The sequence below is a fragment of the Chiloscyllium plagiosum genome, unplaced genomic scaffold (genome assembly GCF_037043375.1).
Source record: "Chiloscyllium plagiosum isolate Xiang-an unplaced genomic scaffold, Cpla_swu_hap1 HiC_scaffold_1, whole genome shotgun sequence".
In the NCBI taxonomy this organism is placed as follows: domain Eukaryota; kingdom Metazoa; phylum Chordata; class Chondrichthyes; order Orectolobiformes; family Hemiscylliidae; genus Chiloscyllium; species Chiloscyllium plagiosum.
Genome location: NW_028270139.1, coordinates 175,544,368 through 176,549,899, shown reverse-complemented (window position 1 = coordinate 176,549,899; position 1,005,532 = coordinate 175,544,368). Strand labels below are relative to the sequence as shown.

Genomic DNA, 1,005,532 nt, shown 5'->3' with positions numbered 1-1,005,532 from the left:
ATCCTCTGATCATCTTGTATGTCTCTATCAAATCCCCTCTTAGCCTTCTTCTCTCCAATGAGAACAGACCCAAGTCTCTCAGCCTTTCCTCATAAGACCTTCCCTCCAGATCAGGCAACATCCTGGTAAATCTCCTCTGCACCTTTTCCAATGCTTCCAATCCTTCCTGAAATATGGCGACCAGAACTGTACACAATATTCCAAATGAGGCCGCACCAGCGTTTTGTATAGTTGCAGCATGATATTGCGGTTCCGGAACTCAATCCTTCTACCAATGAAACCTAACACACCGTATGCCTTCTTAACAGCACTATCCACCTGGGTGGTAACTTTTAGGGATCTATGTACATGGACTCCAAGATCCCTCTGTACATCCACACTACCAAGAATCTTTCCATTGACCCAGTACTCTGCCTTCCTGTTATTCTTCCCAAAATGAACTACCTCTCATTTATCTGCATTGAACTCCATTTGTCACCTCTCAGCCCAATACTGCAATTCATCCAAATCCCTCTGCAACCTGCAACATTCCTCCACTGACTTTAGTGTCATCTGCAAACTTACTAACCCATCCACCTGTGCTCATGTCCAAGTCATTTATAAAAATGACAAACAGCAGTGGTTCTGAGTCAGATCCTTGTGGCACACCACGAATAACCAGACTCCAGGCTGAATATTTTCCATCAAACACCACTCTCTGGCTTCCTACAGAAAGCCAGTTTCTAATCCAAACTGCTAAGTCATCCTGAATCCCATGTCACTGCATTTTCTCCAACAGCCTATCATGTGAAACCTTACTGAAGTCCATGTATACCACATCAACTGCCCTCCCCTCATCTACATGCTTGGTCACCTTCTCAAAAAGCTCAATGACGTTTGTGAGATATGACCTGCCCTTGACGAAACCATGTTGACCAAGATGATTATAAATCTTATCTCTTATCATCCTTTCCAAAACTTTTCCTACAATAGACGTAAGGCTCACTGGTCTGTAATTACCTGGGACATCTCCACTGCCCTTCTTGAACAAGGGCTCAACATTTGCAATCCTCCAGTTCTCTGGGACTAAACCTGTAGGCAATGACGACTCAAAGATCAAAGTCAAAGGCTCCAACACTTCCTCCCTAACTTCCTGGAGAATCCTCGGATAAATCCCATCCGGCCCAGGGGACTTGTCTACTTTCACTCCTTCTAGAATTGATAACACCTGTTTGTAACTAATCTTTATCTTCTCTAGTCTAATATCTCATATCTCATTTTTCTCCTCTACAATATTCTCCTTTTCCTGAGTGAAAACCGATGAGAAATATTCCTTTAGCACCTCTCCGATCTCGACAGGGTCCACACACAACTTCACACTTCTGTCTTTGTCTGGCCTTATTCCTACCCTAATCATCCTTTAGTCCTGACATACCTATAGAAAGCTTTAGGGTTCTCCTTTATTCTATTTGCTAAAGACTGCTCGTGTCCTCTCTTTGCTCTCCTTAACTTTCTTTTTAAATCCTTCCTCGCTAATTTGTAACTCTCAATTTTCTCATCTGAACCATCTCGTCTTGTCGTCACATAAGCCTCCTTCTCCCACTTAACAAGAGATGCAATTTCTGTAGTAAACCACAGTTCCCTTACCTTATCATTTCCTCCCTGCCTGACAGGGACAGACCTATCAAAGACACGCAATATTTGCTCCTTAAACCAGCTCCTCATTTCGATTGTCCCCATCCCCTGCATTTTGCTACCCCATTCTATGCATCCTAAGTCTTGCCTAATCGCATTATAATTGCCCTTGCCCCATCGATAACTCTTGACCTGTGGCATGTACCTATCCCTTTCCGTCGCTAAACTAAACATAACTGAATTATTGTCACTGTCTCCAAAGTGCTCATCTACCACTAAAAACCCTCAACACATTGCTCAGGTACAATACACACTCTGAAGGTGGAAAGAAGTTCATGGGATTCTTTCTGCAATTCTCTGAAAAATGGAATTCACTGCCAATGTAAATTGTTCCAAACAGTGGGTTTGTTCCTGAGACTCTCACTCAGAGTTCTGAACCAGCGCTTGTTGTGTGCCCTATTTCCAACATCCATGTACAGCCAAACAGAAGTACATGGTCTGAACATCAAGCATCTCTCACTGAAATAACAAAGTGGACTTGCTGTGCTCGCCAATATAACAGTATGTTCCCCAGTGTGTTTCTCAAGGTAACAAAGGTCCATCTGCAACAAGTCATCGGGGAAGTAATGTCATGGCCATTGTAGACTCAGAATCATAGAGTCGTAAGCACGGAAGCAGACCCTTCAATCCAACCAGTCCATGCCGACCATATTCTCAAATTAAACTAGTCCCACCTGTCCGTGCTTTCCCCATATCCCTCCAAACATTTCCTATTCATGTACTTATGCAAATGTCTTTTAAATGTTGGAATTGCACCAACATTGACCACTTCCTCTGGCATTTCATTCTACATATGAACTGCCCTCTGTAAAAAGATTGCCCCTAATGTGCTTTTTAAATCTTTGTCCTCCCACCTTTAAAATTATGCACTGTCATTTTGAAATCCCCACTTGAGGGAAAAGACCCCTGCTATTCACCTTGTGTCCATCTGTGTCCATCATGATTTTATACAACTCAGCAAAGTAACTCTTCAATCTCCTACACACCTGCAAAAACAGTCCCAGCCTATTTTAATAACTGAAACTCTCCAACCCGGCATCATCCTGTTTGAAAACATGACCATTCAGAAAAGGAGATTCAAAGAAAAAGTTTATGATTGGACAAAGGAGCAGCCAGGCAGGAGTCTCACAAAGATGTTCCAGTGGTGATGAGAGGGAGGGAGAGAAGAGTTAGAAACCCCTCTTGCTTCAGTGGCAGATCCAGAGCTGCATTTTCACACTACTATAGAAACGTGCAGATTGGAAGGAGGTCATTCAGCCATTGTATCGATGAGTAGCTCTTTCAAAGAGCAGATCATTTGTCTCACCTCAATCCTCTTCTTCCTTCCTTACAAAATTTTTTCATTTCAAGTTATTTATAGAATTTACTCCCAATTCTGTGACTTTTACTCATTGTGACAATCCCTCAACTCACCTCTATTTGTCTGCCACTTTCCTTGCAGACTGAAGTTTACAAACACTGCAGTCATCAACTCTGTGTCCTTTCTCGAACTGAAATTCATTGATGATTGGTCTGAGACTACACACTGACCCTCTTCTCTCACTTCTCAAAGTCAGTGCCCACTTGACATCAGGAACCCTATAACTACCTGGAATCGCAGCTGGACATTCAGGACTTCTGCTCACCCCAGGACCAACAGTGGAGACCCTGGCCCGGCCCTCCCAAACCAGGTCAGTGCAGTCTCAGTGTCGTGGCATGTTACCCATTTGGCATGCCCTCTGAGCTGCTTGGCCATTCAGTTAAACATCTTCCCAGCAGCCCCATCCTTCAAAATTGGACCAATATCAACAGCTGAGGCACTCACGTCAATCCATCCAAAAGGAAATATAGACTGTAGGGAAATAGATGGTGACATCTTGCAAAATGTCCAGATTACAGAGGAGGAGGAAGTGCTGGAAGTCTTGAAACGGTTAAAGGTGGATAAAACACCCAGGACCTGATCAGGTGTACCCGAGAACTCTGTGGGAAGCTAGAGAAGTGATTGCTGGGCCTCTTGCTAAGATATTTGTATCATCGATAGTCACAGGTGAGGTGCCAGACGACTGGAGGTTGGCAAACGTGGTGCCACTGTTTAAGAAGGGCGGTAAAGACAAGCCAGGAAACTATAGACCGGTGAGCCTGACCTCGGTGGTGGGCAAGTTGTTGGAGGGAATCCTGAGGGACAGGATGTACATGTATTTGGAAAGGCAAGGACTGTTTCGGGATAGTCAACATGGCTTTGTGCGTGGGAAATCATGTCTCACAAACTTTATTGAGTTTTTGAAGAAGTAACAAAGAAGATTGATGAGGGCAGAGCAGTACACTGAAAGACTGAAGCGACTGGGCTTGTATACCCTTGAGTTTCGAAGATTGAGAGGGGATCTGATTGAGACGTATAAGATTATGAAAGGATTGGACACTCTGGCAGTAGGAAACATATTTCCGCTGATGGGTGAGTGCCGAACCAGAGGACACAGCTTAAAAATACGGGGTAGACCATTTAGGACAGAGCTCAGGAGAAACTTCTTCACCCAGAGAGTGGTGGCTGTGTGGAATGCTCTGCCCCAGAGGGCAGTGGAGGCCCACTCTCTGGATTCATTTAAGAAGGAGTTGGATAGAGCTCTCAAAGATAGTGAAATCAAGGGTTATGGAGATAAGGCAGGAACAGGATACTGATTAGGAATGATCAGCCATAATTATATTGAATGGCGGTGCACGCTCGAAGGGCTGAATGGCCTACTCCTGCACCTATTGTCTATTGTCTATTGTCAGTAGATGTGATCTATATGGACTTCAGTAAGGCATTCGACAAGGTTCCCCATGGGAGACTGGTTAGCAAGGTTACATCTCATGGAATACAGGGAGAACTAGCCATTTGGATACAGAACTGGCTCAAAGGTAGAAGACAGAGGGTGGTGGTGGAGGGTTGTTTTTTAGACTGGAGGCCTGTGACCAGTGGAGTGCCACAAGGATCGGTGCTGGGTCCTCTACTTTTTGTTATTTACAAAACTGATTTGGATGCGAGCATAAGAGGTACAGTTAGTAAGTTTGCCAAAATTGGAGGTGTAATGGACAGTGAAGAGGTTTACCTCAGATTACAACAGGGTCTGGACCAGATGGGCCAATGGGCTGAGAAGTGGCAGATGGAGTTTAATTCAGTTAAATGCGAGCAGCTGCATTTTGGGAAAGCAAATCTTAGCAGGAACTTATACACTTAATGGTAATGTCCTGGGGAGTGCTGATGAACAAAGAGACCTTGGAGTGCAGGTTCATAGCTCCTTGAAAGTGGAGTCGCAGGTAGATAGGATAGTGATGAAGGCGTTTGGTATGCTTTCCTTTATTGGTCAGAGCATTGAGTACAGGAGTTGGGAGGTCATGTTGCGGTCGTACAGGACATTGGTTAGGCCACTGTTGGAATATTGCGTGCAATTCTGGTCTCCTTCCTATCAGAAAGATGTTGTGAAACTTGAAAGGGTTCAGAAAAGATTTCCAAGGATGTTGCCAGGGTTGGAGGATTTGAGCTATAGGGAGAGGCTGAACAGGCTGGGGCAGTTTTCCCTGGAGCGTTGGAGGCTGAGGGGTGACTTTATAGAGGTGACTATATAATGAGGGGCATGGATAGTGTAAATAGACAAAGTCTTTTCCCTAGGGTCGGGGAGTCCAGAACTAGAGGATTAGGGTGAGAGGGAAAAGATATAAAAGAGACCTAAGGGGCAACTTTTTCACGCAGAGGGTGGTACGTGTATGGAATGAGCTGCCAGAGGAAGTGGTGGAGGCTGGTACAATTGCAACATTTAAGAGGCATTTGGATGGGTATATGAATAGGAAGGGTTTGGAGTGATACGGTCCGGGTGCTGGCAGGTGGGACTAGATTGGGTTGGGATATCTGGTCGGCATGGACGGGTTGGACCGAAGGGTCTGTTTCCGTGCTGTACATCTCTATGACTCCATGATAGCTAATGTTGTTCCCTTGTGCAAGGGACAACCTGATAATTATAGACCAGTGAGCCTTACTTCGCTTGTGGGTAAAGTGTTAGAAAAGATTGTAAGAGATAGGATTTATAATCATCTCGAAAGGAATAAGTTGATCAGGGATAGTCAACACCATTTTGTGAAGGGTAGATTGTGCCTCACAAACCTTACTGAGTTCTTTGAGAAGGTGATCAAACAGGTGGATGGGGTAAAGCGGTTGATGTGGTGTATATGGATTTTAGTAAGGGGTTTGATAAGATTCCCCATGGTAGGCTATAGCACAAAATACAAAGGCATGGGATTGAAGGTGATTTAGCGGTTTGGATCAGAAATTGGCTAGCTGAAAGAAGACAGAGGGTGGTGGTTGATGCAAAATGTTCATCCTGGAGTTCGGTTACTCGTGGGGTACCGCAAGGATCTGTTTTGGAATCACTGCTATTTGTCATTTTTATAAATGACCTACATGAGGGCGCAGAAGGACGGGTTGGTAAATTTGCGGATGACACTAAAGTCAGTGGAGTTGTGGATAGTGCTGAAGGATGTTGCATGTTACAGAGGAACAGAGATAAGCTGCAGAGCTGGGCTGAGAGGTGGCAAATGGAGTTTAAAGCAGAAAAGTGTGAGGTGATTCACTTTGGAAGGAGCAACAGATTACTGAGCTAATGGTAAGATTCTTGGTGTCCACATACATAAATCCTTGAAAGTTGCCACTCAGATTAATGGGGTTGTTCAGAAAGCTTAGGTGTGTTAACCTTTATTGGCAGAGGGATTGAGTTTCAGAGCCACTAGGTCATGCTGCAGCTGTATAAAACTCTGGTGCGGCCGCATTTGGAGTATTGTGTACAGTTCTGGTCACTGCATTATAGGAAGGATGTGGAAGCTTTGGAAAGAGTGCAGAGGAGATTTACTGGTATGGAAGAAAGGTCTTATGAGGAAAGGCTGAGGGACTTGAGGCTGTTTTCGTTAGAGAGAAGAAAGCTGACAGGTGACTTAATTGACACAGTGGTTAGCACTGCTGCCTCGCAGCGCCAGAGACCCGGGTTCAATTCCCGCCTCAGGCGACTGACTGTGTGGAGTTTGCACGTTCTCCCCGTGTCTGCGTGGGTTTCCTCCGGGTGCTCCGGTTTCCTCCCACAATCCAAAAATGTGCAGGTCAGGTGAATTGGCCATGCTAAATTGCCCGTAGTGTTAGGTAAGGGGAAAATGTAGGGGTATGGGTGGGTTACGCTTCGGCAGGTCGGTGTGGACTTGTTGGGCCGAAGGGCCTGTTTCCACACTGTAAAGTAATCTAATCGAATCTAATAATCAGAGGGTTAGATGGGGTGGATGGTGAGAGCTTTTTTCCTCGGATGGTAATGGTTAGCATGAGGGGACAGAGCTATAAATTGAGGGGTGATAGATTTAGGACAGATATTACAGGTTGTTTCCTTAATCAGAGAGCAGTAGGGGTGTGGAATGGCCTGCTTGCAACAGTAGTAGACTTGCCAACATTAAGGACAGTTAAATGGTCAATGGATAAACATATGGATGAAAATGGAATAGTGTAGGATAGATGGGCTTGAATGGAAGAGTGGGCTCGAAGGGCCAGAAGGCCTACTCCTGCTCCTGGCTATGTTCTAAATGGCTGGGTGTCCAAGATGTCAGTTTGGGGTGGCCGAGGCAGTTTGGGAGCCCAGGGAGAAAAACCTCTCTGCATCTCACCAGCCAAAACTTCAAAAGAATCTTGCTTATTTCAATATGGTCACCTCTCAATCCTCTAAATTCCAAGAAGTATCCAGAACTACACCCCTGAGTTCGAAGGGAGATAGCTGAAGAGACAGTGGAGGCATTAGCCATGATCTTTCAGGAATCACTATAATTAAGGAGTGTTTCCAGAGGATGGAAAATCACTAACGTGACATCCCTGTTTCAAAAGGCAAACGACGGAAAATTACAGACCGATTAACCTAACCTCGGTCATGGGTAAGATCCTGGAATCCATTGTGAAGGATGAGATTTCTGAATACTTGGCAATGTATGGTAAAATAGGGTAGAATCAGCCTGGTTTTATCAAGGGGAGGTCATGCCTGACAAATCTGTTAGACTTCAAAGGATTGCGAGGATGATTCAAGAGAAGAGTGAAAGTAATTGGGTGGTTGTTATGGGGGATTTTAACTTTCCTGATATTAATTGGGAAAGCTATAGCTCAAGTTCGTTAGATGGGTCAGTGTTTGTCCAATGTGTGCAGGAGGGTTTCCTGACACAATATGTAGATAGGCCAACAAGAGGTGAGGCCATAATGGATTTGGTTCTGGGTAATGAACCAGGCCAGGTGTTAGAATTAGAGGTAGGTGAGCACTTTGGGGACAGTGACCACAATTCGGTGACTTTTACTCTAGTGATGGAGAGGGATAAGTGTGCACTACAGGGCAAGAGTTATAGATGGGGGCAGGGAAATTATGATGCTGTGAGGCATGACTTAGGATGTGTGGCCTGGAAAAGTAAGCTTCAAGGCAAGGGTGTAATTGATATGTGGAGCTTGTTCAAGGAGCAACTATTGAGTGTCCTTGATAAGTATGTGCCCGTCAGGCAGGGAGGAAAGGGTCGTTTGAGGGAGCCGTGGTTTAATGAGGAATTGGAATCCCTTGTTAAATGGAAGAGGGCGGCCTATGTAAAGATGAGGCGTGAAGGTTCAATTGGGGCGATTGAGAGTTATAAGGTAGCCAGGAAGGACCTGAAGAGAGAGCTAAGAGCAGCAAGGAGGGGACATGAAAGGTCCTTAGTTGGTAGGATTAGGGAAAACCCTAAGGCTTTCTATAGGTATGTCAGGAATAAAAGAATGACTAGGGTAGGAATAGGTCCAGTCAAGGATAGTAGTGGGAAGTTGCGTGTGGAGGCTGAAGAGATTGGGGAGACACTGAATGAATACTTTTCTTCAGTATTCAATCAGGAACAGGACATTGTTGTCGATGTGAATACTGAGTCGCAATTAAGTAGAATGGATGGCTTTGAGGTATGTAGAGAAGAGGTGTTGGAAATTCTGGAAAGGGTGAAAATAGATAAGTCCGCTGGGCCTGATGGCATTTATCCTAGGATTCTCTGGGAAGCAAGGGAGGAGATTGCAGAGCCATTGGCCTTGATTTTTATGTCCTCGTTGTCTACAGGAGTAGTGCCAGAAGATTGGAGGCTAGCAAATGTGGTTCCCTTGTTCAAGAAGGGGAGTAGGGATAACCCTAGTAACTATAGGCCGGTGAGTCTCACTTCTGTTGTGGGCAAAATCTTAGAGAGAATTGTAAGGGATAGGATTTATGAACATCTGGATAGGAATAATGTGATCAAGGATAGTCAGCATGGTTTTGTGAAGGGCAGGTCGTGCCTCACAAACCTTATTGAATTCTTTGAGAAGGTGACTAAGGAGGTGGACGAGGGGAAAGCAGTAGATGTGGTGTAAATGGATTTTAGTAAGGCGTTTGATAAGGTTCCCCATGGTAGACTACTGCAAAAAATACGGAGGTATGGCATTGAGGGTGAGTTGGAGGTTTGGATTAGGAGTTGGCTGGCTGGAAGAAGACAGAGGGTAGTAGATGATGGCAAAGGTTCATCTTGGAGTGCCGTCACTAGCGGTGTTCCGCAAGGATCTGTTTTGGGACCATTGCTGTTTGTCATTTTTATAAATGACCTGGAGGAGGGGTTAGAAGGTTGGGTAAGCAAGTTTGCGGATGATACGAAAGTCGGAGGAGTTGTAGACAGTGAGGAAGGATGTGGCAGGTTACAGCGGGATATAGATAAGCTGCAGAACTGGGCAGAAAGGTGGCAAATGGATTTCAATGTAGCTAAGTGTGAGGTGATTCACTTTGGGAAGAATAACAAAAAGATGGGGTACTGGGCTAATGGTCGGATACTTGGTAGTGTGGATGAGCAGAGGGATCTTGGTGTCCATGTACACAAATCTTTGAAAGTTGCCACCCAGGTAAATAGTGCGGTGAAGAAGGCATATGGCGTACTGGCTTTTATTGGTAGAGGAATTGAGTTCCGGAGTACTGAGGTCATGTTGCAGTTGTATAAGACTCTGGTGCGGCCGCATCTGGAGTATTGTGTGCAGTTTTGGTCGCCATACTATAGGAAGCATGTGGAGGCACTGGAACTGGTGCAGAGGAGGTCTACCAGGATGTTGCCTGGTATGGTAGAAAGATCGTATGAGGAAAGGCTGAGGCACTTGGGGTTGTTTTCATTGGAGAAAAGAAGGTTTAGGGGTGACTTAATAGAGGTGTATAAGATGATTAGGGGTTTAGATAGGGTCGACAGTGAGAATCTTTTTCCACGTATGGAGTCAGCTATTACAAGGGGGCATAGCTTTAAATTAAGGGGGGGTAGATATAGGACTGATGTTATGGGTAGGTTCTTTACTCAGCGAGTCGTGAGTTCATGGAATGCCCTGCCAGTAGCAGTGGTGGACTCTCCCTCATTATGGGCATTTAAGCGGGCATTGGATAGGCATATGGAGGATAGTGGGCTAGTGTAGGTTAGGTGGGCTTGGATCGGCGCAATATCGAGGGCCGAAGGGCCTGTACTGCGCTGTATTCTTCTATGTTCTATGTTCTATGTTTAAGGAAGCATCAAGCAGGTTAGACCAAGGAGAGCCAATGGATGTTACCTGCCTGGACTTTAAGAAGGTCTTTAAGAAGGTGCACTACAGGAGGTTGCTGAGTAAGATAAGGGTTGAAAATGTGTTGCTGGAAAAGCGCAGCAGGTCAGGCAGCATCCAGGGAACAGGAGAATCGACGTTTCGGGCATAAGCCCTTCTTCAGGAAAGGATCCATGGTGTTAGATGCAAGGTGCGAGCATGGATAGAAATCTGGCTGTCTGTCAGAAAGCAGACAGTGGGGATAAAAGAGTCCTTCTCAGGATGGCAGCTGGTGACAAGTGGTGTTCTGCAAGGCTCAGTATTGAGACCACACTTTTCACTTTTTACATTAACAAATTAGATGAATGAACTGAGGGCACTCTGGTTAAAATTGCAGATGATACAAAGACAGGTAGAGGGACAGGTAGCATTGAGGAGGTGGGGAGGCTGCAGAAGGATTTGGACAGGTGAGCAAAGAAGTAACAGATGGAATACAACACAGGAAAATGTGAGGTCATGTGTTTTGGTAGGAAGAATAGACGCATGGACTATTTTCTAAATGGGGAGAAAATTCAGAAGTCTGAAGTACAAAGGAACTTGGGAATTCTAGTTCAGGTTTCTCTCAAGGTAAACTTGCAGGTTGAGTCAGTAGTTAGGAAGGTAAATGCAATGTTGGTATTTACTTTGAAAGAATTTGAATATAGAAATAGGGATGTACTTCTGAAGGCTATATTTGGAGAATTGTACTCAGTTTTGGACCCCATTTCTCAGGAAGGATGTAGTGGTCTTGAAGTGGGTTCAGAGGAGGTTCATGAGAATGGTCTCAGGAATAAAAAGCTTAATATCGGAGTAACATTTGAGGAGTTTTGAAGGATGGGGGGGATTTAATTGAAACTTACAGAACACTGAATGGCCTGGACAGAGTAGATGCTGGGAAGATGTTTCCATTGGTAGGAGACAGCCTTAGAGTAAAGGGAAGAGCTTTTCGAACATAAATAAGAAGAAATGTCTTCAGCCAGAGAGTGGTGAATCTATGGAATTCACTGTCACAGAAGGCTGTGGAGGCTAGGTCACTGAGTATATTTAAGATGGAGATAGATAGGCTCTTGAGTATCGACGAGATCAAGCGTTATGGAGAGAAGGTAGGACAATGGGGTTGAGAAACCTATCAACCATGATTGAATGGCGGAGCAAGCTCAATGGGCTGAATGGTCTAATTTCTGTTCCAATTTCTGATGGTCTTAAGTACAAGCATAACCTATTCAACCTCTCCTCTCAGGGTAGTACCTCCATACCTGGGATCAGGTCAGTGAACATTCTCCGGAATGCCTCCAATGCAAACTATCTTTCAGAGAACAGAAAGCTTGGAACATTACAGCGCAGGACAGGCTCTTCGGCCCTCGATGTTGTGCCAAACTGTTGAACCAATCTCGCCTACACTATTTCATTCTCGTCCATATGCCTATCCAATGATCATTTAAAGTTGGTGAGTCTCCTCCTGTTGCAGGCAGAGCGTTCCACGCTCCTACTACTCTCTGGGTAAAAAATCCATCTCTGATGTCTGTCCTACATCTATCACTCCTCAAGTTAAAGCTATGTCCCCTCATGCTAGCCATTACCATCCGAGGAAAAAGGCTCTCACTGCCCAACCTATCTTACATGTGGATTATCTTATATGTCTCAATTAAGTCACTTCTCAATCTTCTTCTCTTCAACAAAAACAGCCTCAGTTCCCTCAGCCTTTCCTCATAAGATCTTCCCTCCATACCAGGCAATATCCTAGTGAATCTCCTCTGAACCCTTTCCAAAGCTTCCACATCCTTCCTATAATGTGGTGACCAGAACTGTACGTAATTTTCCAAATGTGGCTGCACCAGAGTTTTGTACAGCTGCAGCATGACCTTGTGGCTCCGAAACTCAATCCCTCTACCGTTAAAAGCTAACACACCCTAAGCCTTCTTAACAACCCTATTAATCTGGTTGGCAACTTTCAAGGATCTGTGTACCTGGGCACTGAGATCTCTCTGCTCATCTACACCACCAAGAATCTTACAATTAGCCCACTAATCAGCATTCCTTCCAAAGTGAATCACCTCACACTTTTCCACATTAAACTCCATTTGCCACCTCTCAGCCCAGCTCTGCAGCTTATCTATGTCCCTCTGTAACCTCCAACATCCTTCGTCATGATCCACAACTCCACTGACTTTAGTGTCATCCGCAAATTTACTAACCCATCCTTCTACACCCTCATCCACGACATTTATAAAAATGACAAACAACAGTGGCCCAAAAACAGATCCTTGCGGTACCTCACTAGTAACTGAACTCCAGGATGAACATTTCCCAAAAACCACCACCCTCTGTCTTCTTTCAGCTAGCCAATTTCTGATCCAAACCACTAAATCATTCTCAATCACTTGTGTCCATATTTTGTGCAACAGTCCACCATGGGGAACCTTATCAAACCCCTTACTGAAATCCATACACACCACATCAACCACTTTACCCTCATCTACCTGTTTGGTCACCATCTCAAAGAACTCAATAAGGTTTGTGAGGCACGACCCACCCTTCACTAGTCAAATTATTCCTTTATAGATGATTATAAATCCTATCTCAGAATCATTTTCAACACTTTACCCACAACCGAAGTAAGGCTCATGGTCTATAATAACCAGGGTTGTCTCTACTCCCCTTACTGAACAAGGGAACAAGATTTGCTATCCTCCAGTCTTCTGACATTATTCCTGTAGACAATGACAACATCAAGATCAAAGCCAAAGGCTTGGCAATCTCCTCTCCAGCTTCCCAGAGAATCCTAAGATAAATCCCATCCTCATAAGATCTTCCTTCCATACCAGGCAATATCCTAGTGAATCTCCTCTGAACCCTTTCCAAAGCTTCCACATCCTTCCTATAATGTGGTGACCAGAACTGTACGTAATTTTCCGGGGGACTTATCTATTTTTACACTTTCCAGAATTGCTAACACCTCCTCCTTGTGAACCCTAATCCTGTATAGTCTAGTAGTCTGTATCTCAGTACTCTCCTCAACAACATTGTCTTTTTTCAGTGTGAATACTGATGAGAAATATTCATTTAGCACTTCCCCTATCTCATCTGACTTCATGCACAACTTCCCATTACTGTCCTTGATCGCCCTAAACTTACTCCAGTCATTCTTTTGTTCCTGACATACCGATGGAAAGCTTTAGGGTTTTCCTTGATCCTATCCTCCAACGACTTCTCATCTCCCCTCCTGGCTCTTCTTAGCTTTCTATTTAGGTCTTTCTTGGCTAACTTGAAACTCTCAAGCACCCCTAACTGAGCCATCACATCTTATCCTAACATAAGTCTTCTTCTTCCTCTTGACAAGAGATTCAACTTCCTTAGTAAACTACAGCTCCCTCACTTGACCACTTTCTCCCTGCCTGATTGGTAAATATTTATCAACGTTACGCAATAGCCTATCCTTCAATAAGCTCCACATTTCAATAGTGCTCATCCCCTGAAATTTCCTTCCCCATTCTATGGATCCTAAATCTTGCCTAATTGCCTTTCCCCCAGCAATAGCTCTTGCCCTGCGGTATATACCTATCCTTTTCCATTGAGAAGGTAAACATAACTGAATTGTGGTCACTGACACCAAAGTGCTCATCTGCCTCCAAACCTAACGTCTGGCCAGGTTCATTCCCCAATACCAAATCCAATGTGGCCTCGCCCCTTGTTGGCCTGTCTACATACTGGGTCAGGATACCCCGCTACACACATTGGACAAAAATTGACCCATCTTTAGAAGAACTCGAACTAGAGTATTCCCAGTCAATATTTGGAAAGTTAAAGACCCCATAACAACGACCCTGTCACTCTCGCTCCTATTGAGGATCAACTTTGCAATCCTTTCCTCTTCATCTCTGGAACTATTTGGAGGCTGATAGAAAACTCCCAACAGGGTGACCTCTCCGTTCCTGTTTCTCACCCCAGCCCATACTACCTCAGTAGACGAGTCCTCAAACATCCTTTCTGCCTCATTCAGCCCTGAATGGCTTACCAGGATTACTTCTGGTGTTGAAGTAGACACACTTCAAACCAGTTTGCTATCTGCCAGCATATTCCTGTGACCCTGAAATCCTGTCCCTGTCCTTCCTACTCTCATCCACCTGTGCACTGCGACTGCACCGCTGGTTCCCATCACTAATTTAAACCTACCTGAATAGAACCAGCAAATTTCCCACCATTAATCATTCAAGAACAGCATCTTGACTGCTGAATGGACCTCTCTAATTTCAAATCTAATGTTGATCTTGTTTTTGTGCCCCTCCTGTGCAGTCGTGACCTTGTATGCTCTGATGAGTCTCAACACCCTATTATCTGTATATCCTTGTTTATTATGATCTGCCTGTATTCTCACAAAACAAAACTTTTCACTGTACGTAGGTATATCCCAACAATAAATCAAATCCAATCTTTCTGATCTAAGGATTCAGGTACATAGTTCTTTGAAAGCTGCAAAGATAGGCAGGGTTGTTCAGAAGGTGCTCAGCATGCTTGCCTTCATTGTTGAGTTGCTTGAGTGAAGAAGTAGAAAAGTCATGTTGAGGTTGTCCAGGACATTGGTGAGGCACTTCAGGACTATTGTATACAATTCTGGTTGCTCTGCTATAGGAAGGATATTCTTAAATTGTTAAAAATCAGACAACACCAGGTTTTTAACTTTGTTCACCCGAGTCCAACATCGGCACCTCCAAATCATCCTTACAATGGAGAGGGCTCAGGCAAGATTTACCAGGATACTGCCAGGACTGAAGGATTTGAGTTATCAGTAGAAGCTGGATAGGCTGGGACCTTTTTTTACTGGAGAACAGGAGGTTGAGTGGTAACCTTAGAGACAGAGGTTTATAAAATCATGAAGGGCACAGGTAAGGTGAATAGCCAAAGTCTTTACCCTGGGTTGGGGGAGTCCAGAACAAAATGGCACAGATTTAAGGTAAGAGAAGAAAGATTTAAAAGACACCTAAGGGGCAACTCTTTTCACACAGAGGGTGGTGCATGTGTGGAATGAGCTGCCAGAGGAAGTGGTGGAGGCTGGTACAATTACAACATTTAAAAGGCATCTGGATGGGTATATGAATATAAAGGGTTTCGAGGGATATGGGCCTTATGCTGGCAAATGGGACCAGATTGGGTTTGGATATCTAGTCAGCATGGACGAGTTGGACTGAAAGGTCTGATCCGTGCTGTACATCTTTATGACTCTACCTGCCTCCACCACTGTCCCTGGTAATGCAATCCAGGCCTCCATCATTCTCTGTGTAAAAGACTGAACTCTCACATCTCCTTTGAACTTTCCCCCTTTCACCTTAAAATGCATACCCCCTGGTATTACACATTTCAACTCTGGGAAAAAGACTCTGACCATCAACATACATCTCATAATTTTCGACTTCTTCAAATCTCTCCTCAGCCTCTGCTGATTCACTGAAAGCAACATGATTCTGTTCAGCCTCTCCTTATCGCTCATACGCTCTCATCCAAACAGCATCCTGGTAAACCTCTTCTGCACCCTCTCCAAAGCTTTCACATCTTTTCTGGAATGGGACAATCATACTTGAACACAATAGTCTAACCAAAGTCTTATAAAACCACAACATGACTTTCTGACTCTTGTCCTTAATTCACCGACCTATAAAGGCAAGCATTCCATCCACCTGCTTTACCAGAGATGCTGCCATTCCTGATGAAAGGCTCCTGTTCGAAACATTAATTTTCCTGCTCCTTGGATGCTGCCTGACCTGCTGTGCATTTCCAGCACCACTCTAATCTTGACTCTAATCTCCAGCATCTGCAGTCCTCACTTTCACCTTCTTTATCACCCTATCTACTTGTGTGGTCACTTTCAGGAAATTATGGACTTGAACCCCAAGATCCTTCTGTACATCAATAGTATTCAGGGTCCTGCCATTAACTGTATACTTTTCCTTAACATTTGATCTCCCAAAGTGCAGCACCTCACATTTACCTGGATTAAGCTCCATCTGCCACTTCTCCACCCATATCGACATCTGATCTATATCCTCCTGTATGCTTTGACAACTTTCAACAGTATTCACAATATTCACACTGTATCATACTATCTCTGTATCGTCTGCAAACTTACTAACCCACCTATCTACTCTTTCATCCAATATGTTAGGAAAGTGGACATCCCAGCACCAACACCAATAGTCACGGACTTCCGGCCTGAAAAACACCCTTCCACCACCACCCTCTGCCTTCTTTGGACAAGCCAATTCTGAACCCACACAGCCAAGTCACTGTGGATCCCATACATCTTAATCTCTGGATAAGCAGACCATGAGGGATTGTGTTGAACACCTTACTAAAATCCATGTAGACAAACCGTTTCACTGGATGTAGGTATGTCACAATAATAAATCAAATCAGATAACATCCACTGCTCTATCCTTATTGACCGCCTTTGTCACCTCCTTGAAAAATTCAATTAAGTTAGTAAGACATGACCTGCCCCACACAACCCCATGCTGACTATCCCTAATTAAATCCTATCCCTAAGAACATGAGAACCAGGAGCAAGAGTAGGCCATCTGCCACCATCGAGCCTACTCTGCCATTCAATAAGATCATAGAGAGATGTACAGCACGGAAACAGACCCTCCAGTCCAACCTGTCCATGCCGTTCAGATATCCCAACCCAATCTAGTCCCACCTGCCAGCACCCGGCCCATATCCCTCCAAACTCTTCCTATTCATATACCCATCCAAATGCCTCTTAAATGTTACAATTGTACCAGCCTCCACCACTTCGTCTGGCAGCTCATTCCATACACGCACCACCCTCTGTGTGAAAAAGTTGCCCCGTAGGTCTCTCTTATATCTTTCTCCTCTCACCCTAAACCTATGCCAGAGAAAGGGTTGGTCCACTAAAGGATAAGGAAGGAAGGTTGTGTCAAACCGGAGAAAATGGGTGAGAGTCTCAATGATTAGTTTGCAATGATTACTGAGGAACAGGAGGTGATGAATGCTGAGATTCGAGATAGAATTTTGTTTAGTCAGGATCACATTGACATCAAGAGGGAAGATGTATTGGGTAGGCGAAAGGATATTAAGGTGAACAAATCCCCAGGTTCGGATAGGATGCATCCCAGGTTGCTGAGGGAGGCAAGAGAGGAAATAGCTGGAGCCCTGCCAGATATCTTTGTAGCATCCTTCAACACAGGTGCGGTGCCGGAGGACTGGAGGGTTGCTCATGTTGTCCCCTGTACAAGAAGGGTAGTAGGGACATTCCGGGTAACTACAGACCAGTGAGCCTGATGTCAGTGGTGGAAAAGTTGCTGGAGAAGGTACTGAGGCATAAATTTTATTATATTTGGAAAAGTATGGGCTTGTCAGTGAAAGGCAACATGGTTTTGTGCGGGGTAGATTGTGCCTCACCAACTTAATAGAGTTCTTTGAGGAAGTGACCAAGTTGATAGATGAAGGAAGTACTGTAAATGTCATATACATGGACTTTAGGAAGGTGTATGATAAGGTTCCTCATGGTAGACTAATAGAGAAAGTGAAGTCACATGGTGTGCAGGGTGTTCTAACGAGGTGGATAAAGAACTGGTTGAGCAGCAGGAGACACGGAGTAGTAGTTGGAGGGAGTTTCTCGAAATGGAGAAAGGAGACCAGTGGTGTCCCACAGGGATCAGTGTTGCGGCCACTGTTGTTTGTGATATACATAAATGATCTGGAAGAGGGCACTGTTGGTATGCTCAGCAAGTTTGCAGATGGCACGAACTTTAGTGGAGTAGCGGAAAACATAGGGGACTGTCAAGGGATACAGGAGAATATAGATAGACTGGAGAGTTGGGCGGAGAAGTGGCAGATGGATTTCAATCCAGACAAATGTGAGGTGATGCATTTTGGAATTCTAGAGCAAATTATACAATGAATGGAAGAGCCGTGGGAAAAGTTGATGGGCAGAGAGATCTGGGAGTTCAGGTCCACTGTACTCTGAAGATTGCTGCACAGGTGGATAGAGTGGTCAAGAAGGCATATGGTATGTTTGTCTTCATCGGACGGGGTACTGAGTATAAGATTTGGCAGGTCATGTTGTGCAAGACTGTGGTTCGACCGCATTTAGAATACTGTGTACAGTTCTGATCGCCACATTACCAAAAGGATGTGGACGCTTTGGACAGGGTGCAAAGAAGGTTTACGAGGATGTTGCCTGGTATGGAAGGTGCTAGCTATGAAGAGATGTTGAGTAGGTTAGGATTGTTTTCATTAGAGGGAAGGAGATTGAGGGGGGACCTGATTGAGGTCTACAAAATCATGAAGGGTATAGAGAGAGTAGATAGTATAAGCATTTTCCCAGGGTGAATGATTCAATAATGAGAGGTCACGCTTTCAAGGTGAGAGGTGAAAAGGTTAAGGGGGATAAACGGCGCAAGTACTCTACACAGAGGGTGGTAGGTGCCCGGACATTGTCAGCAGAGGTGGTAGAGGCAGGCACGGTAGATTCATTTAAGGTGCGTCTGGACAGATGCCTGAGTAGGTGGGGAGCAGAGGGATGCAGATACTTAGAAATTGGGCGACAGGTTTAGACAGTACATTTGGATCCACTCAGGCTTGGAGTGCTGAAGGGCCTGTTCCTGGGCTGTAAATTTTCTTTGTTCTTTATATAAAGGTACAGATTGGATGAGGTTACAGAGTTCACAACGGTGCAGTAACAGGAGGATGAAGCTGACATAGTATGTCGTGTAGAAGGAGGCTAATTAAGTAGTGTTTATTGGAAAGATGGAAGAAGGTTACAACAATGCAGAGGTTTCACGTGATTAAAAAGATAGGGACAGTTGTCAAGACTGGATGAGGTTAGTGATACTGAAGGTTGTGGACACTGGACAAGTTTACAGAGTTAGCAATGGTTCTTCGGACTGAAGGAGGTTTCAAAGAGACAGCTGTAAGGACTAGAGGTGGTTACATCAATCAAGAAAATGTTACAAGGACATGGATAGTTTTAGCAGCTGCAGAAGATTACAGCGTTAGGAAGGCTAAGAGTGACTGGAGGAAATAGAGACATGGAGCATTTTAGCAGTTGGAGGAGGTCAGAGAAAGAGAAGGTTGGAGAAACTGGAGGAGGTGACAGGGAGGGTCAAAGTGACTTCAGAAGGTCACACAAATAGCAAGGGTGGTAGAGACTGGAGCAGGTTACACAGGAAGGGAAACTGTTGCCTCTGTACAACCTTAAGCAGTTGTGGAGATTTGTATGAACAGTAGAAGATTACAGAGATTGTGCATTGTTGTTGAAGGGAGGAAGCAGGGTTGCAGGGACTGGAGGAGGGTGTACAGATGGGGTGGGTTTGAGGTGTTGGAGGAGGTTTGCAGACACTGGAGGAGAAAACAGAGATAGTGACTCCGACACTGTGGGCGGCACGGTGGCACAGTGGTTAGCGCTGCTGCCTCACAGCACCAGAGACCCGGGTTCAATTCCCGCCTCAGGCGACTGTGTGGAGTTTGCACGTTCTCCCCGTGTCTGCGTGGGTTTCCTCCGGGTACTCCGGTTTCCTCCCACAGTCCAAAGATGTGCAGGGTCAGGTGAATTGGCCATACTAAATTGCCCGTAGTGTTAGGTAAGGGGTATGGGTGGGTTTCGCTTCGGCGGGTCGGTGTGGACTTGTTGGGCCGAAGGGCCTGTTTCCACACTGTAATCTAATCTAAAAAAAAACAATGACTGGACGTCGAGTTTGCTGAGATAAAGCATATTGTAGAAACAGGAACAAGTTGTGCAGATAGGGATGGTAATAGGGACTGGAGGACGTTATAGGGATTGAGACTGTTATCAAAGTTATAAAGATGAAACACACAGGATCATAAGATGTGACATATTTAAAACATATTTAAAACAGAGAACGGAATAGAACACAAAGATATCAGGTTTAATTACCAGCCTCTCATGAGGGTCCTGCTTTTACCTCTGTTGAAATAACTTCATTAAAACATGATTCATTAAAACAACGTGTGAAGATCCTAGTCTTCAGCAGTGATGAAAACAGGCCTCTCATGAGAGGATGACAATGGAGCCTTTGCGTTCTCACTTCACCCCTTTAGCTTTGTCACATTTGGAGGCCTGCAGCTTTGAGCCCTCTAATTCATCTCCTGCTTTGTCCAACACGAGTGATCTTACCTGCATGATTTATTGAACACTGTAGATCTCACTGTCTTTCATCTTTCTGGCTGGTTGACTGTCTTCAATGTGGTACTGGACAAGACACGAGATGGGAATTCTGCTCCGTCAAGAACTCCAAGTAGCATCTGTTCCCCTCAGTCATGGCTGATCTCTTCATGGACTCAGTGCCACCTACCCACCAGCTTACTATAACTCTTAGTTCCTTTACTGTTCAAAAATCTATTTTTACCTTAAAAAAACATTCAACCAGGTAGCCTTAACTGCTTGAAAAAAACCCTGAAAGAACTGCAGATACTGTAAGTCAGAGACAAAAACAGAAATTGTTGGAAAAGCTCAGCATCTGTGGAGAGAAATCAGAGTTAATGTTTCAGGTTGAGTCACCCTTCATCAGAATCCTGAGAAAGGGCCAATCAACCCAAACCATTAGCTCATTTTCTCCATAGATGCTGCCAAACTTGCTGAACTTTTCCAGAAACTTCCATTTCAACCTTAGCTACGAATTCCACAGATTCACAAACCTTTGGGTAAAGACATTCCTCCTCAACACATACCTGAATCTGTTCTCCCTTGTTTTAAGGATATGCCCCCTAGTTCCAATTTCACCCGCCAGTGGAAATAACCTCCCTGCTTCTATCTTATCTATCCCCTCCATAATTTTATATGTTTCTATAAGATCCCACCTCATTCCTCAAAATTCCAAGAATATAATTCAAACCTCTTCTGTCTCTCCTCATAAGCCAACCTTCTTAATTCCAGAATCAACCTAGGGAACCTCCTTTATACCCTCTCTACCCTTCCTCAAGTAAGGAGACCAAAACTGAATGCAGTACTCCTGGTGTGGCCTCAACAGCCTCCCGTACAGCTGCAACACAACCTTCCCACTTCTAAACTCCATCCCTCCAGCAATGCAGGACAATATTCCATTTCCCTTAATTACCTGTTGCACCTGCAGATCAACATCTTGTGATTCATGCACAAAGGCACCCAGGTCCCTTGCATAGCTTCCCAAAGACTGATATGATCTCTGAATGTGTTTTTGGGATCCTTCGGGGGGAGGGAGTGCAGCCCCAAGTCGTGGTCTACATTGACACCAACGACATAGGTTGGAAGAGAGATGGAGACTTGAGGCAGAAATTCAGGGAGCTAGGATGGAAGCTTAGAGCTAGGACAAACAGAGTTGTTGTCTCTGGTTTGCTGCCCATGCCACGTGCTAGTGAGGTGAGGAATAGGGAGAGAAAGGAATTGAACACGTGGCTGCAGGGATGGTGCAGGAGGGAGGGATTCGGGTTTTTGGATAATTGGAGCTCTTTCTGGAGTAGGTGGGACCTCTACAAGCAGGATGGTCTTCATCTAAACCAGAGGGGTACCAATATCCTGGGGGGGATATTCACTAAAGCTATTTAGGTGGATTTAAACTAATACAGCAGGGGGATGGGAACCAAAATTATAGGACTGGTACAGAAGAGGATGAGAATAGGGAGTTCCCAAATCAAGTATCTGACACTGGCAAGCGAGAACCTGGTTTGAAGTGTGTGGACTTCAACACGAGGAGCATCCGAAATAAAGTGGGTGAACTGGCAGCATGGGTTGGTACCTGGGACTTCGATGTTGTGGCCATTACGGAGACATGGATAGAGCAGGGACAGGAATGCCTGTTGCAGGTTCCGGGATTCAGATGTTTCAGTAAGAACAGAGAAGATGGTAAAAGAAGGAGAGGTGTGGCATTGTTGATCAGGGACAATATTACAGTTGGAGAAAGGATGTTTGGGGACTCAATAACTGAGGTAGTATCGGCTGAGGTCAGAAATAGGAAAGGAGAGGTCACCCTGTTGGGAGTTTTCTATAGGCCTCCGAATGGTTCCAGAGATATAGAGGAAAGGATAGCAAAGATGATTCTCGATAGGAGTGAGAGAGGCAGGGCAGTTGTCATGGGGAACTTCAACTTTCTAAATATTGACTGGGATCACTACAGTACGAGTACTATAGATGGGTCAGTTTTTGTCCAGTGTGTGCAGGAGGGCTTCCTGACACAGTATTTAGACAGGCCTACAAGGGGCGAAGCCACTTTAGATTTGGTACTGGGTAACGAGCCTGGCCAGGTGTTAGACTTTGAAGTAGGTGAGTACTTTGGTGATAGTGATCACAATTCTGTCAGGTTTACTTTAGTGATGGAAAGGGATAGGGGTACTCCACCGATCAACAATTACAGCTGGGGGAAGGGAAATTACGAGGCAATGAGGAAAGATTGAGGAAGCGTAGAATGGAGAAGGAAACTGCAGGGGATGAGCACATTAAAAATGTGGAGCTTATTCAAGGAAAAGCTCCTGTGTGTCCTAGATAAGTATGTACTTGTCGGGCAGGGAGGAAGATATAGAACGCGTGAGCCGTGGTTTACTAAGGAAGTGGAATCCTTGGTCAAGAGGAAGAAGAAGGCTTATGTTAGGACAAAATGTGAAAACTCAGTTAGGGCGCTTGAGGGTTACAAGGAAGTCAGGAAGGACCTAAAAAGAGAGCTCAGAAGAGCCAGGAGGGGACATGAGAAGTTGTTGGCAGATAGGATCAGGGTTAACCCTAAGGCTTTCCATAGGTATGTCAGGAATAAAAGAATGACGAGAGTTAAATTAGGGACAAGTTGTGTGTGGAGTCAGAGGAGATAGGGGAAGCACTAAATAAATATTTTTCGACAGTATTCACTATAGAAAATGAAAATGTTGGTGAGGAAGATACAGAGATACTTGCATCTAGACTAGAAGAGATTGAGGTTCACAAGGAAGAGGTATTAGAAATACTGCAGAGTGTGAAAATAGACAAGTCCCCTGGGCCGGATGGGATCTATCCTAGGATCCTCTGGGAAGCAAGGGAAGAGATTGCCGAGCCTTTGGCATTGATCTTCAAATCATCATTGTCTACAGGAATAGTGCCTGAGGACTGGAGGAGAGCAAATGTGGGTCCCTTGTTCAAAAAAGGTAGTAGAGACAACCCTGGTAATTATAGACCAGTGAGTCTCACTTCAGTTGTTGGTAAAGTGTTGGAAAAGGTTATAAGAGATAGGATTTATAACCATCTAGAAAAGAATAATCTGATCAGGGACAGTCAGCACGGTTTTGTGAAGGGTCAGTCGTGCCTAACGAATCTTATTGAGTTTTTTGACAAAGTGACCAAACAGGTAGATGAGAGTAAACCGGTTGATGTGGTGTATATGGATTTCAGCAAGGCGCTCGATAAGGTTCCCCACAGTAGGCTATTATACAAAATGTGGAGGAATGGGATTGTGGGAGACATAGCAGTTTGGATCAGTAATTGGCTTGCTGAAAGAAGATAGAGGGTTGTAGTTGATGGAACATGTTCATCTTGGTGTCCAGTTACTAGCGGCATACCGCAAGGATCGGTGCTGGGTCCACTGCTGTTCGTCATTTTTATAAACGACCTGGATGAGGGCTTAGAAGGGTGGGTTAGTAAATTTGCTGACGACACTAAGGTCGGTGGAGTTATGGATAGTGACGAAGGATGTAGTAGGTTGCAGAGAGACATAGATAGGATGCAGAGCTGGGGTGAGGGGTGGCAAATGGAGTTTAATGTGGACAAGTGTGAGGTGACACACTTTGGTCGGAGTAATCAGAATGCAAAGTACTGGGCTAATGGTAGGACTTTTGGGAGTGCAAAAGGTAAAAACAATGACTGCAGATGCTGGAAACCAGATTCTGGATCAGTGGTGCTGGAAGAGCACAGCAATTCAGGCAGCATCCGAGGACAGGCAAAATCGACGTTTCGGGCAAAAGCCCTTCATCAGGAATAAAGGCAGAGAGCCTGAAGCGTGGAGAGATAAGCTAGCGGAGGGTGGGGGTGGGGATAGAGTAGCATAGAGTACAATAGGTCAGTGGGGGAGGAGATGAAGGTGATAGGTCAGGGAGGAGAGGGTGGAGTGGATAGGTGGAAAAGGAGCCCCACTCCCAGCTCTACACCCACACCAGCTCCCAGCTCCCAGCTCTGCTGAGTTTTCACCATCCCCCCAGACCTCCCCCTCACTGAGGACGAACGATCAGTCCTCAGCAAAGGACTCACCTTCGTCCCCCTCCGTCCACGCATCAATGAATTTAATACACGCCGTGACATCGAACAATTCTTCCGTCGCCTCCGCCTCCGAGCTTACTTTCACAATCAGGATTCCCGCCCACCTTCCGAGGACCCCTTCGCCCACCTCCAATACACTGCATCAACCTGGACACCCCGCACTGGCCTATTACCTGCCCTCGACCTCTTCATTTCCAACTGCCGCCGGGACATTAACCGCCTCAACCTGTCGACTCCCCTCCCCCACTCCAACCTCTTATCCTCACAACGCGCAGCCCTCCAATCCCTCTGCTCCAATCCTGACCTCACCATCAAGCCAGCGGACAAAGGGGGCGCAGTGGTAGTCTGGCGCACTGACCTCTACACCGCTGAAGCCAAACGCCAACTCGAGGACACCTCTTCCTACCGCCCCATTGACCATGACCCAACCCCCAATCACCAAACCATCATCTCCCAGACCATACAGAACCTCATCACCTCAGGAGATCTCCCACCCACAGCTTCCAACCTCATAGTCCGGGAACCCTGCACTGCCCGGTTCTACCTCCTTCCCAAGATCCACAAGCCTGACCACCCTGGCCGACCCATTGTCTCAGCTTGCTCCTGCCCCACTGAACTCATCTCTACCTACCTCGACACTGTCCTATCCCCCCTAGTCCAGGAACTCCCCACATACGTTCCAGACACCACCCACGCCCTCCACCTCCTCCAAGACTTCCGTTTCCCCGGCCCCCAACGCCTCATCTTCACCATGGATATCCAATCCCTCTACACCTCCATCCGCCATGACCAGGGCCTCCAAGCCCTCCGTTTTTTCCTCTCCAGACGTTCCCAACAGTACCCCTCCACCGACACTCTCATTCGTTTGGCCGAACTGGTCCTCACCCTTAACAATTTCTCCTTTGAATCCTCCCACTTCCTCCAGACCAAAGGGGTAGCCATGGGCACACGTATGGGCCCCAGCTATGCCTGTCTCTTTGTTGGCTACGTAGAGCAGTTGATCTTCCGTAATTACATCGGCACCACTCCCCACCTCTTCCTCCGCTACATTGATGACTGCATTGGCGCCACCTCGTGCTCCCGCGAGGAGGTTGAGCAATTCATCAACTTCACCAACACATTCCACCTTGACCTTAAATTTACCTTCTCTGACCATCTCTGACACCTCCCTCCCCTTCCTGGACCTCTCCATCTCCATCAGTGACGACCGACTTGACACTGACATTTTCTACAAACCCACCGACTCCCACAGCTACCTGGATTACACCTCTTCCCACCCTGCCTCTTGCAAAAATGCCATCCCGTATTCCCAATTCCTCCACCTCTGCCGTATCTGCTCCCAGGAGGAGCAGTTCCACCATAGAACACACCAGATGGCCTCCTTCTTTAGAGACCGCAATTTCCCTTCCCACGTGGTTAAAGATGGCCTCCAACGCATCTCGTCCACATCCCGCACCTCCGCCCTCAGACCCTACCCCTCCAACCGTAACAAGGGCAGAACGCCCCTGGTGCTCACCTTCCACCCTACCAACCTTCGCATAAACCAAATCATCCGCCGACATTTCCGCCACCTCCAAACAGACCCCACCACCAGGGATATATTTCCCTCCCCACCCCTCTCCGCCTTCCGCAAAGACCGTTCCCTCCGTGACTACCTGGTCAGGTCCACGCCCCCCTACGACCCACCCTCCCATCCTGGCACTTTCCCCTGCCACCGCAGGAACTGTAAAACCTGTGCCCACACCTCCTCCCTCACCACTATCCAAGGCCTAAAGGAGCCTTCCACATCCATCAAAGTTTTACCTGCACATCCACTAATATCATTTATTGTATCCGTTGCTCCCGATGCGGTCTCCTCTACATTGGGGAGACTGGGCGCCTCCTAGCAGAGCGCTTTAGGGAACATCTCCGAGACACCCGCACCAATCAACCAAGTCGCCCCCATGGCTCAACATTTCAACTCCCCCTCCCACTCTGCTGAGGATATGGAGGTGCTGGGCCTCCTCCACCGCCGCTCCCTCACCACCAGACGCATGGAAGAAGAACGCCTCATCTTCCGCCTCGGAACACTTCAACCCCAGGGCATCAATGTGGACTTCAACAGCTTCCTCATTTCCCCTTCCCCCACCTCATCCTAGTTTCTAACCTCCAGCAACACGATCCCCTGACTTGTCCGGACTTGTCCGACCTGCCTAGCTCCTTTTCCACCTATCCTCTCCACTCTCCTCCCTGATCTATCACCTTCATCTCCTCCCCCACTGACCTATTGTACTCTATGCTACTCTATCCCCACCCCCACCCTCCTCTAGCTTATCTCTCCACGCTTCAGGCTCTCTGCCTTTATTCCTGATGAAGGGCTTTTGCCCGAAACGTCGATTTTGCCTGTCCTCGGATGCTGCCTGAATTGCTGTGCTCTTCCAGCACCACTGATCCAGAATCCCTTTTGGGAGTGCAGATGAGCAGAGAGATCTCGGTGTCCATGTACACAGATCCCTGAAAGTTGCCACCCAGATTGACAGGGTTGTTAAGAAGGCATACAGTGTTTTGGCCTTTATTAATAGAGGGATTGAGTCCTGGAACCAGGATGTTATGCTGCAGCTGTACAAAGCTCTGGCACGGCCACACTTGGAGTATTGTGTACAGTTCTGGTCACCACATTATGGGAAGGATTTGGAAGCTTTGGAAAGGGTGCAGAGGAGATTTACTAGGATGTTGCCTAGTATGGAAGGAATGTCTTACAAGGAAAGGCTGAGGGACTTGAGGCTGTTCTCGTTAGAGAGAAGAAGGTTGAGAGGTGACTTAATAGAGACATACAAGATAATCAGAGGGTTAGATAGGGTGGACAGGGGGATCCTTTTTCCAAGTATGGGAATGGCAAACACGAGGGGACACAACTTTAAAGTGAGGGGAGATAGGTATAAGACAGATGTCAGAGATAGGAAGGGTATGGAATGCTTTGCCTGCATCGGTAGTAGATTCGCCAAGTTTAAGTGCATTTAAGTCATCATTGGACAGGCAAATGGACGTACATGGAATAGTGTAGGTGGGATGGGCTTCAGATTAGTATGACAGGGCGGCGCAACATCGAGGGCCGAAGGGCCTGTACTGCGCTGTAATGTTCTATGTTCTATGAGACTCACTGGTCAATAGTTTCCTGGATTATCCCTAATGTTTGGTACTTTCTCAAACACCTTCCAAAAATCCAGATATATTACTTCCAATACATCCACTTCATCGATCCTGTTTTTCATCTCTACAAAGAACTCCAAAAAATAGATCAGACATAATTTCAACACTGAAACTCGCAGCCACTTGGTCCTCAGAATATATACACCAGAGGATATCCCAAATTCAATCCCAACCCCCTTGGAGAAAGAACAGTGTCAGGCCAGAGAAGACTCTGCTAATTAACAATCTTGAGATTTCAGGAGAATAGACGCAAGTGCCTTCAGGACTGATCAGGGATAGTCAACATGGCTTTGTGCGTGGGAAATCAAGTCTCACAAACTTGATTGAGCTTTTGAAGAAGTAACAAAGAGGATTGATGAGCGCAGAGCGGTAGGTGTGATCAATTGGATTTCAGTAAGGCGTTTGACAAGGTTCCCCATGGGAAAGCAAATCTTAATAACACTTATACACTTATAGGTAAGGTCCTTGGGAGTGTTGCTGAACAAAGAGACCTTGGAGTGCAGGTTCATAGCTCCTTGAAAGTAGAATTGTAGGTAGATAGGATAGTGAAGAAGGCATTTGGTATGCTTTCTTTTATTGGTCAGAGTATTGAGTACAAGAGTTGGGAGGTCATATTGCAGCTGCACAGGACATTGGTTAGGTCACTGTTGGAATATTGCAGACAATTCTGGTCTCCTTCCTATCGGAAGGATGTTGTGAAACTTGAAAGAGTTCAGAAAAGATTTACATGGATGCTGCCAGGGTTGGAGGATCTGAGCTATAGGGAGAGGCTGAACAGGCTGGGACATTTTTCCCTGGAGCGTCGGAGGCTGAGGGGTGACCTTATAGAGGTTTATAAAATCATGAGGGGCATGGATAGGATAAAAAGCTAAAGTCTTTTCCCTGGGGCGGGTAAATCCAGAGCTAGAGGGCATAGGTTTAGGGTGAGAGAGGAAAGATATAAAAGAGACCTACGGGGCAACTTTTTCACACAGAGGCTGGTACGTATATGGAATGAGCTGCAGAGGAAGTGGTGGAGGCTGGTACAATTACAGTATTTAAAAGGCATCTGGATGGGTTTATGAATAGGAAGAGTTTGGAGGGATATGGGCCAGGCACTGGCAGGTGGGCCCAGATTGGGTTGGAATATCTGGTCGGCATGGACAATTGGGCTGAAGGGTCAGTTTCCATGCTGTACATCTTTATGACTCCAGGACAAGTGAACTCAGATCACAGAAAATACTAGGAGAAAGTGAGGTCTGCAGGTGCTGGGGATCAGAACTTAAGAATGTGTTGCTGGAAAAGTGCAGCAGGTCAGGCTGCATCAAAGGAGAAGGAGAATCGACGTTTCGGGCATAAGCCCTTCTTCAGGAATGAGGAGGGTGTGCCAGGCAGGCTAAGATAAAAGGTAGGGAGGAGGGACTTGGGGGAGGGGCGTTGGGAATGCGATAGGTGGAAGGAGGTTAAGGTGAGGGTGATAGGCTGGAGAGGGGGTGGGGGCGGAGAGGTCAGGAAGAAGATTGCAGGTCAAGAAAGCGGTGCCAAGTTTGAGGGTTGGGACTGAGAAAAGGTGGGGGGAGGGGAAATGAGGAAGCTGGAGAAATCTGTATTCATCCCTTGTGGTTGGAGGGTTCCTAGGCGGAAGATGAATGGCTCTTCCTCCAGGCGTCATTTTGCCATGGTCTGGCGATGGACGAGGCCAAGGACCTGCATGTCCTTGGCGGAGTGGGAGGGGGAAATAAAGTGTTCAGCCACGGGGCGGTTGGGTTGGTTGGTGCGGGTGTCCCAGAAGTGTTCTCTGAAACTTTCTGCAAGTATGCGGCCTGTCTGTATAGGAGGCCACATCGGGTGCAGCGGATGCAGTAAATGATGTGTGTGGAGGTGCAGGTGAATTTCTGATGGATATTGAAGGATCCCTTGGGGCCTTGGAGGGAAGTGAGGGGGGGAGGTGTGGGCGCAAGTTTTGCATTTTTTGCAGTTGCAGGGGAAGGTGCTGGGAGTGGGGGTTGGGTTGGTGGGGGGTGTGGATTTGACAAGGGAGTCGCGGAGGGAGTGGTCTTTTCGGAACGCTGATAGGGTAGGGGAGGGAAATATATCCCTGGTGGTGGGGTCCGTTTGGAGGTGGCGGAAATGACGAAGGATTATCCGATGAATCTGGAGGTTGGTGGGTGGTAGGTGAGGACCAGTGGGGTTCTGTTCTGGTGGCGATTGGAGGGGCGGGGTTCAAGGGCGGAGGAGCGGGAAGTGGAGGAGATGCGGTGGAGAGCATCGTCAACCATATTCCCAATTCCTTCGCCTTCGCCGCATCTGCTCCCATTCATTCACCTTAACCTCCTTCCACCTATCGCATTCCCAACGCCCCTCCCCCAAGTCCCTCCTCCCTACCTTTTATCTTAGCCTGCTTGGCACACTTTCCTCATTCCTGAAGAAGGGCTCATGCCCGAAACGTCGATTCTCCTTCTCCTTTGATGCTGCCTGACCTGCTGCGCTTTTCCAGCAACACATTTTTAATCACAGAAAATACTGTCAGCTATTCCCCCAACAGTAATCTCAGAGACACCATTTGAAATCAGTTCCTACAAACTGACATCGCACGTTAAACCACAAGTGAGAATTTAGAGAGGTTTTTATTTCAGTTTGAACATTCACTGTCAAAGCGACAGTGGAATTTATTCAGATGTGTGTGTCACTCTTATTGTGACCCATTAAGTCATGGAGGGCTGTCTGGAGTTTACAGTGTCCCAGCAGAATGCACTGTCCATCAGCATACTTGGTCCTGCTCCCAACTTGTTCAATCCTATCTCTTTTCCAGGGTTTCCTCTTTTCGCTTGGTTAAGGCTGGGGTTGTTACAAAGTTATTTCTGACATGAGTCACAGAATGACACAGATTCTGGAACAAGCTGAGGCACAGAGAGATTGCGAGCACAAGCACAGAGAAACTGAAAAGGGAAAGAGAGATTGATGAGGAGGACAGGCAGAAAACTACGTGTTAACACAGGGACAGAACTTTGAAGTGGAGAGCAGAGAGTTGTGATCATTTACAATGTCTGCCTGCAATGTGGGTTTGGTATTTCTGATCTGGTGCCAGGTTTTAAATCTTTCAGCAGCAGGGAATGAAGAATCTGCTGTTGACAATGAAAATCGTGGAAATGGAACTGTGTTCACTGTCCCCAGTAACAGACCGACCAGTCATTCACCAGGAGCTGGCTGGCAGACCAAGATTAAAGGAGCTACTTCACGTGGACAAGGAACTGCCTCAGGTGAGGAAGATCTGTCTGGATAATCCTCTCAGTAGTGTCATTTTTCCACAATTCCTGAGGAAGCTGTTCATCATGAATTATAGAGTCAGAGTCATACAGCTTGCAAACCACCTGCTCCCATATATGAAGTACCTTCTGTGAAAAAATGTTGTCCCTCAGATCCCTTTTAAATATTTTTCCCCTTGCCTTAAAAATATATCCCATAGTGGGTCGGCACGTTGGTTAGCACTGCTGCATCACGGCGCTGGAGACCCGGGTTCGATTCCCGCCTCAGGCATCTGTGTGGAGTTTGCACGTTTTCCCTGTGTCTGCGTGGGTTTCCTCCGTGTGCTCCGGTTTCCTCCCACAGTCCAAAAATGTGCAGGTTAGGTGAATTGGCCATGCTAAATTGCTGGTAGTATTAGGTGAAGGGGTAAATGTAGGGGAATGGGTATGGGCGCTTGCTCTTTGGAGGGTCGGTGTGGACTTGTTGGGTCGAAGGGCCTGCTTCCACACTGTAAGTAATCTAATAGTTTTAATTCTCCCACCCTTGGGAAAAGATCACCTTTTCTATAGCCCTCAATAAGGTCACCTCTCAAACTCCTATGCTCCAGTGAAAACAGTCTCAGCCTGTTCAGCCTCCCCTTATATCTCAAACCCTCCAGTCCGGGAAACATCCTGCTAAATATTTTCTGAACCCTCTCCTAATTTAATAATAACTTTCCTACAGCAGGGTGATCAGAACAGTGCACAGTATTTCAAAATTGGCCTCACCAATGTCCTGTACAATCTCAATGACTTCCATACTCCTGTACTCAATGGTCTGAGCAATGATGGCATGTGTGTTAACCACCTGAACCACCCTGTCTACCTAAAATGCAACTCTGAAAGAACTATGAACCTGAACCTCCACATCTCTCTGTTTGATGACACTGTTGAAGGTGCTATCACCAGCTGTATTAGTCCTGTTCTAGTCTGTTTATCCAAAATGCAATACATCATATTTATCCAAATTAAACTCTACCTGCCAACTCTCAGACAATTGGCCCAATTGATCGAGATCCTGTTGTAACATATCCAAGAATTATCCAGATATATCCAAGGTTACGACGGGAAGTGAGGAATGAGATTGCTACGCCTCTAGCAATGATCTTTGCATCCTCACTCTCCACAGGAGTAGTTCTGGCTGATTGGAGGGAAGCGAATGTTGTTCCTCTTTTCAAGAGAGGGAATAGAGAAATCCCTGGGAATTACAGACCAGTCAATGTTACATCTGTGCTAAGCAAGGTACTGGAAATGATTCTGAAAGATGGGATTTACGACCATTTGGAAAAACACAGTTTGATCAGAGGTAGTTAGCATGGCTTTGTGAGGGGCAGGTCATGCCTCACAAGCCTTATTGAATTCTTTGAGGATGTGACGAGACAAATTGACAAAGGTAGGACAGTGGATGTGGTGTATTTGGATTTCAGTAAGGCATTTAAAAAGGTTCCCCAGGGTATGCTCATTCAGAAAGTTAGGAGGCATGGGATACAGGGAAATCTGGCTGGTCGAAAGAAGACAGCGAATGGTAGTGGATGGAAAGTATTTCTGCCTGGAGGTCGGTGACCATTGGTGTCCCACGGGGATCTGTTCTTGAGCCTCTGCTCTTTGTAGTTTTAATAAATGACTTGGTTGAAGAAGTGAAGAAGGGTGGGTTAGTAAGTTTGCTGATGACACAACGGTCGGTGGTGTTATAGATAGTGTCGAGTGCTGTTGCAGATTACAACCAGACATTGACAGGATGCAGAGCTGGGCTGAGAAGTGGCAGATAGCGTTCAACCTGGATAAATACGAAGTGATTCAGTTTGGAAGGTGGAATTTGAATGTTGAATACAGGGTCAGATAGGATTCTTGTCAGTGTGGAGAAACAGAGGGATCTTGGGGACCACGTACATAGATCTCTCAAAGTTATCACCCAAGTTTAGATTAGATTTCCTACATTATGGAAACAGGCCCTTCAGCCCAACAAGCCTACATCGACCCTCCAAAGAGTAACCCACCCTGACCCATTTCCCTTTGACTAATGCACCTAACACTTTGGGCAATTTAGCATTTCCAATTCACCTAATCTGCACAGCTATTGGATTGTGGGAGGAAACCGGAGCACCCGGAGGAAACCCACACAGACACTTACTACCCAGAGAGTAGTAAGGGTATGGAATTCTTTGCCTAAACGGTAGTAGATGCGCCAACTTTAAATCATCTTTGGACAAGCATATGGACGTACATGGCATTGTGTAGGTTAGATGGGCTTCAGATTGGTATGACAGGGCGGCGCAACATCGAGGGCCGAAGGGCCTATACTGCGCTGTAATGTTCTATGTTCTATAAGATGCAAACTCCCCACAGAGAGTGGCCCAAGGCTGGAATTGTACTCAGGTTCCTGGCATTGTGAGGTGGCAGTGTTAAACACTGAGCCACCATGCCATCCCTAAGTTTATAGGAGAAAGTGAGGACTACAGACGCTGGAGAACAGAGTTGAAGAGTGTGGTGCTGGAAAAGCACAGCAGGTCAGGCAGCATCTGAGGAGCAGGAAAGGTGACATTCCTGACGTAGGACTTATGCTGGAGGCATTGACTCTCCATCTCCTCGGATGCTGCCTGACCGGCTGTGCTTTTCCAGCGCCACACTCTTCCACTCAAGTTGATCGGGTTGTTAAGAAGGTGCGTGGCATTTTGCCTTTCACTAACGGGGGATTGAGTTTAAGAGCCTTGAGGTTTTTGCTGCAGCTCGATAAAACCCAGGCTAGACCACTCTTGGAATATTGTGTCCAGTTCTGGTCACCTCATTATCGGAAAGATGTGGATGCTTTAGAGAGGATGCAGAAGAGATTTACCAGGATGCTGCCTGGACTGGATAGTATGTCTTATGAAGAAAGGTTGAGTGAGCTTGGCTTTTCACACTGGAGAGAAGGAAGACAAGTGACTTGATATATGTGTACAGGTATTGAGAGGCGTAGATGAAGTAGATACCAGAGACTTTTTCCACAGGGCAGAAATGGCCGTCACGATGGGTCATAATTTTAAGGTGATTGGAAGAAGGTATAGGAGAGGTGTCAGAGGTTCTTTACACAGAGAGTGGTGGGTGTGTGGAATACACTGCCAGCTGTGGTAGTAGAGTCAGAGACATTAGGGGCATTTAAGTGACTTCTGGACAAACACATGGACGGCAGTAAATTGAGGAGTGTGTCGGTTAGGTTGGTCTGAGATTACGATAAATGCTCGGCCCAACATTGGGGCTGAAGGGCCTGGACTGTACTGTTCTATGTGATGGCAGATAATCTTCTTCATTCTCAACTGTTCTACTAATTTTGGTGTCATCTGCAAACTTACTAAATGTGCCTCCCAAATTCTCAGCAGAATCATTTATCTAAATGATCAACAGAAGTGGACCCAGCACCGATCCCTGCAGAACACTGCTGGTCACAGGCCTTCAGTACAAAAAACCCTCCACTCTTAAATAAAAAGGTCAAGGAAGGAGCATTTTTGATAAAGGTGAGTATCACAGCAGTAATCAGAGATGAAATAATTGAAGGGTCACCCAGTGAGGCTTTGTGGGTGGAGCTAAGAAATAAGAAGGGGATGGTGGTGTTATTGGGGTCGTACTATAGGCCCCCAAATAGTCAGCGAGAATTAGAGGAACAAATCTGCAGGGAGACTTAGAGGAACAAATCTGCAGGGAGACTCCCAGGAGCAATAGGGTTGTCATAGTCGAGGATTTTAATTTTCCGAACATAGACTGGGACTGCCAAAGTGTGAAGGGCTTAGATCGGGTGGAATTTGTTAAGTACATTCAGGAAAGTTTCTTCAAGCACTATCTAAAGGTTCCCACTCAGGAAGGGGAAAAATGTGACCTACTCTTGGGAAATAGGGCAGGACAGGTGACCGAGGTGACAGCGGGGGAGCACTTTGGGAGCAGTGACAATAGTTCTATTAAATTTAAATAGTTATGGAGAGGGACAAAACTGGTCCACAGGTTCACGTACTAAACTGGGGGAAGGTGAACATTGATGGAATTAGACAGGAGCTGGCAGGGTTTGACTGGAGTAGTTTGTTTGTAGGCAAAGGGACCTCCGACAAGTGGGAAGCCTTTAAAAGTGAGATAGCTAGAGTTCAAGGTCTGTATGTTCCTGTGAGGGTGAAGGGCAGGGTTGGCAGGAACAGGGAACCCTGGATGACAAGAGATATTGAGGCTTTGATGAGGCGTGGTTCTGGTAGAGGCAGCTGGGATCAAGGGAATCCCTGGAGGTGTACAGTGAATACAGGAGTTCACTGAAGAAGGAAATCAGGAGGACAATAAGGGGGCATGAGATAGACTTGGAGAAGATTAGGGTGAATCAAAGAGGTTCTTTAAATATATTAAAGGAAAAAGAATATCTAGAGAGAGACAAGGGTCCCTCAAGGACCAAAGTAGACATGTATATGTGGAACAGCAGGAGATGGGCGAGGTCCTCTGTGATTACTGTGGAGAAAGACATGAAGACTTGGGAACTTGGGGAAGTAAGTGGTTATATCATGGGAACAGTCTATGTCACAGTAAAGAAGGCGTTGGATGTATTAGAATGTATGAAAATGGATAAACCTTCTGGTCCTGACCAGATATATCCAAGAACACTGCAAGAGGCTGGAGATGAAATTGCGGGAACCTTGGCTGATTTTTTGCATCATTGTTAGCCATGGGTGAGGTCTTGAGTGTTGTGCCCTTATTCAAGAAGGGGTACAAAGAAAAGCCTGGGAACTATAGAGCAGTAATCTTAACATTTGTGGTATGTAAGTCACTTGACAAAATTCTGGGGGAGAAGACATACATGCATTTGAAAAGACAGGGTTTGATTAGAAGTAGTCAGCATGGCTTTGTATGTGGGAGATCATGCCTCTCAAATTCGTTAGAGTTCTTTGATGAAGTGACCAGGAACGTTGACGAGGGCAGGGTGGTAGGTGTAGTCAATACGGATTTCAGTAATGCCTTTAATAAGTCATAGAGTCATAGTCATAGAGATATACAGCATGGAAACAGACTGTGGTCAAACCCTTCCATGCCGACCAGCTATCCCAACCCAATCTAGTCCCATTTGCCAGCACACGGGCCGTATCCCTCCAAACCCTTCCTATTCATATATCCATCCAAATGCCTCTTAAATGTTGCAATTGTACCAGCCTCCAACACTTCCTCATCCCATACACGTACCACCCTCTGTGAGAGAAGGTTACCCCTTAGGTCTCTTTTATATCTTTTCCCTCTCACCCTAAACCTATGCCATCTTTTCCCTCTCACCCTAAACCTATGCCGTCTAGTTCTGGACTCCCCGACCCCAGAGAAAAGACTTTGTCTATTTATCCTATCCATGCCCCTCATAATTTTGTAAACCTCTACAAGGTTACCCCTCAGCCTCCGATGCTCCAGGGAAAACAGCCCCAGCCTGTTCAGCCTCTCCCTATAGCTCAAATCTTCCAACCCACTGGCAACATCCTTGGAAATCTTTTCTGAACCCTTTCAACTTTCACAACAACTTTCCAATAGGAAGGAGACCAGAATTAGATTAGATGACTTTACAGATTACTTTACAGTGTTGAAACAGGCCCTTCGGCCCAACAAGTCCACACCGATCCGCTGAAGCGCACCCACCCAGACCTATTCCCCTACATTGACCCCTGAACCTAACACTACAGGCATTTTTAGCGTGGCCAATTCACCTAATCTGCACATTTTTGGAGTGTGGGAGGAAACCGGAGCACCCGGAGGAAACCCACGCAGACACGGGGAGAATGTGCAAACTCCACACAGTCAGTCGCCTGAGTCGGGAATTGAACCCGGGTCTCTGGCGCTGTGAGGCAGCAGTGCTAACCACTGTGCCACCGTGCAGCCCACCTGTGCCACCGTGCAGCCCACAGGTAGTCTGCTGTGAAACTCTCTCGGCCAGATTTTCCCTTTCATTGAAGATATGAATATCCCTTTGGATCCTCAATCACAAAATCGCTCTGTAACACATTCTACACACAGCATCACTGGGATCTCTCACATTGAGGATGACTCTCTTCCACTCTGAATGAGTTGCTAGGTGACTGTAAAGACCAATGCTGCTTATTGGGATGGATTCCTGAAACAGGGAACGTTTCCGGGTTGGAGGTACTTACAGAGATAGAGGCCGTGCACACTCATAGATGCTTCAGGCTGGGTGAAATCATTGACATATCTGATAGCAAGATAACTTTAAAATACAGATCTTTAGGCAAGACCAATTTGAAACCAATTTGATGTTGCTGGAGACAGCGCAGTTCAGATGGAAACCACATGGTGTTACCTAATGGATAGCAGGCACTTCAGCGACATGAAGCCTACTGACAATAAAATCATGGTTAACATGTCAAGTCTGAGTCTGAAATTTCCAGTAATGATGTAAGTACAGGGTGTAGGAAGATTTAAACAGCATGTGAATTGATGCAGTAATTAAACACAAACAAACACACTTGATGCTGAGACCTGGTTCGAAGTTAGCCAAAAGCTCGGATTTAAAACTGAGATTGGGAACTGTCTGAGATAATACCCGGGAAGGTATGGAGTGTGTGATCTGCTGTCAGGCGATGACATTGACCCCTGTGCTGAATGTAGACTCAGTTCCTGGAACTGTCTCCAGATTTTCTCCCAATCCTTTCGACAGGTTCCTTGGACTGAGATACTTAATGTTCGCAATCATCATAGAACATAGAACATAGAAGAATACAGCGCAGTACAGGCCCTTTGGCCCTCGATGTTGCACCGATCCAAGCCCACCTAACCTATACTAACCCACTATCCTCCATATACCTATCCAATGCCCGCTTAAATGCCCATAAAGAGGGAGAGTCCACCACTGCTACTGGCAGGGCATTCCATGAACTTACGACTCGCTGAGTGAAGAACCTACCCCTAACTTCAGTCCTATATCTACCCCCTCTTAATTTAAAGCTATGCCCCCTTGTAATACCCGACTCCATACGCGGGAAAAGGTTCACACTGTCAACCCTATCTAACCCGATAATCATCTTGTACACCTCAATCAAGTCACCCCTAAACCTTCTTTTCTCTAATGAAAACAGCCCCAAGTGTCTCAGTCTTTCCTCATACGATCTTCCTTCCATACCAGGCAACATCCTGGTAAACCTCCTCTGCACCCGTTCCAGTGCCTCCACATCCTTCCTATAGTATGGCGACCAAAACTGCACACAATACTCCAGATGCGGCCGCACCAGAGTCTTATACAACTGCATCATGACCTCAGGACTCCGGAACTCAAGTCCTCTACCAATAAAAGCCAGTACGCCATATGCCTTCCTCACCGCACTATTTACCTGGGTGGCAACTTTCAGAGATCTGTGTACATGGACACCAAGATCCCTCTGCTCTTCCACACTACCAAGTATCCGACCATTAGCCCAGTACCCCATCTTTTTGTTATTCTTCCCAAAGTGAATCACCTCACACTTAGCTACATTGAATTCCATTTGCCACCTTTCTGCCCAGCTCTGCAGCTTCTCTATATCCTGCTGTAACCTGCCACATCCTTCCTCACTGTCAACAACTCCTCCGACTTTTGTATCATCCGCAAACTTGCTCACCCAACCTTCTAACCCCTCTTCCAGGTCATTTATAAAAATGACAAACAGCAATGGTCCCAAAACAGATCCTTGCGGAACACCGCTAGTGACGGCACTCCATGAAGAAACTTTGCCATCAACTACTACCCTCTGTCTTCTTCCATCCAGCCAATTCCTAATCCAAACCTCCAACTCACCCTCAATGCCATATCTCCGTATTTTCTGCAGTAGCCTACCATGGGGAACCTTATCAAACGCCTTACTAAAATCCATATATACCACATCTACCGCTTTCCCCTCATCAACCTCCTTCGTCACCTTTTCAAAGAATTCAATAAGGTTTGTGAGGCACGACCTGCCCTTCACAAAACCATACTGACTATCCTTGATCACATTATTCCTATCCAGATGTGCATAAATCCTATCCCTTACAATTCTCTCTAAGACTTTGCCCACAACAGAAGTGAGACTCACCGGCCTATAGTTACTAGGGTTATCCCTACTCCCCTTTTTGAACAAGGGAACCACATTTGCTATCCTCCAGTCTTCTGGCACTACTCCTGTAGACAAAGAGGACATAAAAATCAAGGCCAATGGCTCTGCAATCTCCTCCCTTGCTTCCCAGAGAATCCTAGGATAAATTCCATCAGGCCCAGGGGACTTATCTATTTTCACCTTTTCCAGGATTTCCAACACCTCTTCTCTACATACCTCAAAGCCATCCATATTGCACGCAATATTCCAACAGTGGCCTAACCAATGTCCTGTACAGCCGCAACATGACCTCCCAGCTCCTGTACTCAATACTCTGACCAATAAAGGAAAGCATACCAAACGCCGCCTTCACTATCCTATCTACCTGCGACTCCACTTTCAAGGAGCTATGAAACTGCACTCCAAGGTCTCTTTGTTCAGCAACACGTTCTAGGACCTTACAATTAAGTGTATAAGTCCTGCTAAGATTTGCTTTCCCAAAATGCAGCACCTCGCATTTAACTGAATTAAACTCCATCTGCCACTTCTCAGCCCATTGGCCCATCTGGTCCAGACCCTGTTGTAATCTGAGGTAACCTTCTTCGCTGTCCACTACACCTTCAATTTTGGTGTCATCTGCAAACTAACAAACTGTACCTCTTATGCTCGCATCCAAACCATTTATGTAAATGACAAAAAGTAATGGACCCAGCACCGATCCTTGTGGCACTCCAGTGGTCACAGGCCTCCAGTCTGAAAATCATCCCTCCACCACCACCCTCTGTCTTCTACCTTTGAACCAGTTCTGTATCCAAATGGCTAGTTCTCCCTGTATTCCATGAGATCTAACTTTGCTAACCAGTCTCCCATGGGGAACCTTGTCGAACGCCTTACTGAAGTCCATATAAATCACATCTACTGCTCTGCCCTCATCAATCCTCTTTGTTACTTCCTCAAAAAAACTCAATCAAGTTTGTGAGGCATGATTTCCCACGCACAAAGCCATATTGACTATCCCAAAACAGTCCTTGCCTTTCCAAATACATGTACATCCTTTCCCTCAGGATTTCCTCCAACAACCTGTCCACCACTGACGTCAGGCTCACCGGTTTATAGTTCCCTGGCTTGTCCTTACCACCCTTCTTAAACAGTGCCACCACGTTAGCCAACCTCCAGTCTTCTGGCACCTCACCTGTGACTATCGATGATACAAATATCTCAGCAAGAGGCATAGCAATCACTTCTCTCGCTTCCCACAGAATTCTAGGGTACACTTGATCAGGTCCTGGGGAGTTATCCACTTTTATGCGTTTCAAGACACCCAGCACTTCCTCCTCAGTAATATGGACATTTTTCAAGATGTCACCATCTATTTCCCTACATTCTATATTTTCCATATCCTTTTCCACAGTAAATACTGATTCAAAATACTAGTTTAGTATATCCCTCATTTTCTGCGGCTCCACACAAAGGCTGCCTTGCTGATTTTTGAGGGGCCCTATTTTCTCCCTAGTTACCCTTTTGTCCTTAATGTATTGTAAAAACCCTACTTTATTTTCCAAAGCTATCTCATGTCCCCTTTTTGCCCTCCTGATTTCCCTCTGAAGTATACTCCTACTGCCTTTATACTCTTCTAAGGATTCACTCGATCTATCCTATCTATACCTTACATAAACTTCCTTCTTTTCCTTAACCAAACCCTCAATTTCTTTAGTCATCCAGCATTCCCAATACCTACCAGCCTTCTCTTTCACCCTGACAGGAATATACTTTCTCTGGATTCTTGTTATTTCTGAAGGCTTCCCATTTTCCAGCCGTCCCTTTACCTGCGAACATCTGCCCTCAATCAGCTTTTGAAAGTTCTTGCCTAATACCGTCAAAATTGGCCTTTCTCCAATTTAGAACTTCAACTTTTAGATCTGGTCTATCCTTTTCCATCACTATTTTAAATCTAATAGAATTATGGTCGCTGGCCCCAAAGTGCTCCCCCACTGACACCTCAGTCACCTGCCCTGCCTTATTTCCCAAAAGTAGGTCAAGTTTTGCACCTTCTCTTGTAGGTACATCCACATACTGAATCAGAAAATCTTCTTGTACACACTTAACAAAATCATCTTCATCTAAACCCTTAACACTATGGCAGTCCCAGTCTATGTTTGGGAAGTTAAAATCCCCTACCATAACTACCCAAGTATTCTTACAGATTTTAAAATCCCACAACACCAAGTTATAGTCCAACAGGTTTAATTAGAAGCGCACTAGCTTTCAGAGCGCTGCTCCTTCATCAGGTGGTTGTGGAGGACACAGTTGTAAGGCACCTGATGAAGGAACGTCACTCTGAAAGCTAGTGTGCTTCTAATTAAACCTGTTGGACTATAACTTGGTGTTGTGGAATTTTAACTTTGTACACCCCAGTCCAACACCAGCATCTCCAAATCATTCTTACAGATAGCTGAGATCTCCTTACAAGTTTGATAAGGTTGCACATGGTGGGATGCTCTGGAAGGTTAGATCACATGGAATCCCAGGGGAGCTGGCAAACCAAACAAAGAAAATTTCAGCACAGCAACAGGCCCTTCGGCCCTCCAAGCCTGCACCGATCCAGATCCTCTATCTAAACCTGTCACCTATTTTCTAAGGATCTGTATCTATCTACTCCCTGTCCATTCATGTATCTGTCCAGACACATCTTAAATGATGCTCGCGTTCCCGCTTCGACCACCTCCGCTAGCAATGTGTTCCAGACCCCCACCACCCTCTGTGTAAAGAACTTTCCATGCATATCTCCTCGAGACCTTCCCCTCTAACTTTGAACTCGTGACCCCGAGTAACTGAGTCCTCCATTCTGGGAAAAAGCTTCTTGCTATCCACCCTGTCGATACCCCTCATGATCTTATAGGCCTCAATCAGGTCCTCCCCTCAACCTCAATCTTTCTAGTGAAAATAATCCTAAACTACTCAACCTCTCTTCTTAGCTCGCGCCCTCCATACCAGGCAACATCCTGGTGAACCTCCTCTGCACCCTCTCCAAAGCATCCACATCCTTTTGGTAATGTGGCGACCAGAACTGTACACAGTATTCCAAATGTGGACAAACCAAAGTCTTGTACAACTATAACATGACCTGTCAACTCTTGTACTCAATCCTCCGTACGATGAAGGAAAGCATGCTGTATGCCTTCTTGACCACTCTATGGACCTGCGTTGCCACTTTCAGGGAACAATGGATCTGAACACACAGATCTCTCTGGACATCAATTTTCACCAGGGCTTTTCCATTTACTGTATAGTTTGCTCTTGAATTGGCTCTACCAAAATGCATCACCTCGCATTTGCCTGGATTGAACTCCACCTGCCATTTCTCTGCCCAACTCTCTAATCTATCGATATTCTACTGTATTCTCTAACAGTCACCTTCACTATCTGCTACTCCACCAATCTTAGTGTCATCTGCAAACTTGCTAATCAGACCACCTATAGCTTCCTCCAAATCATTTATGGTGTAGCTGTGTAGAGTGTGCACCATCAGCCTCTACAGATAACTCCGCAGAGCAATTCGCAAGGGCAATAGAAGGATACCACAGAGATGGCTCAGATCGTGGGGCACCATGTTACAGAGGAGTTCCGATGTCGAGTTCCAGACGGACTGGGGTCAGCTTGTACAGACTTCCACGGCATATCTGAGCTGCCTCGAGTGTGTGTGAGGTATCGGGGCTGAAAGCCTTGTCTATCAGGCTCTGAAAGGCTCCGGTCGCCAACTGGAGGTGGACTGACATCCTCGTGGCCAACTGTACCAGCATCATCCATCCCACTCCTCTCCCATCCAATGCGGCCCTGACTCTGGTGAGCCCTGCATCCCGAGCTCTCTGCTCCCTTGGCCAGCACAAACCATGCTCAAGGAGGAAAGTGCTGTTGAGTAGCAGCTCCCTGTTAGAAGCAACACTCCCTCAGACAGACAGCTTTGGCATAAGTTGACCATAGCTCAGACAGTGATCAGGTCCAGATAAAAGTCAGCATTCTTGGAAGAAGACCCGAGGCTGGGACCACTCTACAGTCGTAACAGAGGCCACACTCCCAACAGAACAAATAGATCATCAGGGTGCACCATCTTGGAGGAGGTTCAGAGTAAAGCTCTCGCTGCCAGGTCTGAAAGTGGAAAGGCACTACCTGATGCAAAGGCACACCAATGCCTGACCACCCTCCTCAAGCTGGAGACTCCAAACCACAGCAATGACCCAATGTTACCCATTGACTCAGAAAAACTCAACAAGCTTTTCCCAGATGGCAGTGACAAAGCCAGGAAGGGACCAAAGTAACCAGTTGGTACCACAAAATGGTGGCCACCAGCTGGTTTATGACCAGCCTGTAGGACAACATTTGGAGCAGTCCCGTACAGTGTGTTGGGGGAGCAGTCACCTTGCGTTCCAATTTGTGCCAATTCACCAGCCAGGATTCTTCAGCAGGGCAAAGATGGACTCTCGGGTAGAGAAAGTGAGTGGTACCCAGGTGAAGCACTGGAGTCCCTCTGACAAATGGTCCATCTGACATGGACCAACCTGAAATCCCAAACACTTGTTCTACTTGATCCTTTCGGAGGTGCCACAGAGTAGACCTCCTGGCACTTGTGCATCCTCCACAGGTCAGCTAGGTCTCTGACCATGTGGAACACAGCTGATGGTGTATATTGAAAGAACTATCTCCAGCCCCAGCACGCGCAGAGCCAAACCCCACATTCACTTTATGGAAGAGGCGCAGCAATGGCTCCACACAGAGTAAAGCTGGTCAGACTGGCGGAAGCCCTGACGCACTCCTCTCCCAGGGTGTACAGGCTCTGTCAGGGGCCCGTTAACCTTCACTAGGCACTCCGCAGATTCAGGGGACAAAGTACGTCCTGAGCCCAAATATTCACAGAATCCCGAGCAGATATTCACTTTCCACCCTGTTGAACACCTTTCCTGATCAAGGGAGAGAAAGGTGCTCGACAGGCCAGCCCTCTGGGAATAATGGATCATATCCTGGACAAGGTAGATGTTGTGGATGCTCCGGTCCAGAACAGGATAGGACTAGTCTTGGTGGATCATGTAGTACAGCACAGTGCCAAAGGGAGTCAAAAGGACCTGAGCAACGATTTTGTAGGCCGTGCTGAGGAAGGAGACCAGACACCAATTCTTGAACAAACAGAGACCCCCTTCTTAGGCAATAGAGTGATGATGGCACTGCACCAAGAAAGGGACATCTCTCCAGTCACAATATATTCCTCCAGGACCCACACATAGCTCTCCCCTGACATCCCAGAAAACCTGAAGAACACCATGGAAAGACCAGCGAGGGCACTGTTCAGCTCCTCCAAGTTCAGAGCCTCTCAGTACCCTTGGGGCTGACCTGCAGCAGGTCCTCCCACACAACTTTGAGAGCTTCCTCACCGGACAGACCCTCACTTGGGTTCTGATGGTCTCCGGATGCAAGATGAGGGACCCATTGTCAGCTGACAGCACAAGGGAACTGCTGGCAGACTGCGTGCTTTTAACCCAGTGATTAAATGGGGGAGCCGCAGTCAAAGGAACTGGACACGCGATCGCATGTACACACCCTGGGAGCCAATAACATGCAGATCCCGGAGAAAGGCCTTCTTTTATTTGTATGCATCTGCATGGTGAGGTCCACATCAGCCTGACCGAGACTTGACCCCACGTTGAGCATCTCCTTCTCCAACCGCTCAATCCTGGATTTTCGCCACTTCCTCAACCCCCATGCATACTCCTGACAGAGGACATGGACATGAGTCTTACCCATATCCTACCACAGCCTCCTCCTCTAGCCAGTCCAGAAGTGACAAAACGAGTCCGCGAACCACTCATCATCCAGCAGCAGGTTGTTAAGGTACCAGTACACTGACCATGCCCTGGCACTGAATGGAACAAGCTCCGCCCATACCAGGTTGTGATTGGTACCTGACATATGGAGGCTTTTGGAACAAAAGCTGCTGTACGCCCTGGAAATGTAAAGGCGGTCAATTCCAGATGCAATAACCCCAGGCCTCATAAAGAGGAAGGCAATGGAATAGGGGTGGAGATTTCACCAGACGTCTAACAAGTCAAAGAGCCAAGTCCCTCAACATCCTCATCGATGCTGAACTGTTTTGTGTACCGCCATAGTCCTGCCTCTCGAGGGTGCAATTGAAATGCACTCCAGGAAGGTTGAGCTTGCCCTCACTGATGGAGCTAAGAGGAGACATTTTCTCCAAAAAGCAGGTCTACTCAGGTCCCATCCAAGGTTCACACAGTGAAGTACCGTGCCTTCAAAACAAATTGTGAGTTGGAGCATACGGCCAAGTGCCTGCTCCTTGACCCTCAAGATCTCTGCTCAAAGGAAGGGGCCAACAGGTAGCCACCCCACCAGAATTTGAGGCTAGGTGACCCATGACAACCCTTCCCCTTCAGTCTAGAAGCCAAGTACCTTCATCTCCTGAAATGGTATTCCCATTACCTGAGGGGCCTTCCCGCTGCCATTGACTTTTGATGTCTTCATGACTGTAGTACAGGTCACCACAATCAGTTAAAACAATGAAAACCACTGATTGAGCGGACAGAGGGGCTGTTTATTCTACCTCCACTCCCTGAGAATGCCACAAGAGAATCCCTGGCACTGTTGCTTCATGTTCTTGTCCATTTCTGGTCCACCAATAGCTGCCGAGCAAACATGACTTGAAGCAGTAGAGAATTCTACTGGTCCACAGGCAACTGGACTCTGTCTCAGTGACACAGTGCCACTTGTAAAAAGTTCTGGAGTTCCCCAATTGGGATGAGGGATCCTCATCAGCGAGCACTACCTCTCTCTCCACTGAGGTATGCCCAGTCCTCCTCCAGGTCATCACCTATAACCCCTGACCCATCCCCTGCATTGACTGCGAGGGATAGATGGTCCAGGGTTACCAGGTGGACACACCGCTGGCTCGACCCCACCCTCAGGGTTGGCAGCAATCCTCCATGTCTATGATTAAGATCCCCAGGAAGAGCAGGGGTGCCTAGCATAAAGGACTGGGAGGGAACGAAGAGCCCGTTTCCTACATGACTACCATCCAGGATGGCCTCAGGACAGCAATCGACATTACAGTCCCCAGTCAGCACAGCAGCACCTCGAGGCCCTCCAGATCTTGTGGCATGGGCAAGACCTTAGCAGCCATATTCCCCACAGCCTCTGTAGTGCCTGATCGAATGTCCTCCTCCCTGAGAGAGAGAGAAAGAGACAGATAGACAGAGACAGATAGAGGGCCTCAGCTTCTGAGGTGCCTGGTCCAATGTCCTTCTCCCCAAGAAACACAGAGAGAGAGAGAGAGAGACAGATAGAGAGAGACAGATTGGAGGCACAGCCTCTGAGGGGCCTAGTCCAATGTCCTCCTCCCCGAAAGAGACAGAGAGAGACCAGAGAGAGAGAAAGAGAGAGAGAGAGAGAAAGAGAGATCAACGCCAAGAGGTGGCACCTTTTCCCAGGAGAATGAGGGGAATAAGAGACACTATCATCTTTCCACTGCCTTGCTATCATCCCTCTCCTTCAATCTTCCTCCCTTTCTTCTTTTCTTTCAGAGGGCTAGGGAAAACCAGGGACACCACTTGTTTACCCGTCTGTTTATCATCAATAGGCAGCCAGGCCAGGTTCCAAAACCCACCTTTCTCGATGGTTCCAGAGTGACTATCTTCCAGAAGGGGACTCACACCAAGCTGGGGGATGAACATCTCAGGACCACCTAGGAAATCTTTCTGGGATGTAGCCCCCAAATGCTGGCTTTTCTTCCCCTTCGCCTGTCACTCCACTGGCATCCTGGTCTGAGGTAGCTCCCTCCTGTGGCCGCTGAGGGGTTCTTGTGAGGAGACGGGGTCAATGCCAGCACCAGCCACGGCCACTCGGGTGTTGCGAGGAGCCTTGGAGCTAGGGCAGTTCCTCTGAGGTGCCCTCCCCTCTTTACAGGAAGGGTACTGCACACCCTTCACCAAACAGAATATCTTTGTGCTCCCCTGGAAACACACCACCCAAGACTCCTTCCTGGACCAGGCAGACCAAATCCTGTCATCGGAACGAGAAGATGTATCTCACCATCTCCTCCGCTGTTGCGGCACCACACCTGACCTCACCTCTCCTTGCTGGCAGAGGTGGGAAGTGAAGGCCCTCAGATGGTACAAAGAGCGGGATGCTCAATAAAATTATCCTCTGAGCAACTACTTTCAGTAGGGTGACAGTGTTATGACTTGGGGTTCAACCCCTCCTGCTAATTTAAACCAGCAACACAGAAATGATTTAACCTAGGCTGTAATCTGTGAATATTTGTAAGGGCAAGAACTATACCAAAGGTCATTATTTAAAGTAAAGATTAACAACTTCTTTTTTAATTGCAGCAGATAGTAATTAACTAACAATTATTTACAACTCCTTTCTCTAACCTATCTTTTACTTTCTCTTTTATAATACTAGTCTGATAAAACCCCCGATTAATATTTACCAAAAAATTCAAATTTCAAAACCAGCCCACTGTCGAATCTTCTGTTTGTATCTTCCCTGTCTTTTCTTCATCTCAGCGGTTTGTGTTTCACAGGTCATTGATAGAAAAAGGTACCTTTCAAGAGCTATTCTCTGGGCAGTCTGCAGATTTTGGTAGCTTGGCAGTTCTCCCCCAGCTGTTCAATTTTCCCGGTCTTATGCCCAAAACATTGGATTGTTTCATTGGTTTTAATATTGTCAAAATGCCAAATTCATACTTGATTGGAGTTCAGAGGGTGAGATAGAGTGGACAATGAGAGATGGTGATGGCTAGCACGAGGAGATGCAACTTTAAATTGTGGGGTGATAGATAAAGGACTGGTGTCAGAGGTCATTTCTTCATTGGATCGGCATATGGACAAGAATGGAATAGTGTAAGATAGACAGGCTTCAGATTGGTTCCACAGGTCATTGTAACATTGAGGACCGAAGGTCCTGTACTGTGCTGTAATGTTCTATGTTCTATCATTTAAACTGATTAGCTGAATTTGAATTTGTTTTGGTCTCATAGCAAACCAGGTACTGCCAGCTGCTGGCCCAAATGTTACATTGTCAATTTTCCAGTACTCTGTGTGCATGCTAAGTCCATCAACTCTCTTAAAGGTACTGTACCACTTACACTTCCATAACACCTCCTCCCTTAAGAAAAAATGAACCATCATAATGAAAAGATGGCTTCATTTTTTTCCTATTCTTTAAACACATTACCATAACATGCAGATAACTTTAATCTAAGTTCGCCTTAACTCCTTCTTGTACACCTATAAATATAAATCTCATCTAAACCTTATCAGTTAAATTCACGATAACACATCTGCGAATACATTCTCACAACCAACACCATGTAGGATTTTAAAAGTAAAAGTCTGTAATGTAAGACTCCAACAGAATAGTCTCATAGTCTTTAAATCGTTCTAAGAATTTCAGAGGATCCATGTACACAACCGTCTCTGACACATTGTTCATCACATAAACATTAAAATGCTGTAAGGCCAGTACCAAACTCAATAGTTCTGTTCCGATCGTGGAGTATTACCTCTGGTGGTTGTTGAGTTTTTGAAAAGTAACCAACTGGCAGTTCAATCCCATCTTCACCTTCCTGTAGCGGTATAGCTCCAGCTCCTGTGTCATTGGCATCAATGGTGACTTTAAAAGGTTTCGAAAAGTTTGGTGTAGCTAAAACTGGTTTGGTGGTTAAAACGGCTTTCAAATGTTGGAATGCCTCCTGGCATTGTTCTCTCCACCGAAACTTTGTGTTCTTCTTCAGTAAATCAGTTAATGGTACCACTACACTGCTGAAGTTTGTAACAAACTTCCAGTAGAATCCGCTGAGTCCTCAGAATTGCAGCAGCTCTTTCTTTGAGGTTGGTCATGGAAGTTCGTCGATGGCCTTCATCTTTACATTCCGTGGGGTCAACATTCCATGACCTATGTTATATCCCAAGAATATCACCTCTGCTTTCGCAAATTCAGTTTTCTTTAAGTTAATTACCGGTTTTGCTTCTCGTAGTTGTTCAAAGAGATCTACCAATTGTACCCCACGTGATCTTTCCAGGACTTACTAATGATCACTATATCATCCAAATAGACTGCACAGTTTGTTAAGCCAGCCACAACTCTGTTCATGAGTCATTGGAATGTGGCAAACGCGTTCTTCATTCCAAAGGGCATCACTTTAAATTGATATAGTCCCATTTGGGGTTATAAACACAGAAATTTCTTTTGCCATCTCTGATAAAGGTACCTGCTCGTAACTACGCATTAAGTCCAAATTAATGATATAACTAGCTTATCTGACTCTCTTAATATAGTCCTCCAATCTAGGAATTGGATATGATTAGATTCCCCAGATTAGATTCCCTGTAGAGTGGAAACAGGCTGTTTGGCCCACCATGTCTACACTGACTGTCCTAAGCCTAACCCACCCAGACCCATTTCCCTCTGACTAATGCACTTAACACTACGGGCAATTTTAGCATGGCCAATTCACCTGACCCTCAAATTTTTGGAGTGTGGGAGGAAACAGGAGCACCTGGAGGAAACCCATGCAGACACAGGGAGAATGTGCAAACTCCACACAGACAGTCGGTTGCAGCTGGAATCAAACCTGGCTCCCTGACTCCGTGAGGCAGCAGTACTAACCACTGAGCTGCCACGTCGCCCTGTGAGTCCGATTTTGTAATGGCATTGACCTGTCGATAATCCATGCAAAATCATTGAGTCCCGTCGAGTTTGGGAACTAAGATGATTGGCAAACTCCACTCGCTCTGGCTTGGTTCAGTGATCGTCAAGCATGGTCTCCATCTCCATCTCCATCTAGAGCTGTCTGGCTTTGAAAGGATTAAGCCGATAGTGGTGTTGTTTTATCGGAGCAGTGTTCCCTTTGTCTACTTCATGTACAATAGCATTGGTCCTCTTCATCTGATTCTTACATATGTCCTTATACTGCAGTAACAAACCTTTAAACTGTGTTCTATGCTCATCAGACAAACAGCTTACTAACCTACCTAATAGACAGCACAGTGGCTCACTGGTTAGCACTGCTGCCTCACAGCACCATGGTTCCAGGTTCGATTTCAGCCTTGGGCAGACTGTCTGTGTGGAGTTTGCACATTCTCCCAGTGGGTTTGCTCCGGGTGTTCCGGTTTCCTCCCAAAGATGTGCAGGTCAGGTGGATTGGCCATGCTAAATTGCCCATAGTGTCAGGTGCATTAATCAGAGGGAAATGGGTCTGGGTGGGTTACTCTTCGGAAGGTCGGTGTGGATTTGTTGGGCCGAAGGGTCTGTTTCCACACTGTAGGGAATCTAATCTACCCCATTCCTCAAGGATTTCTTCATTTTTTAATCCATCAAAATCCACATCATCTGGATTTGATTCCTCACTCTGCAGGGCAGTAACTAACACCTGTTTCTCTAGTTCTTTCTCTCTCCTACTTATCTGCAGGGGACCTACATAATCAATCATAACCCAAATGAAAGGTTCTTCAAATGTGGGAATTGGCAACAAAGATGCTGGTTTTATTACTGCCTGTGGCTTACCTACCATTTGGCATGTATGAAATGTACAGCAAAAGTTAACCATATCCTTGTGCATTCCAGGTCAATAAAAATGTTTTTGTACCTTAGCCTGAGTCTTTCGTACCCCAAGGTGACCTCCTACAGGTAATTCATGTGCAACCTGTAATACGTCCTGTCTGTATGCTACTGGCAACACAATCTGGTGCACTTTGGCCCATTTCTCCTCTGCACTTACCTGCCATGGTCTCCATTTCCATCTTAGGATTCCATCTTCCAGATAATAACCCTCTGGAATATTCTCTGCCTCCTTTGCAGAGTACACATCTACCGATATCTCTTTTATCATCTGTTCTTGCTGCTGCAAGTCTCTTAACCTTTCAGGGCTAAACACTTCTGTCAAACCCTCTGCCTGTTCAAGATTTTCCTGCACCATTATATCAAACAGGGTGTTGACTAACTGAGCTTTCTCTTTAGTTTTTGCTTCATGCTGTGACTTATAATAGTCGGATCTGGTTAACACACACTCTGGGAAAATACTGGGATATTTCTGTTTTAACTCCTCAGTTTCTTCGTCTTCCTTAGGCTTCTCCATAACAAGTCACTCCCACCTTGGATCCTGCTAAATCATTCCCAAGAACAAACTGAATTCCTGGAACTGACACTCTGACAATCACTCCCACTGTTACTTCCCCAGTCTTGAGTTGGCACTTCAACTTGACATTACATAGAGGGAAGCTAAATTTCTGTCCAATATCTCACAAATTCCCACACTCTTGGGTAACAGATCAGAAAGAGTGCATATTCATTCATCCCTTACAATCAGCGACTGGTTAGATCATGTATATCTCAAAATTATAACTTTGTGTCCTTCTCTTCCTGTTCTTTCTGAGTAAACTTTACCCACAGAGGCAAATTCTTTGTAGAGATCAGGTACTAACTCCATATCCAGCCACTGCCTGGGCTGTGCACTCTCCTGCAGCTCCTCGATTCTTCTTGGGGTCTCCTCTATTACATTCACTAATGCCACTGGCTTCACTTCTTTTACCACATCTTTTCCCACAATGACTTTCTTTCATGACCAGCACTGTGACTTTACATGTCCCACTTTACCACAGTGGAAACACCTGAGACCTTTCACTTCCTTTCCACCCCTTGGACTCCATTTTTAATCTGCAGTAAACACTTACCAGTGCTCTCCACTCTTGGTTTAAGAGTGAAGGATCTCCCATACTCCCAACTTCTATCCCTCACCGGATGAAATTCTGGCTGGAAGCTTATCTTATGCACCAACATGTATTCATCTGCTAATTCTGCTGCCCTTCTCACTTCCTGAACTTTTTGTTCCTCCACATGGATTCTTACCATCTCTGGAGGTGAGGTTTTAAACTTCTCCAGCAGAATAATCTCTCTTAGAGCCTCACAGTCCAATCTATTTTCAAAGCACATACCTATCGATCGAAATGCCTATGTTTAATTAGAACATAGAACAATACAGCACAGAACAGGCCCTTCGGCCCACGATGTTGTGCCGAACTTCTAACCTAGATTAAGTACCCATCCATGTACCTATCCAAATGCCGCTTAAAGGTCGCCAATGATTCCGACTCTACCACTCCCACGGGCAGCGCATTCCATGCCCCCACCACTCTCTGGGTAAAGAACCCACCCCTGACATCTCCCCTATACCTTCCACCCTTCACCTTAAATTTATGTCCCCTTGTAACACTCTGTTGTACCTGGGGAAAAAGTTTCTGACTGTCTACTCTATCTATTCCTCTGATCATCTTATAAACCTCTATCAAGTCACCCCTCATCCTTCGCCGCTCCAACGAGAAAAGGCCGAGAACTCTCAACCTATCCTCGTACGACTTCCTCTCCATTCCAGGCAACATCCTGGTAAATCTTCTCTGCACCCTCTCCAAAGCTTCCACATCTTTCCTAAAGTGAGGCGACCAGAACTGCACACAGTACTCCAACTGTGGCCTAACCAAAGTCCTGTACAGCTGCAACATCACTTCACGACTCTTGAATTCAATCCCTCTGCTAATGAACGATAATACTCCATAGGCCTTCTTACAAACTCTATCCACCTGAGTGGCAACCTTCAAAGATCTATGTACATAGACCCCAAGATCTCTCTGTTCCTCCACCTGACTAAGAACCCTACCATTAACCCTGTATTCCGCATTCTTATTTGTTCTTCCAAAATGGACAACCTCACACTTGGCAGGGTTGAACTCCATCTGCCACTCCTCAGCCCAGCTCTGCATCATATCTAAGTCCCTCTGCAGCCGACAACAGCCCTCCTCACTGTCCACAACTCCACCTATCTTCGTATCATCTGCAAATTTACTGACCCACCCTTCGACTCCCTCATCTAAGACATTAATAAAAATTACAAACAGCAGAGGACCCAGAACTGATCCCTGCGGAACTCCACTTGTAACTGGGCTCCAGGCTGAACATTTACCATCTACCGCCACTCTCTGACTTCGACCGGTTAGCCAGTTTTCTATCCAATTGGCCAAATTTCCCTCTATCCCATGCCTCCTGACTTTCCGCATAAGCCTACCATGGGGAACCTTATCAAATGCCTTACTAAACTCCATGTACACTACATCCACTGCTCTACCCTCATCCACATGCTTGGTCACCTCCTCGAAGAATTCAATAAGACTTGTAAGGCAAGACCTACCCTTCACAAATCCGTGCTGGCTGTCCCTAATCAAGCAGTGTCTTTCCAGATACTCATAAATCCTATCCCTCAGTACCCTTTCCATTACTTTGCCTACCACAGAAGTAAGACTAACAGGCCTGTAATTCCCGGGGTTATCCCTATTCCCTTTTTTGAACAGGGGCACAACATTCGCTACTCTCCAGTCCCCTGGTACCACCCCCGTTGCCAGTGAAGACGAGAAGATCATTGCCAACGGTACTGCAATTTCCTCTCTTGCTTCCCACATAATCCTAGGATATATCCCGTCAGGCCCGGGGGACTTGTCTATCCTCAAGTTGTTCAAAATGTCCAACACATCTTCCTTCCTAACAGGTATCTCTTCTAGCTTACCAGTCCATTTCACACTCAAATTCTTTTGAACTCAACTGAAGTCTGACCTGGTTTCTTCTTTGTGTTTCTGTACCATGTCTATATGCTTCTGGTACCAATTCATAAGCACTTTAAATAGCCTGTTTAACCCCTTCATAATCTCTTGACCCCTCACCTGACAACACAGCAAATACCTCACTAGCTCTGTCCACCAGATTAGTCTGAACAAGCATTACCCATAAATGCTCGGACCACTCCACAGCCGCGCCAATGTTTCAGATTAAATAAAGAAGGCTTCTATACCTTTCTCATCAAAATGTGGCTGAATTTTGACATATTTGTATGTATCACTACCTTCTTTTTTAATCTCTATCCTGTTAACTTGACTTTGCTGACTAAGTGCAACTTGTCAAGTTCAAATTCTCTCTCTCTTTCTCTCTATTTCTTCTCTCTCTTTGCTCAGACAACAACCTTCTGTCTCTCTTTTTCCTCTCTCTTTCTCTTTCTCTCTCCCTCTCTCTCTTTATCTTGTAATTCCATTTTCCTTAATTATAATTTAAGTTTTTCTACCTCTACTGCACTTGTCTGTTTCTTGGATACATCTAAGTGTTTGAGTAACTCCCTTACAATTTCAGTTTTACTTTTGTCCTTGGTTAATACCAAATCCAACTTCTTTGCTAATTCTAAAAGTATGGCCTTTTTAGAACATAGAACATAGAAAAGTACAACACAAAATAAGCCCTTTGGCCCACGATGTTGTGCCGAGATTTAATCCTCATGTTAAATATAGTAACATAACCTACGTACTCCTCAACTCACTGCTATCCATGCGCATGTCCAGCAGTCGCTTAAATGTCCCCAATGACTCTGCTTCCACCACCACACCTGGCAACGCATTTCATGCATTCACAACTCTCTGCATAAAGAACCTACCTCTGACGTCTCCTTTATACCTTCCTCCTAATATCTTCAAACTATGACTCTCGTACCAGTCAATCCTGCCCTGGGGAAAAGTCTCTGGCTATTGACTCTATCTATTCCTCTCATTATTTTGTATACCTCGATCAGGTCACCTCTCTTCCTCCTTCTCTCCAGAGAGAAACGTCCGAGCTTATTCAACCTTTCTTCATAAGACCAGGCAGCATCCTGGTAAACCTTCTTTGCACCCGCTCCAAAGCCTCTGTATCTTTCCTATAGGAGGGCGACCAGAACTGGACACAATATTCCAAGTGTGGTCTCACCAGGGACTTGTAGAGCTGCAGCAAAACCTCGCGGCTCTTAAACTCAATCCTCCTGTCTTGACACCTCCTCAAAGAACTCAATAAGGTTTGTGAGGCATGACCTGCCCCTCACCGAGCCATGCTGACTGCCTTTAATCACACTATGTAACATAAACAGCAACAACTAGTTGGGACAGAAAAACTCATTCCAGATTACATAGCAACAGGGAACACAGCTTGTGGACCTGGTCCAGCATTTTGTTGGATCACAGGCAATGTGCACTTCACCTTCATTGACCTGCATTTGTGCCAAATCCCTTTCCCCAACAAAACCATTACAACTGTCCCAGCAATCACAACATTTGGAGAAGGGAGAAAAAAAAAACCCTCCCAGATTACTGCTGTGATTGAGTAAAGAAGATACATGCTTCTAAGTGCCTTTGTCACTCTGACAGGAAGGTAGCAAATCACTTTACGCAGCTTGATTGGTTTCCCCCAACTATTGAGAGGTGTTGGAAGAATTTGAGCAATTTCTTCTTTTTTGCAGCCACTTGCTGTCCAGCCCATCAGTAAGCATAACCACTTAAGCACACACCAACCAATTTTGCCACCAGTTCATGGGAGGTTATCAGTCTGTACAAACAAATTCTTCACAGGGTAAACCTTTAGTTATGCATACCTGTAAATTATTCAAATTCAGGTTGTCATCACTGAAGCTCCAATTAGAAACTTGTCTCCTCAAGGTGATGTTTGCTCTGAGTACACAGGCTCACTCAATTGCTGACATTGTTCATGGTAAAATGCTTCATATTGTTTTGGAAATTCAGATCTAACCCTGACCTTCAATTGCACTAAAAATATCACAACAGACTAGAAAAACATCCCATGAATGCCAATAATTTTATAAAAAATGCAACCATTAAATTTAAAAAGCTAATAACTATCATACTATCTGTCTGATATGATGCCTATCTATCCATTGTCTACTCCCTCCCTCATCATCACATAGTGGCAGCAGTATGTACAGTCTCCAAGAGCTACAGAAACTCACCAAAGCTCCTTTGAAATGCTTTTCAAATTCATAGCTTCTACCACCTCCAAGGACAAGGGCACAGATGCATAAGAACACCATTACCTACAAGCTCTCCCCCTAGCAACACACCATTTCAACCTGGGAATACACTGCTGTTTCCTCAATGCCACTGTACTAAAATCCTCAAATGGCATTGTGGGCCTCGCTGGAGCACAAGGACTGAGAAGCAGCTCAGGCATCACCTCCGATGAGCCACTGCGGACAGCAAATAAATGTACGCACAGATGGTGAATGAATTTTAAAAAACACTGAGCAGTTTACTGATAGAATCAAAAGAACCTTAAAAATGCTGAAGGTGGCCATTCAGCCAATTGTGTCAGCACCAGTTCTTTGAGAGAGCTGTTCAGCTTTGTTCATTCCCATGGTCCTTTACCAGACCCCTGCAGATTTTAAACATTCAAGTATTTGTCTGATTCTCTCTTTAATCCTTTCTTTGTCCTTTCAGGTACACTCTGAATCACAACAAATTACTGCACAAGAAATGTGCTCCATTTTTGGCTCCTATATTTTAATTCCAGCTATTTAACTAAATTCAAGTTTCATCATTTGCCTTGGTGGGATTGGAACCCATATCCTGAGACCCGCAAAGCAATTCTGTTAGAATGTACCTCAGCTTTGATTTGATGTTACACTTTGAAAAGAACCATGGTCTTTGGAATCAACTGAACAAATGTCAATAACTGCAGTGTGGAAACAGTCTATTCAGCCTTTAGAGCCTGCATAGACTCTCTGAAGAGCATCCCATCCAGACCCAGCTCGCTACTCTATCCCTGTAGTCCCACATTTAACAATAGGTAAAAACAAGGACTGCAGATGCTGGAAACCAGAGTCTAGATTAGAGTGATGCTGGAAATGCACCTCTGTTCAGGCAGCATCCGAGGATCAGGAAAATTGACGTTTCAGGCAAAAGCCCTTCATCAGGAATACAGGGTATGAATAGGGCCAGTCAAAGACAGGAGTGGGAAGTTGTGTGTGGACCCTGCGGAGATTGGAGAGGTGCGAAACGAATATTTCTCATCGGTTTTCACTCAGGAAAAGGAGAATATTGTAGAGAAGAATGAGGTACGAGATATTAGACTAGAGAGGATCAAAGTTAGTTACGAACAGGTGTTATCAATTCTAGAAGGAGTGAAAGTAGACAAGTCCCCTGGGCTGGATGGGATTTATCCGAGGATTCTCAGGGAAGCTAGGGAGGTGATAGCAGAGCCTTTGGCTTTGATATTTAAGTCGTCATTGTCTACACATTTACTACCAGAGAACTGGAGGATTGCAAATGTTGTGCCCTTGGTCAAGAAGGGCAGTCGAGATGACCCAGGTAATTAGAGTCATAGAGATGTACAGCATGGAAACAGACCCTTTGGTCCAACCCGTCCATGCCGACCAGATATCCCAACCCAATCTAGTCCCACATGCCAGCACCCGGCCCATATCCCTCCAAACCCTTCCTATTCATATACCCATAGAACATAGAACATAGAACAATACAGCACAGAACAGGCCCTTCAGCCCACGATTTTGTGCCGACCATTGATCCTCATGTATGCACCGTCAAATTTCTGTGACCATATGCATGTCCAGCAGTCTCTTAAATGTCCCCAATGACATTGCTTCCACAATTGCCGCTGGCAATGCATTCCATGCTCTCACAACTCTCTGTGTAAAGAACCCGCCTCTGACATCCCCTCTATACTTTCCTCCAACCAGCTTAAAACTATGACCCCTCGTGTTAGCCATTTCTGCCCTGGGAAATAGTCTCTGGTTATCGACTCTATCTATGCCTCTCATTATCTTGTATACCTCAATTAGGTCCCCTCTTCTCCTCCTTTTCTCCAATGAAAAAAGTCCGAGCTCATGTCAACCTCTCTTCATAAGATAAGCCCTCCAGTCCAGGCAGCATCTTGGTAAACCTCCTCTGAACCCTCTCCAAAGCATCCACATCTTTCCTATAATAGGGCGACCAGAACTGGATGCAGTATTCCAAGTGCGGTCTAACCAAACTGTTATAGAGGTGCAACAAGATCTCACGACTCTTAAACTGAATCCCCCTGTTAATGAAAGCCAAAACACCATATGCTTTCTTAATAATCCTGTCCACTTGGGTGGCCATTTTAAGGGATCTATGTACCTGCACCCCAAGATCCCTCTGTTCCTCCACACTACCAAGAATCCTATCCTTAATCCTGTACTCAGCTTTCAAATTCGACCTTCCAAAATGCATCACCTCGCATTTATCCAGGTTGAACTCCATCTGCCACTTCTCAGCCCATCTCTGCATCCTGTCAATGTCCAGCTGTAGCCTACAACAGCCCTCTATACTGTCAACGACACCTCTCACCTTTGTGTGGTCTGCAAACTTGCTGACCCATCCTTCAATCCCCTTATCCAAGTCATTAATAAAAATTACAAACAGTAGAGGCCCAAGGAAAGAGCCCTGTGGAACACCACTGACTTCCAGGCAGAATATTCTCCTTCTACTACCACTCACTGTCTTCTGCTGGCCAGCCAATTCTGTATCCAGACAGCTAAGTTCACCTGTATTCCATTCCTTCTGAATGAGCCTACCATGGGGAACCTTTTAAAAATGCCTTGCTGAAGTCCATATACACCACATCCACAGTTCGACCCTCATCAACTTTTCTAGTCACATCCTCAAAGAACTCGATAAGGTTTGTGAGACATGACCTGCCCCTCACAAAGCCGTGTTGACTGCATTTAATCAAGCCATGCTCTTCCAGATGGTCATAAGTCCTATCCCTGAAAATCCTTTCTAATACCTTGCAGACGACAGACGTGAGACTTACTGGTCTGTAATTGCCGGGGATTTCCTTTCTTGAAGAGAGGAATTACATTTGCCTCTCTCCAGTCCTCAGGTACGACTCCAGTGGAGAGCGAGGATGCAAAGAACTTCGCAAGTGGCGAAGCAATTGCATTTCTCGTTTCCCAAAGAAGCTGAGGACAAATCTGGTTCGGACCTGGCGACTTGTCAATCTTAATGTTTGACAAAATTTTCAGCACATCAGCTTCCTCTATCTCTATCCATTCCAGCATGCACACCTGCTCTTCAAAGGTTTCATTCACTACAAAGTTTGTTTCTTTCATAAAGACAGAAGCAAAAAACTCATTTAGGGCTTCCCCTACCTCCTCAGTCTCCACACACAAGTTCCCTAAGCTATCCCTGATCGGCCCTACTCTTTCTTTGACCATTCTCTTATTCCTCACATAAGTGTAAAATGCCTTTGTGTTCTCCCTAATCTGTTCTGCCAAGCCTTTCTCGTGCCCCCTCCTGGCTCTCCTCAGACCATTTTTGAGCTCCTTCCTCGCCTGCCTGTAATCCTCTAGAGCTGAGCTTGACCCTAGCTTCCTCCACTTTAAGTAAGCTACCTTCTTCCTTTTGACGAGAAGCTCCACCGCTCTCGTCATCCAAGGTTCCTTTATCTCACCCCTTCAGAGGGACATATTTATTCATCACTCGCAACAACTGTTCCTTAAACAGTCTCCACATGTCTATAGTGCCTTTACCATGGAACAATTACTCCCAGTCCATGCTTCCTAACTCATTCTGGATTAGTGGTGCTGGAAGAGCACAGCAGTTCAGGCAGCATCCAAGGAGCTTCGAAATAGATGTTTCGGGCAAAAGCCTTTTACCTCCCTTCCTAACTCATGTCTAATCGCATCATAGTTTCCTCTTCCCCAATTAAATATCCTCCCATTTTGCCTAATCCTCTCCTTCTCCATAGCTATGGAGAATGTGAGGTAGTTGTGGTCACTATCACCAAAATGCTCTCCCACCACAAGATCTGATACCTGCCCCAGCTCGTTTCCGAGCACCAAGCCTAGAATGGCCTCTCCCCTCGTTGGCCTGTCAACGTACTGAGTTAAGAAACCCTCCTGAACACACCTAACAAAAACAGCTCCATTCAAATCTTCTGCTCGAAGGAGGTTCCAATCAATATTGAGAAAGCTAAAGTGTCACCAATTACAACAACCCTACTACGTCCACACTTTTCCAAAATCTGCTGACCTATGCTTTGTTCAATCTCCCTGCTGCTATTGGGGGGGCTGTAATAAACCCCTAAAGAGGTGACTGCTCCCTTACTGTTCCTAATTCCCACCCATACTGACTCGGTAGGCAGACCCTCCTCAACATGGTAACTTCTGTAGCTGTGATACCCTCTCTGATTAGCAGTGCTACACCCCCTCCTCTTTCTCCCCCCTCCCTATTCTTTTTAAATGCTCTAAACCCTGGAACGTCCAGCAACCATTCCTGCTCCTGAGAAACCCACGTCTCTGATATTGCCACAACATCATAGCACCAGGTACTGATCCATGCTCTAAGTTCATCACTTTTATTCCTGATACTCCTTCCGTTAAAGCAAACACACTTTAACTGATACCTTGGTTCCTTCCCAGGAAAATCCTTCCCACTAGCTGTGCTACCTCTTGCTATTGCCTCATCTGCATCAACTCTCATCTCCGGTATACAGCTCAGGTTCCCACCCCCCTGCCATACTAGTTTAAACCCTCTCTAACTACTTGAGCAAACCTTCCACGCAGGACCTTGGTCCCCTTCCAGTTCAGATGCAACCCGTCCTTCTTGTACAGGTCCCACCTTCCCCAGAAGGCATCCCAATTATGTACCATATCTGAAGCCCTCCCTCCTACACCAGCTGCGCAGCCATGTATTAAGCTGCGCCCTCTCCCTGTTCCTCGCCTCGCTATCTCGTGGCACCGGTAGTAAACTAGAGAACAATACTCTGTTTGTCCTGCTTTGCAGCTTCCATCCTAACTCCCTGAAATCCCTTTTTATATCTTCGATCCTTTTCCTGGCTATATCATTAGTGCCAATATGTTCTGGCTGTTCGCCCTCCCCTTTTAGAACCTTATACACCCGATCGGAGACGTCCTGGACCCTGGCATCAGGGAGGCAACATACCTTCCGGGAATCCCGATCCTGACCACAAAATCTCCTGTCGATTCCCCTAACTATCGAGTCCCCTACCATGAGTATTTTTCTATTCTGTCCCCTTCCCTTCTTTGCCACAGTGTCAGGCTCAGTGCCAGAGATCTGACTGCTATGGCTTTCCTCTGGTAGGTCATCCCCCCAGCAGTACCCAAAACGGTATACTTATTGCTGAGGGGAATGTCCACAGGGAATCTCTGCACTGTCTGTCTGTCCCCTTTCCTCCCCCTAACTGTAACCCATCTCTCCTTGTCCTGAGCCTTCGGAGTGACCGACTCCTGGTAACTCCTCTCAATTCCCCCCTCAGCCTCCCGAATGATCCATAGTTCATCCAGCTCCAGCTCCAATTCCCTAACACGGTTTTCAAGGAGCTGGAGTTGGGTGCACTTCCCACAGATGTAGCCAGCGGAGACGTGTGCCATGTCTCCCACCTGCCACATTCTGCAGGAGGAGCAAGCAACTGCCCTAGCATCCATACCCCACTTATCTGAACACGCACTCAGTACCAAAGTAGAAAGCTTAGTTCAAGTTGCTATAAAATTAATAACAAACTTATATTCAATAGAGGAAGTTTAGAATGAACCTTACCTTATTAACTATGCCTCTTAAATGTTGCAATTGTACCAGCCTCCACCACATCCTCTGGCAGCTCAATCCATACACGTACCACCCTCTGCATGAAAAAGTTTCCCCTTAGGTCTCTTTTATATCTTTCCCCTCTCACCCTAAACCTATGCCCTCCAGTTCTGGACTCCCCGACCCCAGGGAAAAGACTTTGTCTATTTATCCTATCCATGCCCCTCATAATTTTGTAAACCTCTATAAGGTCACCCCTCAGCCTCCAACGGTCCAGGGAAAACTGCCCCAGCCTGTTCAGCCTCTCCCTATAGCTCAAATCCTCCAACCCTGGCAACATCCTTGGAAATCTTTTCAGAACCCTTTCAAGTTCCACAACATTTTTCTGATAGGAAGGAGACCAGAATTGCACGCAATATTCCAACAGTGGCCTAACCAATGTCCTGTACAGCCGCAACATGACCTCCCAACTCCTGTACTCAATACTCTGACCAATAAAGGAAAGCATACCAAACGCCTTCTTCACTATCCTATCTACCTGCGACTCCACTTTCAAGGAGCTGTGAACCTGCACTCCAAGGTCTCTTTGTTCAGCAACACTCCCTAGGAACTTACCATTAAGTAGGTAAAAACAATGACTGCAGATGCTGGAAACCAGATTCTGGATTAGTGGTGCTGGAAGAGCACAGCAGTTCAGGCAGCATCCGAGGAGCAGCAAAATCGACGTTTCGGGCAAAAGCCAATCCAAAGTCCTTACCATTAAGTGTATAAGTCCTGCTAAGATTTGCTTTCCCAAAATGCAGCACCTCGCATTCAACTGAATTAAACTCCATCTGCCACTTCTCAGCCCATTGGTCCATCTGGTCCAGATCCTGTTATAATCTGAGGTAACCCTCTTCACTGTCCACAACACCTCCAATTTTGGTGTCATCTGCAAACTTACTAACTGTACCTCTTATGCTCACATCCAAATCATTTATGTAAATGACAAAAAAGTAGAGAGCCCAGCACCGATCCTTGTGGCAATCCACTGGTCACAGGCCTCCAGTTTGAAAAACTACCCTCAACCACCACCCTCTACCTTTGAGCCAGTTCTGTATCCAAATGGCTAGTTCTCCCTGTATTCCATGAGATCTAACCTTGCTAACCAGTCTCCCATGGGGAACCTTGTCGAACGCCTTACTGAAGTCCATATAGATCACATCTACTGCTCTGCCCTCATCAATCCTCTTTTTAACTTCTTCAAAAAACTCAATCAAGTTTGTGAGATATGATTTCCCACCCACAAAGCCATGTTGACTATCCCTAATCAGTTCTTGCCTTTCCAAATACTTGTATATCCTGTCCCTCAGGATTTCCTCCAACAACTTGCCCACCATTGAGGTCAGGCTCACCGGTCTATAGTTCCCTGGCTTGTCTTTACTGACCTTCTTAAACAGTGGCACCACGTTTGCCAACCTCCAGACGTCTGGCACCTCACCTGTGACTATCGATAATACAAATATCTCAGCGAGAGGCCTAGCAATCACTTCTCTAGCTTCCCACAGAGTTCTCGGGTACACCTGATCAGGTCCTGGGGAGTTATCCACATTTAACCATTTCAAGACATCCAGCACTTCCTCCTCCTCTGTAATCTGGACATTTTGCAAGATGTCACCATCTATTTCCCTGAAGTCTATATCTTCCATATCCTTTTCCATAGTAAATACTGATGTAAAATATTCGTTTAGTATCTCCCCCATTTTCTGTGGTTCCACACAAAGGCCGCCTTGCTGATCTTTGAGGGGCCCTAATATCTCCCTAGTTACCCTTTTGTCCCCAATGTATTTGTAAAAACCCTACTTTATTTTCCAAAGCTATCTCATGTCTCCTTTTTTCCCTCCTGATTTCTCTGTTAACTATACTCCTACTGCCTTTATACTCTTGTAAGGATTCACTCGATCTATCCTGTCTATACCTGATATATGTTTCCTTCATTTTCTTAACCAAACCCTCAATTTCTTTGGTCATCCAGCATTCCCAATACCTCCCAGCCTTCCCTTTCACCCTGACAGGAATATACTTTCTCTGGATTCTTGTTATCTCATTTCTGAAGGCTTCCCATTTTCCAGCCGTCCCCTTCCCTGCAAACATCTGCCTCCAATCAGCTTTCGAAAGTTCTTGCCTAATTCCGTCAAAATTAGCCTTTCTCCAATTTAGAACTTCAACTTTTAGACCTGGTCTATCTTTTTCCATCACTATTTTAAAACAAATAGAATTATGGTCTCTGGCCCCAAAGTGCTCCCCCACTGACACCTCAGTCACCTGCCCTGCCTTATTTCCCAAGCGTAGGTCAGGTTTTGCACCTTCTCTAGTAGGTACATCCACATACTGAATCAGGAAATTGTCTTGTACATACTTAAGAAATTCCTCTCCATCTAAACCTTTAACACAATGGCAGTCCCAGTCGATGTTTGGAAAGTTAAAATCCCCTACCATAACTACCCTATTATTCTTACAGATAGCTGAGATCTCCTGACAAGTATGTTTCTCAATTTCCCTCTGACTATTAGGGGGTCTCTAATACAATCCCAATAAGGTGATCATCCCTTTCTTATTTCTCAGTTCCACTCAAATAACTTCCCTGGATGTATTTCTGGGAATATCCTCCCTCAGCACAGCTGTAATGCTATCCCTTATCAAAAATGCCGCTCCCCCTCCTCTCTTGCTTCCCTTTCTATCCTTCCTGTAGCATTTGTATCCTGGAACATTAAGCTGCCAGTCCTGCCCATCCCTGAGCCATGTTTCTGTAATTGCTATGATATCCCAGTCCCATGTTCCTAACCATGCCCTGAGTTCATCTGCCAACCCTGTTAGGTCCCTTGCATTGAAATAAATGCAGTTTAATTTGTTAGTCCTACCTTGTCCCTGCCTGCCCTGGCTGTTTGACTTACTTCTGTTCTCAACTGTACCAGTCACAGATTGATCTCTTTCCTCACTATCTCCCTGTGTCCCACTCCCCCACCTTACTAATTTAAATCCTCCCAAGCAGTCCTAGAAAATATCCCTGCCAGTATATTAGTCCCCTTCCAATTTAGGTGCAATCCGTCCTTCCTGCACAGGTCACTTCTACCCCAAAAGAGATTCCAATGATCCAAAAATGTGAATCCTTCTCCCATACACCAGCTCCTCAGGCATGCATTCATCTGCTCTATTCTCCTATTCCTGCCCTCACTAGCTTGTAGCACTGGGAGTAATCCAGATATTACTACCCTTGAAGACCTCCTTTTTAAATTTCTGCCTAACTCTCTGTAATCTCCCTTCAGAGTCTCAATCTTTTCCCTTCCTATGTCGTTGGTTCCAATGTGGACAATGACCTCTTGCTGGCCCCTCTCCCCCGTGAGAACATTCTGCACCCTCTCTGAGACATCCTTGATCCTGGCACCAGGAAAACAACACACCATTCTGCTTTTTCTCTGCTGGCCACAGAAACGTCTGTCTGTACCTCTGACTACAGAATCCCCTAACACAATTGATCTCTTGGAAGCCAACGTACCCCTCGTTGCATTCGAGCCAGTCTCAATACCAGAAACTTGGCTGTTCGTGCTACATTCCCCTGAAAATCCATCACCCCCTACATTTTCCAAAACAGCATACCTGTTTGAAATGGGTACATCCACAAAAGACAGCCCTAGGTGCCGACCTCTCTTACCCTTCCTGGAGTTAACCCATCTATGTGATTGTCCTTGAGACATCGCACCCCCCCCCCTTCCTATAACTGCCATCCATCATATACTGTTGCTGCTGTAAATTCCTCATCGCTTTTATCTGTCTCTCCAACCGATCCACTCGATCTGATAAGATTTGCATCCAACAGCATTTATGGCAGATATAATCCACAGTAAACCTTAAACTCTCTTTAAACTCCCACATCTGACAAGAAGTACATACCACTGCAAAGGCCATTTTTGCTCCTTCACAATCTACAGACCCTGAAAATAACACTGTCTTTTTCCTCTACAAAACACTGCACCAGGTTAAATTAATAGCTATGGCTTATATTTTAAGTTGAATTAAGAGACTTATCTCCAAAAACATATAATCGAGAAAGAACCCACTGTACTCACTAATACATCCTTTCTCTTCGATAGACTTAAAACAATTAACTTCTCTGAGTCTGTGTTGTGAACTTCGCCCAAACAAGATTAGTTGTGAAATTCACTGTTTGTTAAATTTCCCAGATGCACTCCGATGTCCAGTGATACACGAATTCAAACAGCAAAGGCAGTAACTGTGCAGGTTTGTTCTCTCTCTCTCTCCTGCACTGACCTCACCATGTGCTTCCTTCCTCTGCTCTTCTCCCTTTTAAAACTGCTGTTGTTTTGACTTTTTTTTCCAAAGTTCCAAAACAATGCAACAGCATATAAAACAGTAATTGCTGCTCCTGGAATTCGAGGAAATCACCTCCAACACCTAAAATACCTCAAAAAAAAGGAGCAGCTCTTACAGCCAGAAATTTTTCCCGTCCTCCATCTTGGATTACCCAGAATCCTTGTTCTAGAACAGTGAGCCTTAACTTCTGTTGTAGGAAAGGCTTTGGAAAGGATTATAAGAGATAGGATTTATAATCATCTAGCAAGCAACAATTTGAATTTAGATCATCAACATGGTTTTGTCAAGGGCAGGTCGTGTCTCACAAACCTCATTGAGTTTTTTGAGAAGGTGACCAAGTATGTAGATGAGGGTAGGGCAGTTGGCGTGGTATACATGGTCTTGAACAAAGCCTTTGATAAGGTTCCACATGGTAGGCTGTTGGAGAAAATGCAGAGGCATGGGATTGAGGGTGATTTAGCAGTTTGGATTAGAAACTCGCTTTCTGAAAGAAGGCAGCGGTGATAGTAGATGGAAAATATTCAGCCTGGAGTCCGGTTACTAGTGGTGTGCCACAAGGATCTGTTTTGGAACCACTGCTATTTGTCATTTTTATGAATAACTTAGATGCAGGCATAGGTGGATGGATTAGTAAATTTGCAGACAACAATAAAGTCGGTGGAGTAGTGGATAGTTTGGAAGAATGTTACAGGTTGTAGGGGAACTTGGATAAACTGCAGAATTGGCTGAGGTGGCAAATGGAGTTCAGTGCAGCTAAGTTGATTCACTTTGGGAAGAATAAGAGGAAGGCAGAATACTGGGTCAATTGAAAGATTGTTGGTAGTGTGGATGTGCAGAGGGATCTTGGAGCCACCCAGGTTGATAGTGTTGTTAAGAAGACATACGGTGTGTTAGGTTTCATTGGTAGAAGGATTGAGTTCCGGTGCCGCAATATCATGCTGCAACTATACAAAATGCTTGTGCGGCCAGACTTGGATATTGTGTACAGTTCTGGTCGCCATATTTTGGGAAGGATATGGAAGCATTGGAAAAGGTGCAGAGGAGATTTACCATGATATTGCCTGGTCTGGAGGGAAGGTCTTATGAGGAACGGCTGAGAGACTTGGGTCTGTTCTCATTGGAGAGAAGAAGGCTAAGAGGGGATTTGATAGAGACATACAAGATAATCAGAGGATTAGATAGGGTAGACAGTGAGAGTCTTTTTCCAAGGATGATGACGTCAGTGTGTACAAGGGGGCATAACTACAAATTGAGGGGTGATAGATTTAAGACAGATGTCAGAGGCAGCTTCATTACTCAGAGAGTAATAAGGGTGTGGATTGCCCGACCTGCCAATGTAGTTAACTCAGCCACATGAGGGAGATTTAAAAAATCCTTGGATAAGCACATGGATGATGATGGGATAGTGTAGGGAGACGGGCTGAGAATAGTTCATAGGTCGGTGTAACATTGAGGGCCGAAGGGCCACTGCACCTGTTCTATGTTCTAACTAGGTTCTAATAGCCCAGGAGAGCCTTCAAGAGCCCTGGCAGGTTGTTCTGTCTTACTTTGACAAATACGCTTCCTTTACACAAAACACTTACAAAAAACACTGCATGTTCTTAATTAACCACATTATAGTGAAAGACAATAATTTGTAAGGAAGAGAAGTTAATTGACAGATCTGTGTGCGTGTGACTGATCACTCCTACAGGCCCTGAGCTATCCATCAGGTGGGAAACACAAATCCAGCCGAGTTTGGTGCGGTGATAAGTTCCTATAAAAAGTACTGGTCTAAATTAAGTGAGAGATGTCATAAGGTAACCTTGCATAGCTTGCATGTCTGACACAATTGTTTTACAAAATGGCTTCTTAGCAAGGAGGGCAAACTTTTGATCAGAAACTGGCTCCCTGACATTGTTTCAGAATCACTTCAAAGTTAGGTTTAGAATAATTTTAGACTTTTTATCTTAAGCGTAGAATCTGTGTACCTGAGGCTGAGATGTTACCGCAAGGTTGTATTCAAAATGATTAATTAGTCTCAAATTAAACATGCCTTCTTTTCAAGGTTGTGATTCAAATTCAAATAAGACATTAGATCTGACTAGTTTGACTTGACATGGGGGCAGCCTTGGTCTATGAAAACAGCAAGTAAGTTAAAGCTTCATCAATATTATTTTTTACAGAGTTTGCATTTCATAACCAGTAATGGCTACTCAAAATCATCATAAAGTCACAAAATGCAATTAAATTTAATCTGTAGCAAGTAAGCACAAAGAGTTAATTTTCTACTGGCTTTGGAAGTCCCAGCTCTAAAAAGGTCTCACTTTCTCGCTCTCTCCTGTCCTTTCGAACTCTCAAGTCGGGGACTTGTAACAGAAAAGATGTTTTTCCTTCTGTGTCTGCCTAGCTTGCAAGGGGTAATAATAATCCATTATAATTGATAGGACCTGAACGTCAGTTACAAGGCTTTTGATAGTACTGAGTTTCGTTTCAAGCTCAGAATCAAACACTGTAGTTAATTTCACAAGGGAACAGCCGTGAATGCTATCACTCGGTGTCCTGTTTATACAGATTCACAGATGTTAAGGCACATGTTATTAATTGCCTTAGAGCATCCTGTTATTACTTGGTGAGAACAGATGTTTTTAATCTTCTGCATAGCTTGGGTTCCCCCTTTTTCTCGTGTCCTGACCCTCCTTGCCTGTCTATTTTCTAGTGTGCAGCAAATATGTTCTATAATTCAAACTACATTTTGGTCTAAATGTTTAAGGACACGTTTTAAGGCTATAGACTTTCTCAAACTCTTCATCACGACAATTAAGCATGACCAATCTACCTAACCTGCACATGTTCAGCCTGTCGCTGCACCTTGCAGAAACCCATGCAGACTCCACATAGACCATCATCCAAGGCTGGAAACCAACCCAGGTCCCTGGCACTGTAGGGCAACAGAGTGAAACACTGCCATCATTTGTGGACGTTACCTCATGAGGGTGTTTTCAATTTGGAAAAGACAAACATTTGATGGAGAATGTTTTTAAAACACAGTGTTCTGCAATGTGTTTATCTTTCTCCCACATTTCACGGAATTCCATTTTGTGGGACTGGATCAAACGTACATTGTCTGGCATTGATTCAAGTGTCACCTTCATAGTAATAGTGCGGAGGATAAATGGCCAGTTCGGAATGCCACTGGCCCAAAATTAACTGGAACTGCAATGATATCAGAGAAATCATAATAACCTTAGCTATAGAAATCATGACATTTTATTCCTCCTTGGAAAGATTCTCTACCTTGGACTCCTGTGGTCATTCACATGAGTTCTTTCCAAGGATAAGGTCAACAGATTTTTGGACACAGACTGGAAGAAGAGGGAGAAGGTTGTAAGTGCATTTGATATGGAAGGTAAACTGCAGTCTGACTTAAAGGCCAAGTCGGCTTTAAAATATCCCAAAGACTTACTCCTGCTCCTGTTTCTCATGTTCACATCCTTTAGGCAAGGTGCCAATTGAATTTAAAACAAGTTTATTTTACTTAAAGGACAACACCTTTATGTTCTACCCAAGGGGAATATCACTACGATGTTGATGAATGTTGGTCTCCCTTAAAACTTGAGCGGACGTTTGTAACTCCACAAGCCAGAGAACTTGCATAAAGCACTGTGGAGTGTCACATCATTTAATTACCTCAAAAGAACAATGTTATTCCAAATCCGTCGAAGAACTGCTTCACCGAACGAAACTACTACAGTCCAGCAGTTTAAAGGTGTTGTGGGGGTGTGGGGGGGGGGTCCAAGTGCCAGCCCCTCCAATGCTTCCTCTGCCCAAATCCGCAGTAAATAGCACTCGTCAAAGTTACATCTTCTCACTCCTCCCTGCGCTTTGATGAAGACTTCATTCAACAAATCACTACATTTCAGAGCAGGTGAGAGATGGTTCGACACCATGAGTGACATTCTGGATGTTTTTTACAATGGGCCGGCCACGTTGAATCGATCCGCGTCGTAACGATCAAGAAAAACCAACGAGAATTGGAATCGTCTGAAAAAAAAAAGCAGCTGATGGGGGTGAGGAGGGATCTCACCTTGAAGTCCTCGATGAGGGAAATTGCTTCACCCTCTCATTCTCATATCGGCCGCAGCAAGTGAGTTGGTGTTTCCCCTTCTTTGCACCTGCCTCAGACGATGGCTGTCTGAAGGGTTTTCAGAGGTGACCTGAAGTAAAAGCAGGTGTTTGCTGGTCAAGAGTCAGCAAGGCACCCACAGTTTCATAAATGGAGACAAAGTACCCAAAGAAGACCCAGAGCCAAGGCAGCTGCACCATACTCAATAAAAGAAGCAGATAAGAAAGTAGATATCAGTAAACATGGTGCTGTGGACAGACAGTGGACAGACAGTGGACAGCTTTCACTCAGCCATCGAGAGGCAGTTCTCGCTGTTTGAGACGAACAGCCGCCTCGAGCTCCCGCCAGGTGCTCGCTGTCCGTTAAACCGCCGTCTCCCTCGCGCCGGGGCCGGGGCCGGGGCCGGAGCTGGCACGTGGGCGGCTCGCGACGGTGGTCTCCCTGACCAGGCGACAGCACTGACACTCCGTTATCCGCCTCTCAGAGTGTGCGATGGTGATGGGTTTTCATTCAGGAACTGGCCTTCGCTCAGAGAATGGTGAGCCTGTTGGGTTCTCTGCCACAGGAAACTGTTGAGATCAACATATTTTCAAGAGGGAGCTCGATCTCATTCTTTTGCCAAAGGGATCAAAGAGAATGGGGAGAAGGCAGGAACAGGGGACTGAGTTGCAATGTCAGCCATGGTCAAATTGAAAGACAGAGCAGGCTTGAAGGGCATCTACTTTCTTATCTGCTTCTTTTATTGAGTATGGTGCAGCTGCCTTGGCTCTGGGTCTTCTTTGGGTACTTTGTCTCCATTTATGAAACTGTGGGTGCCTTGCTGACTCTCGACCAGCAAACACCTGCTTTTACTTCAGGTCACCTCTGAAAACCCTTCAGACAGCCATCGTCTGAGGCAGGTGCAAAGAAGGGGAAACACCAGGATCTTTCCCTGTAACATGTCAACTTCCTTTTCCTCCATCACAACCTTTGTCCCTATGGAATCACTTTCACAGGTTGGGTGATTAACTGCATCCTGACAAGTAAATGATTGACAATCTCCATGGTTATAGATCCAGATATTAGACCCCAGGTCTGATGTTATCATGACAGAGATATTATCTTTCTCTGCTGACATTGTTCACGAAAACATTGATCAGAATGCAGTTCCATTTGAGAAAACCATTCCTTCAACAGCACAAGGCCTTTGTATAGTCTCTGTATCCCAAACTAAGGCAATGGATTTACCAGCTTCACTTGTGTAGTGGGTAACGTTGCCCTCGGTCAGAATTTCCAGGAAAGTTCAGGGACTTTGTTCAGCTTGTCCATGCACACAGAGGTGGTTTCACTCGTCTTCCTGCTGAGATTAGAGCCATGGTATTGTTTACCACCTCTCAGTCTGGGCATCATTTCCCACAATGTCCTGGTTTATACCAAAGCAAAACCTATGATCTTATAGAGAAACATAAAAACCTTGCAGTAATCTGCACAGACCTTTGTCCTGTCATCTAGGAATCTAAGCACATTGGCTTCACGGAATCACACTCAAAATTTCATTTTATTCACTTGTAGGATGTGGGCATTGCTGGCTGGGTCAGTATTTATTGCCCATCCCTAGTTGTCCCTAAAGGTAGTGTTAAGTTGCCTTCTTGAACCACTGTAGTCCATCAGCTGTAGGGAGACCCACAATGCTCTGAAGAGGGAATTCCAGGATTTTGACTCCGTGACAATGGAGGAATAGTGATAGATTTCCAAGTCTGAATAGCGATATGCTCGGACTGGAATTTGCAGGTGGTGGTGTTAGCGTGTACCGGCTGTCCTTATCCTTCTAGATCGAATTTGGGTTTGGAAGGTGCTTTCTCAAACATTAAAGCGCAGTACAGGCCCTTCAGCCCTCGATGATGTGCCAACCTGTGAAGCCAATCTGAACCGCATCTAACCTACACTATTCCATGGTCAGTTGGAAAGTCTCCTAATGTTGCAGGTGGGATGTTCCACGTCCTTACTGCTCCCCCTCTGCAACAGCCTTCCGCACTGTCCAAAACTCCACTGACTTTAGTGTGATCTGTAGATTTACTAGCCCATCCTTCTATGCCCTCCTCCAGGCCATTTATAAAAATGACAAACTACAGCGGCCCCAAAACAGATCCTTGCGGTACACCACTAGTAGTTGAACTCCAGGATGAACATTTCCCATCAATCACCACTCTCTGTCTTCTTTCAGCTAGCCAATGTCTGATCCAAACCGCTAAATCACGCTCAATCCCATGTCTCTGCAATAGTCTACCTTGGGTAACCCTATCAAGCGCCTTACTGAAATCCAAATATGCCACATCAACCACTTTGCCCTCATCCACCTGTTTGGTCACCTTCTCAAAGATCTCAGTAAGGTTTGTGAGGCACAATCTACCCTTCACAAAGCCATGTTGACTATCCCTAATGTTTCCTTTCTCGATGATTATAAATCCTATCTTTTATAATCCTTTCCAAAACTTTGCCCACAACTGAAGTAAGGCTCACTGGTCTAAGGATCTTTGGTGAATTTCGGCAGTGCATCTTGTAGATAATACACACTGCTGTTACTGTGTGTTGGTGTTGGAGGGGGTGGATGTTTGTGGATGTGCTGCTGATCAAGCAGACTGCTTTGAGGTTCGTGAGCTCATTTGTTTGGACAGCTGGTCTGTGATGCAGAGTGATAGCAACAGCGTCACAATGTTAGGAATTTGATAGGCTATCCTCACTGTATTCCCAATTCCCCCGTCTGAGGTGACATTGAAGGATTCTCCTTTTCAACCCCTCCGCTCACCTTGGGCATAGTGACCCTCAGGTTAAACCACCACCAATCCCCTCTCTCTATCCCCCTTTCTCTCACTTTATCGCTTCTTCTTACTGTCTGTGAAATGGGAGCAGCCCTACATTCCTCTGGGACTACAGCAACTTTATCTTTCGATGCAAAAAAGATGCATATAAATTGGCAAGAAAAAAACAATAGACCTGAGGATTAGGAACAGTTTCGAAGTCAGCAAAGAAGAACCAAGGGATTGATTAAGGAGGGGAAAATAGAGTGTGAGAGTGAGCTTGTGGGGAACATAAGAACTGACTGTAAAATTTCTAAAGATAAAACACTTAGAGTCACAGAGATGTCCAGCATGGAAACAAACCCTTCGGTCCAACTGGTCCATGCCAAATATAATCCCAAACTAAATAAAAACTGAAAGAATTGCAGATTCTGTAAATCCAAAACAAAAACAGATATTGCCAGAAAAGCTGAGCAGGTCTGGCAGCATATGTGAAGAAAACTCAGAGTTAATGTTTTGGGAACAGTGACCCTTTCCTTAGACCTGCGGTTCTGAGGAAAAGTCACGAGACAGGAAACATTAACTCAGATTTTTCTTCACAGATGCTGCCAGACCTGCTGAGGTAATCCCAAACAAAACTAGTCCCACTTTCCTACTCCCTTCAAACCTTTCCTCTGCATGTGCTTTTCGAAGTGTCTATGATATGTTGCAGTTCTGCCTACATCTGCTACTCCCTCACAAAGTTCATTTTGTACATGAATGAAGCTCTGTCAAAAGTTAAAATTCAAGGAAATTTATGGGAAACGATGAAATGACTGATGAACTAAGTTCATACTTCACACCTGTCTTCACACAGTAGAACATCCCAGAAATGGGGAATACCAGGTTTAGTGAAAGGATGGAACTGAAGCAAATCTGGAAACAAAGCTGGTTCCATTTTTTTTCAGAAAGCTGTTTGCTTTCTCAAGGATACTGTGTCCTTTTTTTTTCAGCGGGGTAATAAACAACGCCTGGTTCCGATTAGTCTGGTTTGGTGCAGAGATTAAAGGGTATTGAGAGGCCTTTTTGTTTACATGTAAACATATGAGACTTCAGGCCAAAGTGGTCATGCTTTAGAAGTGTCCTGTGTAATGAAAGGTGAGTGGTCAGCTCTCTAGCTGAGCAGGTGAGTCCAGAACTAGTTGGAAGTTCAACAATGAGCTGTGTGGAAACAAACTCTCTCTCCTTTTTCCCTCCCAACTTCATTTTGTCAGCATCTGTTCTTTTTTTTTACTGTGTTTTAAAGGGGGTTGGGACAGTTGTGTGTATTCGAAACAGCATAATTAAGTCTAGTTTAGATAGACTGAGGTCTGGGGGAGGTTCTCTATTCTGTTCTGTGTATTTCATTGTGTAATTTTGTGAATAAATTTCTGTCTGTTTTTAAACCAAGTAGTCAACCTAGCAAACTTACTCTAGGTAATTTTCATTGTACCCTTACTGAAACAAATTGCAATGTTATCGTCTGGGTTGCCTGCTCAAGACTGTTTTGAGTGGTCTGGCCTAGTTCATAACAGTAGAGACATGGTGTTGATGAAATTGCTGGGATTGAAGATTGATAAGCTCCTGGAAAAGATAATCTACATCCCAGAATATTAAAGTAAGTGGCCCTTGAAATAGTTGATGCTGGAACAGTTTCTACAGATTGGAGGGTAGCTAATGTCACCCCTCTATTTGAAAAGGGAGATAGGGAGAGATCTTATCGAGCAGTGAGTCTGATGTTGGCAGTGGGCAGTTGGCTGGAGTCAATGATCAAAGATGTTTATAGCACAGCACTTAGAAAAAAGGTGGTAGTGTCAGGGGAGCCAGCAGATTTGATTTATTTGAGCTTTCAAAAGACTAGTGGCTAAAGGGATCAAGAGATATGGGTGAGGATTAGGAAATTGACCTCAATATTTAGCTGTAATCTAATTGCAGAGCAGGGCAGGGCACGGCTGATTGGTCTCCTCTTGTTCCTATATTCTATGTTTCTATGTGGTCGGATCTGCTAGTGCTAGGTGATCCCATCGCTTAGGTCTGCTGATGCTGAGTGATCCTAGTGCTCGGATCTACTGGTGCTGGGAGGTCTCAGTGCTCGGCTCTGCTAGTGCTGTATGGTTATAATTCTGCAAATGAATGATGTTGTGGTTAATCACACCAAACCTGTGCATTGACTGCTGTTGACGTGTCATTCATTCTGCCCCTGTGTTTCAAACAGGTTTTCGATTTCATCAGGAAAAGTTACTTGAAGAACTGAAGGATTATAAGTTTGTATTCCCCCAGCTGCTTTCAGGAAGAGGGAAGCGGAGTGTATCCATACTGCCTCAGGTAATGACTGTGAGTCAGATCTCCAGGATGATTGCTTCAACTCACTCGAACTCACCGCTGCTGCTGAAGGTGTGATCAGAATCTGTCATTGATGATATCGTGACAATGACTGGTCATGACCAAGAGAATAAGGGAAGAGGAGGATGAGTCAGGGAGACTTACAAAAGTGTGTTTAAGACATACAGCGTGGGGAAGGGGTAGAAACAAAAATTGAAATTGCTGAAAAAACTGAGCGGTTCGGGCAGCACATGTGTGAAGATAACAGACTTAACCTTTTGGGTCCAGTGGCTCCTCTTCAGAACTGTCAGAAGGTGGGGAAAAGTGGTATTAACATCAGAAGCAGGAGCAGGAGTCGGCCATTCAGCCCTTCACGCCTGGTCGGCCATTCAGTAAAATCATGGCTGATGTTTTCGTGGCCTGAGCTCCACTTACCTGTCCTGTCACCATAACCCTTAATTCCTTTACTATTCAAATATCTATCTATCTTTGCCTTGAAAAACATTCAATGAGGAAGCCTCAACTGTTTCACTGGGGAGGGAATTCCACAGATTCACAATCTCTTGGGTGAAGAAGTTCGTCCTCAACTCAGTCCGAAATCTGGTCTGCCTTATTTTGAGGCTATGCCCCCGACTTCTAGTTTCACCCACCAGTGGAAATAATCTCCCTGTTTCTATCTTATCTACTCACTTCACAATTCCCTTCATAATGTTTCTATAAGATCCCCTTGTCATTATTATAAATTCCAATGAATATAATCCCAATCTACTCAGTCTCTCCTCATGAGCTAACCCCCTCAACCCTGGAATCAACCAAGTGAACCTTCTCTGCACCCCCTCAGGTCCAGTACATCATTTCTCAGGTAAGGAGATCAAAACTGCACACAGTACTCCAGGTGTGGCCTCACCAGCACCCGATACAGCTGCAGCATAGCCTCCCTGTTTTTAAACTCAACCCCTTTAGCAATGAAGAATAATATTACATTTGCCTTCGTAATTACCTGCTGCATCTTCAAACTAATTTCGTGATTCATGAACATGGACATCCAGGCCCTCCTTACATCAAAATGGACTGTTATGTAATGGTGAAAAATAGTCCAGTTTGCTGTGCAGAGGGACTCAGATTTCCCACTCATCTTTGCCACTTTGTATGCTTTGCTTTCAATTTGATACCTTCCTTTATTTCCTTAATTATTCATGGCTGATAATCCTTTTTTCTACAGTCCGTCTTTTTTACTGGTAGATGTCTTTGCTGAGTACTGTGAAAAAATTCCCTTTGAATGTCCTCCACTGTTCCTCAATTGTCTCACCATATCGTCTTTGCTCCTAGTCTACCTGAGCCAACTCCTTCCTTAGTTGAAACTTTATTGCTGGAACAGCACAGCAGGTCAGGCAGCATCCAGGGAACAGGAGATTCGACGTTTCGGGCACAGGCCCTTCTTCAGGAATGAGCAGAGAGTGTTCAGCAGGAGAAGATAAAAGGTAGGGAGGAGGGACTTGGAGGAGGGGAGTTGGAAATGTGATAGGTGGAAAGAGGTCAAGGTGAGGGTGATAGGTCGGAGTAGGGTGGAGGCGGAGAGGTCAAGAAGAAGACTGCAGGTCAGGAAGGCGGTGCCGGGCTGGAAGGATCCGGCTGAGACAAGGTGGGGGGAGGGGGGATGAAGAAACTGGTGAAGTCCAAGTTCATCCCCTGCGGTTGGAGGGTTCCCAGTCGGAAGATAAGACGCTCCTCCTCCGACCGTCGGGTTGTTGTGGTTTGGCGGTGGATGAGTCCAATGACCTGCATATCCTCGGTGGAGTGGGAGGGGGAGTTGAAATGCTGTGCCACAGGTTGGTTGGGTTGGTTCGTCCGGGTGGCCCAGAGGTGCTCCCTGAATCGCTCCGCAAGTAGGCGGCCTGTCTCCCCAATATAGAGGAGGCCACACCGGCTGCAGCGGATGCAGTAGATGATGTGGGTGGAGGTGCAGGTGAATCTGTGGCGGATATGGAAGTTTCCCTTGGGGCCTTGGAGAGAAGTGAGGGGGGAGGTGTGGGCGCAAGTGTTGCACCTCCTGCGGTTGCAAGGGAAGGTGCCGGGAGTGGTGGTTGGGTCGGTGGGGGGTGTGGATCTGACAAGGGAGTCGTGGAGGGAGTGGTCTCTACGGAAAGCTGATAGGGGAGGGGAGGGAAATATATCCTTGGTGCTGGGGTCTGTTTGGAGGTGGCGGAAGTGACGGCGGATGATGCGCTGTACATGGAGATTGGTGGGGTGGTAGGTGAGGACCAGTGGGGTTCTGTCCTGGTGGCGGTTGGAGGGGCGGGGCTCAAGGGCACCCCAGGTCATCTCCTCTGCACAGAAGCTCTTCAGCCATATTCTGAAGCAGACTCGTTACCACAGCCATGTCTCCTTCCTCAGCTGCCCTTGAGCCCCGCCCCTCCAACCGCCACCAGGACAGAACCCCACTGGTCCTCACCTACCACCCCACCAATCTCCATGCGGAGCGATTCAGGGAGCACCTCTGGGCCACCCGGACGAACCAACCCAACCAACCTGTGGCACAGCATTTCAACTCCCCCTCCCACTCCACCGAGGATATGCAGGTCATTGGACTCATCCACCGCCAAACCACAACAACCCGACGGTCGGAGGAGGAGCGTCTTATCTTCCGACTGGGAACCCTCCAACCGCAGGGGATGAACTTGGACTTCACCAGTTTCTTCATCCCCCCTCCCCCCACCTTGTCTCAGCCGGATCCTTCCAGCCCGGCACCGCCTTCCTGACCTGCAGTCTTCTTCTTGACCTCTCCGCCTCCACCCTACTCCGACCTATCACCCTCACCTTGACCTCTTTCCACCTATCACATTTCCAACTCCCCTCCTCCAAGTCCCTCCTCCCTACCTTTTATCTTCTCCTGCTGAACACTCTCTGCTCATTCCTGAAGAAGGGCCTGTGCCCGAAACGTCGAATCTCCTGTTCCCTGGATGCTGCCTGACCTGCTGTGCTGTTCCAGCAATAAAGTTTCAACTTTGATCTCCAGCATCTGCAGACCTCACTTTCTCCAACTCCTTCCTTATCCCATTGTAGTCTCCTTTGTTTAAGGTAGCCATGTTGTGGAGGTGCTGGTGTTGGACAAGGTCAAAAATCACTCAACACCAGGTTATAGTCCAATGGGTTTATTGGAATGCACTAGCTTTCGGAGCGCTACTCCTTCACCAGGTGCCCATGAGAGAGGAATACCTTAGACACAGAAGTTACAAGGAAAAGGTCAAAGGGTCACACAATTCTTGCAAATGAATTGAACACACCTAAGATGCCTCTTAAATATTTAATCAGGACACTTCACCTGCCGAAGGAGCAGCGCTTTGAAAGCTTGTGATTTGAAATAAATCTAAAAATCACACACCACCAAGAATAGTCGAACAGGTTTATTTAGACTTTTCAATACATCAGTTTCATGACACTTCTATCTTTTCCTATAAATTTTGTTTCCTATGATCCTGCCCCACTAGCCACCTGACGAAAGAGCAGCGCTCCGAAAGCTAGCATTTCAAAATAAGCTTATTGGAACACACTAGCTTTCGGAGTGCCGCTCCTTCATCAGGACTATAATCTGGTGTTGTGAGATTTTTAACTTTGTCCACCCCAGTCCAACACTGGCACCTCCACCTCAAATAAACCTGTTTAACTATAACCTGGTGCTGTATGACTTCTGACTATGAGATCATTAATCATTCCTCTCATAATACAGAACCAAATCCAGAATAGCTTGCTCCCTCATAGGTACAGTTGCACACTGTTCGAGGAAACTATTGCAGACACATTGTATCAACTAATTGATGCTAAGGCAAGGCAGAGTGGTTGGGAGGGGAAAGGTATGTGGATCCCTGACAGTGATATATGAAAGGGATAGGTAAACAAGGAGATTATTGCTATCAGGCCAGGGCAGAAAGAAAATGCTAAGTAAATGATAGTAAGAGCTAAGAGTGAGAAAATGGGTCAGCGGCGCTGCATGCAACAGATATAATGTGATAACAGGCCGAGGAGTAGGTGGGAATGGGTGACTATGCTAGAAGCAACCTGTATCATCATGCTGAGTGAAAGATATTGAAGTTATTGAAGTTAATATTGAGTCCTTGAGGCTACAGAGTCCCCAAGTTAAAAATGAGATGTTGTTCTTTTGAGTTTGTGCTTAGGCTCACTTGAACACTATAGCAAGCCCAAGGCAGAGATGTTGGGGTGAGAATACAATGGTGTGTTGTAGTGCCTCACCTCTCCCCATCCCTCTGCTCCTCCTTCTTGCACCACAGACACATACACACATGCACATACCTCCAGCTGCTACAGTTCAGACCGCAAGCATTAACTCTGCTTTCTTACCACAGCTGTTTCCAGAGCTGTTGAATTTCTCCAACCATTTCTGTTTTTGGCTCAGTCTGTTCAAGATTTCCTCATCAAACAACTGCTCATTCCAGTTATCAGTCTCGTAAAGATAAAATTGCCACAGTCATTGCTCTCTGATTAGAGAGAGAGAGTGAAGGGGTGATAGTTTAACCTGATGATCACCAAACCTCAGGTGAGGGGAGAGATTGGGATGAAGATCCTTCATAGTAACCTCAGCCAGTTCAGGAATTAAACCCTGCTGTTGGCATCACTCTGGACCACAAACCAGTTGTCCAGCCAACCGAGCTTACCAAACTCCAATCAATCTTGTAAATGTCCTTTGACTAACTTCCAATGCATTTACATTCCTACTTAAGTAAGGAGAACAAAACTATACACAGTATTTGAGTTGATATGTATATTAGAGAAAGTGAGGACTGCAGATGCTGGAGATCAGAGCTGAAAAATGTGTTGCTGGAAAAGCGCAGCAGGTCAGGCAGCAGCAAAGGAGCAGGAGAATCGACGTTTCGGGCATAATCCCTTCTTCTTAGTAGAGTCATAAGATTGACATGAAAATTTGTGGTGTTATTGATGACGAGCGGGATGATCTCAGGCTGCAGTTTGATATTGGTCAGCTGCTTCATGGGGCAGAGCAATGGAACATGGAATTTATGTGACACTGACAACTGTGAGATCATGCATTTTGGGAGGTCTCATAAGGGAAGGATTTACACAATGAATGCTGGGTCCTCAGGGAGGACTGATGAGCAGAGGGCAAGAATGAGGACTGCAGATGCTGGAAATCAGAGTGGTGCTGGAAAAGCACAGCGGTCAGGCAGCATCCGAGGAGCAGGAAAATCGACTGAGGAGCAGGAATCCTGATGAATGGCTTTTGCCTGAAACATCGATTTTCCAGCTCCTCGGATGCTGCCTGACCTGCTGTGCTTTTCCAGCGCCATTCTAATACAGACACTGATGAGCAAAGGGGCCTTGATTTACAATCCAAAGATCCGTGAAGGTGTCAGCACAAGTAGATAGGGTTGTAAAGAAGGCATCTGGGGTGCTTGTCTTCATTAGCCAGGGAATAGAAGTCTTGTTACAACTTTATAAAAAAAATTGATGAAGCCACAGGTGGAATACTGTGTGCAGTTCTGATCACCACACTACGAGAAAGACATGATTGCACTGGAGAGTGACGGAGGAGATTCACCAGGGATGTTGCTTGGGATAAAAAGACTCAATTGTGAGGAGTGACTGGATGAGCTGGGTTTGTTTTCCTTGAAGCGGACGATGCTGAGAAAGGGATCTGGTTGAGGTATACAAAATGATGAACAGTATAGACCGTGTAAATTGTGAGAATCTTTTCCACATGGTAGATATGACTAAGACCAGGGGGCAGAACTTTTAAGGTGAGGAGAAGTGGTTATAGAGTCATAGAGATGTACAAAATGGAAACAGACCCTTCGGTCCAACTCGTCCATGCCGACCAGATATCCTAACCCAATATAGCCCCACCTGCCAGCACCCGGTCCATATCCCTCCAAACCCTTTCTATTCATATACCCATCCAAATGCCTCTTAAATGTTGCAATTTTACCAGCCTCCAGCACTTCCTCTGGCAGCTCATTCCATACACATACCACCCTCTGAGTGAAAAAGTTGCCCCTTAGGTCTCTTTTACATCTTTCTCCTCTCACCCTATCAATTCAATTCAAATCTGTCCAAATCTCAGACTGGATCTGTGTAAACCTGTCCAAATCACGGACCTGAGCCCCCAAACTGTTACGACATCGCGGTGAACCCTTCTGCTAATTAAACCAAACACCCAGAAATGCTCACCTCATCTCATAATCTGTTAAAGTATGAGTGACAGAGAACTCCCAAATTCCACCATTTAAAGAAAAAGATATCAATTTATTATTTAACTCTAAAAGTGAACATTATACAACAACTATTTACAATCTAAGCCCCCACCTTCTCTTAACTGCATATTATCTGCCTCCAACTCTACAACAATATGCTGTTCCAATAAAACACTTATTAAAATTGCATCAACTTAATTTCAAAACCATACAGCGGCTGTCATCTTTGGTGTCCTCCTTTCAGCTGAAGATCTCCCTGAGTTGCTTTCTAACTTTTACTGTAAAGTTGTTTCATGTGAAAAAGGTCCATTTCTCAAAGATCCATCCTACCCTGGCAATGCTTCTCTACAACCTCTACCATCGGGGAGATGGTACAGAAGTCTGAACACACGTAACTTGATAACAAAAATTAGGGGAAAGAATAAAAGGGAACCTGAGGGGCAACGTTTTTACACAGAGGATGGTACGTATATGGATTGAGCTGCCAGCGGGAGTGGTTGAGGCGGGTACATTAACAACATTTAAGGCATTTGGACAAATACATGGAAAGGAAAGGTTGGAAAGTTTATGGGCCAAGTGCAGGGAAATGGGTTTAGTCTTATGGTCTTATCCCGAATTTTATATTCAAGTCCTGTCAAAATAAGTACTAACATTGCATTTGCCTTCCTAACTACTGACTCAAATTGTAAGTTTACATTGAGACAATCTTGGCTGAGAACTCCCAAATCCCTTTGTACTTCAACCTTCTGAATTTTCTCCCCATTTAGAAAATAGTCTATGCTTTCATTCTTCCTGCCAAAGTGCATTTTGGTCGACATGGACCAGTTTGGGCCAAAGGGCCTGTCTCTATGCTGTTGGACTCTCTGTGAGATTAATATTCCCTGACCAAACCTAACTCCCATACTCTGTTCAAGCCATACTCACAACTGCTGCCAGATTCTTGTCAGAGCCCACAGCACTTGCAGTATTCAGTGTTGGGCCTACCAATCATGCAATACTGGAGCAGAAACTAGACCAGACAGAAGTGGTTATTGCAGATGCTGGAGATTAGAGTCAAGATTAGAGTGGTGCTGGAAAAGCACAGCAGGTCAGGCAACATCCGAGGAGCAGGAAAATCAATGTTTCGGGCAAAAGCCCTTCCGGATGGTTTCTGATGAAGGAGTTTTGCCTGAAACATCGACTTTTCCTGCTCCTTGGATGCTGCCTGACCTGCTGTGCTTTTCCAGCACCGCTCTAATCAAAAATTAGACCATTCAGCCCATCAAGTTTGCCCTGCCATTCAGTCATGGCTGCTAAGTCTCCCAATCCCATTCTCCCACTTTCTCCCTATAACCCTTGATCCCCTCAATACTCAAGAACCTATCTATCTCCGTCTTAAATATACTCAATGACCTGGCCTCCACAGCCTTCTGTGACAGTGAATTCCATACATTCATCACTCTGTGGCTGAATAAGGTTCTCCTTAGCTCTAAAAAGTCTTCCCTAGTCCTAGTCTCTTCTACCATTGGAAACGTCTTCCCAATATCCACTCTGCAGGCCATTCAGTATTCTGTATGTTTCAATTAGATCCCCCCTCATCCTTCGAAACTCCATCGACCCAGAGTCCTCAAACATTCCTCATATGTTCAGTTTTTCATTCTTGAGACCATTCTCAGGAGCCTCCTCTGAACACACTCCAGGGCCATACATCCTTTCTGAGATATAGGGTACACACTGCATACAATACTACAAATGTTGTTTGACTAGAGCCTTCTAGAGCCTCAAAAATACTTGAGCCTCAGAAGTTCAGTAAATATATTTAATACTGTGATAGATAGATTCTTCAGTATCAAGGAATATGGGGAGAAAGCGGGATAATGGGGTTGAGAAAATTATCAGCCATGATTGAAAGGCGGACCAGATTCGATGGGCTGAATGGCCTAAAATCTGCTCCAATGTCTTATGGTCTTATCCCTAATTTTATATTCGAGTCGTGTCAAAATGAGTACCAACATTGCATTTGCCTTCCTAACTACTGACTCAAATTGTAAGTTTACATTGAGACAATCTTGGCTGAGAACTCCCAAATCCCTTTGTACTTCAACCTTCTGAATTTTCTCCCCATTTAGAAAATAGTCTATGCTTTCATTCTTCCTGCCAAAGTGCATGACCTCATACTTTCCCACATTGTACTCCATCTGCCACTTCCTTGCCCACTCTCCTAACCTGTCCAAATCCTTCTGCAGGCTCCCCACTTCCTCAATGTGACCTGTCCCTCTCCTTATCTTTGTATCATCTGCAAACAGAATGACCTCAGTTCCTTCATCTAGATCGTTAATGTATAAAGTGAAAGGTTATGGTGCCAACACTGAGCCTTGCAGAACTCCACATGTCACAGGTTGCCATCCAGAGAAAGTCCCTTTTATCCCCAGTCTCTGCTTCCTGACAGACAGCCAAGCTTCTATCCATGCTAGCACCTTGCCTCTGACACCATTGGCTCTTATCTTACTCAGTAGCCTTCTGTGCAGCAACTTGTCAAAGGCCTTCTTGAAATCTAGGTAAGTAACATCCATTGGCTCTCCTTGGCCTAACCTGCTTGATGCTTCCTTAAAGAATTCTAACAGATTTGTCAAACATAACCTCCCCTTGATGAAACTGTTTTACCATACACTTCCAAATAGTTAGAAACCTCATCCTTCACAATGGATTCCAGGATGTACCTATGACGAATCGGTCTGTAATTTTCCATCTTTTCCCTTACTCCCTTTGGAGTGATTTTCCAATCCTTTGGGATCCTCCCCGATTCTAGCGAATTCTGAAAGAATACCACTCATGCCTTCACTATCTTCTCAACTATCTCCCATAGAACTGTGGGTGTAGTCCATCTGGCCTGGGTGATTTATCCACCTTCAGGCAATTCAGTTTATCAAGCTCCTTAGAACATAGAACATTACAGCATAGCACAGGTCTTTTGGTTCTCAATGTTGCACCGACCTGTGAAATCAATCTAGAGCCCATCTAACATACACTATTCAATTAACATCCATATATCTATCCAATGACCATTTAAATGCCCTTAAAGTTGGGGAGTCTACTACTGTTGCACGCAGTGCATTCCATGCCCGTACTACTCTCTGATTAAAGAAACTACCTCTGATATCTATCATATATCTATCACCCCTCAGTTTAAATCTATGTCCCCTCATGCTCGCCATCACCATCCGAGGAAAAAGACTCTCACTGTCCACCCTATCTAATCCTCTGATCATGTTGTATGTCTCTATAGGTCACCTCTCAACCTTCTCTCTAATGAAAACAGCCCCAGGTCCCTAAGCCTTTCCTCATAAGACCTTCCCCCCATACAGGCAACATTCTGGTCAATCTCCTCTTCACCCTTTCCAATGTTTCCATGTCCTTCCTATAATGTGGCGATGAGAACTGTATGCAATACTCCAAGTGCGGACGCACCAGAGTTTTGTACAGCTGCAATATGATCTCATGGCTCTGAAACTCAATCCCTCTACCAATAAAAGCTAATACAGTACGCCTTCCTAACAATGTGATCAACCTGGTGGCAACTTTCAGGGATCTATGTGCATGGACACCACATTCTCTCTGCTCCTTCCCACTGCCAAGAATCTTACCATTAACCAATACTCTGTATTCCTGTTACTCCTTCCAACATTACTCACCTCACACTTCAGATTAGAATCCCTACAATGTGGAAACAGGGCTTTTGGCCCAACAAGTCCACACTGACCCTCCGAAGAGTAACCCACCCAGACCCATTCCCCCACTCTGTATTTACCCCTGACTAATGCACCTAACCCACACATCCCCGAACACGATGGGTAATATAGCATAGCCAATTCACCCAACATCTTTGGATTTTGGGAGGAAACTGGAGCACCCAGAGGAAACCCACAAAGACACAGGGAGAATGTGCAAACTCCACGCATACAGTCACCCAAGATTGGAATTGAACCAAGGTCCCTGGCTCTGTGAGGCAGCAGTGCTAATCGCTGAGCCATTGTGTCCGTATGAAACTCCATTTGCCACCTCTCAGCCCAGCTCTGCAGGTTATCTATGTCCTCTGTAACCTGCAACATCCTTCTGCACTGTCCACAACTCCACCGACTTTAGTGTCATTCGTAAATATACGAACTCACCCTTCTCTGCCCTCATCCAGGTAATTTATAAAAGTGAGAAAAACAGCAGTGGACCCAAAACAGACCCAATTCAAGAGCGAACTATACAGTAAATGGAAAAACCCTGAAGAAAATTGAGGTACAGGAAGATCTGGGTGTTCATGACCATCGTTCCCTGAAGGTGGCAACACAGGTCGATTGAGTGGTGAAAGGAGGCATATGGCATGCTTTCCTTCATCGGACGGGGTATTGAGTACAAGAGTTGGCAGGTCATGTTATAGGTAAAAACAATGACTGCAGATGCTGGAAACCAGATTCTGGATCAGTGATGCTGGAAGAGCATAGCAGTTCAGGCAGCATCCGAGCAGCAGTAAAATCGATGTTTCGGGCTAAAGCCCTTCATCAGGAATAAAGGCAGAGAGCCTGAAGTGTGGAGAGATAAGCTAGAGGAGGATGGGGGTGGGGAGAAAGTAGCATAGAGTACAATAGATGAGTGGGGGAGGGGATGAAGGTGATAGGTCGGGGGCGGGGGGAGGGTGGAGTGGATAGGTGGAAAAGAAGATAGGCAGGTAGGACAAGTCATGGGGACAGTGCTGAGCTGGAAGTTTGGAACTAGGGTGAGGTGGGGGAAGGGGAAATGAGGAAACTGGTGAAGTCCACATTGATGCCCTGGGGTTGAAGTGTTCCGAGGCGGAAGATGAGGCGTTCTTCCTCCAGGCGTCTGGTGGTGAGGGAGGCCCAGGACCTCCATTTCCTCGGCAGAGTGGGAGGAGGAGTTGAAATGTTGGGCAACAGGGCGGTGTGGTTGATTGGTACGAGTGTCCTGTAGATGTTCCCTGAAGCGCTTTACTCGGAGGCGTCCAGTCTCCCCAATGTCGAGGAGACCGCATCGGGAGCAACGGATACAATAAATGATATTAGTGGATGAGCAGGTAAAACTTTGATGGATGTGGAAGGCTCCTTTAAGGCCTTGGATGGAGGTGAGGGAGGAGGTGTGGGCGCAGGTTTTGCAGTTCCTGCGGTGGCAGGGGAAGGTGCCAGGATGGGAGGGTGGGTTGTAAGGGGGTGTGGACCTGACCAGGTAGTCACGGAGGGAATGGTCTTTGCGGAAGGCAGAAAGGGGTGGGGAGGGAAATATATCCCTGGTGGTGGGGTCTTTTTGGAGGTAGCGAAATGTCGGCGGATGATTTGGTTTATGCGAAGGTTGGTAGGGTGGAAGGTGAGCACCAGGGGCGTTCTGTCCTTGTTTCGGTTGGAGGGGTGGGGTCTGAGGGCGGAAGTGTGGGATATGGACGAGATGCGTTGGAGAGCATCTTTAACCATGTGGGAAGGGAAATTGCGGTCTCTAAAGAAGGAGGCCACATGGTGTGTTCTGTGGTGGGGTCATGTTATAGTTGTATAGGACTTTCGTTCGGCGGCATTTGGAATACTGCGCACAGTTCTGGTCACCACATTATCAAAAGGATATGGATGCTTTGGAGAGGGTGCAGAGGAGGTTCACCAGGATGTTGCTTGGTATGGAGGGAACTAGTTCTGAAGAGAGATTGAGTAGGTTAGGATTATTTTCATTGAAAAGGTGGAGTTTGAGGATGCGACCTGATTGAGGCTTACAAAATCATGAGAGGTGTAGACAGGGTGGATAGCAAGAAGCATTTTCCCAGAGTGGAGGACTCAATTACACAGGGTCATGAGTTCAGTGTGAGAGTGGGAAAGTTTAGGGGAGATATGCATGGAAAGTTCTTTAAGCAGAGGATGGTGGGTGCCTGGAATGCGTTGCTAGCGGAGGTGGTAGAGGTGGGAACGATAGCGTCACTTAAGATGTATGAAGGCAGATACATGAATGAGCAGTGAGCAGAGGGATACAGATCCTTAGAAAATGGGCAACAGGTTTAGATAGAGGATCTGGATCGGCGCAGGCTTGGAGGACCGAAAGGCCTATCCCTGTGGTGTAATTTTCTTTGTTCTTTGTATTCCCGTCCAGCCCAGGGGACTTATCTATTTTCATACTTCCCAGAATTGCTAACACCGCGTCCTTATGAACCTCAATCCCGTCTAGTCTAATAGCCTGTATCTCAGTATTCTCTTCGACACCATAGTCTTTTTCCTGTGTGAATACTGATGAAAAGTATTCATTTAACGCCTCTCCTGTCTAATTGGAATGCACACATAACTTTCCAATAATGTCCTTGACAGGCCCTAATCTTACCCTCGTCATTCTTTTATTCCTGATATACCGATTGAATGTTATAGGGTTTTCCTTGATCCTACCTGCCAATGACTTCTCATGTCCCCTCTTGGCTCTTTTTATCTGTCTTGAGATTCTTCCTGGCTAACATGTCACTCTCAAGTGCCCTAACTGAGCCATCATATCTCATCCTCATATAAGTCTTCTTCTTCCTCTCGACAAGAGATTCAGCTTCTTTAGTAAATCACGGTTCCCTTGCTGTACCACTTCCTCCCTGTCTGACGGGTACATACTTATCAAGGACATGCAATAGCTATTCCTTGAATAAGCTCCACATTTGAGCCCATCCCTTGCAGTTTCTTTCCCCATCCTATGCATCTGAAATATTTCCTAATTGCATCATCATTGCCTTTCCCTAAGCTATAACTCTTACCCTGGGGTACAAACCTATCCCTCTCTATCGATTAAGTAAACGTAAGTGATTTGTAGTCACTATCACCAAAGTGCTCACCTGCCTCCAAACCTAACACCTGTCCGGGTTCATTACCCAGTACCAAATCCAATGTGGCCTCGCCCCTTGTTGGTCTGTCTACATACTGTGTCAGGAAACCCTCCTGCACACATTGGACACAAACTAATCCAATAAAAAGTACTCAAACTATAGTATTTCCAGTCAATATTTGGAAAGTTAAAGCCCCCCATAACAACAATCCTGTTATTCTCACTCCTATCCAGAATTATCTTTGCAATGCGTTCCTCGGCATCTCTGGAACTGTTCGGAGGCCTATAGAAAATTCCCAACAGCATAACCTCCTTTCTTATCTCAGCCCATACTACCTCAGTAGATGAGTCCTCAAACGTCCTTTCTACCACTGTTTTACCATCTTCTCTGTTCTTACTGAAACATCTAAACCCCGGAACCTGTAACAACCATTCCTGTCCCTGCTCTATCCATGTCTGTGAAATGGCCACAACATCGAAGTCTCAGGTGCCAACCCATGCTGCAAGTTCACCCATCTTCTTCCAGATGCTCCTGGCATTGAAGTAGACACAATTCAAACCACCTTCCTGCTTGCCGATGCGACCTTGAAACCATATTTCTGACTTCACTCCCTTAACCTCCTGGACACTGGAGCTACAATTTAGGTTCCCGTCCCCTGCTGAATTAGTTCAATCCCACTCGAAGAGTATCAGCAAATTTTGCCCGAAGATATTGGTATCCGTCTGGTTCAGGTATAGACCATCCTGTTTCTAGAGGTCCCACCTGGCCCAGAATGAGCCCCGAATCTCCAGGCATCTGACTCCCTCCCTCCTACACCATCTGTGTAGATTTCCATAAGGGACAATAAGACTTAGAAGTGGAAGTAAGGTAATTCGCCCCATCGAGTCCACCCGGACATTCAATCATGGCTGATGGGCATTTCAACGCCAATTACCCGCACTCTCCCCGTATCCCTTAATTCTTGTGAGATTAAGAATTTATCACTCTCTGCCTTGAAGACATTTAATGTCCCGGCCTCCACTGCGCTCCATGACAATGAATTCCACAGGCCCATCACTCTCTGGCTGAAGAAATGTCTCCTCATTTTCATTTTAAATTGACCCCCTCTAATTCTAAGGCTATGCACACGGGTTCTAAAATCCCCGCCTGACGGAAACAAATTCCCAGCATGCACCCTTTCTAAGTCATGCATTGTCTTGTAAGTTTCTATACAATCCCAGGATCCCCAGCCGTTCATTATATGTTTGGCCTACCATTCCAGGGATCATCCGTGTGAATCTCCGCTGGACACGCTCCAGTGCCAGTATGTCCTTCCTGAGGTGTGGAGTCCAAAACTGGACACAGTATTCTAAATGGGGCCTAACTAGAGCTTTATAAAGTCTCAGTAGCACATCACTGCTTTTACATTCCAGCCCTCTTGAGAAAAATGATTACATTGCATTTGCTTTCTTAACCACAGACTCAACCTGCAAGTCAACTTTGAGAGAATCCTGGACTAGCACTCCCAGATCCCTTTGTACTTTGGCTTTATGAACTTTCTCACCGTTTGGAAAGTAGTCCGTGCCTGTGTTCTTCTTTCCAAAGTGCAAGACCTCGCATTTGCTCACATTTTATTTCATCAGCCATTTCTTGGACCACTCTCCTAAACTGTCTAAATCTTTCTGCAGCCTCCTCACCTCCTCAGAACTACCTGCCTGTCTGCCTAACTTCGTATCATCAGCCAACTTTGCCAGAATGCCCCCAGTCCCTTCATCCAGATCGTTAATAAAAAAAGTGAACAGCTATGACCCCGACACTGAACCCTGCAGGATATCATTTGTCACCAGCTGCCATTCTGAAAAATAACCTTTTACCCCAACTCTCTGCCTTCTGTCAGACAGCCAATCCTCAATCCATGCCAGTAGCTCATCTCGAACACCATGGGCCCTCACTTACTCAGCATCCTCCCGTGAGGCATCTTATCAAAGGCCTTTTGGAAGTCCAGATAGATAACATCCACAGGGTTTCCCTGGTCTAACCTACTTGTTACCTCTTCAAAGAATTCTAACAGGCTTGTCAGGCATGACCTCCCCTTACTATTTCTTTTGGTGATGGCCACCACACTCAGCTCTGCCCCTTCACTGTCTTGAATTTTTGGGATATTACTCATGTCTTCCACCTTGAAGACTAACACAAAATAATTATTCCGTTCCTCAGCCATTTCCTTGTTGTCCTACTATCTTTCCAGCATCATTTTCCAGCAGCCCAATATTCAAGTTTGCCCCTCTGTTTCACCCTTTAATTATCTAAAGAAACTCTTATAGTCTTCCTTTATATTATGGCTAGCTTCCCCTTTAATCGTCTCCCTTTTTATTTCTTTTCTTGTTGCCCTATGTTGGTTCTTTGAAAACTTATCAATCCTCTGGTTTCCCACTGCCCTTCACGACATTATAAACTTTCTCTTTTGCTTTTGCCTCATCCTCTCTGTACTGTCCTTCTTTATCCTCGGGATGAATCCTTTCAATCCTTTTTAACCATCCCTCTTGTCATTGTCATTCATTTGTCCAGTGTGCATGAAGTTTGATTGCTAACCTTTTCCATACACTCTGACCGATTTGTGTTTGTGCTGGAGATTTCAATGACGTCTCCTGCTTTCTTCACTTTTACTTTAATCTGGGTGTTCTGATTTCCCCTATGACTGAACTATTCCCCCCCCCCCCCCCATTTAGTTGAAAGCCCTATCTACAGCCTTAGTTATGTGATTCGCTCGGACTCTGGTCCCAACACGGTTCAGATGAAGACCGTCCCATTGGAACAGATCACTTCTTCCCCAGCACTGGTGCCAATGTCCCATGAATTCAAACCCATTTAGAACATAGAACATAGAAAAGTATAGCACAGAGCAGGCCCTTTGGCCCACGATGTTGTGCCGAGGTTTAATCCTAATGTAAAATGTAATAACTTAACCTACACACCCCTGAACTCACTGCTATCCATGCATCTTTCCTACAGTAGGGCGACCAGAACTGGACACAATATTCCAAGTGTGGTCTCACCAGGGACTCGTAGAGCTGGAGCAAAACCTCGTGGCTCTGAAACCCGATCCCCCTGATAATGAAAGCCAAAACACCATATGCTTTCTTAACAACCCTATCCACTTGGGTGGCAACTTTGAGGGGTACTTGCACACCTAGATCCCTCTGTTCCTCCACACTGCCAAAATCCTGTCTTTAATCCTACATTCAGCATTTGAGTTCGACCTTCCAACGTACATCACTTCGCATTTATCCAGGTTGAACTCCATCAGCGACTTCTCAGCCCAGTTCTGCATCCTGTCCATGTCGCTCTGCAGCCTGCAGTAGCCCTCTATACTATTGACAACACCTCCAATCTTTGTGTCATCTGCAAATTTACTAACCCGCCCCTCAAGCTCCTCATCCAAGTCATTTATAAAACCACAAAGAGCAGAGGCCCACGTACAGAGCCCTGCGGGACCCCACTCAACACTGACCTCCAGACAGAATACTTTCCATCTACAACCACTCTCTGCCTTCTGTCATCCAGCCAATTCTGAATCCAGACAGCCAAATCTCCCTGTATCCCATACTTCCTGACTTTATGAAAGAACCTACCATGGGGAACCTTGTCAAATGCCTTACAGGAGTCCATATAGACACATCCACTGCTCGACCTTCGTCGATCTGTGTTGACACCTCCTCAAAGAACTCAATAAGACCTGCCCCTCTCAAAGCCATGCTGACTGCCTTTAATCACACTATGCTTTGCCAAATATTCATAAATCCTATCCCTCAGAATTCTTTCCACAACTTTGCTGACCACAGACGTAAGACTGACTGTTCTGTGATTGCCAGGGATTTCCCTATTACCCTTCTTGAAAAGAGGAACAACATTTGCCTCTTTCCAATCCTCTGGTACAACTCCTGTGGAGAGTGAGGAGGCAAAGACCTTCACCAGCGGCTTAGCAACCTCCTTTCTTGCTTCCCAGAGCAGCCGAGGATAAATCTGGTCTGGTCCCGGGGACTTATCAATCTTAAGGTTTTCCAAAATTTCCAGCACGTCAACTTCATCAATCTTGATCTGTTCAAGCCTGTATCCCAGCTCCCCAAAGTTTTCATTCACACAAGTTCCCTTTCCTTGGTGAAAACCGAAGCAAAAAAACTCATTTAGGGTTTCCCCTATCTGCTCAGACTCCACACATAAGTTCCCTCCGCTATCCCTGACCGGCCCTACCTTCTCCCTGATCATTCTCTTATTCCTCACATTTGAGTAAAATGCCTATGGGTTCTCCCTAATCCTTCTTGCCAAGCCTTTTTCATGCCCCCTCCTGGTTCCCCTCAGTTCATTTCTGAGCTCCTTTCTAGCTAGCCTGTAATCCTCTAAAGCTGTGCTAGATCCTTACTTCCTCCACCTTATGTTAGCTGCCTTCTTCCTTTTGATGAGAGGATTCTCAGTTCTTGCCAACCAAGGTTCCTTAATCTTACCCCTTCTTACCTGCCTCACCAATTTCTCCCACACCAATCTTGGAGCCACACATTTACCTGCTTAATCTATTGACTCTGCCAATTAGTTTATGGTTCAAGTTGTAATCCAGAGATTATTACCTTTTTGGTTCTGTCTTTTAATTTAGCTCCTAGCTGTTCATACTCCCTTAGCAGACGCTCTGCCCTAGTTGTATCTATATCATTGAGGATCTGAAGCCTGAATACAGGCAGAGGTAACTAGTTAGGGACAACCACTGAGTACATGCTGTTACTAACTTAAGCGCCAATAAAATGGCTTCTTAATGCAAATAACATATAACATAATGCAAAACGGCTTCTCGGCTGCAAATTGACAATTCTGTTTAAATCTGCATAAAATGACTTTTAACCCTGCTAAAGCTGCATAATTGACCTGACCAGTCTGTCTTAACAAAGAAAATGAGAATGCTTCCTTTACAGCATAGAAATAACTAGACAGGCAAAGACAGTACTGGACATCCTAAGACGTTCAAGTGGAGGTGCAAAAACTCGGTGCATACAAGAGGATTACGTTTTGGAAAACAAAGTTGGCTCCCAGGAAATATCATTGGGTTGAGTTGCTATAAATAAACCATTCCGTTAATTAAATGGTGATTGTGTATGCTTATGTCTATAAGTATAAAATGTCTTTGTTTTAAGCCATGTGTCCATTTCCTCTGGGGAGGCATACCTCCACCCCCAGTCCAGATCCTCACCTACATGGACCACTGCCACTGGATCTTTACCCTCCTATTCTAATGTCCTCTGCAGCCCAGATGAGATATCCTGAACCCGAGCACCAGGCAGGCAACACAACCTGCGGGATTCTCAATCCTGGTCACAGAGAACAGTGTCTATGCCTGTAACTATACTATCCCCAATTACAACAACATTTCCCTACTCTCCCCTCCCTTGAATGGCTCCCTGCAATCAGTCAGCTGATCGTTCCTGCAGCCCCCATTCCCATCCACACAGGGAGCAAAACTCTTGAACCTGTTGGACAAGGACAGTGGCTGAGGCTCCTGCAACTCTACCTCCTGGATCCCTCTACCTGCATCACTCACAGCCGCATCCTCCTGTCCCTGACCACTTGCCGAATTTGTGTTAGTTTGTCCAAGGGGTGTCACTGTCTCCTGAAACACAGCATCCAGGTATCTCTCCCCCTCCCTGATGTGTCGCAATGTTTGAAGCTCAGAATCCTCCTATCGACTCTGAGCTGGAGTTCTTCCAGCAACCAACATTTACCACGACATGGTTACTGGGAACTACAATGGGGTTCGCCAGTCCCAGATCACGCAGAAACAAAACATCAGCTGACTCTCTATCCTTATTTTATTAAATTAGTTTTGAATTTGTTTTTGTTAATTTTTAAATTGTTTTTGTATTTCTGCTCATGCAAGTTGAAATTAAAATAACAAGATTCAATTTAACACAGATTCAAATTTAGCAGATTCTTTATTAGTGACTCAAATTGCAGCCCTACTGTGATGTCGCTTTTCAGTTTCCTCCTCATAATTATAAACACTGAACTACTCAGGCTCCTTTCCGATCACTCCTGCTCAGCTTCAGTCCTGGAAATTTGTGGAGCTACCTTCTCCAGTGAGCTGTTAATTGTCCACCACCATTCACGACTGGATGTGGCAGGACTGTAGAGCTTAGATCTGATCTGTTGGTTGTGGGATTGTTCAACTCTGTCTACCGCTTGCTGGTAATGCTGGTTGCATTGTAAGTTGTCCTGTTTTGTAGCTTCATCAGGTTGACACCTCTTCTTTCAAAAGTGTCGTCAACAACACATTCCATTGGTTCACATGAGCCGAAATGAATGAAGCAATAATTGGACAAAGTTGAAGGTTGTGTTTGAAACAGTAGTATAACATCACAAGACAATGCTCTAGTGTTGCAGTGGTAGTGTCTCTCCCTCTGAGCCAGGAGACTTGGGTTCATGTCCCAGAGGTGTGTATTAATATCTCTGAGCAAGTTAGTTAGAAACGTTCTGAAGTACCACAAGTGCAGCATAATTTTGTTTGTCGTCTCTAAAATGGTCAGAATCTCTGCTTTTTCATTCTCTTCGCAGCCTGTAATACCCCTATTCCCTGTCTGGACCTTTATATAAATGATTTGGATGTGAATATAGGAGGTGTAATTAGTAAGTTTGCAGGTGACACCAAAATTGGAGGTGTGGTAGACAGAGAAGAAGGTTACCTCAGAGTACAACTAGATCTTGATCAGATGGGCCAAAGGGCTGAGGAGTGGCAGGTAGAGTTTAATTTAATGTGAGGTGCTGCATTTTGGAAAGGCAAATCAGGGCAGGACTTAAACACCTAATGGGAAGGTACTGGGGAGTGTCGCTGAACAAAGAGACCTTGGAGTGTCTTGAAAGTGGAGTCGCAGGTAGATGGGATAGTGAAGAAGGTGTTTGGTATGCTTTCCTTAATTGGTCAGAGTATTGAGTATAAGAGTTGGGAGGTCATATTGCAGCTGTACAGGACATTGGTTAGGTCACTTCTGGAATATTGTGTGCAATTCTGGTCTCCTTCCTATCAGAAGGATATTGTGAAACTTGAAAGAGTTCAGAAAAGATTTACAAGGATGTTGCCAGGGTTGGAGAATTTGAGCTATAGGGAGAGGCTGAATAGGCTGGGGCTGTTTTCTTGGAGCATCGGAGGCTGAGGGGTGACCTCAGAGAGATTTATAAAGTCATGAATGGCATGGCTAGGTTACATAGTCAAAGTAATTTCCTTGGGGTAGGGGAGTCTACAACTGGAGGGCATAGGTTTAAGGTGAGAGGGACAAATTTAAAAGGGACTTTAGGGGTGACTGTTTCATGCAGAAGGTACTGTGTGTATGGAATGAGCTGCCAGAGAAAGTGATGGAGGCTCGTACAATAATAACATTTGAAAGGCATCTGGATGGGTATATGAATAGAAAGGGTTTAGAGGGATATGGGCCAAGTGCTGGCAAATGGGACTAGATTAGATTAGGATATCTGGTCAGCATGGACAAATTGGACCTAAGGGTCTATTTCCGGGCTATACATCTGTGTGATGCTATGACTCTATACACTTTCAAAGGTGATTAAGATTAGACTAGATTCCCTGTGGAATGGAAACAGGCCCAACAAGTCCACACCGACCCTCCGAAGGGTAACCCATTTCCCTAACTATATTTACCCCTAACTATATTTACCCCTAACACTACGGGCAATTTAGAATACGGCCAGTTCACCTGATCTGCACATCTTTGGATTGTGGGAGGAAACTGGAGGACCCAGAGGAAACCCCTGCAAACACGGGGAGAACGTGCAAACTCCACACAGACAGTCGCCCGAGGCTGGAATCGAACCCGGTTCGCCAGCGCTGTGAGGCAGCAGTACTAACCACTGAGCCAATGTGCTGCCCCCAACTGCTTTGTATTTCCTCTCATACCATGTCTAACCCACCTATTCCTCTTTAACAGCCATGTGGGAATGTATTAAAACCCTTCACAACCACCCCACTTTCATCTCTGCATGGGTCTTTTCCGGGTCCAGGATGGGTGAGGTAGAACAAAATGAATGTCTAGTGCACCATCATGCTGAGCTGCTGTCTATCTTACTGTGTGTAGGTAGAGGGATTGGGTTTTTGGTCATCAGCCAGTCTGTCTCTCCTTCAACATTGAGGCTCTAACCAGGCTGACCACTGACTAGTTTAAGACTGGCAAGTGTCTTCATCACAATCAAGCATGTGACTGGCGAGCTCAGACTGAAGCAGACCAGAGGTATACATTTTGGCTCTTCAGTGGGAAGACCACCAAAGGGAGGGGGAGTCACCTCATTTGGAGGATCAATTGGCCAATACCTAATGTACCGCAACCTGCAGCCTCCTTTCCCAATAACCCGGGCACATGTAACCCCCCTCCCCGTCCTCTCCAGCTGCAGTGGCTGCAGTTCTCAATCTTACCCAACCAAAAAAAAACTCCACACTTACCTTTCAGTTGTATATCCATGAACTTTCACTTGAATCCAAGTTCCGAATTCTGCTTCAGATTGCCCTCACATTTCTCTTGCTAATCTCAAATGTTGAATTAAATTATCAGAAACAAGGCAGAGAGGAGAATTCAGCAGGTGGACTTTATTTTCCTTTCTTATTTCTTTTCTCTTTTAAAATAGGTTCTGATCTGATTCCTCATAAAACCCTCCACTTGTGGAGTCCAATTTGTAAATGACCTACAACAAACTGTTTTTCAAGTTGAAAGAAGAGGTTGAGTTCACTGTGGGTGATAATTCACAACACATGTACACACATAAGTGTACAAAGAAAGAATAAGGGGAAAGACATGGCAATTCAGAATAATATTAGAAAAATACAGAGTTTGTTAAAAATGTTCATCTTAAGCAACACGGTCGATTCAGTGAGTAAATGAATTTGAGTAAGAATCTATTCACTTTGTCCCAGACAGAGTAACACGGCAGTTTCAGTGACAAAAGTCAGTTTGAATAACAATCCATTTGTTGTGTCCCACACAGAAGAACTATCCAAATAACCTCAGCATCTTGGTGGAGCTGGAAGGAAAGAACTTTAGGCTGGATCTCAGCAGCAATAAGTAAGTTACATCAATCCACTGTGTCAGTGTTACCAGTGCCTCTGCTTTCTCAGAAAGCTAAAGAAATTTAGCATGTCCACAGTCACCGTTACCAATTGTTACATATACTATCTGGGTACATCACAGTTTGGTATGGTAACCTCTGTGCCCAAGACCACAAGAAATGTTAGAGAGTTGTGAACATAACTCAGTCCATCATAACAACCAGCCTTCCTTCCATTAAACAAAACCCAAATGAACTGCAGATGTTATAACTAAGGAACAAAAACAGAAGTTGCTGGAAAAGCTTAGTAGGTCTGGCAGCATCTGTGAACAGAAATCAGAGTTAACATTTTGGGTCCATTAATCCTTCCTCAGATCTTCCTTCAGTTGACTTCATCTCTTCTTCCTGCTGCCTTGGGAAAGCAGCCAACGCAATCAAGGACCCCTCCCACCCGTTCTACTCTCTTTCACCCTCTTCTATTGGGCAAAAGATATAAAACACATACCAAGAGATTCATGAACAGCTTCTTCCCTGCTGTTATCAGACTTATTAACAGGCCTTTCATGCATTAAAGTTTATCTTTCTCTACAGCATCTCTGGCTGTAATTTGCATTGTGCTCTGTTCCCCAGGATATGTAAGGTATGTTTTCGCAGATGTTACAACACAGGGTAAACCCCTCTGCTAATTTAAACCAGCAACCCAGAAAAGATTCCCCCGTGCTGCAATCCGTTGAAATTCGAGAGGTAAAGAACTATCCCAAAAGTCACTATTTAAAGTAAAAATTAACAACTTTATTCATTAAGTCCAGCAGAGAATATTAAAACCAACAACTATTTACAACTCTTTTTTTCTTAAACATATCTTTTACCTCCCTCTCTACAATACTAGTCTGATAAAAAAAATCCAGGTCAAGATTTACAAAAAACAAATCATGATTCAAAACCAGTAAGCTTTGTTGATTCTCCTTTGTAGATTCTCTCGAGGTTGGCCTCGATGTTCTGCTGTGCACTTCCCCACAGACATGTACCCTTCAGAAAGCTCTTCAGTTAGCAGTCTACATTTGTTGGTCTTTGGCAATTCTCCCCCAAATTGTTCAAAATTGTCCAGTTTTACTCTGTAAAACATTGGATTGATTGACTGGTTTTAATATTATCAAAATACTCAATTCAAACTTGATTGGATTCTGGTATCTTGGGGCATAATTTAAACTGATTAGCTGAATTTGAATTTGTTTTTGTTGCATAGCAACCCGTGTACTGCTAGTTTTTTTCAAACAAGTATTACATTGTTACTGTGTTCTGGACTTCCTGTGCTTTGTCAATCCTTGCTAAGTTTTCAACTCTCTTAAAAGTACAGAACACCTCTACATCTTCATAACACCAGATAGCATGCAAAAATACTTTTCACTGTACCTCAGTACATGTGATGAGAATAAATCTAATCAAAAATATCGATATGACTTGACCATCATACACTGCACTGCTATTAATATTAAATCTATCTTTCTGACTCAGATCTTCATGGACAATCTCTTATTTACATTTAAGGAAGGAAATAAATTGAAAAGCTCAGATGAGAAATCTCTAGAGGGAACTTCCATTAGTTTCAATTCTATTTTGCAAGAATTACTCTGGTTCATTCCTCACATGGTCAGAAAATGTGTGTCATCCATGGACAGAGCAGTGCGCAGTGCCTCTGCCATTCACTCTCATTCTGTGTTTTCTGGGGGGGGGGTAGGTTTGCTCGCTGAGCTATAGGTCTGATATCCAGACGTTTCATTACCTGGCTAGGTAACATCATCAGTGGTGACCTCCAAGTGAAGCGAAGCTGTTGTCTCCTGCTTTCTATTTATATCTTTCTCCTGGATGGGGTTCCTGGGGTTTGTGGTGATGTCATTTCCTGTTCATTTTCTGAGGGGTTGATAGATGGTATCTAGATCTATGTGTTTGTTCATGGCGTTGTGGTTGGAGTGCCAGGCCTCGGAGGAATTCTCTGGCATGTCTTTGCTTAGCCTGTCCCAGGATAGATGTGTTGTCCCAGTCGAAATGGTGGTTTTTTTCATCTGTGTGTAGGGCTATGAGGGGATTGGCTTTCTCGATGTAGTCCCTTCTGTTCAGGATGACTGTGAGCCGACCTTTGTCTGCAGGTAATATAACGATGTTTTTGTCTTTTTTGAGGTTTTCTAGGGCTTTCTTTTCTTGCGTGTTCAGTTTGTTTCCTTCCCTTTTTCAGCTCAGAGTAGGTGCAACTGTCTGTCTGATAGTTTGTTGTGTTTCTTCCGTGAGATTGTTGTGAATGCACTACTCGCAGACACCAACACCTACCAAAAGGTGGCGGTAGACCCAACCCCACAACTAGGAAACAAAATTACATATCTCCTAAGAAAATTACACAATTCCGGACAATTAAACAAGACGGAATTCCAGAAAATGAAACCCGACGGGACCAACACCCCACGATTCTACGGACTACCAAAAATCCATAAACCAGGAGCCCCCCTCAGACATATAGTCTCACTACCCGGAACACCAACTTACAGACTGGCCAAAGAACTACACGCAAGACTGAAGTACCTAGTAGAAGAGTCTCAGCACTCCATCCACTCCATCCAGGAATTCCTAAAAATCACCAAAAACACCAAAATAGAGGAAGACGAAGCAATAATCTCATTCGACGTAACAGCACTGTTCACCTCCATCAACATCGACCTAGCAAAGGAAACACTCGCCACACTTTTAGAACAGACCATCACACACACGCCAACCACCATCAATCACATTACCAACAAAAACATCATGAAGCTAGTGGACCTGTGTCTCACCACCAGCTTCACTTTCAACAACATAGTCTACAAACAAACCAACGGCACACCCATGGGATCTCCGCTATCAGGATTCATAGCAGAAGCAGTAATGCAAAGGCTAGAACAAACAGCCCTACCAACCATCAAACCAAAAATCTGGGTCTGCTACATAGATGACACCTTTGTCATCACAAAACAAAACAAAATAGAAGAGACATTTAACATCATCAACAACACCCTCACAGTCATAAAGTTCACCAAGGAGGAAGAAATCGACAACAAACTCGCATTTCTGGACGTCACAGTAGAAAGAAAGGACAAGGGAGAATTACAAACCTGCGTATACAGAAAACCGACAAACACTGACCAAATACTTAACTACACCAGCAACCATCCCAACACACACAAACGAAGCTGGATCAGAACACTATTCCAACGAGCCACCACACACTGCAGCACAGACGAACTTCGGAAAACAGAGGAGAATCACCTATACGACGTATTCAAGATGAACGGATACTCAAAAAATATAGTCTGCAGATTCCTCAGGAACAAACCACGACAAGCAGACCAAACACAGCCAGAAACCCTAACCACCTTACCATATATCAAAGAAGTTTCAGAAATGACAGCCAGACTACTAAGACCCCTCAGAATCCTAGTAGCACACAAACCCACCAACACTCTCAAACAAAAACTAACAAACTTAAAAGACCCAGTACAACCCATGGACAAAACCAACGTCATCTACAAAATTTCATGGAAGGACAGCCACAAACACTATGTAGGACAAACAGGAAGAAAGTTAGCCACCAGGATTCATGAACACCAGCTAGCCACAAAAAGACATGACCCTCTCTCCCTCATAGCCCTACACACAGATGAAAATAACCACCATTTCACTGGGACAACACATCTATCCTGGGACAGGCTAAGCAAAGACATGCCAGAGAATCCCTCCGAGGCCTGGCACTCCAACCACAACGCCATGAACAAACACATAGATCTAGATGCCATCTATCAACCCCTCAGAAAACGAACAGGAAATGACATCACCACAAACCCCAGGAACCCCATCCAGGAAAAAGATATAAATAGAAAGCAGGAGACAACAGCTTCGCTTCACTTGGAGGTCGCCACTGATGACGTTACCTCGCCAGGTAATGAAACGTCTGGATATCAAACTTACAGCTCAGCGAGCAAACCTACACCCTAAACCTCAACCTGAGATACAAACCTTCACAAATCTGTGTTTTCCATAGATTTCTGTTACCCAGGGGATTCCAGGTATCGTACTATGATTCCAATGGGACTTTGCTGACAGAGACGGACACTAAAATGGTGAGTAATCTCTTCAAACAGAGACAGGGCTGAACTCAGTGATTGTGAGAAGTATACTTGGGCAGCGATTTTCATGTTTCAGTTGCTTCCCACACCCCTCTCAGCTCAGGAATGATTGTGAAGAGTTTGACTGGTCTCAGTGTCACTCCTGCACCTTTCCCGAGTCTCCATTCTTCAGAAGTTACACAAATGCCAGAGTGTCAGTCTGTTATTAAACTACAGGGGCATTGCAACCTAGAACATACAGATTTGGAAATGAGGAGCTAGAGTTGACAATTAGGAGGCATGGTGGCTCAATGGTTAGCACTGCTGCCTCACATCGCTTGGGTTCCCAGGTTTAATTCCAGCCTTAGGCAACTGTCTGTGTGGAGATTGCACATTCTCCCTGTGTCTGCATGGGTTTTCTCTGGGTACTCCGGTTTCCTCCCACATTCCAAAGATGTGCAGGTCAGGTGTGTTAGTCAGAGGGAAATAGGTCTGGGTGGGTGCTCTTCGGAGGGTCGGTGTGAACTTGTTGGGCCAAAGGGCTTGTTTCCACACTGTAAGTAATCTAATCTAATTAACTGAGAATGACTGCAGATGCTGCAAATCAGAGTCTAGATTAGAGTGGTACTGAAAAAGCACAGCAGGTCAGGCAGCATCCGAGGACCAGGAAAATCGATGTTTTGGGCAAAAGCCCTTCATCAGGAATTAACCCCTTCAAGCCAGCTGCACCATTCAATATGATCTTGGCTGATCTTCAATCTCAACATCACATCCCCACTGTCGGAGAAATTAGCCCAATAGAGCAGAGATCAAACAAGCCAGATCGGGTGAAATTGACAAGCTGGAAAGCTGACACAGACTGACAGTCTGTACAGGGAGATCAAGGGTTCTCTTCCCTGAGCTGAGAATGAAGCCAGATTTTATAGGAATACCATGCAATGATACTAATTAAAAATAGGGAAAAACGATGGTTTTGATAATCAAGTAATCCAGTTGCAATGGTGATAATTGCAAAGCAGTTATCAGAAGAATGTCCTGAATGTAGATACAATGAAGCTTCCTGGCAGCATCAATCAGTTCTTAATGGGATCAGGAGATTCCAGCTCTCTTCGAGGGGAGGTGAGAATGTCCCTTTTCTTGGCAGTGAGCTGTTTCCATTGTTTCTCTCCTGTGAGCAAGGTATTCTGGTGCCTCTCCATCTGACCTGTCCTTTGTGTGGCTTTGGTATCACTAAGGTACGAGACTGCCCTTAGGGCTTTGGGACAGCTGTGTTTATCAGGTCCTGGAAGCATATTGTCAGGTTGTCTTGGGAAGTGTATTCCCTGATCTACGAGTGATGACATGTCGGGTTTCCCTTGTCAGCCTGTTTGATTAATCTTAGGTTGACCACTCTCTGAGTAAAGAAATGTTCCTGATCTCAGTCTTAAATGGTCTAGCCCTTATCCTGAGACTGTGACTTCTGGTTCTGAACGTCCACCCATTAACAAGGGAAAATATGCTCCCTGCATCTAGTGTATCCTGGATTAGTGGTGCTGGAAGTTCAGGCAGCATCCAAGGAGCTTCGAAATCGACGTTTCGGGCAAAAGCCCTTCATCAGGAATAAAGGCAGTGAGCCTGAAGCGTGGAGAGATAAGCTAGAGGAGGATGGGGGTGGGGAGAAAGTAGCATAGAGTACAATGGGTGAGTGGGGGAGGAGATGAAGGTGATAGGTCAGGGAGGAGAGGGTGGAGTGGATAGGTGGAAAAGGAGATAGGCAGGTAGGACAAGTCCGGAAAAGTCATGGGGACAGTGCTGAGCTGGAAGTTTGGAACTAGGGTGAGGTGGGGGAAGGGGAAATGAGGAAACTGTTGAAGTCCACATTGATACCCTGGGGTTGAAGTGTTCCGAGGCGGAAGATGAGGCGTTCGTCCTCCAGGCGTCTGGTGGTGAGGGAGCGGCGGTGAAGGAGGCCCAGGACCTCCATGTCCTCGGCAGAGTGGGAGGGGGAGTTGAAATGTTGGGCCACGGGGTGGTGTGGTTGATTGGTTCGGGTGTCCCGGAGATGTTCCGTAAAGCGCTCTGCTAGGAGGCACCCAGTCTCCCCAATGTAGAGGAGACCGCATCGGGAGCAACGGATACAATAAATGGTATTAGTGGATGTGCAAGTAAAACTTTGATGGATGTGGAAGGCACCTTTAGAGGTTTCTGTTTGGATAGAGGTGAGGGAGGAGGTGTGGGCGCAGGTTTTACAGTTCCTGCGGTGGCAGGGGAAGGTGCCAGGATGGGAGGGTGGGTTGTAGGGGGGTGTGGACCTGACCAGGTAGTCACGGAGGGAACGGTCTTTGCGGAAGGCGGAGAGGGGTGGGGAGGGAAATATATCCCTGGTGGTGGGGTCTGTTTGGAGGTGGCGGAAATGTCGGCGGATGATTTGGTTTATGCGAAAGTTGGTAGGGTGGACGTTGAGCACCAGGGGCGTTCTGTCCTTGTTACGGTTGGAGGGGTTGGGTCTGAGGGCGGAGGTGCGGGTTGTGGACGAGATGCGTTGGAGGGCACCTTTAACCATGTGGGAAGGGAAATTGCGGTCTCTAAAGAAGGAGGCCATCTGGTGTGTTCTATGGTGGAACTGCTCCTCCTGGGAGCAGATACGGCGGAGGCGGAGGAATTGGGAATACAGGATGGCATTTTTGCAAGAGGCAGGGTGGGAAGAGGTATAATCCAGGTAGCTGTGGGAGTTGGTGGGTTTGTAAAAAATGTCAGTGTCAAATCGGTCGTCACTAATGGAGATGAAGAGGTCCAGGATGGGGAGGGAGGTGTCAGAGATGGTCCAGGTAAATTTAAGGTCAGGGTGGAATGTGTTGGTGAAGTTGATGAATTGCTCAACCTCCTCGCGGGAGCACGAGGTGGCGCCAATGCGGTCATCAATGTAGCGGAGGAAGAGGTGGGGAGTGGTGCCGGTGTAATTCCACCACAGAACACACCAGATGGCCTCCTTCTTTAGAGACCGCAATTTCCCTTCCCACGTGGTTAAAGATGCCCTCCAATGCATCACGTCCACATCCCACACCTCCGCCCTCAGACCCCACACCTCCAATCGTAACAAGGACAAGACGCCCCTGGTGCTCACGTTCCACGCTACCAACCTTCGCATAAACCAAATCATCCGCTGACATTTCCGCCACCTCCAAACAGACCCCACCACCAGGAATATATTTCCCTCCCCACCCCTTTCCGCCTTCCGCAAAGACCATTCCCTCCGTGACTACCTGGTCAGGTCCACAGCCCCCTACAACCCACCCTCCCATCCTGGCACTTTCCCCTGCGTCCGCAGGAACTGTAAACCTGCGCCCACACCTCCTCCCTCACCTCTATCCAAGGCCCTTCCATATCCATCAAAGTTTTACTTGCACATCCACTAATATCATTTATTGTATCTGTTGCTCTCGATGCGGTCTCCTCTACATTGGGGAGACTGGGCGCCTCCTAACATCTCCGGGACACCCGCACCAATCAACCACACCGCCCTGTGGCCCAACATTTCAACTCCCCCTCCCACTCTGCCGAGGAAATGGAGGTTCTGGGCCTCCTTCACCGCCGCTCCCTCACCACCAGACGCCAGGAGGACGAACGCCTCATCTTCCGCCTCGGAACACTTCAACCCCAATGTGGACTTCAACAGTTTCCTCATTTCCTCTTCCCCCACCTCACCCTAGTTCCAAACTTCCAGCTCAGCACTGTCCCCATGACTTGTCCGGGCTTGTCCTACCTGCCTATCTTCTTTTCCACTTATCCACTCCACCTTCTCCTCCCTGATCTATCACCTTCATCCCCTCCCCCACTCACCTATTGTACTCTATGCTACTTTCTCCCCACCCCCACCCTCCTCTAGCTTATCTCTCCACGCTTCAGGCTCTCTGCCTTTATTCCTGATGAAGGGCTTTTGCCCGAAACATCGATTTCAAAGCTCCTTGGATGCTGCCTGAACTGCTGTGCTCTTCCAGCATCACTAATCCAGAATCTGGTTTCCAGCATCTGCAGTCATTGTTTTTACCTCTAGTGTATCCTGCCCTGTTAGAATTTCAATCAGATCCCCTCTCAACATCTGGTGGCGTGGTGGCTCAGTGGTTAGCATTGCTGACTCTCAGAGCTAGGGACCCAGGCTTGATTTCACCCTCAGGTGACTGTCTGTGAGGAGTTTGCGCATTCTCCCCATGTCTGTGTGGGTTTCCTTCAGGGAATCTAGGGAATCTAATCTAAAAAATCCCCTGGTTTTCTCCCACAGTCCGAAGATGTATACGTTAGATGGGTTGGCCATAATAAATTGCCCACAGTGCCTAGGGATGTCCAGGTTAGGTGGGTTAGCCATGGGAAATGTAGGGTTAAGGGGTTAGGGTGTTGGTGGGAACTTTTCAGAAGGTTGGTGTGGACTTGATGGACAGAATGGCCTACATCCACACTTTCGGGATTCTATGATTAATGAAGTTTGGTATTTATTGGTCAGTAAAGACCGAATGGGCAAAGTAGTCATTTTCTATGCTGTATGATTGTTTTCAGCCTCTCCAGCCTGATCTATCATTTAAGAATCAAGACACATTGTTCTGTTCCAAACCCAACATCATCCACTGATCATGTTTAGGTGCTCATGGAATGTGCTGAATGCTGTAGCCTTATCTTTTGCACTGATGTGCTGGGCTCTTCCATTATTGAGGATGGGAATATTTGTAGCCTCCTCCCCCAGTGAGTTCTTTAATTGTCCCCCACCATTTGCGATCTGATCCATTGATTGTAGGTTCATGTAGCTCCATCTATTACATGCTATGTCTTCTGTTTGACATGCAAGTAGTCCTGTTTGGTAGCTTCACCAGATTGGCACCTCATTTTTAGGTATGCCTGATGCTGCTCCTGGCATGCCCTCCTGCACTCTCCATTGATCCATGGTTGATCCCCTGACTTGGTTGTCATGGTTGAGTGGTGGATATGCCAGGCCATGAGGTTACAGATTATGCTGGAGTACAATTCTGCTGCTGTTGATGGCCTACAGCGCCTTATGGATGCCCAGTCTTGAGTTTCTGTTTCTATTCATAGAATGTCACATTTAGCACGGTGATAGTGCCACACAACGCAATGATGTTTTAGTGGGGATGACTCCGTGGTAGACACACCAACCCACATTGTCAAGGACAGATGCATTTGAGACAGGTCAATGCATAATTATACAACAAGGTCTAACCTGTTTCCTCACCACATGCCAGAGAAACAAAAGACACAAGAGCACGAAGAGGCCATACAGCTCGTCAAGCCTGCTCCACCATTCAGTGGCTGATCTAATAATCCTCAACTCGACGTATCTGCCCTTTTCTGGTCTCCTTCCTACCGGAAAGATATTGTGAAACTTGAAAGGGTTCAGAAAAGATTTACAAGCATGTCGCCAGGGTTGGAGGATTTGAGCGATAGGAAGAGGTTGAACAAGCTGGGGCTGTTTTCCCTGGAGCGTCGGAGGCTGAGGAATGGGCTGCCAGAGGAAGTGGTGGAGGCTGGTACAATTGCAAAATTTAAAAGATATCTGGATGGGTATATGAATAGGAAGGGTTTGGAGGGATATGGGCCGGGTGCTGGCAGGTGGGACTAGATTAGATTGCGATGTCTGTTCGGCATGGACAGATTGGACCAAAGTGTCTGGTTGTCCGCTGCACATCTCTAAGACTCGAAGACCTGATTCCTTTCATGAGTCAAAATTTGTCTGTGACAGTTTAAAAGCTTGTTGAATTTGTGTTGGTTTGTTTCTTATATTTTGTCTTCACTTATGTTTGGAATAAACCTGTTCTTTTGTTGATGCCAATTCTGCAGCAATATGCAAAGTTTTTTTTGAAATCAAAATTATCAAGCCAGATTTCAGTTTGGCATCTGACTTGTGCGTGAGTATCCTTCACTGGAGTAGTGATACTCCGTGCTCAGTATCTTTGCTGCATCTGCTAATATGGTCCATTAAACAAAGAGCAGAATTCTGGAGAGTGTGACCTCTTGTGGTATTGACAGTATCAGGACGTTTAATGCTGAGTTGTGACCATCTTCCTACAGTATCGCTGTTACTATGCGGGATCTGTGAGAAAATTCCCTGGAACCCAAGTCTCTGCAAGTACCTGCTCAGGACTCAGGTAAAGAAACTGACAATTTATTTTCATGCTTTTGCACATCTAATGAAAACTGACTTTACATCATAAAATATTTAACCTGTAAGGTGTTACCTCGACAGTTACTGCGTAACTGTACTGGGATGTACTTATTCAGTAGGGTAAGGGTCACTCACTGTGTAACTGTCCTGGGATGTGTTTATTCAGCAGGGTGATGGTCACTCACTGTGTAACTGTACTGGGATGTGTTTATTCAGCATGGTGATGGTCATTCACTGTGGAACTGTACTGGGATGTGTATATTAAACAGGGTGAGGGTCACTCACTGTGTAACTGTACTGGGATGTGTTTATTCAGCATGGTGAGGGTCACTCACTGTGTAACTGTACTGGGATGTGTTTATTCAGCATGGTGAGGGTCACTCACTGTGTAACTGTACTGGCATGGGATTATTCAGTAGGGTGAGGGTCACTCAGTGTGTAACTGTCCTGGGAAGTGTTTATTCAGCAGGGTCATCGTCACTCACTGTGGAACTGTACTGGGATGTGTTTATTCATCAGGGTGAGGGTCACTCACTGTGGAACTGTACTGGGATGTGTTTATTCCGTAGGGTGAGAGTCACTCAGTATGTAACTGCACTGGGGTGTGTTTATTCAGCAGGGTAAGGGTTGCTCACTGTGTAACTGTACTGGGATATGTTTATTCAGAAGGTGAGGATCACTCACTGTGTAACTGTGCAGGGAAGTATTTATTCAACAGGGTTCGGGTCACTCACTGTGTAACTGTACTGGGATGTGGTCATTCAACAGGATGAGGGCCACTCACTGTGTAACAGTACAGGGATGTATTTATTCAGCAGGGTAAGGGTCACCGACTGTGTAACTGTACTGGCATGTGTTTATTCAGCAGGTTGAGAGTCACTCACTGTGTCACTGTACTGGGATGTGTTTATTCAGCAGGGGGAGTGTCACACACTGTGTAACTGTACTGGGATGTGTTTATTCAGCAGGGTGAGGGTCACACACTGTGTAGCTGTGCAGGGATGTGTGTATTCAGCAGGGTGAGAGTCACTCACTGTGTCACTGTACTGGGATGTGTTTATTCAGCAAAGTGAGTGTCACTGTGTCACTGTACTGGGATGTGTTTAATCAGCAGGGTGAGGGTCTCTCACAGTGTAACTATCCTGGGATGTGTTTATTCAACAGGGTGAGAGTCACACACTGTGTCACTGTATTGGGATGTATTTATTCAGCAGTGTGAGGGTCACTCACTGGGAAACTGTCCTGGGATGTGTTTATTCAGCAGGGTGAGAGTCACTCACTGTGTAACTGTACTGGGTTGTGTTTAATCAGCAGGGTGAGGGTCTCTCACAGTGTAACTATCCTGGGATGTGTTTATTCAACAGGCTTTCTGCATAAGCCTACCATGGGGAACCTTATCAAATGCCTTACTAAAATCCATGTATAACACATCCACTGCTCTACCCTCATCCACATGCTTAGTCACCTCCTCAAAGAATTCAATCAGACTTGTAAGGCAAGACCTACCCTTCACAAATCCCTAATCAAGCAGTGTCATTCCAGATACTCATAAATCCTATCCCTCAGTACCCATTCCATTAATTTGCCTACCACCGAAGTAAGACTAACTGGCCTGTAATTCCCGGGGCTATCCCTATTCCCTTTTTTGAACAGGGGCACAACATTTGCCACTCTCCAGTCCCCTGGTACATGTACTGGGATGTGTTAATTCAGCAGGGTGAGAGTCACTCACTGTGTCACTGTACTGGGATGTGTTTATTCAGCAGGGTAAGGGTCACTCACAGTGTAACTATCCTGGGATGTGTTTATTCAACAGGGTGAGAGTCACTCACTGTGTAACTGTACTGGGATGTGTTTATTCAGCAAAGTGAGTGTCACTGTGTCACTGTACTGGGATGTGTTTATTCAGCAGGGTGAGGGTCACTCACTGTGGAACTGTGCAGGGAAGTATTTATTCAGCATGGTAAGGGTCACTCACTGTGTCACTGTACTGGGATATGTTTATTCAGAAGGTGAGGATCACTCACTGTGTAACTGTGCAGGGATGTATTTATTCAGCAGGGTAAGGGTCACTCACTGTGTAACTTTACTGGGATGTGTTTATTCGGCAGGGTAAGTGTCACTCACTGTGTAACTGTCCTGGGTTGGGTTTATTCAGCATGGTGAGGGTCATTCACTGTGTAGCTGTACTGGGATGTGTTTATTCAGCAGGGTGATGGTCACTCACTGTGGAACTGTACTGGGATTTGTTAATTCAGCATGGTGAGAATCACTCACTGTGTAACTGTACTGGGATGTGTTTATTCAGCAGGGTGATGGTCACTCACTGTGGAACTGTACTGGGATGTGTTAATTCAGCATGGTGAGAATCACTCACTGTGTAACAATACTGGGATGTGTTTATTCCGTAGGGTGAGGGTCACTCAGTATGTAACTGCAATGGGGTGTGTTTATTCAGCAGGGTAAGGGTCACTCACTGTGAAACTGTCCTGGGATGTGTTTATACAGCAGTGTGATGGTCACTCACTGTGTAACTGTACTGGGATGTGTTTATTCAGCAGGGAGAGGGTCACTCAGGGTGTTACTGTACTGGGATGTGTTTATACAGCAGGGTGATGGTCACTCACAGTGTAACTATCCTGGGATGTGTTTATTCAGCAGGGTGAGGATCACACACGGTGTCGCTGTGCAGGGATGTGTTTATTCAGCAGGGTGAGGGTCACTCACTGTGTAACTGTGCTGGAATGTGTTTATTCAGCAGAGTGAGGGTCACTCAGGGTGTTACTGTACTGGGATGTGTTTATACAGCAGGGTGATGGTCACTCACAGTGTAACTATCCTGGGATGTGTTTATTCAGCAAGGTGAGTATCGCACAATGTGTCGCTGTGCAGGGATGTGTTTATTCAGCAGGGTGAGGGTCACTCAATGTGTTACTATACTGGGATGTGTTTATTCCGTAGGGTGAGGGTCACTCAGTATGTAACTGCACTGGGGTGTCTTTATTCAGCAGGGTAAGGGTTGCTCACTGTGTAACTGTACTGGGATGTGTTTATTCAGCAGGGTGAGGGTCACTGACTGTGTAACTGTACTGGGATGTGTTTAATCAGCAGGGTGAGGGTCTCTCATAGTGTAACTATCCTGGGACGTGTTTATTCAACAGGGTGAGAGTCACTCACTGTGTAACTGTACTGGGATGTGTTTATTCAGCAAAGTGAGAGTCACTGTGTCACTGTACTGGGATGTGTTTATTCAGCAGGGTGAGGGTCACACACTGTGTAGCTGTGCAGGGATGTGTGTATTCAGCAGGGTGAGAGTCACTCACTGTGTCACTGTACTGGGATGTGTTTATTCAGCAAAGTGAGTGTCACTGTGTCACTGTACTGGGATGTGTTTATTCAGCAGGCTGAGGGTCACTCACTGTGTAACAGTACAGGGATGTATTTATTCAGCAGGGTAAGGGTCACCCACTGTGTAACTGTACTGGGATGTGTTTATTCAGCAGGGTGATGGTCACTCACTGTGTTTCTATACTGGGATGTGTTTATTCCGTAGCGTGAGGGTCACTCAGTATGTAACTGCACTGGGGTGTGTTTATTCAGCAGGGTAAGGGTTGCTCACTGTGTAACTGTACTGGGTTGTGTTTAATCAGCAGGGTGAGGGTCTCTCACAGTGTAACTATCTTGGGATGTGTTTATTCAACAGGGTGAGAGTCACACACTGTGTCACTGTACTGGGATGTGTTTATTCAGCAAAGTGAGTGTCACTGTGTCACTGTACTGGGATGTGTTTATTCAGCAGTGTGAGGGTCACTCACTGTGTAACTGTCCTGGGATGTGTTTATTCAGCAGGGTGAGCGTCACACACTGTGTCACTGTACTGGGATGTGTTTATTCCGCAAAGTGAGTGTCACTGTGTCACTGTACTGGGATGTGTTTATTCAGCAGGGTGAGGGTCACTCACTGTGTAACTGTACTGGGATGTGTGTATTCAGCAGGGTGAGGGACACTCACTGTGTAACTGTACTGGGATGTATTTATTCAGCAGGGTAAGGGTGAGAGTCACTCTCTGTGTAACTGGACTGGGATGTATTTATTCAGCAGGGTAAGGGTCACTCACAGTGTCACTGTACTGGGATATGTTTATTCAGCAGGGTAAGGGTCACTCACTGTGTAACTGTACTGGGATGTGTTTATTCCGTATGGTGAGAGTCACTCACTGTGTAACTGTACTTGGGTGTGTTTATTCAGCAGGGTAAGGGTCACTCACTGTGTAACTGTACTGGGATATGTTTATTCAGCAGGGAAAGGGTCACTCACTGTGGAACTGTACTGGGATGTGTTTATTCAGCAGGGTAACGGTCACTCACTGTGTAACTGTACTGGGATATGTTTATTCAGCAGGGTGAGAGTCAATCACTGTGGAACAGTACTGGGATGTGTTTATTCAGCAGGGTGAGGGTCACTCACTGTGTAACTGTACTGGGATGTGTTTATTCAGCAGGGTAAGGGCCACTCACTGTGTAACTGTACTGGGATATGTTTATTCAGCAGGGTGAGGGTCACTCACTGTGTAACTGTCCTGGGATGTGTTTATTCCGTAGGTTGAGAGTCACTCAGTATGTAACTGCACTGGGGTGTGTTTATTCAGCAGGGTAAGGGTTGCTCATTGTGTAACTGTACTGGGATATGTTTATTCAGAAGGTGAGGATCACTCATTGTGTAACTGTGCAGGGAAGTATTTATTCAACAGGGTTAGGGTCACTCACTGTGTAACTGTACTGGGATGTGGTCATTCAACAGGATGAGGGTCACTCACTGTGTAACAGTACTGGGATGTATTTATTCAGCAGGGTAAGGGTCACCGACTGTGTAACTGTACTGGCATGTGTTTATTCAGCAGGTTGAGAGTCACTCACTGTGTCACTGTACTGGGATGTGTTTATTCAGCAGGGTAAGGGTCACTCACAGTGTAACTATCCTGGGATGTGTTTATTCAACAGGTTGAGAGTACTCACTGTGTAACTGTACTGAGATGTGTTTATTCAGCTGGTTGAGGGTCACTCACTGTGTAACTGTACTGGGATATGTTTATTCAGCAGGGTAAGGGTCACTCACTGTGTAACTGTCCTGGGATGTGTTTATGCAGCAGGGTGATGGTCACTCACTGTGTAACTGTACTGGGATGTGTTTATTCAGCAGGGTAAGGGTCGCTCACTGTGTCACTGTACTGGGATGTGTTCATTCAACAGGGTGAGGGCCACTCACTGTGTAACAGTACTGGGATGTGTTTATTCAGAAGGGTAAGGGTCACTCACTGTGTAGCTGTATTGGGATGTGTTTATTCATCAGGGTGATGGTCACTCACAGTGTACCTATCCTGGGATGTGTATATTCAACAGGGTGAGGGTCACTCACTGTGTAACGGCACGGTGGCACAGTGGTTAGCACTGCTGCCTCACAGCGCCTGAGACCCGGGTTCAATTCCCGCCTCAGGAGACTGACTGTGTGGAGTTTGCACGTTCTCCCCGTGTCTGCGTGGGTTTCCTCCGGGTGCTCCGGTTTCCTCCCACAGTCCAAAGATGTGCCGGTCAGGTGAATTGGCCATGCTAAATTGCCCGTAGTGTTAGGTAAGGGGTAAATGTAGGGGCATGGGTGGGTTGCGCTTCGGCGGGTCGGTGTGGACTTGTTGGGCCGAAGGGCCTGTTTCCACGCTGTAATGTAATCTAATCTAATCTAATCTAACTGTACTGGGATGTGTTTATTCAGCATGGTGAGGGTCACTCACTGTGTAACTGTACTGGCATGGGATTATTCAGAAGGGTGCGGGTCACTCACTGTGTAACTATACTGGGATGTGTTTATTCCGTGGGGTGAGGGTCACTCAGTGTGTAACTGCACTGAGATGTGTTTATACAGCAGGGTGAGAGTCACTCACTATGTCACTGTACTGGGATATGTTTATTCAGCAGGGTAAGGGTCACTCACTGTGTAACCATCCTGTGATGTGTTTATTCAGCAGGGTGATGGTCACTCACTGTGTAACTGTTTTGGGATGTATTTATTCAGCAGGGTAAGGGTCACTCACTGTGGAACTGTACTGGGATGTATTTATTCAGCAGAGTCAGGGTCACTCACTGTGTAACTGTATTGTATTGTGTTTTCAAAGTTTGTGCGAAGATTTGTAGCTCGGGTGCTCGTTGTTGTGGTTCTGTTCGCCGAGCTGGATGTTTTTGTTGCAAACGTTTCGTCCCCTGGCTAGGCGACATCATCAGTGCTTGGGAGCCTCCTGCGAAGCGCTCCTTTGATGTTTCCTCCGGTGTTTATAGTGGTCACACACTGTGTGAGGGTGAGGGTCACACACTGTGTAGCTGTGCAGGGATGAGTTTATTCAGCAGGGTGAGGGTCACTCACTGTGTAACTGTGCAGGGATGTGTTTATTCAGCAGGGTGAGGGTCACTCACTGTGTAACTGTACTGGGATATGTTTATTCAGCAGGGTAACGGTCACTCACTGTGTAACTGTACTGGGATATGTTTATTCAGCAGGGTAACGGTCACTCACTGTGTAACTGTACTGGGATATGTTTATTCAGCAGGGTAAGGGTCAGTCACTGTGTAACTGTCCTGGGTTGGGTTTATTCAGCAGGGTAAGGGTCACTCAGTATGTAACTGCACTGGGATATGTTTATTCAGCAGGGTGAGGGTCACTCACTGTGTAACTGTCCTGGGATGTGTTTATTCCGTAGGGTGAGAGTCACTCAGTATGTAGCTGGAAATGTGTTGCTGGAAAAGCGCAGCAGGTCAGGCAGCATCCAGGGAACAGGAGAATCGACGTTTCGGGCATAAGCCCTTCTTCAGGAATGTGTTTCCAGCAACACATTTCCAGCTCTGATCTCCAGCATCTGCAGACCTCACTTTCTCCTCACTCAGTATGTAAATGCACTGGGGTGTGTTTATTCAGCAGGGTAAGGGTTGCTCATTGTGTAACTGTACTGGGATGTATTTATTCAGCAGGGTACGGGTCACTCACTGTGTAACTGTACTGGGATATGTTTATTCAGCAGGATAAGGGTCACCCACTGTGTAACTCTGCTGGAATGTGGTCATTCAGCAGGGTGAGGGTCACTCACTGTGTAACTGTACTGGGATGTATTTATTCAGCAGGGTACGGGTCACTCACTGTGTAACTGTACTGGGATGTCTTTATACAACAGCGTGATGGTCACTCAGTGCGTAACATAGAACATAGAACATAGAACAATGGCCCTTCGGCCCACGATGTTGTGCCGAACATTTGTCCTAGCTCAAGCACCCATCCATGTACCTATCCAATTGCCGCTTAAAGGTCACCAATGATTCTGACTCTGCCACTCCCACAGGCAGCGCATTCCATGCCCCCACCACTCTCTGGGTAAAGAACCCACCCCTGACATCCCCCCTATACCTTCCACCCTTCACCTTAAATTTATGTCCCCTTGTAAGACTCTGTTGTACCCGGGGAAATAGTTTCTGACTGTCTACTCTATCTATTCCTCTGATCATCTTATAAACCTCTATCAAGTCACCCCTCATCCGTCACCATTCCAACGAGAAAAGGCCTAGCACTCTCAACCTATCCTCATACGACCTATTCTCCATTCCAGGCAACATCCTGGTAAATCTTCTCTGCACCCTCTCCAAAGCTCCACATCTTTCCTAAAGTGAGGCGACCAGAACTGCACACAGTACTCCAAATGTGGCCTAACCAAGGTCCTGTACAGTTGCAACATCACTTCATGACTCTTGAATTCAATCCCTCTGCTAATGAACGTTAATACACCATAGGCCTTCTTTGAAGCTCTATCCACCTGAGTGGCAACTTTCAAAGATCTATGAACATAGACCCCGAGATCCCTCTGTTCCTCCACCTTACTGAGAACCCTACCATTAACCCTGTATTCCGCATTCTGATTTGTCTTTCCAAAATGGACAACCTCACACTTGGCAGGGTTGAACTCCATCTGCCACTCCTCAGCCTAGCTCTGCATCATATCTAAGTCCCTTTGCAGCCGACAACAGCCCTCCTCACTATCCACAACTCCACCAATCTTTGTATCATCTGCAAATTTACTGACACACCCTTTGACTCCCTCATCCAAGTCATTAATAAAAATTACAAACAGCAGAGGACCCAGAACTGATCCCTGCGGAACTCCACTTGTAACTGGGCTCCAGGCTGAATATTTACCATCTACTGCCACTCTCTGACTTCGACCGGTTAGCCAGTTTTCTATCCAATTGGCCAAATTTCCCTCTATCCCATGCCTCCTGACTTTCTGCATAAGCCTACCATGGGGAACCTTATCAAATGCCTTACTAAAATCCATGTATACTACATCCATTGCCCTACCTTCATCCACATGCTTAGTCACCTCCTCAAAGAATTCAATCAGACTTGTAAGGCAAGACCTACCCTTCACAAATCCGGGTTGGCTGTCCCTAATCAAGCAGTGTCATTCCAGATACTCATAAATCCTATCCCTCAGTACCCTTTCCATTAATTTGCCTACCACCGAAGTAAGACTAACTGGCCTGTAATTGCCGGGGTTATCCCTATTCCCTTTTTTGAACAGGGGCACAACATTTGCCACTCTCCAGTCCCCTGGTACATGTACTGGGATGTGTTAATTCAGCAGGGTGAGAGTCACTCACTGTGTCACTGTACTGGGATGTGTTTATTCAGCAGGGTAAGGGTCACTCACAGTGTAACTATCCTGGGTTGGGTTTATTCAGCATGGTGAGGGTCATTCACTGTGTAGCTGTACTGGGATGTGTTTATTCAGCAGGGTGATGGTCACTCACTGTGGAACTGTACTGGGATGTGTTAATTCAGCATGGTGAGAATCACTCACTGTGTAACTGTACTGGGATGTGTTTATTCAGCAGGGTAAGGGTCACTGACTGTGTAACTGTACTGGGATGTGTTTATTCAGCAGGGTAAGGGTCACTCACTGTGTAACTGTGCTGGGATGTGTACATTCAACAGGGTGAGGGTCACTCACTGTGTAACTGTACTGGGTTGTGTTTATTCAGCAGGGTAAGGGTCACTCACTGTGTAACTGTACTGGCATGGGATTATTCAGCAGGATGATAGTCGCTCGCTGTGTCACTGTACTGAGATGTGTTTATTCAGCAGGGTGAGAGTCACTCACTATATCACTGTACTGGGATGTGTTTATTCAGCAGGGTGACGGTCACTCACTGTGTAACTGTACGTGGATGTGTTTATACAGCAGGGTAAGGGTCACTCACTGTGTAACTGTACTGGGATGTGTTTATTCAGCAGGGTGAGGGCCACTCACTGTGTAACTGTACGTGGATGTGTTTATACAGCGGGGTGATGGTCACTTACTGTGGAACATAACTGGGATGTGTTAATTCAGCAGGGTGAGAGTCACTCACTGTGTCACTGTACTGGGATGTGTATATTCAGCACGGTGATGGTCACTCAGTGTGTAAGTGTACTGGGATCTCTTTATTCAGCAGGGTGAGGGTCACTCACTGTGTCACTGTACTGGGATGTGTTCATTCAACAGGATGAGGGCCACTCACTGTGTAACTGTACTGGGATGTATTTATTCAGCACGGTGATGGTCACTCAGTGTGTAACTGTACTGGGATGTGTTTATTCCGTAGGGTGAGAGTCACTCAGTATGTAACTGCACTGGGGTGTGTTTATTCAGCAGGGTAAGGGTTGCTCACTGTGTAACTGTACTGGGATATGTTTATTCAGAAGGTGAGGATCACTCACTGTGTAACTGTGCAGGGAAGTATTTATTCAACAGGGTTCGGGTCACTCACTGTGTAACTGTACTGGGATGTGGTCATTCAACAGGATGAGGGCCACTCACTGTGTAACAGTACAGGGATGTATTTATTCAGCAGGGTAAGGGTCACCGACTGTGTAACTGTACTGGCATGTGTTTATTCAGCAGGTTGAGAGTCACTCACTGTGTCACTGTACTGGGATGTGTTTATTCAGCAGGGGGAGTGTCACACACTGTGTAACTGTACTGGGATGTGTTTATTCAGCAGGGTGAGGGTCACACACTGTGTAGCTGTGCAGGGATGTGTGTATTCAGCAGGGTGAGAGTCACTCACTGTGTCACTGTACTGGGATGTGTTTATTCAGCAAAGTGAGTGTCACTGTGTCACTGTACTGGGATGTGTTTAATCAGCAGGGTGAGGGTCTCTCACAGTGTAACTATCCTGGGATGTGTTTATTCAACAGGGTGAGAGTCACACACTGTGTCACTGTATTGGGATGTATTTATTCAGCAGTGTGAGGGTCACTCACTGTGTAACTGTCCTGGGATGTGTTTATTCAGTAGGGTGAGAGTCACTCACTGTGTAACTGTACTGGGTTGTGTTTAATCAGCAGGGTGAGGGTCTCTCACAGTGTAACTATCCTGGGATGTGTTTATTCAACAGGCTTTCTGCATAAGCCTACCATGGGGAACCTTATCAAATGCCTTACTAAAATCCATGTATAACACATCCACTGCTCTACCCTCATCCACATGCTTAGTCACCTCCTCAAAGAATTCAATCAGACTTGTAAGGCAAGACCTACCCTTCACAAATCCCTAATCAAGCAGTGTCATTCCAGATACTCATAAATCCTATCCCTCAGTACCCATTCCATTAATTTGCCTACCACCGAAGTAAGACTAACTGGCCTGTAATTCCCGGGGCTATCCCTATTCCCTTTTTTGAACAGGGGCACAACATTTGCCACTCTCCAGTCCCCTGGTACATGTACTGGGATGTGTTAATTCAGCAGGGTGAGAGTCACTCACTGTGTCACTGTACTGGGATGTGTTTATTCAGCAGGGTAAGGGTCACTCACAGTGTAACTATCCTGGGATGTGTTTATTCAACAGGGTGAGAGTCACTCACTGTGTAACTGTACTGGGATGTGTTTATTCAGCAAAGTGAGTGTCACTGTGTCACTGTACTGGGATGTGTTTATTCAGCAGGGTGAGGGTCACTCACTGTGGAACTGTGCAGGGAAGTATTTATTCAGCATGGTAAGGGTCACTCACTGTGTCACTGTACTGGGATATGTTTATTCAGAAGGTGAGGATCACTCACTGTGTAACTGTGCAGGGATGTATTTATTCAGCAGGGTAAGGGTCACTCACTGTGTAACTTTACTGGGATGTGTTTATTCGGCAGGGTAAGTGTCACTCACTGTGTAACTGTCCTGGGTTGGGTTTATTCAGCATGGTGAGGGTCATTCACTGTGTAGCTGTACTGGGATGTGTTTATTCAGCAGGGTGATGGTCACTCACTGTGGAACTGTACTGGGATTTGTTAATTCAGCATGGTGAGAATCACTCACTGTGTAACTGTACTGGGATGTGTTTATTCAGCAGGGTGATGGTCACTCACTGTGGAACTGTACTGGGATGTGTTAATTCAGCATGGTGAGAATCACTCACTGTGTAACAATACTGGGATGTGTTTATTCCGTAGGGTGAGGGTCACTCAGTATGTAACTGCAATGGGGTGTGTTTATTCAGCAGGGTAAGGGTCACTCACTGTGAAACTGTCCTGGGATGTGTTTATACAGCAGTGTGATGGTCACTCACTGTGTAACTGTACTGGGATGTGTTTATTCAGCAGGGAGAGGGTCACTCAGGGTGTTACTGTACTGGGATGTGTTTATACAGCAGGGTGATGGTCACTCACAGTGTAACTATCCTGGGATGTGTTTATTCAGCAGGGTGAGGATCACACACGGTGTCGCTGTGCAGGGATGTGTTTATTCAGCAGGGTGAGGGTCACTCACTGTGTAACTGTGCTGGAATGTGTTTATTCAGCAGAGTGAGGGTCACTCAGGGTGTTACTGTACTGGGATGTGTTTATACAGCAGGGTGATGGTCACTCACAGTGTAACTATCCTGGGATGTGTTTATTCAGCAAGGTGAGTATCGCACAATGTGTCGCTGTGCAGGGATGTGTTTATTCAGCAGGGTGAGGGTCACTCAATGTGTTACTATACTGGGATGTGTTTATTCCGTAGGGTGAGGGTCACTCAGTATGTAACTGCACTGGGGTGTGTTTATTCAGCAGGGTAAGGGTTGCTCACTGTGTAACTGTACTGGGTTGTGTTTAATCAGCAGGGTGAGGGTCTCTCACAGTGTAACTATCTTGGGATGTGTTTATTCAACAGGGTGAGAGTCACACACTGTGTCACTGTACTGGGATGTGTTTATTCAGCAAAGTGAGTGTCACTGTGTCACTGTACTGGGATGTGTTTATTCAGCAGTGTGAGGGTCACTCACTGTGTAACTGTCCTGGGATGTGTTTATTCAGCAGGGTGAGAGTCACTCACTGTGAAACTGTACTGGGTTGTGTTTAATCAGCAGGATGAGGGTCTCTCACAGTGTAACTATCCTGGGATGTGTTTATTCAACAGGGTGAGAGTCACACACTGTGTCACTGTACTGGGACGTGTTTATTCAGCAAAGTGAGTGTCACTGTGTCACTGTACTGGGATGTGTTTATTCAGCAGTGTGAGGGTCACTCACTGTGTAACTGTCCTGGGATGTGTTTATTCAGCAGGGTGAGCGTCACACACTGTGTCACTGTACTGGGATGTGTTTATTCCGCAAAGTGAGTGTCACTGTGTCACTGTACTGGGATGTGTTTATTCAGCAGGGTGAGGGTCACTCACTGTGTAACTGTACTGGGATGTGTGTATTCAGCAGGGTGAGGGACACTCACTGTGTAACTGTACTGGGATGTATTTATTCAGCAGGGTAAGGGTGAGAGTCACTCTCTGTGTAACTGGACTGGGATGTATTTATTCAGCAGGGTAAGGGTCACTCACAGTGTCACTGTACTGGGATATGTTTATTCAGCAGGGTAAGGGTCACTCACTGTGTAACTGTACTGGGATGTGTTTATTCCGTAGGGTGAGAGTCACTCACTGTGTAACTGTACTTGGGTGTGTTTATTCAGCAGGGTAAGGGTCACTCACTGTGTAACTGTACTGGGATATGTTTATTCAGCAGGGAAAGGGTCACTCACTGTGGAACTGTACTGGGATGTGTTTATTCAGCAGGGTAACGGTCACTCACTGTGTAACTGTACTGGGATATGTTTATTCAGCAGGGTGAGAGTCACTCACTGTGGAACAGTACTGGGATGTGTTTATTCAGCAGGGTGAGGGTCACTCACTGTGTAACTGTACTGGGATGTGTTTATTCAGCAGGGTAAGGGTCACTCACTGTGTAACTGTACTGGGATATGTTTATTCAGCAGGGTGAGGGTCACTCACTGTGTAACTGTCCTGGGATGTGTTTATTCCGTAGGGTGAGAGTCACTCAGTATGTAACTGCACTGGGGTGTGTTTATTCAGCAGGGTAAGGGTTGCTCATTGTGTAACTGTACTGGGATATGTTTATTCAGAAGGTGAGGATCACTCATTGTGTAACTGTGCAGGGAAGTATTTATTCAACAGGGTTAGGGTCACTCACTGTGTAACTGTACTGGGATGTGGTCATTCAACAGGATGAGGGTCACTCACTGTGTAACAGTACTGGGATGTATTTATTCAGCAGGGTAAGGGTCACCGACTGTGTAACTGTACTGGCATGTGTTTATTCAGCAGGTTGAGAGTCACTCACTGTGTCACTGTACTGGGATGTGTTTATTCAGCAGGGTAAGGGTCACTCACAGTGTAACTATCCTGGGATGTGTTTATTCAACAGGTTGAGAGTACTCACTGTGTAACTGTACTGAGATGTGTTTATTCAGCTGGTTGAGGGTCACTCACTGTGTAACTGTACTGGGATATGTTTATTCAGCAGGGTAAGGGTCACTCACTGTGTAACTGTCCTGGGATGTGTTTATGCAGCAGGGTGATGGTCACTCACTGTGTAACTGTACTGGGATGTGTTTATTCAGCAGGGTAAGGGTCGCTCACTGTGTCACTGTACTGGGATGTGTTCATTCAACAGGGTGAGGGCCACTCACTGTGTAACAGTACTGGGATGTGTTTATTCAGAAGGGTAAGGGTCACTCACTGTGTAGCTGTATTGGGATGTGTTTATTCATCAGGGTGATGGTCACTCACAGTGTACCTATCCTGGGATGTGTATATTCAACAGGGTGAGGGTCACTCACTGTGTAACGGCACGGTGGCACAGTGGTTAGCACTGCTGCCTCACAGCGCCTGAGACCCGGGCTCAATTCCCGCCTCAGGAGACTGACTGTGTGGAGTTTGCACGTTCTCCCCGTGTCTGCGTGGGTTTCCTCCGGGTGCTCCGGTTTCCTCCCACAGTCCAAAGATGTGCCGGTCAGGTGAATTGGCCATGCTAAATTGCCCGTAGTGTTAGGTAAGGGGTAAATGTAGGGGCATGGGTGGGTTGCGCTTCGGCGGGTCGGTGTGGACTTGTTGGGCCGAAGGGCCTGTTTCCACGCTGTAATGTAATCTAATCTAATCTAATCTAACTGTACTGGGATGTGTTTATTCAGCATGGTGAGGGTCACTCACTGTGTAACTGTACTGGCATGGGATTATTCAGAAGGGTGCGGGTCACTCACTGTGTAACTATACTGGGATGTGTTTATTCCGTGGGGTGAGGGTCACTCAGTGTGTAACTGCACTGAGATGTGTTTATACAGCAGGGTGAGAGTCACTCACTATGTCACTGTACTGGGATATGTTTATTCAGCAGGGTAAGGGTCACTCACTGTGTAACCATCCTGTGATGTGTTTATTCAGCAGGGTGATGGTCACTCACTGTGTAACTGTTTTGGGATGTATTTATTCAGCAGGGTAAGGGTCACTCACTGTGGAACTGTACTGGGATGTATTTATTCAGCAGAGTCAGGGTCACTCACTGTGTAACTGTATTGTATTGTGTTTTCAAAGTTTGTGCGAAGATTTGTAGCTCGGGTGCTCGTTGTTGTGGTTCTGCTCGCCGAGCTGGATGTTTTTGTTGCAAACGTTTCGTCCCCTGGCTAGGCGACATCATCAGTGCTTGGGAGCCTCCTGCGAAGCGCTCCTTTGATGTTTCCTCCGGTGTTTATAGTGGTCACACACTGTGTGAGGGTGAGGGTCACACACTGTGTAGCTGTGCAGGGATGAGTTTATTCAGCAGGGTGAGGGTCACTCACTGTGTAACTGTGCAGGGATGTGTTTATTCAGCAGGGTGAGGGTCACTCACTGTGTAACTGTACTGGGATATGTTTATTCAGCAGGGTAACGGTCACTCACTGTGTAACTGTACTGGGATATGTTTATTCAGCAGGGTAACGGTCACTCACTGTGTAACTGTACTGGGATATGTTTATTCAGCAGGGTAAGGGTCAGTCACTGTGTAACTGTCCTGGGTTGGGTTTATTCAGCAGGGTAAGGGTCACTCAGTATGTAACTGCACTGGGATATGTTTATTCAGCAGGGTGAGGGTCACTCACTGTGTAACTGTCCTGGGATGTGTTTATTCCGTAGGGTGAGAGTCACTCAGTATGTAGCTGGAAATGTGTTGCTGGAAAAGCGCAGCAGGTCAGGCAGCATCCAGGGAACAGGAGAATCGACGTTTCGGGCATAAGCCCTTCTTCAGGAATGTGTTTCCAGCAACACATTTCCAGCTCTGATCTCCAGCATCTGCAGACCTCACTTTCTCCTCACTCAGTATGTAAATGCACTGGGGTGTGTTTATTCAGCAGGGTAAGGGTTGCTCATTGTGTAACTGTACTGGGATGTATTTATTCAGCAGGGTACGGGTCACTCACTGTGTAACTGTACTGGGATATGTTTATTCAGCAGGATAAGGGTCACCCACTGTGTAACTCTGCTGGAATGTGGTCATTCAGCAGGGTGAGGGTCACTCACTGTGTAACTGTACTGGGATGTATTTATTCAGCAGGGTACGGGTCACTCACTGTGTAACTGTACTGGGATGTCTTTATACAACAGCGTGATGGTCACTCAGTGCGTAACATAGAACATAGAACATAGAACAATGGCCCTTCGGCCCACGATGTTGTGCCGAACATTTGTCCTAGCTCAAGCACCCATCCATGTACCTATCCAATTGCCGCTTAAAGGTCACCAATGATTCTGACTCTGCCACTCCCACAGGCAGCGCATTCCATGCCCCCACCACTCTCTGGGTAAAGAACCCACCCCTGACATCCCCCCTATACCTTCCACCCTTCACCTTAAATTTATGTCCCCTTGTAAGACTCTGTTGTACCCGGGGAAATAGTTTCTGACTGTCTACTCTATCTATTCCTCTGATCATCTTATAAACCTCTATCAAGTCACCCCTCATCCGTCACCATTCCAACGAGAAAAGGCCTAGCACTCTCAACCTATCCTCATACGACCTATTCTCCATTCCAGGCAACATCCTGGTAAATCTTCTCTGCACCCTCTCCAAAGCTCCACATCTTTCCTAAAGTGAGGCGACCAGAACTGCACACAGTACTCCAAATGTGGCCTAACCAAGGTCCTGTACAGTTGCAACATCACTTCATGACTCTTGAATTCAATCCCTCTGCTAATGAACGTTAATACACCATAGGCCTTCTTTGAAGCTCTATCCACCTGAGTGGCAACTTTCAAAGATCTATGAACATAGACCCCGAGATCCCTCTGTTCCTCCACCTTACTGAGAACCCTACCATTAACCCTGTATTCCGCATTCTGATTTGTCTTTCCAAAATGGACAACCTCACACTTGGCAGGGTTGAACTCCATCTGCCACTCCTCAGCCTAGCTCTGCATCATATCTAAGTCCCTTTGCAGCCGACAACAGCCCTCCTCACTATCCACAACTCCACCAATCTTTGTATCATCTGCAAATTTACTGACACACCCTTTGACTCCCTCATCCAAGTCATTAATAAAAATTACAAACAGCAGAGGACCCAGAACTGATCCCTGCGGAACTCCACTTGTAACTGGGCTCCAGGCTGAATATTTACCATCTACTGCCACTCTCTGACTTCGACCGGTTAGCCAGTTTTCTATCCAATTGGCCAAATTTCCCTCTATCCCATGCCTCCTGACTTTCTGCATAAGCCTACCATGGGGAACCTTATCAAATGCCTTACTAAAATCCATGTATACTACATCCATTGCCCTACCTTCATCCACATGCTTAGTCACCTCCTCAAAGAATTCAATCAGACTTGTAAGGCAAGACCTACCCTTCACAAATCCGGGTTGGCTGTCCCTAATCAAGCAGTGTCATTCCAGATACTCATAAATCCTATCCCTCAGTACCCTTTCCATTAATTTGCCTACCACCGAAGTAAGACTAACTGGCCTGTAATTGCCGGGGTTATCCCTATTCCCTTTTTTGAACAGGGGCACAACATTTGCCACTCTCCAGTCCCCTGGTACATGTACTGGGATGTGTTAATTCAGCAGGGTGAGAGTTACTCACTGTGTCACTGTACTGGGATGTGTTTATTCAGCAGGGTAAGGGTCACTCACAGTGTAACTATCCTGGGTTGGGTTTATTCAGCATGGTGAGGGTCATTCACTGTGTAGCTGTACTGGGATGTGTTTATTCAGCAGGGTGATGGTCACTCACTGTGGAACTGTACTGGGATGTGTTAATTCAGCATGGTGAGAATCACTCACTGTGTAACTGTACTGGGATGTGTTTATTCAGCAGGGTAAGGGTCACTGACTGTGTAACTGTACTGGGATGTGTTTATTCAGCAGGGTAAGGGTCACTCACTGTGTAACTGTGCTGGGATGTGTACATTCAACAGGGTGAGGGTCACTCACTGTGTAACTGTACTGGGTTGTGTTTATTCAGCAGGGTAAGGGTCACTCACTGTGTAACTGTACTGGCATGGGATTATTCAGCAGGATGATAGTCGCTCGCTGTGTCACTGTACTGAGATGTGTTTATTCAGCAGGGTGAGAGTCACTCACTATATCACTGTACTGGGATGTGTTTATTCAGCAGGGTGACGGTCACTCACTGTGTAACTGTACGTGGATGTGTTTATACAGCAGGGTAAGGGTCACTCACTGTGTAACTGTACTGGGATGTGTTTATTCAGCAGGGTGAGGGCCACTCACTGTGTAACTGTACGTGGATGTGTTTATACAGCAGGGTGATGGTCACTTACTGTGGAACATAACTGGGATGTGTTAATTCAGCAGGGTGAGAGTCACTCACTGTGTCACTGTACTGGGATGTGTATATTCAGCACGGTGATGGTCACTCAGTGTGTAAGTGTACTGGGATCTCTTTATTCAGCAGGGTGAGGGTCACTCACTGTGTCACTGTACTGGGATGTGTTCATTCAACAGGATGAGGGCCACTCACTGTGTAACTGTACTGGGATGTATTTATTCAGCACGGTGATGGTCACTCAGTGTGTAACTGTACTGGGATGTGTTTATTCCGTAGGGTGAGAGTCACTCAGTATGTAACTGCACTGGGGTGTGTTTATTCAGCAGGGTAAGGGTTGCTCACTGTGTAACTGTACTGGGATATGTTTATTCAGAAGGTGAGGATCACTCACTGTGTAACTGTGCAGGGAAGTATTTATTCAACAGGGTTCGGGTCACTCACTGTGTAACTGTACTGGGATGTGGTCATTCAACAGGATGAGGGCCACTCACTGTGTAACAGTACAGGGATGTATTTATTCAGCAGGGTAAGGGTCACCGACTGTGTAACTGTACTGGCATGTGTTTATTCAGCAGGTTGAGAGTCACTCACTGTGTCACTGTACTGGGATGTGTTTATTCAGCAGGGTAAGGGTCACACACTGTGTAACTGTACTGGGATGTGTTTATTCAGCAGGGTGAGGGTCACACACTGTGTAGCTGTGCAGGGATGTGTGTATTCAGCAGGGTGAGAGTCACTCACTGTGTCACTGTACTGGGATGTGTTTATTCAGCAAAGTGAGTGTCACTGTGTCACTGTACTGGGATGTGTTTAATCAGCAGGGTGAGGGTCTCTCACAGTGTAACTATCCTGGGATGTGTTTATTCAACAGGGTGAGAGTCACACACTGTGTCACTGTATTGGGATGTATTTATTCAGCAGTGTGAGGGTCACTCACTGTGTAACTGTCCTGGGATGTGTTTATTCAGCAGGGTGAGAGTCACTCACTGTGTAACTGTACTGGGTTGTGTTTAATCAGCAGGGTGAGGGTCTCTCACAGTGTAACTATCCTGGGATGTGTTTATTCAACAGGCTTTCTGCATAAGCCTACCATGGGGAACCTTATCAAATGCCTTACTAAAATCCATGTATAACACATCCACTGCTCTACCCTCATCCACATGCTTAGTCACCTCCTCAAAGAATTCAATCAGACTTGTAAGGCAAGACCTACCCTTCACAAATCCCTAATCAAGCAGTGTCATTCCAGATACTCATAAATCCTATCCCTCAGTACCCATTCCATTAATTTGCCTACCACCGAAGTAAGACTAACTGGCCTGTAATTCCCGGGGCTATCCCTATTCCCTTTTTTGAACAGGGGCACAACATTTGCCACTCTCCAGTCCCCTGGTACATGTACTGGGATGTGTTAATTCAGCAGGGTGAGAGTCACTCACTGTGTCACTGTACTGGGATGTGTTTATTCAGCAGGGTAAGGGTCACTCACAGTGTAACTATCCTGGGATGTGTTTATTCAACAGGGTGAGAGTCACTCACTGTGTAACTGTACTGGGATGTGTTTATTCAGCAAAGTGAGTGTCACTGTGTCACTGTACTGGGATGTGTTTATTCAGCAGGGTGAGGGTCACTCACTGTGGAACTGTGCAGGGAAGTATTTATTCAGCATGGTAAGGGTCACTCACTGTGTCACTGTACTGGGATATGTTTATTCAGAAGGTGAGGATCACTCACTGTGTAACTGTGCAGGGATGTATTTATTCAGCAGGGTAAGGGTCACTCACTGTGTAACTTTACTGGGATGTGTTTATTCAGCATGGTGAGGGTCATTCACTGTGTAGCTGTACTGGGATGTGTTTATTCAGCAGGGTGATGTTCACTCACTGTGGAACTGTACTGGGATTTGTTAATTCAGCATGGTGAGAATCACTCACTGTGTAACTGTACTGGGATGTGTTTATTCAGCAGGGTGATGGTCACTCACTGTGGAACTGTACTGGGATGTGTTAATTCAGCATGGTGAGAATCACTCACTGTGTAACAATACTGGGATGTGTTTATTCCGTAGGGTGAGGGTCACTCAGTATGTAACTGCAATGGGGTGTGTTTATTCAGCAGGGTAAGGGTCACTCACTGTGAAACTGTCCTGGGATGTGTTTATACAGCAGTGTGATGGTCACTCACTGTGTAACTGTATTGGGATGTGTTTATTCAGCAGGGAGAGGGTCACTCAGGGTGTTACTGTACTGGGATGTGTTTATACAGCAGGGTGATGGTCACTCACAGTGTAACTATCCTGGGATGTGTTTATTCAGCAGGGTGAGGATCACACACGGTGTCGCTGTGCAGGGATGTGTTTATTCAGCAGGGTGAGGGTCACTCACTGTGTAACTGTGCTGGAATGTGTTTATTCAGCAGAGTGAGGGTCACTCAGGGTGTTACTGTACTGGGATGTGTTTATACAGCAGGGTGATGGTCACTCACAGTGTAACTATCCTGGGATGTGTTTATTCAGCAAGGTGAGTATCGCACAATGTGTCGCTGTGCAGGGATGTGTTTATTCAGCAGGGTGAGGGTCACTCAATGTGTTACTATACTGGGATGTGTTTATTCCGTAGGGTGAGGGTCACTCAGTATGTAACTGCACTGGGGTGTCTTTATTCAGCAGGGTAAGGGTTGCTCACTGTGTAACTGTACTGGGATGTGTTTATTCAGCAGGGTGAGGGTCACTGACTGTGTAACTGTACTGGGATGTGTTTAATCAGCAGGGTGAGGGTCTCTCACAGTGTAACTATCCTGGGACGTGTTTATTCAACAGGGTGAGAGTCACTCACTGTGTAACTGTACTGGGATGTGTTTATTCAGCAAAGTGAGAGTCACTGTGTCACTGTACTGGGATGTGTTTATTCAGCAGGGTGAGGGTCACACACTGTGTAGCTGTGCAGGGATGTGTGTATTCAGCAGGGTGAGAGTCACTCACTGTGTCACTGTACTGGGATGTGTTTATTCAGCAAAGTGAGTGTCACTGTGTCACTGTACTGGGATGTGTTTATTCAGCAGGCTGAGGGTCACTCACTGTGTAACAGTACAGGGATGTATTTATTCAGCAGGGTAAGGGTCACCCACTGTGTAACTGTACTGGGATGTGTTTATTCAGCAGGGTGATGGTCACTCACTGTGTTTCTATACTGGGATGTGTTTATTCCGTAGCGTGAGGGTCACTCAGTATGTAACTGCACTGGGGTGTGTTTATTCAGCAGGGTAAGGGTTGCTCACTGTGTAACTGTACTGGGTTGTGTTTAATCAGCAGGGTGAGGGTCTCTCACAGTGTAACTATCTTGGGATGTGTTTATTCAACAGGGTGAGAGTCACACACTGTGTCACTGTACTGGGATGTGTTTATTCAGCAAAGTGAGTGTCACTGTGTCACTGTACTGGGATGTGTTTATTCAGCAGTGTGAGGGTCACTCACTGTGTAACTGTCCTGGGATGTGTTTATTCAGCAGGGTGAGAGTCACTCACTGTGAAACTGTACTGGGTTGTGTTTAATCAGCAGGATGAGGGTCTCTCACAGTGTAACTATCCTGGGATGTGTTTATTCAACAGGGTGAGAGTCACACACTGTGTCACTGTACTGGGACGTGTTTATTCAGCAAAGTGAGTGTCACTGTGTCACTGTACTGGGATGTGTTTATTCAGCAGTGTGAGGGTCACTCACTGTGTAACTGTCCTGGGATGTGTTTATTCAGCAGGGTGAGCGTCACACACTGTGTCACTGTACTGGGATGTGTTTATTCCGCAAAGTGAGTGTCACTGTGTCACTGTACTGGGATGTGTTTATTCAGCAGGGTGAGGGTCACTCACTGTGTAACTGTACTGGGATGTGTGTATTCAGCAGGGTGAGGGACACTCACTGTGTAACTGTACTGGGATGTATTTATTCAGCAGGGTAAGGGTGAGAGTCACTCTCTGTGTAACTGGACTGGGATGTATTTATTCAGCAGGGTAAGGGTCACTCACAGTGTCACTGTACTGGGATATGTTTATTCAGCAGGGTAAGGGTCACTCACTGTGTAACTGTACTGGGATGTGTTTATTCCGTAGGGTGAGAGTCACTCACTGTGTAACTGTACTTGGGTGTGTTTATTCAGCAGGGTAAGGGTCACTCACTGTGTAACTGTACTGGGATATGTTTATTCAGCAGGGAAAGGGTCACTCACTGTGGAACTGTACTGGGATGTGTTTATTCAGCAGGGTAACGGTCACTCACTGTGTAACTGTACTGGGATATGTTTATTCAGCAGGGTGAGAGTCACTCACTGTGGAACAGTACTGGGATGTGTTTATTCAGCAGGGTGAGGGTCACTCACTGTGTAACTGTACTGGGATGTGTTTATTCAGCAGGGTAAGGGTCACTCACTGTGTAACTGTACTGGGATATGTTTATTCAGCAGGGTGAGGGTCACTCACTGTGTAACTGTCCTGGGATGTGTTTATTCCGTAGGGTGAGAGTCACTCAGTATGTAACTGCACTGGGGTGTGTTTATTCAGCAGGGTAAGGGTTGCTCATTGTGTAACTGTACTGGGATATGTTTATTCAGAAGGTGAGGATCACTCATTGTGTAACTGTGCAGGGAAGTATTTATTCAACAGGGTTAGGGTCACTCACTGTGTAACTGTACTGGGATGTGGTCATTCAACAGGATGAGGGTCACTCACTGTGTAACAGTACTGGGATGTATTTATTCAGCAGGGTAAGGGTCACCGACTGTGTAACTGTACTGGCATGTGTTTATTCAGCAGGTTGAGAGTCACTCACTGTGTCACTGTACTGGGATGTGTTTATTCAGCAGGGTAAGGGTCACTCACAGTGTAACTATCCTGGGATGTGTTTATTCAACAGGTTGAGAGTACTCACTGTGTAACTGTACTGAGATGTGTTTATTCAGCTGGTTGAGGGTCACTCACTGTGTAACTGTACTGGGATATGTTTATTCAGCAGGGTAAGGGTCACTCACTGTGTAACTGTCCTGGGATGTGTTTATGCAGCAGGGTGATGGTCACTCACTGTGTAACTGTACTGGGATGTGTTTATTCAGCAGGGTAAGGGTCGCTCACTGTGTCACTGTACTGGGATGTGTTCATTCAACAGGGTGAGGGCCACTCACTGTGTAACAGTACTGGGATGTGTTTATTCAGAAGGGTAAGGGTCACTCACTGTGTAGCTGTATTGGGATGTGTTTATTCATCAGGGTGATGGTCACTCACAGTGTACCTATCCTGGGATGTGTATATTCAACAGGGTGAGGGTCACTCACTGTGTAACGGCACGGTGGCACAGTGGTTAGCACTGCTGCCTCACAGCGCCTGAGACCCGGGCTCAATTCCCGCCTCAGGAGACTGACTGTGTGGAGTTTGCACGTTCTCCCCGTGTCTGCGTGGGTTTCCTCCGGGTGCTCCGGTTTCCTCCCACAGTCCAAAGATGTGCCGGTCAGGTGAATTGGCCATGCTAAATTGCCCGTAGTGTTAGGTAAGGGGTAAATGTAGGGGCATGGGTGGGTTGCGCTTCGGCGGGTCGGTGTGGACTTGTTGGGCCGAAGGGCCTGTTTCCACGCTGTAATGTAATCTAATCTAATCTAATCTAACTGTACTGGGATGTGTTTATTCAGCATGGTGAGGGTCACTCACTGTGTAACTGTACTGGCATGGGATTATTCAGAAGGGTGCGGGTCACTCACTGTGTAACTATACTGGGATGTGTTTATTCCGTGGGGTGAGGGTCACTCAGTGTGTAACTGCACTGAGATGTGTTTATACAGCAGGGTGAGAGTCACTCACTATGTCACTGTACTGGGATATGTTTATTCAGCAGGGTAAGGGTCACTCACTGTGTAACCATCCTGTGATGTGTTTATTCAGCAGGGTGATGGTCACTCACTGTGTAACTGTTTTGGGATGTATTTATTCAGCAGGGTAAGGGTCACTCACTGTGGAACTGTACTGGGATGTATTTATTCAGCAGAGTCAGGGTCACTCACTGTGTAACTGTATTGTATTGTGTTTTCAAAGTTTGTGCGAAGATTTGTAGCTCGGGTGCTCGTTGTTGTGGTTCTGCTCGCCGAGCTGGATGTTTTTGTTGCAAACGTTTCGTCCCCTGGCTAGGCGACATCATCAGTGCTTGGGAGCCTCCTGCGAAGCGCTCCTTTGATGTTTCCTCCGGTGTTTATAGTGGTCACACACTGTGTGAGGGTGAGGGTCACACACTGTGTAGCTGTGCAGGGATGAGTTTATTCAGCAGGGTGAGGGTCACTCACTGTGTAACTGTGCAGGGATGTGTTTATTCAGCAGGGTGAGGGTCACTCACTGTGTAACTGTACTGGGATATGTTTATTCAGCAGGGTAACGGTCACTCACTGTGTAACTGTACTGGGATATGTTTATTCAGCAGGGTAACGGTCACTCACTGTGTAACTGTACTGGGATATGTTTATTCAGCAGGGTAAGGGTCAGTCACTGTGTAACTGTCCTGGGTTGGGTTTATTCAGCAGGGTAAGGGTCACTCAGTATGTAACTGCACTGGGATATGTTTATTCAGCAGGGTGAGGGTCACTCACTGTGTAACTGTCCTGGGATGTGTTTATTCCGTAGGGTGAGAGTCACTCAGTATGTAGCTGGAAATGTGTTGCTGGAAAAGCGCAGCAGGTCAGGCAGCATCCAGGGAACAGGAGAATCGACGTTTCGGGCATAAGCCCTTCTTCAGGAATGTGTTTCCAGCAACACATTTCCAGCTCTGATCTCCAGCATCTGCAGACCTCACTTTCTCCTCACTCAGTATGTAAATGCACTGGGGTGTGTTTATTCAGCAGGGTAAGGGTTGCTCATTGTGTAACTGTACTGGGATGTATTTATTCAGCAGGGTACGGGTCACTCACTGTGTAACTGTACTGGGATATGTTTATTCAGCAGGATAAGGGTCACCCACTGTGTAACTCTGCTGGAATGTGGTCATTCAGCAGGGTGAGGGTCACTCACTGTGTAACTGTACTGGGATGTATTTATTCAGCAGGGTACGGGTCACTCACTGTGTAACTGTACTGGGATGTCTTTATACAACAGCGTGATGGTCACTCAGTGCGTAACATAGAACATAGAACATAGAACAATGGCCCTTCGGCCCACGATGTTGTGCCGAACATTTGTCCTAGCTCAAGCACCCATCCATGTACCTATCCAATTGCCGCTTAAAGGTCACCAATGATTCTGACTCTGCCACTCCCACAGGCAGCGCATTCCATGCCCCCACCACTCTCTGGGTAAAGAACCCACCCCTGACATCCCCCCTATACCTTCCACCCTTCACCTTAAATTTATGTCCCCTTGTAAGACTCTGTTGTACCCGGGGAAATAGTTTCTGACTGTCTACTCTATCTATTCCTCTGATCATCTTATAAACCTCTATCAAGTCACCCCTCATCCGTCACCATTCCAACGAGAAAAGGCCTAGCACTCTCAACCTATCCTCATACGACCTATTCTCCATTCCAGGCAACATCCTGGTAAATCTTCTCTGCACCCTCTCCAAAGCTCCACATCTTTCCTAAAGTGAGGCGACCAGAACTGCACACAGTACTCCAAATGTGGCCTAACCAAGGTCCTGTACAGTTGCAACATCACTTCATGACTCTTGAATTCAATCCCTCTGCTAATGAACGTTAATACACCATAGGCCTTCTTTGAAGCTCTATCCACCTGAGTGGCAACTTTCAAAGATCTATGAACATAGACCCCGAGATCCCTCTGTTCCTCCACCTTACTGAGAACCCTACCATTAACCCTGTATTCCGCATTCTGATTTGTCTTTCCAAAATGGACAACCTCACACTTGGCAGGGTTGAACTCCATCTGCCACTCCTCAGCCTAGCTCTGCATCATATCTAAGTCCCTTTGCAGCCGACAACAGCCCTCCTCACTATCCACAACTCCACCAATCTTTGTATCATCTGCAAATTTACTGACACACCCTTTGACTCCCTCATCCAAGTCATTAATAAAAATTACAAACAGCAGAGGACCCAGAACTGATCCCTGCGGAACTCCACTTGTAACTGGGCTCCAGGCTGAATATTTACCATCTACTGCCACTCTCTGACTTCGACCGGTTAGCCAGTTTTCTATCCAATTGGCCAAATTTCCCTCTATCCCATGCCTCCTGACTTTCTGCATAAGCCTACCATGGGGAACCTTATCAAATGCCTTACTAAAATCCATGTATACTACATCCATTGCCCTACCTTCATCCACATGCTTAGTCACCTCCTCAAAGAATTCAATCAGACTTGTAAGGCAAGACCTACCCTTCACAAATCCGGGTTGGCTGTCCCTAATCAAGCAGTGTCATTCCAGATACTCATAAATCCTATCCCTCAGTACCCTTTCCATTAATTTGCCTACCACCGAAGTAAGACTAACTGGCCTGTAATTGCCGGGGTTATCCCTATTCCCTTTTTTGAACAGGGGCACAACATTTGCCACTCTCCAGTCCCCTGGTACATGTACTGGGATGTGTTAATTCAGCAGGGTGAGAGTTACTCACTGTGTCACTGTACTGGGATGTGTTTATTCAGCAGGGTAAGGGTCACTCACAGTGTAACTATCCTGGGTTGGGTTTATTCAGCATGGTGAGGGTCATTCACTGTGTAGCTGTACTGGGATGTGTTTATTCAGCAGGGTGATGGTCACTCACTGTGGAACTGTACTGGGATGTGTTAATTCAGCATGGTGAGAATCACTCACTGTGTAACTGTACTGGGATGTGTTTATTCAGCAGGGTAAGGGTCACTGACTGTGTAACTGTACTGGGATGTGTTTATTCAGCAGGGTAAGGGTCACTCACTGTGTAACTGTGCTGGGATGTGTACATTCAACAGGGTGAGGGTCACTCACTGTGTAACTGTACTGGGTTGTGTTTATTCAGCAGGGTAAGGGTCACTCACTGTGTAACTGTACTGGCATGGGATTATTCAGCAGGATGATAGTCGCTCGCTGTGTCACTGTACTGAGATGTGTTTATTCAGCAGGGTGAGAGTCACTCACTATATCACTGTACTGGGATGTGTTTATTCAGCAGGGTGACGGTCACTCACTGTGTAACTGTACGTGGATGTGTTTATACAGCAGGGTAAGGGTCACTCACTGTGTAACTGTACTGGGATGTGTTTATTCAGCAGGGTGAGGGCCACTCACTGTATAACTGTACGTGGATGTGTTTATACAGCAGGGTGATGGTCACTTACTGTGGAACATAACTGGGATGTGTTAATTCAGCAGGGTGAGAGTCACTCACTGTGTCACTGTACTGGGATGTGTATATTCAGCACGGTGATGGTCACTCAGTGTGTAAGTGTACTGGGATCTCTTTATTCAGCAGGGTGAGGGTCACTCACTGTGTCACTGTACTGGGATGTGTTCATTCAACAGGATGAGGGCCACTCACTGTGTAACTGTACTGGGATGTATTTATTCAGCACGGTGATGGTCACTCAGTGTGTAACTGTACTGGGATGTGTTTATTCAGCAGGGTAAGGGTCACTCACAGTGTAACTATCTTGGGATGTGTTTATTCAACAGGGTGAGTCACTCACTGTGTAACTGTACTGGGATGTGTTTATTCAGCTGGGTGAGGGTCACTCACTGTGTAACTGTACTGGGATGTGTTTATTCAGCAAAGTGACAGACACTGTGTCACTGTACTGGGATGTGTTTATTCAGCAGGGTGAGGGTCACTCACTGTGTAACTATACTGGGATGTGTTTATTCCGTAGGGTGAGGGTCACTCAGTATGTAACTGCACTGGGGTGTGTTTATTCAGCAGAGTAAGGGTTGCTCACTGTGTAACTGTACTGGGATGTGTTTATTCAGCATGGTGAGGGTCACTCACTGTGAAACTGTCCTGGGATGTGTTTATACAGCAGTGTGATGGTCACTCACTGTGTAACTGTACTGGGATGTGTTTATACAGCAGGGTGAGGGTCACTCACTGTGTAACTGTGCTGGAATGTGTTTATTCAGCAGGGTGAGGGTCACTCAGGGTGTTACTGTACTGGGATGTGTTTATACAGCAGGGTGATGGTCACTCACAGTGTAACTATCCTGGGATGTAATGGGATATCCAATCCCTCTACACCTCCATCCGCCATGACCAGCGCCTCCAAGCCCTCCGTTTTTTTCTCTCCAGACGTTCCCAACAGTACCCCTCCACCGACACTCTCATTCGTTTGGCCGAACTGGTCCTCACCCTTAACAATTTCTCCTTTGAATCCTGCCACTTCCTCCAGACCAAAGGGGTAGCCATGGACACACGTATGAGCCCCAGCTATGCCTGTCTCTTTGTTGGCTACGTAGAACAGTTGATCTTCCGTAATTACACTGGCACCACTCCCCACCTCTTCCTCCGCTACATTGATGACTGCATTGGCGCCACCTCGTGCTCCCGCGAGGAGGTTGAGCAATTCATCAACTTCACCAACACATTCCACCCTGATCTTAAATTTACCTTCTCTGACCATCTCTGACACCTCCCTCCCCTTCCTGGATCTCTCCATCTCCATCAGTGACGACCGACTTGACACTGACATTTTCTACAAACCCACCGACTCCCACAGCTACCTGGATTACACCTCTTCCCACCCTACCTCTTGCAAAAATGCCATCCCGTATTCCCAATTCCTCCGCCTCCGCCGTATCTGCTCCCAGGAGGAGCAGTTCCACCATAGAACACACCAGATGGCCTCCTTCTTTAGAGACCGCAATTTCCCTTCCCACGTGGTTAAAGATGCCCTCCAACGCATCTCGCCCACATCCCGCACCTCCGCCCTCAGACCCTACCCCTCCAACCGTAACAAGGGCAGAACGCCCCTGGTGCTCACCTTCCACCCTACCAACCTTCGCATAAACCAAATCATCCGCCGACATTTCCGCCACCTCCAAACAGACCCCACCACCAGGGATATATTTCCCTCCCCACCCCTCTCCGCCTTCCACAAAGTCCGTTCCCTCCGTGACTACCTGGTCAGGTCCACGCCCCCCTACGACCCACCCTCCCATCCTGGCACTTTCCCCTGCCACCGCAGAAACTGTAAAACCTGTGCCCACACCTCCTCCCTCACCTCCATCCAAGGCCCTAAAGCAGCCTTCCACATCCATCAAAGTTTTACCTGCACATCCACTAATATCATCTATTGTATCCGTTGCTCCCGATGCGGTCTCCTCTACATTGGGGAGACTGGGCGCCTCCTAGCAGAGCGCTTTAGGGAACATCTCAGAGACACCCGCATCAATCAACCAAATCGCCCAGTGGCTCAACATTTCAACTCCCCATCCCACTCTGCCGAGGATATGGAGGTGCGGGGCCTCCTCCACCGCCGCTCCCTCACCACCAGACGCCTGGAGGAAGAACGCTTCATCTTCCGCCTCGGAACACTTCAACCCCAGGGCATCAATGTGGATTTCAACAGTTTCCTCATTTCCCCTTCCCCCACCTCATCCTAGTTTCTAACCTCCAGCAACTCGACTTGTCCGGGCTTGTCCGACCTGCCCAGCTCCTTTTCCACCTATCCACTCCACCCTCTCTTCCCTGACCTATCACCTTCATCTCCTTCCCCACTGACCTATTGTACTCTATGCTACTCTCTCCCCACCCCCACCCTCCTCTAGCTTATCTCTCCATGCTTCAGGCTCTCTGCCTTTATTCCTGATGAAGGGCTTTTGCCCAAAACGTCGATTTTGCCTGTCCTCAGATGCTGCCTGAATTGCTGTGCACTTCCAGCACCACTAATCCAGAATCTGGTTTCCAGCATCTGCAGTCATTGTTTTTACCTCCTATCCTGGGATGTGTTTATTCAGCAGGGTGAGGATCACACACTGTGTTACTGTACTGGGATGTGTTTATTCCGTAGGGTGAGGGTCACTCAGTATATAACTGCACTGGGGTGTGTTTATTCAGCAGGGTAAGGGTTGCTCACTATGTAACTGTACTGGGATGTGTTTATTCAACAGGGTGAGAGTCACTCACTGTGTTACTGTACTGGGATGTGTTTATTCACCAAAGTGAGAGTCACTGTGTCACTGTACTGGGATGTGTTTATTCAGCAGGGTGAGGGTCACATACTGTGTAGCTGTGCAGGGATGTGTGTATTCAGCAGGGTGAGAGTCACTCACTGTGTCACTGTACTGGGATGTGTATATTCAACAGGGTGAGGGTCACTCACTGTGTAACTGTACTGGGTTGTGTTTATTCAGCAGGGTAAGGGTCACTCACTGTGTAACTGTACTGGCATGGGATTATTCAGCAGGGTGAGAGTCACTCACTGTGTAACTGTACTGGGATGTGTTTATTCAGCAGGGTGAGCGTCACACACTGTGTCACTGTACTGGGATGTGTTTATTCAGCAGGGTGATGGTCACTCACTGTGTAACTGTACTGGGATATGTTTATTCAGCAGGGTAACGGTCACTCACTGTGTAACTGTACTGGGATATGTTTATTCAGCATGGTGAGGATTACTCACTGTGTAACTGTACTGGGATGTGTTTATTCAGCATGGTGAGAGTCACTCACTGTGCAACTGTACTGGAATGTGTTTATTCAGTATGGTGAGAGTCACTCACTGTGTAACTGTACTGGGATGTGTTTATTCAGCAAAGTGTGAGTCACTGTGTCACTGTACTGGGATGTGTTTATTCAGCAGGGTGAGCGTCACACACTGTGTCACTGTACTGGGATGTGTTTATTCAGCAGGGTGAGGGTCACTCACTGTGTAACTGTACTGGGATGTATTTATTCAGCAGGGTAAGGGTCACTCATTGTGTAACTGTACTGGGATGTGTTTATTCAGCAGGGGAAGGGTAACCCACTGTGTAACTGTACTGGGATGTGTTTATTCAGCAGGGGAAGGGTAACCCACTGTGTAACTGTACTGGGATGTGTTTATTCAGCAGGCTATGGGGTCACTCACTTGTAACTGTACTGGGATGTGTTTATTCAGAAGGTTGAGGGTCACTCAGTATGTAACTGCACTGGGATGTGTTTATTCAGCAGGGTAAGAGTTGCTCACTGTGTAACTGTAGTGGGATGTGTTTATACAGCAAGGTGAGGGTCACTCACTGTGTAACTGTGCTGGAATGTGCTTATTCAGCAGGGTGAGGGTCACTCACTGTGTAACTGTACTGGGATGTATTTATTCAGCAGGGTAAGGGTCACTCACTGTGTAACTGTACTGGGATGTGTTTATTCAACAGGGTAAGGGTCACTCACTGTGTCACTGTACTGGGAGATGTTTATTCAGCAGGGTTAGGGTCACTCACTGTGTAACTGTACTGGGATGTGGTCATTCAACAGGATGAGGGCCACTCACTGTGTAACAGTACTGGGATGTATTTATTCAGCAGGGTCAGGGTCACCGACTGTGTAACTGTACTGGCATGTGTTTATTCAGCAGGGTGATGGTCACTCAGTGTGTAACTGTTCTGGGATGTGTTAATTCAGCAGGTTGAGAGTCACTCACTGTGTCACTGTATTGGGATGTGTTTATTCAGCAGGGTATGGGTCACTCACAGTGTAACTATCCTGGGATGTGTTTATTCAACAGGTTGAGAGTACTCACTGTGTAATTGTACTGAGATGTGTTTATTCAGCTGGTTGAGGGTCACTCACTGTGTAACTGTGCAGGGATGTGTTTTTTCAGCAGGGTAAGGGTCACTCACTGTGTAACTGTGCAGGGATGTGTATATTCAGCAGGGTGAGGGTCACTCACTGTGTAACTGTGCAGGGATGTGTTTATTCAGCACGGTAAGGGTCACTCACTGTGTAACAGTACTGGGATGTGTGTATTCAGCAGGGTGAGGGTCACTCACTGTGTAACTGTACTGGGATATGTTTATTCAGCAGGGTAAGGGTAACCCATTGTGTAACTGTACTGGGATGTGTTTATTCAGCAGGGTCATGGTCACTCAGTGTGTAACTGTACTGGGATGTGTTAATTCTGCAGGGTGAGGGTCACTCACTCTTTAACAGTACTGGGAAGTATTTATTCAGCAGGGTAAGGGTCACTCACTGTGTAACCGTATTGGGATATGTTTATTCAGCAGGGTAAGTGTCACCCACTGTGTAACTGTACTGGGATGTGTTTATTCAGCAGGGTGATGGTCACTCAGTGTGTAACTGTACTGGGATGTATTAATTCAGCAGGGTGAGAGTCACTCACTGTGTCACTGTACTGGGATGTGTTTATTCAGCAAAGTGAGTGTCACTGTGTCACTGTCCTGGGATGTGTTTTTTCAGCAGGGTGAGGGTCACTCACTCTTTAACAGTACTGGGATGTATTTATTCAGCAGGGTGATGGTCACTCACTGTGTAACTGTACTGGGATGTGTTAATTCAACAGGGTGAGAGTCACTCACTGTGTCACTGTACTGGGATGTGTTTATTCAGCAGGGTAAGGGTCACTCACTTTGTAACTATCCTGGGATGTGTTTATTCAACAGGGTGAGAGTCACTCTCTGTCTCACGGTACTGGGATGTGTTTATTCAGCAAAGTGAGCGTCACTGTATCATTGTACTGGGATGTGTTTATTCCGCTGGGTGAGGGTCACTCACTGTGTGTCTGCAGGGATGTATTTATGCTGCAGGGTAAGGGTCACTCACTGTGTCACTGTACTGGGATGTGTTTATTCAGCAGGGTAAGGGTCACTCACTGTGTAACTGTACGTGGATGTGTTTTTTCAGCAGGGTGATGGTCACTCACTGTGTAACTGTACTGGGATGTGTTTTTTCAGCAGGGTAAGGGTCACTCACTGTGTAACTGTACTGGGATGTGTTTATTCAGCAGGGTAAGGGTCACTCACTGTGTAACTGTACTGGGATGTGTATATTCAACAGGGTGAGGGTCACTCACTGTGTAACTGTACTGGGTTGTGTTTATTCAGCAGGGTAAGGGTCACTCACTGTGTAACTGTACTGGCATGGGATTATTCAGCAGGGTGAGAGTCACTCACTGTGTAACTGTACTGGGATGTGTTTATTCAACAGGATGATAGTCGCTCGCTGTGTCACTGTACAGGGATGTGTTTATTCAGCAAGGTGAGAGTCACTCACTATATCACTGCACTGGGATGTGTTTATTCAGCAGGGTGACGGTCACTCACTGTGTAACTGTACGTGGATGTGTTTATGCAGCAGGGTAAGGGTCACTCACTGTGTAACTGTACTGGGATGTGTTTATTCAGCAGGGTAAGGGTCACTCACTGTGTAACTGTACGTGGATGTGTTTATACAGCAGGGTGACGGTCACTCACTGTGTAACTGTACTGGGATGTGTTTTTTCAGCAGGGTGATGGTCACTCACTGTGGAACATAACTGGGATGTGTTAATTCAGCAGGGTGAGAGTCACTCACTGTGTCACTGTACTGGGATGTGTATATTCAGCAGGGTGAGAGTTACTCACTGTGTAACTGTACTGGGATGTGTTCATTCAACAGGATGAGGGCCACTCACTGTGTAACAGTACTGGGTTGTATTTATTCCGCAGGGTAAGGGTCACTCACTGTGTAACTGTACTGGGATATGTTAATTCAGCAGGGTGAGGATCACCCAGTGTGTAACTGTACTGGGATGTGTTTATTCAGCAGGGTGATGGTCACTCAGTGTGTAACTGTACTGGGATGTGTTTATTCAGCAGGGTGAGGGTCACTCACTATGTCACTGTACTGGGATGTGTTTATTCAGCAGGGTTACGGTCACTCACTGTGTAACTGTACTGGGATGTATTTATTCAGCACGGTAAGGGTCACTCACTGTGTCACTGAACTGGGATATGTTTATTCAACAGGGTGAGTCACTCACTGTGTAACTGTACTGGGATGTGTTTATTCAGCAGGGTATGGGTCACTCACTGTGTAACTGTACTGGGATGTGTTTATTCAGCTGGGTGAGGGTCACTCACTGTGTAACTGTACTGGGATGTGTTTATTCAGCAAAGTGACAGACACTGTGTCACTGTACTGGGATGTGTTTATTCAGCAGGGTGAGGGTCACTCACTATGTCACTGTACTGGGATGTGTTTATTCAGCAGGGTTACGGTCACTCACTGTGTAACTGTACTGGGATGTATTTATTCAGCACGGTAAGGGTCACTCACTGTGTCACTGAACTGGGATATGTTTATTCAACAGGGTGAGTCACTCACTGTGTAACTGTACTGGGATGTGTTTATTCAGCAGGGTATGGGTCACTCACTGTGTAACTGTACTGGGATGTGTTTATTCAGCTGGGTGAGGGTCACTCACTGTGGAACTGTACTGGGATGTGTTTATTCAGCAAAGTGACAGACACTGTGTCACTGTACTGGGATGTGTTTATTCAGCAGGGTGAGGGTCACTCACTGTGTAACTGTGCAGGGATGTGTGTATTCAGTAGGGTGCGGGTCACTCACTGTGTAACTATACTGGGATGTGTTTATTCCGTAGGGTGAGGGTCACTCAGTATTTAACTGCACTGGGGTGTGTTTATTCAGCAGGGTAAGGGTTGCTCACTGTGTAACTGTACTGGGTTGTGTTTATTCAGCATGGTGAGGGTCACTCACTGTGAAACTGTCCTGGGATGTGTTTATACAGCAGTGTGATGGTCACTCACTGTGTAACTGTACTGGGATGTGTTTATACAGCAGGGTGAGGGTCACTCACTGTGTAACTGTGCTGGAATGTGTTTATTCAGCAGGGTGAGGGTCACTCAGGGTGTTACTGTACTGGGATGTGTTTATACAGCAGTGTGATGGTCAATCACTGTGTAACTGTACTGGGATGTGTTTATTCAGCAGGGTGAGGATCACACACTGTGTAGCTGTGCAGGGATGTGTTTATTCAGCAGGGTGAGGGTCACTCATTGTGTTACTATACTGGGATGTGTTTATTTAGCAGGGTGAGGGTCACTCAGTATGTAACTGCACTGGGGTGTGTTTATTCAGCAGGGTAAGGGTTGCTCACTGTGTTACTGTACTGGGATGTGTTTAATCAGCAGGGTGAGGGTCTCTCACAGTGTAACTATCCTGGGATGTGTTTATTCAACAGGGTGAGAGTCACTCACAGTGCAACTGTACTGGGATGTGTTTATTCAGCAAAGTGAGAGTCACTGTGTCACTGTACTGGGATGTGTTTATTCAGCAGGGTGAGCGTCACACACTGTGTCACTGTACTGGGATGTGTTTATTCAGTAAAGTGAGTGTCACTGTGTCACTGTACTGGGATGTGTTTATTCAGCAGGGTGAGGGTCACTCACTGTGTAACTGTACTGGGATGTGTTTATTCAGCATGGTGAGAGTCACTCACTGTGCAACTGTACTGGGATGTGTTTATTCAGCAGGGTGAGAGTCACTCACTGTGTAACTGTACTGGGATGTGTTTATTCAGCAAAGTGTGAGTCACTGTGTGACTGTACTGGGATGTGTTTATTCAGCAGGGTGATGGTCACTCACTGTGTCACTGTACTGGGATGTGTTTATTCAGCAGGGTGAGGGTCACTCACTGTGTAACTGTACTGGGATGTGTGTATTCAGCAGGGTGAGGGTCACTCACTGTGTAACTGTACTGGGATGTATTTATTCAGCAGGGGAAGGGTAACCCACTGTGAAACTGTACTGGGATGTGTTTATTCAGCAGGGGAAGGGTAACCCACTGTGTAACTGTACTGGGATGTGTTTATTCAGCAGGCTATGGGGTCACTCACTGTGTAACTGTGTTTATTCAGAAGGGTGAGGGTCACTCAGTATGTAACTGCACTGGGGTGTGTTTATTCAGCAGGGTAAGAGTTGCTCACTGTGTAACTGTAGTGGGATATGTTTATACAGCAAGGTGAGGGTCACTCACTGTGTAACTGTGCTGGAATGTGCTTATTCAGCAGGGTGAGGGTCACTCACTGTGTAACTGTACTGAGATCTGTTTATTTAGCAGGGTAAGGGTCACTCACTGTGTAACTGTACTGGGATGCGGTCATTCAACAGGATGAGTGCCACTCACTGTGTAACAGTACTGGGATGTGTTTATTCAGCAGGGTGATGGTCACTCAGTGTGTTACTGTTCTGGGCTGTGTTAATTCAGCAGGGTAAGGGTCACTCACAGTGTAACTATCCTGGGATGTGTTTATTCAACAGGTTGAGAGTATTCACTGTGTAACTGTACTGAGATGTGTTTATTCAGCTGGTTGAGGGTCACTCACTGTGTAACTGTACTGGGATGTGTGTATTCAGCAGGGTGAGGGTCACTCACTCTTTAACAGTACTCGGATGTATTTATTCAGCAGGGTAAGGGTCACTCACTGTGTAACTGTACTGGGATATGTTTATTCAGCAGGGTAAGTGTCACCCACTGTGTAACTGTCCTGGGATGTGTTTATTCAGCAGGGTGAGGGTCACTCACTGTGTAACTGTGCAGGGATGTGTTTATTCAGCAGAGTGAGGGTCACTCACTGTGTAACAGTACTGGGATGTATTTATTCAGCAGGGTAAGGGTCACTCACAAAGTTACTATCCTGGGATGTGTTTATTCAACAGGGTGGGAGTCACTCACTGTGTAACTGTACGGAGATATGTTTATTCAGCAGGGTAAGGGTCACCCACTGTGTAACTACTGGGATGTCTTTATACAGCAGGGTGATGGCCACTCACTTTGTAACTGTACTGGGATGTGTTTATTAAACAGGGTAAGGGTCACTCACTGTGTCACTGTGCTGGGGGATGTTTATTCAGCAGGGTTCGGGTCACTCACTGTGTCACTGTACTGGGATGTGGTCATTCAACAGGATGAGGGCCACTCACCGTGTAACAGTACTGGGATGTATTTATTCAGCAGGGTAAGGGTCACCGACTGTGTAAATGTACTGGCATGTGTTTATTCAGCTGGGTGATGGTCACTCAGTGTGTAACTGTTCTGGGATGTGTTAATTCAGCAGGTTGAGAGTCACTCACTGCGTCACTGTACTGGGATGTGTTTATTCAGCAGGGTAAGGGTCACTCACAGTGTAACTATCCTGGGATGTGTTTATTCAACAGGTTGAGAGTACTCACTGTGTAACTGTACTGAGATGTGTTTATTCAGCAGAGTGAGGGTCACTCACTGTGTAACTGTGCAGGGATGTGTTTTTTCAGCAGGGTAAGAGTCACTCACTGTGTAACTGTGCTGGGATGTGTTTATTCAGCAAGGTAAGGGTCACAAACTGTGTAACAGTACTGGGATGTGTTTATTCAGCAGGGTGAGGGTCACTCACTGTGTAACTGTGCAGGGATGTGTTTATTCAGCACGGTAAGGGTCACAAACTGTGTAACAGTACTGGGATGTGTTTATTCAGCAGGGTGAGGGTCACTCACTGTGTAACTGTCCTGGAATTACTCAGCAGGGTGAGGGTCACTCACTGTGTAACTGTCCTGGGATTATTTAACAGGGAGAGGGTCACTCACTGTGTAACAGTACTGGGATGTGTTTATTCAGCATGGTAAGGGTCACTCACTCTGTAACTGAACTGGGATTATTCAGCAGGGTGAGGGTCACTCACTGTGTAACTGAACTGGGATTATTCAGCAGGGTGAGGGTCACTCACTGTGTAACTGTACTGGGATATGTTTATTCAGCAGGGTAAGGGTCACCCATTGTGTAACTGTACTGGGATGTGTTTATTCAGCAGGGTGATGGTCATTCAGTGAGTAACTGTACTGGGATGTGTTTATTCAACAGGGTGAGAGTCACTCACTGTGTAACTGTACTTGGATTTGTTTATTCTGCAAAGAGAGTGTCACTGTGTCACTGTACTGGGATATGTTTATTCAGCAGGGTAAGGGTCACCCACTGTGTAACTGTACTGGGGTGTGTTTATTCAGCAGGGTAATGGTCACCCACTGTGTAACTGGACTGGGATGTGTTTATTTAGCAGGGTGAGGGTCACTTACTGTGTAACAGTACTGGGATGTATTTATTCAGCAGGGTAAGGGTCACTCACTGTGTAACTGTACTGGCATGTGTTTATTCAGCAGGGTGATGGTCACTCAGTGTGTAACTGTACTGGGATATGTTTATTCAGCAGGGTGAGAGTTACTCACTGTGCAACTGTACTGGAATGTGTTTATTCAGCAATGTGAGTGTCACTGTGTCACTTTCCTGGGATGTGTTTATTCAGCTGGGTGAGGGTCACTCACTGTGTAACTGTGCAGGGATGTGTTTATTCAGCAGGTTGAGGGTCACTCACTGTGTAACTGTCCTGGAATTATTCAGCAGGGTGATGGTCACTCACTGTGTGACTGTACTGGGGTATGTTTATTCAGCAGGGTAAGGGTCACCCACTGTGTAACTGTACTGGGGCGTGTTTATTCAGCAGGATGATGGTCACTCACTGTGTCACTGAACTGAGATGTGTCTATTCAGCAGGGTGAGAGTCACTCACTGTGTCACTGTACTGGGATGTGTTTATTCAGCAACGTGAGTGTCACTGTGTTACTGTACTGGCATGTGTTTATACAGCAGGGTGAAGGTCACTCACTGTGTCACTGTACTGAGATGTGTTTATTCAGCAGGGTGAGGGTCACTCACTGTGTAACTGTACTGGGGTGTGTTTATTCAGCAGAGTAAGGGTCATTCACTCTATCTGTGTACTGGGATATGTTTATTCAGCAGGGTAAGGGTCACTCACAAAGTAACTACCCTGGGATGTGTTTATTCAACAGGGTGAGAGTCACTCACTGTGTAACTGTACTGGGATGTGTTTATTCAGCAGGGTGAGGGTCACTCACTATGACTATATCACTGTACTGGGAGGTGTTTATTCAGAAGGGTGAGGGTCACTCAGTATGTAACTGCACTGGGGTGTGTTTATTCAGCAGGGTAAGGGTTGCTCACTGTGTAACTGTAGTGGGATGTGTTTATGCAGCAAGGTGAGGGTCACTCACTTTGTAACTGTGCTGGAATGTGCTTGTTCAGCAGGGTGAGGGTCACTCACTGTTTAACTGTACTGGGATCTGTTTATTCAGCAAGATGATGGCCACTCAGGGTGTAACTGTACTGGGATGTGTTTATTAAACAGGGTAAGGGTCACTCACTGTGTCACTGTACTGGGAGATGTTTATTCAGCAGGGTTCGGGTCACTCACTGTGTCACTGTACTGGGAGATGTTTATTCAGCAGGGTTCGGGTCACTCACTGTGTCACTGTACTGGGATGTGTTCATTCAACAGGATGAGGGCCACTCACTGTGTAACAGTACTGGGATGTATTTATTCAGCAGGGTAAGGGTCACCGACTGTGTAAATGTACTGGCATGTGTTTATTCAGCAGGGTGATGGTCACTCAGTGTGTAACTGTTCTGGGATGTGTTAATTCAGCAGGTTGAGAGTCACTCACTTAGTCACTGTACTGGGATGTGTTTATTCAGCAGGGTATGGGTCACTCACAGTGTAACTATCCTGGGATGTGTTTATTCAACAGGTTGAGAGTACTCACTGTGTAACTGTACTGAGATGTGTTTATTCAGCAGAGTGTGGGTCACTCACTGTGCAACTGTGCAGGGATGTGTTTTTTCAGCAGGGTAAGAGTCACTCACTGTGTAACTGTGCAGGGATGTGTTTATTAAGCAGAGTGAGGGTCACTCACTGTGTAACTGTCCTGGGATTATTCAGCAGGGTGAGGGTTACTCACTGTGTAACAGTACTGGGATGTGTTTATTCAGCAGGGTGAGGGTCACTCACTGTGTAACTGTCCTGGAATTATTCAGCAGGGTAAGGGTCACTCACTGTGTAACTGTACTGGGATATGTTTATTCAGCAGGGTAAGGGTCACCCACTGTGTAACGGTACTGGGATGTGCTTATTCAGCAGGGTGATGGTCACTCAGTGTGTAACTGTAGTGGGATGTGTTAATTCAGCAGGGTGAGAGTCAATCACTGTTTCACTGTATTGGGATGTGTTTATTCAGCAAAGTGAGTGTCACTGTGTCACAGTCCTGGGATGTGTTTATTCAGCTGGGTGAGGGTCACCCACTGTGTAACTGTGCAGGGATGTGTTTATTCAGCAGGGTGAGGGTCACTCACTGTGTAACTGTGCAGGGATTTGTATATTCAGCAGAGTGAGGGTCACTCACTGTGTAACTGTCCTGGGATTATTCAGCAGGGTGAGGGTCACTCACTGTGTAACTGTACTGGGATATGTTTATTCAGCAGGGTGAGGGTCACGCATTGTGTAACTGTACTGAGATGTGTTTATTCAGCAGGGTGAGAGTCACTCACTGTGTAACTGTACTTGGATTTGTTTATTCTGCAAAGAGAGTGTCACTGTGTAACAGTACTGGGATATGTTTATTCAGCAGGGTAACGGTCACTCACTGTGTCACTGTACTGGGATATATTTATTCAGCAGGGTAAGGGTCACCCACTGCGTAACTGTACTGGGGTGTGTTTATTCAGCAGGGTAATGGTCACCCACTGTGTAACTGGACTGGGATGTGTTTATTTAGCAGGGTGAGGGTCACTTACTGTGTAACAATACTGGGATGTATTTATTCAGCAGGGTAAGGGTCACTCACTGTGTAACTGTACTGGAATATGTTTATTCAGCAGGCTAAGGGTTACCCACTGTGTAACTGTACTGGGATGTGTTTATTTAGCAGGGTGATGGTCACTCAGTGTGTAACTGTACTGGGATGTGTTAATTCAGCAGGGTGAGAGTCACTCACTGTGTCACTGTGCTGGGATGTGTTTATTCAGCACGGTAAGGGTCACACACTGTGTAACAGTACTGGGATGTGTTTATTCAGCAGGGTGAGGGTCACTCACTGTGTAACTGTCCTGGAATTATTCAGCAGGGTAAGGGTCACTCACTGTGTAACTGTACTGGGATATGTTTATTCAGCAGGGTAAGGGTCACCCACTGTGTAACGGTACTGGGATGTGCTTATTCAGCAGGGTGATGGTCACTCAGTGTGTAACTGTCGTGGGATGTGTTAATTCAGCAGGGTGAGAGTTACTCACTGTGTAACTGTACTGGGATGTGTTTATTCAGCAATGTGAGTGTCACTGTGTCACTGTCCTGGGATGTGTTTATTCAGTTGGGTGAGGGTCACTCACTGTGTAACTGTGCAGGGATGTGTTTATTCAGCAGGTTGAGGGTCACTCACTGTGTAACTGTCCTGGAATTATTCAGCATGGAGATGGTCACTCACTGTGTGACTGTACTGGGGTATGTTTATTCAGCAGGGTAAGGGTCACCCACTGTGTAACTGTACTGGGGCGTGTTTATTCAGCAGGGTGATGGTCACTCAGTGTGTCACTGTACTAGATGTGTCTATTCAGCAGGGTGAGAGTCACTCACTGTGTCACTGTACTGGGATGTGTTTATTCAGCAAAGTGAGTGTCACTGTGTTACTGTACTGGCATGTGTTTATTCAGCAGGGTGAGGGTCACTCACTGTGTCACTGTACTGAGATGTGTTTATTCAGCAGGGTGATGGTCACTCACTGTGTAACTGTACTGGGATGTGTTTATTCAGCAGAGTAAGGGTCATTCACTCTATCAGTGTACTGGGATATGTTTATTCAGCAGGGTAAGGGTCACTCACAAAGTAACTATCCTGGGATGTGTTTATTCAACAGGGTGAGAGTCACTCACTGTGTCACTGTACTGGGATGTGTTCATTCAACAGGATGTGAGCCACTCACTGTGTAACAGTACTGGGATGTATTTATTCAGCAGAGTAAGGGTCACCGACTGTGTAAATGTACTGGCATGTGTTTATTCAGCAGGGTGATGGTCACTCAGTGTGTAACTGTTCTGGGATGTGTTAATTCAGCAGGTTGAGAGTCACTCACTGCGTCACTGTACTGGGATGTGTTTATTCAGCAGGGTAAGGGTCACTCACAGTGTAACTATCCTGGGATGTGTTTATTCAACAGGTTGAGAGTACTCACTGTGTAACTGTACTGAGATGTGTTTATTCAGCTGGGTGTGGGTCACTCACTGTGTAACTGTGCAGGGATGTGTTTTTTCAGCAGGGTAAGAGTCACTCACTGTGTAACTGTGCAGGGATGTGTTTATTCAGCAGGGTGAGGGTCGCCCACTGTGTAACGGTACTGGGATGTGCTTCTTCAGCAGGGTGATAGTCACTCAGTGTGTAACTGTACTGGGATGTGTTAATTCAGCAAAGTGAGTGTCACTGTGTCACTGTCCTGGGATGTGTTTATTCAGCTGGGTGAGGGTCACCCACTGTGTAACTGTGCAGGGATGTGTTTATTCAGCAGGGTGAGGGTCACTCACTGTGTAACTGTGCAGGGATGTGTATATTCAGCAGAGTGAGGGTCACCCACTGTGTAACTGTGCAGGGATGTGTTTATTCAACAGGGTGAGAGTCACTCACTGTGTAACTGTACTTGGATTTGTTTATTCTGCAGAGAGTGTCACTGTGTAACAGTACTGGGATATGTTTATTCAGCAGGATAACGGTCACTCACTGTGTCACTGTACTGGGATATGTTTATTCAGCAGGGTAAGGGTCACCCACTGCGTAACTGTACTGGGGTGTGTTTATTCAGCAGGGTAATGGTCACCCACTGTGTAACTGGACTGGGATGTGTTTATTTAGCAGGGTGAGGGTCACTTACTGTGTAACAGTACTGGGATGTGTTTATTCAGCCGGGTGAGGGTGACTCACTGTGTAACTGTACTGGGATGTATTTATTCAGCAGGGTAAGGGTCACCCACTGTGTAACTGTACTGGGATGTGTTTATTCAGCAGGCTAAGGGTTTCCCACTGTGTAACTGTACTGGGATATGTTTATTCAGCAGGGTGATGGTCACTCAGTGTGTCACTTTTCTGGGATGTGTTTATTCAGCTGGGTGAGAGTCACTCACTGTGCAACTGTACTGGGATGTGTTTATTCAGCATGGTGAGAGTCACTCACTGTGTAACTGTGCAGGGATGTGTTTATTCAGCAGGTTGAGGGTCACTCAGTGTGTAACTGTCCTGGAATTATTTAGCAGGGTGATGGTCACTCACTGTGTGACTGTACTGGGATATATTTATTCAGCAGGGTAAGGGTCACCCAATGTGTAACTGTACTGGGGCGTGTTTATTCAGCAGGGTGATGGTCACTCACTGTGTCACTGTACTGGGATGTGTTTATTCAGCAAAGTGAGTGTCACTGTGTTACTGTACTGGCATGTGTTTATACAGCAGGGTGAGGGTCACTCACTGTGTCACTGTACTGGAATGTGTTTATTCAGCAGAGTAAGGGTCATTCACTCTATCATTGTACTGGGATATGTTTATTCAGCAGGGTAAGGGTCAATCACTGTGTAACTGTCCTGGGATGTGTTTATTCAGTAGGGTGAGGGTCACTCACTGTGTAACTGTACTGGGAATGTGTTTAAACAGCAGGGTGAGGGTCACTCACTGTGTTACTGTCCTGGGATGTGTTTATTCAGCATGGTGAGGGTCACTCACTGTGTAACTGTGCAGGGATGTGTTTATTCTGCAGGGTGTGGGTCACTCACTTTGTTACTGTGCAGGGATGTGTTTATTCAGCAGGGTGAGGGTAGGGTAAGGGTCACTCACTGTGTCACTGTACTAGGATGTGTTTATTCAGCAGGGTGAGGTTCACTCGCTGTGTAACTGTACTGGGGTGTGTTTATTCAGCAAAGTGAGAGTCACTGTGTCACTGTACTGGGATGTGTTAATTCAGCCGGGTGAGAGTCACTCACTGTGTAACTGTGCAGGGATGTGATTATTCAGCAGGGTGAGGGTCACTCACTGTGTAACTGTACTGGGATGTGTTTATTCAGCAAAGTGAGAGTCACTGTGTCACTGTACTGGGATGTGTTAATTCAGCCGGGTGAGAGTCACTCACTGTGTAACTGTGCAGGGATGTGATTATTCAGCAGGGTGAGGGTCACTCACTGTGTAACTGTACTGGGATGTGTTTATTCAGCAAAGTGAGAGTCACTGTGTCACTGTACTGGGATGTGTTAATTCAGCCGGGTGAGGGTCACTCACTGTGTAACTGTACTGGGATATGTTAATTCAGCAGGGTGAGGATCACCCAGTGTGTAACTGTACTGGGATGTGTTTATTCCGCAGGGTGAGGGTCACTCACCGTGTAACTGTACTGGGATGTGTTTATACTGCAGGGGAAGCGTCACTCACTGTGTAACTGTACTGGGCTGTGTTTATTCAGCGGGTGAGGGTCACTCACTGTGTAACTGTACTGGGATGTGTTTATTCAGCAGGGTGAGGGTCACTCACTGTGTCACTGTATTGGGATATGTTTATTCAGCAGGGTAAGGGTCACTCACTGTGTAACTGTACTGGGATGTGTTTATTCAGCAGGGTGAGGGTCACTCACTGTGTCACTGTACTGGGATGTGTTTATTCAGCAGGGTAAGGGTCACTCACTGTGTAACTGTACTGGGATGTGTTTATTCAGCAGGGTGAGGGTCACTCAGTGTGTAACTGTGCAGGGATGTGATTATTCAGCACGGTGAGGGTCACTCACTGTGTCACTGTATTGGGATATGATTAATTAGCCGGTAAAGGTTACAAGCAATATTTTCTGTCCAGCTGTCTCCCTTCTATCTCACTCTTTTCTGCAGTGCTGTGATTGTGTTCAGTAATCGAACATATGTCATTGAACCCGTTGTTGGGGATGCAGATGGTCGTCATTTGTTATACAGAGCTGAAGATCTCCTGCCAGTACCGAGTCGCTGTGGAGTTAGATCTCCATCCCCTGGATTAACCCTGACTGATCACCTCCAGCGCTCTCAGAGGGTGAGTGATGAGCACTGTAACTGACTGACTAACAGAAATGAAGGCGCCCCATAGAAATTACGATCTGCAGACACAGCCTTCAGCTTAATCAGCTCATGGAGAGTTCCTTTACTCAGCACCTTCCCCTCTTCCTTCTAACTCCCCCTCACCTGTTGAAACTTGATATTGATGGAGTTTGTGTCTTCAGCACTGACTCCAGAATTGAATCCATGGTTTCGTGCTTCTTTCTATGAAGATGCAAGTCTCCTGTTCTGAAGCTTTTCCATTGAATTGTTTTCCCTCTGACTTTTTGTTCTCGACTGTCGGTGACTGGGAACAATCTGTTACCATCCATCTGCCCCATCTTTTCGTCAGTTTGCACAAAGCTGAACATTTCCAGATTCGGACTGTAATTGAACCATTAAGTCAATTTCTGGACACTGCACAGCAGGAAAGGTTTCAAGTCCTTGAGAAGGTGTAGACACGATTGATCAGGATGCTCCTACTCATGAGGGTATTTGGTGACAGGGTAGCTTTGGAAATGCTAGGTTGTTCTCTTTGGCGGAAATGAGTTTGAGGGGGACAAAGATTATGAAAGGAATAAATCAGGAAGTCAAAGGACAGCTGCTCCCATTTTGTGATGTCAGAGGACTCATGGATTCCACTGTTCCTTTGACAGTGAGTGTTCAGATTGAAATACAGACCACATTCTCCTCTTTTCCCTTTGGATTATTAGCAAGGTAGTGGGTCAGTGTATCTGGAACAAATTATCGAAGCGTCTGCTGCATTTTATCAATCAGACCAGATCAGTTTCCAGTACAGAGACAGAGCCCAGGACAGAGCAACAAGTCTGACCTAATCACTGGGTCTCAAGCATAGTGGATGGGGTTCATCGGGGGAGGAGGGTTCCTGGCTGATCTGATTTTAACCTCAACTCTACATTCCTGCATAATGTCTGATAATCTTTCACCGTCTTGGTCATCCTCTGCCTTCAAATTATTTCAAGTCTGCATCCATTGCATTTTCCAAAGACACTCAACTCTCTGAGAGAGAAAAAAATGTTTCCTCATCTCTGACTTAAATGGGTGAACCCTCATTCTAGATTGTCCCATAAGATTGCCCTTTTCGAGTTCAGGTGGCAGAAGCAGGGAGTGGAAGAAGCGGATCCTGCTGGGAAGGTAAGTGATTGTTTTTAAGTGGGTGCGATCTAAACCCGAGAACCTCCACCATAGGGCTTCTCTCCCACCCATCTCCTTTCACCTTAGTAAGAGTCTGTACACTCTGTAAGTTTTTCAGGTTTTCTCTTTTTTTTTCTCTTCCTTGTTTAGTACTGTGTGGACTTTCAGAGTAGCAAGGTATGGATGTTAGAGCAGTTGCATTTCCTCCTTCAGAATGTGGCAGGTGAGAGACACAACACAACACAACACACTCCGCTGGTCACTTCTGTGGGAAGTCCACCCAACTCCCGCTCCTTGAAAACCAAATTAGGGAGCTAGAGCTGGATGAACTGTGGATTATCTAGGAGGTTGAGGTGAGATTGATAGGATGTACAAGGAGATGGTCACTCCTCAGGCACAGGATAGGGACAGCTGGGTTACAGTCAGCGGGAGGAAGGGAACTGACAGACAGAGCAGGGATCCCCTGTGGCCGTTCCCCTCCGCAATAAGTATACCGTTTTGGATACTGCTGATGGGACAGCTGACCAGGGGAATGCCATAGTTGTCAGGTCTCTGGCTCTGAGCCTGGCACTGTGGCTCAGAAGGGAAGGGGGGAAATAGAAAAACGCTAGTGGTAGGGAACTCAATAGTTAGATGGATTGACAGGAGATTTTGTGGTCAGGAACGGGACTCCCGGAAGGTACGGTGCCTCTCCGGTGCCAGGGTCCAGGATGTCGCCGATCAGGTTTACAAGATTCTGAAGGGGGAGGGTGACCAGAAATCACGATACATATTGGCCCCAGTGATATAGCCAGGAAAGGGATTAAGGATCTGAAAAGTGACTACAGAGAGTTAGGTTGGAAGCTGAAGAGATCTCAGGTTTGCTACCTGATAGTGAGGTGAGGAACAGACAGCGAGTGCAGCTTAACACGTGGCTGCGAGGCTGGTGTGGGAGGGAGGGCTTCAGATACTTTGACCATTGGGATGCCTTCTGGGGAAGGTGGGACCCTGTACATTAAGGATGGGTTTCACCTGAACTGGAGGGGTACAAATGTCCTGGGTGGGAGATTTGCTTGTGTGATTTGGGAGGGTTTAAATTAGTTTGGCAGGGGGGTGGGAACTGGAGTTACACATCTGAGTGGAGGGGATAGTTGTAGATGAGGCAGTGACAGAATGTAGTAAATCTATTGGGAAGGTTTTTCATGTGATGGAACAAAGTGTGTCTGCTTTAATGCAAGGAGTGTCAGAAAAAAGAGTGACAAACTTAGAGCATGGATCAGTACTTGGGACTATGATGTTGTGGCCATAACGGAGATGTGGGTTTCACAGGGGCAGGAATGGTTGCTAGATGTTCCAGGGTTTAGAACGGTTAAAAAGAACAGGGAGGGTGGAAAAAGAGGAGGGGGTGTAGCATTTATAATCAGAGAGTGCATCACAGCTGCAGAAACGAAGGTTGTTGAGGAAGATTTGTCTAGTGAGTCAGTATGGGTGGGAGTTAGGAACAGCAAGGGAGCAGTTGCCTCATTGAGGGTTTTCTACAGACCCCCTAATAACAGTAGGGAGATCGAAGAACTCATAGGCGGGCAGATTTTGGAAAAGTACAGACATAGCAGAGTTGTTGTTATGGGTGACTTCAACTTTCCCAATATCGACTGGAACCTCTTAGTGCAGATGGTTTGGATGGAGCCGTTTTTGTCAAGTGTGTTCAGGAGGGTTTCTTTACTCAGTTCATAGACAGACTGACGAGGAGAGAGGCCATTTTGGATTTGGTGCTTGGCAACAAGCCAGGACAGGTGTCAGATCTCGCGGTGGAAGAACACTTTGGTGACAGTGACCACAACTGCCTCACATTTAGCATTGCCTTGGAGCGGGGAAGGAGCAGTTCTCGAGGGAAGATATTTAATTGGGCAGAAGGAAATTATGACGCTATCAGACAGGAGTTGGGAAGTACAGATTGGGAGCAATTATTCCATAGAAAGGGCGCAGCAGACATGTGGAAACTGTTTAAGGAGCAGTTGTTGTGAGTGATGCATAAATTTGTTCCTCTGAGACAGGCAAGAAGGGGTAAGATTAAGGAGCCTTGGATGACAAGAACAGAGGAGCTTCTCGTCAAAAGGAAGAAGGTACCTTATGTAAGGTGGAGGATGCAAGGATCTAGCACAGCTTTAGAGGATTACAGGCTTGCTAGAAAGGAGCTCAGAAATGGACTGAGGAGAGCCAGGAGGGGGCACGAGAAAGCCTTGGTGGGAAGGTTTAGGGAGAACCCAAAGGCATTTTACTCATACATGAGGAACAAGAGAATATCAGGGAGAAGGTAGGGCTGGTCAGGGATACCGTAGGGAACTTGTGCGTGGAGTCTGAGCAAATAGGGGAAGCCCGACATTTTTGCTTTGGTTTACACTAAAGAAAGGGACCTTGCTTTGAATGAGAACTTTGTGGAGCTGGGGAACAGGCTTGAACAGATTGAGTTTGAGGAAGTTGATATGCAGTAAAGTTTGGCCAGATCTGAGTTTTACTACCTCGCTCCGATAAGCGCAAAAGGAGATTGCTAAGCCGCTGGCGAAGATCTTTGCCTCCTCCCTCTCCACGGGAATCGTTCCGGAGGATTGGAAGGAGGCGAATGTTGTTCCTCTTTTCAGGAAGGGTAATAGGGAAATCCCTGGCAATCACAGAACAGTCAGTCTTACATTTGTGGTCAGCAAGGTTTTGGAAAGAATTCTGAGGCATAGGATTTATGACTATTTGGAAAAGCATGGCGTGATTAAAGGCAGTCAGCATGGCTTTGTGAGAGGCAGTTGAAACTTTATTGCTGGAACAGCACAGCAGGTCAGGCAGCATCCAGGGAACAGGAGATTCGACGTTTCGGGCACAGGCCCTTCTTCAGGAATGAGCAGAGAGTGTTCAGCAGGAGAAGATAAAAGGTAGGGAGGAGGGACTTGGAGGAGGGGCGTTGGAAATGTGATAGGTGGAAAGAGGTCAAGGTGAGGGTGATAGGTCGGAGTAGGATGGAGGCGGAGAGGTCAAGAAGAAGACTGCAGGTCAGGAAGGCGGTGCCGGGCTGGAGGGATTCGGCTGAGACAAGGTGGGGGGAGGGGGGATGAAGAAACTGGTGAAGTCCAAGTTCATCCCCTGTGGTTGGAGGGTTCCCAGTCGGAAGATAAGACGCTCCTCCTCCGACCGTCGCGTTGTTGTGGTTTGGCGGTGGATGAGTCCAATGACCTGCATATCCTCGGTGGAGTGGGAGGGGGAGTTGAAATGCTGTGCTACAGGGTGGTTGGGTTGGTTCGTCCGGGTGGCCCAGAGGTGCTCTCTGAATCGCTCCGCAAGTAGGCGGCCTGTCTCCCCAATATAGAGGAGGCCACACCGGCTGCAGCGGATGCAGTAGATGATGTGGGTGGAGGTGCAGGTGAATCTGTGGCGGATATGGAAGTTTCCTTTGGGGCCTTGGAGAGAAGTGAGGGGGGAGGTGTGGGCGCAAGTGTTGCACCTCCTGCGGTTGCAAGGGAAGGTGCCGGGAGTGGAGGTTGGGTCGGTGGGGGGTGTGAATCTGACAAGGGAGTCGCGGAGGGAGTGGTCTCTACGGAAAGCTGATAGGGGAGGGGAGGGAAATATATCCTTGGTGCTGGGGTCTGTTTGGAGGTGGCCGAAGTGACGGCTGATGATGCGCTGTACATGGAGATTGGTGGGGTGGTAGGTGAGGACTAGTGGGGTTCTGTGAGAGGCAGTTCATGCCTCACAAATCGTATTGAGTTCTTTGAGGAGGTGACGAGACAGGTCGACGAAGGTTGAGCAGTGGATATGGTGCATATGGACTTCAGCAAGGCATTTGAAGGTTCCCCATGGTAGGCTCATTCATAAAGTCAGGAAGTATGGGATACAGGGAGATTTGGCTGCCTGGATTCAGAATTGATTGGCTGACAGAAGGCAGAGAGTGATTGTAGATGGAAAGTATTCTGCCTGGAGGTCAGTGGTGAGTGGCATCCCGCAGAGCTCTGTTCTTGGGCCTCTGCTCTTTGTAGTTTTTATAAATGACTTGGATGAGGAGGTTGATGCGTGGTTTGGTAAATTTGCCGATGACACAAAGGTTGGTGGAGCCGTTGATAGTATAGAGGGCTATTGCAGGCTGCAGCGTGACATAGACAGGATGCAGAGCTGGGCTGAGACATGGCAGATGGAGTTCAACTGGGTGCATTTTGGAAGGTTTAACTTGAATACTGAAAAATGATTAAAGATAGGATTCTTGGCAGTGTGGAGGAACAGAGAGATCTTTAGTGTTCAAGTGAATAGATCTGTCAAAGTTGCCACTTAAGTGGATAGAGTTGTTAAGAAAGCATATGGTATTTTGGATTTCATTAACAGGGGGATCGAGTTTCAGAGATGCAAGGTTTTGCTGCAGCTCTACAAGTCCCTGGTGAGACCATGCTTGAAATATTGTGTCCAGGGCCAGTCACCCTATTATAGGAAAGATATGGAGGCTTTGGAGAGGGTGCAAAGAGGGTTTACCAGGATGCTGCCTGGACTGGAAGGCTTGTCTTATGAGGAGAGGTTGAATAAGCTTAGACTTTTCTCTCAAGAGAGAAAGAGGAAGAGAGGTGACCTGATCGAGGTGTACAAGGTAATGAGAGGCATGGATAGATTTGATAAACAGAGACCTTTCCCCAGGGCAGGATTGACTGCCAAGAGGGGTCATAGTTTTAAGGTGTTAGGAGGAAGCTATAGAGGAGACGTTAGAGGTAGGTTCTTTACGCAGTGAGTTGTGAATGCATGGAATGTGTTGCCCACGGTGGTGGTGGAAGCAGAGTCATTGGGGACATGCAAGCGACAGCCAGACATGCACATGGACAGCAGTGAATTGAGGGGAGCGTAGGTTAGGTTGTTTTTTTAGATTAGGATTAATCCTCATTAATCCAGCATTGTGGGTCGAAGGGCCACGATGCTGTACTTGTCTGTGTTCTATGTTTGAAGAGGAAACGTCTGATCCACATACACCCAGTCAAGTCCCCTCATACACCAGGATAACCAGTTTCCTCTGTGTCTCAGAGTTTGGCAACTATTCACCATTTAGATAATCGGCTTTTTTTCATACTTGCTGCCAAAATGGACAATTTCACACTTTCCCGCACCCTGCCCCATTTACCACATCTTTGCCCACTCACTTTATTAATCTCTATCCCTCTGTTGAATCCTTATGTCCTTTGCATAAATCCTACCAATTTTTTCATCTATCTTTGTGTTATCAGCAAATGTGGTTCTACACCTTTACCTTTCATCCAAATTATTTCTCTAAATTGTAAAGAGTTGAGGCCCTGGTACCAACCCTTGCGACACACCACTCGTGACATCCTGCCAACATGAAACAGACCCACTTATTCCTACTCCTTATGTTCTGCTAATAAACCAAATAATGCTTGTTAATAAGTCATTATCAAACCAGCAGACAAGAGAAGCACGGTTGTAGTTTGGCGCACCAACCTTTACACCGCTGAGGCCAAACGCCAGCTCGCAGATACCTCCTCCTACTGCCCCCTTGACCATGACCCCACCCCCCACCACCAAACCATCATCTCCCAGACCATCATAACCTCATCACCTCGGGGGATCTCCCATCGCCCCGCACCGCCCATTTCTACCTCCTGCCCAAAATCCACAAACCCGACTGCCCCGGCCGACCCATTGTCTCAGCCTGCTCCTGCCCCACCGAACTCATCTCCGCATACCTCGACACGGTCCTGTCCCCCTTAGTCCAAGAACTCCCCACCTACCTTCGGGACACCACCCATGCCCTCCACCTCCTCCATGATTTTCGCTTCCCCGGTCCTCAACACCTTATCTTCACCATGGACATCCAGTCCCTGTACACCTCCATCCCCCATCACGAAGGACTCAAAGCCCTCCGCTTCTTCCTTTCCCGCCGTACCGACCAGTACCCTTCCACTGACACCCTCCTTCGACTGACTGAACTGGTCCTCACTCTAAACAACTTCTCTTTCCAATCCTCCCACTTCCTCCAAACCAAAGGAGTAGCCATGGGCACCCGCATGGGCCCCAGCTATGCCTGCCTCTTCGTAGGATATGTGGAACAGTCCATCTTCCGCAACTACACTGGCCCCCACCTTTTCCTCCGCTACATCGATGACTGTATCGGCGCCGCCTCGTGATCCCACGATGAGGTTGAACAGTTCATCCACTTCACCAACACCTTCCACCCCGACCTCAAATTCACCTGGACACTCTTAGATTCCTCCCTCCCCTTCCTCGACCTTTCTATTTCTATCTCAGGCGACCGAATCAACACGGACATCTACTACAAACCGACCGACTCCCACAGCTACCTGGACTACACCTCCTCCCACCCTGCCCCCTGTAAAAACGCCATCCCATTCTCCCAATTCCTTCGTCTCCGCCGCATCTGCTCCCAGGAGGACCAGTTCCAAAAACGTACAACCCAGATGGCCTCCTTCTTCAAGGACCGCAATTTCCACCCCGACGTGGTTGACGATGCCCTCTCTTCCACTTCCCGCTCCTCCACCCTTGAGCCCCGCCCTTGAGCCCCGCCCCTCCAACCGCCACCAGGACAGAACCCCACTGGTCCTCAACTACCACCCCACCAATCTCCATGTACAGCGTATCATCCGCCGTCATTTCCGCCACCTCCAAACGAACCCCACCACCAAGGATATATTTCCCGCCCTTCCCCTATCAGCATTCCGTAAAGACCACTCCCTCCGTGACTCCCTCGTCAGATCCACACCCCCCACCAACCCAACCTCCACTCCCAGCACCTTCCCCTGCAACCGCAGGAGGTGCAAGACTTGCGCCCACACCACCCCCCTCACCTCCCTCCAAAGCCCCAAAGGAAACTTCCATATCCGCCACAGATTCACCTGCACCTCCACACACATCATCTATTGCATCCTCTGCACCCGATGTGGCCTCCTCTATATTGGGGAGACAGGCCGCCTACTTGCGGAGCGTTTCAGAGAACACCTCTGGGACACCCGGACCAACCAACCCAACCACCCTGTGGCTCAACACTTCAACTGCTCCTCCCACTCCACCAAGGATATGCAGGTCTTTGGACTCCTCCATCGCCAGACCACAACAACACGACGGTTGGAGGAAGAGCGCCTCATCTTCCGCCTAGGAACCCTCCAACCACAAGGGATGAACTCGGATTTCACCAGTTTCCTCATTTCCCCTTCCACCACCTTGTCTCAGTCAAATCCATCGAACTCAGCACCGCCTTCCTAACCTGCAATCTTCTTCCTGACCTCTCCGCCCCCCACCCCAGTCTGACCTATCACCCTCACCTTGACCTCTTTCCACCTATCGCATTTCCAACGCCCCTCCCCCAAGTCCCTCCTCCCTATCTTTTATCTTAGCCTGCTGGACACACTTTCCTCATTCCTGAAGAAGGGCTTATGCCCGAAACGTCGATTCTCCTGTTCCCTGGATGCTGCCTGACCTGCTGCGCTTTTCCAGCAACACATTTTCAGCTCTGATCTCCAGCATCTGCAGACCTCACTTTCTCCTCCTTGTTAATAAGTCACACAGGGCTACATTACCCCACGCTGTCAGCTTTTGTTTTCTGCAATAACCCAAGTACTCAATGAATGGCAGGACACCAGGAAGCTCAGAAGAACAAAGAGATCTTGGGGTGCCTGTCCACAGATCCCTGAAGCTGGCAGGACAGGATGGTATTGTAAGTGATGACTTGTAAACTTTTCACTATACATGTTGTTACACAACTTCACTACAGCGAACTGAGGACATTGTTTCTCAAGTGTGTGGTTTTAAAGAGTGTTTTGGTTCGAATGGGATCATGGCCCCATTAGTTTAAATTGTGCTGTTGTTGCAGGATTTTCTTATAACACAGAATTGCATGAGAACAGAACTGCTATGTTATGGCAGAACTGACTGTACTCATTTGAGCACACGCGACAGTAAAGTTCATTCCAGTTCTCATCGTGTGGTTAGAAACATTTGCCTTTATTAGTCGTGGTACAGAGAATAAGAGCAGGGAGGTGATGTTGGAGCTGTACAGAACTGTGGTGAGACCACAGCTGGAGTAATGTGTGCAGTTCCGGACCCCACACTAAAGGAAGGAAGCGATTGTACTGGAGTGGGTGCGGAGGACAATTACCAAGATGTTGCCTGGGATGGAGCATTTCAGGAATGAAGAGAGACTGGATAAGCTTGAGTTGTTTTCTTTGGAGCAGGGAAAGTTGAGGAAACTGATAGAGGTGGATAAGACTAAAAGGGGCATGGATAGGGGGAATAGGAAGCAACAATTCTCCTTAATGGGGGTGGAGTCAGAAATGAAGGGGCATAGTTTTAAAGAAAAAACTCAGAATATTTAGGGAATTTCAGGAAAAGCGTTTTAAGCCAGATTTTGGTAGGAATCGGTAATAGAGTCATAGAGATGTACAGCATGGAAACTGACCATTCGGTCCAACCCGTCCATGCTGACCAGATATCCCAACCCAATCTAGTCCCATCTGCCAGCACCCGGCCCATATCCCTCTAAACCCTTCCTATTCATATACCCATCCAAATGCCTCTTAAATGTTGCAATTGTACCAGCCTCCACCACATCCTCTGGCAGCTCATTCCATACATGTACCACCCTCTGAGTGAAAAAGTTGCCTCTTAGGTCTCTTTTATATCTTTCCCCTCTCACCCTAAACCTATGCCCTCCAGTTCTGGACTCCCCAACCCCAGGGAAAAGATTTTGTCTATTTATCCTATCCATGCCCCTCATAATTTTGTAAACCTCTATAAGGTCACCCCTCAGCTTCCGACGCTCCATGGAAAGCAGCCCCAGCCTGTTCAGCCTCTCCTTGTAGCTCAAATCCCCCAACCCTGGCAACATCCTTGTAAATCTTTTCTGAACCCTTTCAAGTTTCACTACATCTTTCCGATAGGAAGGAGACCAGAATTGCATGCAATATTCCAAAAGTGGCCTAACCAATGTCCTGGACAGCTGCAACATGACCTCTCAACTCCTGTACTCAATGCTCTAACCAATAAAGGAAAGCATACCAAACGCCTTCTTCACTATCCTATCTACCTGCGACTCCACTTTCAAGGAGCTATGAACCTGCACTCCAAGGTCTCTTTGTTCAGCAACACTCCCTAGGACCTTACCACTATGTGTATAAGTCCTGCTAAGATTTGCTTTCCCAAAATGCAGCACCTTGTATTTAACAAAATTAAACTCCATCTGCCACTTCTGAGCCAATTGGCCCATCCGATCCAGATCCTGTTATAATCTGAGGTAACCCTCTTCACTGTCCACTACACCTCCAATTTTGGTGTCATCTGCAAACTTACTAACTGTACCTCTTATGCTCGCATCCAAATTATTTATGTAAATGACAAAAAGGAGAGGACCCAGCACCGATCCTTGTGGCACTCCACTGGTCACAGGCCTCCAGCCTGAAAAACAAACCTCCACCACCGCCCTCTGTCTTCTACCTTTGAGCCAGTTCTGTATCCAAATGGCTAGTTCTCCCTGTATTCCATGAGATCTAACCTTGCTAACCAGTCTCCCATGGGGAACCTTGTCGAATGCCTTACTGAAGTCCATATAGATCACATCTACTGCTCTGCCCTCATCAATCTTCTTTGTTACTTCTTCAAAAAACTCAATCAAGTTTGTGAGACATGATTTCCCACGCACAAAGCCATGTTGACTATCCCTAATCAGTCCTTGCCTTTCCAAATACATGTACATCCTGTCCCTCAGGATTTCCTCCAACAACTTGCCCATCACCGAGGTCAGGCTCACCGGTCTATAGTTCCCTGGCTTGACTTTACCGCCTTTCTTAAACAGTGGCACCACGTTTGCCAACCTCTAGTCTTCTGGCACCTCACCTGTGACTATTGATGATACAGATATCTCAGCAAGAGGCCCAGCAATCACTTCTCTAGCTTCCCACAGAGTTCTCGGGTACACCTGATCAGGTCCGGGGTATTTATCCACCTTTAACCGTTTCAAGACATCCAGCACTTCCTCCTCTGTAATCTGGATATTTTGCAAGATGTCACCATCTATTTCTCTGCAGTCTATATCTTCCATATCCTTTTCCACAGTAAATACTGTTGCAAAATATTCATTTAGTATCTCCCCCATTTTCTGTGGCTTCACACAAAGGCCACCTTGCTGATCTTTGAGGGATCCTATTCTCTCCCTAGTTACCTTTTTGTCCTTAATATACTTGTAAAAACCCTTTGGATTCTCCTTAATTCTATTTGCCAAAGCTATCTCATGTCCTCGTTTTGTCCTCCTGATTTCCCTCTTAAGTATACTCCTACTTTCTTTATACACGTCTGAGGATTCACTCGATCTATCCTAACATATGCTGCACTGCTTGGGAGAGTTGTTGAGGCAGGAAACCTCACAACCTTTACAAAGTAATTGGGTGAGGTCTTGAAGTGTTACAACATTCAAGTTATGGGCCTAATGCTGGATAATGCTTGTTCTGCACTGTATGATTTGATGGGTGATAGGACTAGTCCTGCACTGTATGATTTGATGGGTGATAGGACTTGTTCTGCACTGTATGATTTGATGATCGAAATGGCTTGTCCTGCACTGTCTGATTTGATGGGTGATAGGGCTTGTCCTGCACTGTCTGATTTGATGGGTGATAGGGCTTGTCCTGCACTGTGTGATTTAATGGGTGATATTGCTTGTCCTGCGCTGTATGATTTGATGGGTGATAGGGCTTGTCCTGCACTGTATGATTTGATGGGTGATAGGACTTGTCCTGCACTGTATGATTTGATGGGTGATAGGACTTGTTCTGCACTGTATGAGTTGATGGGTGATAGTGCTTGTCCTGCGCTGTATGACTTGATGGGTGATAGGACTTGTCCTGCACTATCTGATTTGATGGGTGATAGAGCTTGTCCTGCACTGTATGATTTAATGGGTGATATTGCTTGTCCTGCGCTTTATGATTTGATGGGTTATAGGGCTTGTTCTGCGCTTTATGATTTGATGGGTGATAGGACTTGTTCTGCACTGTCTGATTTGATGGGTGATAGGACTTGTTCTGCACTGTCAGATTTGATGGGTGATATTGCTTGTCCTGCGCTTTATGATTTGATGGGTGATAGGGCTTGTCCTGCCCTGTATGATTTGATGGGTGATAGGACTTGTTCTGCACTGTCAGATTTGATGGGTGATATTGCTTGTCCTGCGCTTTATGATTTGATGGGTGATAGGGCTTGTCCTGCACTGTATGGTTTGATGGGTGATAGGACTTGTTCTGCACTGTATGATTTGATGGGTGATAGAGCTTGTCCTGCACTGTATGATTTGATGGGTGATAGGACTTGTTATGAACTGCATCGTTTGATGGGCCAGAGGGCTTGTCCTGCACTGTATGACTTGATGGGCGATAGGGCTTGTTATGAACTGCATCGTTTGATGGGCCAGAGGGCTTGTTCTGCACTGTATGATTTGATGGGTGATCGGACTTGTTCTGCACTGTATGATTTGATGGGTGATCGGAATTGTTCTGCACTGTATGATTTGATGGGTGATAGGGCTTGTTCTGCACTGTATGATTTGATGGGTGTTTGGGCTTGTTCTGCACTGTATGATTTGATGGGGGATAGGACTTGTTCTACACTGTATGATTTGATGGGTGATAGGACTTGTTCTGCACTGTATGATTTGATGGGTGATAGGGCTTGTTCTGCACTGTATGATTTGATGGCTGTTTGGGCTTGTTCTGCACTGTATGATTTGATGGGGGATAGGACTTGTTCTACACTGTATGATTTGATGGGTGATAGGACTTGTTCTGCACTGTATGATATGATGGGTGATAGAGCTTGTTCTGCACTGTATGATTTGATGGGTGATAGGACTTGTTCTGCACTGTATGATTTGATGGGTGATAGGGCTTGTCCTGCACAGTATGATTTGATGGATGATAGGACTTGTTCTGCGCTGTCTGATTTGATGGGTGATAGAGCTTGTTCTGCACTGTATGATTTGATGGGTGATAGGACTTGTTCTGCACTGTATGATCTGATGGGTGATAGGGCTTGTCCTGCACTGTCTGATTTGATGGGTGATAGGACTTGTCCTGCACTGTATGATTTGATGGGTGATAGGGCTTGTCCTGCACTGTATGATTTGATGGGTGATAGGACTTGTTCTGCACTGTATGATTTGATGGGTGATAGGGCTTGTCCTGCACTGTATGATTTGATGGGTGATAGGACTTGTCCTGCACTATCTGATTTGATGGGTGATAGAGCTTGTCCTGCACTGTATGATTTAATGGGTGATATTGCTTGTCCTGCGCTTTATGATTTGATGGGTTATAGGGCTTGTTCTGCGCTTTATGATTTGATGGGTGATAGGACTTGTTCTGCACTGTCTGATTTGATGGGTGATAGAGCTTGTCCTGCCCTGTATGATTTGATGGGTGATAGGACTTGTTCAGAACAGTATGATTTGAGGAGTGATAGGACTTGTTCTGCACTGTCAGATTTGATGGGTGATATTGCTTGTCCTGCGCTTTATGATTTGATGGGTGATAGGGCTTGTCCTGCACTGTATGGTTTGATGGGTGATAGGACTTGTTCTGCACTGTATGATTTGATGGGTGATAGGACTTGTCCTGCACTGTATGATTTGATGGGTGATAGGACTTGCCCTGCACTGTATGAGTTGATGGGTGATAGGGCTTGTCCTGCACTGTATGGTTTGATGGGTGATAGGACTTGTTCTGCACTGTATGATTTGATGGGTGATAGTGCTTGTCCTGCGCTGTATGATTTGATGGGTGATAGGACTTGTCCTGCACTGTATGATTTGATGGGTGATAGGACTTGTTCTGCACTGTATGATTTGATGGGTGATAGACCTTGTCCTGCACTGTATGATTTGATGGGTGATAGGAATTGTTCTGCACTGTATGATTTGATGCGTGATAGGGCTTATCCTTCACTGTACAATTTGAAGGGCAATTGGGATTGTCATGCACTGTATGATTTGATGGGCAATAGGGCTTGACCTGCACTGTATGACTTGATGGGCGATAGCGCTTGTTATGAACTGCATCGTTTGATGGGCCAGAGGGCTTGTCCTGCACTGTATGACTTGATGGGTGATAGCGCTTGTTATGAACTGCATCGGTTGATGGGCCAGAGGGCTTGTCCTGCACTGTATAACTTGATGGGTGAGAGGGCCTGTCCTGTACTGTATGATATGATGGGTGATGGGGCCTGTCCTGCACTGTATGATTTGATGGGTGATAGGGCTTGTCCTGCAATGTATGACTTGATGGGTGATAGCGCTTGTTATGAACTGCATCGGTTGATGGGCCAGAGGGCTTGTTCTGCACTGTATGATTTGATGGGTGATCGGACTTGTTCTGCACTGTATGATTTGATGGGTGATAGGGCTTGTTCTGCACTGTATGACTTGATGGGTGATAGGGTTTGTTATGAACTGCATCGTTTGATGGGCCAGAGGGCTTGTTCTGCACTGTATGATTTGATGGGTGATCGGACTTGTTCTGCACTGTATGATTTGATGGGTGATCGGACTTGTTCTGCACTGTATGATTTGATGGGTGATAGGGCTTGTTCTGCACTGTATGATTTGATGGGTGTTTGGGCTTGTTCTGCACTGTATGATTTGATGGGGGATAGGACTTGATCTACACTGTATGATTTGATGGGTGATAGGACTTGTTCTGCACTGTATGATTTGATGGGTGATAGGGCTTGTTCTGCACTGTATGATTTGATGGCTGTTTGGGCTTGTTCTGCACTGTATGATTTGATGGGGGATAGGACTTGTTCTACACTGTATGATTTGATGGGTGATAGGACTTGTTCTGCACTGTATGATATGATGGGTGATAGAGCTTGTTCTGCACTGTATGATTTGATGGGTGATAGGACTTGTTCTGCACTGTATGATTTGATGGGTGATAGGGCTTGTCCTGCACAGTATGATTTGATGGATGATAGGACTTGTTCTGCGCTGTCTGATTTGATGGGTGATAGAGCTTGTTCTGCACTGTATGATTTGATGGGTGATAGGACTTGTTCTGCACTGTATGATCTGATGGGTGATAGGGCTTGTCCTGCACTGTCTGATTTGATGGGTGATAGGACTTGTCCTGCACTGTATGATTTGATGGGTGATAGGGCTTGTCCTGCACTGTATGATTTGATGGGTGATAGGACTTGTTCTGCACTGTATGATTTGATGGGTGATAGGGCTTGTCCTGCACTGTATGATTTGATGGGTGATAGGACTTGTTCTGCACTGTATGATTTGATGGGTGATAGGGCTTATCCTTCAGTGTAGAATTTGAAGGGCAATTGGGATTGTCATGCACTGTATGATTTGATGGGTGATAGGGTTTGTTATGAACTGCATCGTTTGATGGGCCAGAGGGCTTGTCCTGCACTGTATGATTTGATGGGCGAGAGGGCCTGTCCTGTACTGTATGATATGATGGGTGATAGGGCTTGTCCTGCACTGTATGATTTGATGGGTGATAGGGCTTGTCCTGCGCTGTATGACTTGATGGGTGATAGGGCTTTTTCTGCACTGTATGATTTGATGGGTGATCGGACTTGTTCTGCACTGTATGATTTGATGGGCGATAGGGCTTGTTCTGCACTGTATGATTTGATGGGTGTTTGGGCTTGTTCTGCACTGTATGATTTGATGGGGTATAGGACTGGTTCTACACTGTATGATTTGATGGGTGATAGGACTTGTTCTGCACTGTATGATTTGATGGGTGATAGGACTTGTTCTGCACTGTATGATTTGATGGGTGATAGGACTTGTTCTACACTGTATGATTTGATGGGTGATAGGAATTGTTCTGCACTGTATGATTTTATGGGTGATAGGACTTGTTCTACACTGTATGATTTGATGGGTGATAGGAATTGTTCTGCACTGTATGATTTGATGGGTGATAGCGCTTGTTATGAGCTGCATGATATGATGGGCCAAAGGGCTTGTCCTGCACTGTATAATTTGATGGGTGATAAGGAATCTCCTGCAGTGCATAACCTGATGAGTGATAGGGCTTGTCCTGCACTCTATGTTTTGGTGGGTGATAGGGCTGGTCCTGTACTGAATGATTTGATGGGTGATATGGCTTGTCCTGCACTGTATGATTTGATGGGCCAAAGGGCTGGTCCTGCACTGTCTGATTTGGTTGGCGATAGGGCTTTTTCTGCACAGTATGATTTGATTGGGCATTGGGCCTGTCCTGCACTGTATGATTTGATGGGTAATGGGACTTGTTCTGCACTGTATGATTTGATGGGTGATAGAGCTTGTTCTGCACTGTATGATTTGATGGGTGATAGGAATTCTTCTGCACTGTATGATTTGATGGGTGATAGAGCTTGTTCTGCACTGTATGATTTGATGGGTGATAGGGCTTGTTTTGCACTGTCTGAATTGATGGGTGATAGGAATTGTTCTGCACTGTATGATTTGATGGGTGATAGCGCTTGTTATGAGCTGCATGATATGATGGGCCAAAGGGCTTGTCCTGCACTGTATAATTTGATGGGTGATAAGGAATGTCCTGCAGTGCATAACTTGATGAGTGATAGGGCTTGTCCTGCACTCTATGTTTTGGTGGGTGATAGGGCTGGTCCTGCACTGAATGATTTGATTGGTGATATGGCTTGTCCTGCACTGTATGATTTGATGGGGGAATAGGACTTGGTCTGCACTGTATGATTTGATGGGTGATAGGGCTTGTTCTGCACTGTATGATTTGATGGGGGATAGGACTTGTTCTGCACTGTATGATTTGATGGGTGATAGGGCTTGTTCTGCACTGTATGATTTGATGGGTGATAGCGCTTGTTCTGCACTGTATGATTTGATGGGAGATAGGACTTGTTCTGCACTGTATGATTTGAGGGGTGATAGGGCTTGTTCTGCACTGTATGATTTGTTGGGTGAAAGCGCTTGTTATGAACTGCATGATTTGATGGGCCAAAGGGCTTGTCCTGCACTTTATAACTTGATGAGTGATAGGGCTTGTCCTGCATTGTATGTTTTGATGGGTGATATGGCTTGTTCTGCATTGTATGATTTGATGGGCAATTGGGCTTGTTATGAATTGTATGATTTGATGGGCGATAGGGCGTTTTCTGCACTGTCTGATTTGATGGGTGATAGGGCTTATAATGAACTGTCGGATTTGGTGGGCGATAGCGCTTGTATGATTTGATGGGCAATAGGGCTTGTCCTGCACTGTGTGATTTGATGGGCGATATGGCCTGTCCTGCAGTCTTTGATTTGATGTGTCATAGGGCTTATCTTGCACTGTATGATTTGTTGCGTGATAGGGCTTGGAATGAACTGCATCGTTTGATGGGCGATAGAGCTTCTTCTGCACTGTATGATTTGATGAGTGATAGCGCTTGTTATGAACTGCATGATTTGATGGGCCAAACGGCTTGTCCTGCACTGTATAATTTGATGGGTGATAGGGCATGTTCTGCACTGTATGATTTGATGGGTGATAGGACTAGTCCTGCACTGTATGATTTGATGGGTGATAGGGCATGTTCTGCACTGTATGATTTGATGGGTGATAGGGCATGTCCTGCAGTACATAACGTGATGGGTGATAGGGCTTGTCCTGCTCTGTATAATTTGATGGGTGATAGGGCATGTTCTGCACTGTATGATTTGATGAGCGATAGGACCAGTCCTGCACTGTATGATTTGATGGGCGATTGGGCTTGTTCTGCACTGTATGATTTGATGGGTGATAGGGCTTGTTCTGCACTGTATGATTTGATGGTTGACAGAGCTAGTTCTGCACTGTATGATTTGATGGGTGATAGGGCTTATCCTTCACTGTACAATTTGAAGGGCAATTGGGATTGTCATGCACTGTATGATTTGATGGGCAATAGGGCTTGTCCTGCACTGTATGACTTGATGGGTGATAGGGTTTGTTATGAACTGCATCGTTTGATGGGCCAGAGGGCTTTTCCTGCACTGTATGATTTGATGGGCGATAGGGCTTGTTGTGAACTGCATCGTTTGATGGGCCAGAGGGCTTGTCCTGCACTGTATGACTTGATGGGCGAGAGGGCTTGTCCTGCACTGTATGATTTGATGGGCGAGAGGGCTTGTCCTGCACTGTATGATTTGATGGGTGATAGGGCCTGTCCTGCACTGTATGATATGATGGGTGATAGGGCCTGTCCTGCACTGTATGACTTGATGGGTGATAGGGCTTGTTCTGCACTATGATTTGAAGGGTGATCGGACTTGTTCTGCACTGTATGATTTGATGGGCGATAGCACTTGTTCTGCACTGTATGATTTGATGGGTGTTTGGGCTTGTTCTGCACTGTATGATTTAATGGGGCATAGGACTTGTTCTACACTGTATGATTTGATGGGTGATAGGACTTGTTCTGCACTGTATGATTCGATGGGTGATAGGACTTGTTCTGCACTGTATGATTTGATGGGTGATAGGACTTGTTCTGCACTGTATGATTTGATGGGTGATAGGACTTGTTCTGCACTGTATGATTTGATGGGTGATAGAGCTTGTTCTGCACTGTATGATTTGATGGGTGATAGAGCTTGTTCTGCACTGTATGATTTGATGGGTGATAGGGCTTTTTCTGCACTGTATGATTTGATGGGTGATAGGAATTGTTCTGCACTGTATGATTTTATGGGTGATAGCGCTTGTTATGAGCTGCATGATATGATGGGCCAAAGGGCTTGTCCTGCACTGTATAATTTGATGGGTGATAAGGAATGTCCTGCAGTGCATAACTTGATGAGTGATAGGGCTTGTCCTGCACTCTATGTTTTGGTGGGTGATACGGCTGGTCCTGCACTGAATGATTTGATGGGTGATATGGCTTGTCCTGCACTGTATGATTTGATGGGCCAAAGGGCTGGTCCTGCACTGTCTGATTTGGTTGGCGATAGGGCTTTTTCTGCACAGTATGATTTGATTGGGCATTGGGCCTGTCTTGCACTGTATGATTTGATGGGTAATGGGACTTGTTCTGCACTGTATGATTTGATGGGTGATAGGGCTTTTTCTGCACTGTATGATTTGATGGGTGATAGGACTTGTTCTGCACTATATGATTTGATGGGTGATAGGGCTTATCCTTCACTGTTCAATTTGAAGGGCAATTGGGATTGTCATGCACTGTATGATTTGATGGGCAATAGGGCTTTTCCTGCACTGTATGACTTGATGGGCGATAGGGCTTGTTATGAACTGCATCGTTTGATGGGCCAAAGGGCTTGTCCTGCACTGTATAATTTGATGGGTGATAAGGAATGTCCTGCACTGTATGACTTGATGGGCGAGAGGGCCTGTCCTGTACTGTATGATATGATGGGTGATAGGGCCTGTCCTGCACTGTATGATTTGATGGGTGATAGAGCTTGTCCTGCACTGTATGATTTGAAGGGTGATCGGACTTGTTCTGCACTGTATGATTTGAAGGGTGATCGGACTTGTTCTGCACTGTATGATTTGATGGGTGATAGGACTTGTTCTGCACTGTATGATTTGATAGGTGATAGGACTTGTTCTGCACTGTATGATTTGATGGGTGATAGGACTTGTTCTGCACTGTATGATTTGATGGGTGATAGGACTTGTTCTGCACTGTATGATTTGATGGGCGGTAGGGCTTTTTCTGCACAGTATGATTTGATTGGGCATTGGGCCTGTCTTGCACTGTATGATTTGATGGGTGATGGGACTTGTTCTGCACTGTATGATTTGATGGGCGGTAGGGCTTTTTCTGCACAGTATGATTTGATTGGGCATTGGGCCTGTCTTGCACTGTATGATTTGATGGGTGATGGGACTTGTCCTGCACTGTATGATTTGATGGGTGATAGAGCTTGTTCTGCACTGTATGATTTGATGGGTGATAGGGCTTATCCTTCACTGTTCAATTTGAAGGGCAATTGGGATTGTCATGCACTGTATGATTTGATGGGCAATAGGGCTTTTCCTGCACTGTATGACTTGATGGGTGATAGGGCTTGTTATGAACTGCATCGTTTGATGGGCCAGAGGGCTTGTCCTGCACTGTATGATTTGATGGGCGAGAGGGCCTGTCCTGTACTGTATGATATGATGGGTGATAGGGCCTGTCCTGCACTGTATGATTTGATGGGTGACAGGGCTTGTCCTGCACTGTATGACTTGATGGGTGATAGGGCTTGTTCTGCACTGTATGATTTGAAGGGTGATCGGACTTGTTCTGCACTGTATGATTTGATGGGCGATAGGGCTTGTTCTGCACTGTATGATTTGATGGGTGTTTGGGCTTGTTCTGCACTGTATGACTTGATGGGTGATAGGGCTTGTTCTGCACTGTATGATTTGAAGGGTGATCGGACTTGTTCTGCACTGTATGATTTGATGGGCGATAGGGCTTGTTCTACACTGTATGACTTGATGGGTGATAGGGCTTGTTCTGCACTGTATGATTTGAAGGGTGATCGGACTTGTTCTGCACTGTATGATTTGATGGGTGATAGAGCTTGTTCTGCACTGTATGATTTGATGGGTGATAGGGCTTTTTCTGCACTGTATGATTTGATGGGTGATAGGACTTGTTCTGCACTGTATGATTTGATGGGTGATAGAGCTTGTTCTGCACTGTATGATTTGATGGGTGATAGGGCTTTTTCTGCACTGTATGATTTGATGGGTGATAGGAATTGTTCTGCACTGTATGATTTGATGGGTGATAGCGCTTGTTATGAGCTGCATGATATGATGGGCCAAAGGGCTTGTCCTGCACTGTATAATTTGATGGGTGATAAGGAATGTCCTGCAGTGCATAACTTGATGAGTGATAGGGCTTGTCCTGCACTCTATGTTTTGGTGGGTGATAGGGCTGGTCCTGCACTGAATGATTTGATGGGTGATATGGCTTGTCCTGCACTGTATGATTTGATGGGCCAAAGGGCTGGTCCTGCACTGTCTGATTTGGTTGGCGATAGGGCTTTTTCTGCACAGTATGATTTGATTGGGCATTGGGCCTGTCTTGCACTGTATGATTTGATGGGTAATGGGACTTGTTCTGCACTGTATGATTTGATGGGTGATAGAGCTTGTTCTGCACTGCATGATTTGATGGGTGTTAGGACTTGTTCTGCACTGTATGATTTGATGGGTGATAGAGCTTGTTCTGCACTGTATGATTTGATGGGTGATAGGGCTTATCCTTCACTGTACAATTTGTAGGGCAATTGTGATTGTCATGCACTGTATGATTTGATGGGCAATAGGGCTTGTCCTGCACTGTATGACTTGATGGGCGATAGGGCTTGTTATGAACTGCATCGTTTGATGGGCCAGAGGGCTTGTCCTGCACTGTATGACTTGATGGGCGAGAGGGCTTGTTCTGCACTGTTTGATTTGATGTGTGATAGAGCTTGTCCTGCACTGTATGATTTGATGGGTGATAGGGCTTGTTCTGCACTGTATGATTTGATGGGTGATAGAGCTTGTCCTGCACTGTCTGATTTGATGTGTGATAGAGCTTGTCCTGCACTGTATGATTTGATGGGTGATAGGGCTTGTTCTGCACTGTATGATTTGATAGGTGATAGGACTTGTTCTGCACTGTCTGATTTGATGGGTGATAGGACTTGTTCTGCACTGTATGATTTGATGGGCGATAACTTGTTTTGCACTGTATGATTTGATGGGTGTTTGGGCTTGTTCTGCATTTGTATGATTTGATGGGGGATAGGACTTGTTCTGCACTGTATGATTTGATGGGTGATAGGGCTTGTTCTGCACTGTATGATTTGATGGGCGGTAGGACTTGTTCTGCACTGTATGACTTGATGGGTGATAGGGCTTGTCCTGCACTGTATGATTTGATGGGTGATAGGGCCTGTCCTGTACTGTATGATTTGATGGGTGATAGGGCCTGTCCTGCACTGTATGATTTGATGGGTGATTGGGCCTGTCCTGTACTGTATGATTTGATGGGTGATAGGGCTTGTCCTGCACTGTATCACTTGATGGGTGATAGGGCTTGTCCTGCACTGTATGATTTGATGGGCGATCGGGCTTGTTCTGCACTGTATGATTTGATGGGTGATAGGGCTTGTTCTGCACTGTATGATTTGTTGGGGGATAGGACTTGTTCTGCACTGTATGATTTGATGGGTGATAGGGCTTGTTCTGCACTGTATGATTTGATGGGTGATTGGGCCTGTCCTGTACTGTATGATTTGATGGGTGATAGGGCTTGTCCTGCACTGTATCACTTGATGGGTGATAGGGCTTGTCCTGCACTGTATGATTGGATGGGCGATCGGGCTTGTTCTGCACTGTATGATTTGATGGGTGATAGGGCTTGTTCTGCACTGTATGATTTGATGGGGGATAGGACTTGTTCTGCACTGTATGATTTGATGGGTGATAGGGCTTGTTCTGCACTGTATGATTTGATGGGTGATAGCGCTTGTTATGAACTGCATGATTTGATTGGCCAAAGGGCTTGTCCTGCACTGTATAACTTGATGAGTGATAGGGTTTGTCCTACACTGTATGTTTTGATGGGTGATATGGCTTGTTCTGCACTGTATGATTTGATGGGCGATTGGGCTTGTTATGCACTGTCGGATTTGGTGGGCGATAGCGCTTGTATGATTTGATGGGCAATAGGGCTTGTACTGCACTGTTTGATTTGATGGGCGATATGGCCTGTCCTGCAGTCTTTGATTTGATGTGTAATAGGGCTTGTCTTGCACTGTATGATTTGTTGCGTGATAGGGCATGTCCTGCAGTGTATAACTTGATGAGTGATAGGGCTTGTCCTGCGCTATATGTTTTGATGGGTTATAGGGCTTGTCCTGCACTGTATGATTTGATGGGTGATAGGGCTTGTTCTGCACTGTATGATTTGATGGGTGATAGGGCCTGTCCTGCACTGTATGATTTGATGGGTGATAGGGCTTGTCCTGCACTGTATGACTTGATGGGCGATAGGGCTTGTTCTGCACTGTATGATTTGATGGGTGATCGGACTTGTTCTGCACTGTATGATTTGATGGGCGATAGGGCTTGTTCTGCACTGTATGATTTGATGGGTGTTTGGGCTTGTTCTGCACTGTATGATTTGATGGGGTATAGGACTTGTTCTACACTGTATGATTTGATGGGTGATAGGACTTGTTCTGCACTATATGATTTGATGGGTGATAGGGCGTTTTCTGCACTGTATGATTTGATGGGTGATAGCGCTTAGAACATAGAACATAGAACATAGAAGAATACAGCGCAGTACAGGCCCTTGGGCCCTCGATGTTGCGCCGATCCAAGCCCACCTAAACTACACTAACCCACTATCCTCCATATACCTATCCAATGCCCTCTTAAATGCCCATAAAGAGGGAGAGTCCACCACTGTTACTGGCAGGGCATTCCATGAACTAACGACTCGCTGAGTGAAGAACCTACCCCTAACATCAGTCCTATATCTACCCCCCCTTAATTTAAAGCTATGCCCCCTTGTAATACCCGACTCAATACGCGGGAAAAGGTTCATACTGTCGACCCTATCTAACCCCCTAATCATCTTGTACACCTCAATCAAGTCACCCCTAAACCTTCTTTTCTCTAGTGAAAACAGCCCCAAGTGCCTCAGTCTTTCCTCATACGATTTTCCTTCCATACCAGGCAACATCCTGGTAAACCTCCTCTGCACCCATTCCAATGCCTCCACATCCTTCCTATAGTATGGCGACCAAAACTGCACACAATATTCCAGATGCGGCCGTACCAGAGTCTTATACAACTGCATCATGACCTCAGGACTCCGGAACTCAATTCCTCTACCAATAAAAGCCAGTACGCCATATGCCTTCCTCACCGCACTATTTACCTGGGTGGCAACTTTCAGAGATCTGTGTACATGGACACCAAGATCCCTCTGCTCATCCACACTACCAAGTATCCGACCATTAGCCCAGTACCCCATCTTTTTGTTATTCTTCCCAAAGTGAATCACCTCGCACTTAGCTACATTGAATTCCATCTGCCACCTTTCTGCCCAGTTCTGCAGCTTCTCTATATCCTGCTGTAACCTGCCACATGCTTCCTCACTGTCAACAACTCCTCCGACTTTCGTATCATCCGCAAACTTGCTCACCCAACCTTCTAACCCCTCTTCCAGGTCATTTATAAAAATGACAAACAGCAATGGTCCCAAAACAGATCCTTGCGGAACACCGCTAGTGACGGCACTCCATGAAGAAACTTTGCCATCAACTACTACCCTCTGTCTTCTTCCATCCAGCCAATTCCTAATCCAAACCTCCAACTCACCCTCAATGCCATATCTCCGTATTTTCTGCAGTAGCCTACCATGGGGAACCTTATCAAACGCCTTACTAAAATCCATATATACCACATCTACCGCTTTCCCCTCATCAACCTCCTTCGTCACCTTTTCAAAGAATTCAATAAGGTTTGTGAGGCACGACTTGCCCTTCACAAAACCATGCTGACTATCCTTGATCACATTATTCCTATCCAGATGTGCATAAATCCTATCCCTTACAATTCTCTCTAAGACTTTGCCCACAACAGAAGTGAGACTCACCGGCCTATAGTTACTAGGGCTATCCCTACTCCCCTTTTTGAACAAGGGAACCACATTTGCTATCCTCCAGTCTTCTGGCACTACTCCTGTAGACAAAGAGGACATAAAAATCAAGGCCAATGGCTCTGCAATCTCCTCCCTTGCTTCCCAGAGAATCCTAGGATAAATGCCATCAGGCCCAGGGGACTTATCTATTTTCACCTTTTCCAGGATTTCCAACACCTCTTCTCTACATACCTCAAAGCCATCCATTCTACTTATTTGTGCCTCAGTATTCTCATCGACAACAATGTCCTGTTCCTGAGTGAATACTGAAGAAAAGTATTCATTCAGTGTCTCCCCAATCTCTTCCGCCTCCACACGCAACTTCCCCCTACTATCCTTGACTGGACCTATTCCTACCCTAGTCATTCTTTTATTCCTAACATACCTATAGAAAGCCTTAGGGTTTTCCCTAATCCTATCTACTAAGGACCTTTCATGTCCCCTCCTTGCTGCTTTTAGCTCTCTCTTCAGGTCCTTCCTGGCTACCCTATAACTCTCAATCGCCCCAATTGAACCTTCACGTCTCATCTTGAGATAGGCCGCCCTCTTCCATTTAACAAGGGATTCCAATTCCTTATTAAACCACGGCTCCCTCGCACGACCCTTTCCTTCCTGCCTGACAGGTACATAATTATCAAGGACACTCAATAGTTGCCCCTTGAACAAGTTCCACATATCATTTACACTCTTGCCTTGGAGTCTACTTTTCCAAGCCACACATCCTAAGTCATGCCTCACCGCATCATAATTTCCCTTACCCCAGCTATAATTCTTGCCCTGTAGTACACACTTATCCCTCTCCATCACGAGTGTAAAAATCACCGAATTATGGTCACTATCCCCAAAGTGCTCACCTACCTCTAATTCTAACACCTGGCCTGGTTCGTTACCCAGAACCAAATCCAGTATGGCCTCACCTCTTGTTGGCCTGTCTACATATTGTGTCAGGAAACTCTCCTGCACACATTGAACAAACACTGACCCATCTAACGAACTTGAGCTATAGCTTTCCCAATCAATAACAGGAAAGTTAAAGTCCCCCATAACAACCACCCTATTACTGTCACTCATCTCCTGAATCACCTTCCCAATCCTTTCTTCAATGATTCTAGGACTATTAGGAGGCCTGTAAAAGACTCCTAACAGGGTGACCTCACCTTTCCTATTCCTAACCTCAGCCCAAACTACCTCAGATGGCAAGTCCTCATCCATCGTCCTTTCCACCGCTGTAATACTATCTTTGACAAGCAATGCCACACCTCCCCCTCTTTTACCCCCACCTCTGACCCTACTAAAACATTTAAATCCCGGAACCTGCAACAGCCAATCCTGTCCCTGTTCTAGCCATGTCTCCGTAATAGCCACAACATCGAAGTCCCAGGTACCAACCAACGCTGCAAGTTCACCTACCTTATTTCGTATACTTCTTGCATTGAAGTATACACATTTCAAGCCACTTTCCTGTTTACAGGCACCCTCCTTTGAGATTGATGCCATGTTCCTAACCTCCCTACACTCCAGGCCCTGCACCCTGAAGCTACAATCTGGGTTCCCATGCCCCTGCCGAGTTAGTTTAAACCCCCCCCAAGAGCACTAGCAAACCTCCCCCCAAGGATACTGGTTCCCCTCAGGTTCAGGTGTAGACCATCCTGTTTATAGAGGTCCCACCGTCCCCAGAAAGAACCCCAGTTGTCCAAAAACTGGAACCCCTCCCTCCTGCACCATCCCTGAAGCCACGCATTTAATTGTTCTCTCTCCCTATTCCTCGAATCTCTATCACGTGGCACGGGTAACAAACCAGAGACAACAACTCTGTTTGTTCTAACTCCAAGCTTCCAACCTAGCTCCCTGAAAGCCTGTCTAACATCCTCAGCACTTGTTATGAACTGCATGATTTGATGGGCCAAAGGGCTTGCCCTGCACTGTATAATTTGATGGGTGATAAGGAATCTCCTGCAGTGCATAACCTGATGAGTGATAGGGCTTGTCCTGCACTCTATGTTTTGGTGGGTGATAGGGCTGGTCCTGTACTGAATGATTTGATGGGTGATATGGCTTGTCCTGCACTGTATGATTTGATGGGCCTAAGGGCTGGTCCTGCACTGTATAATTTGATGGGTGATAAGGAATCTCCTGCAGTGCATAACCTGATGAGTGATAGGGCTTGTCCTGCACTCTATGTTTTGGTGGGTGATAGGGCTGGTCCTGTACTGAATGATTTGATGGGTGATATGGCTTGTCCTGCACTGTATGATTTGATGGGCCTAAGGGCTGGTCCTGCATTGTCTGATTTGGTTGGCGATAGGGCTTTTTCTGCACAGTATGATTTGATTGGGCATTGGGCCTGTCCTGCACTGTATGATTTGATGGGTAATGGGACTTGTTCTGCACTGTATGATTTGATGGGTGATAGAGCTTGTTCTGCACTGTATGATTTGATGGGTGATAGGAATTCTTCTGCACTGTATGATTTGATGGGTGATAGGGCTTATCCTTCACTGTACAATTTGAAGGGCAATTGGGATTGTCATGCACTGTATGATTTGATGGGCAATAGGGCTTGTCCTGCACTGTATGACTTGATGGGTGATAGGGCTTGTTATGAACTGCATCGTTTGATGGGCCAGAGGGCTTGTCCTGCACAGTATGACTTGATTGGCGATAGGGCCTGTCCTGTACTGTATGATATGATGGGTGATAGGGCCTGTCCTGCACTGTATGATTTGATGGGTGATAGGGCTTGTCCTGCACTGTCTGATTTGATGTGTGATAGAGCTTGTCCTGCACTGTATGATTTGATGGGTGATAGGGCTTGTTCTGCACTGTATGATTTGATGGGTGATAGGACTTGTTCTGCACTGTATGATTTGATGGGTGATAGGACTTGTTCTGCACTGTATGATTTGATGGGCTATAGGGCTTGTTTTGCACTGTCTGAATTGATGGGTGTTTGGGCTTGTTCTGCATTTGTATGATTTGATGGGGGATAGGACTTGTTCTACACTGTATGATTTAATGGGTGATAGGGCTTGTTCTGCACTGTATGATTTGATGGGGGAATAGGACTTGGTCTGCACTGTATGATTTGATGGGTGATAGAGCTTGTTCTGCACTGTATGATTTGATGGGTGATAGGACTTGTTCTGCACTGTATGATTTGATGGGTGATAGGGCTTGTTCTGCACTGTATGATTTGATGGGTGATAGGGCTTGTTCTGCACTGTATGATTTGATGGGGGATAGGACTTGTTCTGCACTGTATGATTTGATGGGTGATAGCGCTTGTTATGAACTGCATGATTTGATGGGCCAAAGGGCTTGTCCTGCACTTTATAACTTGATGAGTGATAGGGCTTGTCCTGCATTGTATGTTTTGATGGGCGATTGGGCTTGTTATGAATTGTATGATTTGATGGGCGATAGGGCGTTTTCTGCACTGTCTGAATTGATGGGTGATAGGGCTTGTAATGAACTGTCGGATTTGGTGGGCGATAGCGCTTGTATGATTTGATGGGCAATAGGGCTTGTCCTGCACTGTGTGATTTGATGGGCGATATGGCCTGTCCTGCAGTCTTTGATTTGATGTGTCATAGGGCTTATCTTGCACTGTATGATTTGTTGCGTGATAGGGCTTGGAATGAACTGCATCGTTTGATGGGCGATAGAGCTTCTTCTGCACTGTATGATTTGATGAGTGATAGCGCTTGTTATGAACTGCATGATTTGATGGGCCAAACGGCTTGTCCTGCACTGTATAATTTGATGGGTGATAGGGCATGTTCTGCACTGTATGATTTGATGGGTGATAGGACCAGTCCTGCACTGTATGATTTGATGGGTGATAGGGCCTGTTCTGCACTGTATGATTTGATGGGTGATAGGGCATGTCCTGCAGTGCATAACGTGATGGGTGATAGGGCTTGTCCTGCTCTGTATGATTTGATGAGCGATAGGACCAGTCCTGCACTGTATGATTTGATGGGCGATTGGGCTTGTTCTGCACTGTATGATTTGATGGGTGATAGGGCTTGTTCTGCACTGTATGAATTGATGAGCGATTGGGCTTGTTCTGCACTGTATGATTTGATGGGTGATAGGGCATGTTCTGCACTGTATGATTTGATGGGTGATAGGGCATGTCCTGCAGTGCATAACGTGATGGGTGATAGGGCTTGTCCTGCTCTGTATGATTTGATGAGCGATAGGACCAGTCCTGCACTGTATGATTTGATGGGCGATTGGGCTTGTTCTGCACTGTATGATTTGATGGTTGACAGAGCTAGTTCTGCACTGTGTGATTTGATGGGTGATAGGGCTTATCCTTCACTGTACAATTTGAAGGGCAATTGGGATTGTCATGCACTGTATGACTTGATGGGCGAGAGGGCTTGTCCTGCACTGTATGACTTGATGGGCGAGAGGGCCTGTCCTGTACTGTATGATATGATGGGTGATAGGGCCTGTCCTGCACTATATGATTTGATGGGTGACAGGGCTTGTCCTGCACTGTATGACTTGATGGGTGATAGGGCTTGTTATGCACTGTATGATTTGAAGGGTGATCGGACTTGGTCTGCACTGTATGATTTGATGGGTGATAGGACTTGTTCTGCACTGTATGATTTGATGGGCTATAGGGCTTGTTTTGCACTGTCTGAATTGATGGGTGTTTGGGCTTGTTCTGCATTTGTATGATTTGATGGGGGATAGGACTTGTTCTACACTGTATGATTTGATGGGTGATAGGGCTTGTTCTGCACTGTATGATTTGATGGGGGAATAGGACTTGGTCTGCACTGTATGATTTGATGGGTGATAGGGCTTGTTCTGCACTGTATGATTTGATGGGCGATAGGGCTTGTTCTGCACTGTATGATTTGATGGGTGTTTGGGCTTGTTCTGCACTGTATGATTTGATGGGGCATAGGACTTGTTCTACACTGTATGATTTGATGGGTGATAGGACTTGTTCTGCACTGTATGATTCGATGGGTGATAGGACTTGTTCTGCACTGTATGATTTGATGGGTGATAGGACTTGTTCTGCACTGTATGATTTGATGGGTGATAGAGCTTGTTCTGCACTGTATGATTTGATGGGTGATAGGGCTTTTTCTGCACTGTATGATTTGTTGGGTGATAGGAATTGTTCTGCACTGTATGATTTGATGGGTGATAGCGCTTGTTATGAGCTGCATGATATGATGGGCCAAAGGGCTTGTCCTGCACTGTATAATTTGATGGGTGATAAGGAATGTCCTGCAGTGCATAACTTGATGAGTGATAGGGCTTGTCCTGCACTCTATGTTTTGGTGGGTGATAGGGCTGGTCCTGCACTGAATGATTTGATGGGTGATATGGCTTGTCCTGCACTGTATGATTTGATGGGCCAAAGGGCTGGTCCTGCACTGTCTGATTTGGTTGGCGATAGGGCTTTTTCTGCACAGTATGATTTGATTGGGCTTTGGGCCTGTCTTGCACTGTATGATTTGATGGGTAATGGGACTTGTTCTGCACTGTATGATTTGATGGGTGATAGAGCTTGTTCTGCACTGTATGATTTGATGGGTGATAGGACTTGTTCTGCACTGTATGATTTGATGGGTGATAGAGCTTGTTCTGCACTGTATGATTTGATGAGTGATAGAGCTTGTTCTGCACTGTATGATTTGATGGGTGATAGGACTTGTTCTGCACTGTATGATTTGATGGGTGATAGGGCTTGTTATGAACTGCATCGTTTGATGGGCCAGAGGGCTTGTCCTGCACTGTATGATATGATGGGTGATAGGGCTTGTTCTGCACTGTATGATTTGATGGGTGATAGGACTTGTTCTGCACTGTATGATTTGATGGGCGATAGGGCTTGTTTTGCACTGTATGATTTGATGGGTGTTTGGGCTTGTTCTGCATTTGTATGATTTGATGGGGGATAGGACTTGTTCTACACTGTATGATTTGATGGGTGATAGGGCTTGTTCTGCACTGTATGATTTGATGGGCGGTAGGACTTGTTCTGCACTGTATGACTTGATGGGTGATAGGGCTTGTCCTGCACTGTATGATTTGATGGGTGATAGGGCCTGTCCTGCACTGTATGATTTGATGGGTGATAGGGCCTGTCCTGCACTGTATGATTTGATGGGTGATTGGGCCTGTCCTGTACTGTATGATTTGATGGGTGATAGGGCTTGTCCTGCACTGTATCACTTGATGGGTGATAGGGCTTGTCCTGCACTGTATGATTTGATGGGCGATCGGGCTTGTTCTGCACTGTATGATTTGATGGGTGATAGGGCTTGTTCTGCACTGTATGATTTGATGGGGGATAGGACTTGTTCTGCACTGTATGATTTGATGGGTGATAGGGCTTGTTCTGCACTGTATGATTTGATGGGTGATAGCGCTTGTTATGAACTGCATGATTTGATTGGCCAAAGGGCTTGTCCTGCACTGTATAACTTGATGAGTGATAGGGTTTGTCCTACACTGTATGTTTTGATGGGTGATATGGCTTGTTCTGCACTGTGTGATTTGATGGGCGATTGGGCTTGTTATGCACTGTCGGATTTGGTGGGCGATAGCGCTAGTATGATTTGATGGGCAATAGGGCTTGTACTGCACTGTTTGATTTGATGGGCGATATGGCCTGTCCTGCAGTCTTTGATTTGATGTGTAATAGGGCTTGTCTTGCACTGTATGATTTGTTGCGTGATAGGGCTTGGAATGAACTGCATCGTTTGATGGGCGATAGAGCTTCTTCTGCACTGTATGATTTGATGAGTGATAGCGCTTGTTATGAACTGCATGATTTGATGGGCCAAACGGCTTGTCCTGCACTGTATAATTTGATGGGTGATAGGGCATGTTCTGCACTGTATGATTTGATGGGTGATAGGACTAGTCCTGCACTGTATGATTTGATGGGTGATAGGGCATGTTCTGCACTGTATGATTTGATGGGTGATAGGGCATGTCCTGCAGTGCATAACGTGATGGGTGATAGGGCTTGTCCTGCTCTGTATAATTTGATGGGTGATAGGGCATGTTCTGCACTGTATGATTTGATGAGCGATAGGACCAGTCCTGCACTGTATGATTTGATGGGCGATTGGGCTTGTTCTGCACTGTATGATTTGATGGGTGATAGGGCTTGTTCTGCACTGTATGATTTGATGGTTGACAGAGCTAGTTCTGCACTGTATGATTTGATGGGTGATAGGGCTTATCCTTCACTGTACAATTTGAAGGGCAATTGGGATTGTCATGCACTGTATGATTTGATGGGCAATAGGGCTTGTCCTGCACTGTATGACTTGATGGGTGATAGGGTTTGTTATGAACTGCATCGTTTGATGGGCCAGAGGGCTTTTCCTGCACTGTATGACTTGATGGGCGATAGGGCTTGTTATGAACTGCATCGTTTGATGGGCCAGAGGGCTTGTCCTGCACTGTATGACTTGATGGGCGAGAGGGCTTGTCCTGCACTGTATGATTTGATGGGCGAGAGGGCCTGTCCTGTACTGTATGATATGATGGGTGATAGGGCCTGTCCTGCACTGTATGATTTGATGGGTGACAGGGCTTGTCCTGCACTGTATGACTTGATGGGTGATAGGGCTTGTTCTGCACTGTATGATTTGAAGGGTGATCGGACTTGTTCTGCACTGTATGATTTGATGGGCGATAGCACTTGTTCTGCACTGTATGATTTGATGGGTGTTTGGGCTTGTTCTGCACTGTATGATTTAATGGGGCATAGGACTTGTTCTACACTGTATGATTTGATGGGTGATAGGACTTGTTCTGCACTGTATGATTCGATGGGTGATAGGACTTGTTCTGCACTGTATGATTTGATGGGTGATAGGACTTGTTCTGCACTGTATGATTTGATGGGTGATAGGACTTGTTCTGCACTGTATGATTTGATGGGTGATAGAGCTTGTTCTGCACTGTATGATTTGATGGGTGATAGAGCTTGTTCTGCACTGTATGATTTGATGGGTGATAGGGCTTTTTCTGCACTGTATGATTTGATGGGTGATAGGAATTGTTCTGCACTGTATGATTTTATGGGTGATAGCGCTTGTTATGAGCTGCATGATATGATGGGCCAAAGGGCTTGTCCTGCACTGTATAATTTGATGGGTGATAAGGAATGTCCTGCAGTGCATAACTTGATGAGTGATAGGGCTTGTCCTGCACTCTATGTTTTGGTGGGTGATAGGGCTGGTCCTGCACTGAATGATTTGATGGGTGATATGGCTTGTCCTGCACTGTATGATTTGATGGGCCAAAGGGCTGGTCCTGCACTGTCTGATTTGGTTGGCGATAGGGCTTTTTCTGCACAGTATGATTTGATTGGGCATTGGGCCTGTCTTGCACTGTATGACTTGATGGGTGATGGGACTTGTTATGAACTGCATCGTTTGATGGGCCAGAGGGCTTGTCCTGCACTGTATGACTTGATGGGTGATAGGGCTTGTTATGAACTGCATCGTTTGATGGGCGAGAGGGCCTGTCCTGTACTGTATGATATGATGGGTGATAGGACTTGTTCTGCACTGTATGATTTGATGGGCGGTAGGGCTTTTTCTGCACAGTATGATTTGATTGGGCATTGGGCCTGTCTTGCACTGTATGATTTGATAGGTGATAGGACTTGTTCTGCACTGTATGATTTGATGGGTGATAGGACTTGTTCTGCACTGTATGATTTGATGGGCGATAGGGCTTGTTTTGCACTGTATGATTTGATGGGTGTTTGGGCTTGTTCTGCATTTGTATGATTTGATGGGGGATAGGACTTGTTCTACACTGTATGATTTGATGGGTGATAGGGCTTGTTCTGCACTGTATGATTTGATGGGCGGTAGGGCTTTTTCTGCACTGTATGATTTGATGGGTGATAGGGCTTATCCTTCACTGTTCAATTTGAAGGGCAATTGGGATTGTCATGCACTGTATGATTTGATGGGCAATAGGGCTTTTCCTGCACTGTATGACTTGATGGGTGATAGCGCTTGTTATGAACTGCATCGTTTGATGGGCCAGAGGGCTTGTCCTGCACTGTATGACTTGATGGGCGAGAGGGCTTGTCCTGCACTGTATGATTTGATGGGCGAGAGGGCCTGTCCTGTACTGTATGATATGATGGGTGATAGGGCCTGTCCTGCACTGTATGATTTGATGGGTGACAGGGCTTGTCCTGCACTGTATGACTTGATGGGTGATAGGGCTTGTTCTGCACTGTATGATTTGAAGGGTGATCGGACTTGTTCTGCACTGTATGATTTGATGGGCGATAGGGCTTGTTCTGCACTGTATGATTTGATGGGTGTTTGGGCTTGTTCTGCACTGTATGATTTAATATGGCATTGGACTTGTTCTACACTGTATGATTTGATGGGTGATAGGACTTGTTCTGCACTGTATGATTTGATGGGTGATAGAGCTTGTTCTGCACTGTATGATTTGATGGGTGATAGGAATTGTTCTGCACTGTATGATTTGATGGGTGATAGCGCTTGTTATGAGCTGCATGATATGATGGGCCAAGGGCTTGTCCTGCACTGTATAATTTGATGGGTGATAAGGAATGTCCTGCAGTGCATAACTTGATGAGTGATAGGGCTTGTCCTGCACTCTATGTTTTGGTGGGTGATAGGGCTGGTCCTGCACTGAATGATTTGATGGGTGATATGGCTTGTCCTGCACTGTATGATTTGATGGGCCAAAGGGCTGGTCCTGCACTGTCTGATTTGGTTGGCGATAGGGCTTTTTCTGCACAGTATGATTTGATTGGGCATTGGGCCTGTCTTGCACTGTATGATTTGATGGGTAATGGGACTTGTTCTGCACTGTATGATTTGATGAGCGATAGGACGAGCTTGTTACGAACTGCATGATTTGATGGTCCAAAGGGCTTGTCCTGCACTGTATATTTTCATGGGTGATAGGGCATGTCCTGCAGTGTATAACTTGATGAGTGATAGGGCTTGTCCTGCGCTATATGTTTTGATGGGTTATAGGGCTTGTCCTGCACTGTATGATTTGATGAGCGATAGGACTAGTCCTGCACTGTATGATTTGATGGGTGATAGGGCCTGTCCTGCACTGTCTGATTTGATGTGTGATAGGGCTTGTCCTGCACTGTATGATTTGATGGGTGATAGGGCTTGTTCTGCACTGTATGATTTGATAGGTGATAGGACTTGTTCTGCACTGTATGATTTGATGGGTGATAGGACTTGTTCTGCACTGTATGATTTGATGGGCGATAGGGCTTGTTTTGCACTGTATGATTTGATGGGTGTTTGGGCTTGTTCTGCATTTGTATGATTTGATGGGGGATAGGACTTGTTCTACACTGTATGATTTGATGGGTGATAGGGCTTGTTCTGCACTGTATGATTTGATGGGCGGTAGGACTTGTTCTGCACTGTATGACTTGATGGGTGATAGGGCTTGTCCTGCACTGTATGATTTGATGGGTGATAGGGCCTGTCCTGCACTGTATGATTTGATGGGTGATAGGGCCTGTCCTGCACTGTATGATTTGATGGGTGATTGGGCCTGTCCTGTACTGTATGATTTGATGGGTGATAGGGCTTGTCCTGCACTGTATCACTTGATGGGTGATAGGGCTTGTCCTGCACTGTATGATTTGATGGGCGATCGGGCTTGTTCTGCACTGTATGATTTGATGGGTGATAGGGCTTGTTCTGCACTGTATGATTTGATGGGGGATAGGACTTGTTCTGCACTGTATGATTTGATGGGTGATAGCGCTTGTTCTGCACTGTATGATTTGATGGGTGATAGCGCTTGTTATGAACTGCATGATTTGATTGGCCAAAGGGCTTGTCCTGCACTGTATAACTTGATGAGTGATTGGGTTTGTCCTACACTGTATGTTTTGATGGGTGATATGGCTTGTTCTGCACTGTGTGATTTGATGGGCGATTGGGCTTGTTATGCACTGTCGGATTTGGTGGGCGATAGCGCTAGTATGATTTGATGGGCAATAGGGCTTGTACTGCACTGTTTGATTTGATGGGCGATATGGCCTGTCCTGCAGTCTTTGATTTGATGTGTAATAGGGCTTGTCTTGCACTGTATGATTTGTTGCGTGATAGGGCTTGGAATGAACTGCATCGTTTGATGGGCGATAGAGCTTCTTCTGCACTGTATGATTTGATGAGTGATAGCGCTTGTTATGAACTGCATGATTTGATGGGCCAAACGGCTTGTCCTGCACTGTATAATTTGATGGGTGATAGGGCATGTTCTGCACTGTATGATTTGATGGGTGATAGGACTAGTCCTGCACTGTATGATTTGATGGGTGATAGGGCATGTTCTGCACTGTATGATTTGATGGGTGATAGGGCATGTCCTGCAGTGCATAACGTGATGGGTGATAGGGCTTGTCCTGCTCTGTATAATTTGATGGGTGATAGGGCATGTTCTGCACTGTATGATTTGATGAGCGATAGGACCAGTCCTGCACTGTATGATTTGATGGGCGATTGGGCTTGTTCTGCACTGTATGATTTGATGGGTGATAGGGCTTGTTCTGCACTGTATGATTTGATGGTTGACAGAGCTAGTTCTGCACTGTATGATTTGATGGGTGATAGGGCTTATCCTTCACTGTACAATTTGAAGGGCAATTGGGATTGTCATGCACTGTATGATTTGATGGGCAATAGGGCTTGTCCTGCACTGTATGACTTGATGGGTGATAGGGTTTGTTATGAACTGCATCGTTTGATGGGCCAGAGGGCTTTTCCTGCACTGTATGACTTGATGGGCGATAGGGCTTGTTATGAACTGCATCGTTTGATGGGCCAGAGGGCTTGTCCTGCACTGTATGACTTGATGGGCGAGAGGGCTTGTCCTGCACTGTATGATTTGATGGGCGAGAGGGCCTGTCCTGTACTGTATGATATGATGGGTGATAGGGCCTGTCCTGCACTGTATGATTTGATGGGTGACAGGGCTTGCCCTGCACTGTATGACTTGATGGGTGATAGGGCTTGTTCTGCACTGTATGATTTGAAGGGTGATCGGACTTGTTCTGCACTGTATGATTTGATGGGCGATAGCACTTGTTCTGCACTGTATGATTTGATGGGTGTTTGGGCTTGTTCTGCACTGTATGATTTAATGGGGCATAGGACTTGTTCTACACTGTATGATTTGATGGGTGATAGGACTTGTTCTGCACTGTATGATTCGATGGGTGATAGGACTTGTTCTGCACTGTATGATTTGATGGGTGATAGGACTTGTTCTGCACTGTATGATTTGATGGGTGATAGGACTTGTTCTGCACTGTATGATTTGATGGGTGATAGAGCTTGTTCTGCACTGTATGATTTGATGGGTGATAGAGCTTGTTCTGCACTGTATGATTTGATGGGTGATAGGGCTTTTTCTGCACTGTATGATTTGATGGGTGATAGGAATTGTTCTGCACTGTATGATTTGATGGGTGATAGCGCTTGTTATGAGCTGCATGATATGATGGGCCAAAGGGCTTGTCCTGCACTGTATAATTTGATGGGTGATAAGGAATGTCCTGCAGTGCATAACTTGATGAGTGATAGGGCTTGTCCTGCACTCTATGTTTTGGTGGGTGATAGGGCTGGTCCTGCACTGAATGATTTGATGGGTGATATGGCTTGTCCTGCACTGTATGATTTGATGGGCCAAAGGGCTGGTCCTGCATTGTCTGATTTGGTTGGCGATAGGGCTTTTTCTGCACAGTATGATTTGATTGGGCATTGGGCCTGTCTTGCACTGTATGACTTGATGGGTAATGGGACTTGTTCTGCACTGTATGATATGATGAGTGATAGGGCTTGTTGTGAACTGCATCGTTTGATGGGCCAGAGGGCTTGTCCTGCACTGTATGACTTGATGGGCGAGAGGGCCTGTCCTGTACTGTATGATATGATGGGTGATAGGACTTGTTCTGCACTGTATGATTTGATGGGTGATAGAGCTTGTTCTGCACTGTATGATTTGATTGGGCATTGGGCCTGTCTTGCACTGTATGATTTGATAGGTGATAGGACTTGTTCTGCACTGTATGATTTGATGGGTGATAGGACTTGATCTGCACTGTATGATTTGATGGGCTTTAGGGCTTGTTTTGCACTGTATGATTTGATGGGTGTTTGGGCTTGTTCTGCATTTGTATGATTTGATGGGGGATAGGACTTGTTCTACACTGTATGATTTGATGGGTGATAGGGCTTGTTCTGCACTGTATGATTTGATGGGCGGTAGGGCTTTTTCTGCACAGTATGATTTGATTGGGCATTGGTCCTGTCTTGCACTGTATGATTTGATGGGTGATGGGACTTGTTCTGCACTGTATGATATGATGGGTGATAGAGCTTGTTCTGCACTGTATGATTTGATGGGTGATAGGGCTTATCCTTCACTGTTCAATTTGAAGGGCAATTGGGATTGTCATGCACTGTATGATTTGATGGGCAATAGGGCTTTTCCTGCACTGTATGACTTGATGGGTGATAGGGCTTGTTATGAACTGCATCGTTTGATGGGCCAGAGGGCTTGTCCTGCACTGTATGACTTGATGGGCGAGAGGGCTTGTCCTGCACTGTATGATTTGATGGGCGAGAGGGTCTGTCCTGTACTGTATGATATGATGGGTGATAGGGCCTGTCCTGCACTGTATGATTTGATGGGTGACAGGGCTTGTCCTGCACTGTATGACTTGATGGGTGATAGGGCTTGTTCTGCACTGTATGATTTGAAGGGTGATCGGACTTGTTCTGCACTGTATGATTTGATGGGCGATAGGGCTTGTTCTGCACTTTATGATTTGATGGGTGTTTGGGCTTGTTCTGCACTGTATGATTTAATGGGGCATAGGACTTGTTCTACACTGTATGATTTGATGGGTGATAGGACTTGTTCTGCACTGTATGATTTGATGGGTGATAGAGCTTGTTCTGCACTGTATGATTTGATGGGTGATAGGGCTTTTTCTGCACTGTATGATTTGATGGGTGATAGGAATTGTTCTGCACTGTATGATTTGATGGGTGATAGCGCTTGTTATGAGCTGCATGATATGATGGGCCAAAGGGCTTGTCCTGCACTGTATAATTTGATGGGTGATAAGGAATGTCCTGCAGTGCATAACTTGATGAGTGATAGGGCTTGTCCTGCACTCTATGTTTTGGTGGGTGATAGGGCTGGTCCTGCACTGAATGATTTGATGGGTGATATGGCTTGTCCTGCACTGTATGATTTGATGGGCCAAAGGGCTGGTCCTGCACTGTCTGATTTGGTTGGCGATAGGGCTTTTTCTGCACAGTATGATTTGATTGGGCATTGGGCCTGTCTTGCACTGTATGATTTGATGGGTAATGGGACTTGTTCTGCACTGTATGATTTGATGAGCGATAGGACGAGCTTGTTACGAACTGCATGATTTGATGGTCCAAAGGGCTTGTCCTGCACTGTATATTTTCATGGGTGATAGGGCATGTCCTGCAGTGTATAACTTGACGAGTGATAGGGCTTGTCCTGCGCTATATGTTTTGATGGGTTATAGGGCTTGTCCTGCACTGTATGATTTGATGAGCGATAGGACTAGTCCTGCACTGTATGATTTGATGGGTGATAGGGCTTGTTCTGCACTGTATGATTTGATGGGTTATAGGACTTGTTCTGCACTGTATGATTTGATGGGTTATAGGACTAGTCCTGCACTGTATGATTTGATGGGTAATAGAGCTTGTTCTGCACTTTATGATTTGATGGGTGATAGGACTTGTTCTGCACTATATGATTTGATGGGTGATAGAGCTTGTTCTGCACTTTATGATTTGATGGGTGATAGGGCTTATCCTTCACTGTACAATTTGTAGGGCAATTGTGATTGTCATGCACTGTATGATTTGATGGGCAATAGGTCTTGTCCTGCACTGTATGACTTGATGGGTGATAGGGTTTGTTATGAACTGCATTGTTTGATGGGCCAGAGGGCCTGTCCTGCACTATATGATTTGATGGGCGAGAGGGCTTGTTCTGCACAGTATGATTTGATGGGTGATAGAGCTTGTCCTGCACTGTATGATTTGATGGGTGATAGGACTTGTCCTGCACTGTATGGTTTGATGGGTGATAGGACTTGTTCTGCACTGTATGATTTGATGGGTGATAGAGCTTGTCCTGCACTGTATGATTTGATGGGTGATAGGACTTGTCCTGCACTGTATGGTTTGATGGGTGATAGGACTTGTCCTGCACTGTCTGATTTGATGGGTGATAGCGCTTGTCCTGCGTTGTATGATTTGATGGGTGATAGATCTTGTCCTGCACTGTATGATTTGATGGGTGATAGGGCTTGTTCTGCACTGTATGATTTGATGGGTGATAGGACTAGTACTGCACTGTATGATTTGATGGGTGATAGGACTTGTTCTGCACAGTATGATTTGATGGGTGATAGAGCTTGTCCTGCACTGTATGATTTGATGGGTGATAGGACTTGTCCTGCACTGTATGGTTTGATGGGTGATAGGACTTGTTCTGCACTGTATGATTTGATGGGTGATAGAGCTTGTCCTGCACTGTATGATTTGATGGGTGATAGGACTTGTCCTGCACTGTATGGTTTGATGGGTGATAGGACTTGTCCTGCACTGTCTGATTTGATGGGTGATAGCGCTTGTCCTGCGCTGTATGATTTGATGGGTGATAGATCTTGTCCTGCACTGTATGATTTGATGGGTGATAGGGCTTGTTCTGCACTGTATGATTTGATGGGTGATAGGACTAGTACTGCACTGTATGATTTGATGGGTGATAGGACTTGTTCTGCACTGTATGATTTGATGGGCGATATGGCTTGTTCTGCACTGTATGATTTGATGGGTGATAGAGCTTGTCCTGCACTATATGATTTGATGGGTGATAGGGCTTGTTCTGCACTGTATGATTTGATGGGTGATAGGACTTGTCCTGTACTGTATGATTTGATGGGTGATAGGACTTGTTCTGCACTGTATGATTTGATGGGTGATAGGACTTGTTCTATACTGTATGATTTGATGTGTGATAGGACTTGTTCTGCACTGTATGATTTGATGGGTGATAGGACTTGTTCTGCACTGTATGATTTGATGGGTGATAGCGCTTGTTATGAGCTGCATGATATGATGGGCCAAAGGGCTTGTCCTGCACTGTATAATTTGATGGGTGATAAGGAATGTCCTGCAGTGCATAACTTGATGAGTGATAGGGCTTGTCCTGCACTCTATGTTTTGGTGGGTGATAGGGCTGGTCCTGCACTGAATGATTTGATGGGTGATATGGCTTGTCCTGCACTGTATGATTTGATGGGCCAAAGGGCTGGTCCTGCACTGTCTGATTTGGTTGGCGATAGGGCTTTTTCTGCACAGTATGATTTGATTGGGCATTGGGCCTGTCTTGCACTGTATGATTTGATGGGTAATGGGACTTGTTCTGCACTGTATGATTTGATGAGCGATAGGACGAGCTTGTTACGAACTGCATGATTTGATGGTCCAAAGGGCTTGTCCTGCACTGTATATTTTCATGGGTGATAGGGCATGTCCTGCAGTGTATAACTTGACGAGTGATAGGGCTTGTCCTGCGCTATATGTTTTGATGGGTTATAGGGCTTGTCCTGCACTGTATGATTTGATGAGCGATAGGACTAGTCCTGCACTGTATGATTTGATGGGTGATAGGGCTTGTTCTGCACTGTATGATTTGATGGGTTATAGGACTTGTTCTGCACTGTATGATTTGATGGGTTATAGGACTAGTCCTGCACTGTATGATTTGATGGGTAATAGAGCTTGTTCTGCACTTTATGATTTGATGGGTGATAGGACTTGTTCTGCACTATATGATTTGATGGGTGATAGAGCTTGTTCTGCACTTTATGATTTGATGGGTGATAGGGCTTATCCTTCACTGTACAATTTGTAGGGCAATTGTGATTGTCATGCACTGTATGATTTGATGGGCAATAGGTCTTGTCCTGCACTGTATGACTTGATGGGTGATAGGGTTTGTTATGAACTGCATTGTTTGATGGGCCAGAGGGCCTGTCCTGCACTATATGATTTGATGGGCGAGAGGGCTTGTTCTGCACAGTATGATTTGATGGGTGATAGAGCTTGTCCTGCACTGTATGATTTGATGGGTGATAGGACTTGTCCTGCACTGTATGGTTTGATGGGTGATAGGACTTGTTCTGCACTGTATGATTTGATGGGTGATAGAGCTTGTCCTGCACTGTATGATTTGATGGGTGATAGGACTTGTCCTGCACTGTATGGTTTGATGGGTGATAGGACTTGTCCTGCACTGTCTGATTTGATGGGTGATAGCGCTTGTCCTGCGTTGTATGATTTGATGGGTGATAGATCTTGTCCTGCACTGTATGATTTGATGGGTGATAGGGCTTGTTCTGCACTGTATGATTTGATGGGTGATAGGACTAGTACTGCACTGTATGATTTGATGGGTGATAGGACTTGTTCTGCACAGTATGATTTGATGGGTGATAGAGCTTGTCCTGCACTGTATGATTTGATGGGTGATAGGACTTGTCCTGCACTGTATGGTTTGATGGGTGATAGGACTTGTTCTGCACTGTATGATTTGATGGGTGATAGAGCTTGTCCTGCACTGTATGATTTGATGGGTGATAGGACTTGTCCTGCACTGTATGGTTTGATGGGTGATAGGACTTGTCCTGCACTGTCTGATTTGATGGGTGATAGCGCTTGTCCTGCGCTGTATGATTTGATGGGTGATAGATCTTGTCCTGCACTGTATGATTTGATGGGTGATAGGGCTTGTTCTGCACTGTATGATTTGATGGGTGAAAGGACTAGTACTGCACTGTATGATTTGATGGGTGATAGGACTTGTTCTGCACTGTATGATTTGATGGGCGATATGGCTTGTTCTGCACTGTATGATTTGATGGGTGATAGAGCTTGTCCTGCACTATATGATTTGATGGGTGATAGGGCTTGTTCTGCACTGTATGATTTGATGGGTGATAGGACTTGTCCTGTACTGTATGATTTGATGGGTGATAGGACTTGTTCTGCACTGTATGATTTGATGGGTGATAGAGCTTGTCCTGCACTGTATGATTTGATGGGTGATAGAGCTTGTCCTGCACTGTATGATTTAATGGGTGATAGAGCTTGTCCTGCACTGTATGATTTGATGGGTGATAGGGCTTGTCCTGCACTGTATGATTTAATGGGTGATAGGGCTTGTTCTGCACTGTATGATTTGATGGGTGATAGAGCTTGTCCTGCGCTGTATGATTTAATGGGTGATAGGACTTGTTCTGCACTGTATGATTTGATGGGTGATAGGACTTGTTCTTCACTGTATGATTTGATGCGTGATCGGACTTGTTCTGCACTGTCTGATTTGATGGGTGATAGGACTTGTTCTGCACTGTATGATTTGATGGGTGATAGAGCTTGTCCTGTTCTGTATGATTTGATGGGTGATAGGGCTTGTTCTGCACTGTATGATTTGATGGGTGATAGGCCTTGTCCCGCACTGTATGATTTGATGGGTGATAGGACTTGTTCTGCACTGTATGATTTGATGGGTGATAGAGCTTGTTCTGCACTGTATGATTTGATGGGTGATAGGGCTTATCCTTCACTGTACAATTTGTAGGGCAATTGTGATTGTCATGCACTGTATGATTTGATGGGCAATAGGGCTTTTCCTGCACTGTATGACTTGATGGGTGATAGGGTTTGTTATGAACTGCATCATTTGATGGGCCAGAGGGCTCGACCTGCACTGTATGACTTGATGGGCAATAGGGCTTGTTATGAACTGCATCGTTTGATGGGCCAGAGGGCTTGTCCTGCACTATATGATTTGATGGGCGATAGGGCTTGTTCTGCACAGTATGATTTGATGGGCGATAGGGCATGTTCTGCACTGTATGTTTTGATGGGTGATAGGACTAGTCCTGCACTGTATGATTTGATGGGTGATAGGACTTGTTCTGCACTGTATGATTTGATGAGCGATATGGCTTGTCCTGCACTGTCTGATTTGATGGGTGATAGGACTTGTTCTGCACTGTATGATTTGATGGGTGATAGGGCTTGTCCTGCAATGTATGATTTGATGGGTGATCGGACTTGTTCTGCACTGTATGATTTGATGGGCGAGAGGGCTTGTCCTGCACTGTATGATTTGATGGGCGAGAGGGCCTGTCCTGTACTGTATGATATGATGGGTGATAGGGCCTGTCCTGCACTGTATGATTTGATGGGTGATAGGGCTTGTTCTGCACTGTATGATTTGATGTGTGATCGGACTTATTCTGCACTGTATGATTTGATGGGTGATAGGGGTTGTTCTGCACTGTATGACTTGATGGGCGATAGGGCTTGTTATGAACTGCATCGTTTGATGGGCCAGAGGGCTTGTTCTGCACTGTATGATTTGATGGGTGATCGGACTTGTTCTGCACTGTATGATTTGATGGGCGATGGGGCGTCTTCTGCACTGTATGATTTGATGGGTGTTTGGGCTTGTTCTGCAATGTATGATTTGATGGGGGATAGGACTTGTTCTACACTGTATGATTTAATGGGTGATAGAGCTTGTCCTGCACTGTATGATTTGATGGGTGATAGGACTTGTCCTGCGCTGTATGATTTGATGGGTGATAGGACTTGTCCTGCACTGTATGATTTGATGGCTGATAGGACTTGTCCTGCACTGTATGATTTGATGGGTGATAGGACTTGTTCTGCACTGTATGATTTGATGGGTGATAGGACTTGTTCTGCACTGTATGATTTGATGGGTGATCGGACTTGTTCTGCACTGTATGATTTGATGGGCGATGGGGCGTCTTCTGCACTGTATGATTTGATGGGTGTTTGGGCTTGTTCTGCAATGTATGATTTGATGGGGGATAGGACTTGTTCTACACTGTATGATTTGATGGGTGATAGGACTTGTCCTGCGCTGTATGATTTAATGGGTGATAGAGCTTGTCCTGCACTGTATGATTTGATGGGTGATAGGACTTGTCCTGCACTGTCTGATTTGATGGGTGATAGGACTTGTCCTGCACTGTATGATTTAATGGGTGATATTGCTTGTCCTGCACTGTATGATTTGATGGGTGATAGGACTTGTCCTGCGCTGTATGATTTAATGGTGATAGAGCTTGTCCTGCACTGTCTGATTTGATGGGTGATAGGGCTTGTCCTGCACTATATGATTTGATGGGTGATAGAGCTTGTTCTGCACTGTATGATTTGATGGGTGATAGAGCTTGTTCTGCACTGTATGATTTGATGGGTGATAGGGCTTATCCTTCACAGTACAATTTGTAGGGCAATTGTGATTGTCATGCACTGTGTGATTTGATGGGCAATAGGGCTTGTCCTGCACTGTATGTCTTGATGGGCAATAGGTCTTGTTATGAAGTGCATCGTTTGATGGGCCAGAGGGCTTGTCCTGCACTATATGATTTGATGGGCGATAGGGCTTGTTCTGCACAGTATGATTTGATGGGCGATAGGGCATGTTCTGCACTGTATGTTTTGATGGGTGATAGGACTAGTCCTGCACTGTATGATTTGATGGGTGATAGGACTTGTTCTGCACTGTATGATTTGATGAGCGATATGGCTTGTCCTGCACTGTCTGATTTGATGGGTGATAGGACTTGTCCTGCACTGTATGATTTGATGGGTGATAGGACTTGTTCTGCACTGTATGATTTGATGGGTGATCGGACTTGTTCTGCACTGTATGATTTGATGGGTGATAGGGCTTGTTCTGCACAGTATGATTTGATGAGTGATAGAGCTTGTTCTGCACTGTCTGATTTGATGGGTGATAGAGCTTGTCCTGCACTGTATGATTTAATGGGTGATATTGCTTGTCCTGCGCTTTATGATTTGATGGGTGATAGGACTTGTTCTGCACTGTATGATTTGATGGGTGATAGGACTTGTTCTGCACTGTATGATTTGATGGGTGATAGGGCTTGTTCTGCACTGTATGATTTGATGGGTGATAGAGCTTGTCCTGCGCTGTATGGTTTGATGGGTGATAGGGCTTGTTCTGCACTGTATGATTTGATGGGTGATAGAGCTTATACTTCACAGTACAATTTGTAGGGCAATTGTGATTGTCATGCACTGTGTGATTTGATGGGCAATAGGGCTTGTCCTGCACTGTATGTCATGATGGGCAATAGGTCTTGTTATGAAGTGCATCGTTTGATGGGCCAGAGGGCTTGTCCTGCACTATATGATTTGATGGGCGATAGGGCTTGTTCTGCACTGTATGATTTGATGGGTGATAGGACTTGTTTTGCACTGTCTGATTTGATGGGTGATAGGACTTGTTCTGCACTGTCTGATTTGATGGGTGATAGGACTTGTTCTGCACTGTCTGATTTGATGGGTGATAGGACTTGTTCTGCACTGTATGATTTGATGGGTGATAGAGCTTGTTCTGCACTGTATGATTTGATGGGTGATAGGGCTTATCCTTCACTGTACAATTTGTAGGGCAATTGTGATTGTCATGCACTGTATGATTTGATGGGCAATAGGGCTTGTCCTGCACTGTATGACTTGATGGGTGATAGGGCTTGTTCTGCACTGTATGATTTGATGGGTGATAGAGCTTGTTCTGCACTTTATGATTTGATGGGTGATAGAGCTTGTTCTGCACTGTATGATTTGATGGGTGATAGGGCTTATCCTTCACTGTACAATTTGTAGGGCAATTGTGATTGTCATGCACTGTATGACTTGATGGGTGATAGGGTTTGTTATGAACTGCCACGTTTGATGGGCCAGAGGGCTCGTCCTGCACTGTATGACATGATGGGCAATAGGGCTTGTTATGAACTGCATCGTTTGATGGGCCAGAGGGCTTTTTCTGCACTGTATGATTTGATGTGTGATCGGACTTATTCTGCACTGTATGATTTGATGGGTGATAGAGCTTGTTCTGCACTGTATGATTTGATGGGTGATAGGGCTTGTCCTGCACTGTATGATTTGATGGGTGATAGGGCTTGTCCTGCACTGTATGACTTGATGGGTGATAGCGCTTGTTATGAACTGCATCGGTTGATGGGCCAGAGGGCTTTTTCTGCACTGTATGATTTGATGTGTGATCGGACTTATTCTGCACTGTATGATTTGATGGTCGATAGGGCTTGTTCTGCACTGTATGACTTGATGGGTGATAGGGCTTGTTCTGCACTGTATGATTGATGGGTGATCGGACTTGTTCTGCACTGTATGATTTGATGGGCGATCGGGCTTCTTCTGCACTGTATGATTTGATGGGGGATAGGGCTTGTTCTGCACTGTATGATTTGATGGGTGTTTGGGCTGGTTTTGCAATGTATGATTTGATGGGGGATAGGACTTGTTCTACACTGTATGATTTGATGGGTGATAGAGCTTGTCCTGCACTGTATGATTTGATGGGTGATAGGACTTGTCCTGCGCTGTCTGATTTGATGGGTGATAGGACTTGTTCTGCACTGTATGATTTGATGGGTGATAGGACTTGTCCTGCGCTGTCTGATTTGATGGGTGATAGGACTTGTTCTGCACTGTATGATTTGATGGGTGATAGAGCTTGTCCTGCACTGTATGATTTGATGGGTGATAGGACTTGTCCTGCGCTGTCTGATTTGATGGGTGATAGGACTTGTTCTGCACTGTATGATTTGATGGGTGATAGGGCTTGTGCTGCTCTGTATGATTTAATGGGTGATAGGACTTGTTCTGCTCTGTATGATTTAATGGGTGATAGAGCTTGTCCTGCACTGTATGATTTGATGGGTGATAGGCCTTGTGCCGCACTGTATGATTTGATGGGTGATAGGAGTTGTTCTGCACTGTATGATTTGATGTGTGATATGACTTGTTCTGCACTTTATGATTTGATGGGTGATAGAGCTTGTTCTGCACTGTATGATTTGATGTGTGATATGACTTGTTCTGCACTTTATGATTTGATGGGTGATAGGGCTTGTTCTGCACTGTATGATTTGATGGGCAGTAGGGCTTGTCCTGCACTGTATGACTTGATGGGTGATAGGGTTTGTCCTGCACTGTATGACTTGATGGGCAATAGGGCTTGTTATGAATTGCATCGGTTGATGGGCGAGAGGGCTTGTCCTGCACTGTATGATTTGATGTGTGATCGGGCTTATTCTGCACTGTATGATTTGATGGTCGATAGGGCTTGTTCTGCACTGTATGACTTGATGGGTGATAGGGCTTGTTATGAACTGCATCGTTTGATGGGCCAGAGGGCTTGTTCTGCACTGTATGATTTGATGGGTGATCGGACTTGTTCTGCACTGTATGATTTGATGGGCGATCGGGCTTCTTCTGCACTGTATGATTTGATGGGTGTTTGGGCTTGTTCTGCACTGTATGATGTGATGGGTGATAGGACTTGTTCTGCACTGTATGATTTGATGGGTGATAGAGCTTGTCCTGCACTGTATGATTTGATGGGTGATAGGGCTTATCCTTCACTGTACAATTTGAAGGGCAATTGGGATTGTCATGCATTGTATGACTTGATGGGTGATAGGGCTTGTCCTGCGCTGTATGATTTGATGGGTGATAGGGCTTGTTCTGCACTGTATGATTTGATGGGTGATAGGGCTTGTTCTGCACTGTCTGATGTGATGGGTGATAGAGCTTGTCCTGCAATGTATGATTTGATGGGTGATAGGACTTGCCCTGCACTGTACAATTTGAAGGGCAATTGGGATTGTCATGCACTGTATGACTTGATGGGTGATAGGGCTTGTCCTGCGCTGTATGATTTGATGGGTGATAGGGCTTGTTCTGCACTGTATGATTTGATGGGTGATAGGGCTTGTTCTGCACTGTCTGATGTGATGGGTGATAGAGCTTGTCCTGCAATGTATGATTTGATGGGTGATAGGACTTGCCCTGCACTGTACAATTTGAAGGGCAATTGGGATTGTCATGCACTGTATGACTTGATGGGTGATAGGGCTTGTCCTGCGCTGTATGATTTGATGGGTGATAGGGCTTGTTCTGCACTGTATGATTTGATGGGTGATAGAGCTTGTCCTGCACTGTATGATTTGATGGGTGATAGGGCTTATCCTTCACTGTACAATTTGAAGGGCAATTGGGATTGTCATGCACTGTATGACTTGATGGGTGATAGGGCTTGTCCTGCGCTGTATGATTTGATGGGTGATAGGGCTTGTTCTGCACTGTATGATTTGATGGGCAATAGGGCTTGTCCTGCACTGTATAACTTGATGGGTGATAGGGTTTGTTATGAACTGCATCGTTTGATGGGCCAGAGGGCTCGTCCTGCACTGTATGACTTGATGGGCGATAGGGCTTGTTATGAACTGCATCGTTTGATGGGCCAGAGGGTTTGTCCTGCACTGTATGACTTGATGGGTGATAGAGCTTGCCCTGCACTGTATGATTTGATGGGTGATAGAGCTTGTCCTGCACTGTATGATTTGACGGGTGATAGAGCTTGCCCTGCACTGTATGATCTTGATGGTTGATAGAGCTTGCCCTGCACTGTATGATTTGATGGGTGATAGGGCTTGTTCTGCACTGTATGATTTGATGGGTGATAGAGCTTGTCCTGCACTGTATGATTTGATGGGTGATAGGGCTTGTTCTGCACTGTATGATTTGATGGGTGATAGGACTTGTTCTGCACTGTCTGATTTGATGGGTGATAGGACTTGTTCTGCACTGTATGATTTGATGGGTGATAGGCCTTGTCCCGCACTGTATGATTTGATGGGTAATAGGACTTGTCCTGCACTGTATGATTTGATGGGTGATAGAGCTTGTTCTGCACTTTATGATTTGATGGGTGATAGAGCTTGTCCTGCACTGTATGATTTGATGGGTGATAGAGCTTGTTCTGCACTTTATGATTTGATGGGTGATAGAGCTTGTCCTGCGCTGTATGATTTGATGGGTGATAGGGCTTATCCTTCACTGTACAATTTGTAGGGCAATTGTGATTGTCATGCACTGTATGATTTGATGGGCAATAGGGCTTGTCCTGCACTGTATGACTTGATGGGTGATAGGGTTTGTTATGAACTGCATCGTTTGATGGGCCAGAGGGCTCGTCCTGCACTGTATGACTTGATGGGCAATAGGGCTTGTTATAAACTGCATCGTTTGATGGGCCAGAGGGTTTGTCCTGCACTGTATGATTTGATGGGCGAGAGGGCTTGTCCTGCACTGTATGATTTGATGGTTGATAGGGCCTGTCCTGTACTGTATGATATGATGGGTGATAGGGCCTGTCCTGCACTGTATGATTTGATGGGTGATAGGGCTTGTCCTGCACTGTATGACTTGATGGGTGATAGCGCTTGTTATGAACTGCATCGGTTGATGGGCCAGACGGCTTGTTCTGCACTGTATGATTTGATGTGTGATCGGACTTGTTCTGCACTGTATGATGTGATGGTCGATAGGGCTTGTTCTGCACTGTATGACTTGATCGGTGATAGGGCTTGTTATGAACTGCATCGTTTGATGGGCCAGAGGGCTTGTTCTGCACTGTATGATTTGATGTGTGATCGGACTTGTTCTGCACTGTATGATTTGATGGGCGATCGGGCTTGTTCTGCAATGTATGATTTGATGGGGGATAGGACTTGTTCTACACTGTATGATTTGATGGGGGATAGGACTTGTCCTGCGCTGTATGATTTAATGGGTGATAGAGCTTGTCCTGCACTGTATGATTTGATGGGTGATAGGACTTGTTCTGCGCTTTATGATTTGATGGGTAATAGGACTAGATCTGCACTGTCTGATTTGATGGGTGATAGAGCTTGTCCTGCAGTGTATGATTTAATGGGTGATATTGCTTGTCCTGCGCTTTATGATTTGATGGGTGATAGGGCTTGTCCTGCACTGTATGATTTGATGGGGGATAGAGCTTGTTCTGCACTGTATGATTTGATGGGTGATAGGACTTGTTCTGCACTGTATGATTTGATGGGGGATAGAGCTTGTTCTGCACTGTATGATTTGATGGGTGATAGGACTTGTTCTGCACTGTATGATTTGAGGGGTGATAGGACTTGTTCTGCACTGTATGATTTAATGGGTGATAGAGCTTGTTCTGCACTGTATGATTTGATGGGTGATAGGACTTGTCCTGCGCTGTCTGATTTGATGGGTGATTGGGCTTGTCCTGCACTGTACGATTTGTTGGGTAATAGGACTTGTTCTGCACTGTATGATTTGATGGGTGATAGAGCTTGTCCTGCACTGTATGAGTTGATGGGTGATAGTGCTTGTCCTGCGCTGTATGATTTGATGGGTGATAGGGCTTGTCCTGCACTGTACGATTTGATGGGTAATAGGACTTGTTCTGCACTGTATGATTTGATGGGTGATAGAGCTTGTTCTGCACTGTATGATTTGATGGGTGATAGGACTTGTTCTGCACTGTATGATTTGATGGGTGATAGAGCTTGTTCTGCACTGTATGATTTGATGGGTGATAGGACTTGTTCTGCACGATATGATTTGATGGGTGATAGAGCTTGTTCTGCACTGTATGATTTGATGGGTGATAGGGCTTATCCTTCACAGTACAATTTGAAGGGCAATTGGGATTTTCATGCACTGTATGATTTGATGGGCAATAGGGCTTGTCCTGCACTGTATGACTTGATGGGTGATAGGGCTTGTTATGAACTGCATCGTTTGATGGGCCAGAGGGCTTGTCCTGCACTGTATGACTTGATGGGTGATAGGTCTTGTTATGAACTGCATCGTTTGATGGGCCAGAGGGCTCGTCCTGCACTGTATGACTTGATGGGCGAGAGGGCTTGTCCTGCACTGTATGATTTGATGGGTGATAGCGCTTGTTATGAACTGCATCGGTTGATGGGCCAGAGGGCTTGTTCTGCACTGTATGATTTGATGGGTGATAGGGCCTGTCCTGTGCTGTATGATATGATGGGTGATCGGGCCTGTCCTGCACTGTATGATTTGATGGGTGATGGGGCTTGTCCTGCACTGTATGACTTGATGGGTAATAGCGCTTGTTATGAACTGCATCGGTTGATGGGCCAGAGGGCTTGTTCTGCACTGTATGATTTGATGTGTGATCGGACTTGTTCTGCACTGTATGATTTGATGGTCGATAGGGCTTGTTCTGCACTGTATGACTTGATGGGTGATAGGGCTTGTTATGAACTGCATCGTTTGATGGGCCAGAGGGCTTGTTCTGCACTGTATGATTTGATGGTTGATTGGACTTGTTCTGCACTGTATGATTTGATGGGTGATCGGACTTGTTCTGCACTGTATGATTTGATGGGTGATAGGACTTGTTCTGAACTGTATGACTTGATGGGTGATAGGACTTGTCCTGCACTGTATGATTTGATGGGTGATAGAACTTGTTCTGCACTGTATGATTTGATGGGTGATAGGACTTGTTCTGCACTGTCTGATTTGATGGGTGATAGGACTTGTTCTGCACTGTATGACTTGATGGGTGATAGAACTTGTTCTGCACTGTATGATTTGATGGGTGATAGGACTTGTTCTGCACTGTATGATTTGATGGGTGATAGGACTTGTTCTGCACTGTATGATTTGATGGGTGATAGGACTTGTTCTGCACTGTATGATTTGATGGTTGATAGGGCCTGTCCTGCGCTGTATGATTTAATGGGTGATAGAGCTTCTCCTGCACTTTATGATTTGATGGGTGATAGGACTTGTTCTACACTGTATGATTTGATGTGTGATAGGACTTGTTCTGCACTGTATGATTTGATGGGTGATAGGACTTGTTCTGCACTGTATGATTTGATGGGTGATCGGACTTGTTCTGCACTGTATGATTTGATGGGTGATAGGACTTGTTCTGCACTGTCTGATTTGATGGGTGATAGGACTTGTTCTGCACTGTATGACTTGATGGGTGATAGAACTTGTTCTGCACTGTATGATTTGATGTGTGATAGGACTTGTTCTGCACTGTATGATTTGATGGATGATAGGACTTGTTCTGCACTGTATGACTTGATGGGTGATAGAACTTGTTCCGCACTGTATGATTTGATGGGTGATAGGACTTGTTCTGCACTGTCTGATTTGATGGGTGATCGGACTTGTTCTGCACTGTATGATTTGATGGGTGATAGGACTTGTTCTGCACTGTATGATTTGATGTGTGATAGGACTTGTTCTGCACTGTATGATTTGATGGATGATAGGACTTGTTCTGCACTGTATGACTTGATGGGTGATAGAACTTGTTCTGCACTGTATGATTTGATGGGTGATAGGACTTGTTCTGCACTGTATGACTTGATGGGTGATAGAACTTGTTCTGCACTGTATGATTTGATGGGTGATAGAGCTTGTCCTGCGCTGTATGATAAAATGGGTGATAGGGCTTGTTCTGAACTGTATGACTTGATGGGTGATAGGACTTGTTCTGCACTGTATGATTTGATGGGTGATAGGACTTGTTCTGCACTGTCTGATTTGATGGGTGATAGGACTTGTTCTGCACTGTATGACTTGATGGGTGACAGGGCTTGTTCTGAACTGTATGACTTGATGGGTGATAGGACTTGTTCTGCACTGTATGATTTGATGGGTGATAGGACTTGTTCTGCACTGTCTGATTTGATGGGTGATAGGACTTGTTCTACACTGTATGATTTGATGTGTGATAGGACTTGTTCTGCACTGTATGATTTGATGTGTGATAGGACTTGTTCTGCACTGTATGATTTGATGGGTGATAGAGCTTGTCCTGCACTGTATGATTTGATGGGTGATAGGACTTGTTCTACACTGTATGATTTGATGTGTGATAGGACTTGTTCTGCACTGTATGATTTGATGGGTGATAGGACTTGTTCTACACTGTATGATTTGATGTGTGATAGGACTTGTTCTGCACTGTATGATTTGATGGGTGATAGGACTTGTTCTGCACTGTATGATTTGATGGGTGATAGGACTTGTTCTGCACTGTCTGATTTGATGGGTGATAGGACTTGTTCTGCACTGTATGATTTGATGGGTGATAGAGCTTGTCCTGCGCTGTATGATTTGATGGGTGATAGGGCTTGTTCTGCACTGTATGATTGGATGGGGGATAGGCCTTGTCCTGCACTGTATGATTTGATGAGTGATAGGACTTGTTCTGCACTGTATGATTTGATGGGTGATAGGGCTTATCCTTCACTGTACAATTTGTAGGGCAATTGTGATTGTCATGCACTGTATGATTTGATGGGCAATAGGGCTTGTCCTGCACTGTATGACTTGATGGGCGATAGGGCTTGTTATGAACTGCATCGTTTGATGGGCCAGAGGGCTTGTCCTGCACTGTATGATTTGATGGGCGAGAGGGTTTGTCCTGCACTGTATGATTTGATGGGTGATAGGGCCTGTCCTGTACTGTATGATTTGATGGGAGATCGGACTTGTTCTGCACTGTATGATTTGATGGGCGATAGGGCTTGTTGTGCACTGTATGATTTGATGGGTGTTTGGGCTTGTTCTGCACTGTATTATTTGATGGGTATTTGGGCGTGTTCTGCACTGTATGATTTCATGGGGGATAGGACTTGTTCTACACTGTATGATTTGATGGGTGATAGGACTTGTCCTGCGCTGTATGATTTAATGGGTGATAGAGCTTGTCCTGCACTGTATGATTTGATGGGTGATAGCACTTGGTCTGCACTGTATGATTTGATGGGTGATAGGACTTGTTCTGCACTGTCTGATTTGATGGGTGATCGGACTTGTTCTGCACTGTATGATTTGATGGGTGATAGGACTTGTTCTGCACTGTATGATTTGATGTGTGATAGGACTTGTTCTGCACTGTATGATTTGATGGATGATAGGACTTGTTCTGCACTGTATGACTTGATGGGTGATAGAACTTGTTCTGCACTGTATGATTTGATGGGTGATAGGACTTGTTCTGCACTGTATGATTTGATGGGTGATAGAGCTTGTCCTGCGCTGTATGATAAAATGGGTGATAGGGCTTGTTCTGAACTGTATGACTTGATGGGTGATAGGACTTGTTCTGCACTGTATGATTTGATGGGTGATAGGACTTGTTCTGCACTGTCTGATTTGATGGGTGATAGGACTTGTTCTGCACTGTATGACTTGATGGGTGACAGGGCTTGTTCTGAACTGTATGACTTGATGGGTGATAGGACTTGTTCTGCACTGTATGATTTGATGGGTGATAGGACTTGTTCTGCACTGTCTGATTTGATGGGTGATAGGACTTGTTCTACACTGTATGATTTGATGTGTGATAGGACTTGTTCTGCACTGTATGATTTGATGTGTGATAGGACTTGTTCTGCACTGTATGATTTGATGGGTGATAGAGCTTGTCCTGCACTGTATGATTTGATGGGTGATAGGACTTGTTCTACACTGTATGATTTGATGTGTGATAGGACTTGTTCTGCACTGTATGATTTGATGGGTGATAGGACTTGTTCTACACTGTATGATTTGATGTGTGATAGGACTTGTTCTGCACTGTATGATTTGATGGGTGATAGGACTTGTTCTACACTGTATGATTTGATGGGTGATAGGACTTGTTCTGCACTGTCTGATTTGATGGGTGATAGGACTTGTTCTGCACTGTATGATTTGATGGGTGATAGAGCTTGTCCTGCGCTGTATGATTTGATGGGTGATAGGGCTTGTTCTGCACTGTATGATTGGATGGGGGATAGGCCTTGTCCTGCACTGTATGATTTGATGAGTGATAGGACTTGTTCTGCACTGTATGATTTGATGGGTGATAGGGCTTATCCTTCACTGTACAATTTGTAGGGCAATTGTGATTGTCATGCACTGTATGATTTGATGGGCAATAGGGCTTGTCCTGCACTGTATGACTTGATGGGCGATAGGGCTTGTTATGAACTGCATCGTTTGATGGGCCAGAGGGCTTGTCCTGCACTGTATGATTTGATGGGCGAGAGGGTTTGTCCTGCACTGTATGATTTGATGGGTGATAGGGCCTGTCCTGTACTGTATGATTTGATGGGAGATCGGACTTGTTCTGCACTGTATGATTTGATGGGCGATAGGGCTTGTTGTGCACTGTATGATTTGATGGGTGTTTGGGCTTGTTCTGCACTGTATTATTTGATGGGTATTTGGGCGTGTTCTGCACTGTATGATTTCATGGGGGATAGGACTTGTTCTACACTGTATGATTTGATGGGTGATAGGACTTGTCCTGCGCTGTATGATTTAATGGGTGATAGAGCTTGTCCTGCACTGTATGATTTGATGGGTGATAGCACTTGGTCTGCACTGTATGATTTGATGGGTGATAGGACTTTTTCTGCACTGTATGATTTGATGTGTGATAGGAATTGTTCTGCACTGTCTGATTTGATGGGTGATAGAGCTTGTTCTGCACTGTATGATTTAAAGGGTGATATTGCTTGTCCTGCGCTTTATGATTTGATGGGTGATAAGGCTTGTCCTGCACTGTATGATTTGGTGGGTGATAGAACTTGTTCTGCACTGTATGATTTGATGGGTGATAGGACTTGCCCTGCACTTTATGAGTTGATGGGTGATAGTGCTTGTCCTGCGCTCTATGATTTGATGGGTGATAGGGCTTGTCCTGCACTGTATGATTTGATGGGTGATAGAGCTTGTTCTGTACTGTATGATTTGATGGGTGATAGGACTTGTTCTGCTCTGTATGATTTGATGGGCGATAGGCCTTGTCCTGCACTGTATGATGTGATGGGTGATAGGAATTGTTCTGCACTGTATGATTTGATGGGTGATAGGGCTTATCCTTCACTGTACAATTTGAAGGGCAATTGGGATTGTCATGCACTGTATGATTTGATGGGCAATAGGGCTTGTCCTGCACTGTATGACTTGATGGGTGATAGGGCTTGTTACGAACTGCATCTTTTGATGGGCCAGAGTGCTTGTTCTGCACTGTATGACTTGATGGGCGATAGGGCTTGTTATGAACTGCATCGTTTGATGGGCCAGAGGGCTTGTTCTGCACTGTATGATTTGATGGGTGATCGGACTTGTTCTGCACTGTATGATTTGATGGGTGATCGGACTTGTTCTGCACTGTATGATTTGATGGGCGATAGGGCTTGTTCTGCACTGTATGACTTGATGGGTGATAGGGCTTGTTATGAACTGCATCGTTTGATGGGCCAGAGGGCTTGTTCTGCACTGTATGATTTGATGGGTGATCGGACTTGTTCTGCACTGTATGATTTGATGGGCAATAGGGCTTGTTCTGCACTGTAAGACTTGATGGGTGATAGGGCTTGTTATGAACTGCCACGTTTGATGGGCCAGAGGGCTTGTTCTGCACTTTATGATTTGATGGGTGAACGGACTTGTTCTGCACTGTATGATTTGATGGGTGATAGGGCTTGTTCTGCACTATATGATTTGATGGGTGTTTTGGCTTGTTCTGCACTGTATGATTTGATGGGGGATAGGACTTGTTCTACACTGTATGATTTGATGGGTGATAGGACTTGTTCTGCACTGTATGATTTGATGGGTGATAGGGCTTGTTCTGCACTGTATGATTTGATGGGTGTTTGGGCTTGTTCTGCACTGTATGATTTGATGGGGGATAGGACTTGTTCTGCACTGTATGATTTGATGGGTGATAGGACTTGTTCTGCACTGTCTGATTTGATGGGTGATAGGACTTGTTCTACACTGTATGATTTGATGTGTGATAGGACTTGTTCTGCACTGTATGATTTGATGTGTGATAGGACTTGTTCTGCACTGTATGATTTGATGGGTGATAGAGCTTGTCCTGCACTGTATGATTTGATGGGTGATAGGACTTGTTCTACACTGTATGATTTGATGTGTGATAGGACTTGTTCTGCACTGTATGATTTGATGGGTGATAGGACTTGTTCTACACTGTATGATTTGATGTGTGATAGGACTTGTTCTGCACTGTATGATTTGATGGGTGATAGGACTTGTTCTGCACTGTATGATTTGATGGGTGATAGGACTTGTTCTGCACTGTCTGATTTGATGGGTGATAGGACTTGTTCTGCACTGTATGATTTGATGGGTGATAGAGCTTGTCCTGCGCTGTATGATTTGATGGGTGATAGGGCTTGTTCTGCACTGTATGATTGGATGGGGGATAGGCCTTGTCCTGCACTGTATGATTTGATGAGTGATAGGACTTGTTCTGCACTGTATGATTTGATGGGTGATAGGGCTTATCCTTCACTGTACAATTTGTAGGGCAATTGTGATTGTCATGCACTGTATGATTTGATGGGCAATAGGGCTTGTCCTGCACTGTATGACTTGATGGGCGATAGGGCTTGTTATGAACTGCATCGTTTGATGGGCCAGAGGGCTTGTCCTGCACTGTATGATTTGATGGGCGAGAGGGTTTGTCCTGCACTGTATGATTTGATGGGTGATAGGGCCAGTCCTGTACTGTATGATTTGATGGGCGATAGGGCTTGTTGTGCACTGTATGATTTGATGGGTGTTTGGGCTTGTTCTGCACTGTATTATTTGATGGGTATTTGGGCGTGTTCTGCACTGTATGATTTCATGGGGGATAGGACTTGTTCTACACTGTATGATTTGATGGGTTATAGGACTTGTCCTGCGCTGTATGATTTAATGGGTGATAGAGCTTGTCCTGCACTGTATGATTTGATGGGTGATAGCACTTGGTCTGCACTGTATGATTTGATGGGTGATAGGACTTTTTCTGCACTGTATGATTTGATGTGTGATAGGAATTGTTCTGCACTGTCTGATTTGATGGGTGATAGAGCTTGTCCTGCACTGTATGATTTAAAGGGTGATATTGCTTGTCCTGCGCTTTATGATTTGATGGGTGATAAGGCTTGTCCTGCACTGTATGATTTGGTGGGTGATAGAACTTGTTCTGCAGTGTATGATTTGATGGGTGATAGGACTTGCCCTGCACTGTATGAGTTGATGGGTGATAGTGCTTGTCCTGCGCTCTATGATTTGATGGGTGATAGGGCTTGTCCTGCACTGTATGATTTGATGGGTGATAGAGCTTGTTCTGTACTGTATGATTTGATGGGTGATAGGACTTGTTCTGCACTGTATGATTTGATGGGCGATAGGCCTTGTCCTGCACTGTATGATGTGATGGGTGATAGGAATTGTTCTGCACTGTATGATTTGATGGGTGATAGGGCTTATCCTTCACTGTACAATTTGAAGGGCAATTGGGATTGTCATGCACTGTATGATTTGATGGGCAATAGGGCTTGTCCTGCACTGTATGACTTGATGGGTGATATGGCTTGTTATGAACTGCATCGTTTGATGGGCCAGAGGGCTTGTTCTGCACTGTATGACTTGATGGGCGATAGGGCTTGTTATGAACTGCATCGTTTGATGGGCCAGAGGGCTTGTTCTGCACTGTATGATTTGATGGGTGATCGGACTTGTTCTGCACTGTATGATTTGATGGGTGATCGGACTTGTTCTGCACTGTATGATTTGATGGGCGATAGGGCTTGTTCTGCACTGTATGACTTGATGGGTGATAGGGCTTGTTATGAACTGCATCGTTTGATGGGCCAGAGGGCTTGTTCTGCACTGTATGATTTGATGGGTGATCGGACTTGTTCTGCACTGTATGATTTGATGGGCGATAGGGCTTGTTCTGCACTGTAAGACTTGATGGGTGATAGGGCTTGTTATGAACTGCCACGTTTGATGGGCCAGAGGGCTTGTTCTGCACTTTATGATTTGATGGGTGAACGGACTTGTTCTGCACTGTATGATTTGATGGGTGATAGGGCTTGTTCTGCACTGTATGATTTGATGGGTGTTTGGGCTTGTTCTGCACTGTATGATTTGATGGGGGATAGGACTTGTTCTACACTGTATGATTTGATGGGTGATAGGACTTGTTCTACACTGTATGATTTGATGGGTGATAGGACTTGTCCTACACTGTATGATTTAATGGGTGATAGAGCTTGATCTGCACTGTATGATTTGATGGGTGATCGGACTTGTTCTGCACTGTATGATTTGATGGGCGATAGGGCTTGTTCTGCACTGTTTGACTTGATGGGTGATAGGGCTTGTTATGAACTGCATCGTTTGATGGGCCAGAGGGCTTGTTCTGCACTTTATGATTTGATGGGTGATCGGACGTGTTCTGCACTGTATGATTTGATGGGTGATAGGGCTTGTTCTGCACTGTATGATTTGATGGGTGTTTTGGCTTGTTCTGCACTGTATGATTTGATGGGTGATAGGACTTGTTCTGCACTGTATGATTTGATGGGTGATAGGACTTGTTCTGCACTGTATGACTTGATGGGTGATAGGGCTTGTTATGAACTGCCACGTTTGATGGGCCAGAGGGCTTGTTCTGCACTGTATGATTTGATGGGTGATCGGACTTGTTCTGCACTGTATGATTTGATGGGTGATAGGGCTTGTTCTGCACTGTATGATTTGATGGGTGTTTTGGCTTGTTCTGCACTGTATGATTTGATGGGTGATAGGACTTGTCCTGCACTGTATGATTTGATGGGCGAGAGGGCTTGTCCTGCACTGTATGATTTGATGGGTGATAGGGCCTGTCCTGTGCTGTATGATATGATGGGTGATCGGGCCTGTCCTGCACTGTATGATTTGATGGGTGATAGGGCTTGTCCTGCACTGTATGACTTGATGGGTGATAGCGCTTGTTATGAACTGCATCGGTTGATGGGCAGAGGGCTTGTTCTGCACTGTATGATTTGATGTGTGATCGGACTTGTTCTGCACTGTATGATTTGATGGTCTATAGGGCTTGTTCTGCACTGTATGACTTGATGGGTGATAGGGCTTGTTATGAACTGCATCGTTTGATGGGCCAGAGGGCTTGTTCTGCACTGTATGATTTGATGGTTGATTGGACTTGTTCTGCACTGTATGATTTGATGGGTGATCGGATTTGTTCTGCACTGTATGATTTGATGGGTGATAGGACTTGTTCTGAACTGTATGACTTGATGGGTGATAGGACTTGTCCTGCACTGTATGATTTGATGGGTGATAGAACTTGTTCTGCACTGTATGATTTGATGGGTGATAGGACTTGTTCTGCACTGTCTGATTTGATGGGTGATAGGACTTGTTCTGCACTGTATGACTTGATGGGTGATAGAACTTGTTCTGCACTGTATGATTTGATGGGTGATAGGACTTGTTCTGCACTGTATGATTTGATGGGTGATAGGACTTGTTCTGCACTGTATGATTTGATGGGTGATAGGACTTGTTCTGCACTGTATGATTTGATGGTTGATAGGGCCTGTCCTGCGCTGTATGATTTAATGGGTGATAGAGCTTCTCCTGCACTGTATGATTTGATGGGTGATAGGACTTGTTCTACACTGTATGATTTGATGTGTGATAGGACTTGTTCTGCACTGTATGATTTGATGGGTGATAGGACTTGTTCTGCACTGCATGATTTGATGGGTGATCGGACTTGTTCTGCACTGTACGATTTGATGGGTGATAGGACTTGTTCTGCACTGTCTGATTTGATGGGTGACAGGACTTGTTCTGCACTGTATGAATTGATGGGTGATAGAACTTGTTCTGCACTGTATGATTTGATGTGTGATAGGACTTGTTCTGCACTGTATGATTTGATGGATGATAGGACTTGTTCTGCACTGTATGACTTGATGGGTGCTGGAACTTGTTCTGCACTGTATGATTTGATGGGTGATAGGACTTGTTCTGCACTGTCTGATTTGATGGGTGATCGGACTTGTTCTGCACTGTCTGATTTGATGGGTGATAGGACTTGTTCTGCACTGTATGATTTGATGGGTGATAGGACTTGTTCTGCACTGTCTGATTTGATGGGTGATAGGACTTGTTCTGCACTGTATGACTTGATGGGTGATAGAACTTGTTCTGCACTGTATGATTTGATGGGTGATAGGACTTGTTCTGCACTGTATGATTTGATGGGTGATAGGACTTGTTCTGCACTGTATGTATTGATGGGTGATAGGACTTGTTCTGCACTGTATGATTTGATGGTTGATAGTGCCTGTCCTGCGCTGTATGATTTAATGGGTGATAGAGCTTCTCCTGCACTGTATGATTTGATGGGTGATAGGACTTGTTCTACACTGTATGATTTGATGTGTGATAGGACTTGTTCTGCACTGTATGATTTGATGGGTGATAGGACTTGTTCTGCACTGTATGATTTGATGGGTGATCGGACTTGTTCTGCACTGTATGATTTGATGGGTGATAGGACTTGTTCTGCACTGTCTGATTTGATGGGTGATAGGACTTGTTCTGCACTGTATGACTTGATGGGTGATAGAACTTGTTCTGCACTGTATGACTTGATGGGTGATAGAACTTGTTCTGCACTGTATGATTTGATGTGTGATAGGACTTGTTCTGCACTGTATGATTTGATGGATGATAGGACTTGTTCTGCACTGTATGACTTGATGGGTGATAGAACTTGTTCTGCACTGTATGATTTGATGGGTGATAGGACTTGTTCTGCACTGTCTGATTTGATGGGTGATCGGACTTGTTCTGCACTGTATGATTTGATGGGTGATAGGACTTGTTCTGCACTGTATGATTTGATGTGTGATAGGACTTGTTCTGCACTGTATGATTTGATGGATGATAGGACTTGTTCTGCACTGTATGACTTGATGGGTGATAGAACTTGTTCTGCACTGTATGATTTGATGGGTGATAGGACTTGTTCTGCACTGTATGACTTGATGGGTGATAGAACTTGTTCTGCACTGTATGATTTGATGGGTGATAGAGCTTGTCCTGCGCTGTATGATAAAATGGGTGATAGGGCTTGTTCTGAACTGTATGACTTGATGGGTGATAGGACTTGTTCTGCACTGTATGATTTGATGGGTGATAGGACTTGTTCTGCACTGTCTGATTTGATGGGTGATAGGACTTGTTCTGCACTGTATGACTTGATGGGTGATAGGGCTTGTTCTGAACTGTATGACTTGATGGGTGATAGGACTTGTTCTGCACTGTATGATTTGATGGGTGATAGGACTTGTTCTGCACTGTCTGATTTTATGGGTGATAGGACTTGTTCTACACTGTATGATTTGATGTGTGATAGGACTTGTTCTGCACTGTATGATTTGATGTGTGATAGGACTTGTTCTGCACTGTATGATTTGATGGGTGATAGAGCTTGTCCTGCACTGTATGATTTGATGGGTGATAGGACTTGTTCTACACTGTATGATTTGATGTGTGATAGGACTTGTTCTGCACTGTATGATTTGATGGGTGATAGGACTTGTTCTACACTGTATGATTTGATGTGTGATAGGACTTGTTCTGCACTGTATGATTTGATGGGTGATAGGACTTGTTCTGCACTGTATGATTTGATGGGTGATAGAGCTTGTCCTGCGCTGTATGATTTGATGGGTGATAGGACTTGTTCTGCACTGTATGATTGGATGGGGGATAGGCCTTGTCCTGCACTGTATGATTTGATGAGTGATAGGACTTGTTCTGCACTGTATGATTTGATGGGTGATAGGGCTTATCCTTCACTGTACAATTTGTAGGGCAATTGTGATTGTCATGCACTGTATGATTTGATGGGCAATAGGGCTTGTCCTGCACTGTATGACTTGATGGGCGATAGGGCTTGTTATGAACTGCATCGTTTGATGGGCCAGAGGGCTTGTCCTGCACTGTATGATTTGATGGGCGAGAGGGTTTGTCCTGCACTGTATGATTTGATGGGTGATAGGGCCTGTCCTGTACTGTATGATTTGATGGGAGATCGGACTTGTTCTGCACTGTATGATTTGATGGGCGATAGGGCTTGTTGTGCACTGTATGATTTGATGGGTGTTTGGGCTTGTTCTGCACTGTATTATTTGATGGGTATTTGGGCGTGTTCTGCACTGTATGATTTGATGGGGGATAGGACTTGTTCTACACTGTATGATTTGATGGGTGATAGGACTTGTCCTGCATTGTATGATTTAATGGGTGATAGAGCTTGTCCTGCACTGTATGATTTGATGGGTGATAGCACTTGGTCTGCACTGTATGATTTGATGGGTGATAGGACTTTTTCTGCACTGTATGATTTGATGTGTGATAGGAATTGTTCTGCACTGTCTGATTTGATGGGTGATAGAGCTTGTCCTGCACTGTATGATTTAAAGGGTGATATTGCTTGTCCTGCGCTTTATGATTTGATGGGTGATAAGGCTTGTCCTGCACTGTATGATTTGGTGGGTGATAGAACTTGTTCTGCACTGTATGATTTGATGGGTGATAGGACTTGCCCTGCACTGTATGAGTTGATGGGTGATAGTGCTTGTCCTGCGCTCTATGATTTGATGGGTGATAGGGCTTGTCCTGCACTGTATGATTTGATGGGTGATAGAGCTTGTTCTGTACTGTATGATTTGATGGGTGATAGGACTTGTTCTGCACTGTATGATTTGATGGGCGATAGGCCTTGTCCTGCACTGTATGATGTGATGGGTGATAGGAATTGTTCTGCACTGTATGATTTGATGGGTGATAGGGCTTATCCTTCACTGTACAATTTGAAGGGCAATTGGGATTGTCATGCACTGTATGATTTGATGGGCAATAGGGCTTGTCCTGCACTGTATGACTTGATGGGTGATAGGGCTTGTTATGAACTGCATCGTTTGATGGGCCAGAGGGCTTGTTCTGCACTGTATGAGTTGATGGGCGATAGGGCTTGTTATGAACTGCATCGTTTGATGGGCCAGAGGGCTTGTTCTGCACTGTATGATTTGATGGGTGATCGGACTTGTTCTGCACTGTATGATTTGATGGGTGATCGGACTTGTTCTGCACTGTATGATTTGATGGGCGATAGGGCTTGTTCTGCACTGTATGACTTGATGGGTGATAGGGCTTGTTATGAACTGCATCGTTTGATGGGCCAGAGGGCTTGTTCTGCACTGTATGATTTGATGGGTGATCGGACTTGTTCTGCACTGTATGATTTGATGGGCGATAGGGCTTGTTCTGCACTGTATGACTTGATGGGTGATAGGGCTTGTTATGAACTGCCACGTTTGATGGGCCAGAGGGCTTGTTCTGCACTTTATGATTTGATGGGTGATCGGACTTGTTCTGCACTGTATGATTTGATGGGTGATAGGGCTTGTTCTGCACTGTATGATTTGATGGGTGTTTTGGCTTGTTCTGCACTGTATGATTTGATGGGTGATAGGGCTTGTCCTGCACTGTCTGATTTGATGGGTGATAGGACTTGTCCTGCACTGTATGATTTGATGGGTGATAGGGCTTGTCCTGCACTGTATGACTTGATGGGTGATAGCGCTTGTTATGAACTGCATCGGTTGATGGGCCAGAGGGCTTGTTCTGTACTGTATGATTTGATGTGTGATCGGACTTGTTCTGCACTGTATGATTTGATGGGTGATAGGGCTTGTTATGAACTGCATCGTTTGATGGGCCAGAGGGCTTGTTCTGCACTGTATGATTTGATGGTTGATTGGACTTGTTCTGCACTGTATGATTTGATGGGTGATCGGACTTGTTCTGCACTGTATGATTTGATGGGTGATAGGACTTGTTCTGAACTGTATGACTTGATGGGTGATAGGACTTGTCCTGCACTGTATGATTTGATGGGTGATAGAACTTGTTCTGCACTGTCTGATTTGATGGGTGATAGGACTTGTTCTGCACTGTATGACTTGATGGGTGATAGAACTTGTTCTGCACTGTATGATTTGATGGGTGATAGGACTTGTTCTGCACTGTATGATTTGATGGGTGATAGGACTTGTTCTGCACTGTATGATTTGATGGGTGATAGGACTTGTTCTGCACTGTATGATTTGATGGTTGATAGGGCCTGTCCTGCGCTGTATGATTTAATGGGTGATAGAGCTTCTCCTGCACTGTATGATTTGATGGGTGATAGGACTTGTTCTACACTGTATGATTTGATGTGTGATAGGACTTGTTCTGCACTGTATGATTTGATGGGTGATAGGACTTGTTCTGCACTGTATGATTTGATGGGTGATCGGACTTGTTCTGCACTGTATGATTTGATGGGTGATAGGACTTGTTCTGCACTGTCTGATTTGATGGGTGATAGGACTTGTTCTGCACTGTATGACTTGATGGGTGATAGAACTTTTTCTGCACTGTATGATTTGATGTGTGATAGGACTTGTTCTGCACTGTATGATTTGATGGATGATAGGACTTGTTCTGCACTGTATGACTTGATGGGTGATAGAACTTGTTCTGCACTGTATGATTTGATGGGTGATAGGACTTGTTCTGCACTGTCTGATTTGATGGGTGATCGGACTTGTTCTGCACTGTATGATTTGATGGGTGATAGGACTTGTTCTGCATTGTATGATTTGATGTGTGATACGACTTGTTCTGCACTGTATGATTTGATGGATGATAGGACTTGTTCTGCACTGTATGATTTGATGGGTGATAGGACTTGTTCTGCACTGTATGACTTGATGGGTGATAGAACTTGTTCTGCACTGTATGATTTGATGGGTGATAGAGCTTGTCCTGCGCTGTATGATAAAATGGGTGATAGGGCTTGTTCTGAACTGTATGACTTGATGGGTGATAGGACTTGTTCTGCACTGTATGATTTGATGGGTGATAGGACTTGTTCTGCACTGTCTGATTTGATGGGCGATAGGACTTGTTCTGCACTGTATGACTTGATGGGTGATAGGGCTTGTTCTGAACTGTATGACTTGATGGGTGATAGGACTTGTTCTGCACTGTATGATTTGATGGGTGATAGGACTTGTTCTGCACTGTCTGATTTGATGGGTGATAGGACTTGTTCTACACTGTATTATTTGATGTGTGATAGGACTTGTTCTGCACTGTATGATTTGATGTGTGATAGGACTTGTTCTGCACTGTATGATTTGATGGGTGATAGAGCTTGTCCTGCGCTGTATGATTTGATGGGTGATAGGGCTTGTTCTGCACTGTATGATTGGATGGGGGATAGGCCTTGTCCTGCACTGTATGATTTGATGTGTGATAGGACTTGTTCTGCACTGTATGATTTGATGGGTGATAGAGCTTGTCCTGCACTGTATGATTTGATGGGTGATAGGACTTGTTCTACACTGTATGATTTGATGTCTGATAGGACTTGTTCTGCACTGTATGATTTGATGGGTGATAGGACTTGTTCTACACTGTATGATTTGATGTGTGATAGGACTTGTTCTGCACTGTATGATTTGATGGGTGATAGGACTTGTTCTGCACTGTATGATTTGATGGGTGATAGGACTTGTTCTGCACTGTCTGATTTGATGGGTGATAGGACTTGTTCTGCACTGTATGATTTGATGGGTGATAGAGCTTGTCCTGCGCTGTATGATTTGATGGGTGATAGGGCTTGTTCTGCACTGTATGATTGGATGGGGGATAGGCCTTGTCCTGCACTGTATGATTTGATGAGTGATAGGATTTGTTCTGCACTGTATGATTTGATGGGTGATAGGGCTTATCCTTCACTGTACAATTTGTAGGGCAATTGTGATTGTCATGCACTGTATGATTTGATGGGCAATAGGGCTTGTCCTGCACTGTATGACTTGATGGGCGATAGGGCTTGTTATGAACTGCATCGTTTGATGGGCCAGAGGGCTTGTCCTGCACTGTATGATTTGATGGGCGAGAGGGTTTGTCCTGCACTGTATGATTTGATGGGTGATAGGGCCTGTCCTGTACTGTATGATTTGATGGGAGATCGGACTTGTTCTGCACTGTATGATTTGATGGGCGATAGGGCTTGTTGTGCACTGTATGATTTGATGGGTGTTTGGGCTTGTTCTGCACTGTATTATTTGATGGGTATTTGGGCGTGTTCTGCACTGTATGATTTGATGGGGGATAGGACTTGTTCTACACTGTATGATTTGATGGGTGATAGGAATTGTTCTGCACTGTCTGATTTGATGGGTGATAGAGCTTGTCCTGCACTGTATGATTTAAAGGGTTATATTGCTTGTCCTGCGCTTTATGATTTGATGGGTGATAAGGCTTGTCCTGCACTGTATGATTTGGTGGGTGATAGAACTTGTTCTGCACTGTATGATTTGATGGGTGATAGAGCTTGTCCTGCACTGTATGATTTAAAGGGTTATAGTGCTTGTCCTGCGCTCTATGATTTGATGGGTGATAGGGCTTGTCCTGCACTGTATGATTTGATGGGTGATAGAGCTTGTTCTGTACTGTATGATTTGATGGGTGATAGGACTTGTTCTGCACTGTATGGTTTGATGGGCGATAGGCCTTGTCCTGCACTGTATGATGTGATGGGTGATAGGAATTGTTCTGCACTGTATGATTTGATGGGTGATAGGGCTTATCCTTCACTGTACAATTTGAAGGGCAATTGGGATTGTCATGCACTGTATGATTTGATGGGCAATACGGCTTGTCCTGCACTGTATGACTTGATGGGTGATAGGGCTTGTTATGAACTGCATCGTTTGATGGGCCAGAGGGCTTGTTCTGCACTGTATGATTTGATGGGTGATCGGACTTGTTCTGCACTGTATGATTTGATGGGTGATCGGACTTGTTCTGCACTGTATGATTTGATGGGCGATAGGGCTTGTTCTGCACTGTATGACTTGATGGGTGATAGGGCTTGTTATGAACTGCATCGTTTGATGGGCCAGAGGGCTTGTTCTGCACTGTATGATTTGATGGGTGATCGGACTTGTTCTGCACTGTATGATTTGATGGGCGATAGGGCTTGTTCTGCACTGTAAGACTTGATGGGTGATAGGGCTTGTTATGAACTGCCACGTTTGATGGGCCAGAGGGCTTGTTCTGCACTTTATGATTTGATGGGTGAACGGACTTGTTCTGCACTGTATGATTTGATGGGTGATAGGGCTTGTTCTGCACTGTATGATTTGATGGGTGTTTTGGCTTGTTCTGCACTGTATGATTTGATGGGGGATAGGACTTGTTCTACACTGTATGATTTGATGGGTGATAGGACTTGTTCTGCACTGTATGATTTGATGGGTGATAGGGCTTGTTCTGCACTGTATGATTTGATGGGTGTTTGGGCTTGTTCTGCACTGTATGATTTGATGGGGGATAGGACTTGTTCTACACTGTATGATTTGATGGGTGATAGGACTTGTTCTACACTGTATGATTTGATGGATGATAGGACTTGTCCTACACTGTATGATTTAATGGGTGATAGAGCTTGATCTGCACTGTATGATTTGATGGGTGATCGGACTTGTTCTGCACTGTATGATTTGATGGGCGATAGGGCTTGTTCTGCACTGTATGACTTGATGGGTGATAGGGCTTGTTATGAACTGCATCGTTTGATGGGCCAGAGGGCTTGTTCTGCACTGTATGATTTGATGGGTGATCGGACTTGTTCTGCACTGTATGATTTGATGGGCGATAGGGCTTGTTCTGCACTGTATGACTTGATGGGTGATAGGGCTTGTTATGAACTGCCACGTTTGATGGGCCAGAGGGCTTGTTCTGCACTTTATGATTTGATGGGTGATCTGACTTGTTCTGCACTGTATGATTTGATGGGTGATAGGGCTTGTTCTGCACTGTATGATTTGATGGGTGTTTTGGCTTGTTCTGCACTGTATGATTTGATGGGTGATAGGACTTGTTCTGCACTGTATGATTTGATGGGTGATAGGACTTGTTCTGCACTGTATGATTTGATGGGTGATAGGACTTGTTCTGCACTGTATGATTTGATGGGTGATAGGACTTGTTCTGCACTGTATGATTTGATGGGTGATAGGACTTGTTCTGCACTGTATGATTTGATGGGTGATAGGACTTGTTCTGCACTGTATGATTTGATGGGTGATAGAGCTTGTCCTGCACTGTATGATTTGATGGGTGATAGGAATTGTTCTGAACTCTTTGATTTGATGGGTGATAGGACTTGTTCTGCACTGTCTGATTTGATGGGTGATAGAGCTTGTCCTGCACTGTATGATTTAATGGGTGATATTGCTTGTCCTGCGCTTTATGATTTGATGGGTGATAGGGCTTGTCCTGCACTGTATGATTTGGTGGGTGATAGGACTTGTTCTGCACTGTATGATTTGATGGGTGTTAGGGCTTGTCCTGCTCTGTATGATTTGATGGGTGATAGGACTTGCCCTGCACTGTATGATTTGATGGGTGTTAGGGCTTGTCCTGCACTGTATGATTTGATGGGTGATAGGGCTTGTCCTGCACTGTATGATTTGATGGGTGATAGGGCTTGTCCTGCACTGTATGATTTGATGGGTAATAGGACTTGTTCTGCACTGTATGATTTGATGGGTGATAGAGCTTGATCTGCACTGTATGATTTGATGGGTGATAGGACTTGTTCTGCACTGTATGATTTGATGGGTGATAGGACTTGTTCTGCACTGTATGACTTGATGGGTGATAGGACTTATCCTTCACTGTACAATTTGAAGGGCAACTGGGATTGTCATGCACTGTATGATTTGATGGGCAATAGGGCTTGTCCTGCACTGTATGACTTGATGGGCGATAGGGTTTGTTATGAACTGCATCGTTTGATGGGCCAGAGGTCTTGTCTTGCACTGTATGACTTGATGGGCGATAGGGCTTGTTATGAACTGCATCGTTTGATGGGCCAGAGGGCTTGTCCTGCACTGTATGATTTGATGGGCGAGAGGGCTTGTCTTGCACTGTATGATTTGATGGGCGAGAGGGCTTGTTATGAACTGCATCGTTTGATGGTCCAGAGGTCTTGTCTTGCACTGTATGACTTGATGGGCGAGAGGGCTTGTCTTGCACTGTATGATTTGATGGGTGATAGGGCCTGTCCTGCACTGTATGATTTGATGGGTGATAGGGCTTGTCCTGCACTGTATGACTTGATGGGTGATAGGGCTTGTTCTGCACTGTATGATTTGATGGGCGATAGGGCTTGTTCTGCACTGTATGATTTGATGGGTGTTTGGGCTTGTTCTGCACTGTATGATTTGATGGGGTATAGGACTTGTTCTGCACTGTATGATTTGATGGGTGATAGGACTTGTTCTGCACTGTATGATTTGATGGGTGATAGGACTTGTTCTGCACTGTATGACTTGATGGGTGATAGGACTTGTTCTACACTGTACGATTTGATGTGTGATAGAACTTGTTCTGCACTGTATAATTTGATGGGTGATAGGACTTGTTCTGCACTGTATGATTTGATGGGTGATAGGACTTGTTCTGCACTGTATGATTTGATGGGTGATAGGACTTGTTCTGCACTGCATGATTTGATGGGTGATAGGACTTGTTCTGCACTGTATGACTTGATGGGTGATAGGACTTGTTCTGCACTGTATGATTTGATGGGTGATAGGACTTGTTCTGCACTGTATGATTTGATGGGTGATAGGGCCTGTCCTGGACTGTATGATTTGATAGGTGATAGGGCCTGCCCTGCACTGTATGATTTGATCGGTGATAGGGCCTGTCCTGCACTGTATGATTTGATGGGTGATAGGGCCTGTCCTGTACTGTATGATTTGATGGGTGATAGGGCTTGTTCTGCACTGTATGATTTGATGGGTGATAGGGCTTGCTCTGCACTGTATGATTTGATGGGTGATAGGACTTGTTCTGCATTGTCTGATTTGATGGGTGATAGGGCTTGTTCTGTACTGTATGATTTGATGGGTGATAGGACTTGTTCTGCACTGTATGATTTGATGGGTGATAGGGCTTGTTCTGCACTGTATGATTTGATGGGTGATAGGACTTGTTCTGCACTGTATGATTTGATGGGTGATAGGACATGTTCTGCACTGTATGACTTGATGGGTGATAGGTCCTGTTCTGCACTGTATGATTTGATGGGTGATAGGACTTGTTCTGCATTGTATGATTTGATGGGTGATAGGTCTTGTTCTGCACTGTATGATTTGATGGGTGATAGGACTTTTTCTGCACTGTATGATTTGATGGGTGATAGGACTTGTTCTGCACTGTATGATTTGATGGGTGATAGGACTTGTTCTGCACTGTATGATTTGATGGGTGATAGGACTTGTTCTGCACTGTATGATTTGATGGGTGATAGGACTTGTTCTGCACTGTATGATTTGATGGGTGATAGGACTTGTTCTGCACTGTATGACTTGATGGGTGATAGGACCTGTTCTGCACTGTATGATTTGATGGGTGATAGGGCTTGTTCTGCACTGTATGATTTGATGGGTGATAGGACTTGTTCTGCATTGTATGATTTGATGGGTGATAGGACTTGTTCTGCACTGTATGATTTGATGGGTGATTGGACGTGTTCTGCACTGTATGATTTGATGGGTGATAGGACTTGTTCTGCACTGTATGACTTGATGGGTGATAGGGCCTGTCCTGGACTGTATGATTTGATAGGTATAGGGCCTGCCCTGCACTGTATGATTTGATGGGTGATAGGACTTGTTCTGCACTGTATGATTTGATCGGTGATCGGGCCTGTCCTGCTCTGTATGATTTGATGGGCGACAGGGCTTGTTCTGCACTGTATGATTTGATCGGTGATTGGGCATGTTCTGCACTGTATGATTTGATGGGTGATAGGGCTTGTTCTGCACTGTATGATTTGATGGGTGATAGGACTTGTTCTGCACTGTCTGATTTGATGGGTGATAGGGCTTGTTCTGCACTGTATGATTTGATGGGTGATAGGGCCAGTCCTGTACTGTATGATTTGATGGGCGATAGGGCTTGTTCAGCACTGTTTGATTTGATGTGTGATAGGGCTTGTTCTGCACTGTATGATTTGATGGGCGATAGGGCTTGTTCTGCACGGTCTGATTTGATGGGTGATAGGGCTTGTTCTGCACTGTATGATTTGATGGGTGATAGGGCATGTTCTGCACTGTATGACTTGATGGGTGATAGGGCTTGTCCTGCATTGTATGATTTGATGGGGTATAGGACTTGTTCTACACTGTATGATTTGATGGGTGATAGGACTTGTTCTGCACTGTCTGATTTGATGGGTGATAGGACTTGTTCTGTACTGTATAATTTGATGGATGATAGGCCTTTTTCTGCACTGTTTGACATGATGGGTGGTAGGGCTTGTCCTGCATTGTATGATTTGATGGGTGATAGGACTTGTTCTGCACTGTATGATTTGATAGGTGATAGGACTTGTTCTGCACTGTATGATTTGATGGGTGATAGGACTTGTTCTGCACTGTATGATTTGATGGGTGATAGAGCTTGTCCTGCACTGTATGATTTGATGGGTGATAGGAATTGTTCTGAACTCTTTGATTTGATGGGTGATAGGACTTGTTCTGCACTGTCTGATTTGATGGGTGATAGAGCTTGTCCTGCACTGTATGATTTAATGGGTGATATTGCTTGTCCTGCGCTTTATGATTTGATGGGTGATAGGGGTTGTCCTGCACTGTATGATTTGGTGGGTGATAGGACTTGTTCTGCACTGTATGATTTGATGGGTGTTAGGGCTTGTCCTGCTCTGTATGATTTGATGGGTGATAGGACTTGCCCTGCACTGTATGATTTGATGGGTGTTAGGGCTTGTCCTGCACTGTATGATTTGATGGGTGATAGGGCTTGTCCTGCACTGTATGATTTGATGGGTGATAGGGCTTGTCCTGCACTGTATGATTTGATGGGTAATAGGACTTGTTCTGCACTGTATGATTTGATGGGTGATAGAGCTTGATCTGCACTGTATGATTTGATGGGTGATAGGACTTGTTCTGCACTGTATGATTTGATGGGTGATAGGACTTGTCCTGCACTGTATGATTTGATGGGTGATAGGACTTGTTCTGCACTGTATGATTTGATGGGTGATAGAGCTTGTTCTGCACTATATGATTTGATGGGTGATAGGGCTTATCCTTCACTGTACAATTTGAAGGGCAACTGGGATTGTCATGCACTGTATGATTTGATGGGCAATAGGGCTTGTCCTGCATTGTTTGACTTGATGGGCGATAGGGTTTGTTATGAACTGCATCGTTTGATGGGCCAGAGGTCTTGTCTTGCACTGTATGACTTGATGGGCGATAGGGCTTGTTATGAACTGCATCGTTTGATGGGCCAGAGGTCTTGTCTTGCACTGTATGACTTGATGGGCGAGAGGGCTTGTCTTGCACTGTATGATTTGATGGGTGATAGGGCCTGTCCTGCACTGTATGATTTGATGGGTGATCGGGCTTGTCCTGCACTGTATGACTTGATGGGTGATAGGGCTTGTTCTGCACTGTATGATTTGATGGGCGATAGGGCTTGTTATGAACTGCATCGTTTGATGGGCCAGAGGTCTTGTCTTGCACTGTATGACTTGATGGGCGAGAGGGCTTGTCTTGCACTGTATGATTTGATGGGTGATAGGGCCTGTCCTGCACTGTATGATTTGATGGGTGATCGGGCTTGTCCTGCACTGTATGACTTGATGGGTGATAGGGCTTGTTCTGCACTGTATGATTTGATGGGCGATAGGGCTTGTTCTGCACTGTATGATTTGATGGGTGTTTGGGCTTGTTCTGCACTGTATGATTTGATGGAGTATAGGACTTGTTCTGCACTGTATGATTTGATGGGTGATAGGACTTGTTCTGCACTGTATGATTTGATGGGTGATAGGACTTGTTCTGCACTGTATGACTTGATGGGTGATAGGACTTGTTCTACACTGTACGATTTGATGTGTGATAGAACTTGTTCTGCACTGTATGATTTGATGGGTGATAGGACTTGTTCTGCACTGTATGATTTGATGGGTGATAGGACTTGTTCTGCACTGTATGATTTGATGGGTGATAGGACTTGTTCTGCACTGTATGATTTGATGGGTGATAGGACTTGTTCTGCACTGTATGACTTGATGTGTGATAGGACTTGTTCTGCACTGTATGATTTGATGGGTGATAGGACTTGTTCTGCACTGTATGATTTGATGGGTGATAGGACTTGTTCTGCACTGTATGATTTGATGGGTGATAGGGCCTGTCCTGGACTGTATGATTTGATAGGTGATAGGGCCTGACCTGCACTGTATGATTTGATCGGTGATAGGGCCTGTCCTGCACTGTATGATTTGATGGGTGATAGGGCCTGTCCTGTACTGTATGATTTGATGGGTGATAGGGCTTGTTCTGCACTGTTTGATTTGATGGGTGATAGGGCTTGTTCTGCACTGTATGATTTGATGGGTGATAGGACTTGTTCTGCATTGTCTGATTTGATGGGTGATAGGGCTTGTTCTGTACTGTATGATTTGATGGGTGATAGGACTTGTTCTGCACTGTATGATTTGATGGGTGATAGGGCTTGTTCTGCACTGTATGATTTGATGGGTGATAGCGCTTGTTATGAACTGCATGATTTGATGGGCCAAAGGGCTTGTCCTGCCCTGTATAATTTGATGAGTGACAGGACTTGTTCTGTACTGTATGATTTGATGGGGGATAGGACTTGTTCTGCACTGTATGATTTGATGGGTGATAGGACTTGTTCTGCACTGTATGTTTTGATGGGTGATAGGACATGTTCTGCACTGTATGACTTGATGGGTGATAGGTCCTGTTCTGCACTGTATGATTTGATGGGTGATAGGACTTGTTCTGCATTGTATGATTTGATGGGTGATAGGACTTGTTCTGCACTGTATGATTTGATGGGTGATAGGACTTTTTCTGCACTGTATGATTTGATGGGTGATTGGACTTGTTCTGCACTGTATGATTTGATGGGTGATAGGACTTGTTCTGCACTGTATGATTTGATGGGTGATAGGACTTGTTCTGCACTGTATGATTTGATGGGTGATAGGACTTGTTCTGCACTGTATGATTTGATGGGTGATAGGACTTGTTCTGCACTGTATGACTTGATGGATGATAGGACCTGTTCTGCACTGTATGATTTGATGGGTGATAGGGCTTGTTCTGCACTGTATGATTTGATGGGTGATAGGACTTGTTCTGCATTGTATGATTTGATGGGTGATAGGACTTGTTCTGCACTGTATGATTTGATGGGTGATAGGACTTGTTCTGCACTGTATGATTTGATGGGTGATAGGACTTGTTCTGCACTGTATGACTTGATGGGTGATAGGGCCTGTCCTGGACTGTATGATTTGATAGGTATAGGGCCTGCCCTGCACTGTATGATTTGATGGGTGATAGGACTTGTTCTGCACTGTATGATTTGATCGGTGATAGGGCCTGTCCTGCTCTGTATGATTTGATGGGCGACAGGGCTTGTTCTGCACTGTATGATTTGATCGGTGATTGGGCATGTTCTGCACTGTATGATTTGATGGGTGATAGGGCTTGTTCTGCACTGTATGATTTGATGGGTGATAGGACTTGTTCTGCACTGTCTGATTTGATGGGTGATTGGGCTTGTTCTGCACTGTATGATTTGATGGGTGATAGGGCCAGTCCTGTACTGTATGATTTGATGGGTGATAGGGCTTGTTCAGCACTGTTTGATTTGATATGTGATAGGGCTTGTTCTGCACTGTATGATTTGATGGGCGATAGGGCTTGTTCTGCACGGTCTGATTTGATGGGTGATAGGGCTTGTTCTGCAGTGTATGATTTGATGGGTGATAGGGCATGTTCTGCACTGTATGACTTGATGGGTGATAGGGCTTGTCCTGCATTGTATGATTTGATGGGGTATAGGACTTGTTCTACACTGTATGATTTGATTGGTGATAGGACTTGTTCTGCACTGTCTGATTTGATGGGTGATAGAACTTGTTCTGTACTGTATAATTTGATGGATGATAGGCCTTTTTCTGCACTGTATGACATGATGGGTGGTAGGGCTTGTCCTGCATTGTATGATTTGATGGGTGATAGGACTTGTTCTGCACTGTATGATTTGATGGGTGATCGGACTTGTTCTGCACTGTATGATTTGATGGGTGATAGAGCTTGTTCTGCACTTTATGATTTGATGAGTGATAGAGCTTGTTCTGCACTGTATGATTTGATGGGTGATAGGGCTTATCCTTCACTGTACATTTTGTAGGGCAATTGTGATTGTCATGCACTGTATGATTTGATGGGCAATAGGGCTTGTCCTGCACTGTATGACTTGATGGGCGATTGGGCTTGTTATGAACTGCATCGTTTGATGGGCCAGAGGGCTTGTCCTGCACTGTATGACTTGATGGGTGATAGGGCTTGTTCTGCACTGTATGATTTGATGGATGATAGGACTTGTTCTGCACTGTATGACTTGATGGGTGATAGGGCTTTTCCTGCATTGTATGATTTGATGGCTGATAGGACTTGTTCTGCAAAGTATGATTTGATAGGTGATAGGACTTGTTCTGCACTGTATGATTTGATGGGTGATAGGACTTGTTCTGCACTGTATGATTTGATGTGTGATAGGACTTGTTCTGCACTGTATGACTTGATAGGTGATAGGACTTGTTCTGCACTGTATGATTTGATGGGTGATAGGGCGTTTTCTGCACTGTATGATTTGATGGGTGATAGGACTTGTTCTGCACTGTATGATTTGATGTGTGATAGGACTTGTTCTGTACTGTATGATTTGATGGGTGATAGGAATTGTTCTACACTGTATGACTTGATGGGGACTTGTTCTGCACTGTATGACTTGATGGGTGATAGGGCTTGTCCTGCATTGTATGATTTGATGGGTGATAGGACTTGTTCTGCAAAGTATGATTTGATAGGTGAGAGGACTTGTTCTGCACTGTATGATTTGATGTGTGATAGGACTTATTCTGCACTGTATGATTTGATGGGTGATAGGACTTGTTCTGCACTGTATGACTTGATGGGTGATAGGACTTGTTCTGCACTGTATGACTTGATGGGTGATGGGGCTTGTTATGAACTGCATCATTTGATGGGCCAGAGGGCTTGTCCTGCACTGTATGACTTGATGGGTGATAGGGCTTGTTCTGTACTGTATGATTTGATGGATGATAGGACTTGTTCTGCACTGAATGACTTGATGGGTGATAGGGCTTGTTCTGCACTGTATGATTTGATGGGTGATAGGACTTGTTCTGCACTGTATGATTTGATGGGTGATAGGACTTGTTCTGCACTGTATGACTTGATGGGTGATAGGGCCTGTCCTGGACTGTATGATTTGATAGGTATAGGGCCTGCCCTGCACTGTATGATTTGATGGGTGATAGGACTTGTTCTGCACTGTATGATTTGATCGGTGATAGGGCCTGTCCTGCTCTGTATGATTTGATGGGCGACAGGGCTTGTTCTGCACTGTATGATTTGATCGGTGATTGGGCATGTTCTGCACTGTATGATTTGATGGGTGATAGGGCTTGTTCTGCACTGTATGATTTGATGGGTGATAGGACTTGTTCTGCACTGTCTGATTTGATGGGTGATAGGGCTTGTTCTGCACTGTATGATTTGATGGGTGATAGGGCCAGTCCTGTACTGTATGATTTGATGGGTGATAGGGCTTGTTCAGCACTGTTTGATTTGATGGGCGATAGGGCTTGTTCTGCACGGTCTGATTTGATGGGTGATAGGGCTTGTTCTGCACTGTATGATTTGATGGGTGATAGGACTTGTTCTGCACTGTCTGATTTGATGGGTGATAGGACTTGTTCTGTACTGTATAATTTGATGGATGACAGGCCTTTTTCTGCACTGTATGACATGATGGGTGGTAGGGCTTGTCCTGCATTGTATGATTTGATGGGTGATAGGACTTGTTCTGCACTGTATGATTTGATAGGTGATAGGATTTGTTCTGCACTGTATGATTTGATGGGTGATCGGACTTGTTCTGCACTGTATGATTTGATGGGTGATAGAGCTTGTTCTGCACTTTATGATTTGATGAGTGATAGAGCTTGTTCTGCACTGTATGATTTGATGGGTGATAGGGCTTATCCTTCACTGTACATTTTGTAGGGCAATTGTGATTGTCATGCACTGTATGATTTGATGGGCAATAGGGCTTGTCCTGCACTGTATGACTTGATGGGTGATGGGGCTTGTTATGAACTGCATCATTTGATGGGCCAGTGGGCTTGTCCTGCACTGTATGACTTGATGGGTGATAGGGCTTGTTCTGTACTGTATGATTTGATGGATGATAGGACTTGTTCTGCACTGTATGACTTGATGGGTGATAGGGCTTTTCCTGCATTGTATGATTTGATGGGGGATAGGACTTGTTCTGCAAAGTATGATTTGATAGGTGATAGGACTTGTTCTGCACTGTATGATTTGATGGGTGATAGGACTTGTTCTGCACTGTATGATTTGATGTGTGATAGGACTTGTTCTGCACTGTATGACTTGATAGGTGATAGGACTTGTTCTGCACTGTATGATTTGATGGGTGATAGGGCGTTTTCTGCACTGTATGATTTGATGGGTGATAGGACTTGTTCTGCACTGTATGATTTGATGTGTGATAGGACTTGTTCTGTACTGTATGATTTGATGGGTGATAGGAATTGTTCTACACTGTATGACTTGATGGGGACTTGTTCTGCACTGTATGACTTGATGGGTGATAGGGCTTGTCCTGCATTGTATGATTTGATGGGTAGTAGGACTTGTTCTGCAAAGTATGATTTGATAGGTGAGAGGACTTGTTCTGCACTGTATGATTTGATGTGTGATAGGACTTATTCTGCACTGTATGATTTGATGGGTGATAGGACTTGTTCTGCACTGTATGACTTGATGGGTGATAGGACTTGTTCTGCACTGTATGACTTGATGGGTGATGGGGCTTGTTATGAACTGCATCATTTGATGGGCCAGAGGGCTTGTCCTGCACTGTATGACTTGATGGGTGATAGGGCTTGTTCTGTACTGTATGATTTGATGGATGATAGGACTTGTTCTGCACTGAATGACTTGATGGGTGATAGGGCTTGTCCTGCATTGTATGATTTGATGGGTGATAGGACTTGTTCTGCAAAGTATGATTTGATAGGTGATAGGACTTGTTCTGCACTGTATGATTTGATGGGTGATAGGACTTGTTCTGCACTGTATGATTTGATGTGTGATAGGACTTGTTCTGCACTGTATGACTTGATAGGTGATAGGACTTGTTCTGCACTGTATGATTTGATGGGTGATAGGGCGTTTTCTGCACTGTATGATTTGATGGGTGATAGGACTTGTTCTGCACTGTATGATTTGATGTGTGATAGGACTTGTTCTGTACTGTATGATGTGATGGGTGATAGGAATTGTTCTACACTGTATGACTTGATGGGGACTTGTTCTGCACTGTATGACTTGATGGGTGATAGGGCTTGTCCTGCATTGTATGATTTCATGGGTGATAGGACTTGTTCTGCAAAGTATGATTTGATCGGTGATTGGGCATGTTCTGCACTGTATGATTTGATGGGTGATAGGGCCTGTCCTGCTCTGTATGATTTGATGGGTGATAGGATTTGTTCTACACTGTCTGATTTGATGGGTGATAGGACTTGTTCTGCACTGTATGATTTGATGGGTGATAGGACTTGTTCTATACTGTATGATTTGATGTGTGATAGGACTTGTTCTGCACTGTATGATTTGATGGGTGATAGGACTTGTTCTGCACTGTATGACTTGATGGGTGATAGGACTTGTTCTGCACTGTATGACTTGATGTGTGATAGGACCTGTTCTGCACTGTATGATTTGATGGGTGATAGGGCCTGTCCTGCACTGTATGATTTGATAGGTGATAGGGCCTGCCCTGCACTGTATGATTTGATCGGTGATAGGGCCTGTCCTGCTCTGTATGATTTGATGGGTGATAGGGCCTGTCCTGTACTGTATGATTTGATGTGTGATAGGACTTGTTCTGCACTGTCTGACTTGATGGGTGATAGGACTTGTTCTGCACTGTATGATTTGATGGGTGATAGGACTTGTTCTGCACTGTCTGACTTGATGGGTGATAGGACTTGTTCTGCACTGTATGTTTTGATGGGTGATACGGCCTGTCCTGTACTGTATGATTTGATCGGTGATAGGGCCTGTCCTGCTCTGTATGATTTGATGGGTGATAGGACTTGTTCTACACTGTCTGATTTGATGGGTGATAGGACTTGTTCTGCACTGTATGATTTGATGGGTGATAGGACTTGTTCTATACTGTATGATTTGATGTGTGATAGGACTTGTTCTGCACTGTATGATTTGATGGGTGATAGGACTTGTTCTGCACTGTATGACTTGATGGGTGATAGGACTTGTTCTGCACTGTATGACTTGATGTGTGATAGGACCTGTTCTGCACTGTATGATTTGATGGGTGATAGGGCCTGTCCTGCACTGTATGATTTGATAGGTGATAGGGCCTGCCCTGCACTGTATGATTTGATCGGTGATAGGGCCTGTCCTGCTCTGTATGATTTGATGGGTGATAGGGCCTGTCCTGTACTGTATGATTTGATGTGTGATAGGACTTGTTCTGCACTGTCTGACTTGATGGGTGATAGGACTTGTTCTGCACTGTATGATTTGATGGGTGATAGGACTTGTTCTGCACTGTCTGACTTGATGGGTGATAGGACTTGTTCTGCACTGTATGTTTTGATGGGTGATACGGCCTGTCCTGTACTGTATGATTTGATCGGTGATAGGGCCTGTCCTGCACTGTATGATTTGATGGTTGATAGGGCCGGTCCTGCACTGTATGATTTGATGAGTGATAGGGCTTGTCCTGCACTGTATGACTTGATGGATGATAGGGCTTGTTCTGCACTGTATTATTTGATGGGCGATTGGGCTTGTTATGAATTGTATGATTTGATGGGCGATAGGGCATTTTCTGCACTGTATGATTTGATGAGTGATAGGGCTTGTTATGCACTGTCGGATTTGGTGGGCGATAGCGCTTGTATGATTTGATGGGCCATACGGCTTGTCCTGCACTGTGTGATTTGATGGGCGATATGGCCTGTCCTGCAGTCTTTGATTTGATGTGTCATAGGGCTTGTCTTGCACTGTATGATTTGTTGCGTGATCGGGCTTGTAATGAACTGCATCGTTTGATAGGCGATAGAGCTTCTTCTGCACTGTATGATTTTTGATGAGTGATAGCGCTTGTTATGAACTGCATGATTTGATGGGCAAAGGGCTTGTCCTGCACTGTATAACTTGATGAGTGATAGGGCTGGTCCTGCACTGTATGATTTGATTGGCCAAAGGGCTGGTCCTGCACTGTCTGATTTGATGGGTGATAATGCTTGTTCTGCACTGTATGATTTGTTGGGGAATAGGGCTTGTCCTGCACTGTATGATTTGATGGGTGATAGGCCTTGTCCTTCTCTATGTGAATTGATGGGGGATAGAGCTTGTCCTGTACTGTATGATTTGATGGGGGATAGAGCTTGTCCTGCACTGTATGATTTGATGGGCGATAGGGCTTGTCCTGCTCTATATGATTTCATGGGGGATAGAGCTTGTCCAGCACTGTATGACTTGATGAGTGATAAGGCTTGTTCTGCACCTTATGTCTTGATAGGTGATAGGGCATGTCCTGCAGAATAGGATTTGATGGGCCAAAGAGCTTGTCCTGCACTGTATGATGTGGTGGGTGATTGGGCTTGTCCTGCGCTGTATGATTTGATGGGTGATAGGGCTTGTCCTGCACTGTCGGATTTGATGGGCGATAGCACTTGTATGATTTGATGGGCAATAGGGCTTGTCCTGCAGTGTATGATTTGATGGGCGGAACGGCCTGTCCTGAGTCTTTGATTTGATGGGGGATCGGGCTTATTCTGCTCTGTATGATTTGATGGGTTATAGGTCTTGTCCTGTACTGTATGACTTGATGGGCGATAGGGCTTGTTCTGCACTGTATAATTTGATGGGTGATAGGGCTTGTCCTGCACTATACGGTTTGATGGGTGATAGGGCTTGTCCTGTGCTGCATGGTTTGATGGGTGATAGGACTTGTCCTGCACTGTCTGATTTGTTGGGCGATAGGGCTTGTCCTGCGCTGTATGATTTGGTGGGTGATAGGCCTTGTCCTGCACTATACGGTTTGATGGGTGATCGGGCTTGTCCTGCACTGTTTAATTTGATGGGCGATAGGCCTTGTCATGCACTGTCTGATTTGATGGGAGATAGGGCTTGTCCTGCACTATACGGTTTGACGGGTGATTGGGCTTGTCCTGCACTGTATGATTTGATGGGTGATAGGCCTTGTCCTGCACTATACGGTTTGATGGGTGATTGGGCTTGTCCTGCACTGTATAATGTGACGGGCGATAGGGCTTGTCCTGCACTGTCTGATTTGATGGGGGATAGGGCTTGTCCTGCACTGTCTGATTTGATGGGTGAAAGGGCTTCTCCTGCACTGTATGATTTGATAGGTGATAGGACTTAGAACATAGAACATAGAAGAATACAGCGCAGTACAGGCCCTTCGGCCCTCGATGTTGCGCCGATCCAAGCCCACCTAACCTACACTAGCCCACTATCCTCCATATGCCTATCCAATGCCCACTTAAATGCCCATAATGAGGGAGAGTCCACCACTGCTACTGGCAGGGCATCCCATGAACTCACGACTCGCTGATTTGTCCTGCACTGTATGATTTGATGTGTGATAGGGCTTGTCCTGCACTGTCAGATTTGTTGGGCGATAGGGCTTGTCCTGCACTGTATGATTTGATGGACGATATGACTTGTCCTGCATTGTATGATTCGATGGGTGAAAGGGCTTGTCCTGTACTGTATGACTTTATGGGTGATAGGGCTTGTTCTGAACTGTATGATTTAATAGATGATATGGCTTGTTCTGCACTGTATGATTTGATGGACAATAGGGCTTATTCTGCACTGTATGATTTGATGGGTGATAGGGCTTGTCCTGCACTGTCGGATTTGATGGGCGATAGCACTTGTATGATTTGTTGGGCAATAGGGCTTGTCCTGCAGTGTATGATTGGATGGGCGAAAGGGCCTGTCCTGAGTCTTTGATTTGATGGGTGATCGGGCTTATTCTGCTCTGTATAATTTGATGGGCAATAGGGCATGTTCTGCACTGTATGATTTGATGGGGGATAGGGCTTGTTCTGCACTGTATGATTTGATGGGTGATAGGGCATGTTCTGCACTATACAGTTTGATGGGTGATTGGGCTTGTCCTGCACTGTATAATGTGACGCGTGGTAGGGCTTGTCCTGCACTGTCTGATTTGATGGGTGATTGGGCTTGTCCTGCACTGTATAATGTGACGGGTGATAGGACTTGTTCTGCACTGTATGATTTGATGGGCGATATGACTTGTCCTGCATTGTATGATTTGATGGGTGATAGGGCTTGTTCTGCACTGTATGATTTGATGGGTGATAGGGCCTGTTCTGCACTCTATGATTTGATGAGTGATAGGACTTGTTCTGCACTGTATGATTTGATGGGTGACAGGGCTTGACCTGCGCTTTATGATTTGATGGGTGATAGGGCTTGTCCTGCACTGTATGATTTGATGGGTGACAGGGCTTGACCTGCGCTTTATGATTTGATGGGTAATAGGACTTGTTCTGTATTGTATGATTTGATGGGTGATAGGACTTGTTCTGTACTGTATGATTTGATGGGTGATAGGGCTTGTCCTGCACTGTATGATTTGATGGGTGATAGGACTTGTTCTGTATTGTATGATTTGATGGGTGATAGGACTTGTTCTGTACTGTATGATTTGATGGGTGATAGGGCTTGTCCTGCACTGTATGATTTGATGGGTGATAGGGCTTGTCCTGCACTGTATGATTTGATGAGCATTTGAAGAGGCAGCTTATCAACAATCTTCTGGAAGTCTAATACAATACATCTACTGATTTTCCTTTTTTTCACAGTTCTAGTTACTTCTTCAAAGCACGGCAATTACTTTGTTAAACTATGATGTCCCTTTGATAAAATCGTGTTTGCTCTGCTTGACTCACGGGAAATTTTCCAAATGCCCTGTCATAACATTTTTTAATAACAGCTTCTCTCGTCACCCCCTGACGGATGTTTAGATAACTCATTTGCAGTTTTGCACTCTGAATACTTCCCATGGTGATTGGAACAAGCACCAAGTAGATCTTATCCAGTCTGGAATCCTTGACTGAGGTTGTTAACTTGGACCAATCAGGGAGCACTGGCTGACAGATATAAACAGGAGATTAACTATCTGAAAAATAATTTTAAAAAACAGGAGTGGTGAAAGGTTTACCATTTTGTGTTAGGAAGAGGGCTGACCTCTGAACTGCCTGGACCTGGAGATTAACCAGAATCCCCTTACTAAAAAAAAAGAAAACATAACCAGGAGATTTAGAATCCCCTCAGTCTAGAAAAAAAATAAATAAATAAATAAAAGGAGATTTGCCTGCCCCTCTTCCGCGGTTACGTTAGAGCCCGGGTGTCCTTGGAGAAGGAGCACGCGGTGTCCACCAACACCCTGGAGTTGTTCAGGGAGAGGTGGGCGCCGCAGGGAGTGGAGTGCATTATTTCTCCCTCCAACTCTATTTTGATTTAGTCCCTACCCTCCCCTTCACTGTTTTGATCACACAGCACTGTCCCTTGCTGTGAAGGGCAGTGTTTGTCACTGGCCACCCGGGTGTTTTCCTATCTTCCTGGTGGTGGAAATTGAATAAAGAGTGGTGCACTTTGTGTCTTTCACTGTGTCTCACACCTGCACACACACACCATGGGTGCTGGGGATAAAATAAGCACTACTGCACTTAGGTGGTAGTGAGGGGGTTAAATAAAAAACAAAATAGGAAAAAAAAGAAAAAAAAAGAATAGAAAAAAAAAAAGAAAAAAGAAAAAAAAAACACAGGAGGGAGGTGGAGTGCATAAAAGAAAAAAAAATACACAGGAGGGAGCACTTTGTGTCTTTAAAAGAAAAAAAAATAAACAGGAGATTAACTATCTGAAAAATAATTTTAAAAAACAGGAGTGGTGAAAGGTTTACCATTTTGTGTTAGGAAGAGGGCTGACCTCTGAACTGCCTGGACCTGGAGATTAACCAGAATCCCCTTACTAAAAAAAAAGAAAACATAACCAGGAGATTTAGAATCCCCTCAGTCTAGAAAAAAAATAAATAAATAAATAAAAGGAGATTTGCCTGCCCCTCTTCCGCGGTTACGTTAGAGCCCGGGTGTCCTTGGAGAAGGAGCACGCGGTGTCGACCAACACCCTGGAGTTGTTCAGGGAGAGGTGGGCGCCGCAGGGAGTGGAGTGCATCATTTCCCCCTCCAATTCTATTTTGATTTAGTCCCTACCCTCCCCTTCACTGTTTTGATCACAAAAAAAATAAAATAAACAGGAATGATTTTTGATCACACAGCACTGTCCTTTGATGTGAAGGGCAGTGTTTGTCACTGGCCACCCGGGTGTTTTCCTATCTTCCTGGTGGTGGAATTTGAATAAAGATTGGTGCACTTTGTGTCTCACACCTGCACACACACACCATGGGTGCTGGGGAAAAAATAAGCACTACAGCACTTAGGTGGTAGTGTGGAAAAAAAAGAAAAAAAACGAAAAAAAAAAGGAGATTTGCCTGCCCCTCTTCCGCGGTTATGTTAGAGCCCGGGTGTCCTTGGAGAAGGAGCACACGGTGTCGACCAATACCCTGGAGTTGTTCAGGGAGAGGTGGGCGCCGCAGGGAGTGGAGTGCATCATTTCTCCCTCCAATTCTATTTTGATTTAGTCCCTACCCTCCCCTTCATTGTTTTGATCACACAGCACTGCCCTTTGATGTGAAGGGCAGCGTTTGTCACTGGCCACCCGGGTGTTTTCCTATCTTCCTGGTGGTGGAATTTGAATAAAGATTCGTGCACTTTGTGTCTTTCACTGTGTCTCACACCTGCACACACACACCATGGGTGCTGGGGAAAAAAATAAGCACTACCGCACTTAGGTGGTAGTGTGGGGGTTAAAATAAAAAAAACAGGGAAAAAAAAATAAAAAAAAATAAAAAAGAGGAAAAGAAAAAAAATAAAAAAATAAACAGGAGATTTGCCTGCCCCTCTTCCGCAGTTACGTTAGAGCCCGGGTGTCCTTGGAGAAGGAGCATGCGGTGTCGACCAACACCCTGGAGTTGTTCAGGGAGAGGTGGGCGCCGCAGGGAGTGGAGTGCATCATATCTCCCTCCAACTCTATTTTGATTTAGTCCCTACCCTCCCCTTCACTGTTTTTGATCACACAGCACTGCCCTTTGATGTGAAGGGCAGTGTTTGTCACTGGCCACCCGGGTGTTTTCCTATCTTCCTGGTGGTGGAATTTGAATAAAGATTCGTGCACTTTGTGTCTTTCACTGTGTCTCACACCTGCACACACACACCATGGGTGCTGGGGAAAAAATAAGCACTACCGCACTTAGTTGGTAGTGTGGGGGTTAAATTAAAGAAAGAAAGAAAAAAAAAGAATAAACAGGGGAAGAGGTGGGCGCCGCAGGGAGTGGAGTGCATCATTTCTAAAAGAAAAAAAAATGAACAGGAGATTCAGAGAGTCTCCTGCTTCTAGTGACTGGCTCTGAGCTGGCTGGTTGGAGCCCTTGTTTTCAGCACATGTAAATAAAGGGGGACTTGCTGATGGGATACTGGTGTCTGTGCAGTTATTTCAGTGGCAAAAAGAGAAGACAGTACGTGCCCGAAGAAAACTTGCTTGCAGCAGTCTTCTTATGGTAAATGCTTCTAACACCATGCAATTATTTGGGAAGTTAAAAACAATAACTGCAGATGCTGGAAACCAGATTCTGGATCAGTGGTGCTGGAAGAGCACATCAATTCAGGCAGCATCCAACGAGCAGCGACATCGACGTTTCGGGCAAAAGCTATTTGGGAAGCTCAACTTGTTCAATCCTGCTGTCGAAGACTGGGCCCAGTATGGGGAAAGAATATATTATTTGTTTTCCGGACAGGTGACATTGGGGCAGATGAAAAGCAACAAATAATCCTTCTGATGGTGCATGGACTTGCAGCATTTTTGGTTATTAGGAGCCTAACTTTTCCTGAAGCACCAGATACTAAAATCTTACAACAGTTGACATATTGAGCTGAGGATTATTCTGAGCCCAAACCTCCTCTAATTCTAAGACAATGACAGTTTTGTTTGGCTGCTCTAGAGCCAATCGAAACTATATCAGGATTTTTAGACCATAATTCGACCCATTGAGTCCACTCTGCCATTCAATCATGGCTGATGGGCATTTCAATGCCAATTACCCGCACTCTCCCCATATCCCTTAATTCTTTGCAAAATCAAGAATTTATCAATCTCTGCCTTGAAGACATTTAATGTTCCGGCTCCACTGCGCTCCGTGCAATGAATTCCACAGGCCCAACACTCTCTGGCTGAAGAAATGTCTCCTCATTTCTATTCTAAATTGACCCCCTCTAATTTCAAGGCAGTGCCCATGGGTCCTAGTATCCCCGCTGACGGAAACAAATTCCCAGCCTCCACCCTTTCTAAGTCATTAATTATCTTGTAAGTTTCGATAAGATCTCCCGTCAACCTTCTAAACTCTAATGAATACAATCCCAGGATCCTCAGCCGTTCATCGTATGTTAGGCCTTACCATTCCAGGGAACATCCATGTGAATCTCTGCTGGACATGCTCCAATGCCAGTATGTCCTTCCTGAGGTGTGGGGTGTACAATTGGACACAGTATTCTAAATGGGGCCTAATTAGAGCTCTATAAAGTCACAGTAGCACATCACTGCTTTTACATTCCAACCCTCTTGAGATAAATGACAACATTGCATTTGTTTTCTTAAACACTACCTGCCTGTCCGCCTAACTACGTATGATCGGCGATCTTCACCAGAATGCCTCAAGTCCCTTCATCCAGATCATTAATGTATAAAGTGAACAGCTGCAGCCCCAACATTGAACCCTGTGGGACACCACTTGTCACCAGCTGCCATTCCGAAAAAGAACATTTTATCCCAACTCTCTGCCTTCTGTCATACAGCCAATCCTCAATGCATGCCAGTAGCTCATCTTGAATACCATGGGCCTTCAACTTACGCAGCAGTCTCCCATGAGGCACCTTATCAAAGGCCTTTTGGAAGTCTAGGTAGATAATACCCACTGGGTTTCCCTGGCCTAACCTACTTGTTATCACTTCAAAGAATTATAACAGGTTTGTCAGGCACGACCTCCCCTTACTAAATCCATGCTGACTTGTTCTAATCCAACCCTGCACTTCAAAGAATTTAGAAATCTCATCCTCAATGATGGATTCTAGAAGTTTACCAACATTCGAAGTTCAGCTAATTGGCTTATAATTTTCCATCTTTTGTCTTGGTCCTTTCTTGAACAAGGGATTTACAACAGCGATTTTCCAATCATCTGGGACTTTCCCTGACTCCGGTGATTTTTGAAAGATCACAACCAACACCTCCACTATTTCTTCAGCCACCTCCCTTCGAACTCTAGGATGTAGCCCATCGAGGCAGGAGATTTATCAATTCTTAGGCTTTTTAGCTTTTCTAGCACTTTCTCTTTTGTAACGGCTACTGTACTCAACTCTGCCCCTTGACTCTCCTTAATTGTTGGGATATTACTCATGTCTTCCACTGTGAAGATTGACACAAAATATTTATTAAGTTCTTCAGTTATTTCCTCATCTCCCATCACTAGCCTTCTTGCATCAATTTGGAACGGCACAATTTCTACTTTTGCCTCGCGTTTGTTTCTTATGTATTGAAAGAAACTTTTACTATCATTTCTGATATTACTGGCTACTTACATTCATATTTGATCCTCTCCTTCCTTATTTCTTTCTTTGTTATCCTCTGTTTATTTTTGTAGTCTTCCCAATCTTCTGATTTCCCAGTGCTCTTGGCCACTTTATAGGCTCTCCTTTTTTGAATTGAATTGAGTTGAATTTATTGTCACGTGTCCTGAGGCACAGTGAAAAGCTTTGTCTTGTGAGCAATACGGGCAGATCACAGAGTTAAGTAGCATAGATAGTATATAATAGGTTAACAGGAGCAAAAATTAAACACAGGTACAGGCGAATGTTAAGAGTTTGTGAGTCCATTCAGTATTCTAACAACAGTAGGGTAGAAACTGTTGCGAAACAGGCTGGTGCATGTGTTTCTATGATACATTTTCTGGCTTACTTTCTCAGCCATGGATGTCTCGTTCCCCCCGCCCCGGATAATCTTTCTTTCCTTTTTCTTTGGGATTAACCTCTCTACTGTGTCCTCAATTACATGTAGAAACTCTTGCCATTGTTGCTCTACTGTCATCCCCACTAGTCTCTGCTTCCAGTCGATTTTCGTTGGTTCCTCTCTCATGACCCTGTAATTACCTCTATTTAACTGCAACACCATTACATCCGATTTTGCCCTCTTTCTTTCAAACTGCAGACTGAACTCTACTACATCATGATCGCTGCCTCTGAAGTGTTCCCTTACTTTAAATCTTTTATAAAGTCTGGCTTATTACATAGCACTAAGTCCAGAATAGCCTGCTCCCTTGTGGGCTCCATCACAAACTGTTCCAAAAAGGCATCCTGTAAGCATTTCATGAATTCCCTTTCTTTGGATCCACTGGCAACATAATTTACCCAGTTTTTTTGCATATTGAAGTCCCCCATGATCACTGTGACATTGTCTTTCTGACATGCCATAACTATTTCCTATTATTTCTTGTGCCCCTGGTTCTGACCATTGCTGGGAGTCTGTACATAACTCCCATCATGGTTTTTTTGCCTTTGTTCCTCAACTCCACTCACAGATGCCACATCATTTGACCCTACGTCATTCAGTGCCATAGATTTAATTTCATTCTTAATGTAACTATGCTTGCCTTAATTGTATAGGGTATTGAGTATAGGAGCTGGCAAGTCATGTTAAAATTGTACAAGACAATGGTTTGGCCGCATTTAGAATACTGTGTACAGTTCTGGTCGCGACATTACCAAAAGGATGTGGATGCTTTGGAGAGGGTGCAGAGAAGGTTTATGAAGATGTTGCCTGGTATGGAAGGTGCTAGCTATGAAGAGAGGTTGAGTAGGTTAGGTTTGTTTTCATTAGAAAAAAGGAGACTGAGGGGGTACCTGATTGAGGTTTACAAAATCATGAAGGGTACAGACAGGGTGGATAGAGACAAGCTTTTTCCCAGGGTTAAGTATTCAATAATGAGAGGTCATGCTTTCAAGGTGAGAGGTGGAAAGTTTAAGAGGGATACACACAGCAAGAGTGGTGGGCGTTTGGAACACGTTGCGAGCAGAGGTGTTGGAGGCAGGCACAGTAGATTCATTTAAGATGCATCTGGACAGATGCATCAGCCTCCCCTCTTTTCATGGTAATGCTTTCATATAACCTCTTCCATCAGGTAGGAGATATAGAGGCTTGAACACACGCAACAGCAGGTTCAGGCACAGCTTCTTCCCTGCCGTTATTAAACTGATTGAGTTCAACCAGGTAAATGTGAGATGATGCATTTTGGAACATCCAATTCAAGAGTGAACTATATGGAAAATGGAAAAGCCCTGGGGAAAATTGATGTACTGAGACACCTGGATGTTCCACATTTGGAATACACATTTTCTTATCCCTATACTAATTAGCACATGGCTGGAGCAGTAATCCAGAGATTATGACCCTTGAGGACCTGTTCTTCAATTCGCTGGATACTCTTCAAACAGGTCCTCCTTTCTAGCCTTGCCTATGTTGTTTGTGCTAACATGGACCACAACAGCTCGATCTTCTCCCTTCTGTTCCAATATCTTTTCAAGCCTCCTGCACCCTGGCACTGGGCAGGCAACACACCATGTGGGACCCCTAATCCAGCTCACAAAGGATACTGTCTATCCCCCTAATTATAGAATCCCCTGTAAGAACTACATGTCTTTTAGCTCTTGAATGGCCTTCTGCACCATGGTGCCGTGGTCAGCTGGCTCATCTTATCCACAGCTGAAAATGTGTTGCTGGAAAAGCGCAGCAGGTCAGGCAGCATCCAAGGAACAGGAGAATCGACGTTTCGGGCATAAGCCCTTCTTCAGGAATGAGGAAAGTGTGCCAAGCAGGCTAAGATAAAAGGTAGGGAGGAGGGTCTTGGGGGAGGGGCGTTGGAAATGCGATAGGTGGAAGGAGGTTAAAGTGAGGGTGATAGGCCGGAGTGGGGGTGGGGACGGAGAGGTCAGGAAGAAGATTGAGGTTAGGAAGGTGGTGCTGAGTTTGAGGGTTGGGACTGAGACAAGGTGGGGGGAGGGGAAATGAGGAAACTGGAGAAATCTGAGTTCATCCCTTGTGGTTGGAGGGTTCTTAGGCGGAAGATGAGGTGCTCTTCCTCCAACCGTCGTGTTGCCATGGTCTGGCGATGGAGGAGTCCAAGGACCTGCATGTCCTTGGTGGAGTGGGAGGGGGAGTTGAAGTGTTGAGCCACGGGGTGGTTGGGTTGGTTGGTCGGTCCGGGTGTCCCAGAGGTGTTCTCTGAAACGTTCCGCAAGTAGGCAGCCTGTCTCCCCAATATAGAGGAGGCCACATCGGGTGCAGCAGATGCAGTAAATGATGTGTGTGGAGGTGCAGGTGAATTTGTGGCGGATATGGAAGGATCCCTTGCGGCCTTGGAGGGAAGTGAGGGGGGAGGTGTGGGCGCAAGTTTTCATTTCTTTCGGTTGCAGGGGAAGGTGCTGGGAGTGGAGGTTGGGTTGGTGGGGGTGTGGACTTGATGAGGGAGTCACGGAGGGAGTGGTCTTTTTGGAACGCTGATAGGGGAGGGGAGGGAAATATATCCCTGGTGGTGGTGTCCGTTTGGAGGTGGCGGAAATGACGACGGATGATAAGATGTATATGGAGGTTGGTGGGGTGGTAGGTGAGGACCAGTGGGGTTCTGTCCTGGTGGCGATTGGAGGGGCGGGGCTCAAGGGCGGAGGAGCGGGAAGTGGAGGAGATGCGGTGGAGAGCGTCGTCGATCACGTCTGGGGGGAAATTGCGGTCTTTGAAGGAGGCTATCTGGGTTGTACGTTTTTGGAACTGGTCCTCCTGGGAGCAGATGCGGCGGAGACGAAGGAATTGGGAATATGGGATGGCTTTTTTAGAGGGGGCAGGGTGGGAGGAGGTGTAGTCCAGGTAGCTGTGGGAGTTGGTCGGTTTATAGTAAACGTCTGTGTTGATTCGGTCGCCCGAGATAGAAATGGAGAGGTCTAGGAAGGAGAGGGAGGAGTCTGAGACGGTCCAGGTAAATTTGAGGTCGGGGTGGAAGGTGGATAAACTGTTCAACCTCCTCGTGGGAGCACGAGGCAGCGCCGATACAGTCATCGATGTAGCGGAGGAAAAGGTTGGGGGGGTGGTGCCAGTGTAGCTGCGGAAGATGGACTGTTCCACATATCCTACGAAGAGGCAGGCATAGCTGGGGCCCATGCGGGTGCCCATGGCTACTCCTTTCGTTTGGAGGAAGTGGGAGGATTGGAAAGAGAAGTTGTTCCGGGTGAGGACCAGTCGAAGGAGGGTGTCAGTGGAAGGGTACTGGTTGGGTCGGCGGGAAAGGAAGAAGCGGAGGGCTTTGAGTCCTTCGTGATGGGGGATGGAGGTGTACAGGGACTGGATGTCCATGGTGAAGATAAGGCGTTGGGGACCGGGGAAGCGAAAATCATGGAGGAGATGGAGGGTGTGGGTGGTGTCCCGAACGTGGGGAGTTCTTGGACTAAGGGGGACAGGACTGTGTCGAGGTATGAGGAGATGGGTTCGGTGGGTCAGGAGCAGGCTGAGACAATGGGTCGGCCGGGGCAGTCAGGTTTGTGGATTTTGATCAGGAGGTAGAAACCCGCCTAGGAACCCTCCAACCACAAGGGATGAACTCAGATTTCTCCAGTTTCCTCATTTCCCCTCCCCCTACCTTGTCTCAGTCCCAACCCTCGAACTCAGCACCACCTTCCTAACCTGCAATCTTGTTCCTGACCTCTCCGCCCCCACCCCCACCCCGGCCTATCACTCTCACCTTAACCTCCTTCCACCTATCGCATTTCCAACGCCCCTCCCCCAAGTCCCTCCTTCCTACCTTTTATCTTAGCCTGCCTGGCACACTTTCCTCATTCCTGAAGAAGGGCTCATGCTCGAAACGTCGGTTCTCCTGCTCCTTGGATGCTGCCTGACCTGCTGCGCTTTTCCAGCAACACATTTTCAGCTCTGATCTCCAGCATCTGCAGTCCTCACTTCCTCATCTTATCCACAGCCCTTTTCCTCATCCATACAGGAGCGAAAAATTTATATCTGTTGGACAAGGTCAAGGGCTGAGGCTCATGCACTCCTGAACTCTGAATCCCCCCACCTGCCTAATTTTGGATGGTGGGAGGAAACCGGAGCACCCGGAGGAAACCCACGCAGACACGGGGAGAACGTGCAAACTCAACACAGTCAGTCGCCTGAGGCGGGAATTGAACCCGGGTCTCTGGCGCTGTGAGGCAGCAGTGCTAAACACTGTGCCACCGTGCCGTAAAACATAGAACAATACAGCACAGATCAGGCCCTTCGGCCCTCAATGTTGCGCTGACCTGTGAACTATTCTCAGCTCGTCCCCCTACACTATCCCATCATCATCCATGTGCTTATCCAAGGATTGTTTAAATCTCCCTAATGTGGCTGAGTTAACTACATTGACAGGTCAGGCATTCCACACCCTTACCACCCTCTGAGTAAAGAACCGACCTCTGACATCTGCCTTAAAACTATCGCCCCTCAATTTGTAGTTATGCCCCCTTGTACAAGCTGACGTCATCATCCTAGGAAAAAGACTTTCACTGTCTACCCTATATAATCCTCTGACCATCTTGTATGTCTCTATTAAATCCCCTCTCAGCCTTCTACTTTTCCAGGAGAACAGACCCAAGTCTCTCAGCGTTTCCTCATACAACCTTCCCTCCAGACCAGGCAATATCCTGATAAGTCTCCTCTGCAACTTTTCTACATCCGCTGTCATCTTCGGTATCTGCCTTCTTCTGGCTTAATAACATCCTTCCTATAGCAAGGTGACCAATGTTCGTATTGACTGCAAACTTTACTAATTCGACCGGCTATGTTTTTTTCCTAATCATTTATGTGGACCCACAAACAGCAGAGGTCCCAGCACTGATCCCTGTAGAACACCACTAGTTACAGCCCTCCATTCCAAAAAGCATCCTTCCACCGCTACCCTCTGTCTCCTATCACTCAGCTGGTTCTGTATCCACTTTGCCAGTTCACCCCTAACTGCTCAAGGTCAAATCTAGCACTGCACTATCCACGACCTGTCATTTACCACAATTACCGAAATGGAGCTGAGGACTGTACAGTGTTAACTTGGCTTTCTCCTCCAGTGGACACCCCGCTAATCATTCAGGTTCAGCTGTGGTTAAAGGCAAGAATCAGGACATCGCCATCTCCAACAGCAGAGAATTTAACCATCACCCCTTACTTAACGGAACATAGCATAAACTGTGCTAGGGATGAAGAGAGGTTAGTGAGAGTCAGAGAGCACATCCAAGGGACACAGTGAGAAACAAGGGGGATTTGATGGCCATCCTGCTGTGCTGAGGATGAAACTCTTTGAGGCTGATCACAGAGAGACAAGGTAAAGTACTATGTCACTAAAGAGGGTGTTCGGGTCCTGGGGCTTGGGATCCTATTTGCCTCCTTGCAGGCTCAGTGAGATCACCTCAAACTGACTGGGATTTTGTCTTTCTGCAGGTGAAAAGGCAAATACTGTCAGAGACAAGATACATCGAGCTGGTGCTGGTGGCAGACAGAGAAGAGGTCAGTGTGTTCTCTGAACCTGTCAAGTGTGAGGGATGGGCACAGACTGTGCAAGGATTCACATAACAAGAAGCTGCAGCCCAAGAGGCTGAGGGCTTTGACATTTCAAACTCTGAAGAGTATTGGAGGGAGGGCAGAGAGTTGGAAATTCCACCATTTCTGTTAATTGGCTAACTCTCAAAAGTTCAATCGAGTAATTATACTCGGGATTTCAACTTTTCAACATAAATTGGGGATAAACTGGGTTAAAAACAAGGAGAAAGTGAGGTCTGCAGATGCTGGAGATCAAAGTTGAAACTTTATTGCTGGAACAGCACAGCAGGTCAGGCAGCATCCAGGGAACAGGAGATTCGACGTTTCGGGCACAGGCCCTTCTTCAGGAATGAGCAGAGAGTGTTCAGCAGGAGAAGATAAAAGGTAGGGAGGAGGGACTTGGAGGAGGGGCGTTGGAAATGTGATAGGTGGAAAGAGGTCAAGGTGAGGGTGATAGGTCGGAGTAGGATGGAGGCGGAGAGGTCAAGAAGAAGACTGCAGGTCAGGAAGGCGGTGCCGGGCTGGAGGGATTCGGCTGAGACAAGGTGGGGGGAGGGGGGATGAAGAAACTGGTGAAGTCCAAGTTCATCCCCTGTGGTTGGAGGGTTCCCAGTCGGAAGATAAGACGCTCCTCCTCCGACCGTCGGGTTGTTGTGGTTTGGCGGTGGATGAGTCCAATGACCTGCATATCCTCGGTGGAGTGGGAGGGGGAGTTGAAATGCTGTGCCACAGGTTGGTTGGGTTGGTTCGTCCGGGTGGCCCAGAGGTGCTCTCTGAATCGCTCCGCAAGTAGGCGGCCTGTCTCCCCAATATAGAGGAGGCCACACCGGCTGCAGCGGATGCAGTAGATGATGTGGGTGGAGGTGCAGGTGAATCTGTGGCGGATATGGAAGTTTCCCTTGGGGCCTTGGAGAGAAGTGAGGGGGGAGGTGTGGGCGCAAGTGTTGCACCTCCTGCGGTTGCAAGGGAAGGTGCCGGGAGTGGTGGTTGGGTCGGTGGGGGGTGTGGATCTGACAAGGGAGTCGCGGAGGGAGTGGTCTCTACGGAAAGCTGATAGGGGAGGGGAGGGGAATATATCCTTGGTGCTGGGGTCTGTTTGGAGGTGGCGGAAGTGACGGCGGATGATGCGCTGTACATGGAGATTGGTGGGGTGGTAGGTGAGGACCAGTGGGGTTCTGTCCTGGTGGCGGTTGGAGGGGCGGGGCTCAAGGGCGGAGGAGCGGGAAGTGGAGGAGATGCGGTGGAGGGCATCGTCGACCACGTCGGGGGGGAAATTGCGGTCCTTAAAGAAGGAGGCCATCTGTGTTGTACGTATTTTGAACTGGTCCTCCTGGGAGCAGATGCGGCGGAGACGAAGGAATTGGGAGAATGGGATGGTGTTTTTACAGGGGGCAGGATGGGAGGAGGTGTAGTCCAGGTAGCTGTGGGAGTCGGTAGGTTTGTAGTAGATGTCCGTGTTGATTCGGTCGCCTGAGATAGAAACAGAAAGGTCTAGGAAGGGGAGGGAGGAGTCCGAGACTGTCCAGGTGAATTTGAGGTCGGGGTGGAAGGTGTTAGTGTAGTGGATGAACTGTTCAACCTCCTCGTGGGAGCACGAGGTAGCGCCGATACAGTCATCAATGTAGCGAAGAAAAAGATGGGGGGTGGGGCCAGTGTAGTTGCAGAAGATGGATTGTTCCACATACCCTACGAAGAGGCAGGCATAGCTGGGGCCCATGCGGGTGCCCATGGCTACTCCTTTTGTTTGGAGAAAGTGGGAGGATTGGAAAGAAAAGTTGTTCAGGGTGAGGACCAGTTCGGTCAGTCGAAGGAGGGTGTCGGTGGAAGGGTACTGGGTGGTACGGCGGGAAAGGAAGAAGCGGAGTGCTTTGAGTCCTTCGTGATGGGGGATGGAGGTGTACAGGGACTGGATGTCCATGGTGAAGATGAGGCGTTGGGGACCGGGGAAGCGGAAATCCTGGAGGAGGTGGAGGGCGTGGGTGGTGTCACGAACGTAGGTGGGGAGTTCTTGGACTAATGGGGACAGGACCGTGTCGAGGTATGCCGAGATGAGTTCGGTTGGGCAGGAGCAGGCTGAGACGATGGGTCGTCCGGGGCAGTCAGGTTTGTGGATTTTGGGCAGGAGGTAGAAACGGGCGGTGCGGGGTTGTGGGACTATGAGGTTGGAGGCGGTGGATGGGAGGTCCCCTGAGGTGATGAGGTTATGGATGGTCTGGGAGATGATGGTTTGGTGGTGGGGGGTGGGGTCATGGTCAAGGGGGCAGTAGGAGGAGGTATCTGCGAGCTGGCGTTTGGCCTCAGCGGTGTAAAGGTCAGTGCGCCAAACTACTACCGCGCCTCCCTTGTCAGCTGGTTTGATGGTGAGGTTGGGGTTGGAACGGAGGGAGTGGAGGGCTGCGCGTTCCGAGGGTGAGAGGTTGGAGTGGGTGGGAGGAGTGTGGGAGTTCAGGTAGCGGTTAATATCGCGGCGGCAGTTTGCTATGAAGAGGTCGAGGGCAGGTAGGAGGCCAGCACGGGGTGTCCAGGTGGACGGGGTGTGTTGGAGGTGGGAGAAGGGGTCGTCAGAGGGTGGGCGAGAGTTAAAAACAAGGACTGCAGATGCTGGAAACCAGATTCTAGATTAGAGTGGTGCTGGAAAAGCACAGCAGTTCAGGTAGCATCTGAGGAGCAGGAAAATCAACGTTTCGGGCAAAGGCCCTTCATCAGGAATAGCCCTTCCTGATGAAGGGCTTTTGTCCAAAATGTCGATTTTTCTGCTCCTCGGATGCTGCCTGAACTGCTGTGCTTTTCCAGCACCACTCTAATCTAGAACATAAATTGGGGTAATTGGAGTGTTAATGGTTTAGATTGATCAGATTTCTTGAATGTCAAAGGATCAACAAGGGAGAGCACAGTGTGGGACTTGGTTCTGAGGAAAGAAGTCAGACAAGTGTTCAATGTGGTAGAGGGGGGACAATTTAGGCAACATCCTTGCAAATCTTTTCTGAACCCTTTCAAGTTTCACGACATCTTTCCAATAGGAAGGAGACCAGAATTGCACGCAATATTCCAACAGTGGCCTAACCAATGTCCTGTACAGCCGCAACATGACCTCCCAACTCCTGTACTCAATACTCTGACCAATAAAGGAAAGCATATCAAACGTCTTCTTCACTATCAAGGAGCTAAGAACCTGCACTCCAAGGTCTCTTTGTTCAGCAACACTCCCTAGGACCTTACCATTAAGTGTATAAGTCCTGCTAAGATTTGCTTTCCCAAAATGCAGCACCTCACATTTATCTGAATTAAACTCCACCTGCCACTTCTCAGCCCATTGGCCCATCTGGTCCAGATCATGTTGTAATCTGAGGTAACCCTCTTCGCTGTTCACTACACCTCCAATTTTGGTGTCATCTGCAAACTTACTAACTATACCTCATGAGGAAGAATATGTGATCTGAATTGGTTGAACTGAAGGGGGCTGTATCTCTTCCTAAAATAAGTCCATGCTGGCTCTTTCTGCTGTAAAATGACTGGGTGCTGGATTTATTGTGTGGATTTTGATGATTGTTCAGAGGTTTTTGCAAGTAGACTATCTAATTGGAAATTATTCACCCTCTTTGAATAAACCTAGACTGATAATGAAATTCTGTGTGATCAGTGGTTTAGGTCACTCAAGTTTAAGAAAAGAATTTGAGGAAAATTATAATCATGGAAGAATTCATAAAACATAAAACCTGATTGAACAGAGCACCAAATACTAAGTCTGAGGCAAACAGCAGATCTCTGTGATTTCTCACACATAGAGAGCTGCAGAGATGGTCAGAGGGGAATCCATCAGGAAATTAGGGGAGAAGAAGTTTGTGTCTGGCACAGGGATCAGATTTTAGGAACAAACAGAAAGACGTCAAATAATGAAGAAGAAAAGCTAGAACAAAAAAGTGATGCAAAAGAAATCACCAGGTTCCATTGTAATACCAAATGGGCATATCAAAGTTAATTATTGGAAGTTAGGTCAGAAACTGATTACTGTAATAGGAATAAATAGAATAGTTGGAGAAAATAGAAGTCTCAGTGGGTCGAACAGCCTCATTCTGTGCCAGGACACTTCTGTGATTCTGTGACATCCTTAGGAACAGATTCTAGCATGTTTTCTGTTCAAAGATTGACAGCTAACTGCCTTAGTGTTCATCATTCTCTTCTTCTGTCTTAAACAGTGATTTAACAAGTGATAACCACCAAACCACTGGAATGGTGTCATTGTGAAGAGCAAATTGGAAAATTATTGGCAGTCTGAGTAGCTCTGTAACTTTGTAAATCATTCTGTTTCCTTTCAGTATCAGAATATGGGCAGTAATAGAGAAACTGTGGTGAAGAGACTGGTTGCCATTGCCAATACAGTTGACCTGGTGAGTATTGAGACTGCTCACACTGATGAAGGGTTCACCTTTCTCGTCCATTTCTTTGTTTCAGGCTCCCCCTGATGCCAACTGGCTTTGAATCAAACTAACAGGAAATCCAGTCATTTGAACTCAACACTTCAAATCTCTGTCTATCTCCCTTTCGTCTTTCTCTCTCTCTCCCCCTTTCCCTCTATCCCTCTCTCCCCCCTTCTCTCTCTGTCTCTATCTCAGGCTACATTCTTGCTCATTTGTTTCTTTCTCTCTCTCTGTCTCTTTCTTCACCCCCTCCCCATCTCAAACTGCACTCTCTCATTCCTCCCTCATTGCTATCACTCCCTCTTTCTTTCTCCACTCTCACTGTTTGTAGTTACAACTGTAAACTGCCACTGTCACGACAGTAGACTGAGAATAAGGAGACTGCACCATGAATTCACTGTGGTAGAGATCTCCTGTCCTCCTTTGCTCTGTCTCAGTTTTGTTTTTTTTGTTCATTCACATTGTGGGAGTCCAGGGAGAGGGTTATGAGGCATGGGGGTGAGTTTGGAGCCAGTGGCAGGGGTGTGGAGTTTGCTGTCAATTGTTGTGAGGTTAATTCGGATTGAGGAAAGAAGTTTGTATAAGTGTGATAGGGAGGCAGGACCAGAGCAGGAGATCGGCAAGTGGAGTGATTGAGGAGACTGTGGTAGTTAGCTCAAGTAGGCCTAATGGGAGGAACAGGCAGGCCAGGTTAATGAACACAGTGGGTCTGACGGTCTGAGGTGCGTTTATTTTAACCCAAGGAGTATAACAGGTAAGGCAGAGAAGCTTAGAGACTGGATTAGTATATGGGATTACAATGTTGTAGTCACTACAGAAATGTGGCAGTTCAGTGTTCCGGGGTTTTGATGTTTCAGGTGAGGAACAGAGGGGTGTAAAATGGGTGGGGGAGTTACTTTACTAATTAAGAAGAATGTTATAGCCGGAATAAGGGAGGAGGGGGGGTCACCCAGCAAGGCCACATGGGGCGAATCAGGGATAACAAAGGTGCAGTCACTATGATGGGGTGGTGCTATAGACCTCCCAACAACCAATGGGGGACAGAGAAATAAACATGTAAGCAAATTATTGAAAGATGTAAGAACAACAGGGTTGTTATAGTGGGTGCTTTTAACTTTCCCAATATTGACTAGGATTCCTTTAGTACCAGTGGCTTGGATGGGGCAGACTTTGTTGAGTATATCCAAGAGGGTTTCTGGAATCGATGCAGTCCAACTGGGAAAGGGGCTGTATTAGACATTGTCTTTGGGAATCAGCCTGGCCAGGTGGTTGAAGGTTCAGTGGGGAAAAATTTGGGAACAAGTACCACAATTCCATAAGTTCTAAGATAGTTATAAATAAGGAAAAGATGAGTCTTCAGGTAAAAGCACAAAATTAGGAGAACACTAATTATAGCAGTATTCAGCAGGAACTGGAGAAATTTGGTTATAAGTTCCTACTTGAGTGTAAATCCACATCTAACATGCGGGAATAAGACCACAAGATGCAGGAGAAATTGAGGACTGCAGACACCAGAGATCAGAGTCAAAAATTGTGGCGCTGAAATAACACAGCCGGTCAGGCAGCATCTGAGGAGCAGGAGAGTCAACTTTCAAGCATAAGCTCTTCATCAGGAACAGCTTATTTTTGACAAAAGATACATGAGCGAAACTAGGCCCATTGAGTCTGCTTCACCATTCAGTCATGGCTGGTATGTTTCTTACCACCATTCTCCTGCAACCTTTGATACCAATCATGAACCTGTCTATCTCTGTCTTAAATATACTCAGTGACTTGGCTTCCACAGCCCTCTGGCAATGAGTTCCACAGATTAACCACCCTCTGGCTGAAGAAATCCTCCTCATCTTAGTTCGAAAGAGTTGGCCCTTTCACACTGAGACTGTGCCCCTGAGTCCTACTCTGTAAGTTTCAATCAGATCCCCCCCCCCCCCCTCCTCATTCTTCTAAACCCCATTGATGACAGACCCACAGTCCTCAAATGCTCCTCATATGACAAACCCTTCAGCCCACATGGATCTTCCCCTTCAACTCCAAGTTCCTTTGCAGCCCAAATGACATATCCTGAACATACCAGGCAAAGTCTCAGCAGGTCTGGCAGCATCTGTAAGGAGAGAAAAGCTTTGACAAAGGGTCAGTTAGACTCAAAACATCAGCTCTTTTCTCTCCTTACAGATGCTGCTGGACCTGCTGAGATTTTCCAGCATTTTCTCTTTTGGTTTCAGATTCCAGCATCAGGAGTAATTTGCTTTTATCAGGCAGACAAAGTATTTGGGACTCTTGAACATGACCACATAGAACGGTGTCTATTCCTCCGACTATACTGTCCCTGATTATAACTACACTTCTCTTTCTCCATCCTTTTGAATGGCTCCGTGTATCATGAAGCTGGTCATGGCTCACATCAACTCCAGCCTGCACTGAAACTCTGCAATGTGCCTACCAACAAAACAGGCTGTGCCTCCTGCAGCTAGATTGTCAGCTTCCTGACCCACAGACCGCAGGCAGTGAGGATAGACAACAGCACCTCCTCCATGATGACCCTCAACACTGGAGCCCTCCACCCCGCAAGGATGTGTTCCCAGCCCCCTCCTGTATACCCTGTACACCCACAGCTGTGTGGCCAAATTCTGAACAAACTCCATCTTCATGATCGCTGACAACACCACCGTGGGAGGATGGACATCAAACAACGATGAGTCAGAGTACAGGAAGGAGACAGAGGGCTTGGTGACATCGTCCATTAATAACAATCTCTCTCTCAGTGTCGGTGAAATGAAAGAACTCATCATTGACTTAAGGAAGAAAGGAGGACATGCCCCCATCTACATCAGCGGAGTTGAGGTTGAGAGGGTGGAGAGCATCAAGTTCCTCAGAGTGACAATAACTGACAGCCTATCCTGGTTTTCCCACATGGATGCGACGGTCAAGAAGGCACAACAATGCCTCTTCTTCCTCAGGCAGCTCAGGATATTCAGCATGTCCATAAGGACCCTCACCAACGTCAACAGATACACCATTGAGAGCAGACTGTCCGGGTGTATAATGGCCTGATACGGTAACAGATCTGCCCAGGACCGTAAGAAACTACAGAAGGTTGTGTGCACAGCCCAGACCATCACGGAATCCACCCTCCCATCCATGGACTCCATTTACACAGCTCACTGCCACGGAGAGGCTGCCAACATCATCAAAGGCCCCTCCCACTCTGGTAATGATCTCCTACAACCTCTTCCATCAGGCAGGAGATACAGAAGCTTGAACACATTCGCCAACAGGTTCAGGAACAGCTTCTTCCCGGCTGTTATTAGATTGGGTTCAATCCGGGCAAATGCGAGGTGACGCATTTTGGAAGATGCAGTTCAAGAGCGAAATATACGGTAATTGGAAACATCCTGGGGAAAATTGATGCACAGAGAGATCAATGTGTTCAGGTCCATTGTTTCCTGAAGGTGTCAAAGCAAGTCAGTAGAGTTGTCAAGAAGGCATACTGCATTGTTTTCCATCATCGCGTGGGGTATTGAGTACAAGAGTTGGCAGATTATGTTACAGTAGCATAATACTTGGTTCGGCCACATTAGGAATAATGCGTACAGTTCTGGATGCCACATTTTTGATTAGATTAGATTACTTACAGTGTGGAAACAGGCCCTTTGGCCCAACAAGTCCACACTGACCCTCCAAAGAGCAACCCACCCAGACCCATTCTTCTACATTTACCCATTCACCTAACACTACAGGCAATTTAGCATGGCCAACTCACCTAAGCACCCAGAGGAGACCCACGCAGACACGGGGAGAATGTTCAAACTCCACACAGACAGTTGCTGAGGCCTGGGTCTCTGGCGCTGTGAGGCAGCAGTGCTAACGGCTTTGGATGTGGATGCTTTGGAGAGGGTGCAGAAGAGGTTCACCTGGTATGGAGGGCGCTAGCTATAAAGAGAGGTTGAATAGATTAGGATTATTTTCATTTGAGGTTGAGGGGGGCCTAATTGAGGTCTACAAAATCATGAGAGATGTGGACAGGGTGGATAGCAAGCTGCTTTTTCCCAGAGTGGGAGACTCAATTACGAGGGATCATGAGTTCAAGGTGAACTTAGATTAACTTAAGATATCTGGTTGGCATGGATGAGTTGGACCGAAGAGTCTGTGATGTGGACTGTCCCCAAGATATCACCACTAACTTCCCCAAATTCCCAAGTCTTCCTGTCTTTCTTCATGGCAAACATTCATTGAGAACCTTGCCCATCTCCTGCAATTTCACACATATGTGCCCACTTTGGTCCTTGAGGGGCCCTATTCTCTCTTTAGTTATTCTTTTTTCTATTTAAATATATTTAAAGAACCTCTTTGATTCACCCTAATCTTCTCCAAGTCTATCTCATGCCCCCTTATTGTCCTCCTGATTTCCTTCTTCAGTGAACTCCTGTATTCACTGTACACCTCCAGGGATTCCCTTGATCCCAGCTGCCTCTACCTGAACCACGCCTCCTCAAAGCCTCAATATTTCTTGTCATCCAGGGTTCCCTGTTCCTGCCAACCCTGCCCTTCACCCTCACAGGAACATACAGACCTTGAACTCTAGCTATCTCACTTTTAAAGGCCTCCCACTTGTCAGAGGTCCCTTTGCCTACAAACAAACTACTCCAGTCAAACCCTGCCAGCTCCTGTCTAATTCCATCAATGTTCACCTTCCCCCAGTTTAGAACTTGAACCTGTGGACCAGTTTTGTCCCTCTCCATAACTACTTAAATTTAATAGAACTATGGTCACTGCTCCCACAGTGCTCCCCCACTGTCACCTCTGTCACCTGTCCTGCTCCATTTCCCAAGAGGAGGTTGGGTTTTGCCCCCTCCTGAGTGTGACCCTCTGCATACTGCTTGAGGGAACTTTCCTGAACACACTTAACACATTCCACCCCATCTAAGCCCTTAACACTCTGGCAGTCCCAGTCTATGTTCGGAAAATGAAAATCCCCGACTATGACAATCCTATTGCTCCTGGGAGTCTCCCCAGTCTCCCTGCAGATTTGTTCCTCGAATTCCCGCTGACTATTTGGGGGCCTATGGTACAACCTCAATAACGTCACCATCCCCTTCTTATTTCTTAGCTCCACCCACAAAGCCTCACTGGATGATCCTTCAGTTATTTCATCTCTGATTACTGCTGTAATTCTCACCTTCATCAAAAATACATCTCCCCCTCCCCTCCTTCCACCACCTCTGTCCCACCTAAAGCACCTGTCTCCTGGTACATGAAGCTGTCAGTTCTGTCCCTCCCTTCGCCATGTTTCTGTAATGGGTATAATATCCCAGTCCCACGTACCTATCCACGCCCTGAGTTCATCAGCCTTACCTCTTGCATTGAAATAGATGCAATTTAATCTAACATGTGGAGGTGCCAGTGTTGGATGGGTGAATAAAGTTAAAAATCACATCACACTAGGTTATATTCCAAAAGGGTTATTTGGAAGTCACGAGTGTGGTGCTGGAAAAGCACAGCTGGTCAGGTAGCATCCGAGGAGCAGGAGAATTGCCGTTTTGAACATAAACTCTTCATCAGGAATGGGGGTGGAGGGTTGGGGGGGATTGGGGCCGAAGATGGGTGAGAGATAAATGGAAGGGAGGTGGGGCTGGAATAAGGTAGCTGGGAATGTGATAGGTTAACGAAGGCCACAAAAGAGCCTTCATATCTGTCAGAGATTTACCTGCACTTCCGCACATGTCATCTCTTATATCCGTTGCTCCTGATATGGTCTCTATATTGGGGAGACAGGACACCAACATTTTGAACCGTTTCTGGGAACATCTCCAGAACACCTGCACGAAACAACTCCACTGCCCCGTGGCTGAACACGTTAACTCCCCCTCCCACTCTCTGAAGGACATGCAAGTCCTGGGCCTCCCCCATCGTCAAACCCTAACCACCTGATGCCTGGAGGAAGAACACCTCATCTTCCACCTTGGGCCCCTCCAACCCCGTGAGATCAATGTGGATTTCACCAGTTTCTTCATTCCTCACCTCCCCACATTATCCCAGTCCCAAGCCTCCTACTCGGCACTGCCCTCTTGACTTGTCCATCTTTCTTCCCATCTATCTGCTCCACCTCCTCTCTTATAACATTTTCCAACACCTTGCCCACAACCAAAGTAAGGCCTTCTATCCAACTCGTCCGTGCTGATCAAATACCCTAAATTAAGCTCGTCCCATTTGCCAACACTTGGCCCATATCCTTATAAACCCTTCCTATTCATATGCCTTTTAAATGTTTTAATTGTACCAGCTTCCACCACTTTCATGCAGAGGGTGGTATGTGTATAGAAAGATCTGCCAGAGGGAACGTTGCCCCTTAGGCCCCTTTTTATCTTTACCCCCTCACCCTAAAACTATGCCCTCTAGTTCTGGACTCCTCCACCCCAGGGAAAAGACCTTGTCTATTTATCCTATCCATGCCCCTCATGGTTTTATAAACCTGTATAAAGTCACCCCTCGGCCTCTGACACTCCAGGGAAAACAGCCCCAACTTATTCAGCCTCTCTCTATAGCTCAAAACCTCAACCCTGGCATCATCCTTATAGATCTTTTCTATGATAAAATAGAAAGTTTTTTGGGGACAAAAAAAGGTTGTAGTGGATAAACATCAATCGTCATATTGAATGTCAGCGTAAGCTCAGTGGTTTAAACGTCCTGCTCCTGCTCCTGCGTTTCTGTCGGAAAATGAAACAAAAGTAAATGCTCCTTTAAATCTAAGACTGCTTCTCAATATTCAGGAGATTAATTTTCAATTCCTGAAGGCTTCAGGACAAGCTTGTAGGATTTCAAAGCTAAAACATTGTAAAAGATCTGATACTAGGAATTTCATTGATGTCGATGCTCCAAGTTTATAGAACAGTGAATGTGGATCTTGCTACTGCATGCAATAGTTGAGGTGATCAGCCGAGAGGTACAATTACAGGGGACATGTTTGGGAAAAAGAAAAACAATAGAAAGATAATAGGGAAGAAGCAAAACTATTTCCATAGAACAAGTTAAGCCAGCTATGAAGAATTGAAAACAACAAATGCTGGAGATCACATCGGGTCAGGCAGCATCCATGGAGAGAGAGAGAGCAAGCTAACGTTTCAAATCTAGAGGACTCTTCATCAGGGCTGACGTAGAGTGGAGAGGGGACATTTACACTATAGTTTTTTGGGGTGGGTCAATGGTTGTAGGGTGTTAGGGGAGTAAGGATGTTGATAGTTCAGGTTAAGGGATTGGAATGTGAGAATGGCAGAACAGGGCTGAAAATGTGGTGCTGGAAAAGCACAGCAGGTCAGGCAGAATCCAAGGAGCAGGAGAATCAACGTTTCGGGAAGAGCTTATGCCCGAAACGTCGATTCTCCTGCTCCTTCGATGCTGCCTGACCTGCTGCGCTTTTCCAGCAACACATTTTCAGCTCTGATCTCCAGCATCTGCAGTCCTCACTTTCTCCCCAATGGCAGAACAGGGGTGTGTCTCCTGCCAGATGTGAAAGGACATACAATCCTACTGGGGGATGGGGGGGTTGGGAGAGAGGACATGGAGATAGAATGTAACAAACTTAAAAAAAAGGGAAGAAATGGTTCACAATTTGAAGGTGTTAAACTCAATATTAAGTCCAGAAGGCTGTAAAGTGCCCAGTCTGAAGTTGAATTGTTCCTCCAGTTTGTGCTGTGATTCACTGGAACACTGTAGCATGCTGTGGTACTAAACTATAGGAAGGCTAGGGTCATGCTTGCTCATAGTCTGGAGTTTGGTTTCTCCAATGTAGAATAGGCCACATTGGAGGCACATTGGGTCAACTACGAAATGTTTCTGTCATGTGAAATTCTCAACAATTTCGGCAAAGAAATAGGAACCGCCAGGAATAATGAATGAAACAGTCACTTCACTTAATTTAGATACAACATTATAAATGAATGTCATGTCTGAGCAAGGCTACAGAGTAAGTAAATGAGTGGCAAGTTGCTAAGTGCAAACTAATAATATTGCAATGAGTAAAACTGGACAGCAAGTTGCATCCTCTGAACCGATTAGATTGAAGAATTGTCAAATAAGCATTGTAGGATTGAGAAAGAAGCATTAAGCAGAGCGGCTGAATTTACAGTTAATTGGAGGGACAGAAAGAGAAAAGAAGGGATTTTGTGGTGGAGTGGTAGTATCCCTAACTCTGAACCAAGAGGTTCAATTCAAGTCCCACCTACCCCTTGATTAGAAAGAATAGGCAGAAAGAGATAAGGATTAGATTGTAATAGAAATAGTGAGAGAAAAGGCAAGATTAAAAATAATCAAACATTTCAAATTTAGTACTTAAAAATTCTTGCAATGTCCAAACCATTACCCTTGTAATGTATAGGTTTCAGTACAGAAGGGTGATTGGGAACAAAGAATAATCACATTAATAGGTTTGAAGTGGGAGATGCTGGAGATTAGAGTCGAGAGTATGATGCTGGAAAAGCACAGCAGGTCAGTCAGCATCTGAGGAGCAGGAGAGTTGACCTTTCAGGTATAAGCCCTTCATTCAGGAATGAGGCTTATGCGCTGGGGGCTGAGAGATAAATGGGAGGAGGATGGGGCTGGGGGGAAGGTAGCTGAGAATGCAATCGGTAGATGAAGGTGTGGTTAATGCTGATAGGTTGTTGAGAAGTGTGGAGCGGATAGCTGGGAAGGATGATGAACAGGTCAAGGGGGCCGTGCCAAGTTGGAGGTTTGGAACTGAAAATATGTGGGGAGAGGGGAAATGAGGAAACTGGTGAAATCAACATCAATCCCATGTGGCTGCAGGGTACCAATGCAGAAGATGAAGCTTTCTTCCTCCAGGCATCGGATGGTTTGTATTTGGCGATGGAAAGGCCAGGACCTGCATGTCCTTGATGGAGTGGGAGGGGGAGTTGAAATGTTCATCCACGGGTCAGTGGATTTGTTTCCGGCAGGTGCCCAAGAGATGTTTTCTGAAATGATTTGCAAGTTGGCATCCTGTCTCCCTGATGTGGAGGAGACCATATTGGGAGCAATGGATACAGTAGATGATGTGTGGGAGTACAGGTAAATTTCTGTCAGAAGTGGAAGGATCCTTTGGGATTTTAGACGGCGGTGAGGGGTGGGTGGGTGTTGGTGAGTGTGGGTTCAGGTTTTGTAATTCCTGAGGTGGCAGGGGATGATGCCGGGAATGGGGTGTGGGCTGGTGGGGGGTGTGTGGACCTGACGAGAGAGTCACAGAGGGAATGGTCTTTACGGAATGCAGATAGGGGTGGGGAGGGAAATATATCCCAAGTTGAGGGGACTGGTTGTAGGTGGTGAAATGGTGGAGGATGATGCGATGTATCCAGACGTTGGTGGGGTGGAAGGTGAGGACCAGGGTGAGGTTCTATCCTTGTTGCATTGGGAGGGGTGGGGTTCAAGGGCGGAGGTGCTCCGTGGTGAATCGGTTGCTGGAGATGTAGCCGGGTCCCAGCTATGGCTGCCTCTTTGTCAGCTATGTGGACCGTCTTGAAAGGATATTGGAGCGGGAGGGGGAGGATCCAGTTGTTGTGGTCCACGTTGGTACCAACAACATAGGCAAGACTAGGGTGGAGGACCTGTTTGGGCATTCCGAAGCACTAGGCAGGAAATTGAAGCACAGGTCCTCAAGGGTCATAATCTCTGGATTACTGCCCGAGCCACGTGCCAATTGGCATAGGGACAAGAAAATTAGGCAAGTAAACACGTGGCTAAGGGATTGGTGTGGGAAAGAGGGATTCCACTTCATGGGTCATTGGCATCAGTTTTGGAACAGGGGGGATCTGTACCGTTGGGACGGTCTCCACCTGAACCGATCAGGTACCAATGTTCTAGCGAAGAGGATAAATAGGGTGGTCAGTAGGACTTTAAACTTCTGAGTTGGGGGGAAGGGAAAGTGAAAGCGACAGGGAGTATGGAGGTAAATGGCAAGATAAGCAGCAGGATAGCATGTTTCCAGGCGGATTTAAAATTGAGGCAGACTGAGAATGCAGTAAAAAGCAAGGATAACTTAGGACATATGACTTCCAACATCTCTAATGATAAGGAAGTTAGCATTAAGGCACTTTACCTGAATGCTCGTAGCATACATAACAAAGCCGATGAACTAATGGCACAGATAATAGTGAATGATTATGATGTAGTAGGCATCACAGAGACTTGGTTACAGGAGGGTCAGGACTGGCAGTTAAACCTCCATGGTTTTTCAACTTATCGAAAAGACAGAGAGGTGGGCAGAGGGGGTGGGGTTGCCTTGTTAGTTAAGAACAAAATTAAATCTATGGTATTGAATGACATAGCGTCGGATGATGTGGAGTCTGTGTGGGTGGAATTGAGGAACCACAAAGGCAAAAAAAACATAATTGGAGTTGTGTATAGACCTCCTAACAGTGGTCAGGACCAGGGACGCAACATGTACCGGGAAATAGAGAAGGCATGTCAGAAAGGCAAGGTTACATTGATCATGGGAGACTTCAATATGCAGGTGGACTGGGTAAATAATGTTGTTAGTGAATCTAAAGAAAGGGAATTCATGGAATGCTTACAGGATGGCTTTTTGGAACAGCTTGTCATGGAGCCCACAAGAGAGCAGGCTATTCTGGACCTAGTGCTTTGCAATGAACCAGACTCTATAAAAGATCTTAAAGTAAGGGAACCCTTAGGAAGTAGCGACCATAATATGATAGAGTTCAGTCTGGAGTTTGAAAGGGAGAAGGCAAAATCGGATGTAATGGTGTTACAGTTGAATAAAGGTAATTATGAGGGCATGAGAGAGGAACTGACTAAAATAGACTGGAAGCAGAGGCTAACCGGGAAGACAGTAGAGCAAAAATGGCAGGAGTTTGTAGGTATAATTGAGGACAAGAAAAGAAAGATTAACCGGGGAGGGATTAGACAACCTTGGCTGACAAAGGAAGTCAGGAAATGTATTAAAGAAAAAGAGAGATCCTATAAAGTGGCTAAGAACAGTGGGAAATCAGAAGATTGGGAAGGCTACAAAAGCAAACAGAGGATAACAAAGAGTGTAATAAGAAAGGAGAGGATCAAATATGAAGGTAGGCTAGCCAGTAATATTAGAAATAATAGTAAAAGTTTCTTTCAGTACATAAGAAAGAAACGACAGGCAAAAGTAGACATTGGGCCACTTCAAACTGATGCAGGAAGCCTAGTGATGGGAGATAAGGAAATAGCAGGAGAACTTAACAAGTACTTTGCGTCAGTCTTCACAGTGGAAGACATGAGTAATATCCCAAAAATTAAAGGGTGTCACGGGGCTGAGTTGAGTATGGTTGCCATTAAGAAAGAGAGAGTGCTAGAAAAGTTAAAAAGTCTTAAAATTGATAAATCTCCTGGCCCCGATGGGATACACCCTAGAGTTCTGAGAGAGGTGGCTGAGGAAATAGCAGAGGCATTGGTTGAGATCTTTCAAGAGTCACTGGAGTCAGGAAAGGTCCCGGATGATTGGAAGATGGCTGTTGTAACCCCCTTGTTCAAGAAAGGATCAAGGCAAAAGATGGAAAATTATAGGCCAATCAGCTTAACCTCGGTTGTTGGTAAAATTCTAGAATCCATCATTAAGGATGAGGTTTCTAAATTCTTGGAAGAGCAGAGTCTGATTAGAACAAGTCAACATGGATTTAGTAAAGGGAGGTCATGCCTGAGAAACTTGTTGGAATTTTTTGAAGAGGTAACAAGTAGGTTAGACCAGGGAAACCCAGTGGATGTGGTCTATCTAGACTTTCAAAAGGCCTTTGATAAGGTGCCACACGGGAGGCTGCTGAGCAAGGTGAGGGCCCATGGCGTTCGAGATGAGCTGCTGGGATGGATTGAGGATTGGCTGTCTAACAGAAGGCAGAGAGTTGGGATAAAAGGTTCTTTTTCAGAATGGCAGCCGGTGACGAGCGGTGTCCCGCAGGGTTCGGTGCTGGGGCCACAGCTGTTCGCATTATATATTAACGATTTGGATGAGGGAACCGGGGGCATTCTAGCGAAGTTTGCCGATGATACGAAGTTAGGTGGACAGGCAGGTAGTACTGAGGAAGTGGGGAGGCTACAGAAGGATCTTGACAGGTTGGGAGAGTGGTCCAGGAAATGGCTGATGGAATTTAACGTGAGCAAGTGCGAGGTCTTGCACTTTGGCAAAAAGAATAAAAGCATAGACTACTTTCTAAATGGTGAGAAAATTAATAAAGCCAAAGCACAAAGGGATCTGGGAGTGCTAGTCCAGGATTCTCTAAAGGTAAACATGCAGGTTGAGTCCGTGATTAAGAAAGCGAATGCAATGTTGTCTCTTATCTCAAGAGGGTTGGAATATAAAAGCAGAGATGTACTACTAAGACTTTATAAAGCTCTGGTTAGGCCCCATTTGGAGTACTGTGTCCAGTTTTGGTCCCCACACCTCAGGAAGGACATACTGGCACTGGAACGTGTCCAGCGGAGATTCACACGGATGATCCCTGGAATGACAGGTCTAACATATGAGGAACGGCTGAGGATACTGGGATTGTATTCGTTGGAGTTTAGAAGATTAAGGGGAGACTTAATAGAGACGTACAAAATAATACATGGCTTGGAAAAGGTGGATGCTAGGAAATTGTTTCAGTTAAACGAGGAGACTAGGACCCGTGGACACAGCCTTAGAATTAGAGGGGGTCATTTCAGAACAGAAATGCGGAGACATTTCTTCAGCCAGAGAGTGGTGGGCCTGTGGAATTCATTGCCACGGAGTGCAGTGGAAGCCGGGACGCTAAATGTCTTCAAGGCCGAGATTGATAGATTCTTGTTGTCTCGAGGAATTAAGGGCTACGGGGAGAACGCTGGTAAGTGGAGCTGAAATGCGCATCAGCCATGATTGAATGGCGGAGTGGACTCGATGGGCCGAATGGCCTTACTTCCACTCCTATGTCTTATGGTCTTATGGTCTTATGGAACAGTCCATCTTCCGCAGTTACACTGGCACCATTCCCCACCTTTTCCTCCGCTACATTGATGACTGTATCAGTGCTACCTCGTGCTCCCACGAGGGTTGAACAGTTCATCAACTTCACCAACACATTCCACTGTGACCTCAAATTCACCTGGACCATCTCGGACACCTACCTCTCCTTCCTGGACCTCTACATCTCTATCTCTGGTGACTGACTAACCACAGACATCTACTACAATCCCATTGACTTCCGCAGCTACCTAGACTACATCTCCTTCCACCCTGCCTCCTGTAAAATTGCCATCACTTATTCCCAATTCCTCCACCTCCACCACCTCTGTTCCCAGGGTGACCAATTCCATCATAAAACATCCCAGATGGCCTCCTTCAAAGATCACAATTTCTCCTCCCATGTTGTCAATGATGCCGTCTAGCGTATCTCCCCCACTTCCTGCACCTCCATCCGTGAACCCCACCCATCCCAATCGCAACAAGAACAGAACTCCCCTGGTCGTCACCTTCCACCCCACCAACCTCCAGATACATCACATCATCCTCTGCCACTTCAGCCATCAACATCCAGTCCCCACAGCTCGGGATATATTTCTCTCCTGACCCCTATCTGCATTTCAGACTTCCTTCTGTGACTCTCTCGTCAATTTCACGCCTCCCCATCAACCCATACCCCACTCCTGGCACCTTTGCCACTGCAGGAATTACAAAGCCTGCATCCTCACCTTCCCCCTCACCTCCGTCCAAAGTCACAAAGGATCTTTCCATATCTGACAGAAATTTACCTGTACTTCCACACGTCATGTACTGTATCCATTGCTCCCAATGTGGTCTCCTCTACTTCGGGGAGACAAGATGCCAACTTATGGATTGTTTCAAAGAACATCTCTGGGATACCCACTCCAACCAACCCCACCACCCCGTGGCTGAACACTTCAACTCCCCCTCCCACTCCACCAAGGGCATGCAGATCCTGGGCCTCCTCCATCACCAAACCCTAACCACCCAATGTCTGGAGGCAGAATGCCTCATCTGCAACCTTGGGACACAGCAACCACACGGGATCAATGTTGATTTCACCAGTTTCCTCATTTCCTCTCCCCCGACATTATCCCAATCCCAAGCCCCCAACTAAGTTGACACAGTGGTTAACACTGTTGCCTCAGAGTGCCAGGAGCCTGGGTTCGATTCCCACCTTGGGTGACTGGCTGTGTGGAGTTTGTACATTCTCCCCATGTCTGTGTGGGTTTCCTCCCACAATCCAGAGATGTGCAGGCTGGGCGATTTTGGCCATGTTAAATTGCCCATAGTGTTAGCTGCATTAGTCGGAATAAAATGTAGAGGAATGTAGAGGAATGGGTGTAGGTGGGTTACTCTCCGGAGTCTCGGTGTGAACTTTTGAAGGGCCTGTTTCCATACTGTAGGGAATCTAAACTAGAAAAAAACTCTTGACCTGTCCATCATCTGTCCACTCCACCCTCTTCTCCCTCACCTCCATCTACCTATCGTATTCTCAGCTACCTTCCGCCCCCCCCCCCCCCCCCCCCCACCCCAACCCATCCCCATCCCATTTATCTCTCAGCCCCTGGTCCACAACCTCATTCCTGATGAAGGGCTTTTTCCTGAAATGTTGATTCTCCTGCTACTTGGATGTTGCCTGACCTGCTGTGCTTTTCCAGCACCACATTCTTGACAGTGTTTGAAGTGACAAGACCTGATTTTCTGCATGATGTGGGGGTACCGGTGTTGAACTGGGATGGACACAGTTAAAAATCACACAAGACCAGGTTATACTCCCAACAGGTTTATTTGAAATGTTATGGTGAAAATCACCAGTCTCGGAGTCAGAATTGAGGTTCAATGACAGAGTTTATTGTACAAGGAAATACCGGAGCTCTGGGGAGAGAAAGACACCAACAGCACAGTGGTCAGCTGCGATTCTTCTCTCCACCTGGAGCACATGTCAAGATACTTTTGAGATTATTGAGTTTGTAACATGATTTGTTTATGACAATCATTGCAGAATCATTGATAGTTTTGATGCAGTCATTGTCAGTTCCAGGGCAGCCTTTGTTAAGTTCAGCACCATTATTGTCAGTTTCAATGTTTGTGCATAAAGCCATTGCTGTAGTAATGGGTGCTAATCGCTCTTCCTCAGCAGGACAATTACTTCAACCCTGGCTGCTAGCAGTTTGTATTGAGTTCGTATCAAGCTGCAAGCAATACTATCAAAGGTGTTAGCCCAGACACGTCGGCGGGCAGTGTACCTTACTCATGTATATTTTCTCCCCCACCCACCTTAAACTAATCAACTCGGTTGTGAGTGCATTGTGCTGGCATTCTGGTGACCCCAGGCAGTGTCTGTATTTGCTTCGCTGTCTCTCTCCATATTGTGGTCTGGCGGCCATCTTTTTTTTCTTGTGTCAAGTGGCCAACTGATGACTCTGTGGCCATGTGCCTAGTGTCACCCTGCCCCATGCCATCTCCCACTTCAGGAAGCATTAGATTTTGGAGTATCACACTTTCATCAGGTGGTTGTGGATGTTAAGATCATGCTCACAGAATTTATAGCCAAAGGAGTCCAATGTCACGGAGCTGTGATACAACAAACATTCTTAGATTAAAACGTTCATCTTTTAGAATGGAATATGCTGGTTTCTGTTCTTTGATATGTAAATCCCAAATTTCTTTTAAACTACATTCTCAAGATAGCTCAGCTTTTTAAACAACAGGTGTGAAATCTGAGTCCCAATGCGATGTCAGACGACAAACCCTCTGTATATTTTTACAGAGTTTTACATGAATTCATGCAGTTTGGAGCAAACTAAAATAATTCTGCAAAATCAAATTCACCCCATAGGTTTATGAGTGTGCACATGCAAGAACGACAGATTGAATGTGTGGGTGTGACTGCACGTGATAGAATGTGTGTGTAAGTTTGGTTGGAAGTGTGTGAGTGTGATGGGGTATGCGTGAGAGGGTGCGTGTGTCAGTGTGAGTGTGGGGGATGTGTATGTGTGCATATCACAGAGAGCTTGTGTATGAAGGAGGGTCTGTGTGTGTGGAGGGTGTGTGTGTGGGGTGTGTGTGTGGAGGGTGTGTGTGTGAGTGGGTGTGTGTGTGTGGTTGTGTGGTTGTGTGTGTGGGAGGGAGTGTGTGGAGGATGTGTGTGTGTAAGCGTGTGTGTATGTGTATGTGTGAGTGTGTGTGGATGTGTGTGTGTGGGTGTGTGTGGGTGTGAGTGAGTGTGCGCGTGTGGGTGGGTGTGAGTGTGTGTGTGGATGGGTGTGAGTATGTGGGTGTGTGTGTGGATGGGTGTGTGTGTGATTGAGTGTGTGTGTGTGTGTGAGTGTGGTATGTATGTGACTGTGTGAGTGTGTGGTGTGTGTGGTGTGTGTGGGTGTGTGGGTGTGTGAGAGTGTGTGTGGGTGTGTAAGTGTATGTGTGTGTGGGTGTGTGAGTGGGTGTGGTGTGTGAGTGTGTGTGAGTGTGGTGTGTGTGTGACTGTATGTGTGAGTGTGTGGTGTGGGAGTGTGGTGTGAGTGTGAGTGTGAGAGGTGTGTGTGGTGTGTGAGTGTGAGTGTGTGGTGTGTGTATGTGAGTGTGGTGTGTGTGTGAGTGTGTTGCGTGTGAGTGTGTGGTGTGTGTGGATGTGTGAGTATGTGTGTGTGTTTGTGGGGGTTTGTGTGGGTGTGTGAGTGTGTATGTGTGTGTGGTGCGTGTGTGAAGGTGTGTGTGTGAATGTGTGAGTGTGTGATGTGTGTGTTAGTGTGTGGTGTGTGTGTGTGAGTGGGTGGGTGCGTGTGTGGGTGTGTGAGTTGATGTGTGTGTGGGTGTGTGAGTTTGTCGGTGCTGGTGTGTGAGTGTTTGTGTTTGTGGGGGTTTGTGTGGGTGTGTGAGTGTGTGTGTGTGTGGGTGTCTGAGCGTGTGTGTGGGTGTGTGAGTGTGTGGGTGTGTGGTGTGTGTGTGGGTGTGTGTGTGAGTGTGTTTTTGAGTGTGTGGTGTGTGTGTGCATGTGTGTGTGTGTGAGTGTGGTGTGTGTGTGAGTGAGTGTGAATGAGTGTGTGGTGTATGTGTGTGGGTGGGTGTGTGTGTGAGGTGTGTGTGTGTAGTGCGTGTGTGTGAGTGTGTGTGAGGTGTGTGTGAGTGTGTGGTGTGTGTGTGTGGTTGTGTGTTGGTGTATGTATGTGTGTGTGTGTTTGTGGGGATTTGTGTGGGTGTGTGAGTGTGTTTCTGTGTGTGGGTGTGTGAGCGTGTGTGTGGGTGTGAGCGTGTGTGGGTGTGTGAGTGTGTGTGTATGTGTGTGTGTGGGTGTGTGTGTGAGTGTGCGTGTGTGTGTGTAAGTGAGTGTGTGAATGTGTGTGTGGTGAATGTGTGTGTGTGTGTGAGTGGGTGGGTGCGTGTGTGGGTGTGTGAGTTGATGTGTGTGTGGGTGTGTGAGTTTGTCGGTGCTGGTGTGTGAGTGTTTGTGTTTGTGGGGGTTTGTGTGGGTGTGTGAGTGTGTGTGTGTGGGTGTCTGAGCGTGTGTGTGGGTGTGTGAGTGTGTGGGTGTGTGGTGCGTGTGTGGGTGTGTGTGTGAGTGTGTTTTTGAGTGTGTGGTGTGTGTGTGCATGTGTGTGTGTGTGAGTGTGGTGTGTGTGTGAGTGAGTGTGAATGAGTGTGTGGTGTATGTGTGTGTGTGGGTGTGTGAGTGTGTGTGTGTGGTTGTGTGTTGGTGTATGTATGTGTGTGTGTGTTTGTGGGGATTTGTGTGGGTGTGTGAGTGTGTTTCTGTGTGTGGGTGTGTGAGCGTGTGTGTGGGTGTGAGCGTGTGTGGGTGTGTGAGTGTGTGTGTATGTGTGTGTGTGGGTGTGTGTGTGAGTGTGCGTGTGTGTGTGTGTGTGTAAGTGAGTGTGTGAATGTGTGTGTGGTGAATGTGTGTGTGTGTGTGTGAGTGAGTGTGTGGGTGTGGGTGTGTGAGCTTGCGTGAGTGTGTGAGTGTGTGGTGTGTGTGTGAGTTTGTGTGTGTGTGTGAGAGTGTGTGTGAGAGTGTGTGGTGTGTGTGATTATGTGTGTGGTGTGTATGTGTGAGTGTGGTGTGTGCGTGTGGTGTGTGTGTGTGAGTTTGTGTGTGGTGTGTGTGTGTGAGTGTGGTGTGTGTGCTTGTGGTGTGTGTGTGGTGCGTGTGTGTGTGTGTGTGTGAGGTGTGTGTGTGTAGTGCGTGTGTGTGAGTGTGTGTGAGGTGTGTGTGAGTGTGTGGTGTGTGTGATTGTGTGTGTGGTGTGTGAATGAGTGTGTGTGTGTGTATGTGTGTGTGGGTATGTGAGTGTGGGGTGTGTGTGGGTGTGTGTATGTGTGTGTATGTGTGCATGTGTGGGTGTGTGTGTGTTTGTGGGTGTGTGGGTGTGTGACTATGGGTGTGTGTATATGTGTACTTGTGGGTGTGTGTGTGGTGTGTGAATGTGAGTCTGTGTGAATGGTGTGTGTGTGAGCGTGTGTATGTGTATGTATATACGCTCACACTCTCTCACACACACACACAAACTCACACACACACCACACACTCACATACGCACACACACTCACACACACACGCAAGCTCACACACCCACACACACACACTCACACACTCACACACATGATCTCACACACACACTCACACACCCACACAAACCCGCACAAACACACACACACTCACACACGCTCACACACACACCACTCACACACACTCACATTCACACACCACACACACACCCACACATCCACAAGTATGTATGTGTGTTAGTGGGCGGCACGGTGGCACAATGGTTAGCGCTGCTGCCTCGCAGCGCCAGAGACCCGGGTTCAATTCCCGCCTCAGGCGACTGACTGTGTGGAGTTTGCACGTTCTCCCCGTGTCTGCGTGGGTTTCCTCCGGGGGCTCCGGTTTCCTCCCACAGTCCAAAGATGTGCAAGTCAGGTGAATTGGCCATGCTAAATTGCCCGTAGTGTTAGGTAAAGGGGTAAATGTAGGGGTATGGGTGGGTTACGCTTCGGCGGGTCGGTGTGGACTTGTTGGGCCGAAGGGCCTGTTTCCACACTGTAACGTAATCTAATCTAATATGTGTGAGTGTGTGTGTGGGTGAGTGTGCGTGTGTGACTGTGTTTGTGAGTGTGTGCGTGTGGGTGTGAGTGTGTGTGGGTGGGTGTGCGTGTGGAGGGTGTGGGTGTGTGTGTGAGGGTGTGTGTGGAGGGTGTGTGTGTGTGAGATTGTGTGTGTGAGATTGTGTGTGTGAGAGTTTGTGTGTGAGAGAGTGTGTATGTGTGGAGGGTGTGTGTCTCAGTGTGTCTGTGTGTGTGTGTGGAGGGTGTATGTGTGTTTGTGTGTGGAGGATGTGTGTGAGAGTGTGTGTGTGTGAGATTGTGTGTGAGAGAGTTTGTGTGTGAGAGTGTGTGAGAGAATGTGTATGTGTGGAGGGTATGTGTGTGTGTGTGTGGAGGGTGTTTGTGTGTTTGTGTGTGGAGGGTGTGTGTGAGAGAGAGTATGTGTGTGAGTGAGAGAGTGTGTGTGGGTGTCTGAGTGTGCGTGTGAGAGTGTCTGTGTGAGTGTGTGTAAGTGTCTGTGTGAGTTTGTGTGGGTGTGTGGTGTGCGTGTCTGAGTTTGTGTGTGTGAGTGTCTGTGTGAGTTTGTGTGGTTGTGTGGTGTGCGTGTCTGAGTTTGTGTGTGTGAGTGTGCGTGTGTGTGTGTGTGTAAGTGAGTGTGTGAATGTGTGTGTGGTGAATGTGTGTGTGTGTGTGTGTGAGTGAGTGTGTGTGATGTGTGTGGGTGTGGTTTATGTGAATGTGTGCGCGTGTGTGTGGTGTGTGTGGGTGAGTGTGTGTGTGAGTGTGGTGCGTGTGTGTGAGTGTGTGGTATGTGTGAGTTTGGGTGTGTGGTGTGTGTGTATGAGTTTATGTGTGTGAGTGTGTGTGTGTTTGTGCGGGTTTGTGTGGGTGTGTGAGTGTGTGTGTGAGCGTGTGTGTGTGAGATCATGTGTGTGAGTGTGTGAGTGTGTGTGTGTGGTTTGTGTGAGTTTGTGTGTGTGTGTGAGTGTGTGTGCGTATGTGAGTGTGTGGTGTCTGTGTGAGTTTGTGTGTGTGTGTGAGAGTGTTTGTGTGAGAGTGTGTGGTGTGTGTGATTATGTGTGTGGTGTGTGTGTGTGTGAGTGTGGTGTGTGCGTGTGGTGTGTGTGTGTGAGTTTGTGTGTGGTGTGTGTGTGTGAGTGTGGTGTGTGTGTGGTGCGTGTGTGTGAGTGTGTGTGAGGTGTGTGTGTGTAGTGCGTGTGTGTGAGTGTGTGTGAGTGTGTGGTGTGTGTGATTGTGTGTGTGGTGTGTGAATGAGTGTGTGTGTGTGGGTGTGAGTGTGGGGTGTGTGTGTATGTGTGTGTGGGTATGTGAGTGTGGGGTGTGTGTGGGTGTGTGTATGTGTGTGTATGTGTGCATGTGTGGGTGTGTGTGTGTTTGTGGGTGTGTGGGTGTGTGACTATGGGTGTGTGTATATGTGTACTTGTGGGTGTGTGTGTGTGTGTGTGTGGTGTGTGAATGTGAGTGTGTGTGAGTGGTGTGTGTGTGAGCGTGTGTATGTGTATGTATATGTGTGAGTGTGTGTGTGGGTGAGTGTGCGTGTGTGACTGTGTTTGTGAGTGTGTGCGTGTGGGTGTGTGTGTGTGGGTGGGTGTGAGTGTGTGTGGGTATGTGTGGGTGGGTGTGCGTGTGGGTGTGTGTGGAGGGTGTGGGTGTGTGTGTGAGAGTGTGTGTGAAGGGTGTGTGTGGAGGGTGTGTGTGTGTGAGTGTATGTGTGTGAGATTGTGTGTGTGAGAGTTTGTGTGTGAGAGTGTGTGAGAGAGTGTGTATGTGTGGAGGGTGTGTGTCTCAGTGTGTCTGTGTGTGTGTGTGGAGGGTGTATGTGTGTTTGTGTGTGGAGGATGTGTGTGAGAGAGAGTGTGTGTGTGCGTGAGAGTGTGTGTGTGTGAGATTGTGTGTGAGAGAGTTTGTGTGTGAGAGTGTGTGAGAGAATGTGTATGTGTGGAGGGTGTGTGTCTGAGTGTGTGTGCGAGTGTATGTGTGTGTGTGTGGAGGGTGTTTGTGTGTGGAGGGTGTGTGTGAGAGAGAGTGTGTGTGTGCGTGAGAGTGTGTGTGTGTGTGAGTGAGAGAGTGTGTGTGCGTGAGAGTGTGTGTGTGTGTGCGTGAGAGTGTGTGTATGAGAGTGTCTGTGTGTGTGGGTGTCTGTATGAGTGTGTGTGAGTGTCTGTGAGTGTGTGTGTGTGTGAGAGTCTGTGTGAGTGTGTGGGTGTGTGTGTGAGTGTGTGAGCGTGTGTGTGTGTGTGAGTGTATGTGAGTGTGTGTGTGTGTGAATGTGTGTGTGTGTCTGTGTGTGTGTGAAGCTGTGTGGGTGTGTGAGTATGTGGGCTTGTGAGTGAGTGTGTGTGTGTTTGCGTGTGAGTGTGTGAGTGTGGTGTGTATGTGAGTGTGTGTGGGTGTGGATGTGTGTGAGTGTGTGTGTGGGTGTGTGTGTGTGGATGTCTGTGTGAGTGTGTGTGTGAGAGAGTGTGTGTTTGGAGGGTGTGTGTCTGTGTGTCAGTGTGTGTGTGTTTAGAGGGTGTGTGTGTGGAGGGTGTGTGTGTGTGGAGGGTGTGTGGGTGTGTGACTATGGGTGTGTGTATGTGTACTTGTGGGTGTGTGAGTGTGTGTGTGGTGTGTGAATGTGAGTGTGTGTGAGTGGTGTGTGTTGAGCGTGTGTATGTGTATGTATATGTGTGAGTGTGTGAGTGTGTGTGTGTGAGTCTGTGTGAGTGTGTGGGGGGGGTGTGAGTGTGTGAGCGTGTGTGTGTCAGTGTATGTGTGTTAGTGTGAGGGTGTGTGGGTGTGTGTGTATGTGGGTGTGTGTGTGTCTGTGAGTGTGTGTGTGTGTGTGTATGTGGGTGTGTGAGTGAGTGTGTGTTTGTGTGTGAGTGAGGGTGTGTGTGTTGGTTTGGGTGTGTGAGTGTGTGTGGGTGTCTGTATGTGTGTGGGTGTCTGTATGTGTGTGTGTGGGTGTGTGTATGTATGTGTTAATGTCTATGTGGGTGTGGGTGTGTGGTGTGTGTGTGTGTGGTGTGTACGCGTGTGTCTGTGAGTGTGTGGGTGTGTGTGTGTGGGTGTATGAGTGCGAGTATGTGAGTGTGTGTGTGGGTGTGGGTGTGTGTGAGTGTGTGTGAGTGTACGGGTGTGAGTGTGTGGTGTGAGTGTGTGAGTGTGTGTTTGTGTGTGTTGGTGTGTGTGGGTGTGTGTGTGTGAGTGTGTGTGGGTGTCTGAGTGTGCGTGTGAGAGTGTCTGTGTGAGTGTGTGTAAGTGTCTGTGTGAGTTTGTGTGGGTGTGTGGTGTGCATGTCTGAGTTTGTGTGTGTGAGTGTGTGTGTGTTTGTGGAGGTTTGTGTGGATGTGTGAGTGTGTGGTGTGTGTGAGTTTGTGTGTGTGTGAGTTTGTGTGAGTGTGGTGTGTGTGCGTGTGTGTCTGTGAGTATGTGGGTGTGTGTGTGAGTGTATGAGTGCGAGAGTGTGAGTGTGTGTGTGGGTGTGGGTGTGTGTGAGTGTGTGTGAGTGTGCAGGTGTGAGTGTGTGGTGTGGGTGTGTGAGTGTGTGTTTTTGTGTGTGGGTGTGTGTGTGAGTGTGTGTGGGTGTCTGAGTGTGCGTGTGAGAGTGTCTGTGTGAGTGTGTGTGGGTGTGTGTGGGTGTCTATATGAGTCTGTGTAAGTGTCTGTGTGAGTTTGTGTGGGTGTGTGGTGTGTGTGTATGAGTTTGTGAGTGTGTGTGTGTTTGTGGGGGTTTGTGTGGATGTGTGAGTGTGTGTGTGTGTGAGTGTGTGTGTTGGTGTGTGAGCGTGTGTGTGTGAGTGTGTGTGCATATGTGAGTGTGTGGTGTGTGTGAGTTTGTGTGTGTGTGTGAGTTTGTGTGAGTGTGTGAGTGTGGTGTGTGTGTGTGAGTGTGTGGTGTGTATGTGAGTGTGTGTGCGTGTGGTGTGGGTGTGAGTTTGTGTGGGTGAGAGTGTGTGAGTGTGTGGTGTGTGTGTGGTGTGTATGTGAGTGTGCGTATGGTGTGGGTGTGAGCTTGTGTGTGTGTGTAAGTGTGTGGCGTGTGTGAAAGTGTGTGGTGTATATGTGTGTGTGGTGTGTGTGAGTGTGTGTGTGTGAGTGAGTGTGAGTGTGTGTGTGAGTGTATGTGTGAGTGTGTGAGTGTGTGTGTATGGGTGTGTGAGTGTGTGTGTGTGAGTGGGTGAGTGTGTGAATGTGAGTGTGTGGTGTGTGTGTGAGTTTGTGTGAGTGTGGTGTGTGTGTGTGAGAGTGTGGTGTGTATGTGAGTGTGGTGTGTGTGTGGTGTGGGTGTGAGTTTGTTTGTGTGTGTGTGTGTGTGGTGTGCGAGTGTGTGGTGTGTGTGAGTGTGTGTGTGTGAGTGTGTGTGGTGTGCGAGTGAGTGTGTGTGTGAGTGTGTGTATGTATGAGTGTGGGAGTGTGTGTGTATGGGTGTGTGTGTGAGAGTGTGTGTGTGTGTCAGTGGGTGAGTGTGTGAATGTGTGAGTGTGTGGTGTGAGTGTGAGTGTGTGGTGTGTGTGTGAATGTGTGTGTGAGAGTGTGTGTGAGTGTGTGTGTGCATGAGTGTGGTGTGTGTGGTGTGTGAGTGAGTGTGTGTGTGTATGTGTGAGTGTGTGTGTGTATGGGTGTGTGTGTGTGCATTAGTGTGGTGTGTGTGTGTGGTGTGAGTGAGTGTGTATGTGAGTGTGTGTATGTGTGAGTGTGTGTGTATGGGTGTGTGTGTTTGTGTCAGGGTGTGTGTGTGGGGTGTGTGTGTATGGGTGGGTGTGTGAGTGTGTGGTGTGTGGGTTTGTGTGTTGGTATGTGTATGTGTGTGTATGTGTGTGTGCGCGTGTGTGTATGGGTGTGTGAGTGTGTGTGTATGTGGTGTGTGAGTGGGTGAGTGTGTGTGTGAGTGTGTGTGTGGGTGTGTGTGTGTGTGTTTGGGTGTGTGTGGGTGTGTGTGTCATGTGTGTGTGGGTGTGTGTGAGTGTGTGTGTGAGTGTGTGGGTGTGTGTGTGGATGTGTAGGTGTGTGAGTGAGTGTGTGTGTGAGTGTGTGTGTGCATGAGTGTTTTGTGTGGTGTGTGAGTGAGTGTGTGTGAGTGTGTGTATGTGTGAGTGTGTATGGGGTGTGAGTGTATGTGTGAGGGTGTGTGGGTGTGTGAATGTGTGTGTGAGGGTGTGTGGGTATGTGTGTGAGGGTGTGTGGGTATGTGTGTGAGGGTGTGTGTGGGTGTGTAAGTGTATGTGTGAGTGGGTGTGTGAGTGTATGCGTGTGAGTGTATGGTGTTAGTGTGTGTGTGTGGTGTGTGTGTGGTGTGTGTGTGAGTGTGTGGTGTGTGAGTGTGGTGTGTGTGAGTGTGTGTGTGTGAGTGTGGTGTGTGTGTGTGTGAGTGTGTGGTGTGTGTGTGTGTGAGTGTGGGTGTGTGAGTGTGTGTGGGTGTGTGTGTGTGAGTTGGTGTGTGGGTGTGTGTGGGTGTGTGAGTATGTGTGTGTGTTTGTGGGGGTTTGTGTGGGTGTGTGAGCATGTGTGTGCATGAGTGTGTGTACGTGTGTGTATGTGGTGCGTGTGTGTGGGTGTGTGTGTGTGTGTCTGTGTGTATGAGTATATGGTGTGTGTGTGAGTGTGTGAGTGTGTGTGGTGTATGTGGGTCCGTGAGTGTGTGTGAGTGAGTGTGTGAGTGTGTGTGTGTGTATGAGTGTGTGTGAGTATGGTGTGAGTGTGTGTGTGTGGTGTGTGTGAATGTCTCAGTGTGTGATGTTTGTGAGCGTGGGTGTGTGAGTGTGTGTGTGAGTTGGTGTGTGGGTGTGTGAGTGTGTGTGTGTGGGTGTGGTGTGTGTGTGGGTGTGTGAGTGTGTGTGTGTTTGTGGGGGTTTGTGTGGGTGTGTGAGTGTGTGTGGGTGTGAGAGTGTGTGCGGGTGTGTGAGTGTGTGTGTGGTGCGTGTGTGTGGGTGTGTGAGTGTCTGTGTGTTTGAATGTGTGGTGTGTGTGTGAGTGTGTGTGTGTGAGTGTGTGAATGTGTGGGTGTGTGTGTTGGTGGGTGGGTGTGGGTATGCGAGTGTGTGGTGTGTGTGTGGGTGTGTGAGTGTGTGGTTTGTGTGTGGGTGTGTGTGTGTGTGTGTGTGGTGTGTGTGTGTGAGTGTGTGGGTGTGTGTGTGTGTGAATGTGTGAGTGTGTGGTGTGTGTATGTGTGAGTGTGTGGTGTGTGTATGTGTGAGTGTGTGGTGTGTGTGAGTGTTTGGTGTGTGAGTGTGTGGTGTGTGTGTGTGGGTGTGTGGGTGTGTATGTGTGAGTGTGTGGTGTGTGTATGTGTGAGTGTGTGGTGTGTGTGTGTGGGTGTGTGTGTGTGTATGTGTGAGTGTGTGGTGTGTGTATGTGTGAGTGTGTGGTGTGTGTGAGTGTTTGGTGTGTGAGTGTGTGGTGTGTGTGTGGTGTGAGTGTGTGTGAGTATGTGTGTGTGTGTGTGTGTGTGTTTGTGTATCATTCAGTGGGGTCACCTACATGGTAAAAACAATGACTGCAGATGCTGGAAACCAGATTCTGGATCAGTGGTGCTGGAAGAGCACAGCAATTCAGGCAGCATCCAAGGAGCTTCGAAATCGACGTTTCGGGCAAAAGCCCTTCATCAGGAATAAAGGCAGAGAGCCTGAAGTGTGGAAAGATAAGCTAGAGGAGGCTAGCTAGGAGGGTCACCTACATTATGACATGAACCCAAGGTTCATGCAAAAACGCTGAGGAACTGTGCAGAAGCTGATAGCAATGTTTGGTACCCAACCAGGTACCTTGGGTTGATGTCACACTACATGTGAGTCTACTGCATGATACACGCACACACCCCTACATACTCACACACCCACACAGACTCTCCCTCAGATACAAGCTCTTTCTGATATGCCCAATATACACCCCCCACACATACACCGACACATGCACTCTCTCAACATACCCCATTTCTGTCACATACACACACACACTTAGAGACATAGAGATGTACAGCATGGAAACTGACCCTTCGGTCCAACCCGTCCATGCTGACCAGCTATCCCAACCCAATCTAGTCCCACCTGCCAACACCCAGCCCATATCCCTCCAAACCCTTCCTATTCACGTACCCATCCAGACGCCTCTTAAATGTTGTGATTGTACCAGCCTCCACTACATCCTCTGGCAGCTCATTCCATACACGTACCACCCTCTGCATGAAAAGGTTGCCCTTTAGGTCTCTCTTAAATCTTTCCCCTCTCGCCTCAAACGTATGCCCTCTCGTTCTGGACTCCTCCACCCAGGGAAAAGACTTTGTCTGCTTATCCTATCCATGCCCCTCATGATTTTATAAACCTCTAGAAAGGTCACCCCTCAGCCTCTGATGCTCCAGGGAAAACAGCCTCAGCCTATTCAACTTCTCATTATAGCTCAAATCCTCCAACCCTGGAAATCTTTTTTGAACCCTTTCAAGTTTCACTACATCTTTCCAATAAGAAGGAGACCAGAATCGCATACAGTATTCCAACAGTGGTCTAATCAATGTCCTGTACAGCCTCAACATGACCTCCCAAAACCTGGACTCAATACTCTGAACAATAAAGGAAAGCATACCAAACATCTTCCTCACTATCCTATCTACCTGTGACTCCACTTTCAAGGAGCAATAAACCTGCACTCCAAGGTCACTTTGTTCAGCAACATTTCCTAAGACCTTACCATTAAGTGCATACATCCTGCTAAGATTTGCTTTCCCAAAATGCAGCACCTCGCATTTATCTAAATTAAACTCCATCTGCCACTTCTCAGCCCATTGGCCCATCTGGTCCAGATCCTGTTGTAATCTGAGGTAACCTTCTTCGCTGTCCACTACACCTCCAATTTTGGTGTCATGCTCACATCTAAATCATTTATATAAATGCTGAAAAGCAGTGTTAGCAGCCCTGATCCTTGTGGCAATCCACTGGTCACAGGCCTCCAGTCTGAAAAACAACCCTCCACCACCACCTTCTGTCTTCTACCTTTGAGCCAGTTCTGTATCCAAATGGCTAGTTCTCCCTGTATTCCATGAGATCTAACCTTGCTAACCAGTCTCCCATGGAGAACTTTGTCGAACGCCTGACTGAAGTCCATATAGATCACATCTACTGCTCTGCCCTCATCAATCCTCTTTGTTACTTCAAAAAACTCAATCACGTTTGTGAGACATGATTTCCCACGCACAGTCATTTTGACTATCCTTAATCAGTCCTTGCCTTTCCAAATACATGTACATCCTGTCCCTCAGGATTCCCTCCAACAACATGCTCACCACCAACGTCAGGCTCACTGGACTGTAGTTCCCTGGCTTGTCCTTACCACCTTTCCTAAACAGTGGCACCACATAAGCCAACCTCCAGTCTTCTGGCACCTCACCTGTGACTATCGATGATACAAATATCTCAGCAAGAGGCCCAGCAATCACTTCCCTAGCTTTCCACAGAGTTCTAGGATACACCTGATCAGATCCTGGGGATTTATCCATCTTTACGCGTTTCAAGACATCCAGAACTTCCTACTCTGTAATCTGGACATTTTGCAAGATGTCACCATCTATTTCCCTATAATTTATATCATCCATATCCTTTTCCACAGTAAATACTGATGCAAAATACTTGTTTAGTATCTCCTCCATCTCCTGCGGTTCCATACAATGGCTGAGTTGCTGATCTTTGAGGGGCCCTATTCTCTCCCTAGTTACCCTTTTGTCCTTAATGTATTTGTAAGAACCCTTTGGATTCTCCTTAACTGTATTTGCCAAAGCTATCTCACATCCCCTTTTTGCCCTCCTGATTTCCCTCTGAAGGATACTCCTACTGCCTTTAAGGATTCACTCGATTTCTCCTGCCTTTATCTGACATATGCTTCCTTCTTTTTCTTAACCAAACCCTCAATTTCTATAGTCATCCAGCATTCCCTATACCTACCAGCCTTCCCTTTCACCCTGACAGGAATGTACTTTCTCTGGATTCTTGTTATCTCATTTCTGAAGGCTTCCCATTTTCCAGCCGTCCTTTTACCTGCGAACATCTGCCCCCAAACAACTTTCGAAAGTTCTTGCCTAATACCATCAAAATTTGCCTTTCTCCAATTTAGAACTTCAACTTTTAGATCTGGTCTATCCTTTTCCATCACTATTTTAAAGTAAATAGAATTATGGTCACTGGCCCCAAAGTGCTCCCCCACTGACACCTCAGTCACCTGCCCTGCCTTATTTCCCAAGCGTAGGTCAAGTTTTGCACCTTCTCTCGTAGGTACATCCACATACTGAATCAGAAAATTGTCTTGTACACACTTAACAAATTCCTCTCCATCTAAACTCTGAACACTATAGCAGTTCAAGTCTATGTTTGGAAAGTTAAAATCCCTTACCATAACGACCCTATTATTCTTACAGATAGCTGAGATCTCCTTACAAGTTTGTTTCTCAATTTCCCTCTGACTATTGGGGGGGTCTATAATACAATCCCAATAAGGTGATCATCCCTTTCTTATTTCTCAGTTCCACCCAAATAACTTCCCTGGATGTATTTCTGGGAATATCCTCCCTCAGCACAGCTGTAATGCTATCCCTTATCAAAAATGCCACTCCCCCTCTTCTCTTGCATCCCTTTCTGTCCTTCCTGTAGCATTTATATCCTGGAACATTAAGCTGCCAGTCCTGCCCATCCCTGAGCCATGTTTCTGTAATTCCTATAATATCCCAGTCCCATGTTCCTAACCATGCCCTGAGTTCATCTGCCTTCCCTGTTAGGCCCCTTGCATTGAAATAAATGCAGTTTAATTTTTCAGTCCTACCTTGTTCTCTGCTTTGTCCCTGCCTGCCCTGACTGTTTGACTTGCCTTTGTTCTCAACTGTATCTGTCTCAGATTGAAATCTTTCCTCACTATCTCCCTGGGTCCCACCCCCCCACCTTACTAGTTTAAATTTTCCTGAGCAGCTCTAGCAAATCTCCCTGCCAGTATATTAGTCCCCTTCCAATTTAGGTGCAATCTGTCCTTCTTGTACAGGTCACTTCTACTCCAAAACAGCTTCCAGTGATCCAAAACTGTGAATCCTTGTCCTGTGTACCAGCTCCTTAACCATGTATTCATCTGCTCTGTCCTCCTATTGCTGTCCTCATTAGCTCGTAGCACCGGGAGTAACCCAGATATTACTACCCTAGAGGACCTCCTTTTTAAATTTCTGCCTAACTCTCTGTAATCTCCCTTCAGAATCTCAACCTTTTCCCTTTCTATGTTGTTGGTTCCAATGTGGACAATGACCTCTTGCTCGTGCCTCTCTCCCTTGAGAACATTCTGTACCCTCTCTGAGACATCCTTGATCCTGGCACCAGGGGGTAACACACTATTCTGATTTTTCGCTGCTGGCCACATAAACGTCTGACTGTACCTCAGACTAGAGAATCCCCGAACACAATTGATCTCTTGGAACCTGATGTCCCTCTCATTGCATTAGAGCCAGTGTCAATACCAGAAACTTGGCTGTTCGTGCTACGTTCCCCTGAGAATCCATCACCACCCACATTTTCCAAAACAGAATATTTGTTTGAAATGGCGATAGCCACAGAAGACTCTTGCACTACCTGCCTATCTCTCTTTCCTGGAGTTAATCCATCTATGTGACTGTATCCTCAACTTTTCCCCCTTCCTATAACTGCCATCCATCACATCCCGTTGCTCTTATAAATTCCTCATTGCCTCTAACTGTCTCTCCAACCAATCCATTTGACCTGATTGGATTTGCAACCAACGGCATTTATTGCAGATATAATCGTCAGTAACATGTAAACTCTTCCCTAAACTCCCACATCTAACAAGAGAGTATCTTACTCTCCGAAAGACTATTTTTGCTTCTTTCAATCTTCAAGCGCAGAAAGTAACACTGTCTTATTCCTCTACAAAACATTGGTCCAGGTTAAACTAATACTTATGGCTTATATTTTTAGTTTAATCAAGAGACATATCTCAATATAATGTATAATCAAGAAACAACCCACTCTACCCGCGACTACAGACTTACTGTAAGGTCACGCTGAAAATATTCACTTATCAGTTTCTGTGCTGTGACCCCTCCCAAACAGGTTCCTCCAAGATGAGTTGTGAATTTCAATGCTTATTACTTTTCCCAGATGAACTCCGATGTCCAGCGATACATGAATTCAAACAGTCCAAGCTCACCTATGTGTCAGTTAGCAATAATGATTTCTGTCTCTCGCATTCACTCTCCTGCACCGACCTTTATCTATTCCTCTCCCTTTAAAAAATGCTGTGGTTTTGACTATTTGTTTCTCCAAAGTTCCAAAACAATGCAACAGCAGATAAAGCAGTACTTGCTGCTCCTGGAATTCAAGGAAATCACATCTAACACTTAAAATACCTCAAAAATGTTAACCAAGCTTATACACCAACACTCTACCAACTCGTCAAATCAGTTTTCCATCATTTCATTCCCAGGTTCTCTTAACACTACTCTTCTCTCCAGTATTATAGACCATTTAACATTCGTGTTGCTCTGATTGGTGTGGAGGTATGGACCGTCAACAAGATCACCATTGACAGGAGTGCTGAGGATAACATGAACCGATTCCTCACATGGAGAAGAGAAAATCTACTCCCTCGTATGCATAACGACAATGCCCATCTCATCACGTAAGTATCCAGTCTTTGGGATTGAACAAACGCTAAGCACTTACTCAAATATCAAACCTCTTATTCACAACATCAAACCTCTGACTCACAACATCAAACCTCTTATACACAATAACAAAACTCTGATACACAATATCAAACGTCTTACTCACAATATCAGAACTCTTAGTCAAATATCAAAACTCTTACACATAATAACAAAACTCTTACTCACAATGTCAAACCTCTTAAACACAATATCCAAAATCTTACTCACAATATCAAACATCTTACACACCATGTCAAATCTCTTAAACACAATATCTAACCTCATACCATATCAAATCTCATACACACAATATCAAACCTCTGACACGCAATATCAAAACTCTTAAACACAATATCAAACTTATTACAATATCAAAACACTTACTCACAATATTAATCCTCTTACACACAATAACAAACCTCACACACAATATCAAACCTCTTACTCCCAATATCAAAATTCTGACTCACAATATCAAACATCTTACTCAGAATATTAAAACTCCTACTCACAATATCAAACCTCTTACTCCCAATATCAAACCTCTTACACACAATATCCAAACTTTTACAATATCAAACTCTTACTCAAAGTATCAAACCTCTTACAATAGCAAAACTCTTATTCAAATATCAAACCTTATACTCACAAAATCAAAACTCTTAGTCAAATATGAAAACAACTACACACAAAATCAAACCTTTTGCACAAAATATAAAAACTCTTACTCACAATATCAAACCTCTTACTCACAATACTAAGATTTTAAAATATCAAAACTCTTACACACTCTTACACAACTCTGTCTCACAAACTTGATTGAGTTTTTTGAAGAAGTATCAAAGAGGATTGATGAGGGCAGAGCAGTAGATGTGATCTATATGGACTTCAGTAAGGCGTTCGACAAGGTTCCCCATAGGAGGATGTTGATTTTTCTTGTCAATTTTCTTGCTTCTTTTTTTGCATCTAATACTTTCTCTAATTTCCCTCAAAAGCCATTCACTTTGATTATTTACCAGAGCCATTCTAACATATTCTGTGGTGTGTATTTCTCTTTTTCAGAGGCATTTCCTTTTCACATGAACTTACAGGTTTGGCATCGTTAAGTGGAATGTGTTCAGTAGAAAATTCTGGAGGAGTGAACTCGGTAAGTTCCCATTTCCCCTTCTATTCCCACCTCATCATCCCTCTCTGCACCTCATGGAATGTAACATACTGCCCTTGTTACAGTCGATTGTCCACTACCTCAAACTGCTGCTGACAACAGTGTTGATATTAACCAGTCAGCATAACCCAACCACAAGGGCTCCACCCTGAACAACATGAGGACTTCTCATTCAATCAGTGAATCATGAAATATAGAAAAGACCCTTCAGCCCATCTTGTCTGTACCATCAAACAGCTGTGTCCCCTTGTTCAACCATTCTCCATGAGGGGACATATCCTGTTTGCAGACACCTTTTATAAACTCCCAATTTGTATGGACCCAACCTTTACTCATTGGGCAATCCCGTTACACTAATGATCAGGTGATGGAAGTTGCTCTGAATTGTCTCTGATGAGTCGACATCTCTCCTTCAGTAAAGTAGTGGCTCAGTGGTTAGCACTGCTGCCTCATAGTGCCAGGGACCTGGGTTCAATTCCAGCCTCTATCTCTGTGGAGATTGGAGTCAAAAAGTATGGTGTTGGAATAGCTCCAGTCAAGGAGCATCCAAGGAGGAGAGTCAACGTTCCAGGCATAAGCTCTTCATGAGGAATGAGGGGGTGGGCCCAAGGGGGCTGAAAGATATATGGGAAGGGTTAGGGCTGGGGAGAAAGGTAGCTGGGAAGGCGAAAAGAAGATGAAGGTGGGGGGGGATGGTGATAGATCAGAGCGGAAGGTCTTGGCGGTGATTGTGGAGACAGTGGTACTGGCGGTGATCGCGGTGATAGTGGTCCTCGCGGTGATCACGGTGATAGTGGTCCTAGTGGTGATCATGGTGTTAGTGGCCCTGGTGGTGTTCACAGTGATCGTGGTCCTGGCAGTGAGCACGGTGATAGTGGTCCTGGCGGTGATCGCGGTGATAGTGGTCCTGGCGGTGATCACGGTGATAGTGATCCTGGCAGTGATCACGGTAATAGTGGTCCTGGCGGTGATCACGGTGATAGTGATCCTGGCAGTGATCACGGTAATAGTCATCCTGGCGGTGATCACGGTAATAGTGGTCCTGGTCGTGATCACGGTGATAGTGATCCTAGCGGTGATCGTGGGGATTGTGAACCTGGTGGTGATCGCGGAGATAGTGGTCCAGGCGGTGATCACGGTGATAGTGGTCCTGGTGGTGATCGCGAAGATAGTGGTCCTGGCGGTGATCGCGGTGATAGTGGTTCTGGTGGTGATCGCGGAGATAGTGGTCCTGGCTGTGATCGCGGTGATAGTGTTCCTGGTGGTGATCGCGGAGATCGTGGTCCTGGCGGTGATCACGGTGATAGTGGTCCTGGCGGTGAGCACAGAGATCGTGGTCCTGGCTGCGATCGTGGGGTTAGCTGTCTTGGCAGCGATTGTGGTAATTGGTCCTTCGGCCCAAACTGGTCCATGATGACCATGGACCCCACTCAGCTAGTTCCAGTTGGCCAAATTTGCTCCATATCCCTCTAATCCCTTCCCATCTATGTACCTAACCAAGTGTTTTGTAAATGTTGCTATTGTACCTGCTTCCACCATTTGCTCTGGCAGCCCATTCCATATACTGACCACTCTCTGCGTGAAGAAGTTACCCCTCAGGGCCTTCCTAAATCTTTCCTCTCTCACCTTAAACTTGTGCCCTTTAGTTTACAATTCTCCATCCCTGGGGAAAAAGACTGTATGTATTCATCCTATCTGTGCCCCTCATGATTTTATACACCTCAGCAAGGTCACCCCTCATTCCCTTACATTCCCAGGAATAAGGTCCTATCCTGGCCAGTCTCTCCCTATAACTCAGGCCTACTACTCCTGGCAATATCCTTGTAAACCCTCTTTGCACTCTTTCCAGTTTAACTATGTCCTTTCTATAACACGGTGACCAAAACTGGACACAATACTCCAAGTGTGGCCTCACCAATGACTTATACAACTGTAACATAACGTCCCAACTCCTGATGCCTTGACGGATGAGGACCAGCATGCTCAATACCTTATTCACTGCCCTGTCCAGCTGTGACACCGCTTTCAACAAACTGTATACTTGTACTCCTAGGTCCCTCTGTTCTACAACACACCACAGGAGTTTACCATTTACTGGTCAAGTCCAACCTTGGGTTGATTCTCTAAAGTGCAACACCTCAGACTTATCGGTGTTGAATTGCATTTGCCAATCCTCAGCCCACTTCCCCATCTGATCAAGATCCGTCTGTAAGGTTTGATAACCTTTCTCGCTATCAACGGAACATCCTCATTTTGTATCATCCGCAAACTTTCTAATCCTGCCTTGTACATTCACACCAGATCATTGATGTAATTAACAAATAAGAAAGGTCCCAGCATTGACCCCTGTGGCACACCACTACTCACAGGCCTCCAGTCCGAGAAACAACCTCCAATCATCATCCCCTGCTTCCTACCATCGAGCCAATTTTGAGTCCAATTAGCTGGCTCTCCCTGATCTCATGCAACCTAACCTTCATGACGAGTCTGTCATGCAGGATCTTGTTAATGGCCTTACTAAAATCCGTAGGGACAGCATCCACTGCCCTAACCTCATCTATAGTCTTGGTTACCTCTTCAAAAAATTCCAGAACATTTGTCAGATGTGACTTCCCATGAACAAATCCATGCTGACTATCCCTAGTCAGACCTTGACTTCCAAATGTTGTTTGATCCTATCCCTCAGTATCCTCTCCAATAACTTGCCTCCCACTGATGTCAGGCTCCCTGGCCTGGTTATTTGTTGATTATTTGCGGATGATATTTGAATGATTTTCCAGAATGTTCTCTCTGCTCTCTTGCAGGATGGCAGACCCAGCTTCCTGGCGATTGCTGCGACCCTGGCCCATGAGATGGGTCACAACCTTGGAATGGCACATGACTCTGAGTCAAGGGGCTGTCAATGTCTCGATCCCTCTGGCGGCTGTATCATGGAAGCATTACAGCGGTGAGGGCCAAAGAATCATACTGTGAAAAGAGGCTCTTTGGTCTATCAAACTGTATCACCAACCACTCCCAACACTCGTCCCACTTTCCCATCATAAAATATAGGAGCAGCCCTTTGAATCTGCTCTGCCAGTCAATCATGGCTGATAGGTTTCTCAACCCCATTCTCCCGCTGTCTCCCGATAACCTTTGAACCCCTTGATACACAGGAGCCTATCTATCTCCATTTAAAACATGCTTAATGATCTGGCCTCATCCTTCTCAACTCCATTGAGTATAGACCCAGAGTTCTCAAATGTTCCTCATATGTAAATCTTTTCAATCCTGGGACCATTGTTGTGAACCTCCTCTGGACCCACTCCAGGGACAGGACATCCTTCCTGAGATATGGGGCCCAAAATTATATAATATAGAACAATACAGCGCGGAACAGGCCCTTCAGCCCTCGATGTTACGCCAACCTGTGAACTATTCTCAGCTTGTCCCCCTACACTATCCCATCATCATCCATGTGCTTATCTAAGGAATGTTTAAATCTCCCTAATGTGGCTGAGTTGACTACATTGGCAGGTCGGGCATTCCACACCTTTACCACCCTCTGAGTAAAGAACCTGCACAGACATCTGTCGTAAATTGATCACCCCTCAATTTGCAGCTATGCCCCCTTGTACAAGCTGATGTCATCATCCTAGGAAAAAGACTCTCACTGTCTACCCTATCTAATCCTCTGACCATCTTGTATGTCTCTATCAATTCCCCTCTTAGCCTTCTTCTCTCCAATGAGAACAGACCCAAGTCTCTCAGCCTGTTCTCATCAGACCTTCCCTCCAGAACAGGCAACATCCGGTAAATCTCCTCTGCACCTTTTCCAATGCTTTCACATCCTTCCTGTAATGGGGCGACCAGAACTGAACACAATATTCCAAGTGTGGCCGCACCAGCGTTTTGTATAGTTGCAGCATGATATTGCGGCTCCAGAACTCAATCTTTCTACCAATACAACTGTATGCCTTCTTAACAGCACTATCAACCTGGGTGGCAACTTTCAGGGATCTATGTACATGGACTCTGTCATTGTATTTGCCTTCCTAACTACTGACTCAACCTGCAAGTTTACCTTGAGAGAACTCCCAAGTCTCTTTACACTTCAGGCTTCTGAATTTTCTCCCCATTTAGAAAATAGTCCATGCCTCTATTCTTCCTGCCAAAGTGCATGACCTCACACTTTCCCACGTTGTACTCCATTTGCCACTTTGCCCACTCTCCTAGCCTGTTCAAATCCTTCTGCAGCCTCCCCACCTCCTCAATACTACCTGTCCCTCTACCTATCTTTGTGGCATCTGTAAACTTAGCCAGAATGCCCACAGTTTCTTCATCTGGATCGTTAATGTATAAAGTGAAAAGTTGTGGTCCCAACACTGAGCCTTGGTGAACACCCTTGTCACCAGCTGCCATCCTGAGATGGACCTTTTTATCCCCACTCTCTGCTTCCTGCCAGACAGTCAGGCTTCTATCCATGCTCGCATCTTGCGTCGAACACCACGGACCCTTATCTTACTCTGTAGATTCTTGTGTGGCACCTTGTGCAAATGCCTTCTTGAAGTCCAGGTAGATAACATCCATTGGCTCTCCTTGGTCTAACCTGCTTGTTACTTCCTCAAAGAATGTGAGCAGATCTGTCAGGCATGACCTCCCCTTGATAAAACCATGCCTACTCTGCCCTATTTTACAATGCACTTCCAAGTACTCAGAAATCTCATCCTTCACAATAGACTCCAAAACCTTACCCACAGCGGAGGTTACGCTAATCAGCCTGTAATTTCCGTTTTTTGCCTTTTTCAACAGGGGTGTCACATTAACAACTTTCCAATACTTAGAGACCTCCCCTGACTCTAGTGATTCCTAAAAGATCAACACTAACGCCTCCACTATCTCTTCAACTATCTCCCTTTGAACTCCGAGGTGTAGACATCGAGGGCTGAAGGGCCTGTTCTGCACTGTATTGTTCTATGTAGACCATCTGGTCCAGGTGATTTATCCACTTTCAGACCTTTCAGTTTTTCTGGCACCTTCTCCTTGGTGATAGCCATCATACTCAGCTCTGTCCCCTCACTCTCTTGAATTGTTGGGATATTACTCATGTCTTCCACCGTAAAGACTGACTCAGAGTAATTATTCAGTTCCTTAGCCATTTCTGCGTTTAGCAAATAGCCTGGTTTCTTGGAAGTTCAAGTCTAAGGACTTCTTCAATGAAATGAACACTTCTCCCTCTACCATTTTCATATGCAATGAGTTCCAGAATTTCTGTGCTATAGATCTCTATGACTTTGACTGTAAAACTGCTTCTGTCCAAAACCCAGTGAAAACTAGTTCCCTCTGTTTCTGTTATCCTTTTTCACATTCTCTGAGGTTGGCTGCCCAGTACCTGAACAACATTGCAGTGCTGGTTTGTCTACAAGAGATATGATTAACCTCCATTTTTGTTCCAGGCCAGTTCCCTTTTGTAAGTGTCAGTCTTTTGTTTGATCCTGCATTTTTAAAACAAGCTGCTGTTCAAAGTTCATTTCTCAACTTCAACTCTCAATTCCAAACAAAAATGAGAAAAATAAAGAAAAATGATGATTATCTCAACATTTGTACAACTGAAGCAGAACCTTACTCCTCATGTACTAATTTCCCCTTGCAATAAATTATAGTTCATCCATTAGCTTTCCCAAATACTACTGTTGGGGCCTATGATCATTGGTTGGGGCAGTGGCATGGGGGGAGGATGGTCTATCAAGGCTCAATAACTAGGGCCCAGACCTTAGCTTTCCAGGTGGGAGAGGTGTTTGATGATGTTGACAGCCTCGCTGCAGCAGTGAGCTGTGTAAATGGAGTTCAAGGATGGGAGGGTGGCTTCCATGATGGTCCGGGTTGTGCACACAACCTTCTGTACAACATGTTCCCAACTAGAACTAGATTCAAAACCAGTTATAGAACATAGACCATAGAACAATACAGCGCAGAACAGGCCCTTCGGCCCTCGATGTTGCGCCGACCTGTGAACTATTCTCAGCTCGTCCCCCTATACAATTCCATCATCATCCATGTGCTTATCTAAGGAATGTTTAAATCTCCCTAATATGGCTGAGTTGACTACATTAGCAGTTAGGGCATTCCACACCCTTACCACTCTCTGCGTAAAGAATTTTCCTCTGACATCTGTCTTAAATCTATCATCCCTCATTTTGTAGTTATGCCCCCTCGTACAAGCTGATGTCATCATCCTCGGAAAAAGACTTTCACTGTCTAAATTGAGTCTTACAGCACGGAAACAGACCGTGCATACTGTCCAGGTGTATAATGGCCTGGTATGACAACTGCTCTGCCCAGGACCATAAGAAACGACAGAAGGTTGTGTGCACAGCCCAGACCATCACGGTATCCACTCTCCCATCCATGGGCTCCATTTACCCAGCTCACTGCCACGGAGAGGCTGCCAACATCATCAAAGGCCCCTCCCACCCCGGTAATGATCCCCTACAATCTCTTCCATCAGGCAGCCTGAACACACGCACCAACAGGTTCATAAACAGCTTCTTCCTGGCCTTTGTTAGACTGATGAATGGACTCTCCAGCCTGAATAAGCAATCTAATTTGTGTGTGTCTGTCCAAGTCTTTTTGATCCGTATATAAGAACCAGGAGCAGATGAGTAGGCCGTCTGCCCCCTTCAAGCCTGCTCCGCCATATAATAAGATCATAGCTGATCTTTTCATGGACTCAGAACCACTTACCCACCCACTCACCATAACCCATAATTCATTCACTGTTCAAAAGATTATCTATCTTAGCTTTTAAAACATTCAATGAGGAAACCTCAACTGCTTCACTGGGCAGGGAATTCCATAGATTCACAACCCTCTGGGTGAAGAAGTTCCTTCTCAATTCAGTCCTAAACCTGCTGCCCCTAATTTTGAGGAAATGCCCTCTTGTCCTAGTTTCACCTGCCAGGGGAAACATCCTCTGTATTTCTTTCATCTATTCCCTTTATAATTTTATGTTTCTAGAAGATTGCCCCCTCATTCCTCTGAATTCCAATGAGTATGTTCCCAGTCTACTCAGCCTCTCCTCATAAGCCAATCCCCTCAACGACGCAATCAACCCAGTGAACCTCCTCTGTAGCCCCTCCAGAGCCAGTACATCCTCTCTCAAGTAAGGAGACCAAAACTGTACACAGTACTCCAGGTGTGGCCTCACCAGCACCCTATACAGCTACAATATAACCTCCCTGCTTTTAAACTCAATCCCTTTCGCAATGAAGGACAAAATCCCATTTGCCTTCCTAATTACCTGTCGTACCTGCAGACCAACCTTCAGTGATTCATGTACAAGGACATCCAGGTCCCTCTGCATAGCAGCTTGCTGCAGTTTTTCTGTTTTACCATTCATCCTTGCTCACTATGATCTGCCCATACTGCTTGTAAACAGAACTTTTCACTGTACTTCAGTACACGTGACAATAAATAAGTACATCAAAAATCTGTTACTTTCTCAGGAAGTTCATTCCACAAGCGAGCCGTGCCCTGTAAAAACAAAATTATCCCTCATGTCTTTTTTAAATCTCTCAGCTTAAAAATATGTCGCCTAGTCATGAAACCCCCTTCCTTGGGAAAATACACCTACCATTAACCGTATCTAAACCCCTCATGATTTTATAAATCTTTATAAGGTCATTTCTCAACCTCTTACGCTCCACTGAAAAATGTCCCAACCTGTCCAGCCGTTCTTTCTAAAACTTGCACCCCTTGTTAAATTTCTCCTGTCTTTTCCAGAAGTCTAACGCCCTCCATTCTGCACTATCTCTCCATGCATCATCTGTTGCATGCTCTTGTTCTGATACTTATTTCAGCTTGGCATTTGGGATAAGTGAGAGATGATTAGTGTTTAGTTCCTGTGTGTTGGTTTTCCATCCAGCTTCCTGAATTCTGCCTACATGACTATGTACCTCATTCTACCAATATCTCTGGGACCAAAGTTGAGCGTGACTGGTGACATCCTTGCTCAGGCCTGCTTGGCAACTTCTCACTGACCTCATTGATCCTGGCACCAGGTTGGATGCCAATTTTTGGCAACAGAAATGTCAACTGATTGCCCCCTAAAAATTGAAGTCAGACCCTTATACCTGCTATAATCTTCACTGTCCTCTCCCTCCCAGCACACTCAGCTGCACGTGGAGCTGTGTGTTCATCTTGGCCTGGACCCCCTGATGAGCCATCCGTGTTCAGACTGATGACTGTTTGGAGGGTGGGTGCACATGGATAGAGCTCCTGTCTGCTCCTTTTTGACTGTGACCTCCAGTTACCCCTCTCCCTAAGTGCTGTGGGTTGACCTTTGGGAGGTAATTCTAGGATTTTGACCCCATAACAGTGAATTGAACGGCGATATATTTCCAAGTCAGAATGGTGAGTGACTTGGAGGGAAACTTGCAGATGGTACTGATTCGGTGTGTCTGGTGCCCTTGTCCTTCTAGATGGAAGTGGCCTTGGGTGGAAAGTGCTAACTAAGGAGTATTTTCAATGATCTGTATGAGGAGCATGCTTCCTGTACTTTCTAATGATCTATGAACCATTCTACACGCGCTCTTGTTTCCTTCCCCTCAGTTTCCCATTGCCAACGATGTTCAGTGACTGCAGCCGTGATGATTTAGTGAGAGGTTTTCTCCATGGACTTGGAGCCTGTCTCTTCAACCTCCCAGATCTTGAGCAGCTGGTGGCAGGTCATGAGTGTGGAAACCTGTATGTGGAGGAAGACGAGCAGTGTGACTGTGGCTTCGCTAAGGTAAGGATGGGACCTAATTGATGGAGGAGCAGGGTGTGTGAGTCACTTTGAGTGAGGAGGGGACCACTACAGTTGGGGGATCAAAGGTGGGAATGATGCCCCTTGTAGTGGAGAAGCCTAATCATGCAATTCTGGTCTCCCTGCTATAGGATGGATGTGATAGAGTCATAGAGATGTACAGTATGGGAACAGACTCTTCGGTCCAACTGACCGGATATCTTAACCTAATCTAGTCCCACTTGCTAGCACCCGGCCCATATCCCTCGAAACCCTTCCTATTCATATACCCATCCAAATGCCTCTTAAATGTTGTAGTTGTACCAGCCTCTACCACGTCCTCTGGCAGCTCATTCCATACACATGCCACCCTCTGTGTGAAAAAGTTGCCCCTCAGGTCCCCTTTATATCTTTGACAAAGGGTCAGTTAGACTCGAAATGTCAGCTCTTTTCTCTCCTTACAGATGCTGCCAGACCTGCTGAGATTTTCCAGCATTTTCTCTTTTGGTTTCAGATTCCAGCATCCGCAATAATTTGTTTTTACCCTTTTATATCTTTCCCCTCTGACCATAAACCTATACCCTCTAGTTCTGGACTCCCCCACCCCAGGGAAAATACCTTGTCTATTTATCCTATCCATGCCCCTCATGATTTTATAGACCTCTGTGAAGGTCACCCCTCAGCCTCCGATGCTCCAGGGAAAACAGCTACAGCCTCTTCAGCCTCTCCCTACAGCTCAAATTCTCCAACCCTGGCAACATCCTTATAAATCTTTTCTGAACTCTTTCAAGTTTTACAATGTCTTACCAATAGGAGGGAGACCAGAATTGCATGCAATATTCCAGAAGTGGTCTAATCAATGTCTTCACAATACCTCCCAACTCCTGTACCCAATACTCTGACCAGTAAAGGAAAGCATACCAAACACCTTCTTCACTATCCTATCTACCTGTGACTCCACTTTCAAGGAGCTATGAACCTGCACTCCAAGGTCTGTTTGTTCAGCAACACTCCCTAGGACCTTACCATTAAGTGTATAAGTCCTGCTAAGATTTGCTTTCCCAAAATGCAGCACCTCACATTTATCTGAATTAAACTCAATCTACCACTTCTCAGCCCATTGGCCCATCTGGTCAAGATCCCATTGTAATCTGAGGTAACCCTCTTCGCTGTCCATTACACCTCCAATTTTGGTGTCATCTGCAAACTTACTAACTGTACCACTTACGCTCACATCCAAATCATTTATACAAATGTCAAAAAGTAGTGGACCCAGCACCGATCCTTGTGGCACTCCATTGGTCACAGACCTCCAGTCTGAAAGACAACATGGGGTGGGTGACACGGTGGCTAAGTGGTTAGCAGTGCTGTCTCACAGCGCCAGAGACCTGAGTTTGGTTCCAGCCTCATACATCTGTGTGGAGTTGGCACATTCTCCCTGTGTCTGTGTGGGTTTCCTCCGGGTGCTCCAGTTTTCTCGCACAATCCAAAATTGTGCAGGTTAGGTGAATTGACCGTGCTAAATTGCCCTTCATGTACAGGGATGTGTAGATTAGGTGAGTTAGTCAGGGGACATGTTGGGTCGGAATAGGTCTGGGTGAGTTACTCTTCAAAGGTTCGGTGTGGACCTGTTGAGCCAAATGGCCTGTTTCCACACTGTAGGGATTCTATGTAACCCTCCACCACCACCCTTGTGTCTTCTACCTTCGAGCCAGTTCTGTATCCAAATGGCCAGTTCTCCCAGTATTCCATGAGATCTAACCTTGCTGACCAATCTCTTATGTGGAACCTTGTCGAACGCCTTATAAAAGTCCATCTAGATCACATCTACTGCTCTACCTGCATCAATCCTCTTTGTTACTTCTTCAAAAAACTCAATCAAGCTTGTGAGACATGATTTCCCACGCACAAAGCCATGTTGACTATCCCTGATCAGCCCTTGCCTTTCCAAATACATGTACATCCTGCCCCTCAGGATTCCCTCCAACAACTTGCCCATCACTGAGGTCAGGCTCACTGGTCTATAGTTCCCTGGCTTTTCCTTACCACCCTTCTTAAACTGTGGCACCACGTTAGCTAACCTCCAGTCTTCCGGCACCTCACCTGTGTCACAAAGCTGGTCCCTTTTTTTCTAAAAGCTGTTCCATGGCTCAGGGATACTTTGTCCTTGATTTTTTTCCAGAGGGGTAATAAACCTGGCCAGGTTTCCTTCAGACTAGTTCTTCAGGCCAAAGTGGTCATGTTTTAGAAGTGACCTGTATAATGAAAGGGGAGTGGTCAGCTCTCTAGCTGAGTAGTTTAGTTCAGTCCAGAACTGGTTGGCAGTTCAACAGGGAGCTGGGTGGAAACTCTCTCACTCTGTTTATGCCCTTCAACTTCAACCTGTAAGGATATGTTCCATTTAGACTGGTTTTTAAAGGGAGTTTGCTTATTGGGATTGTTGTGTATATCCAGAACAGTATAATTAAGTCTAGTTTAGATAGACTGAGTTCGGCAGGGCTTCTTTATTCTGTTCTTTCTGTTTCATTATGTAATTTTGTGAATAAATTTCTGTCATTTTTAAGATCTATTACTCAACCTAGTTAACTTACTGTGGACACTTCCTGAAACAAATTGCAAAGTTATAGTATCGGCTGCCTGCTTCAGAAAATTGTGAATGGTCTTGCCTTGTCCATAACACCTGTGACTATAAATGATACAAATATTCCAGCAAGTGGCCCAGCAATCACTTCCCTAGCTTCCCACAGAGTTCGAGGGTGCACCTGATGAGGTCGTGGGGATTTATCCACCTTTATGCATTTGAAAACATCCTGCACTTCTCCTCTGTAACATGGACATTTTTCAAGATGTCACCATCTATTTCACTACATTCTATATCTTTCTGTTGTGAACCTTGAAACAGTTCAGAAAAAAGATGTAGGTTTGCTCGCTGAGCTGTAAGGTTCATTTCCAGACGTTTTGTCACCCTACTAGGTAACATGTTTAGTGGGCCTCAGGCAAAGTCCTGATAAGTGCTTTCTATTTACATGTTTGAGTTTCTTTCGGTTGGTGATGTCATTTCATGTGATGATGTCATTTCCTGTGGTGAAGTCACTTCCTGTTCTTTTTCTCAGTGCGTGGTAGATGGGGTCTAACTCGATGTGTTTGTTGATAGAGTTCCGGTTGGAATGCCATGCTTCTAGGAATTCTCATGCGTGTCTTTGTTTGGCTTGTTCTAGGATGAATGTGCTGTCCCAGTCAAAGTGGTGTCCTTCCTCATCTGTATGGAAGGATACTAGTGAGAGAGGGTCATGTCTTTTTGTGGCTATTTGGTGTTCATGTATCCTGGTGACTAGAGAAAAAGAACAGGAAGTGACTTCATCTCAGGAAATGACATCACCACAGGAAATGACATTATCAACCCAAAGAAGCCCAAACATATAAATAGAAAGCTAGACTTATCAGCAATGCTTCGCCTGAGGCCCACTGAAGATGTTACCGAGTAGGGTGATGAATCGTCTGAAAATGAACCTTCTAGCACAGCGAGCAAACCTATATTCAGAACTTCAACCTTAGCTACAAATCTTTTCAAAACTCGATAAATTCATAAAAAGATTTACAAGGATGTTACCGGAGTTGGAGGATTTGAGCTATAGGGAGAGGCTAATTAGGTTGGGGCTGTTTTCCCTGGAGTATTGAAGGCTGAGGGGGTGACCTTATAGAGGTTTATAAAACCATGAGGGCCATGGACAGGATAAATAGACAAGGTATTTTCCCTGGAGTGGGGGAGTCCAGAACTAGAGGACACAGGTTTTTGGTGAGGGGGGAAAGATTTAAAAGGAACCTGAGGGACAACTTTTAGACACAGAGGATGGTATGTGTATGGAATGAGCTGCCAGAGGAAGTGATGGAGGCTGGTACAATTTATGTATGGGTATATGAATAGGGAAGGTTTAGAGGGATATGGGCTAAGTACTGGCAAATGTGACCAGATTAATTTAGGATATCTGGTCGGCATGGACGAGTTGAACCATGGGGTCTGTTTCTGTACTTACATACGTATGACTCTGTGACTCTGAGCCAAAGGAAAACTAGGGAACTGAGGAGTTAATAAGAAAAAAGCGTGGAATTTTTCCCGACTGTGTGGTAAGAAGCTCCCACTGTCATAAGTTAAAGCAAGAAGGAAAAACCAAAGGGAGAGACAAGGAGTTGAGGTCTGGTTCGCTGACACCCTGTTTGATGAAATGGGAAAGGAAGAACTTGAGCAGGTAGAGGCACAGGGGGAGGTGTTTAGTTCTGAAAGATTACTGAAGTTACAACAAAAAGATTAGATTAGATTAATTACAGTGTGGAAACAGGCCCTTTGGCCCAACAAGTCCACACCGACCCTCCAAACAGCAACCCAGCCAGACCCATTCCCCTACATTTACCCCTTCACCTAACACTATGGACAATTTAGCATGGCCAATTCACCTGACCTGCACATTTTTGGACTGTGGGGGTAAACCAGAGCACCTGGAGGAAACCCACGCAGACACGGGGAGAATGTGAAAACTCCACACAGACAGTTGCCTGAGGTGGGAATTGAACCTGGGTCTCTGGTGCTGTGAGGCAGCAGTGCTAACCACTGTGCCACCATGCCGCCCATAATTAGATTAATTACAGTGTGGAAACAGGCCTTCGGCCCATCATGAGATAATAAAAGATTTATACCATAAAGCCCACTTGAAAAAAGGAATCAGAATGCATTCCATGGGGTTATTATCTCAGGGATAGAATCCTGAGGTAATAATGGAGACCTTGCTAGTTATTGCAGAGGAGATATAGTCCGAGGTGCACCAGATTGTGTTAGCGGTAGCATACAGACAGGAAGTGTTGCAGGTAGCACATGAATTACCAGTAGGAGGTCACCTCGGATGCGGAAGACTCAGGCTAAGGTACGAATGTGTTTCTATTGGCTTGGATTGCATAAGGATGTGGTTGACTTTTGCCGTACATGTCATATGTGTCAAATACTAGGCAGTAATAAACCAGTATCTTTGGAAAGAGAACAGGAGGAAAAAGTATTAGTTCGTGCCTCTCAGATTGAGGAATCAAATCCAGAAGATTTGGATTTTGATGTGGTTCAGAGTAGATTGACTAATGAGGAGGACTTGAAGGAATGAGATAGGATAGTAACCTATCTGTCTCAAGACAAGAGAACTGATTTGAAAGCTTTGTTGCAGGAGTATGAGGACATATGTTAGAATTGACTGGAGTGGACTAATACTGTCGTGCATGGGGTTGATGTAGGGAAGGCTGTTCTGATAAAACACCCCCTACAGGCTTAATCCTCTCAAAGCAGCACAGGCACAGAAGGAAGTTAAAGCAATGTTCCTAGAAGACATCATCGATCTGAGTTAGAGCGAGTGGAGTTCACCAATTATGTTGGTTCCAAAGCCTGAAGGTCATCGTCCTAACTAAATGAGACTCATACCCAATTCTTCAGCCGGAGGATTGTGGAGAAAAAGTTGGACAAGCCACTTACATCACACGGTTGGACTTACTGTGTGGTTACTATAAGTATCTTTATCAGAAAGAGTGAACAAAGTTTCTGTGTTTGTAACCCCAAATGGGCTATATCAATTCAAAGTGATTCTCTTTGGAATGAAGAACACACCAGCCGCATTCCAAAGACTCATGAAAAGAGTTGTGGCAGGTTTGACCAATTGTGCCAACCATATCGATGACTTAGTGATCTTTAGCCATTCATGGAAAGATCATATGGCACATTTGACAGAGCTCTTTGAAAAACTACAGGAGGCAAAACTGGTTATAAATTTAACAAAAACTGAATTCATTCAGGCAAAAATTATATTCTTGGTACATAATGTCAGACATGGAATGATGACCCGAGGAATGTGAAGACGAAGACCATCAAGGAATTTTCAAGACTATCTTTGAAGAGAGAGAGGTACTTCAGTGTTTGGGACTGAGTGGGTTCTACTGGAAGTTAGTCCCAAACTTTAGTAGCACGATGGCCCTGCTGATGGATTACAAACAATATTTCAGAGATGCTTAGGTACACAGACCTCAAACTTCTCACCTTTGTGGCAAGATTTAAGGACAGAAATATGAGACTATTTATAGAAGTCGCATTTTACAGGCTTTTAGTTTACAGATTGTATATGTGACGGGACGTAATAATGTTATTGAAGATGTATTTTCATGAGTTTAAAAGAAAATGTGTCGACAAGATCGAACCAGTGGAGTTCAATATTTTTTATATATATTAGAACAAAGTGTATAACTTTAGATTACTGATCCATGTACCTTGTGATAAGGTTTAGAGAAAAAATAGAAGCAACCTTTTCATAGTGATTTTTCACTTTTTCTTAATGGGGAGGTATTACGAAGTTGTATCGATTACTGCTGAAGTGGAAGGCAAGAAGCTACAATTTGTTAAAAATGGTAGGAGGAAAAAATGTGTGGTCCCTTTAAGAGTGAAATGCTTTTCAAAGTTTGGAGATTTAAAATGAATGCCTGTGGGCAGCAGTTGGTGAAACATAGGTATCAATTGCTGGTGTAGCTGTAATCTTGGCTTGTTTTGATGTTAAGGCAACCAGTCTGAATATTAACCATATAAATTTAAACCAGGTCCTAGGTACTAAATCGTAATTAAATTTAAACCTGCTGGTATTGACTACCTCAAACCAATCCGATTGTAAAGAAATTTGTATGTCATCACAGGTATGTAGATGGGAGAGCAAACTGCCACCTGAAGAAGGAGCAAATCCACCATCTGAGAAATAAATGCCAGGCTTTCACAAGAAATCTCCAACCTTTGTAAAAGAGCACCATCTATTCATGAAAGGCACGTTTAGCAAATATTCCAGACAGCAGAATCCACAGAGAGAACAGCCCTGTTACAAGAATTCGATGGAGAGAGGTATTTCAGAAAGAAGATCAGCTGAGAGGGTGAGGAGCATTTTGGAAGACACATTATGTGAAGTTTGAGAGGCTTTCTTATTAGTTGGATTTATATAAGTGGGACTTGTGTTATTGGAACAGCATACCAAAAGAATTTAGTTCAGTGAGGGACGAGATAGTAGTTAGAGAGGAATTGTCCAGTTTGTTAGTAATTCTGTTAATTTGTTCATTGTTAGTTTAAGTAAATAAATTGTTACTTGTAACTTATAAAGTGAGTATTAGGGATTCCTTTCATAGAAACACTCCTTTACAACAGGCTATGAGGGTGAGAGGTAGGTTATACCCCTTATCACACTTCTTTATCGGATTGGGAGGTGAGGCGCTCCCCTCTTGGTGTTTCGGTTTTAAATATCAGAGGGGTGTCGACCTGTCCTTTGTAACATATTAATTGTATACTTTTCCTTAACATTAAATATCTCAATGTGCAGCACCTCACCTTTGCCTGGAGTAAACTCCATCTGCCATTTTTCCTTTCATAAATGCAACTGATCTATATCCTGCTGTATCCTTCGCTAACCTTCTACACAATCCAGAACTCCACCGATCTTTGCGTTGTCTACAACTTTCCTAACCCACCCATCTACTACTTCATCAAAGTCATTCATATATATCACAAACAACACAGATCCCAGTACAGATCCTGGCAAAAACCCTGCATGGACATCCAGCCTGAAAAACACCCTTCAACTACTACCCTCTCCCTTCTACGGGCAGGCAAACTCTGAATCCACGCAGCCAGATCACTGTGAATATCATGCATCTTAATCTGCTGGATGAGTCGACCATGAGGGACCATGTCGAAAGCCTTACTAAATCCATATAGATAACATCTACAGTTCTACCCTCATCAATTACCTTCGTCACTTCCTCAAACAATTCTTCAAATAGTAAGGCATGACCCTGCCCCAACAGAACCATGCTGACTGTCCTTAATTTGGCATGCTTTGCTAAACACGCCTAAAACCTATCCCTAAATCCTAGCTTCCAAAACCTTTCATATGCTTTTTTTTAACCCCCTTTTGACAAAATTCACAACCTCCCTTCTTATCCAAGTGCCGTTTATCTGGAGGTAGCCACAGAGATAGTGGATAAGTTGGTTGTAATTTTCCAAAAATCCTTGGATTCTGGAGAAGTACCAGAGGATTGGAAAGCTGCCAATGTGACAGCTTGATTCAGAAGGTAAGTGAGGGAAAAAAATTGGTAACTATTGACTGATTAGCCTAAATTCTATTGTTGGAAAAGTTTTGGAATCAATTATTAAGGAAATAATAGCTGAACAATTAAAATAAATCATGATCTGATGAAGCAAAGGCAGCATGGCTTCATGGGCAGGAAACAACGAGTGGGGATCAGGGGCTGTTTTTCAGGTTAGTGACTTGCAACCCACAGGGGGTTCCACAGGGGTCAGTGCTGGGACCACAACTGTTTACAATCTATACGAATGACTTGGAGGAAGGAAGCAAATGTACTGCAACCAAATGTGGATGCCACAAAAATAGGTAGAAAGACACGCTGTGAGATGTGGAAAATCTATTCAAAGAGAGACATTGGTAGGTTAATTATGTGGGTAATAAGTTGGCAAATGGAGTACAAGGTGGGAACATGTGAAGTTGTTCATTGTGGGAGAGAGAACAAACAAACAGAATATTATTTAAATGGAGAAAAACTGCAAAAAGCTGCAACACAAATGGAAATGTGTATGAAACACAGAAAGCTTAGCACACAGGTACAGCAGGTAATCACAAAGCAGTGTTAGCGCGGATGAAATGATATCAATCCGAGCCCAGAGTGCGGTTCAACAATCGGTAACGTTTATTACTGCAGTAACGCCGGCGGAGATTATCCGAGGTCCGAATCTTGGCTGCTCTACTGTTCCCGTGCGCAGCTTCATATTATATACTTTTAGATGTCAGGATGTGTGGGATTTGAGGATGAATGGGATGATAGTTCCCCATCAACACTGGAGTAGGTGCGAAAGGCTGTTTCCTGCCGTCCCAGGAGAGTTGCAGGGCACGCACAATAGGGTGCTAATTGGTTTATGTAAAACGGGTCCGGGTATTATCTGCTTGTCTCTCTCTGTGAGGGCAGGGGCTAGCACCCCCCTTTGTTCCCTTGGGGTGTTGGTGTGTATTGGTCTGTCCGTTCCTGTCTGGTGGATGCCTGTCCGTTGTGTCAGAATGGCTCTGTATCGATGGGTATGGGTGTGTTTCAGTCAGTCTCTTGATGTGATTAGGAGATGGGTTTCCATATTTAATTAATTCTGGAGTTTTGGCCCATGAGTCATGGGTAATGTTGGTCTAGTGTGAATTCTATCTGTCCTCTGTCTCCTATCTCCCAGTCACGTGGGCGGACCGGCAGCTGCTGAGTTTTTGTGGGTTTTAAAGCTGCGACTGCTGTTTAAAACACAAAAATGAATTCTTATCGTTTCCTGATGTAGGCATAGTCCCGTGGCAAATGCGGGGCGGCTCTGATGCCCGCTTGCAGTCCCCCCTTTCGGCAAGGGGTTGGACACGCCCACACCCCCAATGCCGATATTTTAAAAGTCGGCTCCTCGTCCGGTACATTGCGCCGGCCGTCATGCTGCAGTCATGGGGCCTTTGGATAGTCCCGGGAGAAGGTCACATTAACTCGAGCCCTGTGAGCTCACAATGCCTGATCGCCCGCCAGGAGTCGATGGCGTGGAGCATGGTCTTCCTGGCCTTCCGTTTATTGTGCTGGCGGCATGAATGACACGCCACCAGGAGCCAGGCCAGAGCCAGCAGTAATTGTATGCCTACAATGGTGTGCGAGATGATTCGGATCAAGGGATGGATGTTCACGTTCTGGCCCCAATCCCACACCCTCTGTGCCCACCCCTGGGACTGCAGAGCTGTGTCTGTGTCCTCCTCTAGGTCCTTTACATGCGACTGCAACTGGTGATACAATTTCACTGAGTGTCCTACCCGTGTCCTAAGCTCCCGTAAGACCTCAGCCAAATGTGGGATGGGGGCTTGTTCAGGCTCCTGATATTTCCTGAGGGTGTCCCTGAATTTATCAGTAGTTTGTATGGACTCGGGGTTCCGTCGTCGGACCTCTGAGATGTGAGCTTGCCCAACTGTGACAGGGCGCCTGGGGATGAAGCAGAACTCGTGCTGGGGAATCGGGCACTGCAGTCCATTATACCAAAATGAGGTTTCAAGAGTGGAGACACAGTATCGTCCCCCCCACCATATCCCGCCCTAGTGAAGTGGGGGCCCGTGGGTTCAATTTCAAGGGTGCAGCCCTGTGTCCGGTTGAACCCGCAGTCCGCTGTTTCACTCCTTCGTAAGAGGTGAGGGCAGATGGTAATCGCCCCTCGCTGCTTGCAGCCTGTAAGCGGCACCCCGTACACAGCGCCGTTTCGAGATATGGCTGTGTGGTGAGCTAATCGATATTTGAGGGAAGCGTTTTCCCGTATGACTCCAATGTTATCAATGTGAAACAGGGGAAATGGCCCAGACCCTGGGGTGACCACGGGGATCAGGAGGACAATCCCGACTCCTGTCGCCTCACTGACCTCACAGTTGGGAATCACTGGGTATACTCAGGTCATACCCTTCAAAGTCCGGTTGTCGAGCGGCCCGGAGCGCCTCGCGAGCGAGGCCAGTTTGGCACTGTCGATCCAGTTGGGCACCTCCCCCCTTTGGACCTGGTCAAAATTATGCCGGATCTGGGCTACCATCCACAGGCCATACGCATGGCACAGCTGCCCCTCGTGGATATGGGCCGTGTTTTCTCTTTCCCGGTCTATAAGGCGGTTAATGGTGTGGGCGTGTGTTTCCAGGACTGCAATGCCGTCGAGCTGGATGTACGCTCCCTCTTCCCCCAGGCGTGCCTGGTCTGCCTGATCTGTGAGAGACCTCTGTAGCAGGTCCCTCATTACCCCTTTTAGTTGCTCGCCCTTTTCGTTAAGGCCCTGGATGTCTAGGGAGTTTACTACGGATGTCCCCGTGTTGAGTCCTGTGAGGGCACCGTTGACTATATCCAGTCTGTGTCGTTGTGTGTGCGTGTTATGTATGTCGGTCCGGTAGTGGGTTGCCCCCATGGCGTCTATGGCCCTCTCTATAACCACCTTCTCCATCATGGCGTATAGGTTGCGTACCTGTGCTGTGCAATAGTCCGGTACCCGGATGCCCGATATATTGACCAGCACAGGCACGACCTCGTGTCGGACGTTGTCATAAAGGGCCTCTCCCTCATCCCACAATACCTGTCCCCCCGCGGGCCCCGGTCCCAGGGAGGGGCACGGCAATATCTCGGGAGTCGTGGTCGGGGGCGGTGTGGTCGGGGCGGGTGGAAAGCACAAATACAAAGAGACTACCGCGGCATTAGTCGGCTCGTAATATCCGCAAACAGACAGATCCCGTACAGTAAAGGCATCAAAGGCCTGGGCAGAGGAGAGGTCCTCTGGCATGGCACACATTGTCCCAAACATGCAACCCCCCCCAAGTCCATCGCCTCTGCACGCCGGAGGCAGGTCGGCCACGGGTCGCGCTCCGACGTGCAGAAGAAACAGAGTGTCTGTACGCCCGGGAGGACCTCCAGCCAGGCGTTGTAGAACGCGTCGATCTCGTCAGGCTTGTCCCTTGCAGGAATACAGATGGCGTCGGACGTGTTGAAGGCAACACCGTGGCGGTAGAAGTTGTCATGTATTTCGGGGAAGGAAGGCGCCAGTCGTAGGGCGAAGAGGAGAGCAGGGAGGAGAGCGGTGCACCGGTGAAGCATGATCTGTGGGAAGAGAGGGTGAGAGGCACCCTTACCAAGGGTGTAGGGTTAGTGTGTGTAGGAGCAGGTCTCCCTGGAACCGGTCCACCCGTTGCACTGTAAGGAGAAAGAGTTAGAGTCAAGTCAAGGGGGAGTGTCTGTCTGGTCGAGGCTTAAGGGTAGGGCTTAAGCTGGGACCAGTGTTTCCACCTGCCCTTTCCCTTCAGGTCGACACAGGCGCACGTGTCGCTGGTGAGGATGGTTTCATGCGGTCTCAGCCACCGGGGGGCGAAGCCGGGCCTGTCGGGGGCGGCCCTGACCAGGACTTTGTCCCCAACGCCGCGAAGGGGTTGGGCGGGCAGATGCGGCTGCAGTTTTGCCTGGTCCCTAATGTCCTGCTGGTCGCGCGCAGTTTGTCTAAGGGCCCGCAGCTGCGTGTCCAGCTGCCTGATATAGCGCGTCATCCTGTCCCTCAGGGAGGCCATGTCTTCCCCCCCGACCATGACGTTCTCTGGTAGTCGCATGGCCCTCCCCGTCATGAGCTCGAAGGGAGTGAGGCCAGTGGAGCGTCCTGGGGTGGCCCTTAAGCGCATCAGTATGCAGGGCAGAACGTCCACCCAGCCCTGCCCTGTTTTGGTGATCGCCCTCGCGATCGCCGCTTTGAGGGTCCGGTTCATGCACTCGACCATCCCGGAGCTCTGGGGATGGAACGGGACGTGGAAGCGCTGTCTGATGCCTAGGAGGCGGCAGGTCAGTTTCATTGCGCGTCCGGTGAAGTGCGTGCCCTGATCTGAGTCAATCTGGAGGGGGACCCCCCAGTGAGGGAAGATGTCGAAGGCCAGCACTCTGGCCACGGTGGCGGATGTACTGTCCTGTGAAGGGAAGGCTTCTACCCAGCGCGTGAAATGGTCAACGATCACCAGGCAATACTTCTTGCCACGGCTGGAGGGTAGGGGGCCTGTGAAATCAACTTGGAGGTTCTCCCAGGGCCCCTTGGGCCGTGGCTGGTGCGCCAGGGGAATGCGCAGGGGCCGCCCCGGGTTGTGCTGGGCGCAGATAACGCATCGGCGGCAGTGTTTGGCCACGTCGCGGCCGAGGCCGGGCCACCACCAGTCAGCCTGGAGCCTAGCAAGCGTTCCGTCACGACCCGCGTGGTCCGGCTCGTGGTGTAATTGCATCAAGGTCGTTCTGATAGCCGCGGGTGCCACGACCCTGTCGCCGTGCCGCCACACCCCATCGGGGACGCGGGCTGCGCCCTTTGCCAGCCAGTCCTCTAACTCACTGGGCTGCGTGCAATTCTGGATGTCCAGGACGTTCACATCCCTGACCTCAGTAGCGGGTGCTGCATGCGTGGGCGGTAGCGCTGCGTCTGTGGCGGCCTTTGCGGCCAGGTCGGCCCAATGATTCCCAAGCTGTTAAGCAGTGGTGGCCCGCTGGTGTGCTTTGATTTTTATCACCGCAGCAAGCAGGGGGAGGCGTGCGGCTGCCACCAGGTCGCGGACTGTATTTTTGTGTTTGATAAAGCCCCGGCGGCTCCATGCTGCCATGTAATCATGGACTACCCCGAAAGCGTACTGGCTGTCGGTAAAGATGTTCACCCGCTTGCCTGCTCCCAGGCAGAGTGCGGTGGTGAGGGCGACCAGCTCCGCGACCTGGGCGGAGGTGTCGCCCCCATCGTTCCCTCTGCTCGGGTGGTCCCGGTATGGTCGACCACCGCCCATCCCATTTGGTAGGACCCCTCGACAAGCCTACGTGAGCCGTCCACATACAAGGTCAGGTCGGGATCAGGGACCGGGCTGTCGGCCACGCAGTCACCCTCCGCCGAATCGATGGCGGCCTGGCAATGATGGGGTTCCCCCCATGCGATAATCCCTTTGGCAGGGTTTAGTCCTGTGTCCCTAACGATCTGAATGGACTGGTTCTGGGGGAGGAGAACCGCCTCCCAAGTTTCCCTGCGGGCATCCGAGACCGTCCGGAGGTGGCCCGTGTTCAGGAGTTCAACTATCATGTGTCTAGTGTGTAGTATTATCTGTCCGGACATGGTGACCGGCTCACACACCCGGCCCGCCCATGCGGCGCAATCCAGCGCCGCCACGCAGTGGTGCATGCCCTTCACGACCGGGGACTCCTTTGTGGAGTAGTAACCTACTGGTCTCATGTGGTCGCCTGAGGTTTGCGTGATAACAGCGCTGTAAAACCCCCCCTCAAGTCCGTAGAAGATGTGGAAGGGCTTGGATAGGTCAGGGAGGCGCAGGGCCGGGGCGCTGAGGAGATGGGACTTTAACATAGAGTAAGCATCGTCCTGTTCGGGTCCCCATACCACCCTCTCCGCTCCCGGCCTGCCCCCCTTCACCAGGCCCTGAATGGGTTCGGCGATAGTGGTGAAATGTGCAATGAAGGGGCGGCAGTAGTTAAAAAGCCCCAAGACGCGGCGGATTCCCCTGACTGTGTCCGGCCGCGGCATGTCAGCGATGGCCGACTTGCGGTCGGCGGGTAAGGTCTTGCTCCCCTGGCTGATGTCATGTCCCAGGTAGCGGACTTTAGCCAGTCCGACCTGAGCCTTCGTGGGGCTTATTTTGAATCCTGCCCAGGCGAGTGTCCGCAGGACGGCGGCCAGGGTGCCCAGGTGTTGGCACACGTCCGCGGATGCGATCAAACGTTCGTCTACATATTGTAGGAGGGTGCTCGAGAAGAGGGAGAGGTCGCACCCCTCCAGGGTCCGGCTCATGACCCTGTGGAAAATGTTAGGGCTATTGTGGAAGCCCTGTGGCAGGCGGGTCCATGTGTACTGCCTGTCCTGCAGCGTGAAGGCAAACTTGTCCTGTGAGTCACGGTGCAGGGGAATGGACCAAAAGCCATTCGCCACGTCCAGGACCGTAAATATCCGATGTGAGGGTTCGAGGCGGTTGAAGATGGTGGTCGGGCTGGCTACGATAGGGTGTTCTTTGGGGGTGATCCTATTGAGTGCCGTGTAGTCGATGGTGAGCCTGTAGCTGCCATCCGTCATCCGGACTGACCATATAGGGGAGTTGGTGGTGGACACCGCCGGGCGCAGGACGCCGTGTCGGGTATTGTCGGTGCGGGGCGTGTACGGGCCCGGGTATCCGCTCAGGAGGAGAACAGACGAGGCCGCAGTCCTGCTTGCTCTTGGCCCACACCTCCGGGACTAGTTGGCAGACGGCTCCGAAGGCACCGTCCTTGGCCCAGTCCCGGGCGATGGGCACACTGGGTGCAAGTGTAGCGACGGATTTAGTGGGCACCCATCTCCCCTCGTGGGAGCTCTTGTGAAGATCGCGGGATGTCCACAGGAGGCGACGGTGGAACGCATCCACCACCGCCCCCAGCTCGCCCAGGAGGTCGATACCCATGATCGTCCCCTCCGAGTTTGGGCAAACCCAGAAATGTACGGGGAGTAAAATGTTGTCTACCTCTAAGAGGACAGCCTCGCTTCGGCGTGCAATAACCGAGCTCCCCCCAACCCCTTTAATGGAAATGGAGTGGTGGGTTGAGGGAAGATCGAGGTCGGTGAGAGAGACCAACGCCCCCGTATCAATCAAAATCTTGCATCGGCGGCCCCCTAGCGATGCGGAAACCCAGATACGGGGGTCGGCTCCCGGGACGGGGGCCGACGCTAGTCAGTCTTTGCGTCGAGCGAGCATCTGTAAAAGCTCGAGCAGCTGGTCCCGACTGAGCTGATCCCAGTCGGGAGTGGTGGGTTTCGGGCTTGGGCTGCGGGTCCTGTGAGGTCCGGGGTCACTGTCGACCCCTTGTCTGGGGCGTTCCTGGTTGTGGGGCGTGAAGAGTGTGGCTGTGAGGGTAGCCGGCCCCCCTTTTGGCCCCAGGGAGGTCGGGAAGAGAGCGGGCATTGGGCTTTTCGGTGCCCCGGCAGTTCGCAGCGGAAGCAAACGTCTGGTCCGACCATTGAAACTGCCACAACGGCGGGCGCCGCTCGGTTGTCAAGGGACATGGCCCAGTTCTCAAGCTCTGCAAAGGTGACATAGGGCACCAGGCCCGTCCGTAGGACTGCCTGGTGTGCGGGGCTCAGACGTCTTTGTATAATTGAATGAATGCGGGGTTCTGCCTATCAGCGTCGGGAACCCCGCTGTGCGCTTGGAATGCCTCGAACCTGCGGACCCCATATTCCTGGGCGCTCTCCCCAGGCTTCTGAGTGATACCCACAGTGGCGTTCCAGTCGGTGTATGGCCGAGCACCTCGCTGACATCAGCCTTGAAGTCGGCGAGGGCAACCTCCTGTTCGCGACGGTTGTCGCTGAGGTCAGCGCACCAGGACCCGGCCTGGTGCGCAGGCTGGAGCCTGGTCCACAGGTTCTCCGGGTGTTTGGTCCGAACCAGGCCGGCCATGTCCCTATTGTGAAGGTTGTGGCAGATCTGCATCTCCCTAAGCCTCTGCCAAAATTCTGCGTTATTGTGCCGGGGCTTAAGGGCGGGGAGCCTGTCCAGAAGTTTCATGGTTCATGGTGTTGCCCGGGGTCAGGGAGACATAGGTCATCTTAAAGCGGGGGTTATGGGCAAGGGTCATGGGTCGTGGCCCGTCCCCTCTCCCCCGCGCCCCCGCCCCCCCCCCCCCCCCCCCCCCGGGGGTATATTCAACTTTCACCGGGGCTGCACGGGCATAGCCTGAGCATGATTCCCGGGGGTCCTGATTGTCCGTGAGCCCCTCCCAGTCCCAGGTGTGGGATGGCAGGGCGCTGGGTGCATCGGTTAAGGTCGGTAAAACCCTACGGGCAGCAAGCGCCTGGGCTTCTAGATGCTCCGTGGCCTGCTGCTTCTTGTCTTGGACATAGAGCTGAACCTTGCCAGCAAGCCTGACGTGTGCCTGCAGCACCAAGACGCAAGCTTTCTCGTACCTATCTTTCTTCTGGCGGGCCCACCACTCGCGCTGTACATCCAGCGGGTCAGCGGGCTCCCAGCCTGAGCGAAGCATAGCCTTAATAAGTGTCTTATTCTTGTCGGCTATAAAATGGTAAGGGAACCCTCTGGCCCCCAACCTAGGTTTTCGGCCGCGCTCCCACCCATGGTAGGGGCGCAGTGGGTGTAACTTAACAGAAGCTAATTTAAAATAAAGCCAGCAGGCTTGCTAGGGATGTCGCTGGCATTGGCTTATTAATCTCCCAGTCGGGGAGTCCACCCCCTTCAAGTCGAACCCTAGCCCCGCAGGTCAACCTGGGCAGGGGGGGAATAGTTACAGGCGGGGCGCGTGTCGATTCCCGAGCACGCAACCCCGGGTTTCCGTGAGTCTCTCTCTCACCGCCTGACGTTCAGCGGCCGTGTGTACCCCACAAATACTGGGCGTGAACCAGGGGCCCGAGTACAAGGGGGGGGGCGTGAAGTCAGACCTAGTCGCGCCTGATCCTACAGAGGCCAATACCTCGGGACTGCGAGGTCAATGGGCAGAGCGTATAACCATCGGTTGGCCCAAAGACCCCCGCGTCTTGGGCTGGTTTGGAGGACTTCCCTTCTTGTAGTGCGCGTAGACCTCCCAGCCTCTACCGCGTACGCAAGGAAGGCGCTAAAACCGGGCTCAGCGTACAATGGGGTCCCCTAACTCCCACTGCAGAGGTCAACCAGGAAGGCTTGGTCGGTTTTTAAACAGGGGGATCAATCTGTCGTGGTCTCGTACCTAAAGTCGTCGGTCCAAGGATAGTCCGTCAGTCACAGTAGCACATTGACAATAAACGACAATAATAATAATCACGCACACTTTTACTAGTGTTCCGCGACCCCAACCGCCCACCCGCGAAGGATCACTCACACACACACACTTTTAAAGAGTACTCTACCGTTACACGACTGCCGGACTCACTCTGTTCACAGGTTCAGATAACGGCCGGCAGTGAAGACCCTTGCGGGGCACTGGGAGACTTTTACACGAGAAGTAAAAGAGTAAAGATACTCACCCAGTGCCGTCGCAGGGATCCAGCAGCCGTCGTTAACCAGGACGAAGCCCCCAATTGTTAGCGCGGATGAAATGATATCAGTCCGAGCCCAGAGTGCGGTTCAACAATCGGTAACGTTTATTACTGCAGTAACGCTGGCGTAGATCAACCGAGGTCCGAATCTCGGCTGCTCTGCTGTTCCCGTGCGCAGCTTCATATTATATACTTTTAGATGTCAGGATGTGTGGGATTTGAGGATGAATGGGATGATAGTTCCCCATCAACACTGGAGTAGGTGCGAAAGGCTGTTTCCTGCCGTCCCAGGAGAGTTGCAGGGCACGCACAATAGGGTGCTAATTGGTTTATGTAAAACGGGTCCGGGTATTATCTGCTTGTCTCTCTCTGTGAGGGCTGGGGGCTAGCACCCCCCTTTGTTCCCTTGGGATGTTGGTGTGTATTGGTCTGTCCATACCTGTCTGGTGGATGCCTGTCCGTTGTGTCAGAATGGCTCCGTATCGATGGGTATGGGTGTGTTTCAGTCAGTCTCTTGATGTGATTAGGAGATGGGTTTCCATATTTAATTAATTCCGGAGTTTTGGCCCATGAGTCATGGGTAATGTTGGTCTAATGTGAATTCTATCTGTCCTCTGTCTCCTATCTCCCAGTCACGTGGGCAGACCGGCAGCTGCTGAGTTTTTGTGGGTTTTAAAGCTGCGACTGCTGTTTAAAACGCAAAAATGAATTCTTATCGTTTCCTGATGTAGGCATAGTCCCGTGGCAAATGCGGGGCGGCTCTGATGCCCGCTTGCAGCAGAAAGGAATGTTGGACCTCATTTCAAGTACTATGAGCAGTTTTGGTTCCTTATTAAAGGAAATATTTAATTTCATTAAGGCACGTCAGGGAAGGTTCACTAGGATGATCCTTAGTATGGAGGGAGTGATGAGCAAAGATAATCTGGGAGTGGAGAGGGACTCTATTCCTGAAACTTAGAATAATGACCATAAGAAATAACAGTGGAAGTAAAGCCATTCGGCCCAAGAAGTCCACTCTGCCATTTAATCATGGCTGATGAATTTCAACGCCACTTATCAGCACTCTCCCTGTATCCCTTAATTCCTTGCGAGATCAAGAATTTATCAATCTCTGCCTTGAAGACATTAAAGGTCCCGGCCTCCACTACGCTCCATGGCAATGAATTCCACAGGCCCACCACTCTCTGGCTGAAGAAATGTCTCCTCATTCCCATTCTAAATTGACCCCCTCTAATTTTAAGGCTGTACCCAATGGTCCTAGTTTCCCTGTTTAATGGAAACAAATTCCCAGCGTCCACCCTTTCTAAACCATGCATTATCTTGTAAGTTTCTATTAGATCTCTCTTCAACCTTCTAAACTCTAATGAACACAATCCCAGGATCCTCAGCCATGCATCGTATGTTAGGTAAAAACAATGACTGCAGATGCTGGAAACCAGATTCTGGATCAGTGGTGCTGGAAAAGCACAGCAGTTCAGGCAGCATCCGAGGAGCAGGAAAACCGATGTTTCGGGCAAAAGCCGTTCATCAGGAAAAGAGGCAGAGTGCCTGCAGGGTGGGGAGATAAATGAGAGGAGGGTGTGGGTGGGGAGAAAGTAGCATAGAGTACAACAGGTGAATGAGGGTGGCGATGAAGGTGATAGGTCAGAGAGGAGGGTGGAGTGGATAGGTGGGAAGGAAGATAGGACAAGTCATGGGGACAGTGCTGAGCTGGAAGTTTGGAACTGGGGTGAGGTGGGGGAAGGGGAAATGAGGAAACTGGTGAAATCCGCATTGATGCCCTGGGGTTGAAGTGTTCCGAGGCGGAAGATGAGATGTTCTTCCTCCAGGCGTTGGGTGGTGAGGGAGCGGTGGTGAAGGAGGCCCAGGACCTCCATGTCCTCAGCTGAGTGGGAGGGGGAGTTGAAATGTTGGGCCACAGGGCAATGTGGTTGATTGGTGCGGGTGTCCCAGAGATGTTCCCTAAAGCGCTCTGCGAGGAGGCGTCCAGTCTCCCCAATGTAGAGGAGACCACATCGGGAACAGCGGATACAATAAATGATATTGGTGGATGTGCGTAAAACTTTGATGGATGTGGAAGGCTCCTTTAGGGCCTTGGATAGAGGTGAGGGAGGAGGTGTGGGCGCAGGTTTTGCAATTCCTGTGGTGTCTGGGGAAGGTGCCAGGAGGGGAGGGTGGGTTGTAGGGGAGCATGGACCTGACCAGGTAGTCACGGAGGGAACAGTCTTTGCGGAAGGCAGAAAGGGGTGGGGAGGGAAATATATCCCTGGTGGTGGGATCCGTTTGGAGGTGGCGGAAATATCGGCGGATGATTTGGTTTATGCGAAGGTTGGTAGGGTGGAAGGTGAGCACCAGGAGCGTTCTGTCCTTGTTACGGTTGGAGGGGTGGGATCTGAGGGCGGAGGTGCGGGATGTGGACGAGATGCGTTGGAGGGCACCTTTAACCATGTGGGAAGGGAAATTGCAGTCTCTAAAGAAGGAGGCCATCTGGTGTGTTCTGTGGTGGAACTGGTCCTCCTGGGAGCAGATACGGCAGAGGCGGAGGAATTAGGAATACGGGATGGCATTTTTGCAAGAGGTAGGGTGGGAAGAGGTGTAATCCAGGTAGCTGTGGGAGTTGGTGGGTTTGTAAAAAATGTCAGTGTCAAGTCGGTCGTCATTAATGGAGATGGAGAGGTCCAGGAAGGAGAGGGAGGTGTCAGAGATGGTCCAGATGAATTGAAGGTCAGGTTGGGATGTGTTGGTGAAGTTGATGAATTGCTCAACCTCCTCACGGGAGCACGAGGTGGCGCCAATGCAGTCATCAATGTAGCGGAGGAAGAGGTGGGGAGTGGTGCCGATGTCATTACGGAAGATGGACTGTTCTATGTAGCCAACAAAGAGACAGGCATAGCTGGGGCCCATACGGGTTCCCATGGCTAACCCTTTGGTCTGGAGGAAGTGGGAGGATTCGAAGGAGAAATTGTTAAGGGTGAGGACCAGTTCGACCAAACGAATGCGAGTGTCGGTGGAAGGGTACTGTTGGGCTAGGGGTGATAGTACAGTGTCAAGGTCGGTGGAGATGAGTTCAGTGGGACAGGAGCATGCTGAGACAATGGGTCGGCCAGGGTGGTCAAGTTTATGGATCTTGGGAAGGAGATAGAACTGGGCAGTGCGGGGTTCCTGGACTATGAGGTTGGAAGCTGTGGGTGGGAGATCTTCTGAGGTGATGAGGTTCTGTATGCTCTGGGAGATGATGGTTTGGTGATGGGGATGGGGTCATGGTCAAGGGGGCGATAGGAGGAGGTGTCCTCGAGTTGGCTTTTGGCTTCAGCGGTGTAGAGGTCAGTGCGCCAGACTACCACTGCGCCCCCTTTATCTGCTGGCTTGATGGTGAGGTCGGGATTGGAGCAGAGGGATTGGAGGGCTGCGCGTTGTGAGGGTGAGAGGTTGGAGTGGGGGAGGGAGGTAGACAGGTTGAGGCGGTTAATGTCCCAGCAGCAGCTGGAGATGAAGAGGTCGAGGGCAGGTAATAGGCCAGTGCGGGGTGTCCAGGTGGATGCAGTGTGTTGGAGGCGGGGGAAGGGATCCTTGGAAGGTGGGCGGGGGTCCTGATTGTGAAAGTAAGCTCGGAGGCGGAGGCGGCGGAAGACGTGTTCGACGTCACGGCGTGTATTAAATTCATTGACGCGTGGACGGAGGGGGATGAAGGTGAGGCCTTTGCTGAGGACTGATCGTTCGTCCTCAGTGAGGGGGAGGTTAGGGGGAATGGTGAAAACTCGGCAGGGCTGGGAGCTGGGATCTGGTGTAGGTGTGGAGCTGGGAGTGGGGGCGGAGCCTGTAACTGGAGTGGGTGTGGTGTTATGAGCAGGGGTGGTGTTCCCCTCAGGGTTCTAGGGGGCTGGGATGGTGACAGTGGGATCTGTGGGGAGTGTCAGCAGAATGCAGGTGAGTGGTGTTAGTGGGGGTGGAAGTGGTGGCAAACACGGCATGGGGGGGGGGGCGGAAGTTACTAAGCGTGTGACATCAGCGATGATGTGAGGGGTGGAAGTGATGTCATGTGTGGTGCATAAGGAATTGTGAGGGGCGGAAGTGGCTGTGGAAGCGGCCATGATGGAAGCAGAAGTGATATCATTAATCAGCGTGGGGATGGTAGCTGCACCAGCCGTGCATCGTATGTTAGGCCCACCATTCCAGGGATCATCCATGTGAATCTCCACTGTATGTCCTTGTGGGGCCCAAAACTGGACACAGTATTCTAAATGGGGCCTAACCAGAGTTTCATAAAGTCTCAGTATCACGTCACTGCTTTTACATACCAACCCTCTTGAGATAAATAACAACATCACATTTGCTGTCTTAACCACAGACTCAACCTGCAAGTCAACCTTTAGAGAATTCTGGACTAGCACTCCCAGATCCCTTCGTACTTTGGCTTTATGAATTTTCTCACTGTTTGGAAAATAGTCCATGCCTGTGTTCTTTTTTCCAAAGTGCAAGACCTCGCATTTGTTCACATTGAATTTCATCAGCCATTTCTTGGACCACTCTCCTAAACTAGATTAGAGTGGTGCTGGAAAAGCACAGCAAGACAGGCAGCGTCCGAGGAGCAGGAAAATTGACGTTTCGGGCAAAAGCCCTTCATCAAGAATAGCTCCTTGGATGCTGCCTGACCTGCTGTGTTTTTCCAGTACCACTCTAATCTTAGACTCTGGTTTCCAGCATCTGCAGTCCTTATTTTTACCCACTCTCCTAAACTGTCCAAATCTTTCTGCAGATTCCCCACCTCCTCAGCACTACCTGCCTGTCCACCTAACTTCATATCATCGGCGAACTTTGCCAGAATGCCTCAGTCCCTTCATCCAGATCATTAATACATAAAGTGAACAGCTGCGGCCCCAACATTGAACCCTGCGGGACACCACTTTGTCACCAACTGCCATTCTGAAAAATAACCTTTTATCCCAACTCTCTGCCTTCTGTCAGACAGCCAATCCTCAATCCATGCCAGTAGCTCACCTTGAACACCATGGGCCCTCACCTTGCTCAGCAGCCTCCCATGAGGCACCTTATCAAAGGCCTTTTGGAAGTCTAGACAGATGACATCCATGGGTTTCCCTGGTCTAAACCTACTTGTTACCACTTCAAAGAATTATAACAGGTTTGTCAGGCACAACCTCCCCTTACTAAATCCATGCTGACTTGTTCTAATCCAACCCTGCACTAGAAATCTCATCCTTAACAATGGATTCTAGAAATTTACCAACAGCCGAGGTTTAGCTAATTGGCTTATAATTTTCCATCTTTTGTCTTGGTCCTTTCTTGAACAAGGGGTTTACAACAGCGATTTTCCAATCATCTGGGACTTTCCCTGACTCCGGTGATTTTTGAAAGATCACAACCAACGCCTCCACTATTTCTTCAGCCACCTCCCTCAGAACTCTAGGATGTAGCCTGTTGAGGCAGGAGATTTATTAATTCTTAGGCTTTTTAGCTTTTCCAGCACTTCCTCTTTTGTAACGGCTACTGTACTCAACTCTGCCCCTTGACTCTCCTTAAGGTGATTGACAGGGTAAATGCTAAGGGGATATTTCCCCTCATGGAAGAGCCTCGGACCAGAGGGCACAGTCTCAGAATAAAGGGACACCAATCTAAAACTGAATGAGGAGGGATTTTATTCTCTCAGAGGTGTGGGAGTATTTGGAACCCCTTGCTGCAGGTAGCTTAGAGCTGAGCTAGATTCTCGGTTCTTTTAGATTTTTGATCAAGGGTTGTGGGGAAAGGGCACAAAAGTGGATGTGAGCAACATCAGATCAGCCATGATCCAATTGAATAACAGATCCTTGAGGGGCCAAATGGCCTACTCATTGATTCATAGAGGTCTGCAGCATGGAAACAGATCCTTTAGCCCAACTTGCCCATGCAATTTAAACTAGTCCCCATTTACCTGTCTTTATTCCATATCCCTCCATACCTATCCCATCCATGTACATGTCTCAATGTTTCTTAAATTATGAAATTGTACTAGTTTCCTCCACTACCTCTCGCAGCCCATTCCAGCACTCACCACCCTGTGGACCTTTCTGTATCTCTCCCCTTTCATCTTAAACCTATACCATGTAGCTTTAGACCCCCATAGCAAAAGCTGTCAATTATCAACCTTACCTATGCCTCCAATGATTTTATATACCTCTATAAGGTCACTCCTCAGTCTTCCATGCTTTACGGAAAAAGTCCCAGCCTATTCAACCTCTCCTTATAACTCAAATCTTCCAGTCAGGTAGCATCCTGGTAAATCTTTTCTACACTCTTTTTAGTTTAATAATAACCTTATAGTAGGGCAACCAGAACTGCACTCAGTACTCCAAATGCAGTCTCACCAAAATCTTGTACTTCTGCAACAAGATGTCCCAGCTCATATAGTCAGTACTCTGACTGAAAAGCCGAAAGCCTCCTTCACCACCCTGTCCACCTGTGACTCCACTTTCAAGGAGCTATGAACCTGTACCCCTAGATCTCTTTAACCTCCATTTGCCATTCCTCAGCCCAATGGCCTAGCTGATCAAGATCTCATCACATTCCCAGATAACTTCCTCCTGTTCCTATTTTTTATGGTCTTATGGCCATAGTTATTTTAGGATTTTCCTGTGAGCAAGGATGCATTCTATCACTGGTTTGTCCAGGGCTTCAGCACTGTAATTTTACCCCAAATAGACCTGTTGGAAAAAGGCAGAGATTTGAATATATCCAAGAGTGTCAAATTCCCTGTGAAAATGTCTTTGCTGCAGTAACGCCAGTTTTAGTCAAGCTGTAACCAAATGTGGATTGAGCAGCTTCATGGTTATTTTCAAAGAAACTGACAACCTGGCAGCAACAATTAGTGTTATAAAGCAGAGGTTAACCCCCCCATCAAAAAAAAACTAAAACCGAACTACTCCCAGAGGAGCACTTCACCTTATAATCTATAAAAGTTGGGTGAAAAATGGAGTAACCTGCCATTCAGTAATTTTTAGTGATTAAACAAAATAAATCCCTGACACTGAAATCAACAAATAAGAATTAATTTATCCAACTCCAACAGTGAACAAATTAACTGAATAAATCACTACTAACTATTCCTGAATGCAGCAAGATTCTAATGGTATGCTGTTCCAATAAATACAAATCCTACTTAGGCAAGAATAGAATTTAGACTGTCAAATTTACAGCAAGGTTATGTGTCTTCTGGAATGTTCTGTGCCTTCTCCATCGATTATTCTGTCAAGAATGCCTTCTCTGTTGATTCTTCTGTCAGGAATGTTAACTAGTTGTGCCTTTGGGACCATTTTTTTTTTATATAGATATTTTTATTAGAAATTTAACATTTTTACAAGTTTACAAAAATAAACAAAACTCTCAGATATAAACATTGATATACAATTAGCTCAAATATACAATAGCCAAAATTTGACAGAAAAAAACAAAACAACAAAAAAAAACCGAAAAAAAAACAACAAAAAAAAACAAACAGACAAAACTCAACTATCTACTAATCTAACCTACAACTAACCAGGGTGTATATTTAAGTCTCTTACATGCTCGGGATGTGTTAACATCAGATATGATAAAACCCGTATTCGTGCGGGATTCCTCCCCCGAGGGGCCGCGGACCAGCCAGGTTCGTAGTCTTAATTAAATAAAAGCCCTTGTTAGGATAGCCGAAATATCTGTATTTATGTAATTCAAAAAGGGCTGCCATATTTTATAAAATAATTCGGTCTTTCGGTGCACCATATTTGTAAGGAAGTCAAGGGGAATACATTCCATAATTAGTCTGTGCCAATTTGAAAGTCCAGGGGGGCCCTCCGCCACCCAGTTCATCAAAATATTTTTCCTTGCACAGAAAGAAAGAATAGAAAATAGTCTCTTCCCGTACGTGTCCAGGGAGGGAAAGTTCGAAAAGCCCAAGAGGAGAGATACGGGGTCCACTTTTATTTCCGTTCCTAAAATTTCTGTCAGGGTACTTGCTACTTTAGTCCAATATCCACGGATCTTATGACAGGTCCATAAGCAATGTACAAGAGTGCCCACCTCTATTTTGCATTTAGGACACATTGGAGATGCTCCTGCCTTAAATTTTGCAAATCGAACCGGTGCTATATGGGCCCTATGAAGTATCTTCAGCTGGATAGCCTGGGTTCTGTTACAAATAGTAATTCTTTTAGCATTTTCCCAGATATCATTCCACGTTTCTGTGGAGATTTCTAGTCCCAGATCCTGATCCCATGTTTTAAGCAGATTATCCATATCTCCCGATACTTCATCATGTAGCAAATGATAAATATTACTGACGGAAGATACCCCCACTGGTCGTAGGACACTACATTCTCTATCGGATTTATAAAGACTATCTAATAACGTAGTCTTCTTCTGTATAAAATCTCGAATTTGGAAGTATCGAAAGAGGTCTCCATTGGGTAATCCGAATTTCTGACGCAGCTGTCCGAAAGACATCAGGACCCCATCTTTAAATAAATCCCCGAGACATGAGATACCCCTGGCTCTCCAGAGTTTAAAAGTGGCATCTGTTAACCCCGGTTGGAATCCCCATGCTCCCACTATCGGTGCATAGGGGGATGTTTTATGTGAATTACCCTCATTTTGCCGCATTATATTCCAAGCCTTGATTGTATTCAGTATTATAGGGTTTTTACAGTGATCTGTAATGATTTTCCTCTTGTCTGAGAATAAAAGGTTAATAAGTGGGTATTTTACTTGAGAAGCCTCGATGTCCAACCAGATTGATTGTGGATCAGACAAGACCCAATCAGCTATATAACTTAATAGGGAACTTAATTGATATTTCCTAAAATCTGGGAAGTCCAATCCACCCCTTGCCTGTGGAAGCTGTAGCTTCTTCAGCTTAATGAGGGGCCGCCTATGGTTCCAGATAAAGGAACTCAGCCAGCCGTATAATTTACATAAAGCTGTCCTCGGCAGCATCACCGGAAGCATTCTCATAGGATATAGGAGACGGGGCAGGATATTCATTTTGATTAATGCTATTCTACCCAGCCAGGAAATTGGCAGGTCTCCCCATCGCTGGAGGTCCTGCCTTATCCTTTCCAATAAATACACAAAATTAGCCTTATACAACTGACCAAATACTGGAGTAATAAAAATGCCTAAATATAAGAAACCCTCCAGGGACCAGCGAAAGGGAAAAAGGGAACCGTCCGCTAAGTGGGGTATCACAGCAAGGCCACCCATTGGCATAGCCTCCGATTTTGAAAAATTAATTTTATAGCCTGAGAATGCACTAAATGTATTAATAACTTGGATTAAGCGAGGTATGGACATCAAAGGGTTACTGAGGAATAGAAGAACATCATCTGCATAAAGGGTAATTTTATGTTTACCTGTACCAATCCTTGGGGCCACTATATTAGGATCAGCTCGTATAGCTTCTGCTAGTGGTTCAATTATTAGCGTGAATAACAATGGTGAGAGGGGACATCCCTGACGGCAGCCCCTACCCACACTGAAGCTATCCGAGCCTAATCCATTGGTAACCACAACTGCTTTGGGATCACTATACAATGTTGAGATCCATTTGGTAAACACCTGTCCAGCACCAAACCTCTCCAATGTGTAAAACAAATATGACCATTCGACCCTATCAAATGCCTTTTCCGCGTCTAATGAAACCACTACTCCTGGTATCTTTCCCTGATGACAAGCTTGAATCATATTCAGAGCCCTTCTAACATTATTGGATGATCTACGGCCCTTAATAAACCCCGTCTGATCCTCCTTTATAATATGTGGCAGTATCCTTTCTAATCTCAGTGCTAACGTTTTAGAGAGGATTTTAAAATCTACATTTAGCAAGGATATTGGTCTGTATGATGTACAATCTTCTGGGTCCTTTCCTTTTTTGAGGATAAGAGAGATATTTGCCTCTTTCAGCGAAGGCGGGAGACAGCCCTGACTATATGCATAGTTATACATGTCCATAAGTGGACCAACCAGTATTTCTGTAAATTCTTTATAGAATTCAGCTTGAAAGCCATCTGGGCCCGGCGTCTTACCATTTTGAAGGTGCCTAATTGCATCAACTATTTCTTGGGGTGTAAGAGGAGCATTTAGGACCGATACTTGTTCCGGAGTTAGGTCTGGAAAAGTCAAATTTTTTAAAAATGACTGCATCCTCTTCACCCTATCTTCACAATCCTGTGATTTATATAACTCAGAATAGAATTTTCTAAAGGTCGCATTAATCTTTTTATGATCATGAGTCAAAATACCCGTACTTTCCTTGATAGACATAATAGTCTGAGGGGCCTTTTTTTTCTTTGCAAGAAATGCTAAGTATCTACCCGGTTTGTCGCCATATTCATATAATCTTTGCTTTGCAAATAATATTTCCCTCTTAGCCGTTTGAGTAAGTGTAGTATTTAGAGCTGTCCTAAGAGCTGTAATCCTTTGCAATTTAATAATAGAGGGTCTATCAATGTATGCTGTTTCAGCCGCTTTTAAGCGGGTTTCAAGCAAACGCTGTTGTTCTCCTTTTAATTTCTTCTGGGTCGCTGAGTAGGAGATGATCAAGCCTCGCGTGTAAGCTTTGATGGTCTCCCACATCATTGACGGGTTGCTAGCTGTACCTGAATTAATTTCTAAAAAAGTTTTAAATTCTTGAGAGAAGTACTTTACAAATTTACTATCTTTCATTAAGAAGGGGTCCATACGCCAATGCCGAGGGGATGTCCCACTGTTCTTCGCCTTAGTTTCCATATATACAGCAGCATGGTCAGAAATTGCTATATTACCTATTTTACAGGATGATATCGAATTTAAAAAAATTGAGGGGGCAAAAAACATATCAATTCTGGTATGACATTTATGTGGATTAGAGTAGAAAGAAAAATCTCTACCCTGTGGATGAAGACATCTCCATACATCTACTAATCCTAATTCTTTGTTCAGATCCATCAATTGTCTAGATCTGGGAGATACTCCTGCAGTACTCTTGGGAATCCTGTCTATTTCCGGATCCATAATACAATTAAAGTCTCCCCCTATAGTTATATGACGGGCATCAAAAGCCATCAATTTTGAGAAGGCTTCCGTTATAAATTTAAAGGGGTGTGCCGGGGGGCAGTACAAATTTAAAATCCCATATTCCTCTCCATTTATGAGAGCTTTAATCAAGATATATCGTCCAGATTCGTCTTTTATCTGCTTTAGGATTTTGAAAGGGAAATTCTTCCGAACAAGAATAACAACTCCCCTGCTTTTTGAGCTAAAAGAAGAAAAAAAGGCCTGATCAAATCCGCCCTGTCGTAATTTCAAGTGTTCTTTATCTGACAGATGCGTCTCCTGTAGGAGAGCTATATCAACTCTTTCCTTCTTAAGATTTGATAATATTTTCTTCCTTTTAAGTGGCGAATTACTCCCTTTGACATTCCAGGTGCACCACTTAACCGATTGATCAACCATAATCCTCTGGGCCAATCCGAGACCCCTCGGGAGGGGGAACCCTATCCAGAACATCCCGGGCATGGAACATGTAAAATTTACAAAAATAAACCCTCTTTAATACACCCACAACAATACAGTAAAAAACTATTTCTAAATAAAAAAAATATAAAACGTATCTAAGTGGAGACTTTCCCCCTTGTTCCCAGGGGGCATCACTTCCTCTCCAAAAATCCCTCATATCCTCTCCCAACCAATGCCCCACCCTTGACCCAGGCACTCCTCAATAAAGTGAGGAAAATTCAAATATAATACAAAGCTAGAGTTAACAGTGAGCACCCCACCCCCACCCCTACCAACACCTGGGTATATTTGGTAATGTTAATACCATATATAAACATATAACTATAAAATTACCAGTTCAACAAATAATAATTAAATATGATAATACAAAATAACGAAGGGAAAAACAACCCCGCTCCTAAAGACAGAGGTAAAATCGAATAAGGTAACCACCTCCCCCCACCAACATTAACCAAATCCCCCAGCTTATATATACATATATATACATACCCATACATATATATATATATACATACATACACACACACACACACATATACATACACCCCTCATATATACATAAAATAATAACAGAAAACAACTCCAAGGGGGGGGGGGGAGAAAATCAAATCCCTCTCCCCACCCCCCCATAATAATATTAAGCAATAAGGTAAGAAAAAAAAAGGGGAGGGGATATAAACCAAAACGGGGGGGGGAAGGCAGACCAACATCCATTATGTCCTACAGTTTATCTAAGAGAGTCCAAGAATTCCTTAGCCTTTTCTGGTGATCCAAAGTTATATACAGATCCTTCATGGTTAAAGCGTAACATCGCTGGGTAGCGTAAGGAGTACTGTACATTTAAGTCCCTTAAACACTTCTTCGCCTCGTCGAATGCCTTCCTCTTTCGAACCAGAGCCGGGGAAAAGTCCTGAAATAGCATGATCTTGGATCCTTTGTAGATCATAGCTTGGGGGTCTTTTCCGAGATTTCTAGAGGCTTCTAGGAGTATCTGCCTCTCCTTGTAGCTCTGCAGCCGGAACAGGACCGGGCGTGGGCGCTGGTTCAAGCCGGGCCCGCGTATTGCTACCCGGTAGGCCCATTCCACCCTTACCTGGCCTGATCCAGCTTGCAGATTTAAAAGTTGTGGCAGCCACTGCTCCAGGAATGCTGTAAGCTGGCCTTCCTCTTCCTGCTCGGGAAGGCCCAGCAAACGAATATTTTTTCGACGACCTCGATTATCGAGGTCGTCAATATGATTTTCCAAGGTCCGGACTCGCTGCTCGAGAGTCCGGACCTGATCCACGGCCGATTGAGCGGTTGTCTCCGAGGCCGCGGCCTTTAGCTCCGCCCCTCCAACTCGGCGTTGAATTTCTTCAATTTCACGGTCGTGCTTCTGCAGCGCGGCCGAGAGCGACTCCCAACGATTTCTGGATTCGACGATAAAGGCATCGATCTTCGAGTCAAGCTTGGAAAGCATTTCTGCAAGGCTTGTTACTGTAGGTAAGTCCCCCGGGGCAGCTGTGGACGCCTCTGCTGCAGCTGGAGCGTGTGGGGGAGGGGTTCCTGCTTGCTGAGAGCTGCGGGCTCCCTTCCCTTTAGTCATTTTAACTTAGGATAGAGTTGCTTAAATATAATATTACACCACTAATTCAGTTACTAAACTATTATAAATGATTTATAAATGATTTGGTGAGCTTGGTAGGGGGTAGGTGACCCACTGTGCCCAAGTCTTGGGAGGAGCACTATAGACTCAGTCTTACTGGGTCGCCGCCATCTTGGATCCCCCTGGGACCATTTTTATTTTAGATGGTACTTTTTCTGAGGCATAGAGGCTCCTACGGATGGCAAAAGCTTTGGGGTCTTTGTCCAATTGCCCCCTTCTTTTACGCCCGTGATGATATCCCAATGTTTTTACAATTGGATTCGTCCTAGATTGACAAAACCATCAAATTTAAATTTGATAGCTTTTTTGGTACCCAAGGGCCTGATTCAAATTGATTGGCTAAATTCAACAGCCTGTTGTCTTGATAAAAATGCTGCTTGGCCTGCTAATTGCATGGCCTTTCGATACAAATGTCTCACTTTGGTTGCTGTCTATGTACCTGCAAACCTGCAAGCTGTGGTTCACAGACATTCATTTTAAATCTCTAGGCACTGAAAAAGCACAACCTTTTAAAAGGACCATGCAATACTTTTCCCCCCTCCCATTTTACAAGCACCAATTCTAACCTGCCTCCACATCTACAAGTACTTGACCCAACTTCGCAACACCTTCCCTATTAAGAAAAAGAGTGAATCATCATTATGAAAAAATAGCATCACTTCTTTTTCTCGAAAACCTGAACTTCATCATCTTTCTCTTTTGTTTGCTCTGCTTCTTTTAACTTATGGCTGTGGGATCTTGTCACTACACAGTCAGAAAGATTTCAAGGCATTTATACTTTAACTCCTGTGTTCCCTGGTTTTATTTTGGCTTTATCATGACATTGGAAATTGCTCCAGTTATATCGTTTCCAAAAATAAACTATTCATGGAGCAGCCAATTTTTCCATCTCTTCCACTATCACTTCTCCAGTCTTGATTGGACTTTCCACCCTGATCTTACAGTGGGGATCACTGTTTTTCTCTCCATTTATTCCACACATTATCACTCTCAGGGAATATTTCAGATGGAGTGCAAATACTTTCATCCCTTGCTATTAGAGACTGAATAGCTCCCATATCTCTTAATATTTTCACTTCTTTACCTACTCCCCCTGCTCTAGCTGAATAAATCTTACACACACAGGTAATGTCTTTGAAAAGATCAGGTGCTACCTTACTCTCCAGCCTATGGCTAGGCTGTGCACTCACCTTCAGCTCCTCGACTGCCTTTGGGCTTTCCTTCATTGCCTTAACTAATCCCACTGGTTCAGCCTCCATTAACACAGCTTCTGAGGGATAAGGTGTGCATGCATTCGGAAATACTTTACAAACAAAGACCATAGAAACATACAGCACAGAACAGGCTCTTAGGCTCACGATGTTGTGCTGAGATTTAATCCTAGTGTAAAATATAATAACTTAACCTACGCACCCCTCAACTCACTGCTATCCATGTGCATCCAGCAGTCACTTAAATGTCCCCAATGACTTCGCTTCCACCACCACAGCTGGCAACGCATTCCATGCATTCACAACTCTCTGCATAAAGAACCTACCTATGACGTCTCCTTTATACCTTCCTCCTAATATCTTCAAACTATGACTCTCGTACCAGTCAATCCTGCCCTGGGGAAAAGTCTCTGGCTATTGATTCTATTTATTCCTCTCATTGTCTTGTATACCTCAATCAGGTCTCTTCCTTCTTCTCTCCAGAGAGAAAGGTCCGAGCTTATTCAACCTCTCTTCATAAGGCAAGCCCTCCAGTCCAGGTAGCATCCTGGTAAACCTCCTTTGCACCCTCTCCAAAGCCTCTGTATCTTTCCTACAGTAGGGCGACCAGAACTCCAAGTGTGGACTCACCAGGGACTTGTAGAGCTGCAGCAAATCTTCGTGGCTCTTAAACTCGACCCCCCTGTTAATGAAAGCCAAAACTCCATATGCTTTCTTAACAACCCTATCCACTTGGGTGGAAACTTTGAGGGATCTATGTACTTGCCCACCCAGATTCCTCTGTTCCTCCACAATGCCAAGAATCCTGTCTTTAATTCTATATTCACCAAACGAGTTTGACCTTCCAAAATGCATCACTTTGCATTTATCCAGATTGAACTCCATCTGCCATTTCTCAGCCCAGCTCTGCATCCTGTCTATGTCGCGCTGCAGCCTGCAGTAGCCCTCGATACTATCAAACGACACCTCCAACCTTTGTGTCATCTGCAAATTTACTAAACCACCCCTCAACCTCATCATCCAAATCATTTATAAAAACTACAAAGAGCAGAGACCCAAGAGCAGAGCCCTGTGGGACCCCAGTCAACACTGACCTCCAGACAGAATACTTTCCATCTACAATCACTCTCTGCCTTCTGTCAGCCAACCAATTCTGAATCCAGACAGCCAAATCTCCCTGTATCCCATACTTTGTGACATGTAGAACATTATCAAATGCCTTGCTGAAATCCATATACACCACATCCACTGCTCGACCGTTGTCGACCTGTCTTGACATCTTCTCAAAGAACTCAATAAGATTTGTGAGGCAGGACCTGCCCCTCACAAAGCCACGCTGACTGTCTTTCATCACATCATGCTTTGCCAAATAGTCATAAATCCTATTCCTCAGAATTATTTCCACAACTTTGCTGACCACAGACGTGAGACTGACTGGTCTGTAATTGCCAGCGATTTCCCTATTACCCTTCTTGAAAAGAGGAACAACATTTGCCTCCTTCCAATCCTCTGGTACGACTCCCGTGGAGAGTGAGGAGACAAATATCCTCGCCAGCGGCTTAGCAACCTCCTTTCTCGCTTCCCGGAGCAGCCGAGGATAAATCTGGTCTGGCCCTGGGGACTTATCAATCTTAATGTTTTCCAAAATTTCCAGCACGTCAACTTCATCAATCTTAGAACATAGAACATAGAACAGTACAGCACAGAATAGGCCCTTCAGCCCACGATGTTGTGCCGACCATTGATCCTCATGTATGCACCCTCAAATTTCTGTGACATATGCATTTCCAGCAGTCTCTTAAATATCCCCAAAGACTTTGCTTCCACAACTGCTGCTGGCAATGCATTCCATGCTCTCACAACTCTCTGTGTAAAGAACCCGCCTCTGACATCCCCTCTATACTTTCCTCCAACCAGCTTAAAACTATGACCACTCGTGTTAGCCATTTCTGCCCTGGGAAATAGTCTCTGGTTATCGACTCTATCTATGCCTCTCATTATCTTGTATACCTCAATTAGGTCCCCTCTCCTCCTCCTTTTCTCCAATGAAAAAAGTCAGAGCTCAGTCAACCTCTCTTCGTAAGATAAGCCCTCCAGTCCAGGCAGCATCCTGGTAAACCTCCTCTGAACCCTCTCCAAAGCATCCACATCTTTCCTATAATAGGGCGACCAGAACTGGGCGCAGTATTCCAAGTGAGGTCTAACCAAAGTGTTATACAGCTGCAACAAGACCTCACGACTCTTAAACTCAATCCCCCTGTTAATGAAAGCCAAAACACCATATGCTTTCTTAACAACCCTGTCCACTTGGGTGGCAATTTTAAGGGATCTATGTACCTGCACACCAAGATCTCTCTGTTCCTCCACACTGCCAAGAATCCTGTCCTTAATCCTGTACTCAGCTTTCAAATTCGACCTTCCAAAATGCATCACCTCGCATTTATCCAGGTTGAACTCCATCTGCCACCTCTCAGCCCATCTCTGCATCCTGTCAATGTCCCGCTGCGGCCTACAACAGCCCTCTATACTGTCAACGGGACCTTCAACCTTTGTGTGGTCTGCAAACTTGCTGACCCATCCTTCAATCCCCTCATCCAAGTCATTAATAAAAATTACAAACAGTAGAGGCCCAAGGACAGAGCCCTGTGGAACACCACTCACCACTGACTTCCAGGCAGAATATTTTCCTTCTAATACCATTCGCTGTCTTCTGTTGGCCAGCCAATTCTGTATCCAGACAGTTAAGTTCCCCTGTATCCCATTCCTCCTGACCTTCTGAATGAGCCAACCATGGGGAACCTTATCAAATGCCTCGCTGAAGTCCATATACACCACATCCACAGCTCAACCCTCGTCAACTTTTCTAGTCACATCCTCAAAGAACTCGATAAGGTTTGTGAGGCATGGCATGGCTTTGTGAGGGGCAGATCATGCCTCGCAAATCTTGGTCTGGTCAAGCCTGTATCCCAGCTCCTCTGAGTTTTCATTTACAACAAGTTCCCTTTCCTTGGTGAAAACCGAAGCAAAAAACTCATTTAGGGCTTCCCCTATCTGCTCAGACTCCATGCACAAGTTCCCTCCGCTATCCCTGACCGGCCCTACCTTCTCCCTGATCATTCTCTTATTCCTCACATATGAGTAAAATGCCTTTGGGTTCTCCCTAATCCTTCTTGCCAAGCCTTTATCATTCCTCCTCCTGGATCTCCTCCGTCCATTTCTGAGCTCCTATCTAGCAAACCTGTAATCCTTTCAAGCTGTGCTAGATCCTTGCTTCCTCCACCTTATGTAAGCTGCCTTCTTCCTTTTGACGAGAAGCTCCACTGTTCTCATCATCCAAAGTTCCTTAATCTTACCCCTTCTTACCTGTCTCAGAGGAACAAATTCATGCATCACTCGCAACAACTGCTCCTTAAATAGTCTCCACATGTCTGCTGTGCCCTTTCTGGGGAACAATTGCTCCCAGTCTGTACTTCCCAACTCCAGTCTCAAAGCGTCATAATTTCCTTTTCCCCAATTAAATATCTTCCCTCGGGAACTGCTCCTTTCACTTTCCAAGGCTATGGTAAATGTGAGGCAGTTGTGATCACTGTCACCAAAGTGTTCTCCCACCACGAGATCTGACACCTGTCCTGGCTCGTTGCCGAGCACCAAATCCAAAATAGCCTCTCCTCTCGTCGGTCTGTCCACGTACTGAGTAAAGAAACCCTCCTGAATACACCTGACAAAAACGGCTCCATCCAAACCATCTGCACTGAGGAGGTTCCAGTCAATATTGGGAAAGTTGAAATCACCCACAACAACAACCCTGCCTCACCTGCATTTTTCCAGAATCTGCCCGCCTCTGAGATCTTCAATCTCTCCACTGCTATTCGGTGGTCTGCAGAAAACCTCCAATGCGATGGCTATTCCCTTTGATTAAGAATAGTCAGCATGGCTTTGTGAATGGGAGATCATGCCTCATAAATTTATTAGAGTTCTTTGATGAAGAGACCAGGAAGGTTGACGAGAGCAGGGCAGTAGATGTAATCTATATGGATTCAGGAAGGCCTTTGATAAGGTTCCATATGGTATGCTGCTCTGAAAGGTTAGATTACATGGAATCCAGGGGGAGTTGGCAAATTGGATACACAATTGGTTTGATGGTGGGAAGTAGAGGGTAATAGTGGAAGCATGATATTCAGACTAGAGGCCTGTGACTAGTGGAGTGCCTCAAGGGTCCGTGCTGGATCAATTACTATTGTTATCTATAGACAATAGACAATAGGTGCAGGAGTAGGCCATTCTGTCCTTCGAGCCTGCACCACCATTCAATATGGTCATGGCTGATCATCCTTAATCAGTATCCTGTTCCTGCCTTTTCTCCATAACCCTTGATTCCACTATCCTTGAGAGCTCTATCCAACTCCTTCTTAAATGAATCCAGAGACTGGGCCTCCACTGCCCTCTGGGGCAGAGCATTCCACACAGCCACCACTCTCTGGGTGAAGAAGTTTCTCCTCATTTCTGTCCTAAATGGTCTACCCTGTATTTTTAAGCTGTGTCCTCTGCTTTGGCACTCACCATCACTCACCATGTTTTCTGTCTCCAGAGTGTCCAATCCTTTAATAATCTTATATGTCTTAATCACATCCCCTCTCAGTCTTCTAAACTTAAGGGTATACAAGCCCAGTCGTTCCAGTCTTTCAGCGTAAGGTAGTCCCGCCATTCCAGGAATTGACCTCGTGAACCTACGCTGCACTCCCTCAATAGCCAGAATGTCTTTCCTCAAATTTGGAGACCAGAACTGCACACAATACTCCAGGTGTGGTCTCACCAGGGCCCTGTACAGCTGCAGAAGAACCTCTTTGCTTCTATACTCAATCCCTCTTGTTATGAAGGCCAGCATACTATTAGCCTTCTTCACTACCTGCTGTACATGCGTGCTTACCTTCATTGACTGGTGTACAAGAACACCCAGATCTCTTTGTACTGCCCCTTTACCTAAATTGATTCCATTTAGGTAGTAATCTGTCTTCCTGTTCTTGCCACCAAAGTGGATAACCATACATTTATCCATATTAAACTGATTCTGCCATGCATCTGACCACTCACCTAACCTGACCAGGTCACCCTATAATCCTCCTCACATGTCACCCTGCCACCCAGCTTTGTATCATCAGCGAATTTGCTAATGTTATCACTAATACCATCTTCTATATCATGAATATATATTGTAAAAAGCTGCGGTCCCAGCACTGATCCCTGCAGTTACCCCACTGGTCACTGCCTGCCATTCCGAAATGGAGCCGTTTATCACTACTCTTTGTTTCCTGTCAGCCAACCAACTTTCAATCCAAGTTAGTACTTTGCTCCCAATACCATGTGCCCTAATTTTGCTCACTAGCCTCCTATGTGGACTTTATCAAAAGCTTTCTGAAAGTCCAGGTACACTACATCTACTGGATTTCCCTCGTCCAACTTCAGAGTTACATCCTCAAAAAATTCCAGAAGATTCGTCAAGCATGATTTCCCCTTCATAAATCCATGCTGACTCTGACCTATCCTGTTACTACTATCCAAATGTATCGTAATTTCATCCTTTATAATAGACTCCAATATCTTTCCCACCACTGAGGTCAGACTAACTGGTCTATAATTTCCTGCTTTCTCTCTCCCACCTTTCTTACAAAGTGGTACAACATTAACCACCCTCCAATCCACAGGAACTGATCTCGAATCTATCGAACTCTGGAAAATAATCACCAATGCATCCACGATTTCTCGAGTTACCTCCTTCAGTACCCTGGGATGTAGACCATCAGGCCCCGGAGACTTATCAACCTTCAGACCTAACAGTCTCTCCAACACCATTTCCTGCCTAATATAAATTCCCTTCAGTTCAGGTCCTTTAGCCACTATTACATCTGAGAGGTTGCTTGTGTCTTCCCCAGTGAACACAGATCTGAAGTACCAATTCAATTCTTCTGCCATTTCTTTGTTCCCCGTAATATATTCCCCTGTTTCTGTCTTCAAGGGCCCAATTTTAGTCTTAACCATTTTTTTGCCTTGCACATACCTAAAAAAGCGTTTACTATCCTCCTTTATATTTTTGGCCAGTTTGCCTTCGTACCTCATTTTTCCTCTGCGTATTTCCTTCTTAGTAATCCTCTGTTGCTCTTTAAAAGCTTCCCAGTCCTCCGTTTTCCCACTTATCTTAGCTATGTTATACTTTTTCTCTTTTAACTTTATATGTTTCTTAACTTCCCTCGTCAGCCACGGCCACCCATGCCTCCTCCTGGGATCTTCCTTTCTTTTTGGAATGAACTGATCCTGCACCTTCTGCATTATACACAGAAATATCTGCCATTGTTCCTCCACTGTCATCCCTGCTAAGGTATTGCACCATTGAACTTTGGCCAGCTCCTCCCTCATAGCTCCATAGTTCCCTTTATTCAACAGAAATATTGTCACTTCCGATTGTACCCCCTTCCTCTCAAATTGCAGATTGAACCTTATTGTATTATGGTCAGTACTTCCCAATGGCTCCTTCACTTCGAGGTCCCTAATCAATTCTGGTTCGTTGCACAATACCAGATCCAGAATTGCCTTCTCCCTGTTAGGCTCCAGCACTAGCTGTTCTAAGAATCCATCTCGGAGGCACTCCACAAAGTCTCTTTCTTGAGGTCCAATACAATCCTGATTCTCCCAGTCTACCTGCATGTTGAAATCCCCCATAACAACTGTAGTAACATCTTTGCGACAGGCCAATTTCAGCTCCTGATTCAACTTACATCCAACATCCAGACTACTGTTTGGGGGCCTGTAGATAACTCCCAAGAGGGTCTTTTTACCCTTAGAATTTCTCAGCTCTATCCATACTGACCCTGATTCTAGGTCCCCCTGTGCAAGGGACTGAATATCATCCCTTACTAACATGGCCACCCCACCCCCTCGGCCGGCAGTCTGTCCTTGCGACAGCACGTGTAGCCTTGAATATTCATTTCCCAGACCCTGTCCACTGGAAGCCACGTCTCAGTTCTCCCCACAATATTGTATCTGCCAATTTCCAAAAGAGCCTCAAGCTGATCCATCTTATTTCTAATGCTTCGTGCATTCATGTACAGTATTTTTAATTTGTTACTGCCCTCACCCTTCCCATCAACCCCTATTTCACTCAACCTTACAGCTAAATGATTTGGATGAGAATCTATAATGCATGATTAGTAAGTTTGCAGTTTAAAGGGACCATGCAGTGCTCCCCCCCCCAACAGAATTTTACAAACACCAATATTTTATGGACACCAAACTAATGCCCTTCCTCCTAATCCACAACATGTTGAAAAACGGTTTTTGAGTCTTGTGCTGACTCAGTATCATTTTTAATATACTATGAGATCACCAATAGGTCTGGACAAAATAGTCGCTGAACTTAATTTTAAGCCTCAGGTAAACACTGATAGCTTACAGAAGGAGACTTTCTGAGCTTCAATTTGAGTTTCAAGCCGTTCTGTGAAGTCATTGAAAAAGGATGGCAGCATAGCACAGTGGTCCTGAGAAAGAAATAATATATCGTGAATGAAATTACCTTGGGGTGAAAAGCTAATGTTACTGTCAGACTAGCTGTTGGGATAAAACCCTGAAAAGATTGCTTAAAGCTGAGGACATTAAAACTCAGCTTCTTGCTGCAAATATCATCCACAAATCTGCCAACTCAGTTTCAAAAAGGAAACACAAGTTCATTCAACATAATGAGATGTTAGATATAAGGGCTGTGGGAAAAGATCTGCCACCCTGCCAATCCACGATAGGTCCACAAAAGCAAAATTGGCTGAACTGTACCAAAAATACCCAGAATGCCTCAGCAAGGACCATGCAGGCTGACAGGCCAAACCAGGCTGTACTCGCAAACAAGGGAATACACTTCAAACTCCCACTAACAATGTCAGAACGACACAATTATCCCAAAACCCCGAGGGCACTTTCACAACCCAGCAATACCAAAGCCACACAAAGAGCAGGTCAGACAGAGAGGCAACAGCAAGAACATTGCTCCGAGGACAGGACAATGGAAGCACCACACCACTTCAGAGGAGGCATTAACACCTACCTGTGAAGAGGAATGGAACCACCGATACTGTCAGGATGATGCATTGTGTGAAGGAACAGGACATTTATCCAATAATTGTTTTCCAATTAGCATCATTGTAACTAGATTACTCCATTTCCAGATATATTGTATTTTCCCCATTTCTAATCAGCCTTATTGTGCAGCATTATTATAAAAACTGGTCTCATCCTCAGCTCTGGGAAGAGAAATTCTGATCTACCTGTACAGACAGTCAGTCTGTGTCAGCCTAGTCTGTTTCTCTTCCAGTGATATCGCTTGTAATAAACTGGTTTTCAATTTCACTTTGAACTGTGCTTCGTGATCTCTAACTTACTGGGCAAATTTCTCCCACAAGGGTTCTTATATTTGAGAATTGCAAAAGTGTTCTATTGGATACTTTGCAAGGGCTGTGTTTTGGGTACAGGAACTGATTATTTTTATTTTAAGTTTAGAAAGGAGTATTTTGGGATGTTTAAAATTTTTGGTATTATTTTATAAGTCATTGGTTTAGTTAGTTCTACTTTATTTCATTTCTCTTGTAATAAATTTCTGATGGTTTTATTCATTCGTGGGATGAGGGCATCACTGGGTATGCCAGCATTTATTGCCCATCCCTAATTACCCAGAGGGCAGTTACGAGTCAACCACATTGCTGTGGGTCTGGAATCATATGTAGGCTAGACCAGGTAAGGATGTCAGATTTCCTTCCCTGAAGGACATTAGTGAATCAGATGGGTTTTTCCAACAATCAACAGATTCATGGTCATCATTAAACTCTTAATTCCAGATTTTTTTATTGAATTCAGATTCTAGCGGGATTCAAATTTGAAAGACCTTGCTGCAATGACTCCAGTTTCAGCCAGGCTGAGTTATGCAAAGGGAGTCAAACTGGCTGTTAATGCAAGATAACCAGAACATTACTAAATCGCTGGATTAACGATCCAGTGATAATACCATCAGGCCATTTTATTGTTGAAGTGAAATCTGCAGCATTGTGTGGGAATACTCTAGTAAGAGACCACTTTGTTAAAATCACCCAAATCCAAATATGAGTTGTGAAGGCAGCTTTCAGTCTGGGATTTGATTTATTCAGTTTCTAACCTCAGCTGCAACCGTAACACACTGTCCTTTTAAACCCTGCTTGGGCAGGTTGGAAGATGGGTGAGATACAGAATAAAACTCTCTCTACACTGTCCCATTAAACACAGTCTGGACAGGTCTAGAATGGCTTAGAAACAGAGTAAAGCTCGATCTACACATACAGACTGTCTGGGCAGGACTAGAATAGGCTGCATACAGAGTAAAGCTCCTCAACACTGTCCCATTAAACACTGAACTGGTCTGGAATGTGTTAGATACAGAATAAAGCTGACTCTACACTTGCCCATAAACACTATCTGGACAGGACTGGAATGGGTTAGATAGAGTAAAACTCACTCTACCCTGGCCTATTAAATACTGTCTGGACAGGACTTTTTTGTCAATGTTGAATCAGTGAAAGTGCTGTCACGTTGTGGAGGTCTTCATGACTGGTATTCTCTCTCTCCTTCTCTTTTTCTGTTTTACCCTCAGGACTGTACCGATCCCTGTTGTGAGCCCTCAACGTGTAAACTCAAACCTGGGGCAAAGTGTTCATCCTCTGGGACATGCTGTAAAGACTGTGAAGTAAGATTGCACTGGATCCTGTATCAAATGCCACACCTCTGATTATAATCTGTGTGTTGTGAGACTGATGTCAAATACTGAATTGAAAAATTCAGAATACTTGTTGGGAACCTCTTGTCTCAGACCAGTTTAGCTAAGGTCAAATCTTCCATGAACTGTCCATGGCCCTGCATTTCCCTTTTCTCTCCTGACTGTAGTACAAATCCATTTTGAAGGCTTCTGTTGCATTTTGTGGATTAGGCATGTTCTGATAATGTGGTAAAAACAATGACTGCAGATGCTGAAAACCAGATTTTGGATTAGTGGTGCTGGAAGAGCACAGCAATTCAGGCTGCATCCGAGGAGCTCCTTGGATGCTGCCTGAACTGCTGTGCTCTTCCAGCACCACTAATCCATGTTCTGATAATGTGTTGCACACCTGAATCCTCAAACTCCCTTCCTTAGTTGTCATGTATTCTGTTTCCTTGCTAACCAAACTAACTCTCTGTCCCTTCTGCTCAACTCTGTTTCATCGATTCAGTTTCTTCATCAACTCTGCCCAGATCCCTCATGATTTACAAAAACTCCATCAATTCCCCTCTCAACTTATCATCTGCAAGGCGTACATCACTAGTCATTCCAATCAAACTGCTGAACTGAAGACCCTTTCCTTTCTGAATCATTCCACGTTTCTCTGTCAGAAGAGACACGAGAGGATAATGGGACTAAATGTCACCCTGTGCACCTTGGATTTTATTCACCTGTGGGAATTGGGCATCATTAGAAGGGTGCAGCATTTATTGCCTGTCCCTAGTTACCCTTGACAAGGTGGTGGTGAGCTGCCTTCTTGAACTGCAACAGTCCATGTGCTGTAGGTAGACCCTCAATGTCCTTAGGGAAGGAATTCCAGGGTTTTCTGGAAACCTTCCAAGGTTGAAGCAGTCCCCAATTCAATTCTATTTGACTGCTCCTCTCTGAAAAGCCAGAGAGATCTTCTCTCTGATGACAATTCTATATGTAAATGGCATAAATTCTAGGATGTTAATATGGAAATTCAATCTGACTCTGAATTGGTCTTCGAATATGAGCCATATCACTTGGGAATTGTTTAATTCGTAATCCTGAAGTATTAAGTCTGTGTAGACCCCCACACATTCCCAATCGATGAGCAAGTCTTCATAGAATCCCTTTCATGTGGAAACCGACCATTTGGCTCATGGAGTCTGTGCAACCCTCCAAAGAGCATCCCATCCAGATCCAGTTCTTCCCTATCCTAACACTGTAACCTTGCATTTACCATGGCTAACCCAACTACTCTGCATATCTTTGGATTGGAGCATTAATGGCTTGTTTCTTTTTTAAGTGGAGCTCCTCAGTTTCTGGTCCTCGTCCATTTAAGATTAAAGGACAGATTCCCAATCTGATTGCAAATATTCAACGCACAGCCACTTCACATTGCACAAACCTGGATATCAAGGAATTGCACTGCATCCTTTCAGGAACATTCTCCAATATACATATTCAAATAATTGCAGTCTTTGTTCTGCAGTTCCTTCCAGCAGGGACAATGTGCCGAGGGCTGATGGGAGAATGTGACCTGCCGGAGTTCTGTTCAGGAAATTTCTCTGATTGCCCCGAAAATGTGTTTCTGAAAAATGGGCACACGTGCAGCAATGGGATTTTATACTGCAGCGATGGTATCTGCCAGTCTGCAGATAAACAGTGTCAGGAGATCTGGGGTCCCGGTGAGTACACAGCACCAGAATATTCCACACTGTTACAGCACAAATGCCTGCTGTGATAAGCTTTGTCAAGTGTATGATCTGTTGGATGGATGTCTCAGCCTTCAAGCACTATTTACTAAATTCTTGCTTCTGACTTTGTGACAGAGTTTGATGGACAGTTGGTGCACGGTACTCCCAAAATCAGAGGTTAGACCTTCATCTTAGGCTCAGCCTCCTGACTGGAGCAGGAAAATCAACGTTTCGGGCCAAAGCCCTTCCAGCCCAAAACATCGATTTTCCTGCTCCTCGGATGCTACCTGGCCTGCTGTGCTTTTCCAGCAACACACTCTCAACTCTGATCTCCAGCATCTGCAGTTCTGTCTCTCAGCCTCCATACTGTCATTGTCTGATGCTTGTAAGTCAGGTGTAGCACTGCATTACCAGACACCAGGAAAAATAATAAAAAGATATTGAGGGAGAGGATGGAGAGTACAGCCAAAGTTAGACATTCTTATACAAATGCACAGAGTGTCAAGGAACAAAAGGAATGAGCTGCAGCCACAGATGTCAAATTGGAAACGATGATACAGTAACCATAACAGAGGCATGATGGCAGGACAGTCAGGACTGGGAATTAAACATACCAAGATATAAGGTTTACAGGAGGGATAGAGAAAAGGGCAGAGGGGCTAGAGTAACATCACTGATTAGAAACAGAATCACTTCCATAGTGAGGGAGGATGTAATAAGGGGAAAGCACCCAGTGGAGACCTTATGGGTGCAACTGAGGAACTAAAACCACAATAGGTGTCATATGATTAGATTTTAGATTACTTACAGTGTAGAAACAGGCCCTTCAGCCCAACAAGTCCACACCGCCCCGCCGAAGTGCAACCCACCCATACCCCTACATTTACCCCTTACCTAACACTACGGGCAATTTAGCATGGCCAATTCACCTGACTTGCACATCTTTGGACTGTAGGAGGATCCCGGAGCACCCGGAGGAAACCCACGCAGACACGGGGAGAACATGCAAACTCCACACAGACAGTCGCCTGAGGCGGGAATTGAACCCGGGTCTCTGGCGCTGTGAGGCAGCAGTGCTAACCACTGTGCCAGCGTGCCGCCCACATATATCAACCACTTAGTAGTAGGTCAGAAGTGCTCAATTGTATAAATGCTGAAATTAGGCAATTAATTAGGCAATTAATTAAGATAGTATTAATGGGGTTTTTAATCTTAGCATAGGTTGGGAAAGGCAGACGAGCACTTGCCAGAAAAGTGGTGAATTTCTGGAGTGCACCTGGGATAGTTTCCTCTGGTAATATGTCTTGGATGTGGCAAGGAGACAAGCAACGTTGGATCTGGTAATGAGGAATGAGGAAGATTTAATTAGTGACCTAGAAGTAATGGTGATAACATGATCAGGTTTCATGTAGTGTTTGTAAAAGGTAAGCAAAGATCGGGCAACTAGAAGTTTGGATTTAAGTAAGACAGACCGTAACAGGATGAGGCAGAGACTGTCCACAGTAAAATGGGAAGCTCTGCTATTTGGTAAAACAACCAAGGAACAGTGGAGAGGCATTACAGAAGCACTTAATGCTAGTCAGAAGCAGTTTGTACTCATGAGTAGAGAAAGGTCCACCTCAAAGATAAACAGCCATGAACATCTAAGAAAGTAAGTAATAGCATAACATTAAAAGAAAGGGCTTATAAAAATATAAAGAACATTACAGATCCCAAAGAATGGCACAAATATTTGAACAGAAGGTCATTGAAATCATGTGACCTATCCCAACAGCCATGGAGGCACCTATTTCCTCAAAGGGTCAGTTAGACTCGAAACTTCAGCTCTTTTCTCCCCTTACAGATGCTGCCAGACCTGCTGAGATTTTCCAGCATTTTCTCTTTTGGTTTCAGATTCCAGCATCCGCAGTAACTTGCTTTTACCTATTTCCTCAGTCGCTACCAGAGATGTTAAGTTGACGTTCTTGAGAGAGAACACATGGAAAGCAACCTGACGAGATGAAATTCCTGGATGTAGGATTGCTCGCAGAGCTGGGAGGTTCATTTTCAGACATTTTGTCACCCTACTAGGTAACATCTTCAGTGAGCCTCCAGACGAAGCATTGCTGATTATTCCTGCTTTCTGTTTATATGTTTGTTTTTTTTTGGGTTGGTGATGTCATTCCCTGTGGTGATGTCATTTACTATGGTGATATCATTTCCTGTTCTTTTTTCTCAGGGGGTGGTAAATCGGGTCCAAACAGGCAGAAAACTAGCCACCAGGATACATGAACATCAAATAGCCACAAAACGACTTGACTCTCTCTCACTAGTATCCTTACATATAGATGAGTAAGGACACCACTTCGACTGGGACAACACATCCATCCTAGGACAAGCCAAACAGAGACATGCACGAGAATTCCTAGAAGCATGACATTCCAACTGGAACTCTATCAACAAACACATTGACTTGGACCTGATTTACCACCCCTGATAAAGGAACAGGAAATGACATCACCACAGGAAATGACATCACCAACCCAAAGAAACCCAAACATATAAATAGAAAGCAGGAATCATCAGCAATGCTTCGTCTGGAGGCTCATTGAGGATGTTACCTAGTAGGGTGATGAAATGTCCGAAAAATGAACCTTCCAACTCAGTGAGCAAACCAGAACCTCAGCCTGAGCTACAAATCTTCTCAAAACTCACTAATGAAATCCCTGGCCATGCACTCAGATCCTGCAAGGACCACCTGGTGAGAGTATTTGTTAACATCATTAACCTCTCCTTACTCCAACTTCTACAGATGCGCCATTGAGAACAGACTGTCCAGGTGTATAATGGCCTGGTACGGCAACAGCTCTGCCCAGGACCGTAAAAAACTGCAGAAGATTGTGTGCACAGCCCAGACCATCACAGAATCCACCCTCTCATCCATGGACTCCATTTACACAGCTCACTGCCACGGAGAGGCTGCCAACATCATCAAAGGCCCCTCCCACCCCAGTAACAAACTCCTACAACCTCTTCCATCAGGCAGGAGATACAGAACCTTGAACACAGGCACCAACAGGTTCAGGAATAGCTTCTTCCTGGCCGTTATTACACTGATGGATGGACTCTCTAACCTCAAATAATGTTGATCTTGCCTAGCGCATGCCCTGTGCAATACAACCCATATGTGTTGAAGGTTTCTTTCACCCTATGGTCTGCCTGTACTGCTCGTAAACAAACCTTTTCACCATAACTAGGGTTATGTGACAATAGACATATCAAATCAATTTATACTTGAGGTTCCCACCTGCTTGAAGAAGACTCAGTACCAAAGAAATATCAATCAACATGCCTTAATGACTCCAGTCTGGTGTCTCTGACATCCATCATTATGAAGTGTTTCAAGAGGTTAGTAATGGTTCACATCAGCTCCAGCCTCCGAGATTGTCTTGATCCACTACAATTCACGTACTGTCACAATAGGTCCAAAGCAAACGCCAGACTCCTGACCCTACACTCATCCCTGGAACATCTGGATAACAAGGACACCACATCAGACTCCTGTTCACTGACTTTAGCTCTGCCTTCAACACCATAATTCCAATCAAACTCATTTCCAAACTCTGAAACAAAGGACTCTGTTTCCCCCCACTGAAATTGGATCTTCGAGTTCTGACCCTCAAACCATAATCAATAAGGACAGGTGACAACACCTCCTCCACGATAATTCTTAACACTGGTACCCAGCAAGGCAGCCCCTCACTATATTCCTCATACACACTCAACTGTGTAGTCAAATTCTGCTCTAACTCTATTTGCAAGTTTGATGATCTCAAACAACAATGAGACAGAGGATGGGAAGGAGATAGCTTAGTAATATGGTGTAAAGACAACAATCATTCCCTCAGTGTCAGTGAAATGAAGGAGCTGCTCATTGACTTCAGGAAGCAGAGTGGAGGGCATGCCCCTGTCTACCATTAGTGCTGAGGTGGAGGTGGTCAAGAGCTTCCGGTTCCTTGGAATAAATAGCATCAATCAGACCTGGTATATCCATGTTGATGCTACAATGAAGAAAACTGACCAACTTGCTCTACTTTGACAGAAAACTAAGGAAATTCAGCATGTTATAATGACTCTTTTGAAAGATGTACCTTAGAAAGCATCCTGTCCAGATGCATCACAGCATGGGATGGTAATTGCTCTGCCCAAGACCATAAGAAATTTATAGAGAATTGTAAACACAGCCCAGTCCATCCCACAAACCAGCCTCCCATCCGTTGACTCCGTCTACACTTTTCCCTGCCTCAGGAAAGCAGTCAACACAATCATAGACTCCTCCCACCCTGGTTATACTCTCTTTCACTCTCTTCCATTGAGCAGAAGATGCAAAACTTTAAAAGCACACGCCAGCAGATTCAAGAACAGCTTCTTCCCTGCTGCTATGGGACTAATGAGCAGACCTCTCCCTCCGCGACTCCCTTGTCAGATCCACACCCCCCACCAACCCAACCTCCACTCCCGGCACCTTCCCCTGCAACCGCAAAAAATGCAAAACTTGCGCCCACACCTCCCCCCTCACTTCCCTCCAAGGCCCCAAGGAATCCTTCAATATCCATCAGAAATTCACCTGCACCTCCACACACATCATTTACTGCATCTGCTGCACCCGATGTGGCCTCCTATACAGACAGGCCGCCTACTTGCAGAAAGTTTCAGAGAACACCTCTGGGACACCCGCACCAACCAACCCAACCACCCCGTGACTCAACACTTCAACTCCCCCTCCCACTCCACCAAGGACATGCAGGTCCTTGGACTCCTCCATCGCCAGACCATGGCAACATGACACCTGGAGGAAGAGCGCCTCATCTTCCGCCTAGGAACCCTCCAACCACAAGGGATGAACTCAGATTTCTCCAGTTTCCTCATTTCCCCTCCCCCCACCCTGTCTCAGTCCCAACCCTCAGACTCAGCACCACCTCCTTAACCTGCAATCTTCTTCCTGACCTCTCCGCCCCTACCCCCTCTCCGGCCTATCACCCTCACCTTAACCTCCTTCCACCTATTGCATTCCTAATGCCCCTCCCCCAAGTCCCTCCTCCCTACCTTTTATCTTAGCCTGCTGGACACACTTTCCTCATTCCTGAAGAAGGGCTCATGCCCGAAACGTCGATTCTCCTTCTCCTTTGATGCTGCCTGACCTGCTGCGCTTTTCCAGCAACACATTTTAAGCTCTGATCTCCAGCATCTGCAGTCCTCACTTTCTCATATTAGAAGTGAACTTTCCCTGTAGCTGGAAAACCAAAGGAGGAAGAGAGGAGACCTGATCGAGATATACAAGATAATGAGTGGAATTGATAGAGTCAATAGCCAGAGACTTTTCCTCAGGGCAGGATTGACTGGTATGAGGAGCCTTAGTTTGAAGCTAGTAGGAGAAAGGTATAAAGGAGACATCAGAGGTAGGTTCTTTACGCAGAGAGTTGTGAATGAATGGAATGTGTTGCCAGCTGTGGTGGTGGAAGCAGAGTCATTGGGGACATTTAAGCGACTGCTGGACATGCACATGGATAGTAATGAGTTGAGGGGGGCGTAGGTTAAGTTATTATATTTTACATTAGGATTAAACCTCGGCACAACATCGTGGGCCAGAGGGCCTGTTCTGTGCTGTACTTTTCTATGTTCTATGTTCTAAAGTTCCAGTGTACAAGTGGTTGAGGGTGGTGAGGTCAGGGATAGGTTTACAAGGTCACGAGGGGACACCAGCAATCAGGATATTGGTTTGAAATGCGTGTACCTCACTGCCAGGAGCATTCGGAATAAGGTGAGTGAACTTGCAGCATGGGTTGGTACCTGAGATTTCGATGTTGTAGCCATTTCAGAGACATAGATAGAGCAGGGACAGGAATGGTTGTTGCAGGTTCCGGGATTTCAATATTTCAGTAAGAGCAGAGAAGATGGCAAAACAGGTGGGGTGTGGCATTGTTAATCAAGGATAGTATTGCAGCAGCCCTTTGGCCCATCCATCCACTTACGTAGTTTGGGCTGAGGTTAGAAACAGGAAAGGAGAGGTCACCCTGTTGGGAGGTTTCTATCGGCTTCCGAATTGTTCCAGAGATGTCGAGGAAAGGATAGCAAAGATGATTCTCGATAGGAGCAAGAGTAACAGGGTTATGGGAGACTTTAACTTCCCCATTACTGGGAATATTCCAGTTCAAACAGATTTTTTTAAAAAGATTTTTATTTTAAGATTCCTTCAGCCCAACAAGTCCACACCGACCCTCTGAAGAGTAACTCACACAGACCCATCTGCCTCTAACTAATGCACCTAATATGATGGACAATTTAGCATGGCCAATTCACCTGACCTGTACATCTTTGGATTGTGGGAGGAAACCCACACAGACACAGGGAGAATGTACAAACCCCACACAGACAATCACCCAAGGCTGGAATCGAACCCAGGGCCCTGGTGCTGTGAGGTAGCAGTTTTAACTACTGAGCCACTGCACCACTGTCTAGATGGGTTAGCTTTTCTTCAAGGTGTGCAGTAGAGTTTTCTGACACAGTATGTAGACAGACCCAATAAGGGGCAATGCCATTTTGGATTTGGTACTAGGAAATGAACCTGGCCAGGTGTTAGATTTGGAGATAGGTGAGCACTTGATGATAGTGACCATAATTCGGTTACGTTTACAATTGCAATAGGTAGGGATAGGTATATACTGCAGCGACAGAGGTATACCTGGGAGAAAGGCAATTATGATGCAATTAGGCCAGATTTAAGATGCATAGGATGGGGAAGGAAACTGCAGGGGATGGGCACACTTGAAATGTGGAGCTTATTCAAGGAACAGTTGCTGCGGGTCCTTGATAAGTATGTGCTTGTCAGGCAGGGAGGTAGTTGTCGAGAGAGGGAGCCATGGTTTACTAAAGAAATTGAAGGTCTTGTCAAGACGAAAAAGGATGCTTGGTGAGGATGAGGCGTGAAGGCTCTGATAGAGGGCTTGAGAGTTATAAATTAGCCAGAAATGATGTAAAGAGAGGGCTAAGAAGAGCCAGAGGGGACATGAGAAGTTGTTTGCAGATAGGATCAAGGAAAACCCAAAGGCCTTCTGTAGGTATATCAGGAATAAAGGAATGACGAGAGTAAGATGAGGGCTAATCAAAGATAGAAGTGGAAAGTTGTGTGTGGAATCTGAGGACATAGGGGAAGCTATAAGTGAATACTTTTCATCAGTATCCACATTGGAAAAGGGCAATATGAGTGAGAATACAGAGATACAGGCAACAAGATAGGCTGGGATTGATGTTGACAAAGAGGAGGTTTTAGTAATTTTGGAAGATCTAAAAATAGATAAGTCTCCTGGGCCGGATGGGTTTTATCCTCAGATTCTCTGGGAAGCCAGGGAGGAGATTGCCGAGCCTTTGGCTTTGATCTTTATGTCATCATTGTCGACAGGAGTAGTGCCAGAAGACTGGAGGACAGCAAATGTTGTCCCTTTGTTTAATAAGGGGAGTCGGGACAACCCTGGTAATTATAGACCAGTGAGCTTTACTTCAGCTGTGGGTAAGGTGTTGGAAAAAGTTATAAGAGATAGGATTTATAATCATCTGGAAAGGAATAATTTGATTATAGATAGTCAACACGGTTTGGTGAAGGGTAGGTCATGTTTCACAAACCTTCTTGAGTTCTTTTAGAAGGTGACAAAACAGGTGGATGAGGGTGAAGTGGTTGATGTGGTGTATATGGATTTCAGTAAGGAGTTTGATAAGGTTCCCCACAGTAGGCTATTGCACAAAATACGGAGTTTTGGGGTGGAGGTGATTTAGCAGTTTGGATCAGAAATTGGCTTACTGAAAGAAGACAGAGGGTGGTGGTTGATGAGAAATGTTAACCCTGGAGCTCAGTTATCAGTGGTGTACCGCAAGGATCTGTTTTGGGGCCACTGCTGTTTGTCATTTTTATAAATGATCTGGATGTCGGCGTAGAAGGATGGGTTAGTAAATTTGTGGATGACATGAAGGTAGGCAGAGTTGTGGATAGTGCCAAAGGATGTTGTGGGTTACAGAGGGTCATAGAGCTGGGCTGAGAAGTGGCAAATGAAGATTAATGCGGAAAAGTGTGAGGTAATCCACTTCAGAAGAAGTAACAGGAATGCAGAGTGCTGGGCTAATGGTAAACTCTTTGGCAGTGTAGATGAACAGAGAGATCTCGGTGTCCAGGCGGATAAATCCTTGAAAGTTGCCACCCAGGTTGATAGGATTGTTAAGATGGCATACAGTGTGTTGGCGTTTCTGGTTGGGGGATTGAATTTTGGAGTCACGAGGTCATGCTTCAGCTGTACAAGACACTGGTAAGGCCGCACCTGGAGTATTGCATACAGTTCTGGTCACCGCATTATAGGAAGGATATGGAAGCTTTGGAAAGAGTTCAGAGAAGATTTTCCAGGGTGTTGCCTTGTATAGAGGGAAGGTCTTATGAGGAAAAGCTGAGGGAACTGAGGCTGTTTTCATTGGAGAGAAGAAGATTGAGAGGTGATTTAATTGAGACATATAAGGTAATCAGAAGTTTAGATAGGGTGGACAGTGAGAGCCTTTTTCCTCAGATGGTGAAGGCTGACACAATGAGACATAGCTTTAAATTGAGGGCTGATAGTTTTAGGATAGATATGGATATGTGGAAAATATTCAGCCTGGATTCCAGTTACTAGTGGTGTGCCACAAGGATTTGTTTTGGGACCACTGCTTTTGTCATTTTTATAAATGACTTAGATGAAGGCATAGGTGGATGGATTAGTAAATTTGCAGATAACACTAAAGTTGGTGGAGTAGTGGACAGGGTGGAAGAATGTTATAGGTTGCAGGGGGACTTGGATAGAGTCATAGAGATGTACAGCATGGAAACAGACCCTTCAGTCCAATCCGTCCATGCCGACCAGAAATCCCAACCCAATCTTGTCCCACCTGCCAATACCCGGCCCATATCCCTCCAAACCCTTCCTATTCATATACAGATCTAAATTCCTCTTAAATGTTGCAATTGTACCAGCCTCCACCACTTCCTCTGGCAGCTCATTCCATATACATACCACCCTCTGTGTGAAAAAGTTGCCCCTTAGGCCTCTTTTATATCTTTCCCCTATCACCCTAAACCTATGCCCTCTAGTTCTGGACTCCCCCACTCCAGGGAAAAGACTTTGCCTATTTATCCTATCCATGCCCCTCATAATTTTGTAAACCTCTACAAGGTCACCCCCTCAGCCTCCGATGCTCCAGGGAAAACAGCCCCAGACTGTTCAGCCTCTCCCTTTAGATCAAATCCTCCAACCCTGGCAACATCCTTGTAAATCTTTTCTGAACCCTTTCAAGTTTCACAACCTCTTTCCGATAGGAAGGAGACCAGAATTGCACGCAATATTCCAACAGTGGCCTGACCAATGTCCTGTACAGCCGCAACATGACCTCCCAACTCCTGTACTCAATACTCTGACCAGTAAAGGAAAGCATACCAAACGCCTTCTTCACTATCCTATCTACCTGCGACTCCACTTTCAAGGAGCTATGAACCTGCACTCCAAGGTCTCTTTGTTCAGCAACACTAAATGTGAAGTGATGTACTTTGGGAAGAATAACAGGATGGGAGAGTACAGTGTCAATAGAAAGACTCTAGGGAGTGTGGATGTGCAGAGGGATCTTGCATTGGTAGGGGGATTGAGTTCCGGAGCCGCAATATCATGCTGCAACTATACAAAACACTGGTGCGGCCTCACGTAGAATATTGTGTACAGTTCTGGTCGCTATATTTCGAGAAGGATGTGGAAGTATTGGAAAAGGGGCAGAGGAGATTTACCATGATATTGCCTGGTCTGGAGGGAAGGTCTTATGAGGAAAGGCTGAGAGACTTGTGTCTGTTCTCATTGGAGAGAAGAAACTAAGAGGGGATTTGATAGAGACATACAAGATAATCAGAGGATTAGATTAGAGAGTCTTTTTCCTAGGATGATGACGTCAGCTTGTACGAGGGGGCATAACTACAAATTGAGGGGTGACAGATTTAAGACAGATGTCAGAGGTCGGTTCTTTACTCAGAGAGTGGTAAGGGCGTGGAATGCCCTACCTGCCAATGTAGTTAACTCAGCCACATTAGGGAGATTTAAACAGTCCTTAGATAAGCACATGGATGATGATGGGATAGTGTAGGGGGACGAGCTGAGAATAGTTCACAGGTCGGTGTAACATCGAAGGCCGAAGAGCCTGTTCTGCGCTGTATTGTTCTATGTTCTGTACTGGGGGTAGTTTCTTCACTCAGAGAGAAGTAGGGGTGTGGAATGGCCTGCCTGCAACAGTATTAGACTTGCTGACGTTAAGGGTATTTAAATGGGCATTGGACATGCATACCGATAATAATGGAACGGTGTAGATTACCTCGGCCCATCATCAAGGGCTGAAGGGCCTGTACTGTGGTGTAAAATTCTATGTTCTGCGTGTCTATGTGTGTGTGCAAGAGAGAGAGAGTGTGCGTGTGTGAGTGTCTATGTGTGTGTATGGGTGCATGTGTGTGTCTGTGTTTCTGCGTGTAAGTGCAGGAGTCAGTAAAAACACAACTGCACAATAATGTTATTCAACATTTTCACCACCAGGAACACACCCATGTGGCCAGGGAACCAGTGACAAGCAAAGCTCGGAATAAGCAATGCTTATGTGCAAGAAGTGAAGGTGGGGTAGTAGGGATTAAATGAAAATAGAGTTGGCAGGGAACCACATTCCCCACAGTGCCCACATCTCCCTGACGACATTAGAAGTGTTGGTGGAGACCGTGTGCTCCTTCTTCAGGAATACTCAGGAAGTAACTGCGGAAGGAGGCAGGCAATCGGCCGTAATGACCCCTTCATGGCCCGCTGCCTGGACCTGTTTGTGGCCAGTTTGGCCAGGCCCAGGAGCAGACCCACGAGGAGGTCCTCTGACCTGCCCTCCCCTCTCTGCACTAGGTGCCCAAAGATCAGGAGTGTGGGACTGACGTGCAACCAGAAACACAGGAGGAGGTTCTTCAGGTAACTAAAAAGGGGGTGCAGACGCCCGCATCCACTGACTCCACAGCACCACAAAACAAACAGTTCAGCTGAGAGTCTGTGAACCACCCCAATCTGTGGTTACAAGGGTCTGCTGTTTGCAGCATCCTCCACCCAAATCTTCGTAGGAAAGAGGGACAATCCCTGTGCAGACAGCCCTCCTCTGGGAATCCACACCGCCCGGCGGCAAATGGGAACGCCAAGGTTTGTCTGGGCAGTGGATGAAAGAGAAGAGGTGGATGGTGCACAGCATCAGTCTGTACAGGGCTTGTCATTTCACTGCATTAAAAGGCATGTAACATTTCAGATGTGGGCTCAGGTTGTGTGGAACAGGTTCTCGTTGAAGGTACAGGATCCTGGGGCTAATGTGAAATTCCGTCTGGGCAGGGGTGTGTGCAGATGGGATTTCACCGCAGACCTGAGCATCCTGTAGATTTAGATTTAGATTACTTACAGTGTGGAAACAGGCCCTTCGGCCCAACAAGTCCACACCGACCCGCCGAAGCGCAACCCACCCATACCCCTACATTTACCCCTTACCTAACACTACGGGCAATCTAGCATGGCCAATTCAACTGACCTGCACATCTTTGGACTGTGGGAGGAAACCGGAGCACCCGGAGGAAACCCACGCAGACACGGGGAGAATGTAACTGCATTGGATGGCAGTGGCTGCGAACCAGATGTCTGAGACACCTGTGTGCCAATTTCTGTGGCAGTGTCCATCCCAGGCCTCTGCCACCCAGCACATCCCGACCCTGGTCACACTGACCACCACGGCCCTCCCCCCCAACAGCCACTTGAACCCGCAAGTACGGTGATGTGGATTTCTGAGCAACGGCTCCTTGACGACAGCCGCTACTCCTGCCGGAGGGTAGGTGTGACTCAATTCGACCATGTCCCAGACAGTGATCAGGTCCTGGTAAAAGACAGGCAGCATCCTGAGGGTGACCTCTAAACCGTCTCGGTCGATGAACAAGAACTGCAGATTGTAGTTGAGGTTACACACCTGGTGGAAAAAATACGTTGCCAGGATGCACCATCTAGAAAGATGCTCAATGGAAAGGTCTGGATAGTCACTACCTGGGTGCGAACGCTCACCAGCGATTGACCACCCTCCTCAATAGGGAGACTCAGGATCTGTGCATCGACCCATTGTGTCTTTTTGTCCCAGAAGAAGTGAATCAACATTCTCTGGATGTCAGCGACAAAACCAGAAGGAGGGACCAAAGTGATCAGCCGGTACCACAGCATGGCGGCCACCAGCTGGTTTATGAGCAGCACTCGACTCCTGTAAGATAGCACTCTGAGCAGTCCTGTCCAGCGGCCTAGGCGAGCCGAGACTTTGGCCTCCAGCTCCTGCCAGTTGGCCGGCCAGGATTCCTCAGCCGGGCTGAGGTAGACCCCCAGGTAGAGGAGATGGGTGGTACTCCAGCTGAACCCCCGTAACTCCTCCGGCAGAGACTCCACCCACCACGGACCGACCAGTAGTCCAGAACATTTGGCCCAGTTGATCCTGGCGGAAGACGCTGCCGAGTACATAGCCTGGCACTCGCGCATCCTCCCCAGGTCAGCCGGGTCGGTGAAAGTGAGCAGCACGTTGTCGGTGTAGGTCGAGAGGACCACCCCCGTGCCCACGCCGCACAGAACCAGCCCCGACAACCTCCTCCGCAAGAGGCGCAGGAAAGGCTCCATGCACAGGGAATACAGCTGGCCAGACAGGGGGCAGCCTTGACGCACTCCTCTCCCGAAGCGAAGGGGCGCCGTCAGGGACCCGTTAGCTTTAACCAGACACTCTGCGGCGGCGTACAAAAATCGTATCCGGGCAACGAACTGTATCTCGAACCCGAATGCCCGCAGAGTCCCGACCAGGTACTCGTGATCGACCTGTCGAATGCCTTCTCCTGAATGAGAGACAGGAAGGTGCTCGGCAAAGCAGACCATCGACAGAAATGGATCAGGTCCTGGACCAGGTGGATGGTGTTGTGTATCCTCCAGCCCGGGACCGTGTAGGACTGGTCTGGGTGAATCATGTGGACCAGCATGGATGCCATGTGGAGGTGGAGGGGAAGGTGATGGAGTCAGGATGGAGATTTGGCCAGATGTCCATCAAATTGAAGGACTTGACTAGGTCTCTCAACCTCCTCCCTGATGCCAAATCAGTCCAGGCCTTTGTCAATTTAGGCGAGAAGAGCAGACACTTCTCCGTAGAAACACGTTTCCCTCGGTCTGGACACAGGAACGTAGACGTTCACAAAGTGAAGCACCGTGACCAAACCCCCCGCCAAACAAATGGCCTGGCACAGTCTCCCTGACCCCCAAGCTAAAACTGTGGGTCCGACAAGATAGCCATCCCACCAGATCTGCAGGTGAGGCAACTCATGTAGTCCTCCCATTTTCTCCTGAGGAGATGGGAGTTTCTTGCAGGAAGCACACTGCAAGCTTCCTGTTCTGAAGGGCCGCAAAGTTCTGGAATTTACGCTGTGATTCCCTGCTGCTGTTGATGTTGAGGCTGGTTAGGGTATTCTACATTGTCTGCAGTAGTGTGCAAACACCACCAGTGAAACTGTTAAAAGCATCTACTGGGCAGATGGAGAAGGGGCATAACAATCCCTTGCCCTCTCCTTGAGTGAATTGAGGAAGGGTCATTCCAAGCCAACCCAGCTGTATGGCAAATAGCCCAACACCTCAGCAGTCGAGAGCCGGTTGGACCCTATCACGGTGACCATCTGTCCCCTCAAAAAATCCCGGAGCAGCAACAGTCCACATGTAAGGAGCTCCGGGTAGCAACAACATTTCTGAGGTGGGACCTGAGGCAGAGCCTAGACAGCAAAAGCAGAGGTGGGAATGCCATGTGTCAACAGAACTGGGTTGGCCCAGGCAGCAGCAACAGTGGAAATACAGTCATAAACTAACACAGGAAACAGGTCCTTCAGCCCAAACTGGTCCGCATTTGCTCCATATCCCTCTAAACCCTTCCCATCCATGTACCTATCCAAGTGTTTTGTAAATGTTGCTAATTTACCTGCCTCGACCACTTTCTCTGGCAGCCCATTCCATATACTCACCACTCTCTGGGTGAAGAAGTTACCCCTCAGGGCCTTCTTAAACCTATTACCTCGAGTTTACAATTCCCCATCCCTGGGAAAAAGACTGTATGTATTCATCCTATCTGTGCCCCTCATGATTTTATACACCTCAATAAGGCCACCCCTCATTCCCCTATGTTCCAAGGAATAAGGTCCTATCCTGGCCAGCCTCTCCCTATAACTCAGGCCTACTAGTCCTGGCAATATCCTTGTAAACCTTCTTTGCACTCTTTCCAATTTAACTATGCCTTTACTATAACACGGTGACCAAAATTGGTGTGGCCTCACCAATGACTTATACAAGTGTAACATAACGTCCCAACTCCTAATGCCTCAACCAATGAAGGCCAGCCTGCTTAATGCCTTCTTCACGCCCTGTCTACCTGTGACACCGCTTTATATTTGTACTCCTATGTCCTACAACACACCACAGGATCTTAACATTTACTGTACAAGTTCTACCTTGGTTTGACTTTCCAAGGTACAACACCTCAGATTGATCTGTAGAGAGGCTTATACAGCAGAAAAGAACAGAGTTGACAGTGCACTCCAACCAGTAGAGCTTCTTCCTTCTGGCTGTGGACCAGGCAGTTTGGAGTCAGTCCCCTGAACTCAGAAAATTCTAATTCTCCTGGTTATAATTTTGTTTCTCATCACCAAGTCAATCTTTATTGACTAAGTCAAAAATCACACCACACCAGGCTATAGTCTAACAGGTTTATTTGAAAACATTAGCTTTCGAAGCATTGCTCCATCATCAGGTGCACCGGGTAAGGAGGCATCAGACATAGAATTTATAAGTGAAAGATCAAAGGGTCATACAACCGATGTGAAATGGCTGACTCCCTCACTTAATCTGTTAGAAGGGAGATGTAGGTTTCGATTGATTAAAATGCAAATTCCAGAATTTTTTTCAACTCAATGCTCCGAGGTAACTAAAAGATTTTATCAGTGTATACAAGAGGTGACATTTCAGTTCAGACAATGCATTTCAGATGGACTGCAGTCGTTCAAGAAGGCAGCTTATCCCCCACTTTCTCAAGGGCAACTAGGGACAGGCATTAAATGCTGGCCCAGCCAGACACCCATAACTGAATTAAAAATAAAACACTGTACACACAGGAGCATTGGAGGTTTGGAACTCACTCCTCAAACAACATTGATACTAATTCAGTTATTGAAGTTAAATATAAATTTTTATTAAGCAAAAGAATGAAGGGATATGGGCTCAAGGCAGGTAATTGAATTAGATCATCATCAGCCCAGATGGTGTAGGCTTGAGGGGCTGAATGGTGTCCTCCTGTTCTGTGTTCCTCAGTGATCTTCAAGATGAAGAGGCAGGTTATTAGAGGGGAGTTGCTGGATGAGTTGGTTTAGCAGGGTAAGGATTTGAAGGAAGCCATGTTCAGGGTTTGCTTTATGTCTCAGCAGATTGTTAAGAGTTATCAACCTCACTGTCTTGGTAAATGTCAATATTTTGAAACATAATGAGATTTGAAAACTTGTTACTGAAGTGGACAACATTGTTCGAGCCAATTAGGTCCATAACCAATATAGAAATGAAATATAAACATACCATTCCATTCTAGTTGAATATGAATTGTGAGCCTCACTGACTGGGCCAGCTTTTAATGTCCATCCCTAATTATCCTGGAGAAGATGGATCTGCTGGAGTCTGTTTGGAGGGTGCATGTCTGTGTTCTTTCTGTCTGGAGTGGAAATGGTCCTGTCTGTTAATAAATTGTCATGTTGTTCTGCTATAATGTGACAATTGTGACCCTCAGCAACCTTGCGTTATATAAAATCGTGCTATGGACAACGGCTAAATAAAATCGCACTGTAGAAGATTGCGCTGTGGAAGACTGCCCATCTAACATTTTGCTCTCAAATAAATTTGGAAACACTCTCCATCAAAAGGTATCTTTTTGTATAAATGCAGTAAAAAGTAAGAAGATGACCCAGGGAGATCATCGAACGGAAGACTGAAGACAGCAAAGAAGACAGAGATTGAGATTAAGTTAGTGCAATGGTTAATAATTGTGTTATTGGAACAGCATTTTGAAAGAGTTAGGGTCAGAAAGTAATTAGTTAAGAAAAACGGGGATTAGATTTGTTAATAATTTTTGTCTAGTGTTCTATTAGGAAAATAACTTGTTATTTTTCTATAAGTAGTGGAAATTCAGAGTTCTCTGTCACTCCCTCACATTTGAACAGATTACAAGGCGAGGTGAGGTTTTCTGGGGGTTTGGTTTTAATTAACAGAGGGGTTCTAACTCATTGTCACAACAGTTTGAGGTCTCATCATCCAGGATTTGGACAAATTTGAACAGATTTGGAGTACGGAAGATCCAGTAGATTTAAAAACTTGGTAATTAGTGTCCTTAACTAAAACTTCAGTGAGAAAATTTGTTTAATTTCAGTTTCTTGTGGACGGTTAAATTTGAAGTGAGAGAAATGGCTCTTATATTTGCAGAAGAGATTCTGGGGTTTGAAGATGCATCCCAAATTTGCCGAGAAGGTTTAGAGAGATAGGAAGGATATACTTTTAGAGTTAGCAGACAGGTTAGAATTGGGATCGAGAGTGTGGTGCTGGAAAAGCACAGCCAGTCAGGCAGCATCTGATGAAGGGCTTATGCCCGAAATGTCGATTCTCCTGCTCCTTGGATGCTGCCTGACCTGCTGTGCTTTTGCAGCACCACACTCTCGACTTTGATCTCCAGCATCAGCAGTCCTCACTTTCTCCAGGTTAGAATTAGGTTCAAACAAAGGCAAAAGAGAAGCTGAACTTGTAATGGAGTTGGTTAAGAACTCAGAGAAACAGACAAGTGTAGTAGAGTTAGAAAAACTTAAGTTGCAATTGAGGCAAATGGAGTTAGAAGATAAAGGCAGAGAGAGAAGATTCTTAGCTGAGCAAAATGAAAAAGAGAAAGGGAGAGAAAAGAAAGGGAGAGAGAGAATTTGAGCTTCAGAAGTTGTGAATTAGTCATGAAAGTCATGTTAACAGGATGGAGATGAAGAAAGAAGCTAGTGATGTATACAAATATGTCAAAACTCTGCCACATTTTGATGAGAAAGATATTGACGCCTTCATTATTTAATTTGAAAAATTGGCTAGGCAGATGGAGTGGTCTGAGGATTTATGGGTAATGCTAGTTCAGACTAAACTGGTAGGCAGAGCTAATGAGGTATTTGCTACGCTGTCAGATGAGGGGTCAAGGGATTACAAAATGGTTAAACAGGCTCTTTTAAGTGCTCATGAATTGGTACTAGAAGCATATAGACAGTGGTTCAGAAGACATAAAGAAGGAACCAGGTCAGACTTACATTTTGATAAATGGGTGCAAACCTTAAAAATAGACAAGGCAGGAGGCTGGAAGAACACAGCAGGCCAGGCGGCTTCAGGAGGGACAAGCAGGAGGCTGGAGGAACACAGCAGGCCAGGCGGCTTCAGGAGGGACAAGCAGGAGGCTGGAGGAACACAGCAGGCCAGGCGGCTTCAGGAGGGACAAGCAGGAGGCTGGAAGAACACAGCAGGCCAGGCGGCTTCAGGAGGGACAAGCAGGAGGCTGGAGGAACACAGCAGGCCAGGCGGCTTCAGGAGGGACAAGCAGGAGGCTGGAGGAACACAGCAGGCCAGGCGGCTTCAGGAGGGACAAGCAGGAGGCTGGAGGAACACAGCAAGGCAGGCAGCATCGGGAGGGACAGGCAGGAGTCTGGAGAAACACAGCGAGGCAGGCAGCATCTGGAGGGACAGGCAGGAGGCTGGAGGAACACAGCGAGGCAGGCAGCATCTGGAGGGACAGGCAGGAGGCTGGAGGAACACAGCAAGGCAGGCAGCATCAGGAGGTACAGGCAGGAGGCTGGAGGAACACAGCAAGGCAGGCAGCATCAGGAAGGACAGGCAGGAGGCTGGGGGAACACAGCAAGGCAGGCAGCATCAGGAGGGACAGGCAGGAGGCTGGAGGAACACAGCAAGGCAGGCAGCATCAGGAAGGACAGGCAGGAGGCTGGGGGAACACAGCAAGGCAGGCAGCATCAGGAGGGACAGGCAGGAGGCAGGAGGAACACAGCAAGGCAGGCAGCATCAGGAAGGACAGGCAGGAGGCTGGGGGAACACAGCAAGGCAGGCAGCATCAGGAGGTACAGGCAGGAGGCTGGAGGAACACAGCAAGGCAGGCAGCATCAGGAGGGACAGGCAGGAAGATGGAAGAACAGGCAGCATCAGAAATACAGAATACTGGCAGGGGGCTGGGGGAACACAGGAAGCCAGGCAGCATCAGGAGGTGGAGAAGTCAACGTTTTGGGTGCAACCCTTCTTCAAGATGAGGGGTGGGTGGAAGGGGAGCTGAAGTTAAAGGGGGGAGAGTGCGAAGTGGTGAGGTAGGGATAGGTGAACACAGGTGGAGGGTACGACCTAGTTAGTCGATGGGAGAGATGAATCCGGTTGGTGACTGTAAGGAAGGGTTGATGAGAGGAATGGAAGGGAGTGGGATGGGAGATGGGGAGGGAGGTTATTTGAAATTGGAGAACATAATGTTGAGTCCTCTGGGCTGTGGGCTGCTCAGGCGGAAGATGAGGTACTGTTCCCCCAATTTGCAATCTGATTCGCTCTGACAATGGAGGAAGCTAAGGATGGTTAGGTCAGAAAGGGAATGAGAAGTGGAATTAAAATCCCACTCTGAGGATAGTCCTTTCCCTGTCTCAGTGTCAGATTCCCACAAGCTCATGACATGGTATCACCAGTGAGTGTGACACTCCAGGCATCCATCTAATCAAATCTTGACTTGCCCATTCACTATATTGCCACTGTATTTTTGTCAATCTCTTAGTCTGTTGTCCTCTCTCCTTTTCTGACTCTGTGTCTCTGTAACTTCTCCCAGATTCCATTACCTGTTCACTGAGGCTGGACTGGGAAGATGACTGTGTGACAGGGAAGCAGTTTCCGGTTTGTCAAATCTCTGTAATTCTCCCCCTTTTTCTCTGATAGGTGCAGTATCTGCACATGATTTGTGTTACTCAGTAAAAAATAAAGCAGGAAACCAATATGGAAACTGTGGCAAGAATGAACAGAATGCCTACGTTGGATGTGCAGTAAAGTACGTTCACAGATTTATAAAATCATTCTGTACAGTGGACGCCCTTAAGCCCATCAAAGTTATACTGCCCAAAATTATACTACTACCTCTACCAGTCTCAGTTTCCTGCGCTCGGCCCATAGCTCAGAGTTGAGAGTGTGGTGCTGGAAAAGCACAGCAGGTCAGGCAGCATTCCGAGGAGCAGGAATGCTCATCCAAGTATTTTTAACAGGTTGTGAGGTTTCCTGCCTCAATTACCCTTCCAGGCAATGCCTGCCCAATGCCACCACCCTTTGGGTGAAAAATCATTTCCTCAAATCCCCTTTAAATCTCCTGCCTTTCACTTTAAAATTATGCCCCCTCATTATTGACCCTTCAACTAAGGAGAACAGATAAATCTATCCACGCTCTCCATGCCCCTCATAATCTTATGCACCTCGATCAGGTGCCCCTTTAACTTTCTCTGCTCCAAAGAAAACAACCTAAACTTATCCAACCTCTACTCAAAGCTGAAATGTTCCATCCGAGGCAACACCGGGCAAATCTCTGATGAAGAGTTATCTGGATTCGAAACGTTCGCTTGCTCTCTCTCCATAGATGCTGCCTGACCCACTGTGACTTCCAGCAGTTTTGTTTTCAGTTCCATTTGTTCCTATCGAATCCTGGTGAATCTTGCCCTCCAGTGCAATCGCATCCCTCCTATAATGTGTAGATCAGAACTGCACACAGAACGCCAGCTGTGGCCTCACCAAAGTCACATACAGCGCTGACATAATCTCCCTGCTCTTATAATCTATGCCACGACTGATAATAGCAAAGGTCCTGTAGAAGACATAGCAGCAGAAGGAGGCAACTCAACCCCTTGATTTACAACATGTATGAAGGACATGGAGTGAATATGCTGGAGCCAACTTTGCAGATGACCCAAAATTAGATGGAAAGGCAGGTTGTGAGAGGGATGCAAATAGTACTATTCTCCTTCAGGAAAAGAGTCTGCCATCCTTACCTGGTCTGGCCGACATATGACTCCAGACCCACAGCCATGTGGTTGACTCTTAACTGTCCTCTGGGCAATTAGGGATGGGCAATAAATGCTGGCCTAACTAGTGATGCCCTCATCCGGTGAATGATTAAAACAAAAAGTTTACATCAAGATTTTGATAGGTTAAGTAAACAAGCAAAAAGTTGGCAAATGGAGTATAATGTGGGAAAATATGAAATTGTTCATTTCGGAATGGAGAACAAATCAGAATAGTATTGAAATGGAAAGAAACTGCTGAAAGCTGTGACACGAAGGGATTGGGGGTATTTATGCAAGCAATACAGAAAGCTAGCACTCAGGAGCAACAGGTAATTAGGAAGTGCTTATTTCAAGGACCACGGAGTATAAGGGTAGGGGAGCCTTACTGCAACTGTGCAAGGTGCTCATAAGACTACATCTGGAATTCTGTGAGCAGTTTTATTTCAAGAAAAATATCATTTTATTGGAGGCAGTTCTGAGAAAGGCATTAGGATCATCCCTGATATGGAGGGATTGTTGTTTGTGTAAAGGCTAAGAAGGTTGAGACTCTACTCACTAGAGTTTTGAAGGTTGAGAGATGATCTCATTGAAAAACAGGATTCTGAAGTAGCTGGACAGGGTCAATACTGAGAGGATGTTTCCCCTCATGGGTGGCTCTGGGAGCGGAGGGTTTAGTTTCTGACTAAAGGAGCACCAAGTTAAGACTGAGAGGAGGAGGAATTTCTTCTCTCAGATGGTTATGGGTCTTTGGAATTCCTTGCCACAGAGAGCTGTAATCGGGAAAGCTAATTGAATATTATGGTTAGTTGTGAGGGGAATTGAATGCAAGAGTAGAAAGGTTATGTTTCAGTTATACATGGTTTTGGCAAATTGCCTTATCAGGAAAGGCTAGACAGGCTGGGCCTACATGCTCTGGAGTTCAGAAGAGTCCGAGGTGACTTGATTAAAGCGTTTAAGATCCTGAAGGGACTTGACTGGGTGGATGTGGATTGGATATTTCTTCTGAGGATCGAATCTCAGTGAGGGTTTGTCACTTGTTAAAACTGAAGGATCTACTGTTCAAATTAAAGATGAGGGAAATCCTGTTTCTCCAAGGGTCATGAGTCCTTAGACCTCTCTTTCAGAAAGGCTGGTGGAAGCAGAGCCTTTGAATATGACTGAGGTCAAGCGAGATAGATTTGTGCTCAGCAAAGTCACTGAAAGGTTATCAGGGATTAGTGAGAATGTGGATTATTATCTGAAAAGGCATAATATGTGATCACTTTGAGCTGATTTATCCTGAGGAGGGACACACAAATTCACACAATACTGACTACAGCAACTCCTGTACACGAAACATATCATTGTTCTTCTCTTCCCTACAGGGATGTAAAGTGTGGGAAGATCCAATGTAATGGTGGAAATCCTTCTCCAATCCGAGGAGGGGATGTGAATATTCTGCATTCAAACTTTGTTCTTGGTGGGGTGAGGTACGAATGCAGAGGAACTTTCTCCAGTTTACCTGATTCGAACATTCCAGATCTAATTCGAGAAGGAACCAGGTGTGGCCTCAACAAGGTAATGGAATCACAGTCAAGATCAGGAAACTATAAATACTGGTGTGGACAATAAAAATTTTCACTTTGCACTGATCAGAACTGATGCAAGAATCCCAAAATGTCAATGACACAGTGTCGTGCATGAGCAGAAGTTGCTGATTGGTAAGACAGGGAGAATGGAAGTGTTTGAAAAGCGTACTGGTGTTACGAAAGGCTAGAGATGAGAGAAAAATGAACATTAGGCGAGGTAGTCTGCCCTCAGGAGTGGCCTATTCAATGAGACAATTGTTAGGGAACCAGGAGACAAAAGTGCAAAGTATGGGAGGGTTTGGAGGGGGTTCAGGGAGTGAGGCATTTTGGAGTGTTTTATGCACAGGACAAGTAGAAATGTTGATCAAGAAAACCGATGGGATATTGTTCTTCCTGGTGAAGTTTGGGGACAAGAGCAGGAACTGGATAGCGCACAGATTGAAGAGCAGAATTTATTTACTCAGAGGGTTGTGAATATTACCAATTTTATATGCAGTTAGCGTGTGTAAGTTCAGTCTTAGAGTTTATTTAAGGTAGAGACTGAGATTTCTGATATAATTAGGGCACAGGGCATTGGGGATGGTTGGGTAAAAATAAATCAGTCAGGATCATATTAAAAAGCAGAGCAAGCTCAATGGGCGAAATGTCCTCTTCTGGATCCATTGTACTTGGTGGAAGTTGGGGTCAGTGAGGCACTGCCTGGCCAGCTGTGCCTGATAATTTACCGATTGACCAGCTTGCAGGAAATGCACCGCCAGCTCCATTTCCGCAGCTTCCTTCTCAGGAGAGAGTCACTGCTTTCCCAGCTCTTCACAGTCAATCAGATTCCAGTAGGGCCTGCTCCACATGGGACCATCAGAGCAAGCGACAATGAGGCAGCACACTGGACTGACACTGCAATCAGGGATCACACTCTCTCTGGACTGGACACTGCAAACAGGGAGCACACTCTCTCTGGACTGGACACTGCAATCAGGGAGCACACTCTCTCTGGACTGGACACTGCAATCAGGGAGCACACTCTCTCTGGACTGGACACTGCAATCAGGGAGCACACTCTCTCTGGACTGGACACTGCAAACAGGGAGCACACTCTCTCTGGACTGGACACTACAATCAGGGAGCACACTCTCTCTGGACTGGACACTGCAATCAGGGAGCACACTCTCTCTGGACTGACACTGCAATCAGGGATCATGCTCTCTCTGGACTGGACACTGCAATTAGGGAGCACACTCTCACTGGACTGACACTGCAATCAGGAAGCACACTCTCTCTGGACTGGACACTACAAACAGGGAGCACATTCTCTCTGGACTGGACACTGCAATCAGGGATCACGCTATCTCTGGACTGGACACTGCAAACAGGGATCACACTCTCTCTGGACTGGACACTACAATCAGGGAGCACACTCTCTCTGGACTGGACACTGCAATCAGGGAGCACACTCTCTCTGGACTGACACTGCAATCAGGGATCATGCTCTCTCTGGACTGGACACTGCAATTAGGGAGCACACTCTCACTGGACTGACACTGCAATCAGGAAGCACACTCTCTCTGGACTGGACACTACAAACAGGGAGCACACTCTCTCTGGACTGGACACTGCAATCAGGGATCATGCTCTCTCTGGACTGGACACTGCAATTAGGGAGCACACTCTCACTGGACTGGACACTGCAATTAGGGAGCACACTCTCACTGGACTGGACACTACAAACAGGGAGCACACTCTCTCTGGACTGGACACTGCAATCAGGAAGCACACTCTCTCTGGACTAACACTGCAAACAGGCAGCACACTCACTCTGGACTGGACACTGCAATCAGGCCACGCACTCTCTCTGGACTGGACACCGTAATGAAGCAGCACACTCTCTCTGGACTGGACACTGCAATCAGGGAACACACTCACTCTGGACTGAACACTGCAATCAGGCCACGCACTCTCTCTGGACTGGACACCGTAATGAAGCAGCACACTCTCTCTGGACTGGACACTGCAAACAGGTATCATGCTCTCACTGGACTGGACACTGCAATCCGTGTGCCACGCTCTCTCTGGACTGGACACTGCAATCAGGGAGCACACTCGCCCTGGACTGGACACTGCAAACAGGCAGCACACTCTCTCTGGACCGGACACTGCAATCAGGCAGCACACTCTCACTGGACTGGACACTGCAAACAGGGAGCACACTCTCTCAGGACTGGACACTGCAAACAGGCTACACGCTCTCTCTGGACTGGACACTGCAATCAGGGATCACGCTCTCTCTGGACTGGACACTGTAATCAGGGAGCACACTCTCTGGACTGGACACTGCAGAGAGGGAGCACACTCTCTCATGACTGGACGCTACAAACAGGGAGCACCTTGCCTCTGGACTGAACACTGCAATCAGGGATCAGACTCTCTCAGGACTGGACACTGCAATCAGGCAGCACACTCTCTCTGGACTGGACACTGCAACCAGGGATCATGCTCTCTCTGGACTGGACACTGCAATCCGGTGTTACACTCTCTCTGGACTGGACACTGCAATTAGGGAGCACACTCTCTCTGGACTAGTCTCTGCAATCAGAGAGCACACTCTCTCTGGACTGGAAACTGCAATCAGGGATCACGCTCTCTCTGGACTGGACACTGCAATCCGGTGTCACACTCTCTCTGGACTGGACACTGCAATTAGGGAGCACACTCTCTCTGGACTGGTCTCTGCAAACAGAGAGAACACTCTCTCTGGACTGGACACTACAAACAGGAAGCACACTCTCTCTGGACTGGACACTGCAATCCGGTGTCACGCTCTCTCTGGACTGGACACTGCAATCAGGGAGCACACTCTCTCTGGACTGGACACTGAAATCAGGGAGCACACTCTCTCTGGACTGCACACTGCAACCAGTGATCATGCTCGCTCTCGACTGGACACTGCAATCCGGTGTCACGCTCTCTCTGGACTGGACACTGCAATCAGGGAACGCACTCTCTCTGGACTGGACACTGCAATCAGGGAGCACACTCTCTCTGGACTGGACACTGCAATCAGGCACCACACTCTCACTGGTCTGGTCACTGCAATCAGGGAGCATACTCTCTCTGGACTGGACACTGCAGTCAGGGAGCACACTCTCTCTGGACTGGACACTGCAAACAGGGAGCACACTCTCTCAGGACTGGACACTGCAAACAGGCAGCACGCTCTCTCTGGACTGGACACTACACCTAGGGAACATGCTCTCATGGACTGGACACTGCAATCAGGGAGCACATTCTCTCTGGACTGGACACTGCAATCAGGGAGCACACTCTCTCTGGACTGGACAATGCAAACAGGCAGCACACTCTCTCTGGACTGGACACTGCAATCAGGGAGCACATTCTCTCTGGACTGGACACTGCAATCAGGCAGCACACTCTCTCTGGACTGGACAATGCAAACAGGGAGCACACTCTCTCAGGACTGGACACTGCAACCAGGGATTATGCTCTCTCTGGACTGGACACTGCAATCAGAGATCACGCTCTCAGGACTGGACACTGCAATCCGGTGTCATGCTCTCTCTGGACTGGACACTGCAATCAGGGAGCACACTCTCTCTGGACTGGACACTGCAGAAAGGGAGCACACTCTCTCTGGTCTGGACACTACAAACAGGGAGCACACTCTCTCTGGACTGGACACTGCAACCAGGGATTATGCTCTCTCTGGACTGCACACTGCAATCCGGTGTCACACTCTCTCATGACTGGACACTGCAAACAGGGAACATGCTCTCTCACGACTCGTCACTGCATTCCGGTGTCACACTCTCTCTGGACTGGACACTGCAATTAGGGAGCACACTCTCTCTGGACTGGTCTCTGCAATCAGAGTGCACACTCTCTCTGGACTGGACACTGCAATCAGGGATCACGCTCTCTCTGGACTGGACACTGCAATCCGGTGTCACGCTCTCTCTGGACTGGACACTGCAATTAGGGAGCACACTCTCTCTGGACTGGACACTACAAACAGGAAGCACACTCTCTCTGGACTGGACACTGCAATCCGGTGTCATGCTCTCTCTGGACTGGACACTGCAATCAGGGATCACACTCTCTCTGGACTGGACACTGCAATCCGGTGTCATGCTCTCTCTGGACTGGACACTACAAACAGGAAGCACACTCTCTCTGGACTGGACACTACAATCAGGGACCACACTCTCTCTGGACTGGACACTGCAATCAGGGATCACACTCTCTCTGGACTGGACACTGCAATCCGGTGTCACACTCTCTCTAGACTGGTCACTGCAATCAGAGAGCACACTCTCTCTAGACTGGTCACTGCAATCAGGGAGCACACTCTCTCTGGACTGGACACTGCAATCAGGGAGCACACTCTCTCAGGACTGGACACTGCAACCAGGGATTATGCTCTCTCTGGACTGGACACTGCAATCAGAGATCACGCTCTCAGGACTGGACACTGCAATCCGGTGTCACACTCTCTCTGGTCTGGACACTGCAAACAGGGAACATGCTCTCTCACGACTCGACACTGCAATCAGCCACGCACTCTCTCTGGACTGCACACTGCAGCCAGGGATCATGCTCGCTCTGGACTCGAGACTACAATCCGGTGTCACGCTCTCTCTGGACTGGACCCTGCAATCAGGGAGCACACTCTCTCTGGCTGGTCACTGCAATCAGGGAGTATACTCTCTCTGGACTGGACACTGTAATTAGGGAGCACACACTCTCTAGACTGGACACTGCAATCTGGGAGCAGGCTCTCTCTTGACTGGACACTGCAATGAAGAAGCACAGTCTCTCTGGACTGGACACTGCAATAACGCCTCACACTCTGTCTGGACTGGACACTGCAAACAGGCAGCACGCTCTCTCTGGACTGGACACCGCAATTAGAGGGCTTACTCTCTCTGGACTGGTCACTGCAATCAGGGAGCACACTCTCTAGACTGGTCACTGGACTGCCAGAGAGTGTGCTGCCTGTTCGCAGTGTTCATCCAGAGAGAGAGTGCTGACTGTTTGCAGTATCCAGTCCAGAGAGATTGTGCTCCCTGTTTGCAGTGTCCAGTCCAGACAGAGTGTGAGGCATTATTGCAGTGTCCAGTCCACCAAGGATATATTTCCCTCCCCTCCCCTATCAGCATTCCGTAAAGACCACTCCCTCCGTGACTCCCTCGTCAGATCCACACCCCCCTCCATCCCAACCTCCACTCCCGGCACCTTCCCCTGCAACCGCAGGAGGTGCAAGACTTGCGCCCACACCTCCCCCCTCACCTCCCTCCAAGGCCCCAAAGGAAACTTCCATATCCGCCACAGATTCACCTGCACCTCCACACACATCATCTATTGCACCCTCTGCACCCGATGTGGCCTCCTCTATATTGGGGAGACAGGCCGCCTACTTGCGGAGCGTTTCAGAGAACACCTCTGGGACACCCGGACCAACCAACCCAACCACCCTGTGGCTCAACACTTCAACTCCCCCTCCCACTCTACCAAGGATATGCAGGTCTTTGGACTCTTCCATCGCCAGACCACAACAACACAACTGTTGGAGGAAGAGCGCCTCATCTTCCGCCTAGGAATCCTCCAACCACACGGGATGAACTCGGATTTCACCAGTTTCCTCATTTCCCCTCCCCCTACCTTGTCTCAGTCAAATCCATCGAATTCAGCACCGCCTTCCTAACCTGCAATCTTCTTCCTGACCTCTCCGCCCCCACCCCAGTCTGACCTATCACCCTCACCTTGACCTCTTTCCACCTATCACATTTCCGACGCCCCGCCCCTAAGTCCCTCCTCCCTACCTTTTATCTTAGCCTGCTGGACAAACTTTCCTCATTCCTGAAGAAGGGCTTATGCCCGAAACATTGATTCTCCTGTTCCCTGGATGCTGCCTGACCTGCTGCGCTTTTCCAGCAACACATTTTCAACTGCAATCAGGGAGCACACTCTCTCTGGACTGGACACTGCAATCAGGGAGCACACTCTCTCTGGACTGACACTGCAATCCGGGATCACGCTCTCTCTGGACTGGACACTACAAACAGGGAGCACACTCTCTCTGGACTGGACACTGCAATCAGGAAGCACACTCTCTCTGGACTGACACTGCAATCAGGGAGCACACTCTCTCTGGACTGGACACCGTAATGAAGCAGCACACTCTCTCTGGACTGGACACTGCAATCAGGGAACACACTCACTCTGGACTGAACACTGCAATCAGGCCACGCACTCTCTCTGGACTGGACACTGTAATGAAGCAGCACACTCTCTCTGGACTGGACACTGCAAACAGGTATCATGCTCTCACTGGACTGGACACTGCAATCCGGTACCACGCTCTCTCTGGACTGGACACTGCAATCAGGGAGCACACTCGCCCTGGACTGGACACTGCAAACAGGTAGCACACTCTCTCTGGACCGTACACTGCAATCAGGCAGCACACTCTCTCAGGACTGGACACTGCAAACAGGCTGCACGCTCTCTCTGGACTGGACACTGCAATCAGGGATCACGCTCTCTCTGGACTGGACACTGTAATCAGGGAGCACACTCTCTGGACTGGACACAGCACAGAGGGAGCACACTCACTAATGACTGGACGCTACAAACAGGGAGCACCTTGCCTCTGGACTGAACACTGCAATCAGGGATCACACTCTCTCTGTACTGGACACTGCAATCAGGCAGCACACTCTCTCTGGACTGGACACTGCAACCAGGGATCATGCTCTCTCTGGACTGGACACTGCAATCCGGTGTCACACTCTCTCTGGACTGGACACTGCAATTAGGGAGCACACTCTCTCTGGACTGGTCTCTGCAATCAGAGAGCACACACTCTCTGGACGGGACACTGCAATCTGGGATCACGCTCTCTCTGGACTGGAAACTGCAATCAGGGATCACGCTCTCTCTGGACTGGACACTGCAATCCGGTGTCACACTCTCTATGGACTGGACACTGCAATTAGGGAGCACACTCTCTCTGGACTGGCCTCTGCAAACAGAGAGAACACTCTCTCTGGACTGGACACTACAAACAGGAAGCACACTCTCTCTGCACTGGACACTGCAATCCGGTGTCACGCTCTCTCTGGACTGGACACTGCAATCGGAGCGCACTCTCTCTGGACTGGACACTGCAATCAGGGAGCACACTCTCTCTCTGGACTGGACACTGCAATCAGGATTCACACTCTCTCTGGACTGGACACTGCAATCAGGGATCACACTCTCTCTGGACTGGACACTGCAATCCGGTGTCACACTCTCTCTAGACTGGTCACTGCAATCAGGGAGCACACTCTCACTGGACTGGTCACTGCAATCAGGGAGCACACTCTCTCTGGACTGGACACTGCAATCAGGGAGCACACTCTCTCTGGACTGGACACTGCAAACAGGGAGCACACTCTCTCAGGACTGGACACTGCAAACAGGCAGCACGCTCTCTCTGGACTGGACACTACACCTAGGGAACATGCTCTCATGGACTGGACACTGCAATCAGGGAGCACATTCTCTCTGGACTGGACACTGCAATCAGGGAGCACACTCTCTCTGGACTGTACATTGCAAACAGGCAACACACTCTCTCTGGACTGGTCACTGCAATCAGGCAGCACACTCTCTCTGGACTGGACACTGCAAACAGGGAGCACACTCTCTCAGGACTGGACACTGCAACCAGGGATTATGCTCTCTCTGGACTGGACACTGCAATCAGAGATCACGCTCTCAGGACTGGACACTGCAATCAGGGAGCACATTCTCTCTGGACTGGACACTGCAATCAGGGAGCACATTCTCTCTGGACTGTACATTGCAAACAGGCAGCACACTCTCTCTGGACTGGACACTGCAATCAGGCAGCACACTCTCTCAGGACGGGACACTGCAAACAGGGATTATGCGCTCTCTGGACTGGACACTGCAATCAGAGATCACGCTCTCAGGACTGGACACTGCAATCCGGTGTCATGCTCTCTCTGGACTGGACACTGCAATCAGGGAGCACACTCTCTCTGGAATGGACACTGCAATCTGGGAGCACACTCTCTCTGGAATGGACACTGCAATCAGGGAGCACACTCTCTCAGGACTGGACACTGCAGAAAGGGAGCACACTCTCTCTGGACTCGACACTACAAACAGGGAGCACACTCTCTCATGACTGGACGCCACAAACAGGGAGCAACTTGCCTCTGGACTGAACACTGCAATCAGGGATCAGACTCTCTCAGGACTGGACACTGCAATCAGGCAGCACACTCTCTCTGAACTGGACACTGCAACCAGGGATCATGCTCTCCCTTGGCTGGACACTGCAATCCGGTGTCACACTCTCTCTGGACTGGACACTGCAATTAGGGAGCACACTCTCTCTGGACTGGTCTCTGCAATCAGAGAGCACACACTCTCTGGACTGGACACTGCAATCTGGGATCACGCTCTCTCTGGACTGGAAACTGCAATCAGGGATCACGCTCTCTCTGGACTGGACACTGCAATTAGGGAGCACACTCTCTCTGGACTGGTCTCTGCAATCAGAGAGCACACACTCTGTGGACTGGACACTGCAATCAGGGATCACGCTCTCTCTGGACTGGACACTGCAATCAGGGATCATGCTCTCTCTGGACTGGACACTGCAATCCGGTGTCACACTCTCTCTGGACTGGACACTGCAATTAGGGAGCACACTCTCTCTGGACTGGTCTCTGCAAACAGAGACAACACTCTCTCTGGACTGGACACTGCAATCAGGGATCACACTCTCTCTGGACTGGACACTGCAATCAGGGATCACGCTCTCTCTGGACTGGACACTGCAATCCGGTGTCACACTCTCTCTAGACTGGTCACTGCAATCAGGGAGCACACTCTCTCTGGACTGGACACTGCAATCAGGAACCACACTCTCACTGGACTGGTCACTGCAATCAGGGAGCACACTCTCTCTGGACTGGACACTGCAATCAGGGAGCACACTCTCTCTGGACTGGACACTGCAAACAGGGAGCACACTCTCTCAGGACTGGACACTGCAAACAGGCAGCACGCTCTCTCTGGACTGGACACTACACCTAGGGAACATGCTCTCATGGACTGGACACTGCAATCAGGGAGCACATTCTCTCTGGACTGGACACTGCAATCAGGGAGCACACTCTCTCTGGACTGTACATTGCAAACATTCAACACACTCTCTCTGGACTGGACACTACAATCAGGCAGCACACTCTCTCTGGACTGGACACTGCAAACAGGGAGCACACTCTCTCAGGACTGGACACTGCAACCAGGGATTATGCTCTCTCTGGACTGGACACTGCAATCAGAGATCACGCTCTCAGGACTGGACACTGCAATCCGGTGTCATGCTCTCTCTGGACTGGACACTGCAATCAGGGATCACACTCTCTCTGGACTGGACACTGCAATCCGGTGTCACACTCTCTCTAGACTGGTCACTGCAATCAGGGAGCACACTCTCACTGGACTGGTCACTGCAATCAGGGAGCACACTCTCTCTGGACTGGTCACTGCAATCAGGGAGCACACTCTCTCTGGACTGGACACTGCAAACAGGGAGCACACTCTCTCAGGACTGGACACTGCAAACAGGCTGCACGCTCTCTCTGGACTGGACACTACACCTAGGGAACATGCTCTCATGGACTGGACACTGCAATCAGGGAGCACATTCTCTCTGGACTGGACACTGCAATCAGGGAGCACACTCTCTCTGGACTGGACACTGCAAACAGGGAGCACACTCTCTCAGGACTGGACACTGCAACCAGGGATTATGCTCTCTCTGGACTGGACACTGCAATCAGAGATCACGCTCTCAGGACTGGACACTGCAATCAGGGAGCACATTCTCTCTGGACTGGACACTGCAATCAGGGAGCACATTCTCTCTGGACTGTACATTGCAAACAGGCAGCACACTCTCTCTGGACTGGACACTGCAATCAGGCAGCACACTCTCTCAGGACGGGACACTGCAAACAGGGATTATGCTCTCTCTGGACTGGACACTGCAATCAGAGATCACGCTCTCAGGACTGGACACTGCAATCCGGTGTCATGCTCTCTCTGGACTGGACACTGCAATCAGGGAGCACACTCTCTCTGGAATGGACACTGCAGAAAGGGAGCACACTCTCTCTGGACTCGACACTACAAACAGGGAGGACACTCTCTCATGACTGGACGCCACAAACAGGGAGCAACTTGCCTCTGGACTGAACACTGCAATCAGGGATCAGACTCTCTCAGGACTGGACACTGCAATCAGGCAGCACACTCTCTCTGAACTGGACACTGCAACCAGGGATCATGCTCTCCCTTGGCTGGACACTGCAATCCGGTGTCACGCTCTCTCTGGACTGGACACTGCAATTAGGGAGCACACTCTCTCTGGACTGGTCTCTGCAATCAAAGAGCACACACTCTGTGGACTGGACACTGCAATCAGGGATCACGCTCTCTCTGGACTGGACACTGCAATCAGGGATCACACTCTCTCTGGACTGGACACTGCAATTAGGGAGCACACTCTCTCTGGACTGGACACTGCAACCAGGGATTATGCTCTCTCTGGACTAGACACTGCAATCAGAGATCACGCTCTCAGGACTGGACACTGCAATCCGGTGTCATGCTCTCTCTGGACTGGACACTGCAATCAGGGAGCACACTCTCTATGGACTGGACACTGCAGAAAGGGCGCACACTCTCTCTGGACTCGACACTACAAACAGGGAGCACACTCTCTCATGACTGGACGCTGCAAACAGGGAGCACCTTGCCTCTGGACTGAACACTGCAATCAGGGATCACACTCTCTCTGGACTGGACACTGCAATCAGGCAGCACACTCTCTCTGGACTGGACACTGCAATCCGGTGTCACACTCTCTCTGGACTGGACACTGCAATTAGGGAGCACACTCTCTCTGGACTGGTCTCTGCAAACAGAGAGAACACTCTCTCTGGACTGGACACTACAAACAGGAAGCACACTCTCTCTGGACTGGACACTGCAATCCGGTGTCACGCTCCCTCTGGACTGGACACTGCAATCAGGGAGCACACTCTCTCTGGACTGGACACTGAAATCAGGGAGCACACTCTCTCAGGACTGCACACTGCAACCAGTGATCATGCTCGCTCTCGACTGGACACTGCAATCCGGTGTCACGCTCTCTCTGGACTGGACACTGCAATCAGGGAGCACACTCTCTCTGGACTGGACACTGCAATCAGGGAGCACACTCTCTCTGGACTGGACACTGCAATCAGGGAGCGCACTCTCTCTGGACTGGACACTACAATCAGGGAGCACACTCTCTCAGGACTGGACACTGCAATCAGGGATCACACTCTCTCTGGACTGGACACTGCAACCAGGGATCATGCTCTCTCTGGAATGGACACTGCAATCCAGTGTCACACTCTCTCTGGACTGGACAGTGCAATTAGGGAGCACACTCTCTCTGGACTGGTCTCTGCAAACAGAGAGAACACTCTCTCTGGACTGGACACTACAAACAGGAAGCACACTCTCTCTGGACTGGACACTGCAATCCGGTGTCACGCTCTCTCTGGACTGGACACTGCATTCAGGGAGCACACTCTCTCTGGACTGGACACTGAAATCAGGGAGCACACTCTCTCTGGACTGCACACTGCAACCAGTGATCATGCTCGCTCTCGACTGGACACTGCAATCCGGTGTCACGCTCTCTCTGGACTGGACACTGCAATCAGGGAGCGCACTCTCTCTGGACTGGACACTGCAATCAGGGAGCACACTCTCTCTGGATTGGACACTGCAATCAGGGAGCGCACTCTCTCTGGACTGGACACTGCAATCAGGGATCACAGTCTCTCTGGACTGGACACTGCAATCAGGGAGCACACTCTCTCTGGACTGGACACTGCAACCAGGGATCATGCTCTCTCTGGACTGGACACTGCAATCCGGTGTCACACTCTCTCTGGACTGGACACTGCAATTAGGGAGCACACTCTCTCTGGACTGGTCTCTGCAATCAGAGAGCACACACTCTGTGGACTGGACACTGCAATCAGGGATCACGCTCTCTCATGGACTGGACACTGCAATCAGGGATCACGCTCTCTCTGGACTGGACACTGCAATCCGGTGTCACACTCTCTCTGGACTGGACACTGCAATTAGGGAGCACACTCTCTCTGGACTGGTCTCTGCAAACAGAGAGAACACTCTCTCTGGACTGGACACTACAAACAGGAAGCACACTCTCTCTGGACTGGACACTGCAATCCGGTGTCACGCTCTCTCTGGACTGGACACTGCAATCAGGGAGCACACTCTCTCTGGACTGGACACTGCAATTAGGGAGCACACTCTCTCTGGACTGGTCTCTGCAAACAGAGAGAACACTCTCTCTGGACTGGACACTACAAACAGGAAGCACACTCTCTCTGGACTGGACACTGCAATCCGGTGTCACGCTCTCTCTGGACTGGACACTGCAATCAGGGAGCACACTCTCTCTGGACAGGACACTGAAATCAGGGAGCACACTCTCTCTGGACTGCACACTGCAACCAGTGATCATGCTCGCTCTCGACTGGACACTGCAATCCGGTGTCACGCTCTCTCTGGACTGGACACTGCAATCAGGGAGCGCACTCTCTCTGGACTGGACACTGCAATCAGGGAGCACACTCTCTCTGGACTGGACACTGCAATCAGGGAGCGCACTCTCTCTGGACTGGACACTGCAATCAGGGAGCACACTCTCTCTGGACTGGACACTGCAATCAGGGAGCGCACTCTCTCTGGACTGGACACTGCAATCAGGGAGCACACTCTCTCTGGACTGGACACTGCAATCAGGGAGCACATTCTCTCTGGACTGGACACTGCAATCACACTCTCTCTGGACTGTACATTGCAAACAGGCAACACACTCTCTCTGGACTGGACACTGCAATCAGGCAGCACACTCTCTCTGGACTGGACACTGCAAACAGGGAGCACACTCTCTCAGGACTGGACACTGCAACCAGGGATTATGCTCTCTCTGGACTAGACACTGCAATCAGAGATCACGCTCTCAGGACTGGACACTGCAATCCGGTGTCATGCTCTCTCTGGACTGGACACTGCAATCAGGGAGCACACTCTCTCTGGACTGGACACTGCAGAAAGGGCGCACACTCTCTCTGGACTCGACAGTACAAACAGGGAGCACACTCTCTCATGACTGGACGCTGCAAACAGGGAGCACCTTGCCTCTGGACTGAACACTGCAATCAGGCAGCACACTCTCTCTGGACTGGACACTGCAATCCGGTGTCACACTCTCTCTGGACTGGACACTGCAATTAGGGAGCACACTCTCTCTGGACTGGTCTCTGCAAACAGAGAGAACACTCTCTCTGGACTGGACACTACAAACAGGAAGCACACTCTCTCTGGACTGGACACTGCAATCCGGTGTCACGCTCTCTCTGGACTGGACACTGCAATCAGGGAGCACACTCTCTCTGGACTGGACACTGAAATCAGGGAGCACACTCTCTCAGGACTGCACACTGCAACCAGTGATCATGCTCGCTCTCGACTGGACACTGCAATCCGGTGTCACGCTCTCTCTGGACTGGACACTGCAATCAGGGAGCACACTGTCTCTGGACTGGACACTGCAATCAGGGAGCACACTCTCTCTGGACTGGACACTGAAATCAGGGAGCACACTCTCTCAGGACTGCACACTGCAACCAGTGATCATGCTCGCTCTCGACTGGACACTGCAATCCGGTGTCACGGTCTCTCTGGACTGGACACTGCAATCAGGGAGCACACTCTCTCTGGACTGGACACTGCAATCAGGGAGCACACTCTCTCTGGACTGGACACTGCAATCAGGGAGCGCACTCTCTCTGGACTGGACACTGCAATCAGGGATCACACTCTCTCTGGACTGGACACTGCAATCAGGGAGCGCACTCTCTCTGGACTGGACACTACAATCAGGGAGCACACTCTCTCAGGAATGGACACTGCAATCAGGGATCACACTCTCTCTGGACTGGACACTGCAACCAGGGACATTCTCTCTCTGGACTGGACACTGCAATCCGGTGTCACACTCACTCTGGACTGGACAGTGCAATTAGGGAGCACACTCTCTCTGGACTGGTCTCTGCAATCAGAGAGCACACACTCTGTGGACTGGACACTGCAATCAGGGATCACGCTCTCTCATGGACTGGACACTGCAATCAGGGATCACGCTCTCTCTGGACTGGACACTGCAATCAGGGATCACGCTCTCTCTGGACTGGACACTGCAATTAGGGAGCACACTCTCTCTGGACTGGTCTCTGCAAACAGAGAGAACACTCTCTCTGGACTGGACACTACAAACAGGAAGCACACTCTCTCTGGACTGGACACTGCAATCCGGTGTCACGCTCTCTCTGGACTGGACACTGCAATCAGGGAGCACACTCTCTCTGGACTGGACACTGAAATCAGGGAGCACACTCTCTCTGGACTGCACACTGCAACCAGTGATCATGCTCGCTCTCGACTGGACACTGCAATCCGGTGTCACGCTCTCTCTGGACTGGACACTGCAATCAGGGAGCGCACTCTCTCTGGACTGGACACTGCAATCTGGGAGCACACTCTCTCTGGACTGGACACTGCAATCAGGGATCACACTCTCACTGGTCTGGTCACTGCAATCAGGGAGCACACTCTCTCTGGACTGGACACTGCAATCAGGGAGCACACTGTCTCTGGACTGGACACTGCAAACAGGGAGCACACTCTCTCAGGACTGGACACTGCAAACAGGCAGCACGCTCTCTCTGGACTGGACACTACACCTAGGGAACATGCTCTCATGGACTGGACACTGCAATCAGGGAGCACATTCTCTCTGGACTGGACACTGCAATCAGGGAGCACACTCACTCTGGACTGTACATTGCAAACAGGCAGCACACTCTCTCTGGACTGGACACTGCAATCAGGCAGCACACTCTCTCTGGACTGGACACTGCAAACAGGGAGCACACTCTCTCAGGACTGGACACTGCAACCAGGGATTATGCTCTCTCTGGACTGGACACTGCAATCAGAGATCACGCTCTCAGGACTGGACACTGCAATCCGGTATCATGCTCTCTCTGGACTGGACACTGCAATCAGGGAGCACGCTCTCTCTGGACTGGACACTGCAGAAAGGGCTCACACTCTCTCTGGACTGGACACTACAAACAGGAAGCACGCTCTCTCTGGACTGGACACTGCAATCAGGGAGCACACTCTCTCTGGACTGGACACTGCAATCAGGGAGCACACTCTCTCTGGACTGGACACTGCAAACAGGGAGCACACTCTCTCTGGACTGGACACTGCAAACAGGCAGCACGCTCTCTCTGGACTGGACACTGCAATTAGGGAGCACACTCTCTCTGGACTGGTCTCTGCAAACAGAGAGAACACTCTCTCTGGACTGGACACTACAAACAGGAAGCACACTCTCTCTGGACTGGACACTGCAATCCGGTGTCACGCTCTCTCTGGACTGGACACTGGCAATCAGGGAGCACACTCTCTCTGGACTGGACACTGAAATCAGGGAGCACACTTTCTCTGGACTGCACACTGCAACCAGTGATCATGCTCGCTCTCGACTGGACACTGCAATCCGGTGTCACGCTCTCTCTGGACTGGACACTGCAATCAGGGAGCGCACTCTCACTGGACTGGACACTGCAATCAGGGAGCACACTCTCTCTGGACTGGACACTGCAATCAGGGAGCACACTCTCTCTGGACTGGACACTGCAAACAGGGAGCACACTCTCTCAGGACTGGACACTGCAAACAGGCAGCACGCTCTCTCTGGACTGGACACTACACCTAGGGAACATGCTCTCATGGACTGGACACTGCAATCAGGGAGCACATTCTCTCTGGACTGGACACTGCAATCAGGGAGCACACTCTCTCTGGACTGTACATTGCAAACAGGCAGCACACTCTCTCTGGACTGGACACTGCAATCAGGCAGCACACTCTCTCTGGACTGGACACTGCAAACAGGGAGCACACTCTCTCAGGACTGGACACTGCAATCAGGGATTATGCTCTCTCTGGACTGGACACTGCAATCAGAGATCACGCTCTCAGGACTGGACACTGCAATCCGGTATCATGCTCTCTCTGGACTGGACACTGCAATCAGGGAGCACGCTCTCTCTGGACTGGAAACTGCAGAAAGGGCTCACACTCTCTCTGGACTGGACACTACAAACAGGAAGCACACTCTCTCTGGACTGGACACTGCAATCCGGTGTCACGCTCTCTCTGGAGTGGACACTGCAATCAGGGAGCACACTCTCTCTGGACTGGACACTGAAATCAGGGAGCACACTCTCTCTGGACTGCACACTGCAACCAGTGATCATGCTCGCTCTCGACTGGACACTGCAATCCGGTGTCACGCTCTCTCTGGACTGGACACTGCAATCGGAGCGCACTCTCTCTGGACTGGACACTGCAATCAGGGAGCACACTCTCTCTGGACTGGACACTGCAATCCGGTGTCACGCTCTCTCTGGACTGGACACTGCAATCGGAGCGCACTCTCTCTGGACTGGACACTGCAATCAGGGAGCACACTTATTCTCTGGACTGGACACTGCAATCAGGATTCACTCTCTCTCTGGACTGGACACTGCAATCAGGGATCACACTCTCTCTGGACTGGACACTGCAATCCGGTGTCACACTCTCTCTAGACTGGTCACTGCAATCAGGGAGCACACTCCCTCTGGACTGGACACTGCAATCAGGCACCACACTCTCACTGGACTGGTCACTGCAATCAGGGAGCACACTCTCTCTGGACTGGACACTGCAATCAGGGAGCACACTCTCTCTGGACTGGACACTGCAAACAGGGAGCACACTCTCTCAGGACTGGACACTGCAAACAGGCAACACGCTCTCTCTGGACTGGACACTGCAATTAGGGAGCACACTCTCTCTGGACTGGTCTCTGCAAACAGAGAGAACACTCTCTCTGGACTGGACACTACAAACAGGAAGCACACTCTCTCTGGACTGGACACTGCAATCCGGTGTCACGCTCTCTCTGGACTGGACACTGGCAATCAGGGAGCACACTCTCTCTGGACTGGACACTGAAATCAGGGAGCACACTTTCTCTGGACTGCACACTGCAACCAGTGATCATGCTCGCTCTCGACTGGACACTGCAATCCGGTGTCACGCTCTCTCTGGACTGGACACTGCAATCAGGGAGCGCACTCTCTCTGGACTGGACACTGCAATCAGGGAGCACACTCTCTCTGGACTGGACACTGCAATCAGGGAGCACACTCTCTCTGGACTGGACACTGCAATCCGGTGTCACACTCTCTCTGGACTGGACACTGCAATTAGGGAGCACACTCTCTCTGGACTGGTCTCTGCAAACAGAGAGAACACTCTCTCTGGACTGGACACTACAAACAGGAAGCACACTCTCTCTGGACTGGACACTGCAATCAGGGATCACAGTCTCTCTGGGCTGGACACTGCAATCAGGGATCACACTCTCTCTGGACTGGACACTGCAACCAGGGATCATGCTCTCTCTGGACTGGACACTGCAATCCGGTGTCACACTCTCTCTGGACTGGACACTGCAATTAGGGAGCACACTCTCTCTGGACTGGTCTCTGCAATCAGAGAGCACACACTCTCTGGACTGGACACTGCAATCTGGGATCACGCTCTCTCTGGACTGGAAACTGCAATCAGAGATCACGCTCTCTGGACTGGACACTGCAATCCGGTGTCATGCTCTCTCTGGACTGGACACTGCAATCAGGGAGCACACTCTCTCTGGAATGGACACTGCAGAAAGGGCGCACACTCTCTCTGGACTCGACACTACAAACAGGGAGCACACTCTCTCATGACTGGACGCCACAAACAGGGAGCACCTTGCCTCTGGACTGAACACTGCAATCAGGGATCAGACTCTCTCAGGACTGGACACTGCAATCAGGCAGCACACTCTCTCTGAACTGGACACTGCAACCAGGGATCATGCTCTCCCTTGGCTGGACACTGCAATCCGGTGTCACACTCTCTCTGGACTGGACACTGCAATTAGGGAGCACACTCTCTCTGGACTGGTCTCTGCAATCAGAGAGCACACACTCTGTGGACTGGACACTGCAATCAGGGATCACGCTCTCTCTGGACTGGACACTGCAATCAGGGAGCACACTCTCTCTGGACTGGACACTGCAATTAGGGAGCACACTCTCTCTGGACTGGTCTCTGCAAACAGAGAGAACACTCTCTCTAGACTGGACACTACAAACAGGAAGCACACTCTCTCTGGACTGGACACTGCAATCCGGTGTCACGCTCTCTCTGGACTGGACACTGGCAATCAGGGAGCACACTCTCTCTGGACTGGACACTGAAATCAGGGAGCACACTTACTCTGGACTGCACACTGCAACCAGTGATCATGCTCGCTCTCGACTGGACACTGCAATCCGGTGTCACGCTCTCTCTGGACTGGACACTGCAATCAGGGAGCGCACTCTCTCTGGACTGGACACTGCAATCAGGGAGCACACTCTCTCTGGACTGGACACTGCAATCAGGGAGCACACTCTCTCTGGACTGGACACTGCAATCCGGTGTCACACTCTCTCTGGACTGGACACTGCAATTAGGGAGCACACTCTCTCTGGACTGGTCTCTGCAAACAGAGAGAACACTCTCTCTGGACTGGACACTACAAACAGGAAGCACACTCTCTCTGGACTGGACACTGCAATCAGGGATCACAGTCTCTCTGGGCTGGACACAGCAATCAGGGATCACACTCTCTCTGGACTGGACACTGCAACCAGGGATCATGCTCTCTCTGGACTGGACACTGCAATCCGGTGTCACACTCTCTCTGGACTGGACACTGCAATTAGGGAGCACACTCTCTCTGGACTGGTCTCTGCAATCAGAGAGCACACACTCTGTGGACTGGACACTGCAATCAGGGATCACGCTCTCTCTGGACTGGACACTGCAATCAGGGATCATGCTCTCTCTGGACTGGACCCTGCAATCCGGTGTCACACTCTCTCTGGACTGGACACTGCAATTAGGGAGCACACTCTCTCTGGACTGGTCTCTGCAAACAGAGAGAACACTCTCTCTGGACTGGACACTGCAATCAGGGATCACACTCTCTCTGGACTGGACACTGCAATCAGGGATCACGCTCTCTCTGGACTGGACACTGCAATCCGGTGTCACACTCTCTCTAGACTGGTCACTGCAATCAGGGAGCACACTCTCTCTGGACTGGACACTGCAATCAGGAACCACACTCTCACTGGACTGGTCACTGCAATCATGGAGCACACTCTCTCTGGACTGGTCACTGCAATCAGGGAGCACACTCTCTCTGGACTGGACACTGCAAACAGGGAGCACACTCTCTCTGGACTGGACACTGCAAACAGGCAGCACGCTCTCTCTGGACTGGACACTACACCTAGGGAACATGCTCTCATGGACTGGACACTGCAATCAGGGAGCACATTCTCTCTGGACTGGACACTGCAATCAGGGAGCACACTCTCTCTGGACTGGACACTGCAAACAGGGAGCACACTCTCTCAGGACTGGACACTGCAAACAGGCAGCACGCTCTCTCTGGACTGGACACTACACCTAGGGAACATGCTCTCATGGACTGGACACTGCAATCAGGGAGCACATTCTCTCTGGACTGGGCACTGCAATCAGGGAGCACACTCTCTCTGGACTGTACATTGCAAACAGGCAACACACTCTCTCTGGACTGGACACTACAATCAGGCAGCACACTCTCTCTGGACTGGACACTGCAAACAGGGAGCACACTCTCTCAGGACTGGACACTGCAACCAGGGATTATGCTCTCTCTGGACTGGACACTGCAATCAGAGATCACGCTCTCAGGACTGGACACTGCAATCCGGTGTCATGCTCTCTCTGGACTGGACACTGCAATCAGGGAGCACACTCTCTCTGGACTGGAAACTGCAGAAAGGGCGCACACTCTCTCTGGACTCGACACTACAAACAGGGAGCACACTCTCTCATGACTGGACGCTACAAACAGGGAGCACCTTGCCTCTGGACTGAACACTGCAATCAGGGATCACACTCTCTCTGGACTGGACACTGCAATCAGGCAGCACACTCTCTCTGGACTGGACACTGCAATCAGGGATTATGCTCTCTCTGGACTGGACACTGCAATCAGAGATCACGCTCTCAGGACTGGACACTGCAATCCGGTGTCATGCTCTCTCTGGACTCGACACTACAAACAGGGAGCACACTCTCTCATGACTGGACGCTACAAACAGGGAGCACCTTGCCTCTGGACTGAACACTGCAATCAGGGATCAGACTCTCTCAGGACTGGACACTGCAATCAGGCAGCACACACTCTCTGGACTGGACACTGCAACCAGGGATCATGCTCTCTCTGGACTGGACACTGCAATCCGGCGTCACACTCTCTCTGGACTGGACACTGCAATTAGGGAGCACACTCTCTCTGGACTGGTCTCTGCAATCAGAGAGCACACACTCTGTGGACTGGACACTGCAATCAGGGATCACGCTCTCTCTGGACTGGACACTGCAATCAGGGATCACGCTCTCTCTGGACTGGACACTGCAATCCGGTGTCACACTCTCTCTGGACTGGACACTGCAATTAGGGAGCACACTCTCTCTGGACTGGTCTCTGCAAACAGAGAGAACACTCTCTCTGGACTGGACACTACAAACAGGAAGCACACTCTCTCTGGACTGGACACTGCAATCCGGTGTCACGCTCTCTCTGGACTGGACACTGCAATCAGGGAGCACCCTCTCTCTGGACTGGACACTGAAATCAGGGAGCACACTCTCTCTGGACTGCACACTGCAACCAGTGATCATGCTCGCTCTCGACTGGACACTGCAATCCGGTGTCACGCTCTCTCTGGACTGGACACTGCAATCAGGGAGCGCACTCTCTCTGGACTGGACACTGCAATCAGGGATCACAGTCTCTCTGGACTGGACACTGCAATCAGGGAGCACACTCTCTCTGGACTGGACACTGCAACCAGGGATCATGCTCTCTCTGGACTGGACACTGCAATCCGGTGTCACACTCTCTCTGGACTGGACACTGCAATTAGGGAGCACACTCTCTCTGGACTGGTCTCTGCAATCAGAGAGCACACACTCTGTGGACTGGACACTGCAATCAGGGATCACGCTCTCTCATGGACTGGACACTGCAATCAGGGATCACGCTCTCTCTGGACTGGACACTGCAATCCGGTGTCACACTCTCTCTGGACTGGACACTGCAATTAGGGAGCACACTCTCTCTGGACTGGTCTCTGCAAACAGAGAGAACACTCTCTCTGGACTGGACACTACAAACAGGAAGCACACTCTCTCTGGACTGGACACTGCAATCCGGTGTCACGCTCTCTCTGGACTGGACACTGCAATCAGGGAGCACACTCTCTCTGGACAGGACACTGAAATCAGGGAGCACACTCTCTATGGACTGCACACTGCAACCAGTGATCATGCTCGCTCTCGACTGGACACTGCAATCCGGTGTCACGCTCTCTCTGGACTGGACACTGCAATCAGGGAGCGCACTCTCTCTGGACTGGACACTGCAATCAGGGAGCACACTCTCTCTGGACTGGACACTGCAATCAGGGAGCGCACTCTCTCTGGACTGGACACTGCAATCAGGGAGCACACTCTCTCTGGACTGGACACTGCAATCAGGGAGCACACTCTCTCTGGACTGGACACTGCAGAAAGGGCGCACACTCTCTCTGGACTCGACACTACAAACAGGGAGCACACTCTCTCATGACTGGACGCTGCAAACAGGGAGCACCTTGCCTCTGGACTGAACACTGCAATCAGGGATCACACTCTCTCTGGACTGGACACTGCAATCAGGCAGCACACTCTCTCTGGACTGGACACTGCAATCCGGTGTCACACTCTCTCTGGACTGGACACTGCAATTAGGGAGCACACTCTCTCTGGACTGGTCTCTGCAAACAGAGAGAACACTCTCTCTGGACTGGACACTACAAACAGGAAGCACACTCTCTCTGGACTGGACACTGCAATCCGGTGTCACGCTCTCTCTGGACTGGACACTGCAATCAGGGAGCACACTCTCTCTGGACTGGACACTGAAATCAGGGAGCACACTCTCTCAGGACTGCACACTGCAACCAGTGATCATGCTCGCTCTCGACTGGACACTGCAATCCGGTGTCACGCTCTCTCTGGACTGGACACTGCAATCAGGGAGCACACTCTCTCTGGACTGGACACTGCAATCAGGGAGCACACTCTCTCTGGACTGGACACTGCAATCAGGGAGCGCACTCTCTCTGGACTGGACACTACAATCAGGGAGCACACTCTCTCAGGACTGGACACTGCAATCAGGGATCACACTCTCTCTGGACTGGACACTGCAACCAGGGATCATGCTCTCTCTGGACTGGACACTGCAATCCGGTGTCACACTCACTCTGGACTGGACAGTGCAATTAGGGAGCACACTCTCTCTGGACTGGTCTCTGCAATCAGAGAGCACACACTCTGTGGACTGGACACTGCAATCAGGGATCACGCTCTCTCTGGACTGGACACTGCAATCAGGGATCACGCTCTCTCTGGACTGGACACTGCAATTAGGGAGCACACTCTCTCTGGACTGGTCTCTGCAAACAGAGAGAACACTCTCTCTGGACTGGACACTACAAACAGGAAGCACACTCTCTCTGGACTGGACACTGCAATCCGGTGTCACGCTCTCTCTGGACTGGACACTGCAATCAGGGAGCACACTCTCTCTGGACTGGACACTGAAATCAGGGAGCACACTCTCTCTGGACTGCACACTGCAACCAGTGATCATGCTCGCTCTCGACTGGACACTGCAATCCGGTGTCACGCTCTCTCTGGACTGGACACTGCAATCAGGGAGCGCACTCTCTCTGGACTGGACACTGCAATCTGGGAGCACACTCTCTCTGGACTGGACACTGCAATCAGGGATCACACTCTCACTGGTCTGGTCACTGCAATCAGGGAGCACACTCTCTCTGGACTGGACACTGCAATCAGGGAGCACACTGTCTCTGGACTGGACACTGCAAACAGGGAGCACACTCTCTCAGGACTGGACACTGCAAACAGGCAGCACGCTCTCTCTGGACTGGACACTACATCTAGGGAACATGCTCTCATGGACTGGACACTGCAATCAGGGAGCACACTCTCTCTGGACTGGACACTGCAATCAGGGATCACACTCTCACTGGTCTGGTCACTGCAATCAGGGAGCACACTCTCTCTGGACTGGACACTGCAATCAGGGAGCACACTCTCTCTGGACTGTACATTGCAAACAGGCAGCACACTCTCTCTGGACTGGACACTGCAATCAGGCAGCACACTCTCTCTGGACTGGACACTGCAAACAGGGAGCACACTCTCTCAGGACTGGACACTGCAACCAGGGATTATGCTCTCTCTGGACTGGACACTGCAATCAGAGATCACGCTCTCAGGACTGGACACTGCAATCCGGTATCATGCTCTCTCTGGACTGGACACTGCAATCAGGGAGCACGCTCTCTCTGGACTGGACACTACAAACAGGAAGCACGCTGTCTCTGGACTGGACACTGCAATCAGGGAGCACACTCTCTCTGGACTGGACACTGCAAACAGGGAGCACACTCTCTCAGGACTGGACACTGCAAACAGGCAGCACGCTCTCTCTGGACTGGACACTGCAATTAGGGAGCACACTCTCTCTGGACTGGTCTCTGCAAACAGAGAGAACACTCTCTCTGGACTGGACACTACAAACAGGAAGCACACTCTCTCTGGACTGGACACTGCAATCCGGTGTCACGCTCTCTCTGGACTGGACACTGGCAATCAGGGAGCACACTCTCTCTGGACTGGACACTGAAATCAGGGAGCACACTTTCTCTGGACTGCACACTGCAACCAGTGATCATGCTCGCTCTCGACTGGACACTGCAATCCGGTGTCACGCTCTCTCTGGACTGGACACTGCAATCAGGGAGCGCACTCTCACTGGACTGGACACTGCAATCAGGGAGCACACTCTCTCTGGACTGGACACTGCAATCAGGGAGCACACTCTCTCTGGACTGGACACTGCAAACAGGGAGCACACTCTCTCAGGACTGGACACTGCAAACAGGCAACACGCTCTCTCTGGACTGGACACTACACCTAGGGAACATGCTCTCATGGACTGGACACTGCAATCAGGGAGCACATTCTCTCTGGACTGGACACTGCAATCAGGGAGCACACTCTCTCTGGACTGTACATTGCAAACAGGCAGCACACTCTCTCTGGACTGGACACTGCAATCAGGCAGCACATTCTCTCTGGACTGGACACTGCAAACAGGGAGCACACTCTCTCAGGACTGGACACTGCAACCAGGGATTATGCTCTCTCTGGACTGGACACTGCAATCAGAGATCACGCTCTCAGGACTGGACACTGCAATCCGGTATCATGCTCTCTCTGGACTGGACACTGCAATCAGGGAGCACGCTCTCTCTGGACTGGACACTGCAGAAAGGGCTCACTCTCTCTCTGGACTGGACACTACAAACAGGAAGCACACTCTCTCTGGACTGGACACTGCAATCCGGTGTCACGCTCTCTCTGGAGTGGACACTGCAATCAGGGAGCACACTCTCTCTGGACTGGACACTGAAATCAGGGAGCACACTCTCTCTGGACTGCACACTGCAACCAGTGATCATGCTCGCTCTCGACTGGACACTGCAATCCGGTGTCACGCTCTCTCTGGACTGGACACTGCAATCGGAGCGCACTCTCTCTGGACTGGACACTGCAATCAGGGAGCACACTCTCTCTGGACTGGACACTGCAATCCGGTGTCACGCTCTCTCTGGACTGGACACTGCAATCGGAGCGCACTCTCTCTGGACTGGACAATGCAATCAGGGAGCACACTTATTCTCTGGACTGGACACTGCAATCAGGATTCACACTCTCTCTGGACTGGACACTGCAATCAGGGATCACACTCTCTCTGGACTGGACACTGCAATCCGGTGTCACACTCTCTCTAGACTGGACACTGCAATCAGGGAGCACACTCTCTCTGGACTGGACACTGCAATCAGGGATCATGCTCTCTCTGGACTGGACACTGCAATCCGGTGTCACACTCTCTCTAGACTGGTCACTGCAATCAGGGAGCACACTCTCTCTGGACTGGACACTGCAATCAGGGATCATGCTCTCTCTGGACTGGACACTGCAATTAGGGAGCACACTCTCACTGGACTGGTCACTGCAATCAGGGAGCACACTCTCTCTGGACTGGACACTGCAATCAGGGAGCACACTCTCTCTGGACTGGACACTGCAAACAGGGAGCACACTCACTCAGGACTGGACACTGCAAACAGGCAGCACGCTCTCTCTGGACTGGACACTGCAATTAGGGAGCACACTCTCTCTGGACTGGTCTCTGCAAACAGAGAGAACACTCTCTCTGGACTGGACACTACAAACAGGAAGCACACTCTCTCTGGACTGGACACTGCAATCCGGTGTCATGCTCTCTCTGGACTGGACACTGGCAATCAGGGAGCACACTCTCTCTGGACTGGACACTGAAATCAGGGAGCACACTTTCTCTGGACTGCACACTGCAACCAGTGATCATGCTCGCTCTCGACTGGACACTGCAATCCGGTGTCACGCTCTCTCTGGACTGGACACTGCAATCAGGGAGCGCACTCTCTCTGGACTGGACACTGCAATCAGGGAGCACACTCTCTCTGGACTGGACACTGCAATCAGGGAGCACACTCTCTCTGGACTGGACACTGCAATCCGGTGTCACACTCTCTCTGGACTGGACACTGCAATTAGGGAGCACACTCTCTCTGGACTGGTCTCTGCAAACAGAGAGAACACTCTCTCTGGACTGGACACTACAAACAGAAAGCACACTCTCTCTGGACTGGACACTGCAATCAGGGATCACAGTCTCTCTGGGCTGGACACTGCAATCAGGGATCACACTCTCTCTGGACTGGACACTGCAACCAGGGATCATGCTCTCTCTGGACTGGACACTGCAATCCGGTGTCACACTCTCTCTGGACTGGACACTGCAATTAGGGAGCACACTCTCTCTGGACTGGTCTCTGCAATCAGAGAGCACACACTCTCTGGACTGGACACTGCAATCTGGGATCACGCTCTCTCTGGACTGGAAACTGCAATCAGAGATCACGCTCTCAGGACTGGACACTGCAATCCGGTGTCATGCTCTCTCTGGACTGGACACTGCAATCAGGGAGCACACTCTCTCTGGAATGGACACTGCAGAAAGGGCGCACACTCTCTCTGGACTCGACACTACAAACAGGGAGCACACTCTCTCATGACTGGACGCCACAAACAGGGAGCACCTTGCCTCTGGACTGAACACTGCAATCAGGGATCAGACTCTCTCAGGACTGGACACTGCAATCAGGCAGCACACTCTCTCTGAACTGGACACTGCAACCAGGGATCATGCTCTCCCTTGGCTGGACACTGCAATCCGGTGTCACACTCTCTCTGGACTGGACACTGCAATTAGGGAGCACACTCTCTCTGGACTGGTCTCTGCAATCAGAGAGCACACACTCTGTGGACTGGACACTGCAATCAGGGATCACGCTCTCTCTGGACTGGACACTGCAATCAGGGAGCACACTCTCTCTGGACTGGACACTGCAATTAGGGAGCACACTCTCTCTGGACTGGTCTCTGCAAACAGAGAGAACACTCTCTCTAGACTGGACACTACAAACAGGAAGCACACTCTCTCTGGACTGGACACTGCAATCCGGTGTCACGCTCTCTCTGGACTGGACACTGGCAATCAGGGAGCACACTCTCTCTGGACTGGACACTGAAATCAGGGAGCACACTTTCTCTGGACTGCACACTGCAACCAGTGATCATGCTCGCTCTCGACTGGACACTGCAATCCGGTGTCACGCTCTCTCTGGACTGGACACTGCAATCAGGGAGCGCACTCTCTCTGGACTGGACACTGCAATCAGGGAGCACACTCTCTCTGGACTGGACACTGCAATCAGGGAGCACACTCTCTCTGGACTGGACACTGCAATCCGGTGTCACACTCTCTCTGGACTGGACACTGCAATTCGGAAGCACACTCTCTCTGGACTTGTCTCTGCAAACAGAGAGAACACTCTCTCTGGACTGGACACTACAAACAGGAAGCACACTCTCTCTGGACTGGACACTGCAATCAGGGATCACAGTCTCTCTGGGCTGGACACTGCAATCAGGGATCACACTCTCTCTGGACTGGACACTGCAACCAGGGATCATGCTCTCTCTGGACTGGACACTGCAATCCGGTGTCACACTCTCTCTGGACTGGACACTGCAATTCGGATAGCACACTCTCTCTGGACTTGTCTCTGCAAACAGAGAGAACACTCTCTCTGGACTGGACACTACAAACAGGAAGCACACTCTCTCTGGACTGGACACTGCAATCAGGGATCACAGTCTCTCTGGGCTGGACACTGCAATCAGGGATCACACTCTCTCTGGACTGGACACTGCAACCAGGGATCATGCTCTCTCTGGACTGGACACTGCAATCCGGTGTCACACTCTCTCTGGACTGGACACTGCAATTAGGGAGCACACTCTCTCTGGACTGGTCTCTGCAATCAGAGAGCACACACTCTGTGGACTGGACACTGCAATCAGGGATCACGCTCTCTCTGGACTGGACACTGCAATCAGGGATCATGCTCTCTCTGGACTGGACCCTGCAATCCGGTGTCACACTCTCTCTGGACTGGACACTGCAATTAGGGAGCACACTCTCTCTGGACTGGTCTCTGCAAACAGAGAGAACACTCTCTCTGGACTGGACACTGCAATCAGGGATCACACTCTCTCTGGACTGGACACTGCAATCAGGGATCACGCTCTCTCTGGACTGGACACTGCAATCCGGTGTCACACTCTCTCTAGACTGGTCACTGCAATCAGGGAGCACACTCTCTCTGGACTGGACACTGCAATCAGGGAGCACACTCTCTCTGGACTGGTCACTGCAATCAGGGAGCACACTCTCTCTGGACTGGACACTGCAAACAGGGAGCACACTCTCTCAGGACTGGACACTGCAAACAGGCAGCACGCTCTCTCTGGACTGGACACTACACCTAGGGAACATGCTCTCATGGACTGGACACTGCAATCAGGGAGCACATTCTCTCTGGACTGGGCACTGCAATCAGGGAGCACACTCTCTCTGGACTGTACATTGCAAACAGGCAACACACTCTCTCTGGACTGGACACTACAATCAGGCAGCACACTCTCTCTGGACTGGACACTGCAAACAGGGAGCACACTCTCTCAGGACTGGACACTGCAACCAGGGATTATGCTCTCTCTGGACTGGACACTGCAATCAGAGATCACGCTCTCAGGACTGGACACTGCAATCCGGTGTCATGCTCTCTCTGGACTGGACACTGCAATCAGGGAGCACACTCTCTCTGGACTGGAAACTGCAGAAAGGGCGCACACTCTCTCTGGACTCGACACTACAAACAGGGAGCACACTCTCTCATGACTGGACGCTACAAACAGGGAGCACCTTGCCTCTGGACTGAACACTGCAATCAGGGATCAGACTCTCTCAGGACTGGACACTGCAATCAGGCAGCACACTCTCTCTGGACTGGACACTGCAACCAGGGATCATGCACTCTCTGGACTGGACACTGCATTCCGGCGTCACACTCTCTCTGGACTGGACACTGCAATTAGGGAGCACACTCTCTCTGGACTGGTCTCTGCAATCAGAGAGCACACACTCTGTGGACTGGACACTGCAATCAGGGATCACGCTCTCTCATGGACTGGACACTGCAATCAGGGATCACGCTCTCTCTGGACTGGACACTGCAATCCGGTGTCACACTCTCTCTGGACTGGACACTGCAATTAGGGAGCACACTCTCTCTGGACTGGCCTCTGCAAACAGAGAGAACACTCTCTCTGGACTGGACACTACAAACAGGAAGCACACTCTCTCTGGACTGGACACTGCAATCCGGTGTCACGCTCTCTCTGGCCTGGACACTGCAAGCAGGGAGCACCCTCTCTCTGGACTGGACACTGAAATCAGGGAGCACACTCTCTCTGGACTGCACACTGCAACCAGTGATCATGCTCGCTCTCGACTGGACACTGCAATCCGGTGTCACACTCTCTCTGGACTGGACACTGCAATCAGGGAGCGCACTCTCTCTGGACTGGACACTGCAATCAGGGATCACAGTCTCTCTGGACTGGACACTGCAATCAGGGAGCACACTCTCTCTGGACTGGACACTGCAACCAGGGATCGTGCTCTCTCTGGACTGGACACTGCAATCCGGTGTCACACTCTCTCTGGACTGGACACTGCAATTAGGGAGCACACTCTCTCTGGACTGGTCTCTGCAATCAGAGAGCACACACTCTGTGGACTGGACACTGCAATCAGGGATCACGCTCTCTCATGGACTGGACACTGCAATCAGGGATCACGCTCTCTCTGGACTGGACACTGCAATCCGGTGTCACACTCTCTCTGGACTGGACACTGCAATTAGGGAGCACACTCTCTCTGGACTGGTCTCTGCAAACAGAGAGAACACTCTCTCTGGACTGGACACTACAAACAGGAAGCACACTCTCTCTGGACTGGACACTGCAATCCGGTGTCACGCTCTCTCTGGACTGGACACTGCAATCAGGGAGCACACTCTCTCTGGACAGGACACTGAAATCAGGGAGCACACTCTCTCTGGACTGCACACTGCAACCAGTGATCATGCTCGCTCTCGACTGGACACTGCAATCCGGTGTCACGCTCTCTCTGGACTGGACACTGCAATCAGGGAGCGCACTCTCTCTGGACTGGACACTGCAATCAGGGAGCACACTCTCTCTGGACTGGACACTGCAATCAGGGAGCGCACTCTCTCTGGACTGGACACTGCAATCAGGGAGCACACTCTCTCTGGACTGGACACTGCAATCAGGGAGCACACTGTCTCTGGACTGGACACTGCAATCAGGGAGCACACTCTCTCTGGACTGGACACTGCAATCAGGGATCACACTCTCTCTGGACTGGACACTGCAATCAGGGAGCACACTCTCTCAGGACTGGACACTGCAATCACACTCTCTCTGGACTGTACATTGCAAACAGGCAACACACTCTCTCTGGACTGGACACTGCAATCAGGCAGCACACTCTCTCTGGACTGGACACTGCAAACAGGGAGCACACTCTCTCAGGACTGGACACTGCAACCAGGGATTATGCTCTCTCTGGACTAGACACTGCAATCAGAGATCACGCTCTCAGGACTGGACACTGCAATCCGGTGTCATGCTCTCTCTGGACTGGACACTGCAATCAGGGAGCACACTCTCTCTGGACTGGACACTGCAGAAAGGGCGCACACTCTCTCTGGACTCGACACTACAAACAGGGAGCACACTCTCTCATGACTGGACACTACAAACAGGGAGCACCTTGCCTCTGGACTGAACACTGCAATGAGGGATCACACTCTCTCTGGACTGGACACTGCAATCAGGCAGCACACTCTCTCTGGACTGGACACTGCAATCAGGGATCACGCTCTCTCTGGACTGGACACTGCAATCAGGGATCACGCTCTCTCTGGACTGGACACTGCAATCCGGTGTCACACTCTCTCTGGACTGGACACTGCAATTAGGGAGCACACTCTCTCTGGACTGGTCTCTGCAAACAGGAAGCACACTCTCTCTGGACTGGACACTGCAATCCGGTGTCACGCTCTCTCTGGACTGGACACTGCAATCAGGGAGCACACTCTCTCTGGACTGGACACTGAAATCAGGGAGCACACTCTCTCTGGACTGCACACTGCAACCAGTGATCATGCTCGCTCTCGACTGGACACTGCAATCCGGTGTCACGCTCTCTCTGGACTGGACACTGCAATCAGGGAGCGCACTCTCTCTGGACTGGACACTGCAATCAGGGAGTACACTCTCTCTGGACTGGACACTGCAATCAGGGAGCACACTCTCTCTGGACTGGACACTGCAATCAGGGAGCGCACTCTCTCTGGACTGGACACTACAATCAGGGAGCACACTCTCTCAGGACTGGACACTGCAATCAGGGATCACACTCTCTCTGGACTGGACACTGCAACCAGGGATCATGCTCTCTCTGGACTGGACACTGCAATCCGGTGTCACACTCACTCTGGACTGGACAGTGCAATTAGGGAGCACACTCTCTCTGGACAGGTCTCTGCAATCAGAGAGCACACACTCTGTGGACTGGACACTGCAATCAGGGATCACGCTCTCTCATGGACTGGACACTGCAATCAGGGATCACGCTCTCTCTGGACTGGACACTGCAATTAGGGAGCACACTCTCTCTGGACTGGTCTCTGCAAACAGAGAGAACACTCTCTCTGGACTGGACACTACAAACAGGAAGCACACTCTCTCTGGACTGGACACTGCAATCCGGTGTCACGCTCTCTCTGGACTGGACACTGCAATCAGGGAGCACACTCTCTCTGGACTGGACACTGAAATCAGGGAGCACACTCTCTGGACTGCACACTGCAACCAGTGATCATGCTCGCTCTCGACTGGACAAAGCAATCCGGTGTCACGCTCTCTCTGGACTGGACACTGCAATCAGGGAGCGCACTCTCTCTGGACTGGACACTGCAATCTGGGAGCACACTCTCTCTGGACTGGACACTGCAATCAGGGATCACACTCTCACTGGTCTGGTCACTGCAATCAGGGAGCACACTCTCTCTGGACTGGACACTGCAATCAGGGAGCACACTGTCTCTGGACTGGACACTGCAAACAGGGAGCACACTCTCTCAGGACTGGACACTGCAAACAGGCAGCACGCTCTCTCTGGACTGGACACTACACCTAGGGAACATGCTCTCATGGACTGGACACTGCAATCAGGGAGCACATTCTCTCTGGACTGGACACTGCAATCAGGGAGCACACTCTCTCTGGACTGTACATTGCAAACAGGCAGCACACTCTCTCTGGACTGGACACTGCAATCAGGCAGCACACTCTCTCTGGACTGGACACTGCAATCAGGGAGCACACTGTCTCTGGACTGGACACTGCAATCAGGGAGCACACTGTCTCTGGACTGGACACTGCAAACAGGGAGCACACTCTCTCAGGACTGGACACTGCAAACAGGCAGCACGCTCTCTCTGGACTGGACACTGCAATTAGGGAGCACACTCTCTCTGGACTGGTCTCTGCAATCAGAGAGCACACACTCTGTGGACTGGACACTGCAATCAGGGATCACGCTCTCTCATGGACTGGACACTGCAAACAGGGAGCACACTCTCTCAGGACTGGACACTGCAACCAGGGATTATGCTCTCTCTGGACTGCACACTGCAATCCGGTGTCACACTCTCTCTGGACTGGACACTGCAAACAGGGAACATGCTCTCTCACGGCTCGACACTGCAATCCGGTGTCACATTCTCTCTGGACTGGACTCTGCAATTCGGGAGCACACTCTCTCTGGACTGGTCTCTGCAATCAGAGAGCACACTCTCTCTGGACTGGACACTGCAATCCGGTGTCACACTCTCTCTGGACTGGACACTGCAATTAGGAAGCACACTCTCTCTGGACTGGACACTGCAATCAGGGAGCACATTCTCTCTGGACTGGACACTGCAATCAGGGAGCACACTCTCTCTGGACTGTACATTGCAAACAGGCAGCACACTCTCTCTGGACTGGACACTGCAATCAGGCAGCACACTCTCTCTGGACTGGACACTGCAATCAGGGAGCACACTGTCTCTGGACTGGACACTGCAATCAGGGAGCACACTGTCTCTGGACTGGACACTGCAAACAGGGAGCACACTCTCTCAGGACTGGACACTGCAAACAGGCAGCACGCTCTCTCTGGACTGGACACTGCAATTAGGGAGCACACTCTCTCTGGACTGGTCTCTGCAATCAGAGAGCACACACTCTGTGGACTGGACACTGCAATCAGGGATCACGCTCTCTCATGGACTGGACACTGCAAACAGGGAGCACACTCTCTCAGGACTGGACACTGCAACCAGGGATTATGCTCTCTCTGGACTGCACACTGCAATCCGGTGTCACACTCTCTCTGGACTGGACACTGCAAACAGGGAACATGCTCTCTCACGGCTCGACACTGCAATCCGGTGTCACATTCTCTCTGGACTGGACTCTGCAATTCGGGAGCACACTCTCTCTGGACTGGTCTCTGCAATCAGAGAGCACACTCTCTCTGGACTGGACACTGCAATCCGGTGTCACACTCTCTCTGGACTGGACACTGCAATTAGGAAGCACACTCTCTCTGGACTGGTCTCTGCAATCAGAGAGCACACTCTCTCTGGACTGGACACTACAAACAGGAAGCACACTCTCTCTGGACTGGACACTGCAATCCGGTGTCACGCTCTCTCTGGACTGGACACTGCAATCAGGGATCACACTCTCTCTGGACTGGACACTGCAATCCGGTGTCACGCTCTCTCTGGACTGCACACTGCAACCAGTGATCATGCTCGCTCTCGACTGGACACTACAATCAGGGATCACAGTCTCTCTGGACTGGACACTGCAATCAGGGATCACACTCTCTCTGGACTGGACAATGCAATCAGAGAGCACACTCTCTCTGGACTGGACACTGCAATCAGGGAGCACACTCTCTCTGGACTGGACACTGCAATCAGGGAGCACACTCTCTCTGGACTGGACACTGCAATCAGGGAGCACACTCTCTCTGGACTGGACACTGCAATCAGGGATCACACTCTCTCTGGACTGGACACTGCAATCAGGGAGCACATTCTCTCTGGACTGGACACTGCAATCACACTCTCTCTGGACTGTACATTGCAAACAGGCAACACACTCTCTCTGGACTGGACACTGCAATCAGGCAGCACACTCTCTCTGGACTGGACACTGCAAACAGGGAGCACACTCTCTCAGGACTGGACACGGCAACCAGGGATTATGCTCTCTCTGGACTAGACACTGCAATCAGAGATCACGCTCTCTCTGGACTGGACACTGCAGAAAGGGCGCACACTCTCTCTGGACTCGACACTACAAACAGGGAGCACACTCTCTCATGACTGGACGCTACAAACAGGGAGCACCTTGCCTCTGGACTGAACACTGCAATCAGGGATCACACTCTCTCTGGACTGGACACTGCAATCAGGCAGCACACTCTCTCTGGACTGGACACTGCAATCAGGGATCACGCTCTCTCTGGACTGGACACTGCAATCAGGGATCACGCTCTCTCTGGACTGGACACTGCAATCCGGTGTCACACTCTCTCTGGACTGGACACTGCAATTAGGGAGCACACTCTCTCTGGACTGGTCTCTGCAAACAGAGAGAACACTCTCTCTGGACTGGACACTACAAACAGGAAGCACACTCTCTCTGGACTGGACACTGCAATCCGGTGTCACGCTCTCTCTGGACTGGACACTGCAATCAGGGAGCACACTCTCTCTGGACTGGACACTGAAATCAGGGAGCACACTCTCTCTGGACTGCACACTGCAACCAGTGATCATGCTCGCTCTCGACTGGACACTGCAATCCGGTGTCACGCTCTCTCTGGACTGGACACTGCAATCAGGGAGCGCACTCTCTCTGGACTGGACACTGCAATCAGGGAGCACACTCTCTCTGGACTGGACACTGCAATCAGGCAGCACACTCTCTCTGGACTGGACACTGCAATCAGGAAGCGCACTCTCTCTGGACTGGACACTACAATCAGGGAGCACACTCTCTCAGGACTGGACACTGCAATCAGGGATCACACTCTCTCTGGACTGGACACTGCAACCAGGGATCATGCTCTCTCTGGACTGGACACTGCAATCCGGTGTCACACTCTCTCTGGACTGGACACTGCAATCCGGTGTCACGCTCTCTCTGGACTGGACACTGCAATCAGGGAGCGCACTCTCTCTGGACTGGACACTGCAATCAGGGAGCACACTCTCTCTGGACTGGACACTGCAATCAGGCAGCACACTCTCTCTGGACTGGACACTGCAATTAGGGAGCACACTCTCTCTGGACTGGTCTCTGCAATCAGAGAGCACACACTCTGTGGACTGGACACTGCAATCAGGGATCACGCTCTCTCATGGACTGGACACTGCAATCAGGGATCACGCTCTCTCTGGACTGGACACTGCAATCAGGGAGCACACTCTCTCTGGACTGGTCTCTGCAAACAGAGAGAACACTCTCTCTGGACTGGACACTACAAACAGGAAGCACACTCTCTCTGGACTGGACACTGCAATCCGGTGTCACGCTCTCTCTGGACTGGACACTGCAATTAGGGAGCACACTCTCTCTGGACTGGACACTGAAATCAGGGAGCACACTCTCTCTGGACTGCACACTGCAACCAGTGATCATGCTCGCTCTCGACTGGACACTGCAATCCGGTGTCACGCTCTCTCTGGACTGGACACTGCAATCAGGGAGCGCACTCTCTCTGGACTGGACACTGCAATCTGGGAGCACACTCTCTCTGGACTGGACACTGCAATCAGGGATCACACTCTCACTGGTCTGGTCACTGCAATCAGGGAGCACACTCTCTCTGGACTGGACACTGCAATCAGGGAGCACACTCTCTCTGGACTGGACACTGCAATCAGGGAGCACACTGTCTCTGGACTGGACACTGCAATCAGGGAGCACACTGTCTCTGGACTGGACACTGCAAACAGGGAGCACACTCTCTCAGGACTGGACACTGCAAACAGGCAGCACGCTCTCTCTGGACTGGACACTACACCTAGGGAACATGCTCTCATGGACTGGACACTGCAATCAGGGAGCACATTCTCTCTGGACTGGACACTGCAATCAGGGAGCACACTCTCTCTGGACTGTACATTGCAAACAGGCAGCACACTCTCTCTGGACTGGACACTGCAATCAGGCAGCACACTCTCTCTGGACTGGACACTGCAAACAGGGAGCACACTCTCTCAGGACTGGACACTGCAACCAGGGATTATGCTCTCTCTGGACTGGACACTGCAATCAGAGATCACGCTCTCAGGACTGGACACTGCAATCCGGTATCATGCTCTCTCTGGACTGGACACTGCAATCAGGGAGCACGCTCTCTCTGGACTGGACACTGCAGAAAGGGCTCACACTCTCTCTGGACTGGACACTACAAACAGGGAGCACACTCTCTCAGGACTGGACACTGCAATCAGGGATCACACTCTCTCTGGACTGGACACTGCAACCAGGGATCATGCTCTCTCTGGACTGGACACTGCAATCCGGTGTCACACTCTCTCTGGACTGGACACTGCAATCCGGTGTCACGCTCTCTCTGGACTGGACACTGCAATCAGGGAGCACACTCTCTCTGGACTGGACACTGCAATCAGGGAGCACACTCTCTCTGGACTGGACACTGCAATCAGGCAGCACACTCTCTCTGGACTGGACACTGCAATTAGGGAGCACACTCTCTCTGGACTGGTCTCTGCAATCAGAGAGCACACACTCTGTGGACTGGACACTGCAATCAGGGATCACGCTCTCTCATGGACTGGACACTGCAATCAGGGATCACGCTCTCTCTGGACTGGACACTGCAATCAGGGAGCACACTCTCTCTGGACTGGTCTCTGCAAACAGAGAGAACACTCTCTCTGGACTGGACACTACAAACAGGAAGCACACTCTCTCTGGACTGGACACTGCAATCCGGTGTCACGCTCTCTCTGGACTGGACACTGCAATCAGGGAGCACACTCTCTCTGGACTGGACACTGAAATCAGGGAGCACACTCTCTCTGGACTGCACACTGCAACCAGTGATCATGCTCGCTCTCGACTGGACACTGCAATCCGGTGTCACGCTCTCTCTGGACTGGACACTGCAATCAGGGAGCGCACTCTCTCTGGACTGGACACTGCAATCTGGGAGCACACTCTCTCTGGACTGGACACTGCAATCAGGGATCACACTCTCACTGGTCTGGTCACTGCAATCAGGGAGCACACTCTCTCTGGACTGGACACTGCAATCAGGGAGCACACTCTCTCTGGACTGGACACTGCAATCAGGGAGCACACTGTCTCTGGACTGGACACTGCAATCAGGGAGCACACTGTCTCTGGACTGGACACTGCAAACAGGGAGCACACTCTCTCAGGACTGGACACTGCAAACAGGCAGCACGCTCTCTCTGGACTGGACACTACACCTAGGGAACATGCTCTCATGGACTGGACACTGCAATCAGGGAGCACATTCTCTCTGGACTGGACACTGCAATCAGGGAGCACACTCTCTCTGGACTGTACATTGCAAACAGGCAGCACACTCTCTCTGGACTGGACACTGCAATCAGGCAGCACACTCTCTCTGGACTGGACACTGCAAACAGGGAGCACACTCTCTCAGGACTGGACACTGCAACCAGGGATTATGCTCTCTCTGGACTGGACACTGCAATCAGAGATCACGCTCTCAGGACTGGACACTGCAATCCGGTATCATGCTCTCTCTGGACTGGACACTGCAATCAGGGAGCACGCTCTCTCTGGACTGGACACTGCAGAAAGGGCTCACACTCTCTCTGGACTGGACACTACAAACAGGGAGCACACTCTCTCTGGACTGGACACTGCAACCAGGGATTATGCTCTCTCTGGACTGCACACTGCAATCCGGTGTCACACTCTCTCTGGACTGGACACTGCAGAAAGGGCTCACACTCTCTCTGGACTGGACACTACAAACAGGAAGCACACTCTCTCTGGACTGGACACTGCAATCCGGTGTCACGCTCTCTCTGGAGTGGACACTGCAATCAGGGAGCACACTCTCTCTGGACTGGACACTGAAATCAGGGAGCACACTCTCTCTGGACTGCACACTGCAACCAGTGATCATGCTCGCTCTCGACTGGACACTGCAATCCGGTGTCACGCTCTCTCTGGACTGGACACTGCAATCGGAGCGCACTCTCTCTGGACTGGACACTGCAATCAGGGAGCACACTCTCTCTGGACTGGACACTGCAATCAGGGACCACACTCTCTCTGGACTGGACACTGCAATCCGGTGTCACGCTCTCTCTGGACTGGACACTGCAATCGGAGCGCACTCTCTCTGGACTGGACACTGCAATCAGGGAGCACACTTATTCTCTGGACTGGACACTGCAATCAGGATTCACACTCTCTCTGGACTGGACACTGCAATCAGGGATCACACTCTCTCTGGACTGGACACTGCAATCCGGTGTCACACTCTCTCTAGACTGGTCACTGCAATCAGGGAGCACACTCTCTCTGGACTGGACACTGCAATCAGGCACCACACTCTCACTGGACTGGTCACTGCAATCAGGGAGCACACTCTCTCTGGACTGGACACTGCAATCAGGGAGCACACTCTCTCTGGACTGGACACTGCAAACAGGGAGCACACTCTCTCAGGACTGGACACTGCAAACAGGCAGCACGCTCTCTCTGGACTGGACACTGCAGTCAGGGAGCACACTCTCTCTGGACTGGACACTACAAACAGGAAGCACACTCTCTCTGGACTGGACACTGCAATCCGGTGTCACGCTCTCTCTGGACTGGACACTGAAATCAGGGAGCACACTTTCTCTGGACTGCACACTGCAACCAGTGATCATGCTCGCTCTCGACTGGACACTGCAATCCGGTGTCACGCTCTCTCTGGACTGGACACTGCAATCAGGGAGCGCACTCTCTCTGGACTGGACACTGCAATCAGGGAGCACACTCTCTCTGGACTGGACACTGCAATCAGGGAGCACACTCTCTCTGGACTGGACACTGCAATCCGGTGTCACACTCTCTCTGGACTGGACACTGCAATTAGGGAGCACACTCTCTCTGGACTGGTCTCTGCAAACAGAGAGAACACTCTCTCTGGACTGGACACTACAAACAGGAAGCACACTCTCTCTGGACTGGACACTGCAATCAGGGATCACAGTCTCTCTGGGCTGGACACTGCAATCAGGGATCACACTCTCTCTGGACTGGACACTGCAACCAGGGATCATGCTCTCTCTGGACTGGACACTGCAATCCGGTGTCACACTCTCTCTGGACTGGACACTGCAATTAGGGAGCACACTCTCTCTGGACTGGTCTCTGCAATCAGAGAGCACACACTCTCTGGACTGGACACTGCAATCTGGGATCACGCTCTCTCTGGACTCGAAACTGCAATCAGAGATCACGCTCTCAGGACTGGACACTGCAATCCGGTGTCATGCTCTCTCTGGACTGGACACTGCAATCAGGGAGCACACTCTCTCTGGAATGGACACTGCAGAAAGGGCGCACACTCTCTCTGGACTCGACACTACAAACAGGGAGCACACTCTCTCATGACTGGACGCCACAAACAGGGAGCACCTTGCCTCTGGACTGAACACTGCAATCAGGGATCAGACTCTCTCAGGACTGGACACTGCAATCAGGCAGCACACTCTCTCTGAACTGGACATTGCAACCAGGGATCATGCTCTCCCTTGGCTGGACACTGCAATCCGGTGTCACACTCTCTCTGGACTGGACACTGCAATTAGGGAGCACACTCTCTCTGGACTGGTCTCTGCAATCAGAGAGCACACACTCTGTGGACTGGACACTGCAATCAGGGATCACGCTCTCTCTGGACTGGACACTGCAATCAGGGAGCACACTCTCTCTGGACTGGACACTGCAATTAGGGAGCACACTCTCTCTGGACTGGTCTCTGCAAACAGAGAGAACACTCTCTCTAGACTGGACACTACAAACAGGAAGCACACTCTCTCTGGACTGGACACTGCAATCCGGTGTCACGCTCTCTCTGGACTGGACACTGGCAATCAGGGAGCACACTCTCTCTGGACTGGACACTGAAATCAGGGAGCACACTTTCTCTGGACTGCACACTGCAACCAGTGATCATGCTCGCTCTCGACTGGACACTGCAATCCGGTGTCACGCTCTCTCTGGACTGGACACTGCAATCAGGGAGCGCACTCTCTCTGGACTGGACACTGCAATCAGGGAGCACACTCTCTCTGGACTGGACACTGCAATCAGGGAGCACACTCTCTCTGGACTGGACACTGCAATCCGGTGTCACACTCTCTCTGGACTGGACACTGCAATTAGGGAGCACACTCTCTCTGGACTGGTCTCTGCAAACAGAGAGAACACTCTCTCTGGACTGGACACTACAAACAGGAAGCACACTCTCTCTGGACTGGACACTGCAATCAGGGATCACAGTCTCTCTGGGCTGGACACTGCAATCAGGGATCACACTCTCTCTGGACTGGACACTGCAACCAGGGATCATGCTCTCTCTGGACTGGACACTGCAATCCGGTGTCACACTCTCTCTGGACTGGACACTGCAATTAGGGAGCACACTCTCTCTGGACTGGTCTCTGCAATCAGAGAGCACACACTCTGTGGACTGGACACTGCAATCAGGGATCACGCTCTCTCTGGACTGGACACTGCAATCAGGGATCATGCTCTCTCTGGACTGGACCCTGCAATCCGGTGTCACACTCTCTCTGGACTGGACACTGCAATTAGGGAGCACACTCTCTCTGGACTGGTCTCTGCAAACAGAGAGAACACTCTCTCTGGACTGGACACTGCAATCAGGGATCACACTCTCTCTGGACTGGACACTGCAATCAGGGATCACGCTCTCTCTGGACTGGACACTGCAATCCGGTGTCACACTCTCTCTAGACTGGTCACTGCAATCAGGGAGCACACTCTCTCTGGACTGGACACTGCAATCAGGAACCACACTCTCACTGGACTGGTCACTGCAATCAGGGAGCACACTCTCTCTGGACTGGTCACTGCAATCAGGGAGCACACTCTCTCTGGACTGGACACTGCAAACAGGCAGCACACTCTCTCTGGACTGGACACTGCAAACAGGCAGCACGCTCTCTCTGGACTGGACACTACACCTAGGGAACATGCTCTCATGGACTGGACACTGCAATCAGGGAGCACATTCTCTCTGGACTGGGCACTGCAATCAGGGAGCACACTCTCTCTGGACTGTACATTGCAAACAGGCAACACACTCTCTCTGGACTGGACACTACAATCAGGCAGCACACTCTCTCTGGACTGGACACTGCAAACAGGGAGCACACTCTCTCTGGACTGGACACTGCAACCAGGGATTATGCTCTCTCAGGACTGGACACTGCAATCCGGTGTCATGCTCTCTCTGGACTGGACACTGCAATCAGGGAGCACACTCTCTCTGGACTGGAAACTGCAGAAAGGGCGCAAACTCTCTCTGGACTCGACACTACAAACAGGGAGCACACTCTCTCATGACTGGACGCTACAAACAGGGAGCACCTTGCCTCTGGACTGAACACTGCAATCAGGGATCAGACTCTCTCAGGACTGGACACTGCAATCAGGCAGCACACTCTCTCTGGACTGGACACTGCAACCAGGGATCATGCTCTCTCTGGACTGGACACTGCAATCCGGCGTCACACTCTCTCTGGACTGGACACTGCAATTAGGGGAGCACACTCTCTCTGGACTGGTCTCTGCAATCAGAGAGCACACACTCTGTGGACTGGACACTGCAATCAGGGATCACGCTCTCTCTGGACTGGACACTGCAATCAGGGATCACGCTCTCTCTGGACTGGACACTGCAATCCGGTGTCACACTCTCTCTGGACTGGACACTGCAATTAGGGAGCACACTCTCACTGGACTGGTCTCTGCAAACAGAGAGAACAGTCTCTCTGGACTGGACACTACAAACAGGAAGCACACTCTCTCTGGACTGGACACTGCAATCCGGTGTCACGCTCTCTCTGGACTGGACACTGCAATCAGGGAGCACCCTCTCTCTGGACTGGACACTGAAATCAGTGAGCACACACTCTGTGGACTGGACACTGCAATCAGGGATCACGCTCTCTCTGGACTGGACACTGCAATCCGGTGTCACACTCTCTCTGGACTGGACACTGCAATTAGGGAGCACACTCTCTCTGGACTGGTCTCTGCAAACAGAGAGAACACTCTCTCTGGACTGGACACTACAAACTGGAAGCACACTCTCTCTGGACTGGACACTGCAATCCGGTGTCACGCTCTCTCTGGACTGGACACTGCAATCAGGGAGCACACTCTCTCTGGACAGGACACTGAAATCAGGGAGCACACTCTCTCTGGACTGCACACTGCAACCAGTGATCATGCTCGCTCTCGACTGGACACTGCAATCCGGTGTCACGCTCTCTCTGGACTGGACACTGCAATCAGGGAGCGCACTCTCTCTGGACTGGACACTGCAATCAGGGAGCACACTCTCTCTGGACTGGACACTGCAATCAGGGAGCGCACTCTCTCTGGACTGGACACTGCAATCAGGGAGCACACTCTCTCTGGACTGGACACTGCAGAAAGGGCGCACACTCTCTCTGGACTCGACACTACAAACAGGGAGCACACTCTCTCATGACTGGACGCTACAAACAGGGAGCACCTTGCCTCTGGACTGAACACTGCAATCAGGGAGCACACTGTCTCTGGACTGGACACTGAAATCAGGGAGCACACTCTCTCTGGACTGGACACTGCAATCAGGGATCACACTCTCTATGGACTGGACACTGCAATCAGGGATCACACTCTCTCTGGACTGGACACTGCAATCAGGGAGCACACTCTCTCTGGACTGGACACTGCAATCAGGGATCACATTCTCTCTGGACTGGACACTGCAATCACACTCTCTCTGGACTGTACATTGCAAACAGGCAACACACTCTCTCTGGACTGGACACTGCAATCAGGCAGCACACTCTCTCTGGACTGGACACTGCAAACAGGGAGCACACTCTCTCAGGACTGGACACTGCAACCAGGGATTATGCTCTCTCTGGACTAGACACTGCAATCAGAGATCACGCTCTCAGGACTGGACACTGCATTCCGGTGTCATGCTCTCTCTGGACTGGACACTGCAATCAGGGAGCACACTCTCTCTGGACTGGACACTGCAGAAAGGGCGCACACTCTCTCTGGACTCGACACTACAAACAGGGAGCACACTCTCTCATGACTGGACGCTACAAACAGGGAGCACCTTGCCTCTGGACTGAACACTGCAATCAGGGATCACACTCTCTCTGGACTGGACACTGCAATCAGGCAGCACACTCTCTCTGGACTGGACACTGCAATCAGGGATCACGCTCTCTCTGGACTGGACACTGCAATCCGGTGTCACACTCTCTCTGGACTGGACACTGCAATTAGGGAGCACACTCTCTCTGGACTGGTCTCTGCAAACAGAGAGAACACTCTCTCTGGACTGTACACTACAAACAGGAAGCACACTCTCTCTGGACTGGACACTGCAATCCGGTGTCACGCTCTCTCTGGACTGGACACTGCAATCAGGGAGCACACTCTCTCTGGACTGGACACTGAAATCAGGGAGCACACTCTCTCAGGACTGCACACTGCAACCAGTGATCATGCTCGCTCTCAACTGGACACTGCAATCCGGTGTCACGCTCTCTCTGGACTGGACACTGCAATCAGGGAGCGCACTCTCTCTGGACTGGACACTGCAATCAGGGAGCACACTCTCTCTGGACTGGACACTGCAATCAGGGAGCACACTCTCTCTGGACTGGACACTGCAATCAGGGAGCGCACTCTCTCTGGACTGGACACTACAATCAGGGAGCACACTCTCTCAGGACTGGACACTGCAATCAGGGATCACACTCTCTCTGGACTGGACACTGCAACCAGGGATCATGCTCTCTCTGGACTGGACACTGCAATCCGGTGTCACACTCACTCTGGACTGGACAGTGCAATTAGGGAGCACACTCTCTCTGGACAGGTCTCTGCAATCAGAGAGCACACACTCTGTGGACTGGACACTGCAATCAGGGATCACGCTCTCTCATGGACTGGACACTGCAATCAGGGATCACGCTCTCTCTGGACTGGACACTGCAATTCGGGAGCACACTCTCTCTGGACTGGTCTCTGCAAACAGAGAGAACACTCTCTCTGGACTGGACACTACAAACAGGAAGCACACTCTCTCTGGACTGGACACTGCAATCCGGTGTCATGCTCTCTCTGGACTGGACACTGCAATCAGGGGGCACACTCTCTCTGGACTGGACACTGAAATCAGGGAGCACACTCTCTGGACTGCACACTGCAACCAGTGATCATGCTCGCTCTCGACTGGACACTGCAATCCGGTGTCACGCTCTCTCTGGACTGGACACTGCAATCAGGGAGCGCACTCTCTCTGGACTGGACACTGCAATCTGGGAGCACACTCTCTCTGGACTGGACACTGCAATCAGGGATCACACTCTCACTGGTCTGGTCACTGCAATCAGGGAGCACACTCTCTCTGGACTGGACACTGCAATCAGGGAGCACACTGTCTCTGGACTGGACACTGCAAACAGGGAGCACACTCTCTCAGGACTGGACACTGCAAACAGGCAGCACGCTCTCTCTGGACTGGACACTACACCTAGGGAACATGCTCTCATGGACTGGACACTGCAATCAGGGAGCACATTCTCTCTGGACTGGACACTGCAATCAGGGAGCACACTCTCTCTGGACTGGACACTGCAATCAGGGAGCGCACTCTCTCTGGACTGGACACTGCAATCAGGGAGCACACTCTCTCTGGACTGGACACTGCAATCAGGGAGCACACTGTCTCTGGACTGGACACTGCAATCAGGGAGCACACTCTCTCTGGACTGGACACTGCAATCAGGGATCACACTCTCTATGGACTGGACACTGCAATCAGGGATCACACTCTCTCTGGACTGGACACTGCAATCAGGGAGCACACTCTCTCTGGACTGGACACTGCAATCAGGGATCACATTCTCTCTGGACTGGACACTGCAATCACACTCTCTCTGGACTGTACATTGCAAACAGGCAACACACTCTCTCTGGACTGGACACTGCAAACAGGGAGCACACTCTCTCAGGACTGGACACTGCAACCAGGGATTATGCTCTCTCTGGACTAGACACTGCAATCAGAGATCACGCTCTCAGGACTGGACACTGCATTCCGGTGTCATGCTCTCTCTGGACTGGACACTGCAATCAGGGAGCACACTCTCTCTGGACTGGACACTGCAGAAAGGGCGCACACTCTCTCTGGACTCGACACTACAAACAGGGAGCACACTCTCTCATGACTGGACGCTACAAACAGGGAGCACCTTGCCTCTGGACTGAACACTGCAATCAGGGATCACACTCTCTCTGGACTGGACACGGCAATCAGGCAGCACACTCTCTCTGGACTGGACACTGCAATCAGGGATCACGCTCTCTCTGGACTGGACACTGCAATCCGGTGTCACACTCTCTCTGGACTGGACACTGCAATTAGGGAGCACACTCTCTCTGGACTGGTCTCTGCAAACAGAGAGAACACTCTCTCTGGACTGGACACTACAAACAGGAAGCACACTCTCTCTGGACTGGACACTGCAATCCGGTGTCACGCTCTCTCTGGACTGGACACTGCAATCAGGCAGCACACTCTCTCTGGACTGGACACTGAAATCAGGGAGCACACTCTCTCAGGACTGCACACTGCAACCAGTGATCATGCTCGCTCTCAACTGGACACTGCAATCCGGTGTCACGCTCTCTCTGGACTGGACACTGCAATCAGGGAGCGCACTCTCTCTGGACTGGACACTGCAATCAGGGAGCACACTCTCTCTGGACTGGACACTGCAATCAGGGAGCACACTCTCTCTGGACTGGACACTGCAATCAGGGAGCGCACTCTCTCTGGACTGGACACTACAATCAGGGAGCACACTCTCTCAGGACTGGACACTGCAATCAGGGATCACACTCTCTCTGGACTGGACACTGCAACCAGGGATCATGCTCTCTCTGGACTGGACACTGCAATCCGGTGTCACACTCACTCTGGACTGGACAGTGCAATTAGGGAGCACACTCTCTCTGGACAGGTCTCTGCAATCAGAGAGCACACACTCTGTGGACTGGACACTGCAATCAGGGATCACACTCTCTCATGGACTGGACACTGCAATCAGGGATCACGCTCTCTCTGGACTGGACACTGCAATTCGGGAGCACACTCTCTCTGGACTGGTCTCTGCAAACAGAGAGAACACTCTCTCTGGACTGGACACTACAAACAGGAAGCACACTCTCTCTGGACTGGACACTGCAATCCGGTGTCATGCTCTCTCTGGACTGGACACTGCAATCAGGGAGCACACTCTCTCTGGACTGGACACTGAAATCAGGGAGCACACTCTCTGGACTGCACACTGCAACCAGTGATCATGCTCGCTCTCGACTGGACACTGCAATCCGGTGTCACGCTCTCTCTGGACTGGACACTGCAATCAGGGAGCGCACTCTCTCTGGACTGGACACTGCAATCTGGGAGCACACTCTCTCTGGACTGGACACTGCAATCAGGGATCACAGTCTCTCTGGGCTGGACACTGCAATCAGGGATCACACTCTCTCTGGACTGGACACTGCAACCAGGGATCATGCTCTCTCTGGACTGGACACTGCAATCCGGTGTCACACTCTCTCTGGACTGGACACTGCAATTAGGGAGCACACTCTCTCTGGACTGGTCTCTGCAATCAGAGAGCACACACTCTCTGGACTGGACACTGCAATCTGGGATCACGCTCTCTCTGGACTCGAAACTGCAATCAGAGATCACGCTCTCAGGACTGGACACTGCAATCCGGTGTCATGCTCTCTCTGGACTGGACACTGCAATCAGGGAGCACACTCTCTCTGGAATGGACACTGCAGAAAGGGCGCACACTCTCTCTGGACTCGACACTACAAACAGGGAGCACACTCTCTCATGACTGGACGCCACAAACAGGGAGCACCTTGCCTCTGGACTGAACACTGCAATCAGGGATCAGACTCTCTCAGGACTGGACACTGCAATCAGGCAGCACACTCTCTCTGAACTGGACATTGCAACCAGGGATCATGCTCTCCCTTGGCTGGACACTGCAATCCGGTGTCACACTCTCTCTGGACTGGACACTGCAATTAGGGAGCACACTCTCTCTGGACTGGTCTCTGCAATCAGAGAGCACACACTCTGTGGACTGGACACTGCAATCAGGGATCACGCTCTCTCTGGACTGGACACTGCAATCAGGGAGCACACTCTCTCTGGACTGGACACTGCAATTAGGGAGCACACTCTCTCTGGACTGGTCTCTGCAAACAGAGAGAACACTCTCTCTAGACTGGACACTACAAACAGGAAGCACACTCTCTCTGGACTGGACACTGCAATCCGGTGTCACGCTCTCTCTGGACTGGACACTGGCAATCAGGGAGCACACTCTCTCTGGACTGGACACTGAAATCAGGGAGCACACTTTCTCTGGACTGCACACTGCAACCAGTGATCATGCTCGCTCTCGACTGGACACTGCAATCCGGTGTCACGCTCTCTCTGGACTGGACACTGCAATCAGGGAGCGCACTCTCTCTGGACTGGACACTGCAATCAGGGAGCACACTCTCTCTGGACTGGACACTGCAATCAGGGAGCACACTCTCTCTGGACTGGACACTGCAATCCGGTGTCACACTCTCTCTGGACTGGACACTGCAATTAGGGAGCACACTCTCTCTGGACTGGTCTCTGCAAACAGAGAGAACACTCTCTCTGGACTGGACACTACAAACAGGAAGCACACTCTCTCTGGACTGGACACTGCAATCAGGGATCACAGTCTCTCTGGGCTGGACACTGCAATCAGGGATCACACTCTCTCTGGACTGGACACTGCAACCAGGGATCATGCTCTCTCTGGACTGGACACTGCAATCCGGTGTCACACTCTCTCTGGACTGGACACTGCAATTAGGGAGCACACTCTCTCTGGACTGGTCTCTGCAATCAGAGAGCACACACTCTGTGGACTGGACACTGCAATCAGGGATCACGCTCTCTCTGGACTGGACACTGCAATCAGGGATCATGCTCTCTCTGGACTGGACCCTGCAATCCGGTGTCACACTCTCTCTGGACTGGACACTGCAATTAGGGAGCACACTCTCTCTGGACTGGTCTCTGCAAACAGAGAGAACACTCTCTCTGGACTGGACACTGCAATCAGGGATCACACTCTCTCTGGACTGGACACTGCAATCAGGGATCACGCTCTCTCTGGACTGGACACTGCAATCCGGTGTCACACTCTCTCTAGACTGGTCACTGCAATCAGGGAGCACACTCTCTCTGGACTGGACACTGCAATCAGGAACCACACTCTCACTGGACTGGTCACTGCAATCAGGGAGCACACTCTCTCTGGACTGGTCACTGCAATCAGGGAGCACACTCTCTCTGGACTGGACACTGCAAACAGGCAGCACACTCTCTCTGGACTGGACACTGCAAACAGGCAGCACGCTCTCTCTGGACTGGACACTACACCTAGGGAACATGCTCTCATGGACTGGACACTGCAATCAGGGAGCACATTCTCTCTGGACTGGGCACTGCAATCAGGGAGCACACTCTCTCTGGACTGTACATTGCAAACAGGCAACACACTCTCTCTGGACTGGACACTACAATCAGGCAGCACACTCTCTCTGGACTGGACACTGCAAACAGGGAGCACACTCTCTCTGGACTGGACACTGCAACCAGGGATTATGCTCTCTCAGGACTGGACACTGCAATCCGGTGTCATGCTCTCTCTGGACTGGACACTGCAATCAGGGAGCACACTCTCTCTGGACTGGAAACTGCAGAAAGGGCGCAAACTCTCTCTGGACTCGACACTACAAACAGGGAGCACACTCTCTCATGACTGGACGCTACAAACAGGGAGCACCTTGCCTCTGGACTGAACACTGCAATCAGGGATCAGACTCTCTCAGGACTGGACACTGCAATCAGGCAGCACACTCTCTCTGGACTGGACACTGCAACCAGGGATCATGCTCTCTCTGGACTGGACACTGCAATCCGGCGTCACACTCTCTCTGGACTGGACACTGCAATTAGGGAGCACACTCTCTCTGGACTGGTCTCTGCAATCAGAGAGCACACACTCTGTGGACTGGACACTGCAATCAGGGATCACGCTCTCTCTGGACTGGACACTGCAATCCGGTGTCACGCTCTCTCTGGACTGGACACTGCAATCCGGTGTCACACTCTCTCTGGACTGGACACTGCAATTAGGGAGCACACTCTCACTGGACTGGTCTCTGCAAACAGAGAGAACAGTCTCTCTGGACTGGACACTACAAACAGGAAGCACACTCTCTCTGGACTGGACACTGCAATCCGGTGTCACGCTCTCTCTGGACTGGACACTGCAATCAGGGAGCACCCTCTCTCTGGACTGGACACTGAAATCAGTGAGCACACACTCTGTGGACTGGACACTGCAATCAGGGATCACGCTCTCTCTGGACTGGACACTGCAATCCGGTGTCACACTCTCTCTGGACTGGACACTGCAATTAGGGAGCACACTCTCTCTGGACTGGTCTCTGCAAACAGAGAGAACACTCTCTCTGGACTGGACACTACAAACTGGAAGCACACTCTCTCTGGACTGGACACTGCAATCCGGTGTCACGCTCTCTCTGGACTGGACACTGCAATCAGGGAGCACACTCTCTCTGGACAGGACACTGAAATCAGGGAGCACACTCTCTCTGGACTGCACACTGCAACCAGTGATCATGCTCGCTCTCGACTGGACACTGCAATCCGGTGTCACGCTCTCTCTGGACTGGACACTGCAATCAGGGAGCGCACTCTCTCTGGACTGGACACTGCAATCAGGGAGCACACTCTCTCTGGACTGGACACTGCAATCAGGGAGCGCACTCTCTCTGGACTGGACACTGCAATCAGGGAGCACACTCTCTCTGGACTGGACACTGCAGAAAGGGCGCACACTCTCTCTGGACTCGACACTACAAACAGGGAGCACACTCTCTCATGACTGGACGCTACAAACAGGGAGCACCTTGCCTCTGGACTGAACACTGCAATCAGGGATCACACTCTCTCTGGACTGGACACTGCAATCAGGGATCACACTCTCTATGGACTGGACACTGCAATCAGGGATCACACTCTCTCTGGACTGGACACTGCAATCAGGGAGCACACTCTCTCTGGACTGGACACTGCAATCAGGGATCACATTCTCTCTGGACTGGACACTGCAATCACACTCTCTCTGGACTGTACATTGCAAACAGGCAACACACTCTCTCTGGACTGGACACTGCAATCAGGCAGCACACTCTCTCTGGACTGGACACTGCAAACAGGGAGCACACTCTCTCAGGACTGGACACTGCAACCAGGGATTATGCTCTCTCTGGACTAGACACTGCAATCAGAGATCACGCTCTCAGGACTGGACACTGCATTCCGGTGTCATGCTCTCTCTGGACTGGACACTGCAATCAGGGAGCACACTCTCTCTGGACTGGACACTGCAGAAAGGGCGCACACTCTCTCTGGACTCGACACTACAAACAGGGAGCACACTCTCTCATGACTGGACGCTACAAACAGGGAGCACCTTGCCTCTGGACTGAACACTGCAATCAGGGATCACACTCTCTCTGGACTGGACACTGCAATCAGGCAGCACACTCTCTCTGGACTGGACACTGCAATCAGGGATCACGCTCTCTCTGGACTGGACACTGCAATCCGGTGTCACACTCTCTCTGGACTGGACACTGCAATTAGGGAGCACACTCTCTCTGGACTGGTCTCTGCAAACAGAGAGAACACTCTCTCTGGACTGGACACTACAAACAGGAAGCACACTCTCTCTGGACTGGACACTGCAATCCGGTGTCACGCTCTCTCTGGACTGGACACTGCAATCAGGGAGCACACTCTCTCTGGACTGGACACTGAAATCAGGGAGCACACTCTCTCAGGACTGCACACTGCAACCAGTGATCATGCTCGCTCTCAACTGGACACTGCAATCCGGTGTCACGCTCTCTCTGGACTGGACACTGCAATCAGGGAGCGCACTCTCTCTGGACTGGACACTGCAATCAGGGAGCACACTCTCTCTGGACTGGACACTGCAATCAGGGAGCACACTCTCTCTGGACTGGACACTGCAATCAGGGAGCGCACTCTCTCTGGACTGGACACTACAATCAGGGAGCACACTCTCTCAGGACTGGACACTGCAATCAGGGATCACACTCTCTCTGGACTGGACACTGCAACCAGGGATCATGCTCTCTCTGGACTGGACACTGCAATCCGGTGTCACACTCACTCTGGACTGGACAGTGCAATTAGGGAGCACACTCTCTCTGGACAGGTCTCTGCAATCAGAGAGCACACACTCTGTGGACTGGACACTGCAATCAGGGATCACGCTCTCTCATGGACTGGACACTGCAATCAGGGATCACGCTCTCTCTGGACTGGACACTGCAATTCGGGAGCACACTCTCTCTGGACTGGTCTCTGCAAACAGAGAGAACACTCTCTCTGGACTGGACACTACAAACAGGAAGCACACTCTCTCTGGACTGGACACTGCAATCCGGTGTCATGCTCTCTCTGGACTGGACACTGCAATCAGGGGGCACACTCTCTCTGGACTGGACACTGAAATCAGGGAGCACACTCTCTGGACTGCACACTGCAACCAGTGATCATGCTCGCTCTCGACTGGACACTGCAATCCGGTGTCACGCTCTCTCTGGACTGGACACTGCAATCAGGGAGCGCACTCTCTCTGGACTGGACACTGCAATCTGGGAGCACACTCTCTCTGGACTGGACACTGCAATCAGGGATCACACTCTCACTGGTCTGGTCACTGCAATCAGGGAGCACACTCTCTCTGGACTGGACACTGCAATCAGGGAGCACACTGTCTCTGGACTGGACACTGCAAACAGGGAGCACACTCTCTCAGGACTGGACACTGCAAACAGGCAGCACGCTCTCTCTGGACTGGACACTACACCTAGGGAACATGCTCTCATGGACTGGACACTGCAATCAGGGAGCACATTCTCTCTGGACTGGACACTGCAATCAGGGAGCACACTCTCTCTGGACTGGACACTGCAATCAGGGAGCGCACTCTCTCTGGACTGGACACTGCAATCAGGGAGCACACTCTCTCTGGACTGGACACTGCAATCAGGGAGCACACTGTCTCTGGACTGGACACTGCAATCAGGGAGCACACTCTCTCTGGACTGGACACTGCAATCAGGGATCACACTCTCTATGGACTGGACACTGCAATCAGGGATCACACTCTCTCTGGACTGGACACTGCAATCAGGGAGCACACTCTGTCTGGACTGGACACTGCAATCAGGGATCACATTCTCTCTGGACTGGACACTGCAATCACACTCTCTCTGGACTGTACATTGCAAACAGGCAACACACTCTCTCTGGACTGGACACTGCAAACAGGGAGCACACTCTCTCAGGACTGGACACTGCAACCAGGGATTATGCTCTCTCTGGACTAGACACTGCAATCAGAGATCACGCTCTCAGGACTGGACACTGCATTCCGGTGTCATGCTCTCTCTGGACTGGACACTGCAATCAGGGAGCACACTCTCTCTGGACTGGACACTGCAGAAAGGGCGCACACTCTCTCTGGACTCGACACTACAAACAGGGAGCACACTCTCTCATGACTGGACGCTACAAACAGGGAGCACCTTGCCTCTGGACTGAACACTGCAATCAGGGATCACACTCTCTCTGGACTGGACACTGCAATCAGGCAGCACACTCTCTCTGGACTGGACACTGCAATCAGGGATCACGCTCTCTCTGGACTGGACACTGCAATCCGGTGTCACACTCTCTCTGGACTGGACACTGCAATTAGGGAGCACACTCTCTCTGGACTGGTCTCTGCAAACAGAGAGAACACTCTCTCTGGACTGGACACTACAAACAGGAAGCACACTCTCTCTGGACTGGACACTGCAATCCGGTGTCACGCTCTCTCTGGACTGGACACTGCAATCAGGCAGCACACTCTCTCTGGACTGGACACTGAAATCAGGGAGCACACTCTCTCAGGACTGCACACTGCAACCAGTGATCATGCTCGCTCTCGACTGGACACTGCAATCCGGTGTCACGCTCTCTCTGGACTGGACACTGCAATCAGGGAGCGCACTCTCTCTGGACTGGACACTGCAATCAGGGAGCACACTCTCTCTGGACTGGACACTGCAATCAGGGAGCACACTCTCTCTGGACTGGACACTGCAATCAGGGAGCGCACTCTCTCTGGACTGGACACTACAATCAGGGAGCACACTCTCTCAGGACTGGACACTGCAATCAGGGATCACACTCTCTCTGGACTGGACACTGCAACCAGGGATCATGCTCTCTCTGGACTGGACACTGCAATCCGGTGTCACACTCACTCTGGACTGGACAGTGCAATTAGGGAGCACACTCTCTCTGGACAGGTCTCTGCAATCAGAGAGCACACACTCTGTGGACTGGACACTGCAATCAGGGATCACACTCTCTCATGGACTGGACACTGCAATCAGGGATCACGCTCTCTCTGGACTGGACACTGCAATTCGGGAGCACACTCTCTCTGGACTGGTCTCTGCAAACAGAGAGAACACTCTCTCTGGACTGGACACTACAAACAGGAAGCACACTCTCTCTGGACTGGACACTGCAATCCGGTGTCATGCTCTCTCTGGACTGGACACTGCAATCAGGGAGCACACTCTCTCTGGACTGGACACTGAAATCAGGGAGCACACTCTCTGGACTGCACACTGCAACCAGTGATCATGCTCGCTCTCGACTGGACACTGCAATCCGGTGTCACGCTCTCTCTGGACTGGACACTGCAATCAGGGAGCGCACTCTCTCTGGACTGGACACTGCAATCTGGGAGCACACTCTCTCTGGACTGGACACTGCAATCAGGGATCACACTCTCACTGGTCTGGTCACTACAATCAGGGAGCACACTCTCTCTGGACTGGACACTGCAATCAGGGAGCACACTGTCTCTGGACTGGACACTGCAAACAGGGAGCACACTCTCTCAGGACTGGACACTGCAAACAGGCAGCACGCTCTCTCTGGACTGGACACTACACCTAGGGAACATGCTCTCATGGACTGGACACTGCAATCAGGGAGCACATTCTCTCTGGACTGGACACTGCAATCAGGGAGCACACTCTCTCTGGACTGTACATTGCAAACAGGCAGCACACTCTCTCTGGACTGGACACTGCAACCAGGGATTATGCTCTCTCTGGACTGGACACTGCAATCAGAGATCACGCTCTCAGGACTGGACACTGCAATCCGGTATCATGCTCTCTCTGGACTGGACACTGCAATCAGGGAGCACGCTCTCTCTGGACTGGACACTGCAATCCGGTGTCACACTCTCTCTGGACTGGACACTGCAAACAGGGAACATGCTCTCTCACGGCTCGACACTGCAATCCGGTGTCACACTCTCTCTGGACTGGACTCTGCAATTCGGGAGCACACTCTCTCTGGACTGGACACTACAAACAGGAAGCACACTCTCTCTGGACTGGACACTGCAATCCGGTGTCATGCTCTCTCTGGACTGGACACTGCAATCAGGGGGCACACTCTCTCTGGACTGGACACTGAAATCAGGGAGCACACTCTCTGGACTGCACACTGCAACCAGTGATCATGCTCGCTCTCGACTGGACACTGCAATCCGGTGTCACGCTCTCTCTGGACTGGACACTGCAATCAGGGAGCGCACTCTCTCTGGACTGGACACTGCAATCTGGGAGCACACTCTCTCTGGACTGGACACTGCAATCAGGGATCACACTCTCACTGGTCTGGTCACTGCAATCAGGGAGCACACTCTCTCTGGACTGGACACTGCAATCAGGGAGCACACTGTCTCTGGACTGGACACTGCAAACAGGGAGCACACTCTCTCAGGACTGGACACTGCAAACAGGCAGCACGCTCTCTCTGGACTGGACACTACACCTAGGGAACATGCTCTCATGGACTGGACACTGCAATCAGGGAGCACATTCTCTCTGGACTGGACACTGCAATCAGGGAGCACACTCACTCTGGACTGGACACTGCAATCAGGGAGCGCACTCTCTCTGGACTGGACACTGCAATCAGGGAGCGCACTCTCTCTGGACTGGACACTGCAATCAGGGAGCACACTCTCTCTGGACTGGACACTGCAATCAGGGAGCACACTGTCTCTGGACTGGACACTGCAATCAGGGAGCACACTCTCTCTGGACTGGACACTGCAATCAGGGATCACACTCTCTATGGACTGGACACTGCAATCAGGGATCACACTCTCTCTGGACTGGACACTGCAATCAGGGAGCACACTCTCTCTGGACTGGACACTGCAATCAGGGATCACATTCTCTCTGGACTGGACACTGCAATCACACTCTCTCTGGACTGTACATTGCAAACAGGCAACACACTCTCTCTGGACTGGACACTGCAAACAGGGAGCACACTCTCTCAGGACTGGACACTGCAACCAGGGATTATGCTCTCTCTGGACTAGACACTGCAATCAGAGATCACGCTCTCAGGACTGGACACTGCATTCCGGTGTCATGCTCTCTCTGGACTGGACACTGCAATCAGGGAGCACACTCTCTCTGGACTGGACACTGCAGAAAGGGCGCACACTCTCTCTGGACTCGACACTACAAACAGGGAGCACACTCTCTCATGACTGGACGCTACAAACAGGGAGCACCTTGCCTCTGGACTGAACACTGCAATCAGGGATCACACTCTCTCTGGACTGGACACTGCAATCAGGCAGCACACTCTCTCTGGACTGGACACTGCAATCAGGGATCACGCTCTCTCTGGACTGGACACTGCAATCCGGTGTCACACTCTCTCTGGACTGGACACTGCAATTAGGGAGCACACTCTCTCTGGACTGGTCTCTGCAAACAGAGAGAACACTCTCTCTGGACTGGACACTACAAACAGGAAGCACACTCTCTCTGGACTGGACACTGCAATCCGGTGTCACGCTCTCTCTGGACTGGACACTGCAATCAGGCAGCACACTCTCTCTGGACTGGACACTGAAATCAGGGAGCACACTCTCTCAGGACTGCACACTGCAACCAGTGATCATGCTCGCTCTCAACTGGACACTGCAATCCGGTGTCACGCTCTCTCTGGACTGGACACTGCAATCAGGGAGCGCACTCTCTCTGGACTGGACACTGCAATCAGGGAGCACACTCTCTCTGGACTGGACACTGCAATCAGGGAGCACACTCTCTCTGGACTGGACACTGCAATCAGGGAGCGCACTCTCTCTGGACTGGACACTACAATCAGGGAGCACACTCTCTCTGGACTGGACACTACACCTAGGGAACATGCTCTCATGGACTGGACACTGCAATCAGGGAGCACATTCTCTCTGGACTGGACACTGCAATCAGGGAGCACACTCTCTCTGGACTGTACATTGCAAACAGGCAGCACACTCTCTCTGGACTGGACACTGCAATCAGGGAGCACATTCTCTCTGGACTGGACACTGCAAACAGGGAGCACACTCTCTCAGGACTGGACACTGCAATCAGGGAGCACACTCTCTCAGGACTGGACACTGCAATCAGGGATCACACTCTCTCTGGACTGGACACTGCAACCAGGGATCACACTCTCTCTGGACTGGACACTGCAATCAGGAGCACACTCTCTCTGGACTGGACACTGCAATCAGGGAGCACACTGTCTCTGGACTGGACACTGCAATCAGGGAGCACACTCTCTCTGGACTGAACACTGCAATCAGGGATCACACTCTCTCTGGACTGGACACTGCAATCAGGGATCACACTCTCTCTGGACTGGACACTGCAATCAGGGATCACATTCTCTCTGGACTGGACACTGAAATCACACTCTCTCTGGACTGTACATTGCAAACAGGCAACACACTCTCTCTGGACTGGACACTGCAATCAGGCAGCACACTCTCTCTGGACTGGACACTGCAAACAGGGAGCACACTCTCTCAGGACTGGACACTGCAACCAGGGATTATGCTCTCTCTGGACTAGACACTGCAATCAGAGATCACACTCTCAGGACTGGACACTGCAATCCGGTGTCATGCTCTCTCTGGACTGGACACTGCAATCAGGGATCACACTCTCTCTGGACTGGACACTGCAATCAGGGAGCACACTCTCTCTGGACTGGACACTGCAATCAGGGAGCACACTCTCTCTGGACTGGACACTGCAATCAGGGATCACACTCTCTCTGGACTGGACACTGCAATCAGGGAGCACACTCTCTCTGGACTGGACACTGCAATCAGGGAGCACACTCTCTCTGGACTCGACACTACAAACAGGGAGCACACTCTCTCATGACTGGACGCTACAAACAGGGAGCACCTTGCCTCTGGACTGAACACTGCAATCAGGGATCAGACTCTCTCAGGACTGGACACTGCAAACAGGGAGCACACTCTCTCAGGACTGGACACTGCAACCAGGGATTATGCTCTCTCTGGACTAGACACTGCAATCAGAGATCACACTCTCAGGACTGGACACTGCAATCCGGTGTCATGCTCTCTCTGGACTGGACACTGCAATCAGGGAGCACACTCTCTCTGGACTCGACACTACAAACAGGGAGCACACTCTCTCATGACTGGACGCTACAAACAGGGAGCACCTTGCCTCTGGACTGGACACTGCAATCAGGGATCACACTCTCTCTGGACTGGACACTGCAATCAGGCAGCACACTCTCTCTGGACTGGACACTGCAATCAGGGATCACGCTCTCTCTGGACTGGACACTGCAATCAGGGATCACGCTCTCTCTGGACTGGACACTGCAATCCGGTGTTACACTCTCTCTGGACTGGACACTGCAATTAGGGAGCACACTCTCTCTGGACTGGTCTCTGCAAACAGAGAGAACACTCTCTCTGGACTGGACACTACAAACAGGAAGCACACTCTCTCTGGACTGGACACTGCAATCCGGTGTCACGCTCTCTCTGGACTGGACACTGCAATCAGGGAGCACACTCTCTCTGGACTGGACACTGAAATCAGGGAGCACACTCTCTCAGGACTGCACACTGCAACCAGTGATCATGCTCGCTCTCGACTGGACACTGCAATCCGGTGTCACGCTCTCTCTGGACTGGACACTGCAATCAGGGAGCGCACTCTCTCTGGACTGGACACTGCAATCAGGGAGCACACTCTCTCTGGACTGGACACTGCAATCAGGGAGCACACTCTCTCTGGACTGGACACTGCAATCAGGGAGCGCACTCTCTCTGGACTGGACACTACAATCAGGGAGCACACTCTCTCAGGACTGGACACTGCAATCAGGGATCACACTCTCTCTGGACTGGACACTGCAACCAGGGATCATGCTCTCTCTGGACTGGACACTGCAATCCGGTGTCACACTCACTCTGGACTGGACAGTGCAATTAGGGAGCACACTCTCTCTGGACTGGTCTCTGCAATCAGAGAGCACACACTCTGTGGACTGGACACTGCAATCAGGGATCACGCTCTCTCATGGACTGGACACTGCAATCAGGGATCACGCTCTCTCTGGACTGGACACTGCAATTAGGGAGCACACTCTCTCTGGACTGGTCTCTGCAAACAGAGAGAACACTCTCTCTGGACTGGACACTACAAACAGGAAGCACACTCTCTCTGGACTGGACACTGCAATCCGGTGTCACGCTCTCTCTGGACTGGACACTGCAATCAGGGAGCACACTCTCTCTGGACTGGACACTGAAATCAGGGAGCACACTCTCTGGACTGCACACTGCAACCAGTGATCATGCTCGCTCTCGACTGGACACTGCAATCCGGTGTCACGCTCTCTCTGGACTGGACACTGCAATCAGGGAGCGCACTCTCTCTGGACTGGACACTGCAATCTGGGAGCACACTCTCTCTGGACTGGTCACTGCAATCAGGGAGCACACTCTCTCTGGACTGGACACTGCAATCAGGGAGCACACTGTCTCTGGACTGGACACTGCAAACAGGGAGCACACTCTCTCAGGACTGGACACTGCAAACAGGCAGCACGCTCTCTCTGGACTGGACACTACACCTAGGGAACATGCTCTCATGGACTGGACACTGCAATCAGGGAGCACATTCTCTCTGGACTGGACACTGCAATCAGGGAGCACACTCTCTCTGGACTGTACATTGCAAACAGGCAGCACACTGTCTCTGGACTGGACACTGCAATCAGGGAGCACACTCTCTCTAGACTGGACACTACAATCAGGCAGCACACTCTCTCTGGACTGGACACTGCAAACAGGGAGCGCACTCTCTCTGGACTGGACACTGCAATCAGGGAGCACACTCTCTCTAGACTGGACACTACAATCAGGCAGCACACTCTCTCTGGACTGGACACTGCAAACAGGGAGCACACTCTCTCAGGACTGGACACTGCAATCAGGGAGCACGCTCTCTCAGGACTGGACACTGCAATCAGGGATCACACTCTCTCTGGACTGGACACTGCAACCAGGGATCACACTCTCTCTGGACTGGACACTGCAATCAGGGAGCACACTCTCTCTGGACTGGACACTGCAACCAGGGATCACACTCTCTCTGGACTGGACACTGCAATCAGGGAGCACACTCTCTCTGGACTCTACATTGCAAACAGGCAGCACACTGTCTCTGGACTGGACACTGCAATCAGGGAGCACACTCTCTCTGGACTGGACACTGCAATCAGGGAGCACACTCTCTCTGGACTGAACACTGCAATCAGGGATCACACTCTCTCTGGACTGGACACTGCAATCAGGGATCACACTCTCTCTGGACTGGACACTGCAATCAGGGAGCACACTCTGTCTGGACTGGACACTGCAATCAGGGATCACATTCTCTCTGGACTGGACACTGCAATCACACTCTCTCTGGACTGTACATTGCAAACAGGCAACACACTCTCTCTGGACTGGACACTGCAATCAGGCAGCAAACTCTCTCTGGACTGGACACTGCAAACAGGGAGCACACTCTCTCAGGACTGGACACTGCAACCAGGGATTATGCTCTCTCTGGACTAGACACTGCAATCAGAGATGACGCTCTCAGGACTGGACACTGCAATCCGGTGTCATGCTCTCTCTGGACTGGACACTGCAATCAGGGAGCACACTCTCTCTGGACTGGACACTGCAGAAAGGGCGCACACTCTCTCTGGACTCGACACTACAAACAGGGAGCACACTCTCTCATGACTGGACGCTACAAACAGGGAGCACCTTGCCTCTGGACTGAACACTGCAATCAGGGATCACACTCTCTCTGGACTGGACACTGCAATCAGGCAGCACACTCTCTCTGGACTGGACACTGCAATCAGGGATCACGCTCTCTCTGGACTGGACACTGCAATCAGGGATCACGCTCTCTCTGGACTGGACACTGCAATCCGGTGTTACACTCTCTCTGGACTGGACACTGCAATTAGGGAGCACACTCTCTCTGGACTGGTCTCTGCAAACAGAGAGAACACTCTCTCTGGACTGGACACTACAAACAGGAAGCACACTCTCTCTGGACTGGACACTGCAATCCGGTGTCACGCTCTCTCTGGACTGGACACTGCAATCAGGGAGCACACTCTCTCTGGACTGGACACTGAAATCAGGGAGCACACTCTCTCAGGACTGCACACTGCAACCAGTGATCATGCTCGCTCTCGACTGGACACTGCAATCCGGTGTCACGCTCTCTCTGGACTGGACACTGCAATCAGGGAGCGCACTCTCTCTGGACTGGACACTGCAATCAGGGAGCACACTCTCTCTGGACTGGACACTGCAATCAGGGAGCACACTCTCTCTGGACTGGACACTGCAATCAGGGAGCGCACTCTCTCTGGACTGGACACTACAATCAGGGAGCACACTCTCTCAGGACTGGACACTGCAATCAGGGATCACACTCTCTCTGGACTGGACACTGCAACCAGGGATCATGCTCTCTCTGGACTGGACACTGCAATCCGGTGTCACACTCACTCTGGACTGGACAGTGCAATTAGGGAGCACACTCTCTCTGGACTGGTCTCTGCAATCAGAGAGCACACACTCTGTGGACTGGACACTGCAATCAGGGATCACGCTCTCTCTGGACTGGACACTGCAATTAGGGAGCACACTCTCTCTGGACTGGTCTCTGCAAACAGAGAGAACACTCTCTCTGGACTGGACACTACAAACAGGAAGCACACTCTCTCTGGACTGGACACTGCAATCCGGTGTCACGCTCTCTCTGGACTGGACACTGCAATCAGGGAGCACACTCTCTCTGGACTGGACACTGAAATCAGGGAGCACACTCTCTGGACTGCACACTGCAACCAGTGATCATGCTCGCTCTCGACTGGACACTGCAATCCGGTGTCACGCTCTCTCAGGACTGGACACTGCAATCAGGGAGCGCACTCTCTCTGGACTGGACACTGCAATCACACTCTCTCTGGACTGTACATTGCAAACAGGCAACACACTCTCTCTGGACTGGACACTGCAATCAGGCAGCAAACTCTCTCTGGACTGGACACTGCAAACAGGGAGCACACTCTCTCAGGACTGGACACTGCAACCAGGGATTATGCTCTCTCTGGACTAGACACTGCAATCAGAGATCACGCTCTCAGGACTGGACACTGCAATCCGGTGTCATGCTCTCTCTGGACTGGACACTGCAATCAGGGAGCACACTCTCTCTGGACTGGACACTGCAGAAAGGGCGCACACTCTCTCTGGACTCGACACTACAAACAGGGAGCACACTCTCTCATGACTGGACGCTACAAACAGGGAGCACCTTGCCTCTGGACTGAACACTGCAATCAGGGATCACACTCTCTCTGGACTGGACACTGCAATCAGGCAGCACACTCTCTCTGGACTGGACACTGCAATCAGGGATCACGCTCTCTCTGGACTGGACACTGCAATCAGGGATCACGCTCTCTCTGGACTGGACACTGCAATCCGGTGTTACACTCTCTCTGGACTGGACACTGCAATTAGGGAGCACACTCTCTCTGGACTGGTCTCTGCAAACAGAGAGAACACTCTCTCTGGACTGGACACTACAAACAGGAAGCACACTCTCTCTGGACTGGACACTGCAATCCGGTGTCACGCTCTCTCTGGACTGGACACTGCAATCAGGGAGCACACTCTCTCTGGACTGGACACTGAAATCAGGGAGCACACTCTCTCAGGACTGCACACTGCAACCAGTGATCATGCTCGCTCTCGACTGGACACTGCAATCCGGTGTCACGCTCTCTCTGGACTGGACACTGCAATCAGGGAGCGCACTCTCTCTGGACTGGACACTGCAATCAGGGAGCACACTCTCTCTGGACTGGACACTGCAATCAGGGAGCACACTCTCTCTGGACTGGACACTGCAATCAGGGAGCGCACTCTCTCTGGACTGGACACTACAATCAGGGAGCACACTCTCTCAGGACTGGACACTGCAATCAGGGATCACACTCTCTCTGGACTGGACACTGCAACCAGGGATCATGCTCTCTCTGGACTGGACACTGCAATCCGGTGTCACACTCACTCTGGACTGGACAGTGCAATTAGGGAGCACACTCTCTCTGGACTGGTCTCTGCAATCAGAGAGCACACACTCTGTGGACTGGACACTGCAATCAGGGATCACGCTCTCTCTGGACTGGACACTGCAATTAGGGAGCACACTCTCTCTGGACTGGTCTCTGCAAACAGAGAGAACACTCTCTCTGGACTGGACACTACAAACAGGAAGCACACTCTCTCTGGACTGGACACTGCAATCCGGTGTCACGCTCTCTCTGGACTGGACACTGCAATCAGGGAGCACACTCTCTCTGGACTGGACACTGAAATCAGGGAGCACACTCTCTGGACTGCACACTGCAACCAGTGATCATGCTCGCTCTCGACTGGACACTGCAATCCGGTGTCACGCTCTCTCAGGACTGGACACTGCAATCAGGGAGCGCACTCTCTCTGGACTGGACACTGCAATCTGGGAGCACACTCTCTCTGGACTGGACACTGCAATCAGGGATCACACTCTCACTGGTCTGGTCACTGCAATCAGGGAGCACACTCTCTCTGGACTGGACACTGCAATCAGGGAGCATACTGTCTCTGGACTGGACACTGCAAACAGGGAGCACACTCTCTCAGGACTGGACACTGCAAACAGGCAGCACGCTCTCTCTGGACTGGACACTACACCTAGGGAACATGCTCTCATGGACTGGACACTGCAATCAGGGAGCACATTCTCTCTGGACTGGACACTGCAATCAGGGAGCACACTCTCTCTGGACTGTACACTGCAATCAGGCAGCACACTCTCTCTGGACTGGACACTGCAAACAGGGAGCACACTCTCTCAGGACTGGACACTGCAATCAGGGAGCACACTCTCTCAGGACTGGACACTGCAATCAGGCAGCACACTCTCTCTGGACTGGACACTGTAATCAGGCAGCACACTCTCTCTGGACTGGACACTGCAAACAGGGAGCACACTCTCTCAGGACTGGACACTGCAATCAGGGAGCACACTCTCTCAGGACTGGACACTGCAATCAGGGATCACACTCTCTCTGGACTGGACACTGCAATCAGGGAGCACACTCTCTCTGGACTGGACACTGCAATCAGGGAGCACACTCTCTCTGGACTGTACATTGCAAACAGGCAGCACACTCTCTCTGGACTGGACACTGCAATCAGGGAGCACACTGTCTCTGGACTGGACACTGCAATCAGGGATCACACTCTCTCTGGACTGAACACTGCAATCAGGGATCACACTCTCTCTGGACTGGACACTGCAATCAGGGAGCACACTCTCTCTGGACTGGACACTGCAATCAGGGATCACATTCTCTCTGGACTGGACACTGCAAACAGGCAACACACTCTCTCTGGACTGGACACTGCAATCAGGCAGCACACTCTCTCTGGACTGGACACTGCAAACAGGGAGCACACTCTCTCAGGACTGGACACTGCAACCAGGGATTATGCTCTCTCTGGACTAGACACTGCAATCAGAGATCACGCTCTCAGGACTGGACACTGCAATCCGGTGTCATGCTCTCTCTGGACTGGACACTGCAATCAGGGAGCACACTCTCTCTGGACTGGACACTGCAGAAAGGGCGCACACTCTCTCTGGACTCGACACTACAAACAGGGAGCACACTCTCTCATAACTGGACGCTACAAACAGGGAGCACCTTGCCTCTGGACTGAACACTGCAATCAGGGATCACACTCTCTCTGGACTGGACACTGCAATCAGGCAGCACACTCTCTCTGGACTGGACACTGCAATCAGGGATCACGCTCTCTCTGGACTGGACACTGCAATCAGGGATCACGCTCTCTCTGGACTGGACACTGCAATCCGGTGTTCCACTCTCTCTGGACTGGACACTGCAATTAGGGAGCACACTCTCTCTGGACTGGTCTCTGCAAACAGAGAGAACACTCTCTCTGGACTGGACACTACAAACAGGGAGCACACTCTCTCTGGACTGGACACTGCAATCCGGTGTCACGCTCTCTCTGGACTGGACACTGCAATCAGGGAGCACACTCTCTCTGGACTGGACACTGAAATCAGGGAGCACACTCTCTCAGGACTGCACACTGCAACCAGTGATCATGCTCGCTCTCGACTGGACACTGCAATCCGGTGTCACGCTCTCTCTGGACTGGACACTGCAATCAGGGAGCGCACTCTCTCTGGACTGGACACTGCAATCAGGGAGCACACTCTCTCTGGACTGGACACTGCAATCAGGGAGCACACTCTCTCTGGACTGGACACTGCAATCAGGGAGCGCACTCTCTCTGGACTGGACACTACAATCAGGGAGCACACTCTCTCAGGACTGGACACTGCAATCAGGGATCACACTCTCTCTGGACTGGACACTGCAACCAGGGATCATGCTCTCTCTGGACTGGACACTGCAATCCGGTGTCACACTCACTCTGGACTGGACAGTGCAATTAGGGAGCACACTCTCTCTGGACTGGTCTCTGCAATCAGAGAGCACACACTCTGTGGACTGGACACTGCAATCAGGGATCACGCTCTCTCATGGACTGGACACTGCAATCAGGGATCACGCTCTCTCTGGACTGGACACTGCAATTAGGGAGCACACTCTCTCTGGACTGGTCTCTGCAAACAGAGAGAACACTCTCTCTGGACTGGACACTACAAACAGGAAGCACACTCTCTCTGGACTGGACACTGCAATCCGGTGTCACGCTCTCTCTGGACTGGACACTGCAATCAGGGAGCACACTCTCTCTGGACTGGACACTGAAATCAGGGAGCACACTCTCTCTGGACTGGACACTGCAATCAGGGATCACACTCTCACTGGTCTGGTCACTGCAATCAGGGAGCACACTCTCTCTGGACTGGACACTGCAATCAGGGAGCACACTCTCTGGACTGCACACTGCAACCAGTGATCATGCTCGCTCTCGACTGGACACTGCAATCCGGTGTCACGCTCTCTCTGGACTGGACACTGCAATCAGGGAGCACACTCTCTCTGGACTGGACACTGCAATCAGGGATCACACTCTCACTGGTCTGGTCACTGCAATCAGGGAGCACACTCTCTCTGGACTGGACACTGCAATCAGGGAGCACACTGTCTCTGGACTGGACACTGCAAACAGGGAGCACACTCTCTCAGGACTGGACACTGCAAACAGGCAGCACGCTCTCTCTGGACTGCACACTACACCTAGGGAACATGCTCTCATGGACTGGACACTGCAATCAGGGAGCACATTCTCTCTGGACTGGACACTGCAATCAGGGAGCACACTCTCTCTGGACTGTACATTGCAAACAGGCAGCACACTCTCTCTGGACTGGACACTGCAATCAGGCAGCACACTCTCTCTGGACTGGACACTGCAAACAGGGAGCACACTCTCTCAGGACTGGACACTGCAACCAGGGATTATGCTCTCTCTGGACTGGACACTGCAATCAGAGATCACGCTCTCAGGACTGGACACTGCAATCCGGTATCATGCTCTCTCTGGACTGGACACTGCAATCAGGGAGCACGCTCTCTCTGGACTGGACACTGCAGAAAGGGCTCACACTCTCTCTGGACTGGACACTACAAACAGGGAGCACACTCTCTCTGGACTGGACACTGCAACCAGGGATTATGCTCTCTCTGGACTGCACACTGCAATCCGGTGTCACACTCTCTCTGGACTGGACACTGCAAACAGGGAACATGCTCTCTCACGGCTCGACACTGCAATCCGGTGTCACACTCTCTCTGGACTGGACTCTGCAATTCGGGAGCACACTCTCTCTGGACTGGTCTCTGCAATGAGAGAGCACACTCTCTCTGGACTGGACACTGCAATCCGGTGTCACACTCTCTCTGGACTGGACACTGCAATTTGGGAGCACACTCTCTCTGGACTGGTCTCTGCAATCAGAGAGCACACTCTCTCTGGACTGGACACTACAAACAGGAAGCACACTCTCTCTGGACTGGACACTGCAATCCGGTGTCACGCTCTCTCTGGACTGGACACTGCAATCAGGGATCACACTCTCTCTGGACTGGACACTGCAATCCGGTGTCACGCTCTCTCTGGACTGCACACTGCAACCAGTGATCATGCTCGCTCTCGACTGGACACTACAATCCGGTGTCACACTCTCTCTGGACTGGACACTGCAATCAGAGAGCACACTCTCTCTGGACTGGACACTGCAATCAGGGAGCACACTCTCTCTGGACTGGACACTGCAATCAGGGAGCACACTCTCTCTGGACTGGACACTGCAATCAGGGAGCACACTCTCTCTGGACTGGACACTGCAATCAGGGAGCACACTCTCTCTGGACTGGACACTGCAATCAGGGATCACACTCTCTCTGGACTGGACACTGCAATCAGGGAGCACATTCTCTCTGGACTGGACACTGCAATCACACTCTCTCTGGACTGTACATTGCAAACAGGCAACACACTCTCTCTGGACTGGACACTGCAATCAGGCAGCACACTCTCTCTGGACTGGACACTGCAAACAGGGAGCACACTCTCTCAGGACTGGACACTGCAACCAGGGATTATGCTCTCTCTGGACTAGACACTGCAATCAGAGATCACGCTCTCAGGACTGGACACTGCAATCCGGTGTCATGCTCTCTCTGGACTGGACACTGCAATCAGGGAGCACACTCTCTCTGGACTGGACACTGCAGAAAGGGCGCACACTCTCTCTGGACTCGACACTACAAACAGGGAGCACACTCTCTCATGACTGGACGCTACAAACAGGGAGCACCTTGCCTCTGGACTGAACACTGCAATCAGGGATCACACTCTCTCTGGACTGGACACTGCAATCAGGCAGCACACTCTCTCTGGACTGGACACTGCAATCAGGGATCACGCTCTCTCTGGACTGGACACTGCAATCAGGGATCACGCTCTCTCTGGACTGGACACTGCAATCCGGTGTCACACTCTCTCTGGACTGGACACTGCAATTAGGGAGCACACTCTCTCTGGACTGGTCTCTGCAAACAGAGAGAACACTCTCTCTGGACTGGACACTACAAACAGGAAGCACACTCTCTCTGGACTGGACACTGCAATCCGGTGTCACGCTCTCTCTGGACTGGACACTGCAATCAGGGAGCACACTCTCTCTGGACTGGACACTGAAATCAGGGAGCACACTCTCTCTGGACTGGACACTGCAATCAGGGAGCACACTCTCTCTGGACTGGACACTGCAATCAGGGAGCGCACTCTCTCTGGACTGGACACTACAATCAGGGAGCACACTCTCTCAGGACTGGACACTGCAATCAGGGATCACACTCTCTCTGGACTGGACACTGCAACCAGGGATCATGCTCTCTCTGGACTGGACACTGCAATCCGGTGTCACACTCACTCTGGACTGGACAGTGCAATTAGGGAGCACACTCTCTCTGGACTGGTCTCTGCAATCAGAGAGCACACACTCTGTGGACTGGACACTGCAATCAGGGATCACGCTCTCTCATGGACTGGACACTGCAATCAGGGATCACGCTCTCTCTGGACTGGACACTGCAATTAGGGAGCACACTCTCTCTGGACTGGTCTCTGCAAACAGAGAGAACACTCTCTCTAGACTGGACACTACAAACAGGAAGCACACTCTCTCTGGACTGGACACTGCAATCCGGTGTCACGCTCTCTCTGGACTGGACACTGCAATCAGGGAGCACACTCTCTCTGGACTGGACACTGAAATCAGGGAGCACACTCTCTCTGGACTGCACACTGCAACCAGTGATCATGCTCGCTCTCGACTGGACACTGCAATCCGGTGTCACGCTCTCTCTGGACTGGACACTGCAATCAGGGAGCGCACTCTCTCTGGACTGGACACTGCAATCTGGGAGCACACTCTCTCTGGACTGGACACTGCAATCAGGGATCACACTCTCACTGGACTGGACACTGCAATCAGGGAGCACACTCTCTCTGGACTGGACACTGCAATCAGGGAGCACACTCTCTCTGGACTGGACACTGCAAACAGGGAGCACACTCTCTCTGGACTGGACACTGCAAACAGGCAGCACGCTCTCTCTGGACTGGACACTACACCTAGGGAACATGCTCTCATGGACTGGACACTGCAATCAGGGAGCACATTCTCTCTGGACTGGACACTGCAATCAGGGAGCACACTCTCTCTGGACTGTACATTGCAAACAGGCAGCACACTCTCTCTGGACTGGACACTGCAATCAGGCAGCACACTCTCTCTGGACTGGACACTGCAAACAGGGAGCACACTCTCTCAGGACTGGACACTGCAACCAGGGATTATGCTCTCTCTGGACTGGACACTGCAATCAGAGATCACGCTCTCAGGACTGGACACTGCAATCCGGTATCATGCTCTCTCTGGACTGGACACTGCAATCAGGGAGCACGCTCTCTCTGGACTGGACACTGCAGAAAGGGCTCACACTCTCTCTGGACTGGACACTACAAACAGGGAGCACACTCTCTCTGGACTGGACACTGCAACCAGGGATTATGCTCTCTCTGGACTGCACACTGCAATCCGGTGTCACACTCTCTCTGGACTGGACACTGCAAACAGGGAACATGCTCTCTCACGGCTCGACACTGCAATCCGGTGTCACACTCTCTCTGGACTGGACTCTGCAATTAGGGAGCACACTCTCTCTGGACTGGTCTCTGCAATCAGAGAGCACACTCTCTCTGGACTGGACACTGCAATCCGGTGTCACACTCTCTCTGGACTGGACACTGCAATTAGGGAGCACACTCTCTCTGGACTGGACACTGCAATCAGAGTGCACACTCTCTCTGGACTGGACACTACAAACAGGAAGCACACTCTCTCTGGACTGGACACTGCAATCCGGTGTCACGCTCTCTCTGGACTGGACACTGCAATCAGGGATCACACTCTCTCTGGACTGGACACTGCAATCCGGTGTCACGCTCTCTCTGGACTGCACACTGCAACCAGTGATCATGCTCGCTCTCGACTGGACACTACAATCAGGGATCACAGTCTCTCTGGACTGGACACTGCAATCAGGGATCACACTCTCTCTGGACTGGACAATGCAATCAGAGAGCACACTCTCTCTGGACTGGACACTGCAATCAGGGAGCACACTCTCTCTGGACTGGACACTGCAATCAGGGAGCACACTCTCTCTGGACTGGACACTGCAATCAGAGAGCACACTCTCTCTGGACTGGACACTGCAATCAGGGAGCACACTCTCTCTGGACTGGACACTGCAAACAGGCAGCACACTCTCTCTGGACTGGACACTACAACTAGGGAACATGCTCTCATGGACTGGACACTGCAATCAGGGAGCACATTCTCTCTGGACTGGACACTGCAATCAGGGAGCACACTCTCTCTGGACTGTACATTGCAAACAGGCAGCACACTCTCTCTGGACTGGACACTGCAATCAGGCAGCACACTCTCTCTGGACTGGACAATGCAAACAGGGAGCACACTCTCTCAGGACTGGACACTGCAACCAGGGATTATGCTCTCTCTGGACTGGACACTGCAATCAGAGATCACGCTCTCAGGACTGGACACTGCAATCCGGTGTCATGCTCTCTCTGGACTGGACACTGCAGAGAGGGAGCACACTCTCTCTGGACTGGACACTACAAACAGGGAGCACACTCTCTCTGGACTGGACACTGCAACCAGGGATTATGCTCTCTCTGGACTGGACACTGCAATCCGGTGTCACACTCTCTCTGGACTGGACACTGCAAATAGGGAACATGCTCTCTCACGACTCGACACTGCAATCAGGCCACGCACTCTCTCTGGACTGCACACTGCAGCCAGGGATCATGCTCGCTCTGGACTCGAGACTGCAATCCGGTGTCACGCTCTCTCTGGACTGGACCCTGCAATCAGGGAGCACACTCTCTCTGGACTGGACACTGCAATTAGGGAGCACACACTCTCTAGACTGGACACTGCAATCTGGGAGCAGGCTCTCTCTGGACTGGACACTGCAATGAAGAAGCACAGTCTCTCTGGACTGGACACTGCAACCAGGGATCACGCTCTCTCAGGACTGGACACTGCAAACAGGCAGCACGCTCTCTCTGGACTGGACACCGCAATTAGAGGGCTTACTCTCTCTGGACTGGTCACTGCAATCAGGGAGCACACTCTCTAGACTGGTCACTGGACTGCCAGAGAGTGTGCTGCCTGTTCGCAGTGTTCATCCAGAGAGAGAGTGCTGACTGTTTGCAGTGTCCAGTCCAGAGAGATTGTGCTCCCTGTTTGCAGTGTCCAGTCCAGACAGAGTGTGAGGCATTATTGCAGTGTCCAGTCCACCAAGGATATATTTCCCTCCCCTCCCCTATCAGCATTCCGTAAAGACCACTCCCTCCGTGACTCCCTCGTCAGATCCACACCCCCCTCCATCCCAACCTCCACTCCCGGCACCTTCCCCTGCAACCGCAGGAGGTGCAAGACTTGCGCCCACACCTCCCCCCTCACCTCCCTCCAAGGCCCCAAAGGAAACTTCCATATCCGCCACAGATTCACCTGCACCTCCACACACATCATCTATTGCATCCTCTGCACCCGATGTGGCCTCCTCTATATTGGGGAGACAGGCCGCCTACTTGCGGAGCGTTTCAGAGAACACCTCTGGGACACCCGGACCAACCAACCCAACCACCCTGTGGCTCAACACTTCAACTCCCCCTCCCACTCTACCAAGGATATGCAGGTCTTTGGACTCTTCCATCGCCAGACCACACCAACACGACGGTTGGAGGAAGAGCGCCTCATCTTCCGCCTAGGAACCCTCCAACCACAAGTGATGAACTCGGATTTCACCAGTTTCCTCATTTCCCCTCCCCCTACCTTGTCTCAGTCAAATCCATCGAATTCAGCACCGCCTTCCTAACCTGCAATCTTCTTCCTGACCTCTCCGCCCCCACCCCAGTCTGACCTATCACCCTCACCTTGACCTCTTTCCACCTATCACATTTCCGACGCCCCGCCCCTAAGTCCCTCCTCCCTACCTTTTATCTTAGCCTGCTGGACAAACTTTCCTCATTCCTGAAGAAGGGCTTATGCCCGAAACATTGATTCTCCTGTTCCCTGGATGCTGCCTGACCTGCTGCGCTTTTCCAGCAACACATTTTCAACTGCAATCAGGGAGCACACTCTCTCTGGACTGGACACTGCAATCAGGGAGCACACTCTCTCTGGACTGACACTGCAATCCGGGATCACGCTCTCTCTGGACTGGACACTACAAACAGGGAGCACACTCTCTCTGGACTGGACACTGCAATCAGGGAGCACACACTCTCTGGACTGGACACTGAAATCAGGGAGAACACTCTCTCTGGACTGGACACTGAAATCAGGGAGAACACTCTCTCTGGACTGGACACTGCAATAATGCACACTCTCTCAGAACTGCACACTGCAATCAGGGAGCACTCTCACTCTGGTCTCGACACTGCAATCAGGGAGCACACTCTGTCTGGACCAGACACTGCAATCAGGGAGCGCACTCTCTCTGAGCTGGACACTTCAATCAAGGTGCACGTTCTCTCTGGACTGGACACTGCAATCATGGAGGATACGCTCTCTATAGACTGAACACTGAACTCAGGCAGTACACTCTCTCTGGACTGGACACTGCAATAACTCAGCATGCTCTCTTGGACTGGACACTGACATCAGAAAGCTCTCTGTCTCTGAGCAGGTCACTGAAATCAAGTAGCATGCTCTCTCTGGACTGGACACTGCAATGAGGGAGCACATTCTTTCTGGACTGGACACTGCAATGAGGGAGCACACTCTCTCTGGACTGGACACTGCAATGAGGGAGCACATTCTCTCTGGACTGGACACTGCAATGAGGGAGCACACTCTCTCTGGACTGGACACTGCAATCTCTGTAGGCTGCAAACCTCTGGGAGCACAATCTCTGTAGGCTGCAAACTGCAATGAAAAACCACAGTCTCTCTGGACAGGACACTGCATCTAAGCAGCACACTCTCTGGACTGGATACTGCAATAAGGGAGCACACTCTCTCTGGACTGGATACTACAATCAGGGAGGACACACTCTCCGGGCTGCACACTGCATTCAGGCAGCACACTCTCTCTGGACAGGACATTGCAATCAGGGATCATGCTCACTCTGGGCTTGACAGTGCAAACAGGTAGCATGTTCTCTCAGGACTGGACACTGCAATCAGGGAGCACATTCTCTCAGGACTGCACACTGCAATCAGGGAGCACCCTCGGTCTGGTCTGGACCCTGCAATCATTGAGCACACACTCTCTGGGCTGGACACTGCAATATCTCAGCACGCTCTCTCTGGACTGGACACTGCAATCAGGCAGCACGCTTTCTCTGGACTGGACACTGAAATCAGGGAGCACACTCTCTCTGGACTGGACACTGCAATCAGGCATGCAAAAACAATGACTGCAGATGCTGGAAACCAGATTCTGGATTAGTTGTGCTGGAAGAGCACAGCAGTTCAGGCTGCATCCGAGGAGCAGTAAATGATTTTACTGGTCCTCGGATGCTTCTTGGACTGCTGTGCTCTTCCAGCACAACTAATCCAGAAACAGCAATTAGGCAGCACACTCTTTCTGGACTGGACACTGCAATCAGGAGCACACTCTCTCTGGACTGGACACTGCAATCAGGGATCACGCTCTCTCTGCACTGGAATGTGCAATCAGGGATCACGCTCTCTGCAGTGTCCAGTCCAGAGATAAAGTGCTCCCTGATTGCAGTGTCCAATCCAGAGAGAGTGTGCTCCTTCATTGTAGTGTCCAGTCTAGAGAGAGGGTGCTGCATTATTGCAGTGTTCAGTCCAGAGAGAGCGTGCTGCCTGTTTGCAGTGTCCAGTCCAGAGAGAATGTGCTCCCTGATTGCAGTGTCCAGTCCAAAGAGTGTGCTCCCTGATTGCAGTGTCCAGTCCAGAGAGAGTGTGCTGCCTAATTGCTGTTTCTGGATTAGTTGTGCTGGAAGAGCACAGCTGTTCAAGAAGCATCCGAGGACCAGTAAAATCATTTACTGCTCCTCGGATGCAGCCTGAACTGCTGTGCTCTTCCAGCACAACTAATCCAGAATCTGGTTTCCAGCATCTGCAGTCATTGTTTTTGCATGCCTGATTGCAGTGTCCAGCCCAGATAGAGCATGCTCCCTCATTGCAGTGTCCAGTCAAGAGAGAGTGTGCTGAGTTATTGCAGTGTACAGCCCAGAGAGTGTGTGCTCCCTCATTGCAGTGTCCAGTCCTGAGAGAGTGTGCTGTCTGATTGCAGTGTGCAGCCCAGAGAGTGTGCTGTCTGATTGCAGTGTATAGTCGAGAGAGAATGTGGTCAATGATTGCAATGTCCAGACCAAAGCGAGGGTGCTCCCTGATTGCAGTGTGCAGTCCTGAGAGAGAGTGCTTCCTGATTTCAATGTCCAGTCTAGAGAGAGTGTGCTCCCTGATTGCAGTGTCCAGTCCAGAGAGATGGAAATGTGTTGCTGGAGAAGCGCAGCAGGTCAGGCAGCATCTAGGGAACAGGAGAATCGACGTTTCGGGCATTAGCCGAAGAAGGCGAAGAAGATTCCTGAAGAAGGGCTAATGCCCGAAACGTCGATTCTCCTGTTCCCTAGATGCTGCCTGACCTGCTGCGCTTCTCCAGCAACACATTTCCATCTCTGATCTCAAGCATCTGCAGACCTCATTTTCTCTCCAGTCCAGAGAGAGTGTGCTCCCTGATTGTAGTGTCCAACAGTGAGAGGACGTAATCCCAGATTTCAGTGTCCAGTCCAGAGAGAGTGTGCTGTCTAATTGCAGTGTCCAGTTGAGAGAGAATGTGCTCAATGATTGCAGGTTCCAATCCAGAGAGAGTGTGCTCCCTATTTGCAGTGTCGAGTCCAGAGAGAGTGTGCACCCTGACTGCAGTGTCCAGTCCAGAGAGAGCGTGATCCCTGATTGCAGTGTCCAGTCCAGAGAGAGTGTGCTCCTTCATTGCAGTGTCCAGTCCAAAGAGAGAGCGTGCTGTCTGATTGCAGTGTCCAGTCCAGAGAGAGCGTGATCCCTGATTGCAGTGTCCAGTCCAGAGAGAGTGTGCTCCCTGATTGCAGTGTCCAGTCCAGAGAGAGCGTGCTGCCTGATTGCAGTGTCCAGTCCAGAGAGAGTGTGCTCCCTAATTACAGTGTCCAGTCCAGAGAGAGTGTGACACCGGATTGCAGTGTCCAGTCCAGAGAGAGCATGATCCCTGGTTGCAGTGTCCTGTCCATAGAGTGCTGCCTGTTTCCAGTGTCCAGTCCAGAAAGAGTGTGCTGCTTCATTATGTTGTCCAGTCCAGAGAGAAGGTGCTCCCTGTTTGCAGTGTCCAGTCCAAAGAGTGTGCTCCCTGATTGCGGTGTCGAGTCCAGAGAGAATGTGCTCCCTGATTGCAGTGTCTTGTCCAAAGAGAGTGTGCTCCCTGATTGCAGTGTCCAGTCCAGAGAGAGTATGCTGAGTTATTGCAGGGTCCAGCCCAGAAAGAGTGTGCTCCTTCATTGCAGTGTCCAGTCAAGAGAGAGTGTGCTGAGTTATTGCAGTGCACAGCCCAGAGAGAGTGTGCTCCCTCATTGCAGTGTCCAGTCCTGAGAGAGTGTGCTGTCTGATTGCAGTGTGCAGCCCAGAGAGTGTGCTGTCTGATTGCAGTGTATAGTCGAGAGAGAATGTGGTCAATGATTGCAATGTCCAGACCAAAGCGAGGGTGCTCCCTGATTGCAGTGTGCAGTCCTGAGAGAGAGTGCTTCCTGATTTCAATGTCCAGTGCAGAGAGAGTTTTATGCATTATTGCAGTGTCCAGTCCAGAGAGAGTGTGCTCCCTGATTGCAGTGTCCAGTCCAGAGAGAGTGTGCTCCCTGATTGTAGTGTCCAACAGTGATAGGACGTAATCCCAGATTTCAGTGTCCAGTCCAGAGAGAGTGTGCTGTCTAATTGCAGTGTCCAATTGAGAGAGAATGTGCTCAATGATTGCAGGTTCCAATCCAGAGAGAGTGTGCTCCCTGATTGCAGTGTCCAGTCCAAAGAGAGAGTGTGCTCCCTGATTGCAGTGTCCAGTCCAGAGAGCGCGTAATCTCTGATTTCAGTGTCCAGTCTAGAGAGAGTGGGATCCCTGATTGCAGTGTCCAATCCACAGAGAGAGCATGCTGAGTTATTGCAGTGTCCAGCCCAGAGAGAGTGTGCTCCCTCATTGCAGTGTCCAGTCAAGAGAGAATGTGCTCAATGATTACAGTGTCCAGACCAGAGTGAGGGTGCTCCCTGATTGCAGTGTGTAGTCCTGAGAGAGAGTGCTTCCTGATTTCACTGTCCAGTCCAGAGAGAGTGTGCGGCATTATTGCAGTGTCCAGTCCAGAGAGAGTGTGCTCCCTGATTGCAGTGTTCAGTCCAGAGAGAGTGTGCTCCCTGATTTCAGTGTCCAGTCCAGAGAGAGTGTGCTCCCTGATCGCAGTGTCCAGTCGTGAGAGCGTAATCCCTGATTGCAGTGTCCAGTCCCGAGAGAGTGTGGTCCATGACTACATTGTCCAGTCATGAGAGAGCATGATCCCTGATTGCACAGTCCAGTCCATGAAGAGAGTGATCCCTGATTACAGTGTCCAGTCCTGAGAGAGTGTGTTCCCTGATTGCAGTGTCCAGCCCAGAGAGTGTGTGATCCCTGTTTGCAGTGTCCAGTCCAGAGAGAGTGTGCGGCATTATTGCAGTGAGGTAAAAAGGTGTCCAGTCCAGAGAGAGCGTGATCCCTGATTGCAGTGTCCAGTCCAGAGAGAGTGTGCTCCCTGATTGTAGTGTCCAACAGTGATAGGACGTAATCCCAGATTTCAGTGTCCAGTCCAGAGAGAGTGTGCTGTCAAATTGCAGTGTCCAATTGAGAGAGAATGTGCTCAATGATTGCAGGTTCCAATCCAGAGAGAGTGTGCTCCCTGATTGCAGTGTCCAGTCCAGAGAGAGTGTGATCCCTGATTGCAGTGTCCAGTCCAAAGGGAGAGTGTGCTCCCTGATTGCAGTGTCCAGTCCAAAGAGAGAGTGTGCTACTTGATTGCAGTGACCAATTCAGAGAGAGTGTGCTCCCTGATTTCAGTGTCCAGTCCAGAGAGCGCGTAATCTCTGATTTCAGTGTCCAGTCCAGAGAGAGCGGGATCCCTGATTGCAGTGTCCAATCCACAGAGAGAGCATGCTGAGTTATTGCAGTGTCCAGCCCAGAGAGAGTGTGCTCCCTCATTGCAGTGTCCAGTCAAGAAGAATGTGCTCAATGATTACAGTGTCCAGACCAGAGTGAGGGTGCTCCCTGATTGCAGTGTGTAGTCCTGAAAGAGAGTGCTTCCTGATTTCACTGTCCAGTCCAGAGAGAGTGTGCGGCATTATTGCAGTGTCCAGTCCAGAGAGAGTGTGCTCCCTGATTGCAGTGTCCAGTCCAGAGAGAGTGTGGTCCCTGATTTCAGTGTCCAGTCCAGAGAGAGTGTGGTCCCTGATTGCAGTGTCCAGTCCAGAGAGAGTGTGCTCCCTGATTGCAGTGTCCAGTCCATGAAGAGAGTGATCCCTGATTGCAGTGTCCAGTCCTGAGAGAGTGTGCTCCCTGTTTACAGTGTCCAGTCCTGAGAGAGTGTGCTCCCTGTTTACAGTGTCCAGTCCAGAGAGAGCGTGCTCCCTGATTGCAGTGTCTAGTCCTGAGAGAGTGTGCTCCCTGTTTACAGTGACCAGTCCAGAGAGAGTGTGCTCCCTGATTTCAGTGTCCAGTCCAGAGAGAGTGTGGTCCCTGATTGCAGTGTCCAGTCCAGAGAGAGTGTGCTCCCTGATTGCAGTGTCCAGTCCATGAAGAGAGTGATCCCTGATTGCAGTGTCCAGTCCTGAGAGAGTGTGCTCCCTGTTTACAGTGTCCAGTCCTGAGAGAGCGTGATCCCTGATTGCAGTGTCCAGTCCAGAGAGAGTGTGCTCCCTGATTGCAGTGTCCAGTCCAGAGAGAGTGTGCTCCCTGATTGTAGTGTCCAACAGTGATAGGACGTAATCCCAGATTTCAGTGTCCAGTCCAGAGAGAGTGTGCTGTCTAATTGCAGTGTCCAATTGAGAGAGAATGTGCTCAATGATTGCAGGTTCCAATCCAGAGAGAGTGTGCTCCCTGATTGCAGTGTCCAGTCCAGAGAGAGTGTGCTCCCTATTTGCAGTGTCGAGTCCAGAGAGAGTGTGCTGCCTGATTGCAGTGTCCAGTCCAAAGAGAGAGTGTGCTCCCTGATTGCAGTGTCCAGTCCAAAGAGAGAGTGTGCTACTTGATTGCAGTGACCAATTCAGAGAGAGTGTGCTCCCTGATTTCAGTGTCCAGTCCAGAGAGAGCGGGATCCCTGATTGCAGTGTCCAATCCACAGAGAGAGCATGCTGAGTTATTGCAGTGTCCAGCCCAGAGAGAGTGTGCTCCCTCATTGCAGTGTCCAGTCAAGAAGAATGTGCTCAATGATTACAGTGTCCAGACCAGAGTGAGGGTGCTCCCTGATTGCAGTGTGTAGTCCTGAAAGAGAGTGCTTCCTGATTTCACTGTCCAGTCCAGAGAGAGTGTGCGGCATTATTGCAGTGTCCAGTCCAGAGAGAGTGTGCTCCCTGATTTCAGTGTCCAGTCCAGAGAGAGTGTGGTCCCTGATTGCAGTGTCCAGTCCAGAGAGAGTGTGCTCCCTGATTGCAGTGTCCAGTCCATGAAGAGAGTGATCCCTGATTGCAGTGTCCAGTCCTGAGAGAGTGTGCTCCCTGTTTACAGTGTCCAGTCCTGAGAGAGTGTGCTCCCTGTTTACAGTGTCCAGTCCAGAGAGAGCGTGCTCCCTGATTGCAGTGTCCAGTCCTGAGAGAGTGTGCTCCCTGTTTACAGTGTCCAGTCCAGAGAGAGTGTGGTCCCTGATTGCAGTGTCCAGTCCAGAGAGAGTGTGCTCCCTGATTGCAGTGTCCAGTCCATGAAGAGAGTGTGCTCCCTGTTTACAGTGTCCAGTCCTGAGAGAGTGTGCTCCCTGATTGTAGTGTCCAACAGTGATAGGACGTAATCCCAGATTTCAGTGTCCAGTCCAGAGAGAGTGTGCTGTCTAATTGCAGTGTCCAATTGAGAGAGAATGTGCTCAATGATTGCAGGTTCCAATCCAGAGAGAGTGTGCTCCCTGATTGCAGTGTCCAGTCCAGAGAGAGTGTGCTCCCTGTTTACAGTGTCCAGTCCAGAGAGAGTGTGCTGCATTAGTGCAGTGTCCAGCCCCGAGAAAGTGTGCTCCATGATTGCAGTGTCCAGACCAGAGAGAGTGTGCTCCCTGATTGCAGTGTCCAGTCCAGAGAGAGCGTGATCCCTGATTGCAGTGTCCAGTCCAGAGAGAGTGTGCTCCCTGATTGCAGTGTCCAGTCCAGAGAGAGTGTGCTGCATTATTGCAGTGTCCAGCCCCGAGAAAGTGTACTCCATAATTGCAGTGTCCAGTCCAGAGAGAGTGTGCTCCTTCATTGCAGTGTCCAGTCCAGAGAGAGTGTGTTCCCTGATTGCAGTGTCCAGTCCTGACAGAGCATGGTACTAGATTGCAGTGTCCCGTCCTGAGAAAGTGTGCTGTCTGAACGCAGTGTCCAGTCCAGAGAGAGTGTGCTCCCTGATTGCATTGTCCAGTCCAGAGAGAGTGTGCTCCCTGATTGCAATGTCCAGACCAGAGAGTGTGTGATCCCTGTTTGCAGTGTCCAGTCCAGAGTGAGTGTGCGGCATTATTGCAGTGAGGTAAAAAGGTGTCCAGTCCAGAGAGAGCGTGATCCCTGATTGCAGTGTCCAGTCCAGAGAGAGCGTGATCCCTGATTGCAGTGTCCAGTCCAGAGAGAGTGTGCTCCCTGATTGCAGTGTCCAGTCCAGAGAGAGTGTGCTCCCTCATTGCAATGTCCAGTTCTGACAGAGTATGGTATCTGATTGCATGTCCAGCCCAGAGAGTGTGTGATCCCTGGTTGCAGTGTCCAGTCCAGAGAGAGTGTGCTCTCTGATTGCAGTGTCCAGTCCAGAGAGAGTGTGCTCCCTGATTGCAGTGTCCAGTCCAGAGAGAGTGTGCTCTCTGATTGCAGAGACCAGTCCAGAGAGAGTGTGCTCCCTAATTGCAGTGTCCAGTCCAGAGAGAGTGTGCTCTCTGATTGCAGTGTCCAGTCCAGAGAGAGTGTGCTCTCTGATTGCAGAGACCAGTCCAGAGAGAGCATGATCCCTGGTTGCAGTGTCCTGTCCATAGAGAGCGTGCTGCCTGTTTCCAGTGTCCAGTCCAGAAAGAGTGTGCTGCTTCATTATGGTGTCCAGTCCAGAGAGAGTGTGCTCCCTGATTGCAGTGTCTCGTCCTGAGAAAGTGTGCTGTCTGAACGCAGTGTCCAGTCCAGAGAGTGTGTGTTCCTTCATTGCAGTGTCCAGTTGAGAGAGAGTGTGCTCCCTGTTTGCAGTGTCCAGTCCTGAGAGAGTGTGCTCCCTGTTTGAAGTGTCCAGTCCTGAGAGAGTGAGCTCCCTGATTGAAGTGTCCAGTCCTGAGAGAGTGTGCTCCCTGATTGCAGTGTCCAGTCCAGAGAGAGTGTGCTCCCTGATTGCAGTGTCTCGTCCTGAGAAAGTGTGCTGTCTGAACGCAGTGTCCAGTCCAGAGAGTGTGTGTTCCTTCATTGCAGTGTCCAGTTGAGAGAGAGTGTGCTCCCTGTTTGCAGTATCCAGTCCTGAGAGAGTGTGCTCCCTGTTTGTAGTGTCCAGTCCTGAGAGAGTGTGCTCCCTGATTGAAGTGTCCAGTCCTGAGAGAGTGTGCTCCCTGATTGCAGTGTCCAGTTCTGACAGAGCATGGTACCTGATTGCAGTGTCTAGACCTGAGAGAGTTTGCTGCCTGAATGCAGTGTTCTGTCCAGAGAGAGTGTGCTCCTTCAATGCAGTGTCCAGTCTAGAGAGAGTATGCTGCATTATTGCAGTGTTCAGTCCAGAGAGAGTGTGCTGCGTTATTGCAGTGTGCAGCCCAGAGAGTGTGTGCTCCTTCGTTGCTGAGTCCAGTCTAGAGAGAGTATTCTGCATTATTGCAGTGTCCAGTCCAGAGAGAGTGTGATCCCTGGTTGCAGTGTCCAGTCCAGAGAGAGTGGGCTCCCTGATTGCAGTGTCCAGTCCAGAGAGAGTATGCTCCCAGATTGCAGTGTCCTGTCGTGAGAGTGTTTGATTCCTGATTGCAGTGTCCAGTCCAGAGAGCATGTGCTCCCTGATTTCAGTGTCCAGAACAGAGAGAGCGTGTTACTTGATTGCAGCATCCAGTCCTGAGAGAGTGTGCTGCCAGTTTGCAGTGTCCAGTCTAGAGAGAGCGTGATCCCTGATTGCAGTGTCCAGTCCTGACAGAGCATGGTGAGAGTGAACTGCCTGAATGCAGTGTGCAGCCCAGAGAGAGTGTGCTCCCTCATTGCAGTGTCCAGTCAAGAGAGAATGTGCTCAATGATTACAGTGTCCAGACCAGAGTGAGGGTGCTCCCTGATTGCAGTGTGTAGTCCTGAAAGAGAGTGCTTCCTGATTTCACTGTCCAGTCCAGAGAGAGTGTGCGGCATTATTGCAGTGTCCAGTCCAGAGAGAGTGTGCTCCCTGATTTCAGTGTCCAGTCCAGAGAGAGTGTGGTCCCTGATTGCAGTGTCCAGTCCAGAGAGAGTGTGCTCCCTGATTGCAGTGTCCAGTCCATGAAGAGAGTGATCCCTGATTGCAGTGTCCAGTCCTGAGAGAGTGTGCTCCCTGTTTACAGTGTCCAGTCCTGAGAGAGTGTGCTCCCTGTTTACAGTGTCCAGTCCAGAGAGAGCGTGCTCCCTGTTTACAGTGTCCAGTCCTGAGAGAGTGTGCTCCCTGTTTACAGTGTCCAGTCTAGAGAGAGCGTGCTCCCTGAATGCAGTGTCCAGTCCTGAAAGAGCATGGTACCTGGTAGCAGTGTCCAGTCCCGAGAGAGTGAGCTGCCTGAATGCAGTATACAGTCCGGAGAGTGTGTTCCCTGATTGCAGTATCCAGTCTAGAGAGAGTATGCTGCATTATTGCAGTATCCAGTCCAGAGAGAGTGTGCTCCTTCATTGCAGTGTCCAGTCCTGAGAGAGTGTGCTCCCTGTTTACAGTGTCCAGTCTAGAGAGAGCGTGCTCCCTGATTGCAGTGTCCAATCCCAAGAGAGTATGCTCCCTGATTGCAGTGTCCTGTTATGAGAGTGTGTGCTCCCTGATTGCAGTGTCCAATCCCAAGACAGAGTGCTTCCTGATTTCAGTGTCCAGTCCAGACAGAGCGTGCTACCTGGTTGCAGTGACCAGTCCAGAGAGAGTGTGCTCCCTGATTGCAGTGTCCAGTCCAGAGAGAGTGTGCTGCATTATTGCAGTGTCCAGTCCAGAGAGAGTGTGCTGCATTATTGCAGTGTCCAGCCCCGAGAAAGTGTACTCCATAATTGCAGTGTCCAGTCCAGAGAGAGTGTGTTCCCTGATTGCAGTGTCCAGTCCTGACAGAGCATGGTACTAGATTGCAGTGTCCCGTCCTGAGAAAGTGTGCTGTCTGAACGCAGTGTCCAGTCCAGAGAGAGTGTGATCCCTGATTGCAATGTCCAGTTCTGACAGAGCATGGTACCTGATTGCATGTCCAGCCCAGAGAGAGTGTGCTCCCTGATTGCAGTGTCCAGTCCAGAGAGAGTGTGCTCCCTGATTGCAGTGTCCAGTCCAGAGAGAGTGTGCTCTCTGATTGCAGTGTCCAGTCCAGAGAGAGTGTGCTCTCTGATTGCAGAGACCAGTCCAGAGAGAGTGTGCTCCCTGATTGCAGTGTCCAGTCCAGAGAGAGCGTGATCCCTGATTGCAGTGTCCAGTCCAGAGAGAGCGTGATCCCTGATTGCAGTGTCCAGTCCAGAGAGAGTGTGCTCTCTGATTGCAGTGTCCAGTCCAGAGAGAGTGTGCTCCCTAATTGCAGTGTCCAGTCCAGTGAGAGTGTGCTGCCTGATTGCAGTGACCAGTCCAGAGAGAGTGTGCTCCCTGATTGCAGTGACCAGTCCAGAGAGAGTATGCTCCTTCGTTGCTGAGTCCAGTCTAGAGAGAGTATTCTGCATTATTGCAGTGTCCAGTCCAGAGAGAGTGTGACACCGGATTGCAGTGTCCAGTCCAGAGAGAGTGGGCTCCCTGATTGCAGTGTCCAGTCCAGAGAGAGTATGCTCCCAGATTGCAGTGTCCTGTCGTGAGAGTGTTTGATTCCTGATTGCAGTGTCCAGTCCAGAGAGCATGTGCTCCCTGATTTCAGTGTCCAGAACAGAGAGAGCGTGTTACTTGATTGCAGCATCCAGTCCTGAGAGAGTGTGCTGCCAGTTTGCAGTGTCCAGTCTAGAGAGAGTGTGCTCCCTGATTGCAGTGTCCAGTCCTGACAGAGCATGGTGAGAGTGAACTGCCTGAATGCAGTGTGCAGCCCAGAGAGAGTGTGCTCCCTGATTGCAGTGTGCAGCCCAGAGAGTGTGTGCTCCCTGATTGCAGTGTCCAGTCCAGAGAGAGTGTGCTCCTTCATTACAGTGGTAAAAACAATAACTGCAGATGCTGGAAACCAGGTTCTGGATCAGTGGTGCTGGAAGAGCACAGCAATTCAGGCAGCATCCAACGTCCAGCACCACTGATCCAGAATCCTTCATTACAGTGTCCAGTCTAGACAGAGTATGCTGAATTATTGCAGTGTCCAGTCCAGAGAGTATGTGCTCCTTCATTGCTGTGTCCAGTGTGGAGAGAGTATGCTGCATTATTGCAGTGTCCAATCTAGAGAGAGTGTGCTCCCTGTTTACAGTGTCCAGTCCAGAGAGAGTGTGCTCTCTGATTGCAGTGTCCAGTCTAAGAGAGTGTGATCACCGATTGCAGTGTCTTGTCCAGAGAGAGCGTGCTCCCTGATTGCAGTGACCATCTCAGAGAGAGCGTGATCCCTGATTGCAGTGTCCAGTCCAGAGAGAGTGTGCTCTCTGATTGCAGTGTCCAGTCTAAGAGAGTGTGATCACCGATTGCAGGGTCTTGTCCAGAGAGAGCGTGCTCCCTGATTGCAGTGACCATCTCAGAGAGAGCGTGATCCCTGATTGCAGTGTCCAGTCCAGAGAGAGCGTGATCCCTGATTGCAGTGACCATCTCAGAGAGAGCGTGATCCCTGATTGCAGTGTCCAGTCTAGAGAGCGTGTGCTGCCTGGTTGCAGTGTCCAGTGCAGAGAGAGCATGCTACTTGATTGCAGTGACCAGCTCAGAGAGAGGGTGCTCCCTGATTTCAGTGTCCAGTCGTGAGAGAGTGTGCTCCCTTCTGAGGGCGCCACAGTGGCTCAGTGGTTAGCACTGCTGCCTCACAGCACCAGGGTCCCAGCCTCGGGTGACTGTCTGTGTGTAGTTTGCACATTCTCCCCGTGTCTGCGTGGGTTTCCTCCGGGTGCTCCGGTTTCCTCCCACAGTCCAAAGATGCGCAGGTCAGGTGAATTGGCCATGCTAAATTGCCCCATAGTGTTAGGTCAATTAGTCAGAGGGAAGTGGGTCTGGGTGGGTTACTCTTCAGAGGGTCGGTGTGGACTGGTTGGGTCGAAGGGCCTGTTTTGATGCTTTAGGGAATCTAATCTAAATCTAAATCTTCTTGCAGTGTCCAGTCCAGAGAGAGTGCGTGCCGCCTGATTGCAATGTCCAGTCCAGAAAGACTGGGCTGCCTGAATGCAGGCCAGTGAGAGGATAGGGCTAATCAGGGATAGTGAAGGGAACTTGTGCCTGGAGTCAGAGGATGTAGGGGAGGTCCTTAATGAATACTTTGTTCCAGTATTCACTACTGAGAGGGACCTTGACGTTTGAAACAGACTGATATACTAGGTTGATGTTAGGAAGTGGGATGTGCTTAAAACTTTGAAAAACATAAGGATAGGTAAGTCCCTCGGGGTAGACACGATATACCCTAGGTTACTACAGGGAGCGAGGGAAGAGATTGCTACGCCTTTGGCCTCATTTCCCCTCCCCCCCCACTTTACCCCAGTTCCAACCTTCCAGCTCGGCACCATCTCTTGGACTGTCCCATCTGTCCATCTTTCTTCGCATCTCTCGGCACCACCCTCCCCTCCGACCTATCACCTTTACCCCCACCTCCATCCACCTATTGCACTCTTAGCTACCTTCCCCCCCAGCCCCACCCCCTCCTATTTATCTCCACCCCCCGAGGCTTTCAGCCTCATTCCTAATGAAGGGCTGCTGCCCACAATGTCAATTTTCCTGCTCCTCAGATGCTGCCTGATCTGCTGTGTTTTTCCAGCACCACTCTCTTCACAATGATCCTTGAGTCCTCACTGTCCACTGGAGTAGTGCCAGATGATTGGAGGGTGGCAAACGTTATTCCCTTGTTCAAGAAAGGGAATAGGGCAAATCCTGGGAATTACAGACCAGTCAGTCTTATGGCTGTAGTGGGCAAATTATTGGAGAGGATTCTGAGGGACAGGATTTATGATTATTTGGAAAACCAGTTTGATTAGAGATAGTCACATGGCTTTGTGAGGGGCAGATCATGCCTCACAAACGTTATTGAATTCTTTGAGGATGTGAGAAAAGACATTTATGAAGGTAGAGCAGTGGATGTTGTCGACATGGATTTTAGCAAGGCGCTTGAGAAGGTTCCCCATGAAAGGCTCATTCAGAAAGTAAGGAGACATGGGATACAGGGAAACCTGTCTGTCTGGATACAGAATTGGCTGGCCCACGGAAGATAGAGGGTGCTGGTAGATGGAAAATATTCAGACTGGAGCTCGGTGACCGGAAGTGTTCCGCAGGGATCTGTTCTGGGATCTCTGCTCTTTGTAATTTTTATGAAGGATGAGGAAGTGGAAGAGTGGGGGTTAGTAAGTTTGCCAATTACATGAAGGTTAGAGGAGTTGTGAATAGTGTGGAGGGCTGTTGTAAGTTGCAAAAGGACATTGACAGGATGCAGAACTGGGCTGATAAGTGGCAGATGGAGTTTAACCTGGAAAAATGTGAACTAATTCATTTTGGAAGATCGAATTTGAATGCAGAATACAGGGTTAAAGGCAGGATTCTTGGCAGTGTGGAGGAACAGAACGATCTTGATGCCTCAAAGTTGCCACCCAGGTGGACAGTGCTGTTATGAAGGCTTACGGTGTGCTCAGTTTCATTGGTAGGGGGATTGCGTTCTGGAACCGCAATATCATGCTGCAACTATACAAAACGCTAGTGCAGCCACACTTGGAATATTGTGTACAGATCTGGTCGCCATATTTCGGGAAGGATATGGAAGCATTGGAAAAGGTGCAGAGGAGATTTACCGGATGTTGCCTGGTCTGGAGGGAAGGTCTGATGAGAAAAGGCTGAGAGACTTGGGTCTGTTCTCATTGAAGAGAAGAAGGCTAAGAAGGGAATTGATAGAGACATACAAGATGGTCAGAGGATTAGATAGGGTAGACAGTGAGAGTCTTTTTCCTAGGATGGTGACATCAGCTTGTAAGAGGGGGCATGGCTGCAAATTGAGGGGTGATAGATTTAAGACAGATGTCAGAGGCAGGTTCTTTACTCAGAGGGTGGTAAGGGTGTGGAATGCCCTACCTGCCAATGTAGTTAATTCAGCCATATTCGGGAGATTTAAACAATCCTTAGATAAGCACATGGATGATGATGGGATAGTGTAGGGAGATGGGCTCAGATTAGTTCACAGGTCGGCACAACATGCACTATATTGTTCTATGAATCTAAGAAAATTTGAAGGATCTAGGACTTTTCTCATTGGAGCGAAGAAGGATGAGAGGTGACGTGATCGAGGTGCACAAGATGATGAGAGACATAGATAGAGTGGATAGCCAGAGATTTTTTTCCAGGGCAGAAATCGGCATCACAAGGGGTCATAATTTGAAGGTGATTGGAGGAAGGTATCGGGGAGATGTCAGAGGTATGTTCTTTGCACAAAGAGTGGAATGCATTGCCAGCAGTGGGAGTAGAGTCAGATACATTAGGGACATTTAAACAACTCTTGGATTTGCACATGAATGATAGTAACATAGGGACATGTCAGTTAGTTTCATCTAAGAGGAGGATCAAAAGTCAGCACAACATCAAAGTCCGAAAGGCCTGTACTATGCTATACTGTTGTATGATAAACCTATGCCCTCTAGTTCTGGACTCCCGCACCCCAGGGAAAAGAGCTTGCCTATTTATCCTATCCATGCCCCTCATGATTTTGTAAACCTCTATAAGGTCACCCCTCAGCCTCCGATGCTCCAGGGAAAACAGCCCCAGCCTGTTCAGCCTATAGCTCAGATCCTCCAACCCTGGCAACATCCTTGTAAATCTTTTCTGAACCCTTTCAAGTTTCACTACATCTTTCCGATAGGAAGGTGACCAGAATTGCACGCAATATTCCAACAGTGGCCTAACCAATGTCCTGTACAGCCGCAACATGATCTCCCAACTCCTGTACTCAATACTCTGACCAATAAAGGAAAGCATACCAAACGCCTTCATCACTATCCTATTTACCTGCGACTCCACTTTCAGGGAGCTATGAACCTGCACTCCAAGGTCTCTTTGTTCAGCAACACTCCCTAGGACCTTACCATTAAGTGTATAAGTCCTGCTCTAATTTGCCTTTCCAAAATGCAGCACCTCGCATTTATCTGAATTAAACTCCATCTGCCACTTCTCAGCCCATTGGCCAATTTGATTAAGGTCCCGTTGTAATCTGAGGTAATCTTTGCCGTGCACTACACCTCCAATTTTGGTGTTGTCTGCAAATGTTTGCAGAAAATTAAACATTTGCCCATGAAGCTGACCGCAATTCTGAATCCTGAAGAAGTGAGCGGTTGAATCACTTGCATTCTCAGTTGGGTCATTGTTCCAATCAGATGTCAGGTTGTGTATTGTGACCTGCTTTTCTCTCTGTCTGGTTTGTCAGGCCTGCTATGATCGAAAGTGTCAGGATATATCTGTATTCAATGTCAAGGAATGTGACCTCACCTGCAATAACAATGGGGTAGGAAATTCTTTAACCAATACATTGATTCAGATCAAATAGGAAATTGATGTCTCGATCTTCATTATTATGACAACCTTTATTGCTTACTGGTTTGCTCTCAAATGGAAGGCTTCATATCAGTAAAGTGTCTTAACAGTTACCTTCTTTGAAGGGTTTATGCCTGAAATGTCGACTCTCCTGATCCTCGGATGCTGCCTGACCTGCTGTGCTTTTCCAGCACCACACTGATCAACTGTTACCCTCTGTGTCTCCATTGATGACTCAGATTTCACACTTTACTGTCATGGCTTTGTCACATGAGTACACCCAGCTTGATCATTCATTTTGTACAGTCCCCCACTCCTCCTTCATTAAATCAGCAATATGCAATATCCAATGAAAACATTCCAAAAGAAGTGAATCTGACAAAGAGAGCAACCAACAGCTCCATTGACAAAATAAAAATATCTTGCACAGAAGTCACGCATTTTCTCGGGATATGACTCCGAAATTTCAGCTCTGAGTTCAAGAATTCTTCCCTTATTATCACCAACCAGGATCAACCAACCGACTCACCAAAAATACTGAAGGTGTTTTGTTGTACTGAGTGGTAAATGTTTTGAAGTATTCATTTATTTTAAAGTAGTACCAGACAATTTCCTGATTCAGTATGTGGATGTACCTACAAGTGAAGGTGCAAAACTTGACCTACTCTTGGGAAATAAGGCAGGGCAGGTGACTGAGGTGTCAGTAGGGGAGCACTTTGGGGCCAGAGACCATAATTCTATTAGATTTAAAATCGTGATGGAAAAGGATAGACCAGATCTAAAAGTTGAAGTTCTAAATTGGAGAAAGGCCAATTTTGACGGTATTAGGCAAGAACTTTCGAAAGCTGCTTGGAGGCAGATGTTCGCAGGTAAGGGGACGGCTGGAAAATGGGAAGCCTTCAGAAATGAGATAACAAGAATCCAGAGAAAGTATATTCTTGTTAGGGTGAAAGGGAAGGCTGGTAGGTATGGGGAATGCTGGATGACTAAGGAAATTGAGGGTTTGGTTAAGAAAAACAAGGAAGCATATATCAGGTTTGGACAGGATAGATTGAGTGAATCCTTAGAAGAGTATAAAGGCAGTAGGAGTATACTTAAGAGGGAAATCAGGAGGGCAAAAAGAGGACCTGAGATAGTGTTGGCAAATAGAATTACGGAGAATCCAAAGGGTGCTTACAAATATATTAAGGACAAAAGGGTAACTAAGGAGAGAATAGGGCCCCTCAAAGATCAGCAAGGCGGCCTTTGTGTGGAGCCACAGAAAATGGGGGAGATACTAAATGAATATTTTGCATCAGTATTTACCTTTAGAAAAGGATATGGAAGATATAGACTGTAGGTAAAAAGATGGTGACATCTTGCAAAATATCCAGATTACAGAGGAGGAAGTGCTGGATGCCTTGAAATGGTTAAAGGTGGATAAATCCCTGATCAGATGTACCCGAGAACTCTGTGGGAAGTTAGGGAAGTGATTGCTGGGCCTCTTGCTGAGATATTTGTATCATCGATAGTCACAGGTGAGGTGCCGGAAGACTGGAGGTTGGCAAACGTGGTGCCACTGTTTAAGAAGGGCAGTAAAGACAAGCCAGGGAACTATGGACCGGTGAGCCTGACCTCGGTGGTGGGCAAGTTGTTGGAGGGAATCCTAAGGCACAGGATATACAAGTATTTGGAAAGGCAAGGACTGATTTGGGAACATGGCTTTGTGCGTGGGAAATCATGTCTCACAAACTTGATTGAGTTTTTTGAAGAAGTAACAAAGAAGATTGATGAGGGCAGAGCAGTAGATGTGATCTATATGGACTTCAGTAAGGCATTCAACAAGGTTCCCCATGGGAGACTGATTAGCAAGGTTAGATCTCATGGAATACAGGGAGAACTAGCCATTTGGATACAGAACTGCCTCAAAGGTAGAAGGCAGAGGATGGTGGTGGAGGGTTGTTTTTCAGACTGGAGGCCTGTGACCAGTGGAGTGCCACAAGGATCGGTGCTGGGTCCTCTACTTTTTGTCATTTACATAAATGATTTGGATGTGAGCATAAGAGGTACAGTTAGTAAGTTTGCAGATGACACCAAAATTGGAGGTGTAGTGTACAGCGAAGAGGGTTACCTCAGATTACAACAGGGTCTGGACCAGATGGGCCAATGGGCTGAGAAGTGGCAGATGGAGTTTAATTCAGATAAATGCGAGATGCTGCATTTTGGGAAAGCAAATCTTAGCAGGACTTATACACTTAATGGTAAGGTCCTAAATGGTAAGTGTTGCTAAACAAAGAGACCTTAGAGTGCAGGTTCATAGCTCCTTGAAAGTGGAGTTGTAAGTAGATAGGATAGTGAAGAAGGCGTTTGGTATGCTTTCCCTTATTGGTCAGAGTATTGAGTACAGGAATTGAGAGGTCATGTTGTGGCTGTACAGGACATTGGTTAGGCCACTGTTGGAATATTGCGTGCAATTCTGGTCTTCCTATCGGAAAGATGTTGTGAAACTTGAAAGGGTTCAGAAAAGATTTACAAGGATGTTGCCAGGGTTGGAGGATCTGAGCTATAGGGAGAGACTGAACAGGCTGGGGCAGTTTTCCCTGGAACGTCGGAGGCTGAGGGGTGACCTTACAGAAGTTTACAAAATTATGAGGGGCATGGATAGGATAAATAGACAACATCTTTTCCCTGGGGTGGGGGAGAGAGATTTAGGGAGAGAGGGGAAAGATATAAAGAGACCTAAGGGGCAACTTTTTCATGCAGAGGGTGGTATGTGTATGGAATGAACTGCCAGAGGATGTGGTGGAGGCTGGTACAATTGCAACATTTAAGAGGCATTTGGATGGGTATATGAATAGGAAGGGCTTGGAGGGATATGGGTCCCGGGCGCTGGCAGGTGGGACTAGATTGGGCTGGGATATCTGGTCGGCATGGACGGGTTGGACCAAAGGGTATGTTTCCATGCTGTATATCTCTATGACTCTTTGACTCTAAAACAAAGAGCGTATCAAAAAGCTTTGTGTGGAGTATATAACGGAACCTTGTTGCTGGAAACCTGAAATATAAACAACTAAGAAAGAAATAAAAGAGTGAACAAAATATCAAGTGCCCCACACTAACAAAATCAACAACAAAATATTTATCAATATCAAATGGAGCAATGAAGGAAGCTGACAATTAAATATTGCCAAACCCTCAGAACTAATGAGTGTAACAGGTTTTTTTCATTTCAAAAACATACTTTATTCATAGAAATAAATCTTTGGTATATGTACAGTCGATGAAGTCATCCAGATGTATGCTGTCTTTACTTACAGAGAACAAATTGAGTTGTTGATGTTCACCATTTCCTATGTTTACCTGGCATCCAAATTCAACAGAACAAGACCCTATAGCAATAATGTAAGTGATCTGTAGCTAATGCCAAAAAGTCAGATCATGTGAGGAATTGATTTGTATTTGAATGCATTTGACATCATTGAGGATTACAAAACGCTGGTGCGGCCGCACTTGGAATAGTGTGTACAGTTCTGGTCGTCCCATTACAGGAAGGATGTGGAAGCATTGGAAAAGGTGCAGAGGATGTTTCCTGGTCCGGAGGGAAGGTCTTATGAGAAAAGGCTGAGAGGCTTGGGTCTGTTCTCATTGGAGAGAAGGCGGCTAAGAGGGGATTTGATAGAGACATACAAGATGATCAGAGGATTAGATAGGGTAGACAGTGAGAGTCTTTTTCCTAGGATGATGACGTCAGCTTGTACGATGGGGCATAGCTGCAAATTGAGGGGTGATAGATTTAAGACAGATGTCAGAGGCAGGTTCTTTACTCAGAGAGTGGTAAGGGTGTGGAATGCCCTGCCTGCCAATGTAGTTAACTCAGCCACATTAGGGAGATTTAAACAATCCTTGGATAAGCACATGGATGATGATGGGATAGTGTAGGGGGATGGTCTTAGATTAATTTACAGGTCGGTGCAAAATTGAGGGCCAAAGGGCCTGTTCTGCGCTGTATTGTTCTATGGTCTATTGAGCTGAGGCATCAACAGGCCCAATAACTGAATGGACCCCCATTTCTCCGGTAGAAGGGCCTTTCCTTGTGGTCTTTCCCCATGGCCCCAAGCTTCTGCACATAGCCCTGGACCTTGGAATGTGCCAGTATCAACACACAGTCAGCTTCAGCTGGAAGGCCAGCAATTTCGGGCAGACTAACGAACGTCTTTCACTGAATTGCAGTCGATGTTTGTGTCAGTGTGCTTCCCGGGGAACAGGCCTGAGAGCACATCGTCCTGTGTCACAGAGCTGCTCAGGACAAACCTCAACAAATACCACAACATTCCTGTGCAGAAGGCGGTGTGTGACACTTTGAGGGCAGCGTGCGGTGGTGCAGAGAGTCTCACAGGCAGAGGCCTCACCACCCGCCAAGCCATGTCCTGGTGCTTGTTGGAAAGTTCTGGCATTGAGGCATTCTGCCAAATAACTTTGACAGTCTGCTCAGGGAACCACCCAACAGGATCCGCCTTCTCCTTTTCCCGAAGGGTCTCAAGGACACTTGGTGCTGACCACTTCATGATGGACTTGTGGTCAAAGGTGTTTGCCTTCACAGATTTCTTCACAAAGGACAGATGATACAGAACGGTCCAACTACTCGGAGCGTTCCGCTGCAGCGAGGTCAGGCCCATCCTTTGCAACACCAGGGACAGGTAGAACGTCAATAGGTAGTGACACTTAGTGTTTGCCTACCAGGAATCCATACACAGCTTGATGCGGCCACACACAAAGGGTGAAGGTATCGTTGGGTGTGTTTCTCCCCCTTTGTCCTGATCTTTGTTCGTGAAGTCCATCAGAAACCATCCATCTTCAATCTCCACGTGAAGTGGAAGATGGCCTGGGTGACTGCAGAGCCACAGGTTCAGGGAGTAGAGCAGACCTCGGCCATGGACTACAACACTAAGAGTACCTCTCTTCGGATGACCAGGCTTTTACCCTCTATGGAGATGAATTGTTGCTCCCAGTTTCTGCTTCACTTTGGTGACACGCTCCTCCCAAGTCTTGGCGCATGCCCAGCCCCTCCAAACCAAATACTCAGCACCTTCAGCTGGTCTGTCCTGACGGTCAAAGGGATAGAGGATTGGTCATCCCAGTTTCTGAAGAGCATGGACTCGCTCTTACCTCGATATCCTTTGGCCCCCAAGGCCAGTTCGGACTGGTCACAGATGAACATGAGTCTGTGCACGGGCAGCAGATCCGAGCAGAAAACGGTGATGTCACCCATGTACAGGGAGGCCTTAACCTGTAGTCCCTCATTGCCAGTCACCCCTCTCAGGCTCGCATCCTTCCTGATGGACATGGCAAATGGCTCTATGCAGCACACAAACAAGGTAGGAGAGAGAAAGGGCAGCCCTGCCTGACTCCAGATCTGATTCCCACCCATTGATTGAGACTGCACTGATAATGTTGGTGTAGAGCAGTCAGATCCAATTGCAGATTTCATCCCCAAAGCCCATTTTGGAGAGAACATCTCTTATGTATGTATTCAATATCCTGTCATAGGCTTTCTCCTGGTCCAGGCTGATGAGGCAGGTGTCCAACCCTCTGTCCTGCACATAGGCGATCATATCCCTGAGGAGTGTGAGACTCGGAGAGATCTTCCTGCCCGGTACAGCACAGGTTTGGTCAGGGTGAATCACCGATCTCAGAGCAGACCTGACCCGGTTGGCAATGACCTTTGACAGCATTTTGTAATCCGCATTTAACAGTGAGATTAGTCTCCAATTTCTGATTTCCTCCCTCTCCCCCTTCCGCTTGTAGATGAGGGTGATGATGCCTTTCCTCATGGATTCACTCATGGTACCTGCCTGAAGCATACTGACACACACCTCCAGCGGGTCCTGGCCAATCAAGTCCCATAGAGCAGAATAGAACTTGACTGTAAGTCATTGCTTCTGGGAGATTTATTCTGTTCAAAGGACCCGAGAGCCTTGGTTAGCTCGTCCAGACATAGCGCCTGATCAGGCCTCGCCCTTTACTGTCATCTAAGACCTCTGTGATAGAGGACAGAAACAACTGGAAGGCCCCACTCTCTGTGGGCTTCATGTCATACGACTGGCACAGAAGGATTTGCTGATCTTCAGGATGTCAACCTGAGATGATGTTACCGAGCCATCTTCTTCTTTCAGGCTGCTGAGCTCAGAGCTCTCTCTGTGTACCCTCTGGAAGAAGAATTGGGAGCACGTCTCGTCCTGCTCCACGGAGTGGACCCTGGACCGCAAGATTATTTTGGAGGCTTCTGAGGCAGAGAGTGAGATTTGCTGGCCTTTCCCCTCCTGGAGATCCTCCGTGACATTGACCCCCATCATCTGCAGCAGGAGCAAGTTCTGCGTACTTTCTTAGAGTCTGGACAGTTTTCCCTGCCTCTCTCTCACCTCCTGAACACCTTTGAGGATGAAGAAGCTGTTGATGTTCCCTTTTACTGTTTCCCACCAGTCCGCTGGAGACTCAAAGAGGGGCTTCATGGTTCTCCAACCTGTGTAATCCCTCTTGAGCTCCTCAATGTGTTCTGGGATCGAGAGAATCTGGTTCAGCTTCCACATTCCCTTACCAGCCCACTGCTCATCCTGTAGGTGACAGTCAGCCAGCAGGAGGCAGTGGTCAGACAAAAACCCCGGCTTGACGTCAGTGGATCTGACTGAGAACGTTTGGGGACACAAACAGGTAATCTATCCTTGAGCGGATAGACCCGTCTGCCCGTGACTAGGTATATCGACGCTGTGCTCCGTCTGCAGGGGCACTGAAGACATTGTGCAGCTTGGTGTCTTTTACCATTTCCATCAGGACTCTAGGCGTGGCATGCAGTTTACTGTCCCCCCCTGCCGGATTGCCCATCTGAATCAATGATACAGTTGAAGACTCTGGCCAGAATGACTGGCCTGAACATAGGCAGCAACAGGACGGCCAACCGTTCCCTCTTACCCACTGGGGAGCATTTCAGTACATCACATTGGTAAGGTGAGGTGCCTGCCCACCACCTCCTTAACCTTGGAGATGGTGAAGTTGCCTCCTCGCAGCAGGATATCCAGGCCAGAGGAACGGTTATCATTGTTTCCCCCCCCCCCCGACCCTACCAAACTGATAGCCCATGGGTCCATAGCTTGACCATTTCCTGTAGCTGCAGAAACTGGCATCTGATTTAATGTTGGCGAGGAAAGCGAATGGGAAACACATCTCACGGAAGATTTAACACTATGCACATTAATGCTGGCAATTTTAACACTCATTTTAAAATTTAACAGTTTTTGTCTTTTATGCTGAAGACATAGGGTGAGAGATATAAATTTGTCACTGGATAGGGCTTGGAGAGAGAGCTCAGAGGGTTGTACTGCATACCTGTGGTGACTAGAATGGGGGCCAGATGGATCATATTGACTATGAGTTCCTTGATTAGAGTTCTCAACCTGGGCCAATCAGCGACCCCTGGCTGATAGATGGAAAAGTGAAATTCAGAGAGTCTCCAAATTCTAGGGACCGTTTGTAAGCTGACTAGTCAGAGCCAGTATATTGTGCACATGTAAATAAAGGGTGACCTGGTGACAGGATACCAGCTTCTGTGTACTTACTTCAGTGGCGATGAAAGAAAATAGGACATTCCTAAAGAAAATTCACTTGCAACAGTCGTCTTTTAGTTGGGGTAAGCATTTCTGGCATCACACCATTATTTGGGAAGTGTGGGGTGGCTCAGTGGTTTGCACAGCTGCCTCACTGCTTCAGAGACCTGGATTCGAATCCAGCTTCAAGCGACTGTCTGTGTGGAGTTTGCACATTCTCCCCGTGTCTGCGTGGGTTTCCTCCAGGTGCTCTGGTTTCCTCCCATAGTCCAAAGATGTGCAGGTCAGGTGAATTGGCCATGGAGAAATTAACCATAGTGTGCAGTTTGGGTGAATTGGCCATACTAAATTATCCATAGTGTTCAGGGATGTGTGCCTTAGGTACGTGAGTCAGGGGTAAATGTAAAGTAATAAGGTAGGGGAATGGGTCTGGGTGGGTTACTCTTCAGAGGGTCAGTGTGGACTTGTTGGGCCAAAAGGCCTGTTTCTGCACTGCAGGGATTCTATGATTGAATCGTTTGATCATGGAAAGAATGTGGTATTTTATTGGGGCAAATTACATTGCAACAGATGAAAAACAGTGGGTAATCGATCTGACTGTCCGTGGACCTGCAGCATTTTCGGTTTTGAGGAATCTAAGTTGCATCATTCACTAGAAAGTCGCAACAAAGAAATGAAACCGGATGGACCTTGGAACCAGAGAAGACAATGGCAAAAACACCAACAGCCCTGTTGACCATACAAACTCACCCTTACCTACACCTGGGGGCTAGTGCTGAAATTGGGAGAGCTGTCTCACAGACTAGTTAAACAACAGCCTGACACAGTCATACTCACAGAATCATAGCTTATAGATAACACCCCAGACCCCACCATCACCACCCCTGGATAGGCCCAGTCCCACCGGCAGGACATTCCCAGCAGAGGGGGCAGCACAGTGGGATACAGTGGGGAGGGAGTTGCCCTGGGAATCCTCAACATTGACTCCGGACCCCATGAAGTCTCATGGCTTCAGGTGAAACATGGGCAAGGAAACCCCCTGCTGATTACCACGTACCGCCCTCCCTCAGCTGGTGAATCATTACCCCTCCATGTTGAACAATTCTCAGAGGAAGCACGGAGGATGGCAAGGACACAGAATGTACTCTGGGTGGGGGATTTCAATGTCCCACCACCAAGAGTGGCTCGGCAGCAGCATTACTGATCGAGCTGGTCGGGTCCTAAAGGACATCGCTGCTAGACTGGATCCAACAAGAGGGAAAACCATACTGACCTCATCCTCACCAATCTCTGGCTGCAGGTGTATCTGACCATGACAGTATTGGTGAGAGTGACCACCGCACTGTCCTTGTGGAGACAAAGTCCCACCTTCACATTGAGAATACCCTCCATTGTGTTGTGAGGCACTGTCACCCTGCTAAATGGGACAGACTTCAACAGATCTAACAACTCAGGACGGGGCATCCATGAGACACTGTGGGTCATCACCAGCAGCACAATCTGTAACCTCATGGCCCGGCATATCCCCCACTCAACCATTACCATCAAGTCAGGGGATCAACCCTGGTTCAATGGAGAGTGCAGGAGGGCATGCTAGGAACAGCATCAGGCATACCTAAAAATGAGGTGTCAACCTGGTGAAGCTATCAAACAAGACGACTTGTGTCGAGAGTGTAGTGCTGGAAAAGCACAGCAGGTCAGGCAGCATCTGAGGAGCAGTCCCGACTCTGATCTCCAGCATCTGCAGTCCCCACTTTCTCTTAGGGCTACTTGCATGGCAAACAGCATAAACAGCAAGTGATAGACAGAGCTAAGCGATCCCACAACCAATGGATCAGATCTAAGCTCTGCAGTCCTTTCACATCCAGTCGTGAATGGTGGTAGACGATTAACTCACTGGAGGAGGAAGCTCCACAAATATCCCCATCCTCAACGATGGAAGAGCCCAGTATATCAGAGCAAAAGATAAAGCTAAAACTTTCACAGCAATCTTCAACCAGAAATGCTGAGTGGATATCCATCTCAGCCTCGTCCAGTGGGATCCAGTCTCCAGCCAATTTGATTCACTCCCCATGACATCAAGAAATGGCTGGAGACACTGGATACTGCAAAGGCAATGGACCCTGACAACATTCTGGTAATAGTACTGAAGATGTGTGCTCCAGAACTTGCTGCTCCCCTGGCCAAGCTCTCCCAGTACAGTTACAACACTGGCATCTACCCGACAACGTGGGAAATTGCCCCCTGAATGAGATGCTGAGAGACTGTTTGGTATGTTGAATTAATGATGCAGAAGCCAACCTGGCAAGATGGACATAGAGTCGAGAGTGTAGTGCTGGAAAAGCACAGCAGGTCAGTCATCATACAAGAAGCAGGAGAATCAACATTCTAGGCATATGCCCTTCATCACCTGCTGTGCTTTTCCATCACCATATTCTCGACTCTGATCTCCTGCATCTTCAGTCCTCACTTTCTCCTCCAAGGTGGACATAGAGCTGGCTTCGCGATAGGAGACAGACAGGAGCGGTGGAAGGATGCTTTTTGGGATGGGAGGTTGTGATTGGTGGCATTCCACAGGGATCAATGCTGGAAACTCGGCTGTGCATGGTCTCCACAAATGATCTCGAGGAGGAAATTGAAGTTGGTCTATTTAGTAAGTTTGTGGATGATACATAGATTGGTGGAGTTGCAGATAGTGAGGAGGATTGTCAGAGGATACAGCAGAATATAGATCAGTTGGAAGCATGGACAGAAAGATGGCAGATGAAGTTTAATCTGGACAAATGTAAGTTGATGCATTTTGGAAGGTCAAGTTTTCATAAGAGTATTTGTTTTCATAGAATCCCTACAGTTATAGCAGGCCATTCAGCCCATCATGTCTACCAACCCTCTGAAGAGCATCCCACCCAGACCCACCCCACTACCCTATCCCTGTATTTCCCATGGCTAGTCCACCTAACCTGCACATCTTTAGAATTGGGAGGAAACCAGAGACATGGGGAAAATGTGCAACTCCACACAGGCAGTCGCCCAAGGCTGGAACCGAACCAGAGTCCCTGGCGCTGTGAGGCAGCAGTGCTCACCACAAAGCCACTGTGCTTTTGCAAGTCCAGGTATAAATTATACAGTGAACGGCAGAATCCTGAGGAGTATTGATATGCAGAGGGATCTGGGTGTGCAGGTTCACAGATCACTGAAGGTGGCAGCAGTAGATAAAGTAATAATAAAGGCCTACGGCATGTTTGCCTTCATTGGAAGGAACATTGAGTATAAGAATAGGCATAATTTATAGAACTTTAGTTAGGCCACACTTGGAATATAGTGTATGCTACCAGAAGGATGTATGGTGCTGGAAAAACATAGCAGGTCAGGCAGCATCTGAGGAGCAGGAGAATCGACGTTTCAGGGATAAGCTCTTCACCAGGAAGGGCTGATGCCTGAAATGTCAATTCTCCTGCTCCTCAGATGCTCCCTGACCTGCTGTGCTTTTCCAGCACCACACTCTTCAACTCTGATCTCCACCATCTGCAGTCCTCACTTTCTCCGACCAGAAGAATGTGGGTGCTTTGTGAATGGCATGGACAGAGTGGGAAGTATGAGGTCTTCTCCCAGGGTGGACGGGTCAACTACTAGGGGAAACAGATTCAAGGTGGGGGAGTGGAGTTTAAAAGAGATGTGTGAGGGAGGTGTTTCACACAAAGGATGGTGAGTGCCTGGAACACACTGCCAGAGGAGGGGGAAGCATTAAAGAAGCACCTGGACGGATACAGGAATTAGTAGGGATAGAGGGATACGAGTCCGGTAAGGGAAGACAGTTTTAGTATGGAAGGGCAAAATGTGTCAACACAGGCTTGAAGGGCCAAAGGGCCTGTTGCTGTGCTGTAATGTTCTTATTGAAAAGCGTTTACGAGCTGATGCCCAACTGGACTTCAAATAATCATTTCAGCTGGCAATGTTATTAGTAAATGTGGCACATGGAAAATGTGAGCTACAGGCCATCCGAATTAAACTGGACCCTGTCACCTGTCCAACTAAACCTGGGAAACACCACTTCATTATGCTGTCATTGTCGACTGGAATTGGACTATAAGACTGGAGGATAGCAAATGTCCCAGCTCAGGGCCACACTCTCCCTGTCCCAGCTCAGGGCCACACTCTCCCTGTCCCAGCTCAGGGCCACACTCTCCCTGTCCCAGCTCAGGGCCACACTCTCCCTGTCCCAGCTCAGGGCCACACTCTCCCTGTCCCAGCTCAGGGCCACACTCTCCCTGTCCCAGCTCAGGGCCACACTCTCCCTGTCCCAGCTCAGGGCCACACTCTCCCTGTCCCAGCTCAGGGCCACACTCTCCCTGTCCCAGCTCAGGGCCACACTCTCCCTGTCCCAGCTCAGGGCCACACTCTCCCTGTCCCAGCTCAGGGCCACACTCTCCCTGTCCCAGCTCAGAGACCTCCAAATGGGCTTGTTGTTCGCCAGCTTTCGAAGAATTCCCGCCCTGAATAGAGGGTGCCTACAGGGCATCAATGATCACAAGTACACGAAACCTTCATATAATTTACTCCGAACGCAGGACTGATAACCCCTCCCATCATATTCTATTGGCCTCCAAAACCACTCGGACGCCATTAGCCAGGCTAATTATGGAGTCATTCCGTCCTTACGGTCTCATAGACCACAGCCATTGCCGAATCAACCACCTCCTCAACCGTCATCAAGCCACCCGCCTCTGTGATCACCACCAAGACACCCACCTCCACCATCACCACCAAGACACCCACCTCATCAATCACCACCAAGACACCCACCTCATCAATCACCGCCAAGACACCCACCTCATCAATCACCGCCAAGACACCCACCTCATCAATCACCACCAAGACACCCGCCCCCACCATCACCGCCAAGACACCCGCCCCCACCATCTCCGCCAAGACACCCACCTCCACCATCACCACCAAGACACCCACCTCATCAATCACCACAAAGACACCCGCCCCCACCATCTCCGCCAAGACACCCACCTCCACCATCTCCGCCAAGACACCCACCTCCACCATCACCACCAAGACACCCACCCCCACCATCACCGTCAAGACACCCGCCCCCACCATCTCCGCCAAGACACCCACCTCCACCATCACCACCAAGACACCCACCTCAATCACCACCAAGACACCCGCCCCCACCATCTCCGCCAAGACACCCACCTCCACCATCTCCGCCAAGACACCCACCTCCACCATCACCACCAAGACACCCACCTCCACCATCTCCGCCAAGACACCCACCTCCACCATCACCGCCAAGACACCCGCCTCCACCATCACCGCCAAGACACCCGCCTCCACCATCACCGCCAAGACACCCGCCTCCACCATGACACCCGCCTCCACCATCACCACCAAGACACCCACCTCATCAATCACCACCAAGACACCCGCCCCCACCATCTCCGCCAAGACACCCACCTCCACCATCACCGCCAAGACACCCACCTCCACTATCACCGCCAAGACACCCACCTCCACCATGACAACCGCCTCCACCATCACCGCCAAGACACCTGCCTCCACCATCACCGCCAAGACACCCGCCTCCACCATCACCGCCAAGACACACACCCCCACCATGACACCCGCCTCCACCATCACCGCCAAGACACACACCCCCACCATGACACCCACCTCCATCATCACCGCCAAGACACCCGCCTCCACAATCACCGCCAAGACACCCACCTCCACGATCACCGCCAAGACACCCGCCTCCACCATCACCGCCAAGACACCCGCCTCCACCATCACCGCCAAGACACCCGCCTCCATCATCACCACCAAGACACCCGCCTCCACGATCACCGCCAAGACACCCGCCTCCACGATCACCGCCAAGACACCCGCCTCCACCATCACCACCAAAACACCCGCCTCCACGATCACCACCAAGACACCCGCCTCCACGATCACCGCCAAGACACCCGCCTCCATCATCACCACCAAGACACCCGCCTCCACCATCACCACCAAGACACCCGCCTCCACCATCACCAAGTCACCCGCCTCCACCATCACTAAGACACCCACCTCCATGATCACCACCAAGACACTCTCCTGCACTATCACCACCAAGACACCCGCCTCCACCATCATCACCAAGACACCCACCTCCATCACCGCCAAGACACACGCCTTCACCATCACCGCTAAGACACCCACCTCCATGATCACCACCAAGACACCCGCCTCCACCATCACCACCAAGACAGCCGCCTCCACGATCTCCGCCAAGACACCCACCTCCACCATCACCACCAAGACACCCGCCTCCCCGATCACCGCCAGGACACCCGCCTCCACGATCTCCGTCAAGACACCCACCTCCATGATCACCACCAAGGCACCCGCCTCCGTGATCATTGCCAAGGCACCCTCCTCCATGATCACCGCCAAAACACCCACCTCCACGATCACCGCCAAGACACCCGCCTCCACCATCACCACCAAGACACCCGCCTCCACCATCACCACCAAGACACCCGCCTCCACCATCACCAAGTCACCCGCCTCCACCATCACCGTTAAGACACCCACCTCCATGATCACCACCAAGACACTCTCCTGCACTATCACCACCAAGACACCCGCCTCCACCATCACCACCAAGACACCCGCCTCCACCATCACCACCAAGACACCCGCCTCCACCATCACCACCAAGACACCGCCTCCACCATCACCAAGACACCTGTCTCCACCATCACCACCAAGACACCCGCCTCCACCATCACCACCAGGACACCCGCCTCCACCATCACCACCAAGACACCCGCCTCCACATTCACCACCAAGACACCCGCCTCCACCATCACCAAGACACCCGCCTCCACCATCACCACCAAGACACCCGCCTCCATCATCACCACCAAGACACCCGCCTCCATCATCACCACCAAGTCACCCGCCTCCACCATCACCACCAAGACACCCGCCTCCACCATCACCAAGACACCCGCCTCCACCATCACCACCAAGACACCCGCCTCCATCATCACCACCAAGACACCCGCCTCCATCATCACCACCAAGTCACCCGCCTCCACCATCACCACCAAGACACCCGCCTCCACCATCACCGCCAAGACACCCGCCACCACCATCACCACCAAGACACCCGCCTCCACCATCACCACCAAGACACCCGCCACCACCATCACCACCAAGACACCCGCCTCCATCATCACCACCAAGACACCCGCCTCCATCATCACCACCAAGTCACCCGCCTCCACCATCACCACCAAGACACCCGCCTCCACCATCACCAAGACACCCGCCTCCACCATCACCACCAAGACACCCGCCACCACCATCACCACCAAGACACCCGCCTCCATCATCACCACCAAGTCACCCGCCTCCACCATCACCACCAAGTCACCCGCCTCCACCATCACCGTTAAGACACCCACCTCCATGATCACCACCAAGACACTCTCCTGCACTATCACCACCAAGACACCCGCCTGCACCATCACCATCAAGACACCCGCCTCCACCATCACCACCAAGACACCCGCCTCCACCATCACCATCAAGACACCCGCCTGCACTATCACCACCAAGACACCCACCTCCATCACCACCAAGACACCCACCTCCACCATCACCACCAAGTCACCCGCCTCCACCATCACCGCCAAGACACCCGCCTTCACCATCACCGCTAAGACACCCACCTCCATGATCACCACCAAGACACCCGCCTCCACCATCACCACCAAGACAGCCGCCTCCAAGATCTCCGCCAAGACACCCGCCTCCCCGATCACCGCCAGGACACCCGCCTCCACGATCTCCGCCAAGACACCCGCCTCCACGATCACCGCCAGGACACCCGCCTCCACGATCACCGCCAAGACACCCGCATCCCCGATCACCGTCAAGACACCCACCTCCACGATCAGCGCCAAGACACCCACCTCCACGATCAGCGCCAAGACACCCACCTCCACCATCACCGCCAAGACACCCTCTTCCCCGATCACCGCCAAGACACCCACCTCCACGATCACCGCCAAGACACCCGCCTCCCCGATCACCGTCAAGACACCCACCTCCACGATCAGCGCCAAGACACCCACCTCCATGATCACCACCAAGACACCCGCCTCCATGATCACCACCAAGGCACCCGCCTCCGTGATCATTGCCAAAACACCCGCCTCCACCATCACCACCAAGACACCCGCCTCCACCATCACCACCAAGACACCCACCTCCACCATCACCACCAAGACACCCACCTCCACCATCACCAAGTCACCCGCCTCCACCATCACCACCAAGTCACCCGCCTCCACCATCACCGTTAAGACACCCACCTCCATGATCACCACCAAGACACTCTCCTGCACTATCACCACCAAGACACCTGCCTCCACCTTCACCACCAAGACACCCACCTCCATGATCATCACCAAGACACCCACCTCCACGATCACCACCAAGACACTCTCCTGCACTATCACCACGAAGACACCCGCCTGCACTATCACCATCAAGACACCCGCCTCCACCATCACCATCAAGACATCCGCCTCCACCTTCACCACCAGGACACCCACCTCCATGATCACCACCAAGACTCCCACTTCCACCATCATCGCCAAGATACCCCTCTCTGTGATCACCGCCAAGACACCCGCCTCCACCATCACCGCCAAGACAGCTGCCTCCACGATCTCCGCCAAGACACCCGCCTCCCCGATCACCGCCAAGACACCCGCCTCCCCGATCACCGCCAAGACACCCACCTCCACGATCACTGCCAAGACACCCACCTCCACGATCACCGCCAAGACACCCACCTCCACCATCACCGCCAAGACACCCTCTTCCCCGATCACCGCCAAGACACCCACCTCCACGATCACCGCCAAGACACCCACCTCCACAATCACCGCCAAGACACCCACCTCCACAATCCCCGCCAAGACACCCACCTCCTCCATCACCACCAAGACACCCACCTCCTCCATCACCACCAAGACACCCACCTCCTCCATCACCACCAAGACACCCGCCTCCGTGATCATTGCCACGACACCCTCCTCCATGATCACCGCCAAGACACCCACCTCCACGATCACCGCCAAGACACCCACCTCCACCATCACCGCCAAGACACCCACCTCCACGATCACCGCGAAGACACCCACCTCCACGATCACCGCCAAGACACCCACCTCCACGATCACCGCCAAGACACCCACCTCCACGATCACCGCCAAGACACCCTCTTCCCCGATCACCGCCAAGACACCCACCTCCACGATCACCGCCAAGACACCCACCTCCACAATCACCGCCAAGACACCCACCTCCTCCATCACCACCAAGACACCCACCTCCTCCATCACCACCAAGACACCCACCTCCATGATCACCACCAAGACACCCGCCTCCGTGATCATTGCCACGACACCCTCCTCCATGATCACCGCCAAGACACCCACCTCCATGATCACCGCCAAGACACCCACCTCCATGATCACCGCCAAGACACCCGCCTCCCCGATCATCTCCAGGACACCCGCATCCCCGATCATCACCAGGACACACGCCTCCCCGATCACTGCCAAGACACCCATCTCCACAAACACCACCAAGACACCCGCCTCCACCATCACCACCAAGACACCCGCCTACATGATCACTACCAAGACACCCGCCTACACGATCACTACCAAGACAGCCGCCTACACGATCACTACCAAGACACCCGCCTCCCCGATCACCACCAAGACACCCGCCTCCACCATCACCACCAAGACACCCGCCTACACGATCACTACCAAGACACCCACCTCCACGATCACCGCCAAGACACCCACCTCCACGATCACCGCCAAGACACCCTCTTCCCCGATCACCGCCAAGACACCCACCTCCACGATCACCGCCAAGACACCCACCTCCTCCATCACCACCAAGACACCCACCTCCGTGATCACCACCAAGACACCCGCCTCCGTGATCACCGCCAAGACACCCGCCTCCGTGATCACCGCCAAGACACCCACCTCCATGATCACCACCAAGACACCCGCCTCCATGATCACCACCAAGACACCCGCCTCCATGATCACCGCCAAGACACACACCTCCATGATCACCGCCAAGACACCCGCCTCCATGATCAGCGCCAAGACACCCACCTCCTCCATCACCACCAAGACACCCACCTCCGTGATCACCACCAAGACACCCGCCTCCGTGATCACCGCCAAGACACCCACTTCCGTGATCACCGCCAAGACACCCACCTCCGTGATCACCGCCAAGACACCCACCTCCGTGATCACCGCCAAGACACCCGCCTCCATGATCAGCGCCAAGACACCCACCTCCTCCATCACCACCAAGACACCCGCCTCCGTGATCACCGCCAAGACACCCACCTCCGTGATCACCGCCAAGACACCCACCTCCGTGATCACCGCCAAGACACCCACCTCCGTGATCATCGCCAAGACACCCGCCTCCCCGATCATCTTCAGGACACCCGCATCCCCGATCATCACCAGGACACACGCCTCCCCGATCACTGCCAAGACACCCATCTCCACGAACACCACCAAGACACCCGCCTCCCCGATCACCACCAAGACACCCACCTCCTCCATCACCACCAAGACACCCACCTCCTCCATCACCACCAAGACACCCGCCTCCGTGATCATTGCCACGACACCCTCCTCCATGATCACCGCCAAGACACCCACCTCCACGATCACCGCCAAGACACCCACCTCCACCATCACCGCCAAGACACCCACCTCCACGATCACCGCGAAGACACCCACCTCCACGATCACCGCCAAGACACCCACCTCCACGATCACCGCCAAGACACCCACCTCCACGATCACCGCCAAGACACCCTCTTCCCCGATCACCGCCAAGACACCCACCTCCACGATCACCGCCAAGACACCCACCTCCACAATCACCGCCAAGACACCCACCTCCACAATCACCGCCAAGACACCCACCTCCTCCATCACCACCAAGACACCCACCTCCTCCATCACCACCAAGACACCCACCTCCATGATCACCACCAAGACACCCGCCTCCGTGATCATTGCCACGACACCCTCCACCATGATCACCGCCAAGACACCCACCTCCATGATCACCGCCAAGACACCCACCTCCATGATCACCGCCAAGACACCCGCCTCCCCGATCATCTCCAGGACACCCGCATCCCCGATCATCACCAGGACACACGCCTCCCCGATCACTGCCAAGACACCCATCTCCACGAACACTACCAAGACACCCGCCTCCACCATCACCACCAAGACACCCGCCTACACGATCACTACCAAGACACCCGCCTACACGATCACTACCAAGACACCCACCTCCACGATCACCGCCAAGACACCCACCTCCACGATCACCGCCAAGACACCCACCTCCACGATCACCGCCAAGACACCCTCTTCCCCGATCACCGCCAAGACACCCACCTCCACGATCACCGCCAAGACACCCACCTCCTCCATCACCACCAAGACACCCACCTCCGTGATCACCACCAAGACACCCGCCTCCGTGATCACCGCCAAGACACCCGCCTCCGTGATCACCGCCAAGACACCCACCTCCATGATCACCACCAAGACACCCGCCTCCATGATCACCACCAAGACACCCGCCTCCATGATCACCGCCAAGACACACACCTCCATGATCACCGCCAAGACACCCGCCTCCATGATCAGCGCCAAGACACCCACCTCCTCCATCACCACCAAGACACCCACCTCCGTGATCACCACCAAGACACCCGCCTCCGTGATCACCGCCAAGACACCCACCTCCGTGATCACCGCCAAGACACCCACCTCCGTGATCACCGCCAAGACACCCACCTCCGTGATCATCGCCAAGACACCCGCCTCCCCGATCATCTCCAGGACACCCGCATCCCCGATCATCACCAGGACACACGCCTCCCCGATCACTGCCAAGACACCCATCTCCACGAACACCACCAAGACACCCGCCTCCCCGATCACCACCAAGACACCCACCTCCCCAATCACTGCCAAGCCACACACCTCCACGATCACCACCAAGATACCCACTTCCCAGATCACATACAAGACACCCGCCTCCCCGATCACTGCCAAGAGACCGACCTCCCCGATCACCACCAAGACACCCGCCTACACGATCACCACCAAGACACCCGCCTACACGATCACCGCCATGACACCCACATCCACGATCACCACCAAGACACCCGCCTCCCCGATCACCGCCAAGACACCCGCCTCCCCGATCACCACCAAGACACCCACCTCCCCAATCACTGCCAAGCCACACACCTCCACGATCACCACCAAGATACCCACTTCCCAGATCACATACAAGACACCCGCCTCCCCGATCACTGCCAAGACACCGACCTCCCCGATCACCACCAAGACACCCGCCTACACGATCACCACCAAGACACCCGCCTACACGATCACCACCAAGACACCCACCTCCACGATCGCCACCAAGACACCCGCCTCCCCGATCACCACCAAGGTACCCACTGCCACCATCACCACCAAGACACTCGACTCCATGATCACCGCCAAGACACCCGCCTCCCCGATCATCACGAAGACACCCACCTCCACGATCACCAACAAGACACCCACCTCCACGATCTCCGCCAAGACACCCACCTCCACGATCACAGCCAAGACACCCGCCTCCACCATCACCAACCAAGACAGCCTCTTCCCCAATCACCACAAAGACACCCGCCTCCACCATCACCAACCAAGACAGCCTCTTCCCCAATCACCACAAAGACACCCGCCTCCACGATCTCCGCCAAGACACCCGCCTCCACGATCTCTGCCAAGACACCCGCCTCCACGATCTCCGCCGAGACACCCGCCTCCACGATCTCCGCCGAGACACCCGCCTCCACGATCTCCGCCGAGACACCCGCCTCCACGATCTTGGCCAAGACACCCGCCTCCACGATCTCCGCCAAGACACCCGCCTCCATGATCACCGCCAAGACACCCACCTCCACGATCACAGCCAAGACACCCGCCTCCACGATCACAGCCAAGACACCCACCTCCACCATCACCACCAAGACACCCTCTTCCCGAATCACCACAAAGACACCCACCTCCACGATCACTGCCAAGGCACCCACCTCCACCAAGACACCCGTCTCTGTAATCACCGCCAAGACACCCACCTCCACAATCACCACCAAGACACCCACCTCCACAATCATCACCAAGACACCCACCTCCACAGTCACCACCAGGACACCCACCTCGACAATCACCACCAAGACACCCACCTCGACAATCACCACCAAGACACCCACCTCCACCATCGCCACCAAGACACCCGCCTCCACGATCTCCGCCAAGACACCCACCTCCACCATCGCCACCAAGACACCCGCCTCCATGATCTCCGCCAAGACACCCGCCTCCCCGATCACCACCAAGGTACCCACTGCCACCATCACCACCAAGACACTCGACTCCATGATCACCGCCAAGACACCCGCCTCCCCTATCATCACGAAGACACCCACCTCCACGATCACCAACAAGACACCCACCTCCACGATCACAGCCAAGACACCCGCCTCCACCATCACCAACCAAGACATCCGCCTGCACCATCACCACCAAGACAGCCTCTTCCCCAATCACCACAAAGACACCCGCCTCCACGATCTCCGCCAAGACACCCGCCTCCACGATCTCCGCCGAGACACCCGCCTCCACGATCTCCGCCAAGACACCCGCCTCCACGATCTCCGCCAAGACACCCGCCTCCCCGATCTCCGCCAAGACACCTGCCTCCCCGATCTCCGCCAAGACACCCGCCTCCATGATCTCCGCCAAGACACCCACCTCCTCGATCACTGCCAAGACACCCACCTCTACCATCACCGCCAAGACACCCACCTCCACGGTCATCACCAAGACATCCGTATCCACCATCACCACCAAGACACCCGCCTACACGATCACCGCCATGACACCCACCTCCACGATCGCCACCAAGACACCCGCCTCCCCGATCACCACCAAGGTACCCACTGCCACCATCACCACCAAGACACTCGACTCCATGATCACCGCCAAGACACCCACCTCCACCATCACCACCAAGACACTCGACTCCATGATCACCGCCAAGACACCCGCCTCCCCGATCATCACAAAGACACCCACCTCCACGATCACCAACAAGACACCCACCTCCACGATCACAGCCAAGACACCCGCCTCCAACATCACCAACCAAGACAGCCTCTTCCCCAATCACCACAAAGACACCCGCCTCCACGATCTCTGCCAAGACACCCGCCTCCACGATCTCCGCCGAGACACCCGCCTCCACGATCTCCGCCGAGACTCCCGCCTCCACGATCTCCGCCGAGACACCCACCTCCACGATCTCCGCCAAGACACCCACCTCCACGATCACCGCCAAGACACCCACCTCCACGATCTCCGCCAAGACACCCACCTCCACGATCTCCGCCAAGACACCCGCCTCCACCATCACCGCCAAAACACCCGCCTCCACGATCTCCGCCAAGACACCCGCCTCCACGATCACCGCCAAGACACCCACCTCCACGATCTCCGCCAAGACACCCACCTCCACGATCTCCGCCAAGACACCCGCCTCCACGATCACAGCCAAGACACCCGCCTCCACGATCACCGCCAAGACACCCACCTCCACGATCACCGCCAAGACACCCACCTCCACGATCACAGCCAAGACACCCGCCTCCACGATCACAGCCAAGTCACCCACCTCCACCATCACCACCAAGACACCCTCTTCCCGAATCACCACAAAGACACCCACCTCCACGATCACTGCCAAGGCACCCACCTCCACCATCACCACCAAGACACCCACCTCCACCATCACCAAGTCACCCGCCTCCACCATCACCACCAAGTCACCCGCCTCCACCATCACCGTTAAGACACCCACCTCCATGATCACCACCAAGACACTCTCCTGCACTATCACCACCAAGACACCTGCCTCCACCTTCACCACCAAGACACCCACCTCCATGATCATCACCAAGACACCCACCTCCACGATCACCACCAAGACACTCTCCTGCACTATCACCACGAAGACACCCGCCTGCACTATCACCACGAAGACACCCGCCTGCACCATCACCATCAAGACATCCGCCTCCACCTTCACCACCAGGACACCCACCTCCATGATCACCACCAAGACTCCCACTTCCACCATCACCGCCAAGATACCCCTCTCTGTGATCACCGCCAAGACACCCGCCTCCACCATCACCGCCAAGACAGCTGCCTCCACGATCTCTGCCAAGACACCCGCCTCCCCGATCACCGCCAAGACACCCGCCTCCCCGATCACCGCCAAGACACCCGCCTCCCCGATCACCGCCAAGACACCCACCTCCACGATCACCGCCAAGACACCCACCTCCACGATCACCGCCAAGACACCCTCTTCCCCGATCACCGCCAAGACACCCACCTCCACGATCACCGCCAAGACACCCACCTCCACAAACACCGCCAAGACACCCACCTCCACAATCCCCGCCAAGACACCCACCTCCTCCATCACCACCAAGACACCCACCTCCTCCATCACCACCAAGACACCCACCTCCTCCATCACCACCAAGACACCCGCCTCCGTGATCATTGCCACGACACCCTCCTCCATGATCACCGCCAAGACACCCACCTCCACGATCACCGCCAAGACACCCACCTCCACCATCACCGCCAAGACACCCACCTCCACGATCATCGCGAAGACACCCACCTCCACGATCACCGCCAAGACACCCACCTCCACGATCACCGCCAAGACTCCCACCTCCACGATCACCGCCAAGACACCCTCTTCCCCGATCACCGCCAAGACACCCACCTCCACGATCACCGCCAAGACACCCACCTCCACAATCACCGCCAAGACACCCACCTCCTCCATCACCACCAAGACACCCACCTCCATGATCACCACCAAGACACCCGCCTCCGTGATCATTGCCACGACACCCTCCTCCATGATCACCGCCAAGACACCCACCTCCATGATCACCGCCAAGACACCCACCTCCATGATCACCGCCAAGACACCCGCCTCCCCGATCATCTCCAGGACACCCGCATCCCCGATCATCACCAGGACACACGCCTCCCCGATCACTGCCAAGACACCCATCTCCACGAACACCACCAAGACACCCGCCTCCACCATCACCACCAAGACACCCGCCTACACGATCACTACCAAGACACCCGCCTACACGATCACTACCAAGACAGCCGCCTACACGATCACTACCAAGACACCCGCCTCCCCGATCACCACCAAGACACCCGCCTCCACCATCACCACCAAGACACCCGCCTACACGATCACTACCAAGACACCCACCTCCACGATCACCGCCAAGACACCCACCTCCACGATCACCGCCAAGACACCCTCTTCCCCGATCACCGCCAAGACACCCACCTCCACGATCACCGCCAAGACACCCACCTCCTCCATCACCACCAAGACACCCACCTCCGTGATCACCACCAAGACACCCGCCTCCGTGATCACCGCCAAGACACCCGCCTCCGTGATCACCGCCAAGACACCCACCTCCATGATCACCACCAAGACACTCGCCTCCATGATCACCACCAAGACACCCGCCTCCATGATCACCGCCAAGACACACACCTCCATGATCACCGCCAAGACACCCGCCTCCATGATCAGCGCCAAGACACCCACCTCCTCCATCACCACCAAGACACCCACCTCCGTGATCACCACCAAGACACCCGCCTCCGTGATCACCGCCAAGACACCCACCTCCGTGATCACCGCCAAGACACCCACCTCCGTGATCACCGCCAAGACACCCGCCTCCATGATCAGCGCCAAGACACCCGCCTCCTCCATCACCACCAAGACACCCGCCTCCGTGATCACCGCCAAGACACCCACCTCCGTGATCACCGCCAAGACACCCACCTCCGTGATCATCGCCAAGACACCCGCCTCCCCGATCATCTCCAGGACACCCGCATCCCCGATCATCACCAGGACACACGCCTCCCCGATCACTGCCAAGACACCCATCTCCACGAACACCACCAAGACACCCGCCTCCCCGATCACCACCAAGACACCCACCTCCTCCATCACCACCAAGACACCCACCTCCTCCATCACCACCAAGACACCCGCCTCCGTGATCATTGCCACGACACCCTCCTCCATGATCACCGCCAAGACACCCACCTCCGTGATCACCGCCAAGACACCCACCTCCGTGATCACCGCCAAGACACCCACCTCCGTGATCATCGCCAAGACACCCGCCTCCCCGATCATCTCCAGGACACCCGCATCCCCGATCATCACCAGGACACACGCCTCCCCGATCACTGCCAAGACACCCATCTCCACGAACACCACCAAGACACCCACCTCCTCCATCACCACCAAGACACCCACCTCCACGATCACCGCGAAGACACCCACCTCCTCCATCACCGCCAAGACACCCACCTCCACGATCACCGCGAAGACACCCACCTCCACGATCACCGCGAAGACACCCACCTCCCCGATCACCACCAAGACACCCACCTCCTCCATCACCACCAAGACACCCACCTCCTCCATCACCACCAAGACACCCGCCTCCGTGATCATTGCCACGACACCCTCCTCCATGATCACCGCCAAGACACCCACCTCCACGATCACCGCCAAGACACCCACCTCCACCATCACCGCCAAGACACCCACCTCCACGATCACCGCGAAGACACCCACCTCCACGATCACCGCCAAGACACCCACCTCCACGATCACCGCCAAGACACCCACCTCCACGATCACCGCCAAGACACCCTCTTCCCCGATCACCGCCAAGACACCCACCTCCACGATCACCGCCAAGACACCCACCTCCACGATCACCGCCAAGACACCCACCTCCACAATCACCGCCAAGACACCCACCTCCTCCATCACCACCAAGACACCCACCTCCTCCATCACCACCAAGACACCCACCTCCATGATCACCACCAAGACACCCGCCTCCGTGATCATTGCCACGACACCCTCCTCCATGATCACCGCCAAGACACCCACCTCCATGATCACCGCCAAGACACCCACCTCCATGATCACCGCCAAGACACCCGCCTCCCCGATCATCTCCAGGACACCCGCATCCCCGATCATCACCAGGACACACGCCTCCCCGATCACTGCCAAGACACCCATCTCCACGAACACCACCAAGACACCCGCCTCCACCATCACCACCAAGACACCCGCCTACACGATCACTACCAAGACAGCCGCCTACACGATCACTACCAAGACACCCGCCTCCCCGATCACCACCAAGACACCCGCCTCCACCATCACCACCAAGACACCCGCCTACACGATCACTACCAAGACACCCACCTCCACGATCACCGCCAAGACACCCACCTCCACGATCACCGCCAAGACACCCACCTCCACGATCACCGCCAAGACACCCTCTTCCCCGATCACCGCCAAGACACCCACCTCCACGATCACCGCCAAGACACCCACCTCCTCCATCACCACCAAGATACCCACCTCCGTGATCACCACCAAGACACCCGCCTCCGTGATCACCGCCAAGACACCCGCCTCCGTGATCACCGCCAAGACACCCACCTCCATGATCACCACCAAGACACCCGCCTCCATGATCACCACCAAGACACCCGCCTCCATGATCACCGCCAAGACACACACCTCCATGATCACCGCCAAGACACCCGCCTCCATGATCAGCGCCAAGACACCCACCTCCTCCATCACCACCAAGACACCCACCTCCGTGATCACCACCAAGACACCCGCCTCCGTGATCACCGCCAAGACACCCACCTCCGTGATCACCGCCAAGACACCCACCTCCGTGATCACCGCCAAGACACCCACCTCCGTGATCATCGCCAAGACACCCACCTCCGTGATCACCGCCAAGACACACACCTCCCCAATCATTGCCAAGCCACACACCTCCACGATCACCACCAAGATACCCACTTCCCAGATCACATACAAGACACCCGCCTCCCCGATCACTGCCAAGACACCGACCTCCCCGATCACCACCAAGACACCCGCCTACACGATCACCACCAAGACACCCGCCTACACGATCACCGCCATGACACCCACCTCCACGATCGCCACCAAGACACCCGCCTCCCCGATCACCACCAAGGTACCCACTGCCACCATCACCACCAAGACACTCGACTCCATGATCACCGCCAAGACACCCGCCTCCCCGATCATCACGAAGACACCCACCTCCACGATCACCAACAAGACACCCACCTCCACGATCACCAACAAGACACCCACCTCCACGATCACCAACAAGACACCCACCTCCACGATCTCCGCCAAGACACCCACCTCCACGATCACAGCCAAGACACCCGCCTCCACCATCACCAACCAAGACAGCCTCTTCCCCAATCACCACAAAGACACCCGCCTCCACCATCACCAAGCAAGACAGCCTCTTCCCCAATCACCACAAAGACACCCGCCTCCACGATCTCTGCCAAGACACCCGCCTCCACGATCTCCGCCGAGACACCCGCCTCCACGATCTCCGCCGAGACACCCGCCTCCACGATCTCCGCCGAGACACCCGCCTCCACGATCTCCGCCGAGACACCCGCCTCCACGATCTCGGCCAAGACACCCGCCTCCACGATCTCCGCCAAGACACCCGCCTCCACGATCACCGCCAAGACACCCACCTCCACGATCACAGCCAAGACACCCGCCTCCACGATCACAGCCAAGACACCCACCTCCACCATCACCACCAAGACACCCTCTTCCCGAATCACCACAAAGACACCCACCTCCACGATCACTTCCAAGGCACCCACCTCCACCATCACCAGCAAGACACCCGTCTCTGTAATCACCGCCAAGACACCCACCTCGACAATCACCACCAAGACACCCACCTCGACAATCACCACCAAGACACCCACCTCCACCATCGCCACCAAGACACCCGCCTCCACGATCTCCGCCAAGGTACCCACTGCCACCATCACCACCAAGACACTCGACTCCATGATCACCGCCAAGACACCCGCCTCCCCGATCATCACGAAGACAGCCACCTCCACGATCACCAACAAGACACCCACCTCCACGATCACAGCCAAGACACCCACCTCCACCATCACCAACCAAGACACCCGCCTGCACCATCACCACCAAGACAGCCTCTTCCCCAATCACCACATAGACACCCGCCTCCACGATCTCCGCCAAGACACCCGCCTCCACGATCTCCGCCAAGACACCCGCCTCCACTATCTCCGCCAAGACACCCGCCTCCCCGATCTCCGCCAAGACACCTGCCTCCCCGATCTCCGCCAAGACACCCGCCTCCCCGATCTCCGCCAAGACACCCACCTCCTCGATCACTGCCAAGACACCCACCTCTACCATCACCGCCAAGACACCCACCTCCACGGTCATCACCAATACATCCGTATCCACCATCACCACCAAGACACCCGCCTACACGATCACCGCCATGACACCCACCTCCACGATCGCCACCAAGACACCCGCCTCCCCGATCACCACCAAGGTACCCACTGCCACCATCACCACCAAGACACTCGACTCCATGATCACCGCCAAGACACCCACCTCCACCATCACCACCAAGACACTCGACTCCATGATCACCGCCAAGACACCCGCCTCCCCGATCATCACAAAGACACCCACCTCCACGATCACCAACAAGACACCCACCTCCACGATCACAGCCAAGACACCCGCCTCCACCATCACCAACCAAGACAGCCTCTTCCCCAATCACCACAAAGACACCCGCCTCCACGATCTCTGCCAAGACACCCGCCTCCACGATCTCCGCCGAGACACCCGCCTCCACGATCTCCGCCGAGACACCCGCCTCCACGATCTCCGCCAAGACACCCGCCTCCACGATCACCGCCAAGACACCCACCTCCACGATCTCCGCCAAGACACCCGCCTCCACGATCACAGCCAAGACACCCGCCTCCACGATCACCGCCAAGACACCCACCTCCACGATCTCCGCCAAGACACCCGCCTCCACGATCACAGCCAAGACACCCGCCTCCACCATCACCGCCAAGACACCCACCTCCACGATCACCGCCAAGACACCCGCCTCCACGATCACCGCCAAGACACCCACCTCCACGATCTCCGCCAAGACACCCGCCTCCACGATCACCGCCAAGACACCCACCTCCACGATCACCGCCAAGACACCCGCCTCCACGATCACCGCCAAGACACCCACCTCCACGATCTCCGCCAAGACACCCGCCTCCACGATCACCGCCAAGACACCCACCTCCACGATCACCGCCAAGACACCCACCTCCACGATCACAGCCAAGTCACCCACCTCCACCATCACCACCAAGACACCCTCTTCCCGAATCACCACAAAGACACCCACCTCCACGATCACTTCCAAGGCACCCACCTCCACCATCACCACCAAGACACCCGTCTCCGTAATCACCGCCAAGACACCCACCTCCACAATCACCGCCAAGACACCCACCTCGACAATCACCACCAAGACACCCACCTCCACCATCGCCACCAAGACACCCGCCTCCACGATCTCCGCCAAGGTACCCACTGCCACCATCACCACCAAGACACTCGACTCCATGATCACCGCCAAGACACCCGCCTCCCCGATCATCATGAAGACACCCACCTCCACGATCACCAACAAGACACCCACCTCCACGATCACAGCCAAGACACCCACCTCCACGATCACAGCCAAGACACCCACCTCCACCATCACCAACCAAGACACCCGCCTGCACCATCACCACCAAGACAGCCTCTTCCCCAATCACCACAAAGACACCCGCCTCCACGATCTCCGCCAAGACACCCGCCTCCACTATCTCCGCCAAGACACCCGCCTCCACGATCTCCGCCAAGACACCCGCCTCCACGATCTCCGCCAAGACACCCACCTCCTCGATCACTGCCAAGACACCCACCTCTACCATCACCGCCAAGACACCCACCTCCACGGTCATCACCAAGACATCCGTATCCACCATCACCACCAAGACACCCGCCTACACGATCACCGCCATGACACCCACCTCCACGATCGCCACCAAGACACCCGCCTCCCCGATCACCACCAAGGTACCCACTGCCACCATCACCACCAAGACACTCGACTCCATGATCACCGCCAAGACACCCACCTCCACCATCACCACCAAGACACTCGACTCCATGATCACCGCCAAGACACCCGCCTCCCCGATCATCACAAAGACACCCACCTCCACGATCACCAACAAGACACCCACCTCCACGATCACAGCCAAGACACCCGCCTCCACCATCACCAACCAAGACAGCCTCTTCCCCAATCACCACAAAGACACCCGCCTCCACGATCTCTGCCAAGACACCCGCCTCCACGATCTCCGCCGAGACACCCGCCTCCACGATCTCCGCCGAGACTCCCGCCTCCACGATCTCCGCCAAGACACCCGCCTCCACGATCACCGCCAAGACACCCACCTCCACGATCTCCGCCAAGACACCCGCCTCCACGATCACAGCCAAGACACCCGCCTCCACGATCACCGCCAAGACACCCACCTCCACGATCACCGCCAAGACACCCGCCTCCACGATCACAGCCAAGACACCCGCCTCCACGATCACCGCCAAGACACCCACCTCCACGATCTCCGCCAAGACATCCGCCTCCACGATCACAGCCAAGACACCCGCCTCCACGATCACCGCCAAGACACCCACCTCCACGATCACCGCCAAGACACCCGCCTCCACGATCACCGCCAAGACACCCACCTCCACGATCTCCGCCAAGACACCCGCCTCCACGATCACCGCCAAGACACCCACCTCCACGATCACCGCCAAGACACCCACCTCCACGATCACAGCCAAGTCACCCACCTCCACCATCACCACCAAGACACCCTCTTCCCGAATCACCACAAAGACACCCACCTCCACGATCACTTCCAAGGCACCCACCTCCACCATCACCAGCAAGACACCCGTCTCCGTAATCACCGCCAAGACACCCACCTCCACAATCACCACCAAGACACCCACCTCCACAGTCACCACCAGGACACCCACCTCGACAATCACCACCAAGACACCCACCTCCACCATCGCCACCAAGACACCCACCTCCACCATCGCCACCAAGACACCCGCCTCCCCGATCACCACCAAGGTACCCACTGCCACCATCACCACCAAGACACTCGACTCCATGATCACCGCCAAGACACCCGCCTCCCTGATCATCACGAAGACACCCACCTCCACGATCACCAACAAGACACCCACCTCCACGATCACAGCCAAGACACCCACCTCCACGATCACAGCCAAGACACCCACCTCCACCATCACCAACCAAGACACCCGCCTGCACCATCACCACCAAGACAGCCTCTTCCCCAATGACCACAAAGACACCCGCCTCCACGATCTCCGCCAAGACACCCGCCTCCACGATCTCCGCCAAGACACCCGCCTCCCCGATCTCTGCCAAGACACCTGCCTCCACGATCTCCGCCAAGACACCCACCTCCTCGATCACTGCCAAGACACCCACCTCTACCATCACCGCCAAGACACCCACCTCCACGGTCATCACCAAGACATCCGTATCCACCATCACCGCCAAGACATCCGCCTCCACAATCACCGCCAAGACACCAGCCACCACGATCACCACCAAGACACCCACTTTCACGATCACCACCAAGTCACCCACCACCACCATCACCGCCATGGCACCCACCTCCATGATCACCGCCAAGACACCCCCCTCCATGATCACCGCCAAGACGCCCCCCTCCATGATCACCGCCAAGACGCCCACCCCCATGATCACCGCCAAGACACCCCCCTCCATGATCACTGCCAAGATGCCCACCCCCATGATCACTGCCAAGCCGCCCACCTCCATGATCACCGCCAAGACGCCCACCTCCATGATCTCCGCCAAGATACCCCCCTCCACGATCACCGCCAAGACATCCACCTCCGTGATTACTGCCAAGACACCCACCCCCTTGATCACCGCCAAGACACCCACCCCCGTGATCACTGCCAAGACACCCACCCCCGTGATCACCGTCAAGACACTCGCCTCCACGATCACCGCCAAGACACCCGCCTCCACGATCACCACCAATTCACCCGCCTCCACGATCACCACCAAGACACCCGCCTCCCCGATCTCCGCCAAGACACCCGCCTCCACGGTCTCCGCCAAGACACCCGCCTCCACGGTCTCCGCCAAGACACCCACCTCTGTAGAGTCAGTGTGGATAGAGCTTCGAAATACCAAGGGTAAAAAGACCCTCTTGGGAGTTATCTACAGGCCCCCAAACAGTAGCCTGGATGTCGGCTGTAAGTTAAATCAGGAGCTGAAATTGGCCTGTCGCAAAGATGTCACTACAGTTGTTATGGGGGATTTTAACATGCAGGTCGACTGGGAGAATCAGGATGGTATTGGGCCACAACGAAGAGACTTTGTGGAGTGCCTCAGAGATGGATTCTTAGAACAGCTGGTGCTGGAGCCTAACAGGGAGAAGGCAATTCTGGATCTGGTGTTGTGTAACGAACCAGAATTGGTCAGAGACCTCGAAGTGAAGGAGCCATTGGGAAGTAGTGACCATAATACAATAAGCTTCAATCTGCAATTTGAGAGGGAGAGAGTACAATCGGAAGTGACAGTACTTCTGTTGAATAAAGGGAATTATGGAGCTATGAGGGAGGAGCTGGACAAAGTTCAATGGTGCAATACCTTAGCAGGGCTGACCGTGGAGGAACAATGGCGGATATTTCTGTGTATAATGCAGAAGTTGCAGGATCAGTTCATTCCTAAAAGGAAGAAAGATCCCAGGAGGAGGCATGGGCGGCCGTGGCTGACGAGGGAAGTAAAGAAACATATAAAGTTAAAAGAGAAAAAGTATAACATAGCTAAGATAAGTGGGAAAATGGAGGACTGGGAAGCTTTTAAAGAGAAACAGAGGATTACTAAGAAGGAAATACGCAGAGGAAAAATGAGGTACGAAGGTAAACTGGCCAAGAATATTAAGGAGGATAGTAAAAGCTTTTTTAGGTATGTGCAAGGCAAAAAAATGGTTAGGACAAAAATTGGGCCCTTGAAGACAGAAACAGGGGAATATATTACTAGGAACAAAGAAATGGCAGAGGAATTAAATAGGTACTTCAGATCTGTGTTCACTGGGGAAGACACAAGCAATCTCCCTGAGGTAACAGTGGCTGAAGGACCTGAACTTAAGGGAATTTATATTTGCCAGGATTTGGTGTTGGAGAAGCTGTTAGGTCTGAAGATTGATAAGTTTCCGGGGCCTGATGGTCTGCATCCCAGGGTACTGAAGGAGGTGGCTCGGGAAATCGTGGATGCGTTGGTGATTATTTTCCAGAGTTCAATAGATTCGGGGTCGGTTCCTGAGGATTGGAGGGTGGCTAATGTTATACCACCTTTTAAGAAAGGTGGGCGAGAGAAAGCAGGAAATTATAGACCAGTTAGTCTGACCTCAGTGGTGGGAAAGATGTTGGAGTCTATTATAAAGGATGAAATTACTGCACATCTGGATAGTAGTAACAGAGTCAGCATGGATTTATGAAGGGGAAATCATGCTTGACTAATCTTCTGGAATTTTTTGAGGATGTAACTATGAAGTTGGACGAGGGAAATCCAGTAGATGTAGTGTACCTCGATTTTCAGAAAGCTTTTGATAAAGTCCCACACAGGAGGCTAGTGAGCAAAATTAGGGCGCATGGTATTGGGGGCAAAGTACTAGATTGGATTGAAAATTGGTTGGCTAATAGGAAACAAAGGGTAGTGATAAACGGCTCCATTTCGGAATGGCAGGCAGTGACCAGTGGGGTACCGCAGGGATCTGTGCTGGGACCACAGCTTTTTACAATATATGTTAATGATATAGAAGATGGTATCAGCAATAACATTAGCAAATTTGCTGATGATACAAAGCTGGGTGGCAGGGTGAAATGTGATGAGGATGTTAGGAGATTACAGGGTGACCTGGACAAGTTAGGTGAGTGGTCAGATGTATGGCAGATACAGTTTAATATGGATAAATGTATGGTTATCCACTTTGGAGGCAAGAACAGGAAGGCAGATTACTACCTCAATGGAATCAATTTATGTAAAGGGGCAGTACAGAGAGATCTGGGTGTTCTTGTACACCAGTCAATGAAGGCAAGCATGCAGGTACAGCAGGTAGTGAAGAAGGCTAATAGCATGCTGGCCTTCATAACAAGAGGAATTGAGTATAGAAGCAAAGAGGTGCTTCTGCAGCTGTACAGGGCCCTGGTGAGATCACACCTGGAGTATTGTGTGCAGTTCTGGTCTCCAAATTTGAGGAAAGACATTCTGGCTATTGAGGGAGTGCAGCGTAGGTTCACGAGATCAATTCCTGGAATGGCAGGATTACCTTACACTGAAAGACTGAAGCGACTGGGCTTGCATACCCTTGAGTTTCGAAGATTGAGAAGGGATCTGATTGAGACATATAAGATTATGAAAGGATTGGACACTCTGGCAGTAGGAAACATGTTTCCGCTGATGGGTGAGTGCCGAACCACAGGACACAGCTTAAAAATACGGGGTAGACCATTTAGGACAGAGATGAGGAGAAACTTCTTCACCCAGAGAGTGGTGGCTGTGTGGAATGCTCTGCCCCAGAGGGCAGTGGAGGCCCACTCTCTGGATTCATTTAACAAGGAGTTGGATAGAGCTCTCAAAGATAGTGGAATCAAGGGTTATGGAGATAAGGCAGGGACAGGATACTGATTAGGAATGATCAGCCATGATCATATTGAATGATGATGCAGGCTCGAAGGGCTGAATGGCCTACTCCTGCACCTATTGTCTATTGCCTCCACAATCTCCGCCAAGACACCCACCTCCACCATCACCGCCAAGACACCCGCCTCCACCATCACCGCCAAGACACCCGCCTCCACCATCACCGCCAAGACAACCACCTCTGCGATCACCGCCAAGACACCCACCTCCCCGATCACCCCCAAGACACCCATGTCCACCATCACCGCCAGGACACCCATGTCCACCATCACCACCAGGACACCCGCCACCATCATCACCGTCATGGCACCTGCCTCTGTGATCACCACCAGGACACCTGCCTTCGCCATCACCACCAAGACACCCGCCTCCGCCATCACCAAGACACCCGCCCCCCCCTCACCACCAAGACACCCGCCTCCCCCATCACCACCAAGACACCCGCCTCCCCCATCACCACCAAGACACCCGCCTCCCCCATCACCGCCAAGACACCCGCCTCCACCATCACCGCCAAGACACCCGCCTCCACCATCACCGCCAAGACACCCGCCTCCATGATCACCGCCAACACACCCGCCTCCCCGATCACCACCAAGACACCTGCCTCCAAGGGGTAAATGTAGGGGTATGGGTGGGTTGCGCTTCGGTGGGTTGGTGTGGACTTGTTGGGCCGAAGGGCCTGTTTCCACACTGTAATCTAATCTAATCTAAGACACCCGCCTCCACCATCACCGCCAAGACACCCGCCTCCACCATCACCACCAAGACACCCACCTCCACCATCACCACCAAGACACCCACCTCCACCATCACCGCCAAGACACCCGCCTCCCAGATCACCGCCAAGACACCCACCTCCCCGATCACTGCCAAGACTCCCACCTCCACGATCACCGCCAAGACACCCACCTCCCCGATCACTGCCAAGACTCCCACCTCCACGATCACCGCCAAGACACCCACCTCCATGATCACCGCCAGGACACCCATGTCCACCATCACCACCAGGACACCCGCCATCATCATCACCTTCATGGCACCTGCCTCTGTGATCACCACCAGGACACCTGCCTCCACCATCACCGCCAAGGCACCCGCCTCTGTGATCACCACCAGGACACCTGCCTCCACCATCACCGCCAAGGCACCCGCCTTCGCCATCACCGCCAAGACACCTACCCCCACGATCACCACCAAGACACCCACCTCCGTGATCTATGTGAAGCCCACCCGGCACATCACTTCCGCCTTTGTCATTGCTACCACCGCAGCCCCTTCTGCCCCCACTGATGGAACATTGATGACTACATTATCGACATCACGCGTTACGTCACTTCCACACCCTGGAGATCCCAAAGGCACTACCCCATCCCCCAGAGTGAATGTCAGTTCCTTTGGTGAAGTCATCCACAGTCACATGACCACGCCCACTCCTGAGACAGTCTCTGCCCCCACTCCCAAGTCCAGGCCCACCCCAGGCCCCAGTTCCTAGCCCGACAGTGTTTTTAACCATTCGCCCAGACATCCCCGTCACGGAGGATGTACGATAAGTCCTCAGCAAAGGCCTCACCTTCATTGATTTGGGAGCATCAGGCAATGATTTCAACACGCATCATGACATCGAATTTTTCTTCCGCTGCCTCAGCCTCCGGGCCTACTTTTTCCAACAGCACTCCCACCCGCCTTCCAAGGATCCATTCCCCCACCTCCAACACACCCATCCACCTGGACACCCCGTGCCGGTCAGTTACTTGCCCTCGATCTCTTCATCCCAATTAACCGCCCCAACCTGTCTACCCCTCCTCCCCCACTCCAACCTCTCCCCCTCACAATGTGCAGCCCTCCACTCCCTCTGCTCCAACTCCGACCTCACCATCAAACCAGCGGATCAAGGTAGTTTGGCACACTGACCTCTACACCACTGAAGCCACACACCAACTTGCGTTCACTCCTCCTACTGGCACCGTGACCACGACCTCACCTCCAATCACCAAACTATCATCTCCCAGACCAACCACAACCTCATTGCCTCTGGGGATTACCCATCCACAGCCTCCAAAGTCATAGTCCGGGACCCCCCACCCCTCCCGATTCTACCTCCTACCAAAGATTCACAAGCCTGACTTTCCCAGTTGACCCATCATCTGAGACTTCTCCTGTCCCACTGAATTCATCTCTGCATGTCTTGAGACCGTCCTCTCCCCCTTAGACTAGGAACTCCCCATGTATGTTTGGGACACCACCCACGCCCTCCACCTCCTCTAAGACTTTCATTTCCCCGGTTCCCTACTCCTTATCTTCACCCTGGACACCCAGTCCCTGTACACATTCCTCCACCATGACAAAGGCCTCCTAGCCTTCTGTTTCCTCCTCTCCCACCAACCCAATCAATACCTTTCCACCGACACCTCATCCACCTGACTGAACTGGTCCTCATCCAGAACAACTTCCCCTCCCACTTCCTCCAGACCAAAGGCGTAGCCATGGGCACCCGTATGGGCCCCAGCTATGCCTGTCTCTTTTTTAGGTACGTGGAATAGTCCATCTTCCGCAACTATACCTGCACCACTCCCCACCTCTTCCTCCGCTACGTTGATGACTGTATCAGTGCCACCTCGTGCTCCCATGAGGAGGCTGAACAGTTCATTAACTTCACCAATTCCACCCCATCTCGGACGCCTCCTTCCCCTTTCTCGACCTCTCCATCTCCAGTGATCAACTCAACATCGACATCTACTACAAACCGGTCAGAAGTGAGGACTGCAGATGCTGGAAACGAGAGTTTAGATCAGGATTCCTGATGAAGGCTTTTGCCCAAAACATCGATTTCCCTGCTCTTCGGATGCTGCCTGACCTGCTGTGCTTTTCCAGCACCACTCTAATCTACTACAAACCCACCAACTCCTACAGCTATCTGGGCTACACCTTTTCCCACCTACCTATTGGAAAAATGTCATCCTGTATTCCCAATTCGTCTGCCTCTGCCACATCTGCTCCCAGGATGACCAAGACCACCTTAGAACATTCCAGATGGCCTCCTTCTTCAAAGATCGCAATTTCCCCTCCTATGTGGCCTACGATGCCCTCCAGTGCATATCCTCCACTCCCTGCTCCTCCACCCTTCAACTCCAGTCCACCCAATGCAACAAGGACACAACCCCCCCTGGTCCTAACCTTCTAGCCCACCATTTCCGCCATCTACAAACGGACACCAACACCAGGGATAGATTTCCCTCCCCACCCCATCTCGTTTTGGAGAGACCATTCCCTCTGCAACTTTTTTGTCAGGTCCATGTCCCCACCAACCCACCCTCTCCTCCAGGCACCTTTCCCTGCCACTGCATGAATCGCAAATCCTGCTCCCACACCTCCCCCCTCACCTCCATCCAAGGCCCAAAAGGAGCTTTGCACATCTGACAAAAATTTACCTGTACTTATACATGCATCATCTACTGTATCTGTTGCAACCGATGTGGTCTCCTAACATCGGGGAGACAGGACACCTCCTAACAGAGCACTTTAGGGAACATCTCTGGGACACCCGCACCAACCAACCCCACCACCCTGTGGCCCAACAGTTCAACTCCCCCTCCCCTCTGCCGAGGACATGGAGGTCCTGGGCCTCCACCATCGCTCTCTGACCACCCGATGCCTGGAGGAAGAACGCCTCATCTTCTGCCTTGGGACCCTACAAACCACACGGGATGAATGTGGATTTCACCAGTTTCCTCATTTTCGCTCCCCCCACCTTATCCCAGTCCCAGGCCTCCAACTCGGCACTGCCCTCCTGACCTGTCCATCGTCCTTCACACCTATCTGCTCCACTCTCCTCTCCATCCTATCACCTTCATCTACCTATTGCATTCCTAGTTACCTTCACCCCAGCCCCACATCCTTTCCCATTTATCTCTCAACCCAACGACCCACAAGTCTCATTCCTGATGCAGGGTTTTTGCCCGAAACATCGATTCTCCTGCCTCCTGGATGCTGCCTGACCGGCTGTGCTTTTCCAGCACCACACTCTTGACTCTGCTCTCCAGCATCTGCAGTCCTCACTTTCTCCTGACTTGGCTATAATACATTACATTACATTACAGTGTGGAAACAGGCCCTTCGGCCCAACAAGTCCACACCGCCCCGCCGAAGCGCAACCCACCCATACCCCTACATTTACCCCTTACCTAACACTACGGGCAATTTAGCATGGCCAATTCACCTGACCTGCACATCTTTGGACTGTGGGAGGAAACCAGAGCACCCGGAGGAAACCCACGCAGACACGGGGAGAACGTGCAAACTCCACACAGTCAGTCGCCTGAGGCGGGAATTGAACCCGGGTCTCTGGCGCTGTGAGACAGCAGTGCTAACCACTGTGCCACCGTGCCGCCCATACATTCACTTCCCTGATCCAAGTCACTAACATACATTGTAAATAATTGTGGCCCCAACACTGATTCCTCTGGCATTCCATTAGTTCCAGGATTCCAATCTGAAAATGCCCCGCTCATCTCAACTTTCTGCCTTGTATTAGTGAGCCAATCCTCTATCTGTGGTAATGCACTCTGTCCAAATCCATCGGCTTTTCTCTTTGGAAGTAACCTCATATATGGTATCTTATCAAATGCCTTTTGGAATTGACTATGATCAGATTAGACATGATCGCATTGAATGGCAGAACAGGATTGATGGCCTGGATATTTGCTGCTGTGTATTATTATCTCTCAATTTTCATATGAATATGTTTATTTTTAATGATGTGGAGGTGCCGGTGGTGGTCTGGGGTGGACAATGTTAAAAATCACACAACACCAGCTTACAGTCCAACAGGGTTATTTGGAAGCTCTAGCTTTCAAGGCAGTGCTCCTTCATCAGGTGGGTGTGGAGTACACTCGACAGCTGTGAAGGATAAAGGAGCAGTGCTCTGAAAGCTAGTGCTTCCAAATAAATCTATTGGACTATAACCTGGTGTTGTGTGATTTGTAACTTTGTTTTTAATGTACCTACAGAAGATGTAACAGTCTGTTTTTCTGTTTTTGTTAGGTTGCATTTATATTCTTTTATCAGTTTTTTGGTACTCTTTTTCTGGAATCTCTAACCTCCCAATCCTCAGGTTTACTGTTATTTCTGGCAACTTTATAGACCTTTATTCTGAATCTTATTCAATCCTAAAATCCATTTGTTGCGTGCAGTTAACTGACTGGTTCTGAGGTTTAGCACCTGGAAAGGAATGTCCAGTTGCTTTAAGTCCTTTAAAGCCTCTCTATCGCCTGTGTACACTCAGCCCTTTTAATGTATTTTCAAAACAACTTCGGCCAATGAATGCCTCATGTCTTCATCATGCCCCGGATTCACATTTCACTACCTTGCTTCAGATTGAACTCCCTCACTTCCAAACACCATGGACAATTCCATCATATTGTGGCCACTCATCCTGAAAAGTTCTTTCTCAGCACTGATTGCAGTCGCCCATGATAACTGTGCTCCTCGTGTTACATGCTTCTGTCATCCCCTGATGAAGGCCATGACCCACATCCCACTCCTCTGTATTGCTTTGGAAATAATTCCAACCAATGTCTGCTGCCCCCTGCTGTTTCTTCGTTCCACCCTAACATATTCCATACATTGATTTCTGAGTCTGAGATCCTCCCTGACTAATGGACTGTGTCCATTCTTTATCATCAGAGCAAACACCTGCTTTTCCTTGTCTGTTGTCCCTAAACTTTGAATATCCCTTTGTTTCAGGTTTGTAACAGTAAAGGGAACTGTCACTGTGATATGGCCTGGGCTCCTCCATTCTGTAATGTCAGAGGTTCAGGTGGCAGTATTGACAGTGGACCCGTAGAGGACACCAGATCAGGTAATCATTTCTGTTCCTGTGCTCTTTCTCGTCAGTGCTTTCTCCCTGCCGTGACTTTCTCTGCTGTTAAACACCACTGCTCCCCCAACTGAGCAGAATGGGAAGGTGTGAAGGAACAGTCAGGCAGTCAGATGGTATGGGGGACAGAGGGAAGACTGTGGAAGTGAACAGTTAGGATGATAACAGATGCAGAATGGAGGCTTAAAGAGGGTAGGCAGGTGAGTTAGAGAAGGAGACATTAAGTGAAGGTAGAGGGAAATCAGCAGGGTGGAAAGAGGAGATATCATAGGGTAAATGGGACAGCTCAGAGTTTAGCGAGAGTCTCCAGAGAATGTACACGGCTGTATTGTTCAGGGTTTACAGAGAGTGTACAAGGCTGTATTGTTCAGGGTTTACAGAGAGTGTACAGGGCAGTATTGTTCAGGGTTTACAGGGAGTGTACAGGGCTGTATTGTTCAGGGTTTACAGAGAGTGTACAGGGCTGTATTGTTCAGGGTTTACAGAGAGTGTACAGGGCTGTATTGTTCAGGGTTTACAGAGAGTGTACAGGGCTGTATTGTTCAGGGTTTACAGGGAGTGTACAGGGCTGTATTGTTCAGGGTTTACAGAGAGTGTACAGGGCTGTATTGTTCAGGGTTTACAGGGAGTGTACAGGGCTGTATTGTTCAGGGTTTACAGAGAGTGTACAGGGTTGTATTGTTCAGGGTTTACAGGGAGTGTACAGGGCTGTATTGTTCAGGGTTTACAGAGAGTGTACAGGGCTGTATTGTTCCGGGTTTACAGAGAGTGTACAGGGCTGTATTGTTCAGGGTTTACAGAGAGTGTACAGGGCTGTATTGTTCAGGGTTTACAGAGAGTGTACAGAGCTGTATTGGTCAGGGTTTACAGAGAGTGTACAGGGCTGTATTGTTCAGGGTTTACAGAGAGTGTACAGGGCTGTATTGTTCAGGGTTTACAGAGAGTGTACAGGGCTGTATTGTTCAGGGTTTACAGAGAGTGTACAGGGCTGTATTGTTCAGGGTTTACAGAGAGTGTACAGGGCTGTATTGTTCAGGGTTTACAGAGAGTGTACAGGGCTGTATTGTTCCGGGTTTACAGAGAGTGTACAGGGCTGTATTGTTCCGGGTTTACAGGGAGTGTACAGGGCTGTATTGTTCAGGGTTTACAGTGAGTGTACAGGGCTGTATTGTTCAGGGTATACAGGGAGTGTACAGGGCTGTATTGATCAGGGTTTACAGAGAGTGTACAGGGCTGTATTGTTCAGGGTTTACAGGAAGTGTACACACAGTCAGCCCTGCCTCAGCTGAGGGCCACACTCTCTCAGAATTGCAAAGGACCCACTCTGTACTACAACCTCAGGAGAATTCATACTCTCAACAAACAGTATTTCAATTCCATCTCAAACATCAAAAACTGTAAGTACAACAAACTTTTATCCACCCACCTCCATAACCAGCGCTCTTCGAACATTCCAGAAGATTCCCCTGGCCTCAGAATCTATATATATTTTATTAAACAAATTACAAACAAACAGTTTACAAAAAGCATTTACAGCTGTACATAAGAGACAGCAATGTTACAAGGGAGAGGAGCAGCAAAGCTAGGCCCCAAACCCTACCATTCAACCATTTTACAGGGAGATGAGGACAAACCTCAAATCCCAGTTCCACTTATGGCAAGACAGTGACAATGACATTTGGGCCTCAGAATCTATTCCGCCATTAGCCATGCGGCTGATGCAGCTGCCACCCCCACGCTGATTGATGATGTCACTTCTGCCCCCATCATGGCCACTCCCACAACCAATTCCACCCCTCAATTCCTCATGCATCACACATGACATCACTTCAACCCCTCACATCATCGCTGATGCCACATGCTCAGTGACTTCCGCCACCCCCACTGCCGTTGTCACCACCACTTCCGCCCCCACCAGCGTCACTCACCTGCATTCTGCTGACACGCCCCCCACAGACCCCACTGTCACTAGCCCCATGCCCCAGAACCCCGAGGGGAACACTACCCCTGCTCATGACTCCACACCCATTCCCCCCACCATCACACCCACTCCAGTTACTGGCTCTGCCCGCACTCCCAGCTCTACACCCACATCAGATCCCAGCTCCCAGCCCTGCCGAGTTTTCACCATCCCCCCAGACCTCCCCCTCACTGAGGACGAACGATCAGTCCTCAGCAAAGGACTCACCTTCATCCCCCTCCGTCCACGCGTCAATGAATTTAATATACGCCATGACGTCGAACAATTCTTCCGACGCCTCCGCCTCCGAGCTTACTTTCACAATCAGGACCCCCGCCCATCTTCCGAGGACCCCTTCGTCCACCTCCAACACACTGCATCCACCTGGACACCCTGCGCTGGCCTATTACCTGCCCTCGACCTCTTCATTTCCAACTGCCGCCGGGACATTAACCGCCTCAACCTGTCTACCTCCCTCCCCCACTCCAACCTCTCACCCTCACAACGCGCAGTCCTCCAATCCCTCTGCTCCAATCCCAACCTCACCATCAAGCCAGCAGATAAAGGGGGCGCAGTGGTAGTCTGGCACACTGACCTCTACACCGCTGAAGCCAAACGTCAACTCGAGGACACCTCCTCCTATCGCCCCCTCGACCATGACCCCACCCCCCATCACCAAACCATCATCTCCCAGACCATACAGAACCTCATCACCTCAGGAGATCTCCCACCCACAGCTTCCAACCTCATAGTCCAGGAACCCCGCACTGCCCAGTTCTATCTCCTTCCCAAGATCCATAAACTTGACCACCCTGGCCGACCCATTGTCTCAGCATGCTCCTGCCCCACTGAACTCATCTCTACCTACCTCGACACTGTCCTATCCCCCCTAGTCCAGGAACTCTCCACATAGGTTCGAGACACCACCCACGCCCTCCACCTCCTCCAAGACTTCCGTTTCCCCAGCCCCCAACGCCTCATCTTCACCATGGATATCCAATCCCTCTACACCTGCATCCGCCATGACCAGGGCCTCCAAGCCCTCCGTTTTTTCCTCTCCCGACGTTCCCAACAGTACCCCTCCACCGACGCTCTCATTCGTTTGGCCGAACTGGTCCTCACCCTTAACAATTTCTCCTTTGAATCCTCCCACTTCCTCCAGACCAAAGGGGTAGCCATGGGCACACGTATGGGCCCCAGCTATGCCTGTCTCTTTGTTGGCTACGTAGAGCAGTCGATCTTCCGTAATTACACCGGCACCACTCCCCACCTCTTCCTCCGCTACATTGATGACTGCATTGGCGCCACCTCGTGCTCCCACGAGGAGGTTGAGCAATTCATCAACTTCACCACCACATTCCACCCTGACCTTAAATTTACCTGGACCATCTCTGACACCTCCCTCCCCTTCCTGGACCTCTCCATCTCCATCAGTGACGACCGACTTGACACTGACATTTTTTACAAACCCACCGACTCCCACAGCTACCTGGATTATACCTCTTCCCACCCTACCTCTTGCAAAAATGCCATCCCGTATTCCCAATTCCTCCGCCTCCGCCGTATCTGCTCCACCATAGAACACACCAGATGGCCTCCTTCTTTAGAGACCGCAATTTCCCTTCCCACGTGGTTAAAGATGCCCTCCAACGCATCTCGTCTACATCCCGCACCTCCGCCCTCAGACCCCACCCCTCCAACCGTAACAAGGAACGCCCCTTGTGCTCACCTTCCACCCTACCAGCCTTCGCAAAACCAAATCATCCGCCGACATTTCCGCCACCTCCAAACAGACCCCACCACCAGGAATATATTTCAGATTTTACTGTGAGTATAACGGGCTGTATTGTTGAGGGGTTTCAGGGAGTGTACAGAGCTGTATTGTTCAGGGTTTACAGAGTGTACAGGGCTGTGATGTTCACGGTTTGCAGAGACTGTACAGGGCTGTATTGTTCAGGGTTTCCAGAGAGTGTACAGAGCTGTATTGTTCAGGATTTCCAGAGAGTGTACAGGGCTGTATTGTTCACGGTTTACAGAGAGTGTACAGGGCTGTATTGTACAGCGTTTCCAGAGATTGTACAGGGCTGTATTGTTCAGGATTTACAAAGGGTGTACAGGGCTGTATTGTTCAGCATTTTCAGAGAGTGTACAGGGCTGTATTGTTCAGAGTTTACAGAGAGTGCACACGGCTGTATTGTTCAGGGTTTACAGAGAGTGTACATGGCTGTATTGATCAGAATTTACAGAGAGTGTACAGGGCTGTAGTGTTCAGATTTTACTGTGAGTGTAACGGGCTGTATTGTTCAGGGTTTACAGAGAGTGTACAGAGCAGTATTGTTCAGGGTTTACAGAGAGTGTTCAGGGCTGTATTGTTCAGGGTTTATAGCAAGTGCACAGGGCTGTATTGTTCAGGGATTACAGAGTGTACAGGGCTATATTGTTCAGGGATTATAGTGAGTGTACAGGGCTGTGGTGTTCAGGGTTGACAGAGAGTGTACAGGGCTGTATTGGATGAGAGTGGTGCTGAAAAAGCACAGCAGTTCAGGCAGCATCCGAGGTACAGGAAAATCGACGTTTCGGAAAAAGTCCTACATCAGAAATAGAGGCAGAGTGCCTGCAGGGCTGTATTGTTCAGGGATTACAGAGTGTACAGGACTGTATTGTTCTTGGTTTACAGTGTGGGTACAGGGCTGTATTGTTCAGGGTTTACAGAGAGTGTACAGGACTGTATTGTTCAGGGATTTCAGAGAGTGTGCAGGGCTGTATTGTTCAGGGTTTACAGTGTGAGAACAGGGCTGTATTGTTCAGGGTTTACAGAGAGTGTACAGGGCTGTACTGTTCAGATTTTACTGTGAGTATAACGGGCTGTATTGTTGAGTGGTTTCAGGGAGTGTACAAAGCTGTATTGTTCATGGTTTACAGAGTGTACAGGGCTGTGATGTTCACGGTTTGCAGAGACTGTACAGGGCTGTATTGTTCAGGGTTTACAGAGAGTGTACATGGCTGTATTGTTCAGGGTTTACAGAGAGTGTACAGGGCTGTATTGTTCAGGGTTTACAGAGAGTGTACAGGGCTGTATTGTTCCGGGTTTACAGAGAGTGTACAGGGCTGTATTGTTCAGGGATTACAGAGTGTACAGGACTGTATTGTTCAGGGATTACAGAGTGTACAGGACTGGATTGTTCAGGGATTACAGTGAGTGTACAGGGCTGTGGTATTCAGGGTTGACAGAGAGTGTACAGGCCTGTATTGGATGAGGGTGGTGCTGAAAAAGCACAGCAGTTCGGGCAGCATCCGAGGTACAGGAAAATCGACGTTTCGGAAAAAATCCAACATCAGAAATAGAGGCAGAGTGCCTGCAGGGCTGTATTGTTCAGGATTTCCAGAGAGTGTGCAGGGCTGTATTGTTCAGGATTTACAAAGGGTGTACAGGGCTGTATTGTTCAGCGTTTTCAGAGAGTGTACAGGGCTGTATTGTTCAGAGTTTACAGAGAGTGCATACGGCTGTATTGTTCAGGGTTTACAGAGAGTGTACAGGGCTGTATTGTTCAGCGTTTTCAGATTGTGTACCGGGCTGTATTGTTCACGGTTTACAGAGAGTGTACATGGCTGTATTGATCAGAATTTACAGAGAGTGTACAGGGCTGTATTGTTCAGGGTTTACAGAGTGTGTACAGGGCTGTATTGTTCAGCGTTTTCAGAGTGTGTACAGGGCTGTATTGTTCACGGTTTACAGAGAGTGTACATGGCTGTATTGATCAGAATTTACAGAGAGTGTACAGGGCTGTACTGTTCAGGGTTTACAGAGAGTGTACAGGGCTGTATTGTTCAGGGTTTACAGAGAGTGTACAGGGCTGTATTGATCAGAATTTACAGAGAGTGTACAGGGCTGTAGTGTTCAGATTTTACTGTGAGTGTAACGGGCTGTATTGTTCAGGGTTTACAGTGAGTGTACAGAGCAGTATTGTTCAGGGTTTACAGAGTGTACAGGGCTGTGATGTTCAGGGTTTACAGAGAGTGTACAGAGCTGTATTGTTCAGGGTTTACAGAGAGTGTACAGGCCTGTATTTTTAAGGGTTCACAGAGTGTACAGAGCTGTATTGTTGTGTGTTTGCAGACAGTGTGCAGGCCTGTTTGTTCAGGTATTAAAGAGAGTGCACAGGGCAGTATTGTTCAGGGTTTACAGAGGGTGTACAGGGCTGTATTGTTCAGGGTTTACAGGGACTGTACCGGGCTGAATTGTTCACAGTTTACAGAGTGCATACAGGGCTGTATTGTTCAGGGTTTACACAGAGTGTACAGGTGTGTATTGTTCAGGGATTGCAGAGTGTACAGGTCTGTGTTGTTCAGGCTTTAGAAAGAGTGTACAGGGTTGTATTGGTCAGGATTTACAGGGGGTGCACGGCAGTATTGTTCAGGGTCTACAGAGTGTGTGTAGGGCTGTACTGTTCAGGGTTTACAGAGAGTGTACAGGGCTGTTTTTTTTTCAGGGTTTACGGGGAGCGTACACGGCTATACTGTTCAGGCTTTACAGAGAGTGTACAGGACTGTATTGTTCAGGTTTACAGAGATTGTATGGGGCTGTTTTGTTCAGTGTTTACAGCAAGTGGACAGGGCTGTACTGTTCAGATTTTACTGTGAGTGTAACGGGCTGTATTGTTCAGGGGTTTTAGAGAGTGTACAGGGCTGTATTTGTCAGGGCTCACAGAGTGAACAGAGCTGTATTGCTGTGTGTTTGCAGACAGTGTGCAGGGCTGTTTGTTCAGGTATTAAAGTGAGTGCACAGGGCAGTATTGTTCAGGGTTTACAGAGTTGACACGGCTGTATTTTTCAGGATTTATAGGGAGTGTACAGGGCTGTATTGTTCAGGATTTATAGGGAGTGTACAGGACTGTATTGTTCAGGGTTTATAGGGAGTGTACAGGGCTGTATTGTTCAGTGTTTATAGTGAGTGTACAGGGCTGTATTGTTCAGGGTTTACAGAGAGTGTACAGGGCTGTATTGTTCAGGGTTTACAGAGAGTGTACAGGGCTGTACTGTTCAGATTTTAGTATGAGTGTAATGGGCTGTATTGTTCATTGGTTTCAGAGAGTGTATAGGGCTGTTTTCTTCAGGGTTTGCAGAGAGTGTACAGGACTGTATTGTTCAGGGTTTACAGAGAGTGTACAGGTGTGTATTGTTCAGGGTTTACAGAGAGTGTACAGGTCTGTATTGTTCTGGGTTTACAGAGAGTGTACAGGGCTGTATTGTTCAGGGTTTACAGAGAGTGTACAGGTGTGTATTGTTCAGGGTTTACAGAGAGTGTACAGGGCTGTATTGTTCAGGGTTTACAGAGAGTGTACAGGTGTGTATTGTTCAGGGTTTACAGAGAGTGTACAGGTCTGTATTGTTCAGGGTTTACAGAGACTGTACAGCGTTGTATTGTTCAGGGATTTCAGAGTATACAGGGCTCTGTTGTTCAGGTTTTACAGAAAGTGGACAGGAATGTATTGTTCAGGGTTTACAGTGAGTATTTAGTGCTGTATTGTTCAGTGCATTCAGGGATTGTACAGGGCTGTATTGTTCAGGGATTTCAGAGTGTACAGGGCTGTGTTGTTCAGGCTTTAGAGAGAGTGTACAGTGCTGTATTGTTCAGGGTTTACAGAGAGTGTACAGGTGTGTATTGTTCAGGTTTACAGAGAGTGTGCAGGGCTGTATTGTTCAGGGTTTACAGAGAGTGTACAGGGCTGTATTGTTCAGGGTTTACAGAGAGTGTACAGGTCTGTATTTTTCAGGGTTGACAGAGAGTGTACAGGGCTGTATTGTTCAGGGATTTCAGAGTATACAGGGCTCTGTTGTTCAGGGTTTACAGAGAGTGTACAGGCCTGTATTGTTCAGGGATTACAGTGAGTGTGCAGGGCGGTATTGTTCAGGGTTTACAGAGAGTGTACTGGGCTGTATTGTTCATTGTTTACTCAAAGTTTACTGGACTGTACTGTTCAGGTTTTACTGTGAGTGTACAGGGCTGTAGTGTTGAGGGGTTTCACAAAGTGTGCAGGGCTGCTTGTTCAGGTATTAAAGAGAGTGCATAGGGGAGTTTTGTTCAGGGTTTACTGAGAGTGTACAGGGCTGTATTGTTCAGTGTTTACAGAGAGTGTACAAGGCTGTATTGTTCAGGGCTTTAAGGGAGTGTACAGGGCTGTGTCGTTCAGGGTTTAAAGAGTGTGTACAGGGCTGTATTGTTCAGGGTTTACAGAGAGTGTATAGGGCTGTGTCGTTCAGGGTTTGCAGAGAGTTAGATTAGATTAGATTAGATCAGATTAGATTAGATTAGATTAGATTACTTACAGTGTGGAAACAGGCCCTTCGGCCCAACAAGTCCACACCGCCCCGCCGAAGCGCAACCCACCCATACCCCTAGCCCTACATTTACCCCTAACCTAACACTACGGGCAATTTAGCATGGCCAATTCACCTGACCTGCACATCTTTTGGATTGTGGGAGGAAACCGGAGCACCCGGAGGAAACCCACGCAGACACGGGGGGATGTTGCAAACTCCACACAGTCAGTCGCCTGAGGCGGGAATTGAACCCGGGTCTCTGGCGCTGTGAGGCAGCAGTGCTTACCACTGTGCCACCCTGTTCTGATCAGGATTTTCAATGAGTGTTCAGGGCTGTATTGTTCAGGGTTTACAGAGTGTGTACAGTGCTGTATTGTTCAGGGTTTACAGAGAGTGTACAGGGCTGTATTGTTCAGGGTTTACAGGGAGTGTACAGGGCTGTATTGTTCAGGGTTTACAGTGAGTGTACAGGACTGTATTGTTCCGGGCTTTCAGAGAGTGTACAGGGCTGTGTTGTTCAGGGTTTACAGTGAGTGTACAGGACTGTATTGTTCAGGGTTTACAGTGAGTGTACAGGACTGTATTGTTCAGGGCTTTCAGAGAGTGTACAGGGCTGTGTTGTTCAGGGTTTACAGTGAGTGTACAGGACTGTATTGTTCAGGGTTTACAGAGAGTGTACAGTTGTGTATTGTTCTGGGTTTACAGAGAGTGTACAGGTCTGTATTGTTCTGGGTTTACAGAGAGTGTACAGGGCTGTATTGTTCAGGGTTTACAGAGAGTGTACAGGTGTGTATTGTTCAGGGTTTACAGAGAGTGTACAGGTCTGTATTGTTCTGGGTTTACAGAGTGTGTACAGGGCTGTGTTGTTCAGGGTTTACAGTGAGTGTACAGGACTGTATTGTTCAGGGTTTACAGAGAGTGTACAGGTGTGTATTGTTCAGGGTTTACAGAGAGTGTACAGGTCTGTATTGTTCTGGGTTTACAGCGAGTATTTAGTGCTGTATTGTTCAGTGTATTCAGGGATTGTACAGGGCTGTATTGTTCAGGGATTTCAGAGTATACAGGGCTCTGTTGTTCAGGTTTCACAGAAAGTGGACAGGAATGTATTGTTCAGGGTTTACAGTGAGTATTTAGTGCTGTATTGTTCAGTGCATTCAGGGATTGTACAGGGCTGTATTGTTCAGGCTTTAGAGAGAGTGTACAGTGCTGTATTGTTCAGGGTTTACAGAGAGTGTACAGGTGTGTATTGTTCAGGGTTTACAGAGAGCGTGCAGGGCTGTATTGTTCAGGGTTTACAGAGAGTGTACAGGGCTGTGTCGTTCAGGGTATGCAGAGAGTGTACAAGGCTGTTCTGATCAGGATTTTCAATGAGTGTTCAGGGCTGTATTGTTCAGGGTTTATAGCAAGTGCACAGGGCTGTATTGTTCAGGGATTACAGAGTGTACAGGGCTATATTGTTCAGGGATTATAGTGAGTGTACAGGGCTGTGGTGTTCAGGGTTGACAGAGAGTGTATAGGGCTGTATTGGATGAGAGTGGTGCTGAAAATGCACAGCAGTTCAGGCAGCATCCGAGGTACAGGAAAATCGACGTTTCGGAAAAAGTCCTACATCAGAAATAGAGGCAGAGTGCCTGCAGGGCTGTATTGTTCAGGGATTACAGAGTGTACAGGACTGTATTGTTCTTGGTTTACAGTGTGGGTACAGGGCTGTATTGTTCAGGGTTTACAGAGGGTGTACAGGGCTGTATTGTTCAGGGTTTACAGAGAGTGTACAGGGCTGTATTGTTCAGGGTTTACAGAGAGTGTACAGGGCTGTATTGTTCAGGGTTTACAGAGAGTGTACAGGGCTGTATTGTTCAGGGTTTACAGGGAGTGTACAGGGCTGTATTGTTCAGGGTTTACAGAGAGTGTACAGGGCTGTATTGTTCAGAGTTTACAGAGAGTGTACAGGGTGTATTGTTCAGGGTTTCCTGAGAGTGTGCGTGGCTGTACTGTTCAGGGTTTACAGAGAGTGTACAGGTGTGTATTATTCAGGGATTGCAGAGTGTACAGGTCTGTGTTGTTCAGGCTTTAGAAAGAGTGTACAGGGCTGTATTGGTCAGGATTTACAGAGGGTGCACGGCTGTATTGTTCAGGGTCTTCAGAGAGTGTAAAGGGCTGTACTGTTCAGGCTTTACAGAGAGTGTACAGGGCTGTATTGTTCAGGTTTACAGAGATTGTATGCGGCTGTATTGTTCAGGTTTACAGAGATTGTATGGGGCTGTATTGTTCAGTGTTTATAGCAAGTGGACAGGGCAGTATTCTTCAGATTTTACTTTGAGTGTAACGGGCTGTATTGTTCAGGGGTTTTAGAGAGTGTACAGGGCTGTATTTGTCAGGGCTCACAGAGTGAACAGAGCTGTATTGCTGTGTGTTTGCAGACAGTGTGCAGGGCTGTTTGTTCAGGTATTAAAGTGAGTGCACAGGGCAGTATTGTTCAGGGTTTACTGAGAGTTGACACGGCTGTATTGTTCAGGATTTATAGGGAGTGTACAGGGCTGTATTGTTCCGGGTTTATAGAGAGTGTACAGGTCTGTATTGTTCAGTGTTTACAGGGAGTGTACAGGGCTGTATTGTTCAGGGTTTACAAGGAGTGTACAGGGCTGTATTGTTCAGGGATTACAGAGTGTACAGGGCTGTGTGGTTCAGGGTTTATAGAGCGTGTACAGGGCTGTGTTGTTCAGAATTTACAGAGAGTGTACAGGGCTGTTCTGTTTTGGGTTTTCAGAGAGTGTACAGGGCTGTATTGTTCAGGGTTTACAGAGAGTGTAAGGGCTGTATTGTTCCGGGTTTACAGGGAGTATACAGGGCTGTATTGTTCAGGGTTTACAGAGAGTGTACAGGGCTGTATTGTTCCGGGTTTACAGAGAGTGTACAGGGCTGTGTTGTTCAGGGTTTACAGAGAGTGTACAGGGCTGTATTGTTCAGGGATTACAGAGTGTACAGGACTGTATTGTTCAGGGATTACAGAGTGTACAGGACTGGATTGTTCAGGGATTACAGTGAGTGTACAGGGCTGTGGTATTCAGGGTTGACAGAGAGTGTACAGGCCTGTATTGGATGAGGGTGGTGCTGAAAAAGCACAGCAGTTCGGGCAGCATCCGAGGTACAGGAAAATCGACGTTTCGGAAAAAGTCCAACATCAGAAATAGAGGCAGAGTGCCTGCAGGGCTGTATTGTTCAGGATTTCCAGAGAGTGTGCAGGGCTGTATTGTTCAGGATTTACAAAGGGTGCACAGGACTGTATTGTTCAGCGTTTTCAGAGAGTGTACAGGGCTGTATTGTTCAGAGTTTACAGAGAGTGCATACGGCTGTATTGTTCAGGGTTTACAGAGAGTGTACAGGGCTGTATTGTTCAGCGTTTTCAGATTGTGTACCGGGCTGTATTGTTCACGGTTTACAGAGAGTGTACATGGCTGTATTGATCAGAATTTACAGAGAGTGTACAGGGCTGTATTGTTCAGGGTTTACAGAGTGTGTACAGGGCTGTATTGTTCAGCGTTTTCAGAGTGTGTACAGGGCTGTATTGTTCACGGTTTACAGAGAGTGTACATGGCTGTATTGATCAGAATTTACAGAGAGTGTACAGGGCTGTACTGTTCAGGGTTTACAGAGAGTGTACAGGGCTGTATTGTTCAGGGTTTACAGAGAGTGTACAGGGCTGTATTGATCAGAATTTACAGAGAGTGTACAGGGCTGTAGTGTTCAGATTTTACTGTGAGTGTAACGGGCTGTATTGTTCAGGGTTTACAGTGAGTGTACAGAGCAGTATTGTTCAGGGTTTACAGAGTGTACAGGGCTGTGATGTTCAGGGTTTACAGAGAGTGTACAGAGCTGTATTGTTCAGGGTTTACAGAGAGTGTACAGGGCTGTATTGTTCACGGTTTACAGAGAGTGTACAGGGCTGTATTGTTCACGGTTTACAGAGAGTGTGCAGGGCTGTATTGATCAGAATTTACAGAGAGTGTACAGGGTTATATTGTTCAGGGTTTTCAGCAAGTGCACAGGGCTGTATTGTTCAGGGTTTACAGAGAGTGTACAGGGCTGTACTGTTCAGATTTTACTGTGAGTATAACGGGCTGTATTGTTGAGGGGTTTCAGGGAGTGTACAGGCCTGTATTGTTCAGGGTTTACAGAGAGTGTACAGAGCTGTATTGTTCAGGGATTACAGAGTCTACAGGGCTGTACTGTTCAGGGATTACAGTGAGCGTACAGGGCTGTGGTATTCAGGGTTGACAGAGAGTGTACAGGCCTGTATTGGATGAGGGTGGTGCTGAAAAAGCACAGCAGTTCAGGCAGCATCCAAGGTACAGGAAAATCGACGTTTCGGAAAAAGTCCTACATCAGAAATAGAGGCAGAGTGCCTGCAGGGCTGTATTGTTCAGGGATTACAGAGTGTACAGGACTGTATTGTTCTTGGTTTACAGTGTGGGTACAGGGCTGTATTGTTCAGTGTTTACAGAGTGTACAGGGTGTATTGTTCAGGGTTTCCTGAGTGTGCAGGGCTGTATTGCTCAGGGATTTCAGAGAGTGTACAGGGCTGTATTGTTCAGGGTTTACAGAGAGTGTACAGGGCTGTATTGTTCAGGGTTTACAGAGACTGTACAGCGTTGTATTGTTCAGGGTTTATAGCAAGTGCACAGGGCTGTATTGTTCAAGGATAACAGAGTGTACAGGGCTGTATTGTTCAGGGTTTACAGAGAGTGTGCAGGGCTGTATTGTTCAGGGTTTACAGAGAGTGTGCAGGGCTGTATTGTTCAGGGTTTACAGAGAGTGTACAGGGCTGTATTGATCACGGTTTACAGTGAGTGTGCAGGGCTGTATTGTTCAGGGTTTACAGAGAGTACACAGGGCTGTATTTTTCATGGTTTAGAGAGAGTGTGCAGGGCTGTATTTTCATGGTTTAGAGAGAGTGTGCAGGGCTGTATTGTTCTGGGTATACAGAATGTGTACAGGCCTGTATTGTTCAGGGTTTTCAGAGAGTGTACAGTGCTATATTCAGTGCTGACAGAGAGTGTACAGGGCTGCATTGTTCAGGGTTTTCAGAGAGTGTACAGGGCTGTAGTGTTCATGGTTTATAGAGAGTGTACAGGGCTGTATTGTACTGGGTTTGCATAGAGTGTGCAGGGCTGTATTGTTCCTGGTTCACAGACAGTGTACAGGGCTATATTGTTGAGGGTTTACAGACAGTGTACAGGGCTGATTTTTTTCAGGGTTGACAGAGAGTGCGCAGGGCTGTATTGTTCCGGGTTTACAGGGAGTGTACAGGGCTGTATTGTTCAGGGTTTACAGAGAGTGTACAGAGCTGTATTGTTCAGGGTTTACAGAGAGTGTACAGGGCTGTATTGTTCAGGGTTTACAGAGAGTGTACAGGGCTGTATTGTTCAGGGTTTACAGAGAGTGTACAGAGCTGTATTGTTCAGGGTTTACAGAGAGTGTACAGAGCTGTATTGTTCAGGGTTTACAGAGAGTGTACAGGGCTGTATTTTTCAGGGTGAAAGTGAGGTCTGCAGATGCTGGAGATCAAAGTTGAAACTTTATTGCTGGAACAGCACAGCAGGTCAGGCAGCATCCAGGGAACAGGAGATTCGACGTTTCGGGCACAGGCCCTTCTTCAGGAATGAGCAGAGAGTGTTCAGCAGGAGAAGATAAAAGGTAGGGAGGAGGGGCGTTGGAAATGTGATAGGTGGAAAGAGGTCAAGGTGAGGGTGATAGGTCGGAGTAGGATGGAGGCGGAGAGGTCAAGAAGAAGACTGCAGGTCAGGAAGGCGGTGCCGGGCTGGAGGGATCCGGCTGAGACAAGGTGAGGGGAGGGGGGATGAAGAAACTGGTGAAGTCCAAGTTCATCCCCTGTGGTTGGAGGGTTCCCAGTCGGAAGATAAGACGCTCCTCCTCCGACCGTCGGGTTGTTGTGGTTTGGCGGTGGATGAGTCCAATGACCTGCATATCCTCGGTGGAGTGGGAGGGGGAGTTGAAATGCTGTGCTACAGGTTGGTTGGGTTGGTTCGTCCGGGTGGCCCAGAGGTGCTCTGGGCCACCCGGACGAACCAACCCAACCAACCTGTAGCACAGCATTTCAACTCCACCGAGGATATGCAGATCATTGGACTCATCCACCGCCAAACCACAACAACGCGACGGTCGGAGGAGGAGCGCCTTATCTTCCGACTGGGAACCCTCCAACCGCAGGGGATGAACTTGGACTTCACCAGTTTCTTCATCCCCCCTCCCCCCACCTTGTCTCAGCCGAATCCCTCCAGCCCGGCACCGCCTTCCTGACCTGCAGTCTTCTTCTTGACCTCTCCGCCTCCATCCTACTCCGACCTATCACCCTCACCTTGACCTCTTTCCACCTATCACATTTCCAACGCCCCTCCTCCAAGTCCCTCCTCCCTACCTTTTATCTTCTCCTGAACACTCTCTGCTCATTCCTGAAGAAGGGCCTGTGCCCGAAACGTCGAATCTCCTGTTCCCTGGATGCTGCCTGACCTGCTGTGCTGTTCCAGCAATAAAGTTTCAACTCTGTATTTTTCAGGGTTCACAGAGTGTACAGAGCTGTATTGTTGAGTGTTTGCAGACAGTGTGCAGGGCTGTTTGTTCAGGTATTAAAGAGAGTCCACAGGGCTGTATTGTTCAGGTTATACAGACATTGTACAGGGCTGTATTGTTCAGGTTATACAGACATTGTACAGGGCTGTATTGTTCACGGTTTACAGAGAGTGTACAAAGCTGTATTGTTCAGGGTTTATAGAGGGTGTGCAGGTCTGTATTCAGTGTTTACAGAGAGTGTGCAGGGCAGTATTGCTCAGGGCTTTCAGAGAGTGTACAGGGCTGTATTGTTCAGGGCTTACAGAGAGTGTACAGGACTGTATTGTTCAGGGTTTACACAGAATGTACAGGGCAGTATTGTTCACGGTTTACAGTGAGTGTACGTGGCTGTATTGTTCAGGGTTTACAGAGACTGTACAGCGTTGTATTGTTCAGGGTTTACAGCAAGTGCACAGGGCTGTATTGTTCAGGGTTTACAGAGAGTGTACAGGCCTGTATTTTTAAGGGTTCACAGAGTGTACAGAGCTGTATTGTTGTGTGTTTGCAGACAGTGTGCAGGGCTGTTTGTTCAGGGTTTATAGGGAGTGTACAGGGCTGTATTGTTCAGTGTTTATAGTGAGTGTACAGGGCTGTATTGTTCAGTGTTTATAGTGAGTGTACAGGGCTGTATTGTTCAGGGTTTACAGAGAGTTTGCAGGGCTGTATTGTTCAGGGTTTACAGCAAGTGCACATGGCTGTATTGATCAGGGTTTACAGAGAGTGTACAGGGCTGTACTGTTCAGATTTTAGTATGAGTGTAATGGGCTGTATTGTTCATTGGTTTCAGAGAGTGTATAGGGCTGTTTCCTTCAGGGTTTGCAGAGAGTGTACAGGGCTGTATTGTTCCGGGCTTCCAGAGAGTGTACAGGTCTGTATTGTTCAGGGTTTACAGAGAGTGTACAGAGCTGTATTGTTCAGGGTTTACAGGGAGTGTACAGGTGTGTATTGTTCAGGGTTTACAGAGAGTGTACAGGTCTGTATTGTTCAGGGTTTACAGTGAGTGTACAGGACTGTATTGTTCAGGGTTTACAGAGAGTGTACAGGTGTGTATTGTTCAGGGTTTACAGAGAGTGTACAGGTCTGTCTTGTTCTGGGTTTACAGAGAGTGTACAGGGCTGTATTGTTCAGGGTTTACAGAGAGTGTACAGGTGTGTATTGTTCAGGGTTTACAGAGAGTGTACAGGGCTGTATTGTTCAGGGTTTACAGAGAGTGTACAGGTCTGTATTGTTCTGGGTTTACAGAGAGTGTACAGGTCTGTATTGTTCAGGGTTTACAGAGACTGTACAGCGTTGTATTGTTCAGGGATTTCAGAGTATACAGGGCTCTGTTGTTCAGGTTTTACAGAAAGTGGACAGGAATGTATTGTTCAGGGTTTACAGTGAGTATTTAGTGCTGTATTGTTCAGTGCATTCAGGGATTGTACAGGGCTGTATTGTTCAGGGATTTCAGAGTGTACAGGGCTGTGTTGTTCAGGCTTTAGAGAGAGTGTGCAGGGCTGTATTGTTCAGGGTTTACAGAGAGTGTACAGGGCTGTATTGTTCAGGGTTTACAGAGAGTGTACAGGTCTGTATTTTTCAGGGTTGACAGAGAGTGTACAGGGCTGTATTGTTCAGGGATTTCAGAGTATACAGGGCTCTGTTGTTCAGGGTTTACAGAGAGTGTACAGGCCTGTATTGTTCAGGGATTACAGTGAGTGTGCAGGGCGGTATTGTTCATGGATTTCGGAGTATACAGGGCTCTGTTGTTCAGGGTTTACAGAGAGTGTACAGGCCTGTATTGTTCAGGGATTACAGTGAGTGTGCAGGGCGGTATTGTTCAGGGTTTACAGAAAGTGTACTGGGCTGTATTGTTCATTGTTTAGTCAAAGTTTACTGGACTGTACTGTTCAGGTTTTACTGTGAGTGTACAGGGCTGTAGTGTTGAGGGGTTTCACAAAGTGTGCAGGGCTGCTTGTTCAGGTATTAAAGAGAGTGCATAGGGGAGTTTTGTTCAGGGTTTACTGAGAGTGTACAGGGCTGTATTGTTCAGTGTTTATAGTGAGTGTACAGGGCTGTATTGTTCAGTGTTTATAGTGAGTGTACAGGGCTGTATTGTTCAGTGTTTATAGTGAGTGTACAGGGCTGTATTGTTCAGGGTTTACAGAGAGTGTACAGGGCTGTATTGTTCAGGGTTTACAGCAAGTGCACATGGCTGTATTGATCAGGGTTTACAGAGAGTGTACAGGGCTGTACTGTTCAGATTTTAGTATGAGTGTAATGGGCTGTATTGTTCATTGGTTTCAGAGAGTGTATAGGGCTGTTTTCTTCAGGGTTTGCAGAGAGTGTACAGGGCTGTATTGTTCCGGGCTTTCAGAGAGTGTACAGGTCTGTATTGTTCAGGGTTTACAGAGAGTGTACAGAGCTGTATTGTTCAGGGTTTACAGGGAGTGTACAGGTGTGTATTGTTCAGGGTTTACAGAGAGTGTACAGGTCTGTATTGTTCAGGGTTTACAGTGAGTGTACAGGACTGTATTGTTCAGGGTTTACAGAGAGTGTACAGGTGTGTATTGTTCAGGGTTTACAGAGAGTGTACAGGTCTGTCTTGTTCTGGGTTTACAGAGAGTGTACAGGGCTGTATTGTTCAGGGTTTACAGAGAGTGTACAGGTGTGTATTGTTCAGGGTTTACAGAGAGTGTACAGGGCTGTATTGTTCAGGGTTTACAGAGAGTGTACAGGTCTGTATTGTTCTGGGTTTACAGAGAGTGTACAGGTCTGTATTGTTCAGGGTTTACAGAGACTGTACAGCGTTGTATTGTTCAGGGATTTCAGAGTATACAGAGCTCTGTTGTTCAGGTTTTACAGAAAGTGGACAGGAATGTATTGTTCAGGGTTTACAGTGAGTATTTAGTGCTGTATTGTTCAGTGCATTCAGGGATTGTACAGGGCTGTATTGTTCAGGGATTTCAGAGTGTACAGGGCTGTGTTGTTCAGGCTTTAGAGAGAGTGTGCAGGGCTGTATTGTTCAGGGTTTACAGAGAGTGTGCAGGGCTGTATTGTTCAGGGTTTACAGAGAGTGTACAGGGCTGTATTGTTCAGGGTTTACAGAGAGTGTACAGGTCTGTATTTTTCAGGGTTGACAGAGAGTGTACAGGGCTGTATTGTTCAGGGATTTCAGAGTATACAGGGCTCTGTTGTTCAGGGTTTACAGAGAGTGTACAGGCCTGTATTGTTCAGGGATTACAGTGAGTGTGCAGGGCGGTATTGTTCATGGATTTCGGAGTATACAGGGCTCTATTGTTCAGGGTTTACAGAGAGTGTACAGGCCTGTATTGTTCAGGGATTACAGTGAGTGTGCAGGGCGGTATTGTTCAGGGTTTACAGAAAGTGTACTGGGCTGTATTGTTCATTGTTTAGTCAAAGTTTACTGGACTGTACTGTTCAGGTTTTACTGTGAGTGTACAGGGCTGTAGTGTTGAGGGGTTTCACAAAGTGTGCAGGGCTGCTTGTTCAGGTATTAAAGAGAGTGCATAGGGGAGTTTTGTTCAGGGTTTACTGAGAGTGTACAGGGCTGTATTGTTCAGTGTTTACAGGAAGTGGACAGGGCTGTATTGTTCAGGGCTTTAAGGGAGTGTACAGGGCTGTATTGGTCAGGGTTTACAGGAAGTGGACAGGGCTGTATTGTTCAGGGTTTAAAGAGAGTGTACAGGGCTGTATTGTTCAGGGTTTACAGAGAGTGTACAGGGCTGTATTGTTCCGGGATTACAGTGAGTGAACATGGCTGTATTGTTCAGGGATTACAGCGAGTATTTAGTGCTGTATTGTTCAGTGTATTCAGGGATTGTACGAGTGTGTATTGTTCAGGGATTGCAGAGTGTACAGTGCTTTGTTGTTCAGGCTTCAGAGAGAGTGTACAGGGCTGTATTGGTCAGGGTTTATAGAGAGTGTACAGGGCTGTGTCGTTCAGGGTATGCAGAGAGTGTACAAGGCTGTTCTGATCAGGATTTTCAATGAGTGTTCAGGGCTGTATTGTTCAGGGTTTATAGCAAGTGCACAGGGCTGTATTGTTCAGGGATTACAGAGTGTACAGGGTTATATTGTTCAGGGATTATAGTGAGTGAACAGGGCTGTGGTGTTCAGGGTTGACAGAGTGTACAGGGCTGTATTGGATGAGAGTGGTGCTGAAAAAGCAAAGCAGTTCAGGCAGCATCCGAGGTACAGGAAAATCGACGTTTCGGAAAAAGTCCCACATCAGAAATAGAGGCAGAGTGCCTGCAGGGCTGTATAGTTCAGGGATTACAGAGTGTACAGGACTGTATTGTTCTTGGTTTACAGTGTGGGTACAGGGCTGTATTGTTCAGGGTTTACAGAGAGTGTACCGGGCTGTATTGTTCAGGGTTTACAGTGAGTGTACAGGGCTGTTTTGTTCAGGGTTTACAGAGTGTACAGGGCTGTATTGTTCAGGGTTTACAGTGAGTGTACAGGGCTGTATTGTTCAGGGATTTCAGAGAGTGTGCAGGGCTGTATTGTTCAGGGTTTACAGAGAGTGTACAGGGCTGTATTGTTCACGGTTTACAGAGAGTGTACATGGCTGTATTTTTCATGGTTTAGAGAGAGTGTGCAGACCTGTATTGTTCAGGGTTTACAGAGACTGTACAGCGTTGTATTGTTCAGGGTTTACAGCAAGTGCACAGGGCTGTATTGTTCAGGGTTTACAGCAAGTGCACAGGGCTGTATTGTTCAGGGTTTACAGAGAGTGTACAGGGCTGTACTGTTCAGATTTTACTGTGAGTGTAAAGGGCTGTATTGTTGAGGGGTTTCAGAGAGTGTACAGGCCTGTATTTTTCAGGGTTCACAGAGTGTACAGAGCTGTATTGTTGAGTGTTTGAAGACAGTGTGCAGGGCTGTTTGTTCACGTATTAAAGAGAGTGTATAGGGCTGTATTGTTCAGGGTTTACAGAGAGTGTACAGGGCTGTATTGTTCACGGTTTACAGAGTGTACAGGGCTGTATTATTCAGGGTTTACAGAGAGTGTACAGGGCTGTATTGTTCAGTGTTTACAGAGTGTACAGGGCTGTATTATTCAGGGTTTACAGAGAGTGTACAGGGCTGTATTGTTCAGTGTTTACAGAGTGCACAGGGCTGTATTGTTCACTGTTTACAGAGAGTGTACACGGCTGTATTGTTCAGGATTTACAGGGACTGTACAGGGCTGAATTGTTCTCAGTTTACAGAGTGCATACAGAGCTGTATTGTTCAGGGTTTACACAGAGTGTACAGGTGTGTATTGTTCAGGGATTGCAGAGTGTACAGGTCTGTGTTGTTCAGGCTTTAGAAAGAGTGTATAGGGTTGTATTGGTCAGGATTTACAGAGGGTGCGCGGCTGTATTGTTCAGGGTCTTCAGAGAGTGTAAAGGGCTGTACTGTTCAGCATTTACAGAGGGTGCACGGCTGTATTGTTCAGGGTATACAGAGAGTGTGCAGGGCTGTACTGTTCAGGGTTTACAGAGGGTGCACAGCTGTATTGTTCAGGGTATACAGAGAGTGTGTAGGGCTGTACTGTTCAGGGTTTACAGAGAGTGTACAGGGCTGTATTGTTCAGGTTTACAGAGATTGAATGCGGCTGTATTGTTCAGGTTTACAGAGATTGTATGGGGCTGTATTGTTCAGTGTTTATAGCAAGTGGACAGGGCAGTATTCTTCAGATTTTACATTGAGTGTAACGGGCTGTATTGTTCAGGGGTTTTAGAGAGTGTACAGGGCTGTATTTGTCAGGGCTCACAGAGTGAACAGAGCTGTATTGCTGTGTGTTTGCAGACAGTGTGCAGGGCTGTTTGTTCAGGTATTAAAGTGAGTGCACAGGGCAGTATTGTTCAGGGTTTACTGAGAGTTGACACGGCTGTATTGTTCAGGATTTATAGGGAGTGTACAGGGCTGTATTGTTCAGGGTTTATAGGGAGTGTACAGGGCTGTATTGTTCAGTGTTTACAGAGAGTGTACAGGGCTAAATTGTTCAGGGTTAGCAGAGAGTGTGCAGGGGTGTGTTGTTCAGGGTTTGCAGAGAGTGTACAGGGTTGTATTGTTCAGGGTTTGCAGAGAGTTTGCATGGCTGTATTGTTCAGGGTTTACAGAGAGTGTACAGGGCTGTATTGTTCAGGGTTTACAGAGAGTGTACAGGGCTGTATTGTTCAGGGTTTACAGCAAGTGCACATGGCTGTATTTATCAGGGTTTACAGAGAGTGTACAGGGCTGTACTGTTCAGATTTTAGTATGAGTGTAATGGGCTGTATTGTTCATTGGTTTCAGTGAGTGTATAGGGCTGTTTTCTTCAGGGTTTGCAGAGAGTGTACAGAGCTGTATTGTTCCGGGCTTTCAGAGAGTGTACAGGTCTGTATTGTTCAGGGTTAACAGAGAGTGTACAGCGTTGTATTGTTCAGGGATTTCAGAGTATACAGGGCTCTGTTGTTCAGGTTTTACAGAAAGTGGACAGGAATGTATTGTTCAGGGTTTACAGTGAGTATTTAGTGCTGTGTTGTTCAGTGCTCAGGGATTGTACAGGTGTGTATTGTTCAGGGATTTCAGAGTGTACAGGGCTGTGTTGTTCAGGCTTTAGAGAGAGTGTACAGGGCTGTATTGTTCCGGGTTTACAGGGAGTGTACAGGGCTGTATTGTTCAGGGTTTACAGAGAGTGTACCGGGCTGTATTGTTCAGGGTTTACAGAGAGTGTACCGGGCTGTATTGTTCTGGGTTTACAGAGAGTGTACAGAGCTGTATTGTACTGGGTTTTTAGAGAGTGTACAGGGCTGTATTGTTCCAGGTTTACAGAGAGTGTACAGGGCTGTATTGTTCAGGGTTTACAGAGAGTGTACAGGGCTGTATTGCTCTGGGTTTACAGAGAGTGTACAGGGCTGTATTGTTCAGGGTTTACAGAGAGTGCACAGGGCTGTATTGTTCAGGGTTTACAGAGAGTGCACAGGGCTGTATTGTTCAGGGTTTACAGAGAGTGCACAGGGCTGTATTGTTCAGGGTTTACAGAGAGTGTACAGGGCTGTATTGTTCTGGGTTTACAGAGAGTGTACAGGGCTGTATTGTTCAGGGTTTACAGTGAGTATACAGGGCTGTATTGTTCTGGGTTTACAGAGAGTGTACAGGGCTGTATTGTACTGGGTTTTTAGAGAGTGTACAGGGCTGTATTGTTCAGGGTTTTTAGAGAGTGTACAGGGTTGTATTGTTCAGGGTTTACAGAGAGTGTACAGAGCTGTATTGTACTGGGTTTTTAGAGAGTATACAGGGCTGTGTTGTTCAGGGTTTACAGAGAGTGTACAGGGCTGTATTGTTCAGGGTTTACAGAGAGTGTACAGGGCTGTATTCGTCAGGGTTTACAGAGAGTGTACAGGGCTGTATTGTTCAGGGTTTACAGTGAGTGAACATGGCTGTATTGTTCCGGGATTACAGTGAGTGAACATGGCTGTATTGTTCAGGGATTACAGCGAGTATTTAGTGCTGTATTGTTCAGTGTATTCAGGGATTGTACAGGGCTGTGTTATTCAGGGATTGCAGAGTGTACAGGGCTGTGTTGTTCAGGCTTTAGAGAGAGTGTGCAGGGCTGTATTGTTCAGGGTTTACAGAGAGTGTACAGGGCTGTATTGTTCAGGGTTTACAGAGAGTGTACAGGGCTGTATTGTTCAGCGTTTACAGAGAGTGTACAGGGCTGTATTGTTCAGGGTTTACAGAGAGTGAACATGGCTGTATTGTTCCGGGATTACAGAGAGTGTACAGGGCTGTATTGTTCAGGGTTTACAGTGAGTGAACATGGCTGTATTGTTCAGGGATTACAGCGAGTATTTAGTGCTGTATTGTTCAGTGTATTCAGGGATTGTACAGGGCTGTGTTGTTCAGGGATTGCAGAGTGTACAGGGCTGTGTTGTTCAGGCTTTAGAGAGAGTGTGCAGGGCTGTATTGGTCAGGGTTTACAGAGAGTGTGCAGGGCTGTATTGGTCAGGGTTTACAGAGAGTGTACAGGGCTGTATTGTTCAGGGTTTACAGAGAGTGTACAGGGCTGTATTGTTCAGCGTTTACAGAGAGTGTACAGGGCTGTATTGTTCAGGGTTTACAGAGAGTGTACAGGGCTGTATTGTTCAGGGTTTACAGAGAGTGTACAGGGCTGTATTGTTCTGGGTTTACAGAGAGTGTACAGGGCTGTATTGCTCTGGGTTTACAGAGAGTGTACAGAGCTGTATTGTTCAGGGTTTACAGAGAGTGTACAGAGCTGTATTGTTCAGGGTTTACAAAGAGTGTACAGGGCTGTATTGTTCAGGGTTTACAGAGAGTGTACAGGGCTGTATTGTTCAGGGTTTACAGAGAGGGTGCATGGCTATATTGTTCAGGGTTTACAGAGTGTACAGGGCTGTATTGTTCAGGGTTTACAGAGAGTGTACAGGGCTGTATTGTTCAGGGTTTACAGAGAGTGTACAGGGCTGTATTGCTCTGGGTTTACAGAGAGTGTACAGAGCTGTATTGTTCAGGGTTTACAGAGAGTGTACAGAGCTGTATTGTTCAGGGTTTACAGAGAGTGTACAGGGCTGTATTGTTCAGGGTTTACAGAGAGGGTGCATGGCTATATTGTTCATGGTTTACAGAGAGTGTACAGGGCTGTATTGTTCCGGGATTACAGTTAGTGAACATGGCTGTATTGTTCAGGGATTACAGCGAGTATTTAGTGCTGTATTGTTCAGTGTATTCAGGGATTGTACAGGGCTGTATTGTTCAGGGATTTCAGAGTGTACAGGGCTGTGTTGTTCAGGCTTTAGAGAGAGTGTACAGGGCTGTATTGTTCAGGGTTTACAGGGAGTGTGCAGGGCTGTATTGTTCAGGGTTTACAGTGAGTGAACATGACTGTATTGTTCAGGGATTACAGCGAGTTCACAATGCTGTATTTTTCAGGGTTTACAGGGATTGTACAGGGCTGTATTGTTCAGGGTTTACAGCAAGTGGTCAAGGCTGTATTGTTCAGAGTTTACTCAAAGTTTACAGGGCTGTTCAGATTTTGCTTTGAGTGTAACGATCTGTATTGTTCAGGGTTTTCAGAGTGTGTACAGGATTGTATTTTTCAGGGTTCACATAGTGTACAGAACTGTATTGTTAAGTGTTTGGAGACAGTGTGCAGACCTGTTTCTTCAGGTATTAAAGAGAGTGCACAGGGCAGTAGTGTCAGGGTTTACAGAGAGTGTACAGGACTGTATTGTTCCGGGTTTACAGGGAGTGTACAGGGCTGTATTGTTCCAGGTTTACAGAGAGTGTACAGGGCTGTATTGTTCAGGGTTTACAGAGAGTGTACAGGGCTGTATTGTTCAGGGTTTACAGAGAGTGTACAGGACTGTATTGTTCAGGGTTTACAGAGAGTGTACAGGGCTGTATTGTTCAGGGTTTACAGAGAGTGTACAGGGCTGTGTTCTGGGTTTACAGAGAGTGTACAGGACTGTATTGTTCAGGGTTTACAGCAAGTGGACAGGGTTGCATTGTTCAAGGTTTACAGAGAGTCTACAAGGCTGTATTATTCATGGTTTACAGAGTGTACTGGCCTGTATTGTTCAGGGATTACAGTGAATGTGCAGGGCTGTGTTGTTCAGGGTTTACAGAGATTGTACAGGGCTGTATTGTTCAGCGTTTACAGAGAGTGTACAGGGCTGTGTTGTTCAGGGTTTACAGAGTGTACTGGGCTGTGTTGTTCAGGGTTTACAGAGAGTGTACAGAGCTGTATTGTTCAGGGTTTACAGAGGGTGTACAGGGCTGTATTCAGTGTTTACAGAGAGTGTACAGGGCTGTATTGTTCAGGGTTTACAGAGTGTACTGGGCTGTGTTGTTCAGGGTTTACAGAGAGTGTACAGGGCTGTATTGTTCCGGGTTTACAGAGAGTGTACAGGGCTGTATTGTTCTGGGTTTACAGAGAGTGTACAGGGCTGTATTGTTCTGGGTTTACAGAAGTGTGCAGGGCTGTATTGTTCAGGGTTCATAGGGAGTGCACAGAGTTTTATTGTTCAGGGTTTACAGAGAGCGTACAGTGTTGCATTGCTGTGTCTTCTGGGTGGTCAGTCCTGGAGCTACACAGCATGGAAACAGACTCTTCCTTTTGACTCCTCCATGCTAAGCAGATATCATAATTTGATCTCATTCCATTTGCCAGCACCTTGGCCCGAAAGCCCTATAAACATTTCCTTTAATGTACCTATCCAGGTGACTTTTAAGTGTTGTAATTGTACTCGCCTCCACTACCTCTGGCAGCTCATTCCATACTCACACCAACCTCTGTGCGAAAAAGCTTTCACTGAGAAACTTTTTAAATCTGTCCCCACTCACTGTAAACCCTCTGGTTCAGATTCCCTCACCCAGGGTAAAGACCTTGTCTATTTCCCCTACCCCATGCTGATAATGATATTGGAACATGATCCCATGTATTCACTGTGACTTCTTTACTTTCCTCACAGTTCCAATGAGAATTATCAAACACTTGCTGCTTCTCTTTTCCCAGATACCCACAATGTACTTCACCATTTTCCAAGTCATTGAACTTTCATTGCTGAAATAATTCGTTTATGTACTGTAGTATGTCCATAATATATATGTATATATTATTGCCACCATGTCTGAGGATATATACATACCATCACCATCATATCAATGATCTGTTTGTCACACATTTCCACATTCTTTTTTGTCTTTCATTCATGGGATGAGGGTATCACTGACTGGGTCAGCATTGATTGAACATCCCTAATTGCCCAATGAAGAGGTCTGGAGTCACATGTTGGCCAGACCAGGGAAGGATGGCAGTTCCCTTTCCTCCAGAACATTAGTCACCCTGATGGGTTTTTCCTCAACAATTGATTTATGATTTTTATTGAATTCAAATTCCACCACCTGCCATGGCAGGATTCAAGCCCGGATCCCAAGAACATTAGTTGGTGATAATATCAGAGGCCATTGCCTCCCCTGAATTATTCTGATCTCTCTATCTTTTCTGAGCTGGTCATGAACCATGTTGTTGGCAGGTCATGGTGCAGCTGTACAGGACATTGGTTTGGTCACCTTTGGAATATTGCGTGCAATTGTGGACGGCACAGTGGCACAGCAGTTAGCACTGCTGCCTCACAGCGCCAGAGACCTGGGTTCAATTCCCGCCTCAGGCGACTGACTGTGTGGAGTTTGCACATTCTCCCCGTGTCTGCGTGGGTTTCCTCCAGGTGCTCCGGTTTCCTCCCACAGTCCAAAGATGTGCAGGTTAGGTGAATTGGCCATGCTAAATTGCCCGTAGTGTTAGGTGAAGGGGTAAATGTAGGGGATGGGTCTGAGTGGGTTGCTCTTCGGAGGGTCAGTGTGGACGTGTTGGGCCGAAGGGCCTGTTTCCACAGTAATCTAATCTAATTCTGGTCTCCTTCCTACCAGAAGGATGTTGCGAAACTTGAAAGATTTCATAAATGATTTACAACGATGTTGCCAAGGTCGGAGGATCTGAGCTATAGGGAGAGGTTGAACAGGCTGGGGCTGTTTTCCCTGGAGTGTCGGAGGCTGAGGGGTGACCTTATAGAGGTTTATACAATCATGAGGGGCATGGATAGGATAAATAGACAAAATATTTTCCCGGTGGTGGGTTAGTCCATAACTAGAGGGCATAGGTTTAGGATGGGAGGGGAAAGATATAAAAGAGACATAAGGGGCAACTTTTTCTCGCAGAGCGTGGTACGTGTATGGAATGAGCTGCCAGAGGAAGTGGTGGAGGCTGGTACAATTGCAACATTTAAAAGGCATTTGGATGGGTATATGAATAGGAAGGGTTTGGCGGGATATGGACTGGGCGCTGGCAGGTGGGACTAGATTGGGTTGGGATATCTGGCCGGTATGGACGTGTTGGACCAAAGAGTCTGTTTTTGTGCTGTATATCTCTATCATACTATGATTGTATAACTCTGACCTCTCACAATGTCCCAGGATGTTCAGATTCAAAAGATTCCAATCAGAGAGTTCCAAAGTCATGTCACTCTCTGAGAAAAAAAAACAAACCCTTCCTCATCTCTGTCCTAAAAGGGTGACTCCCTCTTTTAAAAACAGTACTCCCTCATTCTGAACATCCAGCCCACATTTGTTTTGTTCAGACCCTTCTGCATCTTATAGACTTCAATCTCTTCACTCTTTGAAATTCCAGTGGAACCAAGCCCACTCCATGCAGCCTTGTCACAGAAAACAATCCACTCATTGTTGGCATCTTTCCAGTCAGCATCCTCTGAACTGCCTGTATGAGCATAACCTCCAACCAACGTTTTGGTCAGCATGGACCAGTTTGGGCCAAAAAGCCTGTCTCTGTGCTCTCGGGCTTTATAGCTCTATCTCCTCAGCTCCATTCAATTCTCCTGGACTCCAACCAGATCACCTCAGATCCATCCAGCTCATCTCTGGACCAGTCAGACCATCTCAGATCTGGCCAGATCACCTCGGATCCAACCAGATCACATTTGGGATTCATACAAATCGTCTCAGCTCCGTTCAGATCAGGTTATATGATCTCGAATCTAGTGAGATCACCTCAGATTTGAATCCAGTTCGAGGATGTGGCAGCATGTTGAAACTGCACACACCAAGGCAAGTGGGGAATGTTCCATCAGACTCCTGACTTGTGTTTTGGAGATAGTGGAGAGACTTTGGGGAGTCAGGATCACTGTAGAATTCCTTGGCGCTGACTTGCTGTTGCAGACACTGCGTTTCTGGTCAGTGGTAATTCTCAGGATGTTGATAGTGGGGCCAAAAGAGAAAATGCTGGAAAACCTCAAAGGATCAGTTAGGCTCAAAATGTCAGCACTTTTCTCTTCTTTACAGATGCTGCCAGACCTGCTGAGATTTTCCAGCATTTTCTCTTTTGGTTTCAGATTCCAGCATCCGCAGTGACTTGCTTTTATCCAGTGTTGATAGTGGGGGGTTTAGTGATGGCACCATCATTGAAGGCCAATGGTTGGTGGTTAGATTGCCCCTTGTTGGTCACAGTCATAGCCTGTCATTTGTGTGGTGCAAATGTTCCTTGCCACTTACCAATTACCTAAAGGTGGATGTTGTCCAGATCTTGTTACATTTGAACATGGACTGCTTCAGGAGTCGCGAATGGTGCTGAACATTGTGTATTCATCAGGGAATCTACCCACTTCTGACTTTATGGTGGAGGGATGGTCATTGATTAGGCAGCTGAAGATGCTTGGGGGCGACATGGTGGCTCAGTGGTTAGCACTGCTGCCTCACAGTGCCAGGGACCAGGTTCGATTCCAGCCGCGGGCGACTGTCTGTGTGGGGTTTGCACATTCTCCCCGTGTCTGCATGGGTTTCCTCTGGGTGCTCCGGTTTCCTCTCACAGTCCAAAGATGAACAGGTCGGTTGAATTGGTTATACTAAGTCACCCATAGTATTCAGGTATTTACAGATTTACAGATTACTTACAGATTTACAGATTACTTACAGTGTGGAAACAGGCCCTTCGGCCCAACAAGTCCACACCGACCCGCCGAAGCGCACCCACCCATATACCCATTCCCCTACATTTACCCCTTACCTAACACTACGGGCAATTTAGCATGGCCAATTCACCTAACCTGCACATTTTTGGACTGTGGGAGGAAACCGGAGCACCCGAAGGAAACCCACGCAGACACGGGGAGAACGTGTAAACTCCACACAGAGAGTCGCCTGAGGTGGGAATTGAACCCAGGTCTCTGGCGCTGTGAGGCAGCAGTGCTAACCACTGTGCCACCGTGCCGCCCACTAAGGTGGAGGTTAGGTGCATTAATTAGGGGTAAATATAGGTTAGGGGGAATGGGTCTGTGTGGGTTACTCTTCAGAGGGTCAGTGTGGACTTGTTGGGCTGAAAGGCCTGTTTCCACACTGTAGAGAATTATTGGTTGGGCGAAAGACACTACCCTGAGGAACTCCTGTGGAGATGTCCTGGAGCTGAGATGACTGACCCTCCACAAACACAACCATCTTCCCTTTGTGCAAGGTATGACTCTAAACAGTGAAGATTCTGCCCCTGATAGCCATTGATTCCAGTTTTGCCCAGGCTCCTTGATACCGCACTCGGTCGAATGCAGCCTTGATGTCAGGGCTGTCCCTCTCCCCTCCCCTCTGGAATCCAGCTCTTTTGTCCGTGTTTGACCCAAGGCTGTAATGAGGTCAGGAGCTGAGTGACCCTGGGGGAACCCAAACTGGGCGTCACTGAGCAGGTTATTGCTGAGCAGGTGCTGCTTGATAGCTCTGTTGATGACCCTTCCATCACTTTACTGATGATCGAGAGTCGACTCATGAGGCAATATTGGCTGGGTTAGATTTCTCCTGCTTTTTATGCACAGGACCTCCCTGGGCAATTTCCCACATTGTCGGGTAGATACCAGAGTTGTAACTGTACTGGAACAGCTTGGCTAGGGGAACAGCAAGGTCTGGAGCACAAATCTTCAGTACTATTGCCAGAATTTTATCAGGGCCCATTGCCTTTGCAGGATTGAATGCATCCAACCGTTTCTTGATAGCATTTGGAGTGAATCGAATTGGCTGAAGACTGGTATCTGTGATGCTGGGGACGACTGGAGATGGATTGTCCACTCGGCACTTCTGACTGAAGATTGTTGTAACTGTTTCAGCTTTATCCCTGACACACTGATGTGCTGGGCTCTTCCCTCTTTGAGGATGTGATATTTGTGGAGCCTCCTACTCCTGTGAGGTGTTTAATTGTCTGACACAATTCATAACTGGCTTTAGCAGGATTACAGAGCTTAGATCTGATCTGTTGTTTGGAGAATTGTTGAACTATCTCTGTAGTTAGTTACTTATACATGAGCAATCCTGTGACTAACACTGCCAGACACTGATGAATTCTGATGGGCATTTAGAGGTCCTGACAGAGTCACTGTTATCTCAGTCTTAACCTGAATCTCATAAACAGAGTGTCTCATTGCAAGGAGCAGGCTCCCATATTTATCAAAATTGTTTCTGTTTGTTACTTTCCACAGCGATGTCACCAGAGACAACAGATACCATGACTACAAGAGAGTTTCAGACAAGTACTTCACCATATTCAGGTGAGTAATCTCCTCCACAAATCTCTCCGGTTTATCTCCAAGGCCAAACGGGGCGAATCAGGGATAACAAAGGTACAGTCACTGTGATGGGGTGATAGTATAGGCTTCCCAATAACAAATGGGAGAGAGAGCAACAGATATATAAACACATCATGGGAAGATGTTAAACCAGTCAGGTTGTGGTAGGGAGTTGTGTTAACCTCCCCAATATTGACTGGGACTCCCTTTGAGCCAGGTGCTTCGATAGGGCAGAGTTGTTTCAATGAATCCAGGAGGGTTTCTTGAAATAATATGGAGATAGTCCAACTGGGGAAGTTGAACTGGACACAAAACCAGAAATTGCTGGAAAAGCTCAGCAGGTCTGGCAGCATCGATGGAGAGAAATCAGAGTTAATATTTCAGGTCGAATGGTGCTTGAACAATGCTGCCAGACCTTTCTGGCAACTTGTGGTTTTGTTTCTGAATTTCGAGGATCTGCAGTTGTCTTGGTCTCTCTTGGGCCCACTAGATCTTGTATTGGAGAACCAGTCTGGCATGGTGAGTAGGGTCTCGGGGGGCGAGGGGGGGGGGGGGGGGGGGCAGAAGGTTGGCCAGAGTGATCATAATACCGCAAGTGGTTTAGGAGCTAGAGATCAGGATAAGCACAGCAGGTCAGGCAGCATCTGAGGAGCAGGAAAATCGACAATTCGGGCAAAAGCCCTTCATCAGGAATGCTCCTCAGATGCTGCCTGACCTGCTGTGCTTTTCCAGCACCACTCTAATCTAGACTCTGGTTTCCAGCATCTGCGGTCATTGTTTTTAGCTTGAGATCAGGATAAGACTGATCCTCAGGTGAAAGTATGAAATTGCAGGAAGGACAATCACAACACCATCAGGCCCAGATTGCAGAAATTAGATTGGGGTGTCTGACATGTGGCTGGGAAAAGAAAAGGAAGCATTTGGAAGGTTTCAGAAACACATGCCCAAGGCACTTGAAGAAGATAAAGGTATCAGAAACAAAGGAGGCAAAACTGGACCATGAAATGGCATGAAGTTATGAGGAGACTCCCAAAGCATTTTATACACTGATATGGAGCAAGAGGGCAGGTAGAGAAAAGATAAGTTCACTCAAGGACAAAGGTGGGGATTTCTGTTTGGAGCTGGGGGTAGTGAGTGAGGTCCTTTATGAGTACTTTGCATCAGTATCGGATTATGGATAAAGGCAAGATTAAGGAGGGATATGTTGAAAGAAAAAAGGAAGCGATGTTGGATGTCTTAAAAAAAAACATGAAGGTGGATAAGCACCCAGGGCCTCATGGGATCTGTTTCATCGGGAGGAAAGGGAAGAGTTTGCTGGGTCCTTGAGAGAGATCTTTGCATCCTCTTTATCCACAGGAGACTAGAGAATAGCCAATGTTGTTCCTTTGTTTAAGAAGGGAAACAGGGTAATCCAGGAATTTATAGACGAGTGAGCCCAACATCAGAGGCAGTGATATTATTTGAGAAGATTTTTAAGGGTAGTACAGAAGAGGCCTTTTGGCCTATCAATTCTGTAACCAATCAATTTTCAATGATCTACTCTACTCCCACTTTCCGCACTTGACCTGTTATATCTGGGTTCACTGACAGAACACCAAGTAGACAGCAGATAACCTTGTCCATATCTCAACTCCACAGTCAGTGTTCGACTGTGTCCCCTCCATCCCACCTCTGGGTTACCTCACCTACACAATTACACATATAATAAGGCCCTTAGCCTTCAGTATTATTATATTTTAGTTGCTCACCCGAATACATTTTAAAGTTTTGAGGTTTCTCGCCTCAACTACCCTCCCAGGGAGTGCATTCCAAACTCCACCACCTTCTGGGAGTAAAAATCCTCCCTCAAATCTCCTCTCACCCTCCTGTCTTTAACTTTAAAATTGAGGCATCTTGTTCTTGGCCCTTCAACAAAGGGAATAGGTGTTTTCTATTCACTCTGTCCCTGCCCCTTATAATTGGACACATCTCTATCAAGTCTCCCCTCAACATTCTCTTCTCCAAAGAAAACAATCCAACTTTATCCAGCCTCTGTGAGAAACTCTGATCTCCTGTGCGGTTCATGTTGAGCTCACAGTCTCATTCCCGAGACACCAATGCAGGAACAGGGTCCCACAGTCATTGAGATTGTTTCTGTTTGTTCCTTTTCAACAGTTGCCACAACACCCACTACTACAATTCCCACAACAGAGGCTCCGACAACTACTGAAGAGACAACAGGTTCGTAATCTTCTCCAACAAACCTCTCAAATGTCATACACATTCAATGAATATGTTCACTAGACCTGGCTAATTTGGCTACACTTGGGGCTGACACTTGCCTCATATCCCAGGATTCCATTGGGCCTCAGAGACGGTAAGAAGCATTGTCTCCTCCTTCCTTGGAGTAGCCGGTGTTGGACTGGGGTGTTCAAATTTAAACTCACAACACCAGGTTATAATCCAACAGGTTTAATTGGCAGCACTAGCTTTCAGATCGCTGCTCCTTCATCAGGCACTTGTGGAAGTTAAGACCATGATCCCAGAATTTATAGCCAAAGGAGTCCAGTGTCATGGAGATGTGATATAAAAAACATTCTTGGATTAAAACTTTCACCTTTTATCATGGCACGTGCTGGTTTATGTTCTTTGATATGTAAATCCCAGAACTTCATTTAAATTCCGTTCTCAAGATAGCGCCGGTGTTTAACCACTCGGTGTGAAGTATATGGCCTTCAATAAGGCGTTTGATAAGGTTCCACATGGTAGGCTATTGCACAAATTAAGGTGTTTCGGGATTGAAGTTGATTTCGCGGTTTGGGTCAGAAATTGTCTCGCTGAAAGATGACAATGTGGTGGTTGATGGGAAATGTTTATCCTGGAGTTCAATTACTAGTGAGGGACCGCAAGGATCTGTTTTGGGGCAACTGCTGTTTGTGATTTTTATAAATGACCTGGATGTGGGTGTAGGAGGATGGGTTAGTAAATATACGGACGACACAAAGGTAGGCAGAGTTGTGGATAGTGCAGAAGGATGTTGTGGGTTACAGAGTGACGTAGATAAGATGCAGAGCTGGGCTGAGAAGTGGCAAACAGTTAAATGCGGAGAAGTGTGAGGTAGTTCACTTCAGAAGAAATAACAGGAATGCAGAGTACTGGGTTAATGGTAAAATTCTTGGCAGTGTAAATGAACAGAGAGATCTCAGTGTCCAGGTGCATAAATCCCTGAAAGTTGCCACCCAGGTTGATATGGTTGTTATGAAGGCATATGGTGTGTTGCCATTTATTGGTAGAGGGATTGAGTTTCGGAGCCATGAGGTCATGCTGCAGCTGTACAAGACACTGTGCCACGCCTGGAGTATTGCGTACTGGTCTCCCCATTTTAGGATCTGGAACTTTTGGAAGGGGTTCAGAAGAGATTGACTAGAATATTGCCTGGTTTGGAAGGAAGGTCTTACGAGGAAAGGCTGAGGGAACTGAGGCTGTTTTTGTTGGAGAGAAGAAAGATGAGAGGTGACTTAATTGAGATGTGTAAGATAATCAGAGGGTTAGATAGGGTAGACAGTGAGAGCCTTTTTCCTCAGATGGTGATGGCTAACATGAGGGGCATAGCTTTAATTTGAGTTTGAATTTGAATTTATTCTCACATGTATTGAGGCACAGTGAAAAGCTTTGTCTTGTGAGCAATACATGCAGATCACAGAGTTAAGTAGCATGTTTTGTCCCAATCTGAGATTTGACTGACTATGGTGGTATCATCAGCGAACTTATAAATGGCGTTTGTCTGGTATTTGGCAATGCAGTCATGGATATACAGTGAGTACAGTGGGAGGCTGAGTATGCACCCCAAACTGAGGGGTGATAGATTTAGGGCAGATATCAGACATTGTTTCTTTACTCAGAGAGTAGTCGGGGTGTGGAATAGCCTGCCTGCAACAGTAGCAGGCTCGCCAACATTAAGGGTATTTAAATGGGTATTGAATATACATATGGATAATAATGGAACAGTGTAGGCTAGATGGCATCAGATTAATTTCACAGATTGGCGCAACATCGAGGGCTGAAGGGCCTGTACTGCACTATAACGTTCTATGTTCTAAATCTGTCTATGTCCCAATTCTCTGTCAGAATGACAAACCCTCTATAGTTCGACAGAGTTTTACATGGATTCATGCTGATATGCTCAAAGCTGCTTTCAAGATCCCTCAAAGTTGCCACTGAAGTTGATAGGGTTGAGAAGGCAGATGTGCTAAAAATCTTTAAGAACCTGAGGATAGACTGGATATGCCCAAGGTTTCTACAGAAAACAAAGGAAGAGATTGCTGCACCTTCAGTGATGATCTTTGCATCTTCACTGTCCACTGGAGTAGTGCCAGATGACTGGGGAGTGGCAAATTGTTTTCCCCTGTTCAAGAGAGGGAATAGGGATTACCCTGGGGAATCAAAGACCAGTCTGTCGTATGTCGATGATGGGCAAATTATTAAAGAGATTTCTGACAGACAGGATTTATGATTATTTGGCAAATCATAGTTTGATTAGAGATAGCATAGCTTTATGAGGGGCAGGCCATGCCTCACAAACCTTATTGAATTCTTTGAGGAAGTGACAAAACACATTGAAAAAGGTAGAGTAGTAGTACATGGGTTTAGCAAGGTGTTTGATAAGGTTCCCCACGGTAAGCTCACTCAGAAAGTAAGGAGGCATGGGATACAAGGAAATCTGGCTGCAGAATTGGCTGGCCCACGGAAGACAGAGGGTGCTGGTAGATGGAAAGTATTCAGCCTGGAGCTCGGTGACCAGTGGTGTTCGGCAGGGAGTGGTTCTGGAACCTCTGCTCTTTGTGATTTTTATAAATGATTTGGATGAGGAGGTGGAAGGGTGGGTTCGTAAGTTTGCCAATGACACGAAGGTTGGTGGAGTGGTGTATAGTATGGAGGGCTGTTGTAGGTTGCAAAAGGACATTGCCAGGATACAGAACTGGGCTGGGAAGGGTCAGATGGAGTTCAACCTGGAAAAGTGTGAAGTGATTCATTTTGGAAGGTTGAATTTGAAAGCAGACTACAGGGTTAAAGGCAGGATTCTTGGCAGCATGGAGGAACAAAGGGATCTTCGGTCCATGTCCATTGATCCCTCAAAGTTGCCACGCAAGTTGATAGGGTTGTTAAGAAGGTGTATGGTGTGTTGGCTTTCATTAGTAGGTGGATTGAGTTTAAAAGCTGCGAGGCTTTGCTGCAGCTCTATAGAGCCCTGGTTAGACCACACTTGGAATATTGTGTTCAGTTCTAGTTGCCTCATTATTGAAAGATGTGGAAGCTTTCGAGAGGGTGCAGAGGTGATTTCCCAGGATGCTGCCTGGACTGGAGGGCATGTCTTATGAAGAAAGATTGGGGGAGCTAGGGCTTTTTTCATTGGAGTGAAGAAGAATGAAGGTGACTTGACAGAGGTGGACACAATGATGAGAGACAAAGATAGTGTGGATGGCCAGAGACTTTTTCCCAGAGTGGACATGTCTATCACAAGGGGATATAATTTTAAAGTGATTGGAGGAAGGTTGAGGGGAGATGTCAGAGGTAGGTTCTTTACAAAGAGAATGTGCTGCCCGCGGTGGTAATAGAGTCAGTTATATTCCGGACATTTAAGCGACTCTTGGATAGGCACAGGGATGATAATAAAATGTAAGGTATGGATGTGAGCTTACAAAGTAGCAAAACCAGCGGGAAACTAGACAGTTTTGTGAAAGGTAGGTTGTGCCTCACAAACCCTATTGAGTTCTTTGAGAAGGTGACCAAACAGGTAGATGAGAGTAAACCGGTTGATGTGGTGTATATGGATTTCAGTAAGGCATTCGATAAGATTCCCTACAGTAGGTTATTGTACAAAATGCGGTGGAATGGGATTGTGGGAGACATAGCAGTTTGGATCAGTAATTGGCTTGCTGAAAGAAGACAGAGGGTGGTGGTTGGTGGGAAATGTTCATCCTGGAGTCCAGTTACTAGTGGTGTACACAAGGGTCGGTGTTGGGTCCACTGCTGTTCGTCATTTTTATAAACGACCTGGATGAGGGCGTAGAAGGGTGGGTTAGTAAATTTGCAGACGACGCTAAGGTCGGTGGAGTTGTGGATAGTGACGAAGGATGTTGTAGGTTACAGAGAGACATAGATAAGCTGCAGAGCTGGGCTGAGAGATGGCAAATGGAGTTTAATGTGGACAAGTGAGAGGTGATTCACTTTGGTCGGAGTAACCGGAATGCAAAGTACTGGGCTAATGGTAGGATTCTTGGTAGTGTAGATGAGCAGGGAGATCTCGGTGTCCAGGTACACAGATCCTTGAAAGTTGCCACCCAGGTTGACAGGGTTGTTAAGAAGGCATACAGTGTTTTAACTTTTATTAGTAGAGGGATCGAGTTCCGGAACCATGAGGTTATGCTGCAGCTGTACAAGGCTCTGGAACGGCCGCACTTGGAGTATTGTGTACAGTTCTGGTCACTGCATTATAAGAAGGAAGTGGAAGCTTTGGAAAGGGTGCAGAGGAGATTTACTAGGATGTTGCCTGGTATGGAGGGGAGGTCTTATGAGGAAAGGCTGAGGGACTTGAGGCTGTTTTCGTTAGAGAGAAGAAGGTTGAGAGGTGACTTAATAGAGACATACAAGATAATCAGAGGATTAGATAGGGTGGACAGGGAGAGCCTTTGTCCAGGTATGGGAACAGTGAGCACGAGGGGGCATAGCTTTAAATTGAGGGGTGATAGATATAGGAGAGATGTCAGAGGTAGTTTCTTTACTCAGAGTAGTAAGGGTATGGAATCCTGAAGACGGGCTTATGCCCGAAACGTCGATTCTCCTGCTCCTTGGATGCTGCCTGACCTGCTGCGCTTTTCCAGCAACACATTTTCAGCTCTGATCTCCAGCATCTGCAGTCCTCACTTTCTCCTCGAAGATTTTAACCTACTGCGAATCCTCTTACAAGGATGCCTTCCTTGAAGAAGCTCTCTTCCTCCCTCTACAAGGATTTCAGTGAGTCCCTCTCTCACTGCACACCCCAGGTCATCTCCTCTGCACAGAAGCTCTTCAGCCACGTTCTAAAACAGACTCGCTACCACAGCCACATCTCCTTCCTCAGCACCTGCCCACAAAGATTCCTGAAGAAGGGCTTATGCCCGAAACGTCGATTCTCCTGTTCCTTGGATGCTGCCTGACCTGCTGCGCTTTTCCAGCAACACATTTTCAGCTCTGATCTCCAGCATCTGCAGTCCTCACTTTCTCCAAAGTAATGACAGTGTTTGATTCTGACCCTGAAACAAAACTCGGTCCTATGGAATGCTTTGCCTGCAACAGTAGTAGATTCACCAACTTTAAGTACATTTAAGTCGTCATTGCACAAGCATATGGATGTACATTGAATAGTGTAGGTGGAATGGGCTTCAGATTGGTATGACAGGTCGGCGCAACATCGAGGGCCGAAGGGCCTGTACTGCGTTGTAATGTTCTATGTTCTATTGGGAAAGGTTTAAAGGTCAATGGAAATCCACAAAAAGCTATAAAGAAAAGTAGGATAGATGATCAGAGGTAACAAGCTGAGCATGTACAGACAGAATATAGCAAACGTTTCCTCCAAATATCTAAACTAAAAAAGAAGGGCTGAGATAAGCATTGGTCCTTTTGAGGATGTGAAGGGGGATTTAATAATAAGAAAAGAGAAAATAGCCGAGGCATTGGTTTGTGTCGGTCTCACAGTGGAGGACACAAACAGAATGCCAGCAATTGCCAAGGAAACTAAGGTAGGTCATGAAAGAGGTAGTGTTGGGCAAGCTAATGGAGCTAAAAGGTAGACAAGTCTCCTGGCCCTGATGGAATGCGTCCCAGGCTACTAAAACAAATAACAAATGCACTCGTGGTAATTTTCCAAAATTCTCTGGGCTATGGGGCAGTTCCACCATATTGGTAAACAGCAAGTCTCATGCCACTGTTTAAAATAGGACGTAGAGAACAGATGGGGATTTATAGGCCAGTTAGCTGAACTTCGGGAGTGGGGAATTTGCTTAGTCAACTATCAAGGAAGACGGCATCTGGATGGAGGCTGTCCTGTTGGGCAGACATACAGCATGGGTTCATAAAGGGCAGGTCATGCTAAACTCATCTCCTGGAACTCTATGAAGACATTACGAGTGCAGTGAACAACAGTAGATATAGTGTATCTGGATTTCCAAAAGGCATTTGACAAGATGTTGCTCAAAGGCTGCTGTATAAGATAAAGGTGCACTGTGTTGTGGGCAATGTATGAGCATGGATACAAGATTGGTTAACCAATGGGAAGCAAAGAGTGGCAATAAATGAGTGCTTTTCTGGTTGGTGATCAGTGATGAATCACATGCCTCAGGGGTCAATGTTGGGACCACAATTGTTTCCAACTGACATTGATGATTTCGAGTTGGGGACCATATGTAGTGTGACAAAGTTTGCAGATGATACTGAGATGAACGGTAGACCAAAGTGTGCAGAGGGATAGAGGTAGTTTGAGTGAGTGGGCAAAAGTTTGTTAGTTGGAGTACAATGTTGGTAAATGTGAAGTCATCCATTTTGGAAGGAATAACAGGGAAAAGGACTATTGCCTGAATGGTAAAAAACTGCAGCAAGCTGCTATGCAGAGGGACCTGGGTGTCCTTGTACATGAATCACAGAAGGTTGGTCTGCAGGTACGACAGGTAATTAGGAAGGCAAATGGGATTTTGTCCTTCATTGCTAAAGGGGTTGAGTTTAAAAACAGGGAGGTTATATTGTAGCTGTATAGGGTGCTGGTGAGGCCACACCTGGAGTACTGTGTACAGGTTTGGTCTCCTTACTTGAGAGAGGATGTACTGGCTGTGGAGGGGCTGCAGAGGAGGTTCACTCGGTTCATTCCGTCGTTGAGGGGGTTGGCTCATGAGGAGAGACCGAGTAGTCTGGGAATATACTGATTGGAATTTTTAACAATGATGGGGGTATTTTTAACAATGATGGGGGGATCTTATAGAAACATAAAATTATGAAGGAAATAGATAAGATAGAAGTAGAGAGAATGTTTCCACTGGTGGGTAAACGAGGGCATGGCCTCAAAAATCAGGAAGAGCAGATTGAGAACTGAATAGAGAAGGAACATCTTCACCCAGAAGGTTGTGAATCTGCCCAGTGAAATCAGAGTCATAGAGATATACAGCATGGAAACAGACCCTTCAGTCCAACTCATCCATGCTGACCAGATATCCTAACCTAATCTAGTCCCATTTGTCAGTCCGTTGGCCCATCTGATCAAGGTCTCGTTGAACTGAGGTACACTACAGCTCCAATGTGGGTATCATCTGCAAACTTACTAACTACACCTCCTATATCACATCCAAATCATTTAAATTAATGATGAAAAGCAGTGGATCTGTTAAAGTATAGATTTGAGACGGCCCAGGGAATCCCTTGTGGACTCAGACCTGTAAAGCCTCTCTCTTGGTTCATCCCGATAGTCTGGAATAAAAACCTCTTACAGACAGTTTAGTTTAATCTTACTCATCCCCTATATTTACTAATAGCATCACTGATACAACATAAGACTGGTACCTATAGGCTGAAACTAGGTTCTAATAGTCTAGGAGAGTAGGGGACCAGCTCCTCAAATGTTCCAGCAGGCTACTCTGATGCACTGCTACAAAGTGGCTTCCTTTATACAAAAGTTTACAAAAACATCACATGTTCTTAATTAAACAGATAAGTGAAAGACAATAATTCATAAAGAAGTTTATTGACAGATCTGTGTGCGCTTGACTGATCACTCCTACAGGCCTTGAGCTATCCATCAAGTGGGAAAAACAAATCCAGCCGAGTTAGGCGTCTGCTGGCGAGATAAGTTCCTATAAAGAAGTACCAGTCTAAATTAAGTGGGAGATGTCATAAGGTAACCCTGCACAGCTCGCATGTCTGATATCCTTGTTTTAACAAATGGCTTCTGAGCAAAGAGGGCAAACGTTTGATCAGAAAATGGCTTCCTGATATTATTTCAGAATCACTTCAATGTGAGGTTTAGAATAATTTTAATCTTTTTATCTTAAGCACAGAATCATTCTGTACCTGAGGCTGAGATGTTACCGCTAGGTCGTATTCAAAATGATTAATTAGTCTCAAATTAAACATGCCTTCTTTTCAAGGTCGCGATTCAAATTCAAATAAGACATTAGATCTGACTATTAGAATTGACAGTAGGGCAGTCTGTAAGAACAGCAAGCTAAAGCTTCATCAACATTACCTTTTACAGAGTTTGTATTTAATAACTGGTGATGGCTACTCAATATCATCATAAAGTCCCAAAATGTAATTAAATTCAATCCAAAGCAGATAAGCACTAAGCGTTAATTTTCTACTAGCTCCAACAGCCTCAGCACTAAAACGGTCTCTCTCTCTCTCTAGCGTCCTTTTGAACTCTCAAGTCAGGGTTTTGTAACAGCAAAGATTTTCTTTTTCTCTGTGTCTGCCCCGCTTGCAAGGGGTAATAAGAATCCATTATAGTGGACAAGATCCAACCATAAATTCAAAGCCTTTGATAGGACCGAGTTTCGTTTTAGGGTTAGAATCAAACACTGTCATTAATTTGGAGAAAGTGAGGACTGCAGATGCTGGAGATCAGACCTGAAAAATGTGTTGCTGGAAAAGCGCAGCAGGTCAGGCAGCATCCAAGGAGCAGGAGAATCGACGTTTCAGGCATAATTCCTGAAGAAGCGCTTATGCCTGAAACATCGATTCTCCTGCTCCTTGGATGCTGTCTGACCCACTGTCATTAATTTCACAAGGGAACAGCTGTGAATGTCCTGTGTCTTGTTCACACAGATTCACCGATGCTGAGGCAAATGTTCTTAACTGCCTAACAGCATCCTGTTATCACTTGGTGAGCCCAGATGTCCCTATCTTCTACATTCCTTGAGTCCCCCCCTTTTTCTGAGCCTTCCTGCCTGTCTATTTTCTAGTGCAGTAAATGTGTTCTATAATTCAGCATTACATGTTAGTCTAAATGTTTAAAGACAAGTTTTAAGGCGATAGACTTTCTCAGACACAGCACAGATCCTTGTGGCACTCCACTGGTCACAGGCCTCCAGTCAGAAAAGCAACCCACCAGCACCATCCTCTGCCTTCTACCTTTGAACCAATTCTATATCCAAATGGATGTTTCTCCCTGCATTCCATGTGAGCTCATCTTGTTAATCAGGAGGAAGTGAGCACTGCAGATGCTCGAGGTCAGACTCAAAGGTGGTGGTGCTGGAAAAGCACAGCAGGTAAGGCAGCATCCAAGGAGCAGGAGAATTGACGTTTCGGGCATAAACCCTTCATTCTGATTCCTTCCCTGAAATAAGAGATGGATAATGTTTTGAACAATAAAGGAATGAAGGGTTATGGTGAGTGGGCGGGTAAGTGGAGCTGAGGCCATGAAATGAGCAGCCATGATGGAGCAGGCTTCAAGGGCCAGATGGCCTACTCTGGCTGTAGGTCTTTGTTCTAATGTACACTGTGACCATTGGTGAGAGACAATCGAACCATCACCCCATGACAGTCAATGGTATGACCATCACTAAATCCCCACTGTCAACATCCTTCTGATTAACATTGACCAGAGCTCAACTGGACTCGCAGTGGCTATGAGAGGGAGTCAGAGGCTGGGAATCCTGTGAAGAGGGACCCACCTCCTGACTCATCGAAGCTTGTCCACCATCGACACGACCCAAGTCAGGAGGGTGATGGAATACTCCCGATTAGCCTGGATGGGTGCAGGCCCATCAACACTCAAGGAGGTTGACATCACCCATGAGAAAGCAACTCTACATCCAGAAACACCAGTCCCTCCACCATGGAGTCTCAGTAGCCACAGTGTGTGCTATCTACAAGGTGCACTGCAGGAATTCACCAAAGATCCTCAGACAGCACTTTCCAAACCCCCTTCCATCGAGAAGCACAAAGGCAGCAGGTACATGGGAACATCATCACCTGTAAATTCCTCTCTAAGCCCCTCACCATCCTGACTTGGAAATATAGTGCCATTCCTTCACTGTCACTGAGTCAAAATCCTGGAGCTCCTTCCCTTAGGGCATTGTGGGTCTGCCTACAGCACATTAACTGCAGCAGTTTAAGAAGGTAGCTCACCTCCACCTTCTCAAGGGGCAACTAGGGACAGGCAATAAATACTGGCTCAGCCAGCAATCCCCATGTCCCACAAGTGAATAAAAAAGCTAGCTGCTAAGGAAGGCAGCTGATGGAGTTCCAGGAACTGAGCTTTCATATGTAATGTACAAGAAGGAGAGGTTGCACCTCAATAGCAGGGACAGCAATATCCTGGCAGAGCAGTTTGTCTTTGGGTTCCCCCAGCAAGGCCAAACGGGGCGAATCAGGGATAACAAAGGTACAGTCACTGTGATGGGGTGGTAGTATAGGCTTCCCAATAACAAATGGGAGAGAGAGCAACAGATATATAAACACATCATGGGAAGATGTTAAACCAGTCAGGTTGTGGTAGGGAGTGGTGTTAACCTCCCCAATATTGACTGGGACTCCCTTTGAGCCAGGTGCTTCGATAGGGCAGAGTTGTTTCAATGAATCCAGGAGGGTTTCTTGAAACAATATGGAGATAGTCCAACTGGGGAAGTTGAACTGGACACAAAACCAGAAATTGCTGGAAAAGCTCAGCAGGTCTGGCAGCATCGATGGAGAGAAATCAGAGTTAATATTTCAGGTCGAATGGTGCTTGAACAATGCTGCCAGACCTTTCTGGCAACTTGTGGTTTTGTTTCTGAATTTCGAGGATCTGCAGTTGTCTTGGTCTCTCTTGGGCCCACTAGATCTTGTATTGGAGAACCAGTCTGGCATGGTGAGTAGGGTCTCGGGGGGCGAGGGGGGGGGGGGGGGGCAGAAGGTTGGCCAGAGTGATCATAATACCGCAAGTGGTTTAGGAGCTAGAGATCAGGATAAGCACAGCAGGTCAGGTAGCATTTGAGGAGCAGGAAAATCGACAATTCGGGCAAAAACCCTTCATCAGGAATATTCCTGATAAAGGGCTTTTGCCCGAAATGTCGATTTTCCTGCTCCTCAGATGCTGCCTGACCTGCTGTGCTTTTCCAGCACCACTCTAATCTAGACTCTGGTTTCCAGCATCTGCGGTCATTGTTTTTAGCTTGAGATCAGGATAAGACTGATCCTCAGGTGAAAGTATGAAATTACAGGAAGGACAATCACAACACCATCAGGCCCAGATTGCAGAAATTAGATTGGGGTGTCTGTTCAAGGGGAAGTGCACATCTGACATGTGGCTGGGAAAAGAAAAGGAAGCATTTGGAAGGTTTCAGAAACACATGCCCAAGGCACTTGAAGAAGACAAAGGTATCAGTGAGCAGTGCAGTTGTACAGCCTGGAGCTCAGTGAGGAGTGGAGTTGTACAGCCTGGAGCTCAGTGAGCAGTGGGGTTTTGTAGCCTGGAGCTCAGTGAGCAGTGGGGTTGTGTAGCCTGGAGCTGAGCGAGGAGTGGGGTTGTGTGGCTTGGAGGTCAGTGAGCAGTGGGGTTGTGTGGCTTGGAGGTCAGTGAGCAGTGGGGTTGTGTAGCCTGGAGCTGAGTGAGCCGTGGGATTGGGTAGCCTGTAGCTCAGTGAGCAGTGGGGTTGTGTAGCCTGTAGCTCAGTGAGCAGTGGGGTTGTGTAGCCTGGAGCTGAGTGAGCCGTGGGATTGGGTAGCCTGTAGCTCAGTGAGCAGTGGGGTTGTGTAGCCTGTAGCTCAGTGAGCAGTGGAGTTGTGTAGCCAGTAGCTGAATGAGCAGTGGGGTTGTGTAGCCTGTAGCTCAGTGAGCAGTGGGGTTGTGTAGCCTGGAGCTCAGTGAGCAGTGGGGTTGTGTAGCCTGGAGCTGAGCGAGGAGTGGGGTTGTGTGGCTTGGAGGTCAGTGAGCAGTGGGGTTGTGTGGCTTGGAGGTCAGTGAGCAGTGGGGTTGTGTAGCCTGGAGCTGAGTGAGCCGTGGGATTGGGTAGCCTGTAGCTCAGTGAGCAGTGGGGTTGTGTAGCCTGTAGCTCAGTGAGCAGTGGAGTTGTGTAGCCAGTAGCTGAATGAGCAGTGGGGTTGTGTAGCCTGTAGCTCAGTGAGCAGTGGGGTTGTGTAGCCTGGAGCTCAGTGAGCAGTGGGGTTGTGTAGCCTATAGCTCAGTGAGCAGTGGGGTTGTGTAGCCAGTAGCTGAATGAGCAGTGGGGTTGTGTAGCCTGTAGCTCAGTGAGCAGTGGGGTTGTGTAGCCTGTAGCTGAATGAGCAGTGGGGTTGTGTAGCCTGCAGCTCAGTGAGCAGGGGGGGTAGTACAGCCTGGTGCTCCGTGAGCAGTGGGGTTGTGTAGTCTGGGGCTCAATGAGCAGTGGGGTTGTACACCCTGGAGCTCAGTGAGCAGTGGGGTTGTACAGCCTGGAGCTCAGTGAGCAGTGGGGTTGTACAGCCTGGAGGTCAGTGAGCAGTCGGGTTGTGTGGCCAGGAGCTCAGTGAGCAGTGGGGTTGTGTGGCCTGGAGCTCAGTGAGCATTGGGGTTGTGTGGCCTGCAGCTCAGTGAGCAATGGGGTTGAGTAGCCGGTAGCGCAGTGGGTTTGTACACCCTGGAGCTCAGTGAGCAGTGGGGTTGTACAGCCTGGAGCTCAGTGAGCAGTGGGGTTGTACAGCCTGGAGCTCAGTGAGCAGTCGGGTTGTGTGGCCAGGAGCTCAGTGAGCATTGGGGTTGTGTGGCCTGGAGCTCAGTGAGCAGTGGGGTTGTACAGCGTGGAGCTCTGTGAGCAGTAGGGTTGTACAGCCTGGAGGTCAGTGAGCAGTGGGGTTGTGTGGCCTGGAGCTCAGTGAGCAGTGGGGTTGTACAGCCTGGAGCTCAGTGAGCAGTCGGGTTGTGTGGCCTGGAGCTCAGTGAGCAGTGGGGTTGTGTGGCCTGGAGCTCAGTGAGCAGTGGAGTTGTGTAGCCTGTAGCTGAATGAGCAGTGGGGTTATACAGACTGGAGCTCAGTGAGCAGTGGGGTTGTACAGACTGGAGCTCAGTGAGCAGTGGGGTTGTACAGCCTGGAGCTCAGTGAGCAGTGGGGTTGTACAGCCTGGAGCTCAGTGAGCAGTGGGGTTGTACAGCCTGGAGCTCAGTAAGCAGTGGGGTTGTACAGCCTGGAGCTCAGTGAGCAGTGGGGTTGTACAGCCTGGAGCTCAGTGAGCAGTGGGGTTGTACAGCCTGGAGCTCAGTGAGCTGTGGGGTTGTGTAGCCTGGAGCTCAGTGAGCAGTGGGATTGGGTAGCCTGTAGCTCAGTGAGCAGTGTGGTTGTGTAGCCTGTAGCTCAGTGAGCAGTGGAGTTGTGTAGCCTGTAGCTGAATGAGCAGAGGGGTTGTACAGCCTGGAGATCAGTGAGCAGTGGGTTTGTGTAGTCTGGAGCTCAGTGAGCAGTGGGGTTGTGTCGTCTGGAGCTCAGTGTGCAGTGGGGTTGCGTAGCCTGGAGCTCAGTGAGCAGTGGGGTTGTGTAGCCTGGAGCTCAGTGAGCAGTGAGGTTGTGAGGCCTGGAGGTCAGTGAGAAGCGGGTTTGTGCAGCCTGGAGCTCAGTGAGCAGTGAGATTGTATAGCCTGGAGCTTAGTGAGCAGTGGGGTTGTGTGGCCTGGCGCTCAGTGAGCAGTGGGGTTGTGTGGCCTGGCGCTCAGTGAGCAGTGGGGTTGCGTAGCCTGGAGCTCAGTGAGCAGTGGGGTTGTGTGGCCTGGCGCTCAGTGAGCAGTGGGGTTGTGTGGCCTGGCGCTCAGTGAGCAGTGGGGTTGCGTAGCCTGGAGCTCAGTGAGCAGTGGGGTTGTGTAGCCTGGAGCTCAGTGAGCAGTGGGGTTGTGTCGTCTGGAGCTCAGTGAGCAATGGGGTTGTGTAGCCTGGAGCTCAGTGAGCAGTGGGGCTGTGTAGCCTGGAGCTCAGTGAGCAGTGGGGTTGTGTAGCCTGGAGCTCAGTGAGCAGTTGGGTTGTGTCGTCTGGAGCTCAGTGAGCAGTGAGGTTGTGAGGCCTGGAGGTCAGTGAGAAGCGGGTTTGTGCAGCCTGGAGCTCAGTGAGCAGTGGGATTGTATAGCCTGGAGCTCAGTGAGCAGTGGGGTTGTGCAGCCTGGAGCTCAGTGAGCAGTGGGGTTTTACAGCCTGGGGCTCAGTGAGATTGTACAGCCTGGAGCTCAGTGAGCAGTGGCGTTGTGTGGCCAGGAGCTCAGTGAGCAGTGGGATTGTACAGACTGGAGCTCAGTGAGCAGTGGGGATGTGTGGCCTGTAGCTCAGTGAGCAGTGGAGTTGTGTAGCCAGTAGCTGAATGAGCAGTGGGGTTGTGTAGCCTGTAGCTGAACGAGCAGTGGGGTTGTGTAGCCTGGTGCTCCGTGAGCAGTGGGGTTGTGTCGTCTGGGGCTCAATGAGCAGTGGGGTTGTCCACCCTGGAGCTCAGTGAGCAGTGGGGTTGTGTGGCCTGGCGCTCAGTGAGCAGTGGGGTTGTGTGGCCTGGCGCTCAGTGAGCAGTGGGGTTGTGTAGCCTGGAGCTCAGTGAGCAGTGGGGTTGTGTAGCCTGGAGCTCAGTGAGCAGTGGGGTTGTGTAGCCTGGAGCTCAGTGAGCAGTGGGGTTGCGTAGCCTGGAGCTCAGTGAGCAGTGGGGTTGTGTAGCCTGGAGCTCAGTGAGCAGTGGGGTTGTGTCGTCTGGAGCTCAGTGAGCAATGGGGTTGTGTAGCCTGGAACTCAGTGAGCAGTAGGGTTGTACAACCTGGAGCTCAGTGAGCTGTGGGGCTGTGTAGCCTGGAGCTCAGTGAGCAGTGGGGTTGTGCAGCCTGGAGCTCAGTGAGCAGTGGGGCTGTGTAGCCTGGAGCTCAGTGAGCAGTGGGGTTGTGTAGCCTGGAGCTCAGTGAGCAGTTGGGTTGTGTCGTCTGGAGCTCAGTGAGCAGTGAGGTTGTGAGGCCTGGAGGTCAGTGAGAAGCGGGTTTGTGCAGCCTGGAGCTCAGTGAGCAGTGGGATTGTATAGCCTAGAGCTCAGTGAGCAGTGGGGTTGTGCAGCCTGGAGCTCAGTGAGCAGTGGGGTTTTACAGCCTGGGGCTCAGTGGGATTGTACAGACTGGAGCTCAGTGAGCAGTGGGGATGTGTGGCCTGTAGCTCAGTGAGCAGTGGAGTTGTGTAGCCAGTAGCTGAATGAGCAGTGGGGTTGTGTAGCCTGTAGCTGAACGAGCAGTGGGGTTGTGTAGCCTGGTGCTCCGTGAGCAGTGGGGTTGTGTCGTCTGGGGCTCAATGAGCAGTGGGGTTGTCCACCCTGGAGCTCAGTGAGCAGTGGGGTTGTGTAGCCTGAAACTCAGTGAGCAGTGGGGTTGTGTAGCCTGGAGCTGAGTGAGCAGTGGGGCTGTGTAGCCTGGAGCTCAGTGAGCAGTGGGGTTGTGTAGCCTGCAGCTCAGTTAGCAGTGGGGTTGTGTAGCCTGCAGCTCAGTGAGCAGTGGGGTTGTGTAGCTTGGAGCTCAGTGAGCAGTGGGTTTGTACAGCCTGGAGCTCAGTGAGCAGTGGGGTTGTGTGGCCTGGAGCTCAGTGAGCAGTGAGGTTGTGTGGCCTGGAGCTCAGTGAGCAGTGGGGTTGTGTGGCCTGGAGCTCAGTGAGCAGTGGGGTTGTGTGGCCGGGAGCTCAGTGAGCAGTGGGGTTGTGTGGCCTGGAGCTCAGTGAGCAGTGGGGTTGTGTGGCCTGGCGCTCAGTGAGCAGTGGGGTTGTGTGGCCTGGCGCTCAGTGAGCAGTGGGGTTGTGTAGCCTGGAGCTCAGTGAGCAGTGGGGTTGTGTCGTCTGGAGCTCAGTGAGCAATGGGGTTGTGTAGCCTGGAACTCAGTGAGCAGTGGGGTTGTACAACCTGGAGCTCAGTGAGCTGTGGGGCTGTGTAGCCTGGAGCTCAGTGAGCAGTGGGGTTGTGCAGCCTGGAGCTCAGTGAGCAGTGGGGCTGTGTAGCCTGGAGCTCAGTGAGCAGTGGGGTTGTGTAGCCTGGAGCTCAGTGAGCAGTTGGGTTGTGTCGTCTGGAGCTCAGTGAGCAGTGAGGTTGTGAGGCCTGGAGGTCAGTGAGAAGCGGGTTTGTGCAGCCTGGAGCTCAGTGAGCAGTGGGATTGTATAGCCTGGAGCTCAGTGAGCAGTGGGGTTGTGCAGCCTGGAGCTCAGTGAGCAGTGGGGTTTTACAGCCTGGGGCTCAGTGAGATTGTACAGCCTGGAGCTCAGTGAGCAGTGGCGTTGTGTGGCCAGGAGCTCAGTGAGCAGTGGGATTGTACAGACTGGAGCTCAGTGAGCAGTGGGGATGTGTGGCCTGTAGCTCAGTGAGCAGTGGAGTTGTGTAGCCAGTAGCTGAATGAGCAGTGGGGTTGTGTAGCCTGTAGCTGAACGAGCAGTGGGGTTGTGTAGCCTGGTGCTCCGTGAGCAGTGGGGTTGTGTCGTCTGGGGCTCAATGAGCAGTGGGGTTGTCCACCCTGGAGCTCAGTGAGCAGTGGGGTTGTACACCCTGGAGCTCAGTGAGCAGTGGGGTTGTGTAGCCTGAAACTCAGTGAGCAGTGGGGTTGTGTAGCCTGGAGCTGAGTGAGCAGTGGGGCTGTGTAGCCTGGAGCTCAGTGAGCAGTGGGGTTGTGTAGCCTGCAGCTCAGTTAGCAGTGGGGTTGTGTAGCCTGCAGCTCAGTGAGCAGTGGGGTTGTGTAGCTTGGAGCTCAGTGAGCAGTGGGTTTGTACAGCCTGGAGCTCAGTGAGCAGTGGGGTTGTACAGCCTGGAGCTCAGTGAGCAGTGGGGTTGTGTGGCCTGGAGCTCAGTGAGCAGTGGGGTTGTGTGGCCTGGAGCTCAGTGAGCAGTGGGGTTGTGTGGCCTGGAGCTCAGTGAGCAGTGGGGTTGTACAGCCTGGAGCTCAGTGAGCAGTGGGGTTGTACAGCCTGGAGCTCAGTGAGCAGTGGGGTTGTGTGGCCTGGAGCTCAGTGAGCAGTGGAGTTGTGTAGCCTGGTGCTCAGTGAGCAGTGGGGTTGTACAGCCTGGAGCTCAGTGAGCAGTGGGGTTTTACGGCCTGGAGCTCATTGAGCAGTGGGGTTGTACAGCCTGGAGCTCAGTGAGCAGTGGGGTTGTGTGGCCTGGAGCTCAGTGAGCAGTGGGGTTGTGTGGCCTGGAGCTCAGTGAGCAGTGGGGTTGTACGGCCTGGAGCTCAGTGAGCAGTGGGGTTGTGTGGCCTGGAGCTCAGTGAGCAGTGGGGTTGTGTAGTATGGGGCTCAGTGAGCAAGGGGGTTGTGTACCCTGGGGCTCAGTGAGCAGTGGGGTTGAACTGCCTGGAGCTCAGTGAGCAGTGGGTTTGAACTGCCTGGAGCTCAGTGAGCAGTGGGGTTGTGTAGCCTGGGGCTAAGAGAGCAGTGGGGTTGTACAGCATGGAGCTCAGTGAGCAGTGGAGTTGTATCGACTGGTGTTCAGTGAGCAGTGGGTTTGTGTAGCCTGGAGCTCAGTGGTCTGTGGAGTTGTGAGGGTTGGAGCTCAGTGAGCAGTGGGGCTGTGTTTCCTGGAGCTCAGTGAGCAGTGGGGTTGTGTAGACTGGAGGTCAGTGCACAGTGTGGTTGTATTGCCTGGAGCTCAGTGAGCAGTGGGGTTGTACGGTCTGGGGCTCAGTGAGCAGTGGGGTTTTGTAGCTTGGAGCTCAGTGACCTTTAGTGGGATGGCCTGGAGGCCTCCAGGCCTCAGTTAGCTTTAGAGGGATGGCAGTGAAGGCAGTGCAATGTTCCTCCTGCAACATGTATGAGGTGAGGGATGCCATCGACGTCCCTGCCGATTACACTTGCAGGAAGTGCACCCATCTCCAGCTCCTCCAAGACCATGTTAGGGAACTGGAGCTGGAGTTGGATGAACTTCGGATCATTCGGGAGGCAGAGGGGGTCATAGATCAGAGTTATAGGGAAGTAGTAACTCCAAAGATGGCAGACAGATGGGTGACAGTGAGGGGGACTGGGAGGAAGCAGCCAGTGCAGGGACCCCCTGCGGCCGTTCCCCTCAAGAACAAGTATACCGTTTTGGATACTTGTGGTGGGGGCGACTTACCAGGGGTAAGTAACGGGGCTCAGGTCTCTGGCACGGAGCCTGTCCCCGTTACTCAGAAGGGAAGGGTGAAGAAGAGCAGAGCAGTAGTAATTGGGGACTCGATAGTTAGGGGCACAGATAGGCGGTTTTGTGGGAACGAGAGAGACTCACGTTTGGTATGTTGCCTCCCAGGTGCAAGGGTACGTGATGTCTCTGATCGTGTTTTCCGGGTCCTGGAGGGGGAGGGGGAGCAGCCCGAAGTCGTGGTCCATATTGGCACCAACGACATAGGTAGGAGGAGTGCCGAGGATGTTAGACAGGCTTTCAGGGAGCTAGGTTGGAAGCTCGGAGTTAGAACAAACAGAGTTGTTGTCTCTGGTTTGTTACCCGTGCCACGTGATAGAGATTCGAGGAATAGGGAGAGAGAGCACTTAAATGCGTGGCTACAGGGATGGTGCAGGAGGGAGGGATTCCGGTTTTTGGATAACTGGGGTTCTTTCTGGGGATGGTGGGACCTCTATAAACAGGACTGTCTACACCTGAACCTGAGGGGCACCAGTATCCTTGGGGGGAGGTTTGCTAGTGCTCTTGGGGGGGGTTTAAACTAACTCTGCAGGGGCATGGGAACCCAGATTGTAGCTTCAGGGTGCAGGGCCTGGAGTGTAGGGAGGTTAGGAACATGGCATCAATTTCAAAGGAGGGTGCCTGTAAACAGGAAAGTGGCTTGAAGTGTGTATACTTCAATGCAAGAAGTATACGAAATAAGGTAGGTGAACTTGCAGCGTGGGTTGGTACCTGGGACTTCGATGTTGTGGCTATTACGGAGACATGGGTAGAACAGGGACAGGATTGGCTGTTGCAGGTTCCAGGATTTAAATGTTTTAGTAGGGTCAGAGGTGGGGGTAAAAGAGGGGGAGGTGTGGCATTGCTTGTCAAAGATAATATTACAGTGGTGGAAAGGACGATGGATGAGGACTTGCCATCTGAGGTAGTTTGGGCTGAGGTTAGGAATAGGAAAGGTGAGGTCACCCTGTTAGGAGTCTTTTACAGGCCTCCTAATAGTCCTAGAATCATTGAAGAAAGGATAGGGAAGGTGATTCAGGAGATGAGTGACAGTAATAGGGTGGTTGTTATGGGGGACTTTAACTTTCCTGATACTGATTGGGAAAGCTATAGCTCAAGTTCGTTAGATGGGTCAGTGTTTGTTCAATGTGTGCAGGAGAGTTTCCTGACACAATATGTAGACAGGCCAACAAGAGGTGAGGCCATACTGGATTTGGTTCTGGGTAACGAACCAGGCCAGGTGTTAGAATTAGAGGTAGGTGAGCACTTTGGGGATAGTGACCATAATTCGGTGATTTTTACTCTCGTGATGGAGAGGGATAAGTGTGTACTACAGGGCAAGAGTTATAGCTGGGGTCAGGGAAATTATGATGCGGTGAGGCATGACTTAGGATGTGTGGCTTGGAAAAGTAGACTCCAAGGCAAGAGTGTAAATGATATGTGGAGCTTGTTCAAGGAGCAACTATTGAGTGTCCTTGATAATTATGTACCTGTCAGGCAGGGAGGAAAGGGTCGCGCGAGGGAGCCGTGGTTTAATAAGGAATTGGAATCCCTTGTTAAATGGAAGAGGGCGACCTATCTCAAGATGAGACGTGAAGGTTCAATTGGGGCGATTGAGAGTTATAGGGTAGCCAGGAAGGACCTGAAGAGAGAGCTAAGAGCTTCAAGGAGGGGACATGAAAGGTCCTTAGTCGGTAGGATTAGGGAAAACCCTAAGGCTTTCTATAGGTATGTTAGGAATAAAAGAATGACTAGGGTAGGAATAGGTCCAGTCAAGGATAGTAGTGGGAAGTTGCGTGTGGAGGCGGAAGAGATTGGGGAGACACTGAATGAATACTTTTCTTCAGTATTTACTCAGGAACAGGGCATTGTCGTCGATGTGAATACTGAGTCACAAATAAGTAGAATGGATGGCTTTGAGGTATGTAGAGAAGAGGTGTTGGAAATCCTGGAAAAGGTGAAAATAGATAAGTCCCCTGGGCCTGATGGCATTTATCCTAGGATTCTCTGGGAAGCAAGGGAGGAGATTGCAGAGCCATTGGCCTTGATTTTTATGTCCTCTTTGTCTACAGGAGTAGTGCCAGAAGACTGGAGGATAGCAAATGTGGTTCCCTTGTTCAAAAAGGGGAGTAGGGATAACCCTAGTAACTATAGGCTGGTGAGTCTCACTTCTGTTGTGGGCAAAGTCTTAGAGAGAATTGTAAGGGATAGGATTTATGCACATCTGGATAGGAATAATGTGATCAAGGATAGTCAGCATGGTTTTGTGAAGGGCAGGTCGTGCCTCACAAACCTTATTGAATTCTTTGAAAAGGTGACGAAGGAGGTTGATGAGGGGAAAGCGGTAGATGTGGTATATATGGATTTTAGTAAGGCGTTTGATAAGGTTCCCCATGGTAGGCTACTGCAGAAAATACGGAGATATGGCATTGAGGGTGAGTTGGAGGTTTGGATTAGGAATTGGCTGGATGGAAGAAGACAGAGGGTAGTAGTTGATGGCAAAGTTTCTTCATGGAGTGCCGTCACTAGCGGTGTTCCGCAAGGATCTGTTTTGGGACCATTGCTGTTTGTCATTTTTATAAATGACCTGGAAGAGGGGTTAGAAGGTTGGGTGAGCAAGTTTGCGGATGATACGAAAGTCGGAGGAGTTGTTGACAGTGAGGAAGGATGTGGCAGGTTACAGCAGGATATAGAGAAGCTGCAGAGCTGGGCAGAAAGGTGGCAAATGGAATTCAATGTAGCTAAGTGTGAGGTGATTCACTTTGGGAAGAATAACAAAAAGATGGGGTACTGGGCTAATGGTCGGATACTTGGTAGTGTGGATGAGCAGAGGGATCTTGGTGTCCATGTACACAGATCTCTGAAAGTTGCCACCCAGGTAAATAGTGCGGTGAGGAAGGCATATGGCGTACTGGCTTTTATTGGTAGAGGAATTGAGTTCCGGAGTCCTGAGGTCATGATGCAGTTGTATAAGACTCTGGTGCGGCCGCATCTGGAATATTGTGTGCAGTTTTGGTCGCCATACTATAGGAAGGATGTGGAGGCACTGGAACGGGTGCAGAGGAGGTTTACCAGGATGTTGCCTGGTATGGAAGGAAGATCGTATGAGGAAAGACTGAGACACTTGGGGCTGTTTTCATTAGAGAAAAGAAGGTTTAGGGGTGACTTGATTGAGGTGTACAAGATGATTAGGGGGTTAGATAGGGTTGACAGTGTGAACCTTTTCCCGCGTATGGAGTCGGGTATTACAAGGGGGCATAGCTTTAAATTAAGGGGGGGTAGATATAGGACTGAAGTTAGGGGTAGGTTCTTCACTCAGCGAGTCGTAAGTTCATGGAATGCCCTGCCAGTAGCAGTGGTGGACTCTCCTCTTTATGGGCATTTAAGCGGGCATTGGATAGGTATATGGAGGATAGTGGGTTAGTATAGGTTAGGTGGGCTTGGATCGGCGCAACATCGAGGGCCAAAGGGCCTGTACTGCGCTGTATTCTTCTGTGTTCTGTGTTCTGTGACCAGTGGGGTTGTACATCCTGGAGCTCAGTGAGCAGTGGGGCTGTGTAGCCTGGAGCTCAGTGAGCAGTGGGGTTGTACAGCCTAGTGCCCAGTGAGCAGCAGGGTTGTATAGCCTGGAGCTCAGTGAGCAGTGGGGTTGTACATCCTGGAGATCAGTGAGCAATGGGGCTGTTTAGGCTGGACCTCAGTGAGTAGTAGGGTTGTACAGCCTGGAGCTCAGAGACCAGTGGGATTGTGTAGCCTGGAGATCAGTGGGTTTGTGTACCCTGCAGTTCAGTGAGCATTGAGGTTTTCTTGCCTGGAGCTCAGTGAGCAGTGGGGTTGTGTCGCCTGGTGTTCAGTTAGCAGTGGGAGTGTACAGAATGGAGCTCAGTGAGCAGTGGGGTTGTGTAGCCTGGAGCTGAGTGAGCAGTGGGGTTGTGTAGTTTGAAGCTCAGTGAGCAGTGCGGTTGTGTTGCCTGGAGCTCAGTGAGCAGCGGGTTTGTGTACCCTGCAGCTCAGTGAGCAGTGAGGTTTTCTTGCCTGGAGCTCAGTGAGCAGTGGGGTTATGTTGTCTGGGGCTAAGAGAGCAGTGGGATTGTGTCGCCTGGAGTTCAGTGAGCAGTGGGATTGTACAGCCTGGAGCTCAGTGAGCAGTGGGATTGTACAGAATGGAGCTCAGTGAGCCGTGGGGTTGTGTAGTCTGGGGCTAAGAGAGCACTGGGGTTGTGTTGCCTGGAGCTGAGTGAGCAGTGGGGTTGTGTAGCCTTGGGCTAAGTGAGCAGTGGGGTTGTGTAGCCTGTAGCTGAGTGAGCAGTGGGGTTGTGTAGCCTGGGGCTCAGTGAGCAGTGGGATTGTGTAGCCTGGGGCTCAGTGAGCAGTGGGGTTGTGTAGCCTTGGGCTCAGTGAGCAGTGGGGTTGTTTAGCATGGGGCTCAGTGAGCCAGGGGGTTGTGTAGCCTGGGGCTAAGTGAGCAGTGGGGTTGTACAGCCTGGAGCTCAGTGAGCAGTGGGGTTGTACAGCCTGGAGCTCAGTGAGCAGTGGGGTTGTGTAGCCTGGAGCTGAGTGAGCAGTGGTGTTGTACAGCCTGGAGCTCAGTGAGCAGTGGGTTTGAACTGCCTGGAGCTCAGTGAGCAGTGGGGTTGTACAGCCTGGGGCTAAGAGAGCAGTGGGGTTGTACAGCATGGAGCTCAGTGAGCAGTGGGGTTGTGTAGCCTGGGGCTCAGTGGTCTGTGGAGTTGTGAGGGTTGGAGCTCAGTGAGCAGTGGGGCTGTGTTTTCTGGAGCTCAGTGAGCAGTGGGGTTGTGTAGCCTGGAGCTCAGTGAGCAGTGGGGTTGTGTAGCCTGGGGCTCAGTGAGCAGTGAGGTTGTACAGCCTGGAGCTCAGTGAGCAGTGGAGTTGTGTAGCCTGGAGCTCAGTGAGCAGTGGGGTTGTACAGCCTGGAGCTCAGTGAGCAGTGGAGTTGTGTAGCCTGGAGCTCAGTGAGCAGTGGGGTTGTGTAGTATGGGGCTCAGTGAGCAGTGGGGTTGTGTGGCCTGGAGCTCAGTGGGCAGTGGGGTTGTGTGGCCTGGAGCTCAGTGAGCAGTGGAGTTGTGTAGCCTGGAGCTCAGTGAGCAGTGGGGTTGTACAGCCTGGAGCACAGTGACCAGTGGGGTTGTGTAGTATGGGGCTCAGTGAGCAAGGGGGTTGTGTAGCCTGGAGCTCAGTGAGCAGTGGGGTTGTGTAGCCTGGAGCGCAGTGAGCGGTGGGGTTGTACAGCCTGGAGCTCAGTGAGCAGTGGGGTTGTGTAGCCTGGAGCTCAGTGAGCAGTGGGGTTGTGTAGCCTGGAGCTCAGTGAGCAGTGGGGTTGTACAGCCTGGAGCTCAGTGAGCAATGGGGTTGTGTAGCCTGGAGCTCAGTGAGCAGTCGGGTTGTACAGCCTGGAGCTCAGTGAGCAGTGGGGTTGTACAGCCTGGAGCCCAGTGAGCAGTGGGGTTGTGTAGCCTGGAGCTCAGTGAGCAGTCGGGTTGTACAGCCTGGAGCTCAGTGAGCAGTGGGGTTGTACAGCCTGGAGCTCAGTGAGCAGTGGGGTTGTACAGCCTGGAGCTCAGTGAGCAGTGAGGTTGTACAGCCTGGAGCTCAGTGAGCAGTGGGGTTGTACAGCCTGGAGCTCAGTGAGCAAGGGGGTTGTGTAGCCGGGAGCTCAGTAAGCAGTGGGGTTGTGCAGCCTGGAGCTCAGTGAGCAGTGGGGTTGTACAGCCTGGAGCTCAGTGAGCAGTGGGGTTGTGTAGCCTGGAGCTCAGTGAGCAGTGGGGTTGTACAGCCTGGAGCTCAGTGAGCAGTCGGGTTGTACAGCCTGGAGCTCAGTGAGCAGTGGGGTTGTACAGCCTGGAGCTCAGTGAGCAGTCGGGTTGTACAGCCTGGAGCTCAGTGAGCAGTGGGGTTGTACGCCCTGGAGCTCAGTGAGCAGTGGGGTTGTGTAGCCTGGGGCTCAGTGAGCAGTGGGTTTGTACAGCCTGGAGCTCAGTGAGCAGTGGGGTTGTACAGCCTGGAGCTCAGTGAGCAGTGGGGTTGTACAGCCTGGAGCTCAGTGAGCAGTGGGGTTGTACAGCCTGGAGCTCAGAGAGCAGTGGGGTTGTGTAGCCTGGAGCTCAGTGAGCAGTGGGGTTGTGTAGCCGGGAGCTCAGTGAGCAGTGGGGTTGTGTTGCCTCGAGCTAAGTGAGCAGTGGGTTTGTACAGACTGGGGCTCAGTGCGCAGTGGGGTTGTACAGCCTGGTGCTCAGTGGACAGTCGGGTTGTACAGCCTGGAGGTCAGTGAGCAGTGGGGTTGTACAGCCTGGAGCTCAGGGTGCAGTGGAGTTGTGTAGCCTGGAGCTGAGTGAGCAATGGGGTTGTACAGCCTGGAGCTCAGTGAGAAGTGGGTTTGTACAGACTGGGGCTCAGTGAGCAGTGGGGTTGTGCAGCCTGGAGCTCAGTGAGCAGTGGGGTTGTTTTGCCTGGAGCTCAGTGAGCAGTGAGGTTGTACAGCCTGGAGCTCAGTGAGCAGTGGGGTTGTACAGACTGGAGCTCAGTGAGCAGTGGGGCTGTGTAGCCTGGAGCTCAGTGAGCAGTGGGGTTGTTTTGCCTGGAGCTCAGTGAGCAGTGAGGTTGTACAGTCTGGAGCTCAGTGAGCAGTGGGGTTGTGTGGCCTGGAACTCAGTGAGCAGTGGGGTTGTGTAGCCTGGAGCTCAGTGAGCAGTGGGGTTGTACAGCCTGGAGCTCAGTGAGCAGTCGGGTTGTACAGCCTGGGGCACAGTGAGCAGTGGGGTTGTGTAGCCTGGAGCTCAGTGAGCAGTGGGGTTGTACAGCCTGGGGCACAGTGAGCATTGTGGTTGTGTAGCCTGGAGCTCAGTGAGCAGTGGGGTTGTGTAGCCTGGAGCTCAGTGAGCAGTGGGGTTGTGCAGGCTGGAAGTCCTGAGTCCCACAGTCATTGAGATTGTTTCTGTTTGTTCCTTTCCAACAGTTGCCACAACACCCACTACTACAATTCCCACAACAGAGGCTCCGACAACTACTGAAGAGACAACAGGTTCGTAATCTTCTCCAACAAACCTCTCAAATGTCATACACATTCAATGAATATGATTTACTGTACAATGTTCACTAGACCTGGCTAATTTGGCTACACTTGGGGCTGACACTTGCCTCATATCCCAGGATTCCATTGGGCCTCAGAGACGGTAAGAAGCATTGTCTCCTCCTTCCTTGGAGTAGCCGGTGTTGGACTGGGGTGTTCAAATTTAAAACTCACAACACCAGGTTATAATCCAACAGGTTTAATTGGCAGCACTAGCTTTCAGATCGCTGCTCCTTCATCAGGCACTTGTGGAAGTTAAGACCATGATCCCAGAATTTATAGCCAAAGGAGTCCAGTGTCATGGAGATGTGATATAAAAAACATTCTTGGATTAAAACTTTCACGTTTTATCATGGCACGTGCTGGTTTATGTTCTTTGATATGTAAATCAAATAATTTGAATGCAGAATACAGGGTTAAAGGCAGGATTGTTGGCAATGTGGAGGAACAGAGGGATCTTATGCTTCATGTCCATAGATCCCTGAAAGTTGCCACTCAAGTTGATAGAGTTGGTTTTTTTCCCTTTTTTTTGTAATATATTTATTAGCAAATGTTTTAACTTTACATACATAGAAAGTTATTGAAAAATACAATCAGTAACATTTATCAGTCTCATAAAAAGAAAACAGAACACAAATTCCAATACAACTACTGTCTCCGAACTGCTAACCTACCCCATAATACAAAACAAATCCTAACACTGTGCAAAGCAACACCAGTAAATAAGTAAATAACTGATAGAGATGGAAATGTGTTGCTGGAAAAGCGCAGCAGGTCAGGCAGCATCCAGGGAACAGGAGAATCGACGTTTCGGGCATAAGCCCTTCTTCAGGAATGAGGAACGTTTGTCCAGCAGGCTAAGATAAAAGGTAGGGAGGAGGGACGTGGGGGAGAGGCGTCGGAAATATGATAGGTGGAAAGAGGTCAAGGTGAGGGTGATAGGTTAGACTGGGGTGGGGGCGGAGAGGTCAGGAAGAAGATTGCAAGTTAGGAAGGCGGTGCTGAATTCGATGGATTTGACTGAGACAAGGTAGGGGGAGGGGAAATGAGGAAACTGGTGGTTGGAGGGTTCCTAGGCGGAAGATGAGGCGCTCTTCCTCCAACCGTCGTGTTGCTATAGTCTGGCGATGGAGGAGTCCAAGGACCTGCATGTCCTTGGTGGAGTGAGAGGGGGAGTTGAAGTGTTGAGCCACGGGGTGGTTGGGTTGGTTGGTCCGGGTGTCCCAGAGGTGTTCTCTGAAACGGTCCACAAGTAGGCGGCCTGTCTCCCCAATATAGAGGAGGCCACATCGGGTGCAGCGGATGCAATAAATGATGTGTGTGGAGGTGCAGGTGAATTTGTGGCGGATATGGAAGGATCTCTTGGGGCCTTGAAGGGAAGTGAGGGGGGAGGTGTGGGCGCAAGTTTTGCATTTCTTGCGGTTGCATGGGAAGGTGCCGGGAGTGGAGGTTGGGTTGGTGGGGGGTGTGGACCTGACGAGGGAGTCACGGAGGGAGTGGTCTTTTCGGAATGCTGATAGGGGAGGGGAGGGAAATATATCCCTGGAGGTGGGGTCCGTTTGGAGGTGGCGGAAATGGCGGCGGATGATGCGCTGTACATGGAGGTTAGTGGGGTGGTAGGTGAGGACCAGTGGGGTTCTGTCCTGGTGGCAGTTGGAGGGGCGGGGCTCAAGGGCGGAGGAGCGGGAAGTGGAAGAGATGCGGTGGAGGGCATCGTCGACCATGTCGGTGGGGGGGAAATTGCGGTCCTTGAAGAAGGAGGCCATCTGGGTTGTAAGTTTTGGGAACTGGTCTTCCTGGGAGCAGATGCGGCGGAGACGAAGGAATTGGGAGAATGGGATAGTGTTTTTACAGGGGGCAGGCTGGGAGGAGGTGTAGTCCAGGTAGCTGTGGGAGTCGGTCGGTTTTCCAGGTAGCTGTGGGATGTATCCAGGAGCTCAGTGAGCAGTGGGGTTTGAAGCCTGGCACTCAGTGGGCAGTCGGTTGTACAGCCTGGTGGTCTGTGAGCAGTGGGGTTGTGCAGGCTGGAGCTTAGTGAGCAGTGGGGTTGTACAGCCTGGAGCTCAGTGAGTCATGGGGTTGTGTAGCCTGGACCTCAGTGAGCAGTGGGGTTGTGTAGCCTGCAGCTGAGTGAGCAGTGGGGTTGTGTAGCTGGAGCTCAGTGAGCAGTGGGGTTGTACAGCCTAGAGCTCAGTGAGCATTGGGGTTGTGTAGCCTGCAGCGCAGTGAGCAGTGGGGTTATACAAACTGTGGCTCAGTGAGCAGTGGGCTTGTGTAGCCTGGAGCTCAGTGAGCAATGGGGTTGTACAGGCTGGAGCTCAGTGAGCAGTGGGGTTGTACAGCCTGGAGCAAAGTGAGCAGTGGGGTTGTATAGCCTGGAGCTCAGGGAGCAGTGGGGTTGTGTAGCCTGGCGCTCAGTGAGCTGTGGGGTTGTGCAACCTGAAGCTCAGTAAGCAGTTGGGTTGTGTAGCCTGGAGCTCAGTGAGCAGTGAGGTTGTACAGGCTGGAGCTCAGTGAGCAGTGGGGTTGTACAGCCTGGAGTCAGTGAGCAGTGGGGTTGTACAGCCTGGAGCTCAGTGAGCAGTTGGGTTGTGTAGCCTGGACCACAGTGAGCAGTGGGGTTGTGTAGCCTGGAGCTCAGTGAGCAGTGAGGTTGTACAGCCTGGAGCAAAGTGAGCAGTGGGGTTGTATCGCCTGGAGCTCAGTGAGCAGTGGGGTTGTGTAGCCTGGAGCTCATTAGGCAGTGGGGTTGTACAGCCTGGAGCTCAGTGAGTCGTGGGGTTGTATAGCCTGGAGCTCAGTGAGTCGTGGGGTTGTATAGCCTGGAGCTCAGTGAGCAGTGGGGTTGTGTAGCCTGGATCTCAGTGAGCAGTGGGGTTGTGTAGCCTGGCGCTCAGTGAGCAGTGGGGTTGTGTAGCCTGGCGCTCAGTGAGCAGTGGGGTTGTGCAACCTGGAGCTCAGTGAGCAGTGGTGTTGTGTAGCCTGGAGCTCAATGAGCAGTGGGGTTGTACAGCCTGGAGCTCAGTGAGTCATGGGGTTGTGTAGCCTGGAGCTCAGTGAGTCGTGGGGTTGTGTAGCCTGGAGCTCAGTGAGCAGTGGGGTTGTGTAGCCTGGAGCTCATTAGGCAGTGGGGTTGTACAGCCTGGAGCTCAGTGAGTCGTGGGGTTGTATAGCCTGGAGCTCAGTGAGTCGTGGGGTTGTATAGCCTGGAGCTCAGTGAGCAGTGGGGTTGTGTAGCCTGGATCTCAGTGAGCAGTGGGGTTTGTAGCCTGGCGCTCAGTGAGCAGTGGGGTTGTGTAGCCTGGCGCTCAGTGAGCATTGGGGTTGTGTAGCCTGGAGCTCAGTGAGCGGTGGGGTTGTACAGCCTGGAGCTCAGTGAGCAGTGAGGTTGTACAGCCTGGAGCTCAGTGAGCAGTGGGGTTGTGTAGCCTGGACCTCAGTGAGCAGTGGGGTTGTGTAGCCTGCAGCTGAGTGAGCAGTGGGGTTGTGTAGCTGGAGCTCAGTGAGCAGTGGGGTTGTACAGCCTAGAGCTCAGTGAGCATTGGGGTTGTGTAGCCTGCAGCGCAGTGAGCAGTGGGGTTATACAAACTGTGGCTCAGTGAGCAGTGGGCTTGTGTAGCCTGGAGCTCAGTGAGCAATGGGGTTGTACAGGCTGGAGCTCAGTGAGCAGTGGGGTTGTACAGCCTGGAGCAAAGTGAGCAGTGGGGTTGTGTAGCCTGGCGCTCAGTGAGCTGTGGGGTTGTGCAACCTGAAGCTCAGTAAGCAGTGAGGTTGTACAGCCTGGAGTCAGTGAGCAGTGGGGTTGTACAGCCTGGAGCTCAGTGAGCAGAGGGGTTTGTAGCCTGGAGCTCAGTGAGCAGTGGTGTTGTGTAGCCTGGAGCTCAATGAGCAGTGGGGTTGTACAGCCTGGAGCTCAGTGAGCAGTGGGGTTGTGCAGCTTGGAGCTCAGTGAGCAGTGGGGTTGTACGCACTGGAGCTCAGTGAGCAGTGGGGTTGTGTAGCCTGGTGCTCAGTGGACAGTCGGGTTGTACAGCCTGGAGGTCTCTGAGCAGTGGGGTTGTCTCGCCTAGAGCTCAGTGAGCAGTGGGGTTATGTAGCCTGGAGCTCAGTGAGCAGTGGTGTTGTGTAGCCTGGAGCTCAATCAGCAGTGGGGTTGTACAGCCTGGAGCTCAGTGAGTCATGGGCTTGTGTAGCCTGGAGCTCAGTGAGTCGTGGGGTTGTGCAGCCTGGAGCTCAGTGAGCAGTTGGGTTGTGTAGCCTGGAGCTCAGTGAGCAGTTGGGTTGTGTAGCCTGGAGCTCAGTGAGCAGTGAGGTTGTACAGCCTGGAGCTCAGTGATTCATGGGGTTGTGTAGCCTGGAGCTCAGTGAGTCATGGGGTTGTGTAGCCTGGAGCTCAGTGAGCAGTTGGGTTGTGTAGCCTGGAGCTCAGTGAGCAGTGAGGTTGTACAGCCTGGAGCTCAGTGAGCAGTGGGGTTATGTAGCCTGGAGCCCAGTGAGCAGTGGGGTTGTACTGCCAGGAGCTCAGTGAGCCCCGTGGGGTTGTACCGCCTGGAGCTCAGTGAGCAGTGAGGTTTTGTGGCCTGGAGCTCAGTGAGCAGTGGGGTTATGTAGCCTGGAGCTCAGTGAGCAGTGGGGTTGTGTAGCCTGGAGCTCAATGAGCAGTGGGGTTGTACAGCCTGGAGCTCAGTGAGTCATGGGCTTGTGTAGCCTGGAGCTCAGTGAGTCGTGGGGTTGTGCAGCCTGGAGCTCAGTGAGCAGTTGGGTTGTGTAGCCTGGAGCTCAGTGAGCAGTTGGGTTGTGTAGCCTGGAGCTCAGTGAGCAGTGAGGTTGTACAGCCTGGAGCTCAGTGAGTCATGGGGTTGTGTAGCCTGGAGCTCAGTGAGTCATGGGGTTGTGTAGCCTGGAGCTCAGTGAGCAGTTGGGTTGTGTAGCCTGGAGCTCAGTGAGCAGTGAGGTTGTACAGCCTGGAGCTCAGTGAGCAGTGGGGTTATGTAGCCTGGAGCCCAGTGAGCAGTGGGGTTGTACTGCCAGGAGCTCAGTGAGCCCCGTGGGGTTGTACCGCCTGGAGCTCAGTGAGCAGTGAGGTTTTGTGGCCTGGAGCTCAGTGAGCAGTGGGGTTATGTAGCCTGGAGCTCAGTGAGCAGTGGGGTTGTGTAGCCTGGAGCTCAATGAGCAGTGGGGTTGTACAGCCTGGAGCTCGGTGAGTCATGGGGTTGTGTAGCCTGGAGCTCAGTGAGTCGTGGGGTTGTGCAGCCTGGAGCTCAGCAAGCATTGGGGTTGTGTAGCCTGGAGCTCAGTGAGCGGTGGGGTTGTACAGCCTGGAGCTCAGTGAGCGGTGGGGTTGTACAGTCTGGAGCTCAGTGAGCAGTGGGGTTGTACACCCTGGAGCTCAGTGAGCAGTGGGGTTGTGTAGCCTGGACCTCAGTGAGCAGTGGGGTTGTGTAGCCTGCAGCTGAGTGAGCAGTGGGGTTGTGTAGCTGGAGCTCAGTGAGCAGTGGGGTTGTACAGCCTAGAGCTCAGTGAGCATTGGGGTTGTGTAGCCTGCAGCGCAGTGAGCAGTGGGGTTATACAAACTGTGGCTCAGTGAGCAGTGGGCTTGTGTAGCCTGGAGCTCAGTGAGCAATGGGGTTGTACAGGCTGGAGCTCAGTGAGCAGTGGGGTTGTACAGCCTGGAGCAAAGTGAGCAGTGGGGTTGTATAGCCTGGAGCTCAGTGAGCAGTGGGGTTGTGTAGCCTGGCGCTCAGTGAGCTGTGGGGTTGTGCAACCTGAAGCTCAGTAAGCAGTGAGGTTGTACAGCCTGGAGTCAGTGAGCAGTGGGGTTGTACAGCCTGGAGCTCAGTGAGCAGAGGGGTTGTGTAGCCTGGAGCTCAGTGAGCAGTGGGGTTGTACTGCCTGGAGCTGAGTGAGCAGTGGGGTTGTACGCACTGGAGCTCAGTGAGCAGTGGGGTTGTGTAGCCTGGTGCTCAGTGGACAGTCGGGTTGTACAGCCTGGAGGTCTCTGAGCAGTGGGGTTGTCTCGCCTAGAGCTCAGTGAGCAGTGGGGTTATGTAGCCTGGAGCTCAGTGAGCAGTGGTGTTGTGTAGCCTGGAGCTCAATCAGCAGTGGGGTTGTACAGCCTGGAGCTCAGTGAGTCATGGGCTTGTGTAGCCTGGAGCTCAGTGAGTCGTGGGGTTGTGCAGCCTGGAGCTCAGTGAGCAGTTGGGTTGTGTAGCCTGGAGCTCAGTGAGCAGTTGGGTTGTGTAGCCTGGAGCTCAGTGAGCAGTGAGGTTGTACAGCCTGGAGCTCAGTGAGCAGTGGGGTTATGTAGCCTGGAGCCCAGTGAGCAGTGGGGTTGTACTGCCAGGAGCTCAGTGAGCCCCGTGGGGTTGTACCGCCTGGAGCTCAGTGAGCAGTGAGGTTTTGTGGCCTGGAGCTCAGTGAGCAGTGGGGTTATGTAGCCTGGAGCTCAGTGAGCAGTGGGGTTGAACAGCCTGGAGCTCAGTGAGCAGTGGTGTTGTGTAGCCTGGAGCTCAATGAGCAGTGGGGTTGTACAGCCTGGAGCTCAGTGAGTCATGGGGTTGTGTAGCCTGGAGCTCAGTGAGTCGTGGGGTTGTGTAGCCTGGAGCTCAGTGAGCAGTGAGGTTGTACAGCCTGGAGCTCAGTGAGCAGTGGGGTTATGTAGCCTGGAGCCCAGTGAGCAGTGGGGTTGTACTGCCAGGACCTCAGTGAGCCCCGTGGGGTTGTACCGCCTGGAGCTCAGTGAGCAGTGGGGTTGTGTAGCCTGGAGCTCAGTGAGCAGTGAGGTTGTGTAGCCTGGAGCTCAGTGAGCAGTGGAGTTGTGTAGCCTGGAGCTCAGTGACCAGTGCGGTTTTGTGGCCTGGAGCTCAGTGAGCAGTGGGGTTATGTAGCCTGGAGCGCAGTGAGCAGTGAGGTTGTGTAGCCTGGAGCTCAGTGAGCAGTGGAGTTGTGTAGCCTGGAGCTTAGTGACCAGTGCGGTTTTGTGGCCTGGAGCTCAGTGAGCAGTGGGGTTGTGTAGCCTGGAGCTCAGTGAGCAGTGAGGTTGTGTAGCCTGGAGCTCAGTGAGCAGTGGAGTTGTGTAGCCTGGAGCTCAGTGACCAGTGCGGTTTTGTGGCCTGGAGCTCAGTGAGCAGTGGGGTTATGTAGCCTGGAGCGCAGTGAGCAGTGGAGTTGTGTAGCCTGGAGCTCAGTGAGGAGTGGGGTTGTACAGCCTGGAGCTCAGTGAGCATTGGGGTTGTACAGCCTAGAGATCAGTGAGCAGTGGGGTTGTGTAGCCTGGAGCTCAGTGAGCAGTGGGGTTTTTTTGCCGGGAGCTCAGTGAGCAGTGGGGTTGGACAGCCTAGAGCTCAGGGAGCAGTGGGGTTATATAGCCTGGAGCTCAGTGAGCCCTGGGGTTGTGCAGCCTGGAGCTCAGTGTGCAGTGGGGTTATGTAGCCTGGAGCGCAGTGAGCAGTGGAGTTGTGTAGCCTGGAGCTCAGGGAGCAGAGGGCTGGTACTGCCTGGAGCTCAGTGAGCAGTCGGGTTGTGAAGCCTGGAGCTCAGTGAGCAGTCGGGTTGTACAGCCTGGAGCTCAGTGAGCCCCGTGGGGTTGTACAGCCTGGAGCTCAGTGAGCCCCGTGGGGTTGTACAGCCTGGAGCTCAGTGAACAGTCGGGTTGCGTGGCCTGGCGCTCAGTGTGAGCAGTGGGGTTGTGTGGCCTGGTGCTCAGTGAGCAGTGGGGTTTTGTGGCCTGGAGCTCAGTGAGCAGTGGGGTTGTGCAGCTTGGAGCTCAGTGAGCAGTGGGGTTGTACTGCCTGGAGCTCAGTGAGCAGAGGGGTTGTGTAGCCTGGAGCTCAGTGAGCAGTGGGGTTGTACTGCCTGGAGCTGAGTGAGCAGTGGGGTTGTACAGCCTGGTGCTCAGTGGACAGTTGGGTTGTACAGCCTGGAGGTCTCTGAGCAGTGGGGTTGTCTCGCCTAGAGCTCAGTGAGCAGTGGGGTTATGTAGCCTGGAGCTCAGTGAGCAGTGGTGTTGTGTAGCCTGGAGCTCAATGAGCAGTGGGGTTGTACAGCCTGGAGCTCAGTGAGTCATGGGGTTGTGTAGCCTGGAGCTCAGTGAGCAGTGGGGTTGTACAGCCTGGAGCTCAGTGAGCAGTGGTGTTGTGTAGCCTGGAGCTCAATGAGCAGTGGGGTTGTGTAGCCTGGAGCTCAGTGAGTCATGGGGTTGTGTAGCCTGGAGCTCAGTGAGTCGTGGGGTTGTGTAGCCTGGAGCTCAGTGAGCAGTGAGGTTGTACAGCCTGGAGCTCAGTGAGCAGTGGGGTTATGTAGCCTGGAGCCCAGTGAGCAGTGGGGTTGTACTGCCAGGAGCTCAGTGAGCCCCGTGGGGTTGTACCGCCTGGAGCTCAGTGAGCAGTGGGGTTGTGTAGCCTGGAGCTCAGTGCGCAGTGAGGTTGTGTAGCCTGGAGCTCAGTGAGCAGTGGAGTTGTGTAGCCTGGAGCTCAGTGACCAGTGCGGTTTTGTGGCCTGGAGCTCAGTGAGCAGTGGGGTTATGTAGCCTGGAGCGCAGTGAGCAGTGAGGTTGTGTAGCCTGGAGCTCAGTGAGCAGTGGAGTTGTGTAGCCTGGAGCTCAGTGACCAGTGCGGTTTTGTGGCCTGGAGCTCAGTGAGCAGTGGGGTTGTGTAGCCTGGAGCTCAGTGAGCAGTGAGGTTGTGTAGCCTGGAGCTCAGTGAGCAGTGGAGTTGTGTAGCCTGGAGCTCAGTGACCAGTGCGGTTTTGTGGCCTGGAGCTCAGTGAGCAGTGGGGTTATGTAGCCTGGAGCGCAGTGAGCAGTGGAGTTGTGTAGCCTGGAGCTCAGTGAGGAGTGGGGTTGTACAGCCTGGAGCTCAGTGAGCATTGGGGTTGTACAGCCTAGAGATCAGTGAGCAGTGGGGTTGTGTAGCCTGGAGCTCAGTGAGCAGTGGGGTTTTTTTGCCGGGAGCTCAGTGAGCAGTGAGGTTGGACAGCCTAGAGCTCAGGGAGCAGTGGGGTTGTACAGCCTGGAGCTCAGTGAGTCGTGGGGTTATATAGCCTGGAGCTCAGTGAGCCGTGGGGTTGTGCAGCCTGGAGCTCAGTGTGCAGTGGGGTTATGTAGCCTGGAGCGCAGTGAGCAGTGGAGTTGTGTAGCCTGGAGCTCAGGGAGCAGAGGGCTGGTACTGCCTGGAGCTCAGTGAGCAGTCGGGTTGTGAAGCCTGGAGCTCAGTGAGCAGTCGGGTTGTACAGCCTGGAGCTCAGTGAGCCCCGTGGGGTTGTACAGCCTGGAGCTCAGTGAGCCCCGTGGGGTTGTACAGCCTGGAGCTCAGTGAACAGTCGGGTTGCGTGGCCTGGCGCTCAGTGTGAGCAGTGGGGTTGTGTGGCCTGGTGCTCAGTGAGCAGTGGGGTTTTGTGGCCTGGAGCTCAGTGAGCAGTGGGGTTGTGCAGCTTGGAGCTCAGTGAGCAGTGGGGTTGTACTGCCTGGAGCTCAGTGAGCAGTGGGGTTGTACAGCCTGGAGCTCAGTGAGCAGTCGGGTTGTGTAGCCTGGACCACAGTGAGCAGTGGGGTTGTGTAGCCTGCAGCTGAGTGAGCAGTGGGGTTGTGTAGCCTGGTGCTCAGTGGACAGTCGGGTTGTACAGCCTAGAGGTCTCTGAGCAGTGGGGTTGTACACCCTAGAGCTCAGGGAGCAGTGGGCTTGTCTAGCCTGGAGCTCAGTGAGCAATGGGGTTGTACAGCCTGGAGTTCAGTGAGCAGTGGGGTTGTACAGCCTGGAGCAAAGTGAGCAGTGGGGTTGTGTAGCCTGGAGCTCAGTGAGCAGTGGGGTTGTACAGCCTGGAGCTCAGTGAGCTGTCGGGTTGTGTGGCCTGGCGCTCAGTGTGAGCACTGGGGTTGTGTGGCCTGGAGCTCAGTGAGCAGTGGAGTTGTGTTGCCTGGAGCTCAGTGAGCAGTGGGGTTGTGTGGCCTGGACCTCAGTGAGCAGTGGGGTTGTGTAGCCTGGAGCTCAGTGAGCAGTGGGGTTGTGTAGCCTGGTGCTCAGTGGACAGTCGGGTTGTACAGCCTGTAGGTCTCTGAGCAGTGGGGTTGTATAGCCTAGAGCTCAGGGAGCAGTGGGGTTGTACAGCCTGGAGCACAGTGAGCAGTGGGGTTATGTGGCCTGGCGCTCAGTGTGAGCACTGGGGTTGTGTGGCCTGGAGCTCAGTGAGCCCCGTGGGGTTGTACAGCCTGGAGCTCAGTGAGCAGTCGGGTTGTGTGGCCTGGCGCTCAGTGTGAGCAGTGGGGTTGTGTGGCCTGGAGCTCAGTGAGCAGTGGGGTTGTGTGGCCTGGAGCTCAGTGAGCAGTGGGGTTGTGTGGCCGGGAGCTCAGTGAGCAGTGCGGTTGTGTGGCCTGGAGCTCAGTGAGCAGTGGGGTTGTGCAGCTTGGAGCTCAGTGAGCAGTGGGGTTGTACGCACTGGAGCTCAGTGAGCAGTGGGGTTGTACAGCCTGGTGCTCAGTGGACAGACGGGTTGTACAGCCTGGAGGTCTCTGAGCAGTGGGGTTGTATAGCTTAGAGCTCAGGAAGCAGTAGGGTTGTACAGCCTGGAGCTGAGTGAGCAGTGGGGTTGTGTAGCCTGGAGCTCAGTGAGCAGTGGGGTTGTGCAGCTTGCAGCTCAGAGAGCAGTGGGGTTGGACAGCCTGGAGCTCAGTGAGCCCCGTGGGGTTGTACAGCCTGGAGCTCAGTGAGCAGTGGGGTTGTGTGGCCTGGAGCTCAGTGAGCCCAGTGGGGTTGTACATCTTGGAGCTCAGTGAGCATTCGGGCTGTGTGGCCTGGCGCTCAGTGTGAGCAGTCGGGTTGTGTGGCCTGGCGCTCAGTGTGAGCAGTGGGGTTGTGTGGCCTGGAGCGCAGTGAGCAGTGGGGTTGTGCAGCCTGGAGCTCAGTGAGCAGTGGGGTTGTGCAGCCTGGAGCTCAATGAACAGTGGGGTTGTACAGCCTGGAGCTCAGTGAGCAGTGGGGTTGTGCAGCCTGGAGCGCAGTGAGCAGAGGAGTTGTGTAGCCTGGAGCCCAGTGAGCAGGGTGGTTGTACAGCCTGGAGCTCAGTGAGCAGTGGGGTTGGACTGCCTGGAGCTCAGTGAGCAGTGGGGCTGTGTGGCCTGGAGCTCAGGGAGCAGAGGGCTGGTACTGCCTGGAGCTCAGTGAGCAGTCGGGTTGTACAGCCTGGAGCTCAGTGAGCAGTCGGGTTGTACAGCCTGGAGCTCAGTGAGCCCCGTGGGGTTGTACAGCCTGGAGCTCAGTGAGCCCCGTGGGGTTGTACAGCCTGGAGCTCAGTGAGCAGTGCGGTTGTGTGGCCTGGTGCTCAGTGAGCAGTGGGGTTTTGTGGCCTGGAGCTCAGTGAGCAGTGGGGTTGTGCAGCTTGGAGCTCAGTGAGCAGTGGGGTTGTGTAGCCTGGGGCTCAGTTGACAGTCGGGTTGTACAGCCTGGAGGTCTCTGAGCAGTGGGGTTGTACACCCCAGAGCTCAGGGAGCATTGGGCTTGTCTAGCCTGGAGCTCAGTGAGCAATGGAGTTGTACAGCCTGGAGCCCCGTGGGGTTGTACAGCCTGGAGCTCAGTGAGCCCCGTGGGGTTGTAGAGCCTGGAGCTCAGTGAGCAGTGGGGTTGTACAGCCTGGAGCTCAGTGAGCAGTGGGGTTGTGTAGCCTGGAGCTCAGTGAGCAGTGGGGTTGTGTAGCCGGGAGCTCAGTGAGCAGTGGGGTTGTGTTGCCTCGAGCTAAGTGAGCAGTGGGTTTGTACAGACTGGGGCTCAGTGGACAGTCGGGTTGTACAGCCTGGAGGTCAGTGAGCAGTGGGGTTGTCCAGCCTCGAGCTCAGGGTGCAGTGGAGTTGTACAGCCTGGAGCTCAGTGAGCAGTGGCGTTGTGTAGCCTGGAGCTGAGTGAGCAATGGGGTTGTACAGCCTGGAGCTCAGTGAGAAGTGGGTTTGTACAGACTGGGGCTCAATGAGCAGTGGGGTTGTGTAGCCGGGAGCTCAATGAGCAGTGGGGTTGTGTTGCCTCGAGCTCAGTGAGCAGTGGGTTTGTACAGACTGGGGCTCAGTGAGCAGTGGGGTTGTGCAGCCTGGAGCTCAGTGAGCAGTGAGGTTGTACAGCCTGGAGCTCAGTGAGCAGTGAGGTTGTACAGCCTGGAGCTCAGTGAGCAGTGAGGTTGTGTTGCCTGGAGCTCAGTGAGCAGTGAGGTTGTACAGCCTGGAGCTCAGTGAGCAGTGGGGTTGTGTTGCCTGGAGCTCAGTGAGCAGTGGGGTTGTTTTGCCTGGAGTTCAGTGAGCAGTGAGGTTGTACAGCCTGGAGCTCAGTGAGCAGTGGGGCTGTGTAGCCTGGAGCTCAGTGAGCAGTGGGGTTGTACAGCCTGGAGCTCAGTGAGCAGTCGGGTTGTACAGCCTGGAGCTCAGTGAGCAGTGGGGTTGTACAGCCTGGAGCTCAGTGAGCAGTCGGGTTGTACAGCCTGGGGCACAGTGAGCATTGTGGTTGTGTAGCCTGGAGCTCAGTGAGCAGTGGGGTTGTACAGCCTGGAGCTCAGTGAGCAGTGGGGTTGTACAGCCTGGAGCTCAGTGAGCAGTCGGGTTGTACAGCCTGGAGCTCAGTGAGCAGTGGGGTTGTGTAGCCTGGAGCTCAGTGAGCATTGGGGTTGTACAGACTGGAGCTCAGTGAGCAGTGGGGTTGTGTAGCCTGGAGCTCATTGAGCAGTGGAGTTGTACAGCCTGGAGCTCAGTGAGCAGTGGGGCTGTGTAGCCTGTAGCTCAGTAGCAGTGGGGTTGTACAGCCTGGAGCTCAGTGAGCAGTGGGGTTGTACAGCCTGGAGCTCAGTGAGCAGTCGGGTTGTACAGCCTGGGGCACAGTGAGCATTGTGGTTGTGTAGCCTGGAGCTCAGTGAGCAGTCGGGTTGTACAGCCTGGAGCTCAGTGAGCAGTCGGGTTGTACAGCCTGGAGCTCAGTGAGCAGTGGGGTTGTACAGCCTGGAGCGCAGTGAGCAGTGGGGTTGTACAGCCTGGGGCACAGTGAGCATTGTGGTTGTGTAGCCTGGAGCTCAGTGAGCAGTGGGGTTGTTCAGCCTGGAGCTCAGTGAGCAGTGGGGTTGTACAGGCTGGAAGTCCTGAGTCCCACAGTCATTGAGATTGTTTCTGTTTGTTCCTTTCCAACAGTTGCCACAACACCCACTACTACAATTCCCACAACAGAGGCTCCGACAACTACTGAAGAGACAACAGGTTCGTAATCTTCTCCAACAAACCTCTCAAATGTCATACACATTCAATGAATATGATTTACTGTACAATGTTCACTAGACCTGGCTAATTTGGCTACACTTGGGGCTGACACTTGCCTCATATCCCAGGATTCCATTGGGCCTCAGAGACGGTAAGAAGCATTGTCTCCTCCTTCCTTGGAGTAGCCGGTGTTGGACTGGGGTGTTCAAATTTAAAACTCACAACACCAGGTTATAATCCAACAGGTTTAATTGGCAGCACTAGCTTTCAGATCGCTGCTCCTTCATCAGGCACTTGTGGAAGTTAAGACCATGATCCCAGAATTTATAGCCAAAGGAGTCCAGTGTCATGGAGATGTGATATAAAAAACATTCTTGGATTAAAACTTTCACCAGCATGTGCTGGTTTATGTTCTTTGATATGTAAATCCCAGAACTTCATTTAAATTCCGTTCTCAAGATAGCTCAGGTGTTTAACCACTCGGTGTGAAGTATATGGCCTTCAATAAGGCGTTTGATAAGGTTCCACATGGTTGGCTATTGCACAAATTAAGGTGTTTCGGGATTGAAGTTGATTTCGCGGTTTGGGTCAGAAATTGTCTCGCTGAAAGATGACAATGTGGTGGTGGATGGGAAATGTTTATCCTGGAGTTCAGTTACTAGTGAGGGACCGCAAGGATCTGTTTTGGGGCAACTGCTGTTTGTGATTTTTATAAATGACCTGGATGTGGGTGTAGGAGGATGGGTTAGTAATTTTGCAGGTGACACAAATGTAATGAGAGTTGTGGGTAGTGCAGAAGGATGTTGTGGGTTACGGACGGATGTCGATGAGATGCAGAGCTGGGCTGAGACGTGGCAGATGTAGTTTAATCAGGAAAAGTGTGACGTCATTCACTTTAGAAAACCGAATTTGAATGCAGAATACAGGGTTAAAGGCAGGATTGTTGGCAGTGTGGAGCAACAGAGGGATCTTATGCTTCATGTCCATAGATCCCTGAAAGCAGCCACCCAATTTGATCGGGCTGTTCAGAAGGTGTATGGTGTGTTGGCTTTCATTAGCAGAGGGTTTGAGTTGAAAAGCCATGAAGTTGTGGTGCAGCTCGATAGAGCCCTGGTTAGACTGCACTTGGAGTATTGTGTTCAGTTCTGGTCACCTCATTATAGGAAAGATGTGGAAGTTTTTGAGAGTTACCAGGATGCTGCCTGGACTGAAGGGTATGCCTCATTAAGAGAGGTTGACAGTGCTTGGGACTTTTCTTTGGAGTGAAGAAGGATGAGAGGTGACTTGACAGAGGTGGACACAATGATGAGAGACAAAGGTGGTGTGGATGGCCAGAGACTTTTTCCCAGAGTGGACATGTCTATCACAAGGGGATATAATTTTAAAGTGATTGGAGGAAGGTTGAGGGGAGATGTCAGAGGTAGGTTCTTTACACAGAGAATGTGCTGCCCGCGGTGGTAATAGAGTCAGTTATATTCCGGACATTTAAGCGACTCTTGGATAGGCACAGGGATGATAATAAAATGTAAGGTATGGACGTGAGTTTGATCTTAGCAAAGGTTTAAAGTTCAGTACAACATCAAGGGTTAAAGAGCCTGTACTGTGCTGTATTGTTAAGTGTTCGATGAAAGAAAAGACGTACAAAGTGGCAAAGACCAATGGGAAACTAGAAGATTGGGAAAGGTTTAAATGTCAATGGTAATCCACAAAAAGCTATAAAGAAAAGTAGGATAGATGATCAGAGGTAACAAGCTGAGCATGTACAGACAGAATATAGCAAACGTTTCCTCCAAATATCTAAACTAAAAAAGAAGGGCTGAGATAAGCATTGGTCCTTTTGAGGATGTGAAGGGGGATTTAATAATAAGAAAAGAGAAAATAGCCGAGGCATTGGTTTGTGTCGGTCTCACAGTGGAGGACACAAACAGAATGCCAGCAATTGCCAAGGAAACTAAGGTAGGTCATGAAAGAGGTAGTGTTGGGCAAGCTAATGGAGCTAAAAGGTAGACAAGTCTCCTGGCCCTGATGGAATGCGTCCCAGGCTACTAAAACAAATAACAAATGCACTCGTGGTAATTTTCCAAAATTCTCTGGGCTATGGGGCAGTTCCACCATATTGGTAAACAGCAAGTCTCATGCCACTGTTTAAAATAGGACGTAGAGAACAGATGGGGATTTATAGGCCAGTTAGCTGAACTTCGGGAGTGGGGAATTTGCTTAGTCAACTATCAAGGAAGATGGCATCTGGATGGAGGCTGTCCTGTTGGGCAGACATACAGCATGGGTTCAGAAAGGGCAGGTCATGCTAAACTCATCTCCTGGAACTCTATGAAGACATTACGAGTGCAGTGAACAACAGTAGATATAGTGTATCTGGATTTCCAAAAGGCATTTGACAAGATGTTGCTCAAAGGCTGCTGTATAAGATAAAGGTGCACTGTGTTGTGGGCAATGTATGAGCATGGATACAAGATTGGTTAACCAATGGGAAGCAAAGAGTGGCAATAAATGAGTGCTTTTCTGGTTGGTGATCAGTGATGAATCACATGCCTCAGGGGTCAATGTTGGGACCACAATTGTTTCCAACTGACATTGATGATTTCGAGTTGGGGACCATATGTAGTGTGACAAAGTTTGCAGATGATACTGAGATGAACGGTAGACCAAAGTGTGCAGAGGGATAGAGGTAGTTTGAGTGAGTGGGCAAAAGTTTGTTAGTTGGAGTACAATGTTGGTAAATGTGAAGTCATCCATTTTGGAAGGAATAACAGGGAAAAGGACTATTGCCTGAATGGTAAAAAACTGCAGCAAGCTGCTATGCAGAGGGACCTGGGTGTCCTTGTACATGAATCACTGAAGGTTGGTCTGCAGGTACGACAGGTAATTAGGAAGGCAAATGGGATTTTGTCCTTCATTGCTAAAGGGGTTGAGTTTAAAAACAGGGAGGTTATATTGTAGCTGTATAGGGTGCTGGTGAGGCCACACCTGGAGTACTGTGTACAGGTTTGGTCTCCTTACTTGAGAGAGGATGTACTGGCTGTGGAGGGGCTGCAGAGGAGGTTCACTCGGTTCATTCCGTCGTTGAGGGGGTTGGCTCATGAGGAGAGACCGAGTAGTCTGGGAATATACTGATTGGAATTTTTAACAATGATGGGGGTATTTTTAACAATGATGGGGGGATCTTATGGAAACATAAAATTATGAAGGAAATAGATAAGATAGAAGTAGAGAGAATGTTTCCACTGGTGGGTAAACGAGGGCATGGCCTCAAAAATCAGGAGGAGCAGATTGAGGACTGAATAGAGAAGGAACATCTTCACCCAGAAGGTTGTGAATCTGCCCAGTGAAATCAGAGTCATAGAGATATACAGCATGGAAACAGACCCTTCAGTCCAACTCATCCATGCTGACCAGATATCCTAACCTAATCTAGTCCCATTTGTCAGTCCGTTGGCCCATCTGATCAAGGTCTCGTTGAACTGAGGTACACTACAGCTCCAATGTGGGTATCATCTGCAAACTTACTAACTATACCTTCTATATCACATCCAAATCATTTAAATTAATGATGAAAAGCAGTGGATCTGTTAAAGTATAGATTTGAGACGGCCCAGGGAATCCCTTGTGGACTCAGACCTGTAAAGCCTCTCTCTTGGTTCATCCCGGTAGTCTGGAATAAAAACCTCTTACAGACAGTTTAGTTTAATCTTACTCATCCCCTATATTTACTAATAGCATCACTGATACCACATAAGACTGGTACCTATAGGCTGAAACTAGGTTCTAATAGTCTAGGAGAGTAGGGGACCAGCTCCTCAAATGTTCCAGCAGGCTACTCTGATGCACTGCTACAAAGTGGCTTCCTTTATACAAAAGTTTACAAAAACATCACATGTTCTTAATTAAACAGATAAGTGAAAGACAATAATTCATAAAGAAGTTTATTGACAGATCTGTGTGCGCTTGACTGATCACTCCTACAGGCCTTGAGCTATCCATCAAGTGGGAAAAACAAATCCAGCCGAGTTAGGCGTCTGCTGGCGAGATAAGTTCCTATAAAGAAGTACCAGTCTAAATTAAGTGGGAGATGTCATAAGGTAACCCTGCACAGCTCGCATGTCTGATATCCTTGTTTTAACAAATGGCTTCTGAGCAAAGAGGGCAAACGTTTGATCAGAAAATGGCTTCCTGATATTATTTCAGAATCACTTCAATGTTAGGTTTAGAATAATTTTAATCTTTTTATCTTAAGCACAGAATCATTCTGTACCTGAGGCTGAGATGTTACCGCTAGGTCGTATTCAAAATGATTAATTAGTCTCAAATTAAACATGCCTTCTTTTCAAGGTCGCGATTCAAATTCAAATAAGACATTAGATCTGACTATTAGAATTGACAGTAGGGCAGTCTGTAAGGTCTGTAGAGCAGTCTGTAAGAACAGCAAGCTAAAGCTTCATCAACATTACCTTTTACAGAGTTTGTATTTAATAACTGGTGATGGCTACTCAATATCATCATAAAGTCCCAAAATGTAATTAAATTCAATCCAAAGCAGTTAAGCACTAAGCGTTAATTTTCTACTAGCTCCAACAGCCTCAGCACTAAAACGGTCTCTCTCTCTCTCTAGCGTCCTTTTGAACTCTCAAGTCAGGGTTTTGTAACAGCAAAGATTTTCTTTTTCTCTGTGTCTGCCCCGCTTGCAAGGGGTAATAAGAATCCATTATAGTGGACAAGATCCAACCATAAATTACAAAGCCTTTGATAGGACCGAGTTTCGTTTTAGGGTCAGAATCAAACACTGTCATTAATTTGGAGAAAGTGAGGACTGCAGATGCTGGAGATCAGACCTGAAAAATGTGTTGCTGGAAAAGCGCAGCAGGTCAGGCAGCATCCAAGGAGCAGGAGAATCGACGTTTCGGGCATAATTCCTGAAGAAGCGCTTATGCCTGAAACATCGATTCTCCTGCTCCTTGGATGCTGTCTGACCCACTGTCATTAATTTCACAAGGGAACAGCTGTGAATGTCCTGTGTCTTGTTCACACAGATTCACCGATGCTGAGGCAAATGTTCTTAACTGCCTAACAGCATCCTGTTATCACTTGGTGAGCCCAGATGTCCCTATCTTCTACATTCCTTGAGTCCCCCCCTTTTTCTGAGCCTTCCTGCCTGTCTATTTTCTAGTGCAGTAAATGTGTTCTATAATTCAGCATTACATGTTAGTCTAAATGTTTAAAGACAAGTTTTAAGGCGATAGACTTTCTCAGACACAGCACAGATCCTTGTGGCACTCCACTGGTCACAGGCCTCCAGTCAGAAAAGCAACCCACCAGCACCATCCTCTGCCTTCTACCTTTGAACCAATTCTATATCCAAATGGATGTTTCTCCCTGCATTCCATGTGAGCTCATCTTGTTAATCAGGAGGAAGTGAGCACTGCAGATGCTCGAGGTCAGACTCAAAGGTGGTGGTGCTGGAAAAGCACAGCAGGTAAGGCAGCATCCAAGGAGCAGGAGAATTGACGTTTCGGGCATAAACCCTTCATTCTGATTCCTTCCCTGAAATAAGAGATGGATAATGTTTTGAACAATAAAGGAATGAAGGGTTATGGTGAGTGGGCGGGTAAGTGGAGCTGAGGCCATGAAATGAGCAGCCATGATGGAGCAGGCTTCAAGGGCCAGATGGCCTACTCTGGCTGTAGGTCTTTGTTCTAATGTACACTGTGACCATTGGTGAGAGACAATCGAACCATCACCCCATGACAGTCAATGGTATGACCATCACTAAATCCCCACTGTCAACATCCTTCTGATTAACATTGACCAGAGCTCAACTGGACTCGCAGTGGCTATGAGAGGGAGTCAGAGGCTGGGAATCCTGTGAAGAGGGACCCACCTCCTGACTCATCGAAGCTTGTCCACCATCGACACGACCCAAGTCAGGAGGGTGATGGAATACTCCCGATTAGCCTGGATGGGTGCAGGCCCATCAACACTCAAGGAGGTTGACATCACCCATGAGAAAGCAACTCTACATCCAGAAACACCAGTCCCTCCACCATGGAGTCTCAGTAGCCACAGTGTGTGCTATCTACAAGGTGCACTGCAGGAATTCACCAAAGATCCTCAGATAGCACTTTCCAAATCCCCTTCCATCGAGAAGCACAAAGGCAGCAGGTACATGGGAACATCATCACCTGTAAATTCCTCTCTAAGCCCCTCACCATCCTGACTTGGAAATATAGTGCCCTTCCTTCACTGTCACTGAGTCAAAATCCTGGAGCTCCCTCCCTTAGGGCATTGTGGGTCTGCCTACAGCACATTAACTGCAGCAGTTTAAGAAGGTAGCTCACCTCCACCTTCTCAAGGGGCAACTAGGGACAGGCAATAAATACTGGCTCAGCCAGCAATCCCCATGTCCCACAAGTGAATAAAAAAGCTAGCTGCTAAGGAAGGCAGCTGATGGAGTTCCAGGAACTGAGCTTTCATATGTAATGTACAAGAAGGAGAGGTTGCACCTCAATAGCAGGGACAGCAATATCCTGGCAGAGCAGTTTGTCTTTGGGTTCCCCCAGCAAGGCCAAACGGGGCGAATCAGGGATAACAAAGGTACAGTCACTGTGATGGGGTGGTAGTATAGGCTTCCCAATAACAAATGGGAGAGAGAGCAACAGATATATAAACACATCATGGGAAGATGTTAAACCAGTCAGGTTGTGGTAGGGAGTGGTGTTAACCTCCCCAATATTGACTGGGACTCCCTTTGAGCCAGGTGCTTCGATAGGGCAGAGTTGTTTCAATGAATTCAGGAGGGTTTCTTGAAACAATATGGAGATAGTCCAACTGGGGAAGTTGAACTGGACACAAAACCAGAAATTGCTGGAAAAGCTCAGCAGGTCTGGCAGCATCGATGGAGAGAAATCAGAGTTAATATTTCAGGTCGAATGGTGCTTGAACAATGCTGCCAGACCTTTCTGGCAACTTGTGGTTTTGTTTCTGAATTTCGAGGATCTGCAGTTGTCTTGGTCTCTCTTGGGCCCACTAGATCTTGTATTGGAGAACCAGTCTGGCATGGTGAGTAGGGTCTCGGGGGGCGAGGGGGGGGGGGGGGGGGGCAGAAGGTTGGCCAGAGTGATCATAATACCGCAAGTGGTTTAGGAGCTAGAGATCAGGATAAGCACAGCAGGTCAGGTAGCATTTGAGGAGCAGGAAAATCGACAATTCGGGCAAAAACCCTTCATCAGGAATATTCCTGATAAAGGGCTTTTGCCCGAAATGTCGATTTTCCTGCTCCTCAGATGCTGCCTGACCTGCTGTGCTTTTCCAGCACCACTCTAATCTAGACTCTGGTTTCCAGCATCTGCGGTCATTGTTTTTAGCTTGAGATCAGGATAAGACTGATCCTCAGGTGAAAGTATGAAATTACAGGAAGGACAATCACAACACCATCAGGCCCAGATTGCAGAAATTAGATTGGGGTATCTGTTCAAGGGGAAGTGCACATCTGACATGTGGCTGGGAAAAGAAAAGGAAGCATTTGGAAGGTTTCAGAAACACATGCCCAAGGCACTTGAAGAAGATAAAGGTATAAGAAACAAAGGAGGCAAAACTGGACCATGAAATGGCATGAAGTTATGAGGAGACTCCCAAATCATTTTATACACTGATATGGAGCAAGAGGGCAGGTAGAGAAAAGATAAGTTCACTCAAGGACAAAGGTGGGGATTTCTGTTTGGAGCTGGGGGTAGTGAGTGAGGTCCTTTATGAGTACTTTGCATCAGTATCGGATATGGATAAAGGCAAGATTAAGGAGGGATATGTTGAAAGAAAAAAGGAAGCGATGTTGGATGTCTTAAAAAAAACATGAAGGTGGATAAGCACCCAGGGCCTCATGGGATCTGTTTCATTGGGAGGAAAGGGAAGAGTTTGCTGGGTCCTTGAGAAAGATCTTTGCATCCTCTTTATCCACAGGAGACTAGAGAATAGCCAATGTTGTTCCTTTGTTTAAGAAGGGAAATAGGGTAATCCAGGAATTTATAGACGAGTGAGTCTTATTCCACAGCAGGGAAAGTTTTGGGGAAGATTTTTAGCGATAGAAGAATGGACTTATTCAGGATAGTCAGCTTGGCTTTGTGCAGGGGGAGGTCTTGTCTCACAAATTTGACTGAGGGTTTTTGAGGAAGTGACAAAGATGATTGATGAGAGAAGGGTGTTGTCCAAATGGCCTTTCCGAAAGCTTTTGACAAGGTCCATCATAGAAGCCACATCAGATCCACAGTGAGAAGTCAGTTGTAAACAAAATTGGCTTCGACACAGGAAACAGAGGGTAGTTGTGGAGGGATATGTTTCTGACTGGAGATCTGTGACCTGTGGTGTTCTCCAAGGATGAGTGCTGGGACCCCTCTTGTTTGTAATATGTTTGCAGTTAATTCTGTTCGTACACACGTTTCTTCAATGTGAATTAGCCTCTATGCAATGGAAGAGTTTAGACTGTTTTTTGCAGAACATGAATTTTCCTTTCCTGTGTGGGTTATAACACGATTCTGGCCCTGTTAGTTTAAAGAGGGTGGCTATTGTGCGATTTTCTTATATCGCAAGATTGCATGAGAACTGAACAGTCGCCTTGTATCAGAACCAGCTATAAATGATTTGGATAAAAATGTCAGTGATAACATGAAAGCTTTTGAATCTGTGGATAGTGAGGATGATCATCAAAGGTTGCTGCAGAATATAAATCAGTTGGAAAGATGGGTGGAGAAATGGCAGATGGAGTCTAATCCAGATCAGTGAGTGAATGCATTTTGGAAGGTCAAGTGCAAAAGGATGCAGTAAATGGCAGGATGCTTCAGAGCACTGATAGATCGCGGGATCTTGGGTGCACAATGGATGCTGTATTAAAGAAGGTGTACAACATGCTTGCCTTCATTGGTCAGGGAATTAAGTCGAAAATTTAGCAAGCAATGTTGCAGCTGTGTAAAACTTTGATTAGGCCACACTTGCCGAGTATTGTGTGCAGTTCTAGTCCCCACACTATCGGATGGATGTAGAGGTCTTTGAGAGGGTGGAAAAGAAATTTACCAGGATGTTACAACAAAAACAGTAATCACTTGTAAAGCTCAGCAGGTCTTTCACCACCTGTGAATCAAAATCAGAGTTAATATTTCAGATCGAGGGACTCTCTTCCTCAGAAATCACAAATGACATTCCCACTAAACAGAGACTGAACTGAACTTGCCGTATCAATACAGTGGCTATGAGAGCAGATCAGAGGCGAGGAATACTGCAAGTAACACACCACCTAACTCTCCAGAGTCTTGATGAGGAGATACTACTGGGATGGATAAAGTTAAAGATCACACAGGTTTTAGTCCAACAGCTTTATTTGGAAGTAGAGGATTTTTGGAGCACTTCTCCTTTGTCAGGTAGCTAGTAGGAGCAGGATCATAGGACACAGATTTTGTAGCAAACGATCATAGTGTCATGTAACTGATGCAATATGTTGGACAAACCCAGATTGCTGTTAAGTCTTTCATCTTTTAGAATGGGTTGCAGGTTTGGTTCGTTAATATGTAGTTCCAGAACTACTTTTGTCAGAGAAATGAGCCCAATAAAGAAGATCGGATGAAATTGACAAGCTGTTTATTACAAGTGATATTACTGGAAGAGAAATTGACCAAGCTGACACAGAACTGACAGTCTGTACAGGTAGATCAAGAGTACACTTCCTCGATCAAGCCAGGTTTTAAAGGAATCTTGTTATTCAGTTACAATGATGATAATTGAAAAACAGTTATCAAAAGAATTTCCTGATTGTCGATATAATGTAACATCCTGACAACATCAATCAGTTCTTAATGGGATCAGGAGATTCCAGCTCTTTTTCCAGGTAGGTGAGGATGTCTCCTTTGAAACAGTGAGCTGTTTCCATTGTTTCTCTCCTGTGAGCAAGGTATTCTGGTGCCTCTCCATCTGACCTGTCCTTTGTGTGGCTTTGGTATCACTAAGGTACGAGACTGCCCTTAGGGCTGTGGGACAGCTGTGTTTATCAGGTCCAGGAAGCATATTGTCAGGTTGTCTTGGGAAGTGTATTCTCTGATCTGCGAGTGACGATGGTCATGTCTGGATTCTCCTGTCAGACTGTTTGGCCAATGCTGAGGCATTCTGGGTGTTTCTGGCATGGTTTTGACAGGCTTGATTTTCTGTGCTCTGCCTAGCTGCAATTACAATTCTGCAAATGCAGAAATCCATGTACACTGCATCCACTCTCTACCTTTAATGTGTTTTGGCACATCCTCAAAGAACTCAATAAGGTTTGGGGGAGAGATGAAATAATACTGTCCAAAGAGGGGCGGAGTAGGATGGGAAAGGTTTGAGGGCCTGCCCCTCATGACCTGCCCTCACAAAGTCATGCTCACTAACTCTAATCAAACTATGTTTTTCCACGTAATCAAGTCCTGTCTCTAAGAATCCTCTCCAATACTTTGCCCACCACTGACCTAAGACTGACTGGTCTGAAATTCTCAGGGTTATGCCTACTCCCTTTCTTGAACAAGGGAATAACATTTGCCAACGCTGAAAATGTGTTGCTGGAAAAGCGCAGCAGGTCAGGCAGCATCCAAGGAACAGGAGAATCGACGTTTCGGGCATAAGCCCTTCTTCAGGAATGAGGAAAGTGTGTCCAGCAGGTTAGGAAAAAAGGTAGGGAGGAGGGACTTGGGGGAGTGGCTTTGGAAATGCGATAGGTGGAATGAGGTCAAGGTGAGGGTGATAGGTCAGACTGGGGTGGGGGCGGAGAGGTCAGGAAGAAGATTGCAGGTTAGGAAGGCGGTGCTGAGTTCGAGGGATTTGACTGAGACAAGGTGGGGGGAGGGGAAATGAGGAAACTGGTGGTTGGAGGGTTCCGAGGCGGAAGATGAGGCGCTCTTCCTCCAACCGTCGTGTTGCTATAGTCTGGCGATGGAGGAGTCCAAGGACCTGCATGTCCTTGGTGGAGTGGGAGGGGGAGTTGAAGTGTTGAGCCACGGGGTGGTTGGGTTGGTTGGTCCGGGTGTCCCAGAGGTGTTCTCTGAAACGCTCCGCCTGTCTCCCCAATATAGAGGAGGCCACATCGGGTGCAGCGGATGCAATAAATGATGTGTGTGGAGGTGCAGGTGAATTTGTGGCGGATATGGAAGGATCTCTTGGGGCCTTGAAGGGAAGTGAGGGGGGAGGTGTGGGCGCAAGTTTTGCATTTCTTGCGGTTGCATGGGAAGGTGCCGGGAGTGGAGGTTGGGTTGGTGGGGGGTGTGGACCTGACGAGGGAGTCACGGAGGGAGTGGTCTTTTCGGAACGCTGATAGGGGAGGGGAGGGAAATATATCCCTGGAGGTTGGTCTGTTTGGAGGTGGCAGAAATGACGGCGGATGATACGCTGTATATGGAGGTTGGTGGGGTGGTAGGTGAGGACCAGTGGGGTTCTGTCCTGGTGGCGGTTGGAGGGGCGGGGCTCAAGGGCAGAGGAGCGGGAAGTGGAGGAGATGCGGTGGAGGGCATCGTCGATCACGTCGGGGGGAAATTGCGGTCTTTGAAGAAGGAGGCTAACTGGGTTGTTCGGTATTGGAACTGATCCTCCTGGGAGCAGATGCGGCGGAGACGAAGGAATTGGGAGAATGGGATGGCGTTTTTACAGGGGGCAGGGTGGGAGGAGGTGTAGTCCAGGTAGCTGTGGGAGTCGGTCGGTTTGTAGTAGATGTCCGTGTTGATTCGGTCGCCTGAGATAGAAATAGAAAGGTCGAGGAAGGGAGGGAGGAGTCTGAGACGGTCCAGGTGAATTTGAGGTCAGGGTAAAAGGTGTTAGTAAAGTAGATGAACTGTTCAACCTCCTCGTGGGAGCACGAGGTAGCGCCGATACAGTCATCGATGTAGCGGAGGAAAAGGTGGGGGGTGGGGCCTGTGTAGTTGCGGAAGATGGACTATTCCACATATCCTACGAAGAGGCAGGCATAGCTGGGGCCCATGCGGGTGCCCATGGCTACTCCTTTTGTTTGGAGGAAGTGGGAGGATTGGAAAGAGAAGTTGTTCAGGGTGAGGACCAGTTCAGTCAGTCGAAGGAAGGTGTCTGTGGAAGGGTACTGGTCGGTACGGCGGGAAAGGAAGAAGCGGAGGGCTTTGAGTCCTTTGTGATGGGGGATGGAGGTGTACAGGGACTGGATGTCCATGGTGAAGATAAGGCTTTGGGGACCGGGGAAGCAAAAATCATGGAGGAGGTGGAGGGCGTGGGTGATGTCCCGAACGTAGGTGGGGAGTTCTTGGACTAAGGGGGACAGGACCGTGTCAAGGTATGCGGAGATGAGTTCGGTGGGGCAGGAGCAGGCTGAGACGATGGGTCGGCCGGGGCAGTCAGGTTTGTGGATTTTGGGCAGAAGGTAGAAGCGGGTGGTGCGGGGTTGTGGGACTATGAGGTTGGAGGCGGTGGATGGGAGGTCCCCTGAGGTGATGAGGTTATGGATGGTCTGGGAGATGATGGTTTGGTGGTGGGGGGTGGGGTCATGGTCAAGGGGGCAGTAGGAGGAGGTATCTGCGAGCTGGCGTTTGGCCTCAGCGGTGTAAAGGTCGGTGCGCCAAACTACTACCGCGCCTCCCTTGTCAGCTGGTTTGATAGTGAGGTTGGGGTTGGAACGGAGGGAGCGGAGGGCTGCGCGTTCCGAGGGTGAGAGGTTGGAGTGGGTGAGAGGGGTGGGGGAGTTCAGGTGGCGGTTAATATCGCGGCGGCAGTTGGCTATGAAGAGGTCGAGGGCAGGTAGGAGGCCAGCACGGGGTGTCCAGGTGGATGGGGTGTGTTGGAGGCGGGAGAAGGCGTCGTCAGAGGGTGGGCGGGAATCCTGATTGAAGAAGTAGGCACGGAGGCGAAGGCGGTGGAAGAATTGTTCGATGTCACGCCGCGTGTTGAATTCATCAATCCGGGAGCGTAGGGGAATGAAGGTGAGGCCTCTGCTGAGGACTGATCTTTCATCCTCAGAGAGGGGTAGGTCTGGAGGGATGGTGAAAACACGGCAGGGCTGGGAGCTAGGATCTGGTGTGGGGCTGGAGCTGGGTGTGGGGGCAGGGTTATGCCTGTGGGCGGGGACAGAGATCGGCGTGGGGGCGGGGTTAAGTGTGGTGACAGAGATGGGCGTGGGGGCGGGGTTAAGTGTGGTGACGGAGATCAGCGTGGGGGCGGAGACACATGCGGCATTGTGGTCATGCAGGTTAGTGATGTCACTGGGGGCGGAAGTGGCTGCGGCGACGGCAGAAACAGAGTTATTCCCCATAGCCGCGGAGGCTGCGAATCTGTCGGCGATGGTCTTCCTGGCGATCGTGGATGCGGTTGTCTGGGCGGCGATCGCGGAGGCTGCGAGGTCGGTGGGGGCGGAAGTGACGTCATGGTCCACAGCGGCGGTTGTTGCCGCGGGCACTGTAGTGGCCGCGTGGTTAATGGTGCCGGACTGATTTCGGAGGCCGATGGAAGATTCTGGAACAGTTGAGGAACCCAGGGTGTGGGGGTAAGTACATGAAAGTGTTTGGTACTTACTGTCTTTAATTTCCGATATGGCTAGGAAGAAATGTTTGTTTAGTGTATAGATTCTTCTGTGGATGAAGAACAGTATGCCACCCTCCAATCATATGGTACTACTCCAGTGGACAGTGGGGATGCGAAGGTCATCACCAAAGGTGCAGCCATCTCTTCCCACACTTCTGTTGAAACCTTAGCTACATCCCATCTGGACCAGGGGGACTACCTTTCCTTATGTTTTTCAAAATATCCAGCACATCCTCAACATAACATCAACCTCCTGTTTTAGCATATCAGTCTGTTTCACGCTGTCCTTAGAAACATTACGGTCCCTCTCAGTAGCGAATACTAAAGCAAGATATTCATTATGGAGCTCCCCTACCTCCTCCGACTCCAGGCACAAGTTCCCTTCACTATCCCTTATCTGCCCTACCCTCACTCTCGCCATCCTCATGTTCCTCACATAAGTGTGGAATGCATTTGGATTCTCCTTAACCCTACTCGCCAAAGCTTTCTCATATCCCCTTCTTGCTCTTCTAAATTCATTCTTCAGTTCCTTCCTTGTAACCCTCTAGAGCCCTGTCTGATTGCTGCCTCCTCAACCTTAAGTAAGCTTCCTTCTTCCTCTTGACTTGATGTTCCACATCCCTTGTCACCCAAGGTTCCTTCACCCTACCATCCCTTCCTTGGCTCAGTGGGACAAACCCATCCAGCTCTATCAGCAAATGCTCCCTTAACAACCTCCACATTTCTGTTGTGCATTTTCCTGAGAACATCTGTTCCCTGTTTTGGCGTCCCAGTTCCTGCCTAATAGCATTGTAATTCCCCCTCCCCCAATTAAATTGTGTCCAGTTCTGGTCGCCCTACTATAGAAAAGATTCTGAATTAGTGGTGCTGGAAGAGCACAGCAGTTTTTACCTACTATAGGAAAGATACAGAGGCTTTGGAGAGGGTGCAAAGAAGGTTTACCGGGATGCTGCCTGGACTGGAGGGCTTGCCTTATGAAGAAAGGCTGAATAACCTCGGACTTTTCTCTCTGGAGAGAACGAGGAAGAGAGGAAATTTGATCGAGGTGTTCAAGGTAATGAGAGGCATGGATAGAGTCAATAGCCAGAGACTTTTCCCCAGGGCAGGATTGACTGGTACGAGAGTCATAGTTTGAAGATATTAGGAGGGAGGTATAAAGGAGACGTCAGAGGTAGGTTCTTTACGCAGAGAGTTGTGAATGAATGGAATGTGTTGCTAGCGGTGGTGGTGGAAGCAGAGTCATTGGGGACATTTAAGCGACTGCTGGACATGCACTTGGATAGTAATGAGTTGAGGGGTGTGTAGGTTAAGTTACTATATTTTACATTAGGATTAAACCTCGGCACAACATTGTGGGCCAGAGGGCCTGTTCTGTGCTGTACTTTTCTATATTCTGTGTCTATGTTCCCATACTGTCTGCTCCTACCCCTCTCCATGAGTATAGTAAAGGTCAGGGAGCTATTATCACTGTCACCAAAATGCTCTCCCACAGAGAGATCTGACACCTGACCTGGTTCGTTGCCAATCACCAAATCCAATATGGCCTCCCCTCTAGTTGGCTGATCTATATACTGAGTCAGGAACCCTTCCTGGACTCACCTGACAAAATCTACTCCATCCAAACTATTTGAACTAAGTTGGTTCCAATCAATATTCGGGAAGTTAAAGTCACCCATGACAACAACCCTGTTACCTCTTCACCCTTCCAAAACCTACCTCCCAATCTGCTCCTCTGTGTCTCTGTTGCTGTTGGGGGTCTGTAGAAAACTCCCAATAAAGTAACTGCTCCTTTCCTGTTTCTGACTTCCACCCATACTGACTCTGTAGACAAACCCTCCTCAATAACCTCCCTTTCTGCAGCTGTGATACTATCCCTGATGAGAAATGCCACTCTTCCACCTCTTTTACCTTCTCCCCTATTCCTTTTGAAACAGCTAAACCTTGGAATATCCAACAACCATTCCTGCTCCTGTGATATCCAAGTCTCCGTAATGGCCACTACATCATCGTTCCACGTACTGATCCTTGCTCTAAGTTCATCACCCTTATTCCTGATATTTCTTGCATTGCAATATACACACTTCAACCCATCATACTGATTACACCTTTGCACTATTAAGTGCCTATCCCTCCTCACAGACACCCTGCATGCTATATCTGGCTGATCACTGGCTACCCCATCCTCTGGTCCATAGCTCAGGTTCCCTCCCCCCTGCCAATCTAGTTTAAACCCTCCTGAAGAGCTCGAGCAAACCTCCCATTCAGGATATTAGAGCCCCTCCAGTTCTTGTACAGGTCCCACCTTCCCCAGAACGTATCCCAATGATCCACATAACAGAAGCCCTCCCTCCCACAGCAGCCCTGCAGCCATGTGTTCATCTGCACTCGTTCTCTGTTCCTAGCCTCACTAGCACGTGGTACCAGTAGCAATCCTGAGATTACTACTCTGCTCGTCCTCTAAGCTTCCAACCTTACTGCCCATATTCCCTTTTCAGATCCTCCTCCCTTTCCCTACCTATGTCACTGGTACCGACGTGTACCACGACTTCTCCCTCCCTCTTAAGAATCCTATAGACTCCCTCCTGAGACATCCCTGACTCTGGTACCCAGGAGGCAACCCACCATCTGGGAGTCTCACTCCTTGTTTTCTATGTACTGTGTACTGTATCTTTTAGAGAGTTATAAGCTAGTAGGGACAGCACCAAGTGTTCGAAATGTAACCTTTTGGTCCAGCAGCGAGGAGAGCTGGAAATGACAAAACAGACTCGAATTAGGCCAATCAGTTTAGGTTATACTCCAAAATATAGCAAACTCCAATCCCATTTGAATTGAGTATATTGGCAATATTAGAAGCCAGTGACACAATCCGATGCTTTGGGGTTTAACGGCTGGGAAAATTGAACAGATATGAGAACTGCCAAGCCAGCAGCATGTAAACAGACTGCCCAAAAAATAGTTCTCTCAAAGGTACCTTTCTCAATCAGTGACCTGTGAAGCAGAAACCCCCTCGAAGAAGAAAAGAGGATTCGACGTTTGGCTGGGTTTTGAAAAGTTGAATTTTGGTAAATCCTAATCGAGGGGTTTTATCTGACTGGTATTGTAGAAGGGAAGGTCAAAGATAGGTTAGAGGAAGGACTTGCCTGTAGTTGTTAGTTAATTATTCTCTGTTATACTTTAAGAAATAAAGTTGTTAATTTTTACTTAAACTAGTTCTTGGCCACTTGAATTTTCACAGATTACTGCACGGAATGAATCTCTTCTGTGTTGCTAGGTTTAAATTAGCAGAAGAGTTTACCCTGTGTCAAAGCAGTTTGGGGACAGATCCGTGATTTGAACTGGTTTAGACACATTTGTGGGTATCAAAAATCCCAGCAGATTTAAAAACTTGCAGGTTAGTGTTTGAGATCTTTAAACAAAACGTAGCTGAGACAATTTGTTTAATTTCGGTGACTTACATTTGAGTAAATTAAAAGTGAGAGGAATGGCTCTGAAAATTGCTAAAGAGGTTCTGGGATTTGAAGATGATTCTCAAATTTGCCAGGAAAGTTTAGAAGGAAAGAAAAGGGCCATACTTTTTGAATTAGCAAAAAAAGTTGGATTTAGGTTTAACCAAGGACAAAACTAAAGCTGAAATTGTAAGGGGGTGACTCAAACATTTAGGTGTGTCAGAGAAACAGACAAGTGCAGTAGAGGTAGAAAAACTGAAATTACAATTACAGTTGGGAAAAATGGTGTTAGAAGATAAACAGAGAGAGAGGAAAGAGAGAGAGAGAAAGGGACAGAGAGAGAGAAGTGAGAGAGAGAGGAAAAATGGAGAGAGAAGGTTCTTGGCTGAGCAAAGAGAGAGAGAAGAAAAAGAAGGAAGCATATGTAAGATACAGACAGGATGGATCGAGTGAATCCTGAGAAGATATAAAGGCAGTAGGAGTATACTTGAGGTAAATCAGGAGGGCAAGAAGGGGACATGAGATAGCTTTGGCAAATAGAATTAAGGAGAATCCAAAGGGTTTTTACAAATACATTAAGGACAAAAGGGTAACTAGGGAGAGAATAGGGCCCAAGGAGATGCTGCCTGAACTGCTGTGCTCTTCCAGCACCACTAATCCAGAATCTGGTTTCCAGCATCTGCAGTCATTGTTTTTACCTACAGCACAGAGACAGGCCCTTTGACCCTCAAAGATCAGCAAGGCGGTCTTTGTGTGGAGCCACAGAAAATGGGGGAGATACTAAATGAATATTTTGCATCAGTATTTACTGTGGAAAAGGATATGGAAGATATAGACTGTAAGGAAATAGATGGTGACATCTTGCAAAATGTCCAGATTACAGAGGAGGAGGAAGTGCTGGATGTCTTGAAGCGGTTAAAGGTGGATAAATCCCCAGGACCTGATCAAGTGTACCCGAGAACTCTGTGGGAAACTAGAGAAGTGATTGCTAGGCCTCTCACTGAGATATTTGTATTATCGATAGTGAGGTGCCGAAAGACTGGAGGTTGGCAAATGTGGTGCCACTGTTTACGAAGGGCGGTAAAGGCAAGCCAGGGAACTATAGACCGGTGAGCCTGACCTCGGTGGTGGGCAAGTTGTTGGAGGGAAACCTGAGGGACAGGATGTACATGTATTTGGAAAGGCAAGGATTGATTAGGGATAGTCAACATGGCTTTGTGCGTGGGAAATCATGTCTCACAAACTTGATTGAGTTTTTTGAAGAAGTAACAAAGAGGATTGATGAGGGCAGAGCAGTAGGTGTGATCTATATGGACTTCAGTAAGGCATTCGACAAGGTTCCCCATGGGAGACTGGTTAGCAAGGTTAGATCTCATGGAATACAGGGAGAACTATCCATTTGGATACAGAACTGGCTCAAAGGTAGAAGACAGAGAATGGTGGTTGAGGGTTGTTTTTCAGACTGGAGGCCTGTGACCAGTGGAGTGCCACAAGGATCGGTGCTGGGTCCTCTATGTTGTGTCATTTACATAAATGATTTGGATGTGAGCATAAGAGGTACAGTTAGTAAGTTTGCAGATGACACCAAAGTTGGAGGTGTAGTGGACAGCGAAGAGGGTTACCTCAGATTACAACAGGACCTGGACCAGATGGACCAATGGGCTGAGACGTAGCAGATGGAGTTTAATTCAGATAAATGTGAGGTGCTGCATTTTGGGAAAGCAAATCTTAGCAGGACTTATACACTTAATGGTAAGGTCCTAGGGAGTGTTGCTGAACAAAGAGACCTTGGAATGCAGGTTCATAGCTCCTTGAAAGTGGAGTCGCAGGTAGATAGGATAGTGAAGAAGACGTTTGGTATGCTTTCCTTTATTGGTTAGAGTATTGAGTACAGGAGTTGGGAGGTCATGTTGCGGCTGTACAGGACATTGGTTAGGCCACTGTTGAAATATTGCGTGCAATTCTGGTCTCCTTCCTATCGGAAAGATGTTGTGTAACTTGAAAGGTTTCAGAAAAGATTTACAAGGATGTTGCCAGGGTTGGAGGATTTGAGCTATAGGGAGAGACTGAACAGGCTGGGGCTGTTTTCCTTGGAGCATCGGAGGCTGAGGGGAGACCTTGTAGAGGTTTACAAAATTGAGGGGCATGGATAGGATAAATAGACAAAGTCTTTTCCCTGGGGTTGGGGAGTCCAGAACTAGAGGGCATAGGTTTAGGGTGAGAGGGGAAAGATATAAAAGAGATCTAAGGGGCAACCTTTTCACAGAGAGGGTGGTACGTGTATGGAATGAGCTGCCAGAGGATGTGGTGGAGGCTGGTACAATTGCAACATTTAAGAGGCATTTGGATGGGTATATGAATAGGAAGGGGTTAGAGGGATATGGGCCAGGCTCTGGCAGGTGGGGCTAGATTGGGTTGGGATATCTGGTCGGCATGGACGGGTTGGAAAACAACCCTCCACCACCACCCTCTGTCTTCTACCTTTGAGCCAGTTCTGTATCCAAATGGATAGTTCTCCCTGTATTCCATGAGATCTAACCTTGCTAACCAGTCTCCCATGGGGAACCTTGTCGAACGCCTTACTGAAGTCCATATAGATCACATCTACTGCTCTGCCCTCATCAATCCTCTTTGTTACCTCTTCAAAAAACTCAATCAAGTTTGTGAGACATGATTTCCCACGCACAAAGCCATGTTGACTATCCCTAATCAGTCCTTGCCTTTCCAAATACATGTACATCCTGTCCCCCAGGATTCCCTCCAACAACTTGCCCACCACCGAGGTCAGGCTCACCGGTCTATAGTTCCCTGGTCTATAGTTCCCTGTTTACTTGTTTGTACCTCTATCTCACACTCACTGTTGGGAGGCCTGTGGTACAGCCCCAACATTGTTACTGCACCCTTCCTATTTCTGAGCTCTGCCCATATTGCCTCACTGCGCGAGTCATCCATGGTGCCCTCCTTCAGCACAGCTGTGATATCCTCTCTGACCAGTAATACAACTCCTCCACCCCTTTTACCTCCCTCTCTATCCTGCCTGAAGCATCGATACCCTGGGATGTTTAGTTGCCAATCATGCCCTTCCCTCAACCAAGTCTCAGTAATAGAAATGACCCCTCCCTCCTGCACCATCTCTCAAGTTGTGCATTCATCCTGAATATTCCATCATTCCTACTCTGACTCGCCTGGTTTTTAACTCTATTCCGAACTCCCGAAATTCTGCTTGTATGAACTCATCTATTACCGATATCATTGGTGCCAGTATGCTGTTCACCCTTCCCTTTCAGAATACTCTGCAGCCGATCGGTGACATCCCTGACCCGAGCACCTGGGAGGCAACGTACCATCCGGGAGTCCCGTTTTCAGCCACAGAACCGCCTATCTACTCCCCTCACAATAGAATCCCCTCTGACTATGGCCCTATGAGTCTTTTTCCCACTCTTCTGAACAGCAGTGCCCACCACAGTGCCATGATCCTGGCAACTGCTGCCCTCTCCTGGTGAGCCATCTCCCCCAGCAGTATCTAAAACAGTAAACCTGTTTTGAGGGAGATAACCGCAGGGAATACCCTGCACTACCTTCCTAATCTTTTTCTGCTGTTTGCTCACCCATTCCCTGTCTCCCTCAGCAATTCTAACCTGCGGGGTGACCAGTTCACTAACCGTGCTATCCACGACCCCCTCAGCATTGCGGATGCTCCACAGTGAGTCCATCCGCAGCTCCCGAGCCGTCATGCGGTCAAACAAGAGCTGCAGCTGGACACACCGCTTGCACATGAAGGAGTCAGGGACACCAGCCACATCCCTGAGCCCCCCCCCACCCCCCCCCCCGCCTTTGAGCAGGTGGAGCACAACACAGGTCGGAGATCTCAGCCCAATTTGACGCTGAAGCTTAACTTAGTCCAACTATAATATCAAATAACAGACAAACAAAAAAAAACAGAAGCTTTTAACAATCATACAACAAAATACCTTAACACCACAATACAGAGATTTCTTTTTGGTCAGAGGAGGAGGGCGCCTGGTTCGGCTGCTGCTGAAATATATCAGTTCACTCACCTTCCCAGAGCACAAAGCAACTGCTCCCACTCATCTCCTCACTCTCCTCACTCCCACTCAGCTCCTCACTCTCCTCACTCCCACTCAGCTCCTCACTCTCCCAACTCCCACTCAGCTCCTCACTCTCCTCACTCCCACTCAGCTCCTCACTCTCCCCACTCCCTCTCAGCTCCTCACTCTCCCCACTCCCACTCAGCTCCTCAAACTCCCTGCTCCCACTCAGCTCCTCTCTCTCCCCACTCCCACTCAGCTCCTCAAACTCCCCGCTCACACTCAGCTCCTCAAACTCCCCGCTCACACTCAGCTCCTCACTCTCCCCACTCCCACTCAGCTCCTCACTCTCCCCCCTCCCACTCAGCTCCTCACTCTCCCCACACCCATTCAGCTCCTCACTCTTCCCACACCCACTCATCTCCTCACTCTCCCCCCTCCCACTCAGCTCCTCACTCCTCCCACACCCACTCATCTCCTCACTCTCCCCCCTCCCACTCAGCTCCTCACTCTCCCCGTCCCCACTCAGCTCCTCACTCTCCCCCCTCCCACTCAGCTCCTCACTCTCCCCGCACCCACTCAGCTCCTCACTCTCCCCGCACCCACTCAGCTCCTCACTCTCCCCCCTCCCACTCAGCTCCTCACTCTCTCCACTCCCACTCAGCTCCTCACTCTCCCCACACCCACTCAGCTCCTCACTCTCCCCCTCCCACTCAGCTCCTCACTCTCCCCCTCCCCACTCAGCTCCTCACTCTCCCCACTCCCACTCAGCTCCTCACTCTCCCCCCGCACCCACTCAGCTCCTCACTCTCCCCACACCCACTCAGCTCCTCACTCTCCCCACACCCACTCAGCTCCTCACTCTCCCCCTCCCCACTCAGCTCCTCACTCTCCCCACACCCACTCAGCTCCTCACTCTCCCCACACCCACTCAGCTCCTCACTCTCCCCACACCCACTCAGCTCCTCACTCTCCCCTCACCCACTCAGCTCCTCACTCTCTCCACTCCCACTCAGCTCCACACTCTCCCCGCACCCACTCAGCTCCTCACTCTCCCCCTCCCACTCAGCTCCTCACTCTCCCCCTCCCCACTCAGCTCCTCACTCTCCCCCCGCACCCACTCAGCTCCTCACTCTCCCCGCACCTACTCAGCTCCTCACTCTCCCCGCACCCACACAGCTCCTCACTCTCCCCGCACCCACTCAGCTCCTCACTCTCGCCACACCCACTCAGCTCCTCACTCTCCCCCCTCCCACTCAGCTCCTCACTCTCCCCCCTCCCACTCAGCTCCTCACTCTCCCCGCACCCACTCAGCTCCTCACTCTCCCCCCTCCCACTCAGCTCCTCACTCTCCCCACACCCACTCAGTTCCTCACACTCTCCCCACACCCACTCAACTCCTCACTCTCCCCACTCCCACTCAGCTTCTCACTCTCCCCACTCCCACTCGGCTCCTCAAACTCCCCACTCCCACTCGGCTCCTCAAACTCCCCCCTCCCACTCGGCTCCTCACTCTCCCCCCTCCCACTCAGCTCCTCACTCTCCCCGCACCCACTCAGCTCCTCACTCTCGCCACACCCACTCAGCTCCTCACTCTCCCCCCTCCCACTCAGCTCCTCACTCTCCCCCCTCCCACTCAGCTCCTCACTCTTCCCACACCCACTCAGCTCCTCACTCTCCCCGCACCCACTCAGCTCCTCACTCTCCCCCCTCCCACTCAGCTCCTCACTCTCCCCCCTCCCACTCAGCTCCTCACTCTCCCCCCTCCCACTCAGCTCCTCACTCTCCCCACACCCATTCAGCTCCTCACTCTTCCCACACCCACTCATCTCCTCACTCTCCCCCCTCCCACTCAGCTCCTCACTCTTCCCACACCCACTCATCTCCTCACTCTCCCCCCTCCCACTCAGCTCCTCACTCTCCCCGTCCCCACTCAGCTCCTCACTCTCCCCCCTCCCACTCAGCTCCTCACTCTCCCCGCACCCACTCAGCTCCTCACTCTCCCCGCACCCACTCAGCTCCTCACTCTCCCCCCTCCCACTCAGCTCCTCACTCTCCCCCCTCCCACTCAGCTCCTCACTCTCCCCGCACCCACTCAGCTCCTCACTCTCCCCGCACCCACTCAGCTCCTCACTCCCCCCCCCCTCCCCCCCCTCCCCCCTCCTCCCCCCCCTCTCCCCCCTCCTCCCCCCCCTCTCCCCCCTCCTCCCCCCCCTCCCCCCCCCTCCCCCCCTCCCCCCCCTCCCACTCAGCTCCTCACTTTCTACGGTCCCACTCAGCTCAGTGAGACTGGGATAGGGAGAGGGTCAGGGGGCTCTGTGTGTTTAACACTAGGATGTATTGTGTGAGACTGGGATAGGGAGGGGGTCAGGGGGCTCTGTGTGTTTAACACTGGGATGTATTGTGTGAGACTGGGATAGGGAGGGGGTCAGGAGGCTCTGTGTATAACACTGGGATGTGCTCTGCGAGACTGGGATAGGGAGGGGGTCAGGGGGCTCTGTGTTTAACACTGGGATGTGCTGTGTGATACTGGGATAGGGAGGGGTTCCGGGGGCTTTGTGTGTTTAATACTGCGATGTATTGTGTGTGACTGGGATAGGGAGGGGGTCAGAGGGCTCTGTGTTTTACACTGGGATGTGCTGTGTGAGACAGGGATCGGGAGGTGGTCTGGGGGATCTATGTTTAACACTGGGATGTGTTGTGTGAGATTGGGATAGGGAGAGGGTCAGTGGGCTCTGTGTTTAACACTGTGATGTGCTGTGTGAGACTGGGATAGGGAGGTGGTCTGGGGGCTCTGTGTGTTTAACACTGGGATGTGCTGTGTGAGACTGGGATAGGGAATGGGTCAGGGGGCAATGTGTATTTGACATTGGGAATGTGTTGTGTAAGACTGGGATAGGGAGAAGATCGGGGGGTCTGTGTGTTTAACACTGGGATGTGTTCGTTGAGACTGGGATAGGGAGGGGGTCAGGGGGCTCTGTGTATTTAACACTTGGATGTGTTCTTTGAGTCTGGGTTAGGGAGGGGGTCGGAGGCTCTGTGTTTAACACTGGGATGTGCAGTGTGAGACTGCTTTAGGGAGGGGGTCAGGGGGCTCTGTCAGAACACTGGGATGTGCTGTGTGAGACAGGGATAAGGAGGGGGTCTGGGGGCTCTATGTTTAACACTGGGATGTGGTATGTGAGACTGGGATAGGGAGAGTGTCTGGGGGCTCGGTGTGTATAACACTGGGGTATGTTGTGTGTGACTGGGATAGGTAAAGGGTCTGGGGGCTCTGTGTTTCATACTGGGATGTGCTGTGTGAGGCTTGGATAAGGAGGGGTCAGGGGACACTGTATTTGACATTGGAATGTGTTGTGTGAGACTGGGATAGAGAGGGGGTCAGAGTGGTCTGTGTGTTTAACTCTGGGATGTGCTGTGTGAGACTGGGATAGGGAGGGGATCGGGGGCTCTGTATTTAACACTGGGATGTGTTTGTTGAGACTGGGTTAGGGAGGGGGTCAGGGGGCTCTGTGTGTTTAACACTGGGATGTGCTGTGTGATACTGGGATAGGGAGGGGTTCAGGGGGCTTTGTGTGTTTAATACTGCGATGTATTGTGCGTGACTGGGATAGGGAGGGGGTCAGAGGGCTCTGTGTTTTACACTGGGATGTGCTGTGTGAGACAGGGATCAGGAGGTGGTCTGGGGGATCTATGTTTAACACTGGGATGTGTTGTGTGAGACTGGGATAGGGAGTGGGTCAGTGGGCTCTGTGTTTAACACTGGGATGTGCTGTGTGCGACTGGGATAGGGATGGAGTCAGGGGACTTTGTGTGTTTAACACTGGAATATGCTGTGTGAGACTGGGATAGGGAGGGGGTCAGGGTTCTCCGTGTGTTTAACACTGGGATGTGCTGTGTGACACTGGGATAGGGAGGGGGCAGGGGGCTCTGTGTGTTTAACACTGGGATGTGGTATGTGATACTGGGATAGGGAGGGGGTCAGGGGACTCTGTGTGTTTAATACTGGGTTGTGTTTGTTGAGACTGGGATAGGGAGGGGGTCAGAGTGGTCTGTGTGTTTAACACTGGGATGTGCTGTGTGTGTCTGGGGATAGGGAGGGGGTCAGGGGGTTCAGTATGTTTAGCACTCGAATGTGTTGTGTGATACTGGGATAGAGAGAGGGTTAGGGGGCTCTGTGTGTTTCATACTGGGATGTGCTGTGCGAGACTGTGATAGGGAGGGTGTCAGGGGACTCCGTGTGTTTAACACTGGAATGTGTTGTGTGAGGCTGGGATAGGGATGGGGTCGGGAGCTCTGGGTGTTTAACACTGGGATGGATTGTGTGAGACTGGGATAGGGATGGGGTCAGGGGGCTCTGTGTTTAACACTGGGATGTATTGTGTGAGACTGCGATAGGGAGGGGGTCAGGGGGCTCTGTGTATTTAACACTATGATGTGTTCTTTGAGACTGGGTTAGGGAGGGGGTCAGGGGACTCTGTGTTTAACACTGGGATGTGCTGTGTGTGACTGGGTTAGCGAGGGGGTCAGGGTGCTCTGTTTAACACTGGTACGTGTTCGCTGAGGGAGAGAGCCAGGGTGCTCTGTGTGTTGAACACTGAGATATGTTGTGTGTGACTGGGATAGGGATAGGGAGAGGGTCTGGGTGCCCTGTTTCATACTGGGATGTGGTGTGAGAGACTTGGACAGGGAGTGGGTCAGGGGGCCATGTGTGTTTAACACTGCGATGTGCTGTGTGAGATTGGGACAGGGAGTGGGTCAGGCGGCTCTGTGTGTTTAACACTGGGATGTGTTCGTTGAGACTGGGAGAGGGAGGGGGTCAGAGTGGTCTGTGTGTTTAACACTGGGATGTGGAGTGCGGGAGTGGGTCAGGCGGCTCTGTGTTTTACACTGGGATGTGCTGTGAGAGGCTGGGATAGGGAGGGGGTTAGGGGGCTCTGTGTATTTGACACTGGGATGTGTTACTTGAGACTGGGTTATGTAGGGGGTCAGGGGGCTCTGTGTTTAACACTGGTATGTGCTGTGTGAGACTGGGATAGGGAGGGGATCAGGGGGCTCTGTGTTTTACACTGGGATGTGCTTTGTGAGGCTGGGATAGGGAGGGGCTCAGGGGGCTCTGTGTTTTACACTGGGATGTGCTGTGTGAGACTGGGATAGGGAGGGGATCAGGGGGCTCTGTGTTTTACACTGGGATGTGCTGTGTGAGACTGGGATAGGTAGGGGGTCAGGGGGCTCTGGATGTTTAACACGGCGATGTATTGTGTGAGATTGGGATGGGGTCAGGGGGTCTGTGTTTAACAGTGGGATGTGTTCGCTGAGGTTGCGATAGGGAGAGAGTCAGGGTGCTCTGTGTGTTGAACACTGGGATATGTTGTGTGTGACTGGGATAGGGAGAGGGTCTGGGTGCTCTGTTTCATACTGGGATGTGGTGTGTGAGACTGGGATAGGGATGCGGTCAGGGGGCTATGTGTTTAACACTGGAATGTTATGTGTGAGACTGGGATAGGGAGTGGGTCGGGGGCTCTGTGTTTAACACTGGGATGTGCTGTGTGAGACTGGAATAGTTAGAGGGTCAGTGGACTCTGTCTGTATAACACTGGGATGTATTGTGTGAGACTGGGATAGGGAGGGGTTCAGGGGGCTCTGTGTTTAACATTGGGATATGTTCGCTAAGCTTGGGATAGGGAGAGGGTCTGGGTGCTCTGTTTCATACTGCTTTACACTGGGATGTGCTGTGTGAGACTGGGATAGGGAGGGGGTCAGGGGGCTCTGTGTTTTACACTGGGATGTGCTGTGTGAGACTGGGATAGGGAGGGGGTCAGGGGGCTCTGTGTTTTACAGTGGGATGTGCTGTGTGAGGCTGGGATAGGGAGGGGGTTAGGGGGCTCTGTGTTTAACACTGGGATGTGCTTTGTGAGGCTGGGATAGGGAGGGGCTCAGGGGGCTCTGTGTTTAACACTGGGATGTGCTGTGAGAGACTGGGATAGGGAGTGGGTCAGGTGGCTTTGTGTGTTTAACACTGGGATGTGCTGTATGAGATTGAGAGAGAGAGAGGGTCAGGGGCTCTGTGTGTTTAACACTGGGATATGTTCGTTGAGACTGGGAGAGGGAGGGGGTCAGAGTGGTCTGTGTGTTTAACACTGGGATGTGCTGTCTGAGACTTGGATAGGGAGGGGGTCGGGGGCTCTGTGTTTAACACTGGGAGGTGCTCTGCGAGATTGGGATAGGGAGGGAGTCAGGGGGCTCTGTGTGTTTAACACTGGGATGTGCTGTGTGAGACTGGGATAGGGAGGAGGTCAGGGGGCTCTGTGTATTTAACACTGGGATGTGTTCGTTGAGACTGGGTTAGGGAGGGGGTCAGGGGGCTCTGTGTTTAACACTGGGATGTGCTGTGTGAGATCTGGGATAGGGAGGGGGTTAGGGGGCTCTGTGTGTTTAACACTGGGATGTATTGTGTGAGACTGGGATGGGTAGGGGGTCAGGGGGCTCTATGTTTAACACTGGAATGTGCTCTGCGAGACTGGGATAGGGAGGGGATCAGGAGGCTCTGTGTGCTTTACACTGGGATGTGCTGTGTGAGACTGGGATAGGGAGGAGGTCAGGGGGCTCTGTGTATTTAACACTGGGATGTGTTCGTTGAGACTGGGTTAGGGAGGGGGTCAGGGGGCTCTGTGTTTAACACTAGGATGTGCTGTGTGAGACTGGGATAGGGAGGGGATCGGGGGCTCTGTGTGTTTAACACTGGGATGTGCTGTGTGAGATTGGGACAGGGAGGGGTCAGGGGACTCTGTATTTGACATTAGAATGTGTTGTGTGAGACTGGGATAGAGAGAGGGTCAGGCGGCTCTGTGTTTAACACTGGGATGTGTTTGTTGAGACTGGGATAGGGAGGGGGTCAGAGTGGTCTGTGTGTTTAACACTGGGATGTGCTGTGTGAGGCTGGGATAGGGAGGGGGTCAGGGGGCTCTGTGTTTTCCACTGGGATGTGCTGTGTGAGGCTGGGATAGGGAGGGGGTTAGGGGGCTCTGTGTATTTAACACTGGGATGTGTTCGTTGAGACTGGGATAGGGAGGGGGTCAGGGGGCTCTGTGTGTTTAACACTGGGATGTGCTGTGTGAGACTGGGATAGTTAGAGGGTCAGTGGGCTCTGTGTGTATAACACTGGGATATGTTCGCTAAGCTTGGGATAGGGAGGGGGTCAGGCGGCTATGTGTGTTTAATACTGGGATGTGCTGTGTGAGATTGGGATAGGGAGGGGGTCAGGAGGCTCTGTGTGTTTAACACTGGGATGTGCTGTGTGAGACTGGGATAAGGAGGGGGTCAGGAGGCTCTGTCTGTTTTACACTGGGATGTATTGTGAGAGATTGGGATAGGGAGGGGGTTAGGGGGCTCTGTGTTTTCACACTGGGATGTATTGTGTGAGACTGGGATAGGGGAGGGGTCAGGGGGCTCTGTGTTTAACAGTGGGATGTGTTCGCTGAGGTTGCGATAGGGAGAGAGTCAGGGTGCTCTGTGTGTTGAACACTGGGATATGTTGTATGTGACTGGGATAGGGAGAGGGTCTGCGTGCTCTGTTTCATACTGGGATGTGGTGTGTGAGACTGGGACAGGGAGTGGGTCAGGGGGCTATGTGTGTTTAACACTGGGATGTGCTGTGTGAGATTGGGACAGGGAGGGGTCAGGGGACTCTGTATTTGACATTAGAATGTGTTGTGTGAGACTGGGATAGAGAGAGGGTCAGGCGGCTCTGTGTTTAACACTGGGATGTGTTTGTTGAGACTGGGATAGGGAGGGGGTCAGAGTGGTCTGTGTGTTTAACACTGGGATGTGCTGTGTGAGGCTGGGATAGGGAGGGGGTCAGGGGGCTCTGTGTTTTCCACTGGGATGTGCTGTGTGAGGCTGGGATAGGGAGGGGGTTAGGGGGCTCTGTGTATTTAACACTGGGATGTGTTCGTTGAGACTGGGATAGGGAGGGGGTCAGGGGGCTCTGTGTGTTTAACACTGGGATGTGCTGTGTGAGACTGGGATAGGGAGGGGGTCAGTGGGCTCTGTGTGTATAACACTGGGATATGTTCGCTAAGCTTGGGATAGGGAGGGGGTCAGGCGGCTATGTGTGTTTAATACTGGGATGTGCTGTGTGAGATTGGGATAGGGAGGGGGTCAGGAGGCTCTGTGTGTTTAACACTGGGATGTGCTGTGTGAGACTAGCATAGGGAGGGGGTCAGGAGGCTCTGTGTGTTTAACACTGGGATGTGCTGTGTGAGACTGGGATAGGGAGGGGGTCAGGAGGCTCTGTGTGTTTAACACTGGGATGTGCTGTGTGAGACTGGGATAGGGAGGGGGTCAGGAGGCTCTGTCTGTTTAACACTGGGATGTATTGTGAGAGACTGGGATAGGGAGGGCGTCAGGGGGCTCTGTGTGTTTAACACTGGGATATGTTGTGTGTGTCTGGGATAGGGAGAGGGTCTGGGGGCTCTGTTTCACACTGGGATGTGCTGTGTGAGACTGGGATAGGGAGTGGGTCAGGGGGCTATGTGTGTTTAACACTGGGATGTATTGTAAGAGGAGAAAGTGAGGTCTGCAGATGCTTGAGATCAAAGTTGAAACTTTATTGCTGGAACAGCACAGCAGGTCAGGCAGCATCCAGGGAACAGGAGATTTGACGTTTCGGGCACAGGCCCTTCTTCAGGAATGTATTGTATGAGACTGGGATAGGGATGGAGTCAGGCGGCTTTGTGTGTTTAACACTGGGATGTGCTGTGTGAGACTGGGATAGGGAGGGGGTCAGGGGTCTCTGGATGTTTAACACTGCGATGTATTGTGTGAGATTTGGATGGGGTCAGGGGGCTCTTTGTGTTTAACCCCGGTGTGTATTGTGTGAGACTGGGATAGGGATGCGGTCAGGGGGCTCTGTGTGTTTAAGGAGAAAGTGAGGTCTGCAGATGCTGGAGATCAGAGCTGGAAATGTGTTGCTGGATAAGCGCAGCAGGTCAGGCAGCATCCAGGGAACAGGAGAATTGACGTTTCGGGCATAAGCCCTTCAGGAAGAAGGGCTTATGCCCGAAACGTCGATTCTCGTGTTCCCTGGATGCTGCCTGACCTGCTGCGCTTTCCCAGCAACACATTTCCAGCTCTGTGTGTTTAACACTGGGATGTATTGTGTGAGTCTGGGATAGGGAGGGGGTCAGAGGGCTCTGTGTTTAACACTGGAATGTGTTGTGTGAGACTGGGATAGGGAGGGGGTCAGGGGGCTCTATGTTTCGCACTGGGATGTGTTGTGTGAGACTGGGATAGGGAGGGGGTCAGGCGGTCTGCGTTTAACACTGGAATGTGATGTGTGAGTCTGAGATAGAGACGGGGTCAGGGGTTCTGTGTTTTACACTGGGATGTGTTGTGAGAGACTGGGATAGGGAGGGGGTCAGAGGGCTCTATGTTTCGCACTGGGATGTGCTGTGTGAGACTGCGAGAGGGAGAGGGTCCGTGGGCTCTGTGTTTCATACTGGGATGTGCTGTGTGTGACTGGGATAGGGAGAGGGTCAGGGGGCTCAGTGTGTCTCACACTGGGATGTGTTCGTTGAGACTGGGTTAGGGAGGGGGTCAGGGGGCTCTGTTTAACACTGGGATGTGTTCGCTGAGCTTTATAGGGAGAGGGTCAGTGGGCTCTGTGTGTTGAACACTGGGATATGTTGTGTCTGACTGGGATAGGGAGAGGTTCTGGGTGCTCTGTTTCATACTGGGATGTGTGTGAGACTGGGATAGGGAGTGGGTCAGGCGGCTATGTGTGTTTAACACTGGGATGTGTTGTGTGAGATTGAGATAGGGAGGGGCTCGGGGGGCTCTGTGTTCCTCACTGGGATGTGTTCGTTGAGACTGGGAGAGGGAGGGGGTTAGAGTGGTCTGTGTGTTTAACACTGGGATGTGCTGTGTGAGGCTGGGATAGGGAGGTGGTCAGGGGGCTCTATGTTTCATACTGGGATGTGCTGTGTGAGACTGTGACAGGGAGTAGATCAGGGGGCTCTGTGCTTTACACTGGGATGTGCTGTGTGAGATTGGGATAGGGAGGGGTTAGCAGGCTCTGTGTGCTTTACACTGGGATGTGGTGTGCGAGACTGGGATAGAGAGTGGGTAAGGGGGCTCTGTGTGTTTTAAACTGGGATGTGCTGTGTGAGGCTGGGATAGGGAGGGGGTTAGGGGGCTCTGTGTATTTAACACTGGGATGTGTTCGTTGAGACTGGGTTAGAGAGGAGGTCAGGAGGCTGTGTTTAACACTGGGATGTGCTGTGTGAGACTGGGATAGGGAGGGGATAAGGGGGCTCTGTGTGTTTAACACTGGGATGTATTGTGTGAGACTGGGATAGGGAGGGGGTCAGGGGGCTCTCTGTGCCTTACGCTGGTATGTGCTGTGTGAGACTGGTATAGGGAGGGGGGTCAGGGGGCTCTGTGTTTCATACTGGGATGTGCTGTGTGAGACTGGGTTAGGGAGGGGGTCAGGGGGCTCTGTGTGTTTAACACTGGGATGTATTGTGTGAGACTGGGTTAGGGAGGGGGTCAGGAGTCTCTGTGTATATGTCACTGTGTTTCACACTGGAATGTGTTGTGTGAGATTGGGATAGGGAGAGGGTCAGGGGGCTCTGTGTGGTTAACACTGGGATGTGTTCGTTGAGACTGGGAGAGGGAGAGGGTCGGGGGGGGGCTCTGTGTTTAAGACTGGGATGTGCTGTGTGAGACTGGGTTCGGGAGGGGATCGGGGGGGCTCTGTGTATATGACACTGGGATGTGCTGTGTGAGACTGGGATAGGGAGGGGTTCGGGGGCACTATGTTTAACACTGGAATGTGCTGTGTGAGACTGGGATAGGGAGGGGGTCGGGGGCACTGTTTAACACTGGAATGTGTTGTGAGACTGGGATAGGGAGGGCGTCAGGAGGTTCTGTGTTTAACACTGGGATGTGCTGTGTGATACTGTGATAGGGAGGGGGTCGGGGGCTCTATGTGTTTAACACTGGGATGTGGTGTGTGAGACTGGGATAGGGAGGTGGTCGGGGGACTCTGTCTTTAACACTGGAATGTGATGTGTGTGTCTGAGATAGGGAGGGGGTCAGGGGTTCTGTGTTTTACACTGGGATGTGTTGTGAGAGACTGGGATAGGGAGGGGGTCAGAGGGCTCTATGTTTCGCACTGGGATGTGCTGTGTGAGACTGCGAGAGGGAGAGGGTCCGGGGGCTCTGTGTTTCATACTGGGATGTGCTGTGTGAGACTGTGAGAGGGAGAGGGTCCGGGGGCTCAGTGTGTCTCACACTGGGATGTGTTCGTTGAGACTGGGTTAGGGAGGGGGTCAGGGGGCTCTGTTTAACACTGGGATGTGTTCGCTGAGCTTTATAGGGAGAGGGTCAGTGGGCTCTGTGTTGAACACTGGGATATGTTGTGTCTGACTGGGATTGGGAGAGGTTCTGGGTGCTCTGTTTCATACTGGGATGTGTGTGAGACTGGGATAGGGAGTGGGTCAGGCGGCTATGTGTGTTTAACACTGGGATGTGTTGTGTGAGATTGAGATAGGGAGGGGCTCGGGGGGCTCTGTGTTCAACACTGGGATGTGTTCGTTGAGACTGGGAGAGGGAGGGGGTTAGAGTGGTCTGTGTGTTTAACACTGGGATGTGCTGTGTGAGGCTGGGATAGGGAGGTGGTCAGGGGGCTCTATGTTTCATACTGGGATGTGCTGTGTGAGACTGTGACAGGGAGTAGATCGGGGGCTCTGTGCTTTACACTGGGATGTGCTGTGTGAGATTGGGATAGGGAGGGGTTAGCAGGCTCTGTGTGCTTTACACTGGGATGTGGTGTGCGAGGCTGGGATAGAGAGTGGGTAAGGGGGCTCTGTGTGTTTTAAACTGGGATGTGCTGTGTGAGGCTGGGATAGGGAGGGGGTTAGGGGGCTCTGTGTATTTAACACTGGGATGTGTTCGTTGAGACTGGGTTAGAGAGGAGGTCAGGGGGCTGTGTTTAACACTGGGATGTGCTGTGTGAGACTGGGATAGGGAGGGGGTCAGAGGGCTCTGTGTTTCATACTGGGCTGTGCTGTGTGAGACTGGGATAGGGAGGGGGTCGGGGGCACTATGTTTAACACTGGAATGTGCTGTGAGACTGGGATAGGGAGGGCGTCAGGAGGTTCTGTGTTTAACACTGGTATGTGCTGTGTGATACTGTGATAGGGAGGGGGTCGGGGGCTCTATGTGTTTAACACTGGAATGTGATGTGTGAGACTGGGATAGGGAGGGGGTCAGGGGGCTCTATGTTTCGCACTGGGATGTGTTGTGTGAGACTGGGATAGGGAGGGGGTCAGGCGGTCTGCGTTTAACACTGGAATGTGATGTGTGTGTCTGAGATAGGGAGGGGGTCAGGGGTTCTGTGTTTTACACTGGGATGTGTTGTGAGAGACTGGGATAGGGAGGGGGTCAGAGGGCTCTATGTTTCGCACTGGGATGTGCTGTGTGAGACTGCGAGAGGGAGAGGGTCCGGGGGCTCTGTGTTTCATACTGGGATGTGCTGTGTGAGACTGCGAGAGGGAGAGGGTCCGGGGGCTCAGTGTGTCTCACACTGGGATGTGTTCGTTGAGACTGGGTTAGGGAGGGGGTCAGGGGGCTCTGTTTAACACTGGGATGTGTTCGCTGAGCTTTATAGGGAGAGGGTCAGTGGGCTCTGTGTTGAACACTGGGATATGTTGTGTCTGACTGGGATAGGGAGAGGTTCTGGGTGCTCTGTTTCATACTGGGATGTGTGTGAGACTGGGATAGGGAGTGGGTCAGGCGGCTATGTGTGTTTAACACTGGGATGTGTTGTGTGAGATTGAGATAGGGAGGGGCTCGGGGGGCTCTGTGTTCAACACTGGGATGTGTTCGTTGAGACTGGGAGAGGGAGGGGGTTAGAGTGGTCTGTGTGTTTAACACTGGGATGTGCTGTGTGAGGCTGGGATAGGGAGGTGGTCAGGGGGCTCTATGTTTCATACTGGGATGTGCTGTGTGAGACTGTGACAGGGAGTAGATCAGGGGGCTCTGTGCTTTACACTGGGATGTGCTGTGTGAGATTGGGATAGGGAGGGGTTAGCAGGCTCTGTGTGCTTTACACTGGGATGTGGTGTGCGAGACTGGGATAGAGAGTGGGTAAGGGGGCTCTGTGTGTTTTAAACTGGGATGTGCTGTGTGAGGCTGGGATAGGGAGGGGGTTAGGGGGCTCTGTGTATTTAACACTGGGATGTATTCGTTTAGACTGGGATAGGGAGGGGATCAGGGGGCTCTGTGTATTTAACACTGGGATGTGTTCATTGAGACTGGGATAGGGAGGGGATAAGGGGGCTCTGTGTGTTTAACACTGGGTTGTGCTTTGTGACTCTGGGGATAAGGAGGGGGTCAGAAGGTTCTGTATGTTTAGCACTGGGATGTGCTGTGTGAGACTGGGATAGGGAGGGAGTTAGTTGGCTCTGTATATGTGACTGGGATGTGCTGTGTGAGACTAGGATAGGGAGGGGGTCCGGGGCTCTATGTTTAACACTGGAATGTGTTGTGTGATACTGGGATAGGGAGAGGGTCAGGGGGCTCCGTGTTTAACACTGGAATGTGTTGTGTGATACTGGGATAGGGAGAGGGTCAGGGGGCTCTGTGTGTTTTACACTGGGATGTGTTCGTTGAGACTGTGATAGGGAGAGGGTCGGGGGGCTCAGTGTTTAACACTGGGATGTGGTGTGTCAGACTGGGATAGGGAGGGGGTCAGGAGGCTCTGTGTGTTTAACACTGGGATGTGCTATGTGAGACTGGGATAGGGAGGGGGTCCGGGGGTTCTGTGTGTTTAACACTGGGATGTGGTTTGTCAGACTGGGATAGGGAGCGAGTCTGGTGGCTCTGTGTGTTTAACACTGGAATGTGATGTGTGAGTCTGAGATAGGGAGGGGGTCAGGGAGCTCTGTATTTTCCACTGGGATGTGGTGTGTGAGACCGTGAGAAGGAGAGGGTCCGGGGGCTCTGTGTTTAACACTGGGATGTGATGTGTGTGTCTGAGATAGGGAGGGGGTCAGAGTGCTCTGTGTTTTGCACTGGGATGTGCTGTGTGAGACTGGGATAGGAAGGGGGTCAGGGGGTTCTGGGTGTTTAACACTGGGATGTGTTCGTTGAGACTGGGTTAGATAGGGGGTCAGGGGGCTCTGTGTGAATAACAGTGGGATGTATTCTGAGAGACTGGGATAGGGAGGGGGTCAGGGGGCACTGTGTGTTTAACACTGCGATGTGTTCGCTGAGGTTGGGATAGGGTGAGGGTCATGGTGCTCTGTGTGTTTAACACAGGGATATGTTGTGTGTGTCTGGGATAGGGAGAGGGTTTTCGGTCTCTGTTTCATACTGGGATGTGTTTTGTGAGACTGGGATAGAGAGAGGGTCGGGGGCTCGGTGTGTTTAACACTGGGATGTGTTCCTTGAGACTGGGTGAGGGAGGGGGTCAGGGGGCTCTGTGTTTAAAACTGGAATGTGCTGTGTGAGACTGGGATAGGGAGGGGGTCAGGGGGCTCTGTGTGTTTAACACTGGAATGTGCTGTGTGAGACTGGGAGAGGGAGGGGATTAGGGGGCTCTGTGTGTTTAACACTGGGATGTGCTGTGTGAGACTGGGTTAGGGAGGGTGTCAGGGGGCTCTGTGTGTTTAACACTGGGATGTATTGTGTGAGACTGGGATAGGGAGGGAGTCGGGGGGTTCTGTGTATTTAACACTGGGATGTGGTGTGTGATACTGGGATAGGGAGAGGGTCAGGGGGCTCTATGTGTTTAACACTGGGATGTGGTGTGTGATACTGTTCATAGGGAAGTGGTCAGGGGGCTCTGTGTTTAACACTGGAATGTGTTGTGTGAGACTGGGATAGGGAGGGGGTCATGGGGCTCTGTGTGTTTAACACTGGGATGTGCTGTGTGAGACTGGAATAGGGAGGGGGTCAGGGGGTTCTGTGTGTTTAACACTGGGATGTGTTCGTTGAGACTGGGTTAGGGAGGGGGTCAGGGGGCTCTGTGTGTTTAACACTGGGATGTTCTGTGTGAGACTGGGATAGGGAGAGGGTCTGGGGGCTCTTTTTCACACTGGGATGTGTTGTGTGAGACTGGGATTGGGAGTGGGTCAGGGGGCTCTGTGTTTTACTCTGGGATGTGCCGTGTGAGACTGGGAGGGTGTGGGGATCAGGGGGCTCTGTGTGTTTAACACTGGGATGTGCTGTGTGTGATTGGGATAGGGAGGGGTCAGGGGACTCTGTATTTGACATTGGAATGTGTTGTGTGAGACTGGGATAGAGAAAGAGGCAGGGGGCTCTGTGTATTTAACACTGGGATGTGTTCGTTGAGACTGGGTTAGGGAGGGGGTCGGGGGCTCTATGTTAACACTGGGATGTGGTGTGTCAGACTGGGATAGGGAGGGGGTCGGGGGCTCTGTCTATTTAACACTGGCATGTGTTTGTTGAGATTGGGATAGGGAGGGGGTCAGAGTGGTCTGTGTGTTTAACACTGGAATGTGGTGTGTGAGACTGATAGGGAGGGGGTCAGGAGGCTCTGTGTGTTTAACACTGGAATTTGGTGTGTGAGACTGGGATAGGGAGGGGATCTGGGCTCTGTGTGTTTAAGACTGGGATGTATTGTGTGAGACAGGGATAGGGAGGGTGTCAGGGGGTTCTGTTTATTTAACACTGGGATGTGGTGTGTGATACTGGGAGAGGGAGGGGGCCAGAGGGCTCTGTGTTTAACACTGGAATGTGTTCGTTGAGACTGGGATAGGGAGGTGGTCGGGGGACTCTGTCTTTAACACTGGAATGTGATGTGTGTGTCTGAGATAGGGAGGGGGTCAGGGTGCTCTGTGTTTTGCACTGGGATATGTTGTGTGAGACTGGGTTAGGGAGGGGGTCAGGGGACTCTGTTTCATACTGGGATGTGCTGTGTGAGACTGGGATAGGGAGGTGGTCAGGGGGTTCTGGGTGTTTAACACTGGGATGTGTTCGTTGAGACTGGGTTAGGGAGTGGGTCAGGGGGCTCTGTGTTTAACACTGGGATCTGCTCTGTGAGACTGGGATAGGGAGGGGCTCAGGAGGCTCTGTGTATATGACACTGGGATGTGCTGTGTGAGACTGGGATAGGGAGGGGGTCGGGGGCACTATGTTTAACACTGGAATGTGTTGTGTGAGATTGGGATAGGGAGAGGGTCAGGGGGCTCTGTGTGGTTAACACTGGGATGTGTTCATTGAGACTGGGATAGGGAGAGGGTCGGGGGTCTCCGTGTTTAAGACTGGGATGTGGTGTGTCAGACTGGGATAGGGAGGGGGTCAGGGTGCTCTGTGTGGTTAACACTGGGATGTGTTCGTTGAGACTGGGAAAGGGGGATGGTCGGGGGGGGGCTCTGTGTTTAAGACTGGGATGTGGTGTGTGAGACTGGGTTAGGGAGGGGGTCGGGGGCTCTGTGTGTTTAACACTCGGATGTGTTCGCTGAGACTGGGGTAGGGAGGGGGTCAGGGGGCTCTGTGTGTTTAACACTGGGATGTGCTCTGCGAGACTGGGATAGGGAGGGGGTCAGGGAGCTCTGTGTTTAACACTGGAATGTGCTGTGTGAGACTGGGATTGGGAGGGGATCGAAAGCTCTGTGTGTTTAACACTGGGATGTGTTCGCTGAGGTTGGGACAGGGAGGGGGTCTGGGTGCTCTGTGTGTTTAACACAGGGATATGTTGTGTGTGTCTGGGATAGGGAGAGGGTCAGGGGGTTCTGTGTATTTAACACTGGAATGTGCTGTGTGAGACTGGGATAGGGAGTGGGTCAGGGGGCTCTGTGTGTTTAACACTGGGATGTGTTCGTTTAGACTGGGATAGGGAGGGGGTCAGAGTGGTCTGTGTGTTTAACACAGGGATGTGTTCATTGAGACTGGGATAGGGAGTGGGTCAGGGGGCTCTGTGTGTTTAACACTGGGATGTGTTCGTTTAGACTGGGATAGGGAGGGGATCAAGGGGCTCTGTGTATTTAACACTGGGATGTGTTCATTGAGACTGGGATAGGGAGGGGATAAGGGGGCTCTGTGTGTTTAACACTGGGTTGTGCTTTGTGACTCTGGGGATAAGGAGGGGGTCAGAAGGTTCTGTATGTTTAGCACTGGGATGTGCTGTGTGAGACTGGGATAGGGAGGGAGTTAGTTGGCTCTGTATATGTGACTGGGATGTGCTGTGTGAGACTAGGATAGGGAGGGGGTCCGGGGCTCTATGTTTAACACTGGAATGTGTTGTGTGATACTGGGATAGGGAGAGGGTCAGGGGGCTCCGTGTTTAACACTGGAATGTGTTGTGTGATACTGGGATAGGGAGAGGGTCAGGGGGCTCTGTGTGTTTTACACTGGGATGTGTTCGTTGAGACTGTGATAGGGAGAGGGTCGGGGGGCTCAGTGTTTAACACTGGGATGTGCCGTGTGAGACTGGGAGGGTGTGGGGATCAGGGGGCTCTGTGTGTTTAACACTGGGATGTGTTCGTTGAGACTGTGATAGGGAGAGGGTCGGGGGGCTCAGTGTTTAATACTGGGATGTGCCGTGTGAGACTGGGAGGGTGTGGGGATCAGGGGGCTCTGTGTGTTTAACACTGGGATGTGCTGTGTGTGATTGGGATAGGGAGGGGTCAGGGGACTCTGTATTTGACATTGGAATGTGTTGTGTGAGACTGGGATAGAGAAAGAGGCAGGGGGCTCTGTGTATTTATCCAAGTCCCTCCTCCCTACCTTTTATCTTCTGCTGAACACTCTCTGCTCATTCCTGAAGAAGGGCATGTGCCCGAAACGTCGAATCTTCTGTTCCCTAGATGCTGTCTGACCTGCTGTGCTGTTCCAGCAATAAAGTTTCAGCTTTGATCTCCAGCGTCTGCAGACCTCACTTTCTCCTCACTCTGTGTATTTAACACTGGGATGTGTTCGTTGAGACTGGGTTAGTTAGTGGGTCAGGGGGCTCTATGTTTAACACTGGAATGTGTTGTGTGATACTGGGGATAGGGAGAGGGTCAGGGGGCTCTGTGTGTTTTACACTGGGATGTGTTCGTTGAGACTGTGATAGGGAGAGGGTTGGGGGGCTCTGTGTTTAACACTGGGATGTGCTGTGTGAGACTGGGATAGGGAGGGGGTCCGGGGGTTCTGTGTGTTTAATACTGGGATGTGCTGTGTGAGACTGGGATAGGGAGGGGGTCAGGGGCTCTGTATGTTTCACACTGGGTTGTGCTGTGTGAGACTGGGATAGGGAGCGAGTCAGGTGGCTCGGTGTGTTTAACACTGGAATGTGATGTGTGAGTCTGAGATAGGGAGGGGGTCAGGGATCTCTGTATTTTCCACTGGGATGTGGTGTGTGAGACTGGGAGAGGGAGAGTGTCCGGAGGCTCTGTGTTTAACACTGGGATGTGCTGTGTGAGACTGGGATAGGGAGGGGGTCGGGGGCTCTCTGTTTAACACTGGGATGTGCTGTGTGAGACTGGGATAGGAAGGGGGTCGGGGGCTCTGTGTTTAACACTGCATGTGCTGTGTGAGACTGGGATAAGGAGGGGACCAGGGGGCTCTGTGTTTAACATTGGGATGTGTTCGTTGAGACTGGGTTAGGGAGGGGGTCAGGGGGCTCTATGTTAACACTGGGATGTGGTGTGTCAGACTGGGATAGGGAGGGGGTCGGGGGCTCTGTCTATTTAACACTGGGATGTGCTTGTTGAGACTGGGTTAGGGATGGGGTCACGGGCTCTGTGTGTTTAACACTGGAATGTGTTTGTTGAGACTGGGATAGGGAGGGGGTCAGAGTGGTCTGTGTGTTTAACACTGGAATGTGGTGTGTGAGACTGATAGGGAGGGGGTCAGGAGGCTCTGTCTGTTTAATACTGGGATGTGCTGTGTGAGACTGGGATAGGGAGGGGATCGGGGCTCTGTGTGTTTAAGACTGGGATGTGCTGTGTGAGACTGGGATAGGGAGGGGATCGGGGCTCTGTGCGTTTAAGACTGGGATGTGCTGTGTGAGACTGGGATAGGGAGGGGATCGGGGCTCTGTGTGTTTAAGACTGGGATGTGCTGTGTGAGACTGGGATAGGGAGGGGGTCAGGGGGTTCTGTTTATTAAACACTGGGATGTGGTGTGTGATACTGGGATAGGGAGGGGGTCAGGGATCTCTGTATTTTCCACTGGGATGTGGTGTGAGAGACTGGGAGAGGGAGAGTGTCCGGAGGCTCTGTGTGTTTAACACTGGGATGTGGTGTGAGAGACTGGGATAGGGAGGGGATCGGGGGTTCTGTGTGTTTAACACTGGGATGTGGTTTGTCAGACTGGGATAGGGAGGGGGCAGGTGCTCTGTGTGTTTCACACTGGGTTGTGCTGTGTGAGACTGGGATAGGGAGGGGTTCAGGGATCTCTGTATTTTCCACTGGGATGTGGTGTGTGAGACTGGGAGAGGGAGAGTGTCCGGAGGCTCTGTGTTTAACACTGGGATGTGTTCGATGAGACTGGGATAGGGAGGTGGTCGGGGGACTCTGTCTTTAACACTGGAATGTGATGTGTGTGTCTGAGATAGGGAGGGGGTCAGGGTGCTCTGTGTTTTGCACTGGGATGTGTTGTGTGAGACTGGGATAGGGAGGGGATCAGGAGGCTCTCTGTGTTTAACACTGGGATGTGCTGTGTGAGACTGGGATAGGGAGGGGATCAGGGGGTTCTGTTTATTTAACACTGGGATGTGGTGTGTGATACTGGGATAGGGAGTGGGCCGGGGGCTCTGTGTTTAACACTGGAATGTGTTCGTTGAGACTGGGATAGGGAGGTGGTCGGGGGACTCTGTCTTTAACACTGGAATGTGATGTGTGTGTCTGAGATAGGGAGGGGGTCAGGGTGCTCTGTGTTTTGCACTGGGATATGTGGTTTGAGACTGGGATAGGGAGGGGATCAGGAGGCTCTCTGTGTTTAACACTGGGATGTGCTGTGTGAGACTGGGATAGGGAGGTGGTCAGGGGGTTCTGGGTGTTTAACACTGGGATGTGTTCGTTGAGACTGGGTTAGGGAGGGGGTCAGGGGGCTCTGTGTGTTTGACACTGGAATGTGCTGTGTGAGACTGGGATAGCGAGGGGGTCAGGGGGCTCTGTGTGTATAACACTGCGATGTGTTCGCTGAGGTTGGGATAGGGTGAGGGTCAGGGTGCTCTGTGTGTTTAACACAGGGATATGTTGTGTGTGTCTGGGATAGGGAGAGGGTTTTCGGTCTGTGTTTCACACTGGGTTGTGTTTTGTGAGACTAGGATAGAGAGAGGGTCAGGGGGCTCGGTGTGTTTAACACTGGGATGTGTTCCTTGAGACTGGGTTAGGGAGGGGGTCAGGGGGCTCTGTGTGTTTAAAACTGGAATGTGCTGTGTGTGACTGGGATAGGGAGGGGGTCAGGGGGCTCTGTGTGTTTTACTCTGGGATGTGCCGTGTGAGGCTGGGATAGTCGGGGGGTCAGGGGGCTCTGTGTGTTTAACACTGGGATGTGCTCTGCGAGACTGGTATAGGGAGAGGGTCAGGGGGCTCTGTGTTTAACACTGGGATGTGCTGTGTGAGACTGGGATAGGGAGGGGATTAGGGGGCTCTGTGTGTTTTACTCTGGGATGTGCTGTGTGAGACTAGGAGAGGGAGAGGGTCCGGGGGCTCTGTGTTTAACACTGGGATGTTGTGTGTGAGACTGGGTTAGGGAAGGGGTCAGGGGGATCTGTGTATTTAACACTGGGATGTGGTGTGTGATACTGGGATAAGGAGGGCGTCAGGGGGTCTCTGTGTTTAACACTGGAATGTGATGTGTGAAACTGGGATAGGGAGGGGGTCGGGTGGCTCTGTGTTTAACACTGGGATGTGCTGTGTGAGACTGGGATAGGGAGAGGGTGAGGGGGTTCTGTGTGTTTAACACTGGGATGTGTTCGTTCAGACTGGGTTATGGAGGGGGTCAGGGGGCTCTGTGTTTAACGCTGGGATGTTCTGTGTGAGACTGGGATAGGGGAGAGAGTCAGGGGGCTCTGTGTGTATAACACTGTGATGTATTGTGTGAGACTGGGATAGGGAGGGGGTCAGGGGGCTCTGTGTGTATAACACTGCGATGTGTTCGCTGAGGTTGGGATAGGGAGAGGGTCAGGGTGCTCTGTGTTTAACACAGGGATATGTTGTTTGTGTCTGGGATAGGGAGAGGGTCTGGGGGCTATGTGTGTTTAACAATGGGATGTGCTGTGTGAGATTGGGATAGGGAGGGGTCAGGGGACTCTGTATTTGACATTGGAATGTGTTGTGTGAGACTGGGATAGAGAGAGAGTCAGGGGGCTCTGTGTGTTTAACACTGGGATGTGTTCGTTGAGACTGGGATAGGGATGGGGTCAGAGTGGTCTGTGTGTTTAACACTGGGATGTGCTGTGTGGGACTGGGATAGGGAGGGGATCGGGGGCTCTGTGTATTTAACACTGGGATGTGTTTGTTGAGACTGGGTTAGGGAGGGAGGTCAGGGGGCTCTGTGTTTAACACTGGGATGTGCAGTGTGAGTCTGGGATAGGGAGGGGATTAGGGGGCTCTGTGTGTTTAACACTGGAATGTGCTGTGTGAGACTGGGCTAGGGAGGGAGTTAGGTGGCTCTGTGTATATGACACTGGAATGTGCTGTGTGAGATGAGGATAGGGAGGGGGTCAGGGGGCTCTGTGTTTAACACAGGAATGTGTTATGTGATACTGGGATTGGGAGAGGGTCAGGGGCTCTGTTTTACACTGGGATGTTTTCATTGAGACTGTGATAGGGAGAGGGTCAGGGGGCTCTGTGTTTAACACTGGGATGTGGTATGTGAGACTGGGATAGGGGAAGGGGTCAGGGGGTTCTGTGTGTTTTACACTGGGATGTGGTTTGTCAGACTGGGATAGATAGGGGGTCAGGGGACACTGTATTTGATATTGGAATGTGTTGTGTGAGACTGGGATAGAGAGAGGGTCAAGGGGCTCTGTGTTTTGCACTGGGATGTGCTGTGTGAGACTGGGATAGAGAGAGGGTCAGGGGGCTCGGTGTGTTTAACACTGGGATGCATTGTGTGAGACTGGGATTGGGAGGGGGTCGGGTGGCTCTGTGTTTAACACTGGAATGTGCTGTGTGAGACTGGGATAGGGAGGGGTCAGGAGGCTCTGTGTGTTTAACACTGGGATGTATTGTGTGAGACTGGGATAGGGAGGGTGTTAGGGGGCTCTGTGTATTTAACACTGGGATGTGTTCGTTGAGACTGGGTTAGGGAGGGGGTCAGGGGACTCTGTGTTTCGTACTGGGATGTGCAGTGTGAGACTGGGATAGGGAGGGGGTCTGGGGCACTGTGTTTAACACTGGAATGTGCTGTGTGAGACTGGGATAGGGAGGGGTTCAGGGGTTCTGTGTTTTGCACTGGGATGTGCTGTGTGAGTCTGGGATAAGGAGGGGATCAGGGGGCTCTGTGTTTAACACTGGGATGTGCTGTGTGAGACTGGGATAGGGAGCGAGTCAGGGGGCTCTGTGTGTTTAACACTGGAATGTGATGTGTGAGTCTGAGATAGGGAGAGGGTCAGGGAGCTCTGTATTTTCCACTGGGATGTGGTGTGTGAGACTGGGAGAGGGAGAGGGTCAGTGGGCTCTGTGTTTAACGCTGGGATGTGCTGTGTAAGTCTGGGATAAGGAGGGGATCAGGGGGCTCTGTGTTTAACACTGTGATGTGTTGTGTGAGACTGGGATAAGGAGGGGATCCAGGGCTCTGTGTTTAACACTGGGATGTGCTGTGTGAGACTGGAATAGGGAGGGCACAAGGGGCTCTTTGTGTTTAACACTGGAATGTGGTGTGTGAGACTGGGATAGGGAGGGGGTCAGGGGGGTCTGTGTGTTTAACACTGGGATGTGCTCTGCAAGACTGGGATAGGGAGGGGGCCAGGGGGCTCTGTGAGTTTAAAACTGGAATGTCCTGTGTGAGACTGGGATAGGGAGGGTGTCAGGGGGCTCTGTGTGTTTAACACTGGGATGTGCTGTGTGAGACTGGGATAGGGAAGGGGTCAGGGGGTTCTGTGTTCAACACTGGGATGTGGTGTGTGATACTGGGATAGGGAGGGGGTCAGGGGGCTCTGTGTGTTTAACTCTGGAATGTGATGTGTGAGTCTGAGATAGGGAGAGGGTCAGGGAGCTCTGTATTTTCCACTGGGATGTTTTGTGTGAGACTGGGATAGAGAGTGGGTCAGTGGGCTCTGTGTTTAACAATGGGATGTGCTGTGTGAGACTGGGATAAGGAGGGGATAAGGGTGCTCTGTGTTTAACATTGGGAAATTGTGTTTGAGACTGGGTTAGGGAGAGGGTCGGGGTTCTCTGTGTGTTAAACACTGGGATGTGCTGTGCGAGACTGGGATAGGGAGAGTGTCAGAGGGCTCTGTGTGTATGACACTGGGATGTGCTGTGTGAGACTGGGATAGGGAGGGGATCAGGGGGCTCTGTGTTTAACACGGATGTATTTTGTGAGACTGGGATAGGGAGGGGGTCAGGGGGTTCTGTGTTCAACACTGGGATGTGGTGTGTTATACTGGGATAGGGAGGGGGTCAGGGGGGGTCTGTGTGTTTAACTCTGGGATGTGCTCTGCAAGACTGGGATAGGGAGGGGGTCAGGGGGTTCTGTGTGTTTAACACTGGGATGTGCTGTGTGAGACTGGGATAGGGAGGGGGTCAGGGGGTTCTGTGTTTTTAACACTGGAAGTGTTGTGTGATACTGGGATAGGGAGGGGGTCAGGGGGCTCTGTGTGTTTAACTCTGGAATGTGATGTGTGAGTCTGAGATAGGGAGAGGGTCAGGGAGCTCTGTATTTTCCACTGGGATGTTTTGTGTGAGACTGGGAGAGGGAGAGGGTCCGGGGGCTCTGTGTTTAACACTGGGATGTTGTGTGTGAGACTGGGATAGAGAGCGGGTCAGTGGGCTCTGTGTTTAACACTGGGATGTGCTGTGTGAGACTGGGATAAGGAGGGGATCGGGGGCTCTGTGTTTAACACTGGGATGTGCTGTGTGAGACTGGGATAAGGAGGGGATAAGGGGGCTCTGTGTTTAACACTGGGATGTGGTGTGTGAGACTGGGATAGGGGAAGGGGTCAGGGGGCTCTGTGTGTTTTACACTGGGATGTGGTTTGTCAGACTGGGATAGATAAGGGGTCAGGGGGCTCTGTGTGTTTAACACTGGGATGTATTGAGTGAGACTGGGATAGGGAGGGGTCAGGGGACACTGTATTTGATATTGGAATGTGTTGTGTGAGACTGGGATAGAGAGAGGGTCAGGGGACTCTGTGTGTTTAACACTGGAATGTGCTGTGTGAGACTGGGATAGGGAGGGGTTCAGGGGTTCTGTGTTTTGCACTGGGATGTGCTGTGTGAGACTGGGAGAGGGTCCGGGGGCTCTGTGTGTTTTACACTGGGATGCTTTGTGTGAGACTGGGATTGGGAGGGGGTCGGGTGGCTCTGTGTTTAACACTGGAATGTGCTGTGTGAGACTGGGATAGGGAGGGGTCAGGAGGCTCTGTGTGTTTAACACTGGGATGTATTGTGTGAGACTGGGATAGGGAGGGTGTTAGGGGGCTCTGTGTATTTAACACTGGGATGTGTTCGTTGAGACTGGGTTAGGGAGGGGGTCAGGGGACTCTGTGTTTCGTACTGGGATGTGCTGTGTGAGACTGGGATAGGGAGGGGGTCTGGGGCACTGTGTTTAACACTGGAATGTGCTGTGTGAGACTGGGATAGGGAGGGGTTCAGGGGTTCTGTGTTTTCCACTGGGATGTGCTGTGTGAGACTGGGAGAGGGAGAGGGTTCGGGGGCTCTGTGTTTAACACTGGGATGTTGTGTGTGAGACTGGGATAGAGAGCGGGTCAGTGGGCTCTGTGTTTAACACTGGGATGTGCTGTGTGAGTCTGGGATAAGGAGGGGATCGGGGGGCTCTGTGTTTAACACTGTGTATTGTGTGAGACTGGGATAGGGAGGGGGTCAGGGGGTTCTGTGTGTTTAACACTGGGATGTGCTGTGTGAGACTGCGATAGGGAGCAAGTCAGAGGGCTCTGTGTGTATGACACTGGGATGTGCTGTGTGAGACTGGGATAGGGAGAGGGTCGGGGGATCTGTGTGGTTAACACTGGGATGTGTTCGTTGAGACTGGGATAGGGAGGGGATCAGGGGCTCTGTGTGTTTAACACTCTGACGTGGTGTGTGAGACTGGGTTGGGGCTGGGGTCTCAGGGGCCTCCGTGCATTTAACAGTGGGATATGCTGTGTGAGACTGGGATAGGGAGGGGGTCGGGGGGCTCTGTGTGTATAACACTGGGATGTGCTGTGTGAGACTGGGATTGGGAGAGGATAATGAGGCTTTTGTGTTTAACACTGGAATGTGTTCATTGAGACTGGGATAGAGAGAGGGTCAGGGAGCTCTGTGGTTCACACTGGGATGTGCTGTGTGTGACTGGGATAGGGAGAGGGTCAGGGGCTCTGTATGTGTAACCCTGGAATGTGCTGTGAGAGACTGGGATAGTGAGAGGGTCAGGGGGCTCTGTGTGTATAACACTGAGATGTGCTGTGTGAGGCTGGGATATGGAGAGGGTCCGTGGGCTGTGTGTGTTTAACCCTGGGATGTGTTGTGTGAGACTGGAATAGGGAATGGGTTAGGGGCGTTGTGTTTAACAATGGGATGTGTTTTGTGAGACGGGTTAGGGAGAGGGTAAGGGGGCTCTGTGTGTACAACACTGGGATATGCTTTGGGACACTCGGTTCGGGAGGGGATCGGGGGCTCTGTGTGTTTAACACTGGGATGTGGTGTGTGAGACTGGGATAGGGAGGGGGTCAGGGGGCTCTGTGTGTTTAACACTGGAATGTGCTGTTTGAGACTGGGATAGGGAGGGTGTCAGGGGGCTCTGTTTAACACTGGGATGTGCTGTGTGAGACTGGGATAGGGAGGGGGTCAGGGGGTTCTGTGTGTTTAACACTGGGATGTATTTTGTGAGACTGGGATAGGGAGGGGGTCAGGGGGTTCTGTGTTTTTAACACTTGGATAGGGAGGGGGTCAGGGGGCTCTGTGTTTAACACTGGGATGTGTTGTGTGAGACTGGGAGAGGGAGGGGGTTGGGGGGCTCTGTGTTTATCACTGGAATGTGCTGTGTGAGACTGGGAGAGGGAGAGGGTCCAGGGGCTCTGTGTTTAACACTGGGATGTATTGTGTGAGATTGGGATAGGGAGGGGGTCAGGGGGCTCTGTGTGTTTAACACTGGGATATGTTGTGTGTGTCTGGGATAGGGAGAGGGTCTGGGGGCTCTGTTTCACACTGGGATGTGCTGTGTGAGACTGGGATAGGGAGTGGGTCAGGGGGCTCTATGTTTAACATTGGAAAGTGTTGTGTGAGACTGGGATAGGGAGAGGGTCAGGGGGCTCTGTGTGTTTTACACTGGGATGTGTTCGTTGAGACTGGGTTAGGGAGGGGGTCGGGGGCTCTGTGTGTTTAACACTGGGATGTGATGTGAGTCTGAGATAGGGATGGGGTCACGGAGCTCTGAATTTTCCACTGGGATGTGGTGTGTGAGACTGGGAGAGGGAGAGGGTCCGGGGGCTCTGTGTTTAACACTGGGATGTGCTGTGTGAGACTGGGATAGGGAGGGGATCACGGGGCTCTGTGTTTAACACTGGGATGTGCTGTGTGAGACTGGGATAGGGAGGGGGTCATGGTGCTTTTTGTGTTTAACACTGGGATGTGCTGTGAGTGTTTCGGATAGGGAGGGAGTCAGTGTGCTCTGTGTTTAACATTGGGAAATTGTGTTTGAGACTGGGTTAGGGAGGGGGTCAGGGGGCTCTGTGTGTTTAACTCTGGGATGTGCTGTGCTAGACTGGGATAGGGAGAGTGTCAGGGGGCTCTGTGTGTATAACACTGCGTGTTCTCTGTGAGACTGGGATAGGGAGGGGGTCGGGGGCTCTGTGTGTTTAACACTCTGACGTGGTGTGTGAGACTGGGTTGGGGCTGGGGTCTCAGGGGCCTCCGTGCATTTAACAGTGGGATATGCTGTGTGAGACTGGGGTAGGGAGGGGGTCGGGGGGCTCTGTGTGTATAACACTGGGATGTGCTGTGTGAGACTGGGATTGGGAGAGGATAATGAGGCTTTTGTGTTTAACACTGGAATGTGTTCATTGAGACTGGGATAGAGAGCGGGTCAGGGAGCTCTGTGGTTCACACTGGAATGTGCTGTGAGAGACTGGGATAGGGAGAGGGTCAGGGGGCTCTGTGTGTATAACACTGAGATGTGCTGTGTGAGACTGGGATATGGAGGGGGTCGGGGGCTCTATGTTTAACACTGGGTGTGCTCTGCGCGAGTGGGATAGAGAGAGGGTCAGGGGATTTGTGTGTTTTACACTGTGATGTGTTGTGTCCGACTGGGATAGGGAGGGGGTGAGGGGACTATGTGTTTGATACTGGGATGTCCTGTAAGCGACTGGGATAGGGAGGGGGTGAGGGGGCTATGTGTTTGACACTGGGATGTCCTATGGGTGACTGGGATATGGAGGGGGTGTGGGGGCTATGTGTTTGACACTGGGATGTCCTGTAAGCGACTGGGATAGGGAGGGGGTGAGGGGGCTATGTGTTTGACACTGGGATGTCCTATGGGTGACTGGGATAGGGAGGGGGTGAGGGGGCTATGTGTTTGACACTGGGATGTCCTGTGGGCGACTGGGATAGGGAGTGGGTGAGGGGGCTATGTGTTTGACACTGGGATGTCCTGTAAGCGACTGGGATAGGGAGGGGGTGAGGGGGCTATGTGTTTGATACTGGGATGTCCTGTAAGCGACTGGGATAGGGAGTGGGTGAGGGGGCTATGTGTTTGACACTGGGATGTCCTGTAAGCGACTGGGATAGGGAGGGGGTGAGGGGACTATGTGTTTGACACTGGGATGTCCTGTGGGCGACTGGGATAGGGAGGGGGTGAGGGAGCTATGTGTTTGACACTGGGATGTCCTGTGGGCGACTGGGATGGGGAGTGGGTGAGGGGGCTATGTGTTTGACACTGGGATGTCCTGTGGGCGACTGGGATAGGGAGGGGGTGAGGGGGCTATGTGTTTGATACTGGGATGTCCTGTAAGCGACTGGGATAGGGAGGGGGTGAGGGGGCTATGTGTTTGACACTGGGATGTCCTGTGGGCGACTGGGATAGGGAGTGGGTGAGGGGGCTATGTGTTTGACACTGGGATGTCCTGTAAGCGACTGGGATAGGGAGGGGGTGAGGGGGCTATGTGTTTGATACTGGGATGTCCTGTAAGCGACTGGGATAGGGAGGGGGTGAGGGGGCTATGTGTTTGACACTGGGATGTCCTGTGGGCGACTGGGATAGGGAGTGGGTGAGGGGGCTATGTGTTTGACACTGGGATGTCCTGTAAGCGACTGGGATAGGGAGGGGGTGAGGGGGCTATGTGTTTGATACTGGGATGTCCTGTAAGCGACTGGGATAGGGAGGGGGTGAGGGGGCTATGTGTTTGATACTGGGATGTCCTGTAAGCGACTGGGATAGGGAGGGGGTGAGGGGGCTATGTGTTTGACACTGGGATGTCCTGTAAGCGACTGGGATAGGGAGGGGGTGAGGGGGCTATGTGTTTGACACTGGGATGTCCTGTAAGCGACTGGGATAGGGAGGGGGTGAGGGGGCTATGTGTTTGACACTGGGATGTCCTGTGGGCGACTGGGATTGGGAGGGGGTGAGGGGACTATGTGTTTGACACTGGGATGTCCTGTAAGCGACTGGGATAGGGAGGGGGTGAGGGGGCTATGTGTTTGACACTGGGATGTCCTGTGGGCGACTGGGATAGGGAGGGGGTGAGGGGACTATGTGTTTGACACTGGGATGTCCTGTAAGCGACTGGGATAGGGAGGTGGTCTAAATGCTGCAGCGTCTGGTTTTCTGATGGTTCTTCAGCACCGTCCCCACGTGTATGTGCATGGTGAGGTTGGTATTGTTGGGAATGGCCTTCCGTTTGCTTCAGGTATAGAGCTCTGTGTAGAGCAGAACTGAAAGTTACTGTCCTTGAACACAGAACAGTCCAGCACAGAATGGGCCCTTTAGCCCTCGATGTTGCACTGACCCGTGAACTAATCTGATGAGAACAGATCTAAGTCTCTTGGCCTTTCCTCAAAAATCCTTCCCACCAGACCAGGCAATATCCTGGTAAATCTCCTCTGCACCTTTTCCAATGCTTCCACATCCTTCCTGTAATGGGGCGACCAGAATTGAACACAATATTCCAAGTGTGGCCGCACCAGCGTTTTGTATAGTTGCAGCATGATATTGTGGCTCCGGAACTCAATCCCTCTACCAATGAAACCTAACACACCGTATGCCTTCTTAACAGCACTATCCACCCGGGTGACAACTTTCAGGGATCTATGAACACGGACTCCAATATCCCTCTGCACATCCACACTACCAAGAATCTTTCCATTGACCCAGTACTCTGCCTTCCTGTTATTCTTCCCAAAGTGCATCACCTCACATTTAGCTGCATTGAACTCCATTTGCCACCTCTCAGCCCAATTCTGCAGTTTATCCAAGTCCCCCTGCAGCCTGTAACATTCTTCCAAACTGTCCACTACTCCACTGACTTTAGTGTCATCTGCAAATTTACTAATCCATCCACCAATGCCTGCGTCTAAGTCATTTATAAAAATGACAAACAGCAGTGGTCCCAAAACAGATCCTTGTGGCACACCACCAGTAACCGGACTCCAGGCTGAATATTTTCCATCTACTATCACCGCTGCCTTCTTACAGAAAGCCAGTTTCTAATCCAAACTGCTAAATCACCCTCAATCCCATGCCTCTGCATTTTCTCCAACAGCCTCCCATGTGGAACCTTATCAAAGGCTTTACTGAAGTCCATGTACACCACGTCAACTGCCCTCCCCTCATCTACATGCTTGATCACCTTCTCAAAAAGCTCAATGAGGTTTGTGAAACATGACCTGCCCTTGACGAATCCATGTTGACTATCTGAGATCAAATTGTTGCTTGCTAGATGATTATAAATCCTATCTCTTATAATCCTTTCCAAAACCTTTCCTACAACAGATGTAAGGCTCATTGGTCTATAATTACCTGGGTCATCTCTACTGCCCTTCTTGTAATAGGGCACAACATTTACAATCCCCCAGTCTTCTGGTACTAAACCTGTAGACAATGACGACTCCAAGATCAAAGCAAAAGTCTCCAACATCTCCTCCCTAGCTTCCCAGAGAATCCTCGGATAAATCCCATCCGTCCCAGGGGACTTATCTACTTTCACCCCTTCTAACAATATGGTTTTGTGCAGGGGAGATCGTGCCTTACCAACTTAATAGAGTTCTTCAAGGAAGTAACCAAGTTGATAGATGAAGGAAGGGCTGTTGATGTCATATACATGGACTTTAGTAAGGCATTTGATAAGGTTCCCCATGGCAAACTTATAGAGAAAGTGAAGTCACATGGTGTGCAGGTGGATAAAGAACTGGTTGAGCAACAGGAGACAGAGAGTAGTAGTTGAAGGGAGTTTCTCAAAATGAGAAAGGTGACCAGTGGTGTTCCACAGGGATCAGTGCTGGGGCCACTGTTGTTTGTGATATACATAAATGATCTGGAAGAGACACTGTTGGTATGATCAGCAAGTTTGCAGATGACACAAAGATTGGTGGAGTAGCAGAAAGCATAAGGGACTGTCAGAGAATACAGGAGGATATAGATAGACTGGAGAGTTGGGCGGAGAAGTGGCAGATGGCTTTCAATCCACACAAATGTGAGGTGCTGCATTTAGGCAAGACTAATTCTAGAGCGAATTATACAATGAATGGAAGAGCCTTGAGAAAAGTTGATGGGTAGAGAGATCTGGGAGTGCAGGTCCATTGTACCCTGAAGGTTGCTGCACAGGTGGACAGAGTGGTCAAGAAGGCATATGGTACGCTTGCCTTCATTGGACGGGGTACTGAGTATAAGAGCTGGCTGATGTTAAAATTGTACAAGACATTGATTTGGCCGCATTTAGAATACTGTGTACAGTTCTGGGCACCACATTACCAAAAGGATGTGGACGCTTTGGAGAGGGTGCAGAGAAGGTTTACGGGGATGTTGTCTGGTATGGAAGGTGCTAACTATGAAGAGAGGTTGAGTAGGTTAGGTTTATTTTCATTAGAAAAAAGGAGATTGAGGGGGGAACCTGATTGAGGTTTACAAAATAATGAAGGGTATAGACAGGGTGGATAGAGACAAGCTTTTTCCCAGGGTGAAGGATTCAATAACGAGAGGTCACGCTTTCAGGGTGAGAGGTGGAAAGTTTAAGGAGGATACACGCAGCAAGTACTTCACACAGAGGGTGGTGGGCGTTTGGAATGCGTTGCCAGCAGAGGTGGTAGAGGCAGGCACGGTAGATTCATTTAAGGTGCGTCTGGACAGATGCCTGAGTAGGTGGGGAACAGAGGGATACAGATGATTAGGAATTGGGCGACAGGTTTAGACAATGGATTTGGATCAGCTCAGGCTTGGAGGGCCGAAGGGCCTGTTCTGGGGCTGTAAATTTTCTTTGTTCTTTGTTCTAGTATTGATAACACCTGTTTGTAACTAACCTTGGTCCTTTCTAGTCTAGTATCTCGTTCTTCTCTTCTACAACATTATCTGTTTCCTGAGTGAAAACAGATGAGAAATGTTTGTTCAGCATCTCTCCGATCTCCACAGGGTCCACACACAGCTTCCCACCCCTGTCTTTGACTGGCCCTAATCCTACCCTAATCATCCTTTTATCCCTCACATACCTATAGAAAGCTTTAGGGTTCTCCTTTATTCTATTTGCTAAAGGCTGCTCGTGTCCTCTCTTTGCTTTTCTTAACTCTCTCTTTAAATCCTTCCTCGCTGATCTGTAACTCTCCATCGCCCCATCTGAACCATCTTGTCTCATCAACACACAAGCCTCCTTCTTCTTCGTAACAAGAGATGCAATTTCTGTAGTAACCCACGGTTCCCTTACCTTATCACCTCCTCCCTGCCTGACAGGGACAGACCTATCAAGGACACGCAATATCTGTTCCTGAAACCAGCTCCACATTTCCATTGTCCCCATCCCCTGCATTTTATTACCCTATTCTTTGCATCCTAATTCTTGCCTAATCGCATTATCAAATCACCATCACAGTGTGAACAAGAATATTGAAACGTCCAGGACATTTAGGAAGAATGAGGAGCTAACAAAATGAAGATGCAGTCTGTTGCTTAACAATGACTTGAATATATTGGTGTTCTGATCCCACCTGATATTATTACTGGACTCGTCTGATCCCAAACTGAAATATGGCTTGATGGATCATATTATTATCTCAAAGCGATTTTTTTTTATTCATCCCTGGGATTTGAGCATCACTGGCTGGGCCCAGCATTTCTTGCCTGTCTCTCATTGCCCCTTGGGAAGGTAGTGCCTCTTGAACTGCTGCAGTCCAAGTGCTGGAGGTAGATCCACAATGCCATTCGGAAGGGAATCCCAGGATTCTGACACTGTAGTAGGGAAGTAACACTGATATATTCTCAGCTCAAGACGGCGAGTGCCTTGGAGGGGAATCTGCAGCGAGTAGTGTTTGCATGTACCTGCTACCTTTGTCCATCTAGATGGAAGGGATTGTGCATTTGCACGGTTCTATTTGAGGATTTCTGGTGAATTTCTGCAGTGCATCTTGTAGATAGTACACACTGCTCAAAGTTTGGGAGAAGATTTGTAGCTCGGGTGCTCGTTGTTGTGGTTCTGTTCGCCGAGCTGGAAGTTTTTGTTGCAAACGTTTCGTCCCCTGTCTAGGTGACATCCTCAGTGCTTGGGAGCCTCCTGTGAAGCGCTTCTGTGGTGTTTCCTCTGGCATTTATAGTGGCCTGTCCCTGCCGCTCTGGTTGTCAGTTTCAGCTGTCTGCTGTAGTGGCCGGTATATTGGGTCCAGGTCGATGTGTTTGTTGATGGAGTTTGTGGATGAGTGCCATGCTTCTAGGAATTCCCTGGCTGTTCTTTGTTTCGCTTGCCCTATAATGGTAGTGTCGTCCCAGTCAAATTCATGTTGCTTGTCGTCTGCGTGTGTGGCTACTAGGGATAGCTGGTCGTGTCTTTCGTGGCTAGTTGATGATCGTGGATGCGGATCGTTAGCTGTCTTCCTGTTTGTCCTATATAGTGTTTTGTGCAGTCCTTGCATGGTATTTTGTACACTACATTAGTTTTGCTCATGCTGGGTATCGGGTCCTTCGTTCTGGTGAGTTGTTGTCTGAGAGTGGCTGTTGGTTTGTGTGCTGTTATAAGTCCTAGTGGTCGCAGTAGTCTGGCTGTCATTTCAGAGATGGTTCTTGACGTATGGTAGTGTGGCTAGTCCTTTGGGTTGTCCTCGTTCTGTTGTCTCTCCCTTAGGCATCTGTTGATGAAATTGCGCGGGTATCCGTTTTTGGCGAATACCTTGTACAGGTGTTCCTCTTCCTCTTTTTGCAGTGCTGGTGTGCTGCAGTCTGTTGTCGCCCGTTTGAATAGTGTCCTGATGCAACTTCATTTGTGTGTGTTGGGGTGGTTGCTCTCGTAGTTCAGGACTTGGCCTGTGTGTGTGGCTTTCCTGTAAACCCTTGTGGTGAATTCTCCGTTTGGTGTTCTCTGTACCCTCGCGTCTAGGAATGGGAGTTGGTTGTCCTTTTCTTCCTCTCTCGTGAATCGGATTCCTGTGAGTGTGGGATTGATGATCCAGTGTGTATTCTCTATTTCTGTATTTTTAATGATTACAAAGGTGTCATCCACATATCTGACCCAGAGTTTGGGTTGAATTTTTGGTAAGACTGTTTGTTCTAACCTTTGCATTACTGCTTCGGCTATGAGTCCCGAGATCGGTGAGCCCATGGGTGTTCCGTTGATTTGTTCATATATCTGGTTGTTGAATGTGAAGTGTGTTGTGAGGCACAAGTCCAGTAGTTTAAGTATGCCGTCTTTGTTGATGGGTTCAACGTCCTGTTGTCTGTTATGTCTGTTCAGCAGGTTGGCTATTGTTTCTCTGGCTAGGGCTTTGTCGATAGAGGTGAACAGTGCTGTCACGTCGAATGAGACCATGGTTTCTTCCTTGTCTATGTGTATATTTCTGATGATGTCCAAGAATTCCTGTGTTGATTGTATAGAGTGTCTGGATCCGCAGTATACACTGCTGTTACTGAGCGTCAGTGGTGGAGGGAGTGGATATTCGTGGATGTGGTGCCGATCATATCCACGATTGTTGCTTTGTCCTGGATGGTGTCAAGCTTCTTGAATGTTGCTGGGGCTGTCCCCATGCAGAAACCAGCTGGGTTTACTTGGAGCCATGTTTGACCCAGACACCAGGCTCTGTGTCATAGTTGCTGCATCATTGCTGCTAAGCTATGTCACTGGTCCTGTCAACACATTCACACAAGGCTCAGATCGTAAGTGTGTGACAGTCCATGTCAGTGTCATGGACTGAATGGCCTGTGGAATTCCATGGCACAGAAAGTGATTGATGCCAAAACATGAAGAAGATAGATATAGTTCTTTGAGCTAAAGAGACCAAAGGGTTAATCAGGAACAGGATACTGAGTTTGGGGGGGGGGGGGGAGCACACTCAAAGGACAGAATGGCCACCACCTCCTCTTCCTATTTTCTATCTTTATTTATCTTTCCATAAGGACTGTGCAGCATCACTCTGACAGATGCAGCCGGCAGATTGATAAGGATGAGGTGAAGTATGCGGAGGTGGGTACTGCAGATGCTGGAGATTAGAGTCAAGATTAGAGAGGTGCTGGAAAAGCACAGCAGGTCAGGCAGCATCCGAGGAGCAGGAAAATCGATATTTTGGGAAGGGGCCCTTCATCAGGAATGAGCAAGTATGGTTTACTCTCTTGTTGGTTCTCTCCCCACCTGCTGCAGACCCAGTCTAGCAGCGATGTCCTTTAGGACCCGATCAGCTTAATCAGTAATGCTGCTGCCAAGCCACTCTTGGTGGTGGCCATTGAAATCCCCCACCCAGAGTACATTCTGTGTCCTTGCCACCCTCAGTGAGTGTTGTTCAACATGGGGGAGTACTGATTTATCAGCCAAGGGAGAGCAGTACATGGTATTGAGCATGTGGTATTGCATCTGAAGCCATGAGACCTTGGGGGTCCAAAGTCAATGTTGAGGATTCCCAGGGCAACTCCCTCCCAACTGTATCCCACTGTGCCACCCCTCTGCTGGGAATGTCCTGCCGGTGGGACAGGACCTATCCAGGGATGGTGATGTTGGGGACATTGTCTGTAAGGTATGATTCTGTAAGTATGACTGTGTCAAGCTGTTGGTTGACTAGAGTCAAGATTAGAGTGATGCTGGAAAAGCACAGCATGTCAGGCAGCATCCGAGGAGCAGGAAAATCGACATTTCGGGAAGGAGCCCTTCATCAGTTTTGGAACTAGCCTCCAGATGTTTGCCGGAGCGACAGGGCTGTTCCTGCCATTGTCTTTACCGGTGCCTGGGTCGATGTTAGAGGATATGTCTCGTTTCATTGTCTTTGTGAGATTTTCTGGTGATCATTACAACTGAGCATTGCCATTGGGCCATTTAAGATGGAACGATTGCTGTGAAATCCTCTCATGGGATGGTTTTAGCTGCTGTTTTCCAAATCCCCAAACATACAGCCAAAATCCCATAAATGCATGTCATGTTGCGGCTGTACAGGACATTGGTTAGGCCACTGTTTGAATATTGCGTGGAATTCTGGTCTCCTTCCTATCGGAAAGATGTTGTGAAACTTGAAAGGGTTCAGAAAAGGTTTACAAGGATGTTGCCAAAGTTGGAGGATTTGAGCTACGGGGGAGGCTGAACAGGCTGGGGCTGTTTTCTCTGGAGCGTCGGAGGCTGAGGGGTGACCTTATAGAGGTTTACAAAATTATGAGGGGCATGGATAGGGTAAATAGACAACATCTTTCCCCTGGGGTGGGGGAGAGAGGTTTAGGGTGAGAGGGGAAAGATATAAAGAGACCTAAGGTTTCACACAGAGGGTGGTACATGTATGGAATGAGCTGCCAGAGGATGTGTTGGAGGCTGGTACAATTACAACATTTAAAAGGCATCTGGATGGGGACATGAATAGGAAGGGTTTGGAGAGATATGGGCTGGGTGCTGGCAGGTGGGACTAGATTGGGTTGGGATATCTGGTTGGCATGGTCGGGTTGGACCGAAGGGTCTGTTTCCGTGCTGTACATCTCTCTGACTCTAATGACATCATGGGACCAGTCAATGGGGTGAATAGCAAAATGGTGGTGTGTGTGCTGTGTGATTGTTTGGAATTTGAAGCAAGGGGGATACTGCTGAGGTTATCAGGCTGTTCTTTCCTGTCACTGTGCGCAATGCAATCACTTACTTTAGTGTGAACATTGCCCTGAACCAGTGCCTGGCTCGATAGCTCTGAGTTGTCTCCTGACACGTTCCTTCTTCATTCCTCTAGGTAGCCCCTTTTCAGAGACGTTTGGCGGCCAAGTGGTGGTTCCAGTGTTAACCCTGTCCATCCTGAGTTACATCCTGATCAGGCACCTACTCAAGGATGGAAAAGCATGTGGAAAATCAACGGCTGCAAACCCCACCATTCATTGTTTGATGAGGTAAGATTCCTCAGAGGGGAAATGAGGCCTGAGGCTTGTCAGTAACTCACAGGCCCTACCCTTATGGGAGGAGACAGAGACTGTCCCCAGTAAACTGGGAAATCAGCTCATGTGGGAAACCAACTGAGGCATAATGGAGGATGTTTAAAGATTCATTTAAAACAATACAAAACCATTTAAACCCCAGAGAGGAAAAAGCTGCACAGAAGAAAAACAATCACGGACAGCTAAAGATTTAAGAAACAGTACAAAACTAAAAAGAAGTGCTTGCAAAAATAAAAAAAAACAGCATTTATCCTGTTGAATGGGAAAGCTACAAAGACCAGAAAAGGGCCACATTGGCAGTGTATAAGAACAATGAAAAGGGAATATGAAAAGAAACTTACTGAGACATCAAAATCAATCAGCAAAGCATTTTAGTGACATAAAAAAGAAGTGGGTGGTCAGCAGTAATGTTGGCTCTCTAAAGCCTGAAAGTGGGGATATTGTCAGTGACTGTTGGGAAAAGGCAGAAACAGTGAAAACAAGTCACTGATACAAACAGGAGTCTGCCTGAAGCTGAATGGTTCATTCTGTTTGGTGTGGTGACAGGAGAAACCTCATCGATATCCCCTTCACTGGCAGATAGACAGATGAAGACACTCAAGAGTCCTAGATTTCATCTTCCGCCTTGGAACACTTCAACCCCAGGGCATCAATGTGGACTTCAACAGTTTCCTCATTTCCCCTTCCCCCACCTCACCCTAGTTCCAAACTTCCAGCTCAGCACTGTCCCCGTGACTTGTCCTACCTGCCTATCTCCTTTTCCACCTATCCACTCCACCCTCTGCTCCCTGACCTATCACCTTCATCCCCTCCCCCACTGACCTATTGTACTCTATGCTACTCTCTCCCCACCCCCACCCTCCTCTAGCTTATCTCTCCACGCTTCAGGCTCTCTGCCTTTATTCCTGATGAAGGGCTTTTGCCCGAAACATCGATTTTACTACTGCTCGGATGCTGCCTGAACTGCTGTGCTCTTCCAGCATCACTGATCCAGAATCTGGTTTCCAGCATCTGCAGTCATTGTTTTTACCTACAACACGGTGAGAGGCCCTTTGACCCAAACTGCTCCACGCTGATCAAAATATCCATCCACGTTAACCCCATCTCCCTGCACTTGGCCCATATCCTTCTAACCCTTTCCTATCATGTATTTGTCCAAATGCGTTTTAAATGTTGTTAATGTACCCGCCTCAACCACTTCCACTGGCAGCTCATTCCATGTGTGTACCACCCTCTGTGTAAACACGTTTCCCCTCAGGTTCCCTTTCATCCTCTTCCCTCTGACCTTAACCTGATGCCCTCTAGTCCCCGATTCCCCAACCCTGGGAAAGAGGCTGAGTGTATTCACCCTATCCATGCCTCTCATGATCTTATACACCTGTGTAAGGTCCCCCCTCGGTCTCCTACACTTGAAAGGAAAAAGTCCTAGCTTATCCACAGATGGCATGGTGGCACAGTGGTTAGCACAGCTGCCTCACAGCGCCAGGGTCCCAGGTTCGATTCCAGCCCTAGACGACTGTGTGGAGTTTGCACATTCTCCCCATGTCTGCGTGGGATTCCTCCAGGTGCTCCGGTTTCCTCCCACAGTCCAAAGATGTGCTGGTCAGGTCAATTGGCCATGCTAAATTGCCCATAGTGTTAGATGCATTAGTCAGGGGCAAATACAGGGCAGGGAACTGGTCTGGGTGGGTTACTCTTCAGAGAGTCGGTATGGACTTGTTGGGCCAAAGGACCTGTTTCCGTACTGTAGGGAATCTAATCTAATCCAACCTTTCCCTATAACTCAGACCCTTGGGTTCTGGCAACATCCTTGTAAATTTCTTCTGCTGTCTTTCCAGTTTAATAACATCCTTCCTGTAACAAGGTGATCAAAACTGAACACAATCCTCCAAGTGCGGCCTCACCAACATCCTGTATAACTGCAACATAACTCCCCAACTTCGATACCCAATGGCCTGACTGATGAAGACGAGTGTGCCAAAAGCCTTCTTCACTGCCCTGTCTACCTGGGACTCCACTCTCAGAGAACCGTGCACCCGAACTCAAATGTCTCTCTGTTTCACGACACTCCTTAAGGCCCAACTAAACACCATGATTTGACTTTCCAAAATGAAAACCTCACACTTAGCTACATTAAACTCCATTTGCCATTTCTTGCCCCACTTCCCCTACAATTTCTGAGAACCTTCCTCACTGTCCATGATACTGCCTGCTTTAGTATCATCAACAAACATACTAATCATGCTTCATGATTTGGAGATGCCGGTGTTAGACTGGGGTGTACAAAGTTAAAAATCACACAACACCAGGTTATAGTCCAACAGGTTCAATTGGAAGCACTAGCTCTCGGAGCAACGCTCCTTTATCAGGTGGTTGTGGACTCTGAAAGCGCTCCGAAAGCTAGTGCTTCCAATTGAATCTGTTGGACTATAACCTGGTGTCGTGTGATTTTTTTAACTTAATCATACTTCCTTTCCTATTTGCTTGCTTTCTTATTTTCCTGGCTAACTCGCAACTCTCAATCAGTTGAGAGTTACAAGTTAATCAGTAAAGACTGAAAGAGAGAGCTAAGAAGAGCCAGGAGGTGACATAAGAAGTTGTTGGTGGATAGGATCAAGGAAAACCCTAATGCTTTCAACAGGTATATCAGGAATAAAGGAATGATGAGAGTAAGATTAGGGCCAATCAAGGATAGTAGTGGGAAGTTGTGTGTGGAGTCAGAGGAGATAGGGAAAGCACTTAATGAATATTTTTCATCAGTACTCACACTGGAAAAGGACAGTGCTGTGGAGGAGAATACTGAGAAATGGGCTACTAGACTAGATGGGATTGAGGTTCACAAGAAGGAGGTGTTAGCAATTCTGGAAAGTGTGAAAATAGACGAGTCCCCTGGGCCGGATGGGATCTATCCGAGGATTCTCTGGGAAGCCAGGGAGGAGATTGCAGAGCCTTTGGCTTTGATCTTTGTCATCATTGTCTACAGGAATAGTGCCAGAAGGCTGGAGGATAGCAAATGTTGTCCCCTTGTTCATGAAGGGGAGTAGGGACAACCCTGTTAATGATAGACCAGTGAGCCTTACTTCAGTTGTGGGTAAAGTTTTGGAAAAGGTTGTAAGAGATAGGGTTTATAATCATCTAGAAAAGAATAATTTGATTAAGGATAGTTTGTGAAGGGTAGGTCATGCCTCACAAACCTTATTGAGTTCTTTGAGAAGGTGACCAAACAGGTGGATGAGGGTGAAGCGGTTGATGTGGTGTATATGGATTTCAGGAAGGGGTTTGGCAAGGTTCCCCACGTTAGGCTATTGCACAAAATACAGAAGCATGGGACTGAGGGTTACTTAATGATTCGGATCAGAAATTGACGAGCTGAAAGAAGACAGAGGGTGGTGGTTGATGGGAATGTTCATCCTGGAGTTCAGTTTCTAGTGGTGTACCACAAGGATCTGTTTTGGGTCCACTGCTGTTTGTCATTTTTGTGGGAGCAGCGTCGAAGGTAAAAGCGAACCCGGGAGTCTACAGCAAAGGTAAGACAGTTTGTTTTAAAATTGCTTACCTGTAGCGGGCAGCGGTGTGTTTTTTTTTACTCTCTCTCCACAGAAAGAGCGGGAGCAGCAGAGGAAGTGACGGCAAGCAGAGGGGCAGCCGGGAAGGAAAAGTGAGTATATAAGTCAGGAAGGTGGCTAAACCCGAGATTCTACACCTGTAGTATCTCCCACCCACCCTCCTCCTCTAACCTTCTTAACTACTCTGCTTTTTCTTTTAAGGTAAGGATTTTTATTTCTTTACCAGGGACTAGTTAAAAATTTACTCTGTTTTTTTTTTGTGTGTGTATACATCAAGTCCTTATTTAGGGTAAAAAAAACTATAGCAGAGAGGTATCAGAAGGTATTCTAACTCATACTTGTACAAAGTAAGTAATTAACTAACTAAGCAGAGATGGCTGGGCAGGTGATGTGTTGTTGCTGTATGATGTGGGAGCTGGCTGATCCCATTGTGAACGGCAGTGACCACATCTGCAGCAAGTGTTGGTTGCTGGAAGAACTCCGACTCAGAGTTGATGATCTGGAATCTGAGCTTCAAACCCTGCGGCACATCCGGGAGGGGGAGAGTTACCTGGATGCTTTGTTTCAGGAGGCAGTCACACCTGGGAGATTAAGTAATTCACATTCAGCTAGTGATCAGGCACAAAAGAGTGTGACTGTAAGTGAGGCAGGTAGGGGGAACCGGAGTTCAGGAGTGGAGGAGCCTCAGCCCTTGACCTTGTCCAACAGGTACGAGATTCTTGCTCCCTGTTCGGATGAGGAAAAGGGCTCTGGACAGGATGAGCCAACTGACCAAGGCACCATGGTGCAGAAGGCCATTCAAGAGGGGGGAGCTAATAGACAAGTAGTGGTTATAGGGGATTCTATAATTAGGGGGACAGATAGTATCCTTTGCAAGCCGGATCGGGAGTCTCGCATGGTGTGTTGCCTGCCCGGTGCCAGGTGCGAGACATCTCCGACCGTCTTGAAAGGATATTGGAGCGGGAGGGGGAGGATCCAGTTGTTGTGGTCCACGTTGGTACCAACAACATAGGCAAGACTAGGGTGGAGGACCTGTTTGGGCATTATGAAGCACGAGGCAGGAAATTGAAGCACAGGTCCTCAAGGGTCATAATCTCCGGATTACTGCCCGAGCCACGTGCCAATTGGCATAGGGACAAGAAAATTAGGCAAGTAAACACGTGGCTAAGGGATTGGTGTGGGAAAGAGGGATTCCACTTCATGGGGCATTGGCATCAGTTTTGGAACAGGGGGGATCTGTACCGTTGGGACGGTCTCCACCTGAACCGATCAGGTACCAATGTTCTAGCGAAGAGGATAAATAGGGTGGTCAGTAGGACTTTAAACTTCTGAGTTGGGGGGAAGGGAAAGTGAAAGCGACAGGGAGTATGGAGGTAGATGGCAAGATAAGCAGCAGGATAGCATGTTTCCAGGCGGATTTAAAATTGAGGCAGACTGAGAATGCAGTAAAAAGCAAGGATAACTTAGGACATATGACTTCCAACATCTCTAATGATAAGGAAGTTAGCATTAAGGCACTTTACCTGAATGCTCGTAGCATTCATAACAAAGCCGATGAACTAATGGCACAGATAATAGTGAATGATTACGATGTAGTAGGCATCACAGAGACTTGGTTACAGGGGGGTCAGGACTGGCAGTTAAACCTCCATGGTTTTTCAGCTTATCGAAAAGACAGAGAGGTGGGCAGAGGGGGTGGGGTTGCCTTGTTAGTTAAGAACAAAATTAAATCTATGGTATTGAATGACATAGCGTCGGATGATGTGGAGTCTGTGTGGGTGGAATTGAGGAACCACAAAGGCAAAAAAAACATAATTGGAGTTGTGTATAGACCTCCTAACAGTGGTCAGGACCAGGGACGCAACATGTACCGGGAAATAGAGAAGGCATGTCAGAAAGGCAAGGTTACATTGATCATGGGAGACTTCAATATGCAGGTGGACTGGGTAAATAATGTTGTTAGTGAATCTAAAGAAAGGGAATTCATGGAATGCTTACAGGATGGCTTTTTGGAACAGCTTGTTATGGAGCCCACAAGAGAGCAGGCTATTCTGGACCTAGTGCTTTGCAATGAACCAGACTCTATAAAAGATCTTAAAGTAAGGGAACCCTTAGGAAGTAGCGACCATAATATGATAGAGTTCAGTCTGGAGTTTGAAAGGGAGAAGGCAAAATCGGATGTAATGGTGTTACAGTTGAATAAAGGTAATTATGAGGGCATGAGAGAGGAACTGACTAAAATAGACTGGAAGCAGAGGCTAACCGGGAAGACAGTAGAGCAAAAATGGCAGGAGTTTGTAGGTATAATTGAGGACAAGAAAAGAAAGATTAACCGGGGAGGGATTAGACAACCTTGGCTGACAAAGGAAGTCAGGAAATGTATTAAAGAAAAAGAGAGATCCTATAAAGTGGCTAAGAACAGTGTGAAATCAGAAGATTGGGAAGGATACAAAAGCAAACAGAGGATAACAAAGAGTGTAATAAGAAATGAGAGGATCAAATATGAAGGTAGGCTAGCCAGTAATATTAGAAATAATAGTAAAAGTTTCTTTCAGTACATAAGAAAGAAATGACAGGCAAAAGTAGACATTGGGCCACTTCAAACTGATGCAGGAAGCCTAGTGATGGGAGATAAGGAAATAGCAGGAGAACTTAACAAGTACTTTGCGTCAGTATTCACAGTGGAAGACATGAGTAATATCCCAAAAATTAAAGGGTGTCACGGGGCTGAGTTGAGTATGGTTGCCATTACGAAAGAGATAGTGCTAGAAAAGTTAAAAAGTCTTAAAATTGATAAATCTCCTGGCCCCGATGAGTTCTGAGAGAGGTGGCTGAGGAAATAGCAGAGGCATTGGTTGAGATCTTTCAAGAGTCACTGGAGTCAGGAAAGGTCCCGGATGATTGGAAGATGGCTGTTGTAACCCCCTTGTTCAAGAAAGGATCAAGGCAAAAGATGGAAAATTATAGGCCAATCAGCTTAACCTCGGTTGTTGGTAAAATTCTAGAATCCATCATTAAGGATGAGGTTTCTAAATTCTTGGAAGAGCAGAGTCTGATTAGAACAAGTCAACATGGATTTAGTAAAGGGAGGTCATGCCTGAGAAACCTGTTGGAATTTTTTGAAGAGGTAACAAGTAGGTTAGACCAGGGAAACCCAGTGGATGTGGTCTATCTAGACTTTCAAAAGGCCTTTGATAAGGTGCCACACGGGAGGCTGCTGAGCAAGGTGAGGGCCCATGGCGTTCGAGGTGAGCTGCTGGGATGGATTGAGGATTGGCTGTCTAACAGAAGGCAGAGAGTTGGGATAAAAGGTTCTTTTTCAGAATGACAGCCGGTGACGAGCGGTGTCCCGCAGGGTTCGGTGCTGGGACCACAGCTGTTCGCATTATATATTAACGATTTGGATGAGGGAACCGGGGGCATTCTAGCGAAGTTTGCCGATGATACGAAGTTAGGTGGACGGGCAGGTAGTACTGAGGAAGTGGGGAGGCTACAGAAGGATCTAGACAGGTTGGGAGAGTGGTCCAGGAAATGGCTGATGGAATTTAATGTGAGCAAGTGTGAGGTCTTGCACTTTGGCAAAAAGAATAAAAGCATAGACTACTTTCTAAATGGTGAGAAAATTAATAAAGCCAAAGCACAAAGGGATCTGGGAGTGCTAGTCGAGGATTCTCTAAAGGTAAACATGCAGGTTGAGTCCGTGATTAAGAAAGCGAATGCAATGTTGTCTCTTATCTCAAGAGGGTTGGAATATAAAAGCAGAGATGTACTACTAAGACTTTATAAAGCTCTGGTTAGGCCCCATTTGGAGTACTGTGTCCAGTTTTGGTCCCCACACCTCAGGAAGGACATACTGGCACTGGAACCTGTCCAGCGGAGATTCACACGGATGATCCCTGGAATGACAGGTCTAACATATGAGGAACGGCTGAGGATCCTGGGATTGTATTCGTTGGAGTTTAGAAGATTAAGGGGAGACTTAATAGAGACGTACAAAATAATACATGGCTTGGAAAAGGTGGATGCTAGGAAATTGTTTCAGTTAGACGAGGAGACTAGGACCCGTGGAATTAGAGCCTTAGAATTAGAGGGGGTCATTTCAGAACAGAAATGCGGAGACATTTCTTCAGCCAGAGAGTGGTGGGCCTGTGGAATTCATTGCCACGGAGTGCAGTGGAAGCCGGGACGCTAAATGTCTTCAAGGCCGAGATTGATAGATTCTTGTTGTCTCGAGGAATTAAGGGCTACGGGGAGAACGCTGGTAAGTGGAGCTGAAATGCGCATCAGCCATGATTGAATGGCGGAGTGGACTCGATGGGCCGAATGGCCTTACTTCCACTCCTATGTCTTATGGTCTTATGGTCTTATTTTTATAAATGACGTGGATGAGGTTGTAGAAGGATGGGTTAATAAATTTGCGGATGACACTAAAGTTGGTGGAGTTGTGGATAGTGTTGAAAGATGTTAGGGGGTTAGATAGGGTTGACAGTGTGAACCTTTTCCCGCGTATGGAGTCGGGTATTACAAGGGGGCATAGCTTTAAATTAAGGGGGGGTAGATATAGGACTCAAGTTAGGGGTAGTTTCTTCACTCAGCGAGTCGTAAGTTCATGGAATGCCCTGCCAGTAGCAGTGGTGGACTCTCCCTCTTTATGGGCATTTAAGCGGGCATTGGATAGGTATATGGAGGATAGTGGGTTAGTATAGGTTAGGTGGGCTTGGATCGGCGCAACATCGAGGGCCAAAGGGCCTGTACTGCGCTGTATTCTTCTATGTTCTATGTTCTATGTTCTATGTTCTATGTTGTAGGTTACAGAGGGACATAGATTAGTGCAGAGCTGGGCTGAGAGATGGCAAATAGAGTTTAATGTGGAAAAGTGTGAGGTGATTCACTTTGGAAGGAGTAACAGGAATGCAGAATACTGAGCTAATGGTAAGATTCTTGGTAGTGTAGATGAGCAGAGAGATCTGTGTCCATGTATGTAGATCCCTGAAAGTTGCCGCCCAGGTTGATAGAGTGGTTAAGAAGGCATATGGTGCGTTAGCTTTTATTGGGAGAGGGATTGAGATTCAGATCCAGAAGGTCATGCTGCAGCTGTACAAAACTCTGGTACAGCTGCACTTGGAGTATTGTGTACAGTTCTGGTCACCGCATTATAGGAAGTATGTGAAAGCTTTGGAAAGGGTGCAGAGGAGATTTACTGGGATGTTGACTGGTATGGAGGGAAGGACTTATGAGGAAAGGCTAAGGGTTTTGAGGATGTTTTCATTCGAGAGAAGAAGGTTGAGAGGTGACTTAATGGAGACATACAAGATAATCAGAGGATTAGATAGGGTGGACAGGGAGAGCCTTTTTCCTTGAATGGTGATGGCTAGCACGAGGGGACATAGCTTTAAATTGACGGGTGATAGATATAGGACAGACATCAGAAGGAGTTTCTTTACTCAGGGAATAAAGCGGTGTGGAGTTGAGGATGAACAGGTCGGTCATGATCTCAATGGCATTATAGACGTAGTGGGCTCAATGGCCTCATTCTGCTGTATATAATGGTCTTATAATCTTTCATCCATCCTGTAGTAACTATGCCACCCTGTCCCCTTTCTTTGCAAAGGATGAAACAACTCTGAATAATGAGATCCCAGCATTAAACTCAGTGTAAATAGCTGTTTTGTTTTCATTCCTTTCGGGGATGTGACCATCACTTTATGTGCAGCATTTATTGAGCCTCCCTCGCTGCCCTTGAACTGAGTGGCTTGCTAGGCCATTCCAGAGGGTAGTTACGAGTTAATGCTTTACTGGGAGGCTGGAGTCACTTGTTAACCAGACCAGGTAAAGGTGACAGATTTCCCTCCCTGAAGGACATTAGTGAACCAGATAGGTTTTTTTCGACATCATGTCATGGTTCTCAATAGATTGCAAATGCCAGATAGTTTTCATTGAATTCAAATTCCGCCATTTCCCATGGCGGGATTCAAACCTGGATTCCCAGAACATTGAGGAGAAAGTGAGGTCTGCAGATGCTGGAGATCAGAGCTGAAAATTCCCAGAACATTGTCTGGATTAAGATTTTCTGCATTAAGAGTCTCATGATAACACCAATAGGCCACCACTTCCCTCTCTGTAATGGCTATACAATCATTGATTGAGTGATTGATTTATTATTGTACAGGCAGATTATGCCATCCAAACTGCTTCAGAGTAGCAAAACAGAGCGCAGAATAGAGCGTTACAGCTGGAACGTATTGCCAAGAGGTAGTAGAGACAGGCACGGTAGATTAATTTAAGGTACATCTGGACAGATGCATGAGTAGGGACACAGATGCTTAAGAATTGGGCGATAGGTTTAGACAATGGCTTTGGATCAGCTCAAACTTGGAGGGCCGAATGGCCTGTTCCTGGGCTATACATTTTCTTCATTCTTTGTTCTTTGTTCTTTGCAGCGAAGGTGCAGGGACAGCAACCAATATTAACCTTTGAGAGGCCCATTCATAAGTCTGATAACAACAGGAAAGAAGAATATGTTTATACATGTATTCAAATGTTGATATCTTCTGCCTGATGGAAGGGAATATACCTGGGGTGGGAGAGGTCCTGGATAAAGTTGGTTCCTTTCCCGAGGCAGTGGGAAGTGTAGATAGAGGTGATGGATGGGAGGCTGGTTTGTGGGACGGACTGGGCTGGATTTGCAACTCTCTGAAGTTCCTTCTCGTCTTGGCAGAGCAGTTCCCATCCCACGCTGTGATGCATCCAGTTAGGATGCTTTCTATGGTGCATCGATAGAAATTGTTCAGAGTCCTTATGGGCATGCTGAATGTCCTTAACCTCCTGAGGAAGTGGAGACATTGTTTGTGCTTTCTGGATCGTTGTGTTGATGTGGATATCCCAGGAAAGATTATTGGTGATCATCACTCCCAGGAACATGAAGCTGTGGACCACCCCCACCTCAGCCCCCTTGATACAGGCAGGAACATGCCCTCCATTCCACTTCCTGAGATTAATGACTAACTCCTTTGTTTTACTAACATTGTTATCTTTACACGACACCGTTAAACACTCAGTCTCTTTCCTGTACTCTGCTTCCTGATTGTTTGAGGTCTGAACTACAACGATGGTGTCATCAACCAACTTGTCAATGGAGTTGGGGTGGAATTTGCCCACACAGAGTGTACAGGAGTAAAGTAAGGGCTGAGTACACAGCCTTGTGGGGCACTGCTTTTGAGGATGATTGTGCTGTTGCCTAACCCTCTGTCTGGGATTTATGGGTCAGGAAGTCGAGGATCCATTGACAGAGAGGTGAACCGTGACCTAGTTCTTGAAGTTTGGAGATGAGTTTGTTTGGAATTATAGTGTTGAAGATGGAGATTAGCCTGATGTAGGTATCCTTAATGATCAACCTATTAGCCCGTATTTTTTCAGTTAATTCATTTATTTTGTTCTGAATACTACAAGCATTCAAGTAAACGGCGATCAATTTTGCCTTTCCACCCTTATTTATCCTGATGAAGGGCTCCTGCCTGAAACATCAATTCTCCTACTCCTCAGATGCTACATGGCCTGCTGTGCTTTTCCAGCACCACACACACTCGACTTTCTCCCTTATCTATCCTGTTAACTCTCCTCATAGCTGTTTCTGTATGTTTGTACACTCTGACCCTTCCTGTTCTATGCTGCATTTCATTCCCCCAACAGCTCTCCTGTAATTGGTGGGATATCCTCTTGCTTTGGAAGCTGACAATTCCTCTCTCCCAAATTTGACGCCCACCACACCCCCACCCTGCCCCCCCCCAAAACAAAAAAAACATTCCAAAAGCTCTTCCCTTTCCTCTCAGGCTGTGCCCTCTGGTCCTAGTCTCTCCTACCAATGGAAACATCTTCCCAACATCTACTCTGTCCAGGCCATTCAGTATTCTGTAAGTTTCAATTAAATCCCCCTCATCCTTCTAAACCCCATCCAGTATAGACCCAGAGTCATGAAACATTCCTCATATGTTAAGCTTTTCATTCCATTGTCGTGACCCTCCTCTGGACACACTCCAGGGTCAGTACAGCCTCCCTGAGATATGGGGCACACAACTGCACACAATACTCCAAATGTAGTCTGACCAGAGCCTTACACAGCCTCAGACGTACATCCCTGCTTTTATATTCAAGTCCTTTCAAAATAAATGTCATCATTGCATTTGCCTTCCTATCTACTGACCTTAAGAGAAACCTGGACGAGAACTCCAGGTTTGCACTTCATATTTCTGAATTCACTCCCCTTTTAGAAAATAGCCCATGACCTCACACTTTCCCACGTTGTACTCCATCTGCTACTTCTTTGCCCACTCTCTGAACCTGTCCAAATCCTTTGGCAGCCTCCCCACCACCTCAATGCTACCTGTCACTCTACCTGTCTTTGTAGCACCTGCAAATTTAACCTGAGTGCCCTCAGTTCCTTCATCTAGATTGTTAATGTATGCAGTTAAAACTTGTGGAGCATCCGTAATGCTGAGAGGATTGTGGATAGCACGGTTAGTGAACTGGTCACCCCGCAGGTTAGAATTGCTGAGGGAGACAGGGAATGGGTGAGCAAACAGCAGAAAAAGATTAGGAAGGCAGTGCAGGGTATTCCCTGCGGTTATCTCCCTCAAAACAGGTTTACTGTTTTAGATACTGCTGGGGGAGATGGCTCACCAGGGGAGGGCAGCAGTTGCCAGGATCATGGCACCGTGGTGGGCACTGCTGTTCAGAAGAGTGGGAAGAAGAGAGGAAGGGCTAGAGTCATAGAGGATTCAACTGTAAGGGGAGTAGATAGGCGGTTCTGTAGCCGAAAACGTGACTCCCGGATGGCATGTTTCCTCCCAGGTGCTCAGGTCAGGGATGTCTCAGATCGACTGCAGGACATTCTGAAGGGGGAGGGTGAACAGCATACAGGCATCAATGATATCGGTAATAGATGGGATGAGGTCCTACAAGCAAAACTTAGGGAGTTGGGAATAGAGTTAAAAAGTAGGATCTCAGAGATAGTAATCTCAGGATTGCTACCAGTGCCACAGGCGAGTCAGAGTAGGAATATTAGAATATTCAGGATGAATGCACAGCTTGAGAGATGGTGCAGGAGGGAGGGGTTCAGATTTTGGGACATTGAAACTGGTCCTGGGGGAGTTGGGACGATTACAAATTGGACAGTCTACACCTGAACCGGACAGGAACCAATGTCCTTGGAGTGCTTCTTCTAATACTGAGACTTGGTTGAGGGAAGGGCATGATTGGCAACTAAACATCCCAGGGTATCGATGCTTCAGGCAGGATAGAGAGGGAGGTAAAAGGGGTGGAGGAGTTGTATTACTGGTCAGAGAGGATATCACAGCTGTGCTGAAGGAGGGCACCATGGATGACTCGCGCAGTGAGGCAATATGGGCAGAGCTCAGAAATAGGAAGGGTGCAGTAACAATGTTGGGGCTGTACTACAGGCCTCCCAACAGTGAGTGTGAGATAGAGGTACAAACAAGTAAACAAACTATGGAAAGATTCAGGAGCAACAGGGTGGTGGTGACGGGAGATTTTAATTTTCCCAACATTGACTGGGATACACTTAGTATTAGAGGTTTAGTTGGAGCAGAATTTGTAAGGAGCATCCAGGAGGGTTCTAGAGCAGGATGTAAATACTCCAACTCGGGAAGGGGCCATACTGGACCTGGTGTTGGGGAATGAGCCCGGCCGGGTGGTTGAAGTTTCAGTAAGGGATTACTTTGGGAATAGGGATCATAATTCCATAAGTTTTAGGATACTCATGGACAAAGACAAGAATGGTCCTAAAGGAAGAGTGCTAAACTGGGGAAAGGCCAACTATACCAACATTCGGCAGGAGCTGGGGAATGTGGATTGGGAGCAGCTGTTTGAAGGGAAATCCACATTCGATATGAGGGAGGCTTTTAAAGAGAGGTGATTAGACTTCAGGACGGACATGTTCCTGTGAAAATGAGAGATGGAAATGGCAAGATTAGGGAACCATGGATGACAGGTGAAATTGAGAGACTAGCTAAGTGGAAAAAAAGCATACATCAGGTCTAGGCGACAGAAGACAGACAAAGCTTTAGAAGAATATCAGGAAAGTAGGACTAATCTGAATTGTGGAATTAACAGGGCTAAAGAGGGTCGTGAAATATCTTAGCAAACAGGGTTAAGGAAAATCCCAAAGCCTTTTATTTGTATATAAGGAGAAAGAGGGTAACTAGAGAAAGGGTTTGCCCACACAAGGTCAGAGGAGTGAAGATATGTGTGAAGTCAGAGAAGATTGGTGAGATTCTTCATGAGTACTTTACATTGGTATTCACTGAGGAGAGGGACATGGTGGATGTTGAGGTTAGGGATAGACTCTAGTTTGATTACTCGAGGTCAAGTCAGCATGAGGAGAGAGGAAGTGTTGGATATTCTAAGAGGCATTAAGGTGGACAAGTCCCCAGATCCAGATGAGATCTACCCCAGGTTACTGAAGGAAGCAAGAGAGGAAATAGCTGGAGCTTTAACAGATATCTTTGCAGCATTGGAAGAAAATGGGCTTATTAGTGATAGGCAACATGGTTTTGTGCAGGGAAGGTCATACCTTACCAACTTAGTAGAATTCATTGAGGAGGTGGCAAAGTTGGTTGATGTAGGAAAGGCTGTCATGTACATGGACTTCAGTGATGTGTTTGATAAGGTTCCCCATAGTAGGCTGATGGAGAAAGTGAAGTCTCATGGGCTCCACGGTGTACCAGCTAGATGGATAGAAAACTGGCTGGGCAGCAGGAGACAGTAGGCATGGAAGGGAGCTTCTCAAAATGGAGACCTGTGACCACTGGTGTCCCACAAGGATCTGTGCTGGGACCACTGTTGTCTGTGATATACCTCTTGAGGAGGGTGTAGTTTGCCTCATTAGCAAGTCTGCAGATGACACTAAGATTGATGGAGTAGCAGATAGTGAAGGGGATTGTCAGAGAATGCAGCAGAATATCGATAGATTGGAGAGTTGGGCAGAGAAACGATAGATGAAGGTCAATCCAGGCAACTGCGAGGTGATGCATTTTGGAAGATCCAATTTCAGAGCAAACTGTACAGTAAATGGAAAGGTCCTGTGGAAAAGTGATGTCCAGAGAGATCTGGGTGTTCAGGTCCATTGTTCCCTGAAGGTCAATAGTGTGGTCAAGAAGGCATAGGGCATGCTTTCCTTCATCAGACAGGGGATTGAGTACAAGGGTTGGCAGGTCATGGTACAGTTGTAGAAGACTTTGGTTTGGGCACATTTGGAATACTGTGTACAGTTCTGGTCACCACATTACCAAAAGGATCTGGATGCTTTGGAGAGGGTGCAGAGGAGGCTCCCCAGGATGTTGCCTGGTATGGAGGATGCTAGCTAAGAAGAGAGATTGAGTAGATTAGGATTATTTTCAGTGAAAAGGTGGAGGTTGAGGGGGGACCTGATTGAGGCCTGTAAAGTATGAGAGTTGTAAACAGGGTGGATAGCAAGAAGCTTTTTCTCAGAGTGGGGGACTCAATTACTAGGGGTCTTGAGTTCAAAGTGCGAGGGGAAAGGTTTGAGGGAGATATATGTGGAAAGTTCTTTACTCAGAGAGTGATGGGTGCCTGGAACGCATTGCCAGTGGAGGTGGTAGAGATGAACACAATAGCATCATTGAAGATGTATCTGGACAGATACATGAATGGGCAGGGAGAGAGCAATACAGATCAACAGGTTTAGATAGACGATATGGATTGGCATACGCTTGGAGGGCCAAAGGGCCTGTTACTGAGCTTTTTCCTGTCCAGGAGCAGCGGGTGACAGAGCGGAGTGACATGGAGACAAGGAGAATGCCGGGTTGGTAAGGGAACTGTTTGAATTCTTACCTTCGAAGCCCATGGCCTTTGTCCTGTCCAGGAGCAACAGGATGCAGAACGGAGATGACATGGAGACAAGGAGGGTACCGAGAAGTAAGGACTTAGTATATATTTGGGCAGCAGCTAAACCTGAGATACTACACAGGTAGTATCCCCCTCTTCCCCCCGCTCCCCCCCCCCCCCCCACCTCCTCTAACCAGAAGGAAAAGGACTCTGTAAGGTAAGGTTTTTTTTCCTTTCATTTCTTTCATATATTGAAGTGCATTGTTTGGTTTTAGTTAATTGACATAAAGCTAAGCTTACAATGACAGGGGACCTCAGACCCGTGGCATGTGCCTCTTGCTTGATGTGGGAACTCAGGGACGTGTCTGACATTCCTGACTCTTACACTTCCAAGATGGAGGACGGGAAAAATTTCTGGCTGTAAGAGCTGCTCCTTTTTTTTTGAGGTATTTTAGGTGCTGGAGGTGATTTCCTCGAATTCCAGGAGCAGCAATTACTGTTTTATATGCTGTTGCATTGTTTTGGAACTTTGGGAAAAAAAAGTCAAAACAACAGCAGTTTTAAAAGGGAGAAGAGCAGAGGAAGGAAGCACATGGTGAGGTCAGTGCAGGAGACAGAGAGAGAGAGAGAGAGAACCTGCACAGTTACTGCCTTTGCTGTTTGAATTCGTGTATCGCTGGACATCGGAGTGCATCTGGGAAATTTAACAAACAGTGAAATTCACAACTAATCTTGGAGGAACTGTTGGGTGAAGTTCACAGCACAGAATCAGATAAGTTAATCGTTGTTTTAAGTCTGTCAGTGTGGGAGTTTAAAGAGAGTTTAAGGTTTACTACGGATTATATCTGCCATAAATGCTGTTGGATGTGAATCTTATCAGATCGAGTGGATCGGTTGGAGAGACAGATAGAAGCGATGAGGAATTTGCAACAGCAACTGTATGTGATAGATGGCAGTTATAGGAAGGGGGGAAAATCATGAATGGCACGGATAGGATAAATAGACAAGGTCTTTTCCCTGGGGTGGGGGAGTCCAGAATGAGAGGGCATAGGTTTAGGGTGAGAGGGGAAGGATATAAAAGAGACCTACGGGGCAACATTTTCATGCAGAGGGTGGTACGTGTATGGAATGAGCTGCCAGAGGATGTGGTGGAGTCTGGTACAATTACGACATTTAAAAGGAATCTGGATGGGTATATGAATAGGAAGGGTTTGGAGGGATATGGGCCGGGTGCTGGGAAATGGGACTAGATTGGGTTGGGATATCTGGTCGGCAAGGAAAGGTTAGACCGAAGGGTCTGTTTCTATGCTGTACATCTCTATGACTCCATGTTCAATTAACTTTCCCCATCTGTCTATTACTAGTCCAGTTTTCAGGAACATGTAAATCTCCCATGATAACATGTAACATTAGCACTTCACTTTTGCGACATGGTATTGGAAAAGCAGATTAATCTATTTTCAAAGTGGGCACAAGGGATCTTACAAAATGCTCCCATAAGTTACCAGATCCACACTGCACTTACCTCAGAAGAATTCATAAGTTATCTTTTAAAATTTAATGAAGGTTTACAGAAGTGCTCTGAAACTCTATCATGGTTTCCTGAAGCTGGAAACAACTCTTCCTATCCTCTCCTAAGTCTGACAGAATGTAAGTTTCCAGACTGATCCAAGCTCAGACTGTTCCAAAAATGCTGACCTTGACTTCCAGTCCCATCCTTGACTTTATTTGAGAGCAGACTGGAGAATGACACTTCAGGTGAAATCTGGTGCATAGGATTTCCTAACCTCCTCCTGCTCCATTCTGTGTTATTACCCACATCCTCCTGAACCACTGTCATGTTACCCATAGGCTAGGTGCCATCCTGTCAGGTGGTGATACTCTTTTACGACATGATGTAAGCTCTCCTGCTTAATTTAAACCAACAACACAGAAAAGGTTTATCCCATACAGTAATTTGTAAAACTTCAAGTAGCCAAGAACTAGTTCAAGTAAAAATTAACAACTTTATTTCTGAAAGTATAACAGAGAATAATTAACTAACAACTATTTACAACTCCTTCCTCGAACCTATCTTTTACCTTCCCTTCTATAATACTAGTCCGATAAAACTCCCGATTAAGATTTACAAAACAAAACTTCTTATCTGAAAACCAGGCAGCTTTTGGTTCTTCTCTGTATTCCTGTCTTCTTCTTTCTGCTTCACAGGCTACTGATTGATAAAGGTACCTTTAAGAGAGCTATTCTCTGGGCAGTTTGCAGCTGTCGTTGACTTGGCAGTTCTCCTCCCAACTGTTCACATTTTCCCAGTCTTATACCCCCCAAAGCATTGGATTATGTCAGTATACTCAATTCAAAGTTGATTGGCATTTGTTTTGTTGGTGGGGGGGGTGGAGAGTGGAGAGGAGTGTACATTTAAACTGATTGGCCGAATTCAAATCTGTTTTTATCTCCAGGCCACCAGCTACCCTAACTACTCCAGTAACTGGAGCACATGTTACATTGAGTCTTTTTGAGAACACTTGGTGCTGTCACTGTTAGCTTTTAACTTTCTTAGAGGTACAGTACACCCACATCTTCATAACAATACTAAACATTGCCTCCTGAAGCTCAAGATTAGCAATTTTCTACTAGAGAAGGGTAGCCCTGAGCCAATTCAGGGCAGGTTGCTCCAGCTGGAGTTTTCACCCATTCAGGAACCTGTGGACAGCCAAATGTAGCTACTGATTGTTGCATGCTGCCAACTGCTGCTCCTCATGTTGGGAACAACTGTACAGCCTGCTGTTCTCTGCAATGTGAACAGGGAGAGCCTTTTTCCAAGTATGGGAACGGCAAACATGAGGGGACACAACTTTGAAGTGAGGGCAGATAGGTATAAAACAGATGTCAGAGGTAGTTTCTTTACTCCGAGAGTAGTAAGGGTGTGGAATGCTTTGCCTGCAAGGGTAGTAGATTCGCCAAGTTTAAGTTCATTTAAGTCGTCATTGGACAAGCATATGGACGTACATGGAATAGCGTAGGTGGGGTGGGCTTCAGATTAGTATGACAGGTCAGCGCAACATCGAGGGCCAAAGGGCCTGTACTGTGCTGTAATGTTCTATGTTAAACTCATACTGGCTCCAAACCCATCACTGCTTTTTGTAGAAACAGCTTGTTATTTGAAATGTGCTCCCCACAGTGCAAGGGAGCAGTGAGAGAATAGAGAAAGAAATGCAAAGACAGTGCATTCTCTTCCAAACATTAAAAACCTTTTCTTCTCCCCACAGATTCAGGCGTCTGTCAGCCAACGATAATAATCTTATGACTGTATGATTCCATTATACGTATCCATCTGTGATCGGTGTATGATCCTGGGATGAGAAACTGGATATTTGTGGGGAATGGTACAGATTGGAAACAGCAGACTTAGCACATTACTTGTGAACCTGACTGAAGAACTAAATCTGGTGATGGAGCAAGAAATCATAGCGAGGACAACAGACTCCCCCCAAGAGAGTTGATGTGATCCAATGAAATATTCAATCAAATATTCCCAAGTCAAAGGAGAATGACCCCAAGCTCTCCCCAACACTGGATACCATTTACCCTGATATGCTGAATAATTATTTCACTCGAGGTCTTTGTTACCAATGATATGATGAATTCTATAATGCAGTTATTAGTTCAGTTTGTTGCTGCTTCACATTCTGTGCAATGTTCCAATGAACAATTTCCATTTATTGCAGTGTCAGAGTCTCGATATTAATGTCTAGCTGGACTGTAGCCGGACAGAAACAAATGAGCCCCTCCGCTCAGTGACCCTTCATCAGAGCCATCAGTGGCTCTTAGCAGTTGACCATTTGTTGGAATGTCAGGCAATGGAAACCACCCCATAGATTCGGATCACTGTCAGCATTAAAACCAGATCCATATTGTGTGTGTGAGGCCACTGATAATGGCTTTGAGTTTAATACTGCAGCCTGTTTTATTGCTGGGAATTATTATGTCATGTTGAAATTGTACAAGACATTGATTTCGGCCGCATTTAGAATACAGTTCTGGTCGCCACACTACCGAAAGGATGTGGACGCTTTGGAGAGGGTGCAGAGAAGGTTTATGGGGATGTTGCCTGGTATGGAAGGTGCTAGCTATGAAGGGAGGTTGAGTAGGTTAGGTTTGTTTTCATTAGAAAAAAGGAGACTGAGGGGGGACCTGATTGAGGTTGAAGGGTATAGACAGGGTGGATAGAGATAAGCTTTTTCCCAGGGTGAGGGATTCAATAACCAAGAGGTCACGTTTTCAAGGTGAGAGGTGGAATGTTTAAGGGGTATACACGCGGCAAGTACTTCACACAGAGGGTGGTGGGCGTTTGGAACAGGTTGCCAGCAGAGGTGGTAGAGGCAGGCACGGTAGATTCATTTAAGATGCGTCTGGACAGATGCCTGAGTAGGTGGGGAACAGAGGGATACAGATGATTAGGAATTGACCGACAGGTTTAGACAATGGATTTGGATCAGCTCAGGCTTGGAGGGCCGAAGGGCCTGTTCCTGGGCTGTAAATTTTCTTTGTTCTTCGAATGTTTTGGAAAGTTTCTGTCCAAGGCTTGGAGCACCTACAGGGACACTCTCAGTGCTTGATCATGGACTGGGACTGAACAGCCAGCATCAGTCTGCAGCTCATCAGTAGATAGAACCCTGGATCTCTTCCTCTGAATTCTGTGCAAGGCAAAGGCTAGGACTAGGAATACATCTCCTCAAGGACTGAATCCCTCATTTACTGCTAACATCTGAGCTCGATACCCTGTGTGAAAGTCAGTTCAATAAGGAGATGCTTTATTAAGGAAGGGGTGATTTTGTCTGCAACATGACTGGCTGTATCAGACCTGAGCAGTACTCGACCTTGCCATTTACTAACTCTGAGGGAAGTCAATCTGTCATCTTGTGCAAATCTGTTCCATATGTGACTCCATAGCCAGAGCAATGTACAGAGAAACATTAGAAATCGAAACAAGAGAAGGCCATTCGGCCCGTTGAGTTTGCTGCATGATTTGTTGTAATCTCCCTGATCATCTAAGTATATAGCCTGTTTCCCAAATGTTGTGAATCCTTCAGCCCCAAGTACAATATCCAACTCCTTGAAATCGTGCAAAGCTTTGTCCTTGATGTTTTCTGTGGTAGAGAATTCCACAGGCTCAACACTCTCTGGGTGAAGACTTTTCTCCTCAACTCAATCATAAATGGCACACCTCAAAGTTTCATACATACAGACAGCGCAGAAAAGACCCTTTGGCCCATCACATTTGCTCTGAAATAACTACCACTTCAGGAGCCAGTCAGTTCTGCAGATGCTGGAGATTAGAGTTGAGAGTGTGTTGCTGAAAAAGCACAGCAGGTCAGGCAGCATCCAACAAGCAGGAGAATCGCTGTTTCAGGCCGGAGCTCCTGCTCCTCGGATGCTGCCTGACCTGCTGTGCTTTTCCAGCAACACACTCTCAACTACCAGTTCAGGTTGTAAATTTGCTCGTGAAGCTCGTGGGTTTGTTTTCAGACATTTTGTCCCCATGCTCGGTAACATCAGTGAGCCTCCAGTGAAGCACTGGGGTTCTATCCCATTTTCTATTTATGTGTCTCGGTTTGTTGTGGTGGGTGATATCACTTCCAGTTCTGTTCTGAGAGGTTGGAAAATCAATGTGTTTGTTGATGGAATTCTGGTGCATGTCTTTTTTTAGCCTGTCCCTGGATGGATGTATTGTCCCAGTCGAACTGGTGTCCCTCTTCGTCTGTGTATATGGATCCTAGTTGATACTCACATATCCTGGTGGCTCGTTTCTTGCCCGTCTGTCCGATGTAATGTTTGTTGCAGGAATGCCACACACACTGACCTGATACTCAACGACAAGAGCAATCATCCCAACACCCACAAATGGAGCTGCATCAGGACATTATCTAAACAAGCCACAACACACTGCAGCACCCAAGAACTCAGAGAAGCAGAGAAAGACACCTGTGCAATGTATTCAGGAACAACGAATATCCGATAAGTGCAGCCTGCCGATTCCTACAAAACAGATCAAAGCAAAAAGACATAACACGCCCAGAGACTCTAGCCACCCTGCCATACGTCAAAGACATCTTGGAGATCATGACCAGACTACTCCAGCCCCTAAGCATTTGGAAAGACGAGGACTGATTAGGGATAGTCAACATGGCTTTGTGGGTGGGAGATCATGTCTCACAAACTTGATTGGGATTTTTGAAGAAGTAACAAAGAGGATTGATGAGGGCAGAGCAGTAGATGTGATGTATATGGACTTCAGTAAGGTGTTTCTCAAGGTTCTCCATTGAGAACTGATTAGCAAGGTTAGATCTCATGGAATACAGGGAGAACTAGCCATTTGGATACAGAACTGGCTCAAAGGTAGAAGACAGAGGGTGGTGGTGGAGGGTTGTTTTTCAGACTGGAGGCCTGTGACCAGTGGAGTGCCACAAGGATCGGTGTTGAGTCCATTACTTTTCATCATTTATATAAATGATTTGGATGCGAGCATAAGAGGTACAGTTAGTATGGTTGCAGATGACACCAAAATTGGAGGTGTAGTGGACAGCGAAGAAGGTGACCTCAGATTACAACAGGGTCTGGACCAGATGGGCCAATGGGCTGAGAAGTGGCAGATGGAGTTTAATTCAGATAAATGTGAAGTGCTGCACCTACCACCCTCTGTGTGAAGTACTTGTCACGTGTATCCCCCTTAAAACTTCCACCTCTCACCTTAAAAGCACGACCTCTCATTATTGAATCCTTCACCCTGGGAAAAAGCTTGTCTCTATCCACCCTGTCTATACCCTTCATGATTTGATAAACGTCAGTCAGGTCCCCCCTCAATCTCCTCTTTTCTCGTGAAAACAAACCTAACCTACTCAACCTTTCGTCATAGCTCACACCTTCCACACCAGACAACATCCTCGTAAACCTCCTCTGCACCCTCTCCAAAGTGTCCACATCATTTTGGTAATGTGGTGCCCAGAACTGTACACAGTATTCTAAATGCGGCCAAATCAATGCCTTGTCCAATTTTAACATGACTTGCCAGCTCTTATATTCAATACCCTGTCCAATGAAGGCAAGCGTACCATATGTCGTCTTGACCAGTCTATCCACCTGTGCAGCAACCTTCAGGGTACAATGGACCTGCACTCCCAGATCTCTCTGCCCATCAACTTTTCTCAAGGCTCTTCCATTCATTGTATAATTCGCTTAGAATTAGTCTTGCCTAAATGCATCACCTCACATTTGTGTGGATTGAAATCCATCTGTCACTTTTCCGCCCAACTCTCCAGCCTATCTATATCCTCCTGTATTCTCTGACAGACCCTTATGCTTTCTGCTACTCCACCAATCTTTGTGTCATCTGCAAACTTGCTGATCATACCAACAGCGCCCTCTTCCAGATCATTTATGTATATCACAAACAACAGTGGCCCCAACACTGACCCCTGTGGAACACCACTGGTCACCTTTCTCCATTTCGAGAAACTTGCTTCAACTACTACTCTCTGTCTCCTGTTGCTCAACCAGTTCTTTATCCACCTCGCTAGAACACCCTGCACACCATGTGACTTCACTTTCTCCATTAGTCTACCATGGGGAACCTTATCAAATGCCTGACTAAAGTCCATGAATATGACATCAACAGCCCTTCCTTCATCTATCAACTTGGTCACTTCCTCGAAGAACTCTATTAGGTTGGTAAGGCACGATCTCCCCCTCACATAACCATGTTGCCTATCACTGATAAGCCCATTCTTTTCTAAATATAAATAGAAAATATCCCTCAGTACCTTCTCCAGCAATTTTCCCACCACCGACGTCAGGCTCACTGGTCTGTAGTTACCCGGAATATCCCTACTACCCTTCTTGTACAGGGGGACAACATGAGCAACTCTCCAGTCCTCTGGCACCTCACCTGTATTTAAGGATGCCACAAAGATATCTGTCAGGGCCCCGGCTATTTCCTCTCTCGTCTCCCTCAGCAACCTGAGATAGATCCCATCCGGTCCTGGGGATTTGTCCACCTTAATAACCTCTAGCATACCCAGCACATCTTCCCTACTTATGTCAATGTGGTCGAGACTAATCAAACTTCTATCTCTAATCTCAACATTCATCATGTCTCCCTCCTCGATGAACACTGATGCAAAGTATTCATTGAGAATCTCACCCATTCACTCTTGTTTGGCACACAGCCTTCCTTCATTATCCTTTAGTGAGCCAATCCTTTCTCTAGTTACCTGCTTGCTTCTTATATAAGAATAAAATGCTTTGGGATTCTCCTTAGTTCTGCTCACTAAAGTTATTTCATGATCCCTTTTAGCCCACTTGATTCCTTGTTTAAGACTGGTCCTACTCTTCCGATATTCCTCCAGGGCCCATTTTGTTCTTAGCTGCCTGGACCTGTACACTTCCCTTTTCCTCTTGGCTAGTCCTACGATTTCTCCTGTCATCCACAGTGCACAAATCTTGCCTTTCCTATCCATTGCCTTCAACGGGACATGCCTATCCTGCACTGCCGTTAACCTATCTTTGAAACCTCCCACATCTCAAATGTGGACTTCCCTTCAAATAGCTATGTCCAATCCACATTTCCCAGCTCCTGCCTAATTTTGATATAATTGGCCTTGGCCCAGTTTAGTACTCTTCCCTTAGGACCACTCTCATCTTTATCTACGAGTATTCTAAAACTTACAGAATTGTGGTCACTGTTACCAAAGAAATCCCCCACTGCAACCTTTACTACCTGTCCCGGCACATTCCCCTTCCCTGGTTGAACTATTGACATACTGCTCTAGAAAACTCTCCTGGACGTTTCTTACAAATTCTACCCCAGACCTCTGATGCTAAGTGTATCCCAATCAATGTTGGGAAAATTAAAATCTCCCGTCACCACCATCCTGTTGCCTCTGCATCTTTCCATAATCTGTTTACCTATTTGTTCTTCTACCTCATACTCACTGTTGGGAGGTCTGTAATACAGCCCTAACAATGTAACATCTTATTTCTCAGCTCCAACCCATAATGCCTCACTGCTCAAGCCCTCCATTCTGTCCTCCTTTACCACAGCTGTGATATCATCCCTGACCAGCAATGCAACTCCTGCCCCTCTTTTACTTCCCTCCCTGTTCTGTCTGAAACATCTATATCCTGGAACATTTAGTTGCCAATCATCATGCCCTTCCTTCAACTAAGTCTCTGTGACTGCAAAAATGTCATACTCGCAAGCACCAATCCAAGCCCAAAGTCCATCTGCCTAAGGCACTATACTCCTTGCATTTAAGTACATGCATTTCAGGCCAACAGTTCCTCGGCTCTCTGCCTATTCTTCCCTTAATTAATGTTATTTTTATGATTCCTACAGTCTCTAGTTTCCACCTTGCTGCCTCTTGTCTTCTCTTCTGGTTCCCAGCCCCCTGCCACATTAGTTTAAAACCTCCTCAACAGCAGGAGCAAAAACTCCCTCAAGGACATTGGTTCTGGTCTGGTTCAGATGGAGACTGTCCATTTTGTAATAGTAGTTCATAGCTCCTTGAAAGTAGAGTCACAGGTAGATAGGACAGTGAAGAAGGCGTTTGGTATGCTTTCCTTTATTGGTCAGAGTATTGAGTACAGTTGGGAGGTCATGTTGCGGCTGTACAGGACATTGGTTAGGCCACTGTTGGAATATTGCGTGCAATTCTGGTCTCCTTTCTATCGGAAAGATGTTGTGAAACTTGAAAGGGTTCAGAAAAGGTTTACAAGGATGTTGCCAGGGTTGGAGGATTTGAGCTACAGGGAGAGGTTGAACAGGCTGGGGCTGTTTTCCCTGGAGCATCAGAGGCTGACGGGTGACCTTATAGAGGCCTATACATCATGAGGGGCATGAGGGTAAATAGACAAGGTCTTTTCCCGGGGATGGGTGAGTTCAGAACTAGAGGGCATAGATGGGAGAGGAAAGATATAAAAGAGACCTACGGGGCAACCTTTTCACGCAGAGGGTGGTACGTGTATGGGATGAGCTGCCAGAGGATGTGGTGGAGGCTGGTACAATTGCAACATTTAAGAGGCATTTGGATGGGTATATGAATAGGAAGGGTTTGGAGGGATATGGGCCGGGTGCTGGCAGGTGGGACTAGATTGGGTTAGGATATCTGGTCAGTGTGGACGGGTTGGACCGAAGGGTCTGTTTCTGTGCTGTACATCTCTATGTCTCTATATAAACCTACCACCACACTGAAGCAGCTCCTGATGAATATTCCGGACCCCTTACCAATAGCCAGCACAACGGCCATCATTTATAAAATAGTCTGCAAGGACTGCAACAAACATGACATCGGACAGGCGGGCAGGAACTGATCCAGCAGGATATGTAAGTATCAACTAGCCACCAAAAGACATGACCAACTAGCACGAGGATCCATATACACAGACGAAGAGGGACAGCAGTTTGACTGGGACAATACATCCATCCAGGGATAGGCTAAACAAAGACACACACACAGGAATTCCTAGAGGCATGGCATTTAACCGGAACTCCATCAACAAACACATTGATTTGGACCCCATTTCCAAACCTCTCAGAAGCAAAACTGGAAGTGATATCACCCACCACAATAGACCGAGACGCATAAATGGAAAATGGGATAGAACCCCAGTGCTTCACTGGAGGCTCACTGATGTTACCGAGCATGGGGACAAAATGTCCGAGAACTCAGGCAGCTCAGCGAGTAAACTTACATCCAGAACTTCAAACCAAGCTAGAAATCTCCAAAATCGCAAATAATTATCGCTGAACTACTCCCAATATCCTTCAATGTTACAATATTTGAAATACTCTTCCAAATATTCATGAAAGGTTGGAAGGTATCCAGGCTTCATTACCTTCTGAATCAGTACATTCCCAACCAATGAGTGAAAATAATTTTCTCAAATCTCCACGAAATCACCAGCCCCAAGCCTAAAATTGTAATATGACGTGACTGACCCCTCAACCAAGGAGAACACATGCTCAGCAGTCTTCAAACACTCTGTTCAGGGAGAGTGTGATGGGGGGACTGTTATAGACTGTGACGGGGGGGGACTGTTGTAGAGTGTGACGGGGGGGGACTGTTATAGAGTGTGACGGGGGGGGACTGTTATAGAGTGTGACGGGGGGGGACCGTTATAGAGTGTGACGGGGGGGACCGTTATAGAGTGTGACGGGGGGACTGTTATAGAGTGTGACGGGGTTGACTGTTATAGACTGTGACGGGGGGACTGTTATAGAGTGTGACGGGGGGGACTGTTATAGAGTGTGACGGGGGGGACTGTTATAGAGTGTGACGGGGGGGGACAGTTATAGAGTGTGACGGGGGGGGACAGTTGTAGAGTGTGACGGGGGGGGACAGTTATAGAGTGTGACGGGGGGGGACTGTTATAGAGTGTGACGGGGGGGGACCGTTATAGAGTGTGACGGGGGGGGACCGTTATAGAGTGTGACGGGGGGGACCGTTATAGAGTGTGACGGGGGGACTGTTATAGACTGTGACGGGGGGGGCTGTTATAGAGTGTGACGGGGGGACTGTTATAGAGTGTGACGGGGGGGACTGTTATAGAGTGTGACGGGGGGGGACAGTTATAGAGTGTGACGGGGGGACTGTTATAGACTGTGACGGGGGGGGCTGTTATAGAGTGTGACGGGGGGACTGTTATAGAGTGTGACGGGGGGGACTGTTATAGAGTGTGACGGGGGGGGACAGTTATAGAGTGTGACGGGGGGACTGTTATAGAGTGTGACGGGGGGACTGTTATAGAGTGTGACGGGGGGGACTGTTATAGAGTGTGACGGGGGGGGAATGTTATAGAGTGTGACGGGGGGACTGTTATAGACTGTGACGGGGGGGGACTGTTATAGAGTGTGACGGGGGGGGACTGTTATAGAGTGTGACGGGGGGACTGTTATAGAGTGTGACGGGGGGACTGTTATAGAGTGTGACGGGGGGGACTGTTATAGAGTGTGACGGGGGGGGACTGTTATAGAGTGTGACGGGGGGGGACCGTTATAGAGTGTGACGGGGGGGACCGTTATAGAGTGTGACGGGGGGACTGTTATAGAGTGTGACGGGGGGGACTGTTATAGAGTGTGACGGGGGGGGACTGTTATAGAGTGTGACGGGGGGGGACCGTTATAGAGTGTGACGGGGGGGACCGTTATAGAGTGTGACGGGGGGACTGTTATAGAGTGTGACGGGGGGACTGTTATAGAGTGTGACGGGGTTGACTGTTATAGACTGTGACGGGGGGACTGTTATAGAGTGTGACGGGGGGGACTGTTATAGAGTGTGACGGGGTTGACTGTTATAGACTGTGACGGGGGGGGCTGTTATAGAGTGTGACGGGGGGACTGTTATAGAGTGTGACGGGGGGGACTGTTATAGAGTGTGACGGGGGGGGACAGTTATAGAGTGTGACGGGGGGCTGTTATAGAGTGTGACGGGGGGACTGTTATAGAGTGTGACGGGGGGACTGTTATAGAGTGTGACGGGGGGACTGTTATAGAGTGTGACGGGGGACTGTTATAGAGTGTGACGGGGGGACTGTTATAGAGTGTGACGGGGGGACTGTTATAGAGTGTGACGTTGGGGACTGTTATAGAGTGTGACGTTGGGGACTGTTATAGAGTGTGACGTTGGGGACTGTTATAGAGTGTGACGTGGGGGACTGTTATAGAGTGTGACGTGGGGGACTGTTATAGAGTGTGACGGGGGGACTGTTATAGAGTGTGACGGGGGGGACTGTTATAGAGTGTGACGGGGGGGGACAGTTATAGAGTGTGACGGTGGGACTGTTATAGAGTGTGACGGGGGGGACTGTTATAGAGTGTGACGGGGGGGACTGTTATAGAGTGTGACGGGGGGACTGTTATAGAGTGTGACGGGGGGGACTGTTATAGAGTGTGACGGGGGACTGTTATAGAGTGTGACGGGGGGGACTGTTATAGAGTGTGACGGGGGGGACTGTTATAGAGTGTGACGGGGGGGACTGTTATAGAGTGTGACGGGGGGGGACAGTTATAGAGTGTGATGGGGGGACTGTTATAGAGTGTGACGGTGGACTGTTATAGAGTGTGACGGGGGGGACTGTTATAGAGTGTGACGGGGGGGGGGAACTGTTATAGAGTGTGACGGGGGACTATAGGAGCCTATTGTGACCATTCAGCCGAGTCTCTCTGCCTCCCCGTTCGATAATGACTGACATGTTTCTGATTTCCATTCTCATTTCTGTTTGCATTTCTCCTTCTCCTGGCAATTACCTATCCTCCTGCTCATGGCCCCTCATCCCCCTCAACTTTATCAAGTACAGAGCCAGAGTCATTAATCACTCCTCATGTATCATATCCTTCATCCCTGTGATCCTTCTTATAAACCTCCTCTGGAGCTCCTCCCAGGTCAGCACATCCCTCCTTTGGTACAAGACCCAAAACTGCTCACAATATTCCAAATGTGATCTGATCAGAGCCTAATACAGCCTCAGCAGTACATTCCTGCTCTTGTATTCTCACCTTCTTGAAATGAATGTTAATGTGGTATTTGCCTACTGAACTGGGAGAAAGTGAGGGCTGGAGATCAGAGTCGAGAGAGTGGTGCTGGAAAAGCACGGCTGGTCAGGCAGCATCCGAGGAGCAGGAGAATCGATGTTTTGTGCAGAAGTCCTTCATCAGGAATGAGGCTGAAATGTCGATTCTCCTGCTCCTCAGATGCTGCCTGACCTGTTGTGCTTTTCCAGCAGCACACTTCCAAGTTTGCCTCCCTGACTGACAACTGAAGCTGCCTATTATCCTTAAGAGAATCCTGAACTAGGACTCCCTAGTCCCTTTGTGCTTTAGATTTTTGAAACCTTTCCTCATTTAGAAAATATTCTGTGCCTCTATTCTTCCTGCCAAACTGCATAATCCCACACTTTCCCACATTGGATTGTACATCACTTCCTTGTTTGGAGGGCTGAAAGGCCTGTTCCTGGGCTGTAACTTTTCTTTGTTCTTTGTTCTATCTGTCACTTCCTTGCCCACACTCCAAGCCTGTCCAAGTTCTTCTGCAGTCTCCCTGCTTCCTTAGCTCTACCTGTCCCTCCACCTATCTCTGAGTCATCTGCAAACCTCCCAACAATGCTCTCAGTTCCTTCACAAACATTGGGCATACTCAACAGGTCTGCCAGTATCTGTGGAGAGAAAACTGAAAAAAGCATTTTGGATCCAGCAACCCTCCTTCAGAACAGAAAGATAACTGTATCTGAAATGGTAACTTCTTTATTGGTCCACGGGCGCTGAAGTTTTTGGAGCGTGATTGGAGCAAGTCCCTGCACCATTACCCCTTCCTCACTCTGCAGCCCAGCACAGACCATACTGTGGCTTCAAGGGGAATGTCACCTGAGCAATGAGCTGGAGTCACCCACAACTCATTTTGACTTCCCTGTTGGGAACTGTCAGTGTCTGGCCTCTGTGCTCTGGGTGGGAGATTGGGAAGTTACGTTCCAGTGAGGAGAGATGAGGTTCGAATCAGAAATGGATGTTAGGAGTGTTTGCTGCTGATTTTCACACCTCACTGTTCTACAGAAACGGCTGCAGAACCAGTGAGGCTTGTTTAAGTATCCAGAACCTCACTTCTCCCATCTCACCATATCGCCCCAACAGAATGGCCACATTCAAACAAGGAACATCAACATTTTCTAAACCACAGCCATAAAAAATTTACATTTGTCCCAATTCCTCCGCTTTCTTGTGGAGATTGTGTGTTTTGTCATGATGTACAGTCTCTGAAGCTGTTCCCTGGTGTTTTTGTACTCACTCCCTGGAGATCCCAAATCAGGGGCTCCCATCGGAGGCAGGAAGATCCCAATTCAGGGCCTCCCATCGGACGCAGGAAGATCCCAAATCAGGGGCTCCCATTGAAGGCAGGAAGATCCCAAATCAGGGCCTCCCATTGGAGGCAGGAAGATCCTAAATCAGGGGCTCCCATTGGAGGCAGGAAGATCCTAAATCAGGGGCTCCCATTGGAGGCAGGAAGATCCCAAATCAGGGGCTCCCATTGGAGGCAGGAAGATCCTAAATCAGGGGCTCCCATTGGAGGCAGGAAGATCCTAAATCAGGGGCTCCCATTGGAGGCAGGAAGATCCCAAATCAGGGGCTCCTATTGGAGGCAGGAAGATCCTAAATCAGGGGCTCCCATCGGACGCAGGAAGATCCCAAATCAGGGGCTCCCATTGGAGGCAGGAAGATTATTTCAGGAGCTGGGAAGATTCATCCAAAACAGGGAGCGAGTGTTCAGAAGGAGTCCTCTCAGATGTCAGATTTTCTCCGGCTTCATTGCCTCATTTATATTGTGTTGAGATGTTTGTGTAATTTGCTAGGTCCATTCAGTTTGTTTCTCTGAGCAGCTTCAGGGGAATCTTCCTGCCTCCAATGGGAGCCCCTGAATTGGGATCTTCCTGCCTCCGATGGGAGGCCCTGATTTGGGATCTTCCTGCCTCCAATGGGAGCCCCTGAATTGGGATCTTCCTGCCTCCGATGGGAGCCCCTGAATTGGGATCTTCCTGCCTCCAATGGGAGCCCCTGATTTGGGATCTTCCTGCCTCCAATGGGAGCCCCTGATTTGGGATCTTCCTGCGTCCGATGGGAGCTCCTGATTTGGGATCTTCCTGCCTCCAATGGGAGCCCCTGATTTGGGATCTGCCTGCCTCCAATGGGCTTGGTTGAGGAGCACATGCTGGGACGTGGAGACAGGGCTGTTTATTTGTAGCAGGCAAGCTGAGTTACCATAGTAACATCCAGCTACACAGCCAATCCAGTCCCAATACTGCTGACAACCACAACAAACCACGATGTGGTACACTCAGAATACAGAGAGACTTTAACCTCTAGCTCAGGGGTAAAGTCAGGGCAAGGCAGTAGGTACAAGGTGAGTGAACACAAAGAGAGTGAAGGGCTAGTCCTGAGGGTTATCCTGGTGTAGTCCTAGCAAGAGCAAAAACAGGTCTGGCAGCATCTGTGAAGAGAAATGAGAGTGAATGTTTTGAATCCAGTGACCTTCCTCAGAACCTCTGTTCTGGCAGGAGCTGGGCAATGGGAAATACCCAAAGCTCCAAGGTGCAGGGTTCAAGGACCGACCCGGAGCTGGTCTGGAGTCACCTGCTATGACTCCTTTGTCAGGAATTCCTTGTGTTAGCTCCATATCCAGGGGTGGGAGATTGGGAAGCTGCATATTAATGAGGTGAGATTTGGTCAGAAACAGAACCTAATTCTGAGCTAATGCATGCAGTACTCCCTGGTAGACATCTTGTCTCACTGAGTCACTCCTGGATTGAAACAGGGCCTGAGATCTCTGCTCACTGGGGAGATCCCTTATCCTCTTGCTCCCTTGTACATGGGCAGGAAAGATTGTGTCCAGAGTGTCCACCCTGACTGAGGGCCTTTCCATCTACCTATCCACTCCACAGCTAAGTCTTCAAACACTCTGTTCAGGGATATTATGATAACCCCAGGAGTAGGTGGGACTTGAACTCAGGCCTCCTGGCTCAGAAGTACGGACGCCACCACGATGCTCCAAGAGCCCTCTGTTTATTTGCCGATGAGAAACAGCTTTGTAAGCTGTCTCCCTACCCCTACCTGTTGTGATGATGCTGTCATTTTCAAAGGTTATTTTGTTCTGGGATTTTTTGGAGAGAGATGTAAAGGCAGAGGTGAACTGCCTACTGGAGATGGCCTCAGTAAATAGCTTTGGACGCCTTTCAGTTTCTTTAAGCAGTTGTACCAATGTAAGGGGAGAGGTCAGTGAGCACAGACCTAGATTTCTAGTTCTTTTCCACTTTTACCATCAGAAGCTGTTTGGGGTCCCAGAAGAGTTAGGAATTTCAGGAGATGATTCGGAGCTGCTATTCTCACTGAAATTTCCCTCCTGGATTGGAGAACCACCTGTAAGAATCTGAATTTGCCTTTTTGCCATGGGGTGTGTTTATAGGATGTTACTCGATTGGAACAGTTAATTAGTATTAGGTAATGTATTTGTTATTCAGTTAAGTTATTCTAAATTCCTCTTTCTTTTTGTTTGCATTTTAACCACAGTGTTTAAATAAATGGTGTTTTGTTGAATGTCGAGTGGTTTGACCAGCCACATTGCCTCTGGAATACGGCACTTCACGTCTACCTATAAAATCAAAAAAAGTTCGGGTCCAGGCTACCTTCTTCATATATTTTGAGGGGGTCTGGTTTGGTCTGGTCTGGTCTGGTTTGGTCTGGTCTGTTCTGATCGATAGTGTTGTCCCACTCTGACTACTTGTACCCACCCAGCTGCTGTGCAATGTTGGCTTGTCATTTCTCTTTCACTCTCTGAACCGACCCTCAGATGAATCTTCCACCACTATTTCCTCACTGTTATGGTTAAACCCCTCCCTATAGTTCTGTTTTAACACTTCACCTGCTCTTGAAGGAGTCTTAGTGAATTTCTGCAGTGCATTATGTAGATAGTACACACTGCTGCTATTGAGCGTCGGTGATGGAGGGAGTGGATATTTGTAGATGTGACGTCAATCAAGCAGGCTGCTCTGTCCTGGATGGTGTCAAGCTTCTTGAGTGTTGTTGGAGCTGCCCACATGCAGGCAAGTGAGGAGTTTTCCATCACACTCCTGACTTGTGCCTTGTATCTGGTGGACAGGGTTTCGGGAGTCAGGAGGGGAGTTACTCACTGCAGTATCCTTAGCCCCTTACCTGCTCTTGTAACCATTCCTCTCTCTCACACACAGACACACACACACACACTCTCTTGCACACAGTCTCTCACAGACATATCCTCTATCATACACACCCTCTCTCTCTCTCTTAAGTGCTTGTATACACACACACATATTAATATTTGGGGTGAATAATTTCATCCAGGATGTCATTTTATTTGCAGATGCATTTTATTTGGTTTAAAGAAAACACACAATTTGTAGTCACAGTCGGTCAGTGTGGCATTTTGCAAATTCCTACTTTTGGAACAAGACCTGCCTGATGTAAAACTCGGAGACAGACTCTGAAGGCCTCACACCAACAATTCAGTGTCTGATCTGAAATGTCACCCTTGTATCTCGGCCTGACTGAATTTTGGAAAGTTAGGCAGGCACTGATAAAACCCTTCATTATCTTGGAGCAGTGAAACAGATTCTGAATTTGTTCCTTCATCAGTTGAAACTTGCATTTCCTTTCTAACAGTGTTCTCCATCAGCCATTTTGTTCACTACACTTCCACCAGTTGTATGATCCTTTGCTGCCTCTGCTTTATAAACTGTGTTGCTGTGTGCCCTCTCTCACTTCACTTGACGAAGGAGCGTTACTCTGAAAGCTCGTGATTTCAAATAAACTTGTTGGACTATAACCTGATATTGTGTGATTTTTAACTGTAACCATGGTGTTTGTAGCTGTCCAGCTGACTTTATGGTGAATGTTTAACTCCCAGAATGTTGACAGTGTGAGATTCAATGATGATAACGCAGTGGTGGTTAGATTGTCTCTTGTTGGTGATGGATATTACCTGGCATTTGTTGGCGTGAATGCCAAGCAGCCCAAGCCTGGATATTGCCCAGATCTTGTTGCATTTGAACACGGACTGCTTCAGTATCTGAGGAGTCATGAATGGTGCTGAACATTGTACAATCATTGGTGAACATCCCCACTTCTGACCTTATGACAGAGGGATGGTCATTGATGAAGCAGTTGAGGCTGAGGATACTGTCCTGAGGAACTCCTGCAGAGATGTCCTGGAGCTGAGTGATTGACCTCCATGAATCACAACCACCTTCCTATGTGTCAGATATGACTGAAACCACTGGAGTGTTTGCCCCCTCATACCCGTTGATTCTAGTTTTGCCCAGGATCCTTGATGCCACACTCGGTTGAATGCAGCCTTGATGTCAGGGCTGTCCCTCTCCCCTCCCCTCTGGAATTCAGCTCTTTTGTCCATGTTTGAACCTAACATGGTCTTGGTGGAACCGAAACTGGGCGTCACTGAGCAGGCTATTGCTGAGAAGGTGCTGCTTGATGGCACTGTTGATGACACTTTCCATCGTTTTACTGATGATCAAGAGTAGACTGATGGGGCAGTAATTGGCCAGGCAATTGTCCTGCTTTATATGTACAGGATAATGCGGTGACCAGAACTGTACACAATACTCCAAGTGCAGCTGCACCAGAGTTTTGTACAGCTGCAGCATGACCTCATGGCTCCGAAACTCAAACACCTCTTCCCACCCTACCTCTTGCAAAAATGCCATCCCGTATTCCCAATTCCTCCGCCTCCGCCGTATCTGCTCCCAGGAGGACCAGTTCCACCACAGAACACACCAGATGGCCTCCTTCTTTAAAGACCGCAATTTCCCTTCCCATGTGGTTAAAGATGCCCTCCAATGCATCTCATCCACATCCCGCACCTCCGCCCTCAGACCCCACCCTCCAACCGTAACAAGGACAGAACACCCCTGGTGCTCACCTTCCACCCTACCAACCTTCGCATAAACCAAATCATCCGCCGACATTTCCGCCACCTCCAAAAAGACCCACCACCAGGAATATATTTCCCTCCCCACCCCTTTCCGCCTTCCGCAAAGACCGTTCCCTCCGTGACTACCTGGTCAGGTCCACACCCCCCTACAACCCACCCTCCCATCCTGGCACCTTCCCCTGCCACCACAGGAACTGCAAAACCTGCGCCCACACCTCCTCCCTCACCTCCATCCAAGACCCTAAAGGTGCCTTCCACATCCATCAAAGTTTTACCTGCACATCCACTAATATCATTTATTGTATCCGTTGCTCCCGATGTGGTCTCCTCTACTTTGGGGAGACTGGGCGCCTCCTAGCAGAGCGCTTTAGGGAACATCTCCGGGACACCCGCACCAATCAACCAAACCGCCCCGTGGCCCAACATTTCAACTCCCCCTCCCACTCTGCCGAGGACATGGAGGTCCTGGGCCTCCTTCACTGCCGCTCCCTCACCACCCAACGCCTGGAGGAAGAACTGGATTAGTGGTGCTGGAAGAGCACAGCAGTTCAGGCAGCATCCAAGGAGCTTCGAAATCGACGTTACGGGCAAAAGCCCTTCATCAGGAATAAAGGCAGTGAGCCTGAAGCGTGGAGAGAGAAGCTAGAGGAGGGTGGGGGTGGGGAGAGAATAGCATAGAGTACAATGGGTGAGTGGGGGAGGGGATGAAGGTGATAGGTCAGGGAGGAGAGGGTGGAGTGGATAGGTGGGAAAGGAGATAGGCAGGTAGGACAAGTCCGGACAAGTCATGGGGACAGTGCTGAGGTGGAAGTTTAGAACTAGGGTGAGGTGGGGGAAGGGGAAATGAGGAAACTGTTGAAGTCCACATTGATGCCCTGGGGTTGAAGTGTTCTGAGGCAGTTATTGTTTTTACCCCGCCTGGAGGAAGAACGCCTCATCTTCCGCCTCGGAACACTTCAACCCCAGGGCATCAATGTGGACTTCAACAGTTTCCTCATTTCCCCTTCCCCCACCTCACCCTAGTTCTAAACTTCCAGCTCAGCATTGTCCCCTTGACTTGTCCAGACTTGTCCGACCTGCCTAGCTCCTTTTCCACCTATCCACTCCACCCTCTCCTCCCTGACCTATCACCTTCATCTCCTCCCCCACTCACCCATTGTACTCTATGCTACTCTCTCCCCACCCCCACCCTCCTCTAGCTTATCTCTCCACCCTTCAGGCTCTCTGCCTTTATTCCTGATGAAGGGCTTTTGCCCGAAACGTCGATTTCGAAGCTCCTTGGATGCTGCCTGAACTGCTGTGCTCTTCCAGCACCACTGATCCAGAATCTGGTTTCCAGCATCTGCAGTCATTGTTTTTACCATATCAACAAGAACACCCAGGTCCCTTTGTACATTGACATTTTCCAGCCTCTCACCATTTCAGAAATACTCTGCACCTCTGTTTCTCTGACCAAAGTGGATAACCTCACATGTTTCCACATTATATTCCATCTGCTGTGTTCTGGCCCATTCACTGAGTCTATCCAAATCCTCCTGAAGCTGTTTTACATCTTCCTCACACACACACCACACATTCCCACTCGTATTGCATCGTTCATTGGCTCTCCGTATCAATTTTGTCTGGATCATCTTCAAAAAAGTTCCAACAAGTGCACCCATGATAATTTCTCAGTCACAAACCCATGCTGATGATTGTAACTATGGCTTGAGATCTGCCATCCTGCCTACCCACAGCATGGCCACAGGGAACACAGAAAATCAAGCCTGTCCAAACCATACCAGAAACACCCAGAATGCCTCAGCATTGACCAAACAGGCTGACAAGGGAAACCAGACATGACCATAGTCACTTGCAGACCAGGGAATACACCTGACAATAAGCTTCCTGGATCCAATAAGCACAGCTGTCCTAAAGCCCCAAGGGCAGTCTCATGCCCCAGTGATACCAAAGCCACACAAAGGACAGGTCAGATGGAGAGGCACCAGAATACCTCGCTCACAGGAGAGAAACAATGGAAACATCTCACTGCCAAGAAACGGGACATTCTCACCTCCCCTCGAAGAGAGCTGGAATCTCCTGGTCCCATTAAGAACTGATTGATGCTGCCAGGAAGCTTCATTGTATCTACATTCAGGACATTCTTCTGATAACTGCTTTTCCCTATTTTTAATTAGCATCATTGTACAAGGTTCCGATAAAATTCGGCTTGATTCTCAGCTTGAAGAAGAGAGTTTCAGCTGCTGGACAGACTGCCTGTGCTGTTTCAGCTTAGTCAATTTCTCTTCTGCAATATTGCTGTGTTGATAAACTGCTTGTTAATTTCACGTTGATCTGTGTTTTGTGATCTCTGCCTTATTGGGCTAATTTCTCCGACACTAAGAGACCTGTAGCTGGTTGTTTTTCCTCTCACTCCCTTCTTAGATAATTGACTGACAGTTCTAACCTTCCAATCCACAGGACTCATTTCAGAATCTCTAGAATTTTCAAATGTATTCACCAAAACAGCCACTTGTTGCAACACTCTGGGATGTAAACCATCAGCTCCTGGGGATTTATAACCTGCCCGACTCATTCATTTCCCCAGTACAACCTTCTCCCTAATCCTGATTTCCTCTAACTCCTCTTTCTTCTTCACCGCTTGGATCTTTCATTCTGGAAGGTTTCTTGCATTGTCCTCAGACACAGAGTGATCAGTGAGCGTCTCTGCCATTTCTCTGTACCCCGCCCCCCCCCCCCCCCCTATATAACTTCTCTGCACTCTGTTGTCATGGCCTTACCTTCATTTTAGCCAAAGATTTCCTGGTTATATCGCCATCGAAGCATTGACTCTCCATTTCTCTGAGTGTTACACGATCGCATTCATGTTCTCCCTTTCCTAATCAGTTCCTTTGCTGTATTCTACAAACCTCCCAGTCCTCAGGTTTACAGCTATTTCTGGAAACTTTATAAACTTTTTCTTTTAATCTAATGCAATCTTGAACATCCTTTGTAAACCAGGCTTGACGGACCTTGAGAGAAAGCAGATGTGATAAATAAATAAAAAGTGAACCATCAAATTGGAACGAAGTTATCAGGTTTAATCAGCATAAACAATGAGCAGGTATGAACACAAGATGTCATTCCTTATTTCAGCAACAGACAGTAGACTACACAAAAGCCTGGGTACACTCTGAACCTCTGCTGTCTGTTTTATTTTCTTGGATGTTTCAGATGTTGAGTTGAGGTTCCTTGGAGATCTATTTTCTCTCCATGCGATAGACCATGGTGTCCACCTACTGCCTACAGATCCCACTGCACTTGGAAGAACTATCGACTGTGCGGAGGGCAGTGTGGAACTCTAGAAGGTCACAGAGAGGTTGGTGGAGAGGGGGAATAGGAGGCAGATGGCGTTCAGTGCAGAGACGTGTGGAGTGATGCACTTTGGTTGGTAGAATAGTTCAGGTCTTCCCCCAGGGTAGGGGAGTCCAAAACTGGACAGCATAGGTTTAAGGTGAGAAGGGAAAGTCTTAAACTGGACCTGAAGGGCAACATTTCCACCCAGAGAAGGGTGTGTTTATGGAACAGGCTGCCAGAGGAAGTGGGAGAGGTGAATACAGTTATAACATTTAGACAGGTACATGGAGAGGAAAGGTTTCGAGGGACATGAATCAAACACAGGCAAATGGGACTAGCTCAGTTCAGGAACCTGGATTGGCATGGGGTGAGTATTTGGGTTATTATGGTGCACCAGATATAGGGCAAAGGCAGGAGGTTGCCTTTGGGGATAGAACAGGTGTGGAACGATGGGCTGAATGGCCACTCTCTACACGCTAACAATTCTGAGAGTTGGTGATGTCTCACACCAGGAACCAGTAACTGGTTCCCTCCTTTAGCAACTATTTGAACCAATTAACTCAAACCAGAATACAGTACCATTCAGACAGCATCAGCTCACACTTCCCACATGGCCTTCCAGCTGCCATGTCTTTTCCCGTTATATCCCTCTATAAACTCTCTGTGTCACCTTCACCATGTACCTTCCCGCCTGCTCTTTGGCAGGAAGAATACAGGAGCAACATTGAGGAAATGTTTGGATAATGACAGGGTGTAGTCAGCTCCAGACCAAGGGCCTGTCCAGAGGGTGAGTGCAGTTTGGTGTTTGTTGGTCAGCAGAGACATGATGGGCTGAAGGGCCTGTTTCTGTGCTGGATGACTCCATATGAGCTGAATATTATTTAAATGGAGAAAGATTGCAAAGGAGCTACAGATCAGAGGGAGTCTCCATCTATGAAGCACAATAAACTGGTATCCAAGCTCAGCAGATAACAGGGAAGGCAAATGGAAGGTAGGTCTTTATTTCAAAGGGAATGGACGCTAAAAGTGGGAGTTTTTTTTCCTGAAATAGTACAACAGCCCAGTCCAGTCCCAGCTCGATCACCGTGAACAGTTTGGGTTCTGATCGAGGGGAACAGACTGGTATCGGAGACAGGCCAGAGGAGCTTCACTCGGCTGCTCCTGGGGACGGACTGTCTGATGAGGGAAGCTTGATTACGTTCGGCCTGTACACATCAGAGTTTAGAAGATGTAGAGGTGCTGGTGTTGGACTGGGGTGGACAGTCTTCATCTGACAAAGGACAACACTCCAAAAGCTTGTGATTACAAGGAAACCTGTTGGACTATAACCTGGTATTGTGTAACTCCTGACCAAGTTTAGAAGAATGAGAGGTGACCTCATTGAAGCATCGAAGATGGTGAAGGAACTTGTCAGGGTGGGTGCAGAGGCTGTTTCCCCCTGTGTAGGAGAGTTTAGGACCAGTATCAAGCTGGGGCAATGAAGACAGAGCTGGGGAGCCATTTGTTCAGAGGGGAGTGAATCTGTGGAATTCTTTATCACAGACAGCTATCGAGGCTGGGTCATTGGTACAATCCAGGCAGAGATAGAGAGGTTTTTAATCAGGAAGGGAATTGGGGGTGATGGGAAAAAAGCAGGAAGCTGGAGTTGAGGATGATCTGATCAGTCTTTCAGAAATTCTTTTGAGGAACATGGGTGTGAGGCAGAAGCCATCGATTTCCCATCTGCAGCTTCTTCAATATTGTCCAGGGGGAAACAGTCGATGGAGTGGATTTGGACATCATCGTTGATTGGCTTGTAGGGATTTGGAATAATCCACAAAGATATTGTCATCGTTTTGACAATATCTGAACTGTAGACAGAAGAAAAGTGTCCAATAAATGATTAAAAAACAAGAAATAATCATCAGTTCGGTAAATTTAAAGAATGTGTTCTGTGTTACAGCTTCATTCTGACTTTGACTGCTGTAGTTTACAAAACCTAATCCAGGCATGGAATTTGAAGGGCTTATGCCCAAAATGTTCATTCCTCTGCTCCTCGGATGCTACCTGACCTGATGTGCTTTTACAGCACCACACTCTCAATACACACACACACACGCACACACACATGTGCATGCATGTATACAAACACACACGCATGCACACACGCACAAAGACACGCACACACACGTGCACACACGCACACAGACACCTGTGCACACACATGTGCATGTATACACACACACACACGTGCATGCGCGTATACAAACACACACGCGTGCACACACACACGTGCACACACGCACACAGACACCCGCGCACACACATGTGCGTGTACACACACACATGCACACACATGTGCACACACGCACACAGACATGCACACACTCACACACGCGCGTGCACACACGCACACAGACATGCACACACGTGCACACACACACGCATGTACACACGCACACAGACACGCACACACACGTGCACACACACGTGTGCACACACGCACACAGACACCCATGCACACACATGTGCGTGTATATACACACGCATACACACGTGCATGCGTGTATACAAACACACACACGTGCACACACGCACACAGACACGCACACCCACGTGCACACACACATGCGCGTGCACACACGCACACAGACACCCGTGCACACACATGTGCGTGTATACGCACACACATGCACGTGCACACACGCACACAGACATGCACACACACATGCACACACACACGCATGCACACACGCACACAGACACCCATGCACACACATGTGCGTGTATACACACGCCCACATACACGTGCATGCGTGTATACAAACACACACGCAGGCACACACGCACACAGACACGCACACACACATGTGTGCACCACGCACACAGACATGCACACACACGCGCGCGCGTGCACATGCACACAGACACCCGCGCGCGCGGACGTGCGCATATACACACATGCGCACACACACACACACACGTACACAGACGCGCACACGCGCGCATATACACACACAGACAGGCGCACACACGCGCGCACGCGGACACACACACATGCACACACGCACACAGACATGCACACACACGCACAGACACCCGTACACACACATGTGCGTGTATACACACGCAAATGCACACACACACACGCACACACGTACACAGACACCCACGCACACACATGTGCGCAAATACACACATATCCACACACACGCACACACACATACATCCACACACACTCACACACACACATACATCCACACACACCCACTCACACACGCACACACGCACACCTGCACGCATACACACACATACATCCACACACACACTCACAAACATACATACACATCCACACACACATCCACACTCACACTAACACACCAACACACAGACACACACATACATACTCACACACACAGACCCACACAGACACACATAGCATCCACACACCTACACACACACCAACACGAATGTGTGTATGTGTGGCAGTGTGTGTATGTGGGGTGGTGTGTGTGTGTGTGTGAGTGTGGGGGTTTATGTGGGTGTGTGTGTGTGTGTGTAGGTGTGTGTGAGTGTGTGGGGGGGTAGCTGTGGGTGTGTGGAGGGGTTTGTGTGTGTGTGGGTGTGTGTGCATGTATGTGTGCGTATATACACGCGCATGTGTGTGTGTGCGCGTGTCTGTGTGCTTGTGTGTGTGTATACGCGTGTGTGTGTGCATGTGCATGCGTGTGTGGTGGGGGTTGTGTGGGGGGTGTGAGGGTGTGTGTGGCTATGTGGAGGACGTGTGTGGGTATATGGGTGTGTGGGGTTGTGTGAGGGTGTGTGTGCGATTGTGGGAGGGTGTGTGTGTGTGTATGGGTGTGTGGGTGGGTGTGGGTGAGTGTGTGTGGGTGTGTGTATGTGGGTGTGTGGGTAAGTGTGTGTGTGGGTGTGTGCGTGTTTGGGTGTGTGGGGATTGTGTGTGTGTATGTGGGGGGGGGGGTTGGGTAGCTGTGGGTATGTGTCCATGTGCATGTGTGTGTGTGGGGGGGGTTCTGTGGGGGGGGGGGGGGGGCGTGTGTGTGTGTGTGTGTATGTGAGGTGTGTGTGTGGGTAGCTGTGGGTGTGTGTGTATGTGTGTGTGGGGGGGGGTGTTTGTGGGTGTGTGTGTGTATGTGGGTGTATGTTGGGTGGGTGTGTGTAGGTGCATGTCTGCGTGTGTGTATGTGGGGTGTGTGTGTGGGTAGTTGTGGGTGTGTGTCCATGTGCATGTGTGGGTGGGGGGTGGGTGGGTGTGTGTGGGTATGTGTGTGCGTGTGTCTGTGTGTGTATGTGGGGTGTGTGTCCATGTGCATGCGTGTGTTGGGGAGGGCTGTGTGGGGGGTGTGGGGGTATGTGTGTGTGAGGGTGTGTGTGTGGGGCTGTGTGGAGCGTATATATGTGCGCGTGGGTGGCTGTGTGAGGGTGTGTGTGTGGGTATATGGGTATGTGGGGGTGTGTGAGGGTGTGTGTGTATGGATGTGTGGGTGTGTGTGTGTGGCTGTGTGGAAGGTATATATATGTGGGTGTGTGAGGGTATGTGTTTGGGTATATGGGTGTGTGAGAGTGTGTGGGTGTGTATGTGGGTGGGTGGGTGTGAGTGTGTGTGGTTGTGTGTGTGTGTGTGTGAGGGTGTGTTGTTGTGTGTGTGTGTGTGTGTGAGTGATTGTGCGTGTGGATGTGTGTGAAGGTGTGTGGTTATGTGTGTATGTGTGGGGGTTGTGTCTGTGTGTGCATGTGAGTGTGTGTAAGTGTGTGTGTAGGTGTGTGAGTGTTGTTCAGATGTGTAAGTGTGTGAGTGTAAGTGTAGGTGTGTGGGTGTATGTGTGGGGAGGGTGGAGGTGGGGTGTGTGTCACTGGGGGACAAACACATCCCCACTCCCACACACAGCCCGACCTGTTCTGTCCCCTCAGCGTCCCACACCATGAAGCCTGTCTTCCATGTCCATTGCCTGCTCAGTCTGTCGGGACATCTCACTGCCTTTCTGCCGGATTCACCGAGAGTGAAACCCCTCCCCCCCCTCTCCCGCATCCTCCCCACCATATCCCTCAGCAGCCCCCTTCCTTATGACAGGGGAACACAGCCTATCCCAGGCTCCAGACAGCCTGGACAGTTGGGGGTATGCCTGACTTCCGTGTCCTCTCCCCCCCACATCGAGGCGGGAAAGATTGCCAGCCCTTGCAGGAGAAGGTCAGGTCTGATCCTATGGGAATACTGACATCCCCATACTCCATCAGACAAGGAAACTGGTCCTCTATGACACTGCCACTCTCCTGTGCCGGTTCTCTCAGGGTACACTGAATCTTTGTGCTCCAACACCAATATTTCATCACTGAGCCAGTGAACACTGCCAACACACTGCTGTTTGAGAGAGTGACAGTGTCCGAAATGGTTCCTTACTCCTTATTTGTTCAGGCTGTCAAACGGTGCTCATCAGGGGCTTGGTTGTCCAATCCAGCGGAGGCATCTTTTTCAACTCTGAATGAAGAAGAAGAAACCGGTGAAAGTTTGTCCCATTCGGTACGGTCCAGCTCTCTGATGTGTCTGACCTGTGGGGTGGGCTCGTTTGGAAGGGGTTAGAGAGTAACTGTGAGCATCAGGACAGAAAGGGAACCGGCAGGCAGTGCAGGGCAGGGATCCCCTGTGGCCGTTCCCCTCAATAACATGTATACTGTTTTGGATACTGTTGGGGGGGATGACTTACCAGGGGTAAGCAATGGGGTACAGCTCTCTGGCACAGAGTCTGTCCCTGCTGCTCCGAGGCGAAGGGGGGAGAGGAGCAGGGCAGTAGTCATTGGGGACTCCATAGTTAGGGGGACAGATAGTAGGTTCTGTGGGAATGAGAGAGACTCACGGTTGGTGTGTTGCCTCCCAGGTACCAGGATTCGTGATGTCTCGGATCGTGTTTTTGGGATCCTTGAGGGGGAGGGGGAGCAGCCCCAAGACGTGGTCCACATAGACACCAACAACATAGGTAGGAGCAAAGAGGTCATGCTGCAGCTGTACAAAACTCTGGTGTGGCTGCACTTGGAGTATTGTGTATGGTTCTGGTCACCGCATTATAAGAAGGATGTGGACGCTTTGGAAAGGGTGCAGAGGAGATTAGAGCTGAAAATGTGTTGCTGGAAAAGCGCAGCAGGTCAGGCAGCATCCAGGGAACAGGAGAATCGACATTTCGGGCATGAGCCCTTCTTCAGGAATGAGGAAAGTGTGCCCAGCAGGCTAAGATAAAAGGTAGGGAGGAGGGACTTGGGGGAGGGGCGTTGGAAATGCGATAGGTGGAAGGAGGTCAAGGTGAGGGTGATAGGTCAGACTGGGGTGGGGGCGGAGAGGTCAGGAAGAAGATTGCAGGTTAGGAAGGCGGTGCTGAGTCTGAGGGTTGGGACTGAGACAAGGTGGGGGGAGGGGAAATGAGGAAACTGGTGAAATCCGAGTTCATCCCTTGTGGTTGGAGGGTTCCTAGGCGGAAGATGAGGCGCTCTTCCTCCAACCGTCATGTTGCCATGGTCTGGCGATGGAGGAGTCCAAAGACCTGCATGTCCTTGGTGGAGTGGGAGGGGGAGTTGAAGTGTTGAGTCACAGGGTGGTCGGGTTGGTTGGTCCGGGTGTCCCAGAGGTGTTCTCTGAAACGCTCCGCAAGTAGCCGGCCTGTCTCCCCAATATAGAGGAGGCCACATTGGGTGCAGAGGATGCAATAGATGATGTGTGTGGAGGTGCAGGTGAATCTGTGGTGTATATGGAAGTTTCCTTTGGGGCCTTGGAGGGAGGTGAGGGGGGAGGTGTGGGCGCAAGTCTTGCACCTCCTGCGGTTGCAGGGGAAGGTGCCGGGAGTGGAGCTTGGGTTGGTGGGGGGTGTGGATCTGACGAGGGAGTCACGGAGGGAGTGGTCTTTACGGAATGCTGATAGGGGAGGGGAGGGAAATATATCCTTGGTGGTGGGGTCCGTTTGGAGGTGGCGGAAATGACGGCGGATGATGCGCTGTACATGGAGATTGGTGGGGTGGTAGGTGAGGACCAGTGGGGTTCTGTCCTGGTGGCGGTTGGAGGGGCGGGGCTCAAGGGCGGAGGAGCGGGAAGTGGAAGAGATGCGGTGGAGGGCATCGTCGACCACGTCGGGGGGGAAATTGCGGTCCTTGAAGAAGGAGGCCATCTGGGTTGTACGTTTTTGGAACTGGTCCTCCTGGGAGCAGATGCGGCGGAGACGAAGGAATTGGGAGAATGGGATGGTGTTTTTACAGAGGGCAGGATGGGAGGAGGTGTAGTCCAGGTAGCTGTGGGAGTCGGTCGGTTTGTAGTAGATGTCCGTGTTGATTCGGTCGCCTGAGATAGAAATAGAAAGGTCGAGGAAGGGGAGGGAGGAATCTGAGACTGTCCAGGTGAATTTGAGGTCGGGGTGGAAGGTGTTGGTGTAGTGGATGAACTGTTCAACCTCCTCGTGGGAGCACGAGGCAGCGCCGATACAGTCATCGATGTAGCGGAGGAAAAGGTGGGGGGTGGGGCCAGTGTAGTTGTGGAAGATGGACTGTTCCACATATCCTACGAAGAGGCAGGCATAGCTGGGGCCCATGCGGGTGCCCATGGCTACTCCTTTGGTTTGGAGGAAGTGGGAGGATTGGAAAGAGAAGTTGTTCAGGGTGAGGACCAGTTCAGTCAGTCGAAGGAAGGTGTCTGTGGAAGGGTACTGGTCGGTACGGCGGGAAAGGAAGAAGCGGAGGGCTTTGAGTCCTTCGTGATGGGGGATGGAGGTGTACAGGGACTGGATGTCCATGGTGAAGATAAGGCGTTGGGGACCGGGGAAGCGAAAATCATGGAGCAGGTGGAGGGCGTGGGTGGTGTCCCGAACGTAGGTGGGGAGTTCTTGGACTAAGGGGGACAGGACCGTGTCAAGGTATGCAGAGATGAGTTCGGTGGGGCAGGAGCAGGCGGAGACAATGGGTCGGCCGGGGCAGTCAGGTTTGTGGATTTTGGGCAGGAGGTAGAAGCGGGAGGTGCGGGGTTGTGGGACTATGAGGTTGGAGGCGGTGGATGGGAGGTCCCCCGAGGTGATGAGGTTATGGACGGTCTGGGAGATGATGGTTTGGTGGTGGGGGATGGGGTCATGGTCAAGGGGGCAGTAGGAGGAGGTATCTGCGAGCTGGCGTTTGGCCTCAGCGGTGTAAAGGTCGGTGTGCCAAACTACTACCGCGCCTCCCTTGTCAGCTGGTTTGATAGTGAGGTTGGGGTTGCAATGGAGGGAGTGGAGGGCTGTGCGTTCCGAGGGTGAGAGGTTGGAGTGGGTGAGAGGGGTGGGGGAGTTCAGGTGGCGGTTAATATCGCGGCGGCAGTTGGCTATGAAGAGGTCGAGGGCAGGTAGGAGGCCAGCACATTATGTCACAATGCTAGTACTTTTTTTAACTAAAAGCTGTCCCTTGGCTCAAGGAGACTCTGTCCTTGATTGTTTTCAGAGGGGTAATAAACCAGGCCAGGCTCCGATCAGACTGGTTTGGTCAATAGATTAAAGGGTATTGAGAGGCCTTTTGTTTATATGTAAACAGATGAGACTTCAGGCCAAAGTGCTCTTGTTTTAGAAAGGACCTGTATAATGAAAGGGGAGTGGTCAGCTCTCTAACTGAGCTGAACAGTTTAGTTCAGTCTTGAACTGGGAAGTTCAACAGGGAACTGTGTGGAAACTCTCTCTCTCTCTCTTTCTGCCCTTCAACTTTAACCTGAAAGCATGTATTCCATTTATACTGGTGCTTAAAAGGAGTTTGCTGATTGGGACTGTTGTGTGTATTCGGAACAGCATCATTAAGTCTAGTTTGGATAGACTGAGTCCTGGGGGGGGTTCTCTATTCTGTTCTGTGTGTTTCAATGTGTAATTTTGTGAATAATTTTCTGTCTGTTTTAAAATCTAGTAGTCAACCTAGCTAACTTACTTACTAACTTAACTTGCAAAGTTATGGGTCTGAGCTGCTTGTTTAAGAATGTTCTGAGTGGTCTGGCCTAGTCCATAACAGTTATATGTTCTATGTCGATGTTCGATGTCAGTGTTCTATGTTCTGTGTTCAGTGTTCTATGTCTATGTCCCATTTCTCTGTTCTATGTTCTATGTTATGTGTCTATGTTCTATGTTCTATGTTATGTGTCTATGTTCTATGTTATGTGTCTATGTTCTATGTTATGTGTCTATGTTCTATGTTCTATGTTATGTGTCTATGTTCTATGTTATGTGTCTATGTTCTATGTTATGTGTCTATGTTCTATGTTCTATGTTATGTGTCTATGTTCTATGTTCTGTGTTCAGTGTTCTAAGTTCTACAGGAGGCTGAACATCTTATAGATCAGAGTTTCAGGAAAGTGGTTACCCCAAAGGTTCAGCCAGATCGATGGGTGACCACCAGGAGGGGCAGGCAGTGAGAGCGGGAGTGGGCGATTTGCTTGTGTGATTCGGGAGGGTTTAAACTAGTTTGGCAGGGGGGTGGGAATCAGAGCCACACGTCTGAGAGGGGGTCAGTTGCAGACGGGACAGTGACAGGATATCTTAAATCTATCAGGAAGGTTTCTCACGCGATGAAACAAGTGTGTCTGCTTTCATGCGAGGAGTGTCCGAAATAAGCGTGACAAACTCGGGGCTACGATGTTGTGGCCATAACGGAAACGTGGGTTTCACTGGGGTTGCTTGATCTTCCAGTTAAAAAGAACAGGGAGGGTGGAAAAAGAGGAATCTCTCGATCTTCCCTGGACTTGGGGCGGTGCTAAAAAACTGGAGAACCACAAACATTCCTGCCTTCTTCCAGAAAGGTTATAAGGATAATCTTAGAGAGTACAGACCAGTCAGAGAAACTTCAAGAAACAGTTAACCAGGAGAGAATTAGTAATCACACAGAAAAAGCTGGGTTAATTCAGAGGAGTCGGCACAGATTTCTAAACAGGAAATCATGTTTCATTAAGTTGCTGGAGGTTTTTGAAGAGGTAATGGAAATATGTGATGAGGGTAATGCAGTTGATGTGATGCACATGGATTTCAAGAAGGAGCTTGAGACAGTGCCACACAACAGACACATGAAGGGAATTATTGGTCAGGCTCTAACAGGGATACGAGCAACGTGGATTAATCTGAGCTCACTGACAGGAAACAGAATAATGGGCAATGGATCTTTATTACGCCGGAGGAAGGTTTGTTGTGGAGTTCCCTGGGGTTGAGTTGCCTTGGCACCTTATTAATAATCTGGGTAATGTCAATGTTTGCAGATGAGAAAGATGAGGAACATGGAACATAGAACAATACAGCGCAAAAAAAGGCCCTTCAGCCCTCGATGTTGCACCAACCTGTGAACTATTCTCAGCTCGTCCCCCTACACTATCCCATCATCATCCATGTGCTTATCTAAGGATTGTTTAAATCTCTCTAATGTGGCTGAGTTAACTACATTGGCAGGTCGGGCAATCCACACCCTTATTACTCTCTGAGTAATGAAGCTGCCTCTGACATCTGTCTTAAATCTATCATCCCTCAATTTGTAGTTATGCCCCCTTGTACACACTGACGTCATCATCCTAGGAAAAAGACTCACACTGTCTACCCTATCTAATCCTCTGACCATCTTGTATGTCTCTATCAAATCCCCTCTTAGCCTTCTTCTCTCCAATGAGAACAGACCCAAGTCTCTCAGCCGTTCCTCATAAGACCTTCCCTCCAGACCAGGCAACATCCGGTAAATCCCCTCTGCACCTTTTCCAATGCTTCCACATCCTTCCCGAAATATGGTGACCGGAACTGTACACAATATCCAAGTGAGGCCGCACCAGCGTTGTGTATAGTTGCAGCATGATATTGCGGCTCCGGAACTCAAACCAGAAGTGAGGTGATGCATTTTGGTTGGAAGAACATTGACAGACAATGTGGGCGGCACGGTGGCACAGTGTTTAGCACTGCTGCCTCACAGCGCCAGAGACCCGGGTTCAATTCCCGCCTCAGGCGACTGACTGTGTGGAGTTTGCACGTTCTCCCTGTGTCTGCGTGGGTTTCCTCCGGGTGCTCCGGTTTCCTCCCACAGTCCAAAGATGTGCAGGTCAGGTGAATTGGCCATGGAGAAATTAACCATAGTGTTAGGGGCAGGGGTAAATGTAGGGGAATGGGTCTGGGTGGGTTGCGCTTCGGTGGGTCGGTGTGGACTTGTTGGGCCGAAGGGTCTGTTTCCACGCTGTAAGTAATCTAATCTAATTTAATATTAATATGGAAGGGGAGCTGTATAGTTCTAAAGGGGGTGCAGTAGCAGAGGGAGCTGGGTGTCTCGGTGTAGAGATCATTGAAGGTGGCAGGGCAGGTGGAGAGGGAAGTTAATGCAGTACACACACACTGTACTTAACCTTATCAAGAGGGGCACAGAGTCCAAGAGCGAGGAGGTGATGTCAAACCGTTTACTTAGTGAATAGTTTGGGGATGGAATGCACAAACATGAAAATGTGGTGGGGGTAGTTACAACTGAGGCATTCCGAAGGGGACTGGATGAAGATATGGACAGGCATATGGGGCTAAAGGCACTTGGTAATGACTCCTGTTGAAAGAGCTGGTCTGGGTACGATGGTCTCCTTTGGCAATGTAAGAATTGTGTGCTGCTGTGAATAGCTGATGGGCGTTACCTTGTGCAGGTTAACTGAGCAGCAGCTGATAGTCCAGGTGGTTTCCTGCAGACAATCCCCTTTCGCAGAAGCAGCTTAGAGAGTGTATATGTCATGACGGCTAATGTTAAAATTGGCACCACGATTCCTGTCCACGCAGTGTTTGAATCAGGCTCTTCTGTGGAATTGAGAAGGAACTAAGTCAGAGTAAGGCTGGATAGCCCAGGCACCAGCTCAGTTTGTAACCAAGGTGCTGAGAGTAGACACAGCTCCTGCCGAGGACACAGCAGTAGACTACTCATCCCCTTTCAATGTATTCCCCTCAGCATGGACACAATGCATCGCTGCTGCTTTCATAGACTGCAGTTCAGGAGATCACTCCCTGCTCCAACAGTGACATCTCAGTCTTGGCCAGGACTCCATCCACCTTGCACACACTGGCACCCTGATTACACCCTGATTACACCTTGTCCAACTATAAGACCATTGGACACAGGAGCAGAAACTCGGCCATTCAGCCCATCGAGTCTTCTCCATCTTTTGATCATGGCTGATAGATTTCTCAACCCCATTTTCCCCCTTTCTCCCGGTAACCTTTGATCCCCATGGCAATCAAGAGTCTATCTGTCTCTGTTTTAACTATCCTCAATGACCTGGCCTCCCCAGCCTTCTGTGGCAGTGAATTCCATCAATTCCCCACTCTCTGGCTGAAGAAGTTTCTCCTTATCTCTGTTCTAAAGGATCTTCACTTTACTCTCAGGCTGTGCCCTCGGGTCCGAGTCTCTCCTACCAATAGAAACATCTTCCCAACACCCACTCTGTCCAGGCCATTCAGTATTCTGTAAGTTTCAATTAAATCCAATTAAAAACAAAGCCTTTAAGCCTCGAATTGAAGATTAGTTCCCTTTCAGAAACAGCTTCCCTCACACCCAGAGCAAACTAGATCATTCACACCCCATGAATCACAAATTGCTAACTGTAGTGTAGCTATATGACTTTACACTTTATAACTATGTTTATAACAGAATTAATATTATAAATCTTAACACAATTAGTTAAAACTAACTGGCTTTTATATTTTCACTTGTAACTTGGACGATGAGAAATATTAGCAGACTAACTGGATTTGACAAAGCCAGCACTTTGAAAACAATGAGGAACAGAATTTCAGCTGTTTTTAGAGATTAGCCAACCTGAGGCAGATCTGAAGGAGCCGAGCTAAGTAACTTTGGAATACAAATGAATAGGATGCACAGAAAGATCCCAAGGCCCAGCGATGACAGTGTCTGCTAAACACCATGAGAATATGGGAACATAGGGCTATACAAAGGGATGCCCATCATTGATGAGGTGTTCCCTGGGATTGGGTAACCAAAGTAAGAGGGAGAAACATCGTGATCACATTGGATGTGATTATTAACAGCAAGTGGATAAAAATATTATTTTTTATTGTAGAATTGTTGGGGGGGATCAGGCCAGACCACCCATTCACCCCACTCCCCAATCCCCCACCCCAAAATATTTGAACCCGAACTTTATCTTATTTTAATGACAGATGTGAAGTCGATATTCCAGGCATGATGCAGCTGGTCAAACCAGTCAGCTTTAAGCAAAACAGAATTTATTTCAACATTAGCGATGAAACACCAAACAAAACAAAATGGGATTTAGAATAATGTAAGTCCTGAAAAACTGAACCAACTTGATACCGCAACCTAACTAAAGGGCTGTTCCAATTCCCATAATGTCCCATAAACGCACCCCTTGGCAAAAGGCCCATTCAAACCCAGGTTCTTACAGGCAGGAGAGATTTCAGGGAGAAAGCTCAGCCAGGGATCATCTGCTGAATCAGGGAACCTTTTCTCTGGACCAGTTTCTGGACCTGCTATCAGCAGCATCTCTGTATGAAATACGTGAGGAAGCCAAACCAGACTGAACCTGAGCTGGAAGAACAGGACACTCCCCTGACAATGTTGAACTAGACACTTTCAGAGACATTTCAGCTCCTCTGCCTTTATCACTGCTCTTTAAAAAATCCCCAAGGACAAAAGAAGCTTGTTAAAGTGACAACATCTCCAGAAATCCAAGTGTGTCATTGATCTCCCATCCTAGGCCAGTCTCGGGATGGACGGGGGTCGGGGGGGGGATCTGTTTGATCCTCTCGCTGCATTCACTGGTTTCTGCTTGAATAAAGGAGGTCCACTTCTCTGGAATCTGTCTGCCTGCTTCCTCAGTATCTATTCCTGGCGATAGGAAAACACACCTTCAACCTTCCCAGCCCAGCATTTACAACCACAAACTGTTTCCACAAGTCTCGCTCGGTAGATACGTATTTCCAACATCTGAGCAATGAAGACATTTTCAGAAATGATCCAGGCTGGGTGTGGAGGGATCAGTAACAGATCCCAGCATTAATGATCCAGGTCAGGGTGTGGAAGGATCAGTAACAGATCCCAGCATTAATGATCCAGGTCAGGGTGTGGAAGGATCAGTAACAGATCCCAGCATTAATGATCCAGGTCAGGGTGTGGAAGGATCAGTCGAGGAGAAAGTGAGGTCTGCAGATGCTGGAGATCAAAGTTGAAACTTTATTGCTGGAACAGCACAGCAGGTCAGGCAGCATCCAGGGAACAGGAGATTCGACGTTTCGGGCACAGGCCCTTCTTCAGGAATGAGCAGAGAGTGTTCAGCAGGAGAAGATAAAAGGTAGGGAGGAGGGACTTGGAGGAGGGGAGTTGGAAATGTGATAGGTGGAAAGAGGTCAAGGTGAGGGTGATAGGTCGGAGTAGGATGGAGGCGGAGAGGTCAAGAAGAAGACTGCAGGTCAGGAAGGCGGTGCCGGGCTGGAGGGATTCGGCTGAGACAAGGTGGGGGGAGGGGGGATGAAGAAACTGGTGAAGTCCAAGTTCATCCCCTGTGGTTGGAGGGTTCCCAGTCGGAAGATAAGACGCTCCTCCTCCGACCGTCGGGTTGTTGTGGTTTGGCGGTGGATGAGTCCAATGACCTGCATATCCTCGGTGGAGTGGGAGGGGGAGTTGAAATGCTGTGCTACAGGTTGGTTGGGTTGGTTGGTCCGGGTGGCCCAGAGGTGCTCTCTGAATCGCTCCGCAAGTAGGCGGCCTGTCTCCCCAATATAGAGGAGGCCACACCGGCTGCAGCGGATGCAGTAGATAATGTGTGTGGAGGTGCAGGTGAATCTGTGGCGGATATGGAAGTTTCCTTTGGGGCCTTGGAGAGAAGTGAGGGGGGAGGTGTGGGCGCAAGTGTTGCACCTCCTGCGGTTGCAAGGGAAGGTGCCGGGAGTGGTGGTTGGGTCGGTGGGGGGTGTGGATCTGACAAGGGAGTCGCGGAGGGAGTGGTCTCTACGGAAAGCTGATAGGGGAGGGGAGGGAAATATATCCTTGGTGCTGGGGTCCGTTTGGAGGTGGCGGAAGTGACGGCGGATGATGCGCTGTACATGGAGATTGGTGGGGTGGTAGGTGAGGACCAGTGGGGTTCTGTCCTGGTGGCGGTTGGAGGGGCGGGGCTCAAGGGCGGAGGAGCGGGAAGTGGAGGAGATGCGGTGGAGGGCACCGTCGACCACGTCGGGGGGGAAATTGCGGTCCTTGAAGAAGGAGGCCATCTGTGTTGTACGTATTTTGAACTGGTCCCGGACTCCTCCCTCCCCTTCCTAGACCTTTCTGTTTCTATCTCAGGCGACCGAATCAACACGGACATCTACTACAAACCAACCGACTCCCACAGCTACCTAGACTACACCTCCTCCCACCCTGCCCCCTGTAAAAACGCCATCCCATTCTCCCAATTCCTTCGTCTCCGCCGCATCTGCTCCCAGGAGGACCGGTTCAAAATACGTACAACACAGATGGCCTTCTTCTTCAAGGACCGCAATTTCCCCCCCGACGTGGTCGACGGTGCCCTCCACCGCATCTCCTCCACTTCCCGCTCCTCCGCCCTTGAGCCCCGCCCCTCCAACCGCCACCAGGACAGAACCCCACTGGTCCTCACCTACCACCCCACCAATCTCCATGTACAGCGCATCATCCGCCGTCACTTCCGCCACCTCCAAACGGACCCCACCACCAAGGATATATTTCCCTCCCCTCCCCTATCAGCTTTCCGTAGAGACCACTCCCTCCGCGACTCCCTTGTCAGATCCACACCCCCCACCAACCCAACCACCACTCCCGGCACCTTCCCTTGCAACCGCAGGAGGTGCAACACTTGCGCCCACACCTCCCCCCTCACTTCTCTCCAAGGCCCCAAAGGAAACTTCCATATCCGCCACAGATTCACCTGCACCTCCACACACATCATCTACTGCATCCGCTGCAGCCGGTGTGGCCTCCTCTATATTGGGGAGACAGGCCGCCTACTTGCGGAGCGATTCAGAGAGCACCTCTGGGCCACCCGGACCAACCAACCCAACCACCCTGTAGCACAGCATTTCAACTCCCCCTCCCACTCCACCGAGGATATGCAGGTCATTGGACTCATCCACCGCCAAACCACAACAACGCGACGGTCGGAGGAGGAGCGTCTTATCTTCCGACTGGGAACCCTCCAACCACAGGGGATGAACTTGGACTTCACCAGTTTCTTCATCCCCCCTCCGCCCACCTTGTCTCAGCCGAATCCCTCCAGCCCGGCACCGCCTTCCTGACCTGCAGTCTTCTTCTTGACCTCTCCGCCTCCACCCTACTCCGACCTATCACCCTCACCTTGACCTCTTTCCACCTATCACATTTCCAACGCCCCTCCTCCAAGTCCCTCCTCCCTACCTTTTATCTTCTCCTGCTGAACACTCTCTGCTCATTCCTGAAGAAGGGCCTGTGCCCGAAACGTTGAATCTCCTGTTCCCTGGATGCTGCCTGACCTGCTGTGCTGTTCCAGCAATAAAGTTTCAACTTTGATCTCCAGCATCTGCAGACCTCACTTTCTCCCCCTGGATCAGTGAGCCAGGCTGGGTGTGGAGGAATCAGCAACAGATCCCCAGATCAGTGATCCAAGCTGACTGTGGAGGAATATGTAACAGATCCCAGGAGCAGTGATCCAGGCTGGGTGTGTTGTGATCAGTAACAGATCCCAGGATCAGTGATCTATGTGAGGGTGTGGAGGGATGAGTAACAGATCCCAGGATCAGTGATCCAGTTGAGGGTGTGAAGGGATCAGGAACAGATCCCCGGATCAGTGAGCCAGGCTGGGTGTGGAGGGATCAGTAATAGATCCCAGGATCAGTGATCCAGGCTGGGTGTGGAGGGATCAGTAACAGATCCCAGGATCAGTGATCCAGACTGGGTGTGGAGTGATAAGCAACAGATCCCAGGATCATTGAGCCATGCTGGGTGTGGAGGGATCAGTAACAGATCCCAGGATCAGTGATCTAGGTAAAGTTGTGGAGGGATCAGTAACAGATCCCCGGATTAATTAACCCGGCTGGGTTTGGAGGGATCAGTAACAGATCTCAGGATCAGTGATACAGGAGGGGTGTGGAGGGATCAGTAACAGATCCCAGGATCAGTGATCCAGGTGAGGGGGTGGAGGGATCAGGAACAGATCCCAGGATTAGTGAGCGTGTCTGGGTGTGGAATGAAACGTAACAGATCCCAGGATCGGTGATCCAGTCTGGGTGTGGAGGGATCAGTAACAGATCCCAGGATCAGTGATCCAGGTGAGGGTGTGGAGGGATCAGTAATAGATCCCAGGATCAGTGATCCAGGATGGGTGTGGAGGGATCAGGAACAGATCTCAGGATCAGTGATCCAGGCTGGGTGTGGAGGGATCAGTAACAGATCCCAGGATCAGTGATCCATGCTGGGTGCGCAGGGATCAGTAACAGATCCCAGGATCAGTGATCCAGGCTGGGTGTGGAGTGATCAGTAACAGACCTCAGGATCAGTGATCCAGGCTGGGTGTGGAGGGATCAATAACAGATCCCAGGATCAGTGATCCAGGCTGGGTGTGGAGGGATCAATAACAGATCACAGGATCAGTAACAGATCCCAGGATCAGTGATCCAGGCTGGGTGTGGAGGGATCAATAACAGATCACAGGATCAATAACAGATCACAGGATCAGTGATCCAGACTGGGTGTGGAGGGATCAGTAACAGGTCCCAGGATCAGTGATCCTGGCTGGGTGTGGAGGGAGCAGTAACAGATCCCAGGATCAATGATCCAGGCTGGGTGTGGAGGGTTCAGTAACAGATCCCAGGATCAGTGATCCATGCTGGATGTGGTGGGATCAGTAACAGATCCCAGGATCAGTGAGCCAGGCTGGGAGTGGTGGGATCAGTAATTGTTCCCTGGATCAGTGATCCTGGTGAGGGTGAGGAGGGATCAGTAACAGATCCCAGGATCAGTGATCCATGCTGGGTGTGGAGTGATCAGTAACAGATCCCAGGATCAGTGAGCCAGGCTGGGTGTGGAGGGATCAGTAACAGATCCCAGGATCAGCGATCCAGGCTGAGTGTGGAGGGATCAGTAACAGATCCCAGGATCAGTGATCGAGGTGAGGGTGTGGAGGGATCAGTAACAGATCCCTGGATCAGTGATCCAGGCAGGATGTGGAGGAATCAGTAACAGATCCCAGGATCAGTGATCCAGGCTGGTTGTGGAGGGATCAGTAACAGATCCCAGGATCAGCGATCCAGGCTGAGTGTGGAGGGATCAGTAACAGATCCCAGGATCAGTGATCCAGGTGAGGGTGTGGAGCGATCAGTAACAGATCCCAGGATCAGTGATCCAGGCTGGGTGTGGAGGGATCAGTAACAGATCCCAGGATCAGTGAGCCAGGTCAGGGTGTTTAGGAATCAGGAACAGATCCCAGGAAAATTGAGCTAGTCTGGGTGTTGCGGGGTCAGTAACAGATCCCAGGATCAGTGATCCAGGCTGAGTGTGGAGGGATCAGTAACATACCCCAGGATCAGCGATCCAGGCTGAGTGTGGAGGGATCAGTAACAGATCCCAAGATCAGTGAGCCAGGCTGGGTGTCGAGGGATCAGTAACAGACCCCTGGATCAGTGATCTAGGCTGGGTGTGGTGGGATCAGTAACAGATACCAGGATCAGTGATCCAGACTGGGTGTGGAGGGATCAGTAACAGATTCCAGGATCAGTGATCCAGGCTGGGTCTGGAGGGATCAGTAACAGATCCCAGGATCAGTGATCCATGCTGGGTGTGGAGGGATCAGTAACAGATCCCAGGATCAGTGATCCAGGCTGGGTGTGGAGGGATCAGTAACAGATCCCAGGATCAGTGAGTCAGGCTGGGTGTGGAGTATCAGTAACAGATCCCAGGATCAGTGAGCCATGCTGGGTGTGGAGGGATCAGTAACAGATCCCAGGATCAGTGATCCAGGCTGGGTGTGGAGGGATCAGTAACAGATCCCAGGATCAGTGAGTCAGGCTGGGTGTGGAGTATCAGTAACAGATCCCAGGATCAGTGATTCAGGCTGGGTGTGGAGGGATCAGTAACAGATTCCAGGATCAGTGAGCCATGCTGGGTGTGGAGGGATCAGTAACAGATCCCAGGATCAGTGATCCAGGCTGGGTGTGGTGGGATCAGTAACAGATACCAGGATCAGTGATCCAGGCTGGGTTTGGTGGGAACAGTAACAGATCCCAGGATCAGCGATCCAGTCTGGCGGTAGAGGAATCAGGAACAGATCCCAGGATCAGTGATCCAGGCTGGGTGGGTGGGATCAGTAACAGATCCCAGGATCAGTGATCCAGGCTGGGTGTGGAGGGATCAGCAACAGATCCCAGGATCAGTGATCCAGGCAGGGTGTGGAGGGATCAGTAACAGATCCCAGGATCAGTGATCCAGTCTGGGTGTGGAGGGATCAGTAACAGATCCCAGGATCAGTGAACCAGGCTGGGTGTGGTGGGATCAGTAACAAATTCCAGGATCAGTGAGCCATGCTGGGTGCAGAGGAATCAGGAACACATCCCAGGATCAGTGATCCAGGTCAGGTTGTGGAGGGATGAGTGACAGATCCCAGGATCAGTGATCCAGGCTGGGTGTGCAGGGATCAGAAACAGATCCCAGGATCAGTTAGCCATGCTGGGTGTGCAGGGATCAGTAACAATTCCCTGCATCAGTGATCTTGGCTGGGTGTGGTGGGATCAGTACCAGATCCCAGGATCAGTGATCCAGACTGGGTGTGGTGGGATCAGTAACAGATCCCCGGATCAGTGATCCAGGCTGGGTGTGGAGGGATCAGTAATAGTTCTCAGGATCAGTGATTCAGGCTGGGTGGGAGGGATCAGGAACAGATCCCAGGATCAGTGATCCATGCTGGGTGGGAGAGATCAGGAACAGATCCCAGGATCAGTGAGCCATGCTGGGTGTGGATGGATAAGTAACAGATCCCAGGATCAGTGATCCATGCGGGGTGTGGAGGGATCATTAACAGATCCCAGGATCAGTGATCCAGGCTGGGTGTGGAGGGATCAGTAACAGATCCTAGGATCAGTGAGCCAGGTCAGGGTGTTTAGGAATCAGGAACAGTTCACAGGAAACTTGAGCCTGTCTGAGTGTGGAGGGATCAGTAACAGATCCCAGGATCAGTGAGCCAGGTCACGGTGTTAAGGAATCAGGAACAGATCCCAGGATCAGTGATCCAGTCTGGGTGTTGAGGGATCAGTAACAGATCCCAGGATCAGTGAGCCAGTCTGGGTGTGGAGGGATCAGTAACAGATCCCAGGATCAGTGAGCCAGGTCAGGGTGTTTAGGAATCAGGAACAGATCCCAGGAAAATTGAGCTAGTCTGGGTGTTGCGGGGTCAGTAACAGATCCCAGGATCAGTGATCCAGGCTGAGTGTGGAGGGATCAGTAACATACCCCAGGATCAGCGATCCAGGCTGAGTGTGGAGGGATCAGTAACAGATCCCAAGATCAGTGAGCCAGGCTGGGTGTCGAGGGATCAGTAACAGACCCCTGGATCAGTGATCTAGGCTGGGTGTGGTGGGATCAGTAACAGATACCAGGATCAGTGATCCAGACTGGGTGTGGAGGGATCAGTAACAGATTCCAGGATCAGTGATCCAGGCTGGGTCTGGAGGGATCAGTAACAGATCCCAGGATCAGTGATCCATGCTGGGTGTGGAGGGATCAGTAACAGATCCCAGGATCAGTGATCCAGGCTGGGTGTGGAGTATCAGTAACAGATCCCAGGATCAGTGAGCCATGCTGGGTGTGGAGGGATCAGTAACAGATCCCAGGATCAGTGATCCAGGCTGGGTGTGGAGGGATCAGTAACAGATCCCAGGATCAGTGAGTCAGGCTGGGTGTGGAGTATCAGTAACAGATCCCAGGATCAGTGATTCAGGCTGGGTGTGGAGGGATCAGTAACAGATTCCAGGATCAGTGAGCCATGCTGGGTGTGGAGGGATCAGTAACAGATCCCAGGATCAGTGATCCAGGCTGGGTGTGGTGGGATCAGTAACAGATACCAGGATCAGTGATCCAGGCTGGGTTTGGTGGGAACAGTAACAGATCCCAGGATCAGCGATCCAGTCTGGCGGTAGAGGAATCAGGAACAGATCCCAGGATCAGTGATCCAGGCTGGGTGGGTGGGATCAGTAACAGATCCCAGGATCAGTGATCCAGGCTGGGTGTGGAGGGATCAGCAACAGATCCCAGGATCAGTGATCCAGGCAGGGTGTGGAGGGATCAGTAACAGATCCCAGGATCAGTGATCCAGTCTGGGTGTGGAGGGATCAGTAACAGATCCCAGGATCAGTGAACCAGGCTGGGTGTGGTGGGATCAGTAACAAATTCCAGGATCAGTGAGCCATGCTGGGTGCAGAGGAATCAGGAACACATCCCAGGATCAGTGATCCAGGTCAGGTTGTGGAGGGATGAGTGACAGATCCCAGGATCAGTGATCCAGGCTGGGTGTGCAGGGATCAGAAACAGATCCCAGGATCAGTTAGCCATGCTGGGTGTGCAGGGATCAGTAACAATTCCCTGCATCAGTGATCTTGGCTGGGTGTGGTGGGATCAGTACCAGATCCCAGGATCAGTGATCCAGACTGGGTGTGGTGGGATCAGTAACAGATCCCCGGATCAGTGATCCAGGCTGGGTGTGGAGGGATCAGTAATAGTTCTCAGGATCAGTGATTCAGGCTGGGTGGGAGGGATCAGGAACAGATCCCAGGATCAGTGATCCATGCTGGGTGGGAGAGATCAGGAACAGATCCCAGGATCAGTGAGCCATGCTGGGTGTGGATGGATAAGTAACAGATCCCAGGATCAGTGATCCATGCGGGGTGTGGAGGGATCATTAACAGATCCCAGGATCAGTGATCCAGGCTGGGTGTGGAGGGATCAGTAACAGATCCTAGGATCAGTGAGCCAGGTCAGGGTGTTTAGGAATCAGGAACAGTTCACAGGAAACTTGAGCCTGTCTGAGTGTGGAGGGATCAGTAACAGATCCCAGGATCAGTGAGCCAGGTCACGGTGTTAAGGAATCAGGAACAGATCCCAGGATCAGTGATCCAGTCTGGGTGTTGAGGGATCAGTAACAGATCCCAGGATCAGTGAGCCAGTCTGGGTGTGGAGGGATCAGTAACAGATCCCAGGATCAGTGATCCAGGCTGGGTGTGGAGGGATCAGTAACAGATCACAGGATCAGTGAGCCAGGCTGAGTGTTGAGGGATCAGTAACAGATCCCAGGATCAGTGAGCCAGTCTGGGTGTGGAGGGATCAGTAACAGATCCCAGGATCAGTGATCCAGGCTGGGTTGGGAGGGATCAGAAACAGATCCCAGTATCAGTGATCCAGGCTGGGCGTGGAGGGATCAGTAACAGATCCCAGGATCAGTGAGCCAGGTCACGGTGTTAAGGAATCTGGAACAGATCCCAGGATCAGTGATCCAGGCTGGGTGTGGTGGGATCAGTAACAGATACCAGGATCAGTGATCCAGTCCGGGTTGGAGGGATCAGTGACCGATCCTAGGATCAATGAGTCAGGTCAGAGTGTGGAGGGATCAGGAACAGATCCCAGGATCAGTGATCCAGTCTGGGTGTGGAGGGATCAGTAACAGATCACATGATCAGTGATCCAGTCTGGGTGTGGAGGAATCAGTAACAGATCCCAGGATCACTGATCCAGGCTGGGTGTGGAGTGATCAGTAACAGATCCCAGGATCAGTGATCCAGTCTGGGTGTGGAGGAATCAGTAACAGATCCGAGGATCAGTGATCCAGGCTGGGTGTGGAGGGATCAGTAACAGATCCCAGGATCACTGATCCAGGCTGGGTGTGGAGGGATCAGTAACAGATCCCAGGATCAGTGATCCAGTCTGGGTGTGGAGGAATCAGTAACAGATCCCAGGATCACTGATCCAGGCTGGGTGTGGAGTGATCAGTAACAGATCCCAGGATCAGTGCTCCAGTCTGGGTGTGGAGGAATCAGTAACAGATCCCAGGATCACTGATCCAGGCTGGGTGTGGAGGGATCAGTAACAGATCCCAGGATCAGTGAGCCAGGCTGGGTGTGGAGGGATCAGTAACAGATCCCAGGATCAGTGAGCCAGGCTGGGTATGGAGGGATCAGTAACAGATCCCAGGATCAGTGATCTAGGTGAGGGTGTGGACGGATCAGCAACAGATCCGAGGATCAGTGATCCAGGCTGGGTGTGGAGGGATCAGTAACAGATCCCAGGATCAGTGATCCAGTCTGAGTGTTGAGGGATCAGAAACAGATCTCAGGATCAGTGATCCAGGCTGGGTGGGAGGGATCAGAAACAGATCCCAGGATCAGTGATCCAGGCTGGGTGGGAGGGATCAGCAACAGATCACAGGATCAGTGACCAGATCCTCAGGTTGTGAGGGGATCAGAAACAGATCGCAGGATCTTAGATACAGGGTGGGTGGAGGGATCAGTAACAGATCCCAGGATCAGTGATCCACTGTGGCTGGGTGTGGTGGGAACAGTAACAGATCCCAGGATCAGTGAGCCAGGCTGGGTGTGGAGGGATCAGGAACAGATACCAGGATCAGTGATCCAGGCAGGGTGTGGAGGGATCAGTAAAAGATCCCAGGATCAGTGATCCAGTCTGGGTGTGGAGGGATCAGTAACAGATCCCAGGATCAGTGAGCCTGGCTGGGTGTAGAGGAATCAGGAACAGATCCCAGGATCAATGATCCAGGTCAGGTTGTGGAGGGATCAGTAACAGATCACAGGATCAGTGATCCAGGCTGGGTGTGGAGGGATCAGTAACAGATCCCAGGATCAGTGAGCCAGGCTGGGTGTGGAGGGGTCAGTAACAGATCCCAGGATCAGAGATCCAGCCTGGGTGTGGAGGGATCAGTAACAGATCCCAGGACCAGTGATCCAGGCTGGGTGTGGAGGGATCAGTAACTGATCCCAGGATCAGTGATCTAGGTGAGGGTGTGGAGGGATCAGTAACAGATCCCAGGATCAGTGATCCAGGCTGGGTGTGGAGGGATCAGTAACAAACCCCAGGATCAGTGATCCAGGTTGGGTGTGGAGGGATCAGTAACAGATCCCATGATCAGTGAGCCAGGCTGGGTGTGGAGGGATCAGCAACAGATCCCAGGATCAGTGATCCAGGCTGGGTGTGGTGGGATCAGTAACAGATCCCAGGAAAAGTGATCTAGGCTGGGTGTGGAGCGATTAGTAACAGATCCCAGGATCAGTGATCTAGGTGAGGATGTTGAGGGATCAGTAACAGATCCCAGGATCAGTGATCCAGGCTGGGTGTGGTTGGATCAGTAACAGTTCCCAGGATCAGTGAGCCATGCTGGGTGTGGAGGGATCAGTAACAGATCCGACGATCAGTGAGCCATGCTGGGTGTGCAGGGATCAGTAACCGATCCCTGGATCAGTGATCCAGGCTGGGTGTAGAGGAATCAGGAACAGATCCCAGGATCAGTGATCCTGTCAGGGTGTGGATGATCAGTAACAGATCCCAGGATCAGTGATACAGGGTGGGTGGGTGGGAGCAGGAACAGGTCCGAGGATCAGTGATCCAGGCTGGGTGTAGAGGAATCAGGAACAGATCCCAGGATCAGTGATCCTGTCAGGGTGTGGATGATCAGTAACAGATCCCAGGATCAGTGATCCAGGCTGGGTGGGTGGGATCAGGAACAGATCCCAGGATCAGTGATCCAGGCTGGGTGTGGAGGGATCAGCAACAGAGCCCAGGATCAGTGATCCAGGCAGGGTGTGGAGGGATCAGTAACAGATCCCAGGATCAATGATCCAGTCTGGGTGTGGAGGGATCAGTAACAGATCCCAGGATCAGTGATCCAGGCTGGGTGTTGTGGGAACAGTAACAGATCCCAGGATCAGTGATCCAGGCTGGGTGTGGAGGGATCAGCAACAGATCCCAGGATCAGCGATCCAGGCAGGGTGTGGAGGGATCAGTAACAGAACCCAGGATCAGTGATCCAGTCTGGGTGTGGAGGGATCAGTAACAGATCCCAGGATCAGTGATCCAGGCTGCGTGTGGAGGGATCAGTAACAGATCCCAGGATCAGTGAGCCAGGCTGGGTGTGGAGGGATCAGTAACAGATCCCAGGATCAGTGAGCCATGCTGGGTGTAGAGGAATCAGGAACAGATCCCAGGATCAATGATCCAGGTTAGGTTGTGGAGGGATCAGTAACAGATCCCAGGATCAGTGATCCAGGCTGGGTGTGCAGGGATCAGAAACAGATCACAGGATCAGTGAGCCAGGTCACGGTGTTAAGGAATCAGGAACAGATCCCTGGATCAGTGATCTGGGCTGGGTGTGGTAGGATCAGTACCAGATCCCAGGATCCGTGATCCAGGCAGGGTGTGGTGGGATCAGTAACAGATCCCAGGATCAGTGATCCAGGCTGGGTGTGGAGGGATCAGTCACATATCCCAGGATCAGTTAGCCAGGCTGGGTGTGGAGGGATCAGTAACAGATCCCAGGATCCGTGATCCAGACTGGGTGTGGAGGGATCAGTAACAGATCCCAGGATCAGTGATGCAGTCTGGTTGTGGAGGGATCAGGAACAGATCCCAGGATCAGTGATCCAGTCTGGGTGTGCAGGGATCAGTAACCGATCCCTGGATCAGTGATCCAGGCTGGGTGTGGTTGGATCAGTACCAGATCCCAGGATCAGTGATCCAGGCTGGGTGTGGTGGGATCAGTAACAGATCCCAGGATCAGTGATCCAGGCTGGGTGTGCAGGGATCAGAAACAGATCCCAGGATCAGTGAGCCATGCTGGGTGTGCAGGGATCAGTAACAGATCCCTGGATCTGTGATCTAGGCTGGGTGTGGTGGGATCAGTAGCAAATCCCAGGATCAGTGATCCAGGCTGAGTGTGGAGGGATCAGGAACAGATCCCAGGATCAGTGATCCATGCTGGGTGGGAGGGATCAGGAACAGATCCCAGGATCAGTGAGCCATGCTGGGTGTGGAGGGATCAGTAACAGATCCCAGGATCAGTGATCCAGGCTGGGTGTGGAGGGATCAGTAACAGATCCTAGGATCAGTGAGCCAGGTCAGGGTGTTTAGGAATCAGGAACAGATCCCAGGAAAAATTAGCCAGGCTGGGTGTGGAGGGATCAGTAACAGATCCCAGGATCAGTGATCCAGGCTGGGTGTGGAGGGATCAGAAACAGATCACAGGATCAGTGAGCCTGGTTGGGTGTGGTGGGATCAGTAACAGATCCCAGGATCAGTGATCCAGGCTGGGTGAGGTGGGATCAGTAACAAATCCCAGGATCAGTGATCAAGTCTGGGTTGGAGGGATCAGTAACAGATCCTAGGATCAATGAGTCAGGTCAGGGTGTGGAGGGATCAGTAACAGATCCCAGGATCAGTGATCCAGTCTGGGTGTGGAGGAGTCAGGAACAGATCCCAGGATCAGTGAGCCAGGTCAGGGTGTTTAGGAATCAGGAACAGATCCCTGGAAAATTGAGCCAGTCTGGGTGTTGAGCGATCAGTAATAGATCCCAGGATCAGTGAGCCAGGCTGGGTGTGCAGGGATCAGTAACATATCCCAGGATCAGTGATCCAAGCTGGGTGTGGATGGATCAGTAACCAATCCCTGGATCAGTGACCGAGGCTGTGTGTGGTGGGATCAGTAACAGATCCCAGGATCAGTGATCCAGGCTGGGTGTGGTGAGATCAGTAACAGATCCCAGGATCAGTGAGCCAGGCTGGGTATGGAGGGATCAGTAACAGATCACAGGATCAGTGATCCAGTCTGGGTGTGGAGGAATCAGGAACAGATCCCAGGATCAATGAGCCAGGTCAGGGTGTGGAGGGATCAGTTACAGATCCCAGGATCAGTGATCCAGTCTGGGTGTGGAGGAATCAGGAACAGATCCCAGGGTCAGTGAGCCAGTTCAGGGTGTTTAGGAATCAGGAACAGATCCCAGGAAAATTGAGCCTGTCTGGGTGTGGAGGGATCAGTAACAGATCCCAGGATCAGTGATACAGGCTGGGTGTGGAGGGATCAGGAACAGATCCCAGGATCAGTGAGCCAGGCTGGGTGTTTAGGAATCAGGAACAGATCCCATCAAAATTGAGCCAGTTTGGGTGTGGATGGATCAGTAACAGATCCCCGGATCAGTGCTCCAGGCTGTGTGAGGAGGGATCAGGAACAGATTCCAGGATCATTGAACCAGTCTGGGTGTGGATGGATCAGTAAAAGATCCTAGGATCAGTGAGCCAGGTCAGGGTGTTTAGGAATCAGGAACAGATCCCAGGAAAATTGAGCCAGGCTGGGCGTGGAGGGATCAGTAACATATCCCAGGATCAGTGATCCAGTCTGGTTGTGGAGGCATCAGTAACAGATCCCAGGATCAGTGAGCCATGCTGGGTGTGCAGGGATCAGTAACAGATCCCTGGATCTGTGATCTAGGCTGGGTGTGGTGGGATCAGTACCAGATCCCAGGATCAGTGATCCGGGCTGGGTGTGGTGGGATCAGTAACAGATCCCTGGATCAGTGATCCAGGCTGAGTGTGGAGGGATCAGGAACAGATCCCAGGATCAGTGATCCAGGCTGGGTGGGAGGGATCAGGAACAGATCCCAGGATCAGTGATCCATGCTGGGTGGGAGGGATCAGGAACAGATCCCAGGATCAGTGAGCCATGCTGGGTGTGGAGGGATCAGTAACAGATCCCAGGATCAGTGATCCAGGCTGGGTGTGGAGGGATCAGTAACAGATCCTAGGATCAGTGAGCCAGGTCAGGGGGTTTAGGAATCAGGAACAGATCCTCGGAAGATTTAGCCAGGCTGGGTGTGGAGGGATCAGTAACAGATCCCAGGATCAGTGATCCAGGCTGGGTGTGGAGGGATCAGTAACAGATCACAGGATCAGTGAGCCAGGTTGGGTGTGGTGGGATCAGTACCAGATCCCAGGATCAGTGATCCAGGCTGGGTGTGGTGGGATCAGTAACAAATCCCAGGATCAGTGATCCAGTCTGGGTTGGAGGGATCAGTAACAGATCCTAGGATCAATGAGTCAGGTCAGGGTGTGGAGGGATCAGTAACAGATCCCAGGATCAGTGATCCAGTCTGGGTGTGGAGGAGTCAGGAACAGATCCCAGGATCAGTGAGCCAGGTCATGGTGTTTAGGAATCAGGAACAGATCCCTGGAAAATTGAGCCAGTCTGGGTGTTGAGGGATCAGTAACAGATCCCAGGATCAGTGATCCAGGCTGGGTGTGGATGGATCAGTAACCAATCCCTGGATCAGTGACCTAGGCTGTGTGTGGTGGGATCAGTAACAGATCCCAGGATCAGTGATCCAGGCTGGGTGTGGTGAGATCAGTAACAGATCCCAGGATCAGTGAGCCAGGCTGGGTATGGAGGGATCAGTAACAGATCACAGGATCAGTGATCCAGTCTGGGTGTGGAGGAATCAGGAACAGATCCCAGGATCAATGAGCCAGGTCAGGGTGTGGAGGGATCAGTTACAGATCCCAGGATCAGTGATCCAGTCTGGGTGTGGAGGAATCAGGAACAGATCCCAGGATCAGTGAGCCAGTTCAGGGTGTTTAGGAATCAGGAACAGATCCCAGGAAAATTGAGCCTGTCTGGGTGTGGAGGGATCAGTAACAGATCCCAGGATCAGTGATCCAGGCTGGGTGTGGAGGGATCAGGAACAGATCCCAGGATCAGTGAGCCAGGCTGGGTGTTTAGGAATCAGGAACAGATCCCATCAAAATTGAGCCAGTTTGGGTGTGGATGGATCAGTAACCAATCCCTGGATCAGTGACCTAGGCTGTGTGTGGTGGGATCAGTAACAGATCCCAGGATCAGTGATCCAGGCTGGGTGTGGTGAGATCAGTAACAAATCCCAGGATCAGTGAGCCAGGCTGGGTATGGAGGGATCAGTAACAGATCACAGGATCAGTGATCCAGTCTGGGTGTGGAGGAATCAGGAACAGATCCCAGGATCAATGAGCCAGGTCAGGGTGTGGAGGGATCAGTTACAGATCCCAGGATCAGTGATCCAGTCTGGGTGTGGAGGAATCAGGAACAGATCCCAGGGTCAGTGAGCCAGTTCAGGGTGTTTAGGAATCAGGAACAGATCCCAGGAAAATTGAGCCTGTCTGGGTGTGGAGGGATCAGTAACAGATCCCAGGATCAGTGATACAGGCTGGGTGTGGAGGGATCAGGAACAGATCCCAGGATCAGTGAGCCAGGCTGGGTGTTTAGGAATCAGGAACAGATCCCATCAAAATTGAGCCAGTTTGGGTGTGGATGGATCAGTAACAGATCCCCGGATCAGTGCTCCAGGCTGGGTGAGGAGGGATCAGGAACAGATTCCAGGATCATTGAACCAGTCTGGGTGTGGATGGATCAGTAAAAGATCCTAGGATCAGTGAGCCAGGTCAGGGTGTTTAGGAATCAGGAACAGATCCCAGGAAAATTGAGCCAGGCTGGGCGTGGAGGGATCAGTAACATATCCCAGGATCAGTGATCCAGTCTGGTTGTGGAGGCATCAGTAACAGATCCCAGGATCAGTGAGCCATGCTGGGTGTGCAGGGATCAGTAACAGATCCCTGGATCTGTGATCTAGGCTGGGTGTGGTGGGATCAGTACCAGATCCCAGGATCAGTGATCCGGGCTGGGTGTGGTGGGATCAGTAACAGATCCCTGGATCAGTGATCCAGGCTGAGTGTGGAGGGATCAGGAACAGATCCCAGGATCAGTGATCCAGGCTGGGTGGGAGGGATCAGGAACAGATCCCAGGATCAGTGATCCATGCTGGGTGGGAGGGATCAGGAACAGATCCCAGGATCAGTGAGCCATGCTGGGTGTGAAGGGATCAGTAACAGATCCCAGGATCAGTGATCCAGGCTGGGTGTGGAGGGATCAGTAACAGATCCTAGGATCAGTGAGCCAGGTCAGGGTGTTTAGGAATCAGGAACAGATCCTCGGAAGATTTAGCCAGGCTGGGTGTGGAGGGATCAGTAACAGATCCCAGGATCAGTGATCCAGGCTGGGTGTGGAGGGATCAGAAACAGATCACAGGATCAGTGAGCCAGGTTGGGTGTGGTGGGATCAGTACCAGATCCCAGGATCAGTGATCCAGGCTGGGTGTGGTGGGATCAGTAACAAATCCCAGGATCAGTGATCCAGTCTGGGTTGGAGGGATCAGTAACAGATCCTAGGATCAATGAGTCAGGTCAGGGTGTGGAGGGATCAGTAACAGATCCCAGGATCAGTGATCCAGTCTGGGTGTGGAGGAGTCAGGAACAGATCCCAGGATCAGTGAGCCAGGTCATGGTGTTTAGGAATCAGGAACAGATCCCTGGAAAATTGAGCCAGTCTGGGTGTTGAGGGATCAGTAACAGATCCCAGGATCAGTGATCCAGGCTGGGTGTGGATGGATCAGTAACCAATCCCTGGATCAGTGACCTAGGCTGTGTGTGGTGGGATCAGTAACAGATCCCAGGATCAGTGATCCAGGCTGGGTGTGGTGAGATCAGTAACAGATCCCAGGATCAGTGAGCCAGGCTGGGTATGGAGGGATCAGTAACAGATCACAGGATCAGTGATCCAGTCTGGGTGTGGAGGAATCAGGAACAGATCCCAGGATCAATGAGCCAGGTCAGGGTGTGGAGGGATCAGTTACAGATCCCAGGATCAGTGATCCAGTCTGGGTGTGGAGGAATCAGGAACAGATCCCAGGATCAGTGAGCCAGTTCAGGGTGTTTAGGAATCAGGAACAGATCCCAGGAAAATTGAGCCTGTCTGGGTGTGGAGGGATCAGTAACAGATCCCAGGATCTGTGATCCAGGCTGGGTGTGGAGGGATCAGGAACAGATCCCAGGATCAGTGAGCCAGGCTGGGTGTTTAGGAATCAGGAACAGATCCCATCAAAATTGAGCCAGTTTGGGTGTGGATGGATCAGTAACAGATCCCCGGATCAGTGCTCCAGGCTGGGTGAGGAGGGATCAGGAACAGATTCCCGGATCATTGAACCAGTCTGGGTGTGGATGGATCAGTAAAAGATCCTAGGATCAGTGAGCCAGGTCAGGGTGTTTAGGAATCAGGAACAGATCCCAGGAAAATTGAGCCAGGCTGAGCGTGGAGGGATCAGTAACATATCCCAGGATCAGTGATCCAGTCTGGTTGTGGAGGCATCAGTAACAGATCCCAGGATCAGTGATCCAGGCTGGGTGTGGTGGGATCAGGAACAGATCCCAGGATCAGTGATCCAGGCTGGGTGTGGACGGATCATTAACAGATCCCAGGATCAATGAGTCAAGTCAGGGTGTGGAGGGATCAGGAACAGATCCCAGGATCAGTGATCCAGTCTGGGTGTCCAGGAATCAGGAACAGATCCCAGGATCAGTGAGCCAGGTCAGGATGTTTAGGAATCAGGAACAGATCCCTGGAAAATTGAGCCAGTCTGCGTGTTGAGGGATCAGTAACAGATCCCAGGATCAGTGATCCAGGCTGGGTGTGCAGGGATCAGGAACCGATCCCTGGATCAGTGATCTAGGCTGGGTGTGGTGGGATCAGTAACAGATCCCAGGATCAGTGATCCAGGCTGGGTGTGGTGGGATCAGTAACAGATCCCATGGTCAGTGAGCCAGGCTGGGTGTGGAGGGATCAGTAACAGATCCCAGGATCAGTGTTCCAGTCTGGGTGTGGAGGAATCAGGAACAGATCCCAGGATCAATGAGCCAGGTCAGGGTGTGGAGGGATCATTTACAGATCCCAGGATCAATGAGTCAGGTCAGGGTGTGGAGGGATCAGTAACAGATCCCAGGATCAGTGATCCAGTCTGGGTGTGGAGGAATCAGGAACAGATCCCAGGATCGGTGAGCCAGGTCATGGTGTTTAGGAATCAGGAACAGATCCCAGGATCGGTGAGCCAGTTCAGGGTGTTTAGGAATCAGGAAGAGATCCCATGAAAATTGAGCCAGTCTGGGTGTTGAGGGATCAGTAATAGTTCCCGGGATCAGTGATCCAGGCTGGGTGTGGAGGGATCAGTAACAGATCCCAGGAACATTGAGCCTGTCTGGGTGTGGAGGGATCAGTAACAGATCCCAGGATCAGTGATCCAGGCTGGGTGTGGAGGGATCAGGAACAGATTCCAGGAATATTGAGCCAGTCTGGATGTGGAGGGATCAGTAACAGATCCCAGGATCAGTGATCCAGGCTGGGTGTGGGGGGATCAGGAACAGATTCCAGGAACATTGAGCCAGTCTGGGTGTGGAGGGATCAGTAACAGATCCCAGGATCAGTGATCCAGGCTGGGTGTGGAGGGATCAGGAACAGATTCCAGGATCATTGAGCCAGTCTGGGTGTGGAGAGATCGGTAACAGATCCCAGGATCAGTGATCCAGTCTGGGCGTGGAGGGATCAGTAACATCCCAGGACCAGTGATCCTTGCTGGGTGTGGAGGGATCAGGAACAGATCCCAGGATCAGTGATCCAGTCTGGGTGTGGAGGGATCAGTAACAGATCCCAGGATCAGTGATCCAGGCCGGGTGTGGAGGGATCAGTAACAGATCCCAGGATCAGTGATCCAGGCTGGGTGGGAGGGATCAGTAACTGATCCCAGGATCAGTGATCCAGTCTGGGTGTGGAGGGATCAGTAACAGATCCCAGGATCAGTGATCCATGCTGGGTGTGGAGGGATCAGTAACAGATCCCAGGATCAGTGATCCAGTCTGGGTGTGGAGGGATCAGTAACAGATCCCAGGATCAGTGATCCATGCTGGGTGTGGAGGGATCAGTAACAGACCCCAGGATGCTGTCCTTTCCGATCCCCTGTCTGCCTGAATGTTGATGGGTTTGTGTGACTGGCTGTTGTCCCGGGTTTTCTCTGTGTTTCTGTGAATTCCTTTCCCACATTCTGTGTTAGTGGAACATTACAAACATCATTCACTGTTGTTATTGAAGAGATTCCTTACCTGTGGTACTTCTTACTGTTGTCCAAGGCGATGTAGCTGTGGAAAGTAACAAAGCAGAAGATGCTGTATAAATGTGTAATGATGCTGCGGTGCTGATTGACCCGGAGTTTGAGAACGTGTCCTGGATGAGCTTCATGGTATCTATCCCTTACGGTGGCCCACAGCTGGAGCCACAGAAAGCTCCTATCCCAGTCACTGCTGCTGGTCCTTCCACCGTCAGAATGACTCCGAGGAAATCCAAACCTCCCTTATATTTCAAACATCCATCCACCTCCTCTTGAAATACTTTCATTGATCTAGCCTCCATAATGCTCTGGGGTACACTCAGTCAGGGGCTGTGCTGGAAACGAGCAGGTTTCACAAGTCATGTGACCAGCAGAGGGTGGCTGAGAGGGTGAGGCATCACTTTGGCCCATACATTCCGGCCTGGAAGCTGTCCCCTGGCCTGGAGAGTAGGCCTGGTATCCAAGGAGTACTGAAGACCCAAACACTGCAGCACTGTCATGTTCCCCTCCTTCCTGCCTCCTCCACCAAAACAAATAGTGGAGGGGTAGAGAGAAATGCTGTTGGAAAATTTGTTGGTAGCAGGGGGATTAGTGAGGTTTTGGCCTGAGAGGATTCGGAGAGCAGCAGCTCCGTTAAAAGGTCAAGGTGAGGTCAGGTAAAGTCCTTTTAACTATCCTCTTTAGTTTTACAGCAGCTAAGATGGCAGTTAGGGCAGTCGTATGTTCCTCCTGCAGGATGTGGGAGCTCAGGGAGAATCCCATCATCCCTGATGACTACACGTGTGCGAAGTGCACCCAGCTGCAGCTCCGGGGAGACCGTGTTAGGGAGCTGGAGCTGGATGTACTCGGGATCATCGGAGAGGCTTGAGCACTTCAGAGGTAAGAGTTTCAGTGATGTGGTCACACCGAAGGTACAGGCAGAGAGTAGCTGGGTGACCACCAGGAAAGGGAAAGGGAGTTGGCTGAGAGTGCAGGAATCTCCTGGGGCCATTCCCCTCGAAACCCAGGATACCGTTTTGGATACTGTGACAGTTCAGGACACACACCCACACACCCACACACACACACACACACACTCCCACTCACCTCCTCCCCCCCCCCCCCCCCCACACACACACACACACACTCACCTCCACCCCCCCCACACACACACTCCCACTCACCTCCTCCCCCCCCCCCCACACACACACACACACACTCACCTCCACCCCCCCCCCACACACACACACACACACTCCCACTCACCTCCTCCCCCCCCCCCCCACACACACACACACACTCACCTCCACCCCCCCCACACACACACACACACACACACACACTCCCACTCACCTCCCCCCCCCCCCCCCACACACACACCCATACACTCACCTCCACCCCCCCCCCCACACACACACACACTCCCACTCACCTCCCCCCCCCCCCACACACACACACACACACTCCCACTCACCTCCCCCCCCCACACACACACACACACTCACCTCCACCCCCCCACACACACACACACACACACACACTCCCACTCACCTCCCCCCCCCACACACACACACTCCCACTCACCTCCTCCCCCCCCCACACACACACACTCACCTCCACCCCCCCACACACACACACACACACACTCCCACTCACCTCCACCCCCCCACACACACACACACACTCACCTCCACCCCCCCACACACACACACACACCTACACACTCCCACTCACCTCCCGCCCCCACACACACACACACACACACTCACCTCCACCCCCCCACACACACACACACACACTCCCACTCACCTCCCCCCCCACACACACACACACACACTCACCTCCACCCCCCCCACACACACACACACTCACCTCCACCCCCCCACACACACACACTCCCACTCACCTCCTCCCCCCCCCCACACACACACACACTCACCTCCACCCCCCCACACACACACACACACACACTCCCACTCAACTCCTCCCCCCCCACACACACACACACACTCACCTCCCCCCCCCACACACACACACACACACACACTCCCACTCACCTCCTCCCCCCCCCACACACACACACTCACCTCCTCCCCCCCCCACACACACACTCCCACTCACCTCCTCCCCCCCCCACACACACACACACACTCACCTCCACCCCCCCCACACACACACACACACTCCCACTCACCTCCTCCCCCCCCACACACACACACACACACTCACCTCCACCCCCCCCACACACACACACACACACTCCCACTCACCTCCTCCCCCCCCACACACACACACACTCACCTCCACCCCCCCCACACACACCCACACACACACACTCCCACTCACCTCCTCCCCCCCCACACACACACACACACTCACCTCCTCCCCCCCCCACACACACACACACACTCACCTCCTCCCCCCCCACACACACACTCCCACTCACCTCCCCACCCCCCCCACCCCCACACACACACTCCCACTCACCTCCTCCCCCCCCACACACACACACACACTCACCTCCACCCCCCCCACACACACACACACTCACCTCCACCCCCCCCACACACTCTCCCACTCACCTCCTCCCCCCCCACACACACACACACTCACCTCCACCCCCCCCACACACACACACACACTCCCACTCACCTCCACCCCCCCACACACACACACACACTCACCTCCACCCCCCCACACACACACACACACCTACACACTCCCACTCACCTCCTCCCCCCCACACACACACACACACACTCCCACTCACCTCCCGCCCCCACACACACACACACACACACTCACCTCCACCCCCCCACACACACACACACACACTCCCACTCACCTCCCCCCCCACACACACACACACACACTCACCTCCACCCCCCCCACACACACACACACTCACCTCCACCCCCCCCACACACTCTCCCACTCACCTCCTCCCCCCCCACACACACACACACTCACCTCCACCCCCCCCCACACACACACACACCCACACTCCCACTCACCTCCTCCCCCCCCCACACACACACACTCACCTCCACCCCCCCCACACACACACGCACACACACACTCCCACTCACCTCCTCCCCCCCCACACACACCCACACTCACCTCCACCCCCCCCACACACACCCACACTCACCTCCACCCCCCCCACACACACCCACACTCACCTCCACCCCCCCCACACACACACGCACACACACACTCCCACTCACCTCCTCCCCCCCCACACACACCCACACTCACCTCCACCCCCCCCACACACACCCACACTCACCTCCACCCCCCCACACACTCTCCCACTCACCTCCTCCCCCCCCACACACACACACACTCACCTCCACCCCCCCCCACACACACACACTCCCACTCACCTCCTCCCCCCCCACACACACACTCCCACTCACCTCCTCCCCCCCCACACACACACACACTCACCTCCACCCCCCCCCACACACACACACTCCCACTCACCTCCTCCCCCCCCACACACACCCACACTCACCTCCACCCCCCCCACACACACCCACACTCACCTCCACCCCCCCCACACACTCTCCCACTCACCTCCTCCCCCCCCACACACACACACACTCACCTCCACCCCCCCCCACACACACACGCACACACACACTCCCACTCACCTCCTCCCCCCCCCCACACACACCCACACTCACCTCCACCCCCCCCACACACACCCACACTCACCTCCACCCCCCCCACACACTCTCCCACTCACCTCCTCCCCCCCCACACACACACACACTCACCTCCACCCCCCCCCCACACACACACGCACACACACACTCCCACTCACCTCCTCCCCCCCCACACACACACTCCCACTCACCTCCTCCCCCCCCCACACACACACACTCACCTCCCCCCCCACACACACACACACACACACTCACCTCCCCCCCCCACACATACCCACACACACACACACTCCCACTCACCTCCTCTTCCCCCCCCCACACACACACACACTCACCTCCCCCCCCACACACACACGCATACACTCACCTCCCCCCCCCCACACATACCCACACACACACACTCCCACTCACCTCCTCTCCCCCCCCCCACACACACACTCACCTCCCCACCCCCACACACACACACGCCCACTCACCTCCCCCTCCCCCCCCACACACACACACTCACCTCCCCACCCCCACACACACACACGCCCACTCACCTCCCCCTCCCCCCCCACACACACACACTCACCTCCCCACCCCCACACACACACACACACACACACACGCCCACTCACCTCCCACCCCCACACACCCCCACACACACACACGCACTCACCTCCCCCCATCACCCAACACACACTCACCTCCCCCTCCCCCCCCACACACACACACTCACCTCCCCACCCCCACACACACACACACACACACACACACGCCCACTCACCTCCCCACCCCCACACACCCCCACACACACACACGCACTCACCTCCCCCCATCACCCAACACACACTCACCTCCCCCTCCCCCCCCCACACACACACACACTCACCTCCCCCCCCACACACACACCCCACACACACTCACCTCCCCCCCCGCCACACACACACACACACACACACACACACACAGAGGTGAGTGTGGGTGTGTGTGTGGGTGGGAGGTGAGTGGGTGTGTGGGTGTGGGTGGGAGGTGAGTGGGTGTGTGGGTGTGGGGGTGTGTGGGGGTGGGGAGGTGAGTGGGCGTGTGTGTGTGTGTGTGTGTGTGGGTGGGAGGTGAGTGGGTGTGTGGGTGTGGGTGGGAGGTGAGTGGGCGTGTGTGTGGGTGGGAGGTGATTGGGTGTGTGGGTGTGGGTGGGAGGTGAGTGGGTGTGTGGGTGTGGGTGGGATGTGAGTGGGTGTGTGGGTGTGGGTGGGGTGAGTGGGTGTGTGGGTGTGGGTGGGAGGTGATTGGGTGTGTGGGTGTGGGTGGGAGGTGATTGGGTGTGTGGGTGTGGGTGGGGTGAGTGGGTGTGTGGGTGTGGGTGGGAGGTGAGTGGGTGTGGGTGGGAGGTGAGTGTGTGTGTGGGTGTGGGTGGGAGGTGATTGGGTGTGTGGGTGTGGGTGGGGTGAGTGGGTGTGTGGGTGTGGGTGGGAGGTGAGGGGTGTGTGTGTGGGTGGGAGGTGAGTGGTTGTGTGGGTGTGGGTGGGAGGTGAGTTGGTTTGGGTGTGTGTGTGGGTGGGTGGTGAGTGGGTGTGTGTGTGGGTGGGAGGTGGGTGGGTTTGTGTGTGGGAGGTGAGTGGGTGTATGTGGATGTGGGTGGGAGGTGAGTGGGTGTGTGTGTGGGAGGTGAGTGGGCGTGTGGGTGTGGGTGGGAGGTGAGTGGGTGTGTGTGTGTGGGTGGGAGGTGAGTGGGTGTGTGTGTGTGGGTGGGAGGTGAGTGTGGGTGGGAGGTGAGTGGGCGTGTGTGTGGGTGGGAGGTGAGTGGGTGAGTGTGTGGGTGGGAGGTGAGTGTGTGTGTGGGTGTGTGTGTGGGTGGGAGGTGAGTTGGTTTGGGTGTGTGTGTGGGTGGGTGGTGAGTGGGTGTGTGTGTGGGTGGGAGGTGGGTGGGTGTGTGTGTGTGTGGGTGGGTGGTGAGTGGGTGTGTGTGTGGGAGGTGAGTGGGTGTATGTGGATGTGGGTGGGAGGTGGGTGGGCGTGTGGGTGTGTGTGAGGGTGGGAGGTGAGTGGGTGTGTGTGTGTGGGTGGGGGGTGAGTGTGGGTGGGAGGTGAGTGGGCGTGTGTGTGGGTGGGAGGTGAGTGGGTGAGTGTGTGGGTGGGAGGTGAGTGGGTGTGTGGGTGTGTGTGTGGGTGGGAGGTGAGTGGGTGTGGGTGTGGGTGGGAGGTGAGTGGGTGAGTGTGTGGGTGGGAGGTGAGTGGGTGTGTGGGTGTGTGTGTGGGTGGGAGGTGAGTGGGTGTGGGTGTGGGTGGGAGGTGAGTGGGCGTGTGTGTGGGTGGGAGGTGAGTGGGTGAGTGTGTGGGTGGGAGGTGAGTGGGTGTGTGGGTGTGTGTGTGGGTGGGAGGTGAGTGGTCGTGTGGGTTTGGTGTGGAGGGATCAGTACCAGATCCCAGGATCAGTGATCCAGGCTGGGTGTGGAGGGATCAGTAACAGATCACAGGATCAGTGATCCAGGCTGGGTGTGGAGGGCTCAGTAACAGATCCCAGGATCAGTGATCCAGTCTGGTTGTGGAGGGATCAGTAACAGATCCCAGGATCAGTGATCCAGGCTGGGTGTGGAGGGATCAGTAACAGATCACAGGATCAGTGATCCAGGCTGGGTGTGGAGGGCTCAGTAACAGATCCCAGGATCAGTGATCCAGTCTGGTTGTGGAGGGATCAGTAACAGATTCCAGGATCAGTGATCCAGGTGAGAGTGTGGAGTGATCAGTAACAGATCCCAGGATCAGTGATCCAGACTGGGTGTGGAGACATCAGTAACAGATCCCAGGATCAGTGATTCAGGCTGGGTGTGGAGGGATCAGTAACAGATCCCAGGATCAGTGATTCAGGCTGGGTGTGGAGGGATCAGTAACAGATCCCAGGATCAGTGATCTAGGTGAGGGTGTTGAGGGATCAGTAACAGATCCCAGGATCAGTGATCCAGACTAGGTGTGGATGGATCAGTAACAGATCCCAGGATCAGTGATCCAGGCTGGGTGTGGAGGGATCAGTAACTGATCCCAGGATCAGTGATCCACTGTGGCTGGGTGGGTCGGATCAGTAACAGATCCCAGGATCAGGGATCCAGGCTGGGAGTGGAGGGATCAGCAACAGATCCCAGGATCAGTGATCCACTGTGGCTGCTGGGTCGGATCAGGAACAGATCCCAGGATCAGTGATCCGGGCAGGGTGTGGAGTGATCAGTAACAGATCCTAGGATCAGTGAGCCAGTCTGGGTTGGGAGGGATCAGTAACAGATCCCAGGATCAGTGATCCAGGCTGGGTGTGGAGGGATCAGTAACAGATCCCAGGATCAGTGATCCAAGCTGGGTGTGGAGGGATCAGTAACTGATCCCAGGATCAGTGATCCACTGTGGCTGGGTGGGTCGGATCAGTAACAGATCCCAGGATCAGTGATCCAGGCTGGGAGTGGAGGGATCAGCAACAGATCCCAGGATCAGTGATCCACTGTGGCTGGGTGGGTCGGATCAGTAACAGATCCCAGGATCAGTGATCCAGGCAGGGTGTGGAGAGATCAGTAACAGATCCTCGGATCAGTGAGCCAGGCTGGGTGTGGAGGGATCAGTAATAGTTCCCAGGATCAGTGAGCCAGGCTGGGTGTGGAGGGATCAGTAACAGATCCCAGTATCAGTGATCCATGCTGGGTGGGAGGGATCAGGAACAGATCCCAGGTTCAGTGATCCAGTCTGGGTTGGAGGGATCAGTAACAGATCCTAGGATCAATGAGTCAGGTCAGGGTGTGGAGGGATCAGGAACAGATCCCAGGATCAGTGATCCAGTCTGGGTGTGGAGGAGTCAGGAACAGATCCCTGGATCAGTGAGCCAGGTCAGGGTGTTTAGGAATCAGTAACAGATCCCTGGATAATTGAGCCAGTCTGGGTGTTGAGGGATCAGTAACAGATTCCAGGATCAGTGAGCCAGGCTGGGTGTGCAGGGATCAGTAACATATCCCAGGATCAATGATCCAGGCTGGGTGTGGAGGGATCAGTAACCAATCCCTGGATCAGTGATCTAGGCTGTGTGTGGAGGGATCAGGAACAGATCCCAGGATCAGTAATCCAGGCTGGGTGTGGTGGGATCAGTAACAGATCCCAGGATCAGTGAGCCAGGCTGGGTATGGAGGGATCAGTAACAGATCCCAGGATCAGTGATCCAGTCTGGGTGTGGAGGAATCAGGAACAGATCCCAGGATCAATGAGCCAGGTCAGGGTGTGGAGGGATCAGTTACAGATCCCAGGATCAGTGATCCAGTCTGGGTGTGGAGGAATCAGGAACAGATCCCAGGATCAGTGAGCCAGTTCAGGGTGTTTAGGAATCAGGAACAGATCCCGGGAAAATTGAGCCTGTCTGGGTGTGGAGGGATCAGGAACAGATCCCAGGATCAGTGAGCCAGGCTGGGTGTTTAGGGATCAGTAACAGATCCCAGGATCAGTGATCCAGGCTGGGTGAGGAGGGATCAGGAACACATTCCAGGATCATTGAGCCAGTCTGGGTGTGGATGGATCAGTAACAGATCCTAGGATCAGTGAGCCAGGTCAGGGTGTATAGGAATCAGGAACAGATCCCAGGAAAATTGAGCCAGGCTGGGTGTGGAGGGATCAGTAACATATCCCAGGATCAGTGAGCCAGTCTGGGTGTGGAGTGATCAGTAACAGATCCTAGGATCAGTGAGCCAGGCTGGGTGTGGAGGGATCAGTAACAGATCCCAGGATCAGTGATCCAGGCTGGGTGTGGAGGGATCAGTAACAGATCCCAGGATCAGTGATCCAAGCTGGGTGTGGAGGGATCAGTAACTGATCCCAGGATCAGTGATCCACTGTGGCTGGGTGGGTCGGATCAGTAACAGATCCCAGGATCAGTGATCCAGGCTGGGAGTGGAGGGATCAGCAACAGATCCCAGGATCAGTGATCCACTGTGGCTGGGTGGGTCGGATCAGTAACAGATCCCAGGATCAGTGATCCAGGCAGGGTGTGGAGAGATCAGTAACAGATCCTCGGATCAGTGAGCCAGGCTGGGTGTGGAGGGATCAGTAATAGTTCCCAGGATCAGTGAGCCAGGCTGGGTGTGGAGGGATCAGTAACAGATCCCAGTATCAGTGATCCATGCTGGGTGGGAGGGATCAGGAACAGATCCCAGGTTCAGTGATCCAGTCTGGGTTGGAGGGATCAGTAACAGATCCTAGGATCAATGAGTCAGGTCAGGGTGTGGAGGGATCAGGAACAGATCCCAGGATCAGTGATCCAGTCTGGGTGTGGAGGAGTCAGGAACAGATCCCTGGATCAGTGAGCCAGGTCAGGGTGTTTAGGAATCAGTAACAGATCCCTGGATAATTGAGCCAGTCTGGGTGTTGAGGGATCAGTAACAGATTCCAGGATCAGTGAGCCAGGCTGGGTGTGCAGGGATCAGTAACATATCCCAGGATCAATGATCCAGGCTGGGTGTGGAGGGATCAGTAACCAATCCCTGGATCAGTGATCTAGGCTGTGTGTGGAGGGATCAGGAACAGATCCCAGGATCAGTAATCCAGGCTGGGTGTGGTGGGATCAGTAACAGATCCCAGGATCAGTGAGCCAGGCTGGGTATGGAGGGATCAGTAACAGATCCCAGGATCAGTGATCCAGTCTGGGTGTGGAGGAATCAGGAACAGATCCCAGGATCAATGAGCCAGGTCAGGGTGTGGAGGGATCAGTTACAGATCCCAGGATCAGTGATCCAGTCTGGGTGTGGAGGAATCAGGAACAGATCCCAGGATCAGTGAGCCAGTTCAGGGTGTTTAGGAATCAGGAACAGATCCCGGGAAAATTGAGCCTGTCTGGGTGTGGAGGGATCAGGAACAGATCCCAGGATCAGTGAGCCAGGCTGGGTGTTTAGGGATCAGTAACAGATCCCAGGATCAGTGATCCAGGCTGGGTGAGGAGGGATCAGGAACACATTCCAGGATCATTGAGCCAGTCTGGGTGTGGATGGATCAGTAACAGATCCTAGGATCAGTGAGCCAGGTCAGGGTGTATAGGAATCAGGAACAGATCCCAGGAAAATTGAGCCAGGCTGGGTGTGGAGGGATCAGTAACATATCCCAGGATCAGTGAGCCAGTCTGGGTGTGGAGGGATCAGTAACAGATCCCAGGGTCAGTGAGCCAGTCTGGGTTGGGAGGGATCAGTAACAGATCCCAGGATCAGTGATCCAGGCTGGGTGTGGAGGGATCAGTAACAGATCCCAGGATCAGTGATCCAAGCTGGGTGTGGAGGGATCAGTAACTGATCCCAGGATCAGTGATCCACTGTGGCTGGGTGGGTCGGATCAGTAACAGATCCCAGGATCAGTGATCCAGGCTGGGAGTGGAGGGATCAGCAACAGATCCCAGGATCAGTGATCCACTGTGGCTGGGTGGGTCGGATCAGTAACAGATCCCAGGATCAGTGATCCAGGCAGGGTGTGGAGAGATCAGTAACAGATCCTCGGATCAGTGAGCCAGGCTGGGTGTGGAGGGATCAGTAATAGTTCCCAGGATCAGTGAGCCAGGCTGGGTGTGGAGGGATCAGTAACAGATCCCAGTATCAGTGATCCATGCTGGGTGGGAGGGATCAGGAACAGATCCCAGGTTCAGTGATCCAGTCTGGGTTGGAGGGATCAGTAACAGATCCTAGGATCAATGAGTCAGGTCAGGGTGTGGAGGGATCAGGAACAGATCCCAGGATCAGTGATCCAGTCTGGGTGTGGAGGAGTCAGGAACAGATCCCTGGATCAGTGAGCCAGGTCAGGGTGTTTAGGAATCAGTAACAGATCCCTGGATAATTGAGCCAGTCTGGGTGTTGAGGGATCAGTAACAGATTCCAGGATCAGTGAGCCAGGCTGGGTGTGCAGGGATCAGTAACATATCCCAGGATCAATGATCCAGGCTGGGTGTGGAGGGATCAGTAACCAATCCCTGGATCAGTGATCTAGGCTGTGTGTGGAGGGATCAGGAACAGATCCCAGGATCAGTAATCCAGGCTGGGTGTGGTGGGATCAGTAACAGATCCCAGGATCAGTGAGCCAGGCTGGGTATGGAGGGATCAGTAACAGATCCCAGGATCAGTGATCCAGTCTGGGTGTGGAGGAATCAGGAACAGATCCCAGGATCAATGAGCCAGGTCAGGGTGTGGAGGGATCAGTTACAGATCCCAGGATCAGTGATCCAGTCTGGGTGTGGAGGAATCAGGAACAGATCCCAGGATCAGTGAGCCAGTTCAGGGTGTTTAGGAATCAGGAACAGATCCCGGGAAAATTGAGCCTGTCTGGGTGTGGAGGGATCAGGAACAGATCCCAGGATCAGTGAGCCAGGCTGGGTGTTTAGGAATCAGGAACAGATCCCATCAAAATTGAGCCAGTCTGGGTGTTGAGGGATCAGTAACAGATCCCAGGATCAGTGATCCAGGCTGGGTGAGGAGGGATCAGGAACACATTCCAGGATCATTGAGCCAGTCTGGGTGTGGATGGATCAGTAACAGATCCCAGGATCAGTGATCCAGGCTGTGTGTAGAGGGATCAGTAACTGATCCCAGGATCAGTAACTGATCCCAGGATCAGTGAGCCAGTGTGGAGGGATCAGTGATCCATGCTGGGTGTGGAGGGATTAGTAACAGGTCCCAGGTTCAGTGAAGAGAAAATGAGGTCTGCAGATGCTGGAGATCAGGATTCCTGAAGAAGGGCTAATGCCCGAAACGTCGATTCTCCTGTTCCCTAGATGCTGCCTGACCTGCTGCGCTTCTCCAGCAACACATTTCCATCCCAGGTTCAGTGATCCAGGTGAGGGTGTGGAGGGATCAGTAACAGATCCCAGGATCAGTGATCCAGTCTGGTTGTGGAGGGATCAGTAACAGATCCCAGGATCAGTGATCCAGGCTGGGTGAGGAGGGATCAGTAACAGATCCCAGGATCATTGATCCATGCTGGGTGTGGAGGGATCAGTAACAGATCCCAGGATCAGTGATCCAGTCTGGGTGTGGAGGGATCAGTAACATCCCAGGATCAGTGATCCAGGCTGGGTGTGGAGGGATCAGTAACATCCCAGGATCAGTGATCCATGCTGGGTGTGGAGGGATCAGTAACAGATCGCAGGATCAGTGATCCAGGCTGGGTGTGGAGGGATCAGTAACAGATCGCAGGATCAGTGATCCATGCTGGGTGTGGAGGGATCAGTAACAGATCCCAGGATCAGTGATCCATGCTGGGTGTGGAGGGATCAGTAACAGATTTCAGGATCAGTGATCCATGCTGGGTGTGGAGGGATCAGTAACAGATTTCAGGATCAGTGAGCCATGCTGGGTGTGGAGGGATCAGTAACATCCCAGGATCAGTGATCCACTCTGGTTGTGGAGGGATCAGTAACAGACCGCAGGATCAGTGATCCAGTCTGGTTGTGGAGAGATCAGTAACAGATCGCAGTATCAGTGATCCAGTCTGGTTGTGGAGGGATCAGTAACATCCCAGGATCAGTGATCCATGCTGGGTGTGGAGGGATCAGTAACAGATCGCAGGATCAGTGATCCAGGCTGGGTGTGGAGGGATCAGTAACAGATCGCAGGATCAGTGATCCATGCTGGGTGTGGAGGGATCAGTAACAGATTTCAGGATCAGTGATCCATGCTGGGTGTGGAGGGATCAGTAACAGATTTCAGGATCAGTGATCCATGCTGGGTGTGGAGGGATCAGTAACAGATCCTAGGATCAGTGATCCATGCTGGGTGTGGAGGGATCAGTAACAGATCCCAGGATCAGTGATCCAGTCTGGGTGTGGAGGGATCAGTAACAGATCCCAGGATCAGTGATCCATGCTGGGTGTGGAGGGATCAGTAACAGATCCCAGGATCAGTGAGCCAGGCTGGGTGTGGAGGGATCAATAACAGATCCCAGGATCAGTGATCCAGGCTGGGTGTGGAGGGATCAGTAACATCCCAGGATCAGTGATCCATGCTGGGTGTGGAGGGATCAGTAACAGATCGCAGGATCAGTGATCCAGGCTGGGTGTGGAGGGATCAGTAACAGATCGCAGGATCAGTGATCCATGCTGGGTGTGGAGGGATCAGTAACAGATTTCAGGATCAGTGATCCATGCTGGGTGTGGAGGGATCAGTAACAGATTTCAGGATCAGTGATCCATGCTGGGTGTGGAGGGATCAGTAACAGATCCCAGGATCAGTGATCCAAGCTGGGTGTGGAGGGATCAGTAACTGATCCCAGGATCAGTGATCCACTGTGGCTGGGTGGGTCGGATCAGTAACAGATCCCAGGATCAGTGATCCAGGCTGGGAGTGGAGGGATCAGCAACAGATCCCAGGATCAGTGATCCACTGTGGCTGGGTGGGTCGGATCAGTAACAGATCCCAGGATCAGTGATCCAGGCAGGGTGTGGAGAGATCAGTAACAGATCCTCGGATCAGTGAGCCAGGCTGGGTGTGGAGGGATCAGTAATAGTTCCCAGGATCAGTGAGCCAGGCTGGGTGTGGAGGGATCAGTAACAGATCCCAGTATCAGTGATCCATGCTGGGTGGGAGGGATCAGGAACAGATCCCAGGTTCAGTGATCCAGTCTGGGTTGGAGGGATCAGTAACAGATCCTAGGATCAATGAGTCAGGTCAGGGTGTGGAGGGATCAGGAACAGATCCCAGGATCAGTGATCCAGTCTGGGTGTGGAGGAGTCAGGAACAGATCCCTGGATCAGTGAGCCAGGTCAGGGTGTTTAGGAATCAGTAACAGATCCCTGGATAATTGAGCCAGTCTGGGTGTTGAGGGATCAGTAACAGATTCCAGGATCAGTGAGCCAGGCTGGGTGTGCAGGGATCAGTAACATATCCCAGGATCAATGATCCAGGCTGGGTGTGGAGGGATCAGTAACCAATCCCTGGATCAGTGATCTAGGCTGTGTGTGGAGGGATCAGGAACAGATCCCAGGATCAGTAATCCAGGCTGGGTGTGGTGGGATCAGTAACAGATCCCAGGATCAGTGAGCCAGGCTGGGTATGGAGGGATCAGTAACAGATCCCAGGATCAGTGATCCAGTCTGGGTGTGGAGGAATCAGGAACAGATCCCAGGATCAATGAGCCAGGTCAGGGTGTGGAGGGATCAGTTACAGATCCCAGGATCAGTGATCCAGTCTGGGTGTGGAGGAATCAGGAACAGATCCCAGGATCAGTGAGCCAGTTCAGGGTGTTTAGGAATCAGGAACAGATCCCGGGAAAATTGAGCCTGTCTGGGTGTGGAGGGATCAGGAACAGATCCCAGGATCAGTGAGCCAGGCTGGGTGTTTAGGAATCAGGAACAGATCCCATCAAAATTGAGCCAGTCTGGGTGTTGAGGGATCAGTAACAGATCCCAGGATCAGTGATCCAGGCTGGGTGAGGAGGGATCAGGAACACATTCCAGGATCATTGAGCCAGTCTGGGTGTGGATGGATCAGTAACAGATCCCAGGATCAGTGATCCAGGCTGTGTGTAGAGGGATCAGTAACTGATCCCAGGATCAGTAACTGATCCCAGGATCAGTGAGCCAGTGTGGAGGGATCAGTGATCCATGCTGGGTGTGGAGGGATTAGTAACAGGTCCCAGGTTCAGTGAAGAGAAAATGAGGTCTGCAGATGCTGGAGATCAGGATTCCTGAAGAAGGGCTAATGCCCGAAACGTCGATTCTCCTGTTCCCTAGATGCTGCCTGACCTGCTGCGCTTCTCCAGCAACACATTTCCATCCCAGGTTCAGTGATCCAGGTGAGGGTGTGGAGGGATCAGTAACAGATCCCAGGATCAGTGATCCAGTCTGGTTGTGGAGGGATCAGTAACAGATCCCAGGATCAGTGATCCAGGCTGGGTGAGGAGGGATCAGTAACAGATCCCAGGATCATTGATCCATGCTGGGTGTGGAGGGATCAGTAACAGATCCCAGGATCAGTGATCCAGTCTGGGTGTGGAGGGATCAGTAACATCCCAGGATCAGTGATCCAGGCTGGGTGTGGAGGGATCAGTAACATCCCAGGATCAGTGATCCATGCTGGGTGTGGAGGGATCAGTAACAGATCGCAGGATCAGTGATCCAGGCTGGGTGTGGAGGGATCAGTAACAGATCGCAGGATCAGTGATCCATGCTGGGTGTGGAGGGATCAGTAACAGATCCCAGGATCAGTGATCCATGCTGGGTGTGGAGGGATCAGTAACAGATTTCAGGATCAGTGATCCATGCTGGGTGTGGAGGGATCAGTAACAGATTTCAGGATCAGTGAGCCATGCTGGGTGTGGAGGGATCAGTAACATCCCAGGATCAGTGATCCACTCTGGTTGTGGAGGGATCAGTAACAGACCGCAGGATCAGTGATCCAGTCTGGTTGTGGAGAGATCAGTAACAGATCGCAGTATCAGTGATCCAGTCTGGTTGTGGAGGGATCAGTAACATCCCAGGATCAGTGATCCATGCTGGGTGTGGAGGGATCAGTAACAGATCGCAGGATCAGTGATCCAGGCTGGGTGTGGAGGGATCAGTAACAGATCGCAGGATCAGTGATCCATGCTGGGTGTGGAGGGATCAGTAACAGATTTCAGGATCAGTGATCCATGCTGGGTGTGGAGGGATCAGTAACAGATTTCAGGATCAGTGATCCATGCTGGGTGTGGAGGGATCAGTAACAGATCCTAGGATCAGTGATCCATGCTGGGTGTGGAGGGATCAGTAACAGATCCCAGGATCAGTGATCCAGTCTGGGTGTGGAGGGATCAGTAACAGATCCCAGGATCAGTGATCCATGCTGGGTGTGGAGGGATCAGTAACAGATCCCAGGATCAGTGAGCCAGGCTGGGTGTGGAGGGATCAATAACAGATCCCAGGATCAGTGATCCAGGCTGGGTGTGGAGGGATCAGTAACATCCCAGGATCAGTGATCCATGCTGGGTGTGGAGGGATCAGTAACAGATCGCAGGATCAGTGATCCAGGCTGGGTGTGGAGGGATCAGTAACAGATCGCAGGATCAGTGATCCATGCTGGGTGTGGAGGGATCAGTAACAGATTTCAGGATCAGTGATCCATGCTGGGTGTGGAGGGATCAGTAACAGATTTCAGGATCAGTGATCCATGCTGGGTGTGGAGGGATCAGTAACAGATCCCAGGATCAGTGATCCATGCTGGGTGTGGAGGGATCAGTAACAGATCCCAGGATCAGTGATCCATGCTGGGTGTGGAGGGATCAGTAACAGATCCCAGGATCAGTGATCCATGCTGGGTGTGGAGGGATCAGTAACAGATCCCAGGATCAGTGATCCATGCTGGGTGTGGAGGGATCAGTAACAGATCCCAGGATCAGTGATCCATGCTGGGTGTGGAGGGATCAGTAACAGATCCCAGGATGCTGTCCTTTCCGATCCCCTGTCTGCCTGAATGTTGATGGGTTTGTGTGACTGGCTGTTGTCCCGGGTTTTCTCTGTGTTTCTGTGAATTCCTTTCCCACATTCTGTGTTAGTGGAACATTACAAACATCAATCACTGTTGTTATTGAAGAGATTCCTTACCTGTGGTCCTTCTTACTGTTGTCCAAGGCGATGTAGCTGTGGAAAGTAACAAAGCAGAAGATGCTGTATAAATGTGTAATGATGCTGCGGTGCTGATTGACCCGGAGTTTGAGAACGTGTCCTGGATGAGCTTCATGGTATCTATCCCTTACGGTGGCCCACAGCTGGAGCCACAGAAAGCTCCTATCCCAGTCACTGCTGCTGGTCCTTCCACCGTCAGAATGACTCCGAGGAAATCCAAACCTCCCTTATATTTCAAACATCCATCCACCTCCTCTTGAAATACTTTCATTGATCTAGCCTCCATAATGCTCTGGGGTACACTCAGTCAGGGGCTGTGCTGGAAACGAGCAGGTTTCACAAGTCATGTGACCAGCAGAGGGTGGCTGAGAGGGTGAGGCATCACTTTGGCCCATACATTCCGGCCTGGAAGCTGTCCCCTGGCCTGGAGAGTAGGCCTGGTATCCAAGGAGTACTGAAGACCCAAACACTGCAGCACTGTCATGTTCCCCTCCTTCCTGCCTCCTCCACCAAAACAAATAGTGGAGGGGTAGAGAGAAATGCTGTTGGAAAATTTGTTGGTAGCAGGGGGATTAGTGAGGTTTTGGCCTGAGAGGATTCGGAGAGCAGCAGCTCCGTTAAAAGGTCAAGGTGAGGTCAGGTAAAGTCCTTTTAACTATCCTCTTTAGTTTTACAGCAGCTAAGATGGCAGTTAGGGCAGTCGTATGTTCCTCCTGCAGGATGTGGGAGCTCAGGGAGAATCCCATCATCCCTGATGACTACACGTGTGCGAAGTGCACCCAGCTGCAGCTCCGGGGAGACCGTGTTAGGGAGCTGGAGCTGGATGTACTCGGGATCATCGGAGAGGCTTGAGCACTTCAGAGGTAAGAGTTTCAGTGATGTGGTCACACCGAAGGTACAGGCAGAGAGTAGCTGGGTGACCACCAGGAAAGGGAAAGGGAGTTGGCTGAGAGTGCAGGAATCTCCTGGGGCCATTCCCCTCGAAACCCAGGATACCGTTTTGGATACTGTGACAGTTCAGGACACACACCCACACACCCACACACACACACTCCCACTCACCTCCCCCCCCCCCCCCCCCCACACACACACACACACTCACCTCCACCCCCCCCCACACACACACACACACACACTCCCACTCACCTCCCCCCCCCCACACACACACACTCCCACTCACCTCCTCCCCCCCCCACACACACACTCACCTCCACCCCCCCACACACACACACACACACACTCCCACTCACCTCCACCCCCCCACACACACACACACACTCACCTCCACACCCCCCCACACACACACACACACACTCCCACTCACCTCCACCCCCCCCACACACACACACACACTCACCTCCACCCCCCCACACACACACACACACCTACACACTCCCACTCACCTCCCCCCCCCACACACACACACACACACTCACCTCCACCCCCCCACACACACACACACACACTCCCACTCACCTCCCCCCCCCACACACACACACACACACACTCACCTCCACCCCCCCCACACACACACACACTCACCTGCACCCCCCCACACACACACACTCCCACTCACCTCCTCCCCCCCCACACACACACACTCACCTCCACCCCCCCACACACCCACACACACACACTCCCACTCAACTCCTCCCCCCCCCACACACACACACACACTCACCTCCCCCCCCCCCACACACACACACACACACTCCCACTCAACTCCTCCCCCCCCACACACACACACACACTCACCTCCCCCCCCCACACACACACACACACACACACTCCCACTCACCTCCTTCCCCCCCCACACACACACTCACCTCCTCCCCCCCCACACACACACTCCCACTCACCTCCTCCCCCCCCCACACACACACACACACACTCACCTCCACCCCCCCACACACACACACACACACACTCCCACTCACCTCCTCCCCCCCCACACACACACACAAACACTCACCTCCACCCCCCCCACACACACACACACACCCACACTCCCACTCACCTCCTCCCCCCCCACACACACACACACTCACCTCCACCCCCCCCACACACACCCACACACACACACTCACCTCCACCCCCCCCCACACACACACACACACACTCCCACTCACCTCCCCCCCCCCCACACACACACACTCCCACTCACCTCCTCCCCCCCCCACACACACACTCACCTCCACCCCCCCACACACACACACACACTCCCACTCAACTCCTCCCCCCCCCACACACACACACACACTCACCTCCCCCCCCCACACACACACACACACACACTCCCACTCAACCCTCCCCCCCCACACACACACACACACTCACCTCCCCCCCCCCCACACACACACACACACACACTCCCACTCACCTCCTCCCCCCCCCCACACACACACACTCACCTCCCCCCCCCCACACACACACACTCCCACTCACCTCCTCCCCCCCCACACACACACACACACACTCACCTCCACCCCCCCCACACCACACACACACCCCACTCCCACTCACCTCCCCCCCCCCACACACACACACACACACTCACCTCCACCCCCCCCACACACACACACACACCCACACTCCCACTCACCTCCTCCCCCCCCACACACACACACACTCACCTCCACCCCCCCCCACACACACCCACACACACACTCCCACTCACCTCCTCCCCCCCCACACACACACACACACACTCACCTCCACCCCCCCCACACACACACACACCCACACTCCCACTCACCTCCTCCCCCCCCACACACACACACACTCACCTCCACCCCCCCCACACACACCCACACACACACTCCCCCACTCACCTCCTCCCCCCCCCCCACACACACACACACTCACCTCCACCCCACCACACACACACACACACTCACCTCCTCCCCCCCCCACACACACACTCCCACTCACCCCCCACCCCCCCCACCCCCCACACACACACTCCCACTCACCTCCTCCCCCCCCACACACACACACACACTCACCTCCACCCCCCCCACACACACACACACACTCACCTCCACCCCCCCCACACACACCCACACTCACCTCCACCCCCCCCACACACTCCCCACTCACCTCCTCCCCCCCCCACACACACACACACACTCACCTCCACCCCCCCCACACACACACACACACTCACCTCCACCCCCCCCACACACACCCACACTCACCTCCACCCCCCCCACACACTCTCCCACTCACCTCCTCCCCCCCCACACACACCCACACTCACCTCCACCCCCCCCACACACACCCACACTCACCTCCACCCCCCCACACACTCTCCCACTCACCTCCTCCCCCCCCACACACACACACACACTCACCTCCACCCCCCCCCACACACACACGCACACACACACTCCCACTCACCTCCTCCCCCCCCACACACACACTCCCACTCACCTCCACCCCCCCCCACACACACACACACTCACCTCCACCCCCCCCCACACACACACACACCCACACTCCCACTCACCTCCTCCCCCCCCCCACACACACCCACACTCACCTCCACCCCCCCCACACACACCCACACTCACCTCCACCCCCCCACACACTCTCCCACTCACCTCCTCCCCCCCCACACACACACACACTCACCTCCACCCCCCCCCCACACACACACGCACACACACACTCCCACTCACCTCCTCCCCCCCCCACACACACCCACACTCACCTCCACCCCCCCCACACACACCCACACTCACCTCCACCCCCCCCACACACTCTCCCACTCACCTCCTCCCCCCCACACACACACACACTCACCTCCACCCCCCCCACACACACACGCACACACACACTCCCACTCACCTCCTCCCCCCCCACACACACACTCCCACTCACCTCCTCCCCCCCCCACACACACACACTCACCTCCCCCCCCCCACACACACACACACACACTCACCTCCCCCCCCCACACATACCCACACACACACACTCCCACTCACCTCCTCTTCCCCCCCCCCACACACACACACACTCACCTCCCCCCCCACACACACACGCACACACTCACCTCCCCCCCCCACACATACCCACACACACACACTCCCACTCACCTCCTCTCCCCCCCCCACACACACACACTCACCTCCCCACCCCCACACACACACACGCCCACTCACCTCCCCCTCCCCCCCCCACACACACACACTCACCTCCCCACCCCCACACACACACACGCCCACTCACCTCCCCCTCCCCCCCCACACACACACACTCACCTCCCCACCCCCACACACACACACACACACACACACGCCCACTCACCTCCCACCCCCACACACCCCCACACACACACACGCACTCACCTCCCCCCATCACCCAACACACACTCACCTCCCCCTCCCCCCCCCCACACACACACACTCACCTCCCCACCCCCCCACACACACACACACACACACACGCCCACTCACCTCCCCACCCCCACACACCCCCACACACACACACGCACTCACCTCCCCCCATCACCCAACACACACTCACCTCCCCCTCCCCCCCCCCACACACACACACTCACCTCCCCCCCCACACACACACCCCACACACACTCACCTCCCCCCCCGCCCCACACACACACACACACACACACACACACACAGAGGTGAGTGTGGGTGTGTGTGTGGGTGGGAGGTGAGTGGGTGTGTGGGTGTGGGTGGGAGGTGAGTGGGTGTGTGGGTGTGGGGGTGTGTGGGGGTGCGGAGGTGAGTGGGCGTGTGTGTGTGTGTGTGTGTGTGGGTGGGAGGTGAGTGGGTGTGTGGGTGTGGGTGGGAGGTGAGTGGGCGTGTGTGTGGGTGGGAGGTGATTGGGTGTGTGGGTGTGGGTGGGAGGTGAGTGGGTGTGTGGGTGTGGGTGGGATGTGAGTGGGTGTGTGGGTGTGGGTGGGGTGAGTGGGTGTGTGGGTGGGAGGTGATTGGGTGTGTGGGTGTGGGTGGGAGGTGATTGGGTGTGTGGGTGTGGGTGGGGTGAGTGGGTGTGTGGGTGTGGGTGGGAGGTGAGTGGGGTGAGTGGGTGTGGGTGGGGTGAGTGGGTGTGTGGGTGTGGGTGGGAGGTGATTGGGTGTGTGGGTGTGGGTGGGAGGTGATTAGGTGTGTGGGTGTGGGTGGGGTGATTGGGTGTGTGGGTGTGGGTGGGAGGTGAGTGGGTGTGTGGGTGTGGGTGGGAGGTGAGGGGTGTGTGTGTGGGTGGGAGGTGAGTGGTTGTGTGGGTGTGGGTGGGAGGTGAGTGGGTGTGTGTGTGGGTGGGTGGTGAGTGGGTGTGTGTGTGGGTGGGAGGTGGGTGGGTGTGTGTGTGGGAGGTGAGTGGGTGTATGTGGATGTGGGTGGGAGGTGTGTGTGTGTGTGTGTGTGTGGGAGGTGAGTGGGCGTGTGGGTGTGGGTGGGAGGTGAGTGGGTGTGTGGGTGTGGGTGGGAGGTGAGTGGGTGTGTGTGTGTGGGTGGGAGGTGAGTGGGTGTGTGTGTGTGGGTGGGAGGTGAGTGTGGGTGGGAGGTGAGTGGGCGTGTGTGTGGGTGGGAGGTGAGTGGGTGAGTGTGTGGGTGGGAGGTGAGTGTGTGTGTGGGTGTGTGTGTGGGTGGGAGGTGAGTTGGTTTGGGTGTGTGTGTGGGTGGGTGGTGAGTGGGTGTGTGTGTGGGTGGGAGGTGGGTGGGTGTGTGTGTGTGTGTGGGTGGGTGGTGAGTGGGTGTGTGTGTGGGAGGTGAGTGGGTGTATGTGGATGTGGGTGGGAGGTGGGTGGGCGTGTGGGTGTGTGTGAGGGTGGGAGGTGAGTGGGTGTGTGTGTGTGGGTGGGGGGTGAGTGTGGGTGGGAGGTGAGTGGGCGTGTGTGTGGGTGGGAGGTGAGTGGGTGAGTGTGTGGGTGGGAGGTGAGTGGGTGTGTGGGTGTGTGTGTGGGTGGGAGGTGAGTGGGTGTGTGGGTGTGTGTGTGGGTGGGAGGTGAGTGGGTGTGTGGGTGTGTGTGTGGGTGGGAGGTGAGTGGGTGTGTGGGTGTGTGTGTGGGTGGGAGGTGAGTGGGTGTGGGTGGGAGGTGAGTGGTCGTGTGGGTTTGGTGTGGAGGGATCAGTACCAGATCCCAGGATCAGTGATCCAGGCTGGGTGTGGAGGGATCAGTAACAGATCACAGGATCAGTGATCCAGGCTGGGTGTGGAGGGATCAGTAACAGATCCCAGGATCAGTGAGCCAGGCTGGGTGTGGAGGGATCAGTAACAGATCACAGGATCAGTGATCCAGGCTGGGTGTGGAGGGCTCAGTAACAGATCCCAGGATCAGTGATTCAGGCTGGGTGTGGAGGGATCAGTAACAGATCCCAGGATCAGTGATCTAGGTGAGGGTGTTGAGGGATCAGTAACAGATCCCAGGATCAGTGAAACAGGTGAGGGTGTGGAGAGATCAGTAACAGATCCCAGGATCAGTGATCCAGACTAGGTGTGGATGGATCAGTAACAGATCCCAGGATCAGTGATCCAGGCTGGGTGTGGAGGGATCAGTAACTGATCCCAGGATCAGTGATCCACTGTGGCTGGGTGGGTCGGATCAGTAACAGATCCCAGGATCAGGGATCCAGGCTGGGAGTGGAGGGATCAGCAACAGATCCCAGGATCAGTGATCCGGGCAGGGTGTGGAGTGATCAGTAACAGATCCTAGGATCAGTGAGCCAGGCTGGGTGTGGAGGGATCAGTAACAGATCCCAGGATCAGTGATCCAGGCTGGGTGTGGAGGGATCAGTAACAGATCCCAGGATCAGTGATCCAAGCTGGGTGTGGAGGGATCAGTAACTGATCCCAGGATCAGTGATCCACTGTGGCTGGGTGGGTCGGATCAGTAACAGATCCCAGGATCAGTGATCCAGGCTGGGAGTGGAGGGATCAGCAACAGATCCCAGGATCAGTTATCCACTGTGGCTGGGTGGGTCGGATCAGTAACAGATCCCAGGATCAGTGATCCAGGCAGGGTGTGGAGAGATCAGTAACAGATCCTCGGATCAGTGAGCCAGGCTGGGTGTGGAGGGATCAGTAATAGTTCCCAGGATCAGTGAGCCAGGCTGGGTGTGGAGGGATCAGTAACAGATCCCAGTATCAGTGATCCATGCTGGGTGGGAGGGATCAGGAACAGATCCCAGGTTCAGTGATCCAGTCTGGGTTGGAGGGATCAGTAACAGATCCTAGGATCAATGAGTCAGGTCAGGGTGTGGAGGGATCAGGAACAGATCCCAGGATCAGTGATCCAGTCTGGGTGTGGAGGAGTCAGGAACAGATCCCTGGATCAGTGAGCCAGGTCAGGGTGTTTAGGAATCAGTAACAGATCCCTGGATAATTGAGCCAGTCTGGGTGTTGAGGGATCAGTAACAGATTCCAGGATCAGTGAGCCAGGCTGGGTGTGCAGGGATCAGTAACATATCCCAGGATCAATGATCCAGGCTGGGTGTGGAGGGATCAGTAACCAATCCCTGGATCAGTGATCTAGGCTGTGTGTGGAGGGATCAGGAACAGATCCCAGGATCAGTATTCCAGGCTGGGTGTGGTGGGATCAGTAACAGATCCCAGGATCAGTGAGCCAGGCTGGGTATGGAGGGATCAGTAACAGATCCCAGGATCAGTGATCCAGTCTGGGTGTGGAGGAATCAGGAACAGATCCCAGGATCAATGAGCCAGGTCAGGGTGTGGAGGGATCAGTTACAGATCCCAGGATCAGTGATCCAGTCTGGGTGTGGAGGAATCAGGAACAGATCCCAGGATCAGTGAGCCAGTTCAGGGTGTTTAGGAATCAGGAACAGATCCCAGGAAAATTGAGCCTGTCTGGGTGTGGAGGGATCAGTAACAGATCCCAGGATCCGTGATCCAGGCTGGGTGTGGAGGGATCAGGAACAGATCCCAGGATCAGTGAGCCAGGCTGGGTGTTTAGGAATCAGGAACAGATCCCATCAAAATTGAGCCAGTCTGGGTGTTGAGGGATCAGTAACAGATCCCAGGATCAGTGATCCAGGCTGGGTGAGGAGGGATCAGGAACACATTCCAGGATCATTGAGCCAGTCTGGGTGTGGATGGATCAGTAACAGATCCTAGGATCAGTGAGCCAGGTCAGGGTGTATAGGAATCAGGAACAGATCCCAGGAAAATTGAGCCAGGCTGGGTGTGGAGGGATCAGTAACATATCCCAGGATCAGTGAGCCAGTCTGGGTGTGGAGGGATCAGTAACAGATCCCAGGGTCAGTGAGCCAGTCTGGGTTGGGAGGGATCAGTAACAGATCCCAGGATCAGTGATTCAGGCTAGGTGTGGAGGGATCAGGAACAGATCCCAGGAAAATTGAGCCTGTCTGGGTGTGGAGGGATCAGTAACAGATCCCAGGATCAATGAGTCAAGTCAGGGTGTGGAGGGATCAGGAACAGATCCCAGGATCAGTGATCCAGGCTGGGTGTGCAGGGATCAGTAACCGATCCCTGGATCAGTGATCCAGACTGGGTGTGGTGGGATGAGTAACAGATCCCAGGATCAGTGAGCCAGGCTGGGTGTGGAGGGATCAGTAACAGATCCCAGGACCAGTGTTCCAGTCTGGGTGTGGAGGGATCAGTAACAGATCCCAGGATCAGTGATCCAGACTGGGTGTGGTGGGATCAGTAACAGATCCCAGGATCAGTGAGCCAGGCTGGGTGTGGAGGGATCAGTAACAGATCCCAGGATCAGTGATCCAGTCTGGGTGTGGAGGAATCAGGAACAGATCCCTGGATCAATGAGCCAGGTCAGGGTGTGGAGGGATCATTTACAGATCCCAGGATCAATGAGTCAGGTCAGGGTGTGGAGGGACCAGTTACAGATCCCAGGATCAGTGATCCAGTCTGGGTGTGGAGGAATCAGGAACAGATCCCAGGATCGGTGAGCCATTTCAGGGTGTTTAGGAATCAGGAACAGATCCCAGGAAAATTGAGCCTGTCTGGGTGTTGAGAGATCAGTAATAGATCCCAGGATCAGTGATCCAGGCTGGGTGTGGAGGGATCAGGAACAGATGCCAGGACCACTGAGCCTTGCTGGGTGTTTAGGAATCAGGAAGAGATCCCATGAAAATTGAGCCAGTCTGGGTGTGGAGGGATCAGTAACAGATCCCCGGAGCAGTGAGCCAGGCTGGGTGTGGAGGGATCAGTAACAGATCCCGGGATCAGTGATTCATGCGGGGTGTGGAGGGATCAGTAACAGATCCCAGGATCAGTGAACCAGACTAGGTGTGGATGGATCAGTAACAGATCCCAGGATCAGTGATCCAGGCTGGGTGTGGAGGGATCAGTAACTGATCCCAGGATCAGTGATCCACTGTGGCTGGGTGGGTCGGATCAGTAACAGATCCCAGGATCAGGGATCCAGGCTGGGAGTGGAGGGATCAGCAACAGATCCCAGGATCAGTGATCCACTGTGGCTGCTGGGTCGGATCAGTAACAGATCCCAGGATCAGTGATCCGGGCAGGGTGTGGAGTGATCAGTAACAGATCCTAGGATCAGTGAGCCAGGCTGGGTGTGGAGGGATCAGTAACAGATCCCAGGATCAGTGATCCAGGCTGGGTGTGGAGGGATCAGTAACAGATCCCAGGATCAGTGATCCAAGCTGGGTGTGGAGGGATCAGTAACTGATCCCAGGATCAGTGATCCACTGTGGCTGGGTGGGTCGGATCAGTAACAGATCCCAGGATCAGTGATCCAGGCTGGGAGTGGAGGGATCAGCAACAGATCCCAGGATCAGTGATCCACTGTGGCTGGGTGGGTCGGATCAGTAACAGATCCCAGGATCAGTGATCCAGGCAGGGTGTGGAAAGATCAGTAACAGATCCTCGGATCAGTGAGCCAGGCTGGGTGTGGAGGGATCAGTAACAGATCCCAGCATCAGTGATCCAGGCTGGGTGTGGAGGGATCAGTAACAGATCCCAGGATCAGTGATCCAAGCTGGGTGTGGAGGGATCAGTAACTGATCCCAGGATCAGTGATCCACTGTGGCTGGGTGGGTCGGATCAGTAACAGATCCCAGAATCAGTGATCCAGGCAGGGTGTGGAGAGATCAGTAACACATCCTAGGATCAGTGAGCCAGGCTGGGTGTGGAGGGATCAGTAACAGATCCCAGGATTTGTGATCCAGGCTGGGTGTGGAGGGATCAGTAACTGATCCCAGGATCAGTGATCCACTGTGGCTGGGCGGGTCGGATCAGTAACAGATCCCAGGATCAGTGATCCAGGCTGGGAGTGGAGGGATCAGCAACAGATCCCAGGATCAGTGATCCACTGTGGCTGGGTGGGTGGGAGCAGTAACAGTTCCCAGGATCAGTGATCCAGGCTGGGTGTGGAGTGATCAGTAACAGTTCCTTGGATCAGTGAGTCAGGTCAGGGTGTATAGGAATCAGGAACAGATCCCAGGAAAATTGAGCCAGGCTGGACGTGGAGGGATCAGTAACAGATCCCAGGATCAGTGAGCCAGGTCAGGGTGTTGAGGGATCAGTAACAGATCCCAGGATCAGTGAGCCAGTCTGGGTGTGGAGGGATCAGTAACAGATCCCAGGATCAGTGATCCAGGCTGGGTTGGGAGGGATCAGTAACAGATCACAGGATCAGTGATCCAGTCTGGGTGTGGTGGAATCAGTAACAAATCCAGGATCAGTGATCCAGTCTGGGTTGGAGGGATCAGTAACTGATCCTAGGATCAATGAGTCAGGTCAAGGTGTGGAGGGATCAGGAACAGATCCCAGGATCAGTGATCCAGTCTGGGTGAGGAGGGATCAGTAACAGATCACAGGATGAGTGATCCAGGCTGGGTGTAGAGGAATCAGTAACAGATCCCAGGATCAGTGATCCAGGCTGGGTGTGGAGGGATCAGTAACAGATCCCAGGATCAGTGATCCAGGCTGGATGTGGAGGGATCAGTAACAGATCCCAGGATCAGTGATCCAGGCTGGATGTGGAGGGATCAGTAACAGATCCCAGGATCAGTGATCCAGTCTGGGTGTGGAGGGATCAGGAACAGATCCCAGGATCAGTGATCCAGGCTGGGTGTGCAGGGATCAGTAACCGATCCATGGATCAGTGATCCAGTCTGGGTGTGGAGGAATCAGGAACAGATCCCAGGATCGGTGAGCCATTTCAGGGTGTTTAGGAATCAGGAACAGATCCCAGGAAAATTGAGCCTGTCTGGGTGTTGAGAGATCAGTAATAGATCCCAGGATCAGTGATCCAGGCTGGGTGTGGAGGGATCAGGAACAGATGCCAGGACCACTGAGCCTTGCTGGGTGTTTAGGAATCAGGAAGAGATCCCATGAAAATTGAGCCAGTCTGGGTGTGGAGGGATCAGTAACAGATCCCCGGAGCAGTGAGCCAGGCTGGGTGTGGAGGGATCAGTAACAGATCCCGGGATCAGTGATTCATGCGGGGTGTGGAGGGATCAGTAACAGATCCCAGGATCAGTGAACCAGACTAGGTGTGGATGGATCAGTAACAGATCCCAGGATCAGTGATCCAGGCTGGGTGTGGAGGGATCAGTAACTGATCCCAGGATCAGTGATCCACTGTGGCTGGGTGGGTCGGATCAGTAACAGATCCCAGGATCAGGGATCCAGGCTGGGAGTGGAGGGATCAGCAACAGATCCCAGGATCAGTGATCCACTGTGGCTGCTGGGTCGGATCAGTAACAGATCCCAGGATCAGTGATCCGGGCAGGGTGTGGAGTGATCAGTAACAGATCCTAGGATCAGTGAGCCAGGCTGGGTGTGGAGGGATCAGTAACAGATCCCAGGATCAGTGATCCAGGCTGGGTGTGGAGGGATCAGTAACAGATCCCAGGATCAGTGATCCAAGCTGGGTGTGGAGGGATCAGTAACTGATCCCAGGATCAGTGATCCACTGTGGCTGGGTGGGTCGGATCAGTAACAGATCCCAGGATCAGTGATCCAGGCTGGGAGTGGAGGGATCAGCAACAGATCCCAGGATCAGTGATCCACTGTGGCTGGGTGGGTCGGATCAGTAACAGATCCCAGGATCAGTGATCCAGGCAGGGTGTGGAAAGATCAGTAACAGATCCTCGGATCAGTGAGCCAGGCTGGGTGTGGAGGGATCAGTAACAGATCCCAGCATCAGTGATCCAGGCTGGGTGTGGAGGGATCAGTAACAGATCCCAGGATCAGTGATCCAAGCTGGGTGTGGAGGGATCAGTAACTGATCCCAGGATCAGTGATCCACTGTGGCTGGGTGGGTCGGATCAGTAACAGATCCCAGAATCAGTGATCCAGGCAGGGTGTGGAGAGATCAGTAACACATCCTAGGATCAGTGAGCCAGGCTGGGTGTGGAGGGATCAGTAACAGATCCCAGGATTTGTGATCCAGGCTGGGTGTGGAGGGATCAGTAACTGATCCCAGGATCAGTGATCCACTGTGGCTGGGCGGGTCGGATCAGTAACAGATCCCAGGATCAGTGATCCAGGCTGGGAGTGGAGGGATCAGCAACAGATCCCAGGATCAGTGATCCACTGTGGCTGGGTGGGTGGGAGCAGTAACAGTTCCCAGGATCAGTGATCCAGGCTGGGTGTGGAGTGATCAGTAACAGTTCCTTGGATCAGTGAGTCAGGTCAGGGTGTTTAGGAATCAGGAACAGATCCCAGGAAAATTGAGCCAGGCTGGACGTGGAGGGATCAGTAACAGATCCCAGGATCAGTGAGCCAGGTCAGGGTGTTGAGGGATCAGTAACAGATCCCAGGATCGGTGAGCCAGTCTGGGTGTGGAGGGATCAGTAACAGATCCCAGGATCAGTGATCCAGGCTGGGTTGGGAGGGATCAGTAACAGATCACAGGATCAGTGAGCCAGGTTGGGTGTGGTGGAATCAGTAACAAATCCAGGATCAGTGATCCAGTCTGGGTTGGAGGGATCAGTAACTGATCCTAGGATCAATGAGTCAGGTCAAGGTGTGGAGGGATCAGGAACAGATCCCAGGATCAGTGATCCAGTCTGGGTGAGGAGGGATCAGTAACAGATCACAGGATGAGTGATCCAGGCTGGGTGTAGAGGAATCAGTAACAGATCCCAGGATCAGTGATCCAGGCTGGGTGTGGAGGGATCAGTAACAGATCCCAGGATCAGTGATCCAGGCTGGATGTGGAGGGATCAGTAACAGATCCCAGGATCAGTGATCCAGTCTGGGTGTGGAGGGATCAGTAACAGATCCCAGGATCAGTGATCCAGGCTGGATGTGGAGGGATCAGTAACAGATCCCAGGATCAGTGATCCAGTCTGGGTGTGGAGGGATCAGGAACAGATCCCAGGATCAGTGATCCAGGCTGGGTGTGCAGGGATCAGTAACCGATCCCTGGATCAGTGATCCAGTCTGGGTGTGGAGGAGTCAGGAACAGATCCCAGGATCAGTGAGCCAGGTCAGGGTGTTTAGGAATCAGGAACAGATCCCAGGAAAATTGAGCCAGGCTGGGCATGCAGGGATCAGTAACAGATCCCAGGATCAGTGATCCAGGCTGGGTGGGAGGGATCAGTCACAGATCCCAGTATCAGTGATCCATGCTGGGTGGGAGGGATCAGGAACAGATCCCAGGTTCAGTGATCCAGTCTGGGTTGGAGGGATTAGTAACAGATCCTAGGATCAATGAGTCAGGTCAGGGTGTGGAGGGATCAGGAACAGATCCCAGGATCAGTGATCCAGTCTGGGTGTGGAGGAGTCAGGAACAGATCCCTGGATCAGTGAGCCAGGTCAGGGTGTTTAGGAATCAGTAACAGATCCCTGGATAATTGAGCCAGTCTGGGTGTTGAGGGATCAGTAACAGATTCCAGGCTCAGTGAGCCAGGCTGGGTGTGCAGGGATCAGTAACATATCCCAGGATCAATGATCCAGGCTGGGTGTGGAGGGATCAGTAACCAATCCCTGGATCAGTGATCTAGGCTGTGTGTGGAGGGATCAGGAACAGATCCCAGGATCAGTAATCCAGGCTGGGTGTGGTGGGATCAGTAACAGATCCCAGGATCAGTGAGCCAGGCTGGGTATGGAGGGATCAGTAACAGATCCCAGGATCAGTGATCCAGTCTGGGTGTGGAGGAATCAGGAACAGATCCCAGGATCAATGAGCCAGGTCAGGGTGTGGAGGGATCAGTTACAGATCCCAGGATCAGTGATCCAGTCTGGGTGTGGAGGAATCAGGAACAGATCCCAGGATCAGTGAGCCAGTTCAGGGTGTTTAGGAATCAGGAACAGATCCCAGGAAAATTGAGCCTGTCTGGGTGTGGAGGGATCAGTAACAGATCCCAGGATCCGTGATCCAGGCTGGGTGTGGAGGGATCAGGAACAGATCCCAGGATCAGTGAGCCAGGCTGGGTGTTTAGGAATCAGGAACAGATCCCATCAAAATTGAGCCAGTCTGGGTGTTGAGGGATCAGTAACAGATCCCAGGATCAGTGATCCAGGCTGGGTGAGGAGGGATCAGGAACACATTCCAGGATCATTGAGCCAGTCTGGGTGTGGATGGATCAGTAACAGATCCTAGGATCAGTGAGCCAGGTCAGGGTGTATAGGAATCAGGAACAGATCCCAGGAAAATTGAGCCAGGCTGGGTGTGGAGGGATCAGTAACATATCCCAGGATCAGTGAGCCAGTCTGGGTGTGGAGGGATCAGTAACAGATCCCAGGGTCAGTGAGCCAGTCTGGGTTGGGAGGGATCAGTAACAGATCCCAGGATCAGTGATTCAGGCTGGGTGTGGAGGGATCAGGAACAGATCCCAGGAAAATTGAGCCTGTCTGGGTGTGGAGGGATCAGTAACAGATCCCAGGATCAATGAGTCAAGTCAGGGTGTGGAGGGATCAGGAACAGATCCCAGGATCAGTGATCCAGGCTGGGTGTGCAGGGATCAGTAACCGATCCCTGGATCAGTGATCCAGACTGGGTGTGGTGGGATGAGTAACAGATCCCAGGATCAGTGAGCCAGGCTGGGTGTGGAGGGATCAGTAACAGATCCCAGGACCAGTGTTCCAGTCTGGGTGTGGAGGGATCAGTAACAGATCCCAGGATCAGTGATCCAGTCTGGGTCTGGAGGGATCAGTAACATCCCAGGATCAGTGATCCAGTCTGGTTGTGGAGGGATCAGTAACAGATCCCAGGATCAGTGATCCAGTCTGGTTGTGGAGGGATCAGTAATATCCCAGGATCAGTGATCCATGCTGGGTGTGGAGGGATCAGTAACAGATCGCAGGATCAGTGATCCAGTCTGGTTGTGGAGGGATCAGTAATATCCCAGGATCAGTGATCCAGTCTGGGTGTGGAGGGATCAGTAACAGATCCCAGGATCAGTGATCCAGGTGAGCGTGTGGAGGGATCAGCAACAGATCCCAGGATCAGTGATCCAGTCTGGTTGTGGAGGGATCAGTAACAGATCCCAGGATCAGTGATCCAGGCTGGGTGAGGAGGGATCAGTAACAGATCCCAGGATCAGTGATCCATGCTGGGTGTGGAGGGATCAGTAACAGATCCCAGGATCAGTGATCCAGTCTGGTTGTGGAGGGATCAGTAATATCCCAGGATCAGTGATCCAGTCTGGGTGTGGAGGGATCAGTAACATCCCAGGATCAGTGATCCATGCTGGGTGTGGAGGGATCAGTAACAGATCGCAGGATCAGTGATCCATGCTGGGTGTGGAGGGATCAGTAACAGATCCCAGGATCAGTGATCCATGCTGGGTGTGGAGGGATCAGTAACAGATCCCCGGAGCAGTGAGCCAGGCTGGGTGTGGAGGGATCAGTAACAGATCCCAGGATCAGTGATCCATGCTGGGTGTGGATGGATCAGTAACAGATCCCAGGATCAGTGATCCATGCTGGGTGTGGAGGGATCAGTAACAGATCCCAGGATCAGTGATCCAGGCAGGGTGTGGAGGGATCAGGAACAGATTCCAGGATCATTGAGCCAGTCTGGGTGTGGAGAGATCGGTAACAGATCCCAGGATCAGTGATCCAGTCTGGGCGTGGAGGGATCAGTAACATCCCAGGACCAGTGATCCTTGCTGGGTGTGGAGGGATCAGGAACAGATCCCAGGATCAGTGATCCAGTCTGGGTGTGGAGGGATCAGTAACAGATCCCAGGATCAGTGATCCAGCCCGGGTGTGGAGGGATCAGTAACAGATCCCAGGATCAGTGATCCAGGCTGGGTGGGAGGGATCAGTAACTGATCCCAGGATCAGTGATCCATGCTGGGTGTGGAGGGATCAGTAACAGATCCCAGGATCAGTGATCCATGCTGGGTGTGGAGGGATCAGTAACAGATCCCAGGATCAGTGATCCATGCTGGGTGTGGAGGGATCAGTAACAGATCCCAGGATCAGTGATCCATGCTGGGTGTGGAGGGATCAGTAACAGATCCCAGGATGCTGTCCTTTCCGATCCCCTGTCTGCCTGAATGTTGATGGGTTTGTGTGACTGGCTGTTGTCCCGGGTTTTCTCTGTGTTTCTGTGATTTCCTTTCCCACATTCTGTGTTAGTGGAACATTACAAACATCATTCACTGTTGTTATTGAAGAGATTCCTTACCTGTGGTCCTTCTTACTGTTGTCCAAGGCGATGTAGCTGTGGAAAGTAACAAAGCAGAAGATGCTGTATAAATGTGTAATGATGCTGCGGTGCTGATTGACCCGGAGTTTGAGAACGTGTCCTGGATGAGCTTCATGGTATCTATCCCTTACGGTGGCCCACAGCTGGAGCCACAGAAAGCTCCTATCCCAGTCACTGCTGCTGGTCCTTCCACCGTCAGAATGACTCCGAGGAAATCCAAACCTCCCTTATATTTCAAACATCCATCCACCTCCTCTTGAAATACTTTCATTGATCTAGCCTCCATAATGCTCTGGGGTACACTCAGTCAGGGGCTGTGCTGGAAACGAGCAGGTTTCACAAGTCATGTGACCAGCAGAGGGTGGCTGAGAGGGTGAGGCATCACTTTGGCCCATACATTCCGGCCTGGAAGCTGTCCCCTGGCCTGGAGAGTAGGCCTGGTATCCAAGGAGTACTGAAGACCCAAACACTGCAGCACTGTCATGTTCCCCTCCTTCCTGCCTCCTCCACCAAAACAAATAGTGGAGGGGTAGAGAGAAATGCTGTTGGAAAATTTGTTGGTAGCAGGGGGATTAGTGAGGTTTTGGCCTGAGAGGATTCGGAGAGCAGCAGCTCCGTTAAAAGGTCAAGGTGAGGTCAGGTAAAGTCCTTTTAACTATCCTCTTTAGTTTTACAGCAGCTAAGATGGCAGTTAGGGCAGTCGTATGTTCCTCCTGCAGGATGTGGGAGCTCAGGGAGAATCCCATCATCCCTGATGACTACACGTGTGCGAAGTGCACCCAGCTGCAGCTCCGGGGAGACCGTGTTAGGGAGCTGGAGCTGGATGTACTCGGGATCATCGGAGAGGCTTGAGCACTTCAGAGGTAAGAGTTTCAGTGATGTGGTCACACCGAAGGTACAGGCAGAGAGTAGCTGGGTGACCACCAGGAAAGGGAAAGGGAGTTGGCTGAGAGTGCAGGAATCTCCTGGGGCCATTCCCCTCGAAACCCAGGATACCGTTTTGGATACTGTGACAGTTCAGGACACACACCCACACACCCACACACACACACTCCCACTCACCTCCCCCCCCCCCCCCCCCCCCACACACACACACACACTCACCTCCACCCCCCCCCACACACACACACACACACTCCCACTCACCTCCACCCCCCCCCACACACACACACACACACACACTCCCACTCACCTCCTCCCCCCCCCCACACACACACACACACACACTCACCTCCACCCCCCCCACACACACACTCCCACTCACCTCCTCCCCCCCCCACACACACACACACTCACCTCCACACCCCCCCCCACACACACACACACACACTCACCTCCACCCCCCCCCACACACACACACACACACACACACTCCCACTCACCTCCACCCCCCCACACACACACACACACTCCCACTCACCTCCTCCCCCCCCCACACACACACACACTCACCTCCACACCCCCCCCCACACACACACACACACTCACCTCCACCCCCCCCCACACACACACACACACACACACACTCCCACTCACCTCCCCCCCCCACACACACACACACACACACACACACTCACCTCCACCCCCCCCACACACACACACACACACACACACACTCCCACTCACCTCCTCCCCCTCCCACACACACACACACTCACCTCCTCCCCCCCCCACACACACACACCCACACACACACACACTCCCACTCACCTCCTCCCCCTCCCACACACACTCCCACTCACCTCCTCCCCCCCCCACACACACACACACTCACCTCCCCCCCCACACACACACACACTCCCACTCACCTCCACCCCCCCACACACACACACACACACACACTCCCACTCACCTCCTCCCCCCCCCACACACACACACACTCACCTCCACCCCCCCCACACACACACACACACACTCACCTCCCCCCCCACACACACACACACACTCACCTCCCACCCCACACACACACACACACACACTCCCACTCACCTCCTCCCCCCCCCCACACACACACACACTCACCTCCACCCCCCCACACACACACACACACACACTCACCTCCACCCCCCCACACACACACACACACACTCACCTCCACCCCCCCACACACACACACACACACACTCCCACTCACCTCCTCCCCCCCCACACACACACTCCCACTCACCTCCTCCCCCCCCACACACACTCCCACTCACCTCCTCCCCCCCCCACACACACACACACTCACCTCCACCCCCCCACACACACACACACACACACTCCCACTCACCTCCTCCCCCCCCCACACACACACACACACTCACCTCCACCCCCCCACACACACACACACACACTCCCACTCACCTCCTCCCCCCCCCACACACACACACACACTCACCTCCACCCCCCCCCCACACACACACACACACTCCCACTCACCTCCTCCTCCCCCCACACACACTCACACACTCACCTCCACCCCCCCCCCACACACACTCCCACTCACCTCCTCCCCCCCCCACACACACACACACACTCCCACTCACCTCCACCCCCCCCCACACACACACACACACTCACCTCCACCCCCCCCACACACACACACACTCCCACTCACCTCCTCCCCCCCCCCACACACACACACACACTCACCTCCACCCCCCCCACACACACACACACACTCACTTCCTCCCCCCCCCACACACACTCCCACTCACCTCCTCCCCCCCCACACACACACACACTCACCTCCACCCCCCCCCACACACACACTCACCTCCACCCCCCCACACACACACACACACTCACCTCCACCCCCCCACACACACACACACACACACACTCCCACTCACCTCCTCCCCCCCCCACACACACACACTCACCTCCACCCCCCCCCACACACACACACACACTCCCACTCACCTCCTCCCCCCCCCACACACACACACACACTCACCTCCACCCCCCCCCCACACACACACACACACTCCCACTCACCTCCTCCCCCCCCCACACACACACACTCACCTCCCCCCCACACACACACACACTCACCTCCCCCCCCCACACACTCACCTCCCCCCCACACACACCCGCACACACTCACCTCCCCCCCCACACACACACGCACACACTCACCTCCCCCCCCCACACACACACGCACACACTCACCTCCCCCCCCACACATACCCACACACACACACTCCCACTCACCTCCTCTCCCCCCCCCACACACACACACTCACCTCCCCCCCCCACACACACACACACACGCCCACTCACCTCCCCACCCCCCCACACACACACACACACACACACACGCCCACTCACCTCCCCACCCCCACACACACACACACGCACTCACCTCCCCCCAACACCCAACACACACTCACCTCCCCCTCCCCCCCACACACACACACACACACACACACACTCACCTCCCCCCCACACCCCACACACACTCACCTCCCCCCCCCACACACACACACACACACACAGACGTGAGTGTGGGTGTGTGTGTGTGGGAGGTGAATGGGTGAGTGGGTGTGGGTGGGGGGTGAGTGGGTGTGGGTGGGAGGTGAGTGGGTGTGTGGGTGTGGGTGGGAGGTGATTGGGTGTGTGGGTGGGAGGTGAGTGGGTGTGTGGGTGTGGGTGTGTGGGTGGGAGGTGAGTGGGTGTGTGGGTGTGGGTGAGGTGAGTGGGTGTGTGGGTGTGGGTGGGAGGTGAGGGGTGTGTGGGTGGGAGGTAAGTGGGTGTGTGTGGGTGGGAGGTGGGTGGGTGTGTGGGTGTGGGTGGGAGGTGAGTTGGTTTGGGTGTGTGTGTGTGGGTGAGAGGTGAGTGGGTGTGTGTGTGGGTGGGAGGTGGGTGGGTGTGTGGGTGTGGGTGGGAGGTGAGTGGGTGTGTGGGTGCGAGGTGAGTGGTGTGTGGGTGGGAGGTGAGTGGGTGTGTGGGTGTGTGTGTGGGTGGGAGGTGAGTGGGTGTGGGTGGGAGGTGAGTGGGTGTGTGGGTTTGGTTGGGAGCTGAGTGGGTGTGTGTGTGTGTGTGGGAGGTGAGTGGGTGTGTGTGTGGGTGGGAGGTGGGTGGGTGTGTGTGTGTGGGTGGGAGGTGAGTGGGTGTGTGTGTGTGGGTGGGAGGTGAGTGGGTGTGTGTGTGTGGGTGGGAGGTGAGTGGGTGTGTGTGTGTGTGGGTGGGAGGTGAGTGGGCGTGTGTGTGGGTGGGAGGTGAGTGGGTGTGTGTGTGTGGGTGGGAGGTGAGTGGGTGTGTGTGTGTGGGTGGGAGGTGAGTGGGTGTGTGTGTGTGTGTGTGTGTGTGGTGGGTGGGAGGGGAGTGGGTGTGTGTGTGGGTGGGAGGTGAGTGGGTGTGTGTGTGTGGGTGGGAGGTGAGTGGGTGTGTGTGTGTGGGTGGGAGGTGAGTGTGTGTGTGGGTGTGGGTGGGAGGTGAGTGGGTGTGTGGGTGGGAGGTGAGTGGGTGTGTGTGTGTGGGTGGGAGGTGAGTGGGTGTGTGTGTGTGGGTGGGAGGTGAGTTGGTGTGTGGGTGTGGGTGGGAGGTGAGTGGGTGTGTGGGTGGGAGGTGAGTGGGTGTGTGTGTGTGGGTGGGAGGTGAGTGGGTGTGTGGGTGGGAGGTGAGTGGGTGTGTGTGTGTGTGGGTGGGAGGTGAGTGTGTGTGTGTGTGTGGGTACGAGGTGAGTTGGTGTGTGTGTGGGTGGGAGGTGAGTGGGTGTGTGTGTGTTTGGGTGGGAGGTGAGTGTGGGTGGTAGGTGAGTGGGTGTGTGGGTGTGGGTGGGAGGTGAGTGGGTGTGTGGGTGTGGGTGGGAGGTGAGTGGGTGTGTGTGTGTGTGGGTGTGTGTGTGTGTGTGGGTGTGGGTGGGAGGTGAGTGGGTGTGTGTGTGGGTGGGGTTGGAGGTGAGTGGGTGTGTGGGTGTGGGTGGGAGGTGAGTGGGTGTGTGTGTGGGTGGGAGGTGAGTGGGTGTGTGGGTGTGGGTGGGAGGTGAGTGGGTGTGTGTGTGGGTGGGAGGTGAGTGGGTGTGTGTGTGGGTGGGAGGTGAGTGGGTGTGTGTGTGGGTGTGTGGGTGGGAGGTGAGTGGGTGTGTGTGTTTGGGTGGGAGGTGAGTGGGTGTGTGTGTGTGTGGGTGTGTGTGTGTGTGTGGGTGTGGGTGGGAGGTGAGTGGGTGTGTGTGTGGGTGGGGTTGGAGGTGAGTGGGTGTGTGGGTGTGGGTGGGAGGTGAGTGGGTGTGTGTGTGGGTGGGAGGTGAGTGGGTGTGTGGGTGGGTGGGAGGTGAGTGGGTGTGTGTGTGGGTGGGGTTGGAGGTGAGTGGGTGTGTGGGTGTGGGTGGGAGGTGAGTGGGTGTGTGTGTGGGTGGGAGGTGAGTGGGTGTGTGGGTGGGTGGGAGGTGAGTGGGTGTGTGTGTGGGTGGGAGGTGAGTGGGTGTGAGTGTGGGTGGGAGGTGAGTGGGTGTGTGTGTGGGTGGGAGGTGAGTGGGTGTGTGTGTGGGTGTGTGGGTGGGAGGTGAGTGGGTGTGTGGGTGTGTGTGTGGGTGGGAGGTGAGTGGGTGTGTGTTTGGGTGGGAGGTGAGTTGGTGTGTGTGTGGGTGGGAGGTGAGTGGTTGTGTGTGTGGGTGGGAGGTGAGTGGGTGTGTGTGTGTGTGTGTGTGGGTGGGAGGTGAGTGGGTGTGTGTGTGGGTGGGAGGTGAGTGGGTGTGGGTGGGAGGTAAGTGGGTGTGTGTGTGTGTGGGTGGGAGGTGAGTGGGTGTGTGGGTGTGTGTGTGGGTGTGTGTGTGTGTGTGTGTGTGGTGGGTGGGAGGGGAGTGGGTGTGTGTGTGTGTGTGGGTGTGGGTGGGAGGTGAGTGTGTGTGTGGGTGTGGGTCGGAGGTGAGTGGGTGTGTGTGGGTGGGAGGTGAGTGGGTGTGTGGGTGGGAGGTGAGTGGGTGTGTGGGTGTGGGTGGGAGGTGAGTGGGTGTGTGGGTGTGGGTGTGGTGAGTAGGTGTGTGGGTGTGGGTGGGAGGTGAGTGGGTGTGTGGGTGGGAGGTGAGTGGGTGTGTGGGTGTGGGTGGGAGGTGAGGGGTGTGTGGGTGGGAGGTAAGTGGGTGTGTGGGTGTGTGGGTGGGAGGTGAGTAGGTGTGTGTGTGTTTGGGTGGGAGGTGAGTGGGTGTGTGAGTGGGGTTGGAGGTGAGTGGGTGTGTGTGTGTGAGTGGGAGGTGAGTGGGTGTGTGTGTGAGTGGGGTTGGAGGTGAGTGGGTGGGAGGTGAGTGGGTGTGTGAGTGGGAGGTGAGTGGGTGTGTGTGTGTAGGTGGGAGGTGAGTGGGTGTGTGTGTTGGTGGGAGGTGAGTGGGTGTGTGGGTGTGGGTGGGAGGTGAGTGGGTGTGTGGGAGTGGGTGGGAGGTGAGTGTGTGTGTGTGTTTGGGTGGGAGGTGAGTGGGTGTGTGTGTGGGTGGGGTTGGAGGTGAGTGGGTGTGTGGGTGTGGGTGGGAGGTGAGTGGGTGTGTGTGTGGGTGGGAGGTGAGTGGGTGTGTGGGTGGGTGGGAGGTGAGTGGGTGTGTGTGTGGGTGGGAGGTGAGTGGGTGTGAGTGTGGGTGGGAGGTGAGTGGGTGTGTGTGTGGGTGGGAGGTGAGTGGGTGTGTGTGTGGGTGGGAGGTGAGTGGGTGTGTGTGTGGGTGTGTGGGTGGGAGGTGAGTGGGTGTGTGGGTGGGTGGGAGGTGAGTGGGTGTGTGTGTGTTTGGGTGGGAGGTGAGTGGGTGTGTGTGTGGGTGGGAGGTGAGTGGTTGTGTGTGTGGGTGGGAGGTGAGTGGGTGTGTGTGTGTGTGTGTGTGGGTGGGAGGTGAGTGGGTGTGTGTGTGGGTGGGAGGTGAGTGGGTGTGTGTGTGTGTGTGTGTGTGGGTGGGAGGTGAGTGGGTGTGTGGGTGGGAGGTGAGTGGGTGTGGGTGGGAGGTGAGTGGGTGTGTGTGTGTGTGGGTGGGAGGTGAGTGGGTGTGTGTGTGTGGGTGGGTGTGTGGGAGTGTGTGTGGGTGTGTGGGTGGGAGGTGAGTGGGTGTGTGGGTGTGTGTGTGGGTGTGTGTGTGTGTGTGTGTGGTGGGTGGGAGGGGAGTGGGTGTGTGTGTGTGTGTGGGTGTGGGTGGGAGGTGAGTGTGTGTGTGGGTGTGGGTGGGGTGAGTAGGTGTGTGGGTGTGGGTGGGAGGTGAGTGGGTGTGTGGGTGGGAGGTGAGTGGGTGTGTGGGTGTGGGTGGGAGGTGAGTGGGTGTGTGGGTGGGAGGTGAGTGGGTGTGTGGGTGTGGGTGGGAGGTGAGTGGGTGTGTGGGTGTGGGTGGGGTGAGTAGGTGTGTGGGTGTGGGTGGGAGGTGAGTGGGTGTGTGGGTGGGAGGTGAGTGGGTGTGTGGGTGTGGGTGGGAGGTGAGTGGGTGTGTGGGTGTGGGTGGGAGGTGAGGGGTGTGTGGGTGGGAGGTAAGTGGGTGTGTGGGTGTGTGTGTGGGTGGGAGGTGAGTGGGTGTGTGTGTGTGTGGGTGGGAGGTGAGTAGGTGTGTGTGTGTTTGGGTGGGAGGTGAGTGGGTGTGTGAGTGGGGTTGGAGGTGAGTGGGTGTGTGTGTGGGTGGGAGGTGAGTGGGTGTGTGTGTGTGAGTGGGAGGTGAGTGGGTGTGTGTGTGGGTGGGGTTGGAGGTGAGTGGGTGTGTGTGTGGGTGGGAGGTGAGTGGGTGTGTGTGTGTGTGTGGGTGGGAGGTGAGTGGGTGTGTGTGTGTAGGTGGGAGGTGAGTGGGTGTGTGTGTGTGAGTGGGAGGTGAGTGGGTGTGTGTGTGAGTGGGGTTGGAGGTGAGTGGGTGTGTGTGTGGGTGGGAGGTGAGTGGGTGTGTGTGTGTAGGTGGGAGGTGAGTGGGTGTGTGTGTTGGTGGGAGGTGAGTGGGTGTGTGTGTGGGTGGGAGGTGAGTGGGCGTGTGTGTGGGTGGGAGGTGAGTGGGTGTGTGTGTGGGTGTGTGGGTGGGAGGTGAGTGGGTGTGTGGGTGTGTGTGTGGGTGGGAGGTGAGTGGGCGTGTGTGTGGGTGGGAGGTGAGTGGGTGTGTGTGTGGGTGTGTGGGTGGGAGGTGAGTGGGTGTGTGGGTGTGTGTGTGGGTGGGAGGTGAGTGTGGGTGGGAGGTGAGTGGGCGTGTGTGTGGGCGGGAGGTGAGTGGGTGTGTGTGTGGGTGGGAGGTGAGTGGGTGTGTGGGTGCGAGGTGAGTGTGTGTGTGTGTGTGGGTGGGAGGTGAGTGGGTGTGTGGGTGGGATGTGAGTGTGTGTGTGTGTGTGAGTGGGAGGTGAGTGGGTGTGTGTGTGGGTGGGAGGTGAGTGGGTGTGTGTGGGTGGGAGGTGAGTGGGTGTGTGTGTGTGAGTGGGAGGTGAGTGGGTGTGTGTGTGTGGGAGGTGAGTGGGTGTGTGTGTGGGTGGGAGGTGAGTGGGTGTGGGTGGGAGGTGAGTGGGTGTGTGTGTGGGTGTGGGTGGGAGGTGAGTGGGTGTGTGTGTGGGTTGGAGGTGAGTGGGTGTGTGTGTGTGAGTGGGAGGTGAGTGGGTGTGTGTGTGGGTGTGGGTGGGAGGTGAGTGGGTGTGTGTGTGGGTGGGAGGTGAGTGGGTGTGGGTGGGAGGTGAGTGGGTGTGGGTGGGAGGTGAGTGTGTGTGTGTGTGTGTTGGTGGGAGGTGAGTAGGTGCGTGTGTGTTTGGGTGGGAGGTGAGTGTGGGTGGTAGGTGAGTGGGTGTGTGTGTGTGGGTGGGTGGTGAGTGGGTGTGTGTGTGGGTGGGAGGTGAGTGTATGTGTGTGTGTGGGTGGGAGGTGAGTGGGTGTGTGTGTGGGTGGGAGGTCAGTGGGTGTGTGTGTGGGTGGGTGGGAGGTGAGTGTGGGTGGGAGGTGAGTGGGTTTGTGTGTGTGGGTGGGAGGGGAGTGGGTGTGTGTGTGTGGATGGGAGGTGAGTGGGTATGTGGGTGTGGGTGGGAGGTGAGTGGGTGTGTGGGTGGGAGGTGAGGGGGTGTGTGGGTGGGAGGTGAGTGGGTGTGTGGGTGGGAGGTGAGTGGGTGTGTGTGTGTGTGTGGGTGGGAGGCGAGTGGGTGTGTGGGTGTGGGTGGGAGGTGAGTGGGTGTGTGTGTGGGTGGGAGGTGAGTGGGTGTGGGTGGGAGGTGAGTGGGTGTGTGTCGGTGGGTGGGAGGTGAGTGTTGGTGGGTGGTGAGTGGGTGTGTGGGTGTGTGTGTGGGTGGGAGGTGAGTGGGTGTGTGGGTGTGTGTGTGGGTGGGAGGTGAGTGGGTGTGTGGGTGTGTGTGTGGGTGGTAGGTGAGTGGGTGTGTGGGTGTGTGTGTGGGTGGGAGGTGAGTGGGTGTGGGTGGGAGGTGAGTGGGTGTGTGTGGGTGGGTGGATAGTGAGTGTGGGTGGGGGGTGAGTGGGTGTGTGGGTGTGTGTGTGGGTGGTAGGTGAGTGGGTGTGTGGGTGTGTGTGTGGGTGGGAGGTGAGTGGGTGTGGGTGGGAGGTGAGTGGGTGTGGGTGGGAGGTGAGTGGGTGTGTGTGGGTGTGTGGGTGTGTGTGTGGGTGGGAGGTGAGTGGGTGTGTGTGTGTGGGTGGGAGGTGAGTGTGGGTGGGAGGTGAGTGGGTGTGTTTGTGGGTGGGAGGTGAGTGTGTGTGTGTGTGGGTGGGAGGTGAGTGGGTGTGGGTGGGAGGTGAGTGGGTGTGTGTGTGTGTGGGTGGGAGGTGAGTGTGTGTGTGTGTGTGGGTGGGAGGTGAGTGTGTGTGTGGGTGCGGGTGGGAGGTGAGTGGGTGTGTGTGTGTGGGTGGGAGGTGAGTGGGTGTGTGGGTGTGGGTGGGAGGTGAGTGGGTGTGTGGGTGTGGGTGGGGTGAGTAGGTGTGTGGGTGTGGGTGGGAGGTGAGGGGTGTGTGGGTGTGGGTGGGAGGTGAGTGGGTGTGGGTGGGTGTGTGTGGGTGGGAGGTGAGTGGGTATGTGGGTGGGAGGTGAGTGTGTGTGTGGGTGTGGGTCGGAGGTGAGTGGGTGTGTGGGTGTGGGTGGGAGGTTTGTGGGTGTGTGGGTGTGGGTGGGAGGAGAGGGTTGTGTGGGTGGGAGGTAAGTGGGTGTGTGTGGGTGTGGGTTGGAGGTGAGTGTGGGTGTGTGTGTGGGTGGGAGGTGAGTGTGTGTGTGGGTGGGAGGTGAGTGTGGGTGTGTGTGTGGGTGGGAGGTGAGTGGGTGTGTGGGTGTGGGTGGGAGGTGAGTGGGTGTGTGGGTGGGTGGGAAGTGAGTGGGTGTGGGTGGGAGGTGAGTGGGTGTGGGTGGGAGGTGAGTGGGTGTGTGTGTGTGGGTGGGAGGTGAGTGGGTGTGTGGGTGTGGGTGGGAGGTGAGTGGGTGTGTGGGTGGGTGGGAGGTGAGTGGGTGTGGGTGGGAGGTGAGTGGGTGAGTGGGTGTGGGTGGGAGGTGAGTGGGTGTGTGTGTAGGTGGGAGGTGAGTGGGTGTGTGTGTTGGTGGGAGGTGAGTGGGTGTGTGTGTGGGTGTGGGTGGGAGGTGAGTGGGTGTGGGTGTGGGTGGGAGGTGAGTGGGTGTGTGTGTTGGTGGGAGGTGAGTGGGTGTGTGTGTTGGTGGGAGGTGAGTGGGTGTGTGTGTGGGTGTGGGTGGGAGGTGAGTGGGTGTGGGTGTGGGTGGGAGGTGAGTGGGTGTGTGTGTGGGTGGGAGGTGAGTGGGAGTGTGTGTGTGTTGGTGGGAGGTGAGTGGGTGTGTGTGTGGGTGGGAGGTGAGTGGGTGTGTGTGTGGGTGTGGGTGGGAGGTGAGTGGGTGTGGGTGTGGGTGGGAGGTGAGTGGGTGTGTGTGTGGGTGTGGGTGGGAGGTGAGTGGGTGTGGGTGTGGGTGGGAGGTGAGTGGGTGTGTGTGTGGGTGGGAGGTGAGTGTGTGTGTGTGTGTGTGGGTGGGAGGTGAGTGGGTGTGTGTGGGAGGTGAGTGGGTGTGGGTGGGTGGTGAGTGGGTGTGTGTGTGGGTGGGAGGTGAGGGGGTGTGTGTGTGTGTGGGTGGGTGGGAGGTGAGTGGGTGTGTGTGGGAGGTGAGTGGGTGTGTGTGTGTGTGGGTGGGAGGTGAGTGGGTGTGTGTGGGAGGGTGGTGAGTGGGTGTGTGTGGGTGGGAGGTGAGTGGGTGTGTGTGTGTGTGGGTGGGAGGTGAGTGGGTGTGTGGGTGTGTGTGTGGGTGGGAGGTGAGTGGGTGTGTGGGTGTGGGTGGGAGGTGAGTGTGGGTGGGAGGTGAGTGGGCGTGTGTGTGGGTGGGAGGTGAGTGGTTGTGTGTGTGGGTGGGAGGTGACTGTGTGTGTGGGTGAGTGTGGGTGGGAGGTGAGTGGGTGTGTGGGTGTGTGTGTGGGTGGGAGGTGAGTGGGTGTGTGGGTGTGGGTGGGAGGTGAGTGGGTGTGTGTGTGGGTGTGGGTGGGAGGTGAGTGGGTGTGTGGGTGTGTGTGTGGGTGGGAGGTGAGTGTGGGTGTGTGTGTGGGTGGGAGGTGAGTGGGTGTGTGTGTGTGTGGGTGGGAGGTGAGTAGGTGTGTGTGTGTGAGTGGGAGGTGAGTGGGTGTGTGTGTGGGTGGGAGGTGAGTGTGTGTGTGGGTGTGGGTTTGGGTTGGAGGTGAGTGGGTGTGTGGGTGTGGGTTTGGGTTGGAGGTGAGTGGGTGTGTGGGTGTGGGTTTGGGTTGGAGGTGAGTGGGTGTGTGTGTGGGTGGGAGGTGAGTGGGTGTGTGTGTGTGGGTGGGAGGTGAGTGGGTGTGTGGGTGTGTGTGTGGGTGGGAGGTGAGTGGGTGTGTGTGTGGGTGGGAGGTGTGTGGGTGGGAGGTGAGTGGGTGTGTGTGTGTGAGTGGGAGGTGAGTGGGTGTGTGTGTGGGTGGGAGGTGAGTGGGTGTGTGTGTGGGTGGGAGGTGAGTAGGTGTGTGTGTGGGTGGGAGGTGAGTGGGTGTGTGTGTGTTTGGGTGGGAGGTGAGTGGGTGTGGGTGGGAGGTGAGTGGGTGTGTGTGTGTGTGGGTGGGAGGTGAGTGGGTGTGTGTGTGTGTGAGTGGGAGGTGTGTGGGTGTGTGTGTGGGTGGGAGGTGAGTGGGTGTGTGTGTGTGTGGGTGGGAGGTGAGTGTGGGTGGGAGGTGAGTGGGTGTGGGTGGGAGGTGAGTGGGTGTGTGTGTGTGTGGGTGGGAGGTGAGTAGGTGTGTGTGTGTTTGGGTGGGAGGTGAGTGTGGGTGGGAGGTGAGTAGGTGTGTGTGTGTGTGGGTGGGTGGTGAGTGGGCGTGTGTGTGGGAGGGAGGTGAGTGGGTGTGTGTGGGTGGGAGGTGAGTGGGTGCGTGGGTGTGTGTGTGGGTGGGAGGTGAGTGGGTGTGTGGGTGTGTGTGTGGGTGAGAGGTGAGTGGGTGTGGGTGGGAGGTGAGTGGGTGTGTGGGTGGGGTGAGTAGGTGTGTGGGTGTGGGTGGGAGGTGAGTGGGTGTGTGGGTGGGGTGAGTAGGTGTGTGGGTGTGGGTGGGAGGCGAGTGGGTGTGTGGGTGTGGGTGGGAGGTGTGTGGGTGAGAGGTGAGTGGGTGTGTGGGTGTGTGTGTGGGTGGGAGGTGAGTGGGTGAGTGGGTGTGTGGGTGGGAGGTGAGTGGGTGTGTGGGTGTGTGGGTGGGAGGTGAGTGGGTGTGTGTGTGGGAGGTGAGTGGGCGTGTGTGTGGGTGGGAGGTGAGTGTGTGTGTGGGTGTGGGTGGGAGGTGAGTGGGTGTGTGTGTGTGTAGGTGGGAGGTGAGTGGGTGTGTGTGTTGGTGGGAGGTGAGTGGGTGTGTGTGTGGGTGGGAGGTGAGTGGGCGTGTGTGTGGGTGTGTGGGTGGGAGGTGAGTGGGTGTGTGGGTGTGTGTGTGGGTGGGAGGTGAGTGTGGGTGGGAGGTGAGTGGGCGTGTGTGTGGGCGGGAGGTGAGTGGGTGTGTGTGTGGGTGGGAGGTGAGTGGGTGTGTGGGTGCGAGGTGAGTGTGTGTGTGTGTGTGGGTGGGAGGTGAGTGGGTGTGTGTGTGGGTGTGGGTGGGAGGTGAGTGGGTGTGTGTGTGGGTGTGGGTGGGAGGTGAGTGGGTGTGTGTGTGGGTTGGAGGTGAGTGGGTGTGTGTGTGTGAGTGGGAGGTGAGTGGGTGTGTGTGTGGGTGTGGGTGGGAGGTGAGTGGGTGTGTGTGTGGGTGGGAGGTGAGTGGGTGTGGGTGGGAGGTGAGTGGGTGTGGGTGGGAGGTGAGTGTGTGTGTGTGTGTGTTGGTGGGAGGTGAGTAGGTGTGTGTGTGTTTGGGTGGGAGGTGAGTGTGGGTGGTAGGTGAGTGGGTGTGTGTGTGTGGGTGGGTGGTGAGTGGGTGTGTGTGTGGGTGGGAGGTGAGTGTGTGTGTGTGTGTGGGTGGGAGGTGAGTGGGTGTGTGTGTGGGTGGGAGGTCAGTGGGTGTGTGTGTGGGTGGGTGGGAGGTGAGTGTGGGTGGGAGGTGAGTGGGTTTGTGTGTGTGGGTGGGAGGGGAGTGGGTGTGTGTGTGTGGATGGGAGGTGAGTAGGTGTGTGGGTGTGGGTGGGAGGTGTGTGGGTGTTTGTGGAAGGTGAGTGGGTGTGTGGGTGTGGGTGGGAGGTGAGTGGGTGTGTGGGTGGGAGGTGAGGGGGTGTGTGGGTGGGAGGTGAGTGGGTGTGTGGGTGGGAGGTGAGTGGGTGTGTGTGTGTGTGTGGGTGGGAGGCGAGTGGGTGTGTGGGTGTGGGTGGGAGGTGAGGGGTGTGTGGGTGTGGGTGGGAGGTGAGTGGGTGTGTGTATGTGTGGGTGGGAGGGGAGTGGGTGTGGGTGGGAGGTGAGTGGGTGTGTGTCGGTGGGTGGGAGGTGAGTGTTGGTGGGTGGTGAGTGGGTGTGTGGGTGTGTGTGTGGGTGGGAGGTGAGTGGGTGTGTGGGTGTGTGTGTGGGTGGTAGGTGAGTGGGTGTGTGGGTGTGTGTGTGGGTGGGAGGTGAGTGGGTGTGGGTGGGAGGTGAGTGGGTGTGTGTGGGTGGGTGGATAGTGAGTGTGGGTGGGGGGTGAGTGGGTGTGTGGGTGTGTGTGTGGGTGGTAGGTGAGTGGGTGTGTGGGTGTGTGTGTGGGTTTGAGGTGAGTGGGTGTGGGTGGGAGGTGAGTGGGTGTGTGTGTGTGGGTGGGAGGTGAGTGTGGGTGGGAGGTGAGTGGGTGTGTTTGTGGGTGGGAGGTGAGTGTGTGTGTGTGTGGGTGGGAGGTGAGTGGGTGTGGGTGGGAGGTGAGTGGGTGTGTGTGTGTGTGGGTGGGAGGTGAGTGTGTGTGTGTGTGTGGGTGGGAGGTGAGTGTGTGTGTGGGTGCGGGTGGGAGGTGAGTGGGTGTGTGGGTGTGGGTGGGAGGTGAGTGGGTGTGTGGGTGTGGGTGGGAGGTGAGTGGGTGTGTGGGTGTGGGTGGGAGGTGAGTGGGTGTGTGGGTGTGGGTGGGGTGAGTAGGTGTGTGGGTGTGGGTGGGAGGTGAGGGGTGTGTGGGTGCGGGTGGGAGGTGAGTGGGTGTGTGGGTGTGGGTGGGAGGTGAGTGGGTGTGTGGGTGTGGGTGGGAGGTGAGTGGGTGTGTGGGTGTGGGTGGGAGGTGAGTGGGTGTGTGGGTGTGGGTGGGGTGAGTAGGTGTGTGGGTGTGGGTGTGGGTGGGAGGTGAGTGGGTGTGGGTGTGGGTGGGAGGTGAGTGGGTGTGTGTGTGGGTGGGAGGTGAGTGTGTGTGTGTGTGTGTGGGTGGGAGGTGAGTGGGTGTGTGTGGGAGGTGAGTGGGTGTGGGTGGGTGGTGAGTGGGTGTGTGTGTGGGTGGGAGGTGAGGGGGTGTGTGTGTGTGTGGGTGGGTGGGAGGTGAGTGGGTGTGTGTGGGAGGTGAGTGGGTGTGTGTGTGTGTGGGTGGGAGGTGAGTGGGTGTGTGTGGGAGGGTGGTGAGTGGGTGTGTGTGGGTGGGAGGTGAGTGGGTGTGTGTGTGTGTGGGTGGGAGGTGAGTGGGTGTGTGGGTGTGTGTGTGGGTGGGAGGTGAGTGGGTGTGTGGGTGTGGGTGGGAGGTGAGTGTGGGTGGGAGGTGAGTGGGCGTGTGTGTGGGTGGGAGGTGAGTGGTTGTGTGTGTGGGTGGGAGGTGACTGTGTGTGTGGGTGAGTGTGGGTGGGAGGTGAGTGGGTGTGTGGGTGTGTGTGTGGGTGGGAGGTGAGTGGGTGTGTGGGTGTGGGTGGGAGGTGAGTGGGTGTGTGTGTGGGTGTGGGTGGGAGGTGAGTGGGTGTGTGGGTGTGTGTGTGGGTGGGAGGTGAGTGTGGGTGTGTGTGTGGGTGGGAGGTGAGTGGGTGTGTGTGTGTGTGGGTGGGAGGTGAGTAGGTGTGTGTGTGTGAGTGGGAGGTGAGTGGGTGTGTGTGTGGGTGGGAGGTGAGTGTGTGTGTGGGTGTGGGTTTGGGTTGGAGGTGAGTGGGTGTGTGGGTGTGGGTTTGGGTTGGAGGTGAGTGGGTGTGTGGGTGTGGGTTTGGGTTGGAGGTGAGTGGGTGTGTGTGTGGGTGGGAGGTGAGTGGGTGTGTGTGTGTGGGTGGGAGGTGAGTGGGTGTGTGGGTGTGTGTGTGGGTGGGAGGTGAGTGGGTGTGTGTGTGGGTGGGAGGTGTGTGGGTGGGAGGTGAGTGGGTGTGTGTGTGTGAGTGGGAGGTGAGTGGGTGTGTGTGTGGGTGGGAGGTGAGTGGGTGTGTGTGTGGGTGGGAGGTGAGTAGGTGTGTGTGTGGGTGGGAGGTGAGTGGGTGTGTGTGTGTTTGGGTGGGAGGTGAGTGGGTGTGGGTGGGAGGTGAGTGGGTGTGTGTGTGTGGGTGGGAGGTGAGTGGGTGTGTGTGTGTGTGAGTGGGAGGTGTGTGGGTGTGTGTGTGGGTGGGAGGTGAGTGGGTGTGTGTGTGTGTGGGTGGGAGGTGAGTGTGGGTGGGAGGTGAGTGGGTGTGGGTGGGAGGTGAGTGGGTGTGTGTGTGTGTGGGTGGGAGGTGAGTAGGTGTGTGTGTGTTTGGGTGGGAGGTGAGTGTGGGTGGGAGGTGAGTAGGTGTGTGTGTGTGTGGGTGGGTGGTGAGTGGGCGTGTGTGTGGGAGGGAGGTGAGTGGGTGTGTGTGGGTGGGAGGTGAGTGGGTGCGTGGGTGTGTGTGTGGGTGGGAGGTGAGTGGGTGTGTGGGTGTGTGTGTGGGTGAGAGGTGAGTGGGTGTGGGTGGGAGGTGAGTGGGTGTGTGGGTGGGGTGAGTAGGTGTGTGGGTGTGGGTGGGAGGTGAGTGGGTGTGTGGGTGGGGTGAGTAGGTGTGTGGGTGTGGGTGGGAGGCGAGTGGGTGTGTGGGTGTGGGTGGGAGGTGTGTGGGTGAGAGGTGAGTGGGTGTGTGGGTGTGTGTGTGGGTGGGAGGTGAGTGGGTGAGTGGGTGTGTGGGTGGGAGGTGAGTGGGTGTGTGGGTGTGTGGGTGGGAGGTGAGTGGGTGTGTGTGTGGGAGGTGAGTGGGCGTGTGTGTGGGTGGGAGGTGAGTGTGTGTGTGGGTGTGGGTGGGAGGTGAGTGGGTGTGTGTGTGTGTAGGTGGGAGGTGAGTGGGTGTGTGTGTTGGTGGGAGGTGAGTGGGTGTGTGTGTGGGTGGGAGGTGAGTGGGCGTGTGTGTGGGTGTGTGGGTGGGAGGTGAGTGGGTGTGTGGGTGTGTGTGTGGGTGGGAGGTGAGTGTGGGTGGGAGGTGAGTGGGCGTGTGTGTGGGCGGGAGGTGAGTGGGTGTGTGTGTGGGTGGGAGGTGAGTGGGTGTGTGGGTGCGAGGTGAGTGTGTGTGTGTGTGTGGGTGGGAGGTGAGTGGGTGTGTGTGTGGGTGTGGGTGGGAGGTGAGTGGGTGTGTGTGTGGGTGTGGGTGGGAGGTGAGTGGGTGTGTGTGTGGGTTGGAGGTGAGTGGGTGTGTGTGTGTGAGTGGGAGGTGAGTGGGTGTGTGTGTGGGTGGGAGGTGAGTGGGTGTGGGTGGGAGGTGAGTGGGTGTGGGTGGGAGGTGAGTGTGTGTGTGTGTGTGTTGGTGGGAGGTGAGTAGGTGTGTGTGTGTTTGGGTGGGAGGTGAGTGTGGGTGGTAGGTGAGTGGGTGTGTGTGTGTGGGTGGGTGGTGAGTGGGTGTGTGTGTGGGTGGGAGGTGAGTGTGTGTGTGTGTGTGGGTGGGAGGTGAGTGGGTGTGTGTGTGGGTGGGAGGTCAGTGGGTGTGTGTGTGGGTGGGTGGGAGGTGAGTGTGGGTGGGAGGTGAGTGGGTTTGTGTGTGTGGGTGGGAGGGGAGTGGGTGTGTGTGTGTGGATGGGAGGTGAGTAGGTGTGTGGGTGTGGGTGGGAGGTGTGTGGGTGTTTGTGGAAGGTGAGTGGGTGTGTGGGTGTGGGTGGGAGGTGAGTGGGTGTGTGGGTGGGAGGTGAGGGGGTGTGTGGGTGGGAGGTGAGTGGGTGTGTGGGTGGGAGGTGAGTGGGTGTGTGTGTGTGTGTGGGTGGGAGGCGAGTGGGTGTGTGGGTGTGGGTGGGAGGTGAGTGGGTGTGTGGGTGTGGGTGGGGTGAGTAGGTGTGTGGGTGTGGGTGGGAGGTGAGGGGTGTGTGGGTGTGGGTGGGAGGTGAGTGGGTGTGTGTATGTGTGGGTGGGAGGGGAGTGGGTGTGGGTGGGAGGTGAGTGGGTGTGTGTCGGTGGGTGGGAGGTGAGTGTTGGTGGGTGGTGAGTGGGTGTGTGGGTGTGTGTGTGGGTGGGAGGTGAGTGGGTGTGTGGGTGTGTGTGTGGGTGGTAGGTGAGTGGGTGTGTGGGTGTGTGTGTGGGTGGGAGGTGAGTGGGTGTGGGTGGGAGGTGAGTGGGTGTGTGTGGGTGGGTGGATAGTGAGTGTGGGTGGGGGGTGAGTGGGTGTGTGGGTGTGTGTGTGGGTGGTAGGTGAGTGGGTGTGTGGGTGTGTGTGTGGGTGGGAGGTGAGTGGGTGTGGGTGGGAGGTGAGTGGGTGTGGGTGGGAGGTGAGTGGGTGTGTGTGTGTGGGTGGGAGGTGAGTGTGGGTGGGAGGTGAGTGGGTGTGTTTGTGGGTGGGAGGTGAGTGTGTGTGTGTGTGGGTGGGAGGTGAGTGGGTGTGGGTGGGAGGTGAGTGGGTGTGTGTGTGTGTGGGTGGGAGGTGAGTGTGTGTGTGTGTGTGGGTGGGAGGTGAGTGTGTGTGTGGGTGCGGGTGGGAGGTGAGTGGGTGTGTGGGTGTGGGTGGGAGGTGAGTGGGTGTGTGGGTGTGGGTGGGAGGTGAGTGGGTGTGTGGGTGTGGGTGGGAGGTGAGTGGGTGTGTGGGTGTGGGTGGGGTGAGTAGGTGTGTGGGTGTGGGTGGGAGGTGAGGGGTGTGTGGGTGCGGGTGGGAGGTGAGTGGGTGTGTGGGTGTGGGTGGGAGGTGAGTGGGTGTGTGGGTGTGGGTGGGAGGTGAGTGGGTGTGTGGGTGTGGGTGGGAGGTGAGTGGGTGTGTGGGTGTGGGTGGGGTGAGTAGGTGTGTGGGTGTGGGTGGGAGGTGAGGGGTGTGTGGGTGTGGGTGGGAGGCGAGTGGGTGTGTGAGTGTGGGTGGGAGGTGAGTGGGTGTGGGTGGGTGTGGGTGGGAGGTGAGTGGGTGTGGTTGGGTGTGGGTGGGAGGTGTGTGGGTGTGGGTGGGAGGTGAGTGGGTGTGTGTGTGTGTGGGTGGGAGGTGTGTGGGTGTGTGTGTGTGTGTGTGTGTGGGTGGGAGGTGAGTGGGTATGTGGGTGGGAGGTGAGTGTGTGTGTGGGTGTGGGTCGGAGGTGAGTGGGTGTGTGGGTGTGGGTGGGAGGTTTGTGGGTGTGTGGGTGTGGGTGGGAGGAGAGGGGTGTGTGGGTGGGAGGTAAGTGGGTGTGTGTGGGTGTGGGTTGGAGGTGAGTGGGTGTGTGGGTGTGGGTGGGAGGTGAGTGTGGGTGTGTGTGTGGGTGGGAGGTGAGTGGGTGTGTGTGTGTGGGTGGGAGGTGAGTGTGGGTGTGTGTGTGGGTGGGAGGTGAGTGGGTGTGTGGGTGTGGGTGGGAGGTGAGTGGGTGTGTGGGTGTGGGTGGGAGGTGAGTGGGTGTGTGTGTGTGGGTGGGAGGTGAGTGTGGGTGTGTGTGTGGGTGGGAGGTGAGTGGGTGTGTGGGTGTGGGTGGGAGGTGAGTGGGTGTGTGGGTGTGGGTGGGAGGTGAGTGGGTGTGTGTGTTGGTGGGAAGTGAGTGGGTGTGGGTGGGAGGTGAGTGGGTGTGGGTGGGAGGTGAGTGGGTGTGTGTGTGGGTGGGAGGTGAGTGGGTGTGGGTGGGAGGTGAGTGGGTGAGTGGGTGTGGGTGGGAGGTGAGTGGGTGTGTGTGTAGGTGGGAGGTGAGTGTGTGTGGGTGTGGGTGGGAGGTGAGTGGGTGTGGGTGTGGGTGGGAGGTGAGTGGGTGTGTGTGTGGGTGGGAGGTGAGTGGGAGTGTGTGTGTGTTGGTGGGAGGTGAGTGGGTGTGTGTGTGGGTGGGAGGTGAGTGAGTGTGTGTGTGGGTGTGGGTGGGAGGTGAGTGGGTGTGTGTGTGTGTTGGTGGGAGGTGAGTGGGTGTGTGTGTGGGTGGGAGGTGAGTGGGTGTGGGTGTGGGTGGGAGGTGAGTGGGTGTGTGTGTGGGTGGGAGGTGAGTGGGAGTGTGTGTGGGTGGGAGGTGAGTGGGTGTGTGTGTGGGTGTGGGTGGGAGGTGAGTGGGTGTGGGTGTGGGTGGGAGGTGAGTGGGTGTGGGTGTGGGTGGGAGGTGAGTGGGTGTGTGTGTGGGTGTGGGTGGGAGGTGAGTGGGTGTGGGTGTGGGTGGGAGGTGAGTGGGTGTGTGTGTGTGTTGATGGGAGGTGAGTGGGTGTGGGTGTGGGTGGGAGGTGAGTGGGTGTGGGTGTGGGTGGGAGGTGAGTGGGTGTGTGTGTGGGTGGGAGGTGAGTGGGAGTGTGCGTTTGTGTGTGGGTGGGAGGTGAGTGGTTGTGTGTGTGGGTGGGAGGTGAGTGGGTGTGTGTGTGGGTGGGAGGTGAGTGTGTGTGTGTGTGTAGGTGGGAGGTGAGTGGGTGTGTGTGTGGGTGGGAGGTGAGTGTGTGTGTGTGTGTAGGTGGGAGGTGAGTGGGTGTGTGTGTTGGTGGGAGGTGAGTGGGTGTGTGTGTGGGTGGGAGGTGAGTGGGCGTGTGTGTGGGTGGGAGGTGAGTGGGTGTGTGTGTGGGTGTGTGGGTGGGAGGTGAGTGGGTGTGTGGGTGTGTGTGTGGGTGGGAGGTGAGTGTGGGTGGGAGGTGAGTGGGCGTGTGTGTGGGCGGGAGGTGAGTGGGTGTGTGTGTGGGTGGGAGGTGAGTGGGTGTGTGGGTGCGAGGTGAGTGTGTGTGTGTGTGTGGGTGGGAGGTGAGTGGGTGTGTGGGTGGGATGTGAGTGTGTGTGTGTGTGTGAGTGGGAGGTGAGTGGGTGTGTGTGTGGGTGGGAGGTGAGTGGGTGTGTGTGGGTGGGAGGTGAGTGGGTGTGTGTGTGTGAGTGGGAGGTGAGTGGGTGTGGGTGGGAGGTGAGTGGGTGTGGGTGGGAGGTGAGTGGGTGTGTGTGTGGGTTGGAGGTGAGTGGGTGTGTGTGTGTGAGTGGGAGGTGAGTGGGTGTGTGTGGGTGGGAGGTGAGTGGGTGTGTGTGTGTGAGTGGGAGGTGAGTGGGTGTGGGTGGGAGGTGAGTGGGTGTGGGTGGGAGGTGAGTGGGTGTGTGTGTGGGTTGGAGGTGAGTGGGTGTGTGTGTGTGAGTGGGAGGTGAGTGGGTGTGTGTGTGGGTGTGGGTGGGAGGTGAGTGGGTGTGTGTGTGTGTTGGTGGGAGGTGAGTAGGTGTGTGTGTGTTTGGGTGGTAGGTGAGTGGGTGTGTGTGTGTGGTTGGGTGGTGAGTGGGTGTGTGTGTGGGTGGGAGGTGAGTGTGTGTGTGTGTGTGGGTGGGAGGTGAGTGGGTGTATGTGTGGGTGGGAGGTCAGTGGGTGTGTGTGTGGGTGGGAGGGGAGTGGGTGTGTGTGTGTGGATGGGAGGTGAGTAGGTGTGTGGGTGTGGGTGGGAGGTGTGTGGGTGTTTGTGGAAGGTGAGTGGGTGTGTGGGTGTGGGTGGGAGGTGAGTGGGTGTGTGGGTGGGAGGTGAGGGGGTGTGTGGGTGGGAGGTGAGTGGGTGTGTGGGTGGGAGGTGAGTGGGTGTGTGTGTGTGTGTGGGTGGGAGGCGAGTGGGTGTGTGGGTGTGGGTGGGAGGTGAGTGGGTGTGTGGGTGTGGGTGGGAGGTGAGTGGGTGTGTGTGTGGGTGGGAAGTGAGTGGGTGTGGGTGGGAGGTGAGTGGGTGTGGGTGGGAGGTGAGTGGGTGTGTGTGTGGGTGGGAGGTGAGTGGGTGTGGGTGGGAGGTGAGTGGGTGAGTGGGTGTGGGTGGGAGGTGAGTGGGTGTGTGTGTAGGTGGGAGGTGAGTGGGTGTGTGTGTTGGTGGGAGGTGAGTGGGTGTGTGTGTGGGTGTGGGTGGGAGGTGAGTGGGTGTGGGTGTGGGTGGGAGGTGAGTGGGTGTGTGTGTGGGTGGGAGGTGAGTGGGAGTGTGTGTGTGTTGGTGGGAGGTGAGTGGGTGTGTGTGTTGGTGGGAGGTGAGTGGGTGTGTGTGTTGGTGGGAGGTGAGTGGGTGTGTGTGTGGGTGTGGGTGGGAGGTGAGTGGGTGTGGGTGTGGGTGGGAGGTGAGTGGGTGTGTGTGTGGGTGGGAGGTGAGTGGGAGTGTGTGTGTGTTGGTGGGAGGTGAGTGGGTGTGTGTGTGGGTGGGAGGTGAGTGGGTGTGTGTGTGGGTGTGGGTGGGAGGTGAGTGGGTGTGTGTGTGTGTGTTGGTGGGAGGTGAGTGGGTGTGTGTGTGGGTGGGAGGTGAGTGGGTGTGGGTGTGGGTGGGAGGTGAGTGGGTGTGTGTGTGGGTGGGAGGTGAGTGGGAGTGTGTGTGGGTGGGAGGTGAGTGGGTGTGTGTGTGGGTGTGGGTGGGAGGTGAGTGGGTGTGGGTGTGGGTGGGAGGTGAGTGGGTGTGTGTGTGTGTTGGTGGGAGGTGAGTGGGTGTGGGTGTGGGTGGGAGGTGAGTGGGTGTGGGTGTGGGTGGGAGGTGAGTGGGTGTGTGTGTGGGTGTGGGTGGGAGGTGAGTGGGTGTGGGTGTGGGTGGGAGGTGAGTGGGTGTGTGTGTGTGTTGGTGGGAGGTGAGTGGGTGTGGGTGTGGGTGGGAGGTGAGTGGGTGTGGGTGTGGGTGGGAGGTGAGTGGGTGTGTGTGTGGGTGTGGGTGGGAGGTGAGTGGGTGTGGGTGTGGGTGGGAGGTGAGTGGGTGTGTGTGTGTGTTGGTGGGAGGTGAGTGCGTTTGTGTGTGGGTGGGAGGTGAGTGGTTGTGTGTGTGGGTGGGAGGTGAGTGGGTGTGTGTGTGGGTGGGAGGTGAGTGTGTGTGTGTGTGGGTGGGAGGTGAGTGGGTGTGTGTGTGGGTGGGAGGTGAGTGTGTGTGTGTGTGGGTGGGAGGTGAGTGGGTGTGTGTGGGAGGTGAGTGGGTGTGGGTGGGAGGTTAGTGGGTGTGTGTGTGTTTGGGTGGGAGGTGAGTGTGGGTGGTAAGTTAGTGGGTGTGTGTGTGTGGATGGGTGGTGAGTGGGTGTGTGTGTGGGTGGGAGGTGAGTGGGTGTGTGTGTGTGTGGGTGGGTGGGAGGTGAGTGGGTGTGTGTGGGAGGTTAGTGGGTGTGGGTGGGAGGTGAGTGGGTGTGTGTGTGTGTGGGTGGGAGGTGAGTGGGTGTGTGTGGGAGGGTGGTGAGTGGGTGTGTGTGGGTGGGAGGTGAGTGGGTGTGTGTGTGTGTGGGTGGGAGGTGAGTGGGTGTGTGGGTGTGTGTGTTGGTGGGAGGTGAGTGGGTGTGTGGGTGTGCGTGGGAGGTGAGTGTGGGTGGGAGGTGAGTGGGCGTGTGTGTGGGTGGGAGGTGAGTGGTTGTGTGTGTGGGTGGGAGGTGACTGTGTGTGTGGGTGAGTGTGGGTGGGAGGTGAGTGGGTGTGTGGGTGTGTGTGTGGGTGGGAGGTGAGTGGGTGTGTGGGTGTGGGTGGGAGGTGAGTGGGTGTGTGTGTGGGTGTGGGTGGGAGGTGAGTGGGTGTGTGTGTGGGTGTGGGTGGGAGGTGAGTGGGTGTGTGGGTGTGTGTGTGGGTGGGAGGTGAGTGGGTGTGTGGGTGTGGGTGGGAGGTGAGTGGGTGTGTGTGTGGGTGGGAGGTGAGTGTGGGTGTGTGTGTGGGTGGGAGGTGAGTGGGTGTGTGGGTGTGGGTTTGGGTTGGAGGTGAGTGGGTGTGTGTGTGGGTGGGAGGTGAGTGGGTGTGTGTGTGTGAGTGGGAGGTGAGTGGGTGTGTGTGTGGGTGGGAGGTGAGTGTGTGTGTGTGTGAGTGGGAGGTGAGTAGGTGTGTGTGTGTTTGGGTGGGAGGTGAGTGTGGGTGGTAGGTGAGTGGGTGTGTGTGTGTGGTTGGGTGGTGAGTGGGTGTGTGTGTGGGTGGGAGGTGAGTGTGTGTGTGTGTGTGGGTGGGAGGTGAGTGGGTGTGTGTGTGTGTGGGAGGTGAGTGGGTGTGGGTGGGAGGTGAGTGGGTGTGTGTGTGTGTGGGTGGGAGGTGAGTGTGGGTGGTAAGTTAGTGGGTGTGTGTGTGTGGGTGGGTGGTGAGTGGGTGTGTGTGTGGGTGGGAGGTGAGTGGGTGTGTGTGTGTGTGGGTGGGTGGGAGGTGAGTGGGTGTGTGTGGGAGGTTAGTGGGTGTGGGTGGGAGGTGAGTGGGTGTGTGTGTGTGTGGGTGGGAGGTGAGTGGGTGTGTGTGGGAGGGTGGTGAGTGGGTGTGTGTGGGTGGGAGGTGAGTGGGTGTGTGTGTGTGTGGGTGGGAGGTGAGTGGGTGTGTGGGTGTGTGTGTTGGTGGGAGGTGAGTGGGTGTGTGGGTGTGGGTGGGAGGTGAGTGTGGGTGGGAGGTGAGTGGGCGTGTGTGTGGGTGGGAGGTGAGTGGTTGTGTGTGTGGGTGGGAGGTGACTGTGTGTGTGGGTGAGTGTGGGTGGGAGGTGAGTGGGTGTGTGGGTGTGTGTGTGGGTGGGAGGTGAGTGGGTGTGTGGGTGTGGGTGGGAGGTGAGTGGGTGTGTGTGTGGGTGTGGGTGGGAGGTGAGTGGGTGTGTGGGTGTGTGTGTGGGTGGGAGGTGAGTGGGTGTGTGGGTGTGGGTGGGAGGTGAGTGGGTGTGTGTGTGGGTGGGAGGTGAGTGTGTGTGGGTGGGAGGTGAGTGGGTGTGTGTGTGTGTGGGTGTGGGTTTGGGTTGGAGGTGAGTGGGTGTGTGTGTGGGTGGGAGGTGAGTGGGTGTGTGTGTGTGAGTGGGAGGTGAGTGGGTGTGTGTGTGGGTGGGAGGTGAGTGTGTGTGTGTGTGTGTGGGTGGGAGGTGAGTGGGTGTGTGGGTGTGTGTGTGGGTGGGAGGTGAGTGGGTGTGTGTGTGTGAGTGGGAGGTGAGTGGGTGTGTGTGTGTGAGTGGGAGGTGTGTGTGGGTGGGAGGTGAGTGGGTGTGGGTGGGAGGTGAGTGGGTGTGTGTGTGTTTGGGTGGGAGGTGAGTGTGGGTGGGAGGTGAGTGGGTGTGGGTGGGAGGTGAGTGGGTGTGTGTGTGGGTGTGGGTGGGAGGTGAGTGGGTGTGTGTGTGGGTTGGAGGTGAGTGGGTGTGTGTGTGTGAGTGGGAGGTGAGTGGGTGTGTGTGTGGGTGTGGGTGGGAGGTGAGTGGGTGTGTGTGTGTGTTGGTGGGAGGTGAGTAGGTGTGTGTGTGTTTGGGTGGGAGGTGAGTGTGGGTGGTAGGTGAGTGGGTGTGTGTGTGTGGTTGGGTGGTGAGTGGGTGTGTGTGTGGGTGGGAGGTGAGTGTGTGTGTGTGTGTGGGTGGGAGGTGAGTGGGTGTATGTGTGGGTGGGAGGTCAGTGGGTGTGTGTGTGGGTGGGTGGGAGGTGAGTGTGGGTGGGAGGTGAGTGGGTTTGTGTGTGTGGGTGGGAGGGGAGTGGGTGTGTGTGTGTGGATGGGAGGTGAGTAGGTGTGTGGGTGTGGGTGGGAGGTGTGTGGGTGTTTGTGGAAGGTGAGTGGGTGTGTGGGTGTGGGTGGGAGGTGAGTGGGTGTGTGGGTGGGAGGTGAGGGGGTGTGTGGGTGGGAGGTGAGTGGGTGTGTGGGTGGGAGGTGAGTGGGTGTGTGTGTGTGTGTGGGTGGGAGGCGAGTGGGTGTGTGGGTGTGGGTGGGAGGTGAGTGGGTGTGTGGGTGTGGGTGGGAGGTGAGTGGGTGTGTGTGTGGGTGGGAAGTGAGTGGGTGTGGGTGGGAGGTGAGTGGGTGTGGGTGGGAGGTGAGTGGGTGTGTGTGTGGGTGGGAGGTGAGTGGGTGTGGGTGGGAGGTGAGTGGGTGAGTGGGTGTGGGTGGGAGGTGAGTGGGTGTGTGTGTAGGTGGGAGGTGAGTGGGTGTGTGTGTTGGTGGGAGGTGAGTGGGTGTGTGTGTTGGTGGGAGGTGAGTGGGTGTGTGTGTTGGTGGGAGGTGAGTGGGTGTGTGTGTGGGTGTGGGTGGGAGGTGAGTGGGTGTGGGTGTGGGTGGGAGGTGAGTGGGTGTGTGTGTGGGTGGGAGGTGAGTGGGAGTGTGTGTGTGTTGGTGGGAGGTGAGTGGGTGTGTGTGTGGGTGGGAGGTGAGTGGGTGTGTGTGTGGGTGTGGGTGGGAGGTGAGTGGGTGTGTGTGTGTGTGTTGGTGGGAGGTGAGTGGGTGTGTGTGTGGGTGGGAGGTGAGTGGGTGTGGGTGTGGGTGGGAGGTGAGTGGGTGTGTGTGTGGGTGGGAGGTGAGTGGGAGTGTGTGTGGGTGGGAGGTGAGTGGGTGTGTGTGTGGGTGTGGGTGGGAGGTGAGTGGGTGTGGGTGTGGGTGGGAGGTGAGTGGGTGTGTGTGTGTGTTGGTGGGAGGTGAGTGGGTGTGGGTGTGGGTGGGAGGTGAGTGGGTGTGGGTGTGGGTGGGAGGTGAGTGGGTGTGTGTGTGGGTGTGGGTGGGAGGTGAGTGGGTGTGGGTGTGGGTGGGAGGTGAGTGGGTGTGTGTGTGTGTTGGTGGGAGGTGAGTGGGTGTGGGTGTGGGTGGGAGGTGAGTGGGTGTGGGTGTGGGTGGGAGGTGAGTGGGTGTGTGTGTGGGTGTGGGTGGGAGGTGAGTGGGTGTGGGTGTGGGTGGGAGGTGAGTGGGTGTGTGTGTGTGTTGGTGGGAGGTGAGTGCGTTTGTGTGTGGGTGGGAGGTGAGTGGTTGTGTGTGTGGGTGGGAGGTGAGTGGGTGTGTGTGTGGGTGGGAGGTGAGTGTGTGTGTGTGTGGGTGGGAGGTGAGTGGGTGTGTGTGTGGGTGGGAGGTGAGTGTGTGTGTGTGTGGGTGGGAGGTGAGTGGGTGTGTGTGGGTGGTGAGTGGGTGTGGGTGGGAGGTTAGTGGGTGTGTGTGTGTTTGGGTGGGAGGTGAGTGTGGGTGGTAAGTTAGTGGGTGTGTGTGTGTGGGTGGGTGGTGAGTGGGTGTGTGTGTGGGTGGGAGGTGAGTGGGTGTGTGTGTGTGTGGGTGGGTGGGAGGTGAGTGGGTGTGTGTGGGAGGTTAGTGGGTGTGGGTGGGAGGTGAGTGGGTGTGTGTGTGTGTGGGTGGGAGGTGAGTGGGTGTGTGTGGGAGGGTGGTGAGTGGGTGTGTGTGGGTGGGAGGTGAGTGGGTGTGTGTGTGTGTGGGTGGGAGGTGAGTGGGTGTGTGGGTGTGTGTGTTGGTGGGAGGTGAGTGGGTGTTTGGGTGTGGGTGGGAGGTGAGTGTGGGTGGGAGGTGAGTGGGCGTGTGTGTGGGTGGGAGGTGAGTGGTTGTGTGTGTGGGTGGGAGGTGACTGTGTGTGTGGGTGAGTGTGGGTGGGAGGTGAGTGGGTGTGTGGGTGTGTGTGTGGGTGGGAGGTGAGTGGGTGTGTGGGTGTGGGTGGGAGGTGAGTGGGTGTGTGTGTGGGTGTGGGTGGGAGGTGAGTGGGTGTGTGGGTGTGTGTGTGGGTGGGAGGTGAGTGGGTGTGTGGGTGTGGGTGGGAGGTGAGTGGGTGTGTGTGTGGGTGGGAGGTGAGTGTGGGTGTGTGTGTGGGTGGGAGGTGAGTGGGTGTGTGGGTGTGGGTTTGGGTTGGAGGTGAGTGGGTGTGTGTGTGGGTGGGAGGTGAGTGGGTGTGTGTGTGTGAGTGGGAGGTGAGTGGGTGTGTGTGTGGGTGGGAGGTGAGTGTGTGTGTGTGTGTGTGGGTGGGAGGTGAGTGGGTGTGTGGGTGTGTGTGTGGGTGGGAGGTGAGTGGGTGTGTGTGTGTGAGTGGGAGGTGAGTGGGTGTGTGTGTGTGAGTGGGAGGTGTGTGTGGGTGGGAGGTGAGTGGGTGTGGGTGGGAGGTGAGTGGGTGTGTGTGTGTTTGGGTGGGAGGTGAGTGTGGGTGGGAGGTGAGTGGGTGTGGGTGGGAGGTGAGTGGGTGTGTGTGTGTGTGGGTGGGAGGTGAGTGGGTGTGTGTGTGTGAGTGGGAGGTGTGTGGGTGTGTGTGTGGGTGGGAGGTGAGTGGGTGTGTGTGTGTGTGGGTGGGAGGTGAGTGTGGGTGGGAGGTGAGTGGGTGTGGGTGGGAGGTGAGTGGGTGTGTGTGTGTGTGGGTGGGAGGTGAGTAGGTGTGTGTGTGTTTGGGTGGGAGGTGAGTGTGGGTGGGAGGTGAGTAGGTGTGTGTGTGTGTGTGGGTGGGTGGTGAGTGGGCGTGTGTGTGGGAGGGAGGTGAGTGGGTGTGTGTGGGTGGGAGGTGAGTGGGTGCGTGGGTGTGTGTGTGGGTGGGAGGTGAGTGGGTGTGTGGGTGTGTGTGTGGGTGAGAGGTGAGTGGGTGTGGGTGGGAGGTGAGTGGGTGTGTGGGTGGGGTGAGTAGGTGTGTGGGTGTGGGTGGGAGGTGAGTGGGTGTGTGGGTGGGGTGAGTAGGTGTGTGGGTGTGGGTTGGAGGCGAGTGGGTGTGTGGGTGTGGGTGGGAGGTGTGTGGGTGAGAGGTGAGTGGGTGTGTGGGTGTGTGTGTAGGTGGGAGGTGAGTGGGCGTGTGTGTGGGTGAGTGGGTGTGTGGGTGGGAGGTGAGTGGGTGTGTGGGTGTGTGGGTGGGAGGTGAGTGGGTGTGTGTGTGGGAGGTGAGTGGGCGTGTGTGTGTGAGTGGGAGGTGAGTGTGTGTGTGGGTGTGGGTGGGAGGTGAGTGGGTGTGTGTGTGGGTGGGAGGTGAGTGTGTGTGTGGGTGTGGGTGGGAGGTGAGTGGGTGTGTGTGTGGGTGGGAGGTGAGTGTGTGTGTGTGTGTGGATGGGAGGTAAGTGGGTGTGTGTGTGTGGGGGTGTGGGTGGGAGGTGAGTGTGTGTGTGGGTGGGAGGTGAGTGGGTGTGGGTGTGGGTGGGAGGTGAGTGGGTGTGTGGGTGTGGGTGGGAGGTGAGTGGGTGTGTGTGTGTGGGTGGGAGGTGAGTGGGTGTGTGGGTGTGGGTGGGAGGTGAGTGGGTGTGTGTGTGTGGGTGGGAGGTGAGTGGGTGTGTGTGGGTGTGGGTGGGAGGTGAGTGGGTGTGTGGGTGTGGGTGGGAGGTGTGTGGGTGTTTGTGGAAGGTGAGTGGGTGTGTGGGTGTGGGTGGGAGGTGAGTGGGTGTGTGGGTGGGAGGTGAGTGGGTGTGTGTGTCGGTGGGAGGTGAGTGGGTGTGTGTGGGAGGTGAGTGGGTGTGGGTGGGAGGTGAGTGGGTGTGTGTGTGTGTGGGTGGGAGGTGAGTGGGTGTGTGTGGGAGGGTGGTGAGTGGGTGTGTGTGGGTGGGAGGTGAGTGGGTGTGTGTGTGTGGGTGGGTGGGAGGTGAGTGGGTGTGTGGGTGTGTGTGTGGGTGGGAGGTGAGTGGGTGTGTGGGTGTGGGTGGGAGGTGAGTGTGGGTGGGAGGTGAGTGGGCGTGTGTGTGGGTGGGAGGTGACTGTGTGTGTGGGTGAGTGTGGGTGGGAGGTGAGTGGGTGTGTGGGTGTGTGTGTGGGTGGGAGGTGAGTGGGTGTGTGGGTGTGGGTGGGAGGTGAGTGGGTGTGTGTGTGGGTGTGGGTGGGAGGTGAGTGGGTGTGTGGGTGTGTGTGTGGGTGGGAGGTGAGTGGGTGTGTGGGTGTGGGTGGGAGGTGAGTGGGTGTGTGTGTGGGTGGGAGGTGAGTGTGGGTGTGTGTGTGGGTGGGAGGTGAGTGGGTGTGTGGGTGTGGGTTTGGGTTGGAGGTGAGTGGGTGTGTGTGTGGGTGGGAGGTGAGTGGGTGTGTGTGTGTGAGTGGGAGGTGAGTGGGTGTGTGTGTGGGTGGGAGGTGAGTGTGTGTGTGTGTGTGTGGGTGGGAGGTGAGTGGGTGTGTGGGTGTGTGTGTGGGTGGGAGGTGAGTGGGTGTGTGTGTGGGTGGGAGGTGTGTGGGTGGGAGGTGAGTGGGTGTGTGTGTGTGAGTGGGAGGTGAGTGGGTGTGTGTGTGGGTGGGAGGTGAGTGGGTGTGTGTGTGTGTGGGTGGGAGGTGAGTAGGTGTGTGTGTGGGTGGGAGGTGAGTGGGTGTGTGTGTGAGTGGGAGGTGAGTGGGTGTGTGTATGTTTGGGTGGGAGGTGAGTGGGTGTGTGTGTGTTTGGGTGGGAGGTGAGTGTGGGTGGGAGGTGAGTGGGTGTGTGTGTGTGTGGGTGGGAGGTGAGTGGGTGTGTGTGTGTGAGTGGGAGGTGTGTGGGTGTGTGTGTGGGTGGGAGGTGAGTGGGTGTGTGTGTGTGTGGGTGGGAGGTGAGTGTGGGTGGGAGGTGAGTGGGTGTGGGTGGGAGGTGAGTGGGTGTGTGTGTGTGTGGGTGGGAGGTGAGTAGGTGTGTGTGTGTTTGGGTGGGAGGTGAGTGTGGGTGGGAGGTGAGTAGGTGTGTGTGTGGGTGGGTGGTGAGTGGGCGTGTGTGTGGGTGGGAGGTGAGTGGGTGTGTGTGGGTGGGAGGTGAGTGGGTGCGTGGGTGTGTGTGTGGGTGGGAGGTGTGTGGGTGTTTGTGTGGGTGAGAGGTGAGTGGGTGTGGGTGGGAGGTGAGTGGGTGTGTGGGTGGGGTGAGTAGGTGTGTGGGTGTGGGTGGGAGGTGAGTGGGTGTGTGGGTGGGGTGAGTAGGTGTGTGGGTGTGGGTGGGAGGCGAGTGGGTGTGTGGGTGTGGGTGGGAGGTGTGTGGGTGAGAGGTGAGTGGGTGTGTGTGTGGGTGTGTGGGTGGGAGGTGAGTGGGCGTGTGTGTGGGTGTGTGGGTGTGTGGGTGGGAGGTGAGTGGGTGTGTGGGTGGGGGGTGAGGGTGTGTGTGAGTGGGAGGTGAGTGGGTGTGTGGGTGGGAGGTGAGTGGGTGTGTGTGTGTGGGTGGGAGGTGAGTGGGTGTGTGGGTGTGGGTGGGAGGTGAGTGGGTGTGTGGGTGTGGGTGGGGTGAGTAGGTGTGTGGGTGTGGGTGGGAGGTGAGGGGTGTGTGGGTGTGGGTGGGAGGTGAGTGGGTGTGTGTGTGTGTGGGTGGGAGGGGAGTGGGTGTGTGTGTGGGTGGGAGGTGAGTGGGTGTGTGTCGGTGGGTGGGAGGTGAGTGGGTGTGTGTGTGTGTGGGTGGGAGGTGATTGGGTGTGTGTGTGTGTGGGTGGGAGGTGTGTGGGTGTGGGTGGGAGGTGAGTGGGTCTGTGGGTGTGTGTGGGTGTGGGTGGGAGGTGAGTGTGTGTGTGGGTGTGGGTCGGAGGTGAGTGGGTATGTGTGGGTGGGAGGTGAGTGGGTGTGTGGGTGGGAGGTGAGTGGGTGTGTGGGTGTGGGTGGGGTGAGTGGGTGTGTGGGTGTGGGTGGGAGGTGTGTGGGTGTGTGGGTGTGGGTGGGAGGTGAGGGGTGTGTGGGTGGGAGGTGAGTGGGTGTGTGGGTGTGGGTGGGAGGTGAGTGGGTGTGTGGGTGTGGGTGGGAGGTGTGTGGGTGTGTGGGTGTGGGTGGGAGGTGAGGGGTGTGTGGGTGGGAGGTAAGTGGGTGTGTGTGGGTGTGGGTTGGAGGTGAGTGTGTGTGTGTGGGTGGCAGGTGAGTGTGGGTGGGAGGTGAGTGGGTGTGTGGGTGTGGGTGGGAGGTGAGTGGGTGTGTGGGTGTGTGTGTGTGGGTGGGAGGTGAGTGGGTGTGTGGGTGGGAGGTGAGTGGGTGTGTGGGTGTGGGTGGGAGGTGAGTGGGTGTGTGTGTGTGTGGGTGGGAGGTGAGTGGGTGTGTGGGTGTGGGTGGGAGGTGAGTGGGTGTGTGGGTGTGGGTGGGAGGTGAGTGGGTGTGTGGGTATGGGTGGGAGGTGAGTGGGTGTGTGGGTGTGGGTGGGAGGTGAGTGGGTGTGTGGGTGTGGGTGGGAGGTGAGTGGGTGTGTGGGTGTGGGTGGGAGGTGAGTGGGTGTGTGTGTGTGGGTGGGAGGTGAGTGGGTGTGTGTGTGTGTGAGTGGGAGGTGAGTGGGTGTGTGGGTGTGGGTGGGAGGTGAGTGGGTGTGTGTGGGTACGAGGTGAGTTGGTGTGTGGGTGTGGGTGGGAGGTGAGTGAGTGTGTGTGTGTGGGTGGGAGGTGAGAGGGTGTGTGGGTGTGGGTGGGAGGTGAGTGGGTGTGTGTGTGTGGGTGGGAGGTGAGTGGGTGTGTGTGGGTGTGGGTGGGAGGTGAGTGGGTGTGTGGGTGTGGGTGGGAGGTGTGTGGGTGTTTGTGGAAGGTGAGTGGGTGTGTGGGTGTGGGTGGGAGGTGAGTGGGTGTGTGGGTGGGAGGTGAGTGGGTGTGTGTGTCGGTGGGAGGTGAGTGGGTGTGTGTGGGAGGTGAGTGGGTGTGGGTGGGAGGTGAGTGGGTGTGTGTGTGTGTGGGTGGGAGGTGAGTGGGTGTGTGTGGGAGGGTGGTGAGTGGGTGTGTGTGGGTGGGAGGTGAGTGGGTGTGTGTGTGTGGGTGGGTGGGAGGTGAGTGGGTGTGTGGGTGTGTGTGTGGGTGGGAGGTGAGTGGGTGTGTGGGTGTGGGTGGGAGGTGAGTGTGGGTGGGAGGTGAGTGGGCGTGTGTGTGGGTGGGAGGTGACTGTGTGTGTGGGTGAGTGTGGGTGGGAGGTGAGTGGGTGTGTGGGTGTGTGTGTGGGTGGGAGGTGAGTGGGTGTGTGGGTGTGGGTGGGAGGTGAGTGGGTGTGTGTGTGGGTGTGGGTGGGAGGTGAGTGGGTGTGTGGGTGTGTGTGTGGGTGGGAGGTGAGTGGGTGTGTGGGTGTGGGTGGGAGGTGAGTGGGTGTGTGTGTGGGTGGGAGGTGAGTGTGGGTGTGTGTGTGGGTGGGAGGTGAGTGGGTGTGTGGGTGTGGGTTTGGGTTGGAGGTGAGTGGGTGTGTGTGTGGGTGGGAGGTGAGTGGGTGTGTGTGTGTGAGTGGGAGGTGAGTGGGTGTGTGTGTGGGTGGGAGGTGAGTGTGTGTGTGTGTGTGTGGGTGGGAGGTGAGTGGGTGTGTGGGTGTGTGTGTGGGTGGGAGGTGAGTGGGTGTGTGTGTGGGTGGGAGGTGTGTGGGTGGGAGGTGAGTGGGTGTGTGTGTGTGAGTGGGAGGTGAGTGGGTGTGTGTGTGGGTGGGAGGTGAGTGGGTGTGTGTGTGTGTGGGTGGGAGGTGAGTAGGTGTGTGTGTGGGTGGGAGGTGAGTGGGTGTGTGTGTGAGTGGGAGGTGAGTGGGTGTGTGTGTGTTTGGGTGGGAGGTGAGTGTGGGTGGGAGGTGAGTGGGTGTGTGTGTGTGTGGGTGGGAGGTGAGTGGGTGTGTGTGTGTGAGTGGGAGGTGTGTGGGTGTGTGTGTGGGTGGGAGGTGAGTGGGTGTGTGTGTGTGTGGGTGGGAGGTGAGTGTGGGTGGGAGGTGAGTGGGTGTGGGTGGGAGGTGAGTGGGTGTGTGTGTGTGTGGGTGGGAGGTGAGTAGGTGTGTGTGTGTTTGGGTGGGAGGTGAGTGTGGGTGGGAGGTGAGTAGGTGTGTGTGTGGGTGGGTGGTGAGTGGGCGTGTGTGTGGGTGGGAGGTGAGTGGGTGTGTGTGGGTGGGAGGTGAGTGGGTGCGTGGGTGTGTGTGTGGGTGGGAGGTGTGTGGGTGTTTGTGTGGGTGAGAGGTGAGTGGGTGTGGGTGGGAGGTGAGTGGGTGTGTGGGTGGGGTGAGTAGGTGTGTGGGTGTGGGTGGGAGGTGAGTGGGTGTGTGGGTGGGGTGAGTAGGTGTGTGGGTGTGGGTGGGAGGCGAGTGGGTGTGTGGGTGTGGGTGGGAGGTGTGTGGGTGAGAGGTGAGTGGGTGTGTGTGTGGGTGTGTGGGTGGGAGGTGAGTGGGCGTGTGTGTGGGTGTGTGGGTGTGTGGGTGGGAGGTGAGTGGGTGTGTGGGTGGGGGGTGAGGGTGTGTGTGAGTGGGAGGTGAGTGGGTGTGTGGGTGGGAGGTGAGTGGGTGTGTGTGTGTGGGTGGGAGGTGAGTGGGTGTGTGGGTGTGGGTGGGAGGTGAGTGGGTGTGTGGGTGTGGGTGGGGTGAGTAGGTGTGTGGGTGTGGGTGGGAGGTGAGGGGTGTGTGGGTGTGGGTGGGAGGTGAGTGGGTGTGTGTGTGTGTGGGTGGGAGGGGAGTGGGTGTGTGTGTGGGTGGGAGGTGAGTGGGTGTGTGTCGGTGGGTGGGAGGTGAGTGGGTGTGTGTGTGTGTGGGTGGGAGGTGATTGGGTGTGTGTGTGTGTGGGTGGCAGGTGTGTGGGTGTGGGTGGGAGGTGAGTGGGTCTGTGGGTGTGTGTGGGTGTGGGTGGGAGGTGAGTGTGTGTGTGGGTGTGGGTCGGAGGTGAGTGGGTATGTGTGGGTGGGAGGTGAGTGGGTGTGTGGGTGGGAGGTGAGTGGGTGTGTGGGTGTGGGTGGGGTGAGTGGGTGTGTGGGTGTGGGTGGGAGGTGTGTGGGTGTGTGGGTGTGGGTGGGAGGTGAGGGGTGTGTGGGTGGGAGGTGAGTGGGTGTGTGGGTGTGGGTGGGAGGTGAGTGGGTGTGTGGGTGTGGGTGGGAGGTGTGTGGGTGTGTGGGTGTGGGTGGGAGGTGAGGGGTGTGTGGGTGGGAGGTAAGTGGGTGTGTGTGGGTGTGGGTTGGAGGTGAGTGTGTGTGTGTGGGTGGCAGGTGAGTGTGGGTGGGAGGTGAGTGGGTGTGTGGGTGTGGGTGGGAGGTGAGTGGGTGTGTGGGTGTGTGTGTGTGGGTGGGAGGTGAGTGGGTGTGTGGGTGGGAGGTGAGTGGGTGTGTGGGTGTGGGTGGGAGGTGAGTGGGTGTGTGTGTGTGTGGGTGGGAGGTGAGTGGGTGTGTGGGTGTGGGTGGGAGGTGAGTGGGTGTGTGGGTGTGGGTGGGAGGTGAGTGGGTGTGTGGGTATGGGTGGGAGGTGAGTGGGTGTGTGGGTGTGGGTGGGAGGTGAGTGGGTGTGTGGGTGTGGGTGGGAGGTGAGTGGGTGTGTGGGTGTGGGTGGGAGGTGAGTGGGTGTGTGTGTGTGGGTGGGAGGTGAGTGGGTGTGTGTGTGTGTGAGTGGGAGGTGAGTGGGTGTGTGGGTGTGGGTGGGAGGTGAGTGGGTGTGTGTGGGTACGAGGTGAGTTGGTGTGTGGGTGTGGGTGGGAGGTGAGTGAGTGTGTGTGTGTGGGTGGGAGGTGAGAGGGTGTGTGGGTGTGGGTGGGAGGTGAGTGGGTGTGTGGGTGTGGGTGGGAGGTGAGTGCGTGTGTGTGTGTGGGTGGGAGGTGAGTGGGTGTGTGTGGGTACGAGGTGAGTTGGTGTGTGGGTGTGGGTGGGAGGTGAGTGAGTGTGTGTGTGTGGGTGGGAGGTGAGAGGGTGTGTGGGTGTGGGTGTGGGTGTGAGGTGAGTGGGTGTGGGTGGGAGGTGAGTGGGTGTGTGTGTGGGTGGGAGGTGAGTGGGTGTGTGGGTGTGGGTGGGAGGTGAGTGCGTGTGTGTGTGTGGGTGGGAGGTGAGAGGGTGTGTGGGTGTGGGTGTGGGTGGGAGGTGAGTGGGTGTGGGTGGGAGGTGAGTGGGTGTGTGTGTGGGTGTGTGGGTGTGAGGTGAGTGGGTGTGTGGGTGTGGGTGGGAGGTGAGTGCGTGTGTGTGTGTGGGTGGGAGGTGAGAGGGTGTGTGGGTGTGGGTGTGGGTGGGAGGTGAGTGGGTGTGGGTGGGAGGTGAGTGGGTGTGTGTGTGGGTGTGTGGGTGGGAGGTGAGTGGGTGTGGGTGGGAGGTGAGTGGGTGTGTGTGTATGTGGGTGGGAGGTGAGTGGGTGTGGGTGGGAGGTGAATGGGTGTGGGTGGGAGGTGAGTGGGTGTGTGTGTGGGTGGGAGGTGAGTGGGTGTGGGTGGGAGGTGAGTGGGTGGGAGGTGAGTGGGTGTGTGTGTGTTTGGGTGGGAGGTGAGTGGGTGTGGGTGTGGGTGGGAGGTGAGTGGGTGTGTGTGTGTGTGTGGGTGGGAGGTGAGTGGGTGTGTGTGTGGGTGTGGGTGGGAGGTGAGTGGGTGTGGGTGTGGGTGGGAGGTGAGTGGGTGTGTGTGTTTGGGTGGGAGGTGAGTGGGTGTGTGTGTGGGTGGGAGGTGAGTGTGTGTGTGTGTGTGGGTGGGAGGTGAGTGGGTGTGTGTGTGGGTGGGAGGTGAGTGGGTGTGTGTGTGGGTGGGAGGTGAGTGTGTGTGTGTGTGTGGGTGGGAGGTGAGTGGGTGTGTGTGTGGGTGGGAGGTTAGTGGGTGTGGGTGGGAGGTGAGTGTGTGTGTGTGTGGGTGGGAGGTGAGTGGGTGTGTGTGTGTTTGGGTGGGAGGTGAGTGTGGGTGGTAAGTTAGTGGGTGTGTGTGTGTGTGTGGGTGGGTGGTGAGTGGGTGTGTGTGTGTTTGGGTGGGAGGTGAGTGTGGGTGGTAAGTTAGTGGGTGTGTGTGTGTGTGGGTGGGTGGTGAGTGGGTGTGTGTGTGGGTGGGAGGTGAGTGGGTGTGTGTGGGAGGTGAGTGGGTGTGTGTGTGTTTGGGTGGGAGGTGAGTGTGGGTGGTAAGTTAGTGGGTGTGTGTGTGGGTGGGTGGTGAGTGGGTGTGTGTGTGTGTGGGTGGGTGGGAGGTGAGTGGTTGTGTGTGGGTGGGAGGTGAGTGGGTGTGTGTGGGAGGTGAGTGGGTGTGGGTGGGAGGTGAGTGGGTGTGTGTGTGGGTGGGAGGTGAGTGGGTGTGTGTGGGAGGTGAGTGGGTGTGGGTGGGAGGTGAGTGGGTGTGTGTGTGGGTGGGAGGTGAGTGGGTGTGTGTGTGGGTGGGAGGGGAGTGGGTGTGTGTGTGTTTGGGTGGGAGGTGAGTGTGGGTGGGAGGTGAGTGGGTGTGGGTGGGAGGTGAGTGGGTGTGTGTGTGTGTGGGTGGGAGGTGAGTGGGTATGTGTGTGTTTGGGTGGGAGGTGAGTGTGGGTGGGAGGTGAGTGGGTGTGGGTGGGAGGTGAGTGGGTGTGTGTGTGTGAGTGGGAGGTGTGTGGGTGTGTGTGTGGGTGGGAGGTGAGTGGGTGTGTGTGTGTGTGGGTGGGAGGTGAGTGTGGGTGGGAGGTGAGTGGGTGTGGGTGGGAGGTGAGTGGGTGCGTGTGTGTGTGGGTGGGAGGTGAGTAGGTGTGTGTGTGTTTGGGTGGGAGGTGAGTGTGGGTGGGAGGTGAGTAGGTGTGTGTGTGTGTGGGTGGGTGGTGAGTGGGCGTGTGTGTGGGAGGGAGGTGAGTGGGTGTGTGTGGGTGGGAGGTGAGTGGGTGCGTGGGTGTGTGTGTGGGTGGGAGGTGTGTGGGTGTGTGTGTGGGTGAGAGGTGAGTGGGTGTGGGTGGGAGGTGAGTGGGTGTGTGGGTGGGGTGAGTAGGTGTGTGGGTGTGGGTGGGAGGTGAGTGGGTGTGTGGGTGGGGTGAGTAGGTGTGTGGGTGTGGGTGGGAGGCGAGTGGGTGTGTGGGTGTGGGTGGGAGGTGTGTGGGTGAGAGGTGAGTGGGTGTGTGGGTGTGTGTGTGGGTGGGAGGTGAGTGGGCGTGTGTGTGGGTGAGTGGGTGTGTGGGTGGGAGGTGAGTGGGTGTGTGGGTGTGTGTGGGTGGGAGGTGAGTGGGTGTGTGTGTGGGAGGTGAGTGGGCGTGTGTGTGGGTGGGAGGTGAGTGTGTGTGTGGGTGTGGGTGGGAGGTGAGTGGGTGTGTGTGTGGGTGGGAGGTGAGTGTGTGTGTGTGTGTGGATGGGAGGTGAGTGGGTGTGTGTGTGTGGGGGTGTGGGTGGGAGGTTAGTGTGTGTGTGGGTGGGAGGTGAGTGGGTGTGGGTGTGGGTGGGAGGTGAGTGGGTGTGTGGGTGTGGGTGGGAGGTGAGTGGGTGTGTGTGTGTGGGTGGGAGGTGAGTGGGTGTGTGGGTGTGGGTGGGAGGTGAGTGGGTGTGTGTGTGTGGGTGGGAGGTGAGTGGGTGTGTGTGGGTGTGGGTGGGAGGTGAGTGGGTGTGTGGGTGTGGGTGGGAGGTGAGTAGGTGTGTGTGTGTGGGTGGGAGGTGTGTGGGTGTGTGTGGGAGGTGAGTGGGTGTGTGGGTGTGGGTGGGAGGTGAGTGGGTGTGTGGGTGGGGGGTGAGGGGGTGTGTGGGTGGGAGGTGAGTGGGTGTGTGTGTGTGGGTGGGAGGTGAGTGGGTGTGTGGGTGTGGGTGGGAGGTGAGTGGGTGTGTGTGTGGGTGGGAGGTGAGTGGGTGTGTGGGTGTGGGTGGGAGGTGAGTGGGTGTGTGGGTGTGGGTGGGGGTGAGTAGGTGTGTGGGTGTGGGTGGGAGGTGAGGGGTGTGTGGGTGTGGGTGGGAGGTGAGTGGGTGTGTGTGTGTGTGGGTGGGAGGGGAGTGGGTGTGGGTGTGGGTGGGAGGTGAGTGGGTGGGTGGGAGTGGGTGGGAGGTGAGTGGGTGTGTGTGGGAGGTGAGTGGGTGTGGGTGGGAGGTGAGTGGGTGTGTGTGTGTGTGGGTGGGAGGTGAGTGGGTGTGTGGGTGGGAGGTGAGTGGGTGTGTGTGTGTGTGTGGGTGGGAGGTGAGTGGGTGTGTGTGTGTGTGTGTGGGTGGGAGGTGAGTGGGTGTGTGTGTGTGAGTGGGAGGTGAGTGGGTGTGTGTGTGGGTGGGAGGTGAGTGGGTGTGTGGGTGTGGGTGGGAGGTGAGTGGGTGTGGGTGTGGGTGGGAGGTGAGTGGGTGTGTGGGTGTGGGTGGGAGGTGAGTGGGTGTGTGTGTGGGTGGGAGGTGAGTGGGTGTGTGTGTGGGTGGGAGGTGAGTGGGTGTGGGTGGGAGGTGAGTGGGTGTGTGGGTGTGGGTGGGAGGTGAGTGGGTGTGTGTGTGGGTGGGAGGTGAGTGGGTGTGTGTGTGTGAGTGGGAGGTGAGTGGGTGTGTGTGTGGGTGGGAGGTGAGTGGGTGTGTGTGTGTGTGGGTGGGAGGTGAGTAGGTGTGTGTGTGTTTGGGTGGGAGGTGAGTGTGGGTGGGAGGTGAGTGGGTGTGTGGGTGTGGGTGGGAGGTGAGTAGGTGTGTGTGTGTTTGGGTGGGAGGTGAGTGTGGGTGGTAAGTGAGGTGTGTGTGTGTGTGTGGGTGGGTGGTGAGTGGGCGTGTGTGTGTGAGGGAGGTGAGTGGGTGTGTGTGTGGGTGGGAGGTGAGTGGGTGTGTGGGTGTGTGTGTGGGTGAGAGGTGAGTGGGTGTGGGTGGGAGGTGAGTGGGTGGGTGTGTGTGTTGGAGAGAGGTGAGTGGGTGTGGGTGGGAGGTGAGTGGGTGTGTGTGTGTGTGGGTGGGAGGTGAGTGGGTGTGTGGGTGGGAGGTGAGTGGGCGTGTGTGTGGGTGGGAGGTGAGTGGGTGTGTGTGTGTGAGTGGGAGGTGAGTGGGTGTGTGTGTGGGTGGGAGGTGAGTGGGTGTGTGTGTGTGTGGGTGGGAGGTGAGTAGGTGTGTGTGTGTTTGGGTGGGAGGTGAGTGTGGGTGGGAGGTGAGTGGGTGTGTGGGTGTGGGTGGGAGGTGAGTGGGTGTGTGTGTGTGTGGGTGGGAGGTGAGTAGGTGTGTGTGTGTTTGGGTGGGAGGTGAGTGTGGGTGGGAGGTGAGTGGGTGTGTGTGTGTGAGTGGGAGGTGAGTGGGTGTGTGTGTGGGTGGGAGGTGAGTGGGTGTGTGTGTGTGTGGGTGGGAGGTGAGTAGGTGTGTGTGTGTTTGGGTGGGAGGTGAGTGTGGGTGGGAGGTGAGTGGGTGTGTGGGTGTGGGTGGGAGGTGAGTGGGTGTGTGGGTGGGAGGTGAGTGGGCGTGTGTGTGGGTGGGAGGTGAGTGGGTCTGTGGGTGTGTGTGTGGGTGGGAGGGGAGTGGGTGTGTGTGTGTGTGTGGGTGTGGGTGGGAGGTGAGTGTGTGTGTGGGTGTGGGTCGGAGGTGAGTGGGTGTGTGGGTGTGGGTGGGAGGTGTGTGCGTGTGTGGGTGTGGGTGGGAGGTGAGTGGTGTGTGGGTGGGAGGTGAGTGGGTGTGTGGGTGTGGGTGGGAGGTGAGTGGGTGTGTGGGTGTGGGTGGGAGGTGAGTGGGTGTGTGGGTGTGGGTGGGGTGAGTAGGTGTGTGGGTGTGGGTGGGAGGTGAGTGGGTGTGTGTGTGGGTGGGAGGTGAGTGGGTGTGTGTGGGAGGTGAGTGGGTGTGTGTGTGTTTGGGTGGGAGGTGAGTGTGGGTGGTAAGTTAGTGTGTGTGTGTGTGGGTGGGTGGTGAGTGGGTGTGTGTGTGTGTGGGTGGGTGGGAGGTGAGTGGTTGTGTGTGGGTGGGAGGTGAGTGGGTGTGTGTGGGAGGTGAGTGGGTGTGGGTGGGAGGTGAGTGGGTGTGTGTGTGGGTGGGAGGTGAGTGGGTGTGTGTGGGAGGTGAGTGGGTGTGGGTGGGAGGTGAGTGGGTGTGTGTGTGTGTGGGGTGGGAGGTGAGTGGGTGTGTGGGTGGGAGGTGAGTGGGTGTGTGTGTGTGTGTGTGGGTGGGAGTTGAGTGGGTGTGTGTGTGTGTGGGTGGGAGGTGAGTGGGTGTGTGTGTGTGAGTGGGAGGTGAGTGGGTGTGTGTGTGGGTGGGAGGTGAGTGGGTGTGTGGGTGTGGGTGGGAGGTGAGTGGGTGTGGGTGTGGGTGGGAGGTGAGTGGGTGTGTGGGTGTGGGTGGGAGGTGAGTGGGTGTGTGTGTGGGTGGGAGGTGAGTGGGTGTGTGTGTGGGTGGGAGGTGAGTGGGTGTGGGTGGGAGGTGAGTGGGTGTGTGGGTGTGGGTGGGAGGTGAGTGGGTGTGTGTGTGGGTGGGAGGTGAGTGGGTGTGTGTGTGTGAGTGGGAGGTGAGTGTGTGTGTGTGGGTGGGAGGTGAGTGGGTGTGTGTGTGTGTGGGTGGGAGGTGAGTAGGTGTGTGTGTGTTTGGGTGGGAGGTGAGTGTGGGTGGGAGGTGAGTGGGTGTGTGGGTGTGGGTGGGAGGTGAGTAGGTGTGTGTGTGTTTGGGTGGGAGGTGAGTGTGGGTGGTAGGTGAGTGGGTGTGTGTGTGTGTGTGGGTGGTGAGTGGGCGTGTGGTGTGTGAGGGAGGTGAGTGGGTGTGTGTGTGGGTGGGAGGTGAGTGGGTGTGTGGGTGTGTGTGTGGGTGAGAGGTGAGTGGGTGTGGGTGGGAGGTGAGTGGGTGTGTGGGTGTGTGTGTGGGAGAGAGGTGAGTGGGTGTGTGTGTGTGGGAGGTGAGTGGGCGTGTGTGTGGGTGGGATGTGAGTGGGTGTGTGTGTGTGAGTGGGAGGTGAGTGGGTGTGTGTGTGGGTGGGAGGTGAGTGGGTGTGTGTGTGTGTGGGTGGGAGGTGAGTAGGTGTGTGTGTGTTTGGGTGGGAGGTGAGTGTGGGTGGGAGGTGAGTGGGTGTGTGGGTGTGGGTGGGAGGTGAGTGGGTGTGTGGGTGGGAGGTGAGTGGGCGTGTGTGTGGGTGGGAGGTGAGTGGGTCTGTGGGTGTGTGTGTGGGTGGGAGGGGAGTGGGTGTGTGTGTGTGTGTGGGTGTGGGTGGGAGGTGAGTGTGTGTGTGGGTGTGGGTCGGAGGTGAGTGGGTGTGTGGGTGTGGGTGGGAGGTGTGTGCGTGTGTGGGTGTGGGTGAGAGGTGAGTGGTGTGTGGGTGGGAGGTGAGTAGGTGAGTGGTGTGTGGGTGGGAGGTGAGTGGGTGTGTGGGTGTGGGTGGGAGGTGAGTGGGTGTGTGGGTGTGGGTGGGAGGTGAGTGGGTGTGTGGGTGTGGGTGGGAGGTGAGTGGGTGTGTGGGTGTGGGTGGGAGGAGAGTGCGTGTGTGTGTGTGGGTGGGAGGTGAGAGGGTGTGTGGGTGTGGGTGTGGGTGGGAGGTGAGTGGGTGTGTGGGTGTGGGTGGGAGGTGAGTGGATGTGTGTGTGGGTGGGAGGTGAGTGGGTGTGTGTGTGTGTGGGTGGGATGTGAGTGGGTGTGGGTGGGAGGTGAGTGGGTGTGTGTGTATGTGGGTGGGAGGTGAGTGGGTGTGGGTGGGAGGTGAGTGGGTGTGGGTGGGAGGTGAGTGGGTGTGTGTGTGTTTGGGTGGGAGGTGAGTGGGTGTGTGTGTGGGTGGGAGTTGAGTGGGTGTGTGTGTGGGTGGGAGGTGAGTGGGTGTGGGTGGGAGGTGAGTGGGTGTGTGTGTTGGTGGGAGGTGAGTGGGTGTGGGTGGGAGGTGAGTGGGTGTGGGTGGGAGGTGAGTGGGTGTGTGTGTGGGTGGGAGGTGAGTGGGTGTGTGTGTTGGTGGGAGGTGAGTGGGTGTGTGTATGGGTGTGGGTGGGAGGTGAGTGGGTGTGTGTGTGGGTGTGGGTGGGAGGTGAGTGGGTGTGTGTGTGGGTGTGGGTGGGAGGTGAGTGGGCGTGTGTGTTTGGGTGTGGGTGGGAGGTGAGTGGGCGTGTGTGTTTGGGTGGGAGGTGAGTGGGTGTGTGTGTGGGTGGGTGGGAGGTGATTGGGTGTGTGTGTGTGTGGGTGGGAGGTGAGTGGGTGTGTGTGTGTGTGGGTGGGAGGTGTGTGGGTGTGGGTGGGAGGTGAGTGGGTCTGTGGGTGTGTGTGGGTGTGGGTGGGAGGTGAGTGTGTGTGTGGGTGTGGGTCGGTGGTGAGTGGGTATGTGTGGGTGGGAGGTGAGTGGGTGTGTGGGTGGGAGGTGAGTGGGTGTGTGGGTGTGGGTGGGAGGTGTGTGGGTGTGTGGGTGTGGGTGGGAGGTGAGGGGTGTGTGGGTGGGAGGTGAGTGGGTGTGTGGGTGTGGGTGGGAGGTGAGTGGGTGTGTGGGTGTGGGTGGGAGGTGTGTGGGTGTGTGGGTGTGGGTGGGAGGTGAGTGTGGGTGGGAGGTGAGTGGGTGTGTGGGTGTGGGTGGGAGGTGAGTGGGTGTGTGGGTGTGTGTGTGTGGGTGGGAGGTGAGTGGGTGTGTGGGTGTGCGTGGGAGGTGAGTGGGTGTGTGGGTGTGGGTGGGAGGTGAGTGGGTGTGTGTGTGTGTGGGTGGGAGGTGAGTGGGTGTGTGGGTGTGGGTGGGAGGTGAGTGGGTGTGTGGGTGTGGGTGGGAGGTGAGTGGGTGTGTGGGTGTGGGTGGGAGGTGAGTGGGTGTGTGGGTGTGGGTGGGAGGTGAGTGGGTGTGTGTGTGTGGGTGGGAGGTGAGTGGGTGTGTGTGTGTGTGAGTGGGAGGTGAGTGGGTGTGTGGGTGTGGGTGGGAGGTGAGTGGGTGTGTGTGGGTACGAGGTGAGTTGGTGTGTGGGTGTGGGTGGGAGGTGAGTGAGTGTGTGTGTGTGGGTGGGAGGTGAGAGGGTGTGTGGGTGTGGGTGTGGGTGTGAGGTGAGTGGGTGTGTGGGTGTGGGTGGGAGGTGAGTGCGTGTGTGTGTGTGGGTGGGAGGTGAGTGGGTGTGTGTGGGTACGAGGTGAGTTGGTGTGTGGGTGTGGGTGGGAGGTGAGTGAGTGTGTGTGTGTGGGTGGGAGGTGAGAGGGTGTGTGGGTGTGGGTGTGGGTGTGAGGTGAGTGGGTGTGTGGGTGTGGGTGGGAGGTGAGTGCGTGTGTGTGTGTGGGTGGGAGGTGAGAGGGTGTGTGGGTGTGGGTGTGGGTGGGAGGTGAGTGCGTGTGTGTGTGTGGGTGGGAGGTGAGAGGGTGTGTGGGTGTGGGTGTGGGTGGGAGGTGAGTGGGTGTGGGTGGGAGGTGAGTGGGTGTGTGTGTGGGTGTGTGGGTGGGAGGTGAGTGGGTGTGGGTGGGAGGTGAGTGGGTGTGTGTGTATGTGGGTGGGAGGTGAGTGGGTGTGGGTGGGAGGTGAATGGGTGTGGGTGGGAGGTGAGTGGGTGTGTGTGTGGGTGGGAGGTGAGTGGGTGTGGGTGGGAGGTGAGTGGGTGGGAGGTGAGTGGGTGTGGGTGGGAGGTGAGTGGGTGTGTGTGTGTTTGGGTGGGAGGTGAGTGGGTGTGGGTGTGGGTGGGAGGTGAGTGGGTGTGTGTGTGGGTGTGGGTGGGAGGTGAGTGGGTGTGTGTGTGGGTGTGGGTGGGAGGTGAGTGGGTGTGGGTGTGGGTGGGAGGTGAGTGGGTGTGTGTGTTTGGGTGGGAGGTGAGTGGGTGTGTGTGTGGGTGGGAGGTGAGTGTGTGTGTGTGTGTGGGTGGGAGGTGAGTGGGTGTGTGTGTGGGTGGGAGGTGAGTGGGTGTGTGTGTGGGTGGGAGGTGAGTGTGTGTGTGTGTGTGGGTGGGAGGTGAGTGGGTGTGTGTGTGGGTGGGAGGTTAGTGAGTGTGGGTGTGGGTGGGAGGTGAGTGTGTGTGTGTGTGGGTGGGAGGTGAGTGGGTGTGTGTGTGTTTGGGTGGGAGGTGAGTGTGGGTGGTAAGTTAGTGGGTGTGTGTGTGTGTGTGTGGGTGGGTGGTGAGTGGGTGTGTGTGTGTTTGGGTGGGAGGTGAGTGGGTGTGTGTGTGGGTGGGAGGTGAGTGGGTGTGTGTGGGAGGTGAGTGGGTGTGTGTGTGTTTGGGTGGGAGGTGAGTGTGGGTGGTAAGTTAGTGGGTGTGTGTGTGGGTGGGTGGTGAGTGGGTGTGTGTGTGTGGGTGGGTGGGAGGTGAGTGGTTGTGTGTGGGTGGGAGGTGAGTGGGTGTGTGTGGGAGGTGAGTGGGTGTGGGTGGGAGGTGAGTGGGTGTGTGTGTGGGTGGGAGGTGAGTGGGTGTGTGTGGGAGGTGAGTGGGTGTGGGTGGGAGGTGAGTGGGTGTGTGTGTGGGTGGGAGGTGAGTGGGTGTGTGTGTGGGTGGGAGGTGAGTGTGTGTGTGTGTGGGTGGGAGGTGAGTGGGTGTGTGTGTGGGTGGGAGGTGAGTGTGTGTGTGTGTGTGGGTGGGAGGTGAGTGGGTGTGTGTGTGTTTGGGTGGGAGGTGAGTGTGGGTGGTAAGTTAGTGGGTGTGTGTGTGGGTGGGTGGTGAGTGGGTGTGTGTGTGTGTGGGTGGGTGGGAGGTGAGTGGTTGTGTGTGGGTGGGAGGTGAGTGGGTGTGTGTGGGAGGTGAGTGGGTGTGGGTGGGAGGTGAGTGGGTGTGTGGGTGTGGGTGGGAGGTGAGTGGGTGTGGGTGTGGGTGGGAGGTGAGTGGGTGTGTGGGTGTGGGTGGGAGGTGAGTGGGTGTGTGTGTGGGTGGGAGGTGAGTGGGTGTGTGTGTGGGTGGGAGGTGAGTGGGTGTGGGTGGGAGGTGAGTGGGTGTGTGGGTGTGGGTGGGAGGTGAGTGGGTGTGTGTGTGGGTGGGAGGTGAGTGGGTGTGTGTGTTTGGGTGGGAGGTGAGTGTGGGTGGTAGGTGAGTGGGTGTGTGTGTGTGTGGGTGGGAGGTGAGTAGGTGTGTGTGTGTTTGGGTGGGAGGTGAGTGTGGGTGGGAGGTGAGTGGGTGTGTGGGTGTGGGTGGGAGGTGAGTAGGTGTGTGTGTGTTTGGGTGGGAGGTGAGTGTGGGTGGTAGGTGAGTGGGTGTGTGTGTGTGTGGGTGGGTGGTGAGTGGGCGTGTGTGTGTGAGGGAGGTGAGTGGGTGTGTGTGTGGGTGGGAGGTGAGTGGGTGTGTGGGTGTGTGTGTGGGTGAGAGGTGAGTGGGTGTGGGTGGGAGGTGAGTGGGTGTGTGGGTGTGTGTGTGGGAGAGAGGTGAGTGGGTGTGGGTGGGAGGTGAGTGGGTGTGTGTGTGTGTGGGTGGGAGGTGAGTGGGTGTGTGGGTGGGAGGTGAGTGGGCGTGTGTGTGGGTGGGAGGTGAGTGGGTGTGTGTGTGTGAGTGGGAGGTGAGTGGGTGTGTGTGTGGGTGGGAGGTGAGTGGGTGTGTGTGTGTGTGGGTGGGAGGTGAGTGTGGGTGGGAGGTGAGTGGGTGTGTGGGTGTGGGTGGGAGGTGAGTGGGTGTGTGGGTGGGAGGTGAGTGGGCGTGTGTGTGGGTGGGAGGTGAGTGGGTCTGTGGGTGTGTGTGTGGGTGGGAGGGGAGTGGGTGTGTGTGTGTGTGTGGGTGTGGGTGGGAGGTGAGTGTGTGTGTGGGTGTGGGTCGGAGGTGAGTGGGTATGTGGGTGGGAGGTGAGTGGGTGTGTGGGTGTGGGTGGGGTGAGTAGGTGTGTGGGTGTGGGTGGGAGGTGAGTGGGTGTGTGGGTGTGGTGGGAGGTGTGTGCGTGTGTGGGTGTGGGTGGGAGGTGAGTGGTGTGTGGGTGGGAGGTGAGTAGGTGAGTGGTGTGTGGGTGGGAGGTGAGTGGGTGTGTGGGTGTGGGTGGGAGGTGAGTGGGTGTGTGGGTGTGGGTGGGAGGTGAGTGGGTGTGTGGGTGTGGGTGGGAGGTGAGTGGGTGTGTGGGTGTGGGTGGGAGGTGAGTGCGTGTGTGTGTGTGGGTGGGAGGTGAGAGGGTGTGTGGGTGTGGGTGTGGGTGGGAGGTGAGTGGGTGTGTGGGTGTGGGTGGGAGGTGAGTGGATGTGTGTGTGGGTGGGAGGTGAGTGGGTGTGTGTGTGTGTGGGTGGGATGTGAGTGGGTGTGGGTGGGAGGTGAGTGGGTGTGTGTGTATGTGGGTGGGAGGTGAGTGGGTGTGGGTGGGAGGTGAGTGGGTGTGTGTGTGTTTGGGTGGGAGGTGAGTGGGTGTGTGTGTGGGTGGGAGGTGAGTGGGTGTGTGTGTGGGTGGGAGGTGAGTGGGTGTGGGTGGGAGGTGAGTGGGTGTGTGTGTTGGTGGGAGGTGAGTGGGTGTGGGTGGGAGGTGAGTGGGTGTGGGTGGGAGGTGAGTGGGTGTGTGTGTTGGTGGGAGGTGAGTGGGTGTGTGTGTTGGTGGGAGGTGAGTGGGTGTGTGTATGGGTGTGGGTGGGAGGTGAGTGGGTGTGTGTGTGGGTGTGGGTGGGAGGTGAGTGGGTGTGTGTGTGGGTGTGGGTGGGAGGTGAGTGGGTGTGTGTGTGGGTGTGGGTGGGAGGTGAGTGGGCGTGTGTGTTTGGGTGGGAGGTGAGTGGGTGTGTGTGTGGGTGTGGGTGGGAGGTGAGTGGGTGTGTGTGTTGGTGGGAGGTGAGTGGGTGTGTGTGTGGGTGTGGGTGGGAGGTGAGTGGGTGTGTGTGTGGGTGGGAGGTGAGTGGGTGTGTGCGTGTGTGTGTGGGTGGGAGGTGAGTGGGTGTGTGTGTGGGTGGGAGGTGAGTGGGTGTATGTGTGTGGGTGGGAGGTGAGTGTGGGTGGGAGGTGAGTGGGTGTGTGTGTGGGCGGGAGGTGAGTGGGTGTGTGTGTGGGTGGGAGGTGAGTGGGTGTGTGGGCGTGTGTGTGGGTGGGAGGTGAGTGGGTGTGTGTCGGTGGGTGGGAGGTGAGTGTGGGTGGGAGGTGAGTGGGTGTGTGTGTGTGTGTGTGGGTGGGAGGTGAGTGGGTGTGTGGGTGTGGGTGGGAGGTGAGTGTGGGTGGGAGGTGAGTGGGCGTGTGTGTGGGTGGGAGGTGAGTGGTTGTGTGTGTGGGTGGGAGGTGACTGTGTGTGTGGGTGAGTGTGGGTGGGAGGTGAGTGGATGTGTGTGTGTGTGTGTGGGTGGGAGGTGAGTGGGTGTGTGTGTGGGTGTGGGTGGGAGGTGAGTGGGTGTGTGGGTGTGTGTGTGGGTGGGAGGTGAGTGGGTGTGTGTGTGGGTGGGAGGTGAGTGTGGGTGGGAGGTGAGTGGTTGTGTGTGTGGGTGGGAGGCGTGTGGGTGTGGGTGGGAAGTGAGTGGGTGTGGGTGGGAGGTGAGTGGGTGTGTGTGTGGGTGGGAGGTGAGTGGGTGTGGGTGGGAGGTGAGTGGGTGTGTGTGTGGGTGGGAGGTGAGTGGGTGTGTGTGTGTGGATGGTAGGTGAGTGGGTGTGTGTGTGGGTGGGAGGTGAGTGGGTGTGTGTGTGGGTGGGAGGTGAGTGGGTGTGTGTGTGGGTGGGAGGTGAGTGGGTGTGTGTGTTTGGGTGGGAGGTGAGTGTGGGTGGGAGGTGAGTGGGTGTGTGGGTGTGTGTGTGGGTGGGAGGTGAGTGGGTGTGTGGGTGTGAGTGGGAGGTGTGTGGGGGTGTGTGTGTTGGTGGGAGGTGAGTGTGGGTGGGAGGTGAGTGGGTGTGTGTGTGGGTGGGAGGTGAGTGGGTGTGTGTGTTGGTGGGAGGTGAGTGTGGGTGGGAGGTGAGTGGGTGTGTGTGTGGGTGGGAGGTGAGTGGGTGTGGGTGTGGGTGCGAGGTGAGTGGGTGTGTGTCCGTGGTTGGGAGGTGAGTGTGGGTGGGAGGTGAGTGGGTGTGTGGGTGTGTGTGTGGGTGGGAGGTGAGTGGGTGAGTGGGTGTGTGTGTGGGTGGGAGGTGAGTGGGTGTGTGTGTGGGTGGGAGGCGAGTGGGTGTGGGTGGGAGGCGAGTGTGTGTGTGTGTGGGTGGGAGGTGAGTGGGTGTCTGTGTGGGTGGGAGGTGAGTGGGTGTGTGTTTGTGTGTGGGTGGTAGGTGAGTGGGTGTGTGTGTGTGGGTGGGAGGTGAGTGTGTGTGTGTGTGGGTGGGAGGTGAGTGGGTGTGTGGGTGGGAGGTGAGTGGGTGTGTGTGTGGGTGGGAGGTGAGTGGGTGTGTGTGTGGGTGGGAGGTGAGTGGGTGTGTGTGTGTGGGTGGGAGGTGAGTGTGTGTGTGTGTGGGTGGGAGGTGAGTGGGTGTGTGGGTGGGAGGTGAGTGGGTGTGTGTGTGGGTGGGAGGTGAGTGGGTGTGTGTGTGTGTGGTGTGGGTGGGAGGTGAGTGGGCGTGTGTGTAGGTGGGAGTGGGTGATGTGTGTGGGTGGGAGTGGGTGTGTGGGCTGGAGGTGAGTGGGTGTGTGTGTGGTGGGAGGTGAGTGGGAGTGTGTGTGTGGTGTGGGTGGGAGGTGAGTGGGCTGTGTGTGTGGGGTGGGAGGTGAGTGGGTGATGTGTGTGGCTGGGAGGTGACGTGGGTGTGTGTGTGTGGGGAGGGAGGTGACCGAGGGCTGTCTTGGGTGTGTAGGGTGGGAGGTGAGTGGGGAGTGTGTGGGTGGGAGGTGAGTGGGTGTAGTGGGTGTGTGGGTGTGGGTGGGAGGTGAGTGGGGCGTGTGTGTAGGTGGGAGTGGGTGTGTGGGTGGGTGGGAGGTGAGTGGGTGTGTGGATGTGGGTGGGAGGTGAGTGGGTGTGTGTGTGTGAGTGGGAGGTGAGTGGGTGTGAGTGGGTGTGAGTGGGAGGTGAGTGGTTGTGTGTGTGGGTGGGAGGTGAGTGGGTGTGTGTGTGTGAGTGGGAGGTGAGTGGGTGTGTGTGTTTGGGTGGGAGGTGAGTGGGTGTGTGTGTGTGAGTGGGAGGTGAGTGGGTGTGTGTGTGTGAGTGGGAGGTGAGTGGGTGTGTGTGTGTGAGTGGGAGGTGAGTGGGTGTGTGTGTGTGAGTGGGTGTGTGGGTGTGAGTGGGAGGTGAGTGGGTGTGTGTGTGTGAGTGGGAGGTGAGTGGGGGTGTGGGTGTGAGTGGGAGGTGAGTGGGTGTGTGTGTGTGAGTGGGAGGTGAGTGGGTGTGTGGGTGTGAGTGGGAGGTGAGTGGGCGTGTGTGTGGGTGGGAGGTGAGTGGGTGTGTGTGTGTGAGTGGGAGGTGAGTGGGTGTGTGTGTGTGAGTGGGAGGTGAGTGGGTGTGAGTGAGTGTGAGTGGGAGGTGAGTGGGCGTGTGTGTGGGTGGGAGGTGAGTGGGTGTGTGTGTGTGAGTGGGAGGTCAGTGGGCGTGTGTGTTTGGGTGGGAGGTGAGTGGGTGTGAGTGGGTGTGAGTGGGAGGTGAGTGGGTGTGAGTGGGTGTGAGTGGGAGGTGAGTGGGTGTGTGTGTGTGTGGGAGGTGAGTGGGTGTGTGTGTGTGTTGGTGGGAGGTGAGTGGGTGTGTGGGTGTGGGTGGGAGGTGAGTGGGTGTGTGTGTGTGAGTGGGAGGTGAGTGGGTGTGTGTGTGGGTGGGAGGTGAGTGGGTGTGTGTGTGTTGGTGGGAGGTGAGTGGGTGTGTGGGTGTGGGTGGGAGGTGAGTGGGTGTGTGTGTGTGAGTGGGAGGTGAGTGGGTGTGTGTGTGGGTGGGAGGTGAGTGGGTGTGTGTGTGTGAGTGGGAGGTGAGTGGGTGTGTGTGTGTGAGTGGGAGGTGAGTGGGTGTGAGTGGGTGTGAGTGGGAGGTGAGTGGTTGTGTGTGTGGGTGGGAGGTGAGTGGGTGTGTGTGTGTGAGTGGGAGGTGAGTGGTTGTGTGTGTGGGTGGGAGGTGAGTGGGTGTGTGTGTGTGAGTGGGAGGTGAGTGGGTGTGAGTGGGTGTGAGTGGGAGGTGAGTGGTTGTGTGTGTGAGTGGGAGGTGAGTGGGTGTGTGTGTGTGAGTGGGAGGTGAGTGGTTGTGTGTGTGGGTGGGAGGTGAGTGGGTGTGTGTGTGTGAGTGGGAGGTGAGTGGGTGTGAGTGGGTGTGAGTGGGAGGTGAGTGGGTGTGTGTGTGTGAGTGGGAGGTGAGTGGGTGTGTGGGTGTGGGTGGGAGGTGAGTGGGTGTGTGTGTGTGGGTGGGAGGTGAGTGGGTGTGTGGGTGAGTGGGTGTGTGTGTGTGAGTGGGAGGTGAGTGGTTGTGTGTGTGTGAGTGGGAGGTGAGTGGGTGTGAGTGGGAGGTGAGTGGTTGTGTGTGTGGGTGGGAGGTGAGTGGGTGTGTGTGTGTGAGTGGGAGGTGAGTGGGTGTGTGTGTGAGTGGGAGGTGAGTGGGTGTGAGTGGGTGTGAGTGGGAGGTGAGTGGGTGTGAGTGTGTGTGAGTGGGAGGTGAGTGGGTGTGAGTGGGTGTGAGTGGGAGGTGAGTGGGTGTGAGTGTGTGTGAGTGGGAGGTGAGTGGGTGTGAGTGTGTGTGAGTGGGAGGTGAGTGGGTGTGTGTGTGTGAGTGGGTGAGTGTGTTTGGGTGGTAGCTGAGTTGGTGTGTGTGTGTGGGTGGGAGGTGAGTGTGGGTGGGAGGTGAGTGGGTGCGTGTGTGGGTGGGAGGTGAGTGGGTGTGTGTGTGTGGGTGGGAGGTGAGTGGGTGTGTGGGTGTGGGTGGGAGGTGAGTGGGTGTGTGTGTGGGTGGGAGGTGAGTGGGTGTGTGTGTGTGGGTGGGAGGTGAGTGGGTGTGGGTGTGGGTGGGAGGTGAGTGGGTGTGTGTGTGTGGGTGGGAGGTGAGTGGGTGTGTGGGTGTGGGTGGGAGGTGAGTGGGTGTGTGTGTGAGTGGGAGGTGAGTGGGTGTGGGTGTGAGTGGGTGTGCGTGGGAGGTGAGTGGGTGTGTGTGTGTGAGTGGGAGGTGAGTGGGTGTGTGGGTGTGGGTGGGAGGTGAGTGGGTGTGTGTGTGTGGGTGGGAGGTGAGTGGGTGTGTGGGTGAGTGGGTGTGTGTGTGTGAGTGGGAGGTGAGTGGTTGTGTGTGTGTGAGTGGGAGGTGAGTGGGTGTGAGTGGGAGGTGAGTGGTTGTGTGTGTGGGTGGGAGGTGAGTGGGTGTGTGTGTGTGAGTGGGAGGTGAGTGGGTGTGTGTGTGAGTGGGAGGTGAGTGGGTGTGAGTGGGTGTGAGTGGGAGGTGAGTGGGTGTGAGTGTGTGTGAGTGGGAGGTGAGTGGGTGTGAGTGGGTGTGAGTGGGAGGTGAGTGGGTGTGAGTGTGTGTGAGTGGGAGGTGAGTGGGTGTGAGTGTGTGTGAGTGGGAGGTGAGTGGGTGTGTGTGTGTGAGTGGGTGAGTGTGTTTGGGTGGTAGCTGAGTTGGTGTGTGTGTGTGGGTGGGAGGTGAGTGTGGGTGGGAGGTGAGTGGGTGCGTGTGTGGGTGGGAGGTGAGTGGGTGTGTGTGTGTGGGTGGGAGGTGAGTGGGTGTGTGGGTGTGGGTGGGAGGTGAGTGGGTGTGTGTGTGGGTGGGAGGTGAGTGGGTGTGTGTGTGGGTGGGAGGTGAGTGGGTGTGTGTGTGTGGGTGGGAGGTGAGTGGGTGTGTGGGTTTGGGTGGGAGGTGAGTGGGTGTGTGTGTGAGTGGGAGGTGAGTGGGTGTGGGTGTGAGTGGGTGTGCGTGGGAGGTGAGTGGGTGTGTGTGTGTGCGCGAGTATGTATCTCCCCATGTCAGTGCTAGCCACTGGCAGTGTAACAGATATGTCTGGGTGTTTAGAAAGATACATTCACCATGGCGGAGTAACATTTACTGCTCATTCAGACAACACCAAGAGGCTGATTGAGTTTGACCACTTACCTGCAGCACTGCTGGTTTGTCCTTGTGCAGCTGTGGAAGGGAGTTGAGCTTCTGTTGTCTCCGGCCCAGCTCCTGGGGGAAGTTAGGAAAAGAACAACTCTCAGTGAATGTGGACAACACACACAGGGGCATTAGGAGGATCAGAGACAGGCTGAGCTGGGTGTGATAGTGTCCAGGTCTGTCAGTGAGAACCATGGTCAGTGTGTGTCAGTGTGTGTTAGTATGCGTTAGTGTGTGTCAGTGTGTGTTAGTGTCAGTGTGAGTCAGTGTGTGTTAGTGCCTGTCATTCTGTGTTAGTTTCAGTCAGTGTGTGTTAGTTTCAGTGTGAGTCAGTGTGTATTAGTGTCTGTCAGTATGTGTAAGTGTCAGTCAGTGTGTGTTAGTGTGAGTCAGTGTGTGTTAGTATCAGTGTGAGTCAGTGTGTGTTAGTGTCTGTCATTGTGTGTTAGTTTCAGTCAGTGTGTGTTAGTGTCTGTCAGTGTGTGTTAGTTTCAGTGTGAGCCATTGTGTGTTAGTGTCTGTCAGTGTGTGTTAGTGACTGTCAGTGTTTGTTAGTGTCAGTGTGAGTCAGTGTGTGTCAGTGTCTGTCAGTGTGTGTTAGTGTCAGTGTGTGTCAGTGTCTGTCAGTGTGTGTCAGTGTCTGTCAGTGTGTGTTAGTGTCAGTGTCTGTCAGTGTGTGTTAGTGTCGGTCAGTGTGTGTCAGTGTGAGTTAGTGTGTGTTAGTGTCAGTCAGTGTGTGTTAGTATGTGTTAGTGTTAGTCAGTGTGTGTTAGTGTCTGTCAGTGTGTGTTAGTGTCAGTGTGAGTCAGTGCGTGTTAGTGTCTGTCAGTGTGTGTTAGTGTCAGTGTGAGTCAGTGTGCGTTAGTGTCGGTCAGTGTGTGTCAGTGTGAGTTAGTGTGTGTTAGTGTCAGTCAGTGTGTGTTAGTGTCAGTCAGTGTGAGATAGTGTCTGTCAGTGTGTGTTAGTGTCAGTCATTGTGTGAGTGTCAGTCAGTGTGTATTAGTGTCTGTCAGTGTGCGTTAGTGTCTGTTCGTGTTTGTCAGAGGGTGTGAATGTGATGATGACTGTGTGTCCGTGTGTGTTAGTGTCTGTCAATGTGTGTCAGTGAGTGTTCATGTCTGTCAGTGTGAGTTAGTGTGTGTTAGTGCCTATTAGTGTGTGTTATTGTCAGCCAGTGTGTGTTAGTGTGTGTCAGTGTGTTAGTGTCAGTCAGTGTGTGTAAGTGTCAGTGTGTGTCAGTGTGAGTTAGTGTGTGTTAGTGTCTGTCAGTGTGAGAGTCTCAGTGTGAGGATGACTGCGTGCCAGTGTGACGTAGTGTCTGTCAGTGTCAGGATGACTGTGTGTCAGTGTGAGGTAGTGTCTGTCAATGTGAGAGTCTCAGTGTGAGGATGACTGTGTGTCAGTGTGAGGTAGTGTCTGTCAGTGCGAGAGTCTCAGTGTGAGGATGACTGTGTTACAGTGTGAGGTAGTGTCTGTCAGTGTGAGAGTAACAGTGTGAGGATGACTGTTTGTCAGTGTGAGAGTCTCAGCGTGAGGATGACTGTGTGTCAGTGTGAGGTAGTGTCTGTCAGTGTGTAAGTCTGAATTTGAGGATGACTGTGTGTCAGTGTGAGGGAGTGCCTGTCAGTGTGAGAATCTCAGTGTGAGGATGACTGTGTGTCAATGTGAGGTAGTGTCTGTCAGTGTGAGATTGTCAGTGTGAGGATGACTGTGTCAGTGTGTGGTAGTGTCAGTCAGTGTGAGAGTCTCAGTGTGAGGATGACTGTGTCAGTGTTAGGTAGTGTCAGTCAGAGTGAAACTCTCAGTGTGCGGATGACTGTGTGTCAGTCTGAGGGAGTGTATGTCAGTGTGTGAGTCTGATTATGAGGATGATTGTGTGTCAGTGTGAGGGAGTGCCTGTCGGTGTGAGAGTCACAGTGTCAGGATGACTGTGTGCCAGTGTGAGAGTCACAGTGTGAGGATGACCATGAGTCAGTTGGGAGGGAGTGCCTGTCAGTGTGAGAGCCTCAGTGTGAGGATGATTGTGTTACAGTATGAGAGACGTAGTGTGAGGATTACTGTGTTACAGTGTGAGAGTCTCAGTGTGAGGATGACTGTGTTACAGTGTGAGAGTCTCAGTGTGAGGATGACTGTGTTACAGTGTGACAGTCTCAGTATGAGGATGACTGTGTTACAGTGAGAGAGTCACAGTGTGAGGATAACTGAGTATCAGTGTGAGCGAGTGCCTGTCAGTGTGAGAGTCACAGTGTGAGGATGACTGTGTGTCAGTGTGAGGGCGTGCCTGTCAGTGTGAGAGTCTCCGTGTGAGGATGACTGTGTGTCCGTGTGAGGTAGTGTCCGTCGGTGTGAGAGTCTCAGTGTGAGAATGACTGTTTGTCAGTTTGAGGTAGTGTCAGTCAGTGTGAGAAACTCAGTGTGAGGATGACTGTGTGTCAGTGTGAGGTAGTGTCAGTCAGTGTTAAAGTCTCTGTGTGAGGATGACTGTGTGTCAGTGTGAGGGAGTGTCTGTCTGTGTGTGAGTCTCAATGTGAGGATGACTGTGTGTCAGTGTGAGGGAGTGTCAGTCAGTGTGAGAGTCTCAGTGTGAGGATAACTGTGTGTCAGTCTGAGGGAGTGTTTGTCAGTGTGTGAGTCTGATTGTGAGGATGACTGTGTGTCAGTGTGAGGGAGTGCCTGTCGGTGTGAGAGTCACAGTGTCAGGATGACTGTGTGTCAGTGTGAGAGTCACAGTGTGAGGATGACTGTGTTACAGTGTGCGGGAGTGTCTGTCAGTGTGAGAGTCTCAGTGTGAGGATGACGGTGTTGCAGTGTGAGAGTCTCAGTGTGAGGATGACTGTGTTACAGTGAGAGAGTCACAGTGTGAGGATGACTGAGTATCAGTGTGAGCGAGTGCCTGTCAGAGTGAGAGTCACAGTGTGAGGATGACTGTATTGTAAGTGTGAGGTAGTGTCTGTCAGTGTGAGCGTCACAATGTGAGGATGAGTGTGTGTCAGTGTGAGGGCGTGCCTATCAGTGTGAGAGTCTCAGTGTGAGGATGACTGTGTGTCAGTGTGAGGTAGTGTCTGTCGGTGTGAGACTCTCAGTGTGAGGATGACTGTGTGTCAGTGTGAGGTGGTGTCTGTCCGTGTGAGAGTCTCAGTGTGAGGATGACTGTGTGTCAGTCTGAGGTAGTGTCTGTCAGTGTGAGAGTCTCAGTGTGAGGATGACTGTGTGTCAGTGTGAGGTAGTGTCTGTCAGTGTGAGAGTCTCAGTGTGAGGATGACTGTGTGTCAGTGTGATGTAGTGTCTGTCAGTGTGAGAAAATCTGTGAGGATAACTGTGTGTCAGTGTGAGGTAGTGTCAGTCAGTGTGAAATTCTCAGTGTGAGGATGACTGTGTGTCAGTGTGAGGTAGTGTCTGTCAGTGTGAGAGTCTCAGTGTGAGGATGACTGTGTGTCAGTGTGGGTAGTGTCTGTCAGTGTGTAAGTCTGAATTTGAGGATAACTGTGTGTCAGTGTGAGGGAGTGCCTGTCAGTGTGAGAATCTCAGTGTGAGGATGACTGTGTGTCAGTGTGAGGTAGTGTCTGTCAGTGTGAGATTGTCAGTGTGAGGATGACTGTGTCAGTGTGAGGTAGTGTCTGTCGGTGTGAGAGTCTCAGTTGATGATGACTGTGTGTCAGTGTGTGGTAGTGTTAGTCAGTGAGAGAGTCTCAGTGTGAGGATGACTGTGTGTCAGTGTGAGGTAGTGTCTGTCAGTGTGAGAGTCTCAGTGTGAGATAACTGTGTGTCAGTGTGAGGTAGTGTCAGTCAGTGTGAAAGTCTCAGTGTGAGGATGACTGTGTGTCAGTGTGAGGGAGTGTCTGTCAGTGTGAGAGTCACAGTGTGAGGATGACTGTGTGTCAGTGTGAGAGTCAAAGTGTGAGGATGACTGTGTGTCAGTGTGAGTGTCACAGTGTGAGAATGACTGTGTTACAGTGTGAGGGAGTGTCTGTCAGTGTAATAGTGTCAGTGTGAGGATGACTGTTACAGGGTGAGAGTCACAGTGTGAGGATGACTGTGTTACTGTGTGAGAGTCTCCGTGTGAGGATGGCTGTGTTACAGTGTGAGAGTCTCAGTGTGAGGAAGACTGTGTTACAGTGTGAGAGTCACAGTGTGAGGATGACTGTGTTACAGTGTGAGAGTCTCAGTGTGAGGATGATTTTGTGTCAGTGTGAGATTCATAGTGTGAGGATGACCATGAGTCAGTGAGAGGGAGTGCCTATCAGTGTGAGATAGTCAGTGTGAGGATGACTGTGATACAGTGTGAGAGTCTCCATGTGAGGATGACTGTGTTAAAGTGTGAGAGCCACATTGTGAGGATGACTGTGTTACAGTGTGAGGGAGTGTCTGTCAGTGTGAGAGTCTCAGTGTGAGGATGACTGTGTTACGGTGTGAGCGTCTCAGTGTGAGGATGACTGTGTTACAGTGTGAGGGAGTGCCAATAATTTTGAGACTCAGTGTGAGGATGGTTGTGTGTCAGTGTGAGAGTCACAGTGTGAGGATGACTGTGTTGCAGTGCGTGGGTCTCACTGTGAGGATGACTGTGTGTCAGTATGAGGTAGTTTCTGTCAGTGTGAGAGTCTCAGTGTGAGGATGACTGTGTTACAGTGTGAGAGTCACAGTGTGAGGATGAGTGTGTTACAGTGTGAGAGACTCAGTGTGAGAATGACTGTGTGTCAGTGTGAGGTAGTGTCTGTCGGTGTGAGAGTCTCAGTGTGAGGACGACTGTGTGTCAGTGTGAGGGAGTGTCTGTCAGTGTGAGTGTCTCAGTGTGAGGGTGATTGTGTGTCAGTGTGAGTTAGTGTCTGTCAGTGTGAGATTCTCAGTGTGAGGATGACTGTGTGTCAGTGTGAGGTAGTGTCTGTCTGTGTGAGAGTCTCAGTGTGAGGATGACTGTGTTACAGTGTGAAAGTCTCAGTGTGAGTATGACTGTGTCAGTGTGAGGGAGTTCCTGTCAGTGTGAGAGACACAGTGTGAGGATGTCTGTGTTACAGTGTGTGAGTCTGATTGTGAGGATGACTGTGTGTCAGTGTGAGGGAGTATCTGTCTGTGAGAGTCTCAGTTTGAGGATGACTGTGTGTCAGTGTGAGGTAGTGTCAGTCAGTGTGAGATTCTCAGTGTGAGGATGACTGTGTGTCAGTGTGAGGTAGTGTCTGTCGGTGAGGGAGTCTCAGTGTGAGGTTGACTGTGTGTCAGTGTGAGGTAGTGTCAGTCAGTGTGAGAGTCTCAGTATGAGGATTACTGTGTGTCAGTGTGAGGTAGTGCCTGTCCGTGTGAGAGTCTCAGTGTGAGGATGACTGTGTGTCAGTGTGAGGGAGTGACTGTCAGTGTGTGAGTCTCAGTGTGAGGATGACTGTGTATCTGTGTGAGGGAGTGTCTGCCAATGTCAGAGTCTCAGTGTGAGGATGACTGTGTGTCAGTGTGAGGGAGTGACTGTCAGTGCGTGAGTCTCAGTGTGAGGATGACTGTGTGTCAGTGTGAAGGAGTGTCTGCCAATGTGAGAGTCTCAGTGTGAGGATGACTGTGTGTCAGTGTGAGCTAGTGTCTGTCAGTGTGAGAGTCTCTGTGTGAGGATGACTGTGTGTCAGTGTGAGGTAGTGTCTGTCAGTGTGAGAGTCTCTGTGTGAGGATGACTGCGTGTCAGTGTGTGATAGTGTCAGTCAGTGTGAATGTCTCAGTGTGAGGATGACTGTGTGTCAGTGTGAGGTGGTGTCTGTCAGTGTGAGAGTCTCTGTGTGAGGATGACTGCGTGTCAGTGTGTGATAGTGTCAGTCAGTGTGAATGTCTCAGTGTGAGGATGACTGTGTGTCAGTGTGAGGTGGTGTCTGTCAGTGTGAGATCCTCAGTGTGAGGATGACTGTGTGTCTGTGTGAGATAGTGTCTGTCAGTGTGAGAGTCACAGTGTGAGGATGACTGTGTGTCAGTGTGAGAGTCAAAGTGTGAGGATGACTGTGTGTCTGTGTGAGGGAGTGTCTGCCAATGTCAGAGTCTCAGTGTGAGGATGACTGTGTGTCAGTGTGAGGGAGTGACTGTCAGTGCGTGAGTCTCAGTGTGAGGATGACTGTGTGTCAGTGTGAAGGAGTGTCTGCCAATGTGAGAGTCTCAGTGTGAGGATGACTGTGTGTCAGTGTGAGGGAGTGACTGTCAGTGTGAGAGTCACAGTGTGAGGATGACTGTGTGTCAGTGTGAGAGTCTCAGTGTGAGGATGACTGTGTGTCAGTGTGAGGGAGTGACTGTCAGTGTGAGAGTCACAGTGTGAGGATGACTGTCTGTCAGTGTGAGAGTCTCAGTGTGAGATAACTGTGTGTCAGTGTGAGTTAGTGTCTGTCAGTGTGAGAGTCTCTGTGTGAGGATGACTGCGTGTCAGTGTGTGATAGTGTCAGTCAGTGTGAATGTCTCAGTGTGAGGATGACTGTGTGTCAGTGTGAGGTGGTGTCTGTCAGTGTGAGATCCTCAGTGTGAGGATGACTGTGTGTCTGTGTGAGATAGTGTCTGTCGGTGTGAGAGTCTCAGTGTGAGTGAGTGTCTGTCACTGTGTGAGTCTGAATTTGAGGATGACTGTTTGTCAATGTGAGGGAGTGTCTGTCAGTGTGAGAGTCTCAGTGTGAGGATGACTGTGTGTCAGTGTGAGAGACTCAGTGTGAGGATGACTGTGTGTCAGTGTGAGGTAGTTTCTGTCAGTGTGAGAGTCACAGTGTGAGGATGACTGTGTGTCAGTGTGATGTAGTGTCTGTCAGTGTGAGATACTCAGTGTGAGGATGACTGTGTGTCAGTGTGAGGTAGTGTCTGTCGGTGTGAGAGTCTCCGTGTGCGGTTGACTGTGTGTCAGTGTGAGGTAGTGTCAGTCAGTGTGAAAGTCTGATTGTGAGGATGACTGAATGTCAGTGTGAGGGAGTGCCTGTCCGTGTGAGAGTCTCATGTGAGGATGACTGTGTGTCAGTGTGAGGGAGTGACTGTCAGTGCGTGAGTCTCAGTGTGAGGATGACTGTGTGTCAGTGTGAGGGAGTGTCTGCCAATGTGAGAGTCTCAGTGTGAGGATGACTGTGTGTCAGTGTGAGGGAGTGCCTGTCCGTGTGAGATTCTCAGTGGGAGGATGACCGTGTGTCAGTGTGAGGTAGTGTCAGTCAGTGTGATAGTCTCTGTGTGAGGATGACTGTGTGTCAGTGTGAGGTAGTGTCTGTCAGTGTGAGAGTCTCAGTGTGAGATAACTGTGTGTCAGTGTGAGGTAGTGTCAGTCAGTGTGAAAGTCTCAGTGTGAGGATGACTGTGTGTCAGTGTGAGGGAGTGTCTGTCAGTGTGAGAGTCACAGTGTGAGGATGACTGTGTGTCAGTGTGAGAGTCAAAGTGTGAGGATGACTGTGTGTCAGTGTGAGTGTCACAGTGTGAGAATGACTGTGGTACAGTGTGAGGGAGTGTCTGTCAGTGTAATAGTGTCAGTGTGAGGATGACTGTTACAGGGTGAGAGTCACAGTGTGAGGATGACTGTGTTACTGTGTGAGAGTCTCCGTGTGAGGATGGCTGTGTTACAGTGTGAGAGTCTCAGTGTGAGGAAGACTGTGTTACAGTGTGAGAGTCACAGTGTGAGGATGACTGTGTTACAGTGTGAGAGTCTCAGTGTGAGGATGATTTTGTGTCAGTGTGAGATTCATAGTGTGAGGATGACCATGAGTCAGTGAGAGGGAGTGCCTATCAGTGTGAGATAGTCAGTGTGAGGATGACTGTGATACAGTGTGAGAGTCTCCATGTGAGGATGACTGTGTTAAAGTGTGAGAGCCACATTGTGAGGATGACTGTGTTACAGTGTGAGGGAGTGTCTGTCAGTGTGAGAGTCTCAGTGTGAGGATGACTGTGTTACGGTGTGAGCGTCTCAGTGTGAGGATGACTGTGTTACAGTGTGAGGGAGTGCCAATAATTTTGAGACTCAGTGTGAGGATGGTTGTGTGTCAGTGTGAGAGTCACAGTGTGAGGATGACTGTGTTGCAGTGCGTGGGTCTCACTGTGAGGATGACTGTGTGTCAGTATGAGGTAGTTTCTGTCAGTGTGAGAGTCTCAGTGTGAGGACGACTGTGTTACAGTGTGAGAGTCACATTGTGAGGATGAGTGTGTTACAGTGTGAGAGACTCAGTGTGAGAATGACTGTGTGTCAGTGTGAGGTAGTGTCTGTCGGTGTGAGAGACTCAATGTGAAGATGACTGTGTCAGTGTGAGGGCGTGTCTGTCAGTGTGAGAGTCTCAGTGTGTGGATGACTGAATGTCAGTGTGAGGGAGTGTCTGTCAGTGTAATAGTCTCAGTGTGAGGATGACTGTGTTACAGGGTGAGAGTCACAGTGTGAGGATGACTGTGTTACTGTGTGAGAGTCTCCATGTGAGGATGACTGTGTTGCAGGGTGAGAGTCACAGTGTGAGGATGACTGTGTTACTGTGTGAGAGTCTCCGTGTGAGGATGACTGTGTTACAGTGTGATAGTCACAGTGTGAGGATGGCTGTGTTACAGTGTGAGAGTCTGAGTGTGAGGATGACTGTGTTACAGTGTGAGAGTCACAGTGTGAGGATGACTGTGTTATAGTGTGAGAGTCTCAGTGTGAGGATGACTGAGTGTCAGTGTGAGGGAGTGCCTGTCAGTGTGAGATTCTCAGTGTGAGGATGACTGTGATACAGTGTAAGAGTCTCAGTGTGAAGTTGACTGTGATACAGTGTGAGAGTCTCAGTGTGAGGATGGCTGTGTTACAGTGTGAGAGTCTGAGTGTGAGGATGACTGTGTTACAGTGTGAGAGTCTGAGTGTGAGGATGACTGTGTTACAGTGTGAGAGTCACAGTGTGAGGATGACTGTGTTATAGTGTGAGAGTCTCAGTGTGAGGATGACTGAGTGTCAGTGTGAGGGAGTGCCTGTCAATGTGAGAGTCACAGTGTGAGGATGACCATGAGTCAGTGTGAGGGAGTGCCTATCAGTGTGAGATTCTCAGTGTGAGGATGACTGTGATACAGTGTGAGAGTCTCAGTGTGAAGTTGACTGTGATACAGTGTGAGAGTCTCAGTGTGGGGTTGACTGTGTTACAGTGTGAGAGTCTCAGTGTGAGGAAGACTGTGTTACAGTGTGAGGGAGTGTCTGTCAGTGTGAGAGTCTCAGTGTGAGGATGACTGTGTTACGGTGTGAGATTCTCAGTGTGAGGATGACTGTTTTACAGTGTGAGGGAGTGTCTGTCAGTGTAATAGTCTCAGTGTGAGGATGACTGTGTTACAGGGTGAGAGTCACAGTGTGAGGATGACTGTGTTACAGTGTGGTAGTCACAGTGTGAGGATGGCTGCGTTACAGTGTGAGAGTCTCAGTGTGAGGAAGACTATGTTACAGTGTGAGAGTCACAGTGTGAGGATGATTGTGTCATAGTGTGAGAGTCTCAGTGTGAGGATGACTGTGTTACAGTGTGAGGGAGTGTCTGTCAGTGTAATAGTCTCAGTGTGAGGATGACTGTGTTAGAGGGTGAGAGTCACAGTGTGAGGATGACTGTGTTACTGTGTGAGAGTCTCCGTGTGAGGATGACTGTGTTACAGGGTGAGATTCACAGTGTGAGGATGACTGTGTTACTGTGTGAGAGTCTCCGTGTGAGGATGACTGTGTTACAGTGTGATAGTCACAGTGTGAGGATGGCTGTGTTACAGTGTGAGAGTCTGAGTGTGAGGATGACTGTGTTACAGTGTGAGAGTCACAGTGTGAGGATGACTGTGTTATAGTGTGAGAGTCTCAGTGTGAGAATGACTGAGTGTCAGTGTGAGGGAGAGCCTGTCAGTGTGAGATTCTCAGTGTTAGGATGACTGTGATACAGTGTGAGAGTCTCAGTGTGAAGTTGACTGTGATACAGTGTGAGAGTCTCAGTGTGGGGTTGACTGTGTTACAGTGTGAGAGTCTCCGTGTGAGGATGGCTGTGTTACAGTGTGAGAGTCTCAGTGTGAGGAAGACTGTGTTACAGTGTGAGGGAGTGTCTGTCAGTGTGAGAGTCTCAGTGTGAGGATGACTGTGTTACGGTGTGAGAGTCTCAGTGTGAGGATGACTGTGTTACAGTGTGAGGGCGTGTCTGTCAGTGTAATAGTCTCAGTGTGAGGATGACTGTGTTACAGGGTGAGAGTCACAGTGTGAGGATGACTGTGTTACTATGTGAGAGTCTCCGTGTGAGGATGACTGTGTTACAGTGTGGTAGTCACAGTGTGAGGATGGCTGCGTTACAGTGTGAGAGTCTCAGTGTGAGGAAGACTGTGTTACAGTGTGAGAGTCACAGTGTGAGGATGACTGTGTTATAGTGTGAGAATCTCAGTGTGAGGATGACTGTGTTACAGTGTGAGGGAGTGTCTGTCAGTGTAATAGTTCAGTGTGAGGATGACTGTGTTACAGGGTGAGAGTCACAGTGTGAGGATGACTGTGTTACTGTGTGAGAGTCTCCGTGTGAGGATGACTGTGTTACAGTGTGATAGTCACAGTGTGAGGATGGCTGTGTTACAGTGTGAGAGTCTCAGTGTGAGGAAGACTGTGTTACAGTGTGAGAGTCACAGTGTGAGGATGATTGTGTCATAGTGTGAGAGTCTCAGTGTGAGGATGACTGTGTTACAGTGTGAGGGAGTGTCTGTCAGTGTAATAGTCTCAGTGTGAGGATGACTGTGTTAGAGGGTGAGAGTCACAGTGTGAGGATGACTGTGTTACTGTGTGAGAGTCTCCGTGTGAGGATGACTGTGTTACAGGGTGAGATTCACAGTGTGAGGATGACTGTGTTACTGTGTGAGAGTCTCCGTGTGAGGATGACTGTGTTACAGTGTGATAGTCACAGTGTGAGGATGGCTGTGTTACAGTGTGAGAGTCTGAGTGTGAGGATGACTGTGTTACAGTGTGAGAGTCACAGTGTGAGGATGACTGTGTTATAGTGTGAGAGTCTCAGTGTGAGGATGACTGAGTGTCAGTGTGAGGGAGTGCCTGTCAGTGTGAGATTCTCAGTGTGAGGATGACTGTGATACAGTGTAAGAGTCTCAGTGTGAAGTTGACTGTGATACAGTGTGAGAGTCTCAGTGTGGGGTTGACTGTGTTACAGTGTGAGAGTCTCCGTGTGAGGATGGCTGTGTTACAGTGTGAGAGTCTCAGTGTGAGGAAGACTGTGTTACAGTGTGAGGGAGTGTCTGTCAGTGTGAGAGTCTCAGTGTGAGGATGGCTGCGTTACAGTGAGAGAGTCTCAGTGTGAGGAAGACTGTGTTACAGTGTGAGAGTCACAGTGTGAGGATGACTGTGTTATAGTGTGAGAGTCTCAGTGTGAGGATGACTGTGTTACAGTGTGAGGGAGTGTCTGTCAGTGTAATAGTTCAGTGTGAGGATGACTGTGTTACAGGGTGAGAGTCACAGTGTGAGGATGACTGTGTTACTGTGTGAGAGTCTCCGTGTGAGGATGACTGTGTTACAGTGTGATAGTCACAGTGTGAGGATGGCTGTGTTACAGTGTGAGAGTCTCAGTGTGAGGAAGACTGTGTTACAGTGTGAGACTCACAGTGTGAGGATGACTGTGTTATAGGGTGAGAGTCTCAGTGTCAGGATGACTGAGTGTCAGTGTGAGGGAGTGCCTGTCAGTGTAATAGTCTCAGTGTGAGGATGACTGTGTTACAGGGTGAGAGTCACAGCGTGAGGATGACTGTGTTACTGTGTGAGAGTCTCTGTGTGAGGATGACTGTGTTACAGTGTGATAGTCACAGTGTGAGGATGGCTGTGTTACAGTGTGAGAGTCTCAGTGTGAGGAAGACTGTGTTACAGTGTGAGAGTCACAGTATGAGGATGACTGTGTTATAGTGTGAGAGTCTCAGTGTCAGGATGACTGAGTGTCAGTGTGAGGGAGTGCCTGTCAGTGTGAGAGTCACAGTGTGAGGATGACCATGAGTCAGTGTGAGGTAGTGCCTGTGAGTGTGAGAGTCTCAGTGTGAGGATGACTGTGTTACAGTGTGAGGGAGTGTCTGTCAGTGTGAGAGTCTCAGTGTGAGGATGACTGTGTTATAGTGTGAGAGTCTCAGTGTGAGGATGACTGAGTGTCAGTGTGAGGGAGTGCCTGTCAGTGTGAGAGTCACAGTGTGAGGATGACTTTGTGTCAGTGTGAGATTCACAGTGTGAGGATGACCATGAGTCAGTGTGAGGGAGTGCCTATCAGTGTGAGATTCTCAGTGTGAGGATGACTGTGATACAGTGTGAGAGTCTCAGTGTGAGGTTGACTGTGATACAGTGTGAGAGTCTCAGTGTGGGGTTGACTGTGTTACAGTGTGAGAGTCACAGTGTGAGGATGACTGTGTGTCAGTATGAGGTAGTGTCTGTCAATGTGAGTGTCTCAGTGTGAGGATGACTGTGTTACAGTGTGAGGGAGTGCCTGTCAGTGTGAGAGTCACAGTGTGAGGATAATTGTGTGTCAGTGTGAGAGTCACAGTGTGAGGAGGACCGTGAGTCAGTGTGAGGGGAGTGCCTGTCAATGTGACAGTCTCAGTGTGAGGATGATTGTGTGTCAGTGTGACAGTCTCAGTGTGAGGATGACTGTGTGTCAGTGTGAGAGTCTCAGTGTGAGGATGACTGTGTGTCAGTGTGAGAGGCTCAGTGTGAGGATGACTGTGTTACAGTGTGAGGATGACTGAGTGTCAGTGTGAGCGAGTGCCTGTCAGTGTGAGAGTCACAGTGTGAGGATGACTGTATTGTCAGTGTGAGGTAGTGTCCATCAGTGTGAGAGTCTCAATGTGAGGATGACTGTGTGTCAGTGTGAGGGAGTGTCTGTCAGTGTGAGCGTCTCAGTGTGAGGATGACTGTGTGTCAGTGTGAGGTACTGTTAGTCAGTGCGAAAGTCTCAGTGTGAGGATGACTGTGTGTCAGTGTGAGGGAGTGCCTGTCAGTGTGAGAGTCACAGTGTAAGGATGACTGTGTGTCAGTGTGAGGTAGTGTCTGTCAGTGTGAGAGTCTCAGTGTGAGGATGACTGTGTGTCAGTGTGAATTAGTGCCTGTCTGTGTGAGAGTCTCAGTGTGAGGATGACTGTGTGACAGTGTGAAAGTCTCAGTGTAAGTATGACTGTGTCAGTGTGAGTGAGTGCCTGTCAGTTTGAGAGACACAGTGTGAGGATATCTGTGTTACAGTGAGAGAATCTCAGTGTGAGGATGACTGTGTTACAATGTGACAGTCTCAGTGTGAGGATGACTGTGTGTCAGTGCGACAGTCTCAGTGTGAGGATGACTGTGTGTCAGTGTGAGAGTCTCAGTGTGAGGATGACTGTGTTACAGTGTGAGGATGACTGAGTGTCAGTGTGAGGATGGCTGTGTGTCAGTGTGAGAGTCACAGTGTGAGGATGACTGTATTGTCAGTGTGAGGTAGTGTCCGTCAGTGTGAAAGTATCAGTGTGAGGATGACTGTGTGTCAGTGTGAGGGAGTGTCTGTCAGAGTGAGCGTCTCAGTGTGAGGATGACTGTGTGTCAGTGTGAGGTAGTGTCTGTCAGTGTGAGAGTCACAGTGTGAGGATGACTTTGTGTCAGTGTGAGATTCACAGTGTGAGGATGACCATGAGTCAGTGTGAGGGAGTGCCTATCAGTGTGAGATTCTCAGTGTGAGGATGACTGTGATACAGTGTGAGAGTCTCAGTGTGAGGTTGACTGTGATACAGTGTGAGAGTCTCAGTGTGGGGTTGACTGTGTTACAGTGTGAGAGTCACAGTGTGAGGATGACTGTGTGTCAGTATGAGGTAGTGTCTGTCAATGTGAGTGTCTCAGTGTGAGGATGACTGTGTTACAGTGTGAGGGAGTGCCTGTCAGTGTGAGAGTCACAGTGTGAGGATAATTGTGTGTCAGTGTGAGAGTCACAGTGTGAGGAGGACCGTGAGTCAGTGTGAGGGGAGTGCCTGTCAATGTGACAGTCTCAGTGTGAGGATGATTGTGTGTCAGTGTGACAGTCTCAGTGTGAGGATGACTGTGTGTCAGTGTGAGAGTCTCAGTGTGAGGATGACTGTGTGTCAGTGTGAGAGGCTCAGTGTGAGGATGACTGTGTTACAGTGTGAGGATGACTGAGTGTCAGTGTGAGCGAGTGCCTGTCAGTGTGAGAGTCACAGTGTGAGGATGACTGTATTGTCAGTGTGAGGTAGTGTCCATCAGTGTGAGAGTCTCAATGTGAGGATGACTGTGTGTCAGTGTGAGGGAGTGTCTGTCAGTGTGAGCGTCTCAGTGTGAGGATGACTGTGTGTCAGTGTGAGGTACTGTTAGTCAGTGCGAAAGTCTCAGTGTGAGGATGACTGTGTGTCAGTGTGAGGGAGTGCCTGTCAGTGTGAGAGTCACAGTGTAAGGATGACTGTGTGTCAGTGTGAGGTAGTGTCTGTCAGTGTGAGAGTCTCAGTGTGAGGATGACTGTGTGTCAGTGTGAATTAGTGCCTGTCTGTGTGAGAGTCTCAGTGTGAGGATGACTGTGTGACAGTGTGAAAGTCTCAGTGTAAGTATGACTGTGTCAGTGTGAGTGAGTGCCTGTCAGTTTGAGAGACACAGTGTGAGGATATCTGTGTTACAGTGAGAGAATCTCAGTGTGAGGATGACTGTGTTACAATGTGACAGTCTCAGTGTGAGGATGACTGTGTGTCAGTGCGACAGTCTCAGTGTGAGGATGACTGTGTGTCAGTGTGAGAGTCTCAGTGTGAGGATGACTGTGTTACAGTGTGAGGATGACTGAGTGTCAGTGTGAGGATGGCTGTGTGTCAGTGTGAGAGTCACAGTGTGAGGATGACTGTATTGTCAGTGTGAGGTAGTGTCCGTCAGTGTGAAAGTATCAGTGTGAGGATGACTGTGTGTCAGTGTGAGGGAGTGTCTGTCAGAGTGAGCGTCTCAGTGTGAGGATGACTGTGTGTCAGTGTGAGGTAGTGTCTGTCAGTGTGAGAGTCTCAGTGTGAGGATGACTGTGTTACAGTGTGAAAGTCTCAGTGTAAGTATGACTGTGTCCGTGTGAGGGAGTGCCTGTCAGTGTGAGAGACACAGTGTGAGGATGTCTGTGTTACAGTGTGAGAGTCTCAGTGTGAGGATGTCTGCGTGTCAGTGTGATGTGGTGTCTGTCAGTGTGTCTCAGTGTGAGGATGACTAAGTGTCAGTGTGACGGAGTGTCTGTCAGTGTGTGAGTCTCACTGTGAGGATGACTGTGTGGCAGTGTGAGAGAGTGTCTGTCAGTGTGAGAGTCTCAGTGTGAGGATGACTGTGTGTCAGTGTGAGGTAGTGTCTGTGTGAGAGTCTCAGTGTGAGGATGACGGTGTTACAGTGTGAGAGTCTCAGTGTGAGGATGACTGTTGCAGTGGGAAAGTCTCAGTGTGAGGATGACTGTGTCATTGTGAGGGAGTGCCTGTCAGTGTGAGAGACACAGTGTGAGGATGCCTGTGTTACAGTGTGAGAGTCTCAGTGTGTGGATGACTGTGTATCAGTGTGAGGTAGTGTCTGTCTGTGTGAGAGTCTCAGTGTGAGGATGACGGTGTTACAGTGTGAGAGTCTCAGTGTGAGGATGACTGTGTTACAGTGGGAAAGTCTCGGTGTGAGTATGACTGTGTGTCAGTGTGAGGTAGTGTCTGTCAGTGTGAGTGTCACAGTGTGAGGATGACTAAGTGTCAGTGTGAGGGAGTGTCTGTCAGTGTGAGAGTCTCAGCGTGAGGATGACTGTCTTATAGTGTGAGAGTCACAGTGTGAGGATGATTGTGTGTCAGTGTGAGGGAGTGTCTGTTAGTGTGAGAAAAACAGTGTGAGGATGCCTGTGTTACAGTGTGAGAGTCTCAGTGTGAGGATGACTAAGTGTCAGTGCGAGGTCGTGTCTGTCAGTGTGAGTGTCTCAGTGTGAGGATGACTAAGTGTCAGTGTGAGGTAGTGTCTGTCATTGTGAAAGTCTCAGTGTAAGGATGACTGTGTCTCAGTGTGAGGTAGTGTCTGTCAGTGTGAGTGTCTCAGTGTGAGGATGACTATGTGTCAGTGTGAGGGAGTGTCTGTCAGTGTGTGAGTCTCAGTGTGTGGATGACTGTGTATCAGTGTGACTTAGTGTCTGTCTGTGTGAGAGTCTCAGTGTGAGGATGACTGTGTTACAGTGTGATGATGAATGTGTGTCAGTGTGAGGTAGTGTCTGTCTGTGTGAGAGTCTCAGTGTGAGGATGACGGTGTTACAGTGTGAGAGTCTCAGTGTGAGGATGACTGTGTTACAGTGGGAAAGTCTCGGTGTGAGTATGACTGTGTGTCAGTGTGAGGTAGTGTCTGTCAGTGTGAGTGTCACAGTGTGAGGATGACTAAGTGTCAGTGTGAGGGAGTGTCTGTCAGTGTGAGAGTCTCAGCGTGAGGATGACTGTCTTATAGTGTGAGAGTCACAGTGTGAGGATGATTGTGTGTCAGTGTGAGGGAGTGTCTGTTAGTGTGAGAGTCTCAGTGTGAGGATGACTGTGTTACAGTGTGAGAGTCACAGTGTGAGGATGCCTGTGTGTCAGTGTGAGGGAGTGTCTGTCGGTGTGAGAGTCTCAGCATGAGGATGACTGTGTTACAGTGTGAGAGTCTCAGTGTGAGGATGCCTGTGTGTCAGTGTGAGGTAGTGTCTGTCAGTGTGAGTGTCACAGTGTGATGATGACTAAGTGTCAGTGTAAGGTAGTGTCTGTCAGTGTGTGAGTCTCACTGTGAGGATGACTGTGTGTCAGTGTGAGGGAGTGTCTGTCAGTGTGAGTGTCTCAACGTGAGGATGACTGTCTTATAGTGTGAGAGTCACAGTGTGAGGATGACTGTGTGTCAGTGTGAGGGAGTGCGTGTTAGTGTGAGAGTCTCAGCGTGAGGATGACTGTGTTACAGTGTGAGAGTCTCAGTGTGAGGATGACTGTGTTACAGTGTGAGAGTCTCAGTGTGAGGATGGCTGTGTTACAGTGTGAGAGTCTCAGTGTGAGGATGACTGTGTTACAGTGAGAGTCTCAGTGTGAGGATGGCTGTGTTACAGTGTGAGAGTCTCAGTGTGAGGATGACTGTGTGTCAGTGTGAGGTAGTGTCTGTCAGTGTGAGAGTCTCAGTGTGAGGATGGCTGTGTTACAGTGTGAGAGTCTCAGTGTGAGGATGACTGTGTTACAGTGAGAGTCTCAGTGTGAGGATGGCTGTGTTACAGTGTGAGAGTCTCAGTGTGAGGATGACTGTGTCAGTGTGCGGGAGTGTCTCTCAGTGTCGATATAGCATGAATAGTTATGTTGGTTTCTCCAGGGTGAGGGAGTTCAACATGGCAGGGCTTTGGTTTTAGCAGAGATGGGAATGATTGCCATGGGTCCTGACGGCAACATTTCCACACAGAGGATTGTGTTATTGTGGTACAGGCTGCCAGAGGAAGTGGGAGAGCCAGGTACAATTATAACATTTGATAGACAATTGGACAGGTACATGGACAGGAAAGGTTCAGAGGGATAGGGACCAAATGCAGGCAAATAGGACGAGGTCAGTTTAGGATCCCCAACTGGCCTGGACGGGTTGGGCTGAAGGGCCTGATTCTGTGATGTTTGACTCTGTGACTTTGTGTGTGTGTGTGTGTGTGTGTGTGTGTGTGTGTGTGTGTGTGTGTGTGTGTGTGTGTGTGTGTATGTGTGTAGAGTTTGTGTATCACTCTGTGTCACTGAGCCTGCATTCAATGTATACGTTGTCTGATTCACTTTCTAACTAGTCGGTCGGGAGAGGCTGATTGAGTTTGACCACTTACCTGCAGCACTGCTGGTTTGTCCTTGTGCAGCTGTGGAAGGGAGTTGAGCTTCTGTTGTCTCCGGCCCAGCTCCTGGGGGAAGTTAGGAAAAGAACAACTCTCAGTGAATGTGGACAACACACACAGGGGCATTAGGAGGATCAGAGACAGGCTGAGCTGGGTGTGATAGTGTCCAGGTCTATCCAGGTCTGTCAGTGAGAACCATGGTCAGTGTCTGTCAGTGTGTGTTAGTGTCTGTCAGTGTGTGTTAGTGTCAGTGTGAGTCAGTGTGTGTTAGTGTGAGTCAGTGTGTGTTAGTGTCAGTCAGTGTGTGTTAGTGTCTGTTCGTGTTTGTCTGTGTGTGTGAATGTGAGGATGACTGCGTGTCAGTTTGTGTTAGTGTTAGTGTCAGTCAGTGTGTGTTAGTGTGTGTCAGTGTGTGTTAGTGTCAGTCAGTGTGAGTTAGTGTCTGTCAGTGTGTGTTAGTGTCAGTCAGTGTGTGTTAGTGTGTGTCAGTGTGTGTTAGTGTCAGTCAGTGTGAGTTAGTGTCTGTCAGTGTGTGTTAGTGTCAGTCAGTGTGTGTTAGTGTCAGTCAGTGTGGGTTAGTGTGTGTCAGTGTGAGTTATTGTCTGTCAGTGTGAGTTATTGTCTGTCAGTGTGTGTCAGTGTGTGTCAGTGTGAGTCAGTGTGTGTTAGTGTCAGTGTGAGTTATTGTGTTTCAGTGTCTGTCAGTGTGTGTTAGTGTCAGTCAGTGTGTGTTAGTGTCAGTCAGTGTGAGTTAGTGTCAGTCAGTGTGACTATTCCAGCTTGGGAATGACCCAGGCCAGGTGTTTGATTTAGTTGTAGATGAGCACTTTGGAGAGAGTGACCATAATTCAGTTACATTTAGTTTAGCGATGGAAAGGGATAGGTACATGCCTCAGGTCAAGAGTTATCGATGGGACAAGGGCAATTATAATGCGATGAGGCAAGAATTAGGAGGCATAGAATGGGGGAGCAAAATGCAGGGGATGGGGACAATGGAAATGTGGAGCTGGTTTCAGGAACAGATATTGCGTGTCCTTGATAGGTCTGTCCCTGTCAGGCAGGGAGGAGGTGATAAGGTAAGGGAACCGTGGGTTACTACAGAAATTGCATCTCTTGTTACGAAGAAGAAGGAGGCTTATGTGTTGATGAGACAAGATGGTTCAGATGAGGCGATGGAGAGTTACAGATCAGCGAGGAAGGATTTAAAGAGAGAGTTAAGAAAAGCAAAGAGAGGACACGAGCAGCCTTTAGCAAATAGAATAAAGGAGAACCCTAAAGCTTTCTATAGGTATGTGAGGGATAAAAGGATGATTAGGGTAGGAATAGGGCCAGTCAAAGACAGGAGTGGGAAGCTGTGTGTGGACCCTGTAGAGATCGGAGAGATGTTAAATGAACATTTCTCATCGGTGTTCACTCAGGAAAAGGAGAATATTGTAGAGGAGAAGAATGAGGTATGAGATATTAGACTAGAAAGGATCGAGGTTAGTTACGAACAGGTGTTATCAATTCTAGAAGGTGTGAAAGTAGATAAGTCCCCTGGGCTAGATGGGATTTATCCGAGGAATCTCTGGGAAGCTAGGGAGGAGATAGCAGAGCCTTTGGCTTTGATATTTCAGCCATCATTGTCTACAGGTTTAGTACCAGGGGACTGGAGGATTGCAAATGTTGTGCCCTTGGTCAAGAAGGGCAGTAGAGATGACCCAGGTAATTATAGACCAGTGAGCCTTACTTCTGTTGTAGGAAAGGGTTTGGAAAGGATTATAAGAGATAGGATTTATAATCATTGAGCAAGCAACAATTTGATTTCAAGGGCAGGTCGTGTCTCACAAACCTCATTGAGCTTTTTGAGAAGGTGACCAAGCATGTAGATGAGGGTAGGGTAGTTGACGTGGTATACATGGACTTCAGCAAAGCCTTTGATAAGGTTCCACATGGGAGGCTGTTGGAGAAAATGCAGAGGCATGGGATTGAGGGTGATTTAGCAGTTTGGATTAGAAACTCGCTTTCTGAAAGAAGGCAGCAAGTGGTAGTTGATGGAAAATATTCAGCCTGGAGTCCGGTTACTGGTGGTGTGCCAGAAGGATCTGTTTTGGGACCACTGCTGTTTGTCATTTTTATAAATGACTTAGACGCAGGCATAGGTGGTTGGGTTAGTAAATTTGCAGATGACACTAAAGTCGGTGGAGTAGTGGATAGTGTGGAAGAATGTTACAGGTTACAGGGGGACTTGGATAAACTGCAGAATTGGGCTGAGAGGTGGCAAATGGAGTTCAATGCAGCTAAATGTGAGGTGATGCACTTTGGGAAGAATAACAGGAAGGCAGAGTACTGGGTCAATGGAAAGATTCTTGGTAGTGTGGATGTACAGAGGGATCTTGGAGTTCATGTACATAGATCCCTGAAAGTTACCACTCAGGTGGATAGTGCTGTTAAGAAGGCATACGGTGTGTTAGGTTTCATTGGTAGAGGAATTGAGTTCCGGAGCCACAATATCATGCTGCAGCTGTACAAAACGCTGGTGCGGCCACACTTGGAATAGTGTGTACAGTTCTGGTCGCTCCATTACAGGAAGGATGTGGAAGCATTGGAAAAGGTGCAGAGGAGATTTACCAGGATGTTGCCTGGTCTGGTGGGAAGGTCTTATGAGGAAAGGCCAAGAGACTTAGATCTGTTCTCATTGGAGAGAAGAAGGCTAAGAGGGGATTTGATAGAGACATACAAGATGATTAGAGGATTAGGTAGGTTAGACAGTGAAAGACTTTTTCCTAGGATGATGACGTCAGCTTGTACGATGGGGCATAACTACAAATTGAGGGGTGATAGATTTAAGACAGATGTCAGAGGCAGGTTCTTTACTCAGAGAGTGGTAAGGGCGTGGAATGCCCTACCTGCAAATGTAGTCAACTCAGCCACATTAGAGAGATTTAAACAATCCTTAGATAAGGACATGGATGATGATGGGATAGTGTAGGAAAACAAGCTGAGAATAGTTCACAGGTCGGCACAACATCAAGGGCCGAAGGGCCTGTTCTGCACTGTATTGTTCTATGTTCTATCACTCTGTATCACTGACCCTGCATTCAATCTTGACGTTGTCTGATTCACTTTACATTTTAACCCGACTGCGAATCCTCTTGCAAGGATGCCTGACTTGAAGAAGTTTTCCTCCTCTCTCTACAGGAATCTCAGAGAGTCCCTCTCTCACTGCAACTCCCAGGTCATTTCCTCTGCCCTGAGGCTGTTTAACCATGTCCTGAAACAGACTTCTTGCAACGTGCGTTTCAATAGTTTCCTCATTTCCCCTCCCCCCACCTCACCCTAGTTCCAACCTTCCAGCTCAGCACTGTCCCCATGACTTGTCCTACCTGCTGAGTTCCTTTTCCACCTATCCACTCCACCCTCCTCTCTGACCTATCACCTTCATCCCTCCCCCACTCACCTATTGTACTCTATGCTACTTTCTCCCCACCCCCACCCTCCTCTCATTTATCTCGCCAACCAACAGGCCCCCTGCCTGTATTCCTGATGAAGGGCTTTTGTCCGAAACGTGGATTTTCCTGCTCCTTGGATGATACCTGACCTGCTGTGCTTTTCCAGCACCAGTCTGATCTAAACTCACTTTCTAACTAGTCGGTCGGGAGAGGCTGATTGAGTTTGACCACTTACCTGCAGCACTGCTGGTTTGTCCTTGTGCAGCTGTGGAAGGGAGTTGAGCTTCTGTTGTCTCCGGCCCAGCTCCTGGGGGAAGTTAGGAAAAGAACAACTCTCAGTGAATGTGGACAACACACACAGGGGCATTAGGAGGATCAGAGACAGGCTGAGCTGGGTGTGATAGTGTCCAGGTCTGTCCAGGTCTGTCAGTGAGAACCATGGTCAGTGTGAGTCAGTGTGTGTTAGTGTCAGTCAGTGTGTGTTAGTGTCAGTGTGAGTCAGTGTGTGTTAGTGTCTGTCATTGTGTGTTAGTTTCAGTCAGTGTGTGTTAGTATCACTGTGAGTCAGTGTGTGTTAATGTCGGTCAGTGTGTGTCAGTGTGAGTTAGTGTGTGTTAGTGTGTGCCAGTGTGAGTTAGTGTCTGTCAGTGTGAGAGTCCCACTGTGAGGATGACTGTGTGTCAGTGTGAGGGAGTGTCTGTCAGTGTGAGAGTCTCAGTGTGAGGATGACTGTGACAGTTTGAGGTAGTGAGTGTCAGTATGAGAGTCACAGTGTGAGGATGACTGTGTTACAGTGTGAGGGAGTGCCAGTCAGTATGAGACTCATGCTGTGAGGACGACTGTGTTACAGTGTGAGAGTCTCAGTGTGAGGATGACTGTGTGTCAGTGTGAGGGAGTGCCTGTCAGTGTGAGAGTCTCAGTGTGAGGATGACTGTGTGTCAGTGTAAGGGAGTGCCTGTCAGTGTGAGAGTCTCAGTGTGAGGATGACTGTGTTACAGTGTGAGAGTCAAAGTGTGAGGATGACTGTGTTACAGTGTGAGAGTCTCAGTGTGAGGATGACTGTGTGTCAGTGTGAGGGAGTGTCTGTCAGTATGAGAGTCACAGTGTGAGAATGACTGTGTTACAGTGTGAGAGTCACAATGTGAGGATGACTGTGCTACAGTGTGAGGGAGTGCCTGTACGTGTGAGACTCACGGTGTGAGTATGACTGTGTTACAGTGTGAGAGTCACAGTGTGAGGATGACTGTGTCAGTGTGAGGGAGTGTCTGTCAGCGTGAGAGTCTCAGTGTGAGGATGACTGTGTTACAGTGTGAAAGTCTCAGTGTGAGGATGACTGTGTTGTGTGAGGGAGTGCCTGTCAGTGCGAGAGTCTCAGCGTGAGGATGACTGTGTTAGAGTCTCAGTGTGAGAGTCTCAGTGTGAGGATGACTGTGTGTCAGTGTGAGGGAGTGCCTGTCAGTGTGAGAATCTCAGTGTGAGGTTGACTGTGTTACAGTGTGAGAGTCACAGTGTGAGGATGACTGTGTTACAGTGTGAGAGTCTCAGTGTGAGGATGACTATGTTACAGTGTGAGAGTCATAGTGTGAGGATGACTGTGATACAGTGTGAGAGTCTCAGTGTGAGGATGACTGTGGTACAGTGTGAGAGTCTAAGTGTGAGGATGACTGTGTGACAGTGTGAGAGAATGCCTGTCTGTGTGAGAGTCTCAGTGTGAGGATGACTGTGTGTCAGTGTGAGGGAGTGTCTGTCAGCGTGAGAGTCTCAGTGTGAGGATGATTGTGTGTCAGTGTGAGGGAGTGTCTGTCAGCGTGAGAGTCTCAGTGTGAGGATGACTGTGTGTCAGTGTGATGGAGTGCCTGTCAATGTGAGAATCTCAGTGTGAGGATGACTGTGTTACAGTGTGAAAGTCTCAGTGTGAGGATGACTGTGTTGTGTGAGGGAGTGCCTGTCAGTGCGAGAGTCTCAGCATGAGGATGACTGTGTTATAGTCTCAGTGTGAGAGTCTCAGTGTGAGGATGACTGTGTGTCAGTGTGAGGGAGTGCCTGTCAGTGTGAGAATCTCAGTGTGAGGTTGACTGTGTTACAGTGTGAGAGTCACAGTGTGAGGATGACTGTGTTACAGTGTGAGAGTCTCAGTGTGAGGATGACTGTGTTACAGTGTGAGAGTCACAGTGTGAGGATGACTGTGATACAGTGTGAGAGTCTCAGTGTGAGGATGACTGTGTTACAGTGTGAGAGTCTAAGTGTGAGGATGACTGTGTGTCAGTGTGAGAGAGTGCCTGTCTGTGTGAGAGTCTCAGTGTGAGGATGACTGTGTGTCAGTGTGAGGGAGTGTCTGTCAGCGTGAGAGTCTCAGTGTGAGGATGACTGTGTGTCAGTGTGAGGGAGTGTCTGTCAGCATGAGAGTCTCAGTGTGAGGATGACTGTGTGTCAGTGTGATGGAGTGCCTGTCAATGTGAGAATCTCAGTGTGAGGATGACTGTGTTACAGTGTGAAAGGCTCAGTGTGAGGATGACTGTGTTGTGTGAGGGAGTGCCTGTCAGTGCGAGAGTCACAGCGTGAGGATGACTGTGTTATAGTCTCAGTGTGAGAGTCTCAGTGTGAGGATGAGTGTGTGTCAATGTGATGGAGTGCCTGTCAGTGTGAGAATCTCAGTGTGAGGTTGACTGTGTTACAGTGTGAGAGTCACAGTGTGAGGATGACTGTGTTACAGTGTGAGAGTCTCAGTGTGAGGATGACTGTGTTACAGTGTGAGTGTCACAGTGTGAGGATGACTGTGATACAGTGTGAGATTCATGGTGTGAGGATGACTGTGTTACAGTGTGAGAGTCACAGTGTGAGGATGACTGTGTTACAGTGTGAGAGTCTCAGTGTGAGGATGACTGTGTTACAGTGTGAGAGTCTCAATGTGAGGATGACTGTGTGTCAGTGTGAGGGAGTGTCTGTCAGTATGTGAGTCACAGTGTGAGGATGACTGTGTTACAGTGTGAGAGTCACAGTATGAGGATGACTGTGCTACAGTATGAGGGAGTGCCTGTACGTGTGAGACTCACGGTGTGAGGATGACTGTGTTACAGTGTGAGAGTCACAGAGTGAGGATGACTGTGTCAGTGTGAGGGAGTGTCTGTTAGTGTGAGAGTCTCAGTGTGAGGATGACTGTGTGTCAGTGTGAGGGAGTGCCTGTCAGTGTGAGAGTCTCAGTGTGAGGATGACTGTGTGTCAGTGTGAGGGAGTGCCTGTCAGTGTGAGTGTCTCAGTGTGAGGATGACTGTGTGTCAGTGTGAGGGAGTGTCTGTTAGTGTGAGAGTCTCAGTGTGAGGATGACTGTGTGTCAGTGTGAGGGAGTGCCTGTCAGTGTGAGAGTCTCAGCATGAGGATGACTGTGTGTCAGTGTGAGGGAGTGCCTGTCAGTGTGAGAGTCTCAGTATGAGGATGACTGTGTTACAGTGTGAAAGTCTCAGTGTGAGGATGACTGTGTTGTGTGAGGGAGTGGCTGTCAGTGTGAGAGTCTCAGTGTGAGGATGACTGTGTTACAGTGTGAGAGTCACAGTGTGAGGATGACTGTGTTACAGTGTGTGAGTCTCAGTGTGAGGATGACTGTGTTACAGTGTGAGAGTCTCAGTGTGAGGATGACTGTGTTACAGTGTGAGTGTCACAGTGTGAGGATGACTGTGATACAGTGTGAGAGTCACAGTGTGAGGATGACTGTGATACAGTGTGAGAGTCTCAGTGTGAGGATGACTGTGTTACAGTGTGAGAGTCTAAGTGTGAGGATGACTGTGTGTCAGTGTGAGAGAGTGCCTGTCTGTGTGAGAGTCTCAGTGTGAGGATGACTGTGTGTCAGTGTGAGGGAGTGTCTGTCAGCGTGAGAGTCTCAGTGTGAGGATGACTGTGTGTCAGTGTGAGGGAGTGTCTGTCAGCGTGAGAGTCTCAGTGTGAGGATGACTGTGTGTCAGTGTGATGGAGTGCCTGTCAATGTGAGAATCTCAGTGTGAGGATGACTGTGTTACAGTGTGAAAGGCTCAGTGTGAGGATGACTGTGTTGAGTGAGGGAGTGCCTGTCAGTGCGAGAGTCTCAGCGTGAGGATGACTGTGTTATAGTCTCAGTGTGAGAGTCTCAGTGTGAGGATGAGTGTGTGTCAGTGTGAGGGAGTGCCTGTCAGTGTGAGAATCTCAGTATGAGGTTGACTGTGTTACAGTGTGAGAGTCACGGTGTGAGGATGACAGTGTTACAGTGTGAGAGTCTCAGTGTGAGGATGACTGTGTTACAGTGTGAGAGTCACAGTGTGAGGATGACTGTGATACAGTGTGAGAGTCTAAGTGTGAGGATGACTGTGTGTCTGTGTGAGAGAGTGCCTGTCTGTGTGAGAGTCTCAGTGTGAGGATGACTGTGTTACAGTGTGAGAGTCTAAGTGTGAGGATGACTGTGTGTCTGTGTGAGAGAGTGCCTGTCAGTGTGAGAGTCTTAGTGTGAGGATGACTGTGTGTCAGTGTGAGGGAGTGTCTGTCAGCGTGAGAGTCTCAGTGTGAGGATGACTGTGTGTCAGTGTGAGGGAGTGTCTGTCAGCGTGAGAGTCTCAGTGTGAGGATGACTGTGTGTCAGTGTGATGGAGTGCCTGTCAATGTGAGAATCTCAGTGTGAGGATGACTGTGTTACAGTGTGAAAGTCTCAGTGTGAGGATGACTGTGTTGTGTGAGGGAGTGCCTGTCAGTGCGAGAGTCTCAGCGTGAGGATGACTGTGTTATAGTCTCAGTGTGAGAGTCTCAGTGTGAGGATGAGTGTGTGTCAGTGTGAGGGAGTGCCTGTCAGTGTGAGAATCTCAGTATGAGGTTGACTGTGTTACAGTGTGAGTGTCACAGTGTGAGGATGACTGTGATACAGTGTGAGATTCATGGTGTGAGGATGACTGTGTTACAGTGTGAGAGTCACGGTGTGAGGATGACAGTGTTACAGTGTGAGAGTCTCAGTGTGAGGATGACTGTGTTACAGTGTGAGTGTCACAGTGTGAGGATGACTGTGATACAGTGTGAGATTCATGGTGTGAGGATGACTGTGTTACAGTGTGAGAGTCACAGTGTGAGGATGTCTGTGTTACAGTGTGAGAGTCTCAGTGTGAGGATGACTGTGTTACAGTGTGAGAGTCTCAATGTGAGGATGACTGTGTGTCAGTGTGAGGGAGTGTCTGTCAGTATGTGAGTCACAGTGTGAGGATGACTGTGTTACAGTGTGAGAGTCACAGTGTGAGGATGACTGTGCTACAGTATGAGGGAGTGCCTGTACGTGTGAGACTCACGGTGTGAGGATGACTGTGTTACAGTGTGAGAGTCACAGTGTGAGGATGACTGTGTCAGTGTGAGGGATTGTCTGTTAGTGTGAGAGTCTCAGTGTGAGGATGACTGTGTGTCAGTGTGAGGGAGTGCCTGTCAGTGTGAGAGTCTCAGCATGAGGATGACTGTGTGTCAGTGTGAGGGAGTGCCTGTCAGTGTGAGAGTCTCAGTGTGAGGATGACTGTGTGTCAGTGTGAAGGAGTGTCTGTTAGTGTGAGAGTCTCAGTGTGAGGATGACTGTGTGTCAGTGTGAGAGAGTGCCTGTCAGTGTGAGAGTCTCAGCATGAGGATGACTGTGTTACAGTGTGAAAGTCTCAGTGTGAGGATGACTGTGTTGTGTGAGGGAGTGGCTGTCAATGTGAGAGTCTCAGTGTGAGGATGACTGTGTTACAGTGTGAGAGTCACAGTGTGAGGATGACTGTGTTACAGTGTGAGAGTTCAGTGTGAGGATGACTGTGTAAACAGTGTGAGAGTCTCAGTGTGAGGATGACTGTGTGTCAGTGTGAGGGAGTGTCTGTCAGTGTGAGTGTCTCAACGTGAGGATGACTGTCTTATAGTGTGAGAGTCACAGTGTGAGGATGACTGTGTGTCAGTGTGAGGGAGTGCGTGTTTGTGTGAGAGTCTCAGCGTGAGGATGACTGTGTTACAGTGTGAGAGTCTCAGTGTGAGGATGACTGTGTTACAGTGTGAGAGTCTCAGTGTGAGGATGGCTGTGTTACAGTGTGAGAGTCTCAGTGTGAGGATGACTGTGTTACAGTGTGAGAGTCTCAGTGTGAGGATGACTGTCTCAGTGTGCGGGAGTGTCTCTCAGTGTCGATATAGCATGAATAGTTAGTTGGTTTCTCCAGGGTGAGGGAGTTCAACACGGCAGGGCTTTGGTTTTAGCAGAGATGGGAACGATTGCCATGGGTCCTGACGTCAATATTTCCACACAGAGGATTGTGTTATTGTGGTACAGGCTGCCAGAGGAAGTGGGAGAGCCAGGTACAATTCTAACATTTGATAGACAATTGGACAGGTACATGGACAGGAAAAGTTCAGAGGGATAGGGACCAAATGCAGGCAAATAGGATGAGGTCAGTTTAGGATCCCCAACTGGCCTGGACGGGTTGGGCTGAAGGGCCTGATTCTGTGATGTTTGACTCTGTGACTTTGTGTGTGTGTGTGAGAGTGTGTGTGTGTGTGTGTGTGTGTGTGTGTGTGTGTGTGTGTGTGTGTGTATGTGTGTAGAGTTTGTGTATCACTCTGTGTCACTGAGCCTGCATTCAATGTATACGTTGCCTGATTCACTTTCTAACTAGTCGGTCGGGAGAGGCTGATTGAGTTTGACCACTTACCTGCAGCACTGCTGGTTTGTCCTTGTGCAGCTGTGGAAGGGAGTTGAGCTTCTGTTGTCTCCGGCCCAGCTCCTGGGGGAAGTTAGGAAAAGAACAACTCTCAGTGAATGTGGACAACACACACAGGGGCATTAGGAGGATCAGAGACAGGCTGAGCTGGGTGTGATAGTGTCCAGGTCTATCCAGGTCTGTCAGTGAGAACCATGGTTAGTGTCTGTCAGTGTGTTAGTGTCAGTGTGAGTCAGTGTGTGTTAGTGTGAGTCAGTGTGTGTTAGTGTCAGTCAGTGTGTGTTAGTGTCAGTGAGTCAGTGTGTGTTAGTGTCAGTGTGAGTCAGTGTGTGTTAGTGTCTGTCATTGTGTGTTAGTTTCAGTCAGTGTGTGTTAGTGTCAGTGAGTCAGTGTGTGTTAGTGTCAGTGTGAGTCAGTGTGTGTTAGTGTCTGTCATTGTGTGTTAGTTTCAGTCAGTGTGTGTTAGTGTCAGTGAGTCAGTGTGTGTTAGTGTCAGTGTGAGTCAGTGTGTGTTAGTGTCTGTCATTGTGTGTTAGTTTCAGTCAGTGTGTGTTAGTGTCAGTCAGTGTGTGTTAGTGTCTGTGTGAGTCAGTGTGTGTTAGTGTGTGTCATTGTGTGTTAGTGTCAGTCAGTGTGTGTTAGTGTCTGTAGTGTGTGTTAGTGTCAGTCAGTGTGTGTTAGTGTCAGTGTGAGTCAGTGTGTGTTAGTGTCTGTGAGTGTGTGTTCGTATCAGTCAGTGTGAGATAATGTTGGGAGTGTGTTGCTGGAAAAGCACAGCAGGTCTGAGAGCATCCAAAGAGCAGGAGAATTGGCATTTGTGGAATAGGCTCTTCATCAGGAATGAGGCTTGTGGGCCGGGACGAAGAGATAAATGGGAGGTAAATAAATCAGAGATAAATATACATCGCATCTTTCTCTGCCACTTCCGCCACCTCCAAGGGACCCCATCACCAGAGATATATTTCCCTCTCTACCCTGATCAGTGTGTTCCGGAGCGACCATTCCCTCTGTGATCTCCCAGCAGCCCACACCCCACTCCCAGCACCTTTCCCTGCCACCTCAGGAAATGTAAAACCTGCACACACACCTCTCCCCTCCCCTCTTTCCAAGGTCCCAAGGGAACCTTCCACATCCATCCGAAATCTACCTGTTCATCCAACGTTACTACCTGACCACTCGGTTACTACCTGACCGCTCGGTTACTACCTGACCGCTCGGGAGCTACCTGACCACTCGGGTGCTACCTGACCGCTCGGTTACTACCTGACCGCTCGGGAGCTACCTGACCACTCGGGTGCTACCTGACCGCTCGGGTGCTACCTGACCGCTCGGTTACTACCTGACCGCTCGGGAGCTACCTGACCGCTCGGGAGCTACCTGACCACTCGGGTGCTACCTGACCGCTCGGGTGCTACCTGACCGCTCGGTTACTACCTGACCGCTCGGGAGCTACCTGACCACTCGGGTGCTACCTGACCGCTCGGTTACTACCTGACCGCTCGGTTACTACCTGACCGCTCGGGTGCTACCTGACCGCTCGGGTGCTACCTGACCGCTCGGTTACTACCTGACCGCTCGGGTGCTACCTGACCGCTCGGGTGCTACCTGACCACTCGGGTGCTACCTGACCACTCGGTTACTACCTGACCGCTCGGTTACTACCTGACCGCTCGGGTGCTACCTGACCGCTCGGTTACTACCTGACCGCTCGGTTACTACCTGACCGCTCGGTTACTACCTGACCGCTCGGGTGCTACCTGACCGCTCGGTTACTACCTGACCGCTCGGGTGCTACCTGACCGCTCGGTTACTACCTGACCGCTCGGTTTTTACCTGACCGCTCGGTTACTACCTGACCGCTCGGGTGCTACCTGACCGCTCGGGTGCTACCTGACCGCTCGGTTACTACCTGACCGCTCGGGTGCTACCTGACCGCTCGGTTACTACCTGACCGCTCGGGTGCTACCTGACCGCTCGGTTACTACCTGACCGCTCGGTTACTACCTGACCGCTCGGGTGCTACCTGACCGCTCGGTTACTACCTGACCACTCGGTTACTACCTGACCGCTCGGTTTTTACCTGACCGCTCGGTTACTACCTGACCGCTCGGGTGCTACCTGACCGCTCGGGTGCTACCTGACCGCTCGGTTACTACCTGACCGCTCGGGTGCTACCTGACCGCTCGGTTACTACCTGACCGCTCGGTTATTACCTGACCGCTCGGGTGCTACCTGACCGCTCGGTTACTACCTGACCGCTCGGTTATTACCTGACCGCTCGGGTGCTACCTGTCCGCTCGGTTACTACCTGTCCGCTCGGTTACTACCTGACCGCTCGGTTACTACCTGACCGCTCGGGTGCTACCTGACCGCTCGGGTGCTACCTGACCGCTCGGTTACTACCTGACCGCTCGGGTGCTACCTGACCGCTCGGGTGCTACCTGACCGCTCGGTTACTACCTGACCGCTCGGTTACTACCTGACCGCTCGGGTGCTACCTGACCGCTCGGTTACTACCTGACCGCTCGGGTGCTACCTGACCGCTCGGTTACTACCTGACCGCTCGGGTGCTACCTGACCGCTCGGTTACTACCTGACCGCTCGGTTACTACCTGACCGCTCGGGTGCTACCTGACCGCTCGGTTACTACCTGACCGCTCGGTTATTACCTGACCGCTCGGTTACTACCTGACCGCTCGGGTGCTACCTGACCGCTCGGGTGCTACCTGACCACTTGGTTACCATCTGACCGCTCGGTTATTACCTGACCGCTCGGTTACTACCTGACCGCTCGGTTATTACCTGACCGCTCGGTTACTACCTGACCACTTGGTTACTACCTGACCACTTGGTTATTACCTGACCGCTCGGTTACTACCTGACCACTCGGTTACTACCTGACCGCTCGGGTGCTACCTGACCGCTCGGGTGCTACCTGACCGCTCGGTTACTACCTGACCGCTCGGTTACAACCTGACCGCTCGGTTACTACCTGACCGCTCGGTTATTACCTGACCGCACGGGTGCTACCTGACCGCTCGGGTGCTACCTGACCGCTCGGTTACTACCTGACCGCTCGGTTACTACCTGACCGCACGGGTGCTACCTGACCGCTCGGTTACTACCTGACCGCTCGGGTGCTACCTGACCGCTCGGTTACTACCTGACCGCTCGGGTGCTACCTGACCGCTCGGGTGCTACCTGACCACTCGGTTACTACCTGACCGCTCGGATGCTACCTGACCACTCGGTTACTACCTGACCGCTCGGATGCTACCTGACCACTCGGTTACTACCTGACCGCTCGGATGCTACCTGACCACTCGGTTACTACCTGACCGCTCGGATGCTACCTGACCGCTCGGATGCTACCTGACCACTCGGTTACTACCTGACCGCTCGGATGCTACCTGACCGCTCGGTTACTACCTGACCACTCGGTTACTACCTGACCGCTCGGGTGCTACCTGACCACTCGGTTACTACCTGACCGCTCGGTTACTACCTGACCGCTCGGGTGCTACCTGACCGCTCGGGTGCTACCTGACCACTCGGTTACTACCTGACCGCTCGGGTGCTACCTGACCACTCGGTTACTACCTGACCACTCGGGTGCAACCTGACCGCTCGGTTACTACCTGACCGCTCGGTTACTACCTGACCGCTCGGGTGCTACCTGACCACTCGGGTGCAACCTGACCGCTCGGGTGCTACCTGACCACTCGGGTGCAACCTGACCGCTCGGGTGCTACCTGACCACTCGGTTACTACCTGACCACTCGGGTGCAACCTGACCGCTCGGGTGCTACCTGACCGCTCGGTTACTACCTGACCGCTCGGGTGCTACCTGACCACTCGGTTACTACCTGACCACTCGGGTGCAACCTGACCGCTCGGGTGCTACCTGACCGCTCGGTTACTACCTGACCGCTCGGGTGCTACCTGACCACTCGGTTACTACCTGACCGCTCGGGTGCTACCTGACCACTCGGTTACTACCTGACCACTCGGGTGCAACCTGACCGCTCGGTTACTACCTGACCGCTCGGGTGCTACCTGACCACTCGGTTACTACCTGACCGCTCGGGTGCTACCTGACCGCTCGGGTGCTACCTGACCACTCGGATGCTACCTGACCACTCGGTTACTACCTGACCGCTCGGATGCTACCTGACCACTCGGTTACTACCTGACCGCTCGGATGCTACCTGACCGCTCGGTTACTACCTGACCGCTCGGTTACTACCTGACCGCTCGGTTACAACCTGACCGCTCGGGTGCTACCTGACCACTCGGTTACTACCTGACCGCTCGGGTGCTACCTGACCACTCGGTTACTACCTGACCGCTCGGATGCTACCTGACCACTCGGTTACTACCTGACCGCTCGGATGCTACCTGACCACTCGGTTACTACCTGACCGCTCGGGTGCTACCTGACCGCTCGGTTACTACCTGACCGCTCGGGTGCTACCTGACCGCTCGGTTACTACCTGACCGCTCGGGTGCTACCTGACCGCTCGGGTGCTACCTGACCACTCGGATGCTACCTGACCACTCGGTTACTACCTGACCGCTCGGATGCTACCTGACCACTCGGTTACTACCTGACCGCTCGGATGCTACCTGACCACTCGGTTACTACCTGACCGCTCGGATGCTACCTGACCGCTCGGTTACTACCTGACCACTCGGTTACTACCTGACCGCTCGGGTGCTACCTGACCACTCGGTTACTACCTGACCGCTCGGGTGCTACCTGACCGCTCGGTTATTACCTGACCGCTCGGTTATTACCTGACCGCTTGGGTGCTACCTGACCGCTCGGTTACTACCTGACCGCTCGGGTGCTACCTGACCGCTCGGTTATTACCTGACCGCTCGGTTACTACCTGACCGCTCGGGTGCTACCTGACCGCTCGGGTGCTACCTGACCGCTCGGTTATTACCTGACCGCTCGGTTATTACCTGACCGCTCGGGTGCTACCTGACCGCTCGGTTACTACCTGACCGCTCGGTTACTACCTGACCACTCGGGTGCTACCTGACCGCTCGGGTGCTACCTGACCGCTCGGTTACTACCTGACCGCTCGGATGCTACCTGACCGCTCGGTTATTACCTGACCGCTCGGGTGCTACCTGACCACTCGGTTACTACCTGACCGCTCGGATGCTACCTGACCGCTCGGGTGCTACCTGACCACTCGGTTACTACCTGACCGCTCGGGTGCTACCTGACCACTCGGTTATTACCTGACCACTCGGTTACTACCTGACCACTCGGTTACTACCTGACCGCTCGGGTGCTACCTGACCACTCGGGTGCTACCTGACCGCTCGGGTGCTACCTGACCGCTCGGGTGCTACCTGACCACTCGGTTACTACCTGACCGCTCGGGTGCTACCTGACCACTCGGTTATTACCTGACCGCTCGGTTACTACCTGACCACTCGGTTACTACCTGACCACTCGGTTACTACCTGACCGCTCGGGTGCTACCTGACCACTCGGTTATTACCTGACCGCTCGGTTACTACCTGACCGCTCGGTTACTACCTGACCACTCGGTTACTACCTGACCACTCGGTTACTACCTGACCGCTCGGGTGCTACCTGACCACTCGGGTGCTACCTGACCGCTCGGGTGCTACCTGACCGCTCGGGTGCTACCTGACCACTCGGTTACTACCTGACCGCTCGGGTGCTACCTGACCACTCGGTTATTACCTGACCACTCGGTTACTACCTGACCACTCGGTTACTACCTGACCGCTCGGGTGCTACCTGACCACTCGGTTACTACCTGACCACTCGGTTACTACCTGACCGCTCGGGTGCTACCTGACCGCTCGGTTACTACCTGACCGCTCGGTTACTACCTGACCGCTCGGGTGCTACCTGACCGCTCGGTTACTAACTGACCGCTCGGGTGCTACCTGACCGCTCGGGTGCTACCTGACCGCTCGGTTACTACCTGACCGCTCGGGTGCTACCTGACCGCTCGGGTGCTACCTGACCGCTCGGTTACTACCTGACCGCTCGGGTGCTACCTGACCGCTCGGTTACTAACTGACCGCTCGGGTGCTACCTGACCACTCGGTTACTACCTGACCGCTCGGGTGCTACCTGACCGCTCGGGTGCTACCTGACCGCTCGGTTACTACCTGACCGCTCGGGTGCTACCTGACCGCTCGGGTGCTACCTGACCGCTCGGTTACTACCTGACCACTCGGTTACTACCTGACCGCTCGGTTACTACCTGACCGCTCGGGTGCTACCTGACCGCTCGGTTACTACCTGACCGCTCGGGTGCTACCTGACCGCTCGGTTACTACCTGACCGCTCGGGTGCTACCTGACCACTCGGTTACTACCTGACCACTCGGTTACTACCTGACCGCTCGGGTGCTACCTGACCGCTCGGGTGCTACCTGACCGCTCGGTTACTACCTGACCGCTCGGGTGCTACCTGACCGCTCGGTTACTACCTGACCGCTCGGGTGCTACCTGACCGCTCGGTTACTACCTGACCACTCGGTTACTACCTGACCGCTCGGGTGCTACCTGACCGCTCGGTTACTACCTGACCGCTCGGGTGCTACTTGTCCGCTCGGTTACTACCTGACCGCTCGGTTACTACCTGACCGCTCGGTTACAACCTGACCGCTCGGGTGCTACCTGACCACTCGGGTGCTACCTGACCGCTCGGGTGCTACCTGACCACTCGGTTACTACCTGACCGCTCGGGTGCTACCTGACCACTCGGTTATTACCTGACCGCTCGGGTGCTACCTGACCACTCGGTTACTACCTGACCACTCGGTTACTACCTGACCGCTCGGGTGCTACCTGACCGCTCGGTTACTACCTGACCGCTCGGTTACTACCTGACCGCTCGGGTGCTACCTGACCGCTCGGTTACTAACTGACCGCTCGGGTGCTACCTGACCGCTCGGGTGCTACCTGACCGCTCGGTTACTACCTGACCGCTCGGGTGCTACCTGACCGCTCGGGTGCTACCTGACCGCTCGGTTACTACCTGACCGCTCGGGTGCTACCTGACCGCTCGGTTACTAACTGACCGCTCGGGTGCTACCTGACCACTCGGTTACTACCTGACCGCTCGGGTGCTACCTGACCGCTCGGGTGCTACCTGACCGCTCGGTTACTACCTGACCGCTCGGGTGCTACCTGACCGCTCGGGTGCTACCTGACCGCTCGGTTACTACCTGACCACTCGGTTACTACCTGACCGCTCGGTTACTACCTGACCGCTCGGGTGCTACCTGACCGCTCGGTTACTACCTGACCGCTCGGGTGCTACCTGACCGCTCGGTTACTACCTGACCGCTCGGGTGCTACCTGACCACTCGGTTACTACCTGACCACTCGGTTACTACCTGACCGCTCGGGTGCTACCTGACCGCTCGGGTGCTACCTGACCGCTCGGTTACTACCTGACCGCTCGAGTGCTACCTGACCGCTCGGTTACTACCTGACCGCTCGGGTGCTACCTGACCGCTCGGTTACTACCTGACCACTCGGTTACTACCTGACCGCTCGGGTGCTACCTGACCGCTCGGTTACTACCTGACCGCTCGGGTGCTACTTGTCCGCTCGGTTACTACCTGACCGCTCGGTTACTACCTGACCGCTCGGTTACAACCTGACCGCTCGGGTGCTACCTGACCACTCGGGTGCTACCTGACCACTCGGTTACTACCTGACCGCTCCGTTACTACCTGACCGCTCGGGTGCTACCTGACCGCTCGGTTACTACCTGACCGCTCGGTTACTACCTGACCGCTCGGGTGATACCTGACCGCTCGGGTGCTACCTGACCGCTCGGTTACTACCTGACCGCCCGGTTACTACCTGACCGCTCGGTTACTACCTGACCGCTCGGTTACTACCTGACCGCTCTGGTGCTACCTGACCGCTCGGGTGCTACCTGACCGCTCGGTTACTACCTGACCGCTCGGGTGCTACCTGACCGCTCGGGTGCTACCTGACCGCTCGGTTACTACCTGACCGCTCGGGTGCTACCTGACCGCTCGGGTGCTACCTGACCGCTCGGGTGCTACCTGACCGCTCGGTTACTACCTGACCGCTCGGGTGCTACCTGACCGCTCGGTTACTACCTGACCGCCCGGTTACTACCTGACCGCTCGGTTACTACCTGACCGCTCGGTTACTACCTGACCGCTCAGTTACTACCTGACCGCTCGGGTGCTACCTGACCGCTCGGTTACTACCTGACCGCTCGGTTACTACCTGACCACTCGGGTGCTACCTGACCGCTCGGTTACTACCTGACCACTCGGTTACTACCTGACCGCTCAGTTACTACCTGACCGCTCGGTTACTACCTGACCGCTCGGGTGCTACCTGACCGCTCGGTTACTACCTGACCACTCGGTTACTACCTGACCGCTCGGGTGCTACCTGACCGCTCGGTTACTACCTGACCGCTCGGGTGCTACTTGTCCGCTCGGTTACTACCTGACCACTCGGTTACTACCTGACCGCTCGGGTGCTACCTGACCGCTCGGTTACTACCTGACCGCTCGGGTGCTACTTGTCCGCTCGGTTACTACCTGACCACTCGGTTACTACCTGACCGCTCAGTTACTACCTGACCGCTCGGTTACTACCTGACCACTCGGTTACTACCTGACCGCTCGGGTGCTACCTGACCGCTCGGGTGCTACCTGACCACTCGGTTACTACCTGACCGCTCAGTTACTACCTGACCGCTCGGGTGCTACCTGACCACTCGGTTATTACCTGACCGCTCGGTTACTACCTGACCGCTCGGGTGCTACCTGACCGCTCGGGTGCTACCTGTCCGCTCGGTTACTACCTGACCACTCGGTTATTACCTGACCGCTCGGTTACTACCTGACCGCTCGGGTGCTACCTGACCACTCGGGTGCTACCTGACCGCTCGGGTGCTACCTGACCGCTCGGTTACTACCTGACCTCTCGGTTACTACCTGACCGCTCGGTTACTACCTGTCCGCTCGGTTACTACCTGACCGCTCGGTTACTACCTGACCGCTCGGGTGCTACCTGACCGCTCGGGTGCTACCTGACCACTCGGTTACTACCTGACCGCTCGGTTACTACCTGACCGCTCGGGTGCTACCTGACCGCTCGGTTACTAACTGACCGCTCGGGTGCTACTTGTCCGCTCGGTTACTACCTGACCACTCGGTTACTACCTGACCGCTCGGTTACTACCTGACCGCTCGGTTACTACCTGACCGCTCGGGTGCTACCTGACCGCTCGGTTACTACCTGACCGCTCGGTTACTACCTGACCACTCGGGTGCTACCTGACCGCTCGGTTACTACCTGACCACTCGGGTGCTACCTGACCGCTCGGGTGCTACCTGACCGCTCGGTTACTACCTGACCGCTCGGTTACTACCTGACCTCTCGGTTACTACCTGACCACTCGGTTACTACCTGTCCGCTCGGTTACTACCTGACCGCTCGGTTACTACCTGACCGCTCGGTTACTACCTGACCACTCGGGTGCTACCTGTCCGCTCGGGTGCTACTTGTCCGCTTGGTTACTACCTGACCGCTCGGGTGCTACCTGACCGCTCGGGTGCTACCTGACCGCTCGGGTGCTACCTGACCACTCGGTTACTACCTGACCGCTCGGGTGCTACCTGACCGCTCGGTTACTACCTGACCGCTCGGGTGCTACCTGACCACTCGGTTATTACCTGACCGCTCGGGTGCTACCTGACCACTCGGTTACTACCTGACCGCTCGGGTGCTACCTGACCACTCGGTTACTACCTGACCACTCGGTTACTACCTGACCGCTCGGTTACTACCTGACCGCTCGGTTACTACCTGACCGCTCGGGTGCTACCTGACCACTCGGTTACTACCTGACCACTCGGTTACTACCTGACCGCTCGGTTACTACCTGACCGCTCGATTACTACCTGACCGCTCGGGTGCTACCTGACCACTCGGTTACTACCTGACCACTCGGGTGCTACCTGACCGCTCGGGTGCTACCTGACCACTCGGTTACTACCTGACCGCTCGGGTGCTACCTGACCACTCGGTTACTACCTGACCGCTCGGTTACTACCTGACCGCTCGGGTGCTACCTGACCACTCGGTTACTACCTGACCGCTCGGTTACTACCTGACCGCTCGGGTGCTAACTGACCGCTCGGTTACTACCTGACCGCTCGGGTGCTACCTGACCGCTCGGTTACTACCTGACCGCTCGGTTACTACCTGACCGCTCGGGTGCTACCTGACCGCTCGGGTGATACCTGACCGCTCGGGTGATACCTGACCGCTCGGGTGATACCTGACCGCTCGGTTACTACCTGACCGCTCGGTTACTACCTGACCGCTCGGGTGATACCTGACCGCTCGGGTGCTACCTGACCGCTCGGTTACTACCTGACCGCCCGGTTACTACCTGACCGCTCGGTTACTACCTGACCGCTCGGTTACTACCTGACCGCTCTGGTGCTACCTGACCGCTCGGGTGCTACCTGACCGCTCGGTTACTACCTGACCGCTCGGGTGCTACCTGACCGCTCGGGTGCTACCTGACCGCTCGGTTACTACCTGACCGCTCGGGTGCTACCTGACCGCTCGGGTGCTACCTGACCGCTCGGGTGCTACCTGACCGCTCGGTTACTACCTGACCGCTCGGGTGCTACCTGACCGCTCGGTTACTACCTGACCGCCCGGTTACTACCTGACCGCTCGGTTACTACCTGACCGCTCGGTTACTACCTGACCGCTCGGTTACTACCTGACCGCTCGGGTGCTACCTGACCGCTCGGGTGCTACCTGACCGCTCGGGTGCTACCTGACCGCTCGGTTACTACCTGACCGCTCGGGTGCTACCTGACCGCTCGGTTACTACCTGACCGCCCGGTTACTACCTGACCGCTCGGTTACTACCTGACCGCTCGGTTACTACCTGACCGCTCGGTTACTACCTGACCGCTCGGGTGCTACCTGACCGCTCGGGTGCTACCTGACCGCTCGGTTACTACCTGACCGCTCGGGTGCTACCTGACCGCTCGGTTACTACCTGACCGCCCGGTTACTACCTGACCGCTCGGTTACTACCTGACCACTCGGTTACTACCTGACCGCTCGGTTACTACCTGACCGCTCAGTTACTACCTGACCGCTCGGGTGCTACCTGACCGCTCGGTTACTACCTGACCGCTCGGTTACTACCTGACCACTCGGGTGCTACCTGACCGCTCGGTTACTACCTGACCACTCGGTTACTACCTGACCGCTCAGTTACTACCTGACCGCTCGGTTACTACCTGACCGCTCGGGTGCTACCTGACCGCTCGGTTACTACCTGACCACTCGGTTACTACCTGACCGCTCGGGTGCTACCTGACCGCTCGGTTACTACCTGACCGCTCGGGTGCTACTTGTCCGCTCGGTTACTACCTGACCACTCGGTTACTACCTGACCGCTCGGGTGCTACCTGACCGCTCGGTTACTACCTGACCGCTCGGGTGCTACTTGTCCGCTCGGTTACTACCTGACCACTCGGTTACTACCTGACCGCTCAGTTACTACCTGACCGCTCGGTTACTACCTGACCACTCGGTTACTACCTGACCGCTCGGGTGCTACCTGACCGCTCGGGTGCTACCTGACCACTCGGTTACTACCTGACCGCTCAGTTACTACCTGACCGCTCGGGTGCTACCTGACCACTCGGTTATTACCTGACCGCTCGGTTACTACCTGACCGCTCGGGTGCTACCTGACCGCTCGGGTGCTACCTGTCCGCTCGGTTACTACCTGACCACTCGGTTATTACCTGACCGCTCGGTTACTACCTGACCGCTCGGGTGCTACCTGACCACTCGGGTGCTACCTGACCGCTCGGGTGCTACCTGACCGCTCGGTTACTACCTGACCTCTCGGTTACTACCTGACCGCTCGGTTACTACCTGTCCGCTCGGTTACTACCTGACCGCTCGGTTACTACCTGACCGCTCGGGTGCTACCTGACCGCTCGGGTGCTACCTGACCACTCGGTTACTACCTGACCGCTCGGTTACTACCTGACCGCTCGGGTGCTACCTGACCGCTCGGGTGCTACTTGTCCGCTCGGTTACTACCTGACCACTCGGTTACTACCTGACCGCTCGGTTACTACCTGACCGCTCGGTTACTACCTGACCGCTCGGGTGCTACCTGACCGCTCGGTTACTACCTGACCGCTCGGTTACTACCTGACCACTCGGGTGCTACCTGACCGCTCGGTTACTACCTGACCACTCGGGTGCTACCTGACCGCTCGGGTGCTACCTGACCGCTCGGTTACTACCTGACCGCTCGGTTACTACCTGACCTCTCGGTTACTACCTGACCACTCGGTTACTACCTGTCCGCTCGGTTACTACCTGACCGCTCGGTTACTACCTGACCGCTCGGTTACTACCTGACCACTCGGGTGCTACCTGTCCGCTCGGGTGCTACTTGTCCGCTTGGTTACTACCTGACCGCTCGGGTGCTACCTGACCGCTCGGTTACTACCTGACCGCTCGGGTGCTACCTGACCGCTCGGGTGCTACCTGACCGCTCGGGTGCTACCTGACCGCTCGGGTGCTACCTGACCACTCGGTTACTACCTGACCGCTCGGATGCTACCTGACCACTCGGTTACTACCTGACCGCTCGGATGCTACCTGACCACTCGGTTACTACCTGACCGCTCGGATGCTACCTGACCACTCGGTTACTACCTGACCGCTCGGATGCTACCTGACCGCTCGGATGCTACCTGACCACTCGGTTACTACCTGACCGCTCGGATGCTACCTGACCGCTCGGTTACTACCTGACCACTCGGTTACTACCTGACCGCTCGGGTGCTACCTGACCACTCGGTTACTACCTGACCGCTCGGGTGCTACCTGACCGCTCGGGTGCTACCTGACCGCTCGGGTGCTACCTGACCACTCGGTTACTACCTGACCGCTCGGGTGCTACCTGACCACTCGGTTACTACCTGACCACTCGGGTGCAACCTGACCGCTCGGTTACTACCTGACCGCTCGGGTGCTACCTGACCACTCGGTTATTACCTGACCGCTCGGGTGCTACCTGACCACTCGGTTACTACCTGACCACTCGGTTACTACCTGACCGCTCGGGTGCTACCTGACCGCTCGGTTACTACCTGACCGCTCGGTTACTACCTGACCGCTCGGTTACAACCTGACCGCTCGGGTGCTACCTGACCACTCGGTTACTACCTGACCGCTCGGGTGCTACCTGACCACTCGGTTACTACCTGACCGCTCGGATGCTACCTGACCACTCGGTTACTACCTGACCGCTCGGATGCTACCTGACCGCTCGGTTACTACCTGACCACTCGGTTACTACCTGACCGCTCGGGTGCTACCTGACCGCTCGGTTACTACCTGACCGCTCGGGTGCTACCTGACCGCTCGGTTACTACCTGACCGCTCGGGTGCTACCTGACCGCTCGGGTGCTACCTGACCACTCGGATGCTACCTGACCACTCGGTTACTACCTGACCACTCGGTTACTACCTGACCGCTCGGATGCTACCTGACCACTCGGTTACTACCTGACCGCTCGGATGCTACCTGACCGCTCGGTTACTACCTGACCACTCGGTTACTACCTGACCGCTCGGGTGCTACCTGACCACTCGGTTACTACCTGACCGCTCGGGTGCTACCTGACCGCTCGGTTATTACCTGACCGCTCGGTTATTACCTGACCGCTTGGGTGCTACCTGACCGCTCGGTTATTACCTGACCGCTCGGTTATTACCTGACCGCTCGGGTGCTACCTGACCGCTCGGTTACTACCTGACCGCTCGGGTGCTACCTGACCACTCGGGTGCTACCTGACCGCTCGGGTGCTACCTGACCGCTCGGTTACTACCTGACCGCTCGGATGCTACCTGACCGCTCGGTTATTACCTGACCGCTCGGGTGCTACCTGACCACTCGGATGCTACCTGACCACTCGGTTACTACCTGACCGCTCGGATGCTACCTGACCGCTCGGTTACTACCTGACCGCTCGGGTGCTACCTGACCGCTCGGTTACTACCTGACCGCTCGGATGCTACCTGACCGCTCGGGTGCTACCTGACCACTCGGTTACTACCTGACCGCTCGGGTGCTACCTGACCACTCGGTTATTACCTGACCACTCGGTTACTACCTGACCACTCGGTTACTACCTGACCACTCGGTTACTACCTGACCGCTCGGGTGCTACCTGACCACTCGGGTGCTACCTGACCGCTCGGGTGCTACCTGACCACTCGGTTACTACCTGACCGCTCGGGTGCTACCTGACCACTCGGTTATTACCTGACCGCTCGGGTGCTACCTGACCACTCGGTTACTACCTGACCACTCGGTTACTACCTGACCGCTCGGGTGCTACCTGACCGCTCGGTTACTACCTGACCGCTCGGTTACTACCTGACCGCTCGGGTGCTACCTGACCGCTCGGTTACTAACTGACCGCTCGGGTGCTACCTGACCGCTCGGGTGCTACCTGACCGCTCGGTTACTACCTGACCGCTCGGGTGCTACCTGACCGCTCGGGTGCTACCTGACCGCTCGGTTACTACCTGACCGCTCGGGTGCTACCTGACCGCTCGGTTACTAACTGACCGCTCGGGTGCTACCTGACCACTCGGTTACTACCTGACCGCTCGGGTGCTACCTGACCGCTCGGGTGCTACCTGACCGCTCGGTTACTACCTGACCGCTCGGGTGCTACCTGACCGCTCGGGTGCTACCTGACCGCTCGGTTACTACCTGACCACTCGGTTACTACCTGACCGCTCGGTTACTACCTGACCGCTCGGGTGCTACCTGACCGCTCGGTTACTACCTGACCGCTCGGGTGCTACCTGACCGCTCGGTTACTACCTGACCGCTCGGGTGCTACCTGACCGCTCGGTTACTACCTGACCGCTCGGGTGCTACCTGACCGCTCGGTTACTACCTGACCACTCGGTTACTACCTGACCGCTCGGGTGCTACCTGACCGCTCGGTTACTACCTGACCGCTCGGGTGCTACTTGTCCGCTCGGTTACTACCTGACCGCTCGGTTACTACCTGACCGCTCGGTTACAACCTGACCGCTCGGGTGCTACCTGACCACTCGGGTGCTACCTGACCACTCGGTTACTACCTGACCGCTCCGTTACTACCTGACCGCTCGGGTGCTACCTGACCGCTCGGTTACTACCTGACCGCTCGGGTGCTACTTGTCCGCTCGGTTACTACCTGACCGCTCGGTTACTACCTGACCGCTCGGTTACTACCTGACCACTCGGTTACTACCTGACCGCTCGGGTGCTACCTGACCGCTCGGTTACTACCTGACCGCTCGGGTGCTACCTGACCGCTCGGGTGCTACCTGACTGCTCGGGTGCTACCTGACCGCTCGGGTGCTACCTGACCGCTCGGGTGCTACCTGACCACTCGGGTGCTACCTGACCGCTCGGGTGCTACCTGACCGCTCGGGTGCTACCTGACCGCTCGGGTGCTACCTGACCACTCGGGTGCTACCTGACCGCTCGGTTACTACCTGACCGCTCGGGTGCTACCTGACTGCTCGGGTGCTACCTGACCGCTCGGGTGCTACCTGACCACTCGGTTACTACCTGACCGCTCGGTTACTACCTGACCGCTCGGGTGCTACTTGTCCGCTCGGTTACTACCTGACCACTCGGTTACTACCTGACCGCTCGGTTACTACCTGACCGCTCGGGTGCTACCTGACCGCTCGGGTGCTACCTGACCGCTCGGTTACTACCTGACCGCTCGGGTGCTACTTGTCCGCTCGGTTACTACCTGACCACTCGGTTACTACCTGACCGCTCGGGTGCTACCTGACCGCTCGGGTGCTACCTGACCGCTCGGGTGCTACCTGACCGCTCGGTTACTACCTGACCGCTCGGTTACAACCTGACCGCTCGGGTGCTACCTGACTACTCGGTTACTACCTGACCACTCGGTTACTACCTGACCGCTCGGTTACAACCTGACCGCTCGGGTGCTACCTGACTACTCGGTTACTACCTGACCACTCGGTTACTACCTGACCACTCGGTTACTACCTGACCGCTCGGTTACAACCTGACCACTCGGGTGCTACCTGACTACTCGGTTACTACCTGACCGCTTGGTTACTACCTGACCGCTCGGGTGCTACCTGACTACTCGGTTACTACCTGACCACTCGGTTACAACCTGACCGCTCGGTTACAACCTGACCACTCGGGTGCTACCTGACTACTCGGTTACTACCTGACCGCTTGGTTACTACCTGACCGCTCGGGTGCTACCTGACCGCTCGGGTGCTACCTGACCGCTCGGTTACAACCTGACCGCTCGGTTACTACCTGACCGCTCGGTTACTACCTGACCACTCGGTTACTATCTGACCACTCGGTTACTACCTGACCACTCGGTTACTACCTGACCGCTCGGGTGCTACCTGACCGCTCGGTTACTACCTGACCGCTCGGTTACTACCTGACCGCTCGGTTTTTACCTGACCGCTCGGTTACTACCTGACCGCTCGGTTACTACCTGACCGCTCGGTTTTTACCTGACCGCTCGGTTATTACCTGACCGCTCGGGTGCTACTTGTCCGCTCGGGTGCTACCTGACCGCTCGGTTACTACCTGACCACTCGGTTACTACCTGACCGCTCGGGTGCTAACTGTCCGCTCGGGTGCTACCTGACCGCTCGGGTGCTACCTGACCACTCGGTTACTACCTGACCACTCGGTTATTACCTGACCGCTCGGGTGCTACCTGACCGCTCGGTTACAACCTGACCGCTCGGGTGCTACCTGACCGCTCGGGTGCTACCTGACCACTCGGGTGCTACCTGACCGCTCGGTTACTACCTGACCGCTCGGGTGCTACCTGACCGCTCGGTTACTACCTGACCGCTCGGGTGCTACCTGACCACTCGGGTGCTACCTGACCGCTCGGGTGCTACCTGACCGCTCGGGTGCTACCTGACCACTCGGTTACTACCTGACCGCTCGGGTGCTACCTGACCGCTCGGTTACTACCTGACCGCTCGGGTGCTACCTGACCGCTCGGTTACTACCTGACCGCTCGGTTACTACCTGACCGCTCGGGTGCTACCTGACCACTCGGTTACTACCTGACCGCTCGGGTGCTACCTGACCGCTCGGTTACTACCTGACCGCTCGGGTGCTACCTGACCACTCGGTTATTACCTGACCGCTCGGGTGCTACCTGACCACTCGGTTACTACCTGACCGCTCGGGTGCTACCTGACCACTCGGTTACTACCTGACCGCTCGGTTACTACCTGACCGCTCGGTTACTACCTGACCGCTCGGGTGCTACCTGACCACTCGGTTACTACCTGACCACTCGGTTACTACCTGACCGCTCGGTTACTACCTGACCGCTCGATTACTACCTGACCGCTCGGGTGCTACCTGACCACTCGGTTACTACCTGACCACTCGGGTGCTACCTGACCGCTCGGTTACTACCTGACCGCTCGGTTACTACCTGACCGCTCGGGTGCTACCTGACCACTCGGTTACTACCTGACCGCTCGGGTGCTACCTGACCACTCGGTTACTACCTGACCGCTCGGTTACTACCTGACCGCTCGGGTGCTACCTGACCACTCGGTTACTACCTGACCGCTCGGTTACTACCTGACCGCTCGGGTGCTACCTGACCGCTCGGGTGCTACCTGACCGCTCGGTTACAACCTGACCGCTCGGGTGCTACCTGACCGCTCGGTTACTACCTGACCGCTCGGTTACTATCTGACCACTCGGTTACTACCTGACCACTCGGTTACTACCTGACCGCTCGGGTGCTACCTGACCGCTCGGTTACTACCTGACCGCTCGGTTACTACCTGACCGCTCGGTTTTTACCTGACCGCTCGGTTACTACCTGACCGCTCGGTTACTACCTGACCGCTCGGGTGCTACCTGACCGCTCGGGTGCTACCTGACCGCTCGGTTACTACCTGACCGCTCGGTTACTATCTGACCACTCGGTTACTACCTGACCACTCGGTTACTACCTGACCGCTCGGGTGCTACCTGACCGCTCGGTTACTACCTGACCGCTCGGGTGCTACCTGACCGCTCGGTTACTATCTGACCACTCGGTTACTACCTGACCACTCGGTTACTACCTGACCGCTCGGTTACTACCTGACCGCTCGGTTACTATCTGACCACTCGGTTACTACCTGACCGCTCGGTTACTACCTGACCGCTCGGGTGCTACTTGTCCGCTCGGTTACTACCTGACCGCTCGGGTGCTAACTGACCGCTCGGTTACTACCTGACCGCTCGGGTGCTACCTGACCGCTCGGTTACTACCTGACCGCTCGGTTACTACCTGACCGCTCGGTTACTACCTGACCGCTCGGGTGATACCTGACCGCTCGGGTGCTACCTGACCGCTCGGTTACTACCTGACCGCCCGGTTACTACCTGACCGCTCGGTTACTACCTGACCGCTCGGTTACTACCTGACCGCTCTGGTGCTACCTGACCGCTCGGGTGCTACCTGACCGCTCGGTTACTACCTGACCGCTCGGGTGCTACCTGACCGCTCGGGTGCTACCTGACCGCTCGGTTACTACCTGACCGCTCGGTTACTACCTGACCGCTCGGGTGCTACCTGACCGCTCGGGTGCTACCTGACCGCTCGGGTGCTACCTGACCGCTCGGGTGCTACCTGACCGCTCGGTTACTACCTGACCGCTCGGGTGCTACCTGACCGCTCGGGTGCTACCTGACCGCTCGGGTGCTACCTGACCGCTCGGGTGCTACCTGACCGCTCGGTTACTACCTGACCGCTCGGGTGCTACCTGACCGCTCGGTTACTACCTGACCGCCCGGTTACTACCTGACCGCTCGGTTACTACCTGACCGCTCGGTTACTACCTGACCGCTCAGTTACTACCTGACCGCTCGGGTGCTACTTGTCCGCTCGGTTACTACCTGACCGCTCGGTTACTACCTGACCACTCGGGTGCTACCTGACCGCTCGGTTACTACCTGACCACTCGGTTACTACCTGACCGCTCAGTTACTACCTGACCGCTCGGTTACTACCTGACCGCTCGGGTGCTACCTGACCGCTCGGTTACTACCTGACCACTCGGTTACTACCTGACCGCTCGGGTGCTACCTGACCGCTCGGTTACTACCTGACCGCTCGGGTGCTACTTGTCCGCTCGGTTACTACCTGACCACTCGGTTACTACCTGACCGCTCGGGTGCTACCTGACCGCTCGGTTACTACCTGACCGCTCGGGTGCTACTTGTCCGCTCGGTTACTACCTGACCACTCGGTTACTACCTGACCGCTCAGTTACTACCTGACCGCTCGGTTACTACCTGACCACTCGGTTACTACCTGACCGCTCGGGTGCTACCTGACCGCTCGGGTGCTACCTGACCACTCGGTTACTACCTGACCGCTCAGTTACTACCTGACCGCTCGGGTGCTACCTGACCACTCGGTTATTACCTGACCGCTCGGTTACTACCTGACCGCTCGGGTGCTACCTGACCGCTCGGGTGCTACCTGTCCGCTCGGTTACTACCTGACCACTCGGTTATTACCTGACCGCTCGGTTACTACCTGACCACTCGGGTGCTACCTGACCGCTCGGGTGCTACCTGACCGCTCGGTTACTACCTGACCTCTCGGTTACTACCTGACCGCTCGGTTACTACCTGTCCGCTCGGTTACTACCTGACCGCTCGGTTACTACCTGACCGCTCGGGTGCTACCTGACCGCTCGGGTGCTACCTGACCACTCGGTTACTACCTGACCGCTCGGTTACTACCTGACCGCTCGGGTGCTACCTGACCGCTCGGGTGCTACTTGTCCGCTCGGTTACTACCTGACCACTCGGTTACTACCTGACCGCTCGGTTACTACCTGACCGCTCGGTTACTACCTGACCGCTCGGGTGCTACCTGACCGCTCGGTTACTACCTGACCGCTCGGTTACTACCTGACCACTCGGGTGCTACCTGACCGCTCGGTTACTACCTGACCACTCGGGTGCTACCTGACCGCTCGGGTGCTACCTGACCGCTCGGTTACTACCTGACCGCTCGGTTACTACCTGACCTCTCGGTTACTACCTGACCACTCGGTTACTACCTGTCCGCTCGGTTACTACCTGACCGCTCGGTTACTACCTGACCGCTCGGTTACTACCTGACCACTCGGGTGCTACCTGACCGCTCGGGTGCTACTTGTCCGCTTGGTTACTACCTGACCGCTCGGGTGCTACCTGACCGCTCGGGTGCTACCTGACCGCTCGGTTACTACCTGACCACTCGGGTGCTACTTGTCCGCTCGGTTACTACCTGACCACTCGGTTACTACCTGACCGCTCGGTTACTACCTGACCGCTCGGGTGCTACCTGACCACTCGGTTACTACCTGACCGCTCGGTTACTACCTGACCGCTCGGGTGCTACCTGACCACTCGGGTGCTACCTGACCACTCGGTTATTACCTGACCGCTCGGTTACTACCTGACCGCTCGTGTGCTACCTGACCGCTCGGGTGCTACTTGTCCGCTCGGGTGCTACCTGACCGCTCGGGTGCTACCTGACCGCTCGGTTACTACCTGACCACTCGGTTACTACCTGACCGCTCGGGTGCTACCTGACCGCTCGGTTACTACCTGACCGCTCGGGTGCTACCTGACCGCTCGGTTACTACCTGACCGCTCGGGTGCTACCTGACCGCTCGGTTACTACCTGACCACTCGGTTACTACCTGACCGCTCGGGTGCTACCTGACCGCTCGGTTACTACCTGACCGCTCGGGTGCTACCTGACCGCTCGGTTACTACCTGACCGCTCGGGTGCTACCTGACCGCTCGGTTACTACCTGACCGCTCGGTTACTACCTGACCGCTCGGGTGCTACTTGTCCGCTCGGGTGCTACCTGACCGCTCGGGTGCTACTTGTCCGCTCGGTTACTACCTGACCGCTCGGGTGCTACTTGTCCGCTCGGGTGCTACCTGACCGCTCGGGTGCTACCTGACCGCTCGGTTACTACCTGACCGCTCGGGTGCTACCTGACCGCTCGGGTGCTACCTGACCGCTCGGGTGCTACCTGACCGCTCGGTTACTACCTGACCGCTCGGGTGCTACTTGTCCGCTCGGTTACTACCTGACCGCTCGGTTACTACCTGACCACTCGGGTGCTACCTGACCGCTCGGGTGCAACCTGACCGCTCGGGTGCAACCTGACCGCTCGGGTGCTACCTGACCGCTCGGTTACTACCTGACCGCTCGGGTGCTACCTGACCGCTCGGTTACTACCTGACCGCTCGGGTGCTACTTGTCCGCTCGGTTACTACCTGACCGCTCGGGTGCTACCTGACCGCTCGGGTGCTACCTGACCGCTCGGTTATTACCTGACCGCTCGGTTACTACCTGACCGCTCGGGTGCTACCAGACCGCTCGGGTGCTACCTGACCGCGCGGTTACTAGTTGACCGCTCGTTTACTACCTGACCGCTCGATTACTACCTGACCGCTCGGTTACTACCTCACCGCTCGGGTGCTACCTGACCGCTCGGGGGCTACCTGACCGCTCGGGTGCTACCTGACCGCTCGGGGGCTACCTGACCGCTCGGTTACTAGCTGACCGCTCGGGGGCTACCTCACCGCTCGGTTACTACCTGACCGCTCGGGTGCTACCTGACCACTCGGTTACTAGCTGACCGCTCGGTTACTACCTGACCGCTCGGGTGCTACCTGACCACTCGGTTACTACCTGACCGCTCGGTTACTACCTGACCACTCGGTTACTAGCTGACCGCTCGGTTACTACCTGACCGCTCGGGTGCTACTTGTCCGCTCGGGTGCTACCTGACCACTCGGTTACTACCTGACCGCTCGGGTGCTACTTGTCCGCTCGGGTGCTACCTGACCGCTCGGGTGCTACCTGACCGCTCGGGTGCTACCTGACCGCTCGGTTACTACCTGACCGCTCGGGTGCTACCTGACCGCTCGGTTACTACCTGACCGCTCGGTTACTACCTGACCGCTCGGGTGCTACCTGACCGCTCGGTTACTACCTGACCGCTCGGTTACTACCTGACCGCTCGGTTACTACCTGACCGCTCGGGTGCTACCTGACCGCTCGGTTACTACCTGACCGCTCGGGTGCTACCTGACCTCTCGGGTGCTACCTGACCGCTCGGGTGCTACCTGACCTCTCGGTTACTACCTGACCGCTCGGTTACTACCTGACCGCTCGGTTACTACCTGACCGCTCGGGTGCTACCTGACCACTCGGTTACTACCTGACCGCTCGGTTACTACCTGACCGCTCGGGTGCTACCTGACCGCTCGGTTACTACCTGACCACTCGTTTACTACCTGACCGCTCGGGTGCTACCTGACCGCTCGGGTGCTACCTGACCGCTCGGGTGCTTCCTGACCGCTCAGGTGCTACCTGACCGCTCGGGTGCTACCTGACCGCTCGGTTACTACCTGACCGCTCGGGTGCTACCTGACCGCTCGGGTGCTTCCTGACCGCTCAGGTGCTACCTGACCTCTCGGTTACTACCTGACCGCTCGGTTACTACCTGACCGCTCGGGTGCTACCTGACCGCTCGGGTGCTACCTGACCACTCGGTTACTACCTGACCGCTCGGGTGCTACCTGACCGCTCGGGTGCTACCTGACCACTCGGTTACTACCTGACCGCTTGGGTGCTAACTGACCACTCGGGTGCTACCTGACCGCTCGGGTGCTAACTGACCGCTCGGTTACTACCTGACCGCTCGGTTACTACCTGACCACTCAGGTGCTACCTGACCGCTGGGGTGCTACCTGACCGCTCGGTTACTACCTGACCGCTAGGATGCTACCTGACCGCTCGGGTGCTACCTGACTGCTCGGTTACTACCTGACCGCTCGGTTACTACCTGACCGCTCGGGTGCTACCTGACCGCTCGGTTACTACCTGACCGCTCGGGTGCTACCTGACCGCTCGGGTGCTACCTGACCGCTCGGTTACTACCTGACCGCTCGGGTGCTACCTGACCACTCGGTTACTACCTGACCGCTCGGGTGCTACCTGACCGCTCGGGTGCTACCTGACCGCTCGGGTGCTACCTGACCGCCCGGTTACTACCTGACCGCTCGGGTGCTACTTGTCCGGTCGGGTGCTACCTGACCGCTCGGTTACTACCTGACCACTCGGTTATTACCTGACCGCTCGGTTACTACCTGACCGCTCGGTTATTACCTGACCGCTCGGTTACTACCTGACCGCTCGGTTACTACCTGACCGCTCGGTTATTACCTGACCGCTCGGTTACTACCTGACCGCTCGGGTGCTACTTGTCCGCTCGGTTACTACCTGACCGCTCGGGTGCTACCTGACCGCTCGGGTGCTACCTGACCGCTCGGTTACTACCTGACCGCTCGGGTGCTACCTGACCACTCGGGTGCTACCTGACCACTCGGTTACTACCTGACCGCTCGGTTATTACCTGACCACTCGGTTACTACCTGACCACTCGGTTACTACCTGACCACTCGGTTATTACCTGACCGCTCGGTTACTACCTGACCACTCGGGTGCTACCTGACCACTCGGTTACTACCTGACCGCTCGGGTGCTACCTGACCGCTCGGGTGCTACCTGACCGCTCGGTTACTACCTGACCGCTCGGTTACTACCTGACCGCTCGGGTGCTACCTGACCGCTCGGTTACTACCTGACCGCTCGGGTGCTACCTGACCGCTCGGGTGCTACCTGACCACTCGGTTACTACCTGACCGCTCGGTTATTACCTGACCACTCGGTTACTACCTGACCACTCGGTTACTACCTGACCACTCGGTTATTACCTGACCGCTCGGTTACTACCTGACCACTCGGGTGCTACCTGACCACTCGGTTACTACCTGACCGCTCGGGTGCTACCTGACCGCTCGGGTGCTACCTGACCGCTCGGTTACTACCTGACCGCTCGGGTGCTACCTGACCGCTCGGGTGCTACCTGACCGCTCGGTTACTACCTGACCGCTCGGGTGCTACCTGACCGCTCGGGTGCTACCTGACCACTCGGTTACTACCTGACCGCTCAGTTACTACCTGACCGCTCGGGTGCTACCTGACCGCTCGGTTACTATCTGACCGCTCGGGTGCTACCTGACCGCTCGGGTGCTACCTGACCGCTCGGTTACTACCTGACCGCTCGGGTGCTACCTGACCGCTCGGGTGCTACCTGACCGCTCGGTTACTACCTGACCGCTCGGGTGCTACCTGACCGCTCGGGTGCTACCTGACCGCTCGGTTACTACCTGACCGCTCGGGTGCTACCTGACCGCTCGGTTACTACCTGACCGCTCGGGTGCTACCTGACCGCTCGGGTGCTACCTGACCGCTCGGTTACTACCTGACCGCTCGGGTGCTACCTGACCGCTCGGGTGCTACTTGTCCGCTCGGGTGCTACCTGACCGCTCGGGTGCTACCTGACCGCTCGGTTACTACCTGACCGCTCGGTTACTACCTGACCGCTCGGGTGCTACCTGACCGCTCGGGTGCTACCTGACCGCTCGGTTACTACCTGACCGCTCGGGTGCTACCTGACCGCTCGGTTACTACCTGACCGCTCGGTTACTACCTGACCGCTCGGTTATTACCTGACCGCTCGGTTACTACCTGACCGCTCGGGTGCTACCTGACCGCTCGGTTACTACCTGACCGCTCGGTTACTACCTGACCGCTCGGTTATTACCTGACCACTCGGTTACTACCTGACCGCTCGGTTGCTACCTGACTGCTCGGTTATTACCTGACCGCTCGATTACTACCTGACCGCTCGGGTGCTACCTGACCGCTCGGTTACTACCTGACCGCTCGGGTGCTACCTGACCGCTCGGGTGCTACCTGACCGCTCGGTTACTACCTGACCGCTCGGGTGCTACCTGACCACTCGGTTACTACCTGACCGCTCGGTTGCTACCTGACTGCTCGGTTATTACCTGACTGCTCGGTTATTACCTGACCGCTCGGTTACTACCTGACCGCTCGGTTACTACCTGACCGCTCGGGTGCTACCTGACCGCTCGGTTACTACCTGACCGCTCGGTTACTACCTGACCGCTCGGGTGCTACCTGACCGCTCGGGTGCTACCTGACCGCTCGGTTACTACCTGACCGCTCGGGTGCTACCTGACCGCTCGGGTGCTACCTGACCGCTCGGGTGCTACCTGACCGCTCGGTTACTACCTGACCGCTCGGGTGCTACCTGACCGCTCGGTTACTACCTGACCGCTCGGGTGCTACCTGTCCGCTCGGTTACTACCTGTCCGCTCGGTTACTACCTGACCGCTCGGGTGCTACCTGACCGCTCGGTTACTACCTGACCGCTCGGTTACTACCTGACCGCTCGGGTGCTACCTGTCCGCTCGGTTACTACCTGACCGCTCGGGTGCTACCTGACCGCTCGGGTGCTACCTGACCGCTCGGGTGCTACCTGACCACTCGGTTATTACCTGACCGCTCGGTTACTACCTTACCGCTCGGTTACTACCTGACCGCTCGGGTGCTACCTGACCGCTCGGGTGCTACCTGACCACTCGGTTACTACCTGACCGCTCGGGTGCTACCTGACCACTCGGTTATTACCTGACCGCTCGGTTACTACCTGACCGCTCGGTTATTACCTGACCGCTCGGTTACTACCTGACCACTCGGTTACTACCTGACCGCTCAGTTACTACCTGACCGCTCGGTTACTACCTGACCACTCGGTTACTACCTGACCGCTCGGGTGCTACCTGACCGCTCGGGTGCTACCTGACCACTCGGTTACTACCTGACCGCTCAGTTACTACCTGACCGCTCGGGTGCTACCTGACCACTCGGTTATTACCTGACCGCTCGGTTACTACCTGACCGCTCGGGTGCTACCTGACCGCTCGGGTGCTACCTGTCCGCTCGGTTACTACCTGACCACTCGGTTATTACCTGACCGCTCGGTTACTACCTGACCACTCGGGTGCTACCTGACCGCTCGGGTGCTACCTGACCGCTCGGTTACTACCTGACCTCTCGGTTACTACCTGACCGCTCGGTTACTACCTGTCCGCTCGGTTACTACCTGACCGCTCGGTTACTACCTGACCGCTCGGGTGCTACCTGACCGCTCGGGTGCTACCTGACCACTCGGTTACTACCTGACCGCTCGGTTACTACCTGACCGCTCGGGTGCTACCTGACCGCTCGGGTGCTACTTGTCCGCTCGGTTACTACCTGACCACTCGGTTACTACCTGACCGCTCGGTTACTACCTGACCGCTCGGTTACTACCTGACCGCTCGGGTGCTACCTGACCGCTCGGTTACTACCTGACCGCTCGGTTACTACCTGACCACTCGGGTGCTACCTGACCGCTCGGTTACTACCTGACCACTCGGGTGCTACCTGACCGCTCGGGTGCTACCTGACCGCTCGGTTACTACCTGACCGCTCGGTTACTACCTGACCTCTCGGTTACTACCTGACCACTCGGTTACTACCTGTCCGCTCGGTTACTACCTGACCGCTCGGTTACTACCTGACCGCTCGGTTACTACCTGACCACTCGGGTGCTACCTGACCGCTCGGGTGCTACTTGTCCGCTTGGTTACTACCTGACCGCTCGGGTGCTACCTGACCGCTCGGGTGCTACCTGACCGCTCGGTTACTACCTGACCACTCGGGTGCTACTTGTCCGCTCGGTTACTACCTGACCACTCGGTTACTACCTGACCGCTCGGTTACTACCTGACCGCTCGGGTGCTACCTGACCACTCGGTTACTACCTGACCGCTCGGTTACTACCTGACCGCTCGGGTGCTACCTGACCACTCGGGTGCTACCTGACCACTCGGTTATTACCTGACCGCTCGGTTACTACCTGACCGCTCGTGTGCTACCTGACCGCTCGGGTGCTACTTGTCCGCTCAGGTGCTACCTGACCGCTCGGTTACTACCTGACCGCTCGGGTGCTACCTGACCGCTCGGTTACTACCTGACCACTCGGTTACTACCTGACCGCTCGGGTGCTACCTGACCGCTCGGTTACTACCTGACCGCTCGGGTGCTACCTGACCGCTCGGTTACTACCTGACCGCTCGGGTGCTACCTGACCGCTCGGTTACTACCTGACCACTCGGTTACTACCTGACCGCTCGGGTGCTACCTGACCGCTCGGTTACTACCTGACCGCTCGGGTGCTACCTGACCGCTCGGTTACTACCTGACCGCTCGGTTACTACCTGACCGCTCGGGTGCTACTTGTCCGCTCGGTTACTACCTGACCGCTCGGGTGCTACTTGTCCGCTCGGGTGCTACCTGACCGCTCGGGTGCTACCTGACCGCTCGGTTACTACCTGACCGCTCGGGTGCTACCTGACCGCTCGGGTGCTACCTGACCGCTCGGGTGCTACCTGACCGCTCGGTTACTACCTGACCGCTCGGGTGCTACTTGTCCGCTCGGTTACTACCTGACCGCTCGGTTACTACCTGACCACTCGGGTGCTACCTGACCGCTCGGGTGCAACCTGACCGCTCGGGTGCAACCTGACCGCTCGGGTGCTACCTGACCGCTCGGTTACTACCTGACCGCTCGGGTGCTACCTGACCGCTCGGTTACTACCTGACCGCTCGGGTGCTACTTGTCCGCTCGGTTACTACCTGACCGCTCGGGTGCTACCTGACCGCTCGGGTGCTACCTGACCGCTCGGTTATTACCTGACCGCTCGGTTACTACCTGACCGCTCGGGTGCTACCAGACCGCTCGGGTGCTACCTGACCGCGCGGTTACTAGTTGACCGCTCGTTTACTACCTGACCGCTCGATTACTACCTGACCGCTCGGTTACTACCTCACCGCTCGGGTGCTACCTGACCGCTCGGGGGCTACCTGACCGCTCGGGTGCTACCTGACCGCTCGGGGGCTACCTGACCGCTCGGTTACTAGCTGACCGCTCGGGGGCTACCTCACCGCTCGGTTACTACCTGACCGCTCGGGTGCTACCTGACCACTCGGTTACTAGCTGACCGCTCGGTTACTACCTGACCGCTCGGGTGCTACCTGACCACTCGGTTACTACCTGACCGCTCGGTTACTACCTGACCACTCGGTTACTAGCTGACCGCTCGGTTACTACCTGACCGCTCGGGTGCTACTTGTCCGCTCGGGTGCTACCTGACCACTCGGTTACTACCTGACCGCTCGGGTGCTACTTGTCCGCTCGGGTGCTACCTGACCGCTCGGGTGCTACCTGACCGCTCGGGTGCTACCTGACCGCTCGGTTACTACCTGACCGCTCGGGTGCTACCTGACCGCTCGGTTACTACCTGACCGCTCGGTTACTACCTGACCGCTCGGGTGCTACCTGACCGCTCGGTTACTACCTGACCGCTCGGTTACTACCTGACCGCTCGGTTACTACCTGACCGCTCGGGTGCTACCTGACCGCTCGGTTACTACCTGACCGCTCGGGTGCTACCTGACCTCTCGGGTGCTACCTGACCGCTCGGGTGCTACCTGACCTCTCGGTTACTACCTGACCGCTCGGTTACTACCTGACCGCTCGGGTGCTACCTGACCTCTCGGTTACTACCTGACCGCTCGGTTACTACCTGACCGCTCGGTTACTACCTGACCGCTCGGGTGCTACCTGACCACTCGGTTACTACCTGACCGCTCGGTTACTACCTGACCGCTCGGGTGCTACCTGACCGCTCGGTTACTACCTGACCACTCGTTTACTACCTGACCGCTCGGGTGCTACCTGACCGCTCGGGTGCTACCTGACCGCTCGGGTGCTACCTGACCGCTCGGGTGCTTCCTGACCGCTCAGGTGCTACCTGACCTCTCGGTTACTACCTGACCGCTCGGTTACTACCTGACCGCTCGGGTGCTACCTGACCGCTCGGGTGCTACCTGACCACTCGGTTACTACCTGACCGCTCGGGTGCTACCTGACCGCTCGGGTGCTACCTGACCACTCGGTTACTACCTGACCGCTTGGGTGCTAACTGACCACTCGGGTGCTACCTGACCGCTCGGGTGCTAACTGACCGCTCGGTTACTACCTGACCGCTCGGTTACTACCTGACCACTCAGGTGCTACCTGACCGCTGGGGTGCTACCTGACCGCTCGGTTACTACCTGACCGCTAGGATGCTACCTGACCGCTCGGGTGCTACCTGACTGCTCGGTTACTACCTGACCGCTCGGTTACTACCTGACCGCTCGGGTGCTACCTGACCGCTCGGTTACTACCTGACCGCTCGGGTGCTACCTGACCGCTCGGGTGCTACCTGACCGCTCGGGTGCTACCTGACCGCTCGGTTACTACCTGACCGCTCGGGTGCTACCTGACCACTCGGTTACTACCTGACCGCTCGGGTGCTACCTGACCGCTCGGGTGCTACCTGACCGCTCGGGTGCTACCTGACCGCCCGGTTACTACCTGACCGCTCGGGTGCTACTTGTCCGGTCGGGTGCTACCTGACCGCTCGGTTACTACCTGACCACTCGGTTATTACCTGACCGCTCGGTTACTACCTGACCGCTCGGTTATTACCTGACCGCTCGGTTACTACCTGACCGCTCGGTTATTACCTGACCGCTCGGGTGCTACTTGTCCGCTCGGTTACTACCTGACCGCTCGGTTATTACCTGACCGCTCGGGTGCTACTTGTCCGCTCGGTTACTACCTGACCGCTCGGGTGCTACCTGACCGCTCGGGTGCTACCTGACCGCTCGGTTACTACCTGACCGCTCGGGTGCTACCTGACCGCTCGGGTGCTACCTGACCGCTCGGTTACTACCTGACCGCTCGGGTGCTACCTGACCGCTCGGTTACTACCTGACCGCTCGGGTGCTACCTGACCGCTCGGGTGCTACCTGACCACTCGGTTACTACCTGACCGCTCGGTTATTACCTGACCACTCGGTTACTACCTGACCACTCGGTTACTACCTGACCACTCGGTTATTACCTGACCGCTCGGTTACTACCTGACCACTCGGGTGCTACCTGACCACTCGGTTACTACCTGACCGCTCGGGTGCTACCTGACCGCTCGGGTGCTACCTGACCGCTCGGTTACTACCTGACCGCTCGGGTGCTACCTGACCGCTCGGGTGCTACCTGACCGCTCGGTTACTACCTGACCGCTCGGGTGCTACCTGACCGCTCGGGTGCTACCTGACCACTCGGTTACTACCTGACCGCTCAGTTACTACCTGACCGCTCGGGTGCTACCTGACCGCTCGGTTACTATCTGACCGCTCGGGTGCTACCTGACCGCTCGGGTGCTACCTGACCGCTCGGTTACTACCTGACCGCTCGGGTGCTACCTGACCGCTCGGGTGCTACCTGACCGCTCGGTTACTACCTGACCGCTCGGGTGCTACCTGACCGCTCGGGTGCTACCTGACCGCTCGGTTACTACCTGACCGCTCGGGTGCTACTTGACCGCTCGGTTACTACCTGACCGCTCGGGTGCTACCTGACCGCTCGGGTGCTACCTGACCGCTCGGTTACTACCTGACCGCTCGGGTGCTACCTGACCGCTCGGGTGCTACTTGTCCGCTCGGGTGCTATCTGACCGCTCGGTTACTACCTGACCGCTCGGTTACTACCTGACCGCTCGGGTGCTACCTGACCGCTCGGGTGCTACCTGACCGCTCGGTTACTACCTGACCGCTCGGGTGCTACCTGACCGCTCGGGTGCTACCTGACCGCTCGGTTACTACCTGACCGCTCGGTTACTACCTGACCGCTCGGGTGCTACCTGACCGCTCGGGTGCTACCTGACCGCTCGGTTACTACCTGACCGCTCGGGTGCTACCTGACCGCTCGGTTACTACCTGACCGCTCGGTTACTACCTGACCGCTCGGTTATTACCTGACCGCTCGGTTACTACCTGACCGCTCGGGTGCTACCTGACCGCTCGGTTACTACCTGACCGCTCGGTTACTACCTGACCGCTCGGTTATTACCTGACCACTCGGTTACTACCTGACCGCTCGGTTGCTACCTGACTGCTCGGTTATTACCTGACCGCTCGATTACTACCTGACCGCTCGGGTGCTACCTGACCGCTCGGTTACTACCTGACCGCTCGGGTGCTACCTGACCGCTCGGGTGCTACCTGACCGCTCGGTTACTACCTGACCGCTCGGGTGCTACCTGACCACTCGGTTACTACCTGACCGCTCGGTTGCTACCTGACTGCTCGGTTATTACCTGACCGCTCGGTTACTACCTGACCGCTCGGTTACTACCTGACCGCTCGGGTGCTACCTGACCGCTCGGTTACTACCTGACCGCTCGGTTACTACCTGACCGCTCGGGTGCTACCTGACCGCTCGGGTGCTACCTGACCGCTCGGGTGCTACCTGACCGCTCGGGTGCTACCTGACCGCTCGGTTACTACCTGACCGCTCGGGTGCTACCTGACCGCTCGGGTGCTACCTGTCCGCTCGGTTACTACCTGTCCGCTCGGTTACTACCTGACCGCTCGGGTGCTACCTGACCGCTCGGTTACTACCTGACCGCTCGGTTACTACCTGACCGCTCGGGTGCTACCTGTCCGCTCGGTTACTACCTGACCGCTCGGGTGCTACCTGACCGCTCGGGTGCTACCTGACCGCTCGGGTGCTACCTGACCACTCGGTTATTACCTGACCGCTCGGTTACTACCTTACCGCTCGGTTACTACCTGACCGCTCGGGTGCTACCTGACCGCTCGGGTGCTACCTGACCACTCGGTTACTACCTGACCGCTCGGGTGCTACCTGACCACTCGGTTATTACCTGACCGCTCGGTTACTACCTGACCGCTCGGTTATTACCTGACCGCTCGGTTACTACCTGACCACTCGGGTGCTACTTGTCCGCTCGGGTGCTACCTGACCGCTCGGATGCTGCCTGACCGCTCGGTTACTACCTGACCGCTCGGTTACTACCTGACCGCTCGGGTGCTACCTGACCGCTCGGGTGCTACCTGACCGCTCGGGTGCTACCTGACCGCTCGGTTACTACCTGACCACTCGGTTACTACCTGACCGCTCGGGTGCTACCTGACCGCTCGGTTACTACCTGACCGCTCGGTTACTACCTGACCGCTCAGTTACTACCTGACCGCTCGGGTGCTACCTGACCGCTCGGTTACTACCTGACCACTCGGGTGCTACCTGACCGCTCGGGTGCTACCTGACCGCTCGGGTGCTACCTGACCGCTCGGGTGCTACCTGACCACTCGGTTACTACCTGACCGCTCGGTTACTACCTGACCGCTCGGGTGCAACCTGACCGCTCGGTTACTACCTGACCGCTCGGTTACTACCTGACCGCTCGGTTACTACCTGACCGCTCGGGTGCTACCTGACCGCTCGGGTGCTACCTGACCGCTCGGGTGCTACCTGACCACTCGGGTGCTACCTGACCGCTCGGGTGCTACCTGACCACTCGGTTACTACCTGACCGCTCGGGTGCTACCTGACCGCTCGGTTACTACCTGACCGCTCGGGTGCTACCTGACCGCTCGGTTACTACCTGACCACTCGGGTGCTACCTGACCGCTCGGGTGCTACCTGACCGCTCGGGTGCTACCTGACCGCTCGGTTACTACCTGACCACTCGGTTACTACCTGACCGCTCGGTTACTACCTGACCACTCGGGTGCTACCTGACCGCTCGGTTACTACCTGACCGCTCGGTTACTACCTGACCACTCGGTTACTACCTGACCGCTCGGTTACTACCTGACCGCTCGGGTGCTACCTGACCGCTCGGTTACTACCTGACCGCTCGGGTGCTACCTGACCGCTCGGGTGCTACCTGACCGCTCGGTTACTACCTGACCGCTCGGGTGCTACCTGACCGCTCGGTTACTACCTGACCGCTCGGGTGCTACCTGACCGCTCGGTTACTACCTGACCGCTCGGGTGCTACCTGACCGCTCGGGTGCTACTTGTCCGCTCGGGTGCCACCTGACCGCTCGGGTGCTACCTGACCGCTCGGGTGCTACCTGACCGCTCAGTTACTACCTGACCGCTCGGTTACTACCTGACCGCTCGGGTGCTACCTGACCGCTCGGGTGCTACCTGACCACTCGGGTGCTACCTGACCGCTCGGGTGCTACTTGTCCGCTCGGGTGCTACCTGACCGCTCGGGTGCTACCTGACCGCTCGGTTACTACCTGACCGCTCGGGTGCTACCTGACCACTCGGTTACTACCTGACCGCTCGGGTGCTACCTGACCACTCGGTTACTACCTGACCGCTCGGTTACTACCTGACCGCTCGGGTGCAACCTGACCGCTCGGTTACTACCTGACCGCTCGGTTACTACCTGACCGCTCGGTTACTACCTGACCGCTCGGGTGCTACCTGACCGCTCGGGTGCTACCTGACCACTCGGTTACTACCTGACCGCTCGGTTACTACCTGACCGCTCGGTTACTACCTGACCGCTCGGGTGCAACCTGACCGCTCGGTTACTACCTGACCGCTCGGTTACTACCTGACCGCTCGGTTACTACCTGACCACTCGGGTGCAACCTGACCGCTCGGTTACTACCTGACCGCTCGGGTGCTACCTGACCGCTCGGGTGCTACCTGACCGCTCGGTTACTACCTGACCACTCGGGTGCTACCTGACCGCTCGGTTACTACCTGACCGCTCGGTTACTACCTGACCGCTCGGTAACAACCTGACCACTCGGGTGCTACCTGACCGCTCGGTTACTACCTGACCACTCGGTTACTACCTGACCGCTCGGTTACTACCTGACCGCTCGGGTGCAACCTGACCGCTCGGTTACTACCTGACTACTCGGTTACTACCTGACCGCTCGGTTACTACCTGACCGCTCGGGTGCTACCTGACCGCTCGGTTACTACCTGACCGCTCGGTTATTACCTGACCGCTCGGGTGCTACCTGACCGCTCGGTTACTACCTGACCGCTCGGGTGCTACCTGACCGCTCGGGTGCTACCTGACCGCTCGGGTGCTACCTGACCACTCGGGTGCTACCTGACCGCTCGGTTACTACCTGACCACTCGGGTGCTACCTGACCGCTCGGTTACTACCTGACCGCTCGGGTGCTACCTGACCGCTCGGGTGCTACCTGACCGCTCGGGTGCTACCTGACCACTCGGGTGCTACCTGACCGCTCGGTTACTACCTGACCGCTCGGGTGCTACCTGACCACTCGGGTGCTACCTGACCGCTCGGGTGCTACCTGACCGCTCGGTTACTACCTGACCGCTCGGTTACTACCTGACCACTCGGGTGCTACCTGACCACTCGGTTACTACCTGACCACTCGGGTGCTACCTGACCGCTCGGGTGCTACCTGACCGCTCGGGTGCTACCTGACCGCTCGGTTACTACCTGACCGCTCGGTAACAACCTGACCACTCGGTTACTACCTGACCGCTCGGTTACTACCTGACCACTCGGGTGCTACCTGACCACTCGGGTGCTACCTGACCGCTCGGGTGCAACCTGACCGCTCGGGTGCAACCTGACCGCTCGGGTGCTACCTGACCGCTCGGGTGCTACCTGACCGCTCGGTTACTACCTGACCGCTCGGTAACAACCTGACCACTCGGGTGCTACCTGACCGCTCGGGTGCTACCTGACCGCTCGGGTGCAACCTGACCGCTCGGGTGCTACCTGACCACTCGGGTGCTACCTGACCGCTCGGGTGCTACCTGACCGCTCGGTTACTACCTGACCGCTCGGGTGCTACCTGACCGCTCGGTTACTACCTGACCGCTCGGGTGCAACCTGACCGCTCGGGTGCAACCTGACCGCTCGGGTGCTACCTGACCACTCGGGTGCTACCTGACCGCTCGGTTACTACCTGACCGCTCGGGTGCTACCTGACCACTCGGGTGCTACCTGACCGCTCGGGTGCTACCTGACCGCTCGGTTACTACCTGACCGCTCGGTTACTACCTGACCACTCGGGTGCTACCTGACCGCTCGGGTGCTACCTGACCGCTCGGGTGCTACCTGACCGCTCGGTTACTACCTGACCGCTCGGTAACAACCTGACCACTCGGTTACTACCTGACCGCTCGGTTACTACCTGACCACTCGGGTGCTACCTGACCACTCGGGTGCTACCTGACCGCTCGGGTGCTACCTGACCGCTCGGGTGCAACCTGACCGCTCGGGTGCTACCTGACCGCTCGGTTACTACCTGACCGCTCGGTAACAACCTGACCACTCGGTTACTACCTGACCGCTCGGTTACTACCTGACCGCTCGGGTGCTACCTGACCACTCGGGTGCTACCTGACCGCTCGGGTGCTACCTGACCGCTCGGGTGCAACCTGACCGCTCGGGTGCTACCTGACCACTCGGGTGCTACCTGACCGCTCGGGTGCTACCTGACCGCTCGGTTACTACCTGACCGCTCGGGTGCTACCTGACCGCTCGGTTACTACCTGACCGCTCGGGTGCTACCTGACCGCTCGGGTGCTACCTGACCACTCGGTTACTACCTGACCGCTCGGGTGCTACCTGACCGCTCGGGTGCAACCTGACCGCTCGGGTGCTACCTGACCACTCGGGTGCTACCTGACCGCTCGGGTGCTACCTGACCGCTCGGTTACTACCTGACCGCTCGGGTGCTACCTGACCGCTCGGTTACTACCTGACCGCTCGGGTGCTACCTGACCGCTCGGGTGCTACCTGACCGCTCGGTTACTACCTGACCGCTCGGTTACTACCTGACCGCTCGGGTGCAACCTGACCACTCGGGTGCTACCTGACCGCTCGGGTGCTACCTGACCGCTCGGGTGCTACCTGACCGCTCGGTTACTACCTGACCGCTCGGGTGCTACCTGACCGCTCGGGTGCAACCTGACCGCTCGGGTGCTACCTGACCGCTCGGGTGCTACCTGACCGCTCGGTTACTACCTGACCGCTCGGGTGCTACCTGACCGCTCGGTTACTACCTGACCGCTCGGTAACAACCTGACCACTCGGGTGCTACCTGACCGCTCGGTTACTACCTGACCACTCGGTTACTACCTGACCACTCGGTTACTACCTGACCGCTCGGTTACTACCTGACCGCTCGGTTACTACCGGACCACTCGGTTACTACCTGACCGCTCGGGTGCTACCTGACTGCTCGGTTACTACCTGACCGCTCGGTTACTACCTGACCGCTCAGTTACTACCTGACCGCTCGGGTGCTACCTGACCACTTGGTTACTACCTGACCACTCGGTTACTACCTGACCGCTCGGGTGCTACCTGACCGCTCGGTTACTACCTGACCGCTCGGTTACTACCTGACCGCTCAGTTACTACCTGACCGCTCGGGTGCTACCTGACCACTCGGGTGCTACCTGACCGCTCGGTTACTACCTGACCGCTCAGTTACTACCTGACCGCTCGGGTGCTACCTGACCGCTCGGTTACTACCTGACCACTCGGGTGCTACCTGACCGCTCGGGTGCTACCTGACCACTCGGTTACTACCTGACCGCTCGGTTACTACCTGACCGCTCGGGTGCTACCTGACCGCTCGGTTACTACCTGACCGCTCGGGTGCTACCTGACCGCTCGGTTACTACCTGACCGCTCGGTTACTACCTGACCACTCGGGTGCTACCTGACCACTCGGTTACTACCTGACCGCTCGGGTGCTACCTGACCGCTCGGTTACTACCTGACCGCTCGGTTACTACCTGACCGCTCGGTTACTACCTGACCGCTCGGGTGCTACCTGACCGCTCGGTTATTACCTGACCGCTCGGGTGCTACCTGACCGCTCGGTTACTACCTGACCGCTCGGTTACTACCTGACCGCACGGGTGCTACCTGACCACTCGGTTATTACCTGACCGCACGGGTGCTACCTGACCGCTCGGTTACTACCTGACCGCTCGGTTACTACCTGACCGCACGGGTGCTACCTGACCACTCGGTTACTACCTGACCGCTCGGGTGCTACCTGACCGCTCGGGTGCTACCTGACCGCTCGGGTGCTACCTGACCGCTCGGTTACTACCTGACCGCTCGGTTACTACCTGACCACTCGGGTGCTACCTGACCACTCGGTTACTACCTGACCGCTCGGTTACTACCTGACCGCTCGGTTACTACCTGACCACTCGGTTACTACCTGACCGCTCGGTTACTACCTGACCGCTCGGTTACTACCTGACCACTCGGGTGCAACCTGACCACTCGGGTGCTACCTGACCGCTCGGGTGCTACCTGACCGCTCGGGTGCAACCTGACCACTCGGGTGCTACCTGACCGCTCGGGTGCTACCTGACCGCTCGGGTGCTACCTGACCGCACGGGTGCTACCTGACCGCTCGGTTATTACCTGACCGCTCGGGTGCTACCTGACCACTCGGTTATTACCTGACCGCTCGGTTACTACCTGACCGCTCGGGTGCTACCTGACCGCTCGGTTACTACCTGACCGCTCGGTTACTACCTGACCACTCGGGTGCTACCTGACCGCTCGGTTACTACCTGACCGCACGGGTGCTACCTGACCGCTCGGTTACTACCTGACCACTCGGGTGCTACCTGACCGCTCGGGTGCTGCCTGACCACTCGGTTACTACCTGACCGCTCGGGTGCTACCTGACCACTCGGTTACTACCTGACCGCACGGGTGCTACCTGACCGCTCGGTTACTACCTGACCACTCGGTTACTACCTGACCACTCGGTTACTACCTGACCGCTCGGTTACTACCTGACCGCTCGGGTGCTACCTGACCGCTCGGGTGCTACCTGACCGCTCGGTTACTACCTGACCGCTCGGTTACTACCTGACCGCTCGGGTGCTACCTGACCGCTCGTGTGCTACCTGACCGCTCGGTTACTACCTGACCGCTCGGTTACAACCTGACCGCTCGGGTGCTACCTGACCACTCGGTTACTACCTGACCGCACGGGTGCTACCTGACCACTCGGGTGCTACCTGTCCGCTCGGGTGCTACCTGACCGCTCGGGTGCTACCTGACCGCTCGCTTACTACCTGACCACTCGGTTACTACCTGACCGCTCGGTTACTACCTGACCACTCGGTTACTACCTGACCGCTCGGGTGCTACCTGACCGCTCGGGTGCTACCTGACCGCTCGGTTACTACCTGACCGCTCGGGTGCTACCTGACCGCTCGGGTGCTACTAGTCCGCTCGGGTGCTACCTGACCGCTCGGGTGCTACCTGACCGCTCGGGTGCTACCTGACCGCTCGGTTACTACCTGACCGCTCGGTTACTACCTGACCACTCGGTTACTACCTGACCGCTCGGGTGCTACTAGTCCGCTCGGGTGCTACCTGACCGCTCGGTTACTACCTGACCGCTCGGTTACTACCTGACCGCTCGGGTGCTACCTGACCGCTCGGGTGCTACCTGACCGCTCGGGTGCTACTTGTCCGCTCGGGTGCTACCTGACCGCTCGGGTGCTACCTGACCGCTCGGGTGCTACTTGTCCGCTCGGGTGCTACCTGACCGCTCAGTTACTACCTGACCGCTCGGTTACTACCTGACCGCTCGGGTGCTACTTGTCCGCTCGGGTGCTACCTGACCGCTCGGGTGCTACCTGACTGCTCGGGTGCTACCTGACCGCTCAGTTACTACCTGACCGCTCGGTTACTACCTGACCGCTCGGGTGCTACTTGTCCGCTCGGGTGCTACCTGACCGCTCGGGTGCTACCTGACCGCTCGGGTGCTACCTGACCGCTCGGTTACTACCTGACCGCTCGGGTGCTACCTGACCGCTCGGTTACTACCTGACCGCTCGGGTGCTACCTGACCGCTCGGTTACTACCTGACCGCTCGGGTGCTACCTGACCGCTCGGTTACTACCTGACCGCTCGGTTACTACCTGACCACTCGGGTGCTACCTGACCACTCGGTTACTACCTGACCGCTCGGGTGCTACCTGACCGCTCGGTTACTACCTGACCGCTCGGTTACTACCTGACCGCTCGGTTACTACCTGACCGCTCGGGTGCTACCTGACCGCTCGGTTATTACCTGACCGCTCGGGTGCTACCTGACCGCTCGGTTACTACCTGACCGCTCGGTTACTACCTGACCGCACGGGTGCTACCTGACCACTCGGTTATTACCTGACCGCACGGGTGCTACCTGACCGCTCGGTTACTACCTGACCGCTCGGTTACTACCTGACCGCACGGGTGCTACCTGACCACTCGGTTACTACCTGACCGCTCGGGTGCTACCTGACCGCTCGGTTACTACCTGACCGCTCGGTTACTACCTGACCGCTCGGTTACTACCTGACCGCTCGATTACTACCTGACCGCTCGGGTGCTACCTGACCGCTCGGTTACTACCTGACCGCTCGGTTACTACCTGACCACTCGGGTGCTACCTGACCACTCGGTTACTACCTGACCGCTCGGTTACTACCTGACCGCTCGGTTACTACCTGACCACTCGGTTACTACCTGACCGCTCGGTTACTACCTGACCGCTCGGTTACTACCTGACCACTCGGGTGCTACCTGACCACTCGGGTGCTACCTGACCGCTCGGGTGCTACCTGACCGCTCGGGTGCTACCTGACCGCTCGGTTACTACCTGACCGCTCGGGTGCTACCTGACCGCTCGGGTGCTACCTGACCGCTCGGGTGCTACCTGACCACTCGGTTACTACCTGACCGCACGGGTGCTACCTGACCGCTCGGTTATTACCTGACCGCTCGGGTGCTACCTGACCACTCGGTTATTACCTGACCGCTCGGTTACTACCTGACCGCTCGGGTGCTACCTGACCGCTCGGTTACTACCTGACCGCTCGGTTACTACCTGACCACTCGGGTGCTACCTGACCGCTCGGTTACTACCTGACCGCACGGGTGCTACCTGACCGCTCGGTTACTACCTGACCACTCGGGTGCTACCTGACCGCTCGGGTGCTGCCTGACCACTCGGTTACTACCTGACCGCTCGGGTGCTACCTGACCACTCGGTTACTACCTGACCGCACGGGTGCTACCTGACCGCTCGGTTACTACCTGACCACTCGGTTACTACCTGACCACTCGGTTACTACCTGACCGCTCGGTTACTACCTGACCGCTCGGGTGCTACCTGACCGCTCGGGTGCTACCTGACCGCTCGGTTACTACCTGACCGCTCGGTTACTACCTGACCGCTCGGGTGCTACCTGACCGCTCGTGTGCTACCTGACCGCTCGGTTACTACCTGACCGCTCGGTTACAACCTGACCGCTCGGGTGCTACCTGACCACTCGGTTACTACCTGACCGCACGGGTGCTACCTGACCACTCGGGTGCTACCTGTCCGCTCGGGTGCTACCTGACCGCTCGGGTGCTACCTGACCGCTCGCTTACTACCTGACCACTCGGTTACTACCTGACCGCTCGGTTACTACCTGACCACTCGGTTACTACCTGACCGCTCGGGTGCTACCTGACCGCTCGGGTGCTACCTGACCGCTCGGTTACTACCTGACCGCTCGGGTGCTACCTGACCGCTCGGGTGCTACTAGTCCGCTCGGGTGCTACCTGACCGCTCGGGTGCTACCTGACCGCTCGGGTGCTACCTGACCGCTCGGTTACTACCTGACCGCTCGGTTACTACCTGACCACTCGGTTACTACCTGACCGCTCGGGTGCTACTAGTCCGCTCGGGTGCTACCTGACCGCTCGGTTACTACCTGACCGCTCGGTTACTACCTGACCGCTCGGGTGCTACCTGACCGCTCGGGTGCTACCTGACCGCTCGGGTGCTACTTGTCCGCTCGGGTGCTACCTGACCGCTCGGGTGCTACCTGACCGCTCGGGTGCTACTTGTCCGCTCGGGTGCTACCTGACCGCTCAGTTACTACCTGACCGCTCGGTTACTACCTGACCGCTCGGGTGCTACTTGTCCGCTCGGGTGCTACCTGACCGCTCGGGTGCTACCTGACTGCTCGGGTGCTACCTGACCGCTCAGTTACTACCTGACCGCTCGGTTACTACCTGACCGCTCGGGTGCTACTTGTCCGCTCGGGTGCTACCTGACCGCTCGGGTGCTACCTGACCGCTCGGGTGCTACCTGACCGCTCGGTTACTACCTGACCGCTCGGGTGCTACCTGACCACTCGGTTACTACCTGACCGCTCGGGTGCTACCTGACCACTCGGTTACTACCTGACCGCTCGGTAACAACCTGACCACTCGGGTGCTACCTGACCGCTCGGTTACTACCTGACCGCTCGGGTGCTACCTGACCGCTCGGTTACTACCTGACCGCTCGGTTACTACCTGACCGCTCGGTTACTACCTGACCGCTCGGGTGCAACCTGACCGCTCGGTTACTACCTGACCGCTCGGGTGCTACCTGACCGCTCGGGTGCTACCTGACCGCTCGGGTGCTACCTGACCGCTCGGTTACTACCTGACCGCTCGGGTGCAACCTGACCGCTCGGTTACTACCTGACCGCTCGGGTGCTACCTGACCGCTCGGGTGCTACCTGACCGCTCGGTTACTACCTGACCGCTCGGTTACTACCTGACCACTCGGGTGCAACCTGACCGCTCGGTTACTACCTGACCGCTCGGGTGCTACCTGACCGCTCGGGTGCTACCTGACCGCTCGGGTGCTACCTGACCGCTCGGGTGCTACCTGACCGCTCGGGTGCTACCTGACCACTCGGGTGCTACCTGACCGCTCGGTTACTACCTGACCGCTCGGTTACTACCTGACCGCTCGGTAACAACCTGACCACTCGGGTGCTACCTGACCGCTCGGTTACTACCTGACCACTCGGTTACTACCTGACCGCTCGGTTACTACCTGACCGCTCGGGTGCAACCTGACCGCTCGGTTACTACCTGACTACTCGGTTACTACCTGACCGCTCGGGTGCTACCTGACCGCTCGGTTACTACCTGACCGCTCGGTTACTACCTGACCGCTCGGGTGCTACCTGACCGCTCGGTTACTACCTGACCGCTCGGGTGCTACCTGACCGCTCGGTTACTACCTGACCGCTCGGTTACTACCTGACCGCTCGGGTGCTACCTGACCGCTCGGTTACTACCTGACCGCTCGGTTACTACCTGACCACTCGGGTGCTACCTGACCGCTCGGTTACTACCTGACCGCTCGGGTGCTACCTGACCGCTCGGGTGCTACCTGACCGCTCGGGTGCTACCTGACCGCTCGGTTACTACCTGACCGCTCGGGTGCTACCTGACCACTCGGGTGCTACCTGACCGCTCGGGTGCTACCTGACCACTCGGGTGCAACCTGACCGCTCGGTTACTACCTGACCGCTCGGTTACTACCTGACCGCTCGGTTACTACCTGACCGCTCGGGTGCAACCTGACCGCTCGGTTACTACCTGACCGCTCGGGTGCAACCTGACCGCTCGGTTACTACCTGACCGCTCGGGTGCAACCTGACCACTCGGGTGCTACCTGACCACTCGGTTACTACCTGACCACTCGGGTGCAACCTGACCACTCGGGTGCTACCTGACCACTCGGTTACTACCTGACCACTCGGGTGCTACCTGACCACTCGGTTACTACCTGACCACTCGGGTGCTACCTGACCGCTCGGGTGCTACCTGACCGCTCGGGTGCTACCTGACCGCTCGGTTACTACCTGACCGCTCGGTAACAACCTGACCACTCGGTTACTACCTGACCGCTCGGTTACTACCTGACCACTCGGGTGCTACCTGACCACTCGGGTGCTACCTGACCGCTCGGGTGCTACCTGACCGCTCGGGTGCAACCTGACCGCTCGGGTGCTACCTGACCGCTCGGTTACTACCTGACCGCTCGGTAACAACCTGACCACTCGGGTGCTACCTGACCGCTCGGGTGCTACCTGACCGCTCGGTTACTACCTGACCGCTCGGGTGCTACCTGACCGCTCGGTTACTACCTGACCGCTCGGTAACAACCTGACCGCTCGGTTACTACCTGACCGCTCGGGTGCTACCTGACCACTCGGTTACTACCTGACCGCTCGGGTGCTACCTGACCGCTCGGTTACTACCTGACCGCTCGGTAACAACCTGACCACTCGGGTGCTACCTGACCGCTCGGGTGCTACCTGACCGCTCGGTTACTACCTGACCGCTCGGGTGCTACCTGACCGCTCGGTTACTACCTGACCGCTCGGTAACAACCTGACCACTCGGGTGCTACCTGACCGCTCGGTTACTACCTGACCACTCGGTTACTACCTGACCGCTCGGTTACTACCTGACCGCTCGGGTGCAACCTGACCGCTCGGTTACTACCTGACCGCTCGGGTGCAACCTGACCACTCGGGTGCTACCTGACCGCTCGGTTACTACCTGACCACTCGGTTACTACCTGACCGCTCGGGTGCTACCTGTCCGCTCGGGTGCTACCTGACCGCTCGGTTACTACCTGACCGCTCGGGTGCAACCTGACCGCTCGGGTGCTACCTGACCGCTCGGTTACTACCTGACCGCTCGGGTGCTACCTGACCGCTCGGGTGCTACCTGACCGCTCGGTTACTACCTGACCACTCGGGTGCTACCTGACCGCTCGGTTACTACCTGACCGCTCGGTTACTACCTGACCGCTCGGGTGCAACCTGACCGCTCGGTTACTACCTGACCGCTCGGGTGCAACCTGACCACTCGGTTACTACCTGACCACTCGGTTACTACCTGACCGCTCGGGTGCTACCTGTCCGCTCGGGTGCTACCTGACCGCTCGGGTGCTACTTGTCCGCTCGGGTGCTACTTGTCCGCTCGGGTGCTACCTGACCGCTCGGTTACTACCTGACCGCTCGGGTGCTACCTGACCGCTCGGTTACTACCTGACCGCTCGGTTACTACCTGACCGCTCGGGTGCTACCTGACCGCTCGGGTGCTACCTGACCGCTCGGTTACTACCTGACCACTCGGGTGCTACCTGACCGCTCGGGTGCTACTTGTCCGCTCGGGTGCTACCTGACCGCTCGGTTACTACCTGACCACTCGGGTGCTACCTGACCGCTCGGGTGCTACTTGTCCGCTCGGTTACTACCTGACCGCTCGGGTGCTACCTGACCGCTCGGGTGCTACCTGACCGCTCGGGTGCTACCTGACCGCTCGGTTACTACCTGACCGCTCGGTTACTACCTGACCGCTCGGGTGCTATCTGACCGCTCGGTTACTACCTGACCGCTCGGTTACTACCTGACCGCTCGGGTGCTACCTGACCGCTCGGTTACTACCTGACCGCTCGGGTGCTACCTGACCGCTCGGGTGCTACCTGACCGCTCGGGTGCTACTTGTCCGCTCGGGTGCTACCTGACCGCTCGGTTACTACCTGACCGCTCGGTTACTACCTGACCGCTCGGTTACTACCTGACCGCTCGGGTGCTACCTGACCGCTCGGTTACTACCTGACCGCTCGGTTACTACCTGACCGCTCGGGTGCTACCTGACCGCTCGGTTACTACCTGACCGCTCGGGTGCTACCTGACCGCTCGGTTACTACCTGACCACTCGGTTACTACCTGACCGCTCGGGTGCTACCTGACCGCTCGGTTACTACCTGACCGCTCGGTTACTACCTGTCCGCTCGGTTACTACCTGACCGCTCGGTTACTACCTGACCGCTCGGTTATTACCTGACTGCTCGGTTATTACCTGACCGCTCGGTTACTACCTGACCGCTCGGTTACTACCTGACCGCTCGGGTGCTACCTGACCGCTCGGGTGCTACCTGACCGCTCGGTTACTACCTGACCGCTCGGGTGCTACCTGACCGCTCGGTTACTACCTGACCGCTCGGGTGCTACCTGACCGCTCGGTTATTACCTGACCGCTCGGTTACTACCTGACCGCTCGGTTACTACCTGACCGCTCGGGTGCTACCTGACCGCTCGGTTACTACCTGACCGCTCGGGTGCTACCTGACCGCTCGGTTACTACCTGACCGCTCGGGTGCTACCTGACCGCTCGGTTACTACCTGACCGCTCGGTTACTACCTGACCGCTCGGTTACTACCTGACCGCTCGGGTGCTACCTGACCGCTCGGTTACTACCTGACCACTCGGGTGCTACCTGACCACTCGGGTGCTACCTGACCGCTCGGTTACTACCTGACCGCTCGGATGCTACCTGACCGCTCGGTTACTACCTGACCACTCGGGTGCTACCTGACCGCTCGGTTACTACCTGACCGCTCGGTTACTACCTGACCACTCGGGTGCTACCTGACCGCTCGGTTACTACCTGACCGCTCGGTTACTACCTGACCGCTCGGATGCTACCTGACCGCTCGGTTACTACCTGACCACTCGGGTGCTACCTGACCGCTCGGTTACTACCTGACCGCTCGGTTACTACCTGACCGCTCGGGTGCTACCTGACCGCTCGGTTACTACCTGACCGCTCGGTTACTACCTGACCGCTCGGGTGCTACCTGACCGCTCGGGCGCTACCTGACCACTCGGTTACTACCTGTCCGCTCGGGTGCTACCTGACCACTCGGTTACTACCTGACCGCTCGGTTACTACCTGACCGCTCGGTTACAACCTGACCGCTCGGGTGCTACCTGACCGCTCGGTTACAACCTGACCGCTCGGGTGCTACCTGACCGCTCGGTTACTACCTGACCGCTCGGGTGCTACCTGACCGCTCGGGTGCTACCTGACCGCTCGGGTGCTACCTGACCGCTCGGTTACTACCTGACCGCTCGGGTGCAACCTGACCGCTCGGTTACTACCTGACCGCTCGGGTGCAACCTGACCGCTCGGTTACTACCTGACCGCTCGGGTGCAACCTGACCACTCGGGTGCTACCTGACCACTCGGTTACTACCTGACCACTCGGGTGCTACCTGACCGCTCGGGTGCTACCTGACCGCTCGGGTGCTACCTGACCGCTCGGTTACTACCTGACCGCTCGGTAACAACCTGACCACTCGGTTACTACCTGACCGCTCGGTTACTACCTGACCACTCGGGTGCTACCTGACCACTCGGGTGCTACCTGACCGCTCGGGTGCTACCTGACCGCTCGGGTGCAACCTGACCGCTCGGGTGCTACCTGACCGCTCGGTTACTACCTGACCGCTCGGTTACTACCTGACCACTCGGGTGCTACCTGACCGCTCGGGTGCTACCTGACCGCTCGGGTGCAACCTGACCGCTCGGGTGCTACCTGACCGCTCGGGTGCTACCTGACCGCTCGGGTGCAACCTGACCGCTCGGGTGCTACCTGACCGCTCGGGTGCTACCTGACCGCTCGGTTACTACCTGACCGCTCGGGTGCTACCTGACCGCTCGGTTACTACCTGACCGCTCGGTAACAACCTGACCACTCGGGTGCTACCTGACCGCTCGGTTACTACCTGACCACTCGGTTACTACCTGACCGCTCGGTTACTACCTGACCGCTCGGTTACTACCTGACCGCTCGGGTGCAACCTGACCGCTCGGTTACTACCTGACCGCTCGGGTGCAACCTGACCACTCGGGTGCTACCTGACCACTCGGTTACTACCTGACCACTCGGTTACTACCTGACCGCTCGGGTGCTACCTGTCCGCTCGGGTGCTACCTGACCGCTCGGGTGCTACCTGACCGCTCGGTTACTACCTGACCGCTCGGTTACTACCTGACCGCTCGGGTGCTACCTGTCCGCTCGGGTGCTACCTGACCGCTCGGGTGCTACCTGACCGCTCGGTTACTACCTGACCACTCGGGTGCTACCTGACCGCTCGGTTACTACCTGACCGCTCGGTTACTACCTGACCGCTCGGGTGCAACCTGACCACTCGGTTACTACCTGACCACTCGGTTACTACCTGACCGCTCGGGTGCTACCTGTCCGCTCGGGTGCTACCTGACCGCTCGGTTACTACCTGACCGCTCGGTTACTACCTGACCGCTCGGGTGCTACCTGACCGCTCGGGTGCTACTTGTCCGCTCGGGTGCTACTTGTCCGCTCGGGTGCTACCTGACCGCTCGGTTACTACCTGACCGCTCGGGTGCTACCTGACCGCTCGGTTACTACCTGACCGCTCGGTTACTACCTGACCGCTCGGGTGCTACCTGACCGCTCGGGTGCTACCTGACCGCTCGGTTACTACCTGACCGCTCGGGTGCTACCTGACCGCTCGGGTGCTACTTGTCCGCTCGGGTGCTACTTGTCCGCTCGGGTGCTACCTGACCGCTCGGTTACTACCTGACCGCTCGGGTGCTACCTGACCGCTCGGTTACTACCTGACCGCTCGGGTGCTACCTGACCGCTCGGGTGCTACCTGACCGCTCGGTTACTACCTGACCGCTCAGTTACTACCTGACCGCTCGGGTGCTACCTGACCGCTCGGTTACTACCTGACCGCTCGGTTACTACCTGACCACTCGGTTACTACCTGACCGCTCGGGTGCTATCTGACCGCTCGGTTACTACCTGACCGCTCGGTTACTACCTGACCGCTCGGGTGCTACCTGACCGCTCGGTTACTACCTGACCGCTCGGGTGCTACCTGACCGCTCGGTTACTACCTGACCGCTCGGGTGCTACCTGACCGCTCGGGTGCTACCTGACCGCTCGGGTGCTACTTGTCCGCTCGGGTGCTACCTGACCGCTCGGTTACTACCTGACCGCTCGGTTACTACCTGACCGCTCGGTTACTACCTGACCGCTCGGGTGCTACCTGACCGCTCGGTTACTACCTGACCGCTCGGTTACTACCTGACCGCTCGGGTGCTACCTGACCGCTCGGTTACTACCTGACCGCTCGGGTGCTACCTGACCGCTCGGTTACTACCTGACCACTCGGTTACTACCTGACCGCTCGGGTGCTACCTGACCGCTCGGTTACTACCTGACCGCTCGGTTACTACCTGTCCGCTCGGTTACTACCTGACCGCTCGGTTACTACCTGACCGCTCGGTTATTACCTGACTGCTCGGTTATTACCTGACCGCTCGGTTACTACCTGACCGCTCGGTTACTACCTGACCGCTCGGGTGCTACCTGACCGCTCGGGTGCTACCTGACCGCTCGGTTACTACCTGACCGCTCGGGTGCTACCTGACCGCTCGGTTACTACCTGACCGCTCGGGTGCTACCTGACCGCTCGGTTACTACCTGACCGCTCGGGTGCTACCTGACCGCTCGGTTACTACCTGACCGCTCGGGTGCTACCTGACCGCTCGGTTACTACCTGACCGCTCGGGTGCTACCTGACCGCTCGGTTACTACCTGACCGCTCGGTTACTACCTGACCGCTCGGGTGCTACCTGACCGCTCGGTTACTACCTGACCACTCGGGTGCTACCTGACCACTCGGGTGCTACCTGACCGCTCGGTTACTACCTGACCGCTCGGATGCTACCTGACCGCTCGGTTACTACCTGACCACTCGGGTGCTACCTGACCGCTCGGTTACTACCTGACCGCTCGGTTACTACCTGACCACTCGGGTGCTACCTGACCGCTCGGTTACTACCTGACCGCTCGGTTACTACCTGACCGCTCGGATGCTACCTGACCGCTCGGTTACTACCTGACCACTCGGGTGCTACCTGACCGCTCGGTTACTACCTGACCGCTCGGTTACTACCTGACCGCTCGGGTGCTACCTGACCGCTCGGTTACTACCTGACCGCTCGGTTACTACCTGACCGCTCGGGTGCTACCTGACCGCTCGGGTGCTACCTGACCGCTCGGTTACTACCTGACCGCTCAGTTACTACCTGACCGCTCGGTTACTACCTGACCGCTCGGTTACTACCTGACCACTCGGGTGCTACCTGACCACTCGGGTGCTACCTGACCGCTCGGTTACTACCTGACCGCTCGGATGCTACCTGACCGCTCGGTTACTACCTGACCACTCGGGTGCTACCTGACCGCTCGGTTACTACCTGACCGCTCGGTTACTACCTGACCACTCGGGTGCTACCTGACCGCTCGGTTACTACCTGACCGCTCGGTTACTACCTGACCGCTCGGATGCTACCTGACCGCTCGGTTACTACCTGACCACTCGGGTGCTACCTGACCGCTCGGTTACTACCTGACCGCTCGGTTACTACCTGACCGCTCGGGTGCTACCTGACCGCTCGGTTACTACCTGACCGCTCGGGTGCTACCTGACCGCTCGGGTGCTACCTGACCGCTCGGTTACTACCTGTCCGCTCGGGTGCTACCTGACCACTCGGTTACTACCTGACCGCTCGGTTACTACCTGACCGCTCGGTTACAACCTGACCGCTCGGGTGCTACCTGACCGCTCGGTTACAACCTGACCGCTCGGGTGCTACCTGACCGCTCGGTTACTACCTGACCGCTCGGGTGCTACCTGACCGCTCGGGTGCTACCTGACCACTCGGTTACTACCTGACCGCTCGGGTGCTACCTGACCACTCGGTTACTACCTGACCGCTCGGGTGCTACCTGACCGCTCGGGTGCTACCTGACCGCTCGGTTACTACCTGACCGCTCGGGTGCTACCTGACCGCTCGGTTATTACCTGACCGCTCGGTTACTACCTGACCGCTCGGTTACTACCTGACCGCTCGGGTGCTACCTGACCGCTCGGTTACTACCTGACCGCTCGGGTGCTACCTGACCGCTCGGGTGCTACCTGACCACTCGGTTACTACCTGACCGCTCGGGTGCTACCTGACCACTCGGTTACTACCTGACCGCTCGGGTGCTACCTGACCACTTGGTTACTACCTGACCGCTCGGGTGCTACCTGACCACTCGGTTACTACCTGACCGCTCGGGTGCTACCTGACCACTCGGTTACTACCTGACCGCTCGGGTGCTACCTGACCACTCGGTTACTACCTGACCGCTCGGGTGCTACCTGTCCGCTCGGTTACTACCTGACCGCTCGGGTGCTACCTGACCGCTCGGTTACTACCTGACCACTCGGGTGCTACCTGACCGCTCGGTTACTAACTGACCGCTCGGGTGCTACCTGACCGCTCGGTTACTACCTGACCGCTCGGTTACTACCTGACCGCTCGGGTGCTACCTGACCGCTCGGTTACTAACTGACCGCTCGGGTGCTACCTGACCGCTCGGTTACTACCTGACCGCTCGGTTACTACCTGACCGCTTGGGTGCTACCTGACCGCTCGGGTGCTACCTGACCGCTCAGTTACTACCTGACCACTCGGTTACTACCTGACCGCTCGGGTGCTACCTGACCACTCGGGTGCTACCTGACCGCTCGGTTACTAACTGACCGCTCGGGTGCTACCTGACCGCTCGGGTGCTACCTGACCGCTCGGTTACTAACTGACCGCTCGGGTGCTACCTGACCGCTCGGGTGCTACCTGACCACTCGGGTGCTACCTGACCGCTCGGTTACTAACTGACCGCTCGGTTACTACCTGACCGCTCGGTTACTACCTGACCGCTCGGTTACTACCTGACCGCTCGGGTGCTACCTGACCGCTCGGTTACTACCTGACCGCTCGGTTACTACCTGACCGCTCGGGTGCTACCTGACCGCTCGGGTGCTACCTGACCGCTCGGTTACTACCTGACCGCTCGGTTACTAACTGACCGCTCGGGTGCTACCTGACCGCTCGGTTACTACCTGACCGCTCGGTTACTACCTGACCGCTTGGGTGCTACCTGACCGCTCGGTTACTACCTGACCGCTCGGGTGCTACCTGACCGCTCGGTTACTACCTGACCGCTTGGGTGCTACCTGACCGCTCGGTTACTACCTGACCGCTCGGTTACTACCTGACCGCTTGGGTGCTACCTGACCACTCGGGTGCTTCCTGTCCGCTCGGTTACTACCTGACCGCTCGGTTACTACCTGACCGCTTGGGTGCTACCTGACCGCTCGGTTACTACCTGACCGCTCGGGTGCTTCCTGTCCGCTCGGTTACTACCTGACCGCTCGGTTACTACCTGACCGCTTGGGTGCTACCTGACCGCTCGGGTGCTACCTGACCACTCGGGTGCTATCTGACCGCTCGGTTACTACCTGACCGCTCGGGTGCTACCTGACCGCTCGGTTACTACCTGACCGCTCGGGTGCTACCTGACCGCTCGGTTACTACCTGACCGCTCGGGTGCTACCTGACCACTCGGGTGCTACCTGACCGCTCGGTTACTACCTGACCACTCGGGTGCTACCTGACCGCTCGGTTACTACCTGACCGCTCGGGTGCTACCTGACCGCTCGGTTACTACCTGACCGCTCGGGTGCTACCTGACCGCTCGGTTACTAACTGACCGCTCGGGTGCTACCTGACCGCTCGGTTACTACCTGACCACTCGGGTGCTACCTGACCGCTCGGGTGCTACCTGACCGCTCGGGTGCTACCTGACCGCTCGGTTACTACCTGACCACTCGGTTACTACCTGACCGCTCGGGTGCTACCTGACCGCTCGGGTGCTACCTGACCGCTCGGTTACTACCTGACCGCTCGGGTGCTACCTGACCGCTCGGGTGCTACCTGACCGCTCGGTTACTACCTGACCACTCGGTTACTACCTGACCGCTCGGGTGCTACCTGACCGCTCGGGTGCTACCTGACCGCTCGGGTGCTACCTGACCGCTCGGTTACTACCTGACCGCTCGGGCGCTACCTGACCACTCGGGTGCTACCTGACCGCTCAGTTACTACCTGACCGCTCGGGTGCTACCTGACCGCTCGGTTACTACCTGACCGCTCGGGTGCTACCTGACCACTCGGTTACTACCTGACCGCTCGGGTGCTACCTGACCGCTCGGTTACTACCTGACCGCTCGGGTGCTACCTGACCGCTCGGGTGCTACCTGACCGCTCGGGTGCTACCTGACCGCTCGGTTACTACCTGACCGCTCGGTAACAACCTGACCACTCGGGTGCTACCTGACCGCTCGGGTGCTACCTGACCACTCGGTTACTACCTGACCGCTCGGTTACTACCTGACCGCTCGGTAACAACCTGACCACTCGGGTGCTACCTGACCGCTCGGGTGCTACCTGACCGCTCGGTTACTACCTGACCGCTCGGGTGCAACCTGACCGCTCGGGTGCTACCTGACCGCTCGGTTACTACCTGACCGCTCGGGTGCTACCTGACCGCTCGGTTACTACCTGACCGCTCGGGTGCTACCTGACCGCTCAGTTACTACCTGACCACTCGGTTACTACCTGACCGCTCGGGTGCTACCTGACCGCTCGGGTGCTACCTGACCACTCGGTTACTACCTGACCACTCGGTTACTACCTGACCGCTCGGGTGCTACCTGACCGCTCGGGTGCTACCTGACCGCTCGGTTACTACCTGACCGCTCGGGTGCTACCTGACCGCTCGGTTACTACCTGACCGCTCGGGTGCTACCTGACCGCTCGGTTACTACCTGACCGCTCGGTTACTACCTGACCGCTCGGTTACTACCTGACCGCTCGGGTGCTACCTGACCGCTCGGTTACTACCTGACCGCTCGGTTACTACCTGACCGCTCGGGTGCTACCTGACCGCTCGGTTACTACCTGACCGCTCGGTTACTACCTGACCGCTCGGTTACTACCTGACCGCTCGGGTGCTACTTGTCCGCTCGGTTACTACCTGACCACTCGGGTGCTACCTGACCGCTCGGTTACTACCTGACCGCTCGGTTACTACCTGACCGCTCGGTTACTACCTGACCACTCGGGTGCTACCTGACCGCTCGGTTACTACCTGACCGCTCGGTTACTACCTGACCGCTCGGATGCTACCTGACCGCTCGGTTACTACCTGACCACTCGGGTGCTACCTGACCGCTCGGTTACTACCTGACCGCTCGGATGCTACCTGACCGCTCGGGTGCTACCTGACCGCTCGGGTGCTACCTGACCGCTCGGTTACTACCTGACCGCTCGGGTGCTACCTGACCGCTCGGTTACTACCTGACCGCTCGGGTGCTACCTGACCACTCGGTTACTACCTGACCGCTCGGGTGCTACCTGACCGCTCGGGTGCTACCTGACCGCTCGGTTACTACCTGACCGCTCGGGTGCTACCTGACCGCTCGGGTGCTACCTGACCGCTCGGTTACTACCTGACCGCTCGGGTGCTACCTGACCGCTCGGTTACTACCTGACCGCTCGGGTGCTACCTGACCGCTCGGGCGCTACCTGACCACTCGGTTACTACCTGACCGCTCGGGAGCTACCTGACCGCTCGGGTGCTACCTGACCGCTCGGTTACTACCTGACCGCTCGGTTACTACCTGACCGCTCGGGTGCTACCTGACCGCTCGGGTGCTACCTGACCGCTCGGTTACTACCTGACCGCTCGGGTGCTACCTGTCCACTCGGGTGCTACCTGACCGCTCGGGTGCTACCTGACCGCTCGGGTGCTACCTGACCGCTCGGGTGCTACCTGACCGCTCGGTTACTACCTGACCACTCGGTTACTACCTGACCGCTCGGTTACTACCTGACCGCTCGGTTACAACCTGACCGCTCGGGTGCTACCTGACCGCTCGGTTACAACCTGACCGCTCGGTTACTACCTGACCGCTCGGTTACAACCTGACCGCTCGGGTGCTACCTGACCGCTCGGTTACTACCTGACCGCTCGGTTACTACCTGACCGCTCGGTTACAACCTGACCGCTCGGGTGCTACCTGACCGCTCGGTTACTACCTGACCGCTCGGGTGCTACCTGACCGCTCGGGTGCTACCTGACCGCTCGGTTACAACCTGACCGCTCGGGTGCTACCTGACCGCTCGGTTATTACCTGACCGCTCGGTTACTACCTGACCGCTCGGGTGCTACCTGACCGCTCGGTTACTACCTGACCACTCGGGTGCTACCTGACCGCTCGGTTACTAACTGACCGCTCGGGTGCTACCTGACCGCTCGGTTACTACCTGACCGCTCGGTTACTACCTGACCGCTCGGGTGCTACCTGACCGCTCGGTTACTAACTGACCGCTCGGGTGCTACCTGACCGCTCGGTTACTACCTGACCGCTCGGTTACTACCTGACCGCTTGGGTGCTACCTGACCGCTCGGGTGCTACCTGACCGCTCAGTTACTACCTGACCACTCGGTTACTACCTGACCGCTCGGGTGCTACCTGACCACTCGGGTGCTACCTGACCGCTCGGTTACTACCTGACCACTCGGTTATTACCTGACCACTCGGGTGCTACCTGACCGCTCGGGTGCTACCTGACCACTCGGGTGCTACCTGACCGCTCGGTTACTACCTGACCACTCGGGTGCTACCTGACCGCTCGGTTACTAACTGACCGCTCGGTTACTACCTGACCGCTCGGTTACTACCTGACCACTCGGGTGCTACCTGACCGCTCGGGTGCTACCTGACCGCTCGGTTACTACCTGACCACTCGGTTACTACCTGACCGCTCGGGTGCTACCTGACCGCTCGGTTACTACCTGACCGCTCGGGTGCTACCTGACCGCTCGGGTGCTACCTGACCGCTCGGTTACTACCTGACCGCTCGGTTACTAACTGACCGCTCGGGTGCTACCTGACCGCTCGGGTGCTACCTGACCGCTCGGTTACTACCTGACCGCTCGGTTACTAACTGACCGCTCGGGTGCTACCTGACCGCTCGGTTACTACCTGACCGCTTGGGTGCTACCTGACCGCTCGGTTACTAACTGACCGCTCGGGTGCTACCTGACCGCTCGGTTACTACCTGACCGCTCGGTTACTACCTGACCACTCGGGTGCTACCTGACCGCTCGGGTGCTACCTGACCGCTCGGGTGCTACCTGACCACTCGGTTACTAACTGACCGCTCGGTTACTACCTGACCGCTCGGTTACTACCTGACCACTCGGGTGCTACCTGACCACTCGGGTGCTACCTGACCGCTCGGTTACTACCTGACCGCTCGGGTGCTACCTGACCGCTCGGGTGCTACCTGACCGCTCGGTTACTACCTGACCGCTCGGGTGCTACCTGACCGCTCGGTTACTAACTGACCGCTCGGGTGCTACCTGACCGCTCGGGTGCTACCTGACCGCTCGGTTACTACCTGACCGCTCGGTTACTACCTGACCGCTCGGTTACTAACTGACCGCTCGGGTGCTACCTGACCGCTCGGGTGCTACCTGACCGCTCGGGTGCTACCTGACCGCTCGGTTACTACCTGACCGCTCGGGTGCTACCTGACCGCTCGGATGCTACCTGACCACTCGGGTGCTACCTGACCGCTCGGTTACTACCTGACCACTCGGTTACTACCTGACCGCTCGGGTGCTACCTGACCGCTCGGGTGCTACCTGACCGCTCGGTTACTACCTGACCGCTCGGGTGCTACCTGACCGCTCGGGTGCTACCTGACCGCTCGGGTGCTACCTGACCGCTCGGGTGCTACCTGACCGCTCGGTTACTACCTGACCGCTCGGGTGCTACCTGACCGCTCGGTTACTACCTGACCGCTCGGGTGCTACCTGACCGCTCGGGTGCTACCTGACCGCTCGGGTGCTACCTGACCGCTCGGGTGCTACCTGACCGCTCGGTTACTACCTGACCGCTTGGGTGCTACCTGACCGCTCGGGTGCTACCTGACCGCTCGGGTGCTACCTGACCGCTCGGTTACTACCTGACCGCTCGGTTACTACCTGACCGCTCGGGTGCTACCTGACCGCTCGGGTGCTACCTGACCGCTCGGGTGCTTCCTGTCCGCTCGGTTACTACCTGACCGCTCGGGTGCTACCTGACCGCTCGGTTACTACCTGACCGCTCGGTTACTACCTGACCGCTTGGGTGCTACCTGACCGCTCGGGTGCTACCTGACCGCTCGGGTGCTACCTGACCGCTCGGTTACTACCTGACCGCTCGGGTGCTACCTGACCGCTCGGGTGCTATCTGACCGCTCGGTTACTACCTGACCGCTCGGGTGCTACCTGACCGCTCGGTTACTACCTGACCGCTCGGGTGCTACCTGACCACTCGGTTACTACCTGACCGCTCGGGTGCTACCTGACCGCTCGGGTGCTACCTGACCGCTCGGTTACTACCTGACCGCTCGGGTGCTACCTGACCGCTCGGTTACTACCTGACCGCTCGGGTGCTACCTGACCGCTCGGATGCTACCTGACCGCTCGGTTACTACCTGACCGCTCGGGTGCTACCTGACCGCTCGGGTGCTACCTGACCGCTCGGATGCTACCTGACCGCTCGGTTACTACCTGACCACTCGGTTACTACCTGACCGCTCGGTTACTACCTGACCGCTCGGATGCTACCTGACCGCTCGGGTGCTACCTGACCGCTCGGGTGCTACCTGACCGCTCGGGTGCTACCTGACCGCTCGGTTACTACCTGACCGCTCGGGTGCTACCTGACCACTCGGTTACTACCTGACCGCTCGGGTGCTACCTGACCACTCGGGTGCTACCTGACCGCTCGGTTACTACCTGACCACTCGGGTGCTACCTGACCGCTCGGGTGCTACCTGACCGCTCGGTTACTACCTGACCGCTCGGGTGCTACCTGACCGCTCGGTTACTACCTGACCGCTCGGGTGCTACCTGACCGCTCGGGTGCTACCTGACCACTCGGTTACTACCTGACCGCTCGGTTACTACCTGACCGCTCGGTTACTACCTGACCGCTCGGTTACTAACTGACCGCTCGGGTGCTACCTGACCGCTCGGTTACTACCTGACCGCTCGGTTACTACCTGACCGCTCGGGTGCTACCTGACCGCTCGGTTACTACCTGACCACTCGGGTGCTACCTGACCGCTCGGTTACTACCTGACCACTCGGGTGCTACCTGACCGCTCGGTTACTACCTGACCGCTCGGGTGCTACCTGACCGCTCGGGTGCTACCTGACCACTCGGTTACTACCTGACCGCTCGGGTGCTACCTGACCGCTCGGGTGCTACCTGACCGCTCGGTTACTACCTGACCGCTCGGGTGCTACCTGACCGCTCGGGTGCTACCTGACCGCTCGGTTACTACCTGACCGCTCGGGTGCAACCTGACCACTCGGTTACTACCTGACCGCTCGGTTACTACCTGACCGCTCGGTTACTACCTGACCGCTCGGGTGCTACCTGACCACTCGGTTATTACCTGACCGCTCGGTTACTACCTGACCGCTCGGTTACTACCTGACCGCTCGGGTGCTACCTGACCGCTCGGGTGCTACCTGACCGCTCGGTTACTACCTGACCGCTCGGGTGGTACCTGACCGCTCGGGTGCTACCTGACCGCTCGGTTACTACCTGACCGCTCGGTTACTACCTGACCGCTCGGGTGCTACCTGACCGCTCGGTTACTACCTGACCGCTCGGTTACTACCTGACCGCTCGGGTGCTACCTGACCGCTCGGTTACTACCTGACCGCTCGGTTACTACCTGACCGCTCGGGTGCTACCTGACCGCTCGGGTGCTACCTGACCGCTCGGGTGCTACCTGACCGCTCGGGTGGTACCTGACCACTCGGTTACTACCTGACCGCTCGGTTACTACCTGACCGCTCGGGTGCTACCTGACCGCTCGGTTACTACCTGACCGCTCGGTTACTACCTGACCGCTCGGGTGCTACCTGACCACTCGGTTACTACCTGACCGCTCGGTTACTACCTGACCGCTCGGTTACTACCTGACCGCTCGGGTGCTACCTGACCGCTCGGTTACTACCTGACCGCTCGGGTGCTACCTGACCACTCGGGTGCTACCTGACCACTCGGGTGCTACCTGACCGCTCGGTTACTACCTGACCGCTCGGTTACTACCTGACCGCTCGGGTGCTACCTGACCGCTCGGTTACTACCTGACCGCTCGGGTGCTACCTGACCACTCGGTTACTACCTGACCGCTCGGTTACTACCTGACCGCTCGGTTACTACCTGACCGCTCGGTTACTACCTGACCACTCGGGTGCTACCTGACCGCTCGGTTACTACCTGACCGCTCGGTTACTACCTGACCGCTCGGTTACTACCTGACCGCTCGGTTATTACCTGACCGCTCGGTTACTACCTGACCACTCGGGTGCTACCTGACCGCTCGGTTACTACCTGACCGCTCGGTTACTACCTGACCGCTCGGTTACTACCTGACCGCTCGGGTGCTACCTGACCACTCGGGTGCTACCTGACCGCTCAGTTATTACCTGACCGCTCAGTTACTACCTGACCGCTCGGTTACTACCTGACCGCTCGGTTACTACCTGACCGCTCGGGTGCTACCTGACCACTCGGTTATTACCTGACCGCTCGGGTGCTACCTGACCACTCGGTTACTACCTGACCGCTCGGTTACTACCTGACCGCTCGGGTGCTACCTGACCGCTCGGTTACTACCTGACCGCTCGGGTGCTACCTGACCGCTCGGTTACTACCTGACCGCTCGGGTGCTACCTGACCGCTCGGTTACTACCTGACCACTCGGGTGCTACCTGACCGCTCGGGTGCTACCTGACCGCTCGGGTGCTACCTGACCGCTCGGGTGCTACCTGACCGCTCGGTTACTACCTGACCACTCGGTTACTACCTGACCGCTCGGGTGCTACCTGACCGCTCGGTTACTACCTGACCACTCGGTTACTACCTGACCGCTCGGGTGCTACCTGACCGCTCGGGTGCTACCTGACCGCTCGGGTGCTACCTGACCGCTCGGTTACTACCTGACCGCTCGGGTGCTACCTGACCGCTCGGTTACTACCTGACCGCTCGGGTGCTACCTGACCGCTCGGGTGCTACCTGACCGCTCGGTTACTACCTGACCGCTCGGTTACTACCTGACCGCTCGGTTACTACCTGACCGCTCGGGTGCTACCTGACCGCTCGGTTACTACCTGACCGCTCGGTTACTACCTGACCGCTCGGGTGCTACCTGACCGCTCGGTTACTACCTGACCGCTCGGTTACTACCTGACCGCTCGGGTGCTACCTGACCACTCAGTTATTACCTGACCGCTCGGGTGCTACCTGACCACTCGGGTGCTACCTGACCGCTCGGTTACTACCTGACCGCTCGGGTGCTACCTGACCGCTCGGTTACTACCTGACCGCTCGGGTGCTACCTGACCGCTCGGTTATTACCTGACCGCTCGGTTACTACCTGACCGCTCGGTTACTATCTGACCGCTCGGGTGCTACCTGACCGCTCGGGTGCTACCTGACCACTCGGTTACTACCTGACCGCTCGGGTGCTACCTGACCGCTCGGGTGCTACCTGACCGCTCGGGTGCTACCTGACCGCTCGGGTGCTACCTGACCGCTCGGTTACTACCTGACCGCTCGGGTGCTACCTGACCGCTCGGTTACTACCTGACCGCTCGGGTGCTACCTGACCACTCGGTTACTACCTGACCGCTCGGTTATTACCTGACCGCTCGGGTGCTACCTGACCGCTCGGGTGCTACCTGACCGCCCGGTTACTACCTGACCGCCCGGTTACTACCTGACCGCTCGGGTGCTACTTGTCCGCTCGGGTGCTACCTGACCGCTCGGGTGCTACCTGTCCGCTCGAGTGCTACCTGACCGCTCGGGTGCTACCTGACCGCTCAGTTACTACCTGACCACTCGGTTATTACCTGACCGCTCGGGTGCTACCTGACCGCTCGGTTACTACCTGACCGCTCGGGTGCTACTTGTCCGCTCGGGTGCTACCTGTCCGCTCGGGTGCTACTTGACCACTGTGGTTTCCCAACGCCACACTCTCAATTCTGATCTCCAGCATCTGCAGTCCTCACTATCGCCAGAGGTAGTGTTAGTCAGAGTGAGGGATTGTCACTGAGTGTGTGTTCGTATTAGTCAGTGAGTGTTAGTGTCAGTCAATGTAAGAGTCTCAGTGTGAGGATGTCTGTGTGTCAGTGTGAGGTAGTGTGTGTCAGTGTGAGATTCTCAGCGTGAGGATGACTGTGTGTCAGTGTGAGGTAGTGTCTGTCAGTGTGAGAGTCTCAGTGTGAGGATGACTGTGTGTCAGTGTGAGGTAGTGTGTGTCAGTGTAAGAATCTCAGTGTGAGGATGACTGTGTGTCAGTGTGAGGTAGTGTCTGTCAGTGTGAGGGTCTCAGCATGAGGATGACTGTGTGTCCGTATGAGGTAGTGTGTGTCAGTGTGTGAGCCTCAGCGTGAGGATGACTGTGTGTCAGTGAGAGGTAGTGTCTGTCCGTATCAGAGTCTCAGTGTGAGGACGACTGTGTGTCAGTGTGAGGTAGTGTCTGTCTGTGTGAGAGTCTCAGTGTGAGGATGACTGTTTGTCAGTATGAGGTAGTGTCTGTCAGTGTGAGAGTCTCAGTGTGAGGATGACTGTGTGTCAGTGTGAGGTAGTGTGTGTCAGTGTAAGAATCTCAGTGTGAGGATGACTGTGTGTCAGTGTGAGGTAGTGTCTGTCAGTGTGAGGGTCTCAGCATGAGGATGACTGTGTGTCCGTATGAGGTAGTGTGTGTCAGTGTGTGAGCCTCAGCGTGAGGATGACTGTGTGTCAGTGAGAGGTAGTGTCTGTCCGTATCAGAGTCTCAGTGTGAGGACGACTGTGTGTCAGTGTGAGGTAGTGTCTGTCAGTGTGAGAATCTCAGTGTAAGGATGACAGTGTGTCAGTGTGAGGTAGTGTCTGTCAGTGTGAGAGTCTCAGTGTGAGGATGACTGTGTTTCAGTATGAGGTAGTGTCTGTCAGTGTGAGAGTCTCAGTGTGTGGATGACTGTTTGTCAGTGTGAGGTAGTGTCTGTCAGTGTGAGAGTCTCAGTGTGAGGATGACTGTGTTACAGTGTGAGAGTCTCAGTGTGAGGATGACTGTTTGTCAGTATGAGGTAGTGTCTGTCAGTGTGAGAATCTCAGTGTAAGGATGACTGTGTGTCAGTGTGAGGTAGTGTCTGTCAGTGTGAGAGTCTCAGTGTGAGGATGACTGTGTTTCAGTATGAGGTAGTGTCTGTCAGTGTGAGAGTCTCAGTGTGTGGATGACTGTTTGTCAGTGTGAGGTAGTGTCTGTCAGTGTGAGAGTCTCAGTGTGAGGATGACTGTGTTACAGTGTGAGAGTCTCAGTGTGAGGATGACTGTGTGTCAGTGTGAGAGTCACAGTGTGAGGATGACTGTGTTACAGTGTGAGAGTCTCAGTGTGAGGATGACTGTGTTACAGAGTGAGAGTCTCAGTACGAGGATGACTTTGTGTCAGTGTGAGGTAGTGTCTGTCAGTATGAGAGTCTCAGTGTGAGGATGACTGTGTGTCAGTGTGAGGGATTGTCTGTCAGGCTGAGAGCCATACTGTGAGGATGACTGTGTTTCAGTGTGAAGGAGTGTCTGTCAGTGTGAGAGTCTCAGTGTGAGGATGACTGTGTTACAGTGTGAGAGTCTCAGTGTGAGGATGACTGTGTGTCAGTGTGAGAGTCACAGTGTGAGGATGACTGTGTTACAGTGTGAGAGTCTCAGTGTGAGGATGACTGTGTTACAGAGTGAGAGTCTCAGTACGAGGATGACTTTGTGTCAGTGTGAGGTAGTGTCTGTCAGTATGAGAGTCTCAGTGTGAGGATGACTGTGTGTCAGTGTGAGGGATTGTCTGTCAGGCTGAGAGCCATACTGTGAGGATGACTGTGTTTCAGTGTGAAGGAGTGTCTGTCAGTGTGAGAGTCTCAGTGTGAGGATGACTGTGTGTCAGTGTGAGTGATGTCTGTCAGTGTGAGAGTCTCAGTGTGAGAATGAGTGTGTGTCAGTGGGAGGTAGTGTCTGTCAGTGTAAGAGTGTCAGTGTGAGGATGACTGTGTGTCAGTGTGAGAGAGTGTCTGTCAGTTTGAATATTACAGTGTGATGATGACTGTGTGTCAGTGTGAGGGAATGTATGTCAGTGTGACAGTCTCAGTGTGAGGATGACCGTGTTTCAGTGTGAGGCAGTGTCTGTCAGTGTGAGAGTGAAATTGTGAGGATGACTGTGTGTCAGTGTGAGGTAGTGCCTGTCAATGTGAGAGTCACAGTGTGAGGATGACTGTGTGTCAGTATGAGGTAATGTCTGTCAGTGTGCGAGTCTCAGTGTGTTGATGACAGTGTGTCAGTGTGAAAAAGTGTATGTCAGTGTGAGAGTAACAGTGTGAGGATGACTGTGTGTTAGTGTGAGGTAGTGTCTGTCAGTGCGAGAGTAGCAGTGTGAGGATGACTGTGAATTAGTGTGAGGGAGTGCCTGTCAGTGTGAGAGTCTCAGTGTGAGAATGAATGTGTGTCAGTGGGAGGTAGTGTCTGTCAGTGTGAGAGTCTCAGTGTGAGGATGACTGTTTGTCAGTGTGAGGGACTGTCTGTCAGTGTGAGAGTCTCAGTGTGCGGATGACTGTGTGTCAGTGTGAGGTAGTATTAGTCAGTGTGAGAGTCTCAGTGTGAGGATGACTGTGTGTCAGTGTGAGGGAGTGAGTCTCAGTGTGATAGTCTCAGTGTGAGGATGACTGTGTGTCAGTGTGAGGCAGTGTCTGTCAGTGTGAGAGTCTGAGTGTGAGGATGCCTGTGTGTCAGTGTGAGGTAGTGTCAGTCAGAGTGAGAGTCTCAGTGTGAGGATGACTGTATTACCGTGTGAGGGAGTGCCTGTAAGTGTGAGAGTCTCAATGTGAGGATGACTGGGTTACCGTGTGAAAGTCTCAGTGTGAGGATGACTGTGTTACAGAGTGAGAGTCTAAGTGTGTGGATGACTGTGTTACAGTGTGAGAGTCTCAGTGTGAGGATGACTGTGTTACTGTGTAAGAGTCTCAGTGTGAGGATGACTGTGTGTCAGTGTGAGGGAGTGCCTATCAGTGTGAGAGTCACAGTGTGAGGATGACTGTGTGTCAGTGTGAGAGTCTCAGTGTGCGGATGACTGTGTGTCAGTGTGAGGTAGTATTAGTCAGTGTGAGAGTCTCAGTGTGAGGATGACTGTGTGTCAGTGTGAGGGAGTGAGTCTCAGTGTGATAGTCTCAGTGTGAGGATGACTGTGTGTCAGTGTGAGGCAGTGTCTGTCAGTGTGAGAGTCTGAGTGTGAGGATGCCTGTGTGTCAGTGTGAGGTAGTGTCAGTCAGAGTGAGAGTCTCAGTGTGAGGATGACTGTATTACCGTGTGAGGGAGTGCCTGTAAGTGTGAGAGTCTCAATGTGAGGATGACTGGGTTACCGTGTGAAAGTCTCAGTGTGAGGATGACTGTGTTACAGAGTGAGAGTCTAAGTGTGTGGATGACTGTGTTACAGTGTGAGAGTCTCAGTGTGAGGATGACTGTGTTACTGTGTAAGAGTCTCAGTGTGAGGATGACTGTGTGTCAGTGTGAGGGAGTGCCTATCAGTGTGAGAGTCACAGTGTGAGGATGACTGTGTGTCAGTGTGAGAGTCTCAGTGTGAGGATGACTGTGTGTCAGTATGAGGTAGTGTCTGTCTGTGAAAGAGTCTCAGTGTGAGGATGACTGTGTTACAGTGTGAGAGTCACAGTGTGAGGATGACTGTGTTACAGTGTGAGAGTCTCAGTGTGAGGATGACTGTGTGTCAGTGTGAGGGAGTGCCTGTCAGTGTGAGAGTCACAGTGTGAGGATGACTGTGTTACAGCCTGAGAGTCTCAGTGTGAGGATGACTGTGTTACAGTGTGAGAGTCTCAGTGTGAGGATGACTGTGTGTCAGTGTGAGGGAGTGCCTGTCAGTGTGAGTCACAGTGTGAGGATGACTGTGTTACAGTGTGAGAGTCTCAGTGTGAGGATGACTATTTTACTGTGTTAGGGTCTCAGTGTGAGGATGACTGTGTGTCAGTATGAGGTAGTGTCTGTCTGTGTGAGAGTCTCAGTGTGAGGATGACTGTGTGTCAGTGTGAGGGAGTGTCTGTCCGTGTGAGAGTCACAGTGTGAGGATGACTGTGTTACGTTGTGAGAGTCTCAGTGTGTGGATGACTGTTTTACAGTGTGAGAGTCACAGTGCGAGGATGACTGTGTTACAGTGTGAGAGTCTCAGTGTGAGGATGACTGTGTTTCAGTGTGAGGTAGTGTCTGTCAGTGTGAGAGTCTCAGTTTCAGGATGACTGTGTGTCAGTGTGAGGTAGTGTCTGTCAGGGTGACAGTCTCAGCGTGAGGATGACTGTGTGTCAGTGTGAGGTAGTGTCTGACCGTATGCGAGTCTCAGTGTGAGGATGACTGTGTTACTGTGTAAGAGTCTCAGTGTGAGGATGACTGTGTGTCAGTGTGAGGGAGTGCCTATCAGTGTGAGAGTCACAGTGTGAGGATGACTGTGTGTCAGTGTGAGAGTCTCAGTGTGAGGATGACTGTGTGTCAGTATGAGGTAGTGTCTGTCTGTGAAAGAGTCTCAGTGTGAGGATGACTGTGTTACAGTGTGAGAGTCACAGTGTGAGGATGACTGTGTTACAGTGTGAGAGTCTCAGTGTGAGGATGACTGTGTGTCAGTGTGAGGGAGTGCCTGTCAGTGTGAGAGTCACAGTGTGAGGATGACTGTGTTACAGCCTGAGAGTCTCAGTGTGAGGATGACTGTGTTACAGTGTGAGAGTCTCAGTGTGAGGATGACTGTGTGTCAGTGTGAGGGAGTGCCTGTCAGTGTGAGTCACAGTGTGAGGATGACTGTGTTACAGTGTGAGAGTCTCAGTGTGAGGATGACTATTTTACTGTGTTAGGGTCTCAGTGTGAGGATGACTGTGTGTCAGTATGAGGTAGTGTCTGTCTGTGTGAGAGTCTCAGTGTGAGGATGACTGTGTGTCAGTGTGAGGGAGTGTCTGTCCGTGTGAGAGTCACAGTGTGAGGATGACTGTGTTACGTTGTGAGAGTCTCAGTGTGTGGATGACTGTTTTACAGTGTGAGAGTCACAGTGCGAGGATGACTGTGTTACAGTGTGAGAGTCTCAGTGTGAGGATGACTGTGTTTCAGTGTGAGGTAGTGTCTGTCAGTGTGAGAGTCTCAGTTTCAGGATGACTGTGTGTCAGTGTGAGGTAGTGTCTGTCAGGGTGACAGTCTCAGCGTGAGGATGACTGTGTGTCAGTGTGAGGTAGTGTCTGACCGTATGCGAGTCTCAGTGTGAGGATGACTGTGTGTCAGTGTGAGGGAGTGCCTATCAGTGTGAGAGTCACAGTGTGAGGATGACTGTGTGTCAGTGTGAGAGTCTCAGTGTGAGGATGACTGTGTGTCAGTATGAGGTAGTGTCTGTCTGTGTGAGAGTCTCAGTGTGAGGATGACTGTGTTACAGTGTGAGAGTCACAGTGTCAGGATGACTGTGTTACAGTGTGAGAGTCTCAGTGTGAGGATGACTGTGTTTCAGTGTGAGATAGTGTCTGTCAGTGTGAGAGTCTCAGTGTGTGGATGACTGTGTTACAGTGTGAGAGTCTCAGTGTGAGGATGACTGTGTGTCAGTGTGAGAGTCACAGTGTGAGAATGACTGTGTTACAGTGTGAGAGTCTCAGTGTGAGGATGACTGTGTTACAGAGTGAGAGTCTCAGTACGAGGATGACTTTGTGTCAGTGTGAGGTAGTGTCTGTCAGTATGAGAGTCTCAGTGTGAGGATGACTGTGTGTCAGTGTGAGGGATTGTCTGTCAGGCTGAGAGCCATACTGTGAGGATGACTGTGTTTCAGTGTGAAGGAGTGTCTGTCAGTGTGAGAGTCTCAGTGTGAGGATGACTGTGTGTCAGTGTGAGTGATGTCTGTCAGTGTGAGAGTCTCAGTGTGAGAATGAGTGTGTGTCAGTGGGAGGTAGTGTCTGTCAGTGTAAGAGTGTCAGTGTGATGATGACTGTGTGTCAGTGTGAGGGAATGTATGTCAGTGTGACAGTCTCAGTGTGAGGATGACCGTGTTTCGGTGTGAGGCAGTGTCTGTCAGTGTGAGAGTGAAATTGTGAGGATGACTGTGTGTCAGTGTGAGGTAGTGCCTGTCAATGTGAGAGTCACAGTGTGAGGATGACTGTGTGTCAGTGTGAGGTAATGTCTGTCAGTGTGCGAGTCTCAGTGTGTTGATGACAGTGTGTCAGTGTGAAAAAGTGTATGTCAGTGTGAGAGTAACAGTGTGAGGATGACTGTGTGTTAGTGTGAGGTAGTGTCTGTCAGTGCGAGAGTAACAGTGTGAGGATGACTGTGTGTTAGTGTGAGGGAGTGCCTGTCAGTGTGAGAGTCTCAGTGTGAGCATGACTGTGTTACAGTGTGAGAGTCTCAGTGTGAGGATGACTGTGTTCAAGTGTGAGAGAGTGCCTGTCAGTGTGAGCGTCTCAGTGTGAGAATGAATGTGTGTCAGTGGGAGGTAGTGTCTGTCAGTGTGAGAGTCTCAGTGTGAGGATGACTGTTTGTCAGTGTGAGGGACTGTCTGTCAGTGTGAGAGTCTCAGTGTGCGGATGACTGTGTGTCAGTGTGAGGTAGTATTAGTCAGTGTGAGAGTCTCAGTGTGAGGATGACTGTGTGTCAGTGTGAGGGAGTGAGTCTCAGTGTGATAGTCTCAGTGTGAGGATGACTGTGTGTCAGTGTGAGGCAGTGTCTGTCAGTGTGAGAGTCTGAGTGTGAGGATGCCTGTGTGTCAGTGTGAGGTAGTGTCAGTCAGAGTGAGAGTCTCAGTGTGAGGATGACTGTATTACCGTGTGAGGGAGTGCCTGTAAGTGTGAGAGTCTCAATGTGAGGATGACTGGGTTACTGTGTGAAAGTCTCAGTGTGAGGATGACTGTGTTACAGAGTGAGAGTCTAAGTGTGTGGATGACTGTGTTACAGTGTGAGAGTCTCAGTGTGAGGATGACTGTGTTACTGTGTAAGAGTCTCAGTGTGAGGATGACTGTGTGTCAGTGTGAGGGAGTGCCTTTCAGTGTGAGAGTCACAGTATGAGGATGACTGTGTGTCAGTGTGAGAGTCTCAGTGTGAGGATGACTGTGTGTCAGTATGAGGTAGTGTCTGTCTGTGAAAGAGTCTCAGTGTGAGGAAGACTGTGTTACTGTGTGAGAGTCACAGTGTGAGGATGACTGTGTTACAGTGTGAGAGTCTCAGTGTGAGGGTGACTGTGTGTCAGTGTGTGGGAGTGCCTGTCAGTGTGAGAGTCACAGTGTGAGGATGACTGTGTTACAGCCTGAGAGTCTCAGTGTGAGGATGACTGTGTTACAGTGTGAGAGTCTCAGTGTGAGGATGACTGTGTGTCAGTGTGAGGGAGTGCCTGTCAGTGTGAGAGTCACAGTGTGAGGATGACTGTGTTACAGTGTGAGAGTCTCAGTGTGAGGATGACTATTTTACTGTGTTAGGGTCTCAGTGTGAGGATGACTGTGTGTCAGTATGAGGTAGTGTCTGTCTGTGTGAGAGTCTCAGTGTGAGGATGACTGTGTGTCAGTGTGAGGGAGTGTCTGTCCGTGTGAGAGTCACAGTGTGAGGATGACTGTGTTACGTTGTGAGAGTCTCAGTGTGTGGATGACTGTGTTACAGTGTGAGAGTCACAGTGCGAGGATGACTGTGTTACAGTGTGAGAGTCTCAGTGTGAGGATGACTGTGTTTCAGTGTGAGGTAGTGTCTGTCAGTGTGAGAGTCTCAGTTTCAGGATGACTGTGTGTCAGTGTGAGGTAGTGTCTGTCAGGGTGACAGTCTCAGCGTGAGGATGACTGTGTGTCAGTGTGAGGTAGTGTCTGACCGTATGCGAGTCTCAGTGTGAGGATGACTGTGTGTCAGTGTGAGGGAGTGCCTATCAGTGTGAGAGTCACAGTGTGAGGATGACTGTGTGTCAGTGTGAGAGTCTCAGTGTGAGGATGACTGTGTGTCAGTATGAGGTAGTGTCTGTCTGTGTGAGAGTCCCAGTGTGAGGATGACTGTGTTACAGTGTGAGAGTCACAGTGTCAGGATGACTGTGTTACAGTGTGAGAGTCTCAGTGTGAGGATGACTGTGTGTCAGTGTGAGGGAGTGCCTGTCAGTGTGAGAGTCACAGTGTGTGGATGACTGTGTTACAGCCTGAGAGTCTCAGTGTGAAGATGACTGTGTTACAGTGTGAGAGTCTCAGTGTGAGGATGACTGTGTTTCAGTGTGAGGTAGTGTCTGTCAGTGTGAGAGTCTCAGTTTCAGGATGACTGTGTGTCAGTTTGAGGTAGTGTCTGTCAGGGTGACAGTCTCAGCGTGAGGATGACTGTGTGTCAGTGTGAGGGAGTGCCTGTCAGTGTGAGAGTCACAGTGTGAGGATGACTGTGTGTCAGTGTGAGGTAGTGTCTGTCCGTATGCGAGTCTCAGTGTGAGGATGACTGTGTGTCAGTGTGAGGGAGTGTCTGTCAGGCTGAGAGCCATAGTGAGAGGATGACTGTGTTTCAGTGTGAAGGAGTGCCTGTCAGTGTGAGAGTCTCAGTGTGAGGATGACTGTGTGTCAGTGTGAGGGATGTCTGTCAGTGTGAGAGTCTCAGTGTATGGATGACTGTGTTACAGTGTGAGAGTCACAGTGTGAGGATGACTATTTTACTGTGTTAGGGTCTCAGTGTGAGGATGACTGTGTGTCAGTATGAGGTAGTGTCTGTCAGTGTGAGAGTCTCAGTGTGAGGATGACTGTGTGTCAGTATGAGGTAGTGTCTGTCTGTGAAAGAGTCTCAGTGTGAGGATGACTGTGTTACAGTGTGAGAGTCACAGTGTGAGGATGACTGTGTTACAGTGTGAGAGTCTCAGTATGAGGATGACTGTGTGTCAGTGTGAGGGAGTGCCTGGCAGTGTGAGAGTCACAGTGTGAGTATGACTGTGTTACAGCCTGAGAGTCTCAGTGTGAGGATGACTGTGTTACAGTGTGAGAGTCTCAGTGTGAGGATGACTGTGTGTCAGTGTGAGGGAGTGCCTGTCAGTGTGAGAGTCACAGTGTGAGGATGACTGTGTTACAGTGTGAGAGTCTCAGTGTGAGGATGACTATTTTACTGTGTTAGGGTCTCAGTGTGAGGATGACTGTGTGTCCGTATGAGGTAGTGTCTGTCTGTGTGAGAGTCTCAGTGTGAGGATGACTGTGTGTCAGTGTGAGGGAGTGTCTGTCCGTGTGAGAGTCACAGTGTGAGGATGACTGTGTTACGTTGTGAGAGTCTCAGTGTGTGGATGACTGTTTTACAGTGAGAGAGTCACAGTGCGAGGATGACTGTGTTACAGTGTGAGAGTCTCAGTGTGAGGATGACTGTGTTTCAGTGTGAGGTAGTGTCTGTCAGTGTGAGAGTCTCAGTTTCAGGACGACTGTGTGTCAGTGTGAGGTAGTGTCTGTCAGGGTGACAGTCTCAGCGTGAGGATGACTGTGTGTCAGTGTGAGGGAGTGTCTGTCAGTGTGAGAGTCTCAGTTTGAGGATGACTGTGTGTCAGTGTGAGGTAGTGTCTGACCGTATGCGAGTCTCAGTGTGAGGATGACTGTGTGTCAGTGTGAGGGAGTGCCTATCAGTGTGAGAGTCACAGTGTGAGGATGACTGTGTGTCAGTGTGAGAGTCTCAGTGTGAGGATGACTGTGTGTCAGTATGAGGTAGTGTCTGTCTGTGTGAGAGTCTCAGTGTGAGGATGACTGTGTGTCAGTGTGAGAGTCTCAGTGTGAGGATGACTGTGTTACAGCCTGAGAGTCTCAGTGTGAGGATGACTGTGTTACAGTGTGAGAGTCTCAGTGTGAGGATGATTGTGTGTCAGTGTGAGGGAGTGCCTGTCAGTGTGAGATCACAGTGTGAGGATGACTGTGTTAAAGTGTGAGAGTCTCAGTGTGAGGATGACTGTGTTACAGTGTGAGAGTCTCAGTGTGAGGATGACTATGTTACTGTGTTCGGGTCTCAGTGTGAGGATGACTGTGTGTCAGTATGAGGTAGTGTCTGTCTGTGTGAGAGTCTCAGTGTGAGGATGACTGTGTGTCAGTGTGAGGGAGTGTCTGTCCGTGTGAGAGTCACAGTGTGAGGATGACTGTTTAACAGTGTCAGAGTCTCTGTGTGTGGATGACTGTTTTAGAGTGTGAGACTCTCAGTGTGAGGATGACTGTGTTTCAGTGTGAGGTAGTGTCTGTCAGTGTGAGAGTCTCAGTTTCAGGATGACTGTGTGTCAGTGTGAGGTAGTGTCTGTCAGGGTGACAGTCTCAGCGTGAGGATGACTGTGTGTCAGTGTGAGGTAGTGTCTGTCCGTATGCGAGTGTCAGTGTGAGGATGACTGTGTGTCAGTGTGAGGGAGTGTCTGTCAGTGTGAGAGTCACAGTGTAAGGATGACTGTGTGTCAGTGTGAGGGAGTGTCTGTCAGGCTGAGAGCCATAGTGTGAGGATGACTGTGTTTCAGTGTGAAGGAGTGCCTGTCAGTGTGAGAGTCTCAGTGTGAGGATGACTGTGTGTCAGTGTGAGTGATGTCTGTCAGTGTGAGAGTCTCAGTGTGTGGATGACTGTGTGTCAGTGTGAGGTAGTGTCTGTCAGTGTGAGAGTCTCAGTGTAAGGATGACTGCGTGTCAGTGTGAGAGACTTTCTGTCAGTTTGAGTATTGCAGTGTGATGATGACTGTGTGTCAGTGTGAGGGAATGTATGTCAGTGTGACAGTCTCAGTGTGAGGATGACCATGTTTCAGTGTGAGGCAGTGTCTGTCATTTTGAGAGTCAAATTATGTGGATGACTGTGTGTCAGTGTGAGGGAGTGAGTCTCAGTGTGAGAGTCTCAGTGTGATGATGACTGTGTGTCAGTGTGAGGTAGTGTCAGTCAGAGTGAGAGTCTCAGTGTGAGGATGACTGTGTTTCAGTGTGAGGTAGTGTCTGTCAGTGTGAGAGTCTCAGTGTGAGGATGACTGTGTGTCATTGTGAGGGAGTGCCTGTCAGTGTGAGAGTCTCAGTGTGAGGATGACTGTATTACCGTGTGAGGGAGTGCCTGTAAGTGTGAGAGTCTCAATGTGAGGATGACTGAGTTACCGTGTGAGAGTCTCGGTGTGAGGATGACTGTGTTACAGAGTGAGAGTCTCAGTGTGTGGATGACTGTATTACAGTGTGAGATTCACAGTGCGACGATGACTGTGTTCCAGCCTGAGAGTCTCAGTGTGAGGATGACTGTGTTACAGTGTGAGAGTCTCAGTGTGAGGATGACTGTGTGTCAGTGTGAGGGAGTGTCTGTCCGTGTGAGAGTCACAGTGTGAGGATGACTGTTTAACAGTGTGAGAGTCTCTGTGTGTGGATGACTGTTTTACAGTGTGAGAGTCTCAGTGTGAGGATGACTGTGTTTCAGTGTGAGGTAGTGTCTGTCAGTGTGAGAGTCTCAGTTTCAGGATGACTGTGTGTCAGTGTGAGGTAGTGTCTGTCAGGGTGACAGTCTCAGCGTGAGGATGACTGTGTGTCAGTGTGAGGTAGTGTCTGTCCGTATGCGAGTGTCAGTGTGAGGATGATTGTGTGTCAGTGTGAGGGAGTGTCTGTCAGTGTGAGAGTCACAGTGTAAGGATGACTGTGTGTCAGTGTGAGGGAGTGTCTGTCAGGCTGAGAGCCATAGTGTGAGGATGACTGTGTTTCAGTGTGAAGGAGTGCCTGTCAGTGTGAGAGTCTCAGTGTGAGGATGACTGTGTGTCAGTGTGAGTGATGTCTGTCAGTGTGAGAGTCTCAGTGTGTGGATGACTGTGTGTCAGTGTGAGGTAGTGTCTGTCAGTGTGAGAGTCTCAGTGTAAGGATGACTGCGTGTCAGTGTGAGAGACTTTCTGTCAGTTTGAGTATTGCAGTGTGATGATGACTGTGTGTCAGTGTGAGGGAATGTATGTCAGTGTGACAGTCTCAGTGTGAGGATGACCATGTTTCAGTGTGAGGCAGTGTCTGTCAGTGTGAGAGTCAAATTATGTGGATGACTGTGTGTCAGTGTGAGGGAGTGAGTCTCAGTGTGAGAGTCTCAGTGTGATGATGACTGTGTGTCAGTGTGAGGTAGTGTCAGTCAGAGTGAGAGTCTCAGTGTGAGGATGACTGTGTTTCAGTGTGAGGTAGTGTCTGTCAGTGTGAGACTCTCAGTGTGAGGATGACTGTGTGTCATTGTGAGGGAGTGCCTGTCAGTGTGAGAGTCTCAGTGTGAGGATGACTGTATTACCGTGTGAGGGAGTGCCTGTAAGTGTGAGAGTCTCAATGTGAGGATGACTGAGTTACCGTGTGAGAGTCTCGGTGTGAGGATGACTGTGTTACAGAGTGAGAGTCTCAGTGTGTGGATGACTGTATTACAGTGTGAGATTCACAGTGCGACGATGACTGTGTTCCAGCCTGAGAGTCTCAGTGTGAGGATGACTGTGTTACAATGTGAGAGTCTCAGTGTGAGGATGACTGTGTGTCAGTGCGAGGGAGTGCCTGTCAGTGTGAGAGTCACAGTGTGAGGATGACTGTGTTACAGTGTGAGAGTCTCAGTGTGAGGATGACTGTGTTACAGTGTGAGAGTCTCAGTGTGAGGATGACTGTGTGTCAGTATGATGTAGTGTCTGTCTGTGTGAGAGTCTCAGTGTGAGGATGACTGTGTGTCAGTGTGAGGGAGTGTCTGTCCGTGTGAGAGTCACAGTGTGAGGATGACTGTGTTACAGTGTGAGAGTCTCAGTGTGTGGATGACTGTTTAACAGTGTGACAGTCACAGTGCGAGGGTGACTGTGTTTCAGTGTGAGGTAGTGTCTGTCAGTGTGAGAGTCTCAGTTTCAGGATGACTGTGTGTCAGTGTGAGGTAGTGTCAGTCAGATTGAGAGTCTCAGTGTGAGGATGTCTGTATTACCGTGTGAGGGAGTGCCTGTAAGTGTGAGAGTCTCAATGTGAGGATGACTGGGTTACCGTGTGAAAGTCTCAGTGTGAGGATGACTGTGTTACAAAGTGAGAGTCTCAGTGTGTGGATGACTGTGTTACAGTGTGAGAGTCTCAGTGTGAGGATGACTATGTTACTGTGTTAGAGTCTCAGTGTGAGGATGACTTGTGTCAGTGTGAGGGAGTGCCTATCAGTGTGAGAGTCACAGTGTGAGGATGACTGTGTGTCCGTGTGAGAGTCTCAGTGTGAGGATGACTGTGTGTCAGTATGAGGTAGTGTCTGTCTGTGTGAGAGTCTCAGTGTGAGGATGACTGTGTTACAGTGTAAGAGTCTCAGTGTGAGGATGACTGTGTGTCAGTGTGAGGGAGTGCCTGTCAGTGTGAGAGTCACAGTGTGAGGATGACTGTGTGTCAGTATGAAGTAGTTCTGTCTGTGTGAGAGTCACAGTGTGAGGATGACTGTGTGTCAGTGTGAGAGTCTCAGTGTGAGGATGACTGTGTTACAGTGTGAGAGTCTCAGTGTGAGGATGACTGTGTGTCAGTGTGAGGTAGTGTCTGTCAGTGTGAGAGTCTCAGTGTGAGGATGACTGTGTGTCAGTATGAGGTAGTGTTAGTCAGTGTGAAAGTCTCAGTGTGAGGATGACTGTGTCTCAGTGAGAGGGAGTGTCTGTCCGTGTGAGAGTCACAGTGTGAGGATGACTGTATTACCGTGTGAGGGAGTTCCTTTCAGTGTGAGAGTCTCAATGTGAGGATGACTGTGTTACCGTGTGAGAGTCTCAGTGTGAGGATGACTGTGTGTCAGTGTGAGAGTCTCAGTGTGAGGATGACTGTGTGGCAGTGTGAGGTAGTGTCTGTCTGTGTGAGAGTCTCAGTGTGAGGATGACTGTGTCACTGTGCGGGAGTGTTTGTCAGTGTGAGAGTCTCAGTGTGAGGATGACTGTGTTACAGTGTGAGAGTACAGTGTGAGGATGACTGTGTTACAGTGTGAGAGTCTCAGTGTGAGGATGACTGTGTTACAGAGTGAGAGTCTCAGTGTGTGGATGACTGTGTTACAGTGTGAGAGTCACAGTTTGAGGATGACTGTGTTACAGTGTGAGAGTCTCAGTGTGAGGATGACTGTGTTACAGAGTGAGAGTCTCAGTGTGTGGATGACTGTGTTACAGTGTGAGAGTCTCAGTGTGAGGATGACTGTGTGTCAGTGTGAGGGAGTGTCGGTCTGTGTGAGAGTCTCAGTAGAGAATGACTGTGTTACAGTGTGAGAGTACAGTGTGAGGATGACTGTGTTACAGTGTGAGAGTCTCAGTATGAGGATGACTGTGTTACAGAGTGAGAGTCTCAGTGTTTGGATGACTGTGTTACAGTGTGAGAGTCACAGTTTGAGGATGGCTGTGTTACAGAGTGAGAGTCTCAGTGTGTGGATGACTGTATTACAGTGTGAGAGTCACAGTGCGTCGATGACTGTGTTACAGCCTGAGAGTCTCAGTGTGAGGATGACTGTGTTACAGTGTGAGAGTCTCAGTGTGAGGATGACTGTGTGTCAGTGTGAGGGACTGCCTGTCAGTGTGAGAGTCACAGTGTGAGGATGACTGTGTTACAGTTTGAGAGTCTCAGTGTGAGGATGACTATGTTACTGTGCTAGGGTCTCAGTGTGAGGATGACTGTGTGTCAGTATGAGGTAGTGTCTGTCTGTGTGAGAGTCTCAGTGTGAGGATGACTGTGTGTCAGTGTGAGGGAGTGTCGGTCTGTGTGAGAGTCTCAGTAGAGAATGACTGTGTTACAGTGTGAGAGTACAGTGTGAGGATGACTGTGTTACAGTGTGAGAGTCTCAGTGTGAGAATGACTGTGCTACAGAGTGAGAGTCTCAGTGTGTGGATGACTGTGTGTCAGTGTGAGGTAGTGTCTGTCAGTGTGAGAGTCTCAGTGTGAGGATGACTGTGTGTCAGTATGAAGTAGTGTTAGTCAGTGTGAAAGTCTCAGTGTGAGGATGACTGTGTCTCAGTGAGAGGGAGTGTCTGTCCGTGTGAGTCGCAGTGTGAGGATGACTGTGTGTCAGTGTGAGAGTCTCAGTGTGAGGATGACTGTGTCACTGTGCGGGAGTGTCTGTCAGTGTGAGAGTCTCAGTGTGAGGATGACTGTGTTACAGTGTGAGAGACTCAGTCTGTGGATGACTGTGTTACATTGTGAGAGTCTCAGTGTGAGGATGACTGTGTGAGGCAGTGTCTGTCATTGTGAGAGTCTCAGTGTGAGGATGACTGTGTGAGGTAATGTCTGTCAGTGTGAGAGTCTCAGTGTGAGGATGACTGTGTGTCAGAATGAGGTAGTGTCTGTCTGTGTGAGAGTCTCGGTAGAGAATGACTGTGTTACAGTGTGAGAGTACAGTGTGAGGATGAATCTGTTACAGTGTGAGAGTCTCAGTGTGAGGATGACTGTGTTACAGAGTGAGAGTCTCAGTGTGTGGATGACTGTGTTACAGTGTGAGAGTCACAGTTTGAGGATGACTGTGTTACAGTGTGAGAGTCTCAGTGTGAGGATGACTGTGTTACAGAGTGAGAGTCTCAGTGTGTGGATGACTGTGTTACAGTGTGAGAGTCTCAGTGTGAGGATGACTGTGTGTCAGTGTGAGGGAGTGTCGGTCTGTGTGAGAGTCTCAGTAGAGAATGACTGTGTTACAGTGTGAGAGTACAGTGTGAGGATGACTGTGTTACAGTGTGAGAGTCTCAGTGTGAGGATGACTGTGTTACAGAGTGAGAGTCTCAGTGTTTGGATGACTGTGTTACAGTGTGAGAGTCACAGTTTGAGGATGACTGTGTTACAGTGTGAGAGTCTCAGTGTGAGGATGACTGTGTTACAGAGTGAGAGTCTCAGTGTGTGGATGACTGTATTACAGTGTGAGAGTCACAGTGCGACGATGACTGTGTTACAGCCTGAGAGTCTCAGTGTGAGGATGACTGTGTTACAGTGTGAGAGTCTCAGTGTGAGGATGACTGTGTGTCAGTGTGAGGGAGTGCCTGTCAGTGTGAGAGTCACAGTGTGAGGATGACTGTGTTACAGTGTGAGAGTCTCAGTGTGAGGATGACTATGTTACTGTGTTAGGGTCTCAGTGTGAGGATGACTGTGTGTCAGTATGAGGTAGTGTCTGTCTGTGTGAGAGTCTCAGTGTGAGGATGACTGTGTATCAGTGTGAGGGAGTGTCGGTCTGTGTGAGAGTCTCAGTAGAGAATGACTGTGTTACAGTGTGAGAGTACAGTGTGAGGATGACTGTGTTACAGTGTGAGAGTCACAGTTTGAGGATGACTGTGTTACAGTGTGAGAGTCTCAGTGTGAGGATGACTGTGTTACAGAGTGAGAGTCTCAGTGTGTGGATGACTGTGTTACAGTGTGAGAGTCTCAGTGTGAGGATGACTGTGTTACAGTGTGAGAGTCTCAGTGTGAGGATGACTGTGTGTCAGTGTGAGGGAGTGCCTGTCCGTGTGTGAGTCACAGTGTGAGGATGACTGTATTACCGTGTGAGGGAGTGCCTGTAAGTGTGAACGTCTCAATGTGAGGATGAGTGTGTTACCCTGTGAGAGTCTCAGTGTGAGGATGACTGTGTGTCAGTGTGAGGGAGTGCCTGTCCGTGTGAGAGTCACAGTGAGAGGATGACTGTATTACCGTGTGAGGGAGTGCCTGTAAGTGTGAACGTCTCAATGTGAGGATGACTGTGTTACCCTGTGAGAGTCTCAGTGTGAGGATGACTGTGTGTCAGTGTGAGGGACTGTCTGTCCGTGTCAGAGTCACAGTGTGAGGATGACTGTATTACCGTGTGAGGGAGTGCCTGTAAGTGTGAAAGTCTCAATGTGAGGATGACTGTGTTACCCTGTGAGAGTCTCAGTGTGAGGATGACTGTGTGTCAATATGAGGTAGTGTCTGTCTGTGTGAGAGTCTCAGTGTGAGGATGACTGTGTTACAGTGTGAGAGTACAGTGTGAGGATGACTGTGTTACAGTGTGAGAGTCTCAGTGTGAGGATGACAGTGTTACATTGTGAGAGTCTCAGTGTGAGGATGACTGTGTGTCAGTGTGAGAGTCTCAGTGTGTGGATGACTGTGTTACATTGTGAGAGTCTCAGTGTGATTATGACTGTGTGGCAGTGTGAGGTAGTGTCTGTCTGTGTGAGAGTCTCAGTGTGAGGATGACTGTGTCACTGTGCGGAAGTGTCTGTCAGTGTGAGAGTCTCAATGTGAGGATGACTGTGTTACAGTGTGAGAGACTCAGTCTGTGGATGACTGTGTTACAGTGTGAGAGTCTCAGTGTGAGGATGACTGTGTGAGGCAGTGTCTGTCAGTGTGAGAGTCTCAGTGTGAGGATGACTGTGTGAGGTAATGTCTGTCAGTGTGAGAGTCTCAGTGTGAGGATGACTGTGTGTCAGAATGTGGTAGTGTCTGTCTGTGTGAGAGTCTCGGTAGAGAATGACTGTGTTACAGCCTGAGAGTCTCAGTGTGAGGATGACTGTGTGTCAGTGTGAGGGAGTGCCTGTCAGTGTGAGAGTCACAGTGTGAGGATGACTGTGTTACAGTGTGAGAGTCTCAGTGTGAGGATGACTATGTTACTGTGTTAGGGTCTCAGTGTGAGGATGACTGTGTGTCAGTATGAGGTAGTGTCTGTCTGTGTGAGAGTCTCAGTGTGAGGATGACTGTGTGTCAGTGTGAGGGAGTGTCGGTCTGTGTGAGAGTCTCAGTAGAGAATGACTGTGTTACAGTGTGAGAGTACAGTGTGAGGATGACTGTGTTACAGTGTGAGAGTCTCAGAGTGAGAATGACTGTGCTACAGAGTGAGAGTCCCAGTGTGTGGATGACTGTGTGTCAGTGTGAGGTAGTGTCTGTCAGTGTGAGAGTCTCAGTGTGAGGATGACTGTGTGTCAGTATGAGGTAGTGTTAGTCAGTGTGAAGGTCTCAGTGTGAGGATGATTGTGTCTCAGTGAGAGGGAGTGTCTGTCCGTGTGAGAGTCACAGTGTGAGGATGACTGTATTACCGTGTGAGGGAGTTCCTTTCAGTGTGAGAGTCTCAATGTGAGGATGACTGTGTTACCGTGTGAGAGTCTCAGTGTGAGGATGACTGTGTGTCAGTGTGAGAGTCTCAGTGTGAGGATGACTGTGTGGCAGTGTGAGGTAGTGTCTGTCTGTGTGAGAGTCTCAGTGTGAGGATGACTGTGTCATTGTGCTGGAGTGTCTGTCAGTGTGAGAGTCTCAGTGTGAGGATGACTGTTTCACTGTGCGGGAGTGTCTGTCAGTGTGAGAGTCTCAGTGTGAGGATGACTGTGTTACAGTGTGAGAGACTCAGTCTGTGGATGACTGTGTTACAGTGTGAGAGTCTCAGTGTGAGGATGACTGTGTGAGGCAGTGTCTGTCCGTGTGAGAGTCTCAGTGTGAGGATGACTGTGTGAGGTAATGTCTGTCAGTGTGAGAGTCTCAGTGTGAGGATGACTGTGTGTCAGAATGAGGTAGTGTCTGTCTGTGTGAGAGTCTCGGTAGAGAATGACTGTGTTACAGTGTGAGAGTACAGTGTGAGGATGACTGTGTTACAGTGTGAGAGTCTCAGTGTGAGGATGACTATGTTACTGTGTTAGGGTCTCAGTGTGAGGATGACTGTGTGTCAGTATGAGGTAGTGTCTGTCTGTGTGAGAGTCTCAGTGTGAGGATGACTGTGTGTCAGTGTGAGGGAGTGTCGGTCTGTGTGAGAGTCTCAGTAGAGAATGACTGTGTTACAGTGTGAGAGTACAGTGTGAGGATGACTGTGTTACAGTGTGAGAGTCTCAGTGTGAGAATGACTGTGCTACAGAGTGAGAGTCTCAGTGTGTGGATGACTGTGTGTCAGTGTGAGGTAGTGTCTGTCAGTGTGAGAGTCTCAGTGTGAGGATGACTGTGTGTCAGTATGAGGTAGTGTTAGTCAGTGTGAAAGTCTCAGTGTCAGGATGACTGTGTCTCAGTGAGAGGGAGTGTCTGTCTGTTTGAGAGTCACAGTGTGAGGATGACTGTATTACCGTGTGAGGGAGTTCCTTTCAGTGTGAGAGTCTCAATGTGAGGATGACTGTGTTACCGTGTGAGAGTCTCAGTGTGAGGATGACTGTGTGTCAGTGTGAGAGTCTCAGTGTGAGGATGACTGTGTGTCAGTGTGAGGGAGTGTCTGTCCGTGTGAGAGTCACAGTGCGAGGATGACTGTGTGTCAGTGTGAGAGTCTCAGTGTGAGGATGACTGTGTGAGGTAATGATTGTCAGTGTGAGAGTCTCAGTGTGAGGATGACTGTGTGTCAGAATGAGGTAGTGTCTGTCTGTGTGAGAGTCTCGGTAGAGAATGACTGTGTTACAGTGTGAGAGTACAGTGTGAGGATGACTGAGTTACAGTGTGAGAGTCTCAGTGTGAGGATGACTGTGTTACATTGTGAGAGTTTCAGTGTGTGGATGACTGTGTTACAGTGTGAGAGTCTCAGTGTGAGGATGACTGTATTACAGAGTGAGAGTCTCAGTGTGTGGATGACTGTGTGTCAGTGTGAGAGTCTCAGTGTGAGGATGACTGTGTGTCAGTGTGAGGGAGTGTCGGTCTGTGTGAGAGTCTCAGTAGAGAATGACTGTGTTACAGTGTGAGAGTACAGTGTGAGGATGACTGTGTTACAGTGTGAGAGTCTCAGTGTGAGGATGACTGTGTTACAGTGTGAGAGTACAGTGTGAGGATGACTGTGTTACAGTGTGAGAGTCTCAGTGTGAGGATGACTGTGTTACAGAGTGAGAGTCTCAGTGTGTGGATGACTGTGTTACAGTGTGAGAGTCACAGTTTGAGGATGACTGTGTTACAGTGTGAGAGTCTCAGTGTGAGGATGACTGTGTTACAGAGTGAGAGTCTCAGTGTGTGGATGACTGTGTTACAGTGTGAGAGTCTCAGTGTGAGGATGACTGTGTGTCAGTGTGAGAGTCTCAGTGTGAGGATGACTGTGTTACAGAGAGAGAGTCTCAGTGTTTGGATGACTGTGTTACAGTGTGAGAGTCACAGTTTGAGGATGACTGTGTTACAGTGTGAGAGTCTCAGTGTGAGGATGACTGTGTTACAGAGTGAGAGTCTCAGTGTGTGGATGACTGTATTACAGTGTGAGAGTCACAGTGCGACGATGACTGTGTTACAGCCTGAGATTCTCAGTGTGAGGATGACTGTGTTACAGTGTGTAGAGTCTCAGTGTGAGGATGACTGTGTGTCAGTGTGAGGGAGTGCCTGTCAGTATGAGAGTCACAGTGTGAGGATGACTGTGTTACAGTGTGAGAGTCTCAGTGTGAGGATGACTATGTTACTGTGTTAGGGTCTCAGTGTGAGGATGACTGTGTGTCAGTATGAGGTAGTGTCTGTCTGTGTGAGAGTCTCAGTGTGAGGATGACTGTGTATCAGTGTGAGGGAGTGTCGGTCTGTGTGAGAGTCTCAGTAGAGAATGACTGTGTTACAGTGTGAGAGTACAGTGTGAGGATGACTGTGTTACAGTGTGAGAGTCTCAGTGTGAGAATGACTGTGCTACAGAGTGAGAGTCTCAGTGTGTGGATGACTGTGTTACAGTGTGAGAGTCACAGTTTGAGGATGACTGTGTTACAGTGTGAGAGTCTCAGTGTGAGGATGACTGTGTTACAGAGTGAGAGTCTCAGTGTGTGGATGACTGTGTTACAGTGTGAGAGTCTCAGTGTGAGGATGACTGTGTTACAGTGTGAGAGTCTCAGTGTGAGGATGACTGTGTGTCAGTGTGAGGGAGTGCCTGTCCGTGTGAGAGTCACAGTGTGAGGATGACTGTATTACCGTGTGAGGGTGTGCCTGTAAGTGTGAAAGTCTCAATGTGAGGATGACTGTGTTACCCTGTGAGAGTCTCAGTGTGAGGATGACTGTGTGTCAGTGTGAGGGACTGTCTGTCCGTGTCAGAGTCACAGTGTGAGGATGACCGTATTACCGTGTGAGGGAGTGCCTGTAAGTGTGAAAGTCTCAATGTGAGGATGACTGTGTTACCCTGTGAGAGTCTCAGTGTGAGGATGACTGTGTGTCAATATGAGGTAGTGTCTGTCTGTGTGAGAGTCTCAGTGTGAGGATGACTGTGTTACAGTGTGAGAGTACAGTGTGAGGATGACTGTGTTACAGTGTGAGAGTCTCAGTGTGAGGATGACTGTGTTACATTGTGAGAGTCTCAGTGTGAGGATGACTGTGTGTCAGTGTGAGAGTCTCAGTGTGTGGATGACTGTGTTACATTGTGAGAGTCTCAGTGTGAGTATGACTGTGTGTCAGTGTGAGGGAGTGTCTGTCCGTGTGAGAGTCACAGTGCGAGGATGACTGTGTGTCAGTGTGAGAGTCTCAGTGTGAGGATGACTGTGTGAGGTAATGTCTGTCAGTGTGAGAGTCTCAGTGTGAGGATGACTGTGTGTCAGAATGAGGTAGTGTCTGTCTGTGTGAGAGTCTCGGTAGAGAATGACTGTGTTACAGTGTGAGAGTACAGTGTGAGGATGACTGAGTTCCAGTGTGAGAGTCTCAGTGTGAGGATGACTGTGTTACAGAGTGAGAGTCTCAGTGTGTGGATGACTGTGTGTCAGTGTGAGAGTCTCAGTGTGAGGATGACTGTGTGTCAGTGTGAGGGAGTGTCGGTCAGTGTGAGAGTCTCAGTAGAGAATGACTGTGTTACAGTGTGAGAGTACAGTGTGAGGATGACTGTGTTACAGTGTGAGAGTCTCAGTGTGAGGATGACTGTGTTACAGTGTGAGAGTACAGTGTGAGGATGACTGTGTTACAGTGTGAGAGTCTCAGTGTGAGGATGACTGTGTTACAGAGTGAGAGTCTCAGTGTGTGGATGACTGTGTTACAGTGTGAGAGTCTCAGTTTGAGGATGACTGTGTTACAGTGTGAGAGTCTCAGTGTGAGGATGACTGTGTTACAGAGTGAGAGTCTCAGTGTGTGGATGACTGTGTTACAGTGTGAGAGTCTCAGTGTGAGGATGACTGTGTGTCAGTGTGAGGGAGTGTCGGTCTGTGTGAGAGTCTCAGTAGAGAATGACTGTGTTACAGTGTGAGAGTACAGTGTGAGGATGACTGTGTTACAGTGTGAGAGTCTCAGTGTGAGGATGACTGTGTTACAGAGTGAGAGTCTCAGTGTGTGGATGACTGTATTACAGTGTGAGAGTCACAGTGCGACGATGACTGTGTTACAGCCTGAGAGTCTCAGTGTGAGGATGACTGTGTTACAGTGTGTAGAGTCTCAGTGTGAGGATGACTGTGTGTCAGTGTGAGGGAGTGCCTGTCAGTGTGAGAGTCACAGTGTGAGGATGACTGTGTTACAGTGTGAGAGTCTCAGTGTGAGGATGACTGTATTACAGTGTGAGAGTCACAGTTTGAGGATGACTGTGTTACAGTGTGAGAGTCTCAGTGTGAGGATGACTGTGTTACAGAGTGAGAGTCTCAGTGTGTGGATGACTGTATTACAGTGTGAGAGTCACAGTGCGACGATGACTGTGTTACAGCCTGAGAGTCTCAGTGTGAGGATGACTGTGTTACAGTGTGTAGAGTCTCAGTGTGAGGATGACTGTGTGTCAGTGTGAGGGAGTGCCTGTCAGTGTGAGAGTCACAGTGTGAGGATGACTGTGTTACAGTGTGAGAGTCTCAGTGTTTGGATGACTGTATTACAGTGTGAGAGTCACAGTTTGAGGATGACTGTGTTACAGTGTGAGAGTCTCAGTGTGAGGATGACTGTGTTACAGAGTGAGAGTCTCAGTGTGTGGATGACTGTATTACAGTGTGAGAGTCACAGTGCGACGATGACTGTGTTACAGCCTGAGAGTCTCAGTGTGAGGATGACTGTGTTACAGTGTGTAGAGTCTCAGTGTGAGGATGACTGTGTGTCAGTGTGAGGGAGTGCCTGTCAGTGTGAGAGTCTCAGTGTGAGGATGACTATGTTACTGTGTTAGGGTCTCAGTGTGAGGATGACTGTGTGTCAGTATGAGGTAGTGTCTGTCTGTGTGAGAGTCTCAGTGTGAGGATGACTGTGTATCAGTGTGAGGGAGTGTCGGTCTGTGTGAGAGTCTCAGTAGAGAATGACTGTGTTACAGTGTGAGAGTACAGTGTGAGGATGACTGTGTTACAGTGTGAGAGTCTCAGTGTGAGAATGACTGTGCTACAGTGTGAGAGTCTCAGTGTGTGGATGACTGTGTTACAGTGTGAGAGTCACAGTTTGAGGATGACTGTGTTACAGTGTGAGAGTCTCAGTGTGAGGATGACTGTGTTACAGAGTGAGAGTCTCAGTGTGTGGATGACTGTGTTACAGTGTGAGAGTCTCAGTGTGAGGATGACTGTGTTACAGCCTGAGAGTCTCAGTGTGAGGATGACTGTGTGTCAGTGTGAGGGAGTGCCTGTCCGTGTGAGAGTCTCAGTGTGAGGATGACTGTGTGTCAGTGTGAGGGACTGTCTGTCCGTGTCAGAGTCACAGTGTGAGGATGACTGTATTACCGTGTGAGGGAGTGCCTGTAAGTGTGAAAGTCTCAATGTGAGGATGACTGTGTTACCCTGTGAGAGTCTCAGTGTGTGGATGACTGTGTGTCAATATGAGGTAGTGTCTGTCTGTGTGAGAGTCTCAGTGTGAGGATGACTGTGTTACATTGTGAGAGTCTCAGTGTGAGGATGACTGTGTGTCAGTGTGAGAGTCTCAGTGTGTGGATGACTGTGTTACATTGTGAGAGTCTCAGTGTGAGTATGACTGTGTGTCAGTGTGAGGGAGTGTCTGTCCGTGTGAGAGTCACAGTGCGAGGATGACTGTGTGTCAGTGTGAGAGTCTCAGTGTGAGGATGACTGTGTGAGGTAATGTCTGTCAGTGTGAGAGTCTCAGTGTGAGGATGACTGTGTGTCAGAATGAGGTAGTGTCTGTCTGTGTGAGAGTCTCGGTAGAGAATGACTGTGTTACAGTGTGAGAGTACAGTGTGAGGATGACTGTGTTACAGTGAGAGAGTCTCTGTGTGAGGATGACTGTGTTACATTGTGAGAGACTCAGTGTGTGGATGACTGTGTTACAGTGTGAGAGTCACAGTTTGAGGATGACTGTGTTACAGTGTGAGAGTCTCAGTGTGAGGATGACTGTGTTACAGAGTGAGAGTCTCAGTGTGTGGATGACTGTGTTACAGTGTGAGAGTCTCAGTGTGAGGATGACTGTGTGTCAGTGTGAGGGAGTGTCGATCTGTGTGAGAGTCTCAGTAGAGAATGACTGTGTTACAGTGTGAGAGTACAGTGTGAGGATGACTGTGTTACAGTGTGAGAGTCTCAGTGTGAGGATGACTGTGTTACAGAGTGAGAGTCTCAGTGTTTGGATGACTGTGTTACAGTGTGAGAGTCACAGTTTGAGGATGACTGTGTTACAGTGTGAGAGTCTCAGTGTGAGGATGACTGTGTTACAGAGTGAGAGTCTCAGTGTGTGGATGACTGTATTACAGTGTGAGAGTCACAGTGCGACGATGACTGTGTTACAGCCTGAGAGTCTCAGTGTGAGGATGACTGTGTTACAGTTTGAGAGTCTCAGTGTGAGGATGACTGTGTGTCAGTGTGAGGGAGTGCCTGTCAGTGTGAGAGTCACAGTGTGAGGATGACTGTGTTACAGTGTGAGAGTCTCAGTGTGAGGATGACTATGTTACTGTGCTAGGGTCTCAGTGTGAGGATGACTGTGTGTCAGTATGAGGTAGTGTCTGTCTGTGTGAGAGTCTCAGTGTGAGGATGACTGTGTGTCAGTGTGAGGGAGTGTCGGTCTGTGTGAGAGTCTCAGTAGAGAATGACTGTGTTACAGTGTGAGAGTCTCAGTGTGTGGATGTCTGTGTGTCAGTGTGAGGTAGTGTCTGTCAGTGTGAGAGTCTCAGTGTGAGAATGACTGTGTGTCAGTATGATGTAGTGTTAGTCAGTGTGAAAGTCTCAGTGTGAGGATGACTGTGTCTCAGTGAGAGGGAGTGTCAGTCCGTGTGAGAGTCACAGTGTGAGGATGACTGTATTACCGTGTGAGGGAGTTCCATTCAGTGTGAGAGTCTCAATGTGAGGATGACTGTGTTACCGTGTGAGAGTCTCAGTGTGAGGATGACTGTGTGTCAGTGTGAGAGTCTCAGTGTGAGGATGACTGTGTGGCAGTGTGAGGTAGTGTCTGTCTGTGTGAGAGTCTCAGTGTGAGGATGACTGTGTCACTGTGCGGGAGTGTCTGTCAGTGTGAGAGTCTCAGTGTGAGGATGACTGTGTTACAGAGTGAGAGACTCAGTCTGTGGATGACTGTGTTACAGTGTGAGAGTCTCAGTGTGAGGATGACTGTGTGAGGCAGTGTCTGTCAGTGTGAGAGTCTCAGTGTGAGGATGACTGTGTGTCAGAATGAGGTAGTGTCTGTCTGTGTGAGAGTCTCGGTAGAGAATGACTGTGTTACAGTGTGAGAGTACAGTGTGAGGATGACTGTGTTACAGTGAGAGAGTCTCAGTTTGAGGATGACTGTGTTACAGAGTGAGAGTCTCAGTGTGTGGATGACTGTGTTACAGTGTGAGAGTCACAGTTTGAGGATGACTGTGTTACAGTGTGAGAGTCTCAGTGTGAGGATGACTGTGTTACAGAGTGAGAGTCTCAGTGTGTGGATGACTGTGTGTCAGTGTGAGGGAGTGTCGGTCTGTGTGAGAGTCTCAGTAGAGAATGACTGTGTTACAGTGTGAGAGTACAGAGTGAGGATGACTGTGTTACAGTGTGAGAGTCTCAGTGTGAGGATGACTGTGTTACAGAGTGAGAGTCTCAGTGTTTGGATGACTGTGTTACAGTGTGAGAGTCACAGTTTGAGGATGACTGTGTTACAGTGTGAGAGTCTCAGTGTGAGGATGACTGTGTTACAGAGTGAGAGTCTCTGTGTGTGGATGACTGTATTAGAGTGTGAGAGTCACAGTGCGACGATGACTGTGTTACAGTGTGAGAGTCTCAGTGTGAGGATGACTGTGTTACAGTGTGAGAGTCTCAGTGTGAGGATGACTGTGTGTCAGTGTGAGGGAGTGCCTGTCAGTGTGAGAGTCACAGTGTGAGGATGACTGTGTTACAGTGTGAGAGTCTCAGTGTGAGGATGACTATGTTACTGTGCTAGGGTCTCAGTGTGAGGATGACTGTGTGTCAGTATGAGGCAGTATCCGTCTGTGTGAGAGTCTCAGTGTGAGGATGACTGTGTGTCAGTGTGAGGGAGTGTCGGTCTGTGTGAGAGTCTCAGTAGAGAATGACTGTGTTACAGTGTGAGAGTACAGTGTGAGGATGACTGTGTTACAGTGTGAGAGTCTCAGTGTGAGAATGACTGTGCTACAGAGTGAGAGTCTCAGTGTGTGGATGACTGTGTTACAGTGTGAGAGTCTCAGTAGAGAATGACTGTGTTACAGTGTGAGAGTACAGAGTGAGGATGACTGTGTTACAGTGTGAGAGTCTCAGTGTGAGGATGACTGTGTTACAGAGTGAGAGTCTCAGTGTTTGGATGACTGTGTTACAGTGTGAGAGTCACAGTTTGAGGATGACTGTGTTACAGTGTGAGAGTCTCAGTGTGAGGATGACTGTGTTACAGAGTGAGAGTCTCTGTGTGTGGATGACTGTATTAGAGTGTGAGAGTCACAGTGCGACGATGACTGTGTTACAGTGTGAGAGTCTCAGTGTGAGGATGACTGTGTTACAGTGTGAGAGTCTCAGTGTGAGGATGACTGTGTGTCAGTGTGAGGGAGTGCCTGTCAGTGTGAGAGTCACAGTGTGAGGATGACTGTGTTACAGTGTAAGAGTCTCAGTGTGAGGATGACTATGTTACTGTGCTAGGGTCTCAGTGTGAGGATGACTGTGTGTCAGTATGAGGCAGTATCCGTCTGTGTGAGAGTCTCAGTGTGAGGATGACTGTGTGTCAGTGTGAGGGAGTGTCGGTCTGTGTGAGAGTCTCAGTAGAGAATGACTGTGCTACAGAGTGAGAGTCTCAGTGTGTGGATGACTGTGTTACAGTGTGAGAGTCACAGTTTGAGGATGACTGTGTTACAGTGTGAGAGTCTCAGTGTGAGGATGACTGTGTTACAGAATGAGAGTCTCAGTGTGTGGATGATTGTGTTACAGTGTGAGAGTCTCAGTGTGAGGATGACTGTGTTACAGTGTGAGAGACTCAGTCTGTGGATGACTGTGTTACAGTGTGAGAGTCTCAGTGTGAGGATGACTGTGTGAGGCAGTGTCTGTCAGTGTGAGAGTCTCAGTGTGAGGATGACTGTGTGAGGTAATGTCTGTCAGTGTGAGAGTCTCAGTGTGAGGATGACTGTGTGTCAGAATGAGGTAGTGTCTGTCTGTGTGAGAGTCTCGGTAGAGAATGACTGTGTTACAGTGTGAGAGTACAGAGTGAGGATGACTGTGTTACAGTGTGAGAGTCTCAGTGTGAGGATGACTGTGTTACAGAGTGAGAGTCTCAGTGTGTGGATGACTGTGTTACAGTGTCAGAGTCACAGTTTGAGGATGACTGTGTTACAGTGTGAGAGTCTCAGTGTGAGGATGACTGTGTGTCAGTGTGAGGGAGTGTCGGTCTGTGTGAGAGTCTCAGTAGAGAATGACTGTGTTACAGTGTGAGAGTACAGTGTGAGGATGACTGTGTTACAGTGTGAGAGTCTCAGTGTGAGGATGACTATGTTACAGAGTGAGAGTCTCAGTGTTTGGTTGACTGTGTTACAGTGTGAGAGTCACAGTTTGAGGATGACTGTGTTACAGTGTGAGAGACTCAGTCTGTGGATGACTGTGTTACAGTGTGAGAGTCTCAGTGTGAGGATGACTGTGTGAGGCAGTGTCTGTCAGTGTGAGAGTCTCAGTGTGAGGATGACTGTGTGAGGTAATGTCTGTCAGTGTGAGAGTCTCAGTGTGAGGATGACTGTGTGTCAGAATGAGGTAGTGTCTGTCTGTGTGAGAGTCTCGGTAGAGAATGACTGTGTTACAGTGTGAGAGTACAGAGTGAGGATGACTGTGTTACAGTGTGAGAGTCTCAGTGTGAGGATGACTGTGTTACAGAGTGAGAGTCTCAGTGTGTGGATGACTGTGTTACAGTGTGAGAGTCACAGTTTGAGGATGACTGTGTGTCAGTGTGAGGGAGTGTCGGTCTGTGTGAGAGTCTCAGTAGAGAATGACTGTGTTACAGTGTGAGAGTACAGTGTGAGGATGACTGTGTTACAGTGTGAGAGTCTCAGTGTGAGGATGACTGTGTTACAGAGTGAGAGTCTCAGTGTTTGGATGACTGTGTTACAGTGTGAGAGTCACAGTTTGAGGATGACTGTGTTACAGTGTGAGAGACTCAGTGTGAGGATGACTGTGTTACAGAGTGAGAGTCTCAGTGTGTGGATGACTGTATTACAGTGTGAGAGTCACAGTGCGACGATGACTGTGTTACAGCCTGAGAGTCTCAGTGTGAGGATGACTGTGTTACAGTGTGAGAGTCTCAGTGTGAGGATGACTGTGTGTCAGTGTGAGGGAGTGCCTGTCAGTGTGAGAGTCACAGTGTGAGGATGACTGTGTTACAGTGTGAGAGTCTCAGTGTGAGGATGACTATGTTACTGTGTTAGGGTCTCAGTGTGAGGATGACTGTGTGTCAGTATGAGGTAGTGTCTGTCTGTGTGAGAGTCTCAGTGTGAGGATGACTGTGTGTCAGTGTGAGGGAGTGTCGGTCTGTGTGAGAGTCTCAGTAGAGAATGACTGTGTTACAGTGTGAGAGTAAAGTGTGAGGATGACTGTGTTACAGTGTGAGAGTCTCAGTGTGAGAATGACTGTGCTACAGAGTGAGAGTCTCAGTGTGTGGATGACTGTGTGTCAGTGTGAGGTAGTGTCTGTCAGTGTGAGAGTCTCAGTGTGAGAATGACTGTGTGTCAGTATGAGGTAGTGTTAGTCAGTGTGAAAGTCTCAGTGTGAGGATGACTGTGTCTCAGTGAGCGGGCGTGTCAGTCCGTGTGAGAGTCACAGTGTGAGGATGACTGTATTACCGTGTGAGGGAGTTCCTTTCAGTGTGAGAGTCTCAATGTGAGGATGACTGTGTTACCGTGTGAGAGTCTCAGTGTGAGGATGACTGTGTGTCAGTGTGAGAGTCTCAGTGTGAGGATGACTGTGTGGCAGTGTGAGGTATTGTCTGTCTGTGTGAGAGTCTCAGTGTGAGGATGACTGTGTCACTGTGCGGGAGTGTCTGTCAGTGTGAGAGTCTCAATGTGAGGATGACTGTGTTACAGTGTGAGAGACTCAGTCTGTGGATGACTGTGTTACAGTGTGAGAGTCTCAGTGTGAGGATGACTGTGTGAGGCAATGTCTGTCAGTGTGAGAGTCTCAGTGTGAGGATGACTGTGTGAGGTAATGTCTGTCAGTGTGAGAGTCTCAGTGTGAGGATGACTGTGTGTCAGAATGAGGTAGTGTCTGTCTGTGTGAGAGTCTCGGTAGAGAATGACTGTGTTACAGTGTGAGAGTACAGTGTGAGGATGACTGTGTTACAGTGTGAGAGTCTCAGTGTGAGGATGACTATGTTACAGAGTGAGAGTCTCAGTGTTTGGTTGACTGTGTTACAGTGTGAGAGTCACAGTTTGAGGATGACTGTGTTACAGTGTGAGAGACTCAGTCTGTGGATGACTGTGTTACAGTGTGAGAGTCTCAGTGTGAGGATGACTGTGTGAGGCAGTGTCTGTCAGTGTGAGAGTCTCAGTGTGAGGATGACTGTGTGAGGTAATGTCTGTCAGTGTGAGAGTCTCAGTGTGAGGATGACTGTGTGTCAGAATGAGGTAGTGTCTGTCTGTGTGAGAGTCTCGGTAGAGAATGACTGTGTTACAGTGTGAGAGTACAGAGTGAGGATGACTGTGTTACAGTGTGAGAGTCTCAGTGTGAGGATGACTGTGTTACAGAGTGAGAGTCTCAGTGTGTGGATGACTGTGTTACAGTGTGAGAGTCACAGTTTGAGGATGACTGTGTGTCAGTGTGAGGGAGTGTCGGTCTGTGTGAGAGTCTCAGTAGAGAATGACTGTGTTACAGTGTGAGAGTACAGTGTGAGGATGACTGTGTTACAGTGTGAGAGTCTCAGTGTGAGGATGACTGTGTTACAGAGTGAGAGTCTCAGTGTTTGGATGACTGTGTTACAGTGTGAGAGTCACAGTTTGAGGATGACTGTGTTACAGTGTGAGAGACTCAGTGTGAGGATGACTGTGTTACAGAGTGAGAGTCTCAGTGTGTGGATGACTGTATTACAGTGTGAGAGTCACAGTGCGACGATGACTGTGTTACAGCCTGAGAGTCTCAGTGTGAGGATGACTGTGTTACAGTGTGAGAGTCTCAGTGTGAGGATGACTGTGTGTCAGTGTGAGGGAGTGCCTGTCAGTGTGAGAGTCACAGTGTGAGGATGACTGTGTTACAGTGTGAGAGTCTCAGTGTGAGGATGACTATGTTACTGTGTTAGGGTCTCAGTGTGAGGATGACTGTGTGTCAGTATGAGGTAGTGTCTGTCTGTGTGAGAGTCTCAGTGTGAGGATGACTGTGTGTCAGTGTGAGGGAGTGTCGGTCTGTGTGAGAGTCTCAGTAGAGAATGACTGTGTTACAGTGTGAGAGTAAAGTGTGAGGATGACTGTGTTACAGTGTGAGAGTCTCAGTGTGAGAATGACTGTGCTACAGAGTGAGAGTCTCAGTGTGTGGATGACTGTGTGTCAGTGTGAGGTAGTGTCTGTCAGTGTGAGAGTCTCAGTGTGAGAATGACTGTGTGTCAGTATGAGGTAGTGTTAGTCAGTGTGAAAGTCTCAGTGTGAGGATGACTGTGTCTCAGTGAGCGGGCGTGTCAGTCCGTGTGAGAGTCACAGTGTGAGGATGACTGTATTACCGTGTGAGGGAGTTCCTTTCAGTGTGAGAGTCTCAATGTGAGGATGACTGTGTTACCGTGTGAGAGTCTCAGTGTGAGGATGACTGTGTGTCAGTGTGAGAGTCTCAGTGTGAGGATGACTGTGTGGCAGTGTGAGGTATTGTCTGTCTGTGTGAGAGTCTCAGTGTGAGGATGACTGTGTCACTGTGCGGGAGTGTCTGTCAGTGTGAGAGTCTCAATGTGAGGATGACTGTGTTACAGTGTGAGAGACTCAGTCTGTGGATGACTGTGTTACAGTGTGAGAGTCTCAGTGTGAGGATGACTGTGTGAGGCAATGTCTGTCAGTGTGAGAGTCTCAGTGTGAGGATGACTGTGTGAGGTAATGTCTGTCAGTGTGAGAGTCTCAGTGTGAGGATGACTGTGTGTCAGAATGAGGTAGTGTCTGTCTGTGTGAGAGTCTCGGTAGAGAATGACTGTGTTACAGTGTGAGAGTACAGTGTGAGGATGACTGTGTTACAGTGTGAGAGTCTCAGTGTGAGGATGACTGTGTTACAGAGTGAGAGTCTCAGTGTGTGGATGACTGTGTTACAGTGTGAGAGTCTCAGTGTGAGGATGACTGTGTGTCAGTGTGAGGGAGTGTCGGTCTGTGTGAGAGTCTCAGTAGAGAATGACTGTGTTACAGTGTGAGAGTACAGTGTGAGGATGACTGTGTTACAGTGTGAGAGTCTCAGTGTGAGGATGACTGTGTTACAGAGTGAGAGTCTCAGTGTTTGGATGACTGTGTTACAGTGTGAGAGTCACAGTTTGAGGATGACTGTGTTACAGTGTGAGAGTCTCAGTGTGAGGATGACTGTGTTACAGAGTGAGAGTCTCAGTGTGTGGATGACTGTATTACAGTGTGAGAGTCACAGTGCGACGATGACTGTGTTACAGCCTGAGAGTCTCAGTGTGAGGATGACTGTGTGTCAGTGTGAGGGAGTGCCTGTCAGTGTGTGAGTCACAGTGTGAGGATGACTGTGTTACAGTGCGAGAGTCTCAGTGTGAGAATGACTATGTTACTGTGTTAGGGTCTCAGTGTGAGGATGACTGTGTGTCAGTATGAGGTAGTGTCTGTCTGTGTGAGAGTCTCAGTGTGAGGATGACTGTGTGTCAGTGTGAGGGAGTGTCGGTCTGTGTGAGAGTCTCAGTAGAGAATGACTGTGTTACAGTGTGAGAGTACAGTGTGAGGATGACTGTGTTACAGTGTGAGAGTCTCAGTGTGAGAATGACTGTGCTACAGAGTGAGAGTCTCAGTGTGTGGATGACTGTGTTACAGTGTGAGAGTCACAGTTTGAGGATGACTGTGTTACAGTGTGAGAGTCTCAGTGTGAGGATGACTGTGTTACAGAGTGAGAGTCTCAGTGTGTGGATGACTGTGTTACAGTGTGAGAGTCTCAGTGTGAGGATGACTGTGTGACAGTGTGAGAGTCTCAGTGTGAGGATGACTGTGTGTCAGTGTGATGGAGTGCCTGTCCGTGTGAGAGTCACAGTGTGAGGATGACTGTATTAACGTGTGAGGGAGTGCCTGTAAGTGTGAAAGTCTCAATGTGAGGATGACTGTGTTACCCAGTGAGAGTCTCAGTGTGAGGATGACTGTGTGTCAATATGAGGTAGTGTCTGTCTGTGTGAGAGTCTCAGTGTGAGGATGACTGTGTTACAGTGTGAGAGTACAGTGTGATGATGACTGTGTTACAGTGTGAGAGTTTCAGTGTGAGGATGACTGTGTTACATTGTGAGAGTCTCAGTGTGAGGATGACTGTGTGTCAGTGTGAGAGTCTCAGTGTGTGGATGACTGTGTTACATTGTGAGAGTCTCAGTGTGAGTATGACTGTGTGTCAGTGTGAGGGAGTGTCTGTCCGTGTGAGAGTCACAGTGCGAGGATGACTGTGTGTCAGTTAGAGAGTCTCAGTGTGAGGATGACTGTGTGAGGTAATGTCTGTCAGTGTGAGAGTCTCAGTGTGAGGATGACTGTGTGTCAGAATGAGGTAGTGTCTGTCTGTGTGAGAGTCTCGGTAGAGAATGACTGTGTTACAGTGTGAGAGTACAGTGTGAGGATGACTGAGTTACAGTGTGAGAGTCTCAGTGTGTGGATGACTGTGTTACAGTGTGAGAGTCACAGTTTGAGGATGACTGTGTTACAGTGTGAGAGTCTCAGTGTGAGGATGACTGTGTTACAGAGTGAGAGTCTCAGTGTGTGGATGACTGTGTTACAGTGTGAGAGTCTCAGTGTGAGGATGACTGTGTGTCAGTGTGAGGGAGTGTCGGTCTGTGTGAGAGTCTCAGTAGAGAATGACTGTGTTACAGTGTGAGAGTACAGTGTGAGGATGACTGTGTTACAGTGTGAGAGTCTCAGTGTTTGGATGACTGTGTTACAGTGTGAGAGTCACAGTTTGAGGATGACTGTGTTACAGTGTGAGAGTCTCAGTGTGTGGATGACTGTGTTACAGAGTGAGAGTCTCAGTGTGTGGATGACTGTATTACAGTGTGAGAGTCACAGTGCGACGATGACTGTGTTACAGCCTGAGAGTCTCAGTGTGAGGATGACTGTGTTACAGTGTGAGAGTCACAGTGTGAGGATGACTGTGTGTCAGTGTGAGGGAGTGCCTGTCAGTGTGAGAGTCACAGTGTGAGGATGACTGTGTTACAGTGTGAGAGTCTCAGTGTGAGGATGACTATGTTACTGTGTTAGGGTCTCAGTGTGAGGATGACTGTGTGTCAGTATGAGGTAGTGTCTGTCTGTGTGAGAGTCTCAGTGTGAGGATGACTGTGTGTCAGTGTGAGGGAGTGTCGGTCTGTGTGAGAGTCTCAGTAGAGAATGACTGTGTTACAGTGTGAGAGTACAGTGTGAGGATGACTGTGTTACAGTGTGAGAGTCTCAGTGTGAGAATGACTGTGCTACAGAGTGAGAGTCTCAGTGTGTGGATGACTGAGTTACAGTGTGAGAGTCACAGTTTGCGGATGACTGTGTTACAGTGTGAGAGTCTCAGTGTGAGGATGACTGTGTTACAGAGTGAGAGTCTCAGTGTGTGGATGACTGTGTTACAGTGTGAGAGTCTCAGTGTGAGGATAACTGTGTGTCAGTGTGAGGGAGTGCCTGTCCGTGTGAGAGTCACAGTGTGTGGATGACTGTATTACCGTGTGAGGGAGTGCCTGTAAGTGTGAAAGTCTCAATGTGAGGATGACTGTGTTACCCTGTGAGAGTCTCAGTGTGAGGATGACTGTGTGTCAGTGTGAGGGACTGTCTGTCCGTGTCAGAGTCACAGTGTGAGGATGACTGTATTACCGTGTGAGGGAGTGCCTGTAAGTGTGAAAGTCTCAATGTGAGGATGACTATGTTACCCTGTGAGAGTCTCAGTGTGAGGATGACTGTGTGTCAATATGAGGTAGTGTCTGTCTGTGTGAGAGTCTCAGTGTGAGGATGACTGTGTTACAGTGTGAGAGTACAGTGTGAGGATGACTGTGTTACAGTGTGAGAGTCTCAGTGTGAGGATGACTGTGTTACAGAGTGAGAGTCTCAGTGTGTGGATGACTGTGTTACATTGTGAGAGTCTCAGTGTGAGGATGACTGTGTGTCAGTGTGAGAGTCTCAGTGTGTGGATGACTGTGTTACATTGTGAGAGTCTCAGTGTGAGTATGACTGTGTGTCAGTGTGAGGGAGTGTCTGTCCGTGTGAGAGTCACAGTGCGAGGATGACTGTGTGTCAGTGTGAGAGTCTCAGTGTGAGGATGACTGTGTGTCAGTGTGAGGGAGTGTCTGTCCGTGTGAGAGTCTCAGTGTGAGGATGGCTGTGTTACAGTGTGAGAGCCACAGTGTGAGGATGACTGTTTTTCAGTGTGAGAGTCTCAGTGTGAGGATGACTCTGTGTCAGTGTGAGGGAGTGCCTGTCAGTCTGAGAGTCACAGTGTGACGATGACTGTGTTACCGTGTGAGGGAGTCCCTGTCAGTGTGAGAGTCTCAGCGTGAGGATGACTGTGTTACTGTGTGAGAGTCGCAGTGTGAGGATGACTCAGTGTCAGTGTGAAAAAGTGTCTGTCTGTGTGAGAGTCTCAGTGTGACGATGACTGTGTTACACTGTGTGTGCCTCAGAGTGAGGATGACTGTGTCAGTGTCCGGGAGTGTCTGTCAGTGTGAGAGTCTTAGTGTGAGGATGACTGTGTTACAGTGTGAGAGTCCCAGTATGTGGATGACTGTGTTACAGTGTGAGAGTCACAGTGCGAGGATGACTGTGTTACAGCGTGAGAGTCTCAGTGTGAGGATGACTGTGTTACAGTGTGAGAGTCTCAGTGTGAGGATGACTGTGTGTCAGTGTGAGGGAGTGCCTGTTAGTGTGAGAGTCTCAGTGTGAGGATGACTGTGTTACTGTGTTAGTGTCTCAGTGTGACGATGACTCTGTGTCAGTGTGAGGGAGTGCCTGTCAGTCTGAGAGTCACAGTGTGACGATGACTGTGTTACCGTGTGAGGGAGTGCCTGTCAGTGTGAGAGTCTCAGCGTGAGGATGACTGTGTTACTGTGTGAGAGTCTCAGTGTGAGGATGACTCTGTGTCAGTGTGAGGAAGTGTCTGTCAGTGTGAGAGTCTCAGTGTGACGATGACTGTGTTACAGTGTGAGAGTCTCAGTGTGTGGATGACTGTGTTACAGTGTTAGAGTCTCAGTGTGTGGATGACTGTGTTACAGCGTGAGAGTCTCAGTGCGAGGATGACTGTGTTACAGCGTGAGAGTCTCAGTGTGAGGATGACTGTGTTACAGTGTGAGAGTCTCAGTGTGTGGATGACTGTGTTACAGTGTGAGAGTCACAGTGCGAGGATGACTGTGTTACAGCGTGAGAGTCTCAGTGTGAGGATGGCTGTGTTACAGTGTGAGAGTCTCAGTGTGTGGATGACTGTGTTACAGTGTGAGAGTCTCAGTGTGAGGATGACTGTGTGTTAGTGTGAGGTAGTGTCTGTCCGTGTGAGAGTCCCAGTGTGTGGATGACTGTGTTACAGAGTGAGAGACTCAGTGTGTGGATGACTGTGTTACAGTGTGAGAGTCACAGTGTGTGGATGACTGTGTTACAGTGTGAGAGTCACAGTGCGAGGATGACTGTGTTACAGTGTGAGAGTCTCAGTGTGAGGATGACTGTGTGTCAGTGTCAGGTAGTGTCTGTCCGTGTGAGAGTCACAGTGTGAGGATGACTGTATTAACGTGTGAGGGAGTGCCTGTAAGTGTGAGAGTCTCAATATGAGGATGACTGTGTTACCCTGTGAGAGTCTCAGTGTGAGGATGACTGTGTGTCAATATGAGGTAGTGTCTGTCTGTGTGAGAGTCTCAGTGTGAGGATGACTGTGTTACAGTGTGAGAGTACAGTGTGAGGATGACTGTGTTACAGTGTGAGAGTCTCAGTGTGAGGATGACTGTGTTACAGAGTGAGAGTCTCAGTGTGTGGATGACTGTGTTACAGTGTGAGAGTCTCAGGGCGAGGATGACTGTGTTACAGTGTGAGAGTCTCAGTGTGAGGATGACTGTGTGTCAGTGTGAGGTAGTGTCTGTCAGTGTGAGAGTCTCAGTGTGAGGATGACTGTGTGTCAGTGTGAGGGAGTGTCTGTCCGTGTGAGAGTCACAGTGTGAGGATGGCTGTGTTACAGTGTGAGTGTCACAGTGTGAGGATGACTGTGTTACAGTGTGAGAGTCACAGTGTGAGGATGACTGTTTTACAGTGTGAGAGTCTCAGTGTGAGGATGACTGTGTGTCAGTGTGAGGGAGTTCCTGTCAGTGTGAGAGTCTCAGTGTGAGGATGACTGTGTTACTGTGTTAGAGTCTCAGTGTGAGGATGACTGTGTGTCAGTGTGAGGGAGTGCCTGTCAGTCTGATAGTCACAGTTTGACGATGACTGTGTTACCGTGTGAGGGAGTGCCTGTCAGTGTGAGAGTCTCAGCGTGAGGATGACTGTGTTACTGTGTGAGAGTCTCAGTGTGAGGATGACTCTGTGTCAGTGTGAGGTAGTGTCTGTCAGTGTGAGAGTCTCAGTGTGTGGATGACTGTGTGTCAGTGTGAGGTAGTGTCTGTCGGTGTGAGAGTCTCAGTGTGTGGATGACTGCTTGTCAGTGTGAGGTAGTGTCTGTCAGTGTGAGAATCTCAGTGTGAGGATGACTGTGTGTCAGTGTGAGGTAGTGTCTGTCAGTGTGAGAGTCTCAGTGTGAGCATGACTGTGTTACAGTGTGAGAGTCTCAGTGTGAGGATGACTGTGTTCAAGTGTGAGAGTCTCAGTGTGAGGATGACTGTGTCCGTGTCCGGGAGTGTCTGTCAGTGTGAGAGTCTCAGTGTGAGGATGACTGTGTTACAGTGTGAGAGTCTCAGTGTGATGATGACTGTGTTACAGTGTGAGAGTCACAGTGTGTGGATGACTGTGTTACAGTGTGAGAGTCTCAGTGTGAGGATGACTGTGTTACAGAGTGAATGTCTCAGTGTGAGGATGACTGTGTTACAGCATGAGAGTCTCAGTGTGAGGGTGCCTGTGTGTCAGTGTGAGGGAGTGTCTGTCAGTGTGAGAGTCTCCGTGTGAGGATGACTGTGTTACAGTGTGAGAGTCTCAGTGTGAGGATGACTGTGTTACAGTGAGAGAGTCTCAGTGTGAGGATGACTGTGTTACAGTGTGAGAGTCACAGTGTGAGGATGACTGTGTTACAGTGTGAGAGTCTCAGTGTGAGGATGACTGTGTTACAGTGTGAGAGTCTCAGTGTGAGGATAACTGTGTTACAGTGTGAGAGTCTCAGTGTGAGGATGACTGTGTTACAGAGTGAACGTCTCAGTGTGAGGATGACTGTGTTACAGTGTGAGAGTCTCAGTGTGTGGATGACTGTGTTACAGTGTGAGAGTCTCAGTGTGTGGATGACTGTGTTACAGTGTGAGAGTCACAGTACGAGGATGACTGTGTTACAGCGTGAGAGTCTCAGTGTGAGGATGACTGTGTTACAGTGTGAGAGTCTCAGTGTGTGGATGACTGTGTTACAGTGTGAGAGTCACAGTGCGAGGATGACTGTGTTACAGCATGAGAGTCTCAGTGTGAGGATGACTGTGTGTTAGTGTGAGGGAGTGTCTGTCCGTGTGAGAGTCACAGTGCGAGGATGACTGTGTGTCAGTGTGAGAGTCTCAGTGTGAGGATGACTGTGTGTCAGTGTGAGGGAGTGTCTGTCCGTGTGAGAGTCCCAGTGTGTGGATGACTGTGTTACAGTGTGAGAGTCACAGTGTGTGGATGACTGTGTTACAGTGTGAGAGTCACAGTACGAGGATGACTGTGTTACAGTGTCAGGTAGTGTCTGTCCGTGTGAGAGTCACAGTGTGAGGATGACTGTATTAACGTGTGAGGGAGTGCCTGTAAGTGTGAGAGTCTCAATATGAGGATGACTGTGTTACCCTGTGAGAGTCTCAGTGTGAGGATGACTGTGTGTCAATATGAGGTAGTGTCTGTCTGTGTGAGAGTCTCAGTGTGAGGATGACTGTGTTACAGTGTGAGAGTACAGTGTGAGGATGACTGTGTTACAGTGTGAGAGTCTCAGTGTGAGGATGACTGTGTTACAGAGTGAGAGTCTCAGTGTGAGGATGACTGTGTTACAGTGTGAGAGTCACAGTGTGAGGATGACTGTGTGTCAGTGTGAGAGTCTCAGTGTGAGGATGACTGTGTGTCAGTGTGAGGTAGTGTCTGTCAGTGTGAGAGTCTCAGTGTGAGGATGACTGTGTGTCAGTGTGAGGGAGTGTCTGTCCGTGTGAGAGTCACAGTGTGAGGATGGCTGTGTTACAGTGTGAGTGTCACAGTGTGAGGATGACTGTGTTACAGTGTGAGAGTCACAGTGTGAGGATGACTGTGTTACAGAGTGAGAGTCTCAGTGTGTGGATGACTGTATTACAGTGTGAGAGTCACAGTGCGACGATGACTGTGTTACAGCCTGAGAGTCTCAGTGTGAGGATGACTGTGTGTCAGTGTGAGGGTGTGCCTGTCAGTGTGAGTCACAGTGTGAGGATGACTGTGTTACAGTGTGAGAGTCTCAGTGTGAGAATGACTATGTTACTGTGTTAGGGTCTCAGTGTGAGGATGACTGTGTGTCAGTATGAGGTAGTGTCTGTCTGTGTGAGAGTCTCAGTGTGAGGATGACTGTGTGTCAGTGTGAGGGAGTGTCGGTCTGTGTGAGAGTCTCAGTAGAGAATGACTGTGTTACAGTGTGAGAGTACAGTGTGAGGATGACTGTGTTACAGTGTGAGAGTCTCAGTGTGAGAATGACTGTGCTACAGAGTGAGAGTCTCAGTGTGTGGATGACTGTGTTACAGTGTGAGAGTCACAGTTTGAGGATGACTGTGTTATAGTGTGAGAGTCTCAGTGTGAGGATGACTGTGTTACAGAGTGAGAGTCTCAGTGTGTGGATGACTGTGTTACAGTGTGAGAGTCTCAGTGTGAGGATGACTGTGTTACAGTGTGAGAGTCTCAGTGTGAGGATGACTGTGTGTCAGTGTGATGGAGTGCCTGTCCGTGTGAGAGTCACAGTGTGAGGATGACTGTATTAACGTGTGAGGGAGTGCCTGTAAGTGTGAAAGTCTCAATGTGAGGATGACTGTGTTACCCTGTGAGAGTCTCAGTGTGAGGATGACTGTGTGTCAATATGAGGTAGTGTCTGTCTGTGTGATAGTCTCAGTGTGAGGATGACTGTGTTACAGTGTGAGAGTACAGTGTGAGGATGACTGTGTTACAGTGTGAGAGTCTCAGTGTGAGGATGACTGTGTTACATTGTGAGAGTCTCAGTGTGAGGATGACTGTGTGTCAGTGTGAGAGTCTCAGTGTGTGGATGACTGTGTTACATTGTGAGAGTCTCAGTGTGAGTATGACTGTGTGTCAGTGTGAGGGAGTGTCTGTCCATGTGAGAGTCACAGTGCGAGGATGACTGTGTGTCAGTTAGAGAGTCTCAGTGTGAGGATGACTGTGTGAGGTAATGTCTGTCAGTGTGAGAGTCTCAGTGTGAGGATGACTGTGTGTCAGAATGAGGTAGTGTCTGTCTGTGTGAGAGTCTCGGTAGAGAATGACTGTGTTACAGTGTGAGAGTACAGTGTGAGGATGACTGAGTTACAGTGTGAGAGTCTCAGTGTGAGGATGACTGTGTTACATTGTGAGAGTCTCAGTGTGTGGATGACTGTGTTACAGTGTGAGAGTCACAGTTTGAGGATGACTGTGTTACAGTGTGAGAGTCTCAGTGTGAGGATGACTGTGTTACAGAGTGAGAGTCTCAGTGTGTGGATGACTGTGTTACAGTGTGAGAGTCTCAGTGTTAGGATGACTGTGTGTCAGTGTGAGGGAGTGTCGGTCTGTGTGAGAGTCTCAGTAGAGAATGACTGTGTTACAGTGTGAGAGTACAGTGTGAGGATGACTGTGTTACAGTGTGAGAGTCTCAGTGTGAGAATGACTGTGTTACAGAGTGAGAGTCTCAGTGTTTGGATGACTGTGTTACAGTGTGAGAGTCACAGTTTGAGGATGACTGTGTTACAGTGTGAGAGTCTCAGTGTGTGGATGACTGTGTTACAGAGTGAGAGTCTCAGTGTGTGGATGACTGTATTACAGTGTGAGAGTCACAGTGCGACGATGACTGTGTTACAGTGTGAGAGTCTCAGTGTGAGGATGACTGTGTTACAGAGTGAGAGTCTCAGTGTGAGGATGACTGTGTGTCAGTGTGAGGGAGTGCCTGTCAGTGTGAGAGTCACAGTGTGAGGATGACTGTGTTACAGTGTGAGCGTCTCAGTGTGAGGATGACTATGTTACTGTGTTAGGGTCTCAGTGTGAGGATGACTGTGTGTCAATATGAGGTGGTGTCTGTCTGTGTGAGAGTCTCAGTGTGAGGATGACTGTGTGTCAGTGTGAGGGAGTGTCGGTCTGTGTGAGAGTCTCAGTAGAGAATGACTGTGTTACAGTGTGAGAGTACAGTGTGAGGATGACTGTGTTACAGTGTGAGAGTCTCAGTGTGAGAATGACTGTGCTACAGAGTGAGAGTCTCAGTGTGTGGATGACTGAGTTACAGTGTGAGAGTCACAGTTTGAGGATGGCTGTGTTACAGTGTGAGAGTCTCAGTGTGAGGATGACTGTGTTACAGAGTGAGAGTCTCAGTGTGTGGATGACTGTGTTACAGTGTGAGAGTCTCAGTGTGAGGATGACTGTGTGTCGGTGTGAGGGACTGTCTGTCCGTGTCAGAGTCACAGTGTGAGGATGACTGTATTACCGTGTGAGGGAGTGCCTGTAAGTGTGAAAGTCTCAATGTGAGGATGACTGTGTTACCCTGTGAGAGTCTCAGTGTGAGGATGACTGTGTGTCAATATGAGGTAGTGTCTGTCTGTGTGAGAGTCTCAGTGTGAGGATGACTGTGTTACAGTGTGAGAGTACAGTGTGAGGATGACTGTGTTACAGTGTGAGAGTCTCAGTGTGAGGATGACTGTGTTACAGAGTGAGAGTCTCAGTGTGTGGATGACTGTGTTACATTGTGAGAGTCTCAGTGTGAGGATGACTGTGTGTCAGTGTGAGAGTCTCAGTGTGAGTATGACTGTGTGTCAGTGTGAGGGAGTGTCTGTCCGTGTGAGAGTCACAGTGCGAGGATGACTATGTGTCAGTGTGAGAGTCTCAGTGTGAGGATGACTGTGTGTCAGTGTGAGGGAGTGTCTGTCCGTGTGAGAGTCTCAGTGTGAGGATGGCTGTGTTACAGTGTGAGAGCCACAGTGTGAGGATGACTGTTTTTCAGTGTGAGAGTCTCAGTGTGAGGATAACTCTGTGTCAGTGTGAGGGAGTGCCTGTCAGTCTGAGAGTCACAGTGTGACGATGACTGTGTTACCGTGTGAGGGAGTGCCTGTCAGTGTGAGAGTCTCAGCGTGAGGATGACTGTGTTACTGTGTGAGAGTCGCAGTGTGAGGATGACTCAGTGTCAGTGTGAAAAAGTGTCTGTCTGTGTGAGAGTCTCAGTGTGACGATGACTGTGTTACACTGTGTGTGCCTCAGAGTGAGGATGACTGTGTCAGTGTCCGGGAGTGTCTGTCAGTGTGAGAGTCTCAGTGTGAGGATGACTGTGTTACAGTGTGAGAGTCCCAGTGTGTGGATGACTGTGTTACAGTGTGAGAGTCACAGTGCGAGGATGACTGTGTTACAGTGTGAGAGTCTCAGTGTGAGGAAGTGTCTGTCAGTGTGAGAGTCTCAGTGTGAGGATGACTGTGTTACTGTGTTAGTGTCTCAGTGTGACGATGACTCTGTGTCAGTGTGAGGGAGTGCCTGTCAGTCTGAGAGTCACAGTGTGACGATGACTGTGTTACCGTGTGAGGGAGTGCCTGTCAATGTGAGAGTCTCAGCGTGAGGATGACTGTGTTACTGTGTGAGAGTCTCAGTGTGAGGATGACTCTGTGTCAGTGTGAGGAAGTGTCTGTCAGTGTGAGAGTCTCAGTGTGACGATGACTGTGTTACAGTGTGAGAGTCTCAGTGTGTGGATGACTGTGTTACAGTGTTAGAGTCTCAGTGTGTGGATGACTGTGTTACAGTGTGAGAGTCACAGTGCGAGGATGACTGTGTTACAGCGTGAGAGTCTCAGTGTGAGGATGACTGTGTTACAGTGTGAGAGTCTCAGTGTGTGGATGACTGTGTTACAGTGTGAGAGTCACAGTGCGAGGATGACTGTGTTACAGCGTGAGAGTCTCAGTGTGAGGATGACTGTGTTACAGTGTGAGAGTCTCAGTGTGAGGATGACTGTGTGTTAGTGTGAGGTAGTGTCTGTCCGTGTGAGAGTCCCAGTGTGTGGATGACTGTGTTACAGAGTGAGAGACTCAGTGTGTGGATGACTGTGTTACAGTGTGAGAGTCACAGTGCGAGGATGACTGTGTTACAGTGTGAGAGTCTCAGTGTGAGGATGACTGTGTGTCAGTGTCAGGTAGTGTCTGTCCGTGTGAGAGTCACAGTGTGAGGATGACTGTATTACCATGTGAGGGAGTGCCTGTAAGTGTGAGAGTCTCAATATGAGGATGACTGTGTTACCCTGTGAGCGTCTCAGTGTGAGGATGACTATGTTACTGTGTTAGGGTCTCAGTGTGAGGATGACTGTGTGTCAATATGAGGTGGTGTCTGTCTGTGTGAGAGTCTCAGTGTGAGGATGACTGTGTGTCAGTGTGAGGGAGTGTCGGTCTGTGTGAGAGTCTCAGTAGAGAATGACTGTGTTACAGTGTGAGAGTACAGTGTGAGGATGACTGTGTTACAGTGTGAGAGTCTCAGTTAGAGAATGACTGTGCTACAGAGTGAGAGTCTCAGTGTGTGGATGACTGAGTTACAGTGTGAGAGTCACAGTTTGAGGATGGCTGTGTTACAGTGTGAGAGTCTCAGTGTGAGGATGACTGTGTTACAGAGTGAGAGTCTCAGTGTGTGGATGACTGTGTTACAGTGTGAGAGTCTCAGTGTGAGGATGACTGTGTGTCGGTGTGAGGGACTGTCTGTCCGTGTCAGAGTCACAGTGTGAGGATGACTGTATTACCGTGTGAGGGAGTGCCTGTAAGTGTGAAAGTCTCAATGTGAGGATGACTGTGTTACCCTGTGAGAGTCTCAGTGTGAGGATGACTGTGTGTCAATATGAGGTAGTGTCTGTCTGTGTGAGAGTCTCAGTGTGAGGATGACTGTGTTACAGTGTGAGAGTACAGTGTGAGGATGACTGTGTTACAGTGTGAGAGTCTCAGTGTGAGGATGACTGTGTTACAGAGTGAGAGTCTCAGTGTGTGGATGACTGTGTTACATTGTGAGAGTCTCAGTGTGAGGATGACTGTGTGTCAGTGTGAGAGTCTCAGTGTGTGGATGACTGTGTTACATTGTGAGAGTCTCAGTGTGAGTATGACTGTGTGTCAGTGTGAGGGAGTGTCTGTCCGTGTGAGAGTCACAGTGCGAGGATGACTATGTGTCAGTGTGAGAGTCTCAGTGTGAGGATGACTGTGTGTCAGTGTGAGGGAGTGTCTGTCCGTGTGAGAGTCTCAGTGTGAGGATGGCTGTGTTACAGTGTGAGAGCCACAGTGTGAGGATGACTGTTTTTCAGTGTGAGAGTCTCAGTGTGAGGATGACTCTGTGTCAGTGTGAGGGAGTGCCTGTCAGTCTGAGAGTCACAGTGTGACGATGACTGTGTTACCGTGTGAGGGAGTGCCTGTCAGTGTGAGAGTCTCAGCGTGAGGATGACTGTGTTACTGTGTGAGAGTCGCAGTGTGAGGATGACTCAGTGTCAGTGTGAAAAAGTGTCTGTCTGTGTGAGAGTCTCAGTGTGACGATGACTGTGTTACACTGTGTGTGCCTCAGAGTGAGGATGACTGTGTCAGTGTCCGGGAGTGTCTGTCAGTGTGAGAGTCTCAGTGTGAGGATGACTGTGTTACAGTGTGAGAGTCCCAGTGTGTGGATGACTGTGTTACAGTGTGAGAGTCACAGTGCGAGGATGACTGTGTTACAGCGTGAGAGTCTCAGTGTGAGGATGACTGTGTTACAGTGTGAGAGTCTCAGTGTGAGGATGACTGTGTTACTGTGTTAGTGTCTCAGTGTGACGATGACTCTGTGTCAGTGTGAGGGAGTGCCTGTCAGTCTGAGAGTCACAGTGTGACGATGACTGTGTTACCGTGTGAGGGAGTGCCTGTCAATGTGAGAGTCTCAGCGTGAGGATGACTGTGTTACTGTGTGAGAGTCTCAGTGTGAGGATGACTCTGTGTCAGTGTGAGGAAGTGTCTGTCAGTGTGAGAGTCTCAGTGTGACGATGACTGTGTTACAGTGTGAGAGTCTCAGTGTGTGGATGACTGTGTTACAGTGTTAGAGTCTCAGTGTGTGGATGACTGTGTTACAGTGTGAGAGTCACAGTGCGAGGATGACTGTGTTACAGCGTGAGAGTCTCAGTGTGAGGATGACTGTGTTACAGTGTGAGAGTCTCAGTGTGTGGATGACTGTGTTACAGTGTGAGAGTCACAGTGCGAGGATGACTGTGTTACAGCGTGAGAGTCTCAGTGTGAGGATGACTGTGTTACAGTGTGAGAGTCTCAGTGTGAGGATGACTGTGTGTTAGTGTGAGGTAGTGTCTGTCCGTGTGAGAGTCCCAGTGTGTGGATGACTGTGTTACAGAGTGAGAGACTCAGTGTGTGGATGACTGTGTTACAGTGTGAGAGTCACAGTGTGTGGATGACTGTGTTACAGTGTGAGAGTCATAGTGCGAGGATGACTGTGTTACAGTGTGAGAGTCTCAGTGTGAGGATGACTGTGTGTCAGTGTGAGGTAGTGTCTGTCCGTGTGAGAGTCACAGTGTGAGGATGACTGTATTACCATGTGAGGGAGTGCCTGTAAGTGTGAGAGTCTCAATATGAGGATGACTGTGTTACCCTGTGAGAGTCTCAGTGTGAGGATGACTGTGTGTCAATATGAGGTAGTGTCTGTCTGTGTGAGAGTCTCAGTGTGAGGATGACTGTGTTACAGTGTGAGAGTACAGTGTGAGGATGACTGTGTTACAGTGTGAGAGTCTCAGTGTGAGGATGACTGTGTTACAGAGTGAGAGTCTCAGTGTGTGGATGACTGTGTTACAGTGTGAGAGTCTCAGGGCGAGGATGACTGTGTTACAGTGTGAGAGTCTCAGTGTGAGGATGACTGTGTGTCAGTGTGAGGTAGTGTCTGTCAGTGTGAGAGTCTCAGTGTGAGGATGACTGTGTGTCAGTGTGAGGGGGTGTCTGTCCGTGTGAGAGTCACAGTGTGAGGATGGCTGTGTTACAGTGTGAGTGTCACAGTGTGAGGATGACTGTGTTACAGTGTGAGAGTCACAGTGTGAGGATGACTGTTTTACAGTGTGAGAGTCTCAGTGTGAGGATGACTGTGTGTCAGTGTGAGGGAGTTCCTGTCAGTCTGATAGTCACAGTGTGACGATGACTGTGTTAGAACATAGAACATAGAACATAGAAGAATACAGCGCAGTACAGGCCCTTGGGCCCTCGATGTTGCGCCGATCCAAGCCCACCTAAAACTACACTAACCCACTATCCTCCATATACCTATCCAATGCCCTCTTAAATGCCCATAAAGAGGGAGAGTCCACCACTGTTACTGGCAGGGCATTCCATGAACTAACGACTCGCTGAGTGAAGAACCTACCCCTAACATCAGTCCTATATCTACCCCCCCTTAATTTAAAGCTATGCCCCCTTGTAATACCCGACTCAATACGCGGGAAAAGGTTCATACTGTCGACCCTATCTAACCCCCTAATCATCTTGTACACCTCAATCAAGTCACCCCTAAACCTTCTTTTCTCTAGTGAAAACAGCCCCAAGTGCCTCAGTCTTTCCTCATACGATTTTCCTTCCATACCAGGCAACATCCTGGTAAACCTCCTCTGCACCCGTTCCAATGCCTCCACATCCTTCCTATAGTATGGCGACCAAAACTGCACACAATATTCCAGATGCGGCCGTACCAGAGTCTTATACAACTGCATCATGACCTCAGGACTCCGGAACTCAATTCCTCTACCAATAAAAGCCAGTACGCCATATGCCTTCCTCACCACACTATTTACCTGGGTGGCAACTTTCAGAGATCTGTGTACATGGACACCAAGATCCCTCTGCTCATCCACACTACCAAGTATCCGACCATTAGCCCAGTACCCCATCTTTTTGTTATTCTTCCCAAAGTGAATCACCTCGCACTTAGCTACATTGAATTCCATCTGCCACCTTTCTGCCCAGCTCTGCAGCTTCTCTATATCCTGCTGTAACCTGCCACATCCTTCCTCACTGTCAACAACTCCTCCGACTTTCGTGTCATCCGCAAACTTGCTCACCCAACCTTCTAACCCCTCTTCCAGGTCATTTATAAAAATGACAAACAGCAATGGTCCCAAAACAGATCCTTGCGGAACACCGCTAGTGACGGCACTCCATGAAGAAACTTTGCCATCAACTACTACCCTCTGTCTTCTTCCATCCAGCCAATTCCTAATCCAAACCTCCAACTCACCCTCAATGCCATATCTCCGTATTTTCTGCAGTAGCCTACCATGGGGAACCTTATCAAACGCCTTACTAAAATCCATATATACCACATCTACCGCTTTCCCCTCATCAACCTCCTTCGTCACCTTTTCAAAGAATTCAATAAGGTTTGTGAGGCACGACTTGCCCTTCACAAAACCATGCCGTGTTACCGTGTGAGGGAGTGCCTGTCAGTGTGAGAGTCTCAGCGTGAGGATGACTGTGTTACTGTGTGAGAGTCTCAGTGTGAGGATGACTCTGTGTCAGTGTGAGGTAGTGTCTGTCAGTGTGAGAGTCTCAGTGTGTGGATGACTGTGTGTCAGTGTGAGATAGTGTCTGTCGGTGTGAGAGTCTCAGTGTGTGGATGACTGCTTGTCAGTGTGAGGTAGTGTCTGTCAGTGTGAGAATCTCAGTGTGAGGATGACTGTGTGTCAGTGTGAGGTAGTGTCTGTCAGTGTGAGAGTCTCAGTGTGAGCATGACTGTGTTACAGTGTGAGAGTCTCAGTGTGAGGATGACTGTGTTCAAGTGTGAGAGTCTCAGTGTGAGGATGACTGTGTCCGTGTCCGGGAGTGTCTGTCAGTGTGAGAGTCTCAGTGTGAGGATGACTGTGTTACAGTGTGAGAGTCTCAGTGTGATGATGACTGTGTTACAGTGTGAGAGTCACAGTGTGTGGATGACTGTGTTACAGTGTGAGAGTCTCAGTGTGAGGATGACTGTGTTACAGAGTGAACGTCTCAGTGTGAGGATGACTGTGTTACAGCATGAGAGTCTCAGTGTGAGGGTGCCTGTGTGTCAGTGTGAGGGAGTGTCTGTCAGTGTGAGAGTCTCAGTGTGAGGATGACTGTGTTACAGTGTGAGAGTCTCAGTGTGAGGATGACTGTGTTACAGTGAGAGAGTCTCAGTGTGAGGATGACTGTGTTACAGTGTGAGAGTCACAGTGTGAGGATGACTGTGTTACAGTGTGAGAGTCTCAGTGTGAGGATGACTGTGTTTCAGTGTGAGAGTCTCAGTGTGAGGATAACTGTGTTACAGAGTGAGAGTCTCAGTGTGAGGATGACTGTGTTACAGAGTGAACGTCTCAGTGTGAGGATGACTGTGTTACAGTGTGAGAGTCTCAGTGTGTGGATGACTGTGTTACAGTGTGAGAGTCTCAGTGTGTGGATGACTGTGTTACAGTGTGAGAGTCACAGTACGAGGATGACTGTGTTACAGCGTGAGAGTCTCAGTGTGAGGATGACTGTGTTACAGTGTGAGAGTCTCAGTGTGTGGATGACTGTGTTACAGTGTGAGAGTCACAGTGCGAGGATGACTGTGTTACAGCGTGAGAGTCTCAGTGTGAGGATGACTGTGTGTTAGTGTGAGGTAGTGTCTGTCCGTGTGAGAGTCCCAGTGTGTGGATGACTGTGTTACAGAGTGAGAGACTCAGTGTGTGGATGTCTGTGTTACAGTGTGAGAGTCACAGTGTGTGGATGACTGTGTTACAGTGTGAGAGTCACAGTACGAGGATGACTCTGTTACAGTGTCAGGTAGTGTCTGTCCGTGTGAGAGTCACAGTGTGAGGATGACTGTATTAACGTGTGAGGGAGTGCCTGTAAGTGTGAGAGTCTCAATATGAGGATGACTGTGTTACCCTGTGAGAGTCTCAGTGTGAGGATGACTGTGTGTCAATATGAGGTAGTGTCTGTCTGTGTGAGAGTCTCAGTGTGAGGATGACTGTGTTACAGTGTGAGAGTACAGTGTGAGGATGACTGTGTTACAGTGTGAGAGTCTCAGTGTGAGGATGACTGTGTTACAGAGTGAGAGTCTCAGTGTGTGGATGACTGTGTTACAGTGTGAGAGTCACAGTGTGAGGATGACTGTGTGTCAGTGTGAGAGTCTCAGTGTGAGGATGACTGTGTGTCAGTGTGAGGTAGTGTCTGTCAGTGTGAGAGTCTCAGTGTGAGGATGACTGTGTGTCAGTGTGAGGGAGTGTCTGTCCGTGTGAGAGTCACAGTGTGAGGATGGCTGTGTTACAGTGTGAGTGTCACAGTGTGAGGATGACTGTGTTACAGTGTGAGAGTCACAGTGTGAGGATGACTGTTTTACAGTGTGAGTGTCTCAGTGTGAGGATGACTGTGTGTCAGTGTGAGGGAGTTCCTGTCAGTGTGAGAGTCTCAGTGTGAGGATGACTGTGTTACTGTGTTAGAGTCTCAGTGTGAGGATGACTGTGCGTCAGTGTGAGGGAGTGCCTGTCAGTCTGATAGTCACAGTGTGACGATGACTGTGTTACCGTGTGAGGGAGTGCCTGTCAGTGTGAGAGTCTCAGCGTGAGGATGACTGTGTTACTGTGTGAGAGTCTCAGTGTGAGGATGACTCTGTGTCAGTGTGAGGCAGTGTTTGTCAGTGTGAGAGTCTCATTGTGTGGATGACTGTGTGTCAGTGTGAGGTAGTGTCTGTCAGTGTGAGAGTCTCAGTGTGTGGATGACTGCTTGTCAGTGTGAGGTAGTGTCTGTCAGTGTGAGAATCTCAGTGTGAGGATGACTGTGTGTCAGTGTGAGGTAGTGTCTGTCAGTGTGAGAGTCTCAGTGTGAGCATGACTGTGTTACAGTGTGAGAGTCTCAGTGTGAGGATGACTGTGTTCAAGTGTGAGAGTCTCAGTGTGAGGATGACTGTGTCCGTGTCCGGGAGTGTCTGTCAGTGTGAGAGTCTTAGTGTGAGGATGACTGTGTTACAGTGTGAGAGTCTCAGTGTGATGATGACTGTGTTACAGTGTGAGAGTCACAGTGTGTGGATGACTGTGTTACAGTGTGAGAGTCTCAGTGTGAGGATGACTGTGTTACAGAGTGAACGTCTCAGTGTGAGGATGACTGTGTTACAGCATGAGAGTCTCAGTGTGAGGGTGCCTGTGTGTCAGTGTGAGGGAGTGTCTGTCAGTGTGAGAGTCTCAGTGTGAGGATGACTGTGTTACAGTGAGAGAGTCTCAGTGTGAGGATGACTGTGTTACAGTGTGAGAGTCTCAGTGTGAGGATGACTGTGTTACAGAGTGAACGTCTCAGTGTGAGGATGACTGTGTTACAGCATGAGAGTCTCAGTGTGAGGGTGCCTGTGTGTCAGTTTGAGGGAGTGTCTGTCAGTGTGAGAGTCTCAGTGTGAGGATGACTGTGTTACAGTGAGAGAGTCTCAGTGTGAGGATGACTGTGTTACAGTGTGAGAGTCACAGTGTGAGGATGACTGTGTTACAGTGTGAGAGTCTCAGTGTGAGGATGACTGTGTTACAGTGTGAGAGTCTCAGTGTGAGGATGACTGTGTTACAGTGTGAGAGTCTCAGTGTGAGGATGACTGTGTTACAGAGTGAACGTCTCAGTGTGAGGATGACTGTGTTACAGCATGAGAGTCTCAGTGTGAGGATGACTGTGTTACAGTGTGAGAGTCTCAGTGTGAGGATGACTGTGTTACAGCATGAGAGTCTCAGTGTGAGTATGACTGTGTTACAGTGTGAGAGTCTCAGTGTGATGATGACTGTGTTACAGTGTGAGAGTCTCAGTGTGAGGATGACTGTGTTACAGAGTGAACGTCTCAGTGTGAGGATGACTGTGTTACAGTGTGAGAGTCTCAGTGTGATGATGACTGTGTTACAGTGTGAGAGTCACAGTGTGTGGATGACTGTGTTACAGTGTGAGAGTCTCAGTGTGAGGATGACTGTGTTACAGAGTGAACGTCTCAGTGTGAGGATGACTGTGTTACAGCATGAGAGTCTCAGTGTGAGGGTGCCTGTGTGTCAGTGTGAGGGAGTGTCTGTCAGTGTGAGAGTCTCAGTGTGAGGATGACTGTGTTACAGTGTGAGAGTCTCAGTGTGAGGATGACTGTGTTACAGTGTGAGAGTACAGTGTGAGGATGACTGTGTTACAGTGTGAGAGTCTCAGTGTGAGGATGACTGTGTTACATTGTGAGAGTCTCAGTGTGAGGATGACTGTGTGTCAGTGTGAGAGTCTCAGTGTGTGGATGACTGTGTTACATTGTGAGAGTCTCAGTGTGAGTATGACTGTGTGTCAGTGTGAGGGAGTGTCTGTCCATGTGAGAGTCACAGTGCGAGGATGACTGTGTGTCAGTTATAGAGTCTCAGTGTGAGGATGACTGAGTGAGGTAATGTCTGTCAGTGTGAGAGTCTCAGTGTGAGGATGACTGTGTGTCAGAATGAGGTAGTGTCTGTCTGTGTGAGAGTCTCGGTAGAGAATGACTGTGTTACAGTGTGAGAGTACAGTGTGAGGATGACTGAGTTACAGTGTGAGAGTCTCAGTGTGAGGATGACTGTGTTACATTGTGAGAGTCTCAGTGTGTGGATGACTGTGTTACAGTGTGAGAGTCACAGTTTGAGGATGACTGTGTTACAGTGTGAGAGTCTCAGTGTGAGGATGACTGTGTTACAGAGTGAGAGTCTCAGTGTGTGGATGACTGTGTTACAGTGTGAGAGTCTCAGTGTTAGGATGACTGTGTGTCAGTGTGAGGGAGTGTCGGTCTGTGTGAGAGTCTCAGTAGAGAATGACTGTGTTACAGTGTGAGAGTACAGTGTGAGCATGACTGTGTTACAGTGTGAGAGTCTCAGTGTGAGGATGACTGTGTTACAGAGTGAGAGTCTCAGTGTTTGGATGACTGTGTTACAGTGTGAGAGTCACAGTTTGAGGATGACTGTGTTACAGTGTGAGAGTCTCAGTGTGTGGATGACTGTGTTACAGAGTGAGAGTCTCAGTGTGTGGATGACTGTATTACAGTGTGAGAGTCACAGTGCGACGATGACTGTGTTACAGCCTGAGAGTCTCAGTGTGAGGATGACTGTGTTACAGAGTGAGAGTCTCAGTGTGAGGATGACTGTGTGTCAGTGTGAGGGAGTGCCTGTCAGTGTGAGAGTCACAGTGTGAGGATGACTGTGTTACAGTGTGAGCGTCTCAGTGTGAGGATGACTATGTTACTGTGTTAGGGTCTCAGTGTGAGGATGACTGTGTGTCAATATGAGGTAGTGTCTGTCTGTGTGAGAGTCTCAGTGTGAGGATGACTGTGTGTCAGTGTGAGGGAGTGTCGGTCTGTGTGAGAGTCTCAGTAGAGAATGACTGTGTTACAGTGTGAGAGTACAGTGTGAGGATGACTGTGTTACAGTGTGAGAGTCTCAGTGTGAGAATGACTGTGCTACAGAGTGAGAGTCTCAGTGTGTGGATGACTGAGTTACAGTGTGAGAGTCACAGTTTGAGGATGGCTGTGTTACAGTGTGAGAGTCTCAGTGTGAGGATGACTGTGTTACAGAGTGAGAGTCTCAGTGTGTGGATGACTGTGTTACAGTGTGAGAGTCTCAGTGTGAGGATGACTGTGTGTCGGTGTGAGGGAGTGTCTGTCCGTGTCAGAGTCACAGTGTGAGGATGACTGTATTACCGTGTGAGGGAGTGCCTGTAAGTGTGAAAGTCTCAATGTGAGGATGACTGTGTTACCCTGTGAGAGTCTCAGTGTGAGGATGACTGTGTGTCAATATGAGGTAGTGTCTGTCTGTGTGAGAGTCTCAGTGTGAGGATGACTGTGTTACAGTGTGAGAGTACAGTGTGAGGATGACTGTGTTACAGTGTGAGAGTCTCAGTGTGAGGATGACTGTGTTACAGAGTGAGAGTCTCAGTGTGTGGATGACTGTGTTACATTGTGAGAGTCTCAGTGTGAGGATGACTGTGTGTCAGTGTGAGAGTCTCAGTGTGTGGATGACTGTGTTACATTGTGAGAGTCTCAGTGTGAGTATGACTGTGTGTCAGTGTGAGGGAGTGTCTGTCCGTGTGAGAGTCACAGTGCGAGGATGACTATGTGTCAGTGTGAGAGTCTCAGTGTGAGGATGACTGTGTGTCAGTGTGAGGGAGTGTCTGTCCGTGTGAGAGTCTCAGTGTGAGGATGGCTGTGTTACAGTGTGAGAGCCACAGTGTGAGGATGACTGTTTTTCAGTGTGAGAGTCTCAGTGTGAGGATGACTCTGTGTCAGTGTGAGGGAGTGCCTGTCAGTCTGAGAGTCACAGTGTGACGATGACTGTGTTACCGTGTGAGGGAGTGCCTGTCAGTGTGAGAGTCTCAGCGTGAGGATGACTGTGTTACTGTGTGAGAGTCGCAGTGTGAGGATGACTCAGTGTCAGTGTGAAAAAGTGTCTGTCTGTGTGAGAGTCTCAGTGTGACGATGACTGTGTTACACTGTGTGTGCCTCAGAGTGAGGATGACTGTGTCAGTGTCCGGGAGTGTCTGTCAGTGTGAGAGTCTCAGTGTGAGGATGACTGTGTTACAGTGTGAGAGTCCCAGTGTGTGGATGACTGTGTTACAGTGTGAGAGTCACAGTGCGAGGATGACTGTGTTACAGCGTGAGAGTCTCAGTGTGAGGATGACTGTGTTACAGTGTGAGAGTCTCAGTGTGAGGATGACTCTGTGTCAGTGTGAGGGAGTGCCTGTCAGTCTGAGAGTCACAGTGTGACGATGACTGTGTTACCGTGTGAGGGAGTGCCTGTCAATGTGAGAGTCTCAGTGTGAGGATGACTGTGTTACAGTGTGAGAGTACAGTGTGAGGATGACTGTGTTACAGTGTGAGAGTCTCAGTGTGAGGATGACTGTGTTACAGAATGAGAGTCTCAGTGTGTGGATGACTGTGTTACATTGTGAGAGTCTCAGTGTGAGGATGACTGTGTGTCAGTGTGAGAGTCTCAGTGTGAGGATGACTGTGTTACTGTGTTAGTGTCTCAGTGTGACGATGACTCTGTGTCAGTGTGAGGGAGTGCCTGTCAGTCTGAGAGTCACAGTGTGACGATGACTGTGTTACCGTGTGAGGGAGTGCCTGTCAATGTGAGAGTCTCAGCGTGAGGATGACTGTGTTACTGTGTGAGAGTCTCAGTGTGAGGATGACTCTGTGTCAGTGTGAGGAAGTGTCTGTCAGTGTGAGAGTCTCAGTGTGACGATGACTGTGTTACAGTGTGAGAGTCTCAGTGTGTGGATGACTGTGTTACAGTGTTAGAGTCTCAGTGTGTGGATGACTGTGTTACAGTGTGAGAGTCACAGTGCGAGGATGACTGTGTTACAGCGTGAGAGTCTCAGTGTGAGGATGACTGTGTTACAGTGTGAGAGTCTCAGTGTGTGGATGACTGTGTTACAGTGTGAGAGTCACAGTGCGAGGATGACTGTGTTACAGCGTGAGAGTCTCAGTGTGAGGATGACTGTGTTACAGTGTGAGAGTCTCAGTGTGAGGATGACTGTGTGTTAGTGTGAGGTAGTGTCTGTCCGTGTGAGAGTCCCAGTGTGTGGATGACTGTGTTACAGAGTGAGAGACTCAGTGTGTGGATGACTGTGTTACAGTGTGAGAGTCACAGTGTGTGGATGACTGTGTTACAGTGTGAGAGTCACAGTGCGAGGATGACTGTGTTACAGTGTGAGAGTCTCAGTGTGAGGATGACTGTGTGTCAGTGTGAGGTAGAGTCTGTCAGTGTGAGAGTCTCAGTGTGAGGATGACTGTGTGTCAGTGTGAGGGGGTGTCTGTCCGTGTGAGAGTCACAGTGTGAGGATGGCTGTGTTACAGTGTGAGTGTCACAGTGTGAGGATGACTGTGTTACAGTGTGAGAGTCACAGTGTGAGGATGACTGTTTTACAGTGTGAGAGTCTCAGTGTGAGGATGACTGTGTGTCAGTGTGAGGGAGTTCCTGTCAGTGTGAGAGTCTCAGTGTGAGGATGACTGTGTTACTGTGTTAGAGTCTCAGTGTGAGGATGACTGTGTGTCAGTGTGAGGGAGTTCCTGTCAGTCTGATAGTCACAGTGTGACGATGACTGTGTTACCGTGTGAGGGAGTGCCTGTCAGTGTGAGAGTCTCAGCGTGAGGATGACTGTGTTACTGTGTGAGAGTCTCAGTGTGAGGATGACTCTGTGTCAGTGTGAGGTAGTGTCTGTCAGTGTGAGAGTCTCAGTGTGTGGATGACTGTGTGTCAGTGTGAGGTAGTGTCTGTCGGTGTGAGAGTCTCAGTGTGTGGATGACTGCTTGTCAGTGTGAGGTAGTGTCTGTCAGTGTGAGAATCTCAGTGTGAGGATGACTGTGTGTCAGTGTGAGGTAGTGTCTGTCAGTGTGAGAGTCTCAGTGTGAGCATGACTGTGTTACAGTGTGAGAGTCTCAGTGTGAGGATGACTGTGTTCAAGTGTGAGAGTCTCAGTGTGAGGATGACTGTGTCCGTGTCCGGGAGTGTCTGTCAGTGTGAGAGTCTCAGTGTGAGGATGACTGTGTTACAGTGTGAGAGTCTCAGTGTGATGATGACTGTGTTACAGTGTGAGAGTCTCAGTGTGAGGATGACTGTGTGTCAGTGTGAGGGAGTGTCTGTCCATGTGAGAGTCACAGTGCGAGGATGACTGTGTGTCAGTTATAGAGTCTCAGTGTGAGGATGACTGAGTGAGGTAATGTCTGTCAGTGTGAGAGTCTCAGTGTGAGGATGACTGTGTGTCAGAATGAGGTAGTGTCTGTCTGTGTGAGAGTCTCGGTAGAGAATGACTGTGTTACAGTGTGAGAGTACAGTGTGAGGATGACTGAGTTACAGTGTGAGAGTCTCAGTGTGAGGATGACTGTGTTACATTGTGAGAGTCTCAGTGTGTGGATGACTGTGTTACAGTGTGAGAGTCACAGTTTGAGGATGACTGTGTTACAGTGTGAGAGTCTCAGTGTGAGGATGACTGTGTTACAGAGTGAGAGTCTCAGTGTGTGGATGACTGTGTTACAGTGTGAGAGTCTCAGTGTTAGGATGACTGTGTGTCAGTGTGAGGGAGTGTCGGTCTGTGTGAGAGTCTCAGTAGAGAATGACTGTGTTACAGTGTGAGAGTACAGTGTGAGCATGACTGTGTTACAGTGTGAGAGTCTCAGTGTGAGGATGACTGTGTTACAGAGTGAGAGTCTCAGTGTTTGGATGACTGTGTTACAGTGTGAGAGTCACAGTTTGAGGATGACTGTGTTACAGTGTGAGAGTCTCAGTGTGTGGATGACTGTGTTACAGAGTGAGAGTCTCAGTGTGTGGATGACTGTATTACAGTGTGAGAGTCACAGTGCGACGATGACTGTGTTACAGCCTGAGAGTCTCAGTGTGAGGATGACTGTGTTACAGAGTGAGAGTCTCAGTGTGAGGATGACTGTGTGTCAGTGTGAGGGAGTGCCTGTCAGTGTGAGAGTCACAGTGTGAGGATGACTGTGTTACAGTGTGAGCGTCTCAGTGTGAGGATGACTATGTTACTGTGTTAGGGTCTCAGTGTGAGGATGACTGTGTGTCAATATGAGGTAGTGTCTGTCTGTGTGAGAGTCTCAGTGTGAGGATGACTGTGTGTGAGTGTGAGGGAGTGTCGGTCTGTGTGAGAGTCTCAGTAGAGAATGACTGTGTTACAGTGTGAGAGTACAGTGTGAGGATGACTGTGTTACAGTGTGAGAGTCTCAGTGTGAGAATGACTGTGCTACAGAGTGAGAGTCTCAGTGTGTGGATGACTGAGTTACAGTGTGAGAGTCACAGTTTGAGGATGGCTGTGTTACAGTGTGAGAGTCTCAGTGTGAGGATGACTGTGTTACAGAGTGAGAGTCTCAGTGTGTGGATGACTGTGTTACAGTGTGAGAGTCTCAGTGTGAGGATGACTGTGTGTCGGTGTGAGGGAGTGTCTGTCCGTGTCAGAGTCACAGTGTGAGGATGACTGTATTACCGTGTGAGGGAGTGCCTGTAAGTGTGAAAGTCTCAATGTGAGGATGACTGTGTTACCCTGTGAGAGTCTCAGTGTGAGGATGACTGTGTGTCAATATGAGGTAGTGTCTGTCTGTGTGAGAGTCTCAGTGTGAGGATGACTGTGTTACAGTGTGAGAGTACAGTGTGAGGATGACTGTGTTACAGTGTGAGAGTCTCAGTGTGAGGATGACTGTGTTACAGAGTGAGAGTCTCAGTGTGTGGATGACTGTGTTACATTGTGAGAGTCTCAGTGTGAGGATGACTGTGTGTCAGTGTGAGAGTCTCAGTGTGTGGATGACTGTGTTACATTGTGAGAGTCTCAGTGTGAGTATGACTGTGTGTCAGTGTGAGGGAGTGTCTGTCCGTGTGAGAGTCACAGTGCGAGGATGACTATGTGTCAGTGTGAGAGTCTCAGTGTGAGGATGACTGTGTGTCAGTGTGAGGGAGTGTCTGTCCGTGTGAGAGTCTCAGTGTGAGGATGGCTGTGTTACAGTGTGAGAGCCACAGTGTGAGGATGACTGTTTTTCAGTGTGAGAGTCTCAGTGTGAGGATGACTCTGTGTCAGTGTGAGGGAGTGCCTGTCAGTCTGAGAGTCACAGTGTGACGATGACTGTGTTACCGTGTGAGGGAGTGCCTGTCAGTGTGAGAGTCTCAGCGTGAGGATGACTGTGTTACTGTGTGAGAGTCGCAGTGTGAGGATGACTCAGTGTCAGTGTGAAAAAGTGTCTGTCTGTGTGAGAGTCTCAGTGTGACGATGACTGTGTTACACTGTGTGTGCCTCAGAGTGAGGATGACTGTGTCAGTGTCCGGGAGTGTCTGTCAGTGTGAGAGTCTCAGTGTGAGGATGACTGTGTTACAGTGTGAGAGTCCCAGTGTGTGGATGACTGTGTTACAGTGTGAGAGTCACAGTGCGAGGATGACTGTGTTACAGCGTGAGAGTCTCAGTGTGAGGATGACTGTGTTACAGTGTGAGAGTCTCAGTGTGAGGATGACTCTGTGTCAGTGTGAGGGAGTGCCTGTCAGTCTGAGAGTCACAGTGTGACGATGACTGTGTTACCGTGTGAGGGAGTGCCTGTCAATGTGAGAGTCTCAGTGTGAGGATGACTGTGTTACAGTGTGAGAGTACAGTGTGAGGATGACTGTGTTACAGTGTGAGAGTCTCAGTGTGAGGATGACTGTGTTACAGAATGAGAGTCTCAGTGTGTGGATGACTGTGTTACATTGTGAGAGTCTCAGTGTGAGGATGACTGTGTGTCAGTGTGAGAGTCTCAGTGTGAGGATGACTGTGTTACTGTGTTAGTGTCTCAGTGTGACGATGACTCTGTGTCAGTGTGAGGGAGTGCCTGTCAGTCTGAGAGTCACAGTGTGACGATGACTGTGTTACCGTGTGAGGGAGTGCCTGTCAATGTGAGAGTCTCAGCGTGAGGATGACTGTGTTACTGTGTGAGAGTCTCAGTGTGAGGATGACTCTGTGTCAGTGTGAGGAAGTGTCTGTCAGTGTGAGAGTCTCAGTGTGACGATGACTGTGTTACAGTGTGAGAGTCTCAGTGTGTGGATGACTGTGTTACAGTGTTAGAGTCTCAGTGTGTGGATGACTGTGTTACAGTGTGAGAGTCACAGTGCGAGGATGACTGTGTTACAGCGTGAGAGTCTCAGTGTGAGGATGACTGTGTTACAGTGTGAGAGTCTCAGTGTGTGGATGACTGTGTTACAGTGTGAGAGTCACAGTGCGAGGATGACTGTGTTACAGCGTGAGAGTCTCAGTGTGAGGATGACTGTGTTACAGTGTGAGAGTCTCAGTGTGAGGATGACTGTGTGTTAGTGTGAGGTAGTGTCTGTCCGTGTGAGAGTCCCAGTGTGTGGATGACTGTGTTACAGAGTGAGAGACTCAGTGTGTGGATGACTGTGTTACAGTGTGAGAGTCACAGTGTGTGGATGACTGTGTTACAGTGTGAGAGTCACAGTGCGAGGATGACTGTGTTACAGTGTGAGAGTCTCAGTGTGAGGATGACTGTGTGTCAGTGTCAGGTAGTGTCTGTCCGTGTGAGAGTCACAGTGTGAGGATGACTGTATTACCATGTGAGGGAGTGCCTGTAAGTGTGAGAGTCTCAATATGAGGATGACTGTGTTACCCTGTGAGAGTCTCAGTGTGAGGATGACTGTGTGTCAATATGAGGTAGTGTCTGTCTGTGTGAGAGTCTCAGTGTGAGGATGACTGTGTTACAGTGTGAGAGTACAGTGTGAGGATGACTGTGTTACAGTGTGAGAGTCTCAGTGTGAGGATGACTGTGTTACAGAGTGAGAGTCTCAGTGTGTGGATGACTGTGTTACAGTGTGAGAGTCTCAGGGCGAGGATGACTGTGTTACAGTGTGAGAGTCTCAGTGTGAGGATGACTGTGTGTCAGTGTGAGGTAGTGTCTGTCAGTGTGAGAGTCTCAGTGTGAGGATGACTGTGTGTCAGTGTGAGGGGGTGTCTGTCCGTGTGAGAGTCACAGTGTGAGGATGGCTGTGTTACAGTGTGAGTGTCACAGTGTGAGGATGACTGTGTTACAGTGTGAGAGTCACAGTGTGAGGATGACTGTTTTACAGTGTGAGAGTCTCAGTGTGAGGATGACTGTGTGTCAGTGTGAGGGAGTTCCTGTCAGTGTGAGAGTCTCAGTGTGAGGATGACTGTGTTACTGTGTTAGAGTCTCAGTGTGAGGATGACTGTGTGTCAGTGTGAGGGAGTTCCTGTCAGTCTGATAGTCACAGTGTGACGATGACTGTGTTACCGTGTGAGGGAGTGCCTGTCAGTGTGAGAGTCTCAGCGTGAGGATGACTGTGTTACTGTGTGAGAGTCTCAGTGTGAGGATGACTCTGTGTCAGTGTGAGGAAGTGTCTGTCAGTGTGAGAGTCTCAGTGTGACGATGACTGTGTTACACTGTGTGTGCCTCAGAGTGAGGATGACTGTGTCAGTGTCCGGGAGTGTCTGTCAGTGTGAGAGTCTCAGTGTGAGGATGACTGTGTTACAGTGTGAGAGTCCCAGTGTGTGGATGACTGTGTTACAGTGTGAGAGTCACAGTGCGAGGATGACTGTGTTACAGCGTGAGAGTCTCAGTGTGAGGATGACTGTGTTACAGTGTGAGAGTCTCAGTGTGAGGATGACTCTGTGTCAGTGTGAGGGAGTGCCTGTCAGTCTGAGAGTCACAGTGTGACGATGACTGTGTTACCGTGTGAGGGAGTGCCTGTCAATGTGAGAGTCTCAGTGTGAGGATGACTGTGTTACAGTGTGAGAGTACAGTGTGAGGATGACTGTGTTACAGTGTGAGAGTCTCAGTGTGAGGATGACTGTGTTACAGAATGAGAGTCTCAGTGTGTGGATGACTGTGTTACATTGTGAGAGTCTCAGTGTGAGGATGACTGTGTGTCAGTGTGAGGTAGTGTCTGTCAGTGTGAGAGTCTCAGTGTGTGGATGACTGTGTGTCAGTGTGAGGTAGTGTCTGTCGGTGTGAGAGTCTCAGTGTGTGGATGACTGCTTGTCAGTGTGAGGTAGTGTCTGTCAGTGTGAGAATCTCAGTGTGAGGATGACTGTGTGTCAGTGTGAGGTAGTGTCTGTCAGTGTGAGAGTCTCAGTGTGAGCATGACTGTGTTACAGTGTGAGAGTCTCAGTGTGAGGATGACTGTGTTCAAGTGTGAGAGTCTCAGTGTGAGGATGACTGTGTCCGTGTCCGGGAGTGTCTGTCAGTGTGAGAGTCTCAGTGTGAGGATGACTGTGTTACAGTGTGAGAGTCTCAGTGTGATGATGACTGTGTTACAGTGTGAGAGTCTCAGTGTGAGGATGACTGTGTGTCAGTGTGAGGGAGTGTCGGTCTGTGTGAGAGTCTCAGTAGAGAATGACTGTGTTACAGTGTGAGAGTACAGTGTGAGGATGACTGTGTTACAGTGTGAGAGTCTCAGTGTGAGAATGACTGTGCTACAGAGTGAGAGTCTCAGTGTGTGGATGACTGAGTTACAGTGTGAGAGTCACAGTTTGAGGATGGCTGTGTTACAGTGTGAGAGTCTCAGTGTGAGGATGACTGTGTTACAGAGTGAGAGTCTCAGTGTGTGGATGACTGTGTTACAGTGTGAGAGTCTCAGTGTGAGGATGACTGTGTGTCGGTGTGAGGGAGTGTCTGTCCGTGTCAGAGTCACAGTGTGAGGATGACTGTATTACCGTGTGAGGGAGTGCCTGTAAGTGTGAAAGTCTCAATGTGAGGATGACTGTGTTACCCTGTGAGAGTCTCAGTGTGAGGATGACTGTGTGTCAATATGAGGTAGTGTCTGTCTGTGTGAGAGTCTCAGTGTGAGGATGACTGTGTTACAGTGTGAGAGTACAGTGTGAGGATGACTGTGTTACAGTGTGAGAGTCTCAGTGTGAGGATGACTGTGTTACAGAGTGAGAGTCTCAGTGTGTGGATGACTGTGTTACATTGTGAGAGTCTCAGTGTGAGGATGACTGTGTGTCAGTGTGAGAGTCTCAGTGTGTGGATGACTGTGTTACATTGTGAGAGTCTCAGTGTGAGTATGACTGTGTGTCAGTGTGAGGGAGTGTCTGTCCGTGTGAGAGTCACAGTGCGAGGATGACTATGTGTCAGTGTGAGAGTCTCAGTGTGAGGATGACTGTGTGTCAGTGTGAGGGAGTGTCTGTCCGTGTGAGAGTCTCAGTGTGAGGATGGCTGTGTTACAGTGTGAGAGCCACAGTGTGAGGATGACTGTTTTTCAGTGTGAGAGTCTCAGTGTGAGGATGACTCTGTGTCAGTGTGAGGGAGTGCCTGTCAGTCTGAGAGTCACAGTGTGACGATGACTGTGTTACCGTGTGAGGGAGTGCCTGTCAGTGTGAGAGTCTCAGCGTGAGGATGACTGTGTTACTGTGTGAGAGTCGCAGTGTGAGGATGACTCAGTGTCAGTGTGAAAAAGTGTCTGTCTGTGTGAGAGTCTCAGTGTGACGATGACTGTGTTACACTGTGTGTGCCTCAGAGTGAGGATGACTGTGTCAGTGTCCGGGAGTGTCTGTCAGTGTGAGAGTCTCAGTGTGAGGATGACTGTGTTACAGTGTGAGAGTCCCAGTGTGTGGATGACTGTGTTACAGTGTGAGAGTCACAGTGCGAGGATGACTGTGTTACAGCGTGAGAGTCTCAGTGTGAGGATGACTGTGTTACAGTGTGAGAGTCTCAGTGTGAGGATGACTCTGTGTCAGTGTGAGGGAGTGCCTGTCAGTCTGAGAGTCACAGTGTGACGATGACTGTGTTACCGTGTGAGGGAGTGCCTGTCAATGTGAGAGTCTCAGTGTGAGGATGACTGTGTTACAGTGTGAGAGTACAGTGTGAGGATGACTGTGTTACAGTGTGAGAGTCTCAGTGTGAGGATGACTGTGTTACAGAATGAGAGTCTCAGTGTGTGGATGACTGTGTTACATTGTGAGAGTCTCAGTGTGAGGATGACTGTGTGTCAGTGTGAGAGTCTCAGTGTGAGGATGACTGTGTTACTGTGTTAGTGTCTCAGTGTGACGATGACTCTGTGTCAGTGTGAGGGAGTGCCTGTCAGTCTGAGAGTCACAGTGTGACGATGACTGTGTTACCGTGTGAGGGAGTGCCTGTCAATGTGAGAGTCTCAGCGTGAGGATGACTGTGTTACTGTGTGAGAGTCTCAGTGTGAGGATGACTCTGTGTCAGTGTGAGGAAGTGTCTGTCAGTGTGAGAGTCTCAGTGTGACGATGACTGTGTTACAGTGTGAGAGTCTCAGTGTGTGGATGACTGTGTTACAGTGTTAGAGTCTCAGTGTGTGGATGACTGTGTTACAGTGTGAGAGTCACAGTGCGAGGATGACTGTGTTACAGCGTGAGAGTCTCAGTGTGAGGATGACTGTGTTACAGTGTGAGAGTCTCAGTGTGTGGATGACTGTGTTACAGTGTGAGAGTCACAGTGCGAGGATGACTGTGTTACAGCGTGAGAGTCTCAGTGTGAGGATGACTGTGTTACAGTGTGAGAGTCTCAGTGTGAGGATGACTGTGTGTTAGTGTGAGGTAGTGTCTGTCCGTGTGAGAGTCCCAGTGTGTGGATGACTGTGTTACAGAGTGAGAGACTCAGTGTGTGGATGACTGTGTTACAGTGTGAGAGTCACAGTGTGTGGATGACTGTGTTACAGTGTGAGAGTCACAGTGCGAGGATGACTGTGTTACAGTGTGAGAGTCTCAGTGTGAGGATGACTGTGTGTCAGTGTCAGGTAGTGTCTGTCCGTGTGAGAGTCACAGTGTGAGGATGACTGTATTACCATGTGAGGGAGTGCCTGTAAGTGTGAGAGTCTCAATATGAGGATGACTGTGTTACCCTGTGAGAGTCTCAGTGTGAGGATGACTGTGTGTCAATATGAGGTAGTGTCTGTCTGTGTGAGAGTCTCAGTGTGAGGATGACTGTGTTACAGTGTGAGAGTACAGTGTGAGGATGACTGTGTTACAGTGTGAGAGTCTCAGTGTGAGGATGACTGTGTTACAGAGTGAGAGTCTCAGTGTGTGGATGACTGTGTTACAGTGTGAGAGTCTCAGGGCGAGGATGACTGTGTTACAGTGTGAGAGTCTCAGTGTGAGGATGACTGTGTGTCAGTGTGAGGTAGTGTCTGTCAGTGTGAGAGTCTCAGTGTGAGGATGACTGTGTGTCAGTGTGAGGGGGTGTCTGTCCGTGTGAGAGTCACAGTGTGAGGATGGCTGTGTTACAGTGTGAGTGTCACAGTGTGAGGATGACTGTGTTACAGTGTGAGAGTCACAGTGTGAGGATGACTGTTTTACAGTGTGAGAGTCTCAGTGTGAGGATGACTGTGTGTCAGTGTGAGGGAGTTCCTGTCAGTGTGAGAGTCTCAGTGTGAGGATGACTGTGTTACTGTGTTAGAGTCTCAGTGTGAGGATGACTGTGTGTCAGTGTGAGGGAGTTCCTGTCAGTCTGATAGTCACAGTGTGACGATGACTGTGTTACCGTGTGAGGGAGTGCCTGTCAGTGTGAGAGTCTCAGCGTGAGGATGACTGTGTTACTGTGTGAGAGTCTCAGTGTGAGGATGACTCTGTGTCAGTGTGAGGTAGTGTCTGTCAGTGTGAGAGTCTCAGTGTGTGGATGACTGTGTGTCAGTGTGAGGTAGTGTCTGTCGGTGTGAGAGTCTCAGTGTGTGGATGACTGCTTGTCAGTGTGAGGTAGTGTCTGTCAGTGTGAGAATCTCAGTGTGAGGATGACTGTGTGTCAGTGTGAGGTAGTGTCTGTCAGTGTGAGAGTCTCAGTGTGAGCATGACTGTGTTACAGTGTGAGAGTCTCAGTGTGAGGATGACTGTGTTCAAGTGTGAGAGTCTCAGTGTGAGGATGACTGTGTCCGTGTCCGGGAGTGTCTGTCAGTGTGAGAGTCTCAGTGTGAGGATGACTGTGTTACAGTGTGAGAGTCTCAGTGTGATGATGACTGTGTTACAGTGTGAGAGTCACAGTGTGTGGATGACTGTGTTACAGTGTGAGAGTCTCAGTGTGAGGATGACTGTGTTACAGAGTGAACGTCTCAGTGTGAGGATGACTGTGTTACAGCATGAGAGTCTCAGTGTGAGGGTGCCTGTGTGTCAGTGTGAGTGAGTGTCTGTCAGTGTGAGAGTCTCAGTGTGAGGATGACTGTGTTACAGTGTGAGAGTCTCAGTGTGAGGATGACTGTGTTACAGTGAGAGAGTCTCAGTGTGAGGATGACTGTGTTACAGTGTGAGAGTCACAGTGTGAGGATGACTGTGTTACAGTGTGAGAGTCTCAGTGTGAGGATGACTGTGTTTCAGTGTGAGAGTCTCAGTGTGAGGATAACTGTGTTACAGAGTGAGAGTCTCAGTGTGAGGATGACTGTGTTACAGAGTGAACGTCTCAGTGTGAGGATGACTGTGTTACAGTGTGAGAGTCTCAGTGTGTGGATGACTGTGTTACAGTGTGAGAGTCTCAGTGTGTGGATGACTGTGTTACAGTGTGAGAGTCACTGTACGAGGATGACTGTGTTACAGCGTGAGAGTCTCAGTGTGAGGATGACTGTGTTACAGTGTGAGAGTCTCAGTGTGTGGATGACTGTGTTACAGTGTGAGAGTCACAGTGCGAGGATGACTGTGTTACAGCGTGAGAGTCTCAGTGTGAGGATGACTGTGTGTTAGTGTGAGGTAGTGTCTGTCCGTGTGAGAGTCCCAGTGTGTGGATGACTGTGTTACAGAGTGAGAGACTCAGTGTGTGGATGTCTGTGTTACAGTGTGAGAGTCACAGTGTGTGGATGACTGTGTTACAGTGTGAGAGTCACAGTACGAGGATGACTCTGTTACAGTGTCAGGTAGTGTCTGTCCGTGTGAGAGTCACAGTGTGAGGATGACTGTATTAACGTGTGAGGGAGTGCCTGTAAGTGTGAGAGTCTCAATATGAGGATGACTGTGTTACCCTGTGAGAGTCTCAGTGTGAGGATGACTGTGTGTCAATATGAGGTAGTGTCTGTCTGTGTGAGAGTCTCAGTGTGAGGATGACTGTGTTACAGTGTGAGAGTACAGTGTGAGGATGACTGTGTTACAGTGTGAGAGTCTCAGTGTGAGGATGACTGTATTACAGAGTGAGAGTCTCAGTGTGTGGATGACTGTGTTACAGTGTGAGAGTCACAGTGTGAGGATGACTGTGTGTCAGTGTGAGAGTCTCAGTGTGAGGATGACTGTGTGTCAGTGTGAGGTAGTGTCTGTCAGTGTGAGAGTCTCAGTGTGAGGATGACTGTGTGTCAGTGTGAGGGAGTGTCTGTCCGTGTGAGAGTCACAGTGTGAGGATGGCTGTGTTACAGTGTGAGTGTCACAGTGTGAGGATGACTGTGTTACAGTGTGAGAGTCACAGTGTGAGGATGACTGTTTTACAGTGTGAGTGTCTCAGTGTGAGGATGACTGTGTGTCAGTGTGAGGGAGTTCCTGTCAGTGTGAGAGTCTCAGTGTGAGGATGACTGTGTTACTGTGTTAGAGTCTCAGTGTGAGGATGACTGTGCGTCAGTGTGAGGGAGTGCCTGTCAGTCTGATAGTCACAGTGTGACGATGACTGTGTTACCGTGTGAGGGAGTGCCTGTCAGTGTGAGAGTCTCAGTGTGAGGATGACTGTGTTACTGTGTGAGAGTCTCAGTGTGAGGATGACTCTGTGTCAGTGTGAGGCAGTGTCTGTCAGTGTGAGAGTCTCAGTGTGTGGATGACTGTGTGTCAGTGTGAGGTAGTGTCTGTCAGTGTGAGAGTCTCAGTGTGTGGATGACTGCTTGTCAGTGTGAGGTAGTGTCTGTCAGTGTGAGAATCTCAGTGTGAGGATGACTGTGTGTCAGTGTGAGGTAGTGTCTGTCAGTGTGAGAGTCTCAGTGTGAGCATGACTGTGTTACAGTGTGAGAGTCTCAGTGTGAGGATGACTGTGTTCAAGTGTGAGAGTCTCAGTGTGAGGATGACTGTGTCCGTGTCCGGGAGTGTCTGTCAGTGTGAGAGTCTCAGTGTGAGGATGACTGTGTTACAGTGTGAGAGTCTCAGTGTGATGATGACTGTGTTACAGTGTGAGAGTCACAGTGTGTGGATGACTGTGTTACAGTGTGAGAGTCTCAGTGTGAGGATGACTGTGTTACAGAGTGAACGTCTCAGTGTGAGGATGACTGTGTTACAGCATGAGAGTCTCAGTGTGAGGGTGCCTGTGTGTCAGTGTGAGAGTCTCAGTGTGAGGATGACTGTGTTACAGTGTGAGAGTCTCAGTGTGAGGATGACTGTGTTACAGTGTGAGAGTCTCAGTGTGAGGATGACTGTGTTACAGAGTGAACGTCTCAGTGTGAGGATGACTGTGTTACAGTGTGAGAGTCTCAGTGTGAGGATGACTGTGTTACAGTGTGAGAGTCTCAGTGTGAGGATGACTGTGTTACAGTGTGAGAGTCTCAGTGTGAGGATGACTGTGTTACAGAGTGAACGTCTCAGTGTGAGGATGACTGTGTTACAGCATGAGAGTCTCAGTGTGAGGATGACTGTGTTACAGTGTGAGAGTCTCAGTGTGAGGATGACTGTGTTACAGCATGAGAGTCTCAGTGTGAGTATGACTGTGTTACAGTGTGAGAGTCTCAGTGTGATGATGACTGTGTTACAGTGTGAGAGTCTCAGTGTGAGGATGACTGTGTTACAGAGTGAACGTCTCAGTGTGAGGATGACTGTGTTACAGTGTGAGAGTCTCAGTGTGATGATGACTGTGTTACAGTGTGAGAGTCACAGTGTGTGGATGACTGTGTTACAGTGTGAGAGTCTCAGTGTGAGGATGACTGTGTTACAGAGTGAACGTCTCAGTGTGAGGATGACTGTGTTACAGCATGAGAGTCTCAGTGTGAGGGTGCCTGTGTGTCAGTGTGAGGGAGTGTCTGTCAGTGTGAGAGTCTCAGTGTGAGGATGACTGTGTTACAGTGTGAGAGTCTCAGTGTGAGGATGACTGTGTTACAGTGAGAGAGTCTCAGTGTGAGGATGACTGTGTTACAGTGTGAGAGTCACAGTGTGAGGATGACTGTGTTACAGTGTGAGAGTCTCAGTGTGAGGATGACTGTGTTACAGTGTGAGAGTCTCAGTGTGAGGGTGCCTGTGTGTCAGTGTGAGGTAGTGTCTGTCAGTGTGAGAGTCCCAGTGTGAGGATGACTGTTTTACAGTGTGAGAGTCTCAGCGTGAGGATGACTGTGTTACAGTGAGAGTCTCAGTGTGAGGATGACTGTGTTACAGTGTGAGAGTCTCAGTGTGAGGATGACTGTGTCAGTGTGCAGGAGTGTCTCTCATTGTCGATATAGCATGAATAGTTAGTTGGTTTCTCCAGGGTGAGGGAGTTCAACACGGCAGGGCTTTGGTTTTAGCAGAGATGGGAACGATTGCCATGGGTCCTGACGGCAATATTTCCACACAGAGGATTGTGTTATTGTGGTACAGGCTGCCAGAGGAAGTGGGAGAGCCAGGTACAATTCTAACATTTGATAGACAATTGGACAGGTACATGGACAGGAAAAGTTCAGAGGGATAGGGACCAAATGCAGGCAAATAGGATGAGGTCAGTTTAGGATCCCCAACTGGCCTGGACGGGTTGGGCTGGAGGGCCTGATTCTGTGATGTTTGACTCTGTGACTTTGTGTGTGTGTGTGAGTGTGTGTGTGTGTGTGTGTGTGTGTAGAGTTTGTGTATCACTCTGTGTCACTGAGCCTGCATTCAATGTATACGTTGCCTGATTCACTTTCTAACTAGTCGGTCGGGAGAGGCTGATTGAGTTTGACCACTTACCTGCAGCACTGCTGGTTTGTCCTTGTGCAGCTGTGGAAGGGAGTTGAGCTTCTGTTGTCTCCGGCCCAGCTCCTGGGGGAAGTTAGGAAAAGAACAACTCTCAGAAAGCTGGTGCTTTTTATTTCTAAAAGCTGTCCCTTGGGCTCAAGGATACTGTGTCCTTGAATGTTTTTGAAGGATATATAAACCAGAGTGGTTTTGTCCAGATATGTAAAGGAATTGGAGTGGACTTTTGTTTATATGTAAACAGAGCAGACGTCAGGCCAAAGTGGTCAGGTATTAGAAATGACCTGTATAATGAAAGTCAGCTCTAGAACTGGGCAGTTCTAGTTCACTCCAGAACTGGTGAGGAGTTCAACAGTGAGCCGAGTGGAAACTCTCTCTCTCTCCTTCGGTCCATCTAGCTTCAACCTGTAAGCATCTGTTCCATTCATTTGTACTCGTTTTTAAGGGGGTTTGCTTATTGGGACTGTTGTGTGTATTCGGAACAGCATAATTAAGTTCTGGTTTGGATAGACTGAGTCCTGGGGGGGTTCTTTAGTCTATTCTTTGTGTTTCATTGTGCAATTTTGTGAATAAAGTTTTGTCTGTTATTAACCCCTTAGTCAATCTAGCTAACTTACTCCAGGTAATTTTCCCTGCAGCCTTACTGAAACAAATTGCAAAGTTCGGGTCAGGGACTGCCTGCTTAAGAATGTTCTGAGTGGTCTGGCCTAGTTCATAACAGATTGGGAGCTCTTTGCGGGATTTTAAACAGCGATAGTTGATGTGAGTGTCTGTATTTCGGGTTTTGGTTTGGTTGTATAGACAAAGCTTGTGATAGGAATGGCTCTTTCAGTCGCCAAGAGTTTTCTGGATGTGGATGCAGTGACATTGGAAGTTTTGCAAAAAGTGAATAAGACCAAGCTGCAGGAATTAGCAGAGAAGCTGGAATTGGAACTGCCTGCTTCTGTGAGGAAAGGAGAGATAATTACAGCAGTAGCTCACATTTAAACCTGCTGGAGAAACTATCAGAATAGATAGAGATGGCAAGAATTCAAGTATGAATGCAGCAGCTTGAGTTCGAGGCGAGAGATAAGGAAAGGGCAGCAGAAATGAAACCGTTTGAGTTACAATTAAAAGCAGAAGAGAGGGAAAAAGAGAGAGCAGAGAAAGAAAATGAGAGTGAGTTTTTGAATTTCAAAAACTGGCACTTAAAAAGGAAAGTCAGCTTAAAAGGCTGGAGATAAAGGCTGAGGGTAGGCTCAGTGAGAAACAGAGTGAGGATGAGCAAGACCCTGGTAGTCAGGAGCCCAGTGAGGAACTGTTTAAGTATGTTCAAGCATCGCCTACATTTAATGAGAAGGATGTGGAAGCCTTTTTCATCCCATTTGAAAAGGTGGCTAAATAAATGCAGTGGCCAGTGGCAGTGTGGGTTTTGTTGATCCAAACAAAACTTGCAGGTAGGGCTAGTAAGGTATTTGCATCACTTTCAGAGGAGGTATCTGGGGAATATGAGGAGGTGAAAAAGCCATCTTAAGTCCATATGAGCTTGTACCAGAAACCTCCAGACAGCGTTTCAGGAATCTAAGGAGGGACCCTGGTCAAACCTATCTTGAGTTTGAAAGGATCAAACAGAGTAATTTCTAAGATGGATAAGAGCTTTAACAATCAAGCAAACCTATGATGCCCTTAGAGAGGTAATTATTTTGGAGAAAATCAAAAATTCACTGCCTGAAGTAGTGCAAACTCATGTGGAAGAGCAGAGAGTTAAAACAGCAGGATTCGCAGCTGAAGGGGCTGATGATTATGAATATGGAACATAGAACAAAGAATATTATAGCGCAGCACAGGCCCTTTGACCCTCAATGTTGCGCCGACCAGTCATACCAATCTGAAGCCCATCTAACCTACACTATTCCATGTACATCCATATGTTTGTAAAGTTGGCGAATCTACCATTGCAGGAAAAGCATTCCATACCCTTACTAATCTCTGAGTAAAGAAACTACCTCTGACATCTGTCTTATATCTATCAGCCCTCAATTTAAAGCTATTCCCCTCGTGCTCGCTGTCACCATACTTGGAAAAAGGCTCTCCCTGTCCACCCTATCTAACCCTCTGATTATCTTGTATGTCTCTATTAAGTCACCTCTCAACCTTCTTCTCTCTAACGAAAACAGCCTCAAGGACTTCAGCCTTTCCTCGTAAGACCTTCCCTCCATACCAGGCAACATCCTAGTAAGTCTCCTCTGCACCCTCTCTAAAGTGTCCACATCCTTCTTATAATGCAGTGACCAGAACTGTACACAATACTCCAAGTGCGGCCACACCTGAGTTTTGTACAGCTGCAGCATAACCTCATGGTTCCGGAACTCGATCCCTCTATTAATAAAAGCTAAAACATTGTATGCCTTCTTAACAACCCTGTCAACCTGGGTGGCACTTTCAAGGATCTGTGTACAGGGACACCGAGATCTCCCTGCTCATCTAAACTACCAAGAATCTTACCATTAGCCCAGTACTTTGCATTCCGGTTACTCCGACCAAAGTGTATCACCTCACACTTGTCCGCATTAAACTCCATTTGCCACCTCTCAGCCCAGCTCTGCATCCTATCTATGTCTCTCTGTAACCTACAAAATCCTTCATCACTATCCACAACTCCACCAACCTTAGCGTCGTCTGAAAATTTACTAACCCACCCTTCTACGCCCTCATCCAGGTCATTTATAAAAATGACGAACAGCAGTGGACCCAACACCAACCCTTGCGGTACACCACTGGTAACTGGACTCCAGGATGAACATTTCCCATCAACCACCACCCTCTGTTTTCTTTCAGCAAGCCAATTACTGAACCAAACTGCTATGTCTCCCACAATCCCATTCCTCTGCATTTTGTACAATAACCTACTGTAGGGAATCTTATCGAACGCCTTACTGAAATCCATATACACCACATCAACCGGTTTACTCTCATCTTCCTGCTGGGTCACCTTCTCAAAGAACTCAATAAGGTTTGTGAGGCATGACCTACCCTTCACAAAACTGTGCTGACTGTCCCTGATCAAATTATTCTTTTCCAGATGATTATAATCCTATCTCTTGTAACCTTTTCCAACACTTTACCAACAACTGAAGTGAGGCTCACTGGTCTATAATTACCAGGATTGTCTCTACTCCCCTTCTTAAACAGGGGAACCACATTTGCTATCCTCCAGTCTTGTGGCAGTCTTCCTGTAGACAATGACGATTTAAAGATCAATACCAAAAGCTCGGCAATCTCCTCTCTGGCTTCCCAGAGGATCCTAGGATAAATCCCATCCGTCCCAGGGGACTTATCTATTTTCACACTCTGCAGGATTTCTAATACCTCTTCCTTGTGAACCTCAATCCCACCTAGTCTAGTAGCTTGTATCTCAGTATTCTCCTCGACAACATTGTCGTTTTCTAGAGTGAATACTGTCGAAAAATATTCATTCAGTGCTTCCCCATCTCCTCTGACTCCACACACAACTTCCCACTGCTATCCTTGGTTGGCCCTAATCTTACTCTCGTCATTCTTTTATTCCTTAAATACCTATAGAAAGCCTTAGGGTTTACCCTGATCCTATCCGCCAACAACTTCTCATGTCTCCTCCTGGCTCTTCTGAGCTCTCTCTTTAGGTCTTTCCTGGTTACCTTGTAACCCTCAAGCGCCCTAACTGAGCCTTCACATCTCATCCTAACATAAGCCTTCTTCTTCCTCTTGACCAGAGATTCCACTGGTTCCTGTGCTCTACAGCTTCCTCCCTGCCTGACAGGTACATACTTATCTAGGACACACAGGAGCTTTTCCTTGAATAAGCTCCACATTTCTAATGTGCCTATCCTCTGCAGTTTCCTTCCCCATCCTATGCTTCCTAAATCTTGCCTAATCGCATCGTAATTGCCTTTCCCCCAGCTGTAACTCTTGCCCAGTGGTATACACCTATCCCTTTCTATCACTAAAGTAAACATAACAGAATTGTGATCACTATCACCAAAGTACTCACCTACTTCCCAGTGTAACACTTGGAAGTACTGGCCGGGCTCATTGCCCAGTACCAAACCTAATGTGGCTTCACCCCTTGTTGGCCTGTCTACATACTGTGTCAGGAAGCCCTCCTGCACACACTGGACAAAAACTGACCCATCTATAGTGCTCGTACTGTCGTGTTCCCAGTCAATATTTGGAAAGTTGAAGTCCCCCATGACAACTACCCTGTCTCTCTCACTTCTATCGAGAATCATCTTTGCTATGCTTTCCTCTACATCTCTGGAACTATTCGGAGGCCTATAGAAAACTCTCAACAGGGTGACCTCTCCTTTCCTGTTTCTAACTTCAGCCCATACTACCTCAGTTGACGAGTCCCCTAACATCCTTTCTGCAACTGCAACACTGTCCTTGACCAACAATGCCACACCTCCCCCTCTCTTACCATTTTCTTTATTATTACTGAAACATCTAAATTCTGGAACCTGCAACAATCATTCCTGACCCTGCTCTATCTATGTCTCCGAAATGGCCATAATATCAGAATCCCAGGTACCAACCCATGCTGCAAGTTCGCCCACCTTATTCCGGATGCTCCTGGCATTGAAGTAGACACACTTCAAACCAACTTCTTGCTTGCCGGTGCCATATTGCGTCCCTGAAACTTGATTTTGGACCTCCCTACTCTCAACCTTTCCTATACTCGAACTACAATTTTGGTTCCCATCCCCCTGCTGGATTAGTTTAAACCCACCCCAATAGCCTGAGCGAATTTCCCCCCCAGGATATTAGTACCCCTCTGGCTCAGATGAAGACCATCCTGTTGTAGAGGTCCCTCCTACCCCAGAAAGAGCCCCAATTATCCAAGAATCCAAAACCCTCCCTCCTGCACCATCCCCGTAGCCACGTGTTCCACTCCTCTCTCTCCCTATTCCTTGCTTCATTAGCACGTGGCACGGGCAACAAACCAGAGACAACAACTCTGTTCGTCCAAGCTCTAAGTTTCCATCCTAGCTCGCTGAATTTCTGCCTTAAATCCCCATCCCTTTTCCGACCTATGTCATTGGTGTCTATGTGGACCACAACTTGGGGCTGCTCCCCCTCCTCCTCCTCAAGGATCCCAAAAACACGATCCGAGACATCACGAATCCTGGTACCTGGGAGGCAACACACCAACCGTGAGTCTCTCTCATTCCCACAGAACCTCCTATCTGTCCCCCTAACTATGGAGTCCCCAATGACTACCGCCCTGCTCCTCTCCCCCCTTCGCCTCGGAGCAGCAGGGACAGACTCTGTGCCAGAGAGCTGTACCCCATTGCTTACCCCTGGTAAGTCATTCCCCCAACAGTATCCAAAACAGTATACATGTTATTGAGGGGAACGGCCACAGGGGATCCCTGCACTGCCTGCCGGTTCCCTTTCTGTCCCCTGACTGTAACCCATCTGCCTTTTTCTTGTACCTGAGGAGTGACTACCTCCCTGTAACTCCTCTCAATAACCCCCTCCGCCTCCCGAATGATCCGAAGTTCATCCAGCTCCAGCTCCAGTTCCCTAACGTGATTTTTGAGGAGCTGGAGTTGGGTTTATTTCCCACAGATGTAGCCAGCAGGGACACTAGTGGTGACCCTTACCTCCCACATTCTGCAGGCGGAACATTCAACTGCCCTAACCTCCATTCCCACCATTCTAAATTCCCAAAGAGACTGCTGAAAAAATAAGGAATAAAAAATAAACTCGTTACCTTACCAATCTGGCGCACAGAACTTTTTTTTTGGTTAGAGGAGGAGGATAGGTGGGAGACACTACCCGAGGAGTGTTTCAGGTAACGCAACCACCCAAATAGATGACTTCCCAGAAGTCCTTCGCTCCTCCCTCGCACCTCTTGGCAAATTATGAGCTGGTTCACGGTTTGGCTTCCAAAACCAATTTCAGTCCCTGAGGGATAGAAATTGGGGCAAAGAGAAATTCTTATATGGAAAGGGAAAGGTAGATCTCAGTGAAGATCATAAGGAGAACTTAGCACAGGGTAAGAAAGAAACCCTTGAGGGGGACAAAGAAATTAAAAAGCTCCAGTGTTTTCATTGTAATAAAATGGGCCAACACGAAATCACAGTGTTGGTGGGCGAGGAGAAAGCCAGATGGAGGAAAACCAGATAAGCCTGGGAGTTTTGTTGGACTAGTAACAAAAAGCACAAGGGAAGTTAGACAACTGCCTCAGAGTGTCCAAGATGGTCAGAGGTTGGTTAAGGAGGAAGTGCCAGATCTGCTTAAAAAATATCCATGCAAGGGTCAAGTTTATTCACATAGGGCACATGCTGCCTCATAGCGCCAGAGACCCGGGTTCAATTCCCGCCTCAGGCGACTGACTGTGTGGAGTTTGCACGTTCTCCCCGTGTCTGCGTGGGTTTCCTCCGGGTGCTCCGGTTTCCTCCCACAGTCCAAAGATGTGCAGGTCAGGTGAATTGGCCAGGCTAAATTGCCTGTAGTGTTAGGTAAGGGGTAAATGTATGGGTGGGTTGCGCTTCGGCGGGGCGGTGTGGACTTGTTGGGCCAAAGGGCCTGTTTCCACACTGTAAGTAATCTTTTCTAATCTAATCAGTAGGTAAGGAGGTTACAATATGAAGGGACACAGGATCCTCTCAGTCTGTAATGCTGAGGGATGAGGAGATATGTACTCCTGAGGGACTATTGCCAGAAAAGGGACTGGTAACAAGAATTCATGATGAGACAAAAAATGCTCAATTATGTAAAGGAAGCTGGAGAGTCCAGAGAAGAGTGGAGAATTTGTGGGAGGAGTACTGGACATACTCTCAGCTCCACCAGCTGATTCATCGGTAGGCGTGCTGCCTACTCTCGTTGAAAAGCCAGTGGAGACACAGGCTCCTGAAGACATGAAGAATGTTTTTCCAGGAATTTTCCCTGATTGTGTGATCACCAAATCACAGAGTCACAAGCTGATGCAGGAAAGATCAAAAGGCACAGATAAGGAAGCTGACATAGTGTTATCCTAAACTTGCTTTGATCAGATAAGTGGGACAGAGAAGGCGCACATAGGTAAACATGCCAGTATCTTTAGCTCGACTGAGATGATTGAATTACAGCAGAAAGATAAGGAGTTAAAACAGTTATATCAAATGGCATTTACAAAGAAGGAGAGTGAATACATCCCTGTATGTTATTACTTAACAAATGATGGCTTGATGAGTAAATGGAGACCATCACACATTCAAGCAGATGGGAAATGGGCAGCAGGGTATAGAAAGGAGGCGCCATGAGTGACACATGAGCTACCACTTGGAGGTCATTTAGGGGTGAGGAAAACACAGGCTCAAGTACAAAGGCATTTTCACTGGCCTGGACTACACAAGGATATAGTTGAATTTTGCCAGACGTGTCATACATGTCAGCTGATCAGAAAACCACAGGCAGTGATAAAACCTGCAGCTGTAATATCTACTCCAGCATTTGAGGAACCTTTCACAAGAGTCTGGATTGGTTGTGTCAGTCCCCTACCTCAAACAAAAAGCAGAAATAAGTATTTATTATCAATAATGGATGTGTCGACTAGATTTTCAGAGGCAATCCCATTACGCAACATCACAGCTAAAAGAGGCAGAGAAGAATTACTTACATTTTGTACTCAATACCGACTGCCAATAGATATTTAACTAATTCCAGACAAAAAAAAACAAAAGAACGATGGTTGCTGAAATCTGAAACAAAAACAGACGTTGTTGGAAAAACTCAGCAGGTCTGACAGCATCTGTGAGGAGAAGTCAGAGTGCACATTTCGGGTCCAGTGACCCTTCCCCAGAACACCTGAAGAAAGCTGACAGGAAATTTGATAAAGTTTTTCAAAATCACGAGAGGTTTGGAGAGAGAAGATGGAGAGAAACTGTTCCCAGTTGTAAAAGAATCAAGAACAAGACAGCACAGAATTGAAGTGATTGGCAAAAACTGCAAAAGCAACTTGGGAAAAATCTTTTTGACACAACAGGAGGTGAGGGCCTGGAATACACAACCTGCAAGTGTCATGGAGGAAGGATGAGGAGGGCATGAGGCGTTGTTTGAATTGGAACAATGTGCCAAGCTTCAAAGAGACAGCAGCAGAATGGCAATAAGTCAGAATGATTGGCGGAGAGCTAGCACTGGCATGATGGGTTGATTAGCCTTTTCTGTGCTGCAACAATGCTGAGATTCTGTGACTAACCTGTGGAAAAGCCAGTCGTGGATGGAGGGTGGAGGTCCAGCACCTGCCTTGCTCATCTCAAAGAGACCTTCACAAACCACAGGGTTTCTCGACAGACAACAGGTCAACATCTTCCACTGAGTTGGTGCAATGATTCATTACAACCCAGAGATGGTCTCATCCAGCATGAAATCCCACTGTGCACCTCACAACCCAGCACAGCACAGGAGGGGTTTACAACATTCATCCATGGACATGGGCATTGCTGTTTGAGCCAGCATTTACTGCCCATGCCACGGTGCCCACTGAGAAGGTGGGATTGAGCTGCCTTCTGGAACTAGGCAGAGGTGGATACTGCAGATGCAGGTGATTAAAGTCAAGATTAGAGTGGAAAAGCACAGCAAGTCAGGCAGCAGTCGAGGAGCAGGAAAATCGACGTTTCGGGCAAAAGCCCTTCCTCAGGAATGGCTTTTACCTGAAATGCGGATTTTCCTGCTTCTCAGATGTTGCCTGACCTGCTGTGCTTTTCCAGCACCACTCTAAGCTTGACTACCATTTTGAACTGCTGCACTCCATGTGCTGGAGACAGACACACAATGTGCCCAGGGAGAGAGAGCCAGGGTTCTCACCCAGGGACAGTGAGCGAGCACTGAGATGTTATTGTGTGGACAATCTCTTCAACATTACACGTGCACTGCTTGAACTCTAGTTTTAACTATAGGCCGGTGAGTCTCACTTCTGTTGTGGGTAAAATCTTAGAGAGAATTGTAAGGGATAGGATTTATGAACATCTGGATAGGAATAATGTGATCAAGGATAGTTAGCATGGTTTTGTGAAGGGCAGGTCGTGCCTCACAAACCTTATTGAATTCTTTGAGAAGGTGACTAAGGAGGTGGACGAGGGGAAAGCGGTAGATGTGGTGTATATGGAATTTAGTAAGGCGTTTGATAAGGTTCCCCATGGTAGGCTACTGCAGAAAATACGGAGATATGGCATTGAGGGTGAGTTGGAGGCTTGGATTAGGAGTTGGCTGGCTGGAAGAAGACAGAGGGTAGTAGATGATGGCAAAGGTTCATCTTGGAGTGCCATCACTAGCGGTGTTCCGCAAGGATCTGTTTTGGGACCATTGCTGTTTGTCATTTTTATAAATGACCTGGAGGAGGGGCTAGAAGGTTGGGTAAGCAAGTTTGCAGATGATACGAAAGTCGGAGGAGTGGTAGACAGTGAGGAAGGATGTGGCAGGTTACAGCGGGATATAGATAAGCTGCAGAACTGGGCAGAAAGGTGGCAAATGGAGTTCAATGTAGCTAAATGTGAGGTGATTCATTTTGGTAAGAGTAATAAAAAGATGGGGTACTGGGCTAATGGTCGGATACTTGGTAGTGTGGATGAGCAGAGGGATCTTGGTGTCCATGTACACAGATCTTTGAAAGTTGCCACCCAGGTAAATAGTGCGGTGAAGAAGGCATATGGCGTACTGGCTTTTATTGGTAGAGGAATTGAGTTCCGGAGTACTGAGGTCATGTTGCAGTTGTATAAGACTCTGGTGCGGCCGCATCTGAAGTATTGTGTGCAGTTTTGGTCCCCATACTATAGGAAGGATGTGGAGGCACTGGAACGGGTGCAGAGGAGGTTTACCAGGATGTTGCCTGGTATGGTAGGAAGATCGTATGAGGAAAGGCTGAGGCACTTGGGGCTGTTTTCATTGGAGAAAAGAAGGTTTAGGGGTGACTTGATAGAGGTGTACAAGATGATTAGGGGTTTAGATAGGGTCGACAGTGAGAATTTTTTTCCATGTATGGAGTCAGCTATTACAAGGGGGCATAGCTTTAAATTAAGGGGGGGTAGGTATAGGACAGATGTTAGGGGTAGGTTCTTTACTCAGCGAGTCGTGAGTTCATGGAATGCCCTGCCAGTAGCAGTGGTGGACTCTCCCTCTTTATGGGCATTTAAACGTGCATTGGATAGGCATATGGAGGATAGTGGGCTAGTGTAGGTTAGGTGGGCTTGGATCGGCGCAACATCGAGGGCCAAAGGGCCTGTACTGCGCTGTATTCTTCTATGTTCTATGTTCTATGAATCTGTCTGAAGCGGAGTGCCCTGTGAAAGTCTCATTGCCATTACCCATCATTCCCCAGACTGAGAATCCCAACATGCAATGGGCAGGAATAAACCATAACCCGGGGTGTGGAAAGACATCATTCATACATTCCCCATACGGCAAAGCCCATTGACTGAATGTGGATGATGACATTTGAGAAGTTTGTTGGGGAAGATTACTAACCTGTTGTCTCTTCAGTAGTTATCGGAGCCTCTGTTGTGGGAATTGTAGTAGTGGGTGTTGTGGCAACTGTTGGAAAGGAACAAACAGAAACAATCTCAATGACTGTGGGACCCTGTTCCTGCACTGGTGTCTCGGGAGTGTGAGGGTCAGGCTGATCGGAGCTATGGGCTCACTTTTAAATCTCCTGGGTGCAGATGGCCTTGGGAATGGGACACTTGAACGACATCACTGGTCCCTGACACCTCCTTTTTATTCATTCCCGGGATATGGGGGACACTGGATGGGCCTGCATTTATTGCCTGTCCCTAATTGCCCTTGAGAAGGTGATGGTGAGCTGCCTTCTTGAACCCACATTTCCTGGAGGGACCCTTTTGATAAGGTCCCTCAGAACAGGCTCGTGGGTAAAATTAAAGCACCTGTGGTAAGGGGGGAGTATATTGACACGTGTTGGGAATGGGTTGACAGACGGAAACAGGGAGTTGGAATAATTGGGTCTTTGTCGGAGTGGCAGCCAGTGACTGGTGGGGTACCACCTGGATCTCTGCTTGGCACCAGCTATTCACAATATATGCACATGACCTGGATGGGGGAACCAATTACAACATTTCCAATTTCACTGACAACACAAAACTGGGGGATGGGGGGGGCGGGGGGGGGGACTGTGAATTGTGAGGAAGGGGCAAGGAGGCTTCAAGGTGATTTCAACAAGTTGAGTGAGTGGGGGAACACATGGCAGATGCAGGACAACATGGTTCAATATGGAGTTAGACACTTCAGTGTGAAAATCAGAAAGGGAGGGAATTATTTAAACACTGATACCTTGGGAAGTCTGGATGTACAAAGGGGGACCTTGGGCACCAATTAATGACAGTAGACAGCTAGGCACAGCCAAGCAATGAGACAAAGATGAGGACAGCAGATGGAGAAGGTTAGAATTGAAAACTGTGGTGCTGGAAAAGCACAGCAGGTCTGGCAGCATCCAAAGAGCAGGAGAATCGACGCTTCAGGCATAAGCCTTTCTTCAGGAATGAGGAAAGTGTGTCCAGCAGGCTAAGATAAAAGGTAGGGAGGAGGGCCTTGGGGGAGGGGCGTCGGAAATGTGATAGGTGGAACGAGGTTAAGGTGAGGGTGATAGGTCAGACTGGGGTGGGGGTCGGGGCAGGGAGGTCAGGAAGAAGATTGCAGGTTAGGAAGGTGGTGCTGAGTTCGAGGGTTGGGACTGAGACAAGGTGGGACAACCCAACCTCCACTCCCGGCACCTTCCCCTGCAACCGCAAGAAATGCAAAACTTGCGCCCACACCTCCCCCCTCACTTCCCTCCAAGGCCCCAAGGGAAACTTCCATATCCGCCAGATTCACCTGCACCTCCACACACATCATTTACTGCATCCGCTGCTCCCGATGTGGCCTCTATATTGGGGAGACAGGCCGCCTACTTGCGGAACGTATCAAAGAACACCTCTGGGACACCCGCACCAACCAACCCAACCACCCTGTGGCTCAACACTTCAACTCCCCCTCCCACTCCACCAAGGACATGCAGATCTTTGGACTCCTCCATCGCCCGACCACAACAACACGACGGTTGGAGGAAGAGCGCCTCATCTTCCGCCTAGGAACCCTCCAACCACCGGGAATGAACTCAGATTTCTCCAGTTTCCTCATTTCCCCTCCCCCCGCCTTGTCTCAGTCCCAACCCTCAAACTCAGCACCACTTTCCTAACCTGCAATCTTCTTCCTAATCTCTCCGCCTCCATCCCACTGCGGCCTATCACCCTCACCTTGAACTCCTTCCACCTATCACATTTCTAACGCCCCTCCCCCAAGTCCCTCCTCCCTACCGTTTATCTTAGCCTGCTTGGCACACCCTCCTCATTCCTGAAGAAGGGCTCATGCCCAAAACATCGATTCTCCTGTTCCTTGGATGCTGCCTGACCTGCTGCGCTTTTCCAGCAACACATTTTCAGCTCTGATCTCCAGCATCTGCAGTCCTCATTTTCTCCTAGTTGAAGTTATACAGGGCCTTGGGGAGAGCACAGCTGGAGGGTTGTGTGCAGGGTTGCCCACCCCCCAGCTATGAGAGGACAGACCTGCTGTAGTGGGAGTGCAGGGAGGGTCATAAGTCTGATACTGAGGATGGCAGGACGGTCCCATGAGGAGAGATTCGCTCACCTGGCCCTGTATTCAGTGGGGTCTGATTTAAACACATGAGCGGGGATGGACAGGCTCGATGCTGGGAGGGTGTTTCCCCGGGGTGGGGAGACTAGAAACAGGGTCACAGTCTCAGGATACAGGGGAGACCACTTCGGTCTGAGATGAGGAATCAGTTCTTCATTCAAAGGGCAGGGAACGTGTGGAATTCTCTGTAACAGAAGGCCATGGTGGACAAGGCATTGAAAATGTACGAGACAGAGAGAGAGAAGGAGATTTTGTTGATTTTAAAGGATTTACAGTGTCTGGGGAGAACTCGACATGATGATATTGAATGGTGCAGCAGGCTCGAAAGGCCGAATGGCCTACTCCTGCTCCTTGTCTGGATGTTTCCCCAATGCAGTTAGGGAGAGAGAGCCAGGGTTCTCACCCAGGGACACTGAGCGAGCACTGAGATGTTATTGTGTGGACAATCTCTTCAACATTACACGTGCTCTGCTTGAACTCCAGTTTTGAATCTGTCTGAAGCGGAGTGCCCTGTGAAAGTCTCATTGCCATTACCCATCATTCCCCAGACTGAGAATCCCAACATGCAATGGGCAGGAATAAACCATAACCCTGGGTGTGGAAATCCATCATTCATACATTCCCCATACGGCAAAGCCCATTGACTGAATGTGGATGATGACATTTGAGAGGTTTGTTGGGGAAGATTACTAACCTGTTGTCTCTTCAGTAGTTATCGGAGCCTCTGTTGTGGGAATTGTAGTAGTGGGTGTTGTGGCAACTGTTGGAAAGGAACAAACAGAAACAATCTCAATGAATGTGGGACCCTGTTCCTGCACTGGTGTCTCGGGAGTGTGAGGGTCAGGCTGATCGGAGCTATGGGCTCAATTTTAAATCTCCTGGGTGCAGATGGCCTTGGGAATGGAACACTTGAACGACATCACTGGTTCCTGACACCTCCTTTTTATTCATTCCCGGAATATGGGGGTCACTGGATGGGCCTGCATTTATTGCCTGTCCCTAACTGCCCTTGAGAAGGTGATGGTGAGCTGCCTTCTTGAACCCACATTTCCTGGAGGGACCCTTTTGATAAAGTCCCTCAGAACAGGCTCGTGGGTAAAATTAAAGCACCTGTGGTAAGGGGGGAGTATATTGACACGTGTTGGGAATGGGTTGACAGACGGGAAACAGGGAGTTGGAATAATTGGGTCTTTGTCGGAGTGGCAGCCAGTGACTGGTGGGGTACCACCTGGATCTCTGCTTGGCACCAGCTATTCACAATATATGCACATGACCTGAATGGGGGAACCAATGACAACATTTCCAATTTCACTGACAACACAAAACTGGGGGGGTCGGGGACTGTGAACTGTGAGGAAGGGGCAAGGAGGCTTCAAGGTGATTTCAACATAGAACATAGAACATAGAACAATACAGCACAGAACAGGCCCTTCGGCCCACGATGTTGTGCCGAACATTTGTCCTAGCTTAAGCACCCATCCATGTACCTATCCAATTGCCGCTTAAAGGTCACCAAAGATTCTGACTCTGCCACTCCCACAGGCAGCGCATTCCATGCCCCCATCACTGTCTGGGTAAAGAACCCACCCCTGACATCTCCCCTCTCCCTTCCACCCTTCACCTTAAATTTATGTCCCCTTGTAACACTCTGTTGTACCTGGGGAAAAAGTTTCTGACTGTCTACTCTATCTATTCCCTGATCATCTTATAAACCTCTATCAAGTCACCCCTCATCCTTCGCCATTCCAATGAGAAAAGGCCTAGCACTCTCAACCTCGTACGACCTATCCTCTATCCTCGTACGACCTATTCTCCATTCCAGGCAACATCCTGGTAAATCTTCTCTGCACCCTCTCCAAAGCTTCCACATCTTTCCTAAAGTGAGGCGACCAGAACTGCACACAGTACTCCAAATGTGGCCTAACCAAGGTCCTGTACAGTTGCAACATCACTTCATGACTCTTGAATTCAATCCCTCTGCTAATGAACGTTAATACACCATAGGCCTTCTTACAAGCTCTATCCACCTGAGTGGCAACTTTCAAAGATCTATGAACATAGACCCCAAGATCCCTCTGTTCCTCCACCTCACTAAGAACCCTACCGTTAACCCTGTATTCCGCATTCTTATTTGTCTTTTCAAAATGGACAACCTCACACTTGGCAGGGTTGAGCTCCATCTGCCACTCCTCAGCCCAGCTCTGCATCATATCTAAGTCCCTTTGCAGCCGACAACAGCCCTCCTCACTATCCACAACTCCACCAATCTTCGTATCGTCTGCAAATTTACTGACCCCTTCGACTCCCTCTTCCAAGTCATTAATAAAAATTACAAACAGCACAGGACCCAGAAATGATCCCTGTGGAACTCCACTTGTAACTGGGCTCCAGGCTGAATATTTACCGTCAACCATCACTCTCTGACTTCGACCGGTTAGCCAGTTTTCTATCCAATTGGCCAAATTTCCCATTATCCCATGCCTCCTGACTTTCCGCATAAGCCTACCATGGGGAACCTTATCAAATGCCTTATTAAAATCCATGTATACTACATCCACTGCTCTACCCTCATCCACATTCTTGGTCACCTCCTCAAAGAATTCAATCAGACTTGTAAGGCAAGACCTACCCTTCACAAATGTGTGCTGGCTGTCCCTAATCAAGCAGTGCCTTTCCAGATACTGATAAATCCTATCCCTCAGTACCCTTTCCATTACTTTGCCTACCACCGAAGTAAGACTAACTGGCCTGTAATTCCCAGGGTTATCCCTATTCCCTTGTTTGAACAGGGGCACAACATTCGCCACTCTCCAGTCCCCTGGTACCACCCCCGTTGACAGTGAAGACGACAAGATCATTGCCAACGGCTCTGCAATTTCCTCTCTTGCTTCCCACATAATCCTAGGATATATCCCGTCAGGTCCGGGGGACTTGTCTATCCTCAAGTTATTCAAAATGCCCAACACATCTTCCTTCCTAACAAGTATCTCCTCTAGCTTACCAGTCCGTTTCACACTCTCCTCTTCAACAATTCGGTCCCTCTCATTCGTAAATACTGAAGAAGGGTACTCATTCAAGACCTCTCCTATCTCTTCCGACTCAATATACAGTCTCCCACTACTGTCCCTGATCGGACCTACCCTCGTTCTCGTCATTCTCATGTTTCTCACATATGCAAAAAATGCCTTGAGGTTATCCTTGATCCTACCCGCCAAAGATTTTTCATGCCCTCTCTTAGCTCTCCTAATCCCTTTCTTCAGGTCCCTTCTGGCTATCCTGTATCCCTCCAATGCTCTGTCTGAACCTTGTTTCCTCAACCTTATGTAAGCCCCCTTCTTCCTCTTTACTAGACATTCAACCTCCCTCGTCAACCAAGGTTCCCTCACACGACCATTTCTTTCCTGCCTGACAGGTACATCCATATCAAGGACACGTTGTATCTGTTCCTTGAAAAAGTTCCACATTTCCACGACATCCTTCCCTGACAGCCTATGCTCCCAACTTATGCTCCTCAGATCCTGTCTTACAGCATCGTAATTACCCTTCCCCCAATTGTAAAACCTACCCTGTTGCACGCACCTATCTCTCTCCATAACCAAGGTGAAAGTCACAGACTTGTGGTCACTATCACCAAAATGCTCACCCACTAACAAGCCCATCACTTGTCCCGGTTCGTTACCAAGTACCAAATCCAATATGGCCTCCCCTCTGGTTGGACAATCTACATACTGCGTTAGTAAAGCTTCCTGGACACACTGCACAAACACCGCCCCATCCAATCTACTTGATCTAAAGAGCTTCCAATCAATATTTGGGAAGTTGAAATCGCCCATGACTACTACCCTATGGCTTCTGCACCTTTCCAAAATCTGTTTCCCAATCTGTTTCTCCACATCTCTGCTGCTATTGGGGGGCCTATAGTAAACACCCAACAAGGTGACTGCACCTTTCCTATTTCTGACTTCAGCCCATACTACCTCCAAAGGCAGATCCCCCTCGAAGTGCCTTTCTGCAGCCGTTATACCATTTCTAATTAGCAACACCACCCCCACCTCCTTTTTTACCACCCTCCCTAATCTTACTGAAACATCTGTAACCAGGAACCTCCAACAGCCATTCCTGTCCCTCTTCTATCCACGTTTCCGTGATGGCCACAACATCGTAGTCCCAGGTACCGATCCACGCCTTACGTTCACCCACCTTATTTCTGATACTCCTTGCATTGAAGTATACACACTTGAACCCATCTCTGTGTCCGCAAGTACTCCCCGTCAGTGCTACCTTCTCCACAGCCTCCCTACATTCTTGGACATCCTGACAAACAGCTAACCTACTTGCTGGACTACAAGTCCGGATTCCATCCCCCTGCCAAATTAGTTTAAACCCCCACCCCGAAGAGTGCTAGCAAACTTACCTACCTACAAGTTGAGTGAGTGAGGGAACACATGGCAGATGCAGGACAACATGGTTCAATATGGAGTTAGACACTTCAGTGTGAAAATCAGAAAGGAAGGGAATTATTTAAACCTTGGGAAGTCTGGATGTACAAAGGGGTTCCTAGGGCACCAATTAATGACAGTAGACAGCTAGGCACAGCCAAGCAATGAGGAAGGTAAATTGTATATTGTCCTTCAGTGCAAGAGGATCTGGGTTCAGAGGTCGGGATGTCTTGCTGCAGTTATACAGGGTCTTGGGAAGAGCACAGCTGGAGGGTTGTGTGCAGGGTTGCCCACCCCCAGCTATGAGAGGACATACCTGCTGTCGAGGGAGTGCAGGGAGGGTCACTAGTCTGATACTGAGGATGGCAGGACGGTCCCATGAGGAGAGATTCGCTCACCTGGCCCTGTATTCAGTGGGGTCTGATTTAAACACACGAGCGGGGCTGGACATACTCGATGCTGGGAGGGTGTTTCCCCGGGGTGGGGAGACTAGAACCAGGGTCACAGTCTCAGGATACAGGGGAGACCACTTCGGTCTGAGATGAGGAATGAGTTCTTCACTCAAAGGGCAGGGAACGTGTGGAATTCTCTGTCACAGAAGGCCGTGGTGGACAAGGCATTGAAATTGTACGAGACAGAGAGAGAGAGAGAGAGAAATGTCCTCAATTCTAAAGTCTTCAAAGGGTGTAGGGAGAATAGAGATTGTAACATTTTCATTGAGAACTCGACATGATGATATTGAATGGTACAGCAGGCTCGAAAGGCCAAATGGCCTACTCCTGTTCCTTGTCTGGATATTTCTCCAATGCAGTTAGGGAGAGAGAGCCAGGGTTCTCACCCAGACACACTGAGCGAGCCCTGAGATGTTGTTGTGTGGACAATCTCTTCAACATTACACGTGCTCTGCTTGAACTCCAGTTTTGAATCTGTCTGAAGCGGAGTGCCCTGTGAAAGTCTCATTGCCATTACCCATCATTCCCCAGACTGAGAATCCCAACATGCAATGGGCAGGAATAAACCATAACCCTGGGTGTGGAAAGACATCATTCATACATTCCCCATACAGCAAAGACCATTGACTGAATGTGTATGACATTTGAGAGGTTTGTTGGAGAAGATTACTAACCTGTTGTCTCTTCAGTAGTTGTCGGAGCCTCTGTTGTGGGAATTGTAGTAGTGGGTGTTGTGGCAACTGTTGGAAAGGAACAAACAGAAACAATCTCAATGAATGTGGGACCCTGTTCCTGCACTGGTGTCTCGGGAGTGGGAGGGTCAGGCTGATCGGAGCTATGGGCTCAATTTTAAATCTCCTGGGTGCAGATGGCCTTGGGAATGGGACACTTGAACGACATCACTGGTCCCTGACACCTCCTTTTTATTCATTCCCGGGATATGGGGGACACTGGATGGGCCTGCATTTATTGCCTGTCCCTAATTGCCCTTGAGAAGGTGATGGTGAGCTGCCTTCTTGAACCCACATTTCCTGGAGGGACCCTTTTGATAAAGTCCCTCAGAACAGACTCGTGGGTAAAATTAAAGCACCTGTGGTAAGGGGGGAGTATATTGACACGTGTTGGGAATGGGTTGACAGACGGGAAACAGGGAGTTGGAATAATTGGGTCTTTGTCGGAGTGGCAGCCAGTGACTGGTGGGGTACCACCTGGATCTCTGCTTGGCACCAGCTATTCACAATATATGCACATGACCTGGATGGGGGAACCAATTACAACATTTCCAATTTCACTGACAACACAAAACTGGGGGATGGGGGGGGGACTGTGAATTGTGAGGAAGGGGCAAGGAGGCTTCAAGGTGATTTCAACAAGTTGAGTGAGTGAGGGAACACATGGCAGATGCAGGACAACATGGTTCAATATGGAGTTAGACACTTCAGTGTGAAAATCAGAAAGGGAGGGAATTATTTAAACACTGATACCTTGGGAAGTCTGGATGTACAAAGGGGGACCTTGGGCACCAATTAATGACAGTAGACAGCTAGGCACAGCCAAGCAATGAGGAAGGTAAATTGTATATTGTCCTTCAGTGCAAGAGGAGCTGGGTTCAGAGGTCGGGATGTCTTGCTGCAGTTATACAGGGTCTTGGGGAGAGCACAGCTGGAGGGTCGTGTGCAGGGTTGCCCCACCCCACCCACCCCGCCCCCCAGCTATGAGAGGACAGTCCTGCTGTAGAGGGAGTGCAGGGAGTCTGATACTGAGGATGGCAGGACGGTCCCATGAGGAGAGATTCGCTCACCTGGCCCTGTATTCAGTGGGGTCAGATTTAAACACACGAGCGGGGATGGACAGACTCGATGCTGGGGGGGTGTTTCCCCGGGATGGGGAGACTAGAACCTGGGCCAATTTTAAAGGCTTCAAAGCGTATGTCGAGAAGAGTTAATTTAACATTTTGATTGAGGATGAGACATGATGATATTGAATGGTACAGCAGGCTTGAAGGGCCGAATGGCCTACTCCTGCTCCTTGTCTGGATGTTTCCCCAATGCAGTTAGGGAGAGAGAGCCAGGGTTCTCACCCAGGGACAGTGAGCGAGCACTGAGATGTTATTGTGTGGACAATCTCTTCAACATTACACGTGCACTGCTTGAACTCCAGTTTTGAATCTGTCTGAAGCGGAGTGCCCTGTGAAAGTCTCATTGCCATTACCCATCATTCCCCAGACTGAGAATCCCAACATGCAATGGGCAGGAATAAACCATAACCCTGGGTGTGGAAAGTCATCATTCATACATTCCCCATACGGCAAAGCCCATTGACTGAATGTGTACGAGGACATTTGAGAGGTTTGTTGGGGAACGTTACTAACCTGTCGTCTTTCTTCTCGGACGGATTCTTCTCCAATTTGTTGTTGTAGGAACAGTTGTAGCTGTTGGAAAGGAACAAACAGAAACAATCTCAATGAATGTGGGACCCTGCTCCTGCACTGGTGTGTAGTGGGTGAGAGAGTCAGACTGAGATTAGCCTGCTGGAGATCAGAGGCTCTCAGGACAGTCTGTGTCACCCTCAGTCAGAGCCCATGCTGATCTCAGTGCAATCCTTCCCAACACAGTGGAGCAGAATGTTCCCAATCCCAATGCGCCTGTGGGACACTCAGTGGTGTGTCTGAAACACTGGGCCAGCTGTTCCCAATCCCTATGAGTCTGTGGGACACTCAGTGGTGGGTCTGAAACACTGGGCCAGCTGTTCCCAATCCCTATGAGCCTGTGGGACACTCAGTGGTGGGTCTGAAACACTGGGCCAGCTGTTCCCAATCCCTATGAGTCTGTGGGACACTCGGTGGTGTGTCTGAAACACTGGGCCAGCTGTTCCCAATCCCTATGAGTCTGTGGGACACTCAGTGGTGTGTCTGAAACACTGGGCCAGCTGTTCCCAATCCCTATGAGCCTGTGGGGCACTCAGTGGTGGGTCTGAAACACTGGGCCAGCTGTTCCCAATCCCTATGAGTCTGTGGGACACTCAGTGGTGGGTCTGAAACACTGGGCCAGCTGTTCCCAATCCCTATGAGTCTGTGGGACACTCAGTGGTGGGTCTGAAACACTGGGCCAGCTGTTCCCAATCCCTATGAGCCTGTGGGACACTCAGTGGTGTGTCTGAAACACTGGGCCAGCTGTTCCCAATCCCTATGAGTCTGTGGGACACTCAGTGGTGGGTCTGAAACACTGGGCCAGCTGTTCCCAATCCCTATGCGCTTGTGGGACACTCAGTGGTGGGTCTGAAACACTGGGCCAGCTGTTCCCAATCCCTATGAGCCTGTGGGACACTCGGTGGTGTGTCTGAAACACTGGGCCAGCTGTTCCCAATCCCTATGAGCCTGTGGGGCACTCAGTGGTGGGTCTGAAACACTGGGCCAGCTGTTCCCAATCCCTATGAGCCTGTGGGGCACTCAGTGGTGGGTCTGAAACACTGGGCCAGCTGTTCCCAATCCCTATGAGTCTGTGGGACACTCAGTGGTGGGTCTGAAACACTGGGCCAGCTGTTCCCAATCCCTATGAGCCTGTGGGACACTCGGTGGTGTGTCTGAAACACTGGGCCAGCTGTTCCCAATCCCTATGAGTCTGTGGGACACTCGGTGGTGTGTCTGAAACACTGGGCCAGCTGTTCCCAATCCCTATGAGTCTGTGGGACATTCAGTGGTGTGTCTGAAACACTGGGCCAGCTGTTCCCAATCCCTATGAGTCTGTGGGACATTCAGTGGTGTGTCTGAAACACTGGGCCAGCTGTTCCCAATCCCTATGAGTCTGTGGGACACTCGGTGGTGTGTCTGAAACACTGGGCCAGCTGTTCCCAATCCCTATGAGCCTGTGGGACACTCAGTGGTGTGTCTGAAACACTGGGCCAGCTGTTCCCAATCCCTATGAGCCTGTGGGACACTCGGTGGTGTGTCTGAAACACTGGGCCAGCTGTTCCCAATCCCTATGAGTCTGTGGGACACTCAGTGGTGTGTCTGAAACACTGGGCCAGCTGTTCCCAATCCCTATGAGCCTGTGGGACACTCAGTGGTGTGTCTGAAACACTGGGCCAGCTGTTCCCAATCCCTATGAGCCTGTGGGACACTCGGTGGTGTGTCTGAAACACTGGGCCAGCTGTTCCCATTCCCTATGAGTCTGTGGGACACTCAGTGGTGGGTCTGAAACACTGGGCCAGCTGTTCCCAATCCCTATGAGTCTGTGGGACACTCAGTGGTGTGTCTGAAACACTGGGCCAGCTGTTCCCAATCCCTATGCGCTTGTGGGACACTCGGTGGTGTGTCTGAAACACTGGGCCAGCTGTTCCCATTCCCTATGAGCCTGTGGGGCACTCAGTGGTGGGTCTGAAACACTGGGCCAGCTGTTCCCAATCCCTATGAGCCTGTGGGGCACTCAGTGGTGGGTCTGAAACACTGGGCCAGCTGTTCCCAATCCCTATGAGCCTGTGGGACACTCAGTGGTGTGTCTGAAACACTGGGCCAGCTGTTCCCAATCCCTATGAGTCTGTGGGACACTCAGTGGTGGGTCTGAAACACTGGGCCAGCTGTTCCCAATCCCTATGAGCCTGTGGGACACTCAGTGGTGTGTCTGAAACACTGGGCCAGCTGTTCCCAATCCCTATGAGTCTGTGGGACACTCAGTGGTGTGTCTGAAACACTGGGCCAGCTGTTCCCAATCCCTATGAGTCTGTGGGACACTCAGTGGTGTGTCTGAAACACTGGGCCAGCTGTTCCCAATCCCTATGAGTCTGTGGGACACTCAGTGGTGGGTCTGAAACACTGGGCCAGCTGTTCCCAATCCCTATGAGCCTGTGGGACACTCAGTGGTGGGTCTGAAACACTGGGCCAGCTGTTCCCAATCCCTATGAGTCTGTGGGACACTCAGTGGTGGGTCTGAAACACTGGGCCAGCTGTTCCCAATCCCTATGAGCCTGTGGGGCACTCAGTGGTGGGTCTGAAACACTGGGCCAGCTGTTCCCAATCCCTATGAGTCTGTGGGGCACTCAGTGGTGGGTCTGAAACACTGGGCCAGCTGTTCCCAATCCCTATGAGTCTGTGGGATACTCAGTGGTGTGTCTGAAACACTGGGCCAGCTGTTCCCAATCCCTATGAGTCTGTGGGACACTCAGTGGTGTGTCTGAAACACTGGGCCAGCTGTTCCCATTCCCTGTGAGTCTGTGGGACACTCGGTGGTGTGTCTGAAACACTGGGCCAGCTGTTCCCAATCCCTATGAGTCTGTGGGATACTCAGTGGTGTGTCTGAAACACTGGGCCAGCTGTTCCCAATCCCTATGAGTCTGTGGGACACTCAGTGGTGGGTCTGAAACACTGGGCCAGCTGTTCCCAATCCCTATGAGTCTGTGGGACACTCAGTGGTGTGTCTGAAACACTGGGCCAGCTGTTCCCAATCCCTATGAGTCTGTGGGACACTCAGTGGTGGGTCTGAAACACTGGGCCAGCTGTTCCCAATCCCTATGAGTCTGTGGGACACTCAGTGGTGGGTCTGAAACACTGGGCCAGCTGCTGCTGCCACATCCTCCTGGTTTGTCCCAGTGGAAGGTCATTAAACGCTGCTGCAGAGGTTGTTGCAGTGTCCAGGAAGTCCACCTCTCTCCACTCCCCCCATCCCTGGTTTCCCCCAGCCCTGTGTGAGCCAGAGGCCTCTCCAGGGATGTGCTTCCTGTGCTCTGTATCCACCGACATGGAGCGGATCGAGAAAGCAGCTCCTCCCCACCTTCTCAAGGACAACTCAGGCTGGGTAATAGATGTTGGCCCAGCCAGTGCCACTGCCATGCTGCCATGGCCAGAGCAAGTTCAAGGTTCAGAGTGACCTCCTCCTGCTCGGGATTTCTGTGGTTGTCTGTTCATTCTGCAGGAGGAGTTCACACTCTCTCCAATCACCAACTCCCTCGGTCAAAGCATCAAACCAAAACTCCTTACCCACTCACCAAAATATCTCAGTTACACCGTATCAATTGTCTCCTTCAATGAAAAAGCTCAGCTCCTTGATGACTGTTTGATTTACTCATGGGACATGGGTGTTGCTGGCTGCCCGTCTCTAGCTGCCCTTGGGAAGTGGTACTGAGCTGGTATCTTGAACTGTTTGCAGTCGAAGTTCCTGAACCTGTTGGTGCATGTGTTCAAGCTTCTGTATCTCCTGCCTGATGGAAGAGGTTGGAGGAGATCATTACCGGGGTGGGAGGGGCCTTTGATGATGTTGGCAGCCTCTCCGTGGCAGTGAGCTGTGTAAATGGAGTCCATGGATGGGAGGGTGGATACCGTGATGGTCTGGGCTGTGCACACAACCTTCTGCAGTTTCTTATGGTCCTGGGCAGAGCTGTTACTGCATCAGGCCGTTATACACCTGGACAGTCTGCTCTCAATGGTGTATCTGTAGAAGTTGGTGAGGGCCCTTATGGACATGCTGAATATCCTGAGCTGCCTGAGGAAGAAGAGGCGTTACTGTACCTTCTTGACCGTCGCATCTACCTGGGAAATCCAGGACAAGCTGTCGGTTATCATCACTCTGAGGAATTGGACTCTCTCCACCCTCTCAACCTCTGCTCCATTGATGTCATTCCATAATATCATAGAAATCGAAGTCTGAGTAGGCCATTTGGCCCATCAAGCCAGTCCTGCCATTCATTGAGCTCCTGGTTGATCTATCCATTGTCTCAGCTCCTCCTACCTCCATTATCCCCATAACCCTCAATTCCCCTGCCGTGCAAAAACCCATCCAACTGGGTCGTGAAGCTGCCTCTACGGCTTCCTTGGACAGAGAATTCCATAGATTCCCTACTCTCTGGGAAAAGCAGTTCCTCCTCACCTCTGTCCTAAATCTAATCATTTAATCTTGAAGCCATGTCCCTAGTCCTGATCTCACCCACCAGTGGAAACACCTTACCTGGCTCTACCTTATCTGTCCCTCTCATAAGTTTATATGCTTCTATAAGATCCCCTCCTATTCTTCCAGATTCTAGTGAGTACAGTCCCAGGCAGCGTAACCTCTCCTCATAGGGTATCCCTGTCATCTCCGGAACCAACCTGGTGAACCTCCTCTGCATCGCCTCCAAAGCCAGTGTATCCTTCCTCCAGTAAGGAGACCCGAGCTGGGCACAATTGGACAATTGCAGCAGATCCCCCTGCTCTTCAATTCAATCCCTCCAGCAATCAAAGCCAATATTCCGTTTGCCTTCCTGATGACCTGCTGCACCTGCAAATACACTTTTAGCGGTTCATGTACGAGCACTCCTAAGTCCCTCTGCACAACAGCATGCTGCAGTCTTTCACCATTTCAATAATACTCTGACCTACTATTTTTCCTTCCAAAGTGAATAACCCCACATTTCCCAACATTGCACTCCATCTGCCAGGCCCTTGCCCACTCCCTTAACCAATTTAATTCTATCTACAGACACTCCACATCCCCTGCACAGTTTGCCTTTCCACTCAGTTTAGTGTGCTTAGTTACACTTGGTCTCCTCTTCCAAATCATTTATCTATACCATGAACAGTTGTAGGCCCTGACCCCTGGGGCACCCCACTCACCACTGATCTCCAACCAGAGAAACACCCATTTATCCCAACTCTCTGCTTTCTATTGGTTAGCCAGTCCCTTATCCATGCCCATACATCCCCTACAACTCCATGCACTCTTATCTTTTATGCAGCACCTTACTGAACGCCTTCTGGAAATCCAAGTATACAACATCCACCTGTTCCCCTCCATCCACAGCGCTTGTTACATCCTCAAAGAACTCCAGTCAGTTTGTTAAACATGACGTTCCCTTCCTGAATCCATGCTGCATCTGCCTGATGGAACCGTTTCCATCCAGATGTCTGACTATTTCTCCTTTATAGATAGCCTCCAGCGTTTTGCTAACTGGCCTGTAGTTACTGGCCTTCTGCCTGCACCCTTTTTTAACAACAGCGTGACATTCACTGTCTTCCAGTTCACTGGGACCTGCCTGGAGTACAGTGTGTTTTGATAAATTACCAATAATGCATCAACTATAACTTCCACCAGTTCTTTCAGTACCTTGGGCCGCCTTCCATCAGGACCAGGGGAGTTATCTCACTTTAGACTCTCAAATTTGCTCAACACTACCCCTTTAGTGATAACAACTGAATTGAGGTCCTCACCTCCCATCATATCCTTAACATCATTCTTTGGCATGTTAGACACATCTTCCACCTTGAAGACTGACAAGGCCTCAGCTGTTTTAGCATGACCCAATATTAATTCCCCTTTCTCAAGGTCCAAGGGACCTATGTCCACTTTAGCCACCCTTTTCATTTAATATATTTGTAAAATGTTTCCTACCCATTTTTATATTCTGTACTCACTCATACCCCATCTTTCCTTTCTTTATTACTTGCTTTGTAGTTCTTTGTTGCTTTTTAAAGGTTTCCCCAACCTTCCTGTTTCCCACTCCTCTTGGCTACTTTGTAAGCCTGAGCTTTTAATTGAATGCCTTCCTTCATTTCCTTGGTTATCCAAGGCTGACTCTTCCTACCCTCGCTATTCTTGTTTTGACTGGAATATACTTTCCTTAAACATTGTGAAAAATCTCTCTCAAAGTTCTCCACGGTGCCTCAACTGCTCTCCCGTAACCATGGAGATGGGTTGTGTTCTCCTTTCTTCCTGAAGTCAATGGTCAGTTCTTGCATTTTGTTAACATTGAGGGAGAGGTTGTTAATCATTGTATCATGTCACCAAGCCCTCTATCCCCCATCTGTACTCTGACTCGTTGTTGTTATATGTCCATCCTCCCACGGTGCTGTCATCAGCGATCATGTAGATAGAGTTTGTTCAGAGTTTGGCCACACAGCTGTGGGAGTACAGGAGGGGGCTGGGAACACATCCTTGGGGGGCTCCAGTGTTGAGGGTCCTCGTGGAGGAGGTGCTGTTGTCTATCCTCACTGCCTGCGGTCTGTGGGTCAGGAAGCTGCCAGGGGCAGAGCTGATACCTGGCTCTGAGCTTGGAGGTCAGTCTGGAGGCCAGTGTTGAAGGTAGCCCTCAATCCTGTTTTGCTATTCTCTAGGAATCCTGGCTGATCCAACATTCCTCATGTCCATTTTCTTGTTCTTCCCCCATAGCCCTTGATTCCCTGATTGATCAAGAATCTATTGATCTCAGTCTTAAATATATACAAGGTCCCTGCCCCTGGAACTGCCTGTGGCAGGGAGTGCCACAGACTCTCAACCTCTCGAGAGAGGACATTCCTCTTTAGCTCAGTCTGAAATGGGTGCCCCTGTATTCGGAGCCTCTGAGCTAAAGGCATGGAAATGTTTCACTTCAGCTGCTTCATTCGCGTGGATTACATTTGAAGCAGAGTGAAAGATGGAATTACAGGAATTCGGAATCAGGAATTACAAATACAGAAAACCAAAGAATTACAGGTCAGTCAGGTGATCGTCTGTGCTGGGGAAATTGTTGGAGCCCACGATAATGGATAGGGTAACTAATCCTCTTGAAAAAGCTAGCATGGATTCTGAAGGTCTGTGATAAAATCCCACACAAGAGACTGGTTACTAACCCACCACTTAAATCAGGCTCACTGGTCTGCAGTTCCCTGGCCTGCCCTTACCTCTTTTCTTAAATAATGGCACAACATTAGCCACCCTCCAGTCCTCTGGCACTTCACCTGTGTCTGACAATGATATAACTACCTCTGTTAGGGGCCTGGCAATTTCTTCCCTGGTTTGTCTTATGAACAAAGGCTGGGGGAGCGAAGGCTTTTCTCATTGGAATCAATAAGGGTGAGAGGCAACTCATACAGGTGGGCACGTTGTTGAGAGACAGGATTGAAATGCATTTGGAAAGGCAAGGACAGATTAGGGAGAGTCAGCATGGCTTTGCACATGGGGATATTGTGTCTCACAAATTTGATTGAGTTTTTTGAAGTTTAACCAAGAGGATAGATGAGGGCAGAGTGGTAGACGATGTTGACATGGACTTCAGCAAGGCCTTTGACAGACTGCCAGGTAAGGGCCATCATATGGGATCCAATGAGAGCAAGCCAACATGAATTTGGCTGTAGATGAGAGATGGTTGGTGAGGAAGCCAATGGCTAGTGGTGTGCCACAAGGGTTGGTTCTGGCTTCATTGTTGATTGTCATTTACATTAATGATTTGGATAAGAATATAGGGGTATGATGAGTAAATTTGCAGATGACACCAGGATTGGTGTTACAGTGGAAGTGAGGAAGGTTATTGAAGATTACATCGGGACCTTGATAACTGGGCCAGTGGGCTGAGGAATAAATGCAGGGTGCATTCAATGTTGCATTTTGGTAAGGCAAACCAGCGCAGCATTTGCACTGTTAAAAGTAGGGTCCTAGGGAGTGTTGTCAAACAGAGAGACTGAGAGATTCAGGTACATAATTTCTTGAAAATGATGTCACAGGTAGACTCGGTGTTTGGCAGCTTGACTGAATTGGTCAGAGCATTGAGTACAGGAGTTGAGATGCCATGTTGAAATTGTGCAGTGTAGAAATGAAAGAATAGGCAGGATGAATGTGTGGCTTGAGAGATGGTGCAGGAGGGAGGGGTTCAGATCTTTGGGACGTTAGGACCGGTTCTGGGGGAGGTGGGACTATTACAAACTGGACGGTCTACACATGGGCCAGACTAGAACCAATGTCCTTGAGGGTGCTTTTACTAACGCTGTTGGGGAGGGGGGTGGGAACCAAATGAGGAGGTTGGTGGACAGGACGGAGGCAGTAACTAAAGCCTGTAAGGAACTAGATAATGAAGTCAGCATGACTAAGGGGAAGAGTAGGCAGGGAGCAGAGGATGAAAGCAAAGGGACTGGTGATCTGAGGGGCATTTGTTTTAATGTGAGAAATGTAGTAGGTACAGGGGATGAACGTAGGGCTTGGATTAGTCCGTGGGAGTGTCATGTTATTGCTGTTACTGAGACTTGAGAGAAGGGCATGATTGGCAACTAAACATCCCAGGGTATCGATGCTTCAGGCAGGATAGAGAGGGAGGTAAAAGGGGTGGAGGAGTTGTATTACTGGTCAGAGAGGATATCACAGCTGTGCTGAAGGAGGGCACCATGGATGACTCGCGCAGTGAGGCAATATGGGCAGAGCTCAGAAATAGGAAGGGTGCAGTAACAATGTTGGGGCTGTACCACAGGCCTCCCAACAGTGAGCGTGAGATAGAGGTACAAACAAGTAAACAAACTATGGAAAGATTCAGGAGCAACAGGGTGGTGGTGACGGGAGATTTTAATTTTCCCAACATTGACTGGGATACACTTAGTATTAGAGGTTTAGTTGGAGCAGAATTTGTAAGGAGCATCCAGGAGGGTTCTAGAGCAGGATGTAAATACTCCAACTCGGGAAGGGGCCATACTGGACCTGGTGTTGGGGAATGAGCCCGGCCGGGTGGTTGAAGTTTCAGTAAGGGATTACTTTGGGAATAGGGATCACAATTCCATAAGTTTTAGGATACTCATGGACAAAGACAAGAATGGTCCTAAAGGAAGAGTGCTAAACTGGGGAAAGGCCAACTATACCAACATTCGGCAGGAGCTGGGGAATGTGGATTGGGAGCAGCTGTTTGAAGGGAAATCCACATTCGATATGAGGGAGGCTTTTAAAGAGAGGTGATTAGACTTCAGGACGGACATGTTCCTGTGAAAATGAGAGATGGAAATGGCAAGATTAGGGAACCATGGATGACAAGTGAAATGAATAAGACTAGCTTAGAGGAAAAGGGAAGCATACATAAGGTCTAGGTGATGGAAAACAGATGAAGCTTTGGAAGAATATCAGGAAAGTAGGACTAATCTGAAACGAAGAGTTAAAAGGGTTAAAACGGGTCATGAGATATCTTATCAAACAGGGTTAAGGAAAACCCCAAAGCCTTTTATTCGTATATAAGGAGCAAGAGGTAACTAGAGAAAGGGTTGGCCCATACAAGGTCAGAGGAGGGAAGACATGTGTAGAGTCTGAGAAAATGGATGAGATTCTTAACGAGTACTTTGCATCGGTATTCCCCGAGGAGAGGGACATGGTGGATGTTGAGGTTAGGGATAGACTCTAGTTTGATTACTTGAGGTCAAGTCAGCATAAGGAGAGAGGAAGTGTTGGATATTCTAAAAGGCATTAAGGTGGACAAGTCCCCAGGTCCAGATGAGATCTACCTCAGGTTTCTGAAGGAAGCAAGAGAGGAAATAGCTGGAGCTTTAGCAGATATCTTTGCAGCATCCTTGAACATGGGTGAGGTCCTGGAGGACTGGAGAATTGCTAATGTTGTCTCCTTGATTCAGAAGGGTAGCAGGGATAATCCAGGTAATTACAGACCTGTGAGGCTGATGCCAGTAGTAGGGAAGTTGCTGGAGAAGATACTGAGGGATAGGATCTATTTGCATTCGGAAGAAAATGGGCCTATCAGTGATAGGCAACATGGTTTTGTGCAGGGAAGGTCATACCTTACCAACTTAGTAGAATTCATTGAGGAGGTGGCAAAGTTGGTTGATGTAGGAAAGGCTGTCATGTACATGGACTTCAGTGATGTGTTTGATAAGGTTCCCCATAGTAGGCTGATGGAGAAAGTGAAGTCTCATGGGCTCCACGGTGGATAGAAAACTGGCTGGGCAGCAGGAGACAGTAGTCATGGAAGGGAGCTTCTCAAAATGGAGACCTGTGACCACTGGTGTCCCACAAGGATCTGTGCTGGGACCACTGTTGTCTGTGATATACCTCTTGAGGAGGGTGTAGGTTGCCTCATTAGCAAGTCTGCAGATGACACTAAGATTGATGGAGTAGCAGATAGTGAAGGGGATTGTCAGAGAATGCAGCAGAATATCGATAGATTGGAGAGTTGGGCAGAGAAACGATAGATGAAGGTCAATCTAGGCAACTGCGAGGTGATGCATTTTGGAAGATCCAATTTCAGAGCAAACTGTACAGTAAATGGAAAAGTCCTGTGGAAAAGTGATGTCCAGAGAGATCTGGGTGTTCAGGTCCATTGTTCCCTGAAGGTCAATAGTGTGGTCAAGAAGGCATAGGGCATGCTTTCCTTCATCAGACAGGGGATTGAGTACAAGGGTTGGCAGGTCATGGTACAGTTGTAGAAGACTTTGGTTTGGGCACATTTGGAATACTGTGTACAGTTCTGGTCACCACATTACCAAAAGGATCTGGATGCTTTGGAGAGGGTGCAGAGGAGGCTCCCCAGGATGTTGCCTGGTATGGAGGATGCTAGCTAAGAAGAGAGATTGAGTAGATTAGGATTATTTTCATTAGAAAGACGGAGATTGAGGGGGACCTGACTGAGGTCCACAAAATCATGAGGGGTATCGACAGGGTGGATAGCAAGAAGCTTTTTCCCAGAGCTGAGGTCTCAATTACTAGGGAGTACAAGTTCAAGGTGAGAGGGAAACGTTTTGGGGAGGTATGCATGGAAGGTTCTTTATGCAGAGGGTGGTGGGGGCCTGGAACGCGTTGCCAGCGGAGGTGGTAGAAGCGGGCATGATAGCATCATTGAAGATGTATATCTGGACAGATACATGAATGGGCACGGAGCAGAGGGATAAGACCCTTAGGAAATAGGCGACAGGTTTAGTTAGAGGATCTGGATCAGTGCAGGCTTAGAGGGCCGAAGGGCCTGTTCCTGTGCTATTATGTTCTTTGTTCTTTGTTCCTTGACATTGGTGAGGCCACTTTTTGAGTACGGTGTGTAGTTCTGGTCACCCTGCTATGGGAAGGGTATTATTAAACTGGAGAGCATTCAGAAAAGACTTACAAGAGTGTTAGTGGGACTGGAGGGTTTGTGTTATCAGGAAAGCCTTTTGTTCCTTGGAGCATAGGAGGTTGAGGGGTGACCTTGTCGATGTTTAGAAAATTGTGAGGGACACCGATAGGACGGATTTAGAAAGCCCAAAACTAGAGGGTCCAGGTTTAAGGTCGGAGGGGAACTTTTTCACTCAGGGGGTGGTGCAGATATGGACTGAACTGCCAGAGGGAGTGGTGGAGGTGAGTACAAAATTTAAAAGATATTTGAAAAGGTACATGGATAGGAAAGGTTTGGAGGGATTGGGGCCAAATACAGGCACATGGGACTGGTAATGGTGGGCAAGTTGGAGCGAAGGGTCTGCTTCCGTGCTGTGTTATTCTGTGACACTATGAGTATTCCCCGTGCTGCTCCTGCATGACCTCATGTACTCTTCATGGGCTCTGGAGTCGATGTTGAGGATTCATAGGGCAAATCCCTCTTGATTGTATCCCAGTTTGTTACCCCCTCTGCTGGGTCTGTCCTGCCAGTGGGACAGGGCATATCCAGGGATGGTGATGGTGGGGTCTGGGACATTGTCTGTAAGGTATGATTCTATCTCAGCTGTTGCTCTCCCAGTTTTGGTGTTAGTGAGGGGGGCTTTGCAGGGTCAGCAGGGCTGTTTCTGCTGCTGTCTTTTCTGGTGCCTGGGTCGATGCCAGGTGATCTATCGGTTTCATTTCTTTGTTGAGACTTCACACTGATTGGTTCAAGCAAAGGGCTTGCTCGGCCATTTCACAGGGTGGCTAAGAGTCAGTCCCATTACTGTGGGTCTGGAGTCACATGGAGGCCAGACCAGGTGAGGATGGCAGATTTCCTTCCCCTAAGGACACCAGTGAACCAGTTGGGTTTTTCTGACAATTGCCTGTGGTTTCACAGTCATCACAAGACTCTTTGTTCCAGATTGAATATCTGCCCTGGTGGGATTTGAACCCATGTCCCCAGTCCGTTTGGCTGTGGCTCACTGTGGATGACCAATTTGGTGACATTATCACTGCGCCACCACCTTCCCTTTATCTTAGGCTGGGGATAAATGCAGATTGACTTGACTCCATGACCTGCTTCCTCAGTTTACATGACAAGGAGCTCTTCAAACTGCTTGACTATGAACTGGTATGTTGCTCCAAGTCAGCACTCACCTCATGTGTTTCCGGGAGGTGAAGGTGACTCCATTAAACCTTTCTGAATCTGCTTTGTGCTGGAGAAGCTTGTCCTTTGGAGTGCCCAGCAATGGGCTCAGGGTGTTGATGTTCCCTTTGTACTGGGTTAGGATCAGTAACAAATCGCCACAAACATTCTCTCACAGCCCAGGGAAGCAAATCCAACTTGGCCCAGCTAACGACAGTGGACAATTGGGGAGAAGGAACATTGAACACAGAACAATACAGCTCAGCAACAGGCCCTTCGGCCCACCATGTCTGTGATGGACATGACACGATTCTGAATCAATCCCATCTGTCTGTACTTGGGCTGTTCATGAGTCGATGGAAATGCCTCTGAAATGTTGCTATCATATCTGCTTCTGCAACCTCCCCTCACAGCACGTACCAGACACATACCATCCTTTGATATCCTTCCTCACTCTCCATAACTCCACCAATTTTTGTGTCATCTGCAAACTTACTAACCAGAATGTGCATCCAAATCATTGAAATAAATTAGAAACAACAGATATCCCAGCACTGATCCTTGTAGAACATCCCTGGAGGGAGATCTCCAGTCAGAAAAACACCCTTCCATTATTAAACTCTGCTTTCTATGGCCTAGCTGGTTTAGTATCCAACTTACCAAAATACCATGGATTCAAAAGACCCAAGAACAGTACAGCACAGGAAAAGACCCTTCGGTCCACCAAGACTGTACTGGCACATGATGCCTGTCTAAATTAAAAACCTTTTGCCTCTACAGAGTCTGCATCTCTCTATTTCCTGCCTGTCAAGGTAACTCTGAAAATATTGCTATTCTATCCGCCTCGACCATCTCCTCTGGCAGTACATTTCAGGCAGTTACCTCCCTCCGTACATAGAACACCACTGGGTCACAGATCCTTAGTCAAACACCTTTCCACCACTACTGTCTGTTTTCTATGACCAAGTCAGTTCTGTTTCCATCCAGTTCTGAGGAAGGAGCATTGGACCAGAAATGTTAACTCTGATTTCTTTTCACTGATCGTGCCAGACAAGATCCACCCTGCAGGAAGCCATGCTGACTATCCCTAATACCTTCATTCTTTTCCAAATGTGCATAAGTCCTGAACCTGAGAATCTTCTCCAATAATTTCCCTGCCACTGACGTGGAGCTCACCGCTCAATAATTTCCTGGGCTATCCCTGTTGCCTTTCTTGAACAAAGGACCTTGCCTGGGCTAAAGAGGATACAAAGAATTTTATCAAGACCCCAGCAACCCCCTCCCTCTCCTCCCTCAGTATCCTGCATAGATCTCATCGGGAGAAAGTGAGGACTGCAGATGCTGGAGATCAGAGTTGAAGAGTGTGGTGCTGGAAAAGCACAGTAGGTCAGGCAGCATCCGATGAGCAGGAGAAGCCACGTTTCGGGTACAAACCTTCCTGATGAAGGGTTTTTGCCCAAAACGGTGACTCTCCTGCTCTTCAGATGCTGCTTGACTGGCTGTGCTTTTCCAGCACCACACTCATCAACCTAGATCCCATCTGGCCCTGGGGACTTATCTACCTTAATTTTTTTCAACTCCAGATCTCCTCCTTAATATTGACCTGCCCTAGAGGACCAACATCCCCTTCCCTAATCTTGCCATCATCCATATCCTTGTCCTCGGTGAATCCCAATGCGAAGTATTCATTAAGACCACACTCACTTCCTCCAGCTCCACACATAAATCTCCAATTTGTCCTTGACTGGGCCTATCCTTTCCCTAGTTACCCTCCTGCTTCTTAGATACATATAAAATGCCTTAAGATTCTCTTTATTCCGACTTGCCAAGGGCATTTCCTGGTCCTGAGTAGCTTTCCTCATTTCTTTTTAAAGTTCCTTTCTGCTTTATTTATCCTGCTGAAGTGCCTTGTTTAATTTCCATTTCCTAAACCTACGTATGCTTCATGGTGCAGGAAGCTCAGTTGGAGCAGGCGTGGTGTTGAACAGCAGAAAAAGACACAGCAGGGAGAATGTGCCAATGGGAAAGAGCACAGGAACTGAAATGATTACCTGGGACCTCGACCATGGGCCCACTGTCAAGACTGCCACCGAGCCCTGGGTTTTCACAGAATGGAGGAGCCCAGCCCATATCACAGTGACAGCGATTGTAATTGTTACAAACCTGAAACAAAATCCACAACAACAAAACCTCTTCAGCAACATTAAGTCGGTTTGCAGAATAACAAACAGTGACAAACTTTCGAAAAAGTGAAACGAGATCTCTAGGAAAATGATCAGAGGATTGGTCAGATGGATCGATCAGTGGCAAATGGAATTCAATCGGGATAATTATGGGACGATGCACTCGTGCTGGTCATACAAGGCAAGGGAATCCAAGATGAACGTTAGGAGCCTGGGAAGCACTGGGAATCAGACAGACCTTGGTGGACATGTTCACTGGTCTCTTAAGGTATCAGGACAGCTGGATAAAATGGTTAAGAAGCCAACTTGCCTTGACTAGTCGAGGCATAGTGTTTAAGAGCAGGGAGGTCATGCTGTCAGACTATAAAAGGTTGGTTAGGCCCCAGCGAGTGTATTGTGTGCAATCCACATTACAGGAGGGATGCGGTTACACTGGTGTGATGGTTCTGTGCTGTATCTCCGACAGAGGGCTGTTGTCACAGTGGGGCCAAGGCTAGAGTGGGGCTGGAAAAGCACAGCAGTTCAGGCAACATCCGAGGAACAGGAAAATCACAGTGGGGCTCGAATAACTCCTTCAGAAAGGCAGTTGGTAAACAGCTTAGAGTTTTTCCTGGATGCTTCTTTTTAAACTAAAGAATCAGGAGTGGGCAGAGCCAGGGCTCACACAGACTCAGGAAGGATTTTCGTCTTGCTTTTAGTTAGTGAGACGGTTTCTGCTGACTGCTGAGCAAAAGCCTTGGGTTTTCTGCGAGAATGAGATCTCAGACAGTGAGGCTTCCTGTTAAAAACCAAAAGGGGCAGATTATTTTCTTCTTCTGGACTGGACAGAGACAGCATGTGGAAATCCAAACTGCTTTGCTGAGGTGTCTTGGAAAAGGATGTGTTTATGGGATGCTGCCGAGATCAGAATAGTTGGTGATTAGTGGTGAAATAACACACATTCTTGTTAAATATTTCAATAGAGTGACTATTGTGCAAAGTCTTCTTTTTACTGTAATTTAACTGTGTTGTAAGAATAAAGTCAGGGTATAGGCTTTCTCTGAGGAAAACAACACGAGTCTGTCCAATCTCTCTCCATATCTGAAAGTCTCGAGGCTGAGTACCATCCTGGTAAATCTCCTCTGCACCTTCTGCAGTGTTAGAGACCGGGTCAGACCCTGTAAAAGGATTGTAAGGAGATAGCCGAGACCCCAACTGTATTCTTCTGAAGAAAGAAGAGAGAAATCGATAGGCTTGTGGAAACTATTAACATGAAGGAATATGGAGATAGTGTTGGGAAGTGAGATTGAGAAGATGATCAGCCAAAAAGAGAGGGTTTGAACTTCAGAAAATAAGACTTGGATAGGAAAGTCAGCTTGAAAGGATGGAGCTGAAGGCTTAAGGGAAGTTTAGTGAGGATGAACAAACCCCTGGTAGTCAGAGGCCTAATGAGAAAGTCTTTAAGTATGTTCAAGCATTGCCTAAATTTGATGAGAAGGATGTGGAAGGCTTTTTCATCTCATTTGAATAAATGGCTAAACAAATGCAGTGGCTAGTGGCAACGTGGGTTTTGTTGATCCAAATAAAATGTGTCAGTAGGGCTAGTGAGGTATTTGCATCACTATCAGAAGTGGTATCTGGGAGTATGAGGTGAAAAAAGCCATCTGAAGTGTGAATGAGCTTGTACCATGTATTTGGAAAGGCAAGGACAATTAGAAATAGTCAACATGGCTTTGTTCATGGGAAATCATGTCTCACAAATTTGATTGAGTTTTTTGAAGAAGTAACAAAGAGGATTGATGAGGGCAGAGCAGTGGACGTGATCTATATGGACTTCAGTAAGGCGTTCGACAAGGTTCCCCATGGGAGACTGGTTAGCAAGGTTAGATCTCATGGAATACAGGACTGGATCAAAGGTAGAAGACAGAGGGTGGTCGTGGAGGGTTGTTTTTCAGACTGGAGGCCTGTGACCAGTGGAGTGCCACAAGGATCGGTGCTGGGTCCTCTACTTTTCATCATTTATATAAATGATTTGGATGTGAACATTGGAGATACAGTTATTAAGTTTAGAGATGACACCAAAATTCGACGTGTAGTGGACAGCGAAGAGGGTTACCTCAGATTACAACAGGATCTGGACCAGATGGGCCAATGGGTTGAGAAGTGGCAGATGGAGTTTAATTCAGATAAATGCGAGATGCTGCATTTTGGGAAAGCAAATCTTAGCAGGACTTATACACTTAATGTTAAGGTCCAAGGGAGTGTTGCTGAACAAAGAGACCTTGGAGTGCAGGTTCATAGCCCCTCGATAATGGAGTCGCAGGTAGATAGGAAAGTGAAAAAGGTGTTTGGTATGCTTTCCTTTATTGGTCAGAGTATTGAGTAGGAGTTGGGAGGTCATATTGCGGCTGTACAGGACATTGGTTAGGCCACTGTTGGAATATTGTGTGCAATTCTGGTCTCCTTCCTATCGGAAGGATGTTGTGAAACTTGAAAGGTTTCAGAAAAGATTTACAAGGATGTTGCCAGGGTTGGAAGATTTGCGCTATAGGGTGACGCTGAACAGGCTGGGGCTGTTTTCCCTGGAGTGTCGGAGGCTGAGGGGTGACCTTATAGAAGTTTACAAAATTATGGGATCATGGATAGGATAAATAGACAAAGTCTTTTTCCCTGGGATGAGGCAGTCCAGAACTAGAGGGCATAGGTTTAGGGTGAGAGGGGAAAAAGGACCTTAGGATAAACATTTTCACACAGAGGGTGGTACGTGTATGGAATGAGCTGCCAGAGGATGTGGTGGAGGCTGGTACAATTGCAACATTTAAGAGGCATTTGAATGGGTGTATGAATAGGAAGGCTTTGGAGGGATATGGGCCGGGTGCTGGCAAAAGGAATTAGATTGGGTTGGGATATCTGGTCAGCATGGACGGGTTGGACCGAAGGGTCTGTTTCCGTGCTGTACATCTTTATGCTCTATGATTTCAGACAACATTTCAGGAATCTATGGAGGGACCCTGGTCAAACCTGCATTGAGAAGGATGTATTGCACCTAAATTGGAAGGGGACTAATTTCCTGGCAGGGAAATTTGCTAGGACTGCTCGGGGGGATTTAAACTAGTAAGGTGGGGGGGTGGGACACAGGGAGGTAGTGAGGAAAGAGATCAATCTGTGACTGGTACAGTTGAGAACAGAAGTGAGTCAAACAGTCAGGGCAGGCAAGGACAAGGTAGGACTAATAAATTAAACTGCATTTATTTCAATGCAAGGGGCCTAACAGGGAAGGCAGATGAACTCAGGGCATGGTTAGGAACATGGGACTGGGATATCATAGCAATTACAGAAACATGGCTCAGGGATGGGCAGGACTGGCAGCTTAATGTTCCAGGATATAAATGCTACAGGAAGGATAGAAAGGGAGGCAAGAGAGGAGGGGGAGTGGCATTTTTGATAAGGGATAGCATTACAGCTGTGCTGAGGGAGGATATTCCTGGAAATATCTCCAGGGAAGTTATTTGGGTGGAACTGAGAAATAAGAAAGGGATGATCACCTTATTGGGATTGTATTATAGACCCCCCAATAGTCAGAGGGAAATTGAGAAACAAACTTGTAAGGAGATCTCAGCTATCTGTAAGAACAATAGGGTAGTTATGGTAGGGGATTTTAACTTTCCAAACATCGACTGGGACTGCCATTGTGTTAAAGGTTTACTCAGCGAGTCGTGAGTTCATGGAATGCCCTGCCAGTAGCAGTGGTGGACTCTCCCTCATTATGGGCATTTAAGCGGGCATTGGATAGGCATATGGAGGATAGTGGGCTAGTGTAGGTTAGGTGGGCTTGGATCAGCGCAACATCGAGGGCCGAAGGGCCTGTATTGCGCTGTATTCTTCTATGTTCTATGTTCTATGTTCTATGGAGAGGAATTTGTTAGCTGTGTACAAGACAATTTTCTGATTCAGTATGTGGATGTACCTACTAGAGAAGGTGTAAAACTTGACCTACACTTGGGAAATAAGGCAGAGCAGGTGACTGAGGAGTCAGTGGGGGAGCACTTTGGGTCCTGTGACCATAATTCTATTAGATTCAAAATAGTGGTGGAAAAGGATAGACTAGATCTAAAAGTTGAAGTTCTAAATTGGAGAAAGGCCAATTTTGATGGTATTAGGCAAGAACTTTCGAAAGCTGATTGGGGGCAGATGTTCGCAGGGAAGGGGACGGCTGGAAAATGGGAAGCCTTCAGAAATGAGATAACAAGAATCCAGAGAAAGTATATTCCTGTCAGGGTGAAAGGGAAGGCTGGGAGGTATTGGGAATGCTGGATGACTAAAGAAATTGAGGATTTGGTTAATAAAAAGAAGGAAGCATATGTCAGGTATAGACAGGATAGATCGAGTGAATCCTCAGAAGAGTATAAAGGCAGTAGGAGTATAGTTAAGAGGGAAATCAGGAGGGCAAAACGGGGAAATGGGATAGCTTTGGCAAATAGGGTTAAGGAGAATCCAAAGAGTTTTTACAAATACATTAAGGAGAAAAGGGTAACTAGGGAGAGAATAGGGCTCCTCAAAGATCAGCAAGGCGGCCTTTGTGTGGACCCCAAGGAGATGGGGAGATACTAAACGAGTATTTTGCATCAGTATTTACTGTGGAAAAGGATATGGAAGATATAGACTGTAGGGAAATAGATGGTGACATCTTGCAAAATGTCCAGATCACAGAGGAGGAAGTGCTGGATGTCTTGAAACGGTTAAAGGTGGATAAATCCCCAGGACCTGATCAGGTATACCCTAGAACTCTGTGGGAAGCTAGAGAAGTGATTACTGGGCCTCTTGCTGAGATATTTGTAACATCGATAGTCACAGGTGAGGTGCCGGGAGACTGGAGGTTGGCTAACATGGTGCCACTGTTTAAGAAGGGCGGTAAAGACAAGACAGGGAACGATAGACCGGTGAGCCTGACCTCGGTGGTGGGCAAGTTGTTGGAGGGAATCCTGAGGGACAGGATGTACATGTATTTGGAAAGGCAAGGACTGATTAGGGATAGTCAACATGGCTTTGTGCGTGGGAAATCATGTCTCACAAACTTGATTGGGCTGGGTGCTGGCAGGTGGGACTAGATTGGGTTGGGATATCTGGTCGGCATGGACGGGTTGGACCGAAGGGTCTGTTTCTGTGCTGTATCTCTCTCTGACTATGACTCTATGAGTTTGAAAGGATCAAACAAAGTAATTTTGAGAGGTGGATAAGGGCACATCTTAGAGAGACAATTACTTTGGGAGGAATTCAGAAAATCATTGGAATCCTATGGGCGGCACGGTGGCACAGTGGTTAGCACTGCTGCCTCACAGCGTCTGTAGACCCGGGTTCAATTCCCGCCTCAGGTGACTGACTGTGTGGAGTTTGCACATTCTCCCCGTGTCTGTGTGGGTTTCCTCCGGGTGCTCCGGTTTCCTCCCACAATCCAAAAATGTGCGGGTCAGGTGAATTGGCCATGCTAAATTGCCCGTAGTGTTAGGTTAAAGGGGTAAATGTAGGGGTATGGGTGGGTTGCGCTTCGGCGGGTCGGTGTGGACTTGTTGGGCCGAAGGGCCTGTTTCCACACTGTAAGTAATCTAATCTAATCTAAAATCCCTACAGTGTGGAAACAGGCCCTTCAGCCCAACAAGTCCACACCGGCCCTTTGAATAGTAACCCACCCAGACCCAATCCCTGCTATTCTGCATTTACCCCTTAATCATGCATCTAACCGAGACATCCCTGAACATTACAAACAATTTAGCATGGCCAAGTCACTGAACCTGCACATCTTCAGACTGTGGGAGGACACCAGAGTATCCAAAGGAAACCCACGCAGACACAGGGAGAACGTGCAAACTCCACACAGTCAGTCACTGGAGGCTGGAATGAACCAGGTCCCTGGCACTGTAAGGGAGCAGTGCTAACCACTGAGCCACCGTGCTGCCTGAAGTAGTGAGAACTCATATGGAAGAGCAGAGAGTTAAAACAGCAGGATTCACAGCTGAAGGGGCCGATGATTATGAGCTGGTCCATGAAACACGGTTTGGCTTCCAGAATCAATTTCAATCTCTGAGGGATAGAAATTGGGGCAAAGAGAAATCCTCGCGTGGAAAGGGAAAGGTAGATCTCAGTGAAGATCATAAGGGCAACTTACCACAGAGTAAAAAGGAACTACCTGAAGGGGAAAGAGAAGTTAAAAAGCTCCAGTGTTTTCATTGCAATAAAGTGGCCACATAAAATCACAATGTTAGTGGCGAGGAGGAGCACTGGGAAGCCAGACGTGGGAAGGCAGGATAGGCCTGGGAGACCTGTTGGCATGGTAACAGAAAGCCCAGACAAGGCTAGAAAGCTGCACCAAAATGTCCAAGCTGGTTGGAGGTTGGTTAAGAAGGATATGCCAGATCTGCTTAAAACATACTCCCTGCAAAGGTAAAGTTTATTCACATGGGCTAGGAGTGGCAGGTAAAGAGGTTCCAATATTAAGGGACACATGATCCTCCCAATCTGTGATGCTGAAGGATGAGGAGATATGTCCTCCTGAAGGACTATTGCCAGAAGAGGTACTAGTGATGGGAATTCATGGTGAGAAAAAGTGTAAAGTGAGGTTAGAGTGTCCAGAGAAAAGTGGAGAATTTGTGGTAGGAGTATTGGACACACTCTCAGCTCCAGGATTACAATTTGTCCTTGCTCATGATATAACTGACTGACCTGAAGGAGTGCTGCCTACTGTGGTTGAAAAGCCAGTGGAAACTCAGGCAACGGAAATAACAGAGCACACATCCTGGAATTTGTCCTGACTGTGTAGTTACCAGTTGAAACAGGAGAGATCAAAAAGAACAGATAAGAAAGTTGAGGTGACATTAGCAGAGGCGGTGTTTGATCAGAATGTTGAGACAAACCAGGAGTAGGTCAGGTATGAAGCAGGCATCTTTAACCAAGATGAATTAATGGAGTTGCAGTAGAAAGATGAAAATTTAAAACAGTCATATCAAAAGGTATACAGACTCAGAATCTAAACCTATCCCTGAGTATTATTAGCTTAAAAATGATGTCTTAATCAGGAACTGGAGGCCATCAAATATTCAGGCAGAGGAGAAATGGACAGAAATTCATCAAATTGTTTTGCCAGTGGGTTATACAAAGGAAGTGTTGTGGGTGGCACAGAGGTACCACTTGGAGGTCATTTAGGAGTGAGAAAAACACAGGCTAAAATACAAAGGCATTTTCACTGGCCTGGACCGCACAATGATGTAGTTGAATTTTGCCAGGCGTGTCATACATGTCAGCTAATCGGACAACGACAGACAGTAATAAAACCTGCAGCTTTAATACCTATTCCAGCATTTGAGGAACCTTTCACAACCTTTATACAGCAGAGAGTGGTGGGAGCTGGGCGGCAGTGAAGTCGGAGCGCAAAGCCGGTCGGGAAGGTAAGTGATTGTTATTTGAGTAGGTGTGGTCTAGGCCTCAGGTCCTACACAGTAGGGCCTCCTCTAACCTAAATTAAAAGTCCACAGACTTGCAACAAAACATGGGGGTCGAGGGAAGTGTCTGTTGAGAAAAGAGTGAGGATTTAGCTCAGGAGTCTTCGACAAGGAGGTTGAGAGAAGTGATTAGGCCACAATTGAAGAGGGTGAAGACATGACTGCCATGCTGATTCAGGGTACGGCGTGTATGATGTGGGAGGTCAGGGACTCTGGTGTAGCTGGCTCGTATAACTGTGGAAAGTGTGTGCACGTTCAGCTACTGACAGAGCATATTGCAGCACTGAAGAAAGAACTCTAGGACCTTCGGCTCATCCGAGAGAACAAGATCTTTCTGGACAAGACCTTCAGTGAGGTTATTACACCGACCATACCAGAAGAGAGCAGAAGAGAGCAGACGATGAGGAAGGCAGAGAGGAGACAGGTGCAAGAGACCCCGGGGGAAGTACCTGTCAGGAACAAGTTGAATCTTTTGGAAACAGTAGAGACAGATGACACTGCCAGTCCGCGAGGCGGCCAGGTCTGTCAATCAAATGTTGGCGTGGAGAGAGAGCGGAAGAGTCGGACATCGCACAGAGCCATGGTAATAGGTGACTCCATAGTGAGAGGAACTAAACGGGGTTTCTGTGGCAGCAGGCAGGACTTAAGGATGGTGTGTTGCCTTCCTGGTGCCAGGGTTAAAGACATCACAGACAGAGTGCAGGAAATCCTCAAGGACGAAGGTGAAGAGCCAGAGGTGGTGGTACATGTCGGCACAAATGATGTCGGGAAGAAGAGGAGGAACATACTACAGCGGGACTTCGGAGAACTAGGAAGAAGGCTGAAAAGCAGGACGTCCAGGGTGGTTATCTCCGGTTTGCTTCCAGTTCCTCGGGCTGGAGAGGACTAGGAACAGGGAGATACTGGACTTGAACGTGTGGCTGGGGAACTGGTGCAGGAAGCAAGGATTTAAATTCTTGGATCACTGGGGTATGTTTTGTGGTAAACATGAATTCTACAAGAGAGACGGTTTGCACCTTAATAGGTTAGGGACCAGCATTCTGGCAGGCAGGTTTGCTACTGCAACACAGCTACATTTAAACTAAGTAGCGGGGGGAGGGGATAAACTGGATGTTTAAGAAGGAAATTGGGGAGAAAGTTAGAATAAGGGAAGTCAAGAAAGACAACTGTATCAATGAGGCAGAAAACTCAGAAAGGGATCATGCTGTAAGGTTGAGTGAAATAGGGGTTGATGGGAAGGGTGAGGGCAGTAACAAATTAAAAATACTATACATGAATGCACGAAGCATTAGAAATAAGATGGATGAGCTTGAGGCTCTTTTGGAAATTGGCAGATACGATATTGTGGGGATAACTGAGACGTGGCTTCCAGTGGACAGGGTCTGGGAAATGAATATTCAAGGCTATACGTGCTATCGTAAGGACAGACTGACTGGCAGTGGGGGTGGGGTGGCTATGTTGGTAAGGGATGATATTCAGTCCCTAGCGTGGGGGGACCTAGAATCAGGGGGTGTAGAGTCAGTGTGGATAGAGCTGAGAAATACTAAGGGTAAAAACACCCTCTTGGGAGTTATCTACAGGCCCCCAAACAGTAGTCTGGATGTCGGATGTAAGTTAAATCAGGAGCTGAAATTGGCCTGACACAAAGATATTACTACAGTTGTTATGGAGGATTTCAACATGCAGGTAGACTGGGAGAATCAGGATGTTACTGGACCCCAAGAAAGGGAGTTTGTGGAGTGCCTCCGAGATGGATTCTTAAAACAGCTGGTGCTGGAGCTGACCAGGGAGAAGGGAATTCTGGATCTGGTGTTGTGTAACGAACCAGAATTGGTCAGGGACCTCAAAGTGAAGGAGCCATTGGGAAGTAATGACCATAATACAATAAGCTTCAATCTGCAATTTGAGAGGGAGAGGGTACAATCGGAAGTGACAATATTTCAATTGAATAAGGGGAACTATGGAGCGATGAGGGAGGAGCTGGCCAAAGTACAATGGTGCAATACCTTAGCAGGGATGACAGTGGAGGAACAATGGCAGGTATTTCTGGGTATAATGCAGAAGTTGCAGGATCAGTTCATTCCAAAAAGGAAGAAAGATCCTAAGAGGAGGCAGGGGCAGCCGTGGCTGACGAGGGAAGTTAAGGACCATATAAAGACAAAAGGGAAAAAGTATAACATAGCAAAGATGAGTGGGAAGTCAGAGGACTGGGAAGCCTTTAAAGAAAAACAGAGGATTACTAAGAAAGAAATAGGCAGAAAAAAAATGAGGTACGAAGGTAAACTGGGCAAAAATATAAAGGAGGATAGTAAAAGCTTTTTTTGGTGTGTGAAAGGCAAAAAAATGGTTAAGACTAAAATTGGGCCCTTGAAGACAGAAACAGGGGAATATATTACGGGGAACAAAGAAATGGCAGAAGAGTTGAATTGGTACTTCAGATCTGTGTTCACTGGGGAAGACACAAGCAATCTCCCTGAGGTAACGGTGGCTGAAGGACCTGAACTGAAGGGAATTTATATTTGCCAGGAATTGGTGTTGGAGAGACTGTTAGGTCTGAAGGTTGATAAGTCCCCGGGGCCTGATGGTCTACATTCCAGGGTACTGAAGGAGGTGGCTCGGGAAATCGTGGATGCGTTGGTGATTATTTTCCAGAGTTCGATAGATTCGAGATCAGTTCCTGCGGATTGGAGGGTGGCTAATGTTGTACCACTTTTTAAGAAAGGAGCGAGAGAGAAAGCAGGAAATTATAGACCAGTTAGTCTGACCTCAGTGGTGGGAAAGATGCTGGAGTCTATTATAAAGGATGAAATTACGACACATTTGGATAGTAGTAACAGGATAGGTCAGAGTCAGCATGGAGTTATGAAGGGGAAATCATGCTTGACTAATCTTCTGGAATTTTTTGAGGATGTAACTCTGAAGATGGACGAGGGAGATCCAGTAGATGTAGTGTACTGGACTTTCAGAAAGCTTTTGATAAAGTCCCACATAGGAGGTTAGTGAGCAAAATTAGGGTGCATGGTATTGGGGGCAAACTTGGATTGAAAGTTGGTTGTCTGACAGGAAACAAAGAGTAGTGATAAACGGCTCCATTTCGGAATGGCAGGCAGGGACCAGTGGGGTACCGCAGGGATCAGTGCTGGGACCACAGCTTTTTACAATATATATTAATGATATAGAAGATGGTATTAGTAATAACATTAGCAAATTTGCTGATGATACTAAGCTGGGTGGCAGGGTGAAATGTGAGGAGGATGTTAGGAGATTACAGGGTGACCTGGACAGGTTAGGTGAGTGGTCAGATGTATGGCAGATGCAGTTTAATGTGGATAAATGTATGGTTATCCACTTTGGTGGCAAGAACAGGAAGGCAGATTACTACCTCAATGGAATCAATTTAGGTAAAAGGGCAGTACAAAGAGATCTGGGTGTTCTTGTACACCAGTCAATGAAGGTAAGCATGCAGGTACAGCAGGTAGTGAAGAAGGCTAATAGCATGCTGGCTTTCATAATAAGAGGGATTGAGTATAGAAGCAAAGAGGTGCTTCTGCAGCTGCACAGGGCCCTGGTGAGACTGCACCTGGAGTACTGTGTGCAGTTCTGGTCTCCAAATTTGAGGAAAGACATTCTGGCTATTGAGGGAGTGCAGTGGAGGTTCACAAGGTCAATTCCTGGAATGGCGGGACTATCTTACGCTGAAAGATTGGAGCGACTGGGCTTGTATACCCTTGAGTTTAGAAGACTGAGAGGGGATCTGATTGAGACATATACGATTATGAAAGGATTGGACACTCTGGAGGCAGGAAACATGTTTCCGCTGATGGGTGAGTGCCGAACCAGAGGACACAGCTTAAAAATATGGGGTAGACCATTTAGGACAGAGCTCAGGAGAAACTTCTTCACCCAGAGAGTGGTGGCTGTGTGGAATGCTCTGCCCCAGAGGGCAGTGGAGGCCCACTCTCTGGATTCATATAAGAAAGAGTTGGATAGAGCTCTCAAAGATAGTGGAATCAAGGGTTATGGAGATAAGGCAGGAACAGGATACTGTTTAGGAATGATCAGCCATGATGATATTGAATGGTGGTGCTGGCTCGAAGGGCAGAATGGCCTACTCCTGCACCTACTGTCTTTGTCTACTATCTATTGAGTCTTAATTGATTGTGTAGGTCCCCTATCTCAACCAAAAGGTGAAGTACAGTATTTGTTCACAATCATGGCTGTGTCCAGTGTAATTCCAGAGGCCATTCCATTACACAGCATCACAGCTAAAAAGCTTGTTGAGGAATTATTCAGACTTTTCCCTCGATATGGACTACCAAGGGAGATACCGTTAGATCAAGGGTCAAACTATTTAAAGAAGTTATGGACAGCTAAGGAATAAAACAATTTAAATCAACTGCGTACCATCCAGAATCGGCGAGAGTATGAGAAAGGTGGCATCGAACATGATCCCCATGTTGAGGGCTTATAGACAGGATTATCCAGCTGATCGGGAGAAGGGAATTCTGTTTGTACCTTTTGCGATCTGAGATGCACCAAATGAATTGACTAAATGCAGTCCATTTGAATCAGGTTTTGTTCATGAAATGAGAGGACTGTTAAAATTGATTAAGGAGAAATTAATAAGTCAGAACTCAGAGATTTGGACTGCATGTCAAATTTTAGAGAATGATTAAATAGAGCTGGAGAGTTGGATGGACAGCATTTAAAAGTATCACAGCATACAATGAAACAGGAAACAGACAAGAAATCAAAATTCACAACTTTGCAATTGGGGATAAGGTATTGGTGTTACTTCCAGTAACAGGTGAACCTTTACAAGCAAGGTTTAGTGGACCTTATCAAATCGAGAGGAATTGAGTGAGGGCAAACTACCTGATAAGGACTCCAGACAGGAAGAAATCTCAGAGTGTGTCTTGTGAATATGCTCAAAAGGTATTTTGATAGGGAAGGAAAGCAAGAGGAGAAGGTGTTAATGATCACAGCACAGAAGGAAGAACCAAGCTCAGAGGATTCTAAATTGGACATTCCTCAAATCAGATTGGTTAATGAGGAAATCCATGATGTAGAGATAGGAGATGCTGTTCCAATTAAGCAACATCCTTATCAGCATAACCCTCTGAAGTTGGCACAGGTTCAGAAGGAGAGAGAGCGCATGCTCCAAGATGGTATAACCGAAGCGATGGAGCTCACCCATAGCCATGGTGCCAAAGCCAGATGGTACCCAATGGTTATGTGTGGACTATCAGAAAGTCAATGCCATTACAAAGACTGATGCATATTCGACTCGGTGTTTGGAAGACTGTGTTGAATAGGTGGGACAAGCAACTTCCACTTCTAAATTAACTTGCTCAGACAGTACCTCTGTCAGAGAGAGCAAAGGCAATTCCTGCTTTCATAACACCAAATGGACTATGTCAGTCCAAAGTCATGCCATTAGGGATGAAAAACACTCCAGCCACATTTCAGAGACAGACTAATAAGGTCATTGCTGGATTTCCCAACTGTGTGGTGTATATTGATGGCCTGGTGATTTTTAGTCACTCATGGGAGGAACATCTCCAGCATTTATCAGACTTGTTCGATTGACTTCGGGAGGCAGGCTTGGTAGTAAACCTGTTGAAAAGTGAACTTGCTAAAGCCCAGGTCACCTTCCTGGGGCCACGTTATTAGACTTGGAGAAACAGGCCCACGAGATGCAAACACAAAGGTAATTGGGGAGTTTCCGACACCATCGACAATAAGAGCAGTATGATGGTTCCTGGGATTGAATGGATTTTACCGAAGGTTTGGACTGAATTTGAGCAGTGTGTCAGCTCCATTCACTGAATTGCTAAAGAAAGGCAAGACATTTCAGTGGATAGTGGTCTGTTCACCTGCAAGCTGTGCTAACCACTGCCTTGGTATTAGGCCCACCGGATTATGCAAAGCCCTTCAAGGTGCCAGTGATGTGGGTGTCAGTGAGGTGCTCCTGCCGGAGGATGACGGGAAGATAGAAAGACATATCGAGGATTTCTGCAGGAAATTGAACGTGCATCAGCAGAAATACTCGACAGTTGAGAAGGAGACTTTGAGGTTGATGCTGGCATTTCAATGTTTATCTTACCAGTAACGTATCTGAGGAGAAAGTGAGGTCTGCAGATGCTGGAGATCAGAGCTGGAAATGTGTTGCTGGAAAAGCGCAGCAGGTCAGGCAGCATCCAGGGAACAGGAGAATCGACGTTTCGGGCATAAGCCCTTCTTCAGGAATCCTGAAGAAGGGCTTATGCATCAATTCTCCTGTTCCCTGGATGCTGCCTGACCTGCTGTGCTTTTCCAGCAACACATTTCCAGTAATGTATCTGACACAATCATATACACAGATGATAACCCAGTGAAGTTTGTGGAGAAATGTAAGGACAGGAATGCCAGACTGTTTAAATGGAGTTTGTTGTTGCAGCCATTCCATTTAAAAATTGTGCAAGTGGCAGGATGAGAAAATGGGATTGCCGATGCATTGCTGAGACTTGAATGGTGTTTGGTTGGGGGGGGGGGGGGGGGCTACCACAGACTGAATCTGAATGTAGTTGTACATGTTTGCATGTTTACAGTCAATGGAATGTATATTCCTCATTCCTAATGAAGGGCTTATGCCCAAAACATCGACTCTCCTGCTCCTTGGATGCTGCCTGACTTGCTGTGCTTTTCCAGCAGCACACTCTCGACTCTGAACTCCAGGGGATTTATCCATCCTTCTGTTTTTCAAAATTTTCAGCACATCTTCCTTCCTAAATCAACCTATTTCAGTATATAAACCTGTCTCATGCTGTCCTCAGAAACATCAGGTCCCTCTCAGTAGTGAATACTGAAGCAAAGCATTAATTAAGGACCTCCCCAACTTCCTCCAACTCCAGGCACAAGTTCCCTCCACTATCCCTGATCATCCCTATCCTCTCACTGGCCATCCTCTTGTTCCTCACGTGTAGAGTGCCTTGGGGTTTTCCTTAACCCTAGCCGCTAAAGCTTTCTCATGCCTCCTCCTAGATCTCCTTAGTCCATTCTTCAGTTCCTTCCTGGCTGCCTTGTAACCCTCTAGAGCCCTGTCTGATCCCTGCCTCCTCAACCATAAGTAAGCTTCCTTCTTCCTCTTGACTTGATGTTCCACATCCCTTGTCACCCAAGGTTCCTTCACCCTACCATCCCTTCCTTGGCTCAGTGGGACAAACCCATCCAGCTCTATCAGCAAATGCTCCCTAAACAACCTCCACATTTCTGTTGTGCATTTTCCTGAGAACATCTGTTCCCTGTTTAGGCGCCCCAGTTCCTGCCTAATAGCATTGTAATTCCCCCCTCCCCAATTAAAAACTTTACCATATCACCTGCTCCTACCCCTCTCCATGAGTATAGTAAAGGTCAGGGAGCTATTATCACTGTCACCAAAGTGCTCTCCCACAGAGAGATCTGACACCTGACCTGGTTCGTTGCCAATCACCAAATCCAATATGGCCTCCCCTCTCGTTGGCCGATCTATATACTGAGTCAGGAACCCTTCCTGGACTCACCTGACAAAATCTACTCCATCCAAACTATTTGAACTAAGTAGGTTCCAATCAATATTTGGGAAGTTAAAGTCACCCATGACAACAACCCTGTTACCTCTTCACCCTTCCAAAACCTACCTCCCAATCTGCTCCTCTGTGTCTCTGTTGCTATTGGAGCATCTGTAGAAAACTCCCAATAAAGTAACTGCTCCTTTCCTGTTTCTGACTTCCACCCAACTGACTCTGTAGACAAACCCTCCTCAATAACCTCCCTTTCTGCAGCTGTGATACTATCCCTGATGAAAAATGCCACTCTTCCACCTCTTTTACCTTCTCCCCTATTCCTTTTGAGACATCTAAACCTTGGAATATCCAACAACCATTCCTGCTCCTGTGATATCCAAGTCTCCGTAATGGCCACAACATCATAGTTTCAAGTACTGATCCATGCTCTCAGTTCATCATCCTTATTCCTGACACTTCTTATCTTAAAGTAGACACACTTCAACCCATCACACTGACTGCACCTTTGCCCTATCAACTGTCTATCCCTCCTCACAGACTCACTGTATCTGGCTGTTCACTACCTACTCCATCATCTGATCCATAGCTCAGATTCCCACCAACTCCGCCAAAGGGGCATTGAGTTAAAGGACAGGCAAATTATGCTGCAGCTTGAAAGAACTTTAGTTGGGCCACACTTGGAATATTGTGTACAGTTCTGGTCACCACACTCCCAGAAGGATGTGGATGCTGTGGGGAGGGTACAGAAAAGGTTTACCAAGCTATTGCCTGGTCTGGGAGATTTTAACTATGAAGGAAGTTTGGACAGACAGGGCTTGTTTTCATTGGAACACAGGAGGTTGAGGAGCAACCTGACAGAGGTTTATAAGATTGCGAATGGCATGGATACAGTGGGAAGTATGAGGTATTTTCCAAGGGTGGAGGGGTCAATTACGAGGGGACACAGGTTCAAGTTGCGAGGGGGAAAGTTTAAAAGAGATGTGTGAGGCATATCTTTCACACAAAGGCCAGTCAGTGTTTGGAACACGGTGCTGGAGGAAGGGGAAGCAGACACAATAGCAGCATTCATGTGGACAAATACAGGAATAGGAAGGGAATAGAGGGATATGGATCCTGTAAGAGAAGTCCGTTTTAGTATGGAAGGGCAAAATTGGCTGTCACAGGTTTGGAGGGCCGAAGGGCCTGTTCCTGTGTTGTGTAGTTCTTTGTATTAGAAACTCATCTGGACTCACTATGTAAACACATTGGCTACAAGAGTAGGTCAAAGGCTAGGAATACTGCAGCAAGTAACTCACCTCCTGACTCCCGAAAGCCTGTCCATCATCGAAAAGACTCCTGATGAAATGCCTATGCCTGAAACATCCATTTTCCTGCTCTTCAGATGCTGCCTGACCTGCTGTGCTTTTCCAGCACCACATCTACAATCTCCACCATCATCTACAAGTCACAAGTCAGGAGGGTGATGGAATACTCCTCACTTGCCTGGATGGGTGCAGCTCCAACAACACTCAAGAAGCTTGACACCATCCAGGACTAAACAGCCCGATGATTGGCACTACCTCCACAATCACCCACTCCCTCCTCTGCTGATGCTCAGTAGCAGCATCAGTATCTTGTGCACTATCCACAAGATGCACTGCAGAAATTCAGCAAAGATCCTCCGAAACCACCTTCCAAACCCAATGACCACTTCCATGCAGAAGGACAGTGACAGCAGATACATGGGAACACCATCCCCTTTGTGTCTCCCTCCAAGCTGCTCACTGTCCTGACTTGGAATTACATCACTGTTGCTTCACTGTCACTGGGTCAAAATCCCGGAATTCCCTCCTGAAGGGCATTGTGGGTCAACCTACAGCAACTGACTGCAGCAGGCAGGTCACCACCAGCTTCTCAAGGGGCAACTAGGGATGGGTAATAAATACTGGCCCAGACCATATCCTCCAAGTGAGTAAAAAGAAATATGGGAGGTGTGGGTGATAGCACCATCAGAACAGACACAATAGGTACTGAGAAACTGGCAGAATTGACAACAGGAAGCAGGGTGTGAGGAGGTAGGTGAGGTGGTTCTGAATTGAATATTAATGCATCCTCTGGTGGAATGACCATGCTAAATTGCCACGTAGGTAATGTGGCAGGGATGTGTCAGTTAGTGCGATGAAATGTGGTAAATGCAGGGTTATGGGGATAGTGTGAGGGTCTGGGTCTGGGAGGGATGATCTTTGGAGGGTCGGTACAGGCTCAATGGGCCAAATGGTTTTTTTCCCAAATTCTATGATTCGATGACTCTGTCCCCACAACAAAGGCAGAGAAGTCTCGGGAAGAAGTGAAGAGAAATGGACCAGTGAGTTGGAGGAATGGGTGAAAATTAGGAACAAAGGTCCGTCCAATGTCCTCTGTGTTAATGAGAATAGGGCCAGTTTCTTCTTTAACTCCATTTGCTGGACAGGAACATCTGCTTTTGATAAATACCAATAGCATTGTGTTTGATAACATGTCATGCTGTAGTTGAGAAGGAGACTACCTCCTCACTGAAAATGTGGTGAAACCCCACAGCACTTCCCCACACGTTCCCAACTCATCACCAAAGAGCTGCCTCCAGGAACAGAGTTGAGGAAGAAACTTCATAACATCATGAGACCACATTGTGCAGCCAATGAATCCATCAGGACTGAAAAGTGAGAAGAGTTTCATACCCCTCTGAAGTTACATTTCCTTTCACACCGTTTTACACCAAACAGTATTGTCCTTACACATTTCCCATCCTGGCAGGCCTGGAAATGACAGAAAAGAAGGTTATTGTTGTCACCGTATCCATGGAAACCATTTGTCAATATCAGCAGTCAGGAGCAGAGGGGTTTGTGTCTAAATCTGTTAGGAATCGGTGGGTTTCAGAAGGAAGCAGAACCCTTCTAGATCTGATGCTCGTGTGAGAGCAGGAACACGGCAGAGGGCTGACAAATTGTTAATGGCACATCCTTTGGGTGGGCAGACATTCAAATGGGAGAATTAAAAAGGAATGTGGGACAAAGGGACAGGACAGTGCAGGCCTGGATACTCTTCCCTGCAGCTGGGAATGGGAATCCCCAAGGCTGGGCTGCTATAGCTCATAACTGCTTTTATTACCACACCATCCCTCATTCTTTACTTGCTGTCATTGAGAAATATGAAATCCCTCTGGATATACAATCCCTGTAGGTAACGAGGCATAACCAGGAAGAGAAGCTGGTCCTGGAGATTATTCAGCTCCAGTGAGAGAGATAAGAATGAGACAGGGTCCATGGGAGAAGAGCCATTCAGCATTTGTTGCTCCATTTCTGTTTGTCAGCAGCAGCAGTAGCGCGAAGGGTGGGAGCTCAGACCAGGGGCCTGCGGGAGCGGTGAGACACTGATTTGAGCTTTTATATTTGAAGTCAGAGAGCAGAGGTTTCTGCGAAAGGAGGGACGTCTTATTTTAATTTCCATCCAGCTACATAAGTCAGTGTTTTCTCAACCTGAGACCCTCCCCTCCTCTAACCTTAAAGACCAGGGACATTTCAGGTAAGTGTCTCTTTTTTACTTTGTGACTAGGAGACTAGCAGGGATGGTAGTGCAGGCAGAGCAATGTTCCTCCTGCAGGATGTTTGAGGTGAGGGACACCATTAGTGTCCCATCCAAGTACATCTGCAGGAAGTGCACCCAACTCTCGCTCCTCCAAGACCGTGTTAGGGAGCTGGAGCGGGAGCTGGATGAACTTCGGATCATTCAGGAGGCAGAGGCTGTGATAGATAGGAGTTACAGGGAAGTAGTTACTCCGAGGCACGAAGAAAGCTGGGTGACTGTTCGAAAGGGGGAAAAAACATCAGTGGAGGGATCCCCTGTGGTCGTTCCCCTGAAAAACATGTATACCGTTTTGGATACTGTTGAGGGGGACGACTGACCAGGGCTATGCAGTGGGGCCCAGGTCTCTGGCACAGAATCAGGATTTCAGGGTCACAGGAGTGTGATGGTAGACAGCAAGCTGGTTTGAAGTGTGTCTACTTCAACGCCAGGTTTATCCGGAATAAGGTGGGTGAGCTTGCAGCATGGATAGGTACCTGGGACTTCGATGTTGTGGCCATTTCGGAGACATGGATAGAGCAGGGTGAGGAATGGATGTTGCAGGTTCCAGGGTTTAGGTCTTTCACTAAGAATGAGGTAAGGCGACAAAAGAGGGGGAGGTGTGGCCTTGTTAGTCAAGGACAGTATAACGGTGGCTGACAGAACTTTTGACGAGGACTCGTCTACTGAGGTATTGTGGGCGGAGGTTAGAAACAGGAGGAGAGGTCACACTGCTTGGAGTTTTTATCAGCCTCCGCAGAGTTCCAGGGAGGTGGGAGAGAGGATTGGGATAGCGATTCTGGGTCTGAGTGAGAGGAACAGGGTGGTCATTATGGGGGACTTTATCTTCCCCAACACTGACTGGAAATGCTATAACTCCAGTATGTCAGATGGGTCAGTTTTTGTCCAATGTGTACAGGAGGGTTTCCTGACACAGGATGTCGAAGGGCCGACAAGGGGGGAGGCCACACTGGGTCTGGGGCTTGGGAATGACCCAGGCCAGGTGTTTGATTTAGTTGTAGGTGAGCACTTTGGAGAGAGTGACCATAATTCAATTACATTTAGTTTAGCGATGGAAAGTACATGCCTCAGGTCAAGAGTTATCGATGGGACAAGGGCAATTATAATGCGATGAGGCAAGAATTAGGATGCATAGAATGGGGGAGCAAAATGCAGGGGATGGGGACAATGGAAATGTGGAGCTGGTTTCAGGAACAGATATTGCGTGTCCTTGATAGGTCTGTCCCTGTCAGGCAGGGAGGAGGTGATAAGGTAAGGGAACCGTGGGTTACTACAGAAATTGCATCTCTTGTTAAGCAGAAGAAGGAGGCTTGTGTGTTGATGAGACAAGATGGTTCAGATGAGGCGATGGAGAGTTACAGATCAGCGAGGAAGGATTTAAAGAGAGAGTTAAGAAAAGCAAAGAGAGGACACGAGCAGCCTTTAGCAAATAGAATAAAGGAGAACCCTAAAGCTTTCTATAGGTATGTGAGGGATAAAAGGATGATTAGGGTAGGAATAGGGCCAGTCAAAGACAGGAGTGGGAAGCTGTGTGTGGACCCTGCAGTACTCTACCACGGGGATTAGTGTGGGCTTCCTGATTGTTTGTGATATTCATAAGTAAGGGAAATGAGAATGTGAAGGGAATGCTAAGTAAGTTTGTGGATGATGTGCAGATTGGCCAGGAAGTTGGCAGTGAGGAGGAAGGTGTAGGTTACAGGAGGGTAGAAATGGATTGGTCAGACGGGCAGATCAGTGGCAGAAGGATTTAACCCTGATAACTCTGAGATGATCCACTTTGGGAGAAGGAACAAGACAAGGGAAGACTCAATGAATGGCAGGATACCAGGAAACTCAGAGCGACAGAGTGACCTTGGGGAGCTTTTCCACACACCCCTGAAGGTGGTAGGACAGGTTAACAGGATCATTAAGAAGGCATGCGGAGTGCTTGCCTTTAAGGTATAGATGATAAGAGTAGGGAGGAGATGTTGGTGAGGCCACAGCTGGAGGACTGTCTGTGGTTCTGGTCCCCACACTATAGGAAGGATGGGATTGTACTGGAGGGGATGCAGAGGAGATTCACCAGGATGGGGCCTGGGATGGAGCATTTCAGTCATGAAGGGAGGCTGGCTAAGCTCGGGGTGATTCCTTTGGAACAGAGAAGGTTGGAGGGAGGGGCTCCTGATAGAGGTCGATAAGATTATGAGGGGCATGGACAGTGTGGATAGGAAGTAGCTGTTCCCTGTCAAGAACAAAGGGACATGATTTGAAAGTAAAAGGCAGGAGGTTTAGAGGGGATTTAAGGAAAGAGGTTTTCACCCAGAGGGTGGTAGAGATATGGAATGCAGTGTCTGCGAGGGTAATTGAGATGTGAAGTCTACCAGTCTTGAAGAAGAACTGGTAGATGGGCTGAAGAACCTCTTCAGTCCTGTTTCATTCTATTTGGGTGGCACGGTGGCTCAGTGGTTAGCACTAATGCCTCACAGCGCCATGGACCTGCCTTGGGCGACTGTCTGTGTGGAGGTTGCACATTCTTCCCGTGTCCATGTGGGTTTCCTCCGGGTGCTCCAGTTTCCTCCCACAATCCAAAGATGTGCAGGTCAGGTGAATTGGTCATGCTAAATTGCCCGTAGTGTTCGGTGCATTAGATTAGATTCCCTACAGTGTGGAAGCAGGCCCTTCGACCCAACAAGTCCACACTGACCCTCTGAAGAGTGGCCCATTTCGCTCTGACTATTGCACCTAACACTATGGACAATTTAGCATGGCCAATTCACCCGCTCTACACATCTTTTGGATGTCAGGGTTAAGTGTAGGGTTGGGGAATGGGTCTGGGTGGGCTACTCTTCGGAGGTTCAGTGTGGACTTGTTGGGCTGAAGGGCCTGTTTCCATACTGTAGGGAATCTAATCTACGTTTACCTTGCCTCTGGCACACTTGACTCCGACTCGAAGACGCTCCGAAATTCGGAAATCTGGCATGGAAACATGGGCTGCTTTGCAATGATAAGTTGTACCCATCACAGTAACTTCTACTGTTTTCACATGTGTATTATCCAGCAGAGGTGGAACATCTTCTCCACCCTTACACTGAATTTTCCCACATTTGACATCCCTGTAGGAGAGACACAAAGAATTATTTACTTCTTACATTCTGCCAGGTGTGGAAAGCTCAGTGCTGGTTATCTGGACACTGCCAGCTGAGGTGATTAAAACATACAAGATCCAGCAAGAAATTAGACAGCCAGAGGATACTGGAACTCGTTAAAGAGTCTGGAACATGAGGGCCTTATTCTCAGGAAAAGAGAATGATCCTTTCGAACAGGGATGAGGAGATACTTATAAACCTAAAGGGTTCGGAATCTCCTGTATTGTTGTTACTGCCCAGTACCAGCCTTTGGGATATCTGCAAAGGGCTGGAGAGGAACTTGCAATGGGAGGGGGAGGATCCAGCCATCATAGTCCCACATCCATCAAAGTTTCACCTCCACTTCCACACATGTCATTTATTGTATCCGTTGCTCCCGATACAGTCTCCCCGACGCTGGGGAGACCGGACACCTTCTCGGAACATCTCCGGGACAACCGCACCAACCAACCCCATCGCCCCGTGGCCCAACATTTCAACTCCCCCTCCCGCTCTGCCGAGGACATGGAGGTCCTGGGCCTCCTTCACCGCCGCTCCCTCACCACCCAACACCTGGAGGAAGAACGTCTCATCTTCAACCCCAGGGCATCAATGTGGACTTCACCAGTTTCCTCATTTCTCCTCCTCCCCATCTTACCCCAGTTCCAAACTTCCAGCTCAGCACTGTCCTCATGACCTGTGCTACCTGCCAATCTCCCTTCCCACCTATCCGCTCCATCCTCCTCTCCGACCTATCACCTTTACCCCCACCTATTGCACTCTTAGCTATGCTGTCACCATCCACAACCCTCCTCCTGCATTTATCTCTCCAGCCCCTGAGGTTCCCAGCCTCATTCCTGATGAAGGGCTCCAGCCTGAAACGTCGATTTTCCTGCTCTCTGGATGTGGCCTGACCTGCTGTGCTTTTCCAGCACCACTCTAATCTAGCCATCATAGCCCATCAGGGAGGTGATGGCTTCATGAGATTGTCACTGGACTGTTAAAGCAACATCAAGGTCATGTTCTGGGGACCTGGGTTTGAATCCCACCACAGCAGATGCTGGAATTTAAATTCAATTAAAAAGTAATCTGGCATTCAGAATTTAATGATGACCATTAATCCATTGTCATTTGTTGGAAAACTCCATCTGGTTCACTAACATCCTTCACAACAGGAAATCTGTCATCCTTACCTGGTTCAGACAACAAAACTGCAGATGCTGGATTCCAAAGTAGACAAGCAGGAGGCTGAACGAACACAGCAAGCCAGGCAGAAACCAGTGCTGAAGAAGGGTTCCACCTGAAACGTTAACTTCTCCACACCCTGATGCTACCTGGCCTGCTATGTTCTTCCCATCTCCTGCTTGTCGTCCTTACTTGGTCTGGCCAAATGTGATCCCAGACCCATAGCAATATGGTTGACTCTTGACTGCCCTCTGGGTAATTAGGGATGGGCAATATCTGCTGGCCTGGACAGTGATGCCCATATCCTGTGAATAAATGAAAAAAAAACTACTTCCTGCCTGTGGGTCAACCTACAGCACATGCACTGCAGTGGTTCAAAAAGAGACAGCTCACCTCCATCATCTTAAGGGGGATGAGGGATGGGCGATAAATGCTGGTATGGCCAGCGAGCCCATGTCCCATGGCTGAATAAGAAAATTGTGAGGACAAAGAAGGACATTTTGCACTGTCAGTTTTATGACTTAGTGTCAAATTAACCAGCAGAACTTCCAAGGTCATTATTGCTGTTTTATGATCGGGGCCATGTACAAACTAGTTGAAGGCAGGTCAGTTGAGAGAGATGCTGGTGTGCCTGTGGGAGCAGTGGGTTCTGGTTGTGTACTGGGGAAACAGTCCCAATAGGACAGTGTCAATGCTGAGCTCGAGTCTGAGTCATATCGAAACGTGGGAGCTTGGTGCAGCTCTGCAAACACAGGAACGTTACTGAAGAGCAAGCGCCCATTTCTGAAGGTTGGTCACTCAGAAGTTAGCTGAGTGGGGAAGAAGGGGCCTGTTTGTGTTTGATATTATCCTGCCACCAACTTGTTGTGTAAGAATGAGTGTTTGCTCCACCACAGGGAAAGGAGCAGTTCTCAAACAGAGAGTGACCAAACCCGTGTGCCATTACAGCCAAGAGACTGCGAGGAGGCTTCTGTCTATTTTCCATTCACACTCGTGATGTGTTGCTCCTGTACTATGTGACACACCATCGAAGCTCCAATTGTTCCTAGTGACAACATGTGCAGGAAGTGTGTACTGCTGCAGTGTTTGGGTAACTGCGTTTCAAAGCTGGACGTGCATCTGAATTCACAGTGGATGCTGAGCAAGTCACTGAGAGCACATTCAGACATTAGAAAGATCGACATTAACAAGATAGACATTAGCGAGATCGACATTAGCGAGATCGACATTAACGAGATCGACATTAACAAGATCGACATTAGCGAGATCGACATTAGCGAGATCGACATTAACGAGATCGACATTAACAAGATCGACACTAGCGAGATCGACATTAGCGAGATCGACATTAGAAAGATAGACATTAACAAGATCGACATTAGCCAGATCGACATTAGAAAGATAGACATTAACAAGATCGACATTAGCCAGATCGACATTAGCGAGATCGACATTAACAAGATCGACATTAGCGAGATCGACATTAGCGAGATCGACATTAGAAAGATAGACATTAGCGAGAGCGACATTAGCGAGATCGACATTAGAAAGATAGACATTAGCGAGACAGACATTAGCGAGATCGACATTAGAAAGATAGACATTAGCGAGATCGACATTAGCGAGATCGACATTAGCGAGATCGACATTAGAAAGATAGACATTAGCGAGATAGACATTAGCGAGATCGACATTAGCGAGATAGACATTAACAAGATCGACATTAGAAAGATAGACATTAGCGAGATCGACATTAGCGAGATAGACATTAACAAGATCGACATAAGAAAGATAGACATTGACAAGATCGACATTAGCGAGATCGACATTAGCGAGATCGACGTTAGAGAGATTGACGTTAGCGAGATCGACATTAGCGAGATCGACATTAGCAAGATTGACATTAGCGAGATCGACATTAGCAAGATCGACATTAACGAGATCGACATTAACGAGATCGACATTAGCGAGATCGACATTAGCGAGATCGACAATAGCAAGATAGACATTAGTGAGATCGACATTAGCAAGATCGACATTAGCGAGATCGACATTGACAAGATCGAAATTAGTGAGATCGACATTAGCGAGATCGACATTAGCGAGATCGACATTAGCGATATCAACATTAGAAAAATCGACATTAGCGAGATCGACATTAGCGAGATCAACATTAGCGAGATCGACATTAACAAGATAGACATTAGTGAGATAGACATTAACAAGATCGACATTAACGATATCGACATTAGCGAGATCAACATTAGCGAGATCGACATTAACAAGATCGACACTAGCGAGATCGACTTTAGCGAGATCGACATTGACAAGATCGACATTAGCAAGATAGACATTAGCGAGATCGACATTAGCTAGATCGACATTAACAAGATAGACATTAGCGAGATCGACATTAGCGAGATCGACATTAACAAGATAGACATGAGCGAGATCGACATTAGCGAGATAGACATTAACAAGATCGACATTAGAAAGATAGACATTAGCGAGATAGACATTAGCGAGATCGACATTAGCGATATCGACATTAGAAAAATCGACATTAGCGAGATCGACATTAGCGAGATCGACATTAGCGAGATCGACATTAACAAGATAGACATTAGTGAGATAGACATTAACAAGATCGACATTAACGATATCGACATTAGCGAGATCGACATTAGCGAGATCGACATTAACAAGATCGACACTAGCGAGATCGACTTTAGCGAGATCGACATTAACAAGATAGACATTAACAAGATAGACATTAGTGAGATCGACATTAACAAGATTGACATTAGCGAGATCGACATTAACAAGATAGACATTAACAAGATCGACATTAGTGAGATCGACATTAGCGAGATCAACATTAGCGAGATCGACATTAGTGAGATCGACATTAGTGAGATCGACATTAGCGAGGTCGACATTAACAAGATCGACATTAGCGAGATTGACATTAGCGAGATTGACATTAACAAGATAGACATTAGTGAGATCGACATTAACAAGATTGACATTAGCGAGATCGACATTAACAAGATAGACATTAACAAGATCGACATTAGCGAGATCGACATTAGCAAGAGAGACATTCGCGAGATCGACATTAACGAGATCGACATTAGCGAGATCGACATTAACAAGATCGACATTAGCGAGATCGACATTAGCAAGATAGACATTAGCGAGATCGAAATTAACAAGGTCGACATTAACGAGATCGACATTTGCGAGATCGACATTAGCGAGATAGACATTAGCGAAATCGACATTAGCGAGATCGACGTTAGCGAGATCGACATTAGCGACATCGACATTAGCGAGATCGACTTTAGCGAGATCGACATTAACGAGATCGACATTTGCGAGATCGACATTAGCGAGATCGACATTAGCGAGATCAACTTTAGCGAGATCGACATTAGCGAGATCGACATTAACAAGATCGACATTAGCGAGATCGACATTAGCGAGATCGACATTAACAAGATCGACATTAGCGAGATCGACCTTAGTGAGATCGACATTAGCGAGATCGACATTAGCAAGATAGACATTAGCGAGATCGACATTAGCTAGATCGACATTAACAAGATAGACATTAGCGAGATCGACATTAGCGAGATCGACATTAACAAGATAGACATGAGCGAGATCGACATTAGCGAGATAGACATTAACAAGATCGACATTAGAAAGATAGACATTAGCGAGATAGACATTAGCGAGATCGACATTAGCGATATCGACATTAGAAAAATCGACATTAGCGAGATCGACATTAGCGAGATCGACATTAGCGAGATCGACATTAACAAGATAGACATTAGTGAGATAGACATTAACAAGATCGACATTAACGATATCGACATTAGCGAGATCGACATTAGCGAGATCGACATTAACAAGATCGACACTAGCGAGATCGACTTTAGCGAGATCGACATTGACAAGATCGACATTAGCAAGATAGACATTAGCGAGATCGACATTAGCTAGATCGACATTAACAAGATAGACATTAGCGAGATCGACATTAGCGAGATCGACATTAACAAGATAGACATTAGCGAGATCGACATTAGCGAGATCGACATTAGCGAGATCGACATTAGCGAGATCGACATTAGCAAGATCGACATTAGCAAGTTCAACATTAGCTAGATCGACATTAGGGAGATCGACATTAACAAGATAGACATTAGCGAGATCGACATTAACAAGATCGACATTAGCAAGATCGACATTAGCGAGATCGACATTAGCGAGATCGACATTAACAAGATTGACATTAGCGAGATCGACATTAGCGAGATCGACATTAGCGAGATTGACATTAACAAGATCGACATTAGCGAGATCGACATTAACAAGATCGACATTAGCGAGATCGACATTAGCGAGATCGACATTAACAAGATCGACATTAGCGAGATCGACATTAGCGAGATCAACATTAACAAGATCGACATTAGCGAGATCGACATTGACAAGATAGACATTAACAAGATCGACATTAGCAAGATAGACATTAGCGAAATCGACATTGACAAGATCGACATTATCGAGATCGACATTAGCGAGATCGACATTAGCGAGATCGACATTAGCGAGATCGACATTGACAAGATCGACATTAGCGAGATCGACATTAGCGAGATCGACATTAGTGAGATCGACATTAGCGAGATCGACATTGACAAGATAGACATTAGCGAGATCGACATTAACAAGATCGACATTAGCGAGATCGACATTAGCGAGATCGACATTACCAAGTTCGACATTAGCAATTTCAACATTAGCGAGATCGACATGAGCGAGATCGACATGAACAAGATAGACATTAGCGAGATCGACATTAGCGAGATCGACATTAACAAGATCGACATTAGCAAGATTGACATTAACGAGATTGACATTAGCGAGATCGACATTAGGCGATCGACATTAGCGAGATCGACATTAACAAGATCGACATTAGCGAGATCGACATTAGCGAGATCGACATTAGCGAGATCGACAATAACAAGATAGACATTAGCGAGATCGACATTAGCGAGATCGACATTAGCGAGATCGACATTACCGAGATCGACGTTAGCGAGACTGACATTAACAAGATCGACATTAGTGAGATCGACATTAGCGAGATCAACATTAGCGAGATCGACATTAGTGAGATCGACATTAGTGAGATCGACATTAGCGAGGTCGACATTAACAAGATCGACATTAGCGAGATTGACATTAGCGAGATAGACATTAGTGAGATCGACATTAACAAGATTGACATTAGCGAGATCGACATTAACAAGATAGACATTAACAAGATCGACATTAGCGAGATCGACATTAGCAAGAGAGACATTCGCGAGATCGACATTAACGAGATCGACATTAGCGAGATCGACATTAACAAGATCGACATTAGCGAGATCGACATTAGCAAGATAGACATTAGCGAGATCGAAATTAACAAGGTCGACATTAACGAGATCGACATTTGCGAGATCGACATTAGCGAGATAGACATTAGCGAAATCGACATTAGCGAGATCGACGTTAGCGAGATCGACATTAGCGACATCGACATTAGCGAGATCGACTTTAGCGAGATCGACATTAACGAGATCGACATTTGCGAGATCGACATTAGCGAGATCGACATTAGCGAGATCAACTTTAGCGAGATCGACATTAGCGAGATCGACATTAACAAGATCGACATTAGCGAGATCGACATTAGCGAGATCGACATTAACAAGATCGACATTAGCGAGATCGACCTTAGTGAGATCGACATTAGCGAGATCGACCTTAGCGAGATCGACATTAGCGAGATCGACATTAACGAGATCGACATTAGCGAGATCGACATTAACAAGATCGACATTAGCGAGATCGTTATTAGCGAGTTCGACATTAACGAGATCGACATTAACAAGGTCGACATTAACGAGATCGACATTAGCGAGATCGACATTAGCGAGATCGACATTAGCGAGATCGACATTAACGAGATCGACATTAGCGAGATCGACATTAGCGAAAACGACATGAGCGAGATCGATATTAGCGAGATCGACATTAGTGAGCTCGACATTAGCGAGTTCGACATTAGCGAGATCGACATTAGCGAGATCGACATTAGCGAGATCGACATTAGCGAGATCGACATTAACGAGATCGACATTAGCGAGATCGACATTAGCGAGATCAACATTAACGAGATCGACATTAGCGAGATCGACATTAACGAGATCAACATTAACGAGATCGACATTCGCGAAATCGACATGAGCGAGATCGATATTAGCGAGATCGACATTAGCGAGATCGACAATAACGAGATCGACATTAGTGAGTTGAAATTAGCGAGATCGACATTAGCGAGATCGACATTAGCGAGATCGACATTAACAAGATCGACATTAGCGAGATCGACATTAGCGAGATCGACATGAGCGAGATCGACATTAGCGAGATCGATATTAACAAGATCGACATTAGCGAGATCGACATTAGCGAGATCAACATTAGCGAGATCGACATTAGCGAGATCGACATTAACGAGATCGACATTAGCGAGATCGACATTAGCGAGATCGACATTAACGAGATCGACATTAGCGAGATCGACAATAACGAGATCAACATTAACGAGATCGACATTCGCGAAATCGACATGAGCGAGATCGATATTAGCGAGATCGACATTAGCGAGATCGACAATAACGAGATCGACATTAGTGAGTTGAAATTAGCGAGATCGACATTAGCGAGATCGACATTAACAAGATCGACATTAGCAAGATCGACATTAGCGAGATCGACATTAGCGAGATCGACATGAACAAGATAGACATTAGCGAGATCGACATTAGCGAGATCGACATTAACAAGATCGACATTAGCGAGATCGACATAAACAAGATAGACATTAGCGAGATCGACATTAGCGAGATCGACATTAACAAGATCGACATTAGCGAGATCGACATTAGCGAGATCGACATTAACGAGATAGACATTAGCGAGATCGACATTAGCGAGATCGACATTAACAAGATCGACATTAGCGAGATCGACATTAGCGAGATCGACATTAGCGAGATCGACATTAACGAGATCGACATTAGCGAGATCGACATTAGCGAGATCGACATTAACAAGATAGACATAAGCGAGATCGACATTAGCGAGATCGACATTAGCAAGATAGACATTAGCGAGATCGACATTAGCGAGATCGACATTAACAAGATCGACATTAGCGAGATCGATATTAGCGAGATCGACATTAGTGAGATCGACATTAACGAGATCGACATTAGCCAGATCGACATTAACGAGATCGACATTAGCGAGATCGACATTAGCGAGATCGACATTAGCAAGATCGACATTAACAAGATAGACATTAGCGAGATCGACATTAGCGAGATCGACATTAGCAAGATAGACATTAGCGAGATTGACATTAGCGAGATTGACATTAGCGAGATCGACATTAACAAGATCGACATTAGCGAGATCGACATAAGCGAGATCGACATTAGCGAGATCGACATAAGCGAGATCGACATTAGCGAGATCGACATTAGTGAGATCGACATTAACGAAATCGACATTAGCGAGATCGACATTAACGAGATCGACATTAGCGAGATCGACATTAGCAAGACAGACATTAGCGAGATCGACATTCGCGCGATCGACATTAACAAGATCGACATTAGCGAGATCGGCATAAGCGAGATCGACATTAGCGAGATCGACATTAGTGAGATCGACATTAGCAAGATCGACATGAGCGAGATCGACATTAACGAGATCGACATTAGCGAGATCGACATTAGCGAGATCAACATTAGCGAGATCGACATTAGCGAGATCGACATTAGCGAGATCGACATTAGCAAGTTCGACATTAGCGAAATCGACATTAGCGAGATCGACATTAGCGAGATCGACATTAGCGAGATCGCCATTAGCGATATAGACATTAGCAAGATCGACATTAGCGAAATCGACATTAGCGAGATCGACATTAGCGAAATCGACATTAGCGAGATCGACATTAGCGAGATCGACATTAGCGAGATCGACATTAGCGAGATCGACATTAGCGAGATTGACATTAACGAGATCGACATTAGCGAGATCGACATCAACAAGGTCGACATTAACGAAGTCGACATTAGCGAGATCGACATTAGCGAGATCGACATTAACAAGATCGACATGAGCGAGATCGACATTAGCGAGATCGACATTAGCGAGATCGACATTAGCGAGATCGACATTAACAAGATCGACATTAGCGAGATCGACATTAGCGAGATCGACATTAGCGAGATCGACATTAACAAAATCGACATTATCGAGATCGACATTAGCGAGATTGACATTAACAAGATCGACATGAGCGAGATCGACATTAGCGAGATCGACATTAGCGAGATCGTCATTAACAAGATAGACATTAGCGAGATCGACATTAGCGAGATCGACATTAACAAGATAGACATTAGCGAGATCGACATTAGCGAGATCGACATTAACAAGATCGACATTAGCGAGATCGACATTAGCAAGATCGACATTAGCGAGATCGACATTAACGAGATCGACATTAGCGAGATCAACATTAGCGAGATCGACATTAACAAGATAGACTTTAGCGAGATCGACATTAGCAAGATAGACACTAGCGAGATCGACATTAGCGAGATCGACATTAACAAGTTCGACATTAGCGAGATCGACATTAGCAAGATCGACATTAGTGGGATCGATATTAACGAGATCGACATTAGCGAGATCGACATTAATGAGATCGACATTAGCGAGATCGACATTAGCGAGATCGACATTAGCATGATCGACATTAACAAGATAGACATTAGCGAGATCGACATTAGCGAGATCGACATTAGCAAGATAGACATTAGCGAGATCGACATTAGCGAGATCGACATTAACGAGATCGACATTAGCGAGATCGACATTAGCGAGATCGACATTAGCGAGATCGACATTAACGAGATCGACATTAACGAGATCGACATTAGCGAGATCGACATTAGCGAGATCGACATTAGCGAGATTGCCATTAGCGATATTGACATTAGCAAGATCGACATTAGCGAAATCGACATTAGCGAGATCGACATTAGCGAGATCGACATTAGCGAGATCGCCATTAGCGATATAGACATTAGTAAGATCGACATTAGCGAAATCGACATTAGCGAGATCGACATTAGCGAGATCGACATTAGCGAGATTGACATTAACGAGATCGACATTAGCGAGATCGACATTAACAAGGTCGACATTAACGAAGTCGACATTAGCGAGATCGACATTAACAAGATCGACATTAACAAGATAGACATTAGCGAGATCGACATTAGCGAGATCGACATTAACAAGATCGACATTAGCGAGATCGACATTAGCGAGATCGACATTAGCGAGATCGACATTTGCGAGATCGACATTAGCGAGATCGACATTAACAAGATCGACATTAGCGAGATCGACATTAGCGAGATCGACATTAGTGAGATCGACATTAGTGAGATCGACATTGACAAGATCGACATTAGCGAGATCGACATTAGCGAGATCGACATTAGCGAGATCGACATTAACGAGATCGGCATTAGCGAGATCGACATTCGCGAGATCGACATTAGCGAGATTGCCATTAGCGATATTGACATTAGCAAGATCGACATTAGCGAAATCGACATTAGCGAGATCGACATTAGCGAGATCGACATTAGCGAGATTGCCATTAGCGATATTGACATTAGCAAGATCGACATTAGCGAAATCGACATTAGCGAGATCGACATTAGCGAGATCGACATTAGCGAGATCGCCATTCGCGATATAGACATTAGCAAGATCGACATTAGCAAGATCGACATTAGCGAAATCGACATTAGCGAGATCGACATTAGCGAGATCGACATTAGCGAGATCGACATTAGCGAGATTGACATTAACGAGATCGACATTAGCGAGATTGACATTAACAAGGTCGTCATTAACGAAGTCGACATTAGCGAGATCGACATTAGCGAGATCGACATTAACAAGATCGACATTAACAAGATAGACATTAGTGAGATCGACATTAGCGAGATCGACATTAGCGAGATCGACATTAACAAGATCGACATTAGCGAGATCGACATTAGCGAGATCGACATTAACAAGATCGACATTAGCGAGATCGACATTAGCGAGATCGACATTAGCGAGATCGACATTAACAAGATCGACATTAGCGAGATCGACATTAGCGAGATCGACATTAACAAGATCGACATTAGCGAGATCGACATTAGCGAGATCAACATTAGCGAGATCGACATTAGCGAGATCGACATTAACAAGATCGACATTAGCGAGATCGACATTAGCGAGATCGACATTAGCGAGATCGACATTAACAAGATCGACATTAGCGAGATCGACTTTAGCGAGATCAACATTAGTGAGATCGACATTAGTGAGATCGACATTAGCGAGATCGACATTAGCGAAATCGACATTAACAAGATAGACATTAGCGAGATCGACATTAGTGAGATAGACATTAGTGAGATCGACATTAGCGAGATCGACATTAGTGAGATAGACATTAGTGCGATCGACATTAGTGAGATCGACATTAGCGAGATCGACATTAGTGAGATAGACATTAGTGAGATCGACATTAGTGAGATTGACATTAGCGAGATCGACATTAGTGAGATAGACATTAGCGAGATCGACATTAGCGAGATCGACATTAGCGAGATCGACATTAGCGAGATCGACATTAGCGAGATCAACATTAGCGAGATCGACATTAACAAGATCGACATAAGTGAGATCGACATGAGCGAGATCGACATTAGCGAGATCGACATTAGCGAGATCGACATTAACAAGATCGACATTAGCGAGATCGACATTAGCGAGATCGACATTAGCGAGATCGACATTAGCGAGATCGAATTTAGCGAGATCAACATTAGTGAGATCGACATTAGTGAGATCGACATTAGCGAAATCGACATTAACAAGATAAACATTAGCGAGATCGACATTAGTGAGATAGACATTAGCGAGATCGACATTAGCGAGATCGACATTAGTGAGATTTACATTGGTGAGATCGACATTAGTAAGATGGACATTAGCGAGATCGACATTAGCGAGATCGACATTAACAAGATCGACATTAACAAGATAGACATGAGTGAGATCGACATTAGCGAGATCGACATTAGCGAGATCGACATTAACAAGATCGACATTAGCGAGATCGACATTAACAAGATCGACATTAGCGAGATCGACATTAGCGAGATCGACATTAGCGTGATCGACATTAACAAGATCGACATTAGCGAGATCGATATTAGCGAGATCGACATTAGCGAGATCGACATTAACAAGATCGACATTAGCGAGATCGACATTAGCGAGATCGACATTAACAAGATCGACATTAGCGAGGTCGACATTAGCGAGATCAACATTAGCGAGATCGACATTAGCGAGATCGACATTAACAAGATCGACATTAGCGAGATCGACATTAGCGAGATCGACATTAGCGAGATCGACATTAGCGAGATCGACATTAACAAGATCGACATTAGCGAGATCGACTTTAGCGAGATCAACATTAGTGAGATCGACATTAGTGAGATCGACATTAGTGAGATCGACATTAACAAGATCGACATTAGCGAGATCGACTTTAGCGAGATCAACATTAGTGAGATCGACATGAGTGAGAGCGACATTAGTGAGATCGACATTAGCGAGATCGACATTTGCGAAATCGTCATTAACAAGATAGACATTAGCGAGATCGACATTAGTGAGATAGACATTAGCGAGATCAACATTAGTGAGATCGACATTAGCGAGATCGACATTAGCGAAATCGACATTAGCGAGATCGACATTAGTGAGATAGACATTAGCGAGATCGACATTAGTGAGATCAACATTAGTGAGATAGACATTAGCGAGATCGACATTAGTGAGATAGACATTAGCGAGATCGACATTAGCGAGATCGACATTAGCGAGATCGACATTAACAAGATCGACATTAGCGAGATCGACATTAGCGAGATCGACATTAGCGAGATCGACATTAGCGAGATCGACATTAACAAGATCGACATGAGCGAGATCGACATTAGCGAGATCGACCTGAGCGAGATCGACATTAGCGAGATCGACATTAGCGAGATCGACTTTAGCGAGATCAACATTAGTGAGATCGACATTAGTGAGATCGACATTAGCGAGATCGACATTAGCGAAATCGACGTTAACAAGATAGACATTAGCGAGATCGACATTAGTGAGATAGACATTAGCGAGATCGACATTAGTGAGATCAACATTAGCGAGATCGACATTAGCGAGATCGACATTAGTGAGATAGACATTAGCGAGATCGACATTAACAAGATCGACATTAGCGAGATCGACATTAGCGAGATCGACATTAACAAGATCGACATTAGCGAGATCGACATTAGCGAGATCGACATTAGCGAGATCGACATTAGCGAGATCGACATAAACAAGATCGACATTAGCGAGATCGACATTAGCGAGATCGACATGAGCGAGATCGACATTAGCGAGATCGACATTAGCGAGATCGACTTTAGCGATATCAACATTAGTGAGATCGACATTAGTGAGATCGACATTAGCGAAATCGACATTAACAAGATAGACATCAGCGAGATCGACATTAGCGAGATAGACATTAGCGAGATCGACATTAGCGAGATCGAAATTCGTGAGATAGACATTAGTGAGATCGACATTAGTAAGATTGACATTAGCGAGATCGACATTAGTGAGATCAACATTAGTAAGATTGACATTAGCGAGATCGACATTAGCGAGATCGACATTAGCGAGATCGACATTAGCGAGATCGACATTAGTAAGATTGACATTAGCGAGATCGACATTAACAAGGTCGACATTAGCGAGATCGACATTAACAAGGTCGACATTAACGAAGTCGACATTAGCGAGATCCACATTAGCGAGATCGACATTAACAAGATCGACATTAGCGAGATCGACATTAGCGAGATCGACATTAACAAGATCGACATTAGCGAGATCGACATTAGCGAGATCGACATTAACAAGATTGACATTAGCAAGATAGACATTAGCGAGATCGACATTAGCGAGATCGACATTAGCGAGATCGACATTAGCGAGATCGACATTAGCGAGATCGACATTAACAAGATCGACATTAGCGAGATCGACATTAGCGAGATCGACATTAACGAGATCGACATTTGCGAGATCGACATTAGCGACATCGACATTAGCGAGATCAACATTAGCGAGATCAACTTTAGCGAGATCGACATGAGCGAGATCGACATTAACAAGATCGACATTAGCGAGATCGACATTAGCGAGATCGACATTAACAAGATCGACATTAGCGAGATCAACATTAGCGAGATCGACATTAACAAGATCGACATTAGCGAGATCAACATTAGCGAGATCAACTTTAGCGAGATAGACATTAGCGAAATCGACATTAGCGAGATCGACGTTAGCGAGATCGACATTAGCGACATCGACATTAGCGAGATCGACTTTAGCGAAATCAACATTAACGAGATCGACATTTGCGAGATCGACATTAGCGACATCGACATTAGCGAGATCAACATTAGCGAGATCAACTTTAGCGAGATCGACATTAGCGAGATCGACATTAACAAGATCGACATTAGCGAGATCGACATTAGCGAGATCGACATTAACAAGATCGACATTAGCGAGATCGACCTTAGTGAGATCGACATTAGCGAGATCGACCTTAGCGAGATCGACATTAGCGAGATCGACATTAACGAGATCGACATTAGCGAGATCGACATTAACAAGATCGACATTAGCGAGATCGTTATTAGCGAGTTCGACATTAACGAGATCGACATTAACAAGGTCGACATTAACGAGATCGACATTAGCGAGATCGACATTAGCGAGATCGACATTAGCGAGATCGACATTAACGAGATCGACATTAGCGAGATCGACATTAGCGAAAACGACATGAGCGAGATCGATATTAGCGAGATCGACATTAGTGAGCTCGACATTAGCGAGTTCGACATTAGCGAGATCGACCTTAGTGAGATCGACATTAGCGAGATCGACATTAGCGAGATCGACATTAGCGAGATCGACATTAACAAGATCGACATTAACAAGATAGACATGAGTGAGATCGACATTAGCGAGATCGACATTAGCGAGATCGACATTAACAAGATCGACATTAACAAGATAGACATGAGTGAGATCGACATTAGCGAGATCGACATTAGCGAGATCGACATTAACAAGATCGACATTAGCGAGATCGACATTAACAAGATCGACATTAGCGAGATCGACATTAGCGAGATCGACATTAGCGTGATCGACATTAACAAGATCGACATTAGCGAGATCGATATTAGCGAGATCGACATTAGCGAGATCGACATTAACAAGATCGACATTAGCGAGATCGACATTAGCGAGATCGACATTAACAAGATCGACATTAGCGAGGTCGACATTAGCGAGATCAACATTAGCGAGATCGACATTAGCGAGATCGACATTAACAAGATCGACATTAGCGAGATCGACATTAGCGAGATCGACATTAGCGAGATCGACATTAGCGAGATCGACATTAACAAGATCGACATTAGCGAGATCGACTTTAGCGAGATCAACATTAGTGAGATCGACATTAGTGAGATCGACATTAGTGAGATCGACATTAACAAGATCGACATTAGCGAGATCGACTTTAGCGAGATCAACATTAGTGAGATCGACATTAGTGAGAGCGACATTAGTGAGATCGACATTAGCGAGATCGACATTTGCGAAATCGTCATTAACAAGATAGACATTAGCGAGATCGACATTAGTGAGATAGACATTAGCGAGATCAACATTAGTGAGATCGACATTAGCGAGATCGACATTAGCGAAATCGACATTAACAAGATAGACATTAGCGAGATCGACATTAGTGAGATAGACATTAGCGAGATCGACATTAGTGAGATCAACATTAGTGAGATAGACATTAGCGAGATCGACATTAGTGAGATAGACATTAGCGAGATCGACATTAGCGAGATCGACATTAGCGAGATCGACATTAACAAGATCGACATTAGCGAGATCGACATTAGCGAGATCGACATTAGCGAGATCGACATTAGCGAGATCGACATTAACAAGATCGACATGAGCGAGATCGACATTAGCGAGATCGACCTGAGCGAGATCGACATTAGCGAGATCGACATTAGCGAGATCGACTTTAGCGAGATCAACATTAGTGAGATCGACATTAGCGAGATCGACATTAGCGAAATCGACGTTAACAAGATAGACATTAGCGAGATCGACATTAGTGAGATAGACATTAGCGAGATCGACATTAGTGAGATCGACATTAGCGAGATCGACATTAGCGAAATCGACATTAACAAGATAGACATTAGCGAGATCGACATTAGTGAGATAGACATTAGCGAGATCGACATTAGTGAGATCAACATTAGTGAGATAGACATTAGCGAGATCGACATTAGTGAGATAGACATTAGCGAGATCGACATTAGCGAGATCGACATTAGCGAGATCGACATTAACAAGATCGACATTAGCGAGATCGACATTAGCGAGATCGACATTAGCGAGATCGACATTAGCGAGATCGACATTAACAAGATCGACATGAGCGAGATCGACATTAGCGAGATCGACCTGAGCGAGATCGACATTAGCGAGATCGACATTAGCGAGATCGACTTTAGCGAGATCAACATTAGTGAGATCGACATTAGCGAGATCGACATTAGCGAAATCGACGTTAACAAGATAGACATTAGCGAGATCGACATTAGTGAGATAGACATTAGCGAGATCGACATTAGTGAGATCAACATTAGCGAGATCGACATTAGCGAGATCGACATTAGTGAGATAGACATTAGCGAGATCGACATTAACAAGATCGACATTAGCGAGATCGACATTAGCGAGATCGACATTAACAAGATCGACATTAGCGAGATCGACATTAGCGAGATCGACATTAGCGAGATCGACATTAGCGAGATCGACATAAACAAGATCGACATTAGCGAGATCGACATTAGCGAGATCGACATGAGCGAGATCGACATTAGCGAGATCGACTTTAGCGATATCAACATTAGTGAGATCGACATTAGTGAGATCGACATTAGCGAAATCGACATTAACAAGATAGACATCAGCGAGATCGACATTAGCGAGATAGACATTAGCGAGATCGACATTAGCGAGATCGAAATTCGTGAGATAGACATTAGTGAGATCGACATTAGTAAGATTGACATTAGCGAGATCGACATTAGTGAGATCAACATTAGTAAGATTGACATTAGCGAGATCGACATTAGCGAGATCGACATTAGCGAGATCGACATTAGCGAGATCGACATTAGTAAGATTGACATTAGCGAGATCGACATTAACAAGGTCGACATTAGCGAGATCGACATTAACAAGGTCGACATTAACGAAGTCGACATTAGCGAGATCCACATTAGCGAGATCGACATTAACAAGATCGACATTAGCGAGATCGACATTAGCGAGATCGACATTAACAAGATCGACATTAGCGAGATCGACATTAACAAGATTGACATTAGCAAGATAGACATTAGCGAGATCGACATTAGCGAGATCGACATTAGCGAGATCGACATTAGCGAGATCGACATTAGCGAGATCGACATTAACAAGATCGACATTAGCGAGATCGACATTAGCGAGATCGACATTAACGAGATCGACATTTGCGAGATCGACATTAGCGACATCGACATTAGCGAGATCAACATTAGCGAGATCAACTTTAGCGAGATCGACATGAGCGAGATCGACATTAACAAGATCGACATTAGCGAGATCGACATTAGCGAGATCGACATTAACAAGATCGACATTAGCGAGATCAACATTAGCGAGATCGACATTAACAAGATCGACATTAGCGAGATCAACATTAGCGAGATCAACTTTAGCGAGATAGACATTAGCGAAATCGACATTAGCGAGATCGACGTTAGCGAGATCGACATTAGCGACATCGACATTAGCGAGATCGACTTTAGCGAAATCAACATTAACGAGATCGACATTTGCGAGATCGACATTAGCGACATCGACATTAGCGAGATCAACATTAGCGAGATCAACTTTAGCGAGATCGACATTAGCGAGATCGACATTAACAAGATCGACATTAGCGAGATCGACATTAGCGAGATCGACATTAACAAGATCGACATTAGCGAGATCGACCTTAGTGAGATCGACATTAGCGAGATCGACCTTAGCGAGATCGACATTAGCGAGATCGACATTAGCGAGATCGACATTAACAAGATCGACATTAGCGAGATCGTTATTAGCGAGTTCGACATTAACGAGATCGACATTAACAAGGTCGACATTAACGAGATCGACATTAGCGAGATCGACATTAGCGAGATCGACATTAGCGAGATCGACATTAACGAGATCGACATTAGCGAGATCGACATTAGCGAAAACGACATGAGCGAGATCGATATTAGCGAGATCGACATTAGTGAGCTCGACATTAGCGAGTTCGACATTAGCGAGATCGACCTTAGTGAGATCGACATTAGCGAGATCGACATTAGCGAGATCGACATTAGCGAGATCGACATTAGCGAGATTGACATTAACGAGATCGACATTAGCGAGATCGACATCAACAAGGTCGACATTAACGAAGTCGACATTAGCGAGATCGACATTAGCGAGATCGACATTAACAAGATCGACATTAACAAGATCGACATTAGCGAGATCGACATTACCGACATCGACATTAACAAGATCGACATGAGCGAGATCGACATTAGCGAGATCGACATTAGCGAGATCGACATTAGCGAGATCGACATTAACAAGATCGACATTAGCGAGATCGACATTAGCGAGATCGACATTAGCGAGATCGACATTAGCGAGATCGACATTAACAAAATCGACATTATCGAGATCGACATTAGCGAGATTGACATTAACAAGATCGACATGAGCGAGATCGACATTAGCGAGATCGACATTAGCGAGATCGTCATTAACAAGATAGACATTAGCGAGATCGACATTAGCGAGATCGACATTAACAAGATAGACATTAGCGAGATCGACATTAGCGAGATCGACATTAACAAGATCGACATTAGCGAGATCGACATTAGCAAGATCGACATTAGCGAGATCGACATTAACGAGATCGACATTAACAAGATAGACTTTAGCGAGATCGACATTAACAAGATAGACTTTAGCGAGATCGACATTAGCAAGATAGACACTAGCGAGATCGACATTGGCGAGATCGACATTAACAAGATCGACATTAGCGAGATCGACATTAGCAAGATCGACATTAGTGGGATCGATATTAACGAGATCGACATTAGCGAGATCGACATTAACGAGATCGACATTAGCGAGATCGACATTAGCGAGATTGACATTAGCATGATCGACATTAACAAGATAGACATTAGCGAGATCGACATTAGCGAGATCGACATTAGCAAGATAGACATTAGCGAGATCGACATTAGCGAGATCGACATTAACGAGATCGACATTAGCGAGATCGACATTAGCGAGATCGACATTAGCGAGATTGCCATTAGCGATATTGACATTAGCAAGATCGACATTAGCGAAATCGACATTAGCGAGATCGACATTAGCGAGATCGACATTAGCGAGATCGCCATTAGCGATATAGACATTAGTAAGATCGACATTAGCGAAATCGACATTAGCGAGATCGACATTAGCGAGATCGACATTAGCGAGATTGACATTAACAAGGTCGACATTAACGAAGTCGACATTAGCGAGATCGACATTAACAAGATCGACATTAACAAGATAGACATTAGCGAGATCGACATTAGCGAGATCGACATTAACAAGATCGACATTAGCGAGATCGACATTAGCGAGAACGACATTAGCGAGATCGACATTTGCGAGATCGACATTAGCGAGATCGACATTAACAAGATCGACATTAGCGAGATCGACATTAGCGAGATCGACATTAGTGAGATCGACATTAGTGAGATCGACATTGACAAGATCGACATTAGCGAGATCGACATTAGCGAGATCGACATTAACGAGATCGACATTAACGAGATCGGCATTAGCGAGATCGTCATTCGCGAGATCGACATTAGCGAGATTGCCATTAGCGATATTGACATTAGCAAGATCGACATTAGCGAAATCGACATTAGCGAGATCGACATTAGCGAGATCGACATTAGCGAGATTGCCATTAGCGATATTGACATTAGCAAGATCGAGATTAGCGAAATCGACATTAGCGAGATCGACATTAGCGAGATCGACATTAGCGAGATCGACATTAGCGAGATCGCCATTCGCGATATAGACATTAGCAAGATCGACATTAGCAAGATCGACATTAGCGAAATCGACATTAGCGAGATCGACATTAGCGAGATCAACATTAGCGAGATCGACATTAGCGAGATTGACATTAACGAGATCGACATTAGCGAGATCGACATTAACAAGGTCGTCATTAACGAAGTCGACATTAGCGAGATCGACATTAGCAAGATCGACATTAACAAGATCGACATTAACAAGATAGACATTAGTGAGATCGACATTAGCGAGATCGACATTAGCGAGATCGCCATTAACAAGATCGACATTAGCGAGATCGACATTAGCGAGATCGACATTAACAAGATCGACATTAGCGAGATCGACATTAGCGAGATCGACATTAGCGAGATCGACATTAACAAGATCGACATTAGCGAGATCGACATTAGCGAGATCGACATTAACAAGATCGACATTAGCGAGATCGACATTAGCGAGATCAACATTAGCGAGATCGACATTAGCGAGATCGACATTAACAAGATCGACATTAGCGAGATCGACATTAGCGAGATCGACATTAGCGAGATCGACATTAAAAAGATCGACATTAGCGAGATCGACTTTAGCGAGATCAACATTAGTGAGATCGACATTAGTGAGATCGACATTAGCGAGATCGACATTAGCGAAATCGACATTAACAAGATAGACATTAGCGAGATCGACATTAGTGAGATAGACATTAGCGAGATCGACATTATCGAGATCGACATTAGTGAGATAGACATTAGTGCGATCGACATTAGTGAGATCGACATTAGCGAGATCGACATTAGTGAGATAGACATTAGTGAGATCGACATTAGTGAGATTGACATTAGCGAGATCGACATTAGTGAGATAGACATTAGCGAGATCGACATTAGCGAGATCGACATTCGCGAGATCGACATTAGCGAGATCGACATTAGCGAGATCAACATTAGCGAGAACGACATTAACAAGATCGACATAAGTGAGATCGACATGAGCGAGATCGACATTAGCGAGATCGACATTAGCGAGATCGACATTAACAAGATCGACATTAGCGAGATCGACATTAGCGAGATCGACATTAGAGAGATCGACATTAGCGAGATCGAATTTAGCGAGATCAACATTAGTGAGATCGACATTAGTGAGATCGACATTAGCGAAATCGACATTAACAAGATAGACATTAGCGAGATCGACATTAGTGAGATAGACATTAGCGAGATCGACATTAGCGAGATCGACATTAGTGAGATAGACATTGGTGAGATCGACATTAGTAAGATGGACATTAGCGAGATCGACATTAGCGAGATCGACATTAACAAGATCGACATTAACAAGATAGACATTAGTGAGATCGACATTAGCGAGATCGACATTAGCGAGATCGACATTAACAAGATCGACATTAGCGAGATCGACATTAACAAGATCGACATTAGCGAGATCGACATTAGCGAGATCGACATTAGCGTGATCGACATTAACAAGATCGACATTAGCGAGATCGATATTAGCGAGATCGACATTAGCGAGATCGACATTAACAAGATCGACATTAGCGAGATCGACATTAGCGAGATCGACATTAACAAGATCGACATTAGCGAGGTCGACATTAGCGAGATCAACATGAGCGAGATCGACATTAGCGAGATCGACATTAACAAGATCGACATTAGCGAGATCGACATTAGCGAGATCGACATTAGCGAGATCGACATTAACAAGATCGACATTAGCGAGATCGACTTTAGCGAGATCAACATTAGTGAGATCGACATTAGTGAGATCGACATTAGTGAGATCGACATTAACAAGATCGACATTA

At 50.1% G+C, this 1,005,532-nt stretch overlaps 1 protein-coding gene and 1 pseudogene across 1 annotated transcript; one reads left to right on the top strand and one right to left on the bottom strand.

Moving 5' to 3' along the window:
• Positions 1-30,593: 30,593 nt before the first annotated feature.
• On the top strand, positions 30,594-687,816 carry LOC148152298 (disintegrin and metalloproteinase domain-containing protein 12-like). Its single transcript, XM_087986062.1, has 22 exons — positions 30,594-30,922; positions 74,923-75,032; positions 97,068-97,144; positions 101,194-101,272; positions 107,312-107,388; positions 152,229-152,403; positions 248,200-248,265; positions 252,615-252,686; positions 283,220-283,386; positions 284,477-284,561; positions 287,384-287,526; positions 293,169-293,346; positions 334,977-335,069; positions 336,598-336,793; positions 355,927-356,035; positions 358,400-358,592; positions 446,871-446,948; positions 487,403-487,547; positions 517,458-517,526; positions 519,699-519,764; positions 615,473-615,626; positions 687,684-687,816. The coding sequence occupies exons 1-22, from the start codon at positions 30,706-30,708 to the stop codon at positions 687,814-687,816; spliced, it is 2,682 nt and encodes an 893-aa protein (XP_087842188.1). The 5' UTR covers positions 30,594-30,705.
• Positions 302,910-305,034, bottom strand: LOC148152299 (uncharacterized; annotated as a pseudogene).
• Positions 687,817-1,005,532: the final 317,716 nt, after the last annotated feature.

Excerpts from the sequence above, each read along its gene's own strand:
- LOC148152298 (XM_087986062.1), top strand. The coding sequence starts at position 30,706 with ATGTCTGCCTGCAATGTGGGTTTGGTATTTCTGATCTGGTGCCAGGTT. Across the intron at positions 283,387-284,476 it reads GACAATGCCCATCTCATCAC|AGGCATTTCCTTTTCACATG; the intron begins GTAAGTATCCAG and ends TCTCTTTTTCAG. Across the intron at positions 446,949-487,402 it reads TCACCTGCAATAACAATGGG|GTTTGTAACAGTAAAGGGAA; the intron begins GTAGGAAATTCT and ends CCTTTGTTTCAG.